The following is a 1,153,433-nucleotide window of genomic DNA, read 5'->3' on the forward strand; positions in this document are numbered from 1 at the left end:
ACCAACACTTTACAGGACCCACCATTTCCTCAAAGCAGCTTGCAAGTGTCTAGTGATTTAAAATCTTAATAAACAATGTTGGAGGTGGCTCTCTTGAAGGCTATCTAGAAGTCTACAAATAAGCTCATCACCCTGTGTGGTCGTTATGGGCTTGAGACACTTGCATGCAAGCAGGCCATCTGGCCTGAAATGATTGGAGGCAAGCTGCAGCGTTCCCGACTTGGTCTTCCCACCTCGGCTCCTGTTGAAGTCCTTCGGCTGGAATTGAGGGTAACTTCCTTGAAAACCCAGGGAAGATAGCCTGCTGCAAAGTGCTGGTAAAGATATCACAGGCCCTTGATACTCCCGGCTCTGTTAGCATTGTTCCACGATCATCTGCAATGGCAATACTGCCCGAGCGGATTTGGTCAACACAGTGCAAAATCACTTGGAGACTTTTGGCCTACTATATAGATAAATTATGGATCTGGGTAAATTTGATCATAAATTAAAAATCAAATCCTTAGATTAGGATTGCACAGCCTCGATGGATAGTTTATCGATGAAGAGACGTTACGTCCATTATATAATGCATGGATTTCACTCCTGGAATGTTGTAGCTATTTAACAAAAATCTGCAGTAATGCTCCAAGGCGGTTTATATTTTATCTTCACCTAAACTGCTTTGAGAGGGCTGCAGACTTTTGTTACATAGCTACAATGTTACAATTATATAATGGGCATGACCTTTCTTTGTTGATAAACTATCTATTCAAATTCTGAATTTAGCAGCGTGGTATAGTAGTGGTGAATCAATTTCGCCTACTTTACAGCCACTTTTTACAGCTCCTCCAAACTCTTCATGAGACGATAGTGTTTTCTCATACAACATTTTAGGCAGCGCTCATTTTAAACAAGTGCCCTGTAACATCAAAGGGCAACCATTCATGTCATGGATGATGACCGTCTCGCCAAAGCAACAGCAGGTATTGTCTGGTTATGAAGCTTGATCTCTCTTTGCCTTTGGACACTGACAAACAGGAAGTACTCCTCAATACCCTCTCAAACTGCTGGGGGCTGTGGGTGTTCATGTAGGGCAACGCTAATGGTTTATCATTTTCCAAACCGTACCACACCTCAAGCAGCCTTTCCTTCTATCTTCATTCCTCTTCCTTTATTTGCATCACTGTTTATTTTTTCTCCATTTGTCTACACACCACTGTATCTCCTTGTCTTGTTTCTTGCCTTGTCTCTTGTCCTTTCTTTGTTTCTTCGATGCTGAAAGCAGCAAAAAGCAAACTAATGGAAAGAAATGAAAAGAGTGGCTTCTGTCCTGGGCCTTGGGCTAGCTCTGCACTGTGCCCTCTGGCAACTGTGATCTTGGTGGATTCTGTGGAGGCCTGTGTGTCTCTAATGTGCACTGACCCTTGTGGAAATGAATGAGTATGTGCACAAATATTGCGGAACAATAAATTCAAGAAAACATAGATTATATTTAATACCATGCAATGTTTGCACTCCTGCCAAATTGATGAAAGCCGAAAATAAATATCACTTCTCAAATAGGTTTTTAGGATCCAGCGCTGGTGTTGTACTGAAAGGGGGACTATTCTGTAAGCAATACCATCGCTAATGAAACATGTCATTGACAACAGCTTTTCCAACCAAACCAAGATGTCAACCAGTGCATTTCAAAACGTCACTTATAATGCACGAAAATCAACTGGCTCCCAAATCATTGAGTTGTTTATGTGTTCCAACAATATGTAGGAAAATGCTAAACCGGGTAGGGTTTGTATGAATCTACAGACGAAATGTAATCAGGCGCAGCAGCTCAAAAAGAAACTCATTTTGATCTTAGTTCCAAGGCCATTTGATCAAATGTAGGTTCTGCAGGCGTCATCTCCCTGCCAGACCATCTGCAAAAACAAAAAAGCATGGCTTCCTGAGAAGCTCCGCTTGGGATAAGAGGTGGTTCTTTAAAACAGGAAGCTTCAGATCTTCATAAAAAGGACATCAAAGTGAAAAATGTGTGAGATGTTCTTTTGATGAAAAATCACATTGGCATGGAACTGGCAGGTCACCCGTTTCATCTCTTCCAGCAGAAATCTGCCCTAATTGTATTAGATTGTACTTTGGCAGCGAAGGGCCATTGTTCTCCTTAGTCAAATACGTTCATTAGCCTCGAACTCTGCAAGAGCGCCAGAGAATGGAAATGATGTCCAATTACTTTATGGCGCAGGAATAGTTTGCTTTTCATTACGGGTTTTTTCAGAATACTGAAAAAAGTTTGGGGATGATTTCGTGTTTACTAAATTTGGAACTGGGTGAAAATGGATCCTGTTTCTGACCATGGCATCTAACATCATGTGCCCCTCAGCAGACCATGTGTGTGATTGGCACTGCAGACGTTACTCTGGTCTCTTGGCTTTTCGTTGCTCACCCCTGGGCACAAAGTGCCTGGTCAAAAAAAGATTTACCCAAAGTTAAATCTTGTGATGCGGAGGGTACAGGGCTTACTTCCAACTCTCCAGGAAGTAAGGGGTATTGTATATATTTCTGGTGGCAAAGACTCGCTAATTTTAGGTAGCATTTTACGCCACTTACATATGTATACCGATTGTTTTTAGGGAGCATATATATGTATAAATAAGACTACTGGTGGTCAATATATGACATTCACAAAGATAAGTGACATGACAGTCACTTCTCCCCCTCCGCCCTGTGAATCTGCTGTCAAATAGAAGACCTCAGGGCACAACGTGTTTGCTATTGGTCCATAGCATCATGACTTTGCTGCCTAGTTGGGCCATTGCTTCTTGGCTGTCTGACTCAGAGTGGGCATGGCATCGTGCGTTCCTCCACAAGCCACATGAGTCTGTCATGTAATGGCGGCATGAGATGAAGCAGACCCAGGGTTGCACTGGATGTTTCCTTCTCTTTTTGGCACTTTGGAATCCCGGGTGCAGCAGTGTGGGCTGCATTGACATACGAAGCTCCTGTTATTTGTTCTCCCCCATTTCAGGTCCCTGCAGGGTGGCTCGGTTAAGCCTTAGCAGCAACAGCATCCAAGAGGGTGATGAAAAAATGTCAGGGATGAGCAATTCATTGGATGAAACAGTGTGCAGGATGCAGGGCAGAGCTGACAGGTCATGCACAGAAAACACTGCTGTCCCCTACACTACCAGAAACGCTCTCGTCTGTGTTAGGATTACAACCCGTTTCTCTCCTGTTCTTCCATGCTGAGTGAAGTGTAACTTGTATGCAGCGCTCACCTGCACGAGAAACAGGAGTGTGCACAGCGAAGTGCCCATCTGCGTGTCATTACATCCCTTACTGCGCCCACCCTGCCCCCACCGTGAAGGGCGGATTTCAGGACCATGGTCTATTTCTTTCTATTTCATTCATATTTCACACTGTCTCCACCTATCCCTCTTTAGGTCAAGAAATGAATAGTAAAACACAGGACCATATATAGGTTCATGCTGTCATCCATGCTACTTAACATTCAGAGTTATTAAGGGTCTCAGTAGACCTGGTGCATGCTTTATTTGGGGTTGCCCAATTCGTATATTTGCACTGGAGGAGATGACCTGAGCCTCCTCGCAAATTTGATCAGGCTTCTTCATACCTCATTCGCGAAGCCTAAAGTGCAGGCCTCTTTGTGAGTTGCATTTGCACATGCGCATCTGATATTACCCAAATTGACCTTTTACAATTGACCTTTTGCACAATTGACCTTTATATTATTTTAGTTATTTTATGCATGTATTGGGTTGGTTTTGGATTATAAATAATATAAGAGGATTGGGTGAGGGGTTGCAGGGGGTTTTGGATTGGCTGGGGGGGTTGCGAGGTTACGAGGGGTTTCCCCCCGCATATATGTCCTAATTGACCTTCTAAATTAGGTCAATTCTCCCGAGGTCAATTGTGAAAAGGTCAATTAGTATACAACTGCGCATCTCAGAGATGTTGTGCATCTCAAAGATGCTCGGGTTATCTCCCGATTAGTTCTGATGCAAGTCTCTGTATATCAGGCCCTTAAGTTTTTCACGTATTTGTATCGTATTTCCTTCGGCTTGCTTTATACGAATAGTTCAAAGATATTGTATTATTGAGCACAAAGGAAACTCTGTTTTTGTCATTCAGTTGGACTTCGAACAGAAAGAGTCAAGGGCAGACAACAAACTTGTCAAGGGCATACAACTTTGCTGTTGCTCTAGAAATGTTCACTGAAGATTCTGGAAGGAATTTAGCCCTCAATATCAATATTGTTGAACGTTTTCATGAGGCTTCGTCAAGAGAGGGGCAAAGCAAACAAACATGTTCTAAATTTCACTTTTTCTCATTCATTTACATTTTTCTCTCACTGATAGCCTGCAGCCCAGGACAGATTTTTTCCAAACGTTTGTGAGGTGAGGGCACTTGGTCCGGAAAGAGTGGTCTGACAAGTGTGGACCGAATCTCTCTCTCTTTTGTTTTTAATCTGGCCAAAAGTGGCCAGAACCAATTAATGATATCTGGGTTCACATGGAACAATCCGCTGGTGTGGCAGGATTCCTATGCAATGCTAAACTACCTCACATACTCCAGGCCGAGGCAAATCCACCTTTGCTCTGCCTGCAGCCTATCACTGCACACTGCACCATTGACATGTCCAGGCCCAGCCTCACACAACAACAAGACCCCCAGCAATGGCGACAAGGACACGTCATATCTTCCACCTGTGCCTACTTGTTTGTCCCCACTAGCTGCATTCTCACCATATATGGAATATAACAGTTGCTTTTGCATATTCTGCCTCCCTATATTGCAACAGAAAGTAACCGTGTAACCGCAAGGCTTATTTGTGACCTAGCTCACAGTTGCTCTAATGTTCCTGTACCATTATGGAAAGTAACACCTGGACATATGCCAATGCCTGAACATATTAGTGATATGCTTGTGACATGCCTATATAACCTGTGCTCTGGGGCAAGAACCACAGAGCTCCTTCTGACAACTGCTGCTGTCATTTGCCATAACGCGCCAACCCGAATCTCAGCTGACTATTCAGTGTATTCTGTCTATTTTCTGTTCAAATAAGAAACTTGTTTTATTCATCAGTACTGATTCCATGTCCATTATTGCTGCGGGGTTTTCCCAGGAACCAGAGGCCTTATCTCACCTCTTCAACTGCTTCTCCTATTGTGGTTGGAGTGTTACCTTCTTGCGTCGCACATACGTCCACATCTGCACCTATCTTTGGCTGTTCTGCTGGTGGGAAATCAACAGGTATTTGCTGAATGCTCTGTACAATATGAGTCTAATATATTCTGTACCTACTTTTCACATACCTGTTCATGGAGCTTTGCTTTTTTTTTTCAAAACAAAGTCTCCAGTGAGTTCAGCAGAGCAAGGCACATCATAAGCAGTTCATGGTGGTGGCCAAGGCATAGTTGTGCTTCCACATCGGAGGCAGAGGCACGGTTGATTTAGAAACCATAACTGGGGAATGTATGTGGTTTTGTTCCTTTCAATGCAACCATAACTTCTCTTTAACACAGATTTATACTGAATTTAAGAACAACTTAACAATAATGTCACTTTAGCCACAGTTTCAGCATTTTAGGATGAAATCAAAATGTTTTCCAGGCCTGGTCTGATCTTAGCAAAGACCTTAGCGAAGCAATTCAGAACTGTGGGAATCATTGCATGCACATGTTAGGAACTCTGGTTAGAAACAACATTTTAGGAACGTTTAATTTAGTGATTAAAGTAATCAGACCTAAGTTCGGAGATAACCCTTAAGACAGAGAACTTCAAGAAGCCGGTAGCAGAAGGTCCACATGTTTATGAATCCCTTTTTAGGTTCCGGAGTTACACTACAGTAAATATGTTTTAAGGATCTTGCCCACATATCCTGAATTCCACCAGTACTTTGGATACGATAAAGCACCCTGGTCTCATTTGGATAAACCTGCACCTGGCTCAACAGACACCTGCAGGGTGATGTCAGAAGAATACATGATTTTGGGGCTCTCCCTCCAGCACAGGGATAGGCCACCGAGATCAGACCTCCAGAGACAGGCCAAGGCTGCAGTTGTGCAGTCTTATACACTCTTAACTACATGAACACAGCTCCCATTTTGGCAGTTTTCCATGTTCCTGCTGCAACTTCCAGTCACTCCTCACTCCTCTCAGTCAGTGGGCCTTTTAAAACAGTCCTCTTGTTCATCGCATCTCTCAGGGCAGGAAGCATCTGCAGCAAGGTCTGAGACTTGGCACGTGGCCTACACCAGCCCAGTCCACACTGCATTCTCTAACTTAGTATTGCAGTTTCCAATGTCAAAGCCTAGGTCTACATGAATCTGTACAAACAGAAAGACACGTGGCTTCTCTGCAAAGTCAAGCCTTTCATAACATCCCTGGGTTTCCACACAGCCAGCCAAGCGCTGGTCCTCTTCCACCTGGATTATGACAACAGCCTACTTTCAAGAGTCACTGATGCTTTGTCCACATGGCAGCATGCACATTGCAGGACTACAATAGTTTGACCAAATCACCCACATCTTCAGGCAACTTCCCATGCTAACCATTAACAAATGCTTCATGGCCAAGACGTCTGCATCACCTATGAATGAGTCCCATCGACATTGACAATCCATCTAGCTGAAAAAGAGGCCAGTAGACCAACAGAAGCAATGACATAGCTAGACTTGAAAGAAAAAGAGGGACAAACTAGGAAACATGCCTCTTCCTGCACTGCAACTTGTAGCTGGAGGGTATGGTGTGTGAGTTGAGGGCCAGATGTGTTTAAAGGTAAGGAGGTTGAATCGTGCTTCAATGCCAATGTTTATGATGAAGTTGGAGAGTTTCAGGTCACTGGCATAGAGAACATCAATGTTGCGAGACATCAACGAGGCAGTGAGCAGGTCAAGAGGAAAGGGCTGGAGAAGAGAGATGGGTTGTAGTTGCTGGCAGGGAGAAATATGACTTCCATTTTAGAGGAGTTGAGCATGAGACAGCATAGGGCTAGCCAGTGACAGAGGGCAGTAAAGTAGTTTGTTAAGCATTCAGAGATTGCTGGGGTAAAAGAGGGGAAGGAGAAGATTGGAGTATCGGCAGAGAACCGTTGATAGTTAAAGCCATAGAAGATCATCAGTTTACCAAACGAGGAGGTGTAAAAGGGGAATAGGAATGGCTCTAGAACTGAACTTTTGGGAATGCCTACATGGAGGGGCCGCAGGGAGGAGGTGGTGGAGTTCCATGTGATGGAGAAGGAGCAGTCAGCAAGATAGGAGTACACCTAATTGAGTGCATTGTCCTCAACGCCAAGGGGCGAGCAGGTTTGAAGGAGGGAGAATTGACAGTGTCAAAGGCAACAGAAAGGTGAAGGTGACTAAGGATAGAGGAGAGGTGAGTGTTAGGGAGCAGTCAGAAAATTGATGCTGTGTGTGGAGGATCTCAATAGTGTATTTTGGCCCACATTTAGATTGGTTGTGTCAGCAAGGAAGTGTTCCTCAAGGCAGGTACAGTTAAAGACAAATGTATCAAGGATTTTATTGTAACTGGGAAAAAGAGAGACAAATCAGTAAAATGTTGTGATCTTGTAGTCAACAGTTGGTTTCTTCAGAAGAGGTATGACTGTGTCTATTTTATAGCTTACTGAGAAGATACTAGTTTAGAGAGATATTAAAGAAAAGCGTGGAAGTCTCTCTACTGAGAATGAACATGCGTCAAATGCCCTGGTCTATGGAACTTCTTCCACTCAGGAGGGTCTACAACCATGTTTTAGCTCACTGCATCTGTCACAGAGGAGAAAACCTCAATTTGCATATCAGTCTGGTACCACCCACAAGGGTAGTCTTCTTGTTCAGAGGATAATTGTCTAGCATTTCGTTGCTAGACTGCCCAAGTGGGTGGGATAAGACTGATATGCAAATGGGTATTTCTCATGTGTGAAAGGTACAGTGAGCTAAAAAAAAAGGAGGTGTAGACCCTGCCGAGTGGGCACCTTCCCACAGAACAGGGTATTTGGCTGTGTTTGTTTTCAAGAGAGGGGCTTCCAGACCTTTTTTGTGTAGTTCTTAAGAGTTTGGAATGAAAAGTAGTCAATTGGAGTGCAGGATGGATTGGCAGTGTGAAGTAGTACATAATCTGTGTATAAGCGCTGTACAAAAAAAAATAATAATAATAAAGTATGGGTAAAGGGTGAGGTGTTGAACAAGTGGAACATAGAGGAGAGTATGGGGAAAGATGGGATGACGGGAGAAAGAGTTAGGGAGAGACTGTTATATGATGGTGGGCAGGGGATCTTTTGTTTTTAATAATTTATAGGGAGAATTATGAGGCAAAGTGATCAACAGTGTCACAGCAGGAATTGGAGTCATATTCCAGGGGAGGAAGCATGCCTGGAGGTTCATGAATAGTTTATGAAGGAGCAAACATAATATAAAAGGAGGATTTTGCTTCATCAAGTCTTGCACTCAGGGCCAGGCTAGTTATCATTGAAGTGCATGGACAGTGCACAGTTTAATTCACTTAACATTTAAATTAGTTTTTTGGAGTTTGAAAGAGTCGACAAGAGAGAGCTTTGAGCAAAGTTTTAAATTGGTTAAGATAAGTGACATAGAGTTTGACATGAATACACATATTTTGATGGAAGTGGGTGTAGAAATGTTGCAGAAATAGAGATGGTGATGTGAATGAATGGGTAGTTGGAGGGGATGGGCTAAATAGTGGGAGCAGAGGAGAATAGCGTGTACAATAGATCTATTAGAATGTAAGATTGAGAGAGATGACTTGGGTGTGGTTTGGCGGCGTGTGTAAGTTGACTACTGAGTTGTCAGAGAAAGTGAAGTCAAATTGGAACTGATAGGCCTTGGTCATATTGGAGTGGTTGAGGTCAACTATTGTGAGGAATCAGCATTAGCTGCTCAGGTTTTCAAGTAAATGTTCATGATCAGAGAAAAAGAGGTTACGGGTGTCAAGTGGGCAGTAGAAAGGGAGTATAGTTAGAGTGTTGGGAGCAATGAGTTAGACAGTGATATGCTCAAAAGAAGCGAGGGTACAGCAAAGGGACAAATGACACTGATGGTGAGCTTTTCCTAATCATAAGGCCACCACACCACCTTTTATTAAGAGACAAGTTAGTGAGAGAAAGAAGCAGAGTCACTGTGAAGGGTTGCTTGGGTGGCACAGTAACAGGAAGAAATTCAGGCTTCGGTGATAGCCATCTCTGAGAGTTTGGGGTGATGTGAATCAAATGATTAGTGACAACAGAGGTTTTACTGCAGAGAATGGGGGCATTCCAGAGGCGCATGGTGAGGTTTCAAGGGTGTGCAGAGGCTGAGAAGGTAGAATCAGTAAAAGATGAAAGAAGATGGGTAGGATAGATGAGGTTAGAAAAACTGATATAGGGGAGAGAGGGTCAGACTGAGAGGCATGTAAGGGAAGAGAGGGATATTGAGAAAGTGGAAACAGGGAGAGGTGAGCCTTTAGACAGGAGCGAAGATAGAGGACATGGGGAAGACCACGGGGATGCAGACTGAAAGAACTTGTAGGATGATGTGGATTGGTAGAGAATGGTAGGCAAGGGTGGTTGGAGAAGTGTAGAGGGAAGGGTTCAGATGGAGCACAGATGTAGTGCAGTGGTGAATTCAATACAGTATGGTGCCTTAGGTGGGTGATGACTAATCACAACACATACATTAAATTAAGACTCGCAGGGTCCCATGCAAGTAGAACATGCAATTTCTAGGAGGAATCACAGCATGCTAGGTTACCTGAAAATTCAATTTTTAAGAATCACAGGGTGGTAGGTGGGGAGAGAAAATTCAATGTATGACAGTCACTACCTCATAGGTGGCTATGAAAATGCAGTTCTCAAGAATCACAGGATGCAAGGTCATCAAATGTGCTTAAAACTGTGCAAGTTGCAAAGTCATTGCTGACGGATACCCATTGTAGTTAGGCAGGTGTAGGTTTTGTGATTACTTGGTAGATTTATGTAGACAGGAACTGGATGCAGGGAGAATAGTGCAGAGTGGAAGGCCCCACAACCTACGAGGAACACATAATGCTAGACATCTAGCACCCTTAGACCTAACACTCTTTTACTGGGGTGCCTTGGGAGAACACTAAAAGGGACTTCCCTTACTATCGGCTCAATCAGTATATTTCCAGTCCCACCTCCGTGTATGGAACGCAGCAACGAAGAAAGGGGTTGTGATGTCCATGAATGATAGGTCCTCAAGTTCAGTAATGCAGTAATTGCTTACCTCTGTGGATGGCCAGAGAATGTGGGCAAGATTCAAGCTTTGAGGTGAGGTGTACCAGGGTATGCAGATCTGTGTGTGTATCCTTTTCCAGGGAAGATCATGCAATGCTTTGGGCTCATCAGGGCCTTGCCTTACCTGCCTATCCACCTATGGCCATGTTTGGGAGGAGGCCAGTTGGAAAGTGGCTGTGGTATCTAGGAATGGTGAGCCTTCTGCGATGCTCAAGCTGCCTTATGTAGTGAGTGCTCAATGGTGCAGATGGCCAGAGAATACAGGCAAGAATCCGGCTATTAGGCTAAGTACATCAAGGCATATAGTACACTCAAGATTCCTCCTCCTGGCATATTCACCATCCTCTTGCACAATATTCAGCAACTGAATTTACAGCTGGGTGCAAATAAAAACTAGTTGTCGATGGCTCAATGGTGCACCTTTTGTGGAATATATCATGAGTTCAATTACTGGCAAGGTTCTCAACAACATGCTGCATCATGTTACTGCACATTACATTTCTGACTGCCTTGGCTTGCACATCACTACCTCCTTCAAATGAGATTCCTACTTTGTTGTTATTCCGACCTCTTACTGTGGTGATGGCTTTATTTAATTTATTAAGCATGCAAACAACCTGAGGTTATTGTGGCGCTGGTTGCAGAAACCCGTTCATTACAGACAAAATTTGATAAATTGTTCAGGCATAGCAGGTATGTGTGAGGGGAAGGCAGAGAGAAAGCACAGCAATTTAATGAAATAGCTGGGTATTTAGAGCTCTGGGGAATACCCTGTATGATTGTTATGCTCTGAGTGAGGGTGGGAGGGTATTCCAGTGTGTGACTGTGATGTAAGGGAAACCCGAGCCTCCAGCTTTTACTCTTCTGACTTTGGCTAAGAGTAGACAGTGTGCATCTGGTGTCCTGAAGGGTCTGGTAGATTGGTCTTTGGTACTTGTACGTGTGGGGGTGGTGATGGAAAGGCACTTATGGGTGATAGACAGAGTTATGAACATGATGCGTTTACGGATAGTCAGCCAGTGAGCGGCTTTTCTGCCGGCTGATATTTTCTTTCTTTAGAATATTTACTGCTGCTTCCAGGGCATTGTTTTGTATCCCTTTTAGTTTCTGCAGGTTCTTGGAGGAGGTGCTTGCCAGGAGGGCATTACAGCAGTCTAGCCTTGATTGCTCGGGCAATAGTTAGGCAACTGTCTTCAGAACGAAAATGTCTTGAAGCATTTAGGACTTTTGTCCTGTAGGCTGCTGAGGATGCAATAGCGTTCACTTGGTGGATTTAGGTTTTGTCCCTATTAAGGCATAGGTGGTTGGCTACCATCCAACCCCGAATCATGGAATAGATGTCATTGAGGGTGTCAACGTCCTCTTTGTAGTTTCCTGTGAGACAGAGTAGAATCTGGGTGTCATCGGCATAGTTTGTGTAGGCTATGCTTTGAAAATCCAGGATGACGAAGAGGGGCTTAGTGAATATTTTGTAGCGTGTCAGGGATGTGCATGAGCCTTAGGGTACCCCAGATGGGATATGGGATGGAGATGCACTAGCGTTTTGTGCAAATACCCTCATGAATCTTCCATCCAGAAAGGAGGTGATCTAGGTGGTAGCCATTGGAGAGAAGCTGGCAGCGGTAGTGAGGTGGGGGCACAGGATTTTGTGATTGACTAGGTGGAATGTGGCAGACTGATCCAGGAGGAGGAGGAGTGTAGGCTTACCCTTATCCCTGATCTCATCCATCTGTTTTTATAGGACCTGCGGGGCTGATTCTGTGCAGTGGCCTGGACAGAACCCAGACTACCTCATGCCAAGGATGTGGTTAGTTTCTAAGAAATGTTGAACTTGTAGATAGGCCACCCGATCTAAGACCTTTAGCTGGAAGGGGACAGTCGTGATGGGCATATAGTTGGTGGGAATAGTAGGGACTTAGGAGTTTTTTTTATAGAAGGGGGTAGTGCCCAGGCTTCCTGGAGGCTGGCAGGCACTGTGCTTGTTGAGATGGAGGCGTTTATGAATGAGGTGATGATCTGGGCTAAGGATTCCGAGCACTCTTTGATAATGGAGGCCTGACAAGCCTCTCCTTTACACCTGGAAGGTTTTAGGCTTTTGCTGATGGCAAGGACTTCTTGAATTGAGGTCTCATTAAAGTGAAAATGGAGGGTAGGGTGATTTGAGATGTCAGAGGAGGGGGTGAGGACTGAGGTGCTGTGGTGTGTGTGGAGGTTGGTTTGATTGGTCATGATTTCGGTATTTAGCATGTTGATTTTGTTGAGCATTGCTTCATCCTTGGAGAAGGTTGGGGGTGTGGTTGTAAGGGCCTCAAGTTCCTTGAAGATGGTGAAGATGTCTTTGGTGCCTGAGCTAGCATTAGAAATTCTAGTGTTGTATGACTTGGATTTAGCTGATATAAATGCTAGCTTAGAGGTTTGGCAGTTTTGGTGAAAACATCTTTCAGACTGTCTGAAGGATTTTCTTTACCACACTAGTTCTGCCTGCCATTTTATGTTGCCTAATTATAGAAAGTATGGGGTATACCAGAGGTTAGAGTGTCTGACTGGTTTATCTGTGCGAGGGACTAACGGGCGATCATCTTGACTGCCATAGATAAAGTAGAGGAATATATGTTTTCTAGTATGTTAGTGTCATTTGAGAAGGTAGGTTTAAGGCTAGGTGTATGCAGCCATGGCAGGATACGTTCTTTTGTAAGCTTACTCAAGCTGCGTTTGAGGGCCGGTGGTAGGGGTACAGCAGTAAGCTTAGGTTTCCTGGGGTGAGGGATGGAGAAATTGATAATGTGGTGGTCAGACCATGGGTAGGAAGTGTTAGCATTGATTGCAATGTTGAATGAAAGTCTGTGATCCAGTCCAGGGTGCAGCCTTTTGATTGGGTGGAGTTGGTGATGCACTGTTAGAAGCCTAGGGTGTCGAGAGCCTTCACCAGTAAGGATACATGGGGGTCTTCAGAGTCATTGAGTCCCAGGTTAAGGTCTCCAAACAGGATGATTTTTGAGGAGGCTTTGATGTTATTCTCCACAATATGGAGGAGGCTTGTTTCGAAAGTAAGTGTAGGGCCAGGTGGCCCATAAATGAGGTGGATAGTCATGGTGCAGGTAGGTGTGGGGGACAACTTGATGGATAGGATATCGGTATTCCCTTCTATGGTGGTGTTGAGCCATCTGAAGGGATGGCAGTCTTTATCTATGAGGGCAACACCACTTCCCCTAGACGCAGGATGGTCAGTTCGGTAGATGGTGTAATCGGTGGGAATGGCCAACGCAGGGGCGGGACCTGATGCATTGTGGAGCCACGTTTATGAGATGGCCAAGGCCTCAGGGATATGGGAAGTGATAAGGTAATTCATCTCTAGGGTGTGGGCAGATAATGAACGGGCATTGAGGAGTGTGCATGTCACATACAGTTCTTTGACTGGGGTAAGACTCAGGATCTTTGAGACTGTCGAGGTGGGTGTGGCATGGGGTAATCTGGTGGCAGGGCAAGAGGGAATCCTTGGTGGGGGGGCGCATCAAGTTTAGGGGTTTTCCATAGCTTAGGATCAGAGCTTGTGGTGGCTGTATTATGTTTATTTGCAGATATTTGGAGGCTGTCCATGGCAGGAATGTTGTTGGGGATGACGGTCAACCGGGGGGATGCGGGGGGTAATACAGGAAGCAGCAACGATTGGTGTGGTGTGGTGTGTAGTACTTTTATGGTGTGATGGCAGATAGGAACCTTGGTCTGGTTGATCAGAATATAGATTGGAGCGAGGGGCTTTAATTGCAGAGCAGATTGCATACTCATTGGTACTATGTGACTCGCGGCTGCGGGGTCCACTATTAGGTGCTGTGTGGAGTTCAATAGCGGAGTGGCAGAGAGTCACTATTGTATTAGTGTGTACAGATGACTCAGGGTGCATTCTCGAGTGCAGTGGCTTATAGGCTTTGTAATGATTAGCAAGTGTAGGAATGGTAGCAGGTGTTTTCTGGAAGCTGTTCCGTTACATTTATGGTTGGCTGGTGAAGGTCTGTTGGTAGAAGTAGAAACATGTGATGTCATGACCTGATCTATGCAATAGCTTGTGTTTATAGAAATAACATCACTTAGAGAGCTAGCAGAGGAGTTGTGGGTATACACATAACAACATGCAAAGCAAGGGTGGTACATTAATCATTACTTTGGTGCGTGGCATTGTCAGAGACATACTTGAAGCTGGTAATCAGTTGCACAATGAGTGCATGAGCGTCATCATGCATGTACATATTGGCATTGTTGGTGGTGTTGCCGTTCACAGGGAGAGCATTGTAGGAGGGAGCAGTAATGCCAGAGTCGATCAGCTGGGTGCAGCAAGTATTTTTTGCAGGGTTCGTATCGCAACGTGATTTGTTTGCAGCGTTCAATTTCCTGAATGTATAGATGGAGGCAGGCATTACATATTTACGTCTGGGAGAGTTGGTCAGGAGACAAGCATTTTGGACTGCCAGGGTGAATGCTGAAGTATTATGAGTCTCCAGTGTGTCTTTCTTCAGAGGTACATGGGGATGCGTGTCAGATACAGAGACAATGGTGAAGTTAATAGTGCGGGTGGGCGAGACTGCTTGAGCCGGTGTCGGCGGTTTGATGTCTGCACCAGTGTTGAATTGTAACAGGAACATTGAGGTCCTGCTGGGTGTTTTACGCGGGCAGGTAGGATGTCAGGTAGTGCTGTATGCAACCTCAACTTTGAATTGCAGGAAGCCAGAGGCACCGGTGTGTGAAGGTGGTGACTAGGATCCAGGGACATTGATGGAAATGAACAGTGGTTTGTGTGTGCATGGTTCACCGGGTCAGTGGGGCAAACGTGCGCCAAAGTGAGACATTGTTGATGGAGAGGTTTGGTGAGATAAGCGAGTGCTGATCTCAATGGTGGACCCTTGAGCCTGTGACGCAGTGCTCGATCAAGGTGGGCTGACATATTTGGAGAACATGCTAATGCAGCAGAGCAAATCAAACATGATGCAGGCTTGCATGAGGAAAATGTCTTTAAGGAAAATACTTGGCAGGTACAGCTCTTTTTTTTTTTTTTATTCGTCTAAATCCTTACAATCATTTAGTCCTCAATCTGCTCATTCATGACGTTTTCAAAAGTCATGTTATTTCTAATGACCATAGAACCTCAACATAATTGTTTACTTGATGTTATGTTATATTATGTTTTTGGAACTTGTTAAGCACACATTCACCTGAAGGTATTATGTTGCTGGAGGTGAGAGAGGAAAAAGAAGAAATCAATTGCATAGGAAATTACCGGAACAAGTATGTTTTTAACGATCGCCTAAAGATCAAATGATTTGATACGTTTTTCAAGGAAAGTGGAAGACTATTCCAAAGCCTATTCCAAAGCCGAGCTGAGGGTAACTGGCAGCCAATGTAAAGACTGCAAGACCGGCAAAATGTGAACCTCATAGGGGGAGTCAGTAGCCACCCTGGCAGCCATGTTCTGTAGGCGCTGAAGCCGCTGGACAAGAGCTTTAGGTTGGGCCAGGTATAATGAGTTGCAGTAGGCTAAGCGACTAAGAACCAAGGCTGCAACAACAGGGGAGCGTAGGTGTGGTGGAATAAGTGGACCTTCTTTAGTATTTTGAGGTGGAAATGGCCCGCCTGACAGACTGCAGCCACTTGTGCCTCCATAGAGAGAAAAGCAGAGACACCCATACCCAGATTCTTTACCTTGGCCGCCAGGACTGGAAGGGGACCAAGGGAAGAGGGCCAGAAGCAAGACAGCCAGAGTGAAGGATCAGGGGGAGAACCCACCACCAACACCTCTGTCTTGTCTCCATTCAACTTCAGTCAATTGTGGTTCATCCATGCCCCCACGGCAGTCAGACACCGATACAAGCACAACGACAACTCAGCCTGATAATGATCTAACCGGATCAGGATCAGGGTGTCGTTGGCATATGAATAGCACCTGACGCCGAAGGAGCGGATGAGACACACAAGAGGCCAGATGTAAATATCGAAGAGAATGGGAGACAAGGCGAGCCCTGCTGAACACTCAGCAGAGAACACAAGAGCCAGAAAGAAAAGGAGGAAGTGAGAGGGTTTGGGTTCTATTGGTCAGTAACAAAGTGAGCCAGGCAAGAACCTGACCCGAGATTCCAACTTGGTTTAGGGGGGCGAGCACAATGGGGTGGTCAATGGTGTCAAATGCTGCCGAAAGATCTAATAAGATCAGGGCGCCAACCCCGCCTGCATCTACCAGTCTGCCCATGAACCAAAACCAGGCCGGTCTACGTGCCCCGACCTGGTCTAAAGCCTGATTATATGGGGTCGAAGAGCCCCAGGGATTCCATAAATGAGGAAAGCAAAGGAGAAACCAGTGATTCAAGGAGTTTCATAAGAAATGGCAAAAGTGAAATTGGGCTCCAGAGGATCAAGCAAAGGCTTCTTAAGAAAGGGAATCACAGTGGCAGCCTTCAGCTGAGGCGGAATACTGTCTGTCTGGCAGGAAGCATTGACTGCCCCCGTTATCTCACTCAACAGCTCAGAAGAAATGTCTTTCATCACAGCCAGGCGATAGCATCAGATGGGGCCCCCACTTAATATGCTGAATAGCAGTGAGTTCATCAGTCTCAGAAAAGACAGTGAAGGAGGACCAACCATCTGGAGCATCCAGGCTCATAGTAGCTTGAGGTCCCGTCACAAAGGAGGGCGGTCATAGCCAGCACAATGTTGACACGTATTGTTTCCATTTTTGTCACAAAGAATTGTGCCAATGAATCACAAAGCTCTTGCGTGGGACTGACAGACTGGGACAGACTAGCTGCAGAAGAGAGGGATCTGACCACAGAGAAGAGAGCCTTGGGTTGACAATGAAATGACTCAATTTTCTGAGAATAGAACGTTTTCTTAGCTACTGCAATCAGTGCTGAATAAGCTGCAGCACAAGATTTATAGTACTGTCTGAGGCTAGGGTCGTATGTTCTCCGCCACTTACATTCCGCCTGCTTCAAAACCAGACGTAGTGACCTAAGGTTATCTGAGAAACAGGGTTCTGAAGGCAACCTACGTGGCTGGATAAGCCTTGGGGTGCCACCTGGTCTGCAAATTCAAGCAGTGCTTAAGTAAGCCCGGGTAATGTAGTTGTTGGAACCTCACTTCATTTAGCTTTGACTACTTCAACAAAGTCCAATAAGTCAACCGAGTGCCAACAACATCGCCATCTCTTCAAAGACACATCCTTTTGCTGCACTCGCACCACATTAAGCAAACAAGTTACCAAGTATGATCGGACCATAGAACTGGCTCTGCTGGAAGAGTGGTCAGAAGGGTTTCATTAGCCAGAACCAGATCTAAGGTGTTTCCCAGCTTGTGGGTGGGGCCCGAGACCAGTTGGATAAGACCCAAATCAGCCAAACTAACAAAGAAGAGGCGGAGTACGGGAGTTTGCGGGTTATTACATTTCAAGTTAAGATCTCCCGACACCACAAGATGAGCGAATTGGGTTTGTAAATCAGCCACCAAATCCCAAAAAAGGCTCAAGGAGCCCAGCATGTGAACCAGGGGGGCTCTTTCCCCAGCAACCTGCTCTTTCCACAGAAAATAGGTCAGTAGGTCGAGGCATCAGGACCTTAATGCGCCTTGTTCATTCTATTTAATGGGCTGCAGCATGTTGACAGAGATACTTGGTTCCAGGAGGGATAGTTAAAGGCAGTTAGAAAACAGCAACCAATCTGGAGATCATAGGAAGGCACAAAGATGGGAAGGATTGAGATCCACAACCAGATCAAGGGCAGTATGCTAAAGAAATGTCAGAGGATTTGCGGAAACTAGGAGGAGATGCATTCAAATATCATCAGTCCAGGGTGCTTCCTTTATTCCCTTCAACTACCATCTAATTGATGTTGTTGTGGCTGAGGTTGCAGTGATGGCGTTGTACTAGGTGAGCACCTGACCCTCAAGGCACTTAGGACCAGTCTAATGAGGGCCACTGTTGAAACATAGATACCCTTAAGACAGTCTACAAAGGACTTCACCATACTGCTATCACCAACAAGTACCCACGGACACATGACCTTATTTCTAATTACTGGGTTGATCGCAATCACAACATACCTGTAGCAGCCCTAATATAGCCCCTCAACTTGTTTATACCCTTCTGGCCTCTATCCTCAACAAAGAGCACAGATTTCATGGCCTCTCTGTCGCCACACCAGAGGGACTGGGCAACCTTTTATTTGCCCTTTGAAACCACGTTGACTGTAGCGCTTTCTGGTTTGAAAAGTCTGGTCCCTGTGGGATGATTGCTTTCCTTTCTATACAGCAATTAGTTTATATAGCCTAGTTTCAGTGGGCTCACAGAAGGGCACACTGATCGCTTCCTTCACACATGGTTCAATTAAGGGAATAAGAAGACGCTGAGGTGTTTTCAAGTAGCAATGTTGAATGGTTGTTTGGCCCAGGACAAAATGGCCAGTTAAAAAAAGATTGAAAGAATGAAAATAAATGCTAATGGGAAGGGAGGCGAGAGGAAGGGATTGAAAGAATGGATTGAGATTAACAGTGAGAAGGATCATTATTATGCTGAACTGGAGAGAAGCAAGTACAAGGCAAATTAGAGAAAAGAAGGCAAGAAAAACATTCAGCGACAGGAAAGAGTAAGCTGGAGGGGGAACGGGTAATGGTGGTGAAGAGCAGAGTCACAACCAAGGGCTTGGTGCTCAATTGCAGGAGCTCCTCACCATTGGCATCAAGCTGGATGACCTCAGTGAACTCGTACTTAGGGTAGTTTCAAATAGCTGCTTGCTGTTGAGGCACAGCCAAGACATTTGTATGGCGAAAGACCCATCTGTAACAGTGCATACAAGTAGACAATGATTGAATGGGATTCTACAGAGATGATTTTACACTGTTAATGAAACATTAGCTAAAGCATTCGTCAAAATCACTTTTTGGTGTTTTCAATTAGTCATCCTAAGAGTAACGAGAATGCCCGGACATAGGTCACACATTTTGTGCCTAGAATTGCAAGATGAAGAGAAAACAATATTTGGAGAGTAAAACGAGGGGTTGGCAGAAAGGGACTATTGCGAGCCGGCGCACAGACTGTAAGAGAATATTGTGTTGATGGGCTGTAGGTAAAAGCAAGTTGTAGGTATACTGCCAAGTTACCCACAAGAATGTACTAAACAGAAGGAGGTTGTTTGTTTTTCACTCTGCGCGCTTAGACAACAAAATTAATGCAGGTTTTGCACAATTTAATTAATATCAGGACAGCCTTAGACAACAAAATTAATGCAGGTTTTGCTCAATTTAATTAATATCAGGACAGCCTGACACGTGTTTCGAGCTGTAATGCTCTTCTAATTTCTATAAACAGATTTTGTCCACTTTTGGCCACAGACGTTTCCACAATACAACAAAATGGCATCAGCAACCAACCGCATGGTTCTTGGAATGTTTAGCACAAATCCATCAAGCTGTTTTTGTCTGTAGGAGAGATAAAAAAAAAATAGCATATGAGAAATTCGTGGGGAATGCACGTTTTGGGACCCTTGTATGACTTTGTCACTTCACAGAACTTAAGAAGGAAGTTACAATTAGTTTTATATTGTTTTGGGATAGTTCAATGAAGATTTGTTAATAACATCAACATTATAAGCAACTCTAAAAGTGTTCTTCCTGTGGGGAGTCCAACTTAACAATAATAACATTATCACTATCACTGAACCTTTAACATAAACAGTGAAATCTTAATTAGCTGTCACCAGAGAGCTCTTGACACCTCCTATTTCTTATAATATAATGGTTATGGTTTAACAATTGCCAGGTTATAACATTTTCAGGCTGTGTAACTGAGTGTCCAGAGAACTGGTAAACAGGCCAAAGGCAAGTTAGCCATCAGTGCTCTATAGTGCTACTCTCCATGATGGAATTTCTGATTCTGATCTCATCTGTGATGTCATGTGTGTCAGTATGAGCAGTGCATGGTCAGGATGCAAAATATCATAAGTGTAACATAACTGTCACACACAACTATAATGTCCCTTAAACTGAAGTTATTTCACTGAATTTCGATTCAGCTCAATATATACATTATGCTTTACGTTAGGTTAAAGTTAAAATGATTTTCCTTTGGAGTTTCGGAAATGACTTTTCTTAACTTCCAAACGCTAGAGTAATATTTCGAGGCAGCCGCCTAAGCATGGAACGTTTCTGCATGAACGGCTTCATAGTTTATAATATGTTTACTTTGATCACGTTTTTTGAGCGGTGGTTTTTCCCATAGAAAAAAGAAATCTGCTCAAATATCTCAAAATTGGCCGCTTCGATTTTCTTACTTTTTGCAGGTGCCCAGATTTTGGCTTCAATTCGTGCACTGAAACCAGTTGTAGAAAATCAACTTAGCCAATTTTAAGATTAAGTATTGAAAATGTATCGATATATGATACACGTGTACTGACAACCACATTTCCCAGTGAAATTAATACCAAATAACTTTGAAATACATGCCAACCATATGCTCAGCAACTACGCCACCCATAAACACAGCAGCTATAACCACACCGAGCATAGGCACTTACCTCCATTGCATTGTGCACGTTCTAACATACAGTAAAGCAAGTAAAAGCATAATCCAGCAACACACATGATCACACACAGCATATACACTCACTCCCAGTGTGAACACTTTCCTAATACACTCAATATGCAGATAACATTAGCATGACCACACCCAGCATACAACCTAACCTCCAGTACGTACACATTACAAACATACACTCAAGCAAGGAAATACATAATTCCAGCAACAATATGAAGCCAACATTATCCTGACCACACACAACATACACACTCACCCGCACTGCATGCACATCACAACATACCCATTAGCAAGGAAATACATAATCGGGAAAGGAAATACATAGCATTATATTAACAAAAAAGTATATGCCAGATATAAAGCAAAAGTAAAGCAGCACATTACTGTAAAACATAACATAGCCTTCAACAATATTATATCCACCCCAAAAATACTGTCCATTTGACTCTTGATGTCACTAGCAAACTCTTCATAGCACTATATACAAAATGTTGATACAAATGTAGGTAGAGCATTTACAAGTCCTTACAATTTTAACATATAAGTGTGTACAGTAAACAGTACAACATGTTATATTTAACGAGTGTCCTTACAATTAGAATGAAGTGTAGTGTACAATAAACAGTAAAAGTAACTTGTTTGTGATGCTACATAAAACAAATATAAATGAAAGCAATAGGGTACTATTGAAATCACTATATGAAAAATGTTAATACGAATGGAAGCAGTAACATCAAATGTCCTTACAATTATAACAGAGAGGTCTATACAGTAAACAGTTCAACATTTCCTATTTAACAATTGTCCTTACTTTGTGTCTGCTCTCAACAGGAAAAATAGCATCCTACGTAATGTACAGCTTATAAAATATATGGTCCGCATAAGTAGCATATTTATGTAGACATAGGGAGTAATTCATAGAATTTAGCGCAGAAGTAGCACACGTGTCTTGCGCAGAGAGGGAGCGTGTGCCATTGTGCACCAGCTGCGTGCGCCAAACCATAAACAGCCGTGGTGCAGAGTGGCGCAGTGACCCTGTAGCAGCGACAGTTATGCCCCCAACCCCTGCCCTGTGAGCCAAAAACATTGCACAAATCCCCTATATGGCGCAAAGGCCACTGGTCCAGCAGACAGCCCCCCAACCACGAAAAGGTGCTAAAAATACCACTCAGCCCTCATGCGCCAGTGAAATCGCATGTAAAACTCCCCGCGCACCCCACAGAATACGTGTACCACACTCGTCTCAGCAAAATCGCATGTAAAACTCCCTGCGTACCCCTCGGAATATGCATACCCCGCTCAGGCAATCGAAATTGCGTGTAAAATTCCCTGCGCACCCCTTGGAATACGCGTACCCCGCTTGCGCCAGTAACATCGTGTGTAAAACTCCCCGTGCACCCCTCGGAAGACGCTTAACCCGGTCGCACCAGCGCAATCGCGTGTAAAACTCCCTGCGCACCCCTCGGAATACACGTACCCCGCTCGTGCTAGCCCAATCGCGTGTAATTCTCACTTCCGTACCCCCAGATTCACGCAGCAGTGTGGTGAGAAGCCACATGCACCCCCTATAGCCAGACCATGCCACAGGGCTCCACCCTACACCCCTCCCCATGCCCTGCAGGCAGCCCATCCACCCTGACCATGCCCCTCAGGCAGCCCATCCACCCTCCCCATGTCCCACAGGCAGCCCATCCACCCTCCCCATGCCCCGAAGGCAGCCCATCCACCCTGACCATGTGCCGCAGGCAGCCCATCCACCCTCCCCATGCCCCGCAGGCAGCCCATCCACCCTGACCATGCCCCGCAAGTAGCCCATCCAATCACCCCATGCCCCGCAGGCAGCCAATCCACCCTGACCATGCCCCGCAGGCAGCACATCCACCCTCCCAATACCCTGCAGGCAGACCACAATGCACCATGCTCTTGGGAGCCCGAATCATGCTCCCCCCACTCACCCCCCATTGACAGGCACCTGCCAGCAGGTCCGCTCATGTCCCCCCACCCACCCCCCATTGACGGGCAACTGCCAGCAGGCCCCGACTCATGTCCCCCCACCCACCCCGAATTGATGGGCACCTGCCAGCAGGCCCCAACTCATGTCCCCCCACCTATCCCCCATTGACAGCCACCTGCCAGCAGGCCCCATCTCATGTCCCCCCAAAAACCACATCATAACTATACAGACCCATGATACTGATGCCCACCCAAATCCCACACACCCACCCCCAGTACAAACACCCAATGATCCACTGCACCCACCCCCTAGTAAATTACCCATTGCATGATAGTCTGAAAAGAACCAGCATGCCCATCAACAAATGTCCAACAGAGCCACACAGTGGCAACAATGACTGAGCCAATGCTCATGGAGATATGCACGAAATAAATAATAGTAGACCACACCAATAATGAAGATCAATGAAATGTATTAAAAAGAAAACCAAATGACAAAATGAAAACCACACATGCAAATGAAGAAATAATGATTGCAATCTTTAAATAAGTAAAATCCAAGGAAAAATAAAAATCCAAAACATGAAAAAAGAAAAGTGGTCAATCCCCAAAGTCCATAGAAACAAATCCTAAATTGAAAAGCATAAAAAAAGCATTACTCCAAGTGAAGATATAAAAAAGAAAGTGTGTAGATGTCCGCAAAAATAGTAAATGAAAGTCTGAAGGGTCCATTATCCCAAAACAAAAAGAAACCTACAAAAAACCTTAATCAAAAATACAACTATATACAAAAATGGCGCAAAGTCCGTGGACTCCAAATCATAATAAAAAGCAAATGAAACCTAAACCTAAATAACTATAAACAAAGGCAGCGGGCTAGTCGGACGGCTCACTTTTTGATGTCCCGGGCTGGGGCATCATCGAACTCCACGTCAATGTTCCGGAGGCAGACCTCTTCCCTGGCCTCGAGGTCTCGCAGGGATGCAGCCATGGCCTCCTCCAACTCCCTGCGAGTTGCCTTGAGGCACTCAGCCCGCCTCAAAGCCCGGTGCATGGAGTTCTCTGCCCTGACCATCGTGAGCCGTGCCCTGTACGCCCGCTGCCGCTCTGCACCTATTCGCTGGTATAACCACTGCCACACAGAAGACACTCCCAATCCTGGGTCCTCCTGCCCGTCAGCCGATGCCTGCCCCGATGATGTAGAGGGCCCGAGGCCAAATGGTTCCTACGCCAAGCCTGCTGCTGCCTTTCTACTGCCTGCCGCCGCCACCACGACTGCCTCCTGGTAGATGGCAACACCCAGGGCTGTCGTGCAGGTGCCCTGCTTGTATGTGCCTGCACATCGTCCGTTGCCAGGGGTCAAGTTGCTGGGATGACCACCTGTGCTGGAGCTCCGACTCCCGACTGTGGCAGGGATGGGATCTCTGCCAGCCTGGCTGCATTGGTTGGGGCAGGTCCACAGGGGCCCTGGTGGCATCTGGCCCAGAAGACGGCACGGAGAACAACTGGCATATAGTGTTCACAGAGGAGGAGAGGGCCGCAAGACAGAGCGACACATGGAGGAAACCCCGACCATGAACCCTCCCAACTGGGCCACGTTGGCACACATCTCTTCGTGATGACATGCATGCTCCCCCCAGGAAGCATGCACATCATCACGAATGACACGTGTGCGCAACGCGACACCAATCAGGACAGACTCAATGTTGTCACGGGTCCCCACGTCCGCAGGTAAAGGAGTGCCAGGTGATGTGGACCTCCCCCCTACCTGCGGACCGGCCTGGGACGGATCATTCCTGCTGGTGCATGGTGATGCAATCATATTGTCAGGGCCAGTGACATGCACAGGCCCCTCCGCGGTGACCTGTGCTGCCTCCTGCCGCTGGACTGCACCACCTGCACAAGTGGTACAACCCCCACCAGGCCCCATGTGCGGCTCTGAAGCTGCCTCCTCCTCCTCCATACACACTACCAATCTGGATGGCTCCGCACCGTCTTCTGCTGTCGCCAGCCCCTGTGGGGGCTCACCCGCCCCTTCCGCTGCAGCCACAGTGGCGGACGCGGCACCAGTCCCTCACTCCCGGATGATAGAATTTCCTCGGAGGGTGACTGGGCCTTGCGTCGTCGGCCGGTGGAGGCATTCCTGACGCTTTCCTCCATAGCGCCGTCTCCACCCTCTTCTTCACTCACCTCTGTGTAAAGGGAGACATTGAACACAAGCATCAGGGTACTGTACAATAGTACCCTAGACACAAAGCAATAGCACATGAGTGGCACTGTCACACGTCACTTCCATCATGTCCATCCACAACACATGGGTCAGTGCAGGCAACACACATGCAGGAACAGGCATGGCACATGCAACAAACATTTGCATCCATGTCCAAGGCACCGTAGAAACATCCAATGGTGGGCTGAAACTCACAAGCATCATGGGACATGCTGATCACATGCACACACATCACCGGAGGGTCATGCATCTGGCCCTGTATGCCCCCAGACACAGTGGATACAAGGATGACTAGGCTTAATCAATGAATCAAAACATCATCATGGACATGTGTCATGCATCCATGGCGTTTACCAGTCACTCACACACTACTCAGACACACGGACATGTACACCATGCATGTCCATGACAACATCACCCATCTCTCACACCCCAAACATGTCGAAATACATACACAGGCACGCATTCATGTGTGCATTCCGCATGCTGCTCCGCATGATGCATTGTAACACATACACCATCCATGTGGGTCACGCCTGACTGAGCTCACATGCAGCACCATCATGTCCCTGCACACACACACATCCATACATGAACCATGTCACACATACAGCCATGTAGCTAACTACCACCACACTGCAACATGCACTGTTTTAAACGGGAATGTATGGGCACTTATCGCTCGACTCCAGAAGGGCCTGCATCCTGAGGATCTGGTGGTGAAGCACTGGGAAAATGCACTCCAGGACCCTCGTCTGCTGGGTGGTAAGGTGGACCCGGCACCCCACTGCATCTGCTGCATCCAAGAAGCGCTGGGCCTTCTTGAGTGTCCTGGGCTTGTAGTCCTCTCAGCGCTTCTGGACGTGTTTGATGTCGTGGGGTGCCACCCCCTCCACGTTGATGGCAACCTCTATGTCCTTCCGGATCCTCTTCCAACCTTCCTTATCGGCGTGCAATGGTGTGAAGAGGGCATCATAATGCCCAAGGACTTGCTCCACCAGGATGCCAACTTCATGTTCACTGAAGCTGGCAGCCCTCTGCCTCTCTGCTGGGAGGTTGCCACTGGTGCCGGATGGTGTTGCGTAGGACATGGCAACCCCAGAGGCAGATGTGGGTGGGCAACTGGGTCCTGGGGCTGGGCTGTGGAGCGATGGAACACCAATCAGGAGTCTTCTCTTCCAGGAGGGGTGGTCACAGCAACTGGACCCCTGCAGATGGCTGATGTGCAAGCACCAAATGGCAGGGCACTGTTGGCAGCAGGCAGGCAGGCAGCAGCAGATGGCTTATAGTAGTCTCCCCAGGGTTCTGGGGGGCAGGAAAATGGCCTTCTGGGCAGGAGCATGGTCTTCCGTGTGTTGTCGGGTGGCCAGTTTGATGCAGAGTAAATTGGCACGTGAAAAAACAGCATGTCACCATGTACTTCAAGGAAAGGGCCTTAGCGTGTAAGCGCGTAAGTGACGTAACGCGTGTGGGCGTTACCTTATGCACATGTTAATGGTCCACACGGGTCTGTAGCGTGCTGTACGTGCTTTCAGTGGAGACCGACACATGTGTTTTTCCTACTTTGGGGTTCATACGCGATTACTTCACAGTGGTTACAGTGCCTACACGTATTTCTTTTCCACACAAGGCAGACGATGAGTCTTGCACACTATTTTTCCCACTGCGGGTGCCCCTGGCGGTCGCGTGCCACATTTATTGAGGTCATAGTTGCCCACATGTTAATCGCGTATGCTTTTTTGTGTTCCTGGGTGCCACAGCGTACTGTGTGAGGCTTCTTTACACATACTTGGGCTACAGGGTTTGCGTATATGTTTTTCTTGTATTTCTGGGGTGCCTGAGCATCGCGTGACCGTCATTTAACCCCATGGTCCACAGGTATTCTGTTATGATCTAAATGACTCCACACCGGCTTCAACCACTACCTATATTTGTGAATAAAACTTTACGAAGGTAATCCCACATTAAATGGCAGCCAAAATGACTTCAGATTTGGATTGTGTTTTTTATTGCAAAGTGGCCTGGGCCTTATCTCACTTTATTTTGAATGTAATTAGATTACCACAGGAATAGAAATATTAACACCTGTCTTCAAATTGCATTACCCTGCAATTCCCTGGCCTTCGTTCTTCCAGATTGTAGCCTGATTAATTTAGATAATTTGGGGATTGTTGTTGATTTAACATTCCAGAGGTAACTTCTCATTTTGGGAGTACCAGCAGGGAACCCCGTCGGCTGGACAAAATTCCTACGCAAACCATGAATTCAGGTTTAGGTTGGCGTTTTTGGTAATAAATCCCCCAATGCAGACAGGTCTTCCTTCTAAAGGCTGTGCTTGCCTCCTTCTGTCCATGGACAAGTCTGCCCTTCTACTCTCCAATCTCCAGTTTTTCTCCTTCTGAATCTTCCTTGCCCAGTACTCCATAATCCTCACTCTGTCCATTGTGCATACCATTATATATCCATCTAACCCCACCCATGCATTGTCACAGAAGTGTGGTTTCTTTATCCACATGACTAAAAACTCATGTGGATAAAAACATGGTATTTTTAATATAGAATTTCTGACCAATGTGTGCTTCCTTGATAAAACCTATATATTTGTTTTAATTATTAGTAGCATTTTCTTGTAACAAACCTTTAGCTATCATTAAAACACATCCAATAGTACATCAATCAGAAACACCTATAGTTTCATATTCTGTAAGTCTATGAGAACATTTAGAGACGTTAAAGACTACTGTGCAATGAAAAGTGGTGATTTTACATGTTTTTACCATTTTTGGACAATTCAAAATGTGGCGAAATATAGTTATTATAGCTTTTCATAGAGGTTTCTGGTATCTACAAATTGTTCAAATTTGGGGTCAATCGGATCTTGCGTTGCGATGCACAGGTCAATTTCGTGATTACACATGTTAGGTAGTATTTTCGCATGTTAAATACATTCATTTGGTGGGGTGCAATTGCAGCTTTTCTCCACCAGAGGGAAGAGACAATACCTCGTCTAAATATTCCAGTTCCATTTTATCACTATGTAAAGCAAAATTCTGTTGGTGCGCGTATACTTCATAACCTTTCACTGTGACTAATTTAAGGCATAGGTCTGTGTGTTGGGCATGTGGATGTCAACCCCTCTTAGTCAATGTTTCATGGCTAATTCTTCCTTACCAAGCTTCTGACTTTGACGGATGATAAAATATGTTGCAGATTTTCTTTGAAAGTAAGCTTAGAGCCCAGTGCATTGTGTCTGGGGTAGGGTGTATTGATACTATCTTGGGAGCCATCCCAAACTGAACTGAAAGATCCCATTATGTGTTCCTGTCCTGTGCATTCTGTGTCAGGATAGGAAAGGTAAACATGCAAAGTATTGCACATTTTGTTCTCGGATGTACCCAGGCTGCCAACTTCTAATAATTTTGGCAATCAGAAATGAAACTGCAAGGCTACTTCAGTTTTGCTCTTCACGCTAAATAAAGAGAGTCACTTTAAAAAATGCAATTTCTTTCTGCTTAAAGCTGCACTAGATGGTGTATGTTTTGCAAGGGTGTCAAAGAAGGATCCTGACACAAGGGCGGCATTTTGGTTGGAAAAAACATTGATTTATGAAGAAATGAGAAACCCTCAATAACCCCAACTTCTAAGAGGGGTTTGCCTGCCTCAAACTAACACTAAAGGATCTGACAGAATGTCCATCAAAATCAACTTCCACTGAACTGTGTCCCAGCCTACTCCTATCCCTTACACTACAACTAAAGAATAAGCCAAGAGAAAGATCCTTCTCCAAGTGAATGACTCTCTTCTCATGATATTTGGATGGTATTCCCAGAATGTTCTTTGGCTAAAGGATGCCAGGGGGAATTACCCCTTCTCCTAGTATTTGTTCACACACCCCAATTTAGTTTACGGCAAAGCTAGGAGGAATGACTCCCTTCCCCTGGCATTTCTTGCTCAAAAGGCTTTCAGTTTCTTCAACTTTCAGGACCAGGAGAATTACTCCCTTCTCCTGGTATTGGTCAACACACCAACATAGTTCACAACAAAGCTATTGGGAATTACTCCCTTCCCCTGGCATCTCTTGAGTGTACAAACCAGTTTCTTCACCAGGAGAATTACTCCCTTCTCCTGGTGTTTGAGAGTTATTTTCCATATATCTCAACTTGATGTGTCTTTTGCCCCCTTTCCATGGTTTTAGCAAAGTCCCAAATCCTTCTGAGAGCCTCAGTGGACTTTTCCCTGCTACTGTGATGAGGATGCTTTCCTCTGTTGCTCACTACACTTATGTCAGCATACCAGACCCTTCTCTGGTGGTCCATGTCACCTCTGAGTCTCTCGTACCTCCCGTTACCTTCTTTGTCACTTCAGTACACTACAGGGGTCTCCTAGGACTGGGGCATATCTCTCCGGCTCTTCAGGCTTCTCTCCTCTGCTCCCACAGCAGCGCCACTGCTCTACTCTCTACTGGACTGCCAGGCTTTCTATTCATGTTTTGTGTTAGGGTCTGCACCAGCGGGACCCACAGAGAACTCCCTTAGCCATTCGCTGGCATCCTCTGATCCTCACCATCCCCGGTCAGCCGACAGGATTAAATACTCCCACTCTGGATGGCTTCCACACTTGCTGGCTCTCCCAGCTGTGCTTGACCAAGTCTTTAGTCCTTATTCTCTTCTTATACATTGTTGCCAGTCCCACCTTGGTGGATTGCCAAAGTCCTTTGATGTTCTTGATATGTTGATCTTCATGTATCCTCAGGGCCACCGCCTACGAGTACTAGCACAGTCAGTAATCTTCATGTCTTCTGTGCTCTTCTTTGTCCTGGTACTTTCTTTTTTAGCTGGTTCTCCTACACTGCAGAAATACATGGGTCTAGTCTGAGGACGTGGTTTGGAATGAAGGAGGGGGTTCGGGAAGGCTGGTGTGTGACAACGGCCAACAGGCTGTACCCTAGTTGATCGTCCTTATCCCCAGAGGGGGAATCCATCCCCATGATGTCCTCTCTCATTAACCCACCTGTAGGGCGACTATTGGGTAGTGGACACACCTCACTAGCCTCATGGGAAAATGCTCCTCCTTAGGGAGAAGTAACGATACCTAGCAAATACTATTTCTTTCTGCACTCAAAATGTATAATATTCTGTGCTTGATATTTTGGGGCTCATGAATTCACACACGAAAGCAATATGCTTTACCAATATTAATCTGTGTGCTCCAAACAAATATCAAAGATGTCATTTCATATGAAATATGTTTATGACACACTTTCTGTGGGTTGCGCGGAGGCTGGAAGAAACTAGGTATCTGTACAATGGTATATTAAAAAAACAAACTGTTTGGATTCTTACCAAACCATGCAAAGAGAATTGGCCCTGATGTCACATCCTGTAAGAGGATTCAATTCAGCACTACAGCCAAGTTAACGCCTAGTCTAGAATACTGAATGAAAACCCTTATTGATATATCTTTAGGTCCAGTTCATGCGTTCTGGATGACTACCCTTGTATAACACCCCTCTCTTGGAATCCCCCTGACCCCACTGAGCCAAGAAGTAATTCTGTTTTGCAAGTTTAAAAGGTTTATTTGATAAATTAAAATATATATCACACTTTTTAATAAATTAATAATTGAATATCACACTTAATCTGATATGGTAAATATTAACAACGGAGAATCTGGCACTAGCACACTTCTTTAATCACTAATGAGTTGACATGAAATGGATAAGGTAGCACACTGGTAAATAGGAACAAAAGTATAATGTGGTAGAGGATGCTTTATGTAGGCTCAGGTGGATGCAATATTCAATGAATGCAGTACAGAAAATACGCAATATGATTTCAACCAAACAATGTAATCACTTTTCTCTGGCTACTCCCCTCCCCCCCTTGATGCAAGGCAAGGAAATGGAAGGAAAACACACAGTTCTCAGAAATGCAATCAACTGTAATTCAGTTCAATCCAGCAAGCTTAAACAGAAGTTTGAAAACACAGGCAAATGCTTTGATAGGTGCTAGCAATGAATGAGAAATATGCTGGAAACGCTCTTAATTCCCTTTTAGAGGTTCAGGATGAGTGGTATCTAGTTAATATTAGTCCAGGCTCACACTAGCAATGATGCAGGGATAGTTAACAGGTTAAACGAATTTCTGGCAAATGGAAAGCAGGCATCAGCAGTTTTTTTACATGTGAAGAAATTGCAAATCGCGGCAAAATTCGCGGATGCGCCGAGCGCTATTACAGAGGAACCGCAAGGACTATCTCTACCGTTTTGGGGTCCTAGGAAAGCCTAGGATCTCAGGTTCCAAATGAAAGTTATTGCAAGTCTCTAGCCCAAACGGTTGCGGAGATATGAGCAATTTAGTAAAGGTCGTTTTTGGTTTTGCCAATTTTAAACGCACACTTTGACAAGTGACACATTTTACTAGAATTGACAGGTGACAGCTAGGAGGCAGTTCTACTTAGGTTAAATAGATTGAATTAGATGAATTTAAACTAAGAGATTGGTTTGGTACAGTTTGGCGGTACTCACAAGAGATTTTAAACAGGAAAGCGACTTGGTCACGGACTTCAGTCTGGTCAGGTCTCTCTGGGTACAGCACTGCTTTCTCTCTGGTCTGGTCTCTGCTAGGCGCAGCACTGCTTTCTCTCTGGTCTGGTCTCTGCTAGGCACAGCACTGCTTTCTCTCTGGTCTGGTCTCTGCTCTGGATAGATTGAAGTCTCTAGTTTGGCTTTCTGGAGTTTGATGGAGGTAAGTATGGATTTTTCCGGCAGGGCTTCCAGCGGCAGATGAAATTGAATGTCTCTATGTGTCCTGACTCTCTGCTTTTATCTGTTTCTTGAGAATGGGTGTGTGTGTTGCATCACTAGACTTGCCCCTCTCATTCGTCATTGGTCAGGCTTCCATTCCTCCGCTTGATTGGCAAACTGAACTGTGAGTCAGATTGATGTCATTTTATGATCTCTTGAAACAACCTCCCTTATCATCTGTGCACCCAAATATATATATGATCAAAATCCATACTTCAGAGTTACACAGTTGTTTGAAATTACATATACATGGTGTGGCTGAATTTAGCCATGTCTATGTCCAAATCTGCTCATTCTCGGAGCTTGCATTCAAAGAGTGTACATAATTGACTTTTTAACTGCTTTTTCAATTTCCGACATGGACCCAACTTTACATACATGTGTGCAGGGGGTAGGGACATTAACTGATGAAGTTTCAGATTTTTAACATGCACACATTTAGAGTAATATCCACTTTTCCGCTAAAACCCCCCTGAACATACCACCGGTTCCTACCACGTCTTAAACTGTGGGCAGAAAAATCACAAGAATTATGGTATCATTTATAAAATTTTCACATGTCCGCACTATGAATTATCCCCCTTTTTATAAAACCATATCCTTGCTGCAGGGGTGTGTCTTTTCAGGTCACATGGTACAGAAACCAGTCTTTCCAGTTTCTGCCAAGCCAGCTTGCTTCTCACAGGCAGTGCCCCTCCCAGCTTCTCCAGGAGGAAGCCACTTTTTACGACGTCTGTAATAAAAACCTTTGCCTGAGTGGAGAGGGCTTTGTTCACTCTCTGGCAGAGCACAGGAAATTCAATTATCAGATAGATGGCATATCCTTAGTATGGGCAGCAAAAGGAACATTGGCCTGGGAACATAGTTGTGACTCAAGTTTCACTCCTGATGGGATCCGTTGCTAGGCAAAATCAAGTTCCTTAAGCCAGACCTTCAGCTAACTTTTTGTTGCTTTTAAAATAACTTGTAATTTTACACATGCAGCTAGAATGCTGATTCTAAGTGCAAAACTATGACATTTCAACAGTTACAAAGGCATGTGACACCAAACATAGGTCACTCATTTAATTTAACATTTTCGATTTTGGTGGTTTTAAATCCAGTTGCAGTTAGGCTTAAGCTGCTGACTCCATAGCATTTTTGTTATAAGCATTGTTTTTGGGCTCTTCATTTCCCAGATTTTGTAGGCACACAAAACTCCATTCTGCCAAATGTCTGCTGGTGTTCAGTGAATATTTTGCACATGTTGCAAGGTTTGAAATAGGCATTTTGCTTGCCTTCAGAAAAACACACAGTGGGTTTTAAAACGCCGGCTTTTGGATAGTGGTGAGTACTGGTACTGCACCCATTTTTGGGATTTAAGAAATGAATTCCCCACACTTCTAGGTTGCATTTGGCAATCAGCATTGCCATTCCCAATGGTTTCAGACTACTGTGCGGGTAGTCCAATGGTGGTTTTAAAGCGCTTTGAAGCTAACCGGCGCTACTGTTTTTCCTTTGGCAACCCATTTCCCTCATGGCAACCCGGCCTTTCATTCTCGCACTGGTGGGTGGCAAGTGAGGCAACCATTTTAATGTGCGCGCAAACTGCGCAGCTTTCCTGGATTTCGGCGCACATGTGGGTTTTCCGCCATCTTGAATTTCCTAAGCCCACAGCACCAAATGTTGTAGCAGGGTAGCTTAAACGTGGGTCAGGACACCCTACAAGCCCCCCCACGTGACTGCACTTTGAGTTTGGGTCGATGGGGAGTCGCGTGCCCAAGGGTTTTGACCCACGCACCGGTCTGTCCGCATAATCTTCTTCCTCTTCTGTAGATGGCACAGTTCAGCATCTTCTTCTCCATCCGGTCAGATCGATCAGTTCTCCTCGCCGGTCCTGATGGGAAGATTGGGCGGTACCCCGGGCCCGTTGTGTCTTTGCTCCCGGTCTCCGGATCGTCCTTCTTGGTCATCCTTCATGGTTTCATCTCTCCTAGGATGATAAAGGAAGAGCGGCAATATCTACTCATAGACGATTTTTTTTTCCACCACTGTTGAGATAGTGGGGCAGCATATGCATTTCATCGTAACGAAATATTACATTCTTATTTTGAGAAAAAAAAAAACAGCATCACTAGAGACAGTTTCATGTAAATCACAATATTTTAGAGACTAGATGTGGTAGGTTTTATGATTGGAACTGAATTAGTCTGATACAGTACCCGCTAGGATTCCAGAGGATTCCTCCAGTTGTTGCAGAGTGTGCCTGGGATGGCAACATTTCAACTGGTTTATGTGGACCCACTTGTCTTCCCCCTCTGCCGAACCACCTTTGGGGATGCGGATCTTGTAGGCCACAGGGGAGATCTTATCGACGATCTCAAAGGGTCCCTTCCATGTAGGCAAAAATTTGCGCTGCTTAGCCTGGTTCCTTTGGAAGTTGTATAGATAGACCCGGTCTCCCACCTGATATTCCTTCCTGGAAGTTTTCAGGTCATAATGGGTCTTCATGCTATCAGTCGATCTTTCTAGATTCCGCTGAGCATAAGCAAAAGCATGTTGGAGGTGTTTCCTTAAATTCTCTATATACTCATGAGTAGTGGAGGCATTTATCAGTGTCTGCTCTTGGGTCCTGTAGAGCAAATGCTGCGGAAGCACCATCTTGCGCCCAGTCATCAACTCAAATGGTGACATTTTGGTTGCAGATGAAGGGGTAGATCTGATGGCCATTAGGACCAGAGGTAATCGGATATCCCAACTTGGCCCAGAATCTGCCACAAACTTCTTTAATATGCTCACAATTGTCCGGTTATATCTCTCTACTGCCCCAGAAGAAGCTGGTCTATAAGCAATATGCAGCTTTCTCTTGACCCCCAGTATCTCCCACATCTTTGTCATTACTTCACTGGTGAAGTGGCTACCTCTGTCTGACTCAATCCTTTGAGGTAGACCAAAACGGGAAAAGATGTGGTTGATCATCAAGGCAGCTGCAGTTTCCGCCTTGCAATTTGGGGCTGGGAGACATTCCACCCACTTGGTAAACAAGCATGTCACAGTCAACATGTACTTATTCCCCCTAGCCGAGCGAATCACAGGGCCTACAAAGTCGATTTGTAAATCTGACCATGGCAGTGTCATTCCCCTCTTTTGTAAAGGCGCCCGGTGCGTGAGGGATGATGGCTGAAATTGTGCACACACAAGACACCCCTTCAGGTACTGGTCGAGGTCCTGCCCCATGTGTGGCCAGTATGCAACCTCTCTTAAGATTTCCAATGTTGTGTGAAACCCCCTATGACCGGCAGTGGCCGCATCATGGGCGTGACTTAACATCAGGCTTCGGAATGAGGTAGGAACCACCCACTGATCGTGGCCAGCTTTGGATTTCCTTACCAACAAACCGTCTTGGATCCGGAACATTTTGGGACATTTCATCAACACTCTTAGGTCCTCTTTCCCAATGTAATCGGTATCCGTCAGGGGAAAGTTCTCAGGGTCCTCAAGGTGCTGGTAAAATTTACCAATTATTGGATCCCCCTTCTGAGCAGTAATCAAATCAGCATCAGGGGTCTCCTTACTCCATTGTGCAATTGAGAGGTCGTTGTGAGCATTTGTCTGGGACCTAGTGATGGCAGTGACCTGGATTTCCCCCAACAGGGACTCAATCTCAATTAGATCCCCTTGGATGGCCCCGGTTTTGGCCAGCTGATCAGCTAAGTCATTTCCAGTTTTGTCTGGTCCCTCTACTTTGGAATGACCCTTGATCTTCTTCCAATAGATGGTCATCCCATTCGAGGTGACCAGATCATCAATGTTTTGGATCAACTTCCCATGTTTCAAGGGTTTGTTGTTAGCACATACCATGCCTCTGGTCTTCCAATTAACCAGGTGCTCCACGAACCCGTTCCGTACATAATCCGAATCTGTGATTATGACCAGTTCGTGGAGTTGATGCTGGACAGCAGTGAGGATGGCCTGATGCACAGCCATCAATTCTGCCACCTGACTACTTCGGGGACCAATTTTGTATCCAGCGGAGGGTTCTGGGGACTCATTCACCCATGCATTCCCTACGCCGGCCACCAGTTCTTTCTCCCCGTTGTTGTCGACATGGTAAGAGCATCCATCCACATACACAGTGGGCATTCCCTCACACTTGTCTTCTTCAACGACTTTGTGGGGGGAATTAAGGTATGCCTCCATGTTGTCCTTTATTTTTAGACTTTCGTCCTCGAGACAGTTTTCTCTGGCACAATCATGCAAGTCAGCCAGACCTTGCGCGAGGGGACTCTTCTTGTTTTGGCCATATCTGACCTCCACAGGAAAGCCTTGCATTGACAGAATCCAGGAAGTAATTCGGGAATTACTCACATTTCCGGCCCGGATTCTGTCACTTTGGAGATATTGCAGAGGCTGGTGTGGAGTCTCCACTATGATGTGTTCCCCCTGGATAAACGGGCGGTAATTCTTCAATGCCCACACCGTTGCCAGGAGTGCCTTCTCACAATCGTTGAATTTTTCCTCCACAGAGGATAAAGTTTTGCTCGCATAGGAGATTACTTTATTGACCTTGTCATGCTTTTGATATAATACTGCCGTCAAGCACGTATTAGAGAACCCCGTCTCCAGGAAGAACTCCTTGTTTCTGACAGGGTAAGCTAGGCAAGGCGCTTGTGAGAGGCTTCTTTTGAGTTGTTTTACTGCCTCGGCTTGTTCTGGACCCCATTCCCACTTGACCCCCCCCTTCAGGAGATGAATCAGGGGTCTGGTGATCTCTGCGTAGCCCTCAATGAACTTTCTGCTGTAATTAGTCAGTCCAAGGAGGCTCCTTAGTTCCCGCAGAGTTGTGGGGTCTTTCAGTTTCTGAAGTGCTTCCACTTTCTTTTCCTGGGGACAGAGACCCTGAGGAGTAATCTCATGCCCCAAGAAATTAACACGGGTTCTACACCACTGTGCTTTCTGAAAGGAAAGTTTTGCTCCGGCGGCCCTCAACTGTGTCAGAACATAACGGATCTCTGCTATGTGTTCCTCCACAGATGAACTATTGATGAGGACATCATCTACATAAGCCAGGTTACCCCTCGTACCCAGGTCGAGCATGGCCTTATGTAGGAAAATATTGAACTCATTACCGGAGTTAAGGTATCCGAAGGGAGTCCGGGTCCATGTGTACTGCTGGCCCCCAAAGGTAAAAGCCAGCTTGTATTGGTCCTCCCTACTGACAGGCACGGTCCAGTATCCATTGGTCAGGTCTATTGCAGTGAATACCTGTGACCCCTGAATCTGGGCCAGCCCTTGGTCAATGTAGGGAAGAGGCCATCGGGAAGTGTGGACCCGTTTGTTGAGCTCCCTGAGGTCAGCGCAGAGTCTCCACTGGCCGTTTGGCTTCAATATTCCCAGCACCGGATTATTGAAGGTGCTGTGGACTGGACGGATTATTCCCCGGGACTCAAGGTTCTTAATTATTTCAGTAAGGGACTCCATTGATGCGAGAGGCAAGCGATATTGCTTCACAAACACTGGAGTCATGCCAGGGTCCGTGGGGATTGTTGTGGTGTGGATGTCGGTGCGACCACAGTCATATGAGTCTACCGCAAAGAGATCTTGGAAATCCAAGAAAACTTGTTTCAACTTTTGCTTTTGTTCCAGAGTCACACAGGCATCAGCTAGGTTGACTCTCTCTTCCACCATCTGCCTGAAGCCTGGAAAGACTTCTGGTTTGGCTATCTCCGCGGCCTCCTCCAGCTTGGTGGAGAAGTCCCTGGTCAGAGTGCTGATTTGGACCGGAGGCTTCAGGTGGGAAAGGCAGCCCTCATGGACCTGGAAAATCACCTCATCCCTCCTGAAGTCACAGGTCACATCTTCCTTACCATAGGGGCAGGAAGTGTACACCAGGAAGTTCCCCCCATGCCGGGTAAAAATCCTGTCTGGTGTTGTATTGTCATCACTGTCACTGTCAAAACAGTCCTTGGGGATTGGTCCTAACAGTTCATTTACTAAGTCGATGGAAAAATGTCGGTCATCAACCGCCATTCCAATAATGGTGCCTGCGGCTAGAGTAATACTCTTTAAGTCGCTGTTATCCACCTCTATTGGAATGGTGTCATGTTCTATGTTGACTAATGGTGTTGGGTTTACCCCCAACCCTTGCTGTTGGAAAGAAGCATTTAGATGTATGTAAGCATCAGGGTTTTTCAACTCTTGTCCCCTTTTAACTTTCACTTCCAGGGAGAATTGTCGGATCCTTTCTGGGATGGTGACTTCCTCTTTAACCTGAATTTCAACTGCATAAGGTAGCAATTGAGCTGACCTAAATGCTTTTTCTGGATCATCAAAGCCCATGGGATTATCCGCTAATCGGGACCAAGCTTTGAAGTTTATTAGGTCCAAACTAATGGCAAAGCGATTGAGAATGTCACTGCCTAAGTAAAAGGCGGCAGGGACGTCTCGCACGACCCAACAATTGTGGACTATGCTCTTGTTGCCAATGGAGATTTTGAGCATACACCTGCTTGGCAGGAGATGTTTTGAATTGGGTGCTTCCAGGTCCATTTCCCATTTGTCTATCAGTTTGAAGGTGGGAATGGCTGGATCTTTTGGGAGTTGGCGGAACATGGCTTCGCTGATGAAGCTCTTACCGTTGTTCACACACACTCGAGCGAGAACAGAGTCCTTCCCATCATTTAACTGGACAGGGATGAACAACTGCTCTCCAATTTGCTGAATATCAGCCAGGCTCTGAGCTGATTTCACATCTTTCTGGACTATAGGAGTGGGAGTTTCTGATTGTGGATTAGTAAAGAATTTCAGAGTGTTTCCTTCCAGCGTGGAATACCACCTTAAACTGGAAGGAAGGTTGATTTTCAGAAACAGAGAGGACCCCCCATCACCAGTCTGTTGTCCTACTGCTATTACTGTCACGTCTGGAATTTGGCTATTCTGGAAGTGAAATTCTACTTGGTCAGATTTTTGTTCAACCATGTGGCAGGTGCCGTTTAAACTAACATGGTTGACACTCTGTTTTAATTTTATTGGTCGGCTAGTCTGGGTCCAGAGGACCTTGTTTACGCAATCTATTAGGGGTGACAACCTTCTCAGGAGGTCATTCCCTAGTAAACAAGGGGTGCCCTCTGGGGTCACAACTATGACCGGGTGTTTCAACTTATGTCGCCCGATCTTAATGTCCAAGTCTGCCGTCCCCTCGACGGGAATTTCCTTCCCGTCAAAGTTCTGCAGTTGTCCAGGAAGAGAGGTGAGAGGAATTTGGTAATTCTCTCCCCTTCCTGCATTCAGTTCGTCAAAGGCCCTTCTGGACAGAAGGGTAGCTTGAGATCCAGTGTCCACCAGTGCTGAGATTGTACCCTGCCCCTGTACTTGTACCGGGGCATAATATCTTCCCTCCTTCTCCTCAAGGGGGCACAGATAATGTACATTTTTGGACAACTGGTGGGCTAATTTTCTGGTTTTGGACATCGCTAGCGAGGAGATTTGGGCAGAATTCTGTGGAGAGTCTTGGGAATCTGAAAGAAAAAATTTGCAACTGGAGATCAGAGCCATTGTGGGTTCCCCTGGCTCCGTTTCTGGGCCGCCCCCCCTTTTTGGAGGCAGTCGCCAGGATGGGTTTGAACCAGGGGATTTTCTTGCTGTTGGTTCTGGGATGAGATGGTGGGCGGCGGTAGCTCAGTCTCCACATCTCCCCAGTCTGGATTTGCATCCCTACGGACCCATTTTTCTTTGGGAGGAGTTCCCCCCTCTCTGAAGGAGAAGATCCTTTTCCCAGGATCCTCTGAGGATCCCTCTCCCTCAAATTGGAAGACCTGTACCTCCTCCTCAAACTGAGTCTGTTTGGGTCTTTTGTTTCTCCTACCCCCCCTCTGCTCCTTAGGAGGCAGACTTTCAGGGGCAAGAGATTTTGTTTCCGGTTCCTGGGTTTCCAGGGGCTGTTTACAAGTGAGGAAGGAAGCTTCCTCCAAGGCTTTACACCCCCCTTCCCTTTGTGCCTCCTCCCTGGGAACCGGTGATTTATCGGGGTGCTGCCCCCGTCATTGTTCTGGAGCACCAGGTCCAGAGTTGGGTGCGTTCTGCGCCGGCATGCTGATCTGAGGGTTCTGCTGTGCCCTCAGTATATGACCCATATCCCGCGCCATGTTTTGAACCTGGCGCTCTAACTGGGAAACCCGCTCAGGCTGATACGGGGCCCTGTTTTCTCCCCTGGGCTGATCCCGGGAAGGGTAGCTGTCCCTCCTCTGGTAGTACCCCTGGTTGGGAAGATTTTGGTACCCCTCCACCCTTGGCCTCCCCTCTCCCGGATTCAGTGGTCTGGGCTCAGGGAATTGAGGAAAGAAGGATGGATGATTTTGGGGTTGGAAGTCGGGTGGATATCTGGGGAAAAAGTTCTGCCCAGGGTTTGGTAAATTTCTGCCCTCCTGTGGGAAGTTTGGAGGGAAGTTCCCTGGGTTAGGTGCTTGGCTGGATCCCCCCCCTTGGGCTGGAGGAGTCCACACATAACCCAGGATGGGTCTGTTACCTTTGTAGCGAGGACTTACATAGTCAGGAGAGCGAGGGACCCCATTTGTGGGGCTGCCTCCCTGGCTCCCTGTCTGCGACTGGCCCGAGGACCTTCTGGGCCTAGCATTATTAGGTGCAGGTAGGTTTTTAGGCCCCCCCATCTCCAAATCCAAAACGGGGGTGACCTTTACCTCTGCCACCTTGGCAGCAGCAGGGGTGCTGTTGGCTTTGGGGTTTTTCTGGGCATTGCTTTTATTTTCTATGGGCTTCTGCACCTCATAGATGCGGGTAGCCTGTTCAATGACCCAGTCTAAAGATCTTTTCTCGTGAAAATCCCTCACGAGCTGGGTCATGATATATTTAGGCAAGGCATGGAAAAACGTGTTTATAAATTCACGGCTATCCGTGCGCACCCTTCTTGTGGTCTGTGCAAAAGCCCGCTTTAACTCCTGCACAAATTCTTGTGGGGCCTGATCCTCCCCACATTGCAAATTGTAGGCTGCCTTGCGAGCCTCTTGAGGATTTCTGTGAACAGAAAAATGTTTCAGGATGGCCGCCTTATAGGTGGACCATCTTAAATGATTTTGGTCCTCCAGCCCCGCAAAGAAACTGGAGTATTCCGGGGAGAAGGTCCACTTTACATATTGAATGCAGCTTTGGCTGTCCTTCAAATGGAAAGTCTCCATCATTTGTTCAAACAACTCTAAGTGCTCCCAAACAGAATACTTAGCGTTCTTATGGTAAGGCGTGATGACGCTCCTGATCGCCTTAATCTGCTTTAAGGGGTCCTTGAGCAAGGCCCTTTTTGCCTTATTGGCCTTTTTGGTTCGGGTAACCCTTGTCCATTCTTCATCGGACTCAGAGGCACTGCTCCCAGAGGTTCCCGTCTGTTCTTCCAGGTTTTCCCGGATTCTGCGAGCCTGGGAATGGCTGGCAGAATGTGGGGACCTGGTCTCCTGTGTCCTGCGCAGTTCAGAGGAGTCTTCAGATTCCTCCTTGCTGTCAGGATTTGATGGGTACCCCCTCCACTGACCTAACTGGGCAGAGGTTTTCAGGATGCCCTTAATGGGCCTACTCTCCTGGGGTTCCCCACTGAACTGTATTGTACTTGGGTGCCCATACCCGGATGCCCACCCCTCCATTCCTGGATGGTACTGGCCTATGAGCCCCATGCTTCTGGCTGGATAGTAATCTGCCATCCCTGTGGCCCTGTGCTCATGTGCGCCAGGGGACATGGGGGTGGCAGAGTCCAGGGACTGAGAGGTATGAGGGCCTCTGGTACTAGGGCTCCTGAGGTTATGCTCCGGAGTTTCCATTTCCCAGCGAACCTCATCTCTATCCGCCCCTGCTCCCTGTTGCAATGCAAGAGCCTGCATTTGTGCCTTCAGTTCCTCAGTTAAGGCCTTACTCGACTCTATCAGTCTCTCCTGCATCGCTACCTGCTGTTGGAGCCTATCATTGTGTTGACAGAGGGCCTCATTTTCCCTCTGTGCTTCCTGGTTGGTCCTGGAGAACTGGGCCAGTCTTTGCTGCAGGAGGGTTACCTCCTGAGCTGTGTCCCTATTGGACTGCTCCTTTCTTGCTAGAGCATCCTCCACCCTCCTGGTGTGCTCTAGCAAGTTCTGGTTTTCTTTTTGGAGGTCACCCAGTCCCTGGTGGGCCAGGTGATTTTCTTCCATTTTCCTTTTTAAATGGCAGACTTCCTGGCCTAAGGCGTCTCTTTCCTGACTAAGAGCCTGCATTTGTGCCGCCAGGTCGTCCCTTTGCCTTTGGAAGGCACCAGCTTTCTGGCGCTCCTGATCAAACTCTGCCTGGGTATCCAGGTCTTTCAGGATCAGTTTATTGCTCTCCTCTTTCTCTCTGTCTAGTTGGATTTGCAGGGTGGCTACCTGCTCTGTGCATGCCCTGTTGAAATTGATCTGTTGCTCCAGCTTTTTCTGGCTCTGCAGTAAGGAGTCCAAACTGTCTTGGTGCTCCTTCTGCAGGGCCAGAAATCTAGTATCCTGTTCTGACTTTTCCTTTTGCAGCACATCCATATCCTCCTTTATTTTAGTAATGTACAGTCTGCTGTCATTTTCTGACTCCTGGCTCCTCTGCAGCCTCTGCTCAGAAGAGTCCAGATCAGATTGGACCTTCTGTAATGCCATCTGTTGCCTATTTGCCAGATTTTGGCTTTCAGCACATCTATCCTGCATGTCTCCCATATATAGGTACAGGTATGCTGCTATCCTGGCGATCTTATTGTGTTCCTCTTTGGCTTTAGGAGCCATATATAGTTCACTCAGGGCCACATGTAAGGGACCCTGATCTCTATATATATCTGACCCTGTTTCAGTGACCTGTTGTGTGATGGCCTGCAACCACACATCCTGGCCCTGTTCGGTCCATTCACCTCTCACAAATAGCTTATGCAAGAGGTGCTCTCTGGCTATTTTCATGTCTACTAAGGTCGTCATTCTAGAGATTGGTCTCTGTCCTGACTTACAGAAGTTAGTATTTTATTTTTGCAGAACAGAACTTTTCTTGGAGTGTCCCTTTTGAGGAATGCTTCACAGCGTAATGCAGCGTGGTGATCCGACCGGGTGTATGTATCCTGTCAGTTAGCACACTGTATTAAGCTGCACAACTGGTAAATCTAACCCAACGTCTCGGCTCGAGCCCCCACTTTGTAAGAGGATTCAATTCAGCACTACAGCCAAGTTAACGCCTAGTCTAGAATACTGAATGAAAACCCTTATTGATATATCTTTAGGTCCAGTTCATGCGTTCTGGATGACTACCCTTGTATAACACCCCTCTCTTGGAATCCCCCTGACCCCACTGAGCCAAGAAGTAATTCTGTTTTGCAAGTTTAAAAGGTTTATTTGATAAATTAAAATATATATCACACTTTTTAATAAATTAATAATTGAATATCACACTTAATCTGATATGGTAAATATTAACAACGGAGAATCTGGCACTAGCACACTTCTTTAATCACTAATGAGTTGACATGAAATGGATAAGGTAGCACACTGGTAAATAGGAACAAAAGTATAATGTGGTAGAGGATGCTTTATGTAGGCTCAGGTGGATGCAATATTCAATGAATGCAGTACAGAAAATACGCAATATGATTTCAACCAAACAATGTAATCACTTTTCTCTGGCTACTCCCCTCCCCCCCTTGATGCAAGGCAAGGAAATGGAAGGAAAACACACAGTTCTCAGAAATGCAATCAACTGTAATTCAGTTCAATCCAGCAAGCTTAAACAGAAGTTTGAAAACACAGGCAAATGCTTTGATAGGTGCTAGCAATGAATGAGAAATATGCTGGAAACGCTCTTAATTCCCTTTTAGAGGTTCAGGATGAGTGGTATCTAGTTAATATTAGTCCAGGCTCACACTAGCAATGATGCAGGGATAGTTAACAGGTTAAACGAATTTCTGGCAAATGGAAAGCAGGCATCAGCAGTTTTTTTACATGTGAAGAAATTGCAAATCGCGGCAAAATTCGCGGATGCGCCGAGCGCTATTACAGAGGAACCGCAAGGACTATCTCTACCGTTTTGGGGTCCTAGGAAAGCCTAGGATCTCAGGTTCCAAATGAAATTGCAAGTCTCTAGCCCAAACGGTTGCGGAGATATGAGCAATTTAGTAAAGGTCGTTTTTGGTTTTGCCAATTTTAAACGCACACTTTGACAAGTGACAAATTTTACTAGAATTGACAGGTGACAGCTAGGAGGCAGTTCTACTTAGGTTAAATAGATTGAATTAGATGAATTTAAACTAAGAGATTGGTTTGGTACAGTTTGGCGGTACTCACAAGAGATTTTAAACAGGAAAGCGACTTGGTCACGGACTTCAGTCTGGTCAGGTCTCTCTGGGTACAGCACTGCTTTCTCTCTGGTCTGGTCTCTGCTAGGCGCAGCACTGCTTTCTCTCTGGTCTGGTCTCTGCTAGGCACAGCACTGCTTTCTCTCTGGTCTGGTCTCTGCTCTGGATAGATTGAAGTCTCTAGTTTGGCTTTCTGGAGTTTGATGGAGGTAAGTATGGATTTTTCCGGCAGGGCTTCCAGCGGCAGATGAAATTGAATGTCTCTATGTGTCCTGACTCTCTGCTTTTATCTGTTTCTTGAGAATGGGTGTGTGTGTTGCATCACTAGACTTGCCCCTCTCATTCGTCATTGGTCAGGCTTCCATTCCTCCGCTTGATTGGCAAACTGAACTGTGAGTCAGATTGATGTCATTTTATGATCTCTTGAAACAACCTCCCTTATCATCTGTGCACCCAAATATATATATGATCAAAATCCATACTTCAGAGTTACACAGTTGTTTGAAATTACATATACATGGTGTGGCTGAATTTAGCCATGTCTATGTCCAAATCTGCTCATTCTCGGAGCTTGCATTCAAAGAGTGTACATAATTGACTTTTTAACTGCTTTTTCAATTTCCGACATGGACCCAACTTTACATACATGTGTGCAGGGGGTAGGGACATTAACTGATGAAGTTTCAGATTTTTAACATGCACACATTTAGAGTAATATCCACTTTTCCGCTAAAACCCCCCTGAACATACCACCGGTTCCTACCACGTCTTAAACTGTGGGCAGAAAAATCACAAGAATTATGGTATCATTTATAAAATTTTCACATGTCCGCACTATGAATTATCCCCCTTTTTATAAAACCATATCCTTGCTGCAGGGGTGTGTCTTTTCAGGTCACATGGTACAGAAACCAGTCTTTCCAGTTTCTGCCAAGCCAGCTTGCTTCTCACAGGCAGTGCCCCTCCCAGCTTCTCCAGGAGGAAGCCACTTTTTACGACGTCTGTAATAAAAACCTTTGCCTGAGTGGAGAGGGCTTTGTTCACTCTCTGGCAGAGCACAGGAAATTCAATTATCAGATAGATGGCATATCCTTAGTATGGGCAGCAAAAGGAACATTGGCCTGGGAACATAGTTGTGACTCAAGTTTCACTCCTGATGGGATCCGTTGCTAGGCAAAATCAAGTTCCTTAAGCCAGACCTTCAGCTAACTTTTTGTTGCTTTTAAAATAACTTGTAATTTTACACATGCAGCTAGAATGCTGATTCTAAGTGCAAAACTATGACATTTCAACAGTTACAAAGGCATGTGACACCAAACATAGGTCACTCATTTAATTTAACATTTTCGATTTTGGTGGTTTTAAATCCAGTTGCAGTTAGGCTTAAGCTGCTGACTCCATAGCATTTTTGTTATAAGCATTGTTTTTGGGCTCTTCATTTCCCAGATTTTGTAGGCACACAAAACTCCATTCTGCCAAATGTCTGCTGGTGTTCAGTGAATATTTTGCACATGTTGCAAGGTTTGAAATAGGCATTTTGCTTGCCTTCAGAAAAACACACAGTGGGTTTTAAAACGCCGGCTTTTGGATAGTGGTGAGTACTGGTACTGCACCCATTTTTGGGATTTAAGAAATGAATTCCCCACACTTCTAGGTTGCATTTGGCAATCAGCATTGCCATTCCCAATGGTTTCAGACTACTGTGCGGGTAGTCCAATGGTGGTTTTAAAGCGCTTTGAAGCTAACCGGCGCTACTGTTTTTCCTTTGGCAACCCATTTCCCTCATGGCAACCCGGCCTTTCATTCTCGCACTGGTGGGTGGCAAGTGAGGCAACCATTTTAATGTGCGCGCAAACTGCGCAGCTTTCCTGGATTTCGGCGCACATGTGGGTTTTCCGCCATCTTGAATTTCCTAAGCCCACAGCACCAAATGTTGTAGCAGGGTAGCTTAAACGTGGGTCAGGACACCCTACAATCCTTGCAAAGGTTTGCTGCTAGACCATCCAAAAAATTATTCCGTAGATATGAACACATATTCCATGTTTTTGGACCCCACTATAACTTTGGCACCTGGGAAAGAGTGTCAGAAAAACTTTTCACAAAACATAAGGCCAAGTATGCATGTTCCTGAATGTTCAGGGCAGATCCATCAATCCTATGTACCTCAGTGATGGTGAACTGCTGCACTTGATCCTCACTGAAGCTGCCCATAGACTATTCCTTTTCCTGCTTTCTCACCATGGTATTTGATGGCTGACACTGTGGAGCAATGAAAAGAAAACATGGCCAGACAGAAGATTCCAGAGAATCAGGAATGAATGGAAATCTGGCCAGTCCCTCAGAGGAAGCTCCTTTCTCTGAACACCCTCTCTGCACCCTATGGACCAGGATAATTTTCAAAGGGCTGTGTAGCAAAAAGCTTTATTTATGCCTCATCAAGAATGTGGGAGAGATACGCACACAAGATGAATGGGTGTACTGACAAGCTGCTGTGGATAAACAGCTATTGCTTTGCATACCATGTAGACCAATATTGCAGATTGAAAATGTGAACCTCCTCGGCTTCATAAGAAACAAAAGTCAAAAGGACACCAGATGTGGTGTTCCAGGCACTTTTGCAGGAGATTAATAAATGACTTCATATCAGTCATGCACCAAAAGTTGCTTGGAAGAAAAACATTATGCCCTATAACACCAAACACGCACGTATCCATCACACCCAGCAAGATGACTGGCAGAGATGGCTGAACACAATCCATGTGGCTAATAGTAACTAGTTATATATTGTTGGTGGCAATGGACTTAGCCCTGTAGTACTTTTATCCACAAAAACGAATCATGGCACATGCAGCCCAAAATAATTCAAATGGAAGACATCACCAAATTCAGTGCTATGAGAATAATAGCTCACAGAAACAATAAAACATAGAACACTCCTAATTATTGGAAATGGGTTTTTTAAATTAGTGGCATTGGTTTTCAAGGGGCTTCAAATCTTGGCACATGGACAAACTACCATCACCTTTCACAAGTGATTGCACAGGAAGTGGCAGAGCCTCTGGGCTAAATATAAATATTGCAACCCATCAAAGCTCTCTGCACCAATACGTCAGTCAAAATCAGGCTATCACAAGCTAGCCACCTGTCATCAGAGATCGAAACAACGAATGGACTGAATCAAGGCTGCCCCTTGGCAGCCACGTTTTTTAACCTTTTTCTATCGGGCATTGCAGACACTCAAAATAACATCAATGCCAACTCTCTTAAGCTGAACAACCTTCAATTGACACATATATTATATGCAGACGACTTGGTGATCCTTGACAAAACGCAGGTGAGCCTTCAAAAAAGAATCAACGGCTTAGTTGCATATATTAACACAAATGAGCTAAAGATAAATGTTAAAAAGAATGCAAGTGATGACTCTGGCGGTCAAATTGGACTTGAAAAAAAAACTTTCGTAATCTTTCTCGAAGGGAAAAATACTTGACACAGTAACTTCGATCAATACTTGGGGGTCACGATAAACCAGTCAGAAAGAAAAAGCATTCTCGTTGGCCCGACAGGGAAGGATCCTGCACCAGAAATATGGAGCATATTCACTAAAACCGTTGATCACATTTATCAGGCAAAAAATAATGGCAATTCTAACATTTGGTGCAGAAACCATGCTGAACACGCTGCAGGAGATGTGGATCCATCTTAAAGGGATAATTTGGAGAAAAATCCTGTCCCTTCCTCCGACATATCCTGCACCTCGCATAAGACATGAATTGGCACTGTAATCTCTGGAATCAGAGAAGACATGGAAATCCTTAGCCCTATATAGAAAGACGCTGTTAAAAGATCATATTCCATCGATCGCAATTTTACGCGAAACATGAATAACAACAAAGGCAGCAGTCTTGAATCTATGGAAAGATGCCTGTGTCAAAATAATGGACTGTGAAGACATCCCTGAAGACATTTTAATAAACCGACCTCAAAGAGCAAACATTTTTTTTCGAAGAAACGATTGGGCACGCACAATCCAGTAAAATGCTCAATACAAACTGACAATAACATCTAAAACTGACATTCGAGCCCTGAACCAATTGCCAGGTTACTTACAACAGTTTCTGGGGCGAGCAATGAGAGACACTTTCCTGGGCCTCATTACGAGTTTGGAGGTAGCCATGGTGCTATTAGTGCCATGGCTGCCTCCAAAATCATGTCCGGGTCCAGGTTCTGTGAATGAAGAATTACCGGGTCATTCCAACCTTGGAGGACCTGGTAATTCCTCATTCACAAAACCAATCCCCATTCCTTTTGAGCCCCCATAGGGCTCAATGGGAATGGGGATGGTGCTAATAACGGGCCTGTTAAAAATTTGGCCCATTATTAGCTCCTTGGTCCCCTCGCGGGACCCGCAAAGGACATCTGGTCTGAGGGAACCTCGTAATAGGGCGGAATGGGTTTACCAGCACCGACACCATTCCGCCAGCCTCGTAATGAGTCACTATGGGCATCATTACGAGGTGGGCAGTAAGGGATACCGGTGCCGGTAATCCCTTACCGCCCTATTCCAAGGTCCCTTGGCGGGGACCGTAAGGAATGTGTGGTCAGACCACACGTCCCTTACGGGTCCCGCTAAGGGACCAGGGCGCTAATAACAGGCTTGCAAGTCCCGAGCCCGTTATTAGTACCCTCCCCATTCCCATTGAGCCCTATGGGGGCTCAAATGGGAATGGGGAATGGTTTGTTCAATGGGGATTTACCGGTCCCGCCAGGGTCGGACTACACCGGTAAGTCCCCATTGAACAAGACCAGACTCGGTCACGATATGGGAGGCAGCCATGGTGCTAATAGAACCATGGCTACCGCCCATCTCGTAAATAGGCCCTATGTCTTAACATACTTCCAACTAGAGAAATTCAGTCTAAGACTAAACAAATATCAGAGACACTTGTACATTGCCGATTCTGTTTAAAATCAGGTAGAGACTTTGGGCCTCATTCCGAATTGGACGGTAAGGGATACCGGGCATCGGTAAGGAGACCGGTGGCGGTAATCCCTTACCGCCCAATTCCGAGGTGCCTTAGCGGGAATCGCAAAGGATGTGTTGTCAGACCACACGCTCTTTACGGGTCCCGCTAAGGGACCAGGGTGCTAATTACGGGTCTGCTATGAGCAGGCCCGTAATTAGCGCCTTCCCCATTCCCATTGAGCCCTATGGGGGCTCAAATGGGAATGGGGAATGGTCGGGTGAATGGGGACTTACCGGGTCTGCTTAGGTTGGAATGTCCTGGTAAGTCCTCATTCACCCAGACCAGACACGGACCCGGGTTTGGAAGGAGCCATGGCGCAAATAGCGCCATCGCTACCTCCAAACTCGGTATGAGGCCCTTTGTATCACATTATTATGCAATGCAGAGCACTAGATGTTAAAAGATGTTCAGCGAGATGCTCCCCCAAACAAACTGACACCTGGAATCTAAACAACGTTGGACTTTAATTCTAAGCGGAAATGATAAACAGCTGACGTTCAGAGTTATTAATTTCCCGAACTCGATAATGGACTTAAGTAAACTGGAATTGGAACCAAAAACATAATGTACAGAATTTGAACTTGTAAAACTTTTAAAATGAATGAACTAAATACTTTTAATAAACTGTGGGTGAAAAAGTTTGTAACTATAACATTCAATAATAAAATTATATATATATATATATATATATATATATATATATATATATATATATATATATATATATATATATATATATATTCCTGTGCTCAACTACACTCTTTCGCTACCAGACCTTATGGGCAAATAAAAGCAACAAAAATGAAATAAAGAAAACAAGATGCATTAACGGAGGACAGATTCAAACCTAGCTTCCATGGCAACTTTTTCTCCAAAGGCAAGCCAGCATTCCACTACATTTCCAGATGACCATGAGTGCAAAAATATATAAATTCCCAAGAGGTACCTCGTTGTCACCAAAGGTCCCGCATAGGGCCAATTGGAGCATCTACCAATACAAATGTTGGTGACCACTATTCTATCCCTTTTACATGGCCACTGAAGTATATAATGTCCAGAATTCCAGGTAAGTTTTCTATAAGTATTTATTCGTGTAAAGAAGGCCCTCCCGTCCAATGTGAATCTGATGGCTGAACAGGGTGATTCTTTATATATACAGTGATATGGAAACTTTGAAGGTTCTAGGTCAGCTAGGCAACCTAATAACTTGTTGATTTTACTGGCACAAGAATGGCAACAGCACAAACAATTACAACTTTGAATGTAGCATATCATCATAACATGTTTATGATTGTTGTTAACTTTATCATAACATGATTTTCTATTACAGTTACTTTTCAGATTGTCTAAAGATGCATTTCTTCTAACAGATATTGACGACCTTAAGGTCATCCATAATACAATTACATAGGTGTTTGGAATGAGCAGTAATTGTATTTCATTACTGGCCTCGTGGCAATCCTGTCTTTATTCCATGTGTGGCCATCATTCAAAATGACAGCATTGTCCATAACTTAGTCCACCCTAAATGGATCTTGAAACATGCTATCACCTTTAATCACTCCCACAGGTCATCTGACCCTAACCTGATCGCCTTGTTCTACTCTTGTGAGTCTACATTTGTTCTCATACAAACCTTGTGTGTTTTCAGTTTTTTGTTTTACTCTTTCTCTTAATTCTTCTTCATTCCATTCTATGAATATCATCCTCCCTAACCATGAACGACATATGTGGGTGGCAGCTTTCTTTCTTTTCAGTACCTCAAATGGGATTAAACCTGTTGTTGCATGAGGCATTAGTCTAAAAGACAAGACCAGCCTTTCATTGTCATCTTCCCAACATCTCCCCCACTTGAAGGAACATGCAAACTCCTTGCATTAAAGTTCAAATGAATCTCTGAACTATCCCATTTGTGGAGGGATGGAACACTGCAGTCCTGTGTTGTTCAACACCCATATTACCCAGGAAATGTGTCACCGAATTAGAGGTGAACTGTACCCCATTATCAGTTAATATTTTCTTTGGAATGACTTCTCTCTGGAAAATCACATTCATGAATTTCATCACTGTCCTGGAGTCTGCCTCAATTACAGACCTTACCTCTACCAATTTGGAATATATGTCAACCAATACTATCATGTATTTCTTCTGCCCTAGTTGTTCTATGGATTTAGGGGGTTGAACATAGGTCTTATGATTCTTGTCAGACGCAGAACATGTAGAACATTTTTTTTTATCACCTCCTCTACCTCAGTGTCCAAACATGGCCTCCAGTAGTCTGAGCAAAGGATACCTTTTTGTTCTGGAGATACGAAGTGACTGGTGTGATCTAACTCCAACAGTTCCTTTCTTACACCAAATGGGGGAATAATACGACCAGCTCTTACCATATTGGAACCTTCTATCCCCAATGTATCTCTTACTTCGTGAAATGATCCTAAGCCCATATTGTGGACCCATCCTAACCACTTTGTATGTATAAAGTCCCCGAGGTTACTTAATTCACGGCCATTTTTCATATAGTTCTCCCACTCATCTTGTGAACTGGATTCTCCACAGACCCAGCAGACATCTTGAAGTGTTCTTCCATGTCATCACATGTGCTTATTGAATTTCTGGATTGATAGTCTACTAAGACATTATCTTTACCTGCAACAAATTTGATATAAAAATCATGACCTTGTATATAGGTCACCCAATTGATTATGTGTCTGGAAATGCCATCCGACCCCTTTGACATAAAAATTGCTGCTAGAGGCTTATGATCAGAAAACAATGGAGAAGGTTCTGCCCCATAAGAAAGTATTAAACTTTTTCACTACCCATGTTACTGATAATGATTCTTTTATATAACTGAGTATCTACACTCAGGCCCTCATTCCAACCTTGGCGCATGGGATTACCGGCACCGGTAAGGACACCGGTACCGGTAATCCCTTTGCGCCCTATTCCGAGTTCCCTTAGCGGGTCCCTCCCTTAACGCCTGGCTTTGCCAAATGGGAATTGGAAATGGCTCTGGTGAATGGGGAATTACCGGTCCCGCCGACCTCGGACTGGACCGGTAATTACTCCCTTCACCAGACCGGAGTCAGACCAATTTTGAAGGCAGCCATGGTGCTGATAGCGCCATGGCTACCTCCAAACTCAGAATGAGGCCCACAGTCCTTTAGTGACTCCTAAGCAAAAGCAACAATATTGTCATTATGTTTATCAGCTTGCATGAGGACTGCACCTTGTCCTGTGTCACTAGCATCAGTCATTATGAATGTATCCATACTCATATCAAAAGTCAAAAGAATTGGGGCATTGACAATTGAATTCTTGATGTTCCCAGATTCTGTGTCACATTCTTCAGTCCATTCAAATATGTGTGATTTATATATAGATTTATTGTGTATATGCATTTGTCTGAAAAACTCCTTACACATTTTGAGTAGTTTTCAACCACTCCTAGAAATGACATAACCTCATGCTTATCTCTGGGTGGTGAGATTTGTAGTATGGCAGAAACCAATCCATCCTTGCAATGTCCCAGATTATCAATTTGTGAAACACTAAAACAACATTTAGATTTTTGTAGATTTAATTCAGCAAGACTGAGCTTGTCCAGTACAGACCACGTTTTATATCATGATCCTTGGTAGAGGAACCCAATGGTAATATGTCATCCTGATAATAGAAGAAGCCAGGGATGTCACCTACTACATCCTTCTTTGGCAGTGGAAATCAGTCCAAAAGTCATCCTTTTAAATCTGAATGTGTCATCCTGGGTGATGAAGGCGGTAAGGTCCTTGGAATCAGGATGCAGTTTGAACTGGTGGCATACTGATGCTAGATTAAGGGTGAAAAATATCTTGGCACCAGCCATTAGACTAACCATCCCTCCTATATTTTGAAGGGGAAAGCGATCTGCTACCACACATTTATTTAAGGCTCTCAAGTCTATCCCGAGGTGGTCACCTCCATTCGGTTTTCTCACCACTACTACCAGGGAGAACCATTCTGAAGCCTCAATGGGTTCTGTAATGTCTTCATCAATCAACCTGCTTATTTCTTTGGATACCTCTTCACTAAGAGTAAGGCGAACTCACCTGGACTTTGCAGCGACAGGAATAGAACCACTATTTAATTAAATGTTATGAATAGAACCCAGCTTTTCCCTAACTACATCTGGTATGAAGTTTTCTGGTGATAAAGAGATTGTGACTAAGCAGCCAGGAACTTTGTGGTTGATAGTCAAACCCATCTCTCGCTGCTTATACCATCCTAAGAGGCAACCACTTTTGTCAGACACAATAATCTTGTTTTTGGTTATTTTGTTTTTACACTCCAAAGTTGCCAGAAAGTGCCTCAGCATGATCATCTTTGAGTCACCATAGGCACTGTCTTTGACATGAGATTGTTTGAGGCTAACCTTGGAGGATGTGGACTGTCACATATCCCTATTAATGATAGTATTGTCCGACCCTGAATAAATACGCATTTTTCCTGGTATTCCATTAATAAATACTATGGAGTGTGGTGTCTCATCAGGCTTTTTGGATAGGCCAACCTCACATACGGACCAATTCATACCAGGAGCTTCATCACCAGAAAGAAGTTCTTCTGAACATTAATTATCCACACTTTCCTACATTTCCTTCACCAGCTTTCGTGACAAATTTGACAGCATTTGGTGAAGTGTCCTTCTTCCCCGCACTTTGCACACACAGCTTTGTGTGCTGGGCATGTAGGATTATTAGCTAGATGGGATAAACTCCCACATCTGAAACATGGCTGACAGAGTTTAGCAATTTGTTGCTGACCATTTTTTAAATCAGATTTAAACTCGCGTTCCTCTATTTCTCTTTCTTACTGGCTTTTTTTCTGTTGTGATGTAACCACATTAATGGAGTCTTTAGGCTCTTTTGAGTCTAATTCTTTGACACATGCTAGCGGGTGTTCTACCTTTTTTGCAATTTCAAGTGCATCATCTAAGCTAGAATTGCCCCTTGCCCAAACTTCCTCTCTGATTTTAATTTCCTTGACTTTCAACATGAACTAATCACAAAGAGCTCATGAAACACTTGCTCCTTGAAACGCTTGTTGCGCCTTGAAACACTTGTGTATAGGAGCGTTATAAATGCCATATCATATCACGAGATGAGCCAACATTCCAAGTGTTGCTAAGTTCCCTAAGTGCAGTAATAAAAGCTTCAATTGACTCCTCTTTGGCATGTTCCCTTGTACTGAACTGGTAACGTTGTACAATAATGCTAACCCTTTCTTCATAATGTTTGTCTAATTTGTTTAAAATGACATCATACACAGTCGGTAAATCTACTCCTTCGCCAGCTGCCTGAGAGGTTGTATCCAACCAAGTCAGTAAGTCTCTTCAAGATCCTCCTGTCCTCATAGCCCAAACAGGGAATTAAGAGAGCTCTCTGTCCCTCCATCTTAAAATTCGGGCAATGCATAGTGGTAACATAATTAACAAAATCATTCCCCATGTGTTCCATGGAACTACTGGTTCATCATGACCCTGGAGGAAGTGGGAAGGAAGATTCGACAGGCTGATTGTGCAAGGGAACAGACACAGCAAGTAGTTATGCAATATGTTAAGCCCAATATCTGATAGAATGTAGTGAGGTAAGCACCACATACAATATACCTCTTGGATGCAAAGAGGATCCATCATTTCAGAAGCAAACTCATATAAAGGTGTACAGGCAAGTAGCAAAAGCAACAGAGGGCAGATAGAGCAAGTAGTTAGAGCAACACACAAACAGTCACATATCGAGATGATCTGAAAATGTACATAAAGTGCTAGATGCAGGATTAGTCAACCTGGGGATGAAGAAAGTCACTTCAAGAAGAAGAGTTCAGGAACTGTGTAGTACAGGATTCAGATGTTGGCTGGCAAAGTAGTCTGATCTTCTTACCAGCAGACCCCCTGTCGACAGAGTGCACGAAAGCAACACCAGCGGACGGGAGTCCTCAGAGTGTTACCGGCATGGTTGGGCAGTTGCAAGGTCCTTCAGCTGCAGAAAAGGAGGCGTCTGCTCCGGAAAGGAGGCTTGCGGTAAGAGTTGTTGTCAAGGGAGCAAAGAGTTGTGCAGCGATCCACTGTAAAGTGACTCTGTGCAAGGCATCCAATGCTGCGCAAGAAGCATAACGTGATCAAACCCAGGAGGTGAAATTGAAAGCAATATTATTAATTGTGCAAACGGCATACAAAGGGGGCGCGGCGAGGCAGCAAGCATGTAGAAAAGTGTGCACTCTTCAGATGCGACTCCATATGTGAGTAGAAAGCAGGAGAGGGACTTGCCGTAGGAAGTAACAGCTGGATCGCAGCATTCTAATGGACAGGTCAGGCAAAAGTCCAATAGAGCCACAGAGTGGCGAGACGAAGATCAATGCAGCAGTGGGCAGAACAAACCAGGATGATATGATATGATAAGTAATTTATAACGCACCTGTACACAAGTGTTTCTAGGTGGGACAAGACATCAAGATCATTCAGATTGTGCAAGTGTATGTGGAATGGAGAGGAGAAGTGCCATGGGCAGGGAAAGGGAGAGTGCAATAAGCAAAGCTCAAGTAAGTACCGCCGGGGTGGTCGGTTCTAACTAAGAGCAAGTAGTCAGGAGACGGTAGGGTTGCAGATACAGTCCCTAGTCCGCTGTAGGCCTGAAGGTAGTCCCTGGGGCTACTGGTCATGAATGAGCCTGGTCCCTATAACGTTCAGAAGGAGTCCAGGTAACCAGTTAGTGCAGCAGACAAGAACATCAGCAGGGGAGATAGGGAGAGAAAGCAGAAGCAAACAGGACTGTTTTGAGTTGCTTCTGGAACCTAAGGTGGTCCTGCTCAAGTTTGAGAGAGGCAGAGAGGCTGTTCCAGATGGAGGCACCAGCCGAGGAGAGAGATCAACTCCGCCCCCACACTCAGCCTGGAGAAGCGTCAGACCCTCAGAGAGTTGGAGGTGGATGAGCGGAGGGCTTTAGAAGGAAACTGCTTAGGAAGAGACAGTTGGATGTAGTGTGGTCCCCGGCCCCAGAAAGCCTTGTGAACAATGCAGAGGGTTTTGAGCTTGATCCTTGAAGACACCGGGAGCCAGGTGAGAGATTTCAGGGCTGGAGAGATATGATCACTGGGCTTGAGACCAAGGACAAGTCTTGCCGTTCTGTTCTGGATTAGTTGCAGAGGGCAAAGAGTAGAGGCAGAGACATTTAGAAAGAGGATGTTGTAGTAGTTCAGCCTAGAGATGAAGAAGAGATGCTGTGAGAAGGAGCAGAAGAGCAGCAGCCAACATGCAGAAAGGAAGCAGGAGGGCTTCCAGGGGTTCAGCTCATCGCCATTCAGAAGTAAATGATGTCCAGAGATCCAGGTACGTAAATTATAAGTATTTATACTTGTAAAGTAGACCTTCCTGCCCAATTTGAATCTGATGGCTGAACAGGTTGATGCTTTCTATATACAGTGATATGGAACCTTTGAAGGTTCTAGGTCACCTAGGCAACCTAATAACTTGTTGATGTTGCTTTGCCACATGAATGGCAACAGCATAAACGAATACAACTTTTAATGTGGGATATCACTAACATGTTTATGATTACTGTTAACTGTACCATAACATGTTTGTTTATTACAGTTACTTTTCAGATCATCTGGAGATACAATTCTTCAAACAGATATTGATGACCGTATAAGGTCATCAATAAAACAATTACATATATGAAGCTTTTTAGGAAGTAACTATGTAACAGCCACAAACCTGTGTCCTCTTTCGACGCTAGGGAACATGTTCCTTCCACATGACTTTAAACTCATAACTCATACTGCAAAGCATATGCTGCCATATATGTACCTTTTTCATATGCTCTGTAATAATGCTGGACTGTGGGTACCTTTTCCTCATGGCAACTGGCATGTGTCTTGCTTCTATACTACAGCCAATATACCTTCCTTGTTGCTACTGTTGTTAAAATGTGTATGTGCCTATCCTAGAACACAATTACCCTCAACATTGGCTGTTATTTGTGGCCGTGAAATGCAACTAGTTTATTATTAGGATTCCAACATGGATGAGGGGGTCAGCTTACTTTTAGGGAGTTCCCATATGTATTTTCACTTCAGAATATCAAGCAATTGTGTTTTCCTCAGACAAAGGCATGAGCAGGGCAACTTAGATTATTGGATCCCTTTTTTCTTTAATTTTGGAAAGGAACAAATGTGTCTCTGCCCTGGGCCCCAAACACCCATAACACGGCATTGCAGAGATATGCTGTTTTTACATGCCATTTCAATTAGCACTGACATAATTAATAACTGGGCAGATAGCATCTCCACAGAAACTCCCACAGACATGTTCACTGATACATGGCATGCTATCTACTGCTATCATTGTGACAATGATCAGTGCAGGGCCAGATCGGTAAGGCTCGTCCTCAAGATTTTGATTGTGTATTCATTAGGGGATTGGCTGCACATTGTTGCACTATGCTGTTAGCACACAGTGACCAAACATATTATGGCCAAAATGTAACATGGAAATTTCTGATTGTAAAGGAAAGGCATTTGAGAAATGCGAGAGTAGATAGGTGACTGTTTGGGGTTTATCATCAATAGTTCAAAATCACAAAAGCATAATGGTAAATGGTAATGGAAACATTTATGAATTAAAAAAGTTAAAGCAAGAGGGATGGTGACACCTGTTCATGGTGGTGGCACAAATTCATTATGAAACCACAATTTTTTTAATGTTTTTATTTGATTTAATTGAATTAACAGTTTTTACAAAAGATCAAGTCAATAAAAGGTCCCTCCGTCCCAGAAGAGAGATGCAGCCTGTTGCAGCCAGCAAAAAAATAATAATAATAAAATAAGTCATCTTGTTTAGTTCATCAAAGTCAAGAGTTTGAGGGTTGGCCCCCTAAAGTCCCTTAAGTATTGATCGGTGACCCCCAAACAGTCGATGTATCAATGAGGGGGTCTAGGCTTCTAGTTCAGAAAGCCAGGCATTGTCCTGAAGGGGCAAGATGGGCAACTCCTTAGATGTTTTTAGGGCTTGTATCTTTAGACCTCTGTCTTTCATCTAAAGTTTTTCTCTAAGTCAATGATTTTAAAAAAGAGGTTACCCCGATCACACAGCGGGTGTCGTCACCATTTAACAACACCCTCCACCATTCATCTTCTGTTAAAGTTGTAAACGCTGCCATCATTTTCCCCAAAACTGTATTTCTTGCTTGATGTGTCCATCGCAGCTCAAAAGCAGGTGTCTACTTGTTTCCACTTCATCTTCCTTATTACAAAATCTGCACTTGTCCGTTGTGGATTATTTTCTTATGAAGAGTACTTCGTTTGTTTTAAGTTGATTTAAGTGAAATCTCAGAAAAGACCTGCTACAAGTTTTGTCCGGGAATTTTTCTTCTGGTATCGTTTAGTTTCTTGGCTGTTTTGGGGAATTGTTAAGACAAACTGTAGCTGTTCGCGATCTCATCAGTGACTATCCAGTCCAGTTGAAATAGTTTTTTGGACACACTATCTGGGTTTGTTAGGAGCTGCTCTGCAGAGGCATTGATCTCGTTCAATAGGGCAATGTTCTGGTTTATCCAATCTGTCAGTACTTGAATGTTGTCCTTCTCCATTTCTTTCCCAACCAAGTACAGGGCTTTTGGCTTGATGTCTAGTAAGATTTTACGATACAACATCGACATGTTTCTCTCTTTGATGGCTTTAAGAGAGGGAAGACACAAGTCACGTCTGATAGATGCAATCGGAGTGCTCTTTGACAGTCCAAGTACTTGTCTCCAAAAATAGCTCTCCAGTTTAATCCAGAGAATGTCCGGGAGAGAAGGAATGGTCTCAGTCCCATATAATATAGCTGGAACCACCTTTGATTTATAAAAGGTTATTGCTGATACAAGCGAAAATCTACCATATTTCTATCGATAATTTGCGCTTGTGTGGTCAAGACTTTCATTTTTGACCAAAGCACGTCCTGCATTGGTTTCTCCGTAGGGTGGTTGCTTAATGTAACTCCCAAGTATTTAAAGGTGTTAACTTTTTCGACTGTTTGACCCTCCATGAACCAGTTCTGTTTTTGTTTCGTTCTCGCTGAGGTTTCCCATGTCATCACCTTGGTTTTTGTTGTGTTCATTTGTAAGTTGTTGTTCTTCAAATAATTTGCCAATTTGGACAATTGCCTCTGCAGTCCGATTGCTGTAAGATCTAATAAAATAATATTGTCTGCGTAAAGAAGACGCACTACCATTTCTCCTCCCATCTTTGGTGGGAAGCATCTCACCTTGTCCTCCGTGTCTGCGTAGTCCATAATATAGGCGTTGTACAATGCAGGAGCTAGGGGGCAGCTCTGTTTGACACCCCTTGATGTTTTGATCCCTTCAGACAAGAGGCCTGCTTTTCTTAACCGCACCTTCATCGATGTATCTCGGTAGAGCGCTTTGATTGGAGCTGGTATTGGCTCAGGACAGTTTATGTGTTCCAACCTTTCCCATAGCAGATCTCTGTTGACCTGGTCAAAGGCCTGGACCAGGTCAGTAAAAGCCATGTGCACTCAGTGGCCCGTTTGAACAACCTTTGCTTTTATTGTGCTCAGCATTAGTATGTTCATGGTGGTCCCTGCGTTCTTTACAAAACCCGTTTGAAAGGGGTCAGTTCTAGTTTCCCCTTTCAGCCAATTTTGAAAGGCTTCCAGTGCAAAACTTCCAAAGATTTTCCCGATGACATCCAAAAGCGAGATGGGATGATAGTGTGCTTGGTCCTCTCTGTCTCCTCGCTTAAAAATTGGGACCACTACCGCCGTTCGCCATGATTCCGGGACGTTTTGTTCCTGATTGCATTCCTTAAATATTTTGCTGATGAAAGATGACCACAGCTCTGGATTTAGTTTTAGATCACTATTCGCAATCCCATCTGGGCCTGAAGCCCTTGAATTGCTTCACTGTGCGGGATACCCCACGCAAGGTTTTTACCAGTTGTTTGGGTAGTCCCACACGTGTTCTTGCAATTCGGGTTGTAGATTGGGCCATACAGTTTTATGAAGTGAGATATCCACTTGGTTTCACTTATGCTGTTATGGAGTACGTTCATGGTGGCACTTGCTCCATTTATAAGGGACCAAAAGTCTTTTGATTTTCACCTACATACCGTTTTCAACATGTTTTCGGCATCCATTTGGTATAGGTAGGCTCTTATTTGTCGAATCCAGGACTTGTATTCAATTCGGGCCATCTCATCTTGTTCTCAGACAAACTAGATATTGTTGCCATTCTTTTTAATTTTCTCAAGGTTCTTCTCCTCACAACTACTTCGCGATTGTAGGCGTGTTGAAGGTCAGACAGTGAGGATGTGTTCTTGCCTTTTGTCATAAATTGCTGTAGGAACGAAGTGTAATTCAAGAAACTTTCTTCTATTTCCCCTCTGTTCGTATTTTTATTACACATTACGGTGTAATTTCTTGAGAGCTCTTTAATTGAGTTCTCTGTGAGCTTGAGGCGGTTGCCCCTCACGTACACTTCAAGGTCGTGCATATGCCAGTGCTTAGATTTCTGATAGTTAGTCCAGCTTGCATATGATAAATTATGGTCGCTGTGCATAGTTTTCTCCACTGTGAATTTGATCATCAGCCCTAACAGTTCCTTTGATACAAATGTGCGGTCAATTGTACCCATTTGATCACCTCTTTGCCATGTCGGTGTGTCCAGGTTTACTTTGGTTCTCAGCCAATGCAGGTTATGGAGGTCTCTTGGCACTAGTGTTTTTTCCAAACACCTGCCTCTCTCCAAAACTGGGGCCGAATTACTTAGGTGCGGTCTTTGGTTCCCAATCCCAGGGCAAATGGCATTGAAATCTCCTGTTATTATCATGTAGTTATGCCAATGGTTTATGCTTGCTTCGTTTAAGATGTTGTTTAGAGACTCTATATAAACATCTTTGGTAATAACTTCAGGATTCCAATACGTGTTCATCAATAGAATCCTTTCTTCGATCTCCATGCTAGAGTAGGGCTCCAGGTGCTTCCAAGAGAGTAGAAGAACTTGGAATAAGTATGTTTTTTTAAGCTGTTCCAGCACCTCCAAACCACTTCCAGAGCGTATACCTATTAATAAGCCAGCCCTGGGTCTCCCAGTCAATCCTTTTTTTGCCGGGGTGCTAAAGGTCGAGTATCCATCCAATTCTCGTTTCTTTAAAAGCCATGTCTCCTGAAGGCAGATTATACCCCATCTGCCTAATTTTACGTCACTTTTTGTCATTAGGGGAGCGAAGCCTCTGGTTTTCCAGGAGACCATGTCCAAAGATGTTTTTCGAATTGTCTTCCGTTCTGATATTTTTTGTCTGGAGGTAATACATACTGACTGCGCCTTCTTGTCTGATTGCTAGTTCTCCTTGTTTAAGTGTGGCGCGGAGGATTTCCATGTCCACTTGGCGGGTGTACTTTTGCTGATGTTCTTTTGACTAGCTAATGTCTCATGCTTGCCTTTGTTGTTTAGGGCCGGTGATCCTGTTTAGTATTGTCATTCTTAAAAGCCCCCTCTGTTTGTCGTTCATGATTTTGCTCTAGTCTTGTGTTTTCTTCCTCAGAGTCCGATGACGCATATTTTTTTGAGGTTCTGAGATTTCCCCTTCTTAGGTGGGGCCTGTGATCTTGCATTGATGCCGCCTCTTCTATGCCCCAATTTCTTGTTGTGTTTTTGTTTGCTTTGCCTGGTCTTATCCTTTTTTTGCGTTCACTTTCTTCTCTGTTAGGATATCCCTCATAGAGGTTTGTGACTCTGGTAGTTCTCTCTAGGTCTTTTGGCTAGATCGTCATGGCGTATGGTAAGATTTTGAGTTGTTCCGCTCCCTTCAGTAGTAGTTCTCGAATGACTTGTGATCTAATATGTAGATAGGATCTGTCCTTCCTTCCCGTTTTGCATGGCTCGACTATCCATAAATCATGGATTTGAATGTCCCGTAGTTTTAGTATCTGGGCCAATATGTTTATGATGGTTCTCCTGTTCAAGGTTAATTCATAATTTCTCTGATGTTTACGTTCCAGTTGAAAAATACAGTTACTTTTTATTTTTGGGGCTGCCCTCTTACTATATTCCTTCCTTCTTGATGATAGTACTGGCGTTTTGTCTTTCTAATAATCTTCAACATCTCAGTGGAGATCCTCTAGTTAGGGTGTTCGTGACTTTTTTTTCAAAGGGTACTGGCGTTGTGTTCTGCTGATATTTGCTAGGTGTTCTTTCGACAACTTTTTCCCTCCGGTCGAGGTTGCCAGTACCTCTGATTCCTTCGTTATTGTTCCTTATGTTGTGCTTATCATTTGGATCTCTGTTCTTCAGTTGTCCCGGTGGTTCTAAGACCGATTCCTGTTCCCTGATGCAGATCTTTTTCCTCTGCTCCAACCCCTGGTCAGTTCTATTTAAGTTAACTGCTTTTTGTTTGTATCTGGGGGTTGGGTTGTGATCCTAGTCTACTTCATCTACCGTGTAAATACTCCACTCCGTTGTGTCATATGATAAGTTTATTATGTCATCTGCTGGTTGACTGCAGTTGTTATTTATTTTTATCTGCGTCAAAGTCTTATCTATTTTTTTTGTTGTTTTTTCAGTTTCCCTAGTAGTATTCCTGTTAGTGGGGGTAAGCTTTTTGTCTAAGACAGACTTCTGGTGACTAAATATTCCAAATGTAAAAACACTTGGTTTTTCTGTTTCCTTTTTTGGGTGTTTTTCTCACTCACCTTTTTTGGAGGGTTATCTGGTTTCGGTTTTGGCGGGTCCTGTATCACCTCTCGGCTAGTCTGTGTACCGGTTTCCCTTGTTGTTTCTTTCTCTGTGACTCTTGATGTATGAAGGGGGTTCAGTTGTCTTCGTTGTATTTGGGTGTTTGGGTAAAATATAGCATTCCATGTAGGTTAGTTTTGTATGCATCAAAGCTACCAACGATGTTTGATCCTTCGCTGTGTCATTCAATGTCTCATAGAGTTCGGTGAATGGTGCTAGGACTATAATGATAATAGGTCAATTTTTTTGCGGCGATTCTTTTTGCCCTTTAGACATCATCTCGCTTAATCTTCTATTAGTCATTGGTGTAGTTCACAAGCTTAGTGGTTTCGTGCCTAGCTTCAAATTGCATTTGTTCAATTTTATTGGAGTTTTCACTTGATTTTCATCGTTGTATTGTGTTTCCTCCATTTGTGTCCCTGTAGCTTGCAGTTTTAGTTGTGGTGGTCCTTTCAGTGGAGACCATGTCGTTTGAGTAACTTTTGGGGAAGTGCAGTCCCCAGGGATCGTTCTATTGCTCCCGGCCATATCCTCTAGTCTTGTTGTTGGTCGTGTTCCTACTTCCATCTCTTCAAGTTTTGAATTCCGGTTGTTTGGGCTTATTGATTGCAGGTTTGGAAGTTTCTCCATGTTGGTTTTTGTTTGGGGGGGGTTGCTGTATTCCGTGTCCGACTGGTGTTTTTTGGATCCTGAATGGTCTGTTAGGTTGAGTCCTGGAATTATTAAAGTGCCATCTTATTGGTGCTGAAGTTGCGTTTTACGGCGGGCTTGGTGGTGTGTGCACTAATGTCGTGCTTTTCCTTCTGCCTTTGGATGAGTCTCTATCCCAGTCACCAATTTGGGAAGCGCTGTCTAATAACTCTGAGGTATCCGAGATTAATTGAATTGATTAAGCCAAAAAGTTTGTTCATGGATTCCACCTTGGCCAAGTTTGGCAATAAAGTTTTATATGTTGTGGTTGTTAATCCTTTCTCTTTCCTTAGATTTATTTTTGCAGCTTTTCCCACTAAGTTTTTACTCGGTTTCAAACCTTGTTTGTTATTAATGCCTTTATTCCACCTTTGATTGACCTTTTCCATGCTTACCTGATGGTTGGCAGTTGTATCTATGTCTTCGCAGTCTGCTTCTTGTATTTCGCCATAGGTAATGTTTGTGTTGATCCCTTTATTGGTAACCTTGTGGTTTCCTAGCTTCTTTGGTCTCAAAGTTGGCTCCTGTAACTTTTTACTCGGCTCTTTGTAAATTGATTGTTGTGCAACGTCAATGCTAGGGTGGTCGAACATGAGATCCCTGTCCTCCAAAGTCTCGTCCTGCCACGCTCCTTTTTCAATGCCTCTGTTGTGCCTAGGTTCAACCTGTCCTTGGCTCGCCTCGTATGAGCAGTCTTGGTAGGCGGCGCAGTGGATTTCCACTGTGACCTCCTTCGTAGCTACGGGCATGATGCTTCGTCTAACGTCACCGGCAGCTGGACGCACTCAGATGAGGATTTGGTTCTTTATTGCTGTTTATCACTGCTGACGCCGACTTCTATTGGCTGCTCGTCTCCCCATTGCCCTGGGCTTTCTGTAAGAGGATCTACCTCCTGTTGCTTGGGAGGGCTTAAGTGGCTTGGAAGTGTGATGTCTTGTCCCTCACAATCGGCCCTGGCCCATGTATCTTTTCCCATCTCGCTCGTTGGCTCGTACCTCGTTGGTGTAGGGGACCGGTCATCTCCTTGGCGAGTAGGTAAATGTTTTTGCTTTTTTTCATCTTTCAGGGGCATTTGGTTTTGGTCTCCTTCGTTCAATTTGGTTATAAGCTGGGCTTCTTGTCCTCCCTTTGAACACCAGCCCATGAAATGCTCAAAGTGGCTTCCCCGATCTTCTCGATATGCTCTAAGTTGTTTGTTGGAGTCAGTTTGCTTGTGTGCTGGTTCAAGGGTATAGATGTTTTGGCACTCACTGTTCGTGCTGCTCGTTTTTGGGGGGCCCATTTTAGATTCACTATGGTCGGGTCCCAAAATATTCGAGGCGCAAGTCTCTATATCCCTCTTGCCTTCTGGATTGATTGCACATTGAAGCTGATCCTCTGCGGTCACTGCCGAGGAAATGTGCTTCTCCTCTACAGCCGGATAGGCTGCCACACCCCACCCCTTCTCCTCCGCTACATCTGTTAGCAAAGGGCTCGATGGGTTTACCCCAGAAGGTGGAGCACGGCCACTAGAGGTGAGATCTACTTCCATTTTTAATATCACTTCAGGGCAACTTTGAATTCGCTGTGGATTGCTGTAAGTTTTTTATGAGGGGTTATGTGTTCAGGCAAGTTACAGTGAGTTAAAAGATGGTGCCACGTGATCTCAGAGTTTCACAACTTCTGTTCTTATCAACTTGCAGGCTTAGTGTTCAATGGAAAAAGGTCTATCCCAGTCTCCCTTGTACCCCGCAGTAGTTTACTCACACTGCTTACAGTGTGGGAACTTGCGATGTAGTGTTTCCTGCATCCAGCCGCAAACAGCAGAAAACAGCAGTGCCCTTTACTCCTAATGCAGCTCTATCTGTAGGCGTGTCTCGGATGGATCACGTGACGCTTGTCACGTGGCGAGTCACATGTTGAGTCAATCAGTTGGTTTGGGAGAGCGGGTCCTCGCTCGCTTCAACTGCTGACGGCCTCCCGGCAGACTGATGCGAGTTGGAGTGGGACAGAGGCTTCCTCCCAGGTATGCAGCATTTCAATCACTTCAATGCCAGCAGAAAACAGCAACGCCCTTTACTCCTCAGCGGGCTTCATGAAACCACTATTGTACTATACCATCATAGCTTTAGGACATGATTACAGAGTATCTGACCCTGGTTCTCTTCTTTATTAAGGGTTTGGGAATCAATATCCACGATTCTATTCAGCCTCAGTTACATTGTGCTCGTCTTGGTATGCAAGACTTACCTTGGCCTCAAGCCCAGGGACTGTATCTTTCCAGTCCTGAAATCTCTCCACTGGCTCCTACTGACTGCAAGGATCAAGTTCAAGACACTTTGCATTGTCCACACTGCTTTCTGGGGCCGGGGCCCGCACTACATCCAATGCTCTCTTCCAAAATACCTTCCTTCTCGAGTCCTTCGCTCAGCCCTTCGCTTAGCTACCTCCAACTCTCTAAGGGTTAGACGCTTATCCAGACACAGAGTGGGGGTAGAGCTCTCTCCTCTGCAGGTGCTGCCCTGCCCCTCTCAAACTTGAGCCGGACTACTTGAAGTTATGGAAGTAGCTCAAAACCTTCCTCTTCTCCTATGCTTTCTCTCTTTCTCTCCCCTGCTGACCTACCTGACCTACCTGTCTGCTGTTCGGACTGGTTGCTTGGCTACTCTTAGAGTCTCACTGGGTACCAGGCTCTTCATTGATCAGTCACCCTTGCACTGCCTTGGGACCTACCATGCACTTGGGGGCTGTAACTGTAACCCTACAGTCCCTTGTTCTCCTTGCACAACCCAGAGCCGTGCTGCCCTGGCAGCACCTACTCAGAGCATTGCTGCCCTGTTTTCCACTCCCCTCTCCGTTGCACTCCAACCTTTCCCCTTGCACTTCTTGTTCTCTCACCTTCATGATCTGATTGACACAAGGACTAGTAAGATTATTTGTCTTGTCCACCCTCTGTCTTCCCTCCCTTGTCGGACCTAAAAACACTTGTGTACAGGTGTGTTATCAATGATTTATCATATAACATATATTAATTGCAACTTTGTTTTGTTGGTTTATACAGCCACTGCTGCTATTTACATGGTCTCCAGGTGCTCACAAAGCTCTGTAAAAAAGTGGGCGGGGTTGGTTAATGGGGAAGAGGGATAGGATAGCGGTTATTCTCGTCTGTTGATTCTTGCAAGTGCAAGTTTGACATATTAAAAGCATGAGGGCTAAAATTGCGCTAGTGCAAAAAAGATACATTTTTGACGCATTTTTGCATCACGGCAAAGTTTACCCTAGTGCTGATACCATTCTGAATTAGCACTAGGGCAAACTTAGTCCCGGTGCAAAGATGTGAAAATGCATCTTTTTTGCGCTATGGCAATGCTTGCCCCGGTGCTTTTAATATGCCAAACTGCACTTGTCGAGGTGCAATGGTTTTTTAATATGACCCAGTGTAGGGCAAACCTTGCCATTGTGCTAATACCGTGCAGACTTTGCAATTGCACCGGTGCAAAGTTTCTGTAATCTGGCCCCAGATATGCATAGAAAGCAGCAAGAATATACTCACTAAATCACCCAGCCTGAAGCGTGCACATGTGAAGTGGCTAATGACTGTTGTGCTTGGTGAAATAGATTTTAATCATCCACACACAGATTGAAGGTGTTGAAGTAATCCGCAAACTAACGGCTTTGTTTAGCCATACTTCCTCCCATGTGTTTGCAAATGTTAAATCTGCCATGAAGTGTTCGTTTATGATTCTTTTAAAAGGTGTTTGTGGCTGACAATAACAAAAGGTGTCATATTCCTGTGGGAAGTGCGCCTTGTAATGGGTGTCATGCAATGCAATGTATTTTTAATCTACGTGTACTTTCATTTTGAGTGGTGTTTTTGGTCTGTGGTTTGCTCGTTATCGGGGCTTAAAAACAATGAAATACAAGCATTGGCAAAGCCTAACCGATTTGTTTTTGTGTGAATGTAGAGGGCATGGTCAAGTATTTTCCACATTTGCTAAAACCTATATACTTTAGGAATTCGTGTTACTGTAGATTTGCCACTAAAGAGAATGTTCACTTCTTCTGCGTCATAATGTCTGCCAGAATGCCAAGTTCCCCATTACTTTTTAACACATTCTGATTTCTCTGACAAGCACCACATGCTGGAGAGAACTGGCAGATCTTTTTTGCATACCCATGAAGCCTTGTCGTTTAAATGATCACTGGTTCTTGTTTCCCACAGCTCATGTCAGTTTTACATACAGCATGATTTACCAGTGCGTGAGCGGAGAGAGATTAGTAGAAGGACAGGGGTTTGAGAATACACAACTTCAACCTATTCTTAGAATAGTGCTCTATATGCCAATTTGATAGATCTGAAAACATTTGTTCAGAATAATACAGGGAAAAAAATCACAAATTGCTTAAACATTCTATGCACACATCCCTTTGTGAAACTTCTTGGAAACAAGGATTGTACGTGACATGTGTACATGTTGCTCTTTTTCATTGACCAAATCTTCCATCTCACCAATGCATTTGACAATTATTTTGGCCCCAAATTATCTTGCATTCTATGAACCCTGCCTACCGAGACACTGGGCCTCATTACGAGCTTGCCGGTCCGGATAAACGCTGCCTGTGCATCCGGCTTCCCCATTCCCATTGAGCCCTAATGGGAATGGGGAAGATTTTTATCTGGCGCAGAGGAATGGGAAAATACTGGGCCCGGCAAAGCCTTAATGACCTGGAAATTGTCAATTTCTGGGCGCCGGAATATCATGAATACCGGCGGCAGTCATGCCTGTATTACAGGCACGGCTACCGCCAGCCTCGTAATGAGGCCCACTGTTTATAGTTTCAACACTAGGTGGCTACTTGTCATTCTAGGTGGGTTGGAGCACCTGCACCTTCATGCCACAAATGCATTATGAAGAGTGTGACATAGACGTCCTTTCAAGCATACAGGCCTTCAGGTGCCCATGGTTCTCTTTATCATTGGTCAACATGAGGTTGAGCACCCGCATGGTTTACACGCAATTAATTGATTGGGAACAAACAATGGATCTTAGTGAACACCTAATGAACTGGGTAAGTCCTTAAATCCGCTGGGGGTGAGCTGCTCCACAAAAAGTTATTTGATCACCGAATACAGTTGACACTACTGAGCATTGTGTGTTGTGCTTTTTTGCATTGTTGTTTACGTTTTTGTTTTTAAGAGATACAGTATAGTGCAGAGCCCTACTATGTACAATACCTTATTGCCAGGGTTTCTGTCATACTGCGTGTTCGGCCAGATCCTGAGCACAGCTCCTGAGGACCGCCAGAAGCATCATGGGTGACTCCTAACACAGACTGTTGACGGGAAAAACAAGGAAATAAATGACTCAAAGGCCGATCACCAAGACAAGATGTATTGTATCACAGCAACAGTTGCATCATATGTTAGCCGACATTGCAAATGGTGCTTAGAGTTGCTGTACTCTAGCAACAGTAACCACTTAAAATTAAAATACATGATAACCTACAGTGGGGCACTTGCCTGCTTATAAGCATGGCTCAGAATACTCCCGCAGTGGAGTAACTTTCCTGAAAATGTTGGGGGGGGACATCGAAAGGAAAGGGGACCCTGCCAAATAAGGGGGATACAATTGTATGCCACTAAAGTTCATGGGGACAAACACCCTTGTCCCCCCTACAATTACTTACGACTTCGAATGGGGATCTTAAGATACAGGTTTGGCAACTGCTGGTATATATGGAAAAGAAACACGGAAAAAATGAATAATTAGAAATGTTTCTCAAATGAGGACTTTGGCCATCTGACTCAGAGGTCTGTCAACATGCCCATAGACAGGAAGCTGACGAGGTAATACAAATAGCGCAAATTCTAGAATTTAAGGGAAGAATTAACGGGCTATCTGTAATATTGACCTTAATCAGTCTGCTTCCTCATTCATACAAGAGGCAGCACCAAATAGTGACTATGTCAAATATTGATTTGCCTCAACAAAGCCCAGTTGGCGAAACTGGTGGCCATGCAGTTGGTGCAGATCTTTTTTCATAGTGTTCTTCCTCAAGTCTAGTTTTTTGATTTCATTAATACTAACGCACTGATAAAGATGTATGTTGCGATTTATGATTTCTAATACAAATTTATAGAATTACACTTTGAAGTATTTTTATTTTTCGGAGAACTTCGGATAACTGGGAACATGTCATTGGGTTTGGATGTGGGCCTTTTCCCTCGGGAAGCCGCTCTCAATTACCATAACTATGTATGTGGCGCAGTATCTCGCGTGTCCTGACAACCAGCCTTTTGTTTACTGCCTAAAATTACGCCCATGTACTTCACTACGGCTGCCGAGCATCTCACAGCTGCTATAGGCATCAGAGGAAAATTGAACTACTGAGCATAAGTAGACCAAAGATTTTCTCAATTCAACAGAGGTCCTCAGTAATTGTCTCTCAGGCAGCAACACGCACCCACTCTCATTTTAATATGCTGTACTTCTATACTGTACATGCCAGCATGCCCATTGAACATGTACATCTATTTCTGTTTTATTCTTGGCATGCAGGGACGTGTTGCTTTTCTTTTCACAAAAGAAATCCAGAACTACATGTCCCAAATGCATGGGGCATATTGGCACATATTACACACAACATGGAATCCTTGAGGCTTCTGTGTAACAGACACTACAGAAACTCCTGAATCACAAGGTCATACCATTGGCATGATAGGTTAGCGGGCGTGGTACATCATTGCAATTCCAGGGCAAGTGCAAAGATGTTTGTGTGTGTGTGCATATATGAGATTTTGTCCTCTGAGGTGTGCCATTCTAGTTAAAATTTTAGAATTAGATTCTTTCTGCACCCCGTACATATTCATGGGCAGTTGTAGAGGAATTACAGACATGGACACATCCTACCCTTGTTGGTGAACCTCATAACAAAAGATTCTTTAAAAATGGTGTGTAGCCAGAGCTGCCCTTCCCTACCCTGCACATTCACACCAGACTTTGGGTCTCATTACTTGTTTGTCAGTGTGATAAAATAGTGGCAGTACCTCCATTATTGGCACTTGTCATGGTTGTAAGGGAAATAGCAACACTTACTGCTTATAGGTTTGACCTTCATTGTAAGATCCACCTCCTCAAAAGGCTGGAAGCAAATCCTCCACTTCAAGGCCATAAATCAGCGAATGTACCACTCACAGCCAATCTGACAAAAATCCCCATATAGCTACTTTGGCATGAGTGCACATCTTGATCTGCCACGGAGACGCTGCAGGCTTTGCTGGTGGGGTTCAAGAAAATAGCCTTAAATCGGGTCTAGATTGGACTACTGCAACATCCTCTTCATGAAGAGGATGTTGCAGTAGTCCAATCTAGACCCGATTTAAGGCTCTAGCAATAGTTAGGCAGTTACCGTTGAGGAGTGGCCTGGCTGCATTCTGAAGTTTTGTGTAGTAGGCTGCAGAGGATGCAATGGCGCTGACTTGCCTGGACACAGATAGGTTAGCGTCTAGGTAGACCCCTAGTGTTTTTACAGCCTCGGATAGTGGTGTTGTCACTATTGAAGGATGAGTATCGGTTGTCAAGTTTTTTCAGTGTGTCGGTGGGTCCTAGCAGTAGTAGTTCTGTCTTTTCACCATTGAGGCATAGGCAGTTTTCTGACATCCAGGTAAGGATGGTGGAGTAGGTGGCGTTAAGGGTTTTGAAATCAGCCTCATAGTCGCCTGACAGGAGAGGAGAACGTGTGTACCGACGTAGTTGGTGTAGATGATGCCGAGAGAATCAAATATGTTGAATAGTGGTCTGGTGAATATGTTATAGAGCGTAGGGGATATGCAAGAGCCCTGTGGTATTCCGCATTGGATGACGGCTGGTTTTGCAGATGCTTGGTCGGAGAAAACGCTCATGGCTCTGCCTTGGTGGAAGGAGGAGATCCAAGCGATAGCGTTAGAAGAGATGTGTGCTGAGGAGGAGTAGCTTATGGTCAACCAGATCAAATACGGCAGAGAGGTCTCAGAGGAGGAGTAGGGTGGGTTTGGCTGTGTCTCTAATGTCATCCATATGGTTTTTTAGGTCGAGCAGGTCTGTTTCAGTTTCATGGCCGGGGAGGAAGCCAGATTGTCAGTTGCCAAGGAAGTTGTTTGATTCAAGGAAGTGTTGGACTTGTGGGTATGCTACTTTGTCCAGGAGAACGGGGAATGTGGTTATGGGTCTGTAGTTGTTTGGGAGGTTGGGTCGAGTGAACTTTTTTTAGGAGGGGGCATACTGTCATGATCACTGCTTCCAAGGAGCCAGGACCAGCCCAACGTCCTTGGAAGCAGGCCCCTAACCCTAATCCTAGGCACCAGCTGGTCCCCACGGGAACCTTTTGGACCTTGTCCTGGCGCCGGTGGCACCAGGCTCATCAGAATCATCGGTCCCGGCACTGGAAGCGCCGGGCTCATAATATGTGTGCAGATGCTTGGGTGGACTTACCTGCAGCAGACCATGCTGCTTACTTACCAGCCTATTAGAAGTCCTCTGTGAACAGGAACTACTTTCTTACCTGGGTGGGGCAAGCTCCACTCCCTGGATTCAGCACTGGAAAGCTTCTGGAACTGGAACTCTTTTCTTACCTAGGCGGGGCCGTGGAGGAAGACGCCTCATCACTCCAAGGCTATTTAAACCACACCCGATAGACGAAACGTGCTTCGCGTTATTCTGCATCTGCAGCAGAACGCTCACCGAGTCTGTTCCAGCCTTTCTTCTTACGATCCTGAATCTGCAAGAATCATACTCACCATTCCTGCATCCTGAATCTGCAAGAAGCATACTCACCATTCCTGCATCCTGAATCTGCAAGAAGCATACTCACCATTCCCGCATCCAGTCGAGAGCAGCACCTGCAGAGACAAGAAACAGCAGGTTAGCAAGGCAGCCTTAACTCGCAGTGCTACTCACCTGATCCATCGGCTGCGGTCATTTTCGGCACACTGCATCGCCGCCTGCGGAGATAAAAGCATTGTATCTACTTACGGACATTCCGCGGACTCCGGCGCTGCAAACCAACTTCTGAAAAACAAAAGACGAGACATTAGACAGGTATTTACTTACGCCCATCGCGCTCTTCGTAATAGAACGCCTTCAAGACTCCGGCGTCTCTTCGGCACGAACTACGCTGCAAGGGAAAAGACAGTTAGAGCGCTTGCATTTACTCACGCATTTCCAGGCGCTTCACTCCATCTTCCTCAAGAGTCCTGCAAGACAAAAGGGAGAAAAGCATTATACGAAGTCTTGTTCAATGTTAACGTGCCTTGCACCTAAAGACGATAAAGACTAAAAAGGTGTCTGGAAACTCACCGCTCGTGCAGTTAACGACGGTAACGGTCTTCTGAGTCCAAGAGGCCTATGTTTCACCAGTGAAGGAACTGGCAACAGCGCCCTGCGCCCGACGCAGATGGAGAGCCCAGCATTCACCTATCTAAGGTGAGCACGTTGACCTGGGGGCTCTACGGAGAGGGAGAGAGAGGAATAGGGACATTGAACAACCCAGACCATTAACCCCCCATATTCTTTCACCTGCAGAAACCTCACCCTACGAGTTCGACACACAGTGCGAAGAGGTTCGACCCCAGAAGCCCATCGGGTTCTGCACATCACCTTTCGAGTCACAGACACCTTCCTGCCAAGATCAGCGCCTCTGTGGGAATCAGGTGAGCGTTACAGAACGCGAAGCCCACCGCAAAACTCCTACCCAGGCGCAATGGAAACCTCAGACACTGATCACTTAGCCCAGTTGCTCAGGGAATTAAGAGCAGAAGTACATGCAGCTCGTCAGGAAACAAGCTCTCTAAGAAGAGAACTGATAGTTTCCAAGGAGCGAACAGAGGACCTCGCTAGGCAATTGCTACAAACGCAGGCAGGACAGACACCCCTGCCCGCTCCAGGAGGAAGCTATCCTTCTGCATCATCTGTAAATCCAGTGCAAATCAATCTACCTGGTAATGTGCCCTTGGCTCCGCCCGAACGTTTTTCTGGTGACCCAAAGAAATTTGCAGTGTTCCTCAACCAGTGCCGCTTACATTTCTTATGTCGACCAGCTGCATTCCCAACAGACCAGACCAAAGTGGCTTTCGTGCTTTCTTATCTCAGTGGCAGCGCCGCAGATTGGTCGATCCCTTTAGTCACCCAGGATGATCCGGTTTTACATGATTTCCAGGCCTTCCAGTCCAGCATGGAGAAACTGTTTGCAAGACATGCACAAGGGCAGGCCTTGGACAATGAACTTCTTTCATTACGACAGGGTAATCAAGACCTCTTGACCTATATAGCCTCATTCAACAGACTCATAGTGGAAACTCAATGGCCCGAGGATAAGAGAATTACGCTTTTCTACAGAGGCCTGCGTGGAGAGCTCAAGGATGTGTTAGCTCAAATTGTGAACCCTCCACAAGAATGTTCAGACTATATTGACTTAGTCGTCCAATTGGACCACAGATTACAGAACAGGAAGGCTGATTGTTCTAAATTTGATACCCGAGTGTTTTCTAAACCACAGACTTCTACTAAGGGAGCTGACACTGTGGAACCCATGCAAATAGGGGGGATGAAAGGTCCTTTAACCCAAAAGGAGCAGGAAAGAAGACGACAGCTGCAATTATGCCTCTATTGTGGGAACTCGGGGCACTTTCTTCGAGACTGTCCAGTGAAACCAGCTAAGAAGGATGTAGGAGCCGCAGTTTCCAGTACCTCAAGTTCTGAGCAGGGAAACGACCTAGCCCGGCAAGTGTAGAGGTCCTCTTGCCGAGCGTTAAGATCTGTCCCGTGACCTCGCATTTCGTGGTGCCCATGGTCCTCATTAGTCCTGCACGTCCGGATCGTTTGCATGCAATTGAAGCTTACATCGACAGCGGAGCAATCTGCAATTATGTGGACCGTGAAATGGCATCAAGGATGAATCTACCCCTTGTCCCTAAGGCAGTAAAAGACGTCATTACTACAGTGGATAGCACGGAGATAGCCTCCGGACCAGTAACGCACGCCACCCAAGAAGTGACGCTAGTGAGCCAAGATGGACACCGGGAGAAAATCGTGTTCGATGTGATCAAGGCCCCTCAGTTCCAGATGATTCTGGGAATCCCTTGGTTAGAGAAGCACAATCCTCAGATCAACTGGCGAGCAAAGACGGTTCAGTTTCCAGGATGTTTTACCACTTGTTATCCTCGGCCTGAAGTTTCAGTGGCGGCAATCTCTTCTGAGGTTCCCACATTACCTCCCGACTACCAAGAATTCCAAGATGTCTTTCGGAAGGATCAAGCTAACACCCTGCCTCCTCATAGGTCTTATGACTGTCAAATAGACCTGATACCCGGAACAACTCCTCCTTGCAGTAGGATTTATGCCCTCACCGAGCCAGAGAATCTTCACCTCAGGCAATATCTGGACCAATACCTAGCTAACGGGTTTATCCGTCCTTCTAAATCTCCAGCTCCCTCGGCTTTGTTCTTCGTTCCGAAAAAGGAAGGAGACCTTAGAACTTGTATAGATTACCGCGCCCTGAATCAAATCACCGTTAAAAACAGATACCCGTTACCTTTGATCCCTGAACTCCTGGACCAAGTCAAAGAAGCATGTATATATACAAAGTTGGATCTCAGAGGAGCCTACCACTTGGTACAAATAAAAGAAGGCGATGAGTGGAAGACGGCCTTTCGCACCAAGTATGGGCTATTTGAATATCAAGTGATGCCCTTTGGACTTTGTAACGCTCCTGCCGCTTTCCAGTATTTTATGAACGATGTACTTAGAGAACTCATAGATGTGTGTGTTGTTGTCTACATTGATGAAATCCTTGTCTATTCATCATCTGAAGAGGAACATCAGAGACACGTTAAAAAGGTTCTCGAGAGACTGCGTCAACATAACCTTTTTGCCAAGCTTGAAAAATGCGTTTTCAACGTAACTGAAGTTGAGTTCCTGGGATTCATATTGTCACCTAATGGGGTTCATATGGATTCAAAGAAGGTCGACGCAATCATCAAGTGGCCATCACCAACCTCGGTAAAAGGAGTTCAAAGCATGTTAGGCTTCGCTAACTTTTACCGCAGATTCATTCCTGAATTCTCTCGGATAGTCCAGCCCATCACCGCTCTGTTAAAGAAGAACAAAGTTTTGAATGGTCTACTGAAGCAGAACAAGCTTTTCAGGACTTAAAAGCTAAATTCATTTCTGCACCTGTTCTAAAACATCCTCGCCCAGAACTCCCCCACATCGTGGAAACGGATGCTTCTAGTCTTGCTATGGGGGCAGTGTTATCACAAAGAGATCCGGTCGCACACCAATTACATCCAGTAGCCTTTTGGTCCCGCAAATTCTCGGCTTCCGAGATCAACTATTCAATTACAGACAAGGAACTTTTAGCTATCAGATCGGCCTTTAAAGCCTGGCGGCATTATCTTTTGGGAGCCAGACACACAGTCACCGTAATGACTGACCACCGCAATCTACAATATCTGAAGACGGCCAAAGCTCAGTCTTCCAGACAGCTTCGCTGGGCTCTGTTTCTGGCTGAGTTTGACTTTCTAATTACTTATAGACCCGGCAGTAAAAACAGAAAAGCAGATGCCCTCTCTCGGATGGGAGTAGATGAACATTTGACCAATCCAGAACCAATACCCATAAACCCAGAACAAAGGATTTTGGGGTTGGTCAGCGCTCAATCCTTTGAAGACATCAAGACTACAGTCAAGTCACTCCTAACTCCGGCCGATTTGCAGGACTGGCAATTAAAGGGAAAAGAATTCTCAGTGGATCAAGACCTACCATATTTCCAAAGGCGATTGTACTTACCCTGTGAGAAAATACAAAAACAAGTAATCTCCTGTTATCACGACTCTCTAATGGAGGGTCACCCTGGCATTACCAAAACTATGGAAAAGATAAAGAGACATTTCTGGTGGCCATCATGGAAGAAGGACATTAGAGACTTTGTAATCTCCTGAGGTGTGTGTGCCCAGAATAAAAGTCAGAGGGAGAAACCAGCCGGCCTTTTACACCCTCTGGATATTCCTCCCTGTCCATGGCATACCCTGTCCATGGATTTCATCACGGACTTACCTCCATGCTCAGGGTATAATACCATTTTAGTAGTCGTGGATCTATTCTCCAAGATGGCTCACTTCATTCCCCTGAAGGGCCTACCTTCGGCTCCGGTATTGGCCCGAGAATTCTTAGAAAACATCGGTCGGTTACACGGTTTTCCCTCGGTTTTAATCTCCGATAGGGGAAGTCAATTCATCTCCCACTTTTGGCGAAGTTGCTGTCGTCTAGCCCAAATTGATGTGAGACTTTCAACCAGTCACCATCCCCAAACTGACGGACAAACCGAGAGGACAAATCAGACTCTAGAGCAATATCTGCGTTGCATGCTCCAACAAACTGAAAACCCTTGGAAGGATATCCTTTGGATCGTTGAATACGCTTACAACAATTCGACTCATTCTGGAACCGGGAAGACTCCCTTCTTCCTATTATACGGACATCATCCTAGAACCTCCAATCTGGATCCTCCCCAAGAATTCGAAACACCTGCTGTGGATCATTTGCACTCTGAGACTACCCGTGCTTTTAAAGAAGCCACTGCCCATCTGCAAAGAGCTAAAGCTCAAGTCAAAAAGGGAGCAGATCGACACCGTAAAGAGGCCCCTCACTACGCAGTAGGAGATCAGGTCTGGTTATCCACTAAGCACCTGCCTCTAAAAGGACCCCGCACCTTCAACCCGAGATACCTTGGACCTTACCCCATCTCTACCATAGTTAATCCGGTGGCGGTCAAATTGGAATTACCTGCGCATATGAAAATACATCCAGTATTCCATGTCTCCTTAGTAAAACCAGTACAACCAGAAACCCGATTGACTGAACTCCCAGAACCTGTTTTGGTAGACGGAGAACTCAAATTTGAAGTAAAGAACATTCTAGACTCCAAGATCTCCAAATCTAAGTTATATTATCTGGTTGATTGGAAAGGATACGGCCCCCAGGAAAGGTCTTGGGAACCCTCAGAATATGTCCACGCACCTCGTCTGGTCAAGAGATTCCATCTGAATCATCCCGACAAGCCAAAACCCCCGGAGAAGACACGCTTAGGAGGGGCCTTGAGGGGGGGTACTGTCATGATCACTGCTTCCAAGGAGCCAGGACCAGCCCAACGTCCTTGGAAGCAGGCCCCTAACCCTAATCCTAGGCACCAGCCGGTCCCCATGGGAACCTTTTGGACCTTGTCCTGGCGCCGGTGGCACCAGGCTCATCAGAATCATCGGTCCCGGCACTGGAAGCGCCGGGCTCATAATATGTGTGCAGATGCTTGGGTGGACTTACCTGCAGCAGACCATGCTGCTTACTTACCAGCCTATTAGAAGTCCTCTGTGAACAGGAACTACTTTCTTACCTGGGTGGGGCAAGCTCCACTCCCTGGATTCAGCACTGGAAAGCTTCTGGAACTGGAACTCTTTTCTTACCTAGGCGGGGCCGTGGAGGAAGACGCCTCATCACTCCAAGGCTATTTAAACCACACCCGATAGACGAAACGTGCTTCGCGTTATTCTGCATCTGCAGCAGAACGCTCACCGAGTCTGTTCCAGCCTTTCTTCTTACGATCCTGAATCTGAAAAAATCATACTCACCATTCCTGCATCCTGAATCTGCAAGAAGCATACTCACCATTCCTGCATCCTGAATCTGCAAGAAGCATACTCACCATTCCCGCATCCAGTCGAGAGCAGCACCTGCAGAGACAAGAAACAGCAGGTTAGCAAGGCAGCCTTAACTCGCAGTGCTACTCACCTGATCCATCGGCTGCGGTCATTTTCGGCACACTGCATCGCCGCCTGCGGAGATAAAAGCATTGTATCTACTTACGGACATTCCGCGGACTCCGGCGCTGCAAACCAACTTCTGAAAAACAAAAGAAGAGACATTAGACAGGTATTTACTTACGCCCATCGCGCTCTTCGTAATAGAATGCCTGCAAGACTCCGGCGTCTCTTCGGCACGAACTAAGCTGCAAGGGAAAAGACAGTTAGAGCGCTTGCATTTACTCACGCATTTCCAGGCGCTTCACTCCATCTTCCTCAAGAGTCCTGCAAGACAAAAGGGAGAAAAGCATTATACGAAGTCCTGTTCAATGTTAACGTGCCTTGCACCTAAAGACGATAAAGACTAAAAAGGTGTCTGGAAACTCACCGCTCGTGCAGGTAACGACGGTAACGGTCTTCTGAGTCCAAGAGGCCTATGTTTCACCAGTGAAGGAACTGGCAACAGCGCCCTGCGCCCGACGCAGATGGAGAGCCCAGCATTCACCTATCTAAGGTGAGCACGTTGACCTGGGGGCTCTACGGAGAGGGAGAGAGAGGAATAGGGACATTGAACAACCCAGACCATTAACCCCCCATATTCTTTCACCTGCAGAAACCTCACCCTACGAGTTCGACACACAGTGCGAAGAGGTTCGACCCCAGAAGCCCATCGGGTTCTGCACATCACCTTTCAAGTCCCAGACACCTTCCTGCCAAGATCAGCGCCTCCGTGGGAATCAGGTGAGCGTTACACATACACAAGCTTCCTTGAGGCTGCATGGGATGGATCCTGAAGCAAAGGTGTCATTTATGAATGCAGTGAGGAATGGTGGGAGAGAGTCTGCACACTATTTGATGAGTGTGGCAGGGCAAATATCACCTTTGCACTTGGAGGGTTGGATGTTCTTCATGAGGGTGATGACTTCCATTTCGTTGACATCCCTAAATGAGAAGAGTGGTGTGTGACGAGCCCTTTTGTTGGAGACAGGCATGTGAGAGTGTTTAGGTGAGTTAGGTGAGTGTTGGTTGGTTTGTATTCAGTTGTGGAGGGAGTCTAGCTTGTTAAGCATGGTTGACTGTATGCGGGAATACCATGCTTCATATTTGGTTATGGCATGCGGGGGGAGCAGGAGTTTCCAGTTCCCTGAAGATGGCTTGCATTTCTTAAGAGTCAGATTTGGCGTTGGCAATCCCTGTGTGGCTTTGGCATGGAGGATTCTTTTTTATATTCCTTCCTTCAAGAGTTTATTGAACTCAAGTTTGGCCGAATCCAGGTGATTTTTTATTTTTTTATTTTTGTTTTTAGCTGTTTTAAACAACTTTTCAATATACAAATTCATGATTTTTTACAATTTAAAAATCATACAAAATATTCAATACTCAATTTACAACATTCAATTTACAATATCCAGACTCAATTTACAATATCCAGACTCAAGCAGCCGAAATATAACTTATCACTTAACAGCAAATGCATATATATACACATAATAATGATTATTGCATACGACTAGTTCATAAAACCTGTGTTTAGCGATTGCTAAAATAATTTCTTATCACAGTTTTTGTTTGTCTAATCATCTTGATCGCTGCTTGAGACTTTGTAACTTTCACTCATGAAGTGTTATCCAAATCCAATGCCATTAAAAATGTAGTCAGTGCTATCTGAGCCAAATAGTTATCGGAACACAGTAAAAAGGACCAGCGCATATCATGATCAACAGTTTCTATGAGTGAAATCACCTTTGAGAAGTGTATTAATATGTGAGCCGTTAGGTGAGCGCAATCACAGACCAAATGTTCTAGGGATTTGATGGTATTCGGATCTCTACAGAATCTACATACACAAGTTCCCGAGGTCTCAAGTTACGTTTTACCAGGACTTTATAAGTAGGCCATAGATCGAGTCGTGCTCTCAGAAAACCTGCTCTTAATAATACTGATGGAAATTTTAACAAATAAGTCTCAGGACTTTTTACTGCTTTAGGCCAAAACCGAAACTTGCATGGCTGGCGATACCTTTCACATTTATCTATAGTAGTAATCCAGTCTAATTGGTACATGTTTTTTTTTTACTTCTCTGGATTAGTAATAAGCATGTGAATAGTTATATTGGCATTTGCTAAATTTTCTAGACAAAAGTCAACCCATAGTTTTATAAATACCTTATCTGAAGACAGCGTGTAGTTGACAATTGTCGATAGCATATTTACTTTTTGATTTGCCATTAAGCATTTGCGAAGTAACATACAACAACGCCAAGTATAAACTGCATGCATAGACATCAGTCCTAGTTCATAACACAGCCATGCGCCGGGGACACATTAAGGCAAGTTAAGCACTGCCCGCCAGTATTTTGCTTCGAATCTATCTAAATGTAGATTTTTACAATTCAGGATCCAGGTGATTGGAATACCAGGTAGACAGAGCTGCCCGTTTCTTAGAGTCCAGGTCTAGAAGCTGCGGGGAGAAGCATGCATTGGAATGTGTTGTAGAATTTGCTTTCTGGGCGGCTAGAGGGGCAATGGCCCATTCACTGCATGTATTAAAGTAGTGTTGAAGGTCTGAGCCAGTGTGTTCTGGTCATTTGAAAAAGAGGGCCTAAGGGCTGGGACTAGTAGATGTGGTACGAGTCTCTCTTTGGTGAGTAGGCATGAGCTTCTGGAAAGGGATGGCGGGAGAGGCACAGTGGGCGGTTTCTGATACTTAGTGGGGGGAAAAGGGTGAACTGGATAAAATGATGGTCAGTCCATGGGAGGGGTGTGGTTGCACTAACGACTGGTAGGCAGTTGTGGTGTGCTAGCCAGTCTAGGGTATGGCTGTTGATGTGTGTGTGGGGTCAGCAATGGAGTGTTTGAAGCCTGGGGTTTCCAGAGCTTTTGCAAGGGATTTAGCTGAAGTGTCTTTGGGTTGTTAAGCCCTGGATTAAGGTCACCTGCCAAGATGAGCTTGGTGGAAGTCTTCAGGTTGTCAGAGAGGAGGTGTGTGAGGTTCACGTGGAAGTTGGCTAGGAGCCAGAGGGGCGGTACACAATGTGAAATGTAATGCAGTTGTGGGAGGTGTTGAGTTTGAGGAGTAGGAGGTCACAGTTTCTTACGACTGACTCTTCAATCTTTCGGATAGACTCCTTGCTATGAGGGCTACCGTGCCACCTTTTGATTGCAGACGGTCTTGTCTGAAGATAGTGTAGCCTGTGGGGAGCGCTAGTGCTATGGCTGTGCCAGAGCCTTTGTGGAGCCATGTTTCCATGATGGCAAGGAGGTCGAGGTTGTGGGCAGTGATCCGGTCATGTAAGTCTGAGGCGTGAGCTGAGAGGGAACATGTATTGATGAGAGCACAGCTAAGTGTGGTGTACTGGGATGGATGGTATGGGGTTCCTAGGTGAGTGGCTACCTCTGGACGGAGTTAAAAGAGGGGGTGGGTATGTGCTGTCGAGATTGGGTGAATTGGGTGTAGACGCCAATGTGGCGCGCAGCAACAAAGTATCAGGCCTGGGCATCGTAGCAGATTGGGAAAGCATGGAGGCAGTGGGGCCAGCATCCTTGGTTACAATATCACAGGAAGGCATGGCATTTGGGCAAACAGCTGTGGTTCCGTTATCACACATAGGCATGCTGGTCACAATGGGCAACATGGAAGCATTTGGGCAAACAGCAGCAGTAGCATTATCACACATAGGCAATGTGGCAACAGTAACTAGCTGCATATTATGCGTAGATGAGATGGGCAGGTTGGTGGTTGGAAAGTCAGGTTTTGCATGATGGATGGGTGTCAGTGGGGCGAGCGCACATGTGCACGGGTGTACATATTTCAGGTAGTCTGTTTGCTGATGGTGCCGGTGTTGGGCTTGGGCATATAGAAGTATGGCTACCAGTGAGGCTAGTGACACTCCGGGTGCTAGTGGGGTGGCAGACATGCAGGGTTTGAGGAGGCTCTGTGTTGGCTGGGGCCTACATGGCGGCTGGGCCCAGGATGGCAGTGTGGGGACCCAACAGCGGTTGGGTCTGGGTGCCTTGTTAGGGGACCGGACTCTGATGCTCAGCCAGTAGTTTTGGATATAATGCTTCTGGGCCAGGAGATGTAGGTGTATGGGCAGGTGCATGCACGGAGGTGCGCAATCCAACATAGGATTGCATCACTGAGTAGGGGCAGCTTTGGGCTGACCAGGGGGTTCACATGGAGGGGCTCCAAGGTACCGACAGTGCCGGGTTCTTGCTGTAGCGCAAGTGCCTTACCTGCGATATGCGGGTTACGCTCATTGGTGGTAGACATAGTTTGAGGCAGCGACAGCGAGCAACAGAGAGCTGCAGCGAGCCTCTGCGGCCTTAATATCCGGCCTTCGCAGCTCGACTTTGCCTGCCGGCTGGGCATGCATTCTCTTATTGGATGGTGTTCTAAATGCTGTGGGAACCAATCCGGTGTGACTTCACCCCCATATAGAATGCACACAGGGCCACACCTGGCAGTGCTGGCCTGACTTCTCCTTCATACCGCCCCACCACCGTCACTCAGTTTGTGCTGCCACAACTAGCAGACACAGCCCGGCAGCAATCATTGCCCCATCCCCCCAACACAGAATATGGTTGCTGGGAAACAGCCAATTCCCAGCAACCACTCCAAGCAGGCTGCTTTTTAGTAAAGGAGTTAGAATTGCTTTATAGACCACTGCGTCATGCTGTAAAATTCACTTGCTGCACTAAGGCATTTAATTCCTTGAATGGCCCTCGTGCTCAGTCTAAAAGTTTAATTATGATCCCCCAGACTACTCCAATGGACAGGTACTGCACTCTCCAATTGTATAACTCATCAAATTCCTTTGGTGTCAAAGTCCTATATTCATTTTTAATAGCACTTCAAACCGAAACAAGCAATAAGAAAGCCAGTAGTGTTTTGCTTTTGAACAGGCATTCTAAAGGAACATTGCTGGCATAACCTTTCACCTTTAAATCACTTGAAGGGGAAGGAGGGTGGAAGTATAACTGTAAAACTCACACCAACCTACTCTATATGCATAAACCACAACTTGGTATGTCCTGCCCTAAAATAGGCACATTATTGCAAAACACACAGTGATTTGCATAACAACTTCCATTCTTCAATATTGAATTGCCAAACATGGAGAGGACATTCTTTGAGCTCCTCGAGCTCTCTTAAGGCATGCATCATTTAATTTGTCACACATGAAAGTTTGGGTTTAATTTCTTACTTACACAATTACATTGAGTCACTCTTGTTGTTCTTGCCCTCCAACATTCAAAACTGACCCTAAAATCTTGTCCAAGCCCAGACTAATCAGACTCCATTGAACGCCACTATGGCGATTGCTGCAAGATAAAAAACCTGGATGTGCCCGCGATGTAAGCACAGCAGGAAGCTAACGTACATTTATTTCCACCTGCATATCTGCTAATTTGCAAAAATGTACTATAAAAATGTCATTTTCTGGGTGTCCAAATGATTTACTAGGTATCTCTTGTTGCGATGGTCGACCGGTTTCAGTGGTATTTCATTATGTGTCTTCCACTTTCATCAGGACCCAATAAATATCATCAATCCCTATATCTAGAGCACTTACAGACTTCAAAAGATGTAGGCTGGCTTAATAAATCTGTTCAGCACTCGCCATTAAATCTCTGTTGGTGCAGCCACATTGAGTTCTGCTTCATATATATTCCTATACAATGGAGCCTACTTTTATTTCTACAAGTATCTCCAATCACAACAGGTGATTTTTTTAGTGGGTGTTAATGATAGAGACTCTCCACTGGATAATAGTTCAAACGGGGGTTGTGGTCCCAGTTTTATGTTGACTATTGCATTTATCTGAAAAAAGTGTGGTACAGAAAATAGTTGTTGGAGTGGGAGCAATGACATTTTTTCATTGTAAGGGAAAACGTTCCTGCTTTTTAAAAATCTGCTTATCTGATAAAGAGGGGTCGATTCATGGAATTAATGTGCGAAAATCGCAGTGCAAGTGCGAAAATCGCAGGGAAACCAGCACACATCGATTCATGGAAGTCTGTGCGCGAAACAAACATTGGATGTGCGCTGAAAAAGTGCGCCGCGCACGCCGGCGCATAGGTCATCCAACAGCGTGCGCCACGGCCACTGCGAAATCGCACATAGCGCGGCGCACATCACAAAAGTAGGCGTAACACGGGGCGTAACACTCGGAATTGGGAACAACGTGTGAAAATATGGGCGTCACGGGGGAAGTACAGGAGGCAAGTGGGCGGAACGCCCACACGCTCGCCTACAACTCATATTCATGGAATCGAATAGGGCAAACCAGCGCACGGTGAAAGACGTGCACAGGGCCAAACAAGTACGCCACAAGAAAGCAGGCGGTAGCGTCCCTGCACCTGAAATAAAATGTGCGCTAACAAAAAGCACCCATATACAGCCATGATGAATGGTCCATACAGTGGCCCTCTAGGACAAATGAGGTAGGGGTACCGACAAACACGGACACCCGCTGTGTGAAAAATAGCGTGTGCGTGTGTTTCTGGGTGTGCGGGAAGTTCCACACGCGATTAGCTTGGGTACGTGTACTTCGGGGTGCGCGGGAAGTTCCACACACGATTAGCCTGGGTACGTGTGTTTCGGGCTGCGCGGGAAGTTCCACACGCAATTGGCCTGGGTATGTGTACTTCGGGGTGCGCGGGAAGTTCCACACGCGATTAGCCTGGGTACGTGTACATCGGGGTGCGCGGGAAGTTCCACACGCGATTAGCCTGGGTACGTGTGTTTCGGGGTGCGCGGGAAGTTCCACACGCGATTGGCCTGGGTACGTGTACTTCAGGATGCGCGGGAAGTTCCACATGCGATTGGCCTGGGTACGTGTACTTTGGGTGCGCGGGAAGTTCCACACGAGATTGGCCTGGGTACGTGTATTCCGAGGTGCGCGGGAAGATTCACACGCGATTTCAGCAGGGTACGTGTATTTCGGTGGTGCCGGGGAATGCTACACGTGATTTGGCCGTGTGGGTCCTCCCAGGTGTTCCCTCTACACCCTCCACGGCCCCTGCAGGCAGCCCACACCACAGGGGACTACCCTGCACTCCTGCTCATGTCCCACAGGCAACCCATCCACCATTGCCATGCCCCCAGCCAAGCCACATATCACCTTGCACTACTGATCACCAACACATGTCTCCCAGCACCCCCAACCCCCAGCACTGTGGGGCACCCTCCACCAGGCCCCCACTCATGTCCCCCTGCACCCCCAACCCCCAGCAGTGCAGGGCACCCTCCACCAGGCCCCCACACATGTGTCCCAGCACCCCCACCCCCCGGCAGTGCAGGGCATCCTCCACCAGGCCCCCAGTCATGTCCAACTCATGTCCCCCTGCACTCCCACCGACCAGCATCCAATGGCACCCTCCACCAGGCCCCCACTCATGTCTCCCATCACCCCCACCCCCCAGCATCCAGGGGCACCCTCCACCAGGCCCCCACTCATGTCTCCCACCACCCCCACCCCCCAGCAGTGCAGGGCACCCTCCACCAGGCCCCCACACATGTCTCCCAGCACCCCCACCCCCCAGCAGTGCAGGGCACCCTCCACCAGGCCCCACTCATGTCCAACTCATTTCCCCTGCACCCCCACCCACCAGCATCCAGGGGCACCCTCCACCAGGCCCCCACTCATGTCTCCCATCACCCCCACCCCCCAGCATCCAGGGGCACCCTCCACCAGGCCCTCACTCATGTCTCCCACCCCTGCACCCCCCAGCAGTGCAGGGCACCCCCCACCAGGCCCCCACACATGTCCAACTCATGTCTCCCATCACCCCCACCTCCCAGCAGTGCAGGGCACCCTCCACCAGGCCCCCACTCATGGCTCACATCACCCCAACCCCCCAGCAGTGCAGGGCACCCTCCACCAGCTCCCCAGTCATGTCCAACTCATGTGCCCCATCACCCCCACCCACCAGCATCCAGGGGCACCTCCACGAGGCCCCCACTCATGTCTCCCATCACCCCCAGCATCCAGGGGCACCTCCTCCAGGCCCCCACTCATGTCCCCCTGCACCCCCACCCCCCAGCAGTGCAGGGCACCCTCCACCAGGCCCCCACACATGTCTCCCAGCACCCCCACCGCCCAGCAGTGCAGGGCACCCTCCACAGGCCCCCACTCATGTCCAACTCATGTCCCCCTGCACCCCCACCCACCAGCATCCAGGGGCACCCTCCACCAGGCCCCCACTCATGTCTCCCACCACCCCCACCCCCCAGCAGTGCAGGGCACCCTCCACCAGCCCCCCACTCATGTCCAACTCATGTGTCCAATCACCCCCACCCACCAGCATCCAGGGGCAACCTCCACGAGGCCCCCACTCATGTCTCCCATCACTCCCACCCCCCCAGCATCCAGGGGCACCTCCTCCAGGCCCCCACTCATGTCCCCCTGCACCCCCACCCCCCAGCAGTGCAGGGCACCCTCCACCAGGCGCCCACACATGTCTCCCAGCACCCCCACCACCCAGCAGTGCAGGGCACCCTCCACCAGGCCCCCACTCATGTCCAACTCATGTCCCCCTGCACCCCCAACCACCAGCATCCAGGGGCACCCTCCACCAGGCCCCCACTCATGTCCCCCATCACCCCCACCCCCCAGCATCCAGGGGCACCCTCCACCAGGCCCCCACTCATGTCTCCCACCACCGCCACCCCCCAGCAGTGCAGGGCACCCTCCACCAGGCCCCCAATCATGTCCAACTCATGTGTCCCATCACCCCCACCTCCCAGCATCCAGGGTCACCCTACACCAGGCCCCCACTCATGTCTCTCATCACCCCCACCCCCCAGCATCCAGGGGCACCCTCCACCAGGCCCCCACTCATGTCTCCCACCACCCCCACCCCCCAGCAGTGCAGGGCACCCTCCACCAGGCCCCCACACATGTCTCCCAGCACCCACAACCCCCAGCAGTGCAGGGCACCCTCCACCAGGCCCCCACTCATGTCCAACTCATGTGTCCCATGACCCACCCACCAGCATCCAGGGGCACCCTCCACCAGGCCCCCAAACATGTCCCCCTGCACACCCACCCCCCAGCAGTACAGGGCACCCTCCACCAGGCCCCCACACATGTCTCCCAGCAACCCCACCCCCCAGCAGTGCAGGGCACCTTCCACCAGCCCCCCACTCATGTCCAACTCATGTCCCCCTGGACCCTCACCCACCAGCATCCAAGGGCACCCTCCACCAGGCCCCCACTAATGTCTCCCACCACCCCCACCCCCAGCAGTGCAGGGCATCCTCCACCAGGCCCCCACTCATGTCTCCCACCACCCCCACCCCCCAGCAGTGCAGGGCACCCTCCGCCAGGCCCCCACACATGTCTCCCAGCACCCCCACGCCCCAGCAGTGCAGGGCACCCTCCACCAGGCCCCCACTCATGTCCAACTCATTTCCCCTGCACCCCCACCCACCAGCATCCAGTGGCACCCTCCACCAGGCCCCCACTCATGTCTCCCATCACCCCCACCACCCAGCATCCAGGGGCACCCTCCATCAGGCCCTCACTCATGTTTCCCACCACCCCACCCCCCAGCAGTGCAGGGCACCCTCCACCAGGCCCCCACACATGTCCAACTCATGTCTCCCATCACCCCCACCCCCCAGCAGTGCAGGGCACCCTCCACCAGGCCCCCGCTCATGTCTCACATCACCCCCACCCCCCAGAATCCAGGGGCACCCTCCACCAGACCCCACTCATGTCTCCCACCACCCCCACCCCTCAGCAGTGCAGGGCACCCTCCACCAGCCCCCCACTCATGTCCAACTCATGTGTCCCATCACCCCCACCCACCAGCATCCAGGGGCACCCTCCACGAGGCCCCCACTCATGTCTCCCATCACCCCCACCCCCCAGCATCCAGGGGCACCTCCTCCAGGCCCCACTCATGTCCCCCTGCACCCCCACCCCCCAGCAGTGCAGGGCACCCTCCACCAGGCCCCCACACATGTCTCCCAGCACCCCCACCGCCCAGCAGTGCAGGGCACCCTCCACCAGGCCCCCACTCATGTCCAACTCATGTCCCCCTGCACCCCCACCCACCAGCATCTAGGGGCACCCTCCACCAGGCCCCCACTCATGTCTCCCATCACCCCCACCCCTCAGCATCCAGGGGCACCCTCCACCAGGCCCCACTCATGTCTCCCACCCCTGCACCCCCCAGCAGTGCAGGGCACCCCCCACCAGGCCCCCACACATGTCCAACTCATGTCTCCCATCACCCCCACCCCCCAGCAGTGCAGGGCACCCTCCACCAGGCCCCCACTCATGTCTCACATCACCCCCACCCCCAGCAGTGCAGGGCACCCTCCACCAGCTCCCCACTCATGTCCAACTCATGTGTCCCATCACCCCCACCCACCAGCATCCAGGGGCACCTCCACGAGGCCCCCACTCATGTCTCCCATCACCCCCACCCCCCAGCATTAAGGGGCACCTCCTAAAGGCCCCCACTCATGTCCCCCTGCACCCCCACCCCCCAGCAGTGCAGGGCACCCTGCACCAGGCCCCCAAACATGTCTCCCAGCACCTCCACCGCCCAGCAGTGCAGGGCACCCTCCACCAGGCCCCCACTCATGTCCAACTCATGTCCCCCTGGACCCTCACCCACCAGCATCCAAGGGCACCCTCCACCAGGCCCCCACTAATGTCTCCCACCACCCTCACCCCCAGCAGTGCAGGGCACCCTCCACCAGGCCCCCACTCATGTCTCCCACCACCCCCACCCCCCAGCAGTGCAGGGCACCCTCCGCCAGGCCCCCACACATGTCTCCCAGCACCCCCACGCCCCAGCAGTGCAGGGCACCCTCCACCAGGCCCCCACTCATGTCCAACTCATTTCCCCTGCACCCCCACCCACCAGCATCCAGTGGCACCCTCCACCAGGCCCCCACTCATGTCTCCCATCACCCCCACCACCCAGCATCCAGGGGCACCCTCCATCAGGCCCTCACTCATGTCTCCTTCCACCCCCACCCCCCAGCAGTGCAGGGCACCCTCCGCCAGGCCCCCACACATGTCTCCCAGCACCCCCACGCCCCAGCAGTGCAGGGCACCCTCCACCAGGCCCCCACACATGTCCAACTCATGTCTCCCATCACCCCCACCCCCCAGCAGTGCAGGGCACCCTCCACCAGGCCCCCGCTCATGTCTCACATCACCCCCACCCCCCAGAATCCAGGGGCACCCTCCACCAGACCCCACTCATGTCTCCCACCACCCCCACCCCTCAGCAGTGCAGGGCACCCTCCACCAGCCCCCCACTCATGTCCAACTCATGTGTCCCATCACCCCCACCCACCAGCATCCAGGGGCACCCTCCACGAGGCCCCCACTCATGTCTCCCATCACCCCCACCCCCCAGCATCCAGGGGCACCTCCTCCAGGCCCCACTCATGTCCCCCTGCACCCCCATCCCCCAGCAGTGCAGGGCACCCTCCACCAGGCCCCCACACAAGTCTCCCAGCACCCCCACCGCCCAGCAGTGCAGGGCACCCTCCACCAGGCCCCCACTCATGTCCAACTCATGTCCCCCTGCACCCCCACCCACCAGCATCCAGGGGCACCCTCCACCAGGCCTCCACTCATGTCTCCCATCACCCCCACCCCTCAGCATCCAGGGGCACCCTCCACCAGGCCCCCACTCATGTCTCCCACCCCTGCACCCCCCAGCAGTGCAGGGCACCCCCCACCAGGCCCCCACACATGTCCAACTCATGTCTCCCATCACCCCCACCCCCCAGCAGTGCAGGGCACCCTCCACCAGGCCCCCACTCATGTCTCACATCACCCCCACCCCCAGCAGTGCAGGGCACCCTCCACCAGCTCCCCACTCATGTCCAACTCATGTGTCCCATCACCCCCACCCACCAGCATCCAGGGGCACCTCCACGAGGCCCCCACTCATGTCTCCCATCACCCCCACCCCCCAGCATTAAGGGGCACCTCCTAAAGGCCCCCACTCATGTCCCCCTGCACCCCCACCCCCCAGCAGTGCAGGGCACCCTCCACCAGGCCCCCAAACATGTCTCCCAGCACCTCCACCGCCCAGCAGTGCAGGGCACCCTCCACCAGGCCCCCACTCATGTCCAACTCATGTCCCCCTGCACCCCCACCCACCAGCATCCAGGGGCACCCTCCACCAGGACCCCACTCATGTCTCCCACCACCCCCACCCCCCAGCAGTGCAGGGCACCCTCCACCAGCCCCCCACTCATGTCCAACTCATGTGTCCTATCACCCCCACCCACCAGCATCCACGGGCACCCTCCACGAGGCACCCACTCATGTCTCCCATCACCCCCACCCCCCAGCATCCAGGGGCACCTCCTCCAGGCCCCCACTCATGTCCCCCCGCACCCCCACCCCCAAGCAGTGCAGGGCACGCTCCACCAGGCCCCCACACATGTCTCCCAGCACCCCCACCGCCCAGCAGTGCAGGGCACCCTCCACCAGGCCCCCACTCATGTCCAACTCATGTCCCTCTGCACCCCCAACCACCAGCATCCAGGGGCACCCTCCACCAGGCCCCCACTCATTTCTCCCATCACCCCCCAGCATCCAGGGGCACCCTCCACCAGGCCCCCACTCATGTCTCCCACCACCGCCACCCCCCAGCAGTGCAGGGCACCCTCCACCAGGCCCCCACTCATGTCCAACTCATGTGTCCCATCACCCCCACCCCCCAGCATCCAGGGGCACCCTACACCAGGCCCCCACTCTTGTCTCCCATCACCCCCACCCCCCAGCATCCAGAGGCACCCTCCACCAGGCCCCCACTCATGTCTCCCACCACCCCCACCCCCCAGCAGTGCAGGGCACCCTCCACCAGGCCCCCACACATGTCTCCCAGCACCCCCACCCCCCAGCAGTGCAGGGCACCCTCCACCAGGCCCCCACTCATGTCCAACTCATGTGTCCCATCACCCACCCACCAGCATCCAGGGGCACCCTCCACCAGGCCCCCACTCATGTCCCCCTGCACACCCACCCCCCAGCAGTGCAGGGCACCCTCCACCAGGCCCCCACACATGTCTCCCAGCAACCCCACCCCCCAGCAGTGCAGGGCACCTTCCACCAGGCCCCCACTCATGTCCAACTCATGTCCCCCTGGACCCCCACCCACCAGCAACCAGGGGCACCCTCCACCAGGCCCCCACTCATGTCTCCCATCACCCCCACCACCCAGCATCCAGGGGCACCCTCCATCAGGCCCTCACTCATGTCTCCCACCACCCCCACCCCCCAGCAGTGCAGGGCACCCTCCACCAGGCCCCCACACATGTCCAACTCATGTCTCCCATCACCCCCACCCCCCAGCAGTGCAGGGCACCCTCCACCAGGCCCCCGCTCATGTCTCACATCACCCCCACCCCCCAGAATACAGGGGCACCCTCCACCAGGCCCCCACTCATGTCTCCCACCACCCCCACCCCCCAGCAGTGCAGGGCACCCTCCAGCAGCCCCCCACTCATGTCCAACTCATGTGTCCCATCACCCCCACCAACCAGCATCCAGGGGTACCCTCCACGAGGCGCCCACTCATGTCTCCCATCACCCCCACCCCCCAGCATCCATGGGCACCTCCTCCAGGCCCCCACTCATGTCCCCCTGCAACCCCACCCCCCAGCAGTGCAGGGCACCCTCCACCAGTCCCCACACATGTCTCCCAGCACCCCCACCGCCCAGCAGTGCAGGGCACCCTACACCAGGCCCCCACTCATGTCCAACTCATGTCCCCCTGCACCCCCACCCACCAGCATCCAGGGGCACCCTCCACCAGGCCCCCACTCATGTCTCCCATCACCCCCACCCCTCAGCATCCAGGGGCACCCTCCACCAGGCCCCCACTCATGTCTCCCACCACCCCCACCCCCCAGCAGTGCAGGGCACCCTCCACAAGCCCCCACACATGTCCAACTCATGTGTCCCATCACCCCCACCCACCAGCATCCAGGGGCACCCTCCAGGAGGCCCCCACTCATGTCTCCCATCACCCCCACCCCCCAGCATCCAGGGGCACCTCCTCCAGGCCCCCACTCATTTCCCCCTGCACCCCCACTCCCCAGCAGTGCAGGGCACCCTCCACCAGGCCCCCACACATGTCTCCCAGCAGCCCCACCACCCAGCAGTGCAGGGCACCCTCCACCAGGCCCCCACTCATGTCCAACTCATGTCCCCCTGCACCCCCACCCACCAGCATCCAGGGGCACCCTCCACCAGGCCCCCACTCATGTCTCCCATCACCCCCACCCCCCAGCATCCAGGGGCACCCTCCACGAGGCCCCCACTCATGTCTCCCACCACCCCCACCCCCCAGCAGTGCAGGGCACCCTCCACCAGGCCCCCACTCATGTCCAACTCATGTGTCCCATCACCCCCACCCCCCAGCATCCAGGGGCACCCTACACCAGGCCCCCACTCATGTCTACCATCACCCCCACCCCCAGCATCCAGGGGCACCCTCCACCAGGCCCCCACTCATGTCTCCCACCACCCCCACCCCCCAGCAGTGCAGGGCACCCTCCACCAGTCCCCCACACATGTCTCCCAGCACCCCCACCCCCAGCAGTGCAGGGCACCCTCCACCAGGCCCCCACTCATGTCCAACTCATTTCCCCTGCACCCCACCCACCAGCATCCAGGGGCACCCTGCACAAGGCCCCCACTCATGTCTCCCATCACCCCCACCCCCCAGCATCCAAGGGCACCCTCCACCAGGCCCCCACTCATGTCTCCCACCACCCCCACCCCCAGCAGTGCAGGGCACCCTCCACCAGGCCCCCACACATGTCTCCCAGCACCCCCACCCCCCAGCAGTGCAGGGCACCCTCCACCAGGCCCCCACTCATGTCCAACTCATGTGTCCCCATCACCCCCACCCACCAGCATCCAGGGGCACCCTCCACAAAACCCCCACTCATGTCCCCCTGCACACCCACCCCCCAGCAGTGCAGGGCACCCTCCACCAGGCCCCCACACATGTCTCCCAGCACCCCCACCCCCCAGCAGTGCAGGGCACCCTCCACCAGGCCCCCACTCATGTCCAATTCATGTCCCCCTGGACCCCCACCCACCAGCATCCAGGGGCACCCTCCACCAGGCCCCCACTCATGTCTCCCACCACCCCCACCCCCCAGCAGTGCAGGGCACCCTCCACCAGGCCCCCACTCATGTCCAACTAATGTCTCCCATCACACCCACCCCCACAGCAGTGCAGGGCACCCTCCACCAGGCCCCCATTCATGTCTCCCATCACCCCCACCCCCCAGCATCCAGGGGCACCCTCCACCAGGCCCCCACTCATGTCTCCCACCACCCCACCCCCCAGCAGTGCAGGGCACCCTCCACCAGGCCCCCACTCATGTCCAACTCATGTCTCCCATCACCCCCAACCCCCCAGCAGTGCAGGGCACCCTCCACCAGGCCCCCACTCATGTCTCCTATCACCCCCAAACCCCAGCATCCAGGGGCACCCTCCACCAGGCCCCCACTCATGTCTCCCACCACCGCCACCCCCCAGCAGTGCAGGGCACCCTCCACCAGCCCCCCACTCGTGTCCAACTCATGTGTCCCATCACCCCACCCACCAGCATCCAGGGCACCCTCCACGAGGCCCCCACTCATGTCTCCCATCACCCCCACCCCCCAGCATGCAGGGGCACCCTCCTCCAGGCCCCCACTCATGTCCCCCTGCACCCCCACCCCCCAGCAGTGCAGGGCACCCTCCACCAGGCCCCCACACATGTCTCCCAGCACCTCCAGAGCCCAGCAGTGCAGGGCACCCTCCACCAGGCCCCCACTCATGTCTCCCACCACCCCCACCCCCCAGCAGTGCAGGGCACCCTCCACCAGGCCCCCACTCATGTCTCCCACCACCCCCACCCCCCAGCAGTGCAGGGCACCCTCCACCAGGCCCCCACACATGTCTCCCAGCACCCCCACACCCCAGCAGTGCAGGGCACCCTCCACCAGGCCCCCACTCATGTCCAACTCATGTCCCCCTGCACCCCCACCCACCAGCATCCGGGGCACCCTCCACCAGGCCCCCACTCATGTCTCCCATCACCCCCACCCCCCAGCATCCAGGGGCACCCTCCACCAGGCCCCCACTCATGTCTCCCACCACCCCCACCCCCCAGCAGTGCAGGGCACCCTCCACCAGGCCCCCACACATGTCTCCCAGCACCCCCACCCCCCAGCAGTGCAGGGCACCCTCCACCAGGCCCCCACTCATGTCCAACTCATGTGTCCCATCACCCCCACCCCACAGCATCCAGGGGCACCCTCCACCAGGCCCACACTCATGTCTCCCATCACCCCCAGCCCCCAGCATCCAGGGGCACCCTCCACCAGGCCCCCACTCATGTCTCCCACCACCACCACCCCCCAGCAGTGCAGGGCACCCACCACCAGGCCCCCACACATGTCTCCCAGCACCCCCACCCCCAGCAGTGCAGGGCACCCTCCACCAGGCCCCCACTCATGTCCAACTCATGTCCCCCTGCACCCCTACCCACCAGCATCCAGGGGCACCCTCCACCAGGCCCCCACTCATGTCTCCCATCACCCCCAGCCCCCAGCATCCAGGGGCACCCTCCACCAGGCCCCCACTCATGTCTCCCACCACCCCCACCCCCCAGCAGTGCAGGGCACCCTCCACCAGGCCCCCACACATGTCTCCCAGCACCCCCACCCCCCAGCAGTGCAGGGCACCCTCCACCAGGCCCCCACTCATGTCCAACTCATGTGTCCCATCACCCCCACCCCACAGCATGCAGGGGCACCCTCCTCCAGGCCCCCACTCATGTCCCCCTGCACCCCCACCCCCCAGCAGTGCAGGGCACCCTCCACCAGGCCCCCACACATGTCTCCCAGCACCTCCAGAGCCCAGCAGTGCAGGGCACCCTCCACCAGGCCCCCACTCATGTCTCCCACCACCCCCACCCCCCAGCAGTGCAGGGCACCCTCCACCAGGCCCCCACTCATGTCTCCCACCACCCCCACCCCCCAGCAGTGCAGGGCACCCTCCACCAGGCCCCCACACATGTCTCCCAGCACCCCCACACCCCAGCAGTGCAGGGCACCCTCCACCAGGCCCCCACTCATGTCCAACTCATGTCCCCCTGCACCCCCACCCACCAGCATCCGGGGCACCCTCCACCAGGCCCCCACTCATGTCTCCCATCACCCCCACCCCCCAGCATCCAGGGGCACCCTCCACCAGGCCCCCACTCATGTCTCCCACCACCCCCACCCCCCAGCAGTGCAGGGCACCCTCCACCAGGCCCCCACACATGTCTCCCAGCACCCCCACCCCCCAGCAGTGCAGGGCACCCTCCACCAGGCCCCCACTCATGTCCAACTCATGTGTCCCATCACCCCCACCCCACAGCATCCAGGGGCACCCTCCACCAGGCCCACACTCATGTCTCCCATCACCCCCAGCCCCCAGCATCCAGGGGCACCCTCCACCAGGCCCCCACTCATGTCTCCCACCACCACCACCCCCCAGCAGTGCAGGGCACCCACCACCAGGCCCCCACACATGTCTCCCAGCACCCCCACCCCCAGCAGTGCAGGGCACCCTCCACCAGGCCCCCACTCATGTCCAACTCATGTCCCCCTGCACCCCTACCCACCAGCATCCAGGGGCACCCTCCACCAGGCCCCCACTCATGTCTCCCATCACCCCCAGCCCCCAGCATCCAGGGGCACCCTCCACCAGGCCCCCACTCATGTCTCCCACCACCCCCACCCCCCAGCAGTGCAGGGCACCCTCCACCAGGCCCCCACACATGTCTCCCAGCACCCCCACCCCCCAGCAGTGCAGGGCACCCTCCACCAGGCCCCCACTCATGTCCAACTCATGTGTCCCATCACCCCCACCCCACAGCATCCAGGGGCACCCTCCACCAGGCCCACAATCATGTCTCCCATCACCCCCAGCCCCCAGCATCCAGGGGCACCCTCCACCAGGCCCCCACTCATGTCTCCCACCACCACCACCCCCCAGCAGTGCAGGGCACCCACCACCAGGCCCCCACACATGTCTCCCAGCACCCCCACCCCCAGCAGTGCAGGGCACCCTCCACCAGGCCCCCACTCATGTCCAACTCATGTCCCCCTGCACCCCTACCCACCAGCATCCAGGGGCACCCTCCACCAGGCCCCCACTCATGTCTCCCATCACCCCCAGCCCCCAGCATCCAGGGGCACCCTCCACCAGGCCCCCACTCATGTCTCCCACCACCCCCACCCCCCAGCAGTGCAGGGCACCCTCCACCAGGCCCCCACACATGTCTCCCAGCACCCCCACCCACTAGCATCCAGGGGCACCCTCCACCAGGCCCCCACTCATGTCCCCCTGCACCCCCACCCCCAAGCCATGCGATTTGCCTGGGTACGTGTATTCCTGGGGTGCGCGGGTAGTCTCCCATGGGATACCATCAGGGTACGTGTATTATGGGTCTGCATGAACTTCAACACGCGATACCAGCAAGCTACGTGTATTACGGGGTTCGCGGGAAGTTCCACACGCGATTGCCCTGGGTACGTGTATTTGGGGGTGCGTGTGAAGTTTCACAACCGCTTTTGCAGGGTACGTGTATTTCAGTGTGCGCGTGAACTTCCACACGCGACTGGGCCTGTGAGAGTGGGGTACGTGTATTCCAGGGGTGGGCGGGAATATTTACTCGCGACTGGGCCTGGGAGAGCGTGTTACGTGTATTCCTGGGATGGGCGGGAAGATTCACACGGTCGCCTACAATGCGCCGAAAAATAAATGGTCCAATCCTGAAACACGTACGCCAGCATGAAGCAGGCGTACGTCGACCCGCACAGCATAAAAGTGCACGCAAGCAACAAACAAGCTCAGACGCCAGGATGACTATACCGTTCCTAGCAGCAGTGCCCGTGGGTTACCAAAGGAGGAGGAGGAGGATAGTGAGGGCCCCAATTTTCACTCCGAGAACCAGCCTTTTTGGGATGCCTGATGACCAGGTGTATGGGAGGTACAGGTTTCCACCACACATAATACTGGACCTGGTCAGTGAGTGGGAGGATGACCTCACAACACCCACCCTGTGCTCCCAAGCACTCAGCCCCCTGGAGAAGGTCCTCAATGTACTGCACTTCTTGGCCACAGGTTCATTTCAGCGGACAAGTGCCATAGTGGGTGGGGTGTCACAGGCCACGCAGTCACGCTGCCTACACCAGGTCTTGAACATCATCACTGCACGCCCATCAGTCCGCAGGCACATATACCTGCCCAGGACACCTGCAGAAAGGCAGGCGGCCACCATGGATTTCTACGGTGTGGCACAATTCCCCAAAGTGCTAGGTGCCATTGACTGCACCCATGTGGCACTACGTCCCCCCAGGGCATCTGGGCACATCTATAGGAACCGCAAGCACTGGCATTCCATCAACGTGCAGGTAGTATGTAATGCCAAGGGAATCATCACCTCAGTATATGCCAACTATCCAGGGTCCACCCAAGACAGCTTCATTTACCGAATGTCTACCCTAAGCCGGGATCTAGAAGCTGGGCGGCATGGCGATACATGGCTGCTTGGTGAGTATGAATGCCACTGCACATGCCTGCATGTCAGATGCAGAGTTATGTCACTACCCCACTAATGATACCCATCACCTCCTCACCAGGGGACAGTGCCTACCCTCTGAGCACCCACATGATGACGCCAATTCGGAACCCCATCACGCCTCCCGAGGTAAGATACAACACAGCCCATATTGCAACCCGGGGCATAGTGGAGCGCACATTCGGAGTGCTCAAGTCACACTTTGGCTCCCTTGACCGTTCTGGCGGGCAGCTGTTATATGCACCCACAGTAGTGTGCAGGATCATAGTGGCAGCATGTGTCCTGCACAATGTTGCAACACACCGGGGCCTGGCTGTGGACATGGTGGTGCCCCCACATCCCCAACCACATGCATGCCCGCTGCGCATGGGAGGGGAAAGGGCACGAGGTGAGGCAGCCCGTACGCAGCTGGTGGCTAATTACTTCACATAGAAATCACACCCCTGTGGAGTGCACACAGCCCTGGCACATACCATCTGATAAGCAACGATGACTCGACCTGACAATTATGACGAACAAAGGGACAGTCAACTGTCAGAACCATAGCAGCCTGAGATTGTTCATGTGGAAGTGTCAGAATGTGTGCATCCCTACCTACACAAACACCACCAATGCAGTGTCATCAAAAGACACACTTCCATGCTGCAGAAAGGAATACCCACTTGCAAAATACTACATGAGAACAGTGCCATGTCACCCAACCCCTCCCCGGCATGGCCACACAACACACCATGGCATGTCATGCAATGTGAGAGCAAACAAATTAATCCCCACAACATGCCCCAAGTGTCACCAACTACAGTGTCCCTAATGGAAACATGGCCACACATGAAATGCTCACAGTAATGCAGGACCTACAACACACATTACCAAATACTTACCAAGAATACCAATCACCTACACAACCTCCAACCTACCTTAAACATGACATTACAGACTTAAAAAATTGGTAGCCTCACTACCTGATAATGCCAGCACTTCGAACACTTCCAAGTATACAGTGTTAGCGCTACGCAAGAGTGTAGGTGCACTGCTTACAACATGGACTCCAGTTCCAAGGTGGACCGCCTTGTGAAGACATGAGAAATGGACCTGCAAATTAGGAGGATGAGATGGATGCAGAAGCACATATCAATACACCATGCAGTGTACAATACAACAACAATATGCACTATGAATGTATACACAGTATTGACTACTGCCCACACATCAAATGGGAGTCCAACGTCACCATGTAAGTCAATGTCACTTGGGCACACCCTTTGCAAGCCCATGGAAACGGGAAGTAGGAGGGGTGTGTGTCACATAAACCCAAGCATCTGAACCAAATTCATGACAAGCCTGCATGTGCCCAGCCACAATGCAGCGTATGCCCACGGGAGCCACACAAGGCAACACACTGTCCAAAAAAAAATGTAAAAAATAAAAATAAAATCAAAAATGGCCATTAATGGGCCCGGGGGGTGGGGGAGTCCGCCCAGGAGGTCTGAGGACAGGGTGCACACCAAAACCCACCTGTGTGGATCTTGTGGAAAAAAAAACACCTCCATGGGCTCATGGCCTGCACAGCTACCCTATTGTGAAAGAATCACTGCTGTCGCTCTCCTCCCCTCTGCCGCTGCATCAGGAGGTGGTGGCACTATGGAGGCAGCCCACGCAAAGCCCTAGTCTGTATCTCCATGGCAGCAAGCATGCGTGTGTGGAAGGTCTCGTTCTGGAGGATAATTGTGCGTAGGTCCCCATGCAACAACTCACAGGATGCCCAGACCTCCGCCCTAGTTGCCTGCATCTCAGCTGAGAGCGTACGTGTGAGACCCTCCAGCTGCTGTTCTGTCCTTCTGTTTGTTGAAGCCTTAAGCTCAACAAGAGGCATCCTGAGGTGAAGGAGTTCCACCCTCAGGGCTTCCCTGTGGCCCTGGGACTCTATGGAAATGGCTTCCCGCAGAGTCGCCAGTGCCGCCCGCCTGTCCCTGTCGGACGCCAACATGTCCTCCCTGTGTGACTGGCAGATGGAGTCTGTTGCCTGCTGTAGTCGCTCCATCAGCCTTTCGGGGGGACAATGGAAGTGGCCACCCCATCCATGGCCTGAGCCATCATCTCTGATGATGCTGCCTGTTGGTTTGCCATACCGTATATGGATTGCTCCCATGCGGTATTGCCAGGTGACATACGGCCACCACGTCGGTGGGTACCACACCTGTCTGGGGCAAGGCGAACTGCGCCTTGCTGTGCCGGCACTGCCTGAGGCTGCAGGACTGCATTCACCCTCTGATCTGCTGGCCCAGGAACAGGATCAGATGTTGCGGAGTGTGACCCTGCATCCAAAGGCGTACCTGCCAACACTGACATCCCCATTGAGGGTTCTAACCCTGGTGCTGGTGGGTCAGACAGAACAGAATCCCTCCCAGGAACACTACCTGCGACGGCACATAGGTCTCATCATCCGAATCGACACCTGAATACAGCTCGGGGGAGGTGCAGCCAGAGACACCCCTTGAGAGCACAACCTGCAGCAGTTGTGGGTTCTCACCCACCACCACACCACGTCCCTCACTGGTGGTCGGTCGGGCCTGAGACCCCTCCTGGGTCTGCACCATCTCCACAACCCCAGCAGTATCAAGTGCGTCATCCCCTGCAAAGACATAAAAGAAAACAAATGGAAACAGGCATTAGCACTATGGCACATAATTAGGGCTGAAAAGCTACAGAAACAGTACTTGATTGACACACGTCCCACATGACTAAAACCCTCCCATGCATGCACCGTCACTGCGTGTGAAGGGGAGGCAGATGGCACACATTGATGACACCAATATGGAAGATGAACACATTTGCTGCATGCTGCCTAGCAGTGGCATCACACATTGGCCTGTGATTGGCAGATCAAATACACATGCCATCACACAGATGTCATGTACCCTAGCCATGAAGTGAAAAGGGAGAGGAGGGCACCAATTGTTCATTCAGTCTAGTTTGCTCATGAAATTGATTTTTTAATTGAAATGGTTCAAATGTTTAACCTGGAGCTGCCAGTCCAAAATGGTCCTATAACACAGGGACATGTCTAAACAAATCATGTCCAGGAAACAAAGCCAGTCCACTATACCATAGCCATGTCAGACATGTGACAATAGGACTGAGAAATGCCTAGTAAAAGTGGTGGTATGCAAACAATCTGCCTGAATAAACAGAGGAAAATAAGCAACAATGTTGTGGCAAGATGACACTTCAAGGGCAACTGGCGTGGTGTTGGGCTGGATGTCTAATGTTGGCAGAAGGGATACTGCTATACCCAAATGCTGGTGCGCAGTATGTATTGGATGAGGCACATGGGTGACCCAAACCACTCAGGCACACACACCCTCACCTGGCACCCAAACAGAAGCCCTCACCCACACACCATGCACATGGATGACACACACATGCATGTGCACTCACCGGACAATGCCTCGTAATCTGCCAGTTCTCCCAAGCCTTGGATATGTTCCTCCGTGACATAGGTCCTAGCAACCTGCTCATGTGGAGTGAGTTCTATGTCCTCTGCTGGAGACCCACCTCCAGTCACTAGAGTTGCGGCATGACTTGAGGCCAGCTTATTCTTTGCCCTGTGCTTCAAGTCATTCCAGCGCTTGTAGCATTCAGTAGCTCTGCGCCTCACGATTCCAAGGGCACTTATGATGTCCGCGATGATCTGCCAGTGTGCCTGATGTTGTGCAGGTGTGGTCTTGGATCCTGCAACAATCACCATTTCGCAGTCACGTGCGGACACATACTCTACAAGTGCATTCAGTTCGGCCTCATTGAAGCTGGGCTTCCTTGACGGGCCGGACTGTGTAGCCGTGTCTGGGGCATCAGCCTCTACTGGACGAGGACTCTTCCTCTTCCGCTTGGAAGGTGGTGGGGATCCTGAGTGTGCTACGCCGCTCTGGACACTAGGGGCAGGAGCCCCGGTGGACTCTGTACTAGGAGTGTGGGATTGCACACTCAGCATGGGAGTTGGTGCAGGCATTAGCTCAAGTGTGATGGTGTCAGGCGGAATGTTAGCAGGATGGACTTGGACCGACACTGTTCTGGCTGGGTGTGTGAGAGGTGGGGTGGATGGAGCCGCAGCTGCCCCTGCAGCCTCCCCAGCCTGCCTACGCGGGGCAGCAGATGACCTAGCTGCCCCTGATCCATGTGGCCTGATGACACCAACGTGCACCGGCGCACGTTGCCTAGACCTGCTGACCTGGAAGTCAGCCATTGAGTCACCCTGTGCCAGGTCTGGTTCCACAGTGGGCTGGTCCAACAAGGGCTGAGCATGGATGGTGTCAGCCACGTTACCCTCAACCAGGGGGGGGGCATGGGTGTCCCTGACTGCTCCTCCACACAAGGGGGCTAGGGGCACCCTGCAAGTCACGACCCCTACCGGATCCACCACGGCCACCACTTGGGGCTCGGCCACCTTTGCCACCCTTACGGCTTGTTCGCCTCTCAGCCATGGCACTGATGTTATTGTGCGTATGGGAGTCGATGTGAACTATTGTCCTGGGCAATTGGGGGTCAAAGGGGTTGGATACCAGATGGTAATCGTACCCTAGTACTCTAGCAAGGCTGTATGTCACCCCTGGGGAAAGATGACGGGTCACGCAACGCACAGGCACCCCAAAAAAGGGAAGTAAGGTGCACACAACCCCTCCTAGACCACGTGTGTGGAAAAATAAACCTGCACTACGCTGTGGCACCCAGAAACACAAGAATGAACGTATGCGTGTCACACGCAGCCTAGAATGACCTCTGAAGGGGTATGCGACACACGGGGCAATCACAGATGTTAAATACGTGCGCGACTCACCGTCTGCCAGGAACAAAAGCGTGGAAAATATGCGCGCAACACCCCCGCCAAAAGAAGAATTGTACGCTGTCTGAGGATACGGGCCCAGGAAAAAGAGGAAACGAGAAAAAGCTGTCAGAGGTAACAGGGAGCAGGAACTTGAAACGCCGTGAAGTAAATCGCGTGTGAACCGACAAGAAGTACTGATTTCACCCACTCGTTCTCCAGGAAAAGCACGTACAAGGAAATGGCGTTCTACACGTACCTTTTATACACACATCACAGACGTGCATACGCGATGAGGCCCTTTCCACCAATTACACACTTTGACACTCGGACGTGTATCTTCTTTTTTACACGCGCCATTCTCTACGGCCATGCACGTGACGTCATAGCTGCGCATGGGGGCCTTTGGGCCAATGAAATCGCGTATGCGTGCAGACCCGCTTACGCGCTAAGGGCCTTTCCTCGAATTACACGCAGACGTGCAGGATTTTCATGTGCCAAATCACTCCGTATCAAGCTGGCCACGCGTAAGCACACGGAAGACCACGCTCCTGCCCAGAAAGCCGATTTACTGCCCCCCAGAGCCCTGAGCACGCTCCCACCTGCCATCTTCTGCTGCCTGACTGCCTGCTGCTCACGTGCCCTGCCATTTGCTGCCTGCACATCAGCCAGGGGTACTGTTGCTGTCACCACCCCTGCTGGAACCGAAGACTCCCGACTGGGATGCCATCGCTCCACAGCCCAGCCCCAGGACCCAGTTGCCCACCCACTCCTGCCTCTGGGGCTGTCATGTCGGGCACTGCAACATCTGGCATCCACTGACAACCCCCGGCCAGAGAGGCAGAGGGGCACCAGCTTCAGTGCCAGGGAAGTTGGTGTCCTGGTGGAGCAAGTCCTGGGGCAGTATGATGCCCTCTTCGGAAGTGTGCGCGCCGACAAGGAAGGACGGACTCGGATCTGGACGGACATTGTGACTGCCATCAACGCGGAGGGGGTGACAGTCCGCGACTTCCAACATGTCAAGAAGCGCTGGGAGGACTTCAGGTCCAGGACCCTGAACAAGGCCCGGCCCCTCTTGAAGGCAGCGGATGCTAAGGGGCGCCAGGGCCACTTGTCGGAAGATCAGATGAGGGTCCTGGAACGCATATCCCCAGCGCTCCATGTCCAGGTCCTTGAGAGGCAGACCCGTCTGGAGTCGAGCAGTAAGTGTACATGCATCATGATTGTAAACTGTGTGTGTGGTGATGTGCCAGTAGTGTGCCGGTTGCACATCTGTTTGAATGGGGCCGAGTATGGGTGGGGGTGTACAGGGCCGTGAGGCTAACACATGCGAGGGCTGTCATGTGTGAGACATGGATGGTGCTTGTGTGTGTAGGCTTGCATGCCAAATGCAGTTGTGTGGGCACACATGTTTGGATGAATGTGTATGTAAGTAGGCATGTTCGTGATGTCACGCATGTATGTTGTTTTCAGCTGCATGTATCAGCACTGTGTACATGTGCATGTGTGTGTATTTGACAAGGGTGCAACAGTGATGCAACATGGATGCATGTGACAGCGGGATGTGGAAGCCTGATTGGCAGATGTGACATGGATGCCCATCTGAACACTGCGACAGTTGGCTGAGGAGTACAAATGCATGCAAGTGTGGTGGTGTGCGTGCATGTGTAGTGCACTCCCTGTGTTGCATGTGATGTCTGGCTCACCTTTGCCTGCTCATGCTGTTGTATGTGTATGGATGGTGCTGGCAGTTGCAATGTGGCTGTGATATGGCTCATGTGTGCAAGTTGAAATGACATGTGTGTTGCCAATTGTGATGCCATGTCTGAGGTTTGCCAATGCCACTCATGTGAAACTGTCATGTGTGTATGTGTCCATTGTACAGTGCCCTGATGCCTGTGTTTTATTTCTCCCTGTCTGCAGCGTCAACTGATGAAGAGGGCGGAGAAGGTGCTGTGGAGCACAGCGGCGGGCATCGCACCGCCAGCCGGAGACGCAAGGCCTGGCTCCCCTCCCAGGTTGTGATCTCGTCGGGGTGTGAGGAGTCCGGTGCCGCGTCCCAGGCCGCAGCTGCCGGGGGGAGGTCCAAGAGGCGGAGGTCCGAGTTGGACTCCTCGGCAGCAGAAGGGGCAGCTGGGACCCCACAGGGCCCAACGGGGGAAGATGGCACGGAGTCATCCAGGTTAGGAGGCCGTGCAAGCAAGAGAGACGGGGTCTGGAGGTGGGGATTCCACTGGTGCTAGTGGTGCAGTGCAGGACCAGGGACAGGAGGCAGCACAGCACAGGTCGCCGCAGAGGTGCCTGTGTGCAATCCTGTCCCTGATCCTGCATCATCTTGCACCAGCAGGGATGCCTACGTCCAGACCCGTTTTCAGGCAGGGGATGCGCTCACGACAACTGGCCTTCCTCTGCCTGCGGACGTGGCTATCCGGGTCCGGGTTGAGCCTGTCCTGACTGGTGTGGCGTTGCGTCAACGGGCCATGCGAGGTGACCTGCAGTCTTTTCATGAGGGGACTGCACGTCATCTCGAATGGCTCGTTGACCGCATCGGCCTACTGGGACAGGACACCCAGGCCGGATTCCTCCGTTTGATGGGGCTTGCTCAGACCCCCTCTTCAACTGAACCCCCTATGCACCAGTCGTCCTCCGTGCCATCTTCCCACCCATTAGTCACCTGGGTGCCCTGTGGAGCTGCCTCTGACGGTGCGGCCAGGCTGGTGGAGGAGGCATAAAACGCCATAATTTGACCCAAATCAGATTTCTGATTCTTGAAGTGTTGAGCAAAGTCAATCCACATGAGGATCTGGGCCTTCGGCTTAACCAAAGAGAGACATATTGGATCGACAGATTGGGGAGCTTGTATCCCAATGGCTTAAATGAAGAAATCAATTATCATTGTTATCTTTGAATTTGATGCACCTATGTTGATTTCATGTGACATTGTATAATGTTTTTGCATGTATTATTGATGATTTTGCATGTTACATGTAATGGCTAGACTGTTAATTGACAACTAATGTGGTCCTAGACATTTGTCAGGACCAACTTTGCTAACGCCAGTATCTTTAGGCATTGATAATATCCATGTAGTGTTCTGGATCACCTAAATCGTTAGTTTAAGATTTGCTAATTCTCTAAATTGCTTGATTTATGTCCAAGCATCACGTCAGCCTTTCCCGGACACCCGTCTGGGACCCAAGGTGACACCTCTGGTGCCACCTACTACGGCTGAGATGCATGTTTACTTTCTCTTATTTTTACATGGGCTGCCATCTTTGGAGTCTGTGAGGTTGTATGTTTTTCTTCTACTACTATCTCTGTTTTTTTATAGTATTTTTTGATAGTATTTTTTCTATGTCTATGATATTGTTGCACATTTATTTTTCTTTTATCCACTTTCCTTCTTTCATTTACCTGAGTGTTGACAATTATATTTATAGTTCCATACATGCCCATATATCTCTAATGCAGTCCCGCTTATATGTATGTGCCACATCACGCTGCTCGCCCGATGCGATGCTGTCACGTGGGTATTTATAGCAGCGGTACCATTAGCAACGTTTACTTACAGCGATGCAGAACGGCATTTTCTTAGCCGATACAGACCCTGATTATCCTCCAGGTAACCATTGTAGATGTTCCTTTGTAACTATAGCACCACTACGCTCCCGAAACTCCTCTTAATGCACACTTTTGTTTCCGATAGCTTTATTGATCTGTCTGTACTCTGTACGCTGCCGTTACTGACAGCAGACCACACATCTGCTTTTTGACTGTGGATTCTCGTCTCTACGAGGCCAAACACGTCTCGTGAGTCCTTTTACATTATTTTCCCTTCGTTTACCTGGTTATATTATCCATGCTACTTTCAGTTATTTATTCTTTATTTTTTTCATTTTTTCATTACATATTCCGTCCTGAACCCACATCGTGTCTTTGGTATGTGATTTTCAATTTTTACCTTGTCTTTTTTTATATATTGTGTTATTTCTCACGTGTTGCGTTATATATTTGTATTCTATGTAATTAGACTAGACTCATCCTGATGAAGGAGCTATAAGCTCCGAAATGCATTGATAAAAGAAGTCTATTTAAAACATGAGATGTGACAGCTGAATCCTCACTAAGACATTATTAGTGATTTTCCTCCTTTATTTGAATCCATGTTTTTGATAAACATATTACCGTCACTTCTACTTTGAATTCAGTGTTTTTCTATTGAACTCATACATAAGAAGAAAAGAATTTACATCTCCATTGTTGGAATCCATGTTTAAACTATATCACCCATTTGGGGTTTGTACAGAGAGCGGCTGTTGGACTAGATTTTTTTATCTAGTCCTTTTTGGTTTTTTGGAGGAGGCATCCCTGCCACAGTCGGGAGTCAGACGCCACATCAACGACTGCACCCCAGCCAGCGGAGGATGTGCAGGCAGCAGGAGGCAGTGCACGGGCAGAGGCACAGCAGCAGCAGCAACGTGGTGGGAGCCATGATGACTCGGGGCCTTTGACATCGGAGGGGCAGGCATCGGCCGGAGAGCAGGAGGACCCAGGACGGATAGTGTCTTCCGTGTGGCAGCGGTTGGGCCACGCCATAGATGCAGAGCGGCAGCGGGCGGAAGAGGCATGGCTCACGATGGTCAGGGCGGAGAACTCCATGCAGTGGGCCCTGAGGCGGGCCGAGTGCCTCGAGGCAATCCGCAGGGAGTTTGGGGTGAACATGTCGACGGCCCTGCAGACCCTCGGGGCCATGGAGGAGGACCGCCTCTGGGACATTGAGCAGGAGTTCGGTGATGCCCTGGCCCGGAACATCCCGAAGTGAGCCGTTGGACTAGCCCGCTGCCCTTGTAAATAGTTCTGTAGTTAGTGTTTGGTTTACTTTGGTTTTGCATTTTTTTTGGACCTTTTGGACAATGGGCCACATTTTTGTATATAGTTTTTTTTTTAGGTAGTGTTATTAGATAGGTTTCATTTCTTCTGTTGGGATCATGGACCCTGGATTGTTTATCTGTATATAGTTGACTTTTGGATTTTCATTATTTTTTATGATTTACCCATGGAGCAATGGTTTTCGATTTTAATTTTCCATTGGATTTACTTTTGTGGACTGTGACTTTGGACACCTTTCCTTTGGATTATTATTTGTGGTTTTGCATTATTTCACGGACCTGCTGGTTTATTTTTTTAAAATTTCCATTATTGTTTATTTATTTTTGAGGCAATTTATGTTGCTTTTAATACATATTTTTTCTTCAAACTTCAATGTGTAGTATCATCTCATTGGTTTCATGCATATCATGATATGGGTTTTGACATTCACTGACACCCATTGGGTGTATGTGAGGGACATGTGTTAATTTCCAAACTTGGAATTGGGGTTCTATCATTTTATTGCCATTGCTAAGTGGGTGGATGCAATACTCGGGTGGGTGTTTGGCATTTGGAGGCTGACCATAAGGGCCAGGGATCTAGATTGTGATGACATGTTGGCTGGGGGACATGAGTGGGGGCCTCGTGGAGGGTGCCCCTGCACTGCAGAGGGGTGGGGGTGATGGGAGACATGAGTGGGGGCCTAGTGGAGGGTGCCCTACACTGCTGGGGGGTGGGGGTGCAGGAACACATGAGTGGGGGCCTGGTGGAGGGTGCCCCTGCACTGCTGGTGGGTGGGGGTGGTGGGAGACATGAGTGGGGGCCTGGTGGAGGGTGCCCTGCGCTGCTGGGGGTTGGGGGTGCAGGGAGACATTAGTGGGGGCCTGGTGGAGGGTGCCCCTGGATGCTGGGATCTGGGGGTGATGGGAGACATGAGTGGGGGCCTGGTGGAGGGTGCCCCTGCACTGCTGGGGGGTCGGGGTGATGGGAGACATGAGTTGGACATGAGTGGGGGCCTGGTGGAGGGTGCCCCTGCACTGCTGGGGGGTGGGGGTGATGGGAGACATGAGTTAGACATAAGTGGTGGCCTGGTGGAGGGTGCCCTGCACTGCTGGGTGGTGGGGGTGATGGGAGACATGAGTGGGAGCCTGGTGGAGGGTTCCCTGCACTGCTGGGGGGTGGGGGTGATGGGAGACATGAGTTGGACATGAGTGGGGGCCTGGTGGAGGGTGCCCTGCACTGCTGGGGGGTGGGAGTGATGGGAGACATGAGTGGGGGCCTGATGGAGGGTGCCCTGCACTGCTGGGAGCTGGGGGTGATGGGAGACATGTGTTGGACATGAGTGGGGGCCTGGTGGAGGGTGCCCTGCACTGCTGGGGGTTGGGGGTGCAGGGAGACATGAGTGGGGGCCTGGTGGAGGGTGCCCCTGCAGTGGTGGCGGGTGGGGGTGGTGGGAGACATGAGTGGGGGCCTGGTGGAGGGTGCCCCTGGATGCTGGGGGTGATGGGAGACATGAGTGGGGGCCTGGTGGAGGGTGCCCCTGCACTGCTGGGGGGTGGGGGTGATGGGAGACATGAGTGGGGGCCTGGTGGAGGGTGCCCCTGGATGCTGGGGGTTTGGGTGCAGGGAGACATGAGTGGGGGCATGGTGGAGGGTGCCCCTGGATGCTGGGGGGTGGGTGTGATGGGAGACATGAGTGGGGGCCTGGTGGAGGGTGCCCCTGCACTGCTGGGGGGTGGGGGTGATGGGAGACATGAGTGGGGGCCTGGTGGAGGGTGCCCCTGGATGCTGGGGGGTGGGGGTGCAGGGGGACATGAGTGGGGGCCTGGTGGAGGGTGCCCCTGCACTGCTGGGGGGTGGGGGTGGTGGGAGACAAGAGTGGGGGCCTGGTGGAGGGTGCCCCTGGATGTTGGGGGGTGGGGGTGCAGGGGGACATGAGTGGGGGCCTGTTGGAGGGTGCCCCTGCACTGCTCGGGGGTGGGGGTGATGGGAGACATGAGTGGGGGCCTGGTGGAGGCTGCCCCTGCACTGCTGGGGGTTGGGGGTGCAGGGAGTCATGAGTGGGGGCCTGGTGGAAGATGCCCCTGCACTGCTGGGGGGTGGGAGTGGTTGGAGACATGAGTGGGAGCCTGTTGTAGGGTGCCCCTGCACTGCTGGGGGTTGGGGGTGATGGGAGACATGGGTGGGGGCCTGGTGGAGGGTGCCCTGCACTGCTGGGGGTTGGGGGTGCAGGGAGACATGAGTGGGGGCCTGGTGGAGGGTGCCCCTGGATGCTGGAGGGTGGGGGTGGTGGGAGACGTGAGTGGGGGCCTGGTGGAGGGTGCCCCTGCACTGCTGGGGGCTGGGGGTGATGGGAGACATATGTGGGGGCCTGGTGGAGGGTGCCCCTGCACTGCTGGGGGGTGGGGGTGATGGGAGACATGAGTTGGACATGAGTGGGGGCCTGGTGGAGGGTGCCCTGCACTGCTGGCGGGTGGGGGTGATGGGAGACAATAGTGGGGGCCTGGTGGAGGCTGCCCCTGCACTGCTGGGGGGTGGGGGTAATGGGAGACATGAGTGGGGGCCTGGTGGAGGGTGCCCTGCACTGCTGGGGGGTGGGGGTGATGGGAGACATGAGTTGGACATGCGGGGGACCTGGTGGAGGGTGCCCTGCACTGCTGGGGCGTGAGGGTGATGGAAGACATGAGTGGGGGCCTGGTGGAGGGTGCCCCTGCACTGCTGGGGGGTGGGGGTGGTGGGAGACATGAGTGGGGCCTGGTGGAGGGTGCCCTGCACTGCTGGGGGTTGGGGGTGCAGGGAGACATGAGTGGGGGCCTGGTGGAGGGTGCCCCTGGATGCTGGGGGGTGGGGGTGATGGGAGACATGAGTGGGGGCCTGGTGGAGGGAGCCCCTGCACTGCTGGGGGTGGGGGTGATGGGAGACATGAGTGGGGGCCTGGTGGAGGGTGCCCCTGCACTGCTGGGGGGTGCAGGGAGACATGAGTTGGACATGAGTGGGGGCCTGGTGGAGGTTGCCCTGCACTGCTGGGGGGTGGAGGTGATGGGAGACATGAGTGGGGGCCTGGTGGAGGGTGCCCTGCACTGCTGGGGGGTGGGGGTGATGGGAGACATGAGTGGGGGCCTGGTGGAGGGTGCCCCTGCACTGCTGGGGGGTGGGGGTGATGGGAGACATGAGTTGGACATGTGTGGGGGCCTGTTGGAGGGTGCCCTGCACTGCAGGGGGGTTGGGGTGATGGGAGACATGAGTTGGACATGAGTGGGTGCCTGGTGGAGGGTGCCCTGCACTTCTGGGGGGTGGGGGTGATGGGAGACATGCGTGGGGGCCTGGTGGAGGCTGCCCTGCACTGCTGGGGGGTGGGCGTGGTGGGAGACATGAGTTGGACATGAGTGGGGGCCTGGTGGGGGGTGCCCCTGGGGGCTGGAGGTGCAGGGGGACATGCGTTGGTGGGCAGTAGTGCAAGGTGACATGTGGGTTGGCTGGGGGGCATGGGCATGGTGGATGGGCTGCCTGCGGGACATGAGCAGGGTAGGTCCCTGTGGTGTCGGCCGCCTACAGGGTCTGTGGAAGGTGTAGAGGGAACACCTGGGAGGACCCACATGTGCAATTCACGTGTGGTGCTCCCCGCGCACCCCTGCAATACACGTACCCTGATGGAATCGCGTGTGATACTTCCTGCGCACCCCTGAAATACACGTACCCTGCTGCTTTTGCATGTGATACTTCCCGCGCACCCCTGGAATACACGTACCCTGCTGCTTTGGCGTGTGATACTTCCCGCGCACCCCTGGAATACACGTACCCTGATGGAATTGCTTGTGATACTTCCTGCGCACCCCTGAAATACACGTACCCTGCTGCTTTTACGTGTGATACTTCCCGCACACCCCTGGAATACACGTACCCTGCTGCTTTTGCGTGTGATACTTCCCGCGCACCCCTGGAATACACGTACCCTGATGGAATCGCGTGTGATACTTCCCGTGCACCCCTGAAATGCACGTACCCTGCTGTTTTTGCGTGTGATACTTCCCGCGCACCCCTGGAATACACGTGCCCTGATGGAATCGCGTGTGTTACTTCCCACGCACCCCTGATGTACACCTACCCAGGACAATCGCGTGTGAAACTTACCGCGAACCACTGAAATACACGTTCCCCGCTTGGCGTTTGCTGTTTGGCAGCCCTGTGAACTGGTCCAGGGTTAGCGCAGCCCTTTGCAATGATTTGGGAATTTTGAAGGCTTTTCGTTGCGCGAGGGCATTCTTGGGGGCGTAACTGGCGCTGCTGCAGGGTCGCTGCGCCACTCAGCGCCATGGCTGGTTTCAGAGGCTAAAATCCATGAATACGCTGTGCGATGAAAAGGATTTTTTCGCACGCAGCTTTCGCAGTGTATCGCATGGGGACACTGTGCGCCAGCCGCATGCGCCACTTTTGTGCGAATTTCTATGAATTACCCTAAGAGTCTCCTGTATCCTGCTGCACCAGTTACCTCGATACATTGTGTCAGCATGCTGTTTCACACGTGCAATTTTAGGCATTTTTTCAATTCTTTCAACAATAAATGCTAGACATGGGCGGCAGTAAAACGGCCTGCAACTTGTTGTATTATTCATGATACAGAATGCAAATGGGCCATCAACGATCAACAATGTGTAGTCTTCCCCTAAAAGTATCTGGGGTGCACCAAATTAGAGTAACTTGGAAATGAGCATCCACTGACATTATTCTGTGTTTTTTTCCAAAAATATTCCCAACACGTATTTGAAACGCAGTATATATATATATATATATACATTTGGCTAGCTTTGTCCGATTCACAGACCCTCACACTTACCCATTTCGTAATGGAAATGGAACAATAATTGCATGTTTACTCGACACCGGGCAGGTATCTTAGCTTATCGAAATCATTGCTCATTTTTCATTTGTGCATACGGATATGCTGTCACAGGCATTCCCGTGATGCGTGCAGCAAACGCGGCCGCCATTATCAGATGCTGTAATGCTACATAGATCTCTATGTATTGCAAATAATGGCCCAGACTGCCAACTGTATATCGGGTGTTGCTGATATAATTGTTCAAGCAATTAGTGTACGTTTGTTTTAATGGACAAACGCATGGCCAATTCACGAATTAAGAATTGCCCAAACAGGCAACTGTATAGCCGATGTAACTAACAATATTTTAAATTTGCTTATGTAATCAGTGTACGTTCATTTTAATTGACATAGACACAGCCAATTCACTAATTATGTATTGCAGGAAAAAAGTACTCAGAATCGTTATGTTATTTATATCAAGTTTGCATTGAGGATGATCTGTCTCTGAAATGACAGTGCCTTGCGACTGACACAGCCAGGGTCGTACTGGGGCATAAAATTGTCTTGGGCACCAATAATAATAATAATAATAATAATTTGGCATTTATATAGCGCTACGAACCCTGAGGTATCTGAGCGCTGCTTATTATTACCCACGGTGCGACCTCGGAAGGATGAAAGGCTGAGTTTGGCCCTGCCGGGATTCGAACCTGAGTTGTTAGCAGGCTCTGCACGGATGTCTACTCGCTGTGCCACTTGACCGACAAAATAGTGACCCACAGTTGCAAATGAGAATTCATTCCTTTTGTGACGCTGTTTGAATAGTACACAAGGGTACACAAGGGGGAGGTTGCGATTCAAACTACATTTGAAAGAATATTTTTTCAGCAACAGTGGTCAAAACTATTAGCTGCATAGTGAAGTAACTCATCAAACTGGCCCACACTGGCAAAAAAAGTGCCGCTCTTTGACCCAAAAAACTGGCCCATACAAGCATTATGCGTTTTTGGTTCGGCCAGAGGCCTATTGAGCTATAAGCCAGTCCGAGCCTGGCCACAGCATGGGAGATATTTGCCAAATGAATTAACACGTTTTTTGAAATCCCTAATACTCATGTGTGGTCCACGGTGCTGGGATGTTTGTATTTTATATCAATTATTTTTATTTTTGTTTCTTTACCAAGGGTTGCCAACCTGAGCCTCATACAGTATATTTTTAACGAGCAATACTGGATTGCTCATTAGGTGCCTGCATGTCATTGTGAAACTCAGCGTGGCCATCTCTTCATTTAGGAATGGTAGCTGTTTTCACATACTTTTGTATATTCAGGTGTATCAGCTATTATACTTGGATCTAGTTCCATACTGCATGGTGTACTATAAATAGAGATTTGCCAAAGTTTGCCAGCTAGTGTTTTCGTTGAGACCAGAGACATCCATTTTCATTTTGAATATCCATAGCTGTTTTCTCTTATAAAACATGGCTGCAACCTCCTTTTCGACTTTTATTTCTTTGAAGATCATCCATGTCAAATCATTATGTGTGTGATTAAGTCTCATGACATGTTCCACCATCGGGACTGTGAGTCTTTTAGTTCTTATACAGGAGCTATGCTCACCAATCCTAACTTTTATTGCACGAGAACTCATCCCAATGATGTTTAATCTGCAGGGGCATGTGATCAGGTATATCATGTCTCAGGTGTCACAGTTCATAATAGACTTTTGAACCCATGGGAAACAGCATCCTATATCTATAGTGGTGCTTTGTTATGTTAAAGGACGTAACACACATTGTCCACAAAGGAAATGCCCCACTGGTCCCGGCTGGTTCCAAAGTGTCCCTTGTGTGGGTACTTCAATCTCTGGGTATGTATTAACCAATGAATCTCTCAAGTTCTTTCCTTGCTTTATTGCAAATTTAGGAGTTGATATATTCCTCTTACCCACATTCAGAATGGGCCAAACGTTTAGAATCTCTTTTTTGATACGGTTCACTAGAGGTGAATAGCTAAAGACAGCTGTGATTTTTTTCATCAGTGATTTTTCACGATGGATGTTGCATAAGGGTGGTCTCCATAGGAATGTGTCTAGCTCTTTTTCTTGACTGTCAGACAGTTTTTTGGGGGTAGCCTTGTGCCCGCATTTTATGAGCCAAAAAACTGGCCTATGAGTCATATTCCCTCACTTTGGAGCTATTTCTTCATAAGCACAGAAATTGCCCAAAAGGTAATGACCCCCAAGGATCTCGCCAGAACCCTATGGGGCATGGCAATAGGTTTTGCCTACAAGAATCTGGACACTAGCCACAATCACTATAGTAATATGTGTATAGTAATTATAGGTAAAGTATTGGGAGTATTCAGTATTTGTAGTCTGGTGGAAGGATATAATTAAAGTGTATATGGCATTTATGATTGCAGTACAATTGAGGATAGTGCTTATGGAATATGTATCTATTTATATTTGGTATGGTTATGTACCTGCATACAGTAATAATGCAGGAATCTCTGGTTCTTTTTCTGTGAAAGAAAAACAGCATAATGTGTTAAGGAGCATAGTTTAAAACTTTAATTGCATACAATTTTACATATACATTTACTTTTTTGGACCATCATAAACAGTACATGGTATGTACTATGCTTGGTACAACATTAGTGTGTGCTACACTGTTATATTGACATGAACTACTAATTGGATCATTGGGGAGGAAGCATAGCTCAGGGGCAACGTGTTTGTCGTGGAATCAAGACAACACGGTGCAACACATTTTTGAATCCCAATCCCACGCTTAGAAACCACTTGCTAGCATTAAGCGCATTATAAATAAACAACCAAATACATGACAAAATTTAATTGGGAAACAAAATCCATAGAGGATTAAAAATACTATTATAATGATGTAAGTGTGATAGTATGTTTGTTTGAAGTGTGTTATAATTAAGGGAATGATTAAAGTAGTGAGATACCTGTTGGCGTATCCTAACTATATTTTAGACTTTACAGGATGTTTTGCAGTAAAAAGAACTGTGACTGCATATTGGTAGCATATTGCAATGGAGGGTATTTTTGAAGTAGTTAGATACCTGTTGGCATATTCTAACTGGTTATTGTGCTACAGTTTAGTGATCAAATTTGGGTTGAAGGAGTAACTTAGGTATTGTTACATTCAACCCATATGCAGTATAGTTGCCTGCAATGCTTGTGGCAACAGTGTGATATATCATGCCTAGTGTGGGAAGGTTTTCTTGCCAAGAGATACTTGGCTGTGTGAGTTTATTTGTATGCTGGAACAATTGTCTGAATTGCAAAATAGGCATAATATGCCATGATTTGCAGTCTGCAACAGCTGATGGAATGGATTCAGAATTTAGCGAGGATACATACACAAATCGTACATTAGGGATGTGCTCCTGTGAAACATGGTTACAGAGAATTCATGTATGTTTCCACATGTGTGGAATTGGAATATTTCATTTATAGGGATGTTTTTGGTTTCCAGTACTTGTAGTAAGTACATTAGGAATCATTGTGGATCTTCTTGTGTGTTTATGGTACATTTGACCATTCCTGTACAGTACACCAATTATTGGGCCTCATTACACGGATGGCGGTGAACCATGGCGCTATTAGCGCCATGGTTCATGCCGGTAAAATACCGGCAACGCCTTGGTGGAAAGGGGAATTACCGCCCTATTCCAAGGTTGGCGGTGCAGTAATTCCCCCTTCCACCTATGCCATTCCCCATTCCCATTTTTGCCCCATAGGGCTCTATGGGAATGGGGAAGGCGCTAATTACGGTACCGCAAATTGCGGTACCGTAATTAGCTCCCTGGTCCCTTTGCGGGTTGGTTTTTAACGCCTGCAAAAAGCAGGCGTTAAATTCCCCAACCCGCAAAGGGACCTCGTAGTAAGGCGGTAAGGATTTACCGGTACCAGTAAAATACCAGTACCAGTAAACCCTTACCGCCATCCGTGTAATGAGGCCCATTGACTTTTACCTGAGACTCCGTAAGTGCTGTCAATATTACCTCTGGCATTTCTATGAAGGACGAGCATTTGGAAATACAACTGGTCCGAGCCGTTTAAGTAAATGTTCTGAACAATTGGTGGCAATTAGAAGAGGGGATTGATTGCTACATTTGTATAGCAATTTACTCCAGTTGTGTTGCTGAATTTAAATGACCAGAGAGTTGTGCCTCTGCATCCTCTTGATGGGCCTGCAGTTCTTTTTAGAGAAGCAAGATTTCTCTTCATCTTCTGATGGACGTGCTGTTGAGTTTGTACTAGACAGTTTTGTGGTTGTATTATTAGATGGAGAAGCAGTTGGTAGCAGTATTGTTGGGAGATCTGTTGATGGTACTGTACTGTTTGTATTAGTTTTCTTTTTAAAGGTTTTCTTTTTTGAGGTACAGGGTACATATCTAGATTTGGTGTACAGTTTACATAGCCTGTTGTAGTCTAGGATACAAGGAATGTCAGCGTTGACTTTGTTTGCGGGAAAGTTAACTAGGAATAGACCATTGAGTGTACGCAGATGTGAAAGTGCTATGTATCTCATATCTTCTTTAAAGAATGTGCTGCCAATGTCAATCAATGTGTGATCTAGAGTTATACCTTGAAATTTGTGAATAGTGACAGCATATGCAAGACAGAGAATTGTTCTCTGTGTATGTACATGGCTTTGAAAAGAAGGAATCATGCTATTGAGCAGCCTATTTCTTTAACTTCTGCAGGTTTTTTCAAAGTGGATGTTGACCAACTGAATGTTGTCATGTGGATATGTTTGGAAGCCAACAACTTTACTAATTGCTCCATTGACTAAACCTTGTTCTAAGCCAAGGTTACATTTTAGAATTACTCTGCAGTTTACACACAGAGTTAGTACTTTTTCTAATCCAGCTGTGTTGAAGATACATTTTTCTAAGCTATGTATTTGTGCTGTATCTTGCTTGTTGACACATAGGGAGTGTCATGCCATACACTTCTAGTTTGTCTGTGGAACTGATATGTAGTATGGGATGCATTTCTTTTTGTAACATTATCTTGTTGAATTAACTACAGCTTGCAATTAAGGACATGCATTTTATATTTTGATGAATTAATTGTTCCATGACTTCAGGAGCAGATGTGTTTCGCCCATATAGCTCATGTCTTATTATATTTAAGATGAATTTTGCATCTTTAGAAATCAGACCAGTTCTAATGCTTTTTAAAATGTTAGCATAGGTGAGGTATGCAGACTGACTAATGTTTTGAGTTAGTTCTCAGTAGTGAAAATGTTGTCAGAGATTTACATTTCCAATGCTGCCGAGTGTGTTATGGCATTGTTTGTGTCCTAATGTTTTGAAAATAGGTTGACATTTAGGAGGTCTCCAAAACAATAACTTCAGTGTTTAGGACTTCTTGCATTCTGAGGTAAATTAAAGCCAACATGAGGTTGGAAACCATGCTTATTTCATCTATCAGGAGCAGTTCCATTTGTTTCAGAATTCTGTGTACTTCAGTAGCAGCTTCTGTTAATAATTTGTAGTATTCTAATTTGTTTTGGTGTTCTTCTGGGAGGAGCATTAGTCAGTGTAAAGATGCACCTTCTATGTTGTAGGCAGCTAAACCTGTGAGGGAAGTTACAACAGCCAAAAGGTTGTTGTTTGTTAAGTTTTGTAGACATTTTCTGATTACTTTAATTAAGAACATTTTACCAGAACCAGCTTCACCACTTACACACAGAAGCGGGGGTTTACAATTTTTACAGCTGCAAGTTTTAGTTTCATGTTTAAAAGCAAGTTCAATTTCTTCAGTGACTTTTAGATTTATGGTGAGTTGTTCATCATTTAGCTGTTATTTCAGCACTGACAAGTCTTCTTCAGATTGTTTATATTGATACATGTGGCCTCATTACCAGGTTGGAGGTAGCCATGGCGCTATTAGCGCCATGGCTGCCTCCAAACTCGTTCCCACTCCGCCCTGGTTAATGGAGCAATTACCGGTCCATTCCAAGGTTTGCGGGACCGGTAATTCCCCATTCACCAGGGCCATTCCCCATTCCCATTTGAGCCCCCATAGGGCTCAATGGGAATGGGGAAGGTGCTAATAACATTACTGCAAATTGCGGTACCGTTATTAGCTCTAGAGTCCCTTTGCGGGTCCCGTCCTTAACGCCTGAAAAAAACAGGTGTTAAGGAAGGACCCGCAAAGGGAACTCGTATTAGGGCGGTAAGGGACTACTGGCACTGGTGCCCTTACCAGTGCCGGTAATCCCTTACCGGCCACCTCATAATGAGGCGCATGGTATGTTGAACCTCATTCATGACTATGGGCCTCATTACGAGGTAGGGGGTCTATCCCCTTACCGCATACCGGGTCCGGGTTCCCGAAATAGGGACTTACTGGGTCATTCCAACCTTGGAGGACCCGGTAAGACCCCATTCCGGGAACCATTCCCCATTCCCATTCGAGCCACCATAGGGCTCAATGGGGATGGAGCTAATAACGGTACCGCAATTTGCAGTACCATTATTAGCTCTGAAGTCCCTTAACGGTTCACGTCCTTAACACCTCGTCAGACCAGGCGTTAAGGAAGGGACCCACTAAGGGACCTCGGAATAGGGTGGTAAGGGATTACAGGCACCGGTGTCCTTACCGGTGCCGGTAATCCCTTACCACCTACCTCGTAATAAGGCCCTATGTCTGCTTGATTTAGAATGAGTGGTTCTCCAAGTGTTTCCTGGCTTCCTGTAAGGCAAGGTTGGCTGCACTCAGAAGTGTCATTATCTAGTTGACCTTCACTTTCTTCCTCTTGTTGGCGTTCATTGTCCAACATTTATTTGTATTGTTTGAAATATACATTTGTTATGCTGATTTCATTTGCTTTGAATGCAGCTTCAAATGATGGTCATTACGAGGTTGGAGGTAACCATGGCGTTATTAGCGCCATGGCTGCCTCCAAAACCTCACAGACTCCGTCCTGGTGAATGGAGCTATTACGGCCCCATTCCAAGGTTGGCGGGGGCGGTAATTCCCCATTCACCAGGGCCCTTCCCCATTCCCATTTGAGCCCCCGTAGGGCTCAATGGGAAGGGGGAAGGAGGCAAAAACGGTACTGCAAACTGCGGTACCGTTATTGACCCCGGATTCCCTTAACGGGTCCCATTGGAGGACCCGCAAAGGGAACTCGTAGTAGGACGGTAAGGGATTACCGGTACCGGTGCTCCCTTATCGCCCGGGTCGTAATGAGGCCCATAGTCATCTAATAATTCTTTTTCTTTTTTCCAAAGTTCAAAAAGTTGCAGTAGGGCCATGTAATAACATTCTCTATGTTGCAGAGATTTAAATGATAACTGTATATGATTAATAAGGCTGGGTTTAGTAGATTTTACTAGGCTTCCTTCACAAATTGAGACTGGATATTTGCCAGCAGTCTCATCTGGTGTGAAATTAGTTTTGTAGGAGTAGTTGTTTTTTTAAAGCAGTACTTTTGTTATATCTCATGGTAGGATTTTAGTACTCTTTTTCGGGATGAAGCTGGACCAAGTTTTAGCCAGGCAATGTGTTCATATTTGTCATATAAGACTGTACATGTTAGATTGTCTGCCGCTTCATAGCACCTGCATTTTCTATGGGAGAGCATTTTCATACCGAAGCTGTACAATATTTGTGACATTATTTTGTCAGATGATATATCATTCCAGAAATCTTTTTATCTCTGTTTTCTCAGCTTTGTATTTGGATACTTGGATACCTAGATGCTTCTACCGTTTGAATGTTTTATGTGTTTTTAGGGGATTTGCCTTTTACGCTGTGTCTAACAGAAGACATCAAGTTATTTACTTGTCCTTTTTTGCAAACTGGTCTAGGGAAGTCAAAGCGACATTTGGTATATTATTTACCTTTGTTTGTATATCCACATCGGCAGTATTTGCCACACTTATGTTTTTGGAAGCATAAGATTTGTGTACATAGGTCACCATGTGTGGTTTCTGAAAGGATGTTGCAGGTAATGTATTTTTCAATAAACTGTAAAACAGTGGCATCACCAGCATTCGAAAAGTTTGGAGCATCTTTTATCCACAAAAGCATGCAGATGTGTGGTATTCCTCTGGATTTAAATTCTTTTCTCCAAAATAAGTGTTGCACTTCTCCGAGCGCTGGGGTATTTTTATTTTAGATGGTGGGCCTAGGTACCTTAGCATACAACGTACATCAGTGTGACATCAGAACCAGTATTCTTTTGTACCACCCATGTTTGCAAAGAGATTTGTGATACTTGACTGAAAAATGTAATCTGTGTCTTTTATCTTTTGAAGCAGTTCGGCAGCGGACATGTTTAAAAAATTAGAGCCTGTTTTTAATGAGTGTGCAACTCCATAACATAGAGTTGCTAGTTCACTTTTGACCAGGAGGAGGAACATGTATTCAACATTTTCTCTGAGTATGGGCTCTTCAAAATACATTCATATGGAGTGATATTCTGCTGCACTAATTTGTGTGGATTTTTCATCATATTTCCCTCCTTTTCCTGTAAGAAAGAGTAGAGCAAAAGAATGTGCTTCTACACTTGTTTCCCTTATGCTCATTGGAGATCGTTTGGCTTGAAACATTTGATATGCTTCTAATACTTGTTCAATGGTGTCTTTGGAGTGTAGTGCGTGAATTGTATATTGGTCTAAAATGTTGGCTGCAGTAACAGGATCTACATGTTTAAATTGGCCAGTTGCTGGTGAATCTTGAATTATTTGGGTGGTTTCTCTTAAGTTTTCCTCTATGTTGCGTTGCCTTCACAGGACCTTTGTGATTCGCTCTCCTCATTCTTTCATACTAAGATTGAGGCTATTCACAAAAATATATGTCCTGGGGAGGGACAACCTGCAGATGTGTTTACTCCTTATTTCTCTTCCCTACCAAACTCGATTTGGTCTACCTTCCCTATTTACTCTGACCAAGACATACTTGGGGTTATTCACCATCTTAAATCAGCCTCTCCAGTTGATGCTATTCCCCTGGCCCTGCTGAAGGAAATTGCGGGTGATTTGATCTCCCAACTCACCACAGCAGTTAATGGCTTGTTGCGTGATGGGTACATTCCCAACACCCTGAAACACACCCTGGTGATCCCAACCTTCGTCCGATCTCACTTCAGCCTTTTCTTATGAAGGTGCTGAAGGCACTTGTCTCACCCCTGCTCTCTACTTTCCTAGAATCCTCTGGGTTCTTCGACTCCTTTCAATCGGATTTCCAGCCTTGGAGGTGCACAGAATCAGTCCTTAACTCTGTGCTGGATGACCTAGCTCACCTGGTGGATCAGGGTGGTGTCAGAGCAGTGTTATTGTTAGATCTCTCAGCTGCATTCGACACAGTTGATCACCCCACCCTGATATCCCGACTATCTGCAGGTGGTCTACCTGGCCAGTTCCTGGTGTGGTTCTCTGCTTTCCTGGATGATCGCTCTAAGTCGGTCTCTCTTCTTCCCTTCCATTCGAAATCAGTATTGCTGTTGAGCGGAGTCCTTCAGGGATCTGCGCTTTCACCAATTCTATTTAATATTTATATTAGGCCACTTCTTCACCTTCTTTTATCCCATGGGTTCCAGTACTACTCCTATGCCAATGACACAGAGATCCTGGTCCGTCTGGATCTCACTCGACCAGATACGGCGGCGCGGCTGAGGAGGTGCCTTAAGGACCTGGGGTCCTGGATGGCAGCCAATTGGTTAAAGTTAAATGGCAACAAAATGGAGGTACTTGTTGTTGGAACCGCCTGCCCTCTTTCTTTTTGGACAACTGATTTTTGGTCTATTTTTCTATGTCCGTTCCCTCTGCCGTCCTCCTCAGTTAAGAACTTGGGGGTAAAAATCACTTTATCTCTCTCTATGGATGAGCAGGTGGCAGCGGTTTGCCCTGCTGGTCATTTTAAACTGCAAATCTTCGGAAATGTTTTCCTTTTATTCCAGTTACATTTCAGGCTCCAGTGGTGGTAGCTTGTCCTTAGCGCATTGGACTACTGCAATTCGCTCTACCTTGCTCAACCACATTTTCTCATCAATCGTCTTCAGTTCTTCAGAATGGTGCTGCCAGGTCCATCCTTCATCCTCCTTTTGGAGCCCACATGTCCCCTTTGCTTAAGCAGCTCCATTGGTTGCCTATTGAAAAACAGATTATTTTCAAATCCATGTGCATTGTTCATTGTGCCTTCTACAGACTGGGGGTAGAATATCTACAGGCTAAGTTCTCGCGCTATGTTCCTTCTTGCTGTCTTCGACCTCAGTCTGCCCTTTGGGTTCCTGTCCCTCATGTCAGACTATCCCGTATGGGTGGTCGCACCTTCTCAGTGGCTACGGCTAAGGCCTGGAATGCCCTCCCTCATCTCCTCTGTGCTACTGATGATCATCTCACATTTCTCGTCATTGATTGAAAACTTAAAGGTGTTCCTTGGCTGTTCCATGTTGGAGAATGTTATTTAAATGTGATTCTAGAGCAGGGCTTTTTGCATAGTATAGTCTATGCACAAGTTTCTGTATAGCGGAAGGGTGTGTTGCTAACATTTTGATGTGGTACAAGGTGCTTTTGCAAACATGAAAAACACTAGAAAAAAGATCCAGGACTCAGCGCCCAGTTGTGTCGGTACGTGTTTTAATAAGTTGCCCTTTAAATTGATAACACGTGTTTCGGCCTTCCTCTGCCTTTCTCAAATCAGGGCTGTTGTTTTCACAATTAGTTACATTCCTCTATATTAATAAATTGGTAAATGCAACATCATTGTACCAACATAATTATACCAACAGTACGCCCCCAGCCCAAAAACGAAAACATCCATTAAGAACAGTCAGTAAAACGTCACAATGAAATCATACAAGGTGCACATAAAAAATATTAAACCATAACATCAGGTTTGCATCACCACAGACAGAGAAATAAGGGTTGTCGCTGGGAGTGGATGCATACGGTATATCCAAAGACAACAAAATAACATGATATATACAATACGTCAATGTAACATGAATGGAAAATGAAAAATATAAAAAGTGGGGAGGGGGGAGAGGTCAGAGAAAAGGACGAAGACAAGAAAACAAAAAAGAGAAAAAAGGTAAGTATAATGTCAAAAAAATCCCATATATTCCAATTTAAAGTATAATATTCATAACTATGTCGCAATGTTGCAATGACTTACCCTCTGTGGGAGTCAGTTTGTTAATACTTAGCCTTTTACTCTTGCGCTTAAATTACTGGTGTATTCCCATGATCGTAATTCTGGTGAGGTATTCATTACTGAGAAAGCCATTAGAACCTATCTTAATGTTATTAAAAGTTATGTGTTCAAAATCATAAACCGCAATACTAGTCTAGATCATATTAGGAGAACACAAGATAAGAGAAGAAAAGAAAGCTAGTCCGAGTGTAGCATTGGATCCCGTCTTATTGTTACTGGCATTAAGTGTTTCAACATCAAAAACCGCAATACTCGCCCGGATCATATTGTGCAAACAAAAGATTGATAGTCCGTGAATGCATCTCTGCAGCGTGTTAACCAGCATATGTGATTCAATTGTTTTATATTCCAAAAGCACGCCTTAATTAGTGCTAGTGTCTGCAACTTACAAGTGTCTGCAACTTACTTGTGGTTCGGTCATCTGCGTTGGCTTACTGCTGTATTCTCACAAAGTCTGCTGCCATTTTAGCACTATTTATCCGCTGTCATGGCGATGTATCGTCCCAGACTCCATTATTGGGAGTCATAATTATCCTAACCTTTTAAGTCCATCTGCTAAAGATATATATAATGTGACATATGTGGGATAAGTTCATCTGTAAGACCGCAGTCACTGGTTTAGCAAGCTTGTGATTCAGGCTTTGTTGTTCGTGATCGTACGGTTGTCATGGCAGTAATGTAAACAAGCCTCATTAAAGGCATACTCACGGCCATTCTCGTAAGGGCTAAGTGTCCCTTCGGTTAATAGATAAAGTTATAAATATATTAGTAATGATCCAGTGTAAATAGATATGATTTCTCCAGACCAGAATCGTTAGTAATAAAAGTCATACAAAAATGGTCCTTATCAATTTAATCACTACATTAAGGTTACCCCATACAATATGTACAGGAGTGGTGCATTAGGGGAATAGTAGTTCTACGGGCCTGTGATACAAGCTTCGTTTTTCATATTCATACGGTTATCATGGCAACAGTAGTGTTATCAAGCCTCATTAAAGTCGTACTTACGGCCATCCTCACATGGAGTTTTTAGAATCCCGTGAAGTATTCCAGCATTCACAAATGATTATCATAACAAACATGTGTTGATTTTGGATAAGATACATTCATTATACCTGGAAATCAAGAACTTCCACATCCTAGTTGCGTCATAGGAGACATCGCACCCAATCTATCAATATTAGAAACAAATAACAAGGCGACATAGTTGCAATATTCTTAGACAAATTATAGCATTACAATGCAGCATATTGTTCTGTGACATTATACCCAATATCCATACCGGAACTGCGATACATATGCTGAGGTCTGCTAAGCTAGCGCTAAAGGAACGACACCATTTCTCTATCAAAATTTAAGCCTAACACTGTTGTATTAAACAAACAAATTATTATGTCTTCATCTTGGCATAGTGCTTTCACTCTTTCACCTCCTCTTTTGGATAGTGTTACATGCTTTAAGCCCACAAATCTAATAAGGCTTGTATCATCCAATTGGTGGTTCTTTTGCCAATGCATGGCTAGCCGTACAGTTGAGTCTTGGCTTCCAATCTTCATCTGGTGCTCCCGAATCCTAGTTCTCAGCTCCCTTTTAGTACTGCCTATGTACATTTTCTTACAAATGCAAATTATTACATAGACCACATAATTTGTCCTGCAATTAATGATGTGTTGAATTGTAATAATGTTTCCTTTTGGACCTACTAGTTCTTTTGTTTTGATTGATTTAAGAGTACTTGCTTTCTTGAATGTAATGATTGGTCTGTCCTCAATATGATGGCGTAAATGTTCATCCAGAAGGAGTAGGTACCAATGTTTATGTAGGACTTTCCTAATTCTTTGGTGGTCCTTATTGTATTGAGTTATAAACACTGTTGTTATTTGTTTCCCTTCTGTTTTAGTTTTCAAAGATAGTGTGTCCTGTTGTTGAAGATTTTTCGTCTTTTCAAAAGCCTTTTGTAAACATTTATTTGGGTATTGTCAAAACCCTCGCCCAAAACCCCCTCTGGCAAACCCATTGGCCAGGTGGAGTCAGGACTCGGCCTCTAGAGCCTGGCATCTTCATCAAAAGCCCTCATGGGGCCAGTCCTGGCACCTATGGCGCCAGGCTCATACACCATGAAAAACAATGTGCTTGGGAACTACTTTATTGTATTGTCAGCCAACATGGAGGCATCCACATAGCTTAGTTCCTAAGACCCAAGCTATGCGGTCTAGTGTTTTGGGTGTGGTAGCCTAGCAACTACTTTACCTGGACTATTTTGTTGGGGCTATTTAAACCACACGCTTTGTGTTACTTTGCAGCTTGCAGCTTGCAACGTGACGCTCACCGTGTCCAGCTATTCCCTCGAACCTCGGAGAAGCAGCACCTGTAAGGAGACAAAAGGAACATCATTAGCAGCAGCATTTTACCTGCAGTCGTCATCTTTAAACACTCGCAGCTACTGAGAACAGATTCCTCGAATCTGCACGTCTCCCGGACAGAACGACCTGAAAGAGGAAGATAGAGGCAACATTAAAGAAAGCAGTAGAGACATTTAAAAATTACGAACTGCTCAAAAGGCTTCCTTGGTTGGTCGCCTCTCGGCTGGCACCACTCCGGACATTCCACTTGCGCTGAAGACCACTGCGACCGACAAGGAAGGAAAATAAGGTTAGCAAAGGCAAGACTTCGCAGCGCTGCGCATAGCGCTTACTTACTGCATCATGGCGCTCTTAATGCGCCATCATTTACCAGCGGGGCTCAACCAAGCCAGTTCGCCGCGCTGAAGCTCTATATACCGAAGGGAGAAAAAAGAGACATTTTAAACAAAGAAAGGCATGCAGGATAGCAACAAAACTAAAGAACAGCAATAAGACCTACATGAACAATATAAAACGGGCCGGCGTCAGTGAAGTAACTGGACCGCACTCGCCCATGAAAAACAACACGCCCCTGCAAAGAAGGCAGGAGGGAAAGCATGCCTAATTCTACCACAAGGCAGAACCTTCCCCGCAGACCACATCAGGGCAAAGCTGAGAAGCATACCAGCGAGTAACCCGGCTGGGTGGCGTCCTTGTGAATACCAGGTGAGCGTAACAGAACATGAAGACTACCATAACAAATCCACCTGGGCGCTATGGAGACATCAGAAATGGACCAATTGGCCCAATTACTAGGAGAGCTTCGTGCTGAGGTTCATTCTGCCTGACAAGAGACTAATGCCCTCCGGAGAGACCTACTAGTGACCAAAGAACGCACTGAAGAGATTAGCAGGCAATACTTGCAATCACAGGCAGGACAGACGCCTCTACCTGGAAGCAATCCAACAATGCAAAACCCCGCCATACCACCCACTCCGGTACAGATCACGTTACCTGGAACAGTGCCCCTGGCACCACCAGAAAGGTTCTCAGGCGACCCATGGAAGTATGCGGCATTCATCAATCAGTGCCGCCTTCATTTTCTTTGTAGGCCTGGAGCATTTCCAAATGACCAAGCTCGGTTAGCTTTTGTTTTATCATACCTGAGTGGTAGTGCAGCAGATTGGTTGGTGCTGTTGGTAACCCATGACAATCCTCTATTACATGACTTTGGGGGGTTCCAGAGAGAAATGGAAAAACTTTTTGCTCGTTATACCCAGGAACAAGCAGTAGACAATGAACTCTTGTCCCTCCGACAGTGGAATCAGGACTTGTTAACGTATATTGCTACCTTCAACAGACTGGTTGCCGAAGCTAGGTGGCCAGAAAACAAAAGAACCACGTTATTCCATCGAGGCTTACGAGGCGAATTGAAGGACGTCTTAGCCCAGGTGGTTGATCCACCCAGAGACTGTGCAGAATTCATAAATCTGGTCTTGCAGCTAGACCACCAGTTGCAGGACCGAAAGGCAGACCGGTCTAAGACGGACCCTCGGACTGTGTATGTTCGACCAAGGGAAAACACACCCCGTGTACCTGAAAATGCTGTAGAACCCATGCAGATTGGAGGGATGCGGCCTCCATTAACAAAACAAGAGCGGGACAAAAGAAGACAACAACAGCTTTGTTTGTATTGTGGGAAAGCAGGACATCTCCTGAAGGACTGTCCAGTAAAACCCCCAAGAAGAACAGTCGGGGCCACAGAGAAGGATGAAGCTAAGGAATCGGAAAACTACCAAGCTCGACAAATGTAGAGGTTAGTTTGTCGAGTGAGAAGAAAGAGTTGCTGACCTCGCACTTTGCAATACCAGTGATCTTAATTAACCACCAACAGTCGTCAAGAATGCATGCCATTGAAGCATACATCAATAGCGGAGCAGTTGGAAATTATATTGATCAAGAACTGGCAGCAGAGATGGGACTTCCTTTGTGTTCTAAGCCAACTATGGACAAGGTAACCACCGTGGATGGGACAGAAATCGCTTCCGGACCAGTAACCCAGTGCCCAGCCAGGGTAACCTTGCTGTGCCAGGACGGACATCAGAAGTCTATTTCATTCGATCTCATCAAGGCACCTCTGTTCAGGCTAATACTAGGGACGCCATGGTTTGTTGCTCACAACCCTTTGATAGACTGGCGGGCACGAAAATTAACCTTCCCCGGTGACTGCTGCCTTGCCTGCTATTACCAAGAGGAGAAACCCGACGTCTGTATCCCCATGACTCCCGGAGCGACAGTATCAACCCTGGGAGAAACTAATACCTTGCCAAGTGAATACCATGATTTCCAGGATGTTTTCCGAAAGGACCAAGCCAATACATTGCCGCCGCACAGACCCTATGACTGTCAGATCGACCTTGTTCCTGGTGCTCAAATCCCTTGCCGCAGGATCTACGCTCTCACAGAACCAGAAAACCTTCATTTGAAATCCTATTTAGACCGGTACCTTGCAAACGGATTTATCTGTCCTTCAAAGTCCCCCGCAGCCAGTCTTTTGTTCTTCATACCGAAAAAAGAAGGAGACTTGAGAACCTGTATTGACCACCGCGCATTGAACCAGATCACTGTGAAGAACCGCTACCCCTTGCCATTTATCCCTGAGATGCTAGACCAAGTTAATGTTGCACAGATTTATACCAAATTGGACCTTCGAGGAGCGTACCACCTGGTCCGAGTCAGAAAAGGAGATGAATGGAAAACCGCCTTCCGTACTAAGTACGGCTTGTTTGAATATCAAGTCATACCCTTCGGGTTATGCAACGCTCCTGCGGCATTCCAATATTTCATGAATGAAGTCTTAAGGGAGTTAATTGATGTGTGCGCCTTAGTGTACATACACGACATCTTAATATACTCAGCCTCGGAACAAGATCATGTCAGGCACGTTCGTTCAGTCCTTACCAAGCTCGGTCAACATCGCTTGTTTGCAAAGCTTGAAAAATGCTTTTTTCACGTCACCGAAGTAGAAATTCTTGGTTTATCCTTACTCCAGGAGGCATCAGAATGGACATGCACAAGGTAGATTCTGAAATGGCCTTCACTGACGTCTCTGAAAGGGGTACAAAGCATGCTGGGCTTTGCGAACTTCTACTGCCGGTTCATCCCAGACTTCTCTCAGGTTGTGCACCCAATCACAGTACTATTACGAAAAAACAATAAAAAGTTTGCTTGGACCAAAGAAGCAGAAGAAGCCTTTCAGGAACTTAAACAAAGGTTTACCTCTGTTCCAATCCTGCGACATACTCGTGCAGACCTCCCTTATGTCATTGAAACTGATGCGTCCAGTCTCGCAATGGGGGCTGTCCTTTCACAGAGAGACCTGGAAACTGGCCAGCTACATCCTGTGGCCTTCTGGTCGAAAAAGTTCTCACCTCCAGAGATTAATTATGCCATCACGGACAAGAAACTCCTGGCTATCAAATCCGCCTTTAAAGCCTGGAGGCACTACCTTCTGGGGGCCAGACACACCATTACAGTCATCACAGAACACAGAAACCTGCAATATCTCAAAACAGCCAAGGCCCAGACCTCGCGCCAATTACGGTGGGCCTTTTTCTTCGCTGAATATGATTATGTAATCACATTTCGACCAGTAGTCAGAAACGGAAAGGCGGATGCCCTATCTCGCATGGGCATAGATGAAATAGTATATACAACTCCAGACCCAGTACCTATTATACCTGAAGACAAACTCTTGGGTATCACGACAGCCTTAACACAAGCAGAACTACGAAAAGAAATCCAACGGACAATGAATCCTGATGCCTACCTCGCATGGCAAACTCAAGGAGAACAATATACCATCAAGGACCATCTACCCTTTTTTAGGGATCGCCTATATGTACCCAAGAAGGAATTAAAGCAGCATATTATTTCAAACTATCACAATTCACTGATCGAAGGACATCCTGGGATCGCCAAATCCCTAGCTAAGGTGAAAGAGAACTTTTGGTGACCTACCTGGCATAAGGACATCATTCAGTATATTCAGTCCTGCTTTGTCTGCGCACAAAATAAATCACAGAAACAAAAACCATCTGGTCTCCTACAACCATTGGACATTCCTCCAGTTCAATGGCACACTCTTTCCCTTGACTTCATCACTGATCTACCTCCAAGCCAAGGGTTCAACACCATCCTTCTAGTTGTGGATTTATGCTTGAAGATGGCCCATTTTATTCCTCTCAAAGGCCTCCCAGACGCAGCCACTTTAGCAAAAGTGTTCCTGGAGGGCGTGGTTAAGCTACATGGCTTCCCTTCGGTTCTGGTCTCTGATCGAGGCAGCAAGTTCGTTTCAAACTTCTGGAAAAATGTTGTGCAATGGCGCAGATCGACGTTCGGCTATCTACCAGTCACCATCCCCAAACGGACGGCCAAACCGAGAGAACCAATCAGACACTTGAGCAATATTTACGGTGCATGCTGCACCACGAACAAAGGAATTGGAAAGACCTACTATGGATAGCCGAATATGCATATAACAATGCTTTGCATTCAAGCACGGGACAAACGCCCTTCTATACCCTTTATGGCAGACATCCACGTACCTCTGAACTAGACCTTCCAGCCAGCTTGGAAATGCAAGCGGTAAAGACTCTACACACAACCATTACTCAGGCTTTCAAAAGGGCAAAGGAACACCTTATTCATGCCAAAGAAAAACAAAAGAGATTTGCTGAGCAACACCGGAAAAAGGCCCCTGATTATCAAGTAGGAGACAAAGTTTGGTTAGCCGCTACATTAGTACCCATCAAAGGAACCCAGACCTTTCATCCCAGATTCTTAGGACCCTATACCATTAAGGCAATTATCAACCCAGCAGCCGTGAAACTGGATTTACCACCTAATCTACACATCCACACGGTATTCCATGTGTCCCTCCTGAAACCAATGCAACCCGGCACACAGATTGGGACACCACCTAAGCCCATACTTGTTGACGCGGAACCAGAATTCAAAATCAAAGATATCTTGGACTCTAAATACTCTACGACCAAGCTATATTATCTCGTCAATTGGAAAGGATTTGGACCACAAGATAGATCCTGGGAGCCCAGTGAGAATATCCACGCACCACTTCTCATCAGGAAATTCCATCTGAACTTCCCAACCAAACCTGGGCCAGACAGAAGGAACACCATGGGAGACGCCTTAGGGCGGAGTGATGTCACGACCCTCGCCCAAAACCCCCTCTGGCCAACCCATTGGCCAAGCGGAGTCAGGACTCGGGCCTCTAGAGCCTGGCATCCTCTTCAAAAGCCCTCATGGGGCCAGTCCTGGTGCCTATGGCGCCAGGCTCATACACCATGAAAAACAATGTGCTTGGGAACTACTTTATTGTATTGTCAGCCAACATGGAGGCATCCACATAGCTTGGTTCCTAAGAACCAAGCTATGTGGTCTAGTGTTTTGGGTGTGGTAGCCTAGGGACTACTTTACCTGGACTATTTTGTTGGGGCTATTTAAACCTCACCCAAGCAAGACAACACACTTTGTGTTACTTTGCAGCTTGCAACGTGACTCTCACCGTGTCCAGCTCTTCCCTCGAACCTCGGAGAAGCAGAACCTGCAAGGAGACAAAAGGAACATCATTAGCAGCAGCATTTTACCTGCAGTCTTCATCTTTAAACACTCGCAGCTACTGAGAACAGCTTCCTCGAATCTGCACGCCTCCCAGACAGAACAACCTGAAAGAGGAAGATAGAGGCAACACTAAAGGAAGCAGTAGAATCATTTGCAAATTACGAACTGCTCAAAAGGCTTACCTGGCTGGTCGCCTCTCGGCTGGCACCACTCCGGACATTCCACTCGCGCTGAAGAACACCGCGACCTACAAGGAAGGAAAACACAGGTCAGCAAAGGCAAGACTTTGCAGCGCTGCGCATAGCGCTTACTTACCGCATCATAGCACTCTTAATGCGCCATCATTTACCAGCGGGGCTCAACCAAGCCAGTTTGCCGCGCTGAAGCTCTGCATACCTAAGGGAGAAAAAAGAGACATTTTAAACAAAGAAAGGCATGCAGAATAGCAACACAACTAAAGAACAGCAATAAGACCTACCTGAACAATATCGACCGGGCCGGCGTCAGTGAAGTAACTGGACCGCACTCGCCCATGAAAAACAATGCGCCCCTGCAAAGAAGGCAGGACGGAGAGCACACCTAATTCTACCGCAAGGCAGAACCTTCCCCGCAGACCACATCAGGGCAAAGCTGAGAAGCATACCCGGCTGGGTGGCGTCCCTGTGGATACCAGGTGAGCGTAACAGGTATCCTCTTTTTTTAAACGATTCCTGAGGAAATTACATTCCTGTTGAAATTTCTGGTCATTTTTGCAATTGTGTCTCGCTCTAATGTATTCCCCAAGAGGGATATTACGAATGGTTGTACGTTGGTGGCAGCTGTTTGCATGCAAAATAGAGTTGACTTCGGTTGGCTTCCGAAAGGTGTAAGTTTCCAAATGGTCACTTTGACATGGATAGTAAGGTCCAAAAAATTGATTAGTTGAGCATTATTCTATCCAGTAAATATCTCAAATGGATTCTGGTTAAGTCTGTTGGTGAATTGATGAAGTAGTGTATCTGGTCTATCCCATATCAGAAAAATATCATCCATATATCTTATCCACAGTTTCACTCTCTCTTGAAAGCATGGATCTTGATATACTGTCAGTTCTTCTAGCATGCCCATGAAGATGTTAGCTTGTGCGGGGGCATATTTCGTCCCCATTGCTACTCCTTTGAGTTGTTGGTACAGACAATTATTGAAAGTGAACAAATTGGAATCAAGTGTTATTTGTAGCATTTCTTTGAGCGTGTCAATTTGTAAGCAGTACGAAGCAGAGTCGTTCCTAAAGGCAAAATCAATGGAGGCAAGTGTCAATTTGTGTTGAATTGACGTATATACGCTTTGACATCCAGAGTAGCCAGTCTGAAGGAATCTTGCCAAGCAAATCATTGAAGTATACTAATCACACTGGACGAATCCTGTAAGTAAGATTTCACTTGGCTTGCTCTTGTTTTCAGAATCCCGTTCAGGTATTCAGATAGATTTTCAGTCACCCATCCAATACCATTAAGGATAGGGCGACCATCAGGGATGTTTTGATAGTCTTTATGGATTTTCAGTGGAAAGTACATAGTTGGTGTTACTGGATTCTTAGTTATGAGATAAGATCTTTCTTCATCAGTAATTAGACCTTTTCTATGCCAGCTCATTATCGATTCTTCAATATTGGTTAATATTGCTTGGTGTACTGAAAGATTGATTAATCTGTAGCATCCCGGTGTTGATAGATCATTAGCAGCCATAGCTAGATAGTTGTGAATACAACAGCCCTGATTTGAGAAAGGCCATGGAAGGCCCAAATAAGTGTTATCAATTTAAAGGGCAACTTATTAAAACACGTACCGACACAACTGGGCGCTGAGTCCTGGATCTTTTTTCTAGTGTTTTTCATGGTTTATGACGGGTTTCCATTGTCTTACCGTCAATCCAGTGAACTGCAACCACAACAAAGCATTAACTCACGGGGAAGTAGGGGCCTCATACTCCCAACTAACTGTTTGAATATACTCTACTGATGTGGAATAACAACATTACTGCAATTATTGAATCGTAAGTCGCCAAACAGACCAGCTGTACCCATAAGTCTGACGTTGTGTATGCTTTTGCAAACAGTTCCTGAAATATAGGCTAATGAATGTCCTCCAAAAGCCAGTGTGGCTGCACACTGGACAAGAGTCAATGGTTTGTAAAGTGTTAATTTTACTTTTGTCACATAGTGATTGGGGAATTGCTGTAATATTTAAAGGATTGTAGATGTACATCACACATTGATCTGCATGTCCATTTATTCCCTGGATATTTGTTTGGGCAAAAGGAAGATTTGGTTAAAAGTTTGTTGGCGAATTTTTTCTATAATGGTTTCTTTTACCATAATGGTGCATCCTACTATTTCATACCATCGGCCACTACTGTCTATCGCAATTTTCTTTGTTTGTTTATAAGCCTCTTCATTGAAACTTGGTTCTGTGCTGCTTGTGTGAATACATTCACCTTCCAAAAGGTATCTATATTGAGAGTGCGCATCTTTAGAAGTACTTTTTGTAATGTATTGATTAATTCAGTTAGTGGTTTCATTCTGTTTAACATTAATATAGACAACCTTCTCTGTAGTAGAAATGCTCTGTCAATTAGTGCTTCGAAGATGAGTCTTCTGCAGTAGTTTTTAAGGTTGACTTTTCAGCTGTCTTTATAAGATTGTGAAGAACTCTACGGTGGAATATTTTTTGTAAAATTAATTTTTGGGAATGCTTTACTGTGGCTACATTAACCTTGGTAGATACATTGGTAGGTCTTCTTTTGTTTGTACATCTTTTTTAAACTGTGTGTTTTTGGAAGAGGGGCCGACTGTTTTAGTGGTTGCTGGTTTAGTTTTGTTGAGTACTGTTATAAGTTCTTTTGTTTTAATGTTTTCTATAAATTATTTTAGATATGGATTACTGTATGCCTTGCGTTTATTCGTATATACTATATGTTGTCTTTGCTTTCTACAGAGTTGCTTTTTAGTAGGCATTCTGTTCTGTCTTTTGGAAAAAAATAAAGTTTGTGTTTGAAAGTTGAGAAATGTATATGCATGTATTGTGGGTGGGTGTGATTGTAGTGATGACGAGTCCTGTGTGATTGTGTAGTGGGATGATGGGTGTAGTTGGGGAAGGTTGTAAGAGTCTGTACAGGTGTGATGGGCTTGGGTTAGTGAGTAAGGGAGTGGTGGTATGATTGAATAAGTAGGGACATTATGAGCACCTCAATTCAGGATAGAGATGCAAACTAACCAACCCCACTAACAATTTCCCCTTCTGCATACACCTCTCAAATTCCAAACCAAACACAACCAAAACCTACAGCACAACAAACCACTCAAACTTCACTACATTGCAACTGCAAAACAAAGACACACATAGACTCGCACAACAGTACACGATGACTACCGGCCACAAACACCCCAGGCCCAGCCAACAGACCCACCGGGCTGACGCTGCCAACAGAACATCACTGCTCTCTTGCACTTTTCCTGCTTCCTCCCACTAAATCAACCTCCCCTCCTCTTTCAGAGCCGCCAGAGCGCCAGGGGACCTATCCGGTGGTGATAGTGCACGGTACAAAATCCTTTAACATTAACATTAACATGTTTTGAGGAAAACAGTCGTTGTTATAATGGCAGTGTTTAGATGGGAATATAAAGAGTGTAAATGGTGCAATATAATGAGTCAGAGTGAAATAAATGTTGATTCTAAAAGAATACTCTAGGCTAATATATTGTGAAAGTACCTTGTTACAATTAAAAAGATACACATGCTATATTAATGTACTTACTTTGTAGGATGTGAAGAGTTTTTGTTTTCGGTAGCTGTCTTTGGCGATCTTCTTTCCTGTAATTGTAAAAGAAAACTAGTGGGTTTACGTGGCAATGGTGAAGTTCTTTTAGTAAGCAAGGTTGTTATTTATAAAGGTAGGAGGAGTTGTTGGGAAAATGAGTTAATAAAGTTGTGTTATGGGTGGTGTACGAAAGTGTGTTAACTATGTTGTTAAAATAATTGGAGTGTGAGTAGTGCTATTTGGCACATTAGAAGGAACAGGGCAAAAATGGGTGTGAGAAAAAGGTGCATATCAACTGCTGCTGATTTCAATAGAAGTGCTGTGTTTGTGGTGCAATGTATTTGTAATATGTTGCAGTGTTTTTAAAGAATATGAAACTGTGGCCTAGTGGTAATGCAATGGCGGATTGTTGTTGCAGCAGTGTTTGGTGTCTTATATTAGAGGTTGGGAAAGAAAAGTACTTTATATGTAAGAGGAAGTGTCATATATAGATACCTTGATGGTATATACCCATGTGTGAGCAGGTGGAGAATGGTGGCAGTGTAAAGGATTTAATGAGTTCAGTTGGAAAGTATGACATTTACATGGAATGAAAAATGGAAAATTCTGACCGTTTAGAAATGTTTCAGGTGTACAGTTTCTATGAACACATGAAATATGGATTCAAGTATTCTTTTGCAGTTCAATTCAACAAAATGGAAAAGAGAAAAAAAATAGAAACCCTTTTTGTGAAAGTTAGAAAAAAGATTTAAGTACAGTAGAATATTGGGTTCTTTCATACATTCTTTAATACATTAAGTAATTCATAAGAGGTCTCACGATCAACCCTGACATCTTATTATCAATATTATAAACACCACCCCTTGTAGGGACTGGTTATAAAAAATATGTTCATATATGATGTTGTTTGTTATGACATCTTTGATGTCCTTGGTGTTAGTCTTAGCAGTGCACGGTGATGGCACGAGTTATGGTTGTTAAGCTTACCATAACTTGTGAATTTCTGGGGGGTTTCGGGTTTACTTGTAACCATTAGGTCCCTCTAATGAAGTTTTCAGACACTACCACATAGAAAAATGTTATTTTTATTATTTGCACAATTGCCTACATTTTGCAGCAAACCGCTAAATCGCATGCCTTAAATCTACTTCTACACAGTGATACACTTTTACAAGATGGTTGTAGATTCCTTTTTAAGTATGCATATCTGTGTAAATTTGTACCAGATCTGTGTTATTACATCAACAGCAGTCGGAACAGTTTTTATTGCACTAGCTATTAATATAAATAGGTAGGTTACAGGGACATCTTCCGTACGCTTGGGTACATTTACCCCAGATGATAATATAAATGCATCTTTGAAATTGAATTATGTCTGGTTTAAAAACCTGCAGAAGTGCAGGCCCGTAATTAAAGTAGGTGCTGCTATGACGTGAACTCTCACGTCTTCCGCAATTAATATGTGTTGCTGTGGGCCTAGAAATCCTCTGCAGTTATAAAGTCAGCACCACACAAAATTATTGACAGTGAGTAAAATAAAATAATCTTGTTTGCATATTTTTCATGTCTCCGTTTGTAATACAGAGAATTATACAGTGGTCCGCATTACAAGGTTGACGGCGCCCTAAAAATGAGGCAGTTAATCCATCACCATCACTTTTTTTGTCTGTAATGAATTAACCACCACCTTTCTGCACCACCAAATTGTGAGACATGAAATAAAGAGTAGGAAATAACTCTAGCATGTAGCTATTGGTGTTTCCTCCACTTTACCTCAAAAAAGGAGGATTGAACATGCTAAATCTTCTAAAATCCTCGTGGAGTCCTGTGGACCACAAAACAAGGGATTAACAGCGATTTACTGCAATTCATAATCTGTTGGAATCCACCAGATTGCGAGTGGCAGTAACTGTAACCGAATGTGCTGATCATTTTGCAGAGCTGCCACATGGATACCAACAGTGGTTGTATAAACCTGCTGTGTCTATTGAACCACGGTCACATGTGCAAATGAAATAACTTCGACAAATAGATTACTAGAAGCAAAACCTAAAAAACAGAAGATGAAATAATTCTAGAACAGATGGCAAACTGAACACCAATAGGAAGAATGAGGGGGTAATCTAACTATGCAAAGTCACCCACGTGGCTCTATACTTTTTACCTGATACAGAAGGCCACATATTGGTTGTCTTCCTGTTTTGCACTCTTTACTTTTGTTTTTATTTATGATGGTAGGCCAACTCAACTCTTTGTTGATTTTAAGGTCAGACACAGAGGTGGGTGAGTGAGTGGATGTGAGAGATGGTGTAGGGGTGAGTGACTGGTGTGTGAATGTTATGGGTGTGAATGTGAGTGAATATGTGTGAATGGGTATGAATGTGACTGTGCGTGTGCAAGGTGCTTAGGAGCTCGGGATCACTGGAGCATTGTTGACATTTCCTTAAGTGACATGGAATATTTTAATGCCATTTTTGGGCAGAGCCAACTTTATGTGTGTTATTACGTGGATAGACTGGGATTTTGGTGCAGCCAGACTAGCCATTGCTTACTGTGGCATGGCATTTGTTTCTGGGCATCTCTAAAGCAAGCATGATAAGTGTTATTATGTGGCGATACTGGCATTTTGGTGCAGCCAGTGTAGCTCTTTCTTACCGTGTCATGATATTTGGTACTGCAGATCTATGATAAATCAAGCATGATAACTGTTCTTACATGTCTAGACTGGCCACCATTGGAGCCAGTTTGGACATGTTTTCTTATTGTGGCACAGCGTTTTTAATGCCAAGCCAACAGAAGTATGTTATTCCGTGGGAGTACTAGCATATATTTGCAGAGCTAGCTTGGACATGTTTTCTTATAGTATTAATACTGGTATTATGCTCAAAGCAATCATGAGTATGTTCTTATATGGGAATATTGGCATATATTGGTGCAGTCAATATAGAAATGTATGGGCACAGCCAGCATTAAAATGCTTTATATACTGCCATTTATTGTGGGGAAGGCATGGAAATGTGTTTGGAAATGCTCATGTGCTTTGTGGGGACCTGCATTTATTGGATGTTTTCATGAATTACCCTAAAAAACTGATTTCAAACTGGCTGGCATTTACCCAGTTAGTCACAAAGTGTGCTGTTAAATTTACCACTTTAACCCATTATTGAAAACATTTTCTTGGGATGACCGCACTGCACCCCCTTTATTTTGTTCAGTTTTCACCTGCTGTGCTCAGTCACTTTTACATACTTGTGGCAAATATTTACATCTGTCCAATAAAAAAAATCACCAGCCACCACTGGTGACTGACACGTTTGGGTGCAAGGGGCCAGAGACGTAATTTCACCAAAATGCCTGGGGTAGTGTAGGGATTTTAAGATATGGCACACCCCAGCCAGAGACTTCTTCCCCTGACACTGAAGGTGTCGCACAATAAAATGCCTTTTTTATTTTTTATTATTTTAACTCTCTGTTCTTTTTTGAAGAGGCACCCACCCGTCTCACACCCACCTTAACAAACACCTCGTGTTGCAGTGGACCATGAACCAGGCCGGTGAGTAACAGAAAAATATTTATTTATTTTTATGGTTCAAATGAAAAATCAGAGCGAACCAAATTTTAGGGCAGCAATCACTGGTGACAATATAATGCAAAAAGTTATAATACAATTAATTCAGCTTTCTGACTTCATCAATATATACTATACATAGAAATAAAAGCAAAATTACTTTTTTCACACTCATAGATGGCACTTTTGTTATGTACTCCCCATGCAACACTCCCCCAAACACCTGCTAACTGAATTCTGTGTGGATGGAAAGCAGTGGCAAGGAGCCAGCAAGAAGGGGGAAAAAACGTTTTTTTTTTTTAAATTTGACCCATCACCCCAGAATGGGAGTCCAAAAACGAAAAATTAAAACCTTCAAATTGAGCAAAATAGCATACTCATGTTGCACTTTTTACTTAGAGATCAGTGTACATTAGCGGATGCATAGATAGGACAGAAATTCATGTGGTTGTACTAAAGAGACCAGGAAGCTTACAGGCTACTGAGCAGGGTAATAAAGCAACATGAACACAGGTGATAACATCAGTTTTGTAAGGAAAACAATGCAGCAAAAATCACACGTGGTAAGATTGCAATTCCTTATTTCACACTGGCTTTAAATTGGTAAACAGCTAAGATAATGGGCATAGCAGGCAAAATCGGAAATCGGTATCGAGATGGGAAACAAAGACACAGAACAGATAGGATACTGAGGGGAAGGAATGACTCTTTTGGGATGAGGATATAGGTTTTTTATTGGAAAAGCAAATTGGATTTTAAAAGGAAAGCACATACACGGGCAAAATCGGTTTTGTTAACACAATGATTAGTTCCACTGAGACTATATTTTAATGACTATAATTGTTAAAGAAAGGCACTTGCAATGAAGAGGTAGAGTTCAAATTACAACCAAATCACTCTTTCTCTCTTTCTCCTCCTTCTCAACTAACCTTCACCTAAAACTCTCTTCCTGCCTGACTGCCATTAAGAACTGGATGTCCTCCCGCTTTCTCTCTCTTAACACTGATAAAACTGAAGTCCTTTTCTTCCCCTCCAACTCTCTACCCCCTCCCTCTCCTCCCCCTTTCATTCATTTTCCTCCCTCCAATCTCCCCATCTCTTCCCAAGCTCGTAACTTAGGCGTTCTCTTTGACTCCTCTCTTTCCTTCTCCCAGCACATTTCACTCACCTCTCGCACTTGTCGATACCACCTCTACAATATTTGCAAAATCTGTCCATCTCTCACTTTTCACGCTACCAAACTCCTAATCTCCTCTCTCATCTTTTCTCGCCTCTTCTATTGCTCCTCTCTTCTCTTTGGGCTACCAGCATCGCATCTTGCCCCCCTTAAATCCATCTACCACTCTGCTGTTCGCACCCTTTGTCTCCTCACCTCCCGTGACTCCATCTCTACCTCGCTCTCTTACCTTGGCTGGCTACCATTTCACTCACAGCTAAAATTTTACTTTCTCTGCCTTGTCTTTAAATCCCTCCATGGTCTTGCTCCTCCTCCCCTCCCCTCCCTCTCCTCCCCTCCCTCCTTCTACTCCCCCTCCCGATCCCTTCACTCTGCTGACCACTTCCTTCTCACCGTACCTCCATCCCCCTGTGCTTCCTCCCATTTCCGCTCCTTCCAACTCCTTGCACCCCTACACTGGAACTCACTCCCTCTTACTATCTGCTCTTCTACGTCCTTCCCCTCTTTCTGCACTTCCCTTAAATTCCTCCTTCTCCATTCTCCTCCCTGAAACCTCCCCCTCTACCCTCTCTGCCTCCCCCTCCCCCCTCTTTCTTCCCCTTGATTTTCCTCTACCCTCTCCTACCCTCCTCTCTCTCTCTTCAATTTCCCTCTTCTAACTCTCCACCATGCCCTCCCCCACCTGCCTAATCCCACTCCTTATTCCCTCTCCCCTTCAGTCAATTGCTATTGTCACTGTTTTATCGAATGATTCATGATATAATTTTGCTTCCTCTGTTACACTGTTGAAGTTATTATGTATAATGTTGTTCTACTGTACAGCGCCATGGTGTAAAGCGCTCTATAAATCAATAAATCAAATCAATTCACACCAAATCTCTTTATAGGGGAATTAATTTGAGTTATTCCAAATGATACTAGGGACTTACACAGGTAACTGTTGGAAATAAAGAACAAATACGCTAACAAATATGGACTCACACAGATTCTTCTAGGGAAATGGTGAAAAGAGGATACTTGCAATTTGGAAAATGACTAGGGTTTTCTTTGTGGGATTTTAGTATGGTTTTGAACAACATGCGAGGTAAAATAGTGGGATATGCAGTTTTTGGGTACTGGGTGACAGGATACTTATAAGGCAAGACTGGGTTTCATAATTTGGACAGCCAGCAGGGTCTCTAGGTGGTGGGGCCAAGGATCTGGTGATGGGCAGCAGAGTCAAGAGATCTGGTTACTGGGTCCTGTGTGCATTGGGTAAACCTGTTGTAAACCTGTTGGGTTACATTGATCTACAATTAGAAAAACAGATCAACTACTTGTTGGTCACCCTTTAGCCTGGCTTAGTTAGACCCATCCAAGGACTTTACTTTTGAGGATCATTTAGGTTTCACCAGTTACATTTTGCATTGGGTAAACCTGTTGTAAACCTGTTGGGTTAAATTGATCTACAATTAGAAAAACAGAATGTATCAGCAACAACAGGATGCCTTTATACTTATGTCATGTTTTGTACTAGTGACAACACACAGCATGTGCATGTTTGACTCTGCTTTATTCTCTGCTACATGCCTTTCATCTGTATTTGTTTGTATTTTGATGTGTGATTTGGGTGAAAAATTTACACCCCTGTATATTGTACTTAGAACTCCTTCACAAAATGTGTAAAAGAATAAGGACAGCCACTTAATAAAAGCTGTTCTCTCGCAAACTAATGATCTAGCATATGTGGATTATTACGTTTTTTTTCATGTACTGCCATCCTTGGTAATATATAAATTGTGACACCCAAAGATAGCACATTGTCTTTAAACTTAGACTGCAATTAATAAGCTGCAGTCGGCTTAGACTTCTCCAGTCAGGACACCCCCCCTTCTTGTACACATGTGTCCTCAAATGTGGGCAGTCTTTCCAACCCTCCAGCCAAAATGTCTTCCCTGGGTCAGCTTGCACAAGGGTTGCCATGGCTCCCCCTTTGAAATCCTCCAGTGGATACTGGGAAAGAATGCAGAGGAACTCACACCTATGAGGCAAACACAGGGCTTCCCCCATCCTTTGTCCTTGGGAAAAGTTTTGCCTGGCATTCTGGGAGAACCTGTAATTATCACGTGGCCAGTTTCATAACAGGGCACATGCCCTTGCAGCCTTAGTCACTAGTAGGTGCAAAATTAGCCTTTAAACCAAACTGGTTTGACAGGAATTCCTGAGCCACAGCCAGGCAGTTGAAATCCGTTTTGGGGGTTGGAGGAAAGCACAATATACATATCTTGGCAGCCCCTCTCCCCAATGTACAATTGTGTTTCTGTGTGAGCTACAATATTATTTCACATTTAGATTTCCCAAGGTCATCTTCTGCTTTACCACGACGTATTTACACATGTTCATTTTTTTTTCTCATTTTCATTTCACAAAATGCGTTTTTTCACTCACACAGTTTCCCTTTGCATTTACTTTCTAAAAGGCCTTTTATAGATCTGGTCAGTTTCTAGAAACAGAGAGATGTTTGAAAATGGTACCTTGACACGGAGCAAGAGAGCATCTTTCCTTTCTAGGACTTTGCGTGTGTCAGTTTATTTCAAAATGTAAATCCAAGCCGTGCGAAATTGAATCAGAATTCTTTTGCTTTTCATGGGCTTTACTGATGAAACAATGCCGTTCTGGGAAGGATGGCCTTATCTGATGGTGTTCAAAATGAAATACACGGCCAGGGCTGTGTTTTAATAGAACAAGACTGTGTCATTTTTTGACATGAAAGTAGGCACCAGTGCGATGCCACTTGAAATGCAGGTCATTTTCTTGTGCAGCCTTGAATGTTTAAAGGACAGAACAGCAATGCACAGCTATTCTGAATTTAATTTGTTTCCTCAGGATTCACAAAAATGAAACAAATGCAGCTATCCTTGGGGTGGCTGTGTTTAGCTCTTGCCCCATATGTGCTCAGCAGACCAAAAAAACAGCCATTTTATTTGTAAATGCAAAAATGCAGTTTTTGTTGTAGGGGGTTCTGCCTTAGGCCTTAAATGTACCCCAAAGACCCACCCCTCCGCTCTGCTGCGACATCTTGTTGAGGGAGAGTAGGGCAGAGTGGGGTTCATCAAGGAGCGATGCACCAGGATTTCCTTCCATCTTTCGGGTGGAGGGTATGGAGCGGCACCCCCTTTCCTTCCTTCCCTTTCCAGGTCCCCGGGGAGGTCCTCACCAGGCTAGGAGGTAATGAAGTTAATTATCTAATAGGAGATAGATGAAAACAGGTTTTAGTATATTTAAATGACAGTCTTCCCGTAAGATTTACAACAGAGGAATAATGCTTACAGTTACAATTTTCTTGGACATAAACATTTCTCATCTTTACCATCACACCAAGTAGATTACACAACCGGACAAGAACAACCATTTGATTTTTAAAACACATTTTCTTTTCATTATTATAGAAACACTAAAAGAAAATACTCCCTGTTACATAAATATACCTATGCACCTCCCTACATCCTTATTTTTAACTGATTGATGTGGACCCATTTCTCTTCTGACAGCTCTCCTTTGGGGATGCGAATTCTGTAGGTGACAGGTGAAATTGTATCTACAATTTCAAAGGGACCGAGCCAGGAGGGGAGGGATTTTCTCTCCTTAGTCTGGTTCCTCTGAAAATTGTACAAGTAGACCCTGTCTCCTACTTGGTATTCCGTTTTAGTTGTTTTTAAATCGTAGTGGGTTTTCATCCCCTCTGCTGATTTCTCTTGATTCTGCTGAGCGTACGCAAAAGCATGCAGAAGGTGATTTCTTAGATTCGCAACATATTAATGTGTTGTGGAGGCGTTTATCAGTGTCTGCCCTTGTGTTCTATAGAGCAGATGCTCAGGTAGCACCATTTTTTGCCCAGTCATTAGCTCAAATGGAGACATTTTGGTCGCAGAAGGTGGTGTAAATCTGAAGGCCATCAGGACAAGCGGTAATCGGATGTCCCAACGTGGCCCAGAATCTGCTACAGGATGGGTGGTGTTAGGGAGAATTCTCATAAATGTGCCAATTCCTCCCACCTTAGAGCCCTAAACTTTGGGACTTTGAACTTTTTAATTCTGTTTGTTTTCTATGTTTATTTCTTTGGTTATGGAATTTAAACAACTCCATAGGCATCATCGTTTCATTTATGTCACACCCTCAGTGCAGTGCCACAGGGAAACCTTTCAGGCTTTCCCAAAGGTTTAAATACCTTCTCTGGGATAAACTACTGTTTCCCAGAGTAAGTAAAGTGAAATTCACTTTACTAGTCTTTTAAATTCCTAGACCCAGCACACCATATCTTACAATAGTGTGCTGGAGGGGTTACTTAGTGACCCGGTGTCTATAAACACATGTAGCAGTCAAATGCTACCCTTTCCTCTCAAAATGGCTGGTGGCAGTGGTTTTTCAACAAACTACCATGATTTTTCCCGACCGCGAACACCGGTAGGGTTAAATTGCGGAAGCCATGTTTTTCAAGATGGCGTCTGAGCCCCCTTTGCTTAAACAGGTCCCGGTCTTCTTTTTTCGCCATTTCTTTGTGGAAAGGTCCTTCTAGAGTTTTGCTCTGCGCGCCAAACCAGGTTTGGTTCCTTTGTTCATTCGCCTTTGGTGGGCTTCAGGACTGAAGACCGCCTCTGGTGCCCGAGTGTCTGGGGTGGGAAGGAAGTGAAGAAGGTGCCAAAACTCCCTGTGCTTAGTCTCTTAGGAGACCCAAATGCACTCTGGTGTGATTGGCTGGCTGACTGTCCAGCAAGGACAGCCACCCTGCTGGGTGAGTGGCAGCTAGGCTGGAATGAATGGGAGGAAACTGGATAAAAGGCGAGTCTGTTGGCTTGGAAGGCAGAGTCAACCACTGGAACAAAAGAACCGAAGATGAGCTTGAAGAGGACGGCTGCTGCAACTCCTGGACCATTGGTTTGCCCAGTGAAGCCCTGCTGCAGGTCCAAATCGCTAAGTTCAAATCGACAGAGAAGCCCTGCAAGGACGACTTCTCCCTTTCAGTTGGTGGGCCCAATGAACTCGACACTAAGCCACCTGGATACCATTCTCAGAGCAGGTTGTATTTTCCTCAGAGTGCTGCAGGAAACCGAATAACCAGGGAGGGGGACACCAGTTTGTGTGCTTTACTACAGCTACCAGAATTGAAGATTTGCCAGTGCCAGCTTTTTGACCAGTCCCAGTGCAGGAGTCCCCCGATGTCCTCCCTCTTGTCCCCACAACGGAGGCTCAGGAACAGCGAGATCTGCAGGAACTGCCAGGAACAGAAGTCTTCAGGTGCATCTTTTTCTTCATTTGTAAGATACTGTGAAACAAGAATGAGAGTACTTACCTCTTGCAGTGAAAGGGCTTGAAACTTTCGCAACTAGCAGGCACAATCAGCTTGTGACCCAACATATAAAATCTTTGTTATACAAACTACTTCTGAGAACTTCTACAGAGTCTTTACTGTTTACTTACCAGAACCGTTGTATCCTATCCCAGACTTTAGCCCATATACTTTGGCCTAGCCTATTGAATTGAATTGACTCTTCTGGTGAACTCAAAGTATCTGCACTGTCTAAGAAACTTGTAATTCTTTTAGGTCTAACTATTCATTTTTGCTTCTCCTTCAAAGTTTTCTGAATGCCATTTTGCTCCTTCTTCAAAGTAGTCTGAATGCCTCAGAAACGTAATGAGTATAGTACTGAAGTATATGTGTGTGATATTTAACTGCCTCCTTCTAGTGAATATTTTATAACTGACTGTTGAATAAATGTATACGTGTTTAACCAAGAAACCTTGAGTTTAAGAGTTTATTTGAATACCTGTAATTATAGACCTCTGTGTAGCATCATTACAGCTCACTTTCCCTCTTGAGATAAGTATGGCTGCTCAGCTCTGCTACCAGAAACTGTGTAGTACAGACTTATAACAAAGGTTGGTTTTGCTTACACCTGTAGTCATAGTTGTGTGTAGTGGCCCCAAAGGGTACTGCATACAAACTCTGCCTAACAGGTAGTATGCAATATGAAGTTTCCTTTTTACCCCAAGTATCTCCCACATCTTTGTCATCACTTCACTGGGAAAGTAACTTCCTCGGTCTGACTCAATTCTTTGGGGAAGGACAAAACGCGAGAAGATGTGGTTGATCATCAGGGCAGCTGCTGTTTCTGCCTTACAATTTGGGGCCGGGAGACATTCCACCCATTTGGTAAACAAGCATGTTACTATGAACATTTACTTGTTCCACCTAGAGGAGCGAATCACAGGCCCGATGAAATCAATTTGTAAATCTGACCAGGCTGTGTCACCCCCCTCTTCTGGAGGGGAGCTTGGTGTGTGAGTGAACTTGGCTGAAATTGTGCACGCACAAGACACCTCTTCAAATATTGGTTGAGGTCCTGCACAATGGGTGGCCAGTATGCAACTTCCAGCAAGATTTCTTTAGTATGAAACCCCTGATGACCGGCTGTGGCCGCATCATGGGCGTGGCTTGTCATCAGGATTCAAAATGAAGTAGGTACCACACACTGGTCATATCCAGAGATGGATATCCTTACCAACAAACCGTCTTGGATTCAGAACATTTTGGGAAACTTCATCAACATCCTGAGGTCTTCTTTCCAAATGTAATTGGTTTCAGTCAAAGGATAGTTCAGGCGGTCCTCAATGTGTTGGTAACATTTCCAAATAATCTAATCCCTTTTTGTGCAATAATTAAATGAGCATCTGGAGTCTCCTTACTCCACTGGGCAGTTAAGAGTTCATTGTGAGCAAGCGTCTGGGACCTGGTGATAGCAGTGACCTGGATTTGCCCCAACAGGAACTCAATCTCAAGAAGATCCCCCTGGATGACTCTGGTTTTGGACAACTGATCAGCCAAGTGGTTTGCAGTTTTGTCTGGTCCCTCTATTCTGGAATGACCCTTAATCTTTTTCCAATAGATGGTTATCCCATTAGAGGTGGCCAGATCATCCATACTTTTTATGATCTTGCCATGTTTAAGTGGTTTATCAATTGCACACAGCATGCCTCTGGTTTTCCAGTTGATCAGGTGCTCCACGAACCCATTCCGGACATAATCTGAATCAGTGATTATGACCAGTTTGTGGAGTCGGTGTTGCACAGCAGTGAGGATGGCCTGGTGAACTGCCATCAACTGTGCCACCTGACTACTGTGGGGACCAATTTTGTACCCAGCTGAGGGTTCCGGGCATCATTCACCCAGGCATTCCCAATGCCGGCCACCTTTTCCCCGTTGTTGTCAACATGGTAAGAGCACCTGTCCCTATAAAATGTGGGCATCCCCTTACACGTGTCTTCTTCATAGACCTTGTGGGGGAATTCAAGTACGCCTCCATGTTGTTTTGGGTTTTGAGACTTTCCTCCTCGAGACAATTTTCTCGGGCACAATCATGCCACTCAGCCAATCCTTGGGCGAGGGGACTCTTCTTGTTTTGGCCATATCTGACCTCCACAGGAAAGCCTTGCATGGACAGAATCCAGGAAGTAATTCAGGAATTAATAACATTTCCGGCCCGGATTCTGTCACTTTGGCGGTAATGCAAAGGCTGGTGCGGAGTCTCCACTATGATGTGCTCCTCCTCGATGAACGGGCGATCATTTTTCAATGCCCACACCATTGTCAGGATCGCCTTCTCACAATCGTTGAATTTTTCCTCCACAGAGGATAAAGTCTTGTTTGCATAGGAGATGACTTTATTGACTTTGTCATGCTTTTGATATAATACTGCTGTTAAGCATGTATTCGAGAACCCTGTCTCCAAGAAGAACTCCTTGTTTTTGACAGGGTAAGCTAGACAAGGCGCTTGTGAGAGACTTCTTATGAGTTGTTTTACTGCCTCAGCATGTTCTGGACCCAACTCCCACTTGACCTCCCCCCCTTTAACAGATGGGCCAGCGGTCTTGTGACCTCTGCATAATCCTCCATGAACCTCCTACTGTAGTTGAGTTATGTGAGATCTGGCTTTAGTAGAAGCTGGTCTGGTCGGCGACTCCTTAGTGCAGCCTGTTTCCACTAATAACCACTGAATTACTGTCAATTATTTATTTCAAGTAGTGTTGTCACGTCTCGGTAGAGAAAGCGCTATAAAGAACAACAAGAGAAAGAACGCCTGGAGACTGTGCCAAAAAACACAATTTCTTGGTTGATTTTCTTAAATCATTTTTATTCATAGTAGCACATGGTGCCCTTTTCTGTTTGGTGCCCTTTACTGATGGCACATGTTTTGCCTGATTTCAGCCTTTTTCATATCAGGGCATAGTCTGTTTTATAATTCATAATCAAAATGTGTGCCCAGCACATCAAATTCAGCACATATTGCAAAGTACATTTACCAAATAAATGTGTCATAATTATGCATATCATCAGTGTGACCATTCACTGAAAAAACAAAAAAAAATATTATATAGATTCATGAATAGCAAGTGACAGATAAAATAGGATTGGTAACAGGGCGGATTGGTGGGAAATGTGAGTAAGGGAAAAAAGGGGGCAAAAACAGTATGGGAACAATGTTAACAAGAGCTAAGGAATAAAGCAAATCAATGTTTCCGATAGCTCCTTCAGCAAAGAGTAAATGGTTGCTTACAATGATTCATGATTGACAGTCAATTTTTAAGGTTGTGTCATGGGTTTAATCCCAGTTTTCCTGTAGACAATATGTATGCAATTATGTTGTTGCCCTACTGGCTCATGAGGTCCAATTATCACGTATTTAGCATTGTTAGATCCCAGGAAGATTACTGCATGCTCTCAATCTTCATATTTGCGACTGTGAGGCTAGAGGCCAAATCACTATAGCTTGTATGTTCCAATTGTGCAAGAAAATAATGCCCACATAACATCTGCGATCTTCTTTATAGTCCCACTCATCTCAATAGCACCTCCTTAGTTTCCTTAGCTTGACTTCATCCTTATATACTTGGAGTATCTCATACATCCTTTCAAAGTTCTTTTCCTTTGTCGTTTCTAATGCTTTCATTTCAGCTATTTCTTTCTTTAGGCCATCAATCCTCTCCAATGCTCTTTTGTGCTCTCTCTTAGCATGTTCAATCAATAGGTCAATCATTGTCATTGAACTGGCACTCAGGTTTTTTTCCCTACTGTAGTTGGTCAGTCCAAGAAGGCTCTGTAGTTCAAGCAGAATTGTGGGGACTTTCAGTTTTAATAGTGCTTCCACTTTCTTTGTCTGGGGACAGAGACCGTCAGGGGTGATTTCATGTCCCAAGAAGTTGACACAGGTCCTACACCAATGTGCCTTCTGGAAGGACAGTTTTGCTCTGGCAACCCTCAAATGGATAGCAGATTTCCGCTATGTGTGCCTCCACAGTTGACCTTTTAATCAGGTCATCATCCACATAGACCAGGTTACCCCTTTCAACCAAGTCGGGCATGGCCTTGTGTAGGAAGATGTTGAGTTTATGTATCCGAAGGGAGTCGGGGTCCATGTGTACTGCTGCCGCCGAAAGGTAAAGGCCAACTTGTCCTCCCAACTGATGGGCACTGTCCAGTATCCATTGGTCAGGTCAATGGCGGTGTACACCTTTGACCCCTGGATCTGGGCCGGTCCCTGGTCAATGTACGAAGAGGCCATCGGGACATGTGGACCCGTTTGTTCAGCTCCCTAAGGTCTGCGCAATTTGGTTTTAAAATCCCCAGTACCGGATCATTAAAGATACTGTGGACTGGACAAATCATCCCACGGTACTCTAGGATTGTTATAATTTCTGTAACTGACTCCATAGACGCGAGAGGCAAGCGATATTGCTTCACGAATACAGGAGTCATTCCAGGATCCATGAGAATTGAGGTAGTATGTATCTAGGTGTGTCCACAGTCGTACGAGTCCACAGAAAAGATATCTTGAAAATCTAAAAACACCTGTTTCAACTTTTGCTTTTGCTCCTCAGTCTCACAGGCGTTCTTCAACCATCTGTCTGAAGCCTGGAAAGACCTTGGGTTTTGCGATCTCAGCGGCCTCCTCCAGCTGTGTGGAGAGTTCTCTGGTGAGGGTGTTCACCCGGACAGAGGGTTTCAGGTAAGAGAGGCAGGAAGAGTACACCAGGAATTTCCCCCCTTGCCGGGTGAAGATCCTTTCGGGCGGTATGTCATCGTCACAGTCATAGAGGATTGGTCCTATGATTTAATTCCCTAAGTCCATTGAAAAATGCTGGTCATCAACCGCCATTCCAATAATGGTGCCTGCGCCCAGAGTAATACTCCTAGGGTCGCTCTTATCCACCAATATTGGAATGGTGTTGTGTTCTACGTTAATTAATGGTGTTGGGTGTAACCCCAACCCCTGCTGTTGAAGATGGGCATTGAGGTGTACATAAGTGTCTGGATTTTGAAGTTTCTGTCCTCTCTTAATTTTAAGTCAAGTGGGAATTGTCGGGTCTGTCCTGGGATGGTGACCTCCTCACCAATTTGAACTTCAACTGTATACGGTAGCAATTTAGCTGACCAAAATGCCTTTTCAGAATCATTAAAGCCCATGGGGTTGCCCCCCAGTTGGGCCCAATCGATTGAGAATGTCGCTCCCTAAATAGAATGCAGCAGGGACGTCTCGCACGACCCAACAATTAACCTCTGTGCTCACCTATTGAAATTTTTACCATACACCTGCTAGGCAGGAGATGTCTGTAGTTGGGTGTTTCCAGCCCCATTTCCCACTTATCAATCAATTTAAATGTGGGAATGGTTGGATCTTTTGGGAGTTTCCTGAACAACACTTCGCTGATGAAGCTTTTTCCATTATTCAAGCACACTCTGGCGAGAACAGGCTCCATCCCCTCATTTAACCGAATAAGGAGGGACAGCTCTTCTCTTATTTTCTGAATATCAGCCCAGCTTTGATCTGGTTTTTCATCACTTTTGATTGGTGGTCTGGACTCCTGAAAGCAGGGAGAGTAAGGACGGTTGTCCTGCATGTTGGGGTTTGGAAGGTACCGGGGGAAGAAACTTAAACCAGGATTTGGAGCATTACTGCCCTCCTGAGGGAAGTTTGGAAGTTTGGAGGGAAGTTTCCTGGGCCCGTACTCACCTGATAGGATCCCCCCGGGGCCTGAGTCCACAAGTACCCCAAGATGGTTCTATTGCCCTTATACCTAGGGCTGATGTAATTGCAAGAGTTAGGGGGCACATTTGTGGGGTATCCTATATGACTACCACCTGCTTGTGATTGATCAGAGGGTCTTCTTTGCCTCTGATTGGCTTGGCTTTGGGAAGGTGTATTTTTAGCCCCCCCTCCCCATTTCTTTGACTTGGATTTTCAGATTGGGGATCGGCATAACATTTCAAGGTATTTCCTTCCAGTGTGGAATGCCACTTAAAACTGGAAGGAAGGTTGATTTTCAGGAATGGAGAGGAGTTCCCATCACCAGTTTGTTGTCCTACAGCAATTACTGTAATGTCAGGTATTTGACTGTTTTGGAAATGGAACTCAATTTGTTCAGATTTGTGTTCAGCCATGTGGCATGTGCCATTTAAACTGACATAGTTGATACTTTGTTTTAATTTTATTGTCCAGAGGACCTTGTTCACACAGCCTATTAGAGTAGACAACCTCCAAAGGAGGTAATTTCCTAATAGACATGGGGTTCCCTCTGGAGTCACGACTATTACCGGGTGCTTCACCTTGTCTAGCCCAATTTTAATGTCCAGATCCGCAGTCCCCTCAACGGGAATTTTATTCCTGTTGAAGTTCTGGAGTTGTCTAGGAAGAGGGGTGAGAGGGATCTGGTGTCCCTCCCCCTTCCTGAATTTAGTTGCTCAAAGGCCCTTTTGGACAGAAGAGTGGCTTGGGATCCAGTGTCCACCAGTGATAAAAATGCGCATTGCCCTTGCACTCGGACGGGGGCGTAGAACCTCCTTTCTTTGTCTTCCAAGGGGCGAAGGAAATGGGCATTTTGGGCAAGCTGGGTGGTCAGTTTCTTTATTTTGGGAATCTGTAAAGAAAATTTGGCAACCTGAAATAGGTGGGATTTTGGAATCCCCTTTTTCCTTAGCCCTGTGCTGTCCCCCCTTACCTGGAGACAGTCACTAGAACAAGTTTGTGGGGAGGATCCCTCAGTTAGTGTTACATTCACAGGATGACATTTCTGAGGTTCAGGGATGGGTGATTTTGAATCAGTCCCCACCTCTACCCAGTCAGGGTTATGGTCTCTTGGGACCCACTTTTCTATGGGAGGAATTCCCTCATCCTTGAAGGAGAAGAACTTCTTCCCAAAATCTTCCAAGGATTCTTCCCCTTCAAACTGGAGGACACTGACCTCCTCCACAAAATGGGCCTTTTTGGTCTCTTTGTTTCTGCTACAAACCCTCTGTTCCCTGGGTTGCAGATTTTCGGGGCAGGAAATGTAAGTTCCGGTTCTGCGGTGTTTAGGGGCTTTTCACAGGTCACAAAGGAAGCTTCCTCTAGGGCTTTGATCCCCTTTCCTCCTGTGCCTCCTCCTCTAGAACCGGTGGATTGTCAGGGTTCTCTCCCCGTCATTGTCCGGGGTGTCAGACCCTTGGTTGGGGTTATTCTGAGCCACCATGTTCATCTGAGGGTTCTGCTGAGCCCGTAACATTCGACCCAGATCTTGTGACCCAGATAAGTGTACCCATTTGTTCACCACCCTATTTTTCTTTAGCTACTCATGCATTTCTTGTCTATGATGTCTTTTTGTAAAATAAATATGTTTACTGTTTTCAACATGAAACTACCCTGATTGCTTTCTGAGTCTGTAGTAGCCTAAGGGGCCGATTCATGGAACAAACGTGCGCCGAAAATCGTTGCGCAAGCAGGCGCAAGCAGGCGCAAGCGGAAAAAAACAGGCGCACGCGCACACGTGCGATTCATGGAAGTCCCTGCACGTGTTCACCTCGGGATGTGCGCCAAACCCGTGCATGGCGCACAAGTCACTGCAACATCCCGAAAGGCGTGCGTGACGCGCACAGTGAAAGCGCACAACCTTGGCGCATACACCAGAAAGTGGGCGGGACACGGGGCGTAACGCGCAGAATGGGGAGCAACGCGCGAAAATAAGGGCGTAACTGGGGATGTACTGCAGGGAAGCAGACGGAACGCCCACACACACTCGAACCACACGTATTCATGGAATCGAATAGGGCAAAGCCACGCACAGCCAAAGACACGCGCAAGCTGAAACACGTCTGCCACACGAAGGCAGGCGGTAGAGTCCCAGCGCATCACAAAAGTGGCAACATACAGCAATTGGGCCTGTGCGAGCGGGGCACGTGTATTGTGGGGGTGCGCGGGAAGCAACACACGCGATCGAGCGGGGTACGTGTATTTCGGGGGTGCGCGGGAAGTGACACACGCGATTGAGTGGGGTACGTGTATTTCGGGGGTGCGCGGGAAGTAACACACGCGATTGAGCGGGGTACGTGCATATCGGGGGTGCGCGGGTAGTTACACACGCGATTGAGCGGGGTACGTGTATTTCGGGGGTACGCGGGAATTTACACACGCGATTGAGCGGAGTACGTGTATTTCGGGGGTGCGCGGGAAGTTACACACGTGATTGAGCGGGGTACGTGTATATCGGGGGTGCGCGGGTAGTTACACACGCGATTGAGCGGGGTACGTGTATTTCGGGGGTGTGCGCGGGAAGTTACACAAGCCATTGAACGGGGTACGTGTATTTCTGGGGTGCGCGGGAAGTCACACACGCGATCTCATCAGGGTACGTGTATTTCGGGGTGCGGGGGAAGTATCCCACGCAACATCAGCAGGGTACGTGTATTTCAGGGGTGTGCGGGAAGTTCCACACGCAATTCCATCAGGGTACGTGTATTACAGGGGTGCGCGGGAAGTTCCACACGAGATATCATCAGGGTACGTGTATTTCGGGGTGCGGGGGAAGTATCCCACGCAACATCAGCAGGGTACGTGTATTCCAGGGGTGTGCGGGAAGTTCCACACGCAATTCCATCAGGGTACGTGTATTACAGGGGTGCGCGGGAAGTTCCACAAGCAATATCATCAGGGTGCGTGTATTACAGGGGTGCGCGGGGAGCAGCACACGTGAATTGCACGTGTGGGTCCTCCCAGGTGTTCCCTCTACACCCTCCACGGCCCCTGCAGGTGGCTCACACCACAGGGGCCTACCCAGCACATGTCACGCAGGCACCCCATCCACCATGGTCATGCCCACCAGCCAACCCAAATGTCAACTTGCACTACTGCCCACCAACGCATGTCCCCCTGCACCCCCAGCCACCAGGGGCACCCTCCACCAGGCCCCCACCCATGTCTCCCACCACCCCCCAGCAGTGCAGGGGCACCCTCCACCAGGCCCCCACCCATGTCTCCCATCACCCCCACCCCCCAGAACTGTGGGGCACCTGCCAGCAGGCCCCACCCATGTCTCCCACCACCCCCACCCCCCAGCCACCAGGGGCAGCCTCCACCAGGTCCCCACCCATGTCTCCCACCACCCTGACCCCCCAGCAGTGCAGGGGCACCCACCACCAGGCACCCACCCATGTCTCCCCCCACCCCCACCCCCCAGCAGTGCAGGGGCAGCCTCCACCAGGCCCCAACCCATGTCTCCCACCACCCCCACCCCCCAGCCACCAGGGGCAGCCTCCACCAGGCCCCCACTCATGTCTCCCATCACCCCCACCCCCCAGCACTGTGGGGCACCTGCCAGCAGGCACCACCCATGTCTCCCACCACCCCCACCCCCCAGACAACAGGGGCAGCCTCCACCAGGCCCCCACTCATGTCTCCCATCACCCCCATCCCCCAGCACTGTGGGGCACCTGCCAGCAGGCCCCACCCATGTCTCCCACCACCCCCACCCCCCAGCCACCAGGGGCAGCCTCCACCAGGCCCCCACTCATGTCTCCAATCACCCCCACCCCCCAGCACTGTGGGGCACCTGCCAGCTTGCCCCACCCATGTCTCCCACCACCCCCACGCCCCAGCCACGAGGGGCAGCCTCCACCAGGCCCCCACCCATGTCTCCCACCACCCCCACCCCCCGGCAGTGCAGGGGCAGCCTCCACCATGCCCCCACCCATGTCGCCCACCACCCCCACCCCCCCAGTCACCAGGGGCAGCCTCCACCAGGTCCCCACCCATGTCTCCCACCACCCCCACCCCCCAGCAGTGCAGGGGCACCCACCACCAGGCACACACCCATGTCTCCCACCACCCCCACCCCCCAGCAGTGCAGGGGCAGCCTCCACCAGGCCCCCACCCATGTCTCCCACCACCCCCACCCCCCAGCCACCAGAGCAGCCTCCACCAGGCCCCCATTCATGTCTCCCATCACCCCCACCACCCAGCACGGTGGGGCACCTGCCAGCAGGCCCCACCCATGTCTCCCACGACCCCCACCCCCCAGCCACCAGGGGCAGCCTCCACCAGGTCCCCACCCATGTCTCCCACCACCCCCACCCCCAGCAGTGCAGGGGCACCCACCACCAGGCACCCACCCATGTCTCCCACCACGGCCACCCCCCAGCCCCCAGGGGCAGCCTCCACCAGGCCCCCACCCATGTCTCCCACCACCCACACCCCCCAGCAGTGCAGGGGCAGCCTCCACCAGGCCCCCACCCATGTCTCCCACCACCCCCACCCCCCAGCCACCAGGGGCAGCCTCCACCAGGCCCCCACTCATGTCTCCCATCACCCCCACCCCCCAGCACTGTGGGCCACCTGCCAGCAGGCCCCACCCATTTCTCCCAAAACCCCCACCCCCCAGCCACCAGGGGCAGCCTCCACCAGGTCCCCACCCATGTCTCCCACCACCCCCACGCCCCAGCAGTGCAGGGGCACCCACCACCAGGCACCCACCCATGTCTCCCACCACCCCCACCCCCCAGCCACCAGGGGCAGCCTCCACCAGGCCCCCACCCATGACTCCCGCCACTCCCACCCCCCAGCAGTGCAGGGGAAGCCTCCACCAGGCCCCCACCCATGTCTCCCACCACCCCCACCCCCCCAGCCACCAGGGGCATCCTCCACCAGGCCCCCACCCATGTCTCCCACCACCCCCACCCCCCAGCAGTGCAGGGGCAGCCTCCACCAGGCCCCCACCCATGTCTCCCACCACCCCCACCCCCCAGCAGTGCAGGGGCAGCCTCCACCAGGCCCCCACTCATGTCCAACTCATGTCTCCCATCACCCCCACCCCCAGCAGTGCAGGGGCAGCCTCCAACAGGCCCCCACTCATTTCTCCCATCACCCCCACCCCCCAGCAGTGCAGGGGCAGCCTCCACCAGGCCCCCACCCATGTCTCCCACCACCCCCACCCCCCAGCCACCAGAGGCAGCCTCCACCAGGCCCCCACCCATGTCTCCCATCACCCCCACCCCCCAGCAGTGTAGGGGCAGCCTCCACCAGGCCCCCACCCATGTCTCACACCACCCCCACCCCCCAGCCACCAGGGGCATCCTCCACCAGGCCCCCACTCATTTCCCCTATCACCCCCACCCCCCAGCAGTGCAGGGGCAGCCTCCACCAGGCCCCCACACATGTCTCACACCACCCCCACCCCCCAGCTACCAGGGGCATCCTCCACCAGGCCCCCACCCATGTCTCCCACCACCCCCACCCCCCAGCAGCGCAGGGGCAGCCTCCACCAGGCCCCCACCCATGTCTCCCACCACCCCCACCCCCAGCAGTGCAGGGGCAGCCTCCACCAGGCCCCCACTCATGTCTCCCACCACCCCCACCCCCCAGCAGTGCAGGGGAAGCCTCCACCAGGCCCCCACTCATGTCCAACTCATGTCTCCCATAACCCCCACCCCCAGCAGTGCAGGGGCAGCCTCCAACAGGCCCCCACTCATGTCTCCCATCACCCCCACCTCCCAGCAGTGCAGGGGCAGCCTCCACCAGGCCCCCGCCCATGTCTCCCACCACCCCCACCCCCCAGCCACCAGGGGCAGCCTTCACCAGGCCCCCACCCATGTCTCCCATCACCCCCACCCCCCAGCAGTGCAGGGGCAGCCTCCACCAGGCCCCCACCCATGTCTCACACCACCCCCACCCCCCAGCACTGTGGGGCACCTGCCAGCAGGCCCCCACCCATGTGCAACTCATGTTCCCCAGCCAACATGTCATCACAATCTAGATCCCTGGTCCCTATGGTCAGCCTCCAAATGCAAAACACCCACCCGAGTATTGCATCCACCCACTCATAATTTGCAATTACATCACAGAACACCAATTGCAAGTTCCGAAACAAACACATTTCCCTCACATACACCCAATGGGTGTCAGTGAATCTCAAAACACATATCTTGAAATGCATGAAACCAATGAGATACCACACATTGAAGTTCACCAAAAATAATATGTATTAAAGGAAACATCAATAGAATAAAAAATGAAGAAACAGAAACGTGAATGTACAAAAATGAAAAGAAGCATGACCGTCAAAAAAAGCAAAACCAAAAAAAAAAATCCAAAGTAATGTCCAAAGTCAATGTCCACAAAACAAAATCCAATGGGAAATAAAAAAGAAAGCCATTGCTCCATGGTCAAAAATAGAAAGAAAAATACAATCCAACTGTCAACTATGTACATGGGAACAATCCAGGGTCCATTATCCCAACAAAATAAAGGAAACCCATCTAACTACACTAACTAATAAAATAAACTATATACAAAAATGTGGCCAATGTCCGAAAGGTCCAAATAAAATAAAAAGAAACATGAAACCTAACACTACCTAGAAACTATGTACAAGGGCAGTGGGCTAGTTTCACGGCTCACTTGTGGATGTTCCGGGCCAGGGCATCATTGAACTCCTCCTCAATGTCCCGGAGGCGGTCCTCCTCCATGGCCCCGAGGGTCCGCAGGGCCGCCGACGTCTCCACCTCCAAACCCCTGCGGATTGCCTCGAGGCACTCGGCCCGCCTCAGGGCCCTCCGAATGGAGTTCTCCGCCCTGACCATTGTGAGCCGTGCCTCTTCCGCCCGCTGCCGCTCCGCATCTATGGCGTGGCCCAACCGCTGCCACACGGAAGACACTCTCTGTCCTGGGTCCTCCTGCCCTCCGGCCGATGCCTGCCCCTCCGATGTCGAAGGCCCGAGCCTTCATGGCTCCCACCACGTTGCTGCTGCTGCTGTGCCTCTGCCCGTGCACTGCCTCCTGCTGCCTGCACATCCTCCGCCGGCTGGGGTGCAGTCGTTGATGTGCCCACCCCTGCTGGACGTCCGACTCCCGACTGTGGCAGGGATGCCTCCTCCACCAGCCTGGCCGCACCGTCAGAGGCAGCTCCACAGGGCACCCAGGTGACTGATGGGTGGGAAGATGGCACAGAGGACGACTGGCGCGTAGGGGGTCCAGTTGAGGAGGGGGTCGGAGCAAGCCCCATCAGACAGAGGAATCCGGCCTGGGTGACCTGTCCCAGCAGGCTGACGTGGTCAACGAGCCATTCGAGATGACTCGCAGTCTCTTTATGAAAAGACTGCAGGTCACCTCGCATGGCCCGTTGACGCAACGCCACACCAGCCAGGACAGGCTCAACCCGGACCTGGATAGCCACGTCCGCAGGCAGAGGAAGGCCAGTTGACGTGAGCTCATCCCCTGCCTGAAAACGGGTCTGGACGTAGGCATCCCTGCTGGTGCAAGATGATGCAGGGACAGGATCGGGGACAGGATTGCACACAGGCACCTCCGCGGCGGCCTGTGCTGCCTCCTGTCCCTGGTCCTGCACTGCACCACTAGCACCAGTGGGATCCCCACCCCCAGACTCCGTCTCTGGTGCTTGCACGGCCTCCTTCTCCACCAAACCCCCCACCAACCTGGATGACTCCGTGCCATCTTCCCCTGTTGGGCCCTGTGGGGTCCCAGCTGCCTCTTCTGCTGCCGAGGAGTCCAACTCCAACCTCCGCCTCTTGGACCTCCCCCCGGCAGCTGTGGCCTGGGACGCGGCACCGGACTCCTCACTCCCCGACGAGATGACAACATGGGTGGGGAGCCGGGCCTTGCGTCTCCGGCTGGCGGTCGGATCCCCGCCGCTGTGCTCCACAGCACCTTCTCCGCCCTCTTCATCAGTTGACGCTGCAGACAGGGAGAAACAAAACACAGGCATCAGGGCACTGTACAATGGACACATACACACATGACATTTGTACATGAGTGGCATTGGCAAACCTCAGACATGTCATCACAATCCCCAACACACATGTCATTACAACTCGCACACATGAGCCATACCACAGCCATATCGCAACTGCCACCACCATCCATACACATACAACAGCATGAGCAGCCAAAGGTGAGCCAGACATCACATGCAAGACAGGAAGTGCACCACACATGTACACACACCACCACACTTGCATGCATGTGTACACCTCTGCCAAGTGTCGCACTGTTCAGACGGGCATCCATGTCACATCTGCCAATCAGGCTTCCACATACCGCTGTCACATGCATCCATGTTGCATCACTGTTGCACCCTTGTCAAATACACACACATGCACATGTACACAGTGCTGATACATGCAGCCGAAAACAACATACATGCGTGACATCACGGACATGTCTACTTACATACACATTCATCCAAACATGTGTGCCCACACAACTGCATTTGGCATGCAAGCCTACACACACAAGCACCATCCATGTCTCACACATTACAGCCCTCGCATGTGTCAGCCCCACGGCCCTGTACACCCCCACCCATACTCGACCCCATACAAACAGATGTGCAACCTGCACACTACTGAATAATCACCACACGCACTGCTCACAATCAGGATGCATGTACACTCACCGCTCGACTCCAGACGGGTCTGCTTCTCAAGGACCTGGACGTGGAGCGCTGGAGATATGCTTTCCAGGACCCCCATCTGTTCTTCCGACAAGTAGCCCCGGCGCCCCTTGGCATCCGCTGCCTTCAAGAGGCGCCGGGCCTTGTTAAGGGTCCTGGACCTGAAGTCCTCCCAGCGCTTCCTGACATGTTGTAAGTCGCGGACTGCCACCCCCTCCGCGTTGATGGCAGTCACGATGTCAGTCCAGATCCGAGTCCGTCCTTCCTTGTCGGCGCGGGAACTTCCGAAGAGGGCATCATACTGCCCCAGGACTTGCTCCACCAGGACACCAACTTCGGTGGCACTGAAGCTGGTGCCCCTCTGCCTCTCTGGCCGGGGGTTGTCAGTGGTCACAGATGGTGTTTGCCCCGACATGACAACCCCAGAGGCAGGAGTGGGTGGGCAACTGGGTCCTGTGGCTGGGCTGTGGAGCGATGGAATCCCAGTCGGGAGTCTTCGGTTCCAGTAGGGGTGGTCACAGCAACAGCACCCCTGGCTGATGTGCAGGCAGCAAATGGTAGGGCACGTGGGCAGCAGGCAGTCAGGCAGCAGCAGTTGGCAGGTGGGAGCGTGCTCGGGGCTCTGGGGGGCAGTAGTTCGGCCTTCTGGGCAGGAGCGTGGTCTTCCATGTGCTTACGGAGTGATTTGGCACGTGAAAAATCTGCACGTCAGTGTGTAATTCGAGGAAAGGCCCTTAGCGCGTAAGCGCGTCTGCACGCATACGCATTTTCATTGGACAGAAGGCCCCTCAAGCACAATCGCCCCTGTGACGTGGCGCGTACAGACGTGCATGGGCATTTCAGCACGCGTGAAAAACTGCACGTCCGCGTGTAATACGAGGAAAGGGCCCATGCGCGTAAGCGCGCGTGGAAAACTGCACGTCCGCGTGTAATACGAGGAAAAAAGGCCCTTAGCGCGTATGCACGGCGGCACACATATGCGATTTCATTGGACCAAAGGCCCTTAGCGCGTGAGCGCGTCTGTGACGTGACGCGCGCAGGTGTTTCCCTCATTGCACGTGATGACAGAACACACGTGGATTTCCAGCAATCGCGTGTGAAAGTTCCCGGCACCCCGGAACACACGTACCCAGGCTAATCGCGTGTGGAACTTCCCGCGCACCCCAAAACACACGTACCCAGGCCAGTTGCGTGTACGCTCACTCCCCTCCGATCACACGCGATGACACTCGGACCGTATCCGAATACGGGAAACTGCGCACGGCAAAAGACGTGCACAGGCGTCAACGCGTCTGCCACACGAAGGCAGGCGGAAGTGTCCCCGCGCACAGCATAAAAGTGCGCGCAAACAACAAACGCGTATATACAGCTACGATGAATGCCCCATTTGTCGCTGCACTGATCGTGGGACACCGCAGGAGGAGGAGAATAGCCAGGGAACGCATTTTTGCACCACGGACAAGCCTTTTTGGGATGCCTGACGACCAGGTCTATGGCAGGTATAGGTTTCCACCCCATATCATCCTAGACCTGGTCAGGGAGTGGGACGATGACCTCACATCCCCCACCCTTTGCTCCCAAGCATTGAGCCCCTTGGAGAAGCGGCTCAATGTCCTGCATTTTTTGGCCACTGGGTCATTTCAGCGGACCACTGCCATAGTGGGGGGGGTCTCACAGGCCACGCAGTCAAGCTGCCTACACCAGGTACTGGCAATCATGACAGCGCGCCCCTCAGTCCGCAGGCACATATACATGCCCAGAACAACCGCAGAAAGGCAGGCCGTTGTCCTGGATTTTTTCAGGGTGGCACACTTCCCCAAAGTGCTCGGTGCCATAGATTGCACCCATGTGGCCCTACGTCCACCTAGGGCCATTGAGCACATCTACCGAAACCGCAAGCACTGGCATTCCATCAATGTACAGGTGGTATGTGATGCAAAGGGAATCATCACCTCTGTCTATGCAAACTACCCTGGCTCCACCCATGACAGTTTCATATACAGAATGTCCGCCCTGAGCCGGGCCCTGGAAGCTGGGCAGCATGGAGACACATGGCTCCTAGGTCAGTACAAATGCCCTTGCACATGCATGCAAGTCACACACAGACAAATATCCAAACCCTAATAATCTCAACTATTATCACCTCCCCAGGGGACAGTGCCTACCCTCTGAGCAACCACATGATGACGCCAATCCGGAACCCCACCAGACCACCCCAGGTAAGATACAACGCCGCCCATATTGCAACCAGGGGCATAGTGGAGCGCACATTTGGAGTGCTCAAGTCACGTTTCCGCTCCCTTGACCGCTCTGGTGGGCAACTACTCTATGCACCACCAGTAGTGTGCAGGATCATTGTGGCAGCATGTGTCCTGCACAATGTTGCAACACGGCAGGGCGTCCCAGTGGACATGGTGGTGCCCCCACATCCCCAACCACAGGCACAGGCGCTGCCCATGGGAGGGGACAAGGCACGTGGCGAGGAAGCCCGGACCCAGCTTGTGGCCACATTTTTCACCTAAACTCCCACCCCTGCGGAGTGCACACAGGCCTGGCACATACCAGGTGACAAGCGATGATGACAAAGAGACAGTTAACTGTCACAACCCTACCACCCTGAGAAAGTTGCCATGGAAGTGCCACATTGTCTGCATCCCTAGCTACTTCAACACAAGCTATCCTGTGTGACCAAAAGGCACACATATGACATATGACATGATATGGGCCATACACAAGTATTCCAAGCCGCAATGAGGCAGGGAGGGGGGAACAAGGGAACACAGAGAACGGTACTACTAGGCCAGGTGTCATTGGGATTGTGCAAGTGCAGGGGTAGGGGGAATGGGAAAAGTGCAAGGGGAAGGGTGGGGGGGAGTCCAGTACAGGGGAAGAAGCCCAAAAAAATAATACATAGGTCGCCTGGTGGCAACTACAAAGGTAAGTGCAGACAAGTGCTGGGAAGGGAGGGCTGTAGGGATAGAGAGACAGTACTGCAGTGCAGGGGTTGCCAGGGAGGCAGTGCAAGTGAAGAGTGGCTGGGCCAGGGACCGAGGTCGGTGAGAGTGGCCCAGTTGCAGCTCCTGTGCAGTTCCAGTGGAGAATTCTGCAAGGGAGAGGCAGACAGTAAGCAGAAGCAAAGAGGAAGGTCTTGAGGTGCTTCCAGAACTGGAGATGATTCCCCTCAAGTTCAAGTCAGGCCGGAAGTCTGTTCCAGGGGGAGGGCCCTTCTGCGGAGAGAAATCTACCCCCAGCTAGTTGCTCTGAGAAGCGGATGACACGGACATGCAAGGTGCGCATCACACACATCTGCAAACCAGGCCATGGCCATCACTGTCATGTCACTCAAACCCTCCCAAACATCAACATGACATGGCACGCAATACCCATACACCAACAAAGTAACGATAAGGTACACATTGCCATGTCCTAAATGCACAGTGGCATCGGACACTGCTGCCTGACCCGGAATCAGATGAAATGACAGACCAACAACCTCGCATCCAAAATAAGTCATTTCCAAATGCATTACAACAGTCGTAGACGTAACATCACAATGAATGCCTGTCTACATGCACATTATGCATTGCAAAATCAACACTGCAGCTCATGTGTGCAGTGTACTACTCCTGCATCACACTGCTCAGCGCACAGCACAGTGAACAGCGATTGTGTGTGATGCACACCCTGAGCATCACATCTAAGTGACAGACCACATCAAACATCAAATTAGGCATGTACTGGATCCATGATCGGTCACAGAACATGTGCTGCCGGGACACAGTGGGCACCAGAAGGCAAACAGTGTACACGTGGATATGCAAGGGTGGGAGTACATGTAGTGCATCAGAGTGCAAGTGTGTGGTTCTGCAAGGACATGCACTACACATATGCATGTGCACTCAAGTGACCATCAGTGTTCCCTACACATCACATGTGAACATCCACCATGTGTACACCCCAGCATGTCAAACCACAACTATCCCCTCGCACCTGAAAGGAAAACACAACACATGAACAGGCATTGATCAGCAGAACACAACATGTACATTGGATACCACCATTACTATGTCAGAGTTCCCATCACACTGCAGGGCAAGGCAACTATCAACAACAACCCCCCCCTCCCTCACAAATGACCATGACCCACTGAACAACTGCACCTGGGTCATGGAGCCTCCAAACCTCAATTCCACCTGGCCACAGGATCACCTTTACCCTTCGTCACCATCTCCCACCTTGTGTGTAAAAAGATGCCTGAACCCTCAGAATCCACACTCATTTCCAAAATCACAAAATCCAAGGCATAAAAACGAACCTGAACACCCTCCAGTAGATGACTTGACGTAGCAGTACCTCACAAAGGCCAAGTACTACCACAATGATGCAACAACCAAGGTAGCACAGCAAAACAATGTCACGACAGGATGTGAGACATGTGTGGTACATGACATAGGATGATGCACCATGAATGGATGTGTACTGTCACAGGTCCCCTGTACAGGCGCAGGAATGTCACGAAACAACCACCCCCACCATGTCCCAGGTGCCTGCAAGGTCAAACTCACACAGGCCCCTGAGACCCTGGTGGGGAAGGAGGTTCAGGGATATGCAGTCGGGACAGGTGTTGACACACTGGATGACTGGAATGAGCGGCAGGAGAGGGGAGGAGGAATGACACATGAAACTAGGGAATGCACGAAAATGTACAACCTGCATGAACACATACACAATCCAAACAAACTTGGACATCATTGTCATGGCCTTCTGTAGTCCAGGCTCAGGAGTGGTACGAACCAACCACCCCCTCTAGGGTTTTGGCGCCTGCAAGTTCGGGGCTTACACAGGCATCCGCAAACCCAGTGGGGAAAGAGGGTCAGGGAACGTTGCTTGGATAGGCACGGGAAGCAGGAACACCGGGTAGAGGGTACAGGTTTCAAAATTGCATAGGATCACGGGTGATTAGGGAGAAAAAAACATAGCAAATTGAACCACACATACATCCATGCATCAGTACACTCCCCAGCAAGCCTATGCAGAGCAGTTCGTAAGAAAAACAACAAGACACTTAGCTCTGGTTTTGAGTGCTGGCCTCCTGCCTGCGCACTCTCAGGTCCGGTTACAGGAGCACTGCAATGCTGCAAAGAGAGACACAGTCAACAACCTGTACGTGCCAATTGCACAAAAACACAACACCAAACATGCCCCATAGCAACAGACTACTCTACAAACTGACAATCTGTGGTTGATGCTTCGTACCCATATATAACATCACCCCTGTGACGGGTCATACACAGTCAATGCAGTAAGGCAGCCGCTGCTGGGCGCGTGGCAAATGGAACACCAATATGTCACAATTCACACAACATGCAATGTTCCCTGGGTAAGCAGACAGACCCATATAGCAAGCCATGACTACAGAGCAAATTGCGTACCACCATGACCGAAACAAAGTTGGCAGTGCATTTATCATGAAGTACGTGGAAAAGACATGCACTGCACCCGAGTATGTCCCTTGCTGCATGTCCCTGTGAGCTGCCCCTTTCCATGTCTCGGAAGGCTACATGGTTGATACAAGTGACTCAATGGACCTTGGTGTACCGGAGGGTATGTGCCACTGCCCCTGCATGTGTCTCAGACAACCCTACTATCAGCAGCCATCAGTCCACAAACACATCTGAGCTGCATTGTGTGCTTCAACACCAATATTCGTCTAAGCTCACCCTCAGTGCTGTGACTAAGCCTGCATGTGCAACTCGCCTGGTGCAAGCTTTGCTGTGTCGTGGCCCCCCTGTGATGCTCACCTTGCCTGGAGTTCCTTGGAACATGTCAGCAGTTCTAGGATGTGGGTCTGCAATCACTGTGCCTCTGCTTCTGCACACATGTGCATGTGGGCACCAACAAACGGGTCCAGAATTCCGTCGTCCAATGGGCCATGTCTGCTGGCAAAGGTGCTCTGGAGGCTCATCCCCCTGCAGAAAGGGCATGAAACACATGATTAATGCTTCAAAGTCATCTGTGTGTGTCTCATCAGGCATCTCATTACTTGACCATGTCAGAGAGTCACATCACAAATCACACCATCAGTCCGTCTTTCACCTCCAAAGTGTGGAACACTATCTACAGCATGAATTGCAACAAGCACATGTACAGGAAAGATATGAAACATACTACACAATGCATAGCAATCAATGTCCACATTAATCATGACACACCCCATCTAGCAAAAGCTGAACAGTGGACAATGACACCTAAATCATCCCCACTCGGGGTGTCAACACAAGTCACACAGCACCAGACATGCCACAGATATGACAGTCCAAAGCCCTTGTGTAAAATGCTTTAACACCGAACCATCCTTGCGAGCCCATGGATAAGGGAGGCAGGAGTGGCATATGTGAGTCAAGGAACCCAAGCAGCAAACACATACACAAGACAACCATGAAGGGCCCAGCTGGAACAGACAGTGGATGCCTTCAAAAGCCACAAAGCACCGCACCATCACATGAAAGCACAATAGACTAGCAATTTTAAACTAAATCAACTATTAACTAATTACACTAACTATGGAAAACCTACATTACCTATTTAAACTAACTATCAAACAGAAACTTAACTAACTAAACTAAAAGAAAAATCAAAAATGGCCACATACGACCCGGGGGGGAGGGGAGGCACCCAGGAGGGGGGAGGTACAGGGTGCTGCTCAACATCCACATGCGAAGATGCTGAGCCAAAAAAAAATCCTCCATGGGCTCAACGCCTGCACAGCACGACCTATGTGGGAGATAGATGGTCGTCCGAGTCTGGCTCATCCTGGAAAGGAGGACGTGGCACAGTAGCCTGGCCACGCCTAGCCGCAGCTTGCCCCTCGTCAGCAGCAAGTCTGCCGGATGGGTGAGCCTGGTTCTGTGTGGCGATGTGACGTAGGTCTGCATGCAGAACCTCCCGTGATACACATGCTTCCTCTTGCAAGGTAGCACGTGTAACACGGAGTTCCTCCTGCAAGGCCTGGCTGGACAACCGCTGCACCTCCCGGCAACCCAGTAGCTCAGCAGAGATGGTACGCTCAAGCTGTGCAAACCTCTCCACTGTCTGCTGCCTCTGGGACATCATAAGGACACCCAGAGTGGATCTGAGGGAAGCATACTCCTCCCTCAGGGCATCCATGTGCGCCTCTGCGTGAGCAGCAATTGCTTGACGTACAGACGACATTTCAGCCAGGCGTGCCCTGTCTGAGGCCGCCATGCCCAGCCTGAGTGAGCGGGCCGTGGACCGTGCCGCCTGCTGCTGGAGAAGCACCTGCCTAGCAGTGGGGAGCACAGATCGGGCCACACGCTCCATGCTCTCAGCGATGTTCTCCATTGCTGCCCCCGGCCGTTCGGAATTGGCAGTCATGTCTTGCTCCCACTCAGTATACAGCGGTTGCGCGCGGCGACCGTGTTGCCGGGCTTCACCCCTGCGGGACCCAAGGACCGGGGGTCCTCGCTGTGTTGGCACCGCCTGCGGCTGCACGACTACATGCCCCCGTCGACGTGATGTCCCAGGCACATCAGTGACTGGTATGGAGGGTGACCCTGCGTCCCGATCCACCACGGGCGGAGGAACCAAGACTGTCTGATCCCTCAGTGCAGGTGTCGCAGACAGAGGAGTGTCCACATCAGAATCACTCACCCCTGACACATGGACTTGATGCTCATCCAACTCAACATGGACGTCAGAGACGTCATCAAGGCTGGACTCATAGGCAGCCAGAGACAAGATGGACTGCAGCACTTGGGGGTTTTCGTGGCCTACCACCCCATGACCCCCACTAGTGCTGGGTTGATGTGGCGTTACCAACCCTGTGTCTGGCATGACAACACCATCCTCTGCCTCCATTGCGTCATCACCTGAAAAATAGAGAGAAAAAGGTCAATACACATGTCAGAAGCACACGACACACACACACACACCGACAGCAAAGGCATCCGGCAGACATGTGACACACAACATATGACCTGGCATGCATGCTGGGTATACTTTGAATAGCTTCTGTGATCAGACCTGTTGAAAGGTGGCAGTTTCCATGGAAGTGGGTCTATGCAGTGCAGAAAATGTGTACGCCACTCACTACCTACATGTACAAGCACTACATGGTGTGTGCCAGGAAATGCGAAGGCAGTGCTATGTCAAATTCAGACATCACATGCATTGTGCATTCAATGTGTACCATGTCTAGAAGCCAAGCACCCCTCCACCCCAGTACCAAAGCAGGGATGCCTAGCATGGTATCAAAAGGCTGACCATACACCTGTGTATTGACAGGCAGTGTTGACTGGCATCAACAGCTTAATGTGATTCAAATTACAACACTGAAAATGATGCTGGGACAGTGGGCAGGACACATGATGGAAACTCTGTAGGCCGCCCACGTGTGAAGAAGACACAACAAGAGTTGGACAGAGTCATTGGCCATTGAACAGGCTGAGGCCTGTGAGCCACACAGATTGTCAGAGCCTATACATGTGTGCAACGCAGGACTGAGCCACAGTTGACATGGGATGGCTGATGAGATGGCAGGCAATGTATGTAACCAAGGACTTATATTACAGTGATCATCCAGTCAAGGACACATAGGGGCATGCGTGCAATGCACATGGAGCATGAATGGGCACTCATGTCCCTGCGGGACATCTGACCCATGCACAGTACAAGTGAGATACCCTGCATCGAGTACTAAGGCTGTACCACACGGCATATGTCTGGCAGATTCTACGCTGGAAGTTAGCATCTACACAGGACACATGAACAAGAAAGTACACATTGGCAAGATTGAAGCAGACCAGTGCAAAGGTGGAACTGGGGTGCAGCGTGGCGGAGGAGGGGCAAGGGAGCATGCCTACATGGAGTCCCGCATGCAGGCAGAGGAGACATGCATGACGGTAGCATTGCATTACTTACACATCAGAACCATGTACACATCACATGTAGCAGCAATCATGCACAACACATCCCACAAGTGAAACACACACATCCTCAACAAACATGCATCAACACTCACTGGACTGGGCATCAAAGTCCAGCTTCTCTCCCACTCCTTCGATCAATTCAGGTGGTATGAACTCCGCAACGAGAGCCTCATGCGGAGTGAGTTCTTCCTCCACTGGTGCAGGCCCACCGCCAGTCACCATTCAAGATGTAATTTGAGGCACGCTTGGCCTTAGTGCTGTGCTTGATGTCATTCCAACGCTTTTTGCACTCCTGCGCTGTGCGCACCTCATGGCCGAATGAACTGACATGTTCCGCAACATGCTTCCAGTGGGTGTCACGTTGGGCAGCCGTGGTCTGACTATTGGCACCCACTAGCATGTCACGGCTGTGGCCCCGCACGTAGTCCACGAGAAAGTCCAGTTCCTGCTTACAGAAAGGCTTCTTCCTCGACATGCAGGAGGTTGTGGCTGTGTGTGGGGTCCCAGCCTGTGCTGCAGGTGCAACCTTCCTCCTCTTGGACTGTGGCGCAGACCCTGGCTGGCTAATGCCGCCCTGACCAGTATGGCCAGTGGGTTCGGTGGATTGAGCCAAGGGAGTGGCAGGTGGAGGGATGACCAAAGGCCTGACTTGTGTCAGTGGCAGCTGGGTGCCCACTAATGGACCCTGCGCAGCAACATCAGCTGTGGCAGGGTCGTTGGCCGCAACGGTCCTGGTTGGCAGACTCACAACCGGGGTGCTGTTGGGTGCATCTGCCCCTGCACTTGCCAACACCCGACTGTTCGGGGCAGCAGATGACATGACTGCCCCAGGGACACGTGTCTTGGTCTGAGCAGCCCGGCCTGCCCCTATGGTTTCCCCCCTGGCCTGTTGGAGATCTACCAAGGGCTCTTCAAGTGCCAACGCAGCCTGCGCTGGCAGACCCTGAGCCTAGGTGGCGGTGTCCACAGCTGCACCTGCAGCTACCACTACCCTTGGGCCTGTGGCAGTCGATGGAACGGACTGCCGGGTCATATGGGTGCCAGTGCCAGATGCAGGAGTTGCATCCCCCGGAACCACAGGGGGTGGTGGCATGGCTGCACCGACACATGGCACAACATTGTGCTCAAGTGGCGCACCCCTGCCTCTTCCCCCTCTGTGGCTGCCCTGGACACCCTGGAGTCTCCCTACTCCCTGGTCACCACGGCCACGTCCCCGACCACGTCCGCCATGAGGAGTACGCCCAGCTGAGGCGCCCCTCACCTTTGGTGGCCTCCCAACCATGGCACAGATGTACTAGTGCTGGCACAGATGGAGTGGTGCCAGTGGGAGGTGTACACCACAATTGACCTGGGCAATTGGGGTGAAGGGGGTGGGAAGCAAGATGTTAACAGCCCCCCTGCACCTGCAAGGCTGTATGTGACCCCGGTGATGTGGTGACGGGTCACGCAACGCTCAGGCACCCCAAAACTGCAGTAAAACCGTGCACGCAACCCTGCAGCCTACGTGCGTGGATTCAACCTCCCGCAGTACGCGGTGGCACCCAGTAACACGAATAACGCGTACGCGTGGGACACGCAGGCTACTATGACATCGAAAATGGGTGCGATACACAGGGGCACCCGAAGTGGGAAAAAGAGCGTGTGCGACTCACCGTCTGACTAGCGCGATGCAGAAAAACACGCGTAGCCAATACCCCCGCAAAAAGAAGAGATACGTCCTTGATAGCTGTGAAGTTGTGATGGCGCGCGAAACAACAGGAAGCAGCAACACACGTCGGTCTCCACGAAAGGCACGTACAGCGAACTGCTGGGCCCGCTCACCTTTAACCCGTGCTGAGGGAAACGCACGCACGCGTCACATCACTTACGCGCATGGGCCCTTTCCTCGTATTACACGCGGACGTGCAGTTTCCACGCGCGCTTACGCGCATGGCCCTTTCCTCGTATTACACGCAGACGTGCAGTTTCCACGCGCGCTTACGCGCATGGCCCTTTTCTCGTATTACACGCGGATGTGCAGTATTTCACGCGCGCTGAAATGCCCAGGCACGTCTGTACGCGTCACGTCACAGGGGCGCTTGCGCTTGAGGGGCCTTCTGTCCAATGAAAATGCGTATGCGTGCAGATGCGCCTACGCGCTAAGGGCCTTTCCTCGAATTACACGCTGACGTGCAGATTTTTCACGTGCCAAATCACTCCGTATCAAGCTGGCCACGCGTAAGCACACGGAAGACCACGCTCCTGCCCAGAAGGCCGAACTACTGCCCCCCAGAGCCCCGAGCACGCTCCCACCTGCCATCTGCTGCTGCCTGACTGCCTGCTGCCCACGTGCACTGCCATTTGCTGCCTGCACATCAGCCAGGGGTGCTGTTGCTGTGACCACCCCTGCTGGAACCGAAGACTCCCGACTGGGATTCCATCGCTCCACAGCCCAGCCCCAGGACCCAGTTGCCCACCCACTCCTGCCTCTGGGGTTGTCATGTCGGGGCAAACACCATCTGGGACCACTGACAACCCCCGGCCAGAGAGGCAGAGGGGCACCAGCTTCAGTGCCACCGAAGTTGGTGTCCTGGTGGAGCAAGTCCTGGGGCAGTATGATGCCCTCTTCGGAAGTTCCGCGCCGACAAGGAAGGACGGACTCGGATCTGGACTGACATCGTGACTGCCATCAACGCGGAGGGGGTGGCAGTCCGCGACTTACAACATGTCAGAAAGCGCTGGGAGGACTTCAGGTCCAGGACTCTGAACAAGGCCCGGCGCCTCTTGAAGGCAGCGGATGCCAAGGGGCGCCGAGGCCACTTGTCAGAAGAACAGATGAGGGTCCTGGAATGCATATCCCCAGCGCTCCACGTCCAGGTCCTTGAGAAGCAGACCCGTCTGGAGTCGAGCGGTGAGTGTACATGCATCTTGATTGTGAGCAGTGCGTGTGGTGATTATTCAGTAGTGTGCAGGTTGCACATCTGTTTGTATGGGGTCGAGTATGGGTGTGGGTGTACAGGGCCGTGGGGCTGACACATGCGAGGGCTGTAATGTGTGAGACATGGATGGTGCTTGTGTGTGTAGGCTTGCATGCCAAATGCAGTTGTGTGGGCACACATGTTTGGATGAATGGGTATGTAAGTAGACATGTCCGTGATGTCACGCATGTATGTTGTTTTCGGCTGCATGTATCAGCACTGTGTACATGTGCATGTGTGTGTATTTGACAAGGGTGCAACAGTGATGCAACATGGATGCATGTGACAGCGGTATGTGGAAGCCTGATTGGCAGATGTGACATGGATGCCCGTCTGAACAGTGCGACACTTGGCAGAGGTGTACACATGCATGCAAGTGTGGTGGTGTGTGTACATGTGTGGTGCACTTCCTGTGTTGCATGTGATGTCTGGCTCACCTTTGGCTGCTCATACTGTTGTATGTGTATGGATGGTGGTGGCAGTTGCGATATGGCTGTGGTATGGCTCATTTGTGCGAGTTGTAATGACATGTGTGTTGGGGATTGTGATGACATGTCTGAGGTTTGCCAATGCCACTCATGTACAACTGTCATGTGTGTATGTGTCCATTGTACAGTGCCCTGATGCCTGTGTTTTGTTTCTCCCTGTCTGCAGCGTCAACTGATGAAGAGGGCAGAGAAGGTGCTGTGGAGCACAGCGGCGGGGATCCGACCGCCAGCCGGAGACGCAAGGCCCGGCTCCCCTCCCAGGTTGTCATCTCGTCGGGGAGTGAGGAGTCCGGTGCCGCGTCCCAGGCCGCAGCTGCCGGGGGGAGGTCCAAGAGGCGGAGGTTGGAGTTGGACTCCTCGGCAGCAGAAGGGGCAGCTGGGACCCCACAGGGCCCAACAGGGAAAGATGGCACGGAGTCATCCAGGTTGGTGGGGGGTTTGGTGGAGGAGGAGGCCGTGCAAGCATCAGGGACGTGGTCTGGAGGTGGGGATCCCACTGGTGCTAGTGGTGCAGTGCAGGACCAGGGACAGGAGGCAGCACAGGCCGCCGCGGAGGTGCCTGTGTGCAATCCTGTCCCCGATCCTGTCCCTGCATCATCTTGCACCAGCAGGGATGCCTACGTCCAGACCCGTTTTCAGGCAGGGGATGAGCTCACGTCAACTGGCCTTCCTCTGCTTGCGGATGTGGCTATCCAGGTCCGGGTTGAGCCTGTCCTGGCTGGTGTGGCGTTGCGTCAACCGGCCATGCGAGGTGACCTGCAGTCTTTTCATGAAGAGACTGCGAGTCATCTGGAATGGCTCGTTGACCACGTCAGCCTGCTGGGACAGGTCACCCAGGCCGGATTCCTCCGTCTGATGGGGCTTGCTCTGACCCCCTCCTCAACTGGACCCCCTACGCGGCAGTCGTCCTCTGTGCCATCTTCCCACCCATCAGTCACCTGGGTGCCCTGTGGAGCTGCCTCTGACGGTGCGGCCAGGCTGGTGGAGGAGGCATCCCTGCCACAGTCGGGAGTCGGACGTCCAGCAGGGGTGGCCACATCAACAACTGCACCCCAGCCGGCGGAGGATGTGCAGGCAGCAGGAGGCAGTGCACGGGCAGAGGCACAGCAGCAGCAGCAACGTGGTGGGAGCCATGAAGGCTTGGGGCCTTCAACATCGGAGGGGCAGGCATCGGCCGGAGGGCAGGTGGACCCAGGACGGGGTGTGTGTCTTCCGTGTGGCAGCGGTTGGGCCAGCAGATAGGTGCGGAGCGGCGGCGGGCGGAAGAGGCGCGGCTCACAATGGTCAGGGCGGAGAACTCTATGAGGAGGGCCCTGAGGCGGGCTGAGTACCTCGAGGCAATCGGCAGGGGGTTGGAGGAGGACACAGCGTCGTCCCTGAGGACCCTCGGGGCCATGGAACAGGACTGCCTCCGGGACATCGACCAGGAGTTCGATGATGCCCTGGCCCAGAACACCACGGAGTGAGCCGCTGGACTTGCCGCCGCCTTTGTATATAGTTATATAGTTAGTGTTAGGTTTCCTTTATTTTTTTTTTTATTTGGTTGCGATTGGACAATGCGCCACGATTTTGTATGTAGTTCAGTTTTTAGTTAGTTGTCATAGTTAGGTTTCATTTGGTTGGGCTCATGGACCCGGGGAGTTTTTTCATCGCCATGGAGCAATGGTTTTTGTTTATCATTTACCCTTGGATTTCTTTTCTGACTGTGACTTTGGACACCATTTATTTTGATTGTGCTGTGTGTTTTTGATTTGTTTCATGGACATTCATCTTCTTTTGGTTGTTTTGATTTTAAATACATTTATATTTTCATCCTTCAATGTGTCGTATCATCTCATTGCTTTCATGCATGTCATGTTGGGTGTTTTAACATTCACTTGCAGCCATTGTGTCTGACAGACATGTGTTTATTTGCATTACTTACATTGGGTGTGTAACATGTAATTGCCTTTGATATGTGGGTGGATGTGATAGTTGGTTGGGCCTTTTGGCAGGGGAGGATGGCCATTACGGACATGATTGGGGATTGGTGGGACCCAGGTGCAGGGGGGCATGGATGGGACATGGGCGAGGGCCTGGTGGAGGGTGCCCCTGCACTGCTGGGGGGTGGGGGTGGTGGGAGACATGGGTGGGGGCCTGGTGGAAGCTGCCCCTGGTGGCTGGGTTGTGGGGGTGGTGTGAGACATGGGTGGGGGCCTGGTGGAGGCTGCCCCTGGTGGCTGGGGGATGGGGGTGGTGGGGAACATGAGTTGGACATGGGTGGGGGCCTGCTGGCAGGTGCCCCACAGTGCTGGGGGATGGGGGTGGTGGAGAACATGAGTTGGAGATGGGTGGGGGCCTGCTGGCAGGTGCCCCACAGTGCTGGGGGGTGGGGGTGGTGGGGAACATGAGTTGGACATGGGTGGGGGCCTGCTGGCAGGTGCCCCACAGTGCTGGGGGGAGGGGGTGCAGGGGTACATGAGTTGGACATGAGTGGGGGCCTGCTGGCAGGTGCCCCACAGTGCTGGGAGGTGGGGGGGGTTGGGAACATGAGTTGGACATGGGTGGGGGCCTGCTGGCAGGTGCCCCACAGTGCTGGGGGGAGGGGGTGCAGGGGTACATGAGTTGGACATGAGTGGGGGCCTGCTGGCAGGTGCCCCACAGTGCTGGGGGGTGGGGGTGGTGGGGAACATGAGTTGGACATGGGTGGGGGCCTGCTGGCAGGTGCCCCACAGTGCTGGGGGGTGGGGGTGCAGGGGTACATGAGTTGCACATGGGTGGGGCCTGCTGGCAGGTGCCCCACAGTGCTGGGGGGTGGGGTGGTGGGAGACATGGGTGGGGGCCTGGTGGAGGCTGCCCCTGGTGGCTGGGGGGTGGGGGTGGTGGGAGACATGGGTGGGGGCCTGGTGGTGGGTGCCCCTGCACTGCTGGGTGGTGGGGGTTGTGGGAGACATGGGTGGGGGCCTGGTGGAGCCTGCCCCTGGTGGCTGGGGGGTGGGGGTGGTGGGAGACATGGGTGGGGGCCTGGTGGAGCCTGCCCCTGGTGGCTGGGGGGTGGGGGTGGTGGGAGACATGGGTGGAGGCCTGGTGGTGGGTGCCCCTGCACTGCTGGGGGGTGAGGGTGGTGGGAGACATGGGTGGGGGCCTGGTGGAGGCTGCCCCTGGTGGCTGGGGGGTGGGGGTGGTGGGAGACATGGGTGGGGGCCTGGTGGTGGGTGCCCCTGCACTGCTGGGGGGTGGGAGGGGGTGGGAGACATGGGTGGGGGCCTGGTGGAGGCTGCCCCTGGTGGCCGGGCGGTGGGGGTGGTGGGAGACATGGGTGGGGGCCTGGTGGAGGGTGCCCCTGCACTGCTGGGGGGTGGTGGGAGACATGGGTGGGGGCCTTTGGAGGGTGCCCCTGGTGGCTGGGGGTGCGTTGGTGGGCAGTAGTGCAAGTTGACATGTGGGTTGGCTGGGGGGCATGGCCATGGTGGATGGGGTGCCTGCAGGACATGTGCAGGGTAGGCCACTGTGGTGTGAGCCACCTGCAGGGGCCGTGGAGGGTGTAGAGGGAACACCTGGGAGGGCCCACACGTGCAATTCACGTGTGGTGCTCCCCGCGCACCCCTGTAATACACATACCCTGATGGAATCACGTGTCGAACTTCCCCCGCACCCTGAAATACACGTACCCTGATGGAATCGCGTGTGGAACTTCCCGCGCACCCCTGGAATACACGTACCCTGCTGATTTTACGTGTGTAACTTCCCCTGAACCCTGAAATACACGTACCCTGCTGATATCGCGTGTGGAACTTCACGCGCACCCCGGAAAACACGTACCCTGCGGAAGTCACGTGTTTAACTTCCCCTGCACCCTGAAATACACGTACCCTGCTGATATCGCGTGTGGAACTTCACGCGCACCCCTGAAAAACACGTACCCTGAGGAAGTCACGTGTGTAACTTCCCCTGCACCCTGAAATACAAGTACCCTGCTGATATCGCGTGTGGAACTTCACGCGCACCCCGAAATACACGTACCCTGATGAGATCGCGTGTGTGACGTCCCGCGCACCCCTGAAATACACGTACCCTGCTGAAATCGCGTGTGTAACTTCCCCTGCACCCTGAAATACACGTACCCTGATGGAATCGCGTGTGGAACTTCCCGCGCACCCCTGGAATACACGTACCGTGCTGATTTCACGTGTGTAAAATCCCCTGCACCCTGAAATACACGTACCCTGATGGAATCGCGTGTGGAACTTCCCGTGCACCCCTGGAATACACGTACCCTGCTGATTTCGCATGTGAAACTTCCCCCGCACCCTGAAATACACGTACCCTGATGGAATCGCGTGTGGAACTTCCCGCGCACCCCTGAGATACGCATACCCTGCTCGCACGGGCCCAATCGCGTGTGGAAATTCCTGCGCACCCCTGAAATACACGTACCCTGCTGGAATCGCGTGTGTAACTTGCCCTGCACCCTGAAACACACGTACCCTGCTGATATCGCGTGTGGAACTTCACGCACACCCCTAAAGTACACGTACCCTGCAAAAATCGCGTGTGTAACTTCCCCTGCACCCTGAAATACACGTACCCTGCTGATATTGCGTGTGGAACTTCACGCGCACCCCGAAATACACGTACCCTGATGGAATCGCGTGTGGAACTTCCCGCGCACCCCTGAGATACGCGTACCCTGTTCGGACGGGCCCAACCGCGTGTGGAAATTCCCGCGCACCCCTGAAATACACGTACCATGATGAAATCGCGTGTGCAACTTCCCGCGCACCCCTGAAATACGCGTACCCTGCTCGCACGGGGCCAATCGCGTGAGGTACTTCCCGCGCACCCCAGTGGTACACGTAGCCCGCTTGCTGTGCTGGTACAGGGTTAGCGCAGCCCTTTGCGCTGGATTGGGTATGTTGATGGCTTTTCCCTGCGCGAGAGGCGTTCTTGGGGGCGTAACTGGCGCTGCTGCAGGGTCGCTGCGCCACTCTGCGCCATGGCTGGTTTTGGTGGCTGGAATCCATGACTACGCTGTGCGCGGAAATGGATTTTGGCGCACGCGGCTGGCGCAGGGATTCGCACGCGCACACTGTGTGCCAGCCGCGTGCGCCACTTGTGCGCTGAATTCTATGAATTACCCCCTTAATCTATTGGTTCAGTGATACCTCCTTGGTACACTCATTAAATAGTTTATCATTCAAGTAATTCTCTAATTGAATTCATAGCAGTATGGACCCTATTGATTTAACTCTTCTTTGAATTGCTTGATGTGGTTTTCAAATTCTACCTCAGAATTTGTTTTTTTTTGCATATTTTCTTCTACTAGTTTTAATTCACTCTGAATTTGGTTTAAGAGTTCAGACTGGCTTTGCACAAGGGTTCTATTTTATTTCTATTTTTCCTCCATAACCACCATATGTAGGCAGTGAGTTGGACCATTTTAAGCTGCTCCTCTTTAATATTTGGAGTCATATACAACTCAGTCAAGGCTTGATGTAACAGGCCACTGTCCTGCCACACATCCATGATCATGGAGGTAAAGTAAACCTTTGCATCATGTTGGCTAGCCAGCCTCCCTGCTCCTGTTCCGACCATTCCCCTCTAACGAATAGTTTGGCCAGAAGGTGCTGCCTAGCTATATTAATCCCTACGGTGCTGATTATGAAGAGTGTTCTTCCTTTATTTAATTATCTATGCAGGGCAGATCTATACTCTGCTTTTGTCTAGTTTAGGGTTAACTTTATTTTATTTTTACACACAGGTCTGATACCTAAGGTATAGGTTTTGGGCTTCCGCTTTTACCGTGTAACACAGTTTCCTAACCACCAAAAGTATCACTACCTTCAATGAGTTAGCCTGCTGTGTTAAGCTGTCACAGGTGGAAACACTTACTCCAATCATCGCACAATCCCCCAACGTGTAATGGATTTTAAGGCACGGCACAACCCTGCCAGAGACTTCTTCCCCCGACACTGAAGGTGGCGCACAATAAAATGTCTTTTTCATTTTTTATTATTTGAACCCTGGGTTCTTTTTTGAAGAGGCACCCAACCCGTCTCACACCCACCTTAACAAACACCCCGTGGACCATGAACAAGGCTGGTGTGTAACAAAGAGATATTTATTTATTTTAAGGATTCAAGTGAAAAGTCAGAGCTTTTAGGGCAACAATCACCAGTGTGGTGACAATATAATGCAAAATGTTATAATACAATTAATTCAACTTTCTGACTTCATCGATATAAACTTTACTTAGAAATGGAAGCAAAATTACTTTTTTTCACACTCATAAATGGCACTTATGTTATGCACTCCCCCTGTAATACTCCCCCAAACACCTGTTAAGTGAATTCTGTGTGGATGGAAAGCAGTGGCAAGGAGTTAGCAAGAAGAGGGAAAAAAAACGTTTTTTAAATTCGACCCACCACACCAGAATGGGAGGCCAAAAACGAAAAATGAAAACCTTCAAATTGAGCAAAATAGCACACTCAGATTGCACTTGTTACTGAGAGATCAGTTTAAATTTGTGGTTGGATAGATAGGACAGAAATTCATGTGGCGGTACTAAAGAGACAAGGAAGCTTACAGGCTACTGAGCAGGATACTAAAGCAACATGGACAAAGGTGATAAAATCGATTTTGTGAGGAAAATGATGCAGCAAAAATACCACGTGGCAAAATTGTTATTTCTTATTTCACACTGGCTTTAAATGGGAAACAGCTAAGAAAATGGGATTAGCAGGCAAAATCGGAAATCAGTTTTGGGATGGGAAACAAAGACACAGAACAGATACGATACTGAGGGGAAGGGATTACGCTTATGGGATGAGGATATAGTTTGAGTTCGAATTACAACCAAATCACTGTGCATCTCTTTATAGGGGAATGAATTTGTATTATTCCAAATGATACTGGGGACTTACACAGGTAACTATAGGAAATAAAGAACAAATATGCTAACAGATATGGACATACACAGATTCTTCTGGAGAAAAGGTGAACAGAGGATAGTGGCAATTTGGAAAATGACTAAGGTTTTCTTTATGGGATTGTAATAGGGTCATCGGGTTTTGAACAAGATGCAAGGTAAAATAGCAGGATATTCAGTTTTTGGGCACTGGGTGATCGGATACTTACAAGGCAAGCCTGGGTTTGGTTATTTGGACAGCTAGCAGGGTCTCTAGGTGGTGCACGGGCAACATAGTCAAGAGGTCTGGGTACTGGGTCTGCTAGGTTCTCCTTGTTGGGAACAGCTGGGCAATGTCTGGTCGCTGTGGACAGCGAGATGGGTCAGCTGGGCAAACAGGTCTGGTCACTGGATTCTCCTAAAGGGATCAGCAGCCTTTCCGGCTTTCTCCCTGAATTATTGGGATGAATGTGGTTCTGGATAGGTGGTTCTGCCTAGATCTGGGTCAGCAACCTCTGGACCTGGTTCTGGAGTCCTGGAATCTTGCAGGGTGAATTTTGAATGTTGAATATCCCTGTGCCTCCCTGTCTACCTCTTATATAAGCAGAGTGACATCATAGAATTTTACAATATGGGCAGGAGTATCCTGGACTTACCCCCTGCATGGGATATTCCAGGCTATGAGTGTCCCCTCCTCCCTCCAGGCTGATTGGTCTAAGGAAGTTACATCATTTTAAGTGTGTGCATTTTATGACTTGCTTTGTCTCACCACAGTTACTTTTTACTAAAATAAGTTATGGAACGAAAACCTCATATTTACAATAGTCACCATCATAGAAATCAGATAGGCAGATCCCATATTGTACAAGGAATATGCCGGTTCGAACGCCAATTCTGTGTGATGTTGCCTCACTATTTGGTGGTTTTCAGGAGAAACATATTATCAAACATTCTGAAAATGGCTACACATAAGCATAATATGATTTGACATATTTTCTCAAAGTCTAATATCTGTGCCACTTATGCTTCCCCAGAAATGCATTTTCCCTGCCATTTCAATTCTCCATGTGCCAGAGAGATCTACATAGACTTGTTGTCCTTGTCCAAAAATCACATTAAAACTGTCATGATATCACATTACTGCTTATTCAGATTGCGGAGAAAAATATCTTAATATGAAAAGTTCTTTAAATCAAATGCGCTGAATTTGTCCTCAAATGTGGGCGGTCTTTCCAGCCTCCCAGCCAAAATGTCTTCCATGGGTCAGCTTGCACAAGGGTTGCCATGACTCCCCCTTTGAAGTCATCCAATGGATACTGGGAATGAATGCAGAGGAACTCACACCTATGAGGCAAACACAGGACTTCCGCCCATCCTTTGTCCTTGGGAGCAGTTCTGCCTGGCAATGTTGAAGAACCTGTAATTATCACGCGGCCAGTGTCATGAGAACAGGGCACATGCCCATGCAGCCTTAGTCACTAGTAGGTGTGAAATTATCCTTTAAACCAAACTGGTTTGTCAGGAATGCCTGAGCCCCAGCCTGACTGTTGAAATCCTTTTTGGGGGAAAAAAGCACAATATACATGTCTTGGCAGCCCCTCTCCCCAATGTACAATTGTGTTTCTGTGCAAGTTAAAATATTATTTCACATTTAGCTTTCCCAAGGTCATCTTCTGCTTTACCACAACAGATTTACATGTGTTCATTTTTTTTCTCATCTTCAGTTCACAAAATGCGGTTTTTCACACACAAAGCTTTCCTTTGCATTTACTTTCTAAAAGGCCATTTAAAGATCCGGTCAGTTTCTAGAAACAGAGATATGTTTGAAAATGTTTCCTTGGTAATTGACACGAAGCAAACAAGCATCTTTCCTTTGAAGATGTTAGTGTGTGTTAGTTTATTTTAAAAAGGTGTATCCAAGCCGTGCGAACTTGAAGTATAATTCTTTTGCTTTTCATGGGCGTTACTGATGAAGCAAGGCTGTTCTGGGAAGGATGGCCTGATCTGATGGTGTTCTAAATAAAATACACTGCCAGAGCTGTTTTTTAATAGAACAAAACTGTGTGATGTTTGACATGAAAGTAGGCACCAGTGTGATGCCATTTGAAATGCAGGTCATTTTCTTTTGCAGCCTTCAGTGTTTAAAGGACAGAACAGCAATACACAGCCATTCTGAATTTGAATTGTTGTCTCAGGATTCACCTGAATGAAACAAAATGCAGCTATCCTTGCGGTGGCTGTGTTCAACTCTTGCCCCATATGTGCTTAGCAGACCAAAATCACAGCCATATTTTTGTAACTGCTAAAATGCTGTTTTTGTTGTAGGGGAGTTCTGCCTTAGGCCTTAAATGTACCCCACAGTAGCAGAAGTGACATCACACAACCCGTAACCTCTGATGACATCACAAGAAGTGATGTCATTTGGCCCCCGCCCCAAAGTAATATCACAGGAAGCGATGGAACATAACCTTTCACCCATTGACAAAACAGGAAGTGGCATCACATAGCATTATTTCTAAGCTAATATGAAAAATATGGTTATGATATCACTATAATGTGCTATACATTTCATACAAGAATGGATTGCCATATCTATCATTAAGATCAGTGTGTATAGGGCCATATTACCAAATGACTGTGAATGCAAGCAGACGTTCATGGCCAAATGATTATGATGTGCGATTATATAGCACTTACGCTAAAGGGCTTTATATAGAACAACTATACATACAATATCACCTAACCTGTGTTGGTACTCATTTGTCGACCGCAGAAAGATGAAAGGCTGAGTTGAGGTGTTTGACAACAGGCTAAATCAGTGACTCGCCCCCTGAAGTGTGCCTGAAATAACCTTTAATGAGTTTAGCAATTGTGTAAAGAATTCTACAAAGACAAATTATCTGGTATTCCCATTCTTTCTTGTTTAGGGTCAGTGCTGATAGACTTGTGGAACTCCTTTTCTTTTCTTTTTTTTCTTTCTTTTTTTTAAGAGGCCTGAACAAGAAAGCCAGCCACTCCAGAAGCAAAGAGCCACATGGCGCTGGCCACAGCCGTGGACTTTGCATTAATAAAAAATGTAAAAACACGTTTTTTTTAGGGGTAGCAAGGGAGACCACAGGAGGAACAAGGGAGACCTCAGGGGACCCTTGGCGACCTCTAAATGACGTCCCTGCCAGACTCGCATCTTTCGCCTAGCACAGAGCATGCGTGCCCCTGCAGTGGCGTTATCATCATGGTCATTGTGCATTTGAGAAGCGTGGGAGGCGTCATGGCTTGCAGGGAGCCCCCAAACGTTAAGCCACTGAATAGATCCTCTGATAAAGATGCTGTTGCTCCATTAGGGTTCCCATTATTGTAGGTTCGGTTCGGCTTTTTTCCTCTAATTATCCTTTTTAGGTCTAGTGAGAGCTCTTAAGTATTTATAATAGAGTGCAGCCCTGGTGCCAGTCAGCTGCTCTGTGCTGCAGTGAATGACTGCATCCTGGGGAAAGATCTATTATAGTGGCAGCCACTTTGTGGGAGTGGAGCTAACTTTGATAGAGATTTAAGTATGATGTTTTGAAAGCATGTTTTCTTTCCCTGCTGCGTGGTACATTTATGTGTTTTTTTCCCTTTTGCTGACTTACACAGACATTGTTTTTTTTTGTTCTTTTTTCTAAAGCCTACCCTGCACCACAAAACAAAGAAATTCGACAGTTACGAAGCCAAACCTATTGGCCTTTCGAACACATGTTTCTCAAGTAGCTGCTCCACTTACGCTACAGTGGGATGCTATTCTGATTACCGCTAAAAAATACTAAAAGGATGCAAATATATTAAAAGATATAAAAACCAAGGGCAGATTATATCCATCTGCCTGTCTATCTATCTAAAGACTTGTCATTAAAGAGATATCATCTTCCATTCCCATCTTTTATCTATCTGTCTATCAATCTATGGATGTATAAACTCGGCATTAAAGGGATATCATGCCGCCAGCCCCACGATGACCCCACTGTAGTCATAGCTTATTTGGTAATACATGTTAGGGACGTAGTGCAAACAGATAACGATAAAAAGATGTGTCAGTGTCATCGTGGGACAAGCACTTCTGTCTCAGTGGCTATGTGGCTCTTTTAGGTGGGGTGGGTCTGTGCCACATGTATGAAGTGGGGCTTTGCAGAAGGGATTAGAACTAGATTGAGGGTGTTTCTGGCATTGGCAGCCAATTGATGGGCACACTGGTTTTCTGTGGGCAGCGAAGAAACTAGCATGGCAACGTGTGTAGCTGGCCAAAACACTGGAATGGTATTGTTAAAACTGGCATGACAATTTTCTGGAGGCAATGTGAAATTAGTATGGACATTTGTGCGGTCTACTGTAGAAACTAGCATGAAAGTGGGCCTAGCAAGGGTAAAACTAACTTATGGAGCTATTGAAACTGGTCTTGTAAATGACAAGGTGGAAATTGGCATGTCAATGTTTATACTGAAAAGTTCCAATAGCGGGTTGAACTCCGGCATAATTGAATGTAAAGCTACGTTTACCATCCTAAAATGATTAGTCCCATGGAATGTATGAGCTACAGTCTGATATCATTGACCGGACCCTATATTTGTGCACCACTCACTGGAATTAAGATGGCATGTGGTGACAGCACTATTGCATATAAGAACAATTCAGAGAGAAGGAGAGGGAAACGGAGAGAGAAAAGCAGAGGCAGACTAAGAGCATGTCGTTTGTTAGTTTGTTTATTCATCTACATAGCACTACACACCCAGAGGTATCTAGCCGTGATACAAGTTGCTTGAAATTACATGTTACAAGTCTCATAGTTACACAGCGTGTTGGCTGGCAGGGGAAGAGATGTCATGATCGCACCTCTAGCCTGCAAAGCTAATAACCACTCCTGAGTTCTTCATCCAAATGAGTCAGATGACCCACCAGCCTCAGCACTCCTGTATCTGTTAAAAAAAAAGAAAGATCCAGCGGCAGCAGTACACATCCGCTGCTGAGCTGACAGACCACTATGAGCCTCGGTACAGTCTGCTGCCTTCCAATGCCATCCTAACCATGACCATCTGTGAGCTGCTCTCAGACTGCATATTGCAGAATGCCATCCAGTGCTTCCGAGTGCATGCTCCACCATGCTACACTGCTCTAGGAGTTAGGCAACTCCTCTTACCATAGTGAGGTAGTTATGATAACATGCTTCATTTGCTCTGGGGAAATGTTACTGTGTTCTGTGGCCAAGGGTTATTTACTTGGATGTTACAAAGTGTCACATGTGGAACTTCTTCAGCGCACACGGGCCAAATGAGGAGCGGTAAGAAAGGGTAGGAGGCAGAGATGCCCATTCCTTCTTCTCAAGTTTGCATTTGTGTAACACTGTATTTTTTCCAATCAACATTTTTCATAAAACATTTTGACATTGCTCCATAAAAATAACGCAAGTCCTAAGAATTCCTCAACATTCATAGGATGTTCCAGCTGGCTCACTCTGATAACAGCTGTATGTCTGAAGGAGGAGTCAATATTTCTTGGGAGAGATGGCTTGTTTTGGCCAACCAAAGGGCCTTATTATTTCTGAACTGAAAATATCCATGTTGGTGTCTCATGTACCATCAGTCCCTGTTGTATCTTTCCGATGCTAAGGTTCAGAGGAGTGTCCCACCAACCAGCTTCATATTGCATTTGCAATGCATACTGTTGTATATCAATGGTATAGTAACGATGGATAAGTACTTAGGCAATGGCTTCAAAATTCCTTACGGGTGATACACAAAACCTTAAACAGTATTAAATATTCCCCAGGGAGCTAGAGTAAGTGCTTGAGAGATATTCTCATACCTACTGTTATTCATTTTACAAGCTTCTTGATTTTGTATGAGCTGAAGTGACTTTATCAGACAAGTTAGTGCTACTATGTAGATGCTGTTTCACTAGTCTATGATGAATTCTTCACTACAATGTTGTATTGAGATGAGAAGTACAAAACATAGTCAAAGATAGTGCTCCAATTTTGTTGGTAGAGAATGGAAAAGGGTCCAACAATGATGGCCAGTTAAAGTTAAATTTGAGATTGTTGCTCATTGCAGTTTTGTCACCATTGAAGCAAAGACTGCTGTCCTAGATTCTTACATTTGTGTTTATTATGTGTTTTTATTTATAGATTTATCACACGCCAGAGCCTGCTGGCATCAGGGTGCACAAGTACACAATGCACAACAATAACATGGGACAGGAGGAGGGGATCAAGCATCGGATAGTCAGGGATCACTCAAAGAGGAGGGTCTTGAGGATTCTCCTTAAGGGTCTGAAATTGCTTTCAAGTCGTTAAGTGAATGAAAGAGTATTCCAGAGTTTTGCTGAAAATACAGCAAAAGATTTGCCCAGGCCTTTGGTCTGCTTGAGGGTTGGGCAAGCAACCTGCAACAGATTAGATGAGCGCAGTGATCTAGTTGGTACGTAGTGTGCCACTAAAGATTTCAAGTAAGCTGGGTTTTTTCCATAGAGACATTTGTGCACAAAGGTGGCTACCTTGAACTGTATCCAAGCTTTCACAGGGAGCCAGTGCAGTGCCTGTCAGTGGGAAGAAATATTATTTCTTCTTGGGACCTTTTTTATGATACGTACCACATCATTTTGGACACTCTGTAGTCACTTCAAGCTTGTTTGTCAGCTCCAGCGAGGAGCGCATTGCAGTAGTCAATCCTGGAAACTATAACCGATCGTGCTATAGTAGAGCAGTTGTTTTCAGTGAGAAAGGGAAAGATGTTTTTTTAAGAGTCTTAGGTAGTAGGTGTAATTTTTTCCAACCTTTTTTGTTTAGGCTTCTGCACTCGGGGAGGAGTCGAGATGAAGACAGAATGTTTTTACCTCACCTAGTAGCGAGATGTTACAGTCCTGGATGGTGAAGGATTGATAATTGGGATTTAGTTTAGCTCTTGCTTGAGATGATCCGAAGATTAGGAGCTCTGTTTTCCTCTTTTGAGGCACATCAATTTTTCTCTCGTCCAAGATTCAATCAGGTCATAGGTGTCTTCAAATTTTGCTGTATCTAAATTGTAGTCGCCAGAGAGCTCCAGGACCAGCTGGTTGTCGTCTGTTAGTTGGCAAATAAGACCCCCAGTTTTTCCAAGAGACTGCAGAGAGGTCCAGCATATATGTTAATGAATACCGGGGACATCCATGCCCCCTGAGGCACTCCGCAAGTTAAAGGGGCAGGTGAAGCGGAGGCATCTTCCCAGCAGACTCTGGGCAGCCATCCAGTCAGGAACAACTGGACCCATTTAAAAGTCCTCTAAGAGCTGTGGCCTATGTCTCTCATGGTATAGAGTAAGCGCTCCTGGTCTAGGAGGTCAAAAGCCGCCAATAGGTCCAACAGGACAAGCAGGCAGGCCTTTTCTCTATCCATAATTCCCAACATATGTGTCTGTAAATTGAGTCTCAGTGATGTGGCAGGGTCGAAGGCCTGACTGTCTATGATGCAATAAACTGATGGATTCAATTAATGTCTGCAGCTATAGAGTGGCCACCTTGCCCATGATTTTTAATAGAAAATTGCAATGTGTTATTGGTCTCAAATTACTAGTCGTTGGGATTTAGCCCAGGTTTTCTTTGCAAAGGCGTCAGTTACATTTTTAAGGTTTTCTGGGACAACACTGGTTCTAAAAGAGGCATTTTTTAAGTCTTACCAAGGATGGGGCCTAAATGTCCGTTTTGTCTTTGATCAATTTAGGTGGAAGGGTATTTCCAGAACAGGCAGATGGATGCATCATGCCAAGTATATCCAGTAATTCAGGGATGGATACTGGTTGAAAGTTGAATGCATGGGTGTCTGAATTCAGGGAGAAGGGCTTTAATAGAAAGGTTATGTATTTCCCGATCTTTTTTTAATTTTGTCTCTTGCTTTAGATACTTTCGAAGGCCAGTTGTGCCTTAGTGCGGTGCAGATTAGAGGGAGCAAATACCAATATGGCAGTGTGGCAGGTCACTGGCAGTAGCAGTGTGACAGGTTGGATGCAATCAAAGGTCAGAATGAGGTTCTCTCTGATATTTTCCACTAATGTATCTATCCTCCTGTATGGAAAAACTCAGATAAGCATTCTTGCAACAGGCTATTCTCCCTGCTGTAATTATAGACTTGGAGGAGAGCTATTTCTATGATTTTAGTTTTTGAGTTGTGTGCTAGGTTAGAAATGTAGCGATAATTACGAAGAGTTGTTGGAACCAGAGTGGGCTTCTTGTAGCGAGGCATTATAATCACTTGCTTCAACAAGTTTTGAACTGCGCCTGCACTGATAGAGTCATTGCCGAAGGTAGAAGAAGAATGGGCTAGAGATTCCAAGGTGTTCTTTTATGCTACTAGCCAGACACAGGAGTTGTTGTGCTGCTTGACATAGTGTGATATCTCATGTATTAAACTTCTAAATTGAGTGTGAAAACAATGGGCCTCATTACGACCCTGGCGGTAGGAGGTTAACGGGGCTGGTAGAGCTGCTGGCCCCATTAACACCCTACTGCCTCATTACGAAGTCTCCTTGCGGGGCCTGCTAAGGACTTCTGGTAAAACCAGGCGTCCTTAGCGGGTCCCGTGAGCAGACCAGGATGCAAACAACGACCCTGTCATTAACGGGCTCGTTATTTGCATCCTCCCCATTCCCATTGAGCCCTATGGGGGCTCATATGGGAATGGGGATGTACCAGGTCCGGGTTCCCTGAATGGGGAAATACCGGGCTCTCCAAGGTCGCAATGGCCCGGTATTTCCCCATTCAGGGAACCCGGTACCGGGTATGGTGGTAGCCATGCCGCAAATAGCAGCATGGCTACCTCCATTGTCGTAATGAGGCCCAATGTCTTTTTGTTCAATTTGTTCTGGAAATAGAACATGGCTTGGGTGGAAAAGTCTTGCATCCTCTGGGACTGTCAAGTTCACTCTGTTTACTCGTTCTTTCAAGTCTGGGGTATGACTTTACAAAACGCTAATCTGAAAGTAAAACAGATGACAATGTTACTTTCTTTCAAACCCTTACAAACTAGTAGTTATGGCCCTTAAAGTCTTAGTGCCTAAAGGCCCCAATGGGTATTAATTCAATACAGTTAATTAAGATAGAAAGAGGTATATTTCACGTAAGGAAGTCAATGTAGCAGCCATAGGATCACTGTGAAACAATGAGTGGGAACTCTGAAAAAGTAACAGGGCTGTATTTGATGGAGACACTGTAGTGGCAAAATAAGTGTTGAAACTGCACCATTGTTTACTAGAAGGTATTGGAGACAATGACTATTTCTCTAATGTCTATAACTATGTGTCAACATGCGCAGAGTTGCGGGACTAAGACATAAGACATACAATGTCGAGCAAAGAATGAAGTTGACTCTGCCAGGCAGCCACTGTGAGGAGGAAGATGCTCAGTAGTGAGCTGTGCAGCAGAGAATCTGACGTTCATTGAGGGTGAGGGTGGAGAACATTGAATCTGACCTGCTGAGGGCAACGCAAGCTGCTCAGGTGCAGCGAGAGAGGCATCCTTCAAATAACCAATGAAAATGAAACCCATGAATCTTTCCAAGACCGAAAACAAATGCAGAGATGGAAACTGAAGCGACAGAAACAGAGGATAAAAGGTAACCTGAGCTCGCAAACAAGGGCGCTACCAATGAAGGAAAGAATCTGTTCAATGTGCACCTTTAAAATGGAACAGGTGACATATGGTGAGAGTCCAGAAAGAGCCACCAGAAGGAAACAGCAAATGAGGACTCTGGAGTCGACTGATACAGAATGGGAGAAGGAGATGGAAACAGAGTGAAGAAACTGAAAGAGATGCTGTAGGTAAACGACATTCTGGGAGATATTCCTACATTCCAAAAGATGGGTGCAGTGGCACTGACAAATCCAAGAGAACCAAAGATGAATTGCGTTCTTGGAGTTGCACTTGAAAAACTCCAAGCCCTACAGCAACAGATACAAAGAAGAATTGGTTGTAGGCCAAAGTTTCGAAAACAAAAGGATCAAATTATTATTATTATTTTATTATGGGGGGGATCCCCACCAATCCCCTGTTTCCTTTATTAAAAACACTTTTTTTTACCAACCCAAACTAAGAAAATATATAAATAAATAAATTAAAAAATGTGATCCTTTTTTTTTGATCCTTTTGTATTCGAGCAAAAGGTCATTCGATCCTTTATTTTCAATCCTTTGACTGGACACCAGAAGAATTGCATACTGCGACTTGTGTATCTCACAACCTAAAAGCCTAGCACAGGGGTGCTGTCAGAGCCATGAAAACCCAAAGAAGACTTGCATCACGGAAGTTGTATTTCTTATAGTCCAAAAGCCTTTTGCAGTGGTTCTATCAACAGAAATTCAATTGTGTATATTTTGCTTTCTGTTAGGTGGTTGTCGTCCCTGAACTTCTTGGTTTTAGTCCCTAGTGGTCTAGGGGGCTGGTCACTACATGATGGTGTTGATTGTTGATGTTGGGGTGTGTTGCTTGGTCTTCCACACAGCCACATATGCTTTGCGGTAACATCCATGATCTCTCTCTCTCTCAATTGAGTGGCATTCTGCTTCAAGCATTTGATCCTTTGATTGGGACCATGTTTCTGGTCTCACCATGCCGCTGGTGGGACACTCGCTCTCTCTACCAGTTGTGGCCCAGGTCCTCAATGTTGTCTCTAGAGAAAATAGAAAGTAACTGGCAATTTTCTTGGAGACATGGTGTGAGACAAAGGCAACTGACCTTGTTTTCCTCAGAGGTAGGACTGGGTTTTGAATTTCCCCTGGTAGGCCTCCCACTTCAGGGTGGAAGAGGTTCAGATCACCTCTTGACAATGTCAGTTTACTCCATCTTTTGCTTTGGGTGCTCCCCCTCTCACTGTCTGCTAGCTGACTGGGGATATCTGGAATGAAAGTCCATGTTAGCATGTTTGTTGCTGGCCCTATAGTCCACCTTGAAAGAATAAAGTTGTGCAGCCAAGCAGCATGTAAACATTTGATGGTTTGCATCCTTATTCGTAGCCATCCAATTTGACTAGTCTGAATTGTTGACCAGTAAGGTCCGCTTAATGTCTAAGTATTCTAGTTCTACTATGGTATAGTTTTAAGTCTGGCATAGTCAATGCTGGGTTTTTCATAGGACTTCTTTTAGTTTGTTAAAGATGGCTTGTGTTGGGTTGTCTCACCGAATGATATTTGGATGGCTCTTTCCTAATTGGTCGATGGTCCAGCATTCTCAGCGGGGTTTGGTATGAAGTGTCTGTAGTAACCAACTAGTCCCAGAAAAGTTCTTATGTCCATCTTTGTGTTTGGTCAGGGGGATTTTAGAACTGCTTCAACACTGACTTGTTGAAGGAGTACTCGTCAGTTATTCACTTGGAAGCCTACGTACCTTACACTGGACTGGGCAAGGTAACTCTTAGCTGGATGATGTGAGCTTTTTGGAGCAGCTCAAAGATAGCTGCAAGGTGTTTTTGATATTACTATCAGGTGGAAATGAGGTAGCCCACTGCAAATGAACAGAGAGCCAGGAATCTGTCCATAAAGTTGCTGGAACATTTCTGGGGCTCCATGAAGACCAAAGGGCAGGATAATGAATTGGAGCAAACCCTAAGGTGTGGAGATGACAGTCTCTGGTTCAGCCTCTTCATCTAGAGGTACTGCCAGTACCCCTTAGTTGATTCTAGTGTTGAGATGAATCATACCCTGTCTAGGGCCTCCACCAACTTGTTGATCAATGGCATGGGATGTGCATTGAACCTGGAGATTTCATTCAATCAGCGATAGTCTATGCAAAATCATCATATGTTATCAGGTATAGGACTGAGGAGTAAGAGTGAGGATCATTTGCTGCATTACTTCTCAATGACCACTAGGTCAGGCATTTTCTCAGATGATTTGTTTTTGGCATCTGGAAGGCATGAGTCATATAACTCTTCCTGTGGATGTTGGGATCTTTGAAACTACCCATTCACTCATCCATGCTTTAGGGAGAATGCATCAGCATACTGGTCAATCAGCTGAACTAAATCTTAATGCTGAATTGTGGAGAGTCCCACCGGCATAGTCACTCCAGCGACCTTGATTGGTAAGGGTGTCTCCGTTCTGTTGCTGGCATATAAAAAGAGCAGTTGCAGATTGCTGTTTTCCTACCAACTCTGTAGTTTATTAATGTTATAAATTGGAATGTTTTCCATCAGTCAGCTTGCAGTATTTTATATGTTAATTTGTATTTGCATTTGTTTTATTTGTATAGCCAGACCAGGCCCAAGGGCAACCGGGCGCATATATTAGTAGAACATTACATTACAGGTAGTGGAACATTACATTACAGTAGTAAACAAGTCATCATAGAAGTCCCAGCAGGTTGTACACAAAGTATACAGATGACGTTACAAATTCAAGGCAATAATCATAGCGGAGCAGAACAGAGCTAGGACCCAGAAGGCCCGTCCAGATAGAAGAGCAGTTGTTAGTGGGATGTTTCTAATGGTGAGACCACTTCTGTAATGATATAGGGTCCATTCTACCTGACTAGGAGCTTGTTCTTTGTGGTTTGGAACCCAACCATAACATTATCGCCTACTTGGAAAGTATGCAGTCTGGCTTCCTTATTGTATGCCTTTTCATGTTTGCTCTGGGCTTCTTACAGATGTGATTTTTCCAGTTGGCAAACTTTCTCCATGTAGTCTCAGGTATTTCTTACCATCGGAAGATCACTAGTCTAGCTGTTCTCTGTACTTCCACCTCCTCTCGCATTATGTTCAGTACATCATGGGGTTCTATCAATAGACCAACTGAAATATGGCGAAGCCTGTATTTGCAGCCTCTTTTTTAAATGGTATGATTGAACTATTCCACTTGGCCATTAGTCTCTGAGTGATAGATTGAGGTTCAGAGGGTCTCAGTGTTAATAAATGTCTTCATCTCGCTTATCAGTTTCAAAATGAAGCTACTTTCCTGGTTCATAAGGTTCTTGGCTGGGAAACCCACCTGGGTTAAGAAAGTTATGAGCACCTTCAGGATACTCTTGGTGGTGCTACGTTGTTGATTATGCAAACAAATATCCAGAAGTATTTACTTTACAATGAGCAGGATTTATCTATTACCAGCTTTCAAAGGTTCTAATGGGCAACTATAGCCATACCGATCAGGAAGAATTTGCCTCTTCAATGGGCAAACGCTATAGAGCTACTTTGGGTAAATTATTTGAAGATGTTTTTTGTCATATTGGACAGAAGGGGCAAAATGTTTAATCTCTGTATATGCTCCATGTCTATAGTACCAGCTGAGTAGGGTCTTCCGGGTCTTTTCTAAGTAAAAATGTCCTGCTGTCAGGTTTTTTATTTGTTTTACTGTGCATTTGTAAGGCATTTATACAGCCAGACATTTTTTTTCAAAGCGCTCACAGGGCAGGGAAGGGAACATGGGACAAAGGCACTAGAATACAATAATGAACAGGATAGAGGTGGTCCTACTAGGCCTTGTGAGCATTCGTATCGAGCAAGTGCTTTGAGAGGGAAGGGACAGGTGAAGGGGGGGTGCCAGGGAGTACGTTGCCAGGAAACCGGTAAGTGTTTGGCAGAGATCACATAGTAAAGAGTGATCGTCTGCTTATACAATAAGTGCAGTCCTGTGAAGGAACACAGGCAGTGGGTGCCCAAGAGCAAGTGCTGGGAAATGGGAGCGGCTGAAGGCGACTGGGAGGAAGGACTGGACCCAGAAGGACCCAGAAGGACACATTAGGGCCAAGGCCACCAATCTCAGTGACTGAGGGGTTTAGCACGAGAGGGGGAGGTGGAAGGAGGAAGTAAAGGGGAAAGTCTTGTTGTGCTTCTGGAATTTGAGGAGATCCGGCTCAAGGTGGAGAGGGAGGGGGAGGCTGTTCCAGAGGAGGGAGCCAGCCGAGGAAAGAGATTGGCCTCCAGCTCATTGCTTAGAGAAGTGCTTGACACACAGAGTTGGAGCTGGAAGAACGTGAAGACCAGGAGGGAGAGTTTTTGGTGAGAGCAAGTTGTACACAGCATGGTCTCTGGCCGCAGACATCCTTATGGATGAGGCAGAGGGATTTTAATTTGATCCTTGCAGCAATCGGGAGCCAGTGGAGTGATTTTAGGGCTGGAAAGAAACGGTCCCTGGGCTTGAGGCCAAGGATAAGTCTTACAGCTCTATTCAGGATAAGCTGGAGGGGGTGAAGAGAGCAGAAGGATAGATTAAGGAAGAGGTTGTTGCAATAGTCCAGCCTAGAGAGTACCAGGGCTCTAGAGATGGTGAGCTTCTGGGGAGAGGTGAGGAAAGGAAGGATGCCTCTGAGGAGGTGGAGTTGGAAGTGAGCCTTCTTGGCAAGGTCCATGATGTGAGGGAAGGAGGAAAGAAAGGGAGGGTTTGAAGATGACTGTGATGTTTCTAGCTTCAGATGAAGGAGGGGGAGCCCATATAGGGTGGCCAGAGAAAAGGGAAGAATGTCGGAGCAGGAATCCCAATAGGAAGGAGTTGGCCCACTCTAACACAGCTTTTTGAAATTGTTTAGGCATTAGCAGGTGGTGATAGTACCTTTTCCTGGTAGCTTTACATCCACTCAGTATCAAAGCCAATTTTCGTTGCTGAAATGTGATGTCTCCAGAGTTTGGCTCTCATCTCCTTATACCAGTCTTTTCTGAGCCTGCTCTGGAAGTGGATCTGTTGTCTGAGCTTCAGCAAATTCCATGGAGACTGGTCCCAGGAGGTCTTTGCTTGATCACCTCTGACATCTGGCCAAACCCTGTCCATCTCTTTCAACATTCTCAATTTCAGCAAACAGTAGGACCAATATTTTTTCAAATATGAGTTCAGCAATGGGTTAGCCCAGTCTTACAATATAAGTAGCGTTTCCCTGCTTCTGCATGATTATCCTTACTTCTCCCTGGTAATTCTGGTTGATCAATCCTGCTCTAATTTAAATGGAATTCTTGTTGGCCAAACCAGATTTGTGAGGGATTCATCCATAGGTTCCCTTCATTATTTCCACTCGTAATACAGTCCTAACCATGGCCTGACATTTTGGGGGAATGCTGACTTTTTTGTCTGCAAGTCACATCTGACTGCTTCTGGTGTTACTCTAGCAGGAACCTGGGCTCATTGTTGCTATATATAGAATTTTGGATGTCTGCGGGTGACCTCTGTGTTAGCGTCTAGAGTATCCCACTTTGACACCATGTGTCACAAATGACTTAAAGAATATTGCCATGCTCTGAGATGGTTTAAGGGTGTTAATTAACATTTTATGAGACCTATAGTCATCCCTCTCTCTCGTCTATAAAAGCACATCCTCCTTAACCCAGGCATCCTTACACCCCAGGTTATTATATACTGCTTGTTTTTCTCTACTGCCTGAATTCTGTCTTATACTGGAGGTGAGGGACAAAAGGCAGAATTCTTTTCTATCTAGACTCCCTAAGGGACGTCCGGTACTCTCCATACTCCAGTATTCAAATAGGTTTAATGGATTGCTCCTTACAGACACTGCCTGATTTGGTCTGGTTCCTATCAGGCTCCTGTGTTCCTTTCCACCTCACTTCCTGATGTTCTTCTTTTGCTACTCTCTTCTCTCCAACACCACCCTCCTTTATTCCTCCAATTCCCTGTTTCTTCTTCCTGTGAATGTACAATGTCTCTCACTCCTTTCTTAATGCTCACCTGGACCCTTTGATGTTCCTACTTTCTACATGAAAATATTGCTCCCTCCTCCACATAGTAAAGGCTTCATTGATACTACAACTCCCTCATCCACACAAACACCATACATCACACTACAGCTACCACATCTCCCCACCTCCTACTCAGACACCCTTTTTCCACTCACAAAGACACTTCCCATACACTCCTTACCATTGTCTCTCCCTATCCACACTCATTGCCCTCTCAGACACTCAGAATGCAGTACCACTCACTAGCCAATACCTTATCTGCTCCAGAAACCACCTATTCACGCTGCTTCTCATTCCTTCCTCCTGCTGTTCTTTTGGTCTGTCAGCTCCTTGCCGTTTTATGACCTCACACAATCAACTCACACCTTCCTGCTTCTTGTTGCCCTCTTTACGGTCTCCTGCTACTGCCATTGGTTCATTTGCCTTGGCCATCCTGTTCCTGCCTTTCCTGCCTGGGACGGGTTACAAGCAGCAAACATCATAAATAGCATGTTAAGGACCACCCCTTTTCATCATGCAGGCCCACCATGGAATACTGTTGGTGGACCAACTAGCATAATGTTCAGGTGTGTGTTAGGAAACTTTGCTCTTGTCTCTTCTAAGTGACATGTAGTCCCTAAATGGGTCTGCACGCCATGTTGTAGTCCCTGGTAGTCCAGCGGGTTGATCGCTGCCTGAAGACATTAGCTGGTGATGCTGGTGAGCGTTTTGCCCTCTGCTTTGCTATCGCTTATGCGTTGCTGTAGATTTTCTATGACCTCTTTCTCTCTCGATTTGGTGGCTTTCCCACTTAAAGTATCCAACTTGTGGAACCACATTAAAACGCCTGATTATCCAGCTTCTAATAAGGCAGGCTGAGGGGGAAAGTCTGCACCTTTATATCTGGCAAACGTAGACCTGGCTAGTGCCTTTGAAACGGTAGAGCGGCGCATGTTATGGAGCAAGTTGCACTCATGGGACATTGAAGGGGGCTTACCTAAATTATTAGTGGAGTTACGCTCTGGAACCTCTCTGCAGATTAGATTAGACAGCAAAGGCAATCTAGGTCCTCCAGTACACTTAGTTACAAGACTCAGACAGGGATGTGTCCTTGACTACACCTTTAATTAACATGTTTTGGATTTAGAAGAAATATTATCATCCTATCATGTCTGTCCGCCAAAGATAGGGAAAACCAGTATACCTGAATTATTATATGGAGACAATATTGTGTTGTTTGATAGAACAGCAAGAGACTTACAAAGAGAAATGAACAAGCTCAATATCCATCTGCACCAAAATAACATGATTTTGAATATCGACATTGGTGAGTTTGTGAGGTACACAGGATCATTGGTGAAGCTGGTACATAGCAGGTTAAAGGATTAAGACTTCACAGAATGTATTTTATTTAGGGTTTCCCTTACAAAACAAAGGAGAGAAGCTATAAACAACAGAATAAAAGAAAAGCGTGCTCCACTCTATGCCCAAATGCAGAAGATCCTATTTAAATTGTGTAAGTTCACTTTAATGCCGTTATAGGATTTTGTGTGTGGAAAGCAGTCCCAACGTTTTTATACAGTTTAGAAATCCTGAGGTTGAATTGGAGTTTCCTAAACAGAACTAAAGGCCTATTTTGGAGAAAACGGCGAGGACTTCCGAATACATTGTAATAAGACATGAATTTGAATACATTTCTTGGGAAGCATTAGTCAATCTGGCAAAGGTGAGACTTTTCCGAAAAGTATTGATCCTCCTTGAACGTCCCTATTTGAAGACTTAAATGTGGCTGAAAGCCGCAACCAGGACAAGTCACTTATCCATTTTGTGGAGGAATGTGAGAACATCTTATCTGACATCAATCTGGACAGTGGGAAGCTGATACATAAAACAGTAAAGGTTTATAAAACACTGAAATCAGAGTGGGGCAGATATCAAGAAAGATAAAAAATATAAGCTTTTCACAGAACTTGCTAGACATCACTCATGATATAACGCCACGTTGGGCTGTGTCTATATCCTGAGACCTAAGTACAAGTCAATATACAAGCGCTTTCGTTTTAACATCCTAGGTTCCTTTCAAAAGTGGGGTCCCAATAGAGGATTAAAATGAACTGAGAGAATATGCTGTCTATGTAAACGTACTGGTATAGTAGAGACATTGAAGCACTAGCTAATAGACTTCATGGAAACAGCAACAGTAAGGAAACTAAGATTTTGAAAATGTGTACCGAACGAGGAGAGCTTGGACAGTGAGTGGTTCTGTGACAGGTTGATGAGGGACAACTCCACTGCTCTCTCTATTGAATTGGTGCACGTTCTCATAATAATTCATTCAGAATTGTGGGAAAATGTGTATGGCAATAATATGTATAGGAAATTATCTTGTGAGGGGAAAGTTTAAAGCCATTGCCTTTTAAAAACCTTGGATAATTTTAGCGACTTTTACATAGATTGTTAATAAGCATATTTATGAAATAACGATCTAAGAGAATTATATGTGCATATAGATTTATAATTATATTGTCTGTATATTGACTACATTTTTATGGTATTTGTGATTAAATGTTGTGTTAAAATTTTAATAAACTGGAAAAACAAAATAGTAGCTTGGCGTGCTGGAGGGTTGTTCTCCGTTGATTGGGTCCAGGTCTTTAGTCTCTCTATGTGGATAGAGTGTGGCACTGGAGGGATGCACTCTCTCATCTGATTAGTGCCTATGACCTGAATGTTTTTTTCTAGGGAATGTAGAACCAAACTGATGAGCATCTTTGCTTGGAGGTCTGGTGTGAGACAACAGGGTACTGTACAAATATACAAAAAAGGTAGCAGGCGCCCCTCTCTAGAAAGAACATGGCATGATAACCTGTTCTGTGTTTTTTTCCCACTTTGAGAGTCCGCAGCTATCGCTTTTTGCTCACTGTACTTTTCACAAAAGAGGAATATCCATTTTCATATCAGTCTTTGTCCCGCCCACAAGGGCAGTCCAGCACCAAAATGTGGGAAAAAAACACAGAAAAGGTTATCATGCCATCGTCTTTCCAGAGAGTTCACCTGCAACCATTTTTGTATTTTTACAAGCAACTTCTGGTTGGTCGCCCTAAGTTTTACTGGGGGAACCCAGACCTGGACCCCGTGCTCATGAACTGCAAAGAATGGAGCAAATTGGAGAAACCGATAGAGACTGAAAGGTGTAATGATCACAACTCAAGCTAGAATAATTCATGAACTAGATGAGTAAATCAGTTCACAAGGCTCTAAAAAGGGATGGACAAGAGATTAAGAATAAAGCCGTACTTCGTAACAGGTAAGTAGGTGCATTTGGTGTGGTGTGCCTTGAAGGAATGAATGAAAGATGTGAAAAATAAGAAATGTGAAACAAAATGTAAAAAAAGTCTAGAATAGAAGAACAGATAAATAAAACATGTCTATATGTGTGAAAATATGCAGAAGAGAAGATTTTAAGGTTTGATTCTAAGGAGAAATTTGAGAAGAAAGGAAAATCCCTAAAGGAAAAATTATTGTTGCTTGGTACTTAACCTGTTTGTCTGTGTCCTATTTTTAGAAAGAGTCAACTAATGTTCCTTCAAAAAGGTTCCCTGAAGCCTGGTGCCTATGGAGGAGTCCCCAGGATGAAGAAGAGTCCCCAGTATGAAGAAAAAGTGATCCTTGAGGCTGAAAGACTGACGGGCATTGAGGAGAAGACCAGATGACAAAAAGGCAGTGTGTGATTAAAATGTTCTGGTTGTAATATACTTAGTGGCATGCATACAGGCCTCAAGATGTCACTACAACATATTAGGGTATAGAATACCACTTTATGAAGTCTTGATGTTATGTAAAAAATCTCAAAATGCTTCTCATCTTGCTCACTACTTTGTTTCTATGCTTTAACTCTATTCTCATGGTGGTCTGCACCTCTAATCTCATCGTATTTGTTGTTTTTCTTCGAAATCTATGGATCAAAGACAATACTGTTGACAGTGTCAAAGGACTTGCATATTGCAATTGTTAACACTTAAATATTATAGGGAAAGCACCTACTCACAGGGTTACATAAGTGCTCAGCTGGTTTGACAACAATGAAAAAGAAGAAATTCTTCAATGAGGCACATGGCTTCTGAGGTTATTTGTTCTGCAGAGTCCCCATGTTTGGTCAGTGTCCTCTGCAGAAATGAGGGGATGTGTAGGAAGGGTTGTGAGATAAAGAACGTGTGCAGCATATGCTGTGTGTAGTGTAGTAAATGAGTGCTAACATTTAGTATTGGGGACAACAAAGGGGGTGTCATTGGGTACTAACACCTAGAATAAGGGTGAATTCAGTGGGCCAGATCTGTTAGGTCACAGGCTCTGAGTGTAATGTGTAGTGCAGCAGGCACACAAACACTGTTACTGATCCTTGCCAGTTTCAGTAAAATAATGCTAAATTGAGAGCTCACACCAGTGTTTTGCAAGGCAGATCGGGCAGCGTGATGAGCCTTGAGGATAAACGTGCATCGTCCTGAGCAGGCAGAGAGGAATGAAGAAAAAAGGCAACATCACGGGGAGGTGTTATGCTGAATACTGTGCAATGGTCATTTAAGCCAAGGCTGGAAAGATTCAAGAATGGAATCAGAAGAGAGCAGAATAGGTGCTAGAAAGGTCTGGCATGTGGTATGACAGATGACGCCATGAAAGAGGCTGGAAAATTGTAAAGAAAACGTATAAAAACATAGGTTTAGGGGCAGTTCGGATGGAAAGGCTTAAACGAGGAAGGAGAGATTGTCTCTGGCTTCTGCTAGTCCTCTGCTGATCAGTTCTTCAAGATTCCTGAGTCTTTCTGCTCATCTTGGCTGTTGATTCCTGGGTTTCTGTTGTTTTGAGCTTCTGAGAGAGAGGGGCCGGGCTGGCTTAAAGAATGGGGCTGTCCCGCATAGCTGACTCCGAAGTTTCTCTGCTGTGCTGGTGACCAGTGTAGCTGAAGAGAGTTCTTGGAAGGCCGTGTTTTGAATTGGGGACAGTGTACTAGCAGAGACAGGCCAATTGCACCTAGCTGCAAAAGTGCCTGGATATTTGTATTTGTATTTGTATTTATTTTATTTATAAAGCGCTGCCAGGCCAAGGGGTTAGATCTGGTTACAGTTACAATTGAAAGCAGTCAAAAGGGTTACGTTACATTGCAGTTACAGGCAGGTACAAACTTAGTAAAGCTAATGGGTACATACATAGACTAGTATAAATACATTACTTACAAGAATGTGCCAGTGACGGTCAATCATGCTGGGAGCAGGCGGTTAGGCTGTCATAGAGTCCATGTTGTGAAGCCAACACTTCGTGTTGTGTTTAAATAAGTTAAAAGATGGTTCTGCTCGCAGAAGCGCAGGGATTGTGTTCCATAATTTAGAGGCTTGTACAGGGAAGCTAGCACCACCCGAGTTATGAAGTTTGAATCTCGGTATGGACATGGTGTTTGTTTGTGCTGCTCTAAGTGGTCTTGAAGAAGTGTGAAGTGTAAGTTGGTTGGTGAGGTAGGCTGGTGCAAGGTTGGCCCTGGCTTTGTGTGTAAGGGCCAACGTTTTAAGGGAAATTCTTTGCTTGACTGGGAGCCAGCGTATTTTGCGTCTGGTCTCGGAGATGTGCATTTTTTGGGGGATGTTGAGGGTGGCCCTAATGGCATTGTTTTGAATTACTTGCAGTTTATTGATATTTTTGTGGCTAGTACCTAAGTAAAGGGCATTACAATAGTCTATCTTGGATAGGACTAATGCTCTAGCAAGAGTAATGCAGTTGGGTGAGGAGATGAATGGCCTGCATGCAGTGATCAGCTTACAGGTGTAAGCGGCTGAAGATGCTACTGCATTAGTTTGTTTGGTGACGGATAAGCTGTCATCGATATACACACCAAGGGTTTTGGTGTTATTTGACATGGGTATGAGATTGCCATCTATGGTGAAGGATTTAAATGCGGGATTGAGATTTTTGAGTTTGGCGTGAGTGCCAAGGATAATCAACTCGGTTTTCTCGTCATTGAGACAGAGTCCATGATGTGCCATCCATGCTTGAATTACTGAATAGATTTCATTAAGGGTTTTGCTGTCTGTTTCATAATTACCCGAGATAGGAATGAGTATCTGGGTGTCGTCCGCGTAATTGGTATACGTGACACCCAGATAGTCAAGGATATCAAAGAGGGGCTTTGTGAATACATTATAGAGTGTCGGGGACACGCAAGAGCCTTGCGGGACTCCACAGGGTACTGGTGAGGGTTCAGCAGCATCAATGGGAGAGAAGACCCTCATGGTTCTGTTCGCCAGGAAGGAACTGATCCAAGCCGTGCCTGCGTCAGAAAAGTGTGCTGCAGTTTTCAAGTGGTGACAGAGTGTTTGATGGTTGACCAAGTCAAAAGCTGCTGACAGGTCAAGCAGTAAGAGGAGTGCAAGTTTGCCATTGTCTTTCAGGATTTGGATCTGGGTAGTGAGATCTATTAATGCAGTTTCCGTGCCGTGTCTCGGTAGGAAACCTGATTGCCTAAGTCCTAGGAGATTGTTTGATTCTAAGTAGGCCTGTATTTGTAAATAGGCTGCTCTGTCCAGTATTTTTAATAGGAAAGGTACAGTTGTTATCGGCCTATAATTAGACGGTTTGACTCGATCAAGAGTAGGTTTTTTAAGGAGTGCGATGACTCACACATCTTTTAGGATATCAGGTACTACTCCAGTTTTGAAGGTGGCACTGATGGGGTTGGTTATGAATGGTGCCAGATCGTGCGCAGCAGCTTTGATGATCGGGGCAGGGCAGGCATCGCCTTGGCAATTTGAAGGTTTAAGTTTCCTGATGATAGTCAACGGCAAGCCAATGATTTCAAAATAAAAACAGAGAACCCAGTGGGAGTATAAATAGGGTGATAATAATCCATTAGGACCCAATTCTACAGGGTATTTTAATTGTTAAATTGTCAGACTGGGCACAGAGGAAGAACCTTTTTTAATCCTTTAGGTACCAAAGGATTAACAAAGTAGCTAGAATCCAATGTATTAGCTGGGCGTTGCTTCTTTCATGTAGAGGGGGGTGAGAATCTTATAATTCCAGAATCCCCAATCTCAGAATCTTGATACTAACCCAATGTTAGCTAAGAGTAGGGGAGTGAATGAGAACTGAAACTGTATTCATAATGCATTTGCTTCCATAGCCAAAGTGCCAACTAGAATCTTTCAGGTTAGAGGGAAATCACTTACATTTGAGATGCTATTCTATGCTGATCCAATGTAATACTTTTTGATGCAAATTGTGTTTTTCTCACTGATAAAAACTGAGTATACATATAAAGGAGCCTAACTGTGAAAGCATGTGGTGGTTACTTTGTGTGTCGTGTTTGTCTTTGGGTTGCACCCAGAGGTAAAAACCACATATACAATAAAATGCACTCTACAAGGACTGTAGATGTCTAGCTAAGATCCTGCGGTAAGATTTTGGCAGAAAGGGAAGTGTCAGGAATTATCCTACACCATCACTGAAAAAATGATCCCTGGCTTAGATCATTGATGTTGGATGTGAAACAGAGGTGTAGGTCAGCCATGTCACTATAAGTCTGTTTGTACTGGTAAGTTCAAGTGTGTCACTTCAATATTCTCCTTATATCGGTGGATAACTTTCTGCTATTGATACCTGTAATTTAATGATACACAGGGCAATGGCAGTGAGATGGGTGCTACAATCAACCATTTGGACAAAGATAGTAATGTCATTAGCATAGAATTGGAATCCAAACAGATTGGTCAGGGGATTCATGTAAGCATGGAGGATCAAAAGAAAGATGCATAATCCTTGATGGACCACACATAATTTGGTTGTGTAGTCAGATAGACAATGAATGAGAATAACTTAGGAAAGTCTGATGTCACAAAATTATTTGAATAAGCTAAGGTGGCATCTCCATTTCCCAACACATGGTGCAGGCAACTATCGGTGTAGTGTTTTCATCCATGCCATATTAAGCAGACAGATAGCAAACAATGGGAGATTCAGGCTTTTTAAAGGATTGGGATGAAGGTTGTTATTTTAAGTGTTGTTAATTTAGTTATCATTCTTGCATGCTACTGTTTATTTCAGAGTGTGACCATTTTGGGTGTAAGCAAGGAATTGCAGAATGAAGTCACGTATGGAGCCAGTCTATTTATGTTATCTTTCATGAAGCTGACCAAACACAGGTATCTTTGTGCATATAGGGGCCTCATCTTGGAGATTATTTTGCTGATCTCAGTCTGAGTGATAACCTGAAAGGGGAAGCTTGCTCAAAGATTTTATTGTCTCGATCGTTCGGGCATGTATTTTTAAGCATACTGTAATCAACCTTTTACACATGGGAAAACAATGGGTTGGGCATGGCCATCTTGTGCTAATCTTCTCTGTTGTTGCATCAAGCCCTCGCGGCACTAAATCATATCACCCGCCCCTGAAGCTGACATCACTAGTCCAAACGATATGCTCCACCTATTTTCATGCCGTTCGTGGCCACCATAGTCAAATGTGCCCCATCATCACCCATGCCATAATGTTACTTAACGTAGAACCAGGAAGATAAACACACACATCGTCTCACAGCACGTAACGTTTCTTTCTTGTTCCAAATAGGATAGCAAAACATTATTTTAAGAAAAAGCATTGATAGTCTGCAATGTAACAAGTGCTTTTATTTATCAAAGAACGCTCTCAAGAGAATATTAAGACCACAAAATGAACTTCTTTTTTGCCATACAAGTTATAGCTAGCGACAATTACATGCTTCAAATGTTCTTTGTAACTTCCTCATGGTACACTGATTGCGATGAACGATCGATCAATCCAATCCCTGTACTCCAATTCTTATGTAAACCCAGCTTTCTAATGATGCACATGGTGTTGTGTCGGTGAGAAGATATGGATTCTTTGCACTTTCAAGCGCAACGCTTTTGCTTCAGCACGTTGTTATATTCTGAACACTGACTGGTTGCTCCTTATTGCTGGTACCACCAAAGGCCAGATTGGTCCCTGTCAGTCGTCCCACATAACGGTCAAACAAAAATCACCGTTTATGGTTATCCACCAATGTTGATTGAAGTATCCATGCGACGGTAGCTGGATCCTATGGCATACGCAGAACGGTACAAAATATATGTGTATATAACAGAGTAAAATAACATATTTTAGGAGCTGTTCTGTAATCCAATATAACAAGTTACTGTATAATTCAGAAACTGGATGAAACCTAATCATAAACACAAACCACACAGAATCAACACACACATGACAACATGGGGTAGTATTTGAGACCGCAATGTGCATGAAAGGTTAGCGCTGTGAAGTAGGTATAGCTCCCAATGGCATGGAGAACCAGATGCACCCACTTACCATAACGGGCTCCACCAGAAAATAAGGACAGAGATAGTAAAGTTTTATGTTGAACCATAGACAGATGCCATTCTAATGGAACTGGTAAAATTAGTGATCGAAAAGATAACCAAGTGTAGACGGAAAAGGATTGGCCCCCGCCCCTCCCCGTAACTCCCACTTTATGGTGCACAACGATCCAATGGAGACAGCACACCAGGATATTCCACAGACAAAGCAGTGTAGATATCATTAGCCTGCATTAAGGTTGTGGTTGCGGGTCTTCGATGAATAATCATCACAATATGCTCCAGCTAACAACCCATAACAAGTTCAGTAAGCAATATGTCAACAAAAATCAAACCACTATTCACTCCTCTTTCAACTATACACAAATAGTAATCATTAGTAGACAGATAAATAAACCACAAATTGTTATAGTGTGCAGTAGAAATATCATTCAACATAACATAATGTACTGTGTCTATTGTATTGATCAAATCGCACATTTGCATGTCGCTGAACTAGTCATTATGCATACAGCACACATGCCGTTTTTAATTGTACAAATAATATGCATAGTTGAGCTTACATAATTTCAGGAAGTTCCATTCCCTAGTTGTCATGCTGAGTAACCACTCAGAACAACAGATCGCAGAAATGGAAACTACATTTTAATATTTCCACTTTCAATATAGGAAATGTTATCATTGAAACAGCTGCTGGCTTTCCTCAAAGGCCAAATAACAATAGTAGCCTGTTTTCCGTGATTGAAGCCAGAGACGGGTAGGTTTCGATTTTGTGAAAGAATCACACACAAAAAACAAACTTGATGAGACACTGATTTGCAGAAGTGGGTCATAAAACCAAGGACAGTTACAAACAGTTATGTAAAATATGTTTCACGACAGGAACGTAAGAACAATCCAGAATGGTATATATTGCTGCTGCCTCTGGGGATATAACATCTCTGTAAGAAAATTCAATCGAAACTCCACCTCTCCCTGGTCCAGCACACTTTCATGGCACAAAGTGCAGCATGTGTGGTTCAGTGTGACTGTATTTCTTCCTCCCTTCCCCCTGGGACCAGCCCACGAGGCCCTCAGGTGCATTCCATAGTGATGTAGTAGTAGGCTTAGCATATTATCATACTTTTCACAATGTAACTTATGAGAGACTTTAACTTCACTCCATGGGCAGATGAGCCCAGCTGACCCATGAGGGAATCAACAGACGGCTGACAAACAAACCAATTGTAGCATGGCATCCCCTATGGAGCAGGATCATGTATACTGTTTTACCAATCAACTGGGTGGGTTCAGACCATAGATGTGATGTCATTACTGACACTGTGGCCTCTCAAAAGGTACCACCATTCATTCTGGAGTCACAACGCTCTCGAGCAGGAGAGTCCTTTGCACCACAGCACTTACTATAATTCATGCATGACCGTTCATACTCACTTGCACACCTGAGCCAGCTCTCTCTACCTTCATGCGAGACAGGTGACATTGCGTCCCCATACTTCATGCTTCGACTAGGCCTTGTGCCAATCGACCATGCTAGTGCATATGGTAAAGAAGGAGGACTTATGGGTGTACAATTAGTGGAGGAGGGTGTTAAGATGTATTTCTAAACTCCTACCTGATGGGCTGAAGTTTGGGAGGCCACCCTTGGTTTAGTGAAACATGGGAACTTTCTGGACAAGCCAGACCAATCTAGGTAACTTGGCAGGGGGTCAAAACTAAGACCTCATTATGACCCTTGCGGAATGGGTTTACCGCCACCTGTAATGGTGCCGGTACCAGTAAACCCATTCCGCCCTATTACAAGGTTCCTTCACGGGACCCGGAAGAGAGGTCTGGTAAAACCAGACGTCCTTTCCGGGTCCCGCGAGGGGACCAAAGAGCTAATAACGGCCCATTATTAACAGGCCCGTAATTAGCTCCATCCCCATTGAGCCCTATGCAGGCTCAAATGGGAATGCGGAATGGTTTTGCAAATGAGGAATTACCGGGTCCTCCAAGGGAGAAATGACCCGGTAATTCCTCATTCACAGACCACGGACCCGGAAACGATTTTGGAGGCAGCCATGGCGCTAACAGCACCATGGCTACCTCCAAACTCGTAATGAGGCCCTAAGTCTCCAGAAGGGTGATAGTGATCGGAAGTCCACAATGAGCAAGCACACCAACAAACCACAAATTGCTCTTAGACAAGTGTATATGACAGATATCTATACATTTATTGTCGACAAGACCAATGGATATAAGTAAACTTTAGTTATGCGAAAACAGTTACCACACTCAATACTCTACTATGCAGTATGTATACAATACGCTTTATAATGAGAAAAAATTAGGAAAGCACAGTCACAACCTGTAAAGCGAAGGGTTGCTTAACATGCTAGGAGCATTAGACCATTTTTCGGAGTCGTTCCTTAACTTTCTAGTCCAGCCCTGAGAAGTGAGTAGCCTTGTGCTCAACATTGCAGTAGAGCGTGAAAGCGCACAATTACGCATGTGAAGCAAAAAGTTTCTGCTTGGCAAGGCTGTAGCAAGTCAGGAAGGGCCTGAGGCGATGAAGAATTGGTTCTCATTATTCAAGTGGGATGTGCTCTTGGCAGCAGATCAGTTTACAAAAGGTGAGAATAGCTTGGGAGCGCAGGCTAACCCAGCCAACATCGAATACCTTAATGGGATGTCCGTGTGTAAAATATATCGGTGTCCCGGTCCAAAACCGTCACGTGATGCAAGGGCTTGATCCATGTAGACAACTGGAGCCATGGGATAGATTTTATGTCTGCAATGACATGATTTTTACCACTTTCAATTACCCTTTCATGAAACGTATTGTCAACGGGACGCACCTCCACCTTGTACATATATAAAACATATACCTTATTGTAAGGACTTTTTGCGTCTATTAGGACAGTTTTTATGAAGTCAAAATGAGGGCTAAGTAAAAGCATTCAACTGAGGCCGTCCAATACTCCAATCTTAGTATAATGCTGTATCACCTGAGTTCCAGGTAGTGTAGACACAGCGTCTAGGCTTGTCTTAGGAGGGAGAGAGGGCTGTAGAATAAGTACAAATGAAATTGTAATAATACATTGATTATTTAAATATGGATAGGTCCGGATAAATCTTGGGGGAAATAAGTGCTATCACATTATATATACCACATTTATAAAAACACAAATCTATGCTTGAAGGTACACATACCAAAGCATATAACCTTATTTGGAAAACCTAACAGGAGTACTTGGGAGTTACAACCAACAGTTACTTTTAGATTACTTTCAGTAATAATAGGGTAGTAGACCCTATCAGTTGTACCTTGACGCTCAGCAAGAAATCACATAGGGCCACATCACGAGTTGGGCGGTAACGCCGGCGCTAATAGCGCTGGCGCTATCTGCCCTACCGCCAAACCCACCGGCGCTATTAGCACCGGATCACGGGTTTGGCGGATTTGGAATGCCCCATTCCCCACTGAGCCCATTCGGGAACGCCCCATTCCCCATTTGGCTCAATGAGGAAAGTTTGCGCTCATACCACCGGCGGATTTCCTGTCGGCGGTATGAGCGCGCATTTTTGGCAGATTTGCCCCCAGCTCATAGCTGGGGAGAAATCTGCCGAAGCCCTGATTTGGCGGACCCTTAAATCCAGTAGTAACAGCGCTAGCGCCGGATTTAAGGGTTACAGCCAAACTCGTGATGAGGCCCATAGTCTAAGGAACTGGACACATTTCTTCTCTGATGTAGTGATACTCATATACTAGGCACAGTATACATCTATAACTCTGATTCAGGATAACACCATTATTCTAGGGGAGCTGGACCTTGTGGTTTAATATTCATTTACAGTTGCTTTTCAGTTCACAAACTAAGGGAACAGACCAGGGATAGCAAAACCCAGTGTTACACTGTATGAATGGCCCAAAGTTACTCTATCTAGGTAAAACCTAATGCAGACTTTCTCTGGACAGGCTAACAGCAAGTCAACGGAAGCAAAACCCAGTTGGGGGACACTTATACAATTATCTTTATAGGGATAATAAAGTGAAACCAACAGCCTTACTTTTGTGGAAGAGGCACAACCAATTCACAGGTGAGCAAAATAACCTTATACATCATTTCCAGAATGGCAGAACATTTCTAAGGTAAGTAAACTCATCTTTTATATACTTTGCAGAAATGTAAGAACATAATTTCTTATAGTGTGAATACAGTTTGAATCCTCTAATAAAGTCTTGGTAAGCCTTTCACAGAGGGTTTTACAGACAACTTGCCTCAGTTTACCTTACGCAGATGGTAATGATTCCATTTGCATATCAATCTTTCTCCAAATCAAAATGGGCAGTGCAGCACCGATGTACTAAGTCAATTCTCTTCTGAACAATAGTACCAATAGCAACTGCAGACATGTGTCTTCGAGACAGAGGATACATAATATGATTTAAGGAAAGGTAAAAAATATACTTTAATCCATCATAAACCCGATAATATTGGTGTAAATAAAAACTTTGTAATACATTATCTAGCATTGAATCTGCAAGTGTGATAGCATTCAATTGTTTCTGTACAATGCCCAAACATTGGGGAACATATCTAAAATGTTATTGTTCGCAGATTTTGGTGACAGCTACAAATCCTTTAAATCTGGAAGTTAACCTTTCAACAAGTTCCGATTTTGGAGGAAAGGCATGTTTTGCAATGTTGTGTGGCATTGTATGTGTCCTGGGAACCAAATCAGGATCCATTCCATGAGTATGCATGGCCAACACAAATTCAAAATCCATTTCCTGGTCTATTGACTTGGCCACCCATTGTTTGCCTCGTTTTGCAAAGGCCATGAGGTAATGAAGCATCCCGAATGTTCCTGCAGTTTTCGCTTGTTCCCTCCAACGTTCTCTTTGTGCGCACGTACAGCTAGTCATGTTCTGGCTTTCATACCGTCTATGCCAAAATGCAACCTTTTGGCCGGTACTTTAGGCACATATTATGGAACACCTCCAAATCTCCAGTATGACAGAATTCTGTGAGTCCCTTTAGGTCTTGTGAAAGCGATTTATCATACACGATCTTCTCAAGTTCTTTATGAGCAGGGGAACATGGCACCATCCACTTCTTCTTGTGTTCCTGCTCCTTCGTTGAAGGTTCATGTGCACATTCGTGGAAATGTTGGTTTTCTGTCCATGAGTGTATGTTGGAACAATGGTGCACCAATGAACACCATTTTTCAAGTAGAATCTGTAAAGATCCATCACAAGTTTTGGATCTCCACCTAAGATGGTTGCTGATCGACTGACACCACTTTAAAAGGTTTTCAATCCCTTTTATTTACCAGCAGCTGCATTTTTTTATTAATTGATTTAGCAACGTGCCACACATCAAATTGATGCTGAATGTGTAGAAACTGCTCTTACATGGCCTTGGCTATTGAAGCATGCCTGTCAGTGGCTATCAGGTCTATTTGCATTCCCCTGGATTCCAGAGTTTTGATGGATTTAATGAAAACATGTTTCTCCGTGGCCACAGACGATGTACATTCAGATACCTGCACGATGACCGAACTCACAATGTCTTTACTTTCCATGGGCCTCATTACGAGGCTTGTGCTCCCGTAATGAAGGGTGCCAGTACGGGACCGGCACCGTTAATTATGGGATGCGCAATTATGAGGATCCCTTGCGGGACCCGGAACGGACGTCTGGTAAAACCAGACATCCTTTCCGGGTACCGTGAGGGGACCAAGGAGCTAATAACGGGCCCGTTATTGACAGGCCCATTATTAGCTCCATCCCCATTCCCATTGAGCCCTATGGGGGCTTAAATGGGAATGGGGATCGGTTCTTTCAAGGAGGAATTACTGGGTCCTCCAATGTTGGAATGACCCGGTTATTCCTCATTGAGGGAACCCGGTGCTGGAACACGGTAGGGGGGCAGCCATGCCTTTATTAAGGGCATGGCTTCCTCCATACTCGTAATGAGGCCCCATGTCTTGAAAGTGGTATGTGCAGTACTTAGAGGAAAATCCCGGACTGTCACACTGTCCGTCGCCAGCTAGCCTGAACCATTTGCCAGAGAATGTACTGTCCATTAACATCTCTTTGAGTTTCCAGGCTTGACTTATGCAGAAAATAAGAATTTCCTCTGACATTTGTAGTACTGGGTTTTAGCAAGGAACTCAAGTCCCACAAATTGACAGAAAATGGACATCTTACTGAAAGTCGATCTGCTGAACAGTAAAGCTGCTGAACAAAGTACATTTCCAGCAGGCACTTTGCCGAGCATTGGTTGAGCAGCTGTAACGCTCACCTGATTCCCGTAGAGGCGCCGGTCTTGACTGGGCGTATACCGTATCTTCAAAGGTGATGTGTAACACACGGCTGGCTCTTTGGGTTGGACCTCTGTGCACTGTATGTTTGACTCGAAGGGTAAGATGTCTGCAGATAGAAAATATGGGATTAATGAACTGGGTTATTGAATGTCTCTCTCTTCTTCCCTTTCTCTTCTCCTGTAGAACCCCGAAGGTTAACGCTCTCACCTTAGGTAAGAGAACGCCGTGCTCTCCATCTGCCTCGGGGCAGGGTGCTGTAACCAGTTTCTTCACTGGATAAGGGGAGCAGGCCTCTTGACTTCAGAGGACTGCTGTCCGTCGTTTACTGCACGAACGGTAAGTTTCGAGTAATTCTAATGTCTTTAAAGTCTTTAGTAATGATGTCTCTTGTTTTGCAGGGTTCCGGCGATGGTGGATGACGGGCTGAAGTGAGTTGAAGATGGAGCCCGTGTGATGAATAGAAGCGCCTGGAAGCACGTAAGTAAGCGCTTGTTGCCTGCTTCACGATGCGCTCTAACTGTCTTTTTATTTTGCAGGTACAAGTTCGGAGCGGCTGCAGGGTGCCGGAATACCCACTGGGTTAGATGTGGAAAGGAGTAATGGCACGTGAATATTAAAGTTCCCCAATGTATTTAAACGCACCTTGTTTTGTCTTTCAGATGCGGGATGCAGCGCCGAAGGCCTCCGGAGCGTGCAAAGAGTTGGTAAGCTTTTGTCTTTCAGATGCCGGAATGCAGTGTGAAGACCTCCGGAGCACACGAAGAGTAGGTAAGCCTTGGTCTTTCAGAATGCAGCGCGAGGCGTTGGTGACAGCCGATGGCCCAGGTAAGTGAAGAGCTGTCACTGAAGACCGTAATGCTAACCTGTTCTTTCTTGTCTTTATAGGTGTTGCTGAAGACTGGATTCAGGATGGTAAGCCTTTTTCCTTAGGCCCAGGATCAGATGCAGAAGACACGATGAGCGTTCTGCTGCAGAGGATGCAGAATAACGCAAAGCAAGATTCATCCATCGGGTGTGGTTTAAATAGCCTCCTGTAGTGCTTAGGTGTCTCCTTCCACAGCCACGCCTAGGTAAGAAAAGAGTTCCTGCTTTCCAGAAGAGTTTCAGTGTTCTGAACCTAGGGAGTGGCTCCTGCCCCACCCAACAGGAAAAGTAGTTCCAAACAGAAGAGGATCAGAGGCTCAACTGGCAGGCAAGTAAGCAGCATGGTCTGCTGCAGGTAAGTCCACCCAAGCATTATGAGCCCGGCGCTTCCAGCGCTGGGACTGGGCATATTTATGAGCCTGGTGCCACTGGCGCCAGGACTGGGTCCAAAAGGTCCCAATTGGGACTGGTTGGCACTCGGAACCTGGGTTATGAATCTGCTTCCAAGGGAGTTGGGAAAACCCTGACCTTTTGGAAGCAGAGATCATGACAGTACCCCCCTCAAGGCCCCTCCCAAACCGGGCTTCTCCGGGGGTTTTGGCTTGTCAGGAAATGTTCGGTGAAATCTTTTGATTAGGCGAGGAGCGTGGACATATTCAGCAGGTTCCCAGGATCTCTCTTGGGGGCCGTAGCCTTTCCAGTCAATTAGGTAAAATAGTTTAGATTTGGAGATCTTGGAGTCCAGAATGCTTTTGACTTCAAACTCGAGTTCCCCATCAACTAGGATAGGTTTTGGAGATTTAGTTAGTCGGGTTTGAGGTTGCACAGGTTTTAATAGAGAGACGTGGAAGACCGGATGTATCTTCATGTGCGGGGGAAAGTCCAACTTGACCTCTACTGGGTTTACTATGGTAGTGATGGAATAGGGACCAAGGTATCTTGGGTTGAATGTGCATGGCCCTTTTAGAGGTAGATATTTGGTGGATAACCAGACTTGATCCCCTACTCGATATTGAGGGGCTTCCTTCCGATGTTGATCTGCTCCTTTCTTGTATTGTTCTTTAGCCCTTTGAAGGTGAGAAACAGCTTCCTTAAAGGCTTGGGTGATTGTAGAATGCAGGTAGTCTACTGCTGGTGTTTCAAGATCTTGGAGGGGATCCAACTCCGAGGTTCGAGGGTGACTGCCGTACAAAAGAAAAAACGGGGTTTTCCCAATTCCCGAATGGACAGAGTTATTGTAGGCATATTCGGCTATCCAAAGGATGTCTTTCCAAGTTTTTTCAGTTTGTTGCAGCATGCAGCGTAAATACTGTTCCAGAGTTTGATTGGTCCTCTCGGTTTGTCCGTCGGTCTGAGGGTGGTGACTGGTCGATAGTCTCACATCAATTTGAGCCGACCGACAGCAACTTCGCCAAAAATGAGAAATAAATTGACTACCTCGATCCGAAATTAGAACCGAAGGAAAACCGTGCAGTCGGACGATGTTTTCGAGGAATTCTCGGGCCAGAGTTGCTGCTGTTGGCAAGCCTTTGAGCGGAATGAAATGCGCCATCTTGGAGAATAAGTCCACGATTACTAGAATCGTATTGTATCCGGAGCATGGAGGTAGATCGGTGATGAAGTCCATAGAAGGCGTATGCCAAAGGCGAGGTGGGATGTCAATAGGGCGTAAGAGGCCTGCTGGCCTTTCCTTTTGACTCTTGTTTTGGGCACATACTCCACAGGACATTATAAAATATCTGATATCTTTTTTCCAAGACAGCCACCAGAAGTAGCGCTTGATCTTTTCTGAGGTCTTGGCTATACCGGGATGTCCTTCCATTAAAGAATCGTGATAACAAGAGATTACTTCTTTCTGTAAATCTGTGCTGGGTAGGTATAATCGTTCTTGGAAATACAATAAGTTGTCCTTTACTGCAAAGTCCTTTCCTTGCAGATGTCAATTCTGTATGTCTGCTGGAGTTACAAGTTGCCTGGCTTTATCCTTAACTTCCTCTATGGATTGTGTGGCGATTACACCCAGAATTCTTTGTTCTGGAATGATTGGTACAGGTTTAGGGTTGATCAAGTGTTCTTCCACTCCCATCCGAGAAAGGGCATCAGCTTTACCGTTTTTTGTACCAGGTCGATAGGTAATTATGAAGTCAAACTCGGCAAAGAATAATGCCCAACGAAGTTGTCTAGAGGATTGGGCTTTTGCGGTTTTCAAATATTGTAGGTTTCGGTGATCCGTAATCACAGTAACGGTGTGTCGGGCCCCCAGCAGATAATGCCGCCAAGCCTTAAAGGCAGACTTGATAGCCAGAAGTTCCTTGTCAGTAATCGTGTAATTGATTTCAGGAGGCGAAAATTTGCGGGACCAAAATGCCACGGGATGCAACTGATTGGTGACCGGGTCCTTTTGTGATAGAACTGCCCCCATGGCAAGGCTTGAAGCATCAGTTTCCACGATGTTGGGGAGTTCGGGGCGAGGGTGTTTTAAGATCGGTGCAGAGATAAATTTAGTATTCAAATCCTGGAAAGCTTGTTCCGCCTCGGTAGACCATTCAAAACGTTTGTTTTTCTTTAACAAGGCAGTGATGGGCTGGACTATTCAAGAGAATTCGGGGATAAACCTGCGGTAAAAGTTAGCGAAGCCTAACATGCTTTGCACACCTTTTACGGAGGATGGTGATGGCCATTTGAGAACTGCATCGACCTTCTTTGAATCCATACGCACTCCGCCAGGAGATAATATGAATCCCAAGAATTCAACTTCAGTCACGTTGAAAACACATTTTTCCAACTTAGCGAAAAGTTTGTGTTGACGCAATCTTTCGAGGACCATTTTCACGTGTTTCCGATGTTCAGATTCCGATGAAGAATAAACGAGGATGTCGTCAATGTAAACAACAACACACACATCTATGAGCTCTCTGAGGACATCGTTCATAAAATATTGAAAGGCGGCCGGGGCATTGCAAAGTCCGAAGGGCATGACCTGATATTCAAATAGCCCATACTTGGTGCGGAAGGCCGTCTTCCATTCATCGCCCTCTTTTACTCGTACCAAGTGGTAAGCTCCTCTAAGATCCAGCTTTGTATATATGCATGCTTTTCTGACTTGGTCCAGGAGTTCAGGGATCAAAGGTAACGGATATCTATTCTTAACGGTGATCTGGTTCAGGGAGCGATAATCTATACAAGTTCTAAGGTCTCCTTCCTTTTTTGGAACGAAGAACAAAGCTGAAGAAGCAGGGGACTTGGAAGGACGAATAAACCCATTTGCCAGGTATTGATCCAGGTATTGTCGAAGGTGAAGGTTCTCAGGTTCGGTGAGGGCATAAATTCTACTACAAGGAGGAGTAGATCCAGGTATCAGGTCTATCTGGCAGTCATAAGACATATGAGGAGGTAGAGAGTTAGCCTGATCCTTCCGGAAAACATCTTGGTATTCTAGGTATTCGGGAGGTAACTGGGGAGTCTCTGAAGAAATTGCTGCCAGTGCAACACCAGGTGGAGGGTGACAAGTAGAGACACATTCTGGAAACTGGACCGTTCTTGCTCGCCAATCGATCAGAGGATTGTGTTTCTCTAACCAAGGTATTCCTAGAATAATCTGAAACTGAGGGGCCTTGATCACATCGAACACGATCTTCTCATGGTGTCCATCTTGACTTATTAGCGTCACTTCTTGAGTGGTATGCGTTACTGGCCCGGAGGCTATCTCCGTACCATCCACCGTAGTAATGACGTCCTTTACAGCCTTGGGACAAAGAGTTAGATTCATCCTCAAAACCATTTCATGATCCACATAATTGCCGATGGCACCGCTGTCGACGTAAGCTTCAATTGCATGTAATAGATCTGGATTATCAGGGCTAATGAGGACCATAGGTATCACGAAATGCGAGGTCACGGAACTGGTTTTCACTCTCGGCAAGAGGACCTCTATTCTTGTCGGGCGAGGTCGTTTCCCTGCTCAGAGTTTGTAACTTTGGTAACTGCAGCTCCTACTGCCTTCTTAGCAGGTTTCACCGGACAGTCTCGAAGAAAGTGCCCTGAGTTTCCGCAATAGAGGCATAATTGCAACTGTTTTCTCCTTTCCCGCTCCTTTTGTGTTAGAGGACCTTTCAGACCCCCTATTTGCATGGGTTCCCCGGAGTCTACTCCTTTGGAAGGAGTTGGCGGTTTGGAAAATACTCGAGCATCAAACTTGGAACGATCGGCCTTCCTGTTCTGCAGTCTGTGATCTATTTGAACGACTAAGTCTATATAGTCCGAACAATCTTGTGGGGGATTCACTACTTGGGCTAACACATCTTTGAGCTCTCCACGTAGACCTCTATAAAACAGCGTAATCCTTTTGTCCTCAGGCCATTGAGTTTCCACTATCAGTCTGTTGAAAGACGCAATATAAGCCAAAAGGTCTTGATTACCTTGTCGCAACGAAAGAAGCTCATTGTCCAAGGCCTGCCCCTGTGAATGTCTTGCGAACAGTTTTTCCATACTGAGCTGAAAAGCTTGAAAATCATGGAGGACCGGATCATCTTGATTTACTAGAGGGATCGACCAGTCTTCCGCATTGCAACTAAGGTACGAAAGCACGAAAGCTACTTTAGCTTGATCAGTTGGAAAGGCTGCTGGCCGGCATAAGAAATGCAACCGGCACTGATTGATAAATACTGCAAACCTCTTTGGGTCACCAGAAAATTGTTCGGGCGGAGCCAGAGGTACATTCCCAGGTAGGTTGATCTGCACTGGATTCATAGAGGATGTAGAAGGAAGATTTCCCCCAGATGCGGGTAGCGGGGTCTGTCCGGCTTGTGACTGTAGCAATTGTCTAGCGAGATCATCTGTTCGCTCCTTGGAAATAATCAGTTCCCTTCTTAGAGCATTCGTTTCCTGACGGGCTGCATGCACTTCTGCCCTTAGTTCCCCAAGTAACTGGGCTAGTTGGTCGGTATCCGAGGTTTCCATAGCGCCTGGGTGGGAGTTTTGTGGTAGGCTTTGCGTTCTGTAACGCTCACCTGATTCCGGTAGAGGCGCCGGTCTTGACTGGGCGTATACCGTATCTTCAAAGGTGATGTGTAACACACGGCTGGCTCTTTGGGCTGGAACTCTGTGCACTGTATGTTTGACTCGAAGGGTAAGATGTCTGCAGATAGAAAATATGGGATTAATGAACTGGGTTATTGAATGTCTCTCTCTTCTTCCCTTTCTCTTCTCCTGTAGAACCCCGAAGGTTAACGCTCTCACCTTAGGTAAGAGAACGCCGTGCTCTCCATCTGCCTCGGGGCAGGGTGCTGTAACCAGTTTCTTCACTGGATAATGTGAGCAGGCCTCTTGACTTCAGAGGACTGCTGTCCGTCGTTTACTGCACGAACGGTAAGTTTCGAGTAATTCTAATGTCTTTAAAGTCTTTAGTAATGATGTCTCTTGTTTTGCGGGGTTCCGGCGATGGTGGATGACGGGCTGAAGTGAGTTGAAGATGGAGCCTGTGTGATGAATAGAAGCACCTGGAAGCACGTAAGTAAGCGCTTGTTGCCTGCTTCACGATGCGCTCTAACTGTCTTTTTATTTTGCAGGTACAAGTTCGGAGCGGCTGCAGGGTGCCGGAATACCCACTGGGTTAGATGTGGAAAGGAGTAATGGCACGTGAATATTAAAGTTCCCCAATGTCTTTAAACGCACCTTGTTTTGTCTTTCAGGTGCGGGATGCAGCGCCGAAGGCCTCCGGAGCGTGCAAAGAGTTGGTAAGCTTTTGTCTTTCAGATGCCGGAATGCAGTGTGAAGACCTCCGGAGCACACGAAGAGTAGGTAAGCCTTGGTCTTTCAGAATGCAGCGCGAGGCGTTGGTGACAGCCGATGGCCCAGGTAAGTGAAGAGCTGTCACTGAAGACCGTAATGCTAACCTGTTCTTTCTTGTCTTTATAGGTGTTGCTGAAGACTGGATTCAGGATGGTAAGACTTTTTCCTTAGGCCCAGGATCAGATGCAGAAGACACGATGAGCGTTCTGCTGCAGAGGATGCAGAATAACGCAAAGCAAGATTCATCCATCGGGTGTGGTTTAAATAGCCTCCTGTAGTGCTTAGGTGTCTCCTTCCACAGCCACGCCTAGGTAAGAAAAGAGTTCCTGCTTTCCAGAAGAGTTTCAGTGTTCTGAACCTAGGGAGTGGCTCCTGCCCCACCCAACAGGAAAAGTAGTTCCAAACAGAAGAGGATCAGAGGCTCAACTGGCAGGCAAGTAAGCAGCATGGTCTGCTGAAGGTAAGTCCACCCAAGCATTATGAGCCCGGCGCTTCCAGCGCTGGGACTGGGCATATTTATGAGCCTGGTGCCACTGGCGCCAGGACTGGGTCCAAAAGGTCCCAATTGGGACTGGTTGGCACTCGGAACCTGGGTTATGAATCTGCTTCCAAGGGAGTTGGGAAAACCCTGACCTTTTGGAAGCAGAGATCATGACAGCAGCTCATGAAAATGTATTATCAAAGTGGACACAGCTGGCCTGGATTTTCAGGTTGGTGCCTTGTAATACACTAGACACATTCACCAATGACTCGCCACATATTTTGCCTCTTAATTTATGATCACATTTCAGCATTTGTACAATCTCTCACAGGCAGCTGTGGACTACAATGTATTGTTTCTCCTTTAATAGCCAATGGTCGCGCAGTACTGTGTTTTGCAACTCGATGGTGGTGGACAATTCCCCCAAACTAGGCAAACTAAAGTCAAGTTCTTGAGCAAATTCATCAGTCAATTGCATTGAAGCTTCAGCCTCTGTTAGTTCAGGCTTTGATCTTTCTGCATTAATTGGAGTAACAGGTAACATTGAATGTCTGTGGGTGGAATACTTTTAGAGGTTGTATATTGTGTCAAAGGGTCTGCAAGCAATTGCAATGCATCTTCATTGTCTACAGTTCAGAGGAGAATTGCCTAGTATTTTGGTGCTGGACTGCCCTAGGGCAGGAAAAAGACTGATATGATTTAGATATGTCTCCTCTGTGAAAGATAGTGAGCTAAAGAATCTGGGTAAGTCTCTCATAATTGGGACTAATGTCCGGCAGAGGGACTCCCAGGAGCCTCCTTGTTTTTTGCATATTAAGTAACTTTGGGTCTCACCCTAAGTGATTGGGTGAATCTAGCCGTGCAGCCCTTTCTCACTATTCTTAGAAAGGCACAGCTCCACCCTACTGATGACGTCCAACCAAACCAAAACACGTGTCTGGGGTTGCTGTTGATACTCTTGTTCAGAGGAGAATTGCTCAGCATTTCGGTGCTGGACTGCCCTAGGGCTGGACAAAGACTGATATGATTTAGAGATTTCTCCTCTGTGAAAGATAGGGAGTTAAAGACTCTGGTTAAGTCTCTCGTAGCCAGGACTAATGTCCGGCAGAGCGACTCGCAGGACCCCCCTTGTTTTTTGGAAATTCCAAGCATAACACATGCACATAGTTAATTTGCATATAAAAGACTAGTACAAAATAATTACTTGATAGGAGAGTGAGGTTGATGTTGACAACGAAAAAGTAATTGATGCAGAATCTTGCTCCTTCCTTTTCAGTACATTGTCAGAAAATAGTATAATGGAAAAGGTAAATTAGTATTAGAAATGTGGCCATATCCAACACTCTGAAATATTACTTTGTGCAAGTCGGTAGGGATCATCATTGGGATATTAGATGTGTTAGAGGTTTTGTCACTGGTGAGTGTCAGTGCTTCCATCAGTGTGCTCTACGTAAAGATGGTCATGTCAACCAAGACATTTCGAAAACATTAGGTGACTTTTAAAGGGCACTATGGAAGGTTTTACTGTGGGTCACATTTCACTGATTTATTAAAGTCTCCCGAAAGCAGGGATAGCTAAAGAGCCTCATTACGAAGCTGGCGGTCCCATAATGAAGGGTGCCGGTACGGGACCGGCACCCTTCATTACAGGCAGCGCCTATTACGAGGTTCCCTTTGCGGGACTCGGAACAGACGTCTGATAAAACCAGATGGCCTTTCCGGGTCCCGCGAGGGGAACAGGGAGCTAATAATGGCCCATTATTAACATGCCCGTTATTAGCTCCCTCCCCATTCCCATTGAGCCCTATATGGTCTCAAATGGGAATGGGGAATGGTTCCTTCAAGGAGGTATTACCGGGTCTTCCAATGTTGGAATCACCCGGTTATTCCCCATTGAAGGAACCCGGTATTGGAGCCCGGTATGAAGGCAGCCATGGCGCTAATAGCACCATGGCTACCTCCATACTCGTAATGAGGCCCAAAGTATACTAAAGTGAAACATATTAAAATTCCGGTGAATATGGTAACTATGGAAACTTGAGTAATACAACTTTGATGGAAATAAACACAGAAAACTGTAAACCGTTCATGAAGTTGCTTTTCAATACACTACTTTAAATACATTGAGAGATCATAGAGAATACTTATTTATACAGACCATCGTCCTACATAACAACAAACATAACAAATTCATCGTCCACTACTCACCCGAGCCAACGTGCGCGGAAATTGAGTCGGAATTGCATTTGGAAGAAATTTAAGAAGAATTATGGGTCGATGCTTTTTTGTGTACTTTGATTGTTCGTACATATTGGTCCTCATTATGAGGCTTGCGCTCCCGTAATGAAGGGTGCCGGTACGGGACCAGCACCGTTCATTACAGGATGCACAAATACGAGGTTCCCTTGCGGGACCCGGAACGGACGTCTGGTAAAACCAGACGTCCGTTCCGGGTCCCGCAAGGGGACCAAGGAGCTAATAAAGGGCCCGTTATTAGCTCCATCCCCATTCCCATTGAGCCCTATAGGGGCTCAAATGGGAATGGGGATCGGTTCATTCAAGGAGAAATTACCTGGTCCTCCAATGTTGGAATGACCCGGTTATTCCTCATTGAAGGAAGCCAGTGCTGGAACACGGTATGGAGGCAGCTATGCCCTTATCAAGGCTACTCGTAATGAGGGCCATTGTCAGTAAAGTGCACGCTGCAGAGGTTGAATTGATTGCCCCTCACATCTCGAAAGACAGGCTGGGCTCGCAGAAGGGCAACCGGTAAAGATACATGAAGGCATTCTTGAAAAATCTGTAATATCTGTATAAAAAAGTATAATTAAATATTACAAATAATACTGTACAAATGTGAATAAAGCAATTATTACACAGCTTTGTAAAGTTTCTTTTAAATGAAGAAAGAAAACTTGTGTAACATAGTCAAATGAACACAGCGATAACTTTTTTACAGAATTGATTGTTATACCGCAAATCGTAACGTGTTACTCGTCCATTGAATGAACTTTCAAGCATTAAAAAAACATGCTTGCAAACATGGACCATGACACATTCCATTCTATTACAATGCACAGTGATGCAATGTGCTATTGACCGAGATCAAAATGCATCAAACATCCAGTAAAGGTGAAGCCTTTGACATAAATGGCCATTAGAATACTGTGCACATTAGGTGGAAATCGATAGAAACTTTCAGAGCAGCGATTGATGAACATATAGAAGCAAATTGGTGACCTACCCTTTCTACAAATGAGCCAATTCAGCAAGTAGCCGTGCAACAGGTATCTGGGGAACAGGTAGCTCGATGACGATATAACTTGTCAATCTCTTTGATGTTCTCCTGGTAAATGTCAAGGTGCTTATAAAGGCTTAGAAAAGTGGGTGTGTATGTGAATGTGTGACGTGTCCGTTGACACCTACTCAGTCTCAATTTCAAAGTTTCACATATGCCATACCGACCCATCCATCCCCCTTGAGAACGAACAGGCATAGACCTGCTCGTACTGTCTATAGGGCAACAGGGCCAGGGTTGAACCACAGACACAAAATGCTTGTGTGGGTCATTTATATTTCATCAAAGTGGCCAACTTTTTTGGGCCATGTGGACCAGTTTGATGAGTTACTTCAATATGCGGCTAGTAGTAGTGAACACTGTTGCTGAATGTATATCTTTTAAATTGCACAATTTGCATCACCTTTTCATCAAAATACTCACCTTTGGTTAATATTCAAACGGTGTCCGAAAAAGGAATGAATACTGACTTCGAACTGTGTGCCACGTTTTAATTGGTACCCAAGACAAAGTAGTCAGGACACACTGGGTGTGGCCTGGCCATGTGGACAAAAGATATCACAGAATATGGGACACATTCTTTGAGGATAGTTGCAGCCACATCAGCATGGTGTGGAGGCATGGGGACACAAGTAGTCAACAAGATAGGAGGTAGGAAATCACATTGTTTCACAAGCTGTATAGCTAGAGCTAACATAAGGAATATATTTGAACAGATAAGAGAAACCCTACAAATCAGCATTTATCATGGGACAATCCTTTGTGGGTAATACAGGAAAGTGGACTGAAGAGTCAAGAAGCAAACTACCGCATCATGGGGGAGTAGTCTATTTTGACCCAGAGTGTTTCCACAAAAATGGAACACACCTATCAGTAAATGGGATGGAATTATTCCATACAGGGATTTTAAACATACTAGAAACAAGGGTGTGCGAATAGAGCTTTAGTAGAGCAAGGGTCTTTTGGGTGAACCCGAGTGGCCTGGACCCACTCAGGTGTGACGGCATGGGCCTGGAAGGAAGCTACCAGTAAGCTCAAAACTGCTCACCAGACAAGATGTAGATCTCCTTAACATGGACCTGAGAGCCCTCAATGGGGGCAGATGGTTAGCCAAGGAGGGCCAGTTCTTGTTTCATAGTCCAAGTGCTGAAAAAGTTCAAAACTATGATGATGCTGCACACCTGTTGATTTGTGACAAGCACAGTAATCTTGTTTGGTTTATTATTGGTATTTTAAAAAAAAAAAGCCACAGACTTTTATTGCCAACACGAAAACAAAGATTCTGCATAATTTTGTATGATGTGTAATGTATATTTACAAATCTACACAGAGGCTAGCGATTCCACAGCTTGTGACACCTTCAGAGTCCACACCCACCCAGCTGCCTTGTGAGCACATGGTCTTAGGTGCAAACTGCCATCGATTCTGGGGAGGGAGGGAAGGGGATGGAAGGACTTCAATAGGGGTGTCTGGAAACACTGGGTCTGGGGAGGCCATGTGAACATTGGTCACAGTGCGGAATATCCCTTTGAAGTGTACATGGTGTCTGGCAACTTGAGTGTTCCCACCCACCCAGCCCCCTTGGGAGCGCACCGTAATAGGTGTGAACTGCCATTGATACTGGCGGGGGGATGGATGGGCATGAGATGAGCGCAAAAGGCCCTGAACACTGCTGATGGGACACAAACGTATGTTGATTTCAGTGGAGGGGGGGCTTGAAGAGGAGAGTCTGAAGGATCCCTTTGAGTTTTACACAGTGTTTAGCACATTGACCGTTCCTACCCACCAACTACTGGAGGGGGGATGGATGGGGAGGAAGCGAGTGCAAAAGGGCACCAACCATTCTTTCATGACCCTCATTGATGATAGAGCATGTTCTTGACTCACTGAAAAATTCAAACAACTATTCGTATATGCTCATTTGTATTTTATATAGTTTGGTGTGATGTTGATGGATGGCACAAAAACATTACAAATTGTATACTCGTGATTGCAGCACAGTGTGTGAAAATACCCTGTACATTTTTCTGTCAGTGTTAATGGCTTGAATGACATATTACTCGTCAAACGTGTAATCGAAGCCTCCCATAAAGCCACCATGTAAATAAAAATTAGGCCGCCAGCTGTGAAAGAGAAACATTAACTTTGTAATTGAATGAACCAGATAAGTGTACCACCATAGTCGAAAATGTATCCTAAATTCTATGGCATAGTTGCCATTATAAAAGTAAATTTCTTGAAAAATGTTCTTGGGCTTTGAAGTATGGACAGATTACAAAAGTGAACACCCATTCAAGTCAGAACATTTTGGGCCATAGTGAAATATTGTTTTTTAGTTGACAGTGAAAGACACGAACACTGATTTGCAATAAGCGAGAGAAATATATTCAATTTACATACTAAATTCATTTGTCAGTAATCGATCGAAGTTACGACAATGTAGGAGAACAGCATGAAATGTTAGTCGTTTCAGTGGTCAAAATTACAACACATCTAGAGTATGCTTACTCGTTACTTGGATTGCGAGGGCGAACCGTTGCACGAAGTTCATGCTTAAGCACCATCATGATCCTCAACACAGACCTTGTAAGGCAGGATGCCCTGAAGTCATGCAGCTCGGTAACGCATATCAGTGGTGTGTCTTCTTCGGCCATGTAGGCTGAGCATACAGAGTTTTCTTGGCAGCACCAGTTCTCCACCTCGGTTTGCATGACCTTGCAAATATTGCAGGTACAACAGGTGGAAACGTCTTCCATGCGACTAGGCTCAGCCTCATGCCCCTGTGATTCATCTTCCCAACTATCGTCCGATTCCCCATCGTTTCAGCTTTTCAGCTTCTTTCTCTTTCTCTTTCTGTTAGTTCCTCTTCAGAATACTCAGGCTCGTACTGGTAGGTAGGGCTGCATTGTTGTCATTATATGACAAATATTTAAATAAAATGAAAGTCCCTCAGTTGTGCTAGCGTAAGTACCTGTTCTCGGGGCTTCATACTAGGAAGATAGCTGAACAGAGCAGTAGCGAGTCACGGACGATCAACCCTAAATACAGTGAAACAATTGTCTGCTCAGAAAGGGCCTGTTTATACTTGTTGAGGAAGGAAGCATCCTGGCATTTCCATGGAGACAAGTCAATAGCTTGCGCACAGATAACGTGGACAAGAGACGTGCATTGCTGTTGTGGAAATGGGCATAAGCGTCTAGCAATGTTAGCTTGAGGGGCGGGTGATATGATTTAGTGCCGCAAGGGCACTTGAACTTAGGGCGATGTATCAGTGGATAAGATTAGCACAAGATGGCCGCGCCCAACGCGTTTTTTTCACACGTGTAAAAGTGAGGAAAACCAAGGTAAGATGCATATGAAAAAAATGTGAGATCGATTAGAGTATGCTTAAAAATACCTGCCCGAACAATCGGGGCAATAACATTTTTGAGCGAACTTCCGCTTTAAAGGAGTTGAAGTAGGAACTTGCAGAGGAAGTGTGGAGTAGGGTGTAGCTGAGTGGTATGACTCTTACTGAAACACTTTACGCCATGAATCTTGCTGAGGAATGACAAGTCATTAGTCAAATACATGGTAGACCCTTCTGTTGACATAAGGAATTTCAGGCTTGCTAGCTCATTGTGCATATCGCAATTCATTTTGAAGATATATTGGGACAACTGTCAAGTTTACTAACTTGAGCTATTACTGCATTAGATCACTTCCTGTGTACATGTGGTTATAGTGTGTATGCTATTTTATCAGAATCAGAGTTTGGGTAGCATTTTCCTCCACTTCAAGTATCCTGAATGCTTTTTCCATGTCTGCTAGCTCCCTAGCCTTTCCCGTTGGTTATCTTCTCGTCATTCCTTTAAGAGCTAGAATATCTAGTGAACTCAGTATGGAAGACATGGGGAGAAGTTTCAGTTGTGATAATGCCATGTGAGTTTAACCCCCATAACCCTTCTTACTACATTGGCAAATTATGCCTTTTGAATCCTGATTACTTCATGTTCCTTTATTAGATGCAACCATGTTCTGTATTTCGCTACCCAAGATTATCATACGAGTATACTGAAAATTGAGATATGTAAAAGTTTCATCACGGGCTGTCCTGAGTTGGGATTGTGTCTTCTCTATAGTTTATTAAAAGCGCGTGCCTCAGCTACATCAGATAGGTGGTCCCAATGAGTTATATGTTTTGCGTTTTTTAATGAAAAATAAAAATAAATATTTTGAATATCTAAAGCAGAGGCTACATACCCTTTTATGTTATGATCCTATCAAATTAGCCTAAATATGTTCAAGATGTGGGAAAATGTAAGCCATCTGGTCCCAATAAAGTCAGTCCCCCTCTAGCTAAAACTGTTGTGAACAATTCTTAGATCGTTTTAAAATAGCTTATATAGGAAAATATTCAGCAATACATTAGAAAGTAATTACGACCAAGTTTGCATTTCTTTTAAATGTTGTACAATTGTATTCAATGTTTTTTATGCAAGTAATGTCGTTTTGCATGGATTATTTATTTGTATGTAAATTCCCTGTCTCTACTGATGAATACATATTTGAGATGTCAATGCACTTTTTTGGGTATGCATATGTCGTTCCACGTCTAGGTGCTTGTAAACATGTATTTGTCTTGTATGAATCCAAATCATTTATTTTCAAGAAGTTATTATCTCATATACGTTTACCTGTGAGCATTTACCCTTTAATAGGAAATTGATAATATTTTACTTATTACTTCATTAAATACTACTATACGGATTTCTTTATTACATATACTTGTTACCTAGTCCCAATTGGGGGTCCTTACATTTGTAAAGGATTGCTCGGTTTTATTTGACCAATTCTCATTGTGTTCTGTACCTCAATCGACCAATCAACCCTGTCCTGTCTGACAAAAAGCAAATCATACGTTTTTTTAATATATCACTCTTATGGGTAATGAATGTATGTTGTGACACTACCCACTACATTGTCAATCCCAATCTCACCAAGTGCCTACTCACATTATTTTAGGAACGTGACAATAGCAGTTGACTACCCTTACTTTTCCTTTCTGATAAAGTGTCAATTTTTAAGTTTATACAAGGACACCATTGATGTAACTCACAGTTTCACCCTGGCAGTGCCATAGGCTGTACAATTAGTGTGTGTGTGAGTGAGTCTATCAGTCAGTGAGCAAGCAAGTGAATGGGACACACTGCATAACTGAAGTTCCTCTTAGTGCTGGTCAACACTAGAAAAAGTGTGGCTAACAGCAGCGAGCATCATTGACTTAGCCCAAGAAAAGGAATATCTTAAAAAGTTTTCAAAAATGATGATGAAAAGAGTCCTGCCTAACACTTATTGATAACGTGTTCCACTAACTGAAAACCATCCGTCTCCATGGGAAAAACAGCAGGATTTGGGATGGGCAGGTCCCTATTGGATGCTCTTTGATTATATGAGGGATTACCATGATGTATTACTGTACAACGGTACAAAGAAAGGTAGTAGGCGTCCCTCTCTAGACAGAACATGGCATGATAACCTGTTCTGTGTTTTTTTCCCACTTTGAGAGTCCACAGCCATAGCTTTTTGCTCACTGTACTTTTCACAAAGGAGGAATTCCCATTTGCATATCAGTCTTTGTCTCACCAACGAGGGCAGTCCAGCACCTAATTGCCAGGCAAAGCCTCCCTTAAACAAGAGTACCAACAGCAACCCCAGACACGTGTTGCAGCCTTGTTAGGTCTCATCAGTGAGGTGGAGCTGTACCTCTCGGAGCACATTGAGCAAGGGGTCCATGTCTGGGTTCTCCCAGGTAACTTAGGCTGACCAACCCCAAGTTCCTTGCAAAATAATAAAAAGGTAGCAGGGCGCCCTTTCCAGAAAGTACATGGCATGATAACCAGTTCTGTGGTTTTGTTTCCCACTTTGAGAGTCTGCAGCCATCGCTTTTTGCTCACTGTACTTTTCACAAAGGAGGAATAGCCATTTGCATATCTTTCTTTGTCCTGCCCACAAGGGCAGTCCAGCACATAAATGCCAGGCAAACCTCCTTTGAACAAGAGTACCAACAGCAACCCCAGACACATGTTTCAGCTTTGTTGGGCCTCATCCGTGAGGAGAGCTGTGCTTCTCTGAGCACAGTGAGCAAAGGGTCCACGCCTGGGTTCCTCCAGGTAACTTAGGGTGACCAACCCCAAGTTCCTTGCATAATACAAAAAAAGGTAGCAGGCACCCCTCTCTGGAAAGAACATGGCATGACAACGTGTTCTGTGTTTTTTTTCCACTTTGAGAGTCTGCAGCCATCGCTTTTGCTCGCTGTAGTTTTCACAAAGGAGAAATACCCTTTTGCATAGCAGTCTTCGTTCCACCCACAAGGGCAGTCCAGCACCGAAATGCCAGGCAAACCTTGAACAAGAGTACCAACAGCAACCCAGACATGTGGTTCAGCCTTGTTAATGATGTATTAAATATTGACGATAAGATGCTTTATGAAACCATAAGACATGAGCAACATGGGTTTTTAACACTAAACCAGTGAAGCAATCTTCTCCCAGCTGAGATGTGGTCAGATTTCCGCAAGTCTGAATGGCTTGCAGCTTGTTGATGGAAGATACTGGGAACTCGGCAAATAGATAATTGCAGTAATCCAGTTGGGAGTAAATGATAGCCTCGACCACTACTGCTCGATCCTTAATGGGGTGTTTGACGACTTTCAAATGGAGGAAGCAGGATTTCCTAGTTTGAAGCATAAGCGGAATAAAGGACATGTTAGAGTCCTTAAGGACCATAAGATTCCTGACTGGATCAGTTGATATAGTATCTCCTGTCACAATATCTAATAGCTGAATCTCTAAGAGAAGATGTCAAATGATTGTGGGGGGGGGGCAAGAAAAAATGATTCAGTCAGGCCTCCTGGGAATGTTTCCAATTATTGTTCATCCAATCCTGGATTGCAGGAAGGCAGGATCAAGTCGGTCAGGCTGATATTATGAGTGGTGACATTTTAAGATGAGTTGTTTGTCAATATGATCGATAGCCAATTGTATATGAATGAATAATGCTAAAAAGGGGGAGAGATGTACAGATCAAAAAGTAAGAGCAAGATGGATGACCACAGGGAACTCTTTCTGGAACATTAGAACTGAGGATAACCCTCTAAGTTCTTCCAGACAGGAAGGAAGATAGCCAACCAATTACCTCTTGAGTGGACAATGGCAATAATCTCTTGATCGAAGTTCCACCATTCAATATATCAAAAGAAACCAAGAGATTGTGCAAACAGACCAAGGAACAATGCTCCTTATTGACTGCTTAAAGAGGTGAGTTCCAGATTCCAGGAGAATGGTCTCAGGCCCATGTCCCAGGCAAAATCCAGATAGATTGATAATCAGCTAGAAATGTGTTGGTGAGTACAAACTCCCGTATCTCAGTGGTGGCCAAAGCTTCCAGGAGATTTTCTGCCAATGGGAGATCAGCAATAGGTCAATAATTTGCCCGATGTACTGGGTTCAGACGCACTATTTTTATAAGTGGGCAAATTAAAGCAGTCAGGAAATGCCTACTCCTGAAATGGGGAATTAATAATGTTATGTCACATTAGGAACAACCATTTGAGAGAATTCTCAATTAACGGAAGCTGGTGTATGACTTAAGTGCTGGAAGTGGAAGCCTCATGGAAGCAGAACAATGTATCTGAAGAACATTCCTGATGTGTCATAATTGTGGGTTCATCCTTCAAGCTATCAATTGACAAATGGAGGACACTTATTTTACAGATCCAATTGAATCATATTCAGAATTGTATCACAGAATTCCGTAAATGGAATCAACGACTGCAAGTAGCTGATGGAGATGAAAGTTCATGTACTACTTTAGTGAGCTCAACTCTATTTACATTTTCACTGATTCTGGTGGTATAAAAACGTTTTTATTGTTCAGTATCCTGTACTCATCGAGGTAATGTTTATGCCAATTGGACAAGGCTTTTGCTGGTCTCTTTCATTTCTTCGCTATGTTACAAAACCACGTGGCATTCATTTTTTTTGGCTTTACAAAGTGTCACAAACAGATTTCATAGCCTTATCATACCTAGTGACTAAGTCATTTCAGTCATCAGGCTGATAAGTATCATCAAGCAGAGGGGATAATGGCAATGTGAGACAAGATTCTAAAATGCCTCTAAGGGACTGAAACTGATTAGTGCCTGAGAAACTTGGGAGGCCGTACGGTGGAATTGAAATTTGAAACGATATGAGAAAATTATCAATCCAAGTGAGAGGTAGGCAGATTCGAAAATCCTGGCATTATTGTCTAATGAGAGGCCAAAGGTATATGCAATTCCTATATCATTAATTATAATATTAAAGATGCCACATAATTCAGTAAACACAATATTCAAAGGAAGAGATCTAATCTCATGGTAGATATTAAAATTACTTAGGATCAATATTGTTCTTGTGTGCAAGCCAGCCCAGACAGAATGGGTTCAAGCTGCTCAATATATGACCTAGAAGGAGGAGTGGGAAAGTAAAAAAGAAAATGCTCTTTTAAACAATTAATTATCAATACAACATATTCTTTCCCGGCAATGAAGGACTAAGAGGTACCTCCATATTTAGACTTCTATATGAGTTAACACTTCAGAACCTCCACCTACTCACATTTACATCCCATATAAAATAATGAGATTTATTGTTTGCTTGTATGTATTCATTTGTATTTGAATTTTTGTTTCGGTCTGGCCCTACTCAGGGGGTCTCTTAGCGCCTTGCACGGGGCAAATATTGAAAAGGTGGGAGTTAAAAAAAGAATTTACAAAATGTTTTTAGGAAATGATAGAAAGATTAGGATAGACACATGATAGTGGTGGAGGGGGCAGGGTTATGTGTGTGGACACAGATATGTTGTGATGCTCTTTCTGAAAGTGGTGATGGAGGATGCACCTCAAGTCCGAAGAGGTAGGGTGTTCAATGCCCTCGGTGCCCAGTGGGTAAATGCTTGTTTTTGTGTGGATGTGACTTTACAGAGTGGAATGTGTAAAAGGTGTTGGCTGACTTGTCTGGTGTATGTGTGGGTGATGGGTTTGAGTTGTTCATGAAGGTAAGATGGAGTTTTGCGGTGGGTGGCTTTGAATGTAATGCATAGTCCTTTGAAGGCAATTCTCTGGATAATGGCAAGCAAGGGGAGCTGGGCAAGAGCAAGGGTGATATGTGAATGTTTGAGTCTGTGGAGGGTGAGTCTGGCTGCTGCATTTCGTATGGCTTGCAGGGGGAAAGGGTGTTGTTGGGGAGTCCAGTGAGGGGAGCATTTTCAAAGTCCAGCTAGGAGAGAATCAGTGCTTCGACTGCAGTGTGGAGGTTGTCAAGAGGAAGGATATGTCTGATTTTGTGTAACAGGTGTAGTTGTAGATGTTTGGTGATGGTGACAGCGGCTTGGTGGTGTGTGAAGGATAGGCAGTGGTTGACAGTGAAGCAAAGGGGTTTAACATGTGTTGAGAGGGATGTGTATGGGTTGTCCATGGTGAGTTATTGGATATGAGGGGTGAGGGTGGGGTTGTGCCTTTGGGGCAGATGAGGAGGTATTCTGTTTTTGAAGGGTTGCATTTGAGTACGTGGGTGGCCATACAGTTGGTGGCATTGGAAAGACAGGTTTCGGAGGGGGTGGAGTTTTGAAAGGGCTCATATTTGGGAGTATACGTGTGAACCATCTGCATATTGGTGGAAATGTATGTTGTGTTTGCTAACAGACTGTCCAAGGATTCAATATATAGGTTGTATAAAGGGGGACCTTCTGCACTCATCTGCTTTGACATCTGTTGACTTTGACACTGGAGACTGGCTAAAGGAGTAACGGATGCCCAGGTGCAAGTTCACAGCTATCTTTAATACAGGTTCAAAGGACAGACTGGAAGGCACACAGAGCTGCTACAATCAGCTTGCTTTTATATGTTTTTTTTAACAAACTAATGCTTTAATATGAGCCCTCCTTTCAAAAGTGCTTCTAGTCGTTTGAACGGACATTGCGCATTTTATGAACTGTGCTTATCTGAATATCGTTAGCCTTTGAAACTCTTAATTCTGCTTGTTAGTAAATTGTGAAGTAGTACGGGTAAAAGCAGAGGCTGTTTGCAGTTCTGCACGTACCAGTAGGTAGCTCCAGACTACAATCTGGATTGTAGTCCGGAAAAAATTTGTAGGAAAACCCGGTGCGAATGCGCCACTGCAGACGGGCTTAGTCAGTCTGTGTCAGTCCATGTCGGAGGACGGACTAGGCTGGAAGCTCTCTTACACCTCTCCTCCTGCACAGCTGTTGTCTCTCTATTAGCTGATCATGGGCTTGCATGAGGTCCTCAAGGCAATTGAAGCAGAAAGACAAAAAATATTGGCGCGCAAACGCTGCAGTACTCTATCTTCAAGGAACAATGGTAAGAGCACAGAGCCAGCCTTATTTGTTGGGGCACCACCTCAAGCGATTTCGCTCACTCACGACCCTATTTTATGTTCCAGTCTGGGCATTCATGGGTCACACATAGGGGACATGGAACTGCAACAGGAACCATGCAAAAAGTATTGTAATACGCCACCCATGGTGGGGGGTGACTCTTATACCACGCAGTCTGACCGGTCCAATGTTGTATCTAACAATGGTCTCAGTGTAGGCCAGCTGGACCACAGTGGTGACTGCAGGGACCAGGAGGGCACAGTTGCTGCTACTTGTCCAGCTCTGCCACGGGGCCGCTTGTCCTGACTTCTACTTAATACACGATCTATGATCAAACATTATGTAGAAATAGCAGCACATATCGAAGAGCATGGTATCGATATTTGTGCCCTTACTGAAACATGAGCACATAGTGCTGCGGGACGCGCTATCTCAATCTGGTGATTCTGGAAGGATACTCCATGTTAAGAACAGATAGGGCTCCCGGGAGGGGTGGGGGAGTGGCGCTGATATTTATATCGAATATCACTATCTAAGGAAATTCAATTGACATCTTAGAAGGCATTGAATCCCTGCAGGTCAAGATAAGCATAAATGCAGAGACTACGATTAATTTATTACCTATATATAGGCCACCTTCTGATACCGAAGATTTTACCACCGCCCTATGCAACCATCTCATGGCATGTGTTAAACCCCACTCCAGTTTCATTGTTTTGGGTGATTTTAATCACTGGCTTGGCCATCAAGATGATCCTAAAGGATCAGACTTGGAATCTATTATGGATTTCCTGTGCTGTGCACAATATAATCATCATCCCTCACACCAACTGGGACATACTTTGGACTGGCTAGCAGCAGTCAATGTGCCCATAACAGACTTAAACACTATGCGTTGTCCCTGGTCAGACCACTATTTTGTTAACTTTGCAATTCCCACAAAAGGCCGTAATTCCAGATTGCTTACTTTGGAACAAATTTCCCCATTGGTTATACATCTGACCAATGATCAGCTCCCAGAATCATCTCAGGAACTCTCCTCAATCCTCACGGAAACCTTTGATGATATTACCAATCGTCTAGCTCTGGAGAAAATGATAAAACATAAACTAGCTCCCCCTAATAAACCCTGGTTTACTGCTGCGCTACGTAAACAGAAAGTGTCTATGCACAAACAGTATTTCAAATGGAAACCAATTACTCCTCGGACCTGCTCCTTGACTATCAAGAGGCAGCCAGACTGTATAAAGCCACCATTCTAGAGGCCAAGAAGAATGTCTTTAATGATAGGATCATTGCAGCAAGGTTGGAGGCCAGGGAGCTCTTTAAAATTCTCAAAGAGTAAGAACTGACACCGTCCTTGGGGTAAACAAAGTCGTGAAAGACGAAGCATGGTGCCAGGCAATTCAAGATGCCATGTGTGCCAAACTGCAGGGAATTAAAGCTAATATTAGCCAGAAAAAGGCCAATGCACTTAGGGAAAGTAACATCACCGAATGCCAGGAATATACGAGATGCCCCACAAACCAGGAATTACGCTGAAGGAACTGACGGAGGTGGTGAAACATCTGAAAACAACTAGTTGCAGGGGTGATCCCTTCTCAGCCGTTATTATCAAAACATGCCCCCCTATCCTGCTAGAGGCCATTCTTCAATTTGTGAACGCCTCTCTCCAAGAGACTGTTGTACCAGATGGACTTAAACGCTCCTGTGTAACACCACTATTAAAAAAACCGGGCCTCCTCAAAGAGGACCCATTGAATTATAGGCCCATCATGAACTCAGCTTTCCTGATGAAAATCCTGGACAGGGTTGCCTAAAAACAAATAGCTAAACATATAGAAAGCCACACCATTTTAAACTGCCGACAATCAGGCTTCAGAGCAGGGCATAGTACTGAAACAGCCCTCCTGGAATTAAAATCTAGGCTCCTATCCAACATAGATAAGGGAGAGACCACCATGCTCATGCTGTTGGACCTCTCAGCCGCATTCCACCTGGTTGACCACACGCTGTTGGTCACCAGGCTCAAAAAAGTGGCAGCGTTCTCCCCCAAAGCCTCACAGTGGGTAGCTTATTTTGTCAAGAATCGGGTTAGTTGTGTTTGTTCGGACATAGCCAAAGCAGACACAATTCCGATTGAGTATGGATTCCCGCAGGGAGCAAGACTTTCGCCCTGTTTTTACAACATTTTCACTGTCCCCTTCTTCTTCATGCTTTTGCATGAAACCATCTGGTTCACCAATTTTGCGGATGATAGGCAATGTATCATCCCCTTGACGGGAGACCATATCCGAGATGAAGAGTGTATGAACAAAGCCTACACTTGTATTGAAAACTGGATGGTGCAAAATGGACTAGCTTTAAACAGAGCAAAAACGGAGCTTATGATTGTGGGATCCCTAATTGGATCTCCAAGCCTGACCCCAGGCATAGCAAATTCCAGCTTGCCGAAGTTAAACTAGACACCCTCAAGAAAGTTAAATCACTAGGGGTGATTCTCGACCAACGCCTCACCATGAAAGCACATGTGGGAAGTGTGGTTTCTGGTGCGGCTTATCAGCCAAAACTCTTCACACACCTTAGACCTATGATTTCCCAGGCTAATGCAGAAACTTTGGCGAGAGCAATAGTGGGAGCCAAAATGGACTACTGTTGCAGTCTGCTAACTGGTATCAGCAAAGCAGAAATCAATAAACTGCAAGTTATTCAAAATGGAGCAGTGAGGGTAGTTGCAGGTGTTACTAGATGGGACCATGTCACACCAGCCAAAAGACCTCTACATTGGCTTCATGTAGAGGCTAGAATCCATTATTGCCTCCTTCTTATCACTTTTAAGAGCCTTCTGGGCACTATGCCCCGCTCCCTCAACGAATTGATCCTGCCAAAGAGTACTCCAGGTCACAGGAGACAAAAATGTTATTAATTCCGAAATGTAAGTCCATGAAAGCTGAAAAAGGAGCTTTTGCTATAGCAGCCCTGACAGCCTGGAACTGCTTACCTTTGGATCTAAGGTTGGAAACTTAACTTGAGGCCTTCAAAAGAAAGCTAAAACCTGGATGTTCGATTAAAGAACTCCTGAGTTGTAGCTCATGACATCCCTGATTCTGACTCCCCCTTGTTACTCTTGGTGTCAGTCTTGTCCGCACCATCATGCCTACGGGTTCATTGCTGTGCACTACACATTTATTAAAGAAAAAGTAAATTAAAGTGTATTTAAGAGTTGAAGTAGTTCATGAGGGAGCTGCATACTGCAGTGGGTGGGACTGCGCAAAATGTCGATGGTGGTTTAGAGAAGGACTTGACGATGTTGAATAGTTTCTGGGTACGCTTGGTGGCAGATTGGAGTTCTCTGAAGTAATGGGTGGCTTTGGCATTGCGTATGGCTGTTTTATATTTGTTGCATCAGTGTCTGAGGGGTGCTCTGGCTGAGCTGCATGGGTTCTTTTGCTAGGCTCTTTCTATGTTTCTGACTTCCTGTTTGATAGAGAGAGGGTTAACTGTTGAACCATGGTTTTTGGTGGGTGTTGTGGAGTTTTTGTAATTTGAGGGGAGCACCTTTTTGTGAGTACCTGTGTGATGATGTTGTTGTATCAGTGGAGTAGGATGGAGGGATGTGGAGTGGGAGTGGCAGAAATGGTGCTAAGGCAATGTCTGTTAATGTGTTTGGTTTGTCTGGCTGGGGGCTGAGGGGGATGTGTGGCAGAGGGTGGGCTTTTGTGTGGAAGAGTGAGCATGAAGGGGATAGTAAAGTGGTCAGACCATGATACCGAGATTCGATTAACCATGATTTCTGCTTGTGATCAAATGGTCCAGGGCGTTGCAAGAAATATGTGTGGGATAGGTGATGCGTTATATGACGTCATAAGGGGTGAATGGAGCAAGGATAGTCTTTAGTGTGGGATTGGTGTCTGGAAGAGAACTGGTGAAGTCACCATGTCAGATGTTGTAGCAGAGAGAGGTGTGGTTGTTAGTAGTGAAGTCATTTCAGTCAGTGTGGAAGTTTTAATTGTATGTAGGAGGGTGATAAGGAGAAAGGTATAGTGTGGGTGTGATGTTGGGGAGCAAGTGAGAGAGTGCTTCAAAGGATGTGTGTGGTGTGTGGGATTACTAAGTGTGAGTATGCCTTTATATATGATGACAATGCTACCACCTTGTTTGTGTGGGTGGTCCCTGTGGGCGATGCAGGTGAAGCATGTCATGGATAATAGGTGTGTTGTGCGGTCTGAGCAATTTTTTGGCAAGGAAGAGTGCATCTGGGAAGTGTGTTCTAATGAGTACATTAATTTCATGTGTGTGAGCGGGTGCAGAACGGCTGTTTAGAAGAATACAGGTGTATGCAATTAATTTGGTTTGAATGTTGTTTGTGTGCTGCATGCAGGGCATTTTTGTGCCAACCCTTTGGACAACATGGCTAACAGGGAACACATAATTAAATAGAGAAGACAGTGGCAGCAGCTCTTAGCCCTGTCTTCGCATTGCTCTGGATTCCCGAAGGACATTGTCTATATACCTAAAGTACCCTAGAAGTAACTTTGCCAGAGGTCACATGGGCAATCCATAGATCAATCCTGAAGGATTCTTGTAGGTCCCCTGATCTCTGGAGGCAGCCTGAGACAGATTTAAAGAGTGCTTCTGGTCAGGTTGGGTTGAGCTCTGTGTTGCTGCAAGCCCAGTTGAAGTCCCTTTTGGAGAGGAAAAGATATTCCAAAGATGGCAGTTTTGGGGTCATGGTTTACCCAAATTGGTGGTTTCAATGAGGATCCACCAAATGTCATAAGACATTGTTTAAGTGTATTGATTAAAGGCATGATTTGTGTTCTAATTCTTTGATATTCCTTCAGTACAACCTTCAGGAAATCATAAGTGCACTAGGTAGGTAATTTCCATGAACTCTTCCAATGGAACGTTCGCCAGCAACCAGGTAAATTTCACCTCCTTATGTGCATTTGAACATTTTATAGTAGTAATGTGATAACTCAAAAGCAATTACATGCAAACTCACTCAAATACAGACTAGAAAAGCTCCTACCTTAATCATCTTAGGGATTGGTGGTTCTTTAATACTCAGAAGTGAATGGGAGAATGCCTAGATGCCCCTCCACAATCTGATTTTGAAAAGTCTGACCATGGTGGAACCTCCAGGGAAAACCCCCTGAACGGGAAAACCCCTGTGCAGGGCTGCCAGAGAGCGTAGCTTCCTGAATGCTGCTCCCTGGAGATGATCTGGTTTGTAATGATTAACCTCTTCGCTGGAACCTCCTAATCTCTTCCAATCTCAAAGGGTTCTAGGCGCAAGTAAACAGAGAGAGAGATTAATGACACAAAGGATCAGTACGGCAGGCAAAAAGAGAGTATCCCGGCTTACCCTGGAGTCAAATGAATCTGGCCCGGAAGACTGGAGAATTAAGGTCCTGGATGGCAGGTTTGGAGAAGACAGGTGGAACAACAGCAAAGCCTAACAACATACAGATGGAGATTAGACTACTTCACCCCCATCCCCGAGCCTACCCATACTATGTGTAAGGGAATGTCAAGAAATCCTACCACCCGGAGGAGGCTCTTGAGAGATTAGGGAACCGCTAGTGCCGTGAATGAAATAGTAGTGCGATGATCCGTGTGGAGATATGGCTGAGTCCTTGAGATTTGATGATAGTAAGGAAAGGTAAATACAAGGTCAAGAACGAAAAATGCTAAATAGAGAAATTCATCTGTATATTAGATAACGTACCGGGACTGGAGTCCTAAGGACTCTGGATGAAGGAAAAACTCCTGAGAAAAATAACTTCTCTGATACAGCAGGAGTCGGGGGATCGTATTCGTGTTCTGCTGGTCACCTAAGGCGGCCGACGAAATGAAACACAAACAACAGATATGAGCCAGGAATTAGACGCCGATCACCGTAACAGTAATTTACAAGAATGTGAAGAAAAATGAAAGGCAGCGTGCACGAATGCGTACTTACTTCTGCAAAGAGCGGCTTGCCTCTGGAAAGAGAGTAGCAATGCGCCGATGTGCGGGTGACGGATACGGAAGTACTGCTCGCCAGTTTGGGGGCTTGGTTACGGCCTCGTCATCGAGTGGAAAATCTGCTAGACCGTCACTTACAGCAACGTGACCATCCATGTTGGAAGAGTAAAATGGACGCCGTACATCTTGTGTGTCCAACCAGGGTCTGTGTAACCCATGGATCATCACAAGTAATCACTATTAGGTTTCCCGTCACATATATAGCAAGGGTGCTAAGGATCCTTTGCAGACAAACCAGTGCCTGACACACAAGACAAGACTGTTTTCAAAAGCTAGGCACCCAAACGTTTCATGTCCTAAATCTGATGGATAATTCTGTGTATTTTTCACAGTCTCCCTCATATCTGAGATATATAGGTTAAACAAGCATTCTGCAAGCATACAACCTTGTTTTAACCCACAAAATGCTTCATTGTTTTTAGGGAATTTACCAGCCGCACTTAATCAAATAACTGCCATATCTCTATGTAATAGGATCAGCAACTTCAAAAGTCCTGCATCAATTCCCCAACCACACAGCTTTTGCCACAGCATTTCATGATGCACTCAATCAAAAGCGAATGTAAAATCAACGACATGATGAACATGATGACAAGATGAGCCGAAGGTAGAAATTATACAATGATTATTATTGATTGCAGTCCCATTCCTTTATTGAAACCTGTTTGGAATTTGGTATTCTACCAATCTTTATCGCCCAACTCTCTAAATAACCCAAGAAGAGAGAAGCAAAGAAATTGCTACTGGCACCCGCCATGCCACTGACTCCTCTCATTTACTCTTTTTGCACATCAGAACATTGGGGCTCATTATAAATTGGCAAGTGCTGTAATAACGTGCCAGTATTTATGTACACCGGCATATTACTGCACTGGCCAATTAGAAATTTGCCTGTGAGGTGGCGGAATGATCTCCAGTTGGAGGTTATTCTGCCACCTTACTGGCAAAATCCACCAGGGGAACCAACAGGACTCCATGAAATAGGGACATACACTGGCCTCCATCACTTGTAATCTGGTGGCTACCAACTGTTTGTCAATATAGGTAAGTCTGTTTGCCGATATTCTGGTGGATCGACCGCCAGAATACCATCAAACTCGACATGACCCTGATTGTGTGTCTTATGCAAAGCACTGGAAAGTGAAGAATTTCCAATCACATTCCCTACGCAGACATAGATTTCTGCCCAAATAATCTCTTTACGGACATCATTACGAGTTTGGGGGTGCATTTCTGCCCAAATAACTCGTTACGGACCTCAATATGAGTTTGGGGGTGCATTAAAAAAGTGGCAATTCAATTTCTGACACTTTTTGGGTGGGAACAGAATTACTACCATTTTTACCATCAGAGAGTTTGGAGAAAATGTGGAGGATGCATCCCCAGCAAAGAAGGAGGTAAATCCTCTATTTTTCCTACAAAAATCAGTAGTTTTACCACAGTGGAATTACTGTTTGCTGTAGTTCCGTCTAAAACCTCATGCAATCCACTAGACTCAAAAAATGGGGATGATCACTGCCCTGCCACTACTTGTAATCCCATTGTGAACCACACAACCAAGTGGTGGTGATGGTAGCAAATTTTGGCAGCAATTCATCAGAGTTACCACTGAATTACCATCCAACTCAAAATGAGAACCTATGTTTGTTATACTGTCCTGACCAGAGATTCTAGAGGACTTTAATTTCTCAATAATTGTACTTATTTCTATTTTTGTAAATGTTTCTTTCCAAGCAGACACATCATTCTTAGGGGTTCGGTTGCACTCTTCCTTATTCACTGGGTCATATATTGTTTCATAATATTGAGACAGCATCTGTTCCGGAATAGGGTTGATATGAGCATGAATTTGAGCTCCCACTTTGCAGATATCCAATATGTTTTAAGTCCATTCTTGTATTTTTGTTTAGTATGTCTTTTATGATCAGCAATTTGCTCCCACGTTGGCAGCATGTCTCTTTCGAATGCTCTCGACCTTTTCCTTGTCTCACTCATCCTTTGTCTTATATAGTAGTCACAATCATATTACCTTTGAAAATGTCAGTGGGTACAGGCACGGGATAGAAAGGTATTCTGTTATCGAGAGCATACACATTCTCTTCCTGATGTTCCTGATCGCCTTCTCTATGTTCTTCACGGACTACACCAGCCTACTCTGCTCAGCGATTGTCTTAGCTGGACCCAAGGTGCATTGTCTTGAGACATCTAATAATTGAACAACAATAACTAGAGAAACAAATGCAGGATCACCAATAACTGACCAAATAATCATTAGTTCCTCCACCTTTTCAAATATAGGTTTAGAACTGGCTGTACCACTGTTTCATGTTGTATTCACTGGTAGGTTCCCCTCAAACTCCCATGTAACATAATCAGCTCCCATTCATGTACGGACTCAGCCCAAAGAAGCACAACCATATCACGTGTGTATTTCTGAAATACTACTCTGCGAATATCTGTTGCACAAGCTAGTAGGTCAGCCTCTTACTCCTTACAAAAGTACAGGCATTTGAAATGAAAGTCGCTTGTAATCAATGCATTATCATGGAGCATATTGTCAGTTGATTAAGTCTCCAATTATGACAGCTTTTACATGTTTTAACCATGGTTATTACTCCAGCTGCTGGGAACCCAACCTCTTTATTATCATGGGATGTTGTAACCTATAATTTGCATAATTCTTACATTTCTTCTAATAAGCAGCGCTCAGATACCTGAGGGTTCGTAGCGCTATATAAATGCCAAATTATTATTATTATTATTATTATTATTATTATTATTATTATTATTATTATTATTATTATTATTATATAAATGCCAAATTATTAATGTAATCCAGCAGATGGGGATACCACTGAAAACCTGTATTCACCAATGTATATTCTAAACATGTCCTGCTCTGTAACTGCCTGCGCTGACTCAGCGAGGCAGCTACTACTTACAATGAGTGCGGCCCTGCTGTTGCTAACCACAGACCCCACCTTTGCAAACCTTCTGTAATCCATGCTACTTATATTGCACACCTGGTCTGAGCAGGCATGCCCCACCCACCTCAACTCGGACCCACTAAGTAGGGCCTTGGCATTGCGTGTTGTAGGAGAGTTTTTGTCTGTGTCTGTTCTAGATGTAACTTGCTAAACATCCACTGTCCCCCTCATGCAACCCCACATTTTCCCTGTCCCTATCTCTCCAGCCTGTTCTGCTGATCTACTTGCCTGTGTCACCTTTCCAATCTGACCTAGATTCCTCAGCCTGAATCGCCGCAGTATTGCCTTCAACATTAAATCTATTGATTACATCTGATCGTGTGTAACCTCAACCTTTCAGCCTATATTCATGCTGTATTGCTCGTAGCACCATGATTACTCTCACGTAAAGGGATTATTTTGCCTATCTGCACACCGATTGTGACCCCATACCATGAGGCGGGGCTTTGCCGGAATATGCTTTCACATGTATGTTAACAATGTTTGCGTAACTACACACCTTATGTCGCCCCGTACCATGTGGTGCCTGATATGGCCCCCCGTACCATGAGGTGAGTTTTACCGGAATCTGCTTTAACATGTATGCTAACTACTTTTGCCGAACTGCACACCCGATGTATCCCCCTTTACCATGAGGCGAATCTGTACCGGAATGTGCTTTAACATGTATGTTAACTACGTTTGCCTAACTGGACTCCCAATGTAGCCCCCGTACCATGAGGCGAATCTGTACCGGAATGTGCTTTAACATGTATGTTAACTACGTTTGCCTAACTGGACTCCCAATGTAGCCCCCGTACCATGAGGCGAATCTGTACCGGAATGTGCTTTAACATGTATGTTAACTACGTTTGCCTAACTGGACTCCCAATGTAGCCCCCGTACCATGAGGCGAAGCTTTACCAGAATGCGCTTTCACTATCTACCATATGCTGTAACTTCTATGCCTGTCCTTCGAACACTATGTGGACAACATCATTGTACCTGTATGGTAACCATGTAACTAGCGCCTAGATGCCTCAGGGTTTTGTGCGCTGCTATAAATGCTAAATAAATAATATTTTTCTCCAAATATGTCCTAAAAGCTTCTGTATGGAACTCTACACTCCCGCTTTTATTTTCTTCTTAGACTTCCCTTCTGTTGCCATGGGGCAAAGTGGCCCTTTTCATTACAGCCAGAAACAATGTGTCGACTTCACCGTTTTATCTACTCCTTTGCTAATATTTCTTTTGTTGCTTCCTTGTTTGGTTCCTCATTGAATCCTGAGCTTCTTAAGGAGACTACGAGTCTACTCCAGTTGCTCCTCAAAGTCATCTCGAGTTTCGCCCTCAGCCATAATTATCAACTATTGCTCAACCTCTTTCTCTGCAATTCCCCAATCCATTCTACCCATTAGAAAATAGGTATTTGAGGATTTTCTACTGATGTGAATTTCATTAAGTTCTGCACATGTTCGTCCCTTTAGAATCCTCATTTTCCTTTAGGTCTGCTACACTTGTATAGACCCATTTAGCTGGCACATGAGATCAGGGTTCTGAGCAAAGCATATGTTGTCATAGGCATTATTTCTTACCAAACTTGTGTTTTTAACCACCCAGTGTGTGAAAACCTGAAGACGATAATCAGACCGTGGTATCAGATCCACACTGGCTTTATCTCACCAATGACTTTAGAACCAGGAGTAATGCCCAAAGGTAAGCAGGCTACGCATATTTCCATTAAATCCCTCCTCCATTGAGTTTCCAAAGACCTGTTAGATTCTCGTTCAATTTAGGAGAAAACGAACAACTCAATCTCAAATCTTCAAAACGTCAATGCACAGGTTTTTCCCCGCTGAGTCCCTCACTCTGCCGTGCATGCAAACATAGGAAAATGTTCTTCCATGAAGAAAGAACACTTTCTTTAACACCACCCAATCCTATTAAATTGATAATGCGGCAGCCTGGCACCAAAGCCACGTACTGCTTGACAACAGGCTTAGCAACCATGAGGATTGAATGGCAGACACAGCAAGAGTATTCTCCTTCGAAAGCACTGGTTTACAGTAAAGAGCCGGACCTGGTAGCGGCAGAAATGGTAGTGGAACAAACTGCCAATATCTTATTGGGGTCACTTCTAGGGGTGGCTGTTCACATGCAGTCGTATCGTTATTATTGAAGACAAAAGCCTTCATCACGAGTTTGCCGGTAACCTGTCAGTGCTACCAGTGGGTTACTGGCAAACTCACCCTACCATTACTGGCGCCCAGTATCCCGGTGTTACTGGGATATTACGTGTGGTTGCAACAGTAGGAAGGTCCCATTCCAAGGAGTCCTACATGACTCCATGGAATGGGCTTGCCCCTATCGCCGGCACCAGTAGTAATCATGCCAGTGACAGGGGAAATTCTTTGCTGATAGGGGCCTAAACTACCATCAGTTCAGGCCAGCCGGTAGTTCACTGTCCATACCGGCAAACTCGGAGTGTGCCGGTCTGTGAAAAATGCTGGAACCTGTTATTAATGGGCATTTTATCGAATTGAGAAGGCCACAGGGCTCATATCTGGGGCAGAGCTGACAGTCAGTGAGGCACGGAACTGTGAACTCCATGTACTTGAGTCAGCTTACCAAAGGAGCCCTGCAGAAACTGGTCAAAATATGTGCTGTAAGCAGGAAGAAACGTGGAGTGGGATATGGTGTGTAAAGAGGTGCAAGATTATCTGAATGCCCAACTGATACCGATCAGAGGAGATGTGCAACACCATAGTTGGTCACTGTCGTTGAAAAATGACTCTGGGATACCAGCAATGGAGAAGCCTCTGGATCTACAGTGGTTGGTAATATGAAGATAAAGAATGTCCATTTACAGCACACAGGCCGATCAAAAGACTTTGGGTCTCATTATAAGGTTGCCGGTATCCTGGTCGTAGATCCGCCAGGATTCTGTCAAATGTAACTACTGTTTCTGGTACGCGGTTTGGCGGCTTTACGTTTGGATTATGAGTGACAGTGTTAATCCCCATTCATGGAGTCTGATAGGACTCCATGAGGGGATTTGCCATCATTACTGGCACCAGCAATACTGGTACCGGTAATTTTGGCAGTTTTAGCCGGTAGGGCACCTGCCTTATCTCCAGCACTTAGCTGGAGGTAACACAAGTGCCCCACCAGCAAACCTGTTTTCGGCTAGTCCGGTAAAGTGTTGGTATATGTTAATACTGATACTTTAATACCGGACTGGCTGACCTATAATGAGGACCTATAATGACCTATAATGGGTGCTGGCCAGCAGAATACTGCCGGGAACGTGGGCAGGATGCAACTGGGAATGAGTGATGCACCATGAAATTTGGGAAATCCAACTACCCAGCAATGCCTCCAGATACCTGATCTCTGCCCCAGAGTCGACACCTGATCTGTGGTTTAGTCTTGGTTCAAATTGGGAGTTACTGCCGTTACAGCCCCCATTGTTGCAATGCTTGAGCAAACTAAGTGAGGTTCAGATAGTATCAGTCTTAAATAGCGTGCTGGGAAGGTGAGGGAGCATGGTATAGTTTGGGAGAGAGAAGGTTTTTTTGAGGAAGGATCCCTGCATAGAATTAGTAGCTATACCCGCATCGGATCTGCATTTCACAATTAATACAGGTACCAAGCAGTTAACTGTTTTCTGGCCAGCTGCAGAAAGAAGGATGGTAAAAGAATATGTTGAGTTTTAGAAAGGGTGGCCAAGGCTAGTGCGAGAGATTTGGAGATTTAGACGAAGTAGAAGTAGCAGTAAGACATATGACAGCTGTGACAAAGAGTTTTCAGGTTTTGGAGACGGTGTATAGTAGAGAAAAAGAAGCATTTGAGGTGGCCCAAGGAATGGCCACAATGTGTATCAAGGGACATGTTCTATGTGCAGTAAATAAAGAAGCGTCTCAACAACCTTACATTACCACCACAATATGTCTCACAGCATTTTCTCTTCTAATGGCAGGGGCAATCTGGTGTTGTACACAGTGCTGTAGTCAGGAGCTGTGGTAATACAAAATAGACCCTCCAGCTCGCCTCTTCTCGGTCTGTGCTCAACCTTAGCCCCTCCTTTGTCCTGTTAGAAATGCAGCAAGAAAGCAAAATGATGCAGAAGGAGCAGGGGAAATTGTTGCAAACCCCTGAAAACACAAGGATGATTGTATATACTCTAAAAGTACAGTGGTAAGTAGATGGTTTACCTGCACAAACGAAAAGCAGGAATGGACCATAGTTAGGTGAGGATTAGAATAGAATTCCCTGTACAAATGAAAAACAGGCAGATTGGGGTATGTAGTGCAGGGGTATGAAAAGCTCAGCTAGATTAGTTCCTCAGTGAGCCCAAAAGGGGGGGTCTGTGAATGCTGAGGATCCCGGAGGAGGGGGAATACGAGTCATGTTATACATTACTCCATATAGGCAAAAGGACCACTGTGATCATAAAGGGAAATAAACCACGATAAGGGAGAGGTATGAGAATAGCGCTGGATACCTGTAGTGTAATTTCTTTTTACACATGTGCCCAATAGTTTGTTATTTTTCATCTTATAGTGGCCAATGGATGGGGTAATCACACTTATTGGATTTAGGCAATGCTTGCCCTAAGGGGTCCTTAAAATGAACATGAGCTGTAGGATGGCTGAGGCTGCACTTTCAAATGCACTCCGGTGCGCTAGCTGAAGGCCACCTGGAGCTCCATCTTAGATTGTGCCGGCCTAAAACGGCTAGGAGAATGGGACATTATTCTCATCTGGAAGTGTATCAGGGGGCATTGGCCCCACACCCCTCACCCAAGGAGGACTATGCCGGACATTGTCAAACTAGAGTGACCGACCTGGAAGCAGAGTATCACCTGATAATGAGAGACGAGACGAAAGCCAAAGACGGAATGCAGATGTACACAATGAACATAGTTGTTGTCAGGCTTAGGGTCTATCTCCCCCTTCTCCTCACCTGATTCTTCAGAAGTTGGTTCCTTAAGACCAGCCCTGGTCTTTCTATGGTCCTTCTTCTTCTCAGGAATCTTCTACTTGGGTGTCCGAGCCTTCCATTGTGTAAGTAAGGTCTGGCCGCTCCGGAAGCCACCTTGGCAGAGATGGAACCCTGTCCTCGGGGGACCCCAGGCGGCCAGCCTCAATACCAGGGAAAAAGCATGAAGGCAGAAAAAACCCTGGTGACAAGATGGGTTTGAGTGAAATGGTACAGGTTCCAAAGGTAAATAACCAGCAAGGAAACAAACAGAATTGCTGGATGTCCAAACGAAGTTTCAATGTGGCAGACGAGTAGAAAAAAAAGAAAGCGAAAGTACAACAGGAATACACTGGAGAGGAAAGGCAGACAAATACAGTAAGGGATAAACCAGGGTTAAACAAAATAGAAAAGGACTACTAGTCAAATAGGCAAAGAGTATAAGGAAAGGGAAGAATGTACAGGAGCTGAAAATAATGTATAGGTACACACAGAAGGAAGAACACCAGCTGCACACGTACAGCGCGAGCAAAATAGGAGCAGCGTGTGGAAAATGCCACAATGAAGAAATAGAGATCGCTGGAGCTGCGAAGTAACAGTGGTGACCAAAGTGAAAGGCACAGAGAGGCAAGGTACAAGCGCCGCAGTAGGAATAGCTGAAAAAAGCCTGCGGAGCGAAGTAAGTGCACAAGCGGAGGAGGGAGGAGTTCGCGTACAGCGATGAAGGCGGCGCCGGCGGAATAGAACAGAAGGAGCCGATGCGGAACACAGGCTCCAGGCGGTGCCGGCGGAATAGAACAGAAGGAGCCGACACCGAATGCAGACAGACGAAAGTAGGCGAGCTGAAGGAACACCGCGGTCGCAAGAAGTGGTAACAGGCTCGACTTCTGAAGGAAAAAGGAAAGATCAGGAGGAGGAAAAAAACAGGAGGCCAGAGGGGGAGGTAAGGGTAAAGAGTGAGGGTTCTTTGGAGGAAAACCACGAGTAGTACACTACACAGGTACAGAGCGATGAAGCTAAAAACACAGATACAACGCGCCGGCATGTGGGTGGAGCCTGCATTTATAGGAACCCCTGCCATCTTGGGTGAGGACTAGAAGGCAACAACCAGAAAGACAATGTCTCCAACGAGTCCAGACCTTCCACCTACCATTCCTGACAGTATACCACCGTCTACTCGGGGGACCCCTGGGTTTACCCGGGTGGAGCTGGTGAAACCTCCTCAAAAGTCGAGGTGCGTGGATGTGGCTTACCGGCTCCCAGGATCTTTCTTCCACCGGATATCCTTTCCAATGGACCAAGTAATGTAGTCGGCCCTTGCGGTATCTAGAATCAACTAGATATGCTACTTCATATTCCTGCGGAATCGGGGCCACTCGAGCACGCCCACTATGAACAGGCCTTTGAAACGGATCTTCCTTATGCTGCTTCAATAGGGAGACATGAAAGACAGGATGCACTCCCTGAGATAGTCAGGAAGTTTGAGCTTATAGGCCACCAGGTTAATCTGTTGCAAAATGGGGAATGATCAAAGAAAACAAGAGGAGAATTTCCCCCTATGAACCCATCTTGGTAGCAATCTGGTGGATAACCAGACCATCTGCCCTGGTACCCACCTGGGATTGGTGTTTCTGTCCTTGTCTGCCCATCTTTTTTGTGTTTGTTGGCTAACTAGATGTGCTTTCTTGGCAAGTTCATGTACTTCCTGTAGATCCTTCAATACTCCGTCTAAAGCAGGAACCTTGGTAGAGGGAGTACTAAGCCAGGGCAGATGTTGTGGGTGAAACCCATAAGTGCAAAAGAATGGACTCATCTGTATTGAAGTATGGAGGGCATTGTTGTAGGTGAATTCCGCTTGTGGAAGGAAGCGATACCATTCTTCTTGTTGCGGACTACAGAAGCATCTCAGATACTGCTCCAAGGTGGCGTTTAACCTTTCCGTCTGTCCGTTACTCTGCGGGTGATAACCCGATGAAAGAGCCCTCTGGATACCCAGAATCTGGCAAAGAGAAGCCCAAAACTTAGACGTAAATTGAGGCCCTCGACCCAAGACTATCGTCCGGGCAACAGATGCAGGCGGACAATATCCCGGAGAAAAAAACGCTGCAGGCTCAGAGGCAGAAGGAACATGCTTAAAGGCGGAAAAGTGGGCCAACTTACTAAATGAATCAATAGTCACCATGATCACAGTCATACCATAAGATGGAGGAAGATCCACAATAAAATCGGTGGAAATATGCTCCCAGGGGCGTTCAGGTACGGAATGTTGCTGCAGTAGTCTGAAAGGTTTACCTGTCAGATGCTTGTTAGAGGCTCAAACAGTACAAGAGGAGACATACTGGTCTACATCCCTTCTTAGCGTGGGCCACCAAAACCCCCTACGCAGTCGTTCATATGTCTTTCTTATTCCAGGTTGCCCTGTTAAAGGAGTATCATGACACCAGGAAAGGACTTACTTCTGGAGTTTTATGGTGAGAACAAAGAGAGCCCCTTCATGATAGTACAACACGTCTCGTTTTAGGTTGATCGAAGAAGGGAGCTTAGTGCAGGTCTCGTACTGGGGAATCAAATCCTGAAGGAAAGAGACGTTGGAAGCCAAAATCTTAAGACCAGGGAAGATTAATTCATGACCCTCGTAAGAACCAGATCCTTCCCCGAGGCTCCTTGACAAGGCGTCGGCCTTCTTGTTTTCTGTGCCTGGAATGTAGGTTATAACGAAATCAAATTGTAAAAAAAATAGGCCCACCGGGCATGTCGTGTATTGGTACATTCCATTTGCTGTAGAACTCAAAGGTTCTGGTGATCCTTTCTGATGATAAAGCAGTGCGCTGCGCCTTGTAAGAGATTGCGCCACTCTTGGCAGGCCAACTTGATTGCCAAGAGTTCCTTTTCGAGAACCGAATAATTGCGTTCGCTGCTGGTTAGGGTCTTAGAGTAGTATACCACTGGGTGTTCGTAGTCATCCTCTAATTTCTGAAGTAAGATGGCCCCCAACGCGCCCATTGAAGCTTCGGTTTCCAGTATGTAAGGCTTAGTTTGATTCGGCTGGACCAATATGGGAGCAGTAGAGAAACACTTCTTAAGCGTGTGGAAGGCCTTCTGAGGTTCTTCACAAAATACATACTTCACACCTTCCTTCAACAAAGAGATAATGGGGAGTACAGTGTTAAAAAAATTGGGAATGAACCTTCGATAAACATTGGCCAATCCTAGGAAGCTTTGTAGCTCCTTGATGTTGCTGGGTTCTTTCCATTCTTTGATTGCCTTAACCTTTGGGGGATCCATCTCAATCCCCTTCTTTGACAGAATAAATCCCAAGCAGGACACCAAAGTGACTTCGAATTGGCACTTTTCGGGCTTAACCAACAATTGATGGGATTGTAGACACTGTAGCACCTGTCGGACAAGTTGCCTGTGCTCAAGTAGAGTCTTAGAGAATATCAAGATGTCGTCCAGGTACACCACCACAGATACAAACAACATATCTACAAATACCTTGTCCATGCATTCACCAAACCAAACGGCATCACCCTGTATTCATACAGTCCAAAGGGGGTCCGGAATGCCTATTCCATTCATCCCCAGGCCTTATTCTGAAGAGGTGGTAAGCACCCCTTAAGTCAAACTTGGTGAAATACTCTGCAGCTTGTACCGACTCCAGAATGTCTTGTATCAGTGGCATGGGATATCGGTCCCGGATGGTCACCTTGTTTAGTCCGCAGTAGGCGATACAAGGGTGTAATTCTGTGGAGTCTTTCTTAGGGATAAAGAAAAGGGAGGCCCCACATGATGATCTAGACTCCTGAATGAGTCTGTTTTGGTAGTCTCGCAGGGCACTCCTTTCCGGGAGTGACAGAGGGTACATACGCCCAAAGGGGATTACAGCATCCGGAACCAAGTCTATGCAACAGTCTTCCGCCCTGTGTGGAGGTAATTGTCGGGGAAGAGTGTCCAGGAAGACCTCTGAAAAGCCTTGATACTGGAGTGGGACAGAGGCTATTGCTAAAGGACCGAGTGCCGGGGTGTCTTCCTTAGAGAATTCTTGGAACGTGGAGGTGGAGGACAGATTCATGCAGTTTGCTTTACAAAACAATGAATCAAAGCTCACCCTGTTGGCCGTCCATTTGATGAGAGGATTGTGTCTTTGTAACCAAGGTATACCAATGACCAAAGGGAAATGTGCTGCTCTGATGTGATCGAATTCCAGATAATCTTCATGGTGACCCAACATCATCTTCAATGGAACCGTCTCTCTTGTGATGGGTCCTGAGGACAGAGGCCTACCATCCACTCCTTCTACAGGGATAGCAATAGCCTTAGATCTTGTTGACACAAGATGTTCCTTCGCCCAGTTGGAGTCGATAAAATGTCCTGTCGCTCTGCAGTCCAACATAGCATAGATCTCTGTTGGGCTGGATTTGGATACCCACAGCTTGACTCGGAACACCATTAAACTGTTTTCTTCTGTATTGTTCATTGTTCTTGAGTGGTTGCAAGGGTACGTGGCATTGCCCCCGAAACTTCCCTTGCTGTAGTTCGGGGGTTGGAGTTTTCCTTCCGTCGCGGAGGCACTTCAGGGCATTCTCTTAATATGTACTTCGAGGAGCCACAGTACATACACAAACCGGCATCTAGCCTTCTTCTTCGTTCTTCTGGTGTAAGGGGTCCTCGGGTAGCTCCAACTTGCATATGTTCTTTGGTAGTGGTTGTAGACCTGGTCGTGGGTGAGGGAGAGGTATACTGAGAGCCTGAGGGGTACCTTGAAGTCTTCTTCTTTCTTGCCGATGTTCCACCAAGCAGATCTCTATCTGGAGGGACAACAACATTAGATCCTGGAACGAAGTAGGTCGGGCAACTTGAGCAAGTTCATCTTTGATCTCGTCATGGAGACCTCATCTGAATATTGTCTGTTGGGCCGAACCCGGCCAGTCTGCCGTGGCAGCAAGTCGCTGGAAACAAGAAATATATGTTTGAACATCCGTGTTCCCCTGGCGAACATCCAGGATAGCTTCAAGAGAGGAGTACAACACTTTGTGTCAGTCGAATCGTTCTTTAAGCACCTCTACAAAGCTGCCATAATCCTTTAATGAGTGGTCATTACTAGTGACCAACGGGGTATCCCAAGACAGAGCGTTACCTGTGAGGTTAGCGATAATGAAACCAACTCTGGATCTGGCCATCTCGTATGCATGGGGCCGAAAGGCAAAATAAACTTTGCAGGTATCAAGAAAATCCTTCATGCCTCCTGGGTGACCATTATATTTCCCAAAGGATCGGCATCGTTGGCAGATCACCATGGTCATCTCGAAGCAACACCACCTGTTGTCGGAGAGTGATATGTTCTGTTCTCAATGCTTGGACTTCTGCAGTCAGGTTCTGCATCGGTGCTACAAGTTCTTGATACTGCTCTAAGGAAGCCAGAGTGGAGATCGGGCGTTGTATGCTGTCAGGCTTAGGGTCTATCTCCCCCTTCTCCTCACCTGATTCTTCAGAAGTTGGTTCCTTAAGAGCAGCTCTGGTCTTTCTATGGTCCTTCTTCTTCTGGGGAGTCTTCTCCTTGGGTGTCCGAGCCTTCCGTTCGTGTAAGTAAGGTCTGGCCCATCCAGAGGCCACCTTGGCAGAGATGGAACCCTGTCCTCGGGGGACCGCAGGGGGCCAGCCTCAATACCAGGGAAAAAGCATGAAGGCAGAAAAAACCCTGGTGACAAGATGGGTTCGAGTCAAATGGTACAGGTTCCAAAGGTAAATAACCAGCAACGAAACAAACAGAATTGCTGGATGTCCAAGCAAAGTTTCAATGTGGCAGACAAGTAGAAAAAAAAGAAAGAGAAAGTACAACAGGAATACACTGGAGATGAAAGGCAGACAAATACAGTAAGGGATAAAGCAGGGTTTAACAAAATAGAAAAGGGCTACTAGTCAAATAGGCAAAGAGTATAAGGAAAGGGAAGAATGTACAGGAGCTGAAAATAATGTATAGGTACACACAGAAGGAAGAACACCACCTGCACATATACAGCGCGAGCAAGATAGGAGCGGTGTGTGGAAAATGCCGCAATGAAGAAATAGAGATCGCTGGAGCTGCGAAGTAACAGTGGCGACCAAAGTGAAAGGCACAGAGAGGCAAGGTACAAGCGCCGCAGTAGGAATACCTGAAAAAAGCCGGCAGAGCGAGATAAGTGCACAAGTGGAGGATTGAGGAGTACGCGTACAGCGATGAAGGCGGCACCGGCGGAATACAACAGAAGGAGCCGACACCGAACACAGGCTCCAGGCGGCGCCGGCGGATTAGAACCGAAGGAGCCGATGCAGAATACAGACAGACGAAAGTAGGCGAGCCAAAGGAACACCGCGGTCGCAAGAAGCGGTAACAGGCTCAACTTCTGAAGGAAAAAAGTAAAGATCAGGAGGAGGAATAAACAGGAGGCCAGAGGGGGCAGGTAACGGCAAAGAGTGAAGGTTCTTTGGAGGAAAACCACGAGTAGTACACTACACAGGTACAGAGCGATGAAGCTGAAAACACAGATACAACGCGCCGGCGTGTGGGCAGAGCCTGCATTTATAGGAACCCCCGCCATCTTGGGTGAGGACTAGAAGGCAACAACCATAAAGTCAATGGGCCTCATTACATGGATGGCAGTGGACCAAGGTGCTGTTAGCACCTAATTAGCTATTAGCTATTAGCACCTTGGTCCATGCCGGTAAAATACCGGCACCGCCTTGGTGGAAAGGGGAATTACCGCCCTATTCCAAGGTTGGTGGGGTGGTAATTCCCCCTTCCCCCATTGTCCTTCCCATTCCCATTTTTGCCCCATAGGGCTCCATGGGAATGGGGAAGGCGCTAATTATGGTACCGCAAATTACGGTACCGTAATTAGCTCCCTGGTCCCTTTGCGGGTTGGTTTTTAATGCATGCAAAAAGCAGTCGTTAAATTCCCCAACCCGCAAAGGGACCTCGTAGTAAGGTGGTAAGGGTTTACCGGTACCAGTAAAATACCGGTACCGGTAAACCCTTACCATCTACCGTGTAATGAGGCCCAAAGTCTCTGAGTCCAGACCTTCCACCTACCATTCCTGACAGTTGTTATGCTTTTGGGGCAGTGGAGGTCAAATAGATGTGATGGTTAATGTGAGGGGCCGGACCATGAAGGTATATAAAGGGAAGACGACTTGGTGGCTGGGTTAGTTTGGGTGGTGGGCTGATAAGGTGTTATTTGTTTACATGGTTTTCAAACCAAAAAATATATGATGTCTTGCTTTGTCCATTTCCAATATGACTCCTGAGTCCTTTTTTTTAAACTTACGTTCATAGTATTTAGAAACAAAGACACAACTTTTTTGTAAATATTTGATATTTTTAATTTATATTTGTGTATATTTCATTTAATCCCCTTTTTTATACAAACAACATAGAATTTACTACTAAGAGTTGGCTTATTTGCAATATGACAAAGAGTAACATAAAATGCATTTAATTCTTTTTCATGTTAACCTTATAACATATCACTAGTGAAGACCCATGGTGACATAATAAAAGAAGGAGGCTGGGAAGTGAGGGAGAGAACCCGCAACTTATGAACTTCACTCACAGGTGTATGCTGAAAAAAAGTGTGCCGTACCTAAGAGAGAGAAGTGAAACTTCAGGTGCACAGCATCTGGAAGGAAAACAGAGGAGAGAAACTGAGGTGGACGCAAAGCGTCCTTATCCCAGACGAAAGCTAAGTGGTGATGTGACCACACCAAAGCAGAAATGAACCAGGAGATAAGTGAATGACGCCAACACCACTTCCATGGAAGCTGCACGGAGCAGACCGACACACAAGATACCGGCCAAATCGTACATGAGAGAACAGGAAAGAGCAACACTGGAAGAACTCCAAAAAGCCAACCTGACGAGAAGGGAAGGTCCCAAACAGGCAGTAAAGCCAGTGCCATTGTCCCTGAGCACCAAAGATAATGGGGAAAGGGGCAGACCCACTAGTGGAATTGAAAATCTATGCTGGAATGCTCCTAATCATCCCAGTTGAAAAAAACATTGGCATTGAATGAAGAGATAGAGAAGCATTAGTAGAATGCTCTTACTTGTCCCAGTTGAAATGATATATTGACAATGAATGAAGAGAAAGAGAATAATTACTGGAACCCTCATATCCTAAGGCGTTTCTGTTCTGCTACTATGGCCTTTATTTGGGTATGTCAATCATGTTCTGTCTGAGCATTGTGCCTGGATCCAGATTCGTCTGCCTGGTGACCATCACAAATTAACTACGAAATTCAGAACATCAGAAGTGCTTTCTAGGTCAATTGAGCTCTGTTTAATGGAGAGCATTCTGGGTAGTCGCGGGTGCATCTGTTCCAGAGTGTGGCGTTGCATTTACAGACCCAGCTTTTCTTGTAGAAGTCTCCAAGCTTGATCCTCAAGAGTACAATTTAGTCCTTTATTACCAAATAGACAAACACAAGGTTATTTCGATAGTCTGTGGTTGTTCGGAAAAACCTGGCGTGGGTGGTGGCGCTCAAGGCTCAAGGACAGGAATTGGAGACCTCTATGACAGACTGTGTTTTACTGCTCAGTCTGAATAGTCTATTTAACTGCTACCAGGATCCTCGATCTCCAGAAAGAGATGCAAACAAGGTTAGGATCAATTTCTATAACCTTCAGAATCCGATTGGAAGTAAGCATTAACATTTGAAAGACTAAAATACAAACAGGTTTGTTTTACCTGCACCAAGTGATATGACATATTTTGCTCTCTGACTCTTCCTTTCAAACATATCACTACTTACTGTATATGTCAAGCGGACACTTTTATGATACTATCCCACTGCATATCGATACAGAAACACAGATACAGGCAAACATTGTCTAATAACAATGGCAAAAGCATCAATTAATATACATATTTCAAGTGAGCACTAAAGGTGTTACTGGCTTAACTATGAGCCAGAATGATACAAGTCCATAAACACCAACAAATCTGATATTTAAATTCACGCTTATGTCCACATATAGTTTTAATGAAAGAAAAAATGATGGTGCTTGATATTATTTTTTTTAAAACGATTATCCTAAATACTGTATGTGTTTTTCTCTCGTCTTTGATTGCCGGAATCCACCTGCAATGAAAAGAACATGGACAATATATAAATGTTAAAGTATAAAATATTTGACATTTTATAAACACACAATTCATTCAGAATGACAATTCCACTACAGGCAATTCCACTATAATTCACTAAATATGTTCATTAATACATTTTGTTCTCTGCATTATGCACATTTGGGCCCAGCTAAGTACATTGTTGTCACTACGTGTCAAAGTTCCAGCATACCCATTTAGCACATCACTGCCAGTTTATATAATGCCCAGTTATCAAATTACATCAAGGCCACTTAGTAACCCATTGCCAGTGTGCATTTTACCGAATTGGCACCTCATGGTCACACTTGGCACATTATTGCAAATGTATAATATTCTCACTTCATACCTAGGGCCTTATTACAAGGTTGACGGTAACCCGCCGTAACCTCGCCTTCACCGTTACCACCACCTGACATCCCAGTGTTACCGGGATATGACAGGCTGCGGCGGTACGGTAAATTCCCATAGGACTGCATGGGAATGGGGACACTGAAGCACCGGCACCATTGTTAACGGTGCCAGTGCTTCAGTTAATAACCTGCCAGTAAGGTCCTGAACTACCGTAAGGTCAGGGGATGGGGAGGATAGCAATTTGGCAACAAGGGATCTACAAGCAACCAGGAGGGCAAACAGGAGAGGAAACAAGGATGAGCAGATCACCCAGTATCAGGTTAAGGTGTGAGTTGAGAGGGTCAGAATTGGTGTTAAGGAGGAGCCTTCTCTTGAAGAGCTCCTTCCTGAACTGTTAAAGGGAGGGGGTGAGACTGGTTTTGATGGGGAAGATGGCAGAGCCTGGGTGCTTAGACAGAGAAGGCCTGTCTTTTGGTTCTCACATTTGTGAACCGGCACAGTTCAAGTACGCACATGGTCTTCCTTCTTGTGTATCTCAGTGATGTAGCGCAAGCACTTGAAGGTGACAGCCTTGTGGATGATGCAGCAGGATAGGAAGGTGCTTGAAGAGACACGTTAAAATTATCACAACACAGTTGTATATCCTGCAGCTGAACAATGGAATAGTCATGAATTCCAAGGAAAATAGCATTTCAATAGATTTACTTACTTGAAATAAATGTATTGTCTATTGTGACTTGACCAGGGAAAGAGAAAAACGTAGGATTCTTCACAGGTGACAGCTGATGAAAGCAGGATTAAACCACGCTTGAGATGTAGAGTGCAATGTCAGAGTAGAATCTAATTGCACACCAGAATTTTTCACAAAGGGATGCAAGTCCAGTCAGGCATTCAGACAAAATGTCAGAGACCAGAGTTCAGGATTGTGAAAAGGCATAAGAGCCATGTATTTTGAATCATTCATGTAAAGCTAGAGTTGCACATCCAATTGTCAATGGATTAACAACAGTGTTGAAAGTGCTACTGTAAGTGACTTCAATCCAGCACTCCAACTAAGTCAATGCTTAGTATGGGATGCCCAATGGAAGCCCTGATTTATATATTTTTATTTCAAAGTTCTTTAAATCTGGATGATGAACCCTTATATAACGCCCCTCTCTTTGAATCTCCCCGACCTCACTGAGCCAAGAAGTAGGTTTGTTTTGCAAATTTAAAGGTTTATTTGAAGAATTGAACAATATATGTATATATCACACTTTTATGAATAGAATAATATCTGAATAGCACACTTATGAATATGAACAGTGATCAGTAAGGGTAATATTACAATATCAAGAATCTCTTTAATCACTTAGGAGTAGGAATAGAAAGGATAAGGTAGCAGAGAATACTTTATATGGTTAAAGGAAATGCAATGATGGGAAAGAATGCAACACAGAAATAAACTTCATATGATTTCAATCAAAAGATAATATGATCACTTGTTCCCCTGTTATTACTCACTCCCCCCACTATGCAATGTGAAGAGATAGAAATGAGGGCGCACAGGTTTCAGGGATACAATCAATAATGCAGTTCAATCCGAGTTCCCCCAGCAAGTTTAGAGAAAACAGGTATGATTTTTAAACAGGTCAATATGCTTATGAATGCAATTGCAATGAATGTGAAAATATGGTAAAATGATTTTAATTCACTAAAGGAGATTCAGGATAAGTGAGAGTTAGTTTGGATTGGTTCAGGTCAACACTAGCAATGATTCATGAAGGATTATCAGATTTAAAACGAATTTCAGCAGTTGAAAACAAGAAACAGCTATTTTGACACGTGGTGAAATTGAGCTAAATTGCAAATTCGCTGCACGTTTCCCGTGTGCGGGAAACGCGATTACGGAAAAACTATAATGAATTGGTTTCTTTCTGAACGAGACGATTGCCTTTCTCCAGAAAATATATATTAGTGCCAAGATGATTATCACTACAATTATCAAGGATTATGTGGAGGAGAAAATAATTTAGGATTGACAACAGAGGTTCTTTAATGCAGTTCTGGACAGATTGAAATGGATGGAATAGTATTACTTTAAACTAAGAGAATTGGTTATGTACAGTTCTAGACTAGATACTCACTCCTATGGTTTGGGAATGGAGTGGGCCCGTCAAAGATCTGGTCAAGGGTTTGGCTGGGGTTCTCTTGCCACCGGACAGGTCTCAGTTCTGCTCTCAGCACTGCACTGCAGTCTATGCGGTCTCTTGGACTGGATCTGATGGGTTCTGGATACAGCTCTGCTTTCTGGGTCTGGATCTTGGTTCTAGCACAGGCTCTTGGCTAGAATAGCAAAACAGCACCGCCCGGCTGTTGAATGTGAGAGCCCCTTGGAAGTTTAGGGGTTAGAATCAGGTTGCTAGATTCTGAACGCCTGCTGAGAAGGGTTCAGCTTTTGGGTTAGGCCTCTCTGCTTCGAAGTTCTAGAGCTTGGTTTCTGGATCTTTGTCTGGATCTTACTGGAGCCTGGATCTTCTTGCAGGTTGCTTCGCCAAGAAATCAGTTGAGTAGTGGAAAAGTGTGTGTCCTGTCTGTCCTCAGCAGTCCCTATTTATGTATTTCCAAAGTGGGTGGGGAGGCTGATTCAACAATGCACAACCCTCTAAGGATCTGATAGTTCATAGGATTCCCTTTATCCTGATTGGAGAAAGGATCAGCGTGTCATCCTGTGTCATCGTTATGGCTTAGGGGAAAACCATCCCCTTTGCCTCTGTACAGAGTATCTTATTTTTCTTAAAACACATATTTACAATATACACAACTTGTTAATACTACATAAATCACATGACAGATTAACTAAGGTACATTTATGTTCAACTCTTATCTTCCTAAGAACTTTGGTTCAGAAATGACCACTTTTTGTGCTTTTGGTGGGTTTCTCAATATTATTTCTGCACCAATTTTTAGACATACATGCACACCCCATCTGGGCACAATTCTGTAATTTTTCCGGTTCCTGGCATAAACACAGTAGCTACAATGTGAATAATTCCGGGGTTTGGTCTCAGAACATCACACAGAGTCCAGCTTAGTCTTCGACTGTGAGCGAATTTTTCATTTTAACAATCTCAAAGTTTCACATTTTTGTCGGTTTGGTACAATATTTTATAAGCATTTTTCTGAAACATACATGTGTGTGCTTTCTGAATACACACAATGGTTTGTCTACGCCTCCAAGGTCTGGACTGACTCAGAGGTCACATGTCTCTCCTTCCTGCTAGCAGTTTGTTGTCAGTCACACCCGAATTAGCATCTTCTATTCAACTCAAGGATTCCTTTCTCTGCAGTGAGAGCAACAGGACAGGGTGCCACTCCCAGTTCATTTGGACACAAACCTGTCAATCTCTTAGCCAAGGGCAGGGGGAAGTCTCCTTTGTCCAGGGAGAAGGTGTGTAATTTGTTTAAACGCAGTGTGGGAAACTTTAACTCTTAACCCAATGTCTACAAATTGTCTTTTCTTATAATATAACTCACATGTTTAACACATACATTAAACAATTTCTTGCTTCAAGCCTTTTCAGAATATGGTTTTAAATTGTATCCACCTCTTGGGCTTCTGATAGCAAGTCTTTCTTTGGCATAGTTTCAGTTCCATGATCAACTTTACCCAAAATGGTTTTAAAACGCCGGCTTCTGGTAGAGGTGAGTAACGGTATTACACCCATTTTTGCCAGATTTCTTCCAGCAAGCAATCCTCAAAACTTTTATTTATTGAGATATAGATACACTTCTCTGGACCTTATATTTATGTAGATTCTAGAAGGAGAATGATTTTGACCACCCAACAAGGAGGTTGGATCTTTTTGGGTGGTTTGTAAGCCATGATTTCTTCAAATTTGACACCAAATAAAAACGGATTTTTGAAACCAGCTCTGTTTCTTTTGCAATGATTTTGCTCTGTGAGCGGCCAAATGATGGGCTTTGGCAGTGGTCTCCTGTGTTACCACTGACATAGGCAAAAGTAGATGATGGCCTGTTTTTCAGGTTTCCACTGCGCACTGACTGGTGATTACTGGTGAGCAGCATGCCAAAAGACTCCAAATAGAGGGGACAGAATGGCCCTAAAAAACTCCACCAAAGATTTAAGGACATGGCATGCATACTGGCCAAAAGATTCATATCAATCGCATGCAATTCCGCCAGGGGCTTCTAATATATATATACGCTGGTATAGGGAATTTGAACGTTGGGCAGAAGCGGAATCCAGAGTGTGGAATGGGGTGGTTACTAGATCAGAAGCGGATGCAAGTGCTTACTTTGAAGCTTGGAAAACGTTTATCCATCAGATGATAAACCCCTGTGAGAGATCACAGGCCATCTATAAGTCAGCTAAACCATGATGTAAATAAAGGACTCTACATCATAGTTGCTACCCAGGGTGAGGTGCCAAGGCAGGAGATGCTGAAACTCACACAGGACACCCCTGACCATCTGCAAAGTACAGTGATGTGATAAGTATACAAAGTTACCTGATCAGTAAAGAAGGTTTGTGGTGTTGTATTAACCTGTTATTAATAACATATGAATATGCCTACCTGCAAAATGTATTGTAAGGAATAATGTGTTTGATACATATGTCAATGCCTATATACAAATGGCAATAAAAACATGTTTAAAATAAACTAAAGAATTCCACCAGGCATAGGAATCCAAGCCCATTGAAAGGGAGGCAATGACACTGCCTGGGTGTGGTCACTAAGAAATGAACTGAACCACTCTAATACTTGGTCTGAGACATCCTATGACACTATACAAGCAATGATAGCTGGTGGTCACTGGTTGCAAAATCAGCCAACAACTTTCATAAAACCAAAGCCTCTACACCAACCCCCATCAAAACATACCCAGCACAAGTTCACTGCCTACCTCGCAGAAACCAACCTAGTTATGATGCAATTCGGAATACGATCAATACGATCAATAGGGTAGTATCAAGGGCCAGATCAGGCTTTTCCAGTAAAGGAGTCACCAAATTCTATTAGCACCTTGGTCCATACCAGTAAAATACCGGCACTGCCTTGGTGGAAAGGGGAATTACCGCCCTATTCCAAGGTTGGTGGGGTGGTAATTCCCCATTCCCCCATTGTCCTTCCCCATTCCCATTTTTGCCCCATAGGGCTCCATGGGAATGGGGAAGGCGCTAATTACGGTACCGCAAATTGCGGTACCGTAATTAGCTCCCTGGTCCCTTTGCGGGTTGGTTTTTAACGCCTGCAAAAAGCAGTCGTTAAATTCCCCAACCCGCAAAGGGACCTCGTAGTAAGGTGGTAAGGGTTTACCGGTACCAGTAAAATACCGGTACCGGTAAACCCTTACCGCCTACCGTGTAATGAGGCCCAAAGTCTCCGAGTCCAGACCTTCCACCTACCATTCCTGACAGTTGTTATGCTTTTGGGGCAGTGGAGGTCAATTAGATGTGATGGTTAATGTGAGGGGCCGGACCATGAAGGTATATAAAGGGAAGACGACTTGGTGGCTGGGTTAGTTTGGGTGGTGGGCTGATAAGGTGTTATTTGTTTACATGGTTTTCAAACCAACAATATATGATGTCTTGCTTTGTCCATTTCCAATATGACTCCTGAGTCCTTTTTTTTAAACTTACGTTCATAGTATTTAGAAAGAAAGACACAACTTTTTTGTAAATATTTGATATTTTTAATTTATATTTGTGTATATTTCATTTAATCCCCTTTTTTATACAAACAACATGGAATGTACTACTAAGAGTTGGCTTATTTGCAATATGACAAAGAGTAACATAAAATGCATTTAATTCTTTTTCATGTTAACCTTATAACATATCAACCACATATTATAGTGGAGAAAAGTAGTCTTTCCTCATACTACTGAGAGAAATTAAATAAACTATTGAGTTGAGAAAATATTTATATTGTACACACTTCTAGATAGATCACAAGTGCAATTATATTGATCTGGCTCTGTGTTATGCATGTCGTGATGAATCACAGGACTCTCTCACTTCTTCCCAAGGGGGAGCCTTTCCCTGTGACGCTAGGGAGGTGAGCCCCCTTTGGGGGCAAGGACTCCAGTTCTTATGAAGAGCTCCCTGAGAAACAATATACCTCAAAAAACATCCACTGAAGAAATGTATGAAGAACATACCAAAATGTTATTGTCATCAAGAAACTCTGATTATGCTTTGGAAGGAAAACTTACTTTGTACTGAGAGGTGGTAAAAGCTTTAAAGAGGGATACAGAATGAAAAACAAACAGAGAAAGGACTGTGAGGAGTCACTAGTGAAGACCCATGGTGACATAATAAAAGAAGGAGGCTGGGAAGTGAGGGAGAGAACCCGCAACTTATGAACTTCACTCATAGGTGTATGCTGAAAAAAAGTGTGCCGTACCTAAGAGAGAGAAGTGAAACTTCAGGTGCACAGCATCTGGAAGGAAAACAAAGGAGAGAAACTGAGGTGGACGCAAAGCGTCCTTATCCCAGACGAAAGCTAAGTGGTGATGTGACCACACCAAAGCAGAAATGAACCAGGAGATAAGTGAATGACGCCAACACCACTTCCATGGAAGCTGCACGGAGCAGACCGGCACACAAGATACCTGCCAAATCGTACATGAGAGAACAGGAAAGAGCAACACTGGAAGAACTCCAAGAAGCTAACCTGACGAGAAGGGAAGGTCCCAAACAGGCAGTAAAGCCAGTGCCATTGTCCCTGAGCACCAAAGATAATGGGGAAAGGGGCAGACCCACTATTGGAATTGAAAATCTATGCTGGAATGCTCCTAATCATCCCAGTTGAAAAAAACATTGGCATTGAATGAAGAGATAGAGAAGCATTACTAGAATGCTCTTACTTGTCCCAGTTGAAATGATATATTGACAATGAATGAAGAGAAAGAGAATCATTACTGGAACCCTCATATTCGTCCCAATCGAAATTAGAGATGAACATTGAATGAACAGAAAGAGAATCATTACAGTAATGCTCATATGCGTCCCACTCAAAATAAGATATGGACATTGAATGAAGACAAGGAGAATCATTACAGGAAGGCTCATACTTGTCCCACTCAAGATAGGATATAGACATTGTAGAGAATGAGAATCATTACTGGAACACTCATGCTCGTCCTAGTCGAAATAAGATGTTGACCTGGAATGAAGTGAAAGAAAATCATTACTGGAAGGCTCATACTCGTTCCAGTCGAGCTAAAGTATCAACATGGAATGCTAACCCTTACTCAAAGATTTATTCACAAGGTAGTCAAGGAGGAAACATGTGAGATGTTACCAAATAAGAAACTTGGTGAAATGGAAAACCTGAAGAACCGATTGAATCAGAAAATAAGGACCAAGCCCAATGTGTTACCAGAGACTGTGAAATAAATGTTGATAACCCAAGAATTCAAGGGAACAGTATAAGTGTCGGATGATTTTACCTTGTGAAAGGGGAAGAATAAATATAAGTAAAATAAGACAGGAAGAGAGCAAGAGAGAACGAAAGAGTACACTTAAAAAGGAACATTAAAAACTTGAAGAGCCCAGTATCAAAACTTTGTGAATTACTAAAAGTAATTACCAAGAACTATTTGAGAATATTTTACAGAAGGGAACTTGGTGATGAACCAGCTTGCAGGAGAAGGGAGTCATTATCCTGATTTGCTTAGTTGTGATAGTGGTAGGGTTAGAGTAGGCTAGTTGGGACAGTAGACCGATTCTGATTTGGTACTCTGACGGACAACTTAGTTCGTTTTGTTAGGGAGGGAAAATCCTTAGCATAGGTAAAGGTAGGCTTTTATTTAACTAAAATCATCAGTGAGATGGAAACTCTGAGTCTGTGTCCTTCTTCTGACCCGCCACAATGTATACACTTTGAAACAAGGATTCTTCATTTCAGGTGAAATAATCTGATATTTAGCCTTTGTTCAGACTCCAAATGATTTAAGATGAATCAGACCAATAAGAATCTGTGGCTTGAGGTGCTTCACATTAATTTGAACCACCCATGAGGTGAATCTGATACATAGAGGGTTCAACTGATTCAAACCAACTTGAACCATTATTTAAATTATTTAAACAATGATTAAACCCGATCAGTTTAGACATTTAAAATGACACTTGCCCTAAAAAAATAAATACAAATACATTTCCTGCCTTTATTTCATCACAGCTGCACTTGTTGTGTACACACATCTTGAAATTTTATGTTTTTCCATGCAATTGTATACACAATAGACAATATAAAAATGTATGTTTACACCGGCAGAGAAAACACAACAGGTTTACAAACATTACAGTAATAAGTGTTGGGCTGTGTCAATGCTTTGTACACTGGGCTTCAGATGCCTTCTGAGAGTACAGAATGCTACAATTGGCCAGGTTTTCAGGCTGTCTAGCCACAAATCCATGTTCTCATTCAACCATCTTTTCACCGGATTCGGGTCAAATGCGGGATTGTTTTCAAGGTACTCTGATTGGTGTTCAAGTGCCTACATAGTATGGGCCATAAGTATCTGATGACTAAGATGTGTCATATAGTGGTTGTCTTCACTACGATCTGACAACCAATTACTTTTAGAGATCCCTACATCTGCTTTCAAATTTAGGGGTGATTTTACAGGTTCTCTGTGGCTGCCCTTCATTTGTGAAATGAGTTGCCTATTGACCTGCACAAAATAGATGAGTATTTACTTTTCCATACGGCTCCTAAGGCGTTTCTGTTCTGCTACTATGGCCTTTATTTGGGTATGTCAATCATGTTCTGTCTGAGCATTGTGCCTGGATCCAGATTCGTCTGCCTGGTGACCATCACAAATTAACTACGAAATTCAGAACATCAGAAGTGCTTTCTAGGTCAATTGAGCTCTGTTTAATGGAGAGCATTCTGGGTAGTCGCGGGTGCATCTGTTCCAGAGTGTGGCGTTGCATTTACAGACCCAGCTTTTCTTGTAGAAGTCTCCAAGCTTGATCCTCAAGAGTACAATTTAGTCCTTTATTACCAAATAGACAAACACAAGGTTATTTCGATAGTCTGTGGTTGTTCGGAAAACCTAGCGTGGGTGGTGGCGCTCAAGGCTCAAGGACAGGAATTGGAGACCTCTATGACTGACTGTGTTTTACTGCTCAGTCTGAATAGTCTATTTAACTGCTACCAGGATCCTCGATCTCCAGAAAGAGATGCAAACAAGGTTAGGATCAATTTCTATAACCTTCAGAATCCGATTGGAAGTAAGCATTAACATTTGAAAGACTAAAATACAAACAGGTTTGTTTTACCTGCACCAAGTGATATGACATATTTTGCTCTCTGACTCTTCCTTTCAAACATATCACTACTTACTGTATATGTCAAGCGGACACTTTTATGATACTATCCCACTGCATATCGATACAGAAACACAGATACAGGCAAAAATTGTCTAATAACAAAGGGAAAAGCATCAATTAATATACATATTTCAAGTGAGCACTAAAGGTGTTACTGGCTTAACTATGAGCCAGAATGATACAAGTCCATAAACACCAACAAATCTGATATTTAAATTCACGCTTATGTCCACATATAGTTTTAATGAAAGAAAAAATGATGGTGCTTGATATTTTTTTTTTAAAACTATTATCCTAAATACTGTATGTGTTTTTCTCTCGTCTTTGATTGCCGGAATCCACCTGCAATGAAAAGAACATGGACAATATATAAATGTTAAAGTATAAAATATTTGACATTTTATAAACACACAATTCATTCAGAATGACAATTCCACTACAGGCAATTCCACTACAATTCACTAAATATGTTCATTAATACATTTTGTTCTCTGCATTATGCACATTTGGGCCCAGCTAAGTACATTGTTGTCACTACGTGTCAAAGTTCCAGCATACCCATTTAGCACATCACTGCCAGTTTATATAATGCCCAGTTATCAAATTACATCAAGGCCACTTAGTAAACCATTGCCAGTGTGCATTTTACCGAGTTGGCACCTCATGGTCACACTTGGCACATTATTGCAAATGTATAATATTCTCACTTCATACCTAGGGCCTTATTACAAGGTTGACGGTAACCCGCCGGTGCGACCAGTGGGTTGCCGGTAACCTCGCCTTCACCGTTACCACCACCTGACATCCCAGTGTTACCGGGATATGACAGGCTGCGGCGGTACGGTAAGTTCCCATAGGACTGCATGGGAATGGGGACACTGAAGCACCGGCACCATTGTTAACGGTGCCAGTGCTTCAGTTAATAACCTGCCAGTAAGGTACTGAACTACCGTAAGGTCAGGGGATGGGGAGGATAGCAATTTGGCAACAAGGGATCTACAAGCAACCAGGAGGGCAAACAGGAGAGGAAACAAGGATGAGCAGATCACCCAGTATCAGGTTAAGGTGTGAGTTGAGAGGGTCAGAATTGGTGTTAAGGAGGAGCCTTTTCTTGAAGAGCTCCTTCCTGAACTGTTAAAGGGAGGGGGTGAGACTGGTTTTGATGGGGAAGATGGCAGAGCCTGGGTGCTTAGACAGAGAAGGCCTGTCTTTTGGTTCTCACATTTCTGAACCGGCAGAGTTGAAGTACGCACATGGTCTTCCTTCTTGTGTATCTCAGTGATGTAGCGCAAGCACTTGAAGGTGACAGCCTTGTGGATGATGCAGCAGGATAGGAAGGTGCTTGAAGAGACACGTTAAAATTATCACAACACAGTTGTATATCCTGCAGCTGAACAATGGAATAGTCATGAATTCCAAGGAAAATAGCATTTCAATAGATTTACTTACTTGAAATAAATGTATTGTCTATTGTGACTTGACCAGGGAAAGAGAAAAACGTAGGATTCTTCACAGGTGAAAGCTGATGAAAGCAGGATTAAACCACGCTTGAGATGTAGAGTGCAATGTCAGAGTAGAATCTGATTGCACACCAGAATTTTTCACAAAGGGATGCAAGTCCAGTCAGGCATTCAGACAAAATGTCAGAGACCAGAGTTCAGGATTGTGAAAAGGCATAAGAGCCATGTATTTTGAATCATTCATGTAAAGCTAGAGTTGCACATCCAATTGTCAATGGATTAACAACAGTGTTGAAAGTGCTACTGTAAGTGACTTCAATCCAGCACTCCAACTAAGTCAATGCTTAGTATGGGATGCCCAATGGAAGCCCTGATTTATATATTTTTATGTCAAAGTTCTTTAAATCTGGATGATGAACCCTTATATAACGCCCCTCTCTTTGAATCTCCCCAACCTCACTGAGCCAAGAAGTAGGTTTGTTTTGCAAATTAAAAGGTTTATTTGAAGAATTGAACAATATATGTATATATCACACTTTTATGAATAGAATAATATCTGAATAGCACACTTGTGAATATGAACAGTGATCAGTAAGGGTAATATTACAATATCAAGAATCTCTTTAATCACTTAGGAGTAGGAATAGAAAGGATAAGGTAGCAGAGAATACTTTATATGGTTAAAGGAAATGCAATGATGGGAAAGAATGCAACACAGAAATAAACTTCATATGATTTCAATCAAAAGATAATATGATCACTTGTTCCCCTTTATTACTCACTCCCCCCACTATGCAATATGAAGAGATAGAAATGAGGGCGCACAGGTTTCAGGGATACAATCAATAATGCAGTTCAATCCGAGTTCCCCCAGCAAGTTTAGAGAAAACAGGTATGATTTTTAAACAGGTCAATATGCTTATGAATGCAATTGCAATGAATGTGAAAATATGGTAAAATGATTTTAATTCACTAAAGGAGATTCAGGATAAGTGAGAGTTAGTTTGGATTGGTTCAGGTCAACACTAGCAATGATTCATGAAGGATTATCAGATTTAAAACGAATTTCAGCAGTTGAAAACAAGAAACAGCTATTTTGACACGTGGTGAAATTGAGCTAAATTGCAAATTCGCTGCACGTTTCCTGTGTGCGGGAAACGCGATTACGGAAAAACTATAATGAATTGGTTTCTTTCTGAACGAGACGATTGCCTTTCTCCAGAAAATATTTATTAGTGCCAAGATGATTATCACTACAATTATCAAGGATTATGTGGAGGAGAAAATAATTTAGGATTGACAACAGAGGTTCTTTAATGCAGTTCTGGACAGATTGAAATGTATGGAATAGTATTACTTTAAACTAAGAGAATTGGTTATGTACAGTTCTAGACTAGATACTCACTCCTATGGTTTGGGAATGGAGTGGGCCCGTCAAAGATCTGGTCAAGGGTTTGGCTGGGGTTCTCTTGCCACCGGACAGGTCTCAGTTCTGCTCTCAGCACTGCACTGCAGTCTATGCAGTCTCTTGGACTGGATCTGATGGGTTCTGGATACAGCTCTGCTTTCTGGGTCTGGATCTTGGTTCTAGCACAGGCTCTTCGCTAGAATAGCAAAACAGCACCGCCCGGCTGTTGAATGTGAGAGCCCCTTGGAAGTTTAGGGGTTAGAATCAGGTTGCTAGATTCTGAACGCCTGCTGAGAAGGGTTCAGCTTTTGGGTTAGGCCTCTCTGCTTCAAAGTTCTAGAGCTTGGTTTCTGGATCTTTGTCTGGATCTTACTGGAGCCTGGATCTTCTTGCAGGTTGCTTCGCCAACAAATCAGTTGAGTAGTGGAAAATAGTGTGTCCTGTCTGTCCTCAGCAGTCCCTATTTATGTAACGCTCACCTGATTCCCACGTAGGCGCGGGTATTGGCAGGAAGGTGTCTGTAACACGAAACGTGATGTGCAGGATTCGGTTGGCTTCTGGGGTCGACCCTCTCCGCACTGTGTGTCGAACTCGAAGGGTGAGGTTTCTGCAGGTGAAATAATATGGGGATTAAAGGTCTGGGTTGTTGAATGTCTCTATCTCTCTCTCCTCCCAGCTTGTCTGTTGAACCCCCCTCCCAGGTCAACGTGCTCACCTTAGATAGGTGAATGCTGGGCTCTCCATCTGCGTCTAGTGCAGGGTGCCGTTGCCAGTTCCTTCACTGGTGAAACGTGGGCCTCTTGACTTCAGAGGATGGGTACCGTCGTTGACTGCACGACCGGTAAGTTTCTGGACACCTTTAGTCTTTATAGTCTTTTCTGCGTGGCACTGAAGTGCCTGGAGTTGCGTAAGTATGGCCAGCGCTCTTACTGTCTCTTTCTTTGTCTTTGCAGGAGACGATGCAGAATGAAGAAATCCGGAATTCGCCGCGTGCCGGTAAGTGTGACACTGCTGTTGTCTTTGCAGGTGAAGATGCAGCGTGAAGAATCCGGAATGCACTGCGTGCCAGTAAGTAGAATAATGCTGTTTATCTTTGCAGGTGCAGATGCAGCGTGAAGAATCTGGAGTGCACAGCGTGCCGGTAAGTATAATAATGCTGTTTATCTTTGTAGGTGCAGATGCAGCGTGAAGAATCTGGAGTGCACAGCGTGCCGGTAAGTATAATAATGCTGTTTATCTTTGCCGGTGAAGGTGCAGCGTGAGACACGTCCGCTGCCGATGGATCAGGTAAGCAAGCACTGCATGTGAAAGTTCGTTCTGCTAACCTGTTGTTTCTGGTCTTTTGCAGGTGCTGATGTTGCTCGGGTACAGGAATGGTAAGTATAATTCTTGCAGGTTCAGGATCCAAAGAAGAAATGCTGGAACAGACTCGGTGAGCGTTCTGCTGCAGATGCAGAATAACGTGAAGCACGTTTCATCAATCGGGTGTGGTTTAAATAGCCTTGGAGTGATGAGGCGTCTCCTTCCACGGCCCCGCCTAGGTAAGAAAAGAGTTCCTGCTTCCAGAAGAGTTCCAGTGCTGTATCCAGGGAGTGGAGCTGCCCCACCCAGGTAAGAAAGTAGTCCCAGTTCACCGAGGACTTCTAAGAGTCTGGCAAGTAAGCAGCATGGTCTGCCGCAGGTAAGTCCATCCAAGCACCTTCACACCCATGATGAGCCCGGCGCTTCCAGTGCCGGGACCGATGCTTCTGATGAGCCTGGTGCCACAGGCGCCAGGACAAGGTCCAAAAGGTCCCTGTGGGGACCGGCTGGTGCCTAGGATCAGGGTTAGGGGCCTGCTTCCAAGGACGTTGGGCTGATCCTGGCTCCTTGGAAGCAGTGATCATGACAGTATCCCCCCTCAAGGCCCCTCCTAAGTGTGTTTTCTCCGGGGGCTTTGGCTTGTCGGGGTGATTCAGATGGAATCTCTTGACCAGACAAGGTGCGTGGATGTGTTCTGAGGGTTCCCACGACCTTTCCTGGGGACCGTATCCTTTCCAATCAACCAGATAGTATAATTTCGACCTGGAAATTTTGGAGTCTAGGATGTTCTTCACTTCGAATTCGAGTTCTCCGTCTACCAAAACGGGTTCTGGGAGTTCAGTCAATCGGGTTTCTTGTTGTATTGGTTTTAATAAGGAGACATGGAATACTGGATGTATTTTCATATGCGTGGGTAATTCCAATTTGGCAGCCACCGGATTGATTATGGCAGATATGCGGTAGGGCCCAAGGTATCTCGGGATGAAAGTGCGGGGTCCTTTTAAAGGCAGGTGCTTAGTGGATAACCAGACTTGATCTCCTACAGCGTAGTGAGGGGCCTCTTTACGGTGCCGATCGGCTGCCTTTTTGAATTGAGCTTTAGCTCTTTGCAGATGGGCAGTGGCTTCCTTAAAAGCACAGGTAATCTCCGAATGCAAGTGATCCACAGCAGGTGCTTCAATTTCTTGGGGAGGATCCAGGTTGGAGGTTCTAGGATGGTGTCCATATAATAGAAAAAAAGGAGTCTTCCCGGTTCCAGAATGAGTCGAATTGTTGTACGCATATTCAGCGATCCAAAGAATGTCCTTCCAGGGGTTTTCTGTTTGTTGGAGCATGCAGCGTAGATATTGTTCTAGTGTCTGGTTTGTCCTTTCGGTTTGTCCGTCCGTTTGGGGATGGTGACTGGTCGAAAGTCTTACATCAACTTGGGCTAGACGACAGCAACTGCGCCAGAAGTGGGAGATGAATTGACTTCCCCTATCGGAGACTAAAACCGAAGGAAAACCGTGTAAGCGAACGATGTTCGCCAAGAATTCCCGGGCCAATACTGAGGCTGAAGGCAGACCCTTCAAGGGTATGAAGTGAGCCATTTTCGAGAATAGATCCACGACTACTAAGATGGTAGTATATCCCAAGCATGGAGGTAAGTCCGTGATAAAATCCATGGACAGGGTATGCCATGGACAGGGAGGGATGTCAAGTGGCTGTAATAGGCCGGCTGGTTTTTGCTTTTGACTTTTATTCTGGGCACACACACCACAGGAGATTACAAAGTCTCTAATATCCCTTTTCCACGATGGCCACCAGAAATGTCTTTTAATCTTTTCCATGGTTTTGGTAATGCCAGGGTGCCCCTCCATTAGAGAATCATGATAACCGGAGATTACTTGTTTTTGTAGTCTCTCACAGGGCAAGTGCAATCGTCCTCGGAAATATGGGAGGTCTTCATCTACTGAGAAATCTTTTCCCTTTAATTGCCAGTCCTGCAAATCGGTCCGAGTTAGGAGCGATTTCACCGTGTTCTTGATGTCTTCAAAAGATTGAGTGCTGACCAAACCCAAAATCCTTTGTTCTGGGATTATGGGTATTGGATCTGAATTGATCAAATGTTCATCTACTCCCATCCGGGAGAGGGCATCCGCCTTTCCGTTCTTACTACCTGGTCGATAAGTAATTATAAAGTCAAATTCTGCTAGGAACAGAGCCCAGCGAAGTTGTCTGGAAGACTGCGCTTTGGCTGTCTTTAGGTATTGTAGATTGCGGTGGTCAGTCATTATGGTGACTGTGTGTCTGGCTCCTAGAAGATAATGCCGCCAGGCTTTAAAGGCCGATCTGATGGCCAAAAGTTCCTTGTCCGTAATTGAATAGTTGATTTCAGGAGGCGAAAACTTGCGGGACCAAAAAGCAACCGGATGTAGTTGGTTTGTGACCGAATCTCTTTGTGATAACACTGCTCCCATAGCAAGACTAGAAGCATCCGTTTCCATGATGTAAGGAAGTTCTGGGCGAGGATGTTTTAAAACAGGTGCAGAAATGAATTTAGCTTTTAAGTCTTGAAAAGCTTGTTCCGCTTCAGCAGACCACTCAAAACGTTTGTTCTTTTTCAACAGAGCGGTGATGGGCTGGACTATCCGGGAAAATTCAGGAATGAATCTGCGGTAAAAGTTAGCGAATCCTAACATGCTTTGAACTCCTTTTACAGAGGTTGGTGATGGCCACTTGATAATTGCATCAACCTTCTTTGAATCCATATGGACTCCGTTAGGTGACAATATGAATCCCAGGAACTCGACTTCTGTTGCGTTGAAGACGCATTTCTCAAGCTTAGCAAAAAGACTATGTTGTTGCAATCTCTCGAGAACCTTTTTAACATGTCTCTGATGTTCTTCTTCCGATGATGAATAGACGAGGATGTCATCAATGTAGACAACTACACACACGTCAATGAGTTCTCTAAGGACATCGTTCATAAAATATTGGAAAGCAGCAGGAGCATTACACAGTCCAAAGGGCATCACTTGATATTCGAATAGCCCGTACTTGGTGCGGAAGGCCGTTTTCCATTCATCGCCCTCTTTGATCCTTACCAAGTGGTAGGCTCCTCTGAGATCCAGCTTTGTGTATATGCTGGCATCTTTGACTTGGTCCAGGAGTTCAGGGATCAAAGGTAACGGGTATCTGTTTTTAACAGTGATCTGATTCAGGGTGCGGTAATCTATGCAAGTCCTAAGGTCTCCTTCCTTTTTCGGAACGAAGAACAAAGCCGATGAAGCTGGAGATTTGGAAGGACGGATAAACCTGTTAGCTAGGTATTGATCCAGGTACTGTCTGAGGTGAAGGTTCTCTGGCTCGGTGAGGGCATAGATCCTGCTGCAAGGAGGAGTTGTTCCAGGTATCAGATCTATTTGACAGTCGTAAGACCTATGAGGGGGTAGGGTGTTAGCTTGATCCTTCTGGAAGACGTCTTGGAACTCCTGGTATTCGGGGGTAATTTGAGAATCTCCTCAGAAGAGATCGCCGCCAGTGAAACATCAGGTCGAGGATAACAAGTGGTAGAACACTCTGGAAACTGAACCGTCTTTGCTCGCCAATCAATCTGAGGATTGTGCTTCTCCAACCAAGGGATTCCCAGAATGATCTGGAACTGAGGGGCCTTGATTACATCGAACACTATTCTCTCCCGGTGTCCATTATGACTCAACAGCGTCACTTCCTGGGTGGCATGCGTTACTGGTCCGGAGGCTATCTCCGTGCCATCCACAGTAGTGATGACGTCTTTTACTGCCTTAGGGACAAGGGGTAGATTCATCCTTGACACCATTTCACGGTCCACATAGTTACCGATTGCTCCGCTGTCAATGTAAGCTTCAATTGCGTGCAAACGATCCGGACGTTCAGGACTAATGAGGACCATGGGTATCACGAAATGCGAGGTCACGGGACAGATATTAACGCTCGGCAAGAGGACCTCTACTCTTGTCGGGCGAGGTTGTTTCCCTGCTCAGATTTTGTGGTACAGGTATCCGCGGCTCCTACAGTCTTCTTAGCTGGTTTCACGGGACAGTCCCGAAGAAAGTGTCCTGAATTACCGCAATAGAGGCATAATTGCAGCTGCCTTCTTCTTTCCCGCTCTTTCTGGGTTAAAGGTCCTCTCATGACCCCTATTTGCATGGGTTCCACAGTGTCAGCTCCCTTATTCGAGGTCTGTGGTTTGGAAAACACTCGGGTATCAAATCTGGAGCGATCTGCCTTCCTGTTCTGTAGCCTATGGTCTAGTTGGACAACTAAGTCAATATAGTCTGAACATTCTTGTGGAGGATTCACAACCTGCGCTAGCACATCCTTGAGCTCTCCACGCAGACCTCTGTAGAAAAGCGTTATTCTCTTGTCCTCGGGCCATTGTGTTTCCACTATGAGTCTATTGAAAGAGGCTATATAAGTCAAGAGGTCTTGGTTACCCTGTCGTAATGAGAGAAGTTCATTGTCCAAGGCCTGCCCTTGTGCATGTCTTGCGAACAGTTTCTCCATGCTGGCCTGGAAGGCTTGAAAATCGTGTAAAACCGGATCATCCTGCGTGACTAAAGGGATCGACCAATCTGCAGCGCTGCCACTGAGATAAGAAAGCACGAAAGCCACCTTGGCCTGGTCTGTTGGGAATGCAGCTGGTCGACATAAGAAGTGCAGGCGGCACTGGTTGATGAACACTGCGAATTTCTTTGGATCACCAGCAAAGCGTTCGGGCGGAGCCAAGGGCACATTACCGGGCAGATTGATTTGCACTGGATTTGAAGCTGAGGCAGAAGGCTAACTTCCTCCTGGAACGGGCAAAGGTGTCTGTCCTGCCTGCGTTTGTAACAACTGCCTAGCAAGGTCCTCTGTTCGCTCCTTAGAGATTATCAGTTCTCTTCTTAGAGAGCTCGTTTCCTGGCGAGCTGCATGTACTTCTGCTCTTAATTCCCCAAGCAACTGGGCTAGTTGATCAGTATCTGAAGTTTCCATTGCGCCTGGGTAGGAGTTTAGTGGTTGGCTTCGCGTTCTGTAACGCTCACCTGATTCCCACGGAGGCGCGGGTCTTGGCAGGAAGGTGTCTGTAACACGAAATGTGATGTGCAGGATTCGGTTGGCTTCTGGGGTCGACCCTCTCCGCACTGTGTGTCGAACTCGAAGGGTGAGGTTTCTGCAGGTGAAATAATATGGGGATTAAAGGTCTGGGTTGTTGAATGTCTCTATCTCTCTCTCCTCCCAGCTTGTCTGTTGAACCCCGCTCCCAGGTCAACGTGCTCACCTTAGATAGGTGAATGCTGGGCTCTCCATCTGCGTCTAGTGCAGGGTGCCGTTGCCAGTTCCTTCACTGGTGAAACGTGGGCCTCTTGACTTCAGAGGATGGGTACCGTCGTTGACTGCACGACCGGTAAGTTTCTGGACACCTTTAGTCTTTATAGTCTTTTCTGAGTGGCACTGAAGCGCCTGGAGTTGCGTAAGTATGGCCAGCGCTCTTACTGTCTCTTTCTTTGTCTTTGCAGGAGACGATGCAGAATGAAGAAATCCGGAATTCGCCGCGTGCCGGTAAGTGTGACACTGCTGTTGTCTTTGCAGGTGAAGATGCGGCGTGAAGAATCCGGAATGCACTGCGTGCCAGTAAGTAGAATAATGCTGTTTATCTTTGCAGGTGCAGATGCAGCGTGAAGAATCTGGAGTGCACAGCGTGCCGGTAAGTATAATAATGCTGTTTATCTTTGTAGGTGCAGATGCAGCGTGAAGAATCTGGAGTGCACAGCGTGCCGGTAAGTATAATAATGCTGTTTATCTTTGCCGGTGAAGGTGCAGCGTGAGACACGTCCGCTGCCGATGGATCAGGTAAGCAAGCACTGCATGTGAAAGTTCGTTCTGCTAACCTGTTGTTTCTGGTCTTTTGCAGGTGCTGATGTTGCTCGGGTACAGGAATGGTAAGTATAATTCTTGCAGGTTCAGGATCCAAAGAAGAAATGCTGGAACAGACTCGGTGAGCGTTCTGCTGCAGATGCAGAATAACGTGAAGCACGTTTCATCAATCGGGTGTGGTTTAAATAGCCTTGGAGTGATGAGGCGTCTCCTTCCACGGCCCCGCCTAGATAAGAAAAGAGTTCCTGCTTCCAGAAGAGTTCCAGTGCTGTATCCAGGGAGTGGAGCTGCCCCACCCAGGTAAGAAAGTAGTCCCAGTTCACCGAGGACTTCTAAGAGTCTGGCAAGTAAGCAGCATGGTCTGCCGCAGGTAAGTCCATCCAAGCACCTTCACACCCATGATGAGCCCGGCGCTTCCAGTGCCGGGACCGATGCTTCTGATGAGCCTGGTGCCACAGGCGCCAGGACAAGGTCCAAAAGGTCCCTGTGGGGACCGGCTGGTGCCTAGGATCAGGGTTAGGGGCCTGCTTCCAAGGACGTTGGGCTGATCCTGGCTCCTTGGAAGCAGTGATCATGACAGTATCCCCCCTCAAGGCCCCTCCTAAGTGTGTTTTCTCCGGGGGCTTTGGCTTGTCGGGGTGATTCAGATGGAATCTCTTGACCAGACAAGGTGCGTGGATGTGTTCTGAGGGTTCCCACGACCTTTCCTGGGGACCGTATCCTTTCCAATCAACCAGATAGTATAATTTCGACCTGGAAATTTTGGAGTCTAGGATGTTCTTCACTTCGAATTCGAGTTCTCCGTCTACCAAAACGGGTTCTGGGAGTTCAGTCAATCGGGTTTCTTGTTGTATTGGTTTTAATAAGGAGACATGGAATACTGGATGTATTTTCATATGCGTGGGTAATTCCAATTTGGCAGCCACCGGATTGATTATGGCAGATATGCGGTAGGGCCCAAGGTATCTCGGGATGAAAGTGCGGGGTCCTTTTAAAGGCAGGTGCTTAGTGGATAACCAGACTTGATCTCCTACAGCGTAGTGAGGGGCCTCTTTACGGTGCCGATCGGCTGCCTTTTTGAATTGAGCTTTAGCTCTTTGCAGATGGGCAGTGGCTTCCTTAAAAGCACAGGTAATCTCCGAATGCAAGTGATCCACAGCAGGTGCTTCAATTTCTTGGGGAGGATCCAGGTTGGAGGTTCTAGGATGGTGTCCATATAATAGAAAAAAAGGAGTCTTCCCGGTTCCAGAATGAGTCGAATTGTTGTACGCATATTCAGCGATCCAAAGAATGTCCTTCCAGGGGTTTTCTGTTTGTTGGAGCATGCAGCGTAGATATTGTTCTAGTGTCTGGTTTGTCCTTTCGGTTTGTCCGTCCGTTTGGGGATGGTGACTGGTCGAAAGTCTTACATCAACTTGGGCTAGACGACAGCAACTGCGCCAGAAGTGGGAGATGAATTGACTTCCCCTATCGGAGACTAAAACCGAAGGAAAACCGTGTAAGCGAACGATGTTCGCCAAGAATTCCCGGGCCAATACTGAGGCTGAAGGCAGACCCTTCAAGGGTATGAAGTGAGCCATTTTCGAGAATAGATCCACGACTACTAAGATGGTAGTATATCCCAAGCATGGAGGTAAGTCCGTGATAAAATCCATGGACAGGGTATGCCATGGACAGGGAGGGATGTCAAGTGGCTGTAATAGGCCGGCTGGTTTTTGCTTTTGACTTTTATTCTGGGCACACACACCACAGGAGATTACAAAGTCTCTAATATCCCTTTTCCACGATGGCCACCAGAAATGTCTTTTAATCTTTTCCATGGTTTTGGTAATGCCAGGGTGCCCCTCCATTAGAGAATCATGATAACCGGAGATTACTTGTTTTTGTAGTCTCTCACAGGGCAAGTGCAATCGTCCTCGGAAATATGGGAGGTCTTCATCTACTGAGAAATCTTTTCCCTTTAATTGCCAGTCCTGCAAATCGGTCCGAGTTAGGAGCGATTTCACCGTGTTCTTGATGTCTTCAAAAGATTGAGTGCTGACCAAACCCAAAATCCTTTGTTCTGGGATTATGGGTATTGGATCTGAATTGATCAAATGTTCATCTACTCCCATCCGGGAGAGGGCATCCGCCTTTCCGTTCTTACTACCTGGTCGATAAGTAATTATAAAGTCAAATTCTGCTAGGAACAGAGCCCAGCGAAGTTGTCTGGAAGACTGCGCTTTGGCTGTCTTTAGGTATTGTAGATTGCGGTGGTCAGTCATTATGGTGACTGTGTGTCTGGCTCCTAGAAGATAATGCCGCCAGGCTTTAAAGGCCGATCTGATGGCCAAAAGTTCCTTGTCCGTAATTGAATAGTTGATTTCAGGAGGCGAAAACTTGCGGGACCAAAAAGCAACCGGATGTAGTTGGTTTGTGACCGAATCTCTTTGTGATAACACTGCTCCCATAGCAAGACTAGAAGCATCCGTTTCCATGATGTAAGGAAGTTCTGGGCGAGGATGTTTTAAAACAGGTGCAGAAATGAATTTAGCTTTTAAGTCTTGAAAAGCTTGTTCCGCTTCAGCAGACCACTCAAAACGTTTGTTCTTTTTCAACAGAGCGGTGATGGGCTGGACTATCCGGGAAAATTCAGGAATGAATCTGCGGTAAAAGTTAGCGAATCCTAACATGCTTTGAACTCCTTTTACAGAGGTTGGTGATGGCCACTTGATAATTGCATCAACCTTCTTTGAATCCATATGGACTCCGTTAGGTGACAATATGAATCCCAGGAACTCGACTTCTGTTGCGTTGAAGACGCATTTCTCAAGCTTAGCAAAAAGACTATGTTGTTGCAATCTCTCGAGAACCTTTTTAACATGTCTCTGATGTTCTTCTTCCGATGATGAATAGACGAGGATGTCATCAATGTAGACAACTACACACACGTCAATGAGTTCTCTAAGGACATCGTTCATAAAATATTGGAAAGCAGCAGGAGCATTACACAGTCCAAAGGGCATCACTTGATATTCGAATAGCCCGTACTTGGTGCGGAAGGCCGTTTTCCATTCATCGCCCTCTTTGATCCTTACCAAGTGGTAGGCTCCTCTGAGATCCAGCTTTGTGTATATGCTGGCATCTTTGACTTGGTCCAGGAGTTCAGGGATCAAAGGTAACGGGTATCTGTTTTTAACAGTGATCTGATTCAGGGTGCGGTAATCTATGCAAGTCCTAAGGTCTCCTTCCTTTTTCGGAACGAAGAACAAAGCCGATGAAGCTGGAGATTTGGAAGGACGGATAAACCCGTTAGCTAGGTATTGATCCAGGTACTGTCTGAGGTGAAGGTTCTCTGGCTCGGTGAGGGCATAGATCCTGCTGCAAGGAGGAGTTGTTCCAGGTATCAGATCTATTTGACAGTCGTAAGACCTATGAGGGGGTAGGGTGTTAGCTTGATCCTTCTGGAAGACGTCTTGGAACTCCTGGTATTCGGGGGTAATTTGAGAATCTCCTCAGAAGAGATCGCCGCCAGTGAAACATCAGGTCGAGGATAACAAGTGGTAGAACACTCTGGAAACTGAACCGTCTTTGCTCGCCAATCAATCTGAGGATTGTGCTTCTCCAACCAAGGGATTCCCAGAATGATCTGGAACTGAGGGGCCTTGATTACATCGAACACTATTCTCTCCCGGTGTCCATTATGACTCAACAGCGTCACTTCCTGGGTGGCATGCGTTACTGGTCCGGAGGCTATCTCCGTGCCATCCACAGTAGTGATGACGTCTTTTACTGCCTTAGGGACAAGGGGTAGATTCATCCTTGACACCATTTCACGGTCCACATAGTTACCGATTGCTCCGCTGTCAATGTAAGCTTCAATTGCGTGCAAACGATCCGGACGTTCAGGACTAATGAGGACCATGGGTATCACGAAATGCGAGGTCACGGGACAGATCTTAACGCTCGGCAAGAGGACCTCTACTCTTGTCGGGCGAGGTTGTTTCCCTGCTCAGATTTTGTGGTACAGGTATCCGCGGCTCCTACAGTCTTCTTAGCTGGTTTCACGGGACAGTCCCGAAGAAAGTGTCCTGAATTACCGCAATAGAGGCATAATTGCAGCTGCCTTCTTCTTTCCCGCTCTTTCTGGGTTAAAGGTCCTCTCATGACCCCTATTTGCATGGGTTCCACAGTGTCAGCTCCCTTATTCGAGGTCTGTGGTTTGGAAAACACTCGGGTATCAAATCTGGAGCGATCTGCCTTCCTGTTCTGTAGCCTATGGTCTAGTTGGACAACTAAGTCAATATAGTCTGAACATTCTTGTGGAGGATTCACAACCTGCGCTAGCACATCCTTGAGCTCTCCACGCAGACCTCTGTAGAAAAGCGTTATTCTCTTGTCCTCGGGCCATTGTGTTTCCACTATGAGTCTATTGAAAGAGGCTATATAAGTCAAGAGGTCTTGGTTACCCTGTCGTAATGAGAGAAGTTCATTGTCCAAGGCCTGCCCTTGTGCATGTCTTGCGAACAGTTTCTCCATGCTGGCCTGGAAGGCTTGAAAATCGTGTAAAACCGGATCATCCTGCGTGACTAAAGGGATCGACCAATCTGCAGCGCTGCCACTGAGATAAGAAAGCACGAAAGCCACCTTGGCCTGGTCTGTTGGGAATGCAGCTGGTCGACATAAGAAGTGCAGGCGGCACTGGTTGATGAACACTGCGAATTTCTTTGGATCACCAGCAAAGCGTTCGGGCGGAGCCAAGGGCACATTACCGGGCAGATTGATTTGCACTGGATTTGAAGCTGAGGCAGAAGGCTAACTTCCTCCTGGAACGGGCAAAGGTGTCTGTCCTGCCTGCGTTTGTAACAACTGCCTAGCAAGGTCCTCTGTTCGCTCCTTAGAGATTATCAGTTCTCTTCTTAGAGAGCTCGTTTCCTGGCGAGCTGCATGTACTTCTGCTCTTAATTCCCCAAGCAACTTGGCTAGTTGATCAGTATCTGAAGTTTCCATTGCGCCTGGGTAGGAGTTTAGTGGTTGGCTTCGCGTTCTGTAACGCTCACCTGATTCCCACGGAGGCGCGGGTCTTGGCAGGAAGGTGTCTGTAACACGAAATGTGATGTGCAGGATTCGGTTGGCTTCTGGGGTCGACCCTCTCCGCACTGTGTGTCGAACTCGAAGGGTGAGGTTTCTGCAGGTGAAATAATATGGGGATTAAAGGTCTGGGTTGTTGAATGTCTCTATCTCTCTCTCCTCCCAGCTTGTCTGTTGAACCCCGCTCCCAGGTCAACGTGCTCACCTTAGATAGGTGAATGCTGGGCTCTCCATCTGCGTCTAGTGCAGGGTGCCGTTGCCAGTTCCTTCACTGGTGAAACGTGGGCCTCTTGACTTCAGAGGATGGGTACCGTCGTTGACTGCACGACCGGTAAGTTTCTGGACACCTTTAGTCTTTATAGTCTTTTCTGAGTGGCACTGAAGCGCCTGGAGTTGCGTAAGTATGGCCAGCGCTCTTACTGTCTCTTTCTTTGTCTTTGCAGGAGACGATGCAGAATGAAGAAATCCGGAATTCGCCGCGTGCCGGTAAGTGTGACACTGCTGTTGTCTTTGCAGGTGAAGATGCGGCGTGAAGAATCCGGAATGCACTGCGTGCCAGTAAGTAGAATAATGCTGTTTATCTTTGCAGGTGCAGATGCAGCGTGAAGAATCTGGAGTGCACAGCGTGCCGGTAAGTATAATAATGCTGTTTATCTTTGTAGGTGCAGATGCAGCGTGAAGAATCTGGAGTGCACAGCGTGCCGGTAAGTATAATAATGCTGTTTATCTTTGCCGGTGAAGGTGCAGCGTGAGACACGTCCGCTGCCGATGGATCAGGTAAGCAAGCACTGCATGTGAAAGTTCGTTCTGCTAACCTGTTGTTTCTGGTCTTTTGCAGGTGCTGATGTTGCTCGGGTACAGGAATGGTAAGTATAATTCTTGCAGGTTCAGGATCCAAAGAAGAAATGCTGGAACAGACTCGGTGAGCGTTCTGCTGCAGATGCAGAATAACGTGAAGCACGTTTCATCAATCGGGTGTGGTTTAAATAGCCTTGGAGTGATGAGGCGTCTCCTTCCACGGCCCCGCCTAGATAAGAAAAGAGTTCCTGCTTCCAGAAGAGTTCCAGTGCTGTATCCAGGGAGTGGAGCTGCCCCACCCAGGTAAGAAAGTAGTCCCAGTTCACCGAGGACTTCTAAGAGTCTGGCAAGTAAGCAGCATGGTCTGCCGCAGGTAAGTCCATCCAAGCACCTTCACACCCATGATGAGCCCGGCGCTTCCAGTGCCGGGACCGATGCTTCTGATGAGCCTGGTGCCACAGGCGCCAGGACAAGGTCCAAAAGGTCCCTGTGGGGACCGGCTGGTGCCTAGGATCAGGGTTAGGGGCCTGCTTCCAAGGACGTTGGGCTGATCCTGGCTCCTTGGAAGCAGTGATCATGACAGTATCCCCCCTCAAGGCCCCTCCTAAGTGTGTTTTCTCCGGGTGCTTTGGCTTGTCGGGGTGATTCAGATGGAATCTCTTGACCAGACAAGGTGCGTGGATGTGTTCTGAGGGTTCCCACGACCTTTCCTGGGGACCGTATCCTTTCCAATCAACCAGATAGTATAATTTCGACCTGGAAATTTTGGAGTCTAGGATGTTCTTCACTTCGAATTCGAGTTCTCCGTCTACCAAAACGGGTTCTGGGAGTTCAGTCAATCGGGTTTCTTGTTGTATTGGTTTTAATAAGGAGACATGGAATACTGGATGTATTTTCATATGCGTGGGTAATTCCAATTTGGCAGCCACCGGATTGATTATGGCAGATATGCGGTAGGGCCCAAGGTATCTCGGGATGAAAGTGCGGGGTCCTTTTAAAGGCAGGTGCTTAGTGGATAACCAGACTTGATCTCCTACAGCGTAGTGAGGGGCCTCTTTACGGTGCCGATCGGCTGCCTTTTTGAATTGAGCTTTAGCTCTTTGCAGATGGGCAGTGGCTTCCTTAAAAGCACAGGTAATCTCCGAATGCAAGTGATCCACAGCAGGTGCTTCAATTTCTTGGGGAGGATCCAGGTTGGAGGTTCTAGGATGGTGTCCATATAATAGAAAAAAAGGAGTCTTCCCGGTTCCAGAATGAGTCGAATTGTTGTACGCATATTCAGCGATCCAAAGAATGTCCTTCCAGGGGTTTTCTGTTTGTTGGAGCATGCAGCGTAGATATTGTTCTAGTGTCTGGTTTGTCCTTTCGGTTTGTCCGTCCGTTTGGGGATGGTGACTGGTCGAAAGTCTTACATCAACTTGGGCTAGACGACAGCAACTGCGCCAGAAGTGGGAGATGAATTGACTTCCCCTATCGGAGACTAAAACCGTGTAAGCGAACGATGTTCGCCAAGAATTCCCGGGCCAATACTGAGGCTGAAGGCAGACCCTTCAAGGGTATGAAGTGAGCCATTTTCGAGAATAGATCCACGACTACTAAGATGGTAGTATATCCCAAGCATGGAGGTAAGTCCGTGATAAAATCCATGGACAGGGTATGCCATGGACAGGGAGGGATGTCAAGTGGCTGTAATAGGCCGGCTGGTTTTTGCTTTTGACTTTTATTCTGGGCACACACACCACAGGAGATTACAAAGTCTCTAATATCCCTTTTCCACGATGGCCACCAGAAATGTCTTTTAATCTTTTCCATGGTTTTGGTAATGCCAGGGTGCCCCTCCATTAGAGAATCATGATAACCGGAGATTACTTGTTTTTGTAGTCTCTCACAGGGCAAGTGCAATCGTCCTCGGAAATATGGGAGGTCTTCATCTACTGAGAAATCTTTTCCCTTTAATTGCCAGTCCTGCAAATCGGTCCGAGTTAGGAGCGATTTCACCGTGTTCTTGATGTCTTCAAAAGATTGAGTGCTGACCAAACCCAAAATCCTTTGTTCTGGGATTATGGGTATTGGATCTGAATTGATCAAATGTTCATCTACTCCCATCCGGGAGAGGGCATCCGCCTTTCCGTTCTTACTACCTGGTCGATAAGTAATTATAAAGTCAAATTCTGCTAGGAACAGAGCCCAGCGAAGTTGTCTGGAAGACTGCGCTTTGGCTGTCTTTAGGTATTGTAGATTGCGGTGGTCAGTCATTATGGTGACTGTGTGTCTGGCTCCTAGAAGATAATGCCGCCAGGCTTTAAAGGCCGATCTGATGGCCAAAAGTTCCTTGTCCGTAATTGAATAGTTGATTTCAGGAGGCGAAAACTTGCGGGACCAAAAAGCAACCGGATGTAGTTGGTTTGTGACCGAATCTCTTTGTGATAACACTGCTCCCATAGCAAGACTAGAAGCATCCGTTTCCATGATGTAAGGAAGTTCTGGGCGAGGATGTTTTAAAACAGGTGCAGAAATGAATTTAGCTTTTAAGTCTTGAAAAGCTTGTTCCGCTTCAGCAGACCACTCAAAACGTTTGTTCTTTTTCAACAGAGCGGTGATGGGCTGGACTATCCGGGAAAATTCAGGAATGAATCTGCGGTAAAAGTTAGCGAATCCTAACATGCTTTGAACTCCTTTTACAGAGGTTGGTGATGGCCACTTGATAATTGCATCAACCTTCTTTGAATCCATATGGACTCCGTTAGGTGACAATATGAATCCCAGGAACTCGACTTCTGTTGCGTTGAAGACGCATTTCTCAAGCTTAGCAAAAAGACTATGTTGTTGCAATCTCTCGAGAACCTTTTTAACATGTCTCTGATGTTCTTCTTCCGATGATGAATAGACGAGGATGTCATCAATGTAGACAACTACACACACGTCAATGAGTTCTCTAAGGACATCGTTCATAAAATATTGGAAAGCAGCAGGAGCATTACACAGTCCAAAGGGCATCACTTGATATTCGAATAGCCCGTACTTGGTGCGGAAGGCCGTTTTCCATTCATCGCCCTCTTTGATCCTTACCAAGTGGTAGGCTCCTCTGAGATCCAGCTTTGTGTATATGCTGGCATCTTTGACTTGGTCCAGGAGTTCAGGGATCAAAGGTAACGGGTATCTGTTTTTAACAGTGATCTGATTCAGGGTGCGGTAATCTATGCAAGTCCTAAGGTCTCCTTCCTTTTTCGGAACGAAGAACAAAGCCGATGAAGCTGGAGATTTGGAAGGACGGATAAACCCGTTAGCTAGGTATTGATCCAGGTACTGTCTGAGGTGAAGGTTCTCTGGCTCGGTGAGGGCATAGATCCTGCTGCAAGGAGGAGTTGTTCCAGGTATCAGATCTATTTGACAGTCGTAAGACCTATGAGGGGGTAGGGTGTTAGCTTGATCCTTCTGGAAGACGTCTTGGAACTCCTGGTATTCGGGGGTAATTTGAGAATCTCCTCAGAAGAGATCGCCGCCAGTGAAACATCAGGTCGAGGATAACAAGTGGTAGAACACTCTGGAAACTGAACCGTCTTTGCTCGCCAATCAATCTGAGGATTGTGCTTCTCCAACCAAGGGATTCCCAGAATGATCTGGAACTGAGGGGCCTTGATTACATCGAACACTATTCTCTCCCGGTGTCCATTATGACTCAACAGCGTCACTTCCTGGGTGGCATGCGTTACTGGTCCGGAGGCTATCTCCGTGCCATCCACAGTAGTGATGACGTCTTTTACTGCCTTAGGGACAAGGGGTAGATTCATCCTTGACACCATTTCACGGTCCACATAGTTACCGATTGCTCCGCTGTCAATGTAAGCTTCAATTGCGTGCAAACGATCCGGACGTTCAGGACTAATGAGGACCATGGGTATCACGAAATGCGAGGTCACGGGACAGATCTTAACGCTCGGCAAGAGGACCTCTACTCTTGTCGGGCGAGGTTGTTTCCCTGCTCAGATTTTGTGGTACAGGTATCCGCGGCTCCTACAGTCTTCTTAGCTGGTTTCACGGGACAGTCCCGAAGAAAGTGTCCTGAATTACCGCAATAGAGGCATAATTGCAGCTGCCTTCTTCTTTCCCGCTCTTTCTGGGTTAAAGGTCCTCTCATGACCCCTATTTGCATGGGTTCCACAGTGTCAGCTCCCTTATTCGAGGTCTGTGGTTTGGAAAACACTCGGGTATCAAATCTGGAGCGATCTGCCTTCCTGTTCTGTAGCCTATGGTCTAGTTGGACAACTAAGTCAATATAGTCTGAACATTCTTGTGGAGGATTCACAACCTGCGCTAGCACATCCTTGAGCTCTCCACGCAGACCTCTGTAGAAAAGCGTTATTCTCTTGTCCTCGGGCCATTGTGTTTCCACTATGAGTCTATTGAAAGAGGCTATATAAGTCAAGAGGTCTTGGTTACCCTGTCGTAATGAGAGAAGTTCATTGTCCAAGGCCTGCCCTTGTGCATGTCTTGCGAACAGTTTCTCCATGCTGGCCTGGAAGGCTTGAAAATCGTGTAAAACCGGATCATCCTGCGTGACTAAAGGGATCGACCAATCTGCAGCGCTGCCACTGAGATAAGAAGGCACGAAAGCCACCTTGGCCTGGTCTGTTGGGAATGCAGCTGGTCGACATAAGAAGTGCAGGCGGCACTGGTTGATGAACACTGCGAATTTCTTTGGATCACCAGCAAAGCGTTCGGGCGGAGCCAAGGGCACATTACCGGGCAGATTGATTTGCACTGGATTTGAAGCTGAGGCAGAAGGCTAACTTCCTCCTGGAACGGGCAAAGGTGTCTGTCCTGCCTGCGTTTGTAACAACTGCCTAGCAAGGTCCTCTGTTCGCTCCTTAGAGATTATCAGTTCTCTTCTTAGAGAGCTCGTTTCCTGGCGAGCTGCATGTACTTCTGCTCTTAATTCCCCAAGCAACTGGGCTAGTTGATCAGTATCTGAAGTTTCCATTGCGCCTGGGTAGGAGTTTAGTGGTTGGCTTCGCGTTCTGTAACGCTCACCTGATTCCCACGGAGGCGCGGGTCTTGGCAGGAAGGTGTCTGTAACACGAAATGTGATGTGCAGGATTCGGTTGGCTTCTGGGGTCGACCCTCTCCGCACTGCGTGTCGAACTCGAAGGGTGAGGTTTCTGCAGGTGAAATAATATGGGGATTAAAGGTCTGGGTTGTTGAATGTCTCTATCTCTCTCTCCTCCCAGCTTGTCTGTTGAACCCCGCTCCCAGGTCAACGTGCTCACCTTAGATAGGTGAATGCTGGGCTCTCCATCTGCGTCTAGTGCAGGGTGCCGTTGCCAGTTCCTTCACTGGTGAAACGTGGGCCTCTTGACTTCAGAGGATGGGTACCGTCGTTGACTGCACGACCGGTAAGTTTCTGGACACCTTTAGTCTTTATAGTCTTTTCTGAGTGGCACTGAAGCGCCTGGAGTTGCGTAAGTATGGCCAGCGCTCTTACTGTCTCTTTCTTTGTCTTTGCAGGAGACGATGCAGAATGAAGAAATCCGGAATTCGCCGCGTGCCGGTAAGTGTGACACTGCTGTTGTCTTTGCAGGTGAAGATGCGGCGTGAAGAATCCGGAATGCACTGCGTGCCAGTAAGTAGAATAATGCTGTTTATCTTTGCAGGTGCAGATGCAGCGTGAAGAATCTGGAGTGCACAGCGTGTCGGTAAGTATAATAATGCTGTTTATCTTTGCAGGTGCAGATGCAGCGTGAAGAATCTGGAGTGCACAGCGTGCCGGTAAGTATAATAATGCTTTTTATCTTTGCCGGCGAAGGTGCAGCGTGAGACACGGCCGCTGCCGATGGATCAGGTAAGCAAGCACTGCATGTGAAAGTTCGTTCTGCTAACCTGTTGTTTCTAGTCTTTTGCAGGTGCTGATGTTGCTCGGGTACAGGAATGGTAAGTATAATTCTTGCAGGTTCAGGATCCAAAGAAGAAATGCTGGAACAGACTCGGTGAGCGTTCTGCTGCAGATGCAGAATAACGCGAAGCACGTTTCATCAATCGGGTGTGGTTTAAATAGCCTTGGAGTGATGAGGCGTCTCCTTCCACGGCCCCGCCTAGGTAAGAAAAGAGTTCCTGCTTCCAGAAGAGTTCCAGTGCTGTATCCAGGGAGTGGAGCTGCACCACCCAGGTAAGAAAGTAGTCCCAGTTCACCGAGGACTTCTAAGAGTCTGGCAAGTAAGCAGCATGGTCTGCCGCAGGTAAGTCCACCCAAGCACCTTCACACCCATGATGAGCCCGGCACTTCCAGTGCCGGGACCGATGCTTCTGATGAGTCTGGTGCCACCGGCGCCAGGACAAGGTCCAAAAGGTCCCTGTGGGGACCGGCTGGTGCCTAGGATCAGGGTTAGGGGCCTGCTTCCAAGGACGTTGGGCTGATCCTGGCTCCTTGGAAGCAGTGATCATGACAATTTATGTATTTCCAAAGTCGGTGGGGAGGCTGATTCAACAATGCCCAACCCTCTAAGGATCTGATAGTTCATAGGATTCCCTTTATCCTGATTGGAGAAAGGATCAGCGTGTCATCCTGTGTCATCTTTATGGCTTAGGGGAAAACCATCCCCTTTGCCTCTGTACAGAGTATCTTATTTTTCTTAAAACACATATTTACAATATACACAACTTGTTAATACTACATAAATCACATGACAGATTAACTAAGTACATTTCTGTTCAACTCTTATCTTCCTAAGAACTTTGGTTCAGAAATGACCACTTTTTGTGCTTTTGGTGGGTTTCTCAATATTATTTCAGCACCAATTTTTAGACATGCATGCACACCCCATCTGAGCACAATTCTGTAATTTTTCCGGTTCCTGGCATAAACACGGTAGCTACAATGTGAATAATTCCAGGGTTTGGTCTCAGAACATCACACAGAGTCCAGCTTAGTCTTCGACTGTGAGCGAATTTTTCATTTTAACAATCTCAAAGTTTCACATTTTTGTCAGTTCGGTACAATATTTTATAAGCATTTTTCTGAAACATACATTTGCTGTGCTTTCTGAATTCACACAATGGTTTGTCTCCGCCTCCAAGGTCTGGGCTGACTCAGAGGTCACATGTCTCTCCTTCCTGCTAGCAGTTTGTTGTCAGTCACACCCGAATTAGCATTTTCTATTCAACTCAAGGATTCCTTTCTTTGCAGTGAGAGCAACAGGACAGGGTGCCACTCCCAGTTCATTTTGACACAAGCCTGTCAATCTCTTAGCCAAGGGCAGGGGGAAGTCTCCTTTATCCAGGGAGAAGGTGTGTAATTTGTTTAAACGCAGTGTGGGAAACTTTAACTCTTAACCCAATGTCTACAAATTGTCTTTTCTTATAATATAACTCACATGTTTAACACATACATTAAACAATTTCTTGCTTCAAGCCTTTTCAAAATATGGTTTTAAATTGTATCCACCTCTTGGGCTTCTGATAGCAAGTCTTTATTTGGCATAGTTTCAGTTCCATGATCAACTTTACCCAAAATGGTTTTAAAACGCCGGCTTCTGGTAGAGGTGAGTAACGGTATTACACCCATTTTTGCTAGATTTCTTCCAGCAAGCAATCCTGAAAAGTTTTATTTATTGAGATATAGATACACTTCTCTGGACCTTATATTTATGTAGATTCTAGAAGGAGAATGATTTTGACCACCCAACAAGGAGGTTGGATCTTTTTGGGTGGTTTGTAAGCCATGATTTCTTCAAATTTGACACCAAATAAAAACGGATTTTTGAAACCAGCTCTGTTTCTTTTGCAATGATTTTGCTCTGTGAGCGGCCAAATGATGGGCCTTGGCAGTGGTCTCCTGTGTTACCACTGACATAGGCAAAAGTAGATGATGGCCTGTTTTTCAGGTTTTCACTGCGCACTGACTGGTGATTACTGGTGAGCAGCATGCCAAAAGACTCCAAATAGAGGGGACAGAATGGCCCTAAAAAACTCCACCAAAGATTTAAGGACATGGCATGCATACTGGCCAAAAGATTCATATCAATCGCATGCAATTCCGCCAGGGGCTTCTAATATATATATATACGCTGGTATAGGGAATTTGAACGTTGGGCAGAAGCGGAATCCAGAGTGTGGAATGGGGTGGTTACTAGATCAGAAGCGGATGCAAGTGCTTACTTTGAAGCTTGGAAAACGTTTATCCATCAGATGATAAACCCCTGTGAGAGATCACAGGCCATCTATAAGTCAGCTAAACCATGATGTAAATAAAGGACTCTACATCATAGTTGCTACCCAGGGTGAGGTGCCAAGGCAGGAGATGCTGAAACTCACACAGGACACCCCTGACCATCTGCAAAGTACAGTGATGTGATAAGTATACAAAGTTACCTGATCAGTAAAGAAGGTTTGTGGTGTTGTATTAACCTGTTATTAATAACATATGAATATGCCTACCTGCAAAATGTATTGTAAGGAATAATGTGTTTGATACATGTGTCAATGCCTATATACAAATGGCAATAAAAACATGTTTAAAATAAACTAAAGAATTCCACCAGGCATAGGAATCCAAGCCCATTGAAAGGGAGGCAATGACACTGCCTGTGTGTGGTCACTAAGAAATGAACTGAACCACTCTAATACTTGGTCTGAGACAGCCTATGACACTATACAAGGAATGATAGCTGGTGGTCACTGGTTGCAAAATCAGCGAACAACTTTCATAAAACCAAAGCCTCTACACCAACCCCCATCAAAACATACCCAGCACAAGTTCACTGCCTACCTGGGCAGAAACCAACCTAGTTATGATGCAATTCGGAATACGATCAATACGATCAATAGGGTAGTATCAAGGGCCAGATCAGGCTTTTCCAGGAAAGGAGTCACCAAATTCTATTAGCACCTTGGTCCATACCGGTAAAATACCGGCACCGCCTTGGTGGAAAGGGGAATTACCGCCCTATTCCAAGGTTGGTGGGGTGGTAATTCCCCATTCCCCCATTGTCATTCCCCATTCCCATTTTTGCCCCATAGGGCTCCATGGGAATGGGGAAGGCGCTAATTACGGTACCGCAAATTGCGGTACCGTAATTAGCTCCCTGGTCCCTTTGCGGGTTGGTTTTTAACGCCTGCAAAAAGCAGTCATTAAATTCCCCAACCCGCAAAGGGACCTCGTAGTAAGGTGGTAAGGGTTTACCGGTACCAGTAAAATACCGGTACCGGTAAACCCTTACCGCCTACCGTGTAATGAGGCCCAAAGTCTCCGAGTCCAGACCTTCCACCTACCATTCCTGACAGTTGTTATGCTTTTGGGGCAGTGGAGGTCAATTAGATGTGATGGTTAATGTGAGGGGCCGGACCATGAAGGTATGTAAAGGGAAGACGACTTGGTGGCTGGGTTAGTTTGGGTGGTGGGCTGATAAGGTGTTATTTGTTTACATGGTTTTCAAACCAACAATATATGATGTCTTGCTTTGTCCATTTCCAATATGACTCCTGAGTCCTTTTTTTTAAACTTACGTTCATAGTATTTAGAAAGAAAGACACAACTTTTTTGTAAATATTTGATATTTTTAATTTATATTTGTGTATATTTCATTTAATCCCCTTTTTTATACAAACAACATAGAATGTACTACTAAGAGTTGGCTTATTTGCAATATGACAAAGAGTAACATAAAATGCATTTAATTCTTTTTCAACATATCAACCACATATTATAATGGAGAAAAGTAGTCTTTCCCCATACTACTGAGAGAAATTAAATAAACTATTGAGTTGAGAAAATATTTATATTGTATGCATTATATCTGTATTTTACTCATGAGTATCAAATAATTTTGCACCAGTGGTCTATTAATTCATATTTGATTTGTGTTCCCTGTGTCTTAGTGAAGCCTGTTCTTCCAGTGCCTGGTGGAGCAAAAGACTTCACTAGGACGCTGTGAACACACTTCTAGATAGATCACAAGTGCAATTATCTTGATCTGGCTCTGTGTTATGCATGTCGTGATGAATCACAGGACTCTGTCACTTCTTCCCAAGGGGGAGCCTTTCCCTGTGACGCTAGGGAGGTGAGCCCCCTTTGGGGCCAAGGACTCCAGTTCTTACGAAGAGCTCCCTGAGAAACAATATACCTCAAAAAACATCCAGTGAAGAAATGTATGAAGAACATACCAAAATGTTATTGTCATCAAGAAACTCTGATTATGCTTTGGAAGGAAAACTTACTTTGTACTGAGAGGTGGTAAAAGCTTTAAAGAGGGATACAGAATGAAAAACAAACAGAGAAAGGACTGTGAGGAGTCACTAGTGAAGACCCATGGTGACATAATAAAAGAAGGAGGCTGGGAAGTGAGGGAGAGAACCCGCAACTTATGAACTTCACTCACAGGTGTATGCTGAGAAAAAGTGTGCCGTACCTAAGAGAGAGAAGTGAAACTTCAGGTGCACAGCATCTGGAAGGAAAACAGAGGAGAGAAACTGAGGTGGACGCAAAGCGTCCTTATCCCAGACAAAAGCTAAGTGGTGATGTGACCACACCAAAGCAGAAATGAACCAGGAGATAAGTGAAAGACGCCAACACCACTTCCATGGAAGCTGCACGGAGCGGACCGGCACACAAGATACCGGCCAAATCGTACATGAGAGAACAGGAAAGAGCAACACTGGAAGAACTCCAAGAAGCTAACCTGACAAGAAGGGAAGGTCCCAAACAGGCAGTAAAGCCAGTGCCATTGTCCCTGAGCACCAAAGATAATGGGGAAAGGGGCAGACCCACTAGTTGAATTGAAAATCTATGCTGGAATGCTCCTAATCATCCCAGTTGAAAAAAACATTGGCATTGAATGAAGAGATAGAGAAGCATTACTAGAATGCTCTTACTTGTCCCAGTTGAAATGATATATTGACAATGAATGAAGAGAAAGAGAATCATTACTGGAACCCTCATATTCGTCCCAATCGAAATTAGAGATGAACATTGAATGAACAGAAAGAGAATCATTACAGTAATGCTCATATTCGTCCCACTCAAAATAAGATATGGACATTGAATGAAGACAAGGAGAATCATTACAGGAAGGCTCATACTTGTCCCACTCAAGATAGGATATAGACATTGTAGAGAATGAGAATCATTACTGGAACACTCATGCTCGTCCTAGTCGAAATAAGATGTTGACCTGGAATGAAGTGAAAGAAAATCATTACTGGAAGGCTCATACTCGTTCCAGTCGAGCTAAAGTATTAACATGGAATGCTAACCCTTACTCAAAGATTTATTCACAAGGTAGTCAAGGAGGAAACATGTGAGATGTTACCAAATAAGAAACTTGGTGAAATGGAAAACCTGAAGAACCGATTGAATCAGAAAATAAGGACCAAGCCCAATGTGTTACCAGAGACTGTGAAATAAATGTTGATAACCCAAGAATTCAAGGGAACAGTATAAGTGTCGGATGATGTTACCTTGTGAAAGGGGAAGAATAAATATAAGTAAAATAAGACAGGAAGAGAGCAAGAGAGAACGAAAGAGTACACTTAAAAAGGAACATTAAAAACTTGAAGAGCCCAGTATCAAAACTTTGTGAATTACTAAAAGTAATTACCAAGAACTATTTGAGAATATTTTACAGAAGGGAACTTGGTGATGAACCAGCTTGCAGGAGAAGGGAGTCATTATCCTGATTTGATTAGTTGTGATAGTGGTAGGGTTAGAGTAGGCTAGTTGGGACAGTAGACCGATTCTGATTTGGTACTCTGACGGACACCTTAGTTAGTTTTGTTAGGGAGGGAAAATCCTTAGCATAGGTAAAGGTAGGCTTTCATTTAACTAAAATCATCAGTGAGATGGAAACTCTGAGTCTGTGTCCTTCTTCTGACCCGCCACAATGTATACACTTTGAAACAAGGATTCTTCATTTCAGGTGAAATAATCTGATATTTAGCCTTTGTTCAGACTCCAAATGATTTAAAATGAATCAGACCAATAAGAATCTGTGGCTTGAGGTGCTTCACATGAATTTGAACCACCCATGAGGTGAATCTGATACATAGGGGTTCAACTGACTCAAACCAACTTGAACCATTATTTAAATTATTTAAACAATGATTAAACCCGATCAGTTTAGACATTTAAAATGACACTAGCCCTAAAAAAATAAATACAAATACATTTCCTGCCTTTATTTCATCACTGCTGCACTTGTTGTGTACACACATCTTGAAATTGTATGTTTTTTCATGCAATTGTATACACAATAGACAATATAAAAATGTATGTTTACACCGGCAGAGAAAACACAACAGGTTTACAAACATTACAGTAATAAGTGTTGGGCTGTGTCAATGCTTTGTACACTGGGCTTCAGATGCCTTCTGAGAGTACAGAATACTACAATTGGCCAGGTTTTCAGGCTGTCTAGCCACAAATCCATGTTCTCATTCAACCATCTTTTCACCGGATTCCGGTCAAATGCGGGATTGTTTTCAAGGTACTCTGATTGGTGTTCAAGTGCCTACATAGTATGGGCCATAAGTATCTGGTGACTAAGATGTGTCATATAGTGGTTGTCTTCACTACGATCTGACAACCAATTACTTTTAGAGATCCCTACATCTGCTTTCAAATTTAGGGGTGATTTTACAGGTTCTCTGTGGCTGCCCTTCATTTGTGAAATGAGTTGCCTATTGACCTGCACAAAATAGATGAGTATTTACTTTTCCATAAGGCTCCTAAGGCGTTTCTGTTCTGCTAGTATGGCCTTTATTTGGGTATGTCAATCATGTTCTGTCTGAGCATTGTGCCTGGATACAGATTCGTCTGCCTGGTGACCATCACAAATTAACTACGAAATTCAGAACATCAGAAGTGCTTTCTAGGTCAATTGAGCTCTGTTTAATGGAGAGCATTCTGGGTAGTCGCGGGTGCATCTGTTCCAGAGTGTGGCGTTGCATTTACAGACCCAGCGTTTCTTGTAGAAGTCTCCAAGCTTGATCCTCAAGAGTACAATTTAGTCCTTTATTACCAAATAGACAAACACAAGGTTATTTCGATAGTCTGTGGTTGTTCGGAAAACCTGGCGTGGGTGGTGGCGCTCAAGGCTCAAGGACAGGAATTGGAGACCTCTTTGACTGACTGTGTTTTACTGCTCAGTCTGAATAGTCTATTTAACTGCTACCAGGATCCTCGATCTCCAGAAAGAGATGCAAACAAGGTTAGGATCAATTTCTATAACATTCAGAATCCGATTGGAAGTAAGCATTAACATTTGAAAGACTAAAATACAAACAGGTTTGTTTTACCTGCACCAAGTGATATGACATATTTTGCTCTCTGACTCTTCCTTTCAAACATATCACTACTTACTGTATATGTCAAGCGGACACTTTTATGATACTATCCCACTGCATATCGATACAGAAACACAGATACAGGCAAAAATTGTCTAATAACAATGGGAAAAGCATCAATTAATATACATATTTCAAGTGAGCACTAAAGGTGTTACTGGCTTAACTATGAGCCAAAATGATACAAGTCCATACACACCAACAAATCTGATATTTAAATTCACGCTTATGTCCACATATAGTTTTAATGAAAGAAAACATGATGGTGCTTGATATATTTTTTTTTTAAACGATTATCCTAAATACTGTATGTGTTTTTCTCTCGTCTTTGATTGCCGGAATCCACCTGCAATGAAAAGAACATGGAAAATATATAAATGTTAAAGTATAAAATATTTGACATTTTATAAACACACAATTCATTCAGAATGACAATTCCACTACAGGCAATTCCACTATAATTCACTAAATATGTTCATTAATACATTTTGTTCTCTGCATTATGCACATTTGGGCCCAGCTAAGTACATTGTTGTCACTACGTGTCAAAGTTCCAGCATACCCATTTAGCACATCACTGCCAGTTTATATAATGCCCAGTTATCAAATTACATCAAGGCCACTTAGTAAACCATTGCCAGTGTGCATTTTACCGAGTTGGCACCTCATGGTCACACTTGGCACATTATTGCAAATGTATAATATTCTCACTTCATACATAGGGCCTTATTACAAGGTTGACGGTAACCCGCCGGTGCGACCAGTGGGTTGCCGGTAACCTCGCCTTCACCGTTACCACCACCTGACATCCCAGTGTTACCGGGATATGACAGGCTGCGGCGGTACGGTAAGTTCCCATAGGACTGCATGGGAATGGGGACACTGAAGCACCGGCACCATTGTTAACGGTGCCGGTGCTTCAGTTAATAACCTGCCAGTAGGGTCCTGAACTACCGTAAGGTCAGGGGATGGGGAGGATAGCAATTTGGCAACAAGGGATCTACAAGCAACCAGGAGGGCAAACAGGAGAGGAAACAAGGATGAGCAGATCACCCAGTATCAGGTTAAGGTGTGAGTTGAGAGGGTCAGAATTGGTGTTAAGGAGGAGCCTTCTCTTGAAGAGCTCCTTCCTGAACTGTAAAAGGGAGGGGGTGAGACTGGTTTTGATGGGGAAGATGGCAGAGCCTGGGTGCTTAGACAGAGAAGGCCTGTCTTTTGGTTCTCTCATTTCTGAACCGGCAGAGTTCAAGTACGCACATGGTCTTCCTTCTTGTGTATCTCAGTGATGTAGCGCAAGCACTTGACGGTGACAGCCTTGTGGATGATGCAGCAGGATAGGAAGGTGCTTGAAGAGACACGTTAAAATTATCACAACACAGTTGTATATCCTGCAGCTGAACAATGGAATAGTCATGAATTCCAAGGAAAATAGCATTTCAATAGATTTACTTACTTGAAATAAATGTATTGTCTATTGTGACTTGACCAGGGAAAGTGAAAAACGTAGGATTCTTCACAGGTGACAGCTGATGAAAGCAGGATTAAACCACGCTTGAGATGTAGAGTTCAATGTCAGATTAGAATCTAATTGCACACCAGAATTTTTCACAAAGGGATGCAAGTCCAGTCAGGCATTCAGACAAAATGTCAGAGACCAGAGTTCAGGATTGTGAAAAGGCATAAGAGCCATGTATTTTGAATCATTCATGTAAAGCTAGAGTTGCACATCCAATTGTCAATGGATTAACAACAGTGTTGAAAGTGCTACTGTAAGTGACTTCAATCCAGCACTCCAACTAAGTCAATGCTTAGTATGGGATGCCCAATGGAAGCCCTGATTTATATATTTTTATGTCAAAGTTCTTTAAATCTGGATGATGAACCCTTATATAACGCCCCTCTCTTTGAATCTCCCCGACCTCACTGAGCCAAGAAGTAGGTTTGTTTTGCAAATTAAAAGGTTTATTTGAAGAATTGAACAATATATGTATATATCACACTTTTATGAATAGAATAATATCTGAATAGCACACTTATGAATATGAACAGTGATCAGTAAGGGTAATATTACAATATCAAGAATCTCTTTAATCACTTAGGAGTAGGAATAGAAAGGATAAGGTAGCAGAGAATACTTTATATGGTTCAAGGAAATGCAATGATGGGAAAGAATGCAACACAGAAATAAACTTCATATGATTTCAATCAAAAGATAATATGATCACTTTTTCTCCTGTTATTACTCACTCCCCCCACTATGCAATATGAAGAGATAGAAATGAGGGTGCACAGGTTTCAGGGATACAATCAATAATGCAGTTCAATCCGAGTTCCCCCAGCAAGTTTAGAGAAAACAGGTATGATTTTTAAACAGGTCAATATGCTTATGAATGCGATTGCAATGAATGTGAAAATATGGTAAAATGATTTTAATTCACTAAAGGAGATTCAGGATAAGTGAGAGTTAGTTTGGATTGGTTCAGGTCAACACTAGCAATGATTCATGAAGGATTATCAGATTTAAAACGAATTTCAGCAGTTGAAAACAAGAAACAGCTATTTTGACACGTGGTGAAATTGAGCTAAATTGCAAATTCGCTGCACGTTTCCCGTGTGCGGGAAACGCGATTACGGAAAAACTATAATGAATTGGTTTCTTTCTGAACGAGACGATTGCCTTTCTCCAGAAAATATATATCAGTGCCAAGATGATTATCACTACAATTATCAAGGATTATGTGGAGGAGAAAATAATTTAGGATTGACAACAGAGGTTCTTTAATGCAGTTCTGGACAGATTGAAATGGATGGAATAGTATTACATTAAACTAAAAGAATTGGTTATGTACAGTCCTAGACTAGATACTCACTCCTATGGTTTGGGAATGGAGTGGGCCCGTCAAAGATCTGGTCAAGGGTTTGGCTGGGGTTCTCTTGCCACCGGACAGGTCTCAGTTCTGCTCTCAGCACTGCACTGCGGTCTATGCGGTCTTTTGGACTGGATCTGATGGGCTCTGGATACAGCTCTGCTTTCTGGGTCTGGATCTTGGTTCTAGCACAGGCTCTTGGCTAGAATAGCAAAACAGCACCGCCCGGCTGTTGAATGTGAGAGCCCCTTGGAAGTTTAGGGGTTAGAATCAGGTTGCTAGTTTGTGAACGCCTGCTGAGAAGGGTTCAGCTTTTGGGTTAGGCCTCTCTGCTTCAAAGTTCTAGAGCTTAGTTTCTGGATCTTTGTCTGGATCTTACTGGAGCCTGGATCTTCTTGCAGGTTGCTTCGCCAAGAAATCAGTTGAGTAGTGGAAAGGTGTGTGTCCTGTCCTGTCTGTCCTCAGCAGTCCCTATTTATGTATTTCCAAAGTGGGTGGGGAGGCTGATTCAACAATGCCCAACCCTCTAAGGATCTGATAGTTCATAGGATTCCCTGTATCCTGATTGGAGAAAGGATCAGCGTGTCATCCTGTGTCATCTTTATGGCTTAGGGGAAAACCCTCCCCTTTGCCTCTGTACAGAGTATCTTATTTTTCTTAAAACACATATTTACAATAAACACAACTTGTTAATACTACATAAATCACATGACAGATTAACTAAGGTACATTTCTGTTCAACTCTTATCTTTGGTTCAGAAATGACCACTTTTTGTGCTTTTGGTGGGTTTCTCAATATTATTTCTGCACCAATTTTTAGACATGCATGCACACCCCATCTGAGCACAATTCTGTAATTTTTCCGGTTCCTAACATAAACACAGTAGCTACAATGTGAATAATTCCGGGGTTTGGTCTCAGAACATCACACAGAGTCCAGCTTAGTCTTCGACTGTGAGCGAATTTTTCATTTTAACAATCTCAAATTGTCTTTTCTTATAATATAACTCACATGTTTAACAAATACATTAAACAAATTCTTGCTTCAAGCCTTTTCAGAATACGGTTTTAAATTGTATCCACCTCTTGGGCTTCTGATAGCAAGTCTTTCTTTGGCATAGTTTCAGTTCCATGATCAACTTTACCCATAATGGTTTTAAAACTCCGGCTTCTGGTAGAGGTGAGTAACAGTATTACACCCATTTTTGCCAGATTTCTTCCAGCAAGCAATCCTGAAAAGTATTATTTATTCAGATATAGATACACTTCTGTGGACCTTATATTTATGTAGATTCTAGAAGGAGAATGATTTTGACCACCCAACCAGGAGGTTGGATCTTTTTGTGTGGTTTGTAAGCCATGATTTCTACAAATTTGACACCAAATAAAAACGGATTTTTGAAACCAGCTCTGTTTTTTTTGCAATCATTTTGCTCTGTGAGCAGCCAAATGATGTGCTTTGGCAGTGGTCTCCTGTGTTACCACTGACATAGGCAAAAGTAGATGATGGCCTATTTTTCAGGTTTTCACTGCGCACTGACTGGTGATTACTGGTGAGCAGCATGCCAAAAGACTCCAAATAGAGGGGACAGAATGGCCCTAAAAAACTCCACCAAAGATTTAAGGACATGGCATGCATACTGGCCAAAAGATTCATATCAATCGCATGCAATTCCGCCAGGGGCTTCTAATATATATATACGCTGGTATAGGGAATTTGAACGTTGGGCAGAAGCGGAATCCAGAGTGTGGAATGGGGTGGTTACTAGATCAGAAGCGGATGCAAGTGCTAACTTTGAAGCTTGGAAAACATTGATCTGGGATATGTTTTATCCATCAGATGATAAACCCCTGTGAGAGATCACAGGCCATCTATAAGTCAGCTAAACCATGATGTAAATAAAGGACTCTACATCATAGTTGCTACCCAGGGTGAGGTGCCAAGGCAGGAGATGCTGAAACTCACACAGGACACCCCTGACCATCTGCAAAGTACAGTGATGTGATAAGTATACAAAGTTACCTGATCAGTGAAGAAGGTTTGTGGTGTTGTATTAACCTGTTATTAATAACATATGAATATGCCTACCTGCAAAATGTATTGTAAGGAATAATGTGTTTGATACATGTGTCAATGCCTATATACAAATGGCAATAAAAACATGTTTAAAATAAACTAAAGAATTCCACCAGGCATAGGAATCCAAGCCGATTGAAAGGGAGGCAATGACACTGCCTGGGTGTGGTCACTAAGAAATGAACTGAACCACTCTAATACTTGGTCTGAGACAGCCTATGACACTATACAAGCAATGATAGCTGGTGGTCACTGGTCGCAAAATCAGCCAACAACTTTCATAAAACCAAAGCCTCTACACCAACCCCCATCAAAACATACCCAGCACAAGTTCACTGCCTACCTGGGCAGAAACCAACCTAGTTATGATGCAATTCAGAATACGATCAATAGGGAAGTATCAAGGGCCAGATCAGGCTTTTCCAGTAAAGGAGTCACCAAATCCTTCTTAAAGTAAGAGAGATATTGTCAGCGCTCAAAGGACTATTCAATGTATGGACAAATCAAAGCTAATGGCATATGGGATGCCTACAAGAATTGTTACAGGGAAAGCATTCATAAGAGAGCCAGAAAAGTTACTGATTAAAATAATGTTGTAAATGTCTTTATAATTGATAAAGTTGAGAAAATCTTATGGCGGAATAAGAGGTTGAAAAAATGTAAAATGAAGAGAGAACAGGGGTGTACTCTCATTCAGCCCTTTTTCCTCTCAGAGCATCGATCTACGCCATAGGATTGCAATTGGGAAACTAGAAAGGGCATTGCTGCAGTTATGTCTAAATTCTGGATAATTCTAAATATTTCTTTAGAAGAGTTATGAGCAGAAAAAATTTTCTGTGAAAGCATTATCCTTTCTGTTTCACTACTGTGAGAATCCGGAAGGTGTCTCACCCACTAGTGCCCGTGGATCTCTCTCTTAAGTGGCCAGGGCATGGCCATCGCCTTTGGATCCAGACCATGGGGGTGGACCAGTGTGGGAGGATCACCTGGGTGAGTGGTCTTCAGGGATTGGGAGTGGGACACCGGATGGCGAGATGCAGTATCCCTACCCTGTAATACCTTTACCCCATCCAACCAGGAAGGATATGTGGGAACTTTACCCCCCCCTTTCCTTCACAAAAACTTCCACATGGACAGCCCACTCTGGGAGAAAACAGACTCTCACCCGAGAAGTGTACCTGACATGTCCCGCTACTATGGTCAGGCAAAGTCAGGCAATGACTGACAATCACTCACACCTGACTTCCATTAGACTTCCCCACATGGATAAAAGGCGGAGCATGAGAGCACACTTGGAACAAGGCAAAGTACACAAAGAAACAGCAAATTTGAGTCGGGAGCTGAGCAGGGGAGAATGACCGCAAACCAAGAAGGGTTTGCAAGGAGGGAAATACCCTTAACAGTTTTTTGGCAAGAAACTGTTACTTCCAAGAAACCTTCAAGGCAGAAAGCATAAGGCCAGGAATCCAGACTTAAGAATCCTACATTTTGTGTTAGAGATACCGGAGGCCCTCCTGCGTAACTGACCAAGGCGGGAAGGAGCAGCAGTGGCTGTGGTATCGTCCTTGGCTTTAATAATAAAGAAGAGCCGCCGGTGAATTGGGGAGACTGATGCAAGACCAGTCTGTGTTGAAGTCAAGGTTGCAATCGGCAACATTGTATAACAAGCGCTGGAATGAACATTGTTAAACATGTGTGATGAAAGACGTGAGTAAAGCTAAATGCCTGATGAATGTTTGAACTTGAGAAGGAAAGATACAATACTGTTGACAGAGTGGGCCAGCACCGTGAATGTGCTCAATGGAAGGTCTCCTTAAGGTATCCAACCAAGAAGTGGTAGAAACGAAAGTACAAGATTCATTAAACAAAACCCATCGCACATTCAAAAGTCTTTGAATTTGCTATCAAGAAGAAACCAAAGAAAGTGAGAGTGCATGGTCTGAGCACGAACGAGGGAGACCAAATGTGAATATTGTGGAAAAGCGATCCAAGCCCGAACAAGGGAGATTCATGATCCGAGCCCGAATGAGGCAGATCAAGTGTAAACATTGTGATAAAAAGAGGGTGCAAGCCTGAAGGAGGGAGACCCATGATGAATACTGTAAGCGAGAACCTGTGCATGTGAAGATCCTGATAAGAGTGGAGCTTTGATATTTGTTTGTTCTGACAGGCCCTCTGCGGTAAGAGACCTTTATTGGAAAAGAGGCTTTGGCAGAAGGCCTTGGTACCTTTGCTTTGAACTGTATCCTCATGGCAGAGAAGCCAGAGTGTGTGCAAAGCTTGGGTGTGCCACCTTGCCCTATACTGAAAATGTGGGGAAGGAAAGCCAACTGCTCCACCAGCCTGACATATTGTTTCTTGAACACTTTTCTTTTTGCATACACAATTTCCCCACAGCCTTTTGTATCTAGAAGTAAGTATTGGCAATAGGTTTAGTACTATAGGACCTTTTATTTTGACGTAGACTTGACTAGGACTGCCTTATTATTATTTGATGGTCATAGCTTGCTCCCATCCTTAGATTTAGGTTAGATAGGCGTTCAATCCATTGAAGTTCAATAAACACCCTTGAACTGTGATCGATTGTGTCCGTCTTAATTGTTTGATACCATGCCTTCCTTACACTACCCTCTAACTGATGAACAGATGTGTGAATTTCAGCAGTGCATCGTTCAACTATTTATTGAGATTTTGAAATTGGGGGAAGGCCTGATCCATATTTTCTGGGCACATTTATTATCAGCAGTGGTAATGTTAGCATTGAGTGCCATAAGCAGGTCTGCCTTAAAAGTGAACAACAGCGGACTGGTTTAGAGAGGAGGAAAGTGACTGAGGTGAGACATTAGAAGGATGGAAAAGCATTTTGAAAAGAGGGAGAAAGTAAAAATCAGGAAAAACGGTCTCTGTTTCTCTCATCATGTGCATGTCGAAACAAACCCCAGTCACCGCCACTGCTCCCTACCACTCCCTAGTAATATTATTTTGCTAACTCAGAATCTAGCTCTCACTCCCCATAATAATGTAGAGAGTAGAATTGAGCAAAGCTACAATAGAATTGTTTCTTATTCCCAGTAAGTGTTTACTGTTGGCTTACAGACTAGCTGGGTTGGGCTGAACTGCCTGTCCTTACCTTCTAGGCCCCACCTGCAAGCTATTAGCAGCAGCGTCTAGATGGGACCACTAACAGCACTTCCCTCACTTTTGTTTTGGCGCACCTAATAACATATCGTAGTACTGGGGCAATGACTCACTGTTCATTGGCCCTAGTGCTGGAGAAGTGCCCATATTTGGAAGTCAGCTACAATTTTTGGCGAAGAGAAATGGGGCTATTTTATGCTTTGATCACTGGAGGTGAAGGTATCTAAGTTGATGAAATCCCTACTCACATGCCCTACTAGAATTCCAACCTTGCACCTCTGTCTAGAGGTGGGTGTACGCATGGTTGATTATCAGCTAAAACCTGAACCCCTGATATATTGACATGGGCTATGGACCAGTGAGCACCTGCGTCCTTATCGGAGGGCCATGAATGATGTGCTTGGCCAAAGTGGAGCATTCCGACTACCATGGAAATATTACCCAGTGACCTAATGTAAATCTAGGGATTTTGCCCAAGTTGGTCTGTGCGACTCATTGCCACCTACATTAACCATTAAACAGAACTTTAAAGTGTGGTTCATTGGTTTAAGTGAGAAGTGCATCTAATGGGCAGCCTGTTTGTGAGGATACAGTCATTTGTTTTTTCTTTTTATATAATGATAAGAAGATGGTGCTTTCCTTTATTTAAAAATAATAATCAGACTGTTTCACAAGCTTTGTTCTTTTGCTTTCAATGTCAAGATTATGTGTTCTAATTGGGAATTCTCAGTTTTTGAAAAAAATGTCTGGCAACTAAGAATACGATTGGATGCCTCAAATGGGAGTGATTAATTCATCATGCCAGTTCATTAAAAAAAATGTATGCTTATGTTTTTTTTGTTTTCAATTAAGGTTTGTTTTGTCATGCATATTTATTATTTCTTTAGTAGAAATAGATGTTTTATCGAAATTGTTTTTAGTCACATGTTTTAATAAGGATTTTGTTTGTACATGAATTGTGTTAGTTGAGAATAATGTGTGTGATTGTATGGTATTTTTAGTGAAATACATATGTATTGACTGATTACGTGTGTAATGACATTAGCAAATATCAGAAAACCCAGTTTCTATTCAGAGATTTTGCAGTCTCGGTATATCCCACATTGACAATTCCAGTATTCTATCAGTTGATAAACCCAGTATGGCCCCAGTGTGACAAAAACAATATATTAATTTTACAGTCTGATTATGTTTCCAGTTTATCTATCCTAGTTTTGTAGTAGTTTACAAAATCCAAATATATTAAGGGTTTGCCATTTTCATTTTGCACAATCCTAGTATAGTTCCAGTCTGACCATCCCACCATGTTCCCATTTTATCCAACCACAGTGTATTCACATGTTGGCAATCCTTATATATTTCAAGTTTGACACACCCATTAAACTCCCAGTTTGTACACTCCCAGGCTATTCCCAGTTGGCAATCTCATACTACTTCCAGTTTGGCAATACCCAGATAGTTAGTTTTACTTCCTGCAAATACTCACATTTTGATAGCCTAAGTATAATGCCAGTTTTCATTATGCCAGATCTGCATATTCTAAATTATACAATCCTGAGGTTCCAGCTTGCAAAATCCTAGTCTATTAAGAGTTTGAAAATTGCAATTGCGGACAATATTCCATTATAAAGACTTTCAGTATACTCTGTTTCGCAAAACTAAATAAACCTATTTGCAGTATGTCAGTACACATTTGCTGTACTTGATAACAACATTTGAAAATATCACTTTTTCCCCCACCCAATAAAAGTCATTACATTGGCACATATCACCACTGTTTTTACTCCAGAATCTCCCTGAAATGTGGTTGATACAGGAGCCTGATAAACTCTTTAGTGCATCCTTACTAGGGGCCTCATTACAAGATGTGCGGAATGTGTTTAACGGCGCCGGCGCCGTTAAACCCACTCTGCACCATTACGAAATTCACTCGCGGTACCCGATGTGGACGTCTGGTTTATCCAGACATGCATAGCGGGTCCCACGAGGGAACCAGGGAGCTAACAACGGGCTATCTTGTAATGGGCCCATTGTTAGCTCCCTCCCCATTCCCATTGAGCCCTATATGGGCTCGAATGGGAATGGGGAAGGTCGGGTCCGGGTTCCCTGAATGGGGAAATACCGGGCCCTCCATACTCGGAATTGCCCAGTATTTCCCCATTCAGGGAACCCGGACACGGTTTTGGAGGCAGCCATGGCACCAATAGCGCCATGGCTACCTCCAAAGTCGTAATGAGGCCCAAGGTGTCTCCGTGTTCTTAACTAGAAATCACAACACATGCAGCACCTAATGTATGGGAATGTCTCATTCTTAGGCACATTTGTGCTATGCTGCACATCATAGCCAGCATATTGGTGGACTATAAGTTAGGAGAATCACGTGGGAAAGTGAGCAGCTAGGGTTGCTCGTGTTGAGCCTCATCACTGGTGCTCTCCTTTTTTATATTTTATTTTTTATTTCAGATATTTACCAATTATTTAGACAAGGATGGTAACCTGCAATTCTTGGCAGGTGTTCTGTTTTTTCCTTCATACCAGAAGGTGTGATATGTCTGGAATATCTTGCACTGGAAGCAACTGAAGGTGAGGGTCATCAACCACATGGACTCCTGTATACCCTAAAGCAGACCAGCCTCACTTTCAAAGGTGCTTTGTGGTTGGTGTTATGCAATCCTAAGGACTTTATCCCCTTTGGATAACTGGCAAAAGTGGGAAAAACATGCAGAGACTGCAAACACATGACCACTAAACCCATTAGAATCACCTACTTCCCGGACAAACCGCTTTGTGGATGCAAACTTTTCCAAGGATGCCTGCCGATTTGAGACAGGCCTAGAAAGATCAAGGGTTTCCATCTATATAATACCATCCCCACACTTCAGGGCTAAAGAACAGACAGTGAGGTAGTCTAAAAGCTAAATGTAAATGACACAGTAATTCCTGAGTCACGGTACCTGCACAGGTACCTGCACAAATAACCTGAAACCTTTCAGAAGGCTTCTAACTCTCTAATGTGAGAGTGTTAGGCATAATCATATGCAGTACCCTTTGGGAACACCACACAGAATTAAGACTACAAGTGTAAGTACTATTTCACCTTTGGTACATGGAGCTTTTACTACACAGTAAAGAGGTAGCGATGGCTGAGCAGCCAGATTTATCTCAAGAGTAAAGTGAGCAGTATTAGAAGTTACACAAAGGACAGAAATTACTATGGTTCAAACAAACACAACTCAAGGTTTCTGAGTAAAAGAATATACATTTATTTACGCCATCAGTTATGAAACGATATAAAGCAGCAGACAATCACAATCTTAATACACTACAAAAAATCCCAATCAATTCCGGACAAGTTAAGCTCAAAATGAAGTGTGAGCAAAATGGCACTTCAGAAATTGAAAAGGGAGAAAAAGATAAGGTTATCCAAATCAACAACATGACAAGTGATAGGCAGGGCAGTGTAGAAAGGCTTACTAAAACTAGGATTCAAGTCAATAGGCCTGGGGGTTTAGAGTCTTTGCAGAGGATCACACAGTTCAGAGTAGTTTGCGGTTAAGTCTTTGCCAAAAGTTCAAAACGAAGTTGGTCAGAGGAAAAGTTATTCAAAGGAAAAGAGAAGGACAAGCCTTCAGAGAGGCAAAAGATTTCAAACCCTTTCACTGCAGTTGGACGGAACGAACGACAGGATTTTCACAATACCTTAAAAGAGGAAGAATGCTGTAGCTGAGGCAGTTGTTCCTGGCAGTTCCTGCAGGCTCCCGGTTCCTGAAGCGACTGTCGTGGTGACAAGAAGAAGGAAGACTGGAGGGTCCCGCACTGCCCAGGGAAGAAGCCACCAGCAGAGCAAAGCGTTGAATAAAAGGTGCGCTCCTTAAAACCCAAACAGGTTCCGTTCCTCCTGGCTATCCGGTTCACTGCAGCGATGCACAACAAATTCGACCAGAAGAGGGAGGCCGGTGTTTGGTGTTTGTCAAGCTGGTTGGTCCCATCAAGCTCAAGGGAAGAAGATTCCTTGCAGATCTTCTCTGTCGTGGGAGATTCGGGTGATTCAGACCTGCAGCAGGGCTTCACCGGGATATCCAATAGTTGCAGCAGTGGTCTTCCTTCAGCTCCTCGTTGGTTCTCTCGTTCCAGTGGCGACTCTGCCTTCCAAGTCCCAGAGTCCTGCTTTTAAGCAGTTTTCCCCCATTCACACAGCCTGGCTGTCAATCACACAGCAGGGTGGCTGTTCTGGCAGGACAGCCACCTAGCCAATGAAACTAGAGTACGACTTGGGTCTCCAAGGAGACCCTGTGCAGCGGGCATCCAACCCCTCCCTCACATCCTGCCCACTCAGACATTCAGGCACCTAAGCAGGGCTTCTGTGTAGAAGCCTGCCAAAGGACGGAAAACAAAGGAACCAAACCTGTTTGGCGTGCAGAGTAAAACACGAGAAAGACCTTTACAAAAATAAATGGTGAATAAACTCAACTGGAACCAAATAATAAAAATGGGGTCCAGCGGGTTAGAGTTTGAGGCTACCACCATAGCCTCTAACGTTACCGAGGTTATTTTCATAGCTTGCGGGAGAATAAAAATGGTAGATACCACTGCCACCAGCCAAAACTTGGTAGATACCACTGCCACAAGCCAAGTCTGATTCCAGGAGAATCAGACAAAAAGGGATAACTTTTAACCCTTCCAGTACTCTATGCGAAGATAGGTTGTACTAGGTTGTACTAGGTCTGTTAATTTAAAAAGGCTAATTAAGTCAATGGCAACTTTACATGTTCTGGGAGACAGTAGTTAGTCCCAGAAAATGGAGTTTAAAGTGGGGAGTATTTTTTTTAATTGATTTAGCTGATGTTACTCAACTCTTCAATCTTTATATTTGTCATAGTCGTTGATCATGAGTATTTCCCACTATTCACTGTCCTGGCTCTAATAATTCAAGTAATTTAGCATACAAACGATGTAAATAACAAATTGGTACCTTTGTATCAATAATCATTAAATCATTAAATGGCTTTTCTGCAATAGTGATATGTTTGTCTCTAGTCAGTGCTAATCTAATCATGCCTAGTTATCATAGCTCAAATTCAAAGCACTGAGAAAATTCGATGTAGCTATTTGTATGCTCATATTTGGTGAGGCCACTATCATGGCCCATCTATATTCGGCAACACATTTCTAATTTGGGACATATGTTTGTCAAAATATTTTTTCCTCAGACTCGTAAGTGCTGCACACTCCACAATTAGATGTTCTAAAGTTTCTTTAGCTAGTACATTGGAGCAAAATCTATAAAAGTTGTTTTCAAGTTTGATTTGTTTCCATTGTGCTATAACATCACGCGTGAGCCACAGATTTAACCATAGTCTCAAAGTCGCACTTCGGATTGGAGGTGATGGAGCTTTGCACAAATATGCCTCAAGGTCTCTGATTCTGTTTTCGCTAAAGCACTGCGGGTTGAAATGTTTGTATGTAAGACATGTCACTCTTGTGTCTATCCAATCTTGTAGATTTATCTTGGTTTTGGCTCGGTCAGGATTCATGATGAGCGTATCGAGTGATAGGTCGGCTTTAGCCAGAATTTCAAAAACAAATTTAGTCCACATTTTTACAAACTCATGTGTTGACGATAACATATATTTCAACAAAGTTGCAAAAACCGTTTAATCTTTCATGTACACTAAACATTTACCGAAAATTACACATAACTGCGAATGGTATTTGGCTACTAATGACGTGAGTCCCAGCTCATATCGCAGTCAAAGTCCCGGTGTACATTGCGGAAGATAGAGGATTTGTCTCCAAAATTTGGCCTCCAGTTTATTAGAATATTGGGCCAAAATAATTTCTCTGGCTTCCAGTACATATAATAATGTTGGGATAATTTTTGTCGCCAGTACATGATGGCCGCATTAATGGAGAATTTTCCAAATTTATGGAGGAACAACTTTGTCTGTGATATGGCTGACACAAACCTATATTCTATTGTTCTCAATTGCGAGTTCATTGCTGGCATTCCATCAAACAGGAGGCCTAAATACACATAGGATGGCACTATCTCTAAGTTGACATTCTTAATTTTCCAGTCCATGCTGTTTCTATTAGAGCGTTTAGGAGCATACATCACAATTTGAGATTTCTGTAGATTTATAACCAATTCGTTATCATCAAAGTACGCAGCGAGCGCTGTTAATAGTATTTGTAGCGCACTAGGGGTTTTGGAAATGAATACCAAATTGTCTGTGTACCAGAGGGCCTTAATTCAACATTGTTCATCTATGGGGAATCTGAGCATACATTCATAAAGGCCTCCCTGTTAGGCAGAATCCTGTGCAGTTCCCTTAGGGAGCACTACAGAAGATTAAGACAACAGGTATATGCAAGAAAATCCCCTTTGGTATCAGTCTGTACCACAAAGATTTTGGGGCCCATTCATGGAACAAACGTGCGCCGAAAATCTTCGCGCAAGCATGCGCAAGCATGCGCAAGCATGCGCAAGCGGAAAAAAACAGGCGCACGCGCACGCGTGCGATTCATGGAAGTCCATGCGCGTGTTCACCGCGGGATGTGCGCCAAACCCGTGCATGGCGCACAAGTCACTGCAACATCGCGAAAGGCGTGCGCGACGCGCACAGTGAAAGCTCACAACCTCAGCGCACACACCAGAAAGTGGGCGGGACATGGGGCGTAACGCGCAGAATGGGGAACAACACGCGAAAATAAGGGCGTAACTGGGGATGTACTGCAGGGAAGCAGACGGAACGCCCACACGCACTCGAACCACACGTATTCATGGAATCAAATAGGGCAAAGCCACGCACAGCCAAAGACACGCACAAGCTGAAACACGGCCGCCACACGAAGGCAGGCGGAAGAGTCCCAGCACATAAAAAAAGTGGCGCGCGGGAAGTTAAATACGCGATTGAGCGGGGTACGTGGATTTCAGGGGTGCGCGAGAAATTCTACACGCGATTGGCCTGGGTACGTGTATTACAGGGGTGCGCGAGAAAATCTACACGCGATTGGGCTGGGTACGTGGATTTCAGGGGTGCGCGAGAAATGCTACACGCGATTGGCCTGGGTACGTGTATTACAGGGGTGCGCGAGAAAATCTACACGCGATTGGGCTGGGTACGTGGATTTCAGGGGTGCGCGAGAAATGCTACACGCGATTGGGCTGGGTACGTGGATTTCAGGGGTGCGCGAGAAATGCTACACGCGATTGGCCTGGGTACGTGTATTACAGGGGTGCGCGAGAAAATCTACACGCGATTGGGCTAGGTACGTGGATTTCAGGGGTGCGCGAGAAATGCTACACGCGATTGGGCTGGGTACGTGGATTTCAGGGGTGCGCGAGAAATGCTACACGCGATTGGCCTGGGTACGTGTATTACAGGGGTGCGCGAGAAATGCTACACGCGATTGGGCTGGGTACGTGTGTTCCGGGGTGCCGTGAACTTTCACACGCGATTGGTTGAAATCCACGTGTGTTCTGTCATCACGTGCAATGAGGGATACACCCTCGCACGACACGTCACAGACGCGCTCACGCGCTGAGGGCCTTTGGTCCAATGAAAATGCGTATGCGTGCAGACGTGCTTACGCGCTAAGGGCCTTTCCTCGAATTACACGCTGACGTGCAGATTTTTCACGTGCCAAATCACTCCGTATCAAGCTGGCCACGCGAATACACACGGAAGACCACGCTCCTGCCCAGAAGGCCGAATCACTGCCCCCCAGTGCCCGAGCAGCCTCCCACGTGCCATCTGCTGCTGCCTGCCTGCCTGCTGCCACCGTGCCCTGCCATTTGGTGCCTGCACATCAGCCATCTGCAGGGGTCCAGTTGCTGTGTCCACCCCTGCTGGAACAGTAGACTCCCGACTGGGATACCATCGCTCCACAGCCCAGCCCCAGGACCCAGTTGCCCACCCACGCCTGCCTCGGGGGTCGCCATGTCGGGGCAAGCACCATCTGAGACCAGTGGCGACTCCCAGCCAGAGAGGCAGAGGGCCACCAGCTTCAGTGAGAAGGAAGTTGGTGTCCTGGTGGAGCATGTCCTGGGGCATTATGATGCCCTCTTCGGAAGACCACGCGCCAACAAGGAAGGACGGGAGAGGATCTGGGACGATGTAGTGGTTGCCATCAACGCGGAGGGGGTGGCAACCCGCGACATCAAGCACATCAAGAAGCGCTGGGAGGACTTGAGGTCCAGGACCCTCAATAAGGCCCGGCGCCTCGCGGAGGGGGGCCGGGCACGCCTGAGTGACATCCAGATGAGGGTCCTGGAACGCGTAGACCCAGCGCTCCACGCCCAGATCCTTCGGAGGCAGACCCATCTGGAGTTGGCCGGTAAGTGGCCAAGCATTACTGTGTGAGACAGGGCATGTTGCAGTGTGCTGGTTGTCTGATACCTGCCTGTATGTGTGACATAGGCCATGTACGTATGTGTGTGTGCAGGGACATCATGGTCAGGCATGTGAGTACAGTGATGTGTGAACCACATGGTTGGTGCATGCGTTCTATTGCAACATGGGGGGCTCTGTGCGGAATGGACACATGGAAGCATGGCAGTCTCTGTTCCTGGACATGGGTGGGGGTGAGGGATGGGTGCTGGTCCATGTGTGTGTGTCTGACCTGCGTGTCTGTGACTTGTAACTGCCATGGATGCATGACACATGTCTGTGACAATGTTCAGATTCACTGATGCAGCCTAGTCATCCTTGTATCCACTGCGTCTGTGGTGTACAAGGCCAGATGGATGGAACTACGGTGAGGTGTGTGCATGTGATGGCAAGACCCATGATGCATGTGAGTTTAAAACCAACATTGTATGAATCATGAGTCCCTTGGTCATGTATGCCAATGTCCATGGCATGCGCCATGGCTGTTACTGTATGTGTTTTGCCTGCACTGACCCATGTGTTGTGGAGGGACATGATGGAAGTGATGTATGACAGTGCCACTCATCTGCTGTTGCTTCCTGTCTAGGGGACCATTGTACAGTACCCTGATGCTTGTGTTCTATGTCTCCCTCTACACAGTGGCAAGTGAAGAAGAGGGCGGAGAAGGCGCTGTGGAGCAGAGCGGCGGGGATGCCGCCACGGCTGCAGCGGAAGGGGTGGGTGAGCCCCCACAGGGGCTTGCACCAGCGGAAGACGGCGTGGAGACATCCAGGTTGGTGGTTTCCACAGAGGGGGAGGAGGCCGCTACTGAGCCACACATGGGGCCTGGTGGGGGCATCCCCGCTGGTGCAAGTGGTGCAGTCCAGGGCCAGGGGCAGGAGGCAGCACAGGTTGCCGTGGAGGTGCCTGTGCATGTCACTGTCCCTGACACTGTGACTGCACCACCATGCACCAGCAGGGATGCCCCATCCCAGGCCCGTCCGCAGGTAGGCGAGATGTCCATGTCATCTGACACTCCTCTACCTACGGACGAGGGGACCCCTGGCCGTGTGGAGAGGGTCCTGATTGGTGTCGCGTTGCGCACGGCTGGCATTCGTGATGAGGTGCATGCTTCCCGTGAGGAGCATGCACATCATCACGAAGAGCACCGTGTGTACGTGAACCATTTGGGAGCCGCCATGGTCGGGGGTTTCCTACATGTGTGTGGCCTTCTGGCGACCCTCACCTCCTCTGTGGAGGCTATGCGCCAGTCGTGCTCCATGCCGTCTTCCGGCCCAGATGCCACCAGGGCCCCCTGTGGACCTGCCCCGACCAACGCAGCCAGCTCGGTGGGGACCCCATCCCTGCCACAGTCGGGAGTCGAAGGTCCAGCAGGGGTGGACACACCAGCAACTGTCCCCCTGCAGATGGAGGATGTGCCGGCATCATCTGGCAGGGCACGTGCACGACGGCATCGGTGGATTCTATCAGCCTGGATGCCGTCGTGCTGGCAGAGGCAGTGGCGTCGGAGGCAGCAGCAGGCTCGACGTGGGAGGCATCATGGCTCGGGGCCATCAAGATCAGAGGGGCAGGCATCGGCCAGAGGGCAGGAGAACCCTGGGATGGCAGTGTCTTCCGTGTGGGAGCAGTTGGTCCAGCGGATAGGTGCGGAGCGGCAGCGGGCGGAAGAGGAGCGGCTCACCATGATCAGGGCGGAGTTCTCCATGCGTCGGGCGTTGAGGCGGGCTGAGTGCCTCGAGGAAGCTCGCAGGGAGTTTGAGGTGGACACGGGGTTGTCCCTGCGAGACCTCGGGGCCAGGACAGAGTCCCGCCTCCGGGACATCGACATGGAGTTCGATGATGCCCTGGCCGGCAACATCACAGAGTGAGCCGCAGGACTTGCCCGCTTCCATTGTATATAGTTCTTTAGTTAGTTAGTGTTAGGTTTCCTTTATTTTTTAAGTTTTTTTTGGACCGCTCGGACAATGGCCACTTTTCTGTATATATTTTTTTTATTAGTTAGTAGTAGTAGGTTTCATTTATGGTGTTGGGCTCATGGACCCTGGGATATTCTTGTACATAGTTTGATGTTTGGAAAACATTTGTTGGATTTATATTTGTGTTCACCATGAGGCAATGGTTTTTCCTTATTTTTTCCTCCCATTATTTTTCTTTGGACTACATTAGTTTTTGGATTCCTTTGTTTTTTGATTTTTTCTATTAGTTCTCGGACATGGACCATTTGTTTTGTCATCCCCATTGTTGTGTGTTTTATTTCTTTACTTCATTTTCATCTTTAATACATATATTTATTACTTACATTTGTGGTATTTTCTCATTGGTTTCATGCATGTCATGATATTGGTTTTGACATTCACTTGCACCCATTGTGTGTGTGACGGACATGTGTTCATTTACATACTTGCCATTGGGGTTGTATCATGTAATTGCATCTACTATGTGGGTGGATGCAATCCTTGGCTGGGTGTTTGTGCTGGGTATGCTGCCCATTACTGCCATGATTGCGTTTCGTCAGGACCTGGGGGCAGGGGGACATGAGTGGGGGCCTGCAGGGGGGTGGGGGTGCAAGGGGACATGAGTGGGGGCCTGCTGGGGGGTGGGGGTGCAAGGGGACATGAGTGGGACATGGTTGGGGGCCTGCTGGCAGGTGCCCCACAGTGCTGGGGGGTGGGGGTGCAGGGGGACATGAGTGGGGGCCGCAGGGGGGTGGGGGTACAAGGGGACATGAGTGGGGGCCTGCTGGGGGGTGGGGGTGCAAGGGGACATGAGTGGGACATGGTTGGGGGCCTGCTGGCAGGTGCCCCACAGTGCTGGGGGGTGGGGGTGCAGGGGGACATGAGTGGGGGCCTGCTGGGGGGTGGGGGTGCAAGGGGACATGAGTGGGGGCCTGCTGGGGGGTGGGGGTGCAAGGGGACATGGTTGGGGGCCTGCTGGCAGGTGCCCCACAGTGCTGGGGGGGTGGAGGTACAAGGGGACATGTGTGGGACATGGTTGGGGGCCTGCTGGCAGGTGCCCCACGGTGCTGGGGGGTGGGGGTGCAAGGGGACATGTGGCTTGGCTGGGGGGCATGCCCATGGTGGATGGGCTGCCTGCGGGACATGACCAGGGGTGCAGGGTAGTCCCCTGTGGTGTGGGCTGCCTGCAGAGGTCGTGGAGGGGGTAGAGGGGAGACCTGGGAGGACCCACACTGGCAATTCACCTCTTCAACTTCCCGCACACCCACGTAATACACTGCCCCACTCGCACAGGCCCAATCGCGTGTAGGATTTCTCGTGCACCCCTGTAATACACGTACCCAGGCCAATCGCGTGTAGAATTTCTCCCGCACCCCTGAAATCCACGTACCCAGGCCAATCGCGTGTAGAATTTCTTGCGCACCCCTGAAATACATGTACCCTGCTGAAATCGCGTGTAAAACTTCCCGCGCACCCCTGAAATACACGCGCCCAGACTATTCGCGTGTGGAACTTCCCGCGCACCCCTGAAATACACGCGCCCAGGCTATTCGCGTGTGGAACTTCACGCGCACCCCTGAAATACACGCGCCCAGGCTATTCGCGTGTGGAACTTCCCGCGCACCCCTGAAATACACGCGCCCAGGCTATTTGCGTGTGGAACTTCACGCGCACCCCTGAAATACACGCGCCCAGGCTATTCGCGTGTGGAACTTCACGCGAACCCCTGAAATACACGTAGCCCGCTCCCCCAGGCCCGATCGCGTGAAAAAGTTCACGCGAACCCCTGAAATACACGTAGCACGCTCCCCCAGGCCCGATCGCGTGAAAAAGTTCACGCGAACCCCTGAAATACACGTAGCACGCTCCTCCAGGCCCGATCGCGTGAAAAAGTTCACGCGAACCCCTGAAATACATGTAGCCCGCTCCCCCAGGCCCGATCGCGTGAAAAAGTTCACGCGAACCCCTGGAATACACGTAGCACGCTCCCCCAGGCCCGATCGCGTGAAAAAGTTCACGCGAACCCCTGAAATACACGTAGCACGCTCCCCCAGGCCCGATCGCGTGAGAAACTTCACGTCAACCCCTGAAATACACGTAGCCCGCTTGCCGTGCTGGTACAGGGTTAGCGCAGCCCTTTGCGCTGGATTGGGGATTTTGATGGCTTTTCCCTGCGCGGAAGGCGTTCTTGGGGGCGTAACTGGCGCTGCTGCAAGGTCGCTGCGCCACTATGCGCCACGGCTGGTTTTGGTGGCTGGAATCCATGAATACGCTGTGCGCGGAAATGGGTTTTGGCGCACGCGGCTGGCGCAGGGATTCGCACGCGCACACTGTGCGCCAGCCGCGTGCGCCACTTGTGCGCTGAATTCTATGAATTACCCCCTTAGTTGGTAGCTGTGGCTAAGCAGTCAGACTTATCTCAGGTGGGAGATGAGCAGTATTCAGGGTTTACACATTAGGGCTTCAGTACTATGGGACAAGGAAACTCTGACCAAAGCTTTGTATCAAAAAGAATATATATATTTATTTTTACACACTCTGATGTTCACACACAAATCACTATTATAAAAGCAGTTTAACACAGTCAAGAAAGTTATATACACCACTCCCTATTTAAATTGTAGACAAGTTTGAGCAAGAGTGAAAAATGAGCAAAACGGCACAGTGTAAACCAAGCAGAAATGGCACTCTAACAATTTCTCAGAAGGGAGGGAAAGGACAAGTTATACAGTTTTAGGCTTTATAACATACCAGCAACACTTCCCAAGTAGATTGTGAACAAGATAGGCAAGGCAGTACTTTAGCATATGCAATACTGAGGTGAAAACTGAGCAAAATGACATTTCACAATATTAAAAAGGGGAAGGGAAAAGGTGGTTATAACAGTTAGGTGCACCAACACATTTGTAGGTGAGAAGCAATCTAGAGAAGGCAGTTGTAACAGATTTAGCCAGAGTCAATAGTCCTGTGCCAGAGTCAATGGTACAAGGCAATGTGCCCAGGATCAAACTTTTCTAGTAGCTGCAGTCAAGTCTTTGTTTAATGATTTGAAAAGGCGGTTGCAGAAGGTAAAAGACAATGTTATACGATAGGGGCGGCCAACCCAGTAGGTAAGTAAAGGATTTAAAACACCTTTAGCAATATCCAACAAAACGGGAGGCCTGGCGGCACAATGTACCTTGAAAGTGGAAGAGGCTCCTGCGGTGGCGGTAGATCCTGGCAGTTCCTGCAGTTTGGGAGATCCAGCAGAGGAAGAGAGGCTCTCATCGTGGAGGAAGGTTTGAGTTACTGCACTACCCAGGGATGAAGCCAGCCGCGGTGCTGCCAAAACGAATAAAATGTACGCTCCTTTAAATCACGGTTGTGGTGGACGGGTGCCTGGCTATCCGGTCTCCGAGTACAGGGCACTGGTGATTCGACCAAGGCAGGTCCTGGAAGGTGATTGGTGAACTGGTTGACCCCACCAGCTCAAGGGAAGAAGACTCTTGCAGAGGAAGATCTTCTCATGTCGTTGGAGAAAAGTGGTGAGACGCTGCAGCAGGGCTTCACCGGTGGTTCAGTTGTTGCAGGTGTCTTCAGCTTCTCTCCTCTTCAGTTTCTTAGTTCCAGTGGTGACGTCTTGTCCTCCAGTCCTCAGGACCCTGCTTTTATGCAGCAAGACCCCATTCATACAGCCTAGCTGTCACTCACACAGTGGGGTGGCTCTCCTGGCGGGAGAACCCCCCAGCCTGTCAGGGCAGAGGGCGACTTGGGTTGCGTAGGCAACCCTGTCCCAGGTGCCTATTCCCCCTCCCACAAATCCTTTCTACCCCAGACTCAGTGGTGCCGAGAGGAGGGCTTCTGTGCAGAAACCCGCCAAAAGGACGAACAAACGATCCCCGACCTGTGTTAGGATTTCAGAAAAAGACACGAGAAAGAAATATTATTAAAGTTATGCAATAAAAACCTACCGGAGTAAAGTTAATTTTAAAATAAACCAGGGGTATGTTAGAGGCTGTCAGTAAAGGTGGTAGCTTCGAACAATGGGAAAATCCCATAGGAAAATATTCGAGGTCGAGGTACCCCCTCGAAAATGAACGTTAGGGAAAAACTATTAAACCTTTCCAGTACTTCCAAAGTAAGATGGGTTGTACTGGTTTACTTCATAAGCATTGACTAGTAAAGTCAATGGGGACTTTACATGCCGTGGGAGACAGTAGTCAGTCCCAGGGTATGGAGTCTATGTTTGGGGGTCGCTACGACACCCCTGTGGTACGGCATGGAGGGTGCTTTGTACCACACATGCTAAAAAGATGATTCCTATGAGGGTGAGAAAATCCCCATAGACCACAAGCACACAAGATAGCCTAAAACACACACTAGCAAACTGTCTAAGAGTGGTAAACAAAAGGTCTCACTTTTAGCAGGTGAAAAAACATAAACCCTTAAAATCCAGCAAAGCTGCTGTGGTACTATATAGGTAAGGGAAATTAGCCTTAGAAGAGAATTCTTCCTAACACTCCCTGACGTCATGGATGAAAAAATTAAATAAGGCTGAAGCAAGGATGCAACCCTGCTTCAGACCTCTTGCTGTCCGTACAGCTGATCACAATAGCCCCATTAAGGAGAGTCTGATCTGTACCGTCGTCGAAGAATGTAGCGTGAAAATAATGTCACATAAAGTTGTTGGACAGTCAGCTTTCAACAACTTTTGCATTAGTTTCGCTCTCGAAACAGAGTCGAAAGCAGAGTGGAGATCAATGAACGCAAAATAGAGCGGTGTCTTTGTATTATGAGCCTGTATTTTCAGAGCATTAAGATTTAGTAAGTTCACCGCTGTACCCATGCCTGCCACAAAGCCTGTTTGATTCGGGTCACGTTGTTTAAATGTTTGTGTCCACCGATTAAAATCTCTCAGGACCAAATGTGAGAAGATTTTACCAGGGTCATCGAGCAAGGCAATGGGGCGATAATTTGTGGGCAGTCCATGATCACCCTTTTTGAAAATGGGTACGATCAAGCACGAGCACCATGATTCCGGATGTTTTTGTGTCTGTAGAATATATTGAAAGATATTATTAAGAATAATGGCCCAGTGCCTAGAATGTTGTTTAAACATATAGTCGGTTAGCCCATCAGGGCCTGCTGCACGTGAGGTGGAGGACTTAAGTATTAATTCCTCTATCTCTTCTGTGCATTCAAGTAACCAAGGCGAATCAGTCTGCATTCTGTATGTATAGTGTCCAAAGGTCTCATCTGCATATAGTTGTGAAAAATGTGTCACCAATTGGGACTCTGTGACACCATTCAGTTGTACATTCACTTTTTTTTGACTCAGTCCTTCATTTAATAAGGTCCAGATTTGCGCTGCATTTTTATTATGGAGTGAGAGCATGAAAGTCTCGCTGTCCTTTTGAAACAGTTTGGCTTTACGCGCTTGTATCCAAATGCGGTATCTGCACTTAGTAGTTCTACGCAATTGATCTGTTTCATGGAGAGGGAGTTTATTGATAGATCTCTGTTCTCTTCTATAACAGGCTTTTGTCTGTTGAAGATGGAAATCGAAGCTGTCTCCTTAGTCGGGTGTCATTTATGGAATACAAGTTCTTGAATGAGGATAACGCCCCCACATACAATTCAAATCGTTTCCATGATTGTTGGACATTAAGCACATCATTTTACGAGGAAAAAGGAAAGAGAATCTGGGGTCCATTTAAATCTAGATTTAGCATTGTTTATATAAAGCCTCTGATTCATCCATTGCTGTTGATTTAAGCTTTTGTGATCTGCCCATGGCCAATATAGGGTAAGTAAATGGTGATCACTAGCTGTCTGTTGAATGATTTCAAATGTAGTTGCTTCCATAAACAGATCCTCATTCATGTATACATACTAAATAGTACTCTTTGATGATCCTTTCTGCCATGTAGGTTGAGAGGGTATGTCACCCGGTAATGAGCCATTAGCCATTCTCATATTTCCATCTCTCATGAAATTATTCCATTTCATGACTTCATGTATTATTTTTTTTGTTTGATCAATTCAATGCATTTGAGATTAAGATCTCCTACCAGAATGGTGGCTATGATATCATTAGTCTTGGCTATGATTTCAAATATATTAGACAGATCTTTATAGAAGGTTTTATCTGAAATAGCTGCTGGGTTGCGATACAAATTGATTAATGCTAAAACTTGTTTGCCATTTGATATTCTCACTAGCAGTATAAAATTGTTAGGAGTGACCCATGGATAAAGTTTTGAACCCCTGCTAATTTTGACTGCCACCATCAACCCTGCTGTTGTCTCCCTCTGAGGGCAGAGATTGCTGGGAGTAAGGTCACGTAATGATCATCCCACACAGGAGGGATGGTCATCCATGTCTCCTGCAGTGCAACAATGTCAAACTCATTTCTTCTGTGGGGTCTTATGTTTCCCCTTTGCCTCTTTCTTTCAGGAAATAGCAGTTAGTAAAAACTCTGGACTGGGGGTGGTAGTATCCCCTATCAATTCCCCTGGAGAGCCTCTCAGGGTCCTCTCCCTTGCAGGCCTAGTGAGCTCCTGTTTCCTTTTACTGGGAGGCCTGGGGATACAAGACACAACTCCAAGAGTCTTCAGGTCATTACCCAACAGGACTCTCGCAGGCACTTCACTCTGCACACTAACAGCTATCTTGACAGTCATGTCATTGCACTGGATGAGACCTTGTAACTGGGGATGCATTTGCACAGGGCCTCCAGCTAACTTGGTTAGGTGTTTGGGTGCCTTAGCATCATCCTCTACCTTGAAAAATTATTCATCAACCACAGTTGTGCTGGCTCCAGTGTCTCTGATGGCAGGAGTCTCCTGGCCATTCACAAGAACACTACTGTTATAATACTCTTTAGTATTATATGGGATGGAATTATAGACATCTAAATTATGTTGTTCCCACAAACCCAGGGACACTAAAGAAACACTAGCTGAGACTCTCATGGGTTCATCAGCCAGTAGGTGAAATTTCCACTTTCCATAGGTACTTCTACCTCTGGGGAGAAGGCTAAGGAGACAGTGTGGGTCCCTGAAGGTTTACCATTACAACTGGGATCCCCTTTCACACAGTCAGTTAACCCACAAAAATAACATTTCCCAAAGGTTTTGATGAATGGGGGGTTGTTCTGACCTCCTTCTGGTTTGGGTCCAGAAGGTACACTAGCCTGATTCGGTTTCTCTGGTGGCTTACCTTTGTTATATTTGGGGCCCTCTTTTGGATTGGAGGTATTAGAATTCTCCTTGTTATCTTTCTTTGGCTGCTTTACCTCATCCTTCTTCTGAGTTGTCCCAGAATCCATGTGAGTAGCCCTGTTGGCAACCCACATGTCAGCAGCATTAGATAACGTCTTTGGATCTATTTCCTTAGAATTAGCTAAGTGCTGTCTGAGCTCAGGAGAGCAGGCATCATATATTGACTCCAACATAACAAGATTTCTCATAACTTCATAAGTGTTAACTCTGTAACCCTTAACCCAACCATCTACGTTTTTCAAACATTCACATACCCAGGGCCAAAGGGGTACCATCATGGTTTTTGAGGGTCCTAAACCTCTTATGGTACTGGGAAGGGGTCTAGCCATTAAAGATAGCTTCACACACTCATAATCCATCCTATCCACCTCCATCACAACATCAGATGCAACAGTGGGTAGCCTAGAGAAGAGCCAAAGAAGCAACTGATCCCCTGTAATGTCTTGAATCCCATGGTTATACTCAAACATTGCCAACCAATCCATAATATCAAGCTTAGCCTCATACATACCCACAATTTCTTTAGGCATATGTGGTCTCTTAGGACTGGAAGACCTAGAAGCCTCTGGGAGAGAAGCATTCTCAATAGACAACTTTTTCATTTCTAGTGCATGGTTCATCTCCATTTCTCTGAGCTTAAGTTCTTGATTATTTTGTTCAGTTTGAGCATTAATACGTATGAATTCCAATTCAAGCCTCGTCTTTTCTAGAGCAATGAATTCAGGACTAAGTGTAGGACCTGATGGGGTCCCAGTGGACAAAGGTTGAGGTTCTTGAGCAAGTAGAGGAGCAATAGTGCCTACATTGTGAGACTCATCCATAATATTTGACACATTATCATCCTCATCGTTTTCCAGATTTGCTGGAGGGTTAGGTATTTCAGACCCACTCCCCAGACTTTGGTTCTCCAACAACTTTTCAATTAATTCTGACTTTTTGCCTTTAACAGAGAGATTCCTATCTCTAAACAGATTTTTCAAATGATCAACAGGGTAAGTAAGGAGGGTCTCCTGACTGTAGCTTTCCATGTCAGACTTGATTAAAATTGCTTTTAGTGGTGTTTAGCCTTGTTGATATTTGAGCAAAGGTAATAGCATCACTCTAAGTGTAATCACTATACTTTACCCTGACCACTGTACAGCAGTGTTAGGTAGAACCCACACAATTAAGACTACACGTGTAAGTAAAATTTCACCTTTGGTACAAGCCTGTACTACACAGTAAAGTGGTAGCAATGGCTGAGCAGCCAGACTTATCTCAAGAGAAAGTGAGCAGTATCAGACGCTACACAAAGGACAGCAATTACTATGGTTCAAACAAACACTGATTCAAGGTTTCTGAGTAAAATAATATACATTTATTTACACCATCAGTTAGAAAACAGTTCACTATATAAAACAGCAGAAAATCCCAATCTTAATACACTACAATAACCCCCAATCAATTCCGGACAAGTTAAGCTCAAAATGAAGTGTGAGCAAAATGGCACTCCAGCAATTTAAAAGTAATGAAAAGACAAGGTTATCCAAAATCAACAACACCAACAAGTGATAGGCACGGCAAACTAAAAAGGGCTTACTACAACTAGGATTCAAGTCAATAGGCCTGGGCAAAATGTTAATGGTTCAGAGTCTTTGCAGAGGTTCAAACAGTTCAGAGTAGTTCACGGTTAAGACTTTGACAAGATTTCAAAACAAAGTTGGTCAGAGGAAAAGTTATTCAGAGGAGAAGAGAAGGACAAGCCTTCAGAGAGGCGAAAGATTTCAAACACTTTTGCCACGGGTGGACGGAACGAACGACTGGATTTGAACAGTACCTCAAATGAAGAAGAATGCTGTAGCTGAGGCGGTTGTTCCTGGCATTTCCTGCAGGATCACGGTTCCTGAAGCGACTGTCGTGGTAACAAGAAGGAGAAGACTGGAGGGTCCTGCACTGCCCAGGGAAGAAGCCAGCAGCAGAGCAAAGCGTTGAATAAAAGGAGCGCTCCTTAAAACCCAAACAGGTTCCGTTCCTCCTGGCTATCCGTTCACTGTAGCGATGTACAGCAAATTCGACTAGGAGAGGGAGGCCGGTGTTTGGTGTTTGGCAAGATCATTGGTCCCACCAAGCTCAAGGGAAGAAGATTCCTTGCAAATCTTCTCTGTCGTTGGAGTTTCAGGCGATTTGTACCTGCAGCAGGGCTTAACCGGGATATCCAGTAGTTGCAGAAGTCGTCTTCCTTCAGCTCCTCGTTGGTTCTCTTGTTCCAGTGGTGGCTCTGCCTTCCAAGTCCCAGAGACCTGCTATTCCCCCATTCACACAGCCTGGCTGTCCTGCCAGGACAGCCACCTAGCCAATCAAACTAGAGTGCAACTTGGGTCTTCAAGGAGACCCTGTGCAGGGGGCATCCAACCCCTCCCTCACATCCTGCCCACTCAGACACTCAGGTTCCTAAGGAGGGATTCTGTGTAGAAGGCCGCCAAAGGACAGCAAACAAAGGAACCAAACCTGGTTTGGTGCGCAGAGTAAAACACGAGACAGACCTTTACAAAAAGAAATGGTGAATAAATGCGACTGGAACTAAATAAAAATAAATGGGGTCTAGCGGGTTAGAATTTGAGGCTACCACCATAGCCTCTAACGTTACTGAGGCTATTTTCATAGCTCGCGGTAGAATAAAAATTGTAGATAACACTGCCACCAGCCAAATCTTAGACAAAGGGGAGAGAAATAATGTTCCATAAGAATCATACAAAAAGGGATAACTATTAACCCTTCCAGGACTCTATTGGGAGATAGGTTGTACTGGGTCTGTTCATTTAAAAAGGCTAGTAAAGTCAATGGCAACTTTACATGTTCTGGGAGACAGTAGTCAGTCCCAGAAAGTTGATTTTAAAGTGGGAAGTCTAAAAAGACAACCCTGTGTCACTGCACTAAAGGTGCTGTGTGACACACAATAAAAAGATGATGCCTATGGAGTGGGTGAGACTCCATAGTCCATGAGCAGAAAATGTACAACACACAGCAAAAACACATGTAAGAGTGGGAAAAAAGGCTCACACTCTTACCAGGTGAAACATTTAAATCCTAGAAATCCAGCAAAGCTGCCGATGGACTCAATAGGTAAGGGAAATTAGCAATTCTGGAGAATTATCCCTAACAGAGAGTGTGTTGATATGTTACTCCAACAGTCTTCTTACAACATGCTTTGTCATATCTGGCATGCTGTGCCCTGGCAATGTTTGCAACTTTAATCAATGCTTGTGAAATTATGTGATACCTACAATACACTGCTGCTTGTGATTGTTTCAATGTCTGTGATGAATAACTCACTTTCAACCACATACTCTGACACCAACGTGCCTATATACTAGCTCCCACTACCCATATCATGCCACTCATCCTTGCACATCCTACACCCTCATCTTCCCCTAAACATTATTCTACACACTGACCAACATGGCAAGCTTACTGATAGTTAGACCTACATAGACTGGCTTGAAGTTGTGGAATACCTACCAAGCTAGTTTGCGACATCATTTTGCAACACATAAATCAGTCCAGTTTTCTTAGCACTGCTGCAGCAGAGTACAGGTTGTCTGATTTGACTCTCATCACATTAGCAACACACAATTTCACAACACAAAGAACTAGTCGAGTGCAGCTTTAAATCACCAAGCGCTCCCATACAATGCCTGTGAATTCTTTTACACAATAGGCCTTCTTGGCCCTGACCCAGTCCCTACTCTTCTTTTCGCCATTGCAATATGAGTGTGGGGCAGTATGGGATCCTAAACTAGTTTGTGGCAGTGCCACTCAGGGATAAAACCTGGGTTGCTCCTCCTGTGCTCCAGCATCAACCACTCTAATGCCTCACCGGGGTCTCCAGAGTGAAAGGTTAGTGTCCAGGTATGCCTTTCTGCCCTGGGTAGAGGAGCCCGATTGCATGGTCCCTCTGGCATTGTTACATCCGCAACAAGCATTGGGGCAGCTGCTAATAAAAAGGGTGTTCAAGGAGGTATGCATTCTCATGATGATGGGATAAGAGCGGTTCCTTTCTTTGGTCTCAGGTAACACTGGATTCATTCATTTGTAGCAATTGTGCTACCTGTTACTAAGCATAGAAGAGACAGGTTACAAGCTGAGCACTGCTGAGCCATATTTGGCATCCCTGTTAACGGGGAGCCATAAGCATCCAGCATAGTGTGGATCTTGTCTGCCTTTAATGTTTTATAGAGTGTCTCCACCAGTTCCATTGGGTGGACAGGAACTCTGAAGGAAATTAGCCTCATTCAGCAACCTCACCCATAATAATTATTTTATACTCTTGCATGTGTGCTGATGAGTATTTTTATATATTTTAATATTGGCTCACATAGATGGGACATACCAATCGTATGATCCCATCTATAGAATCCCACCCTCACACTTCAGGGCCAAATAAAAGACAGTGAGGTATTCAAAAATTGAAATGTATTTAATAAAATGGAAGCAACTTAAACAAGTCAGTTTCCAGCTTTACCCTGGAGATCACTACAATATACATGTATCCAAAACAATGATCAATATAAATGAAATTGGGCTTGCCTATTTGAATCTCGCTATCACAAATCCACAAAGGCATTCATCTTCAATCACAAAGTCTTCCGCTAAATAGTATGACAATCTAAAAGACACTAGGTAGGCATTCTCACATTTCTGCCTAGCATTAACTATTTAGTCAACACCATAAATCTCTCACTAGAACATTTTATATGATGCAAACATGGTTACACATTTCATTTTCTCCAGCATCAAGACAAGTATGTACCGCAGAAAGTTAAAGAATCAAAATAGCAATCAGAGGTTTTATTTTTTTTACTCCACCAACCCCCCCTGCAGGTGTGAGATAGTGAATGTATGTAGAGAGAGCTTGAAATATATTCAATGACCACTTAAAATAGGACTATGGGGCTCATTACAAGTTGGCCGGTGTGGTTTTAGCAAAACAGTAGTAATGTATACCAGCATATTACCACATCAGTGGACTACAAGTGAGGTGGCGGAATGACCTCCAGCTAACAGCCCCGTAATACCGGCTCCTGTAATACTAGCAAATCCCCAAAGGGATTCCATGAAATGGGGATTTACACCAACTACCGACACTCTACAAGACTGAATGCTGGTATTGGTAATACAGTTTGCTGGTATTCTTTCCAATTTGTCACCAGAATACTGGCAAACTTGTACTGAGCCCCTACGTGTTGAGCCATGTAAATGCAGAGGGTGGGCCTCATTATAACTCAGGCGGTCTGGAAATAACGGTGGCAGTAAACCCGCCGCCTGCGTTGTTTCCGGACCGCCTGATCCTGACTCCTGCAGGAGGGAGGTGATGTTCCCGCCAGGTCTGACCTGGCGGGTTTAACACCGCCCGCCTGCCCGGATGAGGAAACACCGTTTTTCCATGATCCCCATGGGGATTAACACCATTCCGCCTCCGTGATTCCCGGAAAACCGGGGTTGTAATGCCCCGGTAATTCCGGGAATTACAGAGGCGGAATGGTAAGACGAGTCCGGCAGTAACCAGGTGGTTACGCTGGACTCGTAATGAGGCCCGGTGACTTGGCTCATGTATGTTTAAATTCACAGGTAATTTTCTTGGTTATCTATATGTTCTGTTCCGAACCCACATGTTCCCTGCATTTTACAAATTTGTGGGTATAGTTCTCTATATATAGACATGTGTATTTGACCTTGTTCAAACCGGTTTTGTTCTTTCATCTATCTGTGTGTATGTGTGCGTCTTCCTTGAACATACTTCTATTGCTTTCAATCCAGATGCATGCACTATTTTAAAAAGGGCCTGCTTTTAATGCTTTCAGTCACTTTAGAGTTTAGGGTTAGAGGTGTACTATTCTCCAATGACAGATGCTGATTTAAAAAACCCTTGCTCTCCCCCATTACACCAGGTTCTGACTATGCATTGCAATACAGGGAACTGTTGTGATTTGCACTCCACACAGTACTTAATGAATAGAATGTATTTTTTCAGCATAAATTTTATAGCACACCCATCCAGTCTATACCATGGTCTCCACCAGCTGAATTAACTGCAAAAGGTCTCTTAGGGTACAGTGGATCATTATTCCACTTTGATCTAAATGACTCAACACCAGCTTCAACCACTAACTATATTTGCAAATAATACTTAGTTTTACAAAGGCAATCCCACTTTAAAGTGACAGCCAAAATGCTTTCAGATTGGAATTTCATTTTCCACTGCATAGTGGATTGGGACTCAACAAAGCCACATCTCACTTTGTATTGGATATATATAAGGAACACAGAACATTGGGATATTAGCACCTATGTCCCTGTTTTTGAATTGCACCTGCCTGCATTCCCAGTCCTGTTACCTTCCTAGATTTCAACCCGATCAAGTTGGTCAATTTAGGATATTGGTAGTGGTTTCTTTCAATTTACCTTTTGAGATGCAACTTCTGATTTTGCAAGGACCAGCAAGGAACATAGTTCATCAGATATCATTCCAACAACAAACTCTCAATTCAGGTGGCTTATTTTTAAAACAATCCCCATGTGCAGATTTATATTTCTTCTATGGACTTGCGTTCTTCTCTCAATGGACAAATAGTCCCTCCAGGTAAATTAGTCCTCCTGCTCTCCAATCTCCAGTGTGTTCAATCTCCATCTCCCAATACAGACTTCTTCCTCTGTCCTATGTGTATGACCCCTGGTTTGTGAGAGGTGCGGATTTCCAACTGCCTGAGGAAAATGTGGGAAAGGTGGGAGGATGCTGTATGCATTCCGAAGAAATATTAATTTCATTTTGTGTTGATAAAACATATATTTTTAGATTCTGCAATTCGGAACAAACATTTTAAGATATTGGATGATTTCATTCTGATAATGTTTGACGATACGACCCGTTTTCACAATTTCTTTGCTATTTGAAACACAGCTAGCATAGTGGGGACTGCACTTGTATTTTGCTCGGCAGGCATGGTAAAGTATTTAAAAGTACTTTTTCTACCACCGATAAATCAGAGAAGCAGATTTGTAGTGGAACAGTATTTCCCCTTCTGTAATTATTTTAAGTGTGACAGTATTTTTCATTTAACACCAATGAAAGCATTACCATACTTTGTAAAAATGAGTTCCTTGTTGATTTTCAAATTAACTAATACTAGCATACATACATTGACATGTTTTATGCTCAGTTTTTTCTGTACAGTTTGGAAATATACTTTAGAGAGATTGTTTTATTAAATATAATTACAAATACATTATTTGTGATGTCATCTTTGATGTCCTGGGTGGTGGTCTGTGCAGTGCATGCCCGTGGCATGAGTTATTGCTGCATAGCTTACCATGACTGGTGAATATCTACATTTTACCTTGCAACCATAATGATCTCTTTAACAGCTTTTTTTCCAATACATTTCATAGGTTTTTATTAGTGCAACCTAACCATAACATCCCTTTAACATTGTTTTTTCAGTGTTTTTGAGCAGTGTGCTAGACCATTTGGGAACAGGAGAAATGTGGTGTTTCTATTAAAGGGTCATAGAGACTTTGTATTGTTTGTGTGATCAAGCATCAGTGAGGTTTGAAACACGTCATTTCTCGCACCTCCCTTGAGCATTATTTGGGCTCAATTCATTAAAATAGTTGTTTATATTCTTAAAAGAACATCCGGTGTGGAATCGAGCAGTGCAAAATCAGGTCACTTTTTTTAATTGTCTTGTTTGGATGTGTTAGGCAGAATTATATGCAGTACCCCTTGGGAACACCACACACAATTAGGACTACAAGTGACAGTACAAATTCACCTTGGGTAAAGCCTGTGCTGCAGAGTAAAGTGGTAGCGATGGCTGAGCATTCAGACTTATCTCAAGAGTAAGTGAGCAGTATCAATAGTTACACGAAGGACAGCAATTACTATGATTCAAACAAAAACTGACTCAAGGTTTCTGAGTAAAAGAATAAACATTTATGTACACATCAGTTGTAAAACATTTCACTAAAGTAAAGCAGTTACAAATCACACTGTTAATACACTACACCACACCCAGTAGATTCTGGACAAGTTAGGCTCAAAATGAAGTATGAGCAAATGGCACTGCAGCAATTTAAAAGGGAGGGAAAGATAGAGTTAGACAAGAATTGAGCAGCACCAACAAGTAAGTAAGCAGGACAATCTAGAAAAAGGAACTATAGTGAAGAAATCAAATTAAAGGGGCCTGGCCCAAAGTCAATGGACCAAAGTCTTTGCTCAAGATCACACAGTTCGGGGTAGTTCGCGGTTAAGTCTTTGCCAAGAGTTCAAGATGAAGTTGGTCGGCATAAAAGTTAGCTTAAAGAATGGAGAAGGATAAGCCCTCAGATTGGCAAAAGGTTTCACACACTTTCACCACGGCTGAACGAAAACGATCAACCGGATTTGAACAGTACCTTAAATGGAGATGAAGGCTGTAGCTGAGGCGGACGTTCCTGGCAGGTCCTGCAGGCTCACGGTTCCTGAAGCGACTGTCGGACTGACACTTAGTAGGAAGACTGGAGGGTCCTACACTGCCCAGGGAAGAAACCAGCAGCAGAGCAAAGCAACGAATAAACGGTGCGCTACTTAAAACGCAAGCAGGGTCTGTTCCTCCTGGCTATCCGGTTCACTGTAGCTCTGTACAGCAAATTCGACCAGAGAAGGGAGAACTGGCGAGCAGTTTGGTAAACTGGTTGTTCCCACCGGCTCAAGGGGAGAAGATTCCTTGCAGATCTTCCCTGTCATTGCAGTATGAAGATTCGGACTTGCAGCAGAGCTTCACCGTGCGGTTCTGTCGTGGTAGGGGTCCTCTTCCATCAGCTCCTCTTTGGTTCTCTCATTCCAGTGGCGACTCTGCCTTTCCAGCCCCAGAGACCTGCTTTTTATGCAGTTTTCCCCATTCACAAAGCATGGTTGTTAATCACACAGCAGGGTGGCTGTCCCGCCGGGACAGTCAACCCAGCCAATCTGATCAGAGTGCGACATGAGTCTCAACCCCTCCCTCACATCCTGTCCCCCCAGACATACAGGCGCCTAAGGAGGGCTTCTGTGTAGAAGCCCGCGAAAGGACGGCGAATAAAGGAACCTAACCTGGTTTGGCGCACAGAGTAAAACACGAGACAGACTTTTACAAAAAGAAATGGTGAATAAACCCAGCCGGAACCGTATAAAAACATATATTGTCTAGCGGGTTTAATTTCGAGGCTACCAATATAGCCTAAAACAATACCAGAGCTATTTAAGATAACCGCGGTAGGAAAAATAGGGTAGTTACCACTGCCACCAGCCAAGTCTTAATTAAAAGGGAGCAAAACAATGCTCCAAGAGAAACAGACAAAAAGGGATAAGTATTAACCCTTTCCAGAACTCTATTTAAGATAGTTTGTACTGGGTCTGTGAGTTTTTAAAAGAGACTAATAAAGTCAATGGCAACTTTACATGTCCTGGGAGACAGTAGTCAGTACCAGAAAATGGAGTCGGAGTTAGGAAGTCGAAAAGACAACCCTGTGTCACTGCACTAAAGGTGCTGTGTAACACAGAGTAAAAAGATAATGCCTATGGAGTAGGTGAGGCTCCACAGTCTATGAACACAAGAAAATGTTTAACACACAGTAAAACTCATGTAAGAGTGGGAAAAAAGGCTCACACTCTTACCAGGTGAAAAAAAGAAATCCTAGAAATCCAGCAAAGCTGCTGAGGGACTCAGTAGGTAAGGGAAATTAGCCATTCTGGAGAATTCTCCCTAACAGGGAGTCACATTCTCAGGTGTGCATTTGCTAGAGTCACATCAGCCAATCCCGACATCAGCACGACCAGAGAAGAAACACAGATAACTTGAAGAAGTATCTTGAGAATGAAAAATCTGCCCGACACTCCATGTCACCTTTAAAAGCCTTGAGAGCACTGTGCAATACCAACACAGACATGGGATGGGGCTGGTTAGTATTTAAATGTGTATAGGTCTTTTATGCCATGCAGGTACTTTTATTAATCTAGAAAATATAGCACCTGAAGGGATAATTGTTAACATGGGCCTATGAACACTCAGCTTAGCTGTATATGATTGGTGTATTTGTTCCCCCTACCTAGTGGAATGAATACACCAAGCTCAAACACTCGGACCTAAACGAGACATACACTCGCACCAACTCACAATTCCTGCCTTTAACAGAGCCAAAGCCGGTGGATCCAGTTTCGAAGTATTAGCACCAAAATCCTGGAACTCACTACCACTCAAACTAAGATCAGAAACTTCCCTCATGACTTTCAGAAAGGCTCTGAAAACCGAACTGTTCAAGTAGACCACACTTGCTCTGCTGTTCCCCTGTAACCTTGGAACATGAGTACTGTATGTTCCTAACCGTTTCAACCTGCACATAAAATATTTTATTAAGTGAATATGCTGTAACAGCACCTCGATGCCTGAGGGCAGTTTGTGCACTTTATAAATCGAAATAAATAAAAAATAAATACATTATTCCAGAGATGTGTTCATTTGAAGGCAGCGAAAAGCCTGAGCACTTTAACGCTCAATCTAATACGGGGACCAGAAAATAGTACTGCCCTGATTTCATGTAATTATCACATCATATATCGTATCATTATCATGTCATCAGTAATCACAGGCAATTTATATACATCACCGTGACATATCCAAAAAGGCCTGCGTGACTGAAACTGCATGGAGAAAAAGTTAGAATACTATTAACATTAACCATGCACTTTAGGAGGGTGATGCTTTTAAATTCTAATTTTCAATTAAATTAGGAGGGCATGCAAGCAAAGAGCTTTAATACACAGCCTCCAAATAAATAAGCTTGAGGCCAAAAGTTACTCAAGACCTTGGAAGTCGCTGTTATATAGAGTGCATCCTCAAGATGCATAATCTATCTGGGCTGTTTATTATCTGAAGGAAGCACCCAAAAGCGCCTAGACCATAGCCGGTGGCCAATTGCTAAAGAGCTATAGAAAAGCCCCACTTACTTTGCAAGTTTTATACCATGGCAAGTATCGTCTGAAGGTTTAAATCCAGCGTTGATATACTATACAAAAAGCAAGATGTTAGGTGGCAGAGGAGGAAATATGCAGGCAGAATGCTGAAACAATAGGTGATGATACTCAATAATAAACTGTTTTTTTACAGAGACATGCAGCACTTTGCTTTTACCAGAATGAATAACTTCACAAGTGTATGACTAAATAAACCATTTGTTTTACATTATTATAGCTTGAAAGCTTTAGAATAGCTAAATTGAGCTAACATTGTTTACTTTGCTTCTTCTGAAGGCATAGAGATGTGAATAGAGATACTGCAATGATTTCACTGAACCAGATAGATAAGCAGCTTGAAGCAGAAACTTGTAACTTAAAAGGATACAATAAATAAATATAGCCTTTTGTGTCCTAAAAAAACAAAGTTGATTGAAGAACATGACAAACCATAAAAGCAATTCATTCTACAAGCAATATATATATATATATATATATATATATATATATATATATATATATATATAAGTTTCTGGCTATCATTAAATTAAACCACCTAGCCTAGATATGGCACTGAACAAAAAAGAAGGGCCTAGACACTTGATGTCATCAGTGATGTCATCAATGATATTTGTGATGTCATCTTTGATGTCCTGGGTGTTAGTCTTAGCAGTGCACGGTGGTGGCGCGAGTTAAGGTTGCTTAGCTTGCCATAAATGGCGAATTTCAGGTGTTTTTCAATTTTACTTGGAACCATAACGTCCTTTTAAAAACGTTTTTTTACTGAATTTCAAAGGTTTTTAGTAGCGCAACTTAACTATAACGTCCCTTTAACAAAGTTTTTAATTGAATTTTATAGGTTTCTATTAGTCCAACTTAACCATAACGTCCCCTTAACAAAGATTTTTCATTGAATTTCATAGGTTTTTATTAGTGCAACTTAACCATAATGTCCCTTTAACAAAGTTTTTTCATTGAGTTTCATAGGTTTTTGTTGGTCCAACTTAACCATACTTAACCATAACGTCCCTTTAACAACGTATTTTCAGTGAATTTCATGGGTTTTTACCAGTGCATGCTATTTTCCTACAATTTACTAATATCATACTTACCAAATATAACAATAGTTGTGTCCAATTTACAAAGTGTCACCTTAAAACTTTGCCATTTCCCACCTTCTAGAATCATTTTTAACACTTCTATACACTTTTTGCAACTATTTCAACTAGTTTTGCATCCATAGACGTCTACGAACATCTGACTTCATTGCAGAGCTTCCAGACAGTGCCACATGACCATATGCTGGCGCGCGGCATGCTGACGTGTCCGAGAACCCATCCACACTTCACGATAAGATCTGTGCTTTGCGGACAATTCGGAACTGCATTTTCTACTGATCTAGGAACATTCAACTTTAAAATTTCCCTTACAAAGCTCCAACACCTATTCCTACTCATTATCCATTAACAATCTAGTACACAGTACAAACTTTTAGCAAAACTGCTATTTTATCTTAAAATGGCATCAGCTATTGCCATCCCTCCTCCCCAAGAGCCACCACCACTGCTGTAATCAAGGAGCATGAGAAACACTGCCGCCAAACTTAGAAAATACACGCGCACAACATTTTCCCCTGTCCACCTGCCCCTCCATATTAGTGTTTGGTGCCTCTTCCCTCATTTCCCTCCCAACCTTTCGTTCTTAACTCTCCTGCCAAAAATACAATACATCCAAAAACAACAAAAGAAATTTTCCTTTAGGAACCACAGTTCACAGTTAAAAAATTGAACTAAAAAAAAGTATAGACTCCATCTACTTTACATTTCTCAGTAAAGTACATTGACTCAATAAGATTTTCCAACATTTCCATTTGCATTTAGTTTTATGCTAATGGGAATATTGCTAAGGCCGGCCTGCGGCCATGCACCCAAGACTCTAGGCCCTGGCCACAACCACTGCAGCATAACACACCAATGCTACCAAACATTTTGACTGTGGTTTGTGGGCTGCTTAGGGGATATGTTTTCAAAAATGTGAGTACTGATTGGCAGTAGTGTAAGAGTGTTTATAGGATAGTGAGATGATGTGTGTAGTTTGTTTGTTGGATTGTGTTTAGAATGTTGGTTTTGAAGACTGTAGGCATTTTGGGTTGTATTTATTGGTGTGGTGTTCATTTGCATGGCTGTGTTATGTTGCAGTGGTTGTGAGTCTAATTATTATATACTTACTGTTTCCTTTGTTGAGACTGTATGTAGAGTTCTGGCCAGGCCATGCAGTCAAGATTGTAGGGTTTGGCAACAAGCACTGCAGCATAAGATACCCATGGAAGCAAACATTTTGGATTGTGGTCTATGGTCAGGTGTTTGCTTGAATGGGTGTGTTATGCTGTGGAATCCAATCATGATATACTTACTGTTTGACTTTTTGTGGTTGTATGCAGTTTTTTCATGACATGGGTAGTTGGAGCAGACATATTTTTTCAATCACTGTGATAAAAGAAAAGATCACATGTTAGTGTAGGTAGTTTATAATGAGTATTGCATAGCATATGAGACATTTCTGTATTTTGTCGACCCTCAATTTAGAAGTACTATAGTTTAAACCAGTGTACTGTGCAATTTGCTCGTGTGTTTGTTAATTAAATCATTGGGTCTGTGGGAAAAAAATTCATGCTGGGTTAAAAAAGAAAACTTTCTATGTTGCGGTACAATATATTTCTTTCATTGATTTCAATAAAAAGGAATTGAATAGGTGTATGGTTTTTGATTTGGAAGTGGTGGTAGCACAGTTGGTGTATTCTAATTGTATTTATTTATCCATGTTAGTGGTATTCATCTATCGTTTGCTTGTTGCAGATTTTTGGGGCAGTTAGATACCTGTTGGCGTATTCTTGGAATACACTGCCACCATAGGGGTTGTCTTGAAATCTTTTGGTTCGAGCGTAGTGTCAAACCATGTACGTCCAGTTTGCCTGTGGGCTTGATTCCTTTATAAAAGGTACCATGGCAATCCTCCTCACCGTAGACATTTTATTTCCTTCCATTTCTAGCCTCCTACTTCACCGAAGACAATGCTTCCGTTTTACAACCATGGCACTTCCGGTACAACCATAACATTGTAGCCAGGTCCCCACTGAGCCGAGGCAGGACGGAGTCACTGTGATGGAAAAGTCTGAAAGGAAATGTTTTTAAGGAAAAAGCAGAATGTCTAAGTAGACAGAGCAGTTGGCACCCACACTGTGCCATGAACAATTGCCTGGAAAATGTTAAAAACCCTGCCTCGGGATGCCTAACATTTCTGACAAGAGTTGGCATCAAGGACATACAGTTTACATGCTTGTGTGCTAATTATTCTATGACATCAGTAGCACATGACTTATGGCCATAGAGTGCATGGATATGCCTGGTTTTTAATATAGATTGTGCTTCTTGAGATAGTACACCAACTCTAATACTTTTTAAAATGTTGGCATATGTGAGGTCTGCAGACTGACGCATGTTTTCAGTTAATTCTTTGTATTGGAAATGTTGCCAAAGGTTGACATTTCCTATACTGCCAAGAGTTTTTACCGCTTAGTTTGTGCTCTAAGGTATTAAAAATAGGTTCACCTTTAACTGGTGTTAGTTGAAGGAGATCTCCGAAAACTATAATGTGTTTTCCTCCAAAGAGTTCTTCATAGTCTTGTACTCAGAGTGATAAACAGTACATCCAAAGTGCTAGACTGTGATGACAGAATTAGATGTGGAGTTCTTGGATGAGATTGGTGGATGGTTGTGTGACTGTTTAACAGTAGCCAATGAGGGCATGGTGCAGAGAGTGAAGTGGAAAGGGAAGAAGGGCTGCCCCTGTGTTACGGCGTCTGCGGGCACAGTGGTTGTCCGTGGATAGGGCGTGCCACATCCGGGGCTTCTCAGCATATCTGGCATGGAAATGGGACTGGGGGATTAGCCAATCAGCTGATGAGGGTGTCATTCATAGGGAGCAATGGTAATCATTTTTTTCATTGCTGTATGTAGTGAAGATGGCTGTGGTTGCAGAGATGGACAGAGTCAGAGTATGGACAGTGGGAGATTGTTTTATCACTAATCTGCAGTGGTATGCAAACATTTGTGGCATTTCTGCCAATCTTGGATTGCAGGGAGTGGAGGCTATGTGGTGTGATGTGCCAGGGAGAAATGTGCAAGGTGTATTTACACTTTGTAAAAATATGGATGTTTTTAACACTCCAGATGTCCTGGTGGTAAATTGTGGAGTAATGTATTTGGGGTATCTGAGTGCAATACGTTTCCAGGGTGCACTGAAGCAGTTGCTAAAGGAACTGATGACCTATTTCTATCTGCAAAGATAATTCTTTCCCAAATACCACCTAGGACTGCATGGATGTCTTGTGGTGTCTGTAATCCTCAACAAGACATAGCAAGATGCTTTGTTAATGAAGGAATATCTTCTTTTATGTATTCTATAGGCATGTCATCATTCCAAAATGAGAACCTTTTGGAAGATGGTGTAATTTTTTTGTGATGGATTGACTTTCACAGATTGTGGTAATGCAATATTTCTTAGTAATGTTCAGAACTCAATAAGAAAGTTGTTGTGAAGTCAAAATCTGAAAAAAGCCTAGAAAAGGCCCCCTGCCACCCAAAAAAAGGCTCTTTTCAGAGCCACCATCAAACGGGAAGTGGAGTACACTATTTTGCTTCCCCACTCTCAGATTTCACAATTTGTCTGCAGACACCGCGGCTGTCCGCGGATCGTGTGTTTTACATATGGGGAGTTTGAGGCTGAGAGGCATGCAAATGAGACTGTGCAGGGCAAGGGATTGGTCAATAAAGTTTACTGGGTGTGATGTGCATGGAGAGACTTTGGCAGAAAGTCTGTTTCCTGAGAGGAGAGCAGATAGCTATGGCTGTGTCTTTCAGAAGGCAGATTGTCTGGATTTTGGGTGACCAGTGGATAACTTTGGTTGGAGGTGCATGCAGAGCGAGCACTGTGGAGTAGCTGCACATCTTGCATTCCCTCATGTGAATGTGCACTGGTATGCAGTGCGTGGAATGAAGTGGTTAGATTTGGTTCCTCTTTGTGCCACTTTGATAACACACTGTCATCCAGACATTATTATTATTCACTGTGGAGGAAACAGTTTAGGATATGTCTCTGGAATCTCCTTGCAATTTGCAATGAAAGAAGGACTTGGGAAAGTCATGGACATGTTTCCAAACTCCAGAGTAATTTTTTCTTGTATTGCGCAGAGACAAATGTGGTTGCGTTCTTCTTCATTTGGTCCACAAGTGGAGAAAGCGAGGCGCAATGTCAACAATGCTGTTTGTTTTTTTTTTAGAGATGTTGGTATGTCCTCTTTTCACAATGAAAATATTATGTTTCGTACCACACACATTTTTAGCAGAGATGGAGTCCATCCTACTGATGCTGTCAATCAGATTTTTCAGCACAATATTCAAAATGCATTACAAGCCTTTTTTGGAAGTATAGCAATCATTTTTCCAGTAGGTGTTGACTACTTGAACTTTTTGAAACACAAAAAAAACACAAAAATGCTCTTTTATGAGCCACCACTTACTCCTGGAGAAGATTGCAATGGTTTTGATAGCACAATACCCCAAAAATGTCAATGTCCGCGGACTGTCCACGGACTTCTAAAAATGCACAGGGCCCTGTAGCATTTTTTTTGGCACTTCTATTTGTAAACTGTGAAAGTTGTCTCTGAAAAGAGCCTTTTTTTAATTTTTTGTTGTTTTGTATATTTTTTGTTTATTTTAACAAGACACACAAGGGAAGGGAGGGTAAGGAATGTTAAGCGGCTTCACTTCAACACTACAGCTAAGTCAATGCCTAGTCTGGGATGCTGAGGGAAACCCTTATTGATATATTTTTAGGTCCAGTTCATGTACTCTGGATGACAACCCTTATATAACACCCCTATCTTAGAATCCCCCTGACCCCACTGAGCCAAGAAGTAGGTTTGTTTTGCAAATTAAAAGGTTTATTTGAAAAATTAAACAATATATATATATATCACACTTTTATAATAAATTAATATCTGATAGTACACTGAGACATATGATGTGGATCCACAATGGGTAATGTTACAGTGGTACACTTGATTACTTAGGAGTAGTATAGAGGATGAGGTAGCTGAAAATGCTTTATGGTTTCAAGGAAATGCACGGTGGAATAAAATGCAGTACATCAAATAAACTTGATATGATTTCAACCAACAACAATGTAATCACTTTTTCTCTGGCAATTTACCCCCCCCCATGCAATGTAAGAAATGGAAGGAGATGGAAAGAGGAGCACACAGTTCTCAGGAATGCAATCAAATACAATACGAAATTCAGTTCCCCCCCAGCAAGCTTAGAGGAAACAGGTAGAAGTTTGAAACACAGGCCCAAAATGCTTTTAAATGTGATGGCAACGGATGGGAAAATGTGCTAACTGATTTTAATTCCCTCTAGAGATTCAGGGTGAGTGAGAGATGCTTGTTGGTATTAGTTCAGGCTCACTTTAGCAATGCTCTATGAGTTATTACCAGGTTGCAAACGGATTTTAACAAAGGAAAGAATGGAGCTGCTATTTTGACAAGTGGAGAAATTGAGCCAAAACGCAAATCGCAGTAAATTTTGCAGTAAAAGTATAAGGAGGAGAAAGTCTCGTTCCTAGCCCAAACGGTTCAAGAGATACGGACGATTTAGTAAAGGTAGTTTTTCGGATTTAAAGTAAACTCAAAATGACAGGTGACAGCTTGCAGCTGCAGAATTGACAGGTGACAGTTGTGCAGCTTTAAAAATGACAGATGACATGATTTCTAGGAGGCTGTTCTAATTAGGTTAAACTAGTTTGGATTAGATTATTTTAACTAAGAGATTGGTTCTGCACAGTTCTGCTAGGTACTCACAATATAAATTTGAACTAGGCCTCGTCACGGATCTGGTCAACACGTCCGGCTTTCTGGGTACTGGCAAAAGTTTTTGAAGAGTTCTCAGTTTGTGGGTTTAGGCCCTTGCTTTAAGTTCTGAAGTAAATTTCTGGTCTCTGAAGATTGATGGATGTGAAGTCTGGAGTCTCCCGGCAGAGCGTCCCGCAGAAAATGGAATTGAATGTCTCTACCTGTTCCAGCAGTCTCTTTTTATGTGTTTTGGAAGTGGGTGTGTGTGTGGCATAACTGAGCCTGCCCCTCTCTACTTGTCATTGGCCCAATTCTCCCCTCTCACATGATTGGGGGAAGGAAATGGATTATCATCATGATGAGGTCTGTTTATTGGTCAGAGGATACTCCCCTGGTCAATTTGCCCACAAATCTATATTTGATTCAAATATATATTTCCCAGATACACAATTTGTTGAAATTACATGTACATATTCCTTATGGTCCATGCTTGTCCGCCTCTGATCTTCCTGGGGGCTTGCATTCAAAAATGACAACATTTTGCGCTTTTTGACTGGTTTACCAATATCAGACATTTACCAAAAATTACACACATGTGCGCAAGGAGTATGGACATTAATTGATGAAGTGTCAGATTTTTAACATGCAGACATTTGAAGTGAGACCCTATTTTCCGCTAGCAACCCCCCAGAATACCCCACAGGGTCCTAACGCCTCTTAAAACGTGCACAGAAAAATCACAAGAATAATGATATTACTTATATAATTTTGACAGGTCCGCACTATGAGTTATCTATCTTTTTAACTTATGCCCTGGTCAAAAAGGGGTGTGGCTTCCCACATCACATGGTGGAAGAACTGGTTTATCCACTTCCCCCAAGCTCAGCTGGCTCTCACAGGCACTTCTCCTCCCACTTCTCCCAAGAGAAAGCCACTTTACGGCCCCCCAATATAACATTTGCCTGAGTCCATTGTTCAGTTTCCTGCAGTCCCCAGGTAATTCAATCAGAGAGGTGTCACATCCTTTTTGTGGGGGCAGCAGAATGCAGCCAGGCCTGGGAACACAGCTGTTGATCCAGTTTCAACTCCTGTCGGGGGTAGTTGTCAGGCAGAATCCAGTTTCATTAAGCCAGGTTTCAGCTAAATGTCACTTTTTGTTCCCAGTTTTCTACATTCAAATCAAACTGACAATTTTTACACATGCAGCTAGAGTGCTGATTCTAAGTTCAAAACTATGACATTTCAACAGTTACAAACTATGTGACACTCAAAAGTAGGTCCCTCATTTAATTTAAACATTTCGATTTTAGTGGTTTTCAGTTCAGTTTAACTTAAGCTGCTGACCTCCACAGCTCAGCCAGTTTTGTTATGAACATTGTTTTGGGCTCTTTTTCTTTCCAGATTTTGTATGCACACAAACCTTCATTCTGCCAAATGTCTGCTGGTGTTCAGTGAGATATTTGAATATCCTGCAATGTTTGACATTCCAAGGTGTTTTCAAAGGGCTTTTTAAGCTAACAGGCACTGCTGTTTTTCCTTTGGCACACATTCCACTCATGGCACCCCTGGCCCATCACGCTCGCACTGGTGGGTGGAAGGTTAGGTGACCATTTTGGTGTGCGCACAAACTGTGCGGTTCTCCTGGATTCTGGCGCACATGTGGGCTTTTTGGCAATCTTGGATTTTCTAAGCCCACAGCACCAAATGTTGCAGCTTAATGACTCAAACGTGGGTCAATACACCTGACAAAGCCCCCCCACCTGACTGCACTTTGAATTTGAGTCGAGGGGGAGTCGGGTGCGAAGAATGTTTTGACCCACGCACTGGTATGTCCGCATCATCTTCTTCCAATTCCGCAAATGACACAGTTCAGCATCTTTTCCTCCATCCGGTTGGATCGATCGGTTCTCGTCGCCGGTCCTGATGGGAATATTGGGCGGTACCCCGGGCCCCTCGGATCTTTGCCCCCGGTCTCTGGATCGTCCTCCTTGGCCAGTCTCCAGGTTTTCTTTCTCCTAAGACGACAAAGGAAAAGCGGCAATACACATTCCTAGACATTTTTCCACCACTATTAATGGTGTGGTGAACATGTACATTTTATACATCCGAATGCATTTTGCAGTCTGATTTTAAAAACAATATATAACAGGGAACATTTGCATTACGTTACTATATTTTTGATATGTGAAATATTTTAGAGTTTGAACTGACTTACTCTGGAGAGGCCCCCTCTGGTATTGCAGAGGACTCCTCCAGTTGCTGCAGGGTGTGCCTGGGATGGCAACACTTCAGCTGATTAATATGGACCCATTTATCTTCCCCTTCCGCCAAATTACCTTTGGGGATGCGGATTTTGTAGGCAACAGGGGAGATCTTGTCTATAATTTCAAAGGGTCCCTTCCATGTAGGCAAACATAATCGCTGTTCGGCCTGGTTCCTTTGGAAATTGTATAGATAGACCCGGCCTCCCACATCATATTCCTTCCTGGTGGTTTTCAAATTATAGTGCGTTTTCATACTCTCAGCTGATCTTTCTAGATTCCGCTGAGCATAGGCAAAAGCATGTTGGAGGTGTTTCCTTAAATTCTCCACATACTGATGAGTTGTGGAAGCATTTATCAGTGTCTGCTCTTGGGTCCTGTAGAGCAAATGGTGGGGAAGCACCATCTTGCATCCAGTCATCAACTCAAATGGTGACATTTTGGTTGCAGATGAAGGGGTAGATCTGATGGCCATTAGGACCAGAGGTAATCGGATATCCCAACTTGGCCCAGAATCTGCCACAAACTTTTTTAAAATGATCACAATGGTTCGGTTGTATCTCTCTACTGCTCCAGAAGAAGCTGGCCTGTAAGCAATATGTAGCTTCCTTTTGACTCCCAGTATCTCCCACATCTTTGTCATTACTTCACTGGTGAAGTGGCTACCCCTGTCTGACTCAATCCTTTGAGGTAGACCAAAACTGGAAAAGATGTGGTTAATCATCAGGGCAGCTGCTGTTTCTGCCTTGCAGTTTGGGGCCGGGAGACATTCCACCCCCTTGGTAAACAAGCATGTAACGGTCAACATGTACTTGTTTCCTTTAGACGAGCGAATTACAGGGCCTACAAAGTCGATTTGAAAATCTGACCATGGCAGTGTCATCCCCCTCTTTTGGAGAGGCGCACGGTGTGTGAGAGATGATGGCTGAAATTGTGCACACACAAGACACCCCTTCTAGTATTGGTCGAGGTCCTGCCCCATGTGTGGCCAGTATGCAACCTCTCTTAAGATTTCCAGTGTTGTGTGAAACCCCCTATGACCGGCTGTGGCCGCATCATGGGCGTGACTTAACATCAGGCTTCGGAATTAGGTAGGAACCACCCACTGATCATGGCCAGCTTGGGATTTCCTTACCAACAAACCGTCTTGGATTCGGAACATCTTTGGACATTTCATCAACACTCTTAGGTCCTCTTTCCCAATGTAATCGGTATCCGTTAGGGGGAAGTTCTCAGAGTCCTCAAGTTGTTGGTAAAACTTACCAATAATTGGATCCCCCTTCTGAGCTGTAATTAAATCAGCATCAGGGGTCTCCTTACTCCATTGTGCAGTTGAAAGATCATTGTGAGCATTTGTCTGGGACCTAGTGATAGCAGTGACCTGGATTTCCCCCAACAGGGACTCTATTTCTATTAGATCCTCTTGGATGGCCCCGGTTTTGGCCCGCTGATCAGCTAAGTCATTTCCAGTTTTATCTGGTCCCTCTACTTTGGAATGACCCTTGATCTTTTTCCAGTAGATGGTCATCCCATTCGATGTGACCAGATCATCAATATTTTGGATTAACTTCCCATGTTTCAGGGGTTTGTTATTAGCACATAACATGCCTCTGGTTTTCCATTTGACCAGGTGCTCCACGAACCCGTTCCGTACATAATCCGAATCTGTGATTATGACCAGTTCGTGGAGTTGATGTTGGACGACAGTGAGGATGGCCTGATGCACAGCCATCAACTCTGCCACCTGACTACTTCAGGGACCAATTATGTATCCAGCAGAGGGTTCTGGGGACTCATTCACCCATGCGTTCCCCTACGCCGGCCACCAGTTCTTTCTCCCCGTTGTTGTCAACATGGTAAGATCATCCATCCACATAGACAGTGGGCATTCCCTCACACTTGTCTTCTTCAAAGACTTTGTGTGGGGAATTAAGGTATGCCTCCATGTTGTCCTTGATTTTTAGACTTTCGTCCTCGAGACAGTTTTCTCTGGCACAATCATGTAAGTCAGCCAGACCTTGCGCGAGGGGACTCTTCTTGTTTTGGCCATATCTGACCTCCACAGGAAAGCCTTGCATTGACAGAATCCAGGAAGTAATTCGGGAATTACTCACATTTCCGGCCCGGATTCTGTCACTTTGGAGATATTGCAGAGGCTGGTGTGGAGTCTCCAATATGATGTGTTCCCCCTGGATAAACGGGCGGTAATTCTTCAATGCCCACACCATTGCCAGGAGTGCCTTCTCACAATCGTTGAATTTTTCCTCCACAGAGGATAAAGTTTTGCTCGCATAGGAGATTACTTTATTGACCTTGTCATGCTTTTGGTATAATACTGCCGTCAAGCACGTATTAGAGAACCCAGTCTCCAGGAAGAACTCCTTGTTTCTGACAGGGTAAGCTAGGCAAGGCACTTGTGAGAGGCTTCTCTTGAGTTGTCTTACTGCCTTGGATTGTTCCGGACCCCATTCCCACTTGACCCCCCCCTTCAAGAGATGAATCAGGGGTCTAGTGATCTCTGCGTAGCCCTCAATGAACTTTCTGCTGTAATTATTCAGTCCCAGGAGGCTCCTTAGTTCCCGCAGTGTTGTGGGATCCTTCAGTTTCTGAAGTGCTTCCACTTTCTTTTCCTGGGGACAGAGACACTGAGGAGTAATCTCATGCCCCAAGAAATTAACACGGGTTCTACACCACTGTGCTTTCTGAAAGGAAAGTTTTGCTCCGGCGGCCCTCAACTGCGTCAGAACATAACGGATCTCCGCTATGTGTTCCTCCACAGATGAACTTTTGATGAGGACATCATCTACATAAGCCAGGTTACCCCTCGCACCCAGGTCGGGCATGGCCTTGTGTAGAAAAATGTTGAATTCATTGCCGGAGTTGAGGTATCCGAAGGGAGTCCGGGTCCATGTATACTGCTGGCCCCCAAAGGTAAAAGCCAGTTTGTATTGGTCCTCCCTACTGACAGGCACGGTGCAGTATCCATTGGTCAAGTCTATTGCTGTGAATACCTGTGACCCCTGAATCTGGGCCAGCCCTTGGTCAATGTAGGGCAGAGGCCATCGGGAAGTATGGACCCGTTTGTTGAGCTCCCTAAGGTCGGCACAGAGTCTCCACTGGCCGTTTGGCTTCAATATTCCCAGCACCGGATTATTGAAGGTGCTGTGTACTGGACAGATTATTCCCCGGGACTCAAGGTTCTTAATTATTTCATTAAGGGACTCCATGGATGCGAGAGGCAAATGATATTGCTTCACAAACACTGGAGTCATTCCAGGGTCCGTGGGAATTGTTGTGGTGTGGATGTCGGTGCGACCACAGTCACATGAGTCTACCGCAAAGAGATCTTGGAAATCCAAGAAAACTTGTTTCAACATTTGCTTCTGTTCCAGAGTCACGCAGGCATCAGCTAGGTTGACCCTCTCTTCCACCATCTGCCTGAAGCCAGGAAAGACTTCTGGTTTGGCTATCTCAGCGGCCTCCTCCAGCTGGGTGGAGAAGTCTCTGGTCAGAGTGCTGATTTGCACTGGAGGCTTCAGGTGGGAAGGGCAGCCCTCATGGACCTGGAAAATCACCTCATCCCTCCTGAAGTCACAAGTCACATCTTCCTTACCATAAGGGCAAGAAGTGTACACCAGGAAGTTCCCCCCATGCCGGGTTAAAATCCTGTCTGGTGTTGTATTGTCCTCACTGTCACTGTCAAAACAGTCCTTGGGGATCGGTCCTAACAGTTCATGTCCTAATGTCATCAACCGCCATTCCAATAATGGTGGCTGCGGCTAGAGTAATACTCTTTAAGTCGCTGTTATCCACCTGTATTGGAATAGTGTCATGTTCTATGTTGACTAATGGAGCTGGGTTTACCCCCAACCCTTGCTGTTGGAGAGAAGCATTTAGATGTATGTAAGCATCAGGGTTTTTCAATTTTTGTCCTCTTTTAACTTTCACTTCCAGGGAGAATTGTTGGGTCCTTTCTGGGATGGAATTGATAACACAAATAATCAGGATGCGAGATCCTCACAAAAATCCACAGTTTTTAGACATATTTATTTCCATCTTAAAAACCGGTGTCTTCAGTTTTTATACAAACTCTCGCTAAGCACGAGAGAAATAACGGACAGATTTTAATACAAACAAAGGGAAATTCAGTTGTGCACCCTCATCGGGATGTGAAAGATGAGTCCTCTAGTTACAAGCACATGTGAGTATACAACGTAGGTGACATAGGTAACTCAGATCAGTGCTGCCGGTGGTTGTTTTTCAACCCGGGTGTGGTTTTTCAAACAAAAACAGTGTACACAACACGAAATTCGAAACATACAACAAAAGGGTATTTTCACAGTTGTGCCACAAGTGATCGACACAGTTGTGTTTCGGCCATAGTCGCTGGGTTGAAGCTCGTAGTTGTGGTGGCCTTCATCAGGAGAGACTAGTTGAAGAGTCTGTCCGTAGGTAAGATCTATGGGAGGGAGGAGAACTATGAGGATCTCATAACGTGCATAATGAATTAGGGGTTAATAAATAACAGCTCATTGGTGCTAGAAAAATACACCAGCGGTGTATTGGAGAACACAGCTTACCGTCCGACCGGAGCAAGGCGGTAAAACTGTCAAGAGGCCTGGGTGTAGTCCTAGGTCTGGTGTAGATCGGCCGTGCCGGGGAGACCGGATTTAAACGGCGCTGGGCTTATGATTAGCCATTGATCTGGGGAGAGGGAGACATAAGAGTATGTCCCTGTCAGAGCACTATGGTGACGAGAGGCGAGACAAGACGTGTCAAACAGTGCAGCGTTCTTGTAAAGGGGCCTGGCTTACCTGATTCACGGTATTTGAGTTTTTGCTGGGTGCACAGTGGCTGTGGAAATGGCTGCCTGCCGTGAATCAGCAGATATAACGGAGGGGGTTAGACACGCCCTCCATATACTGGGCCAATCCCAGTGCTGATCTGCGTAGTACTGGTGAGGGTGTCGTGAACCTCCTATGATAGGCTGCTAAATGCTGTCACTCAACGGGAGTCATCCCGTGCAATGGGTGTATCCATGCAGTGTGGAATGGGACAGGTGATGTCTTGAAGTACATGGGCGAGGACCTCATGTGAAACATGTAGTGGGACAACAGTGATGTCACAAGCGCTGAATACAAGTTCTTACTGTGCATGTCCATGCATATGTTCATCTGCGAGGAAGCAAAACACAATTGTACATGTGTGATATCACCACATGTGTCTACACGTACATAATGTGTAGATACAATAACATCAAACAGTGCAATATCACAGGTGCTGGCTGGCAACGTATGTGAGCCATTCGTGTATTGTGTGTGTAACCACAACTCGGACCCATTGTTAACAGGTGGCCAAAGTGTTGTGGTAGGCTAAAGTCCCACGTGGGGGTATGATACTAAATGACTAGTCCCAGAAGTGTTTCCATTCCACTGTAATGTTGAGTCCATTCTTAACAGTGTCGAGTTTGTGGACCCATTTCTGCTCCAATCTGGTAAGAGCGAGGTTAATGTCTCCTCCTCGTTTCTGCGGGGTTAGTTGCTGGAGGACGGTCCATGAGAACTGTTCATGTGTGTGTCCTTTTTTGGAAAAATGCTCAACCAGAGGTTTGTCTAGGACTGAGTTTTTGAGACAGGATCTGTGTTCATTGATCCTTTGTTTTACGGGCCTTATTGTTTTGCCAATGTATATCAGATCACATGGGCAGCTGATGACATAAATAACATATTTGCTCTCGCAGTTCGTGTGGCTCCTCATTGTCCATTTGAAGTCTTTGTGGCTGAAGGTTTTGCTGGTCTTGGTGTATCTGCAGGCTACGCAATGGCCGCAGCTGTAATGTCCAAAGACCGGTGGTAGGTTCCATAGGGTGGATTCTATTCTAGCTGGTTCAAGGAAGGTGTGCACCAAGGTATCTCTGAGGTTTTTGTTTTTCTTGAAGGCGAACAGCGGTTTTTTGGAGAGGCTCCCTTCGTTCTTGATGAGATGCCAGTGTTTGTTGATGGTGGCCTTAACGAGATTGCTTACAGGGCTAAATGTGGTCACACAAACAGTTCTATCTGTGGGATCTTTCATCTTGGGGGTGAGGCAAATTGTGCGGTCCGTGTTGGCGGCTCTTTTCTTTGCAGATTTTATGGACTTCTTGGGGTATCCTCTCTCCATAAGTCGTGTTTGTAGCTGTGCGGCGTGTTGTTCGAATTTATCCCTCTCAGTGCAGTTTCTGCGTATCCGAAGGAATTGTCCATAGGGCAGGTTGTATTTGAGCCCCTGAGGATGGTAACTCGTGAAATGTAGTAGGCTGTTCCTGTCCGTGGGTTTGCGGAACAGTTCGGTTTTGAGTTGGTTTCCAGAGCGGTAGATGTGTAGGTCCAGGAAATTAATGGCATGGAAATCCCAGTCGATGGTGAAATTGATGTGTGTGTTTCTTTTGTTGAGCCACTGGTGAAAAGCTGTCAAAGTTTCTTTGTTTCCTTCCCAAATCAAAAGGACATCGTCAATGTACCGCCTCCAGATTTTGATGTGATCTTTAAACGGGTTGTTTTCGTTGTATATGTGGTCGTCTTCGTATTGGGCCATATATAGGTTGGCCACATCTGGTGCGAACGTAGCGCCCATACTCACGCCTTTGACTTGCTGATATATTTGGTGTTCAAACAGGAAGAAGTTTTCTGACATAGCCAGGCGGATACACTCAAGGATGAAGTTGGTCGGAGTCGAAGTAACGTCTGTTCTTTTGTTAAGGCATTTGGCGAGTGCTGTTAGTCCTTCGCTTTGTAGAATGGAGGTGTATAAGGCCTCGACATCCATAGTGGCCAGGATGGAGTTGGGTGTTAAATCCACTGTTTGAAGAATTTTGATAGTTTCCGTGCTGTCCTTAATGTAAGATTTCATTTGGCTCACAAATGGTTTTAAGAAGTGGTCTGTGTAAAGGGACAGAGGTTCCAGAAGGGAGTCACAGGCGGAAACGATCGGCCGCCCTGGTGGTTTGGTGGCGTGCTTGTGGATCTTGGGGAGGATATAAAATGCCGGTATCCTAGGGTACGTTTTCTTAAGGAACCTGTGTTTGTCCTCGCATATCCATCCTTGGTCTTCTGCGTGCTTGGTTAAACTGTTAATCTCATCTTGTAGTCTTTTTGTCGGATCTCCAAGGATTTTTTTGTAGGAGTTGGTGTCTGCTAGTAATCGCAGGCATTCGTCGTTGTATTCTGTAGTATTCATAATGACAATTCCGCCGCCTTTGTCAGCTGTCTTGATCGTGATAGATCTGTCCATATTTAGTGTGTTAAGTGCTGCTCGTTCTTCTTTACTCAGATTTTCTTGGTAGAAGTTTTTGCGTATGAGGCTGGTGGTCACGGTTCGTGTTACTATCTTTTCGAAGGTGTCGAATTCACCCGGAATGGTATGGGCGGGCGGCATGAAAATTGATTTTGGTTTTAGACCACTGGTGTTCTCGCGTGGTGTCTCTCAGTCCTGTGAGATGATGTTTTCCGATTCTCTTTTCTCAGGTAAGTATATTTCGCAGAAGTATTTCAATCTTAAGGTGCGAAAGCATTTCTTGAGTTCTGCTTCAGTCTTGAAAATGTCTGCTTTGGTTGCGGGGACAAACGACAAACCTCTCTGTAGTATAGTATGTTCTGGGTTGCTCAAGATTCTGGATGAAAGATTGAAGATCGGGATGGTAGTCATGGTTGATTGGAGTACCACTGGCGTGTCCGCATGTACTGGCCCGACTGCTGTGGTCGCCTCCTTGGTCTGCCCCGTTGGCCTCCCCGTTGAAAAAAAGGGTGTTGGGGGGGTGGTCCTGCGGAATTGTTCCCACTGGGGGGGCTGGGTGGGCCTCCGCTGGATGATCCAGAGCTGCCAGAAAAATTGACTACGCGGTTCCGTCTGTTATGATATGATATGATATGGTATTTGTAACGCGCCTATACACAAGTGTTTCAAGTGTTTCAAGGTGTTATAGTTGGTCTTCTGTTGTTGTTGAAGATCGCTATAGTATGTTTCTTTTAGATACGGGTACGTTTTTTCCTCTGCGTTTTGTGCAAGATCTTTCCTGAATTTCTGCACTTTTCGATCAACAGTTATCTGTCTGAACTTGGCCACTTCTTCTTCAAGTTTCTCTAGTTTCTTTTTTGCTTCTGTGATGGTGGTGTCCTCGCAGAATTTCTTCTCAAGTTCCGCTAGTTCTTCGACCTGCTTTTTGCATTCCTCTTCTGCTGTATCTATTATGAGGATGACCCAATCTCTGCTGCATTTATTGCCGACCCCACTGAAGTTGGTCTTGAATTTGGGATTGTCCGTAAACACACGAGGGATGTTCTTGAACTGTAGTCCTTCTGGTATAATTCCGGCTTTTAAATATTCCAGCATGAAAGTGCCATGCATCTCGGTGCGAATGAGTTTCTTCTTCTTTTGATGTATGAGGTCTAAGTCATCTTTATTGGAGCCTTGTGCTATCGCTCCTCCTTCTGAGCCGAAGGCTGATGTGGTGCCTAACAGTTTTTGAAAGTATTCATCTGTGTAGGACACAATGTTTACTTTGTCCATCGTTCGTGGATGTTGGAATATGGATGATAAATGTATATTCCAATAAAAATAGAGTGGCCCTACAACCACGGGTTGTACTGACTAGGTAAGAAAATAAAAGGCGCCTGGCAAAGTCCTGATATGCCCAGTTGGGTACATATATTGATAACACAAATAATCAGGATGCGAGATCCTCACAAAAATCCACGGTTTTTAGACATATTTATTTCCACCTTAAAAACCAGTGTCTTCAATTTTTATACAAACTCTCGCTAAGCACGAGAGAAATAACGGACAGATTTTAATACAAACAAAGGGAAATGCAGTTGTGCACCCTCATCGGGATGTGAAAGATGAGTCCCCTAGTTACAAGCACATGTGAGTATACAACGTAGGTGACATAGGTAACTCAGATCAGTGCTGCCCGTGGTTGTTTTTCAACCAGGGTGTGGTTTTTCAAACAAAAACAGTGTGCACAACACGAAATTCGAAACATACAACAAAAGGGTATTTTCACAGTTGTGCCACAAGTGATCGACACAGTTGTGTTTCGGCCATAGTCGCTGGGTTGAAGCTAGTAGTTGTGGTGGCCTTCATCAGGAGAAACTAGTTGAAGAGTCTGTCCGTAGGTAAGATCTATGGGAGGGAGGAGAAATATGAGGATCTCATAACATGCATAATGAATTAGGGGTTAATAAATAACAGCTCATTGGTGCTAGAAAATACACCAGTGGTGTATTGGGGAACACAGCTTACTGTCCGACCGGAGCAAGGCGGTAAAACTGTCAAGAGGCCTGGGTGTAGTCCTAGGTCTGGTGTAGATCGGCCGTGCCGGGGAGACCGGATTTAAACGGCGCTGGGCTTATGATTAGCCATTGATCTGGGAAGAGGGAGACATAAGAGTATGTCCCTGTCAGAGCACTATGGTGACGAGAGGCGAGACAAGACGTGTCAAACAGTGCAGCCTTCTTGTAAAGGGGCCTGGCTTACCTGATTCACGGTATTTGAGTTCTTGCTGGGTGCACGGTGGCGGTGGAAATGGCTGTCAGCCGTGAATCCGCAGATATAACGGAGGGGTTAGACACGCCCTCCGTATACTGGGCCAATCCCAGTGCTGATCTGCCTAGTACTGGTGAGGGTGTCGTGAACCTCCTATGATAGGCTGCTAAACGCTGTCACTAAACGGGAGTCATCCCGTGCAATGGGTGTATCCATGATGTGTGGAATGGGACAGGTGGTGTCTTGAAGTACATGGGCGAAGAGCTCATGTGAAACATGTAGTGGGACAACAGTGATGTCACAAGCGCTGAATACAAGTTCTTACTGTGCATGTCCAGCTGATTTCACCTCTTTCTGGATTATAGGAGTGGGAGTGTCTGATTGTGGATTGGTAAAGAATTTCAGAGTGTTTCCTTCCAATGTGGAATACCACCTTAAACTGGAAGGAAGGTTGATTTTCAGAAATAGAGAGGACCCCCCATCACCAGTCTGTTGTCCTACTGCTACTACTGTCACATCTGGATTCTGGCTATTCTGGAAGTGAAATTCTACTTGGTCAGATTTTTGTTCAACCATGTGGCAGGTGCCATTTAAACTAACATGTTTGACACTCTGTTTTAATTTTATTGGTCGGCTAGTCTGGGTCCAGAGGACCTTGTTTACACAATCTATTAGGGGTGACAACCTTCTCAGGAGGTCGTTCCCTAGTAAACAAGGGGTGCCCTCTGGAGTCACTACTATGACCGGGTGTTTCACCTTGTGTCGCCCAATTTTGATGTCCAAATCTGCAGTCCCCTCGACAGGGATTTCCTTCCCGTCAAAGTTCTGCAGTTGTCCAGGAAGAGAGGTGAGAGGAATACGGTAATTCTCCCCCCTTCCTGCATTTAGTTCATCAAAGGTACTTTTGGACAGAAGGGTAGCTTGGGATCCAGTGTCCACCAGTGCCGAAATTGTACCCTGCCCCTGGACCTGTACCGGGGCATAGTATCTTCCCTCCTTCTCCTCAAGGGAGCACAGATAATGCACATTTTTGGACAACTGGTGGGCCAATTTTCTGGTTTTGGACATGGCAAGATAAGAGATTTGGGCAGAATTATGTGGAGCGTCTTGGGAATCTGAAAGAAAAAGTTGGCAACTGGAGATCAGAGCCATTGTGGGTTCCCCTGGTTCCGGTTCTGGGCCGCCCCCCCTTTTTGGAGGCAGTCACCAGGATGGGTTTGAACCAGGGGATTTCGTTATTGTGGGTTCTGGGATGAGATGATGGGCGGCGGTAGCTCAGTCTCCATATCTCTCCAGTCTGGATTGGAATCCCTTGGGACCCATTTTTCTTTGGGAGGAGTTCCCCCATCTCTAAAGGAGAAGATCCTTTTCCCAGTATCCTCTGAGGATTCCTCTCCCTCAAATTGGAAGATCTGTACCTCCTCCACAAACTGGGCCTGTTTGGGTACTTTGTTTCTCCTACCCCCCTCTGCTCCTTGGGAGGCAAGCTTTCAGGGGCAGGAGATTTTGTTTCCGGTTCCTGGTTTTCCAGGGGCTGTTTACAAGTTGGAAAGGAAGCTTCCTCCAAGGCTTTACACCCCCCTTTCCCTTGTGCCTCCTCCCTGGGAACCGGTGGGTTATCGGGGTGCTGCCCCCATCATTGTTCTGGAGCACCAGGTCCAGAGTTTGGGGCATTCTGCGGTGGCATGCTCATTCTGTTGAGCCCTCAGTATATGATCCAGATCCCGTGCCATATTTTGGACCTGGCGCTCAAGTTGTGAAACCCGCTCAGTCTGATACGGGGCTCTATTTTCTCCCCTGGGCTGATCCCGGGAAGGGTAGCTATCCCTTCTCTGGTAATACCCCGGATTGGGAAGATTTGGGTACTCCTCCATCCTTGGCCTCCCCTCTCCCGAATTAGGTTGTCTGGGCTCAGGGAATTGGGGAAAGAAGGATGGATGATTTTGGGGCTGGAAATTGGGTGGATACCAGGGGAAAGAGTTCTGCCCAGGATTTGGAGAATTTCTGCCCTCCTGTGGGAAGTTGGGAGGGAAGTTCCCTGGGTTAGGTGCTTGGCCGGATCCCCCCCCCTTGGGCTGGAGGAGTCCACACATAACCCAGGATGGGTCGGTTTCCATTGTAGCGGGGACTTACATAGTCAGGGGAGCGGGGGACCCCATTTGTGGGACTACCTCCTCGACTTCCTGTCTGTGACTGGCCCGAGGCCCTTCTGGGCTGTGAATTATTTGGTGCAGGCAGGTTTTTAGGCCCCCCATCTCAAAATCTAAAACGGGGGCAACCTTTACCTTCGCCACCTTGGCAGCAGCATGGGTGCTGTTGGTTTTGGGGTTTTTCTGTGCATTACTTTTATTTTCTATGGGCTTCTGCACCTCATAGATAGATAACCTCATAGCCTGTTCAATGACCCAGTCTAAAGATCTTTTCTCATGAAAATCTCTCACGAGCTGGGTCATTATGTATTTGTGTAAGGCATGGAAAAACGTATTGATAAATTCTCTGCTATCCGTGCGCACCCTTGTGGTGGTCTGCGCAAAAGCACGCTTTAATTCTTGCACAAACTCTTGTGGGGCCTGATCCTCCCCACATTGCAAATTGTAGGCTGCCTTGCGAGCCTCTTGAGGATTTCTGTGCACAGAAAAATGTTTCAAGATGGCCGCCCTGTATGTGGACCACCTTGAATGGTTTTGATCCTCCAGCCCTGCAAAGAAACTGGAGTATTCTGGTGAGAAGGTCCATCTGACGTACTGGATGCAGCTATTGCTGTCCTTCAAATGGAAAGTCTCCTTCATTTGCTCATAGAGCTCCAATTGTTCCCAAACAGAATACTTGGCGTTCTTATGATAAAGCGTGATGACACTCCTTATTGCCTTTATTTGTTTCAATGGGTCCTTAAGCAAGGCCCTTTTTGCCTTATTGGCCTTTTTGGTTCGGGTAACCCTGGTCCATTCATCCTCTGACTCAGAAGCACTGCTCCCAGAGGTGCCCGTCTGATCTTCCAGGTTTTCCCGGATTCTGCGAGCCTGGGAATGGCTGGCAGAATGTGGGGACCTGGTCTCCTGTGTCCTGTAATGCTCAGATGAGTCTTCAGATCCCTCCTTGCTGCCAGTATTTGATGGGTACCCCCCACTGACCTGACTGGGCAGAGGTTTTCAGGATGCCCTTAATGGGCCTACTCTCCTGGGGTTGCGCACTAAATTGCACTATGCTTGGGTGCCCATACCCGGATGCCCGCCCATCCATTCCTGGGAGGGACTGGCCTATGACCCCCATACTTCTAGCTGGATAGTAGTCTGCCATCCCCGTGGCCCTGGGCTCATGTGCGCGAGGGGACATGAGGGTGGCAGAGTCCAGGGACTGGGAGAGATGAAGGCCTCTGGTACTAGGGCTCCGGAGGTTATGCTCAGGAGTTTCTCTTTCCCAGCGAACCTCATCTCTATCCGCCCCTGTTCCCTGTTGCAATGCAAGAGCCTGTGCTTTCAGTTTCTCAGTTAAGACCTTACTAGACTCTATCAGTCTCTCCTGCATCGCTACCTGTTGCTGGAGCCTATCATTGTGCTGGCAGAGAGCCTCATTCTCTCTCTGTGCCTCCTGATTGGTCTTGGAGTACTGGGCCAGTCTTTACTGCAGGAGGGTTACCTCCTGAGCTGTGTCCCTATTGACCTGCTCCTTTCTTGCCAGAGCATCCTCCACCCTCCTGGTGTGCTCTAACAAGTTCTGGTGTTCTTTTTGGAGGTCACCCAGTCCCTGGAGATCCAGGTGATTTTCTTCCATTTTCCTTTTTAAGTTGCAGACTTCCTGGCCTAAGGTATCCCTTTCCTGACTAAGAGCCTACATCTGTGCCGCCAGGTCGTCCCTTTGCCTTTGGTAGGCACCAGCTTTCTGGCGCTCCTGGTCAAACTCTGCCTGGGTATCCAGGTCTTTCAAAATCAGTTTATTGCTCTCTGCCTTCTCCCTATCTAGGTGGCTTTGCAGGGTGACTACCTGCTCAGCACATGCCCTATTGAAGTCTAACTGTTGACCAAGAGTCTAAACCTTCTTGGTACTCCTTCTGCAAGGCCAGAAATCTGGTATCCTCGTCAGCCTTTTCCTGTTGCAGCACATCCATATCTTCCTTTATTTTAGTGATGTACTGCCTGCTGTCATTTTCTGACTCCTGGCTCCTGAGCAGCCTCTGCTCAGAAGAGTCCAGATCAGATTGGGCCTTCTCTAACGCCATCTGTTGCCTATTTGCCAGATCTTGGCCTTCAGCACATTTGTCCTGCATGGCTCCCATATATAGGTACAAATATGCCGCTATCCTGGCAATCTTATTATGTTCATCTTTGGCTCTAGGGGCCATACATAATTCACTCAGGGCCACATGTAGGGGACCCTGATCTCTCCATTTGTCTGACCCTGTTTCAGTGACCTGTTGCGCGATTGACTGCAACCAGACCGTTTGGTCCTGATGAGTCCACTCACCTCTCACAGCCAGCTTATGTAAGAAGTGCTCTCTGGCTATTTTGATGTCTACCAGTGTCGCCATTCTGGAATTTGAGTTCCTTCCTGACTTACAGAAGTTTGTATTTTATTTTTGCAAAACAGACCGTTTCCTTAGAGCGTTCCTTTGAGGAGTGCTTTACAGCGTAACGCAGTGTGGTGATCCGACCGGATGTATGTCTCCTGTCAGTTAGCACACTGTATTAATCTGCACAAGTGATAGATCTAACCCAGAATCTCCGGCTACGAGCCCCCACTTGTTAAGCGGCTTCACTTCAACAGTACAGCTAAGTCAATGCCTAGTCTGGGATGCTGAGGGAAACCCTTATTGATATATTTTTAGGTCCAGTTCATGTACTCTGGATGACAACCCTTATATAACACCCCTCTCTTAGAATCCCCCTGACCCCACTGAGCCAAGAAGTAGGTTTGTTTTGCAAATTAAAAGGTTTATTTGAAAAATTAAACAATATATATATATCACACTTTTATAATAAATTAATATCTGATAGTACACTGAGACATATGATGTGGATCCACAATGGGTAATGTTACAGTGGTACACTTGATTACTTAGGAGTAGTATAGAGGATGAGGTAGCTGAAAATGCTTTATGGTTTCAAGGAAATGAACGGTGGAATAAAATGCAGTACAGCAAATAAACTTGATATGATTTCAACTAACAACAATGTAATCACTTTTTCTCTGGCAATTCACCGCCCCCCCCTATGCAATGTAAGAAATGGAAGGAGATGGAAAGAGGAGCATACAGTTCTCAGGAATGCAATCAAATACAATACGAAATTCAGTTCCCCCCCAGCAAGCTTAGAGGAAACAGGTAGAAGTTTGAAACACAGGCCCAAAATGCTTTTAAATGTGATGGCAACGGATGGGAAAATGTGCTAACTGATTTTAATTCCCTCTAGAGATTCAGGGTGAGTGAGAGATGCTTGTTGGTATTAGTTCAGGCTCACTTTAGCAATGCTCTCTGAGTTATTACCAGGTTGCAAATGGAAGGAATGGAGCTGCTATTTTGACAAGTGGAGAAATTGAGCCAAATAACAAATCGCGGTAAATTTTGCGGTAAACATATAAGGAGTAGGAAGTCGGTTCTAGGCTTGTTGGAAAGCTTAGATTCTAAGTTAAATCTCGTTCCTAGCCCAAACGGTTCAAGAGATACGGACGATTTAATAAAGGTAGTTTTTCGGATTTAAAGTAAACTCAAAATGACAGGTTACAGCTTGCAGCTGCAGAATTGACAGGTGACAGTTGTGCAGCTTTAAAAATGACAGATGACATGATTTCTAGGAGGCTGTTCTAATTAGGTTAAAATAGTTTGGATTAGATTATTTTAACTAAGAGATTGGTTCTGCACAGTTCTGCTAGGTACTCACAATATAAATTTGAACTAGGCCTCGTCACGGGTCTGTTCAACACGTCCGGCGGCGGTTCTGTCTGCTCGGCGGGTCAATCAGGCACTGGTTCTGCTCACAGCGATCCGGATCTCTGGTTCTGCTCACAGCGGTCTGGGTCAGCTCTGCTGGTTCTGGATACTGCTCTGCTTTCCGGTCCGGATCAAGTGGATTCTGGATGTAACACTGCTTTCTGGGTACTGGCAAAAGTTCTTGGCAAAAGAATTCAGACAGCTGTGGAATAGTTTGCAAATGATTTTAAGGATGCTGAGGCCTGCTGAGAAGAGTTCTCAGTTTGTGGGTTTAGACCCTTGCTTTAAGTTCTGAAGTAAATTTCTGGTCTCTGAAGATTGATGGATGTGAAGTCTGGAGTCTCCCGGCAGAGCGTCCCACAGAAAATGGAATTAAATGTCTCTACCTGTCCCAGCAGTCTCCTTTTATGTGTTTTGGAAGTGGGTGTGTGCGTGGCATAACTGAGCCTGCCCCTCTCTACTTGTCATTGGCCCAATTCTCCCCTCTCCCATGATTGGGGGAAGGAAATGGATTGTCATCATGATGAGGTCTGTTTATGGGTCAGAGGATCCTCCCCTGGTCAATTTGCCCACAAATCTATATTTGATTCAAATACATATTTCCCAGATACACAATTTGTTGAAATTACATGTACACATTATATATTCCTTATGGTCCATGCTTGTCCGCCTCTGATTTTCCTGGGGGCTTGCATTCAAAAATGACAACATTTTGTGCTTTTTGACTGGTTTACCAATATCGGACATTGACCAAAAATTACACACATGTGCGCAAGGAGTATGGACATTGATTGATGAAGTGTCAGATTTTTTACATGCAGACATTTGGAGTGAGACCCTATTTTCCGCTAGCAACCCCCCAGAATACCCCACAGGGTCCTAACGCCTCTTAAAACGTGCACAGAAAAATCACAAGAATAATGATATTACTTATATAATTTTGACCAGTCCGGACTATGAGTTATCTATCTTTTTAACTTATGCCCTGGTCAAAAAGGGGTGTGGCTTCCCACATCACATGGTGGAAGAACTGGTTTATCCACTTCCCCCAAGCTCAGCTGGCTCTCACAGGCACTTCTCCTCCCACTTCTCACAAGAGGAAGCCACTTTACGGCCCCCCAATATAACATTTGCCTGAGTCCATTGTTCAGTTTCCTGCAGTCCCCAGGTAATTCAATCAGAGAGGTGTCACCTCCTTTTTGTGGGGGCAGCAGAATGCAGCCAGGCCTGGGAACACAGCTGTTGATCCAGTTTCAACTCCTGTCGGGGGTAGTTGTCAGGCAGAATCCAGTTTCATTAAGCCAGGTTTCAGCTAAATGTCACTTTTTGCTCCCAGTTTTCTACATTCAAATCAAACTGACAATTTTTACACATGCAGCTAGAGTGCTGATTCTAAGTTCAAAACGATGACATTTCAACAGTTACAAACTATGTGACACTCAAAAGTAGGTCCCTCATTTCGATTTTAGTGGTTTTCAGTTCAGTTTAACTTAAGCTGCTGACCTCCACAGCTCAGCCAGTTTTGTTATGAACATTGTTTTGGGCTCTTTTTCTTTCCAGATTTTGTATTCACACAAAACTTCATTCTGCCAAATGTCTGCTGGTGTTCAGTGAGATTTTTGAATATCCTGCAATGTTTGACATAGGCATTTTTAGCTTGCATTCAGAGAAACCAAGGTGATTTCAAAGGGCTTTTTAAGCTAACAGGCACTGCTGTTTTTCCTTTGGCACACATTCCACTCATGGCACCCCTGGCCCATCACGCTCGCACTAGTGGGTGCAAGGTTAGGCGACCATTTTGGTGTACGCACAAACTGCGCGGTTCTCCTGGATTCTGGCGCACATGTGGGCTTTTTGGCCATCTTGGATTTTCTAAACCCACAGCACCAAATGTTGCAGCTTAATGACTAAAACGTGGGTCAATACACCTGACAGGAAGGGGCACCAGCCACAAGGATAAGAAAGGGCAGGTGGATAGAGGACGATGTTGGGTGGACCTTAATCAGGTAGCCGGCAGATGTTCTCATGCTCTCGACCGTAGCCTCGAAAGCACTTCGAAGTGTCTCCCCCCTGCAGAGTACTGCGTCGCAGTACATACACAATACTGTGACCCTCGAAAGGTAAGGGTCTACTGCGTCACGTATGGCCTGTGAGGCTGGTTCAGGGATGTGCTGCTCCACAGGAGTGTCTCTTGTGGTCACAGGAGCAGAAACAGAGGATGCTGTAGAGGAACTCAACCTACTACTTTTATCGAAGGGGACAACGCTTCAAATTGCTGCCTTGTGGAATGACCTTAGGTATCGCCGCATGGAAGTGGTCCCGTAACTGTACAAACCTGGTTTGCATTGACTGAGCACAGTGTTGCACTCAGTGCAGTGCACCTTGTGTGCACATGCCTTTGGTACCCCTCCAACGGTGGCAAAGAGCCTCCACACCCAAGACGCACAGTGGCTAGTAGTAGGGACTTCCACTAGCTCAACCTCATCATCCTCTTCATCACTCTCTAGATCTCTACTCTTTTTTCCCTCCCCAGGCCCTTGCGAAGGTGGTGGTGGTGGAGCGGGTAGGGGTGGTACTGAAGCCGAGGTAGCTGCAGAGGTGGAAGCCATGGTTGCCATCTGGAATGTAGCACAGCAGGCAGAGGAATGGCACAGCAGACACAGCACACACAGCACAGCAGGCAGAGGTCAGTAGTCAATGCAGTGTAGACAGCACAGCAGGAATAGCACACCAATATTGAGCAATGCTCTCTCTGGTAGCCAAAAACAGAATGAGGAGCAGCTCTGGGGAGTAGCCTTTTATAGGGGTGCTGGTGCGTGCTTCGCAGACAGCCACGCTGTCCGCAGACACTACGAACACCAAAGTTCCAAAAGGATCCAGATCACTAGGGACATGGTCTGGGACATGTGCAAGGGTGCAGTTTCACAGTAAAATACCTTGGATAGCTCATAAAAACACTTTTTTAGTTGCCAGGGGCCTGGACTGTGCTCGCAGACAAGGACCCATGCTTAGCGTGGGCGCGGTCACATGCTGACCTCGCGGACACGTTCGCGAATGGAATGCTGTCCGTAGGACACCTATTGAGCATGATCGGTTGTACGCATGTGCACGGGTGTTCTACGGACAGGGTTTGGGTTCCCAAACTAATTAAAAGTGCGACACACATGTGGTGGACAGTTACGGACAGGTGCAATGTTCATAGGACCCCGAGGGTGAGATGCGCATGCACACAAGTGTCTGCCAGACAGGGTTCGGGTCCCTGAACTAATTAAAGGTGCGTCACAACTTTGCGGACATGCGTATAGGTTATGTGTTCTACGGGTACCTCCATTTTCATTGCGGACAGCACGAACAGGGACAGTGTCCTTAGTCCACCTTCATTTTGCCTAACTGTGGACAGGCGGACAGGTTATGTGTCCTTAGGACACCCCCATTTTGATTAATTGCGGACATCCCAGACAGTCGTGCCGTCCGTGGACACCCAAACGGCCTTTTAAAGAAAAAAAAAACACAGAAACATATAGACGAACAGTATACATAATACTTTATTAATGTACAAAAATATAGAAATTAAGAAAGAGAGGGGGGAGCAGAAATGGAGACATACAGGGGAATTAGGGTTTTCTACATGTTGGATAGTAGGGGAGGAAGGGATTGAGGTTTCATCATAATGTTTTTGGTGATGGGGATTTTTTGACGTGGGACGTGATATTGATTTTTTTCCATGATATGGTTTTTTACAAAGTTCTTCAAAATAATGAAAGTGGTCATTAATTTATCCATCTTTTGTTCTAAATGCTGTAGATGAATTTCCGCGGTGTCTATTTGTTGTTCCATTAGTACATGATGTACTGTTTGAGTATTATTCTTATTTTCTGTATGCACTGTTAAAGAAAATAAAATGTGTTAGGTACATGTGAAATAATGTGTATTACTTGGCTTACTTTGAAAACTGTAATGTCTACCATTAGTATCACTGTGTTCAGGCATTTCATCCCAGGGAAAATGTTCTTCAAGCCACTCCAGAGTGCTAGCCATTTCTGTGTAAAAAAAAATACATTCTTTTTTAGTGTATCCTACTAAAGGATGTTTATAACTATAAGAATTAATGTATGTACTTACCAGTTTGTTTTTCAGTTTTGCTGTTACTTCTTTGTAGGAGTGCTGCTGATATTTGCTGTGCAGTTTCTGTATAAAGCATCAGTGAGTTAATTCAGCAGGAGGGATACATATTTTTTTTTTGTTGGTATGTTACAATATGTTTCATATGCTATGTAATTGGACTGTTGGTGTCTTACATATATAGTTTGTACTTCTTATTTATTTTTGTATGTTATTTATTTATATGCAGCTCTTTGAACATGTTCAGTGAGTTTGTTATATGATACAACAATGTAAGATACCCCCTGAGCTTTTTGAAAGTGTTGATGTTGACCGAGTCCGTCTGCGGAGATACGCTTGGTCCGCGGAAATTGCAGCCACTAGCATGGGACAGGCTTTTCAGTATGTTGTATGTTATATTTATATAAACTAAGGGTATCCTAGTAAAAACCTATCAAATTCATAATATCTGTATTCAGTGAAAAAAATGTGTTTAAGCGATGTTATAGTTAAGTTGCATGACTAAAAACCTATGAAATTCAGTGAAAAACCTTTGTTAAAGGGACATTATGGTTACAAGTGAAACCGAAAAAACCCTGAAATTCCCCAGTTATGGTAAGCTAAGCAACCATAACTCGCACAACCACCGTGCACTGCTACGAATAACACCCATGACATCAAAGATGACATCACATCTGAATGGTCTGGGTTGGGCAGAGGTACGAGACAGGGATGCCCGTTCTCGCCCATACTGTTTGCCCTTACAATGGAACCGGTCATAGCAGTCATTAGGGAACATCAAGGTCAGAGGGATATAAAGATGGCTGGCCTAACCCAGTCAATATCATTATACGCAGACGACACTCTGCTGTATATCCGAGAGCCGGACGCACACCTGGGGCCAGCAATGGAAACCATACAAGAGTTTGCAGAATACTCAGGATATAGAAACAACAGCTCCAAATCTGAAATATTTCCCCTAACCTCTGCCACTAGGTGCCCGCACAACACACAAGGTCTACAGTGGTCTCCCACTAAAATAAGATACCTGGGTATTATCGTGTCGGGGGACAAAGCATCCCTATACTCAGACCATCATGAATTATGATTAAACACGATTTCTACCAAACTCCGCTTGTGGGCCAAGCTCCCTATCTCGCTTATCGGCCAGGTCACTATATTGAAAATGGTTATCTTACCAAAGCTATTATACAAATTTACTAACATCACGATATGGCCTGGTAAACAGTTCTTCGATACTCTTAGATCCATGGCTGTAGAGTTCGTTTGGTGCGGGGGTGGCAGCCAGAATGAAATGGGAAAAAATGGTGGAGCCCTATAACAAAGGTGGCATAGCAGCCCCGGACTTCGAATTATATTACTTAGTAGCAAAGGCCCAGTTTGTGAGACACTGGTATGATGATCAAGACACATCACCACACATCTGTTTAGAGAAACACGCAGCACACCCAACCGACTTAAGGTCCGTCATCTTTAAAGTTAAACACAAAGATGAATGTCCATTCGATCCAGTCAGTACAACAGAACACGAATGGTCCAAGATCTACCACAGGCTTAATCTGGAGACACCATACTATTCGGAAGCCCCTTTCTGGAACTTTCCCGGTATAGCACCCACATACGATCCAGATGTACAGAAGACGTGGGACCCTGAGGGGGAATTTAAAATCAGGGACATTTTCCTCAGCGGTAGATTTCTAACACTGGAAGAATTCAAAACGGGGATGGGGAGGAACCAGTTGAAGATACTACAGTATCACAGAATTAGAATGGCCTTTAAGGCTGTCCCCAGGCGAGCCCCCACCACACCCATGCCTCGTGGCTCTATCCACCCGGTCTGGAGCCAGTGTCTCAGGACTTTACACGGCTGTACAGACTAACACGCTGATGGTAAATACGATAAAAGCCTCCTGGGAAACAGACCCGGGTACAACCATAACAGACAAATCCTGGACGAGATACTGTGAACTGACTAAGAAGGTATCCATGAACTCAGGCCTCCGGCTGATCCAATTTAAGGTTTTGAATAAATTACACTACACCCCCCAAAAAATTGCAAAATTCACACAAAACTGCCCCGGTAGATGCCAGAAATGCGGGACTGAACATGCTGACTCATTTCACATGTACTGGAGCTGCCCACACATATGCGGGTTCTTGGGGGAGGTGGCTAAAATTCTGGAAGAAGTCACGCAGGTCCCGGCAGATCTCACACCCCAAAAATACCTATTCAGGGATATAGGAAAGAGATCTGAGGTGACCAGAAGGATCTTCAATATCACGTGCGCAGTGGCCAAGAAGTGTATACTGCAGAAATGGAAGAGTGTACATGCGGCACACATAAATCACTTCCTCAAAGAGCTAATGTATGTTATTGAGTGGGAGGAACAGTATGTAATGTCACTCCCGAAGACAAGTAAACCAAAGGACATCTGGGCCCCATTCAGAGTGTATCTATGTGAGTTGGGCTCGGCCAGTAGCAGCCCGACAGGGCCCAGAAATGCGTCAGATCTGTAAATGCCATGTATCATGTTAGAAACCTGAACTAAACATCTCTGTATGGAATGTCGTGTTGTTGCAGTGTTGTGTACAAGAATCAATAAATAAAGTTAAAAAAAAGATGACATCACAAATATCATTGATGACATCACTGATCGCGCCTGTTCTACGGGTGCCCAGAGCATGCGCCCTGCAACAGTGCATCATGCGAAACCGAACATGTCTGGACATTGTGTCTGCCTGGGGGCAACTCAATTTTGAGTACGGACAACCCAGACAGTCGTAGTGTCCTCAGACTCATAATGGGACTTTAAAAAATATAAAAAACGAAATATCACACAATGATTTACAACATATTAATAATATAAAAAATACATTTTTCATGAAAGGGATGGGTTATCGGAACGGGAAACATAAATAGAAGAATTAGGAATTTCTGTACAATAATGATGAGGGGAGGAAGGGAGTGAGGTTTGATCAAAGCGTCTTTGATTAAAATGTTCAGACTGTGATGGGGATGATTGCTGACATGATTTTTCACATATTGTAAAAGTTCTTTAAAATCATTACTTAGTTCATCCAATTTTGTAGACAAGTTCATGAATGGATTATTTACAGTTAGAGAGGGCTTCTTGTTGTGATTCTTGGGATTTTGTATAATTAAACAGGGGTGTGGTTTCTTCATAAACTATATACTGAAAGAAAAACACAGATTATTATTTTGTATCTTTGATGTCCTGGGTGTTAGTCTTAGGAGTGCATAGAGGTGGCGGAAGTTATGGTTGCTTAGCGTACCATAACTGGCAAATTTCAAGAGTTTTTCAGTGTACTTGTAACCATAACGTCTCTTTAACAAAGTTTTTTTCACCGAATTTCACACACATATTTCCTGTTAATTGTAAATGTATACATGGTACTAAGAGAAAAGATGTTTCCTTGCTAACCAAGCATGGGAACAACAATTCCTTATGTCTCTTTTTTGTATGCAACACAATTTTTCAGCCCACTATATATGTCATAGCTATAGGTAGATGTATATCTGCCTCTGGATTTAGATATAAAGGTACTGACTGGGTTAAATTCACAGATTAAATTACAGGAAAAGGTTGTGTATGCATTACGGTTAAATGTACAATGCGAGAAGCAGGGATAGAGGTATACCCGGAGGAGGGAACGAGTACGGTATTTAGAGACACACATCATCATTTGATGTCTTCTCAAGGAATGTCACCAACACAATGCCTCTACTGAAGGACTCTAGGTCTGCTCCAAGCAGACAGCACTGAGTAGGCTGTTAGTCACGTGACCAGGCCCTGCCATTCAGTTGCACGCCCACCTTCAGTTTTCACACCTTCCAAGCCTCTACTTAAGGACTATAGGCCAGCTCCAGACAGAGAGCAATGAGTAGGCTTCTGGTTACGTGGCCAGGCCCTGCCACTCAGTTGCTCCACCCACCACCTATTTAATTAGTCCTCCTCAGGCATCCTCAACAAAGGACGGGCGGAGGCAAGGACCTCACCTGTTTGGGCCTGACTCACTATTCTGCCTTTCACCTACAAACTAATCGCTATTACTGCTATTCATCAAAAGACATAACCACGTGTCTCCTCCCTCCACAGCCTATCGCCACTCTCACTAGGATTGAAATGGGGAAGTGCCCTGGGCAGCTACCCTAGCGAACCTCATAAATATCGCCCTTGCCCCCATCAACACCCACGGACCACATGCACACGCCCTCTCATGTTGATCAATGCTCACATAGCAGTCAATCTCGCTGCAGAGATCACTGACCTCATCTCGTACAACAACCTGGATGCCCAGTTCATCACTAAAACATGTTTTACCCCATCCCCCCACATGTTTTCGATGTACTCACACCCCAAAGCTACTGCATCCAACTTGCCGACTGTCCAGGAATGCCAGGCGGCGGAGTGGCAATCATCCACAGGAGCGATTGGCCATGCTCCATCATCCCCTCTCCCAGTCCAAGGTCATTTGAATCAATTACCTACTGGATCCCTCTATCGCACAAGGAATCCACAAGGAATCCATCACCTTCGACCTCATCTACTAACCACCTCACAGAAGTGACGCTTTCCAACTTACTCTCCTCTGCAAAATTAGCACATTCTAATAATGTATTTCTCAGTGATTTTAACATACCCGGGTCACAGGCTGACAACCACACTTGAAGCATGCTTTTCGCTCTGACCCCTTATCTGGACCTTAAGCAAATTGTGCTCTCCCGCACGCACAAGCAACATCCTAGACTTAGTCTTCACATCATCCCTCTGTATCACCGGTGCATACCATATCGAATGGTCTGACCATGCCACCATCACATTATCAGTTACTCGACTACAGCTCACAAAGGTCAGGCTAAGCACACCCTCACTCAATACTGCTCATTCAAAGCCTTCCCAGTCAATGAGCTAGAAGCAAATTTTGCAGACTTACCCACCACAGGGAATACTTAGGGCCACCTGGAATTGTTCAAAAAATCTGCTGTGAAAGTAGTGCATAATGCCCCCCTAAAATCCAGCCAGGCTGAAACCAACTCATCTGCACCATGGTACCCCCCCAAGCAAGCCTCCAACAAATGCTCAATCAGAATCCTAGAGAAACAGTAGTTCAAAAACCATAACTCGGGTGACTTCACCAAGCTCAAATCTCTCCACGTAAACTGTAGGATTCTGATCACCAAGGCTAAAGCTGCTTACTATTCCACTACCATTGTGGCAGCCTCCAATAGGAGCAAAGCCCTCTTTGAAGTAGTAAAGCATTGTTCCAATCCCTACCCCGGGCCAAGGTACCAGCAACTCAGGAGAAATGTGACAGAATAAACACATTGTTTTGAAAAAATAGACAAAATCTGAAAGACCATCAAACCAATCTCTCACAGCCTTAGAATCCCCTGCACCCCGGCATGCACACTGCCCCTCTGGACTGAATTCGCTCCTCTCTTTCCCCATATCGCCTAAAAATGATTGCATCCCTCAAGCCTACTTCTTACTCCGACAAAATAATTCCAACCTCCATCATTGAACAATTGACGACCCTGTGCTCTCCTCAGGATCATCAATGCCTCCCTCAGAGTAGGATCATTCCCAGACAAACCAGGACTGGTCTCATATGACCTCTTTTCAAAAACAAAACCTAGATCTGAACAACCTGTCCAGCTACAGGTCCATTACAGACCTCCTTTTTATTGGCAAAATCTTGGGAAAGTATTTGCTAGACAACTACTCACCAGAATCAAACAACTCCACATACCTATCAGTCAGGGTTCCGTTCCAAGTGTAGAATTAAGACAGCCAGCATCCATGTGGTAAATGATGGTCTCCAAATCATGAATAAGGGGGCCACTTATGCCTCCTCATGCTCCTTGACCTCTCGGCTGCATTCCACTCCATTGACCATCACATTCTTCTCTCCCTCCTTGCTGACAGGATGGGATTCTCTGGCACTGTTCGAAATATTGGTTTACCTAAGACCTCACAGGCAGACAGCAGATTAACCCATATTAACCAGTTGCATTCTAACCAACTCCAGGTCTACTGTAGAGTTCCCCAAGGCTCCATCCTCTCAACAATCCTTTTTAACCTTTCAATGGAGCCTCTGGGCTCTCTCCTCAAAGATCCAAATATAGCCATCTACCAATATGCAGATGATACTCAGTTGTACAAGATAGTATATAGCATGCAGGAGATCATTTGTCTCTGTGATTAGCTAGCCATCATCCAGTCCTGGATGTTGATTGCCCAACTCAAACTAAACCCATCCAAGACTGAATTCGTCCTTATCGGTCCGCCCACTAAAAAACAACTTGTCCAACAATGGCACAATGATATGCGCCTAGAAGAATTTGATCCACAACTCTCAGACTCAGCAAAATCCTTAGGCTTCAACATTGACAGCAGGCTGTCCTTTCAGAAACACATATCCAAGAAGGCCCAAACAGCCTGGCTCAGAATCTCTACCCTTTGGAAAATTAAACCTTCATCCCGCCGTAGGATTTCCGGACCATAGTGAAGGCCCTTGTCGCCTCGCATATTGACGGGTGGGACTGCTCTCCTGACAGGGATCCCAGCTCCTCATTTGGCTCCCTAAAATCAGTCCACCATGCTACAGCATGTCTTATTACAGGAGCACGGAAATGTGATTGAATTACTACATTTCCTTCTGCTCCAAGCAAGGATACTGTTCAAGACTGCATGTATAATGTACAAAGCAGTCAGGAGAAGCACTCCAGCATACCTGGCAGCTAAGCTACACATATCTTGTGGCACATGCTCCTCATGCACTAAATCAGCCATCCGGATTGAACCACAGCTCGTTCGCAAACAATCCTTTTATCATGCACCCACAATCTGGAACTCAATCCCAATTCTCCAATTTTGCAAATCTCACGCAGCAGCAAAACCTAAACAAGGACTAATTCCAATGGATGTACATGCCAAAGCACTGACCTCACAGTACTGCGCTACTTTTGAAAGATGCCAGCTGAAATGCTGGCTACCCATACTCTGCACAGTGCTCAGCTGCTCTCAAGCTAGGTCTGTGAATTAAACAATAAAATAAAAATAAATAAATACATGAGCAAATTGAACCAGGAAATATTATGTAGGGTGCTTTTAGGCTCAGTTAGGGTAATGAGTATTCACCACACTTTTGAATGAAACAGAGTACTAGACTGGAGGTTCTGAAATGGTGGTAATTTTCTATTTTGTGTTCATTATTGGTGTTTCTGCATACTGGAAAAAAGGATGTGAGCACAGCAGCACCACCAATCAACTAGTGGCCATCAAACACAAAGATACCCATTGTACTCATAGAAGACACAGATTATCGGTTTTAATCTGAGCACCACATTTTCCTGTCAAGAAAGGCGTTTGAGAGACAAGAAGGTATCTATATAATTAAAATTGTAAACTGGCCTTTTTGAAGATGTTTTAGTGTTCATTTCTAATGTTTGCTTCCAGTATGTATTGGAGTCATACTAGGAACATTACTTTTGTCTTCAAGTGCAAAACAAATGTATCAAACAAAGAATAACCATAGAAATTATTTTCTGTTAGAAGGTTTGCATTCCAAGATAGACAGCCTGTTTCAATGCTACCGTCCTCTTTCAAAATACCCCTATGGGAAAGAGGACGGGGATAAAAAGCACCAACGAGTGTCCCTAGCTGCTTTGCAGAACAACGAAGACCTTTTAGACAGATAAGAATAACCCCGGATATTTATATTTGACAAATATGTCTATTATAAAATGGTGGTATGTTTGAATCAGTAAGGACTTAATGCACACGAGGTATGGCACTAATTTCTTTTCAACGCTCACCCTAATGTTTAAATCTTTGCAACCATGAACCATATATACTCATTCAGACAGACTCAGACTTTGGAAGTGAGAGTAACATGACTGAGACAGCTGTCATTCGAATGGGTTTCGGAGCGTAGGCAGATTATGGAAAAGGAGGGATAAACACATGGGCCTGCGCACTGACATCATGAGAGGATGTAGAATATGTATAAATTAGTGTATTTTAACCAGTGTGCCCTGCTGCTAGAATCGAGAACCTAGTAAACGATGTTGGTACAAAGCCACAAGGCACAGAGGGTTGAACTAGTTGAACTGTAAAAGAAACAGAGAATGATAGAATTGGAAGTAAAGTGAGAAACAGGTTTTTATCGCACTGTATGAGCGGTTAGACAAAGTATTATTGCTGCTACTTGAAGGATGAGGAAAATGTCCTTGCAGCATGTGTTGCTGAGGTAGGAACAAATAAGAACACACATTAGAAAGCCATTTAGAGGAAAGTGAGTTTACTTTAATCAAAGGGCCAATATTCTCAGAAGAAAGAATGAATCGAAGAACATGACATGTTGGTGACATTGCGAGGTAGGTAAATAAGGACATTCTATTTGGATGAACGTATATATACCTATTGCAAGTTTATACTGAGAGACAAGAGGCTAGAAAAGGTGACTGCATATTTCTCTAAGAGGGAAGAAATGAGTTTTGCTTTAGGTTTTTTTGCGTGTTTCACTGACATCTGCGCTGGAAGATGAGGGCAGACCACTTCTGAATGGAAAGAAGGCCCTGCATGCGTGCAAGCTGATTTTGCCTGATTTTACAAAATAAAAAAGGACAGCTTAGGTCAATTCAAGATAGGCCTCACAAATTCTGCTGGAGTCCCTAGAACTGCAAAAGGGGAGTAGCAAGGATTTAAACTGCTGACTTCCTTTGTGGCTGCTCTGTGTGGGTCAACGCGATTTGTGTTGAGTTTAACTTTGGACAGAGAAAAATACAACCAGACCAATACATTTAATGTATTGTTTCACACATTGCACATTTCTTTAAGGACAAGGCCACACATTTGGCACAGTTGCTCCTAACTTCACTATTCATGACACCTGCAATGAAGAAATTAGAAAAATCGCAGTTGATTTTTATATGCATATTTGTTTACAGAACTAATGAGTTGCAATTAATTTTAATGTGAATATTGATGGCCTACTGATCTTTGTGCCTTCAGACTATGATGCTCTATCTTTAATTTCAATAAAAAGGATGCTTAAGGAAGTGCCATTCTTTGGTTTAAGGAGTTACATGCATATTTCTATTCAGGCATACCTTTTAGCTCATCATATCATACTGTATAATAAAAGGCCAGATTTATGTTTGTTCGAAGTTGCCCGGCCTGCTTCACCTGTTATCACTGCTAGAGGGAGTAGTTGCCTTACGCATTCAACAATACGACATCAAGTTCATCTTCCAGGTTAACAACTTGTGTATTTTAACAATGATAACTTGCCATTATCTTCAGAAAAAGCTCAAGACAGGGAGAGCCCTTCAACTACTACTACTACTATGTCAGCTACTGCAAATTGTATACAGAAAATATGTACATTTTAAAAAAAAATAAACAGAAATTCCCTTGGTTAAGCATTATTTCTGTAACACAATAAATACACTGTTTTAATGTAGTTACGTATTATATAATATTAATTGTAATAGTGTAATAGTTCCTGGTATGTATTAATATATCAATAATATTTTTTATGTGTGTTTTAACCTTTGACTTTAATTTCTTGACTTCAAGACCTTCCTCTTTTCTTCTGCCTTCGCTCCCCCTCTCCCCTGCTGATCTGTTCTCTCTTGGCACTGTGCACCTGGCCACCCTCTGTCTTTTGGGCCCAGGTACCTGCTCATCCTGTCACCCTCTCGCACTGCCTCCGGGCCACCCCTTGCACTGGGGGCTATATCTGTACCCATACAGCCCCCCCTTTTGCTTCCTGCACTTATCTGACCTGCCCTGTCTGCTGCCTTAAACCTAGCACTTGCAAATTGCTGGCTGCATTACCACTGTTTGTTGCCTTTATTATTTATTTATTGTTATTTATCTGTTTCTCCTGTTTCGCACTTTCCACCTCTCCCCCCTTCCATGCACTTTTCCCCTCCCCCCTCTCCCATGCACTTGCACATTCTCAATATCACTGGGCCTAGTAAGATTGCTGTTTTGTTCTTCCCTGTTCCCCTCCCTTGCCTTGTTGCGCTCTGAAACACTTGTGTACGAGCGCGATAGAAATAAAATATCAATCAATCAATCAATTTACTTTATTTTATGATCTCATGTCTACTTCGAATCATGCTGCATGTGAATTCTATCCCTCTGACACCCCTCAACATTACATGTTTGAGTTCAAAATGTCTAAGTGGAATCCAAGACAATGAGGAGCAAATACAGCTGGTTGTATGTACTATGTTGAATTTTCAATGGATTCTGTGAGATTTTGTTTGAGGTTACTCATCCTCCACATAAAAAGGAGCAAGATCCTTTACATATTTCTTTCTATTAACATATATTACAATAAAATACACCACATCTTATATTTACACTCTGAAAATGTCTTCCTTTACGCACATTGGCCTGTGCACAATGGCTCTTCCACTAGTATAAGTATAAAAGTCATGGCAATTAAAATAAAAAGGTTCATCAGTGTGTTAGACCTCCTTTTATGTGGCTTTAAAAGTCCCAGATTAAAAAAAAATGTTGAGATGCAATAGGGTTTTGTATTACATGAAAGCAAACCATTAACTTTCCAAAATCCCTACAGTGCCTATGAATGATTAAAATTAAATTAGCTATGCAACAGAAATGTTACAGCGAATGTTATAAAAATGTAACTAGTACACAAACATTCACGGCTCCATGTTATGCAATATGTGTTGGGCTTGGTGGTGTACCTCCAACTTGTTTTGTGCCATGCCAGCCAGCACTTGGACCCCCATTACCCATCCATTGTATAACTTGTTCATGGCCTTTGAATGGACTATGAAAGGGTTCTGCAGTCCACACGCCACCTCTGACCAAGTGCCCTGCCTTCCTTTGGGGATTTGGGGCAGTTGGACGCAGGGTGGGGATTCCGCCATCTGCTATGTGATGCAGGGACAGGGGTGTGTATGGTAGATAACTTTGTCACCGCCACTCCCACATATGATCTTATCAGAAGAGCAGTAGAGATATAGAGAGTCATAGCGATGCAAGAGTAATACCTTGGGGGAAGTCAAACAACAAGACAGAGATTGTCAAAGTTACACTCTCCTAGCAGAAACTAGTGAGCTCCCTGCCTGAGCCATCTTGCATTGGTGAACTACAAATCCTGCTTGCCCATTAATAATTGTGGACTCCTTAAAAGCAAAGATCAGTGCACTCAAGCACTGCTGATTACCAGAAAGTCAGTCCAGGTAGCCACTCAGAATGAGAATACAAGCTTTGCAGACCCCAGTAAGAAACATTGGTCTGTGGAGAGGCAGACAGTTGGACTAGAATCACAAACACTCAGAAACACTGACTTAAAGGATTTCTAACCCAGTGGCATACCCATGGGTCAGAGAGCACACACCTGCCAGCCATCCCTCTACTACTAAGCTAGGGTTGAGTTTGGAAGCGTGTAAGAAGCACGTGGTGAAACCAAGTAGGTTGATAGTTCTAAATGATTGGAGAGAAGAAGGAGAGTACTGGAGGTGAGGAATGGAATGCTTTGGAGGTGGGTGGAGGGGAGGAGAGGAGCGGAGTGGGAGAGAGGAGAAGGTAATGATTTGGTGGACAGTGAAGAAAGAGATTTGCGCATAATAGAGAGGAAGTAAAGACCACCAGAAGGTGATTGGAGAGTGAAATACCCCAGTGGTTAGGGAGAGTGCTAGCTCATAGGTTGGACAGAGAAATGCCCCAGAGGTTTGGGAGTGAGGTACCCTATAATGTTTGGAAGAGAGATACAACAGAGGTAGGGGAGAGATAGCCCAGATGTCTGGGAGAAAAATACCCTTGAGGTTGATGAAAGAGATATTGCCTGGGTTGTGGTGGGAAAGCCACCAGAGGCTGAAGACAGGAGAATGGTCCCAGGTTGTAAGTAAGGAGAAGAATGCCAGGTAAACCTAGAAACGTGGGGATATGGAGGGTTAACCCAATAGGTAAGCCCCAAATCTTGCAGACCAATGGCAGCTAGAAAAGGGCTGAGCCCACCGTGGTGTGCCATAAGGTGGTTAGAAGTTGAGTGCAGAAATGATTGTGTAGCAGGGGAAGAGAAGAGGAAGCCCATGAAGTAAGAGTGGCACATGGCTAGGTAAATGCCTACATGAGTGGAAGTTGGGGATTGGGCAGTGATCCCAAGAGGAAGAAATAGACGTCCCTCCCACCAACATCTGATCTGTAGAGCCATTGGGAGCAGTCCTTAGACCCCACTCATCTGGAGCCAGTAGTAAAGAAGACAACGACTGCAGAACTGGTAAGAAGAAGTGTAGGGTGCACTTAAAACACCCCAGACTGTGAGAGATAGCTGTCCCTCACGGATTGGGCACGTAGACATTGAGACTTTTGATTCCCAAGAGAGTAAACCATTTTTATTTGCCTAATCGGAAGAAGAAGCCATCTAAACTTGGGCTTCCAGATTTCAACCTCACTGGAAGGTGCCAAGTTATTTGTCTATGTTAAGTCTTGTGCTTTTGTTTCTTGCAAATAAAGCTTTTTACAATATCTCCAGCATCTTTACATCTCATTGATTTCCACTTCGTTTTGGTGCCCATGTGCATAGAGCCACCAGTTGCTGAGGCACTCCTAGTGCGCCTTTGTTGGAGTATAAGCAATTACTTGGTAGCACAGTGAGCACATTGCCACAGTTGTTTTTACCCAATTGGTCTGTGAAGCCTATTCTTTAATATAAATGTTCACATGATTGCATGAAATGCCTATAGGGAAGAGTTAAAACCCCATTGATCAATTGTTATATATGATCACCTTCAATAATCAAAGTCCTATTCTTCCTCGTCCATTACTTACATCATGAAGGATGTCTGATCCTTCCTCCAGGAAAACTTCCAGAAACGTCTTTCCTCTCTTTCCAATCGCCCTACCCTTAAAAAGGACATCCTACATACCACATCCTGTTTACACCAAAAGGCAACTTGAAACAGCAATTCGTGGCTTGACTATTGCAATGGCCTGCTGGCCGGCACTACAAAGGCAAATGTCAGGAAATTGCAAGTTGCCCAGAACAGGGCCGTTAGAGCCATCTGTGGCATCCGACGATGTGATCATGTCTCAGATGCCTGGGTAAATCTTAATTGGCTGCCGATAAAGCAAAGAATCCTTTTTAAAACACCCTGCATAGTCTACAATTGTCTTGCCGGGGCAGTGTATGGGCGCATGCAGAGTGTTGTTAGATGTCCTGGAAAGTAACATCTCACATCTCTACGCAAGAAGTGGATACTCTACTGGTTGAGCTGCTCTGTATGAAGGACAGCAAAGCAACCTCAGTCACCTTGTATGAATCAATACTAGCAGATCTAAGACCCCTTATAATAGAGGAATATAAATCAGTATGGCTCTGCATAGTTATGAAAGATGGCCCCCCTCCTTCTCCAGGGAAGCCATGGAGAGAACGTTCCCATACAGCACAATGTTATGTCATATGCAAAATACTGCAGAATTTTCATGAAGAGATCAGAGTTTTCCCAGATGCTTTGCTGAAGCGATTTCCACCAAGAAAGTTACTGGGTTTCGCAAAAAGGACAACAAACCCTTTGTGTGGGGGTTGAATGGAGCACATTTCAAAGTCTCCCAATGCCAAGTGCAAGTCCAGTGTTTGCAGATTCATCTTAATGGGCAGTCTAGCAAATGCAAAGCCATGTAGAAGCCTATCTGTGTAAACGTCACACGTTTCCATATACCAGGCAGTGTTCCATATATATATATATTTAAAGTGGAATTATTTCACTCTCTATCATTTGAAGTTGGAAATAAAACCGTTTTTAGGGAGTAAAAAAGTCATTCCGATTACCAACATGGGTCTTTTTGGGCAAGTAAAATATATTTGAACTCTAAACCAGTTGTTTTTGTAGTCCTTACTTCACTCCTAGTAATCCATGCAATAAAAAGAGAATGCTTGTTTAAAATGTCGCAGTGGTTTGTACTTACAATGATTTCCTATGTAATTCAACATGAAAATGGACACACTTGACAGTTTATTTAATGTATTTATTTATTGGTCTTTTATATAGCGCCTATACACTTAACACGCGTTTCAAAGCGCACCAACGCGGGGAGGGTGAGAAGTTAAGCAAACAGAAATAGGCAATTGAGATTCTTAATAGGCATTGGAGCTTTCAGAATGGGCAAGTGCTATGCATTTAGAGGTACAACATAATACACAAAGGAACACAAAATGTTTTACAACATAAGGCAAAAACTATTGTACATGCCTGGTGGTGGTTTCAATAGTGCAAGAGCTATATATAAAGAAAGGAGAGGGGGAAGGGTAGGGTAAAGACGAACAGTACAATAAGACAATTGTACATGCCTAACAGTTTCCTGATAGTGAATTGTCTGAGACATGTAGTAGGAAAGGAGAGCGAGGTGTAGGAGGGAGAGGGTGAAGCAGCCTGGTTAGTAGAGATGGGATGGAGAGGCCACTGGAGGCCTGAGAATAGAATCATCAAACAGGCAAACACAGCTGATCAGGCGAGAATGCAAATGCCAAATGCCGCACAAACAGCACGGTTAGGTGGGCAGATGCAATATGCATGGATAACAAAAAGATACAGTCAGAATGAAAGAGAGTGCGCAGGTGGTAGTGCAAGTCTGCTTCAGGATCATAGCATAACAGTTAGCATTCAGTTCAGTATATGGCAGCATGGCGGAGCCTGAGAGGGAAGAGTAGCAGGTAGGGGAGGCTGGCGTCATCCACTGGATTGTAGCTCTTACTGGGGCAACGTGAGTTGAAGTAGCATAAATGGGTCTGAGTACGGCAGTGAAGAATGTCGGAAGGGTGCCTTCAATTGCCAGACAGGGGCCTTTGAGTGTTTTTTCGGGTCCGGCCGGCATCACCTGCCGGCTCTCTATTGGCAGAATAATGAATGGCTGGCCAATCACGAGATGTGCAGAACAGCAGCACTCCGATGCTGAGGAAAAAACATGCAGCCATGTTGGAGGTGCCCGTCTCAATGCACTGCATGTGAACCGGAGGCAATATGGTGGTGCAGCAGGCCCCCACGCATGAAGATGGTGGTGGAAGGCATCCCCAACAAAAGCAAAGCCAGGTAGGTCATGTGGGGCAAATATGCTGCGTTACTCGCCGCGCTGGATGAAATGCAACAGGGTGTAGGTTCCCCTTGATGCCAGGTTTTAATAATATTGGAGCACCATTGTGTGGCACTGCTCTGCTTGTACCACTAATCAAAACAGAGCTGTGGAGCTGCGTGGGTGCAGGGGATAGGCTCTTATGTATGGTAAGGAAGGAAGGGGTGAATGAGCCCCCCCATACATTCTACGCAAAATGAACATCTTGCTCTTGCACTAGTGGGGGATGCCTCCATTGCCCTTCTGCTGCCATGAGGAATAAGACCTCGGCTGGAGCAGAGGTGGGGCTATTGCAAGACACACTTGGACTCCATTTTGTGTGCCCTCGACTCCATCTTTGAACTAGGCGGTGATTCTGCTATACAAAGTCTCTTCTTCCCTCTGCAGTGCGACGCCCAGCGAGCACCAACCGCTCCCACCTTTTCTGCGCGGCCCTAGTCCCTTTCTCACAGATGCAATGAAGCTAACGGATACAATTAAAACTATGTATCATATCATTCTTGCTCTGAGATCACTGTCCTGTGTGTGAACCGGTCTGAACCATGACTTGTAGCTCATCCATCTCCACAAACCTGCTCCTGCACCCCTCTCCCTTTCTGGTGGAAAATTACAACTTGTGTAACCCTGTGCCCTCCTAAGGTATTCCCTTGATGTAACAGAAGCGTGCCCCACTGTGTTGACCACCCCACTGTGCCCCCAATAAACCCAGACCCCTGTCACAGTATATCCTGTCCTAAACTAACATGTGTCACTCCACTCCCCGCCTCGCCCTGATGTGCCACACCAGACCAGTCCCCAGGTTATCACAGAAGGCAAGACCCCCACACCGTTTACCTTATGAATGACCCAATGTGAGATGATGCAGTTATGTATGTACAACTTAAAAGCCTCTAAGATTTATTCAAAGGCGTATTGATGCTCATTGTTTATTACATGTCTAGAAAAAGTGTATAGATTAGCTAGTGAGGTCCAGCCGCCTCTCTGAGCTGGCCTAACCTTCACCTCGCACGGACAAGCCCAGCTGAATCACGTAATGTCCAACCTCCCTCCAAATCATCGGCCAATCCCGTGGAGCCAGCCCCTAAAGAACTATATGTGCCCCTCCCTTCTAATCAATGATATTGTAACTTGCTGGCTGTATAGAAATCATCACTGATGACGCTGTAACCTTTTAAAAACACATCGTATTGTATTGTTTGCCAGAGCGCTCTTGAGGCAGCAGAGTTCTCTGGATGTTGAATTTTATATAAATCTTTGACAACTCGCAATCATCTCTCGTGGTCTCATTCCCTACTGGCATGTGTCCTTTATTCTGAATTTTATTGGTATTGTGGGGAGTGAGTACTTTCACTTGGTGACCCTTGGGACGTGATCGAGGGTGCACCGAGAGAAACCCCTGTGCTGTGCGGGGAGATCCGGGACTCCCCCAGCAAAACCATTGCCTCCTGCGGCTGACCAGTGTGCTCACGACAGAAGAGGTTCCAAGGGTACCCGCATTGCGAATACCCGACTGCTTGCCAGGGCGGGTCACGGCTTGGTTGGGGTGCGGCCCCGATTGTGGATAGGCCGTGAATGGAGGCTCTCGGATCACCTTGAACACATGAGTACTGGTTGCGAGAACCTCAAAGAAGGTAAATATAAGTGCTGTAAGGATAGCAAAAGTAACATAGTGGGGAGTCGGATTTTGGGTCTAGGGACTTGGTGAGTGTAATTGATAGGCTTTTTCTTCTCTTTTCTTCATATGGCCATTAGGTTGTTAATACAGAGGTAACGGAATACGGGATGAGTACGGGAACCTAGCTCCGATGGGTGGGTAGAAGGCGGCACCGCGTAGCATTGTCTCGACCAGTGCAGGGAATAAGTGGAGATAAAAAACTTAGGAGTCTCATTTATAGAGTAGACTCGGGAGATACTAGTAGCTTAAGCAAATTATTTTTCTTGTAAAAGTAACTCTTGTAGGAGTATGCCCAAAGGGGCACAGGGAAGGGGGGCGAGAAGAGTGAATGGGAGAACAGAATATGGATAAGGGTGACTAGAATAGGGTAGGAGTATAACTAGCGCCAAAGCAAAAATACATGGTATATGTTAACTGTTGTTAAAGTCAAAATTGTTGGTCCGTTCAAAAAGTATATGTAAGTTTGTCGTTTCTGTAAGAAGTTTTGAAAGTGTGTACTTTGTCATTCATATTGAAGAAAGAAGGTGTAAGTAACAAGGTTTGTGATATTATTTAGCAAGTGTTTAAGTATTGCCAGAGTAAACAAATGTATTTTTTCAATTGTATTTGTAACACACTACACACACACACACACAAGTGAACACAAAGGTAAACATGGGAGCCATGGGGGGAGACACAACTTTAGCTCACATCTGCCAGCACCTCCCCCTGTATAGCGAAAAGATACAAAATACCATGAGCAATGGCTCACTGAAAAAAAGGGAGCAGGAGCATCCCAAGTGTGGCCAGAAGGGGGATTATTTGATAAAAGAGTGTTAAACCTTGTTACAACCCACCTACTAGCAAAGTACCGAGGTAAGCAGCTTCAAAATAGACGTGAAAAATTGGATTTCTGGAGGATGTTTGAAGATCTATCCCCTGGTAATGACGTAATAAAAGAGGTAACACCAGAGGTGGCATCAGCCCCAACAGGGGAGGGGGGAATAACAGCAGAAGAAAAAGTAGTAAAAACGGGAGACAATGACCTCACTAGACTATACCCGCTACTAACTAGGCCCGCTGCGGGGTACAGTGACCCATCTAATTTGCCCAAACCAAGTGCCCCTCCAACCCTCGCTGCTTCAGCCCCGCCTCCTTATGATCCTAGAGATCTGTACGGACCTACGAGTGCCCCTCCAGTAAACTTAGCACATCTCACTGGGGATTTGGAAAGGCAACATGCCTCCACATATGGAGTTAACACGGTTGCAAGCAATATGTGACCGGGGACAAATGTTGTCCTGGGGCATGGGAGGCAGCATCAAGCACAGCGGGTGGGCCCACACCTTTGCCGCTACCACAGGGGAATTTACGAACAGGGTCGGAACATGAGTGGAAGTCAGGAGAGTTTTTCTTTCATTTTAACGACACCCCCATAAAAATTGTGCGGGCAGAAGGAGGAGGCAGCCAAGCAGGGGAGGAGCAAGGAAGTGGGGATTCAGACAGGGAAATAGACGAGGTGTGGAGTGATTTAGATTAATACGAAGAGGGAGCAGGATTATCCCTACTAATGCGAGAGGACCCAGAGGATGGGGTAGTAGGAGAAAGATGGCAGGGAAGGTTGAGGAGCAGGTTGGGAAACATGTCATTGGGCAAGGCAAAGGAGTAAAGGTAAGTAAAAAAGGAAGTAAGCAAGACTACAAAGGCCTCTCATCCACAAGGGAGCAGGGAGACCCCATTACATACCATGGGCATAAATGGACAAAAATAATTTGTTGAAAGTTCTTCCCCCACTTTCGGGAGGGGCAGGAAAGTGGATACATGCATTCGAAAAGAACACAGCAGGAGTGCCTTTGGCCATAGGGGATGTAAAAAGCTTATTAGTGTCCGCAGTGAGCAACCAAGTAGACGGGTGTGGGTGAAGGCAGGTTTGTCAGGAGTAACTATAAATTGTGACCACAATGATGGGTCAGACTTTAACAATGTGAGAGCACAGGTGTGGGATGCATTGCAGAGAACCTTCCCTGATACCCCAGATTTACATTTGGTAATGCAATGCACCATGGGTGAGGAGGAGGAGGCTGCGTAATTCATTCATCAGGTGCAGGACTTGTGGAGATCAGAAACAGGCATGGCTTGGGACCAAACCACCTCCCTTTTTTACTTTATCATCAAAAGATGCCTCCCAAAGGAGGTACAAAGGCCTTGGATAAAATAGCTGGGATAGAAGCCAAATGCTGGCATGAGATTCTGAGCATTATAGTACATCATTGTAGGAGGTTCAAAGAAAGAGAGAAGGAAATTGCAAAGAGAAGGTTTGCTGACAAGGCAAAACTTGTACAAAATAAATTGGTGATGGTCACTGCGATTAATGCAGCTCTACCCACTGAGAGACAGGGAGATGGGGAGGAGGGGTCAGGAAGCACACTGGTGAGGATGGCAGCTATGTGGTCCGCAAACGGACAGGAGCAATGGGCTGCAGAGCAGCAGTACGAAGGACCCCAATGGCAGGGAATGCTTACAAGAGGACAACGTGAGTACAGGGGACAGAGAGGGGGATTTGGAGGTCATGGGAATAGAGGCTTTGGAGGACAATGAATGCGAGGAGGGGGCCAAGGGTCCTGCAAGAATTGTGGGAGGTTGAGACACTTTTCGCGGGAATGTAGAGCATGGCCAATGGGATACTATCAGGGACCCCCTCCAATGGGAAACAAGCAACAATTTGGTCACCCTCACACAGGCAGCCCCTATGGGTTACCAATGGGTGGGAATGGACATCAAGAGTAAAATTATAATGACTACACGCAAGACACAACAAAGAACTACAAAGGACTGTTTTTTTTTTTGTGACAAGAGGCATAGGACAATGCCCAATTGAACTTCTATTATTACAAACAAAAGGTCCTAGCTCCTCTCAAGTCCTCGCCCTTAAGGATCCAAAAGCAATAGTTTGGATACATAACGAACTGCCCACCTCAGTTGCAACAGACTACACTCACAAACGTCATTGAAAAAATATATGTATATTTTATTACAAAATTCATTCCATATTGAAAAGTTATTTCATATATATACGACCTGCATTTCGACCACAGTAATTCATATATGTGGAGCAACAAAACAAACCACAAGTGAAAAAATATATTAAAAAAGTATACAATAAAAAGTCAGGAAAGAAAACAAAACACCAAAGATAGAACTAAAGGGGTTTTGTGTTAAACTTAAAAAGGAACACCTGCACCTTTAATAGACAGAAAAGCAGCAAAGCAGTTAAAGTAATCAATATTTATCATTAAAGGTTGTTAATATAACACACACACATCCAATTGTATACTAAACAACACATAGAAAATACACAATATCTAACATTAGCATCTAAAGTACAAATACCAATCTGATGTCTAATTATGGATCTATTACTAATATTAAGATCCTCTTATTGTTTGTAAGTAGACAGCCGCTTTTGATGCTTAATTAAAACCGTGACAGTTATCTCACAGCCAGAGAGACCCGACATGTTTCATTCCCATATTTCTTCAAGAGAATTATTCACGGGAAATTCTTCAGGGGGGATGTACTGTAGACAACAATCGGAATTACAAACACTTAAAACAATTCTAAATATTGACAGTGCAACCTGATGCAAGCAAGCGGGGGGCAGCTCTTTGATGAAAGGCTCTGAACACAGTGTGGTGTCGGCCTAAACAAACAAGAGAGAGAGGAAGAGAAAAAGAAAGAGACAACTGTATTTATCAGTTGAGTGTACCAAATACGAACTCTCATAGCCAATAGCTTATAGGCCTTTTTTAATAAATCTCAATTTATAGAGGCTTACCTCACTGCCAACTTGTTATTAGTAGCAGGGGTAAAGGAAGAATCTTTACATGAGGAGGTTCCACCCTCTGCAAAAAAGTGGGAATGCAAAGCCTTGTCAGTGATGTAGCAAAATACGTTACATAAATCGGATGTCAAAAAACAGTTCAAAAGGTTACCAATGAGGTTCCAATACTATCTCAATCTTAAAACATATGGCAGCACATATTCAACACAGACAACCAGTGCAACCGCAAAACATGCAGCCCCAAACGGCACGCCAGAATACGATGGGAAACGCCCATCCCAACTTTTTTGCTACGACTGCCAGTGGTGCACTGGCGCGGTTTCACGGTGCAACTGTAGTTGGAGACAGCATTTTCTCCATCCCAGGAACAAACACATACCCCGATTAGGACAGCCCACAGAAAGCACGTGTGTGTCCAGTCCTATCGACTACCCTGCATGCAGAATAGGAACCACTAGTGGGGGCAGATATAGGAAACAAACAGTTCATCTTTATGGTGGATTCGGGAGCAGAAAAATCGTTCCTCATGTAGGGCCGGTTTCCCCTTTCAGGGAAAAATTTGGAAATGCAGGGGTTTTCTGTGACAATTTTAAAAGTTCCTTACACGAGAGATTTGGACAAAACAGTGGGAGGGGAAATGGTTCGTGCGCCCCTGCTGTATCACGAGGATTCGCCCATAAATTTGCTGGGGAGAGACCACCTTAGTAAGCTTAACATGACCATTTCCTTAACAGAAAGGGTATAGTGTGCTCCACTCCAGGGGTGTGTCCAGTGCGAGCGATGCTAATGATCAGTACCTGGACAAACAAGGTTGCAGTAAGAGGGGTGCCCACGGATGTTGACATGTTTTTCTATGGGATACAGGTTCTGGCTAGAGTGGTACCAGAGATCACCCAGAAAGAATGGAGAGTGCCTTCTGATTTTGTTTTCCACCCTGTGATAGGCCCCGAGATTGTGCCTGGCACCATCCTTTCAATTGACCTACAGGAGGTGTAAGTATCAGGCAGACGTATTGTGGCAATAGGACTGGAGGACTGGACAAGCATGGATGTGAATGTAGAACAGTATTATGCATAGACCCAAATACAGCGCTGAGAGATTTGACAGATGAAGAGCTATTTACTGACAATGACACTGATGGGGAAATAATCATAGAAATATGCGTGCCATGTGACATAATGATCCAACACAGAGAGATACGTAACCCCCTCATGTCCAGTGTCAGTACACCGCCTTCCATATTTGACCAGGATATAAGAGAGGTACCACCAGAGTTATGGACAACAGGGCCTCATGATGTAGGACTCTTGCAAGGTGTAACACCTATAAAAAACTTAAACCAGGTGCAGTACCGCCTAGAGTAAAACAATATCCATTGTCCCGAGAAGCGGAAGAGGGAATAAAAGAGACAATAAGTGCCTTACTACACCAGGGTATAATTGTGCCATCAAATTCATCATGCAACACTGCGATTTATCCTATAAGAAAGGCAATGGGCAGGGCGTGGAGGATGATACAGGATCTCGCCCACTAAATGACGTCATACAGAAAGAGTTCCCTTTGGTGCCAAACCCTGCATCCATTTTATGCAACGTCCCAAAAAATGCCACATGTTTCACAGTTGTGGATTTGAAGAATGCTTTCTTCTCAGTACCACTCGACCCCAGTTGCCAATAGTTGCTGCTGCCCTGGTTTTACAGGCCAATCCGAACTAGCAGGCGAGAGCCGGCCCGCCCCACGAAGACTCTACCAACAAAGGCTTCCATCTTCGAGCCTGCCCAACCTGATGCATTGCGTCTAACCCGTGTATGGAGCAGGAGCTTTCCCCACTACACTGCAGGAGCAGTGCAACAGCCAGAAAAATGCCCTACGCAACAGGCTGATTGCCATGATTCAACTGGTACCTCATTACCAGCAACTTCTACTCTGCAACAGACCGCCCGCTCTGAGTCACGTCTGTGCCAGCTGTGATCCCACATTGCCTACCATGAGGCTTTTCTCCCTCTAAGATGGCCGCCCGCCGAATGTGACGACTATCAACACCCTTTTTGCTCCAGCATCAGCAAGGTGACTGCCGATTGGCTGCTGCCCCAGTTTTACAGGCCAATCAGAACCAGCAGGTGAGAGCCGGCCCTGCCCACGAAGGCACTACCAACAAAGGCTTCCCTGTCCAGAGCCTGTCAGAGCCTCAGGATCCTGGGGCCATAGAACGCTGTCCAGGTAAGCAACTGCCCTACCACCTCTACACAGCCATACCAAGACCACATAGTGCCATACGTCTATCCAAGTCATGGAACACTTTCCTTTACCATTAACAATCTTGTGTGAACTCCTTTACTGCCACGACTAACCTCGTGATAGTCGCCTGATCTACTCCATAAGTGCATATCACAAGCAGTTTGTCTTGCATTGTAAATGTGCGCCTTAAAAGTTTATACTACCACCATCATGTATGCCAATTCTACAGTATGTTATTGTTCTCTTCTCTGCATGACTAGCACCCTATTTTTAATGATGATGCAATGCTAATGCTAATTAATTACCCTGCTGTCTCGAGCTCTGTTAAGCACCTGCACAGTGCAGATGTACGCACCTATTAAAAATATATGCACTTCTTAACTCATGCCGCCCAAAACTGTGATATCTCCCTTCTAGATATAGGGATCTGTCAGGAATAGCTCACCGAGTTGGCTCACATAACTCTCAGCATAGCGGCAAATGCAAAGTTATAAACACATATAGTGCTAATTGCATTCAATAATTGTTCCTAATAGTTTTTCGCTATACTTCCTAGTACTATGTCTTGACATAGCTTGCCACAAACCTTCAGATGTGCCTACAGTTGCCATACTAGTCACCATTTATTAGTGGTTAAGTACTAGACATCAATTTGTCAGGTAAGCCCACCACTGTTTTTTTAACCTACTAAATGTATTGTAACCCCGATCACAGTATGTACACCTTGTCACAATACTTCTGCATTATGGGCACCCTGCTCATCTTTAAGAGCCTACTGTATCAGTACATGTCAGAGCTAGCCAACCACCTCAACTCCAGCATACGCAATCCCCACATTATGGAATTGCTGCTTAGGCCCTTACCTTATTTATCACAACACACAGGCTACCATGCACGCACCTAACCATCAGCACAGACTACATAGACTTATAAAACGTACCCACCCCATGAACATCACTGCCGTTCCTATATTGTCAGCACTCAGAAACACACGACTAGGCTCACGACCATTCTCAGAACCAACACTAGTCAACTCTACACACCTGACCGCAAAACTGGTAATACCAAACTTACACATGTTATGCCAAGCCTCAACACCAACAAACAACGTACCTCCTCAAATATAACAGGCGCCCCACCTCTATCTAAAAAGAACCACCAGCTTCTACACTACAAATGTCCCCTACTTAATGTACGCTCTCTTAATGCCCATGCACCAGAAGTTAATGATCTTATCACTAGCCAGGACTTAGATTTATTAGCCATCACGGAAACATGGCTTCACGAAGCCTCCGGCCCCACCATTACGCTAACCCTACCTGTATGCTACTCTATCCTTAAACAGGACAGGCAATCCAAAACAGGAGGGGGTAGCCTTAATCTTCAAAGAGGCTATATCTATCAGACTTATACCCCACCAAGGGAAAGAGAAGACTGACATTTTATCAGCCAAACTATCACTCTCCCCTAAAGACACCATAAACATTCATGTAATTTATCAACCCCCGGCCCCTCCCACTGACTTCCAAGGTCAAATCGATCCACCTGCTTGGAGAGAATATCAAAAAATCGACCAAGACACTTCTCCTAGGCAACCTCAATTTAGGATTCAATGACCAAAATGACAAAGCTGTCACTTCATTCACTAAGGACCTCATTGATCTAGGCTTCTCCCAAGAAATCACTTCTCCTACTTACTCCAAATGCCGAATCCTAGATTGGGTGCTCGACCATAACTGTAATGCAGCCATAGCCTCTAATACTTTCCTCCCATGGACAGACCACAACTGTTAACAATTCACCCTCCCACTAATGCTATGAACTAAATCTACTATTACAGCTCCTGCCACCTTAGCCATAAGCGCAAAAAACATACAGCCGATAACGTCCATGCCTTCCTCGACCTGCCATTCCTTTCACCGCCATTCTCTTCAGACTCTTACATCCTAGCAGAGGTATTCAAAGACACCCTTTCACGTGCTATTAATACTGCTGCCCCATTAGAAAATAAAAAAGAGAAAAAATCTTTTCACTCCAATTCGTGTGAGCTCCATACTCTGTGCAAAAGTAAGGGACAGGCGCTTAAAACTTGGCAGATTAACCCCTGTGACATCACTAAAGAAAAGTTCCAAGCCATTGCAAAAAAATACAAAGACTCCATCTTCAATGCTAAATCTGAAGCATACAATCATCGAATCACTGATGCTAAATCCCAAACGAAAGAACTCTTTACTATATTCAAAGAACTAACAGTCCCTCCTATCTGCACTGATGAGATCGTTAAAGATAAAGCATGGTGCTCTAGCATACAATCTGCGATGTTAAAAAAAATAGAACTCCTTCAAAATAAAATAGCAGAACACTATAAGGCACTACCTAAGCATAACTCCCAGACCCAAACCACTCCCAACTCTAAAAACAACAAATTTGACAAATTTTCCTTTAAGGAAATCACAGAAGCAGATTTCATTGGCATCCTTAAACACCTCAAACCTTCACAATGCAAAGGTGATGTGTGCCCCCCCCAAAATCATTAAGGAATGCGCCAAGCCACTCTCTCCTCTCCTTACCGCTTTCATTAACGACTCTTTCAACTCAGACTCTGTCCATGACAGCCTCAAAGAGGAGTGGGTGCGCCCGCTCCTAAAAAAACAATGTTAGACCCCTCTCAACCCAATAACTACCAACCGATAACGACTGTCCCGTTTCTCCTTAAAATACTGGACAAGGCTGCCCATAGGCAAATCCAACTGTACCTGGAAACTAACTCCATCTTAGGTAAGAGACAGCTGGGTTTTCGCAAAGAGTATGGAACTGAAACCACCTTATTAGACTTAAAAAACCAAATCACCCACATTCAGGACAAGAGCAAGCCTGCCCTCCTCCTCTTCTTAGACCTCTCAGCGGCGTTTGATCTGGTTGATCACAACACCATCACCAATCATCTCACGCAGGCTGCTCACTTTTCCAATCATGCAGCAACCTTGGGTCACTTCCTTCCTTGAAGATAGAGTTATGAAAGTGTTGTCCAATACAGCAAATGCAGACCCCACCATCATTCACTCTGGTGTCCCCCAGGGGTCCTGTGCTGCCCCCACGCACTACAATCTTTTTACTAAACCACTCTTTGATAAGCTGGATGCACTGGGGATCACATACACAAACTATGTGTAACGCTCACCTGGTATCCACGGGGACGTCACTCAGCCTGTTCTGACCTTTTACGACCTCAAACCCTTCCCTGGAGTCTACTCGACTGGAAACTGGGCCTGAAACACAGGATTGGTAGAGTTTAACTCCCTATTGTCTCTGTGTGCTTGAACCCCTTCTTCCACGGGGTCCAACCCTTCCCTTTGGTCCACAGCTCACCTTGTTTTCTTGGAAAGTGTGCTCTCCGTCCTGCTTTCAGCGCAGGGGTGCGTTGATTGATGTAGGCTCGTTGCTGCCTAGTTACTTCACTGCAAGAGTCCGACAGGTAAGTATAATGAATCTTTTGAACAGTTCTCTAACTTCGTTCCTTTCCTTCCTTAGATGATGGCCGGTGTCCGGGGATGGCGACGTGCTGCTGAGATGAGTAGCGCTGAAGGTAAGTGAGAGCATGTTGCACGATGCTACCATTCATATTTGTATTGAACTGAGATCTTTTTCTGTGTCTTTTAGGTGGTGAGACGTTTTCAGCGTGGATGCGGGTTATGAAGAAGAAATCTGGTGAGTAAGCGTGGTATGCGACACCTCTAGATGTTTTCACACTAACCTGGAGTGTCTTTTCCTTCTTGCAGATGGATGTGAAGTTCCGGAGACAGAGTTGCACCAGAGCGCCTGGATTCAGGTAAGCGTTTGAAGCTCATACAGTCTGTAAAAATAAGCGAAGATTTGCTGAAAGCTTACTAATGCCTTTTTTCTGTTCTTTTCCCTTTTTCTTAGGAAGCGGCGTGCCGGGATGGGAATTACACCGCCGAAGAAGCCTGCAGAACAGAAGGAGCGATAAATGATGGGTAGAAGCGCCGCAAGGTAAGGCTGTTCCCAACGGTATTCTTTTTCTTGCCGGAGTTGTGCGCAGAAGAAAGATGCAGGCCTACTGCAGACTGATCCGAACACGGTGAGTGTCACGCTGCAGGTGCAGAAAACACAAAGCAAGTTTCTTAGCTGGGCGTGGCTTAAATAGTCTCTGGGTATCCGAGGTGTCTCTGGGCTCAACCACACACAAAAGACTAGACTGCACATGCAGTTCTGGGAACCGAAATATGTGAGGGCATCCATCTTGTCGCCGTCAATGCACTTCAAGTCCAATTCCCCAATGTTATCCTATGGGGGTGAGTGAGTCTGGTGCCACAAGCGCCAAGTCTGACTCCAAGTGGGTACTTGGAGGGATGGAGAGGCCCTTGAGGGCTATGTAGGTGATCGTGGCCCGGCTCCAGCCTAACATCTTGGAGGGCTGGGGACATGAGGGGCAGGAATCATGACAGCACTCCCCCCCAAGGCCCCTCTCAAGGTGGCTCTTCTGTCTCGTCCTGGTTTGTTTGGATGGTTTTGATGAAATCGTCTAAGCAAGCGAGGTGCATGGATGTACTCACAAGGCTCCCATGTCCTGTCTTGTGGACCATACCCCTTCCAGTCTACTAAGTAGTATAATTTGTATCTGACATACTTTGAATCCAGGATGTCCTTGACTTCGAATTCTGGCTCCCCGGCGACTACTATTGGCTGCAGTGGCTTTGATACCCGGGTCCCAGGTTGAACAGGTTTAAAGAGAGACACGTGGAACACAGGGTGAATCTGCATGTTTGACGGCAAAGCTAGTCTGACCGCCACAGGATTAATCACGGAGGTGACGGTGAATGGACCTAGGTATCTTGGACGGAAAGTTCGGGTTCCTTTAATGGACATGTGTTTAGACGCCAGCCAGACTTTGGTAGTTGGGGGCCTTTGCTCGGTGTTGATCAGCAAACTTCTTTTGGCGATTCTGAGCTTGAAGTAGGTGTTCAACTGCCCTTTTAAAGGTTTGAGAAATGGTTGTGTGTAAGGTTTTGACTGCTGGCATTTCCAGTGTTGTAGGAACGTCCAACTCAGAAGTACGTGGGTGCCTGCCATACATGGTATAAAAGGTGTCTGCCCAGTGCTGGTGTGTAGGGAATTATTATAAGCATATTCAGCTATCCATAATAGGTCGAACCAGCTTCCTTCATTTTGTTGTAACATGCAACGCAGATACTGCTCAAGAGTCTGATTTGTCCTCTCAGTTTGACCATCCGTTTGGGGATGGTGACTGGTGGATAGCCGGATGCCGATCTGGGCCATAGAGCAGCATTTTGTCCAGAAGTTAGATACAAATTGAGTACCTTGGTCTGAGACCAAAACTGAAGGAAACCCATGGAGCCGTACGATGCCTTCAAGAAATACCTTTGCCAGAGTGGAAGCATTTGGGAGTCCCTTAAGAGGAATCAAATGTGCCATTTTTGAAAATAGGTCCACGACCACAAGAATAGTGTTAAACCCTTGATTGGGTGGTAAGTCAGTAATAAAATCGACGGACAACGTGTGCCACGGTGCTGGTGGGATTTCCAATGGTTGTAATAGCCCAGCCAGTTTCTGCTTGGATGACTTGTTTTGAGCACACACTCCACAAGATATGATGAATTTGATAATGTCTTTACGCCACATGGGCCACCAATAATTTCGTTTTACCTTGGCTAGGGTTTTAGCGATTCCGGGGTGGCCCTCGATCAAGGTATCATGATAACCGGACAGGACTTGTTCTCGTAGTTCTTGGTTTGGTAAGAATAAACGATTCCTGAAGTAGGGCAACTGATCTTTTATGATGTAATGTTCTCCTTGTGCACTCCATGCTTGTAATTGCTCCGGACTCATCAGGTTTTGGATTTCTTCAGGTAATTCTATCTGAGTTATGGTTGCTGTGATTCCTAGAAGCTTGTCACTCGGGATGATTGCTATTGGGTCAGGGGTCTGATACCCTTGCTCTACCACCCACATACGGGAAAGGGCATCGGCCTTCCCGTTTTTCACCCCTGGTCGAAATGTAATCACGTAGTCATGTTCAGCAAAAAAAAAGAGCCCAACGTAGTTGTCATGAGGATTGGGCCTTTGCCGTTTTTAGGTACTGGAGGTTCTGGTGGTCAGTTATTATGGTGATTGTGTGTCTGGCGCCCAAGAGGTCGTGCCGCCATGCCTTAAAGGTTGACTTAAAGGCCACGAGTTCTTTGTCTGTGATAGCATAATTGAGTTCAGGGGGTGTGAATTTATGCGACCAGAAGGCAACAGGGTGTAGCTGGCCTGTTTTGGTGTCCTTTTGTGAGAGGACGGCTTCCATAGCCATGCTTGAGGCGTCCGTTTCCACCAGGTATGGGAGATCAGGGCAAGGGTGGCGTAAGATTGGGGCAGATGTGAATCTTGCTTTGGGTTCCTGGAAAGCTTCCTCGGCTTCTGTTGTCCACTGGAACTTTTTTGTTGCTTTTCCTTAGCAATGACGTGATGGGATGCACGATTTGCGAAAATCCTGGGATGAACCGGCGGTAGAAGTTTGCAAAACCCAGCATACTTTGAACCCCCTTCAATGAATTTGGGGATGGCCAGTTCAGGATAGCATCTACCTTGTGTACATCCATTCGGATTCCATTCGGGCTGAGAATAAAGCCCAGGAATTCCACATCAGAGAAGTGGAATGAGCACTTTTCGAGATTGGCGTAGAGCTGGTGTTGACGGAGTTTCTCTAATACAGATCGGACGTGTTTAACGTGGTCCTGCTTTGATGCGGAATATACTAGAATATCATCGATGTACACTAGAGCACAGACATCAATCAATTCCCGTAGGACATTGTTCAATAATATTCTTTTTAGATACCTACCAGGGTAATTTTTTATACACCCTGGTAGGCCTTATGTTGCAGGATCTATGGGTAGCCTGTAATAATTGTTTTATCTTGATGTGATTAATATGTTATCCCTTCTTTTGCACTTGATATATTTGTGATGAATGTTCTGTTTTTCTTTATTTTTTCAATTGCTCTATTCTACTTATTTTTTGTTTTAGAAATTGTGTAAAATCTCAAAAAAACTATGCTTTCAACAATAAATTTATGGTTAGCACTTCTCAGACTGCTCCCTTGGTGTATCCCCAGTGATTTGCTTCGCAAACACTAGTCTTTAAATTACTATGGAGATTTAATTTGAATGTCGGACAGAATCTAGGACTGTCTCGAGTGTGAGTACCCCTTTGTCGGTTTTTGTAAATTCTACATACTTTGCCCCCACTCACACTTGCACACAGGGGCTCCCCTATTGTTTGTTACATTGGTCAAGATAGGCCTTCAAGTGCTGGTTTTCTGGTTCTGTGAGTGCGTAAATTCGCCCACAAGGGATTTGTGCGCTGGGTATCAGGTCTATTTGGCAATTGTATGGTCTATGCAGTGGCAGGGTATTAACCTGTTCTTTCTGAAAGACATCTTGAAAGTCCTGGTATTCACTTGGTAGGGTGCCGATTGCCACAGTCGCAAGCGTGGAGGTTCTGGTGTCTATTTGTTGTTTCTCTTGGCGATAACATGTGTGGGCGCAAGTCTCGGGAAAGGCCAATTCTTTTGCTCGCCATTCGATTCGAGGATTGTGAGCTCCCAACCATGGCATTCCCAAAATCAACCGGAACTGTGGTGCCTTAATGAGGTTGAAAACGATAGATTCTTGGTGTCCACCCTGGCACAGAAGGGTTAAAACTGCAATGCATTGGGATACTGGACCAGAAGCTATTTCCGTGCTGTCGACAGTGGTAACAGTGTCTGTGGTTGATTTAGGGCGTAACGGAAGCCCCATCTTTGCCGCAAGATCCTGGTCGATGTGATTCCCAACGGCTCCACTGTCAATGTACGCTCTTACTGCGTGCATCTGAGATGGTTGTTGGTGATTGATCAAGATCACAGAATGGGAGGTCTGTAGTTCACTTTCTTCGCTCGACAAGTGGACCCCTACACTTGCCAGACTGGGTAGTTTTCCAATTCCTTGATGGTATCGTCCTTGTCCGTGGCCCCTACCGTCCGCCTCGGTGGCTTCACAAGGCACTCTTTAAGGAAATGGCCTGAACTTCCACAGTACAGACATTACTGCTGCTGTCTGCTTTTATCCCTTTCCGCTTTTATCAAAGGGGATCTGACCCCCGCAATTTGTATTGGTTCTCCTGAACCTTCCGTTGTGCGGGCAATATTGTCCTTTGAACGCACATACATAGGGCGAGGGTCCGGTCTGGTTCAATCTGCTCTTCGGTCCTGCAACCTATGATCCAGTTGAACAACAAGGTCAATGAATTCTGAGCAGTCTTTCGGGGGGTTCACTACTTGTGCGAGAACATCCTTGAGCTCTCCCCACAACCCCTGATGAAATAACGTGATTCTCTTCTCCCCTGGCCATTCTGCTTCAACTACAAGTCTATTGAACGTGGCTATGTATGTATGTACTAAGAGCTCTGCAATATTGATGTGAAAAGCACAATAATTCAGTACATAGACGATCTCCTTGTCTGCAGTGAAAGTGAAGAACAATGTAGAGCAGATTCAATAACATTACTGAGCCTGCTAGCGGCAAAAGTGTACAAGGTGGACAAGGGCAAACTTCAATACTGCCTAGCAGAAGTACTGTATCCAGGACAGTTAATTTCAAAGGATGGTAAAAGGATCATACCAGACAGGGCAGCAGCCATATGCCACTCCATGATGCCTAAAACTGTCAAGGAGATGCAGAAATTCCTTGGCATATGCAACTATTGCCGTGCATGGATACTAGACTATGCTACATACACACCCCCCCTTCTCCAAGCACTGAAAGAAGCACAAAAGAACAGCGCCCCCATAAAATGGACACAAGAAATGAGCGCACAATTCTATAAAATGAAAGATCTAATCACAAACGCACCCGTTTTGGTGACTCCCGATTATAATCGTGAGTCTTACCTATTCTCACATTGCGATGGAACACTAATGACAGCGGTACTCACACAGAAAACATCACTAGGTCATAAGCCATTAGCAGGTTAGATTCTGTAATGCAAGGACACTTCGCATGCGAACAGGCCTTTGCAGCCACCGCTTTTGCAATAGAAAAAAGCACCACCATAGTAATGGGCTCCTCAGTCACACTATTTGCTGAACACTCTCTATTTGCCATACTAGAAAGGTCAAAATCCACACTCACCACACAGAGAGCAACAGCATATGAAATAATAATATCCAGCCCAAACGTAAATATTGTACAATGCAAAACTGTGAACCCAGCCACATTCATAATGGAGTCCTGCACAGTGGAGGATATGCAAGCACTTGATTTCGCTACATATGAAGGAGAAGAAGATGACATCCATAAAGCATGTGAAAATGCCCTAGAAGAAGATGAAATATACTTTGTAGATGGGTCAGCGTCTATCGATTGTGAAACAGGAGAAAAGCATGTAGGGGCAGCTGTGGTAAGAATTTAGGGGGAAGAATATGAAGTGATAATACAGAAGCGCCTCCCCACTCATTTTTCAGCACAAGCAGCAAACTTGTTGCATTAATTGAAGCATTGCGTACAGCCAAAGGGTGTGCAGTAACGATATACTCTGACTCTGCATATGTGACAACAACAGTACACTGGGGCTTGTCACGATGGCGACGGAGTGGATTCAGGAGAGCAGATGGCTCCCCTGTACAACATTCAGCGCTATTGAATGATCTCATTGATGCATTAGCAGCACCATCAGTAGTGGCCTTAGTGAAATGCCAGGCACACACAAATAACACATATGCAATATCACTCGGGAACGCAGCAGCGCATGCCACTACGAAAGAAGCAGGAAGAAGGGTTCAGTTCGACACCCGTACTCAAATAATAGAGTCACAGAGACACGCCGCACACAATGGCAAGAGTTATGGCAGAAATGAGGGTACAAACAATCTCCCACAGTTCTTCTATGGCACCAGGAAATGACAGGGAAAATGGTGATGCCAGTAGAGTTACTACAGATAGCATTCCAACAGCTTCACTTTCCAGCACATGTAACAAAACATATTGAAGCAGACATCCAAGAAGAATGGTTCATACCTAATCTGCAAGAACACTTAACGAAGTTAATAATAGAATGCACCACCTGTCAAACATACACATCAGGAATGACACATTGCGAGGAACACTGCCATGCCCATCAGGACCATTCCAAAAACTACAAATAAATTATGCCGACATGGAAGAAAGATGCAACGGAGCAAGGTACCTCATAGTTGTAGTGTGTCCCTTTTCAAGTTTAGTGTGTCCCTTTTCAAGTTGGGTTGAAGCAGGACTGTGTGCGCACCTAGATGCCAAGTGTGCAGCCACATTTTTGGTAAGGAAGGTGATCTGTTCGGACAACTGCACGCACTTTGTAAATGACCTTTTCAAGGACGTTACCTCATTGTTAGGGGTTAAACATAAACTCTGTTCGATTTATCACCTGCAAGCTAATGGGATTGTAGACAAAATCAACGGCCTCCTCAAAAGCAGATTGTCCAAACTATGTCACACCCTGAAGAAAAACTGGGTATATTTCTTGCCTCTAGCACTGTTCCAACTCAGAACGCAGCCAAGTAAGGACCACCATTTGAGCCTGCACGAAATAGTGACGGGAAGATACATTTGACTCCATTATCTCCAGTAAGGAGAGCATCAGATGCTCACAGAGCTGCCACAGTGCTAGGGGAGGAATTTAAGGAATATCTCACCCAACTGACACGGGCAGTGAGGAGTATAGCAAAGCAAGTAGTGCCTCCATTTACCCAAGAAAACGAAAGTGATACAAACACACCCACACAAGACAGCCCAGCAAGCATGCTAATGCCAGGTGAACACTTATACATGTGCAGTTTCGTGCAGAGATGGAACTCCCCATGATTTCATGGCCCCTATGAAGTGATTTATTGTACACCCTCAGCTGTAAAGGTGAAGGGATTGAAGTACTGGGTGCACCTTTCAGAAGTAAGAAAGGCTAATGAGAGTACAGCACCCCAGAGTGATCAACCACAGGAACAAGAGGCTGCAGTTCCTTAAAAGAAAGTGACTTAAAAAGAAATAAAGGGTACTATGAGAATTAGGGCTGTAAAATAAAATAAAGGAGTAACGAACAATGAATGTCACCAAATGAAATAATAAAAATGAATATAGGTACTATCTCTCTCTCTCTCTCTCTCTCTCTCTCTCTCTCATTCACTCTCTCTCTCTTTCTCTCTCTCTCTCTTCCTCTACCTACCTCTTATCGTCCATCATTGCACAGCTCTCTCCCGCTCTCTTCCCTTACCCTTCTGACATCCCTTACTTTACTTATCTATATATACGTACATAGTATCTGTTTCACTCTCTTCACTTGTCTTTCCATCATTTCTTTTGCCTCGAAAATGAATACTATGAAAATGTGAATGAATAGAATAATGATGTATTATAAAGAAGAAAAACGTGGATTATTTTGGGAACTTAACCCATTTGTATAACCCCCTTCAGGTGGAAATATGACGGAAAGGAGGCCCCTCACTAACAACGTCACAAATTATAATTATGATTGTGGCCTGTATTTTGTGACCATCGTTTTTTCTGTCATGTTGTTTTGCCTTGGCCTGTATTGGAGCATATCTATTATATTAGGGGATAAAAAGGAGGGGGGGGGACGGGGTATATTTAATACAAGAAGGGTCAAGCCTCATTTGGAATGGCTTTAAAGTTATGTGGACCCACAATGCTTCCTTGGATGTTAACTTAACCACTCTGCACAAAAACCGAACTGTCAAAACCCCAATTTTTACATACACTGCTCTGGCTTATGATGTTGATACCATATCCAATGAGTATTATGATGATTATTCCATGTTCAGTATTTCAGAATCGCCATATGCAAATATGCCCACAACTGAAGAACCATCCTCAGATGCCGATAAAAAGCACTTTACACCCTATGGGCCTCATTACGACCCTGGTGGTAAGTACCGAACATTACCGCCATGGCGTAATCAACGTTTACGCCATGGGTCGATGGCGTAAAGTGCGGCATATTCCGACCCATCGGGCACGTGCATTACGCCATGGTGTTAATGTAAAGTACGGCATGGCGTAAATGGGGCAAAAACGGCCCTTACCGCCATCGCACGCCGCGCAAGGAGCACTACTGCCACACACACCTTAGCGGTGACCGCAATTAGCGGTCACCGCAATTAGCGGTCACCGCAATTAGCGGTCACCGTAAATAGGCGGAACCGGAAATAGCGTCATCGCGGCGGAACGGGAAACTGCACGACGGCCATCTTGAAAAACACAATCCATTGCCATCCTCCACAACCATACCTGATCCAACCCTGACACCTATCCACACCCAACACCCACCCAATTAGCCAAATAAAAATGCCCAAAGCTGTGAAAAAAGCATGTGACCGGCAGCGCCAAGACCGTTTCTCAATGGAGGAACTAACCATGCTCGCAGAGCTGTATTCTCCGCGCAGATGACAAGGCCGGCAATAGCGAAAAAGAAGGCCATATGGGCCCTAGTGGCACAGCGTGTGAGTGCAGTGGGGGCCGTACCCCGCACTGCCCAGCAGTGCAGAAAGCGCTGGGACGACTTGAGGCTCTGTGTCCGAAGCATCCTCTCAGCTAACCGGAACCTAGCCACATCAACTGGCGGTGGATCCGATTCGCCCATAAAGCTGCAAGCATGGGAGGAAATATGTGCATCCACCATCGGGATGGAGAGCATCCATGGTGTCGGAGGGATGGAGAGAGGAGCGCCGACCTCAGGAGATGCAGGTAGGTGGCCAGAGCAAGCCATGCTAAACTCAACAAAGTCCCATCATGTGAATTACCATGTAGCCCCATAGTGCATATGCAACACATCGGCAGGTGTATGTCCACAGACACATCCAGACTCCACCCTGTACACATGCAGCATGCACACCCTAACTGCTGGCACACACATACCACCATGCTACCTCCACACAAAAGGCACAAAACATGTATGCCCCTGCCTGAAATGTGCTGCATGTACCCACTGTATAGATGTCATCCCTCACAATGCACGGCCAATGTCCGCGGACCCATCAATAACACTATCCCTCCTTTGCTCCACCACAGGATCTGACACAGACCTCCAGGAAGAGGACAACACTGCATCCAGATCCACCAAGAGGGCCAGGCCACAGGCATCCACCTCAGCCGTCCTGAAGGAAACACACCAGCAGCCACAAACCCTGCCTGGGGAAGAGGACAGGCAAGTGCCAGCCCCCACAACAGCAAACACAGACCCAGCAGCAGCACCGCACATGTCACTAGTCGTGCCCACTGAAGGGACAGGCTCTGCTGCAAGCAGCACCCTCGGTGAAATCGCTGCCATAGCGGCAACCTCCGACAGTGAGGCAGGCAGCATCGAGGTCATCAATGAGGGAAGGCCCACTGCCCAGCCACATTCCCCCTGCACATCCCTAAGCCCCCTGCAGGCGGATGCCACACAGGGGCAGTCGGAGGCCGAGGATTGGCCAGCCACCCCATCCCCCCAGCCTGAGGTGAGCAGCCCAATGGATATGCAAATGCCACTGGGCAATGGACAGCGGAACCAGCAGACACTTGAGGATATAGTTACCCGCCAGCAGCAGCTATCCGCCCTCCTCAACGAACATGTTGCACAGTGTGGGGTGCCAAGGGATGGCATGGAGAGTTTGGCAGACCGAGTCACAGCTGCCATAGAGTCCTCCACAAAGGACATATGCACGGAACTCGCGGCTGTGCGCAATGTCCTCACAGAACTTGCCCAGACCATCAGGGACATGCGTCCAGATGTGCAGGCCGGACCGTCCTCATCAGCCAGCTCGGCACAGAGCAGCCCCATCCGCAGATCAGGGCGCAATCTACGCAGCACGGGCAGGGGTGCCCCGGGGGCCAGGGGAGGGGATCCACATTAGTGGCTTGACAGTCGAGCAGGACTACTGCACACCCTGCTGCACAGACACTACCGCACCTTTGTAGGGATTCCAGGGTGGAGGGGGGAGGGGGTGTGTTGGGGTGTTCAGGGGGGAGGGGGGAGGGAGTGTGTTGGGGTGTTCAGGGGGAGGGGGGAGGGGGTGTGTTGGGGTGTTCAGGGGGGAGGCGGGAGGGGGTGTGTCACGACGTTTCATAGTTTGAATACACTTTTTTCTTCCCCAAAATGAAATATGTGGACATTTTCATTGCATATGTGTGCTTTATTGGTGTACAGTCCACAGTGTGCATGTCCCAGAGATACACAGTGCCCCAAGTGCAGTCTCCATGTGATTCACACCAGCCGTGTGTGCTAGAAGCAGAGGTCGATGATACTTTGGCGCATTGCACGCCCCTCCTGTGCGTCGCCTCCTCCATGGGGTGCTGCCCCATCGGCACCCTCCTCATCCTCATCGTCAGGTGGTTGCAGTCCTGCGTCAGGGGGCAGGGGCACATTCCGTCTGACGCACATATTGTGTAGCATGACACATGCCATGATGATCTTTGCCACCTTCTCATGGTGGTACAGGAGTGCCCCACCAGACCTGCTGAGGCTTCGGAACCGTGCCTTCAATAGGCCGAATGTCTGCTCTATGACCACACGAGTACGTGTATGTGCACGGTTGAAGTCCTCCTCGTGCTGGTTCTGCGGGTTCCGGACTGGTGTAAGGAGCCACCTCTTCAGGGTATAGCCTGCATCACCTGTATGTAGGCGAGAATGTATGTGTCAGTCATGTCGTCTGATCAAGAACATGATGTGCCAACATGGCTTGCATCCAACTGTTACTTTGGCTCACTTCTACATGCACTAATTGATTCACACAATGCAACCAGTATATGCTCATGGCTCCCATGGCCTGTTTTGCATGCCATCACCCAATGTATGCAGAGGGGTTGAGTGCATTGTGAGTGCCCATCCTCTGTCTCCGTTCTCTGTGTTACTCACAGCCAGGTGGAGTATGCATCATTCCCCCCCCTATCAGCCAGGTGGAGTATGCATCACCCCCCCCCTTTCAGCCAGGTGGAGTATGCATCATTCCCCCTTTCAGCCAGGTGGAGTATGCATCATTCCCCCCCCTTTCAGCCAGGTGGAGTATGCATCATTCCCCCCCCTTTCAGCCAGGTGGAGTATGCATCATCCCCCCCTTTCAGCCAGGTGGAGTATGCATCATTCCCCCCCTATCAGCCAGGTGGAGTATGCATCATCCCCCCCCCCTTTCAGCCAGGTGGCGTATGCATCATTCCCCCCCGATTTCAGCCAGGTGGAGTATGCATAATCCCCCCCCCTTTCAGCCAGGTGGAGTATGCATCGGTGCGTCATTCACCTGCCCACTTCCATGACATTGGACTCACCGAGTAGCCAGGATCTTGGGCCTGCATGTCGCTCCATGTAGCGTGGTATTGTGCTGTTCCTCAGGACCATAGAATCATGGGTTGATCCGGGGAATCGGGCACAACAATGTGTGATGATCTTGTTGGAGTCACAGACCATTTGCACGTTGATTGAGTGGAACTGTTTCCGGTTGCGGTACGGTACCTCCATGGCACATGGAACCACCAATTCCACATGGGTGCAGTCGATGGCACCAATGCAACTGGGTATGCCGGCTAGTGCATGGAAATCCACTTTGGTGTTTGCAATGTCCTGGGCAGTCCGTGGTAATAAGATGTGGTTGTCTGTGTGCTTGAGGTGGGCATCGAGCACTTGGATGAGTGTTCGTGAGAATAATGGTTGTGAAATGCCATGCAAGTGCCCCACTGTGTGCTGGTAGGTGCCTGTGGCCAGGAAGTGGAGTACAGACACTACCTTCAGTAGGGGGGGATGGCGGTTGGAGTTTCTATCATGCTGACAATGTCGTTGTGTATCATGTCTACGATGGCGGTGATGGTGTCCCGGTCCATACGGTACAGGGTGTGGATCTGCTCAGCAGTGAGGTTGAATGGATTGGCTCTGATGCGTGGGATTGGGGGCTGCCTGCGTGGTGGCACTGGCTGTGCTGGTGGGGCTTGCTGGGCCTGCCTTGCCCTCTGTGCAGCCTGTTGTTGTTGTTGTTGTTGTTGTAGTAGCACTTGCATTGCTATCAGGTCCTCCAGCCCCAACATTGCTAGTCGTATTGGTATCATTGAGGAGTGTGACTGGGTGTGGGAAGGGGTGGGGTGTGCTCTTTTTGTACTTCCTGAGTCTGTATTTCCTTCACCTGTGCTGTTTCTGTGCACCTGTGGCAGCTGCATTCACTTTACATGGCCCTTTACGGTTGGTTCGTGATGGCGTAATTAGCACCATGGCGGTAAGGTTCTTAACGGGCTGGGTGATGGCGTTAGGTGCATGTCCACTTGGGTCGGCATTTGCGTACCTTTCCGCCATGGCGCTAAGTACGGTGTGGCCGGTCGCGTGTGCGCACCCTTAGCGCAGTTAGCGGTGGCGTTAACTACGATGCCGCTAATGGCATTGTAGTTAACGGTCACGGGTCATGATCGGACCTGGCGGAAAGCGATGACGGTAACCATTTACCGCCATCATTTTTCACTTAGCGCCAGGGCCGTAATGAGGCCCTATGTCCCAGATACCCAAATGTATCCTGTGTCACAATCCTTGCAGAGTGGGGGTGAACAGAATCATGAAATATGGACACACATTTTTTCTATAGAAATAAAAAGTTTAAAAAGTTACACAACGGCCAAGGGGGGAATAAGAGGTGGAAAAAGGGGGTGGAATGAAAGGGTTATGATGCATACCATGGTCTGGGATTAGATGAAAATGAAGACCCCCGCCACACGGATTAGTCCAATAAATGGTATTCAGACATGAATACCACAGCTAAACAAGCAACAAATGAGAGCTGTTACGTTTGCTCTCTCATACCCCATGCCTCTGGCACACCCAAAGTTCTTATTCCCCAAGAAACACCCATGTTGGATGCCCAGTGTCTAATTCAACTAGTATTTAGCAGAATTCGAAGTACCTTCCAGGCACACTGTAACAGTACAAATGCTGCAAAATGAAAAAAAAAGCACAAGCAAGCCTCAAGGAGTGATATGTTTGAATAAACAATTTTTTATCATCAAAGGGACAATGTTCACAGAAAATAAATGGCAAGCCGAGACAATCACATGTAAAGCTGAAGCATTGCGAGGACTGACAGAAGAGAACTTTCAATGGGTCCAACAAACACGCACTGCCACATGGTCCCAACACTGCCAAACTAACGTGGGTGACAGCACTCGGAAAGCCGATCAAGATGCAAAAGAGATCCAGCATTAACTTTGTTTTCACGGCGAAAGGAAAGTACGAATGGGCTCCAACAAACACTGCAACAAGACAATCATCCTCCCAGACGTGAAAAAAGGAACAGCGGCCTTGATGGACACTTACTGGGTGTGTGGCAAACAAGTATACCTACACCTCCCGCCATCATAGAGAGGTACCTGTGCCATGGCAACGCTACAATCAGCCTTAATGCTGATTCCAGAGAGCCATGTCCAAGGGGGGAAAGTGCCAATCGAAACATCACCGGCACCCCAGCCAGCAACCAAAGAGCCCTCCACGTACAACATCCTGACTGAAGATGAGTTACAGGACAAAGTTTCCCGCAAGCGAAGATCATCACATTATATTTCCAGCATTTCCAGCAAATCATCAGACCTCCTGGCAGAGATTCTGGATCAGTACAAACTCTTTAATTGCACAGAAACATTCTTGGCTTCACTCCTACTGCCGGGACTCTAGGCACCAACAAACGCAAAATGGCTGCAGATTGTGCACTGGGAATTGATCCAGCTAGCCAACGCCACAGAAGGGGGCTTCAATGTGATTAAAGGGGAACTTCGCACCCTGTGGTGGATGACCATGCAAAACCGGTACGTCCTAGACCTACTCACAGCATTGGATGGCAGTGTTTGCCACAAAATCGGGAGTGCATGCTGTAAATTTGTACCTTCTGCGGATGCAGACAATGGGACCCTGTCCCATGTGATCTTGGCGGTGCACAACTTAGGTGAAAGAATGTGAAAAGAAGGAGGCATCACCCCCAGCAACTGGTTCGATGACATTTTCAACTGGATACCGTCCTGGTCAGTAAGATGATGAACATTTTTGTCCCACTTATCGTTTTCCTGTTAATATTTTTTTGTGTGTGTGAGGTAGGGGTTCGATGTTGTGCAAAATCAATGCCTAGATCCACTATGATGATGGTAACAATAGGTACAAACAATGAACGATGGACAAATACAGACAGGAGAGTCTGGTCCCTCCAAATATCATATGACAGCACTATATTGTTATCCCGGGAACAGGATGGACAATCTTTATCATATTACAATAAAGGAACCAAGGGAGTTACAATGGTACAAGGAGGTATGGGTGTATCTGGATAGAGATGGGGGAATATACATGACCTGCACCCCTGATGGGTATGCTAGAAGGGCCCAGAGTTTACGAGAGGTATGCAGGGCCTGGATGCCAATAAAAGGGACACCGGCTTGGGATGAGGCGGTAATGGAGGCAGAGTATTACCGGAATGCAAATAGTAATAAAAATGGGTTTGTTACTTTACATGTAACGAAAGAGGGGAATGTAAGGAAGGAAGGGGTGAATTAGCTCCCCCCATACATTCTATGCGAAATCAACCTCTTGATCTTGCACTAGTGGGGGACGCCTCCATCGCCCTTCTGCTGTCATGCGGAATAAGACCTCGGCTGGAGCAGCGGTGGGGCTACTGCAAGACATACTTGGACTCCATTTTGTGTGCCCTCGACTCCATCTTTGGACTAGGCGGTGATTCTGCGATACAAAGTCTCTTCTTCCCTCTGAGCGCGACGCCCAGGGAGCACCAACCGCCCCCACCTTTTCTGCGCGGCCCAAGTCCTTTCCTCACAGATGCAATGAAGCTAACGGATACAATTAAAACTATGTATCATATCATTCTTGCTCTGAGATCACTGTCCTGTGTGTGAACCGGTCTGAACCATGACTTGTAGCTCATCCATCTCCACAAACCTGCTCCTGCACCCCTCTCCCTCTCTGGTGGAAAATTACAACTTGTGTAACCCTGTGCCCTCCTAAGGTATTCTCTTGATGTAACAGAAGGGTGCCCCCACTGTGCTGACCACCCCAGAGTGCCTCCAATAAACTGAGACCCCTGTCACAGTATATCCTGTCCTAAACTAACATATGTCACTCCACTCCCCGCCTCGCCCTGAGGTGCCAGACCAGCCCAGTCCCCAGGTTATCACAGAAGGCAGACCCCCACACCCTTCACCTTATGAATGACCCAATGTGAGATGATGCAGTTACGTATGTACAATTTATAAGCCTCTAAGATTTATTGAAAGGTGTATTGATTCTCATTGTTCATTACATGTCCAGAATAAGTGTATAGATTAGCTAGTGAGGTCCAGCTACCGCTCCGACCTGGCCCAACCTTCACCTCGCACGGACCGGCCCAGCTGAATCACATGATCTCAACCTCCCATCAAGTCATCGGCCAATCCCGTGGAGCCAGCCCCTAAAGAACTATGTATGCACCTCCCTTCAAACCAATGATATTGTAAATTACTGGCTGTATAGAAATAATCACTGATGATGCTGTAACCTTTTTAAAAACACATGGTATTGTATTGTTTGCCAGAGTGCTCTCGAGGCAGCAGAGTTCTCTGGATGCTGAATTTTATATAAATCTTTGACAACTCGCAATCATCTCTCATGGTCTAATTCCATACTGGGATGTGTCCTTTATTCTGAATTTTATTGGTATTGTGGGGAGTGAGTACTTTCAGTATCCATTGTTTTATTATTATTTTATTATAGTAGGGAATATTTTCTCCTCCCCCTTTCTCCCCTTTCCCCTTTCTCCTTTCTCATCCTTCTCTCCAACTACACCTGACAATGTTTCTAGACAAGTCTGCTCTATGACAGTGTCATCCAAACAGGTGCACCCCTGCTCCTCCAGAACCATCAAGGACCACATTGACACCCTAGCTGCAGCCTTAGCCGATTTCTGCAATCCCTCTTTTGCCATTGGAACTTCCCCCTCTCTCCTCAAGCACACCCTTGTACACTTCCTTGAAAAGCTTCCTGCCGATCCTACCTGTCCGGCAAACTATCACACAATCTCTATCACTCCTTTCCTGGTCAAACTCCTGTAAAAGCTGGTCCTCTCCCAGCCTTATCTCCACACTGAATTTATTGGTTGTCTCCATGACCATCGGTGTGGCTTCAGAGCAGCAAAAGGCATGCAAACTGCTCTCCTGAACACCCGTGAAGATCTGCTCACCAATCTTGACTCAAGCCTTCCTTCTGTCCACATCCATCTTGATCGTTCCTCTGCTTTTGACAGTCAATCAGGCCATCCTGATCAATTGACTCTGTGAAAACATGGGCATCACAGATATGATATGATATGATATATGATATGATATGATATATGATATGGCATTTATAACGCGCCTATTCACAAGTGTTTCAAGATCAAGCACTGGAGTGGTTAACATCCTTCCTCCTGGACTGGACCTCCCAGGTCCATCTTGGGTTCTTTCTCTCCACCACCTCTCCCTCCTTATGTGGTTTTTCCAGGGCTCTAACCTCTCACCCTGGCTCTTCAATTTCTACTTGGTCTACTTGGCCCTAATGTCTACTTGGGACCAGGAAACTCTGGTTTACCCAAAAAAACACACACAAACTTCTCTAGAATTGAACATCTGACATTGAAGAAATTGTTGAACAATAAGGACGTAATAATCAAAACCGCAGACAAGGGTGGATCACTGGTGGTGTTAAACAAGGAGGACCATATAGCTGAACTAGAAAGACAATTGAGTGACAGAGAAACTTACCATGAAATATCCTTTGATCCAACGGAAAAGGTACGGTAGTTGATTAAAGAAGTACTAGATGAGGGAGAAATTAACAACTACATAATGGAGAAGACGAGAAGATTATTGGAGACAACACATCCGACCATGCCAGTATTTTATATCTTACCAAAAATCCATAAGAGCCTTAGAAATCCACCTGGAAGACCCATCATAGCGGTAATGGGTAGCGTTTTAGAGCCCCTAGTGAAATACGTGGATGAGCTGATTGAACCACAGATCCAGAATAGCTCCACGTACATCAGAGATACCAGTGATTATTTTGTCGGAGCTAGCTAGTACCAAGTTTCACATGAGTCATGATATATTGTTCATGATGGACATTACATCACTTTATACGAACATCACACATGTAGCAGGACTTGATGCCAGGGAGTGGCTCTTGTTGCAAGCAGGAACGTGTGGTAATGATAACGTTTTCATATTGTATTGAAACTGTTGAAACTGATATTGATGAATACCCTTTTCAGATTTAAAGATGATTACTTCCTGCAGATGTCGGGTACTAGCATGGGGACAGCGATGAATCCATGCTATGCTAACACTTTCATGTTGTCTTTGGAAACAGAACTTGTTCTTAAGTCCGATAGATGGTTGAGGAATCTCACTATGTATGTAAGATACATAGATTTTATTTTTGGTATATGGAATGGACCAGAGAGCGAATTGAAGGAATTTTTCAAGATGATGAATATAATGCATCCGTGGATTAAACTTACCTCTTAATACAGTAAGTTCAAGATACATTATCTCGATGTAGAAACTTACAGCAGTGAAACAGAGCTACATACCTGGATTTTTACAAAACCTGCTGATAAGAATAGCCTATTGATGGTTTCCATCCAAAAAGGACGAATGATAGTGTCCCGATCAGCCAATTCATGTGGTACTGGAGGAACATTTCAGAAGAAGAGGAATATGATAGACAAGCAACAACATTCAAGGAGAGGTTTATGCAAAGAGGTTATAAAGAAGAACAAATCAATCAAATAGCAGAGAAAGTAGCAAAATGCCAAGGGAATCACTACTCAAAACAAAAGAAGGAAGACAAAACATTGGTATATGTTTAAACTCAATCGTTAGAAAGTGGGAAAATTAAGAAGGTAATGAAGAAGAATTGGCCACTACTTGAGATGTATCCAATACTTGAAAGAGTACTACCAGAGGCACCGGCCTTTACATATCATAATGGTCAAACACTTCGGAACACATTAGTGAGAGCGTAATTGATAGACAAAAAGGATACACCAATACTGAAATGTAAGGGCACAACGCCATGTCTAAACTGTCAGCACTGTGACAACGTCATCAAGGGGAATGAGGACAAACACCCATATTCTGGAAAAGTGATCAAACTCAATCAGTCATGTACATGTGATTTGAACAATGTTGTGCATGCACTAAAATGTCCGTGCGGTTTATTTTACGTGGGGATTACGAAACGCAAGGTAAAAATCCCATGGACAGAACATAAGTCGAGTATAAGGACAAAGAATCTAAAATCACCAGTCGCTGCCCACTACTTGGAAGCCAGGCATAATGTTGCGCAAATGAGATGTGTAATTCCTGAACAAGTGAAAGTCGGTAACAGACGGGAAGATATCAACAAGAAATTGTTACAGAAGGAAATAACTTGGATTGAAAGTTTGGACTCCCTCTCACCTAGGGGATTGAACTGTGAATTTGATCTGATGTTTTTTGCTGTGATTTAGTGAATTACAATAGCTTCATTGATATAGTAATGGGCATTTAACATTGGAAACATCATCCTTACATGTATGGGTTGAATGGTTGGGTATATTGAGAATGTGAGCTATCGTTAAAGACTGGCAGTGAGGATTGGCAGTGTGGTAACCCCCAATGATGGAGTGACCAGAGTATGATACAATAGCATATGCAGTATAATAGGTGGTTAAGATCACTACCTATGACCAGAATGGGAGCCTGCATGCAGCACAGACAGCAACTTCATGGTTTTACTTGATGGTTTAACTTCTGATGCTTTACCAATATTGGTATACCAGTGAGGGGTTTCAACTATTTGAGCAGAACATGCATGGCATTGTTTGTTTCGTAAGATGAGCAGAACCTTAACATCTGGCTCAGAAAATGTTTATACACCTATAGTGTGAGGCATGAAAATGAATAAGACTTCCAGTTAAGGGGATTTGGTAGGTCAAGAATTACTGTCGTGATTAGGGTTCATTCACTAGCTGCCACTGGAAGAACAACAGGTATTTAGGTAGGACTGAGAACCAAGCGCCTTATGAGAATAAGACTTCCAAATCTTTGCGAGAGGTGGGGGCCAGAGGACATCCTTGGTGACTGTCTACTCTAGCCACCCGGCCATCTTGTGTTATATGGATACGCATGTCCGGACAGAGCAACCTAACACCAATTGAGGCACAAAGGTAAGGATTTTACGATTCCCCAAGAAAGATGGCCGGTCGGCCGAGTAATGGACCAGTGTGCGCATGAGTGTGGCATCCATGGCAATGCGTAGCATAACTGAGAGTGATTAGAGATGGGACAGTTTGGACTGTCCAGTTTGGAACGGGGATGTGTGACTGTGAGAACCTGGCATCAGGTAAGCACCCTCGAGGCACATCTTACATGCACAATGCGGTGTTAGAATTGCTATCGAGTTTATTCTCGAATCGCTGTTGTTTACGGGAGGGGAAGGAATATGCGGCGTGTACTCATACAGTGCCACTCCAGGGATGGAAAGTGAACATCTGATATATCTTAACATCAAATATAAGTGAGATCTAATGCATTAGTATATTACAACGCAGATCTATCCCATATCCTAAGGAATATTATCTATGATTTACAGGTTGTTCCTGTATCATGAAACTTGGGATTAGTGCTACGATCCAATTCTAAGTTTGCGCATCGAAAGTGGAACTCCACAGACTGGACATTGATATAACCACGTCCAGGTAGATATACTTTGCATAATTCATGAAGGCCCATTGAGATTAATTCCCTTATGTGATGATGATTTCTTTTATTGGTTTTATGTAGGCAATACAGGATTGTGAAAAGGAAAAGAGAATTTTGAACTGGGATTGCAGAATTGAATATTACACTTCCCAAAAAACAAGAATCCTTGAAGGTCAGTCTTTTAGGTAACAATTAAAGAAATAAGGTCTGAAAGAAAAACTATTTAGAATTTAGACTAACAGTGGCTACTGTCATTAATTGCAGATAATTTGAAATACAGATGAAACAGAATGGTAGCAACAATTGAACATCAGTGTTGAACATGCCCTGATGAAGGATTTAACATCCGAAATGCGTAGGCCATAAGCTGAATGTTAGAACTCTGACAAAGATCTGAATGGGTCACATAACTGTATCAAGGAAAAAAACGTGTTGGTTTAATGTACAAATATAAGCGAATATCAGTTTGATGAGAAACCATTGGTTTATACAAACCTGGTTAAAAGTGTGTTGTTTATGGTGAAATTGGAACTATGACAACTGATTGTAATGTTTTCTACATTTCTTTAAATGTTGCTTTACATGTGTTTTTGAGTTTCTAGTAAAAATTGTTTTAGGAACATTTGAAAATTGTTGTGCAGTGTCTTTGATCTGTACAACGATAAGAGATCTGTGAGGGAAAGACAGAAGTAGAAGAGAAGTGTTCAACATAAAAACTTTGTGTAGACTGATTGTATGTATTATTAAAATGTATTAAAATATAGGAGGCTTTAAACACCAATAGAGTGCATATGGTTTGCCTGTTGATAACAATAGGTTTTATGGTTATTTTGTTTGAGTCTGTTCTCCAAGGTCAAGGAGACAATACCCCATTGCACCAGAAGTAGTTGACAATTGGATTACATGAACACTAAGTATCACTCAACAACATCACTTAAGTATGAGGAGTTGAAAGGAGTGCCCTTCTATGTTTCATTATGTTACCCCTCTTCAATTACTTGGCCCCTTTGGCCCACCTGATCTCTACCTTCTCCTGTAACTTTCAGTGTTATGGGGATGATACTCAGCTCACATGCTCATTCCTGATTGTCTATCCACGATTCAGGATTGGTGCGCCTCCAACGACCTCTGCCCTAATTCCAGTAAGACTGTGAGCCTTCTCATTGGGACCCCTGCTCCTGCTTTTCCTCTTTCACTCTGGCCACCTCCTTGGACCCATCTTTGACTCCACTCTCTCCTTCTCTCCTCACATCACGCCACTTGGCAAGAAGGAACACTACCAGCTGCACCTCCTCAGAGGTATTCTTCATTTTCTCACTTTCAGCTCACTATCTCAAGAGCCTGGGGTCTCTCTAGGATGAACTACTGCAACAGCTTCTTTCTTAATTGCCTTTTTCTACTCTCTGCCCTCTGCAACTAATCCAGAACAGGACTGCAAGACTTGTCCTTGGCCTCAAGCCCAGGGACTGTATCTATTCAGGCCTCAAATGCCTCCACTGGCTCCCGGTGGCTGCAAGGATCAAGTTCAAGACCCTCTGCATCATCCCCAATGCGTTCTGGGGCTGGGGGCTCACACTACATCCAACTCTCTCTTCCCAAACACCTTTCTTCTCCATCCATTCGCTTAGCCACCTCCAACTCTCTTAAGGTCAGATGCTTCTCCAGGCAGAGAGTGGGAGGTAGACCTCTCTCCTCTACAGGTACCTCCATCTGGAATGGCCTCACTGCCCCTCTCAAATTTGAGCCAGTCCACCTGAAGTTCCAGAAAAATCTCAAGACTTTCCATTTTGCCTCTGCTTTCTCTCTCTCCCCTGCTGACCTTCCTGGCTGCTGCACTGACTGGTTGCCTGGCTACCCTCAGAGTCTCACTGGGTACCAGACTCCATCCATGACCAGGTTCGCCTGCACTGCCTCTGGCCTACCGTGCACTTAGGGGCTGTAACTGTAACCCTACAGTCACCTGCATCCTTGTTCTTACACAGAGCTGTGCTTCCCTGCCTGCTCGTTCTCAAAGCATTGCTGCCCTGATGACACTTCCCCTTCCCTCACCCTAGCAGGTTCCCCTTCTCCCTCCACCTGCACTTTGTGTTGTTTTGCACTCACACAATCTTAATGACACAAGGTCTAGTATGATCGTTTGTTTTGTCCTAACTCGGCCCCCCCCTTGTCTTGTCACGTCTAGAAACACTTGTATACAGGAGCATTATAAATGACTTATATCATGTCATATCATATAATTTCCACTGAAAATACTACCAAACTTAAATATTAATACTGCACGAAGTAACAGGGAGGATCAGCATTATTTAGTAAGGACATTCCAGTTATTCCTAATTTTGGAGATCCACTGGATTTCGTTGGGGACCCAAGTGTTAATGCATGGGGCATGTATGCCTTGTGGTAATGTTGGATATGGTACTGGTTTGGAGTGGAGGAAATTTCCAACATTTCCAAACAAGCATAAGAAGGTCTCAAGTTGGCTATTGAGTCTCTCCAAAACGAAGTTATTTATGTCCATGCTAAGAGTCTATAAAACACCCCTATTCTATATGTTAAGGATTCTGGCAAATATTGATTTCACTTTATGCAATATCTATGTGTCATTGATGCTGCTGTGCTGTCAATTTTCGAAGTGGTCACTAACAGTACCACCATTCCTTCCGGCATGTATTTTTGTCTGCTACACTTCTCACTGGTGTTAACTTGTGCTCAGTTTATTTAGCATTCCTATTCATCTAGATACACAATTTTTCTTTTCCTTTTGCAGTCTGCAAATGGCCAGGCCAAGACTTCCTGTTGGAAACACGGAACAACCCAACATTTTCTTTCAAAACCTTAAGAAGATCTAGACTTGGTTAAAGTCACTCATGGCTCCATGGTTACCAAATGTGTGGATGATTTTTTCATGCATCCCCTTCTCGCAAAGTTGAAAAATGGTCACTCCTACGATTCTCACTGCACTAGCTTTGCATGGTCACATTGCTAAAAAAGTTAAATTGAAACTTTTCAAAATGTTTCCATTATAGGGAGCATGAAATATCATACAGTGAACGCAATCACACATCTGCCTGTATTTCACCTATCCTGCTAATGCTTAAATTGCACACTAAAATACAAATGTATTCTTACATCAGCCTTCCTGTTTTCTGCAATCAATAGATATTGGGCCTCATTACACGGTAGGCGGTAACCATGGCGCTATTAGCGCCATGGTTGCCGCCAGTATTTTACCATGTCGGCCATGGTGGAATTACCGCCCTACTCTAAGGTGAGCGGGGGCGGTAATTCCCCATTCACCAAGGTACTTCCCCATTCCCATTTTTCCCCCATAGGGCATAATGGGAATGGTGAAGGCGCTAATTACGGTACCGCAAATTGTGGTACCATAATTAGCACCGAGGTCCCTTTGCGGCATCCTACTTTAACGGCTGGTAAAACCAGTCGTTAAGGTCGGGTCCCGCAAAGGGAACTCGTAGTAAGGCGGTAAGGGTTAACCGGTACCGGTGCCCTTACCGGTACCAGTAAACCCTTACCGCCTACCGTGTAATGAGGCCCTTTGTGTTCGGTGATCCCCAAAGGGTGACTCTACATTTTCTACCATTAAAAAAGCTTTTGCCTCTGCTCAACCCTTGGTTTCCCAAATTGCGAGAAACCCTTCAGTCTCTATTGGGATGAATGCAACTCTTTCACTTTAGCTGTGCTCACAAAATGCATTGTGATCTCCAAAGACCTTTAGCATATTTCAGTGTCTGGCTTGGGCCAGTGGCATTGAGCTTCCCCTCTTGTTTATTTGCAGTAGCTGATGCTGCTATGTTAGTTGAAAAACATGAACCACTAGTTTAAGGAGACTCATTTACTCACTCTAGGCTGTACCCTGTCTCTGCTCTCCTGTTAGAAGGCAAAACTCAGAACATATCTAACGCTCATCTCACTAAGTATGAAAAACGTGTATTGCCTGCACCCCACATTTCTGTTGCATGCTGCTCTGTATTCAACTTTAGCTCTCTCCTCCCCAATCCCAGAATGTTGACCATTATTGTCTTGCCGTTTCCGTCCTCAATACCAAACCCCACATTAACCCAAAAGATGTATTTCTCCAAAACCCTGATTCCATTCACTTTGTGGAAGGCTATTGCCTACAATTTTTCTAAGGAATATTTCTGGCAGGTTCTACACATTCTTCAGTTGTTGAATTACTTGCTGCACATTCACTCTGCACAGTTAACTGAATTGGTTGCCAATACACATGCATGCATTTTGTCTGAAGGCATTCATGTACTATATGTGCCGAATCATGGTATGGCTTTTGTGTTGTGCATCCTTGTACTCATGTTTACTGGGTGGTTTGAAGCATTCCCATGTCAAACTGCAAATCAATAACTGTCACTAAGAAAATGCTAAAATAATGTATCCCTTGATGTGGACTCCAATTGATTATTTATAGTAATAAGGGGCCAGGAGGCAGATTACAGGTCAAATTGTCACTTACATTTGCCATGACCTGAACACAACTTCACTGTGCCTATGCCCAGCAATCAGACAGTGTTGGATGCTACACATTGGCCTCCCACCCAACTGAAGCATTGCCACTCCCCCACAAACTACTTATGGGCAGACCTGTGATATTCCCATCCACAGCTCCATCGCAACCACCAAACAAGATTTGAACATGAATTCTGGCCTAATCCTTAGATTATGTAAGAAATTAAAGCCTGCTGTCAAGTCTCTCCATACAGTGGCATCTGAATCATTCCTGTAACCACCCAACGGCCCATGTAAAGACCTCCAGCCTGGCAATTGAGTCATGGTGGAACAGAGCCAGCCTAAGCATGCAACCATGCTGGTCTGGACCTTATGAGGTCCTGTTAACGACTGATACTCAAGTCGGCTGGAAAGGCTTCCATTTGTGAATACATACATCTCACCTGACGAGAGGGTTTGAGCCCTTGAATTCCAACGCTATTCCTTTTAAGACAACAAGGACAGTGCTCTGTTCAAGACAAAGACTGCCATGCTACAACCTATGTGGTTATTCCAACTATCAGCAGTTGTCTGACATTTGATCTCAGAGGTAAGAGAAGAAGCTCCTGTGTACTACATAGTTGCTGTGCTGAAGTACCCACCGGCCTGTCTTGCTTTCTTTCACTGGGCACCTTGGGTTGGGGGATGGAGATTAAGCAGTTCATTTTATTGTTGAGGGATTTTGCTCTTGATGGTGTTACTTGGTGCATGTACGAAAATGGTGACCTCCTCAATAGGTCTGCAACAATGTGTACTTTGGGCAATGCCTATATGATTATGAGTGGCCTCTAAACCCATATCCTGCTAGTGACCTACCTACCACAGTACCAAACATTAGAGCAGTTGGCTTATATTGGATATCTGAGAAGATAGCCTCCAAGACCCTGCAATGTAACTGGTTGGGAAAATGCAGCATTAGCCATGTCATCCCTACTGCTACTGTTTGCAAAGACCTTCCCCCTGGCCACATCAGAAATGCCAGGGACATAGAAGATACACAAGACAAAGTAGACCCCAAAAAATCTCTAACAGATACAGACCAGTATTGGGATACATTATTTCCTTGGTATGGTACTACAGGCTTGGCAACAGCTCTAATTAGCTTGCATGCTGTAGTCAAACCTACGGTAAATAACACGGCTGATGTTTTAGAATGTTTATATTTATTGATAACAGCGACTTTATCCATAGCACAGTGCAAATAATTTAACTGTACAACAATAATAAGTGACAAAGAACATGACCCATAACGATAACTCATATGACAGAAAACTTTAAGTTAGAATTAACTTAATTAATGTCTTGAATTGGGCTGAATTAGAGAATTAACGAATATCAAAAGACAAACAAGTTTATAATTTAGGTGCTAAAGGTTTACATGAATTGAAACATGTAGGTTCACAAGTAGGCATGAAACATAAAATATAATTTGGTAGGCAGAGTGAAGCAGTAGGATTAGAAGAGGCTATCGAAGAAGAAACATCCCTTTCAGAAATAGGATAAACAAAGAGAAATAATGATTACCTATTGAGTCTTTAGGCCAGACGTACTGACAAAAGAGTAAAACGAGGTATCAAAAATGGTTTTGCCGAATAGAATAGATGGTTCTTCTGAATAGAATGGCTTTAGATATTTCCCACGCTGTACAAGGGCTAATCAAGGAAGAATGTTGCAAATAAATTCCAGACAGCCAAGATATAGTAAATGATCATGCTGAACATATTAGAAATATTGCTTACGCCCCATCCGATGCACAGGAATTATCTATATCCATCCGGTTTACTGAAATCTTGTGCTGATATGTGTTGTAATAATTGTTGTTACTGTTGTTATTATTGCTTTAATCAATTACTTCATCTAGTGTACAAACAAAATACCTGAAGCTTTCTCTCAAAAACAATTCTTTTGAATGTTTATAAGGAAATGAAAGATAGCGATGCCGCTTATTTAGAGAAAGCATACAGACTATTGGATATGCAAGTGCAATGTTTGTTGGGGTTATGCTGTAGTTATCATCCTTTGACTAACATCCTTGTGGCTGTTCATGTTCTTCATAGATCTTGGGAGCCAACATGGAACTCTTCTCTGACTGTAGTATTGTGGTTTAAGGTGGCACCTACTGGCATCAAAGGGGGGACTGTGGAGACCTGAATTTTTGTCCTCCCTGGCTCAGCTTTCAGATGCCATGACTGTGCAAGGTCTTTTTTTAGACACCAGTAGTTTTTGCATGTACAAACAGATCCTCTGACTGAAAAAAAGCACTGGTTGAGCTATTCATGTTTATGTGTGATGATAATGCAACATTCTCTGTATTTATGATAAAATAAGCAGTACGCATGATGTTCTGTTTTCTGAGCACACGAGACCACAGGCACATCTATTCGGGGAAATATTGCCACTGTCTTTCTAGTTTTGCTTCCTCCTTAGACAAACTGTAATTATTCAGCAAGTTTTTCAAAGCAGCACTTCAGAGATAGCCGAAAGAAGTTCCCAGCACATATAGACAGACCTATGGGTTATTAGTCTGCTCTCTGTGTCACTTTGGCATACCAGAAGTAAATAACCCTACTGCCGACCTGGAAACCTACAACAATGTCTTGAATTTTCATTCATGACTGGTGCAGTCTGGTTTTCAGCCTGGACATGGCACAGAGGCATCCCGTTTGTGGTTTTGGGTTGTGGTTTGAGGCAACGGAGTGCTCAGTTGTATTGTTGGATCCTTCTGCTGTCATCTATACAGTATGCACCAGTAGACTAAATCATGTGCTACATCCCTTACATACTTTTTTTCCTACTTATTTTTCCTGAAAGAGTCAGGGTGCTTTTTGTTACTTCTCCTCCTTAGTTACTTGGGGCTCCTTTCGGGATCTTTACTCTCTTCTGTTCTCTTTGCATTTACCTGATCCCTCCCTTCTGCCAGATAAGTAGAGTTTATTGTTATGTTACAATCATATGCAGATGATAATCTGGTATATGTTGAGATTCGGGAGAACGAGGGTAACCTTAAACCACTATCCCATTGCTAGGGTGGATTATGGCCTGTAATAGCGGCCATGATCTTCAGTTAAGTTGGGATGATTCTGTTTGATAATGGAAAAAGATAATTGTTGCAGAATTTGTATTTATATCCGATCATTCGGCACCGCTGCCCTCTTAGCACTTAGGTGATGAACCTCTTTGTGACCTTTAACATTGCCATCTCCCTAACACCTCAGATGAATATGGTTGTCGGCAATAGGCTTTGTCATCTTAAACCTTTTAAGAAAGTGTTACCTCTGCTTTTTTACACCATCAGGCCACTGTACTTGGCACTTTGGTGAGCTCTTGCTATTATTGCTGGGCTCCCTCGTGGCTCCATTAATAAATACCAAAGGACACAGAATACAACCAGTAGACTTGTTGCTGGCATCTGCAAAAGGGACCACACATGTCCTGCTAGATGATATTACACTGGCTACATTTCTCAGACCACTTGAAATTGGAACTGGCTTGTTTGCCACTACAATGATTGTATGACATGGCCCATCCCTTATTAACAGATTGTTTGGGTAAATATACTGCTTCTCGCCTCCTTCTTATATCCCCGCAGCTGCTATTGAATGCCCCGCAGTTCGAGTGTCTCCAAAGATTGCTCGCACATGCTTTCTTTAAGCTAGTCTCTTTATGGCCGCCATCCTTGCAATCAGAGAACCCAAAGCTATCTGCACCTTCTTTCTGGATTCTCTTCTTCAATTCCACACAAATTTCAGTTTCTCTTGACTCTGCCCTCGTCCCCTTGGCAATCAATGCTTCAACAGACCCTGCCCAGGGCTCCCCAGAACCTCTTGCTCCCTATAGCCCACCATAGTTTCTGGGGAACAGCCTTGCTTCTGGGCCTTGCCACAGAAGCACTTTGGTTCCATGAGGGCCTCCCCTGCTCCAATGTGTCTCTTTCTATAAAGAAACCTCAGGGAAGACCCTTATGTTTGGGCCTTTCTAAGCCTTGGTGACATATACATCAACCAGTTTTCTGAAGAGTGGCCCAGTGATGTAAACTATGCTATTTTGTGAGGTTGAACAGTGGTACTGTTCGGAGCTTGTCTTAAAACCGCTGCCAGTCAAAACTCACAATGCATATGTCTTTCCCAGTAGTTGCGGAGCTAGAAGGGATCCATATATTACCCACCTCCCGGTTCTCTCTTCCTGTCACTGTGCATCCACTTCATTGCGTTGGGGAACACAATAGACAATTAATATGGCATTGGTCCCGTCACTTATACATCCCTTCTCTTGCCATCTGCTACATGCCCAAGTGCAAAGTCCAGAGTGAATGGAGCCCTGCATGAATGTATCTATTCAGCTCAAACTGTGAATCGTACTTGGCATGCCACAATCGGATGATGACACATGCACTGCAGTTGAGCTGACTGCATGCAGGCACCAGTTGTAGCACAAAGCTTCCTTATACTGTGGCCTTCTCCCCTCAGATGTCCTCAGCCAGATTCCCCCTCTTGGTATCCACCTTCGAGCATGTCTACCCTCCATTGTGCCACATACATGCTGTATCTGCCACTTGAACAGCTAGACTTGATTGACTGAGGACACCATCATAAAGGTAAGGTGCAGTTTCAGTTTGACTATCTGTGTGCTGTGAATGTAATGTAAATATAGATGAAATAGTCCGTGAGAGTCTCCCTGAGTGTCTGTGTGAGCCAGAGACAATTCATATGGGCACCAGTTTTTGTATGTGTGAGTGTCTTTTTGTCTCATTTGTGTATTTGTGTGTGTTGGGGGCTGTGTGTGGGAATGGGATGTGTTCATCTGTTGTGTGTTTGGCAGGGGAGGGGACCCAAACTGGCACCATGAATGTGCTTTAAAGTGGCTGGCATATATGATGTACACCATCATGACCGTGTTTTCCAGTAGAGATACTAGCATATATTCCAAAGGCAGTATGTATGAAAACGTGATTTACAGACCCACCATGGGATATATTTTGAAGCCAAGCAATGGTTATCCTTTACAGCGACATGCTTGGATGTCTTTTGAGCACCACCCAGAACATTTTTACAGTAGCAACACTGTCAGATATGTGGGCACAAAAATACATGTTGATATATGCTATGGACACAGGCACCATGTGCTGCCATATATTGTGGGCACGATTAGGTAACTGGCAATGCTGACATCTATTTTAACTTCTGCAAGAGCATATGATTTGCAGAGCCAATAAGGGGTTTATTGTGGCCCCATGCACCATTAATGTAATTTGCAATATAATGAGACATATGTTGTGGACACCACCTGTGAAGTATTTTGCCATGGCAATACTGGCATATACACAGGCAGCAAGCAAAAGTGTTTTGCAAGGCCATGCTGATGTATCGTGTGGACAGTCGTTCTAACATGTTTTCCAGTGGTAGTGGTGGCATATATTGTGTGCATCATCCTGAAAAAGAGTTTAACGGGGCCATGCTGGAAAAAGTTAACGGCACCTGCATAATACATATGTGCTTAACAGTGTCAGTGGTGGCATATGTTTTAGTTGGCACTATTATGAAATCCTTTCACAGCTGCACTGCTGGCATATATTGCGGACACAGGTTTCATGAAAATGCTGTAAAATACTCAATGTACAGATGTGATCATGTATTGGTGTTTTCCATGTGTTCATCTGTATAACCAATTGTAAATTGAATGTCTTTTCACTCACTTTTATTCAAAGCCTGTTCTGTTAAATGCACCATTTCAACCGATTATTTAAAAGAAAACATTCTCAAGATGATGCCCCTTAAAACTCACTCTTTGTGCAGTGGCTGCTGCTGCTATATTAGTTGGAAAACGCAAAACAGTTTAAGTCCGCTCATTTTTCAATGGAGGGTTCAATGGATACTCCCACCCCGTGGCACCAAAATCTGCCTTTGCACAGAATCTGAGAATCTGTTCGCAGCCGAGAACATAAAAGGAAAACAATGTCAGTCATTTGTTCAGTTTGAGTGTTGCGGGCTGACAAAGTTTTAAAAAGTTTTGTCCAAGAAAATGTAAGACAACTAAAAACGTCTTCGTATGACTTGTGCCTCTGTTAAGAGAGGACTTCGCACTTAAAGTCATTTTTTCACACCATTTTGTTTATATGAATCCAAATTGAAAGAATACAACTCAATAGACATGTTTCACCCAGAAAATTGATTAATTTAAAACAGAGGAGCCCTCTGCAGGGTGCCAGAAAGTTCTGAAATCGCACAAACACCCATGGAAACAGAAAAAGGGAAGGAAAAATCAGAAACACCCTCGCAGAGGAGCTTTTTATTTCACAGGTTCCATCTGCTCTTCCTTTCTACGTGATGCTCATGACAGCCCTTTCAGCAAGTGACCTGGGTTCAAACCTGGCAACGGGAACGGGCTATTAAATCAAGCTCTTCCGAGTGTTCGTGTGATGTGCCAATGTTCCGGCTGCATATTCTTTTTATAATGAGTACACCTGACACTGCCGGGAATCATGAGCGTGTCCTCACAAGAATGGGAAGGAAGTTGGCAGCCTCTGTTGTCTTAAACTATAACTTTTGAGATACGTTTAAGAAAGAAAAAAAAAAGAAATCTGACTTGGTTGTGCTCATCGAAAACCACAATGTGTGCATTTTAGTTAGGACTGTGCAGCGCAAGAACATGTTTTAGCTTCGTTTGTGTTGAGCATTATATCACAGCAATGGTTGCTGACACGCATTGCTGTTTCCCGACAATCCGAGCGCTGCTAATTGGCAACAACTATTCTCATCTCTGAATTGTTCAATGATATTGAAAGAACAAGTCACATGGTGTACATAATATGGTACTATGCTGTGCAGCAATGTTATGCACAAACCCACAGGCACGTACTGTTCACGCATGCGCACACAACTCAGCACTCATATTCACGCAAACAAACGCACCAGTGCCTTTTGTATTCAGATATTAGAAGTCATGCATAACAAGTAAAACACATGTAGGCCAATCTTTCCGAAAGGTAATCGAATCTCACAACACTTCTTTATATTAACCTTGCCCCTCTTGCCCACCTGATCTCTACCTTCTCTCCTCACTTTCAGTGCTATGGAGACGACGCACAGCTCTCCTTACAGCTTCCCTACTCTCTTCTCCTTCCCCTCTCATTCCTGACATAGGGCCTCATTACGACCCTGGCGTTAACCATGGCGCTATTAGCGCCATGGTTGACGCCGGTAAATTACCAACTCCGCCATGGTGAATGGGGGAATTACCGCCCCATTCCAAGGTTGGCGGGCGGTAATTCCCCATTCACCATGGGCCCTTCCCCATTCCCATTTTTGCCCCCATAAGGCTCAATGGGAATGGGGAAGGCGCTAATTACGGCACTTTAAATTACGGTGCCGCAATTAGCTCCTAGGTCCCTTTGCGGCTAAAAGCAGGCGTTAAAGTGCAACCCGCAAAGGGACCACGTAATCAGGCACTAAGGGTTTAACGGCACTGACACCTTTTACAGCGCCGTTAACCCCCTTAACGCCTGGGTTGTAATGAGGCCCATAGTGTGCTTCTTATGATCTCTGCCTTAATGCCAGTAACACTGAGATCCTTCTCATTGGGAATCCTGCCCCTTCCTTTCCTCCAACTCCCTGGCCACCCTCCTTCGGCCCTTCCGCTCCCCCTCTTGTGAGGCAAAAAACCTGTGTGTCATCTTTGACTCCTCTCTCTCCTTCTCACCTCACATCGCTGATCTTGTCAAGAAATCTCACTTTCAGATTCACCTCCTCAGAGGCATTCTCCCTTTCCTCACCTTCCCCCAGAAACTCAATGGGCCTCATTATAAGTGAGGCGGTAAAGGTGCCGGCGACGTTAACCCCGTACCGCCTCATTACGAGGTCCCCTCGCAGGACACGCTGTGCACGTCTGGATTTACCAGACTTGCAGAGCGGGTCCTGCGAGGGGGGGAGAGAGCAAACAACAGGCCGCTCGTAATCAGCCCGTTGTTAGCTCCCTCCCCCATTCCCATTCAGCCCTATTGGGGCTGAAATGGGAATGGGGAAGGTCCGGGCCCGGGTTCCTGCAGGGAGGAATTACCGGGCCCTCCGAACTTGGAATGGCCCGGTAATTCCCCATTCGCCAATAGCGGCATGGCTACCGCCAAAATCGTAATGAGGCCCAATGTCTCCTGAGCTCTAGTTCTCTCCAGGCTTGACTACTGTAAAAGCCTCTCCCTTGATCTACTTCTTTCCTCCCTCTGCCCTCTCCAACTAATCCAGAATAGGACTCTGAGACGTATTAGGGCCTCAAGCCCAGAGACTGCATCTCTCAAGCCCCTAAATCTCTCCATTGGCACCCTTAAAGTTGCAAGGATCAAACTCCAGACCCTCTGCATCACTCACAAGGATTTCTGGTGCCTGGTACCTCACTAGATACAACTCTCTCTCCCTTAATACCTGCCTGCTAGATTTCTTCGGTCCTCTAGCTCTAAGTCTCCGCAAGTCAGACGCGTCTCTAAGCAGAGAGTGGGGGTCGGGGGGTAGATCTACCTCTTCAGCAGGAGCCTCCCTCTGGAATGACCTTCCAGTCCCTCTCCATCTTGAGCTGGATCTCCCTAAATTCCCAAAGCTTCTAAAGACTTTCCTCTTCTTCTCCTCCTCCTACCTCCCCCTCACCTGCTAGTTCCACCTTCCTCTATGTCTGGTTGCCTGTAACCCTCATGAGCCTTACTGGGTCTAGGCCCTCCTTCGACCACCCTCCCCGTTTACCCCCACCAACACTTGCCCTCGGATACCTTTCTGGGACTAGCCTACTGAGTCTGGTCCACCCCCTCTCCCTTGCATTGTGAAGCATTCTAACCGGGCGTCACACACTGGATCAGGACTCTTGCCCTTAGCCTAGGATGCAGCGCTCAATTAGAATACTTTTTCTTTATTTTCAACAAATTCAAAATGAGCCGATACCCAACCCGTCTCACACCCCCTTTTACAAATACCCTGGGTCACAATGGACCATGAACCAGGCCGTTTGGTGGTGGGAATACAATATTTATTTATTTTAATGTCAAAGGAAATTACACAACTTTTATGTTGGGCAGCAATCACCAATGTGTAACCTTTGCAATGGCCTAAAATGGCATTCAGATTTTAACAAATAATTAATTAATTAATTATATGTGTGATTAAATAATGATGTGCATATGTTTTATCACAGTCTCAGGGATGTCATATCATTAGCAACTCTAAGGTAAGGTATCACTAAAGCAATACAGTTCACAAAGCAGGTTGAAATTGAAAACAGTGCAGTCCAATCACACATAGAAAAGTAGCATGTTTCTCTTTTTCTGCTTTAAATGTTAAAACGGGCGAAAAACACAGAATCAGAATGCGGTTTTTAGGCTGGGTGATAGATGCACATCACAGGGACAAGTGAAAGGGTGACTATAGCTGGAGAATCGAATGAGATTTTCCAGGTGGAATGAGGTTCGATTTTCGGAAAATAGAGCCGTTAAAAAGAGAAAATCGGTTTTGAAAAAGAAAGTCAAGTTTTACTTAGACTAAATTATCTAGACTATATTATTAAAGAAAGACACAGTATGATCCAAGGTTAATTTGCAACTTAACCCTTTCACCCCGTATTCAGATCTATGCGGGAATTAATTTAAATTATTCCAAATATTGCTAAGAAGTTACAAGATGGGGTGAATGAAAGAATGGCGCAAAAACTAGGAATCAAGGACAAGATGCACAGAGAATTCTAACAGTCTTAAACAAGTTACCAAGACAAGGATATGATTTCTTAGAGAGTAGAACAAAGAAAAAGTATCAAAGTGAGGTAGACTATGTGTGGCTATGGGATGGGGAAATACTCACAATATGCACTTGAGTTTGAGGGATTTGGGCAGCCAACCAGATTCAGGAATAAAGGTTCTGGTCAAAGGAAGGCAGCTCTCCTAACAGCAAACTGCTGGGCAAGTCTAGTAACTGGATGATGGCAAGGATACAGCGGGCATGCAGGTAGTGGGCAAAAAGCCGGTCTGGTCACAGGATGCTTCCCAAAAGGGTACCACAGCTTTTCCCATTTGTTATTGGGATTTTAGTGGAAATTCTGGATCAATAGCCTTGCTGGGATAGGATCAGCTATGCTTGGGCCTTTCAGTAGAGTCTGGAATCTTGTAAAGATGGATCTGGAATGTCAGGATACACAGGCGCTGGAAATTCAGCAGAGAGTCTGTGTAGAGTTCTGCCAGCCTCTCTTATTTATAAGACATTGTGACATCATAGGGTTATATGATGGGGCAGGTTTAGGCTGGGCATGCCTCGAACCACAGGAATGTTCAGGGGTGATTGTTACCGCCTTGCTGTCAGCCGGTTGGGTTTCAGGGGCATGATGTTAGATTTATGATGTGTGCTTTACAAATCATAGGATCATCCCAAAGTCACTTTTGCTAAAATCACTTTACGCAGAACATGCAGTCCAATTCTCCTGTTTGTAGGACTTTGTTTCGTCCGTCTAATAGTTTTTTGCGGTTTTTCAATGAAATTACTTTACCTAAAATTCTATAACTTTATACATGTGTATATTTTGTCAAAAGGCATGTGAATATTGAATTTCAAAGTGACATCATATACACTTTCCTCATAATGTCCAATTCTCTGCCATTTCTGTCCACAATATGCCAGTGCAGGCTAGCATGTCTTGTTTAAAAGACACAAAAATTGCACTTAAACTGTCCAACTTTTACATTTCTGCGCTGTCCGGTTACAGAATTAACAGTTTCAAAGGTGTATTCATCAAATAGTATTTTGAGACAGATGGGGCTGCCTTTGTCCTCCAAATATGGTCATGTCTTTCAAGGATACCACTAACTGTCAGTTCAGCCCAGGATGGCCATGGGGGTTTCCCAGTTTGATTGAAGGTTTATTGGCACTTCCCACACTTCATACACAGGTGTCCCATATCTATTGTCTCAAGCTGAAGCCCAGACAAAAGTCTGACAAGCGTGTGATATTTCTTTGTCTTTGTCCATTCAAAGTTTTGAAAGGTAGCAATTAACATGCATGTGTCCCAGAATGTTATGGTGGCTCCTTTTTTGGGAAGGCCTCAGTTTAGCCAGCAGAAAAACCTGTTCTGGAGCTTCAACAGTCCAGCCCCTGCATTTAATTCTTTATTTAATTTTATTTGGTTCTGAATCAGAAGCAAGCCTATTGAAATAAAACATCCTACATATGTTTCCTAGCAAAACCCCTTTTACATTGATAGGCCAAGACAGGGCCTTCTTTCAACATTACACTTTTAAAACAGGCATTTTTCCTTATTTGCAAAAGCGCATTTTAACACATGGTGAAGTCTGCTGGGCTGACCATTTCAAAAGGTTTTCTCTCACTTCTGACTTTCAAACATTGTTTTGCCATAGTTAGTTTCACTTACACAGCAATCTGTTCAAGGTACCTGTCCACTAAAATTGACATATGCCCTTAGAGCTAGGGTTTCTTTTGAAGCAGTGATTTTTGATATTGTGTTGCCCAAAAGTCAAGCGTTTTTCTGTGCAGCTGAAAGTAAAGCTTCTGTTGATTCCGAGATCAGGCCTGACACAGCCTGTCATTAAAGGATAATGCCTTCTCCTGATGGGGCACAATCTGAATATGGATGGTCATGGCAGGGCCTCACTGATAAAAGCAGAGTACTGTAGAAAAGCTGAAAATAGCATCAGAGCAACATCATTTTAAATGTAAAATATTTCCCTTTTTCACTGGGAACTTTGGGCTAGCAGCAAAGCAGAACTGTTTCTCACTTCACTCCTTTAGTACACACAAGAACACACCCTGGTAGCCGTTCTCAGTGTGCTCCCTGTTCCAACTTGCCCAATGGTGTTTGGAAAAACAGTGCAGCCATCCTTTTGTAGCTGATAAATGCAGTTTTGATGCGAGGCAGTGGTGCTCAAAGAAACCAGTGCAGCCATTCTGCTGGTTCTGCTGAAGTGCAGCTTGTTTATGGATGGGAATTCTGTTGAGTGGGTCAATGTATCCCACAAATTCCTCCCCTCCGACCCTTCTGAGATTCCTTGTCGAGGGAGAGTAGGGCAAAGTGGGATTCATCAGTTTGAGTCCTTCTTCCACCATGGAGCGGTATGCCATAATCCTCCTGTTGTCTCTCATTGGAGTGTGGATCGACACCCACAGCTTCCCCTTAGGTCTTTCTTTGTGGTGTTTGATCTTTCCTTTCCAGGTCCCCGGGGAGGTCCTCCTTGGTCTCTGAATGGGCGGAACCAGTACTAATATATTGAATAAATAGAACCAGTTACTACATTTTCCCACCTACGGCCTTCCGAAAGGTTGACAGCAGGGGGACACAAATGCATTGCACACATTACAGTGCTTTAGACGATGAAGACCAATAATGACTAACACGACAAAGATAACTACTGGTATTACTAGACTTTTGGGGATCCCTCTCATATTGACAATGAAGAAAAATGCTCCCTTTTAAATAATTATACCTATAAACCTACCTGTTCCTTTCTGGTTCTTCTTTTTCTTGTTCTTATTCTCCAAATATCTCCTCTATTTGATTTTCTCTTGGCTCCTAAATTTGCTGCAAAGTGTGCCTAGGGTGACAACTTTTTTAACTGATTAATATGGACCCATTTCTCTTCTGTCAGTTCTCCTTTGGGGATGCAGATTCTGCAAGGACCCTTGGATTACCCCTCCAGCTGGGACCGGGCTTGGCAATAATTTCGATTCGGTTGAGGATATGACTGCCCATGTAAAAGGCAGAAGGAACACCTTGCACAACCCAACAATTATGTTCTATGCTTTTGTAACCTATAGACATTTTTAGCATACATCGGAATTTCCAGGACCCATACCCACTGATAAACTGACTCAACAGCTGGCAGGGTCTGGTCTTTTGGGAGTTTCCTGAATAATACTTTGCTGATTAAGCTTTCTTTGTTATTCAAGTCAACTCGGGCGAGAACATACTCCTTCCCGTCATTTAACTGAATCGGGAAGAAGAGCTGTTCGCCCTTCTTCTGAATGCCAGCTACGCTTTGTGCTGGTTTGTCATCAATTTTGGCTATAGAATTGGGATTTTCAGATTGTGAATCAGTATAAAATTTCAAAGTATTTTCTTCCAGTGTAGAATGCCACTTACAACTGGAAGGAATATTGATTTTCAGCAATGAATAGGAGTTCCCATCATCAGTTTGTTGTCCTACAGCAATTATTGTGACGTTGGGTATTTAATTGTTTTGAAGATGAAACTTAATTTGATCTGAATTTTGTTCAACCATGTGGAATGTGCCATTTTGACTAACATGGTTGACACTCTGTTTACATTTTATTGGCCTGTGGGTGTGGGCCCAGAGTACCTTGTTCACACAGTCGATTAGGGGAGACAACCTACGAAGGATGCCATTCCCTAATAGACAGGGGGTTCCCTCTGGAGCCACGACTAGAACCGGGTGCATCATCTTGTGTTGGCCAATTTTTATTTCCATATCCACAGTCCCCTCGACAGGAATTGCATTCCCGTCAAAGTTCTGGAGTTGTCCAGGAAGAGGGGTGAGAGGGATCTGGTGTCTCTCCCTACTTCCTGAATTTAGCTGCTCAAAGGTCCTTTCTCCTCCAATGGGCAAAGGTAATGGGCGTTCTGGGCAAGCTGGGTGGTCAATTTCCTTATGTTGGAGCTTGGGAATCTGAAAAAAAAATTTTGCATTCTGATATTTGGGGAGTTTCGGGCTCTCTGGGTTCTGTGGCACCCCCCCCCCCTCTCAGAGACAGTCACCAGAATTGTCTTGGACAGTTTGGGAATCCTCTTTTTCTGATTCTGGGCTGCCCCCCTTTCTTGGAGGCAGTCACCAGAATTGGATTGGGAAGATTGGGAATCCTCTTTTTCTGATTCTGGGCTGCCCCCCCCCTTCTTGGAGGCAGTCACATTTACTGTTTTACTCTCAGAATGTCAATTCTGCGGTTCAGGCATGGGTGACTCTGAATCAGTCCCCACACCCACCCAGTCTTCATTCGGATCTCTTGGGACCCATTTTTCTTTGGGAGGAATTCCCCCGTCCCTGACGAGAGAATTTTGTTTTCCCAGAATCCTCTAAGGATTCTTCCCCTTCATATTGGAGGACACTAACTTCCTTCCCAAAATGGGCCGTTTTGAGGTCTTTATTTCTCCTACTCACCCTCTGTTCCCTGGGTTGCAGATATTCAGAGGCAGGAGATTTTAGTTCTGGTTCTGGGGTGCCCAGGGGCTTTTTACGGGTGAGGAAGGAAGCTTCCTCTAGGGCTTTACACCCCTTTGCCCCGTGCCTCCTCCTCAGGAACCAGTGAATTACCGGGGTTCTCTCCCCGTCATTGTTCTGGGTTGTCAGACCCTGGGTTTGCGGGGTTCTAAGCCGCAATGTTCATCTGAGGGTCCTTCTGAGCCCTCAACATGCAACCCAGATCCTGTGTGAGTTTCTGGACCTGGCGCTCCAGTTGGTTCACCCGTTCCGGCTGGTATGGGGGTCTTTGTTTGTATCTATGGGGTTCACGGGAAGGGTAACTATCCCTTCTCCCAGGGTACTCTGGGTACTGGGGATTTTGATTACCCACCACCCTTGGCCTCCCCTCTCCTGGATTGGGTTGTCTGGGCTCCAGAAACTGGGGAAAGAAAGGAGGGTTGGCCTGCAGGTTGGGGTTTTGTGGGTGTGCAGTCATAATGTCGAAAATAAAAAGTCGAATGACAAAAATGTCGAAAAAAAAATGTCAAAAAAAAGTCTAATCTATTATTTTTATTATTTATATGTATTATTTGGGTTTGGTAAGTATAAAAAATGGGAAAAACAAAAAAAGGGGGGGTTGGACGGGAACCCCCCATTTAAAAAAAAAAAATGTCAACATTTTTTTTCACATTCACAACATTATGACGTTCGACATTTTTGTTTTCGACCAAATGACTATAAACCGGTTTTGTGAATACCGGGGAAATAAACTTAACCCAGGATTTGGGGGATTACTGCCCTCCTGAGGGAAGTTAGGAGGGAAGTTTCCTGGGGGGAGGACTTACCTGGTGGGACCCCCCCTTGGGCTGGGGGAGTCCATACATACCCCATGATAGGTTGGTTGCCCTTGTATCTGGGAATTGCATAATCAGGAGAGTCCAATTGGTGGGATTGCCTCCCTGACTGCCTCCTGTTTCTGAAGGCCTTCTTGGCCTCTGATTTTGCGGGTTTTGGCTAGGTATATTTTTAGGCCCCCCTATTTCTAGGTCCAAAATGGGGGCAACCTTCACCTCTGCCACTTAAACACCAGCAGGGGTGTTGGCTGGTTTGGGTTTTTGGTCTGGTTTTTATTTTCTGCAGGTTCCTGGACTTCATAAATGCTGGTATCCCTCACCAGCTGGGTCATGATATATTTTGGGAGCGCATGAAAGTAGGTAGTGACAAATTCTCTGCTATCCATGCGCACCCTCCTAGTGGTTTGTGCAAAGGCATGTTTTAGCTCCTGCACAAATTCTCGTGGGGCCTGATCTTCTTTGCACTGCAGATTATAGGCCTCTTTGCGAGCCTCTTGGGAGTTTCTATAGGCAGAAAAGTGTTTCAAGATGGCTGCCCTGTAGATGCACCATCTGGAATGGTTCTAGTCTTCCAGTCCAGCAAAGAATCTGGAGTACTCTGGAGAGAATGTCCATTTAGCATACTCTATGCAGTTCTGGTTGTCTTTAAGTTGAAAAGTGTCCATCATTTGTTCATAGAGTTCCAAATGTTCCCAGACAGAATATTTTGTGTATTTTTGTGTAATGGGGTTAAGAAACTCCTAACGGTCACAATTTGCCTAATGGGGTCTTTCGCCATAACTCTCTTTAGTTTATTTGCTTTTTTTGGCTTTTTTTGGCTGCGTCACCTCGACCACTAGCCCTTAGAGGTACTAGTGCTTGAGGACCCCACATAATCTTCTAGGTGCTCCCTGATTCTGTGAGCTTGGGAGGGGCTCGCAGAATGTTGGGGCCTAGTTTCTTCTCCCCTGTTGCGCACAGGAGAGTAGTCTTCTGACTTCTCTCTGCTTCCAGGGTTGGTAGAGGATCCCCCACTGTCCTGATTGGGTGGAGGTCTTTAGAATATTTTTTTTGGGCCTCATTTCTTTCTGTCTTTCTACAAATTGAACCAACTGGTCCCGTTGGAGTTAGTGTTTTTGCAGATCTAATTCCCTGAGTCTCTCCTCATAGGAGACTCCCTTGTCAGAGACATCAGCCTTATTATTTCTGTCTCTATACAGTGATGCCCGTCCATCCATTTCTGGGGGGCGCTGACCTGTCAGATCGATCATACTAAACCTATTTAATTTGGGCCGGCCTCATGGTTTCTGGCTCATGTGAACCAGTAGGCATGTAGTCAGCAGTGTTCAAAGTATTAAATGGGTTTGAGTCCCTTAGTACAGAGGCCATCCTACTATAATCAGGGTTTACCCTGCCCCTCTCTACCTGTTCGGGGTCCCTCCAGTATGGATTAAATCTAGCACCCTCTTTCTCCAATCTCGCTAGTTTCTCCTTCTCAGCCCCTACCTCTTGATAATAGGCAAAGATCTGAGCCTTTTGCTCAGCTATCAAGGCTTTACTGGCCTCTATGACCTGCCCTTGAGTTACCACCTGCTGGTGGAGCCCCTCTCTCTCCTCACAGAGGGCCTCATTGTCTCTCTGTGCTGCCTGTATGGTTTGGGAACAATGAGACAATTTCTGTTGCAGGAGATGAACCTCCTTTTTCTGCACATTTAGAGCCTCTATGGCCTGCTCTAACTCGGGTTCCATCTGTCTCCTATGTCCCATTATTTTATCACATTCTTCTTTAATACCAGTCAGTACTTGAAGGTCTGACTCCTTTCTCTCCAGATTGTTTTTTAAACTGCTCATTTCCTAGTATAGGACCTCTTTCTCTTGATACAGAGCACCCCTTTGTTCAACCAGATTGTCCCTTTGTTGTGTTATGGCATCTAATTCCTGGCGCTCTTCATTAAATTCTGATTCAGAGTGGAGGGCTCTCATAATGAATTTATTATTTTCCTCTTCCAATGTTTTTATCTGATCTTGCAGAGTAACTATCTGCTCTGCGCAGGTCCTATTATATTTGATTTGTTGATTTATCTTCTGTGTCAACCTTTTCCCTACACTCCTCTTCCAATGCATCTAATTGGGCCTCTTGATCTGCATTATTTTGCTGTAGTAGAGCCAAATCCACTTTCAACTGTTTGATATAGTTTCCAGATTCTGCCTCACAATCTTGGCTCTTTTGCAATGTTTGTTCCGCTAATTTTAGTAGAGTCTGGATTTTAGTTATGAGTTCAGATTGATTTTGCGCAAGAGTTCTATTTTCTTCATGCTTTTCCCACATCACTCCCATATGAAAATACATGTAGGCCGTGATTCTAACAATTTTAACCTTCTCCTCTTTAATTTTTGGAGTCATGTATAACTCGTTCAAAGCATGATGTAGTAGGCCACCATCCATGTTCATGGCGGTGACCTGCTGCATCAATTCTTCTAGCCAGACTTTTTCATCTTGTTCTGGCCATTCCCCCCTGACAAATAATTTGGGCAGAAGGTGCTCCCTAGCTATATTGAACTCTACTGTGGCCATTTCGGAAAGTGTTCTTTCTTTATTAATTTATTTATGCAAGAGTAATCTATATTCTGTTGCTTTTTGTCTAGTTTTGGGGTTTATTTAACTTTAATTTTATACCCAGGCCTGGTACTTAGGATTTTTGTTTTGGGGAGGAGCTTCTACAGCATAACACAGTGTTCCGCCCACACAAAGTATCAGTACCTTGAAGGTTAGTCTGCTGTGTTAGGCTGTCATGGGTGAATAAACAAACCCTGTCCCCGGCTACGAGCCCCCAATTTGTGAAGGATTCTAACGGGCGTCACACACTGGATCAGGACTCTTGCCCTTAGCCTACGATGCAGAACTCAATTAGAATATTTTTCTTTATTTTCAACGAATTTGAAATGAGCTGATACCCATCCCGTCTCACACCCCTTTTTACAAATACTCTGGGTCACAATGGACCATGAACCAGGTCGGTTGGTGGGAATAGAATATTTATTTATTTTAATGTCAAAGGAAATCACACCATTTTTATGTTGGGCAGCAATCACCAATGGGGTGATAATTACAATGAAAACTACTGAAATACACTTGGGTAACCTTCTACAAGACCATATCCAAAACACAAATGAATAGGAGCATTTTTTCATTTAGGATATATAGAACCCAAGTTAAGGTTTCCCCCTGCAATGTTCCCTCAACCCCCAATTCCTCAAATTCTAAGTGGATAGAAAGAAGCAGCAGGTGGTCAGGAATATGAGGCAGCAAAAAACCCTTTACAATGGCCTAAAATGACATTGGGATTTTATCAAATAATTAATTATATGTGTAATTAAATAATGATGTACATATGTTTTATCAGTCTCGGGGATGTTATTTCACTAGCAACTCTAAGGTAAGGTATCACAAAAGGCATGCAGTTCACAAAGCAGGTTGAAATTGAAAACACAGTGCAGTCCAATCACACATGGAAATGTTGCATTTTTATCTTTTTCCGCTTTAAATGTCAAAACGGTTTGTTAAAAGAAATGGGTGAAAAACACAGAATCGGAATGTGGTTTTTAGGCTGGGTGATAGATGTACATCACAGGGACAATATAGAAGTGAAAGGGTGACTATAGCTGGAGAATTGAATGAGATTTTCCAGGTGGAATGAAGTTTGATTTTATGAAAATAGAGCTGTTCAAAAGAGAAAATCGGTTTTGAAAAGGAAAGGCAAGTTTTACTTAAACTAAATTATCTACACTATGGGCCTCATTACACGGTAGGCGGTAAACCAAGGTGCTAATAGCACCTTGGTCCATGCCGGTAAAATACCGGCACCGCCTTGGAGGAAAGGGGAATTACCGCCCTATTCCAAGGTTGGTGGGGCGGTAATTCCGCCCTCCCCCATTGCCCTTCCCCATTCCCATTTTTGCCCCATAGGGGCATTTTGTTATTTCATTTCAAACACGTGTTTCTCTCTTCAATGCTTTCCTGTTCACATTGAGAGAGTTAGGCTTTCAAATCTGATACTGTATTTTTGCTGGCTTGAAGCACTCTGCTCTGAGCAGCCAGTCAGTCCCTCACTTTAGGTATCTCTTCTTGGAGGAGCTTGTAATCCCTCTGAGAGTCTTGCAAGATGCAAGTATTTTTATGACACTTTTCATTTAAAATGACAAGTTGTCTTTCCTGAGAGTATCTATTACATGCTGCCTTCAATAGGTCAGCCTCTGTTTGTCTCAAGCGCTCTATGACATCCATATTTGACATATTGCTGCTTCAGAATATTTAAATTATGGTGCATTTGATCAAAATAATTTTTTGAGCCAATCTTTTTTATGATTAACTGACTGTGTTCTCATTTTAGCTCATTAATGGACTGTTTGAAGGCCACAATTTCATCCAGCAATACATTGGTGTGCATGAGGGTGAAGGTGGAGACTGACACATAGTTGGCATGGTTATTGTTAAAGACTTTTGTTCATAAAGAAAATAAAGGGACAAAACATATCTCTAAGAGAGGTTTACCTGCCTCAACAAATATACTATGGGTTGGGTCAGAATGTCCACAAAATAATAGTCAATCAACCCTTCTGCGCCTCATATCTAAAACTAACAATAAAGTCGAACTTCTTGGTCCAGAAGAGTCACTCCCTTCTTCTGAACTGGGGATCAAGGTTCACCTCCTGGTGTTAATTGATATTGATATTGATATTTTATTTCTATCGTGCTCGTACACAAGTGTTTCAGAGCACAACAAGGCAAGGGAAGGGAACAGGGGAGAACAAAACACGGATCTTACTAGGCCCAGTGACATTGAGAACGCACAAGTGTATGGAAGAGAGGGAGGGGAAAAGTGCATGGAAAGGGGGAGAAGTGGAAAGTGCGAAGAAGAGGAGAAACAGATAAATAACAATAAATAAATAATAAAGGCAACAAACAGTGGTAGTGCAGCCAGCAATTTGCAAGTGCTAGGTTTAAGGCAGCAGACAGGGTAGGTCTGATAAGTGCAGGAAGAAAAAGGGGGTTCTGTATGGGTACAGCTACAGACCACAGTGCAAGGGGTGGCCCGGAGGCAGTGCGGGAGGGTGGCAGGGTGAGCAGGTACCTGGGCCCGGAGCCCGGAGGACAGAGGGTGGCTAGGTGCAGGGTGCCAAGAGAGAACAGATCAGCAGGGGAGAGGGGGAGCGAAGGCAGAAGAAAAGAGGAAGGTCTTGAGGTGCTTCCTGAACCGGAGATGGTTCTCCTCAAGTTTTAGAGTGGCAGGGAGTCCCCAGCCAAGACAGAGATCTACCCCCAGCTTGTTTCTTTGAAAAACGACTGACCCTGAGGGAGTTGGAGGTGGAGGAGCAAAGAGCTCGAGAGGGGAGGTATTTGTGGAGGGATAGCTGAAGGTATTTTGGACCCAGGCCCCAGAAAGCCTTTTGGCCAATGCAGAGGGCTTTGAATTTAATCCTTGCATCCAATGGGAGCCAATGGAGAGATTTCAGAGCTGGAGAGATACAATCCCAGGGCTTGAGGCCAAGGACAAGTTCCACAATCCTGATCTGGATTAGTTGCAGAGGGCGAAGAGTAGAGGCAGGTAGATTTAGAAATCGGCTGTTACAATAGTCCAAGCTAGAGACAACCAGAGCTTGGGATACCATGAGCTTCTGGGGGAAGGAGAGGAAAAGCAGAGTACCTCTGAGGAGGTGCAGTCGGAAATTTTAATTTTTAGAGACCTCGAGATGTGAGCGGAGAAGGAAAGGGTGGAGTCAAAGATGACCCTGAGGTTCTTAGTCTCACAGGTGGGGGTAGGAGGAGGGCCAAGGGAAGCCAGCCAGAGAGTGAGGGGAAAGGATGGTGAAGGTGTGTCGATGAGGAGGATCTAAGTCTTGCTGGCATTCAGACAAAGATCATGGGCGGCACAACAATCTTGAATGGCAGTTAGGCAATCAGAGATGAGAGAGGAAGAGGAGGTGGCTGAGGGCAGCCTGAAAATGAGTTGAGTGTCGTCAGCATAGCAATGGAAATTTGAGCAGAAAGTGGCAATGCAGTGGGAGAGAGTTGCCAGGTATTGGTTGAAAAGCCAGGGCAAGAGGTTAGACCCCTGGGGAACACCACAGGTAGAGAGGAGGATAGATGAAGGTTGGACCTGGGAGGGTCGATCTGAGAGGAAAGAGGTCAGCCAGGCCAGAGCCTGATCACTAATATCTAGGTTTTCACCGAGACTGTTGAGCAGGATGGTATGGTTGACCGTGTCGAAGGCAGAAGAGAGACCGAGGAGGATGAGGACAGAGGGAATGTTAGAGTCAAGGTTGGAGAGCAAATCTTCACAGATGTTCAGGAGAGCAGTTTTACGTGCTTCTGGCAGCTCTGAAGCCAGACTGGTGGTCATGGAGACAGCCAACAGAATTGGAATGAAGATTAAGCTGAGAGATGGCCACCTTTTCCAGGAGTTTTCCAAGAAAGGGAGTAATGGAAAAAGGGGCGATAGTTAGCTGGAAAAAGAAGGATCAGCTGTGGGTTTCTCGAGCAGAGGATGCACAAAGGAGTGCTTCATAAGGGAGGGGAAGGATCCCGAGGCAAAAGAGTGGTTGCAAAAATCAGCAAGGGCCGGAGCGAGGGTGTCAATGTGGTCGTTGGTGGTTTTAGAGAAACAGGGATGAACCTGTTTTGACGAGGCTTTCATAGATCGGACTTATCTAGCGACCTCGTCAGGGGAGAAAAGAGGAGAGGACGAGGAGGATGGTGGGGGGTGGCTAAACGAGGGTCAGCAAGCACAGATGGAGAGGGGAGAGTGGGGTGTGGGTGGAGAGGGTGGACAGGATGTCCAGGGTTTTTGAAATGAAGTGAGAGGCAAGGGCATTGCAAAGGGCCTGGGAGGCAACAGGAGGGGCAGAGACTGCAGCAGGGTTGGCCAGCTCCTTGCAGATTTTAAAGAGTTCAGCTGAGTTGTTAGATGCCACAGAGACAAGAGCTTGAATGTGGACTCTCTTCTTGATTAGGGCAGAGAGTCGGTATTGCCTTTGTAGCAGGCGACAGGCCAGGTTGTCAGAGGATGAACAGGAAGTCCTCCATTTCCTCTCAGCCGCCCTACACTTACGTTTAAGTGTAGCTAGGTCAGAGTCATACCAGGAATTGCACTTGGCTTTGGACTTCAAACGGATCCTCATGAAAGGGCAAGAGCATCAAGCGTATCAGAAATTGAAGAGTAGAGCAGAGACAGGGCTGTGTCAGGATGTGAGACAGCCAAAGGTGGATGGGGGGAGAGAAAGTGGCGGCAAAAACCTCAAATGACACACGCTTCATGGGCCGGATGTCCAAGAAGGAAGGTGGCAGTTTTGGGGTAGGCTTGGCTTGGGAGGAAGAGAGGGAAAGATGAGAGCAGAGGAGGGAGTGATCGCTCCAGAAGAGAGGAGGGGTCAGAGGGATGGAGAGGGGAAAGGTATTTGCGGAGGGATAGCTGAAGGTATTTTGGACCCAGGCCCCAGAAAGCCTTGTGGACAATGCAGAGGGTTTTGATAAATAGTTATTTAGGCAAAAATAGAAAATAATTCCACTGACACCCTCTAGTTGGTTTGTCCATAAGAAAAGAAAGATTTTATCCTTTGCTTCCCAATTCATAGTTCCCCTGGGTGTTCTCCGACATTGGGATTTCCAATTCACTATACCAGGGGGATGTCTCCCTCCCCTCTGGCCCACAATCCACAGTATCAGGAGGAGTAATCACTCCCCCTAACTTCATTCAGGCTTCACAGTGTCAGTGGGAATATCTACCTTCCCCTGACATTCTTCTGTTTGACCTCACAGTGTCTAACACCAGGAGGTGCAGCTTTCTTCTCCTGATGTTGCTTGGTTTCATGGTTCGCAAAGGCTGGGGTAATGACTCCCTTCCTGAAGTCCTTTGCAGGCTCCAGTAGACAATTCACACTGCCAGGGAGGAGAGGTGTCTCCCTTCCCCTGGCTATCTCTGGCCTTACACTTCACAACGTCCTGGGGAGAATGCCACCCTTCTTTTAGCCTTTTTCAGGCTTTAGCACACAGTTCATACTGCCGGGAGGGATGCGTGCCTTCCCCTGGTATTTGTCCTCCTGATTCTATGATACACAGATAAATATTATCCAGGGGATGTCTCCCTTCTGCTGACTTGGTTTCAATATTTCTATTGCAATAGTAATTTGCAGCTTCAAGGGTATGGGTCCTAGACCTGTGTACTTCTCTCGTGTCTTTCTGTTGTAGACAGTTTTCACTATCCTGCCAGGTACTATGTCAATGAATATGGCTTGGGTTACTTATTGTAAGAGGGTGTGGGTCCCAGACCTATGGGCTTATTTCTTCTTGGTGCAACAGACATGGTTCACTATGTTGCAAGGTATTTACTTGGCTCCCTTTTTTAAGGCAGTCTCTGTACTTCTTAACAGGTCACAGACCCTGGCTCTTGGGCCTTCAGTGTCCTTCTGGATCCCCCCAACAATCCTGGTACCTGATCACCCAGGCTGCTCCTACTGCTTTGTTTGGCCTCCCACATTCTCTTTCTCTTTCGTGTGCTCCTGGCTGATTGCGGCAGCTCTGCAGCAGTCAAGGCTGGATGGCTGAATGCTCTCTCCATGTCCATCCTGATCAGTGGTTTTTTTCCACTTGAGTTCTGTGTTTGCACAGCAGGCTTTTGATGCTCCGTTTGATCTCCTGCATTCTCCTTCTCTCGCGGGTTCCTGCTGGCAGTGGTGGCTTTGCAGCAGCATTTGGTGGGCGGCTGGATACTCTCTTCACGTCTGCATGGTTTGGTGGTTTTCTTCCACCTGTTTTCTGCTCTCTCCAGCCTTCCAACAAAGCGGATGCTCCTTTCGTGGCTCTCGCATCCTGTTCTCCCATCCCTTCTCTCTCTGCATGACTTCCTTGCTTGATGCTCCTCAAGGGAGGGCTTCTCTCTCCTTCCTGGTATCCCGCTTCTATTTTGAATCAGTTTCGTCCAATCAGGTCTCGGGAAATACTAGAACATTTATTCAAGTACTCTTGAGTGCTCTTTATGCTTCTGCACTTCTTCCTCATCCCAGTACTTTGTATACTACTAGTGTTAAAATAACACATAGGAACAATAGGGAAATGGTGGTGGGAGGGGGGTAGGAAGGTGGGTTAGGGTTAGGGTTAAGTTTAGGGGAGTTATGGGGATACCATATTCTCCCCAGATCATCCCTAATCCCATAGAGGGCTTTCCTCCCCATGAGATCCACCAACTGAGTACCACCCACAAGGGGATTATTGGGTAGTGGCCTCCTCTACCTGGCCTCATGGGAAGGGGCTCCCCCTAGGGATGAATTGACAACATCTGGGGATTTGTCACAATAGCCTGGTGATTCAATTTATGTTGAAGGTGGCTTAAAGTTTCTATACTCTTCTTATGTGTGTCATGGAGCACAGAGTACTGCATTCCTCGCTCTGCACTGGCTTGATGGTGGATTTGTACCTCATTTTTAAGTTGATTAATGCGGTTTTCAAGTTTGAGTTCAATAATTTAGCATTGCAGTAGCTTGTTCTCTAACTGCATGAGAGATTGATGGGTCTATTCAGCCAACTGATGTGCCTGCTCCAGGTTTTCAGTCTGTTTCAGTATAATAGCACCTTTATTTTGCAATCCCTCTTTATCAGTTGCAAAGGGAAATATAACTGAGATCTCGGTCATTTTAATTTGGTACTCACGTGTTGGGTCATATAAAATTGCTCTAGGAATTTGTGCTGAATTCCATCATCATGCCAAATGCCATGCCTAATAATGTGACTTCTTGAACCATTCAGGCGTGCCAACACTGTGCCCCCTGTTCAGGCCAGCTTCCACAAATGAAGAGCTTGCTGAGGAGGTGTTTCCTGGCATCTTCCATTTCTATGTCACTTATTTTGGGTGTGGCTTTTATACAGCCTCTCTAGAAATTCTTGCTACACAGGAAAACAAAAATAGCACTGTATTCCTGCTATGGTTCCTGACAATCCATACCAAAACAAATTAGCTTTTGATTTAATGAAGGGTACATGTAGTGTTGAACAATTTGAAATTTAGTTTATGAATGCACCCATACACTTTATGGGATTTTGGGGTTGAGGAAAAGGATTTAGGTGATCCAAAATTATTTTAAAAGATTATATCATTATTCACACATGGAGAGATGTCTATTCCCAAAGATCGCCCCAGTGTTCTTTTGCTATGTGGGAAAAATTAATACTCACTGAATTACATTTTTCAGTAAGCAATGTTTCCCTTCGAGTATTATTGACTCTGCGTACACCCGCAGTTTCATACTCCACAGACCCCCTGATCTTTGTCTCTCTTCATGTTGGCAGTCCATATTGTCATATATCCTCATAGCTCCCAGAGTATTCAGAGACATTATGATGGGTAAAGTACATTAGGCTATTGGTGGACTAGGGAGCTCGGTAACAATTCCGGGCATGTATCACAGAGTGGGTAGCAGTCACTGGCCCCCAGAATCACTGCAGTCTCATCACCTAGCTTCCAGTACGGGACTTCAACACAGTTGGTGTTCCTGACCTCTTTTGTCGATGTAGTGTTGCGTATTAGATTAAGTTTGAGGATTCCCTCAGCAGTTTTGGTGTAGGACGAAGTGCATAGTATTAAGTGTGTTTTCCTTACTATGCTTCGTTTATCACTTTTTAGTGTTTTTCACCTGCTGTAACTGTTGGTTTTAAGGGGTTAGGTGTGGAGTGACAAACATTTGTGCGTTTGTGTGTTTGTGTGTGCGTGTGCATTTGTGCATTTGTGTGTGTGTGTTTGTGCATTTTTGTGTTTGTACGTTTGTGCATTTGTGTGTTTGTGTGTGAACACTGTACCAAGGAGGAAAATGAGTTGTCATGATTTGAAAATCTGCTTCAACATATCTAATCGGTCATTTGTTTCGAAAGGCCTTTCCTTGGTAGTGGCAAGTTTTCTGGTGTTACCAGCGCAGTGCAGGTCACTTTGCATTTTTAAAACACAACCGGTTGTTTGCCAATCGGTAACCCTAGAATGCACTCCTTGGGGGACTCAATATCCCAGGGTAGTTAGATGGTCTACTGGAGATAAGAAGGTACTTATACAAGTTCTTCACTCAATGGACCAAATTAGTAAATAGATCACAATGTCCAATTAATCTATATTTAGTGAATAAAAGCATCAAAATACATTTCCATGTGTAGAGGTCATATTCATGTTAACATCAGATGTAAAGAATACAATAAGAATGACATTTCAGTAAAGAAATGTGAGGTTTATGTTCACGGATAAAATAACCATCAATGTTCAAATGATAATGTCAAAAACCACAAACAAATGAATCAATCAACATGAATCAACAAAGTGTCTCTGCGTAGTAAAATAATCATATTTCTTATTGCAGTCATCATGTAATCCAATATGATTCTAGAATGGATAATCCAAAAAACTCCTCTCAGTTCAAATCATGCTGACACGTTTCGGATTGCAATGAATCCATCTTCAGGGAAGGAGACATTTTTGTTTCAAAATATTATCAGGGTGTTTCCATAACATTTGTGTATTAGCCTAAAGGATAGTAAACACACTTTTTTAGTTTATCTCTTCTAATGTGTACATGTTTGAGTGAGCCTTCAAAGACCTTAAAGCTATTAACCTTATATCACTAGGCCAAAAGGCCAGAATTCGTTCTAGAGTCCTACCTGTGTGGGGAGAAAGTTGTATCACTCTCTTCAGCGAATCTAACATATAGTATACAAAAGCGGGACTGTCTATGGAGGGGAAGAATAAAGAACACTTACCCTGTGTTGTTAACAATTCTAAACGCCGGGTAGCGGAGATGTAGACCTGGCGTTCTCGCTCTGTGTTATCTGGTGGAAATAAGGATTGTTTTTCTGCGTGGTAATGTGTCTCATAATTCACTAGGGAGAAATGTTACTTGCAAGGGTGACAACAAACGCAACGGTAAAAATGACTGAGCGCTCTCCCGTGGGGACAACAGATAAATAATGGTGGTGAGTGTCACTCGGATCACAAGGGTTAAATTAATATGCACCAGAGTCTAGGTCGGTGTTCAGAAAATACAGATAAAGAATTACGTGGACAAGCATGTTCGTGTTACTGCTTCTCCGAATACGGATCAGCAGTATACATATGATAATGGGTGCAGTGTTGCAACCCCAAATGGTGTGGAAAGATTTAGCCACAGACAGGCAGTATGGAACACCATCGCGTTAGCTACAAATGAAGCGTCTACATTACTTACTTCAATGTACACAGCGCGGGATTGGAGCCAGCTGTCTACATGATGCGCGGCCCGATCCCATACTGTGTATGTAGTTTCCATGGCAGCAGCGCCCACACACACTGGTGCTACGTCCTCTATCCACCATCTTGGTATGGGTTAAGCTTGTATTTCACCTAAGCTGGTAGGTTGCTTGTTTCACATTTCTCTGGATTTTATAGATTAGGGGCTAATAGTTAGATGGCTCAACGGCCATTCAGTACCCAAGTGATTAAAGAACGTGTTGGGGCGTATGGTCGTAGAGAGGAATAAAGGGGAGATGGATTCCAGGGAGAAGATACTGTGTATCCTGGTCCAAGACACAAACGTGTGGACCGCAGTAATTGGACTACAAACTATGGTAGTCTATGGAAAATCACTTAGTGCTGGGTAGACTTACCCTATTGCACCTGAAATCTTTGAATACACCTACATGAACGTTTGAATAATTTCTTCAATATGCAATATTGCGAGAGAATTACTATTTACTTAGTTGTGTCTTCCTCAACACACTCTTCCTTCGGTTTATCACTTTGCATTTTCCTCAGAAATTGTCCAGAGTTTACCTGCTACTACCAAGGAAAGTCATTTGGAAACAAATGATCAATTAGATATGTCGAGGCAGAATTTCAAATTTTGACAACTGTTTTTCCTCTTTGGTACAGTGTTTGCATATTACAACATGGTAATCTATTACAGCATAGCATATTTAACTTAAACTGTATACTGTTAAACATTCCAACATGTGTTTTCAATGTAAATTTATATGTGCCTTACATGTGTACCTTTCTACTCAATAAAGGATGTCTATCATATTAAATATGTACCACTATCACAAGGCCATATGTGACGCAAAATGTATGTTATGTTATGCATGACATCACACTGTAAAGACTGGAGCGGGTATCTGGATTTCAGCCCCCTGTACAGTTAGGGTAGAAGCACCGAGCACCCCGGCCAAGGTTCTCTATGTGATGGGAATGGACGAGCAACCAAGGCTGAGACTCAAGGGAGGAGATGCAGGCTGGTTCTTAAGTACAGTGAACCCAAAGCCCCCACAAAGGAATGTCCACATACTATGTTATGGGATAACATAGTACTTGTATATAAAATAAGGTTCAAGGAAATATAAACATCAATAAATAACACAAGTTTTACTCAGGTAATACTATCCTAATAATGATAAATATATACACATATCTATGGTACCACAATATACCTTAGATTCAATTTAAAAAGCAAGCACTTCTGATAGATATTAAAAAGCATAGTAAGCATGAAGCATTGGAAAATGACATATATATTATTGTAGAAAGGCAGGTTAGATTAGGAACGTTGGTAGAAAGCTTTCTTTAAAGCAGATTGATGATACTGTGTGAGGATCCCCCCACCTGGGCAACCTGTAAGGGTATTGTTAAGGTGTACTTTATCTTGTATATTACAGCCCAGTCCAAATATCTCCAGTAATGCTCTGATTCCTTTCCTACAGGACCCACTACCACACATTACCTGGGAAGCCACAGGAGATCAGGGTGCAAGATGAATCTGAAACCCTGGATGATTCCTGAGGACGGAAGATGCTCTTCCTCATACAAGTACCTTGGGTGCCTTGGCAGGCGAAGTGGTGATGTTTCTTGGCCTTACTCAATGAGATCCTTTGAGGATGGACCCCCTTTGGAAAAAGGAGTCATTGGAATGCTGATGTCGAGAAGAAGAAAGGAACCAAACAGTGTTGGAAAGGCATCACATTCGGTCTTCGCATTGCTCTTAGTTGGCAGGTTGTTACACTGGGTGTTGACGTCCCACAAAGGTGAAGCTTGCTGTGGACCTTGACAAGGCCTGGCTGAAGAAGCCAAGACCCTCAAGGGCCTTGGATGATTTTCGTGGCAATGGTGCAGTAGCATAAGTAGGAGTGGGCTTTTTTATTTTGCGGTTTTCTGCTTTTCAGTACTTCAGTGCTGCAGCTACACTCTGAACTTATTCTTTGGATTTTGGGGTTGGGAAACCCACCATCAGACACTCCACTGCAGGCAGCGACCCTGGACCATCTCTTGAGTGGACAAGTGGACAGTTGTTGTGGCAGGAATGCCACTTGAAAGATTCATCAGAGATGTTGAACTTTTGCAGTTCTGGGTGTCAAGCAGCTTTATGCCAAGGTACCCCCTCTTCCGGGCGATACACAGCAAACTGGCTTACAGCCGTCAAGAATACTCCACCGGACCCTGGGTGACACAAATGAAATTCTTAGCTTCAAGAGGTTCAGGCATTCCTCTTCTGGACCCACAAAGATCCCTTCTCTGGATGGCAGACACACAGGACTGGCTTCCAGGACAATTCAGGTGAAGTGCAGCATGCGCACGATAGTCCCTCGTAGCTAAGGAAGAGATAGTCTATCCAGGTCCTCTAGGGGTCAGTCCTTGAGTCAGCACAGCGGTTTTTAGATTTCGTTGAAGAAATACAGCCGCAGACTTCTTCCTCCAGCTGGACTCCAGGATGTAATCTTAAAATGACTTCAGCTTCAGCTTCAGGTTTCTTGTCACAGCAGCTGACAAGGAGGTGAATTTGAGGCCCCCTGTTATAATAAACACTCCCCATTCATTCAGGTTAGGCCAGGCTCAGCCCGTCAATCACACATAAGTATTTTCATGCAGGCAGCACCCAATCAGGCTCACAGGAAATTCAGGCATTTCACCAGAAACCACACACCCACAAGAAAGAATGTGGATTGGGGGCTAATCCCCAGCCTTTCAGTGCACCATACTACATTCATTCCACTTTCAGTCAGGGCTGGCTCGGGCATTGTGTCACACAACCTAAACCAGACACTCACAACACAGAATGTGTATTGACTACTGTTGGGGTGGTCAGTAAAGGTACCCATGATTATGAGGGGTTCAGGTTGCGTGTGGCGTATTGATAACTGGGGGTAGTAGCAAACTGGATGTGATGTTGTAAATTTCATATGTATCAAAGTGCAGTGAATTATGGATGGGATATGTTACTTTAGCGTCACTATTTGTCCAGAAATTGTTACATATTAGCTTGCACACCCGAATAAAGATAAAATGTCAAGCCAGCCAAATGTGAAAATATAAATGCACATTAATACAAATACATAGGGAATTCATGAATCTCAATACAGTGGGCTTTCACAAATGAATCAAAACATGGTAGTCGAGGGCTGTTTTGCAAAGTGAACTTTGAAACTGGTTCTGTGAGGTTCTAGTACACAGAGGATAGGTGAAAAAGTCATTTCATAACCTTTGCAGTCAGTACAATGTCAAAAATAACCGTGAGTTTTTATGCTCAGATAAGTGTCCTAGGCAGTAAATGTAATCTCCTGTTGTCTGCCAGCGTGACAGAAGCAGTTTCATTATTTATTTTGGTCAGCAGTAAAATGCTGGGTAAGCCAGTGCCTAAGGCTACCCAGGCGCTACAATTGTGTGATAAAGTGGCAGTTTTGTAGATTGGACATTTTCAATGGAACAGTGACCTGGGGAATGTTAAATGTTAAATGTTAAAGCTATGTGTACCACGCACTGTCACCAACCGAGTTGGTCCCCAGGCGCTCTGCCAGACCTGCAAGCGAGAAGTTGGGATGGGTTAGTAAGGTGAAGAGGCAGTAAGATAGTGAGAGGAGTGGTGTTCTGTAGGCAGCTTCAACTCGGTAGACACCGGGTGCTGAGCTTTGGTGCGAGTATCGGATCGATGTCAGTCTGCATGTGCTGTTGGTGCGGCTTATGTGTTATTGCGGTGTGGTGAAGTGCATGCGGCTTGTAGAGTGAGAGATGGTTGTGTGAGTTTTTGAGTGAGATAACTATGCAGAATGTTTGATCTTTTATTTGGTTAGTGGGTTATACAGCATTTAACATGCTGACATTCACAGTTCTGTCTAAGTGTGGCAATCGCTAAGTGAGGGACATGCTAACACTCCCATTTCTATTTAAGTCTTACACTTGGTCATCTTCATAATTCCATCTAAGTGTGGCGCAGGCTAGCATGCACAATTCTATCTATGTGTGGTAAAAGCTAACATTCACAGTTCCATCTAAGTGTGGCATTTGCTAAACTTCATAGTTCCATTTAAGTGTGGCACATGTTAACATTCACATTTCTATCTCGATGGGACGCAGGCTAATGTTCACAATTGTAAGTGCGATGCTTGCTAACCTTCATAATTCCATCTAAGTGTGGCACATCCTAACATTCACAATACTATCTATGTGTGGCATTTGCTAGCCTTTATGATTCCATCTAAGTGTGGCACATGCTAACATTCACAATACTATCTCGATGCAACGCAGGCTAATGTTCACAATTCTATCTATTTATGTTAAATGCTAACATTCACAGCTCCATCTAAGTGTGGCATTTGCTAACCTTCATAGTTCCATCTAAGTGTGGCGCATGCTAACATTCACAATACTATCTATATTTGGTACATGTTAACATTCATGAGATAGTATTGATAATGCAAAGAGACATTATTTACCTAGCCTTCCTCATATTTCTTAAATAGTTACAATAACCATGTGCAAATTAAAAGTTAAGGCTAAAGAGCTTAGGTCAGTTATTGGCAGTAATGAATTATGTTTCAATACCAATGTTTAACCATTTACTGATGTCATGACCTTCTAAGGACAAATCCTAAGAAGAGGCATGCTCTACATATTATCTGAAGACGACAATTAAGATACAACTGGCCAATGGAAATGTAGGAATTGGGAAAAGATGGGGTTACTTTGAAGAGGTTTTCTTCCAATTATATGTGGGGGCGGATTGTAATAAAGTATCTGGGAGTGTTTTAACTGTTGCAAAAATGTATATAAGGTATGAACAAATGTGGTTTGCTGAAACTTGGGTTATCTTGGTCCTGCAACACCATCTAACTGCTCCTCGGATAATTGTACAATAACTTGCTTTATGTACAACCATATACGTCTTAAGTGGTGGGACTCTTTGGGTTAAGGTGATTAAATGCAAGTCCATACAATTGGTGTCCCTGCTTTGGGCCCCAGGCTTTCCGAGACATTGGGGATATATTGGCAGCACCACCCTGCTGCAGCACCTCACTGCGGGGACCAGTCTTCCATGCACAGTGAAAAAGAGGTCTGTGGATGCCATATTGGTTAAAGGTCTGTCTGCTCCCCAGAGACGCCGGGCTACGGCCCAGCTGTGCAGGATGACTTAACGGAGCACCATATCGGAGCACTTTGGGTTCAGATGAGTGCACATTTGGGGTGTAAAGCATGGGGGAAATGGGGGAAAAAAGAGTTGTTTCTTTTATGTAAGGTTTTTGTTTTGTATGGGTAGACTAGTGTGGGTGTGAAATTAGTTGAGGTTGTAGGGATTAGAAAAGTGGATGTTTTTGGTGGAGTGGTTGAAATGTTCTGTGCTGTAAGTCCCCTGTATATATTTTTTACCTGGTTTGTTATTTTAAAGGTGTGAGGGGGTGTCATACCCTGCACGCCCAGTGTGAGTCTTGTCCTGATACCTTTTAGTTTGCTTGTCTGGTTAGCTGAAGCCCTCACCTGAAGGCGGGGTGGTATTTTAGGGTAAATCCAACTGTAGATACCTTTCTGAAGTAGGCCTTGACATTCTTTTGAGCAGAGCGCCTCACCTCGATTTTCTTGGTTAGTCAAAGTAGTGAAGAGAAAATTTTCTATAGTCAGGAAAAGATGGTTTTGTAGTAGAGAAGGATGTTCTAGCGATAAAGAGAGCAAGAGTAGCAGTGCTGTAGTGGAAAGCATTGCTCCTCTCCTGTGCTCGAGTCATGGGGACATCTCGGATATATTGGCCGGCAAGTGTTTTTGATAGGATGTTGGTTTTTGTGCAAAGGTGAGAAGTAGAATTGAAGTAGCTGAGTGAAGTAATTGCGGTATAAGCAAGTACAATGAGTGATTGAGGAAAACAGCTAAGAAACAGGGTAAGGGTAAAAGGTTGGTATGTTGGGTGTTAATTTTTTGTGCCATGGGATTCGGCATGACATTTTTTCTGTGAAATTATTTTTTGATAACTTGTGGAGAAGTGTGGAAACTCCATTGAGTCATTTGTGCCAGATTCCCGGCTATAGAGCGAAAATTCTAAAATACCACAGGGAGTGGGACCAGGAAAGTAAGGGAAAAATGATCAATTCTTGGCTTATTGAGGGAACCAATGATACAAGGATATTGAAAAACCTGCATACCTTTGTAACTAAAAAGCACAAGGGCTTGAAGTTAGAGAAGCAGTTAAACATCTTGGAAATATGGAGGATGTATGAAAAAGGCAGGAAGGCCATAATGTTGAAATTGATTGGGGAGAGGGCCCAAAAAGGAGGGTTTAGGAATTCCTTCTGCATCACCCCCATATAGGTGCTATCCTTTATAACCCACAGAGGCGTGCACAGACCCTGAGTTCGTACCGCCATTTTCACCAGTGGCTACTGCATTGGTTGTGAGACGGACACAGGTAACGCCTCCATGAGTTGCGATTTCAAAGAATTGGGATTTTGAGAAAAGTGGAAGGGTAACTCCTTCAATGGTTAGGTCTGCAGAGCAGTTAAAAATGAAGAGCGGGAAGGGTATATTTATTTATTTATTTTTATTCTACTTACCCTGTACTGCACTCCCCCCCCCTTCCCCTTGCACTTTTTCCCTTCCCCCTACCCCTGCATTTGCGCGATCTAAATGATACCTGGCCTAGTAGGATCGTTGTCTGTCTTCCCCTTGTTCCCCCTCCCTGCCTCGTCGCGCCTTGAAACACTTGTGTATAGGCGCGTTACAAATGGCATATCATATCATCATATCATCATATATTTTCCCTGATTGCTTGATTAGGACATAGAATAAGGGTGGAAGAGCAAGAAAGAGCAAGTCTGACAATCAGAAGAGTGGATGAAGGCTGGGGAGAGAGAGAAAGAAGAGGCTAGGCCCTTTCCTGCTAGAGTGGTAGAGACACACAAGCAGGAAAAAAGAAGGAAGGGCTAAGGCTGACGGAGGAAGAGGTAGTGGTGCTACCGTGACAAAGAGATGATGAGTAGGAGGAAGTGAGAAGCCAGGTCAGGGATGTAGAAGAAGGAAGGTAGAGACATGGGCAGGTTCTTGTGAGGCTCGATAAATCAGTTATTAGTAAGGTTGAGGTGGATTTGGAGAACAGGGATGCAGTCACATGTGCAGGGGCTGAGCAGGGAGGATGGGAGACAGCAATCTATGGTAGTGCTGATTATGCTTCCGTGCCTGTAGAAAGGTCAGGAGATGTGGTAGCCGGAGTAGAAGATGAAGAGGGATGGGAATCAGATATCAAGCACAGAGATCAGGGTAAAGTCACCATACCTCTCACTCCAATAGTTGTGATGGAAAGCACACTATGGAGCCATAGGATGTGCCACAGTACTCGCATGGCTGTAGCAAGTAGTAGGGGAGAAACGGTGGAAGCCCCAGAAAAAAAGGTATGTAACTCAGTTTTTGTTGCTCCAGAAGGGTCTGGGAAGGGCGTATCATGCACCGTGGTCACACATGGACCTGGGTAACTTGATGAAGATACTCCTTTCTCTCACTACAGGGGCGGGGAAGTGGATTTATGCATTTGAGAAACACACTGCTGGTGTTATGTTGGCCAGACAAGTTTTGAAAGAGATCTGAGTATCTGGGAGTTTAGTTAGATACAAAGACCCATGATGAGCCATCTTTTAATAATCTCAGGACACAGGTATGGGGGGGCCTTGTGGATAATGTATCCCAATATCACTTATATCAATTCAATTTTAGCTAAAATTATGAAATTGGATTATGATCCTGCCAAACACATCCAGTTCATTCAGGAGATATCGAGGACAGAAACAGGAGAAGCATGGGACCAGAATGTGGTGATTTTTTACCACATGTGGAAGAAGGGACTTCCCAAAGAAGTGCATAACAATTTAGATAAAGTGGTAGGTATGACAGCCAAGGTTTGGCAGGAGATTCAAGCCCATATTGTTAATTTAAGGCAAGAAAAAGAGAGGGAGAGTGTTGAGCAGGCACAAAAAGCAGAGCTGAGCTCGTTCATAAGAAACTAGCGAAGATTTATCTAGAAGGGGCAGTCATTTACGAATTCTATGGAGGGACAGCAGGGGCAATCTGGATAACAGAGACATAGTGAACTGGGTAAGACACAGGGATAGATGGACCGGTATATTGGGGGTTCAAGGCTAATGAGGGTTTCAAAGTAGCTGGGGAAAATTTCCATGGGGAAGTGGGTCATTGGTGGGTTCAAGGGACTGGGTTCTCAGTTTAATGTGTCAATGGGAACCAGTTACAAAGGGTTCTATGGGATGCAGTGTTGGTCGTGTGGAAGGTTGTGACACATGTCACAGGATTATCGTGAACTGCCACAGTACTTAAACATGGGAGTTCAAGCGATGCAGGCCCCAACCCTACCATATGCCCCAGTCTCTGTGCAAACTCAGCAGGCATGGTTTGAACAGAACCACCCAGTGACTGGGACTGCACAGACCTTCGGGATCCCACCAACCATGCCAGCACAAGCATCAGTGCAAACATGAGACAAGAACAATAACAATTACGCACTACAGTGGAGTGAGTGTTTTTTGGGGGGAAATCCTTTTTTTCTCCCCGGTGCTAATATATACCAGGAGTAGGAGAGCTACAGTGGTCTGTGATGTGTTCAGTCCTATCTGTTACCACCGATCCGGAAGAGCAACAGTGGAAAAGTGTCCAAGTAAGTGACCAATAGTTCTCATTCCTGGTTGACACAGGGGCTACAAAATCTTGCATCAAGGAAAGTGGATTCCCCTTGTCCGTCAAAACGATGGACACAGAGGGATTCTCTGAAGCTATCCTTTTGGTTCCTTATATTTAAGATCTTTCTATCAAGGTGGGTAATAAAAATGGATGAGCCCCTTTGTAGTATTGTATGGACATCCCAGCAAATCTTTTGGGAAGGAACATCCTGAGCAAGTTGCAGATGTCGATTGCCTTCACAGAGGAAGGTATGGTATGCTCGACCCCAGGGTTGTATCTGGTAAGGGAAGCAGTGCATTTTCAGACCTTTTGTAAAAGTAACCCCATAAACAGAACATCCTTTTTCTGTAATCCAATCAGCGAAGAACTAGGAGGAGACTTCTACCTTGCCCAATCCTAGCGTTATGGGTGTGGATAGTAAGCCTGCCCCTACCATATACTGTAGCAAGGTCATCTGGCAGGATAAATAAGGGCACCTGACAGCACACAGGGTACACACTGATTCCTCACTTTCTTCCTGAATTCCTGCGTGGCGTCCTGTTCCTGATTTCTTCATCCTGTTTAATCCTGATTCCAGATTTTCATTGCAAAGCCAAGGCCTATGCATTGCTGAACCCCTTTTCAGCTAGGCCTCAAATTATAAAAATCCCAAAAACCCAAGTGAAGCATCCTGATCCAGCCTGGATTGCTACTACTAGATGCATGCCTGCTCCAATCTCGCCATCCCACTGATCTGTAGTATCCAGTAACCAGAGGCGCCAGTCCAGTGCAGTCCGGTGACCAGAACGGCCCAGATGATCCTCTACCGCCGGATTTGACCAGCTGTACTTGGTTAGACCCGATTCTTGTGATGACCAGAACCCTTGACGGTCAGAATCCTAAATTAAAGTAGACTGTAAGTATTAATAGGAATCATAGAAAACCATAGCATACCTTGCCTTTCCTTGTCCTATCCCAATCTCTAAACCATCCTATTCTTACCTTAATAACTTGTAACCTTGTCAGAATCCTTATTGCAATCCTGTCTTTGAATTATCTTGCTAAGTGCCATTTCTTTAGTCATTTTATCTTGTGTAAATCCTAAACTACCAATCCTATTTTGAGTGGTTGAACTGGTTCTGCCAGAGCGGGCGCTGGGGATCTGGGGTTGATGTCACAAATCAACTCCGAAGCTTACTGTGTCCCTCTCTGGTATTCTAGCCGGAATGCTCTAGTCTAGAGTAAAACTATAGAAAATATTTTCTTGTCCAAACTGAGTTTCTTTTCTGTTTTCACCACCCGTTTTTTCTAAAAACGCCTCTCATTCTACATTGCATATCTCCCTCGGTTTAGTTAGCTAGAGACCTCATTTCAAAATCAGTCTATTTCACTCTTTTTTATTAAAAACCGTTTGGTTTTTTTCGGCGGGAATCAACATTTTTGCAAAGTTTTACATGTGTTATTTTTATTCTAAATTATTTTCAACCTTCCATTCTAATTTTAATTGTTTACGTTTGCTTAAACTATTGCTTATGATTGCTAGTATCTTTCCAATGTTGCCCCCATAGAAATGTGTACTTATTTAAGCATTTTTGCAAATTTTCAGTGTTTTATTCAGCCATTTCTGAAATGGCATTTTAAACAGTAGGGTTTCGAATTCTGGATTCAAATTCTGGATTCGAATTCTGTTTTCTATTCCTTTTTCCTGATTACCTGCTGCTTTCTTATATCTATTCAGAATTGCTTATTGGTGGGTTGAGGAATATTGTAGGGGGAAATCCTAACTTAAGTGCTATCTCTCCAAACAAGCCAAAAGTGTTCTTTTCTCTGGTGTGTTCCATCTGTGTTTCTAAAGAATGAATTTAAGTGCATTACATACCTTCTTATCTGTTATTGTCACCACATTGGTGATTGCTGCCCCACATATTAAAAAGCATATGTTTGATTTGAATTTTTAAAAATAAAGAAAGAAATATTACCTTTACCAACCAGCCTGATTCCTGGTCCTGGTCCGTCGTGACCCGGGGTATTTGAAAAGGGGTGTGATATGCGTGGTGTATCACTCAAAATATTGAACCTATATATACATATACATGTAAATATATATTCAGTGAAAAAACGTTGTTAAAGGGACGTTATGGTTCCAAGTAAAACAGAAAGACCCATGAAATTCGCCAGTTATGGTAAGCTAAGCAACCATAACTCGTGCCACCACTGTGCACTGCTAAGACTAACACCCACAACATCAAAGATGACATCACAAATGTTTTTTTCACTGAATTTCATAGGTTTTTAGTAGCGCAACTTAACCATAATGTCCCTTTAACAAAGTTTTTTCACTGAATTTCATAGTTTTTAATAGCGCAACTTAACAATAATAACTCTGACGTTATGTACATTTAATATGGAACATACTGAACTCCCTCTGCTGAATTTGATGTCTACAAACTCTTTTAATGTCCGCGGACATGTTCGGACAACAGCACCACTACCCAAAAAGTCTGGGGGGGTATGTTTAATTGTTATGTTATAACATATGAACATTTTAAAAATTCACACTCCAGCACACATAGACAGGCTGGTAAAGAAACAAAATGTGAGTGTGCTGAGGACGCAATGCCTGTCCGTATTGTTCGCAGACAAGTTGAAACTGTTCTAAGAACAAAGGCTGTGTCCTAAAATGTTCGTAAAGAAACAAAATTGGAGTGTCCTGAGGACGCTCTGCCTGTCCGTATTGTTCGCAGGCAAGTTGAAACTGTTCTAAGAACACAGGCTATGTCCTAAAATGTTCATAAAGAAACAAAATGGAAGTGTCCTTAGGACGCTATGCTTGTCCATAATGTTCGCAGGCAAGTTGAAACTGTTCTAAGAACACACGCGGTGTCCTGAAATGTTCGTCAATGGACGAAATGTGGGTGTCCTGAGGACGCTGTCCGTATTGTTCGCTGGCAAGATGAAAGTGTTCTTAGAACATATTGGGCCTCATTAGGACCCTGGCGCTAAGTGTTTAACGGCACCGTAAAAGGCTGCGGCACCGTTAAACACTTAGCGCCTTGCTACGAGGTCCCTTTGCGGGGCCCGACCTGTAGGGACCCTCAAAGGGATCTTGGTGCTAAGTACGGTACCGCAACTTGCGGTACCGTACTTAGCGCCTTCCCCATTCCCATAGAGCCCTATGGGGCGAAAATAGGAATGGGGAAGGGCCATGGTTCAATGGGGAATTACCGGGAATTACCGCCCCGCCAACCTTTGAATGGGGTGGTAATTCCCCATTGAACCATGGCGGACCTGTTACAACACCAGCACCAACCATGGTGCTAATAGCGCCATGGTTTAGCGCCGGTGTTGTAATGAGGGCCATTATGTGTCCTGGGGTGTTAGTAAATAAACAAAATGGGGGTGACTTGAGGACGCTATGCCTGTCCATACTGTTCGCAGACAAGTTGAAACTGTTCAAAGAACAAACGCCTGTCCGTAACTGTTCGTTTCACTTGTGATGCACTTTTAATCACTCCAGGACCCGAACAGTGTCCGTAGAAAACCAACGCACATGCGCAAAATAGTTTCAATGCATTAGGTGTCCTGGGGACACCCGCTCCCTTCGCGGACATGTTCGCGAAGCTATCATGTGACCGCGCCCACGATCAGCGTATGTTCTGATTGTGAACACTGTTCATGTCCCTGAACAATTTAAAACTACATTTTCAAGTAATCTATAATATTTTCCAACAAAAACTCACCATAGAACAAGTCCCACATAGTTATCCTGAGTTTCTACATACTTTTTGTGACTTTTTGAAACCTTTTTTCTGTTCGAGCTGTCCGCGCACAGCGCGCATGTCTGCGAACCGTGCACAAGCACCCCAATAAAAGACCACGCCCTAGAGCTCAATCTCATTCTGTTTCTGGCTATCCTACAGAGCACAGAGAATTTTCATGTGAATTTGCAGATTTTCAACGTCCAGCTGATGGCTTACGTGGCTTCACTACTGCCACCTGGTTCTGCATCTGCGTCAGCACCACCCCCACCCCTTCCACCACCACCACCTCCCCAAGGGCCTGAAGAGGGGAACAGGTGTGAGGATGCACAGTAGGAAGAAGAGGATTATGAGAATGAGGTAATGGAAGTCCCTATTACCAGCACTCAAGGTGAGTCTTGGGTGTGGCGGTTGTTTACCATTCGTAGTAAAGGTCCTAAGGTGCGTGCGAACCAAGTCACCTGCAATGAGTGCAAAATGGTACTCAGTCGCGGGAGGCATGGTTCATACAGCTTTGGGACAACTACCATGAAGCGACACCTAAAGTCATTCCACTCGGGGCACGTTCACAAAGTTGTACCTTGCGAGGAGCGTAGCAGGTTGACTTCCTCTACTTCATCCTGTGTTTCCGATCCTGTCGCCACAAGGAACACTCCTGTGGGACAGCGTATTCCTGAAACTGCCTCACAGGCCATACGCAATGCTGATGACCCTTACCTTTCGAGGGTCACAGTTGGGTGTATGTACTGTGACGCAGTACTGCACAGGGGGGAGAGACTTCACAGTGCTTTTGAGGATATCGTTTCAGAGCACGAAAAAGTCTGCTCACTACCCAAGTGAAACCCACTCTACCTCTTCCTATCTCAGTTCACCCTTTCTTATCCCCGTGGTTGGTGTCCCCCCCTTATCCTCCTTTCCCCTCCTCTCCTAGTGTGTCTTGTATAAAAAAAAAACATTTAAAACAACAAAAAAGCTAAAAAAAAATAAGGCTCTTTTCAGAGCCGCCTTTTACACTTAAAAAATAGAAGTGAAAATAAATGGAGCAGGACAGTCCGCGGACATATAAAATTTTGGGGTGCTCCTCTATCATAACCATTGCAGTTTTATCTGGAAGAAAGTGGTGGCTCTGAAAATAGCCTTTTGGTGGTGTTTATTTGTGTTTGAAAAATTTGAAATGCTCAACACCTACTATAAAATGGATGCTGTTTTTCCAAAAAAGGTTCCAATGCATTTTGTACATTTCTCAAAAAAATCTGATTGCCAGCATAAGTAAGATGGACTCCATCTCTGCGAAATATGTATGTACTACGAAACTTAATATTTTAATTGTGAAAAGAGGACATGCCAAAATCTTTTAGAAAGGCACAAACAGCCTTATTGACATTGCGCCTTGCTTTCTCCATTTGTGGACCAAATGAAGAAGAACGAAGCCACATTTGTCTCTGCGCAATCCGTGAAAAAATTACTTGAGAATTTGTAAACATGTCCATGACCTTCCCAAGTCCTTCTTTCTTTGCAAATTGCAAGGAAATTCCAGACAAATGTCCTAAACTGTTCCCTCCACAAAGAATTACAATTATGTCTGGATGTTGCTCTGTCTCCAGAGTAGCACAGCGAGGTAGCAAGTCCAACCACTTCATTCCACTTACTCCATGCCAGTGCACTTCCACATGAGGGAATCCAAGATCTACAGCTACTCCACAGCTTTCTGTATGCACCTTCAACCAATGTATCCACGAGTCTCCCAAAATCCAAACAATCTGTTTTTTTAAACACACAGCCATAGCTATCCCTTCTTCTCTCAGCAAAAAGAGTATCTGTGAAACTTTCTCCTGCCACAACACACCCACTAAACTTTCCTGACCAATCTCTTTCTCTGCTCATTCTCATTTGCATGGCTCCCCAACCCAAAAATCCCCGGATGTAACACCCGATGTCCGCGAACTACCGCCATGTCCGCGGACATATCGTAACATGAACAGTCCTTCTACCATTTCCTTTTCACTTTCTGTGCCATTCTCTCATTGGATATAGCTAAGAAGTCCCATGAACATCCACCAATCACATCAAAGACCTCTACATCTAACTGCATCATCATAGATCGCCACTTTAAATGTACTGTTAATCTCTCTGAGTACAAATGTCATATCATTGGAAAGCACCTTCTACAAGAAATACTGTACAAGTCTCCAAGATTTCTACTTGCAGCTGCATGCATATCCATAGGCATGAACGCAAACTACAGGTATGCATATTTTCTATATAGTACATGTACAATTTCTATAGATTAATAGAAACAAATTAACTGACTTTTAGTTTGTATAATCTATAAAATGAATTTACTGTAATTTTGTCCATCTCCTAAAATCAACTCTCACTTCCAAACCTATCTGCTATTTAATTTCTTTTTACACACACATTTTCAAAGCATGTTGAACTAACATATTTAAAGTACAATATGAAGAGTTAACATACTCAAACAAAATTGCATGCACACCGTATGTTCAAAAATCAAACAACAATACTTGTACAAAAATGTAAACATTGATTTACTTATATTTATATACTGCACAAGCAGCCCATGGCATTGAGGCACTGTTACTTACAAGAGCTTAGTTACAGAAATAGTGGTATTCAGTGGTACATTATGAATTCCACAAGGCATACAAATGATATTTTGGTTGGTACAGTTAGTCATTACAATACAGTTTATGCATTAACAACATATGATATGTATTGAACTGGTGCGACGCATCTTATGTGAATAAGATAGTTTTCATGATTTTGAGGAAGACGCTGAGGGTCAATGTCAATTAAAAAAATCAATGTCTAAATTAAAAACAATGCTGTATACAAACAAAATTCCTTATTTATTTTCTTTACAATTGCAGTGAAGACCATTCTCCTGAAAAGAAGTAGCCGAATTTGAAGTACATAGAACAACTAAGAAGAAACCTGCTCATTTGAAAAAAAGTAAGATGAATACCACCATATTATTTGTACTATTATTCAAACACACTGTAATGTTAATTCATGCTATTTCTGTGTGTAAAAATAGAGATTGTGCACCATTCTGTCTACAAATCCCCATTTCTTAAACAGAGACTTACAGGCAGAATGACGCACAATTTCATTCATTCATTTTCGACACACAAATAACCCAACTCAACCCCTAGAATTTTCATATTATAGAACAAACAACTGTTTTAATCGTATGCCATTACTATTTCTACTTCTCCACATCACCAGCTTACTTTCTACTATCATCTGAGCCCCAGTTTAGTAGCACATAAATTCAAGAATAGCCATCCCAACTAGTTGTAGCTGCCCAATGCACAATCACACACCATTACATACATCTTTATTATCTTACTCATACACTCATGCAAACAGCACACACACATTAAGAACACCCCAACCCATACCTTCTTTATTTTTTTCAACAGACCCTAAAGAATGCCCACCAAAAATCAAGTCCGTAGACAGCAACGCAGAAACAGAGCAAATGAAATTAGAAGTGTCCAAAACAAGCATACATCTCTAGCAGAATTTGTAAAAAAAAGTTAAAACAAAACAGCTAATACAGTCATTTAGTGAAACAAAACAAGCTTCAAGTACAGAAACTTTGCCCCCTCTATCAAAATGTAAAACAAACCACAAAACAATTAACAAAAAATCAGCTACCACTACAGATGAAACTGCTTCTATAAATCTTGATATAGTGCAAACTAAGCATACCAAAAAAAGTATTTTAGCAAAAGTGTTCCGTAACAGAGTCCTGCAAAATCTAATACAAACAGGAGAGAAATCAAACTCAACCCTTAAAACCTATCATAGGAAATTAATCTTAGAAGCGTTGATAGACAGTGCAATCCTTCTCAATAGAAACTTATTTATTTTAGTGTTAAACAAAATGAAGCCACTAACAAAACTAATGACTAAATTACAAAAAAGACTTCTCAATAAACGAAATGTCAGCAGAAATAACATTTAAGTATCCGTGGAGGTGAATGGAGTCACACTACAAGCACAGAGCCATACTTAAATGAAGAAGCATACAAACAAAAGCAAACAAATACAATTGCCATACATAGCAGTGGATGAGGTTATGAAAAAGTTAATAAGACCATAATGGAACAAGAAATACTACTTACAAAAATATCCCCAGAAAACTTAGAATTACCTCTCCATTCAACTGAATCAGAATGTCTAGTATACAAATGGCCATGCACGTCAATGTGTAACATTCCCAAAGAATCTTTCAAGTCTTTACTCCAATTCCTTAATCAATATGTGAAAGGCAAAGGAAAATTAAACTACTGCAGAATATGAATACCTGTCCAGTGCGCAAGTACACAGGACTACAAGGACATTCATTGGCCTGCATTTCAGGACCTACTTGCAAAACCACCTTCCATTATATCAAAATGATATCAACACATCATTCAACTGTAAGAAATCGAGTCTATAAACTACTATGCTAAAAGTCCTGCTTTAGCACTAGCCAATTTAAATAACATTCTTCTACATGGTACAGCAAAATACCTACTTGAAGAAATCGACTATATCCAGAAAAAATATTTTGCAAGTGAAAGCCACATACAGAAAGAAATAGCTTTAAAGCAAATTAGCAACAATTCTATGCATGGCAACCTTCTACTACACACATACAAAAAAGAAATACTGAAATTTAAAAGTACATCTGCTGAAATACCAAACCATGTGTGTGTATGTTGCCGTAGAACTTTCTATAAAAGTAACACAAAAACTGTAGACCTAACATATGAAATAGAAAACATAGTAGATTCTAAATGGTTTGAATTAGCTCTCTTGCACAAAATGTGGAATACATATTCCACCTACTCTTTGAAAGTGAACTAGCAACTTTATGTTACGGAGTTGCACACACATTAAAATCAGGATCCCACTTGCAAAATATGTCAGCTACACAATTATTACAAAAAGTGCAACAAAAAGATGAGGTTTTACAATCAAATATTACAAATATATTAGCAAATATGCGTGGCACTAAAGAATACTGGTTTCGATGTCACGGAGATGTACGTTATATGATAAGAAACCTTGGCCCACCCACTTGGTTTGTTACATTAAGTTGTGCAGAATATGCATGGGAAGATTTACATGATTTCCCACTCATATCAAACAAAAACAAAACAAACATAGATATACTAACACCTGGAGAACTTTGTTCTCTAGATCCTGTTAATGTTTCATGATATTTTCACCATCGCTTCATTGCTATGATACACTTTATTTGTAATAAAACTGCTCCTCCCCTTGGAGAAGTGCAACACTTCTTTTGGAGAAAAGAATACAAAGCCAGAGGAGCACCACATATCCACATGCTTTTATGGATTAAAGATGCTCCTAAATTTGGTCAAGACAGGGACGCCACTGTTTTACAGTTTATTGAAAAATATGTCACTTGTCAAATTCCATCAGAAGCAACAAATAGTGATCTCCAAGCACAAATTTTACAATTTCAAAGACACAAATGTGGCAAATATTTTCATCGCAAATACAAAAACAAAGGGAAATACTACACCAAATGCCGCTTTGGTTTCCCTAGACCGGTTACAAAAACAGGTCAAGTGAACAACTTCATGTCTTTAGTTAGACATAGTGTTAAAGGCAAATCACCTAAAAATACATATTACATAAAAAGAACAGAAGATGAAAAATATATCAATGATTACAATGCAATCATTGCCCACTTATGGAATGCAAACATAGATGTGCAGTACATTGCAGACAATTCCACTGCAGTTGCACAATATGTTACAGCATACTTAACCAAAGCAGAAAAAACAGAGCTACAAGACCTCTGGAATGACCTGTCATCAGACAAATCACTGTCTCAAAAATTATACAGCTTGGGCATAAAAATGCTCTCCCATAGAGAATGTGGCTCCTATGAAGCAGCAGATCGTTTAACTGGTACTGCTTTGTATGGAAAATCTGAAAATATAGTATGGCTAAGTCTTGGTCCTGCTAAATCTAGAAAAAGAGTTCTAAAATCATACGAAGATATAGAAACAATAGCCAAACATGATCCCAACAGCCAAGACATTTTAAAAAACAATTTGCTGGACACATACTACCCAAACAGATGCACCACTTTGGAATACCACATAGCTCAAAACTTCACATACAAAAATAATATAAAACCCGATGAAACAAAAGGTAAATACAGAGTGACAAATTGTGAAGGCAGCTTAGTAAAACTCACCAAACCAAATTTAATTAATCATATCAAATTGTCATTAAAGACTCCTCAAAATAAAGAATTATATTATATGTCCCTGCTACAACTCTTTAAACCATGGAGAAAAGAAGAAGTCATACTAGATAACTATGACTCCTATGAAGACGCTTTCAAAGCAAATGAAACACTATAACTGATGTAAACTTTACACAGTACAAAAAAATGTTGCACAATGAACAGCAACACAGAAGAAGAACTGCAGACCCAACTAGATAAGGACACTCCAGCCAGTAGTCAACCTTCGGTACCACACATATTTGCTAATAGATTTGTAATATTTGATTGTAAAACCTCATCTTTTTTGTAATAATTGTGTAGCTGACATATTTTGAAAGTGGGATCCTGATTTTAATGTGTGTGCAACTCTGTAACATAAAGTTGCTAGTTCACTTTCAAAGAGTAGGTGGAATATGTATTCCACATTTTGTCTAAATCTGGGATCTTCAGAATACATCCGTAACGAGCGATATTCTGATGCTGTTATTTGAATTGGTCTATCATCATACCTTCCTCCTTTGCCAGTAGGAAAAATTAGAGGAAAAGCACGTGCTTCTATACTTTTTTTCCCATAAGCTGATTGGTGATCCTTTTGTTTGACGCATTTGGTACGTTTCTAGTGCATCTTCTATGGTGTCATTTGAATGCAATGGGTGAATTGTATAATGGTCTAAAGTATTGGATATTGTAGCAGGATCTAGGAGCTCAAATTGACCAGCTTCTTGTGTCTCTTGAATTCCTTCAGTGGTATCTTCAAGTTTTCTTCAATATTAATTTATTTGTAGTATTCATTATTGTGTTTTAGATATTGCAAAGCTTGACTAACTTTATGTAAATCTACCAGTTGTTGCCAAAATTTTGTGTCTTTTGTGGGTACACCATTTACTAAAATAATTAAAGATTGTTCCATTGGATGTTGCACTTCTAGAGTGTGTACATTTTTTTCTTTTAGATCTAATGGTAAATACACTACTTTTCCACGAATACCTTTCACTAATTCAGAGGGAGGTAATTTTGCTGTTTTTGGTTGAAGGCTTATTATTGCTTGAAAGTGGTGTACTGTTTGAATTATGATGCTCTCATATAAATTGAGTTGTTGTATGGGGTTTTGGTAGTGGAAATAATTCCAAATTATTTGTGATAGCCCGTGGAGGAGTTTGGTTGTTGTCAAGTTTTGTTGTGCAGTAATTGTAAAGTATTAAGTGGTCAGTTATTTCATATTTGTTTTCTGCTACAAGGTAGAGAGCTAATTCAAACCATTTAGAATCTTCATTGTCTTCTATTGTGTATGTTAGGTCTACAGTTTTTTGCGTTACTTTTATAAAAAGTTATACAGCAACATACACACACATGGTTTGGTATTTCAGCAGATGTACTTTTAAATTTCAGTATTTCTTTTTTGTATGTGTGTAGAAGAAGGTTGCTATGCATAGAATTGTTGCTAATTTGCTTTAAAGCTATTTCATTCTGTAAGTGGCTTTCACTTTCAAAATATTTTTTCTGGATATAGTCGATTTCTTCAAGTAGGTCTTTTGCTGTACCATGTAGAAGAATGTTATTTAAATAGGCTAGTGCTAAAGCAGGAGTTTTAGCATAGTACAGTTTAGAGACTAGATTTCTTATAGTTGAATGATGTGTTGATATCATTTTCATATAATGGAAGGTGGTTTTGCAAATAGGTCCTGAAATGCAGGCCAATGAATGTCCTTGTAGTCCTGTGTACTTGCACACTGGACAGGTATACATATTTTGCAGTAGTTTAATTTTCATGTTGTCTTCGGCATTCACATATCGATTGAGGAATTGGCGTAAAGATTTGAAAGATTCTTTGGGAATGTTACACATTGACATGCATGACCGTTTGTATACTAGAAGTTATGATTCAGTTGAATGGAGAGGTAATTCTAAGTTTTCTGGGGATATTTTTGTAAGTAGTTTTTCTTGTTCCATTATGATATTATTAACTTTTTCATAACCTCGTCCACTGCTATGGATGGCAATTGTGTGTGTTTGCTTTTGTTCGTATGCTTCTTCATTTAAGTATGGTTCTGTGCTTGTAGTGTGACTCCATTCACCTCCACAGATACTTAAGAAGTTATTTCTGTTGACATTTTGTTTATTGAGAAGAGCTTTTTGTAATTTACTCATTAGTTTTGTTAGTGGTTTCATTTTGTTTAACACTAAAATAAATAACTTTCTTTTGAGAAGGATTGCACTGCCTATCAACGCTTCTAAAATTAATTTCCTACGATAGGATTTAAGGGTTGAGTTGGATTTCTCTCCTATTTTTACAAGATTTTGCAGGACTCTGTGACGGAACATTTTTGCTAAAATACTTTTTTTCGTATGCTTAGTTTGGACTATAACAAGATTTATAGGAGCAGTTTTATCTGTAGTGGTAGCTGATATTTTGTTAATTGATTTGCGGTTTGTTTTACATTTTGATAGAGGAGGCAAGGTTTCTGTACTTGAAGTTTGTTTTGTTTCACCAAATGACTGTATAAGCTGTTTTGTTTTTAATTTTTTTTACAAATTCTGCTCGAGATGGATGCTTGTTTTGGACACTTGTATTTTCATTTGCTCTGTTTCTGCGTTGCTTTCTATGGACTTGATTTTTGGTAGGCATTGTTTAGGGTCTGTTGAAAAAAATAAAGAAGGTATGGGTTGGGGTGTTCTTAATGTGTGTGTGCTGTTTGCATGAGTGTGTGAGTAAGATAATAAAGATGTATGTAATGGTGTGTGATTGTGCATTGGGCAACTACAACTAGTTGGGATGGCTATTCTTGAATTTATGTGCTACTAAACTGGGGCTCAGATGATAGTAGAAAGTAAGCTGGTGATGTGGAGAAGTAGAAATAGTAGAAATAGTAAATGTAATGGCATACAATTAAAACAGTTGTTTGTTCTATAATATAAAAATTCTAGGGGTTCAGTTGGGTTACTTGTGGTCGAAAACTAAGAAATTGTGCGTCATTTTGCCTGTAAATCTGTTTAAGAAATGGGGATTTGTAGACAGAATGGTGCCAATCTCTATTTTTAGACACAGAAATAGTATGAATTAACCTTACAGTGTGCTTGAATAATATTACAAATAATATGGTGGTATTCAACTTACTTTTTTTCTGAAATGAGCAAGTGTCTTCTTAGTTGTTCTTTGTACTTCAAATTTGGCTGATTCTTTTCAGGAGAATCGTCTTCACTGCAATTCTAAAGCAAATAATTAAGGAATTTTGTTTGTATATAGCGTTGTTTTTAATTTAGACATTGATTTGTTTTAATTGACATTGACCCTTAGTGCCTTCCTCAAAATCATGAAAACTATCTTATGCACATAAGATGTGTTGAACCAGTTGAATATATATCATATGTTCTTAATGCAAACAATGTTTTGCAAAGAATAACTGTACCAACCAAAATATCATTTTTACGCCTTGTGGACTTCATAATGTACCACTTAATAGCACTATTTCTGTAACTAAGCTCTTGCAAGTAACAGCGCCTCAATGCCATGGGCTGCTTGTGCAGGATATAAATATAAGTAAATACATATTTACATTTTTGTACTAGTATTGTTTTTTGATTTTTGAACATACTGTGTCTATGCAATTTTGTTTGGGTATGTTAACTTTTCATTTTGTTAGTTCAATGTGCTTTGAAAATGTGAGTGTAAAAAGAAATTAAATAGCAGACAGGTTTGGAAGTGACAATTGATTTTAGGAGATTGAAAAAATGACAGTAAATTCTTTTTATAGATTATACAAGGTAAAAGTCAGTTAATTTCTTTATATGAATCTATAAATATTGTATATGTACAACATAGAAAATATGCATACCTGTAGTTTGTGTTCATGCATATGGATATGCAAGCAGTTGTAAGTATAAATCTTGGATCTTGTACAGTATTTCTGGTAGAAGGTGCTTTCCAATGATATGACACTTGTACTCAGAGAGATTAACAGTACATTGAAAGTGCTGATCTATGATGATGATGCAGTTAGATGTAGAGGTCTTGGATGTGATTGGTGGATGTTCATGTGACTTCTTAGCTATAGCCAATGAGGGAATGGCACAGAAAGTGAAAAGGAAATGGTAGAAGGACTGTTCATGTTACGATATGTCCGCGGACATGGCGGTAGTCCGCGGACATCGGGTGTTACATCCGGGGATTTTTGGGTTGGGGAGCCATGTAAATGAGAATGAGTAGAGAAAGGAAAGGGATTGCTCAATAAATGGAGTAGCTGTAGATCTTGGATTCCCACATGTGGAAGTGCACTGGCATTGACTACGTGGAATGAAGTGGTTGGACTTGCTACCTCTCTGTGCTACTTTGGAAACAGAGCAACATCCAGACACAATTGTAATTAATTGTGGAGGGAACAGTTTAGGACATGTGTCTGGAATTTCTTTGCAATTTGCAATGAAAGAAGGACTTGGGAAGGTCATGGACACGTTTCCAAATTCTCAAATAATTTTTCATGTATTGCACAGAGACAAATGTGGCTTCGTTCTTCTTCATTTGGTCCACAAATGGAGAAAGCAAGGCGCAATTCAATAAGGCTGTTTGTGCCTTTCTAAAAGATTTTGGCATGTCCTCTTTTCACAATTAAAATATTATGTTTCGTAGTACATACATATTTCGCAGAGATGGAGTCATTCTTACTTATGCTGGCAATCAGATTTTTTGAGAAATGTACAAAATGCATTGCAAACTTTTTTGGAATTACAGCATCCATTTTATAGTAGGTGTTGAGCATTTCAAATGTTTCAAACACAAATAAACACCACCAAAACGCTCTTTTCAGAGCCACCAATTAATCCCAGATAAAACTGCAATGGTTATGATAGGGTAGCACCCCAAAATTTTAGATGTCCGCGGACTGTCCGCCGACTTCTAAAAAATACACAGAGTCCTGCTTCATTTATTTTCACTTCTATTTTTTAACTATAAAAGGCGGCTCTGAAAAGAGCCTTTTTTATTTTTGTTGGGTTTTTTTTGGTTTTTTATACAAGACACACTAGGAGAGGAGGGGAAAGGAGGGTCGGGGGGACACCAACCACTGGGATAAGAAAGGGTGAGCTGAGAGAGGAAGATGTAGAGTGGGTTTCACTTGGGTAGTGAGCAGACTTTTTCGTGCTCTGAAACGATAGCCCCAAAAGCACTACGAAGTCTCTCCCCCTGCACAGTACTGCATCGCAGTACATACACACAACTATGACCCTCGAAAGGTAAGGGTAATCAGCATTGCTAGCTTGAGGAATACGCTGTCCCACAGGAGTGTTCCTTGTGGTGACAGGATCAGAAACAGAGGATGAAGTAGAGGAAGTCAACCTGATACGCTCCTCGCAAGGTACAACCTTGCGAATGGCCCCCGAGTGGAATGACCTTAGGTTTCGCTTCATGGTAGTTGTCCCAAAGCTCTAAGAACCAAGCCTCCCGCGACTGAGTACCATTTTGCACTCATTGCAAGTGACTTGGTTTGCACACACCTTAGGACCTTTACCACAAATGGTAAATAACCACCACACCCAAGACTCACCTCGAGTGCTGGTAATAGGGACTTCCATTACCTCATTCTCATTATCCTCTTCTTCCTACTGTGCATCCTCACACCTGTTCCCCTTTTCAGGCCCTTGGGGAGGTGGTGGTGGTGGAGGGGATGGGGGTGGTGCTGAGGCAGATGCAGCACCAGGTGGCAGCAGTGGAGCCAAGAATGCCATCAGAATTGTGATGGAAATCTGCAAATTTGCAGGAAAATGGGCTGTGCTCTGTAGGATAGCCAGAAACACAATGAGAATGAGCTCTAGGGCGTGGTCTTTTATAGGGGTGCTTGTGCATGGTCCGCAGACAGCCACGCTGTCCGCGGACAGATCAAACACCAAAAAAAGGTTCAAAAAGTCCCAATAAGTATGTAGAAAGTGTGGATTACTCTCTGGGACTTGTGGTATGGTGATGTATTATTGAAAAATACTGTGGATTGCCTGAAAAGGTACTTTAAAATTGTTCGCGGACACGAACAGTGTCCGCAATCAGAACACACACTCAGCGTGGGCGCGGTCACCTGATGGCTTCGCAAACACGTCCGCGAAAGGAGCTGTTGTCCTCAGGACACCAAATACACTGAAACTATTTTGCGCGTGCACGTTGGTGTGGTACAGACACTCTTCGGGTCCAGGAGTGATTAAAAGTGTGTCACAAGTGAAACGAACAGTTACGGACAGGCGTTTGTTCTTAGAACAGTTTCAACTTGTCTGTGAACAATACGGACAGGCACAGCGTTCTCAGGACACCCCCATTTTGTTTATTTATGAACATTCCGGGACACTTGATGTGTTCTGAGAACAGTTTCAACTTGCCTACGAACAGTAAGGACAGGTATAGTGTCCTCAGGACACCCCCATTTTGTTTATTTACGAACATCCCAAGACACATAATATGTTCTAAGAACACTTTCATCTTGCCAGCGAACAATACGGACAACGTCGTCAGGACACCCACATTTCGTCCATTGACGAACATTTCAGGAGACAGCCTGTTTGCAAGTGTCTTGGTTCGCACGCGCCTTAGGACCTTTACCACGAATGGTAAATAACCGCCACACCCAAGACTCACCTCGAGTGCTGGTAATAGGGACTTCCATTACCTCATTCTCATCATCCTCTTCTTCCTCCTGTGCATCCTCACACCTGTTCCCCTTTTCAGACCCTTGGGGAGGTGGTGGTGGTGGAGGGGATGGGGGTGGTGCTGAGGCAGATGCAGCACCAGGTGGCAGTAGTGGAGCCAAGAATCCCATCAAGATTGTGATGGAAATCTGCAAATTTGCAGGAAAATGTGCTGTGCTCTGTAGGATAGCCAGAAACACAATGAGAATGAGCTCTAGGGCGTGGTCTTTTATAGGGGTGCTTGTGCATGGTCCGCAGACAGCCACGCTGTCCACGGACAGATCAAACACCAAAAAAAGGTTCAAAAAGTCCCAATAAGTATGTAGAAAGTGTGGATTACTGTCTGGGACTTGTGGTATGGTGATGTATTATTGAAAAATACTGTGGATTGCCTGAAAAGGTACTTTAAAATTGTTCGCGGACACGAACAGTGTCCGCAATCAGAACACACACTCAGCGTGGGCGCGGTCACATGATGGCTTCGCAAACACGTCCGCGAAAGGAGCAGTTGTTCTCAGGACACCAAATGCACTGAAACTATTTTGCGCATGCACGTTGGTGTTGTACAGACCCACTTCGGGTCCAGGAGTGATTAAAAGTGTGTCACAAGTGAAACGAACAGTTACAGACAGGCGTTTGTTCTTAGAACAGTTTCAACTTGTCTGTGAACAATACGGACAGGCATATCGTTCACAGGACACCCCCATTTTGTTTATTTATGAACATTCTGGGACACTTGATGTGTTCTGAGAACAGTTTCAACTTGCCTACGAACAGTAAGGAAAGGCAGAGTGTCCTCAGGACACCCCCATTTTGTTTATTTACGAACATTCCAGAACACATTATATGTTCTTAGAACAGTTTCAACTTGCCTGCGAACATTACGAACAGGCTTAGCATCCTCAGGACACTTCCATTTTGTTTCTTTACGAACATTTTAGGACACAGTTTCTGTTCTTAGAACAATTTCAACTTGCTTATGTACAATACGGACAGCATCCTCAGGACACCCCAATTTCGTCCATTGACGAACATTTCAGGAGACAGCTTGTGTTCTTCGAACAGTTTCAACTTGCTTGTGAAGAATACGGACAGGCATAGCGTCCTCAGGACACCCCCATTTTGTTTATTTACGAACATTTCAGGATACCGCGTGTGTTCTTAGAACAGTTTCAACTTACTAGCGAACAATATGGACAGGTATAGTGTCCTCAGGACACTCCCATTTTGTTTATTTACGAACATCCCAAGACACATAATATGTTCTAAGAACACTTTCATCTTGCCAGCGAACAATACGGACAGCGTCGTCAGGACACCCACATTTCGTCCATTGACGAACATTTCTGGAGACAGCTTGTGTTCTTAGAACAGTTTCAACTTGCCTGTGAACAATACGGACAGGCATAGCGTCCTCAGGACACCCCCATTTTGTTTATTTATGAACATTTTAGGACACCGCGTGTGTTCTTAGAACAGTTTCAACTTGCCTGTGAACAATACGGACAGGTATAGCATCCTCAGGACACCCACCTTTTGGTTTATTTACGAACATTTCAGGACACCGCATGTGTTCTTAGAACAGTTTCAACTTGCTGGCAAACAATACGGACAGGTATAATGTCCTCAGGACATTCCCATTTTGTTTATTCACGAACATCCCAGGACACATAATGTATTTTAAGAACACTTTCATCTTGCCAGAGAACAATACAGACAGCGTCCTCAGGACACCCTAATTTCGTCCATTGACGAACATTTCAGGACACTGCTTGTGTTCTTAGAACAGTTTCAACTTGCCTGTGAACAATACGGACAGGCATAGCGTCCTCAGGACACCCCCATTTTGTTTATTTACGAACATTTCAGGACACCGCGTGTGTTCTTAGAACAGTTTCAACTTGTTAGCGAACAGTACAGACAGGTATAGTGTTCTTCGGACACCTCCATTTTCATTTCTTCACGGACATTCCGGACACCCGCGCTGCCGCGGACACCTAAATTGCTTTTTTAAAAAAACCAATTAGAACACAATATAAACATTTTACTTTATTTTACATGTATGTTAAAGTTATGACAGAGAAGGTGAGGCAGAAACTCAAACAAAAACAGGAGAATTAGGGGTTTCAACAGGATTTAGATGAGGTGAAGAAGGGATGAAAGTCTCATCAAAACGTTTGGTTCATGGAAAGGGTTTGGGGATAATTGACTGGGATATGGTGAGGAGGGACAGGTACATGTGGGACAATGGTATGTAGTTTTTTGTTTGAAATGATCCTCTACAAAGATTTTTAAATTATTAAAATTTGCCAACAGTAGGTCCATTTTTTCTTCTATGTTGTGAAGAATCTTATCCACTATAGCTTTTTCTGTAGTACTTTCAATTTTGGTATGCTCTGTACAAAAATATATATATATATATGTTAAATGTATATAAAATAAAATCAATTAATTGGTTTATATTGTAAAGTGTCTACCATTAGATTCACTATCTTCTGACATTTCCTCACGTGGGAAATGCTCCTCTAGCCACTCCAGAGTACTAGACATATCTGTGAGAAAAAAAACATAATATCAATGTTTTTTGTATCTAATACAGAAAGTTTACAAATATATGAGTAAAATGTAGTAAACTTACTATTTCAGGTAAGGTGTGTTCTGAGTCGTCTGTAGATCTGCTGTTGTTCTTGGTTGTGGAGTTTCTGTGAGGTAATCATGTTGGAAGCTTATCTTTCTTCTTTTGGTATATTCCATTTTAGAAAATATTGTATTTAAATGAATGGTTAATGTGTTACATATATGGGTTACACTTCTTATGTATTACTACATATAATGTGTATGTGTGCTGGTTTGTGAATTTGTAAAATGTTCATATGTTATGATATAACGATTAAACATACACCCCCAAAGTTTTTGGGTAGTGGTGCTGTTGTCCGAACATGTCCGCGGACATTAAAAGAGTTCACGGACATCAAATTCAGTAGAGGGGGTTCAGTATGTTCCATATTACATGTACATAAAGTCAGAGTTATTATTGTTAAGTTGTGCTACTAAAAACCTATGAAATTCAGTGAAAAAACTTTGTTAAAGGGACGTTATGGTTAAGTTGCGCTACTAAAAACCTATGAAATTCAGTGAAAAAACGTTGTTAAAGGGACGTTATGGTTCCAAATAAAACCGAAAAACCCTTGAAATTCGCCAGTTATGGTAAACTAAGCAACCATAACTCGCGCCACCACCGTGCACTGCTAAGACTAACACCCACGACATCAAAGATGACATCACAAATGTCATTGATGACACCACTGATGACATCACATGTCTGGCTCACTCTTTTTTCTTTTGCTGACATATCTAGGCCACATGGTTTTCTTCAGTAACAGTCAGAAACTAAAAAATGTATTTTATTTGTAGACGTATCCTTCAAGTAGGTTCTTACAGTAATTCCCTTAGAGTCCAGTCACATCATATGAAACATATACATAGGGGAAGACACAAGCTTGAAAGACAGCAATCCTTTTTGCGCATAAAGATAATCAATAGTTTTTTCACTGAATTTCATAGGTTTTTAGTAGCGCAACTTAACCATAACCTCCCTTGAACAACGTTTTTTCACTGAATTTCATAGGTTTTTAGTAGCGCAACTTAACCATAATGTCCCTTTAACAAAGTTTTTTCATTGAATTTCATAGGTTTTTATTAGTGCAACTTAATCATAACGTCCCTTTAACAAAGTGTTTTCATTGAATATATATATATGCAGGGAGACACGGGGCATGATCGGGGTTGGGGGGCAACAGGAGAGAGACATGGGGCATGAGAGGGGGTGGGGGTAACAGGAGAGAGACACGGGGCATGAGAGGGGGTTGGGGGGTAACAGGAGAGACACGGGGCATGAGAGGGGGGTGGGGGGTAACAGGAGAGAGAGATGTGGGGCATGAGCAGGGGGTGGGGGGAAACAGGAGAGAGACACGGGGTATGAGCGGGGGGCAACAGCAGGGAGCATGACCGGAGGGCGGGGGGCAACAGGAAAGAGACACGGGGCATGAGAGGGAGTGGGGGGCAACAGCAGGGAGACACGGGGCATGAGTGGGGGGCAACAGCAGGGAGACACGGGGCATGAGCGGTTGGTGGGGGGCAACAGGAGAGAGACACAGGGCATGAGCGGGGGGTGGGGGGAACAGGAGAGAGACACGGGGCATGACCGGGGGGTGGGGGGGTAACAGCAGGGAGACACGGGGCATGACCGGGGGTGGGGGGTAATAGGAGAGAGACACGGGGCATGAGTGGGGGGTGGGGGGCAAAAGCAGGGAGACACGGGGCATGACCGGGGGGTGGGGGGCAACAGGAGAGAGACACGGGGCATGATAGGGTGGTGGGGGGAAACAGCAGGAAGACACGGGGCATGATTGGGGGCAACAGGAGAGAGACACAGGGCATGAGAGGGGGTGGGGGTAACAGGAGAGAGACACGGGGCATGAGAGGGGGGTGGGGGGTAAAAGGAGAGAGAGATGCAGGGCATGAGCAGGGGGTGGGGGGCAACAGCAGGGAGACATGGGGCATGAGTGGGGGGTGGGGGGCAACAGCAGGGAGACACGGGGCATGACCGGGGTGGGGGGCAAGAGGAGAGAGACACGGGCATGAGCAGGGGGCAACAGCAGGGAGACACGGGGCATGGCCGGAGGGTGGGGGACAACAGGAAAGAGGCACAGGGCATGAGAGGGAGTCGGGTGCAACAGCAGGGAGACACGGGGCATGAGCGGGGGGCAACAGCAGGGAGACACAGGGCATGAGCGGGGGGTGGGGGGCAACAGGAGAGAGACACATGGCATGAGAGGGGGGTGGGGGTAACAGGAGAGAGACACGGGGCATGAGCGGGGGGTGGGGCGAAACAGCAGGGAGACACGGGGCATGAGAGGGGGTGGGGGTAACAGGAGAGAGACACGGGGCATGAGAGGGGAGTGGGGGGTAACAGGAGAGAGAGATGCGGGGCATGAGCAGGGGGTGGGGGAAACAGGAGAGAGACACGGGGCATGAGCGGGGGGCAACAGCAGGGAGACACGGGGCATGACTGGAGGGTGGGGGGCAACAGGAAAGAGACACGGGGCATGAGAGGAAGTGGGGGGCAACAGCAGGGAGACACGGGGCATGAGCGGGGGGCAACAGCAGGGAGACACGGGGCATGAGTGGGGGTGTGGGGTAACAGGAGAGAGACACAAGGCATGAGCAGGGGGTGGGGGGAACAGGAGAGAGACACATCCCTCCCAGCTCACGCTTTAGACATAGCAGACCTTATAACATCGTCAGATCTTGATTTCATTGCCATAGCTGAAACCTGGCTACATGCTGCCTCCGGCCCTTCACTGTCCCTTGCTATACCACCTGGCTTTAACATATTGAGATGTGACCGTACCTCTGCCTCCCACCCTAGAGGTGGGGGCCTTGCCATCATCCATAAAATCACTTTGGACCTAAGAGTAATGACCAATACCAAACTTGAATCAGCTGAGCTATTGTCAGTCAAACTAACGTTAACACCCAACCAAACAGCCACCCTCCACCTAATTTACCGGCCCCCAGGCCCTGCACCCTCCTTTGTCGGCGACATATCCACCCTCCTCCTCGACAACGCTAAAACCAATTCACAAATCATCATTCTGGGCGACCTCAACTTGGGACTAGGTGACCCTAAAGATCCTATTGCACTTGATCTGGAAAACTCCCTCTCCAACTCCGGCTTCACCTGGCACATCCAAGAGCCTACACATTCTAAAGGCAGGACCCTTGACTGGCTAGCCAGCTCTAATTGTAAGATCAATGTCCTGGCCATTACCCCCTGCCTCTGGTCAGACCACCACATTATCACCTTTAATATTGAAGCCGCCCGCCGCATCCCAACCGCGATAGCGCCGGCTCTCCCGACCAGAAACAAAAAGGACATAACCAAAGAGAAACTCCTCCCTCTACTACTCCCCTCACTTAAAGGAGCTACTGGTTCCTGTAACGACCCGACTGCCTTAGCTGACATCTATAACTGTAGCATGCTGACAGCTATAGATTCTTTGGCCCCCATCAAACTGAGGAAGGCCAAACCACGTGCTCACCTGAACTCTTGGTTCACCCCACAGCTAAGAATACTTCGTAAATCCAAATGCTGCGCCGAAAACCGATGGAAAAGTCACCCTTCTGACGTGCATAAAGACGGCTTCCTCCTGGCCTCGCTCACTTACAAAGCAGCCATTATAGAGGCAAATAAAGAATCCCTCAATAATCACATTCTGCATGCTGATTCCAACTCCAAGGAACTATTTAAGATTTTAAAAGAGCTTGAAACCCCCGTTACTCCCCCTGACACCTGCATTAAAGACAGCAAATGGTGTGCCAACATTCAGGCAGCGTTACTGAATAAAATCACCATGCTTCAATCTAAAATCACAGCCAAACATGTTAGCCTGAAACTGGAAAATCGTCCTCCCATCCCAGCAGGGGCCCTCCCTCCTGACGTCCCCAACTGCAAACGATTTGCCTTCTCACCGCTCACCATTGCGGAGGTAGAAAACATTATCCTGACGATCAAACCGTCCAACTGCCAGGGCGACCCCTGCCCTTCCCCTATTATTAAGGAATCCGCCCACAGCCTGGCCCCATTTATCACATCCTTCATCAACGCATCCTTCAAAACAGGAACTGTCCCCGACAACCTTAAGGATGCTTGGGTGATCCCCTTGCTCAAAAAACCTTCCCTCGACCGTAGCATACCCACCAACTACCGACCCATCACCACTGTCCCGTTCCTGCTAAAAATCCTAGACCATGCAGCATACCTGCAAATCCAAGAGCACTTGGAAGCCAACAATCTTCTAGGCCTTAGACAATCTGGTTTCCGACCCAAACACGGAACAGAGACAGCTCTACTTGACTTAAAAACCCAAATCGAAGTGTTAAAGGACAACAGCAAACTTGCCTTATTACTCCTACTCGACCTCTCTGCGGCCTTTGACTTGGTCAGTCACCAAATCCTATGAAAGCATCTTCACTCGGCTGCCCATTTCTCACCATCAGCCACGGCCTGGATCAAATCATTCTTGAGTAATAGATCTATGCGGGTCTTCTCTCAATCTGCAGCTGCAGATCCGTCCCCGATTCATTGCGGCGTCCCCCAGGGCTCTTGTGTGTCGCCAACGCTCTATAACCTCTTTACAAAACCACTTTTTGATGTACTTGACTATCTGGGTGTCTCCTATACGAACTACGCTCACGACACCCAGATACTCATTCCCATCACTGGTGACTACCTGACTGACACTAAGGCCTTGAACGAGGTCTACTTGGTTATCCAAGCTTGGATGGCACAACACCAGTTATGCCTCAATGATGACAAGACTGAGCTCCTCATCTTGGGCACTACGCAACGCCTTAGTAAACTTGAGCCATCCTACCAATCATTTGTCATCGATGGCAACACCATCCAAGTCTCGAAAGACACCAAAACCCTAGGTGTCTATCTTGACGCCACCCTATCCCTTTCCAGACAAACAAATGCAGTCAGATCCTCTTCAGCATACACCTGCAAACCCATTGCAGCTTGCAGGCCATTCCTGACCACCCCCAACGCAGTCACTCTGGCCAGAACTCTTATCATGGCCAAAATTGACTATGCGAGCGCCCTCTACCTTGGAACGAGCCAAGAGAATATGAAAAAACTGCAAATTACCCAGAATAACGCTATCAGAGCAGCCCTAAACATCCCACGAAACCACCACATCTCGGAATCTAGATCTAACTTACACTGGCTACCGGTCAAACAGAGAATTTCACTGAAAGCCTTAGGCCTCACCCACAAATGCCTAGCTAACCAAGCCCCACCATACCTCTATAGCCGGCTATCCCGACACGCGCCCACCCGTCCGCAAAGAACGGCTCAGACCCACTGCCTAACCATCCCTAGGTTCAAACTACAAAAGGCGGGTGGATCTAGCTTCCCCGTCCTAGCCTCTAAGCTATGGAATGCCCTCCCTCTCACCATCCGATCCGAAGAACGCTTTAGTGCCTTCAAAGCTAAAACCAAATCCTGGCTCTCCAACCAGCCATGATTTCCGGACCAGCCCTGGGAAACTCCTGCTCTAATCTACCTTCTGTAAATATGTATATTGCTGTATGCCTTGTATACTATGTACTGTTTAATGCTTTGAATATATTTAATTGTATGCTTATGCAACCATGTCTAAACTGTGCCCTGATGCCTCCGGGCCGGATGGTGCGCGTTACAAATAAAATAAAACAAACAAACAAACAAATGGGGCATGACCGGGGGGTGGGGGGTAACAGCAGGGAGACACGGGGCATGACCGGGGGTGGGGGGTAATAGGAGAGAGACACGGGGCATGAGCGGGGAGCAACAGCAGTGAGACACAGGCATGACCGGGGGTGGGGGGGCAACAGGAAAGAGGCACGGGGCATGAGAGGGAGTGGGGTGCCACAGCAGGGAGACACGGGGCATGAGCGGGGGGCAACAGCAGGGAGACACGGGGCATGAGCGGGGGGTGGGGGGCAACAGGAGAGAGTCACAGGGCATGAGCGGGTGTGGGGGGAACAGGAGAGAGACACGGGGCATGACCGGGGGGTGGGGAGTAACAGCAGGGAGACACGGGGCATGACCAGGGGTGGGGGGTAAAAGGAGGGAGACACGGGGCATGAGTGGGGTGTGGGGGGCAACAGCAGGGAGACACGGGGCATGATCGGGGGCGGGGGGCAACAGGAGAGAGACACAGGGCATGAGAGGGGGGTGGAGGTAACAGGAGAGAGACACGGGGCATGAGAGGGGGTTGGGGGTAACAGGAGAGAGAGATGTGGGGCATGAGCAGGGGGTGGGGGGAAACAGCAGGGAGACACAGGGAATGAGCGGGGGGTGGGGAGCAACATCAGGGAGACACGGGGCATGACCGGGGGGTGGGGGGCAACAGGAGAGAGACACGGGGCATGAGCGGGGGGCAACAGCAGGGAGACACGGGCATGACTGGAGGGTGGGGGGCAACAGGAAAGAGACACGGGGCATGAGAGGGAGTGGGGGGCAACAGCAGGGAAACACGGGGCATGAGCGGGGGGTGGGGGTAACAGGAGAGAGAGATGCGGGGCATGAGCAGGGGGTGGGGGGAAACAGCAGGGAGACACGGGGAATGAGCGGGGGGTGGGGAGCAACAGCAGGGAGACACGGGGCATGACCGGGAGGTGGGGGCAACAGGAGAGAGACACGGGGCATGAGCGGGGGGCAACAGCAGGGAGACACGGGCATGACTGGAGGGTGGGGGGCAACAGGAAAGAGACACGGGGCATGAGAGGGAGTGGGGGGCAACAGCAGGGAGACACAGGGCATGAGCGGGGGGCAACAGCAGGGAGACACGGGGCATGAGCGGGGGGTGAGGGCAACAAGAGAGAGACACAGGGCATGAGCGGGGGTGGGGGGAACAGGAGAGAGACACAGGGCATGAGCGGAGGGTGGGGGGTAACAGCAGGGAGACACGGGGCATGACCGGGGGTGGGGGGTAATAGGAGAGAGACACAGGGCATGAGTGGGTGGTGGGGGGCAACAGCAGGGAGACACGGGCATGACCGGGGGGTGGGGGGCAACAGGAGAGAGACACAGGGCATGAGAGGGGGGAGGGGGGTAACAGGAGAGAGACAAGGGGCATGAGCGGTGGGGTGGGGGGCAACAGCAGGGAGACACAGGGAATGAGCGGGGGTGGGGGGTAACAGGAGAGAGACAAGGGGCATGAGCGGGGGGCAACAGCAGGGTGCACGGGGCATGACCGGGGGGTGGCGGGAACAGGAGAGAGACAAGGAGCATGAGAGGGGTGTGGGGGGGTAACAGGAGAGAGACACGAGGCATCATTTGTCATCGATGGCAACACCATCCAAGTCTCGAAAGACACCAAAACCCTAGGTGTCTATCTTGACGCCACCCTATCCCTTTCCAGACAAACAAATGCAGTCAGATCCTCTTCAGCATACACCTGCAAACCCATTGCAGCTTGCAGGCCATTCCTGACCACCCCCAACGCAGTCACTCTGGCCAGAACTCTAATCATGGCCAAAATTGACTATGCGAGCGCCCTTTACCTTGGAACGAGCCAAGAGAATATGAAAAAACTGCAAATTACCCAGAATAACGCGATCAGAGCAGCCCTAAATATCCCACGAAACCACCACATCTCGGAATCTAGATCTAACTTACACTGGCTACCGGTCAAACAGAGAATTTCACTGAAAGCCTTAGGCCTCACCCACAAATGCCTAGCTAACCAAGCCCCACCATACCTCTATAGCCGGCTATCCCGACACGCGCCCACCCGTCCGCAAAGAACGGCTCAGACCCACTGCCTAACCATCCCTAGGTTCAAACTACAAAAGGCGGGTGGATCTAGCTTCCCCGTCCTAGCCTCTAAGCTATGGAATGCCCTCCCTCTCACCATCCGATCCGAAGAACGCTTTAGTGCCTTCAAAGCTAAAACCAAATCCTGGCTCTCCAACCAGCCATGATGTCCAGACCAGCCCTGGGAAACTCCTGCTCTAATCTACCTTCTGTAAATATGTATATTGCTGTATGCCTTGTATACTATGTACTGTTTAATGCTTTGAATATATTTAATTGTATGCTTATGTAACCATGTCTAAACTGTGCCCTGATGCCTCCGGGCCGGATGGTGCGCGTTACAAATAAAATAAAACAAACAAACAAACAAATGGGGCATGACCGGGGCGTGCGGGGTAACAGCAGGGAGACACGGGGCATGACCGGGGGTGGGGGGTAATAGGAGAGAGACACGGGGCATGAGTGGGTGGTGGGGGCAACAGCAGGGAGACACAGGCATGACCGGGGGGTGGGGGGCAACAAGAGAGAGACACAGGGCATGAGAGGGGGGTGGGGGTAACAGGAGAGAGACACGGGGCATGAGTGGGGTCCGTGGGGGGCAACAGGAGAGAGACAAGGGGCATGAGCGGGGGTTGGGGGGCAACAGGGGACACACACGGGGCATGAGCGGGGGGTGGGGGGCAACAGCAGGGAGACACGGGCATGAGAGGGGGTGGGGGGTAACAGGAGAGAGAGATGCTGGGCATGAGCAGGGGGTGGGGGGCAACAGCAGGGAGACATGGGGCATGAGCGGGGGGTGGGGGGCAACAGCAGGGAGACACGGGGCATGACCGGGGGGTGGGGGGCAACAGGAGAGAGACACGGCATGAGCGGGGAGCAACAGCAGTGAGACACGGGGTATGACCGGAGGGTGGGGGGGCAACAGGAAAGAGGCACGGGGCATGAGAGGGAGTGGGGTGCCACAGCAGGGAGACACGGGGCATGAGCGGGGGGCAACAGCAGGGAGACACGGGGCATGAGCGGGGGGTGGGGGGCAACAGGAGAGAGTCACAGGGCATGAGCGGGTGTGGGGGGAACAGGAGAGAGACACGGGGCATGACCGGGGGGTGGGGGGTAACAGCAGGGAGACACGGGGCATGACCAGGGGTGGGGGGTAAAAGGAGGGAGACATGGGGCATGAGTGGGGTGTGGGGGGCAACAGCAGGGAGACACGGGGCATGATCGGGGGCGGGGGGCAACAGGAGAGAGACACAGGGCATGAGAGGGGGGTGGAGGTAACAGGAGAGAGACACGGGGCATGAGAGGGGGGTGGGGGTAACAGGAGAGAGAGATGTGGGGCATGAGCAGGGGGTGGGGGAAACAGCAGGGAGACACGGGGAATGAGCGGGGGGTGGGGAGCAACAGCAGGGAGACACGGGGCATGACCGGGGGGTGGGGGGCAACAGGAGAGAGACACGGGGCATGAGCGGGGGGCAACAGCAGGGAGACACGGGCATGACTGGAGGGTGGGGGGCAACAGGAAAGAGACACGGGGCATGAGAGGGAGTGGGGGGCAACAGCAGGGAAACACGGGGCATGAGCGGGGGGTGGGGGTAACAGGAGAGAGAGATGCGGGGCATGAGCAGGGGGTGGGGGGAAACAGCAGGGAGACACGGGGAATGCGCGGGGGGTGGGGAGCAACAGCAGGGAGACACGGGGCATGACCGGGGGGTGGGGGCAACAGGAGAGAGACACGGGGCATGAGCGGGGGGCAACAGCAGGGAGACACGGGCATGACTGGAGGGTGGGGGGCAACAGGAAAGAGACACGGGGCATGAGAGGGAGTGGGGGGCAACAGCAGGGAGACACAGGGCATGAGCGGGGGGCAACAGCAGGGAGACACGGGGCATGAGCGGGGGGTGAGGGCAACAAGAGAGAGACACAGGGCATGAGCGGGGGTGGGGGGAACAGGAGAGAGACACAGGGCATGAGCGGAGGGTGGGGGGTAACAGCAGGGAGACACGGGGCATGACCGGGGGTGGGGGGTAATAGGAGAGAGACACAGGGCATGAGTGGGTGGTGGGGGGCAACAGCAGGGAGACACGGGCATGACCGGGGGGTGGGGGGCAACAGGAGAGAGACACAGGGCATGAGAGGGGGAGGGGGGTAACAGGAGAGAGACAAGGGGCATGAGCGGTGGGGTGGGGGGCAACAGCAGGGAGACACAGGGAATGAGCGGGGGGTGGGGGGTAACAGGAGAGAGACAAGGGGCATGAGCGGGGGGCAACAGCAGGGAGACACGGGGCATGACCGGGGGGTGGGGGGAACAGGAGAGAGACAAGGAGCATGAGAGGGGTGTGGGGGGGTAACAGGAGAGAGACACGAGGCATCATTTGTCATCGATGGCAACACCATCCAAGTCTCGAAAGACACCAAAACCCTAGGTGTCTATTTTGATGCCACCCTATCCCTTTCCAGACAAACAAATGCAGTCAGATCCTCTTCAGCATACACCTGCAAACTCATTGCAGCTTGCAGGCCATTCCTGACCACCCCCAACGCAGTCACTCTGGCCAGAACTCTTATCATGGCCAAAATTGACTATGCGAGCGCCCTCTACCTTGGAACGAGCCAAGAGAATATGAAAAAACTGCAAATTACCCAGAATAACGCTATCAGAGCAGCCCTAAACATCCCACGAAACCACCACATCTCGGAATCTAGATCTAACTTACACTGAGAGGGGGGTGGGGGTAACAGGAGAGAGACACGGGGCATGAGTGGGGTCCGTGGGGGGCAACAGGAGAGAGACAAGGGGCATGAGCGGGGGGTGGGGGGCAACAGCAGGGAGACACGGGCATGAGAGGGGGTGGGGGTAACAGGAGAGAGAGATGCTGGGCATGAGCAGGGGGTGGGGGGCAACAGCAGGGAGACATGGGGCATGAGCGGGGGGTGGGGGGCAACAGCAGGGAGACACGGGGCATGACCGGGGGGTGGGGGGCAACAGGAGAGAGACACGGCATGAGCGGGGAGCAACAGCAGTGAGACACGGGGTATGACCGGAGGGTGGGGGGGCAACAGGAAAGAGGCACGGGGCATGAGAGGGAGTGGGTGCCACAGCAGGGAGACACGGGGCATGAGCGGGGGGCAACAGCAGGGAGACACGGGGCATGAGCGGGGGGTGGGGGGCAACAGGAGAGAGTCACAGGGCATGAGCGGGTGTGGGGGGAACAGGAGAGAGACACGGGGCATGACCGGGGGGTGGGGGGTAACAGCAGGGAGACACGGGGCATGACCAGGGGTGGGGGGTAAAAGGAGGGAGACACGGGGCATGAGTGGGGTGTGGGGAGCAACAGCAGGGAGACACGGGGCATGATCGGGGGCGGGGGGCAACAGGAGAGAGACACAGGGCATGAGAGGGGGGTGGAGGTAACAGGAGAGAGACACGGGGCATGAGAGGGGGGTGGGGGTAACAGGAGAGAGAGATGTGGGGCATGAGCAGGGGGTGGGGGGAAACAGCAGGGAGACACGGGGAATGAGCGGGGGTGGGGAGCAACAGCAGGGAGACATGGGGCATGACCGGGGGGTGGGGGGCAACAGGAGAGAGACACGGGGCATGAGCGGGGGCAACAGCAGGGAGACACGGGCATGACTGGAGGGTGGGGGGCAACAGGAAAGAGACACGGGGCATGAGAGGGAGTGGGGGGCAACAACAGGGAAACACGGGGCATGAGCAGGGGGTGGGGGTAACAGGAGAGAGAGATGCGGGGCATGAGCAGGGGGTGGGGGGAAACAGCAGGGAGACACGGGGAATGAGCGGGGGGTGGGGAGCAACAGCAGGGAGACACGGGGCATGACCGGGGGGTGGGGGCAACAGGAGAGAGACACGGGGCATGAGCGGGGGGCAACAGCAGGGAGACACGGGCATGACTGGAGGGTGGGGGGCAACAGGAAAGAGACACGGGGCATGAGAGGGAGTGGGGGGCAACAGCAGGGAGACACAGGGCATGAGCGGGGGGCAACAGCAGGGAGACACGGGGCATGAGCGGGGGGTGAGGGCAAAAAGAGAGAGACACAGGGCATGAGCGGGGGTGGGGAGAACAGGAGAGAGACACAGGGCATGAGCGGAGGGTGGGGGGTAACAGCAGGGAGACACGGGGCATGACCGGGGGTGGGGGGTAATAGGAGAGAGACACAGGGCATGAGCGGAGGGTGGGGGGTAACAGCAGGGAGACACGGGGCATGACCGGGGGTGGGGGGTAAAAGGAGGGAGACACGGGGCATGAGTGGGGTGTGGGGAGCAACAGCAGGGAGACACGGGGCATGATCGGGGGCGGGGGGCAACAGGAGAGAGACACAGGGCATGAGAGGGGGGTGGAGGTAACAGGAGAGAGACACGGGGCATGAGAGGGGGGTGGGGGTAACAGGAGAGAGAGATGTGGGGCATGAGCAGGGGGTGGGGGGAAACAGCAGGGAGACACGGGGAATGAGCGGGGGTGGGGAGCAACAGCAGGGAGACATGGGGCATGACCGGGGGGTGGGGGGCAACAGGAGAGAGACACGGGGCATGAGCGGGGGCAACAGCAGGGAGACACGGGCATGACTGGAGGGTGGGGGGCAACAGGAAAGAGACACGGGGCATGAGAGGGAGTGGGGGGCAACAGCAGGGAAACACGGGGCATGAGCAGGGGGTGGGGGTAACAGGAGAGAGAGATGCGGGGCATGAGCAGGGGGTGGGGGGAAACAGCAGGGAGACACGGGGAATGAGCGGGGGGTGGGGAGCAACAGCAGGGAGACACGGGGCATGACCGGGGGGTGGGGGCAACAGGAGAGAGACACGGGGCATGAGCGGGGGGCAACAGCAGGGAGACACGGGCATGACTGGAGGGTGGGGGGCAACAGGAAAGAGACACGGGGCATGAGAGGGAGTGGGGGGCAACAGCAGGGAGACACAGGGCATGAGCGGGGGGCAACAGCAGAGAGACACGGGGCATGAGCGGGGGGTGAGGGCAACAAGAGAGAGACACAGGGCATGAGCGGGGGTGGGGGGAACAGGAGAGAGACACAGGGCATGAGCGGAGGGTGGGGGGTAACAGCAGGGAGACACGGGGCATTACCGGGGGTGGGGGGTAATAGGAGAGAGACACAGGGCATGAGTGGGTGGTGGGGGGCAACAGCAGGGAGACACGGGCATGACCGGGGGGTGGGGGGCAACAGGAGAGAGACACAGGGCATGAGAGGGGGGTAACAGGAGAGAGACAAGGGGCATGAGCGGTGGGGTGGGGGGCAACAGCAGGGAGACACAGGGAATGAGCGGGGGGTGGGGGGTAACAGGAGAGAGACAAGGGGCATGAGCGGGGGGCAACAGCAGGGAGACACGGGGCATGACCGGAGGGTGGGGGAACAGGAGAGAGACAAGGAGCATGAGAGGGGTGTGGGGGGGTAACAGGAGAGAGACACGAGGCATCATTTGTCATCGATGGCAACACCATCCAAGTCTCGAAAGACACCAAAACCCTAGGTGTCTATTTTGATGCCACCCTATCCCTTTCCAGACAAACAAATGCAGTCAGATCCTCTTCAGCATACACCTGCAAACTCATTGCAGCTTGCAGGCCATTCCTGACCACCCCCAACGCAGTCACTCTGGCCAGAACTCTTATCATGGCCAAAATTGACTATGCGAGAGCCCTCTACCTTGGAACGAGCCAAGAGAATATGAAAAAACTGCAAATTACCCAGAATAACGCTATCAGAGCAGCCCTAAACATCCCACGAAACCACCACATCTCGGAATCTAGATCTAACTTACACTGGCTACCGGTCAAACAGAGAATTTCACTGAAAGCCTTTGGCCTCACCCACAAATGCCTAGCTAACCAAGCCCCACCATACCTCTATAGCCGGCTATCCCGACACGCGCCCACCGGTCCGCAAAGAACGGCTCAGACCCACTGCCTAACCATCCCTAGGTTCAAACTACAAAAGGCGGGTGGATCTAGCTTCCCCGTCCTAGCCTCTAAGCTATGGAATGCCCTCCCTCTCACCATCCGATCCGAAGAACGCTTTAGTGCCTTCAAAGCTAAAACCAAATCCTGGCTCTCCAACCAGCCATGATGTCCGGACCAGCCCTGGGAAACTCCTGCTCTAATCTACCTTCTGTAAATATGTATATTGCTGTATGCCTTGTATACTATGTACTGTTTAATGCTTTGAATATATTTAATTGTATGCTTATGTAACCATGTCTAAACTGTGCCCTGATGCCTCTGGACCGGATGGTGCGCTTTACAAATAAAATAAAACAAACAAACAAATGGGGCATGACCGGGGGGTGGGGGGTAACAGCAGGGAGACACGGGGCATGACCGGGGGTGGGGGGTAATAGGAGAGAGACACGGGGCATGAGTGGGTGGTGGGGGGCAACAGCAGGGAGACACAGGCATGACCGGGGGGTGGGGGGCAACAGGAGAGAGACACAGGGCATGAGAGGGGGGTAGGGGTAACAGGAGAGAGACACGGGGCATGAGTGGGGTCCGTGGGGGGGCAACAGGAGAGAGACAAGGGGCATGAGAGGGGGTTGGGGGGCAACAGGGGAGAGACACGGGGCATGAGCGGGGGGTGGGGGGCAACAGCAGGGAGACACGGGCATGAGAGGGGGTGGGGGGTAACAGGAGAGAGACACAGGGCATTAGAAGGGAGTGGGGGGCAACAGAAGGGAGACACGGGGCATTATTGGGGGTTGGGGGGCAACAGGAGAGAGACACAGGGCATGAGAGGGGGTGGGGGTAACAGGAGAGAGACATGGGGCATGAGAGGGGGGTGGGGGGCAACAGGGGAGAGACACGGGGCATGAGCAGGGGGTGGGGGGCAACAGCAGGGAGACACGGGCATGAGATGGGGTGGGGGGTAACAGGAGAGAGACACGGGGCATTAGAAGGGGTGGGGGGCAACAGAAGGGAGACACGGGGCATTATTGGGGGTTGGGGGGCAACAGGAGAGAGACACAGGGCATGAGAGGGGGTGGGGGGTAACAGCAGGGAGACACGGGCATGAGAGGGGGTGGGGGGTAACAGGAGAGAGACATGGGGCATGAGAGGGGGGTGGGGGGCAACAGGGGAGAGACACGGGGCATGAGAGGGGGTGGGGGGTAACAGGAGAGAGACACGGGGCATTAGAAGGGGGTGTGGGGCAACAGAAGGGAGACACGGGGCATTATTGGGGGGTGGGGGTAACAGGAGAGAGACACGGGGCATGAGTGGGGTCCGTGGGGGGCAACAGGAGAGAGACAAGGGGCATGAGCGGGGGTTGGGGGGCAACAGGGGAGAGACACGGGGCATGAGGGGGGGTTTGGGGGGCAACAGCAGGGAGACACGGGCATGAGAGGGGGTGGGGGGTAACAGGAGAGAGACACAGGGCATTAGAAGGGGGTGGGGGGCAACAGAAGGGAGACACGGGGCATTATTGGGGGTTGGGGGGCAACAGGAGAGAGACACAGGGCATGAGAGGGGGTGGGGGGTAACAGGAGAGAGACATGGGGCATGAGAGGGGGGTGGGGGTAACAGGAGAGAGAGATGCTGGGCATGAGCAGGGGGTGGGGGGCAACAGCAGGGAGACACGGGGCATGACCGGGGGGTGGGGGGCAACAGGAGAGAGACACGGCATGAGCGGGGAGCAACAGCAGGGAGACACGGGGCATGACCGGAGGGTGGGGGGGCAACATGAAAGAGGCACGGGGCATGAGAGGGAGTGGGGTGCAACAGCAGGGAGACACGGGGCATGAGCGGGGGGTGGGGGGCAACAGGAGAGAGTCAAAGGGCATGAGCGGGTGTGGGGGGAACAGGAGAGAGACACGGGGCATGACCGGGGGGTGGGGGGTAACAGCAGGGAGACACGGGGCATGACCAGGTGTGGGGGGGTAAAAGGAGAGAGACACGGGGCATGAGTGGGTGTGGGGGCAACAGCAGGGAGACACGGGGCATGATCGGGGGTGGGGGGCAACAGGAGAGAGACACAGGGCATGAGAGGGGGGTGGAGGTAACAGGAGAGAGACACGGGGCATGAGAGGGGGGTGGGGGTAACAGGAGAGAGATGCGGGGCATGAGCAGGGGGTGGGGGGAAACAGCAGGGAGACACGGGGAATGAGCGGGGGGTGGGGAGCAACAGCAGGGAGACACGGGGCATGACCGGGGGTGGGGGGCAACAGGAGAGAGACACGGGGCATGAGTGGGGGGCAACAGCAGGGAGACACGAGGCATGACTGGAGGGTGGGGGGCAACAGGAAAGAGACACTGGGCATGAGAGGGAGTGGGGGGCAACAGCAGGGATACACGGGGCATGAGCGGGGGGCAACAGTAGGGAGACACGGGGCATGAGCGGGGGTGTGGGAACAGGAGAGAGACACAGGGCATGAGCGGGGGGTGGGGGGCAAAAGCAGGGAGACATGGGCATGAGAGGGGGTGGGGGGTAACAGGAAAGAGACACGGGGCATTAGAAGGGGGTGGGGTAACAGGAGAGAGACACGGGGCATGAGAGGGGGGTGGGGGGTAACAGGAGAGAGAGATGCAGGGCATGAGCAGGGGATGGGGCAACAGCAGGGAGACACGGGGCATGAGGTAGGGGGGCAACAGCAGGGAGACTCGGGGCATGACCGGGGTGTGGGGGACAACAGGAGGGAGACACGGGGCATGAGCGGGGGGCAACAGCAGGGAGACATGGGGCATGACCGGAGGGTGGGGGGCAACAGTAAAGAGACACGGGGCATGAGAGGGAGTGGAGGGCAACAGCAGGGAGACACGGGGCATGAGCAGGTGGCAACAGCAGGGAGACACGGGGCATGATCGGGGGGTGGGGGGCAACAGGAGAGAGACACAGGGCATGACCGGTGGGTGGGGGGTAACAGCAGGGAGACACGGGGCATGACCAGGGGTGGGGGTAATAGGAGAGATACACGGGGCATGAGTGGGGGGTGGGGGGCAACAGCAGGGAGACACGGGGCATGACCGGGGGGTTGGGGAAACAGCAGGGAGACACGGGGCATGATCGGGGGTTGGGGGCAACAGGAGAGAGACAGGGGCATGAGAGGGGGTGGGGGGTAACAGGAGAGAGACACGGGGCATGAGAGGGGGGTGGGGGGCAACAGCAGGGAGACACGGGGCATGAGCGGGGGGTGGGGGGTAACAGGGGAGAGACACGGGGCATGAGCGGGGGGTGGGGGCAACAGCAGGGATACATGGGCATGAGAGGGGGGTGGGGGGTAACAGGAAAGAGACACGGGGCATTAGAAGGGGGTGGGGGTAACAGGAGAGAGACACGGGGCATGAGAGGGGGGTGGGGGGTAACAGGAGAGAGAGATGCAGGGCATGAGCAGGGGGTGGGGGCAACAGCCGGGAGACACGGGGCATGAGCGTGGGGTGGGGGGGCAACAGCAGGGAGGCATGGGGCATGACCGGGGGGTGGGGGGCAACAGGAGGGAGACACAGGGCATGAGCGGGGGGCAACAGCAGGGAGACATGGGGCATGAGCAGGTGGCAACAGCAGGGAGACACGGGGCATGAGTGGGGGGGTGGGGGGCAACAGGAGAGAGACACAGGGCATGACCAGTGGGAGGGGGGTAACAGCAGGGAGACACGGGCATGACCAGGGGTGGGGGGTAATAGGAGAGATACACGGGGCATGAGTGGGGGGCAACAGCAGGGAGACACGGGGCATGACCAGGGGTGGGGGGTAACAGGGGAGAGACAAGGGGCATGAGTGGGAGGTGGGGGGCAACAGCAGGGAGACATGGGCATGAGAGAGGGGTGGGGGTAACAGGAAAGAGACACGGGGCATTAGAAGGGGGTGGGGTAACAGGAGAGAGACACGGGGCATGAGAGGGGGGTGGGGGGTAACAGGAGAGAGAGATGCAGGGCATGAGCAGGGGGTGGGGGCAACAGCAGGGAGACACAGGACATGAGCGTGGGGTAGGGGGGCAACAGCAGGGAGACACGGGGCATGACCGTGGGGTGGGGGGCAACAGGAAAGAGACACGGGGCATGAGCGGGGGGCAACAGCAGGGAGACATGGGGCATGACGGGAGGGTGGGGGGCAACAGTAAAGAGACACGGGGCATGAGAGGGAGTGGGGGGCAACAGCAGGGAGACACGGGGCATGAGCAGGTGGCAACAGCAGGGAGACACAGGGCATGAGAGGGGAGTGGGGGGTAACAGGAGAGAGAGATGCAGGGCATGAGCAGGGGGTGGGGGCAACAGTAGGGAGACACGGGGCATGAGCGTGGGGTAGGGGGGCAACAGCAGGGAGACACGGGGCATGACCGGGGGGTGGGGGGCAACAGGAAGGAGACACGGGGCATGAGCGGGGGGCAACAGCAGGGAGACATGGGGCATGACCGGAGGGTGGGGGGCAACAGTAAAGAGACACGGGGCATGAGAGGGAGTGGGGGGCAACAGCAGGGAGACACGGGGCATGAGCAGGTGGCAACAGCAGGGAGACACGGGGCATGAGCGGGGGGTGGGGGGCAACAGGAGAGAGACACGGGGCATGACCGGTGGGTGGGGGGGTAACAGCAGGTAGACACGGGGCATGACCAGGGGTGGGGGGTAATAGGAGAGATACACGGGGCATGAGTGGGGGGCAACAGCAGGGAGACACGGGGCATGACCGGGGGGTTGGGGAAACAGCAGTGAGACACGGGGCATGATCGGGGATTGGGGGGCAACAGGAGAGAGACAGGGGCATGAGAGGGGGTGGGGGGTAACAGGAGAGAGACACGGGGCATGAGAGGGGGTGGGGGGCAACAGCAGGGAGACACGGGGCATGAGCGGGGGGTGGGGGGTAACAGGGGAGAGACACGGGGCATGAGCGGGGGGTGGGGGGCAACAGCAGGGAGACATGGGCATGAGAGGGGGTGGGGGGTAACAGGAAAGAGACACGGGGCATTAGAAGTGGGTGGGGGTAACAGGAGAGAGACATGGGGCATGAGAGGGGTGTGGGGGGTAACAGGAGAGAGAGATGCAGGGCATGACCGGGGGGTGGGGGGCAACAGGAAGGAGACACGGGGCATGAGCGGGGGGCAACAGCAGGGAGACATGGGGCATGACCGGAGGGTGGGGGGCAACAGTAAAGAGACACGGGGCATGAGAGGGAGTGGGGGGCAACAGCAGGGAGACACGGGGCATGAGCAGGTGGCAACAGCAGGGAGACACGGGGCATGAGCAGGGGGTGGGGGGCAACAGGAGAGAGACACGGGGCATGACCGGTGGGTGGGGGGTAACAGCAGGGAGAGACGGGGCATGACCAGGGGTGGGGGGTAATAGGAGAGATACACGGGGCATGAGTGGGGGGTGGGGGGCAACAGCAGGGAGACACGGGGCATGACCGGGGGGTTGGGGAAACAGCAGGGAGACACGGGGCATGATCGGGGGTTGGGGGGCAACAGGAGAGAGACAGGGGCATGAGAGGGGGTGGGGGTAACAGGAGAGAGACACGGGGCATGAGAGGGGGGTGGGGGGCAACAGCAGGGAGACACGGGGCATGAGCGGGGGGTGGGGGGTAACAGGGGAGAGACACGGGGCATGAGCGGGGGGTGGGGGGCAACAGCAGGGAGACATGGGCATGAGAGGGGGGTGGGGGGTAACAGGAAAGAGACACGGGGCATTAGAAGTGGGTGGGGGTAACAGGAGAGAGACACGGGGCATGAGAGGGGGGTGGGGGGTAACAGGAGAGAGAGATGCAGGGCATGAGCTGGGGTGGGGGCAACAGCAGGGAGACACGGGGCATGAGCGTGGGGTGGGGGGGCAACAGCAGGGAGACACGGGGCATGACCAGGGGGTGGGGGGCAACAGGAGGGAGACACGGGGCATGAGCGGGGGGCAACAGCAGGGAGACATGGGGCATGACTGGAGGGTGGGGGGCAACAGTAAAGAGACACGGGGCATGAGAGGGAGTGGGGGGCAACAGCAGGGAGACAGGGGGCATGAGCAGGTGGAAACAGCAGGGAGACACGGGGCATGAGCGGGGGGTGGGGGGGCAACAGGAGAGAGACACAGGGCATGACCAGTGGGTGGGGGGTAACAGCAGGGAGACACGGGGCATGACCAAGGGTGTGGGGTAATAGGAGAGATACACAGGGCATGAGTGGGGGGCAACAGCAGGGAGACACGGGGTATGACCGGGGGGTTGGGGAAACAACAGGGAGACACGGAGCATGATCGGGGGTAGGGGGGCAACAGGAGAGAGACAGGGGGCATTAGAAGTGGGTGGGGGTAACAGGAGAGAGACACGGGGCATGAGAGGGGGGTGGGGGGTAACAGGAGAGCGACACGGGGCATGAGCGGGGGGTGGGGGGCAACAGCAGGGAGACATGGGCATGAGAGGGGGTGGGGGGTAACAGGAAAGAGACACGGGGCATTAGAAGTGGGTGGGGGTAACAGGAGAGAGACACGGGGCATGAGAGGGGGGTGGGGGGTAACAGGAGAGAGAGATGCGGGGCATGAGCATGGGGTGGGGGGCAACAGCAGGGAGATACGGGGCATGAGCGGGGGTGGGGGGCAACAGCAGGGAGACACGGGACATGACCAGGGGGTGGGAGGCAATAGGAGAGAGACATGGGGCATGAGCGGGGGGCAACAGCAGGGAGACACGGGGCATGACCGGAGGGTGGGGGGCAACAGAAAGAGACATGAGGCATGAGAGGGAGTGGGGGGCAAAAGCAGGGAGACACAGGGCATGAGCGGGGGCAACAGCAGGGAGACACGGGACATGAGCGGGGGGTGGGGGGCAACAGGAGAGAGACACAGGGCATGAGCAGGGGGTGGGGGGAACAGGAGAGAGACACAGGGCCTGACCGGGGGTGGGGGGTAACAGCAGGGAGACACAGGGCATGACCGGGGGTGAGGGGTAATAGGAGAGAGACACGGGGCATGAGTGGGGGGTGGGGGGCAACAGCAGGGAGACACAGGCATGACCGGGGGGTGGGGGCAACAGGAGAGAGACACGGGGCATGAGAGGGGGGTGGGGGGCAACAGGAGAGAGACACAGGGCATGAGCGGGGGGTGGGGGGAACAGGAGAGAGACACGGGGCATGAGAGGGGGGTGGGGGGTAACAGGAGAGAGACACGGGGCATGAGCGGGGGGGTGGGGGGCAACAGCAGGGAGACACAGGGCATGAGCGGGGGTGGGGGGTAACAGGAGAGAGAAAAGGGGCATAAGCGGGAGGTAACAGCAGGGAGACACGGGGCATGAACAGGGGGTGGGGGAACAGGAGAAAGACAAGGGTCATGAGAGGGGGTTGGGGGGTAACAGGAGAGAGACACGAGGCATGCGAGGGGGTTGGGGGCAACAGCAGGGAGACACGTGGCATGAGCAGGGGTGGGGAGTAACAGGGGAGAGACACGGGGCAGGGGTGGGGGGCAACAGCAGGGAGACACGGGGCATGAGAGGGGGTGGGGGTAACAGGAGAGAGACACAGGGCATTAGAGGGGGGTGGGGGTAACAGGAGAGAGACACGGGGCATGAGAGGGGGTGGGGGTAACAGGAGACAGACACGGGCATGAGCGGGGGACACAGCAGGGATACACGGGGCATGAGCGGGGGGTGGGGGCAACAGCAGGGAGACACGGGGCATGAGCGGGGGTGGGGGGCAACAGGACAGACACACAGGGCATGAGCGGGGGTGGGGGGAACAGGAGAGAGACACGGGGCATGAGCGGGGGTGGGGGGTAACAGCAGGGAGACACGGGGCATGAGCGGGGGGTGGGGGGTAACAGGAGAGAGACACGGCGCATGAGTGGGGGTGGGGGGCAACAGCAGGGAGACACAGGGCATGACCGGGGGTTGGGGGGCAACAGGAGCGAGACACGGGGCATGAGAGGGGGTGGGGGGTAACAGGAGAGAGACACGGGCATGAGTGGGGGTAGGGGGCAACAGCAGGGAGACACAGGGCATGCCGGGAGTTGGGGGGTAACAGGAGAGAGACACGGGGCATGAGCGGGGGGTAGGGGGCAACAGCAGGGAGACACGGGGCATGACCGGGGGGTGGGGGAACAGGAGCAAGACACGGGGCATGAGAGGGGAGTGGGGGGCAACAGCAGGGTGACACCGGGCATGAGCAGGGGGTGGGGGGGAACAGGGGAGACAAGGGGAATGAGCGTGGGGTGGGGGAACAGGGAAAACAAGGGGCATGAGCGGGGGGTGGGGGAGAAAAGGAGGGAGACACGGCATGAGCGGGAGGTGGGGTGGAACAGGGGAGACACGGGGCATGAGCCGGGGGTGGGGGGCAACAGCAGGGAGACACGGGGCATGAGCAGGGGGTGGGGCAACAGCAGGGAGACATGGGGCATGAGAGGGGGGTGGAGGGTAACAGGATAGAGACACGGGGCATGAGAGGGGGGTGGGAGGGCAACAGCAGGGAGACAAAGGACATGACCGGGGGTGGGGGGCAACAGAAGGGAGACACGGGACATGACCGGGGGTGGGGGGCAACAGGAGAGAGACACGGGGCATGAGCAGGGGGTGGGGGGTAACAGGAGACAGACATGGGGCATGAGCGGGGTGTGGGGGGCAACAGCAGGGAGACACGTGGCATGAGCGGTAGGCGGGGGAAAACGAGGAAGACACGGGCCATGAGAGGGGGATGGGGGGTAACAGAAGAGAGACACGGGGCATGAGCGGGGGTGGGGGGCAACATGATGGAGACACGGGGCATGACGGGGGGTGGGGGAAACAGGAGAGAGACACGGGGCATGAGCGGGGGGGTGGGGGGCAACAGCAGGGACACACAGGGCATGAGCGGGGGTGGGGGGTAACAGGAGAGAGAAAAGGGGCATGAGTGGGAGGTAACAGCAGGGAGACACGGGGCATGAACAGGGGGTGGGGGAACAGGAGAAAGACAAGGGTCATGAGAGGGGGTTGGGGGGTAACAGGAGAGAGACACGAGGCATGCGAGGGGGTTGGGGGCAACAGCAGGGAGACACGGGGCATGAGCAGGGGTGGGGGTAACAGGGGAGAGACACGGGGCAGGGGTGGGGGGCAACAGCAGGGAGACACGGGGCATGAGAGGGGGTTGGGGTAACAGGAGAGAGACACTGGGCATTAGAGGGGGGTGGGGGTAACAGGAGAGAGACACGGGGCATGAGAGGGGGTGGGGTTAACAGGAGACAGACACAGGCATGAGCGGGGGCAACAGCAGGGATACACGGGGCATGAGCGGGGGGTGGGGGCAACAGCAGGGAAACACAGGGCATGAGCGGGGGTGGGGGGCAACAGGAGAGACACACAGGGCATGAGCGGGGGTGGGGGGAACAGGAGAGAGACACGGGGCATGAGGGGGGTGGGGGGTAACAGCAGGGAGACACGGGGCATGAGCGGGGGGTGGGGGGTAACAGGAGAGAGACACGGCGCATGAGTGGGGGTGGGGGGCAACAGCAGGGAGACACAGGGCATGACCGGGGGTTGGGGGGCAACAGGAGCGAGACACGGGGCATGAGAGGGGGTGGGGGGTAACAGGAGAGAGACACGGGAATGAGTGGGGGTAGGGGGCAACAGCAGGGAGACACAGGGCATGCCGGGAGGTGGGGGGTAACAGGAGAGAGACACGGGGCATGAGCGGAGGGTAGGGGGCAACAGCAGGGAGACACGGGGCATGACCGGGGGGTGGGGGAACAGGAGCAAGACACGGGGCATGAGAGGGGAGTGGGGGGCAACAGCAGGGTGACACTGGGCATGAGCAGGGGGTGGGGGGGAACAGGGGAGACAAGGGGAATGAGCGTGGGGTGGGGGAACAGGGAAAACAAGGGGCATGAGCGGGGGGTGGGGGAGAAAAGGAGGGAGACACGGCATGAGCGGGAGGTGGGGTGGAACAGGGGAGACACGGGGCATGAGCCGGGGGTGGGGGGCAACAGCAGGGAGACACGGGGCATGAGCAGGGGGTGGGGCAACAGCAGGGAGACACGGGGCATGAGAGGGGGGTGGAGGGTAACAGGAGAGAGACACGGGGCATGAGAGGGGGGTGGGAGGGCAACAGCAGGGAGACAAAGGACATGACCGGGGGTGGGGGGCAACAGAAGGGAGACACGGGACATGACCGGGGGTGGGGGGCAACAGGAGAGAGACACGGGGCATGAGCAGGGGGTGGGGGGTAACAGGAGACAGACATGGGGCATGAGCGGGGTGTGGGGGGCAACAGCAGGGAGACACGTGGCATGAGCGGTAGGCGGGGGAAAACGAGGAAGACACGGGCCATGAGAGGGGGATGGGGGGTAACAGAAGAGAGACACGGGGCATGAGCGGGGGTGGGGGGCAACATGATGGAGACACGGGGCATGACGGGGGGTGGGGGAAACAGGAGAGAGACACGGGGCATGAGCGGGGGGGTGGGGGGCAACAGCAGGGACACACAGGGCATGAGCGGGGGTGGGGGGTAACAGGAGAGAGAAAAGGGGCATGAGTGGGAGGTAACAGCAGGGAGACACGGGGCATGAACAGGGGGTGGGGGAACAGGAGAAAGACAAGGGTCATGAGAGGGGGTTGGGGGGTAACAGGAGAGAGACACGAGGCATGCGAGGGGGTTGGGGGCAACAGCAGGGAGACACGGGGCATGAGCAGGGGTGGGGGTAACAGGGGAGAGACACGGGGCAGGGGTGGGGGGCAACAGCAGGGAGACACGGGGCATGAGAGGGGGTTGGGGTAACAGGAGAGAGACACTGGGCATTAGAGGGGGGTGGGGGTAACAGGAGAGAGACACGGGGCATGAGAGGGGGTGGGGTTAACAGGAGACAGACACAGGCATGAGCGGGGGCAACAGCAGGGATACACGGGGCATGAGCGGGGGGTGGGGGCAACAGCAGGGAAACACAGGGCATGAGCGGGGGTGGGGGGCAACAGGAGAGACACACAGGGCATGAGCGGGGGTGGGGGGAACAGGAGAGAGACACGGGGCATGAGGGGGGTGGGGGGTAACAGCAGGGAGACACGGGGCATGAGCGGGGGGTGGGGGGTAACAGGAGAGAGACACGGCGCATGAGTGGGGGTGGGGGGCAACAGCAGGGAGACACAGGGCATGACCGGGGGTTGGGGGGCAACAGGAGCGAGACACGGGGCATGAGAGGGGGTGGGGGGTAACAGGAGAGAGACACGGGAATGAGTGGGGGTAGGGGGCAACAGCAGGGAGACACAGGGCATGCCGGGAGGTGGGGGGTAACAGGAGAGAGACACGGGGCATGAGCGGAGGGTAGGGGGCAACAGCAGGGAGACACGGGGCATGACCGGGGGGTGGGGGAACAGGAGCAAGACACGGGGCATGAGAGGGGAGTGGGGGGCAACAGCAGGGTGACACTGGGCATGAGCAGGGGGTGGGGGGGAACAGGGGAGACAAGGGGAATGAGCGTGGGGTGGGGGAACAGGGAAAACAAGGGGCATGAGCGGGGGGTGGGGGAGAAAAGGAGGGAGACACGGCATGAGCGGGAGGTGGGGTGGAACAGGGGAGACACGGGGCATGAGCCGGGGGTGGGGGGCAACAGCAGGGAGACACGGGGCATGAGCAGGGGGTGGGGCAACAGCAGGGAGACACGGGGCATGAGAGGGGGGTGGAGGGTAACAGGAGAGAGACACGGGGCATGAGAGGGGGGTGGGAGGGCAACAGCAGGGAGACAAAGGACATGACCGGGGGTGGGGGGCAACAGAAGGGAGACACGGGACATGACCGGGGGTGGGGGGCAACAGGAGAGAGACACGGGGCATGAGCAGGGGGTGGGGGGCAACAGCAGGGAGACACGTGGCATGAGCGGTAGGCGGGGGAAAACGAGGAAGACACGGGCCATGAGAGGGGGGTGGGGGGTAACAGAAGAGAGACACGGGGCATGAGCGGGGGTGGGGGGCAACATGATGGAGACACGGGGCATGACGGGGGGTGGGGGAAACAGGAGAGAGACACGGGGCATGAGAGGGGGTGGGGGGTAACAGGAGAGAGACACGGGGCATGAGCGGGGGGGTGGGGGGCAACAGCAGGGAGACACAGGGCATGAGCGGGGGTGGGGGGTAACAGGAGAGAGAAAAGGGGCATGAGCGGGAGGTAACAGCAGGGAGACACGGGGCATGAACAGGGGGTGGGGGAACAGGAGAAAGACAAGGGTCATGAGAGGGGGTTGGGGGGTAACAGGAGAGAGACACAAGGCATGCGAGGGGGTTGGGGGCAACAGCAGGGAGACACGGGGCATGAGCAGGGGTGGGGGGTAACAGGGGAGAGACACGGGGCAGGGGTGGGGGGCAACAGCAGGGAGACACGGGGCATGAGAGGGGGTGGGGGGTAACAGGAGAGAGACACTGGGCATTAGAGGGGGGTGGGGGTAACAGGAGAGAGACACGGGGCATGAGAGGGGGTGGGGTTAACAGGAGACAGACACAGGCATGAGCGGGGGCAACAGCAGGGATACACGGGGCATGAGCGGGGGGTGGGGGCAACAGCAGGGAAACACGGGGCATGAGCAGGGGTGGGGGGCAACAGGAGAGACACACAGGACATGAGCGGGGGTGGGGGGAACAGGAGAGAGACACGGGGCATGAGGGGGGGTGGGGGGATTAACAGCAGGGAGACACGGGGCATGAGCGGGGGGTGGGGGGTAACAGGAGAGAGACACGGCGCATGAGTGGGGGTGGGGGCAACAGCAGGGAGACACAGGGCATGACCGGGGGTTGGGGGGCAACAGGAGCGAGACACGGGGCATGAGAGGGGGTGGGGGGTAACAGGAGAGAGACACGGGCATGAGTGGGGGTGGGGGGCAACAGCAGGGAGACACAGGGCATGCCGGGAGGTGGGGGGTAACAGGAGCAAGACACGGGGCATGAGAGGGGAGTGGGGGGCAACAGCAGGGTGACACCGGGCATGAGCAGGGGGTGGGGGGGAACAGGGGAGACAAGGGGAATGAGCGTGGGGTGGGGGAACAGGGAAAACAAGGGGCATGAGCGGGGGGTGGGGGAGAAAAGGAGGGAGACACGGCATGAGCGGGAGGTGGGGTGGAACAGGGGAGACACGGGGCATGAGCCGGGGGTGGGGGGCAATAGCAGGGAGACACGGGGCATGAGCAGGGGGTGGGGCAACAGCAGGGAGACACGGGGCATGAGAGGGGGGTGGAGGGTAACAGGAGAGAGACACGGGGCATGAGAGGGGCGTGGGAGGGCAACAGCAGGGAGACAAAGGACATGACCGGGGGTGGGGGGCAACAGAAGGGAGACACGGGACATGACCGGGGATGGGGGGCAACAGGAGAGAGACACGGGGCATGAGCAGGGGGTGGGGGTAACAGGAGACAGACATGGGGCATGAGCGGGGTGTGGGGGGCAACAGCAGGGAGACACGTGGCATGAGCGGGAGGCGGGGGAAAACGAGGAAGACACGGGCCATAAGAGAGGGGTGGGGGGTAACAGAAGAGAGACACGGGGCATGAGCGGGGGTGGGGGGCAACAGGATGGAGACACGGGGCATGACCGGGGGTTGGGGGCAACAGGAGAGAGACACAGGGCATGAGAGGGGGGTGGAGGTAACAGGAGAGAGACACGGGGCATGAGAGGGGGGTGGGGGTAACAGGAGAGAGAGATGCGGGGCATGAGCAGGGGTTGGGGGGAAACAGCAGGGAGACACGGGGCATGACCGGGGGGTGGGGGGTAACAGGAGAGAGACACGGGGCATGAGCGGGGGGCAACAGCAGGGAGACGCGGGGCATGACTGGAGGGTGGGGGGCAACAGGAAAGAGACACGGGGCATGAGAGGGAGTGGGGGCAACAGCAGGGAGACATGGGGCATGAGCGGGGGGCAACAGCAGGGAGACACGGGGCATGAGCGGGGGGTGGGAGCAACAGGAGAGAGACACAGGGCATGAGCGGGGGTGGGGGGAACAGGAGAGAGACACAGAGCATGAGCGGGGGGTGGAGGGTAACAGCAGGGAGACACAGGGCATGACCGGGGTTGGGGGGTAATAGGAGAGAGACACGGGGCATGAGTGGGTGGTGGGGGGCAACAGCAGGGAGACACGGGCATGACCGGGGGGTGGGGGGCAACAGGAGAGAGACACAGGGCATGAGAGGGGGAGGGGGTTAACAGGAGAGAGACACGGGGCATGAGCGGTGGGGTGGGGGGCAACAGCAGGGAGACACAGGGAATGAGCGGGGGGTGGGGAGTAACAGGAGAGAGACAAGGGGCATGAGCGGGGGGCAACAGCAGGGAGACACGGGGCATGACCGGGGGGTGGGGGGAACAGGAGAGAGACAAGGATCATGAGAGGGGTGTGGGGGGGTAACAGGAGAGAGACACGAGGCATGAGAGGGGGTTGGGGGCAACAGCAGGGAGACACGGGGCATGAGCGGGGGGTGGGGGGTAACAGGGGAGAGACACGGGGCATGAGCGGGGGGTGGGGGGCAACAGCAGGGAGACATGGGCATGAGAGGGGGTGGGGGGTAACAGGAAAGAGACACGGGGCATTAGAATGGGGTGGGGTAACAGGAGAGAGACACGGGGCATGAGAGGGGGGTGGGGGGTAACAGGAGAGAGAGATGCAGGGCATGAGCAGGGGGTGGGGGCAACAGCAGGGAGACATGGGGCATGAGCGTGGGGTAGGGGGGCAACAGCAGGGAGACACGGGGCATGACCGGGGGGTGGGGGGCAACAGGAGGGAGACACGGGGCATGAGCAGGGGACAACAGCAGGGAGACATGGGGCATGACCGGAGGGTGGGGGGCAACAGTAAAGAGACACGGGGCATGAGAGGGAGTGGGGGGCAACAGCAGGGAGACACGGGGCATGAGCAGGTGGCAACAGCAGGGAGACACGGGGCATGAGCGGGGGGTGGGGGGCAACAGGAGAGAGACACAGGGCATGACCGGTGGGTGGGGGGTAACAGCAGGGAGACGCATGGCATGACCAGGGGTGGGGGGTAATAGGAGAGATAATCGGGGCATGAGTGGGGGGCAACAGCAGGGAGACACGGGGCATGACCAGGGGTGGGGGTAACAGGGGAGAGACACGGGGCATGAGCGGGGGGTGGGTGACAACAGCAGGGAGACATGGGCATGAGAGGGGGGTGGGGGGTAACAGGAAAGAGACACGGGGCATTAGAAGGGGGTGGGGTAACAGGAGAGAGACACGGGGCATGAGAGGGGAGTGGGGGGTAACAGGAGAGAGAGATGAAGGGCATGAGCAGGGGGTGGGGGCAACAGTAGGGAGACACGGGGCATGAGCGTGGGGTAGGGGGGCAACAGCAGGGAGACACGGGGCATGACCGGGGGGTGGGGGGCAACAGCAAGGAGACACGGGGCATGAGAGGGAGTGGGGGCAACAGCAGGGAGACACGGGGCATGAGCAGGTGGCAACAGCAGGGAGACACGGGGCATGAGCGGGGGGCAACAGGAGAGAGACACGGGGCATGACCGGTGGGTGGGGGGTAACAGCAGGGAGAGACGGGGCATGACCAGGGGTGGGGGGTAATAGGAGAGATACACGGGGCATGAGTGGGGGGTGGGGGGCAACAGCAGGGAGACACGGGGCATGACCGGGGGGTTGGGGAAACAGCAGGGAGACACGGGGCATGATCGGGGGTTGGGGGGCAACAGGAGAGAGACAGGGGCATGAGAGGGGGTGGGGGGTAACAGGAGAGAGACACGGGGCATGAGAGGGGGGTGGGGGGCAACAGCAGGGAGACACGGGGCATGAGCGGGGGGTGGGGGGTAACAGGGGAGAGACACGGGGCATGAGCGGGGGGTGGGGGGCAACAGCAGGGAGACATGGGCATGAGAGGGGGGTGGGGGTAACAGGAAAGAGACACGGGGCATTAGATTTGGGTGGGGGTAACAGGAGAGAGACACGGGGCATGAGAGGTGGGTGGGGGGTAACAGGAGAGAGAGATGCAGGGCATGAGCAGGGGTGGGGGCAACAGCAGGGAGACACGGGGCATGAGCGTGGGGTGGGGGGGCAACAGCAGGGAGACACGGGGCATGACCGGGGGGTGGGGGGCAACAGGAGGGAGACACAGGGCATGAGCGGGGGGCAACAGCAGGGAGACATGGGGCATGACCGGAGGGTGGGGGGGCAACAGTAAAGAGACACGGGGCATGAGAGGGAGTGGGGGGCAACAGCAGGGAGACACGGGGCATGAGCAGGTGGCAACAGCAGGAAGACACGGGGCATGAGCGGGGGTGGGGGGCAACAGGAGAGAGACACAGGGCATGACCGGTGGATGGGGGGTAACAGCAGGGAGACACGGGGCATGACCAAGGGTGGGGGGTAATAGGAGAGATACACGGGGCATGAGTGGGGGGCAACAGCAGGGAGACACGGGGCATGACCGGGGGGTTGGGGAAACAGCAGGGAGACACGGGGCATGATCGGGGGTTGGGGGGCAACAGGAGAGAGACAGGGGCATGAGAGGGGGTGGGGGGTAACAGGAGAGAGACACGGGGCATGAGAGGGGGGGTAACAGGAGAGAGAGATGCGGGGCATGAGCATGGGGTGGGGGGCAACAGCAGGGAGATACGGGGCATGAGCGGGGGTGGGGGGCAACAGCAGGGAGACACGGGGCATGACCGTGGGGTGGGAGGCAACAGGAGAGAGACATGGGGCATGAGCGGGGGGCAACAGCAGGGAGACACGGGGCATGACCGGAGGGTGGGGGGCAACAGAAAGAGACATGAGGCATGAGAGGGAGTGGGGGGCAACAGCAGGGAGACACGGGGCATGAGCGGGGGCAACAGCAGGGAGACACGGGACATGAGCGGGGGTGGGGGGCAACAGGAGAGAGACACAGGGCATGAGCAGGGGGTGGGGGAACAGGAGAGAGACACAGGGCCTGACCGGGGGTGGGGGGTAACAGCAGGGAGACACAGGGCATGACCGGGGGTGAGGGGTAATAGGAGAGAGACACGGGGCATGAGTGGGGGGTGGGGGGCAACAGCAGGGAGACACAGGCATGACCGGGGGGTGGGGGCAACAGGAGAGAGACACGGGGCATGAGAGGGGGGTGGGGGGCAACAGGAGAGAGACACGGGGCATGAGCGGGGGGTGGGGGGAACAGGAGAGAGACATGGGGCCTGACCGGGGGTGAGGGGTAACAGCAGGGAGACACGGGGCATGACTGGGGGTGAGGGGTAATAGGAGAGAGACACGGGGCATGAGTGGGGGGTGGGGGGCAACAGCAGGGAGACACAGGCATGACGGGGGGTGGGGGCAACAGGAGAGAGACACGGGGCATGAGAGGGGGGTGGGGGGTAACAGGAGAGAGACACGGGGCATGAGCGGGGGGGTGGGGGGCAACAGCAGGGAGACACAGGGCATGAGCGGGGGTGGGGGGTAACAGGATGGAGAAAAGGGGCATGTGCGGGAGGTAACAGTAGGGAGACACGGGGCATGAACAGGGGGTGGGGGAACAGGAGAAAGACAAGGGTCATGAGAGGGGGTTGGGGGGTAACAGGAGAGAGACACGAGGCATGCGAGGGGGTTGGGGGCAACAGCAGGGAGACACGGGACATGAGCAGGGGTGGGGGGTAACAGGGGAGAGACACGGGGCAGGGGTGGGGGGCAACAGCAGGGAGACACGGGGCATGAGAGGGGGTGGGGGGTAACAGGAGAGAGACACAGGGCATTAGAGGGGGGTGGGGGTAACAGGAGGGAGACATGGGGCATGAGAGGGGGCCGGGGTAACAGGAGACAGACACGGGCATGAGCGGGGGCAACAGCAGGGATACACGGGGCATGAGCGGGGGGTGGGGGCAACAGCAGGGAGACACGGGGCATGAGCGGGGGTGTGGGGCAACAGGAGAGACACACAGGGCATGAGCGGGGGTGGGGGGAACAGGAGAGAGACACGGGGCATGAGCGGGGGTGGGGGGTAACAGCAGGGAGACACGGGGCATGAGCGGGGGGTGGGGGGTAACAGGAGAGAGACACGGCGCATGAGTGGTGGTGGGGGGCAACAGCAGGGAGACACAGGGCATGACCGGGGGGTGGGGGGCAACATGAGCGAGACACGGGGCATGAGAGGGGGTGGGGGGTAACAGGAGAGAGACACGGGCATGAGTGGGGGGTGGGGGCAAAAGCAGGGAGACACAAGGCATGCCGGGAGGTGGGGGGTAACAGGAGAGAGACACGGGGCATGAGCGGGGGGTAGGGGGCAACAGCAGGGGGACACGGGGCATGACCGGGGGGTGGGGGAAGAGGAGCAAGACACGGGGCATGAGAGGGGAGTGGGGGTTAACAGCAGGGTGACACCGGGCATGAGCAGGGGGTGGGGGGGAACAGGGGAGACAAGGGGAATGAGCGTGGGGTGGGGGAACAGGGAAAACAAGTGGCATGAGCGGGGGGTGGGGGAGAAAAGGAGGGAGACACGGCATGAGCGGGAGGTGGGGTGGAACAGGGGAGACACGGGGCATGAGCCGGGGGTGGGGGGCAACAGCAGAGAGACACGGGGCTTGAGCAGGGGTTGGGGCAACAGCAGGGAGACACGGGGCATGAGAGGGGGTGGAGGGTAACAGGAGAGAGACACGGGGCATGAGAAGGGGGTGGGAGGGCAACAGCAGGGAGACACAGGACATGACCGGGGGTGGGGGGCAACAGAAGGGAGACACGGGACATGACCGGGGGTGGGGGGCATCAGGAGAGAGACACGGGGCATGAGCAGGGGGTGGGGGGTAACAGGAGACAGACATGGGGCATGAGCGGGGTGTGGGGGGCAACAGCAGGGAGACACGTGGCATGAGTGGTAGGCGGGGGAAAACGAGGAAGACACGGGCCATGAGAGGGGGGTGGGGGGTAACAGCAGAGAGACACGGCGCATGAGCGGGGGTGGGGGGCAACAGGATGGAGACACGGGGCATGACCGGGGGTTGGGGCAACAGGAGAGAGACACAGGGCATGAGCGGGGGGTGGGGGCTAACATGAGAGAGACACGAGGCATGAGCGGGGGGCGACAGCAGGGAGACATGGGGCATGAGAGGGGGGTGGGGGGAACACGAGGGAGACACGGATCATGAGAGGGGGGTGGGGGGTAACAGGAGAGACACACGGGGCATGACCGGGGGGTGGGGGGGCAACAGCAGAGAGACACGGTGCATGATCGGGGGGTGGGGGGCAACAGAAGGGAGACACGGGGCATGACCGGGGGGTGGGGGGCAACAGGAGAGAGACACGGGGCATGAGAGGGGGGTGGGGGGTAACAGGAGAGAGACACAGGGCATGAGAGGGGGGTGGGGGTAACAGGAGAGAGACACGGGGCATGAGAGTGGGGTGGGGGGAAACAGCAGGGAGACACGGGGCATGAGCGGGAAGAGGGGGCAACAGGAGAGAGACACAGGGTATGAGAGGCAGTGGGGGGTAACAGGAGAGAGACACGGGGCATGAGAGGTGGGTGGAGGGTAACGGGAGAGAGACACGGGGCATGAGAGGGGATGGGGGGTAACAGGAGAGAGACACACGGGGCATGAGCGGGGAGTGGGCGGGAGGGGATAGAGATAGAGACACACGGGGCATTAGCGGGGGGTGGGAGGGAGGGGTAGAGACACACCGGGCATCAGCGGGGGGTGGGCGGGAGGGGATAGACACACAGGGCATGAGCGGGGGGTGGGTGGGTGTGAAGGGATAGACACACGGGGCTTGAGCGGGGGGTTGGGAGGGATAGAAACACACAGGGCATGAGCGGGGGATGGTGGGCGGGATAGAGCACACGGGGCATGCGCGGGGGGAGGGTGGGCGGGATAGAGACACACGGGGCATGAGCAGGGGGTTGGGGGAGGGGAGAGACACACGGGGCATGTGCGGGGGGTGGGTGGGAGATGTTTAGAGACGCATGGGGCATGAGCGAGGAGTGGGTTGGAGGGATAGAGACACACGGGGCATGAGCGGGGGTTGGGTGGGAGGGATAGAGACACACAGGGCATGAGCAGGGGGTGGGGGGGAGGGATAGAGACACACGGGGCATGAGCGGGGGCTGGAGGGGAGGGATACAGACACACAGGACATGAGTGGGGGGTGGGTGGGAGAGGAGAGACGCACGGGGCGTGAGCGGGGGGTGGGTGGGAGGGATACAGACACATGGGACATGAGTGGGGTGTGTGTGAGAGGTATACAGACACACGGGGAATGAGCGGGGGGTGGGTGGGGTGTGGGTGGGAGGGATACAGACACACGGGGCATGAGTGGGGGGTGGGTGGGAGGGATACAGACACACGGGGCATGAGCGGGGGTGGGTGGGCGGGATACAGACACACGGGGCATGACCGGGGGGTGGGCGGGAGGGAGAGAGACACACGGGGCATGAGCAGGGGGTGGGGGGAGGGCTAGAGACACACGGAGCATGAGCGGGGGTGGGTGGAAGGGCTAGAGACACACGGGGCATGAGCGGGGGTGGGTGGGAAGGATACAGACACACGGGGCATGAGCGGGGGTGGGTGGGAGGGATACAGACACACAGGGCATGAGCGGGGTGTGGGTTGGAGGGATACAGACACACGGGGCATGAGTGGGGGTGGGTGGGAGGGATACAGACACACGGGGCATGAGCGCGGGTGGGTGGGAGGGATACAGACACACGGGGCAAAACCGGGGGGTGGGAGGGATACAGACGCACGGGGCATGAGCGGGGGGTGGGTGGGAGGGATACAGACACACGGGGCATGAGCGGGTGGTGGGCGGTCGGGACACAGACACACGGGGCATGAGCGGGGGGTGGGCGGGAGGGATAGAGACACACGGGGCATGAGCAGGGGGTGGGGGGAGGGGAGAGACACACAGGGAAAGAGCAGGGGGTGGGGGGAGGGGAGAGACACATGGGGCATGAGTGGGGGGTGGGTGGGAGGGATAGAGACACACGGGGCATGAGCGGTGGGCGGGTGGGAGGGATAGAGGCACACGGGGCATGAGCGGGGGGTGGGTGATAGGGATAGAGACACACGGGGCATGAGTTTGGGGTGGGTGGGAGGGATAGAGACACACGGGGCATGAGCGGGGGGTGGGTGGGAGGGATAGAGACACACGGTACATAAGCAGGGGGTGGGTGGGAGGTATAGAGACACACGGGGCATGAGCGGGGGGTGGGTGGGAGGGATAGAGACACACGGGGCATGACCAGGAGGTGGGGGGAGGGGAGAGACACACGGGGCATGACCAGGGGGTGGGGGGAGGGGAGAGACACACAGGGCATGAGCAGGGGGTGGGGGGAGGGGAGAGACACACGGGGCTTGAGCCGGGGGGTGGGTGGGAGTTATAGAGACACACGGGGCATGAGCGGGGGGTGGGTGGGAGGGATAGAGACACACGGGGCATGAGCAGGGGGGGGAGGGGAGAGACACACAGGGCGAGAGCAGGGGGTGGGGGGAGGGGAGAGACACATGGGGCATGAGCGGGGGGTGGGTGGGAGGATAGAGACACACGGGGCTTGAGCAGGGGGTGGGGGGAGGGAGTGGGGGGAGGGGAGAGACACACGGGGCATGAGCAGGGGGTGGGGGGAGGATTAGAGACACACGGGGCATGAGCAGGGGGTTGGGGGAGGGGAGAGACACACGGGGCATGTGCGGGGGGTGGGTGGGAGATGTTTAGAGACGCATGGGGCATGAGCGAGGAGTGGGTTGGAGGGATAGAGACACACGGGGCATGAGCGGGGGTTGGGTGGGAGGGATAGAGACACACAGGGCATGAGCAGGGGGTGGGGGGGAGGGATAGAGACACACGGGGCATGAGCGGGGGCTGGAGGGGAGGGATACAGACACACAGGACATGAGTGGGGGGTGGGTGGGAGGGGAGAGACGCACGGGGCGTGAGCGGGGGGTGGGTGGGAGGGATACAGACACACGGGACATGAGTGGGGTGTGTGTGAGAGGTATACAGACACACGGGGCATGAGCGGGGGGTGGGTGGGAGGGAAACAGACACACGGGGCATGAGCGGGGTGTGGGTGGGAGGGATACAGACACACTGGGCATGAGTGGGGGGTGGGTGGGAGGGATACAGACACACGGGGCATGAGCGGGGGTGGGTGGGCGGGATACAGACACACGGGGCCTGACCGGGGGGTGGGCGGGAGGGAGAGAGACACACGGGGCATGAGCAGGGGGTGGGGGGAGGGCTAGAGACACACGGAGCATGAGCGGGGGTGGGTGGAAGGGCTAGAGACACACGGGGCATGAGCGGGGGTGGGTGGGAAGGATACAGACACACGGGGCATGAGCGGGGGGTGGGTGGGAGGGATACAGACACACAGGGCATGAGCGGGGTGTGGGTTGGAGGGATACAGACACACGGGGCATGAGTGGGGGTGGGTGGGAGGGATACAGACACACGGGGCATGAGCGCGGGTGGGTGGGAGGGATACAGACACACGGGGCAAAACCGGGGGGTGGGAGGGATACAGACGCACGGGGCATGAGCGGGGGGTGGGTGGGAGGGATACAGACACACGGGGCATGAGCGGGTGGTGGGCGGTCGGGACACAGACACACGGGGCATGAGCGGGGGGTGGGCGGGAGGGATAGAGACACACGGGGCATGAGCAGGGGGTGGGGGGAGGGGAGAGACACACAGGGAAAGAGCAGGGGGTGGGGGGAGGGGAGAGACACATGGGGCATGAGTGGGGGGTGGGTGGGAGGGATAGAGACACACGGGGCATGAGCGGTGGGCGGGTGGGAGGGATAGAGGCACACGGGGCATGAGCGGGGGGTGGGTGATAGGGATAGAGACACACGGGGCATGAGTTTGGGGTGGGTGGGAGGGATAGAGACACACGGGGCATGAGCGGGGGGTGGGTGGGAGGGATAGAGACACACGGTACATAAGCAGGGGGTGGGTGGGAGGTATAGAGACACACGGGGCATGAGCGGGGGGTGGGTGGGAGGGATAGAGACACACGGGGCATGACCAGGAGGTGGGGGGAGGGGAGAGACACACGGGGCATGACCAGGGGGTGGGGGGAGGGGAGAGACACACAGGGCATGAGCAGGGGGTGGGGGGAGGGGAGAGACACACGGGGCTTGAGCCGGGGGGTGGGTGGGAGTTATAGAGACACACAGGGCATGAGCGGGGGGTGGGTGGGAGGTATAGAGACACACGGGGCATGAGCGGGGGGTGGGTGGGAGGGATAGAGACACACGGGGCATGACCAGGAGGTGGGGGGAGGGGAGAGACACACGGGGCATGACCAGGGGGTGGGGGGAGGGGAGAGACACACAGGGCATGAGCAGGGGGTGGGGGGAGGGGAGAGACACACGGGGCTTGAGCCTGGGGGTGGGTGGGAGTTATAGAGACACACGGGGCATGAGCGGGGGGTGGGTGGGAGGGATAGAGACACACGGGGCATGAGCAGGGGGGGGAGGGGAGAGACACACAGGGCGAGAGCAGGGGGTGGGGGGAGGGGAGAGACACATGGGGCATGAGCGGGGGGTGGGTGGGAGGATAGAGACACACGGGGCTTGAGCAGGGGGTGGGGGGAGGGAGTGGGGGGAGGGGAGAGACACACGGGGCATGAGCAGGGGGTGGGGGGAGGATTAGAGACACACGGGGCATGAGCAGGGGGTGGGGGGAGAGGAGAGACACAGGGGGCATGAGCAGGGGGTGGGGAGGGTGGGGGTTGAGGGGAGAGACACACGGGGCATGAGCAGAGGTCGGGGGGAGGGGAGAGACACATGGGGCATGAGCGGGGGGTGGAGGGGGAGGGATAGAGACACACAGGGCATGAGCGGCGGTGGGTGGGAGGTATAGAGACACACGGGGCATGAGCAGGGGGTGGGTGGGAGGGCTAGAGACACACGCGCATGAGCGGGGGGTGAGTGGGAGGGCTAGAGACACACGGGGCATGAGCGGGGGGTGGGGGGAGGGAGAGAGACACACGAGGCATGAGCGGGGGGTGGGGGAGTGAGAGAGACACACGGGGCATGAGCGGGGGGTGGGCGGGAGGGTTAGAGACACACGGGGCATGAGCGGGGGGTGGGCAGGACCACGAGAGACACACGGGGCATGAGCGGGGGGTGGGCGGGAGGGCGAGAGACACACGGGACATGACCGGGGGGTGGCCAGGAGGGCGAGAGACACACGGGGCATGAGCGGGGGGTGGGCGGGAGGGCTAGAGACACACGGGGCATGAGCGGGGGGTGGGTGGGAGGGCTAGAGACACACGGGGCATGAGCGGAGGGTGGGGGGAGGGAGAGAGACACACAAGGCATGAGCGGGGGGTGGGGGAGGGAGAGTGACACACGGGGCATGAGCGGGGGGTGGGTGGACGGGATAGAGACACACAGGGCATGAGCGGGGGGTGGGCGGGAGGGCGAGAGACACACGGGGCATGAGCAGGGGGTGGGGGGAGGGCTAGAGACACACGGGGCATGAGCGGGGGAGGGTGGAAGGGCTAGAGACACACGGGGGATGAGCGGGGGGTGGGTGGGAGGGCTAGAGGCACACGGGGCATGAGCAGGGGGTGGATGGGAGGGCTAGAGACACACGGGGCATGAGCGGGGGGTGGGCGGGAGGGCGAGAGACACACGGGGCATGACCGGGGGGTGGGCAGGAGGGCGAGAGACACACGGGGCATGAGCGGGGGGTGGGCGGGAGGGCTAGAGACACACGGGGCATGAGCGGGGGGTGGGTGGGAGGGCTAGAGACACACGGGGCATGAGCGGAGTGTGGGGGGAGGGAGAGAGACACACAAGGCATGAGCGGGGGGTGGGGGAGGGAGAGTGACACACGGGGCATGAGCGGGGGGTGGGTGGGAGGGATAGAGACACACGGGGCATGAGCGGGGTGTGGGCGGGAGGGCGAGAGACACACAGGGCATGAGCAGGGGGTGGGGGGAGGGCTAGAGACACACGGGGCATGAGCAGGGGAGGGTGGAAGGGCTAGAGACACACGGGGGATGAGCGGGGGGTGGGTGGGAGGGCTAGAGGCACACGGGGCATGAGCGGGGGGTGGATGGGAGGGCTAGAGACACACGGGGCATGAGCGGGGGGTGGGTGGGAGTGCTAGAGACACACGAGGCATGAGCGGGGGGAGGGAGAGAGACACACAGGGCATGAGCGGGGGTGAGCGTGAAGGAGAGAGACACACGGGGCATGAGCGGGGGGTGGGTGGGAGGGAGAGAGACACACAAGTTATGAGCGGGGGGTGGGGGGAGGGAGAGAGACACACGAGGCATGGGAGGGAGGGAGAGAGACACATGAGGCATGAGCGGGGGGTGGGGGGAGGGAGAGAGACACACAGGGCATGAGCGGGGGGAGGGAGAGAGACACACGGGGCATGAGCGGGGGTGGGCAGGAGGGAGAGAGACAAAAGGGGCATGAGCGGGGTTGGGGGGGAGGGAGAGACACACACGGGGCATGAGCGGGGGTGGGGGGAGGGAGAGACACACATGGGGCATGAACGGGGGTGGAGGGAGCGAGAGAGACACACGAGGCATGAGCGGGGGTGGGTGGAGGGAGAGAGACACACGAGGCATGAGCGGGGGGTGATAGAGGGAGAGAGACACACGGGGCATGAGCGGGGGGTGGGCGGGAGGGAGAGAGACACACGAGGCATGAGCGGGGGGGTGGGGGGAGGGAGAGAGACACACGCGGCATGAGCGGGGGTGGGGGGAGGGAGAGAGACCCACGAGGCATGAGCGGGGGTGGGCGTGAGGGATAGAGACACACGAGGCATGAACGGGGGTCGGAGGGAGGGAGAGACACGCACGGGGCATGAGCGGGGGTGGGGGGAGGGAGAGACACACACAGGGCATGAGTGGGGGAGGGGGGAGGGAGAGAGACACACGGGGCATGAGCGGGGGTGGGGGGAAGGAGAGAGACACACGGGGCATGAGCGTGGGTGTGGGAGGTAGAGACAGACAGGGCATGAGCGGGGGGTGGGCGGGAGGGATAGAGACACACACAGGGCATGAGCGGGGGTGGGGGGGAGGGAGAGAGACACACAGGGGGTGGGTGGAGGGAGAGAGACACACGGGGCATGAGCGGGGGGTGGGCGGGAGGGCGAGAGACACACGGGGCATGAGCGGGGGTGGGTGGGAGGGATAGGGGCATGAGCGGGGGGTGGGTGGGAGATATAGAGACACATGGGGCATGAGCGGGGGGTGAGTGGGAGGGATAGGGGCATGAGCGGGGGGTGGGTGGGAGGGATAGGTGCATGAGCGGTGGGTGGGAGGGATAGGGGCATAAGCGGGGGTTGGGTGGGAGGGATAGAGACACACTGGGCATGAGCGGGGGGTGGGTGGGAGGGATAGAGACACACGGGGCATGAGCAGCGGATGGGTGGGAGGGATAGAGACAGATGGGGCATGAGCGGGGGTGGGTGGGAGGGATAGAGACACACGGGGCTTGAGCAGAGGGTGGGGGGAGGGGAGAGACACACGGGGCATGAGCAGGGGGTGGGGGGGAGGATTAGAGACACACGGGGCATGAGCAGGGGGTGTGGGGGTGGGGAGAGACACAGGGGGCATGAGCAGGGGGTGGGGAGGGTGGGTGTTGAGGGGAGAGACACAAGGGGCATGAACGGGGGTGGAGGGGAGGGGAGAGACACACGGGGCATGAGCGGGGGGTGGAGGGGGAGGGATAGAGACAAAAGGGCGCATGAGCGGGGGAGCGGGGGAAGGCTAGAGACACACGGGGCATGAGCGGGGGGTGGGATTGGAGGGCTAGCGACACACAGCGCATGAGCGGGTGGTGGGTGGGAGGGCTAGAGACACACGGGGCATGAGCGGGGGGTGGGTGGGAGGGCTAGAGACACACAGGGCATGAGCGAGGGGTGGGTGGGAGGGCTAGAGACACACAAGGCGTGAGCGGGGTGTGGAGGGAGGGAGAGAGACACACGAGGCATGAGCGGGGGGTGGGGGAGGGAGAGAGACACACGGGGCATGAGCGGGGGGTGGGCAGGAGGGATAGAGACACACGGGGCATGAGTGGGGGGTGGGCGGAAGGGCGAGAGACACACGGGGCATAAGCGGGGGGTGGGCGGGAGGGCGAGAGACACATGGGGCATGAGCGGGGGGTGGGTGGGAGGGCTAGAGACACACGGGGCATGAGCGGGGGGTGGGGGGAGGGAGAGAGACACACAAGGCATGAGCGGGGGGTGGGGGAGGGAGAGCGACACATGGGGCATGAGCGGGGGGTGGGCGGGAGGGATAGAGACACACGGGGCATGAGCGGGGGGTGGGCGGGAGGTCGAGAGACACACGGGGCATGAGCAGGGGGTGGGGGAGGGCTAGAGACACACGGGGCATGAGCTGGGGTGGGTGGAAGGGCTAGAGACACACGGGGCATGAGCGGGGGGTGGGTGGGAGGTCTAGAGACACGGGGCATGAGCGGGGGGTGGGTGGGAGGGCTAGAGACACATGGGGCATGAGCGGGGGGTGGATGGGAGGGCTAGAGACACACGGGGTATGAGCGTGGGGTGGGGGAGGGAGAGACACACGGGGCATGAGCAGGGGGTGGGGGGAGGGATAGAGACACACGGGGCATGAGCGAGGGGTGGGGGGTAGGGGAGAGACACACGGGCCATGAGCAGGGGTTGGGTGGGAGGGGAGAGACAAACGGGGCATGAGCTGGGGGTGGGTGGGAGGGATACAGACACACGGGACATGAGTGGGGGGTGGGTGGAAGGGATACAGACACACGGGACATGAGTGGGGGGTGGGTGGGAGGGATACAGACACACGGGGCATGAGGGGGGGTGGGTGGGAGGGATACAGACCCACGGGGCATGAGCGGGGGGTGGGTGGGAGGGATACAGACACACGGGGCATGAGCGGGGTGTGGGTGGGAGGGATACAGACACACGGGGCTTGAGTGGGGGGTGGGTGGGCTCAATACAGACACACGGGGCATGAGCGGGGGTGGGTGGGAGGGATACAGACACACAGGGCATGACTGGGGGGTGGGTGGGAGTGATACAGACACACAGGGCATGACCGGTGGGTGGGAGGGATACAGATGCACGGGGCATGACTGGGGGGTGGGTGGGAGTGATACAGACACACGGGGCATGAGCGGGGGGTGGGTGGGAGGGATACAGACACACAGGGCATGAGCGGGGGGTGGGCAGGAGGGATAGAGACACACGAGGCATGAGCAGGTGGTTGGGAGGAGGGGAGAGACACACAGGGCGAGAGCAGGGGGTGGGGGGAGGGGAGAGACACATGGGGCATGAGCGGGGGGTGGGTGGAGGGAGAGAGACACACGAGGCATGAGCGGGGGGTGATGGAGGGATAGAGACACACGGGGCATGAGCGGGGGGTAGGCGGGAGGGAGAGAGACACACAAGGCATGAGCGGAGGGGTGGGGGGAGGGAGAGAGACACACGCGGCATGAGCGGGGGTGGGGGGAGGGAGAGAGACCCACGAGGCATGAGCGGGGGTGGGCATGAGGGAGAGAGACACATGGCGCATGATCGGGGGTGAGGGGGAGGGAGAGACACACACGGGCATGAGCGGGGGGTGGGCGGGAGGGATAGAGACACACACAGGGCATGAGCGGGGGTGGGGGGAGGGAGAGAGACCCACGAGGCATGAGCGGGGGAGGGAGAGAGACACACGGGGCATGAGCCGGGGTGGGCATGAGGGAGAGAGACACACAGCGCATGAACGGGGGTGGGGGGGAGGGAGAGAGACACACGGGGCATGAGCGGGGGTGGGGGGGAAGGAGAGAGACACACGGGGCATGAGCGGGGGTGGGGGAGGGAGAGACACACACGGGGCATGAGCGGGGGGTGGGCGGGAGGGATAGAGACACACACAGGGCATGAGCGGGGGTGGGGGGAGGGAGAGAGACACACGGGGGGTGGGTGGAGGGAGAGAGACACACGGGGCATGAGCGGGGGGTGGGCGGGAGGGCGAGAGACACACGGGGCATGAGCGGGGGGTGGGCGGGAGGGCTAGAGACACACGGGGCATGAGCAGGGGGTGGGCGGGAGGGCGAGAGACACACGGGGCATGAGAATGGGGTGGGGGGAGGGAGTGAGACACACGGGGCATGACCACGGGGCATGTGCGGGGGTGGGGGAGGGAGAGAGACACACAGGGCATGAGCGGGGCTGGGGGGGACAAACTAAAACACAGACATGCCGCACGGACATGAGTTTGTGCGGCAGATCCCGCTCCTTGGCCCTCCGCTGGCCACCATGTGCGATGACATGGGCCTGGAGGAACAGGGGACACACGGAGCATGAGCGGGGGAGGGGGGGACAGGAAGGACACACAGGGCATGAGCGGGGGTGGGGGGGACAGAAAGGACACACAGGGCATGAGCGGGGGTGGGGCAGACACGGGGCATGAGTGGGGGTGGGTGGAACAGGAGACAGACACGCTCCTGCTTACCTGACAAAGCCTCTCATGCGGGAAAGAAAGATGGCGGGCATCTCTGAAGCCAGACGCACTGCACGCTTTCACCGCATCCAATGAGAGAGCACGTCAGATGTCCGCGGACATCACGCAGGCTGCTGGCCCAATCACCGTCCTGTCCGCGGAGCGAACAGGGAAGTCCGTCCGCAGACCGAACACAGATATCACACATTTTTTTTGCCCTACTTTTTGGTCATTTTTTTAAAAACTACTCGACGGATTTTCACCAAATTTGCAAAAGCACGCTTTCGGGACCAAGCCGCTGCTCCTGGTCCAAATTTGGTGAAAATCCGTCCAGCGGTTTGGGCTGTAGGCGCGAGCAAAACATTTTTCCCATTCAGTCTATGGGAAAAACAGAAATTTTGGGACCCCCCCTATAACTTTTCCCCCCCTGCACGAATCCTCACCAAACTTTGCAAAACAATTCAGAGTGGGCCACATACTCTTTTTGCAACGTTCGGTGAGGATTCGTCCAGGGGGAGCGAAGTTATAAGCCACCCAAAAAGTGCTCTTCCTATGGAAACAGCAACTTAACCATAACTACACTGCCACTATTGTGGCAGTGTAATATATCTATATATGTATATAATAAAATAAGCATTTTGGTTGTGTGCTGTATACTAGGCTGAGACCATGGTACATCGCCTGATTGAAATAATGAACAGATTTGTTTGTAGGCACTGTGAAACACACTTTGCATATAAAGCAAATTCAAAAATTTGGGTTATTCTTGGCTGCCATCAAAGGTGTCGGATGTCATGATGTCTTATATGTATACTATATATAAAATGTATACTACATTTGGTAAAGCAAACTCAAATGCATAGGGTTATTTTTGGACTCCATAAAATGTCTGGGGTATCATGACATCTATATCATACACAGAATGTATATCCTATTTTCTATAACATTTATGTAACATTTATATAAAAATGATATACAAAATGTGGGGTTTGATTAAAACATGTGGGTCTCATTAAATTGATATCAAAATTATCGTTTATTTTAATGAAATTTATATCAAACATTTTGGAGGTCAATCAAACATGTTGGGGGTCAATCAAATGTATATCAAAGGGGCAAGACTAAGACCGGAAATGGGGGTGCAGCCACCTGTCAAATTTAACCTTGAAATAAAAGTTACCCCCTTGTACTACTGATCCCAGATAGATGGGTCTCTTCCTTTGAGAATGTTTCAGTTGAAGCATATATAGGAGCATGCCATTTTGTAGGGAACGCAATCCTTAGTCTTAACCCTGATGATTTACAGTTGCCCTCCTCATTATTTTTTTTACAAACCGAGCAGAAACATTCTTGCTGCTCATATCAAGCTAAGTGATAGGTCGATAGTTGGACTGATCTAATTGAAAGCCTTTCTTATAAATATGTATTAAATATGATGATTTCCCCGACGTAGGTAACGCTCCTACTAATGAGATATTTATAAACAGTGCATGCGCAATCACAGCCCACAAATCAGGATGATCCTTTCGGGTTGGGCTGAAGAGCCCATCAGGACCTCGTAATTGCTCTGCCTTCCTGATGCAATGTACAAGCTTGTCTGGGTCAAAGTTCAGCTTTCAGGGGGCCTCTGCTGAGCTTCATTTCATTATAAACCTTGTTATTTGGACTGCCTGTATAGTGTTGACGATAATAGCCTATCCATTTCCCCTCGGGAATAGCATTTACCTGCACACTAGCGTGGAATCCCTGGTACGTTATTCATTCTTTTTCAGAAGCATTGAGTTTGCCTGGATAAGATAACTTTGAGCACCAGTTCAGTCACTATGCAAGTTCACATTCCACGCTGCCTTTACATTTGATAATTAGCAGGCATGCAATCACTGTGATCACACACTGTACCCTGATTTTGTGTGAAAGTATATGGATACTAAACACAGATGCAGGCAACAACCCACCTTCTGATGCATCCGTTTTTATCCCAGCCTGCTCCACAGTACCTGTGGCTTCTCCTAGCTTACATATTTTGCATTTTGAAATCATGTTCTGAATACTGATGTTCTAACATGTAGGGCCTAATTCATAGTTGCATTTTATAATGGCAAAAACCCATTGGAAAATGCTCTGTGAATAAGGGCCTTATTGTTCGATTTCCTGTGAAACACATTGACTCTAGGACATATGGGGCCTCATTTACAACCTGTTTTTCAGTTGGCAAATCCCATTGAAAAATGCCCTGTTGCGCTCACTTGACCGCACCATCATTCTCTGCCGAACAGGCACAAAAGATTTGCCTCATCACACAGCGTTGACATAAAGCATATTGGGCCTGTTCGAGCTTTGGGTCGGGTGGTTGTTGAGATATTGGGATTCCTGACCTTCAAGTGCAAAGCCTTTGGTGAGTTCAGTTGGTGAAAACAACATTCTGCCACCGTCTCAAGCTATACAGTTGCTCCCAGTGAACCAGTATCTCTTTCAAGATCCTGTGTTTAGTCTGCAAGTATTTGCATTGCCTGGTTCAAAATTACCTGGAACTTAAGAGTGTTCCTTGTAGATTCTCAAAACCTTTACAATCGGAACATCTGTTACTTTTGGACCGCAAATATTCAGCGATTGTCTCAGGTGTATGGAACAGCATACCGACGGCTCTCAGCAGGGTAGAATCTTAGCTTCTTTTCTACAGAGCTTGTGTTGCTCCTGCGAACCTCGACGCCCACATGCACTTCATTCGTTCAGTTCTGTATTAGAATTTCAATCAGAAAATGACCGTTGTAGTCCTAAACATGTATGCCTAGGTCAGCGAAAGTAGGTATATAGCTGCCACTTTCATTCCGACAATCGGCCATATGTAAGTGCCAGTGAAAGACTTTGCAAAACAGTTTTGAGGATGTATGCATTGATGTGTAGCCAGATAGCAAGGGAGCAACTGCGCATGCGCCAAGAGAACCACCACGCTTTATGTGGACAGTGGCATGCGTGACGATGTATACAAGAGGACGGTGTGAGTAAGGTGTGTCCGTGTCGTTCTATGTTCAGACATTGATTGGAGCAGTAATGATTACCATTCCGCATGCCTACGTTCTTTCAGACATGAAGCTTGAGAGAAATGCACAAACCGCAGTTGGGGTGTCATGATGGCAGGAAGGGCAACACTCAAAAAATACCATCATGCCATCAGTAGAGATAATGTAAAGTGGGGGTAATTATGGCAATAATGTCACTGTTTTAAGGGCAACATCAGCAGTGCGAACCGCTGCTGCCCCATTTGCATATCTAGCCGTCAAATTCTTTCATTTAGGGTCTTTGTGGAATGCAAAGACAGACCCTTTAGGGGCCTATGGGTGCTGGGAGCCTATCCTGCTCGCTCCCAACACCAGTGTATGCCAGGGGGCTGGCCAGCGCATCATCTGCGCTGCAGCTCAGCCCCCTGCAAGTGTGCAAGTCGACTTTGTGCATAAGGGGACCTGTGCACATCTAAACATAGTGCATCCTTTACACTATTGTCAGCTGACCCATGTTTTGAGAACTTAACCCGTACACTCAGATCTGCCACTCGAACACTGGCGTGTGAAAACCTGGTGCTCTGAGCCTCTGACTGCCTTAGCAGCCAGGAAAAGCTACTGAGCCAGGAGGGTCCCGCATCGAGCAACCCCCCCCCCTCTCCCCGTCCCCCTGCATCAGAACCCCCTGCTCGCCTGCTGAGATCATGGTTTGCATCTGCGAGGTCAGGTGCCACCGGAGGTTGGTGTTATGGGTGACCCTCCCAATGTGCTTTTCCCCTTTAAGGGGATGTGTCCCTCCCACGTGTATTGCCCCTTTAAGAGGGGCCATGACTGTGTCATGGCCCAAGCTAATAAAAGGAGCTCCTGCAGGCACGTGAGACAGAGCGGCTGCAGACTCCCAAAGAGGAACAACTGAGTCTGTGTCTCATTATCGATGTAGGCCGCACGCCTACACGTGGAGGCACAGGCCTGCATGCCCTGCTGCTGTGGGACCCGCATGCCAGGATGGCAGCCGATGTCCGCACGGTCAGAGGCCTGGCAGGCTGTGACCCCACCTCATGGTGCTGATGTCCCATAGCACCAGGGGCCCTGCCGGATGTCCAGGGCAGGCCCCACCCCCACACATAGTGGGCCTGTGTCGTGCTCACAGAGATGGCACCCAGGGGCGCCTGCCGGACGACCATGGCAGGTGACCCCCAACAATGGTGACGAAGACGAGTCCACGCAGCCCCCCTACCCCAATGCTGCCTGTGAGTGGTGAGGGGGGGGAAGAGGAGTGTTTGGCCTCACTACGGTCCAGTGTGGCCTGCGCCTCACCGCCGTGGTGGAGGGCCGGGCTGCCCCGTGGTGAGGTTCACATCTGGCGGCGTTCCACTGTGAAGTGATGATGAAGGCGACTTGCGGCACCCATCGCCGCACAAAAGGGGAGAGCGAGAGAGGCAGTGCCCGACCCCCACCTCTTGCCAGGATTTGGCCTGCACCTCGCTGTTTGTTGCGGCGAAGGCCCGGGCCACCCGGCGGTGAGGCGGCGTCCTGCCACGAAAATAAGGAGGAAGAAGACCTACGATCGCCCGGCCGCGGCCCACCGATGAGGGTGCTTGTGTATCCGGGGTGTGAATACCGCTCCCTGTGCTGGCTGCAAGACAGCAGTACCTGGTGGTGGCAGTCGCTGCGGCCGCGAAGGTGATTGCCCTGTTTTGTTTCTCTCATTTTCTCTGGTCCCAGTCAAAAGGGGAAGGAGAGAACGGGGGAAGGAAGGAGGAGCCCTGCCCGCGATCTCCCAGGCCGCGGCCCTTTGAGGAGGGTGTTCGTGCGGCCGGGGTGGGGGTCACCCACAGACCCTTTCTGGCCCTCTGCTGAGAGGAAAGGAGTTTTGACCTAATGCTCCAGTGCGGAGCGGAAAGGCCGCAAGGAGCCGCCGCTCGAGCCCCACGAATCTTTTGGGCCCTGCGGCGGTGAAACGAAGCTCGGAGCTGAAAATATATATTTTTTTTAAAAAAGAGAAAAAAGGAAAAGAGACGAGCGCCTGATGCGGCGGGGCGAGTGCAGCCCCCGTGCCTGGACGGCAGTGCCATACACCCGCAGGAGGGTAGTGTGCCCGCCCCGAGGGGAGTGCCTGTCTGGCCCCCAGCACAACATAGGAAACCGGGAGGCACCCACGGCGGCGAGGACCAACAGGTAGCTGAACCGGATGGCGGACCCTCCATGGATGCGGCCCTCCAACAAGAGGGTGTTTGTGAGGCCTCAGGATCCTGGCATGGTCATCAAGAGTGGAAAGAAAAGGGAGGGCCCGACTGCCATCACACAATGTAAAGAATAAAGCACCTGCAGACGCGATATCAGGGAGGTGGAAGAATGACCCGCAGGCGGCGGCACCATCCTGCATGGTGCTATACTGCCATCCGCTGGGGTCCATTTAGCCGAGCAAAAAAAAGAAAAGAAAATAGAAATAAAAAGGGAAACAGCGTGCGACGCCCGTGGGCATCTTCCGCCCTCGGTATGAGAAGAATGGAGTGGCCCTGGCAGTACTGAAACACCCCCACTGTCATCACAGGCCCGGCGGTGGGAAAAATGATGTACTCTCGGCTCAGTTGGCTCACGGTTAACTGAGCAAAGTGCTCCGGTGGGGAGCAGGAGACAGGAGGTGGATTCCCTGGCTCACAATGATGGTGCAGGAGGTGAGCATGATAACCACGCCCCAACCTGCACTGCGGGAAACTCCTAAAGGTCCCGGGGTGGCGACTTGCAGTGGCGCTCCAGCGCCAGACTCTCGGAGAGGAAAGGACACGTTAGAAGAGCCCAGCACATCAGGGACAACAAGGAACATCAGGCTGCCCACACCACGTCCAGCGCCGCGTTACCAGCCTCATCCAGTCAGGAGTGTTGCACTGCCACAGGTGCGTGCTCCTGCCTGAAGAAGAAATGACCCCAGTACACCATAGGTGGTAACTGGATAGCCATGTTGTGCTCAACCGGGGACTTCCACCCTCATGCTCATCAGAACCCGAGCAGGAACAGATCAGCATCCCACGCCCTGTGCAGTGTACTTCGGATCGTTTCACTGTCCTACGCTCTGTGCATTGTACACCGGAATAACAGTACCATCGAGTGAGAGGACAAACCAACAAGGAAGACTCTGTGCCCGCCCTGCAATGGGCCTCGACACCTTGCCACGTAAGTCCCCACTGGACCATCTGAGGACAAAGGAGTGGAGGTTGACCGTGACACTCCCATGAAGAAGTGGTGCACTGGGCAGGTCAGGATGAGTCCATTCAGTCCAGAGGAATGTGAGCGATCACGTATACCATGTCGACACTAGCTGCGGGGCAGTAGTAATCCGCCAGCACCACAGGGTTACTCCGAGCACTGGGCACCTGAGTAGGTTGCACTATGCGGAAGGGACGAATGACTGTGCACCAATGACTGCCCTGTACCATTGAAGTCTGGCATCGACCCAGCGTCAACCATGGCCTCACCATGGCCAATGTGGGACTTTCACCCTCACGCCACTCACAGGTCACAGTTGTGAGTACCGGGACATCCAGTGTTCTGGGTGCTGCAGAGCTGAACAAAGTATGGGGCCCCAACTCCGAGGAAGGGGCGCTAGTTGCTGTCAGGTGATCCGAAATGGTGGCTCCCACTATGCACCGGTGACACTAAATCCAGCAGCGATTCCAGCCGGACAAGGAAGGGGCACTGTAACAACAAGAACAAAGGAAGGCCAACCCACAGTGAGGTGGTCATCTCCCGACACAGTGCCAGCAGAACAAGAGCCACCCTGCCTGCCAGACTGGTGGGCCCAGACCGCGGGTCACCAAGGACACCCTGCATGCTACGACATTGAAGGTCCGTGTGACTGACCAGCAAACCAGAAAGCCCTGGACCCCAACCCCAGGGGTCCGTGCATCAGGATAGAAGTGAGTCGCAGCTCAGCATGAGTGCTTGTGTGCCCATGTGCGGTCCTTGTGGAAGGAGACACTTCGGACTGGGGAACATCGCCGGAGAAGGGGCAGGTGATGACCTGTCACCCCGTGCCCGATCAACAGCACCGTGCCCCACCAATAGCCCGAGGAGAAGCGCGGATGCCTGGTGACCGGTGTCCCGCTGCTCTGTTCTGAACATCAGGGAACGAGGCCGATGTGGCCCCTGGCACCCGCCAGGTGCGGCTTTGCCGGCCATGGACTGTACTATCACTGGACCTGGACCCGGGAAGTGACTCCTGAGCTGACGCCAGTAGTAGGCGAGATGATATCCTGCGGTCCTGCGATTGCTTAAAGAGGACTCTGTAATCCGGTGCATTGCCGCTGTGGACCTGTATATTAGTAACATGCTTAGAGTGGTCTCCGTAATGAACCATAAGGTGAAGCGGTGGCCCCGCAGGTACGAGGCGTACATAGCGCCAGCCGCAGACCATGGCATTTTGTTAATGGTTGCAGGTTCAAACCCTAGGTTAATAAAGGAACTGCCTACATTCCACCGGCAGCTCACCCCGTGACTGTTTCCCCACGGAGCAGGTTTAGAAGTGTTTGGTGTGATGTTTGTAATCATTTTGAGTTATCTATGTATGTGGCCGTGTTATAGCTTAGCATTTGGTTGTTTCACCAGGGTCTGAAGTAAGAAGTAGTTTGTCGTTCTGTAACCAGTGGGACGCAAGTATGTTCAGCCATGTTTGTCTGTTTGTTATGAAAAAGAAGGAGTGTTATGGGTGACCCTCCCAATGTGCATTGCCCCTTTAAGGGGATGTGTCCCTCCCTCATGGTCCCATAGCATCAGGGGCCCTGCCGGATGTCCAGGGCAGGCCCCACCCCCACACATAGTGGGCCTGTGTCGTGCTCACAGAGATAGCACCCAGGGGCGCCTGCCGGACGACCATGGCAGGCGACCCCCAACAGTTGGTACCGTCTACTGATGTGTCATTAAGGCAGATTTCGTTATGACCTTTTTGCTCCCAGGCACGTGTTACTTTAAGTGAATCTATAATACATAGATTAATAGTAATTAATAGTAAATCGTTTACTTACTTTTTATTTCTTAAAGGTGGTGATTTTATATGGAATAATAAATATGTTATTTTAGGAGTATACCTGGATGTTTATGTTTTAAATTGTAAGTGAAGATATGAATTAATGAATGATCGATCAGTTGTATGAATATGTTGATTTATGTGTAAAGTTTTTGTTCATAAAACTATATCACATAAAAATAATTAAAATACAAATAATACATATTCTCCACAAACCGTCCTGCTGCCACAGGCGGACTTTGTTTCTTACTCATATCCACCGCATTTACGAAAGCACCTATTCAAGGCATTCGTGTGCCTAATTTCTTACTCAAAAAATGCTTGTTGAATTATTCTTTTTTCTGTGCTCCATTCACTTAATAGCATGAAGATTATAAAAAATAAAGCAAGCAATTCCCAATCTAAAAGGTGAGTGCATTAAAAAGGCACTTGACGTTAAGCATATAAGCCTGGTTGCTTAAACATCTTGCCTCGACTGTGCTTCTTCCATGCCCTGGCATACGCGGGATGTGCAAATAAAGGTTATTCGAGTGGGGCATAGTAAATATCTGTTTTTTGCGTTACTGCTCCGTTTATGATGCCTCTTTGCAGCTTTGCAAATCATGGCCTGTTGGAGGATAAAAGTGGCAGTCAGAATTGCTGGCATCTAATTCCAGCGCTTTCATTGCCCGTGTGACCTTGTGAAAATGATTTTGCTCTCCGGGTTACAGTACAGATACATGTAATTGAATGATGACGGTGAGCTCAGTTCTGTGCTAGAAGCAGTCTTTGAACGGCCTTTGCAGGCCACGTCTTGCACACAGATTGCTACGGGTCGCGGCGCTTCAGACCCGGGACAGTCTTTGTGGCGCAAATTATGATTCTTGAGTTAAACTGCCTTTATCTGTTATTTTGCTGCAGTACTGCTAAATTGTCACAGCAGAATATTCCACAGGATGTTGGCAAGCTGCACTGGGTAACATATTTGATTTGCCATTTGCAGGTAGGATGGCTCAAGTGAAAACGTTTGATACTCTTGTGGATTGACTCGGCATTTCACTCCCAAGGGTCGATAAATCGAGTACCATATTGTGGTAAAATCTATTACCAAGTGCTTTGAAACTCGGTTTCCAGTCATACCGGCACTATACAAAACACCTGAATTATGTATGGATGTAGTTATTATGTAGTATTAATGTGATATTTCTTTCCTTTTGCATTTCAAAAATGTAGTCTATGTGGGCACATCATTCACACATAAGATAAGTAGAGAAATACCCAAGGCAAATGCAACTTGTCACCTTGAACAATTTATAACCACCAATGTACCTTTTTGGGGTATACAAAAGAATAGTGGATGCTCTAATAGACTTCAACTAAATTTGCAATCCAGCACACATGGATCAAAATAACACATAACTTAATAAAAACAATCTTTGTTGGAACCAAACAGTGCAGACCAGGACGTTCTTCATGTGCTGGTTGAGACCATTGTTGTTTGCTGCCCATGTGTACATGTCCTGTTGCTGCAGCACAGTAGTACTGTCGTCACACCCTATCAGATCCAGCTTGGATCCACTGATCTTCTGTACATGTGCATTAGATCTGGCCTTGAGTAATGACTGCACCCGGAAGGCTCACAGCTTCTTGCAGAAGCTTTGTATCAAGAAGGCAATTACTGTACTAATTACTGAAGTTGCCTAAAGCATGTAATTCTTCATTTATTTCTTGGTTTGCTGTTTGGTAATATAATCCCTCATCACTGTTGTAAAACACAGGGCATTTCAGCTAAAGCATCCAGCCTATACAGAAGACACCCCCATGAACAAAACATGTCCTGTTTCATGAACGGCCATGCATTTCACAGTAAAGCTCCCTGATTAATAGGCTAGCCACAAATAGGTGTAAGCGCCTTATTTGTGAGTTATAAATATATTGCCATGGTATTGTGAAGAACAAAAGGTGCCTCACCTTCTGTTGGTCTCTGTTTACAACGGTGTTCCCATTCTTGCCTCATGGGATGGGGCAACTGCAATGCAAGAGTCTCTCCAACACAGAGCAACATGGCACACAGTTAAGTGGCTCCGTTTCGCAAACAAACTTCAGGTATCAAGCTGGCGGGTAAAGCGGCACCCGAAATCTTTGTAGAACTGGGAATAATAATTTGCCACAATTAAATTGTGCACCTCCCAGGAACGTCCCTGTTAGTGACAAAACACTTTATGCAGAAGGGAGAGCATTTGGGCCATCCACAGTCTGGGCCTAAGCAGCTGATTCAAGGGGATATGCCTTTTAGATGCTGTAGGTTTCCATTTCACATGTGCCCTTCCTGGTTGGCACAAAGGTAACAGAAGCAATGGGCAATCAGAATGTTGCTGAAAGATGGAGATTCTGTGAGTTCCAGATCCAGGCACCTTGATGCTCATGGACCAACTACCTCGTGCGTGTCCTGAGACTATGGCATTGGAAAACCATAAGAATGTGATGTGAGATTTAGGAAGATGTTCTTCAAAGGTTAGTGTGTGCTCTGGCACTATGGCACTGGAAGAACATGAGAGGGTTATGTGGGATGTATGCAGATGCCATCTAAACGTTCCCACATTCACTTAGTAAACTGCATTTCTGGTGGCACATTTTTCTCATTTACCACTACATTACTACTGAAGGATTTCCTTTTACATAATTTTGGGGTAAATGCTGGGCAGTTCCCATTGTGCCAGCGTAAAGAGGATGGATAGCAACCAAAAACCCAAACAGTAAAAATAATCCAAAAGGTCACATAATCACTGCACCTCTTTGCAAAGGAAAACCAGGTTTGTTACAAGAAAAAAGGTTTCAGATGGTTTCAAATGGTCCCGTACGACTGAACTGACCCAGAGATCTTCACTTCCCAAGAAGTTACAGGTTATATAGCAGAAAAACACAAAATCTGAATACGTAGGTTGCAATGTTCTCATACCACCCTTATTGTCTACCACCTATAGGACATGCTAATACCCCCTATAGTCCCTGGACCAATTGGCCACACCAAATCTAAACCTATTCCTCCTAGGCACGTGGCCCACTACATCGTCACTACTAAATCCAGGTACAGGATTGGGTGTTTGAACATACTGACACATTAATACATCGTGACCGTCACGTGATGTGCACCCCTCTGATCCAGCCATGTTCAAAGAAAACTGGTGAGGCTAACTCTACTTTGATAAGATAAAAGGCCTTCTAATCCTATCACACACACAAGTTGCCCCCCAACCTTATACTACTTGTATTTGGCATCACAAAACCTCATGGCCTATTCTTATAAATGTATCCTTCAAAGGGTGCCTCCCTTCCTGCTCCCCCACAGTAAATATGCTGTTTGCACAATGTTCAGATCCTGCAGCTGGAGACAATCAGCGTTTATCTGTGCACCACGGAGACCTGTGACCTCGGCTTCCCTGCTGGGGAATGGTTAAGGGATTTGTTTTGGGACTGAGCTAAACAGGGCCACAGCTCTGCATCAGGGCATGTGTTCTATTATGTTCATGGTATAGTAGGCCTTAAAATCCAATATGGCAACACGTCTGCCATGTTAACACTCTGACCTTGCTTCTACCACAGAATCTTTCTGACTCTATCTTCCACCTATTTCAGCTATCGTCTAACACCTAACTGGAAGCATAACTTTGTGTACTACTTCGAAACACATGGCCTATTCTACACTGCCCTATGTATAACCTCTGCAACTGCAACATTAATACACATGTTGCTCCTTCTTTGTTGCTGTGTTTATCTAATATGTGTCAAAACTAACTACAAACAATACATGCGCCTTCTGCCATGCAAAAATCATTCTGCTCACACGATGGTACATGCTAATAGGTTTTTCTCAGCCTGTACCTTTTTGCCTTGCTGGGATGCTGTACATGCATCCCAACATGTCCCCCTTTATTTAATAGTCCATTAATACTCCTGCTGACTCCTTTCTTCTATAGTCACCATCGTTGGATAACCACGCACTACATGCATGACGTAAACTCCCCCTCCCTCGGGCATATTCTTCAGGAGTGCCTGTCGTAAAGCAAACACCCTCCATCGCCTACTAAATCAACCCATTTCCTGACCTGGCACTGACAGAGGAGTCACCACACACTTCTATGAAAGCTGCAGTACCTGGCTGAGTTTTCATTGTGAGTTTCCATGCCTTACACTGCAGTGTGCAGAGTGCCTGAGCTGTTTAGGCCTATTCAGGCCAGTCCAGCGTTCAGGCAGGGCATTCAGCCTGCTGGGTCACTGGCCTTGCTTATTACTGGTGGGTGTAGGTTTTCGCCTCTCCCACGTATTAATTTCATAGGAATTGGTACCCTATATTTTGCAGCTTAAAATATGCTTATTTACAGTAGGGAAACGCTTCTGATCCTAAAAGGGCACCCAGGAAGTATTACCCTCTGAACTTTAAAAACAATTTGACTTTACCATTTCTATGTCTAGCATGATAAACAAACAGTGGGTCATACTGATGGTAGATCGAACAGGGCCTATGCTTCACTGAATAATGCTAGATCAGCTGTGAATATTGCAGAGTCATTGAGTGATATGATTGAACAAGAAAACCGGGATTATTTATTTCTAACCTAAACATGGTTTACCAATGCCTTTATCTCTATGTTTCATTGATTGGTCCATAAACACTACCTGATTAAATGCCTTAATCGGGATGCTCATAGAGGCGGGGGATTTTCATTATTTTATTAGTCTCGTTGGAATAACTCAACTATTGAGGCAATTGGCGGGGGGATGGGCCTCTAAGATTGGCATTTTCAATATTACACTGTCATCACCTTTATCTTTTAAAGTCATACTGTGCTACCGCCCAGCTGCTATTTTCCCAGAAAAAGTGGAAGAATTCTTCTCTTCGATATTCAGGATTTCTGATATTGGGCGATCTTAACATTTGGCTGGATGTACCCCATGTATCTGACTCAGCTTGGCTATGGGATGTCCTTATAAAACTTCAAAGATCTTCAACCTCTTACTATGACCCACACCCATTTATATTGTAATTGTTTGGCAATCATTTTATTAAGTGGATTTCTAGAATCTGACCTGGTGGACAGATTTTAGGAGGCCACCCTAAGTATAGTGAAAGGGATCGCTGAAAGGTTAGCCAAAACCCAATCAATGTATCAGGGGAGAGCAGTCAAGGCTATTCTCAGGAGACTGTCAGTGAGGTCAGGGGTCCACAATGGGTCCACACAGTGAACCACACCATAATTAAATTTAGACATGAATGTGCAAAAATACTGGATGCATTCTTGGCCCAAAACACACATTAAAAACTGAAACAAGTAGGTGATAATATCGCACAACACTCAATAATAGACATATATACAGTCACCATAAGTTGTAAAGTGCATTCAATGACTTACATTAATAAAATAAGGCAACTAAGGGATGCAGTAAGATGGAACCAAGTCACAAGAAATGTCCCTAGTTTAAGAAGTCAAACCCTATAAAGAGTGGGGTCTTGTGCCCAAAGGTCACAATGCTTCAGCCCAGAATGTATCTGATGCTGCTTGTGTTGATGACTGTTCAAGAGAAGAGATGAAACAAAGTTAGTGGTAAGTAGAAATGTGTTCTTATCTTTCAGGTAACACTGCTGCGGTGTGATGACCAAAAAGCAATGGGATAGAAGGATACAAAGAGATATCTTCTCAATGTTATCCTATAGAGGACAGGGGAAGACAAATGATTTGTGTTTAGTTACCCCTCCTGACTTCGATTTTCAAAGAGGACTGGATGGGTCAACTAACTGGGGGTTGCTGGAGGTTGGGTTTCCCACCATTGGTTCCGGTGAGAGATGCCCAGGAGCTGCAGATGCAAGGATTCTTCCGGTTGGGTCCAGGAGAAGAGTACAACCCTTGGCGATAGAGAAATGCAGAAAGCATTGATGCAGATCTCTTCTGGACATTTCAGAAAACTGGTGAAGGCGAGTTACAGCGATGGCGGCCGTACACAAATGACAGCAGTCATCGTTCCAGTGTCTGTTGAAGAAGACCTTCCAGAGTAATATCCCTTAAAGGTTGGAGGCTGACATTTTGCAGGAAGGTGGCTTACACCACCAGCTGGCAACCACAGTTTCTTCTGCAAATGTGGAAAGGGATGGTTGTAGTTAGGTAGTTTGCTGGAGAGCTGGTCAGTTCACCACATGGTCCAGGGACACTTCCAAAGGTTCAGGATGGCTGTATCCTTGAGAACATGTCGAGACTGGTTGGATCCACTAGTCCGGGGGTTGAAGTACTGCGCGGGGCCTTGGCAGATAATTTAGTCCAACACGGCTTCACTGGGCCAGACGCAAGAAAGGTGTGCTGGGCCTCTTCAGGAGTCTTCTTCGTACATCAGTTGGCTGTTCTTCTACATACGATTCTTGGCTCCAATACTGATCGGAAGAAATGGCTGCAGGAGTCCTCTTCTTATCCAAAAACCTGGATGGAAGGGAGTACAGGCCCACCAATTGTAAGGATCTGCTCCACCTTTGGTTTCACTTATGTCCCACACCCAGACTTTCAGGCGTCATGGATGTGGAGTGGGACCAGACAGTCCCACCCCTTCCTGTGCAACACATGCACAAAGGCATCACTAGCCTGCAAAAGCAGCAGCTTTCCCAGGCAAGTGAAAGCCCTTTCATGGGATTGCCTGACCTGTAAACACAGGAAGAAGGCCAAACAACAATATGGCCAAAGAACAAGCAAAACTCTCATGGCATGGCCCCTTTAGGGACCTGGCCACGTTTATTAGCCATACACGGAAAGCGTGAATGGGCACACTAGTAATAACACAGAAGGGGTAAACATATATTTGCTGCCATCAGCTTGTCTTTAGGCACATATAAACATAACCATAAATCCCAAGTGTAAAAGACTAGGGTGATACAAAAGTATCCCCACTGCATTGCATTGCAAGATGCTGTGTGCAATGTTAAAAATACAAGAATTCAAAACGGTTACAAAGTTTCCAATACTGCTAGTCTGAAGGACTGATCAGTTTCCCCACAACAAAATGAGCAAAAGGCCAGAGGAGTGAAGCTGAAGGCTTCACTAACCTGTAAAAAGCCAGGCCATGTTCAAAAACAAAAGCAAAAGGTTTTGGGGTCCATAGAACTATGGAGGGAAAGTTGCCAAAAGGAAAATCTTTCCTAACACGTGGGCCAGGATTTTCTATGGGGGATGCGTTGCCCATCTCCTGAGCTGATCATTTCATCAGATTATTTTCTTTAAATGCAACCCAGATGCCCCAAACCTTCACTCAACCCAAGGAAATGGTTTTGAGATGCAACAATCGTAACTATCATGATTTTCCTGAAACCTGTACTATATATCTCTCCTCTTCATTTGTGATGCGATGTACCCATATCTTGTATCTTATATATCTTGTATAAGATATCTTGTATATATGTACTGTAAATACTGTAATAATCATGTACTGTAACTATTGTATGCAACTACACTTAAATATTCTTGTTACCGCTGCGCCCGGCTACCCCAGGGTTTGGAGCGCATTATCAAATAATAATAATAAACTAAACTAAACAAATATAAAGTTGGAAAAAATATCTGGGCTAGAGCAAGCCTCTGCGATCGAATTTGCCTACCGGGGCTCTGCATGTGATGAATATTTCAACAAGAGCATAAATGCACTTAAATTAATTTGGGATAACATTGCCCCATTTTAATATAGATCACCTGAAAATTTGTTCCATTCTTGGTAGTCTGCAACGCTTGCAAATTTCAAATAAGAATAGCAATAGAAAGAAAGAGCCTGGAGAAAAAACAGGGACAACTACAATATGGCTAGTGTGAAATTAGCTTTGATAACCTGAAAGAAGACTAGTTACGATGCTCAAGCTAAATATCTTCAAAACAACATTACAATCACTGAGAATAAACCTAATTAATTATTCTGTATGATTTCTACATTTTTAAATCCAATGAGCAGTGCCTCCAGCCTAACCCCCTTGGTTGGTCAAGCCAATAATTTTTACTTATTTTTGTATAGATACAATTAAAGACATCCAAGATAAGATTTGACAGTCAACCACACAGCCGCCCCCTCACAGCAGTCACTGTATTTCAACAAAGGTCTCCTTTAATTGTTCAAAGGGAACAGTTTACACCATTACCAAGCTCATGCAGCAATGGAAACCCACAATGTATATATTTGAGACTATTCCACCGTATATCGCTGAGAACCACGCAACCTATCTTACACAATTTATGACCAAATTTGTAAATGTATCATTAGAACAAGATCTTGTAACATTACAGTCAAAACTTTCAATATTGATTCCCCTGTTCAAAAACTCTCTTTGGACCCAAAATGTTTACAGTACGGCTGACCCGTAGCTGGATTGCCCAGGCCAGCAACAATATTGGAATAAATATCTACACTTCAACTTCAATCGCATGTGGATAAATCACAAATCCTGGATACTTTTCAGTCCAGGTTTTGTCCCCTTCACATGACAGAGACTGTGCTGATATTGTTAGGGGAATGAGATATTATTATAACTCAGATGAAGGTAAATTGATGCTGCTGATAATGTTCGACTTACCAGTGTCGTTTGACACTGTAGATTTAGATACTATGCTTGGTACATTGTCAGAGGTTGCCTATGTCTTCAACAATGCCCTAAAATGTTTTCAGTCATTACTGGATAGCTGCTTCCAGTGTGTTAAAATTGGGAACTATATCTCTAATTGTACTCTGGTATCCTGTGGAGTTCATAAAAGTTCTTAAATATCTATATGTCTAGCTGCACATATAATGATTCTGCTGCTCACACATACTCTGCATACTACCTCTATGCACCCATCCACATGCTTGCTCGACATGAGAGACTAGCAGGGCCTTGGCCACACCTACCTATATTCGCATTGGCTAAAATGCACACACGCATTGTGTAATTCTTTGCTAAATTTCCCATACCTGGAATTCTGTCCATCAAGGGCGTTCAACCTACAGCGTGTTGGGACCATACCAATGGCGAAAGGTGCTATACCCATGACAATTGCATTACATTACATATGCAACCTCTTATGGCAACGTTTACGAAATATAATCTCTGGTGCCATTCACGTGCAAGTGATATTCAAATATGTAAGAAGGGCAGCAGGTCGGTAGATCCACCGCATAACATAGCACAATGCAAAGTTGTTCAGAGTTTATCTTGTTTGGACCTATACACCTTATTGGAGACTCTACATTGATTACTCCCCCATGCCTATTTGGTCTCCATATGATTTTTGCGGCTAAGGTTAAGAATTGAAGGTGCTTTTGGAAGTCGAGCTTTGGTTGTAAACATCAGTCCGGAGAAATTGTGCAATTTGTCATTTATTATCTTCATTTGCTCCATCACGCCTCTCGCAAATATTCCATCATCAGATGATACTGTTGTGGCGGGCTCCCTGGTTAAATCCAAACTACACTACGCAAGTTGCTTCTTAGATAGTATTCCGGCAAAGCAATCTAACAGATTACTAAATGCCTAAAACCCAGCCCTCAGATTTATCTACAAGCTTCCTAAAATGGCCACCATCTCAGCAGCCCCGAATAGCCCTTCACTGGCTAACTGTCAGGCAGAGAATGGTGTCCAAGAACATACATGGTTCTGCGCCCCTTGTTTGGTTAATAACATTTCTCATTACCGGCCGACTCATTTTCCCAGCTCAGCCGATAAGTACATCCTATTCCTTATACCTTATGTGTGTCGAGAGGGGACAGATGTTTTTTTGTCTCTGGGTTGGGGTTGTGGAGCCCCCTCCCACTTTCGGTGTGCAAGGTAAAATCTCTTCTGACTTTTAAGAAAACCCTTATAACCTTCCTTTTCCAATAACAGGTGCTGCTTGTTCTTGTGAGGTATGACCAGAAGGTGGAACATTGTGCAACCTGCGCCTAGATGCGGTTTTGTCTGTTAAGTTTGTTTGTTTATTTATTTATAATGCGCGCCAGACACAAGGGTATCAGGGCGCAGGTACATGATTATTTTCAGCTTGTGGTTACAAAGTGCACAATATAAATACATCAAATCAAATCAAAATCCAACTCACCACCATGTGGCAAGCACACCACCATGTGGCAAGCACATGGCAGGGATCTGCAATGGGAGTAGCCATGGAATGTATGGACTGCCATTTAGCTGTGGATTTCAACACATTGCACCTGCATATTCTTTGAGTGGGGGAAATGGAGAGCACCCACTAAAATCATGCAAGTATGCATGGATCACAATGCTGATCATGGCACGAGGACCCCCCCCCATGCAGTAACGCTGGAGTTTGTCACTTCAATACCGAGTTTGACCGATATGCAATGGGAGTGTTCGTGTCCACGTTTAAACAATGCATTCCAAAAATTGCTTAAACTGACTACCTTCTGGCGAATTAAATCCTTTCCTCTATAAGATAAAACAGTATCTGAAACCTTTAACATCTGTTGATGTATAAACGTTGCAGGGGCACAGCTGTACTTACATCCCCCTGCGCATCTTTGGACACTGAGTTCTTCTCCACAGGATACATCAAAGGTACTGCGATGCCCTGATCTGCTTCCTGATAAGCCAAAATTAAGTTCTCCACTTTCCGGAAGTATCTTTTCTTGACCCCTATTACAGTCTGAAAAAAAAAACACATCAGGACAAAATCATTTAGGAAACTCTATTCTAAGGACACATTCTATTCTTTCAAACTTTATTTCAGAAACACGCCTGTCACCGCTGTCATGGAGCTTGACAAAATGGTAGATTGGGCGCTTTTGGCAAAGACGCCTGAACATTTAAAGAAAAGCACCACGCGAGCATCAGCACAAATAACAGTGTCTACAACATTTGGGAAATTTTACTTTTGAAAATTGGCATTTGATCAAAAAATCACAGGCCAGATGTCAAGTATTCCTTACCCTCAAGAGTGCATACCCTTGGCATGAGCTATGGCAAAGTAATAACTGGTGGGCACTTTGGGATCCACCTACAATGGTGTAAAATGTACGTTCAAGCAGCAGATGGTACCACATTACTGACAATACAACAAATAAGCTACCAATGCCAAAATGCGGGGCTCCGGTTACGATTTTGAAGCGGTTATACTTCACTCTCTACTTTTTGAATTTGGGAGTACAATAATGAATTAGGAATGGGAGTATTTATTAGCTGGGTAAAATACATATTTTAACTCTAAAACAATCTTGTTGTAATCCATACTACTTTACACTTAGCAATTCATGCAAGTAAAAAGAGGCATATTTCCAAACACAGCAGTGGATGGGGCTTGCAATGATTTCCTATGTAATTCAAGAAAATAATATACAGCGTTGGTAGATAAGGGGTTTAAATTCCTCTTCAGATCAGGCAGCAATAATATTAAAGCGCAGTCTTCTGGCGCTGCTAAATTGGTATCCGAAAAGAGCTATGGGGCTGTTTGGTTTGAAGCAATGGGTAGGCTCCTATGTGTCCGTTTTTTGCTATGTTTTGTTGGGAGCATGTGCCCATTTTTAGGGAGTATTTTTAGGGAGTCAAAGTGATTGGTTCGCCATGTATATGTAGTGCTGCAGGACTTCAACATCCAAGTTTCTGCCAGCAAATGTTGATTAAGCCAAATTGATATGCGTTCCTGTTTGGGACTTTGAACCCGGAACCTTGGGCCTTGGAGAGAGAAACACATTTTCTCAGTTTTCTCTGCTTTCACACAGAGATTACTCTCTTCCATCCAGTCTTGTATTCTTTGTAGGACGGTGATGAAGGGTTCAAGTTAGATGATGTTCGATAGCATGTAGGAATTATCAGGGTAATTTGGAAGGTGGACATTAAGGGCCCGATTCTTGGAAAAGTGTGCATATATCACTCGCCGAGACTGACACTGCATGACAAGTCGCAAATAAGAAAATCTACGCACCAGGCGTATTGATGGAATAGTCCATGCTCAAGTTGCGGCGGAATGCCCCTGACACGCCCCCACACAGAGCAAAAACAGCCATAACAGCTACCTTTACATGCTCCACTAGTTGCAAATACATGCACCCTTCAAACATTGCATGGGGTCCCCCACAAGCAGGCATGCACCTGGGGGACCCTGTTCGGGGTCCCCCGCAACTGTCAACTGAACCACGGCAGCATGCATACGATTTTTTGTAAATCCAGTAAAGCTCAGAAAATCTGTGTGCAAAACCCAGTATTACGTTCCTGCACCCTGCTACAGTGCGTACGCTAAGCCCTAACTAAGATCAGCACCCCGGCTGTGTACAAGCACCCCCAAATCCAACATGCAATTCCACCTATGTGCTGTGATTCCTATGCATGTGTGCCTCTTCGCCTGCCTTTGGGTGGCAGATGTTATGTGGGCTTTGCGTGGCCATTTCCCTGCCGAGAGGGTGGATTCGCATTTGTGGGCATTTAATGACCTGCCTGTGGCCCGTGCCTTGTAACGTCCACTTTTTCGCATTCGCTTCCCCATATTATGTGTCCCACCCCCTTGACAGCCATCTGCGCAAGCCACGGCCATGCTCTGCATGGTGTCTCGTGCAAGGCACTCGGCTGCTCAGAGGGGTGTGCCGGGCTCACCGCAAAATACACATAAGTCCCGTAAAAGTCCCACGCATTTGGTTCCATGAATCAATGAACAGGGATTTGCGTGCAGACTGGCATGCCAATCCCCAATTTCCCACGCAAACTTTTCCATGAATCGGGGCCCTAAGGACTCAATGAAATGTGCGAATGGTGCAATGTGGGCATTAAGAAATGATGGACCCATGCCACACACTACTGGGAAGCTGACTTTGTGAGGCTCTGAATTCTTCAATCTTTACCCAGGCAGACCAGTGTTCAGGGAAATTAGTGATCCAATCTACAGTCATGCTGACTAAGCGTATGGTATGGTATGGTACAGCCGCTTTATGAAATGAGGATAATTGGTGGCCGTGCACTGCTGAGACATCCAGCATAATTACAGCTACTTGGTTGTTCGGATCTACGTTTTCAAGAATGTTTTCTCTCAGGTAACGGAATCTGGGCTCTCTGCACTCGTAAGTGGTTGGAATCCCCATGGATTTCACTGGTCTACCCATGAAAGGGATGTGGGAGACAGTGGGAAAATAGCCTATTTGACTTTTTAGTAAAGGGGCAATCACTCATGCTTTAGTCATTGTTGGTATTTTATCGCTTCACAGGGAGCTGTTGCAACTTGTGTGTGGCTTTGGCGCAATATTAGATCTTGATTTTCATCTAAGAGATTCCTGGTTTCTGGTTGGCTTGCCTTAGAATCCTCTGGCAGGTTTACTTGCCAATTGAGCCAAAGTCCGGGGTTGGTCTTAGTTTGCTGAGAGTTTCTTAGTTCAGAGTACATGTTGAAGAATTGAGAGGATTTTTTCTTCGCCGTTGCAATATGGCTTTGGTAGATGGACGTTTTCCTAAATTCAACAATGAGGCGATGAGCTGTGTACATGATACTGCAGTTGAATTTATCAACAGCCTAAAACATTTGCAGCATATACGGTCTAGGTTATTCACCACATGTTTTCATTTTGTCCAACTCCTGGTCAAAACCACATCTTTGCTCTTTTAGTGAATAATGTAATTGCTATGTGAGCTGCTGGTTCAGATTCATTCAATCATTTCACAAGTTCCTTTCTCAAATTCTGTTTGGGAAACATAGGATGCACACTAAAGTTATAGAAATTATTTTACAGATTTTGCATTGTCAGATTTCCTTTTTTTAGTTCTGATCAATACCTTCATTCTATTGCCTGTCACTTCTCTTTTCTCCACTTTCTTGCATTCATTCCAGTCATTTCATTGGCTAGTAGATAGTGGACAGTCCATGGGAAGGTATGGGCTTGGTGATGCAGAGTCGTATCATTAAGGTAAATATGATGCCAAGGGCATGCACACTATTGTTTGTGGGACTCCCTAAGGAGGAACATCAATGTATCCATGTTCTGGTTACATGCCACTGTCTATTTCTGACCAGAATGGTCTGTCCTTAATTTACTGTCTCCCCATAATGAGGTTCCTGTTAGGGTTCACCTAGGTGCTGACCAGCATTTCAGCATAATCCACAAGAACAAGGGTTCTATTTCGTGGCAGGCGATACTCAAAGATGGATGATTGTAAGTGAATGTTGATTGGGCATTTGCAAATTATCCTTTTAAATAGGCCAGTTGGGCTTTTTGATAAGGTAACAGCCAACATGTGGCAAGGGATGACTAGAGGGACTCCTGCTTGTTTCTGTCCAGTTGTATTTTTCACTAAAGTGGTTTCCAAACCTTCTACTCTAAGCCGCCTTGATCGCATAGCTCACACCAGGATATCCTCTGGGCCCTAAGGCCGTTTTAATACCAACCCACGTCCCCATGTCCTGGCACCTCACTACATAAACAGACCGCCAGGTACAGAACAGCTTTATGCCTCCTAATACTCAATAAACTGAACAACAAATTCCATTGCTCACATATTTGGCTCTATACACACCCCATGCCAGCTAGCCGGGTATTACAGCGCTATCAACAGATCATTCATGAGTTCTCCCATCTGGACAAAACATATACTCAAGTGTCATTGGCTCTAGCCAGTAGCCACATAGAGATATACTAGTATTCAAGTCTTAGGTACTCCTGGTCTGAACGAAGTAATGCTTCATGCTCCAAATCTGTCTCCTTCTGTGACCACACTAACACCCCAAACCGCTCTCTTTTCATTAAGAGCCAGAAAGCGGTGCACAATGCAAGGCCCCTTTACATTATAAAACAATACATGAGTGGTATCATTTGTATTTGTATTTGTATGTATTGATTTATAAAGCGCCTACATCAAAGCGCTGTACAATGGAACAACATAATACATAAAACATAAACAATATAACGGTTGAAGCGATTACAATATGAATCAATCGATCAACAAAACAGTGAGAAGAGCAATTAACTGCAGGGGATAGGGAGGAAAGGGGATTGGGACTGGATAGGGTGGGAGTGGAGGAGAAGAGTAGGAGGAGGGAAGGGGAAGGGTGAGAGAGGGGAGGCAGGAGAGGGGGGAGATAGTCGGGGGAAAGAATAAGGAGGGGGGAAGCAGAAGGGGCAAGGGGTTTCAAGGAGGAGAATGGAGGAGGAGAGATTTAAGGGAAGTGCGGAATGAAGTGAAGGTGGGGGTAGAACGGATAGCAAGAGGAAGGGAGTTCCAGTGTAGAGGTGCTAGAAGTTGTAAGGAGCGGAAACGGGAGGAGGTACAAGGGGGCGGAGGTACAGTGAGAAGAAAATGGTCAGCGGACCGAAGGGAATGGGAGGGGGAGTAGAAGGAGAAAAGGGAGGAGAGATAAGGGGAAGCGAGACCATGGAGAGATTTGAAGACAAGGCAGAGAAATTGAAATTTAAGTTGGGAGTAAAAAGGATGCCAGCCAAGGTAAGAGAGAGAGGTAGAGATGGAGTCACGGGAGGTAAGGAGACAGAGGGTGCGAACAGCAGAGTGGTAGATGGATTTAAGAGGGGCAAGATGAGAAGTAGGAAGTCCAAAGAGTAGGGAAGAGCAGTAGAAGAGGCGGGAGAAGATGAGGGAGGAGATTAAGTTTGGTAGTGTGGAAAGTGAGAGAGGGACGGATTTTGCGAATATTGAAGAGGTGGTAGCGACAGGTGCGAGAAGTGAGGGAGATATGTTGGGAGAAGGAGTGAGAGGAGTCAAAGAGAACGCCTAAATTATGAGCTTGAAGAGAGATAGGAAGAATAGAGGGAGGAAAGTGAATGAATGGGGGAGGAGAGGGAGGAGGAAGAGAGTTAGAGGGAAAGAATACGACTTCGGTCATGTCGGTGTTAAGAGAGAGAAAGCGGGAAAACATCCAGATCTTAATGGCAGTAAGGCAGGAAGAGAGTTGTTGGCGAAGGTCAGATGAGAAGGAGGAGAAAGAGAGAAAGAGTTGAGTGTCGTCAGCATAGAAGTGGTGGGAGATGCCAAATGAGGAGATAACAGGGGCAATGAGGGAGGTGTAAAGAGAGAAGAGGAAAGGACCAAGTACCGAACCTTGGGGTACACCGTATTCAAGAGGATAGGTAATGTGATAATAGGTAAGAGAAATAATGTGTCGAGTGGCACCAAGCTGTTAATAGATGTAGCATAATTATCCATAAAACAGGTTTCAGTGACCCCTAGAATATTGATCTCAATTTCTGCAATAGCAGAGTGGGTGTTGGCCTTATGTTATAAAGGTTTTCAGAATATGCCTCCTTAATTGTCATCGGAAACAATGTGCATACATTCATGAATATTAATTAGGAGTATCCTGAAAATACAACCTGTTTCCAGGTCTCAAGGCCTGGAATTGGACAACCCTAGTGTAGATAAATCTATTTGTGTTTTAATTACTGAGAGCAGCTCCCACACAATTCACATCAACTGTGATCCACAACTACCATTGTGGAAAGAGAAACAGAATAACCAAGGAAAGCCAACCACTCAAAATAGGCATGACAGTACATCCTTAGGGCTTAACACACAAAATACCCATCTAATCTAGTTATTTGATATGTCATAAAGACATGATACTGACATTGTGGGACACGTGTAAAGTTGCCTTCCCTGCTTGGCCATGCAGAAATTAACTAACCCATTCCATTAAAACTGGGGAAACATTAACCAAACACCCAGACATACAGACCTGGCTATCAACCATGAACTCTGAGGGTTTCACACTCAAGCTCACCTCCTACGCCAAGTCCCTTGTGTTCCACATCAACAAACACGTCTCCTTCAAGACACACATATACATAAGAAAACTCAGACAGCTTGGTATCAGCTCTCCCTCCTGTGGAAGGTCAAGCTCTTCCTCTGTCCGGACAGCTTTAGATGCACTGGTCCTATCCCACCTGGATGGGGGCAATAAACTCCTTGAAGGCCTCCTTTCATCCTCCCTTTTTCCCCTGAGAACTGTACTACATTCGGCCGCACGCCTCATCATTGGTCTGCATATATAAGACCACATCACCCCGGCCCTCATCAACCTTCACTGGCTGCCACTGCACACACAAATCAACTTCAAGACTTGCTGCATCGTCTATAAGGTAGTCACCCTCATGTCACCCAGCTACCGCACGGATAAACTCTGCATCTCCAGTGAACAGTGCACCACCAGACACCGTGAAATCTGCCACTGCAAAAAGGAAAGAACCAGATAACAAGCCTTCTCTGCCTATCCCCGAAGACTATGGAACCTTCTTGCCAGGAGCATCAGACTCGCCCCCACGCTCCTTCAATTCAGAAAAGAATTCAAGACCCACCTCTTCACAGAGTCTCTCTTCCTTAACACCTAGGCCATTATGCCACCCCTTGTGCCACCTGACTCATTAGATGCCACTCACCCCTCTCCTTCCTGCCACCCGGTACAGCTGTACCCCTCCTCTGAGCCCCTGTGTCTCCTACTCCCCGCTGAATATCTGTTCTGTTGTTACCTCTGAAAAGCACTCTGTTGTGCATCTGTAATGTTGCATACCTTTGTAAAGCGCTATGTTATGTATGTGTATTGTTGTACACCTCTGTGAAGCATTCCGTTGCTTCTCGAAGCTATGTCTGTGCTAAATAAATACAATAATAATAATGTATATATTGGGAGCTATTGCTGGACGCTGTCCAGGTCTACTTTAGAGGAATGGTTGGGGACAGGTTCAGTAATGTACATGAGGCAGCCTGATTTATTGCTTGGTTAAATAGGCAATATGTATTTTCCACCACGTGCCAAATCTACCTGCAGAAGTAAGTGAGGGGGAGGAGGAATAACCTTCTCAACAGACGGAGGATACTTTTTGACAATGAGCCAAAACAGTCTTGAAGCCTACAATTTCTTGTGCATCACACTGCTCCTGAGAGAGGTGGGGGAGAAAAACAATACTGCATCAAAGGGGTCATTCTCTTTGTGTGAGTTTACTGGCATGTCAGGCGAGTCCCATCAAAACAATCTCATGCTGCACCTTTCCTAAAAACGGGATTAACAGAAATTGTAGTGAGCTAAGAACAACATCTGCCTGCAGGAAGGAATAGTGAAGGAGTGGGCAATGGCTTCTGAGCACTGTACTATGTGTTAGGGAGAATTCTCAAAAATGTGATAATTCCTCCCTTAGTGACATCCAGCTCTTTTGCTGAACTTTGGGACTCTGATCCTTTACATTGTATGTGTGTTCTGTGTATGTGTTTCGTTTGGTTATGGAGTCTGACAAACTCCATAGGCATCATCTTTTACATTGTGTCACACAGAACCTTCAGTGCAGTGGCACCAGGAAGTCTTTTAATTTCCCATGGTTTAAATACCTTCTCTGGGGTAAACTACTGTTTCCCAGAGCAGTAAAGTGAAATTGACTTTACTTAGCATTGTACTTAATAGACCCAGCACACCTTATCTTACCATAGAGTGCTGGAGGGTCCTCAGTCTTCTTTTCCCACCATGTCTTTGTGGAAAGGTCCTTCTAGAGATTTTCTCTGTGCGCCAAACCAGGTTTGGTCTCTTTGTTCATTTTGCCTTTGGCGGGCTTCAGGAGTGAAAACCGCCCCTGGCTCCAGAGTGTTTGGGGTAGGCAGGAAGTGAGGGAGGTGCCCGAAACTCCCTGTGCTTAGTCTCCTAGCAGACCCAAATGCACTCTGTGGTGATTGTCTGAGTGACTGTCCAGCAAGGACAGCCACCCTGCTGTGTGAGTGACAGCTAGGCTGGAATGGATAGGAGAGAACTGAATAAAAGGTGAGTCTTTTGGCTTGGAAGGCAGAGTCGAGCACTGGATGAAGGAACCAAAGAAGAGCTTGAAGAGGACGCCTGCTGCAACTCCTGAACCATTGGTTTGCCTGGTGAAGCCCTGCTGCAGTGACTACTTGCCAAGTTCGCATCGACAGAGAAGCCCCTGCAAGGACGACTTCTCCCTTTGAGTTGGTGGGACCAATTAACTCCAAAGTAAGCCACCTGGACACCCATCTCGGAGCTGGTTGAATTTCCTCAGAGTTGCTGCAGGAAACTGTATAGCCAGGGAGAGGGACACCAGATTGTGTGCGTTACTTTTAAGCTGGCCTAAAGCTTTTGGAAGATCCTCCGGACTCCCACGAAGCAGGACTAACCAAGCCTGAGCCCCCTCAGCAGAGTGTAGGACCCCAGAAGCGAGGACAGTCCACCTTGACAGCCAGGAACCATGTTTATTGCTATTTGCTGTACCGAAAGGAGCTGAAACGCGAAATAGCCACTGGAAGTGAAGTTTACCGATTGCAGGTTTTGACAGTCCCAGTGCATTGCATGAGTTCCTCGATGTCCTCCCTCTTGTCCCCACGACTGAGGCCCAGGAACAGTTAGATCTGCAGAGCTGCACAGGAACAGAAGTCGTCAGCTGCATCTTTTCTTCTTTACCAAGGTACTGTAAAACAAGTCTAAGCGAACTTACCTCTTACTGTAGGAGTGCTTGTAACTTTCACAACTCACAAGTCTAATCAGCTAGTGGCTCTACTTTTGATTCTTCTTTTCATCAAAGACTCCTAAAAACTTGCGCAAAGACCTTTCCATTACTTACCAGAAGTGCTTTATCCTACCCAAGACTTTTGCCCATTGACATTTTTGGGATATTGTTACCCATGCCAATGTGCCCCGCTACACCCCTTTGCCAGTGGGGGAAGAAACAGCCAAAAGTGGATGTGCTAACCCCAGTGCGTGCCTAATCTGCAAAACTGTGCATGGCTCATAAATCACAAAAGGCTGCACAACCCTGCCACACACAGTCAAAGTTGATGTCAAAACAGAACTCTCTGCAGGAGAATGTCAGTGGGCACTGTACATGAAACATGAAGCAAGGCCACAGAAGTGGGCTAACATCTGAAAATGCCCTTTAAAATGCAGCTTTCCCAATCAATTGCAACCTTCAAAATGCTGTTTTGGCGCTAAATTCAGTCACTTTCCAAGTGAACTATTGAAATGAAAAGTGTGCTGAAACCACAGATCATCCAGTGCAGTCAGAAGAAACCGGGCCTCACTGACTGACAGCAGCTAAGAAATGTATTCATGAAAAACCAGTCCAGCAACAATTTGTTTTCAGTTACACAGGAAACATGTGGATAAAAGTGGCAACATATCAATTTCAGCTGTGCAGAGAAGACTCCAAGCATAAGCTGAATACTTACTTCCAGATTGCAGGCAATATCCAGCACTCAAAGACAGAATAATGCTGAGTTGAATGTGGGGGTGCTGCATAAGAAAATTAGATGTAAACACCCAGTTTAAATGTGTTTCTTTTCCCTGAAGAAATTGCAAAATTCGCCTATTTAACAACATGTTTGTGAAGGGCTTAATTCTTTTAAATGTCCAAATCCCTTATAAACTGTGCTTATTTTTACATGTTTTAAATGAAAGACCTTAAAGTGCATTTAAAGTAACCCAGTTTGGAGTTAAGTAAGTACTTAATTCTGACTTGACAGTGCCCAGCCTGGGAAAGATGACACTTCAGTTGACACTCCCTTGCCACAGGAAACCTTAATGGATGCTGGAGGTTCCTGCATATTGACTACAAAGAGCACAGCAGACTTTTGTCTCTGGCTGAGCCAAGGACAATGGCAGGCTGACTACTGATCTCTACAGGGGAGCTTCCTTCTCCAGGAAGAGGGCACCCCCCCCCGATCAAAGGAATGTGACAGCTGTTGCCTGTTGAAAGGAAAGTTACAAAAAAAAAGAACTGCCCAGAACGTTTGGTGTTTAAATACTTATTTGTGTTTAAGTTTGAAACTATTTAACTTTGTAACATGAACGAGGACAAATCTAAAAATTGGTAGATGTTAATCTAATTCAGGCCCTTGCTTTGAAGACATTAATGAACCCTGTACTACCTCTAGTGATAATCGCACAGATATGTACTGAATTAGAAATTATTAGTCCAAATTGTTATGATTAAAATTGACAAAATTCCACAGAATGACAAAAACATATCTCACAGAGATGGGGATTGAATGTGAAAATAACCCATCAAAGATGTAATGTATGTGTCCGATTTTATTAGGGGACATAATTTTAGAAATGTACATTTGTGCAAAAGTTAAGTTTTGGTCAAAATCAATGTGGGAGTTCCTAAAACCTATCATAAAGATGACAGCTCTGTTTTGACTTCCAACAAGGACAAGGCAAGTGTCTTTGAGCACTCACAGCCATTGGGGTGTGGTTGGAAATTCTGCCCATACCATAAACTTTGTGATGTCATTTGGTAGAATATAGGAACTTCACCACACATAGACACACTGCTTCCTCACCACATCCTGATTTCCGCGCAGCGCTTTGTTCCAGAACTCTTCATCGTGCAGCTGATTCCAGACTTCTTTGCAGAATCCAGGCCTCAGCATTGCTGAACTCTTTTTAGCTAGGCCCAAATTCAACCATCCCAAACTTAAAGGAATTTAATTCTGATCCAGTCTGGCTTGCTACCATTCACGCTTGCCTGCTGAAACTCGCTATTACGCTCATCTGCCGTGTCCAGTGACCAAAAGGGTCAATCCAATCCAAATCCAGTTGAGGTGCCGTCCAAATTGACCAGAACCGCCCAGCTGACTGATCCCTCCAGAAGTGCCCTGCTGCCGGTAGACCCGATCCGATGACCAGAACCCTGACGATCCAATCTTAATTACAGTGGACTGTAAGTGTCAACAGGAATAACAGTGACCGATAGTATATTTGCATTGTCCTATCCCAATCTCAACCCATCCCATCTTTAACTTCAGAACCCTAACATTGTCAGAACCATTCTTGCGCTGATTTTTCCCATTTTGTGTCATTAAACCATAACCCATTAGTGATTTGGATTAAATAAAGTAATTCTCATACAGAACGGAAACTAGAGTATCACATGTGAAGAGTTAAAAGCGGCCGTGAGTAACTGTGGAGATTCACGGGTGGCATTCTCTTTTTCGTAGTCATTAATATAGTGTAATAAAACCAATCTGTCATTTTTAAAACCAAATTTCTGCTTTTCTCTGTTCTATTTTTTCAAAAACGCCTGTCACTAAAACGTCCATAACTTCTTCAATTTTATAGATAGAAATGTAATTTCAACTCTCAGTTACACTTAAGACCCTTAGCTACATCCACAACTGCATCGCGGAACAGTGTATTTGACCCGTTTGTATCAAAAATCACATAGTGAAATTTTTACATGCGTCTTTTCCCATCCAAAGTGTTTCTTCCCTTCCATTCCAATCTTAAGTGTGTACTGTTGTTAATCTTGTAGATCATGTGTGTTAGGGCCTGTTTAATGTTGCTTTCATAAGAATTTTTATCAATTTAAGCATTTTTGCCCACTTTGCACTGTGTCGCAAAGCCATTTTCACCTGTCATTTTACAAAGTGTCAATTTCCAAAAATGGTTTTCTCTCTAGTTTGGGGAGGGAAGATTGCATTGAAACTCTAAACATTGTCTTTCATTCCTGAATACCTGCTGTTTACTGACATCTGTCTAGGATTGCTCATGTGTGCCTTAAGAACTTTTCAGGGGGAAATATTAACCTAAACGCTATTCGTTCACAACCCAAAACTGTTCTTTTTCCTGTGTTTTCTATTTTACATTACTATAAGTGAATTCATTTGCTTTACTTATTTTCTGAATTGTATTGTCACCACCTGGTGATTGCTGCCCCATATATATATATATCAAAATGTATGTGTGATTTCAATATTAAATAAATAAATAAATATTTACTTTTACAAGCTAGCATGATTCCTGGTCCAGTGTGACCTGGGGGGTATTTTGAGATGGGTGTGATATGAGTGATATATCATTCAGAATGTTGAACCTATAGACATAATAAATAAGTATTTCATTGTGCCTACATGCTAGGTGAGACCCGGGTGTGTGCCTGACTGAAATCCTTAACACTTTGGCTTAGCCTATTGAATTGAATGACTGTTCTAGTAAACTCTAAAAGTGTCTGCACTGCTGCACTGCTTTTGAATATTTGTGGTCTCTTGTGTTCTAATACCTGTACCTGTGAATCTTTGTGTAACTCCACTACAGCTCACATTTCCCCTCTTGAGATAAGCCTGAATGCTCAACACGCTACCAAAACTGTGTAGTACAAGATTATACCAAAGGTTGGGTTGCCTATACATGTAGTCCTAGTTGTCTGTAGTGTTCCCAGAGAGTACTGCATTCAAATTTGCCTAACACTATGCAGCAGTGCTCCTCTCATAAAGACACTAGCATTGCCAAAGGTAGCACCTTTGGGCTGATAGCATGCTTTCTTTCCTTTTATTTATCTCCTGAAAGAAATACCATTCTCTCCTGCTCTTGCCGAGTCTGGGGCTGCTCCAGAGCTACATGCAGGGGTCATGCCACAGATCTGGGCAGTGTTCCCTGGGCAACAGCAGTCTTTAGTATCTGGCAGGCTTCTCTTCCAGCGGTCCCCTCTCTTGTACCTCAGTGTGGTGGCTAAGAGGATGGTCTAGAAGTACTGCCTTCATACTATGCTAGGACCTGAAGCAGAATTGGCTCCAGCAGGGTTCCTTTTGATTCTTCTTCTGTTCTAAGGATGATTCACAAGCGTGAGGGAAAACCAGTCTTCTTAATGTGAAATCCTGGCAGGTGATTTGTTCATTTTCAAGCCTCTTGCCCAGAGCCAACCATACGCAGCCTAACAACTATAACATCCTTTGACAGTGCACACCCAAAGTCCTTTGCTCAGTCTGCAGAAACTCAGGGAGGGTAAAAAAGGAATTAGGTCAAAAGCATTTTCCAAGATGGCTGTGATGCTTTGAAATCCAGACAAAATGGAAAATGACATGCTATGACAGTGAACGGGGGTACCTGATTGAGGCCAGCAGTTTCTTGGACCCTATTTCCCCCATAATAGGCTATCCCTTAATACCTATGTGCTAAGAACTGATGCTAATTCTGGAAATTTAGTGACTACAGGTTTTTACAAGGCAAAGGGTCCGTAATGGCACCGCTTTTTTTAAAAAAACTTCTGGCCAGTCAGAGGTGGGAGATTCTGTGATATCCTTGCTCCTGCAATCTGCTGGGAAATTATTTTTTAATGACCCATTGCTATATATTTAGTTTGCATAGGGATGCACCGTTTAAGTACACAGGGAATTTTCAGTCGTAGCTGAGAACTGTGTGGGGAGCTCAGCAAAGACAGATGCATCCATGGTACTCCCTCTTTTCTTCCTGTTTCCCCTCTGATGCAGATCAACAAACACACCTCACGTACACTGGAAACTGAAAACTAAATTCACTCCTCTTCTAGTCTTTGGCTTAACTTCTACAAACTGTACTTGAGGTGCAAATCAATGCTATTTCCCACAAATGCAAGTATTCTACTGTTTCATTTTCTCTCCTTCTCTCTCCTTCTGTCTGCTTGTTTATCTTTATCTGATATATGAATTTTCTCGCTAGTATGGAATATCCTGTCTGAATATTCTGAATGCCTGAATATCTGTTTTCCATTGAGTTTTGTCTTAAATATCACCGTACAACTCCCACGTCAGAGGTATTAAGGGGTAGAATCGTTTGTATTATTCAAGGCCAGTATTGATCAATCTGCCCAAGGAAATATAAGGATGTTCACCTGGTAATATAAGGTATGGCTGTGGGGTGAGAAAATGACACAACAATTATATCTCAGCTCATATTGTGTGTCCCTTTCTTATTTTTTAGATAGTCACAGGGTGGTCATTGTGACAAAAGAATGACTGCCCCACTGGAGTACAAGGATGCATAGTGGCTACACCACCTACTCAGACCCACCCTACTACTAAAGCAGTGGTGATCCCAATTATCAAAGTGAAACAGGCACAGTCCGACAGCGAGGCCTCCTTTGCCTTATGTAGTAGCACAGGCAGAGGGCAGGCTACTTCTTCAGGGGGGGTGCAAGCCTATATATCTGCAACAATAACAACAATACAGTGGTACCAAAACAAATGAATGTCCAATCAAAATTCTATAAAAATAGTCACTTCACTTAAAAAAGTAATTAATGCAAACAACTAATTAAAACACCAAAGACCCACCCCTGTGAGCGTAATACAGATAGTTCAGACTTTTCATAAGAAAGGGCACTCTGTGTTGATCCCAGGGGTGTTCAGGCAAGAAGACTTCCACACTAATGTCAAATATGTTATAAAACGCAAAAGAGGGGTCCCTAAAAATCAGTACGGTCATTTAAAGTGAGTCTGGGGTAAAGGGCCTCTTCTAAATAACGGGGAGGGGTAAAATGACACGCTGCCTTTAGGTTAATTCTGGGCCCTGATTTTAAAGAACCTTGGAACAGCCCATAGAAGACTGCAATGCCATGTTAGTCTTACTAAACATGAAGGCATATGGGTGGGCCAAGGGGTGTTCCAGTTCTCCTTTGAAGTGACCTAAATGAGGTCAGCAGCTTAACAGCAGCTTCGTGATATCAGTTCCTTCCATCTTGAGGTTCAATTTGAGATGAATCCAAAAAGCAGCAAATCACTGATGCATATATGACAGAAGAGCTGATGACAATCTCTGCATTGTTCTTCAAAAGGACGGGGTCTTGGTGTGAGGACAGCATAACCAGATGACACTCGCTACCACCAGGCAGCATTATGCTGTTCCTACAGTGTTGTTTTTAATCTGATCCCCATCTTCAGGGTCCTGGGGTTCCCTGGAGTATCAATGAGAAGCCACAACAGGCCAGGCAGGGTTGCAGCAATGAGATGTGATATCAATATTGCTAGTAGGTTTTTCTTAAAAAGTTATTTATCAATAGTACCCGGATCGCCGGTGCCACGGGAAACAATGAACATGGATTTGCTCAATTGCGAGCCTAACCACAGTGTAACCCCGATTACGCATTAGCGTGCATCGCACGTTGGGTCTGAAAGCCTCCACACTCACCTCCCCATTCATTACTACGGATCAACTTTACCCAAAATCGCACCCTGTTGATCCGTAGTAATAATTATACGAACAATAGGGGTGCCCCTTTGTGCAAGCGTGAGAGGGGGCAAAATATACTTATAAAGCAGAACCAGTTAAGGTACTGAGCCAGCAGGCCTTTACCGTCTAATGGTAAAGCTCCTGGGGCCTCCGTTAAGGACCTCGCTACTCTCTGGCCTATAACTATCGGCCCCGGGGCCATTACAATAGGTGGTAATGGCCCGCGGGCTCTGGGTTTATTGCCACAATCCTGATTCTATCAATGTAGTATGAGAAATAAAAGAGTCTTCAAGACAGGACCTGTCTAAGCTGGTTCCATCAGATGGCTGGTATATGCACCAGGAGTGTCTGCACGGAGGGAGAAATGCTCTTGTCAAATCGTCTATCATCCTAGAATCTGGGCATGATGTAGACCCTGTTCCCTTGCTCAAACGGATAGCCCCAACTCAAATACTAGAGTGTGCGGCATTTCATTACAAATCGGAAAGCCATTACAAGGCATAGTAAACTCTGCAACTCACGATTTCGACATAATTTGATGCCATACCACCAACAGAGCCATCCATTAGCAATTGCAAGCCACCAGTTACAAGATTAGTGAACAACTGCAAAATGAAAGGGAGCACATGTGCAGTCATGACGAAGAACCACCCGACTGCCAACCCTCACACCGGCTAGTTCATACCCAATAGTGAAGTACAGGCTTTAATTTTGGACTCGAAGACTTAAGTAACCAAATGGAATGATGCTAAAGGATGGTTCAGCCTGAGAAATCGACCACGATTCAATAACTGAGGGGATGGATGAATGCATGAACGAATGACTAGTACTGTGCCCCGTTGGGAACTGTGTTGCCCTAAGGCACTTCCTCGTAGGAAGTTGCCTTTAAATCCATTGGCAATACCAAACGACTTTGCATATGTTTGCATTGTTAGCGAAGTTATCCATGGACCAGCTTAAGCCCTTCTGTGATAAACAGGGCAGTTCCCTTCCTTGACTGGGTCAATATGTAATTATACACACATACATGTGTACAAATATATGCAAGTGTACCATTTAAGCTGTTATCTCGTTGTTTAGTGTAAATACAATCCGCCTGCGTGAAACATATTTCACGGCAACGCTTAAAATAACATTTTAATTATCATACAGCGTGCTGGGCAAAGATGTATCATGCCCTATTTCAAAGAGATCCATTTTTAATTTCCTTTCAAGGCTGCTCTCCCTTGTTCATAGATGCTCCAATGCTTGGGCAGGGGAGATTTAATGGTGTTATTTCGCGTTTAAAGCCTTTTGGCATTCTCTTCCTTTGACTTATTGCTTAATTAAGACTCTGCTTCTTAATTAAAACATGTAATTCAAAAATGCTGGAGGAATACAGGTGAGTTAGTACTATGTATGCGCATTGCTACCGATAAAGCCTACACTAGAGTATTTAACGTGTACAAGTGGCCACAAAAGGGAGAGGGTGCATCACTCACATAAAGTGGAAGAGTTGTGATACAGAGAGCGGTTCAGAGAAAGACACCCATTTTAAAATCTTGAAAATAAGAGCTCAGTAACGACCATGTAGGCAATATCCTGATACAGATTTAGAGCCTGCCCTGTCTCCAGGATTATAACATGTTAGCACTGGTTCTGTCCAAGCTGGACTACCGGAATGCTCTTCTAAATGGAGCCCCCAAAAGTCCCTGTGCCGCCCTGCAAGCCATACAAACTGAGCAGCGAGAGTCATCATCCACCTACCCAAACACTCACACATCATCCCTGCTCTCACCCAACTCCCCGTGCCCCTAAGAATTGCCTTCAAAGAACTCTGCCTTGTATTCAAAGCCATCCACTGCAAAACCCATCTTACCTTCACAACAAACTGGAACCCATCACCTACACAAACACCAGACAAGCTAGCTGGCATCTTCTTCACATTCCGCTCTAGGAATTAACATACACACAAAACAAGCATGTAGCCAGTGGGCACCAGGACCATAGAACACCCTAACACTTCACATCCACACTGCACCCACACTGTTCTAGCACCTTCATATCCTATTCTGAAAATATTTAGTGACTTCTGTTTCTTCTCCCACCTTTTAGACTTTTGAACCTTATAATGCGTTCCAAGACCTTTTGGGTAGAGCTAGCACTGAGCACAAAATTCAAATCGTTATCGAAAATTGGTCAATGCCAGAAATATTATCAGCATAAAAGCAAACAATCAAAGACTCGGCAAATAAAAGATGTTATACTGGTTTTGCCCTGCTACTTCTACAAAGGACGTCAAGCAGGTGAGTTGTTGTTACCCACCACAATTACAAAGGACAGGCCATGAAAAAGATTTCAATTTTCAGTAAACTATGAGACCAAAAGCAACTGGACATTAATCCCACTATCGCCTGTCTAGGTCGAAATGTCCGACCACAACACCTTAATCAGGGTTGACCTTGTGCTATTCATCAGCTAACGGCCATTGTTTTAGAACATCTGCAAGTTCTGTCCGTGTGTGCATGCATACATTTCTTCCAGCTTTCCACCAGCAGATTCCTGGTGAAACAACAGTCTAGTGCTAACTTAAAATAAGCTTGTTTCGGCTGGCGTAACACCAGAGGATGTAATAATCCACCAAGCTCTAAATCAGGCCATTGTCTGTTTCTCCAAAATGTTGTGTGGCCACTATCAATTTCATTGTGATCATGTGTTATTCATATTTTGAATGTGCATGGCAATATCTGCTTTTTGCCGAACAGGATGTATTTTCAATCAATCAATTAAGTGTTATTCAGAAAATGTTCCATCAAACCCAAAACAAGCATATAACAAAAACAACCTTGTTCATAAATATAATGTGACAGCCTGAAAACATATTACATTGTCAGATTAATAAAAAATGAAATGCGCTCTTTAGCAAATATATACTGATATACTGCTAATCTTTACGTTAATGTGCTAGAATACAAACCATTTGCTTACATAATATATAAAGTGCATAATACTCAGGTAGCCTAACCATCACAACAGATGTAACTACCATGTCTACCAAGGGTTGATCTGATAGGCTTGACTCTTACAGGCCGGGCTCTTTCAAGAGAATGATAGAGATTCACACATAGAATCCGGTAGCATCACAATCCTAATTGTGGACTCAAAAGAGACCCCAGGTTTCTTGGAGAACAGGAATGCCTGCTATCCCTACATTGCCTGTTTGCATTCCCAAAGCGGGGTTCTACTCCTGCAATTATGCAGCTAACTATTGTAAAGGAGGTGGACCTACCCCTTTAATTACCCGCTTCGAGGACATCAACAGAACACCTGCTAATTACTGTTGACTACACCCACCGCCTGACCCGCCTTACTCCTCCCTTCACCTGGATACTGTGATTGTCGGTCAGGGCTGAATTAAGGGATGCACTCGCTCTCTTCCAAACAATTCTTCTTCGGGGAACCACTGGTGGCTCCGTTGGTCTATCGAGTTAACCTAAACCTCTCCTCCGACACTGAGCCAAGGCACTTCCCTTCTGACCCAAGTGGACCCTGTGCAAGGCCCTGAAACTGCTGCCTTACTGGAAGGCCATGGTTCAGACAGGGGGAATAGAAATATTGAAGGGTAACAACAAAATACTATTCCCCTCCCCATGATTATGTTCTTCTACCAAGATACCTCTAACTCATAAAAGGGTCTCAAAACAGTGTATCAATGCAGCCCCCAGAAAATGCCTGGGTCTCGTCGCTATCCTTGATGATACCCTCCTCAACATCAATAGATCTTTTGGGTTCCTAGAACCCACCCTCCTTCTAGTGTTTATCCAGAAGGCACTTGTATGAATCACGGGTGGGTAAGCCCTCCCCTTCATTAATCATATGGTAAGAGCTGCCACCTGCGAGAGGTTAAGAGTCATCCCTCCCAAACTCATACCCTATTGCCACCAAGTCAGATTCCACAGGGGTTCTAAAGGGTTGTTTATAAGACTGGCATGATATGTCTATGCAAGGTCTCCTGCCTCGGGCTCCCATTGAGCCAGGGGAGACTACCCTCCCTACCTGATCCCTGGTGAAAAAGAGATAGTGAAGGAATCACACATGGCACGTTTACCCCAGAAATCGCAAGACCTCAAGCCAGCTAAAGCAGCTCTAGAAAGGGTAAATGGAGAAGTATAGGTGGGTTGATTGTGTTGTCCATACTGCAGGCAGGACTGCGGTCAAGGGTGAAGTCAAGGCTGCAGTAACAATTGCCCTTCGTCTTCTAATGGCATACCCAGAGTACTTTCTCTGAATGAAATAGGAGGGGGCAGAAGGTTTGGGAGCCCTACCGAAACCAAAGATGGTGACACCCCTCTGTAGAGAAGCTCTCTCCTGGGCTACTCTAACTATTCCTCTATCTGCTTGCATCAAAAGGACTCCAGTAATCATGACCTTGATGAGATGTGGCCATTGTAATGGCAAGGGTGCCTTTGAGGAACCAGTTCTCAGCTGAACCCCCACTGAGTGTTCCGTTGCCTGGATGATGTTACAAGCTTCATTACACTGATCAAAAGGAGGCTTCCTTGGCGGGACCACATGGTTGATGTGGGTAGAGCAAAACCAGGCAGCTTAATATACACCAGGCCCTGTCATAAATTAATGACTGTCCACCAATATGATAATGAAATGATATCAATTGCCTGTAACTGTATAGCTGTGCATTCTCAGTAGCCAACGTGTCAAAACTAGACTTGTGTGCTCAATTTAGATATTAAATTGCCACCATGTCTGTTTTATCTTTTGGGTCCCACAGATGAGTTCAGGAATGCACATGCGACCTTTGAGATGCCGTTTTAGCATTGCAGAGCAGCTGCTGTGGATGGCAATAGACTTTCACAGCAAATGATGTAGTTGCTCTATGCATTTGGCAGGGTGCGTTATGAAAGTGGAGTCGAATTAGTAGATCCTGCTTTCAGAAACAGGGATACCGACATCAAAACTTACAAGCCCTAAAAGATGGTATTCCTCACAAGCATCATCTGCAAAATGCAAGACCTCCAGATGATTTTAATTTCAATATGGATTAGATGCAAGCAGGTCTGCAATTTCTTTGGCCAGGTCATTAACATACAAGAATAGCAGGGGGGATACAATGCACGCCTGTCCAAATCCTTTCTGATAGGGAACGGGCTATGTGTTTTGCCCTCACAGCGTCATCTCGCTATGGTAACATTATTATGGTATAGACCCTAGATAGCAGTCAGAATGGGGAACATAAACTTCATCTTAACTAATGTGTTAACAACAACAACGAATGAATTAATTAGTCATTTCATTGCCTATTCGCAAGGTGTCATGTTTACATGCTGCAAACGGATTCAAACAAACTAAGGAAGTGCTTGTGGTTTAACTTCATGCAAGTGACTGTGGGAACATGAGTCTTCCTGCTGACACTTGAGATGTGTTCTCGCTTGCTTTAGCAAGTATGGTTGAAAACAATGTTTTCATCTCCTGAACATCCCCTGCCCAAAGCATCGCTAGACCTGAGAACATCATGAACTGAATCAAATGGTTTAAGTATTTGATGCTGGGTGGGCCTAGCTCCAAGGTGCAGTAAATCACACAGTGCCATGTTTGTAGTGGGCGTATCGATGGTCTGTACTAAGGGTGGGAAAAATACTGCAGAAGAAACGACATTGGTGAATTTCAAATCCAATTTTGCTTTTCTGGGCAAAGCAGATTCTTTTCTTAATTTGCCACATTTTATCAAATTTCGCTTTTTTGCCAGAAATTTCATTTTTTGCCTAAAGTCTTGAGCAATTAGGGGGCCACAATTTCAGGGGATAAAAGGTCTGCTTTTTCCCTTAATTTGGGCTGAAAGTGTCATTTCAGTTTGAAAAAGATCCGAAATGAAAAATGTTGTTCAACCAGAATTCGCCAATTTCCCCCATGGATCGAATATCGAGTGTTTCAGCCATCCCTGGTTGATTTGATTTGAATAATCTGAATGATTTGTGTCTTCACTAACAGCAACCAAAGGGATAAATAACCACTAAAGATGCTACATACCGCCAAATTCAAGAGCCAACAAATTACACATATAAACTGCCAGAACTTAAACCTGCGACACCGAGCTCTTGAGCATTTCAAAAATGGAAAAAATAACGAAGACTAATGTTTATCTTCAAATTCCTCATTGGGGTAGACCATCAATTCCGCCATATAGGCAAATCTTTGGCCAAATAAAGTTTAGCGTATCAAGGTCAAGGCCTTGAACCTAGCCCTAGTCTTGACAGGAAGCCAGTGCAATTTCCTAAGCACTGGAGAGATGCACGCCCTCTGTGGTAATTCACTATATTAGCAGCAGAGCAGAACTGAGAAGAATTTGAAGCCGTTGGAAGATCTTTTTGTTTGTCCCTAGAAATAATGCAGTACAGCAATCCAGCTTGGTGTAATCCAGGCCTGTGTGGTCTTGCACATCGATGGGTGAAATTCCCTCCTGACAGGGCTCCCAGCTGCTCAATTGGCTCCCCTTAAAGCAGTGCACCATGCTGCAGCACCACTTTTTATGGGTGTGCAGAAATTTGAGCAAAGATCTCCCCTCCTATGCAATCTACATTTGCTTCCTTTCCGGGCCAGGATACAGTTCAAAACTGCATGCATCATCTACAGAGCAGTCATGAGTAGCACACCAGCATACCTCGCAGCTAAACTCCACCTATCTGGCTTGAATCACAACTAGTCCGCAAAGAGAGGACCCCCAAACAATGCTATCTAGTCATGCACCCACCCTCTGGAACTCGTTCCCGGTATCGCCTCGTAATGCCCCTACATTCCCGAGTTTTTCAAATCTCTCAAAAAGTGGTATTTACAACAACAACTGACCACGAAAGTATCCCAATGGATTCACAGACCACAACTCACATTACTACACTACCATTAAACGATACCAGTCCAAACGCTGCCTACCCACACCCTGAACAGCGCTCCACTGTTTTCGCGGTAGATCTGCGCTTTAAACGATAAAATAAAATTATAAAATGACTACAGCTATGCAGGAGCACAGGGATGAGTAGTGGTTTTTAAACATCTGCTTCGCCCAATGCTACTATTAAGACAAAACTGGCACAACATGAATGGTATGCCTCCTTTTCTCTTTAAGGCAGCATGGGTGAGGGCATGCTATACGCCTCAAGGGGGTTATGAGGCTGTAAGGAGGCATTCAAAACAACAATAGTATTGTAGTACCAAAATAAATATGCAGTCATGGTTCTATGAAAATACTAGAGTTTAATGACACTAAAAGAACATGGCAAACTACACTTACAAACACACCTCTGTAATAAAATGCATGTAATATGTAGACCCTTGGTTGAACTGGGCACTCTGGGTATGGGGACAGGTGTATGCAGGCAATTGGCTTTGCATTAATGTTTAAGCTTTTAAAAAGGAACAGAGTGGAGAATTGTCCGTAGGGTCCACAGAAAAAGGCCATTCTGACAGAACCACTGCAATATTATCTTCCTGAAGCTTCAAGGCGTGGAGCTAGGCTTCTGAGAACTTTCTGGTGCATCAAATCAGCATTGGGGAGGTTGAGCTGGGGGTGATTGGATTCAGAAATGCAATTCAATTAAAAAAGCAGCAACAACACTTGGCTTGAAGATGCTTTGAATAGACAGACGATATTCAGGTCAGCATAGTTTGCCAGCTCTGCCAGAGGTTTTAAATTGCAGCGAGAACCACAGGGAGCATCTATTACTGCTGGGGCTCTTTGGGACCCTGTCCATGGTCTTAGAGGCTAATGTGAGTCCTTTTCCTGCCCTTCGCAGCTAGGAAGGTTGCCAGAGAGCAACATCAGGGTTGCCACTTCTATTTGGAAGAATCCTTGGTATGACGGCCTCAGAAGCAGACAAGCATTGTCGGGCAGCAGGTACTTGGTGTATAGAGAGGCCCTATCCAAGGTATCAGAGGATAAAGTAAGTCCCCTGCCATTCCAGCCAGGATGGTTGCCAGAGAGCACTTCCAGGACTGCCACTTCCACTAGGTCATGACCTGGGTACCAGGTCCCCAGCAGCAGGCATGGTTTTTCCAACAGCAGGTCACTTCAGATGTTCCTCTGAAATGCTTGGGGAGACGACTGACTCCCTACTTGGACATCTTTATCTTCACCTCAATGGCTGGGGAGTTTGAGCAGATTGTACCTGAACAGAATTCCACTGGAATCCTTCTTCTTGAGTCCAAAGGCAATTTCCTTAAGGGATTAACGGAAGGGTCTCCCCCATTTAAACATTCATTTTGCAACAGAGGGTTGGTCCATTTGATGCCTTCTCTAAGGTGCCCATCTCAGCATTTGAAACAAGAGTTTTGCTTTCTGGTGAAATTCACTTGATTGCAGGAAGTAGGGGGAGAGGGGCAGGAAGTCTGTTTGGCCTGCAAATTTCCAAGATGGTGGAATCCCTCTCCTGGTTTTCGTTTCTCTCCTGGGACACTCTAAACATCCCCCACTACATCAGATACTAAAATCATTGCCTCCCTGGTGTGATTTCCTCATTGTGCTGGAAGAATTTTCTTTGAATCAATGGCCCCTCTTCATGCTCGGGATATAGTCTTTGCTCTCGAGAAGGTGTCAAGCCTTCCCAGCAGAGAAAAGTGTGTTTCTATGGCTGGACACAACAGTAATTGTGAGTGAAACCCTGCCCCAAACAGTGATTAACAAAAACTGTAATAGTTGTATGAGTCGCGAGAAACATGTTTCACAATACAATGGCATTTGATGGGTGTTTAGCAGTCTATAACTGAATTTCTACACAAACCAGATAGTTTTATTATTATTTTTTTCAAAGAATCCTCCACCAGGTCTTGGGGATATATAATTATATATAATGTGAAACCTGTTTGTTTACCTCCAAAGGGATCCCCATTGTTTTTCTGAAAAAAAGCTATTCAAAATGATGAGTAACTTTGGTTCCAGGCATGCTTGCAATAAATACCTTGATGGTCATAAGTCCCCCCTCCATTTTGTGGATTGCTTTAGTAGCCTCCTTTGCTGCTAACATGCTGCTGGCAGGCTAATCAGTGTGTTACACAGCAGCTATACTATATGGGGTGTAGTGTGTGGATGTAGGCTGCAGTAGTTCAATGATGTACCCAATGGCTTAAAGGCCCACCTGAGTACAAACCCAGCAACACATTTTTTGTAAAACATTACAATCTGTCTGAAAGTGAGCCTGTTTGCAGATCTGACATTCATGGCATAATATATTTACTTTGCCTCATAAAATTAGAAGCAATCTGAAAGATTTCCCTAGCAGATGGAAATCCACTAATGGTGTCCATTACCAATATAGAAGTATGGTAAAGAAAACTGGTAGAAATGGAATTACTGCCACGTTGACCACCCAGCTAGTTGGCTGCAGGTGTGTACTCCACATAACCTCTAACAAATGGAAGATTTACCACAGGTTTATTTACCACGCATGGGAAAGTCACCAAATCCCCAATGGAGTCTTGTGGGACTTCAAGATGGAGATTAACACTGACACCTCAAAACAAGTAATTTTGGGGTTTTACGCCAAGGCAAGTGGCAGTAAAGGTAAACGATTAAATATTGACATAGTTATAATAAGGCCAAATGTATTGATAAGTCACGAAGTTAGGAACAGAACTCAGGTCTCTACATTCCATGAGCCACCGCCATACAGGTGTACATGCATCGCAATGTCATGCCTATGTTATTCCTTAAATGCTTGCAAACATCATTTCAAATCTGCCCTGTTCCATTGATAACTGAAAGAAAATTAGTTTCCATTCTGTATTTCTAAAGTAACATACTCCCATGAATACCTCTATGCACACTTGTATGCACCAATTACTCTCCACGGCTTGATAATCCGAAATCCACTAGTGGTATGAACCACACTTCTTATCATCAAAGCGACGTCTACTGGGGCTTGGGAAACATGTTCATCTTCACTTGACTGCCTTGAAAGTTCCACCACTCGCATGGGGCCCCCGCTAGGAGCAAGTGAGATGCCCAACCCGCGCTTGCTTAGCCAAATGAAGCTGAGATATGCATAGTCGAAAAACATGTTGCTTCTCATAATGCTATAATATAAAAAATAAAACAATTCAGGAAAAAGGTTAAGAAACATCAATGTAAGGAAGGAAGTGGAAGCAAAGGTGCCTTTGATGTTTTTGATGCGTCATCGTGCAGTGCAAGGGGAATATCAATAGTTTCAGCAGGCGGGAAAATATGAGAATAAAAGTGATTTTAATATTGCATTTGAAACAATATAATAAGCAGAGCAGTAAGGAGAGAAGAAAGGCAAAGGGGACAGTATCCGAAGGGGACCTTTGAGAGCGCAGAACATAACAAATAAACTAATGAACACAAGAAAATAGGAGAAACCAGAGAACAGAAAGATGGAGACGTGGTGTAGTCCTGTATGATCTGCATCTAGCCGCATTTACACCTCTTTGATGGCTTTGCAGGGCCCCCTTTTGATCTCTGGCCTTCTCATGTGGGTGTGATATACTGCCTGCACTCGCATTTTCAGCCCAGGAGACATATCATGATTTCTGATGAAACATATGCAGCCGCTGTCAGGATTTGTACTTGTGTCAGTTTTAGAGTCTTGTTAAGAAACAGCTCTAGTTCCAGCCGTCTAGTGACAAGCTGCCCCAATGGAAATCACCCCCTGTTTCCTGGAAATTAAGCTTGTCAGATACAGCTCAGCTGACAGCACCCATCAGCTGTGAAAGTTATAATATTTGATTTTCTGTTCTAAATATTTAAGTTTGCTTTGGGGTTTTTTTCTTCCCAAAAACTTTTAAATAATTTATACAAGACCCTTTTATAACATTCAGCTTTTGAATGGCAACCAAAAGCGTCCCTGGAAATATTTTTCAAACTAGCGCCTAATTACACCTTGTGAGCGAGCCTTACCACACTAGGTAGAGTATGGGAGTGGGTTCTCCCATGACACATGCCTACGGCTTAACTCTGTGTGTAAATATGTAATTAGCTGTCCTTATAATCTGGATCTGTATATAATTCTGTAAATGCTCTCTTGTTTCTTGTACTGCTTATTATCCTGCTCTGCTATGTTTATACTTTGTTGTAACCTAAGTGATGCGTCCAGGTGCCCATGGGCCTGGTGCGCTATGTAAATAAATAAAATACAAATACACAATTTGGACAAAATGGATAAAAAAATAGTGCATTTTAAGGCACGTTTGTCCCAATGCAGGGATTAAAAAGTATTTTAACATAACAATAAACTGAGATAAAACATTTGTTAAGAGTGAGGAATAACATACTGGAAACCTTTGCTCGAAAGGGATGTGGTGGTGAGGAGGGATGGAAGGAAGTGTGTGGGTTCACTGGGAGGGAGTTTAAGAGGATCAGAAAACCCGGTACCCACACAAAAGAGGCCCATGGTGCAATGCAAGCATGAACTATTGTTAACGCTTGCACTGGTTGGTAAAAGTCAATCACTGTTCGTTATAATACTTCACTAGCCATTCTTAATCATTACTGAAGTCAGCTGATGAATTGAAAACCTATCGTTCAAGGAAGGGTCATAAACCCCAAATATAAATCCATTAAATACAGTACCGTAATCAAAAAAACAATCTGAAAAGCATATCCAGAGCCATCTACTAGAAGCCTTGGGTATCACCCCATTACTGCGATTCAAAATGTTCTGCAATGAAAATGACGAAGATTTCACTGTGAATTTCGCCACAATTATATGTGGGCCGAGGGTTGGGGTAAGAAAAATGTGAGGGGAGTATGGGGGGAATTGTGGGGGATCTCCGCCCACATATAATTGGGCAAAAAAGAAAAAAGAAGTCGACACTTTTGTCTCTGGGATTTATTATTCGCAGTAATCGCATAGATCCGAAGCAGTGTACTAGTGTACGCACACAGGCAGAGCGCAGTGGAGCTGCAGACATGGAGGTTTGGGTGCTGGCCATCAGAGCAGTTGCTACAGCTAGGGGAAAGGTGGCTCGGAGGAAAGGTTGCATGCGGATGAAGGGAGGCCATTAGAAGGGCAGTGTAGTGGGTTAATCGCTCACTGCTGGGACTGCTCGTGGTAGTACCAATGCCAGAACCGAGATTTCACAAAGAAATTGAGAGGCTACGGGTGAGCAAGGGGCATGTTATCAGACTGCAATCACTTGTAAGGCCAATGCTCGTCTGCCATTTACCTCATTTTGGTTTTTAATGCCATTATTAATACTGGTATGTTGTTTGCATTCTACTGTCCTGCCATGGTTCCAGGAGCCACGAATGCTGGGCGGACCTTCCAAATAGAACTTTGGTGGGACAACTGTCAGGAAGCTAGGTAAGGTCTGTAGTAAGTGGAGGAAATGTGAAATTAAGTTCTTGCAAACATTTTGGACAAGCACTGGAAACACCAAACGTCCTTTGACGTTGTTCATTTGTTACATTTTACATGTATAGATCTACATTTATGATAGCCCCAGAAAGCACAGACCTGGCTCAAAGAAAATAAAAGCTGAAGTGCTAGTTTTAATGTAACTACTATACGAGACAAAAAGCCCATACCTTACACAACCTGTCATAGCAGCCCATAAAATGGTTCTGATAAATGTACCATCTGTCATGACATCATGAATAATTCTAAAACTCATGTTCAAGCCCCAATTTTCCAGTACTTGGAAAAAATGTACAACAGAATTGTTGAGCAGGGCTTCAAATAAAGTACAAGAAATAAATCCAAAAACAAAGATGTAGTTTCTGCAAGGGGGTAATAGGGCGGGACAGGCAGGAAAGAGATTGGATTTCCCATTACAGGGCCTGTGGTAGTGGCCCTGTACTTATGGTTACGTTGATCAACTCATAGAAAGAGCACTTTTCGGGAGTCGTATAACTTTGTCCCCCCTGGACGAATGCTCACCAAACTTTGCAAAAAAAGTATATGGCCCTCTTGGAATGCTTTTCTGAAGTTTGGTGTGGTGTGGTTTCATCTTGGGGAGGCAAAGTTAGAGGGCGTACCAACATTTTTTAAATCCTCATAGACACATGAAAAAGAATGTTAGCTCATGCGTACAGCCCAAACTCTGGAGGGATTTTCACCAAACTTACACCAGGAGCGGCGGCTTGGTCCCAAAAGTGTGCTTTGGTGTATATCTGTACAGTAGTTTTTATTTTTTTTAAATGCCCAAAAAGTAGGTCAAAATAAGATAGTGATATCTGGGTCCAGTGTTCAGACTCATTTCCTGATTCATATTTTTTTAAACGATCTCCATATTGGATGCACGGACACGGCCCGTAGTCGACGGACAGCGCAGTGAGAAAAAGTCTGAGAAACACATTTGGGGTTATTTGGTGACCGAAAGAGGGACTGGAAAAGGTAGGGGAATGGGATAAAGTTGATATGCAGCTGTTTTATATAGGTGAAAAAGGTCTGCAGGTGTACTGTACATACTTATATGGTTTAATTCTATTGTGTTGGTTGTAGCCAGTGACCAGATTCTTGGGGGGATGGCCATATGCCACTGGCCACACACTACAGTAATATGTGTATAGTAGGTGGAGTATTATAGTCAGGGGAGTATTACAGGTACTGTAGGGGAGTATACAGTATTTGTAATATGGTGGAATGATATAATTGAAGTGCATATGATATTTATGATTGTAGTACAATTAAGGATAGTGCTTATGGAATATGTATTTGTTTCTTTGTGAAGATGGTTACTTAGTTGAATATGGTAATAACATGTGAATCTCTGGTTCTTTTTCTGTGAAGAAAACCAGTATATTTTGTTAAGCAAGATAGTTTAAATGCTTTATTGCATAGAATTGTACATATAGATAAACTTTTTTGACCATCATAAATAGTCCATTTATGTACTATTTTTGGTACAACATTAGTGTGTGTTACACTGTTTTTTTATTGACATGAAACAATCATTGGGAAAAAATCTGTAGTGGATTAAAAAAACGGATTAATAAAAACACTGTAATAACATATTGTTTTTTGCATTTACACAGTTTTAAAGAATCTGCATGTTACAGAATAGCTGTGTGTGGTAGCATGAATGTATTATGTGAGTGTAAGTGTGGTAGAATGTTTGTTTGAAGTGTGTTGTAATTAAGGCAATGTTTAAAGTAGTAAGATACCCGTTTGCATATTCTAACTATAATGGACTTTACAAGAGGTTTTGCAGAAATATTAACTGTGATGGCATGTTTGAAGTGTATTACAGTGAAAGGTGTTTTTAATGTAGTTAGATACCCATTGGCGTATTCTAACTGTCTTGGAGATTGAAAGTACAATTTGGTATGGATACAGACACACATCGTTCATTGGGGATGTGCTCTTGTGAAACATAGTTGCAGAGAGGGCATGTATGATTCCACGTGTATGAAATCTGGAAGATTTCATTTATAGGGATGATTTTGATTTCTTGTAGTTGTGGTAAGTACATTAGGAATTCTTGTGGATCATCCTCTGTGTTTAGCATTTGCAAACACAACTGGTCTGAGCCGTTTAAGTACACGTTGTGAACAATTGGAGGAAGTTGGAAGAGAAGATTGATTACTACATTTGCAAAGCAATTTACTACAGTTGTGTTGCTGAATTAAAATGGACCAGAGTTGTGCCTCTGTATCCTTTGATGGGCCGGCAGTTGTTTTTTGAGAAGAGACATTTGTCTCTTTGTCTTCTTATGGATGTGCAGTTGTTTTTGGACTAGACATTTTAGTGGTTGTATTATTTGATGGAGCAGCAGTTATTCCTTATTTCTTTTGCAGTATTTTTGGTAAATCTGCTATAGGTTTTGTTTGCATTTGTTTTCTTTTCAACGGCTTCCTTTTTGGAGGTACAGTGTATTTATTGAGATGGGGGTGTACAGTGCACGTAGTCTATTGTATTCTAGGATGCAAGGAATGTCAACATTGACTTTGTTTGCATCAAAGTTAACTAGGAATAGACCATTGAGTGTACGCAGACTTGAAACTTTTACGTAAATCATACCTTCTTTAAAGACTCTGCTGCCAATGTCAATCAATGCATGCTCTAGGGTTAGACCTTGCAATTTGTGAATAGTGATAGCATATTCGAGTGATGGAGAGAATCAATCTCTGCATATGTACATGTCTTTGAAACGAAGGAAACCTGCTATTTTGCTGCCTATTTTTTTACCTCTGCAAGTTTGTCAAAGTGGATGTTGACAAACTGAATGTTATTTTCATATGGACATGGTTGGAAGCCAACAACTCTACCAATTTCTTCATTGGCTGAACCTTGTTCTATGTCAAGGTTACGTTTTAGAAATACTCTGCAGTTTAGACACAGAGTTAATACTTTATCTAATCCAGCTGTGTTGGAGGTCAATTTTTCTAAGCTATTTAGTTGTGCTGTTGCTTGTTGACACATAGGGAGTGTCATGCTATGCGCTTCTAGTTTGTCTGTGGAGCTGATATGCAGTATGGGTTGCATTTCTTTTTTCAGCATTGTATCATTGAATTGACTACAACTTGCTGTGGGATATATTCACCCACTTAACAGCATTGCCTCACATCACTAAGCTGAAATTGCACAAGAAACAGCAAACTGGCTGCACTGGCTCCTGTGAGCACCAGGACCTCAAAACTGCATTTTGGCAGCAACAAAAAAATGGCTGCAACATCCTGCCTAGCACACCTCAGGCAAAATGGAACAAGGGGACACACTCAAAAAGTATGCCAGTGTGTTCTGAGACATATAAATGGAATCAAGTGGAAAGGCAGCACAGCTTTGCTGCAAAAGCCAAAAATCCCCTTAAAAAAGAAACATTTTCACCCTTTAAAAATGCTGCATGGATGCTAATTCCATCTGTTCATTCCAAAACCACTGTGAGTAAAAAGGCCCTGTCATGCTGAGTATATTTCACTGTGCTTCACCAAAACCAGGCATAATTCCTGAGTGACAGGCCCAGTCAAAACAACTCTCAGAGAAATCAATAAGCAACTTAATTTTCACTCACACGAGAACACGTGTTTATTTCGTGCCAAAATGTATCCAGGCCCAGCAGTTCAAAGAGACTTTAACTCGCTGAGCCAGGTCAAAGGTGAATGTATCTATACTTTAGATAAAACTCCGGCATTCAAGGAAATGACTACAGCTCAAAAGACAGTGTGGGCATCTGAGGGAGCTGCAAAACCGCATTTAAAAGAAAGAAATTCTAGCAGTTTTAGCACATGTGGAAAAAACGTCTTTGCTGACTGAGGAAAAAAAATGGCCTGTTTAAAATAAATTGTTAATGAAATCCTGCTTACTTAGCAATGTAAAGGGTTTATGGTAGTGGTGATAATACACACATAGGCTATCTTCTTTCACAGGTTGTTTTAATTCAGGACCCAAAATAAGAATTTTAAGAGTTTAAAACACATGGGCTGGATTTGCAAGCTCTCAGAAAAACCAGTCATTCCAGTTGCCAGCCATGAAACTTCCCCAAGGAAGGGAGACACACTATAAATCCAGGACACATACGTGAAAATTGCCAGCTTGAAAAACTTTGAATGAGCAAGGACAAAGAAAGTTCACACGCTCATCAGACATTCGTCTGTGCTCCAGGCCGGGACAATAAAAGTCCTGGGACAGTAACCTGTCCAGTGAAAGGGGCAATAAAACATTCAATTCAGATGAGAAACCCCCTTGCCTTGAAGGAAATGACAGTTGGTTGCAGTTGGAGGATGAAAAGAAAAAAAAGGTCTAGTAACAATGGACTGCCGTTTTGATACAAAGACTATTTTATAAAGAAACGTTAAAGACTTTTTAAAACTGCAGCAAGAATTAGTAAAAATGTTAAAAGTTCACAGTTTCAAATCTAATTTCATGGGCTTTCTTTTAAAACTTGCTAGAACTCATTGCCGCGTGGTGAACAGAAATTCCAAGGAAAGTATCAATGTTGCAAACATAAAATGTTGTACATACATCCCTGTGGATAATGCGCATCTGTGTATAAAATTGTAGAATTTTAGGCCAAATCTTTAATGTGTAAAATTACCAAAATGTATTAGAAGGGTGAAAGAAGGTTGCACAGACTTGGGGATTGAACTGATAGGTGCAGCACATAATATGTACCTATGTGTATAATTTGCCAAGAGATTGTAATTGTAGAAATGTATGTATTTGGCAAAATCATATTTTAAGTAAAGAAAATGTGGGAGTTTCTGGACATTGTAAAACTCACCTCATAAACCTGACATCATTCCCTTAGAAATCCAACAACTTGAGAGCACGGCTGAGAATAGCACCCCTGCCCAATCCAAGTAATTTAGGGGCATGCATAGTTAGCTCTGCCCAGCTTCTACCTTGATGATGTCATGTTGCACTATAACTAAGGGTCCATGACAAGACCCTATACACACAATCGTCCTGATTTTCCTGCACCGGCGTCCTGGTCCTGTTTCATTTTCCAGACACCAGATCCCAACTAAAAGGCCAAGCATTGCTGATCCTGCTCCAGCAAGGCCTCAAATTCTGAAAACCCATTAATTTCCCGTTAACAAGGGGAAAACTGTGGTACCTTTGGCATCCTAATCCAGCTTGGCTTGCTGCCACTCACTGCATGCTGCTGCCATCCGGCTACCCTGATGACCCATCTTATCCAGTAACCAGAATTGCCAATCCAGAAGTGCTACCCGGTACCAGCTGATCTTGCTCATCTGATCCTGTCCGCTGATTCTGTCCGACTGTCCTTTGTTAGACCAGATCTGTGTGGTGACCAGAACGCTGACTTTTCAAAAATCCTAAACTCAAGTGGACTGTGCGTATCAATAGGAACCCATATAAATTCATAGTATACCAAGCCTGGCTTTGTTCTATCCCAATCTCTAAGCTATAATATTCTGACCCGATCTCTTGTTAAAATTGTCAGCATTATGCATTATCTGTGAAACCCTGCCTTTGATCCTAGTGGCAGCACAAATTTTCTTTTCATTTTCGTTTTGCATAGAACATAAGCCGTTAGAGATTTTGATTAAATAAATACATTTCCCATAAAGGAAACGGGGTACACCACGTGAAGGGTTACAACGGCCATTTAACTGTGGAGATTCACGTGTGGCATTCTCTTTTCTTTAGTCATTGAATCCAGTTTAAGTCATATTTGCAATCCAGTTTAAAGCCACTTTTCTGTTGTTTCCCTGCTCTATTTTCCTAAAAATGATGCTCACTCTATCTAGCACAACTCACTCAATTTTCCAGCTGGAGACCTATTTTCACTTCCATATTATAACTATGATCTATAACTACACCCCAACACATAAACCGCATTGAAAGTTACAATATTTCACCCGGTTTTATTAAAAAATGTTTTGGTAGTTTTAGGTGGGAATTGCCAAGTTTGCACATTTCTAACGTGTCATTTGCTGCAACAAACTGTATGCTCTTGGTTATACATTGCTTGTGATTGTTTTTACTTATACATGGTTGCATAAGTGAGGAATAATATTTCTTTTAAGGTTTTCACACATTGATTCATTCATTTATTCATCAATTTCTGAGTGTCATTTTTAGCATTGCCAGGGTTTGAAATCCGTTTTTCTCTCTTGTCTCGGGAGGGAAGGTCCAATTTCCATTCTGTTTTCCATTTGTCATTCCTGATTACCTGCTGCTTCTGTTTATCTACTCAGCATTTATTAATTGTGGGTTGAGGGAACATTGCAGGGGGAAATTCTAACTCTAAGTGCTATCTTACCTAAAATCAAAAAGTACTCCTATTCCCTGGTGTTTTGTAGATGTGTCAATAGAAGGTTTAACTAAGTGCATTGCTTACATTCCTATTGTTCTTATCACCCCATTGGTGATTGCTGCCCCATAATCAAAATTGTACGATTTCTTTCAATTTTCAAATAAATAAATAAATATTATATTTTACCAACCAGCCTGGTTCATGGTCCATTGTGACCCTCGGTATTTGAAAAGGGTGTGTCATGTGAGTGGTGTAACATCTCAATATTAAATCTAATCTAAAACATAAGCATTTCAGCCGTGCGCTGCATACTGGGCCGAGACTAAGGTGTGTGTCGCCTGATTGAAATCCTTAACAAATTTGGGGGCTCGTCCGGGATTGATTTGGTTGCCACCCATGACAGTCTAACACAGCAGAATAACCTGCAAGGCAGCAATACTTTGTGTGGTGTGAATACTGGTTACACTGTACAAGCGCCTCCCAAAACAAATACTCTAAGCACCAGGCCTGTCTATAAAAGTAAAATTAAATCAACCCCGAAATAATTAATAAAGAAAGAACATTTCCAAAATGGCTGTTCTAGTAAAGATCAATATGGCTAGGGAGCACCTTCTGCAAAACTATTTGTCAGAGGAGAGTGGGCAGAACAGGATGAGAAATTCTGGCTACAAGACATAACCCAACAGGTCACCGCCATGGACCTGGATACATGGCAGGACGGTGGCCTATTACACCAAGCTCTGAGCAAGCTATATATGACCCCAAAAATTAAAGGGGAGCAAAGCAACATTGCCAGAATCACGGCCTACCTGTATCTCCACACAGGAGTGATGCGGAAAAGACAGGAGGAAAATTAAATTTTAGCACAGAATCAATCTGAACTGATAAATAAAATCCAGATTGATTTAAGTTTAGCGAGATAAACATTACAAAATAGCCAAGAGTTGGAGGTAGAATCTGCAAACTATATCATAAAATTAAAAGAGGATTTGGCTCTCCAACAGCACAATAATGCACATAAAGAGACCCAATTAGAGAAATTGAAAGTGGAATGTAACAAAAAGGTTGACTCTCTGCAAGTTTAATCAACAAATACATTTTAATAGAGCCTGCACAGAGCAGACGGTGACCCTACAAGACCAGATAGACAAATTGAAAGAGGAAAATATAATTTAATCTTGAGTGACCTCCACTCTCAAACTGAATTTGATGAAGAGTGCCAGAAATCCAATGCCATCAAAAAACAAAGGGACGACCTGGATGAACAGAGCGACACCCTAAATGAAGAGAAGGATGCCCTAGACCAGGAAATCAGCAAGTTAAAAACCAAGTTAGAGGGAAGAGAGTTAGCCCTCCAGGAGCTAAAGGAACTGAAAACAGAGTTTGGGAGTCTACTGGAGCACGACAGATGCATAGAGGGTGCCTTGGAAGAGAACACCCAGACCAAAGATGCTTAAACTCAGGAGGTGAGTCCCCTGCAGAAGAAATTGTCCCAGTATTCCCATACAATGCAGGAAGCGCAGAGAGACAATGAGGCTCTCAGTGAAAAGAATGAAGGGCTCAACAAACAAGTGGCAGCGCAAGATCGGGTCATAGAGGCCAATAATGCCTTGATAGCTGAACAAAAAGCTCAGATCTTTCCTTCTCATCTAGAAGCAGGGGCTTAAAAGGAGATACTAGCAAGGTTGGAGCAAGAGGGTGCTAGATTTAATCTTAACTCGAGAGACCCCGAACAGGTAGAGAGGGACAGGGTAAACCCGGATCATAGTATAAGGACCTCTATGCTAAGGGACTCCAACCCATTTAATACTATGATCTCTGCCAGCTACATGTCTTTGGGTCACATGAGCCAGAAACCTTGAGGCCGGCAGAATTCAAGAGACCAAACATGATGGAAATAACAGGTCAGCGCCTCTCAGAAAGTGATGGAAGAGCGTCCCTGTATGGTTACCCAAACATTAAGACGGATGTCTCAATGTCTCTGACAAGGAAGGTTCCTAATAGGGGAGAGTCAGGGAATTCGATCCGCCAAAATATTACTTTCCAAGGGACTGGTTGGTCCAATTACATGAAAACCCCCGATGAAACGAGGCCCAAAAAGAGTATCCTGAAGATCTCTACCCAATTATGGCAGTGGGGGGAATACTCTGCCAACCCTGGGAGTAAGGAGGAGTCAGGAGACTTTTCTCCTGTGCCCCACAGGAGTGGAGAAACTAGGTCCCATCATTCCCTGAGCCCCTCTCAAGCTAACAGAATCTGGGGGAGCATAGATGATCATGAGGGGACCTTAACTAGTAGCGCTTCAGAGTCTGAGAGCGAGTGGACTTGGGTGACTAAGTCCAAGAAGGCAAACAAACACAAGCAAGTTATGATGAAAGACCCCATTAGGCAGAGTCAAAGGCCCAGAAGGCTTTCTGGCCAGTCACTAACAGGTGGCAGTCAGGAAGGTAATCCCACTAATGGGAACCCTAACTCCCCTGATTATATCAGCCCCTTATACAAAGGCAATAGACACATCCTGGGGTATGTGTGGACTCCCCTGGGCCAGGGGGGGTTATCCAACCAGGTAAGTGCTGCCCTGGGAAACTTTCCTCCTTACTTCCCTCAAGAAGGCAGGAATTCCCCAAATGCTGGGTTAAGCTTCTTTCCCCGATACCCACAAAACCACAACCTGCAGGGCAACCCTCTGTTCATTCCCCACTTTCTGGAACACAGACAACCCAATTTGGGTGAGGGGAGGCCAAGGGTGTAGGGTTACCAAAATGCACCATATGCAGGGTTCTATGGGAGAAGCGACAGTTACCCTTCCCGTAATCCACCTATGGTTGACCAGAAACCCCCATACCAGCCAGAATGGGTATCCCAACTGGAGCACCAGGTCCAGAACCTAACCCAGGATCTGGGTTGCATGTTGAGAGCTCAACAGAACCCTCAGACAAACATGGCGGCTCAGAACCCCACAAACCAAGGATCTGGCACCCCATAACAATGACGTGGCGAGAACCCGGACAACACACCTGTTCCAGAGGTTTAAAATCCGTTTTTCTCTCTTGTCTGGGGAGGGAAGGTCCAATTTCCATTCTGTTTTCCATTTGTCATTCCTGATTACCTGCTGCTTCTGTTTATCTACTCAGCATTTATTATTTGTGGGTTGAGGGAACATTGCAGGGGGAACGTTCCAGAGGAGGAGGCACTGGGGCAAGGCAGGTGTAAAGCCCCAGAGGAAGCTACCTTCCCCACTCGTGAAAAGCCCCCGGACACCCAGGAACCCGAACCAAAATCTCCTGCCCCCGAAAACCTGCCACCCAAGGAACAGAGGTTGGGTAGGAGAAATAAAGAACTCAAAAAGACCCAGTTTGTGGAGGAGGTTAGTGTCCTCCAATGTGAAGGGGAAGAATCCTTAGAGGATCCTGAGAAAAAGATCTTCTCCTTCAGGGACGGGGGACTCCTCCCAAAGAAAAATGGGTCACAAGAGATCTAGATGAAGACTGGGTGGGTGTGGGGACTGATTCCGAATCAGCCATCCCAGGACCCCAGAATGAGCATCAAGAAGACATAATATTAAAAGAGGACTCCCAAAATACCCAAAGCAATTCTGGTGACTGTCTCCAAAAAAGGGGGGGGGGCAGCCCAGAATCAGAAAAGGAGGAGCAAAGGTTATACATTGCTTGTGATTTTTTGTACTTCTACATGTTTGCTATAATGAGGAATAATATTTGTTTCAAGGTTTTTATACAGATTCATTCATTTATTCATCCATTTCCAAGTGTCATTTCTAGCATTGCCAGAGTTTAAAATCCATTTGTCTCTCTTGTTTGGGGAGGGAAGGTCCAATTTCCATTCTGTTTTCCATTTGTCATTCCTGATTACCTGCTGCTTCTGTTTATCCACTCAGCATTGATTATTTGTGTTGAGGGAACATTGCAGGTGGAAATTCTAACTCAAGTGCTATTTTACCTAAAATCAAAAAGTGCTCCTATTCCCTGGTGTTTTGTAGATGTGTCAATAGAAGGTTAAACTAAGTATATTGTTTACATTACTGTTGTTCTTATCACCCCATTGGTGATTGCTGCCCCATATTAAAAATGGTATGATTTCTTTCAATTTTCAAATAAATAAATAAATATTATATTTTACCAACCAGCCTAGTTCATGGTCCATTGTGACCCGGGGTATTTCAAAAGGGGGTGTGATATGAGTGGTGTATCATCTCAATATTTAAACTAATCTAAAACATAAGCATTTCAGCCGTGCGCTGCATACTGGGCCGAGAATAAGGTGTGCGTGATTGAAATCCTTAACATTGCCAGGTTTGGCAATAAGGACATGTATTTTATATTTTGCTGAGTTTGTTGTTCCATGACATCAGGAGCAGATGTGTTTTGCATATATAGATCATGGATTAGGCTAGCATTGAAGATGGATTTTGAATATTTAGTAAGCAGACCAGTTCTTATGCTATTTTAAATGTTAGCATAGATGAGATCTGTAGACTGACACATGTTTTGAGTTAGTTCTCTGTAAGGCAAATGTTGCCAGAGATTTACTTTTCCAATCCTGCCGAGTGTGTCACAGCATTGTTTGTGTCGTAATGTTTTGAAAATAGTTTGAGATTTTACTGCTGTTAACTGTAGAAGGTCTCCAAAAACAATAAAGTTTTTTCCTCCCAACCGTTCTTCGCAGTCAATTTTTAGGATTTCTTGTTTGTTTGTTGTCTGCTACCACCAGCATTCTTGTGCTTGTAACTAAGAACCTTAAGGCAGTATGAGTTGGCTGTTCTGGATGGTCGATCAGATGTGTTTTGGGGGAATTTTTCTGCTGGGTATTTGGGAGCTGAGTTGGCAAGACATTTGTGGGTGAGAGTTAATGATATGAAATTGATTCTATCTTTCACTGATAGCCATTTGGTGTTCCATCTGAAGGCTGAGATGTGCTGTGTTCTGGGAATATTTATCGCAGTTCTTAGTGCGTTGTTTTGCAATATTTGCAATTTGTTTACATTGTGTTTACTAAACCCTAGGTATAAGGCATTACACTAGTCTAGTTTAGACAGGATAAGTGCTCTGGCCACGGTAGTACAGCTAGTTGTCGAGAGGAATGGTTTACATGTGTTAATTATTTTGCATGTCTAAACTGTGGCGGAGGCTGTGGCATTGATTTGCCATTTCAAGGTTAAGGCTGAGTCAAGATAAAAACCCAAGGTTTTTACCACCTTGGATACTGGGATAATGTTACCATCAATATTTAATTATTTGAATTTGTTACTAAATTTGTTTAGTTGTGCTGTTGAGCCAATGAGAAGAAGCTCTGTCTTTTCATCATTCTGTTACACTGTATTCGTATAATACCGCCTTGTTATGAATATTGGCCTAAGCCCATCCGTGTTGTACAGAAAACCGTGTTTGAAATGCTCCGATTTCTAATCAACTTTGCCGTCATTTTAAGAACTATCCACCATTTTGATTTTAACTCTTGCTTTGTGTCCTTGCTTTGTTACTAAATTTGTTTAGTTGTGCTGTTGAGCCAATGAGAAGAAGCTCTGTCTTTTCATCATTCTGTTACACTGTATTCGTATAATACCGCCTTGTTATGAATATTGGCCTAAGCCCATCCGTGTTGTACAGAAAACCGTGTTTGAAATGCTCCGATTTCTAATCAACTTTGCCGTCATTTTAAGAACTATCCACCATTTTGATTTTAACTCTTGCTTTGTGTCCTATTATGGTGAACTGTATTTTCAACTACAGCCGAGCCGAATGACCTTTGAGTTACGTCAACATTTGGGCTGTCGAGAGCTGACTTTTTGTTCTGTGCAAAGAAACCTTGTGACTCACATGAACTGCAATCCAAGTGTTGTCTGCGCTCACAAGCCTCATCCTCATCTAAACAATGGAACAATGTAGAGCAAACTCAAAACGTGTGCTTTGGTTGTAATGTATTGTGTTCTTTCTTGAAACTAGACTTACTATGAGCCGGAGAACCAACACTGCCATTGTATCTTCATGGACAAGCAAACTTGTTAAATATGTTAAACAATAATGTCATATTTGTCATGTGAACTGGGCACAAACCCTAGCATGTAAATGATTAGTTTGGAGAGGGGCTGGACAACGACCGGACCGGACTAATGTATAAAACAGCTTGCATTAGGATGTCTAGCACTCTCACCTCTCACTGTGTCTGCTGGTATACACTGCGAGGAGTTGGGAGCCAGATAGCTATCTGTTTTGTGTTGAATCAGTACAGAAATAAAGATACTTGTATCTTTCAATTTGTGATTGGCTTATTTCATTTTGTGGTACTAAGCCTCAATATTTCTTTGGTCTTTCAGTGGAGAAGTGGGCCACTGACTTCAGGTGGGTGCATAGGACTTTGTGGTCAACTAAGTCAAAAGCGGCAGATAGATCCAAGAGGAGAAGGAGGGCAAGCTTTTCTTTGTCCTTTATGTCGTCCATTTGGTTTTTAAAATCAATTAAAGCCGATTCTATACCGTGTTTAGGTCTAAAACCTGATTGTCGCAGGCCTAGGAGATTGTTAGATTCAAGGTAAACCTGAATCTGTAGGTAGGCTGCCCTGTCTAGAAATTTCAAGGGAAAAGGAATCGTGGTTATTGGTCTGTAATTAGTAGGGATGTTGGGGTTGGGATTAGGTTTTTTAGTAGCGGGCGGACCTAAGCGTCTTTTAAGTTAGTTGGGACAGTGCATGTATCAATGGAAAAGTTTATTGAAGTTGTGATAAATGGTGGTAGTTCACCAGCTGCCTCTTTGATTATTGTTGCTGGGTAGGAGTCTCCCTGACATTTGGAAGGTTTGAGAGAGGCTATTATGTCCTCAACTTCATGAATAGTGACGTGGGAGGATTTGAAACGGTTATCTGGTTTTGTCGGAACCGTCTGTGAGTCTTGCAGATGGGTGTCCCCTGAAAGATTTAGTTTTTTGGTTTTGATTTTCTCTTGTAGTAGAGCAATTTTGTTGGTGAGGTCAGCTTGAATACTTGTGCACCAGGTTTTGACCGTGATGCAAGTTTAATTAGGTGTAACGGAGGATTCTAGTTCCTTTAGGATGCTGAAGAGTTCTCTGGTGTTAGAATTGGCTTTGTTGATTCTATCATTATATGTGTCTCTTTTAGTTTGAAGGATCTCTGATTTGTATCTAGAGGAGATTAAATTAGAGTGCATGGCCTCGTTCGGCATTGTGGGGTTGTTTTTCCAAGTGGATTCCGCATTTCTTTTTTCATTTCATAATGCTTTAAGATTGGGGCTGAACCCGGAATTTAAATGTGCTCGAGGCTTGCCTTTGCACAATTTCAGGGGTGCTATTTTGTCAATGGCTTGTTGTTAAGAGTGTCTACTTCATTTGCTGTGAGAGCTACCTATACATAGTTACTAGAATGTTAGTGTTCATGGTTACTGGTGTCATACGTCACTGCATATATTCAGACAGTAGAATGAAAATCATTAACATGCTCAGTATTCCATCTTTGTCAGTTACTGTTGTTCCCTGGCTGTGGGTCATTGTTTCCTCCGAGCTTGCAATAAAGGAACCTGTTCTTAATACATAATCTGTGTGGCCTCTTGCATCCCTTCATAACAATTTTGGCGACAAGGATTGGATGCTCGAGGACGACCCCCTGCAGCTCCCAGTGTGAGCTGAATGTTCAGAGGAAGTTTACAAGGGAATAGTGTATTACTCTATCCAGCTCAGCAAAACCCAGAATGCTGACCTGCCTGCCGTGGAGGACCGATTGCAGCTGGTGAGAAGTTCTGCTCGCCAACCCGCCTTTATACAGAGTTTGCCACATGTAACAAGGCTTTAGCTGCGAAATCAGCGGATTGATGTGGGACCGCCCAGGGGACTGTGAGTAAATGGAAGGTGGCTGTAAGTGAAGGTGGATGCCCAAGTCACAGCCGCCATTTTTCAATTTTGAGAAAGCAGTTTTCTTTTCTTTTAAACGCAACCATAAGTTGAGACGGTACCTGTGTGTTTTCATTTGGAGGCTTGGTTTCCGTAGCAACCCAGAGGAAGATTCAACATTCTCATGCGAGCTGAGGGGACTGCTCACACTGTTGCTGTGGTGCCACAGTGACGCACTGGAGGAAAGCACCTGGCGACTTAAGGTGCGTGCCGGCCACCTTGGTTTCGGTTGCCTCAGATACGTGACACTCGCTAAGAGTGGCTGAACAAACAAAACACATCAATCGTCTGTATCCCACCCTTGGGGGGCAGTTGGAGTGATCTGAGGGAGACTGTTTTTTTTTTACTTCTCTGCTGCATCAGCCTGACAAGTTGGAAATGTGATCAGAGAACAGCAACCACCACACTCAGATACACGGTGAGTGTTCTCTCGGGACTTGGATGTCTATATCTTGTTGTGTGTGCCACAGGTGACTAGACATATGGGGGTGCACTGACGATGTTTGAAAAACGTTGGTCACCAGACGCTCGACATCAAAAATTTGGTTTTGGTTTTGGTCAACTTTCACTACATATTGTCGGTGCAGCATGGCGACTGTTGCAGCTTCGATTATTTTCTTGGTAAGTGCAGGGGAACCCATAGTCCGTTGGTCGGATTGGAGGGAGGGGTTCACAAAGTATGCACTGGCCATGTTTGTGGCAAATTACTCCAATGACAGAAAGGAGGTGTTGTTGTTCCACTGTCTTGGACCAGCAGGACAAGACGTGTTGAGGAAGATGCCAGAACCAGCTGACATGGGTGATGGTGGTCCATAGGAAAAACCATTAGCGAAACTGGATAAACATTATCAGGTTGAGGAGAATGTCATTTTAGAAAGATACAAATTTGCCTCTACGAAGCAAAAACCTGGTGAAAGCATAGAAGAATTAATAACTGACCTCAGGGATCTGGCTCCATGACAAACACCGAAGGGATCAGTTAATGATAAAATGTTTTAATGATAATATCAGGCAATAACTTTGAAAGGAACATAACCCCACTCCAGACAGGGCGATAGAAATGGCACACAGAAAAATGCATAAAGACACTTCAGCTGGATAAGAGCAGTGAACCAGTTTTTGACAAAACAAAGGTGGCGGATAGGGTTGTGCATAAGGTTTCCGAGTACTCATAAAAACAACTTCCAGGTGGCCCTGTAAGAAAATATGAAAAGGCGGACAGGAGGCCTGAGGACCACAATGAGAGCAGAACCAACAGCTACAAAGCCATGGGTCAGCAATGGGTCCCTTCTAAGGATGTGAGTGCTCCCTGAAGGAAACTTGGGTTCTTCAAGGGATTTCAAGGGAGTAACGGGGAGGAGGTGTTACAGGTGTGAGATTGTATCGCTTTTTGCTTTTGACAAGGATTGTTTGGCAATTCACCTAGTATGCTGTGAAAGTGGTAGAAAAGCACATCTCACTCAGTGTTGCCGAAATTTTAATTTTAGGGCTGGTCAAGCTCACGAGGTCAATGCAAATTATGATGATGATGAGTATAGTGATATGGGAAGAGAGTGGTGAACTCTGTGTGTGCAGTTGCTAGTAAAGTGAGGAAGCACAAGCCTTATGCTGTGATAACCATTCGAGGTGTGCCTGTATCCATGTTGGCCGATAGTGGGGAAGATTATACGTTGATCGGTGTGCAAGTGTGGGGGGGAAAATGTCAATGCTGTACGTTATGGGAAGATGGCATGAGAGTAAATGCTTATGGGGATGCACCAATAGACATTTTGGGAAGTTTTGAAGGAGAATTGCAGTTCAAAGGGAGAATATCTATGGGCACGATTTATGTAGCAAACAGAGGAGGTGAACTGAAAATTAGACTGGATGCGAGCTTGAAAAACATAATTTCAAATCTGCAGTGTTCCATTGATAACTGAAAGTTAAAATCAGTTTCCATTCTGTATTTCTAAAGTAGCATACTCCCACGAATACCTCTATGCACACTTGTATGCACCAATTACTCTCCACGGCTTGATAATCCGAAATCCACTAGTGGTATGAACCACACTTCTTATCATCAAAGCGACGTCTACTGGGGCTTGGGAAACATGTTCATCTTCACTTGACTGCCTTGAAAGTTCCACCACTCGCATGGGGCCCCGGCTAGGAGCAAGTGAGATGCCCAACCCGCGCTTGCTTAGCCAAATGAAGCTGAGATATGCATAGTCGAAAAACATGTTGCCTCGCATAATGCTGGGCAGGCATGTATAATATGAAAGAAAAACACTTCAGGAAAAAGGTTAAGAAACATCAATGTAAGGAAGGAAGCGAAGCAAAGGTGCCTTTCATGTCTTTGATGCGTCATCGTGCAGTGCAAGGGGAATATCAATAGTTTCAGCAGGCGGGAAAATATGAGAATAAAAGTGATTTTAATATTGCATTTGAAACAATGTAATAAGCAGAGCAGTAAGGAGAGAAGAAAGGCAAAGGGGACAGTATCCGAAGGGGACCTTTGAGAGTGCAGAACATAACAAATAAACTAATGAACACAAGAAAATAGGAGAACCAGAGAACAGAACGATGGAGACATGTGGTAGTCCTGTATGATCTGCATCTAGCCGCATTTACACCTCTTTGATGGCTTTGCAGGGCCCCCTTTTGATCTCTGGCCTTCTCATGTGGGTGTGATATACTGCCTGCACTCGCATTTTCAGCCCAGGAGGCATATCATGATTTCTGATGAAACATATGCAGCCGCTGTCAGGATTTGTACTTGTGTCAGTTTTAGAGTCTTGTTAAGAAACAGCTCTAGCTCCAGCCGTCTAGTGACAAGCTGCCCCAATGGAAATCACCCCCTGTTTCCTGGAAATTAAGCTTGTCAGATATAGCTCAGCTGACAGCACCCATCAGCTGTGAAAGTTATAATGTTTGATTTTCTGTTCTAAATATTTAACTTTGTTTTGGGATTTTTACTTCCAGAACATTTTTCAATAATTTATCAAAATAAAATGGGAGTAGCTGCTGAATGTTATACAACACCTTTTTATAACATTCATCTTTTGAATGGGAACCAAAAGCGTCCCTGGAAATCTTTTTCAAACTAGCCGAATATTACACATTTGTGAGCGAGCCCAACCCCTCTAAGTAGAGTGTGGGAGTGGGTACTTTCACAACATTTCTTTTGACAAAATGGGTGAAAAAACAGTGCATTTTAATGCACATTTGTCCCAATGAAGGGATTAAAAAGTATTTTAATATAACAATAAACTGAGATAAAACATTTGTTAAGAGTGAGGAATAACATACTGGAAACCTTTGCTCGAAAAGGATGTGGTGGTGAGGAGGGATGGAAGGAAGTGTGTGGGTTCACTGGGAGGGAGTTTAAGAGGATCAGAAAACCTGGGTACCCCCACAAAAGAGGCCCATGGTGCATTGCAAGCATGAACTATTGTTAACGCTTGCACTGGTTGGTAAAAGTCAATCACTGTTCGTTATAATACTTCACTAGCCATTCTTAATCATTACTGAAGTCAGCTAATGAATTGAAAACCTATCGTTCAAGGAAGGGTCATAAACCCCAAATATAAATCCATTAAATACAGTACCGTAATCAAAAAAACAATCTGAAAAACATATCCAGAGCCATCTACTAGAAGCCTTGGGTATCACCCCATTACTGCGATTCAAAATGTTCTGCAGATGAAAATGACAAAGATTTCACTGTGAATTTCGCCACAATTATATGTGGGCCGGGGGTTGGGGTAAGAAAAATGTGAGGGGATTATGGGGGGAATTGTGGGGGATCTCCGCCCACATATAATTGGGCAAAAAAGAAAAAAAGAAGTCGACACTTTTGTCTCTGGGATTTATTATTTGCAGTAATCGCATAGATCTGAAGCAGTGTACTAGAGTGCGCACACAGGCAGAGTGCAGTGGAGCTGCAGCCAGGGAGGTGTGGGTGCTGGCCATCAGAGCAGTTGCTAGAGCTAGGGGAAAGATGGCTCGCAGGAAAGGTTGCGTGCGGATGAAGGGAGGCCATTAGAAGGGCAGTGTAGTGGGTTAATCGCTCCCTGCTGCTGCTACTCGTGCTAAGACCAATGCCAGAACCGAGATTTCACAAAGAAATTGAGAGGCAATGGGTGAGCAAGGGGCAGGTTGGCAGACTGCAATCACTGGTAAGGCCAATGCTCGTCTGCCATTTACATCATTTTGGTTTTTAAGGCCACTATTAATACTGGCGTGTTGCTTGTTTTCTACTGTCCTGTGATGGTTCCAGGAACCACAAATTCAAGGCGGGCCTCCCAAATGGAACTTTGGTGGGACAACTGTCAGGAAGATAGGTAAGGTCTGTAGTAAGTGGAGGAAATGTGAAATGAAGTTTTTAAAAACATTTTGGATAAGCACTGGAAACACCAAACGTCCTTTGACGTTTTTCATTTACTACATATTACATTTATAGATCTTCATTTATGCTAGCCACAGAAAGCACAGAATTTGCTCAAAGAAAATGCAAGCTGAAGTGCTAGTTGTTTGTTTGTTTGTTTGTTTATTTATTTCTAATGCGCACCAAACCCAGGGGTAACAGGGCACAGCATTAAGAAGGTGCAAGGCTTACAAAGTTTAAATAGATAACAATATAAAATAATAAAAGTACAGATAGGGTTAAATGTAAGACAGAGGGAACAACAAACGGGTCACAACTAAATCCAGACGTTGCAAAACAATGCTCTCAGAGCAGCACTTAGTATCTCTAAGAGAGAACATTTTTCCAATATCAGGAGAACTCATAACTGCCTCACCACTACAGACAAAATCCTGCTAAAAGTAGCCTCCTTAACCGATAAATGCCTCAACAATGCTGCCCCCGCTACCTAATTGACAGAATTCATAGATACACACCTAACAGACCCACTAGATCCTCAAATGCAAATTTGCTCACAGTTCCCAGGTTCAAACGAACCAAAATGGGTGGCAACAGTTTTCAGGTACTGCCCTCCTTAAGGATTTCTCAATCCTATACCCAATTCAGACATAACTACATTGAGTGGTTAAAACTTAACTACTGCTAACTGACTGCCCAACCTACCATGCCACTGTGAACCATGTAAATATGTATATTCTTAAACTGTATATCACTGCCTCTATTGTAACTGTTTTTACCTATGTACTCACTGTAAATACTGTACAGAACTGTAACTAAGCTGGGAATATCCTTGTCTGCTCCTGCGCCCTCTTACCTTTCGGGTCCGGCGTGCAATATAAGTGAATAAACAAACAAACAAACAAACAAGATATAAACGTTAAGATAAAACAAAATTCCAGTACATACCAGAGCAACAATAATATATAATAATTTACAGCGATGGGCATCATAGTGTGGGCAATTGTCTGAATTCAAACTAGCCTTCAGTTAGGTTGAGATGGTTGATACATCTCTTTCTAAAGTGAGGATAGGGTTGGTCAACTCTCAGCTCGTGGGGCAAGGAGTTCCAAAGTTTGGCAGCCTTCACAGGAAAACCTTTACCACAAATCGTGGTAAGTTACACTCTCGGTACCACAAGGCAATTCAAGTTAATAGCTCTGGTAGGCCTGTTGGATGTTCTTCTCATCAGTTTGTCAGTAAGGTAACTAGGGGCAGCATTATTTAATGCTTTATGTGTCAGGGAGGCAATTTTAAACTATATCTTGTTATGGGTGGAGAGCCATCTGTATTGACGTCTGGTTGAGGTCATGTGTACTCTTTTGTTAATGCCTAGTGCAGCTCTAAGAGCATTGTTTTTTAAGACTTCTAATCTCTGGATGCTAGCTTTGTTGGCGCCACTATGGAGAAGATTGCAGTAATCTAATCTGGAGAGAATTAATGCTCTGGCCAAGATAATGCAGCTGTCATTAGAAAGGAAAGGCTTGCCAGCTCTGATAAGCTTGCATGTGTAGGCTGTAGTAGAGGCCAGGGATTTCACTTGTTTATTGAAGGACATAGTTGAGTCCACGTAGAAACGCAGAGTTTTTACCTCCTTGGAAACTATGGTGTTATTTCCATCAATAATGAATGATGCGTATTCATGTCCTAGTTTAGTGATGTTAGACGGGGTACCTAGAATTATCAATTCTGTCTTGTCATTGTTCAGGCAGAGACTGTGGGTGGCCAACCATGCCTGAATGATAAGATAGATCCTATTCACCAGCGCCAGGTCCTTGCCATGATCCCCAGAAAGCGGGAGGAGAATTTGTGTATCATCTGCATAGTTAGTGTAGGTGATACCCAGAAGGTCCAGATCATCGAACAAAGGTTTGGTGAATATATTGTATAGAGTTGGGGACACGCATGAGCCTTGCGTTACTCCGCACACAATCGGGGTGGGGTCCGCCTCTGCCTATGGGGAGAACACTCTCATAGTTCTATCACTCAGGAATGATTCAATCCATTTGACAGAATCTAAAGAGAAGTGGGCTGCTGAGTCAAGTTGCTTGCAGAGGACCTTGTGATCCACCAAGTAGAATGCAGCTGATAGATTAAGTAATAACAGCAGAGCTGTCTTCCCTTTATCTCTCAACTCATCAATTTGGCTTTTCAGATCTATCAAGGCAGTTTCTGTCCCGTGTAACGGGCAGAAACCTGATTGTCTGACTCCTAAGAGCTTGTGAAGCTCAAGGTGTTTTTGGATCTGCGTATAAGCTTTGTCCAGAATTTTAAGTAGAAATGGTACCATGATAGGACGGTAGTTTGTGGCAATAAGTGAATCTAAGGTTTGCTTCTTTAGAAGTGGGAGAACCCAATATTGTTTAAGGTTGGCTGGGATGGTGCCAGAGGAGAATGAAGCGTTGATCAGATTAGAGATAAATGGAGAGAGGTCTCTGGCAGCATCTTTTATAATGTGTGCTGGGCAGATATCTCCTTTGCTAATGGAAGGTTTGAGGGATAAAATGATTTTTTCTACTTCTAAAACAGATGTTTTGCAGAAGCGGAATCTGTTGATCTGATCAGTAGTTGCGTCACTAGTTGGGAGAGAGTTGGCAGGCTGTGGTAAATTCAGAGCGTCTTTCTTTATTTTTATTTTGTTTTGGAGAGTGTTTATTTTGTTGGTTAGTGCTTGTTGAATATCTGAGCACCAGATCTTATTTTTGTTGCATATGTTTGGTGTAGGGATCGGGGACTCCAGCTCTTTTAGTATGGTAAATAATTCTTTCATACTTGAGTTGGATTTGGCAATGCGTTCATTGTAAGAGTTTCATTTTGCCAGGCAGATTTCTTTTTTATAGTGCGTTGAGGTAGTGGTTAACTTCTTTTTATTCTCGCTAGAAGGGCATAATCTACAGGTGGTTTCACACTTTATTTTCAGTAGACGCAAGTCCTTTAATTGTGGAGTGTACCACTTGTTAAGGTGTGCTTTGGGTTAACTTGATCTTAGTTTGAGAGGGGCTATTTTATCCAATGTGGATGAAGGGAGGCCATTAGAAGGGTAGTGTAGTGGGTTGAGAGCATGATATTGTTATATTCATGCACCAGGTTGCTCGGGTCAAGATTGCTCGCCTTGGAAGCAAGACGACATGAAGCAACAACGGTTCGATCCCCGGGTCCGCGCTTAGCAACCTCTGGGTATTTAAGCGTGTTATAAATACGCAACTAAGACAAACAACTACGTAACTAAAACAAACAATTCATGTAACCGCGCCTCGATGCCCGCAGGCTGTGTGAGCACTTTAAAAATGCAAATAAATAAAATAAATTATCCAGCATAGAGTTTAGTATAGGAAGAATATCAGGAATCACCTTGTCCACTGTAATATTCTTTTTGTTTGTGGTTAGACAGTGTGGCGCTTTTTGAAGGGCCATATGTCGAGGTCTGGTAGTAGATAATGTAATGGACATGAGAGAAAGGTTGGTCCAAGATTGTGGGGTGATAGCAGTAATGGTGGCTGAACAATTGTAATTGGCTACCCAATCCAAGGTTCTACCCTTAATATGGGTAGGTTTGTTTACTTTTTGCGACCGTCCAAGTGTATTATGGGAGCTGGCAATTTCTAGTGCATGTTTGTCTGTTGGATCATTAAAGCCTAGATTAAAGTCCCCTAACAGCAATAGTTGGAAGGTAGGTTTGAGGTTATTGGCAAGAATATTATGAAAGTCCTCCTCAAACGTCTATCTACCACTCTGCTATCCGTACTCTCTGTCTCCTCACCTCCCGCGACTCTATCTCAGCTTCCCTCTCCTCCCTTGGTTGGCTTCCATTTCACTCTCAACTTAAATTTCACTTTCTCTGCCTTGTCTTCAAATCTCTCCATGGACTCGCTCCCTCCTACCTCTCCTCCCTACTCTCTACACACCCTCCCGCTCCCTTCGTTCAGCTGATCACTTCCTTCTGACTGTGTTTCCGTCCCCTTGTGCCCCCTGTCGGTTCCGCTCCTTCCAGCTCCTAGCTCCCCTGCACTGGAACTCCCTACCACTCTCAATTTGTTCTATTCCTACTTTCTCCTCATTTCGCACCTCCCTTAAATCTCTCCTTCTCCACCCCCGCCTTGAAACTCCCTCCCCTTCTTGCCCCCCTCCTTTCTTTCTCCTTCCCTTGAATCCCTCCCTCCACTCCCTACTACTCCACTCTCACCCTGTCCCCTCTCTCCTCCTTCTCCTCCCCTCCTCTCCTCTCCCTCACATTCCCACTGCTTTTCCCCTCCTAGTCCCTCCAGTTTAATTGATCTTCTTACTGGTTTATTGATTGATTGATTCATACTGTAATTTGCTTCTACCGTTATATTGTTTATGTTTTTTGTATCAAGTTCTTCACTTGTGCAGCGCTTTGGCCTAAAGTGCTATATAAACTAATAAATACAAATACAAATGCAAAAGTTCAGAGGGGACCAGGAGGTCTGCATATTATGTGCATAGTAAGTGAATGGGAGTTGTTTAATGGGAGTTTGGCAGAGAGGATTTCACATGATTGCATGGTTTGATGGGGGACTAATCTCAGTGACAAACTCTATCTAGATATGATGGCTATTCCACCGACTCAGGTTCCATCTCTATCTTGTCTGGAGATAGTGTAACCGTCCGGGATAGCTAGCATAAGTGCGCGTCCTGCAGTGTTGTGTAGCCAGGACTCCGTTATGGCTAGGAAGTCCAGGCTGCCTTCTGTAATTAAATCAGCTATATCAATGGCATGTTCCACAAGGGATCTCACATTGTTAAGAGCTCCTTTGAGGGGTGATCATCTATTTTAGCTGGAATTAGGCATGGAGTATAGGTATTGGGAACCATAGGCTTAGTGTTGGATGGCATGGTTTGATTTGCAGTAGCACAGAGATCAGATAGGGAGGTAGGCCGGTTGGCAGTATTAGTGAGCAAGCTACGGTGACAGTTTCTTTTCTTATTTATGGGTGGTTGGGAAGTCTTGCACGCAGTTTAAGATTTCTATTGATCGTAGTACATGGGACAGTAATATAGTCTACTGAACACATGCCCGGGGGTGTTTAGAAAGGGCAGGGCTAAGGGTGTTAGCAGCCATATTTATCAGGCTGTGCGGGACTGGTTTGGCCTTCTCTAGAGTGGTCCCGTTGAGGTGGTCTGGGATCCTGGTGTCAAGGAGTAGTAGGGCAACGAAAGTAAGGTAGGTAGTACTTTACCCTAACATGTTTGTCAGGGAGGCAGAGTATAGCTGAGAGTGGAGAGGGGTTTACCAGGAACCTAGGCAGGTATCTCAGACTCTGGAGTATTTTGGGTAAACTATCAAGTACATTCAGGTAGGTAGCTAGAGAGCAGGCACGTAATACAGGTCACAAATGTTATAGATATGACTAGTATGGATGTGGGAGTTCAAAATGCACGTTATGGTCATGAGCCATATGTTGCGCAAAAAGGGCAGGTATTCAGCACGTAATTGCTAGTATATCAAACACAATATAGAGAGGATTCGGGTGCAGAATACATGAAGATCATAGTCAATGATAGCTAGGCTCACACTTGACTAGGATATTATCTACCATCAGATTAGTAGAAAAGACATTGGCATATAATATTTGGCCTAAAAGGACATAGGTGAGCACTGTAGACGCTACGTTGCAGTGTGGGTACATATGGCAGTAGGTTTATATGGGCATAAAATGCAGTTGGCAACATGTGCATAGAACATGCAATCAGAATACATATAAAGGTGCACAACAAACTTGAGGAGGCAGTAGAGGTTTTTAACAAAGTTTAATTACTACTTGGTGTGGCTGAATTGCGAGTACATGACCCAGTGTACTGTATATGCTCTTTCCGGGTTAGAATCACACAGGCGAATCAACCTGCTAAATAGAAGATTGGACTTGTGTCTCTGTGTGCATAGCTTCACAGTATGCTCTTATCAGGGGAAATGACAACAGGTTTGTCGAGACGCGGGAAGGCAGTAGCAGTGCTCGTACTGATGTCAAGAGAGAGTTACTTGAAAAGGGTACAAGGCGTAGTGCACAACAAAGGTGGTGGCGCTAAATCTGGATGTATAACACAATAGTCGCGGTAGGTAATCAGCGAAAATAAAAGTTAGTGGTTAGCGGCGGAGATGCATGTTGCGAATGCACAGCATGTGTTGCGGAGCTTGGCAGAGGTGGCAAGCTTCAGGGGTATTGTGAGATGACAAAGCTCTCGGCTAGTACAAATTTTGAGATACTATTACGTAGTAGTGTTACCTTGAAGAAGAGGTCGGCAACTGGTTGGGCAGCATTCCTGGCGAACGGCGTAACGGCTACTGACAGGCTAAGGACAGGAAGCAGCCTTGTTTCCTGGGCCTTAGTAGGTAGAGATAAAGGCCACAATAGCCAATCCATGCCTGGAAGCAGAACTTAAGATTGGTTGGGTGAAGGGTGCTAGGCCATCAAATCCTGGTCGTGTAATTACTACTATACGAGACAAAAAGCCCATACCTTACACAACCTGTCATAGCAGCCCATGAAATGGTTCTGATAAATGTACCATCTGTCATGACATCATGAATAATGCTAAAACACATGTTCATACCCCAATTTTATAGTACTTGGAATAAAGTACAAAAAAGAAATCCCAAAACAAGGATGTAGTTTCTGCAAGGGGGTAATAAGGCAGGGACAGTCAGGAAAGAGATTGGATTTCACATTACAGGGCCTGTGGTAGAGGCCCTGTACTTATAGTTAAGTTGCTCAACTCATAGAAAGAGCACTTTTTGGGAGTCGTATAACTTTGCCCCCCCCCTGGACGAATCCTCACCAAACTTTGCAAAAAAAGTATATGGCCCTCTCGGAATGCTTTTCTGAAGTTTGGTGTGGTTTCGTCCTGGTGGGGGGGCAAAGTTATAGGGTGGTACCAACATTTGTTTAATCCTCATAGACACATGAAAAAAATGTTTGCTCGCGCCTACAGCCCAAACCGCTGGAGGGATTTTCACCAAACTTACGCCAGGAGCGGAGGCTTGGTCCCAAAAGTGTGCTTTTGCAAATTTGGTGTAAATCTGTCCAGTAGTTTTTATTTTTTTTAAATGCCCAAAAAGTAGGTCAAAATAAACCAGTGATATCTGGGTCCAGTGTTCAGACTAATTTCCTGATTCAGAGTCTGCGGACACCTCTGGACAAATCAGAAAGTGGTGTGATGTTCATAGACATCATACATGCGCACCAATTGGTCAATTAAAATTGTGAGGTGGGTCATATCTTTTAAAAATGATCTCCATATTGGATGCACGGACACCGCCCACAGTCCACGGACGGCGCAGTCAGAAAAAAGTCTGAAAAACACATTTGGGGTTATTTGGTGTCTGAAAGAGGGTCTGGAAAAGGTGGGGGAGGGAACTAAACTTGATATGCAGATGTTTTGTATAGGTGAAAAAAGGTGTGCAGGTATACTGTACGTACTCATATGGTTTAATTCTATTGTGGTGGTTGTAGCCAATGTCCAGATTCTTGGGGGCATGGCCGTATGCCATGCCCTCAGGAATCTGGCCACTGGCCACACACTATAGTAATATGTGTATAGTATAGTAGGGGGAGTATTATAGCCAGGGGAGTATTACAGATACTGTAGGGGAGTATACAGTATTTGTAATATGGTGCAATGATATAATTGAAGTGTATAGGATATTTATGATTGTAGTACAATTAAGTATAATGCTTATGGAATATGTATTTGTTTCTTTGTGAAGATAACAAATAGGATAATACTTTTTATGGTGACTTAGTTGAATATGGTATTAACGCGTGAATCTCTGATTATTTTTCTGTGAAGAAAACTGGTTTTGTTAAGCAAGATAGTTTAAATCCTTTAATTTTAACCCTCATAAATACTACATTCTAGGTACTATTTTTGGTACAACATTAGTGTGTGTTACACTGTCGTTTTATTGAGATTAAATAATCATTGGAAAAACAATCCGTAGTGGATTAAAAAAACAGATGAATAAATACACTGTAAAAACATATAGTTTTTTGCATTTACACAGTTTTAAAGAATCTGCATGGTACAGAAAAGCTGTGTGTGCTAGCATGAATGTATTATGTGAGTGTAAGTGTGATGGTATGTTTGTTTGAAGTGTGTTGTAATTAAGGCAATGATTAAAGTAGTTAGATAACCGTTTGCGTGTTCTAACAATATTGGACTTTACAAGACGTTTTGCAGAAATACTAACTGTGATGGCATGTTTGAAGTGTATTACAGTGAAAAGTGTTTTTAATGTAGTTAGATACCCATTGGTGTATTCTAACTGTCTTGGGGATTGAAAGTACAATTTGGTATGGATACAGACACAAATCGTTCATTAGGGATGTGCTCTTGTGAAACATGGTTGCAGAGAGTGCATGTATGTTTCCATGTGTATGAAATCTGGAAGATTTCATGTATAGGGATGTTTTTGATTTTTTGTAGTTGTGGTAAGTACATTAGGAATTCTTGTGGATCGTCCTGTGTGTTTAGCATTTGCAAACACAACTGGTCCGAGCCGTTTTAGTACACATTGTGAACAATTGGTGGAAGGTGGAAGAGAAGATTGATTACTACATTTGCAAAGCAATTTACTACAGTTGTGTTGCTGAATTAAAATGGACCAGAGTTGTGCCTCTGTATCCTTTGACGGGCCTGCAGATGTTTTTTGAGAAGATACATTTGTCTCTTTGTCTTCTTATGAACGTGCAGTTGTTTTCACACTAGACATTTTAGTGGTGGTATTATTTGATGGAGCAGCAGTTGTTCTTTGTTTCTTTTGCAATATTTTTGGTAGATCTGCTATAGGTTCTATTGCATTTGTTTTCTTTTCAAAGGCTTCCTTTTTGGAGGTGCAGTGTACATATTGAGATGGGGGTGTACAGTGCATTTAGTCTGTTGTATTCTAGGATGCAAGGAATGTCAACGTTGACTTTGTTTGCATCAAAGTTAACTAGGAATAGACCATTGAGTGTACGCAGACGTGAAAGTGTTACATAAATCATACATTCTTTAAAGACTCTGCTGCCAATGTCAATCAATGCGTGCTCTAGGGTTAGTCCTTGCAATTTGTGAATAGTGATAGCATTTGCGAGAGATAGAGAGAATCAATCTCTGCGTATGTACATGTCTTTGAAACGAAGGAAACCTCCTATTGTGCTGCCTATTTTTTTAACTTCTGCAAGTTTGTCGAGGTGGATGTTGACAAACTGAATGTTGTTTTCATGTAGACATGTTTGGAAGCCAACAACTATACCAATTGCTTCATTGGCTAAACCTTGTTCTACGTCAAGGTTAGGTTTTAGAAATAATATGCAGTTTAGACACAGAATTAATACTTTTTCTAATCCAGCTGTGTTGGAGGTACACTTTTCGAACCTATTTAGTTGTGCTGTTGCTTGTTGACACATAGGGAGTGTCATGCTATGCACTTCTAGTTTGTCTGTGGAGCTGATATGCAGTGTGGGTTGCATTTCTTTTTTCAGCATTGTATCATTGATTTGACTACAGCTTGCAATGTTAGGCAATAAGGACATGCTTTTATATTTTGCTGAGATTGTTGTTCCATGACATTAGGAGCAGATGTGTTTTGCATATATAGCTCATGGATTAGGCTAGCATTGAGGATGAAGTTTAAATATTTAGTAAGCAGACCAGTTCTAATGCTTTTTAAAATGTTAGCATTGGTGAGATCTGCAGACTGACACATGTTTTGAGTTAGTTCTCTGTAAGGCAAATGTTACCAGATATTTAGATTTCCAATGCTGCCAAGTGTTTCACAGCATTGTTTGTGTCCTAATGTTTTGAAAATAGTTTGACCTTTTACTGGTGTTAACTGTAGAAGGTCTCCAAAAACAATAATGTGTTTTCCTCCAAACAGTTATTCGTAGATGATTTTTAGGACTTCTTGTTTGTTTGTTTGTTTATTTATTTATATAGAGCGCCAAACCCAGAGGTATCTGGACGCATTTACAGCATTGCATATACATAGGTAACATAGATACAGAAGAAACATGTACAGTTGATAATTCGCATTGCAGAATAGTAATACGTGAGATATACTTTATATTTACAAGATTAAATTAACATTATTTACAAAAATGTCATGGAAACACAAGATTATGCATCATTGGAGAAGAGCCATTTGTTGGTATTTTTTCTGAAACTGTAGTCGGAAGGTTCTGATCTTAGGGCTACAGGTATGGAGTTCCACAGTTTGGCTGTCAGTACTGGAAAACTGCTAACACCAGCTTTCTTGAGCTTGTAACTAGGAACCCTAAGGCAGTATCAGTTGGTGGTTCTGGAGGGTCGATCGGATGTGTTTTTGGGTAATTTTTCTGCTGGGTATTTGGGGGATGAGTTGGCAAGACATTTGTGGGTGAGAGTTAATGATTTGAAATTGATTCTGTCTTTCACTGATAGCCATTTGGTGTTCTGTCTGAAGGCTGAGATGTGCTGTGTTCTGGAAATATTTAGTGCAGTTCTTAGTGTGTTGTTTTGCAATATTTGCAATTTATTTACAATGTGTTTACTAGACCCTAGGTACAAGGCATTACAGTAGTCTAGTTTAGACAGGATTAGTGCTCTGGCCAGGGTAGTGCAGCTAGTTGTCAATAGGAATGGTTTACATGTGTTAATTAATATGCATGTGTAAGCTGTGGCGGAGGCTGTGGCATTGACTTGCCATTTCAAGGTTAAGGCTGAGTCCAGATAAAAACCCAAGGTTTTTACCTCCTTGGATAATGGGATAATGTTACCATCAATATTGAATGATTTGAATGTGTTACTAAGTTTGTTTATTTGTGCAGTTGAGCCAATGAGAAGAAACTCTGTCTTTTCATCATTCAGACCTTGGCTACTCCAAACTTGGATAATAAGGTAGATTTAATAAGCATATTTGAGTCAGTGTTGTGCTTTCTTGTTATGGGAATGAGAATTTGAGTGTCATCTGCATAATTAGTGTAGGTGACACCCAGATTGTCAATGTCGTCGAAAAGAGGCTTTGAAAAAATATTATACATTGTGGGCGAGACGCATGATCCCTGTGGTACTCCGCAGGCGATAGATGCGGGCTCAGCTGATGCAGTGGGTGAGAAGACCCTCATGGTCAATTATCCAACAATGATTGAATCCAGGCAGTGGTTTTGGTGGAGAAGTGGGCCACTGACTTCAGGTGGTTGCATAGGACTTTGTGGTCAACTAAGTCAAAAGCGGCTGATAGAACCCTGAGGAGAAGGAGGGCAAGCTTTTTGTTGTCCTTTATGTCGTCCATTTGGTTTTTCAAATTAATTAAAGCTAATTCTGTACCATGTTTAGGTCTACAACCTGATTGTCACAGGCCTAGGGGATTGTTAGATTCAAGGTAGGCCTGAATCTCTAGGTAGACTCCCCTGTTTAGAATTTTCAAGAGAAAAGGAACTGTGGTTATTGGACTGTAATTAGTGGGGATGTTGGGGTCGAAATTAGGTTTCTTTAGTAGCAGGCGGACACCACAGAGTCTTTTAGGTTGGTTGGGACAGTGCATGTATCAATGGAAGATTTTAATAAAGCTTTGATAAATGGTGCTAGTTCATTAGCTGTCTCTTTGATTATTGTTGCTGGGCAGGAGACTTCCTGGCATTTGGAAGGTTTGTGAGAGGCTATTATGTCCTCAACTTCATGAATAGTGACGTGGGAGAATTTGAAATGGTTATCTGGTTTTGTCGGAACCATCTGTAAGTCTTGCAGGTGGGTGTCCCCTGAAAGATTTAGTTTTTTGGTTTCGATTTTCTCTTGTAGCAGAGCAAATTTATTGGTGAGGGCAGCTTGAAAATTTTGTGCACCAGGTTTTGTCCTTGATGCAAGGTTCATTAGGTGTAATGCGGGACTCTAGTTCTCTTAGGATGCTGAAGAGATCTCTGGTGTTTGAATTGGCTTTGTTGATCATATTATATGTGTCTCTTTTAGTTTGTAGGATCTCTGATTTGTCCCTAGAGGAGATTTGAAAGAGTATGGCCTCTTTCAACATTGTGGGGTTGTTTTTCCAAGTGGATTCCGCATTTCTTTTTTCATTTCATAATGCTTTAAGATTGAGGGTGAACCAGGAATTTAACTGTGCTCGAGACTTGCCTTTACACAATTTCAGGGGTGCTATTTTATCAATGGCTTGCTGTTAAGAGGGTCTACTTCATTTGCTGTGAGAGCTACCTGTGCATAGTTACTAGAATGTTAGTGTTCATGGTTACTGTTGTCATATGTCATTGCCTATATTAAGATTGTGGAATGAGAATCATTAACATGCTCTGTATTCCATCTTTGTCAGTTACTGCTGTTTCCCTGGCTGGGGGTCGTTGTTTCCTCTGAGCTTGCAACAAAGGGGCCTGTTCTCACTACATAATCTGTGTGGCCCCTTGCATCCCTTCATAACAATTTTGGCCATGAGGATGGGTATTACTCTATCCGCCTCAGCAACAACCAGAACGCTGACCCCCCCTGCGGCACAGGACCGGTTGCAGCTTGTGAGAAGTTCTGCTTGCTAACCCGCCTTTATACAGAGATTCCCACAGGTAACTAGGCTTGAGCAGCGTAATCAGCAGAGTAATGTGGGACCGCCCAGGGGATGTCCAAGTCACGGCCGGCGTGAATTTTCAATTTTGAGAAAGCGTTGAGATGGTACCTGTGTGTTTTCGTTTGGAGGCTTGGTTTCCGTAGCAACCCAGAGGAAGATGCGACACTCTCACACAAGCTGAGGGGACTGCACACTCTGTGGCTGTGGTGCCATGGTGATGCACTAAAGGAAAGCACCTGGCGACGTAAGTTGCGTGCTGCCCATCTTGGTTTCGGTTGCCTTGGGGACATGTCACTTGCTACGAGTGGCTGAACAAATGAAACGCATCAATCAACTGTAGCCCACGCTTGGGCGGCAGTTGGAGTGATCTGATGGAGAACTGTTTGTGTTTACTTCAGTGCTGCATCGGCCTGGCTAGTTGGAAATGTGATCAGAGAACAGCGACCACAACACTCAGATACACGGTGAGTGTGCTCTCGGGACTTGGATCTCTATATCTTTGTGTGTGTGCCACAGGTTACTAGACATTTGGGGGTGCACTGACGATGTTTGGATAATGTTGGTCACCAGGCACTCAATGGAGCGGTGGTTGTGAAGTGTGAAAAATGTGGTTTTGGTCAGCTTTCTCTGCAAATTATCTGTGCATCATGGCAAATGTTTCAGCGCCAATGTTTTTCTTGGCAAGTGCCGGGGAACCCAGAGTCTGTTGGTCGGATTGGAGGGAGGGGTTCACAAAGTATGCGCTGCCCATGTTTGGGGAAAATTACTCCAATGAGAGAAAGGAGGCATTGTTGTTCCACAGTCTTGGACCAGCAGGACAGGACGTGTTGAGGAAGTTGCCAGAACCGGCTGATATGGGTGATGCTGGTCCATATGAGAAAACATTAGGGAAACTGAATAAACATTATCAGGTTGAGGTGAATGTCATTTCAGATAGATACAAATTCACCACTAGCAATCAACAACCTTGTGAAAGCATAGAAGAATTCATAGATTTACCCATTGTCATGACGAACACCTAAGAGATCAGTTAATGATACAATGTTCTAATGATAATATCAGGAGCAAACTCTGGAAGGAACATAACCCCACTTTAGACAGGGTGATAGAAATAGAAAAGACTGTTGAGCAGACAGAAAAATGCATAAAGACACTTCAGTTGGATAAGAGCAGTGAACCAGTTTTCGACAAATCAAAGGTGGAGGATGGGATTGTGCATAAAGTTTCCAAGTCCTCACAAAAACAACTTGCAGGTGGCCCTGTAAGAAAATATGAGAAGGCGGACAGGAGGCCTTAGGACCACAATGAGAGCAGAACCAACAGCTACGAAACCATCGGTCGGCAGTGGGTCCCTGCTAAGGATATGAGGGCTCCTTCAAGAAACTTGAGTTCTTCAAGGGATTTTAAGGGAGTACCAGGGAGGATGTGTTACAGGTGTGGGAGTGTATCACACTTGGCTTTTGACAAGGAATGCTTGGGAATTCACATAGTATGCCGTGAATGTGGTAGAAAAGACACGTCGCTCAGTGTTGCTGAAATTTTAATTTTGGAGCAGGTCCAACTCACGAGGTAAACGCAAATTGTGATGATGATGATGAGTATAGTGATATGGGAAGAGAGGTGGTGAACTCTGTGTATGTAGTTGCTAGTAAAGTGAGGAAACACAAGCCTTATGCGGTGGTAACCATTCGAGTTGTGCCCGTATCCATGTTGATCGATAGTGGGGCAGATTATACGTTGATCACTGTGCAAGTGTGGAGGAAAAAATGTCAATGATGTACGTTATGGGAAGATGGCATGAGAGCAAATGCTTATGGGGATGTACCAATAGACATTTGTGTAGGTTTTGAAGGAGAATTGCACTTCAAAGAGAGAAGATCTATGGGCACGATTTATGTAGCAAACAGAGGAGGAGGTGAACTTCTCTCCTGTAGTGATCAGGCAGAACTAAAAATTAGACTCGATGCAAGTCATCCGGACCAGGTTCTGACAGTGAAAGGGATGGAAGCAAAGTATGATGGTGAGAAGGTTGAGAGTGAAGGAAAGACCAGTGTGCTTGGTTGCTTCATAGGTTTTGTACATAGAATTTGTTTGAAGAGTGGAGCCGAATCAAAAGTAGCAAAATTACGCACAAGTCCCTTGGCTTTACGAAAGGAAGTGGAGGATGAATTGAAAAAAATGGAAAGGGATGGAATCATCAAGAGAGTACAGATATCTGAATGGGTTAGTCCCATTGTCATTGTAAGAAAATCAAATGGGCTAATCAGATTGTGTATTGACTTAAGGCATTTAAATAGCATGGTGATAGCGGACAGATTCCCATCACCAAGGATTGACGATTTGTTGGTAGGAGTGTCAGGAGCAAAAGTGTTTTGAATGTTAGATCTTAAATCAGCATATCATCAAATTGAATTTCACGAGGAATCGAGAGATCTTTTATTACATCCATATGTTTGTTTGCAGATGCCTTTTGGGTTTGTTTCTGCAGCAAGTGTTTTTCAAAGCATCATGTACAAGCTATTGGGAGGTGAGAGTGGAGTAATGTGCTATCAGGATGATGTGTTGGCGTGTGGGCGGAATGAAACTCAGCATGATGAACAGCTGAAGAGAGCTGAAGAGAGTTATGGCAATTCTGGGTTAAGCTGGTTTGACTATAGCTATAGCAATGGAGAAGTGCACATTTCAGGCCAACAGAGTTGTTTAAGTTGGTCATGAGATTTCTGTAGAGGGCATAAATCCAAAAGAAGGTGCCATAGAAGCGATAAGATGTATGGAAGAGCCCAATTGCAAGGGTGATGTGTTATCCTTCCTGGGTTTGGTGGTATTTTATGGAAAGTTAATTAACGGTCTCTCGGATATAGCCAGGAATGTGAGGAAACTCACCTGCAAAAGAGTGGTCTTTAAGTGGGACAAGAAGTGTAAGAAAGAGTTTGACGATATCAAAACAGCAATATCTAATGCACCAATTTTAAAGTCATTCGAGGAAGGCAGGAAAACCCTGTTGTTCATGGATCCAAGTTACTATGGTGTAGGAGCGGTGTTGATGCAACAAGATGATGTAGGACTGCACAATATAGCATTTGCGTCTAGGACCCTGAAAAATGCAGAGTGTAGATATTCTGTAGTCGAAAAAGAGGCCCTAGTCTGCGTGTGGGGATTAAAGAAATTTAAGAGGTATTTATGGGGAAGAGAATTCTATATTTGCACGGATCACAAACCTTTAGTTAGTATATTTTCCAATGGAGGCTTGGAGGGCATCTCTAGGTGCATTATGAAGTGGGTGAGTGCATTGCAGGGTTTGCAATTCTCTTTGGTTCATGTCCGAGATGAAAATTATGTTGCAGCGGATGTTCCGTATAGATCAGTTGAGCGGAAGCAGGTGGGGCAGTTTTTGCAGGAGGAAGATGACGCAGGAGAGATCTTTCAGGTACACAGCAGTTTAAAGAGGATAAGTGGGACACAGCATGTTTGGAGGATGCATTGTATCAAAGAGTAGTGGCATTAATGCTAAGGAGTGATATTGGAAGGAAGAATGATACCATGGAATGGTATAGCAAGGTGAAAAATGAACTCTGGGTACAAGGGAATTATTTGTATAGAGGTCATCAATTGGTGGTTCCAATAAAAATGAGGAAGGTGATAGTAGAACTAGCACACGTTGGTTATTTGGGGGTGGCCAGGATGAAGGGACTAGTAAGGTCTGATTTCTGGTGGCCTGGTGTAGATAGAGATGTGGAAGAGCAGGTCATGACGTGTACCGAATGTGTGGAGGGGGATAAGGGACTCACGGTGCAGAACGTTCCAATTGTAGTGAGGAAAATCCCCAAAGTTCTGTGGGATGAAGTGGCTTTAGATCTTTTAGGGCCATTTTACACTAGGGGGGCCAGTGATGGCCATCTGTTGGTGGTAGTTGATCTTTTGTCGAAATGGCCTGAGGTATGCGTCTTAAAGGATATTTGGAGTAGCAGTATTATTTGTTTCCTGAAACAGATGTTTTGGAGGGAGGGTTTCCCTAAGAAATGTCTCTCAGACAAGGGTTCTCAATTGGTTTCTAGGGAGTTCAAAGATTTCTTGGACAAATATGGTGTGGAACAAGTCACCACGTCCCTGTACTACCCCCAGAGCAATGGGTGTGTAGAACGCTTTAACAGGACACTCATGGAGGCCATCAGGATAGCAGTAGCTACGGGAGCTGATTGGGTACGCTCTTTGATGGAAATAACTTTCCAGTAAAGATTAGCTCCTCACAGTGTCACTAGAGTGTCACCTTTTGAGGTTTTGCAAGGGAGAAAACCCAACTCGCATCTGTGTCCCGGGTGGATGGAGAGGTCGAAATATGTGGGGTGGATGTTAGTGTTTGAGAGAAAAGTTACGCCTGAGTGGTGTTAAAGCCAAGGTATGCATACGATCAGAGAAATTGTTATAGGAGCTTCAGTGTGAAGGAAGGTGATTGGATAAAAGTGAGGATGCCCAACAAGGTGAGGAAGGGTTCTTCTTTATATTCCGAACCTAAAGAGGGTGCGAAGGATTTGCACTGTTCCATTTTGGTTAAGGGTGGAGGAGTGTGGAATAAAGAAAGGATGGCGGTTCTCAGAACTAACAATTCTCATTTTTACAAAAGGGGATGAACTGTGAGGACTGCGCGCTGCCCTGCAGGAGCACCATTTTAGCAACCTCTGAAATGGTAAGGAAGGGAGGTGTCAGAGTTGATTTGCTCTGCAGGATGAGCAGCAGAACAGTTTGATTTTCTCTGCAGGATGAGCATCAGAAAAATCTCTTCAGTGTGAAGAAAGGGAGGTGTTAAGAGTGTCTACTTCATTTGCTGTGAGAGCTACCTGTACATAGTTACTAGAATGTTAGTGTTCCTGGTTACTGTTGTCATATAGTAAACTACAATAAATGTCTGAGGGCAGACAGGTTCTGTCTGAGCCCGTAGCTTTTTTACACAAAACAGACAGAACAATTTATTAATCACAATTTATGCATCTAAAATCACCTACTACTGGCTAAATATCCCTTCAACCAAAGACTAACTATCCCTCAGTAGGATGCTAGTCTTATTAATATCAAAAATTGGGATGTCTGTCTCCACAGATCGGATCAACAATTACCAACAACTATTATGTGCAACACTGTTCCGCAAAAACAGAATCTATACCTCGAGTGAGCAAGAGATATATTAACCAGAATGCCCCAATATACTGGTGAGACACTTTTTTGACTAATAATCTCAAATAAACAAACTGTGAGTGCCGTTATTTCAGTTGACATTAATGAAATGAGCACCACCTGTATTGACAACAGATATACTATATTACTGCTTGCCTATTTCTAGGTTCATTGAATACTCCATGACAGACTTCTGAAGTTAAAAACCCATAAACGAAACTAGAGAAATGCAAGTCAAGCATCGGTAAGATAGCTAGAGTGAGTACTTATGTATGTTTTGATGCACCCATAAAATGGATATAAGATTAGAAAGTGATGGTCCCTTGTTACTCATGCCCCTTCTAGGGCATCTGGAATTGAGGCGCCGGTAGAAGAAATCAAGAGACGCCTCCGTCTGTTACAGAAAATGGAGACCAAGACATCTTTTTTAAATAAGGTTGAGACTTGACAAATGGTGTCTAAGTCAGAGTTCTGAAGAAAGCGGTTAATTAGATTTATTCTGCTGAAACCGGTTGACTAGAAAAAGTTCAGGGTTATGACCTGACCTAGAAAGCTAGGGTGAATAGCATCATTTTTAATGATCAGATTGACTTAGTAATATATGAGTGTGAATACATACACACACAGAACATATAAAAAAAGACCCAAAATCCATCAATGTGTTTTTGGAAATATGGTTATTCAAAATTGATAAGTCACACATTGAGGAAGCAAGAATAATAAAGCAATAGACTTGACTTTGGAAAAGTGTGCACCATTTTAGATACCAGGGAAGTAGTGAGAGAGTATAGAGCTAGTCTTTTATCTATCCCCTAAACTAGACAAGCGTTACACCAGCGCTTACTAGGGAACTAGCATCCTACCGAGGGAAAGTTAGTTTTTGGTTGAAGGGATATTTATCCAGTAATAGGTGATTTTAGATAAAGAAATTGTGATTACTGTTGTCATATGTCATTGCCTATATTCAGATTGTGGAATGAGAATCATTAACATGCTCTGTATCCCATCTTTGTCAGTAACTGCTCTTTCTCTGGCTGGGCGTCGTTATTTCCTCCGAGCTTGCAATAAAGGAGCCTGTTCTCAATACATAATTTGTGTGGCTCCTTGCATCCCTTCATAACACTTGTTTCATAGTATCATTCTATCAATCTACTAGCGCTGAGGGATCAGGACTATTGGAAATAGGGTTGATAATAGGAAGGAGGTACGCTAGTAGATTCTCCACTGTTATAGTACGTTTGTTTCTGGTGAGTAATGGGGGCCCGGTGGGATGGTCGGGTTAAGTTGTAGACTGTTTTGTAGGGTGAAGGAGATGAGATGATGGTCAGTGCAGGCACAGGGTTCAATGGATATAATATTGTCACCACAATTGAGGTTGGTTAACCAGTCTAGAGTTCTACCTTTGATATGTGTTGGCGAGTCGATGAGGTGGGTGAAGCCTAGTTTGGTGATGGTGTTGGCAAGTACGGAGGCATTATCGTCTTTCTGGTCCTTGAGGCCTAGATTGAGGACTTGCATTTGGAGATGAATTAAGCCAACATGAAGTTGGAAACAATGTTCCCTCTAAGCTGTGCGCATGTGCGCTTGCCCAGCTTGCTTCTGGGTGCCGCCCAGAAGGTTTTTAGCAGCACACACAGACAATTCTCACCCAACTAAAAAGATTGAATAAAGTACAAGCCACAACAATTACCTGACATTTGCTTTCTCTTAAATTAACTAACTAATCTTAATATTCTGGTATAGCTGATTTGCTTTACCCTACTATGAAAGCATGACCTTAAAAACCTATAAACCCCAACAGAATACACCCACAAGAGGTTAAATACTAATATGAAAAAGTGGCTCCATGAACAGCGTACTCTAACTAAGATTTGTCTGGACACATTAACCAAATAACGTTCTCTCCCCACCCATGACTCAGACACTTGGCTCTACCATGCTTTTACCTTATGACTCTAACTTGTGCCCCAGAACACATTTAGATATCAACTTGGACTCTTCCTCAATTGGCTCTACGAAAGGTTACCAGACTTGTACTGACATCCACTCATTTTATATTTTTTGTAATATGAATAACGCTCAAGTACCAGAATATCTGTTGCTCATGGTCCCTCACCAAAAGTGTCTCCCACACTATGGGGGTCATTACGACCCAGGCGCTAATTGCGCCAACTTTACCACCATGGTGTAAACCTCGTTTACACCATGGTGGATGGCGGATTTACCGCCCCATTCCAAGGTGAGTGGGGCGGTAAATCCCCATTTCCCATTTTCCCTTCCCCATTCCCATTTTTGCCCCATAGGGCATAATGGGAGTGGGGAAGGCGCTAATTACGCCACCGTAAATTACGGTGGCGTAATTAGCATCATGGCAGGTTAGCGCCATGGATTTTAATGGCTGCTAAAAGCAGCCGTTAAAATCGGAATCAGGCGTTAAGGGTTAATGACAGCGTTATCCCTTAACGCCTGAGTTGTAATGAGGCCCTATGTAAACCAACCATCAGCCAACAAAGGGTTACTGACTTTGAGTAAGTAGTCTACTTGAATGTGTAACCTCATCCGGTGCTTCCTCTTCCTTGTACATATGTCACGCAAGTGTTTTACAGCAGACCCCTTGCAAGTTAACACATTATGAAACTCAAATAATAATTTGCCATCTAAGGATTTTGAGTAGACAAATGTTATGCTCAGCATCTCCTACTTTAACACTGCTAACAATACCCTATAGGTGGAGAGCAACATTGCAATATTATTTTCTTGGCCTGCAAGGAAAAATGGGTATCGACTATGCCTAGCATTATTCCTCTATAATATTAGGGGGATGGATATTCAGATAGTTAAATGATTTTCACTTTCCTAGTGTTCAGAGTTCCATTGGGCATAGACCTTAACAAATTATATGGTACCTTGCCGGTATACAGAAACGGCTTCACTGAGCACTTGTTTAATATTATAGGGTTGTAGGTGTGGGGTATGTTGCAATAAATCTTGTATGAACTGCAAAATAATTATGTACATGCTGATTGATGACATTTTCTTAAAATGCACATAATATCATAATGAGACATTAAATATGTTTTGCTTACAAAGTATTGTTGGTATGCAAACATGCCAGTGACATTTTGCTGCTACAATCCCTCACTTTTTACAGTGCTCTGTCAACTAGTATTGGAGGCTTGCACAGAAGCCAGGGGATGCAGGAGTACAGGGGGAAGGGCAGGAGAGAACACTCCTTGGTGATGAACAAATCAGCAAACTTAAAAAAACAAGTTGCACCTTTCAGCAGGACAGGGAAGGAAAGATGATGTTTGTTTGCTGAAGGGTAGGAAACTGCACCTTGTATTTCTATCTATGCTCCGCTGCTGAAGCTTTTCTAAATAATCATGTGTTCTTCTGTTTATGGACTCAAGCATCCCCCTGCAACTTATTTAAGTGATAATGCATTACTGGCGAATTTCAAGGGTTTTTCGGTTTTACTTGGAACCATAACGTCCCTTTAACAAAGTTTTTTCACTGAATTACATAGGTTTTTAGTAGCACAACTTAACCATAACGTCCCTTTAACAAAGTTTTTTTCACTGAATTTCATAGGTTTTTAGTAGCGCAACTTAACCATAACGTCCCTTTAACAAAGTTTTTTCACTGAATATATATATATATATATACATATATATATATATATATAGTTATACAAAGGTAGCGGGCGCCCCTCTCTCGCAAGAACAGACATGATAACCTGTTCAGTGGTTATTAACCACTTGAGAGTTCGCAGCCACTGCTTTTAATCACTGTGCCTTTCACAGATGGGAAATATCCATTTGCATATCAGTCTTTGTCCTGCCCAGGGGCAGTCCAGCACCGAAATACAATGGCAACTCCAATCTGAACGAGAGTACCACCAGCAACCCCATACACGTGTTTCACCCTTGTTGGGGATCATCAGTGAGGTGAAGCTGATGCCTCTCTAAGCACAGTGAGAGGGAGACCACGTCTGGTTGCCCCCAGGAGGCCTAGGGTTACCAATCCCAGGTTCCTTAAAAAATAGTTATACAAAGGTAGCGGACGCCCCTCTCTCGCAAGAACAGACATGATAACCTGTTCAGTGGTTATTAACCACTTGAGAGTTCGCAGCCACTGCTTTTACTCACTGTGCCTTTCACAGATGGGAAATATCCATTTGCATATCAGTCTTTGTCCTGCCCAGGGGCAGTCCAGCACCGAAATACAATGGCAACTCCAATCTGAACGAGAGTACCACCAGCAACCCCATACACGTGTTTCACCCTTGTTGGGGATCATCAGTGAGGTGAAGCTGATGCCTCTCTAAGCACAGTGAGAGGGAGACCACGTCTGGTTGCCCCCAGGAGACCTAGGGTTACCAATCCCAGGTTCCTTAAAAAATAGTTATACAAAGGTAGCGGGCGCCCCTCTCTCGCAAGAACAGACATGATAACCTGTTCAGTGGTTATTAACCACTTGAGAGTTCGCAGCCACTGCTTTTACTCACTGTGCCTTTCACAGATGGGAAATATCCATTTGCATATCACTCTTTGTCCTGCCCAGGGGCAGTCCAGCACCGAAATACAATGGCAACTCCAATCTGAACGAGAGTACCACCAGCAACCCCATACACGTGTTTCACCCTTGTTGGGGATCATCAGTGAGGTGAAGCTGATGCCTCTCTAAGCACAGTGAGAGGGAGACCACGTCTGGTTGCCCCCAGGAGACCTAGGGTTACCAATCCCAGGTTCCTTAAAAAATAGTTATACAAAGGTAGCGGGCGCCCCTCTCTCGCAAGAACAGACATGATAACCTGTTCAGTGGTTATTAACCACTTGAGAGTTCGCAGCCAAAATGCCACGGGATGCAACTGATTGGTTACCGGGTCCTTTTGTGATAGAACTGCCCCCATGGCAAGGCTTGAAGCATCAGTTTCCACGATGTAGGGGAGTTCGGGGGGGAGGGTGTTTTAAGATTGGTGCAGAGATAAATTTAGTCTTCAAATCCTGGAAAGCTTGTTCCGCCTCGGTAGACCATTCAAAACGTTTGTTTTTCTTTAACAAGGCAGTGATGGGCTGGACTATTCGAGAGAAGTCAGGGATAAACCTGCGGTAAAAGTTAGCGAAGCCTAACATGCTTTGCACACCTTTTACGGAGGATGGTGATGGCCATTTGAGAACTGCATCGACCTTCTTTGAATCCATACGCACTCCGCCAGGTGATAATATGAATCCCAAGAATTCAACTTCAGTCACGTTGAAAACAAATTTTTCCAACTTAGCGAAAAGTTTGTGTTGACACAATCTTTCGAGGACCATTTTCACGTGTTTCCGATGTTCAGATTCCGATGAAGAATAAACGAGGATGTCGTCAATGTAAACAACAACACACACATCTATGAGCTCTCTGAGGACATCGTTCATAAAATATTGAAAGGCGGCCGGGGCATTGCAAAGTCCGAAGGGCATGACCTGATAATCAAATAGCCCATACTTGGTGCGGAAGGCCGTCTTCCATTCATCGCCCTCTTTTACTTGTACCAAGTGGTAAGCTCCTCTAAGATCCAGCTTTGTATATATGCATGCTTTTCTGACTTGGTCCAGGAGTTCAGGGATCAAAGGTAACGGATATCTATTCTTAACGGTGATCTGGTTCAGGGAGCGATAATCTATACAAGTTCTAAGGTCTCCTTCCTTTTTTGCAACGAAGAACAAAGCTGAAGAAGCAGGGGACTTGGAAGGACGAATAAACCCATTTGCCAGGTATTGATCCAGGTATTGTCGAAGGTGAAGGTTCTCAGGCTCAGTGAGGGCATACATTCTGCTACAAGGAGGAGTAGATCCAGGTATCAGGTCTATCTGGCAGTCATAAGACCTATGAGGAGGTAGAGAGTTAGCCTGATCCTTCCGGAAAACATCTTGGTATTCTAGGTATTCGGGAGGTAACTGGGGAGTCTCTGAAGAAATTGCTGCCAGTGCAACACCAGGTGGAGGGTGACAAGTAGAGACACATTCTGGAAACTGGACCGTTCTTGCTCGCCAATTGATCAGAGGATTGTGTTTCTCTAACCAAGGTATTCCTAGAATAATCTGAAACTGCGGGGCCTTGATCACATCGAACACGATCTTCTCATGGTGTCCATCTTGACTTACTAGCGTCACCTCTTGAGTGGTATGCGTTACTGGCCCGGAGGCTATCTCCGTACCATCCACCGTAGTAATGACGTCCTTTACAGCCTTGGGACAAAGAGTTAGATTCATCCTCAAAACCATTTCATGATCCACATAATTGCCGATGGCACCGCTGTCGACGTAAGCTTCAATTGCATGTAATTGATCCGGATTATCAGGGCTAATGAGGACCATAGGTATCACGAAATGCGAGGTCACGGAACTGGTTTTCACGCTCGGCAAGAGGACCTCTATTCTTGTCGGGCGAGGTCGTTTCCCTGCTCAGAGTTTGTAACTTTGGTAACTGCAGCTCCTACTGCCTTCTTGGCAGGTTTCACCGGACAGTCTCGAAGAAAGTGCCCTGAGTTTCCGCAATAGAGGCATAATTGCAACTGTTTTCTCCTTTCCTGCTCCTTTTGTGTTAGAGGACCTTTCAGACCCCCTATTTGCATGGGTTCCCCGGAGTCTACTCCTTTGGAAGGAGTTGGCGGTTTGGAAAATACTCGAGCATCAAACTTGGAACGATCGGCCTTCCTGTTCTGCAGTCTGTGATCTATTTGAACGACTAAGTCTATATAGTCTGAACAATCTTGTGGGGGATTCACTACTTGGGCTAACACATCTTTGAGCTCTCCACGTAGACCTCTATAAAACAGCGTAATCCTTTTGTCCTCAGGCCATTGAGTTTCCACTATCAGTCTGGTGAAAGACGCAATATAAGCCAAAAGGTCTTGATTACCTTGTCGCAACGAAAGAAGCTCATTGTCCAAGGCCTGCCCCTGTGAATGTCTTGCGAACAGTTTTTCCATACTGAGCTGAAAAGCTTGAAAATCATGGAGGACAGGATCATCTTGATTTACTAGAGGGATCGACCAGTCTGCCGCATTGCCACTAAGGTACGAAAGCACGAAAGCTACTTTAGCTTGATCAGTTGGAAAGGCTGCTGGCCGGCATAAGAAATGCAACCGGCACTGATTGATAAATACTGCAAACCTCTTTGGGTCACCAGAAAATCGTTCGGGCGGAGCCAGAGGTACATTCCCAGGTAGGTTGATCTGCACTGGATTCATAGAGGATGTAGAAGGAAGATTTCCCCCAGATGCGGGTAACAGGGTCTGTCCGGCTTGTGACTGTAGCAATTGTCTAGCGAGATCATCTGTTCGCTCCTTGGAAATAATCAGTTCCCTTCTTAGAGCGTTCGTTTCCTGACGGGCTGCATGCACTTCTGCCCTTAGTTCCCCAAGTAACTGGGCTAGCTGGTCGGTATCCGAGGTTTCCATAGCGCCTGGACGGGAGTTTTGTGGTAGGCTTTGCGTTCTGTAACGCTCACCTGATTCCCGTAGAGGCGCCGGTCTTGACTGGGCGTATACCGTATCTTCAAAGGTGATGTGTAACACACGGCTGGCTCTTTGGGCTGGACCTCTGTGCACTGTATGTCTGACTCGAAGGGTAAGATATCTGCAGATAGAAAATATGGGATTAAGGAACTGGGTTATTGAATGTCTCTCTCTTCTTCCCTTTCTCTTCTCCTGTAGAACCCCAAAGGTTAACGCTCTCACCTTAGGTAAGTGAACGCCGTGCTCTCCATCTGCCTTGTGGCAGGGTGCTGTAACCAGTTTCTTCACTGGATAAGGGGAGCAGGCCTCTTGACTTCAGAGGACTGCTGTCCGTCGTTTACTGCACGAAAGGTAAGTTTCGAGTAATTCTAATGTCTTTAAAGTCTTTAGTAATGATGTTTCTTGTTTTGCAGGGTTCCGGCGATGGCGGATGACGGGCTGAAGTGAGTTGAAGATGGAGCCCGTGTGATGGATAGAAGCGCCTGGAAGCACGTAAGTAAGCGCTTGTTGCCTGCTTCACGATGCGCTCTAACTGTCTTTTATTTTGCAGGTACAAGTTCGGAGCGGCTGCAGGGTGCCGGAATACCCACTGGGTTAGATGTGGAAAGGAGTAATGGCACGTGAGTATTAAAGTTCCCCAATGTCTTTAAACACACCTTGTTTTGTCTTTCAGATGCGGGATGCAGCGCCGAAGGCCTCCGGAGCGTGCGAAGAGTTGGTAAGCCTTTGTCTTTCAGATGCCGGAATGCAGTGTGAAGACCTCCGGAGCGCACGAAGAGTAGGTAAGCCTTTGTCTTTCAGATGCCGGAAAGCAGAGCGAGGCGTTGGTGACAGCCGATGGACCAGGTAAGTGAAGAGCTGTCACTGAAGACCGTAATGCTAACCTGTTCTTTCTTGTCTTTATAGGTGTTGCTGAAGACTGGATTCAGGATGGTAAGCCTTTTTCCTTAGGCCCAGGATGAGATGCAGAAGACACGATGAGCGTTCTGCTGCAGAGGATGCAGAATAACGCAAAGCAAGATTCATCCATCGGGTGTGGTATAAATAGCCTCCTATAGTGCTTAGGTGTCTCCTTCCACAGCCACGCCTAGGTAAGAAAAGAGTTCCTGCTTTCCAGAAGAGTTCCAGTGTTCTGAATCTAGGGAGTGGCTCCTGCCCCACCCAACAGGAAAAGTAGTTCCAAACAGAAGAGGATCAGAGGCTCAACTGGCAGGCAAGTAAGCAGCATGGTCTGCTGCAGGTAAGTCCACCCAAGCATTATGAGCCCGGCGCTTCCAGCGCTGGGACTGGGCATATTTATGAGCCTGGTGCCACTGGCGCCAGGACTGGGTCCAAAAGGTCCCAATTGTGACTGGTTGGCACTCGGAACCTGGGTTATGGATCTGCTTCCAAGGGAGTTGGGAAAACCCTGACCTTTTGGAAGCAGAGATCATGACAGGTGTCCTGAAATGTTTGCAAATAAACAAAATGGGGGTGTTCTGAAGACGTTTTTGAGAACACTCCAGGTGTCCTGGAATGTTCGTAGGGGGTGTCCTTAGGACGTTGTCGTATTGTTCGTTGTTAAGTTCAAAGTGTTCTAAGAACTATCGCGTTGTTCTGAAATGTTCATAGGGGGTGTCCTGAAAACGGTGTCCGTATTGTTCGCTGGCAAGTTCAAAGTGTTCTAAGAACACAACACATTGTTCGCGGACATTAAAAGTTTCCCATAGATCATAGTTGAAATGTTTGACTCTATGGATGTAATATGCTGCGGTGGTTGTTGCCAGGGCATAGAGTCTTGGGTGCTTGGCCATTTGGCCATGTACCCAAGACTCTATGCCCTGGCAACAACCACCGCAGCATATCACATTCATATTTGCTTATAACTTTGGGTGAAAAACAAATGTATTGTTTACTTACTGTTTGGTCTAGTAATGGGAGTCCATGTTTTTCTTCTTCATTTCTGTGATAAAAGAAAATAGCATGTTAGTATTAGTATTTTGTAATGACTTATTGCATTGTACAAGCAATATACTTTTATTTTTTTTCGACCCTCATATTTAGTAGAGTACAAATCAGAGTACTGTGCAATTTGCTCAGTTTCTGTATTTGTTGCTAAAATCATTGGGTCTGTGGGAGAAAAAAAAATCCATGTTGGATTAAAAAAAAACCCTTTTTCTGTTATGCTACAGTTATTTGTTTGTTTGTTTTCAGTGTTCACTTGTTGTTTCTGGCTAATGCTTTATACTTTGCTTTGTTGTATTTTTTTTGGAGCAGTAACAGATTCTTCATTTGTTTTGATATTATAAAATTTTGGAGCAGTTAGATACCAATTGGCGTATTCTGTCTATTTTTTTAATATATTTTAGTAGTTTTGATTTATCTATTTGGATATTGTTAAATTTTGGGACAGTTAGATACCAATTGGCGTATTCTAACTGTGTATTTTTTGGCCTAATTTAGTGATAATCATTTATCTGATTAGTTGTTGTAGAACCTTTGAGCTGTTAGATAGCTTTTGGAGTATTCTAACAGTTTATTTTATTTTAACACAAATTTATAATTTTGGGACAGTTAGATACCAATTGGCGTATTCTAACTGTGTATTTTTTTGTCTAATTTAGTGGTATTCATTTATCTGATTAGTTGTTGTAGAATCTTTGAGCAGTTAGATAGCTTTTGGAGTATTCTAACAGTTTATATTTTTTTAACACAAATTTATTTAAAGGTTTAAATACAGTTTATTTATCAAATTTTGGTTTTAAGAACATCAAATAAGCGTTTGTAGGATTTGCTGGTAATCTCTGCTTTAGAGTAATGGTACTATCATTACATTCAGACCATCCACATTTCTTTTTTATATATGCCGTGTAGTGCCCTCAATTGGTTGTGGCTCCTGCGTGGTAGATTATACCTATTGTTGTGAAGGTTTTCTTACCAAGTGATATTTGACTATGTGTGAATCCAATCAGCTTGCAGTTGTTTTTGGTACCATCTGCATTGTAACGCAGAAACATTAGTATTACGTATTTACTATGTGTTTGCATTACTAACATGGAGCGATTATATGAATTGCAGGTAGAGCATAATCTACCATGGTTTGCATTTTGTACAAGTTGCTGAAATGGAATGGATTCACAATTTGGTAGAGATATATATGTGAAGCGTTCATTGGGAATTTCTTCTTGTGTCACATTGTTGCATAGAGTGCATGTATGTTTCCACATGTATGAAATCTGGAAGATTTCCTTTATAGGTATGTGTTTGTTTTCCAGTACTTGTAGTAAGTACATTAAAAATTCTTGTGGATCTTCCTGTGAGTTTATAGTGAATTTCACCATTCCAGCACAGTAGTCCAATTCTTGTCTTATTCCATAAACACTATATGTGTTGTCAGGATTGTTTTTTGTGTTTCTATGAAGTACTAACATTTGCATACACAATGGGTCTTTAAAGTGTAAGTAAATGTTGTCAACAATTGGTGGTAATTGAAATAGAATATTCATTGCTACATTTGCATAGCAACTTACACCAACTATATTTGAGAATTTAAATGGTCCAGGTAGTTCTGTATCTAACTGCTTTTTTTGGAGTTTGTCTTCCTTCTTTAAAGAAGTACCTGGTTTACTTTCTCTAATTGATTCTTTTTTGTTTGTGGTACTTGATGAAGTATTAGTTTCTTTTACTCTCTTTGGAGGATTCGCAGTGACGTCCTGTTGCATTTCTGTTTGATTTAGTTTTCTTTTACAACGTTTTAGTTTTTGTGGAACAGAATATGTGTTTAGATGGGGAGTGTATAGTGAGCGAAGTCTATTATATTCTAAAATGCAAGGAATATCAGCGTTTACTTTACTTGCATCAAAGTTGATTAGAAATAGACCGTCAAGTGTACGTAAGCGTGATAGTGCTATGTAGCTCATGCCTTCTTTAAAGACTGTGTTACCAATATCTATCATTGCTTTGTCTAGGGTAAGACCTTGTGATTTATGAATCGTGACTGCGTATGCAAGAGTTAGAGAAAATTGTTCTCTGCGTACATACATATCTTTGAAGAGAAGGAATCTAGCTGTTGAGCGTCCTATCCGTTTTACTTCTGAAAGTTTGTCAAAGAGTATATTGACAAACTGAATTTTGTTGTCACATGGGTATGTTTGAAAGCCAACAACTGTACCCAGTGTTCCATTAACTAGTCCTTGGTCCACTTCAAGGTTACTTTTAAGCATTACTCTGCAATTTAAGGATAATTTTAACATCTTTTCTAAGCCTGCTGTGTTTGAGATTGATTTTTCTAAATTATTTAGTCTTGTTGTGGCTTGGTCACACATGGGTAGTGTCATACCATGTACATCTAGTTTGTCTGTGGCGCTAATTTCCAATATTGGTTGCATTTATTTACTTAACATTATTTCATTGAATTTGAGACAGCTTGCAAGAGTTGGCATTAAGGCCATACAATTGACATTTTTGTGGGCTAATTGTTCCATAACATCTGTAGCACATGCATTATCGCCATAAAGTGCATTAATGTGCCGGGTTTTCAATGTTGCTTCTGCTTCTTTAGAAAGTATACCAACTCTCAAACTTTTTAAAATGTTGGCATAAGTTAGATCTGCAGATTGGCGCATGTTTTCTGTTAATTCTCTGTATTGGAAATGTTGCCAAAGGTTGACATTCCCAATGCTGCCAACAGTTTTACGGCAGAGTTTGTGCCCTAATGTTTTAAAAATAGGTTCACCTTTTACTGGTGTTAATTGAAGCAGATCTCCAAAAACAATAATGTGTTTTCCTGCAAAGAGCTCTTCATAGTCTGTTTTGAGTACTTCTTGTAATCTGAGGTGAATCAAAACTAACATCAGGTTGGAGACCATGCTCACTTCATCTATTAGTAGCATTTTCATTTGTTTCAATACTCTGTGTAATTCCATTGCAGCTTCTGCAGAAAGTTTGTAATAGTCTAATTTGTTCTGGTGTTCTACTGGTAATAGTAGTAATCGGTGTAATGTAACACCACCTATGTTGTAGGCAGCTAAACCTGTGGGGGCAGTGACAACCGCTGACAGTTTGTTGTTTGTCAATTGTTGAAGGAACTTACTAATGATTTTAATTAGGAATGTTTTGCCAGAACCAGCTTCACCACTGACGTACAGTAGTATAGGTTTATAATTATGGCAGGAACATTCTTTATTTTCATGTTTTACACCATGTGCAATTTGTTTTGTTACTTCTTGAAAAATGCTACTTTCCTCATTGTTTAGTTTTGATTGTAGTATAGTTAAGTCTTCCTAATCTTCATACTGACACATGGTGTTTTCTACTTCTATCATAGCTAATTCTGCCTCATTTGTTATAAGTGGTTCTCCCAGTGGTTCTTGGCTTCCTGTTACAGAAGGTTGACTACTGTCAGGAGTATCCTTATCTAGTTGGGCTTGGAGTTCTTCTTCATGTTGCTGTTCATTGTGCAACATTGTTTTGTACTGTGTAAAGTTTACATCAGTTATAGTGCTTTCATTTGCTTTGAAAGCATCCTCATATGAGCCATAGTTATCTAGTATTGTTCTTTTCTCCATGGTTTGAGGAGTTGTAGCAGGGACATGTAATATACTTCTTTATGTTGAGGAGTCTTCAATGACAATTTGATATGATTAATTAAATTTGGTTTAGTGGGTTTAACTAAGCTGCCTTCACAGTCTGTCACTCTATATTTACCTTTTTTTTCATCAGGTTTCATATTATTTTTGTATGTGTAGTTTTGGGCTATGTGGTATAGACACATGTTTTCCAAAGTATTACTTCTGTTTGGGTAGTATGTGTCCAATAAATTGTTTTTTAAAATGTCTTGGCTGTTGGGATCATGTTTGGCTATTGTTTCCATATCTTCATATGATTTTAGAACTCTTTTTCTCGATTTATTTGGACCAAGACTTAGCCATACTATATTTTCAGATTTACCATACAATGAAGTACCAGTTAAACGATCAGCTTCTTCATAAGATCCACATTCTCTATGGGTGAGCATTTTTATGCCCAAGCTGTAAAATTTCTGAGATACTGTTTTATCTGATGACAGGTCATTCCAGAGGTCTTGGAGCTCTGTCTTTTCTGCTTTAGTTAAGTATGCTGTGACATATCGTGCAACTGCAGTAGAATTGTCTGCAATGTACTGCACATCTATGTTTGCATTCCATAAGTGGGCAATGATTGCATTATAATCATTGATATATTTTTCTTCTTCTTTTCTTTTTATGTAATATGTATTTTTAGGTGACTTACCTTTAACACTATGTCTAACTGAAGACATGAGGTTGTTTACTTGACCTGTATTTGTAACTGGTCTAGGGAAACCAAATTGGCATTTGGTGTAGTATTTGCCTTTGTTTTTGTATTTGCAATGACAGTATTTTCCACATTTGTGTCTTTGAAATTGTAAAATGTGTGCATGAAGATCACTATCTGTGGCTTCTGATGAAATTTCACAAGTGACATATTTTTCAATAAACAGTAAAACAGTGGCATCACTGTCTTGACCAAATTTAGGAGCATCTTTAATCCATAAAAGCATGTGCTTGGTATTCTTTTCTCCAAAAGAAGTGTTGCACTTCTCCAAGGGGAGGAACAGTTTTATTACAAATAAAATGTAGCATAGCAATGAAGCGATGGTGAAAATATCTTTAAACATTAACAGGATCCAAAGAACAAAGTTCTCCAGGTGTTAGAATATCTATGTTTGCTTTGTTTTTATTTGATATGCGTAGGAAATCATGTAAATCTTCCCATGCATATTCTGCACAACTTAATGTAACAAACCAAGTGGGTGGGCCAAGGTTTCTGATCATACAACGTACATCTCCATGACGTTGAAACCAGTACTCTTTAGTACCACGCATATTTGCTAATAGATTTGTAATATTTGATTGTAAAACCTCATCCTTTTGTTGCACGTTCTCTAATAATTGTGTAGCTGTCATATTTTGAAAGTGTGATCCTGATTTTAATATGTGTGCAACTCCGTAACATAAAGTTGCTAGTTCACTTTCAAAGAGTAGGTCGAATATGTATTCCACATTTTGTCTAAATCTGGGATCTTCAGAATACATCCGTAATGAGCGGTATTATGAAGCTGATATTTGAATAGGTCTATCATCATACCTTCCTCCTTTGCCAGTAGGAAAGAGTAGAGGAAAAGCACGTGCTTCTATACTTTTTTCCCATATACTGATTGGCGATCCTTTTGTTTGACACATTTGGTAAGTTTCCAGTACATCTTGTACGGTGTCATTACAGTGCAAAGGATCAATTGTATAATGATCTAAAGTATTTGATATTGTAGCAGGATCTAGTAGCTCAAATTGACCAGCTTCTTGTGTTTCTTGAATTATTTCAGTTGTATCTTTCAAGTTTTCTTCAATATTAATTTCTTTGTAATATTCATTATTCTCATTAAGATATTGGAAGGCTTGTCTAACTTTATATAAATCTACGAGCTGTTGCCATATTTTTTTTATTTTTTGTAGGTACTCCATTTACTAATATAATTAAAGATTGCTGCATTGGACGTTGCACTCCTAGAGTGTACACATTTTCTTTTAGATTTAATGGTAAATAAACTACTTTTCCACGAATGCCTTTTACCAATTCAGAGGGAGGTAATTTTGCTGTTTTTGGTTGAAGGCGTATTATTGCTTGAAATGGGTGTACTGTTTGAATTATAATGCTCTCATATAAATTAAGTTGTTGTAGAGGTTTTGGTACTGGGTATAATTCCAAATTATTTGTGATAGAACGTGAAGGAGTTTGGTTGTTGTCAAGTTTTGTAGTGCAATAACTGCAAAGTATTAAGGGCTCAGTTATTTCATATTTGTTTTCTGCTACAAGGTAGAGAGCTAATTCAAACCATTTAGAATCTTCATTGTCTTCTATTTTGTATGATAGGTACACAGTTTTTGTGTTACTTTTATAAAAAATTCTACGGCACATACACATACATGGTTTGGTACTTCAGCTGATGTACTTTTAAATTTTAGTATTTATTTTTTGTATGTGTTTAGCAAAAGGTTGCCATGTGTAGAATTGTTGCTTAATTGGTTTAAAGCTATTTCATTCTGTAAATGGATTTCACTTCCAAAATAATTTTTCTGGATATAGTGAATTTCTTCAAGTAGGTCTTTTGCTATACCATGAGGAAGGATGTTATTTAACTTTGCTAGTGCTAAAGCAGGACTTTTAGCATAGTACAGTTTATAGACTAGATTTCTTATAGTTGAATGATGTGTTGATATTCTTTTGATATCATGGAAAGTGGTTTTACAAGTAGGTCCTGTAATGCAGGCCAATGAATGTCCTTGTAGTCCTATGTACTTGCGCACTGGACAGGTATCTATATTTTGCAGTAATTTAATTTTGATTTTGTCTTTGCTTTTTACATATTTATTGAGGAATTGGCGTAAAGATTTGAAACATTGTTTGGGAATGTTACACATTGACGTGCATGGCCATCTGTACACTAGACGTTCTAATTCAGTTGAATGGAGGGGTAATTCTAAGTTTTCAGGGCATATTTTTGTACGAAGTACTTCTTGTTCCATTATGGTATTATTCACTTTTTCATAACCTCGACCACTGCTATGTATGGCAATTGTATTCGTTTGCTTTTGTTTGTACGCTTCTTCATTAAAATATGGTTCTGCGCTTGTAGTGTGATTCCATTCACCTCCGCTGATACTTAACAAGTTATTTCTGTTGATATTTCGCTTATTGAGAAGTCTTTTTTGTAATTTAGTTATTAGTTTTGTTAGTGGTTTCATTTTGTTTAACAGTAAAATAAATACATTTCTTTTGAGAAGAATTGCACTGTCCATCAATGCTTCTAAGATTAATTTCCTACGATAGGTTTAAAGCTTTGAACCTGTTTTCTCTCCTGTTTTTATAAGATTTTGAAGGACTTGGTGACGGTATATTTTGGCTAAAATACTTTTCTTGGTATGCTTACTTTGCACTATATTAAAATTTGAAGAAGTAGTTTTATCTTTACTGATAGCTGATTTTCTGTTAATTGTTTTTTGGTTTGTTTTACATTTTGATAGAGGAAGCGAAGTTGTTGTACTTGAAACTTCTTGTGTTTCACTAAATGATTGTATTAGCTGTTTTGTTTCAACTTTTTTTACAAATTCTGCTAGAGATGGATGCTTATGTTGGACACCTTTATTTTCATTTGCTCTACTTTTGCGTTGATTTCTACGGACTTGACTTTTGGTAGGCATTCTTTAGGGTCTGTTCAAAAAAATAAAGAAGATATGGGTTGGGGTGTTCTGGAATGTATGTGTGCTGTGTGCATGAGTGTTTGAGTAAGATGATAAAGATGTATGTAAAGGTGTGTGATTGTGCATTGGGAACTAAAACTAGTAGGGATAGGTATTCTTGAATTTATGTGTTACTAAACTGGGGTTCAGATGACAAAAAAAAAGTAAGCTAGTGGTGTGGAAAAGTACAAATAGTAAATCTAATGTATACAATTAAAACAGTTGTTTGTTCTATAATATGAAAATTGTAGTGGTTCAGTTGGGTAATTTGTTTGTCCAAAAATAGAAATTTGTGGGCCATTCTGGCTGTAAATCGCTGTTAAGACATGGAAATATTTGGACAAAATAGTACAAAATCTCTATTTTTAGAAACCGAAATAGCTCGTATTAACGTTATAGTATATTTGATTAATAATACAAATAGTATGGTGATATTTTACTTACTTTTTTTTTAAATTAACAGGTAACTTCTTAGTTTTTCTTTCTTCTTCGAATTCGGCTGCTTCTTTTCAGGAAACTGGTCTTCATTGCAATTGTAAAAGCTTCAAATTAGTAACTTTGTTTGTATATAGCACTGTCTTTAATTTAGATATTGATTTTTTTAATTGAAATCCTCAGTGCCGTCTTTAAAACCATTAAACTAATTTATTTACATAAGATACATTGCATCAGTTCAGTACATATGATATGTTCTTAATGAACAAATTGTATTGAATGACTAACTGTAGCAAAAAAAAAATATCTTTACTATGTCTTGTGAAATGTATAATATATTAGTGAATACCACTGTTTCTGTAAGTAAACTGTTCTAGGTAATAGCTCCTCAATGTCATGTCTAATTTAAAGTAATTAAGTAAATAAATAAATAAAAACAAAAAATATGAAATTGTATAAGTATTTTTATAAAGGTTTAAACATAGATTGTGTTTGCATGCAATTTTGTTTGAATATATGTAGTCTATATATTTCATTTAAAAAATGTTAGTTTAACATGATTTGAGTGTGTGTGTATAACGAAAGTAAATAGTATAAAGGTTTATAAGTGATAGTTGATTTTAGGAAATTGAAAAAAGTACAGTAAATTCATTTTACAGATTTTACAAGGTAAAAGTCTGTTTGAAAATGTGTTCATCTACTATACAGAAAATATGCATACCTGAAGTTTGTGTTCATGCATATGGATATGCATGGAGCTGCAAGTAGAAATCTTGAAGACTTGTACAGTATTTCTGGTAGATGCTGCTTGCCAATGATATGACACTTGTACTCAGAGAGATTAAGAGTACATTTGCAGTGCTGATCTATGATGATGCAGTTAGATGTAGAGGTCTTGAATGTGATTGGTGCATGGTCATGTGATTTTTGAGGTACATCCAATGAGGGAATGGCAGAGAGAGTGTAGTGGAAATGGTAGAAGGGCTGTTCATGTTACGATATCTCCGCGGACATGGCGGTAGTTCGCGGACATCGGGAGTTACATCCGGGGATTTTTGGGTTCAGAAGTCATGCAAATGAGAATAAGCACTGAAAGGGATTGGTCAGGAAAGTTTGGTGGGTGTGTTGTGCCAGGAGAGATTTTCTCAGATACTCTTTTTGCTGAGAGAACAAAAGATATCTATGGCTGTGTGTTTCAGAAAACAGATTGTTTGGATTTTAGGAGATTCATGGATACATTGGTTGAAGGTGCATGCAGAAAGCTGTGGAGTAGCTGTAGATCTTGGATTCCCACATGTGGGAGTACATTGGCATGGAGTACGTGGAATGAAGTGATTGGACTTGCTACCTCTCTGTGCTACTTTGGAGACAGAGCAACATCCAGACATAATTGTCATTCATTGTGGAGGGAACAGTTTAGGACGTGTGACTGGAATTTTTTTGCAATTTACTATGAAAGAAGGATTTAGGAAGGTTATGGACATGTTTCCTAATTCTCAAGTGATATTTTCACGGATTGCGCAGAGACAAATGTGGCTTCGTTCTTCTTCATTTGGTCCACAAATGGAAAAAGCAAGGCGCAATGTTAATAAGGCTGTTTGTGCCTTTCTAAGAGACTTTGGCATGTCTTCTTTTAACAATGAAAATATTATGTTTTGTGGTACATACATTTTTTTCGCAGAGATGGAGTCCATCTTACTTATGCTGGCAATCAGATTTTTCTGAGAAATGTACAAAATGCATTGCGACCTTTTTTGGAATTACAACAACGATTTTGAAGTAGATGTTAAGCATTTCCAATGTTTGACTTACAAACACCACCCAAAGGCTCTTTTCAGAGCCACCACTTCTTTCCAGAGAAAATTACAATGTTTGTGATGGAGTAGCAACCCAATTTTTTTAATGTTCGCAAACTGTCCGCGGACTTCTAAAAAATACAAAGAGCCCTGCTTCATTTATTTTCACTTCTATTTTTTAACTGGGAAAGGCGGCTCTGAAAAGAGCCTTATTTTCTTTTGATTTTTGTAATTTTGTAATTTTTTTGGTTTTTCAGACACGACACACTAGGAGAGGAGGGTAAAGGAGGGTAAAGGGGGGGACACCAACCACAGGGATAAGAAAGGGCGAGCTGAGAGAGGAAGATGTAGAGTGGGTTTTATATGGGTAGTGAGCAGGTCTTCTCGTGCTCTGAGACGATAGTCTCAAAAGCACTCCGAAGTCGCTCCCCCCTGCAGAGTACTGTGTCACAGTACATACATACAACTGTGACCCTCGAAAGGTAAGGGTCATCAGCATTCTGTATGGCCTGTGAAGCAGCTTGAGGAAGACGCTGTCCCACAGAGGTGGTCCTTGTGGTGACAGGATCAGAAACAGAGGATGAAGTAGAGGAAATCAACCTGCTACGTTCTTCGCAAGGTACAACCCTGCGAATAGCCCCAGAGTGAAATGACCTCAGGTGTTGCTTCATAGTAGTGGTCCCAAAGCTGTACTTACTGTGCTTCCCGCGACTGAGTATCATTTTGCACTCATTGCAGGTAACACGGTTCGCACGAGCCTTAGGAACATTACCATGAATGGTAAATAACTGCCACACCCAAGACTCACACCTAGTGCGGGTAGTAGGGTTTTCCTCTACCTCATTCTCATCATCCTCTTCTTCGTCCTCCGCATCCTCACTACTGTTCCCCTCTTCAGGCCCTTGGGGAGGTGGTGGTGGTGGAGGGGGTGGGGGTGGTATCAAGCAGGTGCAGCACCAAGTGGCAGTTCAGCAGCCAAGGATGCCATCTCGATGATGGTGTAGTCTGCAGGTGGCAGCAAAAATCACTGTGTTCTGAAGAATAGCCAGAAACACAATGGGAATAAGCTCTTGGGCGTGGTCTTTTATAGGGGTGCTGGTGCGCGGTCCGCGGACATGCGCACTGTCCGCGGACAGATCGAACACAAAAAAAGGATCGGAAAGTTTCAAAAGGTATATAGAAATTCAAGATTGCTATGTGGGACTTGTGCCATGGTGAGATTTTATTGAAAAATATTATGGATTAACTGAAAATGTACTTTTAAATTGTTCGGGGACACGAACAGTGTCCGCATTTCAGGACACACGATGAGCGTGGGCGTGGTCATATGATCCGTTCGCGAACTAGTCCGCGAAGGAAGCGCCTGTCCGCAGGACACCAAGTGCACGGAGATTTTGGTTAGCACATGCGCATTGATGTCCTACGGACACTGTTCGGGTTCTGAAGTAATTAAAAGTGCGTCACACGTGAAACAAACATTTCAGGACACCGCATGTGTTCTTAAAACAGTTTAAACTTGGTAGCGAACAGTAAGGACAGATATAGTGTTCTTCAGGACATGTGTAATTTTGTTTATGTACGAACATTTCAGGACACCAATTGTGTTCTTAGAACAGTTTCAATTGGGTAGCGAACACTACGAACAGGTATAGTGTTCTTCAGGACACCTCCATTTTCGTTTACGTACGAACATTTCAGGACACCAATAGCGTTCTTAGAACAGTTTGAACTTGCTAGCGAACAGTACCGGACAGGTATAGTGTTCTTTAGGACACTTTAATTTTTGTTTGTTTACGAACAATTCAGGACACCGCGTGTGTTCTTAGTACAGTTTCATTTTGCTAGCGAACACTACGAACAGCTGTACTGTTGTTCAGGACACATCATTTTCGTTTATTTACGAACATTTCAGGACACCAATTGTGTTCTTAGGACAGTTTTAAGTTGATAGCGAACATTACGGACAGATATAGTGTTCTTTAGAACACTTTAATTTTTGTTTCTTTATGAACATTTCAGGACACCACGTGTGTTCTTAGAACAGTTTCAACTTGCTAGCGAACAGTACGAACAGGTGTGGTGTTCTTCAGGACACCTCCATTTTCGTTTATGTACGAACATTTCAGAACACTCGCACTGTCCGCGGACACTTTTATTGTTTTAAAAAAAAAAACGGAAACTATTCACAATACAATATAAAAATTAAACTTTATTTAACATATATTAATAATTTATGACAGAGAAGGTGAGGCAGAAACAGAAGCAAAAACAGGAGATTTTGGGGTTTCAACATGATTGGTATTAGGTGAAGAAGGGATGGAAGTCTCATCAAAACGTTTTGGATTATGGAGAGGGTTTGGGGATAATTGACTGGGATATGGTGAGGAGGGACAAGTACATGTGGCGCAATGGTACGAGGTTTTTGGTTTGAAATGATTTTCTACAAAAGTTTTTAAATTATTAAAATTAGCCAACAATACATCAATTTTGTCTTCTATATTGTGAAGACTGTTATCCATAACAGGGTTTTCTGAAGTTTTTTCTATTTTGGTATGCTCTGTACAAAAAAAATAATATATATTTTAAATGTATATAAAAAAATAATATATAAATGGTTTATATTATAAAGTGTTTACCATTAGTTTCACTATCTTGTGACATTTCTTCATGTGGGAAATTGTCCTCTAGCCATTCCAGAGTACTAGACATTTCTGTGAGAAAAAAAAAGATAATATATTTTTTAATCTAATACAGAAAGTTTATAAATATATGAGTAAAATGAAGTACACTTAGTATTAATGGTAAGATAAGTCCTATGTATTCAGTGGGTCTAGTCTTGTTCTCAGTTCTGTTGTGTCTGTGAGGTAATTATGTTGGAAGCCAATTTATCTTCTTGTGGTATATTCCATTTCAGAACATATTGTATTTAAATGAATGCTTAGTGTGTTACATATATGCGTTACATTTCTTATGTATTACTATATATAATGTGTTTGTGTGCTGCTTTTTGAATTTGTTAAATGTTCCTATATTATGTTCATAAGAAGAGATCTAGTCAGTTCCATATGACATGTATATAAAGTCAAAGGGCCTCATTACAAACAGCGCCGACCCTTACCGCCTGAGTACGAGGTCCCTTAGCGCCATGGCGGATTTAACACCTGCTTTTAGCAGGTGTTAAAATCCATGGCGCTAAGGGACCATGGAGTTAATTACACCACCGTAATTTACGGTGGCGTAATTAACGCCTTCCCCACTCCCATTATGCCCTATGGGGCAAAAATGGGAATGGGGAAGGGTAAATGGGGATTGGGGACTTACCGCCCCGCCAAACTCGGAATGGGGCGGCAAGTCCGCCAACCATCCTGGCGTAAACGTAGTTTACGCCATTGTGGTAAAGTCACGGCCCAGGCGGTAACTTACCGCCTGGGTCGTAATGAGGCCCAAAGTCACTATTGTTAAGTTGTGCTACTAAAAAACTATGAAATTCAGTGAAAAAACTTTGATAAAGGGACGTTATGGTTAAGTTGCGCTACTAAAATCCTATGACATTCAGTGAAAAAACTTTGTTAAAGGGACGTTATGGTTCCAAGCAAAACCAAAAAACCCTTGAAATTCGCCAGTTATGGTAAGCTAAGCAACCATAACTCGCGCCACCACCGTGCACTGCTAAGACTAACCCCCAGGACATCAAAGATGACATCACAAATGTCATTGATGACATCACTGATTTTCTTCAACGGGCTCCATTAGAAACCTCAGTAAGGCACTTGTTACATTTTGTCTTGGCTTGTGAGGAAGGGAGGGCACAACTATGGGCTGTATCATGAGCCCTGTCATTTCACTTCCTATGTCCGGGTTGCAAACAGGTCTCTGATAAGATTTTGCTCCCTACTTGGATTCAGATGATTTTCCAGAGAGTAAAAAAGTAATTAGCTTTGCCATTAAAGATATTTTATGTTTATTCAAATATGTTTTTTCCTCTTAAAACTCCTCTAGAGATCGGGCAGCAATCTTATTAGAGTTGTTTCCTATGCCACTGTTCTGCTGGTAACTAACTTGAAAACATATCAGTGCAGGTTTGTGGGAAGAAGCAGGGGCTAGGCTCCCATGTGTTCATTGTTTTCCATTTTTGTTGGGCACATTTTCCTATTTTTATGGAGTGAAAATGGTTGGTGTATAAGTCTCTTAGCTGTAAGGCTTGTTTTGAGTATGTGTTGTTACAAGTTACAGGACAATGCAATGTGCATAGTAAGCAGAGGCACCGGAATTTTGACACAACATATTCTGCGGTGCAGTTATAACTATGCATGTTAACCTGGCGCTTGGATTACTTAAAGTGGCACACAAACTCCTATTAGAATGTGTTCTGACACATTCCTTTTCGTTGCCATTATCCCATCTGTAAATATTGTATTCTGCCTGAATAGTTTGAATAGTTTGACAGCATCATCAATTATGCAATGTGTTTTTTTTAATAAACATGAGGATGTTTCCAGTGGCTTAAACACTGTCAGGGTAATTCATAGAATTTCGCAGAAAAGTGTCGCAAGCGGCTGGCGCAGAGTGTCCGCGTGCGATTGACTGCGCCAGGCACGTGCGCTAAAACCGATTTCCGCGCACAGCGTATTCATGGATTTCAGGCTCCCAAACCAGCCGTGGCGCAGAGTATCGCAGCGACCCTGCAGCAGCGCCAGTAACGCCCCCAAGAACGCCCTCGCGCAAGGAAAAGCCATCAAAATCGCTACATCATCGCAAAGGGCAGCGCTAACCCTGGACCAGTCCACAGGGCTGCCAAACAAGGAACGCAAAGCGGGTAACGTGCATATCAGGGGTACGCGTGAAGTTTTACACGCGATTAGCCAGGGCACGTGTATCACAGGGGTACGCAGGAATTATCACACGCGATTTGGCTGGGTACGTATATTACAGGGGTGCGCGGGAATTATCACACGCGATTTGGCTGGGTACGTGTATTCCAGGGGTGCGCGGGAATTATCACACGCGATTTGGCTGGGTACGTGTATTCCAGGGGTGCGCGGGAATTATCACACGCGATTTGGCTGGGTAGGTGTATTACAGGGGTACACGGGAAGTTCTACACGCGATTTGGCCAGGTACGTGTATTACAGGGGTGCGTGGGAATTATCACACGCGATTTGGCTTGGTACGTGTATTACAGGGGTGCGTGGGAAGTTGTACACGCGATTGGCCAGGGTACGTGTATTACAGGGGTATGTGGGAATTATCACACGCGATTTGGCTGGGTAGGTGTATTACAGGGGTACACGGGAAGTTCTACACGCGATTCGGCTGGGTACGTGTATTACAGGGGTGCGCGGGAATTCTCACATGCGATTTGGCCAGGTACGTGTATTACAGGGGTGCGTGGGAATTATCACACGCGATTTGGCTTGGTACGTGTATTACAGGGGTGCGTGGGAAGTTGTACACGCGATTGGCCAGGGTACGTGTATTACAGGGGTATGTGGGAATGATCACACGCGATTTGGCTGGGTACGTGTATTACAGGGGTACACGGGAAGTTCTACACGCGATTCGGCTGGGTACGTGTATTACAGGGGTGCGCGGGAATTCTCACATGCGATTTGGCCAGGTACGTGTATTACAGGGGTGTGCGGGAATTATCACACGCAATTAGGCTGGGTGGGTCCTCACAGGTGTTCCCTGTACACCCTCCACAGCCCCTGCAGGCAGCCCACAAAACAGGGGACTACCCTGCACACCTGCTCATGTCCCCCTGCACCCCCACCCCCCAGCCACCAGGGTCACCCTCCACCAGGCCCCCACTCATGTCACCCACCACCCCCACCCCCCAGCCACCAGGGTCACCCTCCACCAGGCCCCCACTCATGTCTCCCACCACCCCCACCCCCCAGCAGTGCAGGGGCAGCCTCCACCAGGCCCCCACTCATGTCACCCACCACCCCCACCCCCCAGCCACCAGGGTCACCCTCCACCAGGCCCCCACTCATGTCACCCACCACCCCCACCCCCCAGCCACCAGGGGCAGCCTCCACCAGGCCCCCACTCATGTCTCCCACCACCCCCACCCCCCAGCAGTGCAGGGGCACCCTCCACCAGGCCCCCACTCATGTCTACCACCACCCCCACCCCCCCGCCACCAGGGGCACCCTCCACCAGGCCCCCACTGATGTCTCCCACCACCCCCACCCCCCAGCCACCAGGGTCACCCTCCACCAGGCCCCCACTCATGTCTCCCACCACCCCCACACCCCAGCAGTGCAGGGTCACCCTCCACCAGGCCCCCACTCATGTCTCCCACCACCCCCACCCCCCAGCAGTGCAGGGGCAGCCTCCACCAGGCCCCCACTCATGTCACCCACCACCCCCACCCCCCAGCCACCAGGGTCACCCTCCACCAGGCCCCCACTCATGTCTCCCACCACCCCCACCCCCCAGCAGTGCAGGGGCAGCCTCCACCAGGCCCCCACTCATGTCTCCCACCACCCCCACCCCCCAGCCACCAGGGTCACCCTCCACCAGGCCCCCACTCATGTCACCCACCACCCCCACCCCCCAGCCACCAGGGTCACCCTCCACCAGGCCCCCACTCATGTCTCCCACCACCCCCACCCCCCAGCAGTGCAGGGTCACCCTCCACCAGGCCCCCACTCATGTCTCCCACCACCCCCACCCCCCAGCAGTGCAGGGGCAGCCTCCACCAGGCCCCCACTCATGTCCCCTATCACCCCCACCCCCCCGCCACCAGGGGCACCCTCCACCAGGCCCCCACTCATGTCTCCCACCACCCCCACCCCCCAGCAGTGCAGGGGCAGCCTCCACCAGGCCCCCACTCATGTCCCCTATCACCCCCACCCCCCCGCCACCAGGGGCACCCTCCACCAGGCCCCACTCATGTCTCCCACCACCCCCACCCCCCAGCCACCAGGGTCACCCTCCACCAGGCCCCCGCTCAGGTCACCCACCACCCCCACCCCCCAGCCACCAGGGTCACCCTCCACCAGGCCCCCACTCATGTCTCCCACCACCCCCACCCCCCAGCCACCAGGGTCACCCTCCACCAGGCCCCCACTCATGTCTCCCACCACCCCCACCCCCAAGCCACCAGGGTTACCCTCCACCAGGCCCCCACTCATGTCTCCCACCACCCCCACCCCCCAGCAGTGCAGGGGCAGCCTCCACCAGGCCCCCACTCATGTCTCCCACCACCCCCACCCCCCAGCAGTGCAGGGGCAGCCTCCACCAGGCCCCCACTCATGTCACCCACCACCCCCACCCCCCAGCCACCAGGGTCACCCTCCACCAGGCCCCCACTCATGTCACCCACCACCCCCACCCCCCAGCCACCAGGGTCACCCTCCACCAGGCCCCCACTAATGTCTCCCACCACCCCCACCCCCCAGCCACCAGGGTCACCCTCCACCAGGCCCCCACTCATGTCTCCCACCACCCCCACCCCCCAGCAGTGCAGGGGCAGCCTCCACCAGGCCCCCACTCATGTCTCCCACCACCCCCACCCCCCAGCAGTGCAGGGGCAGCCTCCACCAGGCCCCCACTCATGTCTCCCACCACCCCCACCCCCCAGCCACCAGGGTCACCCTCCACCAGGCCCCCACTCATGTCACCCACCACCCCCACCCCCCAGCCACCAGGGTCACCCTCCACCAGGCCCCCACTCATGTCTCCCACCACCCCCACCCCCCAGCAGTGCAGGGGCAGCCTCCACCAGGCCCCCACTCATGTCACCCACCACCCCCACCCCCCAGCCACCAGGGTCACCCTCCACCAGGCCCCCACTCATGTCACCCACCACCCCCACCCCCCAGCCACCAGGGGCACCCTCCACCAGGCCCCCACTCATGTCTCCCACCACCCCCACCCCCCTGCCACCATGTGCAGCCCCCACCAGGTCCTCACAATGTGCGTAATGGTCAGCCTCCACAGCCAAAAAGCCCTACCAAGTAACCCATTCACCCACATGGAAATGGAAATCACATGTTACACCCCCAATGTTCATGAAGCAAATGAACCCATGTCCGTCACACACATATTTTCCAATTGAATGGGAAAACACACAACATGACATGCATGAAACCAATGAGATGAAACCACACAGTGAACAATGTAAAAAAAAATGTATCAGAAAAAAATACGAATGCTAAAGAAAGAAAACTAACTACAATGTAAATGTGAAAAAAGAAGCTGCATGTCCGCATAAAAACACAAAACTAGAAAATCTAATCCAAAAAATTTTGTCCAAAGTCAAATGTCAAAACTCTCCGTGCAACAAAGAACTATGTACAAAAATAACAAGGGTCCATCATCACAACAGAACTAAGGAAACCTCCTAAAAAACCTACCTAAATATCAACTATATACAAAAAGTGGAGCAGTGTCCGTCGACTCCAAATCATAAGAAAAAACAAAGGAAACCTAAAACTAAAGAACTATATACAAAGGCGGCGGGCAAGTCCAGCGGCTCACTCTGTGGTGTTCCGGGCCAGGGCATCATCGAACTCCTGTTCGATGTCCCGGAGGCGGTCCAGTTCCATGGCCCCGAGGGTCCGCAGGGACGACGCCGTGTCCTCCTCCAACCCCCTGCGGATAGCCTCGAGGCACTCGGCCCGCCTCAGGGCCCTCCGCATGGAGTTCTCCGCCCTGACCATTGTGAGCCGCGCCTCTTCCGCCCGCCGCCGCTCCGCACCTATGGCGTGGCCCAACCGCTGCCACACGGAAGACACTCTCTGTCCTGGGTCCTCCTGCCCTCCGGCCGATGCCTGCCCCTCCGATGTCGAAGGCCCCGAGCCTTCATGGCTCCCACCATCTTGCTGCTGCTGCTGCTCTGCCTCTGCCCGTGCACTGCCTCCTGCTGCCTGCACATCCTCCGCCGGCTGGGGTGCACCTGTTGATGTGGCCACCCCTGCTGGACGTCCGACTCCCGACTGTGGCAGGGATGCCTCCTCCACCAGCCTGGCCGCACTGTCAGAGGCAGCTCCACAGGGCACCCAGGTGACTGATGGGTGGGAAGATGGCACAGAGGACGACTGGCGCGTAGGGGGTCCAGTTGAGGAGGGGGTCGGAACAAGCCCCATCAGACGGAGGAATCCGGTCTGGGTGACCTGTCCCAGCAGGCTGACGTGGTCAACGAGCCATTCGAGATGACGTGCAGTCTCTCCATGAAAAGACTGCAGGTCACCTCGCATGGCCCGTTGACGCAACGCCACACCAGCCAGGACAGGCTCAACCCGGACCTGGATAGCCACGTCCGCAGGCAGAGGAAGGCCAGTTGACGTCAGCTCATCCCCTGCCTGAAAACGGGTCTGGACATAGGCATCCCTGCTGGTGCAAGATGATGCAGGGACAGGATCGGGGACAGGATTGCACACAGGCACCTCCGCGGCCGCCTGTGCTGCCTCCTGTCCCTGGTCCTGGACTGCACCACTAGCACCAGTGGGATCCCCACCTCCAGACCCCGTCTCTGGTGCTTGCACGGCCTCCTCCTCCACCAGACCCCCCACCAACCTGGATGACTCCGTGCCATCTTCCCCTGTTGGGCCCTGTGGGGTCCCAGCTGCCCCTTCTGCTGCCGAGGAGTCCAACTGCAACCTCCGCCTCTTGGACCTCCCCCCGGCAGCTGCGGCCTGGGACGCGGCACCGGACTCCTCACTCCCCGACGAGATGACAACACGGGAGGGGAGCCGGGCCTTGCGTCTCCGGCTGGCGGTCGGATCCCCGCCGCTGTGCTCCACAGCACCTTCTCCGCCCTCTTCATCAGTTGACGCTGCAGACAGGGAGAAACAAAACACAGGCATCAGGGCACTGTACAATGGACACATACACGCATGACAGTTGCACATGAGTGGCATTGGCAAACCTCAGACATGTCATCACAATCCCCAACACACATGTCATTGCAACTGGCACACATGAGCCATACCACAGCCATATCGCAACTGCCACCACCATCCCTACACATACAACAGCATCAGCAGCCAAAGGGGAGCCATACATCACATGCAACACAGGAAGTGTACCACACATGTACACACACCACCACACTTGCATGCATGTCTACACCTCTGCCAAGTGTCGCACTGTTCAGACGGGCATCCATGTCACATCTGCCAATCAGGCTTCCACATACCGCTGTCACATGCATCCATGTAGCATCACTGTTGCACCTTTGACAAATACACACACATGCACATGTACACAGTGCTCATACATGCAGCCGAAAACAACATACATGCCTGACATCACGGACATGTCTACTTACATACACATTCATCCAAACATGTGTGCACGCACAACTGCATTTGCCATGCAAGCCCACACACACAAGCACCATCCATGTCTCACACATTACAGCCCTCGCATGTGTCAGCCCCACGGCCCTGTACACCCCCACCCATACTCCACCCCATACAAACAGATGTGCAACCGGCACAATGGGGAATGATCACCACACGCCCTGCTCACAACCAGGATGCATGTACACTCACCGCTCGACTCCAGACGGCTCTGCTTCTCTAGGACCTGGACGTGGAGCGCTGGGGATATGCGTTCCAGGACCCCCATCTGTTCTTCCGACAAGTGGCCCCGGCGCCCCTTGGCATCCGCTGCCTTCAAGAGGCGCCGGGCCTTGTTCAGGGTCCTGGACCTGAAGTCCTCCCAGCGCTTCCTGACATGTTGTAAGTCCCGGACTGCCACCCCCTCCGCGTTGATGGCAGTCACGATGTCAGTCCAGATCCGAGTCCGTCCTTCCTTGTCGGCGCGGGAACTTCCAAAGAGGGCATCATACTGCCCCAGGACTTGCTCCACCAGGACACCAACTTCGGTGGCACTGAAGCTGGTGCCCCTCTGCCTCTCTGGCCGGGGGTTGTCAGTGGTCGCAGATGGTGTTAGCCCCGACATGACAACCCCAGAGGCAGGAGTGGGTGGGCAACTGGGTCCTGGGGCTGGGCTGTGGAGCGATGGAATTCCAGTCGGGAGTCTTCTGTTCCAGCAGGGGTGGTCACAGCAACAGCACCCCTGGCTGATGTGCAGGCAGCAAATGGCAGTGCACGTGGGCAGCAGGCAGTCAGGCAGCAGCAGATAGCAGGTGGGAGCGTGCTCGGGACTCTGGGGGGCAGTAATTCGGCCTTCTGGGCAGGAGCGTGGTCTCCCGTGTGCTCACGCGTGGCCAGCTTGGTACGGAGTGAATTGGCACGTGAAAATCCTGCACGTCAGCGTGAAAACCGAGGAAAGGCCCTTAGCGCGTAAGCGCGTCAGCACGCATACGCGATTCCATTGGACCAAAGGCCCTCAGCGCGTAGGCGCGTCTGTGACGTGACCCGCACGGGTGTTTCCCACACAGCACGTGATGACAGCACACGTGGAAAGACTGCACGTCAGAGTCTCATTGCGTGTGATTGGTGGAAATGGCCGTACACCGGGATACAGGTGCGCTGACGTACTTGCGTGTGTAAGTGTCCGCGCACACCTCATATACACGTACATAGGCCAATCGCGTGTACACGCACTTTTGTCCAATTACACGCGATGAGACTCTGACGTGCAGTCTTTCCACGTGTGCTCTGTCATCACGTGCTGTGTGGGAAACACCCGTGCGGGTCACATCACAGACGCGCCTACGCGCTGAGGGCCTTTGGTCCAATGGAATCGCGTATGCGTGCTGACGCGCTTACGCGCTAAGGGCCTTTCCTCGGTTTTCACGCAGACGTGCAGGATTTTCACGTGCCAATTCACTCCGTACCAAGCTGGCCACGCGTGAGCACACAGGAGACCACGCTCCTGCCCAGAAGGCCGAATTACTGCCCCCCAGAGCCCCGAGCACGCTCCCACCTGCTATCTGCTGCTGCCTGACTGCCTGCTGCCCACGTGCACTGCCATTTGCTGCCTGCACATCAGCCAGGGGTGCTGTTGCTGTGACCACCCCTGCTGGAACAGAAGACTCCCGACTGGAATTCCATCGCTCCACAGCCCAGCCCCAGGACCCAGTTGCCCACCCACTCCTGCCTCTGGGGTTGTCATGTCGGGGCTAACACCATCTGTGACCACTGACAACCCCCGGCCAGAGAGGCAGAGGGGCACCAGCTTCAGTGCCACCGAAGTTGGTGTCCTGGTGGAGCAAGTCCTGGGGCAGTATGATGCCCTCTTTGGAAGTTCCCGCGCCGACAAGGAAGGACGGACTCGGATCTGGACTGACATCGTGACTGCCATCAACGCGGAGGGGGTGGCAGTCCGGGACTTACAACATGTCAGGAAGCGCTGGGAGGACTTCAGGTCCAGGACCCTGAACAAGGCCCGGCGCCTCTTGAAGGCAGCGGATGCCAAGGGGCGCCGGGGCCACTTGTCGGAAGAACAGATGGGGGTCCTGGAACGCATATCCCCAGCGCTCCACGTCCAGGTCCTAGAGAAGCAGAGCCGTCTGGAGTCGAGCGGTGAGTGTACATGCATCCTGGTTGTGAGCAGGGCGTGTGGTGATCATTCCCCATTGTGCCGGTTGCACATCTGTTTGTATGGGGTGGAGTATGGGCGGGGGTGTACAGGGCCGTGGGGCTGACACATGCGAGGGCTGTAATGTGTGAGACATGGATGGTGCTTGTGTGTGTGGGCTTGCATGGCAAATGCAGTTGTGCGTGCACACATGTTTGGATGAATGTGTATGTAAGTAGACATGTCCGTGATGTCAGGCATGTATGTTGTTTTCGGCTGCATGTATGAGCACTGTGTACATGTGCATGTGTGTGTATTTGTCAAAGGTGCAACAGTGATGCTACATGGATGCATGTGACAGCGGTATGTGGAAGCCTGATTGGCAGATGTGACATGGATGCCCGTCTGAACAGTGCGACACTTGGCAGAGGTGTAGACATGCATGCAAGTGTGGTGGTGTGTGTACATGTGTGGTGCACTTCCTGTGTTGCATGTGATGTATGGCTCCCCTTTGGCTGCTGATGCTGTTGTATGTGTAGGGATGGTGGTGGCAGTTGCGATATGGCTGTGGTATGGCTCATGTGTGCCAGTTGCAATGACATGTGTGTTGGGGATTGTGATGACATGTCTGAGGTTTGCCAATGCCACTCATGTGCAACTGTCGTGCGTGTATGTGTCCATTGTACAGTGCCCTGATGCCTGTGTTTTGTTTCTCCCTGTCTGCAGCGTCAACTGATGAAGAGGGCGGAGAAGGTGCTGTGGAGCACAGCGGCGGGGATCCGACCGCCAGCCGGAGACGCAAGGCCCGGCTCCCCTCCCGTGTTGTCATCTCGTCGGGGAGTGAGGAGTCCGGTGCCGCGTCCCAGGCCGCAGCTGCCGGGGGGAGGTCCAAGAGGCGGAGGTTGCAGTTGGACTCCTCGGCAGCAGAAGGGGCAGCTGGGACCCCACAGGGCCCAACAGGGGAAGATGGCACGGAGTCATCCAGGTTGGTGGGGGGTTTGGTGGAGGAGGGGGCCGCGCAAGCACCAGAGACAGGGTCTGGAGGTGGGGATCCCACTGGTGCTAGTGGTGCAGTGCAGGACCAGGGACAGGAGGCAGCACAGGCGGCCGCGGAGGTGCCTGTGTGCAATCCTGTCCCCGATCCTGTCCCTGCATCATCTTGCACCAGCAGGGATGCCTATGTCCAGACCCGTTTTCAGGCAGGGGATGAGCTGACGTCAACTGGCCTTCCTCTGCCTGCGGACGTGGCCATCCAGGTCCGGGTTGAGCCTGTCCTGGCTGGTGTGGCGTTGCGTCAACGGGCCATGCGAGGTGACCTGCAGTCTTTTCATGGAGAGACTGCACGTCATCTCGAATGGCTCGTTGACCACGTCAGCCTGCTGGGACAGGTCACCCAGGCCGGATTCCGCTGTCTGATGGGGCTTGCTCCGACCCCCTCCTCAACTGGACCCCCTACGCGCCAGTCGTCCTCTGTGCCATCTTCCCACCCATCAGTCACCTGGGTGCCCTGTGGAGCTGCCTCTGACAGTGCGGCCAGGCTGGTGGAGGAGGCATCCCTGCCACAGTCGGGAGTCGGACGTCCAGCAGGGGTGGCCACATCAACAGGTGCACCCCAGCCGGCGGAGGATGTGCAGGCAGCAGGAGGCAGTGCACGGGCAGAGGCAGAGCAGCAGCAGCAGCAAGATGGTGGGAGCCATGAAGGCTCGGGGCCTTCGACATCGGAGGGGCAGGCATCGGCCGGAGGGCAGGAGGACCCAGGACAGAGAGTGTCTTCCGTGTGGCAGCGGTTGGGCCACGCCATAGGTGCGGAGCGGCGGCGGGCGGAAGAGGCGCGGCTCACAATGGTCAGGGCGGAGAACTCCATGCGGAGGGCCCTGAGGCGGGCCGAGTGCCTCGAGGCAATCCGCAGGGGGTTGGAGGAGGACACGGCGTCGTCCCTGCGGACCCTCGGGGCCATGGAACTGGACCGCCTCCGGGACATCGAACAGGAGTTCGATGATGCCCTGGCCCGGAACACCACAGAGTGAGCCGCTGGACTTGCCCGCCGCCTTTGTATATAGTTCTTTAGTTTTAGGTTTCCTTTCGTTCTTATTATTATTTGGAGTCGACGGACACTGCTCCACTTTTTGTATATAGTTGATATTTAGGTAGGTTTTTTAGGAGGTTTCCTTAGTTCAGTTGTGATGATGGACCCTTGTTATTTTTGTACATAGTTCTTTGTTGCATGGAGAGTTTTTACATTTCACTTTGGACATCATTTTTTTGATTTGATTTTCTAGTTTTGTGTTATTATGCGGACATGCAGCTTATTTTTTCACATTTACATTGTAGTTAGTTTTCTTTCTTTGGCATTTGTATTTTTTTCAATACATTTTTGTTTCCATTGTTCACTGTGTGGTTTCATCTCATTGGTTTCATGCATGTCATGTTGTGTGTTTTCCCATTCAATTTGAAAATATGTGTGTGACGGACATGGGTTCATTTGCTTCATGTACATTGGGGGTGTAACATGTGATTTCCATTTCCATGCGGGTGAATGGGTTACTTGGTAGGGCTTTTTGGCTGTGGAGGCTGACCATTACGCACATAATTGGGGATTGTGAGGACCTGGTGGGGGCTGCACATGGTGGCAGGGGGGTGGGGGTGCAGGGGGACATGAGTGGGGGCCTGGTGGAGGTTGAGCCTGCACTGCTGGGGGGTGGGGGTGGTGGGAGACATGAGTGGGGGCCTGGTGGAGGCTGCCCCTGGTGGCTGGGGGGTGGGGGTGGTGGGTGACATGAGTGGGGGCCTGGTGGAGGGTGCCCCTGGTGGCTGGGGGGTGGGGGTGGTGGGAGACATGAGTGGGGGCCTGGTGGAGGGTGACCCTGCACTGCTGCGGTGTGGGGGTGATGGGAGACATGAGTGGGGGCCTGGTGGAGGGTGACCCTGGTGGCTGGGGGTGATAGGGGACATGAGTGGGGGCCTGCTGGCAGGTGCCCCACAGTGCTGGGTGGTGGGGGTGGTGGGAGACATGAGTTGGACATGGGTGGGGGCCTACTGGCAGGTGCCCCACAGTGCTGGGGGGTGGGGGTGGTGGGGGACATGAGTTGGACATGGGTGGGGGCCTACTGGCAGGTGCCCCACAGTGCTGGGGGGTGGGGGTGGTGGGGGACATGAGTTGGACATGGGTGGGGGACTGCTGGCAGGTGCCCCACAGTGCTGGGGGGTGGGGGTGGTGGGAGACATGAGTTGGACATGGGTGGGGGCCTGCTGGCAGGTGCCCCACAGTGCTGGGGGGTGGGGGTGGTGGGAGACATGAGTGGGGCCCTGGTGGAGGGTGACCCTGGTGGCTGGGGGGTGGGGGTGGTGGGAGACATGAGTTGGACATGGGTGGGGGCCTACTGGCAGGTGCCCCACAGTGCTGGGGGGTGGGGGTGGTGGGAGACATGAGTTGGACATGGGTGGGGGCCTGCTGGCAGGTGCCCCACAGTGCTGGGGGGTGGGGGTGGTGGGAGACATGAGTGGGGCCCTGGTGGAGGGTGACCCTGGTGGCTGGGGGGTGGGGGTGGTGGGAGACATGAGTTGGACATGGGTGGGGGCCTACTGGCAGGTGCCCCACAGTGCTGGGGGGTGGGGGTGGTGGGGGACATGAGTTGGACATGGGTGGGGGCCTACTGGCAGGTGCCCCACAGTGCTGGGGGGTGGGGGTGGTGGGGGACATGAGTTGGACATGGGTGGGGGACTGCTGGCAGGTGCCCCACAGTGCTGGGGGGTGGGGGTGGTGGGAGACATGAGTTGGACATGGGTGGGGGCCTGCTGGCAGGTGCCCCACAGTGCTGGGGGGTGGGGGTGGTGGGAGACATGAGTGGGGCCCTGGTGGAGGGTGACCCTGGTGGCTGGGGGGTGGGGGTGGTGGGAGACATGGGTTGGACATGGGTGGGGGCCTACTGGCAGGTGCCCCACAGTGCTGGGGGGTGGGGGTGGTGGGAGACATGAGTTGGACATGGGTGGGGGCCTGCTGGCAGGTGCCCCACAGTGCTGGGGGGTGGGGGTGGTGGGAGACATGAGTGGGGCCCTGGTGGAGGGTGACCCTGGTGGCTGGGGGGTGGGGGTGGTGGGAGACATGAGTTGGACATGGGTGGGGGCCTACTGGCAGGTGCCCCACAGTGCTGGGGGGTGGGGGTGGTGGGGGACATGAGTTGGACATGGGTGGGGGACTGCTGGCATGTGCCCTACAGTGCTGGGGGGTGGGGGTGCAAGGGGACATGTGTTGGTGTTCATTAGTTCAAGGAGACATGTGCCTTTGCTGGGGGGCATGCCCATGTTGGGTGGGCTGCCTGCGGGACATGACCAGGGATGCAGGGTAGTCCCCTGTGGTGTGGGCTGCCTGCAGGGGCCGTGGAGGGTGTACAGGGTACACCTGGGAGGACCCACACTGTCAAATCACATGTGGGACTCCCCGGCACCCCTGAAATACACGTACCGTGCAGAAATCGCGTGTAAAACTTCCCGCGCACCCCTGAAATACACGCGCCCAGGCTATTCGCGTGTAAAACTTCCCGCGCACCCCTGAAATACACGCGCCCAGGCTATTCGCGTGTAAAACTTCCCGCGCACCCCTGAAATACACGCGCCCAGGCTATTCGCGTGTGGAACTTCCCGCGCACCCCTGAAATGCACGGGCCCAGGCTATTCGCGTGTGGAACTCCCCGCGCACCCCTGAAATACACGCGCCCAGGCTATTCGCGTGTGGAACTTCCCGCGCACCCCTGAAATACACGCGCCCAGGCTATTCGCGTGTGGAACTTCCCGCGCACCCCTGAAATACACGCGCCCAGGCTATTCGCTTGTGGAACTTCCCGCGCACCCCTCAAATTCACGCGCCCAGGCTATTCGCGTGTGGAACTTCCCGCGAACCCCTGAAATACACGCGCCCAGGCTATTCGCGTGTGGAACTTCCCGCGCACCCCTGAAATACACGCGCCCAGGCTATTCGCGTGTGGAACTTCCCGCGCACCCCTGAAATACACGCGCCCAGGCTATTCGCGTGTGGAACTTCCCGCGAACCCCTGAAATACATGCGCCCAGGCTATTCGCGTGTGGAACTTCCCGCGAACCCCTGTAATACACGTAGCCCGCTCCCCCAGGCCCGATCGCGTGAGGAACTTCCCGCGCACCCCTCAAATTCACGCGCCCAGGCTATTCGCGTGTGAAACTTCACGTGAACCCCTGAAATACACGTAGCACGCTCCCCCAGGCCCGATCGCGTGAGGAACTTCACGCGAACCCCTGTAATACACGTAGCCCGCTCCCCCAGGCCCGATCGCGTGTGGAACTTCCCGCGCACCCCTCAAATTCACGCGCCCAGGCTATTCGCGTGTGAAACTTCACGCGAACCCCTGAAATACACGTAGCACGCTCCCCCAGGCCCGATCGCGTGAGGAACTTCACGCGAACCCCTGTAATACACGTAGCCCGCTCCCCCAGGCCCGATCGCGTGTGGAACTTCACGCGAACCCCTGAAATACACGTAGCCCGCTCCCCCAGGCCCGATCGCGTGAATAACTTCACGCGAACCCCTGTGATGCACGTACCCTGCAAATCGCGTGTGACACTTCCCGCGCACCCCGGTATACATGCACACGTATTTTTTGTCAGCGGGTGTCCGTGTTTGTGGGTACCCCTTTGCACGTCATTTTTCCTGGAGGGCCACAGTATGGGACATTCATCATGGCAGTATATAGGTGCTATTTGTTGGAGCACCTTTTGGCGCACATTTCTTACAGCCGCAGAGACGCTACCGCCTCCTTTCTTGTGGCGGTCGTGTTTGTGCCTGTGCGCTGGTTTGAGCGTGCGCTTTTTTCCCCTATTCTATTCCATGAATACGTGTTGTAGGCGAGCGTGTGGGCGTTCCGCGCACTTGTGCCCTGTACTTCCCCCGTGACGCCCACGTTTTGGCAAGTTGTTCCCCATTCCGAGTGTTACGCCCGTGTTCCGCCTACTTTTATTGCGTGCGCTGCGCTATGTGCGAATTTCGCTGTGGCCTGTGCGATTTTCGCTGTGACCTGGCGCACGCTGTTAGATGGCCTGTGCGCCAACGTGCGCCAACGTGCGCCGCGCACTTTTTTATCGCACATCCGCTGGTTTTCTCGCGCACGGCCTTCCATGAATCGACGTGCGCTGCTTTTCGTGCGATTTTCGCACTTGCACTGCGATTTTCGCTATTCCACTGCGATTCGCACGTTTTTGCCCACTTGCGCCGCGCTAATTATTCCATGAATCGGCCTCTGTTTTTCTGCACAGGAGTACTTGTTCTAGGTAATGAGGCAGATCTTGAAGTGTTGGACTAGGTGATGAGTGGTCTTTATAAAAACATAACATATTTTACAGATTTGTAAAGAATTGCAGTGTACGGGAAGCAGAAATTCCCTTCCAAACTCTTTTCAGAGACAGTAGCTCACTAACTTTGCATGCTCACAAAGTGGCTTACCTCATTAGTTAATTGCGCCCAATGGAAAACAATGTGCGCACAACAGCCAACTAGTTCCGCACATAGAGAAAAGTTATTGGAGGGAACATTGGTGGAAACCATGCTTATTCATCTATCAGGAGAACTTTCATTTGTTTCTGAATCCTGCGTACTTCAGAAGCAGCTTCTGCTGATCATTTGTAGTATTCTAATTTGGTTTGGTGTTCTTGTGGGAGGAGCAGTACTCAGTGTAAAGTTACACCTCCTATGTTGTAGGCAGCTATACCTGTGGAGGCTGTTACAACAGCTGAAAGGTTGTTGTTTGTTAAGTCTTGTAGAAATGTGCTGATTATTTTAATTAAGAAGGTTTTATCAGAACCAGATTCACCACTTACATACAGGAGCAGCGGTTTACAATTTGTACAGCTACAAATGTTATTTTCATGTTTAAAACCATGTCAAATTTCTTCAATGACTTCTAGATAAATAGTGAGTTGTTAATCATTAAGCTGTGATTTGAGCACTGACAAGTCTTCTTCAGATTGTTTAGATTGATACATGGTATTTTCTAGCTCAGTCAAGGCTATTTCTGCTTCATTAGGAACAAGTGGTAAGGGAAGGTTGACTGCCCTCTGGAGTGTCTTTATCTAGTAGAGCTTGCATTTCTTCCTCTTGTTGGCGTTCATTGTCGAACATTAGTTTGTATTGTTTGAAATGGACATTTGTACATGGATGCTGCATCCCTTTTAATGCTGTATGTCTTCCCTCCTTATTTTGGTTTGCAGTGCATAAGAAGTTGTGTAAGTCATCCTATGTGTATTCTTCATACCTTAAAGTAACAAACCATGTTGGTGAGCATAGGTTCCTTAGCATACAACGTACATCGGCGTAACGTCGGAACCAGTATTATTTTGTACTACGCTTGTTTGCCAAGAGATTTGTGATACTTGACTGCAAAACTTCATATTTGTCTTTTATCTTTAGAAGTAGTTGGGTAGCCGATATGTTTAAAAAATGAGACTTTTTTTAATATGTGCGTAACTCCATAACATAGAGTTGCTAGTTCACTTTCTAACTGGAAGTGGGAAATATATTATACATTTTGTCTCTAAAAATCTTTTGCATCTGCTTTTTCTTTCTTTTACAAAAAGTTACACACAATGCTGCTTTAAATGAGCATATGCTTTTTTACTTGCATGAAAATGCTCCTAAAAAGAAACATTTTAAAACACACAGCATTTCCCATTTTTCATTCCATATAAATGTAACACTTTTGAATCTTCCAGTCTAGTCCTGGTTTTACTTTGCATTCTGGAAGTCCGAGTTTTGTAATGAGAGAAGTGGAATTACAAATCACAGAATGCAAAGAAAAAAGACTTCATACGAACCTACGGATTGGAATGGGTCATGTTCGCAAGTATGCATGTACTTCCAACATATTAAACTTCCACACACCAAGTGCCACTTAAAAATTGGGCACACACCCAAGTCAAAGCTCAGAATGTAGTGCACAACTGAAATCCTTATTTATTTTTGTCTAAAGGTTCAATATTCTGAATGATATACCACTCATATCACACCCTTCTCCTGGAACCCCCCACACCCCGGTCACACTGAACCAGGAATCAGGCTGGTTTGCAAAGGTAAATATTTATTTATGTATGGAAAATGTAATCACAATATGTTTTAGTAGATAAACAACAATCACCAATGGGATGACAGAACACTGAATAATATATTTAGTACACTAGGAATAAGTAATAAGCAACACAGAAAATAATACTTTTGTGTTGGTTCAGATTAGATAGCACTGTGGTTAGCAGTTCCCCATGCAACACCACTCAACCCCCCAATAGGCAATGTAAAGAGATAGGAGGAGAGAGCAGGTATTCAGGAATGGTACAAAGGATATCAGTCCCACTTTCCCCCTTTCAAACACAAGAGAAAACGGAATTGACTGTCCAGCTGTCAGACTGGCTTTTAAGATTCTCTTTAGAATGGACTGGGCAAAACACCAAATATGGTCAAAAATACTGAAATTGTTATAAATTCATATGGGAGCTGCTTTGGATAGTTGCACACAAGCACAAGCAATGATTTGGTCAGCAGAAAACAATGGAAATTTCAAGGTCCAAGTCAGAAGCAAGTTAGAGCTATTTTACAAGTGTAAAACTTTCAGATTTTTAAAATCGCTGCAAACTTTTCATTGCGCAATATTTGCGATAACGGGAGAATCACACTGATTGGATAGGTATGGATTTTGGCTACAAGTAGAAGTTAAAATTGTGTTTCTATCACAAAAACTGGGGGAGTTATGGAGGTTTTAGTAAAGGTTTTAGTAAAGGTCATTTTTGTAAAATAGGCATGAGAATTGAAAACAGAAATGCACTTTTAAAAATGGGTTTGCTTACACTAGGGGATGACTACGAAGAAGCAAATACCACACTTGAAATTACAGCCACTGGATCAGGGTGACCCACCTGATAAGGAAACTCAACTTCTCCAGATGAGAAAGGATCAGCACAAAGATAGTTCTAACAATATTGATTCTGAAGGAAAGATAGGATGGGTTGGATAGGGATGAGACAATGGAAAGATGCTCTTAACAATACTGGTTCTGAAAGACAGATAGGATGGGTTGGAAAGAGGGATAAGACTATGCAAAGTACATATGCTATGTGACACAATTCTTCCTATTAATACTCACTGGATAAGTTTTTAAATGGGACCGTCAGTTCTGGTCAGGATTGGGTCTGGTCTAGGAAAAACAGCACATCAGGCACGGGACTGGATCCTCTAAGCCGGTCGCCGTATTGGCCCAGGATCTGCTCTCCTAGTCTGTGGGTCTTTGGATCAGCTGGGTGGCGAGTTCCTCAGGCAAGCCTAGTGATGGCAAGCCAGAGAATTTCTAGATACTGGTTCAAAATGGCCTTCTCCTACCACACAGCGCTTTACTGAGTGGGGAAAATAAATGTGAGGATTGGGGCCTTGCTGGAAATCAATAGTCTCTATTGCTGGCAGGAGATTTGGCATCTGGATCTGGAAGAATATTTAAAACTGGATGTATGAAGCTGGATCAGAGTGCTTCGCTGGAATCAGGAAGGTGGCTGGATCAATTACTCCCTATCTGCTCTCAGCTGTCTCTATTTATGCCTTAAAAATGATATCACAAAGGGGTGTACTGGCCCCTGTCAATGGTGATTGGGTCAGAGTGTACTCTCTGCCTTGATAGGAGGAGAGAAACAGAGTGTCATCTTTATGGTATACTTTTATGATGCTGAGAAACCACCCCTAGCCACTCGAACACAAAGTCTAATTTTGGCAAAATACATATTTACACATGTGCAACCTCTTCAAAATCACATATACCAATTGCCTATTTTGTCCTTTTCACTATGAACACAATGTCCAATTTTTAAGCAAATTTCCACAAATGTGCATGTTTAACATAGGGATATGCATGTAAATTTTCACAATTCTAACAGTCATACATTTTGCGTAAAATCACATATTCTGCCATTCCTGTCCAGAACATGTCACGCAGTTCTGCCACCTCTTCACACGTGCAGCCGGAAATTAAATTAACAACGCTATCATTTTTATATTTTTCACCATTTTGAATAGTAAGTTTTAAGTCTTTTAAAAAGTGTTCTTCATTCATGTTCAGCAACAGATGGTCGCTTGGCTCCACCTCTTTTTGTCTCCCTGCAGTCCAGGGGCATGCTCCTCCTTGTTTGTTCCTTCCAGAGGCCATTTACAACCCCTTTTCACACTTCTAGTTTCCTGGCTGCAGCTTGTCATTGTTCCTTTGCTCTCTGCAGACCTGATTCTGTCCTACCCTGCAATTAACACCTTCCCGTGAGTTTATGCTGAGGGGGAGGCCCTCCTTCTGGGAATAAACCTGCATTCCCAGTTTTTTTCAACTTCAACCAAGCTAATTACTTCTTAAACCTAAAAAAAAACACATTTGTTGCATTACCTACAAATACATTTCTTCCTTGGCCTTAAAATCTGTGGAATCAAAAACAAAACTAAAATCAGTATTCCTTTCTGGCAACAATCCTGTTGATGATTGCTAATTCAGCAGACTTTTGATGGTTAGATCATTTTAAAGCTGCCTTAGTGCTCCTCTGACAGCTGTCATTCAGGTCGCCCCAGGTACTGCACCCATATTTTGGCACAGAGGCTGTCAGTTTTCAGATTGTGTATGTTTCCCAATGTTTCATTTGATACATGGATTTTAGCACCAGGCAATACGGTGAATGTTGAAAAGGGTTGTGTTATAGGCATTTTGGAGTTTTTTGGCAACAAAGCAAATGACAATTGTAGGCACATTTTTGGGTTTCATTTGCAAAGTGCTGCGTTTCTCTCTGCACTCTGCTTGCTGGTTCTAGGACCCACTGGCACATTTCTACAGGGTGTGCTCCATTCCACTGCACATGCACCATGGGTGGCAGGTTGTGCATCCCTCTTTTTGTGTGCTGAAGCACACGGTTTTTGTGGGTTTTTGGTGCGCACAAGGGTTTTGCCGCCATTGTTGCTGTTTCTTTCCCCACAACTGGCAGGATGATGCCGCATAGCATAGCGGAGTGGGTCAATACATCCAACAAAATCTTCTCCATCTGCTTTTCCACAGTGCTGCTATAAATGCACATATGCATTGTTTAACTTTCATCAAAATGCTTCTAAAAAGAAACATTTTTAAACCCACAGCATTGTAAGTAACTGCCACTTGATTTATGAATGCTGCAATACATGGCATTTGATATAGTGGTTAAAAAAAGAGAATGTGCTTATTGAGAAGCATATTACATGGTAAGTAGCAGCAATCCTGTATATATATCTATGAAGGTGTTGACAAAAATACTTTTCAACATATAAGCGTACCTGTACTATGTCTTGTTAGGTGAAGATATTGTTCAATCTGCAAACAGAAATCCTTGTTGTGGTGTACAGGAAGACAGGGTTGCAAAGGTTATCTTTGTTGTGTGCAGTGAAGATGGCTATGACTATGACTTTGAGGAAACAGAGTGTCTAGAAGGTTGGTGATTCTTGGATCCATTTTTTGAAGGTGTATTGTGAGCAGTCTGGATTACCTGTCAATCTTGGATTTGTAGAATTTGAAGTTTCCTGGTATGGAGTTGGAGTTCAAGGCATGAAGTTGGCGGACTTGCTCCTGTGTTGTAAAAGTATGGTTACTTTGAAGCATCCAGACATAGGTGTAGTTTACTGTGGAAGGAACAGTCTGGGCTATGAGTTGTGTTACAGTTTACAATGAAGGATTCTTTTGCAAGGCTAATGGAACTGTTTCCATGTTTGAAGATTGTGCTTTCTCGGATAGCTCAAAGACAAATTTGGAAATGTTCTAAATTATGTTGTCCACAAATTGAGAAAGCAAGGCACAATGTCAACAAAGCTGTATGTGCGTTTTTGCAAGGTTTTGGACATTAGTGATGTCATCAATGACATTTGTGATATCATCTATGATGTCCTGCACATTAATTAGTCTTAGCAGCGCACAGTGGTGGTGTGAGTTATGGTTGCTTAGCTTACCATAATGGGTGAATTTTAGAGCTTTTTTTAGTTTTACTTGTAACCATAATGTTGCTTTAACAACGTTCTTTCGCTGAATTTTATAGGTTTTTATTAGGGACACTTAACTATTAAAACCCTTTAACAACATTTTTTCACTAAATATAGGATACATTCAGAGGAACAACGATAACATCTCAAGACGGATCGAAAGTCCGTTTGATTTCTTACCCAGCGTTCTAAAAACTGTTTGCAACAACCGGCCTATGCTCTTGAATCAGCATGCAGTGCAGTGCTCTGGCTGGGGTCTTCAAGCCATTCAAGTAATAATTTTGAGAAACTATAGATTGAAAACTAGAACTTGGGAAAGCCGGGACACCACTTTTCAATAGATAGAGCTAGACTATTTTGGCAAATCAAGAACATTTGTGGACAGATCTACAATGAAAATACTGAGACAGGTCTCCATGTAAGCAAGATGTATCGCAAGAACAATTTGCACTTTACCCTGGACAAGAAAGAGCATTTTGAAAACAGCAGTCTAATGTAGGTGCGCATATTCCAAGAAGCTTTAATAAAACATTTGCATGACCACTAGAGTGAATATAGTACAAGCTAATTTGACAACCCCTCCAGTAAGACATTGTTGACCAACATCACCTCACCTTCAAGTTCTCTCAGTACGCAGCAAATGAACTTAGGGTCCAAATAATCTGACAGGTCCTGCAATACCTTTTGCAATTCCTGTAGCACCTGCAGAGACCAAACCTTTTCCTGACACAATGCGGAAAGAATTTAACTGGGAACGGAACAGATTGTTCAGTACTGTTAGCCCCACAGGACAGTACTATGTTGTATGAATGTCAGGCATTTCCGAATGAAGTAATACAAATAGAGGATGACCATTCATACAATTTGTAGGTAATGACCTCCTGGAACTGAGACAGGGAAACCTACATTTGCTTAGCTTCTTGATATAGTAACAACTCATATTAAAAGCTAACTGGCATTAAGAAAAAAGAAGTCACTTTCGTACAGAGGATTAGAGGACATGTTAGCCTAAGACGTAGCTAGGTCCACTGACTGGGAAAGGGTAATGGAACTGGTGATAAATTTGGTCAGCGACTTAAAAAACAATGTGGAGAGGAACAATATGGTAACACCAGGGCAATTCTTTAGTTTGATGAACCCATTACAGGTAGTTTAGTCATCTGTATGCTAGAGCCATCCAGGAAGATGCTAATGTGAAGCATTGTCCAGTGCTATTAAAAAAAGAACAAGACAAGGTCCCACATCTCCGTATTAACAAGGAATTTCTAAGAAACCTAAAAGCAATTGGTAAGCAAATGCCAACGCTTCGGTGTGAATGGGTGCCGGAACACGAGGCAAGCCCAGAGAACCAATATAACACAGGAGGTAGCAAATACCCTATAGACAGTTACATAACATCTTACACTGATGCTTGATTTCCTTATGAGGGGAATGCTGTGCAGCCTACCTGCTATGATAGATTTAGGTGAGACAGGCAATTTCTGTGACTGTCCCCAATGGTTAAATTGAACGTTCCTGAAATCTAAAATGCACTGTGATGAATCCTTGGATGTCATCACTTTTCCCAGAGGGGAGCCCCTTGCCATGAAGTCAAGGAGTTGAGACCACTATCCGATAGTCCCTCTGGGGGTGGCACTCAGTGGGAGAATCTCATGGGAAGAGATTCCCTCTCTAGGTACAAGGATGACCAGCTAAGGGAAACACTGTATGACAACCCTCACCCAAATAACCCCAGTCCTAAAACCCGTTCTACATACCTCCTTTCAATACCACATACATTCATGTATCTCTGTAAAACCCAATACTGCACCTCCTCCAGTAAGAGGAACAGCAGGGACTAACCAAGAGAAACATCCTTGGCTCATACTGGAATGAAGAAGATCATAGACTACCCAGAATGAATACAATGGGCAGATACTGGGATGAGGTGGAGGTGCAGAGCCCTACCGACTATTCCTAGAACCTCCGATGAGCCTTCTAGTGGTTCGCTAACTCCCATTGGAAAACCACCTTTAGAAATAGAGGAAGGACTGCAGAAGATGGAGAGAATCCCTTTCTGGAGGAGCTGTGAGATTCAAAGCCGGCAAATTAGGACGTGCAGGGAGAGCAGAACCCAGGATGCTTGTCTGCTTGAAAGATCAAAAGAAATATCAAGTTTTAAAACCACTTAATAGAAATATGCCAGTCATGAGTACAATGGTACAAGTACACTTTTATTTCACAGAACAGCTGTCTGGTTTCTCAACACCTTGCAATGTGTGGTGGCGAAGACTGTGAGATTCGAGAGTGCTGGACATTACAAAGACACAGGTATATATACAATTTTCCACAATCCCGGTTATATCGTCCAGTGCTTCTTTTTGTTATTATTAACATTCTTTACTTTACTAGGGAGGACAGCTCAGGGGCAGCGTACTTGCCTTGGAAGCAAGACCACAAGGAGCACCACAGGTTCGATCCGCGGGTCCGCGCTTAGAAACCTCTGGGTAGTAAGCACGTTATAAATAACCTATCATATATCATATTTATCATACTCATTCGTATTGGTCTATCGTTTGTTCTTGAGTTTGAAGTCAGCTTAGTTTTAAGGAGCATAAACAAAGATTTCTACAAAAGCACATATTCAGCTATTCAACATTCTGGTTTGTTGTTTGAACAGAGAAGACACTATTGATACAGATGGTCTTTAGACTACTGTTTAAATATGGCTCTAGTTTCGCTCTAAGGTTTCTTAGTGCAGGACAAACAATCCACCGTAGCAGCTTCAGCGTGTTTATCTACGTTGACATAGTACAAAGTTCACTTTGCTCTGCTGGAGCCGAAAACACAAATTCTTACATGGGACGGAAAGCATGAGTCAATCAAAATGGCGAATAAGTTAAGATGTCGGCGTGGTTGGTCTGTTTTCAGGTTCATTCAAATGCGATTTACAGTACGATGTGAATGCGCTTAGGCCAACGTTTTAATGTCAGGCGGTATTATGCAAATTATACTTTTACAAACCCTCCTTTTGGCCTAAGCCAAGGATATTACTCAAACATTTGCATTATTCGACGACCATGTATCATCGTCAGAACATCTTGAATCATTATCCTCAAAAACATTGATGGACCATAAACAACTTTATGGTGATATCCTGCAGTACCAAGGCTTTAGTAGCTTTCTCAGGCATATGTATCTTAGGTTCTAATTTAACTATTGCTTGTGCACAACTCCCTCCTATCATAGAACAAATGACAAGCAGACATTGTATGCAACAACAGCAAAATAGTACAATGCCAAGGATCACCATTAGAACTGCAAAGAATTTCCAGCCCCAAGATCACAACAAGTCCCAGAACCATGTACCAATATCCCAGTTTCCCTCTGGAACATGTACTTGAGTACTTAAGACAAGTAATTTCGTAATTGCCTTAAATATGCTGGGAGAGGAATCAGGTACAAAAACAGAACACGCATATCCCACCATGTTGCATACCCCACCACGCTCAGCTAGAATGATGTCTATCACCATCCTATGCTGGAGAGCCACTAGTCTAATAGCCTTTTACTCCAGTGTCATGTTATATATGATCTCAGTGGTCTCATTGAGGGTTTTCTCCAAAACCCTTGCCAATTTTCTAATATCTTGGGAGTTTATTATCTGTCTCCAGAATGGCACGAAGGATTTGGCAACGTCACCCAGAATTTGTGAAGGAGTGTTACCATCCCCCGCCTGGGATGAGTTTTTGAGACTTCAGCAGTAGTGGCAACATATACTCCTGGTAACAATATACCCAAATAACAAGTACCCACGGTGGGTAACCACGGATATGCCTCATTACCGCAAAGTAAACAGGATCTCCTACATACAAAGGTCTATCCTCGCTGGTTAATATAGCAGTATTCGTACAACCCCCAAATGTACCCATTCGTTGGGAACCTTCTCATTATATGCAGAATGGAACGGAGTTTGGACTATGTTTGACGGCATAGGAAGGAGGCATCACATCCCCATTACCTACAGGAGCCATTTTGAAAGTAATCATTGATTGGAAAGGTCTAGAGAGTCTGTCAGAAGGCCTAATAGAAGCAACATTCAGTTCACTAATACTAATCACAAACAAAGAACATCCTAAAGGTGTTAAAACTCATTTTTCAAATTTGTTGAGATTAGTTCCATCAAAATTCTCAGTGACACTATTGTTCCATCGACCAAAGAATAATGCACTAAGCAAAGCATATCATGCAGTAGTTAGAGGGAGTGGATGTATATACCAGCCCAATCCCTTTTCCCTATGTTGCGGCAGATGTGAACGTATCCAGCAATTGGTCTTATTCAGAATGGCATGGGTTGCATTCATAATCATTAAGAGGGTGTGGTTATGGTAACCCCCTCTATGTTGGAGATCTTGAGGACGTAGAGTGTGCGAATGCACATTAGGTGGATACATGGTAGAAACACTTGCAGTTGGCAACAAAACATCAAGCAGATGTACACTCTCCATATACCAAAACCCAAATGTCAATGTAATCACACTACAAGCTGCTTTTGTGACTAGTATCCATTTGGTCCTAGGGGACCAAGACTCTTGATGGACGAATTCATTATCAACAAAACGATCAAGATCCTTTTTAGTACAAGTGGCCTTTAAAATAGGCATAGTTTCTCAGCATTCGTTAAGAAGCCTCGCTGTTAGGCTTTTTAGTGCATCCGTGGGTGGCACTTGACCACATGGCCTATGTTGATTGAAGGGAACTTTGCCAGTCCCTGCCTCTTATTGTGTGCAGCAGAGGAATGATGAGGGACTGGCTCAATGGTGGTTTCTTGTGGGTTTCTTGTGGGCAAAGCCTAGCTGTACTTTTCTATGCTATTTAAATTAATGTAATGTCAGCAAATTCTAAATCTAAATTTGGTTCCGTGGTCTCAGATTATACCTTACAACCCAAGGTATGGTATGATCGGTGAACAAGGTGTTGTCGTTTCCTGAGAAGATGAAGAAGCAGAAACAAGACTGATCGACGGTGAAGAAGAAATTGAAGAAGAAGCAACAATCTCCCCAGGCCCCACGGGTATCAGGAAGGACTTTCGTGACACCCTTGGTGTCGATCAAAGCAGGCTCGTTGTGAGTGTCGGGGTCTCCAATTCCCTTCTCCTCCCCGTTGTCATAGGGCAGAGGAAAAGGAATCCTCTTCACGTGTGTCGTGTGGATCCAGTGCTTCTTTCCAGCCAATCGTACAGTGGTTTGCATAGCCAAAAGGATCTGATGCGGTCCTTTCCACCAAGGTGCAAGGCAGGAGCCCCTCTCAAAGTTCTTCACCGGGACCCATTGACCGGGTCGAAGTTGATGACTTGGACCCTCATATTTTACAGAGAGGGCTGCTCTTACCTGTTGATGAATCCAATACAAGTTTTGGGTCAACTGTTCACAATAATCAGATAAAAGCAGATACTCAATGTCTTTCAACTACTTGGGTTTTGTAACATTCCATATATTTGCTGATTTTCCCATTATAATTTCATAGAGGGAGAGCCCTGTTTTAGACTGTGCGGTCGTCCCCATTGATAATGAGGCTATTAGCAAAGTGTCAGGCCATTTCAAATTGCTATGTGCAATCTAAAGATTTTGTTCTTTAGAATTCCGTTATGGCGTTCCACAAGGCCAGCACTCTGAGCATGCCTTGCCGAATGGAACCATTTACAAATCTGTAATCCCACACATACTTGCAGGATGACAGCAGCGATAAAATGTGGACCATTATCGGACCAAATTCCTCTTAGCAAATAAAACCTAGGGAAATATTCCCTAAGCATGGTTTTTGCCGTTGACATTGCTCTGGCATCTTTCAGTGGGAAAGCCCCAACCCATTTGCTCAAGGCACAGATTACAACTAATACATATTTATAGTTTTGACAACGTTCCATCTCAATGAAATTAAAATGGATCACCTGAAAAGGCATGGAGGGGAGACCAAAACTGCCCTTTGGTGTCGGTGTTCCCTTTCCAATGTTATGTTGAAAATATATCATGCAACTCTTGACCAAGCGTTCAGCAGTTTTCTGAATATTAGTACTATACCAAATGGGATCTAACTGTTGGCAAATCTTTTTGGCACATATATGTGTTGGGCCATGGTGACCATAACAGTGACATAGGCTTTGGGTAGCATCCATCTTTGCTTCTACTTATCCACCCAACAACCCTCATCATCTAGACCCGCTGGACCCTCAGTCGATTGTTGTATTTCTTCTGGAATTGCTTCAGCTTGAATTTCTTTTATACAGCTAAACCCTTCGTCCATCATACAAGTATCAGTAACCCATTTTGTTGAATTGAGCACGTACATCTTTGAGAGCAAATCAGTAGCAGTCTGTTTGGCTATTCTGTCAGCAAAAGCATTTCCTTTACCTACATCATCCGTCACCTTCTTGTGTGGGGCGCACTTCATTATTGCTAACTGTGTAGGAAGCGCAAGTGCTGAAAGCAACCAGACTATTAGAGTGCCATGTTGAATTTTTGTTTCATGTGAGGTCAAGAATCCTCTCTCAGCCCATAGTCGACCAAAGTTGTGAACCACCCCAAATGCGTATTGACTATCTGTGTATATATTTACACTAAACCCTTCAGAAATTTCACAAGCTCTGGTTAGCACAATAATCTCTGTTGCCTGTGCAGAATTATGCAGAATTTATTTAGTCTCCACAATAGTGCTTAACGTGCTGATTGTATAAGCAGCGGTGGATGAACCACCCGGAGGTTTAAAGCAGGAGCCATCACAGAACAGCTCCCCTTGCGGATTCTTTAAGGGTGTATCAATTAAATTGATCCTGCCTTTTGTTTCTTGCTCTGTAGTATAGAGGCAGTCATGTGACATCTTGTCACTACAGTCTGTTTCTTTTGCGAGAGGCAATAGTTCAGCCGGACTTAATGAGCAACATCTCTTAATTTTGGTCGCCCTGTGGGAGATTTGGCTATAGGAGTTAGAACTGGCATATCCCTACCCTCTTTCTACGCAGAGATTGTGTCACCCTATATTCTACCATCCATAATTACTGATCCTGAAGACACACCTTACAGAATACTAATTATAACATCTATGACCCACTGGGATTTGAAATGACAGCAACATTGAGCTCCAAATAGATGACATTATCCAATCTTGGTATGATACCGGTCCAACTGTATGTGTAGTATTAGCTGCGGATCTAAACAAATATATTGAACCCAGGTCATACAATGGTGACTGGGAAATCATTGAGAGAAACAATCCTTTCGCTAGTTCAGTTTCCTGGGGAGAGAGAACTAAGTTCGGATGGAGCAGCTGCATTGAAGTACATGATCGGGTCTGTCTTAACAGGAAAGGGACCGAGGTTGGACCAATGAAAGCCACATGGTCCGATACGAAAGTTCAATCTTGCCTGGACTATGCATATATAAGTAATGAACTATGGCCCCATTGTGGCCCAATATTCCTTGAACATAAAAGCCCTAGTGATCATGCACTATTGAGCTCTACGTGAGAGTGGGACATGAGAAAGAAACACAAAACTAAACTCAGATTTCCTTTTGTGTGTGATAATGGGCAGGGCAATAGACTCTGCTGGTCAGATCCAAATATTGAAAGACTAAACAGATATATCGCTTTGGATGAGGTGGAGGTGGATGTTCTATTTGCATATTTAGACTGGGGCATGCATTAGATATTTAAAGCACTCCCTTCCTCTCTAAAACTATGGCAAATGTCTTCTGGTGAGAGCTGTGAATTGAAAGCCCCTTTCGATGTGCTAATAAATGAACGAAAGAAACAAAATCGTCGAGATTGGACATTGGTTAGGAGAAGAAAAGACCAGACTGACACTGACCAAAAAGCTGCTATCACAGTTCTATGCACCAATTATCAAAACTGGATTCTTATCCACAAACACTCCCTGCACAGTGCCAACTGGAGATATATTTCTGAGCTCCTCCATACCAATGATAATAAAAGATCCTGGTTTTATTATCAGTGCTATTTGTCTGATAGCACAACTGAAAAATTAAATCCCATCATGGAGTCCGTTTGGCTTAACTATATAACAGGACTGTACTATGATGAGAATTTGCCAAATACTGCCAAGTCTCTATACATGAAGGCCCCTTATCATGGATTTTGATTGTGATGATGTCCATGGAATAATAATGAAGCTATGCAGCTCGAGAGCTCCGGGGCCTGATGCTATTCCTAATATAGTCTATAGGTCTAATCCTGCTTTTTGGATGAAGATATTGGAGCACTGGTTCAGAAAAATAGTAACAGATGGCCTTATGCCAATGCAGTTGGCGGGAGTCCATACTTATACCCATTCATAAGAGAGGAGATGTGACAGAACCCGCCAATTGCAGGCGTTTAGCAATGCTGGATACCAATGCCAAGATATTTGCCTCACTCTTATTGAAGAAGTTAAGTAAGTGGGCCAAGACTAGTGGGAGACTTAAGAAATTCCAAATGGGATTCTGAAAATCACATAGCACTGTGCTTTGTGCCTGCACATTGCAATATCTGGTCACAGGGATGTCTACCTCTAAGCGCAGCCTATACGCGTGCTATGTTTATTATACAAAGGCTTTCAACACTTTCTCTCGGCCACTACTCTGGGCAAAAACCCTCACTTCTTTATTTCATAATGGCCCTCTATCAAGACCCCCCAGTAGCCATAAGATTAAATCAAGAGGGTGATGTCTCATTCAAATGGATTACTAACATCAGACTCAAACAGGGGTATGTACTGGCCTCCCTGTTACACAATCTCTATGTCTGCGATTTAACGAGACAATGGTATCAATCTGAAACTCTCTACCTCGGATTGGAGTCGAGGCAGTCCTGTGGATAATGTATGCAGACGATACCATACTTGTAGAGGTCACACCAATAGGACTGCAGCGATCTATGGATACATTGCAGGCATATGCTATTGAGAACAAACTTGATATTAACATAAGCAAGACCAAGATAATGAAACTGGCCGGGAAAAGCAGGGGACGAAACTCCTACAGGTGGAAATTAAACAACATACCGTTGGAAATAGTAAATAAATATATATACCTAGGCTCCCAGATTTGCGCAGTTGCAACCTTTTCCTTGTATGAGGACTACATAACAACAAACATCCTGAGAAAATGGTCTGTAATTAAGCGCTTTGTGACAAAAGCCCTCATGCCGAGTTGGGTGGTAAGGGTTAACAGTCACCAGTAAGGAGACCGGTGCTGTTAAACCCTTACCGCCCAATTATTTGCAGGCCCGTAAATAGAGCCTTCCCCATTCCCATTGAGCCCTATGGGGGATCAAATGGGAATGGGAAATGGTCTACAGAATGGGGACTTACCGGGTCCTCCAAGGTCAGAATGACCCGGTAAGTCCCCATTCTGCCAGACCTAGACCCGGGTTTGGTTGCAGCCATGGCGCTAATAGCATCATGGCTACCTCCAAACTCGGAATGAGGCCCAAAGAGGGGAGGAGATAACATTGGAGGTCTACTAGTCATATATACATAGTTCCTGGAATTGCTCTCAGAGCAACATATTGGCTGGCTCGATAAATTTGAAGGGAGCATCCTAAAATCTACTCTGGCGGTTCCCAAAGCCGTTCCTGTGTAGGCCTTGCGTTGTGAGCTGGGCCTCCATTCATTATGGGCTAGTTGGTGTATAAAACGGAGGAAATTATATCTCTCCTTGATTACTCCCCTAAAGAATGGAACGACTTTACTGCACTTCTATTTAGCAGTTATTCAAGTCCCTGCCTTAATCCTTTTCTGACTTCTCTAAAGAAAACAGCCAATACTAAATTCTTCAATATTGACATTAATGTAGACACTAGCTATATCGCAGCTATAGAGATGATAGATCCAAACATCTGGAAATAATTGAAGGGAAAAACATCTATTTGGGACAGATCTAGCTCCATTGCCCATTTGAATGGAAAAAAGAGGTATAATGAATATAGTAGACAATGTTTTTCCCCTAATAAAGCCTGTGCCTACATAACAAAAATATGCGCTAATGATCTGAGGAGGTTTATCTGCTGCATGTGTCTTAATACAATGCCCATGTACCAATACAATGATGGATGGATGAATGTACCATATGCAGAGAGGACTAGTAAACTATGTAGAACTATTATTGAGACACTGTGACATGTATTAACACAATGCCCTTATCTACACTTGCAATACCAAAAGGGTTACCAGTGATATGTTTCCCATATGTCGGACATCCAAAAGACCAATTCTGGAGCACCCTGCATGGCGCCACTTCACTAGTGATTGCCTGCGCAGCGTATAATATTTGGCAGGTGGCGTTGAAGACCCTGGCAGGGACTACTGATACATAAGTTTACCCTTCTTTATTGATTCGATGAAACAGAAGAACTGAATCTTGTCCTATCTTGCTAAGTAACTGTCACGGAAATGACTCATGGGTTTCAACTCAAATCTTGAATATGAACCCTTTATTTTACCTACACAGACGAGTTTTAATACTTATTATGAATTATATTATGATTACTTGGTATGTGATCGATTGAATACTTGTATGTATAATATGCCTAATATGCTTAATATGTCCTGTTTTTGGATTATGTATTTAATGAAATATGCGTACATTTTTTGTTAAATTAACCAAATACACAATAAAATTAATTAGAACCCCAGGACTCTTCCTCCATCCCAAGAGCATTGCACTGGATAGCAATCCCTGCCAGGATACACTACAAAGCTGCCGGCATCGCATATAAGGCAACTGCTGCCTGAACGCCAGCCTATCTAGCTAGACAAAGTGTGGGCTCAGGTGGAGCCAACCCCTCTAGGAGCCAGACCAAAACTCGAGAATAAACTGGCATGCAAAGATCAAACCAGGAACAAGGCCTTCTGTTGCTCCTCCCCATCCTACTGGAGCACCAGTTGCAATCAGGTCCGGTCAAATACTCCTGCAGTTCAGGAAGGAACTCAAGCATATACTCTTCAGAAAATGCATACCGTAAATTCCTAGTAATATGCCAACGTTGTAGTATAAGCTATTCAAGATACTATAACCTGTAACCTGTAATAACCTGCAATCTCCCATTGCACTGGCCTATATTAAGCTGAAATTGTGTGTATAGTACTCAATTGTTTCCTAGCTAGGAGTGCACTGTGTAAACCCTTATACCAAAACAAATGCAGGTCAGAACCAAATAATGTAAAATCTAGGAAGCCGCTAAACATGGAACTATTTAATCGTTTGAATGCAGAGGGCAGGCACATCTTTCTCCTACAGTCACCTGCTATTATTGTTGTCCGGCATTCATCAGGAATTCCTGCCGCTGAAAGGCAATTAAACTGCCCATCAATTGATACTTGGCAATCTTGATTGCAGTGGTAGGAATGCCGGGATAGGGGTACTACTTTATATCCGGGGGAATTCTGACTGGTGTACAGCAGTGATAAATCGTTCTGACCTCTGTCAACCCTAGAACTTTTTGCTTTACTGATGGTATATTTTTCCCTATACTTACGTGGGTGGGAACCTTTTTCCACACTCAGAAGCTTTATGGGTGTAATTATTAAGACTTTCATAGTGACTTGTTAATGTTATCCTTTTTGACAACTTTTGGCACATACTGCCTATTGCTGCTGGGTTGCCCTTGGAGCTCCCCTTTTAACTTTCTCTGTCTAACCTTGTGAGAACTACAGTTCTCAAGAGTATAAAGGATCTTTTGGATCCTTTTTACATTTTATTAGGTGAAATCAGCACACCCCACCTTATGTGGAGTGCTAGGGAGATACTGGGTATCCCCTTTCTCATTCTAAATGTAAAATTTAAGTTAGAAGGACAAACTTACCTTTAATGGCTGGTGGCAGTGAACCTTTTAACTAATTTGGTGCACCTTTACCATGGACTGTTTCCACAGCTCCGGTAAAGGCACCCATGTGTGCTCATTTTACCAAAATGGTCCCTGTCTTCTTTTTTCACCATATTTTAATGTTCCTTGTCCTTTCTTGTTCCTTCCCCTGACCTCTAGGGCAGGAAAATCTGTTGTGTTAACTTTATCTTCAGCAGGAATCCTGTGGATTCCTCACCCAGGCTCCAGTGTGTCAGTGAGGGCAGTAAACTACGGAGGAGTCCAAAACTCCACAGTCCTTTTTTCTTCCAGCCTGACTGCGAGAATCCAGTTCAAACTGTGAGGCTCACTATCCTGCAAGGACTGCCAACCCCCCAAGTTTGAATGTTGCATGGCTTTTTGATTTGCTGGGTTCCTGCATAAAGGTCAGATCCTGGAAGCTGAAGAAGTAGTAGACTACTGGAACTGAAACCGAATAGGATGATGAGGAAAACTTGGTGGAAACTATTTCCAGCGACCGGAGAGCCTGCTGTGTAACCGGAGCCTACTGCTACCATTCCTTCCAATTGACCTGGTGACTCCGAGAATGATGACCCAGAGCCTGGTGAGACTCACTAGACTCAAGAATACCTGCATTTTGAGCCATCTAGCCTCGTGCTGCGACTTTACAGGGCTGCAATACCCCAATACCCTGGGAACTCAAGCCATTGTGCGGTTCACAGTCTTCCAAATTCCGAATCTTGCTGAAACTTTGTGGGCATCCTACTGAACCGCCAGAGTCATGAATTCAAAAAGTCTCCTCACCAGAACACTGGACCTTGCAAACAACGAGAATCAGAGCAGCGATATTCAGTCTCCTTATGCCTCCTGAAATTTGTGCCAAAACTACACAACCACATCCAGCCACGAAGAAACTCTTGCCTGGAGCCTTCCCCATTGATCCTTGCTTCAAAAGTCCTTCCAGGGTCCTATCTTCAGTCTTCATGACAAGGAATCCAGTGACTGGGTTTTTGGCTGCAGATCCTGAAGTCCTTCTGCTGCAAACTCTTCTTCTGTGCTGAGGTACTATGTTGGCTTGGGTATTACTTACCTTAAGTCTCTTGTGATTCCTGTGTAGCTTTGGGGTGTTTTGTGTGATTGGGAGTCTTCTCGTCCAGTTCACCCAGGCCCCTACTGCAATCCTCCTAGGGTTTCTTCTCTGAAGTCCATGGACCCACAATTAACTTTGAAAGTAGAATACTTACTTGTTTGTACAGACTTCTTCAGGACCTCTGACTTCGCCTGCAACTGAGCCCTATCTAACTCTGCCTACAGCTGGCTCCTAGACGACTAGGGCCCCACTTCTGCCTCTGAGAGAACTCATGTCATAGAATTGGGAATGGCTGGATACTTAAAGGGGTCTGCCTTGAAAAGTAAAACAAGTGTTGAAAAGTGTACTTACTTGTAAAAGGGTTAGTTGGTAACTGTACTTCTGAGAGTGAACAGTTACAAAAGTTCATACTTACCTTGAAAGTGTTCTGCCACTTGTACAAGTATATCTGATTTATTTATTTATTTATTTATTTATTTATTTATTTATTTATTTATTTATGGCATTTGTTACATAACCAGAACCCAGAGGTATCACGGCGTAAGTTACATAAGAGTGCTTGTCTGGTTACAGACGAAGTTACAATACCGGCAAGGTTAACGGTATAATTAGTTACCATACATAGAGGACAGTTTGGAGACAAGATAGTTGCGGCACCGGCCAAGCATGAAACTGGTTTGAATTTGTTGAAAAGCCATGTTTTGATAAGGGTCTTGAAGCGCTGGTGGGAAGTCTCATTTCTAATGTGCATAGGGAGGGAATTCCAGATCTTAGGTGCTGCAACTGGGAAGCTGGCACCCCTGCCCTGGTGCTCTTGATTCTTGGGACAAAGAGCTGTGTGTTGTGTGTAAATGTATTACTAACCTTAGACAGGTTCTGCCATTCTGAAAAGTATATATAGGTTTTACCTACCTGGAATAGCTATGTGCCATTCTGAATAAGTGTACTCAAAGTCTTACCTTTCTTCGAAACTGTCTCGCCATTCTAAAAGAAAGTAGATAGTAGGTTAATTTACTCACCTCCGAATTGGGTCCCCCTCTTCTCAAAAGTAATGCTGTTGGTTCCACTGTACTTTGCCTGTTGGGACATAAATGTATGAGTGTCCCCAATTGGCTCTTGCTTCCCCTGACTTGCTGTTAGCCTGTCCAGAATAAGTCTGCCTTAGGTTATACTGATCCTTAAATTGCAGAGAGCTCCTTTTAAAAGTATATTGGTTTTACCTGCCTAGAATAGCTGTGTGCCATTGTGGAAAAATGTTCTTTAGGTGTATCTGACTTTGCATGCATGGTTCAATCCTCAATTAGTGTAAAACAGTCTTACTGATCTTAGACTGTGTTCCACTGAGCTGAAACATCAGTGTAATTGTATATTACACCATGAGGTCCAACTCCCGTAGAATAAATGTGTTTTCCTGAATCAGAGATATACGTTTTTCCCGCTCCTAGAATAAGTGTTCCACTATTCAGAAAAGTATATTGTCCTGTTCATTTACTAAGTGATTTCTTGCTGAACATCATGGTACAACTGCCAGGGTCTACTACCCTTGTATTACTGAAGGTGATCTAAAAGAAATGATTGGTTTGACTTCCCTAGAACCACTTAGTGTTAGGTATTCTAAATAAGGTCTTATGCTTTGATCTGTGTACCTTCAAGCATAGTGTTGTGTTTTTATAAATGTGTTTACGACTCTATGGCCAGTACTTAACCCAAGACTTAACTTTGCTTTCTTGTATTTAAAATAAACCTTTATTTTGTATAATACTTCTGGTTGTCAGTGTTTATATTGCATCCTTGGTGTACTACAGGTTCTATGCACTTTCCTACAGCCCTCTCTCCCTCCTAAAATAAGCCTGGCTGCTCTGTCTACGCTACCATTAACTCAGGTGGTACAGCCTTATACTAAGAGGGGAGTCTTGCACTTTCTCAGTTGAATGGTTACAATAAGCCCTTAGTTGGACTTCCGAAAAACTGTCCTAACACAGATCTACCATCCCCCTTACAAACTCCATTTGCCTTCTCCCTCAGACCCCAACTTCTGAACGCGTACATACAACAGCCATTCCTATGGTCTAAATACCTAGACTGAGGCATGACTACAATGAATCAACTAACCTGGTTGGACTGAGCCTATGTGCCCACTAGCCATGTTTCTCCTTCTTACGCAATGTCTATACATACCTGCTTGAATCAGGCTGTATAAAGTAACTGTCAATGTGAGATGTTTCGCTCTCTCTGCAACTGTACACATATTTATTTATTTGCGGTATTTGATGACGTGCATACACAGCGCCAATGAGCAGCAGAGTTGTTTTACCATGAACATTTCCTGTAGGTAGTCACTGCCGCATCTAAAGGACTGTAGAATAAAGTATAACGAACACCTGAACCCTTCCATGCACCAGAAACACATTTTGGGCTTTCCTAAATACCTTAATCTACCAACGTGTTCAGAATATGGCAATCCTCTTGCAAGCTGCCGCATCTCCGTGTGAATCAGGGCTCCGCTATGGAATACGATGGGAACGCCTCTGGTGACGATGAGGTCATTCCCAGAAGTTGCTGCTCTTCCTGGGATGTGTGTGATGAGCAGATGTATCCTGCCATCAGTGGAACTGCCTGAATGGGGAACTTTGTGTCACGGGAAAGTCAGGCCTGACGCACAAGAGTTTCACAGCCTGACCTCTCTTGTATATCTGACTGTTGGCACTGGCTCAACACCTAGAAAGACAGTGAACACTAAACTAACACGCGTTGAGGGCTGGGACAATCTGTCACTCATCTGGACGCAAGGTGTGCATGTAAGCTGAAAGTCCTTAAAGAGTCATCTGCCTAAAACGCTGTGTTAAGGACTTCAACGCAAATTGAATATACTGGATCAATATATACAACAAAATGGCCTGACCGTGAATTCAAAAAAATCAGAAATTGTAACTCTGCAAAATCTCCAAAAAAACAAAAAGTGTGTGGGAAGAAAAAAGTTTGTATGGAGAATTGGAAAAGAGTCAATAAAGGTTGTAAATCAATCATTGTATCTTGGCATGTGCATCAGCTCCAGTATCAACGACTTTCCCTGGGTTTCGAAAACTAAAGACAAATGCAAACAACTAACAGCTCAGGCTTGTATCCTAAACAGGAAATATGGCGAGCATTCTCTAAAACCAGTGATAGATTTCTATAAAATTAAGTTTATCCTGGCAATAACACATGGAGCAAACTGTGCCCTGAGATGCTCAGAAAAATTGTGGTCATCATTAGAACACTCTTTCTGGTCCAAAGTATTGCAGCTTCCAATTGGTGTGCCGACCGCATGTATAAGGTATGAGCTAAGTCTCTTGTCTATTAATGCTATAATCATGTGGACCACTTTAAATGAATATAGAAAGATGACCATTGAAGCAACTGTGCCACAATATCATATCCTGACTGATATACGAACAGGCATTACAGACAGTGTTTTGTCCCAATGGGTATCTCGTTGTGAAAATATCCTGAGTGATATAACTGCGAGCAGAAGCTTACTTCATGCCAATCCAAATAAGGTCAAATCATTATTATGGCGCCAAGATTGGATTGATACATGTGATACGCGAGGGACCCACAGAATCATGAGAACATTTCCGGGTGAGGCAAAAAAACTAAACAATCCACAGTCTTATTTACTTAAGTTCCCAGACCCCAATCGTAGATTCCTCTTTATGAAATATCGATTGAATCAATTTCCAATGAGAGAAACGCTATCGATACGAGAAAAAGATGGAGATTCTTCCGTGATCTGTCGCTTATGTGGGAAAAACAATGAAACATTAAAACATCTGACATTTCTTTGCACCAACTTGAGGCAGGAACGTACTACTCATTTGGGAAGATTCATCGTGGCAAGACCAACAATGTCTGTGGATGATTGGTGGAGAGAGACACACCAAGATGTTGATCGCAGACTAACAATTGAACTTACTTTCTTTTTAGAAAAATTGGTTAAAAAACTGGAAAAAAAGGAAAATGAACTTAAATCTGTTATGAATCGGGCATGAGATTTAAACAGTTAATATGTAAATTAAGATGCTTATGCAAATATTTACTTAAGTTTTGGTCCTTCCCTGAGTAATAGTTGCATTATGATTTCTCCATTTTCGTTTAGTTTTATTTTGAGGAATCTCTTGTCGAAGTATATTGAGTTCTGTTGTTTATACACTTTGTAAAGGTTTGTAACAAACCAATAAAAAAAATTTAAAAAAATACGCCGTGTTAACATTGTAAGGAGTGGCGTTCAAAAAATGAATAGAAGCACTCATGGTATACTGGTACATTTCTAGGGGCTTTTCAGGTCAGACAGAGGTCTGGAAAGACCAAGGTCTGCTTTGTTCATTCCTGTGTATAAAACCTGCTTCACTCCCGGAGCTGTAAATGGGTGCCTCCAGGAGAGTGTATCTAAGGGTGCGTCGCTTTATGAATGGGGGATGTGCTGGTGTCACGCCATTGCGTACCCACTATTGCAAGTGTTAATTACTTGCAAAATGCTGAAGGCACGTGTGCATGTAGCCATTCCTTAAAGCTCCATGTAACAAAACATGACCCATTTCCCTACTTCAGCATTGCCAATCCCTGTTTATTTTGGAATGCATCTTCCATCGAAACATACGAGTAACAAAACAAGCCTACAACTTACAAAAGCCTTAAAACAATTCATGACAGTCAATAACACCTGTTCAGGTCGTCTAATTACTTCTTGAAGATTTAAAGAAAACCCCACCCAACTATAATCACACACAACCCTTCAACGTCTAATTTCTGCGGACAACCGACCTGTTGCTGCTATTGATGATCTAAATGAAATAGAAAAGACACTTCAACAATGTCCATCTCGTCAAAATAGCAATTAGCCGACTTTTTACACGTGGAAGTATACTATGAACAAGATGTCCATACTTGTCCGAGATGGGGCAGACACGTTTTCTGAATCACACGCAGTGTGTTGCATTTGCACGGTTAGTATGAGAGCACAAGCAAGAACAATCAATGTATGGATACATCAAAAAGCACAATGATATGCAGTAGCCAACTCCTGTAATCGTGAAAAATGACCAAAACACCAGTGCCATTCTAGTTAGAAGTTTGCCTAAACTCATTTACTCAAGGTGGAATCCTAATGTTGCTATTGTGGGATGTTTTTACCCATACATCCGAGCCCTACCTCAAAAACTGTGCAGTACTGACATGGAAAACATCATGATGGCCAGAGCTTCCCAGAAAATGCACAGGGAAATGCATGAAGAATAGGCTGCCACTCATTTTTGACGATGTTATGGGCACAGAAGGGCACTGCCTAAAACCACCATTGGACTACCCACACAGTAGTCTGAAACCATTGGGAATGGCAATGCTGATTGCCAAAAGCAACCTAGAATTGTGGGGAATTCATTTTCTTAAATCCCAAAAAGGGGTGCAGTACCAGTACTCACCACTATCAGAAAGCCGGCGTTTTAAAACCACCAGATTTTGTTTAAAACTGAATAAATGAACCCAAAGCATGCCTAAGAAAGACTTACTGAGAGGTGGATCCAGTGTAAAGTTATATTCTGAAGTGACTTGAATGTTCCTAACAAGACTGGCTGAGCTCTGCAGGTCTGCAGCAGCCTAACTGAAACTGGATTTAAAACTACCAAAAATCGAAATGTTTAAAAGAAATGAGTGACCTACTTTTGAGTGTCACATAAGTTGTCACTGTTGAAATGCCATAGTGTGAACTTAGAATCAGCATTCTAGCTGCATATGTAAACATTGTCTTGACTTAAACTGGGTAACAAAAAGTGACATTAGCTGGGGCCTGGCTTAAGGAACTGAATTCTGCCCACCAGCTACCCCCGACAGGAGTTGAGACTTGCACAACAGCTGTGTTCCCAGGCCTATCTGCCTTTTGCTGCTCCCACCAAAAGGGATATGACACTTCCCTGATTGAATTACCTGGGCTCTGCAGGAAATTGAACAAAGCCCTGTCCTGACTCAGGCAAATGTTTTATTATGGGGGCCATAAAAAGTGGCTTCCTCCTGGAAGTAAAGGGGAGGAGCACTGCCTGTGAGAGCAAGCTGGCTTGGCAGAACTGGAAAAAACAGAAATTCAACCTTGTGCTGGGGGGAAACCACACCCCTGTAGCCAGAATATGGTTTTAGAAAAAGATGAATAACTCATAGAGCGGACTTGTGAAAATTATTTAATTGATACCATAATTCTTGTGATTTTTCTGCCCACATTTTAAGAGGTTTTTAGAACCGGTGGCATGATCTGGGGGCAAACTAGCAGTTAAGAGGGTATTACTTAAAATGTATGCATGTTAAAAGTCTGATACTTCATCAAGTAATGTCCATACTCCTTGCGCACATGTGTATAAATTTGGGGTAATGTCCGATATTACGAAATCAGTTAAAAAGTGCAAATCTTGCCATTTCTGAATGCAAGCTCCCAGGAAGAGCAGATTTGGACAGGGTATACCTCCTGTGATATGTGAAGGGTGCATGTAATTTTAAACAAATGTGTACCTGTGCAAATATGTCTTTTGGGTCAAAATATAGATTGTGTGTAATTTGACAGGGGTGGGTTCTCTGTACCATAAACAGACCTCATCATGATGACACTTCATTTCATTCCCCCAATCAAGGGGAAGCGAATGAAGTGGCCAATGACAAGTGGAGAGGGGTAGAGCTTAGTGATGCTGCACACACACCCATTTTCAAAACACATAAAAGCAGACAGACAGGACAGATAGGGACCTTCAAATCCATTTGCTGCGGGACGCTCTGCCGGAAAAATCCATACTTTACCTCCATCAATCTCTAGAGAAAGCTGTGCAGAAAGATCCAGACTTCAACTCCATCAATCTCCAGAATCCAGAGAGAGAGAGAGCTGACCCAGATCACTGTGAAGTGCAGAGACCAGACCAGAGTCCAGTCTAAAACCTGACCAGATCCGTGGCGAGGCCCATTTAATTCAAGAATATAGTGTGAGTACCTAGCAGAACTGTGCAGAACCAATCTCTTAGTTAAAATAATCTAATCCAAGCTATTTTAATCTAAGTAGAACTGCCTCCTAACTGTAACCTGTCATTTGCAAAGCTGTCACCTGTCATTTCTAGTTGCTAGCTGTCATTTGTCATTTTGAACTTTAAAATTTCAAATCCGAAAAACTACCTTTATTTAATCGCTCATATCTCCGTAACCGTTTGTGCTAGAGACTTGCAGTAACTTTCCTCTGAAAGCTGGGAACTTAGAACCGCATTCCTACCCCCGATACTTTTGCCGCAATCGCGAAAAACGCACTCGCGAATTTGCCGCGATTTGCAAATTTCTCAACGTGTGAAAACAGCAGTTTTCTTGCTTTCAGTTGCCAAAAATTCGTTTAACCTGCTAGTTACTCCTAGATCCTTGCTAAAGTGAGCCTGGACTAATATTAACTTGATACCACTCACCCTGAACCTCTAGAGGGAATTAAAAGCATTTTAGCATATTTTTCACTTCATTGCCAGCACACGTAAAAGCATTTTGGGCCTGTGTTTCCAACTTCTGTAGTGTAAGCTTGCTGGGGTGAACTGAATTACGTTTGATTGCATTTCTGAGAACTGTGTGCTTTCCTTCCATTTCCTTGCATTGCAAAAAGGGGGGGGTGGATTGCCAGAGAAAAGTGATTACATTGTTTTGTTGAAAACATATTGAGTATTTTCTGTATTGCATTTCATTCAACATTACATCCATCTGAACTTATATTAAGTATTCTCTACCACCTTATTCTTCTGTTCCTATTCACAAGTGTGCTAGTGCCAGACTATCCATTATTGATTACTGCTCAGATTCAGTGTGATATCCAATTATTAATTTATTATAAAGTGTGATATATATCTATATTGTTTAAATTCTCAAATAAACCTTTTAACTTGCAAAACAGAACTACTTCTTGGCTCAGTGGGGTCAGGGGGATTCCAAGGGAGGGGTGTTATATAGGGGTAGTCATCCAGAACGCATGAACTGGACATAAAGATATATCAATAAGGGTTTTCATTCAGTATTCTAGACTAGGCGCTGACTTAGCTGTAGTGTTGAATTGAATCCTCTTACAAATTGGGGGCTCGTCCGGGATGTTTGGATTAGATCTATCACTTGTGCAGATTAATACAGCGTGCCAGCTGACCAGATACACATATCCGGTCGGATCACACGCTGTGTTACGCTGTAAAGCACTCCTCAAAGGAACGCTCTAAGGAAAAGGTCTGTTTTGCAAAAATAAAATACTAATTTCTGTAAGTCAGGACAGAGACCAATCTCTAGAATGACGACCTTAGTAGACATGAAAATAGCCAGAGAGCACTTCTTACATAAGTTATAAGTGGACTCACCAGGACCGCATGGTCTGGTTGCAGGCCATCACGCAACAGGTCACGGAAACAGGGTCAGATATATGGAGAGATCAGGGTCCCCTACACGTGGCCCTGAGTGAACTATACATGGCTCCTAAGGCTAAGGATGAACAAGACAAGATGGTTAGGATAGCGGCATACCTGTACCTATATATGGGAGACATGCAGGATAAATGTACGGAAAGCCAAGATCTGGCGAACAAGCGACAGATGGCGTTAGAGAAGGTCCAATCTGACCTGGTCTCTTCTGAGCAGAGGCTGCAGGTGAGCCAGGAGTCAGAAAATGAGAGTAGACAGCACATCATTGAAATAAAGAGGGATATGGACATCCTGCAACAGGAAAAGGCTGACCAGGATACCAGATTTCTGGCCTTGCAGAAGGAGTACCAAGAAGGTTTGGACTGCAGAGCCAGAAAAAGCTGGAGCAACAATTAGACTTTAACAGGGCATGCACGGAGCAGGTAGCCACCCTGCAAAGTCATCTAGATAGAGTGAAGGCAGAGAGCAACAAGCTGATTTTAAAAGACCTGGATACCCAGGCAGAGTTTGATGAAGAACGCCAGAAAGCTGGTGCCTTTCAAAGGCAGAGGGACGACCTGGCGGCACAAATGCAGGCTCTTAGCCAGGAAAGAGACGCCTTAGGCCAGGAAGTCTGCCATTTAAAAAGAAAAACAGAAGAAAATCACCTGGCCCACCAGGGACTGGGTGACCTCCAAAAAGAACACCAGGACTTGCTAGAGCACACCAGGAGGGTGGAGGAGGCTCTGGCAAGACAGGAGCAGGCCAATAGGGACACAGCTCAGGAGGTAACCCTCCTGCAGCAAAGACTGGCCCAGTGCTCCAGGACCAATCAGGAAACACAGAGAGAGAATGAGGCTCTCTGCCAGCACAATGATAGGCTCCAACAACAGGTAGCGATGCAGGAGAGACTGATAGAGTCTAGTAAGGCCTTAACTGAGGAACTGAAGGCGCAGGCTCTTGCATTGCAACAGGGAGCAGGGGCGGATAGAGACCAAGTTCGCTGGGAAAGGGAAACTCCTGAGCATAACCTCAGGAGCCCTAGTACCGGAGGCCTTTATCTCTCTCAGTCCCTGGACTCTGCCACCCCCATGTCCCCTGGCCCACATGAGCACAGGGCCACAGGGATGGCAGATTACTATCCAGCCAAAGCATGGGGCTCATAGGCCAGTACCACCCAGGAATGGAGGGGCGGGCATCCGGGTATGGGCACCCAAGCACAGTGCAATTTAATGGGGAACCCAGGAGAGTAGGCCCATTAAGGGCATCCTGAAAACCTCTGCCCAGTTAGGTCAGTGGGTGGGGTACCCATCAAATCCTGGCAGCAAGGAGGGATCTGAAGACTCCTCTGAGCGGTACAGGACACAGGAGACCAGGTCCCCACATTCTGCCAGCCATTCCCAGGCTCGCAGAATCCGGGAAAACCTGGAAGAACAGACGGGAACCTCTGGCAGCAGTGCCTCTGAGTCAGAAGATGAATGGACCAGGGTTACCCGGACCAAAAGGGCCAATAAGACAAAAAGGGCCTTGCTTAAGGACCCCTTAAAGCAGATTAAGGCAATCAGGAGCGTCATCACGCCGTATCATAAGAATGCCAAGTATTCTGTTTGGGAGCACTTAGAGTTGTTTGAGCAAATGATGGAGACTTTCCATTTGAAGGACAGCCAAAGCTGTATCCAATATGTAAAGTGGACATTCTCCCCAGAGTACTCCAGTTTCTTTGCAGGGCTGGAGGACCAAAATCATTCCAGGTGGTCCACCTATAGGGCGGCCATATTAAAACATTTTTCTGTTCACAGAAATCCCCAAGAGGCTCGCAAGGCAGCCTACAACTTGAAGTGTGGGGAGGATCAGGCCCCACAAGAGTTTGTGTAAGAACTTAAACGTGCCTTTGCGCAGACCACCAGAAGGGTGCGCACAGACAGCAGAGAATTCGTCAATACATTTTTCCATGCCTTGCCCAAATATATAATGACCCAGCTCGTGAGAGATTTTCATGAGAAAACATCTTTAGACTGGGTCATTGAACAGGGTACCCGGATCTATGAGGTGCAGAAGCCCATAGAAAATAAAAGCAATACCCAGAAAAATCCCAAAACCAACAGCACCCCTGCTGCTGCCAAGGTGGCAGAGGTAAAGGTCACCCCCGTTTTGGATTTGGAGATAGGGGGGCCTAAAAACCTACCTGCACCTAATAATGCTAGGCCCAGAAGGTCCTCGGGCCAGTCACAGACAGGGAGCCAGGGAGGTAGCCCCACAAATGGGGTCCCTCGCTCTCCTGATTATGTAAGCCCCCGTTACAAGGGAAACAGACCCATCCTGGGTTATGTGTGGACTCCTCCAGCCCAAGGGGGGGGGATCCAGCCAAGCACCTAACCCAGGGAACTTCCCTCCTAACTTCCCACTGGATGGCAGAAATTCTCCAAACCCTGGGCAGAACTTCTTCCCCAGGTATCCACCCAACTTCCAGCCCCAAAATCCTCCACCCTTCTATCCCCAATTCCCTGAGCCCAGACAACCGAATCCAGGAGAGGGGAGGCCAAGGGTGGAGGGGTATCCAAATCTTCCCAACCAGGGGTACTACCAAAGAAGGGATAGCTACCCTTCCCGGGATCAGCCCAGGGGGGAAAACAGGGCCCTGTATCAGCCTGAGCGGGTTTCCCAGTTAGAGCGCCAGGTTCAAAACATGGCGCGGGATCTGGGTCACATACTGAGGGCTCAGCAGAACCCTCAGATTGGCATGCCGCCGCAGAACGCACCCAACTCTGGACCTGGTGCTCCAGAACAATGACGGGGGCAGCACCCCGATAACTCACCGGTTCCCAGGGAGGAGGCACAAAGGGAAGGGGGGTGTAAAGCCTGGGAGGAAGCTTCCTTCCTCACTTGTAAACAGCCCCTGGAAACCCAGGAACCGGAAACAAAATCTCTTGCCCCTGAAAGTCTGCCTCCTAAGGAGCAGAGAGGGGGTAGGAGAAACAAAAGACCCAAACAGACTCAGTTTGAGGAGGAGGTACAGATCTTCCAATTTGAGCGAGAGGGATCCTCAGAAGATCCTGGGAAAAGGATCTTCTCCTTCAGAGAGGGGGGAACTCCTCCCAAAGAAAAATGGGTCCCTAGGGATGCAAATTCAGACTGGGGAGATGTGGAGACTGAGCTACCGCCGCCCACCATCTCATCCCAGAACCAACAGCAAGAAAATCCCCTGGTTCAAGCCCATCCTGGTGACTGCCTCCAAAAAGGGGGGGGCGGCCCGGAACCGGAGCCAGGGGAACCCACGATGGCTCTGATCTCCAGTTGCCAATTTTTTTTTTCAGATTCCCAAGGCTCTCCACAGAAGTCTGCCCAAATTTCTTCTCTTGAAATGTCCAAAACCAGAAAGTTAGCCCACCAGTTGTCCAAAAATGTGCATTATCTGTGCCCCCTTGAGGAGAAGGAGGGAAGATACTATGCCCCGGTACAAGTACAGGGGCAGGGTACAATTTTGGCACTGGTGGACACTGGATCTCAAGCTACCCTTCTGTCCAGAAGGGCCTTTGATGAACTGAATGCAGGAAGGGGAGGGAATTACCAAATTCCTTTCACCTCACTTCCTGGACAACTCCAGAACTTTGACGGGAAGGAAATTCCCGTCGAGGGGACGGCAGATTTGGACATTAAAATTGGGCGACACAAGTTGAAACACCCGGTCATAGTTGTGACTCCAGAGGGCACCCCTTGTTTACTAGGGAATGACCTCCTGAGAAGGTTGTCACCCCTAATAGATTGCGTAAACAAGGTCCTCTGGACCCAGACTAGCCGACCAATAAAATTAAAACGGAGTGTCAACCATGTTAGTTTAAACGGCACCTGCCACATGGTTGAACAAAAATCTAACCAAGTAGAATTTCACTTCCAGAATAGCCAAATTCCAGACGTGACAGTAATAGCAGTAGGACAACAGACTGGTGATGGGGGGTCCTCTCTATTTCTGAAAATCAACCTTCCTTCCAGTCTAAAGTGGTACTCCACGCTGGAAGGAAACACTCTGAGATTCTATACTAATCCACAATCAGAAACTCCCACTCCTATAGTCCAGAAAGATGTGAAATCAGCTCAGAGCCTGGCTGATATTCAGCAAATTGGAGAGCAGTTGTTCATCCCTGTTCAGTTAAATGATGGGAAGGACTCTGTTCTCGCTCGAGTGTGTGTGAACAACGGTAAGAGCTTCATCAGTGAAGCCATGTTCCGCCAACTCCCAAAAGATCCAGCCATTCCCACCTTCAAACTGATAGACAAATGGGAAATGGACCTGGAAGCACCTAATTCCAAACATCTCCTGCCAAGCAGGTGTATGCTCAAAATCTCCATTGGCAACAAGAGCATAGTCCACAATTGTTGGGTCGTGCGAGACGTCCCTGCCGCCTTTTACTTAGGCAGTGACATTCTCAATCGCTTTGCCATTAGTTTGGACCTCATAAACTTCAAAGCTTGGTCCCGATTAGCGGATAATCCCATGGGCTTTGATGATCCAGAAAAAGCATTTAGGTCAGCTCAATTGCTACCTTATGCAGTTGAAATTCAGATCAAAGAGGAAGTCACCATCCCAGAAAGGACCCGACAATTCTCCCTGGAAGTGAAAGTTAAAAGAGGACAATATTTGCAAAACCCTGATGCTTACATACATCTAAATGCTTCTCTCCAACAGCAAGGGTTAGGGGTAAACCCAACACCATTAGTCAACATAGAACATGACACCATTCCAATAGAGGTGGATAACAGCGACTTAAAGAGTATTACTCTAGCCGCAGGCACCATTATTGGAATGGCGGTTGATGACCGACATTTTTCCATAGATTTAGGTAATGAACTGTTAGGGCCAATCCCCAAGGACTGCTTTGACAGTGACAGTGATGACAATACAACACCAGACAGGATTTTTACCCGGCATGGGGGGAACTTCCTGGTGTACACTTCTTGCCCTTATGGTAAGGAAGATGTGACTTGTGACTTCAGGAGGGATGAGGTGATTTTCCAGGTCCATGAGGGCTGCCTTTCCCACCTGAAGCCTCCAGTCCAAATCAGCACTCTGACCAGGGACTTCTCCACCCAGCTGGAGGAGGCCGCTGAGATAGCCAAACCAGAAGTCTTTCCAGGCTTCAGGCAGATGGTAGAAGAGAGAGTCAACCTAGCTGATGCCTGTGTGACTCTGGAACAAAAGCAAAAGTTGAAACAAGTTTTCTTGGATTTCCAAGATCTCTTTGCGGTAGACTCATATGACTGTGGTCGCACTGACATCCACACAACAACAATCCCCACGGACCCTGGCATGACTCCAGTGTTTGTGAAGCAATATCGCTTGCCTCTCGCATCAATGGAGTCCCTTACTGAAATAATTAAGAACCTTGAGTCCAGGGGAATAATCCGTCCCATCCACAGCACCTTCAATAATCCGGTGCTGGGAATATTAAAGCCAAACGGCCAGTGGAGACTCTGCGCCGATCTCAGGGAGCTCAACAAACGGGTCCATACTTCCCGATGGCCTCTTCCCTACATTGACCAAGGGCTGGCCCAGATTCAGGGGTCACAGGTATTCACTGCAATAGACCTGACCAATGGATACTGGACCGTGCCTGTCAGTAGGGAGGACCAATACAAACTGGCTTTTACCTTTGGGGGCCAGCAGTACACATGGACCCGGACTCCCTTCGGATACCTCAACTCCGGTAATGAGTTCAACATTTTCCTACATAAGGCCATGCCCGACCTGGGTGCGAGGGGTAACCTGGCTTATGTAGATGATGTCCTCATCAAAAGTTCATCTGTGGAGGAACACATAGCGGAGATCCGTTATGTTCTGACCCAGTTGAGGGCCGCCGGAGCAAAACTTTCCTTTCAGAAAGCACAGTGGTGTAGAACCCGTGTTAATTTCTTGGGGCATGAGATTACTCCTCAGGGTCTCTGTCCCCAGGAAAAGAAAGTGGAAGCACTTCAGAAACTGAAAGACCCCACAACTCTGCGGGAACTAAGGAGCCTCCTTGGACTGACTAATTACAGCAGAAAGTTCATTGAGGGCTACGCAGAGATCACCAGACCCCTGATTCATCTCCTGAAGGGGGGGTCAAGTGGGAATGGGGTCCAGAACAAGCTGAGGCAGTAAGACAACTCAAAAGAAGCCTCTCACAAGCGCCTTGCCTAGCTTACCCTGTCAGAAACAAGGAGTTCTTCCTGGAGACGGGGTTCTCTAATACGTGCTTGACAGCAGTATTATACCAAAAGCATGACAAGGTCAATAAAGTAATCTCCTATGCGAGCAAAACTTTATCCTCTGTGGAGGAAAAATTCAACGATTGTGAGAAGGCACTCCTGGCAATGGTGTGGGCATTGAAGAATTACCGCCCGTTTATCCATGGGGAACACATCATCGTGGAGACTCCACACCAGACTCTGCAATATCTCCAAAGTGACAGAATCCGGGCCGGAAATGTGAGTAATTCCCGAATTGCTTCCTGGATTCTGTCAATGCAAGGCTTTCCTGTGGAGGTCAGATATGGCCAAAACAAGAAGAGTCCCCTCGCGCAAGGTCTGGCTGACTTGCATGATTGTGCCAGAGAAAACTGTCTCGAGGACGAAAGTCTAAAAATAAAGGACAACATGGAGGCATACCTTAATTCCCCCCACAAAGTCTTTGAAGAAGACAAGTGTGAGGGAATGCCCACTGTCTATGTGGATGGATGCTCTTACCATGTTGACAACAATGGGGAGAAAGAACTGGTGGCCGGCGTAGGGAATGCATGGGTGAATGAGTCCCCAGAACCCTCCGCTGGATACAAAATTGGTCCCCGAAGTAGTCAGGTGGCAGAATTGATGGCTGTGCATCAGGCCATCCTCACTGCTGTCCAGCATCAACTCCACGAACTGGTCATAATCACAGATTTGGATTATGTACTGAACGGGTTCGTGGAGCACCTGGTTAATTGGAAAACCAGAGGCATGTTATGTGCTAACAACAAACCCTTGAAACATGGGAAGTTGATCCAAAACATTGATGATCTGGTCACCTCGAATGAGATGACCATCTATTGGAAAAAGATCAAGGGTCATTCCAAAGTAGAGGGACCAGACAAAACTGGAAATGACTTAGCTGATCAGCTGGCCAAAACCGGGGCCATCCAAGGGGATCTAATTGAGATTGAGTCCCTGTTGGGGGAAATCCAGGTCACTGCTATCACTAGGTCCCAGACAAATGCTCACAACGACCTTTCAATTGCACAATGGAGTAAGGAGACCCCTGATGCTGATTTGATTACAGCTCAGAAGGGGGATCCAATTATTGGTAAGTTTTACCAGCACCTTGAGGACCCTGAGAACTTTCCCCTGACGGATACCGATTACATTGGGAAAGAGGACCTAGAGTGTTGATGAAATGTCCAAAAATGTTGCGAATCCAAGACGGTTTGCTGGTAAGGAAATCCAAAGCGGGCCACGATCAGTGGGTGGTTCCTACCTCATTCCGAAGCCTGATGTTAAGTCACGCCCATGATGCGGCCACCGCCGGTCATACAGGGTTTCACACAACATTGGAAATCTTAAGAGAGGTTGCATACTGGCCACACATGGGGCAGGACCTGGACCAATACTTGAAGGGGTGTCTTGTGTGTGCATAATTTCAGCCATCATCCCTCACGCACCGTGCGCCTCTCCAAAAGAGGGGGATGACACTGCCATGGTCAGATTTACAAATCGACTTCGTAGGCCCCGTGATTCGCTCTGCTCGGGGGAAAAAGTACATGTTGACTGTGACATGTTTGTTTACCAAGTGGGTGGAATGTCTCCCAGCCCCAAATTGCAAGGTAGAAACTGCTGCTGCCCTGATGATTAACCACATCTTTTCCCGTTTTGGTCTACCTCAAAGGATTGAGTCAGACAGAGGTAGCCACTTCACCAGTGAAGGGATGACAAAGATGTGGGAGATACTGGGGGTCAAAAGGAAGTTGCATATTGCTTACCGGCCAGCTTCTTCTGGGGCAGTAGAGAGATATAACCAAACCATTGTGAGCATATTAAAAAAGTTTGTGGCAGATTCTGGGCCAAGTTGGGATATCCGATTACCTCTGGTCCTAATGGCCATCAGATCTACCCCTTCATCTGCAACCAAAATGTCACCATTTGAGTTGATGACTGGGCGCAAGATGGTGCTTCCTCAGCATTTGCTCTACAGGACCCAAGAGCAGACACTGATAAATGCCTCCACAACTCATGAGTATGTGGAGAATTTAAGGAAACACCTTCAGCATGCTTTTGCTTATGCTCAGCGGAATCTAGAAAGATCAGCTGATAGCATGAAGACCCACTATGACCTGAAGACTTCCAGGAAGGAATATCAGGTGGGGGACCGGGTCTATCTATACAATTTCCAAAGGAACCAGGCCAAACAGCGAAAAATTTTGCCTACATGGAAGGGACCCTTTGAGATTATAGACAAAATCTCCCCTGTGGCCTACAAGATCCGCATCCCCAAAGGCGGTTTGGCAGAGGGGGAAGACAAGTGGGTCCACATTAACCAGTTGAAGTGTTGCCATCCCAGGCACACTCTGCAACAACTGGAGGAATCCTCTGGAATCCTAGAGGGTACTGTCTCAGATTAATTCAGTTCTAACTTAAAAGATCCTACATATAGCCTATCAAATTCTGTGCTTCTCAAGTTTATGTGTTCCTGTCTCTTAATTTAAAAAAATGTGCATGTTCATATCTGCTGAGTTCTAAAATTTATATGCCACCCCACTATATCAATGGTGGGGGAAAAATGTCCATGAATAGGTATTGCCGCTCTTCCTTTGTCGTCCTAGGAGAAAGAAAACCTGGAGACGGGCCAAGGAGGATGATCCGGAGACTGGGAGCAGAGACGCAACGGGCCCGGGGTACCGCCCAATATTCCCATCAGGACCGGCGAGGAGAACCGATCGATCAGTACCGGATGGAGGAAAAGATGCTGAACTGTGCCATCTATTGGAAGAAGATGAGGAAACATCCCAGGTCTTGCGAGTCCCATCAGTGAAACAGAATGGCCATCGCAAGAGGGGGGCTTGTGGGATGTTTTTACCCATACATCCGAGCCCTACCTCAAAAACTGTGCAGTACTGACATGGAAAACATCATGATGGCCAGAGCTTCCCAGAAAATGCACAGGGAAATGCATGAAGAATAGGCTGCCACTCATTTTTGCCGATGTTATGGGCACAGAAGGGCACTGCCTAAAACCACCATTGGACTACCCACATAGTAGTCTGAAACCATTGGGAATGGCAATGCTGATTGCCAAAAGCAACCTAGAATTGTGGGGAATTCATTTTCTTAAATCCCAAAAAGGGGTGCAGTACCAGTACTCACCACTATCAGAAAGCCGGTGTTTTAAAACCACCAGATTTTGTTTAAAACTGAATAAATGAACCCAAAGCATGTCAAAGAAAGACTTACTGAGAGGTGGATCCAGTGTAAAGTTATATTCTGAAGTGACTTGAATGTTCCTAACAAGACTGGCTGAGCTCTGCAGGTCTGCAGCAGCCTAACTGAAACTGGATTTAAAACTACCAAAAATCGAAATGTTTAAAAGAAATGAGTGACCTACTTTTGAGTGTCACATAAGTTGTCACTGTTGAAATGCCATAGTTTGAACTTAGAATCAGCATTCTAGCTGCATATGTAAACATTGTCTTGACTTAAACTGGGTAACAAAAAGTGACATTAGCTGGGGCCTGGCTTAAGGAACTGAATTCTGCCCACCAGCTACCCCCGACAGGAGTTGAGACTTGCACAACAGCTGTGTTCCCAGGCCTATCTGCCTTTTGCTGCTCCCACCAAAAGGGATATGACACTTCCCTGATTGAATTACCTGGGCTCTGCAGGAAATTGAACAAAGCCCTGTCCTGACTCAGGCAAATGTTTTATTATGGGGGCCATAAAAAGTGGCTTCCTCCTGGAAGTAAAGGGGAGGAGCACTGCCTGTGAGAGCAAGCTGGCTTGGCAGAACTGGAAAAACCAGAAATTCAACCTTGTGCTGGGGGGAAACCACACCCCTGTAGCCAGAATATGGTTTTAGAAAAAGATGAATAACTCATAGAGCGGACTTGTGAAAATTATTTAATTGATACCATAATTCTTGTGATTTTTCTGCCCACATTTTAAGAGGTTTTTAGAACCGGTGGCATGATCTGGGGGCAAACTAGCAGTTAAGAGGGTATTACTTAAAATGTATGCATGTTAAAAGTCTGTTACTTCATCAAGTAATGTCCATACTCCTTGCGCACATGTGTATAAATTTGGGGTAATGTCCGATATTACGAAATCAGTTAAAAAGTGCAAATGTTGCCATTTCTGAATGCAAGCTCCCAGGAAGAGCAGATTTGGACAGGGTATACCTCCTGTGATATGTGAAGGGTGCATGCAATTTTAAACAAATGTGTACCTGTGCAAATATGTCTTTTGGGTCAAAATATAGATTGTGTGTAATTTGACAGGGGTGGGTTCTCTGTACCATAAACAGACCTCATCATGATGACACTTCATTTCATTCCCCCAATCAAGGGGAAGCGGATGAAGTGGCCAATGACAAGTGGAGCGGGGTAGAGCTTAGTGATGCTGCACACACACCCATTTTCAAAACACATAAAAGCAGACAGATAGGACAGATAGGGACCTTCAAATCCATTTGCTGCGGGACGCTCTGCCGGAAAAATCCATACTTTACCTCCATCAATCTCTAGAGAAAGCTGTGCAGAAAGATCCAGACTTCAACTCCATCAATCTCCAGAATCCAGAGAGAGAGAGAGCTGACCCAGATCACTGTGAAGTGCAGAGACCAGACCAGAGTCCAGTCTAAAACCTGACCAGATCCGTGGCGAGGCCCATTTAATTCAAGAATATAGTGTGAGTACCTAGCAGAACTGTGCAGAACCAATCTCTTAGTTAAAATAATCTAATCCAAGCTATTTTAATCTAAGTAGAACTGCCTCCTAACTGTCACCTGTCATTTGCAAAGCTGTCACCTGTCATTTCTAGTTGCTAGCTGTCATTTGTCATTTTGAACTTTAAAATTTCAAATCCGAAAAACTACCTTTATTTAATCGCTCATATCTCCGTAACCGTTTGTGCTAGAGACTTGCAGTAACTTTCCTCTGAAAGCTGGGAATCGTGGCTTTCCTACGAAGTTAGAACCGCATTCCTAACCCCGATACTTTTACCGCAATCGCGAAAAACGCACTCACGAATTTGCCGCGATTTGCAAATTTCTCAACGTGTGAAAACAGCAGTTTTCTTGCTTTCAGTTGCCAAAAATTCGTTTAACCTGCTAGTTACTCCTAGATCCTTGCTAAAGTGAGCCTGGACTAATATTAACTTGATACCACTCACCCTGAACCTCTAGAGGGAATTAAAAGCATTTTAGCATATTTTTCACTTCATTGCCAGCACACGTAAAAGCATTTTGGGCCTGTGTTTCCAACTTCTGTAGTGTAAGCTTGCTGGGGTGAACTGAATTACGTTTGATTGCATTTCTGAGAACTGTGTGCTTTCCTTCCATTTCCTTGCATTGCAAAAAGGGGGGGTGGATTGCCAGAGAAAAGTGATTACATTGTTTTGTTGAAATCATATTGAGTATTTTCTGTATTGCATTTCATTCAACATTACATCCATCTGAACTTATATTAAGTATTCTCTACCACCTTATTCTTCTGTTCTTATTCACAAGTGTGCTAGTGCCAGACTATCCATTATTGATTACTGCTCAGATTCAGTGTGATATCCAATTATTAATTTATTATAAAGTGTGATACATATCTATATTGTTTAAATTCTCAAATAAACCTTTTAACTTGCAAAACAGAACTACTTCTTGGCTCAGTGGGGTCACGGGGATTCCAAGGGAGGGGTGTTATATAGGGGTAGTCATCCAGAACGCATGAACTGGACATAAAGATATATCAATAAGGGTTTTCATTCAGTATTCTAGACTAGGCGCTGATTTAGCTGTAGTGTTGAATTGAATCCTCTTACACTGTGTGCCACAAGTATAGGGACACAGCAAGAGCACAAGTGTGGCTAGGAGTTAACAACAGTCTACAGGTGTTACCTTTCAATGGGAATCAATGTACACACATTTTTAAAACAACACAAAATAAACCTTAAACTGGCAATGCAATACATACAGGGCCTGATTCACAGAGTGTTTTCGTATGGGATTGTACCATTATAAAACGCGTTTGTGAATCAGGGCCATAATATTCCGAGCATATAAATAGACAAAGTTACAATTTCGAAATGAAATATGGACAAATACTGTGCTAAACTGTAATGTATTCCTGATATTAGATTCAGTTAGTAATAAATGTGCATAAGAGATGTTTAAAAAATAACCTTACATCAGCGGTCCAGGATCCTGTGATGGACTGGTGTATTCTGTAAGTGTAAACGAAGCCCTGGCATCTGCAAATGGAAAAAAGACAACCTATTTAATGGTAAGGCCCATATTAGTCCTTATAACACCATATTATATCACATCGTTTAGATGTATTACCTTATTGCCATAAAACAGCATCATTTTAAAGATATGTGCACGAGTTAATTAAAAGACGCAAAGAATTGCATTATTGAGCCTCTTACAGCTTCTCTTCTATATGAGCTGATTGTTCTGCTAGACATCCTCCCAACGTGGATATGCTCAATAGTAAAGAGGGAAAACCATCAGATTCACCATTTAATTTAAGCATGACAGCTTAGTTAACGAAGAACCCAAGGCTCAGAACTGGCCTGACTCCATAACTTTAGAACCAACTAGATAATGATTCAACAAAGGTAGCCCCTCTCTCGGAAGAACTAGGTATGATAACCTGTTCAGTGGTTGTTAACCACATTGAGCGTTTGCAGCCATCTGCTTTTTGCTCACTGTACCTTTCACAGATGGGAAATATCCATTTGCATATCCGTCTTTGTCCCGCCCACATGGGCAGTCCAGCACCGAAATGCTATGGCAATTCCTCTCTGAACAAGAGTACCACCAGCAACCCCATACACATGTTTCAGCCTTGTTGGGCATCATCAGTGAGGTGAAGCTGAGCCTCTCTAAGCACAGTGAGCAGGGAGTCTATGTCTGGTTGCCCCCAGGTAACCTAGGGTGACCAACCCCAAGTTCCTTCAAAGAATTCAACAAAGGTAGCAGGCGCCCCTCTCTCGGAAGAACAAGGCATGATAACCTGCTCAGTGGTTGTGGATATGCTCAGTATTAAAGAGGAAAAACCATCAGATTCACCATTTAATTTAAGCATGACAGCTTAGTTAACGAAGAACCCAAGGCCCAGAACTGGCCTGACTCCATAACTTTAGAACCGACTAGATAATGATGTTTGGAATTATCTGTGGGTTTCACAAATCTAGGTTCTTTGATATTAGTGCACTCAAGAAACAAAATAAAGGAAACGAAATTAACAATGAGTTGAGTTTACATAATCTCGGGTTTATCATATGATATTTATAACACGCTTAATACCCAGAGGTTTCTAAGTGCAGACCCGGGATCGAACCTGTGGTGCTCTGGTATGCTTTTGCTTCCAAGGCGAGCACGTTGCCCCTAAGCTATCCTCCCGAAAGCTATGTTTATGAAAGCTATATCATGGTTAGGAATTAAACAAATCATGACATGCAGCAGTGTTTATATACTTGCAACTGCCACAGGGAGGGTGCCATAAGCGATAGATAAAATGTGGTATAAAACAAAGTGCAAAAGTCACAAAATCCCAAACTGACTTCTAATAACCTTTTTATGGCAGTTTGGGTGTCTCCTTCCGCAATCTCAACATGTCCTTGTCTTCGTGTTTTCTGCAGCGTTCTTTCTCCATTTAAACTTTCTTCGTTTATTTTGCTCCATTTTCCTCATGTCTTGCTGTGTCAGTTGTTGGGTGTCTTTCTTTTTGCATTACAGACTATTTGATCTCCTTCCCTTCCATATATCTTTTGATTCAGTTTTATGATTAATTTCCTTTGCCCTCTTTTCTGATCCACTCTCCTTGCTCAGTCATTGGTCCAGAGTAATTTGGGCCACAAGTGAGGAGTTGTTTTGTCTAAGAATGTGCACATTTGGATGTGTGCGCCTGTCACGAGTGCAGTGTGTATGCAAACTGTTATGTTGTGTTAATCGGTGTATGCACTGCACCACATCACCGGCATTCTAGTTTCAGAGTGCTCAGCCTTGTCTGTGGAGTGGCGTATGGTTCCCCCACCAGGTATATCCAGAACTTAGTCTGCTGGAGGAAGGAAAAGGAGCAAGGGGAAAATAAGAGCATGGGCAAGTGGAAAACAGATATCGAGAAATATTGTTTTATGATAGCATGGGTGCATGTCTGCCCTGATAAGTGGATCATAGATCAACAAAAGGGAGGAGGACAGGATAGCACTGGGGCAATGCGCTGGTCTTGGAAACAAGACAACACCGACCAAATCCGTGCTTAGAAACCAAACTCAAGTGTGCGTTATAAAAAATAAATAAATAAATGTCCTTAAGTGCTGTGTTAAGTGAGCTCTGTGTCCAAGGCAGATTTAGGGAATTGCAAGTTTGTACACAATGACATGTTGGATGCAGGAGTGGGTCAAGAGTGTGCACCAGCAATCGTTCTACATTGTACAAAGAGTGGGCTTATCAAGAATAGACTGTGTATGAAGCGGAAGGTGTTGGTAACAGGTAATGCAACACAGTCACTTTGAAAAAGGATAGCACCTGGATGTCACAAAGGTAATCATTAAGTGTTTGCTATGTAACATGTCAAACTAGACTTTCTTTTAGTAACTGTTGAAACAGTGTTGTGCCTTCCTTGAGAGTAGACTAACACATACCTATCTATAGTGAGAATATATACTCTACGTTACATATACTGGCTTTTATCCAACTGTGTGAAAGGCAGATATGTGGATGTAGAACAAACAGCATAGGTAAGGAGAGAAGGGCCAGATATATGTCCTTTTGAATTTGCTGGTTCCCTATTGGTCAACAAACTGCCTTTAAAGACATGTGCATCACTCATCATGCCAACCATAACACTGGCCCGTAATTCCTCCAAGACAAACTCACTACCTACCACCCCTCCAGGACACTAAAATCTGGCACAGCGTCCCTCCTAGTTGTCCATTACAACTGCAGCAGACTGGGTGGATCCTCCTTCTCCATCCATGTTCTGACCATCTGGAACTCTCTGCCTACTCCACATCAGCAACATTGACAATCACCTGGCATTCAGCAACCTTGCTATTTCCTTCCTCTCTTGAATCTTCTCGCAATCTATGATGTGATTGACTCGCACACATAAGCACTGGCCCAAACCCGATAACACAGCTATCCCCCTAATCCACTGCAGATCCCGGCAGCGTTTGCAGCGGCACACCATTACAAACTCAGCCCTCCTACCCCCCAACCCCAGTCGATCGTACATCACTCCCCCGCCGCTCCGGGTCCCCTCCCACTGCTCAGGCTCTGAATAAAGGGAGTCCTCAGCTGGAAAGACCAGCCAATTGCATTAGACATAGGAAAAGCAACATTAAAGGTATGTATAACTTGAACCGTGTCTGTGGGCACATGCCGCAGGCACGGCCAACCATCCATGCACTATAGAATGCAGCTATGGTTATGCAAATCTTGTCTAGCAGCTTGGTTAGCCATCCACACTGAAACACCGGATGTGCCTCAACACCTCTGCTATTAGTATACAGCAACAACCTATGAAACATTTAGTTCTAGTTCGGAACACATTGAGTCTCCCGCACTAGCACTCTATTCTATTCTAAACCACCAACAGCAACCCCCCCCCCCACATGCCTGACATATGGGCTGCTTCCTGGAGCCTAGACAGCCCTCCCAATCCCTAACCTGTCAGAATGCACACACGCATCTTAAAGTTAACTCTTAGAATCTCCCATACATGGACTTCGGTCCCCAAGGGTGTTCATACCACAATGCGCAGTGAGGCCATACAAATGGAAAAGAGGCACTATATAATGATGAATACAATACAATAACACACTCTGGCACCTTTTTGTGAGAAATTGTGATGAGAGATGTGAGTTATGTCTTTGGCTCATGAGTGGTCAGGGTGCCACTGTGAGCCTGGATGTGCTCAAACTATGTAAAGAGATTAGAGGAGCAACATACTTCTACTTGCTCCCTAAAACCTGAACAACTACAAACATGGGTGGGTTTTGAACTTTGACTCTTCTATGAGCAAAGCCCTAGAATGGGCTTACTGGCAGTTCTAAAAGCCTCTAAGGAACTTCAAGGGGATGGTTGTAGTGGTGTGGGAGGCAGGATTCCTCTTCAGCTGAGACTCTTCTGGAAGTTATTCAATAATCCAGCCTTGTTCACAGTTCTCAGCCTGGGCTGCAGTTACATTGTCCGTTTAACAGGCGGCAGCATGAGGATATTAGGTGCAATAGGGATGCAAAGCCTGCTTGCCAGCTTACATTTGCAAGCCTGGTTTTAATTCATGACAGGGGTCACATTTGGAATTCATGAAGCAGGAGCTGGAAGCAGTTCCTGCATGTCTGGAGTCTTCTCTTACCAGAAGTTACTCATCCTACCCAAAATGATGTCTTTGTGGGCCAGAGAAAAGAGTGCTGGTGACTGAAGCATGGGGTTAGGTGTTGACAAAAGAGAAGGAGTGATTTGCTGGCAGGCAAACATTATAACATGGATGTCACAAATGTCAAATTTGACAGGTCAATAATAGCATACATTGGCACATCCAGCATGGATGTGTTTGCTTACAGTGGCATTACTGGCATTATGGGTAAAGCCACCATGAGTGTGTTGTTCTTACTGTGCAGAGGGATATTGGCATACATTTCTTACAGTGGTATTAATGGCATTGTAGGCAAAGTCAACCGTGTATTTTTCCATGTGAATAATGGCATTTATTTACACAATCAGTGTGACATGTCATTGTACAATGGATTAATAGCATTATGGACAAGGCCAACTTCAGTGCGTTCTTACATTGGAAAACAGAAATACATTGGTACAGCGCTTATGAACATGTTTTCCTACAGTGGCATTACTTCAATTACAGTTGCTATGAGTGTGCAGCTTTAACGTAGGAAAGCCGACATATATTGTATTACAGTGGCATTCCTGACATAGAGGGAAAAGCCTACATGTGTTCTAATGTTGGGATACTGACATATATTGGCACAGCCAGCCTGGATCTGTTTTATCCCATTGTCATTACGGCACTAAGGTAAAAGCCGCCTTGAGTGTGTTCTCATGTGGAAATACTGGCCTATATTGTCAGAGCCAGCCTCGACATTCCTCCTTACACTGGAATTAAAGCCTACATGGGTCCATGTGTTTATGGAAGTAATCCCAACTAATTGCACTGCAAGCATGGAAAAGTTTTTACAGTGGCAGTACTGGCATTACTGGTCAGAGCTGGCATGAACTTCTCTTCTACATTGGCAGAATACTGATTTATATTGTGGGCAAAGCCATCATAAAAGGAGTTCCAAAATTCTCCAGTGTGCTTTTGGTGACCTGGCATCTATTACATTGTTTCGTATGATGCCCTAAAACAACTAATTGAAAGGATAAGGCTTTTTAACCGATTTTCCACAAAAGGTGTGGATAAAATGTTATATTTTAATTCATCATTTGAAAACATTTCTTAAGTGAAATCTCCCTCATCCCTCACATTGTCAGATGGGGCTACCTGGGTACACGTGGTCGTCAGTGCCCCTTTGCAGGAACTATTGTTGCCCTTTCAATAATTCACCAGCCCCTACTGCACCCATGTAATATGCAGACGTCCACCGTATTGTCTGCTTATTCCATTTGGCTAAATTGAACAAGAGTCAGGTGTGCCCAACTCAGAAGGTATGCTTTTATATTTGTAATGTTTAAGTTTGCAGTGTGCATGTGAATGTGTAGTTCACTATATATGTGGTGGTCTGATTACCGATTGCAGTAATGCAAGTAGCTTCAATTAGGTTATTGACAGCCTGCACTGTTCTATGTACCCACAACTCTGCATACCCCTCAAAATCTATGTTTAATACCCTGGATTGTTCACAAAACGCCTTTTGCGCAAAATAAGGCAGTGCATTATTTACGTCAAAATATATCAAAGTCATTCTTAAACTAGCAGCATGAAATGCAATTTCAACAACAATTACGCAGGTTTACGACAAGGTCGCATTTTATATATAGAATATAAAATTCAATAATTGCTTATTTTATGTGATCGTTGTGAAGTGAACAGATATTATAATAACATCAATATCACTATTCATTAATATTATTTTTATTATTTCAATATTTAATATTTGTCGTATCCCAATGGCTCCAATATAACAAAATTATGCGAATGCAATGTACTGTTACTGAGCCATTCCAGCCATGGAGAGAGGTCTGTAATAAATAAATCAGCCCAGATCTGAGTCATGGACGCAATGAGTTAGAGCATATAACGAAGGTAGAGTCAATAACATAATTTACAAGCCACGGCTTTAATTCCATTATAAAACAGCGAAATCATAAATGCAGCTGAAACATAAAAGGAAACAGTTAGAACCCTTGCACTGGGCATTGTCCGCATAGAATGTTTGTTAAGCAAGACAATGAGCATTGAACCATCCAGCACTGTAACATTGGTTAAAGCCCCCTATAGAACCATTGTATACAATCTCCCGCCAAACTTCCAATGCTGCTCAGGGTTTTATGTTTTCACCTTTCTGGGCCAGATTACAAAGGAATTATTACATTAAGCACAGAAAAATGTCAATTTTCCCTTTCTAGTATATGTTTTAAAGTTAAAGGCCAGTTAGACAGTGTTATTTATTTATGTATTGATCATTTGTAAGGCGCTTTATACAACAGAATTGTGTTTCAAAGCGCCACAAGGCTAAACGGGAAGGAAACAAGGGAGATAATAAGACTGGTAAGACTGGTAAGAAACAAAAAGCAACAATAATATATATACGGTCATGGTCATACTAGCGCTTGTTGCATTCGGCCGTGCAAGTGCATTGAAAAGAAATGCGAGGGAGTGGAATAGGAAGGTGGAGCAGAGGAGTGGACAAGTGCTGGAAGTGCTAAGGGGAGCCAGGAGGAGCACCTCAGGCTAAGTGTTAGTACAAGCTGCTCGCAAGGGTGGTATGTGAAACCACCAGGCAGGGGCCCGCAGGGCAATGCAATGGGGGGGAGTTGGTAGTGACGTGAGGAAGGGCCTACAAGCCTGTGAGGGTCATGAGGATCATGCCACTGGTCACAGCAGCAGTGGGGTGGTTAGCAAGGAAGGGAAAGAAGGAAAGAGGTAGATAAGAGCAGAGTTTTGAGCAGTTTCCGAAACCTGAGTAGGTCTGGCTCAAATCCAGAGGGGGGCACTAGCCGCGGAGAGAGATCTGTCACCCACTCTCTGCTTAGAGAAATGTTTGATAGTCAAAGAGTTGGAATTAGAGGAGCATAAGGCTCGACCAGGGGAGTATTTGGTCAGGGACAGTTGGAGAAACCATGGTCCCAGGCCCCAGAAGACCTTGTCGATGACGCAGAGGGTCTTGAATTTGACCCTTGCCGCCACCGGGAGCCAGTGGAGAGATTTTAGGGCTTGAGCGATACGGTCCCTGTGGCTTGAGGCCAAGGATAAGACTTTTCTAGATTAGCTCGAGGGGCGAAGAGAAGAGAGAGGGAGATTGAGAAAGAGACTGTTGCAGTAGTCCAGCCTAGAAAGGACCAGAGCTATGGAGACATTGAGCTTCTGGGGGAAGGTGAGAAAAGGAAGAATGCCTCTGAGGAGGTGGAATGGAAGTGCGATTTTTTGGTAAGGTCCATGATGTGAGGAGTGAAGGAGAGAGCGGCGTCGAAGATGACCCTGAGGATTTTGGCCTCACAAGATGGTGGGGGTAGACAGCCCAAAGAGGGTGGTTAAAGGGAAGGAGGAAAAAAGGGCACGTGTGTCCCGTTGAGGAGGATCTCTGTCTTACTGGCATTGAGGCAGAGATTGTTCGCTGAGCAACATGCCTGAATGGCAGACAGACAGTCAGAGATGAGAGAGGTGGAAGAGGGGGAATTAGAGGGAAGTTTTGAAGGAAAGTTGTGTGTCATCGGCATAACACTGGAAATGAAAAGAGAAGGAGGAGATCAGATGAGCAAGAGGGGCGTGATAGATATTGAAGAGCCAAGGTGATAGGATAGGTACACTACACAGGTAGAGAGGGTGGAGGGGGGGAGAAAGGGCCCAATTGCAGCTGGGAAGGTTGGTTAGTGAGGAAAGAGGTCAGCCAGTCCAGTGCCTGGTCCGTGATGCAGAGGGTGTCCCAGAGTCTTTTTATGTTATTGAATGACCGTGTCAGAGGCAGAGGAGAGATCGAGGAGAATGAGAACAGCAGGAGAGTTGGAATAAAGATTTGCGAGCATGGTTTCAAGGGTGTTCAGGAGAGCAGTTTCCATGCCTCTGGATGCCCAGAATCCAGATTGGTGGTCATGAAGGCAGCCAACAAGATCACAGTGGACTGTCAGTTGGGGGAGAACCAACTTTTCTAAGAGTTTACCCAGGAATGGGGTTATAGAGATAGGGCGATAGTTAGCTGGGCAGGAGGGGTGAGCAGATGGCTTTTTTAAGAGAGGTGCATAAGGGTGTTCTTGAGGGATTGAGGGATTGAGGGAAAGAGCCATTGGAGAAGGAGTGGTTACAGAGGTCTGCAAGGGCCGGGGCGAGAGAGGATATGTTGTCCTTAATTGTTCTGGAGGAGCAGGGGTGCACCTATTTGGAGGAGGCCTTCATAGAGCGGACCACTTTAGAGACCTTGTCTAGTGTTATAGGGAGGAGGGAGGAGAATGGGGGGGGTAGAAGGAGGGTGGGCAAGGGAGGCAGGAAAGTAGGAATGGGAGAAGAGATGGGGTGGAGGAGTGTGAGGACAGAATGTCATAAGTCTTGGAAGTGAAGTGGGAGTCCAGGCAGTATAGAGTGCCTGTGAAGGCAGGAGAGAGGTGGAGACTGCAAGTGGATTGGTAAATTCCTTACAGATTGTGAAAGGTTCTGCCGTGTTGTTAGAGGCTCCAGTGATGCGGCCTTGGATGTGGCCCTACTTTGTGGAGCGGATAGAGGAGCGATATTGCTGTTGGAGCAGGCGGAAGGCCAGTTTGTCAGAGGATGAGCCCAAGATCTGGCACTTCCTTTCAGCAACCCAGCACTTGTGTTTCAGAGATGCTAGATCAGAGTAGTACCATCTGTTGTTCTTGGTGGCAGGTTTTATATGGATCTTCATGGCAGGGGCAAGGATGTTGAGAGCGTTTGAGATGGCAAGAAGCAGGTTAGCAAAGACAGAGTCAGTGGGAGAGTCAGGAGCAGGGTGGGAGGGGGGAAGAAGATGGAGGCAAACGCAGCAACATACACTTGCTTAATTGGTTGAATGACGGTGAAGAGGCTGGCAGTGCAGGGGGTGGCTGAGATAGAGGGCCAAGGGGCCCCAGATAGGAGAAAAGGAGATAGTGGTCAGGCCAGGAGAGGGGATGGTGACTCGGTTACAGATAAAGATGTTACCAAAGATGGAGGGAATCACAAGTGTGGGCAGCAGAGTGAGTCAGGCCAGAAGGAAGAATAGTGAGAGAGAGGTAGCCACAGATAACCCAGAACAGAGAGGTGGATGATTAAAGAGAGTTGAGGTGGATGCTGAAGTCACCAATGAGGAGGAGTTTGGAAGAAGATGTGTAAAGAGATGAGGTGAGGTAGGTCCATTCAGAGAGGAGGAGGGATATAGGGCCAGGGGTTCTGTAGATAGTGGCAAGGGTGAGGGGGAAAGTGGAGGAGACCCCCTGTCTACAGGTGAGGCATTTGAAAGAGGAGTAGGTTTGAGTAGGAATGTTGGAAGCAGGAACAAACTCAGGGAAATCAGGGCCACTCCACCTCCAGTCCCGTTTGGTCTGAATTTGGAGAGGATTTTGTAGCCCTCAGGAAGGAGAGTGTCAACAGCAGTGACAGAGCTAGCATTGAACCACATGTCGGTGAGAGCGAGGATGTCCAAGTCCAGGTCTTCGAGAAGGAGACAGATGTCAGAGGAGTATTTGACAGCAAAGCAAGCATTCAGAGTAGCTAAGTGAACCCGGTTTCCACCTTTGAAGGTTTTCCCAAGCAGGTGTACAGGGATGTGGTACTCCCATCTGTGGTAGTGGAGAAGTGAGGGAAGGGGATGAAGGAGTGGCAGGAGAGGGGGGAAAGTGTATGAGAGAAGGCAGGTGTTGGTCGAGAAGGAGAAGAGCAAGTTGAGAATCTTGGGCCATACTAGTGCCATTGTGATAGACATTAATGATGCACTTAGAGGACGAGAAGTATGCAAGGTGGACATCCCATCTAGTGCCACCATTAATGGGTGAGGAGGAGAAAGAGTGGAGACCAGATGGGTGGTCCATAGATCAGGAGAAGGGACAGTGAAGAGGATGTCCGGGTAAAGTCTGTCTGGAAGTGGCATTGACGTAAGTGTCTGCGATAGGAAGGCCTGGGTGGGAGATTAGCAGAGCTTTTTTCAGCTTTTTTCGTCCATACTTAGTGAGTTGTACCATGGATCTTGTTAACAAACTGTGTGCCTCACTACTGTGAGGCAGTGGTGCCTGCTAGAATGAAATGCTGATTGGCATGCACCAAAAATAATATATAGACTATGGCAACTGCTCCAGTAGTGGGAGGAAATGTTCAGCCTCCCCAGATTCTCATGTTGGAAGGCAGCCATGACCACTGACCTCATCACCAATGCATGGCATAAAGTTCCAACTATTTCTTAATCACAACAGATGCACCTGGCACCCCTTTGCCTTCAAATTACTCCAAGAATCTACTTGATCCCTCCACACAGTGGGGTTTCATGGATCCCATCCGCCAGGCATTTAGAATAGGACTTCTATCAGGGCCACCTCAGAGTTGGTGAAGTCTAATTAGTTGATGCCACTGTGGTCCAGTTTTGGCTCGGCAACTACTTTTAATGCAAGGCCATTGAACCTTTGACCCAAAAGGTAGAGTACTGGTTCCAATCCAATTAATATTGGTAAAATGATTGCTATGTATAATCTGCGGAGTTCTGTGAATCCAGACCTCTACCTGGAAAAGATCATCACAGAAGGTGTTGATAAGGAACAAGGGGCAAGTGAACAAAATGCGCAAATGAGCTCCTTTCGTAAGCGCTATAAGACAGGTGGGGGCATACTGCGTACTCCGCCCAGTTTGTTCTCTTTGGACAATCAAACTCCCTCAACATCTGGGTTCTTGAATGTATCTGTAGATCCTCGAGCCTTGCAAGGCCAAGAAGTTGGAATTTCGACTCCAGTCAATCATCTTATTCGTGGTTCACTGCCCGCTAACTTAGAGTACACTTTGAGGATGACTACAATGAAAAATATGATATTATCCCATTTCTCGCAAGGTCCACAACGAACAATTATTTGCTCCGAAGTGAGTCCATCATTGAAGGAGGTAAATCCACCAGTGCCTACGGTCAAGTTGGACCCCTGTGATGAAGAGTTATTGGAACTAGAAGTACCAATATCAACTAATGTATCGTATGAATTGAATGAAATACTGGAAGAACAAGAAGAGAATAGGGGAAAGGAGGCAGTTCCACATGTACCAAGCAGGTTGGGGGATTTGTCTAGAAATATCCAGCAAGAAGGTCGAATTGATTTAAATCCCCCATTAATTCCTCCAACAATTACTGCGTTAAACTTTGTGCTAAATTCATTAGTGAAAGTTGTTGAGTCAATTACATTGGAGGTACAGCAACATACAGGGATATTGTTAGAACTTTCAAAGGATTTGGAACTGAATGACATAATGGTAACGGCTCTGAAAACAGCCATCAATGAAGGTATGGGAGTTACCCAAAAAGAACTTCGAGAAATGTCAAGAGTGCAAGCGTTAAAATTGGATCAACTCTCGGTCCAATATGATTTGATGAAAATAGACCTAAGTAATCTGCTGGGGAACTCGAAGTCGCCTCTAATATTGACGAGAGGGGCAACTGTGAGCAAACACTTATAATTCCTGAACCTTTGCCAGATGATTCGCCATTGTCAGAATCAGTGATGGAGGAATTTATCTGAATGGCACAGATAATAGATTTAGACGCAACATCTAGAATGCCTGATTTGGAATCTCCTGGTAAGGTTATTATAAATCTGAAGGAACAGAATGCAAAGGGAAAAAAGACGATTCCGTTTGGCAAAGTGAAAAATAAAAAGAAGACAAAAATGGCAATGGAAGATGTGGCAGTAATATCAGAGGAGGTGAAAGGGAAGCGTAAACAGAAAAGGAAGCATCTGACAACGGATACTAATCGTTTTATGAAACTTCTGAAAGCAAAGGCTGAAGAGGTGGCAATAGCAGAAAAAAGGAATCCACCAGAAAGAGAAAAGGGAAAAAATTCTAAAAAAAATATCAAAGAAAGGGACAAAATTCAATTAAAAGAAAATTATGAAGGTGGACCAAAAGAAAATGACAGTGGGCATTCAAACAGATATAGTGGAACCTCCCAAGAGTAGTGCGCCAATTTTTCTTCCAGCAAAGAAAAAAACGAAGATGGATCCAGCAATAAAGATAGCTCCAATTTTTTTTAAAAAAAAGAAACTGCAGGAGATGTGCCCAGAGGGGCAGAGTCCAGCGCCGGTAGCAAATGGTGAAAGCTACAAAATAGGGACTATTGTAGGGGTGCAATCTACATCCCTGGCAAATCCGGTGACTGGAGGCTGTAAAGAAGTCTTCCAAAGCCCTCTTTGTGTTGATAATAGCTCTGAGTCAAAAGAAAATATGCAAAATCAGCCCCGGAGGGAGCACAAACAACTATATGTGACAAAGCCTCTAATCAAGTAAATCAGCAGAGAGATCTAAGAGTATATATATCAAGGCTGACCCCAAACCCACAAGTGAGGGACCCATTGAATCGCTCCAGGATTCTATTAGAAATGAAATATATTCCAGGTCTGAAATATGTTTCCTCTGATGATATTGATGCGGTAAAATGTCCCTTCTCTCCCGATACAAACACTGTAGAACTATTATTGAAATCGAATTTGGGTTTGGAATCCATTGTGGGGGAGGAGGAAGCTTGGGGTTTAAGGGGCTTCAAAGTCTCTAAGGTATTCCCGAGGTTGATAACCCCGTCTGTACAATGGCAAGGAAATTATTTGGGTAATCAAATCCAGGAAAATAGTAACAACAGGGTAATAGCATCAATGGCAACATGGGACATGGTTCCTGAGATAATTGCACAAGTCCTCCTCAGAATGGGTGTTCAACAGAAGAGCCTCTAGCGAAAAAAAAAGAGGAAATAAAGAATTCAAAGGTATTCATTCATTTTAGAAACGAGAAAATCGTATATCTTTGGTTCCTTTGATTTGATCTTTCTTCAGGAAACCTGGTTGACTTGTGAAATGGGAATAGATGAATTTACCACGTACCAACAAATAGCAGCAATGTCAGATGGAGGGAGACCTTCGGGAGGCTGATGATAAGTTGTAAAAATAATGCTCACTATGAAATCAGTTTGTTATCAAATGTGAAACGGGGGATTCTGATAGTGAGATTGGAATTGAAACCCTAAAACACGGGCCAGAATTGGATTTTGGTAAATTTTTATTGGAATCCTAGTCAGTTTGGCCTTTTGGAGTTTCTATCACAACTCTCTGATCTTTTGGTCGAGATGTTATCCAGATTTCCTATGGATGATATACTAATAGCTGGAGACTTGAACTATCAATGTTTAACAACAAAAGATCAAGCCACAGGAAAAACTCGTCATCAGACGCAGAATGGGATAATGTGGGTCAATTTTATGAAAGGTTGGGATTTCTGGATGCTTATTGGAAATACTAGGGGAGATATCCCGAGTAACCCAACTTGGCATAGGGGCTCAGCATTCTCTACAATTGATTTTTTTTTTGCCTCTAACAATATTTATGAAAACTGTGCTACTCTATTGGTAGAGGATGGAAATGCTGATGAACATGCTATGCTTAAATTAGTAATAGATGTTAAATTGTCCACAACTGTTCCCACATATACAGGTCAATTGACTGTGAACTTGGCTGGTAACGGTATTCGAAAATTTGATAAAAGTGGGAAAAGTTTGACTAACAAATTGCAAAATATGGTAGCTGATGACTCGGATTTGCGAATGTATGATACAAATAGTCCATCTAATTTTCATCTGTTTCTAATGGATTTGGATCCTCAGAAACAAAATAACCCAATTCGTAAATTGTTTCATAAGCATACATTTAACGACCAGATATTGCAGCAGAAGAGAGCTATAAGATCTAAAAAAACTGAGTTAAGAAGAGCGAATCTCGATAGGAAATCGTTTGAGAGTGCGTTAATCTCCATTAATAATGAATATAGAAATTGGAAGAGATCTTTCAAGTCAATTATTTTCCAGCAAGATGGCGAAGCTATGTCAAGGGTAATGCGTCAGAGAAACTCAAGAAATTTTTTGGGCTATTTTAGGAGCTAAGCAAGATCAGCAGGTGGGAAACCAATTTTCTGTAATACCAGAACATTCATGGGTGGATCACTTCTCGAGGGTATACAGGGCTGTAGGCTCTGATATAGATAATAATTGGGAATCAGCTCACTGGTCACTCTCATATACTAAAACTGATAAAGGAGAAAGTAAACATCTGCACAGGTCGGTGTTGACTGAAATTGCGACACCGACATTCATTGCAACTTCACCATGCCCTGTTAGTGCTGATCTAAAACCACTGCCTGAGACATCACGGAATGACTCTATAAAGATAACAATTCAGGGAGTGGATCGCGCCACGCTTAAGGTGGCCTCTGACAAAGAATGTATGTCTAAGGCAGCGAAAGAAAATGACTGGTCTTGGGTTGCCTGAACGTTAAACACAAAACAGTTGAATTAATGCCAAGCCTATAAACCATCTACGAACTGCAAATTGGGATCCTGGAACACCAGGGGCTTTAGTCACTTGTTCAACACTGCATGGACCACCGATCTAGATCTTATCTGTTTACAGGAGACATGGCTGTGTGACAACCCAATATTGGAGGGGTTAGAAATAGCTCATAACCCAGCCATTAAGCAAACCAAGGTAGACCAATGGCCGGTCTTTTGGTAGCAGCTAGGATTACGAACTGCGTTAACATCTCTCCCTTCTTTCAGGTGGTAACGGTTAGTTCTGCAGGGGCAACACAAGTTCAAGACTGTAAACTTTACATTGTCAACCTCTATTGGAACCATGGGGCAGCTGGCGCAAAATTCTTCATTGATGAAGTAACAACTGTCATCGATGACCTCATGGAAACGGGCAACTCAAACGACTTGATCATTTGTGGTGATCTCAACATTGACTGCATCAGTCACTTAAACCTAATTGGCAGCAAGAAGAGAGTCAACAAACTTGAAGAACAACTGACAACGCAGTGGTGCGTGGAACTGGACTTAGGAGAGCTAACGATGCTCAATGGTCAAACACCAGGGGATATCCCGGTGGCCCCGACATGGAGAAGAGGAGACCTAAGTTCAATACTTGATTACATCTTGGTATCTGGAAACATTCATATGAGAACCAATGGTCTTGTAGTTACAGAAATGCCTCATAGTGATCACAATATGGTGACTCGTTCAAATCAGGAGCGCTGGGCTTATGCAGTCAGAACGGGTGCTGGTCGCATCCGTCTATACCTCGACACTGTCGAGGTATCTCTCATCTCGGCGGATTACCAGACTTCAGGAGCTTTGGAATACAACCACCTTCTGACTCAATACCTAGAACAGAAGAAAAATCCAAGGAACACTGAATTTACATGCAAACACAAATTTGATCTTGAGATTTCTCAACGAAAAAGACTTCTGCGTTGGCAACTGAGAAAGATGCGAAAATCCCTCTCTAAAAATGCCAGCGAGCAATCACGAAAACTCAATCAAGTCTACAAGAACTGGCTCAAATCTCACAAGGCCATCATGTTACAAAATGATGCAGAGCTTATGCTGCTGAAAATGGTAAGCACTAATCCAGACGATTACTGGAGACTCATAAATGATAACCTTGCTCCACAGCACGCTTTGCAGGCAAATTTGGTCCTAGAGACAGAGTGGATTTTCTTCTACTCTGATCGCTTTCGCAAAGACAAAGGTATCAAAGAATGGGAATCCCCAAAACTAACACACTGGGAACTCACCTTTGACTATGAAGATATCTTACGAAACATTAAGAACGTGCATGATTCTAGAGCACCAGGACCAGACGGGCTCATGAACTTTTCTATCAAACATCACCTGGAAGAATGGTCAGTCTTTTGCGTGATTTTGTTCAATAGAATTATCAAGTGTTGTAAGACCCCTAAATCATGGAAAACGGCAGTGATCATACCGATTTTCAAAAAAGGAGACCGTAGAAACCCCAAGAATTATAGACCCATCGCCCTGCTTGACGTGTTGGGGAAAGTGTATGCCTCCCTTCTCCAACAACAACTCCTGGAATGGTCTATTAAGTGTAATCATGTGGACCCGAGACAGATAGGATTTGTGAAGGCTGTGGGATGCTGCGTTAACCTCCTACTGTTAAACTTACTGAAGATGGAAGCCCGCCGGTCAAATTCTAAGATCTATTTGGCACTAATTGATCTATCTCAGGCTTTTGACAGTATAAATAGAGACCTACTATGGGGGAAACTGAGCGAGTGGAACTGTCCACCTAGCTTGTTGGCCGCCATTCGTGAACTCCACACAAACACCTCTATCAGGGTCAGACTATACCTTAAGGGTAATCTATCGGCCCCAATTGACACATTTACAGGTGTTAAACAAGGTTGTCCCCTAGCAGCGAGCATTTTCAATCTGTTCATATCAGATATCAAAGACATTTTCAAAGGACTGACTACGTTTCCACCGAAAATACATGGTACTCACATTGACTACCTGGTTTATGCAGATGACATTATTCTGTTGGACTTAACACCAATAGGACTCCAACGTAAACTGAGCGTTGTGGAAACGTGTCTAACAGAGAATGGTCTCAATATCAACAAGGGGAAATGTGAAATTCTTGTTTTTGAAAAACTGCAGGGCTCCAAACGAAACAAGAAGAAATTCAACTGGTACCTGGACAAAGAACCTATCAGGATTGTGAAGAACACCACCTATCTGGGGATGAGAATCAGTGCCAGTAGAAATGAGGCACCCTGGGTAGAGACATCGAAGAGCAAATGCCGGCAGTTGGCATGCCAGGCGTCGCTGATCAACAAAAATTTTTATAAATTCTCCCTAAAAACTACGGTAACCTTTTTCCAACAAAAGGTGGTCCATCCCTGATATATGGCGGAGAAAATGCATTTGGCTGTGGGCACGAGGTGTGGAACTCGCTTGAAAACATCTTTTGGTCCAAAGTTCTACACCTCCCTAAGGGTACTTCCACAGCATGTGTAAGATACGAACTCTGGTACATCTCAATTCAAGCAAGAGTTGCCTGGAATCTTTTAAGTCTTTTCAGGAAAACTATACAAACGAATCCACCTTCACAAATTGCAATACTTCACAATCCAGATTCCGAAAAAGCCCAAACAATCTTGTATCAATGGAATGAGTTGTGTTGTGAGGTTCTCGACACATACAACATCACGACACAAACCTTGCTAGAAAATTCTGACTCTGCGAAATTGTGGAGAACAGATTGGATCAACACTTGTAAACTGAGATCGGAATCACAAACAATGAAAGAAGCTCCTCAAGAGGCGAGAGCTAACGGCCGTCTCCCAGAATACTTGGCCGGTTTCCCGGATCAGTGGTCTAGAACCATATACTTACAGTTTAGGCTCAATGTACTGCCTACCAAGGAGCGACTATGCTTTTGGTCCCAGTCAAATGATTCCGATCTAGTGTGTCGACTCTGCAAAACCACAAATGAAAATCTCAAGCATCTGACAATGACATGCTCTGGGCTAGAACAAGAAAGAAACATCATCTTTGGCCCAGTAACAGAGAGATTTCAACTTGTTTCTCTGGAAGATTGGTGGAGAGCCATGTTTGACGGGTCAAATACATCAGTGTTATATGCCTTGGTCTCCTTTCTTCGCGTCATAAAAGATCGTTTGGACACAAAGCCTGCCCTCTAACTGAGGTGGATGTTTAGAAGTGCGCCCTGCCGACGAAAGATGTGATTCATCTATGGATCTGGATGTAAAATATGTATTTTCCTGCTGTGTGTATCACGTTTCTTGGTCGTTGCTTTTCCTTTTTTTTAAAGGTTTATAAAAACCATAATAAAAAAAAAAAACTGATATAGAACTTTTAATAAGGAGTTCTTCTACATCGAGAACGGCAGGGCCAAATGGGCTGAGCAATTGAACATTGAAAATTAATCCTTCACTGTGGGCCCATCTGTTTAAATTACTGTTTGATCAAATTATTAGAACACAACGGCTCCCGGAGTCTTGGAAAAATTCAATCACAATTCCCATTTTTAAAAAAGGGGATAGACTCCTAGCGGTGAACTATAGGCCAATCTCGTTATTAGATGCTGATAGTAAAATCTTTGTAGGCTTAATTCTAAGGGAGCTAGAAGATTGGGCCAAATCAAATGGTATAATTCAGAAACAACAAACTGGCTTCAGAAAGGGACTATCCACCTCCTTGAATGGTCTGACTCTTAGCTGTCTAAATGGATATGTGGGAAACAAGCATGGTAAACCCCTCTTTGGAGCTTGGATTGATCTCACCCAAGCTTTTGATACGGTCAATCGATCACTTATGTGGAAGAAATTGTATGCTTGGAAGTCCCATCACACGTGCTCTCTAATCTAGTTGAACTCCATAAAAATACTAGAATGAGAGTAAGAATTTCTAAAAGTGGGCTATTGACACCTCCAATACGGGTTGAGAGAGGGGTACGCCAGGGTTGTTTGATAGCACCTCTCTTATTTATTCTCTTTTTTGCTGATTTAGGAACGGATTTGAATGATAGTGGCCTAATACCTCCACAGATAGGTTCAACCAAAATTAATTGGTTAGCCTATGCGGATGATGTGGTGGTACTGGACCACTAACAGGTCGGCCTTCAGAGATTGCTGCATACACTTGACCGATATGCCCAAAAGAATGATCTTAAAATTAATCCGGAGAAATCAAGGATCCTTATATTTAAACATCCGAAAAAAATAATCAAGAACTACTCATGGGAATTGGACGATAGAAAAATTGAGATAGTCTCTGAGCTAACATATTTGGGAGCCACAATTAAATCCTACCCGACCAAGAGTCATTTATTAGAAATGATTAATTTAAAGACCCTTAAATTGGGGGCACAGATGAAAATGATAAAAATTTAATTCTGCAAATTTTCGATACTCCCATTGATAAAATTCTATATAGGAAAGGTGATCCCGATCATTCTCTATAGTATGGATACGAATTTACTCGCATTGGATGTGAATTGGGACCTGATTGAATCAAAACTCTGGAAATCAATACTATCTCTTCCAAATTGTGTTCCAATTGCCTCTGTGAGGTATGAATTGGGGCTCTCCTCTTTAAGATCGTGGCTGGAGTGGAAATGGATTTCCCTATATAGGTCCCTGTTGGTTCCTATAAAGGATTCTCTATACGAGGATCTGTCAATCCTGCTCCATGATAATACTAATATATTTCTTGAAAAGTTAAGACTGAAATGTCAAGATCTATTAAACAGTTCAGACTGTACAACAGATATGTTGATCCACAACCCAATGAAAGTGAAAGGTAGTCTGAAAAGGTGGGATTGGGTGACCACCGGAGAAAGGATGAGGATGACAAAATTATCACAATCGTTTTCCAGTATGGGTAGAAAAAGGACAAGTCTTCCCCCATATCTGGAAAAATATCCAGATCCATGCTCCAGGGATATCTTTCTGAGATTTAGACTTAATTTACTACCTACCCTGGAAATCCAATCAGCCAGAGATTTGATTCAATCTGGGAACTGTTGTATAAAATGTGATGCCAATGAATGTCAAACACTAAAACATCTGGTAATTAAGTGTACTGGTACAAGGGAGATGGGAATTTCGAGATTGAGAAGATTTGTACGGATACAGAGGAATTTTGGTCCAGAGCTTCTTCTGGTACTGGAACTTTCCTAACAGCAGAAATGGTAAGACTAATGAGAGATCTAAAGCTAGATAACTATCAAAGGGAACCGGGATGAGAGTTGTACGTTTTATTAATGTTTTAGTTCTAATCTTTTTCATGTTTTTTTTTCTCGTTATCTATCTCTTAGATATTGGTTCAAATGTTTTTAGATAAAATATGCATTGTTGTCTGTGTTTTTGGAATCTTCTTTTTGTGAAATGTTTTATATGTAAAGAACAGTGTAAAAAGTCATATACTTTGGCTAATGCACAATAAATAAAAATAAATAAATAAATAATGCAACCCATAAATCTATGTACACTGCAATGGTAGATTTGGGTCAGGTTGTGAAAACCTGTGGACTAATTGGGCTTCTTGAACTTATCACAATATCTTGTGCAAGATGAGGAACCTTCCAAAAAAAGATGTGTGTTCACATGAGATTCTAGTAGGGGCAGAGGCAGGAACTGAGTTTGGTCATCTATATAGTGTTGGGATGGATTTACAGCATCCCAGCCAGGAAAAAATGTTCAGGAGGAGAGAGGGCGCTAGTAATCCATCCAAGATGGCAGCTCACTAAGAGCTCCGTGGTGGCCCCATTTGAAATCCTGCAACAATAACGCTCCCGCTGCAGCCCATCATCGCATCTCACCAGTGAAGGAAGAACACCCAGGCGGCCCCCAGAGTCAAAATCCGAAGTGTGTTCAGTTCTGGGGCCCTGCAGACCGAGCCTGTGTCATTGCCGCAGCGGACAAGGTGCGGGCAAGTCCGGCGTGGACCGGTGTTGGAGTGGCGCGGTGGCTCGGGGGATGGCGGGTCGCCGACTTCGGGTGCCGCAGGCCCAGCGGTCTCCAACAGTGGCCGTGTGAGGAAGCAGGAGTCTAGCTGATCACCGGGAGAGCACTGGGCAATACCAAGTGATGCTGGTTAGCTGTGTCCTGCCCCCCTGCGGAGCGGGCGGCCACGTCACCGAGTTCTGGTCTGCGGAGCGACGCCGTGCCTGAGGAGGAGAGTAGGTTGGCAGCGACGGCTGAGAAATGAGGGAGGAGCCGACAGCGCCACTGCCACCCTGCTAGTGAAGGGGTGACTTGCACTCTTCACCGCCGCTTTCCACCTGGGCGGTGCAACGACCTGTGGCGCCCGCTGAGCGGCGACGGATGCCGGTTCATCGCACCCACAGGACACCAACAGATCATCGGCCTCCCAGCGCCCTGGTGAGCGAGTGAGGTGCCTTATATTGTCCTGCGCCCACCGCGCCCCAGAGGGCCGGAGGTCCTACCGGTGCGTCCCGGCCAGTGTACATAGCGAGGAGATCGAGTCACAGACTGTGCAGCCCCCCTCGGCGAGTGTTGTCAATTACTGCTACACAGCCCCTGAATCAATTCTCCACAGCAGTTTCCCAGTGGGGCACGTGACTCCGCCCCCTCTCCACCTCCCGAGTACTTAGGGGGGGAAGTGCAGTAGGCATCTGTGATGCGGGGCAGTCGTGTATTACACCCTCAGCCAACCGCCAAGGAGGGAAAAGATATCCAGCTACACAACCCCTGTCTCCTTCTAATGTGCAGCCATCAACACACCCATTCTCTGGGAGCGGCCAAGAAACAGTAAGCCCGGCATACCCTCCAACTCTGAGCGTCCAGATCAGCCACGGCTTCCCGCTCAGAGGCACACACACTGTGTGGTCATTAGCCCCACCAGAGTACCAGCCGCCGACCATAATCACACCTCCTAGTGAAACTCTGTCCGTCACATGCCTGAGCAGCCACACTTACCCCCCTGTAGCCCATAATGGGCAAATCGGACAAATGACAATGAAAACTAACATCTGAAACTGGCTCTGTGGTCAAACCCCCAAAGCAACTGCAGCAAATGTCACCTCGGCCTCCTGATATGTAGCAAATTGAAGAGCCCCAGGTGTCACCAGCAATTGATATCCGCGAAATCCTCCTAGATCTCAAGGCGGGTATTGGGAATCTGGATGCCACAATTGACACTTTGTCATCTAAAGTTGATCTCCTACAGCACCGCATGCACAAACAAGGCGAGAGGCTTGACTCTGTAGAACAGCGGGTCTCAGACCTCGATGATAACACCTCGTCCGTGCTGACCAAGGTAGCCACGCTTGAGACACAAATGAAGGTGTGGCTGACAAGAATAATGACTTAGAAGGGCGTGTCCGCCACAACAACATGAGGGTGGTGGACATTAGTGAACAACAAGCCCTGTTGAAGACCGAGGACTTTGTTGAGTCGATGTGTAAAGAAATCTTCGGGGAAGCGGCGTTCTCACGGCTGTTCGTAGAGAAAAGAGCGCACAGGGTCCCATCCAACCACCCAGTCCCTGGAGTGCCTCCCCGACCCATTGTCGTAAAACTCCTTACTTTCAGGGATCGTGACACTATCCTTAGGTTGGCGAGAGAAAAAGGCGAGCTGCAGTATGATGGGGACAAGGTGCAAATATTTCCAGATTTTTCACCAGCTGTGCAGGCCGCCCAGAGAGCCTTTATGGGAGTGAAACGCAGACTTCACGAGAGCCAGATCCAGTATTCCATGCTGTTCCCTGCCAAACTACGTATTATCCATGCTGAAAAAACACAGTTCCTCACTTCTCCTGAAGATGCCAATTCCTTCCTTGACGGCATCGGCTGCAGTTCCCTACGAGACCAACCGAGACCACAGAGGTGGGAAAGAGGCGGGAGAGTTCCCCCGTGAAGAGGCGCCGCCTGGACCGACACAAGTTCCGAGAAGGTTCATCCACGCTATATGAGAATGCAGATGTATCCTTTCAATGGGGGTACCAGTCCTTGGAACTCACCAGCACCCCACAGTCTGCACTGTTAATGGTTACCAAGGTTACTACGTTGGAAGGGTTATCGGGCAAGTTGTGGGTTGCCCATCAGGGAGGGAAAGGGAGAAGTTGGGGGTTCATGTTCAGTAGTTTGCCTCAACCCGGACGGGTCTGCCGCCGCCCACTCACCCCAGATACAATCACTGTAGTCGCTTGGGTGCCTGCCCTCCCGGATACTACCTGACACCAATCCTGCACAGTCTACGTAAATATCTTCCACCGGCATCCCATTCAGGATAATTACCTGGAACATAAGAGGCGCTAATGCCCCTGCAAAGACACGGAAGATCTTCCTCTACCTGAAACGTCACAAAATAGACATTGCCCTCATTCAGGAGACCCACCTAACACACGCCTCAGAGAACCAATGGGCCCCGCTGGGAGGAATCCACGGTTATTACTCCTCCTATTCATCATATGCCAGAGGGATTGCAATCCTAGTTAGTACGAACATCTGCTTCAAAATGATGAAAGTATCTTGCGACAAGGAGGGAAGAACACTGCTGGTATGGGGGGTCCTGGCAGGGACAGACATTGGGCCTCATTACACGGAAGGCGGTAAGCCATGGCGCTGTTAGCGCCATGGCTGCCGCCGGTACCTTACCGGGTCCGCCTTGGTGGATGGCGGAATTAGCGCCATATTCCAAGGTGTGTGGGGGCGCTAATTCCGCCATCCACCATTGCCCCTTCACCATTGCCAGTCAGCCCCATAGGGCTCCATGTTAATGGTGAAGGTGCTAATTACGGTACCGCAAATTACAGTACCGTAATTAGCACCAAGGTCCCTTTGCGGGTCCCGTACTTAACGCCTGTAAAAACCAGGCGTTAAGGCAGGACCCGCAAAGGGACCTCGTAGTAAGGCGGTAAGGGTTTACCGGTACCGGTGCCCTTACCGGTACCGGTAAACCCTTACCACCTTCCGTGTAATGAGGCCCATTGTCTTAGTCAACTCATACGGCCCTAATGTGGATGGCACCAATTCCTTTGACTGGGTAATGCAGAATCTAGATCCAGTACTAGATAGATTAAACGGTCTCAGTGGATAACAGTCCAAGGCCTCCTCCCAAATCAAAGAAATATGCGACACCTACGAATTGGTAGACATCTGGAGGCGAACACATCAAACTGGCCATGATTTTACGTTGCACTCCAGGCTGCACGGGACGAGTTCCCGACTCGATTACCTGCTAGTGTCAAGATCAGGGCTACAGTGGGGCGAATGTGAGATCCTTCCCAGGACGCTGTCAGACCACTCCCCTGTTTTCTCCTGGATGTTGTCCTGGCAGACGGCAGTAGGTGGTTTCCTTCATGGCGTTTCAAGTCTGGTGTCCTACAAGAGGCGGTGTTTGCCAAAGAACTGACAGACTAAATATCACTTTTCCTGTCAGCAAACCTGGAGTTAACCCCATCCCATGGTGTCCTCTTGGAAACCCTGAAGTGTTACACACGTGGAATCTGCATAGCCAAGGAGCTCGCAGTTTAAAGAATATATGAAGGGACCTCCTGAAGAACAAAGCACGTCTGAAAGACCTGGAAAGTACGTTTGAAGCCACTGGCTACCAATCGACCCTGGCTCTTATCAAAACCAAACTGAGTGAATTCAACGCAAATGCAGAGCATGAAAGTCGCTACCTGTCGAGACGCCATATGATTCGTCATTATGGCGAGGGTCAGAGGCCGGGGGCACTCCTGGCCAGAATTCTCACATCTGGAGGCAAACACATCAAACTGTCCATGAGTTTACGTTGCACTCCAGGCTGCACGGGACGAGTTCCCTACTCGATTACCTGCTAGTGTCAAGATCAGGGCCACTACAGCGGGGCGAATGTGAGATCCTTCCCAGGACGCTGTCAGACCACTCCCCTGTTTTCTCCTGGGTGTTGTCCTGGCAGACGGCAGTAGGCGGTTTCCTTCATGGCGTTTCAAGTCTGGTGTCCTCCAAGAGGCGGTGTGTGCCAAAGAACTGACAGACTAAATATCACTTTTCCTGTCAGCAAACCTGGAGTCAACCCCATCCCATGTTATCTCTGGGAAACCCTGAAGTGTTACACACGTGGAATCTGCATAGCCAAGGAGCTCACAGTTTTAAAGAATATATGAAGAGACCTCCTGAAGAACGAAGCGCGTCTGAAAGACCTGGAAATTACGTTTGAAGCCACTGGCTACCAATCGACCCTGGCTCTTATCAAAACCAAACTGAGTGAATTCAACGCAAATGCAGAGCATGAAAGTCGCTTCCTGTCGAGACGCCATATGATTCGTCATTATAGCGAGGGTCAGAAGCCGGGGGCACTCCTGGCCAGAATTCTCACAGCAGACAGAAGGCCACTGGTCATTGACTGTGTCCGTAACCACCAAGGCATTCTGGTCTACACAGAGCGGGAAATTGTCAAAGCCTTTCGAGTCTTCTATCAAGAGCTGTACAAGTCCAAAGCCACAGGAACCACGTCGGCACTCAGGGAATACTTGGAAGATACTGAGCTGTACTGGATCCCAGATGAGGCGAGAGAACACCTCAATAGAGAAATTACCACCGAAGAGATCCAAAATGTAATGAAAGAATTGCCAGGCTCAAAGGCACATGACCCGGATGGCCTCACAGGGTAGTTCTATGAGGAGATGGGTCCCTCGCTTACCCCTCTTCTCCTGTCGGTCTTCAATAAAGCAGCTGCTATCGGGTATCTGCTACCCACACTGAGTGAAGCCAACCTCATACTTCTGCATAAGCCGGGGAAGGCCCCCGAGGACTGTGCCTCATACAGGCCAATCTCATTGATTAACATGGACAACAAAATTCTGTCCAAACTCCTGAGAAACAGGCTATTACCCTTGATGCCGAGTCTGGTGTTGGCTGACCAGGCAAGCTTCATTCCGGGCCGGAGCACAACATTTGGCATTCGACGCCTCTTCGGCACGATGGAAGCTTTGGACCCATCGTGGCAGGCCATCACAGTTCTACTGGATACAGAAAAGGCATTCGACTCGGTCGAATGGCCTTTCCTGTTTACCGTCATGCGCAAAATGGGCCTAGGAGTATTCTTTATAAAGTTGGTGGCACTCTTATACCAGTATCCCAGGGCCTATATTTCTTTGGGAACCACTAAATCAGCCCCTATAGCGCTCAGCAGAGGCACCAGGCAGGGTTGCCCCCTGTCGGCCCTCCTATTTGCCCTAGCCATGGAACCCCTTGCAGCCAAGCTCAGGAGCAAATTTATGGACAGAGGGATCACTATTGGGCCGCACTAATTTCCCTTTACACAGATGAAGTGGCCCTGTTCATTAGCGATCCAGAGTCCAATCTCAATCCGGTAATGCGTGAGGTTCTTAAGTTTGGTGCATTTTCAGGCCTCAGAATAAATAACAGCAAATCAGTAATTTTCCTGCTTACTCCCAGCACGGCTGAATTCACTGACAACTTCACGTTTAGATGGGACAGATACCTAGGAATAATGCTGTCCGGGGATCGCGTTGAGGTATTTCGCGATAACTACGGCAGGGTCGTTTAATTTCAGAGAATATTACCCAGTGTAAGCACCTACCGTTGACACTCTGGGGGGCGGGTATCCATAGTCAAAATGGTGATCCTTCCAAAATTATTATATCTATTTGAGAATATTCCCCTGCTACTTCCACACCATTTCTTGCAGCGGCTGCGGGCGCTCATCCTTGACCTGATCTGGGTGGGTAAGCCGGCGAGAGTGGCGTACACCACACTAACTCAACGCATCGCAAAAGGTGGTCTGGCCTTACCAAATCTGGAACTCTACTATTGGGCGCGCAAGCTCAGTTTCTGAGCTTTTGGTATATGACCCAATGTATCAGACCGCATGTCCAGATAGAAAGGGCCCTCGCCACACCCAATCTTTTGAGAGCAGTCATCCTTGGAGATCAGCCAGCCCCGCCGAAAACAATTAACATAATGCTGATCACTTGTGAGATCTGGAGAAAGATGGTGCAAAAACGAGGTATAACATGCAGATACTCACTGCTCCTGCCTGCGAAATTTATTCCAGGACTGCCGATAACCACCAAAACAGTGTACCACCAACTGATGATCAAACTCCAAATAACAACTATAGACGATTGGTTCGTGGACGGCTGTTTTATGACACTCCAACAAATCAAGGACTGCTGCTCAGTCACAGCACTGGACATAGTTGTGTACTTCAGACTCTGTCACTCCTTCAAAAAGCAGTTCTCAATGTTCCCAGCGCGGCCTCCCACATGGCAGCTATTACACCAGGTTATTCAAGCAAGTGGTGAGGGAAATTAGTCTCATCCATCTATAAAGAATTACTTGCCACAACAGTCCAACCACGAACCCCGAAAGCGAGATGGGAAAATTCCTTGGCCCGCACTATGGATGAGGCCGAGTGGTCCTATATTCAAAGGCAGACTCAAAAAGTTGCGTTGAACTCAACACTAAAACTGATCCATTTCAATTTTTTACATCAGACGTATATCATGCCGAGGAAACGCCATTGCATCCAAAACTGTGTCTCGCCAGACTGTTAACGGTGTGGAGGGTCCCCCGCGGACTTCTGGCACCTGGCGTGGGACTGTCCATTTGTCAGGAAATTCTGGGACGAGGTATTACTCACTATCTCGGAGATAGCGGGGAGCACATTGTCAATGACCCGATGGTGACCATGCTGGGGTACACCCGTGAGATATAGCCGGCAGCCAGGAAACTAGTTGGCCAGCTCATAGTGTTGGCAAAATGCCGGGTCGCCATGTCGTGGGGCCGTGGGCCTCCTCCAACGTATGCACAGTGGCTTAGGGACGTGGCATACTGCCATGACACAGAGTCAGGTGTGCGAGAGATCTTTCACCACTACACACGAGGGTGGCCCCCCTCACCCTGGCATGGCTCCACTCTTCAAGCCCACGCTATCCGCACTCTTTGCCCAATTGGGTAAATTCAATCTTAGACGCCGATACTACTGCCACTAATTTCCCCAGAACTGTCATCAGAAGCCTAACAGTGTTACCTCAGATCCTAATGTTAATGTTGGGCCTCTGGTCATACAGGCTACACTTGATTATTGTGCTGTGCCTTATGGGTGTCTCAGACCACATTTGTTTGATTTATGCTGTGCCACATGGTCGCCTACTAACAACACCTCATGGTTTATGCCTCATGGTCGCCTATGGTTTACATCTGATTGATTTGTCTTGTGCCTCATGGTCTACAGACCACTTCTGATTGATCCGTGATGTGCCTTATGGTCGCCTACAGACCACATCTGATTGCTTTGTGTTCTGGCTACGGTCGCTATTAGACCACATATGATTGCATCTTGCCACATGGTCGTCTACAGACCACACTTGATTGATTTGTGTCGTGCCTTATGGTCAACTACAGACTACATTTGAGTACATTGCCACCTGGTCGCCTACTGACCACATCTGACTAATTTGTGTTCTGTCTTACGGTCGCTATTAGACCACATTTGATTGTATCTTGCCATATGGTCGCCTACAGACTACAACTGCCTGATTTGTGTTCTACCTTGCGGTCGCTTTTAGACCCACTTGCAACCCCTGCCTTCTAGCAACACTACCCTCATCATGTATTGATGCCTATCTACTCTTATACACCTATTGTATATCTACACTAGACGCTGGACTAGTCAACCTAACCCAGATCCTAATCAAGACACTTTCACCTGCACACGTATGATAACTACCACCCTTACCTCATGGCCTAGTACCATGACACTTGCTAACCCGTATTTGGATGATCCAGCACTCTGGATACGCCACTTCGCCACTAGACCAATACCGAACCAACCTTGTACTCTCAAATCCCTTCTGCTGAATCCTTGTCTATGAAGCTACCCTTATCACCTAACCACACGGCAACTATGCACCTCATTTACCGTCCACCAGGACCCATCTCCTCTTTCATTGAGGATATCGCATCACTCCTAACCGCAGATACCAAACCCAACTCGCAAACCATCTTACTTGGGGACTTTAATCTTGGTTTTAACGACCCTAAGGACACTAACGCCCATGACCTAGCCAACACCTTATCTGGCTTGGGTCACAGGCACATTATTCACGAGCCCACTCATTTCAAAGGCAGAACCCTGGACTGGCTCACTCACTTCAATTGTTCTATTGACCTTCTATCCAATGACCCATGTATTTGGTCGGATCATCACAAATTAACCTTTTCTATCAAAGCCAACACACCTCACCTGGCACCTATCATTGCCCCAGCCACCAGCACGAGAAATAAGAAAGATATTACACCTGACAAACTCTTACCCATACTACTGCCCATCCTGAATAATATCAACTCTGATGCTGACCCCACTGTCTTAGTGGATATCTACAACCAGGCTATACTCCAAGCACTGAACACCATCGCCCCACTAAAATTGAGGAAACCCAAACCACAGCGTCACCTTAACACCTGGTTCACGCCGCAGTTAAGAGAATTACGCAAAACTAAGAGAACCGCAGAAGCACACTGGAAAAAACATCCCACAGCATCCAAAAAAACAGAGCTAACCCTAGCCTCCTCTAGCTACAAAGAAGCCATCTTTCTTGCTAAAAAAGACACCTATAACAAAAGGATTACACAAGCGGAATCCAACACAAAGGAAATCTTTAAGATTCTGAAAGAACTAGAATCCCCCATTCCCCCATAGACAAATGTATTACAGATGCACTATGGTGTAGTAATATTCAGACAGCTCTACTAGATAAAATAGCTCGCCTACAATCTAAAATCAATGCAAACAAATCCCTACTACTAGCTGACCCTGACTACAAACAATTACCTAACAAATCACCTACCTTTAAGTCAACCTGTAAACCTTTTAGTTTCTCTCCCCTCTAAAACTGGGAAGTAGAAAACATCATTAAGAAACTTAAACCTTCAAATTGCCAAGGTGATGCCTGCCTTGCCCCAATCATCAAAGCTGCTGCGCATGACTTGGCACCATTCATAACCAACCTCATCAATGCCTCCTTTAAAACTGGAGTAGTACCTGATAACCTAAAAGATGCGTGGGTCATCCCACTTCTTAAAAAACCTACTCTCGATCCAGTCAACCCGGCTAACTACAGGCCAATAACAACTGTACCTTTCTTATTAAAAATATTGGACAGAGCAGCCTATTTACAAATTCAGGCTTACTTAGAATCAAACAAACTCCTAGGACTTAGACAGTCAGGTTTTAGACTGAGACACGGCACAGAAACTGCATTAATAGATCTCACTACCCAGATCCAAATCCTGAAAGAAAACGGCAAACTTGGACTCCTATTATTGCTTGACCTGTCAGCAGCGTTTGACCTGGTCAACCACCAAACACTCTGTCACCACTTGAAAACTGCGGCACACTTTTCAGACACAGCCACGGCCTGGATTAGCTCCTTCCTGGCGAACAGAACCATGAGGGTCTTCTCTCCCACTGATTCTGCTGAACCCTCACCAGTACCCTGTGGAGTCCCGCAAGGCTCTTGCGTGTCCCCAACACTTTATAATGTATTCACAAAGCCCCTCTTTGATATCCTTGACTATCTGGGTGTCACGTATACCAATTACACGGATGACACCCAGATACTCATTCCTATCTCGAGCAACTATGAATCAGACAGCAAACCCTTAATGAAATCTATTCAGTAATCCAAGCATGGATGGCACATCATGGACTTTGTCTCAATGACGAAAAAACTGAGTTGATCATCCTTGGCACTCACGCCAAACTCAAAAATTTTAATCCAGCATTCAATTCCTTCACCATAGATGGCAACATTATCCCTGTGTCAAATAACACCAAAACCCTTGGTATCTACATCGATGCCACCTTATCCTTTTCAAAACAAACTAATGCAGTAGCATCATCAGCCGCTTACACCTGTAAACTGATCACTGCATGTAGGCCATTCATCTCCTCACCTAATTGCATTACTCTTGCCAGAGCACTAGTCCTATCCAAGATAGACTATTGTAGCACCCTATATTTAGGCACCAGCCACAAAAACATCAACAAATTGCAAGTAATTCAAAATAATGCTATCAGGGCTGCCCTCAACATCCCCAAAAGGGTGCACATTTCTGAGACCAGACGTAAACTACGCTGGCTCCTAGTCAAGCACAGAATATCTCTTAAAACTTTGGCCCTTACACACAAAGCCAGGGCCAACCTTGCACCAGCCTACCTCACCAACCAACTTACACCTCACAGCTCCTCAAGACCACTGACATCAGCACAAGCTAACACCATGTCCATACCGAGATTTAAACTTTATAACTCGGGTGGTGCTAGCTTCCCTGTACAATCCTCTAAATTATGGAACACTATCCCTGCGCCTCTGCGAGCAGAACCGTCATTTAACTTATTTAAACACAACACAATGTGTTGGCTTCACAATATGGACTCCATGACAGCCTAACTGCCTGACCTCAGTAGGATTGACTGCCACTAGCTCAATTTTCTAATTAATGTGTTTATACTAGACCATGTATGTATGCACTCCCATTACCAAGTTTGTACTTAACTGTAACTGCATTGTAACGTAACCTTTTTTGACTGCTTTCAATTGTAACTGTAACCAGATCTAATTTATGCGCCCGTATGCCCCTGGGCTTGGCTGCGCTTTACAAATAAAATAAATACAAATCAGAATGCTGCCCCTCCATGCCCGTCCAAAGGACATATGAAGTCCTTTTGCAAACTACTTGCTAACACGCCCAGATAGCTCACCCTCACAAGAAGACGCGTAGATGCCATGAGTTCAGCCTGTATCCCGGCAGGTCATATTCCTATAAACGGGGATGGCACGGCAATGACGGAGTGTAACAACTGACCGTAGATCACAGACTCTGAAATCAGGGGGGCATGGGCTGGGTGGGGGGAGGTGGGACCGGGCGGGTGGCTGGGCTTCTGTTGGGTTTCTATTGGTTGTTTGTTGATTTATGTGTATAAAAGCACAAAATAAAGGTTTTTTTTTTTTTTAAAAGTTCAGGAGGAGAAACACCTATTAGTGTGAACCACAGTGTGAGCAGGACAGGTGTGGTGTGGCATAAGGTGAACATTGCACATGTAGTTAGCTTTGACACACATTAGATAACCACATATAGCAGCACAGAAGGAGCAACAGATATAGTAATGTTGTGATTGATCAGGTCATAGATAGGGCAGTGTATAGGCCCTGTGCATGGTAGTTGTAGACAATGGTACGTTTTTCAGTGAGGTGCGAGGAGAGAGCTGTAGTAGGTGGAAGATGGAGTCAGAAAGGTACTGTGGAAGGAGCGAGGTTGGCGTGTTAACATGACAGAAGTGTAGGCAAATTGAGTTTTAAGGCCTAAGACGCAAAGAACAGAATGGAACGAAGGCCTTGTTGTGGAGCTAGGCGCCGTTTAGCTGAGTCCCAGGACAAATCCCTTTTCCTTTCCCCAGGAGAGAAGCCAAGGTCTGAGGCACACATAGTGGCAGAAAAACATTAATTGTATGCAGCTGCAGGGCCTAGACGTGGTGGGAACAGAATGTTAGCTGCTGGGAGAGCTGGTATGGAAGTGTCCATTGAAGGACAAAATTCACGAGAATAGGGCAGGAGGATCTGTGATGCCCATAGGACCAGCAGAAATTTAGAACACTACTGCCCTCACCCCAAGAGTAGTCATCCCACATGAATTAAAAACACACGCATAACCAAAGCAAATAAATCCCTGATGTGGGATGTACTGACCCACTAGGCACTGCCCTGCGACATCCCTGCATGCTGGTGGCACCAGAACCAGCAAAATGGCTACAAAAAGCCCTATGCGCGCTAAACCTCTGCAAATTGCACAGTGAAACCGGAAAAGATGGCTCCCAATCTGCTTTGCCTATGTCAGTAGTGGAAGGAGACCACACTGCTGAAACCTGTCATTGGGCTGCCCACAGAGTGAAAATGGAAACTACATGAAAGGCATGCTTTATTACGAGGAAACCCAGAAGTGCTCTGAAATCCTTTTTTCCCTTGGTTGCTGAGATTATAAAATAATTGTCCAAAACATCAGAAAATATCCAACATCCTTCCTGGGTGTTACCCGTCACTTCATTTAAGGAATCCACGGAAGCACACCTTGTCAGTAAAAGCAGAATCCATCATAAGAATATCCACATTAAAAAGTGTGCTTGCCTGGGAAAAATCTGTCAAAAATGGGCGCAGTACCACCAGCCACCTGTATGAAGCTGTCATTTAATTGCATTAGAAGTTTAAACTTGTCTAGTTAAAATCAAATGGTTGGAATTATGTGACTTGCCATCTAAAGTAATATAGGTTGCAACTATTTAATCTCTATGTTTTAAAAGACTGGAATTAGAGTTCTGTTTGCCTGATTTGAAATTGTAAATCTTTAAAGGAAATGGGATCCTGTGGGGAGAAATTCTGTACACATTGTATAGGGGAGTGATAGACAACAGAGTAATTCCTCCATCTTGGAAGTCGGCGATCATAATCCCTATTTTTAAAACGGGAGATCGCAAAAACCCTACAAGATATAGACCAATCACGCTGCTTGATGTGGAGAGCAAGTTGTTCACTACCCTAATATTAAGAGAACTGGAAACTTGGGCAAGGAATAATAATATAATCCCCAAACAACAAATAGGGTTTAGAAGAGGTCACTCCACCTCCTTGAATGGTATTACACTTGCCTCTTTAACAAACTATAAAGATTAAAAAAACGCATGAAGACTCTATGGAGCGTTTGTTGACCTGTCGAGCGCCTTTGATGTTGTGAATCGAGATAAACTCTGGCGCAAGATGGAACAAAAAGGAGCCCCGAAACCTCTGATAAATATTCTAGTAAATCTCCACGAAGGAAATACAGCCAGAGTAAGACTCAATACAGCCGGACATTTGTCAGAGTTTATAAGTATAAATAGGGGAGTTAGACAGGGTTGTATGGTGGCACCATTTCTTTTTAAGTTTTATTTGGGAGATTTCAGACAGGCCATAAAGTCTTCAGCATTGGCAAGTCCAAAGGTGTGCTCATTAGCCATAAAATGGCTTATGTATGCAGATGACATAGTCCTGCTTGACAGGTCTCCTGTCGGTCTGCAAAGATTGCTTAGGGCATTGGACCTATATATGAGAGCAAATGACTTGGTGGTAAATCCAGAAAAATCAAGGGTTGTAATCTTTGGACGGAAGGGCCTTAAAGATGTTAAATATTTTTGGTCAATTGGTGGTCACTCGATCCCTGTTGTAAAAGAAGTTATATATTTGGGTTTTACCTTGCATGCAGCCCCCACAGTTGTGACACAGTATGGAGAATTATTGGCTAAAGGCACACAACTAATAGCTCAAATGAAGAAGATTTGTAGTTTGTATGGCAAATTTTCCATCATGCCAGTAATAAAGTTTTACGTTACGAAAGTAATTCCCGTATTACTATATGGAATAGAGGCAAAGCCTCTTCTATGGTCCATAGACTGGCAAAAACCAGAAAGATACATCTGGAAACAGGTATTAGGCCTGCCCAAAGGACTACACACGGTGACACTCAGATATGAACTGGGTTTAAAATCTCTTAAATCTGCAGTTGAGTGGAAACCCCTCTTCTTATATAGATCTATCTTGGTGCCAATGACCAACACATTGTTTGAAAATCTTCTGGATAATATGAAATTAGATACCTCACTAACCCTGAGAGAACTTAGACAGGTGGCAGAAGACCTGTTGATTTATTGTGAATTAGACAAATTCATTCTGATCTCAAATCCCTTGAAGGTTAAGAAAGTCTTGACTTTGAGAGATTGGATCTCCACGGTGGATGTGGTGAGGTCGTCTTCCACCCCTACATCTTTTTTCAAGTATGGGAAAAAACAGAGTTTTGTTCCAAGGTATCTGACAAAGTTCCCAGATATAAAAGGAAGGCAGAACTTTATGAGAGTACACCTGAATTTAATCAAAACAGGAGCAGTACTGGTTAAACGGGGTCGAACAGAAGGAATTCGGAGCATGTGTACGGTATGCTCGGACCCAAGTAAACAAACCCTTGAGCATTTGTTAAGATTCTGCAAAGGTACTTGGGCTACAAGGATAGAATTTCGGGGAAACCTAGTTGGATCACTTGACCGGTTACCTTCTAGTGCTTTCTGGGAAAGAATGATCGCGGGTCATGAGATTAAATTGACTGTAAACGTATTAAGAGTATTGCAATCTACAGGTTTCATTCCACAAAAATACTGGTAATTTAGTAACTCAAATGGATTGGTAAAGTCCTTTCATGATTATTTCATTGTGGATAGCCATTGATCAACTTTAATTCATTGTTTTAAAATATGTTAGAATTGTAGGTATGTGAAGAACAGGTTTTAATGACATCTGAGTTAAATTGTCTATATTGTATTGAATATTGTACTTTGTATTTTGTATTTTGTGCTTATATATTTTAAAGGATTTAATGAAGAATGTGTGAAAAACCCAAAATGTGGTTATATGACAATAAAAAAATAATAATAAAAAAAAGACGTAAGTTTATTTTAATTAAAGAAAAATTTAAACAAATTGATTTTTAAAGTCAGCCTAATGCCAGCCAAAGAACTACAAAGCAAATGCCACAGCTTGCCCCAACAAAAGGCACCTCCCTTCTGCTCTCTGGCTCAGGAACTCACATTCAGGCGTTAATGAAGAGGGGAGGGGATTTGAGCTGCTGCTCCTGGGTGAGACAAAGGACTTCCTTGATTGAAAAGATATGCAGATGCAAGTGTCAACAGAAGCCCCTGCCAGAGGAAAGAGGCAGGGATTGATCTTGAGCCACCAGAACTTTGGGGGCAGGAACAGCCAGTTTTGTTTATTCTTAAAGCACAGAAAAGTATATTTTTGAAAAGGACTGACAAAGGACTGTGCGAATTTGTAAAAATTGGAAAATTACAGTATTGTTAATGTGAAATTTTCTGTCACATTTTAAAAGTACTCAGGACTCTGTGCTATGTTCAGGAACATGGCTGAAGAAATTGTGGTTTTGTAGCAATTGTATTGATGCCAGAAACATGAAATTTCATATGATTATGCCCAGGTATCATGCGCACATATGTGTAAAATTGTGAACAAATCCGACATTGGGTACCAGACCAAAAGTGCAAAAAATTGCCAAATCTAGACCCAAGGTCTCACCGCGATGGAGCTTCGATGAATACTTGCTCCACAAAATGGATAGAGATATGCTTTTGCTCTCAAGCTTGTAAATTTGTAAATATGTCTTGTATGAAAAGTAGATTTTATGTGCAGAAACAAAGGGGAGGGTTTCCCTGGATCATAAAACACATTGGCCCTCATTACGACCCTGGCGGAAATCGTGGTGCAAAATGCACCATGGAGCACGGCGGAAAGCTGCCGATAGCGCCATGGGGGTTGGCGGATTTTCCGCCCCATTCCGACCTTGGCGGGGCGGTAAATCCCCATCCCCCATTTTACCCTTCCCCATTCCCATTTTTGCCCCATAGGGTATAATGGGAGTGGGGAAGGCGTTAATTACGCCACCGTAAAATACGGTGGCGTAATTAACAACAAGGTCCCGTAGCGCCATGGATTTCTCCGCCCGGAAAAACCAGGCGGAAAACGCTCCATGGCGCTACGGGAACTCGTAGTAGGGCGGACGGGTCCGCCGCGAATACCGCTGGCGTAAACCCACTCCGCCAGGGTCGTAATGAGGCCCATTGTCATGATGACACTCTGTTTTCTTCTCAAATCAAGGCAGAGGAAAGACCCTAACCAATAGAATACCTAGTGGTGTGCCTAGTAGAATTCAGCATACCCACCCCTTTAGGAAATACATAAATAGAGACCGCTTAGGATCTAGAAGGGACACACACACATTCACCCACCAACCGATTGCTGGAGGAGCACTTTGCAAGAGAAATCCATATTCCAGACTCCAGACTCCAGAACTTTGAAAGCAGAAAGGCCCATTTCCAAAGCTGAACCATTCTCAGCTTGGCCTTTAAAATCCAGAAACCAGATTTTACCCCAGACCTCTAAGGGGAACAAAGGAACAGCCTGGCTGGGCTGTGCTGCTTTCTTGCTAGGAATTCTTGCCAGAATCCAGAGATCCAACCCAGTAGAACTGAGCTGTGACCAGATAGCTGTGAATGAGAACTAGAACCCGTCAGATCCAGTCCAGTCCCACCGTGCGGTGTCCAGAGTACCTCGCTGATTGCAGAACCAGAGCGCATTGAGTCCAGTCCGGTGTGCTAGCTGAATTCCTGTCCAGAATGATCCCTGACCAGATCCCTGACGGGTCCATTCCAAACATTTGTAGTGAGTATCCATAGCATAGGATTGTCACTAGCATATGTATTGTCCATAAGTCATCCATATCCAACCCATTCTCTTACATCCAGAACTGCATTGTTAAAATCATTTTGTCTTGTCTGAACTCTTTCTCTTACCCTATAGTCCTTTGTAATAGTAGTGTTAAAATCATCTTTGTGCTGATATATTTTCTGAAGAAAGGTGAGCGTCTTGGCAGGCCAAACCATCCACTGATAGCCTGGGCTGGTGGCTGCGTTGTCGTGTAGTTTGCATCTTCATTGTCTTCCCTAGTGTAAAGAAACCTTGTTTGTTAATTTTAAAAAGCACATTCTTGTTTTGCAAATGTAAGTGTCTAATTGAAGCTAACATCCTCAGCTTTCCAACGCATCCAAAACTGCATCCCAACTCCTTATAGTTATTCCACAATCCGGCTTCCCGCATGCAGAAAATGTTGCCGCAAATCTTTCGTTTGGCTCAAATCTATCACGTGTGAAATAGCTGTTCATTGCATCCGATCTCAGAATTAACTTTTCAACTTGCTAGTTCCTCAATAATCATTGTTATTGTTTGTCTGATACCATACAAAGTGGCTCCCACTAGTATTGAAACCATTTTAGTGAATTAAATCAATGTTCAGTGTTTTTACCATTCCATTCAAAGCCAAATTCATAACCATTTTTGACAAGTTTGCAATCAATTCTGTTTTTCTCTGTGTTTGCTGGAGGGAAATTGGGATTGATACTATTTTGTTGAATTCTGTATTCCTGAAACCTGTTTTCTCTTCTTCCATCTCTTTATATTGCATATGGGGGGGATTGAGTAGTGAGCAGGGGGAAAGAGTAATCACATTGCATTTTGATTGAACCCACGCAAAAGTATTATTCTATGCTGCATTATTTTTCCTATTATTACTCCATGTGGTTAAAGATTTATTGTGACATCACCCCATTGGTGATCATTGTATAACCATTAAAATAGTGTGATATATATATTGTGAAATACATAAAATAAATATTTTAACTTTGCAAACAGCCTGCGTCCTGGTTCAGTGTGACCGGGGGGGATTCAAAGAGAGGGGCGTGACATAAGGGTACATCATTCAGAAATAAAAAAACTTATAGACATAAATAAATAATTAAGGGTTTCAGCTGTGCATCACACGCTAGGCATTGACTTAGGTGGCGTGCCGGGTTGAAATCATTTACACTGAAATACAGACTCAAGAATGGTGCTCGGGTCACGTCATTCCTAGGCACCTGGGGTTTGAAGGATATACGGGGAGCTGTGTCTTTATTGTTCTGTGATTTGGGATAGGAGGAGCAGAGGTGATGCCAATTAATTTAGCACAAGGTCAGGGGTGCAGCTTGCGTGTGCTGCGGCGACTGCGATAATGAGAAAGCCTATTGTTTTATCAAACCACTCTTAGCCTTTTCAATTAACTTTGACCATGTCTATATTGGAGGGGTGCACATCACATGACAGTCACGATTTATTAGTGTGTCACTATTTTAGTAACCAATCCCGTACCTGGAGTCAATAGTGACAATGTAGTTGGCCATGTGTTGAGGGGAATGGGTTTTAGATAAGGTGTGGCCAATCGCTCCATGGACTATATAGAGTATAGGGGCTGGTTATTAAGATCTATCGGTGGTAGTCAATGAGGGTGGTGGAATAACATTGTAATCTATTTATGTATATTTCGCATTTGTCCGCTATATAACCTGTAACTTATTGGGGTGTGATGAGCTTCATGTCAGTTCTGTCCTATGGGACCATCTGAGACCTTTTTGTTTGTAATAAACATTGTTTTTCCCTTGCAAATTGGTGCAGTGATATTTTGGTCACTTGCATTATTTTCAGCATTTGGGTTTTGGTTTGCTATTCACCTTACATATTGGTGACCCTGACATGATCCCAGACTCTCTGTGAGGTCAGGGGTGTTCCAGCCGCACATCCTGGGCTACGGCACCCATCTGCAGTGACTAGTCGCGCATGCACGACTTGAAGAGATTTGCAGGCACCATGTTTTCAGAAGGCCTGCCTGCTTTTTCCAGCAGGGTGCTGCGCTCAGTTGTGCATGCCTCTGACAGCACCCCATATCAGAGGAGCTCGGAAGAATGCATAGATGTAAGTGCACCTTTGCGGGAGAAAACAATGAGGGTATAGTGTGAGGGGAGTGAGAGGATTGGGGGAAAGTGGATTGTAAAAAAACATGTGGCAGTATATAGTTTTTCATATATATAAGGTGGCTTTGTGAAGTGGCTTACAAAGTGGCTGTTAGGCTGTCCTGTACTGCTGCTCCTCTTGGAAAGTCAGAATTGCTGCAATGGACTTGTAGCTCTGCCTACTTTTTTTTACTCCACTACAAAAACTGCTGGCCACGTGACTTTGCATTCAAAAGAAATCTACTAGCAAAGGAACAGTTTTGATTTCGAAAGGAGCATGCAACGACCCACCAGCTGCTGAGAGTGGTGGACACCATCAGCCACGGATTTAACATCAAGAAGTCCACATGAATCGTCTTCCTGGATGTCGCCAAAGCATTCGACCTAGTCTGGCCCAAGGGACTGCTGCACAAGATGATTGCCCTGGGATACCAAACTACCTGGTGAAGACGATTGCAAGCTACCTGGGATGTCATCACATCCCATCCGAGCAGGTGGGCCACAGGGATCAAACCTCAGAGCCTTCCTGTTCAACCTCTTCACCAACGACATCCCGACAGATCTCCACAAGACCGACCTGGCACTGTATGCAGACGATGTCGCAGTCATTCACCCAGTCATTTAGCGAAAAGGAAGTGGCGAAGAACCTGCAAGCTTCACTGGATACCATTGCGACATGGTACAGTGACTGTCGGATAGAACTCAACACCAGCAAGACAACTGCAATGCTGTTCAACAGAAAGAAGATCAAGGAGCACCCATACATCGGCCTCAACAGGGAGACCATCAAATGGGAGAGCAGCAGCCGCTACCTCAGTGTGACCCTGGACTAAAGCTCAACTGGGAAAGCCACATCGAGAATACTCAGCAGAAGGCAACAGGAAAGATGGCAGCGCTGTACCCACTCCTGAAGACCAAGCCCATGCCCCTCCTGACAAAGATCAATGTCTACAAGGCGATCATCAGACCCACCTGACGTATGCCTCCCCAGCATGGATGACCTTACATGAGCAACACCAGAAAAGTCTTCAGAAAGTCCAGAACAAGTCCCTGGGGATATCGTCTGGAGCTCCAATCTTCACAAGGATAGCAGACCTTCACAGAGACCTGGACATCGAGATGTTGGACGAACATCTAGCGAAGCTGAGCAAGAACTTCTGTCAAGGACTGGATCAGAACCTGAACCCTCTGATCAGAAGACTCACTGCCACCACTGCAAACCCCTTCGAACCGCTACCCCCGGCCCATCACTGCGAAGATCCTGTGAAACCAGCCCTTCTGTGACAAGACCACACAGACCAAGAAGAATACTAATCCACGACTACATTCTCAACCCGAGAAGATAGAGTAAAGAGGCTCAAGCCTCGGTATCCAAAAATCACTGCTGATGGATAAAAATCTATCAGTAAGAAGAAGAAGCACGCTTTGTGCACACGTGCTTTGTGAACTGGCTTGCAAAGTGGCTGTTAGGATGTCCTGTACTGCTGCTCCTCTTGAAAACTCTGATTCCTGCAATGGACGTGTAGTTCCACCTACTTTTTTGATTCCACTACAAAAACTGCTGGCCATGCGCCTTGTGCAACACATGCTTTGTGAAGTGGCTTACAAAGTGGCTGTTAGGCTGTCCTGTACTGCTGCTCCTCTTGGAAACACAGATTTCCCACAACAGATTTTTAGCTCCGCCTACTTTTTTGACTCCACTACACAAACTGCTGGCCACATGCCTTTGTGAAGTGGCTTGCAAAGTGGCTGTTAGGCTGTTTGGCTGTGAGTCTGTGACCAGGCGTTGCAATTTCTGTGAAATGATTTTGCGACCAATATTCAAAAGGAAATCATAGCACCCGACATGCCTAGTCAGACAAAAGCCTCAGGCTCTCCCTGAACATATAACTTACACAGTAGCATAATGATTGACGATCTTAGAGCCGCAGAACTGGATAATGGGACATGGACGGCTTCTAACATAACTTCCCATCAAGCAAATCTCCTGACAGAACTTGACTACTCGAATCAGACTACGTCATTGCGGATCGGCGGGTGACAGAGGGACAAACGGATCACTTCTTCTGTACTTGATTCATACCAACTGTGTCAAAAATAACAGTGCGGCATCTAGATAATTTACATAAGAAACCCATCCTTATATAACGAGAGCTACACTAAGTATCAAGATTTAACAGGATTCTCTCCTGATGACCCGTTATAGAATAATGGAGAAACACGTGTAGAGAGAAAGAAGAGAGAAAGAAAGTAAAATTTAATATCAATACAAATTTCATTTCATGTATGACAATTTAATGTGTAACTTGATATCACAATGTGAATAACAAATCCTTGCTTAAAAACTGATGACAATTTTGGAACCAAAAATTTAAATCACAATGTAAAAAAGGGAAAATAGGAAATTTAGTGGAAATTGGGATTCCTGGAAAAAAAACACATGTAATCACCCTGAAAATGATATATTAGCTGGTGTACTGAGAAAGATACCATTTGAGAAAATACTAAATCTGTACAAAATATTGAAGCGGTCACAATATGGGTATCTACCGTGCTGATAAGTAAAACATAATTGCAACAAGATAGATTTGCCAAGTATATGTAGCCTTTTTTGACTGACCTTTTTGCATATAATCTTATGTCAGTCTTTATTCATGAAGTTGTGAACCTTCATTGTAGTCCTTATTCTGACCTTGTTCAAGACGTCCTTTCTCCTCCAATAACTAATTTAAATGCACACTGTTTGTGGGCTAATGGCCTAGACTTCACTGTAACTGCTAAAAACATTAAAAGGAGAATTAATGAATACTTTCCAAACAAAAGATGGAACACCAGCGAAATGCATAATCTGGAGAATCTAGAAACAGCTCCCATTGCTGTGCATGAAAAAATGAATACTTCTGATACAACACTTAAAATCATGCATAATACCAATGCTGTTCGCATGCAACTTGCACAAGCTCTCTGTCTGGAAACTTCAAAAAATGATCAAACTCCTTTACCCTCTGACCCTCCAGTATCACCTAAGACTCTAAACATCAAAGAGACAATCCATGATGTGAGCCCTAACATGAAACCCCTTTCAGATGCAACTATATCTGCGCTCAGCTTTGTCTTAATGTGACTAGTCAAACAATGGGCCTCATTGCGAGTATGGAGGTAATCATGGCGCTATCAGCGCCATGACTACCTCCAATACCGGTACCGAGTCGGCCCTCGTTTAATGGGGACTTACCGGTCTACTCCGACCTTTGCAGGACCTGTAAGTCCCCATTAAAAAAGCCATTCCCCATTCCCATTTGAGCCCCCATAGGGCTCAATGGGAAGGGGGAAGGCGCTAATAACGGTACCGCAAATTGGGGTATCGTTATTAGCTCTAAAGTCCCTTAACAGGTCCCGTCCTTAACGCCTGGTAAAACCAGGCGTTAAGTAAGGGACCCGCTAAGGGAACTCGGAATAGGGCGCAAAGGGATTACCGGCACCGGTGTCCTTACCGGTGCCCGGTATCCCTTTGCGCCGAACTCGTAATGAAGCCCAATGTCTTTGAGCTACTAAAAGTGGAAGTCCAATCCAACTCGGGTACCCTGCTGGAACTCACGAAAGACATGGGAAGCTGTGACTCGACTTTGGTTGGCCTCTGCTCAGTAATAAATAATGCGACATCCAAGTCCATCATGGATTTAAAAGATTCCATGAAGAGACTGGAAATATATACAACATAAGTACTGAAAATTCAATCAATCAGATTGAAGCCTTACTGATAACAAACCTTTCCTCAATAGCATCTAACAAAGACCCAGCCATACGATCTGAAGTGACTGCGAGCTCGCCTGTCACTCAAAGGTTAACTGATGTCTTTGAAGACACTTTACTTTCAGAATCAGTCTTGGAGGAATTCAGACGGTTAGCGAATATGGAAGAGGTTTTCTCTGAACAAGAAGTGGCAACAATAGATCTGTGTGACTCTAATCTAACTTCGACAGGAGAAGTTACTTCCTTAATTGAACCCAATTCCAACGGTTGAAAGAAACACAAAAAGAAAAAAAAGCATGCTAATGATTTTTATCCTGCAAACCAAAACAAATCTGAAAGGGAAAACAAAAATAAAAGAAATATAAAAATAAACAATTCTGTCAAAGCAAGCTTTATTCGAGCTATATCCCTTCCAAACACTGTCTCAGCAGGGACTTCTACTCAGAGTTAAAAATAAAAGAGCTCAGCGGTTTTAATTCATACTGTCAGAATAAAAACAATATTATGCCTCCTATCGCAACAATTGTATGTGTATTGGCCTACGCCAAGTTGTCTAAACATCGTATGCGAACAAACTCCACGGCAAGGTCTTGACCTTAGAGAAAGTAATGTAAGTCGCCATCTTGGATTTAGCCGCCATTTTAGGTTCTCTTGTTATATGGAAGTCACCCTGAACATCAAAATGGAGGCCGAATGGCATTCTGAGTAAGATTCTGGCCGTTGTGACCTCCGTACACATGAATAATTAATATGCCTGCAGGCCACTTGTCGGGGTCGCGAACTGAGACTTTGTCCTACTGTTGACCTATGTGTAAATGTACAACTATATCAGCAAAACTAATCAAAATGCATATATTAAAGGATTGACCTGGCAAGGAACCCATAGGCCTGGCTCCTAGAATGGTTAACCCACGAGAGGGTTGGCCAAGGACTGGACAAATAGTATAAAAGACCCAAGTATTCCAATCTGCGGTCTCTCTCACTAACGCATTGAACTCTCGTTGAAGTTCGTTATGTTACTCTGAGAGCCGAATAGCTATCCGTTTGTCAATTGACTTTGGTAACTGTTGTAGCTTTTAAATAAAGCACTTGTATGTTCTTTGTAACCTGTGTTGGTGTGTTTCTTTCTGGGCTTCCCGGCCTCATATTATTTTTCTGTTTTCACAGTTGGCGCCCGAATAGGGACCCTCAAGATTGATGCCGGATCATTGAAGGTTGACGCAGACTATCGAACCGGGATCGGACGGTGTGATACTGCGGGCCCGACCGAACGAGACGCGATACCTCGGCAGCTCCGATCCTTGGACGATAGTCGTGTGGTCTGACACGGCATCTTGACGAGGGTCCATTTTTGAGGCGGGCGGATTTGTCGAAACCACCAAACACAAGGTAAAATTCATTAGGTAAGTTCTTTGGTAAACCTTACGGTCCTCCTTAGGTTTGGTCAGGTGCAGTCGTGACCCGGCTCTTAATTTAACCCTGACAATTTGAATTTGGCGTATTGTATATGCAGGCACAATTATTGACCAGGTAACACCAATTTTTTGTGAAATGCCTGGGAAAATGTCTAGCTGCTTTAGGGCTCTGTTCCGCAGCGATCGACAATTTTTGGAATTTAGCCCCCCGGCACCACAGGAGGGGTCGCCGGCATGTACTATGTACTGTAAGTATGGCATTGGAAGTATAGTATTTAATGATATTTGGCACAGACAAACCAGACATGCCTCCGAATTTCAGTGGCCAATCAATGGTAGTTTCGAGATCCCCCGTATTGAATACCTAGAATCGGTCTTGCTAAAAAAGAAGGCCAGACCTGCAGCATTTGATGTTTTGCAGAATTGGAAAAAAGAAGCGTTGCAGCAGCTTAAAAGTAGGGATAAACATGCACGCCATCATAAAACAAATGCTGAAAAGGCGTTGTTATATGATAAGGAAAAACATTCGGAGTCAGTCAAAAATATGGATAGGGCTTTCTCACTAGGTATCCAGAAAATGTATCCCTCTAAAGATTTCCATGTTTCCGAAGAATTTATTGAACAATTGTTAAATGAACGCAGGCCTGGTGCCTCTGCGCCACCTCCGTATGATCCTCTCCCGGGTGCTCTGCCCATTCATGCTGTTGTTCCTGCTGTTATTCCTGTTCCCCCTGTACAACCTATTGTTCCTATTCCTCTAGTTGTTGTTCCTCCACCTATCCCGCCACCCCTTCCTCTTGCGCCGATAGTTGCACCCCCATTGAATTTGCCCACACCTCCGCTCCCGAGTGGTTCTGTATTGACTGAAGTCGATCGGGGTGCGGGGTCAAAAATTGTCACTCGAAATACTGTTTCTGCAGACAAGAAATGGGAATTATTTGCATGGGCTAAGCACTGTATGGAGAAAGGTGATCAAGTTAACGTTTTTTCCACATTATCAAGTATGGGCAATTTTCCTGAGAAAAATGTTTTTATCGAAGGTTCGGGGACTCATTTATGTGTAATGTGGGGTAGATTACATAATACGGATCTCCCACAAGGGGTGAGGGATCTAAATACTTTAGCACTTTCGAGGGTCACAGAGGAGAAAGTACATGGTCATGTTGAGAGATTGTTTGAGTATAGGAGGGACTTTAAGAAATTACGGGATGAGGATGATGAAGACGACATTATGTATGTGCAGAAACGGTTCCTTCCGTGTCGTAGATTGGCACCTGAGGAAGCACGAATTTGTACCAAAGATGCGATTTGATGGATCTCGGATTCATCGATACCGCCAGATGAAGTATATGACACGTATAGTCAGTATACAATAGAAATGCAGAGGAAGGTGATTCAGGTAATGGTACAGTACCTGCAGGAAGAATGTGTAAGGAAGAAGGTTAGTTGTCCTATAGAGTTATTGGGTATTTGTAAAAGGGCTTTTTCGCCCGACACTTCTTCAGCTACCTTAGCGCTCGACCTAGCTCTGTTGCTTAGTAAGCGGTCGGAGTTACCTATATCTCAGTTGCCCATGAGAGAGGTTCCTCCTACATTTGTCCCAAAGGTTGAGATTCCCGCTAACGCTGGTGCGCCCGCTGTGGACATTCCAGCACATTATGTATCACAATTTGTTCACGTCCCGTTTTCACGACAGGAAGTGAACACTATTAGACAATCAATTCCCGATATTAGGAAAAACCCGACAGGATTCTACAAAGAGATAGAGTCCGTTTTGCAGTCCTCTGTGTCCACCTTAAGTGATATTGACTTGCTATTCCCTGTACTCCTACCCGGAGATTTATGGAACCAGGTTCGGACAATAGACGATGTGCCAGGGTTGGGAGATACGTGGGCTAACATGACTAGGTTTGATGGGGAAAGACCAGCTGGTGAGAAACCACCTCAGGTAATACTTACTTTGCCTGATAGAATTGTCGCAAAATTGAAAACCATAATTCCTAAGAAAAGAATTATTTGGGACAAGCTTACGGCCTGTGCTCAAGGGAAAGCTGAAGGTGCCACCAAATTCTTTAATAGATTCGAACAGGTATTCTCTGACTTCAGTGGACAGGACTTGGGCACAGAGTCTGGGAAAAGGTTGTTTGTGGACAAATTTGTAGGTGGGTTGTTGCCCGACATCCATTCACAGATTATGTCCTCTGAGAGCGCTTGGCAGGCGAAATCCCTATCTAAAGTTTTGCACATGGCTCAGTATTATGAGAACCATGTTAATAATGAAAAAGAGAAAATAGAGAAGAGGAAAGGAGATTTGAAGACTAAAGTATTATTACAACAAATTGTTAGAAATCCCAGAGGAGGTACTTCACAGATCAGAAGTCAGTATGTCCCAAAAGGAAACGCTCCTTTGGGTCCTGTGAATGTTAATCAATGTGCCTATTGCCGCCAGGAAGGTCATTGGCGATCACAGTGCCCCGTCCTTCGACAAAGGTCAAACAATGCATTTGGGAGTATGGGTAGACGACCTAGAGGTCGCCCTGGAGCGGGGGGCCCTGATAGAGGTCAGTTCTCACAAGATCCTCAGCAACCTTTTTCACGGGAAAATCAGATTTCAAGTGTGGACACGAGAAACATATTTGATCACCCTTCTGCTGCCTACCTTTCTGAAGAGCTTCCTTCCGATGACATTTTATTTCGTTAGGACTGCCCGAAGCAGGGTTTGGAACCATCACCTATTCCCGTTAATCAGGAAGGTCCCCACGTTGAATTGTTAGTGGGGAATAGGAAACATCCGTTTTTGACAGACACTGGAGCACAGAAGTGCTCCATTGATCATTCCCGGGTTCCAAACATTCCACTGTCAGGGCAAACAAATGTTTCTGTAGGGTTTTCTGGTATACCAATTGCCTGTCCGGTTTCTTCGCCGGTGTCTGTTTCTTTGGGTCCCTTTACGGACCATTGTCCCTTCCTTCTGACTTCAAACTGTGGAGAGAATTTGCTGGGGTTAAATTTGTTGAAGAAACTGAATGCAGTAATTCATTGTTCCTCTGATGGAGTACGACTGACGGTTTCACCACAGCAACTTCCCAATTCTCCGTTTTTGACTCGACCATTGCCTCCTGAGTTTAGTGCTGTTCGGGAATGTTTGTGGGCGGTTGACGACAATGATGTCGGGGTGCTACAAAATAGTTTTGAAACATGGAGTTAAACTACCTCGCATTCTGCAATGTAAAATATCAGTTGAGGGCGAACGTGCTTTTAAGTGCATTGTCTCCGATTTTGTGCATCGAGGGGTGATTGAAGAGATTGCAGGTAGTTTATGTAACAGCCCGATTTTGCCTGTATACAAGAAAGGCGACAATGCAATCCCATACTGTTTCATAATTGATGTTCGTGCTATTAACAAAGTTGTCGCCCACAATTTCCAATTGTGCCTGATGTAACAACGATACTAACAATGATCCCTGCTACAGCTACGCACTTTAGTGTTGTGGATCTAAAGAATGCTTTCTTTAGTATTCCTATACACAAGGAGAGTAGATATTTGTTCGCGTTCACCTTGGGGGGGACGTTCATTCACATTTACTCGTGCACCTCAAGGGTATACTGAAAGTCCAAGCATTTATAGTAGAGCTTTGAAAGAGCAGCTTGATACCCTTGAATTGCCACCTACTTGTACACTGCTTCAGTATGTCGATGATTTGCTTTTGGCTGCAGATTCTGAAAGTGCTTGTAAAGAAGGCACTGTATTGTTGCTTAGTCATCTGTCTAAAAATGGTCATAAAGCTTTGCTCAAAAAATTTCAATATTGTTGTCAGGAGGTCGCCTATTTAGGCTACCTCCTGTCAAAGGAGGGGAGAAGATTGACACCTGAAAGAATAAAACACATTTCTGGCATGTCTGTTCCAAATACACAGAAGGATGTCAGAGCCTTAATAGGTATGGCTTCTTACTGTAGGTTGTGGATCCTGAACTTTTCACTAGTGATAAAACCGATGTTGGCTTTGACGAAGAAGGGCATTTCTTTGCCGCTGCCATGGAAATCGGAACATCAACGATCATTTGAGCTTCTCAAAACCGCGTTATGCTCTGCACCGGTTCTGGGTACTCCAAATTATGACAAGGACTTTGTGTTGTTTGTGCATGAATGTGATGGATGTGCTTTGGCTGTGTTAACACAGGAACACAGAGGGAAGAATAGGCCGTGCGGCTACTACTCCTCCGCCCTTGATCCTGTTGCATGCGCTTTGCCAAGATGTTTGCGAGCTGTCGCTGCTGCTGCCGCGTCTGTAAAACAGAGTGAGGGAATGGTCCTAGGCCATGATTTAATTTTGATGGTACCTCACTCTGTAGATGTCCTATTGAATAAGACTCAAATGCAACACCTCACCTCTGCACGGCTGACAAGGTATGAATTAATTCTGTTTGCCCCTCACATTCAAATTAAGAGGTGCTGTGTTCTTAATCCGGCTGAACTCCTACCTTTCCTGCAAAATACTGTTTGCGTTGACGAAGAATTACATGATTGCCTGTATACCACTGAACAGGAAACGAAGGGCAGGATAGATCTTATAGATACTCCTTTGGCCAATGCGGAAGGGGAGCTGTTTTGTGATGGCTCCTGCTTCAAACTCCCAGATGGTACATCTACAGCTGCCTACGCAGTTACTACATTGAGTACGGTTGTTGAAACTAAGAGAATTCTGCATAACTCTGCGCAGGCCGCAGAGATTATAGCGTTGACCTGAGCTTGTGAACTCTCCGAAGGGCATACAGTAAACATATATACTGATAGCCAGTACGCCTTTGGGGTGGCTCACAACTTTGGGAGGCTCTGGTCGGAAAGAGGGTTCCTAACCTCACATGGGACCAAGATTCAGCATGGTCCCCTGATAGTGCAATTGCTCTCGGCACTCTCACTCCCTAGGCAGTTAGCGATCATGAAATGTGCAGCACATCGTAAGGTCATAGATGATGTGGGAAAAGGGAACGCTTTTGCTGACCAGATAGCCCGGCAAACGGCCACAGACCTTAGCGCAGACATGTGTGCTCTAAGGGAAACAAAAGATGCCTATGTAATGGATGAGCGTATCACAATAGAAGAGTCTAAAAAGTGGGCCAAAGGAATGGGGAAACTGGATGATGATGGGTGTTGGGTGGATACATCTGAAGGAAAATGGTTGCTCCCTGATTCATATGTGCTGGCAATGGTTACGATGGCACACGGTCCTACGCATGTGTGTGCTCAACAGATCACGAAAATGCTAGAACAAGTCTGGGTGAATGATAACATTTTGAAGATTGCACAGTGACATGTTCAGAATTGTATGATTTGCTTACAGCACAATATGGGGAAGGGGACAGTAACTCCAAGGGGTAGCTTTGGGCCCCCTTCTGTCCCTTTCGAGGTCATCCACTTTGATTTTATTGAGATGGAACGGTGTAACAATCTAAAATATGTTCTCGTGATTATTTGTGCTTTTAGTAAATGGGTCGAGGCTTTCCCTGTTAAGGATGCTACTGCCATGACCACTGCAAAGACTATGGTAAAGGAATTCTTTCCACGATTTGGGCTACCTAGGGTAATTTGGTCGGACAATGGTCCCCATTTTGTTGCAGCAGTAATTTTGCAGATATGCACAGCGTTACACAATGAAAAACGATTTCACTCAGCTAGGCATCCTCAAAGTGCTGGGTTGGTACACAGACATAACGGTATCCTAAAGAATAAGCTTGCAAAAACATGTGCCGGCACCAAATTGAAATGGCCAGATGCCTTACGTATTGTATTGTTAGCCATGCGTACTACACCTCAAACTAAGACTGGGCTCTCTCCATTTGAGGTAGTGATGGGGAACCTGCTAACATTTGGGGACTTCCGAAGCCTAAAGCATTGAGGGAGGTTGACAATGTATTGCTTGTGGACTACTGTAACCAGTTGACTAAAAATTTGTATCTCATTTATCATCAGGTCCAATCAGCTTTACCTGTACGGTTTACGGGCCCAGGACACGATATTCAGCCTGGAAGTTGGGTCCTAGTGAAGGCCTACGAAAGGTCTTCCTGTCTCGCGCCTCGCTGGCGGGGACCCCACCAGGTGCTGTTGGTCACCCAAACAGCAGTGCGGGTGGCTGGAAAGAAGCATTGGATCCACGCGACGCATGTCAAGAAACTTCCTCACCCGACGCCACACGTTACAGAAGAAGCAGAACCCCTTGCTGAGGCTACAATCTCTGATCCTGGAGTAGCAAACAGCGCTGTGAGTGCGTCAAAGAATTTCTCTGAGCCCGTGGAGCTTGGGGAACAGTCCATTTCGTCTCCGCACTCTTTGAAAAAGTCACTTCCGGAAAACACTGCTTCAAGTTCTGCGACTTCCGTCGCCTCCGATACGTTGCTTCCCTCAGGAAGTGACGTTACCCTATTTCCGGATCAAACAGTACCGGGTACCATCAGGTACAACCTTCGACGAAGAAAATAGAACTACGGCACGGGTCTTTTCTGTGCATCTGAAAAAGAAGAAGTGATTGAAAGTTTTCTCTTGTAAAAGAAAGTTCTTTTTTGAACAAAAAGGAAAAAAAGGGATTCTGCTGGCTAGGGTTGTGGAAGGACTAAGAAGTCGCGCGACCGTAGTGTCGCCAGCAACAAACATTGGGGTCGTCGATTGAGAAACTACGATGCCTGCCACCTCCACTGCTGCTGCTCGCATTGGACTTGTAAATAAGGGGGTGACCAACTCAGACAACGAACAATGTGCCTGGGCCCCAAAAACGTATTGCTGTGTTGTGTTAATAATAATTGGAATTTGTATTGTTACTGCTGTGGGACTTTGGTACTTCGAAGAAATTTACCCTCTAAAACCTTTACTGCCAATTGAAATTGTACCTACTGCTTTGACTCCCTCTGTACACCTTCACACTTTGTCACCTAAAGACTCCCAGCATAGACGAAAGTACCATAATAACACTTTAATGATAATAATGAATTCAACACATGCCATTTTTAATAAGAGTAATTGCTGGATTTGTACCCATTTACCGCAACATGGGAACAAGGGGCTAGGATGGTATATTCACCCTTTACCTTTAACGACTGCTTGCTATGCCTCTCTTAGAGCACTATTCTTTGGCCGTTGGAATGATAGCATCTCAGGGAACTTTGATGGAACTAATTTAAATGATTTTGAGAAACGTGAATTGACTCCCCTGGGATGCTCGCTTTTTGCAAATAGAAGTAAACCTAATGTTGCTTCTATTAGGCCATCTGATAAACTATCTCTTCCTTTTCAAATTCTAATTTCCTTCAAAATGGCTCCGATAGGCAATGAGGACGCTGTGCCTCCTTCCTGCTCTATTAATCATAGCCCCGATTCAGTCCCCTTTTGTGTACAGAGAAATGGCACTCGGTCGATGGGAGATTTTGAAGGTTGTGTGAACATTGTAAATTTGACCGGGGAGAACAGGCCTCTGTATGTAGGGGGGGCCTGTCTATTTCGTTTGTGGTAATTCAGCATTTCCCTGGTTGCCCAAGGATTGGCAGGGAACCTGTTATTTAGGAATCCTGTTACCTGGGGTATTTATAGCTAGTACATTGGAAGTTTCTAAGGCTCGCCCATGGCGGGACGAGAATGGAGATACCCCTGGGCAAGTATTGGGAGATATAGCAAAATCAGTTGTGCCATTTTGGGGACAGATAGCAAATTCTGAAAATATTTGGGGACTAGAAAGAGTACTGGAGAGAACCATCAACCGGACCACGGATATACTCTACAATATGACACTGGCAGAACGTGGTGGAGTATGCAAATTAGTGGGGTCCGCTTGCTGTGTTTTTGTACCAGATTCCTCACCGACAATTTTCAAAGCAATACAGAACTTGCACATCCTTAGTTGTGAAGTGCATGTTCCTTTGGGAGATTGGAATATTAGCGCCTGGTTCTGGGATTCTCTACGATCCTGGGGTTGGAAGGTGCTCTCTGTTATACTGGTTATTTTGGGAATCCTGCTATTCCTTTGTTGCTGTTTCCAATGTCTACCTAGTATATGTGCAATGCTAGGGGGATGTTGTGCTCAAGCAGTGAGCACAGTAGGGCACAAAATGTATGCCCCAGATACAGCATCGAAAGAGTTTGTGTTGCAAGAGGTTCTGATGAACGACCTAATGGCTATAGACATTACAGATAATGATTCAGGATGTATGGACGACAATGCATGGAGTTATTTACAAAAACGTTACAAATGATATTAGCACTTGGCATAGGCCAAAAGGAGGGTTTGTCGGAATAAAAACAATATTATGCCTCCTATCGCAACAATGGTATGTGTATTGGCCTACGTCAAGTTGTCTAAACATCGTATGCGAACAAACTCCACGGCAAGGTCTTGACTTTAGAGAAAGTAATGTAAGTCACCATCTTGGATTTAGCCGCCATTTTAGGTTCTCTTGTTATATGGAAGTCACCCTGAACATCAAAATGGAGGCCGAATGACATTCTGAGTAAGATTCTGGCCTTTGTGACCTCCGTACATATGAATAATTAATATGCCTGCAGGCCACTTGTCGGGGTCGCGAACTGAGACCTTGTCCTACTGTTGACCTATGTGTAAATGTACAACTATATCAGCTAAACTAATCAAAATGCATATATTAAAGGATTGACCTGGCAAGGAACCCATAGGCCCGGCTCCTAGAATGGTTAACCAAGGGCTGGACAAATAGTATAAAAGACCCAAGTATTCCAATGTGCGGTCTCTCTCACTAACGGATTGAACTCTCGTTGAAGTTCGTTATGTTACTCTGAGAGCCGAATAGCTACCCGTTTGTCAATTGACTTTGGTAACTGTTGTAGCTTTTAAATAAAGCACTTGTATGTTCTTTGTAACCTGTGTTGGTGTGTTTCTTTCTGGGCTTCCCGGCCTCATATTATTTTTATGTTTTCACAATACTGCTTCGGTTGAGAATCACTCTGACATTTCAAAGACAAATACTGCTCTATGGATAGTAACAGTCACTATTACTGTCCAGACCGATGGATGGTTGACCGCTGCCTCACAAACACCTCAATCTCACGCACCTCTGTCCTACGAGACAATATTCTATAAATGTGAAAAATATTAACAGTCAAAATTAAACCCAGGGATGGGAGCCAAAATCAACAATCGTGAGTTTAAATGTTCCCAGATTAAAGAACATGTTACTTGTGCCATTGGAACATGTGCTGCCTCTGATGTTCAAATAAGCAATGAAAGAAAACTGGAATCAATCTTTCCTTTTGGGCATAAAGACGCTATGATTTCTAATACCGCTTGCGTGACAACAACGTCCTCCCTGATACCTGTATCCTTGAAAAGCAATACTCATCCAACAACTGTAATCTGCGATGCAAGTACATCTGCCTCCTGTGTGAATTGCTGTTGTAACACAGCACAAAACATCATCATAGCAGATGGCAACACCAGACCTTCATCAGTTTACATAGTTGGCCTTCCTGCTGATGTATCACCCTTAGCAGTGCCAAGGATTTGGCTTCATCAGTTTAAAAGAGGAAATGGTTTCAAATCTCTGAATAGAGTTGCCATCCTAACTATTTTTAAAGAGATCCCTGATCTTTATGTAGTGTTGTCTAATGACATTTAATTTGTTCAATTCCCGAAACCAACATTGTACCTACATAGTTGAATTAGGCTTAAAAACTGGATTAAGTGCACAAGCAGTACTCCTTGCAAAGAGAGACATAAACAACGTGGGCGTTGAAATCTCGACCCCCAAGATTAAGTCACAAGAGAGCGTTAAAACTATAGAGTGGAAAATTGAATGTGATAATAGCTCTACCTTTAGAATCTCTGGTCTAATCTCAGCAAATATTTTGAATGTGTCAACGATGGAAAGAAAGTGCCCCTCGTTGCCTGTAACATCCACAGTGTGGGAACTATTGACAGAAATTATTGTACAAATCTGTGAAAAAATTAAAGGGAACGGGCAGTAGCTCTAACAAAAAGGACCTAAAATTCTTGGGTTGGAATAAGCGAGGTTCCGGTTCTTTCAAAATTAAATCTATGAAGGCAGAGATCTTTAAAAACTATGATCTAATCCTATTCCAAGGGACATGGCTACTAGAATGCCTAAAGCTAAATGGCTTTATTACAATAGATCAACTAGCTATCAGAGGAGATCTTGGTCGGCCTGTGGGTGGGCTTTTGATCTAACCACGCGCCTCTAAAATAGTATCACTTGAACCAATCCGTACCACTATTCTGCTTGCCGCCCTCCTTACTTTTCGCAGCACTAATTATCCACAATCAATAATAGTGATTAATCTTTACTGGAACCCCACCTCTTCCAACCTAACTTATTTTATGGAATCAATGTCTGACTTATTAGCAACAACAACTTTGACGTATACTACAACAGGAATACTCCTGTCAGGCGATTTCAACTCACAGTGCATTCCATTGTTGACCAATTACCCATCGTATTTGGTTAAACAAACTACTGCAAATTGTGAAAAATGGGAACATTTCCTGCAAGGTTAGAATTAAAAACTGCACAATGGATCTAGGAAAGGTGATATCCCTGAAGCATCTACTTGGTTGCAAGGTCTATCGAGATCTATTTTGGACTATCTTTTTCTCTCAGATGATTTATTTATGTCTTGAAAATCATTCTTGATATTAAAAGGACTAAGTGACCATAATAGACTCTCTGCATCAAAATCTTTCACATGTAATCCAAACAATTACTCAGAGACATCTAATCTGTGTGTTAGCAATGGGAACAATAGCCTACTTAAGATTAAAAACTATGAATCCCGAAGTATGATGAATAACACATGTGATGTTGATTTAGCTCAACGTTGTAATCCATTGAGTTATGTCAACTTTCTGTGGGAACTAAATACTCCATCTCAAATCAACTTAGCAGTGAGTGGAAAATATGCCCATCCATTTGATGAGGAAACTTGGTTGAGAAAGAAACAATTGAGGAAGGCTATTAGATACCTAAAAACTAAAATCACAGACCATCACTAGTTTAAAATGGAATCAAGAACACTGCGTAATAACTATCGTATCTGGCCTCGTGCCTATCGCCATCTTCATCACCAAAGGGATGGTGAAATTATGCTAAAAATGCTGATAACCCAAAAATCCTGTAACTTCTGGAAGTTAATTAACAATAAGAACATGTCACAGGCTCAGTTGCAAAGCAATGCGATCTCTGATTTCATCTGGTGTCAATATTTTGATGCTATTTTTAGCAGCCCCCTCTCCTCATCTAAATCTAATAATCTGGAAACTGAATGGCATTTGTCCTGTGATGAGGAAATGATAGGAAATGTCATAAATAAGTCTTCTACATCTAGAGCAGCAAGCCCAAATGGCCTTTCTAATGTGATACTAAAATCAAACCCTGACCTTTTCGCCTCTTTTCTGAAGGTCGTCTTTATTAGAGTACTGAAATCGGCTACGCTCCCTCCCTCATAGAAGTCAGCTATCGTAATACCTATCTACAATTTGCAATTTGGAAAAAATATTTCCTTTGACATTCAATCCTCCAGATATTTAAGTGTAATTGCTGCAGAAATCGTACCTATCTACAAAAAGGGTGATCGCCCTTTTGGATGAAGACAGTACGATTTCTGCAGCAATTGCACTTAAACATCTTGAGAATTGAATGTCAAAAGAAAATATTTTTTCCAAATTGCAAATAGGTTTTAGAAAAGGCCTCTCTGCCTCTCTTAATGGCTTAGTCATGTCCATCCTCTCACAATCAGCGGCAACAAAAGAAGGGTGCATACTTTATGGAGCTGGCTATATCTCTCCAGTGCCTTCAATACCATTACCAGGGAGCGCCTCTGTGTCAAATTACATCTCTGGGGTATTCCAAGTGGCCTCTTGCCTATATTAAGAGGTTTGCATATGGGCACATCCCTTTGAGTGAGATTAAATACCCTTGGGGACTTTTCAGGAGCGGTGACCACGGAAAGAGGTGTAAGACAAGGATGCATCCTAGCCACCTGCCTCTTCAACCTTTAGCCAGTCGACCTTAATAAAGCACTTGAACATCAAAATTGGTAAACAGCCATTGTACTCGATAGCGTATGCTGATGATGTGGTCTTGCTTGACTACTCACCTAGAGGATTCCCACGTCTCCTTTTTGCATTTGGCTCCTATGAAGTGCCAAATGATTTAACATTGAATCTCTCTAAAACAAAAATGATGTCATTTAGGAGACCCCGCAAGTGTTCCAGTAATTTAATTTGGTCTCTTCAGGATCAAACTGTGCCTGTACCTAGAGAACTTATCTACTTCGGCATAAAACTCTGCTCAGTCACTACCAAAAAATTATTGGAACATGATCTGGAGTTTAAGATAATCCCGTTATTAGCCCAAATGAAAAAGATTTATAGTGCTTACTGTACATTTTCCACATGGCCGTTGATAAAATTCAATAAAGCAAAGTAATTCCATCACTTCTTTATGGCCTTGACACAGTACCCTTTTTCCTATAAATTAAACTGGATATCCTTGGAGGGAAAACTTTGGAAAACACTTCTCCATGTTCCATCAAGTTACCCTATAGCATCATTACTTGGAAGATACTAACTCTCTGTAGGTCAATCTGGTCTCCCAGTAAAGATTCTCTTTACATTGACATAGCAGCCCACCTTAAAAGTGGAACCAGTCAGTTTCTACAAGATCTGTCCAATGAAGCAGGACAAATGTTGAAGCAGTGTGATTGTTTGGTGGACGATCTTATTCAAAGTCCTGTCAGTGTAAAAGGAGCTTTGCTGCGACAGGATTGGATATTTACCATTGAGCAGATGCGAGAGCGTTCAACATTCTGCTCACTATCCAGCTCTGATAAACCATTTGGTCATCTACAGAACTATCTTGCTTGTTTCCCAAGCTCCTATATGAGAACTGAATTTCTCAGACTAAGAATTAGGGCCTCATTACGACCCTGGCAGTACGGGGTTAACGGCGCTGTAAAAGGTGCCGGCGCCATTAACCCCGTACCGCCTCATTACGAGGTCACCTCGCGGGACCTGGCAAGTAACGCCTGGCAAACCAGGCATGCTTACCAGGTCCCGGGAGGGGAAGAGGGAGCAAACAACGGGCCAACTCGTAATGGCCCGTTGTTTGCTCCCTCTCCCATTCCCATTCCCATTCAGCCCTATGGGGACTGAAATGGGAATGGGGAAGGACCAGGTCCAGGTCCTTGGTGGGAGGAATTACCGGGCCTTCCGAACTCGGAATGGCCCGGTAATTCCTCATTCCGTGGACCCGGACCCAGACATGATTTCAGCGGCAACCATGCCGCCAATAGCGGCATGGCTACCCCCGAGGTCGTAATGAGGGCCTTAATCTTGTGATAACAGGAGAGATTCAATCGATCTATGATAAGACCACCTCTAAAATAGAAATGTGTTCCTTTTGTAACGGAAATGTTATTCAGACCCTACATCATCTCTTCATTATATGTGATGGTATTATAGAGATGTTTGCGAAAACACTTTTGGAGGCTTTATTGATGGTAAGACCCGGATTTCCTCAAATGCTTTCTGGGAGCGATTTAATAGAGGTCTAACCATTGCTGTTCTAAAGATTTTAGGAAAACTGAGTTTTATTGTATTGAAATAATGTATTCTGTGCTTCTTTTCCATTTTCTCCTTCTTTTTGTTTTTCTCTTTTTTTCTCTTCTAGTATTATCAATTAATTTTAAAATGTGCTCTTTCTTATTTTCTTTTCAGAATATTAATGTCTGATATTGATTGTATTGTTCAAACTTTTATCTTTTATGTTTTGTGAAAAGTCGTGTAACACGGCTGTAACACAATAAGAAAAAAACATAAGGTGGAGAGAGGGATCTCCTCCATTGAGAGAAAAGGTGAAGTCACAATAGTAAAAAGTGAGATAAAGAGGAGAGAGGAAAACTGAATCTCCTACATTGAGGAGGAAAGGCAGCAATGGAAGTAGAGTAGAGGTCCAGCATATAAAGGACTTAAGATCCCTTCACTCAGCAAAAGTTAGCATGAGGAGGGGAAATTCCCTCATCCCATGGCGAGGGGACAGAGAAAGGGACTAAACCATTGTGGAAATAAGTGTGATTTTGTTGTGTAGGTCCATTATGTGGCATACCTGGGATCCCTTCACCTGACATAAAGGGGCATAAGGAGGTCAATTCCCTTGTCTCAAAGAGCAGACTGAGGAAGGGTCTAAACCATTCTGTATATAATTGTGTTTTATTGATTTGTGCTTTAAGGTGTTTTTGGAGTTGATATAGTGTTGCATGGTGGTTGTTGAATTGTGTGAAGTGGGCTGTGGTGTAATACTTGCGTGGGGCGAAGGGAAAGGGGAAAGGTACTTCGAGTTCAGGCAGTGTTGAGAGAGCAGGATAGATTGGCTTGGCACCACTGGATCGTGTTCAGGAAATAAAAGATTATTTATGAGTGCAGATGGAGGTGCAAGTATGAGTTCTCTTACCAGACTCAAATACACTTGAACAGCACTCTCACTGTACCGGGAGCAAATGATGAAGTACCACAGTAAGTGGGTTGTTGAGAAAAGAGGGGAGATAAATAAACCTTGGACCGAAGAAGGAACAAATAACAAAGAGGTACTGGGCCATATGTACACCTGTTTAGCAGCAAAATATAAGGGGAAGATGTTGAAGAATTGGAAGTGTATTCTTAAGCTGTGGAGACTGGTTGAGGATTTAGAAGATGTTCCTGAGGACACTTAAAGGGGAGAAATTGTAATACCAGTTCCCTGTGTCACGTCTATAGGTTGTTTAACCCCATGTCTTGTAATACACCTACAACCCCCAAAGCCCGCCACTACCACAGGAGTTTTACCCCTTGCAACCAGCCGCAGGTTATACAAACCCAGATTATGTGCTCCATGCAGCCCCATGACAGATAGCCCCCGCCACCTATAAAAACATCCTGCAGCCCTCAGCAACAAATGCCATGCATGACCCATTAGTTATGGAAGGGGAGAACAGGATACAAAAAGACCTAAAGACAGCTCTTTGAAGGACAGAGTGAGGGCTTGCATGAGTAACATAAGAAAGGAGAGAAGGGTGAAGAGCACCAAAAGGGACAGATGAATGGAGGGCAGGGGATATTTTATTCCAGATTTACAGTACCGTCATTAGGGATGAACATGTTGAGACGAAGGATGATGGCCACAACGAGGAGAGGGATTGAGGGACACTACAATGTGCAGACAGTCTAGAGCGGGAGTCGATTAGGTCAGATACAGACGCTGGAGTAGCATAAGAAGAGGAATGGGGAACAGATGAAGGGCCGGGAGAAGAGATGCCACCCAGGATGACACAGGGAGTAGAGAGTTTGTGGGGTCCAAGACTAAGAACACGGCCAGGCTGCATATTGGTGGTGAAGGGGAAGAAAGGGGGAGCAAGTTACCAGCTAAGCAAGTGGGTACACAGTTTCCATTGTTGCATAATGGACCCAGCAGGGCACAGTTCATGCCCAGACCACACATAGATAGAAACTATTTTATGGAGGCACTGCCGGGACTCACAGCAGGAGTGGGCAAGTGTATATATGCACTTGAAAAACAGACTGCAGGCATTACACTGGTGGTAGCAGATATGAAATGCTTGTTTGCTGCATTATTAGGAGATCAAGCAGACGATATTTGGAAAAAAGCAGGTTACACAGGTGTACAAATGGGCGATAACAACCATGATGGAGTACATTTTTATGATTGTCGGGCAAAAGTATGGGCTGCCTTAGGGCAGCTTATCCAGACACACCGGACATAAATTAGATTATGGCACGAACTATGAAATAAGATAAACATATGGCACAATATATACTCCAGATTCCAGAAATGTGGAGGGCGGAAACAGGGGTCCATGGGATAAAACTATGGCAATATTCTATCCCATGTTAAAGAAATGACTTCCAAAAGATTTGCAGAAAGATTTGGAAATGGTAGTGGGGATCAAGGCTAAAGTATAGGCCGAGATTAAGGCAATTATAGTACACCATTGCAGGTGACAGCAGGAGAAAGAGAAGAGAGTGGTGGATAACGTGCAGAAGGCTGATGTGAAGTTAGTGCAAAATAAATTTGAAAAGTTGAGCATTGGGGAGTGGTGATTAAGGGCCCACCTCTAGAGCAGACAGTGCAGAGAATGGCACCAGTGGAAATGAGAATGGTCCCAGAGTGGACCAAAATGTATCAGGAATATCCAGATAAGCAAGGTTATTAGGAAGGGTATCAGAAAAGTTACCCATGAGGGCTAAGGGGATTCAAGAGAGCACGAGGAGGTAGAGGAGGAGGATTTGGAGTGATGGGGGCCTAGATTTGGTAGACCAGGACCATGTTGGTCATGTGGCAGAATGGGCCATTTTGTGCAAGAATATAGGAGCAGGCAAGTGTATGTGTATGATCCCCATACACATTCCAGTGGATCAGCTGCCCCAATTATATATTCACAGCAGTATGGAATGATCCCTCCAAGTGCCCAGTATGGCACAGTCCCTGCGCAGATGCCCCAGCAAGGGCAACAGATCCAGTATCAATATCAGGCACCATTACCACAGCAGGTGCAACCAGAGCAGATGCAACCACCAGCGCCAATACTGCACCAGTGTATGTGCAGCAACAAACATAACAGCCAGCACCACAGGTATAGGATAACAATTCCTTGCCACATAGAACAGTGATCAAGGGGTGAGTGTGGTGGGTAATAACACCTTTGTATTCCCAAGGTATCCAGATTAGGACAGCCCACAGAGAGTCCTGATGTGCCCCGTCCTGTCAATCACTGCTGATGCAGAAGAGGAACCAATGGTAGGTGTGGAGATAGGCAACAAATCATTTGTGTTTATGGTTGACACAGGTGCAACTAAATTGCGCACAAAGGAAGGGTGCTTCCCCTTATCAGGAACATTAATTCTCTGGGGCAACAAAATTGGTTCCACTCACAGAACACAAACTGATCAAGGTTGGTACTTGAGTGGTGTTAGCACTGTTTTTGTTCTCATCTGAAACACCAGTGAACTTGTTAGTTAGGGACCTGCAATGCAATTTAAATATGATGATCTCATTCATGGAAGGAGGGGTAGTGTGTTAAACAGCAGGAATTTGTTATGTTAGGATCCTGGCAATAACACAAGCATTGTACAGTGACAGTGTAACCAGAGAAATACCTTTGCACCACGATATGATTATGTATGTGGCGACGGTGTTGTTGAGTTGTGTGGCAGGCATCAGAAATAAACCATGTAGAGTCCCATCTAAAGGTTTGTTTTGGCCAGCCGTTCCTCGAGGCCCTGACCTAGGTACTATCATAACACTAGATTTGGAGGAGGGTATTGATTGCCGACTACAAAATAGTGTTAATAGGAACTGACAAAGAGACAGATGAGTGGCGCACAGTGGTATGTATTGACCCGGCACAACCACTGATAATGATGGTGAGATAATATTGGCGGTTTGTATCCCATGTCAAATAATGTTCCAGGATGGGAATGTCCCTTGTCCTATACTTATTGCCCAATCCATGCCAGCATTTTTTCATGAGGACTTGCTAAGGGTACCCAGCAATGTATGGACTGACAATCCCCATGATGTAGGGCTCTTGAAGAGCATAGAAGCAGTACGTATTAAAATGACGCAGGGTACCATATTACCCAGAGTGTGACGGTATTCATTGTCAAGAGAAGCAGATGAGGGAGACAATTGTGGCATTATGGCAGCAAGGTATTATAGTACCCTCAGAATCCCTGTGTAACACAGCGATTTATCCTGTCAAAAAAGCTAAAGGGTCAAGTTGGAGGATAATAAGTGACCTACGCCCATTGATTACTATTGTAGAAGCTGAGTTCCGAGTAGTGCCAAATCCTGCCAGGATCCTCTGCAAGATCACCACTGAGGCCACACATTTCACCGTCATCACTTCTCTATTGCATTACACTCGGAGGGCCTCATTACACGGTATGCGGTAACCACTAGCGCCATGGTTGCCGCCAGTATTTTACCGTGTCCGCCTTGGTGGATGGTGAAATTACCGCCCTAATCCAAGGTGAGTGGGGGCGGTAATTCCCCATTCACCAAGGCACTTCCCTATTCCCATTTTTGCCCCATAGGGCTCAATGGGAATGGGGAAGGAGCTAATTACGGTACTGCAAATTGCGGTACCGTAATTATCACCAAGGTCCCTTTGCGGGCCCGTTCCCTAACGGCTGCTAAAACCAGCCGTTGAGGTCGGGTCCGGCAAAGGAACCTCGTAGTAAGGCGGTAAGGGTTTCCGGTACCGGTGCCCTTACCGGTACCGTAAACCCATACCGCATTACGTGTAATGAGGCCCTGAGTCTCAATATCTCACTGTGTTTACCTATCACTGGCAAAGATTTCAAAACATCAGACTTCATCAGGGGTACTGTGAGTCCCCCAGTATTATCAACGCAGCTATGTGGTGCAGACTCAATTATTCTGCTAACACTGCTTGCAGACAAATGATGCAAAGTGGATAAGGAAAAAATGCAATAGTGTCAGAAGGAGGTGGTGTATTTGGGACAAATAATATCATCAGCAGGGAAAAGAGTAACCCCAGAAAGATCATCTGCAGTACAGAATACATCATAGCCCACTACGGTTAAAGAAATATAACAGTTTCTGGGTTTGTTTAACATGTAGTGCATGGATTTTTTACTATTCCAATTAGACAAAGCCTCTACTGCAGGGGCTTAAAGAAGCAGAGAAAAGAAAAAACAAATGTTTTCAAGAACTTAAGAATGCCATAAGCATTCCACCAGTACTAGCAACCCCAGATTACACAAAAGAAGAATTGTATTTGTTCTCACATTCTAATGGTCAGGTCACGACTGCAGTGTTTGCTCAACAAACATCCATGGGACACAAACCCCTTCCATACTACAGTGGCATATTAGATTCAGTAATGCAGGGTCAGTTTCCTTGTGAACAGGCACTGGCCACTGCATCCTTTGCCATTGAAATGTCCTCAACGATCACTATGGATTGCTCAGTGACATTATATGTGGAGCATGCAGTGTTTGCACATCTTGAATGAACCAAATCCACTCTTACCACAGAAAGGGCCTTTGCATATGAAGTCATTTTGTCAAGCCCTTCCATTCACATTGTGAGGTGCTGCACAATGAACCCTGCCACTCGTATCGCAATAACTGTCTAAAAAGGTGAGAAAGTGCATGATTGTGTAACATATGAAGGTCCTGAAGATGATTTAATACAAACAAGGGAGGATGCACTTGAGGAAGGGGAGTTACTCTTCATTGATAGGTCATTGACGATTGATCTGGAGACTGGTCAGAGACACACAAGTGCATCAGTGGTGCGTCCTGTGGATGGGGAATATGAAGTTGTAATTCAAAAGAGGTTACCAACACACTATTCGGCCCAGACAGCAGAAATGTTTGCATTAATTGAAGCAGTAGAGGCATCCCAAGGATGCTTAGTGACCATATACTCTGACTCCATGTACGTGACAACCACTGTAAATTTGAGATTGTCCAGATGGAAAAGGAGAGGGTTTAGAAGGTCAGATGGCACACTGATTCAGCATGCTGCCTTGTTAGAGGGATTGATGTATGCCTTGTCCCTCCCAATACATGTAGCGGTGGTTAAATTGGCCACCCAAACTCAAAACACAGACCCCGTTTAACTTGGCAACGTGGCAGCAGAAAAGGCTGGCATAGAAGCATTGTATTTGTGGGACCCAGGTGTCACTGCATATCCTGAAGTGGCAAATCAACAGTTGCAACTAGCAATTCCGTACACTGCAGTACCTCTCACACAAATAATAGAGTTGCAAGGTCAAGCGCCCCAGGAAGAGAAAGAGCTGTGGTTTAAAAGGGAGTGTTCACAGTCCCCAATTGATTTGATATGGAGACAAAATGTTACATGTAAAGTAGTAATGCCACAGGAGTTGCTTATGGTTGCTTTGGAGCAACTGCTTTATCCAAAACATGTTTCAAAACTGCACATTGCCTTTATTATCCAGTAGGACTGGTTTTTCCTCAATTTACTGGAATACGTCAACCAGTTTGTGGCAAATTGTACAACGTGTCATCTTTACAGCACTAGACAGACTCTCAGGACGTTGCACGGCACATGGCCCTGTCCAACTTCACCTTTCTAGGAACTCCACATGGATTATGTTAACATGGTTAACCAGCGTAGTCATTATTGCTACCTTATTGTTGTAGTATGTCCGTTCTCCCATTGGGTTGAGGCCTGCCCAGGCGCACAACCAGATGCATAATCAGCAGCTAAATTCCTGGTATGTGAGGTATTTCCTCACTTGTGGGGGTTGTGAGGTCACTTTTTTTAACAAATTGTTTAAAAAGATTGCATCCCTATTGGGGATACGGCACAAACTGTACTTGATATATCATCCTAAGGCCAACAGGTTTGTAAAAAAACTGAATGAGCTATTGAAGGGTAAACTGTCAAAAATAAGTGTAATGTTATGGAGGAACTGGCTGCGCTGTCTCCCTTTGACTTTGTAGCCTAAGAGTGCAGCCCAGTAAAGACCACCACTTGCCCCCACACAAGATAGTGATGGGAAGAAGAATGCACACACCTCTCACACCTACCCACACAGCAGCAGATGCTCACAGGGCAGCAGGAGTATAGTAGTTAACCATAAAGATCTTATCTCGACAGGTTGCTCCTAGAAGAGAAGATACATCTGAAGCATCACCAGCAGATCTACTGAACTTACTAGCACGTCAACTGTACACAGGGGGACAGGTCTTTGTCAGAAATGTTGTTTGGTGCTGGAACGGTTCCAAGGATCATTCACTTTTGTCTCTGCTACACCATTTGCAGTTCGGGTGAAGGAGTTGCAGTACTGGGTCCACTTATCCAATGTTTGGAAAGCAGTCTGCACCGCTCCACCTTCTCGTGGGAATGAACAAATTACTGAGTAATATTAAAGTATACTTCGCAGTACGTCTCCTTATGCTGCTACAGTTGGTCAATCCCTATATTATGAGATGTTTGGATTGTTCTGCATGTTTTTCTGTTTTTTCCATCCCTCTGCAGGTTCAACACTACAAGCGTTGTGTAATATATATGTTATGTTCTATATGTTGTTTTAATTTTGGACTAGGTATAGTGTTTCTGTGTGGTTATCTTATATGGTTGGGGCATATAAAGGGAGTTATGGAAATGAAAATGACAGATGTATCTTTGGAGATGGCACAAATGAGGAGGGAAATTGAGGCACAGATAGAGTATAATCAGTATAAAGGGGTAATACTGGACACTGTAGTGGTATAGCACCGCCATGAGTTGGCAAACATGTGGTATAATCACATGTGCGAGTTGGGAAGGGAAAGGTCAAATGAGAGCAGCTATGTTTGCTCTTTGTTAACAAATGTGACGGGCACACCCAAGTTGTTAATACCCCAAGAAATGCTGCCTCTTATAGCCCAGTGTTTAGTAAACCTGGCCCTGTGCAGAGTACAAAGTATTTTCCAAGGGCACACAGTCCAAGCAGTAATATTGGACAGAGATGATGAAGAATGTGCCAAGGAGAAAGAACAAGCCTGTTGTAAAATCAGACCATTGCTGAAAAAAGGAGCGCTGTTTTCCAGCGATAAGTGGGTGGCAGGAGTGGTGAGCTGTGCAGCAGTTGGCTTACTAGGGTTTTCTGAAGATGTAGTGGTATTTGCTAATCAGAACTATGGCTGGACATGTGTAAATTATGTGCCACAATTGACATGGATCAAGTTAAGTATGACCCTAGTGAAGGTACAGAGAGGCCAGCATAGTATAACTTTTGTTTTCAAGGAAATAGAACTATATCCGTATGCCATTCGGTGTAATAAAATGCTCTTTAATTGACCGAAGGCACGGCAGCGTTAATGGATGTCTGCTACTTATGTACACCTCCCGCTATCATGGAGGAGTGTATGTTCACTGACCACCTTGAACTTTGCATTTCTAGTAGTTCCTGACGCCCATTTGACTGTTATAAATGTGCCACCCCCAGAGCCAACTAAGCCCTTATCTACCAAGGATCAGTTCCTCAAGGCTTCATAGCCAGAAAAAATCAAATGATCTGTCCAAAGATTGATCTGATAAATTGAAAGCGATCCCAGACTGGTTCAAATTATTCCCCAAAACCAAAACATGTTTTACCTCCCTTCTGGGGCCAGGCATCCAGACTGCAGCAAATGCTAAATGACTGCCTATTACCAGGTTTTAAATGCTTCAGTTGGCAAACCAGACAGAGCATGGTCTTAATTCTTTAAAAACAGAGTTATGGCAATAAGGCTCATGGCCCTCCAGAACAGATACATTTTGGATTTGAATAAGAACAGGTTTGTTTTCACCTGCATCTTTTAATGTGCCACAAACACATTGGGTTAAACATTTCTTAATTTGTACTTTAGGACGTGTCGCATAGGTGTATGAAGCAACAGAGACTCTGAGTTCCTCTACTCTGTTAGTTTGAATAAGAACAGTTTTGTGTTTCACCTGCACCTTTTACTGCGCCACAAACACATTGGGTTAAACATTTCTTCAGTTGTCCTTTAGGACGTGTCGCATAGGTGTGTGAAGCAACAGAGACTCTTAGGTCGCAGAGGTATCCTCAATTGAAATCACCAAAAAAGTTCCTCATGTGAGATAAACATTTTGTATTTGCTCACGGCTATGGAAGGGGGAGTGTGCAAGAATATTGGACTTTCTTATTGCACGCAAAGCCCCCAAAATGACTCTGATAATGGGTCTCTGACCCATGCGATAAAGGACCTTCATAATTTAAGGATTGCCATGGAAAAAGAAGCAGGAATAAATGTGGATGACTGGTCTGATTCAATGTTCTCGTGGGCCCTGTCGTTGTTGAAAATAACTGTAAAGTTGTTGCTTCCCAGCAAGGTTTATTTTCTTGTACCTTTTGTTCCTGTCAGATGATCCAGAGATCTTGTACGGAGGCCCTGATGAAGAGTGTGATGATGATTCTGTCAATAACAACAGGTAGAGCTCCTCTTCTCACAAAACACAAGTACACCCTGACTGATAGATGAGATGGGGTCATAAAACCAAGGATGGTGAAAATAGAGCAGGATTCTGACCCCCCGGTTACCTTGACTACACCCCCACCCAAAATAGAGAATAATGTAGAGCACTGGGTCGATTTAGCTGGACATGGAGGTTGTTGCTTTATGACAGGCACTCTGGAACAATATGCCTGAGTTAGAGGGGGGGTAGTTTACATCATGTGTGTAGGGCATGGGCACCCAAAGCTGATGACTGTAGAAAAAGGAGGCAGCAGGGTTAGTTAACACAGTATTAACTAAAGAGGGGAAAGTTGGGATGCAGTCCAGGCTGAGAAAAACCTATTAGCATGAACCACAGTGTGAGCAAAATGAGTTTGGCATGGCAGAAGGTGCACTTATCACACGTAGTTAGCTTTGGCACACATTAGATACCCACATATAGCAACACAGAAGGAGTAACACATTGATAGGGCAGTGTATTAGCCCTGTGTGTGGTATTTGTAGACAATGTTATGTTTGCCAGTGAGATGTGAGGAGAGAGCTGAAGTAGGTGGAAGATAAAGTCAGAAAGGTACTGTGGAAGGAGCAAGGTCAGAATGTTAACATGACAAAAGCACAGCCATATTGGCTTTTGAGGCCTAATACGCAAAGAACAGAGTAGAACAAATGCCTTGATGTGGAGCTGCGGCTCTGTTCAGCTGAGTCCCAAGACACATCTCTCTGCCTTTCCCCATGAGAGAAGCTGAGGTTAGAGGCACCCGTGGTGACATATAAATGCTAATTGTATCCAGCTTCAGAGCCTGAATGTTGTGGGAATGGAATGTTAGCTGCTGGGAGAGCTGATTGGGATGGACCCTTTGAAGTACAAAATTAACGATAATAGGACAGGATGGTCTGTGATGCCAATAGGCCCGTCAAGGATTTAGAGCACTACTGCCCTTACCCCAGGGGTGTTCATCCCTCATTAATTACAAGTACACGCATAACCAAAGCAAATAAATCCCTGAAATTCAGACTGTCTTGATTGTTTCTTTGATTTGGGATAGGTGGAGCAGAGGTGATGCCAATAAATTTAGTACAAGGTCGGGGGTGCAGCTTGTGTGTGCCGCGAGTGTCAAGAATAATGAGAAGGCCTACTGCCTTATCAAAGCAGAGTTGGCCTTGCCAGTTCACTTTGAACATGTCTGGATCGGAGGGGTGCACACCATGTGATGGTCATGATCCCGTACCTGGTTTCAATGGTGACAATGTACTGGAACATGGGTTTAGGGGAATGGGTTTAGATAAATTGTGCCCAATCGGTCGAGTGGCTATTGAGGAGTATTAGCATATTCAATAGGTGGTAACCAATCAGGGTGGTGGGATAACATTGTAACATATGTACGCAGATTTTGTGGTTTTCCACTGTGTAACATATAACCTCTTGGGGTTTTGATGAGCTCCGTGTGAGTTTGGTTCTTCGGGACAGTCTGAGACATTTTTTATGTGCAATAAACCTTGTTTTTCCTTGCAAATTGGTGCAGTGATATTTTGGTCTCTTGGATTATTTTTATAGTTCACATTTTGGGTTACTATTCTCTTTACAATAGCCCAGCGACTACCTGCTTCCTGGCTGGGTTTGGTGTGGTTGCTGGAAGACGCAATAGGCAAGATCCACAAACTAGAACAACGTAGAACAATGTACAGAATCTTTGGAAAGGGAGCTTAGGTTTGGATTTTTTCTTGTTTGATTATGAATTCTTGGTGGAAATGTTTGTAGTGTTTACTGTTCTTAGGGCTGGGAGAGCTAAGGCTTATAACATGGTGCCAGTCTCCACTTCACTAGTTCAACTCCTTGTAGGGCTCCCTGAGCCCATTACACAATCTTCCAAGATTTATGAAGATCAGAACCATTAAATTGGGTAAAAATAACTGCTTGAAACCGACATGAAGTGCTACATAAATAATTGATATTATTAATGTTTTGTTTTTACGTTAAGGAAACTTAATTTGTTGGACTTGTATTCATTGTATTTTTTGGTTAGTTGGGAAACCATACTCTCTTATAAATGTGGAAACCTAAGTTTGTTGTGTGTGTATTTGTATTTTATTTTGGGGTTTATATAGCCCGAACGTACCTAAGAAGCAATAGAGTTCTGTACATTTCATCACGGGTAACATTTGAGATAAGTGTCGTGGGGGTCACAATATGTAGCATGGAATGGTCCGGTCATGGGGAGAGTTGTGAAGCAGGAACACAACGAGCTTAGGTGGTATCGAAAATTAACAAAAGAGTTAGGTCTTGAATTCATTTGTGAGCTGCAGGCACAATGGCACAGTCCAGATTGGCACCAGTAAGCAAAGGTGTAGCAAGATAAGGTCTGATTCTGTTATTTTTCCTTGCATGTCAGATTTTTCTCGAGACTTGAGATAGTTTGGCACCTTGATGGTAAGAACGGCCCCCTTGAACTGATTTAGGCCGGCAGCAGGGTGATCGTCGTTTTTACATACAGTTTGTCTAAGTGATGCAAGGATGACGGCAAGCTCCTAGGTGGTGAAGGAAAGTATAGGCATTCCAGGTTTGTGTTATGCATATGGGATCAATGGTGTGAGGACAACCACTTTAGCAGTATCAACCTATTGTTGTATGTTATCTATGTTGTTGAAAATGTTGGTAACAGCATTGCATTTTTCTGTAGTCAAGGATTAAAAGGTCAAGCAGTGGGTTTGAGCAGTTATTGACTGCCATACAAAGAGCGTTACTATGGTTGTTGACTAGATAAATCATGCGTATAATACAGTTTTGGATTTGATGATAAAAAACAGGCTACTCGGTTCTTACACACCTTCAGGTTGAAGTCTTCATTACTCTGCGTTTTACACCAGCACTGCTTAAGTGACTGGATGGTATCCTTACTGTTGGTAAATTCTTCCTTGTACCAGGGGACATAGAGTTTAAGCCTGATGCAACATAGCTGCAAGGGAATCCACTGTCTGTCACAGGGCCGCCACAACCACAGGAATGCATCATGTCACCATGGCAAAAATCAGCGCTGAATGCCTAACATTGCAGAGCCTACTGCCAACGCTCCAAGTCAGCAATTCCTACAGAAGACAACACATCAGAAATTAGACACGAACACAGCTGTATGCGTACACGATGCATGTGCACACCATGTATCATCTTGAAGATGCAACCCACACCATTAGTCCATGGCACAGGACACAATGAGGGCCTGTAAATACTGTGCATACAACCACGGACATGGGCATGTGACCAAAGATAACCTGCAGGCATGTGTGACTAGTACAGCTGTCCATCATGATTCGACTGACATGTACCATTTTTTGCCTCCCATGCAGGTGACAGTGGCTATCCCTTGAAGCCGTGGCTCCTCACCCCTGTTCGAAACCCACAGAACAGGCACGAGGAGGACTACAATCATGTCCACTGTGGTCATTGAGCAGACCTTTGGCCTGTTGAAGGCACGATTTCGCTGCCTCACCCGGTCGGGTGGGGCACTCCTCTACAGGCATGAGAAGGTGGCCAAGATCATCATGGCATGTGTAATTCTGCAAAATATGTGTATCCGATGGAACGTACCCCTGGCCCCTGACATTGAACTGATACCACCTGGTGATTATGAAGGGGATGAAGAAGATGTGGCTGCACATCATCGCTGTGCAGATGCCCAGGAGGGACATGATGTGCGTCAGTCAGTGATAGCACAATATTTCGGACACACATGTCTGCAGAGGATGACATGATAGTTTGACAGAGGGCACTGGATGTGGGAGTATATGTACACTATGCACTGTATATGAATAAATGACACATGAGCAATGATGAATGTCCACAATGGGTGTATTGAAATTTTCAATGAAGAAGAAAGTTCACCAACCCCCACCACCCTCACACCCCTCCCACTCCCCCCAAAACTCCCCGATGCACCCTCCAACCTCCCCCTCCCCCCAAAACTCCCCAACACATGTCCAAACAAGTATCCATTGCCATGATCAGGCTTGCCAGTCTACTTCCTGCCACTCCCTGCACCTGGTGGCAGCATGTCCAGGCAGTGCAGGGTGCGTGCCGACCTGCACAGTGGGCTGGTCTGAGTTGATCTGGAGGAGGATGGTGTGGCCTCCTGCTCCATCTGGGGTGCTGGATGTTCAGCCTCCATAGCATCAGCGATGCGGCTTAGGACCTTTCGCAGGCCGGATACCTCCTCGCAAAGCCTACTTGTATTGTCTGCAAAGATCTTGCCCATGGAGGCAGTGTTGTCGCCAATTATCTTGCCCAGAGAGGCGGTGTTTTCACGCCACTCAAGCCTTGATTGGGCATTGTCATCCACAAATTGACGTACAAGGGCAATCAACTCCTCATGCCGCTGTGGCCCTGCCAGTGCACCTGAGGAGGTGGACGTTGCTAGGGTGTCTTGTTCGGCTTCAATGGGCACCACTATGTGACTCATGGCCCCTTGTTTATACTCCCCCCCAGACTGCTCCAGGGTGGTGGCGTGGTCAGACTCTAAAGATGTGATCTGGGGGGATGGTGCTGGATTTGATGTGCAGGGCAGTTTGGAGGATTCGTCCTCCACGGGCACCCACACCTATTCCTGTGCCTCCTCCTCAGCCAGGGGTGCTGTGGCTGCCGCCTCCCCGACTGAACTGGACTCTGCTGAGTGTGGAGCTTCAGCTGTTTCCTGTGGCAGTGTGACAGGGGTTGCGGCTTCCGTCTCGACGGCCCTTTGGCGGCCCCAGTGCCGTGGCATCTTGAAGTGGTTTCCTTGGTGGTGCATGGTGGGCCTTGTGTTGGGCCTTTGAGGTTGAAGGCCTGTTGGCCTCATCCCGGGCCCTCTTCCAGGGTGTGGTTGGCTGTGGGGGTGAGTCCTGCGCCTCGCTGTAATGGTCTAAGTCTGTGGGGGTCGAAGAAAGGGACGGCATGAGTGATGGTTTGATAGGCATCATGCATACAGTTGTATAATTGCTCATCTACACAGTATAAGGTAATAGGCATTTGAGTTTGGATGATCACTTTGCTTGCTACATGGGTGGGTAATGCAGGCATACGTCAGGGTCACTCATGTTGGGGCAGACGTATGGTATGTGACATGCATATTTGTTGGGGCCTGCATGCAGTGTGACTTATGCCATTTACATCTTTGTGAAGTTTGTGTTAGGCACAGCATTGCCTTGCTGCAGGCAACTGCATGTGTCTGTGCTGCGTCTGACAACTTTGCTGGGAATATGTGTGTATTGGGCCATGGCCGCCGATGTCGTGGCGTCACACTCCATGTCTCCAACCCCTTCTATGGCCTCCATGCCGATCAGGCTCGCACAGATGTCCTTCCACCAGGACAACTTAATGGGAGAGCTTGCTCCCCCACCAGTTGACATGGCCTGGCTCCTGTTGGCGGAGAGGATATTGCGGACCCGCAGATGCAAGTCATCCCCACCTCTTCCTGCAGTCCTTTATTGTGCGGGGGTGTTACCGACCGCGCTTACTTTTTGTGCCACCAGTGCCCAGATCTCCTTCTTATGAATTATGGCCTCCCTCTTGAGGCTCTGGGCAAAAACGACATCTGCATTTTCTTCCAAGCTCTCCGTTAGCATGGTCAACTCATCTTCATTAAAGCGCTCCTTGCGCTGGCGGGAGGCACCCTTTTCAAAGCCTTGGGCATTGTGGTATTGTAGTGATTAGGATTTCAGACACAGAAGTATCCTACAGGTCCTGGCTGCTGAGGATGGCAATGGATTGTGTTTTTAAAGATGGCTGATGTGCTCCTTCCCGTTCCTGTGCGATGACGCTACTTCCGATTCCGCTTATTTACGGTGACCGCTAATGCCGCATTGATTCATGCCGGTAGTGCAATCTGTGCTTTACATGATGCCGCTCAGGGCCTTTTTCGGGCCTTTTATGGCATTGGCGGTAATGCCCTTACCGGCATGATGCAAAGCTTGTGCCCGTGAAGTTGTAACAGGCTTAGGAATTCCTTTGCAAGTATAAGGAGTGCAAGTGTGATGCCATGATCTTGGACATGGGTTTATTTCAAGTTGTACCAAGGGATGGCTGTAGTAGAGGCTGAGAGAATGTTATGAACATAGTGGCATGCAACCCTTGCGGGGGCACTACCTAACATATGTACACTGGGTACTATAGTTTTTCTAAAACACCTACCACAATGTAGTATATTACATTCTCCATCCCCTACATCCCCAACCTCTTTGAATCATATCGTAGTATAAAGGGTTAGGAAAGTTGTTGCTGCGCCTGACGACCCCCAGGACTTACCATTATAATTGTACCCCTGTTTTGATCGATGCTCTGTCTACATAGGTGATTGTGATGTAACTATTCACAAAATCACAGACTAATGGGAGGCACAAATGGCCACCCTCTTCTGGTATCAATCAGGCAAGTTGCTCTGGGGCCAAATGTTTGCAATTTTCTGCAAGGCCAAATATCGATATGTGAAGATGAACAAACAGTATTTGGCCTCTTCTTTCTTCTTACACTGAAGCCTCCACAAGTGAATCATCTGTGAGCACTCCAATACTCCAAAACTCCAATTTCCTTTAGCTGTGCAGCTAAACATTGTGAGTACATGATTTCTCTCCTCAAAGCACTCATCGCTATTTCAGAGGTGGAAATGTAAAATAGGAATGCTGTGCAGGAGCTTTTCTGTTTTCATTACAGCAATGCAGCCATGTGATTAAAAAGTTACTTGCCTGCACTAAGCTTTGCTTTACTCTGACAAAATGATCACTGCTCTGCAGAAGTACAGGGATGAGTAGTGGCTAAACCTCCTACTTAGCCTAACACTACTAGAAGCCAACAGTGATGTCATGCATGAAGGGGAAACAGACGCAGTGTAGAAATATACCTCCTTTCCATTTTGTGGTAAGGTGGGCCGAGGGAAGTCTATACCCTTAGGACGGGGTGTGAAGTGGTCACAGTAGCAACCCAAATAGCAATAGTACACATATTACAAAATAAATTAAGATTCAGTCAAGGTTCTCTGCAAATATACAAACTCTAATTAAACAATCAAGAATGCAATGATTAACTAGAAAACACAAGCAAAGCCCCAGCTCTTTGATATGAACACAGTAAATGTGGAATTTTAAGAGAATAGCACTCTGGGTAGTTGAGCTGGGGTTATCAGGCAAGTCATATCAACAATCTAACTTTAAAGTATATATCCTTTTAAGAAAAGGTGCAGCAGGGGGTTTCAAAGGCACTATGGCCACATAAATGAACAGGGGACATGGTCTCTTCACATTACCTAACTCTCGATATTTGGAGCTCAACAACATTTATCCCGGATTCACTGTTGTGTTGGGCCATCCAAGTAGCAATAATATGTTGTATGAACCAGACAGCATTCTGGATGATGCAGAGGGCTTTGAATGTAAACTGTTCTGCAACCAGAGCCAGTGAAGCGTCTTTAGGGCAGGAGAGATGAGGTCTCAGGGCTTAAGGCCAAGGATACGTCTTGCTGCCCTATTCTGGATTAGCTGGAGGTGTAGTAAAGTTGAAGAAGGTAGATTCAGGAGAAGGCTATTGCAGTAGGTAAGCCTACAGAGAACCATGTCTCGGGTAGCATTGAGCTTCTGAGGGAAAGTGAGAAAAGGGAGAATTCCTTTGAGAAGGAAGTGTTGAAAGTGGGACTTCTTGGCAATGTCCTGAGTTTGAGGAAGAAAGGAGAGAGAGGAGTCAAAGATGACTCCAAGGTTTGTGGCTTCAGAAGAAGGAGTAGGGGGAGAGCCCATGGAGGATGGCCAGAGTGAGGGGAAATAATAGGGAGTATGAGTCCCATTGGGAATGATCTCAGTCTTGCGCCTTGCTGGCATTGAGGCAGGGAAAAATGAAGTACACCAGGTTGGATGGCAGATATGAAGTCAGATATGATGGAAGATGCAAGAAGGTCAACAGGAACTTTGTGTGTCATCTGTGTAGCACTGGACACTGACGGAGAAAGAGGAAATGAGGAGTGCTAGCTGACGAAGGTAAGTGGTGAAGAGCCAGGGGAGAGGTCTGAGCCCTAGGGCACACCACAGGTGGAGAAGGAAGTAGGTGAGAAGGTGCCCAAAATTACTTGGGACAAATGGTCAGTTAGGAAAGAGGTCAGCCAATCCAGTGCCTGCTCCGAGATACCAAGGGTGTCAAGGAGCCCTTTCATGAGGATGGAATGGTTAACCATATTGAAGGCAGAGGAGAGATTGAGTAGGATGAGGAAAGCTGGAGAGTTAGAGTCCAGAGAAGCAAGCAGTTCTTCACAATTGTTCACAAGAGAAGTTTCCATGCCTCTGGATGCTCAGAATCCAGATTGATGGTTGTGGAGACCACCAACAAGTTCAGTGTGTGTGGTAAGTTGTGGAAAGGCCAGCTTATCCAGCAGTTTCCCAAGGAAGGGGGTGATAGAAATAGGGCAGTAGTTGACTGAAAGGTTTGGTCTGCTGAAGGTTTTCTCAGGAAGTGGCGCACAGGGGAGTATTTGAGGGAGGATGGGAAAGATCCAGCGGTAAAACAGTTGTTGCAAAAGAGTCAATGTTGTACTTCATGGTTCTGGAGGAGCAAGGGGAAACCTATTTGGAAGTGACCTCCGAGGAGCGGACAACTCTCGTGACTTCTTCAGGTGTGACAGGGGAGAGGGCGGAGAGAGAGGAAGAAGGAGGGAGATAGGCCATAGGAGTCAAGGGAGGGAGGGTTTGGGTGGGAGAGTAGTAAGGGTGCGCAGGATGTCCAGAGTTTTAGTGGTCAGGTGTATGGCCAGTGAGTTGTAGAGGACCTGGGATGGAAGAGGGAGGAGGAGGCTGCAAAGGGTTGGCTAGTTCCCTGCAGATTTTAAAGAGTTCAGCCGTGTTGTTGAATGTACCCGATAACCGTGCCGGGATGTGGGCCCTTTTCTTTGTATGGATGAAGAGTCTGTATTGCCTTTGGAGCAGGCAGCAGGCCAGTTTGTCAGAGGGTGAGCCTGAGGTTTGCCACTTTCATTCCACAGCACTGCACTTGCGTTTCAGGTCTGTAGGTTCACAGACGCAACAGGTGTTATGTCTGGAGGTGGGTTTCAGGCGGATCCTCATGACTGGGACAAGAATGTCAAGGCTGTTGGTAATGGCCAATTGGGGTATTATCCAATCTGATTGTTTCCAATTGATCATATAGTACATATGACTGAATTCAGCCAGTACCATTTGACTGATTTTTAACAATCACATGGGGTAATCACTACCAAATATGGGGAGCGGGTGTTGCTGGGGTGTCCCCTGATCCCCATGTTTGAAAGTGATGACCCTTGGGAGTAGTGGGGGTGTTGGATCTGACCCACGTAGGAGGGAGGGAACTGAGGCTGCAGGGTCAGAAGATAAGCTGATGCCAAAAATGTAAGTAGGGGGTGGGTGGGGGTTTGTATTGGTGCCATGAGGGGTTTAAGTTTAGCCAAATGTGGCTGTGGCAAAATGGTCCTCACTGCTAAACTGACCACAGTCAATTTGGCCACAAATAATTCTGCCAAGCCAAATCGTTTACAACCCCAAGTGGAGGTTGCTGAGAGCAGTGTTAGTGGTAGAATCTGGAGGTGGGGGGACAGGAGGATGTAGGGGGATGCGAAGGCAGCAGCTGACACTCGTTTCATCAGACAGATGTTCGGGTACGAGGTTGGCAGGGCTTTTGGAGGGGTGCTCAAATGTCTGAGGGGACCAAGGTGCAAGGAGAGAAGTGAATGGTCTGACCAAGAGCGTGGAGTGACCGGAAGGGGGAGAGAGAGGTCCAGCCAAGTGGGTTGGGCCAGACGGGGTAATGGAGAGGGATAGTGATGTTCAGAGGTCAAGAAAGAGTGTGGATGCTGTTACAGGGGAGCCCAATTGGATGTTGAAATCGCCCATGAGGAGATGATTACAGGTGGTTGAGAGTAGGGAGCAGCAGAATTCAGCCCATTCAGAGAGAAACAGGATGGTAGCACCCGGAGGCCAGTAGATGGTAGCAATGGTCACAGAGGACGAGGGAGAGATTACCAGCTTTCAGACCAGGCTCTCAAAGGAAGAGTAGAGCTGGGTGGGTATGACATAAGAAGGAACCCACTCAGGGAAGATTAAGGCAACCCCACTGCCAGCACGGTGAGGTTGTGGCCTGAAGATGATCTTGAAGCCATCAGGGAGAAAGGAGTCAAAAGCAGTGACTGAACTGGCATTGAACCATGTCTCAGTAAGAGCGAGAATGTCGAGGTCAGTGTCTTCAAGAAGGAGGCAGATGTTGGCAGAGTGTTTGTTGGTTTAGTGGGTATTAAGAGTAGTCAGGTGAAGGAGGTCTCTGCCTTTGATGATTTTGTAAGGTGGAGTACAGGGACTTGGTATACCAGTCAGAGGGGGAGAGACAGAGAGAGTTGTGGGGGAATGGCAGGTGAAGGAGGGAAGTTAATAAGGGACTGCAGGCGCCGGTCAAAAAGGAGGAGGTTGGGTTGAGGACCCTGAAACAAGATAGTGACTATGTGGTAGATATTAATAATGCAGCGTGATGATGAGAAGCCGGCCAAGAGGACTTCCCACTTGATGCCACCACTAATGGGTTAGGATGTGAAGGGGCAGAGAGTGGAGATGAGATGAGGAGTCCATCAACCTGGAGAAGGGACAGAGAAGAGGATATCAGTGAAGACCTGTCTGGAAGTTACTCTGATGTCAATGCCTGCGATGGGTAGGCCAGGGTTCGTGGACAGGATATCTTTTTTGTGTTTCTTCCTTACAGACTTCGTGAGAGGGGGGATAGGTGATTGTGTAGCAGTTAGAGAAGGTTGGTGAGATGTTGAGAGCCATAGGGGCGGTAGAGGTTAGTAGAGGAATGAAAGAAAAGTGGCTGCACAGCACAGTTCTAGCTAAACTCACCAGGTGGCCTAGTAGTCACAAAGGGCATAAATGCAATTCAAAAAGGAAATTTAAATTTCAGAAATAGTGGCAAAAATGCAATGCAAAGAGGGTACAGATACGTAAAAGCACACACAGCCTAAAAATGAATTTCAAGAAACAAGGCACACAAATGCAATGCAAAGAGGGTGCAGAGTTGTAAAAACACACACAACCTAAATTTGAATTTCACGAATAGTGGCACAAATGTAATGCAAAGAGGATACAGAGAAGTAAAAGCACACACAACCTAACTTTGAATTTCACAAATAGTGGCACAAATGCAATGCAAAGAGGGTGCAGAGATCTAAAAGCACACACAAACCTACATTTGAATTTCAAAAATAGTGGCACAAATGCAATGCAAAGTGGGTGCAGAGATCTAAGAGCACAAACAACCTAAATTTGAATTTCACATATAGTGGCACAAATGCACTGCAAAGAGCGTGCAGAGATGAAAGAGCACACATTAACTAAATTTGAATTACACAAATAGTGGCACAAATGCAGTGAAGAGAAGAAGTAGGTTGGATGAAGCAAGGAAGGCAGAGTAAATAGGTGCAGTAATTAGTTCAGAAAGTTAGTAGAGAAGGCAATGGTAGAGTTCAGCCATCACTCGCTGGTAGATATGCTGAGAGCATAGAGGGCCATGGGTCCAAGTTCATGGGGTAGCAGTATATAAGTCTGGAGGCCAATTCATAGTTTTATGCGGGGGATAAAAGGTGGAGGACCTTTGGGCCCATCTCGGCACGGACAGGCTCAGACAGGGCCTTGGGTGCAGCCCTTGGGTGCGGGCCTTAGAGGCGGACATTAGATGTGAGCCTTAGATGTGGGCGGTGTCCGGTCAAAGTTTCGACTCAAAAGGGTCAAATGACAAAAGGGTCGAGTCAATTCGACCGAAAACAAAAGGATCGAAAAAATGTTTTAAATGTATATATTTTTTTTTGCTTTAGTATGGCTTAAAAAATGTGTTTTTACACCAAAAATGGGGGTTTTGGGGACACCCCCCAAAAAAAATATATTCAACTCTTTTTTTCTGTCGAATTGACTCAACCGTTTTGTCATTCGACCCTTTTTTTTTTTTTTTTTTTTTTTTTTTATTTACTTGTCTATAATCAACAGAAAAGTTTGATTTTTACAAGAGATCATATCTCATATCTCCGATATGAATAGATCGTTAGAACTGTTAAGTTGCAGAACAGGTAAGATCAGAATGAAAGAAGAAAAAAGAAGAGGAAAAAGACAGTGCAACATGAAGGGAAGAAGAGATGAAATGTCCGGCTGCATCGTGGAGGTTTTGTTAAGTGGAACCAGATGCGGGACCACTCTCTGATGCCTTTTGAGTCGAAACCTTGACCTATAACCGATGTGGGCCTTAGCTGTGGGCCTTAGATGTGGGCCTTTGATGGAGGATCCGCCATCCACCAGCCAATTGCAGAGGGGACAGGTTTGCACGCAGTGGATGGCTCCTCTCCCCTAGGTAGGGGTGGCCATATTGGAGAGCGCTCACCTTTCCCCAAACAATGCTGGTAGAGAAGGTTTGTGCCACTGAATGATTGTAAAAACAACACAGATGCCCCCGAGTAGGAGCGCTCTGCTGCTAATTTAGTAGCACTTCCTCAGATCCATTTTAGAGTGTATGACACACTCGGCAGTGACTTCTTTGAATAAATGATGATCGGAAGCCCCTGTCAAAGACAAAGCCCCACGGGGCTTACCTTCTTATGTGAGCCAGCGATGATGCTCCAGCAGGCACCAGATAGAGGGAGGAAGGTGCTAGTGGGAGCACGATAGTTGCTCTTCTTCTCTCAACCCGGAAAGGACCAACACTTCTCCTTGCCCCACCTATCAGCTAGCAGTTCGGTGCCTTTTCAATTATGAGGTTTTTTGTCACAGGACCCTCAATGAGCCATCAATCTGGAGGAGGACAGCGCCTAGACCCACCCCACATAGTGGCCTAGGGTTGGTGTCTTCTACAAGTCCCACTTACCTGGTTCAAATTCATCCCTGTATATGCCATCCCACATGGATGGTTAGCCCTTCCTGAGGAGTGTTCTCATGCTAGCTATATTGTGAGGAAAGTTGCTGATGAGGTTGCTGGAATATTCAGTCATGCCTAGGCATTCACATAGCTGCGCCTCATTTTGAGGTTCTTGTGTGCTCCCATTAGTTTCCACTAGGACTTTCTTGGCTCTCTCCTCTTTTGTGGATATCACATGGCCTATGTATTCAATGCTTTCTTAGACCACGTGGCAGATTTTTAAAATTCGACATTTTCGAATTGGCAAGGGTGAAAGCTGGCTTTTTTTATTTCTATTAAATATGAATGCAGCTAATCCTATCTCTGAAAGGGTAATCTGCTGATCAGATTCCCCTTTAATAAGCTCCATGTCAAAATCATAATGTGGGTCTGTGTCCTGCAGCATCAGTAACCTGCTTGTAGCACCCACTCTACTAGAGACTCTAGCAGGTTCAGAGGCCACAGCTCGCCATTTAACAGCTACAGTGACACTCACATCTCTACAGCATAGGGGCTGCAATTAGGATATGCACCCCAGTACCAACACTATAATGATCATAAATTGTCTAGTCTGTAGCAGTGTAATCGCTCAAGATAAGCTATGCCAAATTTAAGGCATGGTGCATGGCACTACTTATGGTCAATACAGCCACATCCAACTTTATATCACTTGTGTCAATTCCTGTGAGCCAAACTCGGCTCTGGAAGGTTATATGTATTCTGGCCAGACTGGCTGAGCCTGCTAAATGGCAGGACAGGGATGTGAATGGCCAGGGCTCTTCTTAAATCTCTTTGTGAGGGCAAGTAACAACCCCCAACAGAGAAAGACGCACAAGAGGCAGCTGCCTGGGTCCAGGCATTAAAGGATCATACCAATTCAACGGGAGTAGCCTCACACCAAGGTGCTGAATTTCAAAACTAAAAGCCTTGGTAGCTAATGAGAAGGGAAGGTATGTGTTTAGTGTAGACAGGCCGCTGTGCAATAGAAGAATACTTTCAATCGTCTGCCTCTCTCGCTCTTTCTTGTCCCCTCCACTTCCTCTGGAACAAAGCACGCTGGGTGTGATTTTAGAAGGGCACTTAAAGGGGTAGTTCACTAGAAAATGGTATGCTTTAAAAATGTTGGCCTTAATAAATAAGATACATGGCATAGTTTTTAAAAAAAGGTTCCTATGGAAAATAATTTTGTGTCAGACTTTTAAAGCCTTCATTTTCAAGTCCTTGGGTGCAGCCATTTTGTAAGCTGAATCAGTTGCAGTTGTGAAAGTTAATGCTGTGCTCTCACGGCAGCAACAACAAACACCCCCTACTAGGATCTTTTGCTTACTGCTGCTGGAGAGCAGAGCAGTTTTCAACATGAAAACGTAAAAATGCTTGTTCTCGTGAAACGATTCGGCATCTTTTTACATTCTGTATTTCTGTGATTTTTCTTTGCATCTTGCCTAGACCAGCAAATGGAAATATTTATACAGATTGTGTGTCGAATCTCATACCTAACCACGGTTGTTCACCCAGATTGCAGAATGTCCGTGCCAGCTCTCCCCACTGCAGAGTCTATTAGTTTACTCCCATCTGAATCTAGAATGGTGCACGCTCCACAGCATACCCCCCTCTTCCTCCTCAAAGTGCAGGCACACAGGTGTAAGGCAGGGCCTTGCAGAATGACTCTGTTGGCAGATTCTATGCTGGTAGGGGCAAACAGAAAGAATCACAACAGCACAAAACTAGATTGCACGTTTTTGAGATCCTTACCCACTGTAGACATGCACTTAGGCAGGTGGAGGCTTGCAGCAACACAGGAGTACTTCAGTATTTAACTTCCAAGGATGGGTCCAAGGCTGTGCAACTTCTTTCACACGCCACTTTCTACTTCATGTGCAATGCCAGCACAAGGTTTGCTTCACTCTATGTGCTGTCTAGCATAACACGTGCAAGTTCAAGCTTCTTCTACACTTGCTTCCAATGCATCGACAGTGCCAGAGAAAACACCCCTTTTTCTCATTCTGCCGTCCAGTAGTAATACACATACAGTGCCAGCGTAATAAGTGCACCCGACCTTTCTCTGGCCAAAATGGGAGTCGAGATGAGGGCCTCTTCCCCAGCCGCCGGTGCTCGCAGTGTTGTTTTAGTGCACCCAGTATTGATGTGTAGACAATGCCTGCTGGCAGGCCCTGCTCCTATGCCGAGCCCGAGTTCTTCTGATATTTTTTCGGATGCCAAATGCCCGAAATGTTTAATTAATAGCTAGCCCATTATGTTCCTCGGCCGGGGCTTCCATTTGTGCTCCAGGAGTGAGTAAAGGCCGAAAGGCATGGAGGGAGTGTTCATATTGGGAAGAACAAGAAGAACAAGGGTTCATCTTGTCCCTGAGTCCCTAGATTGGGCCTTACAGCATCTGAAATCCATAATAGCAAGGATCCATGTGTTTTCACTATCAAACCACTTTGATCCGTGTTTCGAGCATGTTCGACACAGTTCAAACCAGCAGGACCATCTGGAGCTGCCGCTGGCATTCTTTGTTATATGTATCACAAGTTCACTGGTTCAAACCAGTTCACCACCACACCGTGCCAGCTGAAGTGTGTTGTTGCCTTGGCTCGAACTAAGAAGAAGCACTGAAATCGCATTTGCTTGAAGTGCTTTTGAACCATCACCTGCTTCATCGCTGCACCACTTTAACCCAATCAAAAGTGGTGTCCCTTGAACAGTGACTCACCTGTGATATCTGGTCATTGCATCTAATGCCATTGCATCTAATGCCATTCCATCGAAATCTTTCCATCTAAAAAATGTACATCAAATGCATATTTTTGGGGGGTAAAGGGTTAATTTTTATTTAGATGCATTATAAAGGGTACAAAACATGGGTTGCAAATTTTTTAGATGGAAATAATTTGATTCAAATGCATGTCGATGCAAGGAATTCGATGCATTGACCATAAACCCTCACCTGTATATCCTGGTACCAGCTCACCTCCATCAAACCTCAAACCTTGAACATCAAATCGAACCTGATGAGGTATATTTCTTAACTCTGATTGTTTTACCTTTATGATTGTGTTGGCTCTTGGTTTGTAGAGGTGTGAGAGCTGTGTAGGTCCTTTAGCCTCTACTCTTCTTTGTCCTCATGCAGGGCAGAAGTCTATATGTCACAGTAGCCCCACGGAAGTGCCTCTATATGGGCTTGCTCCAGTGATCAAATAATGAATAATGTCTCTAGTGCTAGATGATTATCAGGCAGGGAGAGTTGAACTACACAGCAGTAGTGGATGCTATGGAGGGGCGCATGTTCTGGCATGACCCTACTTGTGGGTAATTGACTGGCCCTTGGGCAAGAGGGAAAGAAAGGATCGGCAGTTGGAGTGACTGCTTCAGAACCACAGAGTGGTCTAAGAGTATTGTGGAGGTGGCACAACACATGTGAAAAAGGGTAGCAATCAGCTGCAGAAGCTGCTTAGTTGCAACACTGTCTGCAAAGTTGAAAATGGATTGAAACAAGTCAAGAAAGGAGTTAAGTAGTTGATTAGAGTAGACTGGAATTAAAATAATTGGCCAAATGTTGGCAAAGGTCTGGAAGCTTAAGTTAATAGAACACTGTTATAAAATCATCAGATATGATAAATCCAATTACTGCACCTAGTCTTGGTGTATACATCTGCATTTTGCATCTACATCGTGCAAAAGCCTGCTGGCTTTGAATGGGTCCCTATGTGTTAGTCAATCTTCTGTCATGGATGAAAGACAAGACTGTGTTTGACATGGCAGGCTTTTGCAACAATTGAAGGCTGATGGCTGGATGGTTTTGAATACATCATGAGCACTGTTACTGGTCTGCTAAACACTCTAGACTACTGCTTTTTTAGGCTTGACATTACAGAAGATGAAAGACCATATGCAGACTTGGTCCCACCCCAGAAGTGAAAGCCCAGCCCAAACTGTAAGGTCACATCCCTTCTGTACTAGACCACAAGCAATCCCAGACATGTTCTGGTCTCCTTGAGCATTATCAGTGAGGTGTGGGTTGGGTCCCTAGGCAAAGAAGGCTCAAGGCCCACATCTCAACATATCCATCCCACGTGGAGGACATTTGTTACAATTGCCAGATCACGATCAGTCAGGGCGATCTGAAAAACACAGCAGTAGTGGATGTCATGGAGGGGCACATGCTCTGGTGTGGGCCTACCCTCTATTGGGTGACTGTGTGTGCCTTGGGCAAGAGCGTGGGAAAAGGTGTGACTGCCCTCAGAGCTGGAAGGATGGTCTCCAAATATTGCTGGGAGTGTTTCTCTGCTTGTGATAGGGGGTCACCATTAGTTCCAAAAGCCACTTAGTTGCTCCACTGTATGCAGATGTGTTGAGAAAGGAGCTACGCAGTTCATTGTAGTGAAATAGGCTTGTCCCAACTTGAATTAAATCAATGGAGAAAATGGTGGGTAACTTAAAATCTTCAGATGGCAGAAATCCAGGGAAATTAATTTATATTCTGTACCTCTATCTGTCCTCCTGCCTACCAAGACATATGACGTTTTTTCCCTAGTATTTTGTATGGCCACTAAAATACAATGACCTCAATTACAGAGACAGGGGGTCATTACGACCCTGGCGTTAAAGGTTTAATGGCGCCGTAAAAGGTGTCGGCGCCATTAAACCCTTAACGCCTGATTACGAGGTCCCTTTGCGGCTCCCGACCTTAACGGCTGTTCTGGACCAGCCGTTAAAGTAGGGACCCGCAAAGGGACTTCCGAGGTAATTACGGTACCGCAATTTGCGGTCCCGTATTTACCGCCTTCCCCATTCCCATTGAGCCCTATGGGGAAAAAATGGGAATGTGGAAGGGCCAATGGTAAATGGGGAATTACCGCCCCGCCAACCTTGGAATGGGGCGGTATTTCCACATTTACCATTGGCGGACTTGTTACAATACCGGCAGCAACCATGGTGCTAATAGCGCCATTGGTTACCGCTGGTGTTGTAATGAGGGCCACAGACTGTAATCTCCACCTGCCAACCAAGAAATATAACTACTTTTCTCTGTAACCTGTGTGTGACGTGGGTAGGCCACTAAAATACAACATACTAAATGACAGCAACTAAATATAATAGCCTCCTGCTTACCAACACATATTAAAGTTTTTCTCAGTCAATAGCATTTGGTATTATCAATAAAAGACAACACACACAGTTACAGAAACTGAATACGATCTCCTCTTGCCTACACATAAATATGGCTTTCTCTGCAACTTGCATTTGGTATAGCAAAGGCATTAAAAAACAGTATTAAACCCACAAATTATAATCCTCTCCTACCTAGCAAGAAATATAAGTTTTATTCTTTGCAATGTGTATTTGATCTGGCCACTAAAAGACAAAATGCTACAGCATGTACTCTCCTTTTCCCTCCCAAGAATCATAAGACTTTCCCTCTGCAATTAGTATTTGGTATTGCCACTAAAGGTTAAGGCACTCTCAGTTGCAACCAAACACTGAATATAATCTCCTGCTGCCTACCAAGAAGGTGTAGGGCCTCATCACAAGTATGTGGGGCTGAGAAAAAACAGTGGTAATGTGGTGGTAGTTATGTTACTGCTGCATTACTGCACCACCATACTACAAGTTTGGCGGTAGGGAGGAAGATTTACCTCGAGCAAAAAGTCTGAGGTAAATCATCCTCCTTAGTGCCAACATTTGTAAAAAATCAGTAGAATTACTATGGGACTCTCCAAAATCTGTATGGAGTCCTATAGACCAAAAATTAGGATTAGACTTCCCTACCACCACTTGTTGTTGGATTTAGGTTGGGACCAAGTGGCAGTAACGATAATTGAGTCTAGCAGTAATTCAGTGGATTTACCACCAAATTACCAACAAACTGGTAATGAGACCCATAGACTTTTTCTCTGCCACTTGTATTTGGTATAGCCAAGCCACTAAAAAGCAACTCCTAAACCCCACAGTCGCTGTGATTGGTGACCAGGGACCTTATGTGTCCACCTGGGCCCTGGCCTCCCACCCACAATTGTCTTCAGCCTCCGCCCACTCCCAGCACTTGCCTTAAGCTCCCACTAGCCTGTACTATGACAGGCATGCACTTATTTATTGGCAGTTGACCACTCTCATCAAGTGATCTCTGGCAGTCACTTACCAGTTGCAACCTACCCCCTAGCACTCCCCTCTGTGTTACTCCTAGCACTTAACCCCTCCCTCATCCCTCTCGCTCTGCACGTGCACGCTCTGAATGCTCATAAGGCCTGGTAGGAACGCCTCTCTCATCCATTGTTATATTTGCCTTTCATTCCCATGTTCCCACCCTGTTGCCCTGTGGGAGCTTTGAAACACAATTTACTTGATGTATAAGTGCCTTACAAATGCACAAAAATAAATAACAAATCATTCAGTTACAGCCATGAATATACAATCCAGCTTACCAACATTCATAAAAGGTTTTCTCTGCATGTAGTATTTAGTATTGCCACTAACAGACATCTCACTCAGTTACACACACTGAGTGTATATACGACATCGTGTCTGCAATATCTTCTTGCCTGCCAGGAATTATTAAAATAAATATCTCTTGCATCTGCTAACTAGTAGTTGGTATGGCCACTGAAAGATGCCACAATCACTTCACTCACTGTTTACAATTTAATTGCATGCCTGCCTCCAAACAAGTATGTGCTGTCCTACTCCTCATACTCACGAAACATCAGCAGGGTGGCCACTAGAATTCAGCATTCATCAATGTCCCTCATCAACATCATTTTTTCCGCAACTGCTCTGGCAGCCCCCTGCTTCATCTTCAACCTATCAAGTTTGATGTCAAAACCGAACCGCACATGTCCAATCTATACCATTGTACTGCAAACCTTCTAAATCACTTTGCACAAACTTCAGAACAACTTGATTCGCCAATCCTGCACAATATGTGTGAATCTTGCTTCATATCAAACAACAGCCCAATTAAAAAACGAAGACCCATATTCCCAGCCATTGCACAGCGAGAATATTGTTGTGGTAGTTGTGGGAACCAAGCAGTTCCTGTTTTCAATGCAGAACAGTTCCTTTTTCTTAAAATGACACATATACGCACTGATACAATCTGTGTCGTTATAGTATTTTGGTTTGTATTCTCTGTAACATATTTCTTGTGGTTTCTTTTTGTGTTTCCTGCGTATCGTTTCTTAAAATGTTACAAGTGCATTCTCACACATGGATTTTGAACAATACATTGAAATGTATTTGATTTCAATGAAACTTGCGGTGCCCATTATTTTAATCTCAGTAAAGCATTCCACTCTTTTCTGAAGTCCTCTAAACGCCATTGTTTATTTTCCACCAAAAAGAAATAGCATTTTAAGTGTAGTGAGTAAAACATATTTGAGAACAAAGGTGGGCGAACAAACCATTTGCTAGTTGAAGCCATTGCTCGAACATTACCCCAGACATGTTTTGCCAAAACTGTAGCCAATGTAACAGTGCCAGAAAGACCATGTGGCCATCATAAGAGAATACTGAGGGTACTCACAGTTTATGCACTCACCTCTGAGAAGTGGGCAGACTGCAGATCGCAGTGGGTTGCTGCACACTGTGAAGGAGCAGAGGACTATACTGGGTGGCTTCCCCCGATGGGAGGAAAGTGTTGAATAATTGTATGATCCTGGGACAATACACAGATTCAAAAACAATCACCACGCTACAGTCAATGGAATGTGCAAGATAACAACTGGTCAGGGCCTCTCAGTCACAGTCGCTACTACAGCTATCCATGCCCCAACCAAACGCACCACGAAACAATCCTTTTCCAATTTTCAGTGTCTGACTTGTACGGGGTAATACATCATTGTCATCATCTGAGCTGAATGTTGGTTATTTGTAGATGTCATTCCATCGTCTTTGGCAATTAAGTGACTGCCAGTTCTTCATCATGCAGCACTGCAAGGCTTCTCCTGGGGTTGGAGACAATGGGCCTCATTACGACCCAGGCAGCCACGGAATGAACGGTGCCGGTAAGGGACTGGCACCATCCATTCCGGGCCGCCCTATTACGAGATCTGCAGCGGGACCCGCTAAGGAATGTCTGGTCAGGCTTCTTTGAGGGTAGCTGGAACGGGGCTTTTAGTGAAGGATGTGTTTATGACGGCTCTGATGAGGGGGACTAACAAGTCAGCACAACCTTTCATGAGGTATGCAGGGCAGATATCACCTTTGCATTTACAAGGTTTCACACTTTTGATAAGTTGTAAACCTGCACTTTCTGAGATGTCTCTGAAGAAAAACTGAGTGGAGGATGGATTGGGTAGGGGAGGAAGGCAGTTGTTGCCCATAGCTAGGGGCCATTGTTGAATCTAGCCTGTTGTGCAAGGATTTTTGTGTTCAGGGTGTCCATTTTGTCTAAGAGTGCTGCTTGAATATCTGAGCACCACGTTTCATCTTTCGTGATAGTTGAGGGTGGTGGTGCAGGAGATTACAGTTCTCTGAAAATGGTGAACATTTCTTTAGTATCAAAGTTGGCATTGTTGATTCTAGCATTGAATGAATTAGATTTGGCTGTAATTATGGCTGATTTATAGAGTCTGGATATATAGTCAAATACGATTTTCAGAGAGTCGGTGGGGTCTTTCAGCCACGTTAATTGGGCTTGTCATTTCTGGTTGCACAGAACGAGGAGTTCATGTGTAAACCAAGAGTTGGGGTTTCTCACTGTTTTAGATTTGAGGGTGGCTAGGAGGGCTACGGTGTCCATGGCATTGGTGAGGACTGAGGTGTAAGTATCTGCAAGTGAGATGGGATTGGAATTGAAAGGGAGCTGGAAGGCAGGGGTATTGAGCAGTGGCATCACTAATGGAGGTAAGCTGCTTGTCTGATGGTATGGAGATGAATGCACTTGTGATCTTTTTACTTCTTCCCATGAGGGAAACATGGTGCTACACCATATGGGATAGCACATATGTGGTACCAAAGTTGTTGATTGCCTTTCATTGACACACCATTTGTGTTCAAGTGTCCAGATTATTTCGCTGGTTATTGTCTGTGATTTGCTGCCATATTTATTTACTGTCATAGTCGGCTAGCACACAGGCTGGGGTCATGCTGGTACTGGTGGTGGTACCATTTAATCATGGGATATGGTTTCCGATCTGCATCAGGAAGGCTGTTTATCCAAGAGTCCCTACACAGGTGGAGTTTGAGCTTCTATTTATGTTACAATCACTGCCTCTTTAATGCAATTCTCCACTTCATCCTCAGCATTTCTGCGTTCCAAAAGCATTGTTGATTCCGATCGCCACTTAGATAATGCATAATCTTTACCTTGAGCATTATCCCTCTTGTCATCGCCATTAGTGTCTGGCCTATAGGTGGATGGGGCAGCATTCATAGGGGCCTGGGATTTTCAGTCTCCTCTCACCATTCAAGGATTCAATTTGTTTTTCTTTCCTGATCATCAGTAAAAAAAAGATCTGCACACCTACCCATTCTGCCCGTGAGACAGTAAATGGAATTGTAGTGCAACCTCCTCTGTCAGTCTCAGTGGATGTACATCATTACGGTGCTATACCCATGTATTTCCTTGTGTTAGCACTTGTAGCCCAGAGTGTCTGGTGACTGTAAAGTCACACATGATGTGGATGTTGATGTCAATTGACCACATGTTATTCTGGTCTCCTAGTGCACAAGGCAAGTGCTGCTTCAGGGGCGAAAAAACCAAAAGCAGCACATCCCAAGTTGTGTCTGCGTCATTTGGGTGCTGTCATGGTGTTCAAAATGTACTCAAATATGTATCACCTTCCCAAACCTCTATGTCTACCTCCAACCAAAATCACATGAGCATACCTCTCCCACAAACTGCCCTAAGTGTTTTCAAGCATCTCCCACTCCTCCTAGGTGTCATTCAATGGCACATGTCCCATCAATTTACTTCAAGAGATGGATGCTGGATGTACATATCACCTGTCTCTCCACAGCCTTCCATCAAAATTATCTGAGCTTTCGTCCCCCACCAGTTTTCTTGCTCCACTGCTCCTCTGCAGCTCCTCTTCTCAGGTGTCACCCAATGGCGTGTGTCTCATCCACTCAATTCAAGAAATAGACATTGATTGGAGTGCCACTCACGTCCCCATATCCCCATATCTCTTGTGAAGACACTTTTGTTTTTCTCCCACTTCAGATCACTGAACGTGTCACACATGCTGTGTAAGCTAAACTAAACTTGAGTCTCACTCTCTGACTGGGTCTAATTCTTTCACTACATCTGCCTATTCTTTCTTTTTCCCACAACTACCCTATCACCACTCCACTTCATTACCACTTCCCAAAATATCCTAAGCCTGGCTGAAGCAATGACCTCCTGGATCTCTGAAAGGTGACAGAGATTGAATAGGAGCTGCAATAGCATATCCCTCTGTAAGCCATGTGCGAAAACATCAGACAAAGGGCCTCATCACAAGTCTGGCGGTAACCTTTAATCCGGCGATAGCGCTGTTACCGCCGGATTTAAGGGCCTGCCAAATCAGGGCTTCAGCTGATTTCCCCCCAGCTCTTAGCTGGGGGGAAAACCGCCCACATGTTGTGCTCATACCGCCGTTGGGAAATCTGCCGGTGCTAAAAGCGCAAAATTTCCCCATTGAGCCCAATGGGGAATGGAGAATTCCCGAATGGGCTCAATGGGGAATGGGCAATACCCGTTCCGCCAAACCCATGATCTGATGCTAACAGTGCCGGTGGGTTTGGCGGTAGGGCTAATAACGCCAGCGCTTTTAGCGCCAGCGTTACCGCCCAACTCGTGATGAGGCCCACACTGTTCAAAAAGGTTGTTTGAGGTTCATCACTAACTTTGCCTCATTCTTCTGCATGTTCTCTGCTACTTCTTTTTCCTTCTCCTGCTGCCATTTACAATGATGCGCTATAATTGCCTCAATCACTGCCCATCCCTTGGCCTCGATCCCTAATACCTTATCCAAATCCTTCTGCACCTCCTTGCTATTGTTTTGTCCCCGTATTTCCCTGTCTCAGCCCTGCACATCTCCTGAATCTACAATATATACTGCACTTGATCTTATATCCTCCTTCACAGTGCATGCCAGTATTGAATGCATGTCTGGTTTGTCAAGCTATGCTGTTCTTAATGCAGCCCACACTCTAGCCTGACTAACGTTAAAGTATGCCCATCATGACTGTCTTCACCCATCCAGACCCCGGGATACCCTGCTTTCATCCTAATTACATCTGCCTGATCCCCCAATATTGCGGAGAACACGCTATTCATATATCCTACTGTCAATGTAATACCTGCAGTCTGCCTCTGGGTCCACTTGCCTGCTCCTGCAGTGAGTGAGGGAAGCAACTTAATCAAATGTTTTCCATCCATGTGTGGCCAGGGTACATACTGTGCTCTGCCGAGGCCTTTGTATAGTAACGGGAACTGTGGTCCCACTTGCTTCACTGGTAACTTTCTCCCCCTCATTTCCCTTTTACCACTGCCATACAACCTGTTCACGCTCTTAATCTTGGGCCCCACAAACTCTCTACTTTTTGTGTCACCTGGCACCTCCTCTCCCTTCTCCTCTTTTCCAATACTCTTGGTCCTCCTCTGCTACTCCCGCATCAATATCTGATCAGATGGATTTGTAATCTAAACTATCTGCTTACGGTCATCCTCCCCTATATCCTTCTTCATTGCGACCATCATCCCTCATTTCAACATCTGCTCTCTAATCGCAGTGCTGTAAATTCGAAATAAATTATCGACCCCTCTCCACTCATCACGTGATATCAGTGCAGTTTTCCCTTCTCCCCTCTCCTGCGTTACTCACGCTAGCTCTGCTTCTGTCTTTCAGAGCACTTTTCTCAAATCTTTTCGTGCCCTATTTTCTGTTTGCATAAGTAATGGGGTGTGTGCGGCACTCGCTGCTAGGGGCTGTCGGTCATTTTTCATAAGTTGTGGGGGCTTGGTGTCGCAGAGTTTCATGGGGCACATACTGAGGGTTAGTATACCCTGCGGTTGCTTGCATGGGATAACATCCCTATGGGCGTAACAGGGAGTGACAGGGCTGTGGGTGTTGTGGGTTCATACAAGCATTGTGGGTTGTTCACAGGGCAAAGGTGGCTTGCTAGGTACAGAAGTGACACATGGCACTTGTATTACTATTTCTCCCCTCTTTGAATCCTTGGGAACATCTTCCAAATCCTCTACCATTCTCCAGAGCTTGAGAATGCATGTCATATTCCTCAACTTCTGCCACCAAATAAGCATACATATGACCCAAAACCTCTCTATTATTCATTCTTTCTTCGGGGCAAGGCTTATACATCCCCCCTCTCATATGAATGCGTAATACTTCAATATTTGTTCCTGCTATGCTGGATGCGCTGTACACATATATTCGAGTGGCGTCAGGGAACTCATGTTCTATCCGAGCCTAACCGTGTAGTGCTATTTTACCTCCTAAACAAAGATCTAGCGGTATCAATCTCCCTCACCCTCCCACTATTGTCCACCCCTCTCATTACCGCTCCCTTCCCTTGTTACCCCCTCACACCACACACTAGATACCCCAACAAATCTCCACACAATTCACTCACCACAATAATTCAATAACACCTTAAACTACAAATCAATAAAAACACAGATGTATACATTATGCTTCAGAGACTTCTTCAATCTCCACTTTGAGACAAGGGCATTTACTTCCTTAGGCTCCCTTCTGCTGGGTGAAGGGTTCCCAGGCCCGCAATATAATGGACTTACACAACAAAATCACACTATTTACTCAATGGTCTAGACCCTTCCTCTTTCCGCTTGCCACCAGAGGTGCAGCTCCACACCAAGGCATATGTTCTCTTCTCTTCATCATGTACTAGGCCTTAACATAAAAAATGGTGACACTTCGGCCAAGTTAATACACCAATCTCGCTTTTACCACACTACCTTGCCGACTCCATCTTCCACTTATTTCAATCCTTTGGCACGTCACGCCATCCCATATCACTACAGTACATCAGCTAAACACTGAGCCTATAATACTGCCCTATCCATGACCTCTGCAACTACAACATCAATACATTTGTTGCTCTTTCTCTGTTGCTATGTGTAAGTATCTAATATGTTTCCGACCTAATTATGACAATGGGCATCATCACAAGTTGGGTGGTGCGTTAAAAAATGCAGTAGTAATATCGTTACTGCTGCATTACCACAACAGCCACATATGAGTTTGATGGAAAGTTGGAGGATTCACCTCCAGCACTGAGCTGGAGGTAAATCCGTTGACTTTCCTCAGAAATTGTGCCGAAAATGCCCCATTGAGTTCAATGGACTCCAAAAAATGGGGACCTACACTGCCACTTGTAATCTGGCGGTAATACCGCCAATCCAAGTGGCAGTTACAATAATTGCATTGGGCAGTATTCTGACAGATGCCGGGATACCGCCCAACTCATAATGACCCCCCAATGTATGTGCTGTCCGTGGCAAAACCTTCACTCTTCTCCCACAATGTTGCACTCCAATAGGTTTTCCTCTACCTGAACCTTTTTTCCTGGCTGGGACAATGCACGTGCATCCCAACACATTTAAAATAATAGATCAATTTGCACATTTTACAGCATAATTGTTGGAAGAAAGCTGGTACAAACACACAATTTGCACACAGTTCTGTAGATCAACAAATGAAATATTTTAAAACATTACAGAAACTTTGCCCCATTGCAAGTGCAAAATTGAGCAATATTAACAGTACAACAAATGTTGCCCTATTACCAAAAAGACTGGGACAGATTAGACAACCATTGCACCATGACAAGCGCAGTTTAGCATGTTATAATCACCAGGGCAAGAAGTGCCCCAGTGCAGAAAATATACATGTTCGATGCATTTTTGCACCAGGGCAAAGTTGCCACAAACTTTGCCCTAGTGCTTATACTGTGCAACTCTGTAATTGCACTGGTGCAAAGTTTTTGTAATCTGGCCCCAGATGTCAAATCGTCAATGTTACACAATCGTGCATATGTATTACATCACTGAAATAGCGCCAGATACAGCGTTTCTCCCTCACATTTTGAAACATTTCAGTAATTAGTTATTTGCTAGTAGAAATCACACCAGTTATAAATAATGTGGGAGAGATAAAACACTTGAGAAGTTAAGGGTGGGCCCTTTTTTCCAATGTAACATTTTTGACAGGTGGGAACACCCCCTGGTTGTCTTTATCACCCCCCCATTTTGATATGGATTTAATTTCTTTTTCATATGGAATTTGATATTAATACATTTTTATATCAAAATGTTTTGATATCAGATTTGATATCGCTTTGATAATGTTTTATATAAATGGATATATGAAGTGTGTTTGCCTACTTTGATACCGTTTGATATAAAGTTTATATCAAGCTGTTTTTAATATGGGAGAGCCAGTGTGCGCTGTTGCTTGGTCGAGGGCAAAGTGAGTTGTGAGGAGCTAGACGGCGAGTGTTAGGGTTTGGTGATGCAGCGATGACGCGGAAGTGGATGGTGCTGCGTGTGTGAGAGTTTGATAGAGATGGAATATAAAGCTAGGCAGATTTGGTGACGTCACACACTGATAAGTGTTTTATTAATATAAATCTAGGCGCACTAAATGACTTCAGGCTTCATTAGGGTTTTTGAAAGTTTAAATATAACGATTTTATATGGATTTAATATAAAAAGGAGGGTTTTTAGGCATGCCATTATTATTTAAAAATGTAAAGGAGAGGTTTGAGCTATAAATAGTTTGAATCTCGATTTAGGCGTGGTAGTGAGAGCTTGATAGAGATGGAACATAAATACTGGTTTGGTTTTGAGGCCCAGTGGAATGTTTTCATATAGATATAACATAAAAAAGGAGGTTGTGTTTCTAGGACAAACCGTTATTTTATAATGTAAAGGAGAGGCTTTTGGGTATTCTTGGTAAAATAAAAAATGTTGTTTCTAATGGCGGTGCAGCGAGGGCACACAGGCATGCATGTGAGCAAGGACCATGAAACCGTTGTAAATAGAAGCTGGCAAAACAAGTGTTATGTTCCAGTACCAATGAGAAATGTGAAGGTGTGGCCAGCAGAGGTGCAATTGTGCACTTTTGTTATTTTTAAAAATGATTAGTAGAACCTTATAGAGCGCTTGCTATAGTTAAATCTGCCTTTTAAAACTTGTGTGCTGTTTTAAACACAGGCCTGTTTGTTTTTTAAGAAGGAAATGGGTTTATTTTGGGGGCGGGGGTGGGGGGGGGGTGTGTGTGTGTGTTTGTGTGTGTGTGTGTGTGTTTTGTCCTTCTATAACGCATGCAAACAAATTCAATACATGAAAATAGCCTGCTCTGATTTCTTTTTTTGCTACAATCGCAAGCAATACAGTCGTGTAGCTGGCAGGGGTTGCACACACACACCCTGATTAGGAGATTTAAAACTGTTAACAAAATACACATATATAATATTTCCCCACTTCATGAACACAGTCGAAATCAAAGGCCTTTGTGCAGCTGCTGACAATGCATTTCCCTCATTAAAAAAAAGCTCCAAGTGTTTTGTAAAAGGCTTAATTAAAAGCATTTGTGCTGCGCTGAAAGGCAGCGCTCTGCAACCCTCAGAGTTTGACCTTAGACGGCATGGGACAGCCCATGGATCTTGTTATGCCCAGGCAGGGTTTGACCAAGTATTTTAATTAGGTGTGACAAAATGACACAGTCAGGAGACAGAGGGCTGAGTATCGCGGGTTCACACAATCTAAAAAGCTAATATTAAACATTTAAAATGACAGGGCATTCATGATAATGCCTCAGGGCCTCGCCCGTGCACATATCCTGATAAGCCCAGAACTTTAGATAGCTATTAGACTAGGCAGAACAAATTGGCAATGTCAAGAGTATCGCATGCTCACGCAATTTATGGAGACAATGGGCCTCATTACGAATTTGGAGGTAGCCATGGTGCTATTAGCGCCATGGCTGCCTCCAAACCCATGCCTGGGTCCGGGTAGTCAGAATGGGGACTTACCGGGTCATTCCAACCTTGGAGGACCCGGTAAGTCCCCATTCTGAAACCATTCCCCATTCCTATTCGAGCCCCCATAGGGCTCAATGGGAATGGGGAAGGAGCTAATAACGGGCCTGCAAATATCGGGCCCGTTATTAGCTCCCTGGTCCCTTAGCGCTCCCGCTAAGGGCGGATGGTAAAACCAGCTGGCCTTAGTGGGACCCGCTAAGGAACCTCGGAATGCGGCGGTAGGGGGTTAACGGCATCGGCATCCTTACCCGTGCCGTTATCCCCATACCACCGTACTCATAATGAGGCCCAATGTGGGGCATTAAAATGACGTAGCGCTAATGGTGTCAGCTACGTATCATAAGGGGAAAAAGAACTACAAAGCCCTGTCTACAAAATTTTTTAACTTGTTCTATAAAAGAGGGATCCCCTGAACCAATGTCACAGCGCCAGGGTTGCACAACTGGATGTGTGAGGAGCAGCCACCCATGCAAAGGTGAAAAGCTAAGACGGACAGCCCCCTCCAGGCGCATCGCTAAACGGGAGATGGATTATTGGGCCGGAGGTGAGCAGGAGAGGTCTGGCACCGAAGACCTTTGGAATCCTACAGTTATCTCGGCTGGAGCAGGAAGACAGCGCCCCCAGGTCCAGTTTATCTTATCTTGACTTCGAGACGGTCAACAACACTGTGTGACTTTGGTAAGCGATATTGCCCAGGGGGGGTTGCATATATTTTTCAAACAGTGTTTCTGACATTGTGCTTTTAAAATATGAAACTTCAGTGTTAGGTCTAGTCAATCTGTGGTAGGAGGTATTGACAGCTCCCCACTGTGTGAAAGATAGCTACAGACAAGTGTGACATTTGTAATGTAAAGACATGTGTTTCTCTGCAGGCCTTGCAATGTTCTGGGGTCTTAGAAACTTTTGTGCAGGGACAGAGTTAATTAACAGCCACTAACCAAATACCTTGGGCCTCATTACGAGTTTGGCTGCCTCCAAACTGGGCTCCATTACCGGGTTCCTGCAATGGGGACTTACCGGGTCATTCCGACATAGGAAGACCCGGTAAATCCTCCTTGCAGGAACCATTCCCAATTCCCATTTGAGCCCCCATAGGGCTCAATGGGAACGGGGAGGGAGGTAACAACGGGCACATTACAAGTGTCCCGTTGTTAGCTCCCTCTTCCCCTTGCGGAACCCGGAAAAAAGTCTGGTTTTACCAGACGTCTGATCTGGGTCCTGCAAAGGGAAACTCGTAATAGGCGCTCCTGTAATGAAGGGGGCCGATCCCGTTCCGGCCCCCTTCATTACGGGGGCACCAGCATCCTAATGAGGCCCCTGGTATTTTGTTTCAACCAACGGGTGTGAGAATGTTTTTTTAAATATCTGCAAGGTGGTTTACAGCGCTCTATTTCAGTTAAGCGATGCAGTATTTGAAATTGTGGCTTTTGAGAGCTTTAGTAGTCTCTGGTATGGGTTTATAAACTATGTATGTGCTAAAGAAGTCAGTTTGCATTGCTCACCAAACTTAAATAGCATATGGCTGAATATGTTACTGCTAGCCCCCCACAGATCTAACTCTATAACAAAGCTGTTGTTGTCAATTACGCACTGATCAATCGATCCCGACTCACATGCGGGGTTGTCTTGAGCATTTACAATAGCAAAAGTGAAATACATTTTGATAAACCTAGGCGGAGTGATGGTTCAGAAGATAGCTCTGTGTGTTAAGCACATACTGCTGAAAGTTCATGTGTATTATTACAATCATAAATTGCAGCAAAGTGCGTGTGTGTGTGATGTTAATATTTATTTTAAACATGGGGTCTCTTTCAAATTTGCTGGAGAGCACAGTTGACCATCAGGGACAGTGCGGCCATTTGGACTATTAGGGCCAGTGTGGCCATATGTACCATTAGGGCCTGTGCGGCCATTTGTACCGTTAGGGACAGTGCAGCCATTTAGAACATTAGGGACAGTGCAGCCATTTGCACCATTGGGGATAGTGTGACCATTTGGACCGTTAGCGCCAGTGCAGCCATTGGACCATTAGGGACAGTGCAGCCATTTGGATAATTAGGGACAGGGTGGCCATTTGGATCATTAGGGACAGGGTGGCCATTTGGACCATTTGGAACAGCCGCAGTATTGCAGTGGCAATCCCGCTGCTGTCCCTATTGGTCCAAATGTCTGCACTGTGCCTGATGTCTACATAATCGGTATTGTATTGTTTTCTTAACTGTGTGTCATGGTTTTAAAATATAACGGCACCCTTTATAAAAGAATGTCCGGTTTGTAAATGTGTCACAGAACACACAAGCGGCTATCATTTTTCAAGCCGCAAAGATTCAGGATCTTATATTCAGACACAGGGTATAAACATTAACATTATAAGATGCTGATTCTATATTTCTCTGTTCTTAAAGAAATGGTCTACAACACCCAGATAGCACAGGTGTCGCAATCTCTGGATGTGAATTGTATAGCGACTCATTCAGCGAATTATGGATCGGATGATGGTGCGGGGATGGCGCTTTTGAGAGCTGGTTCAACAAATCTTGGGTGCCCCGCGGTGAATGGAATGATGCAACCTGTTTCTATTGGGTCTTTTGAGGGCTCTGGGACGGGATCTGTTCTGCATGTGTCAACACATTTGGAATGTTTCCACGACAGCAGAATGGGGTACCTCTTTTGTTACAAAATCAGCAAGGGTTGTTGGATTTGGGAACCCCAACACAGCAGAGTTCTTTTGTAAATTCAACACTAGGCCCGCTTGGGGCTGGCGTGTTTGCTACGCCCGATGGAATATCTGTGGGGCAGACACCGCAGAGTTCATTTGTAAATTTAACACCGGGCCTACTTGGATCTGGTGTGTTTGTTATGCCCGATGGAGTGTCTGTAGGGCAGATATCGCAGAGTTCTTTTGTAAATTGAACACCTGGCCCAATTGGGTGTGGTGTGTTTGCTAAGCCCGATGGAGTGTCTTTAGGGCTATTGAGCGGTAAATTCTTTAAGGCCTGACAATTCTTTTATGACTATTGCACTGTTTCAACACAGAACCGTATGAATGAAGAACTTGAAGGGCAGACACATGGTTCTACAACCAGGGGTCCACTCACAGCCGCTATCCCAAAGGGTTCTACCGGCTCAAGCCGGTGTTTAGCATGGTGGTGCCCCTCCAGTAAAATAGGGAATGCTCCGGTTTTAAACCCTTATTATGGAGGCTCTGATGGATATTACCAGCCATATAAATACTCAAACACCTGGTTGCGGTGCTCCAGTGGGCGTTCATACAATTTCAGACACATCGTGCACCAGCCCCATGCTACAAGACTCCTTTAAAAGTGTACAATCACAAGACAGTACCGGTGTGAAACGGGATCATGGGGCTGATGGTGTAAATTCTGCATGTTCTATGCTGCAAAATTCAAAGCATAATGTTGAGAATTATCTGGATGGGGCGAGACAGCCACAGGGGTGTGGGGGTAAACAGCGACTAAATAAAAATAATGTCAAGTGGGTGGGGTGTGTAAACAGATCTGCACCGGTGGGGGTTGACATGAGCGATATGATTATGATGACCAGTGACAAGACAAATGTATCAGGATATGCGCTGCAGAATGTAGATGTTGTTAAAGAGGTAAATACCGCAACCAGCATGGACGGCGTTCAAAATGTAGATGCTCAATCTAATGCAGCAGTAGTCCCCGGTGAGATTTTAGGTTCGGGGCATTCACCCGATGAGCTGATAGTGGTTCTAAGGTTTATACATGAAAACATAATGCTGTTGGTGAGTACGGGCAATATGGCATATATGCCGAGTGGCACTACAGCTGCTATTTTGGAGGCCACAATATCTGAACTGGAAGTGCAAATATTCGATATCCAGAGTTTACTAATGACCCTATATCTCTGGAGGTGCTTCTAGCGGATGCAGGCATTGTTAATATGGTTGATGAAGCGGGTATACATACAAATGTGGCTATGAATCAAAATAGTAGGGGTATTAATACACTGCCCCTTGATAGTAAATATGCTTGTGTATACCGCGATGGAAGGGAATACAGTGTTGGCCCTGATAATACTTCTGTTGATGTTCATGGAGGGGTAACGCACAATGGTAGTGTCGCTGATGATGTTCCGTGCGTAGGTGTTTTTCATATTCTTGTGGGGAGTATGCACAGGGTGGGGGATGGAGCTACTGTCGGTGTTCAAGAGGGACATGTGAATAATGATGGGCAATTTGTTAATATTTCTGATGATGATCAAGTGGGTGGTGTACACAATGATGATAGGTTCTACAGTGCGGATGTTGTTAATATTTCAAATGCTCATGTGCACAGTGTTCAAACATGCCTCGCTACTCCCCCAGCGCGTCCATCAACATCATACGCTAACACCATTACACCTGTTGAAACATCGCGCAACAAGACCATTCAAATTCTAAATAGTGCTACAGACACTCAAGATGAGGTTGACCAGGGTATGGTTGTAGGATCATGAACATTTCAAGCTTTGCAAACCCTGATAATACTTCTCCAGCAACGTAAGCGTGTGTAGCGGTTATTCAAAAGAACAAGCTAAATAAAGCCCACTTTAAAAAGAATTATAACAAATTACTGAACATCATCAAAAGTTTAAAACCCCACTATAAAAAGAAGCGGGTTGTGCAGGCTATGATTCAGAGCGCTTTTTAAAATGCAGAGGCGACTGTTTTGACACTAGTAAAACACATGGCAGATGATATTAAGGTATTGACGGTGCCGTCATGTGGGGCAGTTACTGGGCTACAGAGCAGTATCACACCGGATGATGGCCCGGTTGTTCAACACACCGCTATAGTATGGAAGGGTCTAGCGATGCAACTTGTGAAACACTAACAGACTTGCACCCCTCTACAGCGGTAGACAGGATCCAGGGTTTTACACCCAAGGCACTAACCGCCCATCTAGCAATTTTTCCACAAGCATTTGTGGGACCTAGTATATACGCATCTCTGCCAGGACCCGCTCCTGAAACACCCCAAATATCAAACGTGTTAAGTACCACCCAAAAGTTATGACTAGCAACTAATGACACCCGGCGAGGCCCCCTATTAAAAAACTAAAAAACACACGCCAACAAACCCTTACTGACATGCAGTCTGAGAGATCAATTAAAATTAAAAACACAGACAAAGGCGGAGCCATTGGTAAAGACAGGGTAGTTGTTCAACGCAGAGGCGGCCAGATGTTTCGATAGAACCCTAAAAACTCAAACCAAAACTTAAAATGTGCCATATCTCGAGTGCAGAGACGCCAACTATTTAAAATCTTGAAAATGCCTGATTGGTTATAGCCCGGCGTGATAAAGCCACCACACTGTTGCTGTCGCTGCCCCACACACTGATCCTCTTTTGTATTTGGTAAGGTGCAGGCTTATCAAAGAAGTTATAAAAAATGTGCAGCCGTGGAGTATTACAAGATTCGTAAACCTGAACCACTTACGATCCCTAGGACATGGAATAACGGTAATAAAGAAGGCAGTGGAATCGTTAGTTCACCAAATCTTGGAAACTGTCGGCCGCAGTGATTTTGTTCAAATAAGAATGGAGGCTGAGGGTTTGAACAGACCCTTGTTTACAAGGCGATCACATCATGATATTTTTTGCATTTTTCAGTTTTTGGAGAATTTGAAGACTTCTCCAGAGTACGACTGAGATTTTGTGCTTTTCCCCTGCTGAAAATCGTGGCGCTAGTTGTCGGACCATGCTGCGGCGTTGCATATAAACCTTTGCACCAGGTTCTGCACAGTCACATCCTACAATCTAAAGCCCAGTGGTTATTACATTTTGATTATGGTACCTTAAATCTCTACCTGGCGTCCAGTTTTATAGGTGAAATCGAACTGCGCAGCATAACAGATGCCAATATACGTGCAAAAGCTTTGTAAGTGCGTAAACAGTTAAAACTACCAACAGACATGCCAATAGGGTTTGCACAAATGAGGAATATTGTTCCTCAGGAATATTTGAGGAATATTTTAATAGACCCATCAAGATACTCTATTTCAACAAAGGCATGCAACGATATTTTCCAGTAAACGGTTAAAACACCACAAACACTTTATATGTTTTACACCACGACAACCATTTCTACAGTGTATTGAATCTAAAAGGTTATCATGGGGCTAAATATCTCTGTCAGCATTGTCACCACATTTCTAATAACAAACCTAGAGACAGCTGCTAATAGCACTGCCGGTTGTGTCTGGGAAATGAATGCCAAACGTATAAGGAACAACCTACAAAATGCCTATGGTGTCGTGCATTCGCGAGGTCTCGGGTCTTTCTAATCGCACACATTCAGAAGCTGGAATTAGGGGTTGTCGTGTGTGAACCACGGGTTGATTATCCAGCATGCCAAACATTTTTTAGAGAAAGCCACAGATTTAGCGTGTGCAAAGCTTCCATTGCCAATACGGCTGAACCCCTCTGCTACATGACGGCCAGGAGACCGCAGAATAAAACCGAGAGCTACATAATATATGACATGGAGGTCCGCCAGGTAAATATTGCCCACCAGACAAACTATATCTATGCCAGACATTTACCAGGGCTAGCTATTGGGAGTTTACAAAGGACACCTGTGTGGCAGCCTTTGTGAGAACTTTTTAAAGATTCAAGGGTTACATCTTTCTAGCCTATAACTCCAAATCCTATGATGGTTACTTTGAGTTGAGACAATTGGTTCAGGAAAGAATCAAAGTGAAACTTATCACCCAGGGTGCCAAGCTTCTGGTGATCTTTGTGGTAGCTCTACAGATACGCTTTATTGACTCCTTGAACTTTTTGCCATGAAACTCAGCCAGCTTCCAAAAGCATTTAATTTTCCCGATGCAGAGGGTTTCTTTCCCCATCTTTTTAACAGAGCCACTAACCAAGACTATATCAGTCCATTCCCATCAATACGGGGTTCAATACATGATGCCCTGTGAAAAAGAGCAGTTTATAGCCTGGTACAAGGCAAATGAACGCAGTGTGTTTGACTTTCGCCAGGAGTTACAGGCCTACTGTTACGAAGATGTCAACATTTTAAGACAGGCATGTAATTTGTTTAGGGACGACATCATTCAAATGATGCGTCGTGAAACACCTATAAAGGATGGGTTGTACGTATCATACATTTCCCCTTTTCAAAGTATCACCTTGGCTAGTCGTTGTATGCAGATCTAAAGACAACTCTATCTAAAACCTAAAACAATCGTGCTGCTGCCTCATGATTCATATCACGGTTGACAAAAACGTTATTCCACCCCGGCTAGTCAGTGAATCTTACACATCTCAAAAACAGAGAATGTCTCTATACAACACGCCCTAACATGCGGTGGTGAAAAACGCTACAGACAATACTGGTTAGACAGTTATGCAGTGGTTCAATGGGTGGAAAAAGCTATGTGTTTAATGGCTGCTTTTATCGCAGCTGTCCCGATTGCTAACCTGCTGGTGGCTTCAACACTTTAACGGGTACTACTTATGAACAGTTGTATAGACGCACTCTGCTGAAACAAAATTTTCTAGCTGGTTGGAGTGTTCACATCGTCACCATCTGGGAACACAAGTGGCACACTATGGTGAAAAACAATCCTAATGTGTGCCCTACCCAAAGATCATCTGTAACAAATTTGCCAACATAGACCAATATTTTGGTCTAATCAGGTGCGAGATCTATCCACCCCAAGGCCTCTACATCCACGTGATGCACTATAGTTGAGATGGTAAACTAATGTTTCCACTATGCCACTTCTATCCGTTTCTATTCCGCTAAATGTTAACCAGCATGCACAGCTGTGCTTGCACTGTAACCTTAGCAAAGCATAACTCTTTGACCCTCTTGTCTCGTACCACCTATCAATGTAGTATTGCCACCGACTGTTACTCTATAACTATGTATGTCTAAGCTTAAACCTGCTGTAACAGCGCCACGATGCCTCAGGGCAGTTTTGCGCACTTTATAAATGCAAATAAATAAAATAAATAAAATAAATAAATAAAATGCCATCCATGCGTTGAGACAAAACAGCCCCGCTGTGAACACACGGATGCGGAGAGACGCCTAACCGGCACTTGGTGGAGTTACAGGCGGTGCTGAAACAGGGATATCGGCTACTGCGCATACATGAAATATGACATTTTAAAACAGTCACCCTCAAATTCTTCTGTGAGTATGTTTCCATGTTCCTACAAAAGAAACAGGAGGCCTCTGGTTTTCTCGCCGAATGTGTGGATGATGCCGCTAAGCAGGCCTACATTGAAGATTAGTATAAACACCAGGGCATACGCCTGCGTGCATTGAGGAGTGCATGTATGGAGTGCACTGAGGACAAGCCCGCTCGGCGGCTGTTGGCAAGATTATGCCTTAATTCACTGTGGGATAAGTTTGCGCAAAGAGTTAATTTGTCCAACACAACCATCATTACAGACCCCGATGTGCTTCATTCCTATCTATTTGATCATTCTCACGACGTGAGCAGCTGCCTGTTCATAGATGATGATACGGCTTGTCTGTGTTTATTTTATTTTATTTTATTTTGATATTTATATAGCGCACAAAGCCCAGCGGCATCTAGGTGCTTTAACTTAAGAATGTGGTCACTTTGAGTGCTTGAAGAAAACAAGTTACAATAGTTACAAACCAGGCATACATTGGACCTGGATAGTGCAAAACATACATACTTGGAAGAGCTCACCTCTTGTTGCGCGGAACTACTTCAGGAGTACATATGAGGGACATAATAAGTACATTAATACATACTTGGAAAAGCTTGGCTCTTGTTGTGGGGAACTACATCAGGAGTATGTATGAAGGACATAATAGGTACATTTAATACATACTTGGGAAAGCTCACCTCTTGTTACGGGGAACTACATCAGGAGTACATATGTGGGACACAATAGATACATTTAATACATACTTGGGAAAGCTCGCCTCTTGTTGCAGGGAACTACATCAGGACTACGTATGAAGGACATAATAGGTATATTTCACACAGATGCGAAAGTCCAGCGATGGTCAAAAATACATGGTGCCTACACTATGTTGCAGGGCGGCAGCAGCACACAGATGCAAAAGTCCAGCAATGGGCAAATACATGGTGCCAACCTGATGTTGCAGGGAGGCAGCAGCGCACAGATGTGAAAGTCCAGTAATGGGTAAAATACATGGTGCCTACCCCATGTTGCAGGGCGGCAGCAGCACACAGATGCGAAAGTCCAGCAATGGGCAAATACATGGTGCCAACCCCATGTTGCAAGGTGGCAGCAGCACACAGATGCAAAGGTCCAGCAATGGGCAAATACATGGTGCCAACACCATGTTGCAGGATGGCAGCAGCACACATATGCGAAAGTCCAGCAATAGGCAAAATACATGGTGCCTACCCCATGTTGCAGGGCGGCAGCAGCAAACAGATGCGAAAGTCCAGCAATGGGCAAAATACATGATGCCTACCCCATGTTGCAAGGCGGCAGCAGCACACAGATGCGAAAGTCCAGCAATGGGCAAATACATGGTGCCTACCCCATGTTGCAAGGCGGCAGCAGCATGCAAATGCAAAAATGAATTGGGGGCACTATCGGGCTTGGAAGAATGGGATGCAGGGAGGGGGGACATCAAGGGCAAGAAAGGGGTGGGGGGCACACAGCATCACAGGTGAGCGGGGGGTAGAGGGTACACACAGCATCACTGGCGACCAGCGGGATTTGGGGGGGGGACACAACATCACAGGCCACCGGGAGGGGGACACAGCATCACAGGCGACCGGAGGGGATGTGGGGGGGACACACAGCATCTCAGGTGACCAGGGGAGGGGTGGAGGGCACACACAGCATCACAGGAGACCGGGGGGGGTGGTGGTTTGCAGGGCACACACAGCATCACAGGTGACCAGAGGGGGCACACATCATCACAGCCATCCAGGAGGGTATGGGCGGACACACAGCATCACAGGTGACTGGGGGGACACACAGCATCACAGCCATCCAGGAGGGTATGGGCGGACACACAGCATCACAGGTGACCGGGGGGACACACAGCATCACAGCCATCCAGGAGGGTATGGGCGGACACACAGCATCACAGGTGACCGGGGGGACACACAGCATCACAGTCGATCGGTGGGGGGGTGGAGGGCACACACAGCATCACAGGCAACCAGAGGGGGGTGGGGAAACACACAGCATCACAGGCGACCAGGGGGTGGGGGGGACGCACAGCCTAACAAGCGACCGGGGGGTGGAGGGCACACACAGCATCACAGGCAACCAGGGGCGGGGGTGGACACACAGCAGCACACATCACAGGCGACGGGAGGGGTGCACAGCACCACAGGTGACCAGGGGGTTGGCACTATGCCACAGAATATCCCACAGTGCCAGATAACACTGACATATTCATAGTGGCGTTCACAACCGCTCACACCTGCTTAAAACTATTTGCTGTAATGGAGCAATTACAAGAACGGGTTCTGTATCAAGACAATAACAGCATTATTTTTGTCTGCTGCCCAACCGATGCCAACCCGTCCACCGGCAATTATCTAGGGATCTAACTTCTGAACTTAACTAGCTCCGGACGAATATATTGTGGAGTTCATATCTGCGGGGCTCAGAACATACGCCTATCACACATCTCTAGTGTCACAACTTGGAGCAATGAATCAAGATAAGTACTTCACCAAAGATGAAGTGTGGTAATCCAGTGTCACAATACAGAATAATAACTCAACACAAGAACTCACCCAAGAAGTGTGTGGTACTATGATCGTTCTGGTAGTATAAAACACCTGGACTCAATGCGCTCCAATCTCCTCAGACAAATAGGGACCTTCCTAATGATACACCCCTCTGGCTGTTATAACATGGCAATCCAAAGGAGCAATTCATTCGAAAGGCCAAAGCTTATAAACCACAGGAGCGTATCAGCATCTCATCAAGATAGGATAGAAGGACCCCACAGAACCTCCACTATTCTGGATACTTATGTATCAGTGTCCTTTTGGTTGGTATAAAGAACCTCCTTCTGGTCTCCCCTATAGGACAAGAACGAGAGAAGAAGGAGTCAGATCACTCTTCTTTCCACCTCCCCTGCACTTCCCACCTCCTGCTCTCCTTCCCTACCAAACTACAATCACTACGGGTAAAGGTATCCTTACCGAGGGTCAGGTTGGCAGGTAAAGGTAGAGTCTGGAATGAAGAGAGAGCGGGCAATGAATCAAGGAAGGGTAGGTTAGTAAAGGGACTAACCCGATCATCACGAGGGCTGCACTAGGGTCGTGTTGGTGCTCACTACGGTTTGCAGCAAGGTGTCCCAAATGTATTCTGACTAGCACTGGAAGATGCAAGCAAGGTCCACAAGGAGGCCGAGGTCAGATCTGTGCGTGAAGCAGGGGCATTGCTAGGGGAGGGCTAAGGAGGCTATAGCCCCTGATCTTTTGGTTGTAGCCCCGGATAGAATCTCAGGCGCTACAGCCAAAAGACTAGCTAGCCCCCAGTCCCAACAGTTCTGACATTAGCTTAGCCCTGGTTCTTTTCCAGACCTAGCAACTCCCCTGGCGTGAAGGAAACAAAGACAAAACAGAAGGCAAAAGGAATCCGGATCCCATTCCGTGGTCAAACAAGGAGTCCAAGCATAACAGGAACAGTGGGTGAGGCAGCAGGAAGGCCAGGGACAGGCAGATTCGGCAACAGTCAATTGAACGGGATAGATAAACGAAAGGCAAACACTAGGAACTTCAATTCAAAAACCTTAATCAGAAGCGCCCGGGTGCTGGATGCTTCATGGGAACTCGGAAACCGGCACTGACCAGGAAACGCTGCGTACTGTGTCGCGTGACCACGCCTGAGTCGGGCACACCGGGCTGCCAAACAGCGTCTGGTGATCATGTTGTGTTGCCATGGCGACTTCCCAAACACTCTCCACTGCACATAGAAGGGGCTGGCAGCCGATCTGTAGGCCATTGAATGGGAGAAGTGCCATGATGCGTTGGTGGGGCCGTGTTTGAGAGGATCTGGGGGCTGGGTGGCACAGCAGGCATGACATCTATGAACTGTCAACATGAAAGTAAAAGTATAACATTACATGTTAACAACACAGCCCAAATAAATGTTGACATTTTAAAAGATCTGGTGCAGTCTTTTATACATGGCGCTGCGTGTAACGACCCACAGTCTATCGTGGTTACACATCTGGGAGTAGTGCGTGAAAAAAAAACAGTGGGAAATTAGCATCATCACTGCACAAAAGACGCCCAGTGTTGTGTTTGATAAATGAACCCTGGCAGCAGATGGGCTGACACATCCCTATGGCTATTCAATATTTTAATAATAACCGCTAACACATCCTTGCTATTGCAGAGTGCCCCTGTTTCAATTCACAGCCGAGTGTCTGGCATTTTGGGTATTTGAATCTGCATATTTATTTTTTCTTTGCCATATATTATTTTTTCACCTGCATTTTTCCTTTCTGTATTAGGTATTTTTTTTTATAAATAAAAATATTTACACTTGTATTTTTCCTTTCTGTATTACGTATATCTTTTTTATAAATAAAATATGTTTACACTTGTATTTTCCCTTTCTGTATTATGTATATCTTATGTATAAATAAAATATTTTTACACTTGTATTTTTCCTTTCGGTGTTAAGTATATCTTTTTTTTATCAATAAAATATTGCATTGGAAAAAAGTGGCCTTCCTTAACTACTCACTTGTTTTAACATTTTTGACAGAAGATCACGTACATCATTGTCCCTGTGCTAACTAATGAATACAAATTCGAACCAGAAATACTATGTTATGCCACAGTGAAGTATCTCTGATTATTACTCACATATTTCGGGGTGCTGCTGCAGATAAAAGGATGCGCGTTGTGCCAATTTGTTCAGGGTGCTGTTGCAATGAATGCCAGTCTCAGCATTGCAATGACATTTTCACTCAGCCATATGTATCCGTATAGTTCTATGTACAAAGCCAGTTCAGTTTCTACACTTCCTCCATAAAATTGTCATGATCGCCTCAACAGTGCCATGACAGTTTTACACCAGTTTAGAATATTGCTAGGTTCTACACTGTCACCCAGAATATTACTATGCCAGTGTCATAATGTCCCCAGAAAATGGCTTTGGTGAAGCAGTGTGTTAACCAACTTATGCTGCTCATCTTGGAAATCATCAACATACATTTTTAAAACGGCATACTCCTGCACACGTTGAAAAAGACTTTGGTCACTCCACTTTGGCAAAACAATTCCCTCGACACAGCAGTCTGTCATGTCGGTCCATTACAAACCCGCTATTTCTACAGAAGTTTCTGAATTAAGCAGCCACCAACCACCTCTAACCATTTATGGAGGCACACACTCTTAGGATTGTCTGGCTTTAGGGCCTTTTAAGCTGAGACTGTTTAGGAGATATCAAAGAAAAGTGACTTAGGCCCTCATTACACGGAAGGCGGAGGACCAAGGTGCTATTAGCACCTTGGTCCATGCCGGTAAAATACTGCACCGCCTTGGTGGAAAGGGGAATTACTGCCCCATTCCAAGGTTGGCGGGGTGGTAATTCCCTCTTCCACCACTGCCCTTCCCCATTCCCATTTTTGCCCCATAGGGCATAATGGGAATGGGGAAGGTGCTAATTACGGCACCGCAATTTTGTGGTGCTGTAATTAGCACCAAGTGGGACCTCGTAGTAAGGCGGTAATGGTTAACAGTCACCGTTACCATTAACGGTGACCGTTAACCATTACCGCCTTCCGTGTAATGAGGCCCTTAAACTTTTTCATAAAGCTTGTATGGTCATGTTGAGGATATTGGGATTATTGGATGAGTTGAAACTATTCATCATGCCAGACTTCCCTACAGGCTGATGAGCCTTGAAGGAAGCAGTAGCGAAGCCAGGAGTGGCTGAGGAATGACGTATATCATTCCAGAGTGATTGTGGAAACCGAGCCCTTTGTACCACATGTGAATGTCGAGTCCCGCAAGGTTCCTGTTCTTCACCTCTTTTGTTCAACATCTATACCAAATATGTACATTCACAAAATTCCACCTCTAAGCGAATAATACGCAGATGGTGTAGACACCTGCAGATTTGTTTCGGGCTTTAGCGATTGTTTGTTAATCAGGTGTAAGGCGTCAGGAGTAAAGCAGACATGCTCACGGGTATCTCTGATTTTCTCCAGCCAAAATCTTTATGAATCAGGCTTTTGCTGCCTAATTAAAGTCGAGTGCTTTAGAACTCTTGACATAGGCAAATGAGGTCTCTTCATCCAGATACTTTTCATTAGACTGAAAACTAAGTCATCCTTATTGTTTCTCCAAAGTGGTGTTTTTGGCAAAATAGGGGAGGTCAGTGAATGGGCGGCTTTTGCACCCTCCCTCCCCGCCCAGCTTCTAACCCTGAGTGACATCAGAGCTAACACAAAATTGAGTGATTGACATAGAAATCCTTTTTGACTCCTGTCAGTCAAATGATTGATGGGATTTATTATGGTATGGTAAAGACCATTACCTCATTTCACCTAAAGGATGCAGAATGATTAAATAGCCAGCCCTTGAAATTTGAGGTCTACAAGTGAACAAGGCTGCACCATGACTGATCCACAACTCTTTTTACGGGCCAGTCAATTCTCCAACAAAACATGGTTTGCATTTGCTAGCAATAATTGATGAAGCTAATTTGACATCAGCCCAAATATCTTCTACTTATTAAATGGTTTGGGACCTTTTTTGTATGATATCTCATAGACATCTTCTGGTCGTACAGAAGTCCACAATCTACTGCAGTACATTTCAAGTGCCTATCCAAAACCATTGATTCATTTTACCATGCCAACTTAATTGTCGCCGGATATATGCCAGGGATTCTTCTGGTCATTCCTTGAAGGATACCTATTTTCTAATAACATACATTATTTAGTTTATTTTATTTATTTATTCCATTTGATTTCACGCCCAACCCTTGGGTGTCACGGCGTAGGTTACATACATTGTAGGCATCTTAAGCAGTTACATTACAATGGGGGTCATAACGAGGTGGGGGGTAAGGGATTCCCAGCACCGGTAAGGGCAGTGGTGCCGGTAATCCCTTACTTCAGAGCTAATACATTATTAGCTCCATCCCCATTCCCATTGAGCCCTATGGGGGCTCAAATGGGAATGGGGAATGGTTCCCGGAATGGGGAATTACCGGGTCCTCCAAGGTCGGAATGACCCGGTACGTCCCTATTCCGGGAACACGGACCCGGAATGCAGTAAGGGGGTAGCCATGGCGCTAATAACGCCATGGCTACCTCCAACCTCGTAATGACGCCCAATATATTCTATGACTGAGTGACAAGCATCTTCTGAATCTCTTAATGTATGAAGAATTCCTATTTGCATAGCTTTCATAGAAGGCAGTACTCGCACATAGACCATTGTCTCAACGAGGAAATGCATCATTCACACCTGAGAAGACAGCCTAAGAGGTCACCAGCAGAGTGACATACGGGATTCCATCTGGCACCAAAAAAGATCACACCTGGCCCATTGTAAGTGAAGAGGGTGCAAAGTTGGCACTTTAGCAGGGTGCCATACAAAAAAAAATTAAAAAAAATGTTGCAGTGGTCCCTCGTGAATCTCCTCCACTTTGAAAAGAAGTAGCGCTGGCCCCTGCACGCTCAAGTTTGGCAAGATATCACAAGTGGAACGAAAATAGATAGAACATGAATAAATAATGTTCTAAATAAATACAATAATTGGATACCACCATATCAAGCAATCAAACATAATGTTGCCAAGTACCCTGCATCAATTATGCTTCACTTATGCGTGCTATTTCTGTCGCCTCTTAGGTGATTAGCATACGTGTATCGCTACTTATTAATTGCCAAGTGCCCTCGAGAGAAGTTCAAGGACACACAATTCAAACAGCAAAATGGTCCGAGTCTGTAATACACAAGAGTTGTGAGATGTACTCTTCACATTATCTTGGAATTCATAGGAAAAAGAGTGGGGGCCATACGACACTGCACGTCTAACAATAGACACCCACGTTGCAGTTCCTCCTGGCGGCAATGTTTCCTGTATCGCTTTGTTCCTTCTCAGCACTTTCACCCGTCCCTCGCCGGAGAACAGTACGTATCGTCTTACCACTTCACCGCTCGTCAAACAAATGTCACTGGATGTCAACCTGCTGTTCACACGCCTAAAGACTTTCATGACGCGCACTGGCTTGTTATGAAATGTGTCATCGTTCCTTTTGGTTTAACACATCCAACCCATCTATCGCAAATGATACATTTCGGAAACTATTCAGGACAACAAATTCACAATAGCCACATAAAACCTGCATTGGCATAAAAATGCATTTACATATCCAGTACACGGTATTACCAAAACCACAGATGTTTTTCATATCGTTGAAACCATGTAATAAAAATATTCTTCCGATGTTAAATATGAGTGCTCGCCATGGTTATGCAGGTCACACATGTGTTCATTTTAACCATGTTTATCTTTGTTTCATGCACAATAAATGCGTTGCACTTTTCTTTATATCAAAATAGTGAATAGAAATCTCGCTCATCCGTTTTCACTGAACAGTAGTCTAGAAAACTGTATGGCATACTCTTTCAAAAGTGTACAATATGCGAGATAGTCTTCAGTGCAGCAACACCTGTTTCTCTTCTCTTAAGCAAGCAACGCCTATGCATTGGCAAAGGTAGCAACGCTGTTTCTGCCTTGATGCCTGTTTCTGCTTTTCCGGAAAAGTATTACTTTTATGATTTTTTGAATTCCGCCAATCTTAATATAATTAAAGCTAGTTAAATGATGATTTAAAAAATGCATCTTTCCATGGTAAACAAAACAATGAGAGTCCGACATTGAACTGATGGTGTAGACTCGTGACTGTGTGGCTGCAACCCGTGCTGCTGTATATCTCTATTTCTCCAACTATGGATTGCACCCTCTCTCACCCAACTTGTTTTCTTTTTCTGTCTCTCGACATTGTGCAGCATCGCAGAGAGTCACTGATAATAGTCCCAACAGTATGTTGACAAATGATGCCCATACACATATGTTCAAAGGTTCACCAGCTACGTTTTCCCTTTGTATTCCAAAAAGATGATTTCATCTAGCCCACCACCCTCTTTCATTGCCACTTCACCAAAGTCCATAGTGACGAGAGCTGTCCCCTCGCTGGGTTAGCCAACTACACCGTTATAAGTTAATATCCTCGTATTGGCTCTTGTTTTTAAAGCTTAATACATTGGTTGAAAAACGCCACTCCCTTCCATGCAGGAGAATAGTAGGAGACACCTATTCCAGACCTCACCTCGTGTCTTGTCTGCATTTAAACACTTGCCCGGCTGGGGCCTCCCTCTGAAATAGCCTCCCTGCCTCTCTCACCCCGGAGCTGAACCACCTCCGGTTCCCGAAGCAACTCAAGAACTTATTTTTTGCTTCTGCTTTCTCTCCCCTGCTGATGTACCTGACTGCTCCGCGCACTGGTCACCTGGTCACACTCTGAACTCAGGCCCAGGATCCTGCTTGTCCAGTCGCCCTTGCAATGCCTGCTGACTCCCCAGCACTTAAGTTAAGAGTCTATATCTGCAACCCTAGAATCCCTTCTCTTTGCACTTATGAGCCACCCGCTGGCTGCACTTGTGAGTTAACTGCACTTCTCCCTTCCCCTCCCCACTGGCACTTCCCCGCACTTGCGAGATCTGAATGACTCAAGACCTAATAAGATCATTGTTTGTCCTCCCTTTGTTTCCTCCTCCTTGTCTTTGTCGCGCCTAGAAACACTTTTGTACAGACGCGTTATAAATGCCATATCATATCATATCATGGTGTCCCCTTCATTCTCGCCCCAGGTAAGCTTTTGTTGATGTGTCTGGGGACCCGATTCATGGAAATGTTTGCACTGCTGAAAAGCAACTTTGCCCTGACTATGCACTGACTTTGCACAGACTTTGCACTGCAAAAATACACTTTGCACAGTTCCATGAATCAGGATTTGTGTCGGCAGTAAAAAGTCACTTTTCAGCAGTGCAAAGTCACTTTTAACCGTGCAAAAAATTCCATGAATCGGGCCCTAAGTGTTTTTCAGCAACCTTCATTCAATTGAGACAATTACTACTATACCTGAAAAGATAATGACACCGTAGAAAAAGTCGCATGGATCAGGGTGTGGACATTGCAAAGCCTCTTGAATCACCCCGTGACCCCAGACATTCCCCTCACTTGGATTGCGGCAGTGGGCAGTAGCGCTATGAATAGTTGGCATTTACTCAGCGAGTACGTTTATGTTGGCATGAAAAGGCCAGAGAGCAGTGGCTTGAAGAAGCGAGTCAGAACTGACTGGTGAACCCTATTTCCATTGAAGCATATGTTTATATTCTGCAAAGTGTGCAGTACTGCATTGAGGGTCAGTGGTCTCTTGCAATCTTCTTGGGATTCAAAAGCAAATTTACCCTGATTATTGAGGTCCCAAACTTGGATAGACAACATAAAACCATTACACCATCAAAGAATTTGTAGTGCCTTGTGTCCCGGCCTCCTGTACCATGGGGCCTTTAAAACACCCCTTTTAAAGGGCACTTTCTTTATTCATTACAACTTATCACATATGCTTCACCCAGCTGTCTGCTCCACTTCTCTGTTAACGTGCTATCATTATTGCCCAGAGATGAGCAGCAAGCTGAAGGAAATTTTCAGAGCTAGGTGTACAATTATCGATATCCATAAATGGCTCTTAACATTGGGAATTTCCCTCACTCAGTCTGCTGTGTACTACCATACCATAGAGAAAACCATCCACAGAATAGGATACAAGACTTTGGGGAGTTTATTTTGACTCCCACCTCTCATTCAAGAAGCATGTCCTTCACGTTAAATCCTCTTGCTCGTTCTATATCCATCTTCTATGGCAAATTCAGCCCCTACCTCTCAGAGACAAACGGGCCTATGATTGCAGCAGCTATTATCAACTCTAAATTAGACTACTGCAACAGCCTGCATATTGGTTCTTCTGAGGCAAACATAAAAAGTCTTCAGGTGTTACAAAATGGAGCAGTTTGGGCTGTTTGCAGTCTCGGACGACGTACCCACGTCACCTGGGCTTGCAGAAAGCTACACCGGCTGCCGGTCAAGCAAGGAATTAGATTCAAAGGCACCATGCTGGTCCACAACTGCTTATCAGGTAAAACCCCGAAATACCTGTCAGCTAGAATTCTCAGAGTTCCCTTCCAAAGAACCCTCTGTTCTAACAAAGATATCCTCCCGAAATAACCTCAAACCCTATTGGAGAGGATTGGTAGCTCAGGTTTTCAAGCCTGGGCCCCAGACCTCTGGAATCAGCTCCCATCTTCTCTTAAGGGCTGAGAGTCTAAAACCCAGTTCAAGACATTGCTAGAAACTGTAGGGATATTCATGCAAAAAGAGCAAAAGTGGGGGTTTCATTGGGTAGTATGTAAATGCAGCCATTTCAGAGTAGGTTTGAGGCACTGCTTTTTTTTTTGTTGCAATAAAAGCATTTAGCCAAACCAGCAAAATGGGTTTAGTTTAGAAACATTTAGTACAGTGTGCTGTCATTTTAAAAATGTGCATATTTTACAATTGTGATGTTTTCATCTGTGTGGGACTGCATTAAAAAAAACATATTTAACTAATCCTATACTAATTTGTCCCACTAACTCATTAACTGTTCATCTAACATATAATACAGTTCTAAACACAGTGAGAATCATTCCATGGTAGTTTTTTCTATGGGGAAATATCCACCAGCAGGAACCAGATGAAACAACTTTACACTGAAGCATTCATTGTTCTAAACAGGCGAGGAGATAGTGCAGGACATCCTTGTAATTTGATTGGTAAATGAAGGGGTGGAAAAGCTGTTGTCAGGAGAGAGGGATGACCTAAGAGTGACAGACAGAGAGAGTTTTTTTAATGAGCTGGGCTAAAAAAATAGGCAGAGCTGTTTGGGATCTGAATGCGAACAGCCAGGGATTCAGGTGCTGCTGAGGTCTATTTGAATGGGGGCTCAGTGAATGCAGCCTTGAACACAGCTGGCAGCCCATAAATAGGACGGCTTGCTAGCATTGAAACCGGAGGAGCTCTGAATTCTGCCTGTGAGCTGTGAAGCTTAGTTGATAAGTCCTGATAGCAAAAAGCTTTAAACTTTGCATGCCTGGGTGAGTGACGTTAATTGAGGAGTACGTGGGTGGTTGACATGTAATTAGATTAGCTTAGGGTGCTGAAGTTATAAAATAAATGGTGTATTTTTGATATAATATGTGTCAGATTTCTCTCTGCATAGTTTCTATTGTGAAGTGCTTGTTTCATTTTTTTTTCTTTCTTCTCTGTTATCTTTTGTAGGCTCGAGGCCGTGACAAACGTGGTAAGAGAAAATGATTGTAACATCACATAATCAACCTTGTTATCATGATTGTGTAATGCATCATGTACTGAAAGTATATTGGGTTTTTCTGTTGTGCTTTATTTCATGCGTCTATTGGTCATTCTTTAAGAAAAGGGAAATTATAAAGGTTTGATGTTCATGCTGGAGCACTAAAGTATTTGCCATTTTATCACCAGTGCTAAAAAGTAGTAAACAAAGAATAGCATATGTATATATATTTCTCTGCAAGGTAGGAAGGCGTGTGGATGTGTTTTGAATGTGCTTTTCTCTGTATGATGTGAAGAGAAAGCGGTGCCTCAGAGCACATAGGTTACTGAATGTACATAAGTCAGTAACACTGGATAAATACAATAAGTGGCATTCTGAATAAACTCACTGGGTTCCCTAAAGGTGCTAAGTCCACAGAGTACCTGCAGACAGCCAAAGGTGGGTCCAATTACAATGAGGGAAAGTTTGTTCTATGATGGGGCGATAGTATAAAAAAGACATGCTCACCACTATACCACAAAAATAAGGCAATTCTAAAATACCACCAAAAATAAGATACAACTAAAATTACTGCTAATATAAGATAACAATATATTATCATCAAAATAGGGTAACACTGAACTATCTCTAATGGTAAAAACAGTTTACCGCCAATATACCGCCAAATTGTTACAGTAAGTAAATAGTGTCAAATCCAGAAATTGCCCCAAAAGACAAAAACCCCAACATACTCTAGACTAAACCCTTCACTGTTGAGGTCCTGTAACATAAGGGTTAAATGGAGTAGTGTCCAATATTAGTATTATTACTTTTATTATTATTATTATTATAGCGGTTGATGAGCCGGGTCGAATACGAGAGCTATGGAGTTCAAAGGCAGCACTTGAGTGATGCGGGTTGTAGTGTGTGCCAAGGTTAGGTTGAAGTCAAACCGGCTTGAGATGGGTGTATCCGCTGGTTAGGATCGAACAGTGATGCTCCAGCAGTTCACATTGAAGTAAGGAATAGGTTTGAAGTGGTGAGCTTGATATTCCAGTATGCCGTTCGGCAAGACAGCAGTTTATGTTCAAGTGGGCTCGAGTCATTTGGTAATAGCAAGGGGTGAGTAGGCAAGTGACATCCCATTGGTTCGAGTCGAGAGTCGGCAAGGAGCATTTTTTGTATTTGTTTTTTTGTATTTATTGATTTATAAAGCGCCTTACACCAAAGCGCTGATTGATTCAAGCTGGGCAGGTGAGGGGCTCAGCGAGGTATGAACTGGGATCAAAGTGGTTCAATCCATACAAGCACATCGAGTTGAAGAGTTCACGTTAGCAGCTGAGTGGTTCAAGGTGACTAGCTGGTATCAACCCGGATAGAGGCTAAAGTATGTTGTGGTTCAAAATTGTGCTTGAAGAGGTGTGGATCGTGAGGATCACCAGTGTTGGTCCGACCATCCAGCTGATGGTGAAGATGCTGGTAACTAGTCACGCAGATAGGCTCGAGATGTTCGTGGTGGTGTGCAAAGATTGCTGTTCGAAGGTGTCTCCCAGGGTCTGTCTGTCAATGACTATCGGCAATGAAGGTGCTGGCAGTTCAATGGCAGTTTGAAGGCTGCAACTGCAATGAAGATCTTCTGCTTCGATGATGCACTCAGCTGGTGTGCTTTGGTGACAATCTTGTTCAAACATGCTGAAAAGAGGTGTAAGATGGTAGAGAGCCAAACAGCTCCAAAGGGTCTTGTAGATTTGAAGGCGTTGAAGCGGGCTTGAATCACGGTTTGAAGTAGTTTGGAGACCACAGGATTCCTTGCTGGCTTGGTCCTCTGGTTGCTGGGAGTCCCAATCCAGGGGCTCAAGAATGCATTTTAGCCATTGTTCTCATTCTACTAAGAACTAGGGAGGCTATTCTACAACTGCAGGTGTCCTACAACACAGTGCTGTCCTGGGTACCATTGTGGCTGGCAGATAGGCAGATCTTGTCCCAGCAGCGGGTTATCCCATGGTCCAGGGGGATGGTTAGGGGAGAGAGCCTGTCTTTGCTCTGGACACTCAGTCTTCACCTCACTGGTGGAGGACTTTGGTGATATCAACTCTCCCAACAGAGTTCCAATTAAATCTTCTTGAATGGTTGAAATCCCAAACATTATTCCAAGATGATTTAAAGAATGGCTTTGAGAACCCTTCTTGGAAAGGTCAAAGTTCATAGGTGAGTAAACTAATGCTAGCCTTCTTTAGGAGTCCAATCCCTGCTCTTAGAATAAATGGACTTTTCCCTTCTGACTTTACACCCAAAGTCCTTTTTGTTAAGGGAAGTGGGGGGGGCCGGAAGGAGAGATAGAGGCAGAGAGAAACAAGATGGTGGAATTTTCCTTCAAATGTTCAGAGCTACCCCTGTTTACACTAACCTCCACCCCCTTTCCTTCTCAATACGATCAAAGGCATTTTGAAATGCAGCACTCTGGTGTGAGGTCAAGCCTTTTGTGAATGGGTGCTCTTGTGGAGTGGCTGTCTTCTGGGCTAGAGACCTACCTAACCTTACAAAGGAACAATCTGAGGCAATCTACCACAGCTACTGTCCTGCCAGGAGTGGCAAGGTCCAGCCACATAATACAAATAAACCTTCCACAGTTGAGCTTGGCTCACATGGCTGACACATGCTTGAAATCAAATTGCTGTGGCTGTAATCATTATGAGAATACCATCTACCATGGCATACATCAGGTGTTGCTTATCTTAAATGCAGCCCTTGTGCTGCAGAGACTTGGCTGTCACTGCAGGTGTCAAATAGGCACCTGCGACTTCTGAACCTGCTCTCTGCCACTGGAAGGACAGGCACTGCAAATCAGGACACTGATGTAGCAGGATACAGTGTACATACTATGCTTTTTGCAAGGAGCTTATGAAAGGGGAATCCGATCAGCAGGTGTCCCTTTCAGAGATGAATTTAGCCAGGCCTTCTACGTCCTTGACAAATAGCAATCCATCACAATGATATTGACAAGGGAAGGGAGCATAGTAGATGTAGATAGATGGTGCTCAGAAGAGTTGGGTGAAGATGCCACCATCTTTTTCCTCTCTATAACGTTCTTTGCTTCCTGTCCCCTCAACTTCCTTTAGTATAAAGTACTCTGCGTATGATGTCAGAATGCAAAGACCACTTGTTGGAAGGACAGGGACAGGAACCCTTAATGCAGGCTTGCTTTTGTCCAATTACTTGAGAGTTCTTGCCTTTAAAAGAGGGGGTCTCCCACTCCTTCTTTGATTCACTTTTGGACAAATACGGAAGGAAGAATTAATTTGGATCTTTTTTGGAACAGTTGATCATTTAAAAGCCCTCATCCATTGAGGTGAAGAAGTTGCAGTGCAAGGTCAATGCAAGTTCTGTTCTCTACCCACTCCCAGGGCACATTGAGGGTGACTTTTACTGTGAACCAGACCATACCACTCTGCACCACAACTCCATTGGCTGTGAGAACAGAACATGAACTGCCTAATCCTGTCCTAGAGTCACTGTTGCATCTGGAACACCAGATCAGCCAAAACTCCCTGTTCTGCCTCATCAAACCAGTTGCACTGCATTTGAATCGTGTTCACCACACTCAACCCAGAGTGACTCATCAGTGTTGCTAATACATCACAACTGCCAAACTGGCTCGCCACAACATCATGCCAAGCAGAACAGATCACCTGATCAGCTCGGAAAACCTGATGGCCAATTTCGAATTGCAGCTTCTTCGAACCCTGCACCAGAACACCAAGGTAAAAGCATTGAATCTCTGACCTGATCCTGCAGTTACCAATGTCTCTAACTGACTTGACTCCCAATCCAGCCATCGTGAGCCTTTCGAGTGGCACTACCCAAATGCTACATTCAAACAGCATCAAGCTACTGATTCTAACTGACTGGATGCCAGCTCTTTCTTTGACCGAGCACAACTCGCTCACCCTGCACTGCAGACCAGTTGGTTCAATACTATTGAATCTCCTAAGAAGGTACTATTAACCTATAACTGCCCCCCCCTGGTTGAATGTTGTGCCCTAGAGAATGGCAAGTTCACTTATGCACTGTTTTCCACCAGGCATATCCTTCTACTTCCTTATGGTTGATTATTGCCTTTTCACCCCTGGTTCATTAACCATTGCTGCATCATTCTATTGTTTGCATAGTCAGTGTTCTCTCTTACAGGAGTGAACACTCAACTGGACATTCAGAAAACATTTTAAAACCTCGCTCTTCACCTAGTGGACTGTGTCTACCTGCATGAGCCATTCTGACTCTAACCAGACCTTTGTCTTGTAACCAGTGCCTATATGCCTCCGGGTAAAACACACTTTATAAATGCAAAATAAATAAATAAATAAAATAGGGTTTTTATAGTAATTTGTACATTTGGGTGTTTGATTAAAGTACTGGGTCTGGCTAATGATATTACTGGGAAACTTTTCTTTTTAAAGAAACTGCTATGAATTAATGAAGGCTGTTTAAATGCACACAACCGGTGCAGTTTCTTTTTCAACTCATGCTTCGTAATGAGGTAAACTTGGAACCTCTTGTTTGGAACTGGATGGTGAGGAGTGCAGCTCGAGGGAATAGCGTTTTCCGTGCTATTCTAAACGAAATTATATATATATATATATATATATATATAACCTTAATTGGGCATTGCTTATTTATTTTGGACTGTTTAACTTTGCTGTTTGGGTTGCTATTGGATCACATTTACACCCCTTCTAAAAGAGATATAGCTCTTGGCTGTGCCTGTTTACATTATTATTAGGCTCACTCTTGTTTTGTAAAAAGGTGGAGGCTGCATAGCTCAGGATAGCTTAGAGGAACGATAGCTCAGGAGCAATATGTTTGTCTGAGCAACACAGGTTTGAATCCTAATTTCGTGCTTAGAAACCACCCGTTGTATTAAAAAAATAGTTCACTTAATTGCACTAAAAGTTTTGACAATTATTGGAATAAGAGAAAAATATTTTCTTCAGCATTTAGTTCTATGGGCTAATTATAATTTTAAATGTTGGACACTATTTGTAACAGACTATTGGTTCCTAGCTTGGACATAGATATAATTGGATATGCATCTGGTGTTGAATTGGTTGCAATTATCTTAACGTGTTGGCTTCAGGAAATTGCTTTCTATTTGCAGCGCAGGAACAGTAGTGCCTAACTTTTTCACTATTTGCAAGGAATTAGGCTTACCCTCAAACACCCCCGTTCTATGTGTCCATTAAGCAATAGACATTATTAACTTTATTAACTATAACAGACACCTATCACAAAGTGTTGTCATTCCACATTTTAATTTGGGATTTTTAGCCTCCAGAGATTTCAAATTCCATTCTAATGGGTCATGGTGAAGCTAGCCAGGATTTCAGTTTTTGTTATTGATCACAACACATATATGCCTGGTATTATATTCCATCTTTCAGTGACATTGCATGTAAACAGGGATCCCAAAAAATACTTTTAATTGATGTATGGATGTACTTGATTGTTTGTGCATTTAAATCTTCTCGGATCAATGTACTCACTATTGGTTTGTCTTTCAAAAGCCTATAACAGGTAACAATATTAACTGGATTCAGGCAGCACTGCTAGATAAGCTCTTCTTTTTAGTCTGAGCCCTTCATCCCAACATCCACCTCAGGTAATCTGGTTCTGTATTTGGAAATGCCCCTGTATAAACTTTTCATTCCTCCTGACAACACACGCTACACTGTTCTACAATCTTGCTGGCGGTCGGATAAAAGTACAGTCCAAGCTGGTCCATATGTCGACTCCTCAACAATTATTTAATGTCTGAATAAAGGGAAACGTAAAATATGGGAGTATGACTGGATACAAACACATAATATGTTTCCCAAATACAAGCTTTATAAGCCGTTATATGATGGAAATAAACAACTGGGATCTGTTCCACTGTATCTACATACATTTCTGAGCTTCTGCCATCATAAAACCTTTATTTCAGTTATGGGTGGCTTAAGATACGCTGATGAATTATGTAAATCTTGTAGGAAAACTGGCGGTTTGGAATCATGGAGACATCTTATAGGCCATTCTACCGGTACTTTCCTTCGTTGCTTGTTATTTGCCCCTTTATTAACTCTTTGACCTCTAACTGATTTTGGTATAGAATGGCTTCTGGGAACAACACTGCACTGACCTGAGCCGCTTATGCATTGATTACATTAATTCTGAGTAAGGAAGATTAATACTGATGACATGTGATATACACTTTTGATCGTGGAGGTATTTTTAGGCAACTGCAATGTATGTCGGTATTTCTATATGTTTTGGTATATGGAATTCTATCTGTTCTTTTTTGACTAAATTTTGAAAGGTTTTTCCTAAACCAGAACACATCAATAATAAATAAATAAATAGAAAGAAAAAAAGGCCCCTGTATTCAGTCTCTTCTAGAAAATATCATCTTAAGGAGATGTCCAATCAGCATACTTCCAGCTGGAATCCCAATCAGGGTTTCTCCTGTCAGACTGACTTTTTTGCTTCTCTTTTTACCCAAAATATTTTTCATCCTTGAGCTTAAATACCCAGCAAACTCCACCTATCCAGCATCATTTTGGAATGCAATGTTGGATTGGGCAGAGCCTGTGATATGCACCCTTCAGTTACTCCAATCCTTCAGGGCCCTTCTCTGTGCTTCTATGACTTAGACCTCCCCTCGGGAATGAGGAATCAATTAGGACAGAAATATTTATTTTTCCTATAATTCCATATTCAAGAATCATACATGTTAATACAATGTAACCTGCATAAGATTTCACCTTTTCTGCTTAATTCAGACCTACCTTTGGTTTACACTTCAGACAAACAGTTCTGAAGTTATGTTTAAAATGTTTTTCCCACTTGTCCTGTGTGAATGCCCATTTTTAAAGTTTACATATGTTAAATATTTTAATAAACTCACATTTCAACCATATGTGGCCTGCCTTTATTTGCAGAACCATCCAGTGAGAAATCGTATTATGGGTAGCAAAGAAATCATTTCAAAGGTGTATTTAATGCATCAGATACATTCCTGCGGGGTTAAGCTCACTGCAAGTGTTTGCTGTCGCAGGGTGTTTCATTGAAACACGCCACATGCCTGATGCTATCTGAACCAACTATTTAAAGGCATTGCCCTCCCTGCAACGGTGAAGCATGTGCGGTTAAGGGCGCTGTGGGTGTTTGCTACTGCAGGGTGTTCCATTGTGACGTGCCACGTGCCTGATGCTATTGCACCACATATTTAAAGCATGAGCCCTGCCCAAATCTGTGAAGTCTGCACAGGTAAGGGCGCTGCAGGTGTTTGCTGCCACAAGATGTTTGCGGCTGCAGGCCTTCACCATGTGTGCATTTGCATTACTCTGGTCCAGACTGGACTGAGGATATTTTAGAGCCATTGGTGAACCTCTTTCACTTCTACTTTATCAAGCATATCTGAATGTAAGCTAAAAAGCTCTCTATTGTTTTGCCTGCTTGCGGTTTTGATACTGTCTGCTTTTGCTTTCTGAGGCTTAAAGCTCCAGGGTCCGTGGCTGAAGTTGACATTTCTTTTTTTTACTACTGTGGGCTCATTGAATGCATATCATGTGCTGGGCTTTGCCACTTCTGCGTGTGTTTGAACTTTTGACAAGAGTATTTCCATATTTAAGATTACGGCTGAGAGTGAAGTACTGTGTTACAAGTTTTATCTAGCACTATTTTTCTGGGAACTCGCCTCCTTTCAAAGGAGGTTCAAAATGTTATATCCTGGGAAGACACACACATACCCCAGAAGAGGAGACAGTGGTTGTGATCGATGATTGTATACCATTAACTAGTAGAGATCTCCCTCTGGGGAAGATCCCAGTCCAACCCCCTGAGGGGGATATTGTGGAGAGTGCCCTGTCAGAAAGATTAAACACAGATGATGGCCCATTATTGACCAAAAATAAAAGAGGTGGTAAGAATAGTGTGCCAGCAATGGAAAGAGTGAAGAAGGTGCAGGGGAAAACTTCCAACAAGTCCCAAGGTAATCAGAAGGGAACAGAGGAAGGATTCCCCTGCAGCAATTATGTCCCAGGGCTGCGCCTGCTATAATGCTGTGGATTTAAAATATGTGTGTACTGAAATTAGTTTGTTTAAAGAAATGCTGATCGATCTGGTGAACAAGGTTGATAAGCCAAGCTGAAATGACTGTCCAATTATGAGGGGCAACTAGGAAAACTGTATGACTAAGAAATAATACATTGTTGCCAGCTGAGAGCGATTACCTGGCTGTTACTAACAGTTGTACTTTTAAGGATACTTATATCTCAATATAAGTTTTATTGACTGACTAACTAACTCACAAAACAATTTAGCGTCAATCGCCCTACCCCCCGATCACACCCCCATGTCATATTGTATCAGAGCCGGTACTACCTGCATAATAGCAAATATAACCACTAGTAGTGCTGGTGTGTCCAGTGGCTTAGGGAGACCACATAAACACCTAGGCACCAACGGGCTAAGACCTTTGGTTGCTACTATTGAGAGGCACACTTATAGCAACCCTCCTCATTTTAGCCGGTATAGTTTAACAGACGCTGGCGGTATAATTTGGGCAAGGGTTTGTTAACAACGTCAGCAAGAAACAAATGGAATGAAGCCTCAGTAATGATGTACAACATGCCCAAATTGACACCAAGGTCATATGAAAATCTTTAAAAAACTAATGTATTCACTGGATACGAAATGTAAAGGGTTTTGTTTCTATTATTAGAGAAGATATTGTATGGTGTGTTAGTCAGGAAATATCCAACAGCCCCTATCACTGTATACATTTTTTTCAGTAATAAGTCTTTGGCCGTAGGCCTCCTGGCTATTGATTTTCACACTTACTAACCATAGTGCTCTAATGTTACTCTTAGAGGCCCCCTGGCCAAGAGTCCCTAAATAAGGTTCCATTAAGTAGATCAACTAAAGCTATTAAGGGGCCCAAGATCTCAATATTATCAGAGGCGGATAGTGGACTGAAGTGTGTGGATTGACTGGTGAGCGGCTTAGGTTGTGTCATATAAATTCCCCACTACATGTAGCCTACTATCCTGGAATATAGCCAGTGTAGGCAAACATCTATATGACCCCATTTGGATTGAAGTGATACAGGGTTACAATCTTATTTGTTTCCAAGAGACATGGGTGCAGGATAGATACCCAGGGGTATCAGACCTATATGAAAGCTCCCACTAAAGGCGCAAAAGGAAGACAAGCCGGTTGTTTAACCACTGGGTGGATAGATCACTCCATTGGAACATTAAGGAGCCTGCCACAGACTTGTATGATCTTCAACATCTAGTATCCACTGCCCAGGGTGACCATACCTTTTTCTTATTCACCATTTGTAACAGGTCGAGCAATAGCCCTACTCGGTCTGCAGTCAAGATGATTCAGAAGCGTATTAATATTCGGGAGGGACATGATGTGAACAAAGTGCATGTGTTAATTACGGTTGATTTCAACCTACAGCAGGAAACCCTCCGAGATTTTGGATGGTCTCTGGGAGGACGAGGGTTGGGGAATTTCCTCACTCGTGGCAATACACCGCAACCACTAGAGACGATAATGTCACTCTATGAGCATGAGATGAGAGCTTGTAGTGGCAGGTTTTAGACTGACCAGCCGGCCAAGATGACCAACGGCTCCTCGTGTATTGACCCACCAACATGATGGAGCATGATTGCTGGCAACGCCATGATCAAAGGCTGTGATACAAGGCTGTGTTCCCTCTCTGAAGCTTCCCTGCGACCAGGATCCCTCCAGAGATCCCCACCAGGACCCACCAACATGCAGGAGCATGATTGCCAGCAATGCCATGCAGGCGTGAGAATCCCCGTAAAGATTGCTGCACCAGAAACCGAACAGGGGCAGCAGTACCCATGCAGGTTGCAACGAATGGGCAGAATGAGTATATTGTCCCACATCCGGCGCCAGCGGGATGCCGAAGCCGGCCATGATCAAAGAACGTGATACAAGGCTGCCTTCCATCTCTGCAGCTCTCCACTGCTCGCCACAGCATCCGCGGCCCACAGGAACTTTGGTCTACCCTGCACAGATCAAGCTGGATAGCCCACCCAGTCATCCGAAATGAGTTTTACAGACCTCCGCTGTGATAAACCGCTCAACACACAGAACCCTATGAGAGGAAGTGCTTGATCTAAACACCACCACTTCAGGTTCTCCACTCAACAATGCTGCACATCCATCCCAGAGCCATTTTCACCAGAAACAGTACAAAACCAGAAAGCCACCTTTTATCAGAAGGTGAGCCGTACATCCAATGCCGCTATAGCGCTCTGGTCCTCTCTCTTGTTTACCAATTTGTCCGCACTGGTCCAAAACAGCTTACTACCACTGTGCTAACAAAACCCGCTACACTCTCTGGCTCCCACACTTCTACATCTTCTAGCACTCGATTGCCCGCATCTTGTCCTCACAAATCCCTCCCCAACCCACCCTCCCCATTGATTGCATTAAATATAACTGTAGGCTCCCCATGACCACAGTTCTTCACCACCTCACTGAAGCCCACTCTGCCCACCATGGTGCCCTAACTACACTGAACCTGCCAACTATCAAATACACGGCCACACACTAGTCCAAGGCATTATGCCCACATGCCCCCCTCTGATCACCTCAAGAAATAAGCATCTTCAAACCAGAATGACTTACCACAAGCACCATAGTTATGCACAACTTACCTCTACTAGAAACCACAGAATAGCAGGCCGTACCACAGCCTATCCATCTGTGAAACCTGAGAAAGTCACACTGACTCCTAGCCACTCTAGTCTAGTATGACTTGCTTGGTCGGTGCCAAACCCCACCACCAACCATTACACACCTGATGCACCACCGAAGACACCATTACAGCATTGGGCTGCTATCAAAGACAACACCAACACGCAACAACCCAATATCGAAGGTGCCCTGATAAATGTGAGATCCCTACCCGTCCATGCCCTGGAGTTCCACAACCTCATTACTTCACTAGAGTTAGACCTCCTAGCCAACACCGAATGATGGCTACATCCAGCCTCCAGCGCTGCTTTGTCCCTTGCTATACCTCATGGGTTCACTATCCTTAGGGTAGATATGCAGGTCACCAGGGGAGGGGGCATTGTGTTGATCTACAAAGACACCCTGAAAGTCAGACAGTGGGCCTCATTACGAGTGTGGCAGGCTGGAAATAACGTTGCCAGTAGCACCGTACCGGCACCCTTTTCCAGACCGGCACACTACGACCTGCGATGATGGAAACTACATACCCGCAAACATGACCCACGGTGCTACCGTCACAAGCAGCAACATAAACACGAAAAGCGGCAGGCCCCGAAGGCACTGACGGAAACACCGGCACAACGGTAGTATGGCATCATTATGACTTCCGTCAACATGGAAACACTGGCATAAAAATGCTGGTGCTATCGTGAAAATCGCCCCGGAAACATCAGCATCACGGAGCAGGCGTTAAGCAGTACCAGGTTTGCAGCAACAGGTCACAGGTGGCCATAATCAGCCAAACTGCACACCATGAGCACTGTGAATCCTCAAAAGGACCACACCCGCACCCCACACACCTTGCAACACAACCATGCTAGCAGCTGAAGTAGCAGTCATGGAGCTGGGGGCCCAGCATGCAGGGATCCAATATGAGCTGGAATTGGAAGAGGCAGACAGACAGAGGAGGTTGTGGAGGAGCAGGAGGAGAAGGAGGAGGATGATGGCCATGCAGATGAACAATGGCCAGCAGGTAGCACCCTGCATGCAGCCACCCAAACCCTGCATAAGGGCCACACCCTGAAACTTCACTGACACAAAAATCCACACCCTGTATCATCTGGACAGGGCGACGATAACCACCATAGTCGGCCTAATCCAGGACGACATTCGGAGCCTAATTGGCATCTGGACCACCATCCACCCTTGCTCAAGGTAGTATCAGTGCTGCAATTCCTGGCCAGCGGCACCTATCAACACACTGTGGGAGAGCTTCACAGGATATCCCAACCCTGTTTTTCAAAGGTGCTAGCCCTGGTCCTGGATGCCCTCCTGTGTCATGTGTCTGACCACATTGTCCTGCCCAGAACACTGTCCCAGGTTAATGCCACACAAGTAGGCTTTCATGCCCTGGCAGGCAAGCCAAACGTGATAGGTGTGCTGGACTGGACTGCACGAACTTTGAGCTAGTGCTCTAACATGCCATGAACATCCAGGTCGTGTGTGATGCAGACCTCCTAATAACCCACTGCAGTGCACATTTACCTGGAGCCACGCTGGACTCCATGGTGCGTTGTAGCTCCACGCTCTCGGGGTACATGGTACGGTAAAGCAGAGAGCAGGCCAGGCTGTTGGGTAAGTGAAAGTACCTACTCATATCATGTGCCCTGTGGAGGGGGGGGTTGTCAACTGTCACCATGTGTGTTATGCAACAGTATTTACACAGATTGCATGCATGAGCTGGAGTGCATGTTTGGCACGTGGGACTTGGCCAAATGGAACGACACACCATCACCATTTGTGCACAGACGGACTGGCACATCACATGCACTACAGGTACCAGAATTCATTGGCCCCATGCCACCTACCCCAGCATGTACACACTGTGAAAATCCTCCACCACCTACGTCACAGCCATGTCAGACAAATTTGACCTACCTCCCCAACAGCAGTGCATTCCACAGCATGAAGCCAGGTGACTCGCCTGTCACAAGCGCACATACCCATATGCATGGAACATGACTCTGAACGATAAAGTAACACAGAATAATGAATGAGAGAGATGACCGATGTACAGCATGAAAATGCAAATAAACATGGCACACCTCATAGAAAATGTAGAAGCCTGTTCCGGCATATGAGTAATGTGCAAGGTGGGTGTCATATGGTGCAGGGAATGTGGGTGCAACCCCCCCCCCGAAATATATATATATATTTTTTTTTTAATACAGATTATATGGTTTACAAATTATAAACCTTTAACCTATTTACCCCTTTGTTAACCAACCAGTTCATCAAGTCCATCTTCAATAATATCTGTGTACTGTCTGGTTGTCCCCATATTGCTGATATCCGTATGATGGTTATCACTAGGCATCCAGCTGTTGTCAACCTAATCATGAACACAAAGGTTAACCTCAAGTTTCTTGAGCATTAAAATTACCAGTGTTGTGAGTGCTATGTTGATCTTCATTTTTTCTCCTTCAACAAAAATTCTCCACCATTCATCCACACTTCTAGTAACATAGCTTCTCAGAGTATCCCCCAGACACTGCTCACGTTCTTTCCTTAATCCTGGGCAGTTTAAGATAAGGTGTTTCCAGGTTTCTGTCTGTCCTGGAACGTCACACATCCTACACCCAACGTCTCTATTAATGAGGTTCGTTCTTTGCAATATTTCTCCTGTTGGCGGGTTATTAAGTCTAAATCTCAGAAAGAGAGATCGAAAGGTACCTTTTCGGGAACAAGGTCAAGTAACTCGGTGTCTGGTTCAATTTACGTGGCTGTGACCAAAAGTCTTCATAACCTTTATATTTCCAGTTATGTTTCTGAGTTTCTACCCAGTCTGCCATATATAGTTTTTTCTTCGTTTTGTCAGGGTTGTTCAGTAGGTCATCCTCTGATTCGTTTAAATTTGTTAGAATTACTTGGCATGATCCTTGCCATTCCAATAGGACTGCGTCTGTTCAATCTTTTAGAGAGTTATTCAACACACTGAAACCCCCAGATACATTTTCCTCCAAACATTTACAGTAAAAACTCAGCGTTTTCCAATCCAATATGGCTTTCAACAAAGTTAAGGCCAACTCTCTCCTTATCAGCTGTATCAGAACAGATTTGTGGAGTTGTAACACTTTCCACCAGAAAAGGCCATCCAAAATTGTCCATATTTGGGGTGGTAGAGGTGTTGGTGATTCTCCTCCAAAGACTAATGTAGGAACTATTTTCATCCTGTAGAAATGTACCACCAGTGTTCAGGTAAATCTACAGTATCTTCTAAGTAGGATTTTCCCTTGTGAAGCTAGATTGACTAATTTTCATTTTAGCCCCTAATTCTTGGTGCGTCACTTTTCATGTTGTTAATACAAACTCCTAAATATATGAAGAAGTTGACTTCCAGGATTTCTTTGCCTTTTAATAACCAACTGGTCTTTCTTGTTCTGTTTTGTCTCTCTCCTGGACAGAGCTTTATGATCCTTGATTTTTCTGGATTAATTATCAAATCATTTGCGTCCACATATGACTGTAGGGCTGTCAGCTGTTGTTGCACACCTATTTGCGTCTGGTCCATCAGGACGATGTCATCTGCATATAGCAGTCTCCCTATTGGACTCCCCGCAATCTTTGGTGGAAAGCAACGTGTGAGACCAAAGGCTTCCTCAATGTCTGATGTATACAGATTGTAGAGTTCTGGTGCAAGTGGGCATCCTTGTTTTAGACCCGTTTTTATAATGATTTGGTCGACAATGTCCCTGTTTTGTCCAGCCTACTTGTATCTGTATACAGATCTTTGATGTTCTCCACTTGAACCTGCGGACATTCCCATGTCTCCAGTTTTTCCCACAGCTTCGCTCTTTTTATTGTGTCAAAAGCTTTTGACAGATTAATAAAGGCTATGTAAATTTCCTGGGTTTTGTTCCTAGCTATTCTCGCTTTCATCAGATTGATCAAAAAGATGCTGAGCGTAGTTCCTCTCGCCCTCACAAAACCAGACTGCCAAGGGTCTCTTCGACCACTTCGTTGTAACCACGAAATACAAATCACCAAAAAACTAGGGTCATCTGTGCCATTCGCTACGCCGTGTAGCAATCCCATGTGACACATGCCCACATCCAAACATGGCTGCATTGTCACTACCACCCCAATGACTGTGCCCCCTTTGTGTCCCTCCCATGCAGGTGATTCCAGATACCCCTTGCTGCCATGGCTCATGACCCCTGTCAGACATACATAAAAACAGCATGAGCATGCCTAAAACCGTGCCCACATCCAGACAAGGGGCACCATCGAGCAAACTTTTGGACTCTTGAAGGCAAGGTTCCTCTGTAGATCTGGGGGGGCCCTGAGGTACAGCCCTGTGAAAGTGGGCAAGATCATCCTGGCTTGTGCCATGTGCATCAGGTGCAACATTCCCCGACCCCAGACATGGATAGGGGGACGACAGCAGTGACAATGAGGCTGAGATGCCAATGCCCCATCGCAGAGATGACATGGACAGACGTGAGGACCGCTATCAACTTATCACAAACTACTTTTAGACACAGAGCACATGCACGTGGCCTAGGCCATACACAACAATCGACACTGTACAGTAAATAAATCACACTTTCACGAAAAGAATGAATGTCCAGTCATGATTTGAAATGCAACACCAAGGGCCTCATTACGACCCAGGCGGTAAGTTACCGCCTGGGCCGTGACTTTACCACCATGGCGTAAACTACGTTTACGCCATGGTGGTTGGCGGACTTACCGCCCCATTCCGACCTTGGCGGGGCGGTAAGTCCCCAATCCCCATTTACCCTTCCCCATTCCCATTTTTGCCCCATAGGGCATAATGGGAGTGGGGAAGGCGTTAATTACGCCACCGTAAATTACGGTGGCGTAATTAACTCCATGGTCCCTTAGCGCCATGGATTGAGTTTGGGTATTTACGGTCAAGTGGCATTTGCTTTCACATGTGCAGCATCACTGTCTATTGTCCATCACTGTGTTTGTGAAGGAGGTAGGTGGGGTGACTTTGAGAGTGTTACACATACACAATATTTGCACATGATTTGCTTGATGCTGTGTAACACACATGTCATGCGTTCCCCTTCACCAGTATTTGTGTATGCAGTTATCATTGTCTGTGGTGTTGGTCTGCATCTTGCACTGGCATGCATTATTGGCATTACTTTTGTTTTACACATTGGCAGACCAATACAGCAGTCTCAGTCCGTAGCTACTGTCTGATTGCCAGGTACTCAATCATAACTCAAGTCATTCCTCTTTGCTTGTGCTTCCTGTCCTCCTCTACCCTGCTGAACTCCTGTCTGAATCTGCATTGATCATCTGGCTACCCTCTGTCTCTTTGCCCGCCACTTACACAACCACACTGCCTCCCAGGCATCCACCGCACTTGGACTGTTTTTCTGTATTCCTACAAACCCCTTCCTGCACTTGACACCTGATGTCTGCACTTAGCCTTGCACTTGCCACCATCTGCCCGCACTTTGATGATTTTCTTTGTTGTCTTTCTTATGATTTGCAGAATTACATGCAGTACCCTTTGGGAACACTACATGCAATTAAGACTACAAGTGTCAGTACAAGTTCACCTTTGGTACAAGCTTGTACTACACAGTTATGTGGTAGCAGTAGCTGAGAGGCCAGACTTATCTAAAGAGTTTAGTGAGCAGTAGAACAAGATACATAAAGGACCAATAAATACAATGGTTCAAACAAGCACTTACTCAAGGTTTCTTGGTAAAAGAATATACATTTATTTACACAGTCAGTTTGAAAACATTACATTAGAAATAGCAGCTCAATATTATATAGTAATACACCACAAATGCACGGCCAATAAGTTACTGAACAAGTTCAGCTCCCCTGAAGTGGGAGCAAAATGGCACTTCAGATACTTTTAAAAAGGGGTAAAAAGACAAGGTTATAAGAATCAGTAGCACAAATACTTTCATAGGCAGGGCAAAGGGTTTCAATGAACTACAACCAGAAATTCAGCTCGTAGGCCTGGGCCAAAGTCAATGGTTCAGAGTCTTTGTATAGGATAGCACAGTTCTGGTGGAAAACGTTTAAGTCTTCGCCACAGAGTTTAGAAGAATTTGGCTAGGCGAAAAGTTAGACGAATGTCTAGGACGAAGGACAAGTCTTCGAATTTGGGAAAGTTTCTCAAACTTTCAGAGTGGCCGAAAGGATTTCCGGACCGTGTTTGCACAGTACCTTTAAAGTGAAGAAGAGCTGTAGCTGAGGCAGTTGTTCCTGGCAGTTCGAGCAGATCTTGCTGTTCCTGAGCTTCAGTCATGGGGACAAGAAGGAGGACGTCGGCAGGTTATTGCACTGCCCAGGGATGAGGCCACAAGCTTGGCAAAACGTTGGTTTAAGATGTGAGTGCCTTAAAGTCTACAAGCTCGTTTCGTTTCCCCTGGCTATCTGGTTTTCAACAGCACTCTGAAGAAAATTCGACCAGAATGGGGACGGTGTCCAGGTGGCTTGCAAGTTGGTTGTTCCCACCAAACTCAAGGGAAGAAATTAACTTTGAAGGACTTCTTTGTCGATGGAGTTTCAGGCAATTCGGACCTGCAGCAGGGCTTCACTGGTTGTCCAGGAGTTTCAGCAGTCCTCTTCCTTCAGCTCGTCTTCGGTTCTTTCGTTCCAGTGGTCGATTCTGCTTTCCAAGTCCCAGAGACCTGCTTTTAAACAGTGGCTCCCCATTCATTCCAGCTTGGCTGTCAATCACACAGCAGGGTGGCTGTCCTTGCCGGACAGCAAGCTGGCCAATCACGCCAGAGTGTATTCAGGTCTCCTAGGAGACTAAGCACAGGGAGTTTCGGGCACCTCCCTCACATTCTGTCCATCCCAGACACTCAGGCGCCAGAGGAGGGCTTCAGCACTGAAGCCCGCCAAAGGCCAATGAACAAAGTGAGCAAACCTGGTTTGGCGGACAGAGACAAACAGAAGAAGGACCTTTCCTAAAAGTAATGGTGAAAAGAATTGACCGGAGTCTGTTTTTACAGATAGGTCTGGGTCACCATATTGGAAAACATGGCTGACCCGATTTTTAGCTACCATTGTTCGCGGTCGGGAAAAATCATGGTAGTTTGATCTTAAGCACTGCCACCAGCCATTTAAAGTAGGAAAGGGTAATATTTGACTGTTACATGAGTGTTTTAACTCAGGGGAAGCTGGGCAATCCCTCTAGCATTCTATAGGAAGATAGGGTGTGCTGGGTCTGTAAATTTAAAGAGAATAGTAATGTCAATTTAACTTTATATGCTCTGGGAGGCAGTAATCAGTCCAAGAGAAGTTATTTAAACCTTGGGAAGTCTGTGTCACTGCACTGAGGGTGAAAAAGATGATGCCTATGGAGTTGTTTTAAAACTCCATAACCATGGAACACAAAAGTAAAACACACATCAAAATACATGAAAGAGTGGGGAAGAAGGATCACACTCTTCCCAGGAAAAAAATCAAATCCTAGAAATCCAGCAAAGTTGCTGGGGGTCTCAAAAGGTAAGGGAAATTAGCACATTCTTGAGAATTCTCCATAACACTTTCCTTCCCATGTACTGCACTGCCCCCTCTCCCTTCCCCCTGCACTTTTCACCTTCCCCACTTCCCATACTCTGGCGCCATCTCAATGTCACCTGGCCTACCATGATCATTTTCTCTGTCTTCACTTTGTTACCCTTCCCCAACACTTGTGTATGGGCACATTACGAATGCTGTGTGATTTCATATCATGGCCTTCACACATGGGAGGAACAGTGATGTGTTCATTAGGAGATCTGTTCGGGTAATGGCAGCCCGTTGAGGCTCAAGCCGTGACACACATGCGCAGTGTCTGTTCATGTGGCACACATTGAGGCTGCTTTTTATTCTGTCAGTGTGTGACTATTTCTCCATAGGGATTAGTGACATGACATTCTCACATGGCCAGCAGGGCCTCAATTTGCCATTAACTTGTCAGATGTGTATGTTGGGAGATGGTTGCAGACAGCAATTTTGTTTAAGCAGCTGCCACACTCAAGGATGTGGCGCAGGTGTATGCATTTATTTGTGTTTGCAGGATACATTTTGCCGTGGATGTTCTGGGTAGTATCACAACATGGCAGTCAAGGTGCACCACACACCATTGATGGAGTGATCAGGTGTCACTATGTCAGCGTCCAGCATGCAGGTGATGTCCGTTCTGGAGGGGGCTGCCTGCAGGCTGGGGTCACAGGTTCTGGAGGCGGGGTTGTCCCATGTGGTGGGGGCTGCCTGCAGGATGGCATCACAGGCGATGGGGGCTGGGGGTGTCCCATGTGGACAGGACTGCCTGCAGGGTGGGGTCATGGGTGATGGGGTATGGTGGTGTCCCATGTGGAGGGGGCTGCCTGCAGGTTGGCATCACAGGTAATGGGGGTTGGGGTGGGGGTGTCCCATGTGGAGAGGACTGCCTACAGGGTGGGGTCGTGGTGATGGGGACGGGGTGTCCCATGTGTTGGGGGCTGCCTGCAGGGTGGAATCATGGGTGATGGGGCTGGGGTAGGGGGTTTCCCATGTGGAGGGGGCTGCCTGTAGGCTGGGGTTAGGGGGCAAGGGGTTGTCCCATGTGGAGGGGGCTGCCTACAGGTTGGCGTCATGGGTGATGGGGGCTGGGGTGGGGGTGTTCCATGTGGAGGGGGCTGCCTACAGGGTGGGGTCATGGGTGATGGGACAGGGGTGTCCAATGTGGTGGGGGCTGCCTGCAGGATGGCATCACAGGTGATGTGGGCTGGGGTGGGGGTGTCCCATGTGGAGAGGGCTGCCTGCAGGGTGGCGTCACGGTTGAGGGGGGCTGGGGTGGGGGTGTCCCATCAGGAGGGGTCTGCTTCCAGATGATTGTGAGGTGCAGACGCACTATTTGACTGTGGTGCTGCCTGCAGGGTAGCGTCACGGGTGATGGGGGCTGGGGTGTCCCATGTGGAGAGTGCTGCCTGCCGGGTGGCGTCATGGGTGATGGGGCTGGGGTGGGGGTGTCCCATCAGGAGGGGTCTGCTTCCAGAGGATTGTGAGGTTTGGCAGGGGTGCGGCCAGGGTACATGCAGAGTTTTCATGCGATATGGCTGCAGGGCGGCCAGGGAACATGCAGAGTTTTAACATGATTTGGCAGGGGTGTGGCTGGGTTACGTGCAAAGTTTTAACGCAAGTGCGGGTGTTCCATCAGGTGGAGTCTGCTTCCAGAGGATTGTGAGGTGCAGATGCGCTATTTGGCTGTGGTGCTGCTGGGGATTGAGAGGTGTTTTTGCTCAATTACTTCAGGGTGCAGCTGGGGTACGCATGGACTTTTCACACGATTTGGCTGTGGCGCGGCTGGGCTATGAGGTTTCACAGTATGTGGCTAGGGGGTGGCCAGGGAACTCGCAGAGTTTTCACAGGATTTGTCTGGGGGCGGCCGGGAAACACGCAGAGTTTTCACACAATTTGGCTGGGGTGTGTCCAGGCTAGACGCTGAGTTTCGATGCGATTTCACTAGAGGGTCTGTCTGCTGGACCAGGCATGGCACGGGGTCTTGCGCTGTGTTAGGCATTTTGCTTGCTTTTTGATGTGCATGGGGGCGCGTTGGGGCGTTACTGGCACAGCTTGATGTTCCTTGCGCCACGGCTACTGGTGCCTCTGGAAATCCATGAATATGCGTGCCACGCAATCATTTCTTTGCTCCTTTTCGCGCGCGGCGCTTGCGCCTTTTCTGCACTTGATTCTATGAATCATGCCCTTAATACCTCAGTTGGTCTCTAAATTCGGATCCGGGTTTCGAACCTCTGTTGCTCTGTGTGGTCTTGCTTCCAAGGAAAGCATATTGCTCTTGTTATATCCTCCGTTCACTACAAGTTCATTACAAGTGTGTTACCGTGATGCTGTTCCCACCATTTCTGGCACACTGTAGCGCTGGAAACAACAGCCGATTACGATTTGTCAGCTGTGCGCATTCCGGCAAGCTGGAAACAAGTACACCAGCATCACAGTAACACACAGGGAAAGGCCATATGCTGGCTGCACCTTCATCAAGGGTGCAGGGTGCCCCTGCTTCAGGCATGATCATGCTGGATGCAGCAGCACGAGCAACAGCGGCACCTGCTAATACCGTGACCAGAAACACTGTGACTGGAAATTACGTGATCACCGAAACAGGAACTGGCTGGCGACCATCGTCAAAATCCAAATCCACCCATCCTATCTCCAGAAATAAATCAATCAGCATGGCATCTCGGATCCCGGAGACCCGTTAGCGCAAGCCATGCTTCACAGAGACGGAGCTGCACATGCTGGGAAAGGGATGTTTGTCCGCCAGTTCCTCACTTGGGGCCTCATTACGACCCAGGCGGTAAGGGGTTTACGGCAGCGTAAACAGTGCCGACCCTTACCGCCTGAGTACGAGGTCCCTTAGCGCCATGGCGCCTCGGCATTCATCACGCAAAATGGATAGGAAACATGACACATGCATGCAGGTAAGCACACAAATGACCAACGATGGTCAGTACCAGGGACACTAAATGTGCTAACAAAGCAGCACGCTGAAAAAAAAACATCTGAGAAAGAATGACTGTGAGTTAAGAAAATATATTGTACAGTTGTATTGTGCTCATACACACTGTAAAACATAGGTAAAAATATGTACATGAAAGAATGCAAAAATGTCCATTTTCATGAAAGTTATTTACAATAGCAACAAAATGAGAAAAAAATGCATTACCGCATGGGGAATTCAACATTATGAAAATCAAGTAAACTATGTACAAAAAAAAACATGGAGTAAAGACCAAAGTGCACTCCAAATAATAAAATAAATAAAATCAAAACCACACATGAAGAACTATGTACAAAAAATGGAGTAAAGTCCAAAAGCTCCAAATAAAAAATAAAACCAGCGGAAACTTATATCTGAATAACTATTTACAAAGGCAGCGGGCTAGTCCTTCTTCTCACCATTCTCCCTCAATGTTTTGGCCAGGGAATAATCGTACACTTCGTCCAATTCCCCTAGGCTGGTCTCTGCTCTCGCCTCGAGGTCTTGCAGGGACTTCAGCACGGTCCTCTCCATCCCCTCCCATTCCCTGCAAGTCTTGTTGAGGACCTCAGCCCGTCTCTCTGCCCGATGCAGTGCTATCTCTGCCCTGGCTATGGTGAGTCTCGCCTCCTGAGCCTGCTGCCTCTCTGCCACGATTTGCTGCCCATACCACTCCAACACAGAAGACATCCTTATACGAAGGTCCACATGGGCGTCCTGCCTGATGCTGGATACCTGCCCCCTTTCGATGGTATGACCTGAGTCCAAAGCCTTCTACTCAGAGCCTGCTGCTGCCTTATTACCCAGAGCCTGCGTTGCCTGGCCAGCCTCCGGGCTGATTAAATTACCCGGGGGCATCTGACACATGCTCTGCTCCTGGGTGCCTGCTCTCCCTCCATTTCCACAGCTCTTGTCATAGTCTGGATCGGCTTGTTGGCCACCTCGGCTGATTCAATGTTGACTCCCAACAGAGGCAGGGATGGGATCTCCACCAGACGGGCCGACGTGGGTTGGACAGGTACACAGGGGACCGTGGTGGTATCAGGGTCGGAAGGCGCCAGGGAGGACAATTGGCACACAGAGGAGGAAGATGAGGAGGGGGTTGTATAAGGGGCCAGCCCACGTACCCAATTCAAGACCAGGAACATAGCTAACCAGTTCAGGAGATGCCAGACCTCATTGTGATGATGTGCAAGCCTGCAATGGTAAGCCTGCACCTCATCACGAATGGTGGCTGTACGCCTCGCTCCACGAGCTAGCATGTGTTCCACTCTGTCTCGAATGGCGAGATCTGCATGCATTGGGGTGTCAGTTTTGGGTGGAAACATCCAACCCCTGCAGATGGGTCCACCCTGGGGCATGCCGGCAGGTGCATACTGGTGCAGACGCTTGCCCAGGGGCAGGAATTGGCACAGGTACCTCCACAGTGACCTGCACTGCTTCCTGCCCCTGAGTCAGGACTGCACCTGCGACACTCACCTCACCACCCCCGCTGGGCTGATAGGGCCTCCTCCTCCTCCCCCACCAAGTTCGGTGCCTGCCCAACGTCTCCCGCAGTGGATTGCCCCTGTGTGAGCTCACCTGTCCCCCCCGCTGCTGAGGAGTACACGTCCACCTTTACCCTCTTGGGCCTCTCCTCAGCAGCTGTGGCCGATGTTTGAGACGCGGCACCAGTCTCCTCACTCCCCGATGATGGTGATGTCAGGGGGCGTGACTGGGCCAATGCGTCTCTGCCCGGTGGAGGCATCCCTGCTGCCTTGTGCCAAAGCACCTTCTCCGCCCTCTTCTTCCAACGCCGCTGTGGGTAAGGAGATATAGAACACAAACATCAGGGTACTGTACCTATGTGTGTTTGGCACAAAACATATGCACTTTAAGTACACTGCCATAGGTCACAACCATAATCACTCTCCAAAACACCAGGTACTTGCAGTGTACATACATGCACATACATTTCTGTCCTTCACTACAGACAATCAAATCCTTGGGCATGGCACTACAAATTGTGCATGCTACACACACATGCGTCATGGGACATACACATGTCATGCACACACATCACCTGACAGATCTGAAGCAGTGCACTGGTCTATCACATCAGAGTCCCCTCAACGTCAAAGAGGCAACAAGAGTAGTGCACACATTGAAATGCACCAGTTACATCCATCCAGGAGTGATGGCCAGTCACACAGTCACATCTCAGTCACATACACCTGTTCATGATGTTGATGACAACACCCATGTGTCACACCTCTCACACGGGCACATCTCACACACATGTTTAAAACCATGTGCATATTACAATATGCTGCAGTACAAAGCACTTGCTAAAGTAACACCATTGCATTGGAATCATGTATGCTTCATTGAACACATGTGCAGCACTGTCTGGGACATTCACACAGGCATCGGTACAAGAGGCGTACTTGCTGTAAGGCCAAGGTGGACACTCCCACCATACATCAACATGCACATGCACGGTGGAGGGTAGTAACACATGGACACTCACCTGATGACTCCTGATGGTGCTGCAAATCGCTTACCTGGGTTTGCAGCGCCAGGTAAAACTTCTCCAGGTCCCCCATGTCGGTGTTGTTCAGCTGGCCCTGGCTCCCAAATTGGTTCTCACCAGCCTGGAGGAAGTGCTGGGCCTTGTTCTGGGTCCTGGACTTCAGGTCCTCCCAGTGTTTGCGCACATGGCGGTAGTCACAGGGTGCCACCCCTCCGTGTTGATGGCTCCCACGATCGGGTCCCAGATCAGCTTCCGTCCTTCCTTGCCGACTTGCGTTGGGGTGTTGAAGAGGGCATCATTATGCCCCAGGACAATTGCTTGGTGTGCCTCCCATTGTACTAATACATCTGTACCATGGTTGGGAAGGCCCTGAGAGGGAAGGTTAGCAGAGGTGGCCGAGGTGGCCAGGGTCGGGGAGGTGTAGGAAGAGTGGTGCACCACCCCCAACAGGGTGAGGGAGCTGCAGGTGATGCTGCTGTCCCCAGCACCCAGGGTCAGGGAGATGCAGGGCCATCTGCTCTCCCCTGCTCCCAGGTTGAGGCGCCTGCAGGGGCAGCTCCTGTCCTGAACAACCAGGGTCAGGGAGCAACTGCAGTATGTGTTGTCGCCCCCGTCCCCTGGGACACGGACACACAGGGGCAGCTGATGCCCATGTGTCCAAGGGGAAGGGACGGCAATGCAAAACACCTGGACCCAGCTCCCAGGTTGAGGCACCTGCAGGGACATATGCTCTCCCCTGCTACCAGGATGAGGCACCTGCAGGGGCAGCTCCTGTCCCCAACAACCAGGGATAGGGAGCAGCTACAGTACCTGTTGCTGCCCCCCCCAGGGATATGGACACACATGGGCAGCTAATGCCCTTGTGTCCAAGGGGAAGGGACGGCAATGCAAAATAACTGACCTCAGCAGCCTGGGTCAGGGACCTGCAGGGCCAGTGAATGACAAAACATCAGTGGGTGATGCCATGGCTATTAGGCAGAATAACATGCAGTACCCTTTGGGAACCCTACATGCAATTAAGATTACAAGTGTCAATACAGTTTCATCTTTTGTACAAACCTGTACTACACAGTAAAGTGGTAGCGATGGCTGAGCAGCCAGACTTATCGCAAGAGTTTAGTGAGCAGTAGAACAAGTTACACAAAGGACCCACAAATACAGTGATTGAAATATACACAAATTCAAATTTTCTTGTTTAAAGAATATACATTTATTCACACAGTCAGTTAGAAAACATTCCACTAGCAAGAGCAGCTCAATATCACACACTAATAAACTACAATACACCACCAATATGATACTGAACAAGTTCAGTGCCAAAATGGCACATCAGTTACTTATAAAGGGGATAAAAAGACAAGGTTATAAGAAAGGCAGCCCAAATACATTCATAGGCAGGGCAAAGGGTTTCAGTTAACTACAACCAGCAATTCTTCTCAATAGGCATGGGCCAAAGTCAATGGTTCAGAGTCTTTGTATAGGATAGCACAGTTATGATAGATAACAGTTAAGTCTTTGCCACAGATTTTAAAAGAATTTGGCTAGGCGGAAAGTTTGACGAATATTTAGGGAAGGACAAGCCTTCAAAGAAGAGACAAGTTCCATAAACATTCTCGATGGCCGAAAAAACTTCTGAACCGCGTTTGCACAGTATCTTTTCAATGAAGAAGATCTGTAGCAGAGGCAGTTGTTCCTGGCAGCTCGAGCAGACCTCGCTGTTCCTGAGCTTCAATCGTGGGGACAAGGAGGGCATCGCGAGGTTCCTGCTCTGCCCAGGGAAGAGGACACAAGCTTGGCTCAAACGTCAGTTTAAGGTGTGAGTGCCTTAAAGTCCACAAGCTGGTTTCCTTGCCTCTGGCTATCCGGTTTTCAACAGCACTCTGATGAAAATTCAACCAGATGGGGACGGTGTCCAGATGGCTTGCAAGTTGGTTGTTCCCACCAAACTCAAGGGAAGAAGTTAACCTTGAAGGGCTTCTCTGTTGATGGAGTTTCAGGCAATTAGAGCCTGCAGCAGGGCTTCAACAGTCATCCAGGTGTTGCAGCAGTCCTCTTCCTTCAGCTCGTCTTCTGTTCTTTCGTTCAAGTGGTCGACTCTGCTTCTAAGTCCCAGAGACCTGCTTTTAAACATTTTTCCCCCATCCATTCCAGCCTGGCTGTCACTCACACAGCAGGGTGGCTATCCTTGTCGGACAGCCAGCCATCCAATCATGCCAGAGTGCATTCAGGTCTCCTAGTAGACTAAGCACGGGGAGTTTTGGACACGTCCCTTACATCCTGTCCCCCTCAGACACTCAGGCACCAGAGGAGGGCTTCATCAATGAACCCCTTCAAAGGCCAACGAACAAAGTGACCAAACCTGTTTTGGCATGCAGAGACAAACACAAGAAGGACCTTTCCTAAACGAAATGGCAAAAAAAGATGACCGGAGTTTACAGATTTACAGATAGGTCTGGGCGCCATATTGAAAAACATGGCTGCCCCGATTTTTAGCTACCGTTGTTCACGATCGGCAAAATTCATGGTAGTTTGATCTAAACCACTGCCACCAGCCATTTAAAGTAGGAAAGGGTAACATTTGACTGTTACATGAGTGTTTTGACTCAGGGTAAGCTAGGCAACCCCTCCAACACCAAGAGGCGGAAGCGTGCAGAACAGGGAAAGGTTCAATCCCAGAGCAGACCACCAGTGCGAGGAAGAGGAGCTTCAATGCTGATGTATTCAAGATCCTCGTGGACTATTTGTGCGACCACCACCGCGACATGTTCACAGGGCCAGGGAGCACCTATACGCCTGCTCAGCGTATGGTCCACTGTATCCGAGTCACGGATCACATGAACTCCTTGGGGAATGAGAGGGGCACCGCACTCATGAGGTCATGAAGCGGTGGAATGACCTCAGCCGCCGAATCAAAGGGCCTCATCACGAGTTGGCCGGTAATGCCAGCGGTATTACCGCCGGCGGTATTAGCCCTACCGCCAAACCCTCTGGCGCTGTTAGCGCCGGATCACGGGTTTGGCGGTAACGGAATTCCCCATTCCCCACTGAGCCCATTCGGAAATGCCCCATTCCCCATTGGGCTCAATGGGGAATTTTCACGCTCTTACCGCCGGCAGATTTCCCGCCGGCCGTAATAGCGCGATTTTTTGGCAGATTTCCCCCCAGCTCAGAACTGGGGAGAAATCCGCCAAAGCCCTGATTTGGCGGACCCTTAAATCCGGCGGTAATAGCGCGACCGCCGGATTTAAGGGTTACTGCCAAAATTGTGATGAGGCCGAAAGGCAAGCTGGGTGCCAACCTTACTTCTGCTAGATGACTGGAGGTGGGTCACCGCAGGAGGAGGAGCTCACTCCACATGAAGAGGCCATGAGCGAGTTGATTCATGTGGATCAGATCCAAGGCGTGGGAGGCCTGCAAGAATACGAGGAATTGTCTGATAAGTGAAGAAGCGTGTGCATCCAGAATATGTGTATGTAGATTGAATGTATTGGTATGATTGTGTGGCACTTCTGCCTGCATTTGTATGACTGCTATGGGTGTACCATGTCATGCTCTACTGACTTGAGCTTAGTCTACTGCAAAGTGCATACAACACATGTCCTGTACATCGGTTGAACATGGCTTTGTGACAGTTGTCATCATCAGCCGGCAGATACTAATACACATTTCCAGCATGCAAACACAACGTGGCATCTGGCTATGTACATCCGTGATGTTAGTGACTCAGCTATGCCAGTCAAGTGCTTGTGTCTGAGGCATGTGATATTCATCATGCACTGCATGTAGTATTGGTTCCATCCACACATGTCCATAGGTGGCTTCATGTTACACATACCTTCCATGCACACTGTCGGCATGCGGGACATTGTGCCATGAGTATCCAAGCATTTTGCTACACCTTGCAAATCCCTGCCACAGCTATGCCACTGAGCCCCTTGTAAGAAATCATTCTGGAGTCTTTTGTACATAGTGTATGAATGCAAATTATGTCATGGTGACATGAACGTACATGAGTTGCAGGACAGCATTGTGATGACAACTAACATGATTCTTCATGTCTTTATGTGTCCATGTGAGGGTGATGAGCCACCAGATTCAGGGGAGGATGTGTCATGACTGGAGATAATGGGCCTCATTACAAGTTAGCTGGTCCGGAATCCGTTGTTTCCGTGATGGCGGTGACACCGTTTCGTATGCAGTAATAAGGTGCGATTACGGGTTGTTGGTCGCGCACACCAGACCATTGCGGAAACGGTGTCACCGCCGTAACGCTAACACCCACGGAGATGGATACACAGTGCAACATGGCAGCGGTACATCCGTATCCCCCCCACCATCCCGGATACGGAAATAGCGGTCCCGGAAACACTGTGATCGTGAAAAACGGAAAGAGAGCGGCTGCCATTACTTAAACCACAATCAACTGCCATCCTCAGCAACCACTGGGCCTACACCTACTGTGACTTGATCTAGAGAAGCAAGAAGATGACATCCCACATACCAGCCACACGGTAGCGCAAATCCCGCTTCAGCGAGACTGAACTAACGGTGCTGGTTGAGCACATTGTTGACAATGCTCCACTGCTCTTCAGTGCCGATCAAAGGGGCAGCACCCAGCAGCAGCGCAAGGAAATTTGAGCAGCCGCTGCACAGAAGTGCACAGCAGTCGGTGTGACAGTGCGCACTGTCAAAGACTGCCACAAGCGCTGGGGAGATCTGCAGCTGCGTGTACGCAACATCCTCATGGCAGCACACCGGCAGCACAACACCAGCACAGGAGGAGGACCTGCTTCACCCCTGAAACTGCAGACCTGGGAGGAGAGATGTAGTAGTGTCATGCACCTCGAGGGGATCGAGGGAGTTGGCGGAGCAGAGGTCGGAGCCGGCACACCTGCCGAGGCTGGTAAGTACACATAGTGCAGAGGCATGAGTGCGAATGATGGAATTCCCCCCCCCCAAGCCAGGGCCTAGAGGCACACACCACATCCACCATTGACCCACAACCCCCCAGTCAGGGCCTAGAGCCACACAACACATCCACCATTGACCCACAACCCCCCAGGTCCCCCGGACAGGGCTTAGAGGCACACAACACATCCAGCAGTGACCCACAACCCCCCCCAGTCAGGGCCTAGAGACACACAACATATCCACCATTGACCCCAACCCCCCCGCCCAGTCAGAGCCTAGAGGAACACAACACATCCACCATTGACCCACAACCACCCCCCCCCCAGTCAGGGCCTAGAGGCACACAACACATCCACCAATGACCACACCACACACAACACGGCCATATGACAACACCACCAGGACAGGCAGACGATGTGAAACTGTGTGCAAGCTGTGATCCACACACATGAGTGCATCACCCATCAAATGTGTGTACATGCAGGTGGACCGAGTATGAGGAGTGCGTTGCATGTGATAGCCCCATTCACATCCTGCCACACAACTAAAAGCATGATCTACATTGCCCCACAGGCACATCATCCGACAGTGACTCAGCACAACAGCCAACGACAACGGTGACTGCACGCGGCCATCATACACAGACATCCTGTGATGCCATTGCCTCCACCTCTGGCACACAACCATCTGCCACGCCGACTGTGGCTACAGACACCTCCATCACAGCTGCATCCAAAGTGCAGCACATGGCAAGCCAGGACACACCTGCTGCCACTTCCATCGCACCCATCAGTAGGTGACCAACTCAAAGCGACAATGATGCAGCCAGCATCGACAGTGCACCGGGGGAACATGGCGCGGATGCACCCAACAATGTGGATAACAGGGGCAACATCACTTCCGAACAGGTGCCCATATTCAGCCACATGGGACCCCAAAGTCATTTCTGCTCCCCCACACCTTCACTCATGGAACTCAGTGCCGACCTCCTGTGCATTGAGGAGCATCAAGCAAGCCTAACACAGCTTGTGGAGAAACAACTCCAGGAGGTGAGGCTGCACCGAAAGGAGACCAGACTACAACGCAAAGAGGCTAGACTCCAACGGGAGAGCAGTGCCACCTCAGTGCGTCAGCGATCACGTGCAATCGGGCGATTTGCAACAACCAACATGGTCCTATCAAAGAGTGTAAGGGAGGGCTATAATATAATGTCAAATATCACTGAGACAATTCTTGTTGCCCAACAGGCTTTCCTGGGTCATGTGCCACCTGCGAACCCGTCAGTGCCATCTGCTAGCAGCACACCCTCCAGTTTGGTGGCCGTAGTCCCCGGAGAAGGTCTTCACGGCTATTACGACCATCTGGAAAGGACATGTATGGGCACAAGCATGGATGGAAATAGAAAGTGCATTGTTGAACTGTCGTCCAAACAGTTGTGATGGGGTCATGGTTGGTGGATGGGTACATTGGGGAGGTGAGGGTGGTCCTTAGTGGGGTAAGCCAGTTGGGGCCTGGTTCGTGGGTGGGTTTGTTGGGGAGGTGTGGGTGGTCCTTAGTGGGGTAAGTCAGTTGGGGCCTGGTTCGTGAGTGGGTTTGTTGGGGAGGTGTGGGTGGTCCTTAGTGGGGTAAGCCAGTTGGGGCCTGGTTGGTGGGTGGGTACGTTGGGGAGGTGTGGGTGGTCCTCACTGGGGTAAGTCAATTGGGGCCTGGTTGGTGGGTCGGTATGTTGGGGAGGTGTGGGTGGTCCTTAGTGGGGAAAGTCAGTTGGGGCTTGGTTGGTGGGTGGGTATGTTGGGGAGGTGGGGGGCACGTTTGTACTTGATTTCTATACAATTCCCATTACCCCTGTTTATTTGTAAATACACTGTTGTGAAAAGCAAATGACGAGTGGACAATCTTGATTTCTTGTGTCTACAAACCATTTAATGGTGTGCCACCACATGAAGTGCTGAATGTGCATTATAAGTGTATCAAAATAAATTGCGGATGAGTGCTGCACGTGCATGTTGTCCATCAATGGCACCCCGGCCTGGCAGGGAACTCATTCCATCACCATTATCATCGTCATCATCATCATCTTCAGCCTCGATGTCTGGGGGCAGTGGAATGTTCCTGCATATGCACAGATTGTGCAGCATCGCACATGCTATTACTATTTTCCCTGTCTTCACCGGGCTGTACAGCAATGCGCCACCAGATCAGCTCAGGCAGCAAAACCTGGCCTTCAGAAGTCCAAAGGCACACTCTATCATGCCATGTGTGTGTATGTGTGCCCTGTTGTAGGCCTCCTCATGCCTGTTCCTTGGACTTCGTATGGGCGTCATCAGCCATGGCATGACTGCATATCCAGCATCATCTGCATGGGAGTGTAAGCTAGAGCACATGTTAGCGTTCGTGGTATTATTGTCTGATTCAGATGCAGTACAATGATGCCCTATTTGGTAATCCGTTGTGTGATTCATCTGTACAGCACACTTGGATCACATTAGCATGCAGTGGTCAGTGATGGTTACTTTTCGTGGATTGATATTGGGCAACGACATATTGCGCACATGTCAATGCCCATGGGTTCAGATGTGGTGGGTGACAATGGCATTGTGATGTGATGGGCAGACCTGCATCAGGCAGACACAGGTCACTGTACAGATGTGAGAAACGCACACTGCACGGGGAGTGCACATCATGTGCATAGAGGAGGCACAGGTACATTGGGCGGGGAAGGGACTCATCTACTCATGTTGATATTGCATGTAGTGCCATCCCATGGCTAGGGTCTGCATGGAGGTAGGCAGGGCATGTACTTGGGCGCTGTGGCAATATAAAAGTCTACGCGTTGAACTGTGTGGAATCTGGTGCTTGTCCATTACATTGAGCAGGGGTTATGCATTGGCAGTTGTACTCACCCCAATTCCTGGAAACTGTGGCCCTTCACTACCCCCCCAATACACAGGGGTCATGCATTGGCAGTTGTACTCACCTCAATGCCTGGGACACGGTGGCCCTTCACTACCCCCCAATACACAGGGGTCATGCATTGGCAGTTGTACTCACCACAATGCCTGGGACACTGTGTCCCTTCACCACCCCCCCAATACACAGGGGTCATGCATTGGCAGTTGTAATCACCCAATTGCCATGTGTTTTGTCCCGCATAGCGTTCCATGTAGTGTGGCAATGTAGAATTCCGCAAGAACATGGAGTCGTGTGTAGGCCCTGGGAAACTTGCACAGCAATGGGTGATCACTTGTCTGGCATAGCAGACCATCTGGACATTCAGTGTGTGGAATTGTTTCTGATTGCAGTACACTGCCTCGATTGCATATCCAAATGTCAACTCCATGTGCATGAAGTCTATTGCACCTATGCAACTGGCCATGCCGTCAATGATATGGAAGGCCAACTTGGTGGCAATGACCTGGGCAGAGGTATGGGGTAGGGAAATGTACTCTGATGCATGGCGCAGCAGCGCATCCAGTACCTGGACCAATATTCTGGAAATATTGGGTTGTGACATACCGTGCAGCTCCCCAACAGTGTGCTGATATTTCCCGGTTCTGAGGAAATGCAGTACCGAGATTACCTTCAGCAGAGGGCGGGGGGATTGCAGTCCGGATGCCAATGCGGCTGCTGATGTCCTCTTCAATCAGATGACGATGAATATGATTGAGGCCCGATCAAGCCTGTATAGTGTGTGGATTTGACCTGGGGTCAGGTTCCAGGGTGAGGCACTGTTGCAGGGTATTGCTGGCTGCCTACGGGGTGGTGCCTGCTGCACATTTATGTTTGGGATGGGCACGGGGTTCAAGTTTTGCCTCCTGCGCCTGTGCCTCCTCCTCCTCCTCTGCCCCACTGCTGCCACGATGTGCACTGCTGCTTGTAGGTTCTGTAGCCCAAATGCTGCTAGAAGCAGCTGACAGCATGATTATGCTGGAAGGTGGTCTGGGTGTGGGTGTGGCCCTTTTGTAGTGGCCTATGAGGTGCAGCTGGCCTCATTTTGCACACCTGAGGCCTGATTCAGCTGACCTGCCACTGTTTAACGCCATGTCTGCGGTGCTGGCTATACCGCTGCGATGTTCACAGTGTTTCTGCCACTTTTGTGGCAGTGCTTCCATGTCTGTGCTACTCGTAAAGTGCGCAGTGTTACGCATTGCCGGTGACTGGGGGTGCGCCAGCGAGTCAAAGCGATGTTTCCGCACACGGAGCTACCGGGTGCGTTGACACCGGGGGGGGGGTCGCTTGCGGTGATGGTGTTTGTAGGATCATGGGTTAGAATGAGCCGATCTGGTAAATGGTGCTGGTACGGTTTTACTGGCACCGTTAAATCCAGACCAGCCTACTTGTAATGAGGCTCAATGTGTGGGAGCAGTCAATGTTGCATGCTGCACAGCAACAGGCCACTTCCTATGAGGTGTTGGCTCAGGGCATGGATAGTGTTGCCAATTCCACGTTCTCATGAGAAAGACAGGAAACATGCCAGCTGCAGGCGTTGCGGTCCACATGCCTCTCACACAGGCCGCACATGGTGGCCAGAAACAGGAGCCGACGGGCTGACCTGTGGTCTCTGTGAGCATGTCTGGTTGCATAGGGTCAGGCAGCCCTGAGGCTGAGGCGAGAGTTACTGGTCCTCAGAGCTTCAATGGAAGTGTGAGAGGCCGCCTGCAGTACACAGTGCCAACAGCAGATGGAACTATTGACTCATACCATCTCAGAGAAACTCTGTACATCCCATGAGGTGTTGCATGCGGACCTCCGTGGCTTCATGTTCCAGATGCATTCATCTGGGTCCCGCCTGGCTGCTTCTTTGGAGGACCAGGCCACGGTCTTACGTGGTCAACCTCCTTTACCACCATCATCATTGCATTCTACACAGGAAGGTGGCAACAGCAGTGACAGCCCTTCCAATCCATGATAGCGTGTGGTCCATGTACCCAGGGAGGGAATCGTTTTTTCAACTTCCACACTGGGTGTTGATGTGCACTCTGCCCCTCCCCCCTCCTGGGTGTATACCCCCACCCCAGTCCAAGATGGACACATTTTTTTTACACCACCCCCCCGATCAGATGTTGGCATGTCAATTTCTGTTTTGCCCTTTTCTAGTTGTTGTCTTTGTTATTTTTTACATTCATTGCCCTTGAGGTGTGCCATTAGCTTCTCAGGGACTATACGTGTGTAGTGGTGTACGTGCAGGCATGCCTGGTGAACTAATCTGGCATGTTTGCATGGGGGTGCTGTGCAATGGCAGGTAAACATAACTTTGTGTTTCCATGGTACATGGGTTCTGTGTCAATTATACTGCACAGTGTCTGTTTTGATATGTTTTCCCATGTTGTTCCAGTAATATGTGATGTCGCAGTGACTGCTTTCCCAGGTGAGACATCCTGCACCATTCGAAGTCCACACTCCTCATGCCCTCCACCAGACAATGTCGTTCTCTTATCAAATTAAGGAACACACTTACTGGTGAAGGTCATGTGGGATTTACATCATTCAGATGCTGTTATTTGGCAAGCATTTGCACTGTCTTGCATGTTGTGCATGCTTCATTGTTGGTCATCTTTGATGCATGTGTTGGTTCTCTTATGTGTCCTTTGCATGCTCACACGGGGTTGTGGTAATTTCATTGGAGCTCATGTCACTGTGTTACCTACCTATGTGGAAACGTGAATGGGCACACCGACTGTGCTATGCAGCATGTCATTGTACCTTGGTGAACCGGCCCATGTACTACTTGATCTGTCATTTCCTTGTTATTCATTCTATGTGCCACTCTCTCTCTATCTCTCCCTCCCTCTCTCTCTCTCTCTCTGGTGTGGTACACTGTACTCCTGTACATATCTATGCCAATGGACATCCATCCTGTGCTGCTCCTACACTCTGTGTTGTATGCATATTTTCTTTCTGGTGTCCACTGTGATAATGTACGCGCATGTATTTTGCACTGTTACTCTGCGACAAATGGTACATTCATCGTAGCTGTATACGCGTGTTTGTTGTTCGCATGCCCTTTTTATGCATTTGTTTTAGTGTGGGGTGATGCTTATGCCAGCTTTCGTGTGCCATACGTGTTTCTGGATTTGCGCGTCTTTTTGCGTGTGAAGGAGAACCCTGTTCAATTCCATGAATACAGGTTTTCAGCGCGAGTATGGGCGTTGCAAGGATTTTACTTTGGTACATCCCTCGTTACGCCCATATTTGTGCTTGTTATTCCCCATTACACGTGTTCCGCCCCCTTTTTAGATGACTTTGCAGAACCCAACGCTCCTTCGCTATGAGTCTCGCATAAGGTGTTTGTTGTATCACAGTGACGTGTTAGACCGGCGCGGATTCCTCGCTAGTCCCTGGTAAGCCCCGCTCATTGTGTTCCATGAACACACAAACTGGCACTTGCCCGCGATTTCGCACGCATGCCCCCTATTTTCCGTGCAAATCATTCCATGAATTAGGGCCTAAGTGCGTTATAAAAAATAATCAAATCAAAAATTTGAAAAATGAGGCCCAATGTCCTTCTAAACTTGAGGGAAACTGGAAGTACTTTCCATTAAACTCACTGCCTCCCATACCTTCTCAATACTTCTCAACCTCATTTTTACACACCACCAGAGCCACCGGGCACTTTCAAGGATGACCTCCTACATCTCCTCAATGCTAACCTCAAACCAACCTCCAAAGTCACTCTCTTAGGGGATCTGAACCTGGGCCTCAGTAACCCTACCTGCCCCACTTGCTAAGGCACTGAGGGCCCTAGGATTCTAGCATGTTGTAAACTGCCCAACCCATGTCAAGGGCCATACCCTGGACTGATTGCCGGACCTCAGCTGTAAAGCAAACTCCATTGCTGTCTCACCTTGCCCCTGGTCCGACCACTCCATTGTATCATTCACTATCCCACAGCCATGGGAAAACACACATACCGGCACACACTTCCAACCTACCTGGGCTAGGAGCACCAGAAAAATCACGAAAGTGAGTATAATGCCACTTCTCTCAAACCTCCAACCTGACCACCTCTCCCTTCTGTCCGACATCCCAGTGGCACTGGCAGACATCTATCATAAATCACTGACCACTGCAGTAGACTTTGTCGCACCCTTGATACTACGTAAGGCTAAAGCACTCTCCCACACCAACTCCTAGTTCACAGGTGACCTTCAAAACCTGAGAGCTAAGAAACGCTAGGCTGAAGCATCATGGAAAAAATTGCAAACAGACAAATAAGGCCCTATTTAAGTCTGCTGCAGGGATGTATAATTGTGCTATCATTCAAGCTAAGGAACGTTTCTCAATCCCTAAGGAATTGGAAGCCCCAGCCTCACTTTCCCCAGGCATCACCAAAGATGAAACCTGTTGTGACAATATCCAAAAGCCTTGATAAGCAAAATAGCCACTCTACAGTAGAAGATCATCTCCAAGCAAGCCTTGTCAAAAACCCTACCTCCTCATACAGGGGCCCTGTCAAACTCCCAGGACCTAGCCACGCCATTGTCCACTTCCACCAGGTATCTTAGACAGAAGTTGGAGCCATACTCAGTAGCCACAAGCCCTCCAGAAGCAAAGGGGATTCTTGCCTGGCCCCCATCATCAAGGACTGTCCCGAAGCTCATATCCCATTCACCACCAGTTTCATTAATGCCTACTTCTCAAGTACAGTTTCCATATCTTTAAAGGACGCATGGGTCCTACCCCTCCTAAAAAAACATGCTAGACCCTACTATGCCAAACAACTACCATCCAATCACAATGGTCCCTTTGCTGCTACAAATTCTAGGCAGAGCAGCAGACGTTCAAATTCAGCATTACATAGAAACCAATCAAGTCTTAGGTCTATGCTAGTCCGGGATTAGGCCAGGCCATAGAATCAAATCAGCCTTGTTGAATTTATAAAAAACAACTTGACTCACTCAGAGACGAAGGCAAGCCCATCCTCTTTCTCTTACCAGACCTCTCTGCTGCCTTCAATTTGGTTGACCACAAAATCTTGTGCCACCATCTCACTTCAGCAGCAAATTTCTCAATGAAAGCCACGTCATGGGTATCCTCATTACTGGCTGAAAGAACAATAAGGGTCTTTTCAGAAGTTGCTGTGCTCCCCCATCTCATATGGAGTGGTCAAGGCTCTTGCGTCTCACTGAGACTTTACAATGTATTCACCAAACCCCTATCCGACCTCCTTTATTCCATTGGCATCTCCTACACCAACTCTGCCGATGATGCGCAAATCCTGATACCCCTCGCTGGCAATTACATGTAAGACTCTTGCTCTCTAAACACCATCTACTTAACCATCCAAGCCTGGATGGCAGCCAATTGCCTATTCCTAAATTATGAAAAGACAGAGATCTTAATAGTCGGGCCCCCATCACTTATCAAAAACCTTTGCCCACAATATGCTAATTTCAGCATAGATGGTCTGCAGATTCCTGTCTGCACATAGGTAAAGACCCTAGGGGTCTACCTGGATGCCTCTCTCTCCCTGACTTGCCAGGTCAACGCCATCGCCACATCTGCCGCCTACATGACCAAGCTAATTAATGCCTCCAGACCCTTCCTTGCCCCAATCAATTGCCGTACCATTGCCAGAGCCATCATTGGAGCCAAGTTGGACTATTGTAATGCCTTCTTTGCCGGCACATCTGCACAGAACATTAATAAACTACAAGTAATCCTGAAAAATGCAATCCACGCAGCTCTCAACATCCATAAAAGAGAGCATATATCCAAGGCAAGATGAAACACCCACTGGCTGTGGTACAAGGAAAGGAACATCTTTAAAACACTATCGATGACACAGCGCTGCTTTTCCAACTCTGCCCCTTCATACCTGACTCAATGCTTCCCAAAAGCTCAATCCTCCAGACCTATCAGGAGGGCATACACCCACACATTTGTTCTACCTAAGTCTAAGCAAGCTAAAAGTGGAGGTGCCAGTTTCCCTTCCGTGGCCACTCACCAATGGAACTTACTCCCACCTCACCTAAGATCTGAACACTCTTATTAGGCCTTCGGAAAAGCCTGGAAAACCTGGCTCTTGACTTAGAGCCCTAGACGCTGTTTGCTCTCATTTTCTCCTCGCCTGTCTTTGCCCTCCCCCCCTTCAAGTTCAAGTGTACCTGGTTGAAAAAGTACCTCGATTCCCAAGGGTTATGTGTGCTTAATAAATGTAAAAATAAATCAAATATATATTTTGTTCCAGGCCAAGGACTGGGACCTCGTTGAGTCCTTTACAGTGATTGATTGACCTGAAATTGATCACAAGCCACTGAGTGCATCCTTTTACCTTTACCACAGCCTTTCCTGGGTCTGGAACTCAAGGGGACGGTCGTGTGAAACCCATTATACAGGTTGAGCATGTGTGTAAAAATATAGAGTCAGACAAATTGCAATAGGCACACATCAAGGCTGGGATATAAATTGCAGTCTGGAGAATATCAAAATAATGTGCACACCAGGATGCTCAGACCCTGTGGTTTTGAGTGAATTTGTAGCAATGGTGGGATCCATTTTACCACATGTAATATCCCTAAAGCCTGTGATAAAGAACAGGGTGCTTCTTAGGGAGGATTGGACTGATAATGAGTGTGCATCCACCAAATCAAGTCTGGTCTCTGGTTTGAAAACAGGCCTACCGGCAGACAGACATCTGTTTAAATCCAAAAGAGAGCGCAATAGAAACATTCTAAAGACTAAGAAGGCCGCCGTCTTACAATCCAAATGGAATGGGCTCAGAGGTTCAGTTGTGAGGAGTGACCAAGTCAGATTCTGCAGGCTGTTAGTAGGTATAGAGGTTAACATTAATAACACCCTACAATGTAGCATCAGTGCTGATGCCTGGTATGAACATTCCTCCACACTCTATGGCCCGAACAATGAGTGCAAACCAACTTGATCCCCATTAGGTCAATTCAAAGTGCTAACCAGAGAGAAGAAATCTGTGCTTTTGAATTCACACTTGATGAAGTCATTGTGGCTATCGATTCTCAGAAGAGGGGGAAGGCCCCGGAGCCAGACAGGCTACCCATCAATCTCTTTAAAGAGGAGCTGGTACTCTGAGCCCTAGGGCTCTTACAACTCTTTAATGCATATATTGATATAAATGTTGTCTCAGAGTCATGTCACAAAGCCAAACTAGTCCCCATACACAAGAGGGGATATAGGGTTATCCCGGGGATTTACCAGCCAATCTCGCTCCTGAGTAGCTTTGGCAAAATCTTTGCCACAGCTATTCTGAAACATCTCCAGGAGTAGGTGGATGAAGAGGAGATTACCAGTGGCCTTCAAGCTGGATTTTAGTCTGGGAAGAGCACCTTGGAAAAAGGGTTTTACCTCTACCTTTTGGTACAGAACTTTTTTTTTTTTACTTTTCTTTATTTCGTTAGCTGATAAAATCAACCTTTCAATTTTTTTTTTCATTACACCAAACCATCCTATTTCATATATTCATAATAATTCCAAATTAAATTAAATTAAATACCATCTTAAATGTACCCAAAAGCAATATTAACATCCACCAAAATACAAGGAACATTAATGGGCCAAAGGAATAATTAAATTCATAATTAACATTTAAAGCAAAATTCATATTCAATTATTAGGTGGATCCTAAATTACTTGTATTCTTTGGCTTAAAACATTTTTATGGACAATTACTTATTATTTTCTTCTCTTGATCTGGGCAGAGCCATGTCTAAAAATTTAACTACAGCAATTCTTATAGCGAGTTTAGTGGACGTAAATATGGCTTGTCATGTCTGATCAGAGTCCATCGGACAGTATGATACCATAAGGTAATGTTTTTCTCGCAGCAAGGATAATTGAGGGCAATCAACAATTATGTGCTGTAATGTTTCCTTTTGAAGTTTGTCAGACAGAATCGACAGAAGTTTTGATCAGTTGGTATTAATTGTCTTCTTGCCTGCACATCTTTTGTGTGCCACAGATTAAATCTGCAGTGCAGATATTGGCTTCTAATGTATTTCAGAGGGAAATTTTGTCAAATAATCAGCCATTACTCGATATTTTTTGCTACCAAAAAGTTGTATGTTGAAGTCTTTGTATGTGTTACAATTGGCTTGATTACAAATCCAATCAAATTGAAACAATTTTAGCTTGGCACGCCCTGGCTTCTCTATTAACAAGTCGAGTGTGATCGAGGCATCAGCCAGGGCGTTTGTTGTAAAAGTACGCCAATGAAGAGGAAAAGCATGATTAGAAGTTAGAAGATAATTTGCAATCACACTAAGAATGTTATTTTCATTTGTTCCCAACAGACATTTTCACAAAAAAGAAAATATTTTCCATAAAATTTGGGAATATAATGATAATAAGTCTAATTCATGGGATATGATCGGTAAAGGAGTGCATTTCGGAAGCCTTCGAATTTGTCTCCAGAAATATTGCTTAAAAAGTAGCCCACCATTTACGATCTTTCGGAATTTTTGTTTCTGCTCCATAGCTCAGAATCGGAATAACTTTCTGTTTGTAAAACAGCATCACATGGCTGTAAGAACATTTTCCACATTTATACACCATGATTTTGGCTTGTGATATCAGAGATTGCAATTTTAAATTTTCCGACTGAGAATAACAATCATCGGAATTTGGGTCATTTATGTTCATGCCCAAGTATCTGTACTGCAATACAATTTCCAGTTCAGCATTAGCAAGCCTAAATTTGTTTTGTGAAGGTTTACTTTTCCTCACTTTGTTACAGATCACTACCTGTGTTATCCTGTGAATAAATATCCAATCTGTTTAGTAGATTTTGTAAGCCAGATGGAGTTTTGGATAAAAGGACCAGATCGTCCGCATATAAAAGCCATGCTATTTTATGATCACCAAGCTTTGGTGAATCACTGGTAGTGTTCAAGAAGGACTCACCCATGTCTAAAATAAAAAAATTAAAAAGGGTTGAAGCTAAAATACATCACTGTTTGAGACCTTGTTCTGTCTGGATGGTAGTGGATAATAGTCCTTCCATTGTCAACCTAGCCTGCATGGTGGTTTGGTATGCAACAGTCCAATTAAAGAGAGCAGGGAGGGTGGACATCCGTATATTATAGGTTTAGTGTATAATTTTCCTCGATCGATGGAGTCAAACGCCCCCCGGAAATCTACAAAGGCCATGTACAAGGGTGTTTTTCGTGTTGCAAAGATTGATTTTAACATAATAATTGTCATAATATTAAACAAGGTGCCTAGACCTGAAACAAATCCTGATTGGAACGTGTCTTGGATTTGACATTCTGACAACCATATGTTCAATTCTTTGAGGACGATACGAGTGAAGATCTTCCCAGGAGCATTGAGAAGGGCAATTGGCCTGTAACTAGATGGTTTTTCACAGTCATCTTTTTTAAACACAGGTATTACTATGGAGTGTTTCCACAATTGAGATAGACTTTGACTGAAATTAATGTATCTGAAAAGGTTATATTAAATTTCCGCCCATTGCTCTGGATGTTGTTTAAAGGTCTGATTTGAAAGTCCATCAGGACCAGGAGCTCTTGAGCTGCTTATTTTCCCTATATAATATAGGATATCCTCTTTATCAAAATTGACGCAAAATTTCCCTTGAATTGCTGAATTAATGGTTGACACAGAATTTGTTGGTAAGGCATAGAGTTCTGTAAAATATATAATCCAGTTTTTTTCTATAACCACATTGGAGTGAATACCAATTTGATTGCCATTAGTGGCTTCATTTAGTATTAGCCAAGTTTTTGCAGTATTTTTATTTTGAACTGCACTTAACATTGCGGCTCCATCTTTCTGATAGGTTATAGATTTCCTACTTCTTAAACAATTTTTGTATTTGGTTTTGATATTGGCTAATACTGATTTCCTTTCGTCACGTGGTAATTTCAGTGCTCCTCGCTTCTGAGATCTATACAGAGCTTTTCTTAGTCTTATGTCTTGATCATAAACATGTAATTTTGGCTTTTTGTCAAAATGGTTACAGCTATTGGATTGATATAGTTGCATTAGATCACTATAAATGATGTCCCCAGTAGCCATACCCTGAGTGTTTTGCTATACTTGTTTTTCTAGTTGTGTGCTGAATATTTGTAATGAGTTCTCCGACCATCATAGTCTATTCTGCCTTGAATTAAGTGTTACACAACCTGTGACGTGCATAAGTATTTCAGCTAAATGTGAGCTTGTAACTACCCATTTCATGGTGAGCATGTCATGGTCGCTGAGGTCAGTCCTTTTTACACAGAATTGAGTAACTGATGAGGCCATGCTATTATTTACATAAATGTAGTCTATTGTTGATGACATAATTTCTCTCCGCCAAGTAGATTGTGGAGGAATGTCATCCTTAAGTGTGCCATTTAACATCTGTAGATTACGAGATTTTACAAAATGATGCCATAGGCCCAGCCTCCCCCTATTGTTAGGAGCACTAACTAGACAGTTGAGGTTCAGAGACCCATCAAGGATTACATTTGTAATAATGTTATCGACTACAATCATGTCCATTAGTGCATTCAATCTGTGAAGAACTGATCATCAGATATTCCAATGACATTCCTATATAAATTGATCAAAGCATAAACAGAGTGAGAAGTGACTAGTTTAATCATTTGCATCTGAGGGTTCGTAGATGACCATGACCCAGACTACAGCCCTGATGACTTTTTAATGGCTATAATTTGGCCAGAAGAGGGTCCTCCGCGAGCTGCTTTGACGGCAGAGTTCAAGTATAGATCATGATCATCCCAAACTGGGGATGAGGTCAGCCAAGTTTCTTGCAGCAGCAGCACGTCAAAATTACAAAGGTCAATTTTTGAGTTGTTCATAAGATGTTTATGCCCTCTAGTATTCCAACTCAATAAGGTTTATTTCAGAAGAGGATATCATAGTGTTTTGCTAATTTTGCTTTACATTACAATTGCAACCACATTTGGATGTATTTTGCACTTGTTTTATGTTTGAGGTTATAGGTCCATTATGTCTTCCAGGACCTTGTTCAAGTATTGTTTGTGGCACGAGTATATGTGATGAATTAAAAGGTTCTGTGATCCATGAAAAACCCCAATGCATGCAAGTGTTTTTTAGCAGCCCATATGGTGTTCTGTATAACACGGGAATTCATCCATATTCTTACTGAATTTTGTTTTTTTTCATGGGTAAATTCAACAAGATCTATGTCAGTAGAATGGATGTCTTCCAATTCTGGGATGTCAGAAAATATGGCCATTATTGAATGTCTATTTAGATCATATCGACTATATGGGAGTGGTCTGCAAGACAACATTAACAAATAAGCAGCAGGATGTTTTTCTGCTGGTTTGGTGCTGTTTTTGGAACATTAATTTGATCCATATTCACCATGGATGCGGAAACTTTTGGATCTATCAGACTTTCATTGATTTTTAAGGCTATTCCCAATAATCTCAACAACTCGGGTGCAATCGAGTTTATTGAGATTTCGTCCGGAGGAGCAGTCAAACAAGCTTTCGATGGCTCTATTAGAAGACTTGGATTAGGAAGAACTGGAGTGTCTAAGATAATATCAGACATTTTTTTTAATTTGGCCAGTTGAATAGGAAGCTTTACTGTAGCGGATGAGATTCTATCAGGTGCAGGTTTAATTGGACACAGGTTTAGGACCTTTTTTGAGGGATGCGCAGACATATAATCATCCACCGCTTTCCAAATCTCCTGGCGATGTAACTCCAAGGATTGGTATTCCAAATTTGAGGCCTGGCACACGATGGCTTGTGATTTGTTTTTTGATGTTTTGTTAACTTCAAGTTCCATGTCAGGCTCTTTATATAAGGCAGCTGCTTCAACCAGTGCATCTAAAGGGGCATGAGTTGGTATGTTATCATTTGCCTTCAAAGACGGTTTTCTTGCTTCTATTTGCAGATGATATTTTTTTTGAACTGTATTCAAGGCCTGTATTATGCTTTTTTTAGGTACAGTTATGGACTTAATAAAGTGTTTTTTTTGCAGAGGTAGAAGGACCTTTCACCATTTTTTCGTTTTTTGATTGTTTTGTTTGGGGAACGGCCTGCTTCTGTAGTTTCTTGTTAGCGAAATTGCCATCTGTAAAAATAGTGTATGTAGCCTTTGAAACTGTTTTATTTCATGTACACTCTTTTGCTTTAATGTACTAGTTTTGTCATCTATACCATTTGTGTTTGATTCCTGTATTATGTTATTAATCAAAGGTACTGCATACATTGTCACCTCCTTTGTTGGCACTACAACATTTTGATCACAGCTCTTCGCATCCACATTTCTCATAGTTTGAGTAGATACTGAGGTTACATCTGTCTTGGCTTTCACTGATTCAGAGATAGCTGCAGATTTTTCGGTCAATGCCTTGGTCACATTTTTTGGCCAAATCAGCATTTGCTCCAATTGATCAGCTTGATTGGTCATCTTATCGTTCATTGTTTCGAATAGTTTGCCCAGTGATTGTAAGGCAACGTTTATTGCATTTAAAGTAATTTCCACAAGTCTATTATTTGAATCTTGTGGTAAAAAAGTCTCTTGATTATTTTCTGAAGCCACCATTTTGCGCGGTGTCGGGAGAATATAAGAATCAGCTAGATCAGAGCTTGAATGGTGGGTGTCAATGAATAAGTCAGGGGAGCCAGATACATTTTATGATAATGCTCTGATCGAGAATCCGGAGGCATTTGATTCCAGATCAATAATCGCATTGTCACCTGATTATTTGTTGGCTTTATCACTATAGTGAGGCACAGCTGAAACAGTCGGAGCATTATTTAATAAAATTGTATCTGATGGGGATTTGTTATTTATTATCTCACCGAGCTGGAGATATCAGTGGCATTAATAGGGCTACCCCCTGTGTTCAAAACCAGAGATTTTTGCAATCCCACTCCTCAACCCATTTCTGTAAATTCCACGAGCGGGATGGACTCAGCCGCTTGTGTTGTGAGGACTGACAGTTCTTTAGGCATCCTTCTTTCTGCATCTGAGTCTTTGAGAGGTGTTGCTTTGGAGGCACATTCTGTGGCTGGATCCCGACAGAAGGATCTAATGTCTGCATTATGAGCAGCCTTGGGCATCGACTTCACTTTCTTGCGGTTCCCACAATCGGAGAGTGTCGAGCATGTGGGAGGAGTAGAATGTTTGCGAGATGCCATAATAGGCATTACTCCTTTATTAGCCTGCATAAATCTGCTATCAATTGCAGGCATTCCAGTCTTTAGAGTAAAAAGTGATTGATGCATTCAAATAATTTAGGTTAGGAGCAACGCTCAATAGTTTACCCAAATGGGTTTCCACAAACTCGTAACAAATGAAGATCGGGTGAAGTCACCGCGTTGCCACGACGCCGCGACGAACGCGGCAAAGCAGTACTACCTCTGTACTTCGCTTCGGTGCGCGCACTCTCCAGGTTTAATAGGCTCACGCCAAAAAGAGGAGGAGCTTACAATTTGAAAGTTTAATAGCCTGAAAAAAAGTCTTTCCGTTATCTAGACAGTAAAGAAAAAAATAGAATTGATATTAATATAAGGTCCACAGTAATCCGCAGAAGTCTAAGCAATCCTTGTAGCAGTGAAGCAGTAAAATACTGTATAGTGTTGCAAGTCCACGTTCACAGTCCAGCAGAGAGTACGGCAAAGTGGTACTTCCTCTGTACTTCGCTTCGGTGCACGCGCGTTTGTGCGTGCGTGTTTCAGGTTAAAAAGGCTCACGCCAAAAAGAGGCAGCGCTTACCATTTGAAAGTGTAATAGCCTGCAAAAAAGGCTTTCCGTTATCGTATAGTGTTGCAAATTCACGTTCACAGTCCAGCAGAGAGTACAGCAAAGTGGTACTTCCTCGGTACTTCGCTTCGGTGCATGCGCGTTTGTGCCCGCGTTTTTCAGGATAAAAAGGCTCACGCCAAAAAGAGGCAGCGCTTACCATTTGAAAGTGTAATAGCCTGAAAAAAAGGCTTTCCGTTATCGTGTTGCAAATTCACGTTCACAGTCCAGCAGAGAGTACGGCAAAGCGGTACTTCCTCGGTACTTCGCTTTGGTGCGCCTTAGTTGGTACAGAACTATATAGCCCTCAGGAAAATACGACTGTATGCCATCTTGGTAGACCTAAAAACCGCATTTAATGGGGTCCCACAGGATTTGTTGTGGCAGGCCTTGGAGAGGAACAATATACCAAGTCACTTATTAACCATCATGCATGCTATGTACTATGATAACCAAGCAGTAGTCCACTTTGGTCTATCTGGGGAAGTTAAGGCTCGCTTTGGAGTGGCAGGAGATGTCAGACAGGGTTTATATCAATGAAATCATAGAGGATTTGCAGTTACACTGTTTGGGTGCCCCTATGCTTGGTAAGGATAGGTTTCTAGCCCTTTTCTATACAGATGATGCAGTGTTTCTTTTCCACCACTCCAATTGGCTTGAAATAGGCAATGGGGCATTTTTTGTCTAAATGTAAAGACATAGGCTTAATGCTGAATGTAAGAAAAACCAAGATCTGGAGTTTCCGACCTAGAAATAGTTCATGGGCATGTTGAATTCTGTTGGATTTTGAATGAAGGGAAGTTATGAATACTGGGGGTGCATTGCAAATAAAGCATATAATCGTGTATGGCAAGGTATTTTGTCTGAATTTGTGGCAGATTACCTTGTGACGTCATTAATCCAAGATGGCCACTGCTACAATTTATGAAACTTAATTTGATCTATAACTCCTTTCAGAGTGATCCTATCAAATATTTACAACCTTTTTCCTTCGCCATAAAAACTGAATATAGAAGATCCTTAAAAGAATTTGACATCTCTTTAGAAAATTCTGTTCGCTGCTCATTTTTCATGATTTCTAATTTTTTTTCTCATCTATTTTGTTACAGGTTCTGATAATTGACAAAAAAATTGAAAATTATTCAAAAGTGGTCGGACCATGAAATTTGATTTTGTCTTCCAGTAAAATCAGTGTTTTCAAAATGTCAATACCTCCAGATATTGAAAGTCATTTAAAAGAATAATTTCCACCATCAGCCAAAAAAAGAAAACAGATAACAGACTTTTCCTTGTGTATCATATGTCAACAAAGAGAGAAATCTAACCTGGTTAATCCAAAATGTTAGGAAAAGGTTTCAGAGAGCTGAGTGGAACAATAATGAATACTTGAACATAAGTCTACGATTATGCATCTTAACACCTGAATTACTGAACAATGAAAAAGCATTGTGGCATTTGGAATGCTACCAGTAATGTACTCATAATGTACACATGGATCGAGGAAAAAGATTGTATAGAGAGCAGTTATGTGAGCCAAAGCCATCCTTCTCCAGCCATAAAGAAGAAGAGGAAGAAGTCAAACAAAGCTATACTACAAGATCAAAAATATCTATGTACGACAGAAATAAATGCTTCTTTTGCAAGGAAGGAAAAAGAAGAAATCAATTATATTGGATGGCAACTGATTCAGCCGGCTTCCGTCTGAAGCGGGCTGTATAACTGTATAACAATGACATATTGAAGATTCATCTTAGTGATTGTACAGATCCTGGAGACCCACATGAAATGGAAATTGCACATCACAAGCTAAGTTGGAAGACACATGTGATGAATGTCTTAGGACACAATCCTACACTAAGGGGAAAGATGAAGACAAATGTACTGTCTTGCGAAGCATCACATGTTGAATTTGTATCTTCAATCAGTGATTTTCTGCTTGAAGGCAACTTAACAACAATGGGTGAAATTGAAAAGCTGTACAGGAAAATTGCATCTGACAATGGTTTAGAAGAAGGACAGATGAAAACAAGAAAACAAATGAAAAGTTTGATAGAAGAAGAGCTTTTTATTGGCCTTACTTTTAGTAATCCCAAAAGAGTAAATGAACAACAACAAATCTCACTGAAAGTAACAGCAGCTGTTGAACTATTTCATGTAGACGACGCATTTGAGGATATTTAGAAAAATATGAGAACCTGCCTCGAAGCAGCTATGATTTTGCAGAGTGCCGTACCAACTTGAGAAAAATGGAAATTCACTGGAAGTTTTGAAGAAGTGAATTTGGCAGATGTTGTTCCAAAGGATAGTCCTACACACTGACATTCATCTGTGCAAAGCTGAAAGCGAATCTCTGCTAGTTAAATTCCATCATTCCTACGCCATGACCCACAGCTTCCTACTCATCTAAATGCGCCCTGGCTATAATAAAATCTTCACAGACTCCCTTAGTGGCTTCCTGGTGGCTATCGTGATCTCACACCCTTCGCTTACCTTGCTAGGTGACCTCAACATATGGTACTGCACCCCCTCCAATCCCATGATCACCCGCTCATCAACAACGTAGAAGCCCTCAACATGATCCAACTCGTATCAGGCCTCACCCACATAGCAGAGCACACCCTCAATGCTTTATTCAGCTCCACTGATCTGATCTCTCAACCCTCCACTGGCCCCCTGGTTTGGACAGATCAATCCACCATCTTCTTCTCTCTACTTCCTCCCTGTCCCTCCCTGCCCCTTATCCTCTCACCCTTATCCTCCCACCCTTCTCCTGTCTCCATCTGGAAGAAGGTCATTGTCTCCCCAAACCTAGCTAACTCCCTGCTCTCCTCTCGCTCCCCTAGGAAGAATACCATCTGTCAAATGCGTCGACCAATGGCTCTCTGATGCCCTCTCCCCCCTCACACCATCCAGATCCCCCTCCCGCAGACCAGGCCATTCTCAAAAGTGGTTCACACCCTCCCTCAAATCCCTCAAAACCCTTAACCACCACCTGGAACATAAGTGGTGCCCATATCTGCCCCCTTTAATCAAAACCAACCTAACCAGGCAGATCGAGGCCTACAGGGCCAAAGTAAGGAAAGTCAAAAGATCTTTCTATGGTTCCCGAATCACCAACGCCCTCAACCCCACCATGGAACTCCACAAGATCAAAGCAGAATTCATGGTCCCCTCTCAGCTCTTCCCCTTCCACTCCTCACTCCCAATCACTCTGGAATGCCCTATCACACCACATTTATAACATTGCCATTGAAAGAAACCTCACCATCAGCTCTAGATTAGCAACATTCCTCCACTGCTCACCCTCTCCCTTAAACAACCCCTCCTCCCTTCCCCATGCTCCCTCTTGTGCTCCTTCTCCTTCATCGCCCATCCAAAATTTCCAAAGCAACTCTCCATAGCTGCCCCTCAGGATCACCCAGAGACCCCTACCCCCCTTTACTCCAAAACATCCTCATCGCCAATTGCGCAGGCAGCATTGCTAGAACAATAATTAACTTTTCTTTAACATCAGGCATTTTCCCACCAACTTGTAAAACCTCTCATGTCAAACCTTTAGTCAAAAAGCCCACCTTGACCCCATATCCCATTTAACTACTGCCCAATCTCCAACAAATGCTCCATTGCAAAACTCTTAGCTTGCACAGCATACTCCCAACTCTTCCTTTACACAGAATCCCACAGTCTCGTCTATCCTGCCCAATTTGGTTTCAGACCTCTCCATGGAACTGCATCTGGGATGACATGAAAAGAACAGCAGACACAGAATGATGTGCCGCCCTCATCCTCCTTGACCTCTATGAAGCATTCAACACAATCGGCCATGCCACCCTCATAGACAGACTCCACTCTCTAGCCATCAATGACTCTGCTTTAAGATGGATCTCTTCTTTCCTTTCTAACCACTTGCAAATCGCCATCCTCCCTCCCTTGCTTTCCCTCCTGCACTGTCTATCAGGGAGTCCCACATAGAGCATCCATCTTCCACCTTCTCTTCAACCTCTACCTAAACCCCCTCCCTGCCCTCATCTGCTCCCACAACCTCACCTGCTGCAGCCACTGATAACACTAAGATAATTGTTAAGATTCCCAACTCCCCGGCCTCCCCACACCCAGACCATGTATCCTGCTTAATGGATATCGACCAATGGACGATGACCAACCACCTCCCCTAAATCCAGGAAAAACTGAAATCCTGATTTGCAGAAAGACAGCACTCCTTCCGCTCCTGGCCTCCGTCCCTATGTCCCCTTCCCATAGCATCCACCTCAGTAAAAAAGCTAGGATGCGCCCTCAGCTCACATCAATGCTGTCTCCAGATCTTGACACTAACACCTCTGCATTCTCAGGCACATCTTCCCCCGTCTACCTAGGTACCTCTGCTTCCCGGCTTCTGAAGCTCCAGCAGATCCAAAACGCTGCAGTGAGGCTCTTCCTTGCCCTCTCACCTACAGAGCACATTTCCCCTGCAGTCAGGGTGCTCCACTGGCTCCCAATCAGCTGAAGGGCCACTTTCAAAGCCATGTGTATCACCCACCATTCCTTCCACAAAAAAGGCCCTGAATTCCTGCAAAACAAACTCTCGCTACCAACCAAACAGAACCCTCAGATCCAGTGGTCTAGGGGTACGAAAAGAAGTAGTGGAACTATGTTCCCTGCTAGCCTGCACCCACTCCCCACAAACCCCATCACCAATATAAATCCCCAAACACATGCACCTGCTGTTTAAGGGGACGTCCAGTGCAGTGCACTGAAAGTGCAAGTTTCAACTTCTTCCTACACGGTTATTTTAAAAGGAAACTGTTCCAGAACAGTTTCTTTTTAAAATAAAAGTATAGGAGCAGTAAAACTTAATTTAAAAAAGTAGAGGAGCACCGCTTCCAACCGTTCCCACTCACTTCGACCACTGCTCAGATCTGGCTCTAGTTACCTCCTGGTGATTCCCCCTTTCAATTCCTCCAGACTAAGAGAACCATCTTTCTCAGTTCCAGCAAAGCACAATCTGGAACTCCCTCCCTTTCGACCTCCACCTGCAAGAGGACCACTTCGTCTTCAAGAAGGCCCTTAAAACATGTTACTTTCTGCCAGCAACCTGATTTCCCCCGTCCTTTCCCTGAGTTGAGTCACATGATCAGATAACACTTGCCCTTGATGGCTCATTCAGGATGCTTTTGCCTGGGAGAACAGTAGGGGAGGGGGAGGCTATCTGGGACTACTCCCATCCTCAGCTTTCCCCTTCTCCCAGGGGAGGACCATCCAGAAATTGAAACCTGACAGCAACAGCCAGGTAAAACACACCGCGTTAACTCTCGCTGTCAGAAATTGCATACGGCAAGGCACCCAATAAGCTACATATGCTGCATTCTTTAAAGCTGATTGAGATAGTGCAACCATTTCAGATACACTCTATGAATACAGGATGCAGCCAGATGAAGATTACAGCAGGTACTTGGAGGTGCCTGAGCATCACTGGTTCCCAGGTCTTTGCAGATTGCAGAATGCCACCAAGTTCGAATGTAGGTGAATGAAGAATACAGCCTATGTATTGTTTCTAGATACCCATGTAAAGTACCACAACTTAATTCACAAACCTGCAGAATGCAGTCTCAATGGGCCTCATTCTGAGGTGGGCGGTAACCCGCCGGTTCAACCGGCGGGTTTCCGCCGACCTGGAAACACTGAATCTGCCACCTGATTTCCCAGTGCCACCGGGACATTACAAGTCCCGGCGACACGGGAGACGTCAGGTGGCAGATTTGGTAACTACCCATTCCCGTAGGACTCCATGGGAGTAGGGAGATGGAAGCACCAGCAACATATCAGTGCTTCCGTGAAAGATCTGCCTGCAGTGGCCGTTGTGCCCAGCAGGTCCGACCCCACAGGGTGCAACGGCCCCTTAGGAACGCTCATAGTGAGGCGGTCCGGAAACAAGGGTACCAGTAAGCTTACCGGCACCCTTGTTTCTCGGACAGCCACCTACAGAATGAGGCCCAACATCACTTCCAGGTGAACTTCGAATGTAACCATTGCACTGTATTAGGTGTATGCAGAATAGTCTTTCTGTAATATTAGATAATTTACAATCGAGCATGGATACTCATCCCAGACGAAATGAAGAATGTTAGTGTAGCTTGGACTCTTGAAGAATGTTGAATATTGCCAGATATTCAACCTAGAAGAATGCTGATGGCACCACCAATCACACCGACCCTAGGAGCATGTACAATTTAACCCTACATTAGAGCCAGAAGATTTAGAGTTTAGCCATAATACACATTCTGGGTCACTGCAGAAAATATAAATCATGCATTTAAGCTCTTTCTCTCCATGTATAGAGGAAACAGCTGAAGGCATAGCTGCAAACCTGTGCGCACCTGCCATCATGCACCTCTTGAAGACACTTCACACAACACATCTGCCATAAGAATGCAGCGACCGTTCACGAAAAAAGCTGGATACGTAGTTGCACACATAACTTCTAACCCACTCTCTCTTAGCCCCGCTAGACCACTTTCCACCACCCATGCACATTCCAGCTCGATATGGGTGGATAGCAAGGACTTAGCCACCCCTCATATCTTAATCATTGGCCAATATGCACACACACAAACTAGTACCTCCTCAAATCTTTTCCCATACCTGGACTACAGTCCCCTGAGGGTGTTTAGCCTACAGCACACTCTGACTATACTAATGGGGAAAGGCGCTATACAAGTGACACACTACTACTACTACTAATAATAATAATAATAATAATAATAATAATAATAATAATAATAATAATAATAATAAAAGGTTGTTCTTTTTTACAAGTGCTGATGTCAAGAACAGATGGATATGAAAAGTAATTCAGAAAAACGGGGTACCACTGCAATGTACAGGGGTCATAAATTGTCACAAATGTTTATATATGAAATGCCATCACCATGGCAAGCTTCCTACATGAGCACTTCTACCACACGGCACACCCTCAAAATACCCTTGCATGTGGCAGTAGGGCTCACAATGCGGACAGATACCAGCAACTAATTCATCATTCAGTTTCTGCATAGCATGGGAGCTTCTAAAGATTACGCCAGAGTCCTTCGGTTTGAGACACAGATTGCCACAGAGGTAATAAAACAAAAGGATGAGTGTGGGGGATCTTATGTTCCCTCAGAGTTGGTCAGAGGCAGATTTCCCTATTGTCCTGCTGACAACATTAACCTATTTAAGGAGATTCTATATGGTAAAGGAACTTTCCACGGTACAGTTAAGGTGGTCTATCAGGAGAAGCAGGAGCCAGATGTCCTAAGCTCAACTGAAATATCAGGAACATCATCACTTCAATCTTTGCAGAAGGTTACTCAGTTCCTGACTGAGGTCTTGTTTTAAACTATTCCTAGAGGGTGTAGGCCACATAATCCTGTAAGCAGTCAAATCACTGATTATACATAGAGGATTACGGTTATTTTAGATTCCAACAGGCTTGAGGACCTACTTTGGATGATGACGGAAGTATTGCCTTTGAATGATTTTCAAGAATGTTTAGATGAAGAGTTGCCGGATACACATTGTAATCTCACTGAAGAAACTGAGATTGATTAATGTGAGACCGAGTCAGAACCACTCACTGCAGTTCTGAACTGGTCAGCTTACAATTCCATTACAATTTTATTGTAAGTGATCCGCCAAGAAACTAGTCTGTGTACTCCCACACAGCTTACATTCATGAAGAAGTTGGAGCAGATAACATCTGGCCTAATCCCTGCCCACCTGACAGTCACTGCTAAACTGGTGTTGCCTTGCTATTTTGCTGCCACCTTTCCCTACTTATGCAGCCCTCCAGCCACGTTTCCATTGCAATTGGTGATCAGGTGCAAGTGTATCTGAGACACGTGACCTAGGGCCCATCCACCTGTCAATCACTGCTAAACTGTTGTTGCCTTTCTGTTTTGCTGCCCTTTTTCCCTGCTTAAGCAGCCCTCAACCCTCTTTTCTTTTGCAGTTGGTGAGCAGGTCAAGGGTGTCTCTCACCCGGGCTTCTGAAGTGAAGAGCAGATGAAGAAAAGAGCAATTCTTGGTTGGACCTGTTTGGGCTGGCAGGACTCAGGGACAACAGGTAAGCATGTGCCCACATGTGTTTTCTCCCTCACTCCCACAGGCCATACTTGCCATCACCAAGCAATGCCAGCATCATCGCCCCTCCTCTAATTCATGGACTCCACAATGCAACAACCTCACCCACATCAGCCTCAACCAGCACCCTCTAACCGTCTGAAAAATGGTTGTTGATGCTCACCAATGTCCACTCAGATAGCACCCATGCAGCAGACATCGCCAACCTCATCACTAGAGACAGCCTTGATGCCATCTTCATCACTGCAACCTGAATGACACCAACTCCACCCACGTCCTAAACATCCTTGTCCCTGATGGCTAGAGCATCCAACAGAGAGACCGGCCAAACAAGACATGTAGAGGCCTCACAGTCATCCACAAGCCCTTGCGGCCAGCACCAGACTTGATTTCAGCAACATTGGCTCCTTTGAAGTCCTCTCCTGCAACTTGCTGGTCTCCCTGACAGACATGGTCACCTTACATCTCATCTATAGACTACCCAAAACTCAACACCACCTTCATCAGTGACTTCACCAACCTGGTCACCGCCATATCCTTCACAATTGGCAACAACATCTTTCTAGGTGACGTCAACCTCCCAGGCAACAAGGCCACCAAACCAATGAAGGAAGCTCTCCTCTGCCTTCTCGATACCCCCAGCCTCACATAGCACACGAAAGACCCAATGCATGAGAAAGGTAACATCCTCAACCTCATCATAACCGCACTGCCTTGCCTCTACTACAGTTCTCCTCACCCGCTTGACTGGTCTGAACACCTGGCCATTCTTTTCAACAACCTGCACACCACTCCAGTCAAGCACTCCCAGCAGACACACATCAGACAAACATTCAAGTCATTCAACAACTTCCCGGTGGAAGTCCTAACGGAAGACTTGCCAACCTCCACCTCACATAGACCGAACACCTCCAAATAAACTGTGACTCTCTACTGGAAGCATTGAATGCCACCCTCCCAGCCCCCACTGACCAGCACGCACCTCTGAAACAATGCACCTGCAAACATAAACTGTCAGCACCCTGGCACATACAATAACTCCACCTCAGAGTCATCAGGAAACAAAAGAAAACCTGGTGCCACTCCAAGACCACATCTGACCTGGCGCTCCTCAAGGAACTCCAAGCAAGCCGCCAACAACTAATCAACACAGCCATCGCCTCCTAGTATCAGAACACCATAGGAGAAGCTGACAACAAAAGCAGAGCCCTCTTCAAAACGGTCACATTCTGCACCAACCACACTCCATAGAAAAATCCACCACCATCAACATCTTCTTCATCGACAAAATCAACAAGACTCGCCAGCACATAAACACCAGCTCTGCATCTACAGACCACCACACATCCCTCCTTGTGAAATCTCCACACCTTGGACAACAATCAAGACACTCTCTACAGAGTACATGGTAGAAACCTTGGTCGCCCTCAAAACAGAAAACATCCTCCCAGCATCCATCCTCAAGACCTCTGCTTCCCTCTGCAAAACTGGATTGCCTGTGAATGACAGTTCCCATCAAAAATGTGTGTGCAGTACCCTGGGCTATCTGTGAATGACAGTTCCTGTCAAAAATCTGAGTGCAGCACATTATGCTCTCCTGATTAGACTTTAAAGTTATCTAAACAAAAAGCCTGCCGGATTAGCAAATATAAAAGGACTGTTGATGAAAGAAACACAGATCTCAGTTATTTTTGATTCCACAGGTTTAAATCTAAGAATGTAATTTACCTATGTCATCTGATGCAACAAGTTTGTTTTCTGCTGGATTTTAAGTCAAGAAACTAAGAATAAATAAATTAGCCTGGCTGGGCCTGCCAGAAGTTGAAAAACAGATTTTTCTATCCAAGAGGAGGGCCTTCATCTCAGCAGATATTCACTGACATATTATAATTGTGGGGTAGGGCAGACTTTTGTCTGCTGCCAGAGACTGAACAATGGCAGATTCTCCAGGCCAGGAAATGGATGTGTGAAGAGGTTGTAAACTTGGCTTGCAGAAGGTTCTCAAAGGTGGGGACTACTCCTTGAGCTCCAGAGAGAGACAAAAGGTGGAACATTTGCTGCTAAGAACATATAATGAACAATTTGTAGAGACTCATAACTTGTTATCAGGAATGGTGAAAAATATAAAAAGGGCAGATTTGTTAGTCTAATTTTTGGCACTACATTTTAAAATGTGATGGAGCCGTGTAGCATATTTGGAACAGGAATGGCAATATATGTTATTTTATGCAAACTGTATGAATGCTAGAATTGTTAAACTTTACACAAACATTCCTATGATAAACACACATATTAGTGGAAATTTGGAGAACGTTTGAAAAATGTTTTCATGGAGAAATGGACAAAATGCTGCAGAAAGGCGAAACAAGATCCCACAGCTGCGGGATTTCGAGGAACAGATACTCCATAACATATGTAATCCCTGTATGTGATTTTTGTGGAGGTTATAAATGTATAAATATGTATTTAGGGCAAAATTTGATTTTGATACTAGTGGCTAGGGGAGGTTTCTAAGGATGGTAAAAGCCAAACCATAAATGTGACATCATCTGTCTTGGATCCAATTTCTCGAATGCAAGGTGGAGATGAGACTCTGATCCAATCCAGGTCCACAAGAGCGAGTTTAGTTAAGCCAGCCCATACACCCATTTTTGTGATGTCGTTTGAAAGGATAGAGACAGCTGACAACACATAGGGACCCAATCTTCTGATTCCAGCGAAGCACTCTGATCCTGCATTCAACATCCAGCATTTATCATCCTCCCAGATCCAGATGCCAAGGACCAGGCCAAGCAGTAGCTGAACCATTTTCAGCAAGGACTCAATCCTCAAATTAATTCTTACAACCCAGTGAAGCGCTGTGGTGTGAGAAAGCATCCTGAAACTAGCATCCTGAAACTATCTGGCTTGCTACCATAATCCTTGCCTGAGGAACTTGCAATCCCGCTGATTTGAACTACCCAGAAACAAGAAGGGCAAGTCCTGTGCAGTTCTGGGGACCGGCCTAGCTGATCCAGTCCCGCACCTGATGTGCTGTCTTTCCTTGATAGACCAAATCCATTAACCAGAACCGTGACTGTCCAAAATCTTAAATCCCAGTGGATTGTGAGTATTAATAGGATGCTAGAGAACTATTGTATATCTTGCATTATCTTGTTCCATTCTGATCTCTGAACGATCCCTACTTTCCTAACCAGTAACAGTGTCAAAATCTTTAGTGCTATCTTATTCTGTCTAGTTGCTAAAGCGCCATTTTCATAGTCATCTTTATTTGTGTAACTCTAATCCATAAGTCGCATTTTGAGTCTTTAGACTGGTGCCGCCGGGGAAGGTGATGGGGATCTGTTACTGAAGTCATGAATCAGTCTCAGAGCTTACTTTGTCCCGACTTGGTTGCCTAGCCTGAATGCTCTAGCCTTGAGTAAAAGCATAAGCCATAGTTTCTGATCCTAACCTGAAGTCATTGTCCAAATTTGTGTCTTTATTTTCGAAAAACACCTCTCACTAAAACCTCCATAACACCCTCAGTTTTTGAGATAGAAGCGAAATTTCAACTCCCACTTGTACCTAACAATTCCTCAGCTGCAGTGCGAAACAGTGCTAATGACCCGTTATACCAAAAATCGCATAAAAGTAAAAATTTGCTGCAAATTATCATTTGGAATGTTTTACACATGTGAATTACATTTAAATGATTTCCCACTTGGCCTTTGAGAGCCCAACTGTTTCCTTTTGATTAAATCATTGCTTATGTTTGCTTGCATCTGTTCAAAATGGCTCGCATATGAATTAATAATAATTTAAGCATTTTGCAACATATTTTGTGATTTTGCTCAGCCAATTTGAAAGCCATTTCTGGCAGTTGAAAAGTAAACCGCATTTCTCTTGTGTTTAAAGGGGAAGGTGGGAGTGATATTTGGTTTGGTCTGCATTATTCCTGAATACCTGCTCTCTCCTCACATCTATTTAAATTGCCTATTTGTGGGTTGAGGGGTGTTGCAGGGGGAACCTCTAAACATGCTATCTGTTTTAAACCAACCCAATTTACTGTGTTATTTTTGTGTTCATTACTTGACTCCTAGTGCATTAAAGATATCATTCATTGTTCCTGTCACCCCATTGGTGAGTGTTGTTACCTATTAAAAATATATTGTGATTTTAAATTCTAAGTAAATAAACAAATAATTACCTTTACAACTAGCCTGATTCCTGGTTCAGTGTAACCTGGGGGTATTGTGAGAAGAGCGTAATATGAGTGGTATATCATTCAGAATATTGAACTTATAGATAAAAATAAATAAGGGTTTCATTTGCGCACTACATGCTAGGCGAGACATGGGTGTGTGCCTAATTGAAATCACTTACAATTTCACAATTCAAATGTAAATAGCTATTTTAGTTTTGATAAATAGTATATTTCAGTGAGAAATTTGCAAATTTTTTCAAACTTTCTAATTTAGTGAGCTAACAGTCAAAGGTTTGCAATGAAGTAGAAATGATTTACGAGGCTATATCTCGGAAATGGTAGAAGATATCAAAAAATTCCTATATGAACTTTTCTAATCCTTTGATCATGTTTAACAAAAATCCTACTTAGCAAATTGTTCATACAACCACATTAAAAGCAGTTACAGACCAAAAACTAAATTAGAATTCGTAACGGCGGCCATCATATATTAATGACCTCTCACAAGTCCTCTGCCACAAACTCACACAAAACACCTGGGAGTAAATTATTGAATGCTTCATTATCAATGCATCCCCAGTAGGCAAGCCTTTGTTTCAATCAAAATCCCACCGACTATGTTATTGTAACAGATGCCATTCAACTAAATCGCCAAAAGTCGAGATCTATGTATCAATGTAGATGGTTCCAGGCTGGAGTAGGTTGGGAGCTATGATTACCTGGGAATACGTTTCTCAGAGACTGGCTCATGGTATGCACAGGTTGAAAAGTCATGTACTACTTTGGTCAAATGCATTGGTGGTTTAGGAGTTTTTTTTAGAAAACATGATAAGGGTACTCTTTCGCCAGTCCTTAACATTTATAAGAAACAAACTAAGGTGGAGGCCCTCTACGGGGTGAACATGTGGGGCTATTCAAATCAGCAGCCCTTTCAGACAGCAGAAAACAAATTCTTAAAATATTTGTTTGTGCTCCCTCAAGGATCTCCAAATGCTCTGCTCTGGATAGGGGTCGACATTAACCCTGTAGTCGACGAAGCTAGATTAAGACCAGTCTTTTACTGGATCAAACTGTGGGGTACTCCAGGCCTCATAAATATTGTGAGGCCTTGATACAGGTTCTGTCATATGGGGCAGCAAATCACTGCCATGGTTTTCCCATCTAAAAGACATCTTTGCAGGACCCAGTTTGACAAGCCTGTGGGCAAGCCCAGAGACCATTGACAAAGTCAGTTTCTTGAAGGTTAAAAAAACAGTTCTGTCTTTTCCTCATAGAAAAAGTGGAAGAATCTTGTATGAGACCCAACCCCAGAATTTGGCATGCAAGACTGATTTTGGGTTTGTAGTTTATTTAGATCTAATTACACTGTCCTTTGCATGAACTCTTTTTCTCGAATTCAGACTGGGCACGCTAAAGCTAGTGGTTTTCCCCAAATCCTGCCGTGAAGCTAATACTGGCTAGTTTCTGGATTCTGGTGCCGCTGAGGAGACTGTGCAGCATTTCCTGGAATTTTGGAGGAATATGGGGCTCTGAAAAGAGCTTATCTTAAACCTAACTTCAATTCTCAGGAAATCTGGAGGTTGGTAGATGCATTGGATTTTTGTAAGACCAGATATAACCTTGACATACTGTTCTTGGTGGTGAAATACATCCAGCTTGGCTGCACTGATTTAAGGTGATGAAAGATCTCAATAATCAGTTCAAGCTCTGGACCTCACACTATATAGTTGGGTGATAGCATCTTGCATGATTACACTGAATCTGTACTATTACTGTTATGTACTTTGGCTATAGGATTTTGTATCCAATCGATGCTGTTAACTTCAATTTGCTGTTCGATGCACATTGTTTTTCAAGGCACAGAACATTTCCTTTTATATAATATGCACAGTTTCTTTGGGATACAGGGATTTTGTATCCATTTGATGCTGCTAATTTCGATCTGTTGCTTGGTACATACTGATTTTTAATGTATAGATTTCATATTTTTATATGTCTTTGGCTGTTTTTATACTTCAAATGATATATGTATAATGTACCTAAAGATTAATGTCTATTAAAGGTTGATTGACCGACTGAGATACATTCTTCGTGAAGCCTTATGCTCTACCGAGTTCAGAGGTTAGGGGCTGGATAATCTTTTTCATTTGCTGAAGACATATCCAACAGTCGGCCAGACACATATCAAATGATTCCCAGGGTGGCATTCCAAATTATCTTAAACATATAAAATAATGGAAACCGTGATCCTGGAATGCATTTTCACTTATGTGCTTTCTTATTAGAGTCTTGCATACTTTGAAACATTTAATAAGTACCTAATCAAACCCACTTACTACATTATTGCATTACTGCACACAAATCACAAACAGACAACAACACATACAATTAGAGCATATACAGGGAAAGTGAAGTAAACAGCAGTATTACCCAACAATCTTCATAATCTAACTCATTATCTTCATGCACAGAAATGATTTCTCTGCTTCAAAGCTACTACTTCCCTATGTATAAGTATCACATATTGTGACTAGACCCTAAGGAATGTAGTGTAAGTGCAATGTGTACAAATATGAGCATATCCAGGGAAAGTACAGTCATAAGAAAACAACAGAACTATAAGACACTGTTGATGATCCTACTAATCATCTTCATACATAGAACGCATTGCTGTCTTCCAAGTCTGTGTTTTCCCCTTTGTATATGTTTCATATGCTTTGAGGGGACCCTAAGTGAATTACTGTAAGAACATATTTGAAGTACAAGTTTACAAATATAGTACTTTTACTATAGTATAGTGAATTCTTAGTTCCTGACTGTTACTGGCCTAGGTATGTCAGTAAAGGAAAAAAGAGTGAGCCAGACATGTGATGTCATCAGTGATTCATCAATGACATTTGTGATGTCATATTTGATGTCTTGGGTGTTAGTATTAGCAGTGCACGGTGGTGGCGCGATTTATGGTTGCTTAGCTTACCAAAACTGGCGAATTTCAGGTTTTTTTTCGGTTTTACTTGGAACCCTAACGTCCCTTTAGCAAACGTTTTTTACTGAATTTCATAGGTTTTTAGTAGCACAACTTAACCATAACGTCCCTTTAACAAAGTTTTTTTTTTTACTGAATGTCATAGGTTTTTAGTAGCGCAACTTAACCATAACGTTCCTTTAACAGCGTTTTTTTACTGACTTTCATAGGTTTTTAGTAGCATAGCTTAACCATAATATCCCTGACTTTATATACATGTAACATAGAACATACTGAACCCCTGATACTGAATTTGATGTCCGCAGACTCTTCGTATGTCTGCGGACAGACACGGACAACAGCAACACTACCCAAAAAGTCAGGGGGTATCTTAAATTGTTATATCATACCATATGAACACTGCACAGGTTCACAAACCAGCACACATACACATTATATGTAGTAATACATAAGAAGTGTAACCCATATATTTAACACATCAACCATTCATTTAAATACAATATGTACTAAAATGGAATATATCAAAAGAAGAAAGATAGGCTTCCAACATAATTACCTCACAGAAACTGCACAACAAGGAGCAACAGCAGAGCGACAAACCAGTAAGAACACAACTTACCAGAAGCTAGTAAGTGTACTTCAATTTTATTATATATTTGTAAAATTTCTGTAATAGATACAAAAAAAGTGATATAATTTCCTTTTCTCACAGAAATGTCCAGTACTTTGGAGTGTCTTGAGGAGAATTTCCCACGTGAGGAAATGTCTGAAGATAGTGATCCTAATGGTAGACACTTCTCTATATAAACCAATTAATAAGTATTACTTCATAAACACTTAACATATAAATATTTTTATTTGTACAGACCATACAAACATTGAAAATAGTACACCAAAAGAAATATTGGATAAGACTCTCCAGAGCATGGAAGAAAAAATGGACATGCTCATGGCAAATTTCAACAATTTGAAAAACTTTGTTGAGGATCACTTGAAAGAAAAAACTAGATACCATTGTCCCAAATGTACCTGTCCCCCCTCACCAAATCCCATTCAATTATCCCCAAACCCTCTCCATGAACAAAAACGTTTAGATGAGACTTCCATCCCTTCTTCACCTCCTATGAATCCTCTTGAAACCCCCAATTCTCCTGTGTTTGTCTCAATGTTTGCTTCCCTTTCTCTTTCATACATTTTACATCTATATATAATAAAGTAAAATTATTATATGTGTCCTAATTCATTTCTTGTTTTTTTTTTTTAAAAAAGCAGTTGCGGGTGTCCGGAATGTCCATAATCAAATGAAAATGGGGGCGTCCTAAGGACACTATACGTGTCCGTACTGTTGGCAGGCAAGTTGAAACTGTTCTAAGAACAAACGAGGTGCCCGGGATGTTCGCAATTAACCAAAATGGAGATGTTCTAAGAACATTATGCCTGTCCGTAATGTTCGCAAGCAAGTCCAAACTGTTCGAAGAACACATTTGGTGTCTGGGATGTCTGCAATCAATCGAAAGTGGGGGCGTCCTAAGGACACTATATCTGTCCGTACTGTTCGCAGGCAAGTTGAAACTGTTCTAAGAACACACAAGGTGTCCGGGAACATTATGCCTGTCCGTAATGTTCGCAAGCAAGTCAAAACTGTTCTAAGAACACTCTCGGTGTCCGGGATATCCGCAATTAATCAAAATGGAGGTGCCCTAAGGACACTACACCTGTCCGTACTGTTCGCTGGCAAGTTGAAACTGTTCTAAGAACACACGTGGTGTTCGGGATGTGGAATTAACCAAAATGTAGGTGTTCTAAGGACACTATACCTGTCCGTACGACCTAAAGAACATCTATGCACATGGGCACCACACCCGTAAGTTCTCAGAACATTGTGCCTGTCCGTTAGTGTTCACATCGCTTGTGTCGCACTTTTGATTAATTTCAAAACCCGAACACTGTCCGTAGAACACCTCAGCGCATGCGCACAACCGTTCCTGTGCATTTGATGTCCTGTGAACAACTCTTCCGTTCGCGGACATGTTCGCAACGCCATCATGTGACCGCACCCACGCTGAGCATGTGTCCTGAATTACGGCCACTGCCCAGGTCCCCGAACATTTTAAAAGTACATTTTTGGGCAATCCATAGTATTTCATACTAAAAATGCACCATAGCACATGCCCCAGACAATAACCCTGACTTTCTACATATTTTTTATAACATTTTGAGCACTTTTTTGATGTTCGTCCTGACCACGGACCGTGTAGGTGTCCGCAAACCGCGCACCAGCACCCCTATAAAAGGCCACACCCCAGAGCTCATCCTCATTGTGTTTCTGGCTACCTTACAGAACACGGTGCATTTTGCTGCCAATTTTCAAGATTTTCTTCTGAATCCTGATGGCATCCATGGCTCCTCTACTGCCACCTGGTGCTACATCTGCCTCAGCACCACCCCACCCCCTCCACCGCCTCCCCAAGGGCCTGAAGAGGGGAACAAGCATGAGGATGAAGAGCATGATGAGGATGAGGTAGTGGAAGTCCCTACTACCAGCACTCGCTGTGATTCTTGGGTGTGGCGGTTATTTACCATTCATGGTAACGTATCCAAGGCGCGTGCAAACAAAGTCACCTGCAACGAGTACAAAATGGTACTGAGTCACAGGAGGCCTGGTTTGTACAGCTTTGGTAAGACTACTATGAGTGTCACCTAAAGTCGTTCCACGGTAGGGCCGTTCGTAAGGTTGTACCTTGCAACAAGCATAGTAGGTTGAGTTCCTCTACTTCATCCTCTGTTTCCGCTCCTCTCACCACAAGAGACACTCCTGTGGGAGAGCGCATCCCTCCAGCTGCCTCACAGGCCATTCACAATGCTGATGACCCGTACCTTTCGAGGGTCACAGTTTTGTGTATGTACTGCAATGCAGTACTCTGCAGGGGGGAGAGACTTCGAAGTGCTTTTGAGACTCTGGTCTCAGAGCATGAGAAGACCTGCTCACTACCTAAGTAAGGCCCACCCTACATCTTCCTCTCTCTACCCGCCCTTTCTTATCCCTGTGCTTGGTGCCCCCCTTATCCCCTCACCCTCCTTTCCCCTCCTCTCCTAGTGTGTCGTGTGTAAAAAAACAAAATAAATACAAAACAACAAAAATTAAAAAAGGCTCTTTTCAGAGCCGCCTTTCACAATCAAAAAATAGAAGTGGGAAGTAACTTGAGCAGGATCCTGTTTTTTTTTTTTTTTTTAGAAGTCTGCGGACATTTCGCGAACTTCAAACATTTTGGGGTGTTGCCCTATCAAAATTATTGCACTTTTCTCTGGGAGGAGGTGGTGGCTCTGAAAAGAGCCTTTTGTGGTATTTTTTTGTATTGAAAAACTAAAATCAACACCTACTGAAAAAAAGCTGGCTGTAAATTCACAAAAGGACACAATGCATCTTGTACATTTCTCAGAAAAATCTGATTACCAGCATAAGTAAGATGGACTCCATCTCTACCAAAAATGTTTGTGCTACGAAACATAATATTTTCATTGTGAAAAGAGGACATGCCAACATCTCTTAGACAGGCACAAACAGCCTTATTGACATTATGCCTCGCTTACCCCATTTGTGGACCAAATGAAGAAGAACGCAGCCACATTTGTCTTTGCGCAATACGAGAAAAAATTACTTGGGAATTTGGAAACATATCCATGACCTTCTCAAGTCCTTCTTTCATCCAAATTGCAAGAAATTATATGTCCCAAACTGTTCTATCCACAATGAATTATAACTATGTTTGGATGATACTCTGTCTGAAAACTAGCACAGAGAGGTAGCAAGTCTAGCCACTTCATTCCACGTTCACCATGCCAGTGCACTTCCACATGAGGGAATCCAAGATCTGCAGATACTCCACAGCATTGTGCATGCACCTCCAACCAATGTATCCATGAGTCTCCCAAAATCCAGACAATCTGTTTTCTGAAACACGAAGCCATAGCTAACTGTTCTTCTCTCAGGAAAAAGACCTTCTGACAAACTGTCTTCTTACAAAACACACCCACCAAACTTTACTGACCAATCAATTCCTCTGCTCATTCTCATTTGAATGCCTCTCCACCCCAAAATCCCCATATGTAATTTGCGGTGTCCGTGGACTTCCGTTATGTCCACGGACATATCGGAACCTAGACAGCCCTTCTATCATTTCCACTTCACTCTCTGTGCCATTCCCTCATTGGATACAGCTAATCAGTCACACAACTACCCACCAATCACATTTAAGACCTCTACATCTAACTGCATCATCAGAGTTCAGCACTTCAAATGTACTGTAGATTACTCTGAGTACAAGTCTCATATCATTGGAAAGCACCTACTACATTAACTACTGTACAAGTCTCCAAGATTTCTACTTGCAGCTGCATGCATATCCACATGCATGAATACAAACTACAGGTATGCATATTTTCTGCACAGCACAAATTCAAATCTTATGAATGCGTATAAACAGAGTAACTGTCACTTAATCTGTATAACCTATAAAATGAATTTACTGTCATTTTTCCCATCTACTATAATCAAATGTCACTTCCAAACCTGTCTGCTATCTAAACACATTTTTACACACACAGCTATCTAATAAATTCACACAGACAGGATAAGGTCAAGCACCTTCAAACACTCACACAGATAAACACTAACATTGAAAAACTCCCAACCGCAATAACACCACTACCTGTACAACATATCCTTCTGATTTATTACCCACACCTTCATAAATGCACACATTCCATGCTTTTCTATAAAGTATCTGCCATTTACCTTATAAAAATTGCAAAATAAGTATATCATTATTTCTTCTGTCTCCTAACATCCAATAACACAGCCTTAAGAAACCAAGCGTGTTTCATACACTTTCTATTCTACTTATTTGCATAGCATGTTGAACTAACATAATGTCAATAAAATATGAACACTGCACATAGTCAAAGTAAACTACATACTATATACACACAAAATTACTAACTTCTTTCCTTTACATTTACAGTGAAGAGCACTCTCCTGAAAAGCAGCAGAAACCGAAGTACAAACAACAACTCATAAGAAACCTAATCTTTCCACACAAAAAAAGTAAGTACAATACTACCATAATATTCTTACTGTTACTCAAACACACTGTGCGGTTGATTCATGGTATTTGTGCACCAAAAAAAAAAAAGATTAGTGCACCATTCTACCCACAAATACCCATTTGTTAAACAGGGATTTGCAGAATATTTGCACAAATAGGCAGAATGCTGCACACATCCTTGTTTTTCAGCGCACAAATGACATAACTCAGCCTCTAGAATGTTATTATTGCAGAACAAAGAACTGTTTTAATTCTATACCATTAGATTTAGTATTTGTGCTTCTCCTCACCACTGGCTTACTTTCTACTGTCATCTGAACCCCAGTATAGTAACACACAATAGAAGAATAGCCTTCACACACCATCACATACATCTCTACCATCATACTCAGACACTCATGCACACAGCACAAATGCATCGCAGAACAACCCAACCCATGCCTTCTTTATTTTTTTCAACAGACCCCAAAGAATGCATACCAAAAAGAAAGTCCATAGAAAACAACGTAGAAGTAGAGCAAATGAAAAAAGAAGTATCCAAAATAAGCATCCATCTCTAGCAGAATGTGTACAAAAAGTTCAAACAAAACAGCTAATACAGTCATTTAGCAAACCAAAACATGCTTCAAGTACAGAAACGTTGCCTCCTCTATCGAAATGTAAAACAAAACAGAAAATTATTATCAAGAATTCAGCTACCACTACTGCTAAAACTGCTCCTATAAAATCTTGATATAATGGCAAGTAAAAATACCCCAAAAAATATTTTTGCAAAAATGTTCCACCACAGAGTCCTTCAGAATCTTATAAAAACACGAGAAATCATACACAACCCTTAAAACCTACTGTAGAAAATTAATATTAGAAGCTTTTATAGACAGTTCAATCCTACTGAAAAGAAAAGTATTTATTTTAGTGTTAAAAAGAATGAAACCACTAACAAAACTAATTAGTAAATTACAAAAAAGACTTCTCAATAAACGGAATGTCAACAAAAATAACTTCTTAAATATCTGTGGAGGTGAATGGAGTCACACCACAAACACAGAACCATATTTCAATGAAGAAGCATACAAACAAAAGCAAACAAATACGATTGCTATACATAGCAGTGGACGAGGTTATGAACAAATTAATAATACCATAATGGAACAAGAAATACTGCTTACAAAAATATCCCCTTAAAACTCAGAATTACCTCTCCATTCGACTGGACGAAAACATCCAGTATACAAATGGTCATGCACGTCAATGTGTAACATTCCCAAAAAATCTTTCAAATCTTTACGCCAATTTCTCAATCAATATGTGAAAGGCAAGGACAAAATCAAAATGAAACTGCTGCAAAATATGGATACCTGTATAGTGCGTAAATACACAGGGCTACAAGGACATTCATTAGTCTGCATTTCAGGACCAATTTGCAAAAGCACTTTCCATCATATCAAAATCATATCAACACATCATCCAACTATAAGAAATCTAGTCTATAAACTGTACTATGCTAAAAGTCCTGCATTAGCACTAGCCAATTTAAATAACAATCTTATACATGGTACAACCAAAGAACTACTTGAAGAAGTTGACCATATCCAGAAAAAATATTTTGGAAGTGAAAGCCACTCACAAAATGCAATACCTTTACAACAAACTAGCAACAATTGTACACATGGCAAACTTCTGCTACACACATACAAAAAAGAAATACTAAAATGTATAAGTAGATCCACTGAAATACCAAACCATGTGTGTGTGTGTTGCTGCAGAACTTTTTATAAAACTAATACAAAAACTATAGACCTAACATACAAAATAGACGACAATGAAGATTCTAAATGGTTTGAATTAGCTCTCTACCTTATAGCAGAAAACAAATATGAAATAACTGACCCTTTAATACTTTGCAGTTACTGCACTACAAAACTTGACAACAACCAAACTCCTTCACCTGCTATCACAAATAATTTGGAATTATTTCCACTACCAAAACCCCTGCAACAACTAAATTTATATGAGAGCATCATAATTCGAACAATACACCCATGTCAAGCAATAATACGTCTTCAACCAAAAACAGCAAAATTACCTCCTTCTAAATTGGTGAAAGGTATTTGTGGCAAAGTAGTTTATTTGCCATTAGATCTGACAGAAAATGTACACACTCTAGGAGTAAACAATCTTTAATTATCTTAGTAAATGGTGTACCAGCAAAAGACAAAAAAAATTGGCAACAACTTGTCAACTTATATAAAGTAAAATAAATATTGAAGAAAACTTAAGGGGAACAACTGAAATAATTCACGAGTCACGAGAAACTGGTCAATTTGAACTTCTGGATTCAGCTGCAGTATCCAATATGTTAGACCATTATACAATTCATCCATTGCACTCTAAAGACAGCATAGAAGATGCACTAGAAACGTACCAAATGCGACAAACCAAAGGATCACCAATGAGCATATGGGAAAAAAGTTTAGAAGCACGTGTTTTTCCTCTACTATATCCTACTGGCAAAGGAGGAAGATACGATGACAGACCCACTCAAATAACAGCATCAGAATACCGTTCATTACAAATGTATTCCGAAGATTCCAGATTTAGACAAAATGTGGATTACATATTCCACCTACTCTTTGAAAGTAAACTAGCAACTCTATGTTACGGAGTTGCACACATATTGAAATCGGGAACACAGTTTCAAAATATGTCAGCTACGCAATTAATACAAAAAGTTCAAGAAAAAGATGAGGTTTTACAATCAAGTATTACAAATCTATTCGCAAACATGCGTGGTACAAAAGAATACTGGTTCCAACGTCACAGAGATGTACGTTGTATGATCAGAAACCTTGGACCACACACTTGGGTTTTTACATTAAATTGTGCAGAATATGCATGGGATGATTTACATGATTTCCTATGCATATCAAATAAAAACAAAACAAACATAGATATACTAACACATGGAGAACTTTGCTCTCTAGATCCTGTTAATGTTTCAAGATATTTCCATCATCATTTCATTGCTATGCTACACTTTATTTGTAATAAAACTGCTCCTCCACTCGGAGAAGTGGAACACTTCTTTTGGAGAAAAGAATATCAACCCAGAGGAGCACCACATATACAAATGCTTTTACGGATTAAAGATGCTCCTAAATTTGGTTAGGACAGTGATGCCACAGTTTTGCAGTTCATCCAAAAATATGTCACTTGTGAAATCCCTTCACAAACGACAAATAGTGACCTTCATGCACAAATTGTACAATTTCAAAGACACAAATGAGGCCAATATTGTTGTCGCAAATACAAAAAGAAAGGGAAATACTACACCAAATGCCGGTTTGGTTTCTCTAGACCCGTTACAGAAACAGGTGAAGTAAACAACTTCATGTCGGCAGTTAGACATAGTGTTAAAGGTAAATCACCTAAGAACACGTATTACATAAAAACAGAAGAATCAAAATATTTCAATGATTACAATGTAATCATTGCCCACTTATGGAATGCAAACATAGATGTGCAGTACATTGCAGACAATTCCACTGCAGTTGCACGATATGTTACAGCATACTTAACAAAAGCAGAAAAAACAGCACTTCAAGACCTCTGGAATGACCTGTCATCACACAAAACACTATCTCAGAAATTGTACAGTTTAGGCATAAAAATGCTCTCTCATAGAGAATGTGGTGCCTACGAAGCTGCAGATCGTTTAACCGGTACTGCTTTGTATGGAAAATCTGAAAATATAGTATGGCTAAGTCTTGGTCCTGCTAAATCTAGAAAAAGAGTTCTCAAATCATATGACGACATAGAAACAATAGCCAAAAATGATCCAAACAGCCAAGACATTTTGAAAAACAATTTACTAGACACATACTACCCTAACAGAATTACCACTTTGGAAAACATGTGTCTATACCACTTAGCCCAAAACTGGGAATACAAAAATAATATAAAACCTGATGAAAGCAAAGGTAGATATACAGTGACAGATTGTGAAGGCAGCTTAGTAAAATTTACCAAACCTAGTTTAATTAATTATATCAAATTGTCATTAAAAACTCCTCAACAGAAAGAACTATATTACATGTCCCTCCTACAACTTTTTAAACCATGGAGAATAGAAGAAGAGTTACTAGATAACTATGACTGCTACGAAGATGATTTCAAAGAAAATGAAAGCACTATCACTGATGTGAACTTTATGCAGTACAAAACAATGTTGCAAAATGAACAGCAACATGAAGAAGAACTCCATGTCCAACTAGATAAGGACACTCCCGACAGTAGTCAACCTTCTGTAACAGGAAGCCAAGAACCACTGGGACAGCCACTAATAGCAAATGAGGCAGAATTAGCTATGACAGAAGTAGAAAACACCATGTGTTACTATGAAGAAGATACAGAAGACGTAACTGCACTACAATCAAAACTAAACAAAGAGCAGCGCACCATTTTTGAAGAAGTAACAAAAGAAATTGCACATGGTGTACAACATGAAAATAAAGAATCTACCTGCCAAAATTACAAACCTATACTACTATACGTCAGTGGTGAAGTTGGTTCAGGAAACACATTCTTAATCAGCAAGTTCCTTCAACAATTGACAAACAACAAACTGTCAGTTGTTGTAACTGCCCCCACAGGTTTAGTTGCCTACAACATAGGTGGTGTCACTTTACACTGATTAGTACTCCTTCTAGTAGAAGACCAAAACAAATTAGATTATTCCAAACTTTCTCAAATGAAAATGCTACTAATAGATGAAGTGAGCATGGTCTCCAACCTAATGTTGGCTTTGATTCATCTCAGATTGTAAGAAGTACTTAACTACGAAGAACTCTTTGGAGGAAAACACATTATTGTTTTCGGAGATCTTCTTCATTTGACACCAGTGAAAGGTGAACCTATTTTTAAAACCTTAGGACACAAACTCTGCCGTAAAACTATTAGCAGCATACGAAATGTCAACCTTTGGCAACATTTCCAATACAAAGAATCTGATTTTGATTTGATTTGATTTATTGATTTATAAAGCACTTTACACCAAGGTGCTGTACAGTGGAACAACATAATACATAACAACACCAGCAATATAACAGTGGAAGCAAAATTACATTGTAAATCATTCAACAAAGCAGTGAAAAAAGCAATTAACTGAAGGGAAGAGGGAGAGTAGGGGGTGGGACTGGGTGGGGGGAGGGATGATGATGAGTTGGAGGAGGGAAATGGAAGGGAGAGAGAGGGGAGGTGGGAGAGAAGAGAAAGAAAGTCAGGGGAAAGAATAAGGAGGGAGCAGACCTCACCTAGGCCAACATTTTAAAAAGTATTAGAGTTGGTGTACTATCTCAAGAAGCACAAGCAATATTAAAAGCCTGGCACATCCATGCACTTTATGGCAATAACTCATGTGCTACTGATGTTATGGAACAATTAGCGCAAAGAAAATGTCAATTGTATGGCCTTAATGCCAACTCGTGCAAGCTGTTCCAAATTCAATGAAACAATGTTAAAAAAAGAAATGCAACCAATAATTGAAATTTGCTCCACAGACAAACTGGACGTACATGGTATTACACTACCAATGTGTCAACAAGCCACAAAAGACTAAATACCTTAGAAAATTCAATCTCCAACACAGCTGGCTTGGAAAAAATATTAAAATTATCCTTAAACTCTAGAGTAATGCTTAAACGTAACCTGGACGTGGAGCAAGGACTAGTTAATGGGGCAGTGGGTACAATTGTTGGCTTTCAAACAAACCCACATGACAACAACATTCAGTTTGTCAATATACTCTTTAACAAACTTTCAGAAGTAAAAAGGATAGGGTGCTCAACAGCTCGATTCCTTCTCTTCAAAGACATGTATGTTCGTAGAGAACAATTTTCTCTAACTCTTGCATATGCAGTCACCACTCATAAATCCCAAGGTCTTACCCTAGACAAAGCATGGATAGATATTGGTAACACAGTCTTTAAAGAAGGCATGAGCTACGTAGCACTATCACGCTTAGGTACACTTGAAGGTCTAATTCTAATCAACTTTGATGCAAGTAAAATCAACGCTGATATTCCTTGCATTCTAGAATACAATAGACTGTGTTCACTATACACCTCCAATCTAAAAGCATATCCTGTTCCACAAAAAATAAAACGTTGTAAAAGAAAACCAATTCAAACAGAAATGCAACAGAATCTGACTGCAAATCCTCCAAAGGGATTAAAAGAAGCTAATACTTCATTATTCACCATAAGAAAAGAAGAAAATATTAGTCAAAGTAACTAAGGTACTTCTTCAGAGAGGCAACATACACTCCGAAAAAATGACTTGGACACAGAACTGCCTGGTCCATTCAAATTTTCAAATGTAACTGGTGTAAGTTGTTACGCAAATGTAGCAATGAATATTCCATTTCAATTGCCACCAATTGTTGACAACATTTACTTACACAGTACAGACCAATTGTGTTTGCAAATGTTAGTCCTTCATAGAAACCCAAAAAACAATCCTGACAACACATATAGTGTTCACGGAATAAGGCAAGAATTGGACTACTGTGCTGGAATGGTAAAATTCACTATAAATTCACAAGAAGATACACAATAATGTCTAATGTACTTACTACAAGTATTGGAAAACAAAAACATACCTATAAATGAAATCTTCCAGATTTCATACATGTGGAAACATACCTGCACTCTCTGCAAATGTTACACAAGAAGAAATCCCTAATGAGCGCATTGTGTATGTATCCATACCAAATTGTGAATCCATTCCTTTTCAGCAATTTGTACAACATGCAAACCATGGCAGATTATGTACTAACTGCAATCCAGATAATTGCTCCACCTTACTAATACAAACACATACTAAATACTTAATACTAATGCCTCTACGTTACAATGCAGATGTTACCAAAACAACTGCAAGCTGACTGGATTCACACATGGTCAAGTATCACTTGGTAGAAAAACCTTCACAAAAATAGGTATAATCTACCACGCAGGAGCCATAACCAATGCAGGTCACTACACTGCATATATAAAAAGGAAATGTGGGTGGTTTGAATGTAATGATAGTACCATTACTCTAAAGCGGAGGGTACCAGCAAATCTTACAAACGCTTATTTAATCTTTTTAAAGCCAAAATTTAATAACTAATCTGTACTTAAACATTAACAAAACTTCAATTAGAAAAATATAAACTGTTAAAATACGCCAAGAGGTATCCTAATATCCCAAGATTCTATAACAACCAAACAGATAAATGAATACCACTAAATTATAACAAGAAAAAAACAGTTAGAATACACCAACAGGTATCTAACTGCCCCAAGATTTTGCAACAACCAAACAGATAAATCAATGCCACTAAATAAAAATAAATTAAAAAATTACAGTTAGAATACGCCAACAGGTATCTAACTGCTTCAGACATCTGCAACAAAAATGTGGATGGTTACTCTAAAGCAGAGATTACCAGCAAATCTTACAAACACTTTTTTTTAATCTTCTTAAAACCAAAATTTAATAACTAATCTGTACTTCAACATTAAAAAAAATTCAATGAAAAAACTATGAACTGTTAGAATACGCCAACAGGTATCTAACTAGCCCAAGATTGTATAACAACCAAAGAGATAAACAAATACCAATAAATTGTAACACAAAATAGACAGTTACAATACGCCAACAGGTATATAACTGCTTCAGAAATCTGCAACAATCCAACAGATAGAACATTAACCGGAAACAAGAAGTAAACACTAAAAGGAAACAAACAAATAGACTGTAGCATAACAAAAAAGGGATTTTTAATCCGACATTGTTTTTTTTTCCCACAGACCCAACGATTTCAAAAACAAACACAAATACTGAGCAAAATGCACAGTACACTGGTTAGTAAACCAAATTGCAGACAATTCCACTGCAGTTGCACGATATGTTACAGCATACTTAACAAAAGCAGAAAAAACAGCACTTCAAGACCTCTGGAATGACCTATCATCACACAAAACACTATCTCAGAAATTGTACAGTTTAGGCATAAAAATGCTCTCTCATAGAGAATGTGGTGCCTACGAAGCTGCAGATCGTTTAACCTTTACTGCTTTGATTGGAAAATCTGAAAATATAGTATGGCTAAGTCTTGGTCCTGCTAAATCTAGAAAAAGAGTTCTCAAATCATATGACGACATAGAAACAATAGCCAAAAATGATCCAAACAGCCAAGACATTTTGAAAAACAATTTACTACACACATACTACCCTAACAGAATTACCACTTTGGAAAACATGTGTCTATACCACTTAGCCCAAAACTGGGAATACAAAAATAATATAAAACCTGATGAAAGCAAAGGTAGATATACAGTGACAGATTGTGAAGGCAGCTTAGTAAAATTTACCAAACCTAGTTTAATTAATTATATCAAATTGTCAATAAAAACTCCTCAACAGAAAGAACTATATTACATGTCCCTCCTACAACTTTTTAAACCATGGAGAATAGAAGAAGAGTTACTAGATAACTATGACTGCTACGAAGATGATTTCAAAGAAAATGAAAGCACTATCACTGATGTGAACTTTATGCAGTACAAAACAATGTTGCAAAATGAACAGCAACATGAAGAAGAACTCCATGTCCAACTAGATAAGGACACTCCCGACAGTAGTCAACCTTCTGTAACAGGAAGCCAAGAACCACTGGGACAGCCACTAATAGCAAATGAGGCAGAATTAGCTATGACAGAAGTAGAAAACACCATGTGTTACTATGAAGAAGATACAGAAGACGTAACTGCACTACAATCAAAACTAAACAAAGAGCAGCGCACCATTTTTGAAGAAGTAACAAAAGAAATTGCACATGGTGTACAACATGAAAATAAAGAATCTACCTGCCAAAATTACAAACCTATACTACTATACGTCAGTGGTGAAGTTGGTTCAGGAAACACATTCTTAATCAGCAAGTTCCTTCAACAATTGACAAACAACAAACTGTCAGTTGTTGTAACTGCCCCCACAGGTTTAGTTGCCTACAACATAGGTGGTGTCACTTTACACTGATTAGTACTCCTTCTAGTAGAAGACCAAAACAAATTAGATTATTCCAAACTTTCTCAAATGAAAATGCTACTAATAGATGAAGTGAGCATGGTCTCCAACCTAATGTTGGCTTTGATTCATCTCAGATTGTAAGAAGTACTTAACTACGAAGAACTCTTTGGAGGAAAACACATTATTGTTTTCGGAGATCTTCTTCATTTGACACCAGTGAAAGGTGAACCTATTTTTAAAACCTTAGGACACAAACTCTGCCGTAAAACTATTAGCAGCATACGAAATGTCAACCTTTGGCAACATTTCCAATACAAAGAATTTGATTTTGATTTGATTTGATTTATTGATTTATAAAGCACTTTACACCAAGGTGCTGTACAGTGGAACAACATAATACATAACAACACCAGCAATATAACAGTGGAAGCAAAATTACATTGTAAATCATTCAACAAAGCAGTGAAAAAAGCAATTAACTGAAGGGAAGAGGGAGAGTAGGGGGTGGGACTGGGTGGGGGGGAGGGATGATGATGAGTTGGAGGAGGGAAATGGAAGGGAGAGAGAGGGGAGGTGGGAGAGAAGAGAAAGAAAGTCAGGGGAAAGAATAAGGAGGGAGCAGACCTCACCTAGGCCAACATTTTAAAAAGTATTAGAGTTGGTGTACTATCTCAAGAAGCACAAGCAATATTAAAAGCCTGGCACATCCATGCACTTTATGGCAATAACTCATGTGCTACTGATGTTATGGAACAATTAGCGCAAAGAAAATGTCAATTGTATGGCCTTAATGCCAACTCGTGCAAGCTGTTCCAAATTCAATGAAACAATGTTAAAAAAAGAAATGCAACCAATAATTGAAATTTGCTCCACAGACAAACTGGACGTACATGGTATTACACTACCAATGTGTCAACAAGCCACAAAAGACTAAATACCTTAGAAAATTCAATCTCCAACACAGCTGGCTTGGAAAAAATATTAAAATTATCCTTAAACTGTAGAGTAATGCTTAAACGTAACCTGGACGTGGAGCAAGGACTAGTTAATGGGGCAGTGGGTACAATTGTTGGCTTTCAAACAAACCCACATGACAACAACATTCAGTTTGTCAATATACTCTTTAACAAACTTTCAGAAGTAAAAAGGATAGGGTGCTCAACAGGTCGATTCCTTCTCTTCAAAGACATGTATGTTCGTAGAGAACAATTTTCTCTAACTCTTGCATATGCAGTCACCACTCATAAATCCCAAGGTCTTACCCTAGACAAAGCATGGATAGATATTGGTAACACAGTCTTTAAAGAAGGCATGAGCTACGTAGCACTATCACGCTTAGGTACACTTGAAGGTCTAATTCTAATCAACTTTCATGCAAGTAAAATCAACGCTGATATTCCTTGCATTCTAGAATACAATAGACTGTGTTCACTGTACACCTCCAATCTAAAAGCATATCCTGTTCCACAAAAAATAAAACGTTGTAAAAGAAAACCAATTCAAACAGAAATGCAACAGAATCTGACTGCAAATCCTCCAAAGGGATTAAAAGAAGCTAATACTTCATTATTCACCATAAGAAAAGAAGAAAATATTAGTCAAAGTAACTTAGGTACTTCTTCAGAGAGGCAACATACACTCCGAAAAAATGACTTGGACACAGAACTGCCTGGTCCATTCAAATTTTCAAATGTAACTGGTGTAAGTTGTTACGCAAATGTAGCAATGAATATTCCATTTCAATTGCCACCAATTGTTGACAACATTTACTTACACAGTACAGACCAATTGTGTTTGCAAATGTTAGTCCTTCATAGAAACCCAAAAAACAATCCTGACAACACATATAGTGTTCACGGAATAAGGCAAGAATTGGACTACTGTGCTGGAATGGTAAAATTCACTATAAATTCACAAGAAGATACACAATAATGTCTAATGTACTTACTACAAGTATTGGAAAACAAAAACATACCTATAAATGAAATCTTCCAGATTTCATACATGTGGAAACATACCTGCACTCTCTGCAAATGTTACACAAGAAGAAATCCCTAATGAGCGCATTGTGTATGTATCCATACCAAATTGTGAATCCATTCCTTTTCAGCAATTTGTACAACATGCAAACCATGGCAGATTATGTACTAACTGCAATCCAGATAATTGCTCCACCTTACTAATACAAACACATACTAAATACTTAATACTAATGCCTCTACGTTACAATGCAGATGTTACCAAAACAACTGCAAGCTGACTGGATTCACACATGGTCAAGTATCACTTGGTAGAAAAACCTTCACAACAATAGGTATAATCTACCACGCAGGAGCCATAACCAATGCAGGTCACTACACTGCATATATAAAAAGGAAATGTGGGTGGTTTGAATGTAATGATAGTACCATTACTCTAAAGCGGAGGGTACCAGCAAATCTTACAAACGCTTATTTAATCTTTTTAAAGCCAAAATTTAATAACTAATCTGTACTTAAACATTAACAAAACTTCAATTAGAAAAATATAAACTGTTAAAATACGCCAAGAGGTATCCTAATATCCCAAGATTCTATAACAACCAAACAGATAAATGAATACCACTAAATTATAACAAGAAAAAAACAGTTAGAATACACCAACAGGTATCTAACTGCCCCAAGATTTTGCAACAACCAAACAGATAAATCAATGCCACTAAATAAAAATAAATTAAAAAATTACAGTTAGAATACGCCAACAGGTATCTAACTGCTTCAGACATCTGCAACAAAAATGTGGATGGTTACTCTAAAGCAGAGATTACCAGCAAATCTTACAAACACTTTTTTTTAATCTTCTTAAAACCAAAATTTAATAACTAATCTGTACTTCAACATTAAAAAAAATTTAATGAAAAAACTATGAACTGTTAGAATACGCCAACAGGTATCTAACTAGCCCAAGATTGTATAACAACCAAAGAGATAAACAAATACCAATAAATTGTAACACAAAATAGACAGTTACAATACGCCAACAGGTATATAACTGCTTCAGAAATCTGCAACAATCCAACAGATAGAACATGAACCGGAAACAAGAAGTAAACACTAAAAGGAAACAAACAAATAGACTGTAGCATAACAAAAAAGGGATTTTTAATCCGACATTGATTTTTTTTCCCACAGACCCAACGATTTCAAAAACAAACACAAATACTGAGCAAAATGCACAGTACACTGGTTAGTAAACCAAATATGAGGGTAAAAAAAAAGCTGAAATATCTATTATGAAATGCAATAAGTCTTTATAGAATACATACACTAACATGCTCTTTTCTTTTATCACAGAACTTGAAAAAGAAGACTTCCTCCAGGTACCAAACTCATGTAAAAAATGTATCGAATGTCAACAAATCATGCAGTAGGTATAATTGAAACCATTTGAAAGATAATCGAATCTATAGGTGTGATCTATGGCTGTGATATGGTGCAGTGGTTGTGGTCAGGACCTAGAGTATTGAGTATACAGCCTACAGCCTTCACCCATGCACCCTGCCAAAGCCACCAAAACATATCACACCCATAGTAGCTTATAACTTCAGTACTTATAACTTTGGTCTTGGGTACACTCTTGCCACAACTCCAAAACATATCACACCCATACATCACACCCATGTTTAATTGTATGAGTGTGATCGATGGGTGTGATATGCTGCGGTGGTTGCCGCCAGGGCCTAGAGTCTTGGGTGCATGGCCTTCGACCATGCACCCAAGACTTTAGGCCCTGGCAGCAACCACTGCAGCATATCACACCCATAGATCACACCCATAGAATCAAACATTTTTAACTAGGCCTCATGGTATTTTTAATGTCTGCAGACACCTTGGGTGTCCTTAGATCAGTTTCTACTTGCCTGCGTACAATACGGACAGGTATAGTGTCCTCAGGACACCTCCATTTTCATTTATTTGCGGACATCCCGAACACCATGTGTGTTCTTAGAACAATTTCAACTTGCCTGCAAACAGTACGGACAGGTATAGTGTCCTTAGGACACCTCCATTTTGATTAATTGCGGACATCCCAAACACCAGGTATAATGTCCTCAGGACACCTCCATTTTCATTTATTTGCGGACATCCCGGACACGGCGTGTGTTCTTAGAACAGTTTCAACTTGCCTGCGAACAGTACGGACAGGTATAGTGTCCTCAAGACACCTCCATTTTCATTTATTTGCGGACATCCCGGACACTGCGTGTGTTCTTAGAACAGTTTCAACTTGCCTGCGAACAATACGGACAGATATACTGTCCTTAGGACACCCCCATTTTCATTTATTTGCTGACATCCCAGACACGGCGTGTGTTCTTAGAACAGTTTCAACTTGCCTGCGAACAGTACGGACAGGTATAGTGTCCTTAGGACATTCCCAAATGGGACGATTGCGGACATCAAGGACAGCTCTACTGTCCGCGGACACAACAAACACAACAGCGGTGCCTACAACCGAAATATTCAAACAATCTCTTACCCCCCCACCATCCCCAAACAGTCTTACAGACCAACACACTTGCCAAAATTTTATTTCCCCACCATTTGACCCCGCGCTGCCTGCGGACGTCCGCAGATACAAGATGGCGGGGGTTTCCAAAAATCTGACGCACTTCACGCTCTTCACCATCCAATCAGCGGACACGTCATATGTTCGCAGACATGACGCAAGCTGTTTAACCAATCAGGGCACTGTCCACGGAGCGAACAGGGAAAAGTGTCCGCGGACCGAACATAGATATCACTAATTTTATTTTGCATACTTTTTGGTCATTTTTTAAAAAACGACTGGACGGATTTTCACCAAATTCATAAAGCCTCTCCCCCTGCCGCAAATTTGATGAAAATCCATCCAGCGGTTTGGGCTGTAGGCGTGAGCAAACTTTTTCCCCCATTCAGACTATGGGAAAAAAATACATTTTGGACCCCCCCTATAACTCTGCCGCCCCTGAACCAAACCTCACCAAACTTTGCAAAAAAATTCAAAGTGGCCCATATACTTTTGCAAAGTTTGGTGAGGATTCGTCCAAGGGGAGCAGAGTTATAGGCCGCCCAAAAAGTGCTCTTCCTATGGAAACAGCAACTTAACCATAACTACACGGCCATTACCGTGGGCCGTGTAATACAAATAATGTATCATTTACCAACTTGAGGACTGTATGGCCATTGTGAAGGATGTGCCATTTTCACTCATTCTAACTGTCTACTAGTCTATGATCTCTGACATTTCACAGACAAATAGTATATCTACATATGAACACATAGGATTTCCCTTGCTTTGGTATTGAGTTGAGCTCTAAGTGTACATAACTGAAGAATATAGAAAGAACACTAACAAGTGATGACTAGAAATGGTTAACTAAAAACTTTATAATCACTAGACATTCACCTTTCTAGGATTCATTCCAACTGGTGAATTCAGCTGTACTACAACATATAGGGAGCAAGAACATACAAATCAGGCTTGACAATGCCCCAAAAGGTAGCAATCGAGAGAGAACTTCCAATCAAGCTCCCATCTGTATGAGCACATAAACCAAGCCAAGGGTCTTCCATTGTAATTGTACCTCATTGATGAAGAACAACTTCAACCTCTGGGTCAGGGGTAGCAAAACTGTCACCTTCCAGATGTATTGGCCTATAACGCGTATTAGACCCATCCAGCATCATCAATGGTGAGGGATCATGGGAGTTGCATAACACAAAATATATCGAGTGACATGTTATCTACTCCTACCCGAGGCATAGAGCGCTCAGGAATCATGTCTGAGGTAATCATTACAACCAAGGGACAATCATTGAGAAACAAAACGTGATGGACGTAAATGTCCGTGCCTACATTTCTAAACCACTGAGGAACAAGCTTGGCAGTGTTCCATTCCATCATTTGAGTTAATCTCTCGCACCAACATCAGATACATGGAAATAGTGAATGAAGTGGAACTTTGCAAGGATCAACATTTCATATTGATGGCAGTGCCTGCTTTAGGAGATAGTGCAATCACCTGTAAGATGAGATGGGGGTCAGGCACTATCTGCAGTGGTGGAAGTGGGCGGGAGCAGTTGTGAGCGGTGCTCCCCTACTTTTTAAAATAAAGTTTGAAAAATGAACTGTTCCAGAATGTTTTCGTTTTAAAATAAAAGTGTAGTAAAAAGTAGAAACGCGCACTTCGGTGCACTGCACTGAACTTTGACCTAGACAGCAGGCGCATTTGTTTGGGGGTTTGGATTACACGTGGAGGAGGCGTGGCGATGCAGAGCGCGCACTTCGGTGCACTGCACTGAACGTTGACTTAAACAGCAGGCGTATTTGTTTGGGGGTTTGCATTACACATGGGAGGAGGCGTGGTGATGCAGGTTGTGGGGGGCTGGGCCAGGCCAGAAGGGAATATAGTTCCTCTACTTCTTTTCGTACACTTCAACCACTGACTATTGGCTGATGGTGTTATGAATACGCTTGATTGTAACCTATTTTTCCTATCGCCCGAGCCACTTTTGAAGCATAGAAAACTTGGCATGTCAATTGTCCATGTCGCGCTTCCATAGAATTTCCTACAAGGTGCTCAAGTGTGAAAGCGGAAGCCCTAAAAAGAGCACATTTTGTTCTACGCCAGTCTCTATTATTAAGGAAAACATGTTCTTTTTAGGTACTGTTCAGCAAATGCATTTGTCCGTGAACTACCATCATTTCGATTGAGAACTCTGTATGCTAAAAGTGTTAATAGCCAGGGCACGCTACATAAAATCACTTCGAATTAAAGGATTCAAAACATAGCCTTGACTGCAGGACGCATTCTATTTTCAATCACTGATGTAAAACAACCCACACAGTGTGTCCCTTGAGCAGTGACATTACCGAGACACTGTGTGGGTTCCTAGGTGCCTGCCATCCTGGGCTGCTCAGAGCCTGGCCACACAGGGTGACATTCCCACATTCCCTAATCAATGCCATGGAGAGATGTATGATACAACGGTTAGACCAGCTGGGGCTAGTAATCCTTGTTGACCAGAAATTGGGGTTGAGGGTCTTTTAAACTTGTGTCAGGCTAAATATCCAATTTCCCATGTTCTGTAAAGCACTGAATGTTTTCCCGAATGCCTCTGTCATATAGGTGACCACGATCAGAAGTGAGATCAAGGGCCAAAGTGCATTTCTTTTATGTTTTTTTTTAAATACATGTGCACAGGAAGGCTTTTAAAGTTTCAAAATAACCAATGGCAGAGAGCAACATAAACCTATTATATTCTTAACTAACAAAAGGGTGACCTAAGATGGTTGTGGGCCCGGTGGTGACACCTCCCCTAATTACAAGAATACAGATGGATCCCAGTTATTTTAGGAGGCACAGGGCAGCTCAACCAGGTCGGTCATTCTTAGTGATTTCAATAGTTCCTGCCTTTGTTCCAAATAATAGTTGTTGGCTTACCTGTTTTTACAGCACTTGACTAAACAAAGAACAACAAAATCGACAGCAGGCCTCTCAATGCTGTGCGCCACCAGCTTCCCTGGTCTCAAAGTCTGTTCCCACTGCCTGTCTGCTGGGTCTCTGACAGTCAAGGCCCTCTAGCATTTAAGGTAGATGGAGTATTTCCTACTATCACTTATTATTATCATAATAATAATAATAATAATAATAATAATAATAATAATAATAATTATTATTATTATTATTATTATTATTATTATTATTATTGTTATTATTATATAGCGCACATTATTATTATATAGCATTCCAATGGAGTTAGTACAAAATGCATTAAACAATTCCTCGAATGCTAGAAGAGATGTACCGGATGTTCCACTCAAGGGCCCGCCCACCATACCAAGAAGAGAATTCTGATCCTTAAAGTGCATATCTGTATGTTATATACTGCTTCATAGTTTCTGCAAAGTGCTTGGGTCCAAACGCCCATTTTGAGCAGAATGCAGGCACTCATCATACACTGGGGTAGTCCAACAGTGGGAACTCGAAGTCATCTTTCAAGCCTATCCAACCACTCATTCTCTACTTCAAAGCTTGTTTAAAGGCTGTACATTATCTCCAACACTAACTTCTGCTTGTAAACCTCAAGCAGGCCTTCCAAGGAATATTCCCCAGTTTGCCTCAGAGAATTCTGAATATAAGCAAATGTAGATTCTGCGTTTGTAGTAATTTATCTGCTATCCATAGTTGAATTACTGCTACTAAATAAAACACCTTAATAAACAAATTCTCTACTGGCACAACAGGAATTCAAATATTAACTTTCAGCAAGTTGTGTTTTACCCTCCTTATAACCAAAGTGCATTATGTTGATTTTCCTTTCGTTTTAGATTTACCCTGGACATATTCATCCAAAGCAGTCAAGGAGTGCCTTAGCCCCACAGGGTTCTGATCAAGTAAATCTAGATCATCGGCATTACCCATCCAAGACAGAAAAGGCTTTCCCAGGTTAGTTTGTCACCACAGATAAGGCTTCTGGATAATAAGCGAGGGAACTATTAAACAGAGTAGGGCCCCTGCACACACACCTGTTTCAATCCAATATTAATGTCAAATGGTGTAGATGGAGCACCTTCCTTATCCATACATACTCTCATAATCTTATCAGAGTGTAACTGAAGAATCATATTTATTAGAACTGAGGGTATACACCATTTATGCAAGCTGGGCCACAGCTGATTCTGCTCCATCACATCGAAATCTGCACAGAAGTCAACAGAATACCACTGGAAACCCATCTGTGTGCTGTGCACCTGTAGGACCAGAATATTATGAATAGTGGAGGAGCTGTTCCAAATGCCCCACTGAACGGGTGAAAGGATGTTCTACCTGCTGACCATTTATTTAATTACCCAAGTAAGGTGCAGGCATAGATTTTACTGGTGACATCCAACACTGAGAACAGGCGACAGCTCACAGGTTAATTTCTGTCAGTTTCTTGTGGACTGGTAAAAGGATCAACTGCTCCCAAGACGGCGGAATATAATTGTATTGGGCAATTTTCACAATTAAGGCATGAAGTATTCCAGCCCAGAATTCTGGATTCGATTTCAATATTGTATATATCTACCCTATTACATTGTTAGTGTTTAGGATGATGCATATAGATATTGAGAACAATCTCATTCTTGTAGGCAAGGTGAAGCGCCACTGGATGTGGTTAGAGCATCTCAATTCCGAAATGAGGTTGAGCAGGGAATTACTTATATTATCTTTACATTTACCTGAGAACTGCAAGAACCGTTTTGGCATTGTTCGTTCTTAGACGACATAGCATAAAGCGCCACAGGAAATGCTAAATTTTTTCGGACATGTTCTATAGCACACCCTAGCCTTACAGAGACTTAATATCCACATGATTAGTGCCATGGAGTGGCTTTAGTTATAGGATTGTACAACGTAATAGCCTTTCTTGTTTTTCTATCACAGCGTCATACGCCACAACTGAGCCATCCTCCATTACTGGGCCATCTACTTCAATACCATTTACCCCAAATATCTCTGACAGACCACTAATCCATTCAATGAATTTATCCGGAGAAACAGTTGCAATTATATCAGCATGATATGCATAATTATCAGGGATATGAGAGGTCAATTGACCAACATTCCTCTCATACCATTTATTCGATTACCAGATGTGTTGCTGTTGACATACCCCTTAAAATATGTTGTATTATGAGGTTTGTCGACATCTAGTAGCAAAATCATCTGAGCATGATCAATCTGCTCAGTAAGAACTATGGATGAATGTTTGACTCTATTACATGTAAGATTGATTCCAAATATTTAAACAAGTGTGCTACTTATAGCGCCCGAACTCCAAGTTTATTTTAAACAGGCTTCTTTGCTGGGGTTCTTTCATCCCACATAAATAGGTCAATATTCATCAGACATTTCAGCCCCCTTTTGCCTTGAAGTCACTCCTAGGGCATGGAAATGTGGAGGTGTAGTTAAAATAGATGGAAAATATTTAGTTAAAGCAGCATCATCCTTGGTATCACCATAGGCATTAAAATCTCCTCTGTCAATAACCCAAAAATGTTCATATTTGTGTGAACAATACATTAGAATGTCAGTAATTAAACTAATAAAATAACCTTACTACTCATCCCCCTCATATATATTCATAGGAAGCACATATTTCGAATTTCTGCTTGGGGTAGGCCTCATTTTTCCTACCAGCACATGTGGGCAAGCTTTTCTCCCCTTAAGTTCACAAATACCTAAATCATTAACAGCACCTATCAACAATGCCCCCACTGGATGGCCCAGCTGCCCTTTAGTAGCAGACCATCTGATGATGGTATGCCCATCAATTACAATAGGCTTAGTTAACCAACTCTCTAGAGCATGGATATGTTTCCTTCTGCGAACACCTCCAAACCCTTATCATCATCATGGTAAAAATGTTTATGGCCCTGGATATTCCAAGATAAAGTCTTGCAATTATAAGTGCCAATGCTCAGGTCTCTCCTGGGTAAATGGTTGTAACATTCCCAGGGGCCACGTCCAAATATTTAAAACTGTGTTCTTACATTTTGTATTTTTATACTCAGTAAGAACCTGGCTACCATCTTCTCTAAAATAATTTTGTAATTATCATTGTTCATGTTTTCTCTTAATTCATCATTAGGAGGAGGCAGAAACTCCCCTGTATGGCAAAACCCATTTTGAGCAAGAGGTGTGCTTGTTCCGTAACTAAGTCAAGAATATAATATGTTTTACAATATGGATGAGTTACACGCCATTCATAAGTCCCTAAACATTCAACATAGTCATTGTCACCTCTAGTAACTACACTTAAAACATCTATTAACTTAAACAACAAGAGAATTGCAGAATGATTGAGAGGAGGACATTCTTTCATTTGAATGACCTCAAATATACTGCAGATTCCTTATTCTCATCTACTTGTGCAATGTTGATATTTGTCTTCTTCGTATCATTTATAGACTTGAAGCATACACTAGGGCAGGCTGGATTATCTATGTGGTCTATCAATCTACTATCCTCAATGTCTTGCTCATTGTCATCCTTATTATCAACAGTCTATCAACAGTACCCATGATAGATATCTCCAAAGGACTTGTAATGAAGTGCGGTTGCAACTGTGGTTTGCATCACCATTTGTCCAGCTTTGTACGCATAGGCTTTTTTGCTGCCTGTGTCCTGTGTTTCTTCAACAGTGTTGTGCCAACCGCTTTTAACACATAACCATTATTGTCTTCATCCAAGACATCCTTCTCAGAGTCTGGTGGGGGTATACATCTATATACTGCAGGAGTTTTCATAAAGGAGATCATCTGTTTATATGGGTTGCTAGAAAAAAAATAATCTCCATCAGAGAATCTCAATTTGTGTTGAGGCTCTGGACCAATAGTGAATATCAAATGTAACAAGTCATCAAGTTAGTAACACAATCATGAGCAGTAATGGTGCAGAAGACATTGAAAAAAGTCATCATGCAGAAAGGTCAAACAGCTACAAGAGATTTGCAGACAGAAAAAAACATAGCAGCACAGCGCTAAGAAGGAGAGATCGTTCTAGGTTTTGTGGAGTATTTGGTGGACACTAATTACCATTCTAAAAATCCCGCAGATTAAAAGACTTTGGGTGGAAGATGTAGTTAAAGGACTAATCAATTACGAAGATTGGTTAAGACTGTAAAATAGTGTGACTAGTACACTCTTGGTTTTGTTCGAATCCATTTCATATGCTTTTGGAATTTTGGCCAATTGTGATTCCTGGAGAACTTGACAAACTCTCTGCTCCACTCTCCTTGGGTGAGAGCCTTGACTCTCTTCTCTGCGCCTTCCCTGTACTAGAATATGGCAAGGAGCCATATTAAGGGAGGACCCGGGCAGTCTCTGAACATAAAACACGGGACCGCAAACTTATTTAAGATCGAATTAGCATTATTTAGAATAAACTTACAGACTAGGTCTTTGTTTACTGTGTTTATATACAGACCCTAAAGAGATCGGTTTAACGGCCACAGGATACCTCAACTAGCTTGAAGGCCAGAAGATTCCTCTACTAATACTACACTAATACTACGATACAGTGCATCTAGGTAAGATGCCCTGTTCCTTACCATGACACAAGATATTATCATCAGCCTGAATAATCTTAACTTTCCAACTAAGGCCATTACTATTTTTTTTTTAAATCACTGATAGATGCTTAGAAAAAAGAAAATCTAAACTAGCGTTTGAGACAAAAGGCCCGAAGATTTTTTTTCTTATTATTCAAGAGGAATCGAAGAAGGAGAATTGAGACTCCTCCCACTCGCCACAGGTACTTACACCCCCTGTGCTACGCGTTCATATCTAGAAACATAATTTTTTATTTTTATTTTAATTATATTGTATTAGATAAACGAGCTACTGTGTTCCCTTGTCCACCGCCATTGAGTCTAAGACACTCAGGATTTTAAAAACAAAATATTTACTTTGCAGGTGAATTATTTCTACAAATTGAGAGATATTCAACTGAAGAGAAGATAACCGTTGCTATACTCAAGGCCGCTTCCTTAAATCCTCCACAGAACAGACCAGGTATATTTACCACTAGGCTTGTTCAAGATTAATGAAAATCTATAAGAGATTTAACCAAGCATTAGAAGCTTACTTTCTTCTTTTTTTGTTGTTGTTTTTCAACCGTTACAACGGTTACTGTATGAAGAAAACTACAGTCACACTGTTTTACAAGAAGCTATAGGAATTCACCAGCTACATACAATAACAGTATATCTTGTAGTCGTGTTTTACATATTTAATAGTGACATTACTCCTGACGAAGGTCCAATTAACAGCTTATAGAGGAGTGAAACATGTTGAGCATATGACAGTGGTTTAGGTTTATTGCCATTTAGAACAGTTATATGTCAAGAAGTTGACGATTGTGTTTATGAGACGCTAATCAGAGCCTCAAAAACTAAATTAAACTCCCGATCAACCAGGATCGGAGCCGAGTTCAAAAGGCGGTGTATGTCACAATCTTTGAAATGTATTTTTTATATGCAGTGTTTTAAAATGTTGAAGTTTTTATAAAATGTATTTTTTACGACTTAATAAACTATGAATTTAATATTTAGAGAACAATCATTTGTTTAATATTGAAAACTGTTGAATAGAGCTCTCTATCTCTTGTTTACCTTAAGTTTCACTACCCATTATAAGGTAGAGCTTCCACTCGGTGGTACATATGGGATTCCCTCCTAAATTTAGTGTCTTGTAGTAATGTGTCATATTTGGAAATAAATTAGCACTAGGCTGCGTCCTCTAGCTTTGGGCTGAACCCATTGATGTTCCCTGGGAGAATTGATCATTGCTCATATGAACAATTTGTTAGCAATTAGTTAACCACACTGTTTCCACTTCATGACTAGTGATAAGTACTTGACTGATTAATGGGAATCAAAGTGGGAATATCCTCTATTTCAAGGTGATCAGAAGGATGAAAAGGTGTCAATTTGGGTTTCTAAGTTTCAATTACTCTGCCTTTTTATTTACTCCTGATCCACTTATGTGGCCCGGAGGATAGCTCAGGGGCACAATGATTGTCCTAGAAGCAAGACAACATAGAGCAACACAGGTTTGAATCCTGACACCACCCTTAAAGGCAAGAGTCTGGTATTAAGTACATTATAAAAGATCAATTCATGAATCAATTATGTGATTTTGCCTTTTTTCCATACGCTGGAACTTCGAGTATTTGTTTGCCCCTACAGTCTTGCACAGATTACGGCTGGTAATTTGGTTATCCAAAAGCAGAAGGTCCCCCAGTTCGATTGTTGAGCCCCTTCAAGGGAACGTTCTGAATTATATTGTCAACTGCTAGGAAGCCCTTTGCCAAACGATCTTCTGATAGGATCAGTGTTATACAATTGTACAATCAGATTTACTAGTATTATGTGCATGCAAACGATTGTCTCTTACAATGTCACTATGTATAATTGATAGGCAACCAATGTGTACAATTGTTAATTAAGGCATCCTCTCTTTCAGATAACTTACATAATAACCTAAGGACATAACACATTTACACTATGGATTTGGGACAACTCACCACAATGGACATTTTGTGACATTTTTTGCAACGACTTTAATGGAGGCCAGCCTCCCTTACTTCCACGCTACTGTCGCGTCACAAGCCTAAAAATCACTTTGTACCTACTGCCTGACCCCCCCAAAAGAATTCCGCAAACAATACAGTAAAACAGCCCTTCAGCATATGCTGTGAAACAGCCTTCTTGAGTTGTGCAGATACTGTGCACTACATTGGGAATGTAACAGGGAGCTCTGAATTCGGTGTATATGTCACCCTAGAGTTTTGTTAACATTTGATCCAGTACAATCACTTAAATTATCCTGGATTGGCATCTTTCTTGATTGAGACTGACAATGAGATGAATGATGTCTCTTGGCTACAAAGTTAGCAATAACATTAAATATAGAAGATATTTTTATCTTTGTCCATGTCCTGTTTTCCTGCCATATTATTAATTTGCATTTGGCTAGGTATTGCTTACACATTAACAGAACTCTGTCCCAGGGCTGGTCTTTGTGTCAGACGGTGCAGGCGGCTGCCTGATGTGTCAGCCTCTAGGGGGCGCCACACCAGCCGTCTCAGAGGGGGCGCCGCACCAGCAGTCTGAGTGTCCTTATCTATTAATACTGTTTCTCACTTATGTTGTGTACATGTACGTTTTTACAAAAAATGCACTAGACCCAGTGTGACTAAGCGCATGCAAAGAATCTCTTTGCATTCCAATTTCGTACTGTCCTGCAAAGCCAGACCCTTGCGACCAAGTTGATTTGTATTGATGCTACTAAGCAAGCATCCTCGGGCAGGAAATAGCAACATTTGTTGCTTTCACTTCCCGGGCTGGCGCCAGCCAGGCTCGAGGCCTGGCCGCACCCCACCTCCTGCACTGACACAGGGGGTTGATTGATTGGGCAACCTGCCTTCGTGTGAAACTGTGTCAGTTACCAGAGGGGGAATCAGGATCAATGCAGAAGGACATAGGAAGGTGCCCAGCAGGAGGAGCCCAGCTACAGAGCCTAGACTAGAAGTCACGTTGTGCCGGGCCGGCTGCCACTGTGGCAAGATTGGCATAACGCAGTTAACCGTTATAATTGGTAAGTACTCCTTACCGTTACCTTTCCAATGCTGATATCAAAATACTGCATCGGCCTCCATCAGCCACTTAGAGAAAAGTTAGCTGCAAGCCTGTGATTTCTTGCAATGCGCAAATGTTATCTTCATATGTGACACCTTCAAAATTGAAATCCATTGTGGACAAGCTTTCACCATGAATGCTCTTAATGTATTAGGGTAAAAAAAAACTTTATTTCGTTTTGGGCTGATTTGATGGATCGTACTGTAACCTGATAAGGTAATGAAAAGGCAACCTTATGTTGTGTGCAGTGTTGCTATGTATTGATTGGGCACAGTGCAGTACTGAAGTTTCAGTTACGTTCGAAGTTTTGACTGCATGCTCACAAGAAGAGTGTTTGTAAACAAAATGTGTATTCGAAGACCTACTCTTCATGGACACGACATCAGTCATGCCTGAATTGAGTGTGGGTAGAGGTGTTACGTGTCCAGTGAGCTAAGGCCATAGGACCCAATAAAAGGCCATGTCTTGGCATGGCATCTTTTAGAAGGGCCCAAGTCCCATAGTGCTCTAAAAGTTTCCGGATCACAGGCATTTTATAAGGAGCATGTTGTCTGTGGGACGTTGGTCCAACATATGAAAAGGGGTTTTCTCCAGATCACCAGAAAACTAAGGATAATGCCGGAAAATTATAAACTCTTTCATTAGCTGCTGAATGCATATAGAACTAGGGTCTTGCAGTCTGGACTCCACATGAGTCCTTGGACTTGAACGTGATGGAAAATGCTGTGACTTGGAGTAGTGAAACAATCACAACATTTACAAATGTATAATGTCTTGGGTTTAGGCGGCTTTGCTTTTGGAACGTGGGTACTAATTGCGCACCCTCCTCCTGCAGAGAAGGAAACAAACAGCTTCTTCCAAAGGTTAGGAGAAGGGGGAAGGGATTAATTTCCAGCAGCTGTAAGCAACCTTCTAATGATTTATTTTGCAAACCTCCAAGCTGCTGTTAGTGATTTAAAGTGTATAAACACTGTTCAGGTGATATTGGGGCTTAAATCCTCGATCTTTCTTTTTGACGTAACAAGTTGGGACTTCTGTGCCGAGGTCTTCTGAATGAGGGGTTTATTGTTTGCCGTTTTATGTGATATTTTATTACACCCAATTTTACTGTCATTACAAGAAAGTGATGTTTGTTTGGCAGCCTCCTCCTGGTTGTGTTGGTACGGGCAACTGGAACAACAATGCTAATGAACGCTGGAGTGTCTATGGAAAGGTTAATTAATTGGCTGTTTAATCTGTAATAGGAATGCCCATTTATTAACTGCCATTTACATACTGCAGCACACAGCCCCTTTTGTTCTCTCGTGAACTGCACACTCGTGGTGGAGTGCAGTAATATTAGGGCCATGAGTCTGGCTCGTGGCGTAAGTGCGGCATTGTGACTAAGGACAGACTTGCTTTACACACTTCTATAAAAGAATACTATCTAGCTAGAGTCACATTCCACAAACATAAATTAGAGCAAATCTTCCTTAATAAAATGCGCTATAGTAAATTAATATTTTGGTCATTCAAATTGGGCCACAGCAAATGGGGCAAGACGAATGATCCTGCACTTATTCCACAATAAGTGAATGAGCAACAGAGGCAAACACGTACAATTTCACCTAACGCTGCATGTTGCCTCATTCTTAGAATCTATAGGTTAAGACATGAGCTGCCTTGCACATCGCCCACGTCGCATTGGACACTGAGCTAACACAATGCTTCAGGTAGATAAGCCAAATAGAGGTTAAAAATCAGGGAGGCTAGTACACACCCCTGCTTCAACCCAAAATTGAGTTTTAGTAGATTTGTAAACTGGCCCTGTCCGGTTCATAGTGATAATGTCGGAAAAAAAATGTCGACTTACAAAAATGTTGAAAAAAAAATGTTGAAAACAATAATGTCGAAATCCTATACATATAATGAAGAGTCAATTTTTAGAAAAAGAAATGTTGAAAAAAATGTCATTTAGCACTATCAATAAATACATATACAAGAAGAGTCCCCCCAACCCCCCTCACCCAACACCCCCCTACCACCCCCCCAGCCCCCACCACCCTCTCACCCCTCATACTCAACACATTTTAATTATATATATATTTATTTATTTATTCAATAAATAAATAAACAAGGAAAATATCATTTACTAGGGGGGACCCCCCAACCCTCCTCACCAAACACCCCCCTGTCACCCCCCCACCACCCTCTCACCCCTTATACTCAACACATTTTAATTATATATTTATTTATTTATTCAATAAATAAATAAACAAGGAAAATATCATTTACTATGGGGGGTCCCCCCAACCCCCCTCACCAAACACCCCCCTGCCACCCCTCCACCACCCTCTCACCCCTCATATTCAATACATTTTAATTAAAAAATGTAGAAAAAATTCGACATTATTGCTTTTCTACATTATTTTTTTCGACATTTTTTTTCCGACATTTTGACTGTCAACATTATTGGATTCGACATTATCACTGACCACCGCCCAGTCCATCTAACTGACCCTCACTGCTGTGTCTGAATGCAGTTGCCAAAGCATGTTTAACAAACCTTTGTCTGTTGCACAATGTTGCAATTGACGCCATCGTTTCACCCTATTTATGCCGTCAAAAGCTCTACTGTAAGCGATATAGGCCACATATCTGAGGCCCCTTTCCTGCCTTAGTTCTTTCTGGGAGGGCCCCTTAACATTACAATATTGTGATCAGTGGAGCCATGGCTACGAAAACCCATTTGGGTTACATGCAATATGTTTAACTTCCTCTCCCAATATTTCAGTGCCTTAAATAGTATCATAGCAGAAACCTTGCTCAAAACTTTGAGCATTGCAAGAAGCCTGCAAATAGCAGGGTTTTCTCAGTTTTCCTGATTTAAACACTTTGGTTAGGAACAAGTGTTTCCAGAACTGGGGGATTTTGTTCATCTTAGTAATGAGAGAAACAATTTGGTATAAAATATGGGCCCACATGCCTGAGGCTTCTTTCATGATTATGTTTGTGATTGTTAGATAGAATGTTCAGTTTCTGCGCTAATTCCCTTTAATCTTAGAGTTCCCCAGCCCTTTGCTGGAATACGGGACTTTTTTGTTTGCCTCCTGAGTGAGTTGGCCTTTTTGCCACCCACTCATGCCTTTTCACTATGACTAAGATTGTGTGTCCCTTATGTTTTAATGGAGTCTGGTAAACTCCTTTGGCATCTGCTTTTATGAAGTGACACACAGCACCCTTTGTGCAGTGCCACGGAGGAGTCCTTTGGACTGCTCTAAATATTTAAATACATATTCTTTTGTGAACTACAGTTCACAAGAATAGTAGGGCAAATGTTATCTTACTTACCTGTTTCCTTTCTGGGTCCAGCACACACCACCTTATGTGGAGTGCTGGTGGGGTTACATAGTAACTCCTTATCCCATTTCTCATGTAACTTTTTGTTACACCAACTTGAATGGCTGGTGGCAGTAGTTTCATTTTACTACCTTGTGTGCAATGCATCGGCAAGCTGATTTCTCAGCTGCAGTACAGCACCCAAGGGTGACCATATTACCAAAATGGCCCTGCTTTCTTTTTTCTTGTTTGTTAGTTCCTTTTGTTTAGATCAGGTTTGAGTCAATTGTGTGTTTTGCCTTTGGCGGGCTTCAGCCCTGAAGCCTGGGCAGGCTCCAGTGTGTCTGGGAAGGCAGGAAGTGAGCAAGGAGCCCAAAACATCACTGTCCTTTGTTAGTAGGCATGCCTGACCAAAACCATTTCCATCTGGATGGGAAGTAGTCCTAGAGCATGCTCCCTCCTCTGTGTGATTGACAGCTTAGTGCTGGGAACTAATGGGATTTTGCATATACGGCTGGGGTTTTGGGTAGTACAGGCAGAGTCGACCACTGGAACATCAAATCCAAAGAAGACACAGAGAGAAGGCAGCAGCACCTTCCAGGACCGCAAAAGCACTGATGAAGCCTTGCAGCTGTGCTTACCCTGTTTTCCCATTGACAGGGAAGCTCCGTAAAAGATGACTTCCTCATTAGGCTGACGGGACCAACTAGCCTCAAGACCTGCTTCATTCTGGGCCAAGCCCTGTATCGCTACAACCTTCCCGGGCTGCAATTTCCCAATACCTGGGGTACCTGGACCATCGAGTGCAACATCTTCCGAAGGACAAATCTGGCTTAAACTTTGCAGACATCCGTGTGCGTATACAGAAGCAAGAAACCATTTGTCCAGAGTCTCCTCACCAGAGTACAGGACTGAGGGGCTGACAAAATTCCAACCGAGGATATGCTTTCCTCATTGGTGCTGAGAAAAAGGCACCAAAACCATTAAGAGCCACTGAAACAAGTGGAATCCATGCTGCAGAATCCCACCAGACATCCTCCATTTCGTCAACAAGGACCAGGAACTAGGTTCTGCATCGCTGCATCAAGAAGGAAGTCAGCTGGAATATTTGCTTCAATTTTGAGTTACTATAGGGCTTTGGGTTTAACCACCTTTAGCCAAATATAGTGCTTGCTAGCTTGGGGAGTGCTCCTTTCTATCCTTTTGAATTACTTAAATTCACTTGTGCAGGCCAAACTGCTTGAGCACCTGGATTTTTCTTCAAAGAACTACTGACTGTTCAACTAACATTTTCGAAGAAGATTGCATCAGAACTAGAACTGTCCTATTGACTTTGGCTGTCCTGGCTCCCTAAAGGCATTACTTCTGAACCATACTGGCTTTGGCAGTGTGTGTTCCCTATAAGGTTTTAGTTGTTTGAGACTCTTATTGCTGGGGAAAAGACTTCCTACATCCCTCTGGGAGAAAAGACTATTGTTACAGGGCTACAGTGTTCTATTCTACTCTTACACTTTTCCCCTCCAAACTCTATATTGTATGGTGAACCATAAGTGCTACTACTGACCTTGATTGATGTCACTCCGTGTGCTGGAAATGTTTTAGTACAAAAGGAAATTACTCACCTGCATTATTTCTGCAAAATAACTTGATTCTGAAATTCTACTTGATGTTACTATTAGTTACTGCATAATTTGTATGATTCATTGGCTTTGTGTATATATAAACAAATAATTTAATATAATGTTTAAGGGTGTAAGTGTTTAGTTTAGTTTAGTTTAGTTTAGTTTAGTTTATTATTTGATAATGCGCTCCCAACCCTAGGGTAGCCGGGCGCAGCTGTAGCAAGAATACTTAAGCTTGGTTACATACAGTGGTACATACAGGGGATACATTACAAGTTATTACAGTAAAGATAAGTAATGTGGGTACTTCACAACACACAGGAAATGGCGTGAAGGTCTATAGTACAGGTTTCATGAGTAACATAGTGAATCCATGCCATAATACAGGACCTGGTGCAGGGGACAGTTTTAGTGGGCGTCCTTTGTCCAGAGCCAGCTTTCCACGTTGCATCTGAATCTGGAATAGGGATGATCAGCTCTCAATGCAGTAGGGAGAGCATTCCAGGCACGGGCAGCTCTAACAGGGAAGCTTGCTCCACCTACTTTTGTTAGTCTGAATCTGGGGATTTCTAGTGCAAGGTGGTTGGACGCTCTAGTATGGTGACTGGAAGATTTTCTAGTCAGTCTGGCCGAGATATATGGGGATGCAGTGTTGTTCAGTCCTTTGTGGGTGAGAGATAGTGTCTTGAGGAAGATTCTGTCACTAATTTTTAGCCAATGTTGATCTTTCCTGATATTAGATATATGCACTCTACGGGGTATGTCCAAGGCTGCTCTAAGAGCATTATTCTGCAGTATGTGCAGTTTGTTTATGACAGTTTTATTGGCACCTGCATATAGGGCATTACAGTAGTCCAGCTTAGACATTACTAAAGCGTTGGCTAGAGTGATACAGTTGGTTTTCGAGAGATAGGGTCTACAGGCCCTGATTAATTTGTAGGTGTAGGCTGTAGATGAAGCCAAGGAGTTTGTTTGTTTGTTTGTTTGTTTGTTTGTTTATTAATTTGTCTAGCGCTCCTGACCCAGAGGTATATGGGCGCTTAAGCATCAGGTTACAGGCATAGGTAAGAACATTTGTACATTTGTGCAGTATATGTATAGTTACAAAAGCAGTTATGAAAGCAGTTATAGTGGAATTAGTAACATCGTAGCGGATACATACATACATACAGTGCTAGTTGTTTGTTGAGTAACCAGGTGATGATCTTAGTTCTGAAAGGTTGAAATGTAGGGGTAGATTTGATGTCCAATGGAATAGTGTTCCATAATTGTGAGGCTAGAACTGGGAAGCTGGATCCACCGGCTCTTTTTAGAGAGTATTTGGGCACTGTCAGTTGTAGTGTATTAGAGGATCTGGTGGTTCTAATATTCTGTCTTATGGTGAATTTATCGGTTAAATAAGGTGGGGCCAGGTGGTTAAGAGCTTTGTAGGTGAGGCAGATAGTTTTTAGGTCTATTTTTTTGTTGGATGGAGAGCCATTTGCATGTGATTCTTGTGGCTGAGATATGTTCTCTTCTGGGAATATTAAGGGCGGCACGGAGTGCATTGTTTTGTAGAACTTGCAGTTTATTGACAACCGTTTTATTGGCACCTACATACAGGCTGTTGCAATAATCCAGTTTATATTGTATAAGTGCTCTGGCTAGAGTAAGGCAATTGTTGGGGGATATCAAAGGTCTGCAGGCTCTGATTTTCCCAGTGTAAGCAGTGGCTGAGGCGTTCATATTAATTTGTTTGGCGAAGTTGGTGTTAGTGTTGAGATAGAAACCCAGAGTTTTTACACTTTTGGCAGTGGGAATGGTGTTGCCGTCAATGATGAAGCTAGAGTAGCTAGGGCTGAGATTCCGGATAGTGTTGGGTGAGCCGACAAGGAGCAGTTCAGTCTTGTCATCGTTCAGGCAGAGGCCATGTGTGGCCATCCATGCCTGAATGATGGAAAAGACTTCACCGATCCTGTTGGCGTCCGCGTTGTAGTTGCCCGATGAAGAGAGGAGTATCTGGGTGTCATCTGCGTAGTTGGTGTAGGTGACACCCAGATGGTTCAGTTTATCGAATAGGGGCTTTGTAAATATATTATAAAAAGTGGATGAAACACAAGAACCTTGTGGGACACCGCAGGTAATGGGAATAGGGTCGGCTGCTGCTATGGGTGAGAAGACTCGCATGGTCCTGTTGTCCAGGAAGGATTGGATCCATGTGACCGCCGAGTGGGAGAAGTGTGCTGCCGATGATAAGTGGTTGCACAAGATTTTGTGGTCAACCAGGTCAAAGGCAGCGGAGAGGTCGAGGAGAAGCAGGATGGCAGCCCTCCCTTTATCTTTGATTTCGTCTATCTGGCTCTTGAGATCAACAAGGGCCGTTTCCGTCCCATGTTGGGGACGAAAGCCAGATTGGCGAGTACCTAGTAATAGGTTAGTTTCAAGGTAATCCTGAATTTGTAAATAGGTCACTCTGTCAAGAATCTTTAGTAAAAATGGGACAGTGGTAATGGGTCTATAATTTGTGGGTATGTCTGGGTTGAGGGTCTGTTTTTTTAGCAAGGGTAGGACCCAGGATTGTTTCAGATTACTTGGGACCATGTTGTTAGAAAAAGACAAGTTTATCAATTTGGTGATGAAGGGGGAGAGATCCCTGGCAGCATCCTTGATAATCTGTGCGGGGCAACTGTCCCCCTTGCAGTTCGAGGGTTTCAAGGATGCTATAATTTTTTGTACTTCAGGTATGGTAACCTTTTTGAAGGTGAAGCCTGAGCTAGTGGCGGTGAGTGGGGGATGGGTGGGTCTGGAGGTGGGGTCATGAGTGAGCTGTTGCTGTTTGTTTCCAATTTTAGTTTGGAGCCCTGAAATTTTGAACTTGTTTCTTAAGAGATAAAGTGGAGTCAAGGTAAAAACCTAATGTTTTTACCTCGGTTACCACCTTGATTATGTTGCCATCAATATTAAAGGCAGTATAGCTAGGACTGAGTTTTTTGAGGTTAGAGTCGGAACCCAGGATCAGTATCTCTGTTTTGTCGTCATTCAGGCAGAGGCCGTGAGAGGCCATCCATGCCTGAATGAGGAGGTAAATCTTGTTTACTAGCGCAGTGTCTTTGACAAAGTTGCCAGATAGTGGTATGAGGATCTGCGTGTCATCCTCGTAATTAGTAAAGGTTACCCTCAATCTGTCAAATTTGTTGAAGAGTAGCTTACTTGAATACTTGTATTTATTGATTTAATTGTACTGCTCTACAGCTCAAAGTACCACTTCTAAGATAAGTCTGGCTGCTCAGCCACTCTACCGACTTGTGTAGTGCAAGATTTCACAACATCTTACCTAAAAGTTACCTTACCAAAATCTTACCTAACAGTTAGACCGACTGGTCCAGGAGCACCTGAATTTTTGGGGCCAGTCATTAGTATTTCTTTGTCTTCAACATTATATTCACTGATATCATAAGGAACGAGGGGACTTCTGTACTGCAACCCAAAGAGAATAATAGATGTATATAACATAGTCCTACCATTGCTCTTTGGTTACCGTATTGATTAGGGTGGAATCAGGCCTGCCTGTGCTCTCATTTACCAGTGGCCAGAACCTTTTTGAATGCTTGGATGCAAGGTATATGTGCATACGTTACCATTTTTTGTTTCTATCTGAAATTCTATGTTCTGTCAGCTAAGTTATATACACATTTTAAGCTCTTTTATCTACGTATATCCTTTTTCCATGTGTGTTCCTGATTCCTTACTTATTATTGAAATGGCCCTTGTAGGAATACATTTCCAATCAGTTATTGCCCTGTTATATGTGTCACTGCCTATTTTCATTGTGCTCTCTGGGCCTTGTTTACCCCATTCATTCATTAGAACCCCAATCCAGCCGTCAAACTCCTCTTGAGTTCTGGATCCTCTGAATGTACGTTTCCCACAAAACTCCCTCAGGTTCTGGTTTAGTTTTCTGATATTATGATTGCCTTGTTTGTTTAATGTCAGAGTGCCCTCCATGAGTACTTTGGGGGCCATTTTCCAAACACTAATATCTAAGTTTACTATAGTATGGTCACTATATTCAGTGGCCGAGATGGACATTGTACCTACTGTCTTCTAGTTGGGTAAGTCTACATAAAATAAACAAGCGTAGCCTCCAAGTTACCCACGTGCCTGGTGTGTTGTCTCACCATATCTCCCCTATCACGACAGCTCACTAAAACCATCCCAAGACCTGCCATATGTTTCATCAAAATGCCTCCCCATTTGTCACCTTTTTTTGTTTTGTTTATAAATCAGCCTCTGGAATCTCTTTAAAAAAAATTATGATATTGTTTGTCATAGGGCTGCCCACAATGGACATTAAAATCACCACCAATGACCATCAGCGGGTTTGCTTTGCCATGATAACTGGTGGTTATTATTAGTTCTGTGATTGGGCCTAATATGTCCTGAAAGTGGATCCCACCTTGCAGGTTATATATATGTGTACCACTAAGGGTTGACTTCCCCCTTTCACATGAGTAATCGCTGCCATAACAGTTGTTTTGATTTCAGTGTAGCTAAACATATTTCTAAACTCAATAACCAAAACTCCCTTAGGCCAACCTTAGATCCTTTTGCTGCCCCATTTGTCAATGTAGTATAACCGTCTAAATGGAAATTGGATCACAGCCATGTCTCTTGCAAGAAGTTGATATTGGCATTATTAAATGTTGAATAACTTAAAGATCGGATCAAATAGATGAAACCTCTAGTGTTCCATGACACAATGTGAAGAATATTACTGTTCGGACTAAGAACTGTTCTTCTGCCTGATGGACTCATGGTACCCAGGCCCAAACCACATTTGCTTGCAGATTCAATAATACGTGCACAGGGAACAGAAGAACCTTTTCACATGCATGAAGGAAGAGAAAATAGTGCGTCTTCTGGGCTTTGATGAATGTTTAAGGGATCTCCCCATTGATGCATGGCCAGGTCAACATCTACTGGCATGAATATAGGAAACAGAGAACAAGGGTGAATGTACATATATACACGTATCCAAATTGTGTTATTTTGAACTTAACTTTGTTAGAGCATAAGGAATGCTTACCCCAAAGTGATCCTCCATATGTTTTAGTCCGACCGAGATCTAGCCAAAGAAAAGGCTTGAAGAGATTTTAAAAAATTGAGGTTGGTTAATTTTACAGGTTGGTTGTCTAATAAGTGACTAAAACATAACTGAATTCACTGTAGGCAATTTAAGGACTTGCAGGAATCCAAACTCTTGTATATTCATATGTGAATGTGGTGGTAGTGGAGGGGGGAACTTAGGGGGGGTGAGATGGTTGCCTTTAGGGGGACCATGGCGGACTACCCTTTAATAAAAAATTGGTCTAGTTAATTTTGCCAAAAAGTGCACAAAGTCCACAAATTTAAAAAGGTGTCTATGAAAACACGTAGAACCAAAAGAAAGTTACCAGTCTAGTTTACAGCGGGAATTATCCTTGACAAAAGGGCACGCCCCAGCCAGTGGCACGGGTATTTTGATTGAAGAGGAAGACATTGAATCTAGCTTGTCCAAACTGGAGGTATTATGTTTATAAAACAGTCAGGGCGTATAAATGCAAATCATAAAGTGTATTCCTCTAGGTAAAAACAACTCTGTGAATAGGTAGAAACACAGAGTAGACAGGTGCACTCTATTTTATTAGCATCTTGCAAAGAAAAACAGGGACTGGTTAATTCTCAGATGGGGGGAAACAATTATCCAGCTTATACTAGAATTCAATCAGCGTCATGACATGTGTGCACAATTTAAGGTCCAGATCACTGAGTTTAAGTCTCGTATTTCAAGGGTGATAAAATAATGTGAGAGAAGAAGTGTTGAGAAAACTGAATTTGATGAATTACAACTACGAAAGAGATAGCATGACAATGTGCAATTAAATATCTAAATGGCGGTATGTCTGGGACTGATGGTGGTTTCGTGCAGAAGGAATGTGATCAAGCAGTTGTGCTGAACTGCCCCTTTCTGATTGTATCCACGCCTGATTTGCAAATGGTCTTTCCTCTTTCTGTAAAGGATTGGCAGGTGAAGATCCATGATCTGGCGGGTTCCCCAGAGCAATGGCAGGAGTCAAGATTAATTCTGAACCTTGCAACCATCACATCTTTTGTTTTGCCTTTTGTGCGGAGAGGCGCTTTAAAGTTGGCTAGCAGAAGAAAGATTTCACCCTCGGACACACACAGGGTTTATCATTGTGTAACAGTGTAGCCGGTGGGGTTCACACAGAGGCTGATGCTATATTAGATTGAAATAACAGAAATTTATTTATTTTGTTCACAATACCAACAAGGAAATAGCCTGGATGTGTCTTTGTCAAGAAGCAAAAAGAAAATGTTAACAACAGTTCCAGGAGTGGAGGTCTTCTACCCCTGGTTGCAAGTCAGATTGTTAACATTTTTCTTTGCATTTGCGTTGCAGGTTTCACAGGGTTCCTGAACCCTTGTCATTTGAGTATGCTGGTCTGGGCCTTCTGCTATTGGCATGATCCAAGCTTTGATGAGGCCTCCTCCAGTAGGGCCAGGCAATGAGCAATTCTCTACAGGAGAGCCCACTCCATTGAGCTCTTGGAAGAGGCATGTGTCCTCTATTCCAGATGACCACCCAGTGTACTAAGGTCCTGGTGCCCAAGGCACTCTCCTACCAACCATCTCTAGCATAAGATCTCTCTCCCCTGGTGAAATGGTATTTGTAATCTCTGCCAGCCTGGGCTACATTCTGCCCTAGGTCAACTGGTCCACCAACCCTCACTGATCTGGATCCCTGGGAATGCCTGTGCTCTTCCCAACTCCTCCAGCACAGTATGGTTACCTAATTCCTTTTAGCACTTATCTCTCCACTACATATGTTAAAGGCCTCTGCTTCCTCTACTCCCCAACAACTCCTTTTGCCCTGATTTCAATCCACTCTAAATCCAACCTCCTCCCTGCTCACCTTTCCTCTGATATCTACCTCCTTGACGTCAAAAAACTCTCCTCCTTCTGATGGCACCTCTATACTTTTCCAAACCTTTCCATGCCCCAACAATGCTCTTCCATTTGATTACCTCTCTCCTCTTCTCCAACCTCCTCCAAGCTCTCCCTTTATCCTCCAGCGTCCTCTGCCTGCTCTGGTCTCAGTACCCCTCTCTCCAATGGCTCTCCACCAATTTTCTTCCGCCAACTCCTACTTGAACTCTCCACTCTTCCAGACCAAACTGGCTACATTGTATAGAAGGTTTTCACATCACCTAAAATGGACATTCCCCAAGGTTGAAACCAATACAGAATCATAGCATTTTAAGATTTCACACTATTTCAGATTGAGCCATCAGATTGTTTTTACATAGTTAATGTATCTGCAATGGATTAGGGATCAGGCATTCAATGTGTAGGACGTTGTGACATACACTAAGGAACCGAATGACAAAAATAAAGAGTCAGAATTTAGCATCAAATTTATGTTATGTAATGCAAACTTATATGGCGCACAGTCGCCCGAGGGCATCATGGCGCTGGGGAGGGAGAGACAAGAACCACAGACAGTGAATCCACAAGACATCGACAGCGATTATCAAAATAGATGCGTTTTTAGGGCTTTCCTGGAGGCCAGATGGTTAGGCAGTTTTTTCATTGCCGGCGGGCGATATTCCATAGCTGAGCCACCACAATAGAAAAAGCTTGTCCACCAGTTATGGCCCATCCACGCTTCCATGGCCGTCAGGCACTGATGAAGGGCCAATGACACCTCAGCCCGATCGAGAGGTAAACGGATCAGGATCGGAGTGTCGTCGGCATAAGTATAGTACCTGATGCCGAAGGAGCGGATGAGACACACTGTTGACCAGATGTAAATATTGAAGAGAATGGGGTCAGAGCAGAGCCCTGCGGCACCCCGCAGCTAAGGTGGCAGGACCCCGATGAGAAAAGGAGAAAGAAAAAAAAATCTGAGATCTGTCAGTTGGTGAGATAACATATGCGGGAACCTGTCATTAGAAACAGGAAAGGCAAAAAGCATATCACCCGAGAGCCTGAAAGATAATTTTTCATGTGAAACGTCCCTGAGCAAAGTACCAGCAAACCACTTAATAAAGCCCAAAGCACTTATCCAACAAAACTGGCAATATATTTGAGTCCTAACTATTGTGGCACACATCTGGTTCCAAGATTTTGATATACTCCACTTGAATAAAGAATGCCCTTGAACCTTACACCATCTGAGAGCTACCAAGAAGTAGGCATTAGAAGCAGATGTTATCCTGTTGAAATTATGCTGTGCCTAACAATCAACAAGGACTAAGGCACCCAAATAGGTTTCAAGAACCAAACGGGATAAAGATACATAATTACCAGCATAGTAAATGACCTAATCCGACATATAGTTGTCATACATTTGCAAGTGTCACCACATAAAACAGTTATGGGCCAGGACCAATTCCCTGCATGCCCTCATCACTGAAGCTGGGTCCCCGAAGTATACAGGGGGCCACACTGCTTGCCATGTACAAATGCATTTCCATGGCTGTCAAGAATCAGATAAAGGACTTGGTGATCATTACTAACTGTGATGGTGACCGGAATAGTTTTGTTGAATGTCTACCAGGGACCAGATTACAGACAGTTTAACCAGTGCATGTGCAGTGTTGCATCCTATTAGCACCAGGGCAATGTTTGCCCTGGTGCAAACAAAAACATTTGGGGTATATTAGAAAACCTTTGCATCATTACATGTGCAACTGTGCATGGTATGCAACATGGATGAATGTGTAGGGGGTCCCTCCATAGACAAAAGGAAGGCTGGGCCAATATCATAGTTGCCAACATGACCCATTCCAATCTGTAGGTGCTTATCCAGTCCTGTTCTTTTCTTTGCATTCTGAGACTTGTAGTCTGAATTTTATAATGGGAACAGCGGAACTACAAGTCCCAGAATGCAAAGAAAAAAGGAAGTACTGGATAAGCACCTACATATTGGAATGGGTCATGTTGGCAATTATGCAATATTTAATTGCACGAATTTATGAACCAAAGAAACACAGAACAAGAGATAAACCACCATATATACAGGTATGCAGATTGTGTTATTTTGTGTTGGAACCTATTAGATCAATCAGCAGTGTTTAGTTCCATATTATCTTACATGTACTGACTTACCCTTTATTATTGTCCACCTTGATGCCCTCCTGAAAGCTTGGCCTTGATTGTCTGAATTTCGCCCCCAGTAGGTAAGCCAATTAATTTCCAGTCCTACATTTACAAGCTGTCTCCTTGGGCCCACCACTTGGGCTGTGGGGAAAACCCGTAACAAAGGAATAGTGTCTGTCTTAAATCAATAATATTAACAAGCTAATTCTGAAGAGCATGGAAAGCCCAATGAATGATACTGCCCATTAACACATCCATGGGGCCAGGTTCATTAATGTGGACTTTGGTAAATCACTGCATGCAGCATTGAAGCGCACTGGAGTTAGGGGAATCTAAGGTTCCAGTGCCTTTTACCAGTGCAGGTGGTGAATCTAAAATGGCATCTGCAATAGAGCACAGCGGAGATCAGCACTGACTGCTGCTATGACACACATGACCAGTGTCATTGCAACCAGGGGTGTTGCTAGGTCTGGGAAAGATCTAGGGCTACACTAATGTCAGTACTGTCAAGACTTGGGGCTACCTAACCTTTTGCTTGTAGCCCCTGAGCTTCTATTCGGGGCTACAACCAAAAGACCTGGGACTACAGGCCCTGACTCCCTCCCTAGCAAGGCATCTGATTGCAGCATTGAGCTCTACCGACTGCACCCGATGTTCCTAGCACAGAAAAGTAGGCACAGTCTGACAGAACAGAGTCTCTCTGTGGGGAACAAATATTGATCCCACTGGACCAGATTCAGGATTCTGTGCACAGTGCAGTCTGGAGTTTCTGCATGGGGTTCACAGCACATGTAAGGAATACATGCTGATGGGGCTGGGAAAATCATAGAATACATGTTGGTATGCTTTCTTTTCTGCATCAGCACCATCTAAAATGAGGGTGTAAATGAAATGCTGATAGTGATCTAGCTCGAGTACATTAATAATATCATGTTTTGTATAGCATGTCATGCCAAATTCCTCCAACTTCTAAACACTGCAATAACATGTTTGTATTGCTCAATGTAATGCTGTTAAATATATTGGTCTGAAAAGATGAAGTACTGAGTGAACCCTGACAGAGTTGAACTATCTTACTTAATACGTTGCATCAGACTGTGCAAAGAAGGGAAAATCAGATGCTTGAGGAACATGAGAGAGAAAGTTTATGTCTAAAAGTAAGGGAAAGAACAAGTGTGCTCTGTTAGTCGGTACTAGCCCATTTGTTCACTGGCCTATTTGTTCAAAGCCCATTTGCTCGAGTTTTTTTTTACACATTTCACTGCAAATGTATGTGGGGGTTGGTCAGGTTAAGGCATCTATTAAGGTAGGAGGGATGTGGGAGGAGATATGGGGGTCAAACTCTGCTCTTTTTGTAAAAATTGGGAAATGGGCCTAGCACAAATTTCAGCTGCTGAAGGTGGTGATTTAAGTAGAATGGTATGTTGGTCAAGACTGCTGTGGAGGTGATACAGGCAACCTTGAACATGATGTGTGATTGAAGGGTTAGCCAGTGCAGCTCCTTAAAAATGGGGGTTATGGTGTCAAACGTTCTTAGTCTTGTGATGAAGCATGATGCAAAATGCTGGACTTCTTGCAGAGGGTACAAGGTGGCATCTTGGACTCCTGGGAGTAAGACTTTGCCACACTGCAAGGGAGAAGTGATCAGGGCTTGGACAACTGTTCTGAAATTCAGGGCACAGATAAAAGGCTTCCCTGTGTGGAGGGCAAAGGGGTCAAACAGAGTGTCATATTCATCATGGACATCCCTGATTACATTCACATGGTTCAAATTCGTATTGAAAATCCTGAACATTACACATGCATTCAGGTAGACCCCACCAAATCCATCATATTGAGCTTGCAAGAACTGTGCCCCGCCGGAATAGGTAAAAGCTTTTTAACTCCTAGGGATGCCATGTTCCTCACTCCTCACAATGAGCATACTCCTACCACATATGCTCTACCAAAGATTCACAAGAACTAGGACCACTCTCCTGGTCATCTGATAGTGTTCTTGCGTGGTTCAGTACTAGAGCACTGCAACAAATATCTTGACAAATTCCTCCAACCTCTGGTTGTTGATTCCAGATCCTATTTGAAGGATACAAGTGCCACCATCACTAGTCTAGAAGGGCGGGCTTACAACCCCATTGAGAACATACTAATAACATGCAACATTACTGCATTGTATACAAATATTCAAAAAATGATGCTATCAGAGTTACCACCAATAAATGAGACCAATGGGAATGACCATTCCCTCACAATATACCCAACTCCTTTTTGGTTTTTGATTGAGCTATTACGTATTGCACTATGCACATTTTTGTGTGTGCTATTGACAAGGATTTATTCCTACACGGCAAGGGCACTTCGACGGCGGTAGCTTTCGCCCTGACCCTTAGTAAGCTCTATCTACAGACTTTGACAATACCTTCATTTACTCCAACAACCCATTTTCATCTCATATAGTGGTTTTGAAGAAGTGCATCGATTATGTTTTCTTTGCATGGAACAACACAGCGGAGGGCCCCTGGTCCTTCTTTGACTGGTTAAACACTTGCACCCCCAATCTCGAGATTACCCACTAGTGGCACAAAGATGAAATACCCTTCCTAGAACTACTAATTAAAAATTACGGGGCAAAATTTACACTAGTCTCTTTAGACCGGAATACTACTCTCCTTTTCAGCAGCCAACCTCCCGTACAGCCAATTGTTAAGAGTTAGACACCATTACACATTTAAAGATGACTACAGCTAGCATGCAAACTCCATGATAAACAGACTCATTGCTAGGGGGTATCCCCTCCAAAATGCTAAAAAGGCATCCAAATTGGCCTATTATGCTGATGGGGACTCCCTTCTGACCACACGTGAACCCATTCCATGAGAAGATAATTTACTTTTTCACAAAACACGACTGAAATAAAGAGTCTAGTGAAGAAACACTGAAATCTCAATCTCAGTGCGAGGTGTACTGGGAAACCTTGTTTGTTCGTGCTCAAACGTGGCTGTAACATCGGCGACCACAGAGTACATGCACAACTTCAGATCCTGCCAACGAGCACTAACACCATTTTGGATTACTGGACTTTATCTCGACATCCAGTTGTGGGCCACTACCCACGTGGCTCCTGTCAAGCATGTGAGTTTTGCATCATCAGTTTTGTATTCATACACAATGACATCAACTGGTCTCTCAGGACTGACACTAATTGCAATACTGGCAATGCTATTTACATCACCAGGTGCCAATTCAACAGTATGTGTCGAAATGACCACTTGTAAAGTTTCTATCAGAATATCAGGTCACACATACGCAGGGGCACTCCAGCGCCTTTGGTACAACATCACACCAACTTTGGCCACTCTGAACAAGATCTACAGTGGATGATTATCTACCATTTCTTGGCAGACCTTCATAATTATTGAACCACCACACGTTTATTCCATCTGGGGCAACAATGGAGTTTACGTTTGAAATCCCACAAAGAAGGTCTAAACGAGGACCTGCAACAGTCGTGCTTATTTGAGTCATTCCTGCCTTGCAAGGATCCTATATGCTTGCCTGCTGCTTAGAACCACAAACAACCTTTTTGGACCAGAGATTGTTTGAGATTTTAGACACCAACAATTGTTCTGTCTCTCATAACCAATGCAGCCCATTCAGCGCTGTAGTATTAGTGCACTAGCTGTGCGTTATTTACTTGACTCACACATCTATCAGCTCATGAGTGAGGCACTCCACTCCAAGATGTCTGCTGACCTGTCAAAAACCTTCACGTGACCTGAACACATGACTTTGACTTCGAGGTTTGCCTGTTACCTTCGAGTAGCTTCTTCGTTTCTCGCGACTTTGGGAGCACTGACTGTAAAATCCAGCATTAGGCAAAGAGAGTAAGTGTAGCTCTCGAATTTCTTTTGTTCCATTACTTTTTCAGCGTGAGTCTGCATATGTACGTTTTTCACCATGGTAAACCTCTTGCTCTCCTTTTCTACAGTCTGGCCAATATATGTTATGTGATGAATCTGTCAATGTCATCACTCCTTTCCCAGGGATAGCCTCTTCCCATGTGGCTAGAGGACAGCAGACGCTACCTGATCCTGATCCTGGGGGTGGCGATTTGAGGGAGGATGAAATGAGGGGAGGTGACCCTCAGGGGGAAGGACAGGCATCAACAGATGAAACATGGTATCCCCCTTTCACTTTTATAGATATCCCCTTCATTCCTCATGCCTTAATGGCATACTCTGATAATCCCCGTCAACAATCTGTAAAACCTGCTGACAGTAACCACCAATATTTTGCAGAAAACAGAATGACAAGACTGAGATGAGAAAAAACCCTGCTCAAATGAAGATCACTAGGCTGAACCAGAAGCAGCAGTCCAGTGTTTGGAGGAAGCGTATTGGATCCAAGCAACTTTCTTCCTTGAAGCCAGAGTTCAAAGATGGAACAGCTGAAAGCAATGGAGAGATCTGACCGGCGGGTCACTGCTCGGGAAGTCAAGCTGTCAAGTGAGAAGGCGAGCAAACAGACACGGGAGAACGAGGGAGGTATCACCTGGACCGGAGACGCATTCCCACTGGCAGGAGAGTTGCTGAAGCGGGACACAAGGCAATGAAGGTCTGTGCAGAAGCCAGAGTGACGTGCACACTGCCACCCACTGCAAGGTGCGCGCCCCAAACAGAGATAGAGAGCGGAAGATAAGAGGGACCCGAGCAGGGTCAGAGAAGCCATGGAAGCTGTCTTAAGGCCAGTGAGGCCACGGTCAAACATCAGACCCCCAGGAGGGAGCTGGAGAAGGCATTTCTGGTCCCAAATAGAACAGGGAAAATCATCTACAGCTTATGTCACAAACTGCATTTCATAGTGCACGTATTTGGGGAGATACAAATACACTAGTGATAAGAGGAACTTGAGGAAAAAAACATACGTCCTTAGATTTTGAAATTCAAGGAACTATGTGAGAGCACCTGGCAGGTGTTTTGGGAGTCTGGACCCCTCACCCACACTATATCAAGTAACTGTATGAAAGAACTTGGAAGGAGAGTTTAACATGTGTTTTGTGAGTCAGAGAATCCCAAGGAAGATTCATGCGTTGAGGATTTGAATTGCATTTGTGCTATTTTGAAAAGAGAATCTCAAGAAAGATTATTTGCCGTAGGATTTTTAATTGAATTTAATGTGGAAAAAACCTAGGGAAGGGAGTAATTTCCACTGGACTAAATGGCAACACAAAGAGGAGGAGGTTATCCTCTAGGGCTACAAAGAACTTGGTTATTCTTTTGAACTTTTGTTTTGGTTGGAGAGAAACCTGGGGAAGAGAGTCATTCTCTGGAACTGTGAACATTATCCATTTGGAACTTTTTGTTGAACTTGAACATTTGTGCAATTTTCAAGCCAGAGACAATACTCTTAACCCCTTAGAGTACTTTTTAGAATGAGAGAGATAGGATTTCGGGCACAGGACATTTCTGGTTTGGACATCTTGACACAGGACAGACCCTTAATTTTGTTTGGGGTAGGGAAGCAGCTCGTAGAATAGGGAAGCATTTTCCAACCCCTTTATTATTTAATAAAGGTTTAATAAAGGTTTATACCAATCACCATAAGTCCTCTGTGTACGCGTCTCATTCCTGGTTCCTCCCAGTTGTTTGGACCAATGTCGTCACTTTGTGGACTCTTAATGTGTTCCCAGTTCAGGCCAGGTCTTGTTTGTGTTTAGACTTCACCTTGTGCTCATGTGGGACATCGGACCTGTGATGGTTTTAAAGTCATTACTCATCAAAGCCTATCAAACCAGTCCAGTAGTTTGTTTAGATCTGGCATTGCTAAGGTAAATGTTTTCAACCTTTTTCATGTGTCCTATATTGTGTCATAGGTGGCATTGTTACATTCAGTTATTTGATTTACTGACAGTTCTTTGTTTATATTCTAAATCTGCCTGCTTCTACGCTCTGCCCTCTGCAAGTTATCCAGAACAGGACTGCAAGACTTGTCCTTGGCCTCAAGCCCAGGGATCGTATCTCTCCAGGAATGAAATCTCTGCACTGGCTCCCAGTGGCTGAGAGGATTAAGTTCAAAACCCTCTGCATGGTCTGCAAGGCCTTCTAGGCCCTGGGGCCTCAATACCTGCAACTCTCTCTTCCTAAATATGTTACTTCTCGAGCTCTTCGCTCATCCGCCTCCAACTCCCTCAGGGTCAGTCACTTCTCCAAGCCTCCCTGAAACTTGAGGAGAACCATCTATGGTTACGGAAGCACTTCAAAACTGTCCTCTTTGCTTCTGCTTTCTCTCCTCCTCTCCCCTGCTGAATTCCTGTCTGAAACTCGGGCCCAGGTTCCCTCCCCCACCAGTTACACACCTGCACTGCCTCCCTGGCAACCCCCACAGTTGGGGACTGTTCTCTGTATCCCTTCAATCCCCCACCGGCCCATGACACCTGTCTGACCAGCTGGCCCTACTTCCCTCATTGTTTTATTTATTCTTTTACCCCATGTACTGCACTGTCCCCACTCCCTCTACACTTTTCTAGTAGGATCATTGTTTCTGTCTTCCCTCTGTTTCCCCCTCCATTGCCACGTCTTGAATCACTTGTGTGTAGGCGCGTTGTAAATGCCATATCATTTCATATTTGACAGAACTAGTCAGCAGATGGTAGCCCATCACTCTTCTTTTGATCTTTTCTGCCCTAAGGAAGGCTGGGCCCTTTGAACTTATTCAGCCCAAGGAAGCCAAAACTCGATTTGGCACTCCGGACATATACCTTTATTGCCTTTTTGACTGATGGCCTGCACAGTTAGTAGCGACATTAAAGGCATTGAAATGCTTGCACATGTAAGTGTGGCACTATGTGTACAGTCTATAAGGGTTTGTTAAAATTCTTGTTGTTGGCATGTCTTTAGCATATTTTCTTCCTTTCTGTATACTTTGGTGTTGGTGGAAGTACTTTCGGGGCATCTGTTGCTTCCTCATCTTGGCACAATGATTTTTTCTTTGACTCTTAGACCTTCTTTTTCCTCTCTTTGTGACAGCTTGAATGTGCATTCATGCCGGGTCTTCAGACACAGTTGTGAGTTGCATTCATTTATTTTTCATGTTATAATCTTCGTTTGATGTGTTTTTATTCATTACATTTGTAAAACAACTTTTTAAAACAAACTATATATTTTTTTGTATTTCCTAGGGTTCAATTTAGTGACTAATAGAGGACCCAAATCCTTTTTGTTATGTTTTGCTTTGATCCCACCTGTTTCTGGTCGTTGAGTACATTTTTACAGTGGGTTACCTCCCCCTTTTTTGCATCTTTTTTTGTGGAGGAGCAAAAGCTGATACCATGCTGCTTGAGTCTTCTTGCCGATGTCTGTTTTGAATCAAAGGACACTGTCGATAGTAAATCAGAGAGAGTTGAGGTGTGTGAATGTTAAGCTTCAGGTCATTCAGCCAATTGTGAACATGGGAATGCTTGGTGGGGTTTGACTTTGTAGGGTTTAGCTTCTGGTAGGTAAATAGAATTTAGGCTCTGGTGAGTGTAGCTCGTGTCCCAAAAGTGGTCTGGCTAGTATGGGCTACATGCTTGTCTCCTATGGGAGCATAAAAATAAAGCCACAGACACCAGGTATGAATAAAATACACTTTATTAGATGTAGTGTGTGTTTCCTTTCTGTGTGTGTGTTTCTGTTTTGGGTTGCATATTAAAGAGAGAGAAAGAAAATAACACATCAACAGACCTCACCTGCCCACAAATGGGCTGGGCAGGGAAGAAAAGAATTCTGAGAGGATTTACAAAAAGAGAAAAGCAGTTGGAAGGGACAGTTCCGAAAATGTAAAAGCTGCAGAAGAATGGGTGAAGAACAAAAAAATGGCTCCTTTGCAGGACGTTGCCTCGAGCAGCCCACGATGGCCTAAAGACATCAACTGTGCCAGGCAGTGTCAGGAAAACGCCTCAGAGGGCAAGTTAATGGGCTGAGCTGTTTGGCAGGGTCAGCTTGGCCACCTTGGGACTGTGACAGGTCTCGGCGAGCATGAAGGCCAGACCAGATGGGTCCAGAGCTATTCAAGGGTCCAGGCAGTGTGCAGGGAGCTGCCTGGGCTGAAAATTAGGACTGTCCAGCCCGGGCCATGTGAGCTGAGCATCCCGAATTAGGCTGCCCGACCAGGCCCCCAGTCTGCCTGCCTCGTGCCCAGCAAGGCGGGGCCATCTGAAAGTCCTACCCGGCCACGTGAACTAGGAGGTGGCCCAGGGGGTGAAGAGTGGTGTGTCCGCTCTGCCGTCATCCCAGTGAAGGTGAAGAGCGGGAGACACGAAGTCTCAAGTCGGGCAGCCCAGGTAAAGAAAAGCCCCAGCTGCCACAAGGCAGCTCATCGGCAACAGGCAGTGGGCAGCATGCAGTGAGTGCGGCAATGATGTCCCCATTGCTAGCCAACCGACGCCGCCAGAAGTCAAAATGACGGCTGTGGAGTGGGGGCTACAGTAGTGATTTGGGTAGCTAAGAGGTAGCTAAGATTAATAGCACTGAAAGAGCAGCTGTGAGGGCAAGCCTATGGGGCCCACCCTGAAGAACTCCAAAGGGCAGGTGCAGTGGTGAATGTGGGCAGACCCCACATGAGTAGTGGGCTGCCCAGAGACAATGTTTACAGCGCAGACAACGTGGTGATCATGGGTGGCCCAATGTAGTGGATGATACCACCCCGAAGAATGAACAGCAGGTGACTAGGGCCCAGTTACATCTGGAGCCAGGTCCTCTACAGCCAGCTATAAATGTGGCCATTGGCAAAGCCACCAGAGACAGCCCTAAAATGTACAGTGAAGGGGCAGGTTAACTGCAGCAGTCACCCCCATTGTGCAATAATATGTTAGCTGTATTTATATGCAGTAGGTCATTGTTTGTATTTCATGTATTAGTGCATATATGTTAAGAAGTGTAGTGTAAATAATGTATAAGTAGTATACATGTTAAGTATGGCAGAGTTGAATGTGGAGAAGAATTAGGGGGGACTTTAGTAGGAATGTTAAGAATGTGCACGGCATTGAAAATATATAAAGAGATAGAGGGGAGGTACCCTGGTGTGAGGTAGTGGCATGATGTGGTGGCTTGCCCAAGACTACTTAGGGAGATGGGAACACCCACCTAGGCCATCCTCTGGCCTCACAGTCCATGTGGGTGGTACCTGTAGTTAGGGAAGGAGTCTGTTGCATCAGACTCACCCTCTGGGTTCTTGAGACCCCTCCAAGCAAGGGTGAGCTGACGTAGCAGATCCCCATTTAGGTTTTATGGCTGCAAGAGTGTTGGTCAGGTCTCCTGGAGTAATTGAGTAATTGCCCTGAATTTGGTTCATCCTGTTATTGTCATGGGTACTAGGTTAGGTGGCACTATCCAGTCGATTTCATACCCAGTTCATGATAACTGGAGGAGAAATCGGTCAGGAGCATTGTGGGTAAGAGCATGGAGGGCTAGGTCAGGGTTAATATCCATGTCTCCCATAGGAACCTCCTACGCCCATAGGATAACATAAGACTTCCTGTTCCATTAACATGGATCCCTTTTGTGCCAATCCGGAATTTATGCAACGCTCTAGTCTTTGGGCGAGGCCCTCTATAAAAGCCACGCCCAAAGAACACAACTTACTTTGTGTGATTTCTGTAGCAGTGAGCACGCGCTTACCTGGTTCCAGTCTCCGGAGCTTCTCCCGTGGCTTTCTGCAGATCCGATTCCCGGCAGGACAGCATCCTCGCTTCTATGAGTTCCGCATCTGCAAAAGAGAACAACAGAAAGCATTAGTGAACTTTGTTTTTCAACTCACCTGTTTTTCAGCGGTTCCGATCGTCTCTTCAGCTTCATCTTCATCTCGCGGACCTTCAGGACACCCCCGCTCGTTGGATTCCTCTCCGAAGAGGTATTTTCTTGACAAACCATCTAGGAGAAAAACAAGGGAAAGGGGGATTAGACATTAAAGACAATTCTCCAAAAAGAGAACTCCATGCTTTCTCTTACCAGCGCCTAGTGAAGTAACTGGGTAACCAAGGACACTTGAACATATGAACTCTCAGATCCACTGCATAAGGGTTCAGTGAAGTAACTGCCCCTGGACATTTTTGGAATCGCCTGAACTTTTCAAACCAAGGAGGCGGCGTCATCTTCTTTCCCGCAGCATAACCACGACTAATGAGAACAGCATCACTACTGTACCGCAGCCATTCGGCCCCGCACCATAGCGCCCCTGCAGAGCCAGGACGGAGAGCACACCTTACCAAACTAAGAGGTGAGCCCCTAAACACAGTGCTTAAACTTAGGGAGTTGGGAAGGGGGTTTTACCAGGGTCTGGCACCATTCTTAACCCCTCCTTACCTTACCTTACAGGAAGAAGCCCAGGAGAGGGAGATAAAGTAGGATTCAGGCAAGGGAAGAGCAGAGCAGAGGTTGAGGGAATCCATCGCTCCTGCAGAGTTTTCAGGTGAGTGTGACATAACACAAAGCCAACCTTAAAACACCTCTGCCTGAGCGATAGAGACCTTGGATGTAGACCAACTGTCACAGTTATTGGGGGAGCTGAGGGCTGAGGTACATGCAACTCGTTCGGAGACAAACGCCTTAAGGCGTGAATTGGCAGTGAACAGGGATAAGACAGATGAGACAGCTTGCCAATTACTTCAGACACAAGCGGGTATGGCCCCATTACCAGGGGGAGCCACGGCCCCACCAACTGTACCACCCCAACCCATAGCAGCTCCAGTACAGGTAGTCCTTCCTGGCAACATATCTCTGGCGCCCCCGGAGAGATTCTCAGGGGAGCCGAAAAAATTTAGCACTTTTATGAATCAGTGCAGTCTACATTTTCTGTGTAAACCAGTGTTGTTTCCCTCAGACCAGTCTTAAGTAGCCTTTGTGTTGTCATACTTGGGGGGACATGCTGCAGATTGGTCTGTACCATTAGTCAACAGGGATGACCCCTTGCTTTGAAAGTTTGCGGGCTTTCAACGCGAATTGGAAAAGCGTTTCTCCCTGTGGTACACAAGGGCAGGCCTTGGATGACAAGTTGTTATCTTTGCGACAAGGGAATCAGGATCTTTTGGCTTACGTATCAACCTTTAATCGCCTGGTAGCCGAAACAAACTGGCCCGAGGAAAAACAGACAACCCTTTTTTACCAAGGTCTGAGGGGAGAGCTTAAAGACATCCTGGCACAAGTAGTTAATCAACCCGATGGGTGCGCCAAATACATAGACCTAGCACTTCAACTTGATCACTGTTTGCAGACCCGGAGGACCGACCGCTCACGCACGGAGAGCAGGACATTTTACATGCAGCCCAAGGAGACATCAGTTCACCAGTCCACGGAAACACATCCTGAACCCATGCAACTAGGGGGAGTCCGAGGTCCCCTCTCTAAGGCGGAACGTGATAGAAGGCAACAAGAACAATTATGTTTATACTGTAGTCAATCCACCCATTTCCTTCGCAACTGCCCAGCCAAAGTGTCCCAAAAGACGGTAGGCACCATGGATGGGGTAAAGGAGACAACCGAGGCGGAAAACTCCAACGCCCGGCAAATTTAGAGGTCTGTTTGTCGAGTAAAGGAGACAAACAGACCTCTCATTTTACCAAAAAAGACTCCCCTGACCTCTCATTTTACCATCCCAGTTACCATCGTGGACCAGCGCCAACCCTCCAGATTACACGCACTTGAAGCCTTTGTAAATAGTGGAGCCATAGGGAATTATCTGGACTTAGAGATGGCCGACAAAATCGGTTTACTATTTTGTTTGAAGGAGACCGTGGACAATGTAACCGCTGTTGACGGAACTCAGCTACTATCAGAACCAGTTACCCGTTGTATCGCCAAAGTCATTATGCTCTGTCAAGACGGGCACAAGGAGGAAATTTCATTCGATCTGATTTCGGCTGCACAGTTCCAGATGATCCTTGGCATACCTTGGCTCGAGAAACATAACCCACTCATAGATTGGCGTAGTAGATCATTAACCTTCCCCGGGGATTGCAGACACTGTTACGAGTCAGGTTGGACGCTGGAACGACCAATAACAGCATCTCAGAAAACTCTCCCAGGGTTGGGGATGTTGGGAGTTTTACCTCCTGAATACCAGGAATTTCAAGATGTATTTGCCAAGGAATAAGCCAACGTTCTGCCCCCGCACCGTCCTTATGACTGTCATATAGACCTGGTACCAGGGGAAAAGGTTCCCGTGTAGCCGCATATACGCTTTGACGGAAGGGGAAAACGCTCATCTAAAGGCTTACTTGGACCAATACCTCGCAAATGGTTTTATCTGCCCTTCCAAATCCCCTGCGGCGTCTCCCCTCTTCTTCGTCCCTAAGAAGGAGGGGGATCTAAGGAAGTGCATTGACTATCGCGCATTAAGCCAGGTCACGGTGAAAAAACGGTACCCGTTACCTCTGATACCCGTGTTACTCGAACAAGTGCACCACGCACAGGTATTCACGAAATTGGATCTTCGTGGAGCATATCACCTGGTGCGTGTTAAAGAGGGTGATGAATGGAAGACCGCGTTCCGCACCAGGTACAGTCTCTACGAGTACCAAGTATTGCCGTTCGGGTTATGCAACGCGCCAGCGGCATTCCAACACTTCATGAATGATGTCCTACGAGAACTGCTAGATGTATGTGCCGTAGTGTACATAGATGATATCCTCATCTATTCAGCTACTGTACAAGAGCATGTATCTCATGTACGGGCAGTTCTTCACAAGCTGTGCAACAACCTCCTCTATGCCAAGCTTGAAAAGTGCTCCTTCCATGTCACCGAAGTTGAGTTTTTAGGATTCATCTTGTCGCCACAAGGCATCCTTATGGACAACAGGAAAGTAGAGGCGATTCTCACTTGGCCATCACCTTTGTCTCTAAAGGGAGTGCAGTGCTTCCTGGGTTTTGCAAATTTCTACAGACACTTTATACCTGGTTTTTCACATTTGGTGCATCCTGTTACCACCCTTTTACGCAAGCATCGGAAATTTGAATGGACCCCCGCTGCTGAGGAAGCCTTTTGTGCTCTGAAGAGAAGATTCAGATCCGCCCCATTATTACAACACCCACAACCAGATCTCCCTTACATCGTTGAGACTGATGCTTCAAGCGTGGCCATGGGAGCGGTCTTGTCACAACAGAATACAGACACTGGTCAGCTTCATACCGTGGCTTTCTGGTTGAAAAAATTCTCACCAGCAGAACTAAATTATGCATTTACGGATAAAGAACTGCTTGCGATAAAAGAGGCCCTCAAGTAATGGAGGCATTACTTACTCGGAACCAAACATACCATTACCATAATAACTGATCATCGAAATCTCCAGTACCTACGTTCAGCTAAAGCACAATCATCTAGACAGCTTTGTTGGGCTCGGTTCCTATCTGAGTATGATTTTGTGATTACCTATCGGCCTGGAGTTAAAAACAGGAAGGCAGATGCTTTATCACGCATAGGCAAAGGAGAACAAGCTTACAGAATTCCTGATCCGGTGGACATCATCCCAGGAGACAAGATCCTTGGTCTGTGTGGAAATGATTATTCATGGGAGGAAGTAAAGCAGAAGGTAAAAAACAGCCTGCCCTTAAAGGAATTACAAACATGGGAAGAAAAGGGGGTCAACTTTTCCGTCAAGAATGGTCTACCGTACTATCGAGACCGTCTGTACCTCCCAACACGTACTCTGCAGGAAGAAATACTTGTAAATTATCACGATTCACCAATGGAAGGCCACCCTGGAGTGAGTAAGACCACTGAGAAAATTGAGAGATCCTACTGGTGGCCAAATTTGCACCAAGATATCCACGACTTTGTCAACTCATGCGGAGCATGTGCCCAAAACAAGACCTCTAGGCAAAGACCCACCGGCTTACTGCAACCACTGGCTACGTCACCTAAACCTTGGCATACCGTCTCAATGGACTTTATCACGGACTTGCCTCCCAGTTCCGGATTCAACACCATCCTTGTGGTAGTAGATTTATTCACCAAGATTGCCCACTTCATCACCCTAAAAGGGATTCTGTCAGCTCAGGTCTTGGCTAGGGAATTTCTCTATAACATTGTGAAGTTGCATGGGTTTCCATCCATACTAATCTCTGACAGAGGAAGCCAATTTGTGTCTCGGTTCTGGAAGCATTGCTGTTCTCTGGCCGGAATTGAAATCCGGTTGTGTACCAATCACCACCCACAAACAGACAGCCAAACAGAGCGTACAAACCAGACCTTAGAGCAGTATCTCTGTTGTCTACTACACCAGACAGAATGCTCCTGGGAAGAGATCCTGTGGATGGCCGAATACGCATATACTAATTCGATAAACGCCTCCACATGCATGACACCGTTTTACACTCTGTATGGCCGCAACTCTAGAACCTCAGCATATGACCCACCAGAAGCCATCGAAATGTCAGCCATCGAGACTTTACATGAGAGGATTTCACAGGCAGATAAAGATGCAATAGAACACCTTGAGGCAGCTAAGATCACACAGAAAAGGTATGCTGACCGCCACCGACAAGAGGCCCCTAACTACCAAGCCAGGGATCCAGTACGGCTAGCAACAAAATACATAGCGTTGAAGGGGGCCAGGAAATTTCAACCCAAATTCTTAGGCCCGTTCACAATAGAAAGTGTAGTAACTCCTGTCGCCATGAGATTAACTCTACCTCCACAAATGCGCATACATCCCGTGTTTCATGTTTCCTTGTCAAAACCTGTGCAGCCTGGGACTAGAACATTAGTACTCCCAAGCCCCCTAGTATTACAAGGGGAGGAACCAAAATATGAGGTCAAACAAATACTAGATTCAAAGATTGTGCGAAAGACCCTGTATTATTTGGTGGACTGGAAGGGATATGGTCCTCAAGACAGGTCATGGGAGCCAAGAGAGAACATTCATGCCCCTCGATTATTACTCAAGTTCCATAAGAACAATCCCACTAAGCCTGGTCCGGGAAACACATCCTTGGGAGGGGTCTTGAGGGGGAGGTCTGTCATGGGTACTAGGTTAGGTGGCACTATCCAGTCGATTTCATACCCAGTTCATGATAACTGGAAGAGAAATTGGTCAGGAGCATTGTGGGTAAGAGCATAGAGGGCTAGGTCAGGGTTAATATCCATGTCTCCCATAGGAACCTCCTACGCCCATAGGATAACATGAGACTTCCTGTTCCATTAACATGGATCCCTTTTGTGCCAATCCAGAATTTATGCAACGCTCTAGTCTTAGGGCGAGGCCCTCTATAAAAGCCATGCCCAAAGAACAAGACTTGCTTCGTGTGATTTCTGTAGCAGTGAGCACACGCTTACCTGGTTCCAGTCTCCGGAGCTTCTCCCACGGCTTTCTGCAGATCCGATTCCCGGCAGGACAGCATCCTCGCTTCTACCAGCTCTGCATCTGCAAAAGAGAACAACAGAAAGCATTAGCGAACTTCGTTTTTCAACTCACCTGTTTTTCGGCCGTTCCGATCGCTCTTCAGCTTCATCTTCATCTCGCGGTCCTTCAGGTCACCCCCGCTCATTGGATTCCTCTCCGAAGAGGTATTTTCTTAACAAACCAGCTAGGAGAAAAAACAAGGGAAAGGGGGATTACACACTAAAGACAATTCTGGGTGTAAACTCCAAAAAGACAACTCCACGCTTTCTCTTACCAGCGCCTAGTGAAGTAACTGGGTAACCAAGGACACTTGAACATTTGAACTCTCAGATCCATCGCATAAGGGTCCAGTGAAGTAACTGCCCCTGGACATTTTTGGGATCGCCTGAACTTTTCAAACCAAGGAGACGGCGGAGTCTTCTTTCCCGCAGCATAACCACGACTAATGAGAACAGCATCACTACTCACAGCAGCCATTCGGCCCCGCACCATAGCGCCCTTGCAGAGCCAGGACAGAGTGCACACCTTACCAAACTAAGAGGTGTGCCCCTAAACACAGTGCTTAAACTTAGGGAGTTGGGAAGGGGGTTTTAGCAGGGTCTGGCACCATTCTTAACCCGTCCTTACCTTACCTTACAGGAAGAACTCCAGGAGAGGGAGATAAAGTAGGATTTAGGCAAGGGAAGAGCAGAGCAGAGGTCGAGGGAATCCATCGCTCCTGCTGAGTTTTCAGGTGAGCGTGACAGTTATGTTGTGTAATGGATGGATGGGATGCCTATTGTGTGTTTGGAGTTGCCAATGCCTTACCTTATCTTGCTTATCTTGTCTTTTAAGAAGTAACTTTTGGCAGTGTATTGTGGTAGTGCAAAGTCTGGCAGTGGGTTGATGCAGTGTTTCATGGCTTGGAAGAGTGCTCTGCTCTTTTGTGTTGCTTATATGATGGTTGCTGTGTCATAGGTTAATTTGGTTGTGTTGATGAGTGTGCTGTGTGCTGACTGAAGTGTTCTCAGGGTGATGAAGTCTTCTAGTTGCTTGGATTTTTTCCACAGCTTTTCTTCTTGGTGGATGTCGTGCTTACTGTCAATGGGTTCCTGTGTGCTAAGGTGTGGTGAGTTTATGTTTGTTGAGTCAAAGTTTCAGTGGTAAATGGGTGGCATTAGATAGGGTGCAGATGAGTGTGCTGGCCTGGGTATTGACATTCTCTAAAGAGTCCAACATGGAGGTCAAGGGAATGAGGATTCTTTCTAGTGTACCCATGGCAAAGTTGTTCAAAGAGCGGTGGGGTGTCTTGGTGGTTTGATTTGGCCCTGATGTGGGAAAAGGTGTATGATGCAGCAGAATATGTATGGCTGGCTGGTCTGTCCTGTCCAATGGCAAAGGATAAGACATACAATTGAGGGAGTGCAGTGAATACCAGGCGAGTGTGTTGTTGTTTAATATTTGTGATTAGTTGCTTGATGTTCATGGTGTTGAGTAGTTTGAGAAGAATCACTCTGTTTTTCTTGGTGGCTTGGATTTTTGGTATGTTGAGGTCACAAGTTAGTTATGTTGTTGATGTATACTGTTGTGCTGATTATTTTATTGAGAACATATTTGTTGTTGATTTTGGGTTGTCTGGTGATCAGGTGGAACGTAGTGTCTGAGCATGGGTGAGTGAAAAGTGGAAAGTGAGTAGTCCCATGGATGCATGTTTGGGGAACTTATGAAGGGTGCATGTCCATGAGGTCATGTCAATAAAAGTGAGTCCTCTGCCAGACTTCCTTTGGTGGTCCTTGTGTTGGACCTGTGTTGGATGCTGTAGCCTTTGGGGATGAGGACATCCAGGATGTTTGTAGTGGTGGGGTTAAACCATGCCTCTGTGATAAAAAAGTAAATCTAGGTTGTGAGTCGTAATGAGGCCAGCAGTATCTGCTGTATATAGTACTGCACAATGAGCATTGATGAGCATGAGATTGTGTGGCTTTTCGAGGTGCCATGTGGATGGTGATGAGAGGATATAGAGAGAGGATATAGTTTGTGGGATGGAAAGTGCATCGGAGCAGGGTACAGGCTGAGTGATTGAATGTGAGGGTGATTCTGAAGATGGGAATTCATGAGCGAGGTGTAATGTGCATGCTGATGGGTTACCTGGGAAGCAGGGAGCAAGCGCTAACAGTACGAAAGAAGAATTGCCTTTCTTTTCATCTTTCCCTCAATTTGGACATCCAGGGGAGAGACTTTCGGCAATCTAATAGTTAAGGAAGGACAGGAAGGTGTAGGGCTAAGCAGGTGGGTGTGGCAGAGGTCACTTTCCCTTGATCCATTTGCAGCAACTGACCAACTTCAAAGGAAAAGAGGCTAGAATAGTGCTTATGTTGGGAAAGAAAGGAACAGGTAAAAGAAAAAGAACTCCCAAAAAGTCTGTAACAGATTATCAGTGATTAGCAGGTGAGGGAGTGGAGGCCGCATAACCTTTCTGGATTGCACCAGCTGTCCAACTGCAAACATAAAGAGTCTGGAAGGCAGCTTAAGTAGGGAAAGAAAAGGGAGGGCTAAGGAAATGAGTGCCAATAGGCAGAGATTACCAGTGCATTAGTGGGAAGCATAGCTATGATAGAATACTGCTATAAAGACATGTCAATTACTTATCAACACTCAGCTCGATACATTCCTATTGCCTACCTGCCACCTACACACCAGGTGTAAGGACGGGATAACTGGGATATGAGGGGAAAAACATTCTAAGAATTCATTCATTGTTGTGAGTTACTTGTTCCTGTGTCTTCCTTTGTTGTGACCCTGGCCCCTCTCCTCCTCCGCCTGTGCATTCTGAGTTGTGTGCCACAGGGCTGTTCGTCTCTCTCTCCTCTCACCCCCTTCTCCTCCATCTACCTCCTCTGCACCGACCTATGGTGCACTCTGTCTCAACCATCTTCTCTAACTGCTACTCTATCTCGTACCCTATCCTACTCACTAAGTCTGGAAGGAAGAAGTTCAAGAGGGCCATCCTGGTCTGCAACCCAAGCCTCCCTATCGTTGATACCTACACCAGTGCTTCCTCCAGACAGACTCTCACTGACAACCTCTTTGTCATCTCCTCTACAGACCTATGGACCCTTCATATGGTCTCTATTCTCTCTCCATTCCTCTCCTCTCCCATTAACGGTGGCACTCAGTGGGAGGTCCTCTGGGCCCCTTCCACTCCTCCCAGACCATCATAAATGTCTATCTGAATGCCATTGTCTCGGTTATCTGGATTGAGACTTTGAACAGCTTAGCGCCTGATGGAATGAATGAAGAGTACAACTTGGGTTCCTTTTTATGAAAATGGTAACAGTAAAAACCGTCATGTATACAATTACTAGAATGTTAGCATGTTCCTCATGATAGACACATGGATGACAGTTCAGCACTTTGATGATACCTAATTTTCCCAACAATAGCTACCCAGAGAGTTATATTCCTTTATTCAACATTGCCTCATTACAATATGCAAATATCATCAATATCTGTAATAAATGTAGATACACTAGTCTTGAATTTATAAGAAAGATGACTGTGAGCTAAGGATGACATCCTTCAGTACTAAAATCATACAAATATTTAAGGAATCTAAAATCAGGAGATTTACTTTAAAAGGGTTAATCGGATGACATTGAGTGGGCAGACCTATATTATAGCGATGTCCGGATTTAGATTAGATATCCCAATAAGGGATAATTATTATAGAACGGCTGGTAATTCAAAGTGGGGACTATTCATATTCAAGAACAATGATCAGAACGCATGCTCTCTAGCGCACCATTCTTCCTTTTTTGTATAAAGCAGAGTCATTATAGATGAATTATAACATCATTAGATTGTACTCCATCATAATAAGCATAAAGAAGCTAGACAGAGAACTAGATCCTATTACAACTCAGGGATTAGAACAAGAATGAAGATAGACCTTCATCTAACCTTGATATCGACAGTTGAGTTATCATAATCGCATAGATTTGCTGACAATTTAAATTAAGACTTAATGATGATAACCTTAGGGATTACTCAATCAACCTTAGATCTGCTCTTCCAGTGCCTACAATCCCAACAAGTAGATTGCACTATCAATCTTAGATCTGCTCTCCACCCGTGTGTGATGATGATGACAATGAAACACTTACAAAAATTATGAGGTGCTTAACATGATTCTCAGATTTACATACTTATATCTTTTATGCGTTTGAATTTAGTCCATGGGCGCTTCTGTGCGCATGTAAACACACCGGTGAATTCATCACGCAATTGCGTGATGATGCACCACAACAAATAGTGGCCGTTTTGGAACACGCTGTCCTCGCGGTTCCTGATAGCAGCACTACTATGAGCAGCACTAATAGGTAGAGAAATTTCTCTTACAAGTAAGTTAACTCTAGAGATCCAGACATTGTCAGAAGGGGAACATAATACAAAATTGAAACCATTGACGGAACCAATAACGTTCCTTTTTCAACTTACATCCATAGGGACATACGTTATTGTGAATTTATCACTCAAATCAGCAGTGACAAAGTAGACAAGAACCTTTCATGATAAACAGTGGATGGAGAGGACACACCATATTGGTAACTGTCTTCTTTTTAACTCTTTGGGCCTCATCACGAGTTGGGTGGTAACGCCAGCACTATTAGCGCTGGTGCTAATAGCCCTACCGCCAAACCCCCCGGCGCAATTAGCGCCGGATCATGGGTTTGGCGGAAGGGTTATTGCCCATTCCCCATTGGGCCCATTCAGGAATTCCTCATTCCCCATTGGGCCCAATGGGGAAAATAAACGCTATTACCGCTCGTGATGAGGCTCTTTATCTCTTCAGAGCAGAACCATCACCAATCCAAAAAGGTTTAGGGATTTTCAACTGAAAACATCCTCCTTCTTATTTACAGCCACACAGTGTGGACATGAATTAAGCAAGAAGGTTTAGATGTACAACAGATTATTGAGTGGATGAAATGGATGGATGGATATTCAGAATTTCCATATTGATTAAGAACACATCTCCTATTTACAGGAGGAACCTTGTCTCAGCACAAGACTATATCACCCAAGAATATATCATGCAGGTGATTATCTAGTCATAGGATCCATGACAGACATCACTATTAATGAATGAGTTGATACATTGTATATATTAATTGAACTCTAACACATTATTATCACATATTGTGTATCGAAGATATGAAAAGGAATAACCATTTACAGAATAAAAAACTCCTGAAGATGGAGGATAAGTCCCCGAAACGCATAGAGCAAAGACCTGAGGAACTGTTCTACTACTAGTGCTATAAACACAACAACATGAGAAACTGTTGGGGATTTAATTGTGTATAATTGCATTGGTGGTTGTGCAAAATTGAAAAAGTATATTTGGATGAATTTCTTTATTTATCATTTGTTACTTTTTTTGAGAAGGTGATCAAATTGTATATGTATTAATATGATCCACAATTGTTCATTTGAAATTAAATACACAAGAATAGTAAAATGTTGTTTCTTGTAAAACACATGGTTAATGGTATTATTGTGAAATATCTAAGTAACAGAACAATCTTTGTTGTTTACACAACACAAAGGGTGTGCAAGGGATGGGAGGGTTCCACAAAGGTGTGGACATCTGCTGTGGTTCATTGTACGTACTACCTTGTGTCAAGGTTGGTGTTTCTACCCTGCACCACTTTAACTTTCATAAATCTTAAAGTAGGAATTAGAAGACACAGGTGTGCTCCTAGTCACAAACTGGTTAGGCACCTTCATCTTCCTCCTCTGCCCACCCTTGGGCCCCTCCACCACCTCGACAGGGTGTACCTCAAGCCTGTACCCCTTCAAGGAAGTTTTTGAAATGTGGAAACCTGCTCCACGTTGCTACTCTCAACTCTCGTTCTGCTATCAAACACTCCTCTGACATCTGTCACCTTCTCCAAGAACTTGACAGAGATGTCCTTGCCTTCACCGAAACATGGGTTACAGCCAGTTCTGTCATGAGTGTTGACACTCTCCTCCCTGTGGGGGCTACAAGATCCTCTCCGTACCCAGAGCCAAATGTCCTGAAGGTGGAGTAGTCATGATCTTTCCCGAGTGGGTTCCAGCCTCTGTCATCCCTGTGCAGGCCTACTCCTCCTTTGAATGCCTGGTCTGCTGGCTCTCTATCTCTCCTGGCCACAATCTACAGGCCACCAGTCCAGGACGCCCTCTTCCTCTCTGAAAGGGATGACCTCTCCTCTTCTCTCCTTGCCTCTGCTTCTCAACATCTCCTCCTCGGAGATCTCAACATCCACCTGGATGCTTTTAATCCCTACTTTGGGCTTTTACGCAATCTCTGTGACACTCTCTTTCTCTTTACATTCTGCCCTCTGGCCCGACACACTCTGCCGGCCATCCTTTGGATGTTCTCATCACCTCAGACATCCCCCTCTCTAACCCTCTCACAACTCTTCTCTCTTGGACTGACCACTTTCTACTCTCCTCTCATCGGAAACTCTTTATCCCTCAGGCAAAGCTCCCTCCCCAGCAGTGCCACCTACCTTCTCGGTCATTTGGCCCATGAAGCGTGTGTCAGTGGATGCCTTTGCCTCTACTTTCTCTGCTCATCCTATCCCTACAGTTGACTCACACCCTGACACAGCTCTTTCTAATCTGCATCTTCCTATTTCCAACACCCTGGACATCATTTCTCGTGTCATGAGAAACTGGTGAAGCCTACCTCCAAGTGCAACTCTTGGTATGACTCCAAACTCGCCATCCTGAAATGCAAGTGCAGGGTGACTGAGAGGAAGTGGAGGGCTTTGGTCGCATCCCTTGAAACTGACCTGCTGCCTGCTCCAAAGGCAATACAGACTCTCTGTCCTGTCCAAGTAGAGAGCACACATTCAAGCCTGCTTCTCTGCGGCCTCTAACAACACAGCCAAACTCTTTAGAATCTGCAAGGAACGTGCCAATCCTGTTACAGTCTCTACCTCTCCTGTTCGCTCCCAGGCCCTGTGTATGGCCCTGGCCACTCACTTCTCTGCTAAAACTCAGGAAATCCTGTCCTCTATCTCCTCTTCCTCTCCATCTTCCTCTCTCGGCTCCCCTTTGGCCATCCCTCCCTCGCCTCCTCCTTTCTGCACTTTCTCTCTGACATCACCTGACAAAGTCTGTAAACAAGTCTGATCTATAAAATTGTCATCCAAACAGGTGCTCCCCTGCTCCTCCAGAACGATCAAGGACCATATTGACACCCTCACTCCAGCCTTGGCTGAAATCTGTAATCATTCTTTCGCCACTGGAACGTTCCCCTCGCCCCTTAAACACTCCCTTGGGCACCCCATCCTCAAGAAGCCAACCGCCAATCCTACCTGCCCAGCTAACTATTGTCCAATCTCCATCACCCCTTTACTGGCCAAATTCTTGGAAAAGCTGGCCATCTTCCAGCATACTCTCCACACTGAATCTGTTGGTTGTCTCCATGATCATCAGTCTGGCTTTAGAGCTACCAGAGGCATGGAAACTCATCTCCTAAACATGCGTGAAGATCTGCTCTCTAACCTTGATTCCAGCATTCCTTCTGTCCTCATCCTCCTTGATCTTTCCTCTGCTTTGGACATGGTCAACCACGCTATCCCGATCAATCGACTCTGTGAGAAACTGGGCAGCATGGATCAGTCCCTAGAGTGGCTGACGTCCTTCCTCTTGGACCGCCCCTCCCAGGTGCAACTTGGTCCCTTTCTCTCTGCCACCTCTCTCTCTCTACCTGTTGTGTCCCCCAGGGCTCTATCTGCTCACTCTGGTTTTTCAACCTCTATTTGGTCGCTTTGGCCCACCTGATCTCCACCATCTCATCTAACTTTCAGTGTTTTGCAGAGAACACTCAGCTTTTCTTCAGGGCTCCCCTCAGCCTCCTCTCATCTCTCGCTCATTCCTGACTGCCTGCCCGCGATTCAGGATTGGTGCACCTCTAACAATCTCTGCCTTAATGCCAGTAAGACTGCTATCCTTCTCATTGGTACCCCTGACCTTGCTTTCCCTCTCTCACTATGGCCGCCCGCCTTGGGCCCTCTTCGTTTGCCTTCCTGCGAGGCAAAAAGCCTTGCTTTCATCTTCGACTCCACTCTGTCTTATTCGCCTCACAACTCGGACGTCGCCAAGAAGTCCCACTACCAGCTGGACTGCCTCAAAGAGACTCTTCCCTTTCTCACTATCCCCCAGAAACTCACTGTCTCCAGAGCCCTGATTCTCTCTAGGCTGGACTAATGCAACAGCCGCTTTCTCACTCTACCTTCCTCTACTATCCGCTCTTTGCAACTAATCCTGAACAGGACTGGGAGACTTATCCTTGGCCTCAAGCCCAGGAACTGTATTTTTGCAGCCCTGAAATATCTCCAAAAGCTGCTGGTGGCTGAAAGGATCAAGTTCAAGACCCTTTGTATTGTGCACAAGGCTTTCTGGGGAAGAGTTAGACGCTTGCCAAGGGAGGGAGTTGGAGGTAGATCTCTCTCCTCTGCAGGTGCCTCCCTCTGGAATGGCCTCCCTGCCGCTCTCAAACCTGAGCCGGACCACCTGAAGTTTCAGAAGCAGCTGAAAGTGTGCCTATTCTCCTCTGCTTTCTCTTTCTCCCTCCACTGCTGACCTACCTGACCTAACTGCTGTACTGGCTTGTTGCCTGGTTACCCTCAAAGTCTCACTCAGTTCAGGGCTCTTTCTTTACCAGTCACCCTAGCACTGGCTCTGAGCCTACCATGCACTTAGGGGCTGTAACTGTAACCCTACAGTCCCTTCTTCTCCTTGCACTACCCAGAGCCGTGCTGCTCTGGCTGCACTTACTTAAAGCATTGCTGCCCTGTTTTCCACTCCCCTCTCCCTTACACTTTTCTCCCTTCCTTTGCCCTTGTACTTATCGTTCTTGCACTTGCACAATCTGAATGACAAAAGCCCTAGTAAGATCGTTTGTCTTGTCCTCCCTTTGTCTTCCCTCCCTTGTCTTGTCACGCCTAGAAACACAGGTGTACTCTGAGCGAGAGTGCCACGATTGATACATCGGTTTGAAAAGATAGACTAGGGAGAGTTTCTGGATTGAGGATAGTTTCTGGACTAAAAAAATGTAATCTTATATACTCCATCTACTTTACATTTCTGCATAAAGTAGTTAGACTCTACAAGATTCTCCAATATATTCTTTAGCATTATGTTGTATGCTAATAGAAATAATGGAGCTTTCGTATAGTATATAAAGAAAAGGTGACACAAATAATGTTCTGCAAGGCATAAAATAAGCAGTGTCGCTGGAGCAATTTGATATGCAATTCTGTAGGTTTGCTAATTAAAACGGCACTTGTGTAGCAAAGTTAGCTATTTAAGTCACCCTGTTCAATGAAAGCACAGCTCACCCTGCATTTCTCTCTTGCCTTCAGAGCTCTCTCCACCCTCGTTTCTCTGTTCACTGCAAGTTGAAAGGGGCTAATGGAGAGAGAGTGCAGCAGTAATCATCCCCTTCACTCATGTGCCAAAAGGCCTGTGTGGGAGTGCTATGCATATTTTATTTTGCAAATAATTGCAAACCAGAAATAATCAGGATAATACTCTTGTTAAGCTAAATGTATCCTGTCTACCAAAGACTAGTATGTGTTAGTTATTTTGTGCTTTCAATTCCTTTTCCAAAAATGTAATAGGTTACATAATGCATAATTAGAGTATTGCTACTGTAAAACACTGCATTGGGCCTCATTACGAGGTTGGAGATAGCCATGGTGCTATTAGCGCCATGGCTGCCTCCAAACTCGTTCCGACTCCGCCCTGGTGAATGGAACAATTACCGGTCCATTCCAAGGTTGCCGGGACCGGTAATTCCCCATTCACTAGGGCCATTCCCCATTCCCATCTGAGCCCCCATAGGGCTCAATGGGAATGGGGAAGGCGCTAATAACAGTACCGCAAATTGCGGTACCGTTATTAGCTCCAGAGTCCCTTTGCGGGTCCTGTCCTTAATGCCTAAAAACCAGGTGTTAAGGGAGGACCCGCAAAGGGAACTCGTAGTAGGGCGGTAAGGGATTACCAGCACCGGTGCCCTTAGTGTTGCCGGTAATCCCTTACCGCCCGCCTCGTAATGAGGCCCATTGTCTCCATGCTTTACAGTGAAGTGTATTTAAATCTCAGTGCCAACTAGATTTCATTTTGTTGGGGAAGATGTATCATATTGACGAGTGGACCCTTTTGAAAATGCTCATGATCACGCAGCCAAATGCTTTGACAGCAAACCTAGTCCTGTGACATGCTGGTTAGATACAGCTTGCAACTGGTGCTCAACCCATGAGCTGATACCATACGACTTGACATTCTATCTTGTCATGTTGGTTTATACCCGAGACGCTGAAAGTGAGATGGCTGCAAATTACAATATTCTGCCTAGTTTGACCAGTTCTATGCCTGCTATGCCATCCACTCTGCTTAGTCTTTTACATAATTAATACTCAAAGCTAACTTGATATTTACTTAAAGTAGCAATCAATAGTTTCATCCAGTCTGTACATCTACAGACCTACTGCAAAACTGTACACTGTAGCTGGCCTACAGAGCTCACTTTGCTCTATGATTATGATTGCATTATATATTTGCACCTACAGTAGAGGGAGTTGGCTAAACTGTTAGCCTTTTTTATCATATCTATTTATTTGTGTCCATTCATGCAGCTAACCTTATTATAGACACTCAACCAGGGCTTGCAAAGTATTTTCACCCACTCGCATAGTCGAGTAGATTTTAAGAAGGGCCAGTACCATTTGCAGTGGATGGTGGAAACTTTTATTTGAACTTTACTTTGTTTGCAGTAAATGTCAGATAAAAGTTTCACTCTGCCTCAGTGTGCCAAAGTAAAGTGGGTCTGTGGTGATATGCACTATTTTACAGAAAGAATTTGCAATGCTTGACTTATCTCACAAATGTCTTACTTCGACGGTATACAAAACTGCGTATTGTTGCCTATTTTATATCTTGGCTACAAGTATCTTCTTGTGGCATTAAAAGCATTAGTACAAAATTGTTAATCAAATGGGTTTGTTTGCTAATCAAGAAAAATTTAATTAGCTAACTCTGCTAATCAATTTTTGATAACTAATTTATGCTTTGTTCTGTTCCAAATACTTTTCTCTATCATACAAAAAACAAACATAAAGTGTAATGTGCATGTTAAGTGTTTGAGCTATACTCAAGGTTGTTACACTTCCCATACACATTCCATCACCCAACACCATAACTTCCCCTAATTCTTCTGATTTTGATTTTGAGGATTTCTAACGCGCACCAGGCAGACTTAACTGCATTCGGGCACCGATGATTACTAAGTTTGTATCGATCAAAATGACGAGAATATTCAGAATGTAGTGGCTGGTGTATAGCTTTCTTAGGTTTACTTAAAGAGGAAGGTTTTTAATGCCTTTCTAAAGCTTTCCAGCAATGAGCATGAACGGATGGTAAGTGGTAGATGATTCCATACCTTTGGGCCAAAGGCCGAAAACCTCCTATCCCCTTTGAGACCTGCTTAGTCCGAGGTATGGACATTAGCATTTTATCTCCCGATCTAAGATCTCTAGATGGCTCAAGATGGTGAATCTTCGCACTGAGATATTTTGGTGCATTGTCATAATAGCACTTGTGCATCAGACAGGCTATCTTAAACTTGATCCGATCCTCCACCATCAGCCAGTGAAGAGATCTCCGTGAGGGTGACACATGATCTCTTTTTCCCAAATGGGCTATCAGCCTAACTGCTGAATTCTGTGCCCTTTGAGGTATCATCATCTGTTTGGTGGGAATCCCTGTCAATAAACTGTTACATTAATTGAGATGGGAGTTAGTTAACGCCCCCACGACCACTGCACGGTCTTCCGCTGCCACAAACTGAAGCACATTCCTAAGGATGCGTAGTGAATAACATACGGCCTTCACTTTGGCGCCTACCTGGGCTTCGCTGCCCAGGTTTTCCTGCCATATACATCCAAGATTCTTTACTTTCTTTCAGAACTGAATATCTTCTCCTAGGACCTGTGGGGTTATCTCTTCTTTTTCAGCCCTCAGCTTACTTCCTGCACTAAATAGGATTACCTCTGTTTTGGCCGCATTAAGCTGCAGCTGTTTGCATGCCATCCATTTTTTTTATTTCCTCCATGCACTGATCAATTTTTTCAAAGGCCTCCTCTATGTTCTCTGTTTCCACATAAATCTGGGTGTCATCAGCATACAAATGGAATCTCAATCCATACTTCCGTAAGATGTCAAATAGTGGCCGGATGTAGAGATTGAAGATCAATGGTGACAGTGCTGACCCCTGTGGGACTCCACATTTTAGCCATAACAGTTCTGATAGAAACCCTGCCAGTGTTACCCGCTGAGTCCTATCCTTCAGAAATGAGCTGAACCATTTTACCACTACTTCTGAGGCTCTTCCCACCATCCTGATCTGTTGGAGAATGATTTTATGGTTGATTGTGTTGAACGCTGCGGATAGATCCAGCATTAACAAGATTGTCGACCTACCTCTATCCGCGGCTTCCAGTAGATCATTCTGAACTGCCAATAAAGCAGTTCCGGTTCCATGATTAGGCCGGAGCCCTGACTGACATTCATCCAGGATATTCTTATTATCCACAAAGTCCTGAAATTGGCCGCAGACCAGTTTTTCCAAGATCTTAGTCGGCCAACATAAGTTAGCTACTGGGCGGTAATTTTTAAAGACAGTTGGATCTAAATTTGTCTTTTTCAATAGAGGTTTTACCAGTGCTCCCTTCTGGATATTTGGAACATAACCCTCCATTAAAGATTTGTTTATAAACTTTGTTAAGAATGGCGGAAGATTTGCAGCCAACCGAATGGCTGTACATGCCGGTATAGGGAATGCCAGATCTTTGGTAGGTTTCAGTTGGGAGTATCTGGGTCAGCACTGTTTCCTTATCAACGCTTTTAAAGTAGAAGCTCTCAGCTTCCCCCCTTAGATCTTTTAACTCTTCTGGGGGTTCCTCCCAGTTTTCTCCCATTTTCACTTTGGAGATATTTTCTTGGATATCCAGGATTTTTTCTTCAAAAAAATTGTTACATTTGTTAGCCTGTTCCTGAGAAGCGATAGTAGGGGCTGCCATACACTTTGGATCCCTGAACTTTGCTACTACGTCAAATAGTGCTCTGGCTTGGTTTCCTGCCAGTTTAATTTGTCTTTGGAGGAACACTTTTTTTTGCTGTGAAGAGAGATAATTTGTATTCCTTGGACACGATTTTCACCCTCACTGCATCTCTATCCTGTTTGGAAACCCTCCACCTTTTGTTTGCCTGACATAACCGTTTACACATAAGAATTAATGCAGGTCCAAACCATGATTTAGATTTTTTTATCACTTTCAGTTTTAGAGGTGCATATTTTTCACAGATCTCCTCCAGAATCTCTGTCCCCTTCTTGAAAAACTCTTCACAGTGAAGCTCAGCATCAAGCTTTTCCAACCTTGATTCTACTTCCTCTCCTGGGATTTTATCCAGATCCTCTGACTTTTTGCTCCATACTGGAGTAGTTTCCCATCCTCTCCCCTCAAGTAATTCCCTTCCCCTTAATTTGCATACTTGTACATAGTGGTCTGACCACAAGAGTGGCAAAGATTTAAGGAATTGAATCGCATTCCCCCTTCCTGCTGGCAAATCTAAGCAGTTTCCCTTCTTATGTGAGGACTCTTTGGTGATAATCTCTAAAGTATGATTATCCAGAATCTCTTTTATTGCAACAGTGTTAGGATGTACATCATTATCCATCCATATGTTCCAGGTCCCCACACACAGGAGCTCTTTATATTTGCTTCCTGTTAGGGTGAGATAAGCATCTAGTTTGTCTAGGAAATCTCCCAGTGACCCTGGTGGTCTGTAACCCAAAACCACTTTTATAGCCCTAGTGTGAGATATTAGAATTGCGAATTCTCCAAATTGTAGATTGTCATACCAATCTAATTTTTCCATGTGTGAGATATTCATTGATGCTTTATAGATTATGGCTATACCCCCTCCTCTTCTGTCCTCTCTGTTAATCCCTTGAATAATATAATTCTCAGGTACAAGCTTGTGGAACATGGTTTGAGACTCATCTGTAAACCATGTTTCTGTCAAGCAAATAAGTTCCAAATCCAGCTCTAAAATCAATTCCCCAATTTCCACAGCATGTGCTACTGCTGAGCGCGCATTCAGGGAAGCTATTTTTATAACAGTATCTTTATTTACTGCCTGTAACATTATGTCCCTTTTGTCCAGTCCAAATGCTCGAATTTTGTTCAGACTTCTAAGTTGTAAGTGGCCACACCCATTGTCCCATGATTTCAACTGTATGTGAGAATAACTTACATTATTTGGAGTCTCATCCATCTTCAGCTCAATAATGTATCAATGAGGGCAGTCAGTATCCGCGTTCTGAACTAGCAGCGTTTCTCGCCGCACGCCGTCTCCAGTCCGTAAACAGGCCTAAACAGGCTTCTGCCCCTATTTAGTCGGCAGACAGTAAAATAGTCTGCAGACTACACTCTGCTAAAAAACACAGGTGTTTTACTGTAGTGAGAACATATTAAAAGAACAGTTCACACTCTCAGTGGAGTTGATCTAAGTGTTTTATGAGGATGGATGTACCCAAGCTCTGCGATGGCATGTTGGAAGGTACACAGTGTAGCTATTTTTTAGAGAACTTGCACTACTTCTTTTCAAATCTCCAACAATTTAGGGTGGTATCTCCCACCAGTATCCAAACACATTACCTTGTAGTCTTAGAGATCAGGTGCAGGCAGGGTGGGATGGGGCTGGGGGGTGGTGGTGGATGAAACATAGGAAGCAAGAGAAGTAGAGAGTGGCACAGAGGTGCTCTTAGCCAGCAGATACTGGTGTGCAGATTGGGGACCATGGGTTCTCACCTTGTGATGGAAATGAGCTTTCCTATAGGGTTTCTCCACATTGTCCCAATGGACATGGAGGAGGAGCTGAATCAAAGTAGAGGTTCCCAAACTCTGTGATGGTTTATTTGAAGGTCCCCTCCACTACAACTTCCCACAGAAAACACACTGAACTTCCTCAACCTCCCTTCTACTTTGTTGCTCCTTCACATGAAAATACTGCCAGTTATCAGCTACAGTTTTCTGGGCACACTGTTTCTTCCGTGGTGGTAAGGCAGTACACACTTACACCACCTTTTCATCACTGCTGGTCCCAGACAGACTTAAAACATGGGACCGAGGAGGAAGAAAAACGAATCCGTAAAATAACAAAAAAAGGACTTTTATTTCAAATTGAAAACTTTTTTGTCAGCATTTTCCCCTGACCGGCAAACTTATAATGACCACATATATATTTCAGTGTACCAGTGTGGTGTATTATTCTGAAGTGCCTATTGGGCTTGATTGTACCTCCCTGCTTGACTTCCACCCTACTGAAGTTAAGCCTGACCACTGTGCTACGCTTACCAGTGGAGAACCTGCTCTTTCCTCTTGGGTGAGTCACTGTTCTACCATTAGGTTAGATGCGTAAACAGCCCTAACCAAAGGTTATGGAAAAATATCCCCAACATTGTCCCTATTCTGATCTTTTTTTTAAAGCATGTGTTAAGCATCATTGAATGCCCTGAAACAAAAACGAAATTAAGAAGACAACGATTTACAGTAAATCATTTCACTAACTGGTGTCAGAATCATTCAAGACCAGGTTAAAAAGTTCATGTTTGTGTTCTCTACTAATGGGACATTGGGCCTCATTTCGACTCAGGCGGTAAGGGGTTTACGGCGGCGTAAACAGCGCCGACCCTTACCGCCTGATTCCGAGGTCCCTTAGCGCCATGGAGGTTTTAACACTGCAGGTGTTAGAATCCATGGCGCTAAGGGACCTTGATGTTAATTACGCCACCGTAATTTACGGTGGCGTAATTAACGCCTTCCCCACTCCCATTATGCCCTATGGGGCAAAAATGGGAATGGGGAAGGGTAAATGGGGATTGGGGACTTACCGCCCCGCCAACCTCGGAATGACCTATGCACGCTATATGTTTAGGCAGTGCACTCCGACTTGAAATAAAACATAAACATGAATTTTCAGATCTATTCATCTGATACCTGATATCAACAAGTATCCCTCTTTCATTTCTAGTAGATTCTCTGGGTTGCACTGTTACGTCACATCAATGTACAACTTTATTTAGCTGCACTACATCACCTGAAAAACAACCCATGTATCTATCTTTTTACTACGAATCTAACTGGCCAAAATTGTCATGTACAATTAATATAACTGTGGGGAAATAGTGCACCTCTGGTGAGTGCCTGCTCTACAGTGACTCAGCATTTTCTGTCCATAGATTCTTATTTGAATGAGTGCCCAGTTTTGCAGTCGGTTCAAGGCCCTGGTGTACAGAGAGGGACTACCTAATATTTCACAAATCTGCCATATGAACTGCCATTTCTTTAAAACTACTGCCAAGGGTACACCAATAATGTTTGCGTAAGAGCACCAAGAAGCTAACAAAGGGCGTATATTGTTCTGTGCATGACCTCATTACATTACACACATCAGATAACCTACTTTCTGTGAAATGCATTGGCTTTTTGCACTCAACCTAGAGGCAGGAAAAAGGGCATCTAATAGTTCATGAATAAAGTTTGTATCACCTTAATCAGACGATATGTGCACACTTTCACACAGGTTGTATAGTCCAAATGTCGTAGAGTTTACAAGTCAATCAATCAGTCATCTTTATTTCGACACATTATTATAAAGCAAAATAGTGTAAATAATTCTCGGCTAGTTAAACTCCATACTAATATTGAAGAATACAAAAATACTTGGAATATAATTAGCAGCCAACAATAACTACTGTTGTAAGTAAAACACATCTGGCAAGTAAAAGAGTCCACAATCAGAGAATGTTAAATGCAAGAATGAGCTTGCAAGTGTAATACTCGAGTAAAGTGCAATTAAATGCGTAAAGTGTATTGAAGTGCACACAGCGAACCTCAAAAGTTCAAATCTGGGTTAACACCCCGTGTAGCGGACAAATTGGGCTAAAATAAACTTAGCTTAGTGATACTTGTAAGAACACAGTTAAAACCAACCTGTACATTACAGAGCAGAGTTAGACTAAGGTGGCATTAGTTGGGTTCCTCTTTTCCATGCCTTACTTAAGTAAGTGGCCAGGGCAAAAGCAACTCTCAACTCCATGCACACTAGTAGGAAGGTGAGTGCCAGTCTATAATACCATAAACCATTTTCTTTTAAGTGAGTCATCAACCAGCTCTTCCTTATGTCGGCATAGATGGGGCAAAAAACGATGACGTGCGCTAAGCTCTCAACTCCACCACAAATACAACAGAGGCTGGCTCCCGCCTTCCATCTGTGCGTCCATACTGCCAATGGAAGGACATTAATCCTGGATCTAGTGAGCAGAGTCTTGTGCTGTGGGTTTGTCACAAAAATTTGATTCCCCGGAAGTCCTGACACAAGTGTGAAAGGGAGATCTAGTCTAAATTGGGGCCTTGCAGCCATTTCGTCTTCTCTGGCGTCTGCAAAGAAATGTGCAATTTTGGCCTTTATAGTCTGCTTTGGTAATTTAACAAGCAGCTTGTGATCTGTAATACAGGCTCCCAGTCCCAGCTTATGCAGAAGTGACCTGACGTAGCCAAGCCAGCCAACCTTGTTTCAGCTAGTAAGTGACAATACATTCATGACCAAATGTTTAGTTAGATTCTTCCATTTGCCAACCATAATCTGTGCCAGAATAGAATTGGTTTAGAATGGACAAGATCCAATAAATATGTTGAAGCGGTCTCCGAAATGGGACGTGTAGACCAAAGAGGAATGCAGGGTGGGCAGTAGTTTTCTGAGGTATTGGTTCTCTGCTGTCGGTAAGCATTCTAAGTTCGAATAACCCCATATATCACTCCCAAACATCCCAGCCAGCATGGGTTGCCTCGATGTATAGTCAGCATGTGATCTATGGATTGATGTCTAATGGTTTTGGCAAATCTGAATTCCACCCGAGTTACGTCTAATTTTTGCTGCTGATTTGATTGTGTGATCCTCCAAGGTTAATCTGGTATTGAATCTGAGATCCAAGTAATCACATTTGTCACAAACCCCCAATTGGTAACCATTAGAACACATTCTGAGTTTAGCCTTCCTTTTACCCGAGACACACAGTATTAGGCATTTCTTTTGATTTACACTAAGGACCCTTACAGACATATACTCAGTGTATCTATCGATGAGCAGTTGAAGTGATTGTGGTGTGGTTGCCAAGTCAAGGATGTGGGGAACACTCAGGAAAACATTTCAAGAAGACTGAACTCAGCAGCGGAGTAAATCTCACAATTGTAAATTGACAATCATTTCATTTGATCCCTTAAACAATTTTTTTATGCCTTGATTTTTTCGGATGGTTCCTTCTTCGTGTCCTACTCTTTGCTCCCTTCAAACCTGTTTCTATCATGTCCAGATTGTCTACACAAGGCATCAACGAGCCACTGGTTCCTTAAAAAGAACATGACAATTTCTATTCTACCGTACTAACATCGGAGCGCCACTGGGCTCCGGTATCAAACTACAGCATGCCAAACCCATCGTTCCAACAGCCCAATCCCAAATGACCAATCATGATCACCACATGCAGCCCCTATTTTCTCCACCATTTTACAGATCACAGCTACAGTTTGTCATATTTCTGAGACCCATGTTCTATCTTTCGATGTCACATACTTCTCCCTAATTTGGATCTTGAATGAATATGTTTGGAATGTCCTCACTTTGTCACCTTCATACCACTCCTGTGTTTGTTTCCTTTGCTTTCAGCTTCCTCCTTTATGTTAATCTTATGAAACATATTCCTTGTATTCTCTAATCCAGGTACTATGTGATATGCATTATTTCCTCTGTGATAAATGCACGTCCTCCAATGGGCTCCTCTCATTCTGAGCGGTAGGGCACCAAATAGGCAGCGCATCAGTGCACCAGCTGGTCTCAGATACTATGTTAGACTGTGACTCTCTTCATCAACCAAGATGTCTGCCATCTTGCACCCGTCTCTGGTGTGTGCCAGCAGTAGAACAGCAGATTGGGGATGTTACAGGAAAAGATCGTTAACATGAGAAGACACATTCTGTTTGGCCTCTGCTCTTACTTTCCCTAAGAAAAATATCTATGTGTGTCTGTGTGTGATTCAATTAGTGTCTGCCACACTGGTCATGTGCACCATTCTCCTTTGAAATGCCTTGTGAACTCTTGTTCGACAGCAGTAATTCCCATGTGTTGAAAATATTGGCACTTGTTTAGGAAAGTAAGTTATATTGCCAATAATGGAAACATGCAACACTTCTCATCAGCTGAAGGTTGGGCTGTGACCCTGCATATGGCTATGGCCCCAATGAGCAAGACTCGGGCCGCAGGCATAGAATTCTTGTTTATTGTCGGCTTAACACTACCTTTGTCCCATTGCTGTCCCTGATTCCTTTCTCTGAGTAAAACCAGCCCTCACATGTGAAAATAACTTTCCAGTAATGCCACCCTTGTGGAGTTTGGCTTAAAAATAGCTTTAGTGATCTACCTCAAAAACATCTCCCTTCATTAAAGCAATTGTTCCTTTGAAAAACAGAGGGAAAGCTGGGAAATTTGGCGGCTCTCCTCCCAAAGAAAACATCCAAATAAAATATACTAAAGGAAGAAGATAGAAATTATAAAGAAATGAAAAACAAGATGGAATCCATAAATCATTATTGGAACAACAATTTCATCAAAGCAATGCATCAAATACAGACACAACATTATTTGGGTATTTAAGAAACTGAGTATTAATAACTGAGAACGAAGGAGCTGACTTTGTCACTACCTTGGCACTACTTCTGGCATGTTGGAAGAGTTTCCAGGACTTTGCCTTTTTTGCCTGGCAGGCGATCTCAGAGGCCTCGGACCAAATCCCAGTAAGCCGCAAGCAAGCAAGAACATAGCAAGGAAAAGGCTGAGACCGTTGTCGGACAGTGATTGAACAAATCCAGGTGTTCCATTAATGTCTTAGATTTCTAAAGTTCATGGACTGAAGGGAAGCATCCCTGATATGCCTGTGCATTCTCATAATATAAACTGTAAAGACAGATTAAGTAGAGGTATACGCCTCATAACAACCTTGGAGATGAGCGATAAAAAAGACAGCATTCACACAATGCCACTTCTTTAATCACCCACCATATTTCAGGTGAGATAGCAAATGCCACTGGTGGTATGGCATGGGAACACTGGTGGAGATTATTTACCCCGATCATAAGGTCCAAATCACTTTGAAAATCAGCACACTTTTAAGTGTCAGTAGAAATTGCAAAACGTCTCTATAATTTCCTGGTCTGCCTCAATACAGGGAAACAAGGTTTTCCAGGGGGGACATTGTGTACAGGCCAGACGTGTTATAAATGTCACATCATATCATATTATTGGCAGGTGGGGAACCATTTTGCATCATTGATGCCAGCCTCCTCACCTTCCTTCCCAATAGATGCATTAGAGAGAGAATTGAACATAGCCACTATTGTACAACATTCATGTCCATACCCAAAAGGAAAGTGGAAATGAACAGAAAGCCAACCTAATGTCTGCGATCCATATTTATCTTGATAAGTGGCCCTTTTGCAAATCTGTTAGGGAAACAGTTGCTCGCTTTCTTTTACTGCACCCTTTCTATATAAAACTTAGAGGATCATATTTAAGACTGATGTTTGTCAGGGGGAACAGTCTCAGTACGACTGAACAGATGGTATGGCGCAAGTTGGTTTGGTAGCAAAGTACATTCACAGAGAGTGGTTAAAGAGGAAGATTGGTCTGGTGGCCTGCCTGTGACTTCTGTATTAGAGCATTATGGACCTGATTCAAAGAACGTTTTTCAATCGAACTTTCCTATGAAAAAGGCTTTGGTAAATCAGGCTCTATATTGGGTCCAAAGAATACCTTAATGCTTTCATCTTAAAGGTCTGTGGGCCTCATTACACGGTAGGCGGTGGACCAAGGTGCTATTAGCACCTTGGTCCATGCTGGTAAAATACCGGCACCGCCTTGGAGGAAAGGGGAATTACCACCCTATTCCAAGGTTGGCGGGGTGGTAATTCCCCCTTCCCCATTCCCATTTTTGCCCCATAGGGCATAATGGGAATGGGGAAGGTGCTAATTACGGTACCGCAAATTGCGGTACCTTAATTAGCAACCTGGTCCCTTTGCGGGTTGGTTTTTAACGCCTGCTAAAAAGCTGTCGTTAAAGTACCAACCCGCAAAGGGACCTCGTAGTAAGGCGGTAAGGGTTAACGGTCACCGGTACCATTACCAGTGACTGTTAACCCTTTCCGCCTTCCGTGTAATGAGGCCCTATGTGTCTTCCTACAGAAGTACACTTTGATGTTTCAATGTTCTTAATTTTTAGATGTCATTATAATGAAGACTTCCATCTTTCCATCTAGGTTTCTTAATTGTGTGTTATTTATTATGATTTTAATGTATTGTACACGTTGGTTCAAATTATTGCATGCTTGCCTAAATTATTTTATATCAAATAAAGGCCTTTTGACTGAATAGAAGAAAATAGACATCATATTCCAAGTGGATTTCGATCGGAATGAATTACTGTTACCATGAGCAGGAATCTACCTAACAATCCACACACCTTGTAATGAGGCTAGAAATGTAATCCTAACCTTATAACAAGGACGGCCAGGGGCCTTCCTGGCTTGATTTTCCTGTTATAAGCAAGGGCAACCATAAAATGTTCTTACTTATGGTAGACAACATTTCAGGCAGATGTGGAGTGCAGACTTTCTATGCTTTGATGGTACAGGGCCGTGTTCCTTGTGAATGTGCAACAGTGTGCCCTGGGGCTTTACCACCATGGGAGTCTGTCATAGATGCTCAATTTGGTGAAAATGTGAAATTAAACGTGCACTATGAACACAATGATAAATTACACAGAAAAAGAAAAAGTAGAATTAATAATGTTTTCAATCTTGTTCTTTACATTTTTATTAAAATGTACAGGTCTCTACAAAGTCTGCTAACAGTGGAGGATAGAGTGTAAGGGTGTCGATGAATTACTGCATGCTTAGTCATTTTGTAGGTTAAGCATGCTCCTGAAGGGGGAGATTGGGGAAAGTGTAGTGCATGAGAGGAACCAAGGGCCCAATTCACAGAGCATTTGCCAAAGGGGTTTTGCCATTATAAAACCCTTCTGTGAATTAGGCCCTTAGAGTTTCCTCCTATTCCTATTATTTATTTTGTTGACCTTTATTTAATACAAGACTTCATCAGTAACTTTTTTACATTTGTTTTGTTGCTTTTCTGTTTAATGGTTAAAGAAATTCAACCTTAACAAATCAATTATTTAAAAAAAAGTGAAAGATAAAATCAATTAAAGATCATGTACAAAAAAGGAAATAAAAAGCACATCCACAAAGGAAAAACAGAGTTCCAATAAATACATTTCAAGATCTGATAATTTCTTAGCCGATTGTGCCGCAAAGCAAAAAACAATATACTCAATCTGTGAAAACCAATACATTTGTGAGTAAAGCTACAACTCATAGGATGATTAGTATAACAAATTATGTGGCCTAATCGTATTGTCCAAATTACTTCAAGTAATTTAGTCTCAAACTGTTGAAGAGTGTGACTACTGAAACCACCATAGACACTTGTGTGTCCTCTATGGATTTTCCCCAAAACGATTCCTGGTCTGCAGAAACAACCCAATAGAAATAACAGTACCTCCTCATTCTCAGTATAGAACATTCTGTTAGTAGATGCTGTAGGGTTTCGGATTTACACTCAGCTATACAGAATCTGCATTCAGCCTCTAGCCCCGACAACCTCTTCTGTCTAATCAGAACCTCCTTGGAGGGAAGTAGGTTCCAGCTAAATAGTTATCCCGAATCCTAGCACCAGGACATTTCTTTACATTAGGTGCTACTTAAATGAGACCTAGTTTTACTTGGAATTCCTTTTATACTGTAAGAGTCTTTCAACATAATTAGGCCTCCTGGTTCTATGGTATTTATTTTTTCAGCATTTCCTTCTGTCTTTATACATATTTTTTTTAATCTGCATGTATGTTATGTTATGTTATGTTGTGTTATGTTAACGGTACTTATATAGCGCACCGTCACCAACGGAATTGGTCCCCAGGCGCTCTAGAGGATCTGCAGATGAGAAGGTGGGATGGCTTAGTAAGGTGAAGAGGGAGTAGGATAGTGAGAGGAGTGGTGTACTGTTGGCAGCTTCAACTTGGTAAACACTGGGTGCTGAGCTGTGGTGTGAGTATTGGATCAGTGTCAGTTCGCGTGTGCTGTTGGTTGCGATTTATGTGTTGTTGCAGTGTGGTGAAGTGCGTGCAGCATGTTGTGCGAGAGATGGTTGTGTGAGTTTTTTAAGTGTGCAGAGAGTTTGAGTTTATATTGGTTATTGGGTTATGTGACATTCAACATGCAAGCATTCACAGTTATGTCTAAGTGTAGCACTCGCTGACCTACACAATTCAGCCTGAGTGTGGCACTCACCAATCTCCACAATATTATAGTATCCACATTTGTATCTTCTAAATATAACATAAATATACTTGTCTTAGAAACAAAAAGTTGCAAATAGTGGTTTTCCACATTTATCAAAATTAAAAGTGTAACGTTTTGATGCCAGTAATGGGCTGCTCACAGAACTGGGTTCCTGTACATTAAGCTGAGAACCATTTCCACCTTAAAAACAAACCACTGCTCCTTATGCCGAGGTGATAAACATCAGAGTAGCTCTTTTCTAACCTCTCCATTGTGTCACTTTGCACAGCCATTTGCCTGCAAGTAATAATTTACTTCCTGAAGAGCTGATCAAAACACATGGATTTCCGGTTTTTAGTTTTCACACATAAATGCTGAACGGAAACAGAGTGATGCATGTGTAAAAAACAGTAAAAGATGTGTGAAGAATACTGGATTTTTTTTCTCTTTCGAAATATTGATACACCTAAGTAACAGAAAGCTGAAACATCTATAGAATTAGGTCGATCTGAAAGATATGCGAGTTTTATTTGCACATCTTATAAGATTTCAACTGACAAGATTTGTGGATTCAAGATAAGCATGTGGGTTTTTATACAGAAGCTGTGCTCCGATGCAAGTAAAGCTTGCACTATGGTGAAAATCTCCCTAGTGCAACAAACATATTCTTTCAATGAACCTTTGTACCAGGGTAATGTTTGAATTAGTCGTTGACCAAGTGCAACATTTGCCTTGGTAGAAAAATGAACTGAACTATATGTAATGTAAGGTAATTCTTGTCCTAGTGCTTTTTGCACGTGTGTCAATGGAAAGTTTCACTTTGTGAAAATATTAAATAAACGTTGCACCTGCGCAAATGCAATTACTGCTAACACAACCATTGCCTTATTGCAAAAATAAATCGTTCAATGCTGTTTTGCTTGGCAAAGGTAGCAGGCACCCCTCTATCGATATAACAAGGCTTGATAACCAGTTCAGTGGTTGTTAACCACTTGAGAATTCGCAGCCACTGCTTTTTCTCACTGTGCCTTTCACAGATGGGAAATATCCATTTGCATATCAGTCTTTGTCCTGCCCAGGGGCAGTCCAGCACCGAAATGCAATGGCAATTCCAACCTGAACGAGAGTACCACCAGCAACCCCATACACATGTTTCACCCTTGTTGGGGATCACCAGTGAGGTGAAGCTGATGCCTCTCTAAGCACAGTGAGAGGGAGACCACGTCTGGTTGCCCCCAGGAGACCTAGGGTTACCAATCCTAGGTTCCTTGAATTTTGTTTTGCAAAGGTAGCGGGCGCCCCTCTCGCGATAGAACAAGGCTTGATAACCTGTTCAGTGGTTATTAACCACTTGAGAGTTCGCAGCCACTGCTTTTTCTCACTGTGCCTTTCACAGATGGGAAATATCCATTTGCATATCAGTCTTTGCCCTGCCCAGGGGCAGTCCAGCACCGAAATGCAATGGCAATTCCAACCTGAACGAGAGTACCACCAGCAACCCCATACACGTGTTTCACCCTTGTTGGGGATCATCAGTGAGGTGAAGCTGATGCCTCTCTAAGCACAGTGAGAGGGAGACCACGTCTGGTTGCCCCCAGGAGACCTAGGGTTACCAATCCTAGGTTCCTTGAATTTTATTTTACAAAGGTAGCGGGCGCCCCTCTCTCGATAGAACAAGGCTTGATAACCTGTTCAGTGGTTATTAACCACTTGAGAGTTCGCAGCCACTGCTTTTTCTCACTGTGCCTTTCACAGATGGGAAATATCCATTTGCATATCAGTCTTTGATCTGCCCAGGGGCAGTCCAGCACCGAAATGCAATGGCAATTCCAACCTGAACGAGAGTACCACCAGCAACCCCATACACGTGTTTCACCCTTGTTGGGGATCATCAGTGAGGTGAAGCTGATGCCTCTCTAAGCACAGTGAGAGGGAGACCATGTCTGGTTGCCCCCAGGAGACCTAGGGTTACCAATCCTAGGTTCCTTGAATTTTATTTTACAAAGGTAGCGGGCGCCCCTCTCTCGATAGAACAAGGCTTGATAACCTGTTCAGTGGTTATTAACCACTTGAGAGTTCGCAGCCACTGCTTTTTCTCACTGTGCCTTTCACAGATGGGAAATATCCATTTGCATACCAGTCTTTGTCCTGCCCAGGGGCAGTCCAGCACCGAAATGCAATGGCAATTCCAACCTGAACGAGAGTACCACCAGCAACCCCATACACGTGTTTCACCCTTGTTGGGGATCATCAATGAGGTGAAGCTGATGCCGCTCTAAGCACAGTGAGAGGGAGACCACGTCTGGTTGCCCCCAGGAGACCTAGGGTTACCAATCCTAGGTTCCTTGAATTTAGTTTTGCAAAGGTAGCGGGCGCCCCTCTCTCGATAGAACAAGGCTTGATAACCTGTTCAGTGGTTATTAACCACTTGAGAGTTCGCAGCCACTGCTTTTTCTCACTGTGCCTTTTACAGATGGGAAATATCCATTTGCATATCAGTCTTTGTCCTGCCCAGGGGCAGTCCAGCACCGAAATGCAATGGCAATTCCAACCTGAACGAGAGTACCACCAGCAACCCCATACACGTGTTTCACCCTTGTTGGGGATCATCAATGAGGTGAAGCTGATGCCGCTCTAAGCACAGTGAGAGGGAGACCACGTCTGGTTGCCCCCAGGAGACCTAGGGTTACCAATCCTAGGTTCCTTGAATTTAGTTTTGCAAAGGTAGCGGGCGCCCCTCTCTCGATAGAACAAGGCTTGATAACCTGTTCAGTGGTTATTAACCACTTGAGAGTTCGCAGCCACTGCTTTTTCTCACTGTGCCTTTTACAGATGGGAAATATCCATTTGCATATCAGTCTTTGTCCTGCCCAGGGGCAGTCCAGCACCGAAATGCAATGGCAATTCCAACCTGAACGAGAGTACCACCAGCAACCCCATACACGTGTTTCACCCTCGTTGGGGATCATCAGTGAGGTGAAGCTGATGCCTCTCTAAGCACAGTGAGAGGGAGACCACGTCTGGTTGCCCCCAGGAGACCTAGGGTTACCAATCCTAGGTTCCTTGAATTTTGTTTTGCAAAGGTAGCGGGCACCCCTCTCTCGATAGAACAAGGCTTGATAACCTGTTCTGTGGTGTTCTTTTGCACCTGGGCAAAGACTGCCCTAATCCTAGTCCTATGCCATTGTGTATTCAAAGAATTCGTTTTTTATACTAGTGTAATGTTTGCCTTAGTGCTAATGGCATTTGCACCCATGCAACGTTTCTGTAATACTGCCCCTGGCGTGTAAGTAATTAAACGTGCACCTCTGTCTTTAAGAGGCAGCTGGTTAGAGCTTTTCTACTAGCACATGTGAGGAGAGAACAGCACCTGATCCGTTCAAGAGCACAACCAATGATCATTCAATACATCTGAATACTGCAAGCAAGATGAACTCACTGTGATTAGTTTTGTATTCAAAAATTCATCTTCATTTGTACAAATAGTTCCATAAAGTAAAAAAAAAATAATAATCCCATTGCAACACGTACATTTCAGTGTGTCTAAAAGGTATCTTAAATTATGTTCAAACGTCATGCGAATCCCTGTTTTTTTTTTTTACTTCTAGAATGCCGTGAAACAAGTAAAATACACAAGGCCTCAAATTATCTATAGCAGAACTACACGTGCTTCAATCAGGAGGCCGAGTACATAACCTGTACTAAATGGCGCAAATGACATTACGAATCTTGTGCTAAATTGCATGTCTGTTCTGTTACTAATCAACATAGGGAAATCTTGTGATGCCAAAACGCCATGATTGACATATTACATTCACTATGTTTTAAAAAAAAAAATGTGTAGTCATTATGATCACATGTCGACTGCACATTAAAAAACGAAACGCCCATGACATGTGGAACATATCACCTACCTACCACCATGTGGAGTAGTATCCTGTGCAATGTATCACTGCTGGGGCAAAATAACACACGGCAATGTGGCAGTACATTCTTAATTTCCACTGGCGCCAACATGCATGCGCACACTTCCCTGGGTAGTTTTCCCGCAGAAGCGCAACAGGCTATCTTCGGTTAAATACTCACAGCACACAAAGGCAGTACACGCCAGGAATGCTCTCGCTGTCTCGCAGTAAATAGCTTCCATCCAACCCCACGCTTGCTAGGAGTCTCTCTCCAGTTTCTCGACTGATTTTCCCGTGATAGACAGATACCGATTCCATCCTCTGAGTCGGGCACTCTAAAATGGCCGAAAGCTGTGCGGTTCGGCAGTTCTTAAAGCGGTTGCCACAGAAGAACTGTCTGGGCTCGCTATGAAAGGTTTTACGAGGAAACAGGATATAAGTAGTCACAGAAGAGGCGGAACATGTTCAGAACAGTCTATAATGCTTCTCCTGCACTACTTTTATGCTCATTTTAGAGCATGCCGCCAAAACAAGAAAGACAAAAATGTTGAACAACAGATTTGTATAACCTTCGTGAACTGGGTGGAAGAGCAAACTGTCGCAGAATGTTGGCTCAGCAGGGAAACCACACTTGTTAAGCCCCTTCAGCTGTGGTCACTAGATGTTTCCCCCAACACAGAAAAGTCTCTGATGTGTGTCACCAGTGTTCCGAGTACTGTAGTTCAAAAGAATCATCGGAAGGATACACTGAGAGCCACGCAGATATGCCGCAAAACAGGTATCAAGAGGCCCAGGGCAGAAAATATTGATGACTGTCTACTCAGACAGCAATGGAGAATAGGAAGAAAAGGAGGCATTACTATGGTCTACAAAAAGTGTTCCATGCTATAAAAAAAGATACTCAGAAAAATATGCCCAGGATACAAGATACAATGCTGTATGGGTTAGGACGTACGAGATTGACCCAAGCAATAGGCAGAAACGAAACTGGAGAATACAGAGACTGATACAACATTACTGTTGTGGGGCTGGACTTGTGATCACAAAGGCCAGCTGAGCCAGGGCCGCGGGGGATGCAGCAAATGAGAGAGTCGTGGGGCCCACAGGCTTATCTGGTTCCCTGGGATCACCCAGGCACAGAACACTGATCCATGCAAACATGGACCGGACGCAGCAGGCCGTGACCGCAGGGCTTTACGTACAATCACTGAGTCGGACACAGAGTTGCCGATCACAGACTTTGCCACCGTACTGCTGCACGTGCCTGCCAGAGGCTCCGTTTATTGGGAACACGTCTTGCCATAGTCATGACTTGTGATGTTAAAGGGACAGCAGCAGAATTACTTGTTAGAATGTGTAGCATTTGAAAATCAAAGAGTAGTCCTGACGGAAAAGTTGAGGAAATTGGAGATTAAGGACGTGACAACTATAGATATTTTGAGGGAGGATGCTGCTATACTACAGAATAAAATAACCCGGATACCATGACAAGAATTGTATGTGTGCCAACTCTCCAACAGTCCATCTGTTCCCAGGACCAGCAACGCAAAGCAAGCAATTGAGCAGTCATAATGTATGCCTGTGTTCCAGGAATAAATATTTCCCCCAGTGAAATGTGTGAATGGATTTCAGATTTTAACACAAATAACACAAAGGATACTCACTGATAGAGTTCATTTTGTTGAAGGCAAATTGTCCAATGCTTTGCCCCATCAAAGGTCGTCAATAGCTTGCTTCCAGTGGAACACGATTTTACGAGAAGTACAGGCAGGGATATTTCCTGGCTTATGTAAAAGGAAGAGGAACCTTTGTGCCTAAGAGTTGGAGGAGAAATATCTTCCCTGTTCCGGGAATTACCATCCAACCAAAACAAGAGATTGGATGGAAAACAATTAAGGGGCACCATTAAAAGAGGTTTAAAAGAGATGTTCTAGTGAATATAAAAATAGAGGAGACCCCAACTGGTTTCTTCACTGTAGAGCAGTGCAACCACATGGAGGCTAAAATCTCCACCAGAGCAACCCCACCACAATTAAAATGAAAGCCCCGATTTGAGCTTTGCTGTTCTTCTGGTAATCTAAATTCAAATGGTGACATCCTTAGAGCAAGCCCTCCTCAGACGTCCTTATCTTTCAAGATGCAGCCTGCCATGCAAAGCCTGTGTGGGTTTGGTAGCGAGAGACCAGGAGTCCCCAGGAGGGATCAAACCAAATCTAACAGCCTGGGATCCTCATGAGCCACGAGGAGAAGCAGTAACCACTGCTGCCTTGACCACCGTGCGAGGGTAATAGGTTTGTTTGTTGTCTTCCTCCAAATTATCCTGATCACTTAGGTAGATTCTGCAACCTGGCACTCTCCAGGTGCTTTTGAACTACAAAATGCATTCTCCTTTGCAATTGATTATGCTGGCTAGGGATGATGGGAGCTGTAGTCCAAAACATCTGGTGAGCCAAAGGTTTCAGATCCATGACCTAGGGGATTGAAGGCATCAGAAACACATACACGTGACTGCCTGGCTAGGGGAAGAAGAGAGCATTGACATTCCATGCTTTGGAGATATAGATTGGACACAGATACCAGATGTAGAGCACCACGCTTTGACCGAAAGTGATATACTGCCAAGACGCCAAAGTGTGGACAGATAAGATTAAAAGATCTGGATGGACCGATGTAGCACATGACTGGCTCACCTGCTCAGCTGAAGATGTGCTGCAGAATGAGTGAAAATATTGGACTCGGACGGGAGATGTAAGCTAAGAGCTAGTTCCACCACAGACAGGCATTTGGGACCTCTCTGAAGACTCACATAACTGCTTGCCACCTGGGCGACCTTCCTGACTAGCAAGGACTGATTCAGGAGATGAGATGAGTAGACACAAGACATTTCCAGATCAGCCAGTTCAAAGAATTTGAATGCCTCTTGAGAATACATGTGTTCCGCACTGAGAGATCTCTTAATACATCTTCCCAACTGAAGAGGCTGGCATCCCTGATAATTATCCAGTTAGAAGAGGGAGGCAAAGGCGACCAGGAAGCAATATGAGAAAGAGAACCACCACTGCATGCTGGATGCCAGCAAGGGGAAACAAGAAATCATGACCACCGAGCTGCTGGGATCTTCAAACCTATAGACTGAACAGATGGTGGATCATAGACTTCAGGTGTAAGCATTACCATTGAGCCACCTGATTTGAGGCCACCAATTACATCTGTACCTCGAAAAATACCCTTGCATGAGCTACATCGCTCACCAAAGACATATCTGTTTGAACTTTAGGTTATGTCACGATCTCCCGGCAAATACACCTCCACTGCAGGAAAGTAGCATAATCAAGGAAAGAGAATGAGAAAGGAAGAGACAGCACTATTTGCCGTCATTAAGAAGTAATGGGCTTCAAACTATCTACATACTGAGCTGATGTCACTCTAAAAGAGATGGTGATCTGAGTTATGAGAATTAGATCTAGTCATCCTAGAAGTGGGGCCAGCACCTGGTCAGTAGCCTGCATACTGAAGCCAGGACAAATGTAAATATAGCAAACTGAAAGTGTTGGTCAATGTTGCACCTCAGCAAGACCTGGTTAGCCAGGAAATGGTAGCATGCAGAGAAGCGCCTATGAGTTCAAGTGCTGTAAAAATGATCCTCTGGCTGAATCAGTAGAGATATGGCCTGGAAGACAGCCATACAGAGGGACACAACAGAAACCTGTGACACGATTGAGTTCTGGAATGACTCTGAGCTCCCCAGAGGGTTTCTGGACCAGAACATTTATTGAATATATGCCTTCTTTTGCCAACAAACAGAAACAATAGGCTTTGTCTCCAACAAAGCCTGTAAGCCCTTAGATATCCCTCTATGTTGGATGGTGTAAGTAGGTACCAGAATAGACATACATCTAGAGTTCGGAAGAACGCGCAGTGCATCTATGAAGCACCCCTACTTAAAAAGTTTAAGAATCTACAGATTGTAAACAGAGGCTTTCCATTACCATATGTAGAGACACATTTGCACCCCACTAAAGAAGTCTTGACTTTGGATACTGAGGTTGGGCACATTCTAAAATCCATTCTCTTCAAAAAGGACCATGAGGTAAACCCAGGATTGCTAGGTAGAAGGGTAAAAACTAATATTGGCAAGTTAGAAATATCATATTTTCCAACCCCTCAAAATGTATTCTGGACACAAAATCCCAGAAGTGCAATGGTGAAAGGAGTAAAGAGTGGAGCCCTTGTACGTTGGTACCCCATCATGATTCTGTTGGGAAAAAACTTGTTTTAAAGAACAGAGAGTAGAAAATAGTTTTTTTTAAACTTGCATTTAGCAGAAAAGTTATATGGAGGTGTTTCACAATGAAAATATTCCTGGGTACCATTCTAAATTAAAGTCATAGCATAGGGAGATGGGTTGGGTGGATTGATAGGGCAGTAATTGGGGTCAGATGGGTGTCCACAGGTGGGGCTCCTCATAAATGATATGATATGATATGATAGTTCATTTATATAGCGCCTATACACAATGTGTTTCAAAGCGCTTCAAGGCAAGGGAGGAAACAAGGGAAAATACAACGACATTCTTATAGGTCATGAACAGTAAGGATGTGAAATTAACTATCATACTCGGCCTGACGACATTTCAGATAGTGCAAGAGCTAAGACATACATAAAGAAGGGAGGGGGAGAATGGTAAGGAAAAGGAAACAGACAGACGACTACCGTACTAGACCTGACGACCTATCTGGTAGAGCCGGAGAAAACAAAAGGTAAGGGAGAGGGGTGCAGAAAGGGAGGGGAGGAACAAAACAAGCAACTATCGTACTAGGCCTGACAACGTTTCAGATAGTGCTGGAGGGATGGGGGGAACAGTAAGGGGATGGGGGAGCGACAGACGAGGTTGCTATCATACTAGCTCCAGGGACAATTCTGATAGAGTAAGTGCATAGAAGAAAGTAAGGGGAGGAGGGGAGGAGATAGGAAAAGGGGGAAGGGAGGAGAGAACAGAGAGTAAGCAGTCAAAAAGAGTGGAGAAGCAAGAGGGGAGAGCGAATACAATTGCAGATGTCAGTAGTAACACATAATGTTGCAAACCAGGATACAAGATGAAGATGGGAACAGCATGATTCAGGGCCACCATGAGTACAAGATGCAAAGGAAGGAAAAATGTATATGAATGTAATCCATTAGACGGATTTAATAATACAATCCATGGGAAATGAGATACTACACATTGTTTATCTGTCGTGTTATGCCATAAAAGTCCACCAGATGGCAGAACATGACAGAGAAACAATGGGCTGCTTTACAAGTGTGCCAGTGCGGTAATAACGGGCCGGTATTACCACATACCAGCACGTAACCACACAGACCCACTCCAAGTTTGGTGGTGAAGAGACCGGATTTACCTGCAGCTCCAAGCAGCTGACCCAACCACTAGAGAATGCAGGTATTACCGGCACCTGTATTACCATGCTGGTAATACCAGGAATATCAGTACTTACCCGCACTTGGAATTTGCCATTAATTCCGGCAGGCAAAGTGCCCATAACAGTAATACTGTCTGGTGGTATCCCACCCGATTTACCGACAGGATACCACCAGATGTGTAATGAGGCCCAATATGCCACATTACACCTCTCCAACTGTGGTCACCATCAACAGGCCACCTGGCCAGGTCGCCCACTTCCTCTATGAATGGGCCAACCTCTCCTCTTCTCTCCTTGCCTCTACTTCTCAACTTCTCCTCTGAGATCTCAACATCCACCTGGATGGTTCTAATCCCTCCACTGGGCGTTTCCGCAACCTTTGCAACACTCTCTCTCTGTTCTGTCCTTTGGCCAAACACACTCTGCCGGACATACTTTGGATGTCCTCATCACCTCAGACATCCCCCCACTCTAACCCTCTCACCACTCCTCTCTCTTGGACGGACCCCTTTCTTCTCTCCTCTCATCTGAAACTCTCTATCCCTCAGGCAAAGCCCCCCCCACAGCACAGCCACCTAGCTTCTCTGTCGTTCAGCCCATGAAGCGTGTGTCAGTGGATGCATTTGTCTCTACTTTCTCTGCTTCTCCTACTCCTGCGGCTGACTCACACCCTGACACAGCCCTTTCTAATCTGCATCTTTCTGTTTCCAATACCCTGGACATCCTTGCCCCTGTCCTGAGAATCCGGCTGAAGCCTACCTCCAAGTGCAACTCTTGGTATGATTCCAACCTCGCCACCCTGAAACACAAGTGCAGGTTGGCTGAGAGGAAGTGGAGGGCTTCGGCAGCATCCTTTTTATAACTGTCCTGCCGCCTGCTCCAAAGGCAATACAGACTCTCTGCCCTGTCCAAGAAGAGAGCACACATTCAAGCCTGCCTCTCTGCTGCCTCTAGCTACACGACAGAACATTTTAAAATTGACAAAGAACTGACCAATCCTGTGCCAGTCTCTACCTCTCCTGTTCCCTCACAGGCCCTCTGTAAGGCTCAGCCTTTCACTTCTCTGCTAAAACTCAGGACATCATGTCCTCTACATCCTCTTCCTCTCCCTCTTCCTCCCTTGGCACCCCTATGGCCATCGATCTCTCCCTTCCCTCCTCCTTTCTCCTCTTTCTCGCTGACAACACCTGACGAGGTTTCTAGACAAGTCCGATCTATGAAGGTATCATCCAAAAAAGTGGTCCCCTGCTCCTCCAGAACCATCAAGGACCATATTGACACCCTCGTCCTAGCCATGGCCCATTTCTGTCATCACTCTTTTGCCACTGGAACTTTCCCCTCTTCCCTTAAGACCTCCCTTTTGCACCCCTTCCTCAAGAAGCCATCTGTCAATCCTACCTGCCCGGCAAACTATCGTCCAATCTCCATCACGCCTTTCCTGGGCAAACTCTTGGAAAACCTGGACATCTCCCAGCTTACTCTCCACACTAAATCTGTTGGTTGTCTCCATTACCATCATCCTGGCTTCAGAGCTGCCAGGGGCATGGAAACTGCTCTCCTTAACACCCGGGAAGATATGCTATCTAACCTTGATTCCTTGATCTTTCCTCTGCTTTCGACATAGTCAAGCAAGCCATCCTGATGAATCGACTCTGTGAGAACCTTGGCATCAAGGATCAGGCCCTGGGGTGGCTGACCTCCTTCCTCTTGGACCGCCCATCCCAGGTCCAACTTGGCCCCTTTTTATCCGCCACCTCTCTCTCAACCTGTGGCATTCCCCGGGGCTCTATCCTCTCACCCTGGTTTCTCAACCTCTTCTTGGCCCCTTTGAGCCACCTGATCTCTACCTTCTCCTCTAACTTTCAGTGTTATGCGGATGACACTCTGCTTTCCTTCAGGCTCCCCTCAGCCTCCTCTCGTCTCTCGCTCATTCCTGACTGTCTATCCGCGATTCGGGATGGGTGTACCTCCAACGATCTCTATCTTATTGCCAGTAAGATGGAGATCCATTTCTTTGGGACCCCTGCCCCTGCTTTCCCTCTCTCACTCTGGCCACCCACCTTGGGCCCTCTTCTTTTGCCTTTTGGTTGTAGCCCCGGATAGAATCTCAGGAGCTACAACCAAAAGGCTAGCTAGCCCCCAGACCCAACAGTACTGACATTAGCGTAGCCTCTCGTCTTTTCCAGACCTAGCAACACCCCTGCTAAAAACCTTGGTGTCACCTTCGACTCCACTCTCTCTTTCTCTCCCCACATCTCGGACTTCGCCAAAAAGTCTCACTACCAGCTACACCTTCTCAAAAGTACTCTTCCCTTTCTCACTTTCCCCCAGAAGCTCACTGTCTCCGGAGCCCTGGTTCTCTCTAGGCTGGACTACTGCAACAGCCTCTTTCTCAATCTGCCTTCCTCTACTCTCTGTCCTCTGCAACTAGTCCAGAACAGGACTGCAAGACTTATCCTTGGCCTCAAGCCCAGGGACCGTATCTGTCCAGCCCTAAAACCTCTCCACTGGCTCCTGGTGGCTGCAAGGATCAAGTTCAAGTACATTTGCTTTATCTTCAAGGTTTTCTGGAGCTGGTGCCTGCACTACATCCAACGCTCTCTTCAAAAATACCTTCCTTCTCAAGAACTTCGCTCAGCTACCTTCAACCCTCTAAGGGTCAGACGCATCTCCAGGCAGAGAGTGGGGGTAGATCTCTCTCCGGTGTCCGGACATTTCATCGAAAAAAATTCGTCGACAGGACATTTGGTCGACATAATTTCGTCGAAAACCAAATGGTCGAATTTTTGTTTTTATTTATATATATATTTTTTAGGTTGTATTTTAGGGAAAAAAAGGGTTTTTAGAAAAAAAGGGGGTTGGGGGGACCCCCCCCAAAACAAAAAAAAGGGGTAAAAATAACAAAAAAAAAATTCGACCATTTGGTTTTCAACCAAATTGGTTCGACCATTTGTCCAGTCGACCAATTTTTTTTGATCAAATGTCTGGTAACCCTCTCTCCTTTGCAGGTGCCTCCTTCTGGAATGGCCACCCTGCCCCTCTCAAACTTGAGCCGGACCACCTGAAGATTTGGAAGCAGCTCAAAATATTCCTCTTCTCTTCTGCTTTCTCTCTCTTCCTCCTCTGCTGACCTATCTGACCTACCTGTCTGCTGTACTGACTAGTTGATTGACTACCCTCAGAGTCTCACTGGGTACCAGGCTCTTTCTTGATCAGTCACCCTTGCACTGCCTCTGGGCCTACCACGCACTTAGGGGCTGTAACTGTAACCCTACAGTTCCTTATTCTCCTTGCAATAAACAGAGTCGCGCTGCCCAGGCTGTACTTACTCAGATCATTGCTGCCCTGTTTCTAACCCCCCCTCTCCCTTGCACATCCCCCCTCCCTTTCCCCTTGCACTTCTCGTTCTCGCACTTGCACAATCTGAATTAAACAAGGCCTAGTAAGATCGTTTGTCTTGTCCTCCCTCTGTCTTCACTCCCTTGTCTTGTCGTGCCTAGAAACACTTGTGTACAGGTGCGTTATAAATGACTTGTCAGATCATATATCTCATCATATGTGATATCATATTATTTATGATAAAAATTATGAAATGTTATTTTTCTAAAAGACATACACGTTTTGTTATTTATATGAAAAGGTGTTTTCCCAGCGATTTAAAGATCCATAACCTTGTTCGGAACACACAGGAACCCTACCTACAGTTATCATGACATGGAGAGTAAATATGCAAACAGAGAAAGGGGTTTGAGTAGGGGCTTTCACTCTTAAGAGCCAAACTGGACTCAAGTGAGAAGGCAGCGTAAACGAAAACCACCATCCAATTCTGTTACCGAATCATTTAAACAGATCAGGGCTATAAAAAGCTTCAGGACCCCTTAGCAGAAAAATGTGAAATATTCTGATTGAGGACATTTAGAATTTTTCAAATATATAGTATAATATGGGTTGAAAAATGTCCAACATAATAATGAGTAAATACCAAAATAACTGTGAATGCTGCTCCTGAAAAGCAGACATTTAAACCTATTTGTAATAAACAGAAAGAAACCCCCAAAAAGCACACAAGTACATTTATAATGTAGTGTGTGCTGAGGATCAATCTCCTTGGGAGTTATTCTCAAGAATTTAACCAAGCATTTGCCCAAATTTCTCAACATGGCGATACCAAAAGTCAGGACATTAAAAGTATTTTCTTCCACACCCTTTTGAGATATGTGGTGACTCAGGCTGCAATTGTGATTACTGTGGATTGCTGGTGTGTGGATAATCAACCAAAATACAGGGATGTACGCTGTACAGAACCCACTATCTCTGAAAAACAAGGAAAGAAACCCAAACACACGCCTGTGACAGCCACCATTAAGGTGGTTGAGGTAAAGAGTACTTTTGGGGATGTATTGACCCACTCTGCTATGCTATGCGGCATCACTCTGATAGTGTGGTGCAAGAAACAGCAACAATGGCGGCAAAACTCTGGTGCGCGCCAAAAACCTCCAAAACTGCGTGTTTAAACACACAAAAAGATGGATGCACAACCTACCACCCATGGTACCTTGTGTGGTGGAATAGAGCACACACTGCAGACAATGTGCCAGTGGGCTCCATGACCAGCAAACAGAGTGCAGAGAGAGAAGCAGCGCTTTGCAAATGAAACTCCAAAATGTGCCTATAATTGGCATTTGCTTTATTGCTAAAAACTCCAAAATGCCTATAACACAACACTTCTCAACATTCAAAATCTTGCCTGGCGCTAAAATTCATGTAATCTAATGAAGCATGGCGAATATACAAGGTCCTGAAGTGTAAATAGCAAAACATTTCCTCAGACAAACTGGATTGTCTGTAAACTGACAGCCCCTGTCAAAATCTGTGTGCAGTACCCTGGGCTACTTGTGAATGCCAGTTGTCAGATGAGCTCCTGATGAAACTGCAACGTATTTAAACTAAAAGTCTGCCAGATTATCAAACATAAAAGGATTGTTGCTAAAAGAAATACAGATCTTAGTTGTGTTTTGATCCCACAGATTTAAAGCTAAGAAAGTAATGTATTTATGTGATTTGATGCAACAAGTTTAGTTTCTGCTGCATTTTTAATTAAGAATACATTATCCTGGCTGAGCTGCAACCCTTTGGGAGTGAACAAACAGGTTTCTCCCAGAGGGAGGGAAATCCTCTCAGCAGAAACTCACTGGTAGATGATAATTATGAGTTAGGCCAGATTCTTGTCTACAGAAAGAGAATGAACAATAGCAGATCCTTCAGCCCAGGAAACAGAGGTGTGAAAGGAATCGTAAACTGCTCCTGGAAGGAACTCCCTGAAGGAGGAGGCTCCTCCTGGACTGCAGGGAGAGACACATGGGCGGTCCATTTGCTGTTAAGGATGAGCAATGAACAATTTTGAGAGACTCATAACTTGTTATTTAAAGTGATGAAAAATATAAAAAAAGACAGATCTTCTAGTCTAATTATTGGCTGTACATTTTAAGAGGCGCTAGAACTGTGTAACATATTCTGGACAGGAATGGCAATATATGTGGTTTTATGTGAACTGTGTTAATGCTAAAATTGTGAAACTTTACACACACATCCCTCTGGTAAAAACACACATTTGTGGAAAGTTGCAGAAAGTTTGGAAAATGTGTTCATGACAAAAAGGACAACATTCTGTTGAAAGGTGAAACAAGATCCCACAGCTGCGGGATTTTGAGGAACAGCTACTACATAAAATATGGAATCTTTGTGTGTGATTTGTGTAGAGGTGACCAATGTAGAAATCTGTATTTAGGATAAAATCCGATTTTGAGACCAGTGGCGAAAGAGAGGTTTCTAAGGACTGTAAAGCAAACCATAAAATGTGACATCAATCGGCCTTCATCCAATCACTCAGTTGCAAGTCGTGGATGAGGTTTTGATCCAATCCCAGCTCACAGGGGCAGGCTTAGTTAAGGCGGCCATACACCCATTTTGTGATGTCATTTGAAAGGATAAATAGAGACAGCTGACAAAACATAGGGACTCACAGATCCATTCACTTTCCTGATTCCGGTGAAGCACTCTGATCCATCATTCTACATCCCGATTTAACATCCTTTCAGATCCAGATGCCAAGACTCTTGCCAGCACTAGAGAACTATTGATTTTCAACAAGGCCTGAATTCTCTAACTTATTCCCACAACCCAGTGAAGCGCTGTGGTGTGGAAAGGCCTTTTGAACTAGTATCCTGAAACTCTCTGGCTTGCTACCACAAGGCTTGCCTGAGGAACTCATTATCCAGCTGATTGAAATACCCACAAACAAGAAGGGCAGATCCTGTGCACATCCGGTGACCGGTCTAGCTGATCGTGTCCCGCGCCTGATGTGCTGTCCTTTCTTGACAGACCCAATCCATGACCAGAACTGACGGTCCAATTTAATAACTTATTCTGTGAGTATTAATAGGAAGAACAGTGACCCACAATATATCTTCATTGTATGATCCCAATCTCAAACCCATCCCATCTTTAATTAAGAACCATAGTATTGCTAGAACTATCTTTGCGCCGACTCTTTTCTCATCTGCGTTATTAAACCTTAACTTCTTATTGATTTGATTAAGAAAAGTAAATCCCAGGAAGAAGTAGAGTATCCACAACAGGCGTGTTACGCTGATCACGTGACTGTAAAATCCATCTGTGGCATTCACTTTTTCATAGTCATAATCTTGTGTAATCAAACCAATCTGTCATTTTAAAAATGCATTTCTGTTTTCCATTCTCACGCCTATTTGCAAAAACGACTCTTACTAAAACCTCTCTAACTCCCTCAGCTTTTATGATAGAAGTGAAATCTCAACTCCTACTTGTACCTAACATCCTTAGCTATACATAGAACCCAAAACAGTGGGATTCACCCGTTAAGGTAAAAATTGCGTAAGGAAAGGTTTGCCGCAAATGTGAAATTCTGAAAGGTTTTACACGTGTAAATTAGCTTTAAATTGTTTCTTACTTTGACTTTGAGCTTTCAAATGTTTTCTTTTGACAAAATCATCAATTGTGATTGTTTGCATCTGTTCAAAGCGGCTCCCATAGGAATTTATAACTATGTAAGTATTTTTGACCACATTTGGTATTTTTGCTCAGACAATTTCAAAGACAATTTCAAAGCCATTCCGACAGCTGAAAAGTCAATTCCGTTTCTCTGGTGTTTGAAGGGGGAAGGTGGGAGTGATATTCTGATTAATTTGTGCTATTCCTGCATACCTGCTCTCTCCTGCCATCTATACCAAACCAACTCAAAAGTATTCTTTTCTGTGCTGCATTTGCTTTTGTGCTCATTATTTGATTCCTAGTGTATTACAGATATTTTTCAGTGTTCTGTCACCCCATTGGTGATTGTTGCTCCCTATTAAAATATATTGTGATTTGAATTCTAAATACATAAATAAATATTTACCTTTGCAAACTAGCCTGATTCCTGGTTCAGTGTGACCAGGGGGGGACTCAGGAGAAGGGTGTGATATGAGTGGTATATCGTTCAGAATATTGAACTTATAGATAAAAATAAATAAGGGTTTCATTTGCTCACTACATGCTGGCCGTGACTTGGATGTGTGCCAGATTGAAATCACTTACATACTCCTCCATTGGACACAGAGACACCGGGCCAAATACCTTTTCCTCAGTTGTTGAAGATACTAGCCTTCTCATCTGCTGTTAAAGATACTTACAGGCAGTTAAGACCCCTAGTTAAAAGAAATCTCAATAGTTCTAAACCTAGCATCCAAAATACTATAACATAGCATCATTACTTAGAATTTTGGCCTATCATGAGCTATACATATACTCGCCCACCAGGGAGATAACCAGAACCCAGGATCAGGTTCCCTGGGGAATCCAAACCAGACATTCTCTTGGGACGCAAACCAGTCACTTCCCCCTAAATCCAAATACTAATAAGGAGAGCATCATGCTGGTGCATCGTACCTGCTTTCTATTCCCAAATTCATCCTGCATTCTCCACAGCATCTATTCAAGAGTGCAATCCTGCCACATGGTGGTAAGACTTGACCTCAACCAGCCACTAATGTGAGTAACGTTTTGGCGGATTTGTACCAGTTTTGCATACCAAATAACAGGGCTCTGGATTCATGTGTTGCAAAGACATTGCCAAAAGTGATTGTTTACTGGATTGGAGGTTTGAAATATGAGAACCAGAGACCAAAGTGGAGGGAATGGCAGACTAAAGCACAAGAAGAGAGAAACAATGAACAGGAAAACAGAGCTACAAATGTGGACCCAGGATTGGAGAACAAGTAGTGAAAGAAGAAAGATCATAGACAGAAGAACTCCTCAGAATAAGAGACTAGTAAACAGAGGAAAAAGGGGGCAGGACAAAGAGTAACGTAAAGGTATTGAGATGTGTTGTGCTGACTGCCATGATCACTTGCCAAGCAAATGCTTGCATCAGGATTAGTATAAGCTTTCAAAGCAGTGTTCTACGTGCAATGAGGAAGGGGTTCTTCCAGAGTGAATGCATGTCGTGAAGACAGCACTCTTTATGCTCAGGATATGAGCAAGAAAAGTGTGGCATCCATGGGCAACGTTCTTTGGCCTCATGAATATTCTGTGATGAACAGCCACAGTGATCCTGTGTGAAGTCGCCCATGGGCTTAACACTGTCAGGAACCAGGCAAATACATGCCTCACCCATTAAAACGGGACAATGTGACAGCCTGTCCACTTCCCCAGGGGAATGCCAGAGCTCCTGGTTTCCAGGGGAAGTGATGATAGAACCATTGGGTCATGGCAGCATGTATTTGGGTGTCAGGTTTTCAGCTGCAGTTACAAGCAATATAGCCCTTCCAATCAAGTAGATAGTATAATCTGCCATATTAATATTTGGAATCACAGTTTGAATTAACTTGGTGTTCCAATTTGCGGTTAACCATGATCAGAGCCAGTCTTCTGGTTCATTGGAATGGATCCATTATATACCGCATACGGAGGGGAACATTAAATATGGAATGTACCCACGAGCTAGCAAAGAGTTGAAGCAATACGTGACAGGTGATGCATCCAATAACACATAAAGGACCCAAAAACTCTGGGCCCAAAACTGCAAAATGTCAAATTCATGGAGGACAACAATACTACCTCACCAAGATTATAGATGGGTTCCAGAATTCTCTTTTTGTCATTATGTGATTTTTGGTTCACCTTGCTGGGCTGTATTAGAGTTGAGGTCAGTCGGTCAACCTGTTTGACTCTTTGCACTATTTCATCCACACTGGGTGCAACACAGATTATATGGCTATAAGAAGGCAGTAATCTGGGAAGTTGTCCACACGTGCAATAGAAGAGGGTATGACTGCTAGAAGCATCTACTGAATTAGTGTATGCAACTTCAGACACATCAGCTTCTCACACCAATTGGACTGTGTTGCATTGGCATAGGATAGAGGCATTGCTCCAAAGTTTGATTGTTTTTTGTTTTCATTTGCATATTACTTTTGGGATGAAAGCCAGAATTTAGAGTGTGTTGAATGTCCACATGTTTTTCTACAGAGCATTTCCAAAATGGATCATAAACTGTGCATCAGAAATTATTTTCACTGGGTAGCCATAGAGCGGTAGACCTTGTGATAAAAACCTGAGACATCTGAGTAGTGGTGGGAAGAGATGCAAGTGGGAGTAAATGGGCAAGCTTGCTGGAACAATCGACTATGACGTATTGATGCTATCCATGGGACGTAGGTGCAAGGGGTAAGGCATTCTCCAACGGCTTCAATAGACTCACAAATCTTATCGTTTGTGTCTATGATTGCACCAACACTGGACAGGAGTATACATATTCTGTAACCTTGGCACTCAAACCTGGCCACTGGAATTGGCAAGAAATCAATCCTGTTGTAGATCAGGTTTGTTGCTGACCAGACAGGCGAGAATTATGAAATCCATAGAGTATAGTGTTCCCAAGATTCTGTGTGGGTACATAGAGACTGTTAAGATGATACACAAGGCTATACAGCAGTGATATTCCTGGTTTTATTAGCAGGGAAGGAACAATTGGATACTGCGCAGTCTCCCATTCCACTAACTCCATATATGTGACAAGTGCATTAAAAAATTACTTGTGCAGTATTAGCTACACCTTGTCTTCTCCAGATCAGGGGTCTGTATTATAGGGAATGGGAGAGCCCAATGGCCTTTGTGTTTTTCAAAACCCGGAATATCGAAAATAGTGAAATCAAACTGTGAAGAGAATGCACAATGAGTCTGAAGACTGTTCTTGCAAGTTAAGGGCAGGTGGTATTGGACATTTTGGTGATCAGTTCAGACTTCTCTGGACAAAAACACTCCTTTCAGATGATGGTGCCATTCTGAAAAGGCCTCCTTAATGGCAAGTGCTTCCTGATAGATACATTCATAATTCTACTCTCACCGTGTCAATTCGCACGAAAAGAAAGCAAGACAATGTTTTTTCTGGTTTGTTAAGTTCCAATGTAGTAACAATGACACTCCTGAGTCCTATGCTTCAACAAAATATGGTTGAGTTTCATCTGGATGTTGGTGATGAATGGTTAACGTATGGATGGTTAGTATGCAGATGAGAAAGAACGATCAGTACATGTTGTTTGTGGCTATCCAGAGAGGGGTAGAAGATGGGTATACTGTCTAAACACATAAATAAAAATAGACCAAGAAGAGCAGTGAAGACTGAGTCCATGACCCGCTCGTCATTGCTCAGAGCAAACAACAGCTCCCTGTCCTCATATTGTCCCTTGGATGTCCTAAAGACTGTTTTCCATTCATCTCCGGATTTAATCTTCTCAGCGGTTTAGTATAAATAGTACATCATCTGAAGGACTCCAGGATATTGCAAATGAGTGGTAATAGGTAGCAGTCCTCCAAGGTGATGTTATCAAGTTACTCTGTAATCTATGCATGGTCGAAAGATGTCATCTTCTTGGGAACTAAGGAGGGAGGAGCTCCTGTCAGGAATCGAGAAGGAGCAATGCAACCTTTTTACTAAACACTCGTCAGTTTCCATGGTTTATCCCCCTTCTCCTTGCAATTCATTGAGTAGATAGGCCTTGAAGAATTGGCTTTCCAGTTCCTAAGAATATTTCACAGTCGAAAGGTCAATGCAGAGGTAACAGTAAGTCTGTCAGTGAGGCAAACAGTTCCTTAAATTCCTGATAACAGTTGGGTACCTCATTACAAAGATTCTCTGCTCTAGCCATATATGTAGGTACTGGTTCAGAGCCTGAACAACAAAATGTGGTGCAAATATCTGTCAAGAACAGCAGGGCACTAGTAGCCTAATTAACATGAGGATAATGTCACGTCACCCAAGGCAGTCCCACCACTTTAGAGAGTGTTGGTGTCCTGAGGACATCAAAAGAAATTGACTCTATGTGCTGATTGAGCCTTAGGGATTACGGCATTGTCTACTGAATGATGGGTCTGCAATTACCTCAATGTGAGATGCATGGGATTTCTTTATCATGGGTATCTTATGTGCAACAGTGAAGGAGACATCCACATAATTGCCAGAAGTTCCAGAGTCAATAAGAGCAATAATGGTCAGGCAGAGGGCATAGGCTGGATGGCCAAAGCAGTGGAATGAGGACAGTTGGGAGAAGGGCTTATTGTTGCTTTCCTTCCAGACAATAAGCCCATTAGTTTACCAATGACTTAAGGGGTTGTAAAGAGCAGGTTCCTAGGAAATGTCTACTTCCACCACAGTAGAAACTCATCTTTTCTTCCTCAGTCATAAGTGCTCATATGACACATAGTTCCATTGGTCTTAGAGCACAAGTCTCAGTCCCTGTGGGGAGAACAGGAGGCAGAACAGGGGTGTAAAGTGAAGGGCGAACATTCTTGTGTCTTCTTAGTTTCTGACGTATTTTGTGTAGCTGGTGGGCAATGCAAATTACTTAATCAATCATAGCCTGTATGGTTTTGATTTTAGAGACAGGAACCAACTCATCTGGGGATACCTCTCATAACCCCGGTATGAAGAACATAGATTGAGTTATTTTGGAATATAAGGAGTCAAATGCCAATTGACGTAAATGACTGATATTGAGTATGTTATCTTGTTCTATGTTTAATGTCCACCAACTGATTATGTGCACTGGAAACCTGATTGAGTGAATGGAACACCTCATCCCATTACTTTTCAAACTCAAAGACATTTTCCAGAATACCGACTTCTAGCCAAAACATAAGGTGTAGCCGGGGTAAAGGAATGTCTGGTCAAATTATGAAGACTATGGGCCTCATTACACGGAAGGTGGTAAGTGTTAACGGTCACCGGTAAGGCTACCGGTGACCGTTAACCCTTACCGCCTTACTACGAGGTCCCTTTGCGGGACCCTATGTTAACGCCTGGTGTAGACCAGCCGTTAAAGTTGGGACCCGCAAAGGGACCTTGGTGCTAATTACGGTACCGCAATTTGCGGTACCCTAATTACCGCCTTCCCCATTCCCATTATGCCCTATGGGGCAAAAATGGGAATGGGGAAGGGCCATGGAGAAAGGGTGAATTACCGCCCCGCCAACCTTGGAACGGGGTGGTAATTCCCCTTTTCTCCATGGTGGTACCGTTAGGGTACCGGCGGCAACCTTACCGCCTTCCGTGTAATGAGGCCCTATGACCTATTTTCGCCTTGTCACCACCAAAGTACACTGTTAAAAAAATGGAATTTCCAATGAGTGCAAAATTCCATCAGTCTACATGGCTCTCCATCAAATCATAAGGTAACCTAAGTTTGCAAGGGTAGTCTCAGTTAACCAGGCTGTAAAACTTTGATTAAAACTATGTCCAGGGTTGTACTTTCCTGCACAAAGGTAGCTATTTCCAGGCTTAAATCTTGTACTTTTGCCTAATATTCCTGAAGAGCCTCCATACTCGGTCTAGTACAGGTAAGAGGCATCTCAATCTATTGAGATGCACATCACACTGGTGCAGCGTATCTGCTTTCCCATCCTGGATGCATCCTGGATGCCTCCTGGAGTGTCTACTCAACAGTGCAATCTGTATCAGATGGTGGTATTACTTGACCTCAACCAGCTACCACTAGAAGTAGCACCATAGGTAATTGGGACTGGCTGCTCACACCATTTAACATTGGCCTGGATATACATGATGCAAGGAAAGTGCTAAATGGCACTGTACAGAGCACTGTGATCTTCTACTAGATTTGAGGCTTCTAATATGAAAATCAGGGTCCAAGGTTGAGGGACTGGAAGACTAAAGCACAAGAAAACAGAAAAAAACAGGAAAACAGAGCCTGGCATGTGGGCCAAGGCAGGAGAACAAGGAGCGAAGGAGGAGAGAGTAGGGACAAAATGGGAATCAGACTACAGGTCAAGGGAAAAGAAGGAAGGAAAAAGAGCATGACACAACAAGGTGTTGAGACCCGTTGTGCCAACTGCCAGGATCCCTTTGAAAGGGGACACCAGCATCAGAAGGAGACTATGGGCCTCATCGCGACTTTGGCGGTAACCCTTAAAATCGGCGGTAGCGCTCTCTGTGCCGATTTTAAGGGTCCGTCGGATCACAAGTCCAAATACCGCCGGCACCATTACAGCCAGCGCAAGTACAGCCGGCCGTACAAGCGTCGGCTGTAAAAGCGCCAGTAACCATTCGCGCTAAAACATCAGCAATCACGAGTCCGGCGTAGGCGCAATTAGCGCCAGAAAAGCGGCGGATAATCTGCCGAAAATACCTCCAGCAAAAAAGCTGGAGTTACCAGAATACAGGCCACAGCAATAGGGGCTCAGTTGAAACCAATGCAAATCAGAGGCCTACAAAGGACCCACCCATGCACAACACACCCTCCCCAACACCATTACCCCAGCAGGAGCAGGGAGGAGACAGCAATAAGGTCCCAGGTGAAACCAATGCAAATCAGAGGCCTACAAAGGACCCACCCATGCACAACACACCCTCCCCAACACCATTACACCAGCAGGAGCAGGGAGGAGACAGCAATAAGGGCCCAGGTGAAACCAATGCAAATCAGAGGCCTACAAAGAACCCACCCATGCACAACACACCCTCCCCAACACCATGCTGCCATTTGGAGCCAAGAGCCTTGATGTTGACTTCTACCTGCTGCGCCTGGAGCTACAGAGGCCAACCAACCACTACCTCCTGCACTCCCCCTGGGAGTGCAGGGGGTAGTGGGGATGAGGAGAAGGAGGAGGAGAGCAGCACCAGCAAGGCAGCCAGCCATCCCCAGGGTCAGGCCAATACCCTGGGCCCTGACTGATGGCCAGTTGGTGATGGAATATCGGCTGGACAGGGCAACCATCACCCAGTTGCTGGACACAATCCAGGGTGACATCGGCAGCCGCATAGCCACCAGCACAGCATTACCTCCCCTAGTGAAGCTCATGTCTGTGCTTCAATTCCTTGGGACTGGCAGCTACCAACATACCGTTGCCATGATGCATGGAATGGCCCAGTCCACATTCAGTGCCATGCTGGGACAGGTGCTCGATGCACCGTTGAATCATGTGAATGAGCACATTGCATTGCCAGCCACACAGGCACAGGTGCACCAGCTGAATGGTCAATTCTATGCCATTGCCCAAGTCCCAAATGTAATAGCAGCCCTGGACTGCACACATGTGACACTCGTACCACCCCAGGCACATGAGGCAGCCTACAGAAACCGGAAACAGTACCATTCCCTCAATGAGCAGATGACATGTGGTCCTGACCTCATCTTCAGCCACTGCTGTGCCCGCTACCCAGGATCCACCCACGACTCCATGGTCCTGCGCAACAGTACCCTGCCAGCATACATGGAAAGGCACCGAGGCCAAAACATATGGCTGCTGGGTGAGTACAAATGCATACCATAATGCATGTCAATCCACAACAGATGGTGCTTTTCACAATATCCATGATTCCCAATAGGCAGCACCATTACTGCAGCATTCACATTCAAGCAGCTTGCACGACAAACCTTGGACATGTCCAACACAGCAGAACACACCCATTCAGGATGTAAAAACATGTAGCAGCACAGTGACATATGGAAGCCCCACCACCATAAAGCCTCCTGTGTGAGTAGCACCATGGCTCCCAACACTGACACAGTACAGAAATCCCACCCTGCCCACCCGACAGTAATGAAATTCTAACCCATAAACTGGCACATCCACAAACGCATCACACAAAAGTAGCCTGAGTAATGGCAATGTACATCCCACGAACACTGTCCCCAGAATGGCCAAGCAAATGCATGGAGAACAGTACAGAATAGTGACAACCAGCAAATATAACTGCAGCCAAATGGAATTGCAATGACGCATGAGGCAGCCACTTCTGTCATGCAGATGTAGATGGAAGGGCCCCCTTACCCAGCGATAAGTGAATGAGTACTGTTACATCCAGAAACATAGGCGTACCAAGTTGAAAGTACCTCATTTATTCAATTGTGCCCGTAGAACAGCACACTCCACAATGTTGTAGACCTAATGACAATTATGACAAAATGACACTGATGACAGAGCTCTGTACACCCACTGGACTTACCTTATCCCCCGTACCGGCTTTCTCTCCCCTGCAGGTGATTCTGGATATCCCCAGTACACGTGGCTCATGACCCCTGTGCGTCATCCACACACGTCAGCGGAGCGGGCATTCAACCTTGCCCATGCTCGTACATGGATCTGCGTGGAGAGGGCATTTGGACTGCTGAAGGAACGCTTCCGGTGCCTCGACCCCAAGGGAGGGGCAATGATGTATGCACCAGTAAAAGTTGGAAAAACTGTACTGACATGTGCCATGCTGCACAACATCTGCTGTCGCAGAAATGTACCACTGCCTCTTGATGCTCATGTGCAGCCACCTGAGGATGGGAGTGAGGGTGATGATGTGCCAGAAGTTGTTGCACATGCACAAAGGTTTGGCCTGAGGGAGGGGAGGTTGGCCAGACAGGGATTGATTGATGCATTTTTCTAACACGGTAATGGGCAGAATGAACAGATGTCACTTCAACATTAAATTGGATTTGTCAACAATCACTACTGTCCATGCCTTGTGATTTTTCAAACATGATTTATTTTCAGTCCAACAAAACCCCCTCCCCCCAGTGAACACCCAGCACATAACCCCCCCAACCCCCAGTGAACACCCAGCACACAATCCCCCTTCCCCCCAGTGAACACCCAGCACACAACCCCCCCCCCCCCAGTGAACACCCAGCACACAATCCCCTCTGCCCCCAGTGAACTACCCTCAACTGTGCATGTGTCTTATCAGGGCACCAACAACGATGCCATGCACCACTAGGATGGTTGTGGGCGCTTTCCTTATCCGGGCCCCTCTGGTGTGCGTGCCCTCAGGTGGCGCATAGACCGGCGCCTATGAGATGTCTCGAGGGAACCCTCCGTGGGTGTGGTTGATGTTGAAGGGACTGAAGCGGCAGCCTGCATGTGCTGTCGCATGAGGTTGTTTCCCTCCCTTGTATGCTCAGCAAGTGCTGACACTGCCTCGCTCAACTCCCTCACTTGTTGTCCAAACCCTGTCAGGGCAGCGGTACATTGTTCTACGACTCTGATTGTGTGCGCATTGTCACACGCTATGTATTTGCATCCATGCCGTATAGATGCACTGACAGCCTTGATGTGCCGGTTCTGCACCTTGGCCATTGATTCCACCCTGGCCTGTTTGGCCTCAAAAACGTCGAGTCGGCCCACCACTGCTGACCCTGTGATGAAGGGAACCCTTTGGTGTGTCATGTGATGGCCTGCGACTTGTGCGCTGTCGGGGGGGGCTGCATGGGGACATGGCACCGGCTTGGATTGGGCTGCCAGGCTCTGAGTGCCGGTCTTCTGGGCTGCCACATGATGGCGTGTCCTCGTCCGGCTGTGGTGTGCGGACACGACGCACAGGCACATGTGGGCTTTATGCTTGCTGTGTGCCAGGCCTTGGGGTTCCCTTTGGTGTGACCATCCCTTCTGCGTCACTGCTTCTGGGTGAATGCTGTCCTCCTGCATGATGAGCACGTGGAGGCGTAACTCCCACGTCGAGCTCCGATCCACAGCTCAGTCCCTCTGCATCAGGGCTGCGTCTGGTGGCTTGGGGCGAGCTGGCGGTGGCCTCCCTGTGGCCATGTGGGTGCTGCTGCTGTCTGGTAGGGCTGTGTTGGGGTGAAGTGGGGGGTGGCCTGGGTCGTCTCCCTTCTGTGCGGCCTCTATGTGGGGTGGTGGTGCTGGTGGAGGCTTGCTGCCGTGGGCGCTGTGTTTGTGTGGCCTCCTCCCCATCATCCTCATCCTGTTGGGTTTGACGTGTGCCTGTGTGGTACATAGGGTGTGGTTTGAGTTCAATGCTACCTACATTTGTGTGATGCAGTTCATGCCAACAAGTGGGATTGTAGACAGTATCAATCACGCATTCAACTTGAATTCTGTTCAGTCGCCATGTGGTGCTTGTTGTGAGTGGGTATGGAGGTACACTGCATGGGAATGTCGGAGTGAAAAGATTGCATGCGTGGTTGGGGTGCACTGCGCTCAGGGTTTTGGGGGTGTATTCATGCATAGCTGTCCCATGGCTATGGATGTCTATCCCCTGCCCCTGTCATTCATGCACTGCATGTGCATGGTCGTCTAGGCAGCACTACGGTTCAATGGATGTAGGCCTTGACTTATGGGTGTATGCAGTTCCTCACACACATTTCTTCGCATTCATTCAATCAGGGTCTGCATGTGTGGTACTTTCAGCTGCATGCATTTGGGGGTGCGACTCACCTGCAGTTGGATCGATGCCAGTGCATGCCTCCGCTCCACCAATTCCCTCGATGGTAAAAACATCTATCAGGGCACTCATTTTCTCCTCCCAAGGTGTGAGTTTGGGTGGGGGTGGTGGTGGCCCTCCTGCAGTGCCCTGCTTGCACTCCTGCGCTGTGACAGGATGCCGCAGACTTGCACGCGCAGGTCGTTCAGGCGCTTGCGGCAATCCTCCCCATCCCGGGGGAACGCGCCCCACAGCAGTGACCCTTTGGCTGATGGTGCACCAAATTTGTGCTCTGCACTGCCCATTGGTTTTGCGCTGCTGCAGCTCCTCATGATGGTTCTCAGCCTCCTCCCCCAGTACAGCTGCACCTGGTCGCTGAATTTAGGCTTTCTCACCCTGTCCAGGGCAGTCTTGCCCCTAGTGCGCTCCTGTGACATGTTTTGGTGTCAGATGGTGTGGATGGCTTCCAGGGGCTGTGATATCCGACGGATTGTGATTTCCAAGATGGCCGTCGCTTTGTTTCCCATTCCGGTGGTGACGCTTTTCCCGCGTGCTATTAGCGAAAATATGACTCTGTTGGAGCAACAGATCAAACATTTGACAGAGAGCATTGTTCAAATGATGAGAGCCCAAGAGGGAAACGCAATACTAATCATCCTAGAAACAGAATCAGCAGGTTGGAGTGGACAATTACAGGAGAAAGATATTTCAAATAAAAATATATAAGGAGCAGAGGGAAAGGTTAAAATGATTGGAAAGTTATGCCATGCCTTACAGAAAGCTTATTTTATGCTTCAGTTTGCAGAAAAAATAATAGGGAACAATAGTTAAACCTCTTCATTCATTCCTTGAGTTCAAACCAAACAAAAGCAAGAAAGTAGCTAAGTAAAGATCCAAATTTGACAAGCACATTTGAAAAAGAGGAGAACTGAATGATTGATTGATTGATAAGGTATTTATTATGAGCCTATACACAAGTATTTCAAGACACAACAAGGCAAGGGAGGCGGAATGTAGGGAGGACAAGACAACGATCTTTCTAGGCCTTTTGTCATTGAGATTGTGGAAGTGCACAAAGAAGAAGTGCACAGGAGAGGGTACAGGGAGAAGTGCACCCAGAGAAGCAGAGTCCTGAGTTAAGTGCTGGGAGGCTGGTGCTACACGGGGAAATCCAAGCCCGGTAGTGCAAGGTTAGCCAGGAGGCAGTGCAAGTAGGGCCAGGTGGCAAGTGCAGGGAGACTGGTCAGGGGGGCCTGGTGTCTAGTAAGACTCAGCAACCAACCAGGAACCCAGTCAGTGGACGTAGCAGGAGCAAGGGAAGGTTAGCAGCGTAGAGGGAGAGAGAAATAAGAGGAGAAAGGGTAGGTCTTGAAGAGTTTCCAGAACTTAAGGAGGTCTGGCTCAAGGCAGAGAAAGGCAGGGTGGCCATTCCAGAAGGAGGGTCCTGCAGAGGAGAGAGTTCTACTCCCCAATCTCTGCTTGGAGAAGCAACTCACCCGCAGAGAGTTAGAGGTAGATGAGCGAAGGGCTCTAGGAGGTAGGTATTTAGGAAGAGGGAGTTGAACGTAGTAAGGGCCATTGTCCCAAAAAGCCTTGTGGATGATGCAGAGGGTCTTTAACCTTAGCCTTGCAGCCACCGGGAGCCAGTGGAGGGATTTCAGGGCCGGAGAGATGCTTTCCGTGGGCTTGAGGCCAAGGATAAGTCTTGCGGTCCTGTTCTGGATGAGTTGAAGAAGGCGAAGAGTAGAGGCAGGTAGATTGAGAAAGAGGCTGTTGCAGTAGTCCAGCCTAGGGAGTACCAGAGCTCTGGAGACAGTGAGCTTCAGGGAAAATGTGAGAAAAGAGAGAAAACCTTTGAGGAGGTACAGCTGGAAGTGGGCATTCTTGTCAATATTCATGATGTGTGGAGAGAAGGGGAGTGTGGAGTCGAAGATCACTCCAAGGCTTTTTGCCTCACCAAGGGTGAGGGCAGGGGGCCCAAGGAGGGCAGCCAGACTGGGATAGGGAAATCAGGAGCAGAGGTCCCAATGACAAGGATCTCAGTCTTGCTGGTGTTGAAGTACAGATCGTTAGAGGCGCACCATGACTGAATAGCAGATAGACTGTCAGGGATGAGCGAAGAGGAGGCCAAGGGTAGTCTGAAAGAGAGCTGTGTGTCATCCATATAACACTGAAAGCTAGAGGTGAAGGTAGAGATCAGGAGGACCAAAGGTGCAGATAGATGTTGAAGAGCCAGGGAGAGATTATAGAACCCTGGGGAACACTCCATGTAGAAGGAGAGGTGGTGGAGAGAAAGGAACCAAGCTGAACCTGGGAGGGTCGGTCCATGAAGAAGGAAGACAGCAAAGCCAGAGCCAGATCCGAGATGCCAAGGGTCTTGCAGAGACGAGTAATCAGGATATTGTGGTTGACCATGTTGAAAGCAGAGTAAAGGTTGAGGAGAATGAGGACAGAGGAAGAGCTAGAGTCAGGATCTGAGAGCAGATCTTCACAGGTGCTCAGGGTTGCAGTTTCAGTGCCTCTGGCTGCTCTCAAGCCAGACTTATGATCATGGAGAAAACCAACAGATTCAGTGTGGAGGGTTAGCTGGGAGATAGCCAACATCTTCAGGAGTTTGCCCAGGAAAGGAATGATAGAGATCGGGCAATAGTTTGCCAGAATGAAGGGGTTGGCAGAAGGCTTCTTTAGTAGGGAGGTGCACAAGGGGGTGCTTGAGAAGAGAAGGGAAAGAGCAGGTGGCATAGAAGTGATTACAGAAATTGGAAAAGGCTAGAGCGAGGGAACCATTGTTGTCCTTGATGGTTCTAGAGGAGCAGGGGGTTGCCTGTTTAGATGAGACTTTCATCGACCAGGCTTGTCTGGAAACTTCTTCAGGTGTTACAGGAGAGAAGGAGGAGAGAAGGAGAGGTGGGGGCAGCCCAGGCAGGCCTGAGAGGGGTGAGGGATAGAGAGGAGAAGTGGTGGAGAGTGCCCGAAAGGATGTCCTGGGGTTTTGTGGTGAAATGAGAAGCCAAAGCCATGCAGAGGGCCTGGGTGGGTGTAGAGGAAGAGGATACTGCAGTGGGATTGGCCAGCACCTTGCAATCTCCACTGTAAATATCTAATGTATGTAATGTGTATATTTAATTGTTAAGCACATGTGTCCTCTGTATATTTTGTATGAATGTAAATGTAACCTTATAAGAAATGCGCCCAGATGCCTTTGGACCAGGCGCGCTATACAAATAAAAAAAAACAAATACAAAAGTTTGGTCATGTTGTCAGAGGCCGCAGGAATGCAGGCTTGAATGTGGACTCTCTTCTTAGAGAAGATGGAGAGTCTGTACTGCCTTTGGAGCAGGCAACAGGACAGTTTGTCAGAGGGTGCACCCGAAACTCCCCGCTTCCAATCAGCTACTCTGCAGTTGTGTTTCAGAGCAGCCAAATCAGAGTCGTACCAAGAGCTGCACTTTGTGGCAGGCTTCAGGTGGATCCTAATAACAGGGCCAAGGATAACCAGACTGTTAGAGATGGAGAGGTGAAGGTTGGAAAGAGCTGCGTCAGGATGGGAGTCAGCCACAGGAGTCGGTGGAGTGAAGAAGGTGGAGGCGAAGGCAGCTGCTGACACTCATGCGTGGATGTAGGCGCAACGTATTACATACCGACGGGCAGCGTCTCCTGCACAACTGCATCACACAACACTCTGGCCTTGTCCAATGAGGGCTTTGCCACAGGGGGTCTGATCCTTGTTTCTAAAGATTTGGATGTGTGGACGTAAGTGCAACGTATTATGTACCGACAGGCAGTGTCTCCTGTGCACCTGCGTCGCACAACACTGCGACCTTGTACTGCAAGGGCTTTGCGGCAGAGGGTCCGATCCTTGGTTCCTAAAGGTTTGGATGCATGGACATAGGTGCAATGTATTACATACCGACGGGCAGCGTCTCCTGCGCACTTGGATCGCAAAACACTGTAGCCTTGTACTGCGAGGGCTTTGAGCAGAGGGTCCGATCCTCGGTTCTTAAAGGTTTGGATGGGTGGACGTAGGCACAACATATTACGTACCAATGGGCAGCGTCTCCAGTGCACCTGAGCCGCACAACACTGTGGTCTTGTCCTGCTAGAGCTTTGCCGCAGATGGTCCCTCGGTTCTTAAAGGTTTGGATGCATCCTACAAGGGATTAGTGGAAATAGGTCCATGCGCTTTCTCTTTCAAAGATGGATTGCTACCTCTGAAAGAATTGCGAATCAAACATAAAAGTGTGACAAAGAGCATAAAAGTAAAAATAAAATAAAACATTTCTTATTGAGAAAGTGAAAGAGGACGATATCCCTTCCTTTCAAACATACTCTACCACTTCAATTAGAAGAAATTTCCTGGTCTACAAGCCAATTGGCCTATAATATTCTGGAAACAGTTCCATAATCTCACAACTAACCAATGTAATAGAGGTAATCCTAAAACGAACAAACTATAAATGCAGGCCGTCAGAAAAACAAAAAGTAAATAGCCCACCTGCATCTTTCAGTACCACATTACCCCCTCTTTCTGATACTCAACAACTACAGGGTGGTGGCATAGTAACAAGATGCATAGAAACCACAAAGATAACATAATCAGAAAGGAAGAAAGAACAAGGAGAGAATCTGAAGCAGCCCTCACTACCTCTTCTGATCAGGCATCCCGAGACTCTTCAGACTTCCCACTAACTCACCTCAAGGGACCATTAACAGCTTTTATCTGTAGATACCCCCTGTAGCACCAGGCAATACCACATTACTATGACCAAACATCGGTCTAAAAAATTGCACCCACCAACAACCTAACATCCTTACCTTCCTTCACCCCGACAACCATTCAACCAACCATATGACTTGGCCGGCAAGAAACAATACCTGTTACTCCATTCATCAGTTAACACCCTGCACCATCCACCACAACCAACCAGCAGAAACTGATAGATGTGCCAGACGCCAGGAAGAGCCGGCTAAGCCTTGTTAAATTTGAAAACCTTAACATGGAGCCCTGGGAAACTAATGAAGGCAGCATTGGCCAACCCAGCAGCACTCGTCCAAGCCGCCAAATCCAGCCAGAAATGACAGGCACATGACGCCTCCTAATCAATGCATGGGGTGCCTCCATGCACTCCTCTGACATTTTTGACATTCTCTCCGAGGACCAGATAGACATACTCTTTATTACAGAAACTTGGCTCTCAGATGATCAGTTCCTGGTTATCCACAAGTTATCCCATCAGGCTTCAAGATCATCTGTGCTAATCACAACAATAGAAGAGGGGGTGGCATAGCTCTGGTGCACAGAGACTCTTCAGTAGGGTCAACACCCTCCATTGACACCATCACAGACTGTAAATCACTCGCTCTGATCTGCTCCATCTCTCCCACAGTTATACAAGCTTGTTCTTAATCTACAGATCTCCCTCCCTCTTGTAGGAGATCACTTAGCTGAGATCAGCACTGAGCTGATCTCCTGTCGGACAAAGATCGGGCTGGTGGGCATTTAAGGCCCATGTCCGCCCTCTCACCGAGGCATGAAAACTATATTATCATCACTAGCTGTTTTTATTTTATGTACGGAGCCATGCCAAAAGGACATGTACAGAATTGCCTCTATGTATGAGGAAATACATAGCTGTTAGGAGTAGCACACATTTGTTTTTTTCAAGACGTGTACAAGGTCACATATTCATGGCTTTGCTGGTTGGGTGGGGAAATACTTATTGATTTCTCTATGTCAACTGTCTCAGGATCACTAAATTTCAAAACCGGCATGCCAGGTTCACTTCATTTAATAACCCCCATCGTCCAGGTTCATTCATTTCACACACCCCCAGCACTCCTTTCATTTCACAGCCCTGCACCCCTCCAGGCTCACTTCATTTGGCAACCCCCTGGGGGTTCACTTCATGTCACATCTCCCACCATGGGCTCACCTCATTCCACAACTCCCTCTGGGCTCCATGCATTTCACATGCTACCCCCTCCCTCGTCCCGGGTTCATTTCTATACACACTTAGCTAGGTGCATCCATGTGTATTCCGCTTTACACCTACGGAGGAGCCAAGTCTGTTCCCATGTAAGCTGGCAGGGTTTCTTCATGCGTAGAACCTGAAAACCATGTACAGCAGCAGGTGTTTGTGAGGTCAGTATCACAGGTGATCTGCATATTCAGGATGTGTTGTTTATTGTGAATTCTGTAGATCAATTGCCCCGCATGGGGTGGCACCAATGGGACATGAATGCAATGCAGGGCAACTATTATTTTGGAAGTTGGGTTATATCATGGAGGTGCCTTTTGATGATAATGATGCCATGCTGGGTGGTGGGTAATCCATTGTGATATGAGCCATGACAAAGGAGGATAAGTAATACCTGGATGAGCACACATACACATGTGGGTTGGGCCCTGCCATGCAACATGTTCACTAAGTGTTGGAATATGTCAGTGGCACCATCGTTTAGGCCAGGAACCAACTTCAGTAGCAGGGGTAGTGCTGTGCTTATGTTTCTGACTTTTTCGGTCCCCCACTCTGAGCGAGTTATGGTATTTCTGTGCATCGATTTGGTATCATGGGAATGATCTGACCCAGGGTATGGGTAGCCCCCTACTCGTATCGTGTGCTCTTTGTAGCAGGATGTAGCAATGTTTTCTGGCCTAAACGAGGTTGCTGATCTGGTAAATGCAGAGTAACAGTGTACTCCCAGCTTGCATGATCGATTGTGTGCACGGTAGGATGTTTGGCAGTGCTTGTGTATCCCTTTGTAATAAAGATATTGCAGCTGCTTTTGTTTTGGCCTTGTCTAACTGTATTTACTGCCTGCTGTTTGCAGGTTTTAAAAGTTGCTGGTGTTTGAAGCGCTATTTTGCCTGCTATAAGTACTCTGCATCATGCAGTAATTATGGCTGGATGTTATTGCTCACATCCACTGTTCAACGCAAGTGAAATATGATGTTTGTGTCATTTTCTGCCTCTTCATTTCTGATGTTTCCAGATACGTTGTTGGACCGCTTTCGTCTTTTTGGGTCGGTATCTGTACAGGGACCACAATGAGGCACCTGCAGGCAGGGACTCTCAAGGGTGTATGTCTCAGCTGGTCAAACCAGTCAAGATAGGAGCCTTGCATGATTTGCAGTTTCCTCACAACTTGTCTTTGGTAGGATTCTTCTTTGAGGCTTATCTGCAAGTTCAAAAAGAAATTGGATTAGCCCCTCCATTGAAATAGCTAGGGATGAGTGCAAACTCAGCTCACCATCACAAGGGTGCATCTCTTCAAACACTTGGCAGACACCACAACACTGAGGGTTGTCAAATTCAAACTTTCCCATCTTCTTCCTGAGCTTTCACTCCAGGTGTGGTTGAAAGGTTGAGTCCGAACACCATTCAATACCACTATACCACTTACTCTTGCAGACTGCTGAATCCAATATTGAATTTACATTGAGGTTCCAGTAGTGACCACCTGTGATATAGCAGGCAGTAACCCTCATTGATTCGTAAAAAGCTGCAACAAGTGGAACCCACACACAAGCATGAATGCAACAAGACACGCAGAGGCAACAGAGTGCCTGATAGACATATTATTCCTCAAGGACAAGGTTCTCTAAGAGGCACATACATACATGACTTGCATGCTTGAGGAGGCCTTGGATGGGGACTTGGGGGGAGTGGCAGAATAAGCAGTCTAGAAAATTGGAAAAACACTGGCAGTATCTCACAATTTATTTTATTTGTACTTGTTCTATTTACATTTGTCTTCAGTGCTGACCCTAGCAAGGGGTCTCGGAGCGCCTTACATAGTTCAGAATTTGAAAAGGTGGGAGGTGAAACAGAAGATACAAAATGTTTTCAGGATAGGATATATAGATTAGGATAGATATGCGGTTGCAGAAGAGAGGATCAAGGTTATGTGTAGGGAAACAGGTATGTGCTGAGGCAGTTTCTGGAGGTGGTGATTGTGGGATGTATTTACCCATGCATCCGAGCCCTACCTCAAAACTGTGCAGTACTGACATGGAAACATCATGATGGCCAGAGTTTCCCAGAAAATGTACAGGGAAATGCATGAAGAATAGGCTGCCACCCATTTTTGCCGATGTTATGGGCACAGAAGGGCACTGCCTAAAACCACCATTGGACTACCCACACAGTAGTCTGAAACCATTGGGAATGGCAATGCTGATTGCCAAAAGCAAACCCATAACTGTTGGGAATTCATTTTCTTAAATCCCAAAAAGGGGTGCAGTACCAGTACTCACCACTATCCAAAAGCCGGTGTTTTAAAACAACACCAGATTTTACTTTTTTGTGTAAAACTGAATAAGTTAACCCAAGGCAAGACAAAGAAAGACTTACTGAGAGGTGGATACAATGTAAAGTTATATTCTGAAGTGACTTGAAGGTTTATAACAAGACTGGCTTAGCTGTGGATTTCAGCAGTTTAAGTAAATTTGGACTGAAAGACACTACAAATCTAAATGTTTAAAAGAAATGAGTGACCTACTTTGAGTGTCACATAGGTTGCAATTGTTTAAATGTCATAGTTTTAAACTTAGAATCAGCATTCTAGCTGCATATGTAAAAATGTTTAGTTTTATTTGAATGCAGAAACTGGGGAACAAAAAGTGACATTTTATCTGAAACTGGCTTAAAGAGATTCCAATTCTGCCTGGCAACTACCCCCATCAGGAGTGAAACTTGAGTCACAGCTGTGTTCCCAGGCCTAGCTGCCCTTTTGCTGCTCACACCAAAAGGGATATGACACTTCCCTGATTGAATTACCTGGGCTCTGCAGGAAATTGAACAAAGCCTGTCCTGACTCAGGCAAATGTTTTATTGGCGGGAGTCGTAAATGGAGCTTCCTCTTGGCAGAAGCTGGGAGGAGCAGGGTCTCTGAGCTTGCCAGAAACTGGAAAGACTGGTTTCTGTACCATGTGACATGAAAAGACACACCTCTACAGCCAGAATATGGTTTTAGAAAAAGATGAATAACTCATAGAGCGGACATGTGAAAATTGTATAAATGACACCATAATTCTTGTGATTTTTCTGCCCACAGTTTAAGAGGTTTTTAGAACCGGTGGTATGTTCAGGGGGGTTTTAGCGGAAAAGTGGATATTACTCTAAATGTATGCATGTTAAAAATCTGAAACTTCATCAATTAATGTCCCTACTCCCTGCGCACATGTGTGTAAATTTGGGTTAATGTCAGAAATGGCAAAATCAGTTAAAAAGTGAAATATGTGCCATTTCTGAATGCAAGCTCCTAGAAACAGCAGATTTGAGACAGAGTATACCTCATGTGATCTGTGACATGGGTATGTAATTTCAAACTACTGTGTAACTGTGAAATATGTGTTTTGATCATATATAGATTTGGGTGCACAGATGACAGGGGAGTTTTTTCAAGAGATCATAAATGGCTGACATCACTCTGACACAACTTAGCTCCCCCAATCAAGTGAGAAATGGAAATTTGACCAATGGCAAGTGGAGAGGGGTAGGGTCTAGTGATGCTGCATACACACCCACTCTCAAAATACATAAAAGCAGACAGACAGGACAGATAGGGACTTTCAAATCCATTTGCAGCTGGAAGCTCTGCCGGGAAAATCCATACTTTACCTCCATCAATCTCCAGAGAAAGCTGTGCAGAAAGATCCAGACTTTAAATCCCTCAATCTTCAGAATCCAGAGAGAGAGCAGACCCAGATCACTGTGAAGTGCAGAGACCAGAGTCCCGTCTAAAACCTGACCAGATCCATGGCGAGGCCCATTTCACTCAAGAATATAGTGTGAGTACCTAGAAAACTGTGCAGAACCAATCTCCTAGTTAAAATAATATAATTCAATCTAATTTAATCTAAGTAGAACTGTCTCCTAACTGTCACCTGTCATTTGTAAAGCTGTCACTTGTCATTTTCTAGTTGCAAGCTGCACTTGTCTTTTTGAACTTTAAAATTTCAATCTGAAAAACGACCTTTATTCAATCGCTCATATCTCCGCGACCGTTTGTGCTAGAGACTTGCAGTAACTTTCATCTGGAAGCTGAGATCCTAGGCTGTCTTACGACCCCAAAACGATAGTGATAGTCCTTGTAGTTCCTCTGTAATCGCGCCAGACGCATCCGCGAATTTTGCCGCGATTTGAAAATTTCTCCACTTGCAAAAAGATAGCTGCTTTTGCTTTCCTCTGAAAAAAAATCGTTTGCCTCATAAAAACTATCCCTGCATCACTGCTAGAGTGTGCCTGAGCTAATATTAACTTGATTTCACTCACCCTGAACCTCTAAAGGGAATTAAAAGCATTTTAGCATATTTTTTTTTTTCATTTCCAGCACATTTAAAAGCATTTTGCCTGTGTTTTCAACTTCGGTAGTCTAAGTTGCTGGGTGAACTGAATTACATTTGAATTGCATTTCTGAGAATTGTGTGCTTCCCTCAATTTCCTTGCATTGCATAAAAGGGGGGGGGGTGAATTGCCAGAGAAAAGTGATTACATTGTTTTGTTGAAATCATATTGAGTATTTTCTATACTGCATTTCATTCATTCAACCTTGCATTTCCTTGAACCCTATAAAACATTCTCTTCCACATTATTCTTCTGTCCCTATTTACCAGTGTGCTATCTTATCCATTTCATGTCAACTCCTTAGTGATTATAAAGAAGTGTGCTAGTGCCAGATTCTCCGTTGTTAATCTTTATCATATCAGATTAAGTGTGATATTCAATTATTAATTTATTATAAAGCGTGATATAATATATATTGTTTAAGTTATCAAATAAACCTTTAAACTTGCAAAACAGAACTACTTCTTGGCTCAGTGGGGTCAGGGTTATTCAAAGAGAGGGGTGTTATATAGGGGTAGTCATCCAGAGAGCATGAACTGGACATAAAGATATATCAATAAGGGTTTTCATTCAGTATTATAGACTAGGCGTTGACTTAGCTGTAGAGTTGAATTGAATCCTCTTACATGATAGAGTGTGCAGTGGGTATTGCGAGAGGTAGAGTGTTCCATGATCTAAGTACCCACTGGGTTAATTGCTTGTTTTAAGTGTGCATGTAAGTATGCAGAGTGAAAGGTGCAGCGGATGCTGGCTGGCTTGTCTCGAGCTTATGTAGGTAATGGGTTTTAATTTATCATGAAGTTAAGATGGGGTTTTGTGGTGGGTGGCTTTGACTATCATGACTATGGTTAGCCAATGAAATTGGACAAGAGCTTAGGAGATGTATGAATGTTTGTGTAGGTGGAGGATGAGTGTAGCTGCTGCATTTTGTATGGCTTGCAGGGGACACGTGCACTGTTGAGGGGTTCAATAAGGAGAGCAATAATGCAGCTTGGACAGAAACTGGGCTTTGACTGCAGTGGGGATTTTGTCAGGAGGAAGGATGAGTCTGATCTTACGTAGGAGGTGTAGTTCTAGATTGCATGTTTTGCTGACAGCAGCCATGCAGTTTGTGAAGCTGGAGGTTTATGGTGAAGCCAAGGGATTTGGAGAGATATATGTGTGGGTTGTCTGTAGAAGGTTCTTTGCTCATAGGGTGAGTATCAGTTTGTCCCTGTGGTGAACAGATGAAGTGGTATTCTGATTTGCAATGGTTAAGCTTGAGGGAGTGGGTGGCCATCCAATTGATGATGTTGGAGAGACAGCTTTTGCGGGTTTGGAGTTGTGAAGGGAATGAGATTTGGGAGTATATTTGTGTGTTGTCTGCGTATTGGTTGAAATTGAGGTTGTGCTTGCTAGGGCACTGTCCAAGGGATTCCACATATAGGTTGAAGCAGAGTAGAGACAGAGAGGGGTCTTGTAGAACCCTGTACTTGACCATGGTGGGCTCTGATCAATAAGGGGGCTTAGACACAAAGTTTGTTCTGTCAGTGAGGAAAGAGGTGAACCAGTCGAGGACGGTACCTGAGAGTTTCACCTGTGCGGTATGATGTTGAGTAGAATGGTGTGGTCAATAATGTCAAAGGTTGCAGAGAGGTTATGGAGGAAGTGTAGTGCTGTGTGTCCTTTATCTGGAATGTTGCGGAGGATGTGAAATATGGTGGTCTCCTTGCTGTTGCGAGGTTAAAACCCAGATTGGAAGGGGTTGCAGAGGTTGTTTGTGGGGATGTGTTGTTTTAGTTGTGTAGTGATGAAGTGTTACATTATTCTGGTGAGGTTTGGCAGGATCGGAACGGAGCAGTCGATTTTGGGAAGAGTGGGGTTGAGAGATGGTTTTTTGAGGAGGGGTGAGGTTTGTCCAGTTTTGAGTGCAAAGGGGATAGTAACATGTGAAAGACATGAGTTGATGATGTTGAGTCCGTGCGAAGTGAGGGTGTCATGAGCATGTCTGTGTTGATGGGGTGGAAGTTGGCCAATGTGTTGGAATGTTTGGGAGCAGAGGGTGGGAGTGGGAGAGCAGAGGTGAGGGCTTGCCTCATGTGTATTTTAGATTTGAAGTAGGGCACGAAGGAATTTCATACTGCAGTGGATGAGGGTATGGATGAGGGTATGGAATGTGTGTATGGTGGTTTGGAGAGGGTTTTGAGGATGTTGAATAGTTTCTGTGTATGATTATCAGCAGATTGGTATTCTTGGAGGTAGTAGTTGGCTTTGGCTTTGCATGTGGCTGTTTTTTATGTGTTCCAGTATTGTCTGAGGTGTGTCCTTGTGGCAGGGCATGGGTTCTTTAGCCAGGCTCTTTCAACGCTTCTGGCTTCCTGCTTGATAGAGAGAAGGGAACTGTTGAACCATGGTTTATGGGGATCCTCCTGGGATTTTTGTGGTTTGAGTTGGGCAATTTTGTCAAGTCCATGTGCTATGATGGCGCTGTAATTGTTGAGGAGAATGGAGGGATGCATGTGTTGGAATCAAGGGGTGGTTTGAGTGGTGCTAACGCTGTGTCCGTAATGTGTTTGTTGTTCTGGCTGGGGGCAAAGGAGGGGTGTGGCACTGGGGGGATGCTGTGTGGTAGAATGAGCATTAAGGGGATTGCAAAATGATCAGACCACAACACCCACATTTGATTTTCCACAGCAACATTATTTGTGCTTGAAATCAAAAGGTCCAGGGTGTTGCCAGCTACGTGTGTGTAGTAGGTGATGAGTTGTGTGAGGATATAGGGGGTGAGTGGAGTGAGGATACTCTTTAGCATTGGATTGCCACCTGGATGGGAATTACCAGGGCTTAGGTCATCAATGTATATATGAATGGAGGGTGAGCTGTCGTTATTTGTGAAACCAGCCCTGTCAGTGTGGAAGTTGGGATTGTGTGTTGGGGCAGTAAGTGGGGTAGATAAAGATGCGGTGGTGGTATGATGGACAGGAGCAAGTGGAGAACGCTCGACCCAGAGGGCAGTGGCTGCCCTCACTTGATGCTAGTGTATTTGGTCACGGCTTTATGCCCTCAGACAGAGCGTGATTAGCCAGCTCTCCTGGAAGCAGGAGCTGCACAGTGATCTGGATCTCCCTGGAGGTAATGGTACACCGCTTGATGTAATGTGCCTGACTGGAGGATTCCCCAGAGATGCGCTCGAAGATGTCATTGACAAAGGAGTTCATGATATGAGGAAGCGCACGAGAGAGAGAGCATCAAAGAAAGTGTATGGTGGTTCTGGGTTGCTAAATGTGTGTGAAGCTTTGTAAATGAGGCAATGACTCAACCTTGGTTGTGTGGGTGGTCTTTGAGGTGGATATGATTATTAGTTTGGGGTGGAAGCATATGAGCGATAAAAGGTGTTTGGTGTGGTTCGAGCAGAAGGGTAGTTTAGCACTTTTGACCTCACCTCCAAGAAGGGATATTGTGCATATAGCAGCTATTTGGGGCGTTTCCTAAACAGTCTACAGCACCTCTGAAATGCCCGCCTGTCATAATCACACCCCTCCGCACTTAGCAGCCTGCAGGCTGCAGCCTCGTCTATGAATAAGGCCTCGCAGACAGTGCAAGGCAACATTTCTGATAGTGTGTGACTACTGTGACATGCACAGACATCATGTAAATCCCATGACGCTTCTGCTGCTGAAGAGGACTCTTCCTAAGGAATTCATAGAGGGATGCTGTTCCCTCCCGCTCTAGAATCCTTTGCTATGGATTTACTCCAGGTGGATTTCAAACAATTTCAAGAACATGCTGAGTTTTTTTTTTTAATCCTTAAAACATGGCTGTTCACCTTTTAGGCCTTGGCTGCGCCACTTCTGGCAATTCTTATGTGTGCTCCATACACTATAAGCCAGCAATGGCAAGTGATATTCATTTTAAAAATAGTATGCAAGTGGGCTCTGGAAAGAAATGCATATTATTGCAGGCCTGGTATATTCTTTCTTGCCACAGATAGCAGAACAAGGAGTGTGTGACAACTTAATGGCGATCAGTTATACACCCTGCAGTAAACATTGGCGACACCGCATGCGAACAATAATTATACATCTATTTTTATATATAAAAACAATAACAATGTTTTAAAGCAGCAACGACAAAGGAGCTTTTTAGGTAATTGCACTCCATTTCCACACAGTGATGGAAAGAATGCTACACGAGCCATAGGGTGCAGCTGTTCCCCCAGTTGCTGGTTTCAGCAGGGGCCACTCTTCCTCATTATGTGCAGTTTGAACATGAATTTTGATGGAAAGTCATTCGCAACAAACTTTTGATGCTGCAGAGAGAAAATGCGTGGTTTGACTTAAGCGTGCACAATAGTGGCAAACGTGCCCCACGCCTGTCTGAAAGAAAGATGTCCAATTACAGTCGTTTAACTGGGAGAATAGTGCTGTTCCGCGAGCGAGTCCCTTTGGTGCTCCCTCCCGCACCGTCCATGCTTGGTGTGTATCTCACGGCTGATCCGCCGGTGCGCCCTTAATTATTGCATGGGAGAGCGTCGCTTAGTGCAAATCTTGCCGTGTTGATTTTCTGTCAGGGTCTTAAACCTTCGCTTGATGTCAGGGGGCAATTTATACGTGTTCGCAGTTAGCGCTGCCAATACACTGTTACTTATTATGGCTTATCAACATAACTTAAATGTGATATATGCTATTAGGTATGGGCTAATGATTCAATGTATAGGGCGTGATCACGCTGAAGGATGCGTCTCGTGAATGTGAAAGCGGTGCCGCTTTGAAACGAGTGCAGTCCTGCTGCATTGCTCGTTAACTTCATTTAAAGGAACGCCAGACGCTGGCCACGTTACGAGTTCAGCAGTGCGGTAACATGTTTACCACCACTGTCCTGCACGGGTTAATTCTGTCTATGGCGGCGTTTTGGTGGAGGAGATGGCTTCAGCGTTTTACTGAATGCCTTCCCTCCACTTTGCCTCCAAAAATGGAAGGAATTATCACAGGGCAAATTACAAACGTGATCATTCCTCCAAATCCCCTTGGAGTCACCACTCATGGGGTGTCCCTCTGTCACCCCCCTACTTGTAATATGGCAGGCTGAGTTGCTGTAATGGCAAACGAGTTTGACAGTTTTTCCATTGTTAATACCACCAAACTTGTAACGAGGCCCAGTGAAACACGTGACATCTCTGATCTGCAACTGCTGCCTTATAACTGATTCACACATGCTATGCCATAGCACATCTTTGACAATAGGCTGCAGTAGGTATGACCATATAAAGTTGAAATGTGAGTAGCAATTTTACCCAGATGAAGGGCTATTTTGCAGGAACATTTGCACCTACATTCCAGTGCAACAATAACATTTGCACTGAACGGCCATTACAAAAGGAACATTTTGCGTGAACATTTTGTACTTTTTTGGGGGGGTAGATATTAAGGGCCTGATCACTACTTTGGCGGTAACCCTTAAATCCGGCGGTAGTGCTACTACCGCCGGATTTAAGGGTCCGCCAAATCAGGACTTCGGCGGATTTTGCCCCAGCTCTGAGCTGGGGGAAATCTGCCGAAAATGTGCGCTATTACCGCCGGCGGGAAATCCGCCGGCGGTAAGAGCGCGAATTTTCCCCATTGAGCCCAATGGGGAATGTGGCATTGCCGAATGGGCTCAATGGGGAATGGGGAATTACATTACCGCCGAACTCGGTATCCGGCGCTATTAGCACCGGATCACGAGTTCGGCGGTAGGGCCAAAGTCATGATCAGGCCCTAAGATTAAATTGCCTGGCACATGTACTCAATTAAATGATATTTTTGCATTATGTGACACAGCACATTATGGCCAGCGCCAAAGTGTAACTGGTGGGGGCAGGTAACCTATGCCCCTTGGCTGCCAGAAAAGGGCGAGGGCAGGGGCAGCCCTAGCACTGAGATTACGCATGAAGTTGCTCCCTCTCTCCCCCCTGCTCCGTTTGTATGTCCCGCCCAAAGGCAGACACACAGTCGCCAGCAGGAGCAATAAGAATGAAGGGCAAGGTGTTAAATCAACCCCTTGACCTTCCTCCCGAAAGGGGTGCGAGGCACCGTGAAGGAAAAGCAGGAAGAAGTCAGGGAACACTGTGTTAGGCACCATAAGGTGCAATTGCTGTCGGTGTCAGCCGGCCGGGGGCTGGCAACACAGCCCCCCACACAGGCACAACAAGGACCCAGGGGCAGAATCAGTTTGGATCCCTGCACGGGGACCCAAGCGAACCAGTTTATGGTCCCTCCACGGGGACCCAAACAAAAGAGTACTTTGCATACACAGAGTCTCTCTACTTTTTTCCCAGAACCCTCCCAACCTAGAAAAAGGGTGAGAAGAAAGAGAAAGAAGACAGGTCATTGTACGGTGACCACTCTGTCGTGGGACAAGAAAGGCAGCACGGGTCAGAGGGGGCAGCCTCGGGACCGGATGCCCAAAAGTACAGCATAGGTTACTGTAATTATGATTATGTTTTGTTATGACCATAACTGTGCAATAAAATCCCACGGCCTTTTATTGTCAACACTCACCCAATGTTTTTGTGTTAGTACCTGGGGGGAAGGGTATGGTATTCTTACATCCAGGTTATGTTATCATTCTGTCTGCATATGGGTCCACTGGTTATCTTTTATTTCTTATTTTTAGGCATTTGATATTGCGAGTACCTAGGCCAAGGAGCACCTTAGTACTATACAGAGAACCTTTTTTACTATAGAACAAACATTTTCAAAGTGTTGTGCTGTTCACTACTGTCAAAGAAAATGCAGATAGTTTTCTGAAAGTGAATTAGCGAGAGAGGCACCATTCACAAAATGATGCCTCCTGTTGCATTGCACATCTTGCTCGCTGCTGTGATGAAAATGATTTGCATTTGGTCTTTCCCCTTTCTGTAATAGCTTGGCAAGCAAAGAATGATGGCCTGGAGCATTGTCCAGAGCAATTGACAGAGGCTGAAGAATAATTCTAAACCTTCCAGCCATCACTTGTTTGTTTTCCTTTGTCATCCGGAGCTATGAGGCAAAACACCTGGGTATCATATTTGACTCCCCTCTCTCCTTCCTAACTCATATCGCTGTCCTTGCCAAGAAGGCCCACTTTCAACTTCACCTCATCAGAGGCATTCTCCGTTTCCTCATCTTCCCCCTAGAAATGTCTCCAGAGCTCTTGTTCTCTCCAGGCTGAACTATTTAAACAGCCTCTTCCTCAATCTGCTGCTTTCCTCCCTCTGCCCTCTTCAATTTATCCAGAATCCAGAATAGGATTGCGAGACGTATCCTAGGCCTCAAGCCCAGGGACCGCATCTCTCCAGCCCTAAAATCTTCCTACTAGCTCCCAGTGGCTGCAAGGATCAAATTCAAGACCCTCTGCATCACCCACAAGGCTTTTTGTAGCCTGGAAGCTTGCTGCATCCAACTTTCGCTCCTAAAATACCCCCCTGCTAGAGTCCTTCATTCCTCTAGCTCCAACTCTCTGCAGATCAGACATTTCTGCAAGCAGAGAGTGGGGGAATATCTATTTCTTCAGCAGGAGCCCCCCCTGGAATGGCCTCCCAGCCCCTCTCAGAGTTGAACCGGAACTCCTTGGGTTCCAGAAGCACCTCAAGACCTTCCTTTTCTCCTGCTGCTGCCCTCTCCCACTCCCTTGCTAATGCCCCCTGCCATTGCGACTGGTTTCCTGGTCCCTTATGAGTCTTACTGGGGCCTCTTCCACCAGTCTCCCCCAGCACCCCTATAAACAGCACTTGCCCTCAGGCACCCTTCTTGGACCAGCTTACTGAGTCTGGCCCACCCCTTACTCTCACTAGTTGACCCCACCACCCCTGTTCTCCTGGCACTTGTGCTCTTGATTCTCTTTGGCACTTTCCCAGCCCATGGAGGCCCCTGGCCCTGCATGTCCCACCCCTCTCTCTTATGTTTCCTTCCTCTCTGACCTGCCCCCTCCCCTTGCACTTCCTATTCTGCACTTGCACAATCCAAATGTCACATGGCCTAGTAGGACCGTTATTTTTTTCTTCTGTCCCCAATGATGGTCTGGAGGGTTTCCGAGAGCAATTGCCAGAGGTTTAAGATGAATTCTAAACTTTCCAGTCATCACCTCTTTGTTTTATTATGATAAAATGGGTGCCAACTGTAAAATGAGTGGTACAAATAACTGTGTAAGCACACAAGAACATGTTTTCAACCTTTCCGCAAAAAAAGTGCAAAAAGGCCTGATTTCATGCTTTAAAGAAACACATGTTTAGTGTATTTCTTCAACTATTGCTGATCAATATGTAAGGACATGCAGAAAAATGCACAGGGAATTCAGAATTATGCAACATGTAAAAAAAGAGTGTTTATGCCACATCCAAAAAACCTAGCAAGCCTCAAGTACATAGTTCCGGAGCTATAAAAATAAAAGCGCAATTCCAGGATGTTACCACTGTGCCACAGTTCTAATAGTGTTGGTGGAAGATGTGTTTGTGGATCATAACCAAACATAATTTCAAGTTCCGTTGTATTTTGCTTTGCAATTCGCTTCACTTCGAATAATATTTTATTTTTATTTAACTTGTTATGAGACATGTAAAATGCATGACATTGGTTTAAACTTTTATAAGATGGAACGCTGTGCATTAATTTCTGAATTCCATGATATAGCTGGAGTTGGAATAGGATTCACCTCAATCAGCTCACCCGCATGGGCCTGGTTCATTCTGTTCAAACTAGTTCCAAGCTCAGGCCTCAGAAAGCATTGTCTGTCCTGCTTAAAGGCAAAGTACAAAGAGACCTGTCACATATAGCAAATCCAGGCCTCTCATAAAATCAATTAAGTTAAGGTCATGGGATTTCTCTTAACAAGCCAAAGAAACTACCATGTAAATGTGCTAATACCACAAAGGATAATTTGCACATGAACTAAGCATTTCTTTACTTATAAACGGACTAGGTAAGTAACATGTTTTACATATTAACACCAACATTAAATCATTTCAAAATTGATACCTCCATTATGGAAGGTCCAATTGTTAGGGAGAATTCTCATTTATGGCTAATTTCCCTCACCTAGTGAGTCCCCCAGCTTTGCTGGACTTCTGGAGTTTATTTTATTCCACCTGGTAAGAGTGAGAGCTTTTCCTGCACTCTTACCTGTGTTTTGCTATGTGTTTCCATCTGTTTTTGTGATTGTGGACTCTGAAGTACTTAAAGGACAAAAAATTACCAACTTAAACTACGCAGATGATATAGTCCTCATTTCAAAATCGCCGAAGGGCTTGCAGAACCTTATTGATGCATTTAATGTGTATTTAATCGAGAATCAATTGGTAATTAACACTAAAAAACCTAGATTGTAGTCTACAAGGCAAATCGGTTGCACAAGTTTAAACTTAAGCGGACATTCAATAATATTCCACTGGAAGTTGTGCAAACATACACTTATCTGGGTCTTGAATTTAGTGGCTCGGTCAAACCACATAGTCAAATTGAACGCATGGAGGCAAAACTGACTACAGCAATCTCACAATCTAAAATCATATTGCACAAGTTTGGGAAATTTACAGTCCAACCGGTAATAACTTACTGGTCCATGAAAGCAATACCTTCCATTCTGTATGGGGCAGAAACCCTATTGAATTCTAACAATTTGTATCTTGAGAGATTCGAAGGAAAGTTTTGGAGGGCTGTGCTCAACCTACCCCAGTGTGTACCAAGCACCTGGTTGCGTTACGAATTAGGCCTTATCTCCAGCCATGCGGTCTATATTTGGCGATGTTGTATGCTATTTCGTAAATGCCTTATGGCAAATCAAAAAACAAATATGCTATCTGTAATAGGTGACTACATGTTAACAACTGACAAGAACTTTGTAAAACTATGGATTAATCTTTGTTTGGAATCCTTAGCATCTGTAAATATTTCAATTTATAAGTTAATAACCAATCCTGTGGGTTCCAAAAAAACATTCTATAACTTAGACTGGTCCAATACCATCGATAAATGCCAAAAGTATTGTCAACCATGTAAGTTTCGCTTCTGGCCTAAACCAATGAAATGCCCCGAATCTTATCTTTTAAAATTTCCTTCTGCTAAATTAAGAGCAGGCTTCCTGAGGGCACGATTTGTCTTAGGGCCCACTTATCAGGTTCAGGCAAGACGAAATCTGAGATTACGAGCACTACAATCATGTCGATTCTGTATGCAAGTTAATACCACAGAATCCTTGGAACATCTAGGGCCTCATTACGACCCAGGCGGTAATCTTCCGTCATTACCGCAATGGCGTAATGAGCGTTTACGCCGTGGGCCGATGGCGTAAAGAGCGCCACATTATGACCCATCGCGCACGAGCATTACGCCATGGCGGTAATGCAAATAACGCCATGGCGGAAAAGGCCCCTACCGGCATCGTAAAGCGAGCAAGGTGCAGTTCCGCCACCGTAAGTAGCGGCCACCGTAATTAGCGGCCACCGTAATTAGCGGCCACCGTAATTTGCGGTGGCCGTAAAAAGCAGAACCGGAAATAGCGTCATCGCGCCGGAATGGGAAACAGCACGTCGGCCATCTTTAAAAACACAATTAATTGCCATCCTACCGAACAACACCAGATCCAACCCTGACACCTGTCCCAACCAATCACCCACCCATCCAACTACCCAAAAATGCCTAAAGCTGTTAAGAAGGCATGTGACCGCCAGCGCCAGGAAAGATTCAGCCGGGAGGAATTCTGCATGCTTGCGGAGACCCTGCAAGACAACGCAGCTGTCGTTTTCTTCCCGGAAATGACCAGGACAGCGATAGGGAAAAAGAAGGCCATCTGGGCCCTGGTGGCCGAGCGCGTCAGCGCGGTGGGGACCGTACCCCGCACCCCACAGCAGTGCAGGAAGCGCTGGGACGACCTTCGCATACGGGTCAGAGCCGTCATCTCTGTGAACCGCAACCTTGCCCTGGGTACCGGTGGAGGGTCGGAATCCCCACTAAAACTCCAACCGTGGGAGGAGATTTGTGCAACCACGATTGGCATGGAAGCCATTGAAGGCGTCGGAGGGATGGAAAGGGGAGCTCCGACATCAGGCGATGAAGGTAGGTGCCTCAAACAAGACATGCCATAGTCACTGCAGTCCATTCATGTGTAGCACAAGGTTGCCCTAGAGTGTAAATGCAACACATTTCCACACTGCCCATAGCCACATGCAAGCACCACCCTGTATACACTGCTGGCACCCGCATACCTGCATCCACATTCCACACTAAAAGGAGACAACCTGCATGGCCCTGCCTGAAATCTGCCTCATCTACTGACCAGAATAATGTCTATCATTGTCATTCCAAAGTCCGCAGACCCATCAATAACGCCCTCCCTCCTTTGCTCCACCACAGGCACAGATTCACACCCCGAGGACCAGGACACCCCTGCGACGAAGAGAGCCAAGAAGGCCAATAATACCGTCCCCGCACCCTCAACCTCAGCTGCAGTGAGGCAGACCCCACAACAAGCAGGACCCACTGCAAGCATACCGGACGTCCCACCGGCAAGCACCCCTGTAGTCAGCAGGCCAGCGCAGCTGCTCCACCTCTACCAACATTGCCTGCCACAGAAGGCACCGGGTCAGCAGCCAGCAGCAACATGGGTGAGACAGCTGCAATAGCTGCATGTTCAGACTCAGACATTGAGGAGCACAAAGTCAGAAGCCCCACTGACCTACTACATTCCCCCTGTTTGTCAGACGCCAGCCCCCATGAGGATCACACACAGGGGCACACAGAGGTAGAGGAGTGGCCTTCTACCCCATGCCCAGTCCTCAGTCCACAGGCGGGGAGCAGCCCCTCCATCACACCACCAGCACTGGCCATGGGCCAGCAGGGGCAGCAGTCCCTCGAGGACATCACAGAACGGCAGCAACAACTGTCCACGATGCTGGCTGAGCATGCCGCGGAATGTGTGGGGGCTAGGGCAACCATTGAACAGGCCACGGAGACCCTAAGGGCCGAAGTAGCGCAGAGCACTGCCACCCTGAGGGATGCCATGCAGGCCATGTCCAGGGACATCTGTGCTGAACTTGCCGGCTTGCGTCGTGCGCTCACTGAGCTCACCCACACCCTACAGGACGTGCATGCACGGGGGCAGGCAGGGACATCCTCCACTGCCAGTTCTGCACAGAGCAGCCCCGTCTGACGTTCCGGACGTAACCTGCGCTCCACAGCCAGGGGTGCCGCGGGGGCCGGGAGAGGGGGCTTGTAACAGCCTGTGGCCACTGTCACAGGCATCTGTTGACACCTACATGGGGTGTGTTGGGGTGTGCAGGGGGGAGGGGGGAGGGGGTGTGTTGGGGTGTGCAGGGGGGAGAGGGGATGGGGTGTGTTGGGGTGTGCAGGGGGGAGGGGGTGTGTCACGACGTTTCATAGTTTAAATACACTTTTTTCTTTCCCAAAATGAAATGTGTGGACATTTTCATTGCGTATGTGTGCTTTATTGGTGTACAGTCCACAGTGTGCATGTCCCAGAGACACACAGTGCCCCAAGTGCAGTCTCCATGTGATTCACACCAGCCGTGTGTGCTAGAAGCAGTGGTCGATAATACTTTGGCGCATTGCACGCCCCTCCTGTGCGTCGCCTCCTCCATGGGGTGCCGCCCCATCTGCACCCTCCTCATCCTCATCGTCAGGTGGTTGCAGTTCTGCGTCAGGGGGCAGGGGCACATTCCGTCTGACGCACATATTGTGTAGCATGACACATGCCATGACGATCTTTGCCACCTTCTCATGGTGGTACAGGAGTGCCCCACCAGACCTGCTGAGGCTTCGGAACCGTGCCTTCAATAGGCCGAATGTCTGCTCTATGACCACACGAGTACGTGTATGTGCACGGTTGAAGTCCTCCTCGTGCTGGTTCTGCGGGTTCCGGACTGGTGTAAGGAGCCACCTTTTCAGGGGATAGCCTGCATCACCTGTATGTAGGCGACAATGTATGTGTCAGTCATGTCGTCTGATCAAGAACATGATGTGCCACCATGGCTTGCATCCAACTGTTACTTCGGCTCACTTCTACATGCACTAATTGATTCACACAATGCAACCAGTATATGCTCATGGCTCCCATCGCCTGTTTTGCATGCCATCACCCAATGTATGCAGAGGGGTTGAGTGCATTGTGAGTGCCCATCCTCTATCTCCGTTCTCTGTGTTACTCACAGCCAGGTGGAGTATGCATCATTCCCCCCCCCTATCAGCCAGGTGGAGTATGCATTATTCCCCCCCACCTTTCAGCCAGGTGGAGTATGCATCCTCCCCCCCCTTTCAGCCAGGTGGAGTATGCATCGGTACGTCATTCACCTGCCCACTTCCATGACATTGGACTCACCGAGTAGCCAGGATCTTGGGCCTGCATGTCGCTCCATGTAGCGTGGTATTGTGGAGTTCCTCAGGACTATAGAATCATGGGTTGATCCGGGGAATCGGGCACAACAATGTGTGATGATCTTGTTGGAGTCACAGACCATTTGCACGTTGATTGAGTGGAACTGTTTCCGGTTGCGGTACGGTACCTCCATGGCACGTGGTACCACCAATTCCACATGGGTGCAGTCAATGGCACCAATGCAACCGGGTATGCCGGCTAGTGCATGGAAACCCACTTTGGTGTTTGCAATGTCCTGGGCAGTCCGTGGTAATGAGATGTGGTCGTCTGTGTGCTTGAGGAGGGCATCGAGCACTTGGATGAGTGTTCGTGAGAATAATGGTTGTGAAATGCCATGCAAGTGCCCCACTGTGTGCTGGTAGGTGCCTGTGACCAGGAAGTGGAGTACAGACACTACCTTCAGTAGGGGGGTGATGGCGGTTGGAGTTTCTATCATGCTGACGATGTCGTTGTGTATCATGTCTACGATGGCGGTGATGGTGTCCCGGTCCAAACGGTACAGGGTGTGGATCTGCTCAGCAGTGAGGTTGAATGGATTGGCTCTGATGCGTGGGATTGGGGGCTGCCTGCGTGGTGGCACTGGCTGTGCTGGTGGGGCTTGCTGGGCCTGCCTTACCCTCCTTCTCCTCCTGCCTCTCCTCTGTGCTGCCTGTTGTTGTTGTTGCTGTTGTAGCACATGCATTGCTATCAGGTCCTCCAGCCCCAACATTGCTAGTCGTATTGGTATCATTGTGGAGTGTGACTGGGTGTGGGAAGGGATGGGGTGTGCTCTTTTTGTACTTCCTGAGTCTGTATTGCCTTCACCTGTGCTGTTTCTGTGCACCTGTGGCAGCTGCATTCACTTTACATGGCCCTTTACGGTTGGTTCGCGATGGCGTAATTAGCACCATGGCGGTAAGGTACTTAACGGGCTGGGTGATGGCGTTAGGTGCATGTCCGCTTGGGTCGGGATTTGCGTACCTTTCCGCCATGGCGCTAAGTACGGTGTGGCCGGTCGCGTGCGCGCACCCTTAGCGCAGTTAGCGGCAGCGTTAACTACGATGCCGCTAATGGCATCGTAGTTAACGGTCACGGGTCATGATCGGACCTGGCGGAAAACGATGGCGGTAACCATTTACCGCCATCGTTTTTCACTTAGCGCCAGGGTCGTAATGAGGCCCCTAGTCTGTTATTGTACACAATTGAGTGCTCAAAGGTTAATGCATTTTTCAAAAGTGCTACCCATCATAGAAACTGTTGATCAAGAAATGGGATGGACCTTTTTATTGTGCTTCAATACCTATTTTTTGCAGATTGCATTAACCAACTTTTTATTATCTTTAAATTTGGATAAAGTTAATTGAGAAGAAGTCTAAGTCTCAATCAGCCCGATAATGAAAAAGAGGATTTTTTTTGTTGATAATGTTAGTGAATTATTTGTGAAGTGTATTTGTTTTTTTATTTCTATAATATATCAGTTAAATGTCTGTGTATCTACTAGATGAATGGCAATAACATCTATGCTGCTTGAGTCTGTACATTCTAATATGAATTCTTTAAATTCTGTTGTTATTTTGATGATTATATCAAAAAATTGTTTGTGTATTGAAAAGTTGTTTTTAACAGCTAAATCAATAAAAAAAAGTACTTACTTATAAGGAGAGGAAACCCAGTATAACACTGACTAAGATGAGTTAACAGTGTATACTCTGTCTATATCCGGGAGGATAGTAGTCAGTATATATAAGAAGACAAAGCTAATGTACAGATGCTAGAGAAAAAAAATATAATACTAATAATGACTCAGGTGGGGGGACTAGTCATGATTAAAAGATAGGTATCAATTTTAATAATTAGTCATAAAAATTAAAACATATAATTAAATAAAGTGGTCCACAATACAATACTTAACGTCCAATATATAAAAAACAGGGGATACGTAACAGGCATCAATAGCAAGTTAAAACAGTTTCACAGAAAAAACAAACACAATTGGTACTTGTAAAACAAATAGTGAAGTACCCGATTCTATTGAAATAAATGTGTCATAGAATTATATCTTTGTTTATAGTCCAGAGAGTTGTCTCGACATGTTTCTGTTCATCAAGGCATTAGTATAGAACATTCATCAGGAGGAGGAAGTTTAACAACGGAGCCTAATTATTATTGGATCAATAATATAATCAGCAAATGTCTCATTGCATCTAGAATGGTGCTGGTGGGGGCTCTCTACTTCAGTCAGTAGGTAGTAGTAGACGAATTATTCTGGAACTGGAACAAAGCCACAAGTTAAGCTGGCAGACGGGAAAAGATTCCTTCACTCAACGCTATTGAAGAGTGTATGCCATACACTGTATGGCGTACAATTCCGGGTACGAGTCAGTGCGGCTCCGTGGACCCATGGAGCCGCACTGACTCGTACCCGGCATTGTACGCCTCGTGATTGACTGCTGGGTGATTGACCGGCAGACTGCGTGAATGAGGGTTTTTCGCATAAAAGGCAGGTCTCTTGGGCTAGAAGTCAGAGAGTTGCCACTGGAACTACAAGGAACCGAAGAGAAGTGGAGAGAACAACGGCTGCTGCAACTACCCTGTCCCGGTGAAGCCCTGCTGTAGTCCTGAGCAATCTTCCCTTCAACGACTCAGAGAAGATCCAGTCCGGAGTCTTCTTCCCTTGAGCTTGGTGGGGATAACCAGCTCATCTTCTACAGCCAGAGGATCCTCTTCCGTGGTCGAAATCGCTGCACACTGATGTAGTGGTCCGGATAGCCACCTGAAGAGCCTCTCCTGTTTTTAAGGAGCGCACCTTTTATTCCGTGTTGCTGCTGCCGGCCTCATCCCTGTGTGGTGCAGACCCCCTTCAGATGTCCTCCCTTCTCGACGAAGCTCCAGGAATCGTGGGTCTGCGGGAAACCAACAGGAACAACTGCCAGAACACCAGCTGCACCATTGGAACAAGGTACTGTGTTCTGTTGAGGAAACTGGGTGAATCCCTTTTTCTTAATTTCCAAGGGTTGCCCTTGTCTTCCCACCTTCTTATAACTTTTGCTTCCGAACATTGACAATATCGAAGTACTTTTGGCTCCGTTGAATCGTGAACTGTTAGACCGTGTAATCTTCAGCAACTGGCCCCGGTGTCTCTTGACCCTGGCTCTCGACCCGGCCCTTTGACTTTTGAACTCCTGTCTCTGAGTGTTTCTTGATTCTGCCTGCCTAACCAAAATATTGCCAGTAATTTTTGCCTCCAACTCCCTCTGGGTATCTCAGGAGCTAAGTGTGTTTTTGCCCCGGTAGCATTTTATGTCACGGATACGCGTTTGTTTAGTAGACCGAACTGTCAAAAAGTGATCGCATTCATATCCGCAGTAACGTGTTTTTGTGCCTAACACCGGTTCATTCCAACACAGGGTACTTACCTTGAGACTTACTGTACAAAGTGAATTGGTTAGTTGTAGTATATTTAAAGTGTGTTTTTTATTGAAGTTTTATAGAAGTGTTGTGTTTATAATGAATGGTTTAAAAATAAATGTACTTATATTTTTCTACCTGAAACCTTGAGTCAGTGTTTGCTTGAGTCACAGTAATTGTGGTCCCTTTGTGTAATCTCTGCAACTGCTCATATACTCTTGAGATAAGCCTGGCTGCTGCGCCACTGCTACCCCTATGACATAGTAGTACAGGCTTGTACCAAAGGTAAAACTTGTATCACCACCTGTAGTCTTAATTGTGTGTAGTGGTCCCTAAGGGCACTGAACAGGATTCTGCCTAACACTAGTGTACAGCAGTGAGGATTTGGAAGTAGAGTGATTACACTTAGAGTGCTGCTGTTACTTGGGTTCAACTAACCACAAGGCTAACACCACTAATTTTTAACTAAGAAATCATATCAAATATGGAAAACTACACTGAAGAGAGTATTTTACTCTATACTGCTGAGGTTCTGAGAACCATGTGTAGGGATAAGAATATCTCTGGTCAAGGAAAGAAATCTGAACTGGTTGCAAAGTTAATGGGAAAAAGTCTGGAGAGTGGGTCAGAAGGACCTACCACTCCAGCAAATGTGGATCTTGATGTTTCTGATTCTGAGAGTGCTGTTAATTGTGAAGAAGTAGATGAGTCCTTGCTAGGAAACCCTGCAACTCCCTTGCCTGCTCAGAATGCACAACCTCTGTCCACAAGGACCCCCACAGGTCCTTCACTTACTCCTGAGTTTATTGCACTTGAGAAAATGAGACTTGAATTAGAAGTGAAACGTATTGATGCACAAACTGCCATGAAACATCAAGAGTTAAGGCTCAGAGAAATGGAGCTGTACCATGAACTAGAAATGAAGAAACTGTCTCTAGAAAATGATTCTCTCCTAGAGTCCTCTAGGTCTTCAAACTCTAAGAGACCCTGTATGCCAAAGGAAATGATTAATATGTATGAGACTAAACTTCATATTTTGGATTGGTTATCAATGTTTGAGTACAATCATGGGATTCAAGGTATCTCAGGGAATCAGCTTTTCTCTAGGCTACCCCCTATTGCAAGTGATGCTGTAATGGAGTTGGGGGAGGAGGATAAGCAGGATTATGAGTGTGTGAAACTAGCATTAATAGCTAGGTTTGGGAAGACCCCTTACCAGTATCATAAGAGGTTTAGAACCCTCAAATAGCATGATGGTACCCCTTGAGCTACCTGGGTGTGTGAATGTTTGACAAGCGTAGATGGTTGGGTTAAGGGTTGCAAAGTGAACATTTATGAAGGTTTGAGGAATCTTGTAATGTTGGAGGCTATTTTTGATGTCTGCTCTTCTGAGCTTAGACAGCACTTGGCTGATTCAAAGGAGATAGATCCTAAGAAACTAACTAAGGCTGCTGACTTGTGGTTTGCCAACAGGGCTACTCACAAGGATTCTGGGGCTACTCAGAACAAGGATGAGGGGAAGCAGCCAAAGAAAGACAACAAAGAGAATTCCAATAATTCCCATCCAAAAGAGGGCCCCAAACATAACCAGGGTAAGCCACAAGGTAAACTGAATCAGGCTAGTGTACTACCTGGTTCCACACCAGATAGAGGCCAGGGCAAACCCCCATTCCAGAGAGCATTTGGAAAATGCTTTGTTTGTGGGTTGCCTGGCCATGTGAAAGGGGATCCCAAGTGTAAGGGTAAACCTTCAGGGATCAACACTGTCTCCTTAGCCTTCTCCCAGGTGGATGAAGTACCTATGACCCGTGGAAACTTTCAGCTACTAGATGATGAGCCCATGAGAGTCTCAGCTAGTATTTCTTTAGTGTCCTTGGGTCTTTGGAAACAACAGAACTTCGATGTCTATAACTCAATCCCAGATAATACTAAAGAGTATTATAAAGATAGTGTTCTTGTGAATGGTCAGGAGACCACTGCCATCAGAGACACTGGAGCCAGCATAACTGTGGTTGATGAATGTTTTTTTCAAAGTGGAGGATGTTGCTAAGGCACCCAAACACTTAACCAAGTTAGCTGAAGGCCCTGTGCAAATGGTTTCCCAGTTACCAGCTCTCATACAATGTAATGACATGACTATCAGAATACCTGTAAGTGTGCAAAATAACGTACCTGGGAGGGTCCTGTTGGGTAATGACCTTAAAACTCTTGGAGTTGTGTCTAGCACCCCCAGGGCCCCCAGCAGAAGGAAGCAGGAGCTCACAAGGTCTGCAAGGGAGAGAACCCTAGGAGGCTCTCCTGGGGACATGATAGAGCAAGCTATCACCCCAAGTCCACATGAATTACTTACTGCCATTGCAGGACAAGAAAAGACAAAGGGGAAACCTAAGTCTGCCAGCAAGAATCAGCAAGCACTCCTGTGCCCAGAATGACATCTCTAAGACTGTCCAAAGTCACACCTGTGACTCCCACGCCAGCTGAGGCTGAGTGTGAGGTACAACCCTGTATGGTCAAACTAGATACTGAGGAATCAGATCTAGAAGAGGATCTTACCTTGGTAGGAGATCTTGACCCTGTTGACCATCCTGATCTGCAGTCTTTACTGGCAGAAGGTGGACCCAACAGAGAAGATTTCAGTAAGGGACAAAGAGAGTGTCCTACCTTGGAAGGTCTTCACCAACAGGCTGCTTCTCAGCTCAATGGGACTGAGCCTGGAAAGTATAGGTTGCACTGAGAAGATGGCCTCTTCTACAGTGAACCAACTGAATCGACCCCTGGAGACTACAGAAGACTTGCAGTACCTCTAGTGAACCGACTCCATTTTCTGCAGTTAGCCCATGAGGTACCTTTGGCTGTTCACTTAAGTTTTAAGAAGACCAAAGAAAGGCTATCTCTGCACTTCTACTGGCCTAAGATGGGTACAGAAGTAGACAAGTTCTGCAGAAGCTGCCACACTTGTCAAACCTCTGGCAAGAGTGGATCCAAGAATGTAGCACCCTTAGTGCCTCTCCCAGTGGTGGGAATTCCTTTTGAGAGGGTTGGGATTGACCTTGTTGGTCCTCTTGACCCTCCCACAACTTCAGGCAACAGATTTATCCTGGTTGTAGTGGACCATGCCACTAGGTTTCCTGAAGCTATACCTATGAGGACTGTTACGGCTCCGGCTGTAGCTAAGGCCCTATTTGGTATTTTTACCAGAGTAGGTTTTCCTAAGGAGGTGATATCTGACAGGGGATCAAATTGTATGTCCTACTACATGCAAACCATGTGGAAAACCTGTGGAGTTACCTACAAGTTCTCAACTGCCTACCACCCCAAACCAATGGGCTAGTAGAGAGGTTTAACAGAGCTATGAAGAGCATGATAGGTGCTTTAGAAGAACCCCTTAGAAGAAAGTGGGACCTTCTACTGCCATGCCTTCTCTTTGCATATAGAGAAGTCCCTCAGGAGGGAGTAGGATTTAGTCCCTTCAAACTTCTTTATGGCCATCCAGTCAGAGGTCCATTGGCCCTGACTAAGGAGGGTTTGGAGAGTGCTCCTTCCCCCAAGCCAGTCAGAGTGACTGACTATGTGATATGTCTCCGGAGGAGAATGTCACACATGATGACAGAGGCAGTGTTTGCTTGAGTCACAGTAATTGTGGTCCCTTTGTGTAATCTCTGCTACTGCTCATATACTCTTGAGATAAGCCTGGCTGCTTCGCCACTGCTACCACTATAACATAGTAGTACAGGCTTGTACCAAAGGTAAAACTTGTATCACCACCTGTAGTCTTAATTGTGTGTACTGGTCCCTAAGGGCACTGCACAGGGTTCTGCCTAACACCAATCAACATAAAGCAATACAGTTTTGTCACTTAAAATGATATTGTGTAACCTATATAAATTCAGCTGGTGCATGATGCGAAATTAATGTAAAGTAGTATAAATAATTATTTCTGCGAAACAAATACTTCACACAGGAACATTTAAAGTTTTGAATTATTCCTTTCAATCTACAGTATACAATGATCCTTACTAGTGCATTCACATCCAAAGGTACACTTTCAAAAACAAATGCTTCTTCATAAGTTCAGGAGTAAAATTCACTCCCACCATTGCAATCATGGCACTCGGAGGGAAGAGCGGCTCCCTTCAAGTTACAGGATGAGGGTAGGAGTTGAAGATTATAAAATAGCAGACACACAGAATTGAGGGACTCATGTTGGGATATTACTATTGAAGAATATTACTGGATACAACTGCAAGAAGGTGGATGTGGTGCTGAGTTGAAACCATCTAAATGATCAGTTCGCAGGCAGGCTGGAGATAGAAGCCCTTTTCAGAGAGAGATGAGCACTCCATTTTGGATATTGGGTTCCAGACATCTAGCTGTAAAGGAACTTTCTAAGGCAGTAAATACAGACGGAGGTGGTCATAGCTGATTCTCTAAAATAAGAAGCCACATTTAAAATGTAAGCATATAAACCCCACACATAAACCCAAATTACAAATAGTACTATTCATGGTAAAATCCCGGGAATCAAAGGCACTAAGACCCAAAGAGATGCTAATCTGACAGGGCCAAAGATGCAGTACTAAATAAAATGGGCCTCATTATAATGTTGCCAGTCTGGAAACAAGGGTGCAGGTAAGCTCACTGGCACTTTTGTTTCTGGACCATGCAAAATACATGTCTGCCTGCCGGGGCCGCTGTGCCCAGCAGGTCTGACTCTGCCGGGCGCAGCGGCCATGGTAGGCAGACTTAAATAAAAATAAAAGGATCACCGGCACCATTGCTAACGGTGCCTGTGCTCCCGTCTCCCCACTCCCATAGAGTCACACATTGAAGGGGGATTTACAAATGTACCAGAGCCTAACTTCCCGGCAGCCGGACTTGTAATAGCCCAGTGGCACCGGGAAGTCAGGCGCTGGTAAATTATTACGGGTCCGGTGGCAACCCGCCAGTAGCACCGGTAGGGTTACCGCCGGACCCATAATGAGGCCCAATGTCCTTTGTCATATATCTGAAACTGAATGCAAGTGAGATTTCATTTCCTTAATACCCAACACATTTTTGTATTGAGAGCCGCAATTTAAAACTGAAAACACATTGTACTCGTTGAGTGTTTTTGTGGAATTATACCAAATTAAAATAGAATGCTTGGCTCATGACAGCATAGAACCAGGCAGGCCATAGTGTCCTGGGGAAATAATATTACCGAATGTGATATCATGCCAATTTGAGGCCTGAGGGGAGACTAGTCATACATTAGATGTTTGCACATTAGAAATTAGCGCAGATAATTCATCCTATTCACATAAAATCATATTAAAAAATCCCTTATCCTGAAAAGGCACTGGTAGACCTATGTGTAATGTGAAAGTGCAAAGGTGATTTGACATGGTACGTTTTAAGGGAGAAGATTACATTTGCAGTTCAGACTTCTAGAGCTGAAGGCAAATGGATAGGAATAGATTGACAACTACACACATTGCATACAGATTTAAGAAACCACTGTGCCACTTTTAATGTAGAGAAAACATTTTGATCTGTACATGGTGGGTGCCTTTTGGGAAAATGAGGACTGTAAATTCAAAATAACAATCAGCACACATGTTTAAAATGCCTAGGTACTTTCTGGGTATAATATATGTATATAGAATTGGTTATGAAAATGAATGCTTGTGTGAATTGATAGTAAGCAGATTCATGTTGGTAGGTCAAATTTCCTTTTACTTACCAATTGTTTTTGTAATTGTAGTGGTTATCTTGGTATAAAGTGGTAGACCACCTTTGTTTAGATTGATTTAATACATTTCAAGTTTTGAGAAATCACTGTTTGTTTGTCTTACCCAGAACTGTGTGGTGGGACTATATATCAGGGTCATGAAATTAGAGCTGGGCAGCAGAGGTGGGCAATCGGTGCAGAAAGCCAGAAGAGAGAGTCTGCTTTCATTTTCAATTTGTGGAAGATGTGTGCCTTTGTCATATCTACTGGATCTCAGCGTGGAGCGTGCCACGGAGCTGGGCAACAAAAGTGGGCAGTCGTTGCAGACAGCCAGAGGAGAGAGTCTGCTTTCACTTTCAATCCCTGGAGGTGTGCCTTTCTCATATCTACTGGATCAAAGCTGTATGAAACCCTCAATGAAACTATACAAGACCAGGCTACGTTGTTAGTGATGGTACATACCAAACGTATCTTTCTGTGAAGAAGGATGGTCGAATCCTATCCTTGCTCGCCCTCTCGCAAGATACATCGCCCGGAAGAAGAACCGAAGATACCGTGATGGCCCATACTATTTCAGACTGATTCCTGGTGCTCCTATGATAGACAAGTATGTCGAGAGGTACCCACTCAGCCAACCATACAGCCCAGGAGCAGTGCAGACGCTACCAAGAGTGGATGAGGAGCCTTAGGATGCAACTAAGGAGACAACAATTGACAGTATCAACTAAGGCTCCAAGAAGCTACGCTACTGACGTTGTTAGAGACACCATGACATAGCAGCATTAGACACAAAGCACATGTGTCATCCTCACATCGGGACACACTCACGCACCCGAATACATGACGAACACATGTGGAACAGTTCTATAAGTTAGAGGACAGATACATATACATACTGCCTTTGCTTGATCATTTTGTCATTAGCTTAACCGCAGCAAAGCAGAAACCGCAAGAAGCAAGAGATTCTGAGCAAGCCTGCGGATGCTTACATGCAAATAACCTTATGGAACTGCAGGAGCAGCTATGGGCCATGACAGAGCCAATGTATTATTAACATATGAAGAACTATAGAATAACATGAACATGTAGAAGCCATGCCATGACTTAAGAAAATCACAGTAGGTCACAAATGTCTCAGTAAGAGCTAAACTAAGCTGAATTAAGACTGAACAGGAGAGCAACCGTGTGAGACAGGGCCAGGCTGCCAAGGCCACCAAGATACGAGCGACATTCCATTCCCTGAAAGGCAGTAACACCATCTGCAATAAATACAAATAAATCCACATAATTCAGAGTAGTTCGGAGCTCCAGAAGCCCAAAGCACGGTCTCTGAACACATGACTCGGCAGGCTGGATGATGAATCGAAACCGGCGCTGGGAAAGAGGAACGATCACACGCCGACAGACAGAAGCTTGTAACCAAGTCATTACATCAAGAGACAAGTGTTGCATGATGTGAACGGGCACTCTCATAGACTTTGGTGGTGCACACAAGTTACAATGCAGACACATCATTGTTCTTATTACCTTGGGAAGGTACATCTCGAGGTGAGAATCATTTCGGATCCCAGGCCTCGGGGCGTCAGCTCTAGCCAACCACAGTCCAGTATCCAAGGGGTGGGTACAATGGGCAAGAACCAATGACAAGACCAGCACACTGCAACATTGTTTAGTGATAGCAATATTGGGATGGGCCAGACCTGAAATCTGACATGGGAGAGCCAGTAAACAAACACATATAGGGTCTGCTATAAGGGGACCATTACTCAACACCCAATCGAGGAAGGCGATAGTTTTTCTGTAGAGGGGCCAAGGTAGTGATGTCCTTATGACGTAATGTGCCCATAAAACTGGCCTGTGAGTCAGAAATCGCTGAGACGTTCCAGGATTTTCATCTATCCTTGTGCGGATCCTTGTTGGTTTCACTATAATAAACCGCAGTTTGAAATTGGTGTCTGGCTGGGTCTACGTTCCTTTTGGGGGAAGGTGTTGGGCCTTCTGTGAGTTTGAGAACTCCTAGTAGCCCTCGAACCTACCAGGGAGTTTGTCCCAACACCTGAAATCCTTCACAGGAACCATCCAGTAAAGACTCGACAGGAAGGCCGAACTATCTGCCCAATGGCAAGCAATACTCTTTGACCAGAGGTGAGGAGGTGGAGAAAAATAATCTTATGCATGGAATCCTAGATCTATTGAAGTGGTCTAGACATCAAAAGAGTTCCCATGAGTCTGAGTGGATAGGAGCTTGCACTCAATGACCCCCGACCAATACTCCCAAGATTTTTCCTCCTTCAATGGAAACGAGGGAAGAAGCCTTGAATAACTCACATAGTACATCCCTTGAGCCTCTCATGGCCGAAAACCAATGCAAGGGGACGAGTCATGAACCAGCTGCAGTGGATCTTGTTCAAGCTCAATCCACAATGTCTCAGCTTGAACCACTTGGGCTGGTCAGGGGGCTTGATATGATATGGCATGATATTTTATTTATAGCACGCCTACACACAAGTGTTTCAAGGCACCAAATGACGGAGTAAAATCTTCGAGCCTACACTCCAAAGTGCTAAAACCTGAATGTAGGAAGCTATACTCTGTCTTTGGAAACCATAGTATTAATGATGATGGCCGTAAACCGGCCCCTAAGCAACAAAGCAAATCAAAAAACCAACCTATGCCCAAAAAAGAAAATCAAACGGCTCCAGAATCGGAAACTTACGCTCATGAGACCTTTGAACTCAGAGTCTTGCATCCCGGAAGTTTCCAGAAAAATGTTTGCCTCTCAGGGTGCATCACAAAAGGTAATTAATACATCCAATGTAGAGGATGATAATATGCTCTTGCTGATGAATCGGTCTACCCACTCTGATGAAATGAGTGAGGAATCGGTCGACAGAAGTGATCTCACTTTTGATTTTGAGAAAAGGGAGCATTCTATCGGGGAAGACCAGTTCAGTCACAGACATACCCACTTCCCCCATCCCACCGTGGTCCGGCAGAATAAAACTGGGGCTATAGAGGGCTCCCCTTTTCAAAGCCTGGAGCAAAAACAGAGAATTCCTGTTGAAGAAAAAAGATCAAGCTAGTATACCTCATCCTAGCTTGATTGAGTGGAGAGAAAACGATAATACGAAAGGACAGGCGAGACCCCAGGACCTACAAAACTACAGGTTTCAATCAAGAGGCTTATTCCAGAGAGAGATGGCCTAATTATGAACAGGAGAAATGTGTTAAAATGTTTACATTGCTCACCTAAACTCAGATTCATTGGCCAAGACAATGTCAAAATTGTGGCCTTTGTTAGGCAAAGTCATTTGGACTGGGTTGACGTGCATCTCCATTTAATCCTGTTGAAGGATGCCCTCATGGAAACGTCCTCTGACTTTCTTTCACTGGGCTTTGAGTTAACCGGTGGTGATCTGCTGATGCCCAAAGCTCTTGGTAATCCAAGGTGCAGCTAAAAGAAGGACAGGATGGGAGAATCTGTGACGTACAGGCCTGGTATAAGCCACGGCAAAGGCTCAAAATTGTCACCCGCAAAGACAAGGCAAGATCAGGAACTCCCCTTAGGGCCGGGGAGGTGGTAACAGCTATGCAAGTTACCTTCAATTGAGTGGAAACCATGGAAAGAAGGGTGAGGATGAGTGAAGACATAAGTGTGGCAATAAGGTCTGCGGCTAGCTGCTCTTGGTAGGCAGGTACGTTGGCGCAGGGCCAGGGTCTATAACTCCCAGAGATGCAGGAAATTACATCCTTATGTGTGGCCTTGTGGAATACTAGAGGTTTCAGGCATTTGTTCAATAAGGAATGTTTGGATCTACTAAACCATGACATAACATGTATGCAGTAAACATGGCTGTACTCAAAGCCCATTTCTGAGGGCTTTGAAGTATGCTTTAATCCAGCCAAAACAAGATCAGTGGGTCTACTGACCCTAGTAGAACTGGGGCAGAACCTCAAGGTCCTGAAAACAAAGAATCTAAACCCTTATGTTCAGATGGTACTTTTAGAATGGGAGAGAATTACTGGCAAAAACCCATGGCTGATAGTTGTGTTCCACCTCTACTGGAACCCAGCTGGGATCAGGAATGAGGAATTTGTGGCGATTGTTACTCACCTTATGGATAATTGCTGGGTGGAGTTAAAGGACCCCCATATTGTGATCTGTGGGGACCTTAATATAAGATGTTTGGATATAATGGGGGTGAAATTGCCAAAGGTTTCCCTATCGGAAAAAGTGGTCCAAACGGGTTTGGAGCTAAAGGAGAGACATGTTTGTATGGTGAATGGCTTGTTGAGAAGTGATATACTGGGTAGAACAACATGGCCCAGCTTTCTGCAGAAAGCCAATTTGGATTACTTTTTTGTTTCCAATGGACTTTTCAAATGTTTGCAATCCCTGAATATCACCCCTAAGGCAAATAGTCAGGAAAGGGGCCTTGGTGAGCGGTTGCATGAAGACCTACAAATAAATCAGGGGGGAATCAATTGCAAATAGAACCTAAGGAGGTCCCAAGGGTCACACCGCAGTATATAAATGCTATCCAATCAAGAAACCTGGGCGTAGATTATTCTAGCATCTTGATGAGCTTCCAAACTAAATCTAGCAAGGGTAGCAAACCCGAGTTTAAGAGGCTGCATTATCCTAATAAAGATTTGAAAGAGGGAAAGAAAGTCTTTAGAGCCGATCTCTGCAGTATAGACCGCCTCCAAATGGGTAATAACAGCACCTTAAAAAGGAAGCAGAGACAGCAATACAGAAATTGGTTGTTGGCCACCAAACAACAATGCTTTCAAACGGATGCAGAGGTGATCATGGAGATTATTTCCAATAAGAACATGCAAGAACTTTGGGCCCTCCTTAACAATAATGCTACATTCCAACTGGCTACCGTGATTCCTGTAGCTCCTGAAAGGTTTTGGATTGAGTTTTTTACTGATCTCTATGCGTCTGCTACTCAATCTGACGCTGATCCATTGGGATCTTCTAACACCCCATGATCTATTGAGTTCTCCCAAGAGGACATAGTAACACTTATTAAAAATGTAAACTCCTTGAGAGCTGCAGGACCCGATGGCTTAAATAACACCATGCTGAAACAGATTTCTGCTGGATACTATGTAATCAAATCTTACAAGCAAGAGATGCCCCTCCTTCCTGGAAAGCGGCACAGATTGTGCCTATTTTTAAAAAGGGCGACAGAGACAACCCCAAAAACGACAGGCTCATTGCTCTATTAGATACTCTTGGGAAGATTGTTGCGTCCATTCTGTTGAGGCATTTAAAAAACTGGACGAAAGATTCTGGGCATTTTGATAAAAGGCAAGCTGGATTTGTCTCAGGGGTTGTTGGAACTAGTCTCTACTTATTCTTGTTAAACATCTTGAAGTCAAGGGCGAAAAGGTCCAAACAGAAGGTCTACCTAGCGTTCATAGACTTGGAGCAAGCCTTCAAATGCATCAGTAGAGCAAGGCTGTGAGAAGAATGATAGACATGGAATTGCCCGCAAGATCTCCTAGAGGCAATCAAAGATCTATATTCTTCAACTACAATTCAAATTAGGATGTAGGTCAAGGGAAGCTTAATAAAAGCCATTCGAACATTCAGAGGCCTGAAACAGGGCTGCCCTCTTGCCCCAGAACTATTCAATCTTTACCTATCGGATACGGAATCTAGACAAGAGGGAACTAAAGCCTTCTCCTGAAAGATATACCATCGACCAATTCCATGGGTTCTCTACACTAATGATTTGGTCTTGATTGACTAAACGCTGATAGGTCTTCAAAGAAAATTGAATTAACTAGAACTCTATCTAAAAGTGAATGAACTGAGAGTGAAAACGAAAAAAATAATAATAATGGTACCCCGAAATCTCAGTAGGAAAAAGAAGTCCAAGTTCACCTGGGTTGTGAACTTGGTTGAAATTGAAAACATAGGGCCTCATTACACGGTATGCGGTAACTATGGTGCTATTAGGGCCATGGTTGCTGCAGGTATTTTACCGTATCTGCCTTGGTGGATGGCGGAATTACTGCCCTACTCCAAGGTGAGCGGGGGCGGTAATTCCCTATTCACCAAGGCACTTCCCCATTCCCATTTTTTTCCTCCTAGGGCTCAATGGGAATGGGGAAGGTAAAACCAGCCGTTGAGGTCCGGTCCCGCGAAGTGACTTCGTAGTAAGGCGGTAAGGGTTTACCGGTACCAGTGCCCTTGCCGGTAACGGTAAACCCTTACTGCATTCCGTGTAATGAGGCCCATAGACTCCATGGTCTATTTGAGGGTCCTGATCAGCTGCAGTATAATTGAAAAGCCCTGGATGGACGGTCTCTGGCTGAGATGTGTTAGATTGGCCACCCAGACTAAAAGAATCCAGAAGAAATTTGGCAAATTCACAATTGACCCATTAATCTCTTTCTATAGACTTAAAGTAAACCCCGATTTTTATATATGGAGTGGAATCTGTCCTCAACCTTCCTATAGGATTTTGGGATAAGTTGGAGCGCCTTTTTTGGAGGAGAGTGTTCGATCTCCCTAAATCGATTCCAATTGCTTTGATTAGATTTGAATTGGGTCTTCAATCCCTCTGCTCTATGATCAGGTGGAGGTCTTTGAGCCTTTTTCTGAAATGCATAGAAGAGAATAGCCTTCCCCCTTTTGAAATTCTAGGAAATAGGGAAGAAAATGGGAGTTATTGGATTTTGGACACCTGGAAATCCTCCTGTAGAGCATGATTTTTGAAGCTGGACTTAACGGAGGATGTCCTTAAAACAAATCCTGGTAAAATCAAGCTCCAGATAAAGCGAATGTATTGGATGTACCTCTATTGCAAAGAAGCTCATATAGAATACCATTGAACTAGGAGCATAAGAGGAGATCATTAAACCAACTCCCTGTATCTATTACAATTTCCAAGATATAGATATAGGGATCTCTTTATGAGATTTAGGCTTAACATCCTCCCAACTAGAGAAGTTCTAGGTATGAGAAGGCAGGCTCCTGGCATAGATCAAAGAAAAGATTGAAACTTCCCAACATTTGTTGACAAAGTATAATGCTCTGGATCTTATGAGAAGGAAATATATGAGTCAGATAGCAAAACGCTGTAAATCTTTATCGTGTGAAGAGTAGTGTGATATGCTTATACTTGGAGAAAACAACTCGATGATACTAGCAGCAATGAAGTTTATGGAGAACTTGTTGGAACTTGTAAATGCAAAATGATATTTCTTGAAGTGCATGTTTTTAATTGAGTGGGAGACTGGGGGAAACATAATGAGTGCTTTTAAACTGATACTGTGAAATGGAAGAATGAGAAATGTTTGAAATAAACATTTCTTAGGGAGTCTAAGATCTGCCATTACAGAGAGGCTATTTCATTTTTTTTAAGTTCAGATTCTGTTTTGGCTGCATGGGCATTAGTCAACTTTCTGAAAAGAGTGATGTATTTTAGAAAGGGGATACTAAGGATTCAGGGTGAGGGCTGCTTTTGATTCCTCTGTTGAGCGGTATTGAATAGGCATATTGTTCCTAGATATGTTTTAAATTTGCTTCGGTATTGGCAGCATATATTGTATTTGTTATATGTTTTTTTAAACTTTGGGACTGTTTTAAAATGTACAACGTGGTTTTTTGTGGATGCTCTTAAATGATGGGTTTTATTATTGTATGTATTATGATGGTTTATGTGTTTTTTGGATTTTTGGAATCCAAAATAAACATTTTGACTGACTGATAAACAATCCATAATGAAAAATAAAGAAAAAAGAAATTAATCATTTCACACAAATGTGATTCAAATGTATAATAACACACATATTTTTTCACTACTAGACAGCATACAGGGCAGGGTGTTTTACATAATTACATTAAACATATTTACAATCTGAGGCACAGGTAGTCAAAGGGGTTTTCCCAGAATCACACCATGTTTGCTCAACTGCTCTAACCTACAGTAGAGTCCACTGAGCCAAGAGCCAGGATCAAAAACATTGCCATCCGACCCATCTACCAAAAAGAGTATCTGTTTATTGAGGCTTAAGTGCAATGAAACAAATCTTCATTTGATGCTTATCCAGAACTAAGTAGTGAAAACAAAGGAATATGATGCCCCTTCTAAAGATGCATTTTGTCATCTGCAATATTAACTTGTCAAGAACCATGATTCTCCCTGGTGAGCGACACACTCGTTTGCTGCACAGTCACTTCATATCCCCTTGTGTCATGCAAAAACATGCTTGTTTTATCAAGTGTGAGTGGGTATAGTAAATAAAATTCATCAGTGCCATCTGCAATAATCAGGTTCGTTTGTCAGTTTAAGCAACCTGTCGCCTGGTTATATTGTCATATCATCTAAAGAAATCCAGAAACGCCATATACAATGGAAACATTGTCTTCCTGCTTGATTAGGGTGACAAGATAAAATAAAAAAACAACGGGACAGGCCTTAGAAATAGAAGTGGGACTTAAGTAAATACAAATAAAACGTTAGTCCTACTTCTATGTCGCTGGCCTGTTGCGGGGGCGGGGAGGGGGCGTGCTCACAGGCACCCTCCTCTCCCTGGCGGAGAGCATATGGGAGCGGAAGTGGGAGGAAAAAGAGTTGTGCCGGCACCTAATTCGAGATTTCGAAATTGGGTCCCGGCAAAAACAGGGCTGTAGCCATCCGACCATACAAACCCTGGACAGGGTTTCTAAAATGAAAAACCTCCCAGGTGCCCGGGACATCTGGTCACCCTATAATAAACCACGTCCCACCCGTAGCCGATCCACTTCTGCGTCCGCTACTTTTTCATCTGCACATAGTGTAAATGTTGACCTGCCAGTCTAATGTTAGGAATTAAATGATAGCACATGGCGATGGGCTGCAGAATCGCCCTCAGGAACTCTTCTCTGGCTGTGGACCCTTGGCTAATGCCTGATCTTGCAAAGGATGGGAGAAATCAAATACCAGATCAGTGCACTGGAATCAATAAAGTTCGCATTTGTTAAAACAGATGCAACTGCAGGTGTTTAGCTAAATGTATAGATATTTCCTGTTATAGAAAAAAGTGGATATACATCAGAAAATGGTTTATCGTGTCAAGGACGCGCCACGCAGTACCAGCGTCATGTCTCTTCTTCACCAGAAATTCAGTAGCATAAACCCATCATGTATCTTTCCTTGAGCAGGGCTTGCATTCCTAAAATAGTATGTACCTTAGAAAAAGCCTTTCCAGATTACACAGCAATCGCACCATGGCTCTCGTATTTCAGCATATTACTACAGTGACGAGCATAATTTAAATGAGCACAAAAAAGCCAAGGGCCAGATCGTCTCAGAGCCGAATAAATGTTTTCTTCACACGGAGTTCAGATGAACAGTTTCAGCATGCTTCTGAAAAATACGATGGCCGTTTCAGTCTGGAGACCTTCATTCCATCCTGATGTTTGGTCACGAACAATTAATGTCAATATTGGTCAGGCTGATGAATTCCTCTGCATTGAGTGTGAGAGGGGCCGTCATTCTTACACATATATGATATACATTTCACACAGCAATATTTTGCAAGCACTACCACAAAAATGATTGCTATAAGTATTAATACTCCTTTTATTAGCCACTGTCACCACCCAGTCCCACAAATCGAGTTAAGCCTCCCTGAGATAGAATGCAAATCTGTTGTCTGGTCAGTTGAAACATCATGAAACAAAGATGCTAATTTTTGAATGTGAGACACATCTGTAACTATTTCGCCTGTCATGTCCTGTCAAGCAAGAAACAACATGCTGCATTGATAACATGAAACACGGCCCCTTCCTCTGCTAACAGATCATCTAGGGCCATCCTGTTCCGAAATGAATGAGCTAATATGGATTGTATTTCTTCCTATAACGACAACAGGGCATGCAAGTTTGCAAATATTTCAGGTCCCGCAGAAAGGTTGACAAAAGCACTTTCCAACTCCTGCACGCCTAACCGAGGAAAATATCCCCTCAGAGTGCATAGAACCCTGTACCTCTCTCTACCAAAGGTGTGTTGACATTTTCCCAGGCTATAGATGCTGATATCTGGATGTTATGGTGCTATCATGCATGTGCCAGACCAATTAGAGGGCAATGTTTTGAAAGCTAATTTCCCAGATAGCCAATACCCTGTGACCCTAAATTTAGGGTACCATGATCCCCTGACTGTAGTTATGATGATCCTCCCCCCTGTTTTGCCTCCCATTGATGACAATGAGCAGTGGAATTCATCATAACCCCAGTCAGTGAGAGAGTTACCTGCCAGGTGGACATACTTCTGTCTCGATTAGGCACCATTTTCAGGATAGGAGGTAGGTGTTTATTCGCCACCACTGATTTCACCTAACGGCCTACCCATTTTCTTCAGGTGCACTGTCATATTACAATAACGGTACATTCTTACCCGAGTAAACCTCATGCCATTCCTTCTGGGCTAGTTTGAAAAGGGATTTTGTAATTTGAACTTGTAAACCAAACAGTAGCACGGTGAGGAACCAGACATGCTGCAAACTAAAAGTAATCCTTGGCACATGTGCTTAGGGCCATTTACACTGACCCAGTAATCTGATAGGTTTGCAGCAGTGGATGCAATTTGAGTAAGAATGAAAATTCAATTTTCTATCCATAGGCAGGAGACCGGTGATGTCAGGAAAATGATCAAAATAATAATTAAACATCCCATTCTGAACTATGTGTAAAGCAGAAATCAATGAGTGAGAATATGTTTAAGATATAGTAAAACCCAAGTTCAGGTGAAGAAGAAACAGGATCATGGTTTGACGTGCCCGGTAAGCACTTTTCCCCCTATGCTTGGGGAGGAAGCTTACATCGGCAGTTATATCTAATGGTTCCTTTAATTGGAGAAATGCATAAAACCACTAACTGTCACAAGTAGGGAGAACACACTCCTCAGTTTGAGCAGGCTGGTGCTTGACCACGGCACACAACCCCCTTCTTGTCACCCATCCCCTTGAAATCAGATATGCCAACTGAGCAACAGCTGGGCCTGGAACAATGCATATACCCGTGCACAGAGTACACTTGTGATGTTCAGTTAACTCCTGCCAATGGCCATGCTTCAGCCATGCTTTGTTGCTTCTTCTTCTCTCCTTGCAATTCTAAACGAAGACCTTGATAGCACAATCACACACTAGTAGTCTCGCTATCTTCGGGTTTTCATGCAATGTTGGGTATATACCTGAAAAAATAATGTTTATCAGTGAGAATCCAACTTTGAGCCCTTTATAAGCCAATGCATGCAAAAATACCAGGACACCACATGTCCTCAGTGGGAGAACCAATTACCAAATCATCAGCTTACAATCAAGTGCCTGGTGTAACAATTGTGAAAGCAAAGTTGGTGAATGTAAAAAGCCCTTTGGTAACACAGTTCAACACAATTGTGTTCCTTTGAAACAAAAAGAAAACAAATATTGCGACTCTTCATGCACTGAAATTTTGTGATAAGCATGAGCCAAACCAATTGCATAAAAATACTGACAGTCTGAAGAAAATCCTGTTAGGACTATGCATAGATTTGCAGTGACAGCTGCTAACGGCTGATCAGTATTATTAATTGCAGGGCGTTTATGTAGCAATCTCACTTGAGTAGGGCCTGCCTTCGGCATGGCCAACAATGGAATATTGCATGGAAGGTGGCATAGTTTTAAGATGTATGCTTGAAAATAACCATTTATGATAGACAATAAGAGATTTATTTTCTCAGGTTTAAGAGGGTATTGTTGAATAACAGACAGCAGAGCAGTGCTATGACCCCCGGCGGTGGGCTGACCCTGCTGGTAACTGGCCACCACCCAAGTTAAGGGCCTTAGTGAAGGGAGGGTTCCTTTTTGCGGATGGCAGTGCCCTTACCAGAACGGTGGGCCCACCCCTGGGTTACATCGCTATTAGCACCGATGAGTAACCATGGATATGTAAATTTTTTAAAAAAAGGAAAATCTTACCTTTCTCCTTTCCAGCGATGCTGCGTCTGTAACACAAGTCAATTTTAATTTTTGATTACGATGACGTAATCCACATTGAAATTGGACTCCTGTATGAGATGCATGACAGGATAGGAAGGCATTTCCTTTAAAAAATATATATATTTGTAGCCTTTAGCACCCGCTTGTGCTTACTCATAGGTTTCTAAAGGTTGTATGCCTAGCAGGGGGAACAGGTTAGGGACAATGCAAAGGGCGCATAGCCCTGGGGGAGCTCAGAGCTTGGGCTTACAGCCCACATTCCGAGCTTCCTGATTGGCTACTGCCCCACCCAGGGTGTTAATGTAATTTAAAACAAAAGTCATCTTTTAATTTCTTCATGATTAACTCATGTGCTCCATTTGGAGCACTTTAGATGTGAGTTTATGAAACAAAAGATGGTTTGCTTTCCTGGTTGAACTACAGTTAATATACAAACTAAGTTTTTTTCTGTGTTCATCAGCATTTCTCTCATATATGTATTTGTGCGTTAAGGTATGAATGTTCTGATCTGCATTTCTGCAAAACCAAGTTCGTAGGGTGCATTCCTGCCTTACAACTCAGCAGTGTCCCTAAGATATGGCAAAATATGTGTCATTTGTCAGGTTATATCTCTCATGGAAGCAAGTAACTACCTGACTCCTGTAAGTGCACCCTTTCATGGCAATTGGTGTAGAAATATTAATGAATAAAGTGAAGCATTATTTCAGTCCCTCTTTACATTAAATTGATGCACAATCCATGTCCTATGTTAGATGCTATCCGTTACACGAGACAACACCTATCTGCTTGCCTTCTCAATGCAATGTTTACCTGTATAATTGAATCATATTCATCACACTTCAAGGAATCAGTTCGTCTTTTCAGCATTTCGTGCTTTAGTTGATTGCTTTTGGGGTCCATTTATCTTCACACTGTCTGGATTGAATCTGTTTCAAAATCCTACTAATGTTTGGTTTCAATTTACTGTTATACCTGATCTTGTTTTACAACACATGTTAAATACAAACAAAGGAGGTAAGAAGTGTGGAACCAGGGTTGTTGATAAGTGTAGCAGGAAGAACATTCATCATTGCACATTGAATTAATTATTTGTGACTACTGCTAGTCGGGTACTCCATCAACAGAATGCTCGGCCTACAGAAATTAGAGATGGGGCACAGTAATCATTGAGTTCTATTTAGTGCATCAACCCAACAACCTTATTGATGAGTAATATTGATATGACATGACATGATGGGATATGCAAGACCTTAATGTGCCAGTGAAATTCCACCCAAGCCTGAAAAGGCTGTCACACTTGGGAGCTGATGCATGCATGTTAAAACCCGATTTCTGTAAGAAAGATACCAAGAGCCTGAGGTTGAAAGGTTGAAAGGTTTCCCCCAACTAACCTTTTCCAGAAATATGCTGCTTTATCAGACCACCATGGTAGCTAAATGGTTGTTAAGGGAAAGTTAATTGCGTGCCCAAGGAACTTCTGTTTATGTTGTAAAAATGAAATATGAGAGGTGTTTCCCATAATCTGTGACTTTGTCAATGAGAAGTTATATATAGTTGGAAACTTCAACTCATTATTGGAAACTGCCACAAATAAAAACTGTGATATCACGTAAACAGAAAAGAACAATTTTCACAATGCCACAGAAATATTCTATGTAGAAGGGTAAGTGGATTGCTCAAGACACATGCATCCAGCTGAAAGATAATCCTTGATTTTTTTCTTTTTCACGTAGCGAGCTCTCAAATGACTGATATTCTGGTTCTTTTGAATGGAAGTATTTGCAATAGTGTGCCTCTTACAGGCCAATATATCTCCTCAATGTCGATGTGAAATACTTAGCCAGAGTATTGGCAACTTCCTGCAAGGCTGCATCCACTCAGACTCAGGGTGATTTATTTAGAGGTGTTAAGGAGTGGATAGCATTTGCAGGACCATAAACCTCAGACATATGGTGCAGCATTCTCCAGCTAACCCAGTGCTGATGCGGAAAAGGCGTCTGATTGGGTCAGCTGGAGGATTTTGCTGGAATGATTGGATAACTGTGTATGTTCGCCAAATTAGATCATATGAGTGGCAGAGCTCTATTTGGGGGCAAGAGCATCAGTATGGGTGAATAGGGTCTCGCTGTGTTGCTTTCCCTTGAGAAGGCGCACGCAGCACTCGTGTCCCCTATCCCCTATGCTTTTTATTTTGGTCATTGACCCTCTGGCAGCTAAGATCAGGAGTAGCCCTGGGATTCTGGGCATTACAGTGGGCTTGCAGACTTGTAAATTAGGGCTGTTTGCTGATGATGACCTGGTGGAGCTCACAGATTCGAGTGGTCAATCTGACGCTTAAAGGATAGTTCCGGGACTTTTTTTTTTATTGTCCCTACGGTTCGGCCATGTGTTTTTAAGCATAACTCGGTAGATCGTAGAAAACTTTCCTATGGACCTTACCCGACTTTTCGTCCATTATCGCACTCGAAATCAGCCGCCATTTTCTGATAATCCTATCATTTCCCCCCATCGACCTGGCTCACCTGCTTTTGCGGCACTAAATCAAATCCCCCGCCCCTGAAACAGACTTTATCAAAACATTCATATTCCCCGCCTCTATCCGTGACGTGATGTGGGATGTATTTACCCATGCATCCTAGCCCTACCTCAAAACTGTGCAGTACTGACATGGAAAACATCATAATGGCCAGAGCTTCCCAGAAAATGCACAGGGAAATGCATGAAGAATAGGCTGCCATTCATTTTTGCCGATGTTATGGGCACAGAAGGAAACTGCCTAAAACCACCATTGGACTACCCGCACAGTAGTCTGAAACCATTGGGAATGGCAATGCTGATTGCCAAATGCAACCTAGAATTGTTGGGAATTCATTTTCTTAAATCCCAAAAATGGGTGCAGTACCAGTACTCACCACTATCCAAAAGCCGGCAGTTTAAAACCACCCTGTGTTTCTCTGAAGGCAAGCCAAAGTGCCTATTTTCAAACATTGCAATATGTGCAAAATATTTACTGAACACCAGCAGACATTTGGCAGAATGGAGTTTTGTGTGCCTACAAAATCTGGGAAATGAAGATCATAGAACAATGCTTATAACAAAACTGGCTGAGCTATGGAGTCAGCAGTTTAAGTTGCACTGGATTTAAAGACACTAAAATCGAAAATGTTTAGATTAAATAAGTGACCTATGTTTGGTGTCACATGCCTTTGTAACTGTTGAAATGTCATAGTTTTGCACTTAGAATCAGCCTTCTAGCTGCATGTGTAAAATTGCAAGTTAATTTAAAAAGCAACAAATAACATGACAGTAGCTGAAAGTCTGGCTTAAGGAACTTGATTCTGCCTGGCAACTACCCCCATCAGCAGTGAAACTTGAGTCACCACTGTGTTCCCAGGCCAACCTTCCTTTTGCTGCCCCCACTGAGGATATGCCATCTATCTGATAACTGAATTACCTGGGCTCTGCAAGAGAGTGGACAAAGCCCTCTTCACTCAGGCAAAGGTTTTTATTACCGCAGTCGTAAAATGTAGCTTCCTCTTGGCAGGAGCTGGGAGGAGCACTGCCTGTGAGAGCAAGCTGGCTTGGCAGAAACTGGAAAGACTGGTTTCTATACCATGTGACCTGGGAAACCACACCCCTTTGGAGCCAGAACATAACTTTAAAAAGATGAATAACTCATAGAGCGGACATGTGAAAATTTTATAAATGATACCATAATTCTTGTGATTTTTCTGCCCACATTTTAAGAGGTTTTTCGACCCGGTGGCATGTTCAGGGGGGTTTTAGCGGAAAAATGGATATTACTCTAACTGTATGCATGTTAAAAATCTGAAACTTCTTCAGTTAATGTCCATACTCCCTGCACACATGTACGTAAAGTTGGGTCAATGTCAGAAATTGAAAAATCAGTTAAAAAGTGAAATATGTGCCATTTCTGAATGCAAGCTCCCAGGAAGAGCAGAGTTTGAACAGGGGATACCTCCTGTAATGCATGATGGGTGCATATGATTTTAAAACAATATGTACCTCTGCAAATATGTATTTGTTTCAAATCTAGATTTGTGTGTAAGTTGACAGGAGGAGTGGACTTTCTGCAGGCTGTAAAATGACATCACTCTGACTCACAGTTCATTCCCCAATCAAATGATAAATGGAAGTTTGACCAATTAGAAGCTGAGAGAGAGGTAGGGTCAGTGATGCTAGAACACACCCACATTCTAAACACATAAAAGCAGACAGACAGGACAGATAGGGTCTTTCCAAATCCATCTGCAGCGGGACGCTCTGCCGGAAAAATCCATACTTACCTCCATCAACCTCCAGAAAGCCAAACTAGAGACTTCAATCTATCCAGAACTAAGGGACCAGACCAGAGAGAAAGCAGTGCTGTACCCAGAGAGACCCAGACCAGCAGAGAGAGCTGACCCAGATCACTGTGAAGTGCAGAGCCCAGTCCAAAACCCTGACCAGATCCATGGCGAGGCCCATTTCACTCAAGAATATAGTGTGAGTACCTAGAAAACTGTGCAGAACCAATCTCTTAGTTAAAATAATATAATTCAATCGATTTAACCTAAGTAGAACTGCCTCCTAGCTGTCACCTGTCATTTCTAGTTGCAAGCTGCACTTGTCATTTTGAGCTTTTGAAATTTGCAAACCCAAAAACGACCTTCACAAAATCGCTCATATCTCCGCAACCGTTTGTGCTAGAGACTTGCAATAACTTTCCTCTGATAGCTTAGAATCGTAGCTTTGAAACGCACCAAGAACCGCATTCCTACCCCTTATAGTTTTACCGCAATCGCGGAACACGCATCCGCGAATTTTGCCGCGATTTGCAAATTTCTTCACGTGTAAAAAGACAGCAGTTTTGCTTTTCCTTGCCAGAAATTCGTTTAACCTGCTAATCATTCCTGCATCATTGCTAGTGTGAGCCTGGACTAATATTAACCAGATACCACTCACCCTGAACCTCTGAAAGGGAATTAAAAAGCATTTCCAGCATATTTCTCATCCATTGCTAGCACATATCAAAGCATTTGGGCCTGTGATTTCAAAACTCCTATCTGTTTTCTGTAAGCTTGCTGGGATTGAACTGAATCACATTTGATTGCATTTCTGAGAACTGTGTGTTTCCTTCCATTTCCTTGCCTTGCATCAAGGGGGGGGAGGGAATTGCCAGAGAAAAGTGATTACATTGTTTTGTTGAAATCATATTGAGTATTTCTATACTGCATTTCATTCATTCAACCTTGCATCCATTTGAACTCTATAAAGCATTTTGTACCACCTTCTTCTTTTGTTCTTATTTACCAGTGTGCTACCTTATCCATTTCATGTCAACTCATTAGTGATTATAAGAAGTGTGCTAGTGCCAGATTCTCCGTTGTTGATCTTTATCATATCAGATTAAGTGTGCTATTCAATTATTAATTTATTATAAAGTGTCATATATATATCTATTGTTTAAATTATCAAATAAACCTTTTAAACTTGCAAAACAGAACTACTTCTTGGCTCAGTGGGGTCAGGGGGATTCCAACAGAGGGGTGTTATATAGGGGTAGTCATCCAGAACGCATGAACTGGACCTAAAGATATATCAATAAGGGTTTTCATTCAGTATTCTAGACTAGGCGTTAACTTAGCTGTAGTGCTGAATTGAATCCTCTTACAAATTGGGGGCTCGAGCCGAGACGTTGGGTTAGATTTACCACTTGTGCAGCTTAATACAGTGTGCTAACTGACGGGATACATACATCCGGTCGGATCACCACGCTGCATTACGCTGTGAAGCATTCCTCAAAAGGGACACTCCAAGAAAAGTTCTGTTCTGCAAAAATAAAATACAAACTTCTGTAAGTCAGGACAGAGACCAATCTCTAGAATGACGACCTTAGTAGACATGAAAATAGCCAGAGAGCACCTCTTGCATAAGCTATTTGTGAGAGGTGAATGGACCGAACAGGGCCAGGATGTGTGGTTGCAGGCCATCACGCAACAGGTCACTGAAACAGGGTCAGATATATATAGAGATCAGGGTCCATTACATGTGGCCCTGAGTGAACTATACATGGCTCCTAAAGCCAAAGAGGAACACAATAAGATTGCCAGGATAGCAGCATACCTGTACCTATATATGGGAGACATGCAGGATAGATGTGCTGAAAGCCAAAATCTGGCAAATAGGCAACAGATGGCATTACAGAAGGCCCAATCTGATCTGGACTCTTCTGAGCAGAGGCTGCAGAGGAGCCAGGAGGTAGAAAATGATGGTAGGCAATATATCATTAAAATAAAAGAGGATATGGGCATCCTACAACAGGAAAAGACAGACCAGGATACCCGATTTCTGGCCCTGCAGAAGGAGCACCAAGACAGTTTGGACTCCTTGCTGCAGAACCAGAAAAAGCTGGAGCAACAGATCAATTTCAATAGGGCATGCACAGAGCAGGTAGCCACCCTGCAAATCCAACTAGACAGAGAGAAAGAGGAGAGCAATAAACTGATTCTGAAAGACCTGGATACCCAGGCAGAGTTTGATGAGGAGCGCCAAAAAGCTGGTGCCCTTCAACGGCAAAGGGACGACCTGGCGGCACAAATGCAGACTCTTAGTCAGGAAAGAGACGCCATAGGCCAGGAAGTCTGCCACTTAAAAAAGGAAATTGAAGAAAATCACCTGGCCCTCCAGGGGCTGGGTGATCTCCAAAAAGAAAACCAGAACTTGGTAGAGCACACCAGAAGGGTGGAAGATGCTCTAGCAAGAAAGGAGCAGGCCAATAGGGACATTGCCCAGGAGGTAAACCTCCTGCAGCAAAGACTGGCCCAGTTCTCCAGGACCAACCAGGAAGCACAGAGGGAAAATGAGGCCCTCTGTCAACACAATGATAGGCTCCAACAACAGGTAGCGATGCAGGAGAGACTGATAGAGTCTAGTAAGGCCTTAACTGAGGAACTGAAGGCACAAATGCAGGCTCTTGCATTGCAACAGGGAGCAGGGGCGGATAGAGATGAGGTTCGCTGGGAAATGGAAACTCCGGAGCATAACCTCAGGAGCCCTAGTACCAGAGGCCCTCATACCTCTCAGTCCCTGGACTCTGCCACCCCCATGTCCCCTGGCGCACATGAGCACAGGGCCACAGGGATGGCAGATTACTATCCAGCTAAGAGTATGGGGCTCATAGGCCAGTACCACTCAGGAATGGAGGGGTGGGCATCCGGGTATGGGCACCCAAGTACAGTACAGTTCAATGGGGAACCCCGGGAGAGTAGGCCCATTAAGGGCATCCTGAAAACCTCTGCCCAGTTAGGTCAGTGGAGGGGGTACCCATCAAATCCTGGCAGCAAGGAGGAATCTGAAGACTCCTCTGAACTGCGCAGGACACAGGAGACCAGGTCCCCACATTCTGCCAGCCATTCCCAGGCTCGCAGAATCCGGGAAAACCTGGAAGAACAGACGGGAACCTCTGGGAGCAGTGCCTCTGAGTCCGAGGAAGAATGGACAAGGGTTACCCGAACCAAAAAGGCCAATAAGGCAAAAAGGGCCTTGCTTAAGGACCCCTTAAAGCAGATTAAGGCGATCAGGAGCGTCATCACGCCTTACCATAAGAACGCTAAGTATTCTGTTTGGGAGCACTTAGAGTTGTTTGAACAAATGATGGAGACTTTCCATTTGAAGGACAGCCAAAGCTGCATTCAATATGTAAAGTGGACCTTCTCCCCGGAATACTCCAGTTTCTTTGCGGGGCTGGAGGACCAAAATCATTTAAGATGGTCCACCTATAAGGCGGCCATCCTGAAACATTTTTCTGTTCACAGAAATCCTCAAGAGGCTCGCAAGGCAGCCTACAATTTGCAATGTGGGGAGGATCAGGCCCCACAAGAATTTGTGCAGGAGTTAAAGCGTGCTTTCGCACAGACCACAAGAAGGGTGCGCACAGACAGTCGAGAATTCGTTAATACATTTTTTCATGCCTTGCCCAAATATATCATGACCCAGCTCGTGAGGGATTTTCACGAGAAAAGATCTTTAGACTGGGTCATTGAACAGGCTACCCGGATCTATGAGGTGCAGAAACCGGTAGATAGCAAAAGTAATGCCCAGAAAAACCCCAAAGCCAACAGCACCCCTGCTGCTGCCAAGGTGGCAGAGGTAAAGGTCACCCCCGTTTTGGATTTGGAGATGGGGGGGCCTAAAAACCTGCCTGCACCTAATAATGCTAGGCCCAGGAGGTCCTCGGGTCAGTCACAGACAGGGAGCCAAGGAGGCAGCCCCACAAATGGGGTCCCTCGCTCTCCTGATTATGTAAGTCCCCGTTACAAGGGAAATCGACCCATCCTGGGTTATGTGTGGACTCCTCCAGCCCAAGGGGGGGGATCCAGCCAAGCACCTAACCCAGGGAACTTCCCTCCAAACTTCGCACAGGAGGGCAGAAATTTACCAAACCCTGGGCAGAATTTTTTCCCCAGATATCCACCCGACTTTCAGCCCCAAAACCATCCATCCTTCTTTCCCCAATTCCCTGAGCCCAGACCACTGGATCCGGGAGAGGGGAGGCCAAGGGTGGAGGGGTACCCAAATCTTCCCAACCCGGGGTATTACCAGAGGAGGGACAGCTACCCTTCCCGGGATCAGCCCAGGGGAGAAAACAGGGCCCCGTATCAGCCTGAGCGGGTTTCCCAGTTAGAGCGCCAGGTTCAAAACATGGCGCGGGATCTGGGTCACATACTGAGGGCTCAGCAGAACCCTCAGATTGGCGTGCCGGCGCAGAACGCACCCAACTCTGGACCTGGTGCTCCAGAACAATGACGGGGGCAGCACCCCGATAACACACCGGTTCCCAGGGAGGAGGCACAAAGGGAAGGGGGGTGTAAAGCCTTGGAGGAAGCTTCCTTCCTCACTTGTAAACAGCCCCTGGAAACCCAGGAACCGGAAACGAAATATCTTGCCCCTGAAAGTCTGCCCCCTAAGGAGCAGAGGGGGGGTGGGAGAAACAAAAGACCCAAACAGACTCAGTTTGAGGAGGAGGTACAGGTCTTCCAATTTGAGGGAGAGGGATCCTCAGAGGATCCTGGGAAAAGGATCTTCTCCTTCAGAGAGGGGGGAACTCCTCCCAAAGAAAAATGGGTCCCTAGGGATGCAAATCCAGACTGGGGAGATGTGGAGACTGAGCTACCGCCGCCCACCATCTCATCCCAGAACCAACATCAAGAAAATCCCCTGGTTCGAACCCATCCTGGGGACTGCCTCCAAAAAGGGGGGGGCGGCCCAGAACTGGAGCCAGGGGAACCCACAATGGCTCTGATCTCCAGTTGCCAAATTTTTCTTTCAGATTCCCAAGACTCTCCACAGAATGTTGCCCAAATCTCTTCGCTAGCAATGTCCAAAACCAGAAAGTTAGCCCACCAGTTGTCCAAAAATGTACATTATCTGTGCCCCCTTGAGGAGAAGGAGGGAAGATATTATGCCCCGGTACAAGTACAGGGGCAGGGTACAATCTCAGCGCTGGTGGACACTGGATCTCAAGCTACCCTTCTGTCCAGAAGGGCCTTTGACGAACTGAATGCAGGAAGGGGAGAGAATTACCAAATTCCTCTCACCTCTCTTCCTGGACAACTGCAGAACTTTGACGGGAAGGAAATTCCCGTCGAGGGGACGGCAGACTTGGACATTAAGATCGGGCGACACAAGTTGAAACACCCGGTCATAGTTGTGACCCCAGAGGGCACCCCTTGTTTACTAGGGAATGACCTCCTGAGAAGGTTGTCACCCCTAATAGATTGTGTAAACAAGGTCCTCTGGACCCAGACTAGCCGACCAATAAAATTAAAACAGAGTGTCAACCATGTTAGTTTAAACGGCACATGCCACATGGTTGAACAAAAATCTGACCAAGTAGAATTTCACTTCCAGAATAGCCAAATTCCAGACGTGACAGTAATAGCAGTAGGACAACAGACTGGTGATGGGGGGTCCTCTCTATTTCTGAAAATCAACCTTCCTTCCAGTCTAAAGTGGTATTCCACGCTGGAAGGAAACACTCTGAAATTCTATACCAATCCACAATCTGAAACTCCCACTCCTATAGTCCAGAAAGATGTGAAATCAGCTCAAAGCCTGGCTGATATTCAGCAAATTGGAGAGCAGTTGTTCATCCCTGTTCAGTTAAATGATGGGAAGGACTCTGTTCTCGCTCGAGTGTGCGTGAACAATGGTAAGAGCTTCATCAGCGAAGCCATGTTTCGCCAACTCCCAAAAGATCCAGCCATTCCCACCTTCAAACTGATAGACAAATGGGAAATGGACCTGGAAGCACCTAATTCCAAACATCTCCTGCCAAGCAGGTGTATGCTCAAAATCTCCATTGGCAACAAGAGCATAGTCCACAATTGTTGGGTCGTGCGAGACGTCCCTGCCGCCTTTTACTTAGGCAGTGACATTCTCAATCGCTTTGCCATTAGTTTGGACCTAATAAACTTCAAAGCTTGGTCCCGATTAGCGGATAATCCCATGGGCTTTGATGATCCAGAAAAAGCATTTAGGTCAGCTCAATTGCTACCTTATGCAGTTGAAATTCAGGTTAAAGAGGAAGTCACCATCCCAGAAAGGACCCGACAATTCTCCCTGGAAGTGAAAGTTAAAAGGGGACAAGAGTTGAAAAACCCTGATGCTTACATACATCTAAATGCTTCTCTCCAACAGCAAGGGTTGGGGGTAAACCCAACTCCATTAGTCAACATAGAATATGACACCATTCTAATAGAGGTGGATAACAGCGACTTAAAGAGTATTACTCTAGCCGCAGGCACCATTATTGGAATGGCGGTTGATGACCGACATTTCTCCATTGATCTTGTAAATGAACTATTAGGACCAATCCCCAAGGACTGTGTTGACAGTGACAGTGAGGACAATACAACACCAGACAGGATTTTCACCCGGCATGGGGGGAACTTCCTGGTGTACACTTCCTGCCCCTATGGTAAGGAAGATGTGACTTGTGACTTCAGGAGGGATGAGGTGATTTTCCAGGTCCATGAGGGCTGCCTTTCCCACCTGAAGCCTCCAGTCCAAATCAGCACTCTGACCAGGGACTTCTCCACCCAGCTGGAGGAGGCCGCTGAAATAGCCAAACCAGAAGTCTTTCCAGGCTTCAGGCAGATGGTGGAAGAGAGAGTCAACCTAGCTGATGCCTGTGTGACTCTGGAACAAAAGCAAAAGTTGAAACAAGTTTTCTTGGATTTCCAAGATCTCTTTGCGGTAGACTCATATGACTGTGGTCGCACTGACATCCACACAACAACAATCCCCACGGACCCTGGCATGACTCCAGTGTTTGTGAAGCAATATCGCTTGCCTCTCGCATCAATGGAGTCCCTTACTGAAATAATTAAGAACCTTGAGTCCCGGGGAATAATCCGTCCAGTCCACAGCACCTTCAATAATCCGGTGCTGGGGATATTGAAGCCAAACGGCCAGTGGAGACTCTGCGCCGACCTCAGGGAGCTCAACAAACGGGTCCATACTTCCCGATGGCCTCTGCCCTACATTGACCAAGGGCTGGCCCAGATCCAAGGGTCACAGGTATTCACTGCAATAGACCTGACCAATGGATACTGGACCGTGCCTGTCAGCAGGGAGGACCAATACAAACTGGCTTTTACCTTTGGGGGCCAGCAGTACACATGGACCCGGACTCCCTTCGGATACCTTAACTCCGGCAATGAATTCAACATTTTCCTACATAAGGCCATGCCCGACCTGGGTGCGAGGGGTAACCTGGCCTATGTAGATGATGTCCTCATCAAAAGTTCATCTGTGGAGGAACACATAGCGGAGATCCGTTATGTTCTGACACAGTTGAGGGCCGCCGGAGCAAAACTTTCCTTTCAGAAAGCACAGTGGTGTAGAACCCGTGTTAACTTCTTGGGGCATGAGATTACTCCTCAGGGTCTTTGTCCCCAGGAAAAGAAAGTGGAAGCACTTCAGAAACTGAAAGACCCCACAACTCTGCGGGAACTAAGGAGCCTCCTTGGACTGACTAATTACAGCAGAAAGTTCATTGAGGGCAACGCAGAGATCACCAGACCCCTGATTCATCTCCTGAAGGGGGGGGTCAAGTGGGAATGGGGTCCAGAACAAGCCGAGGCAGTAAGACAACTCAAAAGAAGCCTCTCACAAGCGCCTTGCCTAGCTTACCCTGTCAGAAACAAGGAGTTCTTCCTGGAGACGGGGTTCTCTGATACGTGCTTGACGGCAGTATTATACCAAAAGCATGACAAGGTCAATAAAGTAATCTCCTATGCGAGCAAAACTTTATCCTCTGTGGAGGAAAAATTCAACGATTGTGAGAAGGCACTCCTGGCAACGGTGTGGGCATTGAAGAATTACCGCCCGTTTATCCAGGGGGAACACATCATAGTGGAGACTCCACACCAGCTTCTGCAATATCTCCAAAGTGACAGAATCCGGGCCGGAAATGTGAGTAATTCCCGAATTACTTCCTGGATTCTGTCAATGCAAGGCTTTCCTGTGGAGGTCCGATATGGCCAAAACAAGAAGAGTCCCCTCGCGCAAGGTCTGGCTGACTTGCATGATTGTGCCAGAGAAAACTGTCTCGAGGACGAAAGTCTAAAAATAAAGGACAACATGGAGGCATACCTTAATTCCCCACACAAAGTCTTTGAAGAGGACAAGTGTGAGGGAATGCCCACTGTGTATGTGGATGGATGCTCTTACCATGTTGACAACAACGGGGAGAAAGAACTAGTGGCCGGCGGCGGGAATGCATGGGTGAATGAGTCCCCAGAACCCTCCGCCGGATACAAAATTGGTCCCCGAAGTAGTCAGGTGGCAGAATTGATGGCTGTGCATCGAGCCATCCTCACTGCTGTCCAGCATCAACTCCACGAACTGGTCATAATCACAGATTCGGATTATGTACGGAACGGGTTCGTGGAGCACCTGGTTAATTGGAAAACCAGAGGCATGTTATGTGCTAACAACAAACCCTTGAAACATGGGAAGTTGATCCAAAACATTGATGATCTGGTCACATCGAATGGGATGACCATCTACTGGAAAAAGATCAAGGGTCATTCCAAAGTAGAGGGACCAGACAAAACTGGAAATGACTTAGCTGATCAGTTGGCCAAGACCGGGGCCATCCAAGGGGATCTAATTGAGATTGAGTCCCTGTTGGGGGAAATCCAGGTCACTGCCATCACTAGGTCCCAGACAAATGCTCACAACGACCTTTCAATTGCACAATGGAGTAAGGAGACCCCTGATGCTGATTTGATTACCGCTCAGAAGGGGGATCCAATAATTGGTAAATTTTACCAGCACCTTGAGGACCCTGAGAACTTTCCCCTGACGGATACCGATTACATTGGGAAAGAGGACCTAAGAGTGCTGATGAAATGTCCAAAAATGTTCCGGATCCAAGACGGTTTGCTGGTAAGGAAATCCAAAGCTGGCCACGATCAGTGGGTGGTTCCTACCTCATTCCGAAGCCTGATGTTAAGTCACGCCCATGATGCGGCCACCGCCGGTCATAGGGGGTTTCACACAACACTGGAAATCTTAAGAGAGGTTGCATACTGGCCACACATGGGCCAGGACCTCAACCAATATTTGAAGGGTTGTCTTGTGTGTGCACAATTTCAGCCGACATCCCTCACACACCGGGCACCTTTACAAAAGCGGGGGATGACACTGCCATGGTCAGATTTACAAATCGACTTTGTAGGCCCTGTGATTCGCTCGGCTAGGGGGAATAAGTACATGTTGACTGTGACATGCTTGTTTACCAAGTGGGTGGAATGTCTCCCAGCCCCAAACTGCAAGGCAGAAACGGCAGCTGCCTTGATGATTAACCACATCTTTTCCCGTTTTGGTCTACCTCAAAGGATTGAGTCAGACAGAGGTAGCCACTTCACCAGTGAAGTAATGACAAAGATGTGGGAGATACTGGGGGTCAAGAGAAAGCTGCATATTGCTTATAGACCAGCTTCTTCTGGGGCAGTAGAGAGATATAACCGGACAATTGTGAGCATATTAAAGAAGTTTGTGGCAGATTCTGGGCCAAGTTGGGATATCCGATTACCTCTGGTCCTAATGGCCATCAGATCTACCCCTTCATCTGCAACCAAAATGTCACCATTTGAGTTGATGACTGGGCGCAAGATGGTGCTTCCTCAGCATTTGCTCTATAGGACCCAAGAGCAGACACTGATAAATGCCTCCACTACTCATGAGTATGTAGAGAATTTAAGGAAACACCTCCAACATGCTTTTGCTTATGCTCAGCGGAATCTAGAAAGATCGGCTGATAGCATGAAGACCCGTTATGACCTGAAAACTTCCAGGAAGGAATATCAGGTGGGAGACCGGGTCTATCTATACAACTTCCAAAGGAACCAGGCCAAGCAGCGCAAATTTTTGCCTACATGGAAGGGACCCTTTGAGATCGTCGATAAGATCTCCCCTGTGGCCTACAAAATCCACATCCCCAAAGGCGGTTCGGCAGAGGGGGAAGACAAGTGGGTACACATAAACCAGTTGAAGTGTTGCCATCCCAGGCACACTCTGCAACAACTGGAGGAATCCTCTGGAATCCTAGCGGGTACTGTATCAGACTAATTCAGTTCCAATCATAAAACGTACCACATCTAGTCTCTAACATACTGTGATTTGTATGAAACTGTCTCTTAGTTATACTGTTTTCTTTATCAAAATAAGAATGTAATGTTTCGTCATGATGAAATGCATATGCTGTCCCACCATCTCAACAGTGGTGGAAAAACGTCTATGAGTAGGTATTGCCGCTCTTCCTTTGTCGTCCTAGGAGAAAGAAGACCTTGAGACTGGCCAAGGAGGACGATCCGGAGACCGGGAGCTGAGACGCAACGGGCTCGGGGTACCGCCCAATATTCCCATCAGGATCGGCGAGGAGAACCGATCGATCCGACCGGATGGAGGAAAAGATGCTGAACTGTGCCATCTATTGGAAGAAGATGAGGAAACATCCCAGATCTTGCGAGTCCCATCAGTGAAACCGAATGGCCATCGCAAGAGGGGGGCTTGTGGGATGTATTTACCCATGCATCCTAGCCCTACCTCAAAACTGTGCAGTACTGACATGGAAAACATCATAATGGCCAGAGCTTCCCAGAAAATGCACAGGGAAATGCATGAAGAATAGGCTGCCATTCATTTTTGCCGATGTTATGGGCACAGAAGGAAACTGCCTAAAACCACCATTGGACTACCCGCACAGTAGTCTGAAACCATTGGGAATGGCAATGCTGATTGCCAAATGCAACCTAGAATTGTTGGGAATTCATTTTCTTAAATCCCAAAAATGGGTGCAGTACCAGTACTCACCACTATCCAAAAGCCGGCAGTTTAAAACCACCCTGTGTTTCTCTGAAGGCAAGCCAAAGTGCCTATTTTCAAACATTGCAATATGTGCAAAATATTTACTGAACACCAGCAGACATTTGGCAGAATGGAGTTTTGTGTGCCTACAAAATCTGGGAAATGAAGATCATAGAACAATGCTTATAACAAAACTGGCTGAGCTATGGAGTCAGCAGTTTAAGTTGCACTGGATTTAAAGACACTAAAATCGAAAATGTTTAGATTAAATAAGTGACCTATGTTTGGTGTCACATGCCTTTGTAACTGTTGAAATGTCATAGTTTTGCACTTAGAATCAGCCTTCTAGCTGCATGTGTAAAATTGCAAGTTAATTTAAAAAGCAACAAATAACATGACAGTAGCTGAAAGTCTGGCTTAAGGAACTTGATTCTGCCTGGCAACTACCCCCATCAGCAGTGAAACTTGAGTCACCACTGTGTTCCCAGGCCAACCTTCCTTTTGCTGCCCCCACTGAGGATATGCCATCTATCTGATAACTGAATTACCTGGGCTCTGCAAGAGAGTGGACAAAGCCCTCTTCACTCAGGCAAAGGTTTTTATTACCGCAGTCGTAAAATGTAGCTTCCTCTTGGCAGGAGCTGGGAGGAGCACTGCCTGTGAGAGCAAGCTGGCTTGGCAGAAACTGGAAAGACTGGTTTCTATACCATGTGACCTGGGAAACCACACCCCTTTGGAGCCAGAACATAACTTTAAAAAGATGAATAACTCATAGAGCGGACATGTGAAAATTTTATAAATGATACCATAATTCTTGTGATTTTTCTGCCCACATTTTAAGAGGTTTTTCGACCCGGTGGCATGTTCAGGGGGGTTTTAGCGGAAAAATGGATATTACTCTAACTGTATGCATGTTAAAAATCTGAAACTTCTTCAGTTAATGTCCATACTCCCTGCACACATGTACGTAAAGTTGGGTCAATGTCAGAAATTGAAAAATCAGTTAAAAAGTGAAATATGTGCCATTTCTGAATGCAAGCTCCCAGGAAGAGCAGAGTTTGAACAGGGGATACCTCCTGTAATGCATGATGGGTGCATATGATTTTAAAACAATATGTACCTCTGCAAATATGTATTTGTTTCAAATCTAGATTTGTGTGTAAGTTGACAGGAGGAGTGGACTTTCTGCAGGCTGTAAAATGACATCACTCTGACTCACAGTTCATTCCCCAATCAAATGATAAATGGAAGTTTGACCAATTAGAAGCTGAGAGAGAGGTAGGGTCAGTGATGCTAGAACACACCCACATTCTAAACACATAAAAGCAGACAGACAGGACAGATAGGGTCTTTCCAAATCCATCTGCAGCGGGACGCTCTGCCGGAAAAATCCATACTTACCTCCATCAACCTCCAGAAAGCCAAACTAGAGACTTCAATCTATCCAGAACTAAGGGACCAGACCAGAGAGAAAGCAGTGCTGTACCCAGAGAGACCCAGACCAGCAGAGAGAGCTGACCCAGATCACTGTGAAGTGCAGAGCCCAGTCCAAAACCCTGACCAGATCCATGGCGAGGCCCATTTCACTCAAGAATATAGTGTGAGTACCTAGAAAACTGTGCAGAACCAATCTCTTAGTTAAAATAATATAATTCAATCGATTTAACCTAAGTAGAACTGCCTCCTAGCTGTCACCTGTCATTTCTAGTTGCAAGCTGCACTTGTCATTTTGAGCTTTTGAAATTTGCAAACCCAAAAACGACCTTCACAAAATCGCTCATATCTCCGCAACCGTTTGTGCTAGAGACTTGCAATAACTTTCCTCTGATAGCTTAGAATCGTAGCTTTGAAACGCACCAAGAACCGCATTCATACCCCTTATAGTTTTACCGCAATCGCGGAACACGCATCCGCGAATTTTGCCGCGATTTGCAAATTTCTTCACGTGTAAAAAGACAGCAGTTTTGCTTTTCCTTGCCAGAAATTCGTTTAACCTGCTAATCATTCCTGCATCATTGCTAGTGTGAGCCTGGACTAATATTAACCAGATACCACTCACCCTGAACCTCTGAAAGGGAATTAAAAAGCATTTCCAGCATATTTCTCATCCATTGCTAGCACATATCAAAGCATTTGGGCCTGTGATTTCAAAACTCCTATCTGTTTTCTGTAAGCTTGCTGGGATTGAACTGAATCACATTTGATTGCATTTCTGAGAACTGTGTGTTTCCTTCCATTTCCTTGCCTTGCATCAAGGGGGGGGAGGGAATTGCCAGAGAAAAGTGATTACATTGTTTTGTTGAAATCATATTGAGTATTTCTATACTGCATTTCATTCATTCAACCTTGCATCCATTTGAACTCTATAAAGCATTTTGTACCACCTTCTTCTTTTGTTCCTATTTACCAGTGTGCTACCTTATCCATTTCATGTCAACTCATTAGTGATTATAAGAAGTGTGCTAGTGCCAGATTCTCCGTTGTTGATCTTTATCATATCAGATTAAGTGTGCTATTCAATTATTAATTTATTATAAAGTGTCATATATATATCTATTGTTTAAATTATCAAATAAACCTTTTAAACTTGCAAAACAGAACTACTTCTTGGCTCAGTGGGGTCAGGGGGATTCCAACAGAGGGGTGTTATATAGGGGTAGTCATCCAGAACGCATGAACTGGACCTAAAGATATATCAATAAGGGTTTTCATTCAGTATTCTAGACTAGGCGTTAACTTAGCTGTAGTGCTGAATTGAATCCTCTTACAGTGACTGTGCTGCGTAGGCAAACGCGCCCAGGCGTCTTCTACGCGACTCCACACAGAACCCGGAAATCAACACAGATTAGCTCACAACACAGCGCGCCACAATTCGGAATATGAAACTGTACTTTTAAATCAAACCGCAAGATTGTAAATTTGGTAAAGTACATTTATTTGACATCAAATGTTTTGAGAATATTCAGCGATTTTCATTTTTATTTGCTCACGTTCCAAAAAGTTCGTTTTGAGGCACGCGATGTTCCTTTGCTGTACACAGGGTCTTAGATCATCTCACAATACAGCGCCACAATTCGGAATATGAAACTGTGGTTTAAAAGCAAACGGCAAGATTGTACATTTGGCAAAGTACATTTATTGGACATCAAATGTTTAGAGAATATTCAGCGATTTGCATTTTTCTTTGCTCTCGATCCAAAATAGTCGTCTTGAGGCAAGCGATGTTCGTGTGCAGTACACAGGGTGTTGGTTTACGATAAAATAAGCTCTTCGGTCGCACTGATAATCGTATGGCTGTTCCAACAATGAGGCACTAGGCCACCACAGCGGTCTGTATGTTGCATCTAGCCGTTAGTACCGCGTAAGGGCATACTTGTACTTGGCGATCGTCCCATAAAATGGTCAGGGTGGTAACGTTGTTCACGCGGAGAAGCAGCTGGCGGTTGAAAAAGCCATCCGCCGGTGTCTGGTACTCGTGACACATACAATAATGAAGGATGTACCTGTTTGAAAAACATAAAAAATGAAATTAGTCTCACCATCAGATCTTTATTAAAATTATTCATTTTATATATTAGGTCGGGAAATTATTTCATAGCTAGGACAGTGCAACTGGGTATTATACGTCAAGGGGGGGCTGTAGGATACTGAGACAGTCCCCCAGTGCAGGGGTTGACAGGGAGGCAGTGCAGGTGGAGAGTGGAAGGGCCCAGGACCGAGGTCGCAGACAGTGGACCAGTTGTAGCAGGGGAGAGGGAGAGAGAAAGCAGAAGCAAAGAGGAAGGTTTTGAGGTGCTTCCGTAAAAGGAGATGGTTCTCCTCAAGATAGTGCACGGTACAAAACAATATGCCACATAGAACGAACAAGTACAACTTAACCCGTCTTTAAAGCTACTGTATAGTAATTAAATTGCGGTATAAACTCATCTAAAGAGTTACTTACATTATATTTGCATTTTCCATTGTGTCTGTGCGTAGGGCAGCCCGAAATACCACTCCTTCTATGCCGACGTTATTTCTTCTAATGAACGAAGATTAAATGGCTATCGTTTCTGAAATTTTATTCATTATCGTTTCTTACGTTATTGCACCACACCCCCAAAAAGAAGTCTTTCGGGATGGTCCCGGCCTGTCAAGGTCAAATAACAATAGAACCTTATACTGAGTCGTGGGCCATTCCGGCACCCGAGCAAAAAATCAAAGCAGCTGACCTTCACTTTGAACGAGCACACATTCCTAGTTAGCTACATTCAGTGTAAGGCCATCTCACAGGACTTGAAATTTACACTCCATCTTTGCATTTTGTCTGCGTGCTTTGCAGCCCCAGAGAACCATAAATACGGAGACATTCTATATTTTTTGAAAAATGATTTATATTACTGTTTGGTTTAATTTAATGCGCAAATGAACAAGGTTGGATAGACACATTGCATGTACACTGAGCAATCACTTTTATATACACAATACATAGCTACACATATTCAATGGGCCTGCGACATGAGGAGACTCGAGAGCAAAGTCACAGGTGACACCCGGGTGGTTCGCACTACTGCACGGTGAAGGGAGGGGCAAGGGTGGAGAGACACATTGCATGTACACTGAGCAATCACTTTTATTTACACATTACATGGATACACATATTCAATGGGCCTGCAACATGAGGAGACTCGAGAGAACAGACAATCAAATTACAATCATTTAAACCGTGATGTGTATTTCTCAATGAGCTCTGCTTTAGGTGGACATGGAACAGAGGCAATTTTGGGTGGCAATGCAGTTGTCCCCTGCACAGGTTCGTTCACAACTCCATTTATGTGCCTATCTAGGTCGTCAACAATAAGTCTCTCAATAAACTCATATTGCATATCCTCAAACACTGGTTTGATCACCCATTGTTTACTTCTTTTAGTGAAGGCCTTATTGTAGCGAAGCGTCCCTAAAGTTCCGGTCGTCCTACTTTGTTGACGGCCAACATTATGGTTATGTGCCAAGACCGCTAGAAGAGTCCGATTTATCATGCCCTCCATGCCGAAATGCAATCGTTTTGGCCTGTACTTTAGGCACATATTGTGGAACACCTCCAAATCTCCTGTGTGGCAGAATTCCGTGAGTCCCCTCAAATCTCTTGTTATAGTTTTATCAAATACAATCTTTTCAATGGCTTTATGAGTGGGTGATGAAGGAATCAACCACTTCTTCTTCCGTGCCTCCTCTGTGGACAAATGCCCATGTTCACAATTGTGGAAATGTTGGTTTGTGGTCCAGCGGTGAACGTTGCTACAGTGTAGCATTACTGACCGCCATTTTTCCAGTAGAATTTCCAATGACCCTCCACATGTTTTTGAGCTCCACCAAAGATGGTTGCTGATTGACTTGGACCACTGTGAAATACCTTGCATATCTTTTTTTTTACCTGCAGCCGACATTTTTTTATTGATTGTTTTTGCAAGATGCCAAACGTCAAATTGGTGATTTATATTTTTGTACTCTTCTCTCATTGTCTTGGCAATTGAAACGTGTCTGTCCGTGGCTATCAGGTCGATCACCATTCCCCGCGATTGTAGTTCTTGCAATGATGCTACAAAGCCAACTTTCTCCATGGCCACTGAGGATGTGCTTTATGACACCTGCACGACCACCGAACTCACAATTTTCTTACTTTCCATGTCCTGAAAGTGGTAGGTGCAGTACTTGGCTGAAAATCCTGGGCTGTCGCACTGTCCATCACCGGCTAGCCTGAACCGTTTGCCCGCGAATGTTCTATCAATAGACATTTTTTCCATTCTCCAAGCTTCGCTAATGGCTGGAAAAAGATAATCGGTTTGGTATTTGTAGAACTGAGTTTTCGCAATGAAATGGATTCCCACAAACTGAAAGAAAGACTCTAACTTTTTAAAACTTGAACCACTAAAAAGTGCAGCCGCTGCACAAAGTAGATTGCCTGCTGGCAGTTGCCCCAGCATGGGTTGTGCAGACCATGAGAAAGGATGATATTTTGTACAGGTGGCATGTATTTTAAGGTTAGTGCCTCGAATTGCACGAGTCACATTAATCAATGGCTCCCCACATACTTCCCCACCAACCGAATGCCCACATTTCATCCGAATAATAATATCAATCAAACAACTATCGAATACAATGAATTTGGCCTCTCTCCTTATACTGTCACTCTGCATCCCAGCTGGTTCGGCCTGTAACGTTGAGGACATGTCACTCACATGAAAGGTAGAATCTCTGATATCGTCTTCCGCTATGTTCAGTGAACATAAAACAAATAAAACAATAAAACAATTTCTTCAACTTTCTCGCGGTCTTAGTTTTTGCGGGTGTGGATTCTGTGAATTGATCTCCGACTGCATCCGAACTACCAGGAGGACATTCACTATCGATGGCTGGATGTGGTATAGCTCCGTTGTCAATCACTTCATATTCTTCCCATTGGCACGATGCATCTCCAGTCTCAAGTCCCTGACAAAAGGTTTGACAAGCAACATCTCTCGTTCGCTTCACTGTCTGTGTAGATCTTGTTCGTACACCCACTCGCAACTAGAGGACAGATTGGAAAAGGGATGTTCAGTTTAAACACAACTTACAGTATTGAACTATTAACAGTGAAAAACAACATAATATAGTGACCAGGACACTAACCTTCTTTTGCTTTCTTTTCTTTGAAACTTTCTTGCCTCGAACTTCAACATCGGGACGCTGTTGCTCCGACTCGTGTGTGCATGTCTCCACTTCCTCTTGCGCTGCAACGACTATATTTTCATGATAAGCACATCCATCACGCACTGACGCTCCATCGACTCCCTGAAACATAGAACTTTCATTAGTATGTATAATAATATTGAAAACACAAAATGTACTTGGGGACCAATACCCATGTACATCTCAATAGCAAAACACGAATGAACGCTTTGTGTAGAACATTCAAACGACTATTATTCACGCATTGTTGATCTAGTTAGATGGAACTGTCAAGATCCATACCTCGGGCTCCTCATAGACTTCCATTGATGATATTATTGAAGATGATGCTTCAGTAACTCCCTGAAACACAGTAATTGCATTAGTATGGTTTTCTATTTTGTTAAAAAGAACATACACTTTGTGCAGGCGTCAACGGCTCATCTAAATAGACCTGCACAAATGATCAGTTGTCTAAAATAAATAATGGATATCTAAATATGATTCGATTTGCTCGATCGTTGGAAGTGTCACCACCCAGAAATCTGCATCAACTACTAGGGGTGATGTTCTTGTAGAAGAAGCTCAGTCATCTCCCTGAAACATAGTACTTGCGTTAATAAAGAAGGAAGTATAGCGGATGTAATCACGTCATATGATTTCGCTTGATTGAACTGTCAGTATCCATACCTCGAAATGCATAAGAACATCAAGGGACGATGTAACTGCGGTGCACACTTCTGCAAGCTGTTGCGCCGACCCGTAACTGCATGCTCCCCCTTCTTCTTGGACTAATGCTCCATCGACTTCCTGAAACATAGGACTTTCATTAGTAATGAACACAATATTGAAAAAAGAAGACACATAGGAGGGCGACGACAGAAGGACATATCAATGGCTAAAAACGAAAGAAACATTGTGTGTAACAATCACGCTACAAGAATGCAAGATCTGATGATCTCAATCGATGGAACTGTCCGGAAACGTACCTCGAGCATCTGAGTGACATCAACGGTTGTCATCAATGCGTTGGACTCCTCAGCATCTCCCTGAAAGACAGTATTTGCATTATTTTGGATAACAATAATTATAACTGAAAACAAAGACTAGAGGACGAGTACAAGGGTGTACCATTAGGTAAAATAATTACACGATAAATTAAAACTATTGATTTACATGCCTAAAACAAGTCAGTGGCAGAATAGCCAAGTAAGATTACCCGATAGGCGCTTGAAGTGGCTGATGACTGCAATAACGACACGGATGGAGAATCTTCCGCCTTCATATTGAGTGGATACATAAATGGGGAAATTATTGTTAGCTAATGCTACACACTACCGCAAGGCCGAGAGATAAATACGTAAACTTGACTCACCAGTGGAGGGATGTGGACGAATAGAGTGGGAATAGTGGTTGAGAGCAATTTTCGCCTCGCTCGCGGTGTGTTCTTCTTTATTAGCAATGATGTGGAGTACATGTCTGAGCTAAAGTGCCTGCTGCAGATGCGGTATCGATCACCCCTCTTGTCCGCAAAGACTTCTAGGACTCTACTTTCAAGCTCAGACGGTGGATATCCGCAATATCGGACCCATTCTCTTATCTGATCTATTGTCTTAGGGAAAACATGCATTATAGTACCTTCAGATTTATTATGGGTCTTCGAAGGGCAACCGCCAATGGAACAGGCAGGCATTGTGGAAAGTTCTGAAAAGTAAAGATCAACAATTCTCTATGAATACCAATGTGTTAAAAAATTAAATGACACATAAAAGGTTCAATGCAAGGTTCGTTTTGGTTCTTGGAACTATGCACGTTATTCACATGCGGATAAGTATTTGAATAACTTTAAAAAAATAGAAAAATAATTTGACTAAACTCAGAACATGTGACTAGTTCCTTGCATGTTCTGTCTTGAACGAAAAGAAATTGGACGCAAAATGATTATGGTACATGGCCTTACCTTGACGAACAAACACTTAGATGCAGGGATCAGAGTAGTTTCTTGTCGTAGAACAGGGAGCAGTTCACAGGTTGCAAACTGACGAGTTTCCTCGAAGTGGTCACGGAAGTTCACAGAGACGAAGAGCAGATAACCAGCACCTTCACGGGTTGACTAGCAAAGCGCAAAGAAGTTCTCATTAGAAATATGAAGTGGGTTATAAAGAATTCGAAACAGGGGTGTGTTTGTGAATGAATGACGTGTATATGTCGTGGCATTATGCGGTTTGCAGGGGGCCGTCCAGCGTGAGGGGGGATGCTTGGCAGGAGACACGGGGTCTGGAGGTAGACATGGGAACAACAACCCATGCTCTATAGACCACTTTGAAGTGTACATGGTCTTTGGCACCTCTTGGCCTTTATCGCTCCCTGACAGCTCCACTTGCCAGCGCAAGTACCCCGGTGCAAACTGCCTTTGATAGGGCGGGGGGTGGATTGGGGCGGTGGTCGTGCAGACAAGACACAGGAAGACTCGTGAATGGAGACACGCTTATGTGGATTGCAGGGGGCCGTCCAGCGTGAGGGGGGATGCTTGGCAGGAGACACGGGGTCTGGAGGTAGACATGGGAACAACAACCCATGCTCTATAGACCACTTTGAAGTGTACATGGTCTTTGGCACCTCTTGGCCTTTATCGCTCCCTGACAGCTCCACTTGCCAGCACAAGTACCCCGGTGCGAACTGCCTTTGATAGGGCAGGGGGTGGATTGGGGCGGTGGTCGTGCAGACAAGACTCGTTTGCCGCAGGGCCTCACCAAGGAGAGGCCATCTAACTGCATGTAAGAGGCAGGCTGCAGGATCTAGTACATGGAAGGCAGGGGGGTGAGTTTATAAATACCTCACCCTCCCAGGAGAATATATGGGTGCAGTTCGGCACAGGAAGACTATTCAATGGAGACACACTAGATTCATTTAAAAAATCAAAACAACCATTGTTAAAATATATGTTGGGTTTTATTTTAGATCTTAATTTCAATTGAACATAAATAATAAACATTACACATTGTAAAGTTCCGGTTGCAGCACATCCAGGGAAAATCCGCGGTATTGTCCACTGTCGCTGGGGAAATGTTGTCTAATGGCAAGTACCGCACAGGCAGGTATTACTCTCCGAACGCGGTGTCCGAGCCTCCCGTGAAGCCACCAAGTGAAGCAACGATAGGCCACCAGCCTGTACCACCTGTGAAAATGAAAGATGCAAACTGTATTAAAATGACAAAACTTTCTTATCACTGTCGATTCAGGTAAAAAATGTCATTCTGCTTTGAAAAAAATTCTATCTAGAAAATGCACAATATGGAACCAATTTACATGCATTCGAATGATATGTCGATGTAATTTTATATGTGGGAGACGACCATGACATAGTAGTGGCATCACTGACATCACAACCAGAGTATACTTACTCGTTACTCGGATTACGCGGACGAACAGTGCCGCGAAGTTCGTGCATAAGCACCATCATCATCCTCAACACGGTCCGTGAGAGGCAGGCTTCCCTGAACTCTGGCAGCTCGGTGATGCATTGCGGACTTGGCTCGCCTTCCGAAATGTAGGCCAAGCACCCGGAATTTTCACGGCAGCAGCAGTTCTCCTCCTCAGTTGGCATTAGCTCGCACCGATTGCACGTGCACCAGGTGGAGACGCCGTCCATGCGACATGGTCCAGGCTCTTCATCCGTTGACTGGTCCTCCCAACTGCCGTCCGAATCCCCATCGTTTTCACGTGCTTGCCTTTCCAGTAGTTCCTGCTCGGTGTACTCGGGCTCGTACATATACGGCATTATTGTAGCCATTGTGTGGTAAAGAAAGTAAAATAATTTACAGAGATGGTACAGGTGTTCACAAGGCCTAGAAGCGGCGAAGGTAGCTGACCAGAGCACAGAAACGAGTCACAGAATACTTAAAGTAACACAGAGAGAATAATGGAATCGAAAATCTGCTGCTGTGTGTCTTGAAACGGTGTGTTTATACTTATTGAGGAAAGAGGCGTCCTGCCATTTCCATGGCGACACTTCATTAGCTCAGGCGCAGCGATTGTTGACACGAAACGTGCTTTGGCGTTGGGAAATGGGCAGTACGCGTCTGCTGATGTCAGGCTCAGGGGCGGGGGATTTGATTTAGTGCCGCAAAAGCAGGTGAGCCAGGTCGATGGGGGGAAATGATAGGATTATCAGAAAATGGCGGCTGATTTCGAGTGCGATAATGGACGAAAAGTCGGGTAAGGTCCATAGGAAAGTTTTCTACGATCTACCGAGTTATGCTTAAAAACACATGGCGGAACCGTAGGGACAATAAAAAAAAAGTCCCGGAACTATCCTTTAATGAGTTTGATGGTACACTGTTCAGAAACAAAATGAATGTCACTAAATCACTTGTGCTCCCACTGTATCAAAGACAGCAGGAGATGGAGAATTACCTATTTCAGTTCCTCTTTCAGAAACTAGGGAACAAGTTAAAGTATTTGGGGGTGTGGATAACTCTGGGTCGCTTTGCTTGGGATCAAATTAAGTTTGATCTGGGGAGATGGGAGCGATGGGGGACTGTCCTGGATTGGTAAAATAACATCCAAAAAATGAGGGCACTAGCCAGGCTTTTCTTTTTGTTACCATTCTTCCCTAAGAAAATCAGATACTACAGAGGGGAAAGATGAAAGGTACATTACTCAAGTTTCGATGTGGCATAACCCGTGGAGGATTATGATCTGGCTCTGGCCAGGGGCATGTTCCAGCCCTTAGAAATAACAAACCATAGAACATACATAAAAGGAAAGTAAATGGAACATGAAACATTAAAATTGTACACATTATCAATGAAACAACAAGCATTTGGCATTCCAAGGTGCTTGCTGGGAAGCAATGCCAACAAAAAGGAAAAAAAGCTGCTGGGTAGCTGAACCGCCCTCCAAGGACTAGTGGGTACAAAAATAAAGGCAAAACCGTGAATAAGGTATAACACAGAATTTTAATATATAAAATAGTCAGCTGACAATAGCAAGGTACAAAGAGAGAAAGATAAAAATGACCCATTTCGCACTTCCTGAGTTCTTGTTCCCCCAAGTACATGTGGGCCAAGAGGCCATTTAAAACTCAATAGTCCCTCTTTACTGTTGCCAACACACATATCAATGAATGTGGAACATGCATTGAAGGCAGGCATATTGGAATAGGCATCTGACTGAATGTGCAAAACCAAATTACAAATAATTACAGAATTGTGTGTAAGGCCAGACCCAGGGTTCTGATGCATTGGGAATGATTTCGAAATTCATACAAAAGATGATGTAAGTTAAATTTAAACAACCAAAGTGGTTAAAGTAACTGATGGACTGCCTCACTGGAAAAAGGAAAAATTTGGTTGTATCCTCAAGTACAAAGACTAAAAGTAATGGCAATGCTCCCATGACAATCAGCATGCTGAAGTGCAGAAGTTAAAGTGCTAATGCAATAAATACCATTTGCGTGCTGTGCAATTTGGCATCAGATGTGGACTGATTTACCCCAAAATAGGAAAAATTGGTCTATAGCACAGACTGAAACTAAAATAACATCACAATATCAACAGGAAATATGCACAATAACACTATTCAAGACCGCAACACCGACAAGATAACTCATACAAATGCATACAAGGCATGGTCCAAATAGACATGATAAAGAGCAAATGCTAATAGCTGCCTAAGTAGACATAATACAGTGAAAATGCTCAAAGCTGCATAAGAATAAAGTGATAGTGCCAAAATCATAGGACCACGTCAGCAAGACTAGAGGGAAACATGTCACAAATTATGTTAATGAAATTTAACAAGCGATTTACCAGAATAATTATTGAAAAGCAGGATAAAGAATGTAACATAGACATACAGTATGAATGACATAAACTCATCCAACACACAAAATTGCAATGGATGTATACAAGAACCTCGTTAGCCAAACATGATGACATGAACCCTGAAAATACAATAAGGGGAAAAAGATATCACCTAAGGAATATTAAAGCAAATTAAAAGTGAGCAGAAAAAAGACCAACAATCAATTACAGAATAAGGGGAAAAGGTCACAAATAAAACAAAAGATGGAATTAAACTACAATTAAAGTGAAGTGTATAATTCATCATCAATGTTATGACTATGCAGCACTTTCATGTCAAAGTACAGAATGAGCTTGGTCTCCAATTGGCGTAGTCTTGGGGTTTTGTCTCCCCCTCGAAGATGAATAGCAATGTGTGCAACTCCCCAAATGTTAGCAGCTATGCATTGTTATCATGAAACTCCTTAAAATGCTTTGCCATCGGATAAGATGGATTTGAAGTTTTTATAACTCTCAGATGCTTTAAAATCTGGATCTTTAACTTGCATGTAGTGCTACCTTACACACCATTTGTTACATGGACAGACCGTACAAACACAACAAAACCAGTGTCGCATGCGATTAGATGTTGAATCATCCGGGGTAAAGCAGTGATGGGATGCACAAACGTTTTACATGTAATAGCATGAATGCAAACCTTACACTTAAAACAGGAGATTAAGGTTTGTGGATTCAATATATTGGTGCTGTGCGCTCGTGACCACTCTTAAAATAAATATCAAAAAAAGAGAAACAATATGTGTAAACCAGCAGTGATCACTCTTAACCCTCCAACTCATCCACCAGAGCTGGAAAGTAATAGAAATCAAAATTATTGGAGCACACTAATAATCACTTTAATATACATTTGCCTATGGGATCGTTGTTCAAAATGGATAACACATACTATGATATGAACCCCTATCTTTCTTCGTGCATATTTATCTTTTTAATCCATAATAAGTAAGCTCTTCTTTAGAACCGTTACATGGCACCATTTGACCATCAATTGTCTAATGTGGGCACATTTCACTTTGGCTTTAGGAATATATTCTTTGCCTGACATTGACTCATTGCTGAACCTATTCAAGGGTTTTATTTACCAACCCACGAATCCTTTTCCACGCATTCGTGTGGATCATAGCAATTAACTTCAAGAGGGAATTCCTAAGGGATTAGCTTCCATCCACAGGTATGCTTCGCGCATTCTGTATTCTATTTCTCATTGTTAATTATAAATACAAGTTTATTCCTCATGATTTCTCTTACACATTACCACATTTGTTCAATCTTTTCAGAAACTGGTTACACCTAATCAAGATTTAGGGTAAGAATAATCATACATTCCCCTCTGATTCACCAAGAGGACCATATCAGGAAAGATAATTTATTATTATTAACTTTACCACACGGGTGAAACTGTCAAATATACCTATTATTTTTTACATTATCATAATCAGGATTTTCAATGGTCTATTCTTTAATTCACATTTGATTGGGTGACCATGGTGGCAAGCCTAGTCTGGCACGGTGTCTCAAATAGGGGTATTTTACCCTTCTCACTGGAAAACCTTACCTTGAAATTAGAATAGGATGCATCTAGGATAAAATAGATAACCACATTTGGTTTGTTAATTTTCCTTATCCTTTTTGTTTTTCCCCCCTTTTTTTCTCCCCAAATTTGCTTTGTCAACATTGTGCATCACTTGCTTGAACTCCTCTTCGGCAATCCAAAATGTGGTATTTTTTTTGGGATTATTATTGATTTGAATCTTTTCAACATAATTGGCAACATTTGAATTCTATTACCACTATTTCTGATTTTCAATTATTCTTTTCTGTTGAAACTGTTGATTTGGATGTATTCAATATGTGTGCAAATTGGATGGTGTATATTATATATTTTCCAACCTTGCATACTCATGAATTGTTATGTGGGATTAACGCAGCCTTGAAGACGACCCGTTGGTCGAAACACGTGTCGGCTGTCCAATATTGGGAATAAACATCTTCTTCTTTGGAAACACTTGCTCTGGAATACTGCAGTCTGGATGTTGAATGACTCTTTTGTCTAAATCAACCCGAGCGTGATTTACCTTGCCACTCCAATAATATTGACTTACACTGAAAACATTTAATAAAACCAACAGGCAATATAAATAACCCTGAGTCGATGTTTTCACCATGGGCTGAAGAAACCTCACTACCAATTTATCTCTAAATGAGTATGCGGCACTGTAGTTGTGGTTAAGTTGCTCAACTCATGGAATGAGCACTTTTTGGGTGGCTTACAACGCCCCCCCTCTTGGACGAATCCTCGTCAAACTCTGCGAAGAAAGTATAAGGCATTCTCGAAATGATTCTGCAAAGTTTGGTGCGGTTTTGTGGCAAATTATAGGGGGGGTATCTTTTGTGGAAATCATCATAAATGCAATGGAAATTATTTTTGCTCTTGTGTACAGCCCAAACCGCTGAAAGGATTTTCACCAAATTTGCACCAGGAGCGGCGGCTTGGTCGCAAAAGCGTGATTTTGTAAATTTGGTGTAAAACTGTCCAGTAGTTATTTTTAAAATGGCCAAATAGTAGGTACAAATACATTTGTGATATCTGGGTGTGGTACGCAGACTCACTTCCCAATTCGCTCAGCACACAACCCCTGGACCAATCAAGGTGCGGTGCGATGTCTACAGACATCGTACGCGCCCGCTGATTGGATGGTGAAAAGCGTGAGGTGCATCATATTTTTCAAAATGGTCTGGTGGCCGAAAGAGGAATTTAAAGGGAGAGGGGGTAAAAGATGATATGGGGCTGTATTTATAGGTGAAAAAAGGGCATGCAGGTGCCGTCCATTCTGTGGACACTGTGGCAGTCCATGGATAGCGCTGTGCACGAACAGCTTGGAAAACACATTTGAGGTTATTTGATGGACATAATAGGGTATAGAAAGGGGAGGAGAGTGGAATAAAGATGATATGGAGCTGTTGTTATAGGTGAAAAAATTATTTGCAAATGCCACTGATTCTGCTGCCACTTTTGGTGTCTGGAGACATCATTTCAATTGCAGGGGGTTCAGGGCGAGTTTTGTTATTTGAAAGTGTATTGTACTTACCTGTTATATAGTTTCATTCTATTGTGGTGGTTATGGCCAGTGGCAAGATTGTTGGGGGCATGGCCATAGACCATGTCCACAAGAATTTGCCCACTGGCAACAACCACCACAGTAGTAATATATGTATAGTGGTTACAGGTGATGTAGTGGGAGTATAAAGTGTTTGTAATATGGTGGAATGATATAATTGAACTGTACATGGTATTTATGATTGTAGTACAATTGAGGATAGTGGTTATGGAATATGTATTTGTTTGTACTTGCTATGGTTGCTTAGTTGCATACTGTTATTAAGCTGAAATCTCAGTTTTGCTTCTGTGGGAAAAAAAGTTTAATTTGTTAAGCAGGATGGTTTAAAAGCTTTAATTGCATACAATTTGACATATACATTTACTTGTTTTTACCCTCATAAACAGTGCATTATATGTACTATGTTTGGTACAACATTATTGTATCATACACTGGTGTTGTATTGACATAGGATAGCTCTGTAGCAATGTGCAGATCTTGGAAGCAATACCACACCGAGCAACACAGGTTTGAATCCTGGATCAGCGCTTGAAAACAAGCGTGTTATAAATAACATATATTCTTGCATGATCTGAATGTACAAGGCCTAACAGAATCATTCCACCCTCACCCCTCTTGACCTGTTGCGCCTTGAGACAAACACTTGTATAGACGCATAATAAATGACCTATTAAAAAAGAAAAAATCATTGGGCTATTGGGGAAAAAATCCACACAGGATTAAAAAACAAACGAATACAATTGCGTGAGTGTAAGTGTGATAGTATGTTTGTTTTAAGTGTGTTGTCAATAAGGGAATGTTAAAAATAGTTAGATACCTGTTTTCATATTGTAACTACATCAGCCTTTAGAAGAGGTTTTGTAGTAACACGAATTGTGATGGCATATTTGAAGTGTATTGCAATGAAGCATATTTTATAAGTAGTTAGATACCTGTTGGCATATTCTAACTGTTCATTGTGCTACAGTTCAGTGGGTAAATTTGGGCTGAAGGAATATTAATTAGGCATTTGTTAGATTTGCTGTTAACCTATGTTTTGGTGTAACAGAGGTGTTGTTACATTCAAACCAACCCCTTTTTTTACATATGCAGTATAGTTACCTGAAGTGGTTGTGGCACCAGTGTGGTATATTATGCCTATTGTTGTGAAAGTTTTTTATGAAGGTACGAGAAGTTGTTGGTAAAAAGAGTTAATACATTTGTGTCATGGTGGTTGTACTAAAGTGTGTTAACTATGTTGTTAGATGCATTGGAGTGTAAGTTGTTGTGTTTTGCACCTTACAAAGAACAGGGCAAACATGGCTGTGAGGAAAATGTGCATATCTAGATCATTTTTGTGCTGCTGATTTTAATAAAAGAAGTGCTCTGTTTGTGGTGTAATGTATTTGTATTGTGTTACAGTGTTTTTAAAGAATAGGGAAACGGTGGCATAGTGGTAATGCAATGGCAGCTTGTTGTTGGAGCAGTGTTTGGTGTCTTATAGTAGAAGATGGGAAAGAAGAGTACTTAATATGAAAGGTACAGTGTTGTACATAGATACTTTGTTGGTATACATATATGTGTGAGCACATGGAGAATGGTGGCATAGTAAGGGATGTAATTAGTGAGGTTGGAGGGTCTGACATTTATATTGAATGAAAAATGGAAAATGCTGATTATTTCAAAATGTTTGTTTTTAGGAGTGTTTTCATGAAAGTTAAGAAATGCATATTTGCATTTATAAGAGCCCTGTGTGTAACTTATTTCTAAAAAAAGAATAAAAGCAGATGGAAAAGATGTGTAGCACTTGGTGTGTGTGAATTTAATATGTTGGCAGTGCATGCATACTTGCCAACATAATCCATTTCAATGTGCAGGTGTTTATGTAGTCCTAGTTTTTTTGTTTGCATTCTGGGACTTGTAGTTCCACTTTTCCCAATATGAAACTTGCACTAAAAGTTGCAGATTGCAGAGAAAAAACAAGGAATAGATAAGCACCTATAGATTGGAATGGGTTACGTTAGCAAGTATGCATGCACTGCCAACATATTATACTTCCACATAGCAAGCGCAAATTAAACATTTTGTAGAAATGTTTTTCATCTGCTTTTTCTTTCTTTTAGGAGAAAGTTACACACAGTTCTGCTATAAATGCACATATGCATTGTTTACCTTTCATCAAAATGCTCCTAAAGAGAGAAAATGTTAAGCGCAATGAATTTTATATTTTTCATTTGATATAAATGTCAATCTTTCAAATATTTCAATCCAGTCCTGTTTTTTTCTTTGCATTCTGGGACTTGTAGCCTGAGTTTTATAATGGGAGAATTGAAATTATAAGTCACAGAATGCAAAGAAAAAAATGAAGACGCGATAAGCCCGTGCAGATTGGAACGGGCAATGTGGCAGATATGCATGTACTACCAAGATATAGAAAATGCACACACCTAGTGCCACTTAAAAATGTTCTACAAATGTTTTGCATCTGCTTTTTCTTTGTTTTAGAAAAGAGTTACACACAGTGCTGCTATAAATGTGCAAATCATTTTTTTTAACTTTCATGAAATTGCTCCTAAAAACAAATTTTTTAAAAGCACAGCATTGTATGTATTTGTTGCTTGATGTGAGTAGGTGTAGAATGCTGCAATGCATGGATTTTGCTGAAGTGTTTTAAAAAGATAATATGCTTATTGAGCAGCTTACTGGGTGTGTAGCAGTAACCCTCTATATACATTTGTAAAAGAGTTGAAGAAAATACTTAAACAATATAAGCATACCTGTACCATGTCTTCTTAGATGAAAATGTTATTGAATCTGCAATTATACATCTTGGAAAGTTTCACAGTAGTTTCTGATGCAGGTGGCTGTGATTAACAGGAGATATGTACTCTCGGAGTTCAAGTGTACATCTGATGTGTTGAACTGAGGTGACAGGGCTAGGTTTAGAGTATGTGGATGTGGTTGGTGGATGGATGTGTGACTGAAAGCAGCCAATGAGGGAGTGTTTCAAACATAAAAAGGAGAAAGGGTAGAAGAGATGTCCTGTGCTACGGAGTCAACAGACACCGCAGTAGTTCACGGATGGCCCATGCCGTATCTGGGTCTTTTAAGGATGCCTGGCATGGAAAGGGGACTGCAGGGATTAGCCAATGAGGTGTTCTGGTTGTGGTTTGCAGGAAGGGAGGGTAGTAGGTGTTGTGTTTGTTGTGTGCAGGGACAATGACTGTGGCTATTGCTTGGAAGAAGATGAATGTTTGGATCATTGGAAATTGTTGCATGAGTTAATTTAAAGGTTATACTGAATCCTGTGGCATCTGTGCTACTATTGGATTGCAGGGAGTGGAAGTTTGTTGGTATACAGTTTCTGGGGTAAACTGGGCGAGTTTACTATCATTTTATCAGAGTATAGCTCAATTTCAATGGTCCAATATCATTATTGTGCATTGTGGAGGGACCAGGTTGGGCCATGTGACTGCTCTATAATTGACAATGAGGGAGTGTTACAAACATAAAAAAGGAGAAAGGGTAGAAGGGATGCCCTGTGCTACAGAGTCCGCAGGCACCGCAGTAGTTCACAAATGGCACATGCCAAAGCTGGGTCTTTTAAGGATGCCTAGCATGGAAACGGGACTGTGGGTATTAGCCAATGAGGTGTTCTGGTTGTGGTTTGCAGGAAGGGAGGGTAGTAGGTATTTTGTTTGTTTTGTGTAGGGAAGATGGTTGTGGCTATTGCTATTAAGAAGATGAATGTGTGGATGGTGGGAGATTGTTGCATGAATTAATTGAAAGGTTATTCTGAATATTGTGGCATCTGTGCTACTATTGGATTGCAGGGAGTGGAAGCTTGGTGGTAACAGTTTCTGGGGTAAACTGGGTGAGTTTATTATCATGTTGTCAGAGTATAGCTCAATTTCAATGGGAAGATATCATTATTGTGCATTGTGGAGGGACCAGTTTAGGCCATGTAACTGCTGTATCATTGTAGTTTGCCATTAAGGATTTCTAAAAAAGCCTAATGGAGCTGTTTCCAACTGTGCTGATTACTTTTTCTGCAATTAATCCAAGGCAAATATAGAGATGTTCAAATGCATTGAGTCTAGACATGGAAAAAGCGAGGAAGCTTGTGAATAAAGGTGTGTGTGCTTGTTTATATGCTTCAGGGATTGCCTCTTTTCAGAATTAAAATATCACGTTGGATGGTGTAAAAAGTTTTCAGAGCAATGGAGTGCATTTAAATGATGTTGGGAATGACATTTTTCTTTTCAATGTTAAAAATGCTTTGATAAAGTTCATATGAACAACTTCAATGGGAAAATGTGGGGGGTACAGTAAAGCATGTTTTAGTTAGTGTATCATATAAAAGTGAGAAAAAAATGAATATTAAAAAATGATCTTTTAAGAGCCACAATTGTAGTTTTTTTTTATTGAGTGTAAAACTCCCCACCCCCTTCAAGTGGACGTTCTGCCCGCAGACACTGCGGTAGTCTGCTGACAGCACATGCCCCATCCAGGCCTTCTCAAGATGTCTGGTATGGAAAGGAGACTGCGCAGGCCGTGGACGGTCGTGAATGTCCACAGATAATCGGGGAACGGCCAATTATCAGGTTTCCTGGGTGTGATGTACCGGAAGAGAGAGCAGCAGGAGTTTTGTTTGGTGAGTGCACTCAAGATGGTTATGGCTATGTCTATGAGGAAACAAAGTGTATGGGCCTCATTACGACCCTTGCGGAAATGGAAAAATGATGGCGGAAATGCAATACCGCCATCGAACACCGCTCGTTGCGATCATGACCCGTCACCGTAAAGTACGATGCCATTAGCGACACCGCAGTGAACGGCAACGCTAACTGCACCAAGTACGCGCACGCGCGCCTTGCAAAACCGGAATCACCGCCATGGCGCAACGGTACGCGAATTCTGACCCTAGCGGACATGTACTGAACGCCATCAAGCACGTCGTAAAGTACCATTCCGCCATGGCGAGAAATACGGCAACGCGAACCAACCGTAAATGGCCCACTGAGTGCCTGCACTCCACTCCCTGGCCTCATTGCACAACTCCTGGCAGGCGCAATGTACTCACACTATGCAACCAGTGAAATCCACAATTCACCCATGCATGCCAACGTAGAAAAGCATGCAGGGGCTTAAAGCGCCCCGTGAGTGGGCATCCATGTACGGCATGTCACCATAGCCGTACTGACGCAGCACAGGCATGTGAAGGTACAATACATCAAAATGAAAATCAAGAACACATGACACAAAACAACAGTAGTCCCCCATCGCTTGCCACCAGCGCAAGGCAACATCCAAAACAGCATCCTGAGGGGGATTGCACCAGCCCTGTACTCATGCCAGTAAACAAACCAACCATCAGCAGAAGCATGTACCACACAAGTCGGCAGAGTGACTGAGCAGCCAGGCTCATCCCAAGAGGGGCCGATGGGAGCTGCAGGGCACAGATGGCATCAATACAGAAGCTATTCCAATGGACATGACCCCAGTCCCCCTCCAACAAACGCACGCAAACACAGTCACCTGTGACCAGCCACATTCTGAACAACCCATCATTCCACCAATCGACCTGGCTGACAGGCACCAGTCGGCCAAAAGCCAATCCCCCGCCCCTGAACAGCACATCATGTAAACAGTCACAATGGCAGCCCCTATCCGTGACCATACTGTGCTACGTAGGCAAACGCGGCCAGTACTGTACCACACAACTCAACTCAGAAGGCGGAACACAATGCAGATCATCACGCAATACATACCGCCACAAAGCGAAAATCGCCACATCACCTGCAAAGAACAACGCAACACGACAAATATCGGAATACAATTTAAATGCACATCCAAATGACAAAGGCCCCACAGCAATTTGCAAAATACCACCAAAACAACCATCATCACCGAGGGCTGCATCTGCAATAATTGACCGGCTTCCACTTGTGTGACGCCCTGTACCATCATGGCACACAGGGCCTACATCAACGTTCCAAAAGGCAACATGGAAGCAGCAAGAACCGCAGGTCCGTCCCATGAGGCAGGCACTAGTCGAGCTGAAAGGCCGAAATGTTGCACCTAGCCACCAGTACAGCGTAAGGGCATGTGGCCCATTGGCGATCGTCCCATAAGATCGAAATGGTGCTCCACTGATTCACCCGAAGCTGCAGGAGTCGAGAGTAAAAACCATCTGGAGGAGTGGCGTAGAGATGGCATCTGCAATAGGGCAGGAGATACCTGTCACCCAAAAGAAACACAAATTAACCGATTGCATTACGGGACTCATGATGCATTACAATCTTCATACAACACACCAAATCCACACCCATATGCATGCTAGCCCACTCCAAAGGAATATACACACCCCTAAATCAGTATCGAATCATAACGAAACCAATCGAGCTAAATACACCATTGTCAACGTCGGTTACTGTGCATGCGTCCGTCAAGATAGAACCCATGACATGGGATTAGTAACGTGCCTAGACACAAGTGTATGAAGGCGCGTCGAGACAGGGAGGATCCGACAAGGGCAGATAGACGTATGTCCCACTATGGCAGCCTTGCATCACATAACGCAGGGGAAGGGGAGTGAATCAAAAAACCCATGTACATGGCAGACCCTAAACGGAATCATCAGTCCATGCATCCACACATCATTCCCTCATCCCGCAATGAAAACGCATGAATATTCACTCACATAATATGTGAAACTTCCATCGCGTCTGTGCGTAATGCAGTCCGCAAAAACCACTGTGCCCCTGGCCGGATCTGTAGTGTTGTGAAGCAAGATGGATTTGGGAACGTCCTGCCTTATCGTCCACTACGCTGTTGCGCATCCCATTCAATTCATATCATTCATTGCCTGCTCGTTATGGGCCATGTCCCAAGGACATTCTACAATAGAACGTTACATTTCCAGCCAGACCTGTGGGCGTATCCTCGCCGCTACTTCAAAACCCAAAATGCTGGCCTTCGAATTCCTCACTTGCAACATTACGTCGAAAAGGCTTCTGTGAACGCTTGCATTCACAATTACATCAATGTAGTGCGGCTGTGTGTCATGATGCTAACTGGCTGCAATCACAAATGGCACGCCACGCCCGTCGGTGAAGTACGTTACTGTGCTGCATGAGGGTCGGCCATCGATCGAGCCCTACATACCACTGACTCTTCACAGGTATGTAAGCGGCTGCAATCATACCATGTGTAACAATGGGAGCATAGCATGAAAATCAGTCAAAGTACATCACACTGCCATCGGGATTTGATACATGATTCAAATCCCAAGATGCCATGCGGCCAAATGCAGCCTTACGTGCGGGACGTGCTCGGCCAGAAGGGATAGCATCTGCCACAGAATCATTCAATCAGCACAGGTGGAGGCCATACAGGCCGACAGCACATATATTGCAGACCCAAACCCCTCCCACAACCACTCCCACTCCAAAATGCTACCGGCAGGACTAGCGATGTTGGGCCTGGGGTACCAGATAGCACTGCAAGTGCTACAACTACAAGAAGACGACGAACAACAACAGGTACAACAACCGGGCGCACAGGGGAGACGGAGGAGAAGGAGGAGGAGGAGGGCAAGGCAGGGTCAGCAAGGCCCACAAGCACTGCCACTACCACCACGCAGGCGGCCCGCAATCCCACGCCTCTGAGCCGATCCGTTCAACCTCACTGCTGAGCAGATCCACACCCTCTACCGTTTGGACCGGGACACCATAATCGCCATTGTGGACATGACACATGCTGACCTCGTGAGCATGATAGATAGCCCAACCGCCATCCCACCCCTACTGAAGGTGGTGTCTGCACTCCACTTCCTGGCCACAGGCACCTACCAGCACACAGTGGGACAGTTGCATGGCATTTCACAGCCACTGTTCTCACGGACACTCTTCCAAGTGCACGATGCCCTCCTGAAGCACGCCGACGACCACATCACACTACCACGCACGTACCAGGAGATTACCAACGCTAAAGTGGGATTCCATGCACTTGGCGGCATCCCGGGTTGCATTGGTGCCATCGACTGCACCCATGTTGAATTGGTTGTCCCACATGCCATGGAGGTCCAGTACCGCAACCGGAAACAATTTCATTCAATCAATGTGCAAATGGTGTGTGACTCCAACAAGATATTTACGCATTGTTGTGCCAGATTTCCAGGATCTACCCATGATTCTATGGTCCTGAGGAACACAAGAATACCACGCTACATGGAGCGACACGCAGGGCACAGATCCTGGCTACTCGGTGAGTCTCATTCCATGCATGACATCGTGGCCCATTTGATGCGTCAATGACCTTGCAGGGGGGGGGGGCTACTTAGCACTATCATTCCACTGACACCCTTTATTCGTCTCATACAGGTGATGCCGGGTATCCACTGAAGAGATGGCTCCTTACACCAATCCGGAACCCACAGAACGAGCATGAGGAGGACTACAACCATGCCCACTCACGTACCCGTGTGGTCATTGAACAGGCATTCGGCCTACTGAAGGCTCGTTTCCGCAGCCTCAGCAGGTCTGGCGGGGCACTCATGTACAGCCATGAGAAGGTTTCTAAGATGGTCATGGCATGTGTCATGCTGCACAACATGTGCATACGTAGGAATGTGCCCATGCCCCCTGACGCTGTACTGCATGCACCTGAAGATGATGATGATGATGAGGGTGGGGATGTGGAGGCACCTCAAGGAGTCCATGAGGCACAGGATGTACGTGCAATCCGACAGAGCATCATAGATGCATGCTTCTAGCAACCACGCATGGTGCCTATTACACGGAAAGGGGACCTGTGGCACTGTGTGTGTGTAGTACAGGCACATTGTGGACTGTACGCCTATGAAGGCCTCGTACGCAAATATCAATGTCCACACATGTCATTGGATGATAATGAGGTGCTGTATTGTTAATGTGATTTGATTTATACACCCTATGGACCCGCCACCCAGTGAAGCCCAACACACCCCCTCCACCCTACTACCTCCCCCCCCAACACCAGTGTCCAAATATGCATGCTGTCCGTGGGTAGACGCTATTGCAAGCCCCCTCTACGGGTATCAGGGGCACCCCTGCCCGTGGAGCGCAGGTTCCTGCCAGATCTGCGTTGGGGGCTGCCCTGGACGGAACTTGCCACGGATGATGTCTCTGCCTGCTCGCGTCCATTCATGTCTCTGAGGGTTTGTGAGAGCTCCGAGAGCACACGGCGCACAGCAGCAAGTTCAGCACAAACGTCTTTGGACGTCGCATGCAGTTCCCCCCTCAGGCTCTCGGTGCTTTTCTCCATTTGTGCTCTCAGGCTCTCGGTGCTTCTCTCCATTTCTCCCCTGAGGCTCTCACTACTTTTCTCTATTTGTGCCCTGAGTGTCTCGGTGGATGTTTCCATGGCTGCCCTGGAACCCCCGCATTCATTTGCATGGTCCTTGAGTAGCGTGGACGCTTCCTGCTGTTGCTCGATCAGCAGGTCGAGGGACTGTTGCCTCTGCTGGGCCATGGACATTTGCGGTGGTGTGACAGGGGGGCTGCTCAACACATGTTGCCTTGGCACAGGACTTGTGGGGGTTGGCCAGTCGTCGTCTTCAGGGTGCCCCTGCGTGGTTTCGTCATGGTGTAGGGGATGGAACATGCAGGGGGATTGGGAAAGGTCATGGATGGTACCTACGTCGCCAGCACTGTTTTCCGTGTCGGAGCATGCTGGCATGACAGCTGTGTCACCTATGGTGCTGCTACCACCAGAGGCAGTGCCATCAGATACGTTCTTTGGGGGGACCTGTGGTGCTGGGGTTGTGGACTTGCTGGCTGCTGGGGTGCCTGTTGCAGTCCCCTCCAGTGTGCTGCCACTTGATTCCTGCTGCTGCCGTGTCTTGATCCTTGCACCTGAGGTGGAGGCTCTTGGGACGTTGGTCCTGGCCCTCTTTGCAGGCGTGCTGGTAGGGGTGTCCTGCAGCTCGTCGTTGGTATCGGACCCTGTGGTGGGGTAAAGAGGGGCGAGCGTTAGTTATGGGTCTGTCGGATTTGGAATGGCAACGTATCAAATGCATTGGGGTGGTACATGAGGCTGATTTGGGACTGGGCCTTGGAGGTGGTCTCATTTTCGTGTGGATTGAGGATGCATTCATTTGGCTGCCTGCAGTTAGGGGGTGCATGCTGCACATGTAGGGGTTGTTTATGGCTTCTTGATTGATTTGTTTGTTCATTCTGACTTTTAGAGGGCGCTGTCAGGGCAAAGTATGTATTGCACTATGGGGTCACATGGTACTGCACATGTTCGTGGTTTGTGGATTTCGCATTGTTTCTCTTGGCCAACCTACCTGATTCTCCGGATGTCGGCACTCCTTTCTCCATCCCTCCGACTCCCTCTATGCTCTCCATTCCTATGGTGGAGGCGCAGATTTCCTCCCAGGGGGTCAACTTGATGGGCGACTCTGAACCCCCCCCGGTAGCTGTGGCGATGTTCCTGTTCGCAGAAAGTATGCTGCGTACGCGGATCCGCAGGTCGTCCCACCGCTTGCGACATTGCTGTGGCGTGCGGGGTGTTGTCCCCACCGCACTTACGCGCTGTGCCACCAGGGCCCATATGGCCTTCTTGTTGGCAAGGGCCGTCCTGGTCATTTGACTGGAGAAGACGACGGCAGAATTTTCCTGGAGGGTCTCGGTGAGCACGGTCAGTTCCTCTCGGGAGAAGTGTACCTGCCGCTTGCGGTCACACGCTTTCTTGGCTACCTTTCCCATATTTATTTTTTTAACTGGGGTTGCTAACGGGTTGGGATGTGTGTCAGGGTCGGATTTTTTATGGTTGTGTTGGGATTCGGATTTTATAGTTGTGCGGCGTGCTGTTTCCCGTTCCGGCCACATGCTTTTACTTCCGTTTCCGTATATTTACGGTGGCCGTAATTTGCGGTGCACGCTCGTTACGGTGACCGCTCATTACGGTGACCGCTAAGATGGGTGGCGGTATTGCACCTGGTGCAGCGTACGGCGGCGGTAAGGGCCGTTTTGGGGTCATTTCCGCCATCGCAGCCTTTCGGATTCCGCCATGGCGTAATGCTCGTGCCCGATGGGTCGTGATTGGCCGCACTTTGCTCCTTCGTGCAATGGCGGAAACGCTATTTACGCTGTTGCGGTCCGGTCAGTCACTTTCCGCCAGGGTCGTAATGAGGCCCTATGTATTTTAGGAGACTCTTGGATCCATTGACTGGAGGTGTATTCTGAGCGCTGTGGACTGTTTGAAAATCTTGCATTTGATGAATTTCAAGTTTCGTGGTATGAAGTTTGAGTGGGCGTACTTCCTCTCATTTTGTGAGAATATGGTACACTTGAAGCATCGACATCATTGTAGTTCACTGTGGAGGGAACAGTTTGAACTATGTTACCGGAATATCATTACAGTTCGCAATGAAAGAAACATTTGGGAAGTTAATATAACTGTTTCTACATTCGAAGATTATTTATTCTCAAATAGCTCAGAGACAAATGTGGATGCATTAACATTTATTTTGTCCACAAATTGAGAAAGTAAGGTGCAATGTGAACAAAGTTCTATGTGCCTTTTTACGGGATGTTGCCATGACATCTTTTTATATTGAAAATATTAAATTTGATATTGTCAAATATTTTCAAAGAGATTTACAGGGTAATTCATAGAAATTCGCACAAAAGTGGCGCACGCGGCTGGCGTACAGTGTCCCCGTGCGATACACTGCGGCAGCCGCGTGCGAAAAAATCCTTTTCATCGCACAGCGTATTCATGGATTTTAGCCTCCGAAACCAGCCGTGGCATAGAGTGGCGCAGCGACCCTGGAGCAGCGCCAGTTACGCCCCCAAGAACGCCCTCGCGCAAGGAAAAGCCTTCAAAATTCACAAATCATCGCAAAGGGCTGCGCTAACCCTTGACCAGTTCACAGGGCTGCCAAACAGCAAACGCCAAGCAGGGAACGTGTATTTCAGTGGTTCGCGGGAAGTTTCACACGCGATTGTCCTGGGTACGTGTACATCAGGGGTGCGTGGGAAGTAACACACGCGATTCCATCAGGGCACATGTATTCCAGGGGTGCGTGGGAAGTATCACACGCAAAAGCAGCAGGGTACGTGTATTTCAGGGGTGCGCAGGAAGTATCACACGCGATTCCATCAGGGTACGTGTATTCCAGGGGTGCGCGGGGAGCACCACACGTGAATTGCACGTGTGGGTCCTCCCAGGTGTTCCCTCTACACCCTTCACGGCCCCTGCAGGCGGCCCACAGCACAGGGGCCTACCCTGCCCATGTCCCGCAGGCAGCCCATCCACCATGCCCATGCCCCCCAGCCAACCCACATGTCACCTTGTACTACTGCCCACCAACGCATGTCCCCCTGCACCCCCAGCCCCCAGGGGCACCCTCCACCAGGCCCCCACTCAAGTCCAATTCATGTCTCCTTGCACCCCCACCCCCCAGCATCCAGCGGCAGCCTCCACCAGGCCCCCACTCATGTCACCCTGCACCCCCAGCAGTGTAGGGGCAGCCTCCACCAGGCCCCGACTCATGTCTCCCACCACCCCCACCCCCCAGCATCCAGGGGGACCCTCCACCAGGCCCCCACTCATGTCTACCACCACCCCCACCCCCTAGCAGTGCAGGGCACCCTCCACCAGGCCCCAACTCATATCTCCCACCACCCCCACCCCCCAGCATCCAGGGGCACCCTCCACCAGGCCCCCACTCATGTCTCCCACCACCCCCACCCCCCAGCAGTGCAGGGCACCCTCCACCAGGCCCCCACACATGTCTCCCATAACCCCCACCCCCCAGCAGTGCAGGGGCACCCTCCACCAGGCCCCCACTCATGTCTCCCACCACCCCCACCCCCCAGCAGTGCAGGGACAGTCTCTGCCAGGCCCCCACTCATGTCTCCCAGCACCCCCACCCCCCAGCAGTGCAGGGCACCCTCCACCAGGCCCCCACTCATGTCTCCCAGCACCCCCACCCCCCAGCATCCAGGGGCACCCTCCACCAGGCCCCCACTCATGTCTCCCACCACGCCCACCCCCAGCAGTGCAGGGGCACCCTCCACCAGGCCCCCACTCATGTCTCCCACCACCCCGACCCCCCAGCATCCAGAGGCACCCTCCACCAGGCCCCCACTCATGTCTCCCATCACCCCCACCCCCCAGCAGTGCAGGGCACCCTCCACCAGGCCCCCACACTTGTCTCGCATCACCCAGACCCGCCAGCAGTGCAGGGGCACCCTCCACCAGGCCCCCACTCATGTCACCCAGCACCCCCACCCCCCAGCATCCAGGGGCACCCTCCACCAGGCCCCCACTCATATCTCCCACCACCCCCACCCCCCAGCAGTGCAGGGGCAGTCTCCACCAGGCCCCCACTCATGTCTCCCAGCACCCCCACCCCCCAGCAGTGCAGGGCACCCTCCACCAGGCCCCCACTCATGTCTCCCACCGCCCCCACCCACCAGCAGTGCAGGGGCACCCTCCACCAGGCCCCCACTCATGTCTCCCACCACCCCGACCCCCCAGCATCCAGAGGCACCCTCCACCAGGCCCCCACTCATGTCTCCCACCACCCCCACCCCCCAGCAGTGCAGGGCACCCTCCACCAGGCCCCCACACATGTCTCCCATCACCCCCACCCGCCAGCAGTGCAGGGGCACCCTCCACCAGGCCCCCACTCATGTCTCCCAGCACCCCCACCCCCCAGCATCCAGGGGCACCCTCCACCAGGCCCCCACTCATGTCTCCCACCACCCCCACCCCTCCAGCAGTGCAGGGGCACCCTCCACCAGGCCCCCACTGATGTCTCCCACCACCCCCACCCCCCAGCATCCAGGGGCACCCTCCACCAGGCCCCCACTCATGTCTCCCACCACCCCCACCCCCCAGCAGTGCAGGGCAACCTCCACCAGGCCCCCACACATGTCTCCCATCACTCCCACCCCCCAGCAGTGCAGGGGCACCCTCCACCAGGCCCCCACTCATGTCTCCCACCACCCCCACCCCCCAGCAGTACAGGGGCAGCCTCCACCAGGCCCCCACTCATGTCTCCCACCACCCCCACCCCCCAGCATCCAGGGGCACCCTCCACCAGGCCCCCACTCATGTCTCCCACCACCACCACCCCCCAGCAGTCCAGGGCTCCCTCCACCAGGCCCCCACACATGTCTCCCACCACCCCCACCCCCCAGCAGTGCAGGGCACCCTCCACCAGGCCCCCACACATGTCTCCCATCACCCCCACCCCCCAGCAGTGCAGGGGCACCATCCACCAGGCCCCCACTCATGTCTCCCACCACCTCCACCCCCCAGCAGTGCAGGGCACCCTCCACCAGGCCACCACTCATGTCTCCCTGCACCCCCACCCCCCAGCATCCAGGGACACCCTCCACCAGGCCCCCACTCATGTCTCCCACCACCCCCACCCCCCAGCAGTGCAGAGCACCCTCCACCAGGCCCCCACACATGTCTCCCATCACCCCCAATCCCCAGCAGTGCAGGGGCACCCTCCACCAGGCCCCCACTCATGTCTCCCACCACCCCCACCCCCCAGCAATGCAGGGGCAGCCTCCACCAGGCCCCCACTCATGTCTCCCATCACCCCCACCCCCCAGCAGTGCAAGGCACCCTCCACCAGGCCCCCACTCATGTCTCCCAGCACCCCCCCAGCCTCCAGGGGCACCCTCCACCAGGCCGACACTCATGTCTACCACCACCCCCAACCCCCAGCATTGCAGGGGCAGCCTCCACCAGGCCCCCATTCATATCTCCCACCACCCCCACCCCCCAGCATCCAGGGGCGCCCTCCACCAGGCCCCCACTCATGTCTCCCACCACCCCCACCCCCCAGCAGTGCAGGGCACCCTCCACCAGGCCCCCACACATGTCTCCCATCACCCCCACCCCCCAGCAGTGCAGGGGCACCCTCCACCAGGCCCCCACTCATGTCTCCCACCACCCCCACCCCCCAGCAGTGCAGGGGCAGCCTCCACCAGGCCCCCACTCATGTCTCCCAGCACCCACACCCCCCAGCATCCAGGGGTACCCTCCACCAGGCCTCCACTCATGTCTAGCACCATCCTCACCCCCCAGCAGTGCAGGGCACCCTCCACCAGGCCCCCACTCATGTCTCCCACCACCCCCACCCCCCAGCAGTGCAGGGGCAGCCTCCACCAGGCCCCCACTCATGTCTACCACCACCCCCAACCCCCAGCAGTGCAGGGGCAGTCTCCACCAGGCCCCCACTCATGTCTCCCACCACCCCCACCCCTCAGCATCCAGGGGCACCCTTCACCAGGCCCCCACTCATGTCTCCCACCACCCCCACCCCCCAGCAATGCAGGGCACCCTCTACCAGGCCCCCACACATGTCTCCCATCACCCCCACCCCCCAGCAGTGCAGGGGCACCCTCCACCAGGCCCCCACTCATGTCTCCCACCACCCCGACCCCCCAGCAGTGCAGGGACAGCCTCCACCAGGCCCCCACTCATGTCTCCCAGCACCCCCACCCCCCAGCATCCAGGGGCACCCTCCACCAGGCCCCCACTCATGTCTACCACCACCCCCACCCCCCAGCATTGCAGGGCACCCTCCACCAGGCCCCCACTCATGTCCCCCACCACCCCCACCCCCCAGCATCCAGGGACACCCTCCACTAGGCCCCCACTCATGTCTCCCACCACCCCCACCCCCCAGCATTGCAGGGTACCCTCCACCAGGCCCCCACACATGTCTCCCATCACCCCCACCCCCCGGCTGTGCAGGGGCACCCTCCACCAGGCCCCCACTCATGTCTCCCACCACCCCCACCCCCCAGCAGTGCAGGGGCAGCCTACACCAGGCCCCCACTCATGTCTCCCAGCACCCCCACACCCCAGCAGTGCAGGGCACCCTCCACCAGGCCCCCACTCATGTCTCCCAGCACCCCCACCCCCAGCATTCAGGGGCACCCTCCACCAGGCCCCCACTCATGTCTCCCACCACGCCCACTCCCCAGCAGTGCAGGGGCACCCTCCTCCAGGCCCCCAATCATGTCTCCCACCACCCCCACCCCCCAGCATCCAGGGGCACCCTCCATCAGGCCCCCACTCATGTCTCCCACCACCCCCACACCCAGCAGTGCAGGGCACCCTCTACCAGGCCCCCACACATGTCTCCCACCACCCCCACCCCCCAGCAGTGCAGGGGCAGCCTCCACCAGGCTCCCACTCATGTCTCCCAGCACCCCCACTCCCCAGCATCCAGGGGCACCCTCCACCAGGCCCCCACTCATGTCTTGCCACCACCCCCACCCCCCAGCAGTGCAGGGCTCCCTCCACCAGGCCCCCACACATGTCTCCCATCACCCCCACCCCCCAGCAGTGCAGGGGCACCCTCCACCAGGCACCCACTCATGTCTCCCACCACCCCCACGCCCCAGCAGTGCAGGGCACCCTCCACCAGGCCTCCACTCATGTCTCCCTGCACCCCCACCCCCCAGCATCCAGGGGCACCCTCCACCAGGCCACCACTCATGTCTCCCACCACCCCCACCCCCCAGCATTGCAGGGCACCCTCCACCAGGCCCCCACACATGTCTCCCATCACCCCCGCCCCCCAGCAGTGCAGGGGTACCCTCCACCAGGCCCCCACTCATGTCTCCCACCACCCCCACCCCCCAGCACTGCAGGGCACCCTCCACCAGGCCCCCACACATGTCTCCCACCACCCCCACCGCCCAGCAGTGCAGGGGCAGCCTCCACAAGGCCCCCACTCATGTCTCCCAGCACCCCCACCCCCCAGCATCCAGGGGCACCCTCCACCAGGCCCCCACTCATGTCTCCCACCACCCCCACCCCCCAACAGTGCAGGGCACCCTCCACCAGGCCCCCACTCATGTCTCCCACCGCCCCCACCCCCCAGCAGTGCAGGGCACCCTCCACCAGGCACCCACACATGTCTCCCATCACCCCCACCCCCCAGCAGTGCAGGGGCACCCTCCACCAGGCCCCCACTCATGTCTCCCACCACGCCCACTCCCCAGCAGTGCAGGGGCACCCTCCTCCAGGCCCCCAATCATGTCTCCCACCACCCCCACCCCCCAGCATCCAGGGGCACCCTCCATCAGGCCCCCACTCATGTCTCCCACCACCCCCACACCCAGCAGTGCAGGGCACCCTCTACCAGGCCCCCACACATGTCTCCCACCACCCCCACCCCCCAGCAGTGCAGGGGCAGCCTCCACCAGGCTCCCACTCATGTCTCCCAGCACCCCCACTCCCCAGCATCCAGGGGCACCCTCCACCAGGCCCCCACTCATGTCTTGCCACCACCCCCACCCCCCAGCAGTGCAGGGCTCCCTCCACCAGGCCCCCACACATGTCTCCCATCACCCCCACCCCCCAGCAGTGCAGGGGCACCCTCCACCAGGCACCCACTCATGTCTCCCACCACCCCCACGCCCCAGCAGTGCAGGGCACCCTCCACCAGGCCTCCACTCATGTCTCCCTGCACCCCCACCCCCCAGCATCCAGGGGCACCCTCCACCAGGCCACCACTCATGTCTCCCACCACCCCCACCCCCCAGCATTGCAGGGCACCCTCCACCAGGCCCCCACACATGTCTCCCATCACCCCCGCCCCCCAGCAGTGCAGGGGTACCCTCCACCAGGCCCCCACTCATGTCTCCCACCACCCCCACCCCCCAGCACTGCAGGGCACCCTCCACCAGGCCCCCACACATGTCTCCCACCACCCCCACCGCCCAGCAGTGCAGGGGCAGCCTCCACAAGGCCCCCACTCATGTCTCCCAGCACCCCCACCCCCCAGCATCCAGGGGCACCCTCCACCAGGCCCCCACTCATGTCTCCCACCACCCCCACCCCCCAACAGTGCAGGGCACCCTCCACCAGGCCCCCACTCATGTCTCCCACCGCCCCCACCCCCCAGCAGTGCAGGGCACCCTCCACCAGGCACCCACACATGTCTCCCATCACCCCCACCCCCCAGCAGTGCAGGGGCACCCTCCACCAGGCCCCCACTCATGTCTCCCACCACCCCCACCCCCCAGCAATGCAGGGCACCCTCCATCAGGCCCCCACTCATGTCTCCCTGCACCCCCACCCCCCAGCATCCAGGGGCACCCTCCACCAGGCCCCCACTCATGTCTCCCACCACCCCCAACCCCCAGCAGTGCAGGGCACCCTCCACCAGGCCCCCACACATGTCTCCCATCACCCTCACCCCCCGGCACTGCAGTGGCACCCTCCACCAGGCCCCCACTCATGTCTCCCACAACTCCCACCCCCAGCAGTGCAGGGGCAGCCTCCACCAGGCCCCCACTCATGTCTCCCATCACCCCCACCCCCCAGCAGTGCAGGGCACCCTCCACCAGGCCCCCACACATGTCTCCCATCACCCCCAATCCCCAGCAGTGCAGGGGCACCCTCCACCAGGCCCCCACTCATGTCTCCCACCACCCCCACCCCCCAGCAATGCAGGGGCAGCCTCCACCAGGCCCCCACTCATGTCTCCCATCACCCCCACCCCCCAGCAGTGCAAGGCACCCTCCACCAGGCCCCCACTCATGTCTCCCAGCACCCCCCCAGCCTCCAGGGGCACCCTCCACCAGGCCGACACTCATGTCTACCACCACCCCCAACCCCCAGCATTGCAGGGGCAGCCTCCACCAGGCCCCCATTCATATCTCCCACCACCCCCACCCCCCAGCATCCAGGGGCGCCCTCCACCAGGCCCCCACTCATGTCTCCCACCACCCCCACCCCCCAGCAGTGCAGGGCACCCTCCACCAGGCCCCCACACATGTCTCCCATCACCCCCACCCCCCAGCAGTGCAGGGGCACCCTCCACCAGGCCCCCACTCATGTCTCCCACCACCCCCACCCCCCAGCAGTGCAGGGGCAGCCTCCACCAGGCCCCCACTCATGTCTCCGAGCACCCACACCCCCCAGCATCCAGGGGTACCCTCCACCAGGCCTCCACTCATGTCTAGCACCATCCTCACCCCCCAGCAGTGCAGGGCACCCTCCACCAGGCCCCCACTCATGTCTCCCACCACCCCCACCCCCCAGCAGTGCAGGGGCAGCCTCCACCAGGCCCCCACTCATGTCTACCACCACCCCCAACCCCCAGCAGTGCAGGGGCAGTCTCCACCAGGCCCCCACTCATGTCTCCCACCACCCCCACCCCTCAGCATCCAGGGGCACCCTTCACCAGGCCCCCACTCATGTCTCCCACCACCCCCACCCCCCAGCAATGCAGGGCACCCTCTACCAGGCCCCCACACATGTCTCCCATCACCCCCACCCCCCAGCAGTGCAGGGGCACCCTCCACCAGGCCCCCACTCATGTCTCCCACCACCCCGACCCCCCAGCAGTGCAGGGACAGCCTCCACCAGGCCCCCACTCATGTCTCCCAGCACCCCCACCCCCCAGCATCCAGGGGCACCCTCCACCAGGCCCCCACTCATGTCTACCACCACCCCCACCCCCCAGCAGTGCAGGGCACCCTCCACCAGGCCCCCACTCATGTCCCCCACCACCCCCACCCCCCAGCATCCAGGGACACCCTCCACTAGGCCCCCACTCATGTCTCCCACCACCCCCACCCCCCAGCATTGCAGGGTACCCTCCACCAGGCCCCCACACATGTCTCCCATCACCCCCACCCCCCGGCTGTGCAGGGGCACCCTCCACCAGGCCCCCACTCATGTCTCCCACCACCCCCACCCCCCAGCAGTGCAGGGGCAGCCTACACCAGGCCCCCACTCATGTCTCCCAGCACCCCCACACCCCAGCAGTGCAGGGCACCCTCCACCAGGCCCCCACTCATGTCTCCCAGCACCCCCACCCCCAGCATTCAGGGGCACCCTCCACCAGGCCCCCACTCATGTCTCCCACCACGCCCACTCCCCAGCAGTGCAGGGGCACCCTCCTCCAGGCCCCCAATCATGTCTCCCACCACCCCCACCCCCCAGCATCCAGGGGCACCCTCCATCAGGCCCCCACTCATGTCTCCCACCACCCCCACACCCAGCAGTGCAGGGCACCCTCTACCAGGCCCCCACACATGTCTCCCACCACCCCCACCCCCCAGCAGTGCAGGGGCAGCCTCCACCAGGCTCCCACTCATGTCTCCCAGCACCCCCACTCCCGAGCATCCAGGGGCACCCTCCACCAGGCCCCCACTCATGTCTTGCCACCACCCCCACCCCCCAGCAGTGCAGGGCTCCCTCCACCAGGCCCCCACACATGTCTCCCATCACCCCCACCCCCCAGCAGTGCAGGGGCACCCTCCACCAGGCACCCACTCATGTCTCCCACCACCCCCACGCCCCAGCAGTGCAGGGCACCCTCCACCAGGCCTCCACTCATGTCTCCCTGCACCCCCACCCCCCAGCATCCAGGGGCACCCTCCACCAGGCCACCACTCATGTCTCCCACCACCCCCACCCCCCAGCATTGCAGGGCACCCTCCACCAGGCCCCCACACATGTCTCCCATCACCCCCGCCCCCCAGCAGTGCAGGGGTACCCTCCACCAGGCCCCCACTCATGTCTCCCACCACCCCCACCCCCCAGCACTGCAGGGCACCCTCCACCAGGCCCCCACACATGTCTCCCACCACCCCCACCGCCCAGCAGTGCAGGGGCAGCCTCCACAAGGCCCCCACTCATGTCTCCCAGCACCCCCACCCCCCAGCATCCAGGGGCACCCTCCACCAGGCCCCCACTCATGTCTCCCACCACCCCCACCCCCCAACAGTGCAGGGCACCCTCCACCAGGCCCCCACTCATGTCTCCCACCGCCCCCACCCCCCAGCAGTGCAGGGCACCCTCCACCAGGCACCCACACATGTCTCCCATCACCCCCACCCCCCAGCAGTGCAGGGGCACCCTCCACCAGGCCCCCACTCATGTCTCCCACCACCCCCACCCCCCAGCAATGCAGGGCACCCTCCATCAGGCCCCCACTCATGTCTCCCTGCACCCCCACCCCCCAGCATCCAGGGGCACCCTCCACCAGGCCCCCACTCATGTCTCCCACCACCCCCAACCCCCAGCAGTGCAGGGCACCCTCCACCAGGCCCCCACACATGTCTCCCATCACCCTCACCCCCCGGCACTGCAGTGGCACCCTCCACCAGGCCCCCACTCATGTCTCCCACAACTCCCACCCCCAGCAGTGCAGGGGCAGCCTCCACCAGGCCCCCACTCATGTCTCCCATCACCCCCACCCCCCAGCAGTGCAGGGCACCCTCCACCAGGCCCCCACTCATGTCTCCCAGCACCCCCGCCCCCCAGCATCCAGGGGCACCCTCCACCAGGCCCCAACTCATGTCTCCCATCACCTCCACCGCCAGCAGTGCAGGGGCACCCTCCTCCAGGCCCCCAATCATGTCTCCCACCACCCCCACCCCCCAGCACTGCAGGAGCACCCTCCATCAGGCCCCCACTAATGTCTCCCACCACCCCCACACCCAGCAGTGCAAGGCACCCTCCGCCAGGCCCCCACACATGTCTCCCATCACCCCCACCCCCCAGCAGTGCAGGGGCACCCTCCACCAGGCCCCCACTCATGTCTCCCACCACCCCCACCCCCCAGCAGTGCAGGGGCAGCCTCCACCAGGCCCCCACTCATGTCTCCCAGCACCCCCACCCCCCAGCATCCAGGGGCACCCTCCACCAGGCCCCCACTCATGTCTCCCACCACTCCCACCCCCCAGCAGTGCAGGGCTCCCTCCACCAGGCCCCCACACATGTCTCCCATCACCCCCACCCCCCAGCAGTGCAGGGGCACCCTCCACCAGGCCCCCACTCAAGTCTCCCACCACCCCCACCCCCCAGCAGTGCAGGGCACCCTCCACCAGGCCCCCACTCATGTCTCCCACCACCCCCACCCCCCAGCATTGCAGGGCACCCTCCACCAGGCCCCCACACATGTCTCCCATCACTCCCACCCCCCAGCAGTGCAGGGGCACCCTCCACCAGGCCCCCACTCATGTCTCCCACCACCCCCACCCCCCAGAAGTGCAGGGGCAGCCTCCACCAGGCCCCCACTCATGTCTCCCAGCACCCCCACCCCCAGCATCCAGGGGCACCCTCCACCAGGCCCCCACTCATGTCTCCCACCACCCCCACCACCCAGCAGTGCAGGGCTCCCTCCACCAGGCCCCCACACATGTCTCCCATCACCCCCACCCCCCAGCAGTGCAGGGGCACCCTCCACCAGGCCCCAACTCATGTCTCCCACCACCCCCACCCCCCAGCAGTGCAGGGCACCGTCCACCAGGCCCCCACTCATGTCTCCCACCACCCCCACCCCCCAGCATTGCAGGGCACCCTCCACCAGGCCCCCACTCATGTCTCCCACCACCCCCACCCCCCAGCAGTGCAGGGGCAGCCTCCACCAGGCTCCCACTCATGTCTCCCAGCACCCCCACTCCCCAGCATCCAGGGGCACCCTCCACCAGGCCCCCACTCATGTCTTGCCACCACCCCCACTCCCCAGCAGTGCAGGGCTCCCTCCACCAGGCCCCCACACATGTCTCCCATCACCCCCACCCCCCAGCAGTGCAGGGGCACCCTCCACCAGGCACCCACTCATGTCTCCCACCACCCCCACGCCCCAGCAGTGCAGGGCACCCTCCACCAGGCCTCCACTCATGTCTCCCTGCACCCCCACCCCCCAGCATCCAGGGGCACCCTCCACCAGGCCACCACTCATGTCTCCCACCACCCCCACCCCCCAGCATTGCAGGGCACCCTCCACCAGGCCCCCACACATGTCTCCCATCACCCCCGCCCCCCAGCAGTGCAGGGGTACCCTCCACCAGGCCCCCACTCATGTCTCCCACCACCCCCACCCCCCAGCACTGCAGGGCACCCTCCACCAGGCCCCCACACATGTCTCCCACCACCCCCACCCCCCAGCAGTGCAGGGGCAGCCTCCACAAGGCCCCCACTCATGTCTCCCAGCACCCCCACCCCCCAGCATCCAGGGGCACCCTCCACCAGGCCCCCACTCATGTCTCCCACCACCCCCACCCCCCAACAGTGCAGGGCACCCTCCACCAGGCCCCCACTCATGTCTCCCACCGCCCCCACCCCCCAGCAGTGCAGGGCACCCTCCACCAGGCACCCACACATGTCTCCCATCACCCCCACCCCCCAGCAGTGCAGGGGCACCCTCCACCAGGCCCCCACTCATGTCTCCCACCACCCCCACCCCCCAGCAATGCAGGGCACCCTCCATCAGGCCCCCACTCATGTCTCCCTGCGCCCCCACCCCCCAGCATCCAGGGGCACCCTCCACCAGGCCCCCACTCATGTCTCCCACCACCCCCAACCCCCAGCAGTGCAGGGCACCCTCCACCAGGCCCCCACACATGTCTCCCATCACCCCCACCCCCCGGCACTGCAGGGGCACCCTCCACCAGGCCCCCACTCATGTCTCCCACAACTCCCACCCCCAGCAGTGCAGGGGCAGCCTCCACCAGGCCCCCACTCATGTCTCCCATCACCCCCACCCCCCAGCAGGGCAGGGCACCCTCCACCAGGCCCCCACTCATGTCTCCCAGCACCCCCACCCCCCAGCATCCAGGGGCACCCTCCACCAGGCCCCAACTCATGTCTCCCATCACCTCCACCCCCAGCAGTGCAGGGGCACCCTCCTCCAGGCCCCCAATCATGTCTCCCACCACCCCCACCCCCCAGCACTGCAGGAGCACCCTCCATCAGGCCCCCACTAATGTCTCCCACCACCCCCACACCCAGCAGTGCAGGGCACCCTCCGCCAGGCCCCCACACATGTCTCCCATCACCCCCACCCCCCAGCAGTGCAGGGGCACCCTCCACCAGGCCCCCACTCATGTCTCCCACCACCCCCACCCCCCAGCAGTGCAGGGGCAGCCTCCACCAGGCCCCCACTCATGTCTCCCAGCACCCCCACCCCCCAGCATCCAGGGGCACCCTCCACCAGGCTCCACTCATGTCTCCCACCACTCCCACCCCCCAGCAGTGGAGGGCTCCCTCCACCAGGCCCCCACACATGTCTCCCATCACCCCCACCCCCCAGCAGTGCAGGGGCACCCTCCACCAGGCCCCCACTCAAGTCTCCCACCACCCCCACCCCCCAGCAGTGCAGGGCACCCTCCACCAGGCCCCCACTCATGTCTCCCACCACCCCCACCCCCCAGCATTGCAGGGCACCCTCCAACAGGCCCCCACACATGTCTCCCATCACTCCCACCCCCCAGCAGTGCAGGGGCACCCTCCACCAGGCCCCCACTCATGTCTCCCACCACCCCCACCCCCCAGCAGTGCAGGGGCAGCCTCCACCAGGCCCCCACTCATGTCTCCCAGCACCCCCACCCCCCAGCATCCAGGGGCACCCTCCACCAGGCCCCCACTCATGTCTCCCACCACCCCCACCCCCCAGCAGTGCAGGGCTCCCTCCACCAGGCCCCCACACATGTCTCCCATCACCCCCACCCCCCAGCAGTGCAGGGTCACCCTCCACCAGGCCCCCACTCATGTCTCCCACCACCCCCACCCCCCAGCAGTGCAGGGCACCGTCCACCAGGCCCCCACTCATGTCTCCCACCACCCCCACCCCCCAGCATTGCAGGGCACCCTCCACCAGGCCCCCACACATGTCTCCCATCACCCCCACCCCCGAGCAGTGCAGGGGTACCCTCCACCAGGCCCCCACTCATGTCTCCCACCACCCCCACCCCCCAGCAGTGCAGGGCACCGCCACCAGTCCCCCACACATGTCTCCCATCACCCCCACCCCCAGCAGTGCAGGGGCACCCTCCACCAGGCCCCCACTCATGTCTCCCACCACCCCCACCCCCCAGCAGTGCAGGGGCAGCCTCCACCAGGCCCCCACTCATGTCTCCCAGCACCCCCACCCCCCAGCATCCAGGGGCACCCTCCACCAGGCCCCCACTCATGTCTCCCACCACCCCCACCCCCCAACAGTGCATGGCACCCTCCACCAGGCCCCCACTCATGTCTCCCACCGCCCCCACCCCCCAGCAGTGCAGGGCACCCTCCACCAGGCACCCGCACATGTCTCCCATCACCCCCACCCCCCAGCAGTGCAGGGGCACCCTCCACCAGGCCCCCACTCATGTCTCCCTGCACCCCCACCCCCCAGCATCCAGGGGCACCCTCCACCAGGCCCCCACTCATGTCTCCCACCACCCCCAACCCCCAGCAGTGCAGGGCACCCTCCACCAGGCCCCCACACATGTCTCCCATCACCCCCACCCCCCAGCACTGCAGGGGCACCCTCCACCAGGCCCCCACTCATGTCTCCCACAACTCTCACCCCCCAGCAGTGCAGGGGCAGCCTCCACCAGGCCCCCACTCATGTCTCCCATCACCCCCACCCCCCAGCAGTGCAGGGCACCCTCCACCAGGCCCCCACTCATGTCTCCCAGCACCCCGACCCCCCAGCATCCAGGGGCACCCTCCACCAGGCCCCAACTCATGTCTCCCATCACCTCCACCCCCAGCAGTGCAGGGGTACCCTCCACCAGGCCCCCACTCATGTCTCCCACCACCCCCACCCCCAGCAGTGCAGGGCAGCCTCCACCAGGCCCCCACTCATGTCTACCACCACCCCCAACCCCCAGCATCCAGGGGCACCCTCCACCAGGCCCCCACTCATGTCTCCCACCCCCCCACCCCCCAGCAGTGCAGGGCACCCTCCACCAGGCCCCCACACATGTCTCCCATCACCACCACCCCCCAGCCAACAGTGCAGGGGCACCCTCCACCAGGCCCCCACTCATGTCTCCCACCACCCCCACCCCCTAGCAGTGCAGGGGCAGCCTCCACCAGGCCCCCACTCATGTCTCCCACCACCCCCACCCCCCAGCAGTGCAGGGGCAGCCTCCACCAGGCTCCTACTCATGTCTCCCAGCACCCCCACTCCCCAGCATCCAGGGGCACCCTCCACCAGGCCCCCACTCATGTCTTGCCACCACCCCCACCCCCCAGCAGTGCAGGGCTCCCTCCACCAGGCCCCCACACATGTCTCCCATCACCCCCACCCCCCAGCAGTGCAGGGGCACCCTCCACCAGGCACCCACTCATGTCCCCCACCACCCCCACGCCCCAGCAGTGCAGGGCACCCTCCACCAGGCCTCCACTCATGTCTCCCTGCACCCCCACCCCCCAGCATCCAGGGGCACCCTCCACCAGGCCACCACTCATGTCTCCCACCACCCCCACCCCCCAGCATTGCAGGGCACCCTCCACCAGGCCCCCACACATGTCTCCCATCACCCCCGCCCCCCAGCAGTGCAGGGGTACCCTCCACCAGGCCCCCACTCATGTCTCCCACCACCCCCACCCCCCAGCACTGCAGGGCACCCTCCACCAGGCCCCCACACATGTCTCCCACCACCCCCACCCCCCAGCAGTGCAGGGGCAGCCTCCACAAGGCCCCCACTCATGTCTCCCAGCACCCCCACCCCCCAGCATCCAGGGGCACCCTCCACCAGGCCCCCACTCATGTCTCCCACCACCCCCACCCCCCAACAGTGCAGGGCACCCTCCACCAGGCCCCCACTCATGTCTCCCACCGCCCCCTCCCCCTAGCAGTGCAGGGCACCCTCCACCAGGCACCCACACATGTCTCCCATCACCCCCACCCCCCAGCAGTGCAGGGGCACCCTCCACCAGGCCCCCACTCATGTCTCCCACCACCCCCACCCCCCAGCAATGCAGGGCACCCTCCATCAGGCCCCCACTCATGTCTCCCTGCGCCCCCACCCCCCAGCATCCAGGGGCACCCTCCACCAGGCCCCCACTCATGTCTCCCACCACCCCCAACCCCCAGCAGTGCAGGGCACCCTCCACCAGGCCCCCACACATGTCTCCCATCACCCCCACCCCCCGGCACTGCAGGGGCACCCTCCACCAGGCCCCCACTCATGTCTCCCACAACTCCCACCCCCAGCAGTGCAGGGGCAGCCTCCACCAGGCCCCCACTCATGTCTCCCATCACCCCCACCCCCCAGCAGTGCAGGGCACCCTCCACCAGGCCCCCACTCATGTCTCCCAGCACCCCCACCCCCCAGCATCCAGGGGCACCCTCCACCAGGCCCCAACTCATGTCTCCCATCACCTCCACCCCCAGCAGTGCAGGGGCACCCTCCTCCAGGCCCCCAATCATGTCTCCCACCACCCCCACCCCCCAGCACTGCAGGAGCACCCTCCATCAGGCCCCCACTAATGTCTCCCACCACCCCCACACCCAGCAGTGCAGGGCACCCTCCGCCAGGCCCCCACACATGTCTCCCATCACCCCCACCCCCCAGCAGTGCAGGGGCACCCTCCACCAGGCCCCCACTCATGTCTCCCACCACCCCCACCCCCCAGCAGTGCAGGGGCAGCCTCCACCAGGCCCCCACTCATGTCTCCCAGCACCCCCACCCCCCAGCATCCAGGGGCACCCTCCACCAGGCCCCCACTCATGTCTCGCACCACTCCCACCCCCCAGCAGTGGAGGGCTCCCTCCACCAGGCCCCCACACATGTCTCCCATCACCCCCACCCCCCAGCAGTGCAGGGGCACCCTCCACCAGGCCCCCACTCAAGTCTCCCACCACCCCCACCCCCCAGCAGTGCAGGGCACCCTCCACCAGGCCCCCACTCATGTCTCCCACCACCCCCACCCCCCAGCATTGCAGGGCACCCTCCAACAGGCCCCCACACATGTCTCCCATCACTCCCACCCCCCAGCAGTGCAGGGGCACCCTCCACCAGGCCCCCACTCATGTCTCCCACCACCCCCACCCCCCAGCAGTGCAGGGGCAGCCTCCACCATGCCCCCACTCATGTCTCCCAGCACCCCCAACCCCCAGCATCCAGGGGCACCCTCCACCAGGCCCCCACTCATGTCTCCCACCACCCCCACCCCCCAGCAGTGCAGGGCTCCCTCCACCAGGCCCCCACACATGTCTCCCATCACCCCCACCCCCCAGCAGTGCAGGGTCACCCTCCACCAGGCCCCCACTCATGTCTCCCACCACCCCCACCCCCCAGCAGTGCAGGGCACCGTCCACCAGGCCCCCACTCATGTCTCCCACCACCCCCACCCCCCAGCAGTGCAGGGCACCCGCCACCAGTCCCCCACACATGTCTCCCATCACCCCCACCCCCAGCAGTGCAGGGGCACCCTCCACCAGGCCCCCACTCATGTCTCCCACCACCCCCACCCCCCAGCAGTGCAGGGGCAGCCTCCACCAGGCCCCCACTCATGTCTCCCAGCACCCCCACCCCCCAGCATCCAGGGGCACCCTCCACCAGGCCCCCACTCATGTCTCCCACCACCCCCACCCCCCAACAGTGCATGGCACCCTCCACCAGGCCCCCACTCATGTCTCCCACCGCCCCCACCCCCCAGCAGTGCAGGGCACCCTCCACCAGGCACCCGCACATGTCTCCCATCACCCCCACCCCCCAGCAGTGCAGGGGCACCCTCCACCAGGCCCCCACTCATGTCTCCCTGCACCCCCACCCCCCAGCATCCAGGGGCACCCTCCACCAGGCCCCCACTCATGTCTCCCACCACCCCCAACCCCCAGCAGTGCAGGGCACCCTCCACCAGGCCCCCACACATGTCTCCCATCACCCCCACCCCCCAGCACTGCAGGGGCACCCTCCACCAGGCCCCCACTCATGTCTCCCACAACTCTCACCCCCCAGCAGTGCAGGGGCAGCCTCCACCAGGCCCCCACTCATGTCTCCCATCACCCCCACCCCCCAGCAGTGCAGGGCACCCTCCACCAGGCCCCCACTCATGTCTCCCAGCACCCCGACCCCCCAGCATCCAGGGGCACCCTCCACCAGGCCCCAACTCATGTCTCCCATCACCTCCACCCCCAGCAGTGCAGGGGTACCCTCCACCAGGCCCCCACTCATGTCTCCCACCACCCCCACCCCCAGCAGTGCAGGGCAGCCTCCACCAGGCCCCCACTCATGTCTACCACCACCCCCAACCCCCAGCATCCAGGGGCACCCTCCACCAGGCCCCCACTCATGTCTCCCACCCCCCCACCCCCCAGCAGTGCAGGGCACCCTCCACCAGGCCCCCACACATGTCTCCCATCACCACCACCCCCCAGCCAACAGTGCAGGGGCACCCTCAACCAGGCCCCCACTCATGTCTCCCACCACCCCCACCCCCTAGCAGTGCAGGGGCAGCCTCCACCAGGCCCCCACTCATGTCTACCACCACCCCCAACCCCCAGCAGTGCAGTGGCAGCCTCCACCAGGCCCCCACTCATGTCTCCCAGCACCCCCACACCCCAGCATCCAGGGGCACCCTCCACCAGGCCCCCACTCATGTCTACCACCACCCCCACCCCCAGCAGTACAGGGCACCCTCCACCAGGCCCCCACTCATGTCTCCCACCACCCCCACCCCCCAGCAGTGCAGGGGCAGCCTCCACCCGGCCCCCACTCATGTCTACCACCACCCCAACACCCAGCAGTGCAGGGGCAGCCTCCACCAGGCCTCCACTCATGTCTCCCACCACCCCCACCCCCAGCATCCAGGGGCACCCTCCACCAGGCCCCCACTCATGTCTCCCACCACCCCCACCCCCCAACAGTGCAGGGCACCCTCCACCAGGCCCCCACACATGTCTCCCACCACCCCCACCCCCCAGCATCCAGGGGCACCCTCCACCAGGCCCCCGCTCATGTCTCCCACCACCCCCACCCCCCAGCAGTGCAGGGGCACCCTCCACCAGGCCCCCACTCATGTCTCCCACCACCCCCACCCCCCAGCAGTGCAGGGGCACCCTCCACCAGGCCCCCACTCATGTCTCCCACCACCCCCACCCCCCAGCAGTGCAGGGGCATCCTCCACCAGGCCCCCACTCATGTCCCCCAGCCAACATGTCACCACAATCTAGATCCCTGGCCCTTATGGTCAGCCTCCAAATGCCAAATACCCACCTGAGTATTGCATCCACCCACTTAGAAATGGCAAAAACATGATAGAACCCCAATTGCAAGTTTGGAAATGAACGCATGTCCCTCACATACACCCAATGGGTGTCAGTGAATGTCAAAACCCATATCATGATATGCATGAAACCAATGAGATGATACTACACATTGAAGTTTGAAGAGAATATATGTATTAAAAGCAACATAAATTGAATCAAAAATAAACAAACAATAATGGAAATTAAAAAAAAAAAAAAAGCAGGTCCGTGAAATAATGCAAAACCACAAATCATAATGCAAAGGAAAGGTGTCCAAAGTCACAGTCCACAAAATTAAATCCAATGGAAAATTAAAATCGAAAACCATTGCTCCATGGGGAAATCATAAAAAAAAATTGAAAATCCAAAAGTCAACTATATACAGATAAACAATCCAGGGTCCATGATCCCAACCGAAGAAATGAAAACTATCTAATAACACTACCTAAAAAAAAAAACTATATACAAAAATGTGGCCCATTGTCCAAAAGGTCCAAAAAAAATGCAAAACCAAAGGAAACCTAACACTAACTACAGAACTATTTACAAGGGCAGCTGGCCCTTGTAAATAGTTCGACGGCTCACTTTGGGATGTTCCGGGCCAGGGCATCATCGAACTCCTGATCAATGTCCCAGAGGCTGTCCTCCTCCATGGCCCGAGGGTCCGCAGGGCCGTCCACATGTTCACCCCAAACTCCCTGCGGATTGCCTCGAGGCACTCGGCCCGCCTCAGGGCCCTCCGCATGGAGTTCTCCGCCCTGACCATCGTGAGCCGTGCCTCTTCCGCTCGCTGCCGCTCCGCATCTATGGCGTGGCCCAACCGCTGCCACACGGAAGACACTTCCCATCCTGGGTCCTCCTGCCCTCCGGCCGATGCCTGCCCCTCCGATGTCGAAGGCCCCGAGCCATCATGGCTCGGACCACGTTGCTGCTGCTACTGTGCCTCTGCCCGTGCACTGCCTCCTGCTGCCTGCACATCCTCCGCTGGCTGGGGTGCAGTCGTTGATGTGGCCACCCCTGCTGTACGTCCGACTCCCGACTGTGGCAGGGATGCCTCCTCCACCAGCCTGGCCGCACTGTCAGAGGCAGCTCCACAGGGCACCCAGGTGACTGATGGGTGGGAAGATGGCACGGAGGACGACTGGCGCATAGGGGGATCAGTTGAGGAGGGGGTCGGAGCAAGCCCCATCAAACGGAGGAATCCAGCATGGGTGACCTATCCAAGTAGGCCGACGCCGTCAACGAGCCATTCGAGATGACGTGCAGTCTCCTCATGAAAAGACTGCAGGTCACCTCGCATGGCCCGTTGACGCAACGCCACACCAGTCAGGACAGGCTCAACCCGGACCCGGATAGCCACGTCCGCAGGCAGAGGAAGGCCAGTTGTCGTGAGCTCATCCCCTGCCTGAAAACGGGTCTGGACGTAGGCATCCCTGCTGGTGCAAGATGATGCAGTGACAGGATCAGGGACAGGATTGCACACAGGCACCTCCGCGGCGACCTGTGCTGCCTCCTGTCCCTGGTCCTGCACTGCACCACTAGCACCAGTGGAATCCCCACCTCCAGACCCTGTCTCTGTTGCTTGCACGGCCTCCTCCTCCACCAAACCCCCCACCAACCTGGATGACTCCGTGCCATCTTCCCCCGTTGGGCCCTGTGGGGTCCCAGCTGCCCCTTCTGCTGCCGAGGAGTCCAACTCCGACCTCCACCTCTTGGACCTCCCCCCGGCAGCTGCGTCCTGGGACGCGGCACCGGACTCCTCCCTCCCCGACGAGATCGCAACCTGGGAGGGGAGCCGGTGTTAGAGAGAATTCTCTGTTTAGGCTGAATTTCCTAACCTAGTGAGTCCCCCAGCAGCTTTGCTGGATTTCTGGAGTTTGTTTTTTCCATCCTGCCAAGAGTGAGACTCTTTTCTCCCACTCTTGGACATGTATGTGTGTAATTCCTTTGAAATGTCAATGTATTCGATGGGTTATGGGGTCTTTTACTCCATAGGGTCTCATATGTTTTTCTATGCGTGTTACACCGCACCCTACGTGTCGTAACACGGGGGCGCCCTTGCGGGTCCCCCACCATAGACTCCATACCCGGGGACTGACTACTGTCTCCCCGGGCATGTAAAGTCACCATTGGCTTTACTAGACCTAAATTTACTAACAGAACTAGTACCAACCATCTTATTGTGGACGTACTAGTAGGGGTCATTCGATTACTCCTGGATCTGTTACTCGAGGGGGCACTGTCCCGTCCCCCCTCGTCGAGTTTTGGCTGGTGGCAGTGGAAACTACTTGTTATGTTCGATCCCGAACATAACCCTGTGGGATTCGTCCCATTGTTGGCGATTGATACTTTTTCTCATTAATCTCTGACGTACCACCGATCTACTTATCTTAAATAAGTTTATCGAGTGGTATTTTCTGCCAGAACTCGGTTTTAAAATGGCGTCTGTGTTCGTCTCTGTGACTCCTAAACCAAAGGTTGAGCCCTTTGTTCCAATTTTGGCGGGCCTCTGTACAGAGAACCTCCAAAGTGGTGCCATTCTGTCTGGGTTACCTCAGGGGTGTGGGAGGGGGTTTAGGCACCCTGGACCGAGTTGCCTTGCCAACTCAGGTCGCACTCTGGAGTGATTGGCCCAGGTGGTGAGCCTTCCCGCTCACCACTTAGCATGTGTTGATTGACAGCTAGGCTGAATGAATGGGGGTCTTCTGCATAAAAGCAGGGCTTTTGGGACTGGATCTTCAGAAGTCGCCACAGGACCTAAGAATCCGACGAGAGTAACGCTGAGCCGACCTGCACGACGACATTTCCGGTGGAGCCCTGCGGAACCGACTCACCACTTCCCGACGACAGAGGAGATCTCCCTGCCGGAGAGTCTCTTCCCCTGACTGGTGGGAACAACCAGTCCCTTTTGCTTTTTATTCGCCTCAGGACGCAGTGGTCGAATTGCCCGTGCAGAGCACCTCGGCAACCGGATAGCCACTACCCCTGTACCGCGACCAAAAGGTGGTGCCTTGTGACGGAGCACTGCGCGGCTGGTCTCTTCCCTGGTGGTGCACCGGACTTTACTTTCCTTCGACGACGAGATCATCTCTACTCTTGGCCAAGACCCGACGTGCATCCACCACCAGGAACAACTGCCCCCGCCGGAGCTGCCCTCCACAACAAGGTACCGTGTCCGCCTGGCTTCCCTTTCGTTCGGTTCGAGTGAGGTGTCTTAATCCTCTCCGTTCCGCTGGGTCGCCTCCAAGCTTTGCTCATTCTTTGTTCTGAACTGGTTCAATCTGCCGATAACAATTTGCTATAAAGACTTGAATGCATCTCCACTAGAGACTTTTTGGGACATCGCGCCTTGCCTCTCTCCGAGTGGGCCTGGCCTCTGAACTTTACGATCTATTGTGATTCTTGCCTTCCTGCCTTGCATTTTATCCGCTTAGGATTGAACTGTGTTGACTTCATAACCTGCCTATCTTTTTCTCTCCCGTCCTAACTAATATTCGAGTGTCATCTAGGTTGAGGTATACACCTCTGTCTGAAAATAAGTGGTACCGGAAGAACCTAGAGTTGTTGATATTTTGCTAGGGGGATTGATCGTTTTCTACTCCGTAGAGTAATTGTGTTTGATTTGTTTGCCGTGATTTGCTTTAGTGTTTTCCATAGATGTTGTGTTATAAATAAATAACTTACTATCTTTACACTAAGCCTCGTTGCGTGTTTGCTTTTCTTGCTGTGAAGAATTGCCCTATTTTGTATACTCCACATACTGCTCTACTTTTCTTGAGAGAAGTCTGACTGCTCAGCCACAGCTACCAAGTGAATCTGTGTGGTACAGACGGCTACCAAGTGGGTTCACCGCCAACGTCTGTAGTCCTAAATCTTTTGCAGTGGTCCCAGAGGGAACTGCATAGGTTTCCGCCTAACACTGGTGTACAGCGGTGGGATTTGTATCGAGTATACAGTTTAGAGTGCTTTTCGACGCTGTAGGATAACGAACCACAAAACTTTGCACTAAAAAGCAACTTTCAAAAACATGTCTACGATGGAAATTTACAGTCAAGAATCCTTGTCAGGTGAAAATACTGAGAGTTTGCTAGCTCTCTGTAGGCAAGAGAATCTTTCTGTAAGAGGCAAGAAGTTAGAACTAATAGAGAGATTGCTGGCGAACCAAAGTCTGGGTACTGGTTCAGAGGAACCAATCTCTAATGGTGTTGATCTGAATCGTAATTCTGATGATAGCGATGAAGAGACTGACGAGGACGGAGAGGCTAACGAAACTGTCTCCCCCGCTCCTCTACCTGCCTTACCAGCTGTGCCTACGGGGCCCATACCAGGTCCCACAAGTAACCCTGCTTATTTTGAACTTGAAAAAATGAAGCTCGAATTAGAATATAAACGGTTCTTGGCTCAATCTGAACGAAACCAAGAGCTCGAGTTCAGATGGATGAATGCCCAGGCTGAGCAGAAGCAAGCTGAGTTAAGACTCAGAGAAATAGAACTTAATCACGAGTTAGAAATGAAAAAGTTGTCTATGGAAAATGCTTCTCTCTCCTCTGGTTCCTCTAGGAGCTCCAGTCCCAAAAGACCCCGGATGCCGAAGGAATTAGTGGGTATGTATGAACCGAGATTGGATGTGTTGGATTGGTTGAAACTGTTTGAATACAATCATGGGCTCCAGGACATCACCGGGAATGCGTTGCTTCCCTGGTTGTTCTCTAGGCTCCCTCCTGTTGCGACTGATGTGGTAATGGAGTTGGGGGAAGCGGATAAGAGGGATTACGAAAGTGTGAAACTAGCTTTGATAGCTAGATTCGGGAAGACCCCTTCCCAGTATCTTAAGAGGTTTAGAACCCTCAAAAAGCATGATGGTACCCCTTGGGCTACCTGGGTGAGTGAAGGGTTGAAAAACTTAGAGGGATGGATTAAGGGTTACAAAGTGAACACTTATGAGGGTATAAGAAATCTTTTTATGTTGGAGTCTGCTTATCTTAAATAAGTTTATCGAGTGGTATTTTCTGCCAGAACTCGGTTTTAAAATGGCGTCTGTGTTCGTCTCTGTGACTCCTAAACCAAAGGTTGAGCCCTTTGTTCCACTTTTGGCGGGCCTCTGTACAGAGACCCTCCAAAGTGGTGCCATTCTGTCTGGGTTACCTCAGGGGTGTGGGAGAGGGTTTAGGCACCCTGGACCGAGTTGCCTTGCCAACTCAGGTCGCACTCTGGAGTGATTGGCCCAGGTGGTGAGCCTTCCCGCTCACCACTTAGCATGTGTTGATTGACAGCTAGGCTGAATGAATGGGGGTCTTCTGCATAAAAGCAGGGCTTTTGGGACTGGATCTTCAGAAGTCGCCACAGGACCTAAGAATCCGACGAGGGTAACGCTGAGCCGACCTGCACGACGACACCTCCGGTGGAGCCCTGCGGAACCGACTCACCACTTCCCGACGACAGAGGAGATCTCCCTGCCGGAGAGTCTCTTCCCCTGACTGGTGGGAACAACCAGTCCCCTTTGCTTTTTATTCGCCTCAGGACGCAGTGGTCGAATTGCCCGTGCAGAGCACCTCGGCAACCGGATAGCCACTACCCCTGTACCGCGACCAAAAGGTGGTGCCTTGTGACGGAGCACTGCGCGGCTGGTCTCTTCCCTGGTGGTGCACCGGACTTTACTTTCCTTCGACGACGAGATCATCTCTACTCTTGGCCAAGACCCGACGTGCATCCACCACCAGGAACAACTGCCCCCGCCGGAGCTGCCCTCCACAACAAGGTACCGTGTCCGCCTGGCTTCCCTTTCGTTCGGTTCGAGTGAGGTGTCTTAATCCTCTCCGTTCCGCTGGGTCGCCTCCAAGCTTTGCTCATTCTTTGTTCTGAACTGGTTCAATCTGCCGATAACAATTTGCTATAAAGACTTGAATGCATCTCCACTAGAGACTTTTTGGGACATCGCGCCTTGCCTCTCTCCGAGTGGGCCTGGCCTCTGAACTTTACGATCTATTGTGATTCTTGCCTTCCTGCCTTACATTTTATCCGCTTAGGATTGAACTGTGTTGACTTCATAACCTGCCTATCTTTTTCTCTCCCGTCCTAACTAATATTCGAGTGTCATCTAGGTTGAGGTATACACCTCTGTCTGAAAATAAGTGGTACCGGTAGAACCTAGAGTTGTCGATATTTTGCTAGAGGGATTGATCGTTTTCTACTCCGTAGAGTAATTGTGTTTGATTTGTTTGCCGTGATTTGCTTTAGTGTTTTCCATAGATGTTGTGTTATAAATAAATAACTTACTATCTTTACACTAAGCCTCGTTGCGTGTTTGCTTTTCTTGCTGTGAAGAATTGCCCTATTTTGTATACTCCACATACTGCTCTACTTTTCTTGAGAGAAGTCTGACTGCTCAGCCACAGCTACCAAGTGAATCTGTGTGGTACAGACGGCTACCAAGTGGGTTCACCGCCAACGCCTGTAGTCCTAAATCTTTTTCAGTGGTCCCAGAGGGAACTGCACAGGTTTCCGCCTAACACTGGTGTACAGCGGTGGGATTTGTATCGAGTATACAGTTTAGAGTGCTTTTCGACGCTGTAGGATAACTAACCACAAAACTTTGCACTAAAAAGCAACTTTCAAAAACATGTCTACGATGGAAACTTACAGTCAAGAATCCTTGTCAGGTGAAAATACTGAGAGTTTGTGAGCTCTCTGTAGGCAAGAGAATCTTTCTGTAAGAGGCAAGAAGTTAGAACTAATAGAGAGATTGCTGGCGAACCAAAGTCTGGGTACTGGTTCAGAGGAACCAATCTTTCCAGCAACTGTAGATAACAGTAATGGTGTTGATCTGAATCGTAATTCTGATGATAGCGATGAAGAGACTGACGAGGACGGAGAGGCTAACGAAACTGTCTCCCCCGCTCCTCTACCTGCCTTACCAGCTGTGCCTACGGGGCCCATACCAGGTCCCACAAGTAACCCTGCTTATTTTGAACTTGAAAAAATGAAGCTCGAATTAGAATATAAACGGTTCTTGGCTCAATCTGAACGAAACCAAGAGCTCGAGTTCAGACGGATGAATGCCCAGGCTGAGCAGAAGCAAGCTGAGTTAAGACTCAGAGAAATAGAACTTAATCACGAGTTAGAAATGAAAAAGTTGTCTATGGAAAATGCTTCTCTCTCCTCTGGTTCCTCTAGGAGCTCCAGTCCCAAAAGACCCCGGAGCCGAAGGAATTAGTGGGTATGTATGAACCGAGATTGGATGTGTTGGATTGGTTGAAACTGTTTGAATACAATCATGGGCTCCAGGACATCACCGGGAATGCGTTGCTTCCCTGGTTGTTCTCTAGGCTCCCTCCTGTTGTGACTGATGTGGTAATGGAGTTGGGGGAGGCGGATAAGACGGATTACGAAAATGTGAAACTAAAGGGGAAAGACCCCTTCCCAGTATCTTAAGAGGTTTAGAACCCTCAAAAAGCATGATGGTACCCCTTGGGCTACCTGGGTGAGTGAAGGGTTGAAAAACTTAGAGGGATGGATTAAGGGTTACAAAGTGAACACTTATGAGGGTATGAGAAATCTTTTTAAGTTGGAGTCTGCTTATCTTAAATAAGTTTATCGAGTGGTATTTTCTGCCAGAACTCGGTTTTAAAATGGCGTCGGTGTTCGTCTCTGTGACTCCTAAACCAAAGGTTGAGCCCTTTGTTCCACTTTTGGCGGGCCTCTGTACAGAGACCCTCCAAAGTGGTGCCATTCTGTCTGGGTTACCTCAGGGGTGTGGGAGGGGGTTTAGGCACCCTGGACCGAGTTGCCTTGCCAACTCAGGTCGCACTCTGGAGTGATTGGCCCAGGTGGTGAGCCTTCCCGCTCACCACTTAGCATGTGTTGATTGACAGCTAGGCTGAATGAATGGGGGTCTTCTGCATAAAAGCAGGGCTTTTGGGACTGGATCTTCAGAAGTCGCCACAGGACCTAAGAATCCGACGAGGGTAACGCTGAGCCGACCTGCACGACGACACCTCCGGTGGAGCCCTGCGGAACCGACTCACCACTTCCCGACGACAGAGGAGATCTCCCTGTCGGAGAGTCTCTTCCCCTGACTGGTGGGAACAACCAGTCCCCTTTGCTTTTTATTCGCCTCAGGACGCAGTGGTCGAATTGCCCGTGCAGAGCACCTCGGCAACCGGATAGCCACTACCCCTGTACCGCGACCAAAAGGTGGTGCCTTGTGACAGAGCACTCCGCGGCTGGTCTCTTCCCTGGTGGTGCACCGGACTTTACTTTCCTTCGACAACGAGATCATCTCTACTCTTGGCCAAGACCCGACGTGCATCCACCACCAGGAACAACTGCCCCCGCCGGAGCTGCCCTCCACAACAAGGTACCGTGTCCGCCTGGCTTCCCTTTCGTTCGGTTCGAGTGAGGTGTCTTAATCCTCTCCGTTCCGCTGGGTCGCCTCCAAGCTTTGCTCATTCTTTGTTCTGAACTGGTTCAATCTGCCGTTAACAATTTGCTATAAAGACTTGAATGCATCTCCACTAGAGACTTTTTGGGACATCGCACCTTGCCTCTCTCCGAGTGGGCCTGGCCTCTGAACTTTACGATCTATTGTGATTCTTGCCTTCCTGCCTTGCATTTTATCCGCTTAGGATTGAACTGTGTTGACTTCATAACCTGTCTATCTTTTTCTCTCCCGTCCTAACTAATATTAGAGTGTCATCTAGGTTGAGGTATACACCTCTGTCTGAAAATAAGTGGTACCGGTAGAACCTAGAGTTGTCGATATTTTGCTAGGGGGATTGATCGTTTTCTACTCCGTAGAGTAATTGTGTTTGATTTGTTTGCCGTGATTTGCTTTAGTGTTTTCCATCAATGTTGTGTTATAAATAAATAACTTACTATCTTTACACTAAGCCTCGTTGCGTGTTTGCTTGTCTTGCTGTGAAGAATTGCCCTATTTTGTATACTCCACATACTGCTCTACTTTTCTTGAGAGAAGTCTGACTGCTCAGCTACAGCTACCAAGTGAATCTGTGTGGTACAGACGGCTACCAAGTGGGTTTCCGCCTAACAGCCGGGCCTTGCGTCTCCGGCTGGCGGTGCGATCCCCGCCGCTGTGCTCCACAGCACCTTCTCCGCCCTCTTCATCAGTTGACCCTGCAGACAGGGAGAAATAAAACACAGGCATCAGGGCACTGTACAATGGACACATACACACATGACAGTTGCACATGACTGGCATTGGCAAACCTCAGACATGGCATCACAATTGGCAACACACATGTCATTTCCACTTGCACACATGAGCCATACCACAGCCACATCGCAACTGCCACCACCATCCATACACATACAACAGCATGAGCAGGCAAAGGTGAGCCAGACATCACATGCAACACAGGCAGCGCACTACACATGCATGCACACCACCACACTTGCATGCATGTGTACACCTCAGCCAACTGTCGCAGGTTTCAGATGGGCATCCATGTCACATCTGCCAATCAGGCTTCCACATCCCGCTGTCACATGCATCCATGTTGCATCACTGTTGCACCCTTGTCAAATACACACACATGCACATGTACACAGTGCTGATACATGCAGCTGAAAACAACATACATGCGTGACATCACGAACATGCCTACTTACATACACATTCATCCAAACATGTGTGCCCACACAACTGCATTTGGCATGCAAGCCTACACACACAAGCACCATCCATGTCTCACACATGACAGCCCTCGCATGTGTTAGCCTCACGGCCCTGTACACCCCCACCCATACTCGGCCCCATACAAACAGATGTGCAACCGGCACACTACTGGCACATCACTATACGCACAGCTTACAATCATGATGCATGTACACTTACCGCTCGACTCCAGGCGGGTCTGCCTCTGAAAGACCTGGACGTGGAGCGCTGGGGATATGAGTTCCAGGACCCTCATCTGATCTTCCGACAAGTGGCCCCGGCGCCCCTTAGCATCCGCTGCCTTCAAGAGGAGTCGGCCTTGTTCAGGGTCGTGGACCTGAAGTCCTCCCAGCGCTTCTTGACATGTTGGAAGTCGCGGACTGCCACCCCCTCCGCGTTGATGGCAGTCACGATGTCCGTCCAGATCCGAGTCCGTCCTTCCTTGTCGGCGCGCACACTTCCAAAGAGGGCATCATACTGCCCAGGACTTGCTCCACCAGGACACCAACTTCCCTGTCACTGAAGCTGGTGCCCCTCTGCCTCTCTGGCCAGGGGTTGTCAGTGGTGCCAGATGTTGCAGTGCCCGACATGACAACCCCAGAGGCAGGAGTGGGTGGGCAACTGGGTCCTGGGGCTGGGCTGTGGAGCGATGGAATCCCAGTCGGGAGTCTTCGGTTCCAGCAGGGGTGGTCACAGCAACAGCACACCTGGCTGATGTGCAGGCAGCAAATGGCAGGGCACGTGGGCAGCAGGCAGTCAGGCAGCAGCAGATGGCAGGTGGGAGCTTGCTCGGGGCTCTGGGGGGCAGTAAATCGGCTTTCTGGGCAGGAGCGTGGTCTTCTGTGTGCTTATGCGTGGCCAGCTTGATACGGAGTGATTTGGCACGTGAAAATCCTGCATGACTGCATGTAATTCAAGGAAAGGCCCTTAGTGCGTAAGCGCGTCTGCACGCATACGCGATTTCATTGGCCCAAAGGCCCCCATGAGCAGCTATGACATCACGCGCATGGCCGTAGAGAATGGCGCGTGTAAAAAAAAAGATACACGTCCGAGTGTCAAAGCGTGTAATTGGTGGAAATGGCCTCATCGCGTATGCGCGTCTGTGACGTGTGTATAAAAGGTACGTGTAGAACGCCATTTCCTTGTATGTGCTTTTCGTGGAAAGCGTGTGGGTGAAATCTGTACTTCTTGTCGGTTCACACGCAATTTACTTCACAGCGTTTCAAGTTCATACTCCCTGTTACCTCTGACAGCTTTATCTCTTTTCCTCTTTTTCCTGGGCCTGTTTCCTCAAACAGCCTTCACTTCTACTGTTGTCCTGTCTCCTCAGACAGCGTACAATTCTTCTTTTGGCGGGGGTGTTGCCAACACACACACGCGCATATTTTTCACGCTTTTGTTCCTGGCAGACGGTGAGTCGCGCACGTATTTAACATCTGTGCTTGCCCCGTGTGTTGCATACCCCTTCAGAGGTCATTCTAGGCTGTGTGTGACACGCATACGTTCATTCTTGTGTTTCTGGGTGCCACAGCGTAGAGCAGGTTTATTTTTCCACACACGTGGTCTAGTAGGGGTTGCGTGCACCTTACTTCCCTTTTTTGGGGTGCCTGCGCGTTGCGTGACCCGTCATCTTTCCCCAGGGGTGACATACAGCCTTGCTAGAGCACTAGGGTACGATTACCATCTGGTACCCAACCCCTTTGACCCCCAATTGCCCAGGACAATAGTTCACATCGACTCCCATACTCACAATAACATCAGTGCCATGGTTGGGAGGCAAACAAGCCGTAAGGGTGGCAAAGGTGGCCGAGCCCCAAGTGGTGGCCGTGGTGGATCCGGTAGGGGACGTGGCCGTGACTTGCAGGGTGCCCCTAGCCCCCCATGTGTGGAGGAGCAGTCAGGGACACCCATGTCCCCCCCGTGGTTGAGGGTAACGTGGCTGACACCATCCATGCTCAGCCCTTGTTGGACCTGCCCACTGTGGAACCAGACCTGGCACAGGGTGACTCCATGGCTGACTTCCAGGTCAGCAGGTCTAGCCACGTGCGCCGGTGCATGTTGGTGTCATCAGGCCACATGGATCAGGGGCAGCTAGGTCATCTGCTGCCCCGCATAGGCAGGCTGGGGAGGCTGCAGGGGCAGCTGCGGCTCCATCCACCCCACCTCTCACACACCCAGCCAGGACAGTGTCGGTCCAAGTCCATCATGCTGACATTCCCCCTGACACCATCACACTTGAGCTAATGCCTGCACCAACTCCCATGCTGAGTGTGCAATCCCACACTCCTAGTACAGAGTCCACCGGGGCTCCTGCCCCTAGTGTCCAGAGCGGCGTAGGACACTCAGGATCCCCACCACCTTCCAAGCGGAAGAGGAAGAGTGCTCGTCCAGTAGTGGCTGATGCCCCAGACACGGCTACACAGTCCGGCCCATCAAGGAAGCCCAGCTTCAATGAGGCCGAACTGAATGCACTTGTAGAGTATGTGTCCGCACATGACCGCGAAATGGTGATTGTTGCAGGATCCAAGACCACACCTGCACAACGTCAGGCACACTGGCAGACCATCGCGGACACCATAAGTGCCCTTGGAATCGTGAGGCGCACAGCCACTGAATGCTATAAGCACTGGAATGACCTGAAGCGCAGGGCAAAGAATAAGCTGGCCTCAAGTCATGCCGCAACTCTAGTGACTGGAAGTGGGTCTCCAGCAGAGGACATAGAACTCACTCCACATGAGCAGGTTGCTGGGACCTACGTCACAGAGGAACAGATCCAAGGCGTGGGAGAACTGGCAGATTACGAGGCATTGTCCGGTGAGTGCACATGCATGTGTGTGTCATCCATGTGAATGGTGTGTGTGGGATGGCTTCTTTTGGGTGCCAGGTGAGGGTGTGTGTGCCTGAGTGGTTTGGGTCACCCATGTGCCTCATCCAATACATTCTGTGCACCAGCATTTGGGTATAGCAGTATCCCTTCTGCCAACATTAGACATCCAGCCCAACACCACGCCAGTTGCCCTTGAAGTGTCATCTTGCCACAACATTGTTGCTTATTTTCCTCTGTTTATTTAGGCAGATTGTTTGCATACCACCACTTTTACTCAGCATTTCTCAGTCCTATTGTCACATGTCTGACATGGCTATGGTACAGTGGACTGGCTTTGTTTCCTGGACATGATTTGTTTAGACATGTCCCTGTGCTATAGGACCATTTTGGACTGGCAGCTCCAGCTAAACATTTGATCCATTTCAATGAAAAAATCAATTTCATGAGCAAACTGGACTGAATGAACAATTGGTGCCCTCCTCTCCCTCTTCACTTTATGGCTAGGGTACATGCCATCTGTGTGATGGCATGTGTATTTGACCTGCCAATCACTGGCCAATGTGTGATGCCACTGCTAGGCAGCATGCAGCAAATGTGTTCATCTTCCATCTTGGTGTCATCAATGTGTGCCATCTGCCTACCCTTCACACGCAGTGACGGTGCATGCATGGGAGGGTTTTAGTCATGTGGGACATGTGTCAATCAAGTACTGTTTCTGTAGCCTCTCAGCCCTAATTGTGTGCCATAGTGCTAATGCCTGTTTCCATTTGTTTTCTTTTATGTCTTTGCAGGGGATGACGCACTTGATACTGCTGGGGTTGTGGAGATGGTGCAGACCCAGGAGGGGTCTGAGGCCCGACCGACCACCAGTGAGGGACGTGGTGTGGTGGTGGGTGAGAACCCACAACTGCTGCAGGTCGTGCTCTCAAGGGGTGTCTCTGGCTGCACCTCCCCCGAGCTGTATTCAGGTGTCGATTCGGATGATGAGACCTATGTGCCGTCGCAGGTGAGTGTTCCTGGGAGGGATTCTGTTCTGTCCGACCCACCTGCACCAGGGTTAGAACCCTCAATGGGGATGTAGTGTTGGCAGGTATGCCTTTGGTGGTTACGGATGCAGGGTCACACTCCGCAACATCTGCTCCTGTTCCTGGGCCAGCAGATCAGAGGGGGAATGCAGTCCTGCAGCCGCAGGCAGTGCCGGCACAGCAAGGCGCAGTTCGCCTTGCCCCAGACAGGTGTGGTGCCCGCCGACGTGGTGGCTGTATGCCACATGGCAATACCGCATGGGAGCAATCCATATACGGTATGTCAACCCAACAGGCAGCATCATCAGAGATGATGGCTCAGGCCATGGATTGGGTGGCCACTTCCATTGTGCCCCCCGAAAGGCTGATGGAGCGGCTACAGCAGGCAACAGACTCCATCTGCCAGTCACACAGGGAGGACATGTTGGCGTCCGACAGGGAGAGGCGGGTGGCACTGGCGACTCTGCGGGAAGCCATTTCCATAGAGTCCCAGAGCCACAGGGAAGCCCTGAGGGTGGAACTCCTTCAACTCAGGACGACTCTTGTTGAGCTTGAGGCTTCAACAAACAGAAGGACAGAACAGCAGCTGGAGCGTCTCACACGTACGCTCTCAGCTGAGATGCAGGCAACTAGGGCGGAGGTCCAGGCATCCCGTGAGTTGTTGCACGGGGACCTACGCACAATTATCCTCCAGAACGAGACCTACCACACCTGCATGCTTGCTGCCATGGAGGAACAGACTAGGGCTTTGCGTGGGCTGCCTCCCATAGTGCCACCACCTCCTGATGCAGCTTCAGAGGGTGAGGAGAGCGACAGCAGTGATTCTCTCACAATAGGGTAGCCGTGTAGGCCATGAGCCCATGGAGGTGTGTTTTTTTCGCAAGATCCACACAGGTGGGTGTTGGTGTGCACCCTGTCCTCGGACCTCCTGGGTGGCCTCCCCCCCCCCCCCCCCGGGCCCATTAATGGCCCTTTTTTTTTTTTTTTTTTGGACAGTGTGTTGCCTTGTGTGGCTCCCGTGGGCATACGCTGTATTGTGGCTGGGCACATGCAGGCTTGTCATGAATTTGGTTCAGATGCTTGGGTTTGTGTGACACACACCCCTCCTGCTTCCCGTTTCCATGGGCTTGCAAAGGGTGTGCCCAAGTGACATTGACGTACATGGTGACGTTGGACTCCCATTCGATGTGTGGGCAGTCTGTAGTCAATACTGTGTATACATTCACAGTGCATATTGTTGTTGTATTGTACACTGCATGGTGTATTGATATTCGCCTCTGCATCCATCTCATCCTCCTAATTTGCAGGTCCATTTCTCATGTCTTCACAAGGCGGTCCACCTTGGAACTGGAGTCCATGTTGTAAGCAGTGCACCTAAACTCTTGCGTGGCGCTAACACTGTATACTTGGAAGTGTTCGAAGTGCTGGCATCATCAGGTAGTGAGGCTACCAATTTTTTTAGTCTGTAATGTCATGTTTAAGGTAGGTTGGAGGTTGTGTAGGTGATTGGTATTCTTGATAAGTATTTAGTAATGTGTGTTATAGGTCCTGCATTACTGTGAGCATTTTATGTGTGGCCATGTTTCCATTAGGGACACTGTAGTTGGTGACACTTGGGGCATGTTGTGGGGATTAATTTGTTTGCTCTCACATTGCATGACATGCCATGGTGTGTTGTGTGGCCCTGCCGGGGAGGGGTTGGGTGACATGGCACTGTTCTCATGTAGTATTTTGCAAGTGGGTATTCATTTCTGCAGCATGGAAGTGTGTCTTTTGATGACACTGCATTGGTGGTGTTTGTGTAGGTAGGGATGCACACATTGTGACACTTCTACATGAACAATCTCAGGCTGCTATGGTTCTGACAGTTGACTGTCCCTTTGTTCGTCATAATTGTCAGGTCGAGTCATCATTGCTTATCAGATGGTATGTGCCAGGGCTGTGTGCACTCCACAGGGGTGTGATTTCTATGTGAATTAATTAGCCACCAGCTGCGTACGGGCTGCCTCACCCCGTGTCCTTTCCCCTCCCATGCGCAGCGGGCGTGCATGTGGTTGGGGATGTGGGGGCACCACCATGTCCACAGCCATGCCCCGGCGTGTTGCAACATTGTGCAGGACACATGCTGCCACTATGATCCTGCACACTACTGGGGGCGCATATAACAGCTGCCCGCCAGAACGGTCAAGGGAGCGAAAGCGTGACTTGAGCACTCCGAATGTGCGCTCCACTATGCCCCGGGTTGCAATATGGGCTGTGTTGTATCTTACCTCGGGAGGCGTGATGGGTTTCCAAATTGGCGTCATCATGTGGGTGCTCAGAGGGTAGGCACTGTCCCCTGGTGAGGAGGTGATGGGTATCATTAGTGGGTTAGTGACATAACTCTGTATCTGACATGCATGCATGTGCAGTGGCATTCATATTTACCAAGCAGCCATGTATCGCCATGCCGCCCAGCTTCTAGGTCCCGGTTTAGGGTAGACATTCGGTAAATGAAGCTGTCGTGGGTGGACCCTGGATAGTTGGCATATACTGAGGTCATGATTCCCTTGGCATTACATACTACCTGCACATTGATGGAATGCCAGTGCTTGCGGTTCCTATAGATGTGCTCAGATGCCCTGTGGGGACGTAGTGCCACATGGGTGCAGTCAATGGCACCTAGCACTTTGGGGAATTGTGCCACACCGTAGAAATCGAGGGCGGCAGCCTGCCTTTCTGCAGGTGTCCTGGGCAGGTATATGTGCCCACGGACTGATGGGCGTGCAGTGATGATGTTCAAGACCTGGTGTAGGCAGCGTGACTGCGTGGCCTGTGACACCCCACCCACTATGGCACTTGTCCGCTGCAATTATCCTGTGGCCAAGAAGTGCAGTACATTGAGGACCTTCTCCAGGGGGCTGAGTGCTTGGGAGCACAGGGTGGGTGATGTGAGGTCATCCTCCCACTCACTGACCAGGTGCAGTATTATGTGTGGTGTGAAACCTGTACCTCCCATACACCTTGTCATCAGGCATCCCAAAAAGGCTGGTTCTGGGAGTGAAAATTCGGGCCCTCACTATCCTCCTCCTCCTCCTTTGGTAACCCATGGCCACTGCTGCTAGGAACGGTATATTCATCCTGGCGTCTGAGCTTGTTTGGTGCTTGCGCGCACTTTTATGCTGCGCGGGTCGACGTACGTCTGCTTCATGCTGGCGTACGTGTTTCAGGATTGGACCATTTATTTTTCGGCGCGTTGTAGGCAAACGTGTGAATCTTCCCCCCCGCCCCAGGAATACATGTAACAGTACGCGCCCTGGTACCTCACTCTGTATGCTGACAGGTATCTTCACCGTCATGCCGTTACACTGGATGAGAACTGGTAATTGGGGAAGCATCTGCACAGGCCCTCCAGCTAACTTGGTGAGGCGTTTGGGTGCCTTAGCAACATCCTCAGCCTGAAAAAATGATTTATCCACCACAGTTATGCTGGCCCCAGTGTCCCTAATGGCAGGAGTCTCCTGACCATTCACCTGAACACTGTCCTTATAATACTCTTTAGTATTATCGGGGATAGAATTATAGACATCTAAATTCTGTTGTTCCCACAACCCCAGAGATACTAAAGAAACGCTGGCTGAGACTCCAATGGGTTCATCAGCTAGCAGTAGAAAGTTTCCACTTGACATTTGGACTTCCTCCTCTGGAGCGAAGGCTAAGGAGACAAGCTGGACCCCTGAAGGTTTACCCTTACATCTGGGAACTCCTTTCACGTGGTCAGTCGAGCCACAAACAAAGCATTTACCGAATGCTTTCTGGAATGGTGGCTTGTTCTGCCCTCCTTCCGGTTTGGCACCAGAAGACACACTATTCTGCTCCGGGTTTCATTGTGGCTTACCCTTCTGGTTTTGTTTGGGGCCCTCTTTGGAATTTCAGTTATTCAAATTCTCTTTTGAGTCTTTTTTAGGCTGTTTTCCCTCATCCTTCTTCTGAGTTGCCCCAGAATCCTTATGAGTAGCCCTGTTGGCAACCCATACGTCAGCAGACTTAGCCAGCCTCCGGGAATCCAATTCCTTCGAATCAGCCAAGTGCTGTCTGAGCTCAGGAGAACAGGCATCATAAATAGACTCCAACATAAAAAGATTCCTCATACCCTCATAAGTGTTCACTTTGTAACCCTTAATCCATCCCTCTAAGTTTTTCAACCCTTCACTCACCCAGGTAGCCCAAGGGGTACCATCATGCTTTTTGAGGGTTCTAAACCTCCTTAGATACTGGGAAGGGGTCTTCCCGAATCTAGCTATCAAAGCTAGTTTCACACTTTCGTAATCTGTCTTATCCGCCTCCCCCAACTCCATTACCACATCAGTCGCAACAGGGGGGAGCCTAGAGAACAACAAGGGAAGTAAATCATTCCCGGTGATGTCCTGGAGCCCATGTTTGTACTCAAACAGTTTTAACCAATCCAACACATCCAATCTTGGTTCATACATACCCACTAATTCCTTCGGCATCTGGGGTCTTTTGGGACTGGAGCTCCTAGAGGAACCAGAGGAGAGAGAGCATTTTCCACAGACAACTTTTTCATCTCTAATTTGTGATTAAGTTCTATTTCCCTGAGCCTTAACTCAGCTTGCTTCTGCTCAGCCTGGGCATTCATCCGTCTGAACTCGAGCTCTTGGTTTCTTTCAGATTGAGCCAAGAACCGTTTGTATTCTAATTCGAGCTTCATTTTTTCAAGTTCAAAATAAGCAGGGTTACATGTGGGACCTGGTATGGGCCCCGTAGGTACAGCTGGTAAGGCAGGTAGAGGAGCAGGGGGGACCGTTTCGTTAGCCTCTCCTTCCTCTTCAGCCTCTTCATCACTATTGTCAGAATTACGATTTAGATCAACACCATCAGTGTTATCTATATCTGCTGGAGAAGTTGGTTCCGCTGAACCAGTACCCAGACTTTGGTTTTCCAGCAATCTCGCTATTAGTTCTAACTTCTTGCCTCTTACAGAAAGATTCTCTTGCCTACAGAGAGCTCGTAAACTCTCAGTATTTTCACCTGAGAAGGATTCTTGACTGTAAGCTTCCATAGTAGACATGTTTTTGAAAGTTGCTTTTTAGTGCTAAGCTTTGTGGTTAGTTATCCTAAAGTGTCGAAAAGCACTCTAAACTGTATACTCGATACAAATCCCACCGCTGTACACAAGTGTTAGGCGGAAACCTGTGCAGTTCCCTCTGGGACCACTGCAAAAGATTTAGGACTACAGGTGCAGTAAACCCACTTGGTAGCAGTCTGTACCACACAGATTCACTTGGTAGCTGTGGCTGAGCAGTCAGACTTCCATCAAGAAGAGTTAGGCAGTATGTGGAGTATACAAAATAGGGCATTATACACAGTAGAACAAGCAAACACGGAACAAGGCTTCGGTGTAAAGATATAAAGTTATTTATTTAAAACAACACATCTATGAAAAACACTCTGGCACTAATACGGCAAACAACCTCAATCACAATTACTTATACGAAGAAAAAGATCAATCCCCCTAACAATAGTTCGACAAGTCTAGGTTCACCGGCATCACTTATTTGCAGACAGAGGTGTATGCGACGACACCTCCGGTGGAACCCTGCTGAACCGACTCACCACTTCCCGACGACAGAGGAGATCTCCCTGCCGGAGAGTCTCTTCCCCTGACTGGTGGGAACAACCAGTCCCCTTTGCTTTTTCTTCGCTCCAGGACGCAGTGGTCAAATTGCCCGTGCAGAGCACCCCGGCAACCGGATAGCCACTACCCCTGTACCGCGACCAAAAGGTGGTGCCTTGTGACGGAGCACTCCGCGGCTGGTCTCTTCCCTGGTGGTGCAACGATCTTCCACTTTTCTTCGACGACGAGATCATCTCTTCTCTTGGCAAAGACCCGACGTACATCCACCACCAGGAACAACTGCCCCCGCCGGAGCTGTCTCTCCACAAACAACGTACCGTGTCCGCCTGGCTTCCCTTTTCTGCCGGATAGAGTGAGGTGTCTTAATCCTCACCTTTCCAATGGGTCACCTCCAAGCTTTCTTTAACTTGCTGTTCTGAACTGGTCCAATCTTTCCATAACAATTTGGATACAGACTCGAAGCACATTTCCACTGAGACACTTTTTGGGGCATATCGCCTTGCCTCTCTCCGAGTGGGCCTGGCCTCTGAACTTTGTGATCTGCAGTAGACCCTGCCTTACTTGCCTTGCAATTGTCTGTAAAGTATTGGTACCGAGTTGATTTCATAACCTGCCTTATTTTTTTCTCCCGTCCTAACGAATACTAGAGTGCCATCTAGGTTAAAGCATACACCTCTGTCTGCAAATAAGTGATGCCGGTGAACCTAGACTTGTCGAACTATTGTTAGGGGGATTGATCTTTTTCTTCGTATAAGTAATTCTGATTGAGGTTGTTTGCCATATTAGTGCCAGAGTGTTTTCCATAGATGTGTTGTTATAAATAAATATCTTTATATCTTTACACTGAAGCCTTGTTCCGTGTTTGCTTGTCCTACTGTGTAGATTGCCCTATTTTGTATACTCCACATACTGCCTAACTCTTCTTGAGGGAAGTCTGACTGCTCAGCCACAGCTACCAAGTGAATCTGTATGGTACAGACTGCTACCAAGTGGGTTTACTGCCAAACACCTGTAGTCCTAAATCTTTTGCAGTGGTCCCAGAGGGAACTGCACAGGTTTCCGCCTAACACCCTGGATGGTGGGGGGTGGGGGTGGTGGGAGACATGAGTGGGGGCCTGGTGGAGGCTGCCCCTGCATTGCTGGTGGGTGTGAGTGGTGGGAGACATGAGTTGGACATGAGTGGGGGCCTGGTGGAGGCTGCCCCTGTATGCTCTGGGGTGGGGGTGCAGGGGGACATGTGTGGGGGACTGGTGGAGGGTGCCCCTGGATGCTGGGGGGTGGGGGTGCAGGGGGACATGTGTGGGGGCCTGGTGGAGGCTTCCCTGCAATGCTGGGGTGTGGGGGTGATGGGAGACATGAGTGGGGGCCTGGTGGAGGGTGCCCCTGGATGCTGGGGGGTGGGGGTGGTGGGAGACATGTGTGGGGGCCTGGTGGAGGGTGCCCTGCACTGCTGGGGGGTGGGGGTGATGGGAGACAAGGGTGGGGGCCTGGTGGAGGCTGCCCCTGCACTGCTGGGGGGAGGGGGTGATGGGAGACATGAGTGGGGGCCTGGTGGAGGGTGCCCCTGGATCCTGGGGGTGGTGGTGGTGGGAGACATGTGTGGGGGCCTGGTGGAGGGTGCCCTGCACTGCTGGGGGGTGGGGGTGGTGGGAGACATGAGTTGGACATGAGTGGGGGCCTGGTGGAGGGTGCCCCTGGATGCTGGGGGGTGGGGGTGATGGGAGACATGAGTGGGGGCCTGGTGGAGGCTGCCCCTGGATGCTGTGGGGTGAGGGTGCAGGGGGACATGTGTGGGGGCCTGGTGGAGGGTGCCCCTGGATGCTGTGGGGTGGGGGTGCAGGGGGACATGAGTGGGGGCCTGGCGGAGGGTGCCCTGCACTGCTGGGGGGTGGGGGTGATGGGAGACATGAGTGGGGGCCTGGTGGAGGCTGCCCCTGCACTGCTGGGGATGGGGGTGATGGGAGACATGAGTGGGGGCCTGGTGGAGGCTGCCCCTGCACTGCTGGGGGGTGGGGGTGATGGGAGACATGAGTGGGGGCCTGGTGGAGGGTGCCCCTGGATGTTGGGGGGTGGGGGTGCAGGGGGACATGAGTGGGGGCCTGGTGGAGGGTGCCCCTGGATGCTGGGGGGTGGGGGTGGTGGGAGACATGAGTGGGGGCCTGGTGGAGGCTGCCCCTGCACTGCTGGGGGATGGGGGGGATGGGAGACATGAGTGGGGGCCTGGTGGAGGGTGCCCCTGGATGCTGGGGGGTGGGGGTGCAGGGGGACATGAGTGGGGGCCTGGTGGAGGCTGCCCCTGCACTGCTGGGGGGAGGGGGTGATGGGAGACATGAGTGGGGGCCTGGTGGAGGGTGCCCCTGGATGCTGGGGGGTGGGGGTGATGGGAGACATGAGTGGGGGCCTGGTGGAGGCTGCCCCTGGATGCTGTGGGGTGAGGGTGCAGGGGGACATGTGTGGGGGCCTGGTGGAGGGTGCCCCTGGATGCTGTGGGGTGGGGGTGCAGGGGGACATGAGTGGGGGCCTGGCGGAGGGTGCCCTGCACTGCTGGGGGTGGGGGTGATGGGAGACATGAGTGGGGGCCTGGTGGACGCTGCCCCTGCACTGCTGGGGATGGGGGTGATGGGAGACATGAGTGGGGGCCTGGTGGAGGCTGCCCCTGCACTGCTGGGGGGTGGGGGTGATGGGAGACATGAGTGGGGGCCTGGTGGGGGGTGCCCCTGGATGTTGGGGGGTGGGGGTGCAGGGGGACATGAGTGGGGGCCTGGTGGAGGGTGCCCCTGGATGCTGGGGGGTGGGGGTGGTGGGAGACATGAGTGGGGGCCTGGTGGAGGCTGCCCCTGCACTGCTGGGGGATGGGGGTGATGGGAGACATGAGTGGGGGCCTGGTGGAGGGTGCCCCTGGATGCTGGGGGGTGGGGGTGCAGGGGGACATGAGTGGGGGCCTGGTGGAGGCTGCCCCTGCACTGCTGGGGGTGGGGGTGATGGGAGACATGAGTGGGGGCCTGGTGGAGGCTGCCCCTGGATGCTTTGGGGTGGGGTGCAGGGGGACATGTGTGGGGGCCTGGTGTAGGGTGCCCCTGGATGCTGGGGGGTGGGGGTGGTGGGGGACATGTGTGGGGGCCTGGTGGAGGGTGCCCTGCACTGCTGGGTGGTGGGGGTGATGGGAGACATGAGTGGGGGCCTGGTGGAGGCTGCCCCTGCACTGCTGGGGGTGGGGGTGATGGGAGACATGAGTGGGGGCCTGGTGGAGGGTGCCCTGCACTGCTGGGGGGTGGGGGTGATGGGAGACATGAGTGGGAGCCTGGTGGAGGCTGCCCCTGCACTGCTGGGGGGTGGGGGTGATGGGAGACATGAGTGGGGGCCTGGTGGAGGGTGCCCCTGGATGCTGGGGGGTGGGGGTGGTGGGAGACATGTGTGGGGGCCTGGTGGAGGGTGCCCTGCACTGCTGGGGGGTGGGGGTGGTGTAGAACATGAGTTGGACATGAGTGGGGGCCTGGTGGAGGCTGCCCCTGGATGCTGGGGGGTGGGGGTGGTGGGAGACATGAGTGGGGGCCTGGTGGAGGCTGCCCCTGCACTGCTGGGGGGTGGGGGTGCTGGGAGACATGTGTGGGGGCCTGGTGGAGGGTGCCCTGCACTGCTGGGGGGTGGGGGTGATGGGAGACATGAGTGGGAGCCTGGTGGAGGCTGCCCCTGCACTGCTGGGGGGTGGGGGTGATGGGAGACATGAGTGGGGGCCTGGTGGAGGGTGCCCCTGGATGCTGAGGGGTGGGGGTGGTGGGAGACATGTGTGGGGGCCTGGTGGAGGGTGCCCTGCACTGCTGGGGGGTGTTGTGGAACATGAGTTGGACATGAGTGGGGGCCTGGTGGAGGCTGCCCCTGGATGCTGGGGGGTGGGGGTGGTGGGAGACATGAGTGGGGGCCTGGTGGAGGCTGCCCCTGGATGCTGTGGGGTGGGGGTGCAGGGGGACATGTGTGGGGGCCTGGTGGAGGGTGCCCCTGGATGCTGGGGGGTGGGGGTGGTGGGAGACATGAGTGGGGGCCTGGTGGAGGCTGCCCCTGCACTGCTGGGGGGTGGGGGTGATGGGAGACATGGGTGGGGGCCTGGTGGAGGGTGCCCCTGGATGCTGGGGGGTGGGGGTGCTGGGAGACATGAGTGGGGGCCTGGTGGAGGGTGCCCCTGGATGCTGGGGGGTGGGGGTGCAGGGGGACATGAGTGGGGGCCTGGTGGAGGGTGCCCCTGGATGCTGGGGGGTGGGGGTGGTGGGAGACATGAGTGGGGGCCTGGTGGAGGCTGCCCCTGCACTGCTGGGAGATGGGGGTGATGGGAGACATGAGTGGGGGCCTGGTGGAGGGTGCCCCTGGATGCTGGGGGGTGGGGGTGCAGGGGGACATGAGTGGGGGCCTGGTGGAGGGTGCCCCTGAATGCTGGGGGGTGGGGGTGGTGGGAGACATGAGTGGGGGCCTGGTGGAGGCTGCCCCTGCACTGCTGGGGGGTGGGGGTGATGGGAGACATGAGTGGGGGCCTGGTGGAGGGTGCCCCTGGATGCTGGGGGGTGCTGGGAGACATGTGTTGGTGATCAGTAGTGCAAGGTGACATGTGGGTTGGCTGGGGGGCATGGCCATGGTGGATGGGTTGCCTGTGGGACATGAGCAGGGGTGCAGGGTAGTCCCCTGTGGTGTGGGCTGCCTGCAGGGGCCGTGGATGGTGTAGATGGAACACCTGGGAGGACCCACACGGCCAAATCACGTGTAGCATTCCCCGGCACCACCGAAATACACGTACCCTGCTGAAATCACGTGTGAATCTTCCCGCGCACCTCGGAATACACGTACCCAGGCCAATCGCGTGTGGAACTTCCTGCGCACCCGAAGTACATGTACCCAGGCCAATCGCGTGTGGAACTTCCCGCGTATCCCGAAGTACACGTGCCCAGGCCAATCGCGTGTGGAATTTCCCGCGCACCCCGAAACACACCTACCCAGGCTAATCGCGTGTGGAACTTCCCGCGCACCCCGAAGTACACGTACCCAGGCCAATCGCGTGTGGAACTTCCCGTGCACCCCGAAGTACACGTACCCAGGCCAATCGCGTGTGGAACTTCCCACGCACCCAGGAACACACGCACACGCTATTTTTCACACAGCGGGTGTCCGTGTTTGTCGGTACCCCTTTGCACCTCATTTGTCCTAGAGGGCCACTGTATGGACCATTCATCATGGCTGTATATGGGTGCTTTTTGTTAGTGCACATTTTGCCGCACATTTTTTTCAGGCGCAGGGACGCTACCGCCTGCTTTCTTGTGGCGTACTTGTTTGGCCCTGTGTGCGTCTTTCACCGTGCGCTGGTTTGCCCTATTCGATTCCATGAATACGGGTTGTAGGCGAGCGTGTGGGCGTTCCGCGCACTTGCCTCCTGTACTTCCCCCGTGATGCCCATGTTTCCACGCGTTGTTCCCCATTCCGAGTGTTACGCCCGTGTTACGCCTACTTTTGTGATGTGCGCCGCGCTATGTGCGATTTCGCAGTGGCCGTGGCGCACGCTGTTGGATGACCTGTGCGCTGGCGTGCGCGGCGCACTTTTTCAGCGCACATCCAATGTTTTTCTCACGCACGGACTTCCATGAATCAATGTGCGCTGGTTTCCCTGCGATTTTCGCACTTGCACTGCGATTTTCGCACTTGCACTGCGATTTTCGCACGTTTTGGCACCTCTGCGCGGGAATTTTCGGCGCACATTAATTCCATGAATCGACCCCTTAGTGCATCTAACTGTTATAGGCAATCACCTTTTTCTTTAAAATGTTCAAAATGAATTGAAGCAGTTTTTGTGAACATACATAATATGGATTGAAGTAAAGAAAAAGGAAAACAGAACAAAAATGAGAAGCACTTTTTGTGAAAGTTATAAAAAATAATGAAGTTCAGTAGAATAATTGTTAGTTGAGTAAATGCAATCAAAGCATTATAAAAAATATATAAAAGCCAAAATGAGAAAAAAAGGTTCTATTAAGAGCCACCATTTTTTAATGAAAAACAATTAAAATGATTTTAATTCTCCCACCTAATGCCTGGAATTTCCCAGATGTCTGTGGACTAATGTTCTGTATGCAGACAATGAAGGCTTCAAAGGGTCCTGTGAAATGTTTTTTTCAGTTCTATTTTTTAACTGTGAAAGGTGACTCCTAAATGAACCTTTTTTTGTTTTGTTTTTTCATTTCAGATTTTTATTTGCTTTTTAAAAAAAAATCAGGAGTGGCAAGGTAAGGTGGGGAAGGGAGGGAAGGGGCACAAACCCACAGAGATGGAGGGGCAGGTGGACATGGGCAGATGTTGGGCAGACCTTAAATTTAAGGTTGGGGCAGTGTTTCTCTTGCTCCTTGACTGCCACCGCGAAAGCACTATGAAACTGCTTCCCCCTACAGATTGGTGCTTTGTAGTACAAGCATAGCACTGTGACCCTCGAAAGGTAAGGGTCAACAACATTCTGAATGGCCTGCGAGGCGGATGCTGGGATCCTCTTCCCCAAAGGAGTATTATTTGTTGTGACAGGAGCAGTAGAGGCTGTCAACCTACTTTTCCCTGAGAAAGGTATCGTCTTTCTCAGAGCACCCTAGTTGTTGGATTTGGTGTGGCGGCACATGGAGGTGGTCCCGTAGGAGTACAGCCCAGATTTTGTACATCTCCAATGGTGGTAAAAAATGGCCACACCCTGGACTCACTCTGGGCGCTGGAGATAGGGGCTTCCTCTACCTCATCCTCATCTTCTTCTTAATCCTCATCTGTATCTCCATGCCTGTTCCCCACTCCAATCCCTCCAGGTTGTTGTGGCGGTGGCCCCTGGGAAGAAGGGCTGGCAATGAGTGAAGCCATTGGTGCAAATAAAGGTGGTCTGCAAAGCAGGTGTCACTATAGATGCTCTCTCCTGGATAGCCAGATTGAGAAAGATGAAATGTAATGGGTCAAAAATAGGCCTTGGAAAGTTGTACAAAGTTGTCAGATCAACTAATATTGGGACTAGGAGTTCTGGAAGGGTAAACTTCCAACTTCAAACAGCCTAGATTGGTCGTAAATGCAGTGATGGACACCGTTTGCGGACATGTCGTCATGCCACTCGTGTGTGGTCACATGATGATGTCTGAGGATGACTGCGGGCACGACGGCTGTCTGCAAACACCCACTGGGTGGGCATTGCGGGGCGAATGTGCGTGGATGTCTGTAGAACAGGCACGCTGTCCGCAAACTAGTCCGAAGTTTAACTTTAATGCTTCGCATAGGAGAAGATTTCATGCACTCTCTTTTATGAGGGGTTATATTCGACTCCAGCTTGAAGAACAACGGCTCCCAAGATTATTCCAATACTCACCCACATTTATCCAGTATAATAAATGTTTAATATGGGAGGGCCATTTCAAACCATTAGCTCCATTAAGAGACATAACATATGACAGCGCCCCTGTGCACGTTTCAAAAGCTGGTTGAGCCCACACTTGGACCCACTGGGATTCAGGAAATTTAAGGCAATTGTACCGTATTCCAGGTGGACTAAGGCAGTTGGTGCGCTAGAAGGTAATGATGATCATTTCTTCAAGAAGCTATTTTCCCCTCTAAGTATCATCCCAGCACCCTCACACCTCCATAGCTCAGCACCATAAAGTGTGGACGAAACTGCTTGCTTCTGGTATAGTTCTAATGCTGGCGAGATAGTACCATTCTCGTGATGAATGAAAAAAGATTGAATGGCACCAATAAATTTGTTTAGTGTAGCAGCGGCCCTACTTATCTGTTAATCTCAAACTGGATGTGCCTGAAATCTCACACCTAAGGAAACGCAGCTATTAACCTGTTCTATTGGAACGTTATCAATCATTATTTTAATTAAATTGTTCTTCCCAGTATTTGGCTTGATAATCAATGTCTTGGTTTTTGCTGCATTTACACAGAGACCAAGCTCCCTAGATTTTCTATAAAAAATGTAAAGGGATTTCTTCTGTCCCTGTGGTGTGGTCGTTATTAGGACAGCGTTGTTCATGTAAAATAGTGCCAGTAACTTGGTGGTGGAAAGATTTGGGTTGTCCTGGCTTAAACACTCATCAATAATCACCTGTATGTAAAGGTTGAATATAAGGGGGACCAGGGCATAGCCCTGCCTAACCCATAAAGCCACATCAAGGAACGATGTCTGATTGTGACCCATGTTATAACAAACACAGGACACAGTGTTCGAATAAAGTGATGATATATTGCTAATCAGGTACTCTGGGACCTTGCATTCTGCCAGCACCTGCCACAGCTTCTCACGGGACACTGAGTCAAACGCAGTCCTCAAATCCACAAACAGTACATATAGTCACATTTTTAATAAAACAGAATATTTCTGAATAATGAGAAAAAACATAAAGCAATGATCGTTCCACAGCCCTTCTGGAACCCTGCCTGATGCACGCTGATCAGCCTATTGTTGTCGACCTAAAGTTGGAGATATTTCAAAACTATTATTCCAAATAGTTTACGAGCCCCATCTAACAAAGAAATTGGTCTATAATTAGCTGGCTTAACCCTTCCACCATTCTTGTATACTGGTATAATAACCGCCTTATGTCACGAATCGGGTATCCTACCTGAAGATAATGCTGCATTAAATACCTGGCACGATGTGGGAGCCCAGATCGATCTCTTATCTTTGTAGAGATCAGTAGGATTAAATCTGGACCTGATGCCTTCCCCCTCTTTGTAGAGACAATTGTATCCTCTACATCCTTGACAGTAATACACCGGATATAACCACCAATTAAGCAGCAAGTAGCTAAGGGACAGACTGAAGGTACAGATGTCACATACAGATTAAAGAAATGCTTCCTCTGTCTGTCCCCATTGATGCTGCAAATTGAATGGGAAACCCCTTTTGGGTCATATACTGATATCAGTTTCCAAAACAGGGCATTATACCTAGAGTAATGGGCTCTGTTTAGGCCCTCCCAACTCCCTTTTAGATAGTCACTCTTTTTTATGGTTATTACATTTTTTATCTGGCTCTCAGCAAGCAGAGCTTTGACCTATCAAGCCCCTTTCAATCCCTGATACATCTCTCAATATCCCTTTTTGCTGCTCTGTGAGGCCCGTCAAACCAGGGCGTCTTCGCTATAGATTTGCGTTTGGGCTTAACTACATGCACCGATACAAACGGCAAAACATTATCTTTGAGTTTTTCGAACTCAGCCAAAATAGAAATAGCCTCGTTTTCAGGATTGCAGATCGCTTCAATATTAGGTAAAATAGAAATGTACATTCTCTGCTTCTTTTCTAGGGTTGTGGTGCCAGTCCACTTCAGTGATCTTTGGGGAATACCCAAGATCCCTGGGTTCCGGTGGCCCTGAATGGAATCCTCCCTTCCCGTATCAGGTAATTCCCACCTCAGGTGGATAGCTAATGAACAGTGATCGCTTTCAGTCCTATCTATGACTCTAAAATGGCTAACTCGTGCCCAAGCAAATACAGAAATTAAAATGTAAGCGATTAAGATACTGCCCCTGTGCCCAATAAAGGTCTTTTTAGCAGGTTGATTGCAATCAAATCTACTTTGAGGTTATACATAATGGTTGATGTTTGGGCTGCTAAGGGATAAAGGGTTAGGAGATGAAAGGCCACCAAATCTGGTATAGCCCAAGCTTGATCTTTGTCATCCCACAGTCCTTCATGGAGATCGCTTGGTTCCAATTGAAAATTGAAATCTCCCGCCACGAGTATAATGTCGTTAGCGGCTAGCAATAATTTAAGATTTTCCACACAGGCCATAGCACTGAGACCAGATGGACTGTTATAGACATTGATTAGGCACAAGGACTCTGCCTCATTGGCCCTCACTATAAAGTTGATGGAATGGGTTTACCGGCACCAGTAAAGTTGCCGGTGCCGGTAAACCCGTTCCGCCCTATTACGAGGTCTCCTCGCGGGACCCGCAATGGGCACCTGGAAAAACCAGGCGTCCTTACCAGGTCCCGCGATGGGACCAGGGAGCTAACAATGGGCCCGTCATTAACGGGCCCGTTGTTAGCTCCATCCCCATTCCCATTGAGCCCTATGTGGGCTCAAATGGGAATGGGGATGGACTGGGTGCGGGTTCCTCGGACAGGGAATTACCGGGTCCGCCAAGGGTGCGATGGCCCGGTAATTCCTCATTCGAGGAACCCGGGCCCGGATTGCGGTATGGAGGCAATTATGCCGCTAAAAGCGGCATGGTTACCTCCAACCTTCTAATGAGGCCCATTAACTTTGATATTAAGCATGAGTACATCTGAGGACTTGCTTTTGACTAGTTTCACCTCCCAATACAGAAGTTGCTCTATCCAAACCAACAGTCCAACTTGTGGCCTGCCCTTCGGGCCCTTAATAGCAGGTACACTGTAAGACTGGTATCCGCATAACATAAACGAATCCAGGGCCCAAGTCTCCTGCAAAACAATTACATCATAGCCAAATATAAATTCTTTCCACGTGGAATCCGCCAAGTGCTTGTTCACCCCTGCAATATTCCAGGAGAGCAGGCTGAAGCCCTATTTACTGGTATTGAAGTGTGATCCTTTGCCCAGTGAATTGGCCATCTTGGGATTAGATGGGCCCAAAGTCAAAGGTTGTTGGTAAAACACAGGTACTTGCAGGTTGCTTTCATTTGTTACTCGTAGCCTGTTCCATGATGCCACTGGTTGAGGTTCGAAACACTCAGACTGTTGGCCCATGCAAAACATCTCCTGGGTGCTCACATAGGTTTTCTGGGACGAAAACGGATGAACCTCTGAAGACTGCTTGTAACACACTGTAAGATTGAATCCCATTGATAATAAAAATCCAAAACATACAGTAGAGAAACATTTGCAGTTGAAGCAAGTTCGATTAAAGCCCAATTATGGGCACCATTCCACTTCAGAAGTTCTATGCGAACTATATCACTACTGCAGATTGAAGACAGCAGAGGGATATGCCCCCAAATACTCAGGAGAGATTAACGATTTAAGCATGAGCCATCGGTTATTGGTGTAAGATCATCTACTCCCACCATCCTCGTTAGCAGAGAGTTGATGTGCGAATCGTGATGGATTTTACAGACAGCTATTGCCGGCTCTATGCACAATGGTAGATTATAGTTGAGAGCCGGTATTTTGACAAAAGGGGTGTTATTCTCTTTGGACAGCAATGGGCCTTTGAATACCAAGCCAGACTCAGCGTCTCTCTGAAAAGGCTCAAGAAAAAGTTGGTTTTTGCAGAGACTTACTTCTGGGTGAGTGACCTGCTTGAGTTGAGGGCCCTGGAGTGTCACCTGTCTGACAGTTCCTTATCCCGGCTCCTTTGTTATGGATACTTGTTGAAAGGTCGAGGAAGTCGGCATAGGTTTAAGGAGAGGGGGTTGGATTGTGCCCGATCAAGTCACATCTGCAAGCTGCTCATTCCTGTGAGACCGCCGTGTTTTGATGGCTATTTGTTGTTTCTGGCTTTTTTGGCGCCTTCTAGATAGACTGCCAATCATTGACTACTCGGCAAGTAGATCCTCAATCACATGTACCTCAGAAACAGCCACTATATTCAAAGAATCCTGAGTAGCATGTTGTTTCATTGGATTATCGCACTCCTGGATCAACTCAGCTCTCTTGGGAAGCCGTAAATTACCAAGATTTTCTGTGTTATTTGTTGAGAGGTTTAAACTTGCCACCCCGGGCCTGGCAAATGTGACCCCTGAATCCTTTGTATCCCCAGAATCCTTTGGAATACAGTTTGAACTGTTAGCCAAAATAACATCAAACACCCTGGCACCAATTAGCTTAACCGATTGCTAATTAGCTGCCATGTTTGAACAAGGCAGAAACGAAGGGCCTCATTCCGGGTATGGAGGTAGTCATGGCGCTTTTTGCGCCATGACTGCCTCCCATACCGGTACCGACTCCGGTTTGGTGAAAGGGGGACTTACCGGTCCAGTGAACCTGGCGGGACCGGTAAGTCCCCATCCACCAAACCATTCCCCATTCACATTTGATCCCCCATAGGGCTCAATGGGAATGGGGAAGTAGCTAATAACGGTACCGCAAATTGCAGTACCGTTATTGGCTGTGATTTCCCTTAACGGGTCCCGTCCATAACACCTGGTCAGACCAGGCATTAAGGAAGAGAGGCGTTATGGAAGGGACCCGCTAAGGGAACTCGTAGTAGGGCGCAAAGGGATTACCGGCACCGGTGTCCTTACCGGTGCCAGTAATCCCTTTGCGCCCAACTCGGAATGAGGCCCAAAGCCTCTTAATTCTGAGAGAATTGAGGTTAATTTCTCATCCTGGAAAGAGGGCTATCTTGATGAGGAAGGCACAACTTCAGCGAAGTTGTCAGTGGTGTTGAATAACTCTGTATCTGTCGCCAGTACCTCCAAATTGGGGATTGTTGAAATGTTGGAATTGATCAGATTTGTCTTGCTAGGGCCAATGGACGGGTATTACCCAAATTGACCTTTTACAATTGACCTTTTGTCCTAATTGGCCTAATAATAGTGGTCCTAATTGACCTTCTGCACAATTGACCTTTACCTTTATTTTACTTTATATATATATATATGCGTGGGGTGGGTTTGGGTAATAAATAATTTAATGGGATTGGGTATGGGGTTGCAGGGGTTTTTAGATTGAGTTGGGGTTGTGGTGGTTTTACCCCCGCATATATGTCCTAATTGACCTTCATTTCACAATCAATTGTGCAGAAGGTCAATTCTCCCACAATCAATTGTGAAAAGGTCAATTAGTATACATCCCATGGAAATTCGTTTGAGTTTTTCGCATAGAATGAGAAGGGATCCATTGTTATCGATTGATGGAAAGCTATGTTCTGAGCTTTGTTCTGCGATGCTATTGAGGTTAGCCCTGGGATCGTTAGAAGAAGGTCCTTTGGGGATGTGGATGCTACATGAGAGGTTGGTATGGGGCAGAGGGCTGCGAAATCGCAAGGGCCCCTTCAAAATATCCGGCAAACTTTCTTCGGGCCACTGTAAGTGGTCTGTCCTTTTTTGCTGTTTTAGAGCAAGAAAGGGCCCTTTGCCTGATGCTGCATTTAGTAGGAGTCCTTGAGCGTTTCCCTGCCTATGGACCGTTGCTTTGGAGACCACTTCTTCTGATGGACTTCATTGTTGCAGTAAGCCTGACAGTATTAAAAACCCTTGAACGCACAGAAGGCCATATACACACACCACTTTGCTGCCTAATACAGAACTAGAAGGATTTTAATAGGGAGGGGCAGACCTCGCCTCACCTCGCCCTTTGACAACCTGTCCATTGCTTTACTACTCCCACTCCTACTCCCACTGCTGCTCCCACTGCCTTTTGCCTCTTGCCACTCACACTGTGCCCCTAAGCGGGGTGCGGACTACACTCACCGCTTAAGCACAGAGGGTTATTATTGTTGGTGTGGATATTAATATAAAGGGCAGTATGGCAGGGCTGTAGAGAAAAATAGGGAAAAAAAGAAGGGAAGAGTACTCGTTGCCGGCACTTAACCGGGTAATTGTCGGCAAATTGAATATGTTACAATGTTTTGGCAGTGTATGGCAGTGTGTAATTGTGCGTTGCTCGCTCTGGGCTTGCTCTCTGCTTACTGTTCCACTTGCCAAACTAAGCTGCATGTCGCTCTACTGTACAGCGGGTCGTCACTGGTCAGTCACAGATCAGCCGCAGACCCACAAGTCAAAACAGGTAAAAAACCAGCCTGCAGGTCCACAGTCCCCAGCCACAATGCAAACGCTGGGTGCCGGAATACAGTCTTTTTGATCTAATCAAACTCAAACTGCTCGGTCAGCTCTCTGCTCGGTTTCCTCCGAAAAGCTAGAGGAAAGAACCTAGGTACGTCAAGCTGCACTGTTTCCTCGTCTGTTTCTTCATCTGTCCACAATTCACAGCTGCTTCCAACTACTTATTTAATTGACATATATGAATGTGTGTTGTAATTGTGTTTTTGGTTGTGGCAAAGCATTGCTAACACAAGTAAGAAGCAACGTGTTCATTAGTAGGATATCTGGTTGACATGGTAACTGGAAATGCTGAGGCATGCATTGGCCACATGAGAAACATTTTATTTTGTGTCCCCAGGGCCATTTAAACCAATGAGTGGGGTTTTTTGCAATGCTTGTCCCAATTAAGAGTCTCGTTGGAAAGCACATGCTTTCATCCTGTACTGGCATAGTGGCGCCTCTTTGCCTGCTCACCCCTCGTGCTGCTCCTAAGTGGTATTTTGGTGTTCACTGCTGTTAGCAGCAGCGACCTCTCTCCTTGATCCTCTGTTGCCTAGTCATCAAGGGGTCAGCAAATGGCGGGCTGAAGATTCCAGAACCATGACGGTATGTATGGGGGCTCTGGGTATAGATGGGAAGTTTGTCTGGTAGGAGGAGCGCTGTAAAACCAATACAAATTGTGGAGAACTCCCTTTTGGGAGATGGACCAAAAGCCGCAGGTTTACCTACCTCTTCAGAGGCCCTAGAGTCATGCTGTTTTCTCCGGGACTTGCCGCTTCTGTGGTGCCCTTTTGTCTGTTGTGCACTACCTTGCCAACTTCTTGCCCTGCCCGTGCTGAGAGACGTGTATGGTATGCACGGGGGTCTGGTGTCTTCGGCTTTCAGTACGCCCTGTCGTCCAGGCTCAGGAACCGTTCTGCCACAAGCAGTCAAGGTAAAGCAGGGTGGGTGTTAGGAAAGACAATGTTTATGCTTATCTCCGAGGAGGAACTTCCAGACAGAGTTCACTTTATCTAAATGGAAATAGCTGCCGAATATTCCTTACTCTCTTTTAATGGTTCTTGTATTGTTCGTCCCATTAGTTTGATTGCTCTCATGACTGAAGGCATTTGCAATCCTGGTGTGGGCAAAGTGAAGTTTCCCTTCTCGTGCTAACATTGACTTAATTGGATAATTGTTGTGGGGGCAGCCTTATAGTGATGTCCGTATATCTTGGGGGTAGAATTCCAGATGGAATGCATTCATTTTCATGCGCTTGCTTTGTTTAAATAGGGGATGGCTGGCGAAATAGCATTACCTTGCATTTACAGTGTCCATCTGTGTAGAAATTGTGATTGGGGTGTCTTGCCTTCTTCACGTTATGATTGTTTTTGCGTGCGTGGTTGTGTTGGGCACTGACTCAACATCTCATGCACAAGCCATGTTTGTCAAAGGATACAAGGTGTTATCTTGTGGATGTTCGGAAGGCCCACTTCCTGCACAGGTGTGGCTATTCGAATTTCCCCACAACTGGCCTCTCATTCGGAATTTAAATTAACAGTATCAAAACACGTATCTAAAGTGAGAACGTGGGAGGCACAAACCCATTTTCTAAATGATGGGGATTCCAGGAGGTAGCTTTGGGGTAGGGGGTGCCTATATTAGCTGTATTCAAATTGCCATCTCATTCAGCATAGGCCTGTCTTGTTACATAAGTGCTGAAGATATTATTGCCTATTCACCATTTTGGACGAGACAGCTCAGTAGGTTGGGTGCTTGCTGCGGGACTCTCATGTTTTCAAGCATAAATGGGCCTTGTGTCCAGTGTCTGTTAGGAACATTGGTGCAGAGCTGAAGGCAGGCTCAGAAATGTGTTCCCAAGTGTTGTGGTAGTTTGGGATGGTCTGCCTTGGTCCACGAGCGTAGCAGCATAGGATGGCCCATCTGAAGCATTTTCTATTCTCTAGGTTGCCAATCCGCCATCATTGGGATGCAGCTCAAAGGGTTGGGTGACTGCTGGGAGACTAAAGCATGAGTCAGTTCCAGCAGTGCAAGCTTGGCAAGTGTCATCGTTGTAAGGCTGACGATGAGTTATGCGGGGCAGGAATGGAGGAGTGGTCCAGCTGTGAGTGGGGGCATTGGCAGAACGTTAACAGCTGGGACCTTACTATAAGGCAGCTAATGCTGGTTGACCAACACGTCTTGGAAACTATTGGCTTTAAAGAGTGTTAGGGTGCACTGGCAGGACAGATACTTTAGGGGTAAACTGAGGGTTCTCTAGAATTAGATTTTGTGGGTGGGCTGTGTAGATTATTAGCAGGTATATTGCACGTTGATGCAAGCATTTATAGATCTCTTGGGAGAAGGTTTGGGATATTTTGCAAGTTACAGTACGATCGGTAGCAAGGCACAATATTTGGCAACCTGTATTTCCTATACTAGTTTGCTAGTTCTATTGTGTTTGCCCCCCTCCTGGCTTTGCAATACTTTCTGCAGCACTGCCGTGCATCCTTAGCTCGGAAAGAGGTTTAAGTATTACACATTTTAAGGGGTCAGCAACTAAAAAGATGGGATGTTTCTGCCAAAGCACAGAAGCTCATGTTATGAAGAATCCATGCAGCACACCATATAAATTAAAGGAAGTCCTTGCTATAACATTATTGAAAAAGCCTACCCTAGACACGTCGGTCTTGGCAAATTATCAGCCCATTTCACTCTTACTCTTCCTTATGAAGGTTTTAGAAGCAGTGGTCATACCTCAACTGAGAATGTTCCTGGAAGGTCAAAACATTTTAAACAGTTGCCAAATGGGTTTTTGATACACGCCATGGCACATGACGTGGTGGTGTGAGGCATCCCTGTGGACCAGACATGTTCATCTACAGCATAACAGTGCTTGCTCAGGCAGTACCACAAATCAACAAAACCTGTTGGAGAGTGCCAACTGACTTAACTTTCTGCCCTGTAGTGTCCCCAGAATTAGTGACAGGCACCATACTGTCCCTAGATCTGGAGGGGTTGTTGGTATCAGCCAAGAGAATTGTGGTCCTAGGAACGGACACTCACGGATGCCAATGGCGCACTGTCCTGTGCATTGATCCCACTGTCCCCCTACAAGAGTTAACAGATGCTCAACTTTTGGAGGATAATGACACCGACAGGGAGATAATACTTGAGATTTGCATAACCTGAGATATCATGGTGCAGTATAAGAAAGTGCAAAGCCCCCTTATGGCCGTCATCGCCCCACCCCTATTCACCCAAGGCGATTTACAGCATGTGCCGACACAGTTATGGACAACTAATCCACACAATGTAGGACTAATAAAAGAAGTGACCCCAATGAGAGTCACACTGAAGAATGGGGCAGTATTACCCTGTCTGAAAAAATACCCACTATCAAGGGAGGCAGAAGAAGGGATAAATGATACAATACAGGCCCTGCTACACCAAGGGATCATAATTCCCTCCACCTCACCATGCAAGATGTCCATATACCCAGTTAAAAAGTCAATGGGGGGTAGTTGGAGAATGATCCAGGATCTCCGCCCCCTCAAACACATAGTACAGAAGGAATTTCCTCTTGTTCCAAAACCTGGCCTCCATCTTGTGCAGAATCCCCAAAGAAGCAACGCACATCACAGTGGCCGACTTAAAGAATGCCTTTTTCTCAATACCATTGCACCCAGACTCACAGTATCTCACAGTATTTTCACATGGCAGAAAGTACTACGAGCACACATGTTTGCCCCAAGGATATAGTGAATGCCCGAGCATATTTGACAGGATATTTCATGAGGACCTAGGTAACAACCATATGCCCAGCACAGTCATCCGATACGCAGATGACTTAGTGGGATGTAGTGAAAGTGAGCAGGACTGCCGCAGAGACTCCATCACCCTGCTCCAACAACATGCTTGTAATACTGCCAGCTTGAAGTACTCTATCTAGGGCAGTTTATCTCAGTGGAAGGCAAGAGAATTATACTTGACAGAGCAGCAACAGTGTGCGCCATGCTTAAGTCAGTTACAGAAAAAGATATGCAGACATTCTTGTGGTTGTAGAACTACTGGAGGGCTTGAATTCTGGACTAAGTAGCACACATGAGGCACTCTTACAGGGCCTCAAGGGAGCCCAAAAAGGCAGCCATAAGCTAGAGTTGACAGCAGATATGGTGCAGAGTTTCAATGACCTGAAAGAAGTGATTTCTACAGCTCCAGTTCTTGGCCACCCCAGACCACACGCAGGAATTTTACATATTTTCACACTGAAATGATACACTCATGACCAACACAGAAGAGCAAAATGGCCCACAAGCCACTAGCCTATTACAGCGTTACACTGGACTCAGTAATGTAGGGACAGTTTGCATGCGAACAAGCTTTCACTGTAGCTGCCTTTGATATTGAAAAAAGCTCCACAATTGTAATGGGGTGCTCAGTTACATTGTACGTGGAGCACTCAGTATTTGCAATCCCAGAAAGGGCAAAGTCCACTCTCACCACCCAGAGGGCATCAGCATACGAGATTATAATCTCAAGTCCCAATATGCATGGTGTAAGATGCAAACAGTGAACACTGCCATGTTCCTAATGGAACCATGCACCGGCGAAGACTTACACCAACATGACTGTGTCACCTATGAGGGCGAGGAGGATGACATCCCCAAAGCCTAAGACATCCCACTAGAGAAGGCTGAAGTGCTCTTTATTGATGGGTCAGCGACAATCGACCAGGACACGGGACAAAGACATACTGGCATGGCAGTGGTGCGCCTAGAGGCGGGGGAGTATGAAACACTAGTGATGAAAAGATTACCCATGCATTACTCAACACAAACAGCAGAGCTCATAGCGCTCATAGAAACACTTCAAGCATCAAAAGGGTGTTATGTAAACATTTATTCAGACTCAGCATACATCACCACAACAGTGCATGCTGGTCTTTCACGCTGGAAAAGAAGGGGCTTCAGACGGGCAGGCGGTTCGCCCATCCAAAATGCAGCGCTACTTAGTGCCCTAATACCCGCACAGGCAGAGCCTTCCATAGTGGCGGTCATCAAATGTGGCACCCACACCAATAACACTGACACAATTTCTTTGGGAATGCAGCCACATACGCAGCAGACAAAGCAGCCAGTGCCCCACCTGCCGAGTGCGTCATCACTACAACTTCCACATGGCCAGAGAAGGACCCATTCACAACACTGCCCAGAGCACAAATAATAGATCTCCAATGTAGAGTACTTCAGGAAGAAAAAGACCTTTGGCTCAAGCAAAGGTGCGTACAATCACCAACTGATCTCTTATGGAGACAGCAATGTACAGGGAAGGCAGTAATGCCCACTGAATTACTGGACACAGCATTTCAGCAATTGCACTACCCCTCTCACAGCTTAAAGCAACACATTGCAGCAGACATCCAGGAGGACTGGTTCAAGCCAAACCTCCAGGAGCACCTCTCGACAATGGTCGTAAAATGCACAACATGCCAAGTATTTTGCACTGGAATGACACTTCCCATGTTACAAGGAACCTTGCCCAGCTCCATCAGGCCATTCCTCGATCTCCATTTTGACTATGTGGACATGGGTGAGAGATGTAACAGAGCTTGATACCTCATTTTAGTAGTGTATCCATTCTCACAGTGGGTTGAGGCTGGCCCCCTGTGCTAACCCAGATGCCAAATGTGCTGCAAAATTCCTTGTACGTGAGGTCCTTCCCTGATGGGGGCGTGTGCGATGTTATGAGATCCGATAATGGCACCCACTTTTTTAATGAGCTCTTCAAGGAAATCACAGCGTTACTAGGCATCAAGGACCACATGTTCTCAATTTATCACCCCCCCAGCAAATGGTGTTGTGGAACGAATCAACAGCCTTCTAAAAAGTAAGTTTTCTAAACTCTGCAACACCTTACAAAAGAACTGGGTGCATTGTTTGCCCCTGGTCCTATTCAATTTGCACACTCAGCCAAGTAAGGACCACCACTTTTACCACACAAGATAGTGATGGGGGTGCATGCACACACCCATCACCCCTGTGAGGAGGGCATCAGATGCCCATAGAGCTGCAATCATTCCGGGCGAGGAGTTCAAAGAATACATGACCAGTTTAACATGTGGAGTCGAATCCGTCTGATGACAGATTGCACCACCTTGCCCGGACATCCCCAAAACACTACAAATCAACCTGCTTCAGACACAACACCCACACAACATTTGTTGCCGGTGTATGTAAGGAGTTTTGTACACAAGTGGAATAATCTTAGGTTCCACGGGCCCTATGAAGTTGTGTTTTCCACCCCTCTAGCAGTAAAGGTGAAAGGACTTCGATATTGGATACACCTGTCAGACATCTGCAAGGCACCCCCAAATTCCTTGCCAGCATCCTTAATCTAGACAACTAACCTACCTCACCATACTTCGCTTAATGCTGCTAATATAAGTACATTTATAAGCTATCAAACATGCATTGCTGCGAAAAGCATAAGGTTGGTCAATTAAAACTCTCTCTCTCTCTCTCTTTCTCTCTCTGTCTCTCTTCCCCCTCCCTTCCCCTTTCCTACCTTCCTTTCCCCCTCCCGGCCCGTCATTACAGGAGAAAAAAGATGAATCATTCAATGTTAAATTGTTCATTGCCTAATGATAGAAATGTCATTAGTCCTACTAGAATGTATTGTTATCAATGCGGCCTGCACTTTACTGCCATCTTGTTCACCTTCCTTATGCTAATGTTGGGAATATATTGAGGTTAAACTTTTATCTGGGCAAGCCATCTAAAAGAGGTGCGAGGGGAGAACCTGAACAAAAGCACACATCTCCTTACACCACTTCTGAATGAAAGCACATCTCTCAATATAACCGAGCTGCCGAACACAACTGTATATATGTATAATATGTCCCAAGCAAGTAACACCAGCGCCCGTATGACCGTATGTACAAGTAAAATGTTTGAAATATTACTTCCCACTATCAAAAGCCTTTTGTGTAGCACAAATAGCAGTAGAAGCACCACTGTAAGCAGGAGTATATCAGCAAGGAGGTAAATATCGCGCCAAGATAGAATGAAAAGACAAGCGAATAGGCCCAAATATAATGCATACCATGGTCTATGCATGAATGCTGTTGAAGATATCCATCATCCTGAGTGCTCAAATAGTTGGTATTCCAACATGAATGAAGTGGTTAGACAAACAACCAATAGTAGTTGCTATGCATGCTTATTGATACCTCACACATCTGGGGCATCCAAGGGACTAGTACCACAAGAAGTACCAATTGTAGAGGCACTATGCCTAATCCATCTTGCGCTATGTAGGCTAAAAGGCACCTTCCAGACCTTCCAGGCACACAATGTGTAACTACAACTTGTCGATCCAGATGCCCAGAAATGCAAAGCCACTCCGACAAACACCAACGGTTTAAAGCAACGCTCACTTGCTGAGCTGAAGGCCCCTGAAATTTCAAGAAAAAACAGTGTGGAAAGAATGTGTGCACAAACATGGACAGAGCATGTTACAAAACTGACATGGATTGCAGCAATGGAGAAGCCGGTAAAAGTGCACTGAGAAAAGAACTATGAGTTGTGCTTTTTCAGCAAAGGAACTGTCTTGGTTGGCTCCAACGAGTGATGCAAGAGAACATTGTTGATTCAGATCTAAAGAGAGGCACAGCACCACTGATGGACTACTAATGAGTGTGTGGCCAACAAGCATACTTGCACCTCCCACCAACATGGAGGGACTATTGTATACTCACTACGCTACACTCAGCACTGCTAGTAGTCCCAGAAGAACACCTGAAAAGGGGGCCACTGCCCAACGATGCACCAACCGTGTCCCTAATGATCGCATCCTCCCTGGAAAGAAGTCCTATGACCAACTGCCAAGAAATAAAGACAACATCAAACTATCTATTCAGAGACTCCTCATCGACACTGCTTGAAGAAATACCTGAAGAATACAAGTTGTTCAGCTCAGCAGAGACATTTTTCGCAACACTGTTGCTACCTGGAGTACAAGCGTGAGCTAATGACAAATGGCTCCAAACTGTGTGCTGGGAACTGGCCCAGTTGGCAAATGACACTGAGCAGGGATTCAACAGCATAAGGGTCAAGCTGCATGCACTGAGGCTGATGGCAATGCAGAACTGGTACGTCTTGGATATTCTGACGGCAATGGAAGGAGGTGTATGCAAAAAGATCGCGAGATCATGTTGCACATTCGTGCCTTCGGAAGTTTCAGAGAATGGATCCTTGTCACACGTCATAGATGCAGTGCACGACCAGGGGGCCCAGATGAAGAAAGAAGTTGGTTTTCAATGGCTTTCAGCTGGGCCCTGTCATGGCTGGGAGAGCTGGTGAAGATGTTGATGCCCAACATCGTGTTTATCCTGTTTTTTTTGTTGCACGTGTCAATTGAAGCTACAATGTTGTGCCAAAGCAGTACCTAATAGCGCAATGGTGATGGTTTCAAAAGTACCTCATAATACAAAAGAGATGGAAATACAAACTGACCACCCTATCCCCCACATGGTCCCCATACCCTTTGTTCTTTAACTGTTGCAATTACTTGTTATCCCGCGAAGCAATGTGCCCTGCATGGCCTCCAGACAGCACCAGGCTCCTCGCTTCGCACATTGATCACAGCCAGGCCCTTGACCCCCACCCAGCCAACCATGAGTTATAACCTTCACAACTGTCCCAGTCCAAGACCCCTGAATTCCACGACAGTGGGTGTCCCCCAGACCACCAACCATGAACCCAATGGCCCTAAAAGATCTAAACGAACACAACCATTTCACCTTTTGCCATAAATACACACTTTGTAGTTTGAGGTACAAGGAGGAATAAATTATAGCTCAAAGCGAGAGTGAAAGCCTTGGGTGCGTAGAGTGCGATATGAACCAAGCAGAGAATGTGTGGGTTAGCATGGCCATGTTCCTCCCCCCGTGCCAACCCCCAAGGTTCCCAGGTGCATGCCATAATGATGTTGTAGTGTATTGTGCAATAGTAACCCTAGAACAGCAACATGTGAAAAGCCTGACCTTCAGTCCCTGGAGAAACAAGCCCTGCTGACCCCACGTGAGGGGAGGCAAGCAGACGAGACTTGATCCAGTCATAGCCTGGCATGGAGCAGGCCATGCATAGGGTCTCACCAACCAGCTGTGTGAATTCTGACTGTATGTAATGATGTCACTGATGATGATTTGTACCCTTATAATGTGTTGCTCATGCAGAACCAGGTAGAACATTCTCGAGCAGCAGAGTCTTTTGCTTGCATCTTTACTTTATTTACGATTAAAACTATTTATCCTTGCAAGCAATCCCTCGGCCTTTTTCCCGAATGAGTTGTATTCATTCTGTTTCATGAGTGTACACGGGTATGCCTTCAAATCCAAGACAATTAGAATATGCCAATGGTATCTAACTACTTGAAACATACCCTTCATTATAATACACTTCAAATGTACCATCACAGTTATACCTGCATAATACATTCATAGGACTACAATAGTATTTTAAAAATCCAATAGAGTTAGAATACACCAACGATATCTAACTACTTTAAACATACCCTTCATTATAATATACTTCAGATATACCATCACAGTTATACTTGCATAATATTATCCATAGTACTGCAATAGTGCTTGTAAAATCCAATAGAGTTAGACTACGCCAATGGTATCTAGCTACTTCCATACTACTACAATACTGTGTAAAATCCAATAAAGTTAGAATATGCCAATGGTTATCTAACTACTTTAAACATACCCTTAATTACAACACACTTCAAACACCCTAACACTTAAACTCACATAATATATCCATGCTACCACACACATGTATTCTATAACATGTAGATTCTATAAAACCATATATATGACCTAAACTGTATGTAAATACAGTTGTTTTTGATCCACTATAGATTTTTTTTTCCCAATGACCCAATCGTTATTTTATGTTAATACAAGGACAGTGTACCATGCACTAATGTTGTACCAAACATAGTACATGCATACTATTTATGAGGGTCAAAAAAGTTAATCTGTATGTACAATTGTATGCAATTAAAGGTTTTAAACTATCTTGTTTAACATATTATACTTCTCTTTTCACAGAAAAAGAACCAGAGATTCCAGCCATACTACCAGATGCAACTAAGTATTCATACCCAGTATTATATGTTTTTCTTCACAAAGAAACCACTACAGATTCCATAAGCAGTATCCTCAATTGTACTACAATAATAAATACCATATATACTTCAATGATATAATTCCACCATATTACAAATACTGTATACTCCCCTTAATTACTGTGCACATATCACTATGGTCACTGGCCACAATCACAACAATCGAATTAAACCATATAAATACATACAATACAGCTTCAAAATACAAGACTCACCCAGGCCCCCCCAATGACAATGACGGTCCATGGACAGGAAAATTTACATGGATTTGTCAGGAGTTACGCTGCTTTTTTTCACCTATGACAACAACTCCATACCACCTTTTTCATTCCCTCACCCTTTCCAGTCACTCTTTTGCCCACAAAATAACCCCAAATGTATTTTCTGCACCATTTTCGCACTGCCCTGTCCTCGGACCACGCTTGTGGTCCACAGAACCAATATGGCAACCGTTTCAAAAATGATGATGCACCTCATGTTTTTCAACATCCAATCAGCATGCGTGTTTGATGTCTGTGGACACCAACCCACCTCCTGATTGGCCCAGAGGTGTCCGCATACTCTGAATCAGGAAATTAGTCTGTTGACCGGATGCAGATATCACTATTTTTACCTACTTTTTGGCCATTTTTAAAAAAACGACTTGATGGATTACACCAAATTTTCAAAAGCTTGCTTATGTGACCAATCGTCCGCTCCTCGCACAAGCTTGGTGAAAATCCATCCAGCAGTTTGAGTTTGGACTGAGCACATTTTCTTTTCCATTATGTCTATAAGGATTTCAAACATTTGGGGACCCCACATACCTTTGCCCCCTGGACTAAACCACACCAAACTCTGGTAAATCAGTCCAAGGTGGCCATATACCTTTTCTGCAAAGTTTGGTGGGGATTCGTCGAACACTGACAAAGTAATAAGCCACCTAAAAATGTTCTTGCTTTGAGTTGAGCAACGTAACCATAACTACATGGTCAGTACCACAGGCCATGCCATTACAGGGTCTGCAGCCTGTAGTTATGGTTAAGTTACTCAACCCATAGGAAGAGCTGTTTTCGGGTGGCTTATAACCTTTATGCTATTTGATGAATCCTCACCAAACTTTGCAGCACAAGTAAATGGCCCCCTCCAAATGTTTTTTGTTGTGAGGTTTTGTGAGTTTTCATCAAGAGGGGACAAAGTTGTAAGGGGGGGAACAGAAACATTTGAAATTCGGATTGAAATACATTGAAAAAAATGTTGCTCAAGCCTACAGCCCAGCCCGCTGGATGGATTTGCACCAACGATGTGTGAGTCGTGGCGGTCTGGTTCCAAAAGCATGCTTTTCCATATTTTGTGTAAATCCATCCAGTATTTTATTTTTAAATGGGCAAAAAGTAGGTCTAAAAAAATGTGTGATATCTGCATCCAGTCCACAGACTCAATTCCCGATTCGGTGACCCTGGACGCCTCCGGGCCAATCAGGGGGCAGGCTAGTGCTTGCAGACACCGACCGCACTTCATGATTGATTATTGATAAACGTGAGCTGCGTCAAGGTTTTTGAAATGCTTGATATATTGGGCCCATGGACCACAGCCTTTGTCCGCAGACTGCGTGGTGAGAACAAACTCTGGAAAATACATTTGGGGTCATTTTGTGGATGAAAAAGTGTCTGGGAAGGGTGGGGAAGTGGAAAAAAGTTAAAATGAAACTGTTTGGGGCCGCTGAGTCTTCGGTAATTTTGACTGTCCACGGCCGTATTCTGAGCTGTGAAAACGAACATCCGTTTGTTAACATCATTTGGAATGGGAGGTGTTCTGTGTCTTGGTATATTTATACATATTTTATTAAAGTAGTGAGTGTGAGTAATATGTATGTGTTTTGAACAAAAATACATATGTCAGTTGTTACTGAAGTTTATAGAGTGGTTATACTATAGTGTATAGCTGTAGCCATGGCAAGGTTATACCATGGCTAAAGAGAATAGTTGTGACCAAGGCCAGTGTGTAGATTCTTAGGGGCATGGTTTTATAGTTGTGGCCATGGCCAGTGTTCAGATTTTTGGGGGCATGCCGATGGGCCATGCCCCCAATCATCTGGGCACTGGCCATGGAGACAGTAATATGTTCATAGTGATTATGTAATGAGTATGAACATTGTAAATTAAATAATGTGGTTATTGGGTTTACACATTGCAATAAGTATGATATTAGATATAGACACTTAGTTGGATATGCTGAAAAGGTATTTGTGCTTTTGCGTCTGCAGAGAAAAGAAAATATAGTTAGTTATAGAACATAATTCATAAAATAAAATGAGTTACAGTTGTACATATATGTTTAATTTGTTGGCCCTCATAAGTAGCACATTGTATGTACTATGTTTGATACATTTGTGACACCACGCATGGCATCATTGACGACATCACACATGTATCACTAAATGTACCTATTGATATAGAAGCGTTCTATTGAAGTGTTGTTGTTAATACATCAATCTAAGAAAATTCACATAGGCAATGGCTGCAGTATGGACCATTGAAGTAGAGTATTTTTAATCTGGTAATATTGGCCAGTAGCATCATAAATCCAAGTCTATCAGAATCTTGACTAATGTTAAACATGAAATTAGCAGCTAACAATACAAGAATTACTACACAAACGTGTTAGTAGAAAACATACATATGGAGAGCATCAATGCATACAAATCTGAGGCACATATAGGGAAACTCTAGTTAGGAGGAAAGAAACAACATGACTAAAAAATGACACTAAGATTAGAGTTCATCATCAGGTATAAAAAATGAATTGTATGTCTGGTGCCGCTTATTATCCCACGTATGTGCACCTTGAGATCAGGCCAAACCCTAAGGAACATACCTTAACAACATAGCACATGGTTAAGATCCATATATTCAGCACTTTTAGAGTATGTCCAGGGCCTAAAAGACTGACAGCTGAGTGTCTGTGTGTGTGCGTGAGTGTTTGCGTGAGTGTTTGTTTGTACAGATGTGTGTGGACTTGGTGTGTGTGTGCTGGGAAGGGGTGGTGGGTGGGAAAAGGGCAGTTTGGGGAGTGAACATCCCCATTTTAGATAACCACCGGCAGGAGAGGATTGGGGTGAGGAAGGGATCATCTTGTGGTCAGGGGCTGGGGGGCAGCAGCATGTCGCATTGCTGCATTTTAAGCCAACACAAAAAAGGTCAAAAATAAATCGTCTTTTTGGTGTTCGGTCTTTAAAATGCGTTAATATCACAAAGAACCACCATGACTGGCAAATTTCTTCTTCAACAGAATGAGGAGCAGCACTGGGATGTGGCCTTTTATAAGGGTGCTGGGGAGTGCTTTGCGGACAGTCACACACTCCACTGACACTTTGAACCCCAAGTTGGGCTCAAAATGTTCCAAAAAGTGTCAGTTTTTTTAAATTTAAAATGATATAGTTTATACATAAACTTTTCATTTGGGTTTCATAGGCATATTTCTCATTATTTACACGTACATCAAACAAGAAGAAGGGAGAAGAAAGAAAGAAGAAAAAAAATGGAGGAATGAATGATTCATGACATCATCTGTGAGTTTAGTTCTTTAGTCCAGAATGTCCACTAGAAATTGAACAACTGTGTATATCAGTTTCTTGTCTTGGCCTCTTAGTATCTTTAACCATCCTGAGTCACCTTCCTCTTGTTGGTGAGAGATCTTGAATAGATCTCCAAAGAGGGCTCTCTTATCAGTCAGCGCAGGGCATATCATAATTAGATGTTTCAGTGATTCCAGTGTTTCTTTGTCCATGCAAAATTGACAGAATTGTTCAGTTTCCGGTATTTGTCGAATATTAGATAATCTTTGTCTAGTTGGAAGAATGTTTAGTCACAGTTTCATAAAAGTAGTACGGATAATTGGTCCAGGAAGAGTGCCAAATAGTGCAGAAGTTCGTTCATTGGTCATATGTCAATTGGGTATTGCAAGTTCATAGAGTATCTTTCTTTCCCTTCTATTGTTTTGGTCCAATCATTTTGCTGCAACTTTATCTTGGCGCGTTGAGGACGATTGAAAAGCATTTCTACTGTGATGTCTTAATTTGCCATTTGTTGGAATAGGTTTGCCTTCCATTTTTTCAGAAGGGTGTTATTCATGGCGTGGGGTGTTCATTTTAGGATTTGAATTGCTGGGATTTGATCTTCGTTTAACAAAAGATCCATCTGCTTCCAGAGTACAATTGAGGTGAGGGATTGTAGTGCCACTTCAAACCGTATTATGGTCATAGGACAGTTTTTTGGAAGGTTCAATATCTTACGTCAAAAGGCAGCTTCCAGAGTGTGCCAGTTTATGTTGGTAGCAGTGATCATGGCGTTGCTTCCATATGTAATGATGGGGATGACTTTTTGGCGATAGAACGCTAGGATTGGTTTTAAGGAGAATTTGTCATAGCGCCTATGTAGCATCACTCCTTGTCCGGCCAGCATTAGGATTTGCCTTCCACGGTAGTCACCGAAGCTGTTTATGATTTCTGCTGATTTATTAATACACCAAGATATTTAAAGGTGATGACTACCTCCAGAGGTTTTTTGTCTAAAATGCAGTTTGTTAGCCTATGGCGGGGACTTGTACTTTGATGTTTAGTTAATGTCATTATTTTTTTTTTTTTTTACATTGATCTGGAGTTCATTGTCATTCATGTATGTTTCTGTCATACGCAGGTTCTCTTGCAGGCCTGAGGGGTTTTATCTAACAGTACAATGTCATCGACATACATAAGGTATGCAATCGGAAGGGAATTGATTTTCGGTGGATTGAGTGTATCTGATTTGATGTATGTGGAGTAGTCAGCAGTATATAAGTTGTACAGGGTTGCCGCTAGGGGACATCCATGTTTTAGGCCGTTCCAGGTTCTTATTGCATCTGTGGTGATTCCTTCTTTTTTTAATCTGATTGTAACTGAAGTGTTGGAATATAGCATCTTGATGGGTTCGCTGATCTCCAGAGAGCATTTCCATGTTGCAAGTTTTTTCCACAGTTTGTTCCTTTTCATGGCATCGAAGGCCATATGCAAGTCTATGAAAGAGGCATAAACTGGGGAGTTGTTTCTTAAGGCTTTGTGTTTTATTAGATTTAGAATCAAAAGATTCACGTTTGTCCCGACATTAAGAGTAAAGCCTGTTTGTTGGCTATCAAAGCGGTTTGTTTCTTTGGCCCAAACAGTCAGTTTTTGGAGAAGATATGTTGCAAACAATTTTCCCAAGGGATCTAGTAGAGCAATAGGTCTGAAGTTGGTTGGGTCGTCTTTATCGCCCTGTTTATAGATCGGGATCAATACTGCTTTAGTCAAAGTAACAAGTATCAATTTTACTGTATTGATTAGGGTTAGAATAAGGTCCATTAGATTTGCCCATGTCTCTGGGTCTGTTTCAGGGTGGCGTTGGACAGTCCGTCAGGACTAGGAGCTAGGGATGCGTTAAGATTTTTGATCATTTCTAGAAATTTGTGGTTATCCCAAGTAATGGCCATTGATTTAAAATCGAATCTTCCGAAAAATGTTCATCTGGACTGCAGGATTTGTAAAGGTTGGAGAAATGTGCGATCCATTTCTGTTCAGAAACATTGGAGACCATCAGTTGTTGCTGTCAGACGTTGTCCATATGTTTAGGTGCATGGTCTGGGACCTCTGCAGGGGTGAGGTTTCACAGTAAAACACCTTGTATTGCTCAAAAAGAACTTTTTTGCTATTCGGGGGCCCAGACCATGTCTGCGAATGAGGGCCTACGCTCAGCGTGGGTGCGGTCACAAGGTGACATTGCAGATGTTTGCGAATGGGACGGCTGTCCACAGGACCCCTATTGCACGGGATCCATTGTGCGCATATGCATAGGTGTCCTACGGACAGTGTTGGGCTACCCGAACTAATTAAAAGTGCGACACACATGTGGCACACAGTTCAAAATAGGCGAAGTGTGCTTAGGACCCAGGGGATGAGATGTGCATGTGTCCGGGTGTCCGCCGGACAGGGTCGAGATCCCAAACTAATTAAAAATACGTCACAACTTTGTTGATATGCCAGACAGGCTCGTTGTCCGTAGGACACAGGGAATGAGTTTCGCATGCACCCAGCAGTCCGCCGGACATGGGACGGGTCCCTGAATCAATTAAAGCACATCACTGTTTTGCGTACATGCCGGACAGGCCGGATGTTCGTAGGACTCGGGGGGAGATATGCGCATGCCCCCCAGTGTCCGCCGAATTAAAGGTATATCACAACTTTGCAGACAAGCGGACACCTCCATTTTGAATGCAGCCCTTCCAAACCGGCACGGTGTCCGCAGGAAACCTCCATTTTGATTAATTGTGGACACTCCGGACAGCACTGTGCTCCACTGACCCATAACAGGGCTTTTTTTTTTTAAACACACACAGAGCAATATTACACACATAGCACTTTATTATACACATATAAACCCACAATTAGGAAAGAGAAGGGGTAGCAGAAATGGAAACATATACAGAGGAATTAGGGTTTTCCACAGGTGGGGATTCAGGGGAGGAAGGGAGTAAGGCCTCATCGTAACGTATTTGTTTACAGGGAATTTGTGGGTATGGTTGGCTGGGATAGGGGGAGGGGGTACAGGTGCAATTGGGGTAGTGGTATTAAATTATTTCCATGATATGTCCCTGTACAAAATATTTTAAGCCAGCAAAAGTCTTCAGCAATTGCTCAATTTTTGCGTCCAGGCTGTCTAGTTTATTTTTTACCGTGTTTGTTTCATTTTCTATGTGCCCATGCACTTGTGGAGGAGCTTCTGCTTCTGGGGCATTTCCTTCATTTCCTGTATGTAATGTTAAAGAAAAATATATCTTTCAGGTATATGTGAAGCAATGTGTATTAACTGTCTTACTTTTCAAACTGTGTTGTGTACCAATGGAGTTACTGGGCCTCATTACAACTCAGGCGTTAAGGGTTAACGCCGTCGTTAACCCTTAACGCCTGATTCCAATTTTAACGGCTGCTTTTAGCAGCCGTTAAAATCCATGGCGCTAAACCGCCTTGGTGCTAATTACAGCACCGTAATTTACGGTGCCGTAATTAGCGCCTTCCCCACTCCCATTATGCCCTATGGGGAAAAAATGGAAATGGGGAAGGGTAAATAGGAAATGGGGATTTACTGCCCCACTCACCTTGGAATGGGGCGGTAAATCCGCCATCCACCATGGTGTAAACATAGTTTACACCATGGTGCTAAAGTTGGTGTACTTACCGCCTGGGTCGTAATGACCCCAACTGCCTTCACTCATTTAATTCCGAGGGAATTTCTCTTCAAGCCATTCTAGGGTGCTTGCCTTTTCTGAGTAAAACAGAAAAAAAAAATTCTAGTATTGTTCACTGAACACACTGCGCTGTTATAGGAAAAATGTAGTGTACTTACCACGTAGTAGTACAGCTCTGCTGTCACTACTTTGCAGTTGTCCCGCTAACAGTTGCTTCTCAGTTTGTATGTAAAGCAACACTGAGGTAATATTGTTGGAAGCACAGGTTATTTTTCTTATTGGTGCATTCCATTCTGTTGCACACCCTATGCAATTGCTGTGTTGCTTTCATAAGTACAGAGTCTGTAGACCTACTCCATTTTTCCCTCTAATTCACTTATGTGTTGCTCTTTCTACATGTTCAGTGTCTTTGCTGCATGGTACAACAATGAAAGAGAACCCCTGAACTTTTGGGCAATTTGGATGCTACCCCAGGTCCACGAAAAGTCGCATAGTCTGCAGACCCTGGTGCTATCAGCATGGGGCCAGTGGGTTGCATATGTTGTATGGTACATCTATACAAATTAAATGTATCCTGGTAAAAACCTATGAAATGCAATGAAAAAACTTTGTTAAAGGGACGTTATTGTTCAGTTGCGCTAATAAAAACCTATCAAATTCAGTGAAACAACTTTGTTAAAGGGACGTTATGGTTAAGTTTTACTAATACAAACCTATGAAATTCAGTCAAAAAAATGTGTTAAAGGGATATTATGGTTCAGTTGCCCTAATAAAAACCTATCAAATTCAGTGCAGAAACTTTGTTAAAGGGATGTTATAATTACTTTGCACTAACAGCAACCTAATCATATTATGGTTACAAGTAAAACCGAAAAACCCCATCAATTCGCCAGTTATGATAAGCTAAGCAACCATAATTTGTCCCACCAGCATGCACTGCTAAGACTAACACCCATGACATCAAATATGACATTACAAATGTCATTGATGACATCACTGATGACATCACATGTCTGGCTCCCTCGTTTTTTCTTTGCTGACATATCTAGTCCAGTAACAATCAGGAACGAAAAATTCAAAACGTACTATATTTGTAGACCTTATCCTTCTCATATATTCTTACACTACTTTCCTTAGGGTCCAGTCACATCATATGATACAAATACATAGGGGAAGAAGCAGGCTTGATACACAGCAATCATGTCTGTGCATGAAGATAATCAGTTAGGTTATGAACACTTTCCGGTATCACTGCTGCTTTTTTGCTTATTTTACTTTCCCTGAATATACTCCTATTTGTATGCGTTGTGGTCTCTTTATGTTTTGTCTGTAGTAATATAATTATATAGTAAGTGGGGCTTTATAAGCTACCTATTACATGTTTCACAGTATGCAAAACTCTAATACAAAAGCATTTATCATTTTACTATCCAAAATTGTAAGTTATGAACATTGTACCTCTATGTTTTGAAACATTGTAGATGCACGCCCAATTAGTATCCATCCAAATAGTCATCACGTATGACTTCATGAATTTACGTTTGGCTTCAAAAGGCGGATTACAATACAGCATCAGGTGGGGGCTGGAGATTTTCATTGTTTAAAACTTCACTTAATTATTCAATCCATATGAAAAGACATACATAATATTCACCGGGAATCCAAATCCATATGTATCTGACAAGCAAGTGTAAGGTACAGGTGCAAAGGATTCCATATGGTAATGCTGAAGTAAAGTGCACGCAATTCACTGCCAAGGACGACTATGCTCGTCCTTTTTGCATAGACTTGCATAATAGCCTGGCACATTTTAGCAAGGCAGCATGCAAGGGACCATGCATTTATCAATGGTCTCAGTATAGATGGACGCATTTTATCACGTGCTCGGAGCTCGGAGCAGATGCTATATAAACCCCAGTTTCTAAATGTGTAATGAAGAACAGTTCTCCCATCAGACACGTTGCCCATTGGGGAGCAGGTAGAAAGAAGGAATTCAAGTTTACAGCGTGCAATACCTGCCTCAGCACTTTTGCTATCTACATGCTAAAAGGCCCATGTGGAACAGCATATGTTAGTAAGACAACCAGAAAATTGAAATCATGCATTACTGAACAGTGGAGTGTCATCAAAAAAGCCGCTGATGAAACAGTTCATGCTTAATATGTATTCAGCCTTTAAAATGTGTTGCGGTGCTGCATTTTCAGGAAACCGAGGCGGGCGAGAAAAAAGACGAGATCAAATAACAGGAATGGGCAAAACCGGCACGTTTCGGCTTTTTTTCTGTCTGGTGCAGCGTCAAATGCCTCATCAATGCCTGCATGTGTCTGGGCTGCTAACACGTACCCAGTGCCCCAACAAGGCCATCATAGGCCGGGTTATGTCACCGTATGTGAATTATTGCAACGCAGCCACTAGTATCCAATGTCTAATGCGGCCTCAAATCAGTGGTCGAAGTGTATGAAAAGAAGAAGTGGAATTGTGTTCCCTGCTGTCCTTCCCCCTCTCCCACAAACCCCATCACCACGACCCTCCCAAGCACAATCCAAACCCCCCCAAACATACGCACCTGCTATTTAAGGGAGTGTTCAATGCAGTGCACTGAAGTTCAACTTTCAACTTCTTGCTACAAAACGAAACCATTCAGGAACAGTTTCTTTTAAAAATAAAAGTATAGGAATAGTAAAACTTTTTTTCTAAAGTAGAGGAGCACCGCTCCCAACCGCTCCCGCCCACTTCGACCACTGCCTCAAATGCCCCAATATCCCCACCAATTAGGAAGCTCAGAATGCAGGCATAATTAACGGGTATAATGCCCACGTTTTGAGCTTGCTTGAAGCCGTGACCTTCATCCTGCTCACCTACATCATACCAGCCACTTACTTCAGTGATCAAGCATTTCTTTTAAATGAAGAATTAAATGTCTTTGCTTATCTTCTATGTGTACCGCTTTGTTGTCACCATGCACTCTTACATCCATTGTGGCCATCTTGGAATGGCAGCTTGACAGTCATCTGCCAGTGATTTGTTATCGAAGGAAAACTCTTTTTAAAATCAATGACACCCTGGAAATGCTGCCGTGTTACTGGCAATAATCACCTCATGGGTGTCCATATCAGGCGTTCAGATCCATGCTCCCCCTAACAATTGCCCTCACTTAGCCGGCCATTTAGCGTCTGTTGCAGAACAGCCCAATGTGATCATGACCAAGTCTGCCATGACATGCTTACAGTTTCTCAATATGTACATTTGGGGTTGTTGATTACCATTTATTTTTAATTTGGCATATCTGTATAGACATTGAAAACATACAATTTCTGTGATGAATTTTAAAATAAATACTAATCATCAACTCTACAACTGAGCCTCCTGCAAGAGAGGGAAGCCCAATGTCGGATAGCATTGTTTTAAAACGATTGTTAAACATAGAGCCTGATTCACAGAACGTTTTCCTATGAGATTGCGCCATTATTAAATGCTTCCATGAATCAGCCCCATAGTCTTTTCTCTATGTCTAACAGGCCAGGCAATGGCCTCGGAAAGACTGAAAGAAGGCTAACAGCCTTACATGAGGCTATAGACATATTTTGGATTGCTGCCAGGATGAAAACAATGTAGGGTGACAGGTGGGAAAGCACTGGGTGGAAGGATCTGACGTCAGACATGATGGAGGATGTTGGGGGCCAGGAATTGTGATGCACAACATATACCAATGGGATGTTGATGTCCTCATTCAACATCTGATTAGAAGAGGGAACTGGGAAAGTTAAATAATAAAAATCTTTATCAGGAGTGCAAAATGGATCCATAAAATACATGCACATGGAAGGGTCAAATCTTTAAAAGGAAAAGTGCATTCACTGCTGTTACATTTAGAAGTGCCTTAAATTAAGTGTACTAGTGCATAGTGGGAAGTCTTTACGGAATGGAAAACATTATAAACCCACGGTTTCCACTTTATCAACGTATAAAGATCTTTCAATGAACACCACCAGAGGAACTAATTGACTCTAGGTACATTGTTGTCTGGCCCCCACATAAGGTTTGTCCCAGGCCTTTTTACACATTCAAATATTGTAAATACAACACCTTTTAATCTTTCTGTGCATTTCATTTATGCACCAGTTGAGCGCATAGGGCGGTTCAAAGGTCGGGTCACTTGACAGAAACCCAAACATCTCCCTGGATGAAATTGCATGCTGTAGAGAAGCTGTATGGAAACAAGTCATTTGCTCTCTGAGCTTTGTGAATTGTAGCTTTTCAGAAGGAAACATCGCACAGTGAGATAATGATTTCCTTTGTTTAACTTCTACTGTGTTTTGTATGTAGCGGTCATGGAGAGGAGGATTATGCATGTATATTTATTTTCCTAACATGGTAGAGCCCGATAAGTAATAAGATGGAACACTTAGTTAACATTTGGAAGTATCCTTTGTGGCAAACAGGTTATGCTTTTCTAAGTGTATTGCATGGTTGCATTGCACAAGTATTTTTCGTTGTGTGAATTCATCAAGATGCATATATGTGCTGTGTTAATTTATATTAATGTGCAGGAGAAGGTTTTCTACAAATGTAATACCTTTGTTTGTAGCCAGACGTCTTTTCTACACAACTGTGTCGCTAATGTGTTATATTAATGTGCAAGTTTAGTCATGTTTTTTTGCCTGTCTCACATCTTTTACACTGTTGTGTAGGCAAATCATTGTATTAACACTCTTAATTATGAAGAGGGTGTCAAATACTTGCACCTCAAAACCTTACATGGGGCACAGTTGAGTATGGAATGTCTAGTTTAAACATCCACTAACCTTAACTTTAAGCCAATGTGGTAAATGGTGTTATACTTGGTCAGCATTAGCTTGAGGGATTGGTGTGATGACAATTGCAGGGTTCATAGCATCGTTCAGATGTTCAAGGCTGCAATTCCAACATTCAAACCCTGACCCTCCAGCCAGTGCAAGCACTGTTCAAGCACTGTTAAAATATCACATGGTTTAATTTGTAACTGAAATGGAAACACAGCAGGACATGTCCCTGTAGAGGTAGTCCAGATAGGTATCCAACTTTATGTAGTTGTTCATACAAGCTTCCTTTAACTTCTAAGCACTGTGATTATGATTGCCTCAGTCGATCATTTACTGACTGGCTAACTGTCCATCGACCATCTGACCCTGAGATTTCTGTGCATGCAAAGGAAGCTCAGTGTTGGTGTAAATCTGTTCCATTGGTGGGAGGGTGCTGCTGAATTCTGTGTTATCGGTTAATTGTGATAGAGAGTTGCTTTTCTCTCACAATGTGGACCGCTGACACACGATAATCTTTTCCATACAGTTAACATTTTGAATGCTTAGGTTGGATGTCGCATACTTTTTTACTTTTGCGAAGGATAATTTGTACCCCCTTGAAATTGCATTTACTCTCAAAGTTTAGAAACTGGGAGTAAAATACTGACACCTCAAAATCTTATCTGGAGCACTGATTTTTATAGCAGCAGAGCACATCCTACACAGTTCCTTTTACATGGATTCCCCTTCATACACCCAAGCTAAAAAATGGTAATAGTCCAGCCCGACCAATAAATGGCAGATTTTGGACATCATATGGCTCTAACACTGATCAGTGTGCTGAAATATGATTACTGGTAAGAGACCTGGGAAAATGAGTAGCCGTCCAATCTTTTAATAGGATCCATGGTATGTGTTCAGACGGTGTGTGGCCCTGAACTAATTTATTTCCAATCTCATTCACTTAAATTTAAGGCCATTGGCCAGTCCTTAAGGATTCCAATGTTGGCGTAGGACCCTGGTACCCAATTTTAATCTGTGGTAAAGTAATATTGGAACCCATAAGGATAATAATCATTTTTCTGTCTCTTCATTGTTTGGATTTCTTTTTCCACAGCTACTGAAGTCCAGACAGACTGGTGGCAGTGGTACCATCATTCTTGGCGCACTTCCATGTACCATTTATTATTTACCACATGGCAAGTCTTTGTGCAAAATGGTGCTGAAAATGGGTGGCCATGTTGTTTAGAACTTGTGCTTCACTGAGTTGGTGGCAGTCTTCCTCCCATTCAAAGGAAGGACCTGACAATTATATATGCATTCCTCGTAGCAGGCTCTAGCCAGAGCCTGTGAAGCAGGCCTGTGTTATGCCTGGCATTGGTTTGATCCTGGTGGCTGCAGCCCTCCCCAACACAGACAACCAAATCTTTTGAGTCATGTCTGTACCTGAGTTGGCTGGTCGTGATTGGACAGCTGCTCAAAGTGTGAATGTTGCAGGTCCTTCTACTGGTTGGATTGTCCCCCAGCTCAGGATGTTATATATCTAAAGGTAGTGTTTATCCATTGTAGTTGACCATTGGAGCCAAATATCTGATGACCGAGGCTGAAGAAAGGGTGCTTGAAGACTGTTGCTAGGACCATTGTTGGCCAAGCCAATGACTGCAAGGCGATACTGTACTATTCCCAAACATGGGTGTCCTTTATTGGTGCTTCCCATTCTTAAACTGGTGTGCCTAACTAATTCTGAGTCTTACATCACTGATGTTGTCTTGCTGGGGCACCGGGAAGTCTTGGCCCTGTGTCTGGAGCAGGCCATTCAAAGTGGGGGCATCTCCTGTTGCTGGGATATCCTGCAGCCATGTGCTGTAAACCATACCGTGCAATGTTTTAGTGAGTCTGGGACCCGCCTGCTCTACTGCATTTGGGGGGGAGATCTGGTAGATCCTGGGACCCCATGTCTTTTATTAAGTTTGCCTGCAGAACATGTGTGACTTGGCTTAAACTGCTTCGAAACACTTTACACATTTTGCCCATCTCCCCCCAAATACCAAAAATCTGCCTTCTTCCCTTCAATATTGCTAAAACCAGATCCTTGGATCAGACTTAAGCTTGGTATGTGTGTATTGGTTTTGCATTTTAACAATATAAGATCTGTTCTTCTGTTTTAACATGGACTTTCTCTCTAGAGGCCAGAGTCCTGACTCCACCTGGCCAATGGGTTTTCCAGAGGGGGTTTTGGGCAAGGATCGTGACGGCACTCCCCCCTAAGGCCCCTCCCATGGTGTTCCTTCTGTCTGGATCAGGTTTGGTTGGGAAGTTCCGATGGAATTTCCTGATTAGACGTGGTGCGTGGATATTCTCACTGGGCTCCCAGGATCTATCTTGTGGTCCAAATCCTTTCCAATCGATGAGATAATATAGCTTGGTCCTAGAGTATTTAGAGTCCAAGATATCTTTGACTTTGAATTCTGGTTCTCCGTCAACAAGTATGGGCTTAGGTGGTGTCCCAATCCGTGTGCCAGGTTGCATTGGTTTCAGGAGGGACACATGGAATACTGGGTGGATGTGTAGATTAGGTGGTAAATCCAGTTTCCGGGATGAAAGGTCTGGGTTCCCTTGATGGGAACAAATTTAGCGGCTAACCAAACTTTGTCTTCTACTTGATAATCAGGGGCCTTTTTCCGGTGTTGGTCGGCGAATCTCTTTTGTTTTTCCTTGGCATGAATAAGGTGTTCCTTTGACCTTTTGAAAGCCTGAGTAATGGTTGTGTGTAGAGTCTTTACCGCTGGCATTTCCAAGCTGGCTGGAAGGTCTAGTTCAGAGGTACGTGGATGTCTGCCATAAAGGGTATAGAAAGGCGTTTGTCCCGTGCTTGAATGCAAAGAATTGTTATATGCATATTCGGCTATCCATAGTAGGTCTTTCCAATTCCTTTGTTCGTGGTGCAGCATGCACCGTAAATATTGCTCGAGTGTCTGATTGGTTCTCTCGGTTTGGCCGTCCGTTTGCAGATGGTGACTGGTAGATAGCCGAACGTCGATCTGCGCCATTGCACAACATTTTTTCCAGAGGTTTGAAATAAACTGGCTGCCTTGATCAGAGACCAGAACCGAAGGGAAGCCATGTAGTTTAACCACATCCGCCAGGAACAATTTTGCTAAAGTGGCTGTGTCTGGGAGGCCATTGAGAGGAATAAAATGGGCCATCTTCGAGAATAAGTCCACAACTACAAGGATGGTGTTGAACCCTTGGCTTGGAGCTAGATTAGTGATGAAGTCAAGGGAAAGAGTGTGCCATGGAACTGAAGGAATGTCCAATGGTTGTAGGAGACCAGATGGTTTTTGTTTCTGTGATTTATTTTGTGCGCAGACACCGCAGGACTGAATATACTGAATGATGTCCTTAAGCCAGGTAGGCCACCAAATGTTCTCTTTCACCTTAGCTAGGGTTTTGGCGATCCCAGGATGCCCTTCGATCAGTGAATCATGATAGTTTGAAATAATATGCTGTTGTAATTACTTCTTGGGTACAAATAGGCGATCCCTAAAAAAGGGTAGTTGGTCCTTGATGGTATATTGTTCCCCTTGAGTTTGCCATGCGAGGTAGGCATCAGGATTCATTGTCCGTTGGATTTCTTTTCGTAGTTCTGCTTGTGTTAAGGCTGTCGTGATACCCAAGAGTTTGTCTTCAGGTATAATAGGTACTGGTTCTGGAGTTGTATATACTATTTCATCTATGCCCATGCGAGATAAGGCATCCGCCTTTCCGTTTCTGACTCCTGGTCGAAATGTGATTACATAATCATATTCGGCGAAGAAAAGGGCCCACCGTAATTGACGCGAGGACTGGGCATTGGCTGTTTTGAGATATTGCAGGTTTCGGTGGTCTGTGATGACTGTAATGGTGTGTCTGGCCCCCAGAAGGTATTGCCTCCAGGCTTTAAAAGCGGATTTGATAGCCAGGAGTTTCTTGTCCGTGATGGCATAATTAATCTCTGGAGGTGAGACATTTTTTTCGACCAGAAGGCCACAGAATGTAGCAGGCCGGTTCCCGGGTCTCTCTGTGAAAGGACAGCCCCCATTGCGAGACTGGACGCATCAGTTTCAACAACATAAGGGAGGTCTGGACGAGGATGTTGCAGGATTGGAGCGAAGGTAAACCTTTGTTTAAGTTCCTGAAAGGCTTCTTCTGTTTCTTCGGTCCAAGCAAACTTTGTATTGTTTTTTCGTAATAGTACTGTGATTGGGTGCACAACCTGAGAGAAGTCTGGGATGAACCGGCGGTAGAAGTTTGCAAAGCCCAGCATGCTTTCTACCCCTTTCAGAGACATTGGTGAAGGCCATTTCAGAATGGCATCTACCTTGTGCCCGTCCATTCTGATTCCTCCTGGAGTAAGGATAAAACCAAGAAATTCTACTTCGGTGATGTGAAAAAAGCATTTTTCAAGCTTTGCAAACAAGCGATGTTGACGGAGCTTGGTGAGGACTGAACGAACGTGCCTGACATGATCTTGTTGCGAGGCTGAGTATACTAAGATGTCACGCACCAATTAACTCCCTTAAGACGTCATTCATGAAATACTGGAATGCCGCAGGAGCATTGCATAACTCGAAGGGCATGACTTGATATTCAAACAAGCCGTACTTAGTACGGAAGGCGGTTTTCCTTTCATCTCCTTTTCTGACTCGGTCCAGGTGGTACGCTCCTCCAAGGTCCAATTTGGTATAAATCTGGGCATCTTTAACTTGGTCTAGCATCTCACGGATAAGTGGCAAGGGGTAGCGGTTCTTCACGTTGATCTAGTTTAATGCACGGTAGTCAATACAGGTTCTCAAGTCTCCTTCCTTTTTCGGTACGAAGAACAAAGGACTGGCTGCGGGGGCCTTCGAAGGACGGATAAATCCGTTTGCAAGGTACTGGTCTAAATAGGATTTCAAATTAAGGTTTTCTGGTTCTGCAATAGCGCAGATCCTGCCGCAAGGGATTTGTGCACCAGGAACAAGGTCGATCTGACAGTCATAGGGCCTGTGCGGCGGCAATGTATTGGCTTGGTCCTTTCGGAAAACATCCTGGAAATCATGGTATTCACTTGGTAAGGTATTAGTTGCTCCCAGGGTTGATACTGTGGCTCCGGGAGTCTTGGGGATACAGACGTCAGGTTTCTTCTTTTGGTAATACCAGGCAGGGGAGCAGTCACCGGGGAAGGTTAATTTTCATGCCTGCCAGTCAAAGGATTGTGAGCAACCAACCATGGCATTCCTAGTTTTAGCCTGAACTGAGGTGCATTGATGAGATCGAATGAAATAGACTCCCGATGTCCGTCCTGGCACACCAAGGTTACCCTGGCTGTGCACTGGTTACTGGTCCGGAACTGATTTCTGTCCCATCCACGGCGGTTACCTTGTCCATAGTTGGCTTAGAACACAAAGGAAGCCCCATCTCTGCTGCCAGTTCTTGATCAATATAATTTCCAACTGCTCCGCTATAGATGTATGATTCAACGGCATGCATTCTTGACGACTGTTGGTGGTTAATTAAGATCACCTTGCAAAGTGCGAGGTCAGCAACTCTTTCTTCTCATGTGACAAACTGACCTCTACGTTTGTCGAGCTTAGTAGTTTTCCGATTCCTTAGCTTCATCCTTCTCTGTGGCCCCGACTGTTCTGTGGCCCGACTGTTCTTCTTAGGGGTTTTACTGGACAGTCCTTCAGGAAATGTCCTGGTTTCCCACAATACAAACAAAGCTGTTGTTGTCTTCTTTTGTCCCACTCTTGTTTTGTTAATGGAAGCTGTAACCCTCCAATCTGCATGGGTTCTACGGCATTTTCAGGTACACGGGGTGTGTTTTCCCTTGGTCGAACATACACGGTCCGAGGGTCCATCTTAGACCGGTCTGCCTTTCGGTCCTGCAACCGGTGGTCTAGCGGCACGACCAGATTTATGAATTCTGCACAATCTCTGGGTGGATCAACCACCTGGGCTAAGACGTCCTTTAATTCGCCTCATAAGCCTCGATGGAATAACGTGGTTCTTTTGTTTTCTGGCCATCTAGCTTTGGCAACCAGTCTGTTGAAGGTAGCAATGTACGTTAACAAGTCCTGATTCCCCTGTCGGAGGGACAAGAGTTCATTGTCTACTGCTTGTTCCTGGGTATGGCGAGCAAAATGTTTTTCCATTTCTCTCTGGAACCCCCCAAAGTCATGTAATAGAGGATCGTCATGGGTTACCAATGGCACTGACCAATCTGCGGCACTACCACTCAGGTATGATAAGACAAAAGCTACCCGAGCTTGGTCATTTGGAAATGCTCCAGGCCTACAGAGAAAAGGAAGGTGGCACTGATTGATGAATGCTGCATACTTCCGTGGGTCACCTGAGAACCTTTCTGGTGGTGCCAGGGGCACTGTTCCAGGTAATGTGATCTGTACCAGAGTGGGTTGTATGGCAGGGTTTTGCATCATTGGATTGCTTCCAGGTAGAGGCGTCTGTCCTGCCTGTGATTGCAAGTATTGCCTGCTAATCTCTTCAGTGCGTTCTTTGGTCACTGTTAAAGGGATGGTCTAGTAAAAATGTTTATTTAAAAAATAGATAGGCCACATAAAAAAAATACTAGCATCCTCCATTTTAAAACTTCCTATGTAAAATTTTGAGCTATTTAAGCTCAAAATTCGAAAAAGCAAGCACAGGGGCGCAGCCATTTTGTGAAATGGAGGCCCTCCTGTGCTGGCTTTTGCTTTTGCGGCACTAATGAAGGAAAAGCCAGCCAGCTGTAGTAAACAAAGTCTACCGCTGGGTGGCTTTCCCTTCATTAGTGCCGGGACTCAGAGGACGCGGACCAGAGACCAGAGCAGGAAAGCTGCAGCTGAATCTCGGTAAGTGCTATTTATTTTTTTTACAAAAAATAAGCACTAGCTGCGTTTTTTTTTCTACGTTTTCCGGGCTGGAGGAGCCCTGAAAACTTAGAAATAAAACCGCAGCTTTAAAAACATTGTATTTATGCTTGCGGTCGCTTTTGAAGCGACCGCAAACATAAATACAACGTTATTGTGTTGGAAAACGCTGCGGTTTTAAAACCACAGCGTTTTCCAACACAACCGTGTTGTGTCTGCCTGAATCTGCTTTTCCATTTGGGGCTCTCGGGCTCCCACACAACGCGGCATTGCGGAAAACAACCGCGTTGTGTCTGCCTGAATCTGCTTTACCATTTGGGGCTCTCGGGCTCCCCACGGGGGACACAACGCGGCATTGCGGAAAACAACCGCGTTGTGTCTGCCTGAATCTGCTTTCCCCAAATGGGAAAGCAGATTTAGGCAGACAACGCAGCATTTAGCATTTCCCATTTCCCCAAATGGGAAATCAGCTGCAGGTAGAAACACTACGCGGCATGTAAACATAACCGCGTGTGTTTCTGCCTGCTGTGGCTTTCACTTTGGGTCTCCGGGGAGCACCGGAGACCCAAAGTGATAGCCACAGCAGGCAGAAACACACGCGGTTGTGTTGGAAAACGCTGCGGTTTTAAAACCGCAGCGTTTTCCAACACAATAACGTTGTATTTATGTTTGCGGTCGCTTCAAAAGCGACCACAAACATAAATACAACGTTTTTAAAGCTGTGGTTTTATTTCTAAGTTTTCCGGGCTCCTCCAGCCCGGAAAACTTAGAAAAAAAACCGCAGCTAGTGCTTATTTTCTGTAAAAAAAATAAATAGCACTTACCGAGATTCAGCTGCAGCTTTCCTGCTCTGGTCTCCGGTCCGCGTCCTCCGAGTCCCGGCACTAATGAAGGGAAAGCCACCCAGCGGTAGACTTTGTTTACTACAGCTGGCTGGCTTTTCCTTCATTAGTGCCGCAAAAGCAAAAGCCAGCACAGGAGGGCCTCCATTTCACAAAATGGCTGCGCCCCTGTGCTTGCTTTTTCGAATTTTGAGCTTGAATACCTCAAAATTTTACATAGGAAGTTTTAAAACGGAGGATGCTAGTATTTTTTTTTTATGTGGCCTATCTATTTTTTAAATAAAAATTTTTACTAGACCATCCCTTTAAGTCTCTCTGGAGGGCATTAGTCTCTTGTCGGGCAGAATGAACCTCAGCACGAATCTCGCCTAGTAATTGGGCCAATTGGTCCATTTCTGATGACTCCATTGCGCCCAGGTTGATTTGTTATGGTAGGCTTTGCATTCTGTTATACTCACCTGGTATCCACAAGGAAGCCACCCAGCCGGGTTACTTTGACCTGATGTGGCCTGCGGGGAAGGTTCTGCCTGAAAATATAGGAGGACTGTGTTCAAGACTGACCGACTGGGGTAAGTATCCACTCTCCAGCCCCGTATGATTTCAGTCCCTCTGGTGCCCTCTCCTCACCTTGTGGTAGAATTAGGCGTGCTCTCCTTCCTGCCTTCTTTGCAGGGGCGCGTTGTCTTTCATGGGCGAGTGCGGTCCAGTTACTTCACTGACGCTGGCCTGTTTGATATTGTTCAGGTAGGTCTTATTGCTGTTCTTTAGTTTTGTTGCTATCCTGCATGCCTTTCTTTGTTTAAAATGTCTCTTTTTTCCCCCTTAGGTATGCAGAGCTTCAGCGCGGCGAACTGGCTTGGCCTTTGCTAATCTGTGTTTTCCTTCCTTGTAGGTCGCAGTGTTCTTCAGCACAAGTGGAATGTCCGGAGTGGTGCCAGCCGAGAGGCGACCAGCCAGGTAAGCCTTTTGAGCAGTTCGTAATTTGTAAATGTCTCTTCTGCTTTCTTTAATGTTGCCTCTATCTTCCTCTTTCAGGTTGTTCTGTCTGGGAGGCATGCAGATTCGAGGAAGCTGTTCTCAGCAGCTGCGAGTGCTTAAAGATGAAGACTGCAGGTAAGATGCTGCTGCTAATGATGTTCCTTTTGTCTCCTTGCAGGTTCGGCTTCTCCGAGGTTCGAGGGAATAGCTGGACACTGTGAGCGTCACGTTGCAAGCTGCAAATTATGTTGTCTTGCTCGGGTGTGGTTTAAATAGCCCCAACAAAATAATCCAGGTAAAGTAGTCCCTAGGCTACCACACCCAAAACACTAGACCGCATAGCTTGGTTCTTAGCAACCAAGCTATGTGGATGCCTCCATGTTGGCTGACAATACAATAAAGTAGTTCTCAAGCACATTATTGTTCATTGATGTATGAGCCTGGCGCCATAGGCGCCAGGACTGGCCCCATGAGGGCTTTTGAAGAGGATGCCAGGCTCTAGAGGCCCAAGTCCTGACTCCACCTGGCCAATGAGTTTGCCAGAGGGGGTTTTGGGCGAGGGTCGTGACAATAATAAATGATACAAGCTTTCTGTTTCCGCCTCATTTTTGCATATCCGACAAGAGATTTCTTTGTTTACTTGCTGTTGAGTTCTTACTAATCTTTCCCTTGTGGGTAATATGTTTAACTGAAGTTTCATAAAGAACATTCTGATGTCTTTATCGGAAAATATAAACAAGTACGGTGGCAATTCATTGATGGCGCTGATCTCAGTTTTACTTGTCTGATTTTCTTTATACCGGTTGTGTATTCGTTCGTTTTTATCCAGTCATTATACATTAATTGTTTCTTGGCATGTTGAGATCTCATTTTTAGCATTTCTTCTGTTATATCTTCTTTTCTTAGTGCTATTAATATTTGTTGTTTCCATTTTAATAATGCCCTTGCATTTATAGGATTAGGTTTTGACTGAAAAATGTCTAATGCTGGCACTTTTTGTTCCCATGTTATTTTTCGGTAAAGATCACATTTCTTCCATCGTACCACAGAGGTAAGCGATTGAACTGGTATTTCGGCTGGAATTCAGGCCATTGGAAAAGATTTAGACAGCCTCAATATTTTCTGCCAGAAAGTAGCTTCCAGTATGGGCCATATTTTCTCAGACAACGTTAGTAGTGTTTCACTTCCGAATGTAAGTATCGGAATAACCTTGCTCCTATAGAATGTAATAATTGGTCGGAACGAAAATGTACCACATTTTTCATGGAGTATATACCCTTGTCTCGCCAATACCATTACTTGTTTTTTAGATGTATCTCCCATTCTTTTTCTTCCATTGTCTGACTGATCACAATTCCCAGGTACTTGTAAGTGGATACAATGCTGATTTGACAGCTATTATTGTATATCATTTTGTTTTGGTTACATAATAGCCATGATTTTGGTTTTTGCTATGTTTATTTTTAAGTCATTTCTTGCCATGTAGTCTACCAGCAATCCAAGACTCTCCTGTAAACCTTTCAATGTTTTATCAAGCAATACGATGTCGTCTGCATACATCATTATTGGTATCTTTACTGAGTTTATTCTCGGGGGATATATTCTATACGACATCATTTCACACGGAAGATCTGATGTGAACAGATTGAAAAGGGTGGCTGCGAGCGGGCAACCTTGTTTTAGGCCATTCCAGGTCTTAATATAGGCATTCATTTGCCCGTCTTCAGTTAACCTTACTCGTATTTTTGTTGAAGAGTAGAGTAACCTTATTGGTTGTAATATATGTATAGGGCAGTTCCACTTTTCCAATTTGTTCCATAGCAATTGTCTGTTCACACAGTCGAACGCAAGGTGTAAGTCCACAAGAGCTATCCAGATCTGTTGTTTGGAGGTCTTTACTTCATGTTTTATGAGGTTCAGGAGAAAGAGATTGATGTTTGTACCGACTGCGCGGACAAACCCAGTTTGTCGAGACGCAATCCGTTTATTTTCTGTTGCCCATTCCGTTAGTGCCCTCAATGGAATGGTAGCAAATATTTTCCCCAAAGGGTCTAATAATGCGATGGGCCTGTAATTTGTAGGAATCTCTTTGTCTCCTTGTTTAAAGATTGTAATAAGGACCGCTAATTTCCAAGTTGAGGGTATTTGATTCAGTTGGTTAATCAGTGTGATAATTTGTAGTATCATGTCCGCCCATATCTCTGGTGAGTCTTTGATTTTTGCATTTGTTAGGCCATCAGGCCCTGGTGCTCTCGAATTATTCAATGTCATGATTATTTGTAGAATTTGTTGTCTTGTTATTGTGATTTGCCATTTGTTCATTTTCGGTTGAACTATGAGTTCAGAGGTAGCCTTCTTCTTGTATAGAGCAGTGAAATGTTCCAACCAATGGGCTTCAGTAACATTTTGTATCTTCGGATGTTGGGCAGATTGTGTTGGATTTAATAGCCTCCATAATTCTCGTGTGGTCCGGTTAGTAAGGCATGCTAACATCTGCTCTGAATCCCATTGTAACATACAGCTTTTATGTGATTTTATCCAATTACAATATTTTTGTTTGGCTGTGTATATTGCAAGCTGCAATTCTTTAGTTCTTAACTTATATAGGTCTCTACATAATTTTCGTAGCTCTCTTTTTTTCATTGCAATTAGCAGATCGTAACTATGGGTGTAAGGCAAATGTTGCTTTTTATGATCTTTTTGGGGTTGATAATGTGGTTCGAATAGCCACTCGTAATTTATTTTCTCCAGATCTTTTTTTCTGTGGCTTGATAGATCTGATTTAGACCTATTACGTCAACTAACTTAAGTGTCAATCTTGTGGCTTTTGCATTCAGTTCCATGGAAGGGAGTGTAATTTTCTCTTGATATTCATCTTGCTTTAGCCATGTCATAGACATCATGCGATGGTCACTATAGATATTCACTGTGATCTCTGATTTTATTAGTGTCTTCGCAATGTTCTCCGAAATATATATATAGTCCAGTACTGCTTCCGATGTACCCTGTGACCATGTCGGAATTAATCGCTGTTCTACATTCTGATAAGTTCCAATAAGGTTAACATTTCTTCTTTTCATTTCTTTCATCCAAGATTTAGCTCTCTGGGACAGTTCATTCTTCTCTTTTTGATTTCCAGAGTTATCAAAAATGTGTATATTTAGATCTCGACAAATTATTATGTCAATTGCTGGAAACTTGTTGACAAGTTTATCGAGAGCAATCAGTAATGTACCTAAGTATTGTGTTTCATTAACCGCTAAAGGATTCCAATACATGTTACATATAACAGTCCATGCAGACTGTTTACAGTGAAATCTTTTTTGTTGATGTAGCACTACATATTGGATCCATGGATTCAAGTTTCTTGCTTCAATGGGAGTCCAAAGGGAGGTAATTTCTATCATGGTGATCTGTCCTGACAACGGTCTTCCTTTCTGTTGTGTGATGGCTGGATTAGTAAAAATATTATATCCTTCGCACGTAGGAGGATGGGACAGCCATGTCTCTTGTAAACAGATTATTTGGGATTGTTGTAACTTTGGATGTGGTTGGTGGAATAAGTGACCATGTCCTCTAGTGTTCCATGAGGTCAGTGAGATATGTTCATTCTGTTTTCCCACTCGTTGTTATGAGGACACCGATGAGATACTTTCATTTTCTTTTGTTTGGAAAGAATATTCTCTTCGGATATATCTTGATGTAGACATGCCTTGGTTAGTGTGGGTTTCATCTTCCATTCTATAGGACAAGGTTGTATATGAGGACTCATCATTTCTTGTTGAGGAAAAATTCATATCTGATTTCTCAAATTCTCGCCTAAATGGCGGCCACTCATCCCTTTTATTCATCGGAGTATCATTGTCCTCTGGTCCGTATCCTTCTTCTTAATACATTTGAAGCCAATACATTGTAACTGGTCTTCAGCTTTTAAGATTTCATGCATAGTTATCTGACTCATTAGTTGTAGTTCAACTCTATCATGGTTATGGTCATCTAGGAATTTGACCAGTTTTATGTCCTTCGTACTGAAATATATACTTTATTGCACATTAAAAGTCTGTTTATTATTTATATCAAGTTAGTTACAACACAACCTCTGATTACACATTGATTTACCAGAATAAATACAGTGCAACTAAAAACGAAGCAAAGTTCTCCCGAGTAGTTTAAAATGACCAGAAGGAAATGCCACCCCCATGTCCCACACAAACACCAGTATTCGTAAGTGTGCAAGGTTCTGGTATCCAATGTATAGATGAGAATAACCAGTGGATGGTTCAAGAGAACGGAGGATCGCACAGGGGCAGCGCACTGGTTTTGGAAGCAAGACCGCGCAGAGTAACAGAGGTTTGAATCGTGAATCCGTGCTTAGAAACCGAACTCGGTACGGTATTGGGTGCGTTATAAAAAACAATTAAATAAATATCTAAGAAACGCAGGACGCTTAACCTGGAAGGGCATAATGTGAAATCTTCATGTGCAAATCTTTTTTTATTGGGGTTATAACAAACGCAATACACCATATCCCAAGTCAGAAAGTTGCTCTGCGAAGAAGTTATAAACGGCATACACACCGCAGCCCATCATAGTAACTTCATAAACTGTCAATGCCCCTCAAACCATACCCGAACGGCTCTTCACCCTGGACCTTCAACACCCCCACCATTTCCCTCCCCACATCCACAATCATTCACTCTATCTCCCGCTTCAACATTCCCCATCACATTCTATTTACTTTACACTAGATTGAGTAGCCCCAATGCTCAGTCTCTGGAACAGGTGTAGTCCTTATTCGTTGACTTAATGAGCTGCAGGAATCCTTCCCACTTTGTAAAAAAGCTGGTTAGTTTGAGTAGGGCATATGTCCCATTCTCACTGATGAGAAACTTCCAAATTCCAGTTGTCAGCGGATGGCATTCTTGGCCACTATTAATATCCGTCTCGGGAGCCTTTAAAAAAATGTATCTTTTTATTGCAGAGTTTTTAATACATCAACAACAGTAAACATTTTTATGAGGAGGATTAATCAACAGAGAACAAACTAGTTTCCCCCCCACACCCCTTTTGATCCCCCATCTCCCGGTTCGTAACCCCCTCCCCCTCTTGGTAACGGCGTCTTCCCTAGGAAATAAAAATCACAGTTGGGAACCTACAGTTTACTAGAAATCGTGAGCACTGAGATTACCCACTTGGCCGCCACACAGGTATTTCTTAACAATGGAGTCCACATGACTGAGTAGCCTTTGGGGCGATGTACACCACCTTTGATTATTATGTAGCTGCAGCTCCCTTCCTTAATCACTGTGATGCTGGAAATGCATCGGAGGGACAGGGCCTCCGTATCCTTGTCCTTTACTGCTTTTTATCGTGTGTTCTGTCGTGTTTTCCTTGCAGGACTTCATGTGGGACTCCTGGCGGTGCAGCTCTCTCCTTTGGTTTTGGTGAACGGACCGATGGAATACCCTTATGGCACCCATGGGTGGGGGTACAAACCTGTGCCCCTAGTGTATGTTTTTGGGCACCTGTGTGTGGCCCACAGAGCAGGGTACGGGCTGGTGGCAGCTCCATGCTGACTTGACTGGTGCTCTGAGTATCCTCCATTTTGGGATGCCCAGGCCCTGTCATTGAAATCAGTAGATTCCTGATGGAGACAAGATGGCCCCCGTGGCCTCTTGCCTTCCATCGCCTGGTACCTTGATCTTCCCAAAGTCCCAGGAAGTCTTGACTCTCTCCCTTCCACCTGACTGGCTGTACACAGAAAGGAAAGGGATGACTAAACTAGAGTGGACACGGACAACTCCCAGAACCGACTGGGAAGCTCCCACGGCACCCTGATGATTGACGCTGAATATAAAGTGGAACTCAGGCGACACCCATGGAGACGGAGTCAATAACCCCAACCTAACCCCACACAACACCCGCACTTGCCTCTTAGTTGCCACCAGGTACCACAGTGTTGTGAAATTGTCAGGATATTATCAAACACCACAATAAATGAGCTGTGACATTGGCAGATGCACTGGCCAGACAAACCAAACACAACCACAAACCTACCGCACAACAAACCGCACAAACTTCACTACATTACAAGAACAAAACATAAACACACATAGACTTGCACAACAGTACACGACGACTACCGGCCGCAAACACCCCAGGCCCAGCCAACGGACCCACCGGGCTGAGGCCGCCAACAGCACATCACTGCTCTCTTGCACTTTTACAGCTTCCTCCCACTAACCCCCCTCCCTGCCTCTTTCAGAGCCGCCAGAGCGCCAGGTGACCACTCCGGTGGTGATAGTGCGCGGTACAAATGTCCTTTAACATTAACATTAACATCTGATCCTGAATGCTGTGCGTTCTTACTAACATGCAGCACTGAAGAGACTATGTCAGGTGCTATCCACATCATGTTGTATTGTAGGCCACCAATTGTTGGCACTATGAGTTTGGTGAGGATGAGGACGTGGTTGAAGCACCGGCAGTGTATCCATCTGCGAATGAGATTCTTCCCCCTCCACAATCATAGCATTTGTTTCGCGTTACACCTGTAGAAAAGTAGTAACACCATCTCTTTTTAGAAAAATCTTTTCTGTTTCTATGTTTGATTGAGTGCTATATGTTGACATGCAGCCACTTCTAAGCACTTATGGATGGTTTCAAAATGGATATTTGGGTTTTATTTTCGATTAGCCAAAAAATGAACTCCTGTGGGGGTCGTGGGTGGGGGAGAAAGAGAACACACATATCGTTTGCCCATCTGCTCAGGAGTACTAAATGATGCTTAGGAGGAGGGTGGGGAGGTTGATGGTCTAAAAATGAGCTAACATAATATTAAGCTGTCTCCTTCCCTTTGTTTACTCTTCACTCTCCATGCTTCACGTGACAGTGGTGTAAAGCCACGCTCTGCAACCGGCATAACATACATGTGTCTCTCTCTCGGAATCAGTAAACCCACTGGCTCCATCACTATGTAGTTAGAAACCTGTAAATAACCTTTTCCGTGGTGGACTTGGACTTCACATTTTGACAGTAATTGCTACTTGGCCCAATTGCTGGTATTCGCATTTTTAACATCAATTAAACTGCAAGAGAGAAAATGCCGGCTTAATCATGTTGTGTCTAGCAATTGCTTGCATAGGGCTAATGCTCTTTATTTGTTTCAGTTGTGTGTATGTAATCAGTAGAATCCCCCCGTTCATTTCTGCTTCACATGTATAATATGCCATTTTCTGTAATATTTGTATAGCCTGTAACTGCTACTAACATGGGCCCGACGTGTTTCAGATTGGACGTTCTGTGAGCCACAGTTTAAACATACATGATGATCGGTGCAGTACAATACATTATATTAACTATGCATTTTCTATAGCAGGCATTTTTGTGCCAGGGATAACTAGTGCAGTAACATTATATTTAACAGTTGTAGGTGTTTGGTACTGTATGATTTGGTATGTCAAGTTAAACGTGGTTGCTACTTGGACTGAATTGGCCATGGAACACAGCCAGGTAATATGGAGATATTCCACTAAGGGTGAACTGTCCAAAATCTATATATGTGTATACATGTGAGTATCTAACCCTTGAGCAACTGACTGCAGTTGAGGTCTCATCAGTACTTTACATGCATATTACATGCACAATTGGTAAGCATAACATGAGTAGGTTTTGTAAACATTACATGTCTAAACGGTACTTGATTTGCTTGCTGATCAACAGATTGTAGTGTCGTCACTGCGCGCAAAAATAAGGCACTACATGTCCTAGATAGCCCAATACCTCCACTCACTCCTACCCAACAAATTCAATAGCAAATGGTATTTTCACCAGTGCCACTACTGCTTACCTGTTCCCCTCTAAAGATACAAATATGAGTCAAAACCTAAAAAGAACTGACGTTCAAACTACTGGAACTACAAGTGGCAGACAAACAGAAAACCCATTCCAAGGCGAGACCATGGCAATTGGGTGTCAAACTCTAGGATGCAATTTGGCTCATAAAACATATTTGTGGATCTATTGGTGCATATTTCTCACGTTCCACACATTCAACAGTGTTTTCTAGAATAGCATTGCCCCTTCAAATAACAGAACTAGCAGTTCATAGTCAATATATGTAATATTACAGGTGGTGATTATGGCCATAGGTGTAAAGTAGAGCTTGAGTTCAGAACATGGAATGATTCCTTCTGGTTCTCTTATTGCATGTGGCAATGTTTCCACAACTAGTACTTGATGGCAACACTCGTTTGTAATCAGATGTATTTGTTAGCCCTAACTCGATGAATTTGCTACACTGTTTATTTTCATAATTATAATTCACTCATTTCAGTACTACTTAAGATTGCTGTACTATTAGCGCAGTGCAAACCCTCTGTGGCTGAGCTGTGTGCAATGTCTGCGAGACTGAGGGGGTTCTGCTGCTGACCTGGGGCCAGATTATCTAGACTTTTGCCTTGTGCAAATAATACAGGAAATTAATTCAGCACAATTGGGAATGAAGCAAGCAGGCTTTGCCCCAAACAGTATTTTCTGAAATGTTTTCACTATGGCAACAATGGAATAGACTGTTTTTTTATCGTGTTTTGTGTAACATACCAAGACATCTACCACACATGTATTTTAATATCATGCAGAAAACATAGTACACAAAATAGTTACATTCATGTGTTATCTAAGTAGCAAAACTAGGGTCTGATTATCTAGCATGTGCACTGTTGCTAAGCATTGAGCAGATGCATTTAGCATCAGGTAGATGGGTTTTGGATGCTGTGGCGCAGGTGCCGCAGGGAAGCATTGCAGGTGGCAGAGGGTGATTCACAGAGGGGCAGCAAGATGGAGGCATTGGAACGCCAGGCTCCAAGAAGTGCGATTTGAGCACTCTGAATGCATGCCCTTACAAGTGGAAAATGCCTCGCGTGTGAGCCCTGTAATTGGCGAGAGAATGCTTCTCTGTTGCTAACCACTGGAACGGAATGGGCAGTTTAAGTTTCAATAAACTCTCTTCACAACGAAGTTCATCTATGTTTTGCTTGTTGTGATGAAACTCTGCCCACAAAGTGCCTACTCAATGCAAAGAATCAATGCACATATTGATTGCACCATAAAATATAAACCAGCGACTTTGTAGATTGCTACTGTGTTAATTATTGCAGATGAAGTGGAGCAGCTGAAAACAACCCAACTTGTCTCCATGACATGTTCCTTAAATATACAAGACATATATATAAGGAAAACAAATATGGAACACATGTACGTCTATACCGAGATAATACGGAAACACATTGTTATAACATCCTCTTCTGGGTGGAAAGTAACACAAAAGGTGAAGGTATACAGGGTTCCATGCAGCAAGTCTACTGTTCTACCATAACCAATCATAAAAGTTTAACAGACCCAAGTAGACAGTTGACTTGCTTCATCTTGGGTAGTGTTGGTCGATTGCAGGTCATACTCTATAGAGAGGCAGGTCAGAAGAGGTGATGTCCAATTACAGTATGGTAAATTCATAAACAAAAGGCATGTTCAAGAAAGTCTATGTATACAATTAGTATGTTTTACTATATACAGTATGCAGAAGAAACAGTAAAGACCCACCCATGCACGGGAAAAGCAGAGTATAGGCAGGCACCCTGAATACTTCCAAAGGCAGCTTGCATTGCTGGGATCTGTCTGAAAGGCAGAAGGGATGTCAGAATAAGGCCATTAGAAAAAGTGAATAAAACACAAACATATTGATCAAAAGCTTTATTTGCGTCGAGAGCAAATTAGGGGATATAAACGTCTTATTACACATTTAGGAAGAAGACCAAAGCTTGGCTCTACGAGCAAAATAGGCTTCGGAGTGCTTGAACTCCCTCCCACTGCGATTTTGATGTATACATCCTAATGCGCTCCATTCACTGACCTGCTACTGTATCTTTTATGTATATCTCTTGTATGTATAATGTATATTTCTTGCGTATATCGTTCATTTTGTGTATCTTCATAATTGTCTGTATTTTGCAACATGTAAGCTAAGCACCCAGTTGCCCAAGGGCTCGGTGCACTCTATAAATAAATAAACTAAACAAAACAGTCCCTCAGGCTCAATGTAAGGTCTGATGGTCAGGATAGCTTTTTGTCTGGGACAGACGCCTAGTCCACTAGTTCTCTACCTTACTCTTGGGTGGCATGACAGCATTAAGCTGGGCATTCTGGAGTTTCACACAGTTTTGGGTTGTGTTTCTATGTCTTCATGTTGTCTAACTTTTACTCATTATGCATACTCTGAAGATCAAAGCCCAGACATACAATTGTAGGAAAATGTTTTGCTGCATCTAGAGTGCCTGCACCCACAACAGACTGTAGTGTGGCCACTGCGGAGTGAGAAGCACACAGCAAACTGCACAATTCTTTAAAAAGAAAGGCACTACAGGTCCTAGATAGCACACTACCTCCACTCACTCCCACTCAACAAATTCCATACGAAATGGGATTTTCACTAGTCCCACTACTGCTTACCTGTTCCCTGCCAAAGATACAAATATAAGTCAAAACCTTAAAAGAACAAAAGTGCCAAGACATCAGACAGCATTATCCTTGGAACTATGAGTGGCTGACAAACAGATGCCTTGAAGCAGCTGGCTCGGAGGTCACAATCTGTGTTTAACAGCGTGAGGCAAGGTTTGGTGGCTCAGTTTTAAGTCCGGTGCAGTGGATGGCCATTTTGACTGGTGGTTCAGTAGAGGCTCAATGGCTTGACGACTGTTGGAATGTCCTTTTGAGATCTCCTCAGCAATAGAAGCAGCCAGTAATAGCAGTTCTTGACGTTTTGGTGCTGGGGGGTCTGAGGATGCTGGGGGTTCTTCTTCCAAGAACCGCTCAAACCGGAACTCTCTTCTGCTCTTTCTCCTCAGCAGGCATCTGCAACCGTTGTCTCTCTAGATGTGCTGGACCACAAATTCTATCAGCCTCAGCAGGCAACGTCAGTGGTGAGGCATAGACCTAAACACCTGGTGAGCAGCAGGTAGCAGACCCCTATCACACAGACTGGGGTCTTCTAAGGAACAATAGCTCCATGTGGGTATCTTTCTGACCTGGGTCTCTGGTCCTCAGCAGCAGGCAAGATCCTTGGGCCTCCCAGCAGGCATCCGTTCTTGATTCTCTGTTTCCACTCCTAGTTAGTGAATGGGCTTTATGTCCTTAACATCTAGCAAGTAATGAACATGTATAGGGGATTGGTGAAGATAGTTTTTGCTTCATTTCACACGACAGGAAGTTATCTCTGCTGTGGTATGCATGCACAGAAATGCTCATTCCATCACTATTCGTATGTATTTGGGTACTTTCACAAGCCTTATTGTAGTTTCATTGTGGACCTGCACGTGTTATCAAACACGGTATGCACTTGCACATTGTTTTTTTTTTTATCAACAGTACAGTATCTGTAATCGACATTTGTAATATCGGCACACAGGCATGAACCCTCTGACGTGATACGAGACCTTTTGCCCTGGTAAACAGACACCCACACACCCACACAACTATTATTTTGTTCCCTATTGCTTATAAGCCTAAAGGGAAGGTAACTGGACCTCTCCACTCTCTCTGTGGAGTAGCCATAGAAACAAGTTGCACTAGCCATGCTTTTAGCAAGATCCACTTTGTTGCACTAACTACTGCCCTGTAGAGCAGGCACTGCATGCTTTCCTCAGGATGGCATTAAGTGCATATTGGCATACTATGATGTGCTTAAGCTTAAGAATATGAATGCTTAGGTATGGAATTGCAAGAGAAGACGTTTGAATACTCGACTTGAAAATGGTTGCCACCATGGAATCTAGGTTTGAACATCAATGTAAATGCTTATTTTTAAGATAGTTATGAACAAAAATGGCCTACTATTAAAGCTGAATAATAATATGAGTTTTACGAAATAGCATTTAATATACCCCATCTTTCTTTCACAACAAACTGAAACCCATCACCAACACAAACACCTGGCAAGTGAGCCAGCATCTTCAAGCATCTGTGTGTATTCCACTCTGAAAACTAACATGCACACAACAACAAGCATTTACCCATTTGACATCAACACATGGAACAAGCTATCACTTCACATCCGCACTGCACCATCCATCGCCACCTTCCAAACCTCATCACAACATACCTGTTTCACCAGGCCCAATCCAACCTCTCCTCCACACCTGCTATTTCCTGTCTACTCCTAATCTTCCTATCCTGTCCTGCATAGATTGCGTAACATCTGTTTCACCTCCCACCTCTTGCACTTCTGAACCTTGTATGGAGCTCCGACAACCGCTGGGTAGAGCAAGTGCTGAACAAAATTTCTAATCAAACAAAATAAAGATATCTAAAGTAAAAGCACTGAACTATCCTATTTTTATAATTCTGTTAGGTTATCTGTGCATTGTGAACTGAGCATGTGTATAGCCATACTTAATCTGATACCTTTCTAAAATGCTGAGGAAAGAAAGGAAACATTGGGCCTCATTACGACCCTGGCGTTCCCGGAATGAAGGGGGCCGGTACGGGACCGGCCCCCTTCATACGGGAGCGCCGATTACGAGCTTCCCTTTGCGGGACAAGGATCAGACGCCTGGTAAAACCATGCGTCCTTTCCGGGTCCCGCGAGGGGAAGAGGGAGGTAACAATGGGACACTTGTAATCTGCCCGTTGTTACCTCCATCCCCATTCCCATTGAGCCCTATGGGAGCCCAAATGGGAATGGGGAATGGTTCCTGCAAGGAGGAATTACCGGGTCCTCTTATGTTGGAAGGAGCCGGGTTGGAGGCAGCCATGGAGCTAACAGCTTCATGACTAACGCCAAACTCGTAATGAGGGCCATTGTCTTCAGATGGCACTTAGAACTCAGTGGAGTGACTGATGTCCCAGCTAATTTATAATCACATCGAAACCCTGAGGCTTTCTGAAGAAGTAGATATGGTTCAATGTTAAGTCGGTTCAATTTTTTGAATGATGTTCTGTCAACCTCAAATGAACTCAACAAGTGGCCTTACCAACGTATGCCTTATAACAGTGGCACCTAGTTATGTAAATGGAGTTCTTTGATGAGAACGCTGCACGTGTGTACAAATTACACATCTTTCCCACATATTGAAACGTTTTACATTGTTTGGAGAATTTACAGGCACTTGTTTTGATTATGTTGATGTTTGAGAACAGCATAGATCTTCTGTTCAAACTCTTCCTTGATGGCCAGGGACAGTAGTGTGATAGCAGGTTGGTAAAATATGGTTGCAGCTTATTCAAAGATGTCTGATCTTCTTTTTTTCCTTATTACTTTCCAGTATATTCCGGTGGAGTGAATCAACCTGATATGATGCAAACATACTGCTTCCTGTCACATGGCCCTGTGGAAGCATAAACGGCTGCCAGAGACAAAGTGAAGAATCATCACAATTCCATGGCTACCATATTCCTCATCAATTTTTCTTCATAATATGCATGTTAGAGTTCTATGCAGTTCCTGAAACAGTCCAGTTTTTAATGAGTAGTGGTTTGCCCACTAAAAAGGGACTGAACCTTTGCAATGCTCCACATACCTGTAGTTTCATTAAAAAATGCAACAAGGAGATTTCAGTGAAGGGGCATGCATATCAATGAATATAGACAGACCAATGTGTGTCAAGTAGAGATGCATCCATTATCTGTACATCTGATGGCACAGACATTAAAGAACCCTAACTCTGGTAGGACTGTGTTCTAGACACTGGTATGCATGCCAGCAGCATGTGTTACATCAGTTTCAATTATAAGTACAAAGTTTAGGCAGGATGAATACATGTTATGTTATGTTATGTTATTAGTACTTACAGAGCGCACATACGCCCGAAGGCATCATGACGCTAGACCGGCAAACACAGCTGACTCAAAACCTAAAACAGACAAGTTTTGAGAGAACGTCGAAAAGCCAAATGATCAGAGATAGCTCGCATGGAAAGGGGGAGAGCATTCCATGCCTTTGCAGCCGCAACTGAAAAGGCACGCCCACCCACACGAGACAGTCGGAACCGAGGGACAGAAATAAGAAAAGCAGACTGAGAACAGAGGCATGACAACATTCTGGTAGTTCTGGTGCAGTGTGCTGCTCAGGGTTTGTGGCGTGTGCATACTGCATCTGCACTGTCAGTCAAGTGCTCCAGCAGAGCACCCTGCCACATTTTGACAGTGTCTTTTTCTGGGTTTGGGCCCTCTGAGCTATAACCCGTATGCTTTGTAAATATGGCCATGAGGTTTGTGTCTAAAAATGATGCCATCACGTATTCTATGTGAATTTTACTTATAACTAGGAGCGTAATTCCACACAAGGTTGATAACAATTCTCTCAACATTTTGGCCAGGTTGAGTCTCAGTTTTTCATGTAAAAAGGACACAGGAATAATTATCCATTGTCACAAAACCAACTCTTTATGACTTGAATGCACAAAGTAAACAATTGGCTAACCTCATGCTCTTGCTGTAGATCTCAATTACTCTAAGATACCACTTGTCTAGTAGGAGAATGGATGGCCATTCACTGTGCAGTGACAGCCATATAGTTGATGATTTGTCTAACGGTCCATACATCCATAGTAACGTGGAGTTTTCTACCCTAAACAGCCTGCCCTATTGCAAGAAACCTGGTCATACATGTGCAATTCTGCCTTGTGGGAACTCTGAAGGCGAATGGGAATTTATAAATGGTAAACTGTTATTCTCATCATTGGTCAAAAACATGTATTTTAACAAAGCATTGCCTAAAGGTGTGAATGAACAACCTTAATGGTAGGTTGACATTGAGCAGGCACATGCTATCCTGTGAACTGTGACATGCTTGGCTACCATTGGATGCCTCAACGACACTGTGGTGCATTCTGGGGCAACGGCTGATAAGGCAGAATCTTTTTATCACTGCTGGGGTATGTGAGGGGTTAGTAATGTGAGGCAGGCAACTGCATGTGGTTTTCTCAAAAATATAAATGTCATTAAAAGAAAAATGTACAACTTAATCCTTGCTAACCCTACTCTATCGGAGAGTTCCCTACCTAGTCTAAGAACTAAGGGGATCACTCCTAAGATAAACAAAACTGGCCCTCACTAAACAACAGAAATATTCAAAGCAAATCATAAACAACAGAAATAAGTGAATAACCAATAACCAAAAATTCAGATGACCTTCACCTGTCCCAGGTAAATCCCTTCCCCGGGATTGTTCATAGTCAATTTCATCAAATGTTCAAAAAGAAAAGGAAAGTCTTGAACCAGTTATTGTAATTTCCAAATAAAACAAAAGTTCGCCCAAACAAAAATCCACTGGTAAAAGTTCTTCAGCTTTCCTATGATAGTCTTTGCCTCTTGTCAGGAACTACAATTGTTAATAAACAACCTCTGTTTGATGTAATAAGTCTTGTAACAATTTGTGAAAGTCAGCTTTAGGGTTTCCGAGTGGTTTTAAAGGCGTTCCCCTTCTTAATTGGAGGCACACAACCACTCCGGTAACGTTCAACAGTTTAACAATGGAAAAATAAAAGCCTTTTGCTATATGTGAGCACTTCAACTAGAAAGGCGCATGATACATTTCCATTGTCAGCAGGACTCTTCACAATGACAAACAACTTCTACTTGCTCTAAATGTTCCGTGAGTTAAATTAGAGCTGGCAACAGTTACCAGCAAGGTTTTCAAAGTGAACCTAAACACAGAGCTTCACTCACCGGCTCCAGGAACTCTGTGGTTGCGGGCTACTTCCACTTCCTGACTTCTCCTTCTTCTGCTAACACTTTAGGCATACTTGAGATCCACATCCCTCTGCAGCATGGGTGTCTTTGGTCTGGCCTTAGGAGTCTCCTTCACTCTGCTGTCCCTCGACTTGCTTCTTTACACAGGTCTCGGGTTGCAGCATGATCATGGCTCTGCGTTCACAGCCACTAGGTGCACCTGGAAAGACCTTCAATTTCAACACATCCCAAAGTGCAGCCACAGTAAGGCAGGGTTTGTGAACACATGACTCTCTCAGAACTTGCAGGTGAAATCTGCTTTCCTCTTGTCCCAATGTCCTTTAAGTGATCACACTTTCTCATGAACTGCCGGCCTCATGCTCTTCTCCTTCTACTACTACTGCCAGCCTTCCAGCTCCTGCTCCAGCTCCATCTATCTTTCCCCTCCTACTGCAGCGTTTTATGGCTCTTATGGGGGGCAATTTATTTTAGGTGCAGGCCCTTATTGTTAATTGCCTGACCCTGGCAAGAGCTGTTAGGCTCAAATGCCGGTCCTCTGCTTCTACATGCCTCTTCAGCTCGTCTCATTCCCTAAGGGATTCTGGGACATGTACTTCACTTTAGTGAAATTAGATTTTCCCACTTCTTTAGGTTGGGAAAAAGCCATAAAACGGGATGGATTACAGCAAAAAAAGAAAAAAAGGGTTTCCTTCCGGTCTTGCTAGTCTGATCCCCCCCCCCAATGTGATCCTCCAGCAGTACACAACCCCCAGGTTCGGGTTCAGATGGTGTCTTCCTTCCATGGCAGCATTAGGAGAGTCCCAGACCAGGTGTCTGGGGAGAATCTCATCTGAGTCTTTATAGGCATCAATGGCTGATCTTAACAGAGGATGTACAGTAGCAATATTTACTCAGACGATGCTCTGGGCTGGCAAAAGCATGCTGAGTGGCAGCTGGTGAAGGGATCCTGAGGAGTTTTATTAAGCCTCCAAGTCATCATGCCTGTGAATATATCCAGTCTTTCCCTAAAGATAACATATGTCACTGTTTAAAAATATTATATTTGTTGGGTACCCCTAGGCCGTGAAGCTACATGTACTTGTCCAAGATTCTCGTGGTGTTCATTTTTGTAATCAAAATGTTCTTCCGTTGATAAATTAGTAAAGTGATGTGTCAATAGCTTGATCTAACGCCCTTTTCATTTGAAGGCCAGCCACAGCATGTGTTGCATAGTACATGTCCCTGTTTTTGATTTGGGAGATGTAGGATGGGTGACGGGAGCCATTGTCGTGTCCTATGGGACGTTAAGATGACAGCAGTATGATTTCATTGGACCTTCTCTCTGAACTGTGGTGGCAGTATTTCCTACCTTAGGAAGCAGAATGGTGCCCAGAAAATGGCATAACAGTGGAGGACCCATTGTTAGGAGATATTAAGCAGGTTGTTGAACTATGTGTGGATACTGATGCATTTTGAAAGTTGGGACTGATATCTAGGTCAGCAGAGAGAGGTGACTGAAGCCTCTGAATAGCTGTCAGTTTCTGGTGAGGGGAAATCAATATGAACAAGTCTTGGGGTTCAATCTTTGAGGCAACGCCAGGGGCACTCTCCCACTTGTGGAGATGGAGTCCCATAACTTGCAATGCAGCCTTTGTTGGGTTCAAAGCTCGTAGTCTTTGAAGAAAGCTATTCAAGAGGGAGACTATGTGGGAGCTATTCCAGCATAGGCACAGGCAAGGTTTTGTCATTGGAGAGAGGGAAATGAAGACTGACTGAAAAATAGCTGAACTCTAAAGGATCATACTCTATTAGTGGGTGGTGGTTTAGAAGCCATGGAGTGTTCAGGAGTATCGCAATTGGTGTACTTAGATTGCTAAAGCACCCCCCCACACACTGCATTCCCTACCATTCAGGGTGAGGGTCCACAAGCCTCCTCTGATTTCATTTTAAAAAGGGTGAGTATGTCAAAGCTCCAGTCAAGCTCAGTGTTTATTCATATAGGAGTCTTAATGAAAACCAGGATATTGGGGTTACAGCAGCTCCCATATCTGAAGAATGTTGATTTAAAGATGTCCCACAGGTTCCCCATCTCAACTCTGCATTCGAATTCAGCATTCACATCTTTTGAGGTTCCCCATGGGTGCCCTACAGTTAGTTCTGCCTTTTTCTAATAGGTGTTTATCAAGCCCCCAAGAAAAACCACGTGACACAGTTATCTTGAGACAACGCCTCATCAGGATTCTGTATTTTCACGTGAGCAATTAAAGAGAGAGAGAGCGCTCAAGGGACGAGACAATCCTCCAGCATCCTCACTGTAGATCCCGTTCCAGCCCGTCAAAGAACATTTGGGAGGCATGCATTCATTATTTTGGTTCATCTTGTCAATCATGTATCCTAATGTGAATGCATAACTGTGTACAAGTATACAGCCTGCTCTTCATTAAATAATAAAAACTACAGACACCCAGATTTGTACTCTTTATATTGCCATGATACAATCTTTGTTAATTGCTCATTCTATGCTTGAATGTACTTGGGATCCCTAACAGCTCCTCAATCTTGGTAGACAAAGGCACTATCCTCTACATGTATGATTGTACATTATTGTTTACATTAACAAACGCATATTTCGGTAAAATTGAAGTGACACTTGTTATATGGCAACGCAAAAAGCTAGCAGGCGCCCCTCTTTCGAAAGAACATGGCATGATAACCTGTTCTGTGGTTTCTACCCACTGTGAGAGTCTGCGGCCATAGCTTTTAACTCACTGTACTTTTCACAAAGGAGAAATATCCGTTTGCATATTAGTCTTTGTCCCGCCCAAAAGGGCAGTCCAGCACCAAAATGCACTGGAATGCCAGGAAAACCACCTTTGACCAAGAGTTCCAACAGCAAGCCCATACACGTGTTTCAGCCTTGTTATTTGGCCACCTGTTGTCCACCTTCTATGTAACCCTGTTTCCTCTGCCCAAGGGAGCCACAGAAAAAATGAAAAGGGTTACGTTTGTATGCTCTCTTAATGTCGTGTTGCCGTTTACCCTAGATATCTATACTTCTGTACGTTCTAACATTCAGGGGCATTGCAACTTCTCTTTTTCGATTTATTTTCTTCTCTCCTGCGAACAATATTTTATCACTGAGTAAATTTCAGTTTTCAGTTTGCACATATTTTTAGCCATTTGTGCCCTGTACTTAAGTGCCATTAGCCCCACATCTGTTCTTACAGCTGAGATGGAGTTGCATTATGCTACTTAACCCAGCAGTAGGGTCAACGGGTTCCTGAAAAGGCATTCTGATTTGTCTACAATTCATGTTCTTTGTATTTGTGCCCCATTAAAAACAGTTGAGCAGAACTTCATATCATAATATTTTAATATTGCCTCTCTTGCAACCCAGCCTACTTTCATGCTGAGTGCCATAAAGGCAGAAGGAATACTTTCCCTTTGATACTCATTACAGATATCTGTTGTATCCATAACATCTTTGAGGAGGACCTCAACCCTAAAGGATTGGATGGTCTCCGGTGCTTCCTCTTCCAGAGTAAATTGGTTGTTAAATTATTTCTAAAGAGCAATACATGTATTTTCTCTTTATTTAAAACTAATAAACTTCCATTAACATTCTCTTCCAAACTCTTTGGTGATGTTCGTAGCCCACCTCACTGTATTCAAAAATGGCCTTTGCATCATCGGCACCAAGGAGAAAATGTATGTTCTCCTGCTGTATTTTTTCACAGAAAGTATCATGTGGCCAGCACATACTCAAGAAGATCATTAAAATATCAATGAACATGTGGGGAAGTAAACATACAACTACAGTCCACCTTTTATCACAAGTCTTTAGGCGGATCTTGCTCCAGCATCCAGCCTTACTTTACTCCATTCTGACTCCATGATTCAGTCTGAAAACCCTGCCACAATTATAATGCAGATGGCATCCCCTATTCATGCAATTTTTGCTAGAATATAGGCTGGTCTACTTGACTAAAATCTGATTCCATGGCAGGTCAGATTCTATTTATTCTTAGTTGGCCTCGAAGCAAAGTAAGCTAAGGAAGACATACCAGTGACATACCAGTGAACATACTGAGTGAATATACCAGCCCGGAATCATGCATGGAACATTGAAATTATTCTTGCCCAACCCTTTTGGGCATAGCACAAAACGGGTTGCATTGGTACTCCTTTGTGAAACAGTTGATGAGATGATCATGGAAGTATGATGTCTGAAGTGAAGGCATGTATGCTTGAGGAGGCGAGGCACATGGCAAAAGTGGCACAGAGAGACAGAACAGACAGGGAGCTGCCAATGGAGCAATGGAACTCGTCGTCAAGGGAAGGTCAGTAGCAATTGCAGGGGGAGACAAAGGTTTCATGGCAAAGGCAGGTTGGGTTTGAGAAACGCGTAGGGCAACATCCGGAAGACAAATGCAAAAGGGAATGAGGGGGATGGAGTGCCTAAAAATGAGCAAAATCAAAACTAAAATGGTTGAATTGTATTAAAATATCTAGAGGAATCGGCCTTTCAGCAATAATTTCATTTCCGAGTTCCAAGATTTTCGGATTGGTTATGATGCACCAGATGTTTTATCTTTTGCTTCTCATACCAAGGTATGTTTGTTTGTAAAATTTGCCAATTTATATTGTGTTCATCGATTAAAAAAAATGCTTTTGATAGTATCGATCGAACAACTCAAATCAATCCTTATGGATATTTTAATAGCCATTAAGAGATTGAATGGTGATACTATGGTAGTAGTTCGGTATGGGCAAGTAGGGGAAACTACGCATACATACATATCCATACATATTGGGGTTCAGCAAGTATGTGTCATTGCCCCTTTATTATTTCTGTTATATATGGACGACGTTGCCCTAAATATTTTGAACCATGACGCAGATGTCCCTCATATAAACGGCAAGAAAACAAACATTCTTCTTTATTAAGATGATGCCGCTATCATCTCAGAAACTTTGGCAGATTTAAACTAATAACAATTTCAGGTTTTATCTGACTTCTCCACTCCACTAAAACATGAATTATAGCATGCCATCCTTCGCTTTCTGAACATGAACGCTGTTTTCAATGGTGAAATGTTAAAGCAGGTCGACTCCTATGACTCCCTGCGGGTCATTCTCCATAGGAATAGTTATTGACCCCCCAAAACAATTAAGAGCAAGGCGACTATGTAGAGACAGGTTGTACTGTTAACATTTTTAAATACCTGACTTTACAGTAGGAAATTTTGGGATTACAGCCACATTATGCAGCTACATATAGCTGACAGTAAGTTTGTGAAATCCCTTCATAGACTTCCAATGAGTCTCTCGTCTTAGAAGCTGGGTTCACAACTATAGATTTTGAAGCTCAGGTAAAGTCTGTAAGGTTTTGGCTAGGATTGTACAAAACTGAGAAATATAAAGGGGCCGCTTCATGGAACAAATGTGTGCCGAAAATCTCGGCGCAAGCGTGAAAAAGCAAGCACACGCACACGCGTGCGATTCATGGAAGGGCCTGCGCGTGTGTACTGCGGGATGTGCGCCAAATCCGAGCGTGGCGCGCACGGGTGCACACGTCAGAGCAACATCCTGAATGCCGCGCGTGACGCGCACAGCAAAAGCGCACAACCTCGGCGCACACACCAAAAAGGGGGCGGGACCCGGGGCGTAACATACGGAATGGGAAACAACGCTTGAAAAAAAGGTGTAACTGGGGAAGTACTGCAGGGAAATACACAGAACGCCCAGAAGCACACAAACAACACGTATTCATGGAATCGAATACTGGAAACCCGAGCACGCTAAAAGATGCGCACAGGCGTCAACACGTCTGCCACACGAAGGGAGGCGGAAGCGTCCCCGCGTACAGTATAAAAGTGCGTGCAACAACAAACACATATACACAGCTACGATGAATGCCCTATTTGTTGCAGCACTGATCGTGGGACACCGCAGGAGGAGGAGAATAGCCAGGCCCTGCATTTTTTTGCCCCGGACCATATTTTTGGGATGCCTGACGAACAGGTCTATGGCAGGTATAGGTTTCCATCTCATATCATCCTAGGCCTGGTCAGGGAGTGGGAAGATGACCTTACATCCACCACCCTGTGCTCCCAAGCATTCAGCCCCTTGGAGAAGGTGCTCAATGTCCTGCATTTTCTGGCCACTGGGTCATTTCATCGGACAACTGCCATAGTGGGGGGGTCTCACAGCCCACGCAGCCACGCTGCCTCTACCAGGTGTTGGCGATCATGACTTTGCGCCCCTCAGTCCGCAGGCACATAGACATGCCCAGAACTCCCGCAGAAAGGCAGGACGTGGTCCAGGACTTCTACAGGGTGGCACACTTCCCCAAAGTGCTCAGTGTCATAGATTGCACCCATGTGGCCCTACGTCCACCTAGGGCCACTGAGCACATCTATCGAAACCACAAGCACTGGCATTCCATCAACGTGCAGGTTGTATGCGATGCCAAGGGAATCATCACCTCTGTCTATGCAAACTACCCTAGCTCAACCCATGACAGTTTCATATACAGAATGTCCGCCCTGAGCCGGGCCCTGGAAGCTGGGAAGCATGGCGACACATGGCTCCTAGGTGAGTACAAATGCCTGTGCACATGCATGCATGTCACACACAGACAAATACACAAACCCAACTAATCACAACCATTATCACCTCCCCAGGGGACAGTGCCTACCCTCTGAGAAACCACATGATGATGCCAATCCGGATCCCCACCACACCACCCCAGGTAAGTACAATGCTGCCCATATTGCAACCAGGGCCATAGTGGAGCGCACATTCGGAGTGCTCAAGTCACGCTTCCGTTCCCTTCATCGCTCTGGTGGCCAGCTACTATATGCACCCCCAGTAGTGTGCAGGATCATTGTGGCAGCATGTGTCCTGCACAATGTTGCAACACAGCAGGGTGTGCAGGGTGTACCGGTGGACATGGTGGTGCCCCCACATCCTCAACCACACGCACAGGCGCTGCCCATAGGAGGGGAAAGGGCAAGTGGCGAGGCAGCCCGGACCCAGCTTGTGGCCACATTTTTCACCTAAACTCCCACCCCTGCTGAGTGCACACAGGCCTGGCACATACCAGGTGACAATCTATGATGACAAAGAAACAGTCAACTGTCACAACCTTACCACCCTGAGGATGTTGCCATGGAAGTGCTGCATTGTGAGCATCCCTAGCTACTTAAACATAACCAATCCTGTGTGATCCAAAAAAACACATGCAAGGTGTGTATCACCCCACCCCGCAAAACAGGCCATGACAATCCCTGGTATGTCACCCAAAGCCTCCCAATGCAACAGCAAAGACCAACACATGACCAATAAGATACAAAGTGACATGTGATAAATGGAAAGTGGCCCGAGACAATGACGCCTGACATGGAATCAGATGAAATGACTGACCAACAACCTCCCACACCTACCAAGTCATACACAAATGCCTTCCACCAGTGGTTGCTTGAACACAGCACTGAATGCCTGTTCACATGCACATTGGGCAACACAAAATCGCTACTCCCGAACCTGTGTGCTGTGTGTGTCTCCTGCTACACACTGCTCAGCACAGTGAGCAGTCAAACAAGCAAACCACACATGTCCTCGACAAACACGCAACAACACTCACTGGATGGGGCATCAAAGTCCAGCATCTCTCCCACTCCTTCGACCACTCCTGCTGGTATGAACTCTGCAGTGACTGACTCGTGCGAAGTGAGGTCTTCCTCCTCAGGTGGTGGCCCACTGCCAGTCACCAGAGTCATGTTGTAATTAGAGGCACGCTTCGCCTTAGTACTGCTTTTGAGGTCATCCCAATGCTTTTTGCACTCTTGAGCTGTGCGCACCTCATGGCCGAATGCACTCACATGGTCCGCAACTTGCTTCCAGTGGGACATACGATGGGCAGCCGTAGTTTGCCAATTCGGCCCCACTAGCATATTACGGTTGTGGTCCCGCACGTAGTCCACAAGGAAGTGCAGTTCCTGCATGCAGAAAGGCTTCTTCCTCGACGTGCCGGAGGACGGAGCTGTGTCTGGGGTCCCAGTCTCTACTGCAGGTGCAACCTTCCTCCTCTTGGACAGTGGTCCTGACCCTGGCTGGCAAATGCCGCCCTGATCAGTATGGGCTGTGGCGCTGGTGGGTTGAACCAAGGGAGTGGCAGGTGGAACGATAACGGAAGCCCTGACTTGCGTCAGTGGCTGCTGGGTGCCCTGGAATGGACCCTACTCAGCACAGTGAGCAGTCATTGTGTTGTGGACACACCTTGAGCATCACATGAAAAGGACAAAGGAATAAAATAAACTATGGACGCATGTACAGGATCCCAGAATGGTAATTTATCATGCGCTGCAGGGACACAGCTTGCCCGAGAAGGCAATATGTGTGTACCTGTGGGCATGGAAGGGTGGTTGTACATGTGGTGGAGCATTGTGCAACAGTGTGTGTCAGTAGGGACATGCACTCAATATATGCATGTGAAATCAAGTGACCCTCAGTGTCCTGTACACATCACATGTGAACACTGCCCATGTGTACACCCCAGCATGTCAAAGCACAACAATCCCCTGACACCTGAAAAGTAAATACAACACAGGAACAGCCGTTGACCAGCAGAACACATCATGTACATAGTACCCCACAATGACATTGTCAGAGAGTGCCCAAACACTGTAGCCCAGGCTTACTGTCCAACAACAAAAGGCCCTCCCTCATTTACACATCACCATGACCTTCTGAACAACTGTGTCTGGGGTATGTAGCCTTCTCCCTTTTAGTCTACCTGGCTACGGGATCCCCCTACCCCTTGGTCTTTATGTGCCACTTTGCGTGTAAATAGGGTGCAGCCCCCTCAGAGGCCTCCTTGACTGGTAAAAATCCCAAATTGCAGAGCATTCCAAGGAGCCAAACCCCCAAACCAGGGAACAATCCTCTAGGCACCAAAAAACCCAGGAAGAGTCTCCATTAGATTAATAGTTATACAAAGGTAGCGGGCGCCCCTCTCTCGCAAGAACAGACATGATAACCTGTTCAGTGGTTATTAACCACTTGAGAGTTCGCAGCCACTGCTTTTACTCACTGTGCCTTTCACAGATGGGAAATATCCATTTGCATATCAGTCTTTGTCCTGCCCAGGGGCAGTCCAGCACCGAAATACAATGGCAATTCCAATCTGAACGAGAGTACCACCAGCAACCCCATACACGTGTTTCACCCTTGTTGGGGATCATCAGTGAGGTGAAGCTGATGCCTCTCTAAGCACAGTGAGAGGGAGACCACGTCTGGTTGCCCCCAGGAGACCTAGGGTTACCAATCCCAGGTTCCTTAACAAATAGTTATACAAAGGTAGCGGGCGCCCCTCTCTCGCAAGAACAGACATGATAACCTGTTCAGTGGTTATTAACCACTTGAGAGTTCGCAGCCACTGCTTTTACTCACTGTGCCTTTCACAGATGGGAAATATCCATTTGCATATCAGTCTTTGTCCTGCCCAGGGGCAGTCCAGCACCGAAATACAATGGCAATTCCAATCTGAACGAGAGTACCACCAGCAACCCCATACACGTGTTTCACCCTTGTTGGGGATCATCAGTGAGGTGAAGCTGATGCCTCTCTAAGCACAGTGAGAGGGAGACCACGTCTGGTTGCCCCCAGGAGACCTAGGGTTACCAATCCCAGGTTCCTTAACAAATAGTTATACAAAGGTAGCGGGCGCCCCTCTCTTGCAAGAACAGACATGATAACCTGTTCAGTGGTTATTAACCACTTGAGAGTTCGCAGCCACTGCTTTTACTCACTGTGCCTTTCACAGATGGGAAATATCCATTTGCATATCAGTCTTTGTCCTGCCCAGGGGCAGTCCAGCACCGAAATACAATGGCAATTCCAATCTGAACGAGAGTACCACCAGCAACCCCATACACGTGTTTCACCCTTGTTGGGGATCATCAGTGAGGTGAAGCTGATGCCTCTCTAAGCACAGTGAGAGGGAGACCACGTCTGGTTGCCCCCAGGAGACCTAGGGTTACCAATCCCAGGTTCCTTAACAAATAGTTATACAAAGGTAGCGGGCGCCCCTCTCTCGCAAGAACAGACATGATAACCTGTTCAGTGGTTATTAACCACTTGAGAGTTCGCAGCCACTGCTTTTACTCACTGTGCCTTTCACAGATGGGAAATATCCATTTGCATATCAGTCTTTGTCCTGCCCAGGGGCAGTCCAGCACCGAAATACAATGGCAATTCCAATCTGAACGAGAGTACCACCAGCAACCCCATACACGTGTTTCACCCTTGTTGGGGATCATCAGTGAGGTGAAGCTGATGCCTCTCTAAGCACAGTGAGAGGGAGACCACGTCTGGTTGCCCCCAGGAGACCTAGGGTTACCAATCCCAGGTTCCTTAACAAATAGTTATACAAAGGTAGCGGGCGCCCCTCTCTCGCAAGAACAGACATGATAACCTGTTCAGTGGTTATTAACCACTTGAGAGTTCGCAGCCACTGCTTTTACTCACTGTGCCTTTCACAGATGGGAAATATCCATTTGCATATCAGTCTTTGTCCTGCCCAGGGGCAGTCCAGCACCGAAATACAATGGCAATTCCAATCTGAACGAGAGTACCACCAGCAACCCCATACACGTGTTTCACCCTTGTTGGGGATCATCAGTGAGGTGAAGCTGATGCCTCTCTAAGCACAGTGAGAGGGAGACCACGTCTGGTTGCCCCCAGGAGACCTAGGGTTACCAATCCCAGGTTCCTTAACAAATAGTTATACAAAGGTAGCGGGCGCCCCTCTCTCGCAAGAACAGACATGATAACCTGTTCAGTGGTTATTAACCACTTGAGAGTTCGCAGCCACTGCTTTTACTCACTGTGCCTTTCACAGATGGGAAATATCCATTTGCATATCAGTCTTTGTCCTGCCCAGGGGCAGTCCAGCACCGAAATACAATGGCAATTCCAATCTGAACGAGAGTACCACCAGCAACCCCATACACGTGTTTCACCCTTGTTGGGGATCATCAGTGAGGTGAAGCTGATGCCTCTCTAAGCACAGTGAGAGGGAGACCACGTCTGGTTGCCCCCAGGAGACCTAGGGTTACCAATCCCAGGTTCCTTAACAAATAGTTATACAAGGGTAGCGGGCGCCCCTCTCTCGCAAGAACAGACATGATAACCTGTTCAGTGGTTATTAACCACTTGAGAGTTCGCAGCCACTGCTTTTACTCACTGTGCCTTTCACAGATGGGAAATATCCATTTGCATATCAGTCTTTGTCCTGCCCAGGGGCAGTCCAGCACCGAAATACAATGGCAATTCCAATCTGAACGAGAGTACCACCAGCAACCCCATACACGTGTTTCACCCTTGTTGGGGATCATCAGTGAGGTGAAGCTGATGCCTCTCTAAGCACAGTGAGAGGGAGACCACGTCTGGTTGCCCCCAGGAGACCTAGGGTTACCAATCCCAGGTTCCTTAACAAATAGTTATACAAAGGTAGCGGGCGCCCCTCTCTCGCAAGAACAGACATGATAACCTGTTCAGTGGTTATTAACCACTTGAGAGTTCGCAGCCACTGCTTTTACTCACTGTGCCTTTCACAGATGGGAAATATCCATTTGCATATCAGTCTTTGTCCTGCCCAGGGGCAGTCCAGCACCGAAATACAATGGCAATTCCAATCTGAACGAGAGTACCACCAGCAACCCCATACACGTGTTTCACCCTTGTTGGGGATCATCAGTGAGGTGAAGCTGATGCCTCTCTAAGCACAGTGAGAGGGAGACCACGTCTGGTTGCCCCCAGGAGACCTAGGGTTACCAATCCCAGGTTCCTTAACAAATAGTTATACAAAGGTAGCGGGCGCCCCTCTCTCGCAAGAACAGACATGATAACCTGTTCAGTGGTTATTAACCACTTGAGAGTTCGCAGCCACTGCTTTTACTCACTGTGCCTTTCACAGATGGGAAATATCCATTTGCATATCAGTCTTTGTCCTGCCCAGGGGCAGTCCAGCACCGAAATACAATGGCAATTCCAATCTGAACGAGAGTACCACCAGCAACCCCATACACGTGTTTCACCCTTGTTGGGGATCATCAGTGAGGTGAAGCTGATGCCTCTCTAAGCACAGTGAGAGGAAGACCACGTCTGGTTGCCCCCAGGAGACCTAGGGTTACCAATCCCAGGTTCCTTAACAAATAGTTATACAAAGGTAGCGGGCGCCCCTCTCTCGCAAGAACAGACATGATAACCTGTTCAGTGGTTATTAACCACTTGAGAGTTCGCAGCCACTGCTTTTACTCACTGTGCCTTTCACAGATGGGAAATATCCATTTGCATATCAGTCTTTGTCCTGCCCAGGGGCAGTCCCGCACCGAAATACAATGGCAATTCCAATCTGAACGAGAGTACCACCAGCAACCCCATACACGTGTTTCACCCTTGTTGGGGATCATCAGTGAGGTGAAGCTGATGCCTCTCTAAGCACAGTGAGAGGGAGACCACGTCTGGTTGCCCCCAGGAGACCTAGGGTTACCAATCCCAGGTTCCTTAACAAATAGTTATACAAAGGTAGCGGGCGCCCCTCTCTCGCAAGAACAGACATGATAACCTGTTCAGTGGTTATTAACCACTTGAGAGTTCGCAGCCACTGCTTTTACTCACTGTGCCTTTCACAGATGGGAAATATCCATTTGCATATCAGTCTTTGTCCTGCCCAGGGGCAGTCCAGCACCGAAATACAATGGCAATTCCAATCTGAACGAGAGTACCACCAGCAACCCCATACACGTGTTTCACCCTTGTTGGGGATCATCAGTGAGTTGAAGCTGATGCCTCTCTAAGCACAGTGAGAGGGAGACCACGTCTGGTTGCCCCCAGGAGACCTAGGGTTACCAATCCCAGGTTCCTTAACAAATAGTTATACAAAGGTAGCGGGCGCCCCTCTCTCGCAAGAACAGACATCATAACCTGTTCAGTGTTTATTAACCACTTG

At 46.1% G+C, this 1,153,433-nt stretch overlaps 1 protein-coding gene and 1 long non-coding RNA gene across 2 annotated transcripts; one reads left to right on the plus strand and one right to left on the minus strand.

Moving 5' to 3' along the window:
* Positions 1 to 289,754: 289,754 nt before the first annotated feature.
* On the minus strand, positions 289,755 to 932,294 carry SH2D1A (SH2 domain containing 1A). Its single transcript, XM_069612658.1, has 4 exons — positions 932,029 to 932,294; positions 668,343 to 668,406; positions 527,028 to 527,168; positions 289,755 to 293,904 (listed from the first exon to the last, which is right to left on the minus strand). Exons 1-4 carry the CDS (start codon positions 932,163 to 932,165, stop codon positions 293,857 to 293,859), a joined length of 390 nt encoding a protein of 129 aa, XP_069468759.1. The 5' UTR covers positions 932,166 to 932,294; the 3' UTR covers positions 289,755 to 293,856.
* LOC138480876 (uncharacterized) lies at positions 414,604 to 739,317 on the plus strand. Its single transcript, XR_011274153.1, has 3 exons — positions 414,604 to 414,791; positions 735,439 to 735,505; positions 738,871 to 739,317. It is a non-coding gene; the product is annotated as an uncharacterized lncRNA (long non-coding RNA).
* Positions 932,295 to 1,153,433: the final 221,139 nt, after the last annotated feature.

Source organism: Ambystoma mexicanum, chromosome 5p (genome assembly GCF_040938575.1).
Source record: "Ambystoma mexicanum isolate Mex_15411 chromosome 5p, UKY_AmexF1_1, whole genome shotgun sequence".
NCBI classification, from domain to species: domain Eukaryota; kingdom Metazoa; phylum Chordata; class Amphibia; order Caudata; family Ambystomatidae; genus Ambystoma; species Ambystoma mexicanum.

Coding starts and splice junctions, on each gene's coding strand:
- SH2D1A (XM_069612658.1), bottom strand. CDS start 932,165: ATGGAATCGGTATCTGTCTATCACGGGAAAATCAGTCGAGAAACTGGA. Junction 527,169..668,342: donor CAGGATCCTGGACCGCTGAT/GTAAGGTTATTT, acceptor TTTTTTTTTCAG/ACTGTAATAGGGGTCAAGAA. Junction 293,905..527,027: donor CCAAAGATGCGCAGGGGGAT/GTAAGTACAGCT, acceptor TTTTCATTGCAG/GTGGATTCCGGCAATCAAAG.